The 1,032,616-nt window shown below is 47.1% G+C and overlaps 6 protein-coding genes and 2 long non-coding RNA genes across 14 annotated transcripts; 3 read left to right on the top strand and 5 right to left on the bottom strand.

Moving 5' to 3' along the window:
* Nucleotides 1-37,646: 37,646 nt before the first annotated feature.
* Nucleotides 37,647-123,989, top strand: LOC149523494 (uncharacterized). Its single transcript, XR_016346916.1, has 3 exons — nt 37,647-38,040; nt 39,444-39,752; nt 123,762-123,989. It is a non-coding gene; the product is annotated as an uncharacterized LOC149523494 (long non-coding RNA).
* A 168,612-nt stretch (nt 123,990-292,601) lies between these two features.
* On the bottom strand, nt 292,602-296,753 carry LOC142818753 (uncharacterized). Its single transcript, XR_012896407.2, has 3 exons — nt 296,656-296,753; nt 293,432-293,588; nt 292,602-293,197 (listed from the first exon to the last, which is right to left on the bottom strand). It is a non-coding gene; the product is annotated as an uncharacterized LOC142818753 (long non-coding RNA).
* LOC149523493 (uncharacterized) lies at nt 293,358-313,805 on the top strand. 4 transcript variants are annotated; one of them, XM_089769442.1, is made up of 4 exons: nt 293,364-293,489; nt 297,443-297,504; nt 305,294-305,382; nt 313,188-313,805. In XM_089769442.1, the coding sequence occupies exons 1-4, from the start codon at nt 293,483-293,485 to the stop codon at nt 313,642-313,644; spliced, it is 615 nt and encodes a 204-aa protein (XP_089625568.1). In that variant the 5' UTR covers nt 293,364-293,482; the 3' UTR covers nt 313,645-313,805. The 4 variants fall into 4 exon arrangements, 2 of the variants coding, with proteins under 2 accessions (XP_089625568.1, XP_089625569.1); XM_089769443.1 differs by lacking the exon at nt 313,188-313,805 and adding an exon at nt 308,835-309,194; XR_016346931.1 differs by lacking the exon at nt 297,443-297,504 and having other exon boundaries at nt 293,358-293,489.
* An 11,369-nt stretch (nt 313,806-325,174) lies between these two features.
* SGCD (sarcoglycan delta) lies at nt 325,175-880,226 on the top strand. 4 transcript variants are annotated; one of them, XM_075900619.2, is made up of 10 exons: nt 325,175-325,236; nt 558,231-558,405; nt 667,786-667,853; nt 671,773-671,958; nt 754,067-754,168; nt 789,191-789,278; nt 793,297-793,416; nt 816,475-816,547; nt 866,270-866,393; nt 868,641-880,226. In XM_075900619.2, exons 4-10 carry the CDS (start codon nt 671,773-671,775, stop codon nt 868,812-868,814), a joined length of 867 nt encoding a protein of 288 aa, XP_075756734.1. In that variant the 5' UTR covers nt 325,175-325,236; nt 558,231-558,405; nt 667,786-667,853; the 3' UTR covers nt 868,815-880,226. The 4 variants fall into 4 exon arrangements, with proteins under 4 accessions (XP_075756734.1, XP_075756731.1, XP_075756732.1 ...); XM_075900616.2 differs by lacking the exon at nt 667,786-667,853; XM_075900617.2 differs by lacking the exons at nt 325,175-325,236; nt 667,786-667,853 and adding an exon at nt 333,102-333,335.
* A 55,366-nt stretch (nt 880,227-935,592) lies between these two features.
* On the bottom strand, nt 935,593-988,998 carry LOC102459053 (uncharacterized). Its single transcript, XM_089769625.1, has 18 exons — nt 987,026-988,998; nt 986,486-986,587; nt 983,995-984,339; nt 982,282-982,332; nt 980,241-980,329; nt 979,511-979,628; nt 979,028-979,073; nt 976,551-976,738; nt 960,677-961,021; nt 959,018-959,329; nt 958,549-958,629; nt 955,765-955,974; nt 955,285-955,365; nt 950,821-950,940; nt 945,521-945,576; nt 942,931-943,018; nt 938,785-938,836; nt 935,593-936,824 (listed from the first exon to the last, which is right to left on the bottom strand). Exons 1-18 carry the CDS (start codon nt 987,096-987,098, stop codon nt 936,686-936,688), a joined length of 2,496 nt encoding a protein of 831 aa, XP_089625751.1. The 5' UTR covers nt 987,099-988,998; the 3' UTR covers nt 935,593-936,685.
* Nucleotides 988,999-989,151: 153 nt separating this feature from the next.
* On the bottom strand, nt 989,152-1,003,035 carry TIMD4 (T cell immunoglobulin and mucin domain containing 4). Its single transcript, XM_089769441.1, has 7 exons — nt 1,002,216-1,003,035; nt 999,453-999,797; nt 997,682-997,732; nt 994,380-994,444; nt 993,446-993,566; nt 993,009-993,048; nt 989,152-991,530 (listed from the first exon to the last, which is right to left on the bottom strand). The coding sequence occupies exons 1-7, from the start codon at nt 1,002,262-1,002,264 to the stop codon at nt 991,521-991,523; spliced, it is 681 nt and encodes a 226-aa protein (XP_089625567.1). The 5' UTR covers nt 1,002,265-1,003,035; the 3' UTR covers nt 989,152-991,520.
* Nucleotides 1,003,036-1,005,567: 2,532 nt separating this feature from the next.
* LOC102453055 (hepatitis A virus cellular receptor 1 homolog) lies at nt 1,005,568-1,020,018 on the bottom strand. Its single transcript, XM_089769440.1, has 5 exons — nt 1,013,057-1,020,018; nt 1,009,954-1,010,033; nt 1,009,063-1,009,183; nt 1,008,612-1,008,651; nt 1,005,568-1,007,953 (listed from the first exon to the last, which is right to left on the bottom strand). Exons 1-5 carry the CDS (start codon nt 1,013,616-1,013,618, stop codon nt 1,007,944-1,007,946), a joined length of 813 nt encoding a protein of 270 aa, XP_089625566.1. The 5' UTR covers nt 1,013,619-1,020,018; the 3' UTR covers nt 1,005,568-1,007,943.
* A 2,649-nt stretch (nt 1,020,019-1,022,667) lies between these two features.
* MED7 (mediator complex subunit 7) lies at nt 1,022,668-1,026,377 on the bottom strand. Its single transcript, XM_075900620.2, has 2 exons — nt 1,026,225-1,026,377; nt 1,022,668-1,024,433 (listed from the first exon to the last, which is right to left on the bottom strand). The coding sequence occupies exon 2, from the start codon at nt 1,024,413-1,024,415 to the stop codon at nt 1,023,723-1,023,725; it is 693 nt and encodes a 230-aa protein (XP_075756735.1). The 5' UTR covers nt 1,024,416-1,024,433; nt 1,026,225-1,026,377; the 3' UTR covers nt 1,022,668-1,023,722.
* Between the last annotated feature and the right edge of the window lie 6,239 nt (nt 1,026,378-1,032,616).

Raw genomic sequence — 1,032,616 nt, 5'->3', positions numbered from 1 at the left:
GAATGGAGGAGACATTCAATTACAGTTCATGTATTGCACCCATCACACTGGATTCTTCCCCTGCCTGGCTTAAGTTTCAATAAAGATTGCTATGAGGATGCAAGCAAGCTGCATCTTTTATAGTCTCAGGAGTAGCAGTGTTAGTCTGTAACTTTAAAAATAAGTAGTCCTGTGGCACTTAGGCTGTGTCTACACAGCATCCTTAGCTTGAAATAGGCTACAAAATTGCGCTATGCAAATTGCGTAGCTTATTTTGTAATTTGGTGCTAATTCGCTATTCCAAAATTTCCCTTAATCCTTGTGGAACGAGGGTTACTGGGATGTCGGAATAAGCCACCCGTTATTTAAAAATAGATTTTGAAATAACAGGCTGCTTCAATATACATGGAGCAGCTATTTCGGGATACTTCCGGTATCCCGAAATAGCTCCGCAGTGTAGATGTACCCTTAGGCTGTGTCTAGACTGGCAAGTTTTTCCGCAAAATCAGATGATTTTGCGGAAAAACTTGCCAGCTGTCTACACTGGCTGCTTGAATTTTCAGAAAAGCACTGACGATCTCCTGTAAAATCATCAGTGCTTTTCCGGAAATACTATGCTCCTTCCGTTCGGGCAAAAGTCTTTTTCCGAAAGACTTTTGTGCGAAAGGGCCAGTGTAGACAGCATAGTAAGGTGTTCCGAAAAAAAGCCCCGATCGCGAAAATGGCGATCGGGGCTTTTTTGTGGAAAAGTGCGTCTAGGTTGGCCACGGACGTTTTTCCGCAAAAAGCATCCTGCCAATCTAGACGTGCTTTTCCGAAAATGCTTTTAACGGAAAACTTTTCCGCTAAAAGCATTTTCGGAAATTCATGCCAGTCTAGACGTAGCCTTTGAGATTAACAATATATATAGTATCACGAGCTTTCGTGGGCAAAACCCAGAGCCACTCCGGTCATCTGAGGAAGTGGGTTTTGCCCTGTGGCACCTTTTATGTAACTCCTGGATAGGTTTTTATTATCCTGAATCTCTCAAGTAAAGCATAGCCTCCTCCTGCCTTGCCATAAGATGTATGTAGCATCTGTCTTGGGTGCTAAAACAATCACCCTTCTATTCCTTAAGTAATACACAGATCTGTAGAAATAGGAAATGCATTCCCAGGCCGATGCTATTACCGCTTTTTTGGCTAGCGCTATTTTGCATTCATGCAATAGAAGCAGTACTTCTAGATAGAGGTCACTCACCTCTCCTGAGTGCCTCCTAGTGGCTGTGTGGGGTACTGCAGGCCTTTACTTTTCCCTATCTCCTTCATAACCTGTCAACCTTATCTGATGACTTCATTAGCTGAGCTACACAGTCAAAAGCAGACAAACCTTTTCCCAGGTAGAAAAAAGTTAAGTGCCCACCTCCCCTTGTCCTTCAACTAGATTTCCCAACAGCACCTTATCCTCTTCTCAGGGCTTCGGCCATCTTGCTAGTAGGCCGGCAAATGGAAGCCTTGGGACCACTCACTACTCTGGGGCTATGTCTACACTCGCGGCTTCTTGCACAAGAACATCTTGCGCAAGTGTTCTTGTGCAAGAAAACGTCCACACTGCCATGTGCGTGCTGTGCTTTTGCTCAAGAGTGCCTGTGGCAGGGTGGATGCTTTCTTGCGCAAGAAATCCCTGCTGAGCATCCACACTGCCCTCTTGCACAAGAGGGCTTACACCTGTCAAAAAAGAGCGTAGCTCTTGCGCAAGGAGCCCTCTCTTACCACACCGAACTGTAAATTTACTTGCGCAAGAGCGGGAGGGCAGTGTGGACGCTCTGCAGATTCTTGCGCAAGAACGACTGTACTTGCACAAGAAGCTGCGAGTGTAGGTATAGTCTGGGTCTCAGCCCAGGGACCCTCCACACAGCTGCTTCCTTCAGCTTGTTGTTGCTATTCCCTGGGCATTTCCCCATGTAATCCCTTTCTCTTCACCCTGACCTCAGTGCTGAGGTTCTCTCATCCACTTCCTTCTCCCTGAATGCAAGCATCACCAGAACCCAACGGCTGGTGCTTTTGCAATCCTGCAACCAACAGCAAGCCCCCTTCCAGGGTCTGGCCCCAGCCCAGAAGTGATCTGTTCGTGCCCGGCAGCTCCTTTTATCTGAGCCGCTGGGTTCTGATTGACTGCTTTCTCAAGTGCCTTCTAGGCATGCTCTGAGGACCCAGCTCTGCTGCTCCTTCTGGGGGTGGTGTGTAGAAGGACTGCAGGGCCAGGGTCATCCTTAGGATGTATGGGGCCCTACGCGGTACTCTACCCTATACTAGTAAACCAGTGCCTCTGTGCCTGATGGCAGCTGGGGGATGATTTTTTAGAGCTGTGATTTCATAATCTTGAACACACTCATGAAATATTTTAAAGCAAATGTTAAATGACGGTCCTGGGACTAATGCAGTACCTTCAGAAACTGACAGTCTGTACCTAGGGTTGGCAAATGCCTGTTAAATGGCTTCAGTATCACTTGAATGGCTCTTTCACAGGCTCAGTGTTCTGCTAATCGCCTTGGCAGGCGTTTTTACTTGTAAGTTAACTAGATTCTCTCTGGAGGAAGCACAGCCGCAGAGCAGGGATAGGAAGAGGTGGAGGGTGGACGTTAAGACCCAGTAGTGCCCCAAATTTTCAGGTGCCCTACACAGCTGCATATTCTGCATATGGGTAAGGATGGCCCTGCACAGGCCTCCAGCATGTGGCCTCGGAGAGCTAGGTGCACATCATCCACAGTATTACTGATGTGATTCCATTTTTCCCCCGAGTGATGCAACCCTAATGAAACAGAAAAGGCATCCTCCTTTGCAAATCCCAGATGCACTTTGGAGAAGCTCTTCCTCAAAGTGGTGACATGCTACTAGCAGCAGCTGCAGTTAACTAATCCAGGTGAGGTGCTGAAACTAGTTTGTAAATCACTTGCTGTGTCCCTATTTTTTATAGGGTTACGTTATCACACGGAGATGACTTAATCTGTGTGGGGTGACTTTGGTCTGGGGAGGGAAGACGATTTAACTACAATGTAGACACATCCACATTAAACAAATTGTCACTGTAATGTGAATGCTTCCAGATGTCCTTTCAAATCAGCTGTCTCTCTTGCACACTAAATACTTGCCCTTCAGATGTACGTCTGACCTCTCTACAAGGTTGTTTCCTTAACAGCGATTTGCAAGCAGTGGGGCAATGGGTTTATATTCTTTCAGTTGTGTACTGCATTATAGCCCGAAAGCTTAAAAACAAACCCTCCTTTTTTATTTCCCTCTAGAAATGCTGTTTGTGCTTGGCCTGGAATGCTACATGATAAATGGGAAACTATTAAAATGATGACATTGCAAAAGGCAAGTTTGAGCAATAGAAAGGTAGGAATTTCAAGTCCTGGTTTAAAACTTTTAGTTAGGGGAGTCAGCATTAGGAACTAAAAATTTCGGGTGACCATCATTTGAGTCAGTGTCCCCATCTTTTTAAGTGAAGTGTGGGCTGCTTATAATGCACATGCTTTGCAACGTGCAGCAGACCCGGGAAAGAACAGTCAGTCATTCTCATTTTTCTCCTTAGCAAAAGGAAGCCTGGAAAGAGATTTTCTTTCTTGATATTTCTGTCAGAAAGACTCATAAGCCCAATATCCTAAAAATCCTTAATGGGTTACCTTTCATTTCTGTAGAACTTCTTTCCCTTGCTACCGGGTTGTTCAGCTCTCAGCTGATGATTGCAAGATCTCTGGGCTCTCTTGGTACATCTGTCCACCTTAGACAGTGATACACGGGGGTTATGCCTACTCTGTAGGCTACTTGCACAAGAAGCCTTTTGCACAAGAGTTTTTGCGCAAAAAACTTCTTGCGCAAGAGCACGTCCACACCTCAAAGTGAATCGCAAGCTGCTCTTCCTCAAAAAATGAGGTTTTCGACCGGGGGGTGAGGGGTTTGTCAAAAAGCCACGTCTAAACTACTTTCCCACGGAATTTGCATACCCTCTTTCGACTGTTCCACGTAGTCTAGATGAGCCCCTAGTGATCATTGTCAGTGACGTCTGATTAAATAATACTCTTGAGCAGAATCCTACATTGGGATCAAAACATGAGCCTCTGCTAATTGTATGAATGTAACATAGGACAATGTAAACTCAACATTGCGTTCAGCTATTGATACGCAGAAATAGGAGAGCAAGCAAGTATGCCTGAAGGAAGAGGGACCTGGAGAATTCAGAGCTTACAGCTATGCTCAGTGGCATGTGATTCAATGGAAGAACATGTGAAGCACAATGAGCTCTTTGCTTCGTCCCCTCTCCAACAAGAAAACCCTTCAACACACCCCCAGGTTTTCTAGTGTACTGAAAAACTGAAGGTTATCTGCCCTTCAGTCAAACTTAACATCCTTCAGGGGAGATCCAATTTTAGCCAAACATCTGCTTCGCTAGGTGAGCCGCCTTTTAGTTTTAGATCATCAACATTGAGAGAGCTCCCCGAAATAACCTTGGGAAGTCACAATGAGTTGGGTGCCAGGCTGCTCTTTTGAAAGACGGAAGACAAAGCAACGGGAAGGGGCTGAATGATAAACTGGATACCGTCTTGCAAAATCCCTCTGATAGTGGCCAATGCCAATCTTCATCATGGCGGTATAGAAGATACACAGCCACAGACTTGCTCTTGGCTGAGTTTGGCAAGCCTGCTGGCCGTGCAGATGTTCCTGCTCTACTCACCAGCTAGAGCTGTTGCCTGTAGGCACACATGATGGAGAAGGCGCACATGGCAAATCTAGCTTTGGGAGGAGGTGACTCTCTCTGATAGTTGCCGACTGCCATTAGGCAGCATCCGTGAGCACTGTTCTGCTTTAATGTAGATCAGTCCTGTAAGTCTAATTGGGAGACCAAAAGCAACTAGTGGTGTTTAATCCTTATTAAGTTGCCTAGCATGGTCTACTCTAGGGATTAATTAGGTCCTGGGAGCTACTACTCCTGAGTTCTATTGCAATATGGGTGTTAGTACCACTGATGACGGTCGCTGTGTCCTGCACTGACTCACTGCATGACCTTGCTCACGCACTAAACTTCTGAATGCTTCAGTTCACCCACCTATTCAAGGTTCACAATCTTGTCTACATCACAGGCATGACGAGATAAGTTAGCACAAGAGATCCTTGGATGAAAGATGCCAGAGAAATAGAAAGTGGTGTTTAGTTTCTGCCAACCCGTCTGAAAAGCAGCCTGCAGGGATGATGAGAAAATCGGATGCGAACATCTCCATCTTTTCAACAGCACGAAGGTTAAGCTTAATATCCTTGATGAACAACAGACATGGAGAGTGACATCCTTGAACATGTGTTCTATAGATCTTGCTGAAAATCCCCCTGTAATTCTGGCACTCTAGAGAACAGGCCATTGATTGCTGAGTGACATCTAGCCAGCTGCACTTCAGCCATGTAATTTAAAATAATTACTAATTAAACAAAAATAAGAGAGTTTATAATAACAATAATCAACTCAGTATTGGTCATTACCCAAGTTAATGTTGGCTGCAGTGTTACCTAGGGAAAATTAACTTAAAAGGAGGAAAGGGAGGAGAATCTCTTAAACAGAAGGGGATGGAGTGATTTCCAGAGACTAACTTCTTGAGCATTAAGGCTCTGATAAGAAGCACAGGGCATCTGCAGGGTGCACTTGGCAACTACAGAGCTAATTTGCCATTCAATTGCTAACATCAATGTTCTCCTCTTGTTTCAAAGATCCTGTACGTTAACACAGAGGGCAGGCAGCCACTTCAGAGTCTGCCAAGGACAGCTTCTCAGTTCTGTTCAGTGGGGCTAACATCACCCATCCGGCTCATTTCAAGAGCAGAGCGTTCTTGCGAGTGTTCTTGCAGTGTGTGTGGCTAGATGGTATGAATGTTCATATACACCTCCATACCCTGAAAGCCGTGTATCTCAGTGTGATGCTAGGCAGCATTTTCATCCAAAGGTTCCTAGTTTTGGAATAAAAGCACCATAGCATTAGAATTGATCTTGTGTTATTTGTGCATGATGCTAGAGTCCTGCCACCCACTCCCAGTTAAAATACAGGTGTGAACTAGATACCCTCTGGGTGTAATTTGATACAGTTGAGTATCAACAAGAAAGGCTTAAAAGTTCAATTCAGAAATACAGATAAATGCTTCATAGAAAACAAGCATGTAACGTGTGGTGGATAATTAGAAAGAGGTCACTATAGGTCAGGGTAATTCCCAAGTTATATGCCATGTATCTTTTCAATTCATGGGCTATTTCTATCTGAAGCAATTTGTCGGGTAAGCATGGATGGTACAAAATCTCCCTGTATGAAAGCAGAATTACTGCTGGGAATGGAACATAAACAATCAATCTGAGAAGTCATTTCCCTCTTTTAATAATCCAAGAGTGTAGCTCATGTAGCTTAAGAGAGTTCCACTGTCAAAAGGTTCTGGTGAGTATTGTTTATATCCACTTGGAAGATTTACTCAGTTTCATCTTAGTTGCAGCTAAATGTAGATGCATTTGGACAACAAGGGTTTGATTTACCCCTCCTGTTCCATTGACTTTCATGGAGTTACCCCAGGGCAGCACCAGAGTAACATCATAATCCAGCCCAACAAATTTCACAAGAATTTAATTTCTAATGGATTATTCTACTCTGGCAAACACAACCCCTATCCAAGAGTGGGACCAGAGCAGTGAACTTGAGAACCAGACACAGCTCTGGGTCTGTTCTTCTCCCGAGTGTCGATCACTGATTTTGGATCCTGCATTCCACCATTGATTCCTCTTTTCAATGCAGTAATGAAGGTCCCTGCGAAATAATGGGGTGGCTTGCATTATTGTCCCATTTCATACCTTTTAATGGGAGAGTGCAAAACAGTTTTCTGCCTTGCGTTATTAATAAAAGCCACAGACAGCAATGGACTGAAGACATTTATACACGTTACTAACGTAGAACAGCATCACATGAGAAGCTAATAAGGACTGAAAGGAGTCCACGTAGTATCTCTGTTATCGCCTGCAGATGACGGCAAGGAAAAGCCCAGACTGTATATGGTCCATGCAAACGAAAGCTTTAATGAGATGAAAACAGAAGGGACTGTGAAATGGACTGCACCCCGGCATTAAAGGGGGGTTATTCACAATTAGCTATTTTAGCTATCCCCACTTCTTGGGCCTTTTATTTTCCACTTTAAAATTCCCAATAGTGTATTAAGATGAACACAGTAGTTAGTAAATTTTCCCCTGGGTATTTTATAAGCTCAAGGTTATGGGCTAGAACGAGTACTGTCGTGCCATAAATCAGGTATAATGAAACAGCTTGGGAACAAGCACAGGCGAATCCTACTTCCCTCATGCTGTGCATATCCTAAAGCTCTGAAGATGGAGTCGGCAGTGAGGCTGCTTAAGCCGCTTAGGATAAAGGGCCCAATTCTGCCAGCCCGGCTGGCTGGGAGTAGAACTTTATTGCCGGGGTGGCTGCGGTAGATGCAAGGTGCGGTTCACACTGTGTCAGGATGGCAGAATACCTAACGATGGTACTTAGCCCCCCTCTCCTCCATTATGGTAGAATCCAAGCACCTCATCATCTGTAATGCATGTATCCTCTAGACTCTCCTGTGAGGTAGGGCAGGACTGTTGTCCCCCTTGTACAGATGGGTGATTGAGGCACAAGGAGAGGAAAGGACTTACCCATGGCCACACATGTGCTATGTGGCAGAGCTGGGTTTATGCCTAGGTATGCTAGCCTTAACCACTGGGCGAGCCTTCAAGCCCAAACTAAGCAGCTTGCAGTTAGAGGGGCTAGACTTTGGCTCCATTTCTCTGACACTTCCCTCAGAGGCTGTGTCCAGACTCCATGCCTCCGTCGACGGAGGCATGTAGATTAGCCACATCGGAAGAGGGAAATGAAGCCGCGATTAAAATAATCGCGGCTTCATTTAAATTTAAATGGCTGCCCCGATCTGCCGATCAGCTGTTTGTTGGCAGATCGGGAGAGTCTGGACGCGATGCCCCGACAAAGAAGCCTTTCTTCATCGACACAGGTAAGCCTCGTGAAACCAGGTTTACCTGTGTCGATGAAGAAAGGCTTCTTTGTCGGGGCATCGCGTCCAGACTCTCCCGATCTGCCGACAAACAGCTGATCGGCAGATCGGGGCAGCCATTTAAATTTAAATGAAGCCGCGATTATTTTAATCGCGGCTTCATTTCCCTCTTCCGATGTGGCTAATCTACATGCCTCCGTCGAAGGAGGCATGGAGTCTGGACACAGCCAGAGAGTCTCCCCCCTAAGACGACTGTCGTGAATAGCAAGAGGTGCCCAGCCCAGCCCTAGTGCAGCAGTAGCTCTTATAGACCACGCAGATTCCCCATCTCATGAACAGTGGCAACGTTTAAGTCTCACGTTCAGTCCCAGGCGGCTGTTCACATGTGTCCGGAAATCAGAGGTGAGGTAGTTTGAGGGATGGGGAAATCATCTTTTTAAAGAACTTTTTCACCTCTAGTTGGATATTCGTGCCCTGCTGGATCCATCCCAGAGTTGGGACTTCTTTTTGATACAGCTAAAAACTGATATATCCATAGACGGCCAGATCCTCACCTGGTGTAAGCTGCCGTTACTCCAACTGACCTCAAAGAAGCCATGACATGAACAAATTTGAGAAAGTCCAGAGAAGAACAATAAAAATGATTAAAGGCCTAGAAAACATGAGGAAAGACTGAAAGAACTGAGTTTATTTATTTTGAGGAAGAGAAGACTGAGGGGTGACATGATAGCAGCTTTCATATACATAAAAGGTTGTTAGAAGATGGAGGGTGAAAAATTGTTCTCGTTTACTTCTGGGAGTAGGACATGAAGCATTGGGCTTAAACTGCAGCAATGGCAATTTAGGCTGGACAACAGGGAAAACTTCCTAAGTATCAGAGTAGTTAAGCACTGGAACCAGTTGCCTAGTGAGGTTGTGAAATCTGTTATCATTGGAGGTTTTAAAGAACAAGTTAGACAAACACCTGTCAGGAAAAGTCTAGTTATCACTTAGTCGTGCCTGGAGTGCAGGAGATGGGACTGGATGACCTATGGAAGTCCCTTCCAGTCCAACATTTCTGTGTTTCTCTGATGATTTACACTGCTGAGAATCTAGTCCAAAGTATTTGTGTTTAAGCATTTTATTGTCAAACTGTTATTGCTGTATTCTTTAAACCGAACTTTTAATAAACTTTCAAAAGTTTTCAAAAGGTCACAACTCCATGTTAGGTAGATAAATATAACTATGTGCATTTTACCCAGTGGAGAAACGGAGGCAGAGAAAGTGAGGGATTTGCCCAAACTCAGAGAAAGATCTCATGGAACAAACTGTAGAATTGAAGAGTACCTACTTTTATGAATAGTAGGATTGCTGCAGAAAAGACCTAGAGCATGCTATGGGATGGTCTAGAACATGGATCTGCCCCTGGTTTGGGCAGCCCCAAAAGTGGGAAAGGATTTTCTTACCAGTTCTGTTGCAGATACAGCTAAAAACTCAAGAGAATAGATAATCATAGATCTACATATTCCAAGGCCACAAGGAGCCATTAGCGACGAGGAGTCCTGTGGCACCTTATAGACTAACTGAAGTGTTGGAGCATAGGCTTTCGTGGGCAAAGACCCACTTCGTCAGATGCTTTTCCGTTAAAAGCATCTGTGGAAAATCACGTCAGTCTAAACGTAGCCCACTTGAGGTGTGGATACTCCACGGGTTTTTGTGCAAAAACCTTGCAGTGTAGACGTAGCCCCAGTGAGCTCAACCCAGCTCAGGCTTGGGTGAGTATGCTAAGGGAGTGTGTCTGACATGGCCACTCCCATCTCAGCTGCATCTGAGTGGCTGAATGGTTCAAGGCCGTACTGTTAAACTGGTGCTCCTGTGCCTGATGGCAGCGGGGCGAGGCGGGAGGGGGAGTGGTGGCGGAGATTTTTTAGAGCTGTGTTTTCATGTTCAGCAACACGCTAATGACCTATTTTAAAAGCAGAATTTAAACTAAGGCCCTGTTGACTCTCACAGTAAATTCACAAACGGACAGTCTGTACCTGGGGCTGGCAAGTGTTCTGCTAATAGCCCTGGCAGGCTTTTTTACTTTTAAGTTAACTAGATCCTCTCGGGAGGAAGCTGAGCCGCAGACCAGGGATAAGACGAGGCAGGTGTGTGGACATTAAGACCCAGTGGTACCCCACATTTTCAGGTGCCCTACACAACTGCCTATTCTGCCTATGGGTAAGGATGGCTCTGCCAGTTTACATGGCTGCAGCTGTCTACTTTTGTCTTCAGGATGTTACATTTAAAATGGATGATTTCCTACCTCTGCCCATCAGTTCTTAGATGTCTATGCTATTTGCTCGTATTCTGCTTGTTTTGTGGAGAACATCTGTGGTGATTTGGGCCCGTGCTTGCTGCTTTTGCAGGGATGGATGGTTTTGAACCAATGATGAGCTTTTCTTCCCCTATCTGCTCTTATGTTTCTTTGGGGCCTTTGGTGTCTGTGCTGGGAATATATTTCTCTTTGCAGTGTTAAGAGAGATTTATATTTTAATGGGTATTTGTTTTATCTATCAAATTCTGGATTTATTCATTTGATAGTCTTAATCTCTCAGCAGTGCATGCAATCTTTCTATGTCCTGATCTAGCATGCAGGGATTTCATTCATTTAGCAGTCAGGCTTTTCAATCAGATAGCGATTAGGGCTTGATCCTGAGCTGTGGCTGACAGTGTTCAACTCCTTAAAGAGTTGGAGGCATTCCACAACTTGCAGAAAGCACACAGCACCTTCCAGGTTTGGACCTTATAAAGATTTGTCTGCGTACAAATCATCTGCATAAGCTTGCATGCAAAACACATCTTTCCAAGCTAGGTCAGGCCCTTCATCAAATATTACTGAAGGAGATTTCCCTCTGGTAAATTGGATTGATCCATAAGCGAGGGATTGAAAGCAATTTGGGGCTCTGATATGAGGCTGGTTTGAGCTTTAGATCTATCTCCATGCTTCTGGGGAGCTGAGGCAAGACCGCTTTGTTTTGCAGGACTCCTAGCCGCAGAGCTGGTTGGATATAGGTTTTTCTTTCCTGTGGAACATTTCAGAGCAGAACCAAAGACAAGTTTGTCAGTTTTCAGCTTCAGTTCTGACTTTGTTCAGACGAGCTAATCGTGGTTGTGCTTATACACAGCTCGTATACAACTTCTGCTTCGTTTTCTAGCAGTTTAACTCCCTTTGTCAGAGGCAGCTCTATAAACATCTGCACTGTTGCACACCTGAATATGAATTCTGCTTCAGATCATAGGTGCTGGATTGATGGGGGTGAAGGGAAAGGGTTTCCATTATATACAGGATTTACAGTTCCGTTCGATGCCTTATAGCAGCCCCACTATTAAAATTGTTCCAGAGCTCCTGGTTCAGATATTACATCTGTATCTTCAGGGTGAAATCCGGCAGCATCCCACGGTGGGGTGTTCCTTTGGGACCACAGCTGCTTCGGCGGGGGGCTAGCATAGTCCATAACATTGACAGCCTGCACATTTTGTGGCGGCTTTGCAACGTTCTGCAGGCGGCCAGGTATTTACTAATGATCTCAGTCTCAGACAAGAAACTATTTCCATTTGACTTGGTCTTCTTGGATAGCGGCCTAGATGGATTCTGGCTTCCGACATGCAATTACAACATGCCACAATAGGCACTCTTGGGGTTGTCTCAGCCCTGTGCTAAACACATTCCTCCTTTGAGTTCCCTCGTTATGCAGGCTACGCTCGCAGATCCCATTCATGTCCATAATGACCTGAAGTGGGGCTGCTTTGCCCCTCTGATTCCACCCAGCCAGAGAGCGCTCCATTCAACAGCTCTCTTCCAACAAGGCAAACAGAAGAGCACGTGCTTCCAGAGTATTTCCAACAATTTGCCTCCCCAAACCTAATCTGTCAGCGGGCAGGATCCTGCACAACACTGCAGCTTTCTTTGCTGATTCCTCCCCCAGCCAGACCAGGAAGATTCTATTAACTCCAGCTGAAGCATACAAAAAGTCAGTGTAGGGAGGAGGGATTTAGCTGTATTAGGAACTGGGGAAACGTTTAGAAAAATGGGAGCCTAGCCAGGAAGGACGGGCTCCACCAAAACCAAAAGGGAAGCAGACTGCTGGCACTTGACATTAAAATGTTTTTAAAAAAGCTGGGAGAAAGCCAACAGGTGCGGAACTGTACATGGCTTGGACGGAAACATCCCTAAGGGGAGGATCTATTAATGGTGATTTTCTATGTCCAGCATGGGTTTGTGAAGAACAAGTCATGCCAAACTAATCTGATAGCTTTCTTTGATAAGATAACGAGCCTTGTGGATAAGGGAGAAGCGGTGGATGTCATATACCTAGACTTTAGTAAGGCATTTGATATGGTCTCGCATGATATTCTTATTGATAAACTAGGCAAATATAACTTAGATAGGGCCACGATAAGGTGGGTGCATAATTGGCTGGATAACCATAGTCAGAGAGTTGTTGTTAACGGTTCTAAATCCTGCTGGAAAGGGATAACAAGTGGAGTTCCGCAAGGGTCTGTTTTGGGACCCGTACTGTTCAATATCTTCATCAATGATGTAGATATTGGGATAGAGAGTACGCTTATTAAGTTTGCAGATGATACCAAACTGGGTGGGGTTGCGACTTCTTTGGAGGATAGGGACATAATTCAAAATGACCTTAGCAAGTTAGAGAAATGGTCAGAGGTAAACAGGATGAGGCTTAATAAAGAGAAATGCAAAGTGCTCCACTTAGGAAGGAACAATCAGTTCCATACATACATGGGAAGCGACTGTCTAGGAAGGAGCATGGCGGAAAGGAATCTAGGGGTCATAGTGGACCACAAGTTGAATATGAGTCAACAGTGTGATGCTGTTGCAAAAAAAGCAAATATGATTCTAGGTTGTATCAACAGGTGTGTTGTAAGCAAAACTCGTGAAGTCATTCTGCCGCTCTACTCTGCACTAGTTAGGCCTCAGCTGGAGTACTGTGTCCAGTTCTGGGCGCCACATTTCAAGAAAGATGTGGAGAAATTGGAAAGGGTACAGAGAAGAGCGACAAGAATGATTAAAGGTCTAGAGAACATGACCTATGAAGCCAGGCTTCATGAACTGGGCTTGTTTAGTTTGGAAAAAAGAAGATTAAGGGGGAACATGATAGCGGCTTTCAAATATCTAAAAGGGTGTCACAAGGAGGAAGGAGAAAATTTGTTCCTCTTGGTTTCTGAGGACAGGACAAGGAGTAATGGGCTTAAAGTGCAGCAGGGGAGGTTTAGATTGGACATTAGGAAAAAATTCCTAACTGTCAGGGTGGTCAAATATTGGAATAAATTGCCAAGGGAGGTGGTGGAATCTCCCTCTCTGGAGATATTTAAGAACAGGTTAGATAGACATCTGTCAGGGATGGTGTAGACGGAGCTTGGTCCTGCCTTGAGGGCGGGGGGCTGGACTTGATGACCTCTTGAGGTCCCTTTCAGTCCTATTATTCTATGATTCTATGATTCTATGTCCGACTAAAACATAAAATGATAAAATACATGCAGGATCTGATCAGAAAGAGTCAGTGGAAAACAGAGTCCCATTCAGTTCTGTCATGTAATGGCAGACCGTTAAAAAAGGACACGTTTTTAAAGTGTTCACATGCACCAGTGCTAGAAGTCTAAATAATAAGATAGGTGAAGTAGGGTGTCTCGTATTAAATGATGGGAACTTGATGGAATGAGGATAATCAATGAGACCCAGTAATACCAGGGTACAAAATATATCCGCAGGACAGAACAGGTTGTGCTGCTGGGGTGGGGAGTGGCACTATACATGGAAAGAAAGCATAGAATCAAATTCAGTAATTCAGTGCTTTAATTATAAGAATATAGCCGTAGGGATTTATTACTGTCCACCTGACAAGGACGATGATGGTGACTGAAATGCTCAAGGAGATTAGAGAAGCTATTGAAATAAAAACCTCAATAGTAACGGGGGATTTCAACTATCCCCATATTGCCTGGGTACATGTCACCTCAGGACAGGATACAGAGATGAAATTCATTGTCACCTTAAACTGCTTCTTGGTCCTGGAACCCACAAGAGGAGAAGCAATTCTTGATTTAGTCCTAAGTAGAGCACAGGATCTGAAAGGTGAATATAGCTGGACTGCGTGGTAATAGTGACCGTAGGTAGTGGGGCGGAGTGGCCGCCCATTGATCCAGAGGGGGAAGAAACTCTCCCAGAGCCCTACTGGGCGACACCATAATATAATAAAATTTAACATCCCTGTGGCAGGAAAAACACCAGAGTAGCACAACTCCAGGACAATTAATTTCAGAAAGAGGAGCTACAGAAATAGGAGGAAGTTGGTTAAAGAGAAATTAACAGGTACACTGCTAACGCTGAGATTCCTGCAAGCTGCATGGACGCTTTTCAAAGACATCACAACAGAGGCACAACTTAAATGTATATCCCAAATTTAATTTTTTTTTAAAAAACCCAACAAGTGCTACCATGGCTAAGAAACCAAGTAAAAGAAGCAGTGAGAGGCAAAAAGGCATCATTTAGAAAGTGGAAATTAAACCCTGATGAGGAAAATAAAAAGAAGCATAAACTCTGGCAAATGAAGTGTAAAAAATGTAATTAGGAAGGCCAAAAAAGAATTTGGAGACCAGCTAGCCAAAGACTCAAAAAGTAATAGCTAAATATGGAGTACATCAAAAGCAGGAAGCCGGCTAAACAGCTAGTGGGGCCAATGGACGATCGAGATGCTAAAGAAGCACTCAAGCATGAGAAGGCCGGCGCGGAGAAACTAAATGAATTCTTCGCATCAGTCTTCATGACTGAGGATGTGAGGGACATTCCCAAACCTGAGCCATTCTTCTTAGGTGACAAATCAGATCGAGGTGTTATTAGACTAGGTTTTGGAACAAATTGATAAACTAAACAGCAATAAGTCATCAGGACTCAGATGGCATTCACCCAAGAGTGCTGAGGGAGCTCAAATGTGAAATTGCAGAACTGCTCACTGTGGTGGGTAGCCTATCATTTAAATCAGCTGCTGTTCCAAATGACTAGAAGATAGCTAATGTGATGCCAATTTTTAAAAGGGGCTCCAGCGGTGATTCTAACATATTACAGGCCTGCAAGCCTGACTTCAGTACTGGGAAAACTGGTTGGAATTACAACAAAGAACAATATTGTCAGATATAGGAGTGAACATAGTGTGCCGGGAAAAAGTAAATTTGGCTTTTTAAAAGGGAAATCAAGCCTCGCCAATACACTAGAGTTCTTTGAGGGGATCCACAAGCACATGGAAAGGGGGATCCAGCGGATTAAGTGTACTTAGATTTTCAGAAAGTCTTTGATAAGGTCCCTCACCAAAGGCCAAGCCTATAATGAGTTCAAAAAAGAGCTAGATAAATTCATTGAGGTTAGGTCCCTCAATGGCTATTAGCTAGGATAGGCAGGGATAGGGTCCCTAGCTTCTGTTTGTCAGACGCTGGGAATGGCTGATAGAAGAGGGATCACGTAGATGGTTCCCTGTTCTGTTCACTCCGTCTGTGGCACCTGGCATTGTCCTCTGACAGAAGACAGGACACTGGGCTAGATGAACCATACTTTCTTACGTGCCTCTGACTAAGGCTAGGGAAAGACAGGTTCTGGAGGGTGCAAGTCTAGGACAGCTAAGCCCAGGAGGATGCTTAGGGCTTTGTTATATTTGAGTTAATGAAAAGGCATATTCCAGGAAGGATGAATTTGGAGCAGCTGCACAGTATGGCTACGTCTACACTGGCCCCTTTTTCGGAAGGGGCATGCTAATTTTGAAAGTGGGAATAGGGAAATCTGTGGGGGATTTAAATATCCCCCGCGGATTTAAATAAACATGTCTGCCGCTTTTTTTCCGGCTTGGGGAAAAGCTGGAAAAAAAGCGTCTAGACTGGCCCGATCTTCCGGAATAAAGCCCTATTCCGGAGGATCTCTTATTCCTACTTCAAAGATCTCTTATTCCTACTTTATTCCGGAAGATCGGGCCAGTCTAGACGCTTTTTTTCCGGCTTTTCCCCAAGCCGGAAAAAAAGCGGTGGACATGTTTATTTAAATCCGCGGGGGATATTTAAATCCCCCACAGATTTCCCTATTCCCACTTTCAAAATTAGCATGCCCCTTCCGAAAAAGGGGCCAGTGTAGACGTAGCCTAGGTGTAAGGAGCAGAGTAGGAATCTCACTTGTTTACAGTATCTTCTTGATTCAATGACTAGACATTTGTCTGCAGTTTTCTAAGTGGAAGTAGCAAGGCTAAAACCCCAAGAACTAAATAGAGACTCTTTATTTCGTCCAAATCGATAGAATTGTCTATTTGCGCATCCTGGAAGTTACAGGCAGGTGCGTCATGGTGCTTAGCTTAGAGGAAAGCACATCACTTTTGAAGGGGAGCCCTTCCAGAAATACTTCCTGGCTTTTTCTGCAGCCCTCTGAAATGTTCCTTCTTAAACAATGACAGCAGCTCTTCGAGAGGCCGTTGAAACCATGACTCCTCACTCCCTCTTGGGCATACAGTAATTACTCGTTTAACACATTTTTGCAATAGCACAATTTTTTTTGGGGGGGGGGGACATTTTTCAAATAACACGACCGTCCCCAAAATAACACGGAAATAATCAAGTGGCGGACTACTTTGTGCGGCAGCATACATTGGTGACAACAGTGGTAATACGCATGAGTGGATGAATACACGTGGTCAAAGTGCTCTTCCACCCACTCATGTGTTTGTCTTTGTGTTTTAACAAACCACAGCAACTTGTGTTGCTAGAGATCTTGTGTTGACATTGATGATCCAGCACCAACAAAAAATTGACTTTGCTACCACCACCTGAAATGCAACCCCCACCTTTTCCATTATTTTTAATGGGAAAATTGACCCCGCATAGCATGTTTTCGCTTAGCAAGAACATTTTGAGAAACTCATCTATAGTGTTAAATGAGGAATTACTGTAATTCCCTAGACTCCATGTGATTTGACTCAGATAACCCGTTCTCCCTTTGCCTGCTAAGGAGAGGGGTATAGCTTCCTAACTGAGGACTGTCCTGGAGCTCTTCAGTGCTGTCAGCTATGGAATCTGATATGGCACTTTCATGCAGCGACAGTGATGAAGTGGTTATTAAATGCAATAGAAATCATCCAGGCCCCTTTTTCATTAAAAACTTCATTCTTATCTCTGGCTTGCAACATTCCTAGGAACAGAGGTGGCTGGAATTACACAACTAATGAGAAAATCCTACATTATCAATAATCCCCTCCCCCCCCCCCCCCGTTCTCTCCCAGCTATAGATTAATCCATCTGCTAAAACTTAATCTTCAAAACCTGTAGCTCCCCCTTCTCCAGCTTGGTCACTGGGTCTTTGAGCAATGATCCGAGTGGACTACACTGTGTATAAATTTCATCTTTTGTGTATTCATCATGGAACAAAGCATAAGAACATAAGAATGGCCAGACTGGGTCAGACCAAAGGTCCATCTAGCCCAGTGTCCTGTCTGCCAATAGTGGCCAATGCCAGATGCCCCAGAGGGAGTGAACAGAACAGGGAATCATCATGTCATCCCTCTCCAGTTGCCCATTCCGAGCTTCTGACTAACAGAGGCTAAGAACACCATTCCTGCCCATCCTGGCTAATAGCCATTGAGGGACCTAGCCTCCATGAATTTATCTAGCTCTTTTTTGAACCCGGTTATAGTCCTGACTTTTAAAACATCCTCTGGCAAGGAGTTCCACAGATTGATGGTGTGTTGTGTGAAGAAATACTTCCTTTTGTTTGTTTTAAACTTGCTACCTATTAATTTTGTTTGGTGGCCCCTAGTTCTTGTGTTAAATCATGAAAGCTCTTGCGGTTTGAGCCACAATCATTCCATTTCACAGGGCATATGCCGTAAAAAGAAAGAGTGGGGAAAATGTCAGAACCCCTTCCATTATCCACCTCTTTTGAATCTGAACATTAAGTTTTCATTTAAATCAACTGAAACACACTAAAAACTTGATGTTCTCTCTTTGCCCCAGAAGGACGCTACTGATAAGAAATGAATTAAAAATGCAAGGTTTTCAAATAGCGGAAAGGCTGTGTATTTCAAACGAAGCTGGTCTTTTTATGTATGGCGTTTTGGACTAACAAGAAATGAAATGCCCATAAAAATGATTACTGTAAATGGAGGAAACATCAAAGCCTGGCATCAAAGTTAATTGAAAGCACTTGGAATTCTGTTTATTTGATTTGTGTATAAATAAACTTTAAAGAAAGCCGGGACCCCTTTGCATAGTCAATGCCAGGTAGAAAGTCCACCTTCCTAGCACCCCCAAGAGAACCAAAAGTTAAATATAAGTTAATAGTGTGACGCTGTAGCAAAAAAAGCAAACATGATTCTAGGATGCATTAACAGGTGTGCTGTGAGCAAGACACAAGAAGTCATTCTTCCGCTCTACTCTGCGCTGGTTAGGCCTCAGTTGGAGTATTGTGTCCAGTTCTGGGCACCACATTTCAAGAAAGATGTGGAGAAATTGGAGAAGGTCCAGAGAAGAGCAACAAGAATGATTAAAAGTCTAGAGAACATGACCTATGAAGGAAGACTGAAAGAACTGGGCTTGTTTAGTTTCAAAAATTGACGATTGAGAGGGGACACGATAGCTGTTTTCAGGTATCTAAAAGGGTGTCACAAGGAGGATGGAGAAAAATTATTCTTCCTGGCCTCTGAGGATAGGACAAGAAGCAACGGGCTTAAGTTGCAGCAAGGGAGGTTTAGGTTGGACAGTAGGAAAAAGTTCCTAACTGTCACGGTGGTTAAACACTGGAATAAATTGCCTAGGGAGGTTGTGGAATCTCCATCTCTGGAGATATTTAAGAGTAGGTTAGATAAAAGTCTATCAGGGATGGTCAGTACTGGGTCCTGCCATGAGAGCAGGGGACTGGACTCGATGACCTCTTGAGGTCCCTTCCAGTCCTAGTATTCTGTGAACTCCTAAGCTAGGTTTGATCATCCAAATAAGGTCATTAGTTGGCAACTAAAAATAGGGACTTCAAATGGAAATGCCTAGGCAGCCTTATAACCTTAACTATAGGTGTTGCTACCTCTCCAGTGAGAAGGAAAATGGACTGTGGTTTGGAATAGCATTTAGGAAGAGACTGCCATGCTGTGCTGGCGTATTCTTACAGTGCAACATGCGCATGCTTGCTGCTGCTCTTCTGCCTTGGTCTTTGTTTCATTTGAGTCTTTGTACTGGAATTAAACGTTCTGTCTCTTGGGGCAGCTGCACAGCCTGGGAGAAAGCACATCCAAATGATGCAGAGCAAGAAGGGTAAGCGGGTGGTGACAGCGACTTCAAGGCTCTTCTGGGAGTCCGCTACGAGATCGCCTCAGGGCAATCCATGGGGGAAGAGTTGTTTGAAAATTCAGCCTCAACCTCTGTGTGCACAGATGGGATTTACACCGGGGTCTGTTTTGCTTTTTTCCGCTGAAAAAGGCCGAAAATGCCTTCTTCTCTTATTCTCTTCCATCGAACAGCTCCCAGCTTCATTGTGGCTGGGAAATAGTATTGTGTCTTTTTTGTTATCATAAGGTGCCCTCAGCAAAACACTGGAAGATGGGATATAAAGATACTAGATCACTTCTGCTTTCACCTTTTTTTGCAGTGAAGAGGGAGGGGTGCACTTTATCACAACTGCTGGCTTTTTAGATAGACACACGGTAAGGAAACCACACCCACTAGGCACAGAAACAAGCATGCTCCTCAGCCGCTCCTGGGTTTGGCTCTGGGGAACTGGTCTGGTTAAAATAAACCTGCCCCTGTATTCCGAATTAGAACCAAACGTGCCCTTTTCCAGCAATCTGAACTGTTCGAACTGATGCTTGTGTGGATTGTTTCACTTTCTTGCTTTGAAGTTCCAGCCAGAACTGGAACCCCGAGTACCACACGACTGAGCAGCAGCAGAAGAGAAACTCTGGGGAGAAATTTGTCTTTGGGGATTACAGGCCAGTTTTGGTGACTTGTGTATTTTTGTAGAGTGTGGTAACCTCCAGTTAGCTGTTAGCATTTGATTAAAAGAGGCAACGTGGTCTAATGCATAGGGCTAGATTGGAGTCCAGAGACTTGTCTTCTATTCCTAGCTCTGCCACTAAGTAACTGCATGTCTTTGGGCTAGGCGCTTTGTTTCTGTGTGCCTGTGTTTCTCTTCCCTCCCTCTGCCTGTCTTGTCTATTTAGACTGTTGGCTTTTGGTAGCCCTGTGTTACTCTTACTATGTGTTTGTACAGCACCCAGCACAATGGGGCCTTGGTCTCAGTGGGGGTCTCTTGACGCCTGTTGTAAGGCAGATAATAATCATTATCAGTGCTCAGGGTTAAATCGCACAGAACACCCATTGATGTCACCAGGGACGGCCCGTGCATATAGGCCGACTCGGCCGTCGCCTAGGGCACCGCCTTCAATGGGGCGCCCAATGATGACGTCACGCCATTGAGGGCCGTGCAGGCGGAGGCGCCGATCGCACGTTCCGCCTGGGGCGCCAGCTGCCGGCAGCCCACCTCGGGCCACCCCTGGATGTCACAGGGAGCTGTGTCTGGGTGAGGGCCGGGTAATAAGAGGGGGCCAAATTGTGGCTTGCCTTGCAAGGCTGAGCGCAGGCCTCTCAGGCCAGTTTGCCGAGAGTCTGCTGAGGTGTCCGGATGAGATTGCCGGATTATTTGCCTGGCGATTTATGCCAGGATTTAGAAGTGGGCCTTCGGTGGGAGAAAGTTCATGTGCATCGGAAACACCTCCCCCCCTCGCAATGTATTTGTTATGTCTGGCTTATTAAGATGCCTGGGTTTTATTTTTTGTACCAGCACATGCATTCTCTGCCATTGCCATTTAGTGTTAACTTGAACTCCGTGTGGGATTGTGAGAGGGCCGTCCCAAGGGGAGCGTGGGGCCTGGGGCAATCCCTCCCCTCAGTGCCCCAGGCATGTGGCCCAGGGCAACCCCCATGCCACAGGCCCTGCCCCTTCCCTTCCCTCCCCCATGCCACTCTTCCCTAAATCCCGCCCCGGTCCTCCCCCACCCCGCCCCCTTGCCCCTTCCCCTGAGCAACATGACCCGAGAGATTATGGGGACCTGACGCGATGGCAGCAGGGTTTGCCCCCATTCCCCATGCAGGCGGGTGGAGCCTGAGCAGCCTGGCAGCCTGCTCCACCCCACCACCCTGACCTCCCAGGCTGCTGGGCCTCGCTTCTCTGTGGGTGGCAGGGTCTCACTGCTGAGAAGCCACGTGCAGCAGGCTGGGGGAGGGCATCGTGGCGGGGTGGAGCAAGCTATTGGGTTGCTCTGGCTTCCACCGCCTGCGTGGTGAGTGTGTGTGTGGGTGGGGAGGTGCCGCTGTGCCAGGCCCCCATGATACCCTGGTTCCTCACATCCATAGGACAGTTGGAGCAGCTGCCGTGGGGCCCCCAAAAGCACCAGACATTTGGCAGCTGCTGTGATTCATCCTATGGCTCTGGATTGTAAAGCATCCAGAGAGAGGTGTGCACAAAAGGGGCTCTGGCCACGGAAGATATTATTGTAGCTCCGTATTGCAAATAAAGTCACTTTCCGACTGCCCGGGATTCAATGACAATCCCTCAGGGCAGATCAACTCACCTTCCAGGTATGAGTTTAACTTGGAAATTTACAGGCTTGCATTTCCTGGACCACAGGGGTGGGCAGGAGGGCTGGAGGGTGTTATCTACATCTTGAACGTGTTCTTGGTCATCTGAAAGAGAGACTCCGTCGCTGTATAATCAATCTCTTTCCCTATGCGTTCGCTAGACTTTGGGAACAGTCTCATTCCAATGCCTCTTGGTTTTATAATGGAGCCCAGGCTGAGCTGGTTGCGGTGTAAAAGCTTTTTCATAACAGGAATGAAGGATCTAACTCAACAGAATATTCAGCCAGTGTCTTCTGCTAAAGCAAGTGCAAGAGGAGGAGTGGTGAATGATTTCAGGAAAATCAGATGAACGATACAAGTGAGCGGAGGGAGTTGTATTATTAATGCCTATTCGTAGAGGGAATGATTGTAATTCCCCTCCTAAAAACCATCTGCTCTTAGAGGAAATGATTCTAAGTACTTGTTTATCAAACTTGCCGTAACTGGAGTCTGGCATGAATTATTAAGTGCAGGGGTTCGAGCTGGGTTTTATTTCCCTTTTGTTCGCTGTCTGTGGGAAATAAAACAAACAGAGACGGTTCAGCAAAGATGGGGACGCAGCACCTGGAGGAAAAGAGCTGGGCTCTGGATCAAAGGTTGCGAATACGAGCTGTGTAATTATGGGACCTGTCTCCTGCCTGGGTGGGGGCTCAGGGAAGGAAGATGGGTCAGTGGGAGGGATTAAGAGTAAGATAGGGTAGTAGGAAGCAACAAGAATGGAGGAAGAGTGAGTAACATGGGCATGGGACTGTGGCAGTGGTGGGGAATTGTTTCTCTCTCTATTTACAGCTGTAGCGCCCATCCTCATGGTTTCTATATGCTAGAAAACAACTAATGCATGCCAGGGAATTCAGGGTGCACTAGAAATGGGCCAGTGGAGAGTAGCAGCGGGGAAGGGGAAATCTGGAGGCCGTCCGACCAGATTCAGCCTTGTAGATGAATAATAGTCTAGCCAAGTAAAAAGGCGACAGGAACTCGACAGGTCCCTGCGACAGTTCAGCACGTATCGTCGCCTGTGACGTAATAAATGTGCGGTTCTTTTCATTTGCCTTTTGGTTTAGGAGTCTTTTCACGTTTTCAGTCTTTTCTCCCAAGCCATAATGCCTGGAGATCTACCTTTCCCCCAAACCAAACGGCGCACTGAGCTTCTCCTGTCCCCACCTGACTCTTAGGCCTGGGTGCGAAAAAAATCACCGAAATATTGCAAGAGTTGCAATAAAATGGCAATTTTTCAGCATGACTTTCCCTCAAGGATTGCTGGGTTCAGACACAGGGCAGATGAACCCGAGAAGTAACATGGAGATTCCTTCACTTCAATCTGATCCTCTCTTTCATGAAGTCCATGAATTCGGGGGAAGGCCCTTAACCAGAGGTGGTAGAAACCCAGGACTGCTGACTGCTGATATGCCCCAGGAAGAGGGACAAGAGATCACTTACATGCTTACCTTTCTGCACAGATAACCCTATTGAATTCAATGGGACAACTCAGGTGTTTACAGTGAAGCACTTCCTGGATTAGACACTCCTTCTCCACCATCACATCCTTAACATTTATAACTGAATCTTTTTCAAAAACCAGCAGCAACAATTGGTCTTCTCCAAAGCAAAGGACAAAATGACTCTCCTTGTTCTTGCACAGTCACTTGGCTTGTAGGCCACAGACTGCCATGAGGCTTTTAGTGCAGTGGGCCAAAAGAAACAAACAAAGCAACCCTGATTGTAACGAGTGGTACAATTCCCTGAACCAAAAATAGTGAAAAAGGGAAATGTTTCTATCTATTTTTATCTTCTCTGAAGTCATTAACAGATGCCCTGGGAATTCTACAAAGCAACAGCTCAGAAAACAAACAGAATTGCTCAGCGCTGAATATCATTCTCGCAACGTCTAGGCTTTTAGAGAGACGCACAGCTGGAATAATCCAGTCTGGGTGTCTCTCTTCCCCCAGTTGACTCTCATTTTGGAATATGGTCAGGTCCGGAGAGTTTGGTTTTTGCATAATTGAAGCACCAGAACATATTAAATCAAGGGCTAATGGCGATGTTTTTTTTTTTCTTCCAGTCTGAGTTATCAATTATGAATTAGCAGGCAATCAGCGATCAAAGGGATTCTGTTTTCTCAATTGAGTTTGAGGGTTTTGGAATTGGAACAGATGAAATGTAGCTAATGAGTCATTTCAGGAGGGAAGAGACAGGATCCGGGTGCGTTTGGCATACAGCACCGAGTCTGCCTGCTCTGCAGAGTGTTTTAGAATAGCTGCATGATGTACATGTGTGTCCCCTGCCAGCCCCAGTGGGACGAATGAGTGTGGGGAATGGGGAAACCTGTCCAAAGGTTACCAGACAATGAGCATTGTGAACTAGTTTTCTGCCCAGCAGTCCTCCCAACACCTTGAAATATTAAGTCAAGCAACTGCAGCTGGGGGTAAGAGACAGAACCTGTCTCTTAGAACCTGTAACAAATAACAACCACAACAGTTCATTACAAGGACCAAAAAATACACAAGTCTCTGACATGGTATTTTGATGCGAGGAAGGTTGTCCTGCCCCTTCACCTGAACAGGACAAAGACTGTCATTTCGGTTGGGTGCAGAATGTCAGAGGACTGGCCGATAGCATATGTGAGTGAGAGATGTAATAATTTTATAAATACCCTATCGGGCCTTGGAGGAGGAGCCGTGTTAGACTGTAACTTTAAAAACAACGAGTAGTCCTGTGGCATCTGAGGGTACGTCTACACGGCACGCTTATTTCAAAATAAACTATTCTGGAATAGTTATTCCGAAATAGCTTATTTCGAAATAGCACGTCTACACTGCAGGGAAGCCTCAAAATCAGTCTGAGGCAGGTTTCCCTAATGTAGACGTGCTATCTCCATTTAGAGCCCCAGGAGGCACTGGGGAGGAATAACTTCGAATGGGCCTGGGGAGGGGCTATTTCAAAATAGCAGCAGTGGAGTGTCTACACACGCCTTATTTCGAAATAGCTATTTCTTGTGGAATGAGGTTTACAGATTTCGGAATAAGCCATCCGTTATTTTGAAATTATTTCAAAATAACGGAATGGCTGTTTAGATGCTTGCATTGTTATTTCAGAATAATGCTCGTTATCTCAAAATAATTGTGTAGCGCAGACACACCTTGAGAGACTAAGAAAATACATATCATGAGCTTTTGTGGGCAAAACCCACTTCCTCAGAGAAGCTCATCTGAAGAAATGGGTTTTCCCCATGTAAGCTCATGATATTATATAGATTTTTGTTAGTCTCTAAGGTGCCACAGGACTACTCGCTGTTTCTATAGGACTTTGATACTGAGAGAGACAGTGTGAGCATATTCAAATAACTGGAATATTTGTTGCATACCTACCTGGCTTTAATTCAGTCCTGCTTGTCTCTAGGAAGACAACAAGAGCTTCCAGAGAAGAACATCCCAGCAGACTCTCGAAGGACAGGGAAAGTCATTTGTCTATCCTCGTTTGTGTCTCCAAGGAAGTCCCAAGCCTTTGTTTGTCATAAGAACATAAGAGATCGCTTGATCATTACCTGTTCGGTTCGCTCCCTCTGAGGCACCTGGTATTGACCGCTGTCGGCAGACAGGATACTGGGTGGATGGACCTTTGGTCTGTCCCAGTATGGCCATTCTTATGTTCTTATGTGTCTCCCACTGTGTCCCATCACAGCGCTGCTACGGTTCCATCAGCACCTCCCGGTTGCCCGTTGCTGGTGCAGATTATACCAGTCAGACCCAAGAGACCTTGAGAGTCAGAAATTTGGGTCTTACAGAATCCAGCTGGCAAAGATGGATGGACACGTGGTAAACTAGACGCATGTAGATGGTTTATTGATGTCAGAGCTTTCCTTGTAAATGTTTCAGCTCTAAATAAAACACTCCTTTGCTTTACGAAGACTGTCTGGTGACCGGGTATTGCTGGTCATAGCTCCCAGAAGGAAGAGAACTGCAGGTACTGGACCCAAGTCGGACATGCTGCAGTAATCATGGTTCGTTCCGGAGACTGCGGCACAGGGCTAAGTCCCCGGGCCATGATTCCACTCTGTGGAAGCGACACCTTGGAACATGGTGCACTTATCTGAGACGAGGCGGGATTAGACATGCAACTAGCTCCATAACAGTGACAGTGAATGATTAAGTTCCCCTTTGAAATGCGTTCAGTACTCTGTCCCACCGACTGTAGTGAATGGAGAGAGAAATCTGTCTGTCTAGCACGGTCTCCCTAGTGTCTGACTCCCCGATAGCAGGGATCTTATTTTACAAATACAGAGAATAGACAATGATGGCCCAAAATAAACATTCTTTTTCCCCCCTCAGAACATGCCATTTTAATAGGATTTTAAATGAATTCCAAGCTCATTGTTTCTTATGTTGTTTGGATCATGCCTCATAATAATCTCTGTGAAATTAATGTGAACCTATTACTAAATTATAATGGAACAATTATGGAAATAATGAATTTATTATCACTAGTGCTAGTAGAATGAATATCGAAGCAAGTTCTAATGACCTGACTTCTTTGTAGCCTTTATTAATATAGCTTCGGCAGAAAAATTGCTCATGCTTTACATTAAAGATGGGCAGAGCCCCAACCCTTGATCCAAGTATTTCAAACTTGGGAGATGCTTTGATCTGTAGCAGACCTTTGTTCTAATTCTAACTCTGATGGCTACTTTCTGTTACCGAACTTTATTGGTCTCTCGAAACAAGTTCAATCTGAAGGCAAAAAGAGTCGTTCAAAAATAGCAAAGGGCTTTTTTCAAATATTCTGAAAATGTCTAAATATTGTTCTTTCTATAAGTTTTGAAACAGCACAATTTTTCAGCTATTTTAAAATATGTAATTCAAAATTTAAGGGATTTGTTTTTTAATTTCCCTCCTTTTTCTCCATTTCCCCCCCTTTAACCATTTTGCCAGTGGGTGGGAGGGGAAAGGAGGGGAAAGCTGAAAACCAAAGGGTTTTCTTCTTGGGGTTTCATCAGTGACAAAAACTAACCATTTTGAAATTAAGTAATGTCTTAATGAGAATTTGAGTTTTTGAAAAAAAAGACCATTTTTGATAAAACAAAATTTCACTCGGAAAATTTCAGACAGCTCTCTCAAAATACTTCATACCCTCTTTTGGCATAAACTGGGTTTCAGTTACAAAAGGGGAACGATCTGATAATCAAAATAATCCGTTGTATGGATTACCTCATTTGCAAATTCTGAAGTCATTTCAGAAAACCATATTGTATCAAATAAACATGGGCAGATCCCTGCACTGATGCTGAGACTCCTTCATGATCTTTACGGATGCTTGGATTTGAATGCAGTATTGAAGACTGAGTGCAAGGGCTTGTCTCCACTACGGGGTGGATAGATGCTGCAGTGATCAATCCACTGGCAATCGATTATGCAAGTCTAGTAAAGACCCACTAAATCGACCACTGATCACTCTCCCGTTGACTCCAGTACTCAAGCAGAATGAGATGAGTAAGGGGGGTCAATGGGAGAGTTTTTCTGTTGACTCCCCCAATGTGGACATTGCGTTAAGTAGATCTAAGTGACGTTGATTTGAGTTATGCTACTAACGTAACTCAGATTGTGTAGCTTAGATTGACCTGTCCTCATGGTAATCTGCCCTATGTGAAAAATGTTATGACTGGTATCACTAGGTGGTGCTAGTACACACAGTCTTCCATGTTCTTTTCTTTAGCCCATGAGCAAGTTTTGACTCTTTGGGAGACATGCTGTTTATATGAGGTTTGTGTGTAGAGGCAGGTGTATGAGCAACAGGCGAGTTTGTTCTCTGCCTTTAGCTTTGATTAGAATCAATTTTTGAGGCAGAGCTACCCCCAGGAATTGGGCACTGGTGTTGTGCTGAGATCCCTGAAAGAAGCAATTGCCTTCAGTGCCATTTGTCCATCTGCATCACAGCTTTCTCTGGACTGGGACACTGCCCTGGAAGGCCTTGGACATCTTCTCCCACTTGGCAAAAGGGAAATGCTGGTGTCATAGAGGGACACTAGAGTCAGAAGAAGCACCACAGCTATCTTCTTTCTGTCAATGGTAATAAACCCAAGCGAAACAGTCCAATTAAAAGCAGCTATTTCATTTCTTTGACATGTTTGGTTTCTCATGCATTCTCCACCTATATTTTTTGCACTAAGGTTTCCTGGAGCCATTGACTGTGGTGCTTTCTGCTTGAGTTTATGTAGGAAATATTTATGATGACCAACTCCAAGAGATCAGAACTCATCCCCAGTGACACACAAATGTAACAAAAAAAGCCCCCACCTTTAAATTAAGTGGAGCTGCAAAGTGTCACTGATCCTTCATGAAAAACGTTGAGCCAAATTCAGTTCTTAATTGAAATTTCTTTGTCCTCAGACCATAGAATTGTCACATTCGTCATTTTCACATAATCAGTTTGAGGAAGCTGAAATGTTTCTTAGGAAGAAATTCATCTCCTCCATATTTCATCTGGAAATGAGTATTTACTGGTGCACTGCAGATGGTAACTAATAGCTTCTACACCGCTGCATGGCTCCTCGTGGGATGAGTTCAGTTTATTCCAGGGATGAATTTTGCACTTTTTTTTAACGGGTTTTCTTATGTTTTCTGAATTTCTTGCTGCAGGGTCTGTATTAACTAAAGACATATTTTTGGCAGCTGGATGTTTCACCCTTAGGAGCTCATTGGCTCCTGCTTATTCCTACGTAGTGTTGCTACGGGGCTCAAATCCCCATGTGCCGAACAGAAATGCCATACTATTCCTGGCTCTCAAATGACACTTGCGTTTGGATGATTTGCTGGAGTCCTGGGCAGTGCCATGCTAACCAGCCTCAGAAATATCTCTGGAAGTGGTAGTTGTGCTCCCTGACTCTGTAGGCCCTCCCCTCTGTCAATGGTATATTTTTCAATGAGGTCTTGCTTAATGTTGTCTCGCCCTCTTCTTGACTGGCCACAAGATTGGACTCTATAAGTGGACTTTTCAAAATGATGCCATGGTGCCCATAACTTAGCTTTTTTGATGCTATTACCTCTTTCCTTCTGTCACGGCTCTTTACAGTAGATGTGAGGAATGCTTGCTTGCAACCTGCTCCAGATGGATGGCGGGAAGTGTAGCAAGAGGCATCTTACTTGGGGGAGGCAGGGCTTGGAGGTATCTGAATTCTGACCAAGCTATTCAGGCCCATCTGTTAGAGAAACCAGGAGGTGGGAGGTAATGGAAAAATCTCTTTTTTTTTTCCTTTTTTTTTTTTGCTGCCTCATGCATGATCCTTGTATGGCTCAGTTACTTTTGTGATATATCATTTTACTTATGACATGAGCAATATGTCTGAAGACCCAGACAGATAAAGCCATATCTTCACTAGTGTTGCTATCGATCTTCTGGAGTTTGATTTAGCAGGTTTAGTAAAGACCCACTAAATCAAACTCAGAGGGTGCCCCTGTTGGCGTTGGTGCTCCTGCTCTTTGCCAGGAGCAAGGGAAGCTGACAGAAGCATTTGCTCCCGTCAGCTTCCTGCTGCAGAGACCACATGGAAATTCAAATTAAGTTGTGTCGTAGCTGGAGTTGTGTATCTTAATTCAACTTTCCCCTTTAGTGTAGACCTGGCCTAAGTCTCCAGTGTCCCATGGGTCAATCTCACCAGAATGAACCTGAGAACTCAGTAGCCACTGAAGAACCCCTCTATAGCCCATCTATCCCATTTCCACTGAATCTGAAAGACCCACTTCTGTCCTACTTGGGTGTTATTTTGGCAGCACGACACCCTTAGCAATTATACTGAGACTACTTCTTTAATACCAGTAATGAGCACTGGAAAGCACGTAAGCAAATGGTACCATCTCTTCCTTAGAGCAGCTGCATATTTCAGCTGTTATGAGGACTCATGAGGAAAAAATGATGGCAAGTCATCAAAGGAGGAGAGAAGCATGGGAAAACCTATTATCTTTACTTTATTCAGTGCCTTCATGAGCTCTCATTACCAGTGGAAATATGAAAGGGTTTGACTTCTTAAGACACTTGGGGTTTTCTTTCTTCAAAATGAATTCTGCTAAAAGTTACTATACAACTCAGTGTCTAGAAGTCTATATGTGATGTAAACTATGATTCAGCACCAACATATTTTGAATGGAAAAGTATTTTAATATGAATAACTCAAATATGCTTTATGAAATTAGGGCATGAGACCTATCATTCAAGAGCTTGTAATCCCCTGAATGTGAATATTCTATTTATGTACCTGTATGTGAAGTTAGTCATATGAAGTATAAACCTGTTGATTAACTTAGGATTTCTAGTGATTAGTGGTACTTAAGGAACTTAATGGCCAGGTGCTCAAGACAAAGATTTGTAAATAGTCTTATTTTTCCTGTAAGCTTGTACTATGTTTGATCCTGTCAAGACATGTGGCCAGGTCACCTGATGCTGGAACCCATTTTGAATGTGGTACTTTCCCATGGGGGTATGAAAGGGTGAAGCTGAACAGAAAAGGTTCCCGCTTTGGGAAAAATCTATGTATAGGCTAGGAACCAAAAAAAGGGAAGTTGGCAGTTGGAAGACACTCCTTGTTTACCACCAAAGTGACAGTGGGATTTAAGAGGGGAGAGGACTGAGCCCAGCCTAGGAAGCCGCCTAGCTTGTGAGACAAGATAATTAAAACTAACGTTAGAGTAAGGAATTGCATGTAACAAGTTTCTTTAGGGTGCGTCTACATTGCAGGTCTTAACTCAAAATAAGCTATGCAAATTGAGCTATGTCAACTGCATATCTTATTTCAAAATAGGAAGCATCTACACAACGCTTACTTCAAAATAGAGCACTCTTCCTCTGACTTCCCTTATTCCTTGTACAATGAGGGTTACAGGAGTTGGAGTAAGAAATCCTCCAGCTTGACAGTATTTTGACACTATTTTGAAATAACTGCCTGCTATGTAGATGCGGACTAAGCTACTTCGGAATAGAGCTAGTTATTTCAAAATAGCGTTACAATGTAGATGTACCCTTCAAGTATTAGGCTTAGCTGGCATATTTTGTTTTATTTTAGCTTAATAAATTACTTCGATTGGTCATTAGTTGCAACCACTTAAATCCTACTTTTTATCTGCTATATATATGAGAGAGTTTGTCAATCCATCTGTTTGTTTAAGAACTCCTCCTAAACAGTAAGAGCAAATTTGGTATGCAGCTCCCTCTTATTATAACTTCAAGCTGTGGTGTCCAACACGCTAGCCACTAGCCCCTTGTGGCTATTTGGCTGTGGAGTATGGCTAGTTGGCTTGAACAATGTTGCTTTTTGGTTGGTTGAGTTTGGCTAGTTCACTATAGCTTTAGAACTGGTTGGGAAATCCGAGTCATGATCCTTGTATGGCAATCAAATTCTAGGCACATCAATTGTCCTGGCACAACCAAACCCTGCTTTGTTATGATTAAAGGGAGTTGCCCACCAAATTTGGTGGTCCTAGCTCTTACCGGGTAGGAGGGGTTCTTGAACAAACAGAGTTACAAACAGATGGACAGATGCACATTTCTAAAATATATAGTAAGCTATCAGGCTCCTCTGATGAATCTGATGAAGGAAAACCCTCCATATGACCTCTCCACAAGGGTGAATTTTCCCTCATTACTTCTGTTCAGAAATCCAATGTTGCCAACTTTCTTCATAAGCCTTGTGCTGTTTTGTGTGTTTTTTAAAGCCCCAGACCTTGGAGCTGTGGGACAACATGAGATTCTTGCTCTCAACTAAAAAATAAAAAATGTCTAGGCCCATGTTTGGCCTCTGTCCAGGGTTGCATATCCCCATGAAGTATTTTGTTGCGCATACCAATGAGTGGGTACTACTGCCCCAGTATGTCTTGCCTGCAGACTAGTCGCCTTGAGTACATCTACACAGCAGGGCTTAACTCGAAATAAGCTACGCAAATTGAGCTACATCAATTGCATAGCTTATTTTGAAATGGGGAACGTCTACAAGGCACTTATTTCAAATAGAGCACTTTTCCTCCAACTTCCCTTACTCCTCGTACAATGAGGGTTACAGGAATCGGAGTAAGAAGTCCTCTAGCTTGACGGTATTTTGACACTATTTCGAAATAACTGCCTGCTGTGTAGACACGGATTAAGTTATTTAGAAATGACTCTAGTTATTTCAAAATAATGTTGCTGTGCAGACATCCCCCTTCAGAGCTGCAGGAGTGCTTGTTTTGATCCTCTTTTTGCTGTCTAAATATGCCCATAATTTCTTCTTTCTGATGGAAATCTGCTTATGGCCCAGTTGTAAAGCCAAGCTTCGCTTCCATCAAGCCTATTCCTAAAACAGCCATTTGTTCACGAGGGAAAAGGACTTTGATTTGTGAAACAGAACATTGTACAGTATCTCTCATGTGGGGGGTCAATATTTTACCCTTTTGGTGCAGGAAAAGTTTACGCGTCTACCAGGTTTATCCTTCTCAGCTGTTCGCTTCCCAAGGACTCACCTGCCTGCCACGACTGTGATCTGGTGCCCAGCAAATTAATTCTTTTTAGAGTACAATTTTCCTTTCACAAGCCCTCCTTTCAAGAGCAGCTCGACTGCATTACACTATAACTGGGTGTTCGTGCTTGGAGCACACACTGACTCAAATTTAATCTTATGCTGTGTGCTTTATAATATCAGCACAGCCGAGGCACATTTCCGTTCACGCTCTCTTTTACATCCCGGTGGGGACTGTATATGGCTCTGCGTCAGGTACACTGATGGCTGCCACCAATTTTTACCCATTGCCACCGACTGGGGGCTGCTCTTTCCTGGAGTTTTGTATTTTCTGGTATGGCCAGTCTAGCCTTCATTAGTAAAAGCAAGCGTCTGCAATGAGCACTTCACCTTTAGCATGAACAGGGAAAGCACTAACAGTAAAACTCGTCAGTGGCCGCTGGAGTTGTACACTGAGATCTTATGCCCCATAAAGCATGAAGTCTCATCTGAATGTCATAAGCTTCCTTTGCTGACACGTAACGTACTTATCTGTGCTTCCATTTGGTGGGCCAGATTCTCAGCTGATGAACATGGGTGCAATTCTATTGACATCCAGGAAGCTACACTCTTCATAGAATCCCAGGGCTGGAAGAGAACTCAGGAGGTCATTGAGTCCAACCCTCTTCCCAAAGCAGGACCAATCCCAACGAAATCATCCCAGCCAGGGCTTTGTCAAGCTGGGACTTAAAAACCTCTAGGGATGGAGATGCCACTCCCTCCCTCGGGAACCCATCCCAGTGCTTCACGCTCCTCCTAGGAAAATCGTTTTGCTAATATCCAACCTAGACCTCCCCCACTGTAACATGAGACCACTGCTTCATGTTCTGTCACCTGCCACCACTGAGAACAGCCTCTCTCCATCCTCTGTGGAACCCCCTTTCAGGGAGTTGAAGGCTGCTATCAAATCCCCTCTCACTCTTCTCTTCTGTAGACTAACTAAATGAGCCCAAATCTCTCAGCCTTTCCTTGTAAGTCAAGTATTACACCAGCTGATCTCAGAAACAGATCAGTTCTCAGGTCCCAAAGCCAAACCAGAATATAATACAATTCCAATTCCCAAGAATTTCCTTATGAAAAAGTCTTGAAGAATATAATAGAGATGAAACCAATGTGTTATAAAAGCAATTGAATAGGTTTCTATAGAAACTACAAAAGCTGCAGAATTTGCTGTAAAATAACCATTCTCTTATTTTTTTAATCTATTCAATGGAATTGTAAGGCTGGGACTTCACTGAGAATTCTCAGTGAATTGCATTTGATAGGGTGGTTCAAAGGACCTGGAAGAAGGCTGTCTGCATTACACAGGTTGAGTCTCTCTAGTCTGAGTCCAGCACGCTCTGATCTGGCAACATCCGTGGTCCAGCATTATTTTCGTGAGCTGGATGTCCACTTATCATAGGTGCGGCCAGTTTCCTGCAGTCCCATAAAGTTTGTTTACGGCCACCAGGCCTGGCTCTCTATGTTCTGTGCTGCTATTTAGCTCTAATTTACCCCTACATGTCTTCTCAGAGCCCAGTAAGCACTGGAAGTGTTGGTAATGCTGCTAGACAATATTGACCTCCCGTGATCTGGCAGATTCCAGAGGATGCTGGACTAGAGAGGTTCAACCTGTATTGTAAAGGTCTGTTCCATATGGGTTTCCTAAATTCTGTGCCTGTAATCTTCCCTGGCTAGATCGTCCCTCTCCATTGGTGAAATGATGCTACCCAGATCTAGTGCTTCTGTCCGGGGGGTGGGGAGGGGAAGAGGAAGGTCTCTTGTCTCTATGCCCCTGTGACAGATTCTAAATACTCCCCTTGCTAATGTAAACTAGTCACGGATTAGAGCTCAGTGAATTCTCATAACGTCTGGTCACTGTGAGTTGCTTGGACCCTTGAGGGTGGACCTGAGACTTTGAGATGCACCTTAGCCACCTTTTTTCATGGCTTAAGATCTCAAGGGCTAGCCAGGGCTTTTGGGAGGAGTAAGAACGAGGTGCCGTTTTTCATCCGGCCTCCAAACACTGAAAAGGCACAGGCTCGGTTTCAGTATTGTTACCTCAGGGTTGCCACCTTTCTCATGGCTAATAACTGGTCCCCAGAGCTCCTTCTCCTGTTCGACCTCTTCCCTTGAAGCCATGCCCCCTCTCTGTCTTTGCCTGCCATGCTCTGCCCTCGCTCTGCCTCTTCCTCACACATTAAAACAAAAAGTCACCAGGGCTTGTCCAACAGCACCTGGACCAGCGGTGGGCAAGACAGCCTCTGTGGGTCGAATCTGGCCCACCAAGCCAGTGGATCCAGCCCGCGGCCAATTGAGACCTGGGGATGGGGGAGCACGCGAAGTCTTCTCCCCTGCCAGGGCTGCGCGGCACCCGAGGGAACTGGCAGCTGTTTTAAGACAGCTGGCAGGGTGTGGGCAGGGGGTGAGGGACTTCATGCACTCTCCTTGCCCCCAGGCTCTCTAGGCGCTGCGGGCAGGGGGCAAATCAGCCAATGAACAATTGGCAAACCAGGCCAGTCAGCGTCTGCGGGAGGTGGAGCACGAGAAGTCTCCTGGTCCCGTCCCTTCTGCCCAAGGCCCCACCTCTTCCAGAGTGGCCCGGGCCCACTCCAGAAATTTGTGAAGTGGCCCCTTTTTAAAATTATTGCCCACCCCTGGCCTGGACACACAAACCAAAACCCGGACTGGCTGGGTGAAAACCAGACAGGTGGCAACTCTAGTTACACTGAAGCCTCGAGGCCCAACCGAAATCAGGGCCCCATTGTGCTAGGTGCTGCACATAGGCCACGTCTTCACTTGCTGCGCCCAAGATTGATCTTCTGGCATTTGATTCAAAGGGTCTAGTTAAGTCTCACTAAATCAAACGTTGAAGGTGGCTCCGGTTGGTGCTGGTACTCCTCGCAGTCACAAGAATTAAGGAAAGCTGACAGGAACAATTACTCCCGTCGGCCTCCCTCTGCAAAGACAGTGGCAAGCTCAGTTTAAGGTAAGCTGACTCCAGATGTGTATTTTACATAGTTGAAGTTACACATCTTAACCCGAACTTTCAAGGCTACTGCAGAGCTGACCTGAGTGAGCAACAATCTCTGGCCTGCCGCATTTACAGTGTAATTTTACAGGGCAGATAGAGGGAGGAGAAAAGTGTCATTGCCCCCCTTTTAAAGGAGGGAAGCTGAAGCACAGAGAAATCCAGGGTCAGATTTTTCCAAAGAGCTCAATATGCCGGATACTGAACTTTCTTGAAAATCTGGGCCTAAGTGAGTTGCCCAAGGTCACTCAGGATGTCCGGGGCAGAGAAGACACTGAACCCAACTGCTGAGTGCCAGTCCGGTCATAAATCTGCCTTCTTTCTCTTTTCAGGTAACAGAAGGTACTTGACTAAACACGACACAGGCATGCACCACCAGTTGCTCACCAGCACACCTCCAACTGTAGGGAATAACTCTGTACACTCTGGATGCAGGTGAAAACAAGCAGAGGATATATTGCACACAGCTGATAAAGTGTCTCTCAGGGGTTAACCTGGTGAACACTAGTTAATCAAAACATTACAATACAGCCGCTCTCCGAGTTACGAACAAGTTATGGACCAACACTTGGTCCATAACTCGAAGTGTTCATAACACGGATCCCATAGAGTTACATGGCGACCGTGCTGTTCGTAAGTGCGCATCGCCGTTTGTAACTCGGATCTGCATTTACGACCGCTTTGGTTGTAAGTGCGGATGGTCGTAAGTGGAGGTGGTCGTAACTTGGGGAGCAGCTGTAGATTATATAGGCAGCAGATGGGTGGAGGAGAAGCAATTTGATAGGGTCTGGCGGCAAGGCGGAGTGAGCACATAAGCCAATAAACTACAAAGGTTACACAGCATCTCCACCCATCGCCAATTAAACATCTTAACAATAATACAGGTAGTTATTCCTAACAAGCTAAATAAGCCAACATAAACAAAACAGACATGTTAATGGTGACTTTGTCTGCTGAAATTATAATGCGTCTACTGCGGGGTGATACTGCCTCGCATTGCCGTGGTCCTTGGGTTCCAGGCTTATTATCTAGGATTAATGGAGACAGTGAGAACAACTTCCATGAAGTTTGTTGTGGTACCAGCCAGGGTCTTATTGGAGTGAGGCCCTTTTGGAATGTGGTTGCCAGGGCGACCAGGGTCATGTTAGCTGCTTGTTCTGTGTATTCCCAGGCCTGGCCTCAAATTTAGGATTTGAATAAGGGCTCTTAGCAAAATACCATGGATTGCCTCAGTTTACCCCTACACCCACTGTGTGCTACATTGCAGCCAGCTACATTCAGCTTCCTGACGCTTTAAGGTATCTGCGAGCAACAGCAGGTAGACAGGGAATCTTTTCAGGTGCTCTGGTTGCTCTTGCGTAGCTGGCTTTTAGGGGGAACATCAGGCTGATTTCTGAATGGAGCACTCTAGCTGGAACGCTCACTGAGGGACAACACTCATGTAAACCCGGAACATGACTCCGTGCTGCTCACTTTTATGACTGTCCCTGGACTTTGCAGAAATCTAGCCTCTCTGATTGGTTGCCTTCCTGAGGCCTGTTAGGAAGGGAGTGTCTTTGTCATGGGAAAATAAAGAAACCAGGAGTCTCTAAAACTTTAAATCACTCTCAGCTCCCAGTGACAAAAGGTGACTATTAATCTGGACTTTATCAACTCGTACTGTTCAATATCTTCATCAATGATGTAGATATTGGGATAGAGAGTACTCTTATTAAGTTAGCAGATGATACCAAACTGGGTGGGGTTGCGACTTCTTTGGAGGATAGGGACATAATTCAAAATGACCTTAGCAAGTTAGAGAAATGGTCAGAGGTAAACAGGATGAGGTTTAATAAAGAGAAATGCAAAGTGCTCCACTTAGGAAGGAACAATCAGTTCCATACATACAAGATGGGAAGCGACTGTCTAGGAAGGAGCATGGCGGAAAGGGATCTAGGGGTCATAGTGGACCACAGGTTGAATATGAGTCAACAGTGTGATGCTGTTGCAAAAAAAGCAAATACGATTCTAGGTTGTATCAACAGGTGTGTTGTAAGCAAAACTCGTGAAGTCATTCTGCCGCTCTACTCTGCACTAGTTAGGCCTCAGCTGGAGTACTGTGTCCAGTTCTGGGCGCCACATTTCAAGAAAGATGTGGAGAAATTGGAAAGGGTACAGAGAAGAGTGACAAGAATGATTAAAGGTTTAGAGAACATGACCTATGAAGCCAGGCTTCATGAACTGGGCTTGTTTAGTTTGGAAAAAAGAAGATTAAGGGGGGACATGATAGCGGTTTTCAAATATCTAAAAGGGTGTCACAAGGAGGAAGGAGAAAATTTGTTCCTCTTGGTTTCTGAGGACAGGACAAGGAGTAATGGGCTTAAAGTGCAGCAGGGGAGGTTTAGATTGGACATTAGGAAAAAATTCCTAACTGTCAGGGTGGTCAAATATTGGAATAAATTGCCAAGGGAGGTGGTGGAATCTCCCTCTCTGGAGATATTTAAGAACAGGTTAGATAGACATCTGTCAGGGACGGTGTAGACGGAGCTTGGTCCTGCCTTGAGGGCGGGGGGCTGGACTCGATGACCTCTCGAGGTCCCTTCCAGTCCTATTATTCTATGATTCTATGATTCTAACTCCTACATCACAAAGGGAGAAATCAGTAACTGCACATGGCCCCATCTGTGGGAGGATCAGGCCGCAGCTGTCTGAAACGGAGCACCTTCCATCAAAAAATAATTAAATTAGCTCAGATTCCATCAATAATCTAGCTGGATCCCCCTGCACCTCCCAGGGGAAGCCGCTCTGTGCTGAGTGCACCAGGAGACTGTGTGTGGAAATGAGGTAATTATTAGCTTAATTCAGTCATCAAATTAGTTTTATAGCATGAGCAGGAGCTGAGATGTGGGGCTTGTGAAATGCTTTGGACTCGCTAAGGTGGGCGCCCCGAGGGGCCCAGCAAAAGGGGGTCTGCATTTTGCGGTGTTCACCTAAGCAGTTTTAAACCACAAATCTCCGCCAACAGCAGCCGAATCTTTATTCCCCCTTTCCCAGCTGATTCTCGATGGGCTCTTATCTCACCCCGCAGCACCGCCGTATCCGAGCACCCCCCGGGAGTGCCCTGAGCTCCGCGCATGGCCAGTTCTTTCGCCTCAGTGGAGCGGTTTGTTTCGGGAGGACTCTTATTTTTAATGGCCCGTGCTTGTGTGAGAGGAGGCAGGCTGAGGTCATGCGCCTGGCGCTTGGCATGGGAGCGGTCGAGGTCTGCGGTGGCCTGGGGGAGTTCATGCCACTGCCTAGGACCACAACCTGAGAAACCTCATGCAAAGCCGGTCTTAGTGGTGGGCGAGCCGGGCGGTCACCCAGGGCCGCCATTTTCAAGGGGCTGCCGACAAAGCCAGTCTTAGGAGCGGGCCGTGACTGCATTTCGGGCTGACCTCCCAAATCCTCCCCCAGGTTTCCCTGGTTGCTCCCCGACCCTTTTTTGTTTCTTTGTTTGTTGCTTGACAAATTTTCCCCGGTGGTTTAGTTTGGGTTTGTTTTGCTTGACAAATTTTTGTCCAGTAATTTTTTAAAGCCATCTGGCAACCCTACGGGCGAGCTGGGCAGTCACCTGGGGCTGCCAAGTGGTTGGGACCAGCCCTGACCTCCTGCACCAATGAGCAGAAAATCCTTTGTGCCTAAGGAGTGGAGCTGTCGGCCTCATTTGTTCTCCTCCCTCAGCCCCCATCATCTGCCTCCAGCCTGTGTTGGGTGTGGCACAGTTTCCCCTTCCCAGGCAGCCACAGAGGTAGAAACATATTTCTCTGCCACTGGAGCAGGGGCTGGTGTCTTCAGGCAGCAGTTAGTAGGCTAAGCCCCTGATCAAAGCAGGTGCCTCCTGTGACTGTTCTGAGGGCTGAACTAGGCCAGGTGGGCCCAATCAGTCAATTAAGCAGCAAATGAGGGAGTTAATTGGGAGGAAGCTCAGCTGTGTCTGAAGAGGAGGGGACTGTAAAAAGTTCAGGAACTCAGAGCAGATGGGGCTGGGAAAGGTTGTAGTTGCTGACTAGGAGGATTGATGGATGAGAGGGTCCCTGCTCTGGAATCCAGTGAGGGTGGACCTGGTTCCCCTGCAAGTCCTGGGGTTAGGGCACCATGTACATTGTTCCCTGTAAGTTGTGCACTTGGATGGTCCTCAGAAGGAATTCAGATGTTGCCCAGCTGATTAGCAAAGCACCCACAGCCAGCAACATGTGTTTCTACAGGTGGTGCCCATCTGCATATGCCTTGGTGCACAATTTATTCTGCACATCTGGAAAAAAATTGTGAGGGAACCTTAACCATGAGGCAGTGCTATGCTGAAGATTGCTGAGGAAAGACTTTGATATACTCTGAAGGGGAAAACGCATGTGGTGACCTGGCCAGAGAACCAAATTGTGAAGAGACAGTGGCAGCTTGTGGAGCAAGAGAGGGGCTGTGGACTGAGACAACAGGGCAGAAAGGTCGAGTGTGTGAGAAGGGATGTTACCTCACGAAGCTAACCCCCCAAATGGGCAGAAGGTGCTGTTCTAATGGTGAGTAGAGTTGTCACTGATACCCCTAAGTCTCCTTGCATGCTCCAAAGATAAACATGGGTCAAAGGGCTCTGCAGGATGCAGGCCTAAAGCGTGACATTTTTGGTTGTCTAATACCCCTTTCCACTCATCTGGAGAAGCGGGCTGTGCCCATGAAAGCTCATGATCCCAGCTACATGTTTCGTTAGTCTATAAAGTGCCACCAGACCATTTTTTTTAATACCCCCTGATGTTCTATGCTCTTCCCTTGTATAAGTCTATGGAAAGGAGGCAGCAGGGTGTTTTCTCCTCACGGCTGTGTGAAATCTCATCTGGAGGGCCAGATGGCTTAGCCTCTCACACAAAGCCATGCCAAGGGTGACTCAAAATACTGTTTTAAATGTGAGTGTGTGTAGATCCCAGTGGGGGGTTCCTTATTTGCTGTAAAGGTATTAGGCTTATGATGCTGGCAACAAAAAGGATCAGTGGCCGGACCAGAAGAGAAGCTACTCTCTGGTTATACTGGAAGGATATCGATATTTTTTTTGCATTCCTTATAATAATGGGAGCTTGAAATTTAGTCAAAACCTGAGTGTTGCGGGGTCCAAGCCTGGATCCCATGTAATTGGGTTGCAGAGTTATTTATGTAACTACAGGCAGGTCTAGTGAGAGATCTTGGGAGCTCTGGTGTATTGTGTGTGCTGGGATCCCACAGCTTCCCGTTTTTATTTACCAGATCTTTTCAGATGTTTTGTGGGGCCCTGAGCTCTTGGCTCTGGTGCAATTGTTTCTCCTCTTCCTTCACTTCTCTCAGCCCCCATTACACAGCATCTGTTAGATCAGATCTATTCTGTGGGCCTTTAGAACTGTGTCTGCTTGCTAAGACACACAACACTGCCACTTTATGATGATTATTTGCAGGGTTTTTTCCTGTTTTGTTCTAAGCCTAATTTATTTTTAGACATCAGAACTGGAGTTTAGATACAGTTTTCCCTTTAAAATATATACCATTGGTTCATTTTCATCAGTTATGCTTTTGAAAATGTATTTACCATACATTAACTTGCAGAGCAGAAGTATTTGGGGGAAAAAAGGGCCTCTCTAGTTGAAATTCCCAATCCCCAAAGCTGATGCAGTCTTTAAGCCTTCAAAATGGGGCTTATGTAATACTTAAAAATTGTGCTGTCTCTCTGCACAGGGATGAATTTAATCTTTTTGTTGCCTCTTTGACCCTGAGGTCTCTCTTTCTTGACACCTACAACTTTCACTTGGGAGCACCTTCTTTGTGGTTTTTTGTAAATTCAAACATGGCAGCTGAAACAGCTTGTGAGTCTTGGTGACTCTCTCCTATTCCCCCTTGCCCCCCCCTCCAAAAACCAACAAACCCCACACCATTTTTGCTTCACTGGCATTTTATTGTTTCAAGTGGGACTCCTACCAGCTTTTCTCTACAGTTCAATGCACCCTGAGATCTAGAATTAAGGCTTTCTCCAGAGACAGAGAGGACATCATGAACTCTGTGGAATTTGAAAATATGATTAGGTAACTGTGACATCACTCCCCCATACTAAAGGAAAATTGACATGTGAATATGCATAACTCAAAGATGCCTTAAACAAAATGCCTCTTGTAACCTATCAATTTTAATGTTGCAATCTGCTGGATCGGTATAGCCTATTTTTGTGCATGTCTCACTCTTAACTGTGAAGTTAGAAAGATGAAGTGTGAATGTGTTTATAGCTATAAGTGTGAATCTGTTTATAGCGATAAATGTGCTAATGAGCCAATACTAGTAAACCAAAAGCCTAACAGCTTAATGACTTGTAAACAGCCTTGTTTGTCCTGTCACTCCAAATGGTAGTTGGTTCTAGGAAGTTGTGACCACAGCATCTGGTACTGGAATCCATTTTGAACCTGGTGTCCCCCTCATGGGAAAAGGGGATGCCAAAGAAGATTCCCACCATGGGGGAGAGTCTAAGAAATGGGAAACCATAGCCCTTTGTCTTTGGCTGGTCTTAGAAACTGCCTGGCCCACCCTAAGAGGGGGAAAAAAGAAGTTTAAAGAGGGCTGGTGACCCAAGTCAGTCTAAAAGATCATCTCTCACTTGAAGCAACATTTAAAAGGGCTCTAGAGGTGATTCTGCCAATTACAGACTGGTAAGTCTAACATCAGTACTGGGCAAATTAGTTGAAACTATAGTAAAGAATAAACTTGTCAGACATAGATGAACATCATTTCTTGGGGAAAAGTCACCATGGTTTCTGTAAAGGGAAATCGTGTCTTACTAATCTATTGGCGCTCTTTGAGGGGGTCAACAAACATGTGGACAAGGGGGATCTAGCTAATATAGTATACTTAGATTTCTGAGAAGATTCCTCACCAAAGGCTCTTAAGTAAAGTAAGTTGTCATGGGATAAGAAGGAAGGTCCTTTAATGTATTGATAACTGGTTAAAATATAGGAAACAAAGGGTAGGAATAAATGGTAAGTTTTCAGAGTGGAGAGAGGTAACTAGTGGTATCCCCCAAGGGTCCCTACCGGGACAAATACTAATTAACCTATTTATAAATGATCTGGAGAAAGGGGTAAACAGTGAGGTGGCAAAATTTGCAGACGATCCCAAACTGCTCAAGACAGTCAAGACCAAAGCAGACTGTGAAGAGCTTCAAAAAGATCTCCCCAAACTAAGTGATTGGGGAACAATACGGCAAATGAAGTTTCATATTGATCAGTGTAAAGTAACGCACATGGTGTGTGTCGGGGATGGGGGGAGGGGGAAGGAGGAAGGTAATCCCCAACTATACATACAATATGATGGGGACTAATTTAGCCACAACTACTCATGAGAGATCTTGGAGTCATCGTGGATAGTTCTCTGGAAATATCCACTCAATGTGCAATGGCAGTCAAAAAAGCAAATAGAATGTTAGGAATAATTAAAAAAGGGATAGAGAATAAGACTGAGAATATCTTATTGCCTCTATATAAATCCATGGTACGCCTACATCTTGAATACTACATGTAGATGTGGTCACCTCATCTCAAAAAAGATATATTGGCATTGGAAAAGATTCAGAAAAAGGCAACAAAATGATTAGGGGCTTGGAACGGGTCCCCATATGAAAGAGATTAAGGACAGGGACTTTTCCATTTAGAAAAGAGGAGACTAAGGGGGGTATGAGAGAGGTCTATAAAATCATGACTGATGTGGAAAAAGTGAATAAGGAAAAGTTATTTACTTATTCCCACAATATAAGAACTAGGGGGTCACCAAATTAAATTAATAGGCAGCAGGTTTGAAACAAACAAAAGGAACCTTTTCTTCCCTCAGCACACAGTCAACCGGTGGAACTCCTTGCCGGAGGATGTTATGAAGACCAGAACTTTAACAGGGTTCAAAAAAGAACTAGATAGATTCGTGGAAGTTAGGACCATCAATGGCTATTAGCCAGGATGGGTAGAAATGGTGTCCCTAGCCTCTGTTTGTTTGTCAGAGGTTGGAAATGGATGACAGGAGAGGGATCACGTGATGATTATCTGTTCTGCTCACTCCCTCTGGGGCATCTGACATTGATCACTGTTGGAAGACAGGATACTGGGCTGGATGGACCTTTGGTCTGACTCAGTATGGCCATTTTTATGTTCAGGGCTCGCAGACCGCGCTGTGCAGGCTTGTAATCTACTCGCCACGAGCGAGTAGATTACTCTAATTGTTGAGCCCTGTTTATGTTCTTATAAGCTTATGTTCGGGATAAGAACAGCTGTTTAGGGTAAGAATTTGCATGTAACAAGTGAATTAGAACTAGCTGTACATTTTCTATTCCTTTTAATATAGTAACTTACCTTGATCTGCCTATTTTCACTTGTAACCTTTTAAATCTCCTCTTTTTTTTTTATGCTCAACATTTTTGTTTGTTCTCCAGCTCAGTGTAAATAATTGTTACTGGGAGGGGAGGACAACCCTTGTGCATCTCTCTCTCTCTCTCATTGATAAAGGAGGTGAACATCCTCAGGAGCTCTCCTGTGTAAAACATTTACAGAGGAAGGCGGATTTATTTGGGGGTTTGATCCCTTTGAGGGTTTGGCTTCGTGGGTGCTGTGCCCTGGAACTGCGTCTTCCCAGAGCTGAAGTGGTTTAGTGTCTGTGTTGCTCTTCTGGGTGGCAGCAAGCCCAACTCTCTGTGCCTTGTCTGGGGGAGGCCAGGGGATCTTGCCCCGCAGGACAGTGTGTTGGGGGAACCCCAGAGACAGGAAGGCAGATGTCAGTGGCATGATGAGCACACGGGAGAACAATCCCAAGGGGACTTCTGTGTACGCTCCCAGTCACGGTAACCTTAGCTGCCTGTCCGCTCCGTCCATGCTTGCCATGGAAAAAGATGCAAGGAAGCTGTTGACAGGCACATATTTAGTGCAGAATGCAGGGGACTGAACCATCCATGTGAATGCTAATGAGTCCTGCGGCTAACTCCTCATGCCCCATGTCGCTAGAAACTGGGGATTCCTGTGAGACCCCTTGCTAGTTCCTCTGCCCTCAGAAAGCACACTCGTCTCGTCCGCGTGCTCCCTCGTGGAATCTGCTCTGCTACTCTCCTGTAACCACCACCTTTTGTTCTCCGGCAGCATGGGGTCTGTGGTGAGTCAGAAGAGTCTGTAAATCACATCCACAGCAGTTGAAACTGGAGGGAGACAAATAAGGAACATCTCCAAACAGAGCTTCAGGCTTCCTGGTACCCGTCCCCGCTCCAGCATATAACAGGGAAGCCTCAAAGTTCTGATGCTGCATCAGAATCCAGGCCAGGGGTGGGCAATAATTTTTGGCAGGGGGCCACTTCACCAATGTTGGTATTGGTCACAGGCCAGTCCCAGAAGGGGCGTGGCCTTAGGTGGAAGGGGGGTTCTCTCTAGGCACTGTGTGTGGTGGTGGGGGGGGAGGGGAAGATTTTGCATGTTTTCCCTGTGGGGAGGGGGAGCAAGGGAGGTCTCTGCCCCCACCCTGCCAGGGACACCTGGTGTCCAGAGGGAACCACCAACCATTTTGAACATTTGGTTCCCTCTGCTGCGAGCCCCTGGTAGGAGGAGGACACTTCACACACTCCTCTGCCCCCCCAGATCTCGCTTGGCTTGGGGTGGGGGTGTGGCAGATCAGGACGGATGAAATGGCTTGGCAGGCCCGCGGGCTGGATCTTGCCCACCCCTGGCTCAGAAATGGGCTACACGTCCATGCGGGTGCACAGCTTACCGGGAACCTTGCACCTGACCGCAAATGCCCAGGGTCACAAACGAGCTCCAACGTGGAGCATGCAGAGGATCCTAGATTTGACTGATGTGTAAGGAGGAGAATCTGGGCGGAATTAGGAAGCAGCAAAAGGAACTCTGATATCTATGCCAAAATCACACAGGGCATGGTGGAAAAAAGATATGCCAGGGACACCCAGTGGTGCTGCATGAAACTAAAGGCACTCAGACAGGTGAACCAGAAGACTAAAGCGGCAAAGGGACAGTCTGGGCCATTACCGCAAACATGCCGCTTCTCTGAGCAGCTACATGAGATTCTAGGGCGGGCACTTGACCAGTGTCCCAACCCAGTGCATGGATTCCTCCAAGCGATTTTTCAGGCAGCCTTGGGCAACCGCAGGGAGCACAGTGTGGGTGGTGAGGAGGAGGAGGAGAATGGTCGGAAGGCAAGCAGAGCGTTCCTTCTCCTAAAAAGGACCTGTTGGTAACTTTGAAGACACTCCCCCCTCCTCCCAGGACTTATTGCTGCTGGACCCTGATGGTGCCCATTTGCACATGCCTTGGTGTGCATACAAATTTTATTCCACACTTGGATGGAAAAAATCTCCATGTGGATGGAAAAGAATGTTGGCCATGAGGTTTTCTGGTCTATGGAAACACACCCCAAGGGGCTCTTGTGACCTCAGGAACTGAAGTCGCAGTCCTCTCAGAACGGACTTGCCATCGCCATCACCATCTCCCAGAGCTGAAGTCCCTCAACACGGTTCTAACTAATTGGGAAATATTCTGAATCGCATGGGCCAGTTCACCACGAGTCGTCTATAAAGACAGAAGCGATTCCTTCGGAGTGCAAATGATCAAAGACCAACTGCCTTCTTTGCTGCAGGAAGGCAGCCTAATGGGCCTCGTGAGGAAGGTGGAAGAACTTGATAAAGGATTTGCGTAATTGGACTTTTCAAAGGAAATCTACAAATCCACTTAAGAGACCCTGTTGAGCCCTACAATGCACAAACACCTCTCCCAGAGATATCTTGGACGAGACTAGCTGGCAATTTATGCAAATTGATTATTATCTTGTTATAGACAGTTTTTTCCAGGCATGTTGAAATAATGTATTTGGAAGAACTAATGTACAGATGAAAAAACTGAAGCACATTCTTGCTTATTATTTTGGTATTCCAGAATATCTAATGATGGAAAACAGATCACAGTTCCCCACAGCAGAATTTAACTCATTGTGAACAAAATATGATTTTGACCATTTTACTAGTAGCTTCCATTACCTGAAAGTGAATGGAGAGGCTGAGGCTAGGCCTACACTGGTGGAGAAAATCAATGTAAGATATACAGTTCTAGCAATGACAGTTGCATAGCTGGTGTTGACATACCTTACATTGATTTTCCCCCCCGCCCCCTCCGGGTGTGCCCCATAGCAGAGAGGTCAATGGGAGAAACCTTCCCATTGACTTTCCTTATGTCTCACAACTGTGAGGAATACTGTGGTCAATGGGGAAGCCTTCAGCATTTGATTTAGTGAGTCTTTACTAGACCCACTAAATCAAACTCTGAAAGATCAATCCCTAGAACATCAATCCTCCTGTAAATATAGATAAAACCTGAGAGCTGTACAGACAGACAGGAAAATCTTATGGCAGGAAGCTCCATTTCTTGCTCTTCAGAGTTACAGATCAACCCCAAAAGTGGCTACTGGATGTAACCCAGCATAACCTGGGATGGGAAGACAGCTCAGAAGTACTGTACCAAAGTTGAAAGAGAACCTATTTCCAAAGTGGCCAGACATGGAGAATAATCAGGTTGGATAAAAAGGCTCACAGAGCTTATGAACGCTTCTACAATGGCTGTCTCCAAACTATCCGCTCGCCATCCTGGTGACTGTTTGTGGCAAATTGGATGGGGGGGGGGGGGAGAGATAGAGGGAGGGAAAAGGATGAGCAACTCCAGCTGTAGCGCAAAGTACATTTGCACCCAAATCATATGTGAACAAGATCGGTACAGGAGAGTTCAACAGAGACCACCTCCATCAATAGTTTGTTCCTTGAGAGACAGTCAACAGAGCAAACTCTACATATGGCCATATGGCAGATACAGAAGGAGACTCAAGGATTCTGAATCAGCCCCAAGCTGGTCATGCAACTAATGACCTGAACTTGTAAGTGTTTGGTCATCTGGCTGTTCATGTGATTAGAAAACAAGTACAATTCAGAGACACTCAACAAATGGATATATTCTGAAGCCAAAGATAGCATACTAGTGCAAATGTTGTGCAAGGTAGGAATGTAGAACGTAAAGGGGGAGCTGTAACGGAATGCCAAACTATTTAACTCCTAGGGGTTGTGTAAAATCACTTAAGCAAACATTAAGCAGAGGTGACAGAGCGCATCTGGTGTGTATCAGCAAGCTCTATGACCTGTACCAGCAATGGATGAGGTGGTGCTATTATTCCCATTGTACAGATGGGAAAACCAAGGCACAGCGATCCAAGGCCACAGAGAAGCTTTCTCTGAACTGAAACACAAATTTCCCAAGTTCCAGATCAGTACTCTAACCATTGCACCATCCTTCCCCTGCTTTGGCAAGCCTGTCTGAAACGAGTTGAGAACCACTAGCTCAATATAGATCTGCCCCATTTTGGAGTCTAAAGGATAAATTATCTTTGGTGTAATGTCATTGGATTCCCCATCATTCCACCGCCAAGGAACGTGAGCCCTGATACCGTTTTCTTGCCCACTTAATTATGTGTACTTCTCTTTGCCAAAAAGATGGTGCATGAAAATTGCTTTTATTACCAGAAGGAGAAGTTTGCACTGAAACCTGGTTCCTTGGCTGCGCTAATTCCATTTTATGCAGGAAGAACATATTGTTTTAATTAATCATACGTAAGCGAAATTAGCATGATTATGTGAAAGGCGCTGTAAATCATCCTGATCCACATCACTGAACAAAGAGCATTTAGTTATTCCAGAGTTGTTAAAGATTTTTATCTACCCGAGTGAAAATTCAATTAGCACAACCCAGTCTCCTATAAAACTCAGAATTCTGATTGCGGGCGGCGGGAAACCCCCCGCCTTGTGTGTGAATACTACCTTGTGCCAGTTTGATAAATTACTGTAATTAACTGTATCCCACGCAAGCTAAACAAAATTTACAGAGCTGTTGTTCAGAAGGAAAATCTTCTCTCTTGCTCTTACGGAGATTAGTCTAATTTCTACATAATATTGCTCCAAGCATCATTTTAAAAATCTGGGTAAAAAAGAACAAACTCAGATGATTCTAATACACATTTTATTTCTTGCTCTCTATGCAATGGAAACCTCCACAGTACTTAACATGTTTCAATGAAACAAGCTGAATTTAATTAGTTAACTCGAGACATTAATAGCAATAGATTTTTTTAAAAAACAAACAAACCCTTTCCTGTATTCAGAGAAGATAAGGTTTATGCTTATAGGCCCACAGAGAGAGAAGGGTGTAATGCAATTTGAACAGACAGGGCAGAAATATTCATCATGGCAAACTTATCTCTGTATGTATTTTTAAAGAGGGGAAATAAGTAGGCAAATAAGTCTCTCTGCATTCCCAGCTACTCAGGTCCTCGTTGGCTCATTTAGCTGTTGGAAGTCCGGACCCGGTCATAGTGCAGCAGAAGTCAATGGCAAAACTCCCATAGACTTTTATGTATCCCAGAATTGGGCCCTTTTATAGTGGAGGCTCTAAAGAGATTCATGATGTAGTAGTTTATGAAGACCACTGCTCAGTGTAATAATAATGGGCCTTAGTCTATCCTCTTATTCATTTTCTATAGGACCACTGAAAGGAGGGGCATTATCAAGGCCAGAGGGGCAGGATTAAACCCCATAATATTCTGTAAGGGCTTTGGCTTTAGAAAACCCAAGATTGCTTGACAGATTTCAGTAAATGGAGACTATGTTGCATCATAAAGTGAAATGCAGCTGCCTCTGGTGTGGACTGCAGAGTATGTTTCTCCGCTCCAACACAGCACAAGGCAGGCAGTGAAGAAATCACAGTGTCCCCTACAGCAGGCAGCTCAGATGGTAAATATACAACTTTGCCAGGACACTGAGGCAATGTCTACACTGCAGGCTTCTTGCACAAGTAGCTTTTTTTCAGAAGAGATCATCCTCAAAAACATCTTGCACAAGAGCACGTCCATACTGCAAAAGTACATCGGAAACGTGATGCGCTTTTGCGCAAGAGAGCTTCTAGACTGCATGGATGTGCTCTCGCAAGAAAGCTCTGATTGCCGTGAATAGAATGGCCACCAGGGCACCTGTGCTTCTTTCAATAGGCTGTTTTTTCACAGAACCCCCCTGCTACCTGTCCACACACACAACTCTTGTGCAAAAAGGAGTCATTCTGTGTAGAAAGAGGAATATCTAGATCGCAAAAAGACCCTCTGTTCTGTCAATTCACTGTCAATTTTCTTGCTCAAAAATGTGCTTGAGGTGTGGACGCTCCGCAAGTTTTTGCGCAAAAATGGCTGGTTTTGCGCAAAAACTCTGCTGTATAGACGTAGCCTGAGATGACTGCCCCAGTTCTTGTCAAAGGCATTTTGTCTGCTTCTTGACCAGGTATTGGTCTGGTCCTTGCCTCATCCTCTCCTCTGAGACAGACCCTCTGGCTACCCAGTTTTTCCTAATTTCAGCCAGGGCTTTCCTTACCCATACACACTTGTGTAGGGCACCCCAAAATTTGGGGCACCGCTGGGTCTTAATGTCCACCCTCCCACCTCTCCCTATGCCTGTTCCAGGGCTGTGTCCTCCGGGGAGCATCTAGTTAACTCATAAATGACACAGCCTGCCAGAGCCATTGGCAGAACACTGAGCCTGCAAAAGAGCCATTTGAGGGGTAAGAGAGCCCTTTAATGGGCATTTGCCAACTCTGGGTCTATCCTATCGATTTGTGAATTGACTGAGTTGACAGGGCCCCCGTTTGAAATTTGCTTTTAAAATATTTCGAGTGTGTTTGCTGCCGATGATAAAATCACAGCTCTAAAAAATTGTCCCTTCCCTTTCGCTGCCATCAGCAGAGGGACACCGGTTTAATAGTACTGCGTAGGGCCGCATACATCCCAAAGACAGCCCTGATCAGAACCATGCGGTCCATAATGAAATCCAAGACGTGGGAAAATGTATAGGGAGGAAGGGGGAAGAGTTTCTCAAGCATTCAGGTAGGGGAGTGGTTCTTCTCCTTTCCAGGTAGGTGACTGTTCGTATTTCCCGTTCAGTTTTGTGAGTTTGTTAAACTTGGGTCTGGTCTAAACTAAAAAATTGGGTCAACCAAGGTACATTTCTCAGGGGCAGGATAAATCCACTCTTCTGAGTGAGAGAGTTAAGCTGATCTAACCCCTGGTGTAGATAGCAATACGTCAAAGGAAGAATTCTTCCATCAACCTAGCTACTGCCTTAGGGTGGTGGATTAACTGCAAAGATGGAAGCATGCCTCCCTTTGCTATGGCTGAATGTCTCTGCTGAAGCACTGCTGTAGTCCTTCTGTAAATAGCTTCAGTGTAGAGACGTCGCCTCACAACCAGAGAGGCCAGAGCCTTGATGTCTCACCTTTTTCAAATGTCCCGGGGCTTAGATTTGACTGTCTTGATTCAAACTCATCCCTAGGGCTTGGGTCCCAGGCAAGCTCCAAACCCAGAAAGAAACTGGTTCCCTCTTGGGCCTCTAAGCCGTCTGGAATGTTGAACAGCTGATCTTGTGACCCTTCTGCCTTTTAGGGTTGACAACGGGTGAGCTCCAGACACGGCCAGATCTAAATCCTTAGTTGGTGCCTGCCTCAACCAGTCTGGATTTCGCTCCCTCCAATGCCCTTTCCCCTTCATTCAAGCCTCAGGGCCGATTGGGCGGTGCGAATCCATTTCTGTGAAATTAGGCTATGTCTAGACTGCAAGTCTCTTTCGAAAGAGGCTCTTTCAAAAGAGCGCGTCTAGACTGCACGCGGAACTTTTGAAAAAGCAAGCCGCTTTTTCGAAAGAAAGCACCCAGTGAGTCTGGATGCTCTCTTTCTAAAAAGCCTGTTTGCTTTCAAGAACGCCTTCTTTCGAAAGAGCACTTGTTCTTCCTCGTGGAATTAGGTTTACCACCGTCGAAAGAAAAGCCGCATTCTTTCAATTTAATTTCGAAGAACGCGGCTGCAGTCTAGACGCAGGTGAAGTTTTTTGGAAAAAACCCCTGAGTCTGGACACAGCCCAAGAGAAGATTTGCTGGACCAGCCCCCCACTTCAGGAAATCCATCAATTGTGCATCCCTCTACCTTTCCGGCTGATCTTGCCCTCATGGCTGACCCAGAGGGAAGAACACTAGCTACTGAATTGCTGGCACCATTTTTATGCAGCGCTTAGGTGTTTCTTGGAAGTATCCCAAGTACGTAATGACCTGATCCTGCTTTCACTGCAGCCCAAGTTTTCTGGCCAAGCACAAAAAGTTCGAGGGCTCCTCGGCTAGACTAAAACGAGCATGGCTCCAGTGGCAGTCACTGGAGTAATACCACTGCATCCCAGTTGAGGATCTGGCTCTTTACGTTTAAAGTCACCCGAGAAGCGGGATGCATCTGGCTGTAGAGACAGGCAAGGTGATTATAAGCTTGGCATGGGGAGAGGATGATTGCAAACATTTTAAGCAGCTGTCACTGTAATTTAGAGTAAGTGAAAATGTTTCCCCTGAACAGGAGGAAAAGGTCTGGTTGTGCAGCTGCACATTACATAGGGGGATATTAACATGGTCGGACTGCCAGGGGAGGGAATTCTGTCCCCTGTCTCTTTAAAAGAAGGGTTGGCTGAGAGATTGCTGCCTGGGGTGGTAATGTTCCCTCCAGCCCTGAGGGTGGTAACGTTCCCGCAGCAATCCGGAGGGTCTCTTCCAGCCGAAGTCCCCCTTTCTGTCTCATAAACTGTCTTTCCCGCCTCATCCTTAATTCTGCACGATCCCACCAGGTGAATGCTGCTGCACTTCTGCTACTCGGTGTATGAAGGAGTCGGTCTTCATGTTTCCCTCCCAGAACAGTCATTTGCTCTCAGAGCTGGCACCTGGAAGGCCCTGGGAGACTGAACAAATGTGCAATGTGTTACACTTGCTTCCAGATTAGCAACTCAATTCCCTATTGGGCAGGTAAACAAGGATGACTGGGTCTTTCCCCTTGATTTCTTCCTCCTCCTTTGAGAGAACCTGAGCTGCACTGAGGATTGGATAGCTCCAAAACCCTCCGAATTTCGTTGTATCAGATTCTGTTGGATACCAGTGTGGTTGATTCCTTAGAGCAGTGGTTCCCAACCTTTTCGGCATCATGCCCCCTTTTTGATTTTTTTTAAAAAAAACCCTTCCTCCTCCTCCTCCCCAAAATAGCACCAAAGGAACTGAGCGGGGCAGCAAAACTTGATAGGGGGCAGCCTTGTACCTCCCTGGAATTTCTTCATCCCCCCCCCCCGCCCGGGGGGCATGCCCCCCAGTTTGGGAACCCATGCCTTAGAGCCACCTACAATGAGTAGGTTAGACCTATGTGTCTTCCCTTCCAGGCCTCACTCAGGTAAAGTGACCAGGAACTTTGCCTGAATACGGTTTGTAGAATGGAGCAGCCAATCTATTCATTTTATTTCATTTCTTAATTAGTTGGACTTTATGGCTGAAGGCCCTACCTGCAGACTCAGGCTGCCTTTAAATGTAAACATCCTGAGGGGAATCTCTTTTGGGGATAAAATTCCCAACACTGGCCTGTTTTTAAGCCTGCAATTTGCAGGATAATTATAGTTGAAACTTTATTTTAAGTCACTTGGAGGCTCAGCGAAGGCCAAAGGGCTGATACGCCCTGTTTAAATCCACCGTTCTCATCATGGCTTTTTAAGGCGCTGTCTTTATAGCCTGTATACCAGTGGGACTTCAAGTCTTCCATGGCGCCGGGCCCTACCCAGACGCACAGGCTGTCTTCTTTTGAGTGGAGGGGTGTGTTTCTCTGCTGGTATAGAAGTTCCCGGGCTCGTTTGTTAAAAATAGCAATGTAGGCCAGGGAGGACATTGGATAAGCCTGTGTAGGGGGGCTGGGCAGATTTGGGCTGGGGGTGGCTAGCCCCAGCAACCCTGCTGTTTTGACATGTGCCAGCGGGAGCAGAGCTAACGTGCATCGCTCTGTGTCAATGGGGCATCCCTCCTCCCAGCTCCAGCACAGAGGTAGCCAGAGTGAAAATCTCTGCCCTCAAGGGCTTGGAATCCAGCTAGATGCAAAGTGGGAGGGCAAAGAACAGCCCAGTGAAGCTCTCCTAGAGCCCAGGTCTCCTGGCGCTCATGCCAGTGCCCCTTCCGCTAGGCCACACTGCTTCATAGGCTGCTTCTGCCTAGGCGCTGTGGTGGGGTGGTCCTAGATGGCATCTCCTTGACTCTGGCCCCTCTGGTTAGGAACTGTCTAGACCCAACCCAGAGGCTTTCAATCCGAGCGTATAGTCCCTTACTCACTCGTGGCTGCAGGCCGGGGACTCTGCCTAGAGTGACACTGGCTAATGGGCTAGCAAGACAGGGGCAGGCAGAGCTTCCTCAAGCCAGAGGGCAAGCAAGGGTGGCCTTAGCTAGGCTAGCCCGGTGGTTTCCAAACTAGGGGTTGCCACCCACTGCTGAGGGATCAGGTGAGCAGTGGGGGGCTAAGGCAGCTCCCTGCCTGTCCTGGCACCGCAGACTGCACTGCGCCCCAGAAGCGGCCGGCAGCAGGGCCGGCTCCTAGGTGTGTGGGAGAGCGCACAGGGCTCCCCGCGCTGCCCGTACCTCAAGCACTAGCTCTGCACTCCCATTGGCTGGGAACCTGCTGCTGGGGGCAGCCTGGTCTGCGGTGCCAGGAGAGGCAGGAAGCTGCCGTAGCCCCCCTGCTGCACCGCTGACCAGGAGCTGCTTGAGGTGAGCCCCTCCTGCCTCAGCCCTGCCCCCCCAAAGCTGGAGCCCCCCTGCTGCTCCACCTCAGCCCCACCCTGGAGCCCACACTCCAATCAGATCATGCTGGGTCACAGCATCCGCCATCTTCAACTGCGTCATGAGAGAAAGTTTGAAAACTGCTGGTCTAGTCGAAGCATCCTTCCGCTGGCACCCGGCAATGGCTAGATCCGCTCCCTGCACAGAGTACGTGGCCAGCAACCCCGACAGGCCTTGTGCATGGGACAGAAGGGCAAGGAGCCTCCGATACCAGACCAGGAAGATGCTAGAGCGGGGTGGCCAAGCCAAAAGAAACGCAGCTCTTGTTCTGCGCACGTGCCCCAGCGCCTTCTCACGGGTGGCCGCTCTGCAGCCTGAAGGGAGAAGCACATGGCGGCGGCTCCAGGACCCAGGCATTGGGTTAGAGCGGCGGGAGGGGGGTGCCTGGCTCTGGGGGAGCGGAGGGGGTTGGGTTAGAGCAGGGGCAGGGTGGGGCTGAAGCCCCTTAAATTCAAAGTCTTCACGGATGCAGAATAAGGCAGCCAACACAGATGCCATAATTAAATTCCAGGGCCAAAAAAAAAAAAAAAGAATCAGCATGTACGTAGTTTACAGCAGTGTTACATTTAAAATACATGCTAGGGACGCTGCTTTTTCTTAGTGTGCGAATATTACTGGATTTTTAAAGGTTTTTTTTAAAAAACTTGATGTTTGCTCCTTGTCAGGTTCTCTGAAGATCTATGGACTGGCTGTGAATTTAAGTGACTAGAGACTTTTTAATTGGTTTTTGTTCAAAATGTCCCGTAATGTTTTTATCACTACCTTTTGTGTACTCTAGAGATATATAAAACGTGGCTCTTTGCACTCTAGCCACCACTATTTTGGCTGTTCATGTCTAACTGGTTGGCCCCCCCTGTACCAGAGGCAGCCAGCCGTTCAGGCCATGCGGCCCTTAGTCAGGTTTAAATTCCAGTCAGTGGGACATTTGCTCCCATTTGTGCAAACAAGGCCATGTGGCTTTGACAAACATGTCAATTAGTGCATGATCTCATTTGCGTAACAGTTCTAGCTTTCTGAATGTTCCCCTGGCACAGATGTGGAAGGGGGCTGTGAGCAGGCTTGGCTGGATCTGCACTGGCTGATCAGGGAATGGACTGACGCTGTTAGCCGATCATTGCTGATTTCAGGGGGGGTGAGGATGATGCAGAAGGAAAATGGGAACTTTTCCAACCAACTCCTGCATTGGTTAGAAGCCGCACATTGCAGCAAAGTGCCGGGGCCCCTGAGTGTGAAATAAAATGGAGCCTGATTGCAAACAGAAGCAAAACTGATCAGTCTGGTTACATCTGCGCTCAGAGAAATGCTAGCGCAGACCCACAGCATAAAGAGTAAAACGTAAGTTGGATTAAAAAAACAAAACAAAGCCCTTTCAGTTTGATTAATCAAATGTGACGTGTTTGTTCTTTTCTTTTTTGTCTTACCTCGGCAGCTCTTGACAATGTGTCATTATTTGTACCTGCTTAAAGTGAGCATACAACACGATCACACGGTGTTGGCAGGGTTTCACACCCTGGAAATGACTCTGGAAGGTGCCTACAGAGCACCATAACACTCAGGCTATGTCTACACAAGCAGGTTTTTGCACAAAAAAGAAACAGGTGTGGGAGGGGAACGTGGGGGGTGTCTTTCTCTTTCTTAATCAGGGGCCACGTCACTTCTCACTTGTCTGCGGCCCCTGACTGATTTTTCCGTGTCTGCGGCCCCTGGCCCCCCAAAAAATTCCCCACCCCTGGTCTAGATGGTATCTGATCCTGCCGTGAGTGCAGGGACTGGAGCAGATGAGCTCTTACAGGTCTTCCCAGTTCTATGATTCTAGAATGGAGGCTAAAGGTGGGTGTATGTTATTGATGTGTGAGGGAGGGAATGGGAAAAGACACGTTTGAAATGAGAACATGCAGCCAATAGAAGCAAACAGCCCTGGTTTTGCCTGGTTCAGTGCTCTGCTGGATCCAGATCTTCAAAAATGTGCCTGCAAACCCTGGTTTGCATGGTTCTCCCTGTGTGTGTACATCCCAGCGGGCAGGCGGGCTAGCCAAGTGTGTGCAAACCGTGCACGCTTCTCATGGGTAGCACGCCGGCCAAGGCAATGCGAGGCGATCATTAGTTATGGTGGCGTCATGGGTTCAAACCCTCGTGCTGGCCGCTGTGGAGAGGGTGTCATGTTTCTTTTTTGCAAATTCCCTAGCAAGCACCGGCCATAGGACTGGAGAGAAACGGGCCGCAAGTTGGCTCCTTCTCCCCACTTTCCCCCTCCTGTTGGCGCTTCTGGAAATCAATTATTTATGAGGGAGTTCTCATTTCCCACACTCGCCCTTGCAGTCTGTCTTCCCGGCTCACGTTCTCCCGTCTAATTTTACGGGCTGACAGGCTGTTGTGGAATTTGTTTGGCAAGTCACTTTCTGTTTTCCACAATTAATTAGATAGGGATGTATTTAAGTGGCTGTGGAAGCCAGCAATAAAACATTATGTTCTCATTAGCTGAAATAACACTGTTGCCTCTCGCCTAATGGAAACTGTCTCAAATATGTAAATGAGACGGGAGAGTTGCAAGGGGAAACTTTCACAAGTGGCCTCTCCTTGGATGGAGAGTCGGACGGGAGCTGTTAGGACGGCGCCTTTGCCAAAGTGGGCCTCTTTCTCAGCCAGAATTACATTGTCCAGCGAGAAGCATTCCCTGCACAAATGACCGGGCTACACCCAGTGTTTTAGAGAAGCCTCCGAAACATTGGGAAGTGGTTTTTTGCCCAATCTGGGCAAGGTTTTCTGTGCTAGCCTGTGTTGCTCAGACAGCAGAGCTGTTGTTTCTGCTGTGGAAGGGAAGATGAGGGTCTGGGCTGCTCCTGGGTTTGCCACGTTCCAGAACTGTGCACCTGCTGCCTGCCATGGAATTTAGCTTGGAGGGCCCCCTGCAAGGCCATGTTCAGGCAGGAGCAGCCTGGGATTGGCTCAAGGCCAGAGACGCCTCCTAGATTTTTCCATCTACGTCTTCCTTGACATTTCTGCCCCTGTCAAGCTCTCTCTTTAGCATCAGGACTGAGGTTTTATGGTTGGCGGATAGAAGGTAAATCAGGAGAAGGCTCTGCGGGCGTGGTCTACTGTAGAGAGACCACGAGAAGACCACTAGTCGTGGATCTGAGAAAGAGCTGTGGCCCCGAGTAGATAGGACACACTGTATTTTAAAAATGGGGAGAAAGAAATGAATTCTGGATGGTATGCCTGGAGCTCGTGCACGTGTGGGAGAAAACCACAGGAGCCCTGTGGCTCAGGTCTGCGAATTCCAGAAGATAGACTGGATTCCATTTGGAACACTCCTTGCTGTTCTGGATAGATTACGTTTTTCCCTTCTTTCCAGAGTAAACAATGAATAGTCTTGCAGCACCTTAGAGTCTAGACCAACGTAGATGGTAGCATGAGCTTTTGTAGGCACCACCCACCTGTGCCCACGAAAGCTCCTGATTCCATTCACATGTTTTAGTAGCCTCTAAGGGGCTGCAAGATTATTGGTTGTTCAAGTGTTTCCAGTTACAGACTAACTCAGCTCCCCTGCTGAAGCTCTGGAAAGAAGACTAGAGTCCAAAGAGGGGGGCAGACAGGCAGGTTGACTCAGACGCACAGGAGAGGCCTCTCCTCTGCAAAAGCTGAGATGCCAAGGTCACCGCCCTGAGCTCTACACGTTTCGAATGGGAATAAAAATGAAAGAGGTTCCTAGTTCTTTAAGCTGGTATCAAATACAAGAACTAGAGGGCAGGAGCAAGAACTAAGGGACTGTTGCACCCTGAAAGAGTCAGGCCAGAATTTCTGGGGGGATTATGCAGTACAGTACAAGAAGCTGACTAACTGAAGGCATTCACATATGAAAACACAAATACATAAAATTGTATTTAGAAGCCAATATTACATAAGAACAACGTACTGGGTCAGACCAACGTCCATCTAGCCCAGTATCCTGTACTTGGACAGTGGCCAATTCCAGATGCCCCAGAGGGAGGGAACACAACAGGTAATCCTCACGTGATCCCTCCTCTGTCACCCATTTCCAGACAAACAGGCTAGAGACACCATTCCTACCCATCCTGGCTAATAGCCATTGATGGACCTAAACTCCATGAATCTATGTAGCTCTTTTTAAAACCCTGTTGAAGTCCTACCCTTTACCACATCCTCTGGCAAGGAGTTCCAGAGGTTGACTGTACAGTAAGTGAAGAAAAACTTCCTTCTGTTTGTTTTAAACCTGCTGCCTATTAATTTCATTGAGTGACCTCTAAGTATTGCAAGCTTCAAATCCTAATTCAAAACAAGGAATTAATTTGTAATGGCTCCTGGGTCTTCCAGCCTAATGATTTTCTGGGATTCCTCAAAGGACCCCTATGCAGATGCCAAAGCATCATACCAGACAGAATAAGCCACAAAATGTTGAGAGACAAAACGCTTTTCTACCAGCCAACTGATGTAATAAAATCTATGACTCAGCTATAATAGATCAGTGGGCAGAAAGCAGGCGTGACAATTGAAGATGATGCATGAAAAGCGCAGTTTTTCACAGTTTGTCTGCTGTTTGTCTCCTGCATTTCCCATCCTCTGGCCAAGTAATGTATACATGTCTATAAAGCATTTTGCAATTCTTCAGGAGGAAAAGTGCTTATCCATTCTAGCAGGGGCTTATTCATTTTCCCGTCAGCTTCCCTTACTCCTCACGGCTGCCAGGAGTACCAGCACTCATTGACTACACACTCAGTGTTCGATTTAGTGGGTCTTTACTAGACCTGTTAAATCAAATACCAGAAGCTTGATCTCCAGCACGTAAGTATAGAACCTGGCCTCAGTTTTTTGACAAAAGAAAGGGCATTCTGTCCTTTTCTTAGCAATGGGATAAGACAATGGTGCATCCCCCGCCAGTCATTTGCATTCAGAGTGGACCACTTCATTAAGAATTTCATTAAGATGGTAATGTTTAATGTTTCCTGGAAAAATGAGGTTTTGGGTTGTTCAATTATATCATTATAGTCAGCTAGTGAGGGGGAGCTGGCAAGCCGCTTGCAAAATGTGGACAAGCATAATGGTAAAACTTGTAAACAAGTTCAAAGGAAGCAAACTTTGGTGTCTCTTCTTTGTTCAAGACAAGCAGCGCAAAAACAAGGCAAAATCCTCCCTCTTGCTTACCTTGCAGAGCTAAACAACTGTAGTGGGCACACCCACCCCCTCCTTTTAGCTGGCTGACAGCAAGCAGCAGTTCAGCCCCTGCTTACACTAGCATGAGGGAGACCATGGAAAATGGCAGACGGGGAGTTAACCGGCTTTGGCAGTAGGCTGCATTTGTAGCTAGGGCACATTTATTGCTGAGTTCAAGTAACAAGCTACAGCTGACCTGGTAAAACGTGGCGAGTACTCCTGGAAAACCACCCTCCTGCGTGAACTATGCCAGTGGGAACGGTGGGGATAATACCGTGTGGAGACACAGATATAAGAACGTTCCGGATACTTTATGTAGCACACAGCACTAGGTTACGCTGATGTTGGTGTCAGGATGTGGCAAACTCACTTTGATTTATTCCTTGTGATAGTTTCTCTTTATTCCTCCCAGGTGCAGAATTTCACTACAGCCTGCACCTGTTCCCTGGGCAGAACGAACTGACTGTCTGCTGTTCTCATGTATACTCGTGGACATAATCGAAAGCCAGTTAAACAAAGAGTGGGGGTATTCGGCTCACTTGCCGGGTGATTGTCACAGAGTTTTCATTAGTCCTTCTAGTCTGAAATCCGGTATAGAAGTTGGTATTTCTCTGGTCCCGAGCTCAAGAGAGTGGGAGCCAGTGAGAAAGAGGACTGTAGTAAGATGAGGGCCTGAGCCATAAGCCCACGCAGCACTGGCCTAGTGTAAGGTCCGAGGCCTTGATAGCGAAGGTCAAGACTTTGCTAATATAGAGAGAAGCCGTGAGCGAGAGGCAGGCCCTGCCTACAGAATTTAGCACGAACAGGGCTGATGGGCTAGAAGAGGTACTAGGCGCAGACTCTGGACACATTCCAGAGGGGTCGTAACGGAGCCCCTCATAAAGAAACGTCTCGGTATCAATACGCCCCGCAGATTACAGGCCTACTGACCCAGGGTCTAAACTGACAGCATGATAGATAGTAATTGAACCCCCCCACCTCCCCCTATGTGGTAACTAAGGGTGGTAACTAAGGCGTACTGGGGGCAGAGTGTTGCTGCCCCATAGCAGCTGCCCTCCCCCTGCTCTGGGGCCAAGAGGCTGAGTCTGCACACCGCCCTCCCTCCCTGTGGTGCTGGGGGGACAGGGCCTGGGCAGAATGGGTGGGGCTGAGGACTGCAGCTTGCCTCCCCCAGCCCTACCTTCACCGCCCACACCATGCCTGGCACTGACTGAGTCGGTCCATTGGAACGGGCATCCATGAATTAGCCTAACTGGAGATCCTTTGGTCCCGAAGCCAGGACTGGGCCTCATCTACAGTAAACCTAGCCTGGCGCCTTTGATCTTTATCTGATAGCGTGGTCTTTGGGCGGGCTCTCTGAGTCTGCTCTGTTGACTAATTGCACATGGTTAACACGGTGAACGCAGGGCCGCATTATGACTTCCGTGGGCCCTAGGCACTTTTGCCTTCGTGGGCCCCTCCCACCATAATAATATCAATATTAACAATTATTTTTGATATAATTTTTGATATAATTTTTTAAATACGTCAACATTTTATTTGTTTTCTGTTTTGGGCAAAATTTAATAGATTTTCATGGGCCCTAAAAGTTCATTTTTTTTCCTTCTGATTTTAAAAGAAATTAAAACATTTTTGTGGGCCCCTAAGAGTATCGTGGGCCCTAGGCACTGTGCCTCCTGTGCCTAGTGGATAAGTTGGCCCTGGGTGAACGGAGGGGCAAAAGCCGGAACACACACTGCCGAACGCCGGCTATCATCATTGAAGGAGCAGGAGACCTGTCAGGACACCACTAGTGACGCCCGACTACTGCAGGGATCTCTGTCTGCACAACGCAACCCCAGCTGACCAAAACACCAGGTAACCATGATTCTCGTAGCCTCTCTGTGGTCACGTGTGGTACCTGCTCAGTGCCACCTTGCTAAGCCAAACTGGCTTGCTCGCATTCGCCCTGTGCTGTGGGTGTCCTACGCGCCAGGCCCCATTCTCTAACAACCTGCTTCTGCCATAAACTCCCAGGTATCCAGTCAAGCCTGGCATTTCAATATTCCCGTACTGTTCAATATCTTCATCAATGATGTAGATATTGGGATAGAGAGTACGCTTATTAAGTTTGCAGATGATACCAAACTGGGTGGGGTTGCGACTTCTTTGGAGGATAGGGACATAATTCAAAATGACCTTAGCAAGTTAGAGAAATGGTCAGAGGTAAACAGGATGAGGTTTAATAAAGAGAAATGCAAAGTGCTCCACTTAGGAAGGAACAGTCAGTTCCATACATACAAGATGGGAAGCGACTGTCTAGGAAGGAGCATAGCGGAAAGGGATCTAGGGGTCATAGTGGACCACAAGTTGAATATGAGTCAACAGTGTGATGCTGTTGCAAAAAAAGCAAATATGATTCTAGGTTGTATCAACAGGTGTGTTGTAAGCAAAACTCGTGAAGTCATTCTGCCGCTCTACTCTGCACTAGTTAGGCCTCAGCTGGAGTACTGTGTCCAGTTCTGGGCGCCACATTTCAAGAAAGATGTGGAGAAATTGGAAAGGGTACAGAGAAGAGCGACAAGAATGATTAAAGGTCTAGAGAACATGACCTATGAAGCCAGGCTTCATGAACTGGGCTTGTTTAGTTTGGAAAAAAGAAGATTAAGGGGGGACATGATAGCGGTTTTCAAATATCTAAAAGGGTGTCACAAGGAGGAAGGAGAAAATTTGTTCCTCTTGGTTTCTGAGGACAGGACAAGGAGTAATGGGCTTAAAGTGCAGCAGGGGAGGTTTAGATTGGACATTAGGAAGAAATTCCTAACTGTCAGGGTGGTCAAATATTGGAATAAATTGCCAAGGGAGGTGGTGGAATCTCCCTCTCTGGAGATATTTAAGAACAGGTTAGATAGACATCTGTCAGGGATGGTGTAGACGGAGCTTGATCCTGCCTTGAGGGCGGGGGGCTGGACTCGATGACCTCTTGAGGTCCCTTCCAGTCCTAATATTCTATGATTTTGCAAGTTGTTTCGGTAACCCAGCCTCCGTTGTGCCCCTTTCTGCGAGAGGTTATCCACTCCATCTGGCTCTTATTTATTATTTATTTATTTAAAATAGTTTTACCCCATCTCTCTATCTAAAACAATTCGAGGTGGCTTACAAAATTGGTTTAAAACACAATAAATAAATGTATATAAAGTAAGCGACAAGACCCCTAAGGGTAGGGGGGGAACCTAAAACCTGCTAAAACGCCTCTTCCAGCAACGGTGTGAATCTTCCTGTAACCTCATTTTGATCCTAGTGCCGAATCGGAACGTAATTTATTAGGATGAATTCCTAGCACAAGCTTTAGCAATGGAACACTTTTTTTTTTTTTTAAAACCTGACCTGATCGTACTGTATCAATAAATCATGTGTTTTGAGCTTCTCGGTTGTAGTGTCGTATATACTTTACTCCCAGTGGATAACCACTTCAGATGGGCCACTATTCTTTGTGTCCAGGAAAATCAAAATCCTATACTTGCGTATTTGAGCTGCACAAAATAAGCATAATATCTGCCTGGGGATTGTTGTTGGATGCACTTTACTGTTTTGTGTATTTTATTCATGATTTAGCAGCTTGTTGAAAGTTATCCAGTGCACTAATATTTCATATGGCAAATAATTCATCCTGATTCATTTATTCAGCACTGTTTACCTCTCCAAGCTTGTGAATGGCTCCTACACGGACCACAAGTTTCTTGAATTCATTCATTGCTATAAATTATTTAATGCTGGCAAATAAATCTTGGCTTGTGGACTGGATGTGAGCATTTCAGTGTGAATGGTTAATATTAAAAAATTAAATCAGTTTGGATGAGACATTCAGGTCACGTGGTCTATTTCTGTTCCTTGACTAGAGGAACATAAAGGGTTTGGCATGTTTCTTATACTTCTGTGCCCACTTTTATTTCTGTCACATCAGTGTTGAGACAGGGCGTCCAGTACTCGGCACAATATTTAAGGTGAGGACGTCAGAGAAGGGGAGAGAGAGAAAGAGGTTTTACAATGGTTTCAGTAGAGTTTTTTTTTTATCATGCGAATTAACCCTTTGTTTGCTTTTTTCACCACCTCTGGGCACCCGCCTGATATTTTCATTGCATTGTCAAAAACAATGCATAGGGCTTTTCTTCCCTTTCTTTTGTGTTACTAGGGGGCTACTCCTGGGGGGAGGCAGGCAGCCCTGGCTCTCCTTCCGCCCTCCGGGGAAGGCCGGACCAAAGAGAGCAGCTCCAGCCTGCCCCTGCCCCCAGCAGTAAGGCTGAGGTAGACACGCCTGGAGGGGTGGGCTGAGGCTTTGGCGGGCCTTCCCCCAGCTCTCTGCCCCCGGCCGCCAGGGGTGGAGCAGGCTGAGGCTGCAGCATGCCTCCCCCTGGCTCTCTCCCCATGGCTGCCGGGTAGAAGGGTGAGGCCAGGCCTGCCCTGGCTCTCTGCCACCAGGCATCGGGGAGAGGGGATTAGTGAGGGAGGAAGGAGGCAGGCAGGACGCAGAGTGACGTGATAACATCTGTCATCCTGCAGGAAATATTTGTATAGATCGAGAGAGAGATTGTATATCATGCATGTCAATCTCATATTTCTCTTCTGCCCAAGAAGTACTTGACAAGAGCCCAGTAATTAATGGAGAAATGATCAAGAGTCCCCTGAGATTAGTACTGGGCCAATATAAATTTGTCTCACCATTATGCTGAACAAAGAAGGGGTAATTAGCTAATTGGAAGGGAAATGAGCAAGCCAGTGATTAACATATGGGTTTGTATTTTGGACTGGCCGGGAATTAAATTTTCTCTGTATGTTGCCCTTGGCCTTGTCTCCCTGGAATTGCCTTTCCAAAGTTGTCTCTTGATGGGCACAGGATTCTCTTCCTGAGTTTCCTGATGGAGCCCGTCCGTAGCTTTTCAGGTGTGAATTATCGGCCACTTTGGAATGAGTACTTTTGCCAAAGAGCCCAGCATTGTTCCTTGCAGATAAGTCACTACTTGCTTGTGTTGAGGTAGCCCCAAAATCCCTCGTCCTGGACCAGGGGCCCCATTGTGCCAACAGAACAAAAGGCGTTTGCAAACTAAGTATTAAGGCAAGAGAGAACTGGTGGCTGGAGACACGGGGAGACATTAAATAAACGATTTCATCGAGAGTCTCGTGTTCGTTCTTCATCCAGTATTAGTGGCCCTGACTCAGGAAAGACGGTAGGCCCCTGTTTAGCTTTGTCCCCTGACGTTAAGGGGATGAAAGTTAAATACATCCTGGGGTGCTGTGTGGAGTGAGGGTCTGTGGTATCGTCTACTGTCGATCAATGCCCTTCCTGGAGCTACGGGCGCCCAGCAGAAAGTTACACGCAAGCAGCGGTGGGCAACCGAAACTAGGAAGTGGGGTGCATGAGTGGCCCTCCTTCACAGCAGTGGCCTGGGGTTCCCCCTGCAGCCCTCCCATCTGCCCTCTACCCCCCGCATCTTTCACACACTGGGCGCTGGAGCACCACGCTTCCTTGACCTCCCCCTCCCTCCCCGCGCGTTTGGAGTGCCATGAATCCGCCGATTCGCACTGCGTCCCTGCTCCTCCCCCTCCCTCCCGGGGCTCGAACAGCTGCAAATCCGCAGTTTGCAGCTCTGGGAAAGGGGGGAGGAGTGGGGACAGGCGATTGGGAGGGGGGTAGGAAGTGTGAGAGCCACGGGCCTCAGGTGGAGCACCCGTGGGCCGCAGGTTGCATAAACAGCGGACAGAGAATGCCAAATGTGTCCCTGTTAGCCCCTCTTCGTGCACTCCTTTGTGGCCAGGTTGCATCACTCTTCCTCAGTTTCCCCTTTTGGTTCCTCAGTAAGCCCAAAGAGGGGCTCTCGCAAGTCCATTCTTGGGGTCTGGTTTTATCAAGACAAAGCTCCAAACTGCTCAAAACAAGTTCCCCGCACAGCCCTTCACGGAGAGACTCTCTTCCTCTGCACTGCTGGCGACAGGCGCCCCCGCCAGCATTCCTGGCCTTCTCCCCAAAAAGAAACAAAACTTCCAGCGGGGTGGGTCTCTCTACTCAGCCTCAGCAGCCCTCTCCAAGGACCCCTGTGGCAGACTGACTCCCGCTGTAGTACCCGCCTTTTGGCTGTTCAGTCGCCACTTCCCCAGAGCCCTGGCTTAGTCACATGACTTGCGGCAGTCTCTCCCCCTTAGGAGACACATCGGCTGTATCACAGGTGAGCTGAGTTCTGTGGAAGGGCCAGACACCCTGGGATAGTCATATGCCCTGAAACTCACCAACACTACGGAGAGGTGCACAGACTCCTCTGTGATAAGCTCCTACCTGCCTGTCATTGCACCTTTCTATAACAGATTCAACTTCTGCAGCCCGTTGTTACGTACTCGCCCAGGTGTAACAATGCCGCAAGAAACCCCTGCCTTTAAATACCCTTAAAAAAAACACTTGTCTAAAAAAAAAGTATGGTTTTCAACTCCGTTCCTACCAGGGTATCTGTTCATAACTATGTTAGCTGGGCTTAAATTGAACTCAGGATCTATTGTAAAAGGATTTTTAGCCATGCGGCTCCCATGAAAATCACCATTAGATAATTCTCTCCCATGCGAGAATTTTGCCTGAGTTTAAACAAAGCTAAGCAGAGAACTGAGCTAGAGAATGGTGAGACACATCCAAAGGAGAATTATCCAAAGGATGTGTCTCACCATTCTCTAGCTCAGTTGTCTGCTTAGCTTTGTTTAAACTCAGGCAAAATGTGGTGTTTACAAACTGGAGAGGCAACACGTTATAGAAACGGGTAGATTTATAGGACCATTTTGAGCAATTTCTGTGCAGTCCAACAGAGGGGAATTGTATTGTTGGACAAATACCTCGGCAGATTCGGAGTGACTGCAGGTTTGTTTAGCTATCCCCGGTGGCGACATTTGCAAGTAAATAATTTTGTAATTTTTAAAATAGCAGCAAGTCAAAGGCGGGAGTAAGAAAAGGCTGCCTATTCCACGGTTCCTGTTTTACCAGCTTTGTACATTGGGAGCAAGAGGGAATGAATTAAAGTTAAATACATACTTCCCAGAAAGCAGCCTGGGCAAAGGGCATGAAAGATTTGGCTCTGTTCCTGCGAAGCAGTTGAGAACACTGGACTGATGGCAGCACAGAGAATACCTAAAAATGGACAGCACAGAGAACACCTAAAAAGGCTTGTGAGACCCACATTGTGTGGGATAAATTTTTCATCTTGAGCCTCTTCCATATCTGAGGTGGGTCGAGCATTCAAAAGTCATTTCTCATCAGGAACATAGGAACGGCCAGACTGGGTCAGACCAAAGGTCCATCTAGCCCAGTTTCCTGTCTGCCAACAGTGGCCAATACCAGATGCCTCAGAGGAAGGGACCTCAACAGGTAATCATCAAGCGATCCCTCTCCTGCCATCCATTTCCAGACAAACAGAGACTAAGGACAGAGGCTAATAGCCATTGATGGACCTATCCTCCATGAATTTATCTAGCTCTAGTTCCACGGGTTGACTTCCTTTTGTTTGATTTTAAACCTTCTGCCTATTAATTTCAGTTGGTGACCCCTAGTTCTTGTGTTATGGGAACAAGTAAATAACTTTTCCTTATTCACTTTTTCCACACCAGTCACGATTTTATCGACTTTTATCCTGTCCCCTCTTGGAGTTTTCAGCTTAGAAAAGAAGAGACTAAGTTTTTTCAATCTCTCTTCATATAGGACCCATTCCAAACCCCTCATCGTTTTTGTTGCCCTTTTCCGAACTTTTTCCAATGCCAAGGAACTTTTTCCTATGCCAGTTTCCAAGGAACAGGCTGTTGCCTTGGCTTCATTTTAATGCCCACGCAGAAAGCGACATTCTTCCGGCTGCTGTTTATGGAGAAGTCCTACAGTCATTGTAATTATGCACAACATCCTGACACTTGCTTCACTGATCATAACGGCAGTTTTGACCTGTTTTTACTTTGTCATGTCGATGCTTCTCTTAAGCACCGCTCCGGGGCACGATTCACAGGGATCGGCAGTGTCAGCCAGAAGACAGCCATTGCCAAGGCGGCTTAGGTCGCCACCGGCTAACACATGCTCTCTGGCTGAAGGTGTAAGATGGCGACGGTGGCACAAAGGGATGCCAGCCATGCTAGGAGACAGTAGAGCTGTAAGGTGTCCCTGGTGCTAGGAGGAGCTAGATATCAGAGCAAGTCCCTGCAAACAGCCAGTCTGCTTCCCCTTAAAGTCTACTAGCTGTTGTCTCCCCCCAGCCTGCTCCTTTCTGAGAGCAGGTCCCCAACCCTACTTGGTTTTTGGTTAGTGCCTGTATAACCTAGAGGCACTGAGATCACTGTGAGGGGAGTGTCAGCCAGTTGGCTTTCTAGCTCATGCTGTACAAGCACGAAGGTCCCAGGTTTGATCCCAGCTGCCGACAACGTGGGGCTATTGACTTTACATACGCTGGGGGACAGCCCTAGAGAGATCTGGGAAGTGCTTTGTGTCTCCACATACCCTCTAAGCTGTGTGCCTGTGCAGCCACTCAGGAGAGACTCCTCTGCTGGTTAGAAGAGAGTCCACAACTACATTTTTTGTTTCCACTGGTGGTGCACATTTGCATATGCCTCAGTGCACACAAAATGTATTCCACACATGGATGCAAAAATCCATACATGGATGGAAAAGAATAGAGTACACATTGCCCACAACCCAACCCTGAGCACCAGGTCCCTGGTAAAGCAATGGAGTTGGTGTGTCTTTCTCCTGTTGCATTAAAGATTCAAGGACCAGAGAAATCCATGTCTTGTACAACAAGGAAATCTGGGACCACGGCATCTCACGAGCAGCGGCGCTGCCTGCCTGTGTCTCCGAGCAAAAGCACCTCCCGGGAGCGTCTGGCATGATTTCCGTTTCTTAATGTCTTGTCATGCCGTTATGTCACACTTTCATTTACTTGCAGAGGTGTCGGGAGACGCGTCCCAGGGGCCTTCTGCCAGGTTTGGCATGGTGGCATTTGTCACCTGTTACTGTTAAGTGGTTACGAGGGGGAAGGCCTGGGTGTCTGACAAGGCTGACACATCTGTTTCTTTGAGAAGGCTCTTTCCCTGACGGAGCTTTGCACAGCAGATAGAGTGAAAGTGAACGACAACAAAGGCTCCAAAGAGAGGGGGATGCTCTCCCATAGATAATGGGGCTAGTGAGCTTCATTTCCTCCCCTTATTCCCTCCTGAGCTCTCCTGCCAACCACTGGGAAGTGGCACAGGCGTGTTGGAGATGCCAGCTGGACAGCTGGTCTGGACAGACGTCGTTACCCTGGAAGGGAAGGCCGAATAGTGACGTGGTGGAAGGCTGAGTTGAAGAGGGAGCATCCTGGGCCATGAGGAGCAAGAGCAGGTCACAGCTTGAGTAACTGAAGGAAAAGGGTACCAGACAGGGTGAGAACTGATCCCTGTAGCAGCCACAAGGGGGCACCCCCTGCACCGAGCGAACGTAGGAACGGCAAGACTGGGTCAGACCAAAGGTCCATCTAGTCCAGTGTCCTGTCTGCCAACAGGGGCTAATACCAGGTGCCCTGGAGGGAGTGAACAGAGCAGAGAATCACCAAGTGATCCCTCCCCTGTCACCCATTCCCAGCCTCTGACAAACAGAGCCTAGGGACACCATTCCTACCCGTCCTGGCTAATAGGTATTGATGGACCTATCCTCCATGATTTTACCAAGTTAAAGTCCTGGTCTTCATAACATCTTCTGGCAAGGAGTTCCACAGGTTGACTGCCCTGCGTGAAGAAAAAAAACCCTCCTCACTCACCACTGAACCACATCACTAGGGCCCTGCCAATTTCATGGCTGGGAAAAAGGCATTATGGGCCATGAAATAAGCCCTTGGGATGTCTCCTTGCTATAAAGTGCCACCAGACCATTTGCTTGCTGTTTTTTTTTCTGTAACAGACTAACTCGGTTACCCCCTGAAGCTCCCATCCAAAGAGGCTTCCTAAATCCTCCTGCCCCCAGCTGGACAAAGACTGTCCCCCCCCCCCCTAAACCCCACTGTATATACATGTACAAACAAGTTACACATCACTGCTGACGTGTCAGGTTGCCACCTTCTGATGCTAGTTAGGTTCCACCCATCGCCCTGTGCCTCGTGGTTTGATTAGATCATCTCTGTCCATCATTCTGTCATTTTAGACCCTTTCCTGATCCTGGGTCCGTATCTGTGGGGAGTGGGTACAAAGGTCTTTTTTTAATGAGCTGGTGGTACCATGTGATTTCAACTTACGTCCAGTACCAATGACTGTTTTACAGCCGGTACCTACCACCAATGACTGTTCTACGCCTACTGCCAATTAGTGTGTTGCACTCAGCCCTGTGCGTGCCAAGTTCTGTGAGCAGGGGCCTGCCTCTTGTTCCCAGCTTAGCTTTGCTTTATGTTAGCCAAGTGTTATCCATTGCTGGCTAGGTCTCAGACCAGGCCTGTGCTACATGGGCTTATGTTTCAGGCCCTCATCTTACTACAAGTGCGTTGACCATTTTTATTTGAACAGTTGAAAAGTTTTAATGCTTCGAATCTCAACACCAGTTGCCTTTAAATAATTTTCTGAGCTCCCCTGTTGTCTGCTCCCCCATTTCCTGCAACTGTGAAAATGTAATCAATAAACATGCAAAATGCACAAACCCCTTCATTTGGCAGAGCTGAGAACATTTAAAGAGTTGGCAACATTTAAAAAACACTGTAAAAGGAACATTTTACCTGTCGAGTTGATAAATAAAAATCAAAGTCAAATTCTGCCAAGCTGAGAAATAGCTCAGTATTTCTCAGCTCTGTGTAAGAAGCTCCAATTCATAAAGTACAAGTTGGATGGCAATGCCACAAGGGAAAAGAGATTATGACAAATAAAATGAAATGTTTAGAGCAACATATTCATCATTCAGTGGCATGAATTTCCTCCATTTATTATCCTTGATGGGAAATGACAGCTGACAAAGCTCTCCTGTTAGAACTGCCCTATTCTCAGCTCAAAGCCATTTTTCCATGCCTCTGTTCTCTCTAAATTCTCTTGCCTTCTTTCCCCTGAACAATGCATTTCATCTCTAATCTGCTCCTCTTCCTCACTTTGATGTCTGCCAACTGGCAGGCGGACTCTAACACCGACCTCACCAGTTAGCGGAGCTGCTAACCGGTCACTCGGCTTGCTAAGCGTGTGTCATAACCATGAGGATTGGCCAGCAGCCTGAGGACTAAGGGGTTAACTATGTCCCTGTACCTAGCCAGGTAGTAGTCAGTCAATAGAAATGCAGGTATGGATTTCAAACTGAGACAAAGGAATTTGGGTGTTTTCCCTTCTTTGACTCTGAGCCAGTTTTGCTCTCTAGATACTGAGGGAGACAGAAGACATGTCTCTCTCCAAGAAAAAGATTCTTCATAATGTGTAAGTAGGGCAAAGTCTAGATAAATCCATCAGGTTTTATAGTTTTGTGGTTTGGGCATTTGGATGTGATGCCTGTGCTGTTAGAAATGGGTTTTCCTCTCTCTTGCAACTAAGTTTTGGCCCGTGGAGGAATCCTCCATGAGTATATTAATTAGTGGCTCTTACTATCTAGCCATTCCAACTATGCTTGTAACTGGGGTATTGTTTTGATAATAAAAGTTAATTCTTTTTTTTAATTAAGCTGATATCGGTTCATTTCTGTGTCCTGAAAAATCTGTCTGTAGGATCTGCGTGCCTCTGTCGAGGAGGCAGCAATCGCAGACTGCAGCTTGTATTTTTCTCTTTTCTTTTCCAGCTCTTTGGGGAAAAGCGCTTGGGGTGCCCTGGGGTTGGTTTCAAGTATCCCCCCTGTTTGCGGGTTCAAAAGCACTTGATGGTGGCAGCAGATTCCCCAAAATCCGGGTATTAGGATTGGGGGGGGAGTTTTTGCACCAAAGCCTGGAGAGATCAGGTTTTGCGGGCCCCCGACTTCTGCATTCATCGTGCCAGAGTAGGGAACAGCCTTGACCGCATGTGTGCTGCATACCTCCTCAGCCAAGAACTGAGCTGGGACCCTGGGAGCGTGGCGGCTCCAGGGAACTGCCTTCTGGCGGAGCTACCAGTTCTTTGCCATCATCCTACTAATGTATTTCCTAAAGGACCATAGACTTTGCTGTGGTTTAGTTACATGGGGAACAGATTCCTCATTACCCTGCACCTAATGTAATACTTTAGGCAAGTACAAAGTGGGTGCAAAATATTAGCAGGTAAGAATGGCCGTGTTTCTACACTTCCCCTGCACTGGGGTAAATGACGATACCAGGTGCAGGTGAGTGGAAAGTCAGTCCACGAATAGGTTTTTGAGGCATCATAATATAACCCAGCATTCTAGTTCCACCATGAATTCCTAGTAGAAGACAAATCACCATAGGTAGGGAGAAAATAATTTGGTAACAGGCAGATGATTTTCATAGATAAACTTTCTATCAGCATAAAAGGACCTGGAGATTACGGCGGATGAGAAGATGACAAGAAGGCTAATGGCATATTAGGAAAAACTTTAAAAATAATGAATATTAGTGCGTTAGGAGGAGCACTGCCAGCAGATCTAGGGCAGTACTTATTCTCCCTTTATTTGTTTCTGGTGAGGCAACATCTGGAGTATTACATCCAGTTCAGCCCCACCCCCTTCATTACAGAAAGGATGTAAAGCGTTGGAGAGGGTCCAGCGGAGGGCAACCAAAATGATTCAGGGGCTGGAGCACCAAGAGGACAAGATGAGTGATTTGGGCTTGTTTAGTCTGTAGAAAAGAAGAATGAGGGAGAATTTGACAGCAGCCTTCAGCTTCCTGAAGGGAGGTTCCAAAGAGGATAGAGCGAGGCTGTTCTCAGTGGTGGCAGATGACAGAACAAGGAGAAGTGGTCTCAAGTTGAAGTGGGGGGTGGGTCTAGGTTGGATATTAGGAAAAACTATTTCCCTAGGAGGGTGGGGAAGCACTGGGATGGGTTCCCTAGGGAGGGGATAGCATCTCCGTCCCAAGAGTTTATTAAGTCCCAGCTTGACAAAGCCCTGGCTGGGATGATTTAGTTGGGATTGGTCCAGCTGTGAGCCAGGGGCTGGACTCAAAGACTCCCAAGGTCTCTTCCAGCCCTAGGATTCTATGACTGAATTGAAAAAACAACAACAAAGAACCAGCTAGTTTTACGCAGCAGGAAGAGAATTAGAATAATGAGGGCAGAAGGCCAGAGGGGAAAGGTTACAGAACAAACCCAACGGAGCTAAATATAGCGAAGGAAGAGCTAACAGGTGGTCAGAGACAAAGAGTGGAGGGAGACTTTGGAGCGACAGTGAATAGAAATGTGATTGCATTTATTCGGAGGTTTTTGTAATAGAGAAAAACGTTGGGAGTAAAACAAATCCCATGAAGAACTATTGAAAAGGTATTGTTTGCAGAAAACTGTAATCAATCTAACTGACAGTCAGAAGGACACTGAACTTGGCTTCTGATATGTGAAATGACTTTCAAAGTCTTAACTGGATTTTGCACCCGGCCCTTTTCTTTAGTTTTATGACATATTCTGACCGTTCTTTGTCTAATGGCCACACAGGGATCCAAGTACCTTCCAGAACTCTGCTGTCTCCGAGGTCTCTCGGGCAGGTTTCTTTTTAACATCAAAGCTGACTCTTATCAAAAGAGCTGTAACGAGCTCTTCTCAAAAGAGCTGTTCTGGGATCTGATGCAGAGGCATAAAAGTACCCGTTGTTTTCACTTGGCATGATTGCAGTTACCTCGTGGGACAAGGAAGAGGTCTTGCCCTACCTCCCATGAATGGGGCTATGTTTTACACTGGGACGGTTTGGCCACAAAAGTGCTGTCGATGTGCAAAAGTTGTTAAAAGTGAAAACCGGTCAAACCAGTTTCTCTGCCTCCCTTGGCCACATTTCATGGCCACATGGGCTAGTACCCTATTGACGGATAGAGCAAAGCAGTGTGGGGAAGCATCCCACAGTGCAGTGTGGTGAGAAGGTAAAGCTGATCCCTGCGCTTCTTGGGATTTCCTCTGTGAGCTCACAGTGCTGAGGAATGTCAAAGCAGCACAGCTGTCTCTTTAGTCCTCCCCCTGTTGCAGCAGCCTGCCTGTCTCTGTGTGCCTAGCAGGGCAGAACAGGAGCATTCTAATGATTTGTTCTTTGTTTGTTCCCCAGAGGGAGCCACTCACTCCGCTGTCGGATACTTCCCAGAGCTTTGAAAGGGGAAGGGCACATGCCTGCAGGGCAGCAGAGCTCACAAAACACTGAACACAGCCATCAGGGCTGGAGTTGTGGGATACTGGCGGAAGCCAGCCCTCTCAACAAAATGAACAGCAGAGTCCACACTGGTTCTTTGCCCACAATAAAGGGAAGGGAAAAGACAAAAGTCTCTCCCAGGGCTGGAATTTTGTTGTCTCCAAAACTGGGTGTTTTTCCCAACAAAAGTCGCATTGCAATGTAAACACACTCACTGTTTTGACGCCAAAAGGCAGGTTTTGGTGACAAACTGTGCCAGTGTAGACAAGGTCTCAGATGGGGTTTTCCTCTGAGAAGTATCCAAAGGAAGCAAAAAAAGATTGTGCCCAGTTTTGTGGTGTTACAGACTTGTGTGTAGCTCCCAGGGAAGTCAGTGAGGGAGAATCATCCATGCCACTGAAAATTGAGCTGAGCGACTTATTCTGATGACTGACTCTGACGTTCTTGGTTTCATATAGTGGTAATGAGCAATGTTCCCTCTAATCTCTTCCATCCATGTGCAGATTTTTTCCATCCATGTGTGGAATACAGTTCTGCATGTGCACCAACGTATGTGCGAATGTGCCCTTCCTGCTGGACCCCATAGCCTGCCCCAGGATCAGGGCAGGGAACAGGATGCTGAGGCCAGATGGGGGCTTTGTTGGCCAGGCTGCTGTGGCTGGAGCCCAACCAGGCCATCACGGCTGGGCTCTTACAGCAGTCGTGGGGCATGCGTCCCCTACAGCGCTCCCTCTGCCGGCCCTTTAAACAAGCGGATTGCCCCAGCCGGCTCTTGCCGCAGCGCAGACGGTTCTTACCAGGGCCACTCCCTTCCTTTCACCTCTGGGTAAAGTGAAATCGACAAAGACAGACCCTCCTGCCATGAGTAATTTACGCGTTTTAAAAATTCTGAATTAATTTTTCATTTTCATTTAAAAAGTTGCATGCATGTTGGGAACGACAAAGGAGCTACATTTGGTTCCGTAGTGAGCCATATTTGGCTCGAGAGCCATGCGTTACCGACCCCTGTACTGTGCTATGTGACGAGTGCCATAGCGAAGCATATGAACAAGACATTCATCTTAGGCCAGGTCTATACTCCTGGAGAAAGTCGAACTAAGGTACGGAACTCCAGCTACCTGAATAGCGTAGCTAGAGCGGACATACCTTAGCTTGACTTACTGTGGCCTCTCCACTGCGAGAGGGTGATAGGGAAGTCAAAGGGAGAATTTCTCCTTACTCCTCACAACCTGGTGGAGTACTAGGGTCAATGAGGGTGCCATCAGCTATCGATTTAGCTATCGATTTAGAGGGTCCTTACTAGACCTGCTAAATCAAACCCTGGAGATTGATCTCTGGTCGATTTCTGGGTAGGTGAAGACAATCCCTAGGCCACATTGATGGGAAATTAATAGGAGTTTTACCATTAACTCAAAAAAAAAAAAAAAGGCAAATCTGACCTTTGGCAATAAACTGCTGTCTATTTTTCACTTAGTGAAAGTATAATCAAGGTTACCCCCTGTCTTCTTGGGGAGGTTGACTACCAGATTAAGGATGCATGATCTATGCCAGTTACAGGACTGATTCAGATTGTGTCCATTTCATCCTAGGCAGTAACCCATGTCCAGCCTGCCCTTATATCATGATCAGCCGTATGTTCATCAGGGTCAGGGTTATCACTTCATTATTTAGACAGTTTCCAGTGACTAAGATCCCAGCTACATGCCAGAGCAATTTGAAGACGACATTTTAGACTCTGTTTTAGGGACTTTCCCTTTAATTTCTTCTTCATCATCAGGATGGAGACAGTTGTGTTTTTTCAAAATATTGATTCAGAATGAGGCTATTTAATAGCCTAGACAATGGCGCTGACATTATTCCATGGACAGCAACAGAGTTTTGTGCTTTTAAAAAAAGATGATTATTCCTTAGCAAGATGAGTACCTCGTGGTCATCTTTAGAAAAAAATCTGTCCGTAAAGCACCTGATTTTTTCTTTTGTTCCGGAGGAACACTTTGATTTTGGACATCCTCATTTTCTGGAGATTGGCCCTGTTTGAGATTGCTCTTCCTCCGAATGCTGTACTGCCTTTGATTGATGCGATCTATTTATTTTGGGAGTGACTTATTAAGGCTGACCTATCTGAAATCAGTTCACTTTGCTTGTTTTCTAAAGGTTACTTGAAGTCTCAAATGAATCCGGGCAGTCCCATTGTACGTCTTCAAGTTGTTTTAAATTAACCTGGATTATCTGTAGCAGTAAGGTGACGCTTCTAGTGTATTTTGGAGTGTGCCCAGATTCACACTACGGCATATTTCTATTTAATTAGGCCACTCTGTTTTCAGGTTATCCCTTAGTATCTTCTCCTTTGTGGAACTTGTGTCCTAGTGGACTAGGACTCAGGAAACCTGAAATGAAGTCCTAGCTCTGCTCCACAGAGCCCTTGTACAGTCCTTTCTTCTTTCTGTGCCTCAGTTTCTACCATATGAAAATGGGAATCATAATGATCATGCCTTCATTTGCAAAGTGCTTAGGGATCGGCTGATAAAAAGTACCACATAAGAGGTAAATAGCATTATTAAAAAGGAACATTTAGGGCTTGTCTAGACTACTGGGAAGATTCGAAAGAATAGTGCTTCTTTTGCGATGGTACTGCCCGGTACGCAGTACTGGCACCTCCAGTCAGAGCTCAACAACTTTTCCTCTGGAGTACCGGCACCTTTTTTTCTGTTTTAAAAAAAAAAAAAAAAAAAAAGAGCACTGTGAATGAGGATATGCAAATTCTGCAGGAAATTGATATCTTCTTCTGATCTCACTTTGGAAAGTGGAGCTTTTGAAAGTGAAAGTAATCTAGATGCATTTTTTCAGCAACCTTCCCTTTTTCGAAAAGCTGCTTTTCCTCAAAAAATGAGGTTTATGTGGCTTTTCAAAGAAGGGGTGGGGGGGAAGTTGCTGGAAAAAACCCCGCGTCTAGCTTTCGAAAGTGAGATCGGATGAAGATATGCAAAATCCCATGGAATTTGCGTACCCTCTTTTGAATCGTCCCCATAGTCTAGACATAGCCTTAGGTACCAACTAGGAGACTATCCCCAGTAGCGGGGTTGTTTCCATTTGAAGAACAGCTCATGTAGACGTGGGAAAGTCAGAATAGTTTGCAAAGCAGAACACGTTTCCCAAGGCCTCCTGCAAGGGGGTTTACAGGATCTGTCAGAAAAGCCTTTCTTTCTCGACAGATCCCCCTCTCGACTGCCGCTTTTTGCTGACAAAGTGCTGAGTTGGCAAAACGCGGCAGCCATTTTTATGCAAATTAGGCACAGGATATTTAAATCCCTGACTCATTTGCAATGTCGACCTGCCTAATCTGCATCCCTCTGCCGACAGAGGGATGCAGTCTAGAGATACCCCAAAGGTCAAAGTGTCACTTCTGGGAGGGGTGTGGGCCTGATCGCGCCAATCCCAGAACCGCCAGAAGGTGGCGCCGTCCAGCAGTGAGTACAGGGACCCGTCCCAGTCCAGACAGGTTGCCACAGTCCAGACACGTTGCCACGGTCCAGACACGTTGCCACGGAGCATTAAAACTGGGCTTTTTACATTCAGCAGCAGGCAGGACCCTGGGTTATTACTGTATTTTGACAACACGTCACTCCGGATAAAGCTGACCTGCCGACAAGGGCTGCTTTAAAAGCAGGCCCTTGTCTCTCAGCATTTCCTCTGAGCCTTGATTGTTTGGCTAAGCCCCAAGAACCTTCCAGCCACAAACAAGCATGTATAGTATTAAGCCTCTTTGGCAGGGTGTGCTCCAGTTGAGCCTAGCTATGGGCAGCCTTTGTGTCAGAGTAGATGAAGACTTCGTTAATGGCGTTTCCATCCACCCTCATGATGCCGGAGTGAAATCTAAATCTTAAAAATGACTGGGTTTCTAGGGCTAAATCACTGGCGTGTTTCCAGATCCTTCCAGACACCCCCCAAACCCTAATAATTACCCTGTACTTTTTATTTTAAGTTGAAAGCACAAGAGAGAACTGATCTTCTCTCCCCACAAGTAAAGGGATTTTTTTTTTGGCATGGAGAAAACATAAACTTCTTCTTTAAGTTGAAATGTAAACTCTGCTGCTCATGACGGATTGTGCCATATAAAGCATTTGACCGCAGGGCTGGCGGTTCTACTCCAGCTAACTGGATAGCAAATGAAGGCCTTAATAGTTGTGTAGAATAGTGATAGAGATGTAGCCGTGTTAGTCTGGTCTTGCTGAAACAAAAGACAGGACTACACAGCACTTTAAAGACTAACAAGATGGTTTATTAGGTGATGAGCTTTCGTGGGCCAGACCTACTTCCTCAGATCAAATTTGATCTGGCCCACAAAAGCTCATCACCTAATAAACCATCTTGTTAGTCTTTAAAGTGCTGTGTAGTCCTGTCTTTTGTTAATAGTTGTGTGGCGGCTTATGCCAAGTTGGACCTGTGTGGTCTAGGGGTAGGGCGCTGGCAACTCAGAAGACATGACTTGTGTTCTTGGCTTTCCTGCTGTCCTTGTGCAAGTCGTTTTGCCCCCCCCCCCAGTTCCCGTTCCCTATGGATGGCTTAGACTGCTAGCTCTTCAGGGCCGGGATTGTCTGTCTGTACAGCGCCTGGCGCCAGAGGGTCTGATCTCAGCTGGCCAATAGATGCAGTTGTAACATAAATAACAGTGCGCGTTATAGGCCAGGACTCTATGGGATGGAAGCTGTGCAATAGCCTATGACCTTGATGTCCAGTCATAAGAGCATCACTTAAAGCAAGGTCAGGGTTTGGTTGTGCGGGGGGAGGGCTGAAGCTTCTGCTCCTGCCCCCCCCCATTTATACGGGGACGCATAAAAAGATCTCCTCCTAGACGGTAAGAGCTAGGACCACCAAATTCAGTTTGCAGCTTCCTCGTACTGTAACTTAAATCATGGTGTGGGTTTGGTTGGGGAGAGAGGGCTGAAGCGCCCCCCCCCCCCCCCGATGCGTAGGGGGATGCATAAACCCATACAGAAAAGAGACAATCACCAGGCAGGTGAAAGGAGCTGGCTGGGGACATGTTCCCCCTCCCCCCCATCTGGGACTGTCCCAGCCCCAAACCTCCCACCCCCCAGATGCCCAAACTCTCTCCCCCCAGTTCGTATAGGGATGCTGCTGGCTGCTCCCCTTTGTCAGGGAGCGAGGGGAACGTGCACAGTTTGCTGCATTCCTCACTCTGGCTGGGAGCGCAGGGAGCAGATGAACCTGGACCTGCCCCAGCCAGGGGACAGGCACCCCTCCGCCAGCGGTGCTCACTGGAGCTGCAGCCGCCATAGAGAGGCAGGTCTCCTCTGGCCCCAAGTTGCGGCAGTGACAGCAGGCTGGGGTTGGCTTCTGCCCCGGGCAGCCGGCATCCTGAACCCCTCCTCCGCAGCCCCACCCCAGAGCAATGAGTTACATGAAAAAACCCAACAGTAATTGAGTTAAAAACCCAAGCAACATTGGGTAAATATAGCTAATACCACAGATGGATGCCTCCGAGCAGGCTCGAGGGACACCACAGGCCGGAGCGAGGACGCTCGCCTTGCAGCTGCTTATGGTACATTCATTGTAGGCTGCTCCGCTGGCACCCCTCACGTGAGCTAAACTCAGTACGTTTTGGATTAAAGTGTGTGTTTTTTAAAACCGAGGACTTGGTGCAAAATGTCGCCGAGTCCTTCGTCCGGTGAGTGCCGAAGGGGGCAAAATCTGGCCTCCGATAATTCCTACCAATCCTGTTCCATTGTTGGGTGCTTTGTGGGCAGTTCTTGGTGAGTCATCAAAACCTGGGTGGTGCTGACTAGCATGGACGGGACGGATAGGTCACATGGTACTCTTTCTGCTCCCTGATTGGATAAACGTATCCCTCTCCTAATTGGATTCCCCGTGAGCATACCTCTGTGCGCATACTGAGTAGTCTCTGACAGTATCCAAAAATCTTTCGATAAATCTTAGCCCTCAACGAGCTGCCGTAGCTATGCCAGCAGGAGAGGTTGTCCACACCGGCGCTTGTGCCAGTGCACAGTATGTCATTTGTGTGTGTGTGTGTGTGTGTGCGTCACACCCCTAAACAACACAAACGCCACTGACAAAAGCGGCAGTGCAGACATAGGCAGAGACAAGGTGGGTGAGGCAAGCTCTCCCATTGGACATCTTCCGTTGTTGAGAGAGAGAGAGACTTTCAAGCTACTCAGAGCTCCTTCTCAGGTCCGGACGTACCTCACAAGCACCGATGGAAGTCGGTCCAATAAGGCAATACCTCACCCCCTTTGTCACATAGGTCAAGGGACCATTCATGGTGTGGTGGCCTGTTAACACCTCTCCAGTTGTGGGTGGGGGGGAAATGCCAGAGGGGAGGAAGGCTTAGTGGCTTATAGGTTCTTGTAATAAGCCCTAAGGCCGACGTGTCTCTTCAGCCCACGATTTGAGTGTATTGCAAAGTTATGGGAGCTTCCATTCAAAACTTTACTAAACACCATTATCATGGGCTGAAGAAGGGCACTGGATTTATGGCTTGTTACAATAGCCTATAACCCACTCAGCCTGCCCCCCACCAGCATTCCTCCTACCCCCATGACTGGAGAGATATTAACAGGCCACTTTGCCTTGAAATATCTGACTTACTTGAGCTAAACAAGCTGATGTAGCTGCATCACTGTGAGGCCAAATCTTTATTATGGTCTTGAATCAGTCTGACTATGTTTCTTTACGTTAGTTATTCCGACCTAACCCTTCCCCCTCACCCGCCATAGGTGACTCATAGACTCATAGACTTTAAGGTCAGAAGGGACCATTATGAACGTCTAGTCTGACCCCCTGCACAGTGCAGGCCACAGAATCTCACCCACCCCTCCCAGAATAATCCTCTCACCTATATCTCAGATATTGAAGCCTTCAAATACTTTGAAGACCCCAAGATGCAGAGAATCCTCCAGCTGTGACCTGTACCCCATGCTACAGAGGAAGGCGAAAAACCTCCAGGCCCTCTGCCAATCTACCCTGGAGGAAAATTCCTTTCCGACCCCAAATATGGTGATCAGCTAAACCCTGAGCATGTGGGCAAGACTCACCAGCCAGACACCCAGAAAGTTCTCTATAGCAACTCCTATCATCCCTCCATTGACCTATTTACCTCTGATAATGGGTAGCATCCAGGATGTGCACCGCCTCCATGTCCCTGCCAAAATGTTGATTGGTAAATGGGGTGTTTCCTCATGCCCCCTCCCTATTCTTCTGAGTGGCCCTTCCTGCATCCCTTCCCCTGGCAGGCGTCAGTTGTCTGTGCCCCCGCCCATGTAGCACTATGGCAACAGGAGGTCTTCTCCCAGGGTATGTCTAGACCGCATCCCTCTGTCGGCAGAGGAATGCAGATTAGGCAGGTCGACATTGCAAATGAGGCAGGGATTTAAATATCCTGTGCCTAATTTGCATAAAAATGGCCACCACGTTTTTGCCGACTCAGCGCTTTGCAGGAGGCATAAGGGATCTGTGGGAAAAGGGTTTCTTTCTCGACAGATCCCCCTCTCGACTGCTGCTTTTTGCTGACAAAGTGCTGAGTCAGCAAAATGCGGCGGCCATTTTTATGCAAATTTGGGGTGGGATATTTAGATCCCTGCCTCATTTGCAATGTCGACCTGCCTCATCTGCCTCCCTCTGCCGACAGAGGGATGCAGTCTAGACATACCCCCATTGACATGGCTCCGGCCTCTTAAGGAGCTGGCTTCACTACACTGAAGGGAGAAGGTCTCCTGCTGGAATAGCTGCCTCTTTGCTCCGGTGCCTCTGTGCTCTGTGGCAGTGGTGTGCAACCCATGGATCGCAATCCCCAAGGGATCATGGATGTCTTCCCGGGGGGTCGCGGCGCTTAGATCCAGCCGGCCGGGGGCTGGGCCCAGCAGTTGGCGGCCCCTGTGGTGCGGGGGTCGCAGATCAAAAAAAGTTGCACACCACTGCCCTGGTCACCGTGCCTCCGTCTCTATGCCACTTCTGCAGCAGAGGGCTAGGGGAACGGAGGATCCTCTTCTGTAATGTCCTTTCTTCTCCCTCTCTCCTATTACGGGCAGCTCTTACGCCCCGCAAGGATCCCTGGAGCTGGGGTGATCGCCCATGGGCAGCTGAGCTAAGCCAGCGGAAGGGTATCTCTGCCTCAGTGCAGTCCTACTGAGAGGAGAGTTGGAGTCCAGTTGTGTGGCTTGGATCCAGCTCACACTGGGGCACACACTTGTGCAAGAGGCTGATGTGGCTCTGGTTATAACTGTTGTCTTTGGAGAGGCCTGTTTTTGGGGGGAGGGGTGAGGAGCAGGCTGTGGGGGAAGGCATGTGGGAGCAGCTCCTTGGTGTGCCTGATAGTGTCTGGGTCATTTTTCTGCCTCTCGTTCTGTAGCCAAGCGGCTGTGGCCAAAGAGAGAGGCCCGATGCTCTGGTGATTAGGAGCCAGTGAGATCTTCAAAGGCATGGCCACTAAGACCCTGTGTGAGTCGTGTCACTTCTCTTGTGCCAGGAAGCAGGCAGGGATCTTCCTGAAAACCCCTGCCCCTTAGCCCCAGCCAGCCTCTGGTAAGTCTGCAAAGCTGTTTGCAGTTGGATTGTTAAGGAAATGTTACCCAGCACGAGCTTTGTAAGTTTCCCGTGGAGGGAAACTGCCTAAGTGCCATTTCTCCCATGATGTTTAGCATTTCCTTCCCCCACCCCCAGCAGCTGAAGGATTAAACGGATCCCTCTGCCAAAGCCAAGAAAGCCGTTTCTTTCTCCAGCAGAGCTGGCTGTCACCTGTGATGGCTGGGAGAATCACTCCTGGAGCATTTCAGTCCTTGGACTTTGCCGGGAAAGAAGTAAATAAACGTTCCCCGGGAGGGTGGCTCCAATCTCATGGCTTTTCACAAATTGGAAACATATTGGCTTCTGACAGCTCAGTTCTTCTCTAGATAAAACACCTATGTTCCCAGGAGTCCTGTGCCTGAAGTTGAAACCTTTCCCTCTGTGGTGAAGCCTTCATTTATTTAAGGAGGTTACAGGGTCCGATTTCCATTCTCTTTCCCCTTGGGTTGTCATTGGGCAAAGTGGGTCGAAAATGCCCCTAGCTGTGGCATTGCCTTCCCAAAACTGCCTGTGCCCTCTGCTGACCGCCAAGGAGGGCATGGGCTGTGGTGCGGCAGCCTGGCTCTTTGGCTGGCCAGCAAGGCTAGGGCTGCTGTCTGTCCACACCACCCACTGGAAGGGGGGATACTAAGAGGGCCGAGTGCAGTAACCTTGAGTGGGAACTGAGTGTAGCTCCACAGGGGAAAGGGGAAGGCCGCAGAAGGGGTGGAGCGTTGGACAGAAGGGGCAGGGCTGGGGCAGGGGCAGCTCTTTTTTGAACTCTGTTAAAGTTCTGGCCTTCACCGCATCCTGTGGCAAGGAGTTCCACAGATTGATTGTGCGCTGTGTGACTAAAGGGATCGTGACCAAGACAAGGTTTCTGACAGATGAATCCTGACATGGGAACATCCTCTGCAAATCTACCAGAGAGTCATGCTGGTTTCTCCTTTCTTGTGCTCAATGCTCTATCCATCCGAACGGCTGCTTACAGGGGCTATTACGTGCATAGGGCAGGTCTTGGGCTGATGTCACCGACAGGTGGTGGGATCTGTGCTTTGGCTTAGGTAAAAGTCAGCGGGGTAGAATTCCTTGGTGGTTACCGTCTCTTCACATCTCGTATGAGGGGCAAGACTCTTCTTTGGGCCCTGCAGGTGCTTTTATAGTGAAGTTGTTAGAAAGGGCTGTGTAGCACATGGTGAATCTGGCCCATGGATTTCCCAGTAAATCACTGGTAAGCTATTTATAGCTTGGCCTTCTTTGCGTGTCTTCTGCTTCCCCTGTTACCTTGTTCTTGTGTTGGGCATAACCGATGCAAAATGGGACAGCACAGCAAATCTGTGATCTCTTTCTTGGTATAAATTGGGTGCCTTTTTTGCTTAGCAAAGCTCACGGCCAGCCCCTGCGGCCCACTAACGAGCAAGGTTCTCGACGCCGATGGAGAGCAAAAGATAGCGTCAGATTAGCAGGCAAGAAAGAGAATTTGCCCGGCGCCCGCAGTGGGGGTTGGGGCGTACGTGTTCTCTCGTTGGTTTAGATCCTACACGCTGCCGAGAGGAGTAAAAGCTCTGGCCGCCGGTTGCACTTGTGATGTGTAAGAGGAAGGGCTGCTTGCCACGAGAGGAGGGGTCAGCATGGCGAGCGACAGGCGGTGTGCTGAGAACGTAGGGGGCGCTGACGTAGTGGGCGGAGACACTTGGAATAATCGGAATCCTCCGAACGCCTCATGTTCAGAGCGTTAGCCAAGCCAGTCCAAGGTGTCTGGTTCTGGTGGAATTAGGTGAGTGACAGAGTGAGAATATTTATATCTCGTAAATACTAGAATCCTAGGGTTAGCAGAGACCTCGGGAGGCCATCGAGTCCAGCCCCCTGCCCAAAGCAGGACCAACCCCAACTCAATCCTCCCAGCCAGGGCTGTGTCAGGCCCGGACTTCAAAACCTCTAGGGATGGAGATTCCACCCCCTCCCTAGGGAACCCATCCCAGTGCTTCCCCACCCTCCTAGGGAAATAGTTTGTCCTAATATCCAACCTAGACCTCCCCCTCTGCAACTTGAGACCATTGCTTCTCAATCTGCCATCTGCCCCACTGAGAACAGCCTCTCTCCAGCCTCTGTGGAACCCCCTTCAGGGAGTTGAAGGCTGCTCTCAAATCCCCCTTCACTCTTCTCTTCTGTAGACTGAATGAGCCCAAATCCCTCAGCCTCTCCTCGTAGGTCTTGTGCACCAGCCCCCGAATCATTTTGGTTGCCCTCCGCTGGACCCTCTCCAATGCGTCCACATCCCTTCTGTAACGGGGGGCCCAGAACCGGATGCAGTACTTCAGAGATGGCCTCCCCAGTGCCGAATAAAGGGAAATCATCGCTTCTCTGGATCCGCTGGCAACGCTTCTGCTCCTAGTCTTTCCTGTTCCGCCTGTAGCGAAGCGAGGAGGGTGTATTCTAGGGCTCTCAAGGAACTGCAAGCGTGGGGCCTAGCAAGGCAGCGGTGTGGTGTGACACTAACCCAGGGATACAAACTCCAGTCCCCACCTCACCCCTCCCTTCCTCGTCTGGGGGGAATAGTTGGCACCGTGGTCTCAGCCTCTATGTGGCTTTTGAGCCCCTCTCTGTCCACCCTGGGAACTAGCATCAACGAGTGCCTGGGCCTGCCTGGGCTGGAGGGAGAGTGCTGGGTCTGTCGGGGTGGGCACAGGAAAAGGGGAAGAAGGGAAGCCAGTGACAGAGGGATTTTGCTTGGCATCCTGCACGGAATCGATTTACAAGCAGGCCCTGGAGAGCAGCATTTTTAGGGAAGCCCGAGGAAGGAGCCTAATGATAGTTCTGAGGCCTGGGCTGGACTCTGCTGGGTTATGTCTACACTGGCAGCTTCTTGTGCAAGAACATCTTGCACAAGGGTTCTTGCGCAAGAACTCTCGCACAAGAAAACGTGCACACTGCCATGTGCGCACTGTGCTTTTGCGCAAGAGCATCCATGGCAGTGTGGACACTCCCATTTTAGCCGTAGGGCTTTCTTGCGCAAGAAATCCCTGTCCAGCGTCCACACTGCCCTCTTGTGCAAGAGCTCCTGCACAAGAGGGCTTACACCTGTTAAAAAGAGAGAGTAGCTCTTGCGCAAGAAGCCCTCTCTTACCATGCCGCACTGTAAAATTTCTTGCGCAAGAGCGGGCGGGCAGTGTGGACGCTCTGTGGATTCTTGCGCAAGACGCCGCGAGTGTAGACACAGCCCTAGAGTTGAATAAATACTCAGATGGAAAACCAGCCAGGGCTTTCCTTCCCCTTCTCAATGATAGTGCTGGATGCCGAAATTTACATCGGTACCTGGACTGCAGCAAGGCAAGTTTCAGAAGCATCCAGGACTGCTTATCTGCCAAACTCTGCTCAGCAGACTTTGCTTTCGCTCCACGCTCGGATGAGAGCACTTGAGAGATGACCCCCACGGTTCCTTGTTCATGGGGTGTGTCTCACCACTGTGGGCACGGGGCGGGCATAGCATCTACCTTGTTTCTGCAGAGAGGAATGTCAAGGGAGGGACTGGGAAGGTGCTAAGTGCATTTAGCATTGAAGGAGCTTCAGGGGGTAGCCGAGTTAGCCTGTTACAGGAAAAAACCAGCAAGCAAATGGTCTGGTAGCACTTTATAGACTAACAAAACATGGAGATGGGATCATGAACTTTTGTGGACACAGCCCACTTCTTCAGAAGGCACCTGTAGGTGACTTTGGAAATGTCAGCTGGAATTATTTGACTATCTAGATATTTATATGCTCCTAGTTGCATAAACGGGGCTGAATGACGTGTCTGTTCGTACCTCCACCGCAGGAGCTAGCTGGCCCAACGTCGCTGTTAGCAGCCCCCGGAGTATCTCCTCAGGGATGCTCTTCCTCCCGCACATGAACTGCCAACCAGTGGTAGCACATTGCTCCCTCCTGCCCTGGCTCTGCGCGGCTCCCAGAAGCAGCTGCAGGGTCCCTGCAGGCCCTAGAACAGGGGTGGGCAATAATTTTTGATGGTGCGTGGGGGGAACGCCAAGATTTTGGAAAGTGGTTGAGGGCCGCACTCTTTCATGGAAGGTTGCCAGATGGTTTCACAAAAAAATACCGAAAAACAACTAAAAATACCACTCCAGGAAAAGTTTGTTTTTGTTTTTGTTTGTTTTTTTTGAGCAAAAAAAAAAAGACCCCAAGAATTGAGGCTTTTTGGCCCTAACAGGCTGCCAGCAGCTGCCCACAATCTTGCCTCCCTCCAGCGGCTGCCCGCCATCTCGCCTCCCTGAACCGGGTTGGACAGCTTCCCTGCGGAACCTGGTAAGCACTAAGGTTGCCAGGCTGCCTCCATATTAAGCTGCACAGTCCTGGATTTTTGCCTCCTGGCTGGGAAAAATTCAGAAAGTACCAGATATTTTATGACATTTTAGGTGTCCGGTATTTTCTGAATTTTTTTTACCAGACAGGAGGTGAAAATACCGGACTGTCTGGGTCAATACCGGACACTTTGAAACCCTATTTTCATGATATTAATGGAGGCGGTGCGGGGTCTGGGACAGAAGTTGGGTGCAGAAGGGAGCTTGGGGTAAGGGATTGGGGTGCAAGAGGGAGAATGGAGCCTGGGAGGGAGTTTGGATGAAGGAGGCGATTGTGACCTAGGGCAGGAGACTGGAGTGCAGGGGTTTGGAATGTGACCTAGGGTAGGAGGGGATTGTGATCTGGGGCAGGAGATTGGGGTGCCAGATCTGGGAGGGGGTATGGGTGCAAGAGGGGGACAGAGGGTTTGCGAATGTTGAGTGGAGGAGGCGAGGGGGTCGGGGTGCCAGAGGCAGGCTGTGACAAAATGTAATTACTTAAACTTGCTGTTAAATTTACATGTAGAATGTCTCTATTAATGCAATGAAATATAAATGAATTGTCCTCATGTGTATTTGAAAATTTTCATAATAAATAGCATACATAGAAGCACACGAGGTAAATATGCTGCACATTTACAAAAATCGGCCGCGGAGAAAATGGAGTATTTGATAGGCTTGTGATTGTACAATCACATTTATAACTACACGGTTCTGAATTTCTTTTAGATGCATCACTTAATTTGCATTCATACACCTCAAGCTTTACAAACTGCTTTCTATTCTGGCTCTACCTCAAGTTTAATGTTAAAGGTGAAAAGTGTTTTAAAAATAAATTTCACTTTTGAATTTGCCAACTATAAGAAAATGAGAAACTCGCCTTATAAATCTAAACATTGAAAATGTTGGACAAAATGTTCTCGACAGCTACAGAATGCAGCCAATGGCTTTGGACTCAGGAAAACGGCAAAGCTAGTGTCTTAGGCCTGCAACTACGTAAATGCTTTATTCTGGTGTAGAAATGTATTATTCTAGGATCCACAAATATTCATTTTATAGTTTAGTTTCAATATCATTTATTTTGAAAAAGGGTCAGAGGGTCATGTTAAGAACTCTAATCCTATAACCTGATCAATGAACTTCCTTCCTGTCCTTTCAAGCACTGCTGTTGATGTACAATGCAAAAGCCTCCTCTCTTTCTCCCTGAATAAGCCACACTCCTCTATACCAAAAGTCTCATCATGAGCCTTGTCCCACTAAGTCTCTGTGATGCCAATCATGTCACTTTTGCTTGTCTACTAAGACTTCCAGTTCCTCACATTCTTGGAATTGGTGTGTGCTTATCTAAGCTGTTGGACCCATTCCCTTACAGTTTTCCCTCTTGTTACGCCTGTGACCCTATTGTAATTTTCCCCAGCCACGAGCTACATTATTACGTGGCGGGAGTCGACGTACCTTAATTGGAGTTTCTGGGTGGTCTCCACAGTGGGAGGTGCAGGAATACTGGAACTGATGGGGGAGCCCTCTGAGTTTGATTTAGTGGGTCTTTACTAGATCTGCTAAATCGAACTCCAGAAGATCGATCGTGATAGCGTTGATCTTCCATGTAGTGAAGACATGGCCTTAGTCAAGTAGACCCCATTTTCCATCCTCAGACACTAATCTCCAGCTGGCAGATGAAAGAAGATGATGGGTAATTTAAGCAACTCCACAGTTATGACTTGGTAAAGGCTGAATCAATGAACAGCTGCTTACTGAATAAAGGAATGTGTTCTGCCATCTTAACTCTGCTTCTGTCTAGTCAGCCTCCTTCTAACCCCTGAAATACTGAAGCAAACAAAAGTGAGGAGAGAGAACTGCAGCAAAAGGAAGCTTTAACTTATGAGTTTTATTTTTTTTAAGATCCACCCCTCCCCCTATATTAGTTCATCAGACCCTATTCACTCCTGTAGAAAAAAGGTGACTAATGTTCTATGTTCCCCCAGAAGCAGTTACCGATATTGGGGGATACCCTACTCTCTGTACCCCCTTTCTATGTCAGTTCATCAGTTCCTAGAGTGGGACCCAAGCTCTAGCCAAACATAGTTTTGTGTCTCTTCAGCCCCTGGTGGAGCAGGGCATAATGAGAAGTTGGGAACAATGAAAGCACCGCAATTCAAGAGGACTCAGAAATATTCCAGCACATGAGAACATAAGAACGGTCAGACCAAAGGCCCATCTAGCCCAGTGTCCTCTTTTCTGACAGCGGCCAATGCCAGGTGCCCCAGAGGGAGTGAACAGAACAGGGAATCACTAAGCAATCTCTCCCCTGTCACCCATTTCCAGCCTCTGACAAACAGAGGCCAGGGACACCTTCCTACACATTCTGGCGAATAGTCATCAATGGACCTGTCTTCCATGAGTGTATCTAGCTCTTTTTTTTGAACCTCATTAAAGTCTTGGTCTTCACAACATCCTCTGGCAAGGAGTTCCACAGGTTGACTGTGAGCCGTGGAGAGAAAAACTTCCTTTTGTTTGTTTTAAACCTGCTACTTATTTATTTTATTTGGTGACCCCTACTTCTTGTGTTATGGGAACAAGTAAATAACTTTTCCTTATTTACTCTCTCCATACTGGTCATGATTTTATAGACTTCTCTCACACATCTCCTCTTATTCCCCTCTTTTCTAAGATGAAAAGTCCTAGTTTTATTAATCTCTTCTCAGTGGCAGCTGTTCCAAACCCCTAATCATTTTTGTTGCCCTTTTCTGAACTTTTTCCAGTGCCATGAATATATGTCCGTATCGGCAAGACCAGGTAAGGGCCCAGACAGGGGCAGGTACATCTCGATGATGAATGCACGGCTGTGCAGATGGTGTCCATAGGAAATTAGGGTATGTCTACACTACCCCGCTAGTTCGAACTAGCGGGGTAATGTATGCATACCGAACTTGCTAATGAAGCCCGGGATTTGAATTTCCCGGGCTTCATTAGCATAAAGCCAGCGCCGCCATTTTTAAAAGCCGGCTAGTGTGAACCCCGTGCCGTGCGGCTACACGCGGCACGGGCTAGATAGTTCGAGGGGTAGATAGTTCGGAATGGCTATGTAGTTCGAACTATCTAGCCCGTGCCACGTGTAGCCGCGCGGCACGGGGTTCGTACTAGCCGGCTTTTAAAAATGGCGGCGCCGGCTTTATATTAATGAAGCCCAGGAAATTCAAATCCCGGGCTTCATTAGCAAGTTCGGTATGCATACATTACCCCGCTAGTTCGAACTAGCGGGGTAGTATAGACATACCCTTATTGGTTTTCTCAACTATGGGGTGCTGGTCCCTCTAGATCTGCTACATCGAACACCGGAAGATTGACCACAACAAGTCAATCTTCACTATAGTGTAGACATGCCCTCAGCGACCTAGTAGGGATTGGCGCATGGGAAGAAAATGGAAGGGGAAAAGGAGTTCGGGAGATCTGACAGTTTCTCAAGGAAACAAAATTTAAGGCAAAGCAAACTTATTCCTGTGCTAACGAAAAGTCAGAGAACAACATGGCTGCACCAGGACCACATGCATGGCTAAAACATCAAAAAGTATTCCTACACAAAGTGAAAACCTAGGCAAACTGCTAAGGATGAGTTCAAAAGAACAATAAAAGTTAGCGTGTAGGGACAAAAATCAGAAAGGCAAAGGTGCAGAATGAGTTAGACCTAGCAAGGGATATAAAAGGCAGTAAGAAGAGGTTTTGTAAATATATTAGGATCAGAGGAAAACCATAGGAAAGTGTAGGTCTTACATTTAGCAGGGTAGGAAAGCCAGTAATGGACGACATTGCGAAAAGTGAAATGTTCCTTGTCTCTTTTGCTCAGTCTTCTCTAAAACAGTTAATTGTGACTGGATGCGTAAAACAATATTAAACAAAAAAGGTGAAGGAGCATAAGCTGGAGGAGAGAACGAATAGGCTACAGACCATGTAAATAATTTAGATGTATTCAAGTCAGCAAGGCCTGATTGAATTCACCCTTGGCTACTTAATGAACTAGCTGAAGCAGTCTTGGAAACAATAGCAGTTACCTTTGAGAGCCGGTGAAGGTTTGGTGCAGTGCCAAAGGACTGGAGAAGGGCAAACCCAGTACACTGGAACTGGAACCTTTTTAATCTGCCAACTCTGGGCAACAGAGTTTGCCCAATTAAAGATTTTGGCTGGTGCAAGTAGAATGGAGGTGAGGCATTCACCCAGTGCTTTGCATGCATCCTCTCTCTCATAGAGCTGGAAGGGACTTTGCAGGGTTATGGAGTCCAGTCCTTTGCAGTAGGACTAAGTACCATTCCTGACAGATTTGCCCCAATCGGCCCCCTGAAGAATTGAACTCACAGCCATGGGTTTACTAGGCTAATGCTCAAACCACTGCACTATCCCCTACTGGTGCTAATGCTATCACTATGGGAGCAGTCAGGAAGAGCCTCTGGCTGAGCATGTTGCTGTGTTGCCATTCCTGCAGCTGCGAGGGAGGGGAAGTGGCAGTGTGTAGAAGTGTCAGGGTCCTGCCTGCCTGCCAGGGTCCGTACCATGGGTGTTACTGAATTAGGAACAGCCGGAGCCCAGAGGTTACAGTGCACCTGTTTATTAAGAGGGTGAACAAAGAAAACCTGGGGAGTTATAGACAGGTCAGTCTAATTTTAGGACCTGAAAAGTTACTGGAACAAATTATGAAACAGTCAGTTTACAAGCACCTAGTGGCTAATAGGGCTAGCCAAGATGGGTTTCATAGATCCCTAGAACTGGAAGGAACCCCAAGAGGTCATCGAGTCCAGTCCCCTGCCCTCGTGGCAGGGCCAGGAACAAACCATCAAGCCAACTTAATCTCCACCTTTGGCAGAGCTACTGGCCTAATGGGGACATGTCTACAGTCCAGTAGTTTTGTTAATGACCCAGTTCCTGGAGTGGGGAGTAGACACATAACATTCAGGGATGACACCAAACAGGGAGAGTTTGAAAACACTTTGAAAGACAGTCTTAGAATTTAAGCGGGCCTCCATAAATTGGAGAATTGGTCTGAAATCAACCAGGTGAAATTCAACAAAGACAAGCCCAAAGCTCTACACGGAGAAAGACAAAAATTAGCACCTGGCTGTGAATGGGGATTAACTGGAAAGGCCGTAACTCTGCAGCAAAGGATATGGGGTTTGATGGAAGCAGTAGTGAAAAAGGCAAATACGATTCTGGAATGTGTTAACAGGAGTGTTATATAATGTCAAACACGGGACGCAACTGTCCTGTTCTACTTGGCAGGTGAAGTCTCAGCTGTGGTATTGTGTCCAATTCTTGGAGCCACAGCTGAAGAACGGCGTGGACACGCCGGAGAGAGGTCAGTGAAAAATGATTTAAGATTTAGAAAATCTGACCTGTGCGGAAGTGGTTTTTCAAAAGGGGATCTATTTACTCCTGAAAAAAGAAGAGTGAGTACAGGAATGAATGTGAAATGTATTAAGGGCAAAGAGAATAGAGATCAGTTGTTCTCCATTTCCATGGAAGTTATGGGCTTAATCTGCAGCAAAGGAGGCTGACATTGGTTATTAGGAAATATTTTTAACTATAGGGATCGTTAAGATCTGGAATAAGCTTCCAAAGGAGGTTGTGGAAAGCCCATTCCTGGAAGCTGTTTAAAAGAGGCTAGACTAACACCAGTCAAGGAGGGTCTAGGTATATTTGGTCTTCTGTCAATGTAGGAGGATGGGTTAGGATTGGGTTAACCTAATCCTAACCCTAAATGACCTCTTGAAGTTCCTTCCACCCTTATCTTTCTATGATTCTCAGATCTTCAGTGTTTATTTGCCAATCAATGCAGAAGGGAAGAGAGCATTCTGCAGTGGCTTTCTGTGGCCTATTGATAAAGAGCACCTGTAATGGGGCTAGGCCCTAAGGCCTGAGAGGGGCCATAGAGAAGTAGTCCAGGCAGCTAGTGTGGCATGGAGGAACTGGCCAATCAGAAGCCTGGAGGGACTAGATAAGAAGCTGCAGCACTAGCAGCAGCTCAGTTGCAGCCCAGACTTGAAAGGGAGAAGTTCAGGTCAGGCAGGACGGCAGGCCGGACGGACGGACGGACCGACCAACCAACCAACCAACCAACCAGCCAAGGACAGTTCAGAGTGGGGAGCTGTTTAGGACACTGTCTCCAGGAGGAGAAGCCCTGGAGGCATTGCTCTCCTAGCGAGTGGGGAAACAGATTGAGAGAGAGAGCTGACAGAAGTGAGACACTCCACAGAGGGCACCGGGTTGGGCCTCTGTCAGAGGTGTACCCTGAAAGGGGTTTGTGGTTGCACAGAGTGTGAGTGTGTAGCCGCAAGGCTTTTAAAACCGAGGCAGTGCTGGAATCCGCACTCGGCTCACGTGAGGTGAGTGCCGACCCTGTTACGACACCTCAAGAGAGCCAGAATCTCCCGAGAAGTGGGCAAGCTGCTGGTGCCCAAGCCATGCCCCCTGCCCTCTTTCCCTAAGGTCCCACCCTCACTCACTCCTCTCTGCTCCCTGTCACTCACCCTTAAGGCAGGTCAAAAGTGGGAGGCCACACACCTCCCATGATGGCTTCTTGTTCCTCCATTCTAGTGCCCCTGAATGAGGCACCCTAGAAACCTGAGCTGTGATAAGGCCTGGTTGGAGTATGTGGCAAGGGAAGTAATACCTTCTTCCAGATGTCCCTCCCCGAGGCACCGTTGGCCGATCTGTCTGTGGCCTCAGCCATCACGTTCTGGATCTACGGGGCTCTTGCAGATAAAACCGAGCGCCAACAGGCTACGCTCAGGTGCAGTGTTCTGTTAGACAAGTGAGATACATGTCAGCAGTGGCTGGGGGACTAGTTTCTGAAGAAAGGGCCTTGCTTTTAAAGGCTCCACTTATCCACCCCCCAAATTTGAAAATGCATCGCTTTTGCATGTGCAAAAGGATGAAAGGACTTGCAAGAAAATACATGCACAGGTTAAGTATTGTGGACAACACTTATTATTCATTCATCACTGGCAATAGTTATGATTTATTAAACACATTGGTAATCAAGTATTTATATACAATGTATTATTTAGGTAGGGCTGAAGTAGTGCGAGGTGCCTTAGGAGACTCACGAGAAAGAACCGTTTAGGGAAGAAGAGGGAAAGATGCTCTTGTGGAGAAGGAGACTAAGACTGGGGAACTCTGAGTTTAATTCCTTCCTCAGTCATAGATTCATTGTTAGTGTTACCTCTAATCTTTTCCATCCATGTGTGATTTATTTCCATCCATGTGCGGAATAATTGTATGTGCACCAAGTGCAAATATGCACTTCCAGTAGAGGAAAAAACCCTCACTGTGGATGCTCTGCTACTCAGTTGGGCAGCATTTGAATCTCTCCTGAGTGGCTGCACAAGCATCCAGCTTATAGGGAACACTGCTTCCTGTACAACCTGAGGCTACGTCTAGACTACAAGCCTCTTTCGAAAGAGAGCATCTAGATTGCAACCACTGCAGCTCGTTTTTTTGAAAGAAGTGGTTGCATTCTAGATGCTCTCTTTCGAAAAAGCCCTGTTTGCATTCAAGAATTCCTTTTTTCGAAAGAACACTTTGGAAAATGGCATTCTTCCTTGTAAAATGAGATTTACCGCGGTCCAAAAAGCCACCGCATTCTTTTGATTTAATTTCGAAAGAATGCGCCGGCAGTCTAGATTCAGGGGAAGTTTTTTTGAAAAAAGGCCACTTTTTTGAAAAAAAAACACCCCAGTTTCTAGACCCACTCTTAGGGTCAGATTTTCAATAGAACTTGGCTCTTTCTTATTCAGCTAAGTGAAGTAGTTAGATCAGTGTTTCCCAATTTTATTTGGCCATAGAACTCTTTTAAATTCGAAAGAATTTTGCGGAATCCCCCAAAACAGTCTAATATATGGAGCTGAAAAAGTAGACCACAAATACGTAAGGATAATAATAAACAAATGCTAAAAAAGGTCATGAGATCAACATTTAGTTTAATTGCACATAGTTAAAAACAAAAACCACATGTAATGCGTACAAAAAATAAAGTTCAAACTAATATGCCTTATATTGGAATTTTCTCGCGGAACCCTTATTTTCACTTCGAGGAACTGTGGAGTTCTGTGGAACACCATTTGGGAAACACTGAGTTAGATGTTCAGCCCCTGAGAGCATGTTTGGAAAAGGGCCTAAATAGGAATTGAGCCATCTTGAAAATCTGACATTAATCTCTGTGGGCCTCAGTTTCCCACCTGTTAAATGAGAGAACCAGACTTCCTTTTGTCTGGGCGGATTGTAACCTCTGCCGGCATCTCTTGTTTGATGTACTCACAGCACCTAGCGATGACGATCTTCTGAAATTCTTCTATCTCACTACCAAGGTGATGATAACAAAGAAGTTCCATTGAATGTGTGGGCTCTCAGGTCTTTCATTTGACTCTTTACACCCTCAGTTGATACTGGCTGAGTGGGCTGTGAGCAGGTTGATTGACCAGTTCACCCGAGAGAGTGATTTCCCTTCTGCTCTCCACATTTGCTGAGGAATTTAGATTTAATTGGAGGGAAGGATTTACACCTCCAGTCCCAAATGCAACCTGACCCTTTTCTCCATTAGACTGTGTTTGATTTGACATCCGTTGATATACCTGATAATTTCTTCTGGGAAATAAGAAACAAGAAAAGTCCATCCAGGTAATAAATCCCAAGATTTCAATTTGAAACGAGTAATTGCATGGACAGACTGAAGCTCTGAGCCAGTGCCGTACTCTGCTGACTTCTGAAACTGTGCGAGGCCTTCTCGAGGGGACTGGGCCGGATAAAATGTTTTGATAATGCATGCTTTCTCTCTCTCATTGTTTCATCATTAGGCATTCATGCAGGCTCTCTGTGGCTCATGGCGGCAGGTTGGAGTCTGTGTGCTGCGGTCATTAGGCTGTGGGGTGATGAGCACTTGGATTGAAAGCCCGTCTCTCGCTAATTTTTTAATACCAGCTTCTGCTCTGAAGAAGAGCAGAGATGCTTTTTTCTCTCTCCTCCCCTCCTTTCCGAGTTCTGGCTTGTGTTGAGGAGCGTGAGAGAAAGAGACGCAGCCGCACTTATAGTCCGCATCCCTGGCATAACGTTTTGTGCCTCCTTTCAGTAGGAGCTCAGCAAGCCTGAGAAGGAGTCAGAGGAAGGCCTGGCAGTGTAGGAGCTAAAGCAAGGACTTTTTGCCCAATTAGCCCCGCCCTGTTTCACCTGCAGCCAACGCCAGACCTGGAGGGAGAATAAAAGGAGGGAGCCCCCATGCCACCCTGTCAGTGTCTTTTCCTTAACCAGGAGGAACAATCAGCAGACATGACAGGGCAGTTGAGACCTCACGCTGGTGCATTATTTGTCCTATGTGCTCAAAATAAGGGCATGTTTAACTTACTAGCAAATTGGTGCTTCAGCAATGGATGCAGCGGGTGTTGATTTAGCAGGTCTAGTGAAAACCTGCTAAATCGACAGCAGAGTGCTTGATGATCGACTCTGGTACTCCGCTGGTATGAGAAGGGTAAGATAAGTTGACAGGAGAGCATCTCCCATCAATGCAGCATGGTATAGACACTGAAGTAAGTCCTAATTTACATCAACTCCACTTCTGTTATTCACGTAACTGAAGTACCGTAACTTAGGGTTGACTTTCCATGGTAGTTTAAACAAGACCTCAATGTTGCTATTTAGTGCCAGTTGTGCCTATGCGTAAGTTGTGTTGTTTTCTTTTAAAATGACGGGCACAACTAAGAAACTAGGATTACAAAGACCGTACCTGCTTATTTCACCCCAGGCAACGGATGGCAACAGCTTCCCAAACACAATCAACTCAAGCTAGATTTGAATCCGCAACGAAGCAGAATTCCCCTAGATGGGGTTTTGATTTTTTTTCTCTGAGCTACGCTGGTGTGGACCTCCTCTGTCTGACTCTTCTGTGCTTTTACAGTGTCATCCGTTTGAAAAGTCAGACCGTGTGGCCGCTGCTTCTGTTTTAATATTCTACCCATGTCTTCTCGTGGGTTTGTGTCTGTGCTGGGCCAGCAGAGTAGTTAAAGCTGCTGTTTATTTTCATTCAAAACATGGACGTGGGCCCCCCCCCGGGGAGCCAGCTCCCCCTAAGTGGAATCATTTACTGCTCCAGCGAAAAGGTCAGCAAACTGTCTAATTCTTTGGGGCTGCCGTTTTTCAGGTCATTGCTTACACCACAATGAACTGTGGACCTAGCTGACCTTTTCGTGTTTCAAGATCTTATCATCAGTCTTTTCCCCTTCCCTTTGGATTCATGACCAAGAGCAAATGTAAGTGAAACTCTTGGAGAGCTAGCTGGCCATGCAGAAAATGGGGGGACAATAAAATCTTCCCTTTGAGGTGTCTGGCATCCTCTGAGAGAGATGCCAAGGGCAGAGAAGCAGAGGTAGAAGGTGGCAATACATAGAAATGCTATTGTAGAAGGGCCTCGGTATGAAACGCCCAGTCTGCCCTTCTGACCTCTTGTAAGCATGTTGTGGGGATGAGCAAAGGCTCCTGGGTAGAGCCGTAGGCCAAGAATCAAGACTCCTGGATTCTCTCTGGATTTGCATCTCATTTGCATCTTGTTCTCAGGCAAGCCACTTTAACTCTCTGCTTCTGTTTGGGCATCAGTAACATAAGGCTGCTAATGCTTCTCTCGCAGAGATCTGTGAGATTCAAACACTTTGAGATCCTTCAGTGGAAAGTCCAGTGTTCATACTAAACATGACTGCTGGCTGCTCGTTTGAATCCACAGTACAGGTTGAACCTCTGTAGTCCGGCATCCTTGGCACCTGAACGGTGCTGAACCAGAGAATTTGCTGAACCACGGGAGGTCAATATTGTCTAGCAGTGTTACCAACACTGCCACTGCTTGCTGGGCTCTTTAGGGGTAAATTAGAGCTTAATAACAGCACAGAACCCTGAAAGCCAGGACTGGCGGCTGTAACAAACTTTATGGGACCACAGGAAACTTGGCCAGACCCATGAAAAGTGGACACCTGGTGCACTAAAATCATGCCGGACCAAGGATGTTGCCGGGTCAGAGTGCCGGACTGAAGAGGTTCAACCTGTAGCTGGTTTACTGGAATGCCCATGGTATCAACTGAAGTATCTCATGTTGGAGTTATGAGACGTCTCCTCCAGCAAGAAGTAACAAGTTTTCAGCTGAAGCTCCACATGCCAATTGACACTCTGTAATTAAGCTAAAAGAAAAGCTACTGGGAGGCTTTTCAAAAAAAATTCTATCCTCAGCAAAGCAACCAACAGGAAGATTTTGGGAATTTAGTATCATGGCGTATCATCTGATGGATAATTTGTTCTGACAATTTTTATGCATGGAAGGAAAAATCTCATCAATTATGTGCCACGTTTCCTGAGCCCTTCTCTATGGTTCATTTGCGTTCCTGAAAAGCCAACTGCTTTATGCTTTGATCCATTATGTGGGGGAGGAATGATTAGTGTCATTGATTAAGTTCTATAGATGTCTGTTCTATATGATTATCCTGGATTTCTACCTCAGACTCAGATCCAATTTCCTATGAAACACTTACAGCCTGGATTGAAACTGAATCACAAATTTCTGTCATACCTTGCTTCTTTCTAATCATTGCAGTCAAAGTGTACTCTTAGGCCATGTCTTCGCTAAACAGAAGATCAACGCTGCCACAGTCGATCTTCTGGTGTTTGATTTAGCAGGTCTAGTTAAGACCTGCTAAATTGAACACAGAGGGCACCCCCATCGGTGGCCGGTACTCCTGCTCCTGTGAGGAATAAAGTAACCTGATGGAGCAACTGGAATCAAGGTATGTCAACTCCAGCTACAGAATTAATGTAGCTGGAGTCGCGTATCTTAGCTCAATCTTCCCCTTCAGCATAGACCTGGCTTTAGTGGGCCACATACAACTCATGGAAAACCATAGCATTGTTAGTATGGTGGTATGGAGACCAGACCTTGTATGCCCTGCTCCTTGTTTCAAGCAGAAGACTGCAGTCTGTTAGACTTTATGCAGATTAGCCCTTACCCTCAGACCTGGGAAGTTAGCAGTAGAGCCCCTCTCCAGGCAAAGTTTGGGCGATGGTCTTCTACTCATGGTTTTCTGCTTTTCTTATGCTCATCCACATTCTCTCTTTCCTCTCCCTGCGCAATCCTTAGTGCCAATCTCTGTATTTTGTGGGCTTCAGTGGATATTGACTATTATATTTCTTTAGTAACTGTTGCTATAGTTTCTAAATGCTTAATAAGGTAATTTAGCACCACAAAGTCTTGGCCATTGTAGACTTCAAAGTGGGTGGTTCTTTTTCTGCTTTTAAGGAAACTGAGGAGAAAAGGGAGGGGGGGAACCCAGAGACCTTCTTCATGTGACTTCTTCTTTGAACCTGCCTGCTATCTGGCCACAAATGCTCAATGCTACATTTTCAGAAGTGATCAGTGATTGACTGATTGAGGTGGAGGGCATCTCAGATTTTGTCTCCCAACCTGAGATCTTAAAGGTGCCTAATTTTTATAAATTGCTGAGCACCAATCTCAGAAAATTAGGTGACCTGAAAGCAGCTCAGAGGGGGTAACCAGAAATTGGCATCCCTTGGGGAAAATTCAGGCCTTCAAGTGTTGGCTGTCGTGGGTGAGGCTCACAACTTGATGGCATAATACAAAATTGCAACAGGACGACTACCTCATGACTCAGTCTGACAATATTTTAAGTTTATTTCAGAGATCATGTCAACATCGGATTTTTTATGTATGGGTTAGAAATGACATTTTTTTTCTGACACTCCTCCTGGCTTCCCCAAGCAATGACCCTGGGGGCTGATGGACAACCTCAGAGTGGCAATCTTCCACTTTCTCCTGAGATCCAGCGGGGGGGGGGAGGGGGGCGGGTTGTATTCCCAATCACAGTACAGAATGAAATTTTGAAACTCAGTGTTGTGAGTCTTCTTGACTCTCGCTAACAATGCTTCACATGACAAAAGACAGCCGGCCTTTCCCTGCTCAAACCAGAAGGTTGAGTTTTCTGAGGTCCACTGAGTCGCCAATGTACGCGTGGTGCAGATTTTAATATCTGGGGGTGGAGAAAAGCAGAAACCTGGAGTGCTGCAGCTCCCTTTCTATTTTATAGCTATCTGCTTTTGATCTTAAGCTTCGTCTCTGGGAATTGGGCTTTTGCTCTATTTACGTACTGGCTTGTAATGCTTGAGTTTGTGATACCGGAGCATTAAGAGAGTCTCCGATGGTACCCAAACTAATCTTTCTGGATGTAAACTAAGCAGTTAAACCAGGGCATCACCAGTTAGTGGTTCTTAATTGCTTCTCCTGTTCTAGCTCAAGTAGAGTCTTTATTTAGGCAAGTGGCTTTTAAATTCTGGGTCGCTCAATGCCAGGCCCTGGGTCACCTTGTGGTAGGGTGACCCAGGGATGGGAGGGTGCTAAGGCAGGCCTCCTGCCTGTCCTGGTGCTGCGTTCCATGCCATGTCCTGGAAGCGGCCAGCAGCAGGTCTAACTCCTAGGTGTGAGTGTGGGCGGAGCATGGGGCTCCATGCGCTGCCCCTACCATGAGCACTGCTTCTGCACTCCCATTGGCCAATTCCCAGCCACTGGGAGCTGTGGGAGGGTCTGTGCCTCCGCCAGGGTCTGCTGCCTGCTGTAGGCATTCCAAGTTGCAAATGAAGCCCGGGATTTAAATATCCCAGGCTTTATTTGCATCTTCCTGTCCGGGCGCCATTTTTAAATCTCCCTAGTCCAAACTAACTGTCCGCGGCTACACGCGGCAGTCAAATGTTAACTCGAACTAAGTCCTTAGTTTGAATTAACGTTTGACTGCCGCATGTAGCTGCGGGCAGTTAGTTCGGACTAATTGGATTTAAAAATGGTGCCCGGACGGGAAGATGCAAATAAAACCCGGAATATTTAAATCCCAGGCTTCATTTGCAACTTTGAATGCTTACATTAGCCTCCCTAGTTCGAACTAGGGGGCTAGTGTAGACATACCCTGGCTGTTTCTCACCTATCACAAAAACTGCAATAAATTTACACAAACAATAAATTGTCCCTCGATGGGAATCAAGCAGGGGATTTTGCTCCATCACCTGGACTTGGAAATACCTTTTTATTCACGTGAAACACCACTGAGAATCTCTCCGTTATTTCTTATGAGAGGAAGCAAGATCACCTCCCGGTGGTGATGCTGGTAATCATTGCTGCCCGGATCCAGATTGGCTTACGCTTGGTCTACATGACAGTTAGGTTGACATAAAATTCTGTAAGGTCTGGTCTACACTAGACCAGGCAGGTCGGCTTAAGGGCTGCCAGCCGACTGTGCAAAATGCCTAGCTAGATTCAGTTTCCTTTAAGCCAAGCCGCTGCAGCGTCTACACTGCGGAAGGCCGATGGGAACATGCACTCACCGGCTTCCCTTACTCCTCATAGAATGGGGAGTACAGGACACCAGCAAGGACTGCCCTTGGTGTTCAATTTGGGGGTCTACACTAGACCCGCTAAATCAAATGCTAGAAGATTGACCTCTGGAGGGTCGATCGGGCTTGTCTACACAATGGAGAAGTGTCTACGCTAAAATGTAGCTCCCACCAATGCAACTTGCCCACTGCACCAACTTACTAACGCCACCACTGTGAAAGATGTAGCTAATGTCAATGTAGTTGCTTACTTTGATTATTGCCACCTTTCAAACACCCTCCCCCCAACGCACACACAGTGCCCCACAGCAGCAGTTAAATTGGTGCAAGTGCTCATGGTGAGGATGCGCACCCCAGGGAACGTGTGGACACACCAAAGTGAGTTAATGACTGTCCATTGACATACCTTCGATTGACTCAGGGTTGGGGTATAGATTTGCCCTTATTCAGTGCATGACTTACAACGGCCCCAGGGATGTGCAGAGAGAGGAGTGGAAATTAACAAGTGTGTGTGAATGGAAAGGCTGATTAGTGTATGCACCTCCTTTTTCACGCTCGGAGACCTTGCAATGCCTCTCTGGGTTTTAGGCATCATTTATTGCCTCTTGTGTGCTGAAAGGTCACTGATATCCCTAGCTCCCCAGAGCATCACTTATTGCAATGGTATTTACACTTGGGTAACCGCCAAACACCTTTGACCTTTATTTTTGGATAGATTTATTTATTATTTTTGCAGTGTAAGAATTTTTCTCAACCCTTCATTGCATTTTCCTTAAGCAGCGTGGTTTTGTTTAGGTGTTGGTTAAAGGGCGAGCCATCTCCTGCAAGAAATAATTTCTCTGGGAACATGATTACTTAAATCCTCATTTTCTTACTTAAAAACCCAGAGCCTCTCTTCTGTGTGGGCACCTGGGGACTGTTGAGCTGTTAGTTCAAAAATATTTCGCTATTTGCACACTCTGTTCTGAGATATGTAAAATAAATAGAATCATAAATCACCCCTTAAACATTCTACTCAGCACTGGGCAACTAAAAATATTAAATGGATGTTTATGGGAGGGATTTAATGTTCATATGCATTAGAGATGGCTTGGCAATTGGAACACCGGCTCTGAGCCCCTTAATGCTTTGGAGATCTTTACATCTGTCTTAGGTGCACCTGACTCACAAAGCTTCCATCTACGATGGGTACCAGAAGTTATCCTGGATTGGGTCCTCCTTGAACTTTGGGGGAGTTTGGATATAGTGAGTCATGCCCATTCCTTTTTGAAACAATTTATCATGGCAATTCGGGTCTATTCCTACAACAGAGAGTGGATGTTATCTCTGTGCCTTGTCCGAAAAGTCACAGCGAGTGCAAACCACCAGAGAGAGGGGGCAAGCTGGATACTTGACTAAGGCAAAACTATGCAATCTGTAAATCAGACAGGAGTAGGTGCAAAAGAAGCTTGAAATTCACCTCTGCATAGCCCTGATCTTGCTGATGCTGTGTTCCAGCTATTCCTTTGCCCTGAGGTATAGCAGCTTGAATATTGGCTTCTAGTGCCTTAGATAATTGAAATCCACGTGACACAAGAGCCCCATTTAACACCCCCACAGCTGTGATATCAGAAGGGAGTGGGGGGGAGGGGTGGCTTAAGATCTTCCAGGTCAGCAGCTCTGTACCACCACGTTTACACGGGGGCGATTCTCGCGGGGACAAGATATATCTGCATTAGGGGAAAACGCACCTGGGGCATGATGCAACGCAAAAAAACTAGCCTCAAAGTCTTTGCCTTTAAACTTTAATTGTAACATTAACTTCAAACTAGAATCGTATCCATCATCCATCCATTGAGTTGAAATAAAAGTTAATCTGCAGGAGCCCAATAGGAACCAGGTACCCAGGAGCATGTTTCTAAGGCCTTGTCTTCACTCCACAGAATATCGAGGCTGCTGCCACGATCCATCTTCCGGAGTTCGATTTAGTGGGCCTAGTTAAGACTCGCTAAATTGAACTTTGAGGGCACCCTCACCGGTATTCCTGCTTGTGCGAGGAGTAAAGGAAGCCGAGAGGAGCATTTGCTCCCATTGATCTCCTGCTGTGGGGACAGCAGAGAAACTGGAATCAAGGTATTTTGACTACAGCTACGTAATTAACATAGCTGGAGTTGCGTATCTTGCTTTAACGTTTCCTTTTAGTGTAGTCCTAGGCTGCGTCTAGACTGGCAAGTTTTTCCACAAAAGCAGCTGCTTTTGCGAAAAAACTTGCCAGCTGTCTACATTGGCTGCTTGAATTTCTGCAAGAACACTGACTTCCTACTGTCTGAAATCAGTGCTTCTTGCGGAAATGCCATGTTGCTCCCGTTTGGGCAAAAGCCCTCTTGCGCAAATGCTTTTGCGCAAGAGGGCCAGCATAGACAACGCGGTATTGTTTTGTGCAAAAAAGTCCCGATCGCGAAAATGGCGATCGGGGCTTTCTCGCGCAAAACCGCGTCTATCTTGCGCAAAACCGTGCCAATCTAGATGCTCTTTTCTGCAAATGCTTTTAACGGAAAACTTTTCCGTTAAAAGCATTTGCGGAAAATCATGCCAGTCTAGACGTAGCCCTAGTGTAAGGGAGTAATGGGAACCCTTCTTCCAGTTCTTTTGATTGCTGTGCAAGGGGTAGTTCTTCAGTTGACCCTCCTGTGCCTGCAGGTGTGTGCTGCTGCTGTTTCTCAAATATCCAGACAATCATGCTACTGTTCACTGGGGCACTAAAATCACATTTTCAAATCTGCTGTATCAGCGTCATCCAATTTTTCCGTTGTGCTGGGTGTATGTTGTCTCAGTTTTGTGTCCCTCCATGTGTACTGCCTCTTAGGACATGACATTACTGTAAGTCTGGGAAACCACAATACATAAATAGATCCTGGAGATAGTCAGAAACTTAGTCAGAGGCCCGGGAGGTTTTTCGCCTTCCTCTGTAGCATGGGGTATAGATCACAGCTAGAGGATTCTCTGCATCTTGGGGTCTTCAAAGTATTTGAAGGCTTCAATATCTGAGATCTAGGTGAGAGGATTATTCTAGGAGGGGTGGGCGAGATTCTGTGACCTGCACTGTGCAGGGGGTCAGACTAGATGATCATAATGGTCCCTTCTGACCTTAAAGTCTATGAGTCTATGAGAAACAGTGGCATTAAAGAAACCCACCCCCTGGTAGCGCGCCAGAAGAATTCATTAACCTCTAGCGTTAGTCAGGATGATTTGGCCCAACATGGTTTGTGTATTCATACTTGAATGGCTTTGAAGTGTCATTCCCTTTACAGAGAGGCCCCTAAAAGAGCATAATAACCCTTTTAAAAAGGTCCAAGGGTGGCTGTTTGAGACGTAGATTCGTCACGGGGAAGGAAGGGGAGGGCTTGTGCATAGTTTGTGATTAGCGGGAGGGCAGCTGCAAAACTCCCATCAGCCAGTGGAAAAACACCTTTGCTTTGTGCATGGTCATGGGTCAGAGCCATTTCTTCTGCAGCACCCACCCCATGTGTTATATGTGGGGCATGCCTTTTAGTCTCAACAGAGCAGGTTTCTGCTAATATATCTGGCAGCAGCAGCATCTCCTAACATGTCTATGATGGGTTGAATAACAGAAATCCCCTTGGGGTTGTCCCCTGGTGTGCTGATCAAGCCAATGATGCTTCCTGCCCTCTAAGGCTCCCCACCACCCTGTCCTGCTGGGCCAGAAGTTCTGATCTCCCACATCCAATGCACAGATTTGGGGTTACTGCCACCCTGCAGAGCAACATAAATATTGAGCCTACGGTTCCTGGTTTCCAGGTTTCTTCATGTGTATCCTCTTAGGGTATGTCTACACTAGCTTGTTAGTTCGAGCTAGGTAGGCAAATGAGGGCAAGCGGAGTTGCAAATGAAGCCTGGGATTTAAATATCCCGGGCTTCATTTGCATGTTCCCGGGCGCCGCCATTTTTAAATCCCCCTTAGTCCAAACTCCATGCCCGCAGCTACACGGAGTAGGTAGTTTGAATTAGAGATCCTAATTCGAACTACCGTTACTCCTCGTGGAAGGATCTCTTATTTGAGCTACTTATTCCGTGCCACGTGTAGCCGCGGGCACAGACTGAGTTCAGACTAAGGGGGATTTAAAAATGGCGGTGCCCGGGAACATGCAAATGAAGCCTGGGATATTTAAATCCTGGGCTTCATTTGCAATTCTGGTTGCCCTTATTTGCCTACCTAGCTCGAACTAATGAGCTAGTGTAGACGTACCCTTAGAGTGGAGAGGCCGTTTCAAAAGCCAGCTGAAGACAAAGGACTGATGCTTTTCATTCCTTAAATAGACTTTTCCATAGAATAGTAACCCTTGGTTCAGTTTCTCCATCCCCATGGAAAAATACCAGATTTCATATGGATCCCAGTACCAGGGGGCATGTTCACATGTCTTTCTAGGACCATAAAACCATCCAAGGGTCATTGGTTTGAGTACTGAGTCATTCAGTTCCTAAAGTACCCCAATGACCCTCATTAGCACATTTAGAATTAAACTGGATTCCCACTTCATATTTCTAACATCACATACAAGAAAGAGACATGCCCCCCAGATAGGATATACAGATTCCGTAAATTGTACCTTTAAAAATGATATGTTACATGACCTGTTTTGCATAAAGCATCTTTGAGTTATGCATATTCATATCCATAAGCCAATTTTCATAGAGCACAGGGGGGCATGACAATTTCCTCACTCAATTCCCTGTTTTGGTTTTCTATGGATAGGCCCTGAGAAAAGCACAGATTAAAAAAAAAATCAAAATAGCGTTATGGATAAAGTAGCGAATTCCACGTGTCGATCTTTACCCCTGACCTGATCACAGGAACTCCACATCTAGGATCACACTATAATCTATATGTTAGAAAAAGCTAAGCTATTCAAGGGCATCATAACAACAATTAAAATTAGAGTGCAAATAGGGGAAAATAAGATATACAAGTATTTAGAACAGAGGTAGTGGGCTGGAGGTTTCACAGGGCAGCACAGTTAGCATAAGGTTTGACTAATTAGCCTCTGTGCTTGACCCAGGGTTATAAGATTTAGCAATCGGTATCTTGTGATAAACACAGGAACAACAAAATGCCGGCTAGAGCTTAAATTAGATTTATTTGAGAAGCTTTTTGGTACACGTCGCCGGGAAGCGACCACATTTGCATACCAACATGACTGGGAACTGGATGGATGCTAATCGTTTACATTAGCAGTCAGAACGCTGCTTACAGCCCCCTGGAATGACAAACAAGAGCAAGAAGCAGAGACGTAAGCAGATCCGGTCCCAGGTGTGTGGAACCGTGAGGAAAAAAGTTGATATAAAAGACAGTCTGACCAACCCCTAAGTGGGACGTTAGGATGACAGGAGAGTAGAAACCCAATCGTAATTCCCACAGCTGCTGCCTCTCCACGTCCTGTCCTTTGCATCTTCTCTACTGATGGCCTCCATGAGGTTTTGAGTACGAGCAGCAGAGGTGGTTGTTTTGCTATACTTATCTATCTTTTCTATGGCTTCAGTTCTATTTGCTCAGTGAGTCACGTGCGGCGAGTCGGGGTGACTTTATTTACTGCCTAAACACAGTCTTCAGGTCTCTCTGTACGTGACTCACCAATCTCGTTTCCTAGAACAAATCTCAAGTCGCTGCCGGAGGAAAAGAACCTGGCATGGGTGTCAGGTGCATTTTTGCAACCTCAGTTAAAAAGGCTACAACAGAACATGGACAGGATGCAGTTAGCCGAAGTCACTACTCCATTCTGGCTGCTGAGTTAACCCCACTCCCCAGCTGCACTGTGGTGATTTTTCCAACATCAAAGCAGCATCGCACCAGTCCCGTTCTTTGTGTGGTGTGTAATCCACGGCACTATCATGTTGGAGTGAGGTTTTTTTTTCCTGATGTGTTTGGGGGCTACCAGCCATACAGAGCCCTGGTCTGGTGCACCGAGGTGCCTGCGTCTGCCTGCACACTGCTGAAAACATCATGGCATTGGGCTAATTTAGCAATTTCTGGTCAGACTGTGAAACTGTTTTTTCCCCCCCTCAGGGCCCTAATCATGGGAATCTAGGTGAGGCTGCTGCTTATGTTGCAGACGCCGTCACTGATTTGGTGACAGAGGTGGTTTCCTATCTTATCTTCCTCACCACCGCCGCACGCAGGACACGTTTTCAGTATTTCTTCTAGCGCAAGGTGTAAGAACTTCTCTAGCGATAATCCTACAAAGCCCAAAAGTACACCCTGGATTTTTTCTGCTGGGTCCTCAACAGGGCCGTTTGGGGGCGGGGGGAGGAGATGTCTGTGAGGCTTGGTTTAGCTCTCCCCCCTCCAGTGATCTAGGTGCCCCCCTCACCTTGCCCTCTTCCCCCCACAATGCGGCCTGGGGCATTACAGGGGCCTGGTGCGGGGCAACAGCAGGAATTGTCTCCCCCTCCCCCCGCTTACTGCTCCTGCAGGAGCTGGAGTGGCCTAGCCACCTGCTCCACTCCACCCCACCATGCCTCCTACCCGGCCTGCTGCGTCTCGCTTCTCCGCGCCGGCGGGAAGTGGCGCGCCATGGAGCCGGGGCACTCCGGTTCCCACTGCTGCTGAGGCGTCGAGCGCAGCGGGCTGGGAGCGGGTGGCGGGGCAGCGCAGAGCAGACTGCGGGGCTGCTCCAGCTCCCGTGGCTGTGGTGAGTGAGGGAAGAGGGGCAACCCCTGCAGCTGCCCCCCACCAGGCCCCCATAGTGCCCTGGGTCACTCCCCTTAGCATGCTTGCAGAGGCTCAGCGGCACTTGGCGCACAAAACTCCTTAAATTCCTGTAGAGGTTCTCAACATTTTCCCATCCCCGACACGCTACACAAATTCCAGGGCCTGCCTGTGCCACAACAACTGGCTTCCAGCAGATTAAAAGCCAGAGCGGGTGCTAGAGGGTAGCTAGCACGATAATTGCCCAGCGCCTCATGCCCCAGGGCCACCCCACAAAGCTAAAGCGGCGAGGAGTCCTGTGGCACCTTATCGACTAACTGAAGTGTTGGAGCATAAGCTTTCGTGGGCAAAGACCCACTTTGTCACATGCATGTATTCATCAGACCCACAAAGCTAAGTTGTTCAGGCTTTGGGTTCAGCACGGGGAAGAGGGGCGTGGACTTGGGCTGGGATTTCAGCCCCCGCAGCTGGACTCCGGGCTTGGCTTTCTGCCCTAGGCTCCAGAGAGTCTAACACTGGCCCTGCTCTTGGGTTTATTTTGGCAGACCCCCTGAAACCTGCTTGCGGCCCCCCCTCCTCCCCAAGAGGCCCCGGGCACCTGCTTGAGACTGGCCATGTTAGGGTATGTCTACACTAGCCCCCTAGTTCGAACTAGGGAGGCTAATGTACGCATTCGAAGTTGCAAATGAAGCCCGGGATTTAAATATCCCGGGCTTCATTTGCATCTTCCCATCCGGGCGCCATTTTTAAATCCCCTTAGTCTGAACTAACTGCCCGCAGCTACACGCGGCAGTTAAACGTTAACTCGAACTAAGTCCTTAGTTCGAATTAACTGTTACACCTCATTTCCCGGACTAAGGGGATTTAAAAATGGCAGGGGATTTAATGGGTAGCAGGTTTAAAACTAATAAAAGAAAGTTCTTCTTCACACAGCGTGTAGTCAACCTGTGGAACTCCTTGCCAGAGGAGGCTGTGAAGGCTAGGACTACAATAGAGTTTAAAGAGAAGCTTGATAATTTCATGGAGGTTAGGTCTATAAAAGGCTATTAGCCAGGGGATAAAATGGTGTCCTTGACCTCTGTCTGTCAGAGGCTGGAGAGGGATGGCAGGAAACAAATCGCTTGATCCTTGTCTTTGGTCCACTCTCTCTGAGGCACAAAAGTGGTGCTGGCCACTGTCGGCAGACAGGGTACTGGCTAGATGGACCTTTGGTCTGACCCAGTACGGCTGTTCTTATGTTCTTATGTTCTTACATACCCTTAGAGTTCAATGCTGGCTGTGAGAACGCCTCATCCCCAATACCCCCTTCATTAACAAAAGCTTGCAGCTACAGGAGGGAGGGGATGACATTGGTGCTGACCATCTCTAGATGGTGCGCTCTTGGCTTGATGAACCAGTTGGATTTCCGACAGCAGTGATGGCTTCACTCACATTCCCTGAAGAAAGGTTATTGAGCATCAAAGTCTCCTTATCAGTTAGGAAGAATGATATTCACAAGGGGGTGAACCATAAATCTTTGACCATCTTGTGGTTGGAGGCATTCAAAGATGCATTATTTCGTTTTCCTGAAGACAGGTAAATGATATAATCCATGGACAACTGACTCCTTCACAAGAGAAGAGAAAAATGACGTGGTGCTATTCTGTGAGGCACATTTATCTGGACAGGATGCAGGTCACTGTTGTCTTCCTTTCTGATCTTCTTGTCAGACTGCTGATGGTAACGGGATGGTGGAGAGTTACACAAGGGACTCTCTGTCTTTCTGATTGTAGTATGTTTGCTATCCGCTGCCATATTTTCACCAGTGTTGCATGCTGCCTGAACTTAGACACATAATAGATTAGCGCATTGTATTTTGATAACAACCTCCACTTTTCCTTATGTAGCAGCATCCCCGATACAGATAGGTAGGCTGGCAAATCTTCCTTGTTTCCAGCAGTGCTTAGATGTCTCCAGGTTCTTCTTTGCTGGGAGGAGCCTGGATGTTTGTAAAAACATTGGAATTAAGAGCAGAGAGTCAACACTATCCTAGAACACTAGAACTGGAAGGGACCTTGAGAGATCATTGAGTCCAGTCCCCAGCCCTCACGACAGGAACAAACCCATCTAGATCATCCCTGACGGATGCTTGTCTAACTGACTCTTAAATAGCTCCAGAGATGGAGATTCCACAACCTCCCTGGGCAATTTATTCCAGTGTTTAACCACCCTGACAGTTAGGAACGTTTTCCTACTGTTCAACCTAAACCTCCCTTGCTGCAATTTAAGCCCATTGCTTCTTGTCCTGTCCTCAGAGGCCAAGGAGAACAATTTTTCTCCCTCCCCTTTGTGACACCCTTTTAGGTTCTTGAAACTGCTATCAAGTCCCCCCTGTCTCCTCTTATTCAGACTAAACAAGCCCTATTCTTTCAGTCTTCCCTTATAGCTCATATTCTCTAGACCTTTCCTCATTTTTGTTTCTCTTCTCCGGACCTTCTCCAATTTCTCCACATCTTTCCTGAAATGTGGTGGGTAATTACTGAGCAGTGCTCCCTAGAATGATCTGCCAGTACATTTCTGACCTGCAACACCACTTCATTCCAGCCCTCTCGATGCCGATTTTGCCATACTACTGAACCATGTGACATAGTGAAAAGGTCTTCTAGAGTTTCAGTTGATACTCAAACCCCACCATTATGAAAAAGAGCCAGAATTTGAATCTAGTTCTTTTACAAATGCAATAGCCCCCTAGCTCACGTCTTCACCCTAATAATTGGCTGTTAGACACAAAATACCTTGCACCCAAAGGTAGCAAAAGGTTTACCACAAACTATCTAAAGGGTAATTGTAGAAGAGATCAAGAAGAACCATTTGTCTGGCTGTATGTGTTGTGCATTTCCTGTTTGCAAGGGAGCACGTACAAAAGACTTGTTGGTCCATTCTCTTGGAGTTTCTAAAGGCGTGCCATTTGGGTTTGACTGGGGATCGGATACACATGTATGAAATTGTGTATCTGTCTTCGCTAAAGTAGATATTAACATTTGAAAAGGCCAAGAGTACTATGGATTGTAAGTAGATGGTTTAGTTATGTTCTTTTTAAATTATGTAAAGCCAAGGCTTTCATAAATAACGAAATGGAAAGTAAGTTAACATGTACAGCCTATAAAAGGCCAGCAAATTTCTCTGGCACTAGAGAATCCTTATGGCCTAGTTTATAAAAGTATTTAGGTATGTGCCTAACTCTAAGCACGTGCAAAAGTCCTTCTGCAGTCAAGGGTAAAAACAAGGGTGATGTCATAGTAGGGGGTCTACTACAGACCACCTAATGGGAAAGAAGAGATCACTGAGGTTTTTTTTTAAAAACAACTAACAAAATCATCCAAAGCATAGGATCTGGTGGTGATGGAGGACTTGAACTACTCAGATATCTGTTGGTAAAATAACACAGCAGGGCACAGATTATCCAACAAGTTCTTGGAATATATGGGAGACAAACTTTTATTTCAGAAGCTGAAGACAGCTATTTGCGGCAGGGGCTGTTCTAGATTTGCTTTTGACAAATAGAGAGTAACTGGCTGAGAATTTGAAAGTGATCACAAAATGATAGCATTCATGAGTCTAAGGAATGGAAGGAGGGGGGGAGAACAGAAAAATAAAGACAATACATTTCCAAAAGGCAGACTTGAACACATTCAGGGAGTTGGTAGATAAGATCCCCTGGGAATCAAGTCTAGGAGGAAAAACAATTGAAGACAGCTGGCAGTTTTTCAAAGAGACATTAAGGGCATAAGAGCAAACTATTCCACTTCATAGGAAAGATAAGAAGTATAGAAAGAGACCACTCTGGGTTAATCAGGAGATCTTGAAGGATCTAACCCCCCCCCCCCCCACAAAAAAAGTCCTACAAAAAGTGGAAATTAGGTCAGATTACAAAGGATGAAGATAAATGAATAATACAAAGATGTAGGGGCAAAATTAGAAGGCACAAAGTGAGATCAAACTGGCTAGTGACATGGGGTTACGTCTACACTGTGGGGTTTTTCTGGGACACTGGAGGGATCCCGGAAAACTTCCGCTGTGTCCAAAGAATGCCTTTGCTGTTCCACCTTTTTTTGTGGAAGAGCAAACATGCTCTTTCATGGAGCCCTGTATTCCTCGTTCTACGAGGGATAAGGGCTCCGTCGCAAGAGGAAGGTTTCCCGCCATTTAGCCCCATCTAGACAGGACCAAATGGCGGAAAAGCCTCTTCTGGAAAAGTGATCGGAAAAAGCTATAGTGTAGACCTAGCCATAAAGGGTAAGAAGAGAACATTTTACAAATGCATTAGAAACAAGAGGAAGACCAAAGACAGGGTACGACTATTACTCAATGTAGAGGGAAAAACAATACAGACAGTCCCCGGGTTACGTACAAGATAGGGACTGTAGGTTTGTTCTTAAGTTGAATCTGTATGTAAGTCGGAACTGTCCAGATTCAGCCGCTGCTGAAACTGGCAGCGGCTGACTACAGGAAGCCCGAGGCAGAGTTGCTCTGCCCCGGGCTTCCTGGAATCAGCCTCTGATCAGTTTCAACAGGCTGAATCTGGACGCCAGTTCTGACTTACATACAGATTCAACTTAAGAACCCCAGGCGTCCCCAAGTCAGCTGCTGCTGAAACTGATCAGCAGCTGATTTCAGGAAGCCCGGGGCAGAGCAACTCTGCCTTGGGCTTCCTGTAGTCAGCGCTGGTCAGTTTCAGCAGCGGCTGACTTGGGGACGCCTGGGGCAGAGCAGCTGGGGTGCTGCCAAGTTGGTCCAGTAGTGCCCAGAGCGGCGCTGCGGGACCAACCGGCAGCGCCCCAGCTGTTCTACCACAGGCGTCCGGAGAAAAGCCTGGTCTGCTGGGGGTGGGGGCGTACTAGCTGCGCCCCCCGCCAGCAAACCAAGGAGATGCGGGCAGCGGACTGAGATGCACCGCAGTCCCGCCGCCCGGGTCCTCCGCGGCTTTGCTCCCCGTCTCCCTGGTCTGCTGGAGGCCAGCAGACCAGGGAGATGGGGAGCAAAGCCGGGGAGCACGCGGGCAGCGGACAGCCCAGACACGCCGCGGCTGTCCCACTGCCGGCGTCCTCAGAGGCTTTGCTCCCCGTCTCAGCAGACCAGGGAGACGGGCAGCAAACCCCGTTCGTAACTGCGGATCCGACATAAGTCGGATCCGCGTAATTCGGGGACTGCCTGTAACAGAAAATATAGGAATGGCAGAGGTGCTTAATGAACTCTGTTTTGGTTTTCACTAAGAAGGGTGGTGGCAACTGGATGCCTAACACAGTGGATGCCAGTGAAAATGGGGCTGGATCAGAAGGTAAAATAGGGAAAGAACAAGTTAAAAATTGCTTAGACAGAAGAGAGGTCTTCAAGTCACCAGGGCTTGATGCATGCACCTAGAATTCTCAAGAAGCTGATGGAGGAGAGATCTGAGCCATTAGCTATTATCTTTGATAAGTCCATGGAAGACGGGAGAGATTCTGGAAAAATGGAAAAGAGCAAATATAGTGTCCATCTATAAAAAAGGAAAACTACAACCTAGGTATTACAGACCAGTCAGTTTAACTGCTGTACCAGGAAAGATAATGAGGCAAATAATTAAAGAATCCATTAGCAAAAATCGCAACGATAGCGAGACGTAACAGCCTGGACTTGTCAAAGACAGTTGTGATGGGGGACGGTCACAGAAGACCCCTTGCGGTGTCTCATGGAGTGCTGACATGGCCACGACCCTCCCGGTCCTGCTGGGCCAGCTTTGCTGATCTCCGCCAGCCAAGGCCCCGAGCTGAGATCCCGGCCCCCCTGAGAAGCAGCACAGACACTGAACCTCTTCTGGTCTGAGGCGAGTGCAGTTTTGGGCCCAGCTTCCTGGGACACCATTCCCCAAAGGGGACCAAACCCCAAAGGAATTATTTAGGTAAGCCCCCTTTAGCAATGAAAGGGGGAGTGTGCACACCGGTTGCTCCTCCAGGTAACAACTATTTACACTGGGTTTGCTAGAACACACAAGTGATTGTATTAAGTACAAGCCGTGGGATTTAAGTGGTAATCAGCGAGAACAGGCAGAGCAAAGTAGATTACAGATCAATAGAAATAAAAACGCTTGGCTATTCTATCCCAGGAAGCTGGGCCCGAAACTGCACTCCCCTTGGACCTGAAGAGGTTCCGTTTCTGCACTGCTTCTCGGGGGAGTGGATCTCAGCTTGCCTAGGGAGGTGATGGAGATATTTAAGAGCAGGTTGGCTAGACATCCATGAGGGATGATCTAGATCAGGGCTACCCAACACATGGCCTGTGTGTGGCCAATTTGTTTGCAGCCTGCGGTGCCGTTTGATTTGGGTTGAGATGCGTTTTAGTAGTTAAATTCCTGGACTGTCATTGTTCGTTAAAAGTGCTGTCCTACAGGTGGAAATCGGGTAAATCTTGCATTTTATTCACAGCAGCAGAAGTGACTTAAATGGGGCCTGCGTGTTGTGTAGTCTCGCCTTAATCTTTGTATTCATGCCCGTCAGTGTGAAAGAAACTATTTGCATATATTTGCATGTCTGTGCAACCACACTTAAGTTGCGGCCCTCAGCATGTGCTCTGAGTATCATTGTGGCCCCCGGGGCTTCCAAAATTGAGTAGCCCTGCTGTATACGGTGCTTGGTCCTGCCGTGAGGGCAGGAGATTGGACTTGATGACCTCTCTGGGTCTCTTCCAGTTCTAGGATGCGATGACCTTTCCTGAATTGGGGCCAAAATAGTCAAGAGCGTCAGTTTCTTTAGAGACGCCAAAGCAAGAGCTTTCCATTTGCTGGATGAACACATCAGATGAGTGGTCTGTGCTGTCCTGTAGTAATTTCGGGTTCCTTAGCCCCGTCTCACTAACTAGGAGAGCACCCAGGCTGGGAGAACGGGCGGACACAAGGGAATGGCCATGACATTTAGAACCCTTCCAATCTAAATCACAGGTTGGGTGCTGCCCCAGTCCCTGATGTGGGCTGTGCACATGGGCCATAGGTCTGGAGGGACAGGTTGCCCTGTGACACAGCTACCTCTCTAGATGGCGTTCTCTTGTTTGGGGAGGGAAGGATGGTCCGGTGCTTGGCGCACTGGTCTAGGATGTGGGAGATCCCGGTACGATTCTCTGCCCCACCATGGACTTTGTGTACCTTGGGCAAGACACTGAGCATCTCTGTGCCTCGGTTCCCCATCAGTGCAGTGGGAACAATGGCCTTGCCCTACCCTCACAGGGTTGCCTAGGATCAGGGGGGCTGACAGCATCGCCCGGCGCCTGCACAAGGTGGGGGGCAGCTCCGTGCGGGGACTCAGAAGAGGAAGAGGCGGGGATGGGAGCAGCTGCGCTGCGGTGTGCCCCTCAGCGTTGCATGGAGCACCCCACCTGATGCCCCTGCTTCCCCAGGCAGCCCTGAGAGCTGCTCAGAGCACGCCGTGCAGAGCTCCAGCGGCGATTTAAAGGGCCCAAGGCTCCGGGTGATGCTGTAGCAGCAGCTGGGAACCCCTGGGCCCTTTTGAATCACCAGACCCTGGGGTAGTTGCCCCCATGCCCCCCTCCCCAGCGGTGGACCTGCCTAGGATTGACACACCTTAAAGGTCGTGAAGGGCTTTGAGCACTACTGATTAAAAAGTACGATATAGCCAATAGGTGGTGGTATCCTCAGGGGAGAGGCCAAGAATTTTATCACCATGGAGACCTCTTCAGCCCGAGAGAGACTCTTCCAGCATAGCTTGCTGGCTGCCTGCGGCTGGGTATGTCCATCCGACAGCATGGTTCCATGGTTCCTGTTACCTTCAGGAGACAGGCTAGAGCCATTGGTGCTTTGTGTGTCTGAGGGTATGTCTACACTACCCCGCTAGTTCGAACTAGCGGGGTAATGTATGCATACCGCACTTGCTAATGAAGCCCGGGATTTGAATTTCCCGGGCTTCATTAGCATAAGCGGGGAGCCGCCATTTTTAAATCCCCGCTGCTTCGAACCCCGTGTAGCGCGGCTACACGGGGCTCGAACTAGGTAGTTCGGACTAGGGTGCCTATTCCGAACTACCGGTACACCTCGTTTCACGAGGAGTACCGGTAGTTCGGAATAGGACCCTAGTCCGAACTACCTAGTTCGAGCCCCGTGTAGCCGCGCTACACGGGGTTCGAAGCAGCGGGGATTTAAAAATGGCGGCTCCCCGCTTATGCTAATGAAGCCCGGGAAATTCAAATCCCGGGCTTCATTAGCAAGTGCGGTATGCATACATTACCCCGCTAGTTCGAACTAGCGGGGTAGTGTAGACATACCCTGAGAGAGAAGGAGCATTTTAAGGAAAGGCAGCAGATGTAGGGAATCTTAGAAACCTTTTCCTGGGTTCCTACCTGGGCCACACAAGGCGTTGTCATTGTTCCTCGCCAAATGACACTAGTGTCAGATTTATGGGCTAGACGCAGGGTTTAAATGCGCCTTTTCTCCTATGGCAATCACAGGAAGAATGTGTCCACACAATCCTAATTGTGAGGCTGTGCTCAGCTCCGCTCTGACTCGTCTCTGCCCAGTGAGGAGTTCTGGGAACCCTCTCGGTGCACCGTCCGCTACTCTCCTCTCTCGTATAAATCATGCTCGGCTGTTGGAGCGCGAAAGCAGACCATTTGCTTTCTGGAAACATTTATGCAAGAGAAACGCAATTCCTTTAAACAGTGGCAGAAATCGTGTAGTGAGGGGGAGGGCGGGAGGGGATGGACACAGCTGGAACAAAGCCACGGAAGTTCTGACAACCCAGTGAAAACAGTACAACCAGCCCCACGTGGCAAGAGACAATCTTGTCATAAGGGACCATGCCAAAATATCCCCAGATAGTTTGTACCAGCTGGCCTTTCTTTTGTGGATGACATTTTGCATCTGCATCTGCAAAATGTGCCTGTACTATCTGTCTACACAGTAAAACGCTTTGCAAAGAAAAATAAAAGCCTGCAGCCACAAGCACAGGTAACCTTGGAAATTCTCTTTTGCACATCACTAGGCTGAGAAGTTTGAAGAGTAATTATATTGTGTCACACACATCAGGAGCCTAACAAGAGGAATTTTGCATCCACAAATAGATGTTTTTGTCCGACTTCTTTTAAACCTGCAGTTAATTGTGGCAGCAAACAGTAGTTAGATGTCTGAGGACCTGTGCAAATCAAATAATAAGGTTTAACTACTAATTGCTCTAATTACCAGTGCAGATATTTAAGGAGATACAAACAGAGACAGGAACAAACCGCCTTGCTAGCTCTTTCAGTGCAATCTGCCTGCACCTTTATTAGAAAACCCATCTCAAAGAAGCAACCGATTTTGGGGGCTGCTTATTGCTTTTTGTGTGGTGTGCTCTTAAGTGGTTGCTTAAGGCAGAGTTCCCTGTCAGTTTGTAGTGGGAGAGCATCAAGCATGTCGGTGCCCCTGGAACAGAGAAAATTGATTTTTTTTCCGGGGCTTTGATTGGGTGACTCACCTCCTTGTCCACAGAGGTTTACTTTTGCACAGGCCATCTTCTGCTTAATTCTGTGGTGCTGTCGTGGTGGCGTTCCTACCTTTCCCAGGCCAAAAGGCTGTGATATTGAAAGCACAGAGGATGACTTCACTCCGGGAACAGCTAGAGCTGAAAGAAAAACACTTATGTGAGCAAAACTACCCACTCAGAATTCAAGCGTGACTAGGACACTCCGCGATGTGCACATCTTTCAATGTTGTTATCCCAGTGTAAAATTAATGTGCAGGTATCTGCGTGTTTATGTCTAGCCCACAAGCTGGTTTGCAATACCCTCCCTTTTAAAATGGCCCCACAGCACTCCTTGCAGAGGAAGCCTCGTTTTGGTCACACCCTCCATTTTCTGTTCCTTACTTTAGAGTTTTGTTTTTATGGTATATTTTGTGACAGGGTCAGGCCAAAGGGGTACAGGAGAATGGTTGAAGGGAAGCATATTAGCCCTAGATTGAATAAGTCTCTCTTCCCAGGGTAAACAAACAAGGGCTAATCCAAATCCAGCAGGAACTTGCCAGAATCAATCAGGGCAATTAAGGCACCTGGAGCCAATTAGGAAGTTTCCAGACTCTCATGAGTGAGACTAATCAGAACACCTGGGGCCAAAGAAGAACCAGTTGAGACTGGTATGGTGAGGAGTGTGGTGAGATGTTGGAGAGAAGAAGCTTGGAAAATCTGGGAGGAACAAGCGCAAGCAGGTACCAGGAAGAAGGAAGAACCTGTGGTGAGGGAGGCGCTGGGGAAGGGACCCAGGGATCTGTAGCTGTCACACAAGTGTTACCAGAAACACGGACAGTTGTTCTTACAGGGTCCCTGGACTGGAACCCAGAGTGGAGAATGGCCCAGGTTCCCCCCGCCCAACTCCTCCATTTCAGTACTAGAAGAGACTGGCTTTGGTAAAAGGGTTTGTTCTGTACACTCGGAGGGACCACAGAGACTATGCAGTTTGGTTTCCCTTCTTTTCCACATGCTGGCCAATAATGAGCATCACACAGCCAACAGCAAGCTGGTGTTTAAATTGAGGGATGCTGTGAGCTGCTGAGGCAAGCGTGGGTCCTACCAAAGTTGAGGAGGAGTTTTGTCACAACGGCTGCGTCTAGACTGGCAAGTTTTTCTGCAAAATCATCTGATTTTGCGGAAAAACTTGCCAGCTGTCTACACTGGCTGCTTGAATTTCCGGAAAAACACTAACGATCTCATGTAAAATCATCAGTGCTTTTCCGGAAATACTATGCTGCTCCCGTTCAGGCAAAAGTCTTTTTCCAAAAGACTTTTGCACAAAAGGGCCAGTGTAGGCAGCAAAGATTTGTTTTCCACAAAAAAGCCCCGATGGCGAAAATGGCGATCGGGGCTTTTTTGCGGAAAACCGCGTCTAGATTGGCACGGACGCTTTTCCACAAAAGCACTTTTTGCGGAAAAGCATCCGTGGCCAATCTAGATGCGGTTTTCTGAAAATGCTTTTAATGGAAAACTTTTCCGTTAAAAGCATTTCCGGAAAATCGTGCCAGTGTAGACGTAGCCAACATGTTTACTAGATCGGGGTGGGCTAAAGGGCATCGTGGGCTGCATCCTGCCCACCAAGCAAGTTGATCCAGCCCGTGGAGGCCCTGTCGTGCCCCCCGCTCTCCGCCCCCAGGTCAATCAGGGCCTGGGGGCGAGGGGAAGCTCACAAAGTCTCCTCCCACCCTGCCAGGAGCACGCTGCACTTAGAAGCACCATGTGCTCCTGGCACAGTGGGAGGAGACTTCGTGCACTTCCCCCACCCCAAGGCCAATCAGGGCTTGGGGGCGGGAGGAGCATGTGAAGCCTCCTCCCAGCCCTGCAAGGGGCTCAGCCGTTAAACTCAACTGCCAGCTGCTGCTCAGCTGGTGGCTGACTCTAAGCGCTGTGCCCCCTTGCGGGGTGGGGGCAGGGAGCGAGAGACTTCTCGTGCTCCCCCTCCCCAGGCCCTGATTGACCTGGGGGCAGCATGCAAAGTCTCCTCCCACTGGCAGGGGCGCTGGAGCCTAGAGAGAACCGCCAGCTGTTCAGAACAGCTGGCCGTTCTCTCTGGGAGAGGGCGGGGACAAAGACTTTGCATCTTCCCTCACTCCCAGACCAATCACGGTCGGTAGGTGAGGCAGCACGTAAATGTCATGGCCCCGCCCCTTCCGCCTGAGGCCCCTCCCCTTCTGCCGGTGGCCCCACCCCTTCCACCGGAGGTCCCTCCCCTTCTGCCTGTGGCCCCCAGTCAAAAATTATTGCCCAGCCTCGTACTAGAGGGACAGTTTTCCAAAGGGCTGCCCACAGTTTGGTGTCCACAGAGGGATTTGCATATGTGAATTGTAACACGTCTGCCTCCAAGTACCCGACTTGCACTCTCAGCTGGGGGGGGATCCCGACCCAGGGCCTCCCCAGTCAGTACACAGGTCTCAGGAGTGTAGCTTGCGCGCCCAAGAGGAGGCTGACTGAAATATTGGTTCAAAGTGTCAGGGACACAGGCGTTCTCAGTCAGTGAGGTAGTTCATATGATTCCGGTTTGAAGAGATGTGCGAGGGGGCAAGATGGCTTAAATGCCCATGCCTCATGAGGTGAGTTAGCTCCTTTAGCCTTCCTTGCGTATCGAGGCTGTCTCTGTGCAAATACACTTTGCAAAGGCAAATAAAAGCGGGCAGAAGGAAGCTTTCCGAGCGCAGGTAACCTTGGAAATTCTTGCTTGCACGTGTCAATGTGTTTCTCACGTCATGAGGCTGAGGTGCCTGAGGAGTAATTACGAGGTGGCTCACACGTCAGGAGGAACTGCATGCTAACGCTCTCGTTAGTTGCAATTAGGCAGGGGAAGATCCTGCCACCGCCCTTCCTTGCCACATGGCCGTCCCTGACAAGAGTGCTCCTGTTGCCTGTGGGTTGGGACGATCTCCCCTCACCTCAGAGAGGCTGTTTTAGGAGGCAAGAAGGATGGGCCGAAGTAAGGATGTTCTCTGTGGCCCTGCAATTGCATAGCCCTGTCACCTAACCCTGCCACTGAATTCCAGGCTCCAGCATATCCCCCTTGCAGCTGTGTTCTCCTCTTCTGCGTGTGTGCGTAACTAGGCCCAGAGCCAACCTAAGTGTTCATCAACGCTACTGCTCAGTGGTTGGCTTGCAAACCAAGCTTTCTGGGTTTGAGGAGGACATAGTCCATTGAAATGTTTTCTGGGACACCTTGAAATAATCACGCATGATTCTCAGACATTGCAAGTTACAGTGGGAGAGGTTTAGGTTGGATATTAGGAAAAATATTTTACTAGGAGGGTGGGGAAGCACCGGGATGGGTTCCCTAGGGAGGTGATGGAATCTCCATCCCTAGAGGTGTTTAAGTCTCGGCTTGACAAAGCCCTGGCCGGGTTGATTTAGTTGGGATTGGTCCTGCCTTGAACAGAGGGCTGGACTTGCTGACCTCCTGAGGTCTCTTCCAGCTCTATGATTCTAACATCTCTGAGCAAAACAGCATGGCGTGAACGCTGGTTTAACATTAACGACTGTGGGGTGGATATAGTTGCTAGGATCTCAACGCTCTCTCTGCCCTTTACTTTAAAATTAAGAAACAGATGGCCCATCGGAGTTGCTTACGTTATTGTTTTTCTTAAGGAAAAACAGCCATAAGCACTTCTCTTATTCTCAAAGCAACCATCTGCTTGGGATTGCTGATCTTTACCTGTTTCAGATAAATACAATAGCGCGGAAACCTACTCGGCGGGCGACCTTGATGCTCGGAACATCGTGCATCTACGTTGTTTACCGTCTCCTGGCGGCACATATTTCTGCCGTTCCATCGAAATGCATATTTAATAGCCTGATTGTGTAGCTGAACGGCCTCACCCGGGTGCTGCCGTCTTACCACCGATATTTTGCTGGGTGCTCGGGGAAAGGGCCTGCCTCTAATAGGGGGCTCGCTGCCTCTCTCTGCATGCAGCACAACGGTGTTTCTCTGCTCTTGTAAAATTACCGCGCAGCCTCCGTTTCCTGCCTTGCCCAGGAAAACGCCTGATAAATAGGAATGGAAGAACTGTGGCCCATTTTACTGGGCGGTTTGCTCATTTAGAGGAGAGCCAAGGCTTCAGAGGGCTGACGGCAGGCCTGCTGATGGGGGGGGGCAAAGAGGACAAAACACCCTGGGGTTCGTGGTGGCCGGAGTCTGGGGCTCTTTAAATCGCTGCCGGAGCCCTGGGTGGCTGGCTCAGCGCTTGTGCTCTCACCTCCCCCCGGCCCTCCCCTTCTAGGGGCACAGAGATGCCCCTCCCACATAGCCCAGGGCCCAGCAATTCTGTCAGCCCCCCATAGCTAGAAATGACTGTGGCCAGGTCCCCGGAGGCTGGGTGGCCTAGTGAGTAGATCGCTGAGTCGGTGGGCAGGAAGGAGCGAACGGCTGGCCCTCTCTGCCCCCCTGTTTTCCTGGCCCATGAATTCTGAGCCCCTCCCTTCTCAAGTCCTGACACCTGGGGTGAGTCCAGATTCCCCTTCATTGGGATTTCTCAAGAGGTTCCCTCCTTGTTTTCCCAGAGAGGTAGGTGTGAGTCTACTTGCTCCCACGGCGCTGGGTCGTGCCCTCAGACAGATGAGCCACGCTCCTGCCTCCTTGCTAGTCAGCCCCAAATGGAGCCAGGCTCCTTCCTTTTCACGCCCCCCCATCCCCGCCCCGGTCTGGCGTTGGTTGCAGGTAAAGCGGAGCAGGGCTAGTTGGGTCCAGAGGCTTTCTTTCACCCTGGGGCCGGGCCCTCCTTTCTCCACTCCCTCACAGCGGCACCTTGTTGTTAAAATAGTTTTCCCACCTGACTCATGCAGGTTTCGCTTGGCTTCCTCACCCTCTTGCATGGCTCAATGTGACCTATACCAGGCTTTGGACCAAAGCGTTCTCAGTGGGACGTTCTGCATTGCCACTCAGTTGGGTTTCATCTCTCAAAATGCACCGGGCCATGCTGTCCGACTCTCCCTATTGCGGGGGAAATGGGATCCCACCACAGCTGTGCCCGTGCAGTTTTTCATGCCTGGTTGTCTCTTGGCCCAGTCCTTTGGACGGTGATCCCTGGCCCTCTTTAGAAAGAGATGCAGGGTGCACGTCTGAATTCAGGTATTTGCATGGGCAAAAGAATGAAATACTTTGTGAGCAAAAAAATAAGGGCCCAAAACAGAGCCCAGAGCTTTAGAAGTTGACTCGGGGACACACAATGTGGCCCGCTGGGCTAAATTCACCCTCAGTGTTAAATCCTGGAAGTAATAGGTGAGTTTAACTGGCTGTGCTCATTATTTCCGGAGAGATTCTTGAGTAGAATAGATGGCCCCAAAGTCTCCGTGTTTCCCTGCATCCTCGCAGAAGCGGGCCGTATTTTTCTGGTGGAAAGAAGTAATTCGTCGGCCAAAGCACTCTCCCTTTCAGAAGACGTTCGTGCACTGACAGACAAACCTCTTCCCCTGCCTCCATGCACCAGTGAGTGCTCTCTCTCACCATGAAACTTCTCCTATTAAAGAGTCACGGTAAAATAATGAGGACTGCTGTCCATCAACTCGTAGCAGCAGGTCAGGAGAGAGGTGAGATTGCAGCATTCGGATAAAATCTCTTGAGAGAGAAATCGTAATGGGGGTGAAGTGCAATAAATAAAAAATGAAGGCAGGCGACACAATGGAGAGGAAACATGGCAAAAAGGGAATAAAACTTAACTGACCAGAGCCACTAATTAATGACCATCATGTAATTAAATTTGTCAAGCTGGTAGGGGAGGAAAATACTAAAAAACCCCACTGCAGTAGCATTCAAGTTCAAAAAGGGAAACCACATAAAAATGAGGAGACTAGCGAAACAAAAATTAAAAGGGACAGTCATGAGTGAAATGCCTGCAAGCTGCATGAAAACTTTATAAAAAAGCAATAGTCTCCAACTATCTACATAAAATACAGGTTGAGCCTCTCTAGTCCTGCACTCCCTGGTTTGGGCAACATCTGTGGTCCGGCATGATTGTAGTTAGCCAAATGTCCACTTATCACGTCCACTTGAAATAGATGACAGGGGAGGGATCACATGAGGGTTACCTGTTGTGTTCTCTCCCTCTGGCATTGGCCACTGTTGGAAGACAGGACACTGGGCTAAATGGACCTTTGATCTGACCCAGTGTGGCCATTCTTGTCAGGGGAGTGGCTAAGTTTTTTGTGGTCCCATAAAGTTTGTTTACAGCCACCAGCTCTAGTGGTCTGTGCTGTTATTTAGCTCTAATTTACCCCTACACAGGGGCGGATATAGGGCAGGGTGAACAGGGCGGCTGCCCCGGGCCCTGCGCCTCAAAAAGCCCCGCGCATGCGCCGTGGCAAAGGGGGCCCCCCCCGCAGAATTATGCTGCCCGGGGCCCTGCAAAACGGTCATCTGCCCCTGCCCCTACATGTCTCCTTACAGCACAGAAAACAGTGGTAGTGATGCTAATGCTGCTAGATAATATCGAGCTTTCGGGATTTGGCAAATTCTCTGGTTTGGCACCGGTCAGGTCCCCAGGGTGCTGGACGAGAGAGATTCTGTGTGCATGTGTGCATGTGCGTGCATGCGTGCGTGTGTGTGTGTGTGTGTGTGTGTGTACACACTCCCAAAAAGTAAAAGGACAAAATTTTGCACCGTAGCTAAAAAGCAATACAAGAGACAGATAGTGCCAACAAAACATCTTTTAAAAGTGGAAGTCAAACTCCAAGGAAAATGGAAAGGAACACAAGCTTTGAGAAGTCTAGTATAATTAAACAGGCCAAAGCTCGGTCATCATGAATCCTTTAGTTGCTTGCCCGCCTCCTGACTTCTCCCATCTGGTAGTTATAATGTCCTTCACAAGAGAAGGTTAGCAGTGCACTCCAGAGCTAATGGGTCAACTCTCATTTATTCCAGTCTCCCTGTGCTGGCAGAAAGAGCACGTGGTCTGTGCAGCATGGAGCTCAGATCCTGGCACTGTAACCGGCTTCCTCTGTAGAAGCAGGTAAGTCATTTTTCTGCCTCAGTTGAACCCGTCTACAAAATGGGTGCGCTGCTGGCCTGCATGACAGGGCATGTGCAGAGAGAAATGAACGTTTGGCTTTGAAGAGGGAATGTGCGCAGTGCTTTTTCGGTTCCATATGTGGGAGCGGCCATCAGAGCCCCCGGAAAAGGCCACTGCCATGTGACTGCTGGGTTTGTTTTCTTACGGAACTGAAAACGAACATGCGTTTTGTTGGCTGAAGGTGTCTTGCTCTCTTTAGATCTGATGTGCTATAAATGAACACCCTGGGGAAATGGGGATATTTCTATTTAACTAGGAGGTAGAAAAATAAAACCTTGAGAAAGGAAGTTAAATCCTTGAAATCTTTGTTTTGGGCTATTTCAGCAAACCTTTGAGTGCTCCTGGGTATCTTCCCTCCTTCAACAGTGGCTCTGGGCGCTGCTCTTCAGGGTTTACAAACCTCAGTGGGGAAAACCAGATTTGTCTGTGCTCCCCCTTCCCCTCTACGCCTCCACGTGGAAGGAACAGAATCTGGACACCATATGTGAAGCAAGCAGGAGAGTTTATTACACACACAGCGCTGGGTGGAGTGTCACTTGCTAAGCTCAGTGAACACTGCCAAACAATAGGTTACAACTGATTATATAGGATGCTCAAGGGGCAGATCAAAGTGATGGGGAGAGGGGGAGTAAGATCCTGGACCCCTGGATAGGTGCTAATTGTGCAGACATCAATTATTAAGTGGTGATATCTGTCAGTTTCAAGACTGTATCTCTGCAGGATGTGGTCCATTTGGGGATTAAAGCAGAGACAGGGTTATGTCTACACTGGCAGGTTGTTGCGCCAGAAGTATGCAAATGAGGCTAAGCGTGGAATATTGCCGAGCCTCATTTGCATACCTAATGAGCCGCCATTTTTGCAGAAGAGGGTCTTGCGCTAGAAGGAGCTGTCTACATGGCCCCTTCTTGCGCAAGAAAAACCCTCTTGCGCAATGCCACTACGCTGATTATTTTCAGGAATAACGGCATTGCGCAAGAGGGTTTTTCTTGCGCAAGAAGGGGCAGTGTAGATGCTCCTTCTAGCGCAAGAGCCTCTTCCGCAAAAATGGCGGCTCATTAGGTATGCAAATGAGGCTCGGCGACATTCCACGCTTAGCCTCATTTGCATTCTTCTGGTGCAACAATCCGCCAGTGTAGACATAGCCCAGGAGTACTTGACAATGGTACATCTAGCTTGTCTCCCACCCTGGACTAGCTGTGTGTGTGTGCCAGTCCCAGACTCCAAATTTACAATAGGGGTTCTTAACAGAATATCATGGCCTGCTTCAGAAATTTTCATCCAACAACATATTCCTTATTAGTGGAGTCAGAGCACTAATAAAACCCAGTCCCCTCCCTTGTTGGCTATGAATATTCCAGAACCAAAATGGAGAAGTTGTTGGCATGCCGTTTATGGAAAATACCTCATGCCGTTTATAAGTAAATCCTTTGCTTTAGAAAATATAATGGCAACAAGAGGCTAAAAACAATAAATAACAGCTGAATCCGCTGAAAGAAGTGGAAGAGTGAAGTTTTGTGGGTTGAACAATATAGACCAGTCACCCAGACTACATACATGTATCCACTGCCCCTCCTCCCACCATATCCCCCTCTGACTTTACATACACCCACATCCCTCTTCTGTTTCTTTCTCCATCTGTTCAGGAATGCAAAACCCAGCCATTTCAAATCATCTTTCTGGGAGAACAACATGTAGCTCTTTCCCTAGCTAATTTCTTATAGGTAGATAGCTCTCTGGAGACTGCACGCTTAAGACCAGATTTTTGGCTGCGCTTCTGGCCTGATGTTGGTACCTCTAACAGATGACTTCCAAACATCCTTTGCCAGGACCTAGAAAGGGTGTGTCCTCATGAGGAAACAAGATATGTTCTTAGCTCAAGTTAGCCTAGTGAGGACAAGGCAGTTGCTAGTTTTCATGTGCATTAACGGGGCTTGTTAGGGTGCATCTACACAGCAGGGCTTAACTCGAAATAAGCTACACATATTGGCTACATCCATCGCATAGCTTATTTCAAAATCGTGTGTTTCAAAATTGGGAGCATCTATACTGCACTTATTTTGAAATCGAGCACTCTTCCCCCCGACTTCCCTTACTCCTCGTGCGATGAAGGTTACAGGAGTTGGAGTAAGAAGTCTTCCAGCTTGACAGTATTTCAACATTACTTCGAAATAACTGGCTGCTGTGTAGCTGTGGACTAAGTTATTTTGAAATAATGATGCTGTGTTGACATACCCTTAGGGTGCATCTAGACTAGATTCCTCTTTTGAAAGAGGAATGTAAATGCAGAAAATCGAAAATGCAAAGGAAGCGCAGATTTACAAATCTCGCATTTCATTTGCATCTGATTGCTTTTTCGAATTTTTTTTAAAAAAGCAGTCTAGAGGCGGTTCTTTAAAAAAAAAACCCCCTTTTTCAAACGAACCCTGTAAACCTCATTTTTTTCAGGAATATGGGTTCATTTGAAAAAGGGGGTGGGGTCAAAAGAACCACCTCTAGATAGGATTTTTTTTTTAAAAACTACCTTTTTTGAAAAAGCAATGAAGGGATCTAAGGTTTACCCTCACCTGTTAACTCATGAACAACTACAAGCTGCCTTGTCTCACTAGAACTTTATCTGGTGCTAGCTAGCGGGAGCTAAGAACACACGTCTTTATCTGGTGAAGACCTTGGCAAAGGCCTGTCACAGCAGCCAATGATGCATCACAGCTGCCTGTTGAAATCCGTCCACTCTGGAAATGGCAGGTCAGAGCCACCATTGGGGTCTTCACCATGATGGAGACAAACGGCGTCCTTCAGGCGGTCACGGTGGGCTCCCTGCGGTCACACGGGACAGCAACAATTTCAGCTCTCCAGATGGAGTCGCCGCAGTCCTGTCGTCCCACACGTTGCCTCCAGAGTCTGAGCTCAGAGACTAAAATGTGTCTGAGCTGGGCTGTTTCAGCTGCTGCTTATGAGCTGCAGCAGTGGCAGGATGAATGAGACCCACCCACATTATCCTGGGTCACAGAGACTGCCTTGGGAAAACCTGCCATTGCCAGCCTGTCTCTGCTGCAAAGAAGGGTTAACATACCCATATTTAGCAGATCCCTGTACCCCATGAATAAAAAATGCAGAAAACAATATTATACTCCAGAGGTGAATCTGCATCCAAAAAGAGGCAAACTAATCTCAACACATTAATCACTCTGGAAGATTTAATTAGTGACTGATAAACAGGCAAATCTCTCGGGTGCTGCAGGAGAGAGGCACAAAATATCAGCCTAGAGTTTACCTGTGACTGTCTGAGGTGAAAAGTGCTTGCTAATGAATTATTCGAAATGAATTAAACAATGTAAATGTTGGATGATGTACCTCTTCCTGCCTGTCACCAGCATGGGCTTGGTTAACTAATTCTTTCCTTTCTGGTGGAGCGAAATCCTAAGCTGGACTTCTGTGGCCTTTTCCCTCCACTGGTGATATTCCACTGATAGCCTTCTCCCCCGACAGAGCGTTCCCAATGCCGGTGAAGAGCAGGTGCCGTTATCTTGTAGTACTTGGCAGTGCCTGTTGGGTCTTTGGACTGTACCTCAGGACAGGTGCTTACTGGTTTGTTTTGGCACTGTTCTGACAGTGTAAACGTGGGTAGCATTCTCTATTCTTTATCAAGCCAAAGGACACTGAATTATGCTGTTGGTTTGGTGCAGTAGAGACCTAGCACCCTCCCTGGGGTTACACAGTAGCTGCACCATTGTCCTCTTGCAGTGACTTGAGAAACCAGTGTGACTATATTGTGTAGGACAGAATAATTCTTACCTCCTTTTTATAGGGCCAACGAATGTGGCCTAGCCGGCAAGGCTGGCCCACAACACTTTGGCACCTGAGCTGGGGAGCTCAAATGACGCCCCCATGCTCCCTCGCTTGGGCCAAAACTTTGAAAGGTCTCAATTCTGCCCTCCTTCCTCCAGCACCGCACGCCACCATCTCTGTGCATCTAGAGCAGAGAGAAAACATATGCACCAGCAGCAGACAGAATTTTCTACACTCTGGGTCTCATAGACTCATAGACTTTAAGGTCAGAAGGGACAATTACAATCATCTAGTCCGACCCCCTTCACCGTGCAGGCCACAGAATCTCACCCACCCCTCTTAGAATAATCCTCTCACCTATCTCTCAGATATTGAAGCCTTCAAATACTTTGAAGGCCCCAAGATGCAGAGAATCCTCCAGCTGTGATCTATGCCCCATGCTACAGAGGTAGGCGAAAAACCTCCAGGGCCTCTGCCAACCTACCCTGGAGGATGGAGACTCCACTGCTTCCCTAGGGAACCCATTCCACTGCTTCACTACCCTCCTAGTATTAAAATAGTTTTCCCTAATATCCAACCTGGACCTCTCCCACCACAACTTGAGACCATTGCTCCTTGTTCTGCCATCCTAGCGGTGCCCATTCCTCCTCCCCCACCTCTCCCCCTGCACAGTCTGGCACCTGAGGCATCCACCTCAGTTTGCCTCATAGTAAGGCCAGCCCTGCTAGCCAGCTTCACTGTGCAACACCCGTCTGTTGGTGTGACTTATTTTCTCATTGTGCCCTCGTTACCATGGTAGCTGAGAGTCTGTGCCTCTACCTTGTGAGGTGGAATTTTTGATTATTGGTCGCAAGATGAAGACCCTAAATGTACTGCAAAGATGGCCGTTCTTGGGGTAAGGTGGCCTCGTTACACCCACGGAGTGCTGGCAGTCCTGTGCGAGAACCACTCCTTGCGAGAGCCCAGCCAATACTGCAGGCCTCAGACGCTTTGCAAGTGTCAAGACTCTTGTAAATGGAACCTCTGAACATTTTGCCCATCCCTAGTTAAAAGCATGGCTGTGTGCAGGCAGGGCCGTTCGCTGGCGTGTTCGCCGGGTCACCCATGGCGAGAGTACAAAATGGGACAGCTCCATTTTCAAAACCAAAGCCACACACTGACCTGAAAAGCTCTATTCTGTTACTGCGCCGTCTCCAGCTTGCACCCATTTAAACAGGAGACGCTGTGGCTGCTGTAAAATGGCTTCGTTCCCCTCCAAGAAAACAGGCTCTGTTGACTGCTGTTATTCTACATGCAGCATCATTCCCTCCATACCAGTCCTAAAGCTCCGTGCTGTCACGTATGTTATTTATAAGATCAGTCTTTTCAATGGAAAATAATCAATGCTAATTTCCTTTTTGTGGAGTATCCTGCACAGAATTATATCACAGATTTAGCTAAATATTTTCTGGGGGCTCTCAGAGACGAACATGTTTGGTTTAGTTTTTAGTGGGCGCACACACGGTGCATTTGGCACAAACATGCAGGATACCAGATTAGCCGTTTCACAAAGTTGCATTGGTCATTTTTGCAACTCTTGGCCACTTCAACTCCAAAGACAATTGATCAGATTGTCACCGTTGGGTCAACTGCAGTGCTGCAACCACTCCACCTCCCTGCACCCCTGCTCAGTCTCTCCAGGGGAATCAGCTGTATCACTAGTTCTGGCCTCTGGTCAGTCCACGCCCACAGTTGCCAATGGTGGCTAGATCCCGGCCCAGGCTCAGGGCGGGCAGCAGACAGAGTTCTGGAGGTAACCGTTGTCAAGCCCAGGCTCGATTCCAGGCGGGGCGACAAACCCATAATCAATAGTCCCAGATGAAGGCACAGAATCGGGTCTCCTTGCTTGGGCGGAACTCTGATGGAGCAGGCTGTGGGCCTGGAACAGCAGAGGGGGAGATGGCCATCCAGGAATGGGGCAGCTGCATCCCAACCCAGGTCCCGAACAGCAGCAGAGGGGCCTGCTCCTGGGTCAGCGGGGAGCCTCACAGCAACACGCTGACCCCAGCTCTGGCCCAGCCAGACTAAGGTCGGCTGTCCCGGGGCTCCTTCCATTCTCCCCATCAGTGCAAACCTGGCTCCAGTGCTGGTCCTCTGGTCATTGGGGGGCTGGTACCTCCGGCAAGGGGAGCAGTTCCTCCAGGTCACAGTCTGTCTATGAGCCTGGCAGTCCAGGCCGGTCCTCATCCTCCTTCAGGTCCACCTCCCAGCTTGGGAGCACGGGGCAGGCATCTGCTTCCTCTGGGGGGCTGACTGGCCTCCTAGGCTGGCCTTTTATAGCTCTAGCCCCGCCTCTTGGCTTCTGGTCAGGTGATGTGCTGAGGCTGGGCTCTGCCCACCAGGGCTCTTGGGAGAGGCTCCTCCCCCTCTGGGTCAGAGGGTGGCCACTCCGCCTCACTGTAGGGTAGCACATGGTCTGCCAGGATGCCATATCCTTTTGGAAATTACCTGGATAATGGTGATCTGTGAGGCTTTGCTCTGTAGTCCTCACTGGAGTAGCTTCTATGGGTACCAAAGGTTGGCCTTTGTATATATGGAGTTCCCAAGAACAGGCTTGAGTAGCGTCTTTGAGCCATGATCTGAGTGGACTAAATTGTGCACAAATTTAATCTTTTGGGTATTCATCATGGAGCAAAGCATAAGAACATAGGAATGGCCAGACTGGATCAGACCAAAGGCCCATCTAGCCCAGTGTCCTGTCTGCCGACAGTGGCCAATGCCAGGTGCCCCAGAGAGAATGAACAGAACGGGGAATCATCACGTGATCCCTCCCCCATTACCCATTCCCAGTTTCTGACAAAAAAAGAGGCTGAGGACACCATTCCTATTCATCCTGGCTAACAGCCATTGATGAACCTAACCTCTGCAAATCTATCTAGCTGTTTTTCTGTTGTAGTCTTGGCCTTCACAACATCCTCTGGCAAGGAGTTCCACGGGTTAACTGTGCATGAAGAGATGCTTCCTTTTGTTTCTTTTAAACCTGATACCTATTAATTTCATTTGGCGACCTCTAGTTCTTATGTTCTGGAAACAAGTAAATAACTTTTCCTTATTCACTTTCTTCATACCTGTCATGATTTTATAGACCTTTATCATATCCCCCCTTTGTTTCCTCTTTTCTAAGATGAAAAATCTGTTTTATGAATCTGTCCTCATATCGCAGCCATTCTAAATTTTTTTGTTGCCCTTTTCTGAACTTTTTCCAAGGCCAAGAGATTTTTTTGAGATGAGGTGCCCACATCTGCAAGCAGCATTCAAGATGAGGGTGTACAATGGATTTATATAGAGGCAATAAAATCTTCTCTGTCTTATTCTCTATCTCTTTTTAATGATTCAGAACATTCTGTTTGCTTTTATGACCAATGCTGCACATTGAGTGGATGTTTTCAGAGAACTACCGGTAATGGCTCCAAGATCTTTCTTGAGTGGTAATAGCTAATTTAATAATCATTTTGTACGTATAGATGGGATTACATTTTCCAATAAGCATTACTTTGTATCTATCACCTTTAAAATTCATCTGCATTTTGTTGCCCAGTCCTCTAATTTTGTGAGATCCTTCTGAAGCTCTTCTAATTCTGTACAAAATCTGGGTATAAAGCAGATACATTTGCATAGTGGTGCAAGATAGCGCCTTCCGGTGAAGATGAGCTGTATATCACTTCCAGCGGTTTGTTTTGTTCCCCACCTCTAAGGACATGTCTACAATAAACGGAAGGTTGCCACTGCTGTGATCGATCTTCTGGAGTTCGATTTAGAGAGTCTAGTTAAGACTTGCTAAATTGAACTCCGAGCACCTCCACCAGCTTCCTGTACTCCTGCTTATGCAAGGAGTAAGGGAAGCTGATGAGAGCATCCAGAGATGCTCATCCCTCATGGCAGGACCAAGTACTGTCTAGACCATTCCTGATAGACATTTATCTAAATTTATCTTAAAAATCTCCAGAGATGGAGATTCCACAACCTCCCTGGGCAATTTATTCCAGTGTTTAACCACCCTGACAGTTAGGAACTTTTTCCTAATGTCCAAGCTAAACCTCCCTTGCTGCAGTTTAAGCCCATTGCTTCTTGTTCTATCCTCAGAAGCCAAGATGAACAAGTTTTCTCCCTCCTCCTTATGTGACACCCTTTTAGATACCTGAAAACTGCTATCATGTCCCCCCTCAATCTTCTCTTTTTTAAACTAAACAAACCCAATTCTTTCAGCCTTCCTTCATAGGTCATGTTCTCTAGACCTTTCATCATTCCTGTTGCTCTTCTCTGGACCTTCTCCAATTTTTCCTCATCTTTCTTGAAATGTAGCACCCAGAACTGGACACAGTACTCCAACTGAGGCCTAACCAGCGCAGAGTAGAGCGGAAGAATGACTTCTCGTGTCTTGCTCACAACACACCTGTTAATGCATCCCAGAATCATGTTTGCTTTTTTTGCAATAGCATCACACTGCTAACTCATATTCAGCTTGTGGTCCACTATAACCCCTAGATCCCTTTCTGCCATGCTCCTTCCTAGACAGTCGCTTCCCATTCTGTATGTGTGAAACTGATTGTTCCTTCCTAAGTGGAGCACTTTGCATTTCTCTTTATTAAAGTTCATCCTGTTTACCTCAGACCATTTCTCCAATTTGTCCAGATCATTTTGAATTATGACCCTATCCTCCAAAGCAGTCACAACCCCTCCCAGCTTGGTATCATCTGCAAACGTAATAAGCGTACTTTCTATGCCACTATCTAAATTGTTGATGAAGATATTGAACAGAGCCGGTCCCAAAACAGACCCCTGTGGAACCCCACTTGTTATGCCTTTCCAGCAGGATTGTGAACCGTTTATAACTACTCTCTGAGTACGGTTATCCAGCCAGTTATGTACCCACCTTATAGTAGCCCCATCTAAGTTATATTTGCCTAGTTTATTGATAAGAATATCATTCGAGACTGTATCAAATGCCTTACTAAAGTCTAAGTATACCACATCTACCTCTTCTCCCTTATCCACAAGACTTGTTATCCTATCAAAGAAAGCTATCAGATTGGTTTGACATGATTTGTTCTTTACAAATCCATGCTGGCTGTTCCCTATCACCTTGCCACTTTCCAAGTGTTTACAGATGATTTCCTTAATTACTTGCTCCATTATCTTCCCTGGCACAGAAGTTAAACTAACTGGTCTGTAGTTTCCTGGGTTATTCTTATTTCCCTTTTTATATCCACTATATTTGCGCTTTTCCAGTCTTCTGGAATCTCTCCTGTCTCCCATGATTTTCCAAAGATAATACCTATAGGCTCAGATACCTCCTCTATCAGCTCCTTGAGTATTCTAGGATGCATTTCATCAGGCCCCGGTGACTTGCAGGCATCTAACTTTTCAGAGTGATTTTTAACTTGTTCTTTTTTTATTTTATCTTCTAAACCTTCCCCCTTCCCACTAGCATTCACTATGTTAGGCATTCCTTCAGACTTCTCGGTGAAGACCAAAACAAAGAAGTCATTAAGCATCTCTGCCATTTCCAAGTTTCCTGTTACTGTTTCTCCCTCCTCACTGACCAGTGGGCCTACCCTATCCTTGGTCTTCCTCTCGCTTCTAATGTATTTATAAAAAGTCTTCTTGTTTCCCTATATTTCTGTAGCTAGCTTGAGCTCATTTTGTGCCTTTGCCTTTCTAATCTTGCTCCTGCATTCCTGTGGTTGCCAGTATTCAGCCTTTGTAATTTGTCCTACTTTCCATTTTTATATGACTCCTTCATTGTACATTGGCTCCATCTACATACTTAATGTAGCTGGAGTTGTGTATTCTCTTTTGACATTCCTGTGAGTGTAGGCATGGCCTTAGAACTGCTGCCTTAAGATCATATGGTTCAGTTGCTGTAATGTGAAAGAATATGTTGTTTGCTCTGGGACCCAGACAATAGCTGGGGAACCTCACACAACAGCAATTCTGGGCCAAGGCACGAATGAAGTAAGATAAATCCTTCAGTGATTTTCCTCTGTCCCGAACTGATGCTTGGTTTATTACTTCCCCAAAGGTCAGCTATCTCAGTGGGAAGTATTTTGGTTTAATTAAAGAGCAAGTCAGTCCGGTGATGTAGCGAGTCTTTGCAGCAGCTACTGCCTGAGCTTTGGTACATTAGTGTAAGCTTTGGAGGCTCAGCAAATGAACATACAGTTGTACATGGTACATTAGCCCAAGCCGCTTAAGACTTGAATAAACAGAGAATGGCCTTAGCGGAATAAAATAATTCACTGGGTTCTCTTGTGTTTTCTCTGGCTTTGGTGTTTCTCTGAGGCAACCAGCATTTCCACTCGCTTCATTAGAGCTGGTGAGAGACTTTTCTGTCACGGGGAACATAGTGAACACATTGGAGGAGAATGAATTCCACCCCCACATTACAACCCGGGCCTTCTTCCAAAGAAAGGTGAAGCCCTGGGGTCGTATATGTGGAACTGGATTGGTTCAACCTTGGGTTAATTCAAGAGCCTTAGGCTGGTTTCACCATTAACCTGGTATTCACGCCAGGGGTTTCAAATTTTGGGTAGCGGCTTGGAAGGGTAAGCTGCTAACTGGCCACAACACTTTGTTTACCTGAGTGTCCTCAGGCATGGCTGCTCGTAGCTCCCAGTGGCCATGGTACACCGTTTCTAACCGATGGGAGAGGCCAGAAGCAGTGTGGGCTGGGTCACCACTTCCCACAGCTCCCATTGACCAGGAATGGCAAACCACAGCCGCTGTGAGCGGCCATATTTGTGGATGCTCAGGTAGACAAACTGTCTCACGGCCAGCTATCTACTTACCCTTAAAGCTGGTACCCAAAGTTTGAAACCCCCGGCATTAATGGATGAATTAACATAGAAGGGCACTGCCTATTTGTTACCATTATTGGGCGATAGGTAGTAGTAATGTGCAGCCATAAAGGTGGCATCTGCATTTCCCTCGGCACGTAAAAATGGGCACTTCACAAAAGTGGAGGAACTGCCTAGGGTGGGAAGCAAGTGGTGGAGGCTTTCAAACGTAGGCCGCAAGCCGGAGTTTAGTTGTGACTAGAAGTCCTTTCCGTCTGGCTGCACTCTGCGGACACAATCTTATCTCTGATGAGCAGGTCTCTACAGTTTAAAAAAACCCTACACTGGCTCAATGGGATTCGTGGTTGCCATGGTGGCTGAAAGACCATGGACAGAATAGGTATAGATATTGAACAAACTGCTTACTCCTTCCGGGGTGGCTCCATCTATATGGTGACTTTATACCATCTTTTGTTTCTTCAGAAGTTAGTCCTCTTAGGCCAGGTCTACACTAGAACTGGCAGCTTGGCTTAAGGTACGCAACTCTAGCTCCATAGAATATGTAACTGGAGATGGTTTACTTTAAGCCGAGTTTTGTGTCATCCCCACAGTGGGAGGTTGATGGAAGCAAATGCTCCTGTTGGCTTTGCTTACTCCTCCCAAAAGCAGGAGTGCCGGATGCTGGTGCGGGTGCCCTCTGAGTTTGATTTGACAAGTCTTAGCTAGACTCACCAAATCAAACTCCAGAAGATCGATCGCAGCATCTGCAATCTTCCATTAGTGTAGACAAGAGCTGAGTTACCCTGTGCCATCTGACCTCCTTCAACTGGATATGAAATGGATTACTTGTCAGGGAGTTTGCCCCTGACGTGAGGTGCGCCCCCCCTTCTCGGGTCCCGGGTTTCGGTCCCAGCCCCTCTCTCAGGGCATATACGGTACTAGAAGCCTAGCTCCGTGAAAAAGCCCTTCCTTGTCGGGGTGATTTCCCTGGGTGCGAGAAGGAGTGGTAGGGGGACCTGGGCCCTCTCTCTCCACCAGGTCCCAGCCCAGGGCCCTATAGACAGGAGCTCTTGCCACTGCCTGCTCGGTGGGGACTCCAGCTGATACACACCAAGCTGGGTTCGCAATCCCTTGCCCTGGGCTGCTTCCTACCCCCTTGGTGTCCCCCCAGCTGTCTGCCTCGGCGGCGATCCTTACCATGGCCGGGGCTGGAGGCGTAAGGGGTCCGGTCCCTCAGGCAGTCCCTCCCAGCCCTTCAGTGTGGGGCCTGTTCGCCCCGTCACATGACTGTAGGAGGCAAACATGCAATCGGTTGATTTGTCAAATAGAACACCCTTTTGTTTAAATGTTAGCTGTTATTGCTCTGGGAGACAATAAGCCAGAGGGGAATTAACGTTACCAAGAGGTTTTCTGCCTTGTTAAGGGACCCTCGTTCAATGAGTCACCTGCCTAAAATCACTCCAGTTAATTTCTTCATTTGTTCATTCATCTGTTTGAGTCTCTTATTTGTTCCAAGAACCAGAGTTTGATGTTTTCAGCTGAGATTTGGAAACCCTTCTGTATAATGAATGAAGGAGCTGTTCAGACCAAGAGGCTCTTATATTTGCATGCCTGGACCTTTAGGGTGTGTCTAGACTACATCCCTCTGTCAGCAGAGGGATGTAAATGAAGCACTTTGAAAGTGCAAATGAGGTTTACAGGATCTTTTGAACAAGCGCCCCGTTTTCGAAAGAACTGCATCTAGACTGCGGTTTCAATTTCGAAAGAGCACTTCTTCAAAAAAGCGTCATTACGTGATTATGCAAATGAAGCACAGGATATTTAAATCCCAGCTTCATTTGCACTTTCAAAGTGCTTCGTTTACATCCCTCTGCCAACAGAGGGATGTAGTCTAGTCGTAGCCTTAATGTATAAAGCTAATGAACAGAGCTGATATCAGGAGACGAAGGGTAGTCGTAACTGGATACCTGCTTCTTCTCTGGTTGCTTGCTGCGGCAGTTTAGAAGTGAATTTACTGAACATGTATGTAGAACAAATAGAAGGTTACCCAGCCACAACCTACACTAAAAAGGCCTGCAGCTTGTTCATGCGTAGTGTTCAGGAAGTTGCTGCTGTTGTATAGCACTGGTCTTTGTTTATCATCCAGAAATCTGGGACAATATCAAGAAACATAGCTTTCTCCTGAAACACAATCACGCACTATACCTTCTAATGGTAAACTGAACACATAGCACTTAATAGGAGAAAAATCCCTTGGTTTATGTAAGACTGACTGAAAATAAAAATGAACCCAAGTCACGCCAATATCTGAGAACTTCCAAGAGAATGGTGGTGACCTAGTATTTCAAGGAATAACCCAGCTCGCTCTAATAGTTTTCATAGAATTGGAAGGGACTTTGAGAGGTCATTGAGTCCAGTCCCCTGCTCTTGTGGCAGGTCCACGCACCATCTAGAACATCCCTGACAGGTGTCTGTCTAACCTGCTCTTAAATATCTCCAGTGATGGAGATTCCACAACCTCCCTAGGCAATTTATTCCAGTGTTTAACCACCCTGACAAGAAGTTTTTCCTAAAGTCCAACCTATACCTTCCTGGTTGCAATTTAAGGCCATTGTCTTAGCAATAAGGGAGAATAATTTTTCACCCTTTTGGGTACTTGAAAACTGTTATGTCCCCTCTCAGTGGGTATGTCTACATTGCCACCCTAGTTTGAACTAGAGTGGCTAATGTAGGCATTCGAACTTGCAAATGAAGCACGGGATTTAAATATCCTGGGCTTCATTTGCATTTTCCTGGGCGGGCACCATTTTTAAATACCCATAGTTCGAACTACCTGCCCGCGGCTACACACAGCACGGACTAGGCAGTTCGAATTAAAGCTCCTAATTAGAACTACCGTTAAACCTCCTTGCAGGAGGAATAACGGTAGTTCGAATTAGGAGCTTTAATTCGAACTGCCTAGTACGTGCTGCGTGTAGCCGCGGGCAGGTAGTTCAAACTATGGGCATTTAAAGATGGCGCCCGCCCAGGAATATGCAAATGAAGCCCAGGATATTTAAATCCTGGGCTTCATTTGCAAGTTCGAATGCCTACATTAGCCACCCTAGTTCGAACTAGGGTGGCAGCATAGACATACCCAGTCTTTTCTTTATACCATGCTCAGCATAGCATTATATTAAACTCTAAGACCCTACAGCTTGAGCAAAATCGTTGACTTGATATGACCCTTTAAGTGTGGCAGCTAGAAGCCTAACTAAGGGTGGTAGAAAAAATACAGCATTGTTACTTATACACTATGCCTCCAATTCCTCATCTTTCTTCCCTCCCTCCCATTAAAAATAACTGTTGGTTACTCAATGTTGTAAGCTCTTTAGGGTATGATTGCTTTTTCTTATGCATTTGTGCCCTGTAGGACCCAGATCTTGACTGGGGTCTTCGGTCCCTGCGGCAACATAAGCATTAACAAATCGTTGCTTCCCAAAAAAGCTACAAAGCAGCATGAGGAGAAATCTCTTCATTTGATTGCAGGCTTATGAAGGGATGGGGGAGGGCAAACAAGTTAGAAAGGGTGTATCTCTTTAGGTGAGTTGTTATGTAAAACCTATGGATGTAGCTGCTTTTGTTCACAATAACTTGCTCAAATTTTTCTCCTATAAAATCAGACTGCTCATGGATTTTTTGTGCGGATTTAGTCAAGCCAGGCATGTGGCATAGCTCTTTGGAACTAGTTTAAAAGCAGGCAGGTAAAGTTAGGTATAGTAACGAAATAATATTTCCTTAGGCTAGATCCACTAACATGGACTTTGTCTGTCTATTTGTAACGAGGACCCATGAATTGACACGGTCATAAGAGGTATCTTGAGTGCTTTGGTCTGTTTGAAAGTTGCTCTGCTAGTTTCATTAAGGCCAGAGCTACCCTAGAGGATAAGTTTGAATTAAGATCCGCAACTCCAACTACGTTAGATTCGAACTTTAGTGCCATTAATTGTGGAGCTGGAGTCTATGGACCTTGATACCAACTTTGGTGCTGTCCCCACAGAAGGAGGTTGACAAGAGAAATGCTCCCGTCGACTTCCCTTACTCCCCGCGAAGAGTAGGAGTACCAGCGTCTGTGGGGACCCCCTCAGCATTTGATTTAGCAGGTCCTTACTAGACCCGCTAAATCGAACTCCAGAAGATTGACCTCCAGAGTGTCGATCTGCAGATGAGTACAGATGCAGCCTTAAAAAGGACTGTAGTCGTCTAGGCATATTGGGGCTGTATTAGAACACCAATGAACAATACAGGTCATGGTAAATTATGCATGTTATGAATAAAGCTTAAAGGTAGGTAGACTTGTTCTATGTCCTCCTCCCTAGAACAACAACAACAACAAAAAATCCCACAGGAAAATGTTATTTGAAGACTCTACCTATCTGGGAACAAATCATTAGATACCCCAAATTCATTTACCTGATTTTTTGGATCCATTTCAGCTATGACAAGAAAGCTCCATCATGTTCTTACCTTTGTTGTGTTGTATGCACCTACGGGGATAAGAGGAGTCTGGTTTTATTCAATAGCGAGGCTCCTCAGCTTTTCTTCCTCCTAAAATATTTTTCATTTTGATACTAGATAAACCACCTTTCCCTCCTTTGTGTAAACTCCGGTCAGATATTTGCTGTGGCGTTGCCTTGGCTGACCTCACTGCGAGGAGAACTTCTTACAAATCTACCTGTTAGAAATGCCGCACTGTGTGAACGAGACAGATTAGAGGCCTGCTTTGCTCTGGAAAATTGGTTCATTGAAACCCCTGATGGGACCTTAAACCCTAACCATAAAAGATTACTCCTTGCTCACCTCAGCAAGTAGCAGGTCATTAGCGATTCACTTTTTATGGAGAGTTTTCAGTTATTGAATTATACCTCTAAATGTTGCAACAGAAAGAAAATGCTCTGCTAAACTCAGAAGGTATTAATAGCCACAGGGACACCATTGTTCCTACTGTTACAGCAAATGCGCATCACAGCCTCCATCTTCCTTTTGAAATCCAACATGTTGTGGTCAATTAAGCAGTCACAACACTCCACTTATCTTGTTAGTGGCCACGGAAGTTAAGAAGGATCTGGGGTTTCACAAGAAGGCTTTACTTTTGTTAAGAGAGTGTGTGATGCATGTTTTGTAGCAACCCTTTTCCCAGCTGAGAAAAAACCTTAGTGTAGCTTTGGCAGGTTTAGCCAGAGGAATACTTTCCTTTCTCTTCGGTAGTAAAGCAGCGGCGTCTATAGGTGAGAGATATGCTAGTTTGTGTTCAGCTATGTGGTATGTTAGTCCTGTTTTTCTAAGCAGTATTGTGATAGTTTGTCCAGTGGGGTAGATGGAACACTTCACTGGCTGGTTAATTCAAGCACACGTAACAGTTACTGCCTAGCAAACCAGGAAAGATCATTTAGCTCTCAGCCCTGATCTACATTAGGGATTTTTTTTTCAAAATAACCCCCGTTATTTCAAAGTAAAGCAGTGCGTCCACACTACCAAGCTTGTTATTTCAAAATAACTTGCTGGTTATTTCAAAATCTGTACTTCTGCTTTCCTTGGGGAATAACGCCAATTTTGAAATAGATAGTGGTCATGTGGATGCTCTGCTGCTGTTATTTCGAAATAATTACTCCCCAGAGTAATTCAAAGTAATTACTCCCCAGTACTTCCTGGCTTTCTAAGTTGAGGTAGCAGGTCGATAATAATGGAGCCTGCCTCAGACTAATTTCAAGGCTCCCTCGTAACGGGGACACGCTATTTTGATTTTGTTATTTCAGGAGGTATTATTTCAATTTTAGTTATTTCAAAATGATTTCCAAGTGCAGACATGCCCCAAGTGATCTAGGATAAATACTGGTGCAGTTCTAGACTCAAAGTCAATGTCAATTCATTCACCCAACAGCAGTGCATGTACAAAGGACATGAGTATTTGCCAGGGTTACCCTGCCAGAAACTACCAGCCAATTATTTTTGATGCCTTTCCTACTTTAAAGGGATGCTTCCAAGGTTTTAAAAAAGATCAAACCCAAACCATTTGCAAATCACTTTTTAATTCAGTTTTTGTTTTAAAATCATCTCTTGGGGGGATAGATGCTGAACATTAACATGGCACCATAGAGGAGACTGAAGTATGGGTTGTCATTTGGGTGCCACATTTCGGAGGGTTACTGAAGAAAAAGAACACTTCAGCCCCGAAGAGGTTTTTAAAGATGGTAAAGACTAAGAAGTTACAGCTGTCTAGAAAAGCTAGAAAAATTAAACCACTTTGATTAGAATAGAGGAGATGCAGAGAGGTTTGAAACGCCCAGAGAAATTAGTTGTCACTCAAACTAGCTCACAGTGCTACAGGCTTAGAAGCAAGGAAGTGCCCACAGTAGTGAAGAGAGCACTGGCCATGAGGGGAATTTCAGAGAAATAGGGCTGTGTAAAGGGTCAGGGTTGGGTGGAGCAGATTCTCCAGCACGAGGTCCGGAAGTGACGGATGCTGGCATCTGTCTGTTGGCCATACAGAAATCGCAAGACAGGTCCTGGAACAATGGGGATCATGGGATTAAAAGAAGTAAGAAAATGTAATTCACCATTGTCACGCTGTTTGGAGTAGCTCACGGCCATGACTGTCAAGAAACAGAGCAGTGACCCCAAACTGGTTGTATGGTCTGTAATTAGGTTTCACCAACCCAATAACAAGTGCTAACAGCTAAACTCTAGAACAGCTTTACCATGGAGTCACAGACAATATCCTTGGGCATTCCTGTCTATCTTGCCATCCAGCAAGCTGGGTTTAGTGATAGATGCTTGTTATACCCCAAAAGATCACAAAATATTCAGGTTACTCCCAGTTCCAAAGGACCAGTTATCTACCCCAGGTCAACTTGTACCTTACATCTCGCACAAAAGAGGACTCTGGTAGCCAGTCCTATGATACATATCCAAGGATTTATTAACTAAGAAAAGAAGGTTAAAGCAAGCACACGCACAAGTTACAATCGATAGTTTTAAAAGGTGGTGGAGTTATAAGAATTTGTCAGGCTTGAATGTCTTTTAGGGCTGACCCTGGGGGGAATCTTTGCTTCTGTTTTGTAGCTTTGGTCCTGAGGCAGTCCAAGCAGCAAAAGAGATGAAAAAATTCTTGCCAGCTATTTTTATTCCCTTCTTCCAGAATTCAGGCTGATGGGGCGAGCCCTTTTGCTCGTAGCCTGTGTGTGAGTTCAAGGGGGCAATTAACAGTCTTTGTATTGCAATGTCCTTTTGAGATGTGTTTGGCTTTTCCCTCATCCCCAGGCGCTCATAAGTACCTGGGAAAATACAGAGACCTGTAAAACAACAGTGAGGCCAGATCTACACTAAAGGGGAAGATCGAATCAAGATACACAACTCCAGTTACATTAATTATGTAGCTGGAGTTGACATACCTTGATTCAAGTTTCCCCATCCTCCCCATTGCAGGAGGCTGATGGGAGAAAATGCTCCCATCGGCTTTCCTTACTCCTCGCAGGAGTAGGAGTACTAGCTGCCAATGAGGGCACCCTCTAAGTTTGATGTATCAGGTCTTTACTAGACATGCTAAATTGAACTCCAGAGGATCAATCATGGTAGCATCGATCTTCCGCTGTGAGAAGACATGATATCAGTGGTGGCTATTCTGCATGTCCAGTATTAAGGTAATGAACACTGGGGATGTAAATGACAAGTTGACTATCCGATAAGCGAATGCTTATCGGATAGTCGACTAGTGACTCAACTAGGCGCTTCACCCCTCCCTCTTGCTGCCTCTATCAGAGAGAAGCATCAAGGGAAGGGGGAGTAGGATCTGGTGCTGGGGGGAGCTGGCTCAAAAGCCGGTTCCCCCCCAGCACCGTCTCCATGGGGAGAAGGGGTGGGGGGGAACTGATGGCACTTCCGCCTTTGAAATGTAGCAAGAGCAGAGCTGTGGGGAGCCTGGGGCAAGCTGGGGGCTCAAACAGTACCCTACTGGCCCTGCACTGCCAGTGGAGCTTTGCTTTTGAAATGTACAAGAGCCCTCTTGGGGCTCGTGTATATTTCAAAGGCGGAGGCGCCCTTATCGACTAATCGGGTAGTCGATGCAAATGACATCGACTATTCAATTAGTTGATTCATCTAAATTTAACATTCTTAATGAACACCCAGCATTAACATAGCCTGAGGCTTTTTCACAGAGGCGACTTTAACAGAATTTAAGAATGTGTGTTCTCACTCCTTTCCATTTCAGATTCCTTCACAATCTGCGCTATGACCTGCCTTAGACCCATGGAAACACCTGGCCAGAGTGTTTTGATGTAGCTAGGAAAGACAGCTTGCATTCCCAAATTCCCTTTGTTTTGTTGTGAGTTACCTGAGCTTTGGACACAATTAGAGTTAGCAAAATATCTCTTAGAGTTTTGCCTTCTTTTGTTTATACTCTAGGCATTATGCTCTAGGCTGTCACTAAAATGTGATCTAATCCATTAAAAAGTCCAGAGGCCCTGACCAACCTCTCCTTTTGTGTTTGGCAAAAAGGAAAGGTTGAATTATCTAAACTTTATACTGAAGGAGGAGGTAGGCAGACCATGGGCCAAAACCGGACCACTAGGAGGTTTTGAACTGATTGTGAAATCCTTTTTATTGACTGTCATTACAGCCACTCTCCGAGTTATGAACAAGTTACAGACCAACACTTGGTCCGTAACTTGAACTGTTCGTAACTCGGACCCCATTGAGTTACATGCAACCGCATTGTTCGTAAGCGCGGGTCGTGTTCATAACTCAGGGACTGCCTTAACGACCACTCCATGGGAGCTTTGGTTGTAAGTGCAAACGGTCGTAACTCGACTGTTCGCAATTCGGGGAGCAGCTGTATTGCGATTGTCGTGTGTAAAATGTTTCTCTCGAGTCTGGACCTTGACTATACCTTGACCAAGAAAGTTGGATCTTGACAAAAAATAGTTTTCCCCTTCTACTGAAGCCTGCTCAGCATTGATGATATGCTGATGGAATCTGAGCTCGACCTAAGACCTCTTCCCTAGCTAGAAAGCAAGGAAGAGGATTGGGACCCAGTGAGTTCCTAGCAAAAATAACAGCTTGTGCCGGGAGACATTTTAACGCCTGATTTTCTAAAACTTCAAAAGTACAGACTCCTGGAAAGAAAAACCCTGTGTCTGCCTAATGTGCGTGCATAGCTTTGGTGGCTTGTAGATGCATGCATCGTTTATGTAGATTTCAGTCATCTTTGGATACAAATTAAATTGTACAAAATTGTAACCATTTCATGGGCCAAACAAGCTCTATTTTTCCGTGGCACGTTATAAGTCTCCCCGATCCTGCTGTATTTGTAGCCCATGTTTTAAACCCGGATGGCTCATTTTTACGTTTGCCTTTGCTGGCTTAGAGTCGTATGATTCAAGGTATAATCTGCCTGGGCAGCCCAATTTGCATTGCAGCTATTTATTTTTTTACGGCGCTCTCTTTCTATCTATGCCCACTCACTGCCTTAGTTCGTAGCTACTGGAGCTTCACAAAGACTGATTTTCTGGAGCTTCTAACTGGAAAGAAAATGTTTCCAATTAAATCTTTTGTTTCCCTGCCCTCGCCCAACGGCGGGCCAGAATCGGCAACATGGACTCAGAGTGAATAGCACTTCACTCCATGAACAGTTTGGCTAGCAGCTAAGTATGGCGCAACATGCATTTGGACAACAAAATCTGAATTGCAGGATATAGCAGTCCTATTACATTTCACTGAGGGTAATCAACTTTTGTTACACTTGTTCCTTTCAATTACCTGTCATAACCATCATTGGAAAGGAGGGTTGCAGGGAGGGGAAGGGTTTAAAAATAAGCATACTGGTTCTGTAATCAAACCTACAACTCGTTAGCAGCCCAGGCATAGTCGTCTCATGGCCCCTATGTGTGGGGCTGTGCCAGTGCTGCTGTCCATACTAGAGATCTGACGTTAGAAGGGTCACCTTGTGAACTGAGCGCCCATCAGAAGCATTGGCAAAATTAACTGCACAGGTGTGACGAGGTGCACTTGCCCCGCATGGGTACCGAGAGGGTTAATCCCACTCTTTGGGATTAACCTCCCCAGCCCTGCTGGGCGTGCTCCAGCTGGGGACCAAATATAAAAGGCGGTAGCTCCGCTCATTCAAGGTGGATGGCCGGAAAGGAAGGACCTGTGGTGGAGATGCCTGCTGAAGAACTGCAGCTGCCTTGGCAGGAAAGCCCTGCCTTCCCAGAGCCCTGGGAGATCTGGGAGATCGGGGGGAGTCTGCTTTGCGGAGGAACCCAGCAACCCCCACTACCCACAGAGTAGGAAGTGACTCAGAGCGGGGGAGGAAGTGGTACCTGCCATCAGGCTGAGTCAGCATGCTGCAGTCATTCCCTGCTGACCTGGTGATGAGTCCCCCCTCCACTGTTAGGGCCCTATGGAGGGACCCGGGGCCGGGGGGAGTAGGCCACTGTAACTGACTCCAGCCATTGGGCCACACTGCCCGGAAGGCAGACTGTAAAAACAGACTTAGGCCATTGATCTGCGGTGTCCCAGGTGTGAGCACAGGACCGCAGGGAACATAAATATCCCCTCCCCATTCCAGGTGGGGACGGGACACACCGTTCCCATGACAACAACAGGAAATAGACAAAGTGTATGAGAGTCATTCGCCAATAAAAATATATCCCATGTGACCCGCTTGCCTTTTAACAGAGAGCTGCTGTGATTTGATCCAATACCCGCTGAATATTTCCTGTACCCAAATGCTCGTGTTGGTCACGACAGTTACAACCCTTTCCCTAAGAACCACCCTTTTCATGCACTCCTAGCTTGCGACAGCAAATTTGCTCGAGTTGAGATTTCCCATGCTTGGTCTGGCTAAAAGGGGATTTTCCTCTCTCAACAGCACAATCAAATTTGGTTCCTTTGTCTAGGGGAAAGAATAGTTTATGGTTTTCCATAACAGCATAATTGAATGCAGCACTTCATTAAAGGCTTAGAAAGACCAAGCCCTTGCATGGAAGACAAATCTGATGAGTAGGCTACAAAGAGTTAAGGTACACGAAAGCAAGGATGTGCGCTAAGATTTAGCCTTTGATTTTTAATTATTTTCTTTGCATAACTTTGATACATTTTTAGTGGTTTACTTTGTTCTGTAAGTGGATGCAGCGATTAGAATAATGTTTTGTTACATTGCAGTTTTCCTTTAAGAAATACAAAGGTCAAATGATTTTCAGATGGCTGTGCCTAGAACCATGTCAGTAATAACACCTTTAACGCCATTGTTAATAATCCCCTCCTTGCTGCATTGGAGCTCCCTTAACGGCCTGGCACTGCCCCCGCCCCCCAGCTGCGCTGCTGTTAGGTTTACTTCCTGATCTGATATTAATTGGGGGGGCCGTCCCTGTGCATGCTGAATACGAATACGTGTCAGCGCTGCTAACCGTTCCGTTATACCACGTGAGCAGACACTGTAGCATGAAGATAATCAGTTTGGGTCTGAGCCAAAGGCCTCTGCAGTCAAGTGCAAACCTCCCATTGTCTTCATCTTTGCAGACAGAAAAAGCGATGTGAGCGTATTGTTACTTCTGGGCCATGGACACTCGGTCGCATTTCTGGACCCTGGAGTGCCACGCTCATGCAGGCGCCACCATTTAGCTGAAGCATTAAACCAAAGACCTTTCATCTCTTAGGGGTGCCTGGGTAGGAAGAGAAGAGTAAGGGAAGGCGGAGTGTCTCTCTCCAATGCAAGTTCTTACATCACAGGCTACCTAATGGCTCCTGCTTTCATCCATGCAGTGAACTTCCAGGATCCAACTCGTTACTCTAAAAGCTCTGCTTTAGCGATCTCTGCCTGGAGCATGAGAGCTGATGGCTCAGACCAGAATCCATTGCACTCAAATATCCATCTGACTAATCAACTCCCCTCAGGCTGGTATGTGTCAAATTAGAGTGGAAGAATTTCTTCTGTCGTGCTCCAGGTCTCTCTCCCATACCCGGTGGCTCCAGCCTTTGCTTAGCTAATGTGCCAACATAGGAAGAATATTTGCTGATGGTTGCTTGAGGTCCTTCCTAAAAACAGTCCCCTTTCATCGCGCTTTTCCCACCGCTGCCACTCAGGGCAGGCAAAGAACCTCCGTAGCCCCTGCCTGCCACCTGCTGACATGATCATTCCGCAGGCTGGTGTGAGCAATGCGTCTGGGACCGGCATCCCTTCCACTAACCATGGCTAACTCCTCCTCCAGATCTGCAGGAGGGAGAGGAGGTTCCGCTGTGGGTCTTGCTGCTGCATCCTTTCTAGGGGAAGTCTGTTGTCAAAGGAAGAGAGGCCTGGAAGTCCAGATTCTTCTCTTCTCTTCCTGGCTCTGCCACTGGTTTAGGTAACTGGGCACATCACTTTGGTCAGCGCTTGAGACTTGGTGGTCTAGAGTTCATCCCGTTATGGTCCCAGCGAGGCACTTTCCTCTCAGGGGCTGGTTATCAGAGCTCACCCATACTTGTCCAGTTAGAGGTTTCTTACACCTGCCTCTGATGTAGCTGGTGTTGGCCACTGTCAGAGACAAGGTATGTTATTTACCTGCGTGCCCGCAGATATGGCCACTCGCAGCTCCCGTTGGCTGCGGGCGGGCCAATGGGAGTTGCGGGAAGCAGTGCGGACTGGGACGCCACAACTCCCATTGGCCAAGGACAGCCATCTGCGGCCAACGGGAGCTGCAAGTGGCCGTCCCTGCAGACATGCAGGTGAGTAAAGTGTCAGAAACCTGCCCACCACAGACTAACTACGTTGAAGCGCCTCTGGCTTATTGCACACCCCTGTCCTGGACTCAACTGCCCCTTGTGGCAATACCCAAGTTCCTGCATTACGTCTGAGGCATTGTCGTGAAAGCTCAGTTTGCCTGTTGAAATGGCAGTAGTGCTGAGTGGAGGGTTCTGGGAAGCTAGGAGTCCCCTTTTCCCTTCTTCCTAGAGCTCCATGCCAGACGTGTCTGGCATAATGTCTAGTAGGGTCCCATAAGAGGTTTGTGTGGAGGCCGAGGCCTCAGAAACAATATGGCCCAATACAATGAAATCCAAAGCTGTTGTCCTCAGCAGTTACTGCTAGTGCACAGGGTCAAACGAATTCCTCTGGGGGTCCCGGGCTGTTAGATTTTGTGGGGCACCCTCAGCTCCAGGCACAATAAAGGGTTCAGAGTGCAGGAGAGGGGTGGGCACTGAGGCAGGGGGGTGGATGTGGAAGGGGGTGAGGGTTCTGTTTGTGGGGGGGGTGGGCGTGAGGGTGGGGCTGAGGATGAGGCAGGAGGGGGCTCCAGGCTAGAGTCAAGAGGTTTGAAGTGTGGGGGGGTGCGGGGTCTTCGTGAGAGGAGGCTCGGGGCTGGGAGGGTGTTCGGTTGCTGGAGTGGGCCCAAGTCTGGGGCAGAGAATTAAAGTGCGGAGTGTTTTCCTGGAGCAGCTCCCTTTGGGAGTGCAGGCAGGGGTGCTACATGGGGGGCAGGAAGAATTGCACCCCCCCACACCTACACAGCATGAGGGCAGGGGCTGGGAGCTAGGAGGGCCAGAGCGTCTCCTCTTCTGGCCATGCTGCCCGGCTGCTGCACTCTCCTGGGCAGCCTCTGGCCATGCTACCTCAGAGAGAGATGTTGCCCAGCGACGGAGGGACAGAGCCCCTCCCCCAGCTAGGAAATGGGTCAGAGAGGTGGGGCAGCACAGCAGCCCTCTCCCAAATCCCAGGCTGCCTCTGGCCACACTGCTTGGGACTCTGTTTACTGACCAGTGCAGGGAAACATGGGATGGGGAAAGCGGAGGGCCCCAGGCGAGGGCTGGTGCAGAGAGGAGTCATTTGGGGCTAGTGCTCCCTTCATGTCCTTCTCCACTAGTCGCCTATGGGTGCAGACCCTGGGGACCCGGGAAAGAAGAGGGCAGGAGCCTCCACACGCTGCGCTCACTGGCAGCACCCACCTACAGCTCCCATTGGCTGCAATTTCCAGCCAATGAGAGCTGCGGGGGCAGAGCCTGCAGGCGAGGGAAGCCTGCCAACTCCTCACGCACCCCCACTACACAGAGCCAGGCTAATTAGTGGCTGCAGCCCAGGGCCCTGCACCAAGCTCTGCACTTTTAGCGATCTGGAGAGCTTTCTGCAGGGCCCCATTAGCCCAGAGCTGCAGCCCCTAATGCCCCGTTCTTAATCCAGCCCTGCTAGAGCATCCTGCAAAGAATGGGATGTCTAATTCCAAATGACTCGATTGTACCTAATAACGCCCATGACCCTGAAACGTGAATCGATGCTTGGCTGGTGCTGGGTTCCGACTCGCTGGCAATCGGAATGCCGTGTCAATGATTGACAAACTATTGAATCTACTTGCCCGTGGCGAGTAGATTTCAGCCACGCGCCCTGTTTACCGGTGGCGCGCGCCTGCGCGATGCGGCTCTTGCGCATGTGCAGTGCGGTAGCTGGGCCTGTCTCTAGCGTGTGGTGCTCAGGGGCAAAACTGGGGACAGGCCCCCTTCCAGCCCAAGGACAATCCTTGAAGCTTTGTGTTTGTGGCCTAGTTACAACAGGCAGAGTGTCCAGTGCACAGTTTGGCCGCTCGTGTAAGCACTGTCAGCGTCTGTCTGTTGGGGTGCCCTCTTTTAAACCCTCAAGTGATCACGCCTGGTTCCTACTCCCTCACATGCTCCTTTGCTCTCCCCACCTTGTCCCTCTGCCCTCTCCCTCCTCTGGGTAGAAATGCCGTTGCAAAAGGAGCTGATTTTCCTTGCTCCCTGGGACACCCCCGCACCCATTTCCACAGAGATGTTCCTTACTATGCATCCACTGCTGAAAGCCTCTGCTGAAGATGACGTAACCTTGGGATCAAGCCGGCCCTGCCTTTAGAATGGATGGGGCCCTGCGCAGTACTCACAAACTGGTACTCCTGTGCCCAACAGCAGCCAGGCGTGTGTGTGATTTTATCATCTTCAGCAGCGCACCAATGAAACAGTTTTGAAGCAGAATGTCGACTCACACTGTAAACTCAGAAATGTACAGTCTGTACCTGGGCTTGGCAAATGCCTGTTAAATGGCTTCATTACCACTCGAATGGCTCTTTCCCAGGTTCTGCGAACAGCTCGGGCCGGCTTTGTCCCTTGTCAGTTAACTAGATCCTCTCTGGAGGAAGCTGAACCACAGAGCAGGGATAAGAAGAGGCAGGTGGGTAGATATTAAGACCCCACATTTTTGAGTGCCCCATGCAACTGCATGTTCCATGGATGGCTAAGGACAGCCCCGGATCAAGCTGCAGGTCAGATACAAGACCTTGCGTTCTAATCCAGGAGGAAACGGCGCAGGCGGCGGAAGATACGATGTGGTTGGATTTTCACAAATGCTCCACACCCAGCAGCTCTCCTGGTGGCGTTTATGGTGGAGCCTCATTGGGAGCTGAGCTCTTGAAAACCTTCACCCAGTCGGGGGGTTGGGGTAGGGGCTGAGTTTGTTCTGAAAGTCCATAGGGTTCATCCTTCAACCCGGGAGGTTCCATCCGGCATCCCAGCTGATCATTCGTGCCAACATTCTGATCGCCCGGCAGCTCGGGAATCTTCATAGATCAGTTCTGTAGGGTGGTAGAAGTTATCCACTCACTCCCCACCCCACCCCGGATAATGCAGCTGGCAACTGCACCCTGACCAGCTCCCCGCCTGTCTGTGCGCCTGCCTCTGTCTCGCCTCTGTGGCGCTGCTAATGAAGTGCTTCCTCAGCCTAACGAGTGCTTTGGTTTCAAGCAGCCTCTGAGTGCTTGGTTTCAACAGGGGACCCCCTCCTTCACACTAGCATTTTCCTCCTCAGAGGGGAAAGCATAACGGCTCCTCCTTTTATTCTGAGGAGGAAGCAAATCCAGACCCGCAATCCTGATTTTCTTCTCGGTTGCTGGGCTGTGCACATTTATCTCCACCTCCCCCTTCTGCCTCTTTTCCTTTGACAGCACTGGCTGGTTGCAAAGGGTTTGGATCGAAGGGTGGGACACATATTTCTTTTGGAGATACCTTTTGATGCTGCTGTCTTTCTATGGGAAAAAGTCCACTGTCTTAATCACCAGGGTGCAGCACTGAGAGGAGATTAAACATTTAGCCCGACCTCCCTTGGAGTCTCCCTGCCCTCTGATTCTGGTTTTAGCCAATCTTTCATGTTGGTTTGTCTCCTTTTTCTTCCTTCTGTTTGAAGCTTTCATCTGTTAACCGTGCTGTTGCAAAGTCGATGCCCCCAGTCTGATTCTGCTCTTGTTTACACCCGTGGGAAGTTGGAGCGTTCCCACTGATCCCAGTGCAATTATACCCAATTCTGGCGTCTTCTCCTCTTCCCCCTTAATATAAACACTTGTTGCTTTGATTGCAGCTGAAGGGCTTTTCTTGACTTTTACAAGAAACATTCCCCTTTCCAGCCTCTGTTAGCAGCAGCAGCTGTTCACGTCCCATCTCCAATACTGATATAAAGCCTGGAAACTTTTAGCGCAGCTGGAAAACTTCTTTTCCACACGGTCCAAGGAGCTATCTGTGGGTTCCCAGCTGGTTTTTAATCCTTTCCTGAGCCTCACAACAGATTCATATTTTCTTCTTAGAATATAATCCCCACCACCCTCCCCAACCACAACACAACAGGCATTTGCTACGGACCCGCCGCAGGGAATTCTCCTGTCCTGTGGCGTTTTTCACCTGTTGCATTTTTTTGTTACCAGATGCGTGTCTCTGAGTGACAGAGTTACTAATCCATTCTAATCTTATTTTCATAATTAGTCCCTCCGCGCCTCGGACGACTGTGCTCGTACATAGGTAAACTACAGCCTGCCACGATGTGCGTTTGCTTCTTGACAGCTCGGTGGAAAGGAAGTGTCTGTCTAGCACCCGCCGCGGCTCTGAGCCGCCTTCGGTTTCGGCGCGGGCTCTTTCTTTTTGTGGTTCGTTGCCGTGGTGACCCCGTTGTTGATTCAAGTTGCTCTTCCCAACGCCTGATCCTCAGGGCTGCCTGATTTTTAGACCCCTGCCACAGGCCTCAGAAATGTCAACGAGGCATTTGAATTAAATAACCCAAGGATGTGCATCGGTGATTCGCCAGGCCAGGCGGGAGCAGGCAGGAGCCCAGGCCTGGCTCTGACTGATGGCGGGCCGAGTGCTGGAGCTGTGGGATTTGGCTGTGCTCTGTGCGCTGCGAGCCCCTGCCGCATGTTCAGCCTCTCTCTGGCTTGGACGGCGTCGAGGCGGGCGAGCGATGACACGATTGTTATAAGCCGTGGCCCCAGGCCGAGCTCCTCACCCCTGGTTTCCTCCAGCCTGGGGAGCCAGGAAGGTGAGCTCTGCAGCCAGCGCTTGGCCCACAGTCCGAATTCCCCCGAAGGGCTCCCAACCGTTGTCTCATTGGCTGCACCCGAGTGCCGCCTGCATGCTCAGCCGTTTCTCCGGGTGGGTGCAAAGAGGGGTGGGGCCGTGTGTCAGGCTGGGCGGCTGACTGCCTCGTGGGGCCCCTGGGCAAGGTGGGGGGTGATGGTGCCCCATTCCTGGAAGAGGCCCCTTGTGGAAGGGGCAGGGCCCTCAGCGCTGCCTGAATTGCAGCACCCCTTAGCGCTCAGCACCGCCCGGACCGCAGCACCTTCCAGCCCATAGCACTGCCTGGAGCACACCGTGCAGCACTCCGACGGTGATTTAAAGGGCCCAGAGCGCCATGCACTGCCACAGTAATAACAGCCCAAAGCCCTGGGCCCTTTTGAATCGCCAGGCCCCGGAGCAGCTGCTCCCTTTGCCTCTGTCGGTGGGGCCTGGGTAGGGGGAATTTCCAGGCAGCTTCATCAGCACAGCTGACCCAGCACAGGCTGCCTGACGGACCAGCTCTCAAACCAGCAGCTGCTGCTTGGATCCTCAGTGCTCATAATCACCACTGTGCCCGCCCCAGCCCCTGCCCTGCCCCCAGGCCTGCCTCTCTCCTGCCTTTCCCCAGCCCCTGCCCTGCCCCCAGGCCTGCCTCTCTCCTGCCTTTCCCCAGCCCCTGCCCTGCCCCCAGGCCTGCCTCTCTCCTGCCTTTCCCCAGCCCCTGCCCTGCCCCCAGATCTGCCCTTGGCTTGCATGCCTCTTTGCTCCCCTGCTCACTCCGGTTCCTGACCTCCGGCCTGCCCTGCGGCTTTACTTTTGACTATTGCCCCTGGCTTCAGTTAGGCCGTGTGGGACGTCATCCCCCAAGGGAAACCAATCCGTGTCCTGCCTGACATCAGCATGACCAGTGTAGTTTGCCCTGGGAGGCAGAGGCCTCTTAGGGTGCACCTAACCACCCTATTTCGGGATAACATCTCAAGAGCAAGCCCATTATTTCAAAATACAGGCCTTGTTATTCCGGCGTCCCACAACCATTGTTGCACGAGAATTAAGGGGCTCGTCGGAATAGCGCTCTATTTCGAAAATAGCACAGTTTAGCCCGCGCCAAATTTTGAAATAGGCTCTCTCGAAACAACCTACGCAGGGCTAATGTTGAAATAAGCTACGTGGCTTCAGCTGTGCTAATGGCATAGCTGAAGTCGAAATAGATGAATTCGGCTTTTGGCGCCGTCTGCACAGTGGGAAGCCGAAGGACGTACACTCTTCCTTCTCCTTCCTGGTGAAAGGAGGGTTACATGAGTTTGAGGAAGAAGTCCTCCAGCTCGATATTATTTCGAAAGAAAGGCTTGTTGTTTAGGGGCCTCTGTCCTCTGTGCACCGAATCCTTGCATGGGGGCGGGGGAGAGGGGTGCTAAATGCTCAGATAACGAAAGCATGTACAAAACCAGCGAAAAATTCACAAGAGACTCTCTCCTCCAGCTGGCGATCCCTGCGGCCGCCCCTGCTCACGCTGCAGCTGAACTCGGTTTCTGCCGCCGTCAACAGGCACAGATCAAACGCGCTTGGCAGGACTCACCCGTTGGCTTTTCAAACAGGGCCAGGGGAGAGTCCGCTTTCTGCCCTTTCCATTCTGCCGCATGGGGGAGCAAGTCTTTCATTGCACCGGGCCAGCGACGGAGCCTTGCTAGCTTTAAAGGGAACACTTGCTGCAGTGGGTTGAAAAGCGGCCTAATAAGCTTAATCTTCTGTTGACTTGAGGAAATCGGAGCATGGTGGAATCCTTGTTGACACTTAAGCTTATCTCCGGTAAGACGCAGGAGACGTCAAGTGAGACAAATCCCTCCGACAAAGTCACTTCTGCCGCAGAAACTTCCCAAGCGAAGGCACCAGCCATAGAACTGGGCGTTGTTTGTTGTTCTGTTTATTTACATCACACTGCTTGGAAACTGGCCTTTTGGTTAGTCCCCCCGTGCCTGATGCATCCAAGTGGGACTATAAGCCGCTTTGAGCCATGGCCGGGGCTGCCTCTGTGTCTTGTATAGTGAAGAACGTCGCTAGCATTTACTGAAACCAAAGCACACCATGTCCCACTGAGCAGCATGTCCAGGGAGAGGAATAGTATCCCTAGGACTGGGTCTTCCCATGTGCTTATGGCTCCTGCACTGTCCTCTTATGCCGGTTCTGGAGTCTCAGTATATTACTGTTGCATCCCCCATCCCCCTACTTATGGGGAGATCAGACCCTTATTGAAATCCCACCAATATGCTCGGCACTGTACTACTAGCCAGGCCTCAGTGCTCACGCATACATATAGGTGGAGGAGAGACCTGAAAATCCCGTCTTATGACGGGCTAATTGGCTAGTTAGGGAAGATTACAGCTTGCAAAAAATACTGTACAATACAACGGATGTGATTTCATACCTAACTCATTTCTGTGGCTTTGTGGGTCTAGTTAGTGATGCCTTTTCTTTCGTCCTGCCACAGCAGCAAATCTCTCCATCCACTGTGCAATACAGGTTGAACCTCTCTAGTCAAGCTCTCTCTGGTCCAGCAGCATCCTTGGCCTGGTGTGATTTCAGTTAGCCAGATGTCTACTTATTGTGGGCGTGACCAAGTTTCCCGTGGTCCCGTAAAGTTTGTTTACAGTCACCAGTCCTGGCTCTCAGTGTTCTGTGCTGTTAGTTAGCTCTAATCTACCCCTAAATAGTGATAGAAATGTAGCCATGTTAGTCTGGTGTAGCTGAAACAAAAAACAGGACTATGCAGCACTTTCATCAAGTTTAATCAGGTAATCAAGTCGTTGAGACAATGTCCCTTCTGGTTGAAATGGCAAGAAACTGTTTTTTCTTTGTGATCCTGTCTAATATCTGTTTTGTGGGCATTGATCCTTTGGCGAAGTGTCTGAGACGTTTGTCCAATGTACATAGCAGACGGACTCTTTTGGCACATGATAGCATAGATTATAATTCTGGATGAGCAGGAATATGTGTTCTTGATCTTATAACTCACTTGGTTTGGTCCAATAATGGTATCAGCAGAGTGAATATGTGGACAAAGCTGGCAACGGGGTTTGTTGCAAGGGAAGGTACCAGGGTTGGTATTAGTGTGGTATGTCCTGTGGTTGTTGGTAAGAATCATCTTGAGGTTAGGTGGTTGTCTATAGGAGACTATGGGTCTGTCTCCCAGAGCCTCTTGGATCAGACAGGATCACAAAGAAAAAACAGTTTCTTGCCATTTCAACCAGAAAAGACATTGTCTCAATGACTTGATTACCTGCATCCCACTTCAAAGACCTTTTCAGACAACACTTGAAAGAGAATCCTCTGATCTGTCATTCATGCTTAAATTTGACATTTTACGCCTAAGTTTAAACAAAGACATTAATTCTCTTACCCATTACAAAGATAGCTTCCCCAATTATCACCTCTAATATCATTAGCTCACAGATATTTACCTTCCCCCCCCAACCCGCTTCTGTTCTGAAATTTGATTTGTCCTTTTCATATGTGTTCATTTTTTTTAATTGTATCCTTTGGTATATATGGTTGTGACAATTTTCTTCCACTATTTGATCTGAGGAAGTGGGTCTGGCCCATGCAAGCTCATCACCTAATAAACCACCTTGTTAGTCTTTAAAGTGCTACATCATCCTGTTTTTTGTTTCAGCTACCCCTAAATGTCTCCTAAGCAGTGGAAGTGCTGGTAATGCTGCTAAGCCTAATGTGTTTTATGCTTTATCTATTTATTTCCTGATGCCAATACAGTAAAATTGTGTAACAGCATCAACACTTTGTTACAAAGAAAGCCAAGAAGCCTTAGGGTGCATTAGTACAGTCAGATGTTACTAAGCCACATTATAAGTGTTGTTCCATGTATTTGCCTTGGGAAATAAAAATAAAAATAAAAAGAGACTCATTGTGGTATTGACCTCCCATGTCAGCAAATTCTTTGGTTCGGCACTCATCAGTTCCTGAGGGTGCCGGGCTAGAGAGGTTCTACCTGTACTCCATTGGTGTCTGGGTCCTCGTGGATGGATGATGTTGTGCAGAGCTCACGTCAAAGTGTCTATTTGCCAATCTGTTAGATATTCAGTAATGTCTCCATAAAAAACAAGCAATGGTGCTACCACACCTTAGAGACCAACCACAAATGTAGATGTATCGTGAGCTTTTGTGGGCACCACCCACTTCTTCAGAGGAATGGAGCAAGGAGTCCAGAGTTGCAAATAAACATCAGGAAAAGAGCAGGCGGGGAGGGAAAGAGAAGGGGAAAAAATTGTCAATTAGAGTGTTTGTGCTAAACGAGGCTAATAGAGTGGGCTGTGAGTGCCCGATATTTAACTTTTAATGTCACTTTCCTTCCCCATCTGTCAAGCCACTGCTCACCCTCCATTTGCAGCAATTATCCAAGTAATGGTAATAGCAAAATCTGCCGGGGGGAACTATTTTTTATTTATACCTGTCTGCATTGACACAGAAATGCTGAGAGGATGGAGCGGCCCAGTCGTCAGCCAGAGGCAGCTCCCACAACCCAAGACTGCAAGGGAGGGTCATAAAAGGAGACCAGACATTTGTGTGGAAGAGAGACAGGTCATAGAATTCATCAATTCCCAGGCCAGAGGGGACCGCTGGGGTTGTCTAGTCCGACCTCCAGTAGACCACAGGCCCTGGGACTGTTCCAAAATAATTCCTGGGGGAGAGCCTGTAGAAAAACATCCCCTCTGGATTTACAAATGGCCAGTGATGGCGAATTCTCCCCTGGACGCTGTTTTTAAATAGGAGATCTAGGTTTCAATACTGTATGGCTACGTCTACACTGGCATGATTTTCCGAAAATGCTTTTAACAGAAAAGTTTTCCGTTAAAAGCATTTTCGGAAAAGTGCGTCTAGATTGGCAGGACGCTTTTCCGGAAAAGCACTTTTTGTGGAAAAGCGTCCGTGGCCAATCTAGACGAACTTTTCCACAAAAAAAGCCCCAATCACCTTTTTCGCGATCAGGGCTTTTTTGCGGAAAACAGTACTATGCTGTCTACACTGGCCCTTTTGCGCAAAAGTCTTTCGGAAAAAGACTTTTGCCCAAATGGGAACAGCATAGTTTTTCCAGAAAAGCACTGATGATTTTACATGAGATCGTCAGTGCTTTTCCGGAAATTCAAGTGGCCAGTGTAGACAGCTGGCAAGTTTTTCGGGAAAAGCTGCTGATTTTCCGGAAAAACTTGCCAGTCTAGACACAGCCTATCTGCCTGAAGGTGCGTCTACACAGCACCCTAAACTCGAAATAAGATAGGCATAGTGCAAATTGCTTATCTCATTTTGATTTGAATTTGGAAATAGGCTATTTCAAAATGTGGTGCATCTACACAGCGCCAGATTTTGAAATAACGTGCTATTTGAAGACATCCCCTAACCCTCATGGAATGAGGGTTACTGAGATGCCGAAATAGCTCACCAGTTATTTTGAAAAATAACGGGTGGCTTGTTAAGGCATCGGATAGTTTGGGATACCTTATCCCAAAATAGCTATGCAGTGTAGACGTACCTTGAGAGGGAAACCCGTTTGGTGCAGGGAGGTTATTTTATGTCAGCTACTGCAATAGGGATACAAATTACTCCCTGGAGCTGCTGCAACCTGCCCTGAGGTCTATGCTCGACCTGAGCAGATAAGAAAGACACACAGTGTCCCCTTTTGGTCCGTCTGTGGTGTGCAGTGGTGTGGGGTGAATTTCGACTGTACAGAATATGATCTGGGCAGAGCTGTGTGTCTTTCTCTCAGCCCTGGTCTACACTGGGCGTTATTTCAAAATAACCTCTCCTTAGGTTGAATTTATAAGCGTCCACATTATCAAGCTTGTTATTTCGAAATACCGGGCTGGTTATTTCGATATCTGTCCTCCTGCTTTCCAAAGGAAATAATGCTAATTTCAAAATAGTTACTTCAAAATAGTGGTAGTGTGGACGCTGGTGCTGCTATTTTGAACTAACGACTCCCCAGAGTAATTTGAAGTAACTATTCCCCAGTGCTTCCTGGGGCTCTAAGTTGAGGTACCATGTCCACATTAACGGAGCCTGCCATGGACTAATTTTGAGGCTCCTCCATTGTGGGGACACACGAGTTTGATTTTGTAAAATTGGGAGTTCTGACGTCCAATGTAGTTATTTTGAAATAATTTCCTCCTGTAGACGTGGCCTACATGAGCGCCTTACCTCAGAGCATCTGAAAGCAGCAACGGCCAGTCACGCAGATCTGAGCGCATTTTTGAGGTGTACAAAGGGACTATTGGGTGCGAGCCGCAAGCTTGTTTTCACCGGTGAAAGACTAGCGTGTTAACCTATGGGTATATCACGTACCTCCTTTGGGAAAACCCTTTCCTCCCAGAAAAATACAGAGGTGCTCCCTAGACAAATAAAAAAAGATGCAGAACACCAACTTATAACTCAGCAACACTTCAAAGTACAAAAAAATACCAACAGGAGAAATTTACAAAAGCCTTCTGCCATCCAGTAATTTTCCAAAGGATTTCACTTGTATAAAATTACCACCAGAAAAAATGCCTTCATGCATAAACAACACGAACCTTCTGTTACCGGATTTATTCACAACGAGCCTTCTCCTGGGTAGCTTTTAAAGCATGACTGTTGCTCTAGCCTCTCCTCTTTAGACAGTGGCATTTTGTTGCTTTACTCATCTAAAGGAGCAAGCAAAATTAGTCTTTTAATTAAATGGACTTAATGGTGGTGGTTATGCAATGGGTTGTCTTGTTAGAGTGAGACAAAACTCAAAGGTCTTGGGTTGCATCATTTCATTTGCCCGCTCTCCGGGGGCTCTCGATGTTACCTCGGCATTCACTAAAAGCATGGAAAAAATTGCAACTCAGAGTCACATACACTGTTTGAGCGACAGGGAGTCCAAAAGAAGAGGAGATTGCAAGAAGGGGCATGGGGTTAGGTCACCGATGGAAGTTTGGGACGTCATTACTGAAAGGGGCAAGAACGTAGGGATGAAAAGCTTGTCATTATCGCAACAGAAGAGTGCACCATGAGGAGGCGGAGTAAATTTATCTCTAAGTAGCAGGCTGACCTTGTTCAGAACGGTAATTTAAATGTAAGGCTAACCTTTGAAAATAGATCAAGTGGTATAAATTATTAAGGAGCAGGCATTTGTCAGATAGATGGTCCCTTTTAGTTATTTTATGCATGGACAGTTCCCTTCTGAGGTAGAGTTGTTGCCTGTGGAGAGGAAAAAAAAGTGAAGAACCCAGGTTTCCTTTGCGGGCCTAAGTTTGTCTTCTGATCCACATTTTGCCTCCCCAACCCAGTGCAGAGAATGAAATTGGGTCTGTTGTCTCTTTCCCCAGTATGGTGCCCCACTTGAAACAGAACAGAACCACTTGGGAAACTTGTGCCTGAAAAATGCAACATTTTCAGAGTTTGGCTCCGGTGGCTGTTTATCTTCTCCTGTCAGCTGCTGCTCTGTGTGTGCACGGCTGAGCAGTAGAGAACATCAGTTCAAGACCAGCTGGCACCGCTGGGGTGAAGTTGGGCAAAGGTCCCTGGCTGAGGGAGGGAGTCATCTCTTTGTCATGCAGGCTCGCAGCCGTGGAGTTCTGCTACGTTCGAGGCCGTCTCTGATGGGCTGCAAGGCAGCTGCAGCTGGGAGCAAACTTCCCCCCCAAAGAATGTGGTCAGGAAAAAGATGAAATCCATCATTTGGAGGCACTTTTTTTGGTCTGTTTTGGCATCTGGAGGCAAAAAGATGAAAGTGTTGTGTTGGATTTTTAACTCGTTCGACTTGTTTCCTTTTGGATGCAAGCCCCTCATCCAGACCTCGTCACACTGAGCTCACACCAGGGCCACAAAGTCCACCTCAGGGGAAGCCAGTCTCTGTGTAAACTGCAGCTGCCTGCCTATTGGCCCTGCCTCTCCATTCTGCGGTTCCTGTGCTTGGCACTGGGGCTGGGAGCGGGAAAAGTGGATTTCAGCTTCGTATTTCCAGCCTGGTCACTAGTGTTGGCTGGAGCCACTTTGGGCCTCTTCCCAGTTCATCTCTGCTCCCTTTAGCCACCGTTAGGGCAGGTGGTGTGCAACCTTTTTTTATTCGCAGCCCCCCACGCCTCAGGGGCCGCCAGCGGCCGGGCCCAGCCCCCAGTTGGTAGGGTTGCCAGATGGTGTCACCAAAAACACCAGACCCGCTGCTTTAGGGTATCACGCATTCCCAGGAATGGACTCTGCTTTGTCGTGGGCTCTGGTGGGGAGTGGGCAGGGTTGGGGAGGATCCCGGAGCTCTTCCCCTCTGTGCAGAGATGTTCCCTGTACTATTGAGATACACTTGGATTCGTTTCCTTCACTGCTGCTACCAAATCCGACGTCGAAGATAAGGTGTCCCATTGGCCATTCTCTGCCATGACTCTTCACCATTTCCCACCTAACCGGGGGAGTAAAATGCGCATTGTAAGTGGAGCCTAGTGCACAGCCGCTGATCTCGTCTGACATTTCCATTCGCTCCAGGGGCAAGAGGGGAAAAATCAACAACAGCTGGTCTCTGCAAATTCCCTTCGGTCCCTGCAGACAACTTAACCAATCAGATCAGAGCGTGCAAGGATTTCAGTGAAGCAACTCCACAGGCGAGAGCTGGTTTAAATCATAGCCGGTGCGTGTCGGCCGGCTATCCCGCTCAATGGGAATTCTCAGTTTCTCACCCTCCAGATGTCATGCCCAGCAGCCCGGTCTCCTCTCTCAGGACTACTCGGAGGCTTCCCTATGGACATATTAATTGATGGCTCTGCGGAGGAAATACCAGCAGAGAGAAGACATTTATTCTCCTGTTCGGCTCTACTCCTCTGCAGCATGAAGCAACTGTCAAAGCACAGCTGGAACTGCGTGCATTACTCCAGCACCTAAGAATGTTACCCGCCTCCCTTGCGCTTCTCTCTTCCTGCCTTCATTCTTCACCTGATTGATTTCCTCTGAGGTTTCTTACTAGGGTGCTGGAGAGCTGAGTTTAATTCTCAGCTCTGTCACCGGCTCCCTTTGCGACCTGTGGCAAGTTATTTCAGGTCTCGGTGGCTCAGTCCCCCGTTTTGTAATCTTTCCAAGTAGGGCTTGTCCACATTGAAAAATTACATTGTGTCAGAGCAAAGTAACTAGTGCCATACAAAATAGCTGGGGCCGGGTTCTCCTCTCCCCAAAGCCCCTTTACACGGCTTTGCCTTGTCAGAATGGTGTAAAGGGGCCTGATTGGAAAGAGAATCACATCCTGGAGTGTCATGCTGGTCATGGTTCCCCTAAATCCACCCTAACAGGCTTGTTTAAAAGACGCAGAATAGCTATTTCAGGATACCAGAAGTATCCCGAAATAGCACCACTGTTTACCACTGTTTACACGCACCTAAGGTGCCACCGGACTACTTGTTGTAATCTAGTGGGTGCACATCGGATTGATAGCATGTTGCTGTCAGTTAATTGTGGCTGCAAAACCAACCCATTTACTAATACACTCAAATTAGACCCTTTAGAATTAGGCCCCTGCTAAGGCTGTTTGCAGCCTTAGCATCTTACATTTCCCCTGCTGCAGGAAGAGGCTTTGCAGTTTTATTAATTTGTTTGTACTTAACAGGAATTCAGTGTTCTGCACATTACAGGACCAGGTCTGCTCCCTCCCTGTTTGTTGCAGTCGCTTGCTGTCTTTTGTGTGACAAGGTGAGCTCTTTGGGGGCAAAGACACCTTTTTGTTGCATGTTTGCACCATGCCTAGCACAGTAGGGTGGCGGCATCTAGACACTATTATACAGCTTGCTGTCGCTATACACGGTGCTCTACAGACACGTAAGATAATGGGTATCAACCCAAAGAGCATCTTGTCCTCTCTAGCCATTTACCCAGAGAATGGTGGTTCATTTCTGTGGCTTAAATTTACAACCTTGGAAGATTATTTTAAAGCAGCTGAGCTTCTGAAATTGGTGTATGTGAGCAGAATTCGGGACTCGTGGATTTTCTTCTTCCTTCTACCTTAACCTCTTTTTGCCTGTTTCTCAATCAGAAAAGCAGGCACAATAGAATTAAAAGGGCTTGCCACATTGCTGGAGGAACTTGCACTAAGGCTGTGTCTAGACTGGCCAGTTTTTCCAGAAAATCAGCCGCTTTTCCGGAAAAACTTGCCAGCTGTCTACACTGGCCGCTTGTATTTCTGCAAAAGCACTGACTTCCTACGGTAAGAAATCAGTGCTTCTTGCGGAAATACTATGCTGCTCCCATTCAGGCAAAAGTCCCTTTTGCGCAAAACTTTTGCGCAAAAGGGCCAGTGTAGACAGCTGAGATTTGTTTTGCGTAAAAAAGCCCTGATTGCGAAAATGGCGATTGGGGCTTTTTTGTGCAAAAGCGCATCTAGATTGGCACGGACGCTTTTCTGCAAAAAGTGCTTTTGTGGAAAAGCGTCCGTGCCAATCTAGACGCGCTTTTTCCGAAAATGCTTTTAACGGAAAACTTTGCCAGTCTAGATGTAGCCTAAGTGTTTACTTTTTAATGCCAATCACTGTCTAGAAAGGAGTTCAAAAGCTTCAGAGGGGGAGCCGAGTTACCCTGTAACTGGAAAAACTTAAAAACCAACAAGTAGTCTTGCAGCACCTTAAAGACTCACAAAACGTGTCGATGGTATCATGAGCTTTCGTGGGCACAGCCCACTTCTTCAGATGGATGGAGTTATTAAAGATCCAGTTTTGACATAATTAGGGGGGTGTGACGGGGCGATCCAAACTCGCACTGGCCAAGGGGAGAGCAAACTGGCCTGCTGGGTTGAGAAGGCCCCTCCCCTGCAGCAGTGCTGGGCATGCTCCAACTGAGGGCCAGGTATAAAGGCCAAGGAGACAGCTCAGTCGGGGCTGACCTCCAGGAGGGAAGGAGCTCTTGCCCGCACATAGGAGCAGCTGCCACCGCCTCCTGAGCCAATGCTCCAGCTACAGATATCATACCAGTCTCTGCCGCCCCGTCGCCCATGGCTTGCAGCCACCCTCGCCGCCATCACCGCACCAACTGCCGCCGTGCCAACGGCCAACCCCAAACCCGACACCGCCGTTGCACCAACACCGCTGCCACAGCCAGACCTGCATATACAGGTGTGACCTAAGCCGGCCAGGGAGACAGGGCAGGGAGCCCAGGGCAGGGAGCAGGAAAGGTCCTGGCGGGCTCGGCGCGTTTTAGGGAGATCTCGCCGCCAAGCCAGTGGTGGGATCCACCCACCACTGATAGGACCCTGGGTTGGGGCCCGGTGGAGAGGGAGGGCCCGGGCCCACCTACCCCTCCTTCCCAGATCCCAGACTAGGAGCAGATCCTAAGAGACGCAGCCTGAGGGTCTGTTTGTGAGAGACTCGGCCCCAGGCCGGATTGCGGGGGGGGTAGACACCCCACCACGGGGTGGGAGGGAGAGTTCTTAAGTACCCATGGTTTGGTTTTTGATGTCATTAGGGTGTGGAATGTAGCGGGCCATCCAGCCAATGTCTTTATTCGTACCTTTAGTCATATTTTTGAAGGGAGTTGTTAGGCATCGTGTTTCTGAAAGGCAGGGAGATCCTCCGTGTATGTCCACACGGCAGTTAAACATTGGCAGCGCGTCCCTGTGAGCTCCATTGCAGTATAGACGTCTGGGCTCGCACAAGGTGCTAGGGAAGGGCTCGTGGCTTGTTAGTGAAGCATTGTCTTTGGCACAGCGCTTTGGGAAATCTCCGGCACGAACAGATTTCAGAAATCTGGCTCCATCCTTCAGCCTGACGAGGAAGCTTTGCCTCTGCAGCAAGGCGCTGCTTTTCAATCTTCAGCCTTTCTCATGTAATTAATAACCAAATTTGTCAGTAGCCCTGCTTAAAATCGTCCCCATTTTGCCATGGTTAACTTCACCCCCGTGTCTGCTGAGTTCCTGCTCTACGATAATGAGAATACCTCCAGAACAAAGGAAATTCTAACACCGTGATTTAGCTATCTAAGGCAATTGAAGAGATCTAAGTTGGATCACTGTGTCTATTTCTGGTTGTTTCTGATCTCCCTCCCGGCCATCTGTTTAGATTGCCAATTGTTTTGCATAGACAGACCTGCAGGGTTAATATCCCGCTCTGCTGGTATTATTTTAAAGGAATATTAATGAACCGCTTATGGGTGTGACATCTTTAAAAACTTCCATCAGGGTGGTTTTTTGTGATGGTAAAAACACTGTTGAAGTGCCCCTCGGGTACATGCAGCTTAAAGTGGTTCATGCATTTTAATTAGCAAAGAAATCCACAGATAAGGACGCAACATTTGTCTTCCTCAGGCAAACCAAAAGAACATCAGGCCCACAGGTAGCAAGATTTAACTCCAGAGAGATTCCATTTATATCTCCTAGTCTAAATCTTTAAAATGCCTTCCTGAGACGGGCAGCACATTTCAAGACGATGTGCAAGCAACTCCTCTGTGGAAGCTTTTTCTTGCTGCACTGCATTATAGTTTCTTAGCTAACCAAAAACAATGGGAAATGACTGTACAGTCTGTGTGTGTCTTTCTGTCTGCATACTGTGTGCACGTATATGTGCATACATAAAATGTGGGTGATTTGTTCTATGGAATGGATTGTGCCTCCTGCGGCTGCCAGTTCTGTACCAGCAGCTAGGCAAAGTACATTTGTATATTGTGCCTAAAAATCGGTCAGTTTCTGTGCTGTTTCAGATGTAAGGTTCAGTGAGTTTTTAAATGTTGGGCACTAGCTGGATCAGCTCCTACCGGCTTCACTGGGTCCGTGGGCAATTAAAAGCAGGTAGTTTTGTCATATTGTTATCCTCTGTAGGATCCGCAGCTTTCCTTCCACTGAGGAGTCAACCCTCCCTCTGCACATACAAGCGCTACCGCCCATCCCGAACCCTGGAAGCCCCCTTATCTCTTCATGGACTCCCTTTGAAGTCTGTCACTGTTCTGGAACCAACCGGAGAGGAAACTGAGTGAAGAAGAGGCTCCGTGTTCTCTTACTGGGGAGTGGGAGGCAGGGCCAGGCGGGGAAGGACGCCGAGGGTGAGTTCTAGTTGCTAGAGCAGGAGCGGGCAAAAGCCACACAGCATGTGTAGGGCTTTGATCTGGCCCATACGGTTGCTCCAGGCCCTGCCCCCTAGCACGTTGCCTAGGGAGCTGGAGCCGCGAAAGCCCTTTCAACTGCTTCTATTTAAAGGCTCCTCCCCTTCCACCTGAGGCTCCGCCTCTTCTGCCTGAGGCCACGCCCTTTCTGGGGTGGCTCACGGCCACTTAGAAAATTTTTGACGTGATCCCCGCTCACAAATGATTGGCTCGCCCCTGTGTTAGAGGTTGGTCCTGGAGTCAGGACTCTTGGGCGCCTTGTCTCTGTCGCTGATCGTTACTGTGGAGCTCAAGCAAGGTGTGCACCTGTCTTTGTCCCAGCTCCTCTGCTGGCATAAGACTAGTCCCCATTATACCTAACAGCCCCTCCTCTCGCTCCTGCCGGCACAGAGGTCCAAAGACAGCAAACTGGAGACAGGCGGCTGCATAGGAGTGGAGAATGATTTGCAAGGCCTCCTGGGGCAGGGAGGGGGAGGTCCTTCTGTTATGGAGTTTGTGTATTGGTGCATGGTGTGAGGCCTGGGATTTGGGGCAAAGGTGAAGAACCCCGTACTAGAATATTCTACTGGCTATTGTCCTTGCAGAGTGGGGGGCTGGAGCTAGGGGTTTTCTGAAGCATCACTGGCACATGCTAAGCAATGCTGCCTTGAGCAGAGACTCTTTCCAGTCTGCCCTCGTAGAACGTCCCAGCGCTCCACCTGGATATTTGGGCTGTGAACGCAGGTCGCGCTTTGCCCCTTTGTTGGCATGAATTTCTCGGGAATGGGATGACAGACGGGGCAGTACCAAATCCTGCTATATAACACCATCCTCGTGTAACGCCAACAGGCGGAATCAAACCGGGGACCTCTGGTGTTCTTTTATGTTCTCTGTCGCGTGAGCATGAAGCCAGCTGGCGCTCCACGAAGGCTGTAGAACGGGCTCATTATTCTCTCTCTAAGTGGTCTTCATGCCACTAGCTAGGACAGTGCACCACACCCAGGAGGTGTAAGGGTTACTCTCACACATCCGTCTCTCACAAACATGTCATGAGTCTACAAAAGTGGGGGGCTTTTTTGGAGGGGGGGAACATTGGCCCCTGGAAAGAAGCTCGATGGAGGCATTACTGAAGTATTTTGCTCAGACTGCAGTCTCGCGTCTCTGAAAGCAAGGACGCCTGCTCCTGGGAAAAGAGACGATGAGCACGTTTTGTAGCTGTGGGAGAGAGACGGAAAATCCCTAAGGGCATGGCCGTGGGAAACCGAGAAGGGAAGATAATTGATAAACCCAAGAAAGCTCATTTTAGCTGTTGCAGCTCTTTTTCAGAAGTACTTCCCCTCTTCTAGCTGCGCGTGTGGCGAGGGTGCGGGGAAGTCTGGGTGACTTGCCCAAGGTTATAAAGAGAGAGATGTCCAATCTAAACCTCCCTTTCTGCAACTGAAGCCCATTGCTTCTGCCCTGAGTAAAGAACCCAAGAGCCCCGTTTGTCAGTGAGATGAGTGAATCATGAATACAACCATTTACTCTCCCTTCTGTCCTTAGAAGACTGTCCCAGTGGCTGTCAGAGGGCATGGTAAGTGGATGACATCACGGCCGAAGTAGCATTGTTGAAAGATTTGCAAAAACTTCCTGGCCAAGACCACTGTGAAAACCAGTCAGACGGGTCTCCCATGAGGGACCCTGCTGCACATGAAATAAAACAATTGGATTAGAGCACCTTCCCGTTTTAGGATGGGCTGAGAAAGGATGTCCAACCCCGTTCTATGACAGCTTGCAGCTCGCGGCAAGGCCCCCTGTGCTGTACCCCAAGAAGATGCTGAACACAGCACAAAACCTGGGCAAGACACAGTGGGACATTCAGTAAAGCAAAGCATTTCTGAACAGCGCCACTTCTGCAGGCGTGCAAGAGGGGGTTGATTTCCAGACCTTCCGGGTGCCTTGCGTCTGGCTGTGCAGTGCTCCAGCCCGGATCTGGGGAGAGAGGGAGGGAAAAACAACACTGCCTGCATGCCACCTCTGCCTTCCTCTGATCCCTGGTCCTCCTCAGGCCTGGCTTGGCACTGCTTGAATTTATGCCAGCAGGAAATAGCCTCCAAAGGGCAGCTACATGGACTGGGGATTGCTAGCGTGCTGCTGCCCTCTTCCGGCTATGCCTGCACTTCGGGGTGTCAGAAGGAGGCGGTATAGAGCCAGCTGTGCCGGCTCAGGCATCTTGGGATTGCACACTCAGGTGGAACATGTGTATTGAGAGCAGCCTAGAGCTGGTGCTTATGGGCACAGGATCCGCCTTGATGCATAAAGCTTTAAGGAACAGCGCATCTTCAGCCATCCGGCAGGGTTACGTACTCTTGCAAGTGGGCGCATTAGCGAATGGATCAGGAATATGGATCCTTTGACCATCTGAGAGCTCTTCTCTGGAAATCTTTGTCACGCGGCCACTCTTCAGTGTGGCCTTATGTAACATGAGTTGTTGCTGCCTGCAGTCCAATTCCTGCTACAGTCAATAGCTTTTCACTTCTCCAAAACCAGCCAGCCCGGGGCTTCCCCTTTGGTTATAGATGGTGGTATGTTGGTGGAATGGACTCGCACAGCTTTTGCACTTTGTGGAAGACCAGCGTTTTCAAAAAGCGAAGGCTTAAATTAAGCTCCCATGTCAACTTTAAACTTCTGCCGGATTTTCAGAAGTGTCGACCACTCAGTTGCTCCCATCGGAAAACCAGGCAGGTGCTAAAATATCAGTGTAGGAGCCTACCTTTGGCATTCTCTCTTTGAACATCTGTTCCTGAAGAGAGAAGTTACAGTTTCCAGTGGCCTGAATTGGACACTTTTTTCAACAGGACAAAAAAGTTCAATTATTAATAAAAGAAATGAAAAAAGATAGTCACTGCAGGGATGACACAATCTTAGCTTTGACTTTCTTTCTTCTCCAGCACCGACTCCCTTATATTCTATATGCTTCGCAAGCCCCTGGCAAACAACCAACTCCATTTAATGTATTTGAAGATCAAATAACCCACAGGAAACAGGTGTTGTTTGGTACCAACAATACAAAAATATTTAGCCTGTTGTGTGTGTACTCACACATCATTTGGGGGAATTAAGTTTCTTTGAAGCAAACGGCTTATTTCAAGTTTACAGCATTATGTAATTAGCAAGTTTGTTATATTAACTCCATTGACAGAAGATATTACCGATGTTGTCGACTTCCACCCATGTTTACAAGGTTGTATTAGTTTCTTGCTTGCTTAGGGATCTCTCTGTCAACAGTAAAACTGATGAGTAAATGTGGCACATACGTGTCATGGTATTTCATTGCTTGCTTCTCTTATCAGTCAGCAACACACTTGTTGCAAATAAATAAAAGCGACAAGGGACCAGATGAGTCTTAGGGGCTTCTTTTGCCACTGTCGGCATTTTGTCACGTTGCTAAGTTACAGCCGATCAGGCTTGTCCTTTAGGGAGCAGACATTATTTTAAAATGGATAATGGACAGATTACCCGGGCCCCCAAAGCCGTTCTGCATGTGGCAATAAGATTGCAAGGGGACTCGGGAGACCCTCAATGCAAAATGCCTGAGTTCTATAAAACCAATTCCCAAGGCTGAATCTAATTACAAAGAATAGTAAATCGCTTGGAAAATAAATACCCCAAGTGATAAGTGTCTTAACTGTAACCAAAACAATAATTAACAACCAAAGATGATGCTACCCTTCCGATAGCCTGACAGTGATTAGCACTGAGAATGTGTTTGTAATGTATGGCTGAGACTGCAGGAACGTTAAAGAATTAATTACTGGAGCCGATTAAAATTTATCATTTTCCAATTAGCACCCCTGCAACTAAAAGAATGAGAAGACGCTGCATCATAAGTCTAAGAGACCTTGCTGTCCCATTTCTGAAGGGGTTCTGGGTCCTTGTTTGCATCTTCACCCTCCCCCCCATCATATTGCCACCTCTGCTGACTGATGCGTTCCAGAGATTGAGATAAGAAATCGGCCATGGGAACTTTTTAAACAGTTGTACAAGTTAATTCTTTGAACCAGCAACTAGCTAGCTAGCGGCAAATTCAATCAGTGGGAAGCATCCCTACAGAAGAATGGTGTCTAGGAGCACCTAGAAGACTAACAAAACATGTAGACGGTATCACGAGCTTTCGTGGGCACAGCCCACTTCTTCAGATGACCGGAGGATTAAAGGTCCATTTCCAGCACACCTCCATCATAATCATCCAGGAACCCACCCCTGCAATCAGCCCCAGTGCCAACTCTGTCAACACATCTACACAAGCGATTTCATCACTGGACCCAACCACATCAGCCACCAAATCAAGGGCTCTGTGATCTATGCCATCAAACGCCAGCAATGCCCCTCTGCCATGTGTATTGGCCAAACTGGACAGTCTCTACGGGAAAGAATCAATGGACACGAATCCAAGATCCGACAGGGCACCACACAGAAACCTGCTGGAGAACACTTTAACCTGCCCCGGCACTCATTAATGGATCTCAAAGTCACCTTGTTGTTTCAGGCCAATTCCACAAGCCAAATACACAGGGAAGGATTGCAACTTAACTTCATGTTCAGGTTTGGAACCCATCACAAAGGTCTGAATAAAGACATTAGCTGGCTAGCACACTGCCTTCTACATCCTAATGACTTAAAAAACCAGTTGCACCTTCTCTATCAGCTTCATGTAACATGAATACTCTAACTGACTTCCCCCTCCCTTTTCCCTTCCTCCTCACTCCCCACCCTCCATCCCCTTTTTATTTTGGAACTGGACCTCTCATAACTCCATTCATCTGAAGAAGTGGGCTGTGCCCACAAAAGCTCGCGATCCCATCTACGTGGTTTGTTAGTCTCTATGGAGCAGCAAGACTGTTGTTTTTTAAGTTTTTCCAGTTACAGGCTAACTTGGCTCCCCCTCTGAAGCTTTCAGACATGGAAGGTTGGTTCGGCATCATCATGAGCTTTCCACCTTTCGCCTTGGGAGGCTCTGTATTTACATAGGAGCAGTTTTAGATGAACATTGAACTTTATTGGTTATCAGCGTAAGGCTAAATTGTGTGACTCTTCCTCGCATCGATGAACACAGATTGCCCCTGTTAAGTTTAACAGGCTGCTAGTGTGAGAGAGCCCTCCTCAACTCGAACGAGGGTTGTTAGAATGCTATGGCCATGCTGCCTGGCATGGGCCACAGTTAAGAGCACCAATCTCAGGTCAGACTTCCGAAAGACAGGGCATGTGCCCCAGCCTGGCGGTGTATGTATCATAAGATTTCACCAAGCCAGGAACAAAAGTGAGTTCTTGCAGCACTGCACTAGTTCACAACAGACCTCTGGGCACTGCAGCCTCTGTTACTACCCAGACAAATGGACTAAGTGATGGAAGATTATTAAAACCAAAATTCACCACACCTTGGGTTCCTCCAGTCCCAAAGGATCAGACACTCACCCCAGGTCAACATAATCTTTCAGAATCTCACCAATTACTACACTGCAGCCAATCTTTAGTAAGCTAACTACAGATTTATTTAAAACGAAAGGAAGTATTAAAGGGTTAAAGGAATCCTATACATTAAAGTTGATGTCAGAGTCTGTAGGTCAGGATATCATCAGTGATGGAAATTCTGCTGGCTTGCAGTAAGTCTCTTGGGGTCACCCAACAAGATTGGAGGGCCCTCAGTCCTTTCTTCAAAGCTTCCTTCTGCTTAGAAAATCACGTGTTGGAGAAAAGGAGCAGGAATGGAGAGGAGACGAGGTCACATTCTGCAACTGATACCTCTTGGCCTTCATGCATGTGTAACCCACACACCTGCTGGGTGTGGTTCACTGTCCCGTGTAGTGGCACTGAGACTACTTATAGAGAAAGAAAGTTTGCTCTCAAGCCTTAGCTGAGAGCCTGCTGGCTTTTAGCTCATGCAGTAGAGACTCATGCATTAAGCTCCAGCGGTCCTAGGTTCGGTTCCGCCTCTCGGCGTCACACATGGACATGCAAAATTACTGGCACACACATGGCGTCTTGATCACATGTGCCAAGCTGAGTCATGTGGTGTTCATTGACTACATGAAGTTTTCAAGGAGGGGTCCACTGGAAGAATTGATTCTCCCTAGTGGGCCATGAACAAACACACCGCCGACCCGGTTAGATGTCAGTCTGCCTTGAGGGTGTTACCCCAAAACACAACACGCACATTGCATATACTCGGAATGTCAGATACAATAATACATGGATACAATACAGTGGCGATACAATAGTGCAAACAAGGCCACCATTCCTTTATATAGCGTCACACCTACATTTTCATTGCAACGTAATTCTATTGGCCGTTCTTCATTCCTGATACCTGCCTGCTGTCTTGTCAGCCTCCTTTTTCACTCTAAGGCATTCACCTGAATTTTTACACCATTACCAGCTTTCCTGGACCACGTTCCCTTGACAACGGCTTGTATTAGTAGTATATGCTGTGCATGTCTGTTCCATTGCCTGTAATTCCTTTGGCTTTTGTTTTGAAACGCCCTCGACCCCTGGTGTCAAGAGGCAGAGACTGTCTGACTGTTGTTCTTGACTTGATTTGAATGCACAAAGATAAAGGAATTGCTTCTTCTGAGCTCGAGGAAGCTGTTCCTACCTGGGGTATCCTCCCGTCGTATGCAGAGCGCCAGGGTTATCTACACTTCATTCCTCTCTCTCTTTAGAGGAATGCAAATGCAGACACCCAAAATTGCAAATGAAGCAGGGATTTAAATATCCCGCGTTTCATTTGCATAATTGTGGACTGGCGCTATTTCGCAATAGCGCTATTTTGTGGAAAAAACGGGGTTATTTTGAGAGAAAACTCTTCCCTTGAAATAACCCTTACTTTTCAAAAAATGAGGTTTAAGGGTTATTTCGAGGGAAGGGTTTTCTCTCGAAATAACCCTGCGAGGACCGAGTTTGATGTCCCAAAATAGCGCTATTGCGGAAAAGCGGCAGTCTGTGATTATGCAGATGAAGCGCGGGATATTTAAATCCCTGTTTCATTTGCAATTTCGGATGTCTACATTTGCATTCCTCCCTCGAGAGAGGAATCAAGTGTAGTCATATCCCCAGCCTCAGTGTGCCCATCTTGGGAATGGGCAGAAGGCAGTGTAGATTGAGCCCTAGTGAGGGTTAATTATTGTTTTGCTAACAGTGTATTCAGCTGCCCTTCGGTGTACAAAATTTAAGACTTATCTGCATAATTATCATGTTTATGGCTGCCTGCAGCTGGAGAGATATGAAGAGTGTGCAGTTTTTGAGACACGCTATAAGTCAGAGCAGCTATAAGGGAAAAGGAAGATCTTTTACAGCCCGTGCAAAGCTATCGGCTATAGTAGGAGAGCTGTCTGAGTTTGAAAAGCAAAAATCCCAGAACCAGATTTACTGGTGACATTGACATATGTGCGGGACTGCCTATTTATTTACTTCCATATGGAAACAACCCTGTTAGCATTTAACAGAGATGAGCGGTCAAGATTTTCTAAAGTGGCTCTTCCTTGGGTGCCCAATTTGAGATGCCTTAAATGTCAATCAGTCTTAATGCATGGAGGTTAGGTCCATCAATGGCTATTAGCCAGGATGGGTGGGAACAGTATCCCTGGTCTCTATTTGTCAGGGGCTGGAAATGGATGACAGGAGAGAAATCACGTGATGATTCCCTGTTCTCTTCAGTCCCACTGGGGCACCTGGCATTGGCCACTGTTGGAAGACAAGATACTTGGACTGGATGGCCCATGTGGCTGCTCTTATGTTCTTAAAAGAGACCAATTTTCAGCGGGGATGGGGAGCTCAGCATTTTGTGAACATCAAGGGACCGTTCAGTAGAGCTGGTTGGGAAGTTTTTCACACAATGACTTTTCTTTGGAAACCATCAGTTCACCTTTTCTCCAAAATGGATCTGCTTGGACCAAACTTTCACCGAGGAAGATTTCTCAGGTCCAGGGAGCAGTTGGGAGGGGTTGGGACTTGAATCTGAGTCTTCCATATGCCAGGTGAGTATCCTAAGGGCTGGGCCACTGGCTGTTCTAGGGTTAGGGTCTCTCTCTTTGGCTCTTGCAAAAGATTTGGTGAGGCCTTGGTTTCCTCTTGATGCCAAACGAGTAGTTTTTGGAAAGGACAAATTTTCACAGGATGGGAAAGCCATTTTGCATATAGCTTTGCCTCCTCCGGTGTCACAAATCGGGGCATCTAAAATCACTAAGCACAGTGAAAACCATACCCATTCCCAGCAGGCTTCTAAAACTATTAAACAGGGCCCCGGTTGTATGAATAGGAGTATACAAGTGTGACAATTCTGCAGTCTAGTCTGTAGTATTTGGCTACCGTTTTTAGCAATGTATAAATCCTTTAAATATTGGCTATAGTGTAACCTTAGGTGGACTAGACTTAATTGTCCTTCTCCAGTGCCTTAAAAGAACCCAACTGCCAGAGAAAAGTATCTGGGGACAACAGAGTTCAGTCTCTAAGGACTTTCAGTGAGGACTGCACAGGGTCTGCCTCCCCACATTCCAGTCCCAAAAGGAACTAAAGAAATGAATGTAATTAAATAACTTTATAAAAGTTTAGGAAGAAGAAACAAATAATAATGACATGTTTACAACCGAACAGGGCTATTTTACAACCCAGAGACATTATCTTCACCGTGACAACAAATGTAAAGAGAAAACCAAAAGTAAAATGCGAACAGTTTAGTCCACACAAAACTCTGCAAGAAGAAACGGAGAGATCCCAAAAGGTTGGGTTTAGTTCGCCTACGTCTCAGTGAGTGTCTTTGATCACCAAATCTGCACAATTTGCCGAGTCTGAAACAACTTCCCTCCACTTGCTTGTAGGAATCCTCAGTTGGAATCCAGGCCTTTTGTCGACAAAGCTATCCTTGCGTCTACACTACCGCCAAGTTCTGTTGACAGTAAGTCGACAGAACGCGGCAGATTTGTCGACGGCGGTAAACCTCATTCTACGAGGAATAACGTCGAAAAAAGGCGCTATTGCATCCACACTGTGCTTTTTCAAAAGAGAGCATCTAGACTCCCTGTCAAAAAAGCGGCTTGCTTTGTCGACAGAACTGGTTGTAGTCTAGACGCTCTTTTTCGACAGAGGCTTTGTCGACAGTATCTGTCGACAAAGCCTCTGTCGAAAAAAGCCTGTAGTCTAGACGTATCCTCAGTTAGGTCACAAGTACACAAACTTAAAGGAAGCCCTGTTACAAAAAAACAAAACAAACCAAGCCAAAAACAAAAGCTGAGAACAACAAAACAGAAATGGCTCTTTCCCAATGGCTACGTGTAAAGAAAAGGGTTTGAATCACACTGCTTGAGAAAGTGAACTAGGACAGTGTGTCTAAAATCCAAACAACATTCACAGCATACAATTAGAACAGAAGAAGTTATTTTTTCTTCCTCGTTTCCCTTTGCTATAACTAGCATGGCCCGTGATCCCTGGCAGAGGGCTAACATCACCACTACCTGCTGCAGAGGGAGGGGCCAGCAGCCTGCTCTCTGCTCCTGGCTCAGCCTCTCCCAGCTCACCCAGAGCACGAGGCCCTTAGCAAAGCCGCTGCCCTGCCTCCTGGCTCATGGAGTCTGACCCCAGCAACAGAGACAGAACCTCCTGGAGCAGACCCCAAACTACCACCCCCTATTCCAGAAGCTTCTGGATGTGGAGAGCTAAATCTGTCTAGCATGGGTGGTCGGTTGAAAGTAGGGCTGGAGGAGGCAAGTGCCCAGCCCCACCCCCAGCCCCGCCCCTTCTGCCGAGGCCCCGCCCCCACGACTCCTTCCACCAGGGGGAGGAGAGGAGGCCAGGTGGCACATGGCTCCAGGGGACGGAGGACATGGAGAGGGGAGGCAGCAACACTCCACTCCCAGAATGCCTACAGTAGGCATTGTGGGGGCGGAGCTTGGGCGGGGCCAGGCCGGCGGTTTGGGAAGGCAACGCTTTCCGCCACCTAGCAACAGTGACCCAGACACAACTCACTCCTGCCTCCCGCCATGGGTCTCTTAAAGCGATATCTCCGTATCAGGTGCCGGGGTGGCTGTAGCACCTCCCCGCGGGATGACCCCTGAAATCTGCAGCCAGCTCCATTGTGTGGGGGGAGGGCGGGAAGGGGGTTGCGTCTGCAGTACAATCTGAAGCCAGTGAGATACGCCAGTTCCCCAGCAGTGCCAACAAGGGAAGGAGACGGCTCTTGTCTCATCTTCACTACCCATGCCACATTTCCATGGCAGCAGGGGCCGTCTTAGCACAGATGCCACATTTTCTGTTTAAACAGAGCATGTCAGAAAGCACTGGCCCCTGGCTTATGGAAAGAGGCTACGGAAGAATTAGAGGATGTAATGTTTCAGTTATTAGAGCCTTAACCATGAAGGGTAGGCTGCTACCGAGGAGATCAACACAGAAGCTAGGAAAGGAAGTGACACACCCAGGCTATGTCTACACTCGCGGCTTCTTGCGCAAGTAATATGTAAATGAGGCTAAGCGTGGAATATCGCCGAGCCTCATTTGCATACCTAATGAGCCACCATTTTTTTCAGAAGAGGCTCTTGCGCAAGAAGGAGCGTCTACACTGCTCCTTCTTGCGCAAGAAAAACCCTCTTGCGCAACGCCCTTAAACCTATTACTTTACAGGAAGAATGGATATATGGATATATGGTTGTGACTATTTTCTTCCACTATTCGATCTGAGGAAGTGGGTCTGGCCCATGAAAGCTCATCATCTAATAAACCATCTTGTTAGTCTTTAAAGTGCTACATAGTCCTGTATTTTGTTTCAGCTACAGCAGACTAACACGGCTACATTTCTATCACGAGAGAAAAATTGTTCTCCTTGGCCTCTGAGGATAGGACAAGAAGCAACGGGCTTAAATTGCAACAAGGGAGGGTTAGGTTGGACATTAGGAAAAACTTCCTACCTGTCAGGGCGGTTAAACATGGGAATAAATTTTTGACTGGTCTCAGCCAGGAAGTTTGCAAATCTTTCAACAGTGCCACCTCAGCCTTGATGTCATTCACTTACCATGCCCTCTGACAGCCGCTAGGGAAGTCTTCTAAGGACCGAAAGGAAAGTAAATGGTTGTATTCATGATTCATTCATTTCACTGGGAGACAGGGAGCTCTTGGGTTCTTCCAATCAGGACATACTCAGGGCAGAAGCAATGGGCTTAAACTGTAACAAGGGAGGTTTAGGTTGGACATTAAGAAAAACTTCCTCACTGTCAGGGTGGTTAAACATTGGAATACGTTGCCTAGGGAGGTTGTGGAATCTCCATCACTGGAGATATGTAAGAGCAGGTTGGTTAGACACCTGTCAGGGATGATCTAGAAGTTGCTTGGTCCTGCCGTGAAGGCAGGGGACTGGTCTTGATGACCTCTCAAGGTCCCTTCCAGTTGTGTGATTCTATGATTCCATGGTTTGAGGAGTGTCTGCAGGTTTCAGATGAAGAATTCAGACTCCTGGTAGTTCTCCAAAAGAAACATCTGAATCTTAAGCTTGCTTTTCGCTAGCAGAATCCATTAATGTTATCGCCCTTGTTCCTTTTGAAATCTGATACTAAGATGTCCTTGACGTGTTGCACCACATTCAGCTGCGCCGTGCGGTATTATGTCATGTCATGTTCTATCTCGCCACTCACCAGCAAAGTGACTTCACCCAAGTGAAATGTGCTTAAAGCGGCTGAGACTCTGCAGGCTACCATCTGTATCCAACTTAAACAGCTGAAGAAAATGCTCAAGAACAAATGTACTGTGCTTGGCAGCATTCTTAATAAATAGTATGAAGGTCACAAGATTGAGGATAGAAAGTAAAGCCAATGGAACAATTCATTGCGCATTTAGCCAATTTTCCCGTTAGAGGGCTTGTAACAAAACGCTGGGGTTAGTTTCCCAAATCATTTGCCTTCTGCAAATGAACTTCAGCGTATGGGAGGTTCGTTCTGAGTACTTGTTCTCAGTACTAATTTCTCATCGGAGTAACATGGTGGTGTTTCTGCACCTTGAGCGGATGGCTGACTCTTTAAAGCAGGAGAGTGGCGAGAGGTGCATAACGCACCGTTAAATCGGATTCCTTCACCAAATGAACATGTATGCTAAATAAGAGAAACCGCCACAATGTGCTTCCTGCATCCTCCCAGTCCAAAGCCATCCTCAAGCCCCCAAAGCCCAGCAAACAGAACTCGCTTCTGGCATTACCAAACGTAGCCGCTGGTACTGACCTGGGGCGTAGCCAGGATGGGACAAATGGGTGGGCCCTGGCAGTAGGTGGGCAGGCAGTGTTGGGGCTGCCTCTCTCTCCCCCCCCACCCAGCTGGCCATGGGGAATGGAGGGAGAGATGCACTGGTGAGGGGCCCCTGTAAAAATGCCTTGTACTCCCCACCTGGCACTCGGGGCTTGGCTGGATTGCTGGAGCTTGCCCCCGCTCTGGTGCTCCCATCCTGAAACAGGATCAGGGGGTTGCCCCTCTTCCCCTGCCCACCCGGTGCTCCCGCTGGGGAACCGGCTCAGGGTATGGGGGGCTTGCAAGTCCCCAACTCCGCTCGCTGGCAGGAATGCCAGGCAAACAGACCCAGGCTAGCCCCTGGCTCCACTCCCCAGGCCTGGCTGGAGCACTGGGCAGAGAGGGGGCAAGCTCCTGCCAATCACTCTGCAGTGCGCCAACAGAGTCCAATGGCACAACCGCCCTTACAAACATGGGGGGGAGGGGAGGTTCACGACATCGGTACAAAGTGCAAATCACCCACAGCAGTGAAAAATGTCAAGTACAACCGTCGGCGGCGGTAACCCACACACCTCCTGGGTGTGGTGCGCTGTGGCACGAAGACCACGTCCCGAGGGTATAGAGTCTGCTGTACAGGCGTAGCTGAGACCCAGCCACCTTGTAGCTCGTGCGCTAGAGACTCGTGCCCTGAGCGCCAGAGGTCCTAGGTGAGGTTCCCTCTAGGCCGCGCACCGAGCTGCCTGACTGGGCGGGGCTGACTAAGCAGCCGTGGGGCTGTGTTGCTGTGCAGCTTAGAGGGAGCCGTGGCCCCAGGTCAGGCCTGGGAAAATCAGGAGCTTACCAGCCGTCTGCCCGGGGAGGGCTGCACTGGAGACGGCCCAAACACACTGAATCATAGAACCATAGAGCTGGAAGAGACCTCAGGAGGTCATCAAGTCCGGCCCCCAGCTCTAGGCAGGACCAATCCCAAATAAATCAACCCAGCCAGGGCTTTGTCAAGCCGAGACTTAAACACCTCTAGGGATGGAGACGCCACTACTTCCCTAGGGAACCCATTCCAGTGCTTCACCACCCTCCTAGTGAAATAATTTTTCCTAATATCCAAACCTGGACCTCTCCCACTGCAACTTGAGCCCATTGCTCCTTGTTCTGCCATCTGTCACTACTGTGAACAGCCTCTCTCCAGCCTCATTGGAACCTCCCTTCAGGAAGTTGAAGGCTGCTATCAAATCCCTCCTCACTCATCTCTTCTGCAGACTAAACAGACCCAACTACCTCAGCCTCTCCTTGTAGGTCATATGCTCCAGCCCCCTAATTATTTTGGTTGCCCTCTGCTGGACCCTCTCCAATGTGTCCACATCCTTTTTGTAGTGGGGGGCCCAGAACTGGACACAACACTCCAGATGTGGCCTCACCAGAGCCAAATAAAGGGGAATAATCACCTCTCTGGATCTGCTGGCAATGCCCCTCTTAATGCAACCTAATATGCCATTAGCCTTTTTGGCTACAAGGGCGCCCTGTTGACTCATATCCAGCTTCTCATCCACTGTAATCTCCAGGTACTTTTCTGCAGAACTGCTACTTAGCCATTCCGCGCCCCGCCTGTAACAATGCCTGGGATTCTACCGTTCCAAGTCAACTTGCCAAAAGGTGCAAAGGTTTACACGCGTCCTTAATGAAGCTAAAATGCGGATTTACTTGTAACATTCCTCCCCCAGTCTACCTCACTCTCTTGCTGCCTGATTCCTTCCTACTCTCCACTGCTGGGCTCAGGGATGTGGAGAGGGCATCTCATTCTTGCCATCTTGCTATCAGAAAGATATTAGGGAGAAGAGCTGTCCTCGATGTTTAGGGCTAATCCAAGGCTCTTATGGGAGGAGATAGGGAGACTGGCATGTTTCTGTGGGGAGGGAGGTGAGAAAAGAGCAACAGCGGTTATAGGGCCTGAGGAATGGACTTATGAAGACAGACTAAAACCGTTCTCTGCAGTACCTGGAGCTTTGGCCAGTTTACTGCCCGGAGGACTTGCCATTCTAATGATCACATGGCGCCTGGGGAAAGAATGGTGGGTATGCACATAGCGTGTGTTTTCTACCCAAACTGGGGTGCATGCTCCCAGCTGTAGTGTAAGTACCTTAGGGTACGTCTACACTGCAAAGCTATTTCAGGATACCGGAAGTATCCCGGAATAGCTATTCTGTGCCTATTGATCAGCCTGTTCTTTTGAAATAGATTTTGAAATAACAGGCGACTTATTCCGATGTCCCAGTAACCCTCGTTCCACGAGGGTGAAGGGGCATTTCGGAATAGGGAGTTATTTTGAAATTTGGCGCTGTGTAGACACACCAAATTTTGAAAGAAGCTATTTTGAACTACACTGAAAATAAGTTACGCAAATTGCGTAGTGCAAATTGTGTAGCTTATTTTGAGCTAAGCATGCTGTGTAGACACACCCTGAGAGTCCTTTCCCGTCTCAAGGTGCTGAAATCTGATTTTGATACACAGCATTCAGAAAACAAAGACAGCTTTTCTAGGATTGAAAAGAATAATGGTTCAACAGTGTGCTCTCTCCAGTGACGGTAGCTTGGCTTAGGTAGGAGGAGAAAAGTGAGAATTCCGGTAAAGACACTTAACATTTTTATTATAGAATTCTAAAAAAAAAAAAAAAAAAAAAAGGAGTCAATATTTCTTGCCTCCAAAATGAAAAAAGACGGGGGAATGGGGGGAAGGTTAAGTGCTTCATATCCCAGTTCCTCTTAGAACTGAAACGCTTGGATAAACCAGAAGGGAAAATTGCAAAATAAACTGCATTGCCTGAGGGATAAGACAGCCGCAGCCTAGAGATGTTTGGGCTGTATATGAAATGGACTAGAATTGACTTTTATAAAGCAGCAGAAAAAAAGAAGAAAAGCCGAGCAGTAGCTGTGTCTGGGATTCCAATCACACATCAAGCTTTCAAAAGTATGAAATCTTGCCTTTCCCTGGATTAGGTCCTGATCCCGCAAAACACAGGGTGTGAGTGGTGCCCTAAAGTGCATTGGAACTTCTCAGACACTTAAAGTTAAGCAGGTACGTCGATGCTTTTCTGGACAGTTGGTAAACTCAGCTCCGTGTGGATTTGTGTCAGTTCTCTCTGTGACAAGTTAGTGGCAAACACAATCTTGTCAAGAGCCCCAATTGGTCAGTTCAGAGGACATAGCTGTGCCATATGCCTCAGAGGGAATGAACAGAGCAGGGAATCATTAAGCGATCCATCCCCTGTCACCTATTTACAGCCTCTGACAAACAGAGGCTAGGGACAACATTCCTGCCCATCCTGGCTAATTACCGTTGATGGACGTATCCTCCATGAATGTATCTAGTTCTTTTTTGAACCCAGTTAAAGTCCTGGTCTTCACCACATCCTCTGGCAAGGAGTTCCACAGGTTGACTGTGCACCGCGTGAAGAACTCAGATCAGCATTCCAGCTCCTCTTGGCTCAGAGGGCCCTTATCAGTCTCCTGATGGCAGCTTTGACTTTGTTTTGCAGCTTGGACTCTGGATATTTTTTTCCCTCACTGACTCTCTTGGTTGCTGGTGGTGTCTTCCTCCCTCTCATGCTGGGCTTTGCAACCTGATAGGCCACCCCTGCAACATGCCTTCTGGGCAGTATATACCTTGCTTTGCCAGACCCCTCTCTTACACCAGCCATCTCTTCTCCTCCCCTTCTTCAGCTCCAAGCACCTCCCGTCCCAAATCCTCATTGTTGTTTTAATGTAAACGACATGCTGTGTAATCCACTGGTGGGCGTGTCTCAGGTCTCATGGGTGCCAGCCAACTGAGCATATACATTTGTTACATCCTCCTCTGGTCAATCCCCGGAGCATCCATAACGCCGCCCCTCCAAACCAGCAGCCATGACCCAGCCCACGGCATTAAGAAGAGATGTGCCAATGGCAACCCTCCTCCATTGGCTTGTCTGTTGTCCCCTTTCTCCCCCCTTCCTTGGGTTGGTGGTTCAGACTGCCAGCACGCCAGGCTGGAGCGTTCCCATGTGTTTTTATCTAGTGCTTCATGGGCTGCAGGCATGCACCGAGCATTACTTAGCCCTGTCGCGTGTTACACATTCAAACCACCACACAGACATTACACGGGCCTTGCAACAACTGCAGGAGCATCAACCATTTGCAAGTATTTATCTCCCAATTTTCAAGTGAGGTGGCGGAGCACGGCAAGGGGGGTGTCTACATGGAGGCTTTCCTGAAATTCTAACAGGAGTGGTGTTCCCCTCGTGTTAACACCAGGAACACTAATGCCAATCAGGATTGGGCATTTTTACCACCCCAGTCTAAGCCGCGTTGGTGCTAGACAATTGAGGGAAGGACTTGACACTTCTCAGCTTACGGAAGATGGAAGAGCCAAGGCTGGAATGAGGAACTGTAATCTAAACGCGTACTGGGTGTGGTCTACTGACCAGTGTTGCAGCACTTACACTGCAGACACAGAGGAAGAAGGAGCGTGCGCTACAACCTTCGCGGGCTTTTCGCTCAAGCTGGAGAAGCTCATGCGCTAAGCTCCCGAGGTCCCCAGTTCGGTTCCGCCTGGCGGCGTTACAGACGCGTGTGTGTCCCAGCTCGGTGCTGAGACTCTTAATGGTGACACATAATAGCTTCAGGGACGAGCCTCTGAACCAGCATTTATATGAAATGAGCATTTATCTCATTTCATATAAATGCTCTGATTTAACCTTTGCATGGCCGCCCCAGGCTGCTAGCTTGACGAGGCCCCGGTGGGTCACTAAAACCGTCTGCATGGGAGAATTCATTTTATAAGTATAAATGGTGTGGACAGTTTGTTGGGCAGCTGCTTAAATTATTTAGCAATAAAAAGGCACTTACCGTCTCCCGAGTGCGGCAATTTGATAAGTGGGCTTCGCAGAGTTCGGCTGCTCTGACTTAACTGATTAGTTGAGAGTCACACCAATAATCTGCTAAAATAGCAGGCTGATGCAGTAAGTACTTTCAAGTGATAGTCCAGATAAAGCCAGTGTGACTTATGAACAGCAGTAGGGTTGCCTGAGAAATGCGGGTACGATGATGTCAACAAGAATATACATTGTACAGGGCTCGATTGATCACCTTCCATTAGTCACCCCGTAGTGGCCCAAAGTCTCAGCCTCTGCCCCTCAAAGCCGATCTGTGATCGAGCCAAACAAATGAAGTCATTGTGCACCTCCCAACTCCCCGCAGGCTGCGTTGCTCATGATAAATGTGTGGGTTGCAATCGCTCAATGGCCAAAGGAATACGTTGACTCGGATAGCGGCCTAACATGATCCAGGAGTCGTTGGTGCCATCATGGAAATTACTTAATTCCTTAAATAGAACTCAATGGTAATGCAGTTCTGTGAGAATTCAGGCAGTCATCACCGGCAGATTTAACGTGCCACTCTGTTGCAGTGTCCAATCACTTTCCTCTTCCACAGAGGACCTCGTCGGTTCATCAGAGAAACTCAGAAGAGCCTTTGTTTCCAAAGCTTAGCTGCCTTTCATTTCTTTCCTGCGCGTCTGACTCCACATAGGCAAGCTAAGGTGCTGTTGCGATAATTGGGCCTACAAATTTACCGTACCTGTAAAATTGGGCCTACAAATTTAACTGTAATAGGTGAGTGACCATTCTCAAAATGCCACAGTGCCTGATAATCTTACATGGTGAAGGGAGAAGTTGCACAAGGTAGACCGGAAGGAAGACTTAACTCAAACCAGAAGGCCTCCTGGCATGCCTCAAGGACGGCGTTAAGCATGCGATATAAGCTCCCCTTCTCCCAGCTCCTTCCATGTATTCTTTCCCTTCCTTACCTTATTTCTCTTTCCTATCCCTCTCTTTTTTCCTTCCATCTAATAAGAGTTTGGCTTAGTTTGTACATGAGGTCTGATGCAGAATTGGGAATCAAACCCTAGTGTCCTGATTATGAAATCCTGCTTTCTTAAATTAAAACGTGAAATTATAACCCTCAAAGCTTTTTTTTTTCTTCCCACCAAAAGTAAATATATTTAGCCTTCAAAGCAAAAATTAACATACCTTTCAACTAGAACTAATTACAACTAATGGGTTTTTTTTTTTCAGTTTGCTGGCACTTGTAGAAAGGATTGTTTGTTTTGGGTTGAAGAAAATATCTTTTGCTTTTCACCAAGAAGGTTGGTGGCAATTGGACTCCTAACCAGTGTTCCCTCTAATATTTTCAATCCGTGGGTGGGTTGCATTTTCTTTTGGGCAGGTTGAAATTTCTTATGTGCACCACCAATATTAAGGTAGTGTGTGTGTAGAGGTGCACCACCAATGCAAACAAAACACACGCACATAATTTTAAGCAGTCCATATGTGTGGAAGAAAATATATTAAAACAAGGGATAATTAACAAGGAGCAATGCATACAATATTGACTATGAAACCAAATAAAAAAGAACATTAACACTTCCCTTGGAGAGTACAAGTATCAACCTTTCTAACAGCTCAAGCTAGTGCTTGCTATGTCTGATTCATAAGAGCCAGAATTCTACCAAATAGCAAGGAACTGGTCTTAATGCAATACAGTCTACCATGTATTATTTAGTAACACAGATTTTAAAAAAATCATTAAGTTCAGAGTTTTAGAGACCTGCAACACTCCAACAACATTCTGTTAAAAGACTCTTTTTCTTTCTTATCTTAAGCCATTAACACTTATGCAAACTTTTTGTTTGAAGTACCATCATGCAAATATCCTGGCGCACACACTTTTCTTGCAGCCTCCTCTCCTCCTCAACCCAGTCAGACAGAAAGAACTGCAGCTAGTCCTAAAACTGAAATGCCCCCCTGGAGAAGTGAAAAAACAGATTGACAGAGCCAAAAAAGTACCTAGACACGAACTACTTCAAGACAGACCCCAAAGAGAAAATAACAGAATTCCACTTGTCATTATCTACAGTCCACAGCTCAAACCCCTCCAATGCATCATACACAATCTGCAACCCATCTTGGAAAAGGATCCCTCACTCTCAGAGGTTTTGGGGGAAAAACCTATTCTCGCTTACAGACAACCCCCCCAGTGGAAATGAATTATTTCCGGTCACCATGCTACACAATCACATCATAAGGTCTCTTGAGGTCCTTTCCAGTCCTAGTATTCTATGATTCTATGATGAGCATCCAGGAACCCAGCCCTGCAATCAGCCACAGTGCCAACTCTCCCCATATATCTATACAAGCGAATTCATCACTGGAGCCCACAACATAAGCTACCAAATCAAAGGCTGATTTAACTGCACATCCAGTAATTTGATCTGTGCCATCAAATGCCAGCAATGCCCCACTGCTATATATATTGGACAAACTGCACAGTTCTTACGGGAAAGAATCAATGTTCACAAATCAGATATATGAAAGGGACATACAGAACCCTGTTGGGGAACACTTCAATCTACCTGGTCACTCTTTAAAAGATCTCCAGGTGGCTGCCTTGTCACAAACCAATTCTACAAGCCAAATACACAGAGAAGCGTTGGAATTCCAGTTCATCCACAAATTCAGTTCTCACACTGATGACCCCCTCAGTCGAGATAACGGAAGCCTGGGACATTATCAACCTAACATTCAGTGAAGGTGCTAACAGCTCTTTGTCTGTGTAGATTCTTGCGTTAGTACCCTTCCTATCTAATTGCTATCCTTTGATCCTTATCTGCTTCTTTTATCTATCCAATCTTCAGGTGCTTACAGATTACCAGTTCTGCCTACTTCGATATTTTCCCGTCGATATTTTCATACCCTCTGCTCCTTGTTTCCCATCCCCCTCCTTTTTTTCCTTCCCCCTTCTCCCCTATTTATTTTGGGTCTGCACATCCTAAACTCAAAACTCCGGTTATCTGAAGAGGTGGGCTGTGCCCACGAAAGCTCATGATCCCATCTGCATGTTTTGTGAGTCTATAAAGTGCTCCCGGACCATTTGTTGTTTTTTAAGTTTATCCTGTACAGACTAACTCAGCTACCCCCTGAAGCATGCAGCTAGTCAGACACCCCAAACAAACTGCTCCCTGCCTTTACCTCACTGCCCAGATGCCAGCACCCATCCATCCTTTCTTTCTCCCCCCTACCCCATGCAGTCAGCCCCTTATCTCTCCCTTCCCAGGAGGCTTGAGAGTGCTGAGTTTCTGCCTTTTTCTCCTCCTGCAGAGGGACACTCAAAACTCCCCTCCCCCCTGATTCCTCATCAGCCAATTACTTACTTACTCACTCCCCCCCCCCCACTAATTGTCTCCTTATCTCCCTTTTTACGGGCTTTCGAAGCTCCTCAGTTCAAGCAGGCAGCTAGCTCCGTGTAGCTGCTTGCTCAGTGAGATGACCCTCCCCCTGCCAATCAGCTGAGCTCCCTCCTTGCGCGGGAGCTTAGAACTTCTGAGCAGGCTCAGAAAACTGCTGTGGCTTACAGGGAACCTTGCTCCTAACGTAGTGCCTGCCAGTGAGAATAGTGTAGGATCAGATGCAAAAATAGAACAGAAGTGCGGCCAGACTGCATCAGACCGAAGGTCGATCTAGCCCAGTGTCCTGTCTTCTGACAGTAGCCGGTACCTGATGCCCCAGAGGGGATGAACAGAATCATCAAGGAATCCCTCTCCTTTCACTCATTCCCAGCCGCTGACAAACGGAGGGTAGGGACACTATTCCTACCCATCCTGGCTCATAGCCATTGACGGACCTGACCTCCATGAATGTATCCAGCTCTTTTGATAGGAAAAGAACAAGTTACATATTACTTACACAACTCAGATGTCTTCACATCACCAAGGCAGGGCTGTCCTGACCAGTTCTGGTGCCTCACACAGCCTGATCACCTACGCGCACACACACTCGAAGGGGGAGAGGATGGCTGCTCTGTTAGGGGGAGGGTCGCTCAAGGGTAGTGGTAGCAGAAGCTGTGGGGGGCAGGAACAGGGCAGGGAGGCTTGATCTGACTGCCAAGGGGAGCAGGTGAAAGGCCTGGGCGGCAGCAAGTAACACTTCTCCATCTGGTGAAACATGGCGATGGCACACCATAAGCATGAGCTGGAAAACAGTCTTAAGCAAGGAGAGTTGCACACCATACCTTAGCTCGCGGAACCCTACCTGGGGCTTTGTGGATGCCGAAGACCACGCAGAATATTTCATAACAAAGAAATATTTCTCCCTGGGCCCTTGTCTGAACTCTGTTCAGTCTGGGAATGCAACTCAGAGCTGCCTTGGAGACTGGCGAAAATGTGGGCAGTTCAAAATGTATAAATATTTCAAGTCTTCTTCAAAATACGTCTCTTCAGAGATCTCAAGTTGAGCACCCAAAAGTTGAGGTTCTCCAGCTCTCTGAGTTCAGAAAATTGTGGCATTCTTGTTTGACATAGGCTCCCATGGAGATCTGAGCCCTGTTACCTTAGTCTGCAGCAGAAAGGAAAGAAGGTGACGGAGAGGAGAGAGGATGATGGGGTTCAAATTAGGTAGTTACTTTGGTTCTGAAAGAGCAGACCGGGAAGATGCAAATCTTTATAGCAAATTCCAAGATAAAATAAATGAACATTTTGAAAGTTCTTAAAACTAGCCTATCGATCGGGTAAAAGGATGATGAAAATGTTAGCAAAGCAGACATTTGCAGGGAATGCCAGAGAAATATCACTGTACAGCCCTTGAAAGCAATATTCCTTTTTCTCCTTCGAGTGGTGTCCCTGTGGGTGCTCCACTCTGGGGGTGTGTCTAGACTACAGAGTTTTGTTGACAAAAGTGGACTTTTGTCAACAAAACTATAACAGAACTCAGCAGTTTTGTCGACGCTGGTAAACCTCATTTTACGAGGCATAACGCCTTCTGTCGACAGAGTTCTGTCGACAGAAGGTGTTATTGCATGTAAACTGTCCTTGCATCTACACTGCCATGTCGACAAAGCAGCTTGCTTTGTCGACAGAACTGAATGTAATGTAGACGCTCTTTGTCGACAGAAGCTTTGTCGACAGTATCCATCGACAAAACTTCTGTCGACAAAACCCTGTAGTCTAGACGTACCCTGGGTGTTGGTGCGTCCTCGCGCCAGCGGCCAGAGACTTTTCTAGCAGTTTCCACCATGCCATGCACGTGCCGTGGTGCTCCCTTGTGCCATTGCTGTCGGTTAGGCGTGCGCGCAGTGTGGTGCCTCAGTTCCTTCTCTACTGTCCTTGGCAGCAGATGAAGCCTCTCTTTCTCCAAGCGACCTATGAATAAAACCAACAAAAAACCTGTTATTTCCCATCAGTTACCTCAAGTCCCAAGTTTTCTTATCCCTGTTCCTGCCCCAACACCCCAAAAAAAAGTCTTTCATTGCAGTTTGCTGCTTTCCCTGTGTCTCATGCCAGGATCGCCCGACTTTAAAAGGGGCGATTCATGCCAAGATGCTATGCCCATTTCGGATGGGCATTCAAAGTGCATAAAGTGTCTGGGGGAGACACATCAGACACAAAAGTGCCCCCATTATTTGAAATTGATAGCCGGAGCACGCCACGATCGAGCCAACAGGCTGAAGACTCTGCTCTTTGAGAAGTCTCTCCAACTGTCGTCAAAGGACATCCCAGTGGGCCCAAAACCAGTTTCTCTGCTCCTTTCAGCCAAACTACCTCAAAAGTGGGTCTGTCTCCAGCCCTATTGCTATCCTTGGCACCGACTGCCACAAGGGTCAGCACCGTGGACAGGCCCAGCATGTCTGGTACAGCACCATCCAAGACGCCGGCACCATGGAAGAGGGTTCATTCAGAGCCGAAACAAAAACAAGCGGCACTGGAGGCACCAACCACACTGGTGGACCATCATAGAGACCGCTCAGCACTGAGGCACCATCCACATTCATCACCGGCATCCGTGCCTAAGAGGCTCCACACCAGCATGCCTTCGCCAGACCAGATGGCATTGCCCACACCATCAGTACCGAGTACATCTCATAGCTCGGCACCGTCTCAAGAGCGCACACAACATCAATCCCCAGTTAGGAGCCGCACGCCAATGGCACCGATATCACCAGGATCCTCCATACAGTCGGTGCGCTTACACAGATCATCAAATCCTTCATGGTCTCTGAGCAAAGTGGGCACTGAACCCAGGAGCAGATTCTCCTCACAACACTCCAGCCCTGCTCACAGACCTCCTTCCTGGCAACCTGGCCAGATGACATATGCATACCCATCACCCCCACCGCCATGGTATGCTCAACAATACGACTATCTGTCACTGCTAGACACTGGACAATGGCAGCAATGGGACTCACGTCCTAGGAAGAGCCACCATCCTTCTCCGTCCACAATATCCAGACCACCCCCGGCTTCTCCTCAAATTACCATCTCAGCGACATAACCTAACTCCCCTGCCCATTCCAACATAGAGGACTCTCTGTCAGAGGGCGAGGATAGTTCCCCTATGCATAACTCCTCTTTTTCACCTGACGAGGCAATTATTGCCGACGCCCCACCATCAAGTGATGACTCCAAAAAATTTCAAGATCTCTTTAAAAAAGTAGCTTAGGCACAAGAACATGACCTACAAGAGGTACCAGAGAAGCAATACCGTCTTCTATGGGAATTACAGCCTCCCGCCACTTCTAGAATAGCACTCCCTATGGATGAAGCCATTATGGACCCAGCGGATAACATCTGGCTTCCATTACTCCAAAAAACAAGAGGGCTAACCGCAAGTATTTCATTGCACCAAAAGGGAGGGACTTCCTTTTCACATCCCCCCCACAATTCATTAGTAGTTGATTCCGTCAGATATAAGGCCAGGCAGCCCAACATCAGGTCCACACCGCAGGATAAAGACCACAAGAAAATGGACATCATGGGTCATAAGGTTTACTCCCCTGCCACCTTGCTCCTCAGAGCAGCGAATTATACCGCTGTGCTCACAGACTATGACCATTCCAATGATTCAAAACTGCAAGACCTGGTACAACATTTACCAGAACACAAAAGACGGGAACTTCTTAGCATCATGCAGGAGGGCCACACTATTCCTCGCACTGCCCTATGGTCCGCAGTGGACATAGCAGACACCGCGGCCTGCATAACAGCGTCGCCCGTCATGATGCGCAGGATTTCATGGCTCCAGGCATCCGGGGTCCTGAGAGATCTGCAGCAGAAAGTCAAGGATTTGCCCTTTGACAAGACTAATCTCTTTGCTGCTAAGACTGACGAGGTATTGCTTTCCATGAAGGACTCCCATACCACCCTCAGGACCCTGGGAATGTATACTCCCACATTCAAAAGGGCCAGGTATGCCACCTGCTAAAGACCAAGGGAGCCATACAGACAACAGACCAGGTACAACTTTCACCAAAAATAGAGACCCCAGTGTTGCAGACCCCAATGCCAACAACAGCAACAGTCCACGTCGACCCAGCCATCCACATCCAAACAGCAGATCTGAAAAATATGTCGAGAGCCAGGAAGCCATCTCACTATCAATTACACCACCCGACCATCCTCAATTCAATCTCTGCCTTTTTTCAACAGTGGGCCCAAATAACATCAGACAAGTGGGTCTTAGAACTCATCCAACATGGTTATGCCATCCCCTTTACCTCTCCACCTCCCACCCACCCTCCCACGCTGTCCCTTTTCAGAGACCCCTCTTACGAGACCCTCCTCCAGCAAGAGGTGTTGCACCTCCTACACCTGGGTGCCATAGAACAGGTACCAGTAGAGTTTCAGGGTCAAGGGCTTTATTCAACTTACTTCCTAATGCAGAAAAAGAGTGGAGGATGGCGGTATATACTGGATTTGAGGAAACTCAACAAGTACATCGCTTACCACCGTTTCAAAATGGTGACTCTAGCAACAATAATTCCCACATTAGATCAAGGAGATTGGCTTTCGGCTCTCAGCTGCCAGGATGCCTACTTTCACATTACAATTCATCCTGCACACAGACGTTTCTTATGATTCATAGTGGGTCACCAATACTACCAGTACCGAGTGCTCCCCTTTGGCCTCTCAATGGCCCCCAGAGTATTCTCCAAAACTCTAGCGGTTGTAATGGCCTCTCTATGACATCAGGGAGTCATAATATTCCCATATTTAGATGACTGCCTGATAAAGGGAGCATCCTTTCAGGAAACAAAGAGCATGATCAATACTACTACAGACTTTCTGCTCAACCTTAGGTTTCACATAAACTATGCAAAGACCACGCTCCACACAACCTAGAAATTGGAATTTATAGGAGCTTTCATCGACACGGTGGCGGCAAAGGCTACCCTACCCAAACACAGGTTCGATACCCTGCACAATCTTATTGCAGGGGCACAGTCAGCACCGACCATGACAGTTCACAAATGCCTCAAAATTCTCAGACACATGTGGCTTCCACCACATAAGTTGTCAAGTTTGTGAGGCTCCACATGAGAGGCCTACAGTCTTGGTAGCCACAACCTATATGCCATCTAGAGACCCACTCTCCAAACTAGTTACCATTCCACCACGGATCCTCAACTCCCTTCAGTGGTGGACAAACCCACAAAATATGCTAGAGGGGGTACCATTCCAACAACCTTCCCCCACACTTACAATGATGGTCAATGCATCATTCATGGGTTGGGGGGCCCATTTAGGAACCATCACCGCTCCAGGCAAATGGTCCTTTACAGAACACACTTTCCATATCAACCTCCTAGAACTGCGAGTGGTTTGGTATGTGTGCCAACACTTTCTACCCTCAATAGCCCGCAAGTCCATTGCTATAATGATGGACAACACCACGTGCGTGTACTACATCAATCGACAGGGAGGTGCACGATCCCCATACCTCTGTGCGGTGCCACAGGACTTCTCACCACTTTTGCAGGTTCTCCCAGACGGTCAAGTGTTTCTTGCAGAGAGGAGTTCTCACCTTGCCACACTGATTACGATTTCTTGGATTCATTCCGATCTGATTTGGGGCTGCTGTGGCTGTAGAGCATGTGTTGGGATAACTAGGGGGAGTGGAGGCAGTCTTCTCTTCTTGAGTGTCACCCAACTCCATCCAATGAGGTTCAGGGGCACTTCTGTTGCAACCACTGTTTGGCTGGGGCCTTTGCTCCCGTTCTGTAAGGCCATTTTATCTCCAGATTAGTAGTGAGAAAAGAAGTGGGTAAACTAACTTAGTTGGTGTTCCAGGACAGGCATGGGTAAGCATTAGAGGGGTAAATGAAAAGTGAATAAATTCCATTTACTCACATTTACCCTCTACTACACTATTGCTCTAGATTCTTGTAATCCAACGTTCTCTGCCTAGGGTGGGAAAATAGCACATTTACTCCGCCAACTTCTTGCATGGAACAAAGCACTTGAGTGCCAGGGATCAGAGTATCTTCAAATACATTTCTGGGGGCAGTTGGTTTTACCTTCCCCCCCCAAAGTCTGGGTTTTTTTTTTAACCTCTGTTTACTTGCAAAAAGATAGTGAACTTTCTTCACCTTAATGTAGACAGCGATGCTTGCTTTGGATCCAATCCAGTGTCTACTGATGGGAAGTTTTGCACTGATTTCAACAGAAGTCGTGTTGTGGCTTACACGATTTAATTATTTTCTTAGATTTTAGACACTCAAAAAAAGTTTGGTGACTTAACCTTCTCTGTAATTAATGAGAACTCTTACCATTCACATTGAAGTCAGTATGACATCACCTCTGAATATCACACCATCACTTGTACAATGATATCTTTAATCATTACACCAGATTAAGACCCATTTTCAGAGCACAGGTGAAGAGGTAGCTTCTCGTGTCAAAAAGCATTGAAGTGCACAAAGGATTTTGATGTCAGCTAAACCAAGTGTGTCATCCAATTATTTTCAATTACCATTACAATCCTTCCTTTAACGTTTTCGTATGCCGATACCCGTGTTGCTAATGCAGCCAACTCTGGCTTTATGATCTCTATTGTTGCAACGTGCTGTGCTTAATTGCTTTATGCCTGTAACAAACAGACGTTCTGAACAATTAGACAATAATATGAAAACAAGATAGGAAAATAGCTTGAGATCCCTTCGTTTTAATTATGCTGATAGTGCGCCCCGTGGTTTTGATTCTCTGCTGGAACAAAATTATTTTAACAGCCTTCAATAATTTTCAATGAGATATAATAAACTTGTATTTTTTTGCGAAGTCTTGGAGCAGAAATCCACTCTGCTATCCCCTTTTTAATTGAAGTTCTCAAGACCTGTGATTGGCTCACTATGGTCCCTCTTACGCAGGCCAGCCCTGTTCAACAAATCGCTTAAGCACTTGCTTACGTGTGCGGAATAGGAAGAGACTCAGAGCACGTGTTCAATTCTCTTCTGATTTGGGGCCTTTCTTTGGCAATAAGCATTCTATACGTTAGGAATTTTTAAAGGTAGCAAAAGAGGCCTTAGATTTTTTTTTTCATGGAAATTAGTGTGCTGCACTTGATTTTTCAATTAGAAAAGAACTTGCCCTCCTCTGAGCAGGGAAGGACAGGTGATCCTGTCAAATGAAAGGGAAGTTAAGGAAAAGCAGCACGCAGGCTGTTTCAGCCTTTCAAATGAAATGAAGACCATGTTGGAAGGGCTATTAACTGAGCTGTACTGACTCTGACTGATAAGTCTGCTGTACTGTGTAGCGCGGCCCCAGGCTGCTTAAATCTTCTTCACAACTGCCGCAATAACAGTATAAAAGTGTTCTTACCAGCCAGCTTTCCAGCGTGACATGAGACAAACCCGTCGCCCCCGCCGCAGTCCCAGTCCCCGTTAGCACCGTTGCACAGAACGACCACCATGCTTGACAACTTGATTTTAAAACACACTTTTGACATCGGTGATGCCCGGAGCTTCCCCTTCCATGAGCAGCTGGGTTGCAACCTTTGAAAATCTGAAAGTTGTGGTTTCACAAGCAACTTTAAACAGCACAAGCTTTGATGAGAAACCGGAGTCCATCCCTGGAAGATGTGCAGGTGGTTGAAGAAGAAACAAAATTGTGCTTTGTTTTTAATCGGCACAGCACGGCTGCTGCTGAGCTCGGGCCTATTTTACACACTTCATTCTCTCACTTTTCAAGGGGAGTCTTGGCGTGAGGGAATGGGCTGCATAATTTGGATGAGGCCCCAGGGGTTGTTTCTGGGGTCCAAAAATCTTCTGGGTAGAAGTCGGGAGTAAAACTGATTTTTCCGGGTGTAATTGAGAGCACAGTTCATCTTTAAGGGACTTTCAGGTTTTGAAGCACTCTGTCGCGGTACACGACTGGGTGATATTGGTAGCCAGCAGACAGAAGTGGCTCCTAAAGCTCTGATTTGATTTGCATCTTGCAAGGCAAGGCAAAAATACCCTTCTGAATGCCTGCTGCCCAAAAGGAAAACCGCATCATTTGCCATTTGTGAGTCACTACCTTGGCTTCCTGGCCAAGACCTTGGCTAACTTCTAGTAGACAACCCTATAGACCCAGGTATGGTTCATATGAACAAGGATTTATTCTAAAATAAAGTATAGACCGATTACTTGACCAACACGTTTTTCCTTAAAACGATTATGAACTAGGTCAGAATACAACCAAAGGAGGCAACCCAACACAGAGGGACAACAGGTGATTGGAGCAGAGGTTGGCGAGGGGAAAGCACAAAGACGAGGGGCCGCAAATATGATTTTGGGGGAGGAAAGAGAATACTTTTGGCTTGAGATGAGCAGTATAGACAGGGCCAGTTGACACTTCTCTCATAATGTCGACAGAATTCAGCAGTTTTGTCGATAGCTGTAAACCTCATTCTACGAGGAATAACGCCTTTTGTCGACAGAGTTCTGTCGACAGAAGGCGTTAATGCATCTACACTGTAATGTTGACGAAGGGGCTTGCTTTGTCGACAGAAGTGGATGTAGTCTAAACGCTCTTTGTTGACAGAAGGTTTGTCGACAAAAGCCTGTAGTCTAGACGTAGCCTCGGAGAGCAGGGTTCAAAGCCCAGCATCGCCCACAAGTAAAAACGAGCACATCGGTCCGAGTCTATTTCTCATTCATTCATGTCAACCCAAAGGAGTTGTAGGTTGGGTGACTGGAATGAATGAGAATTAGACTCAGACCAATGTGTTCATTCGTACTGGTGGGCCTAAGTGGGCTTTGACCCCCGCTCTCCAGAAGCAACTGTAACAACAATACTCACCGTGGAGTTCATCGCAGTGTTTTAATTATGTCTCCCCTTTGCACCACCCACCATACAGCTGGAAATAGAAACCAGGAGTGGAGGGACCACCTGTGTTGAGTGGAAATGAGAGAAAACCACACAAAAAACATGGCACAACACTTTAAGGGACATTGTAAGGAAATACCATTTCCCTTAGCTTACCATGGATTTTTCGCTCATGTGACATTTCTATTCCTCTAAGATATACAACACAGTTATCATAAGGGTCAATTTAATGTTTCATATGGTACTTATTGGTTTTGGCACATCTTAAAATAGGGTGGCCAACTGTCTCTTGCAAGTCAAATCAATGAAATAAGGGGCAGTCTCTTGAAATAAGGGACAGGTTGTCACTCTGTCCTGGAGGCATAATTACCAGACCCCGCTCAAGCCCTGACAGACATGCTTCCTCTCCATAACTCTTTCTGCCTCCATTGACTCTCTTCAGCAAAGAACCCAAAGCAAAACCAAAATCTGACTTGAATTTATGATGCCGAGATAGAAAAGTGCTTCCACTTGCCTGGTCCAAAGCTGTTTGCTTGCTGCTCAGAGATTTAGCTGTCAGTGGGGAAATTATTCGATGCTGCCTGAGTTTCTCAGCCAAAGCAGAAGTGAAGTGCTTCCTATATTAGAAAACATTTATGGATAATATTCCTGGGTAATTGCCCTGTAATCACTGTTGGAAAGTCAAGGATTTCCGTCAGCTGTTGTGAATCTATCAGTAGAAATCCTGTGGCTGTGAAAAAGTGAGCTGAAAAAAAAAATCTTTGGCCAATTACGTCGAGCCCAGTAGTTTGATCTGTCCGGGTGCTGTGTTCTTGAGTGCTATGTGAGTTGCCTCAGAAGGCCCGGGGACAGATCTCTTCAACTCCAAACAGGAACAATGGAGAACCACTGAGATGATAAATTGGTTGGATGAAAATGCAACCTAGCAGCACATGCAGTGCCGAAAAGCATATGAAAGTGCATGGCAATCTTCAGATGAATCTATTCATGTGCCACGTATCGCTGGTAAAAGAACTCAGATAGATGGATTCCATGGCCAACGTGCCTCTTATTCCGAGATACCCAGGGCTAGTAACTGATGTCTTTCCACACAGTGATCCCCTTTCAGTTTGTATTTGCAAAGGCGGATAGCCAAAATGCCTTGCGGTTTTTGTTGTGTGTTCTTTTTTAAAAGAAGGAAAAACTTTGCCCCTTTCATTTCTCCCTCTGGAAACTGCATGTGGCAACACTAAACATGCTCTTTCTTGCCAATTTTTCTGTAGGACACCTACTATCAGAAGGTGGCACCTTTTGTTTGAGGTCAGTTTGAGAGTTCACTACCTTCTTCTGCCTCAGTCAGTATTTACTTTTTGCTGTGTCAGAGCACTGGCTTTTCACAGGCTGGACATGTGATATATATAATGGATGTCTAACTTGAACACTCCCTCCTGTTTGATATTGGGACCGGGAGAGAAGAGCTGTTTGGTGTCAGCTTTAAAAATCTCTATCTGCATTCCTACACACACACACACCCAGCAGGGGTTACTATAGTTACTAGTCTATTGTAGCTCGAGTCAATCTCATGGCCAGTTAGATTGAGCACAAGAAGAGGAGCTGTGTTCTGCTGATCATGATCCGATGCGCTGAAGCTTTGGATGAGCCCAAAGAACCATGACAAAACGCCCTATTTTTATAGTTGTAAATTCCCATTTGTGTTTATGGATTTTTCAGGGTCGTGCTGTGATTATTAATCCTTAAGGCTATGTCCTCGCTGCACTCTTATTTCAAAATAACTCCCGTCTACACAGGGAGCACATCTACACTGCAAGCCCCTTCAAAATAATTTCGAAATAGCGGGCTTCTTACTCTGACTTCTGTAACCGTCATTTCACGTGGAGTAAGGGGAGTCAAAGGGAGAATGTTCTTCCTTCAACTTCCTGCTTTGTAGACAGCCCCTAAAGCTGAGCTAAGCTACTTTGACTTCTGCTACGCAATTAACGTGCAGCTAATGTTGCATAGCTTATCTTGACTTTAGCCTGCTGCGTAGATGTACCCTAAGTGACATTTTATCCCATCATCATCACCAGGATTTCCCATCATTACTCTTCATCAGCATTTCGATGGTTGTTACTAGAGGTTTCCTCACGTTTAGTTGCACCTTTATTTATTATCTTGCCTGCATAGGTGTATGCCTATGCTGTAGGGTTGTCAATTTGCCCCTCTGTTATCATTATGCCCTGATGGTGCCTCCTCCTTAACCTTCTAGTACTGGTGTCTTTTGTTTTATCTAATGGTCCATGCATGCCTCAGGGTGTGTCTAGACTACAGGGTTTTGTCGACAAAAGTAGCCTTTTTTCGACAAAACTATACCTGCATCTACACTACCACTGCGTTCTGTCGACAGAACGCGGCAGTTTTGTCGACAGTGGTAAACCTCGTTTTACGAGGAAGAACGCCTTTGTCGACAGAGATCTGTCGACAAAAGGCGCTATTGCATGCAAACTGTGCTTTTTCGAAAGAGAGCGTCTAGACTTTCTTTCGAAAAAGTGGCTTTCTTTTTGACAGTAGTGATCGTAGTATAGACGCTCTTTTTTGACAGAGGCTTTGTGGACAGTATCCCTGATTGGCCTGGGTGTGGGGGAGCATGCCAAGCCTCTTCCAGGGCATGGGTGCCTAGTGGGAAGGGGAGGTAAAGGGGCTCCCTCACCCCCAGACCAATCGTGGTCTGGGGGTGGGGCAGCCCTGCCCCTTCCCATTTAGGTCCCACCCATTCCTGTTTAGACCCCACCCCTTCTAGGGTGGCCCAGGACTACAGACATTTTTGAAGTGGCCCCCAGGCAAAAATTATTGGTCACCCCGATCTACCAGTCATTAGCTACTTTTCGCTGATTTCTTAACATTCAGACAGGGGAGAGTGTAAATGCTGATGGAATGAGAGCACTTTGCTTTGACCCACATTCACCAGTGAGTTGCGGTTTTTTTTATTCAGTTCTTGTTTTGGGAAAACTAGACATTCACATTTAAAGCAGGCAGGCATTTTTGCATGATATGGCTGCAGAATTCAGTGAGAGATTTGTTACGTGAACATGCAGAAAACAGTTCTGTAGTGGAGGACGATTCAGTGGCCCTCACCAGAGCTAAAAATAAGAGGACTCTTTGAAGGGATCTATTTTCATTGTTGCTCTAAAGCAATTATAAATGGAGGGGAGAAACGGATATTGTTTGCACCACAAAATGTCAGACCGAAACATCTTTAATATCTGTGCAAGGATTCTTACAGCTTTAGATAAAATGCGAGGTATTGTAAACAGACTGCTAAAAGTAATCAGCAAAAGTTTTTACAATATCCCACAGTTGACTAGTTTCAGAGCATACAGTATTAACACCAAGCATGTCTGGGAGATTTATTGGAAACGTATTAGCTTAAATGTATTGAAAAATATTGATTTTTGACATTCAGAGGTTAATGAGGTTTGCTCCTTCATTCAGCATTTCTGGTCTTGGGAGAATAATGAAATTGCCTCGGGTTATAAACCATTCAATTAAAATAAACAGATGACTCAAACATAGCATGGTCGATTTCTGGTGTTTTTTGCCATTTTTATTTTGTTCATTTTAACTTCACTGTTTTGGGTTGTGACGGGGCGGGCATACGCCGCACTAGAGCGGGGGGTTGAAAACCCGGTGGGCGGAGGAAGTCCCGCCCCTGCAACCAGACTGGGCATGCTCCAAGTGCTGGGGTAGCATAAAAGGCAGCAGAGTAGCTCAGTCTGGGCTGGCCAGCGAAGGGGAAGGACCTCCAGCTGGAACTCGGGAGCTGCAATGGCCAGTGATCCAGAGAGCAGGAACTGAAGTTCCAGGAGACTACTGCTATACAACCCCAGTGCAGCCCCAAGGAGAAGCTGCTTCTGGGGAGCCGGGAGACCCAGCCGCTACGTGAGATGATGCACTGGTAGGAAGCAACCCAGGGAGCGTGCAGGAGCGGCTTCTCCTGCCTAGGTACACTCGGCGTGTTTTGGCTGGATTCCCCACCCAGGGAGTGGTAGACCGATCTACTGCTCACAGAGCCCTGGGTCAGGACCTGGCGGAGCAGGGTGGGCCCAGGTCTCGCTACTGGGGTTCTAGCCCCCAATCCTACTGACTCTGGCCCTTAGGCCCCACTGCCCTGAGCCAAGGGCTGCCTACAGACTCTGGCTACTAGATCATGTGGCCCTTAGACAAGGATTGCCTAATGACTCTGGCCCTTAGGCCACACTGCCCTGAGACAAGGGCTGTTTTCAGACTCTGGCTATTAGGTCACACTGCCCTGAGACAAGGGTGGTTTATGGACTCTGGCTTGTAGGCCATACTGCCCCACGATAAGAGCTACTAACTGACTCTCTGTGCTGCCCCAAGATAGGAGCTATTTCCTGACTTTTTGGCCAGTAGGCCATACTACCCTGTGACGAGGGCTGCCTGCAGACTCTGGCCATTGGGCAATACTGCCTTGCGAGCAGGGCTGCTTTGGACTCTGTGTTACACATAGACAAGTGGATATTTATGGAACAGAGAGATGGCCGATGACCTTGTGGCCAATCAGGCAGCATCCTTACCCTAGAATATTCTCACTCCTGTAACGGGGTGTGCATACACCACCATATGGGTGTTTTAAAATTTGAAATGATTTAAGGAGCTGCTAATCAGAAGTTATTCTTAAATTCCTTTAAATACAGAAGATAGAAAGATACAACATCTATCAAGGCCTATTGTTTTTAATATATTTAAAGCCCTTTGTGTCTCATTGATACAAACACATTCAGAAGAAGACAAAATTACATACTGTAGACTGACAGGTCCGGATTGATTAGATTTCCACTCTAGAGAAAGAAAGACATGGGGTAGAAGATGGCAACTATTTATTGATATTAAAACTTTTTTTTATTGGCTTTCTAGTACATGATCTCTATATTATCTGGTCTGACTATGTGGTTTCTGGCTCATACTTTGTGACTATGTGCAAAAAAACCAGTAATTTTTTAAGGGCAGGTCTACACTACACAGGAAAGTCTACCTGGTATGCAACTCCAGCTATGAGAGGGTATGTCTACACTACAAAGTTAGTTCGAACTAACTTAGTTCGAATTAGTTAATTCGAACTAAGCTAGTTCGAACTAACGCATCTAGAACTAAAAACTAGTTCGAACTAGCGTTTTGCTAGTTCGAACTAGTAAGTCCACATTGAGTGGACTCTGAACAGGGCTTAAGGATGGCCGGAAGCAGTGCTGGCAGGGCATAAAAGGAGGACTTAGAGCATGGAGATGCTGTCTCAGGCTAGCCGAGGGCTGCGCTTAAAGGGTCCCGACCCCCACCCCGGACACACAGTTCTCAGGGGTGCCCCGCTTGCAAAGAAGTTCTGGCTTGGAGTGCCCTGAGTGCCCACACTGGGCACATCACACCACTCGGCCATCAGCCCGGCTGCACTTGCCGCAGGCTGCCATCTGGGGAGAGGGAGTAATTGGGGGGCTGCAGGAGAGCTTCCACCCTCAGAAGCCCACAGAGCCAGCCCAGTCCTCCCCATTGGGGGCTCGTACCCCATTCCTCCCTCACCTCCTTCCACTTACCCTTCCCTAGCCCCCCTTCTTATTGATGTACAAAATAAAGATAACGTTTCTTCCAACATTGACTCTGTCTTTATTGAAAAAAACTGGGGGAGACTGGGAAAAGGAGGTGGGAGAGGGGAAGAGAAAGGCTGGGAGAGGGGAGGGCAACTAACATGATCAGGGGTTGGGAACAGGTCCCAGATGAAGAAAGGCTACAGAGACTGGGACTGTTCAGCTTAGAAAAGAGGAGACGGAGGGGGGACAGGATAGAGGTCTCTAAAAGCAGGGGTTGGGTGGAGAGTGTGCATTCAGAAAAGTTCTTCCTGAGTTCCCATAAAGAAGGACTAGAGGACACCAAAGGAAAGGAATGGGTAGCAGGCTTGAAACTAGTAAGAGAAAGTTGGTGTTCTTGACAAAGCAAATAGTTAACCTGTGGAACTCCTTGCTGCAGGAGGCTGTGAAGGCTACAACTAGAACAGAGTTTAAAGGGAAGTGAGATAAAGTGATGGAGGTTGGGTCAATGGAGTCCTATTAGCCAGAGGGTAGGAGTGGTGTCCCTGCCCAAAGTTTGTGGAAGGCTGGAGAGGGATGGCACGAGACAAATGGCTTGGTCATTGTCTTCGGTCCATCCCCTCCAGGGTCCCTAGGGTTGGCCGCTGTCGGCAGACAGGCTACTGGGCTAGATGGACCTTTGGTCTGACCCAGTACGGCCATTGTAAGCTCAGGGCTCAGTGTCGGGGGTCTCAGTGGACCCCCTTGATTTTCATGCACACCTGGTCCTGGGTGGCCAGGCTGGCAGCTCTCCTGCCCTAGACGGCCACTTTCCTGTGCCTAGTGCGGAGATCGTGGACGAGGTCCACGATGTCCGCACTAGCCCAGGAAGGTGCCCGCCTCTTGCGGTCCAGGGCAAGCTCCCGGGAGCCGCCAGCCTGGTCCCGGCAAGAGGGGGTGGGCTGGGGGGCATCGGGTGGGTGGCTCTGTGCCGTGCCAGGTGCAGGGTCTGCTAGCTGGGTGCTGGCAGGCTTGCACCTGGCACGGGCACCGTAGCCAGCCCGTGCCCCTTTAAGGGGTCCGGGGCTGGGAGGGGGGCATAGAGTTTCCCTGGTGTTGGCCAGAGTGGCCACCAGGGAAACCTGGGGAGGGCTAGCCTCCCACTAGTTCGAACTAAAGGGCTACACAGCCCTTAGTTCGAACTAGCTAGTTCGAACTAGGCGTTAGTCCTCGTAAAATGAGGTTTACCTAGTTCGAACTAAGCGCTCCGCTAGTTCGATTCAAATTCGAACTAGCGGAGCGCTAGTGTAGCACCTATTAAAGTTAGTTCGAACTAACGTCCGTTAGTTCGAACTAACTTTGTAGTGTAGACATACCCAGAATGATGGAGCTGAATCGGCATACCTTAAGTTGAATTTCTGCAGCATTCCCACTATAGGAGGTTGACGGGAGAAATTCTCCTGTTGACTTTGGCTAACTCCTCATGACCCCATGAAGCACCTGGGTTGACGAGGGCACCATCAGTGGTTGATTTAGTGGATCCTTACTAGACCCACTAAATCAAACCCTGAAAGATCAATCTCAGGATAAGAGCAGACCTAACCTAAGAAGATGTGCCCAATAATTTCACTGCTGAAAGAGCCCTGCCTTTCCATTCTGAGCTGGACTGACTCATAGATTTCAAGGCCAGAAAGAGCCATTGTGATCCTCCAGCCTGACCTCCCACTATAACAGCCAAAGAACTGTCCCAAAATGTCTTAGAAAAACATCCAATCTTGATATAAAAATTGTCTGTGATGGAGAATCCGCCATGACCCTTGGTAAGTTATTTCAGTGGTTAATTATCATCACTATTAAAAATGTACATCTTGTTTCTGCTCTGAATTTCTCATGCTTTAACATGCAGCCTTTGGATTGAGTTAGACCTTTCTCTACTAGACTGAAAAGCCCAGTGTTAAATATTTCTGCCCCATGTAAATACTCACAGACTAATCAAATCATCTCTTCACCTTCTCTTTGTGTAGACAGAGCTCGTGTAGTCTATTGCTAAGCCTATAAGGCATGTTTCCTTAATCATTCCCGTGGCTCTCTTCTGACCCCTTTCCAATTTATCACCATCCTTCTAGAATAGCGGACGTGGGAATTGGACACAGTATTCCATCAGCAGTGCCAAATACAGAGTGTGGCAAAGCCCCAGCTATTCCCCATGGGTCTAGCACTACTGGTGGACTGTGTTAGCCTCAGAGGCTCGCTGTGGCTCTCCACTCGGCCTCTTTCTCTTTACGAGAGTCAGGAACCACAGTCTACGGAGCCATCCTCGTCACAGACTAGTTCATCGTTTTGGGGTAAAAAACCCCTCTGGAGTCCTGGTCCCCCTTTCTCAGGGGTAGACTTTGTGATGGTGTGGGGAGGAGTGGGGGGGGACTTGGGCCCACCTACTACTGAGGTTCCACCACAGAGAACCTAAGACAGCGATTACAGACAGCTGTTTTCACTTCCAGCCTGGCAGCTTCCAGTCCTAGTATTCTATGATGCTAAGGGGGCTGGAACATTCACGTTGCCCCCGTATATGGACTATCTCCAGCTTCTTTATTTCCTCTTCCGATTAAAAAGGACAGAATGCGAGTGTGCTGAGTGCTGTCCTTTTTGCTGCACCTATGGCCGGCAATATTTCAGCTGAAGAGCCGTAGGTCAGTAGTCAGGGCTGCCACAACTCATAGAAACTGTGTGGAATGCTCACCAGGGAAAATATCGCACCAGCCCCCTGTGCTGGTGATTCTGCGAATCCATCCGAGATGTGCTGGGCACAGGAGCCAACACTGTGAGAGGGACTCCCCTGATCCTGCCTTTTTTAATTGAGAGCAGCGTTTTAGGCCAATGGAAACATTCTGCTGGCTGGGGACTGCTAGAGCACCTCTTGCTCCAAACATAATGCCTCCTGCCACCAGCCATAGTCTGGCTAATCCGATACACCCCAAAGGCAGAGGAGCAGATGGGCCATTATCCCAGAACTCCCAAGTGGTGGGGTAATCTGGCTGACTCTTCAGAATGGCTTTCTGGCTGCTTTGCTCTGCCTGATCGGCTGGGTCTGGCCCAAGAACGCTGACTGCCGTGACAGCAGTCCTTGGGAAGCTCTAGGGCACTAGACCATGTGTCTAGTTGAGCTGCTTCTCTGCCCAGGAGCGATGGTCTCAGTCATAATGTCCGTTCAAACCGCAGGTCGGTGTTGTAAGTCCAATCTTCCTTTTTGGCACCATTGTAAATATGGAAGGACTCTGCTGACTTTAGTGTGGTGACACCTGGTATAAATACAGAGTAGCTGAGGGCATGTCTTCACTAAGCAGATGATTGACTCTGTCACGATCGATCTTCCAGAGTTTGATTTAGTGGGTCTAGATAAGACCTGCTGAATTGAACTCAGAGGGCACCCCTGACAGTGGCTGGTACTCCTGCAAGAAGCCTTTGCTTCTGTTGGCCTCCTGCTATAGAGGGCTGGGGGGGGAGGGGGAGGAGAGTGGACTTAAAACAAGGTATGTTGACTCCAGCTATGTAATTAACATAGCTGGAGTTGTGGATCTTGAGTTGACCTTCCCCTTTAGTGTAGACCTTGCCTGAGAGTAGACATTGTCATCCCTATGGTTTTCAGTGTGGCTTCCCAGACACTCCACCATATGACTATGAAAGAGAAATTCAGTTCATTAGCATAAATCTGTGCAGAAAATGAAGCTTCTCTACTGAAGCAGAGAGCTTTTTAACGAAGGTGTGATATAGACTGTGCTCTAGCCTATTCCTGTTGCATTAACAGATCAGACCCTAGTGCCTAGCACTTTCCATGGATCGCGTCCACAGGAGTTTGGCTGGAACTTTGTGTCCACCTATGTTGGTTTCTGGATCTTCTGCTAAGTACCAGAAGAATTCCACTAAGGCCTGGACCGGCAATAATTCCTTTGCAGGCCTGAGGATCTGCCTACAGCGAGTTAATTGCAGGATTGATTGCTGTACGGACTACAGAAAGGACAAAAGCATCACTACATTTTAGGTCCCCAGCTGTTTTTAAAATGATCCATCCGTTTTGCCATAGCTTCATAGTTTCTCATAGAATCATAGAACACTAGAACTGGAAGGAACCTCGAGAGGTCATCGAGTCCAATCCCCTGCCCTCATGGCAGGACCCAGTACTGTCTAGACCATCCCTGACAGATGTCTATCTAACCTGCTCTTAAATATCTCCAGAGATGGAGATTCCACAACCTCACTGGGCAATTTATTCCCGTGTTTAACCACGCTAACAGTGAGGGAGTTTTTCCTAATGTGCAACCTAAACCTCCCTTGCTGCAGTTTAAGCCCATTGCTTCTTGTCCTGTCCTCAGGGCCAAGGAGAACAATTTTTCTCCCTTCTCTCTGTGACACTCCTTTAGAAACTTGAAAACCACTAACATGTCCCCTCTCAGTCTTCTCTTCAAACTAAACAAGCCCAAATCTTTCAGTGTTCCTTCATAGGTCATGTTCTCTAAACCTTTTATCATTCTTGTTGCTCTTATCTGGACCCTCTTCAATTTCTGCACATCTTTCTTGAAATGTGGTGCCCAGAACTGGACACAAAACTCCAATTGAGGCCTAATTGGTGCAGAGAAGAGAGGAAGAATGACTTCTCATGTCTTGCCTGCAACACTCCTGTTAATGCCTCCCAGAATCATGTTTGCTTTTTTTGCAACAGCATCACACTGTTGACTCATATGTAGCTTGTGGTCCACTATGACCCCTAGATCCATTTCTGCAGTACTCTTCCCTAGACAGTCGCTTCCCATTCTGTATATGTGAAACGGATTGTTCCTTCCTAAGTGGAGCACTTTGCACTTGTGCTTATTAAACTTCATCCTATTTACCTCAGACCATTTATCTAGTTTGTCCAGATCATTTTGAATTATGACCCTATCCTCCAAAGCACTTGCAACCCTTCCCAGCTTGGTATCATCTGCAAACTTAATAAGCGTACTCTCTATGCCAATATCTAAATAGTTGATGAAGATATTGAACAGAACTGGTCCCAAAACAAACCCTTGCAGAACCCCACTTGTTATACCCTTTCGAGCAGGTTTGTGAACCATTAATAACTACTCTCTGAGAATGGTTATCGAGCCCGTTATGCACCCATGTTATAGTAGCCCCATCCGAGTTGTATTTGCTTAGTTTATTGATAAAAAGATCACGTGAGACTGTATCAAACGCCTTACTTGATACTTGTTCTGCTGAAGAACAAAGCAAAAAGACCATTTTGCCCCCAAGGTTATCCTTCTCCTTTCATCAGCCTTTTGATTAAGGCTGATTGTAGGCTTCTCCACCTGTGTGGAAGAGATTGATGTCTTTTCTGACTGGATCTGATTCCTACAGAGTGACCATGTTTTGCTGGATTTCCTGCTTTATTTTCTGTCCCTTTCAAAGGACAGAATGCAGTTAGTTACCTAAATTACGCCTGATTTCAATTCTATCAAACCATGGCGCCATAACATTTGTTCTCCTTGCTTGCAGGCCTCAGGTCTTTCAAAAAGACATGGCGAGCTGAGGTGGTAAGAGGGAGTCGGGAAGGTTAACCTTTATAGCAGAGGGCTATTTGTCACTGGTGTGCTAAAGAGGTAGGAACAGCTTTGGAATCAACTGCTAGCAAATTCCAATTGATTTCCTTGCGTGTTCAATGAAAACATTATAATTGTCTCTCCCTATGGTAGCGTTTTTCTGTGAAACACCAGAACATGATTGTGAGTAAATTTATAAAGCTAAATGCTTGTGACTTATGAACATTATTGAGAGCTCCTGGGGCCACTTTGACCTGGTTTGGGAACACAGTGAAAGGATCATAGAATATGTAGCGTACTAAGGGTACGTCTTCACTGCACGGCTATTTCGGGATACTTGAGGTATCCCGAAGTAGCTACCCCACATCTTAACAAGCCTCCCGTTATTTTGAAATATTTTTTGAAATAACGGGCCTGCTATTTCGGCATTCCAATAACCCTCATTTTATGAGGGTTAAGGGATGTCTCAAAATAGTGCATTATTTCAAAATTCAATCGAAATAAGATACGCAATTTGCATAGTGCAAATTGCGTATCTTATTTTGAGTTTAGGGTGCTGTGTAGACGCACCCTAAGTAGTTTGGTAGGCCCTAGAAATAGTCTAAGGGTGGTGAAAAAGAGGAATGTGATTTGCCTCTAGAAATCCCTGTGAAAAAGAACAAGGGCTGGTTTGTATTTTCAGTAACTTTTGCTCTTCCATTTTAGAGTAGGTAGCAATAGTGCGTGCTGTGATCATCGATCAGTTATAACCATAGCAACTAAGAAGCCAAGATCACCTCAGTACACTCATCCTGACTTGTTTCCTCCTCTCTTGCTTGTTTCCTTATGACTCATGTGACAAGGTGAACTAGGCCCAAAGTCCCCTGCTGGAGGCTTGGGGCCTTGCCACACGCCACCTCAGGGAAGAGAGCAAAGGGGAATTCCTTCAGGCATGCTAGAGTGGCTGCTTTCACTGCAGCCAATCAGGGCCCAGCAAGCCAGTATAAAGAAGCAGTCCTGGCAGTTCTTCTGTGGAGCTCAAGCTAGACAGACCCAAACCCAGATGAGTGGACGGATGGACGGACGGACTGAGAGGGAAGGCAGTAGTACCTTGGACAGCTCAGTGTGGAGGGTGGATTGCAGAAGCCCAGGTCTGGTGGCTGAAGACCAGGAGTGGTGGGCTAGGGTGAATTGCAGAACCCTGGACAGGGAGCTCTGAGGACTTTGAGATAAAGCCCCCAAAGAAAGCAAGGACAGCCCAGGTGCTTGGGGGAAGTGGCCCAGGGCGCGAGGAGCAGTGGACAATAAGGACTGGCACTTAGGCTATGTCTATACTGTGCCCGTTTTGCACAAGAAATATGCAAATGAGGCGAAGTGTGGAATATTGCCACGCCTCATTTGCATAATTGAGTGCTCACTTTTTGCGCAAGAGGCTTTTGCTCAAAAAGGAGCCATCTACATGGCTCCTTTTTGCGCAAAAACCCCCTGTTGCGCAAGAACCATTCTTCCAGAAAAAAATGTGGAAGAACAGCTCTTGTGCAAGAGGGAGGTTTTGCACAAACAGGAGCCGTATAGACGGCTCCTTTCTGCACAAAAGCCTCTTGCGCAAAAAGCGGGCACTCATTAATTGTGCAAATGTGGCTCGGCAATATTCCACGCTTAGCCTCATTTGCATATTTCTTGCACAAAATGGGTGCAGTATAGATGTAGCCTTAGTGGGCAACTTCTATTTACAGGGTCCCTGGGCTGGGGCCCAGAGGCGTGAAAGGACCTAGGTTCCCCCTAAGCCCCCAGTACCTACTCAAGGGGGCAGGAAAGAAGCCGGATCCTAGAAACCCAGAAGAAAGGGCGTCTGGGATACCCTCCACTCCCAGATCCAGTCACCCCAGTGGGAGCATGTGGACACACGCCCTCAGCCAGAAGGGGGAGCTCGAGAGAGGGTGAGCCCTTTACACTTGTTTTGGGAATGGTGACTAGATTTTCCAAACAGCTGAGCCGTGCCCCACGGGCACCCACCAGAAGGGGCAGGCGTGAGCCGCACGATTGAAATTCTCTCCCTCATGGTGAGTACTGAGGAAAAACGCCGCCATTTTGTTGTTCTCTTATAAGTAGCATGGCGCGTGCGTACACCCAATGAACAGACTTTGTCCAGTGCTCGGCAAAATGGGACCCAGAACCCGATTGGCTCTTCAGGCTCTGCTGCAGTACAAATAAACAGTAACGAGGTTCTCTTTCCTGGGCTGGGAGTACAATAGAGCGCTGCGCAGAGCATGGTCTACAGCAGGGCTACTCGACTTTGGAAGCCCCGGGGGCCACAATGATACTCACCGCACATGCCGAGGGCCGCAACTCAAGTGTGGTTGCATATATGCAAATATCTTCTTTCATACTGACGGGGATGAATACAAAGATTAAAGCAAGACTACACAACCCGCAGGCCCCAGTTCTTCTGCTATTAATCAAAGGCAATATTTACTCCATTTCCACCCATATGACAGCATTGTTAATGAGCAATGACAGCCCAGGAATTTAATGACTAAAACACATCTCAACAGAAGACCATTATATTGACTGTCTGTTGTGGCGCATGTTCCCGGTGGAGGCCATGTTCACAGGATCCCACCCGTGAGCAGTGTGTTGAGCCCCACGTAAACCCAAACTGCACCACAGGCCGCAAAGAAATGGGCCGTGGGCTGCATGTTGAGTAGCCCTGGTCTAAAGAGAAGGGACATGACAGCGATTTTCAAGTCCCAAAAAGGGTGTTACGAGGAGGAGGGAGAAACACCGTACTGCCTGCTCTGGGGAAAGCCGCAGCAGCATCTCTTGCCGGAAAGATGCTTTTGCTATGCCCCATGCCGGCTCTGGGGAAGAGCTCCAGGGACCTGCATGGGGCATCGCAAAAGCATCTTTCAATCCAGAGACTGCTACAGCGATTGCGGCTCCCGGGCCCTTTTAAATTGCCAGACCTCTGGGCAATTGCTCCCTTGGACTCCCCCATTGGCGGGTCTCATTGCATCCTTCCCAGATCCTGTTCTCTTCACAAAACACTGATGGTACCCCAAAAAGGCACTGCTGGGGTGTGTAAGGGTTAAATAAGGGATGTGGGTAAAGGCGACCGTGGTCATGGGGCACATCCCAGGCAGACACTGCTCCTGTTGATTTACAGACTTGTTTTGATTCCTCCTTCCCTGCTAGTTTGGGATAGATAGGTACCTAGCTGTACCCAGGATGTAGTGTTTCAAGGTCTATGTGTTAACCATGCTGCCCTTCTTACTCCCCTACCCGCTCCCATTTGCTCTGGCGTATACACTGAGGGGCACCTCTCCTTCCCTGTAAGGAGCTGATGGAAGGAGTTTTGTGATGTGAAAACTGCCTACATTGGCTAAAAAGCTGTAAGCGGCGTGGGTATAATTATACTCATCACGTGGTTGTGGTTATGCACTATAGGGGGGGCTCCCATTACTAAATGAGAGCTAAAGAGGTGACGTAATTGAGAAGGGTATTTACACACCAAGGCTACGTCTAGACCACAAGCCTCTTTCAAAAGACAGCTTCTAGACTACGAGCAGATTTTTCAAAAAAGCGAGCCACTTTTTCGAAAGACAGTCTAGACGCTCTCCTTTGAAAAGCACAGTTTGCATTCCATAGCGCCTTTTTTCGAAAGAGCACTTTTGAAAAAAGGCGTTATTCCTCGTAAAATGAGGTTTACCGCGATCGAAAAAAACTTTCCCGTTCTTTCGATTTACTTTGGAAAGAACGCGGCTGCAGTCTAGACGCAGGTGAAGTTTTTTTTCTAAAAACTACTTTAAAAAGAAACCCTGTTGTCTAGACACACCCTACGATAAAAAGGTGTTGCAGGGTTTAATCTGTGGCTCGCTCACACATCCCAGGTTGGGGGGTCTGAGGTAGAATGAGAAGCTGCAATAAAGGTGCCTTCTGCCCCATCCGCCTCTGGGAAACCTGTTCTTTTCTAAAGCCTCAGGACTCCTGGCACATGAGCACAGACACTTGGCAAACACCCCAGGAAGCGAGTGTTTTTAAAGCAGGTTGAGCTGGGCTAGCTGCCACTTTGCCGTTCTTTTGTGCCGCGGAGAGGTACGCCACAAGGCAAACGTCCATTGAAAGACATTGAGTCTCTAGCCCTTAGGGGTAAAGACACACCTTTGCTCAGCTCTCAGTTAGAGATGGGCTCCCTGCCTGACCCTGCAGATGGCCGGGAACGGCACGTCTCCGTTCTACTCGCGATGTGTCCTGTCTGACGCCTCATGGTGATTCCAGCGCTTGCGATAGAGACTCCCGGCACAGACCGCTGTGCGTGGCATCTCATTTTGGCACCTCTCTCATTCGGAGACTGGTTTCTAGGCAGAGGTTGAGTGTATACCAATAGGCCCTCCAACTCCCCTCAAGTTCCACCCCATCTTTAAAATAACAGAGGAGGAATTTTTAATGACAGTGGTAAGTGTAAGCGAGGAGGTGACGTCTGGCCATTCATTCCAGGAGAGCCTTTCCGACTGCTCTCCTGAGCAGTTATTTACATCTGCCAAACTTTCTTTGATCCTTTGTTCCCAATAGAGAGAATCCTCATCTGTTCCAACAGATGCCTGGCTGAGCCTTAAAACTGACTCTTGCCCCTCACAAATCTAGCTCCTGCCCAGGCCCACTGAAAAAGGGCGGGGAAAGGGGGCAGTTATCCTGGATCCCGGCGATTCTGAGGCAGCAGCGGTGCCCGGAGCCCTTTAAATCGCCACCAGAGCACCACATGGCACACTCCGAGTGGCTGGGGAGAGGGAGCACCGAGGTTCGGGCAGAGCGGAGGGTCAGCTGCCCTCGCACCCGCCTCTTCTACCTGAGGCCCCGCCCTTTCCAGGAACATGGAGCTGGGCCCGCCCTCCTATCTTGCCCCGGGGCCTGGCATGGCTGTCGGCTCCCCTGTTCCTGCCAACTGCCTTATTTAAGCCTGACAACCCTTCTATTTGAGCATAATATTCACCATTTCCCCTGCAGAAATCTCTCCTAGTCCAAGTTCAAAGAAGTGTCCCGTGGATCACAGCACACATCCCCGTTGTGTCTTTCAGACATTAGCTAGCGTGCATGATGTGGCTTTCAAAAGCATCGCTTTTTGGTTTCAGGGGCAGAGAGTTGTCTAATACAATAAGCACATTTGAAAAGAAAATAAGACCCCTAGCTAAAAGCATAATCCTGACTTTCTCTAGCGTGGGCACGTTACAAAGATATGCGGGGAAAGCATTGTGTTTGTGTTACAAAACACTTCCCAGAGCAGCGGAGTATCCAGCTGTGGTGGTACCCAGGAAATAGGGGGTGGCTTTCTGACTCACGGGAGGGTCAGGAGTCGATTGTGGCTTAGCCAACATTTTTCCAGACTCACCGCTTGTGGGTAGATTTAATGTTGTTCTTCTCACTATTGATTTTGTTTTTTTAAATTGAGCTTAAAAGTGGAAAGCGAGTAAATAACATGGCTGTCAGCCTGTCATATTTCATTGAATTCCAGCCGGTACCTTTATCCATATAATGCCAGATAGCCCCTCGCTGCTCCATGTGAAAGTAAATCCAGCATAAAAGGGATTAACTGCAAGGCTCTAAGAGAATCAAGAATCTGGTTTGGAAGGGGAGGAGCTGAGACAGGGAGGGGATGCTCCGGGGAGGAGGCAGGGTGGCTATGGGGCCCCATGGCTGGGGACCAAAACACAGTCCCATGCCTGTGGGCTCAGTATGCTTTCAGGGTTGTGCTCGGCAGCCACCCCCGAACCTCCCTGCTTTGGTCCCTCCTCAGTCAATACCGGCCCCTCTACTCCCACTGGAACAGAGCCCCATAGCTGGTGGCACTAGAGGGGCTGGCACTGACATCCCCTGGTCCTGCAAATTCCCTGGTTTGGCCCCAGCCAGGTCCTGAGGGTGCCAGACCAGGCAGGATGCAGTTAAAACATGTGGCGCTGATCCCATCTTGACCCCCATTCTCATCGGCCTTGCACAGCAACCAACTGGTGCCGCAAACATCGCTGTTCCTCTTCATGTGGCTTTTTGCCCTCCTTCCTACCATGGCCTGTAAGCACATGAGCACTAGCATTGCACTGCACTGTCAGGGAAGAATTGGTAGACTTGGCTTAACTTGATCGATTTGTGAAACCTTGCCAGAATATCGTGAGCAAGACACGAGAAGCCATTCTTCCTCTCTACTCCGCCCCGATTAGGCCTCAGTTGGAGTCTTGTGTCCAGTTCTTGGCACTGCATGTCAAGGAAGGTATGGAGAAATTGGAGAGGGTCTAGAGAAGAGCAACAAAAAAGGTTAAAGGTGTAGAAAATATGACTTATAAGGGAAGACTGAAAGAACTGGGCTTGTTTAGTTTAGAAAAGAGACGACTGAGAAGGGCCATGATAGCAGCTTTCAGGTACTTTAAAGGGTGTCACAAGGAGGAGGGAGAAAAATTGTTCTTCTTGGACTCTGAGGATAGGACAAGAAGCAATGGGCTTCAATTGCAGCAAGGGAGCTTTAGGTTGGACATGGGGAAAAACTTCTTACCTGTCCGGGTGGTTAAACACTGGAATAAGTTGCCCAGGGAGGTTGTGGAATCTCCATCACTGGAGACATTTAAGAGCAGGTTAGACAGACGCCTGTCAGGGATGATCTAGCTCAGCAGTTCCCAACCTTTTCCAGATGGGGGCCCGTTTTGACAATTCAGGAAGACTTGTTGACTCAAGGCAATTCAAAAACGGGAGGGACGAAAGGGGGCAGAGCCACCTGGGGAGACACTTGGCGACCCTTTTGAAATGTCATGGCGACCCATATTTGGATCCCGACCCATAGGTTGGGAAACCCTGATCTAGATGGTGCTGCTGTGAGGGCAGAGGACTTGGTCCTGCCATGAGGGCAGGGGACTGGACTTGATGACCTCTCAAGGTCCCTTCCAGTTCTGGTGTCCTATGATTCTATGAATCATATTTAATTTTAATCTGTTTAAGTTTCTTCATGTTCATAGGGTTAGCAACTCCCATTGCAACAGAGCTCTGGCTCGGTACAAACAAAGCACAACATCCTTATGCTAATGAAAAGAGTTTCCAGATTACAATTCTCCTGCATGAAGGGTTGTCCAGTGATCAGAAACACGACCGACATTCCATCCCTTGAATTATGCCAGCTAACCATGGCTTGATTTGTATACTGCACATGGCTAGTCCCTCCCTACTGCTAGCAGTGGGAAAACTGCTCCTAATTCATCCCTTAGGAACATCAAAAACCCAGGATAAGTTTTTGTTTGTATCTCTTCTTTCTTTTCTGGTGTAGCTGCAGCAGCAAGTCATCCTAGGAATATCAGCATTCATCCTCCAGCCTTCAGTGTTACCCAGTGTGAATTTTATGAATGCCATCTAATAATCATGGAGATTAACCAAATGGAATAGAAAGGTCACATACTAAAAAACAATTAAATGAGCATTTCCATCTACTGTAAAAAAATCAATCAAGAATGAAATGTGGTTTTCCACTTCCAGCAACCTCAAACATATGTGAATTTATATCTCTGATAGGCCGAAAAGATACAAGTCTTTTTTTTTTTAAGTTGTCAGGAGGAATAAAGAATCTACGGGTTAGGGTTTTCTTCCCCAAATTTTTAAGCACCAGCTTCTCCAATTGGCTTGAAAATGGAGTTCCTGACACCTCTGAATATCAAGCCACTCACAGAGCAAATTTTTATGTTTGTATTTTTAAAACCACTATTTTACCTCTCTTACAGCATTTTACAATTCTTAATTATCTCTGCAACTCTGCCACTCAGCTTCACTTCTTGGAAAAATGCTGCAGAATTGAATAGAAAACACTAACCCGTATTTCTTTGGATCATTCTACAATTGTATGGCATGGTTCAAAGAACCTATAGAAGGGTTAGCATTTTCTATTTGATTCTTTAGACTCCTGTTGCTAGTAGATTCTTCTAGAAACCTGTCTGTTAAATTCCAGTATAATTTAATAGAGATTTTCAGTATGGTTCAGAAATAATCACATAGTCTTCTCCTGAATGTGGGTATTTTGGGGGCAACGGTGATGGATGTCGGGGGAAGGAGCTGGTACTCTGTGGATAAGGCCGTCAAGCAAGAGGACTACATAAAAGCATAGAGAAATGCATCCTTTTGATGGTGAGGAAAAATGGACGTATGCTTTATAAAATGGACGTATGGACACAAATAGACATAACTCCCAGATGCTTTGAACAAATTATCTCATGTAACCTGTCAATCTTCATGTCATAATCCGCTGAATCTGTTTATCATATTTTGGTGTATTTATTGTTCTTGTGTGTAAAGTTAGACATCTGGAGTAGGGAATGCTGTATGATTTTCAGTGTGTAAACGGAAAGCCATGATGGGTGATTCCACTGCTGGGAAGTCTCAGTGTCTAGGCAATCATATGCAAATAGCCTTTTGTCCTTAAGTCTTGGCAGTGGTTGGTAGAGACTGGCCAGGTGACTTCCCATGCATCAAGGGAATCTTGAAAAAACAATAGGAAAGTAGGAGATTTTTGTCTTGGGTTGACGCAGGGGAACCAAAGACCCCCCGGGGAGGAGCAGCCCTGGTTTGAAGGCTTAGCTGGAAAAGAGACAGGTTTAGGGCGAGTTTGTAATACGTTTGTACTGAGGTTTCAGTGTTAGAGTTACCGAAGTGTTTTCTGTTATTTTGAGTTTGTAATCTACTTTGCGCTGCCTGTTCTCACTCACAACCTCTTCAATCCTACTGCTCGGACTTAATAAAATCACTTTTATTTACTATCAAGCCCAGAGCAAACAACTGTTACCTGGCAGTGAGCACGTTCCCCCTTTCATTGCTAAAGGGGGCTTGCCCACATCATTCCTTGGGGTTTGATCCCATGTGGGGAGGGGTATCCCAGGAAGCTGGACTCTAAACTGCACTTTCCTCAGACCTGAAGAGACTCAGTGTCTGTACTGTGTCTGGGGGGCAGGGGGAGGGGGGAGGAGGGCAGGTATCTCAGCTTGGGGCCTTGCCTAGGGGAGACCAGAGGAGCTGGCCCAGCAGGACAGAGTGGTGAAAAGCCCTAGAGAGTGGACAATGGCTTTGTCAGCACTCCAGAAGGGACCCTGAGGGGTCGTCTGCGACCACCCCCCATCACCGTGGGAACCCAACACTGTCTGCCCATAAAGTTCATTTTATTGGGATTCTTTTTCATTCTGTTGAAGATGTAGGACCAGAACTTGTACTATGTAACCAATTGGACTTTGGCCTTGGATTTCAGTGGAAGCAGAAGCTCAGGTATGGCTGGGTTATCAAGCTTTTAATAATTGCTGTCATCAAAAACTCCTTACTGACCTACGTAGAAATGAGCATGTGCACCCTCTTCTTCTGAGGTCTCATTGAGGAGCATATGCATCTACCAGTTACAGCATGCATTCGTTCCCTGACGTTCAGAGGTAATAAATTTTAATGTAGTATTCATTCTGTGGTGAAAGGTCATTAATTCGGATAGACACTGCTTGTTGGGAATCCTTTTTTGTGTGGATAGTGTTGAGTGCATCACCTGAGAGACGGGGAAAGCTTTGATCTGAGGTTTTGGCTTGGCCCATTATTCCACCAGTCGCAGAATTCTGAAAGAGCGTGACTACACTGGGGAGTTATTTCGAAATAACTCCTCTTATTGTGAAATATCAAGGCGAGCGGCCACACAACAAGCCCGTAATTTTGAAGTAACGGGCTTGTTATTTTGAAATAATAACTCCGGCTTGTGAAGAGAAATAGCGCTTATTTTGAAATTGTCATTCTGAAATAGCGGTCGTGTGGATGCTGCTCTGCTGCTATTTCGAAATAATGACTCCCCAGAGGCATTCAAAGTAATTACTCCCCAGTGCTTCCTGGGGCTCTAAGTTGAGGTGACACGTCCACATTAAGGGGCTCTGCCTTAGACTAATTTCGAGGCTTCCCTGTAGTGTGGATGTGCTATTTCGAAATAGTTATTTGGGGAGTTATTATTTTGAAATAATTTCCCGGTGTTGACACAGCCAAAGAGACTAAAGCTGAGCCCCTAGCTTCCAATTTTGCAGAGTTTGGCTAGTTTTGCTCCGTACCTCTCAACGTGGCCTGGTACACTCAGCAAGACCATCGGGCTATTGCAAATGGATCACTGGGTTCTGTGTGCTTCTAAACCAGCAGCGCTGGGTAATGTCTCACCCCTCTTTGTAGCTCTGTGTCCCCGGCCCAGGCTGACACATCTTGTCTGGCCCCTTCTTCAAAATGTTCAACTCTGTAGTTCTGCCAACTTGGACCCCCGGAACAGTGCCTCAGATCACCAGAGCCGCCCGTTTGCTTACACATGCTCCCTGGTCAGAACCTGCGCAGTGTCTGTCTTTGATGTGAAATGTTGTAATTTGCAAAAAAACACACTGTTTAGTCTCATAGAATCATAGAATACTAGAACTGGAAGGGACCTCGAGAGGTCATCGAGTCCAGTCCCCTGCCCTCATGGCAGGACCCGGTACTGTCTAAACCATTCCTGATAGACATTTATCTAACCTGCTCTTAAATATCTCCAGAGATGGAGATTCCACAACCTCCCTGGGCAAGTTATTCCAGTGTTTAACCACCTTGACAGTTAGGAAGTTTTTCCTAATGTCCAACCTAAACCTCCCTTGCTGCAGTTTAAGCCCATTGCTGCTTCTCCTATCCTCAGAGGCCAAGATGAACAATTTTTCTCCTTTCTCCTTGTGACACCCTTTTAGATACTTGAAAGCTGCTCTCATGTCCCCTCTCAGTCTTCTCTTTTCCAAACGAAACAAGCCCAATTCTTTCAGTCTTCCCTCATAGGTCATGTTCTGTAGACCTTTAATCATTCTTGTTGCTCTTCTCTGGACCGTCTCTTTTGAACTGAAAACAACATGTTATTGCTACCAGCCCATGCAACACTCAATGGTGGCTTGAAAGCTCTAATGCCCAACGTTAGTTTCACAATTGCTCAAACGCTGCCATATCGCTAACAACGCAGCATTTTCTGTGACACGGCTCTTCCTCCTGGCTTGTTCCAAAGGACACAGTTGCTTTCCAAAGACTTGTACCCACCTGGGGCTTATTCGTGTGGGGCAGCGAAAGCGTGAGCCCAGGGAAATCCCAGCTTTCCAGAATAACCGTTCGTTATGGGTCTCTGCAAGCGTCGCACAGCTGTCCTCTTCAACAAGCAAAGTATCATGGGTAATGCTTACCTCATATTGCCCCCACTGAAGTCAACGGGAGCTGCGCCATTCATTTCAGTGCAACCAGGAGGTCATCCTCGAAATGTAACCCTATAGCTAGTGAGTAGCATGAACCAACATCGTCAGTTGACTTCAGCCCAGTTACTCCCAATGTAATTTGATGTGAGGTCACGCTCATTTCCTGTGCCCCAATAACGACAAAACTTTGCTGTAGAATGGAAACCAAAGCAGTTTAGACTGGAGGGAGGCTGGCAGGGTAAAACACTTCATTATATTGCCACCCGCTATTATCACTAAAGTTGATGGAGCTATGCTGACCTATAGCAGCTGACGTCTGGTGCATTGGTACCTCTTGTGTTCCCCTCGTTTTCTTTTTCTCTTATCGATATTCATTGTGAAACCAATATTTGAGGTGCAGCAGTCTCCCTTCTGCAAAGATCTCAGACTAGTCCTGCATCCGTTATTTGCTTCAAGGGAATCATGGACTGGATTTCCTAGAACATAAGAACATAAAAATGGTCACACTGGGTCAGACCAAAGTCCACCTAGCCCAGTATCCTGTCTGCCAACAGCGGCCAATACCAGATGCCCCAGAGGGAGGGAACACAACAGGGAATCCTCATGTGATCCCTGTCACCCACCTACGGAGAAACAGAGGTTAGGAACACGATTCCTACCTATTGTTTCTAATAGCCATTGATGGACTTAACCTCCATGACCAGGGCTCGACAAATAATACAATCTACTTGCCCATGGTGAGTAGATTGTAACCCAGAAGAGACGGGTTCAGGTGATCTGCGCATGCACAGAACGATCTGCACATGCGCAGATCGCCGGACAGCGCGGCTGGTGAGCAGGGCTCGCCGCGGTTCGGTGAGCCCTGTCCATGACTATGTTTAGCTCTTTCTGAACCCTGTTAAACTTCTGGCCTTCACCACATCCTCTGGCAAGGAGTTCCACAGGTTGACTGCGCTGAGTGAAGAAAAACGTCCTTTTGTTTATTTTAAACCTGCTGCCTATTAATTTCATTTGGTGACTCCTAGTTCTTTTATCATGGGAATAAGTACATAACTTTTCCTTATTCACTTTCTCCAGTCATGATTTTATAGACCTCTATCATATCCCCCCTCTGTCTTCTCTTTTCTAAGATGAAAAGTCCCAGTCTTTTTAATTTCTCTTCATATGGGACCCGTTCCAAACCCCTAATCATTTTTGTTGCCCTTTTCTGAACCTTTTCCAATGCCAATATATCTTTTTTGAGATGAGGCGACCACATCTGTATGCAGTATTCAAGATGTAGGTGTACCATGGATTTATAAAGAGGCAATAAGATATCCTCTGTCTTATTCTCCATCACTTTTTAAATGACTCCTAACATTCTATTTGCTTTTTTGACTGTCGCTGCACAGTGAGTGGATGTTTTCAGAGAACTTTGTCGTTTCAGTTTGTCGAGCTATTTGTCATCCTCCTTCAATTAGAACCAAACTTTCCAGCCTTAGCTAGCATGTTCATTGTTCGTGTTGCAGCAGCAATCGTCTTCCAGTGAATCACTTGATCGTATTTTTACACACAACCTAATTATGTACCATCGGCTTTAAAACACAGAAGTCAATATCGTCCTATTCCCCCCTCGTGCTCACCCCCTCCCGATAAGTTGGGGAGTTTGGTGCCGTATCACTTTAAATGAAGGTGACACTTCTGGCATTCACTGTGACAGCTGACCTTTCTTTAGATCATTGCACTCCTAATGGATCTCTTAATATAAGTGGCACGGACACATGACAAAAATCCTTATGCCTTAGAAAGCTTTACACAAGTCAATACGATGTTACAGTCTACTGTCAGCTCCAATCAACTCCCACAACCACTACTGGGAACTTTGAGTATTTCTGCAAGTTGATGGCAAGAATATGTCATCCAGCCAGGTGCCTGCATGGTGGTCAAAGCTGGGAATACTGTCAAGTGCACTCAGCTAAAAAATCGGCCTTTCTGAATAGGAAGGGACAACTGAATAAGTATGCAGCCTAGGCAGAACGTGAGTTATTCTTTTCCCCTCGCCCTGGCGTTACAGAGAAATCACGCTGTTGTATTGCATAGTATCTCTTGGGTTCTCCCCTCGTGGTGCAGGGATTCCAATTCCCTGCTCTATTACAAATCCCCAGCAAGACCTGCTAAACATTTTCTGGTTGAACCTCTCTAGTCCAGAACTCTCTAGTCTGGCAACATCCATGGGCCAGCATGATATTAATGAGCCGGATGTCCATTTATCGTGGGGGTGGCCAAGTTTCCCATGGTCCCGTGAAGTTTGTTTACTACCTCCCGTTCTGGCTCTCAGAGTTCTGTGCTGTGGTTTAGCTGTAATTTACCCCTACGTGTCTCCTCAAAGCCCAGCAAGCAGTGGAAGTGTGTGTAATGCTGCTAGACAATACTGAGCTACTGTGGTTCAGCAAGTTGTCTGGTTCGGCTCTGGGCAGGTCCCAAGGGTGCCGGATTAGAGCGGTTCAACCTGTAGCACCTTCAGCAGCAGTAACATAATATGATAACAGGGTAGGCTCCCAGAAATAAGGAGCACAGCAGGCAGGTAAGGGGACTCGTATGGAGCATTTGTAACCCCACAGAAACCCACACGGAAGTGCTCTCTGCTACTGAAACAAAGGCACTTTTAATGGGATCAGTCTTGTCGGACCTCTGCTCTGACAGGGGTGCTGGTTTGGCATGCACGGTTGTCTGCTTCTCCCGCACACATCTCCTTGCTTCCCCCCAGGCAGCCCTTGTGCACAGAGCAGTGTTTCCCAATTTTATTTGGCCACGCAACCCTTTCCAGCTGGAAAGAATTTCAAGGAACCCCTAGGATTGCCAGGGTAATGTTTGTCGAGCAAAAAGAAAACAAAAAAACCTCATCGAGTCCCACCACAAAAAGGGGATGGCGGAGCGGAGTGCAGAGTTCTCGCGGAACTCTTACTTTCCGGGGTTCCGCAGAGCACCAGTTGGGAATCACTGGCATAGAGAGTTCAGGCAGGCTGCGTCTGCACAAGGGCTGCCTTGAGGGATGCAGACAGGGGAGTTTGAGAGGGAGCACAAGCGATCCCGCTGCTGAACAGGCCAACAGGGGAATGGACTAGCTTTGCCGTGAGCGAGTGAGCTTGCTTGACTGTTTGCACGTTACATTTTGTTTCTTTTTAATTTGAAACAAATTAAACCTCTCCCTGCAGCACCGGGCTTGGGATCAGATACGACAATGACGAGAATGGGGACAAAACCTTCAGATAGACACAAAGGGGTCGCCATGTTCGTCTGAATCTGAAAAAAACCAACGAGGAATCCTGTGGCACCACAGAGATATATTTATTAGGCCATCAGCTTTCAGGGGTAAACCCATTTCATCAGGTGAATTAGAGGGGAAACCACAGAGGCAGGGGTGTGTATATATAAAAGTACAGCAAAAGAAAAAAGTCACAGCAGGGGAGCTGTGTTAGTCTGTAACTTTAAAAACAAGTAGTCCTGTGGCACCTGAGAGACTAACAAATATATATGTAAGAGCATGAGCTTTCGTGGGCAAACGCCACTTATTTTTGTTAGCCTCTAAGGGTATGTCTACACTACAAGCAGTAATTCGAACTAACTTAATTCGAATTAGTTAATTCGAACTAAGCTAATTCGAATGAGTGTATCTAGACCTAAAAATTAATTAGAATTAGCATTTTCCTAATTCGAACTAGCATGTCCACATTGAGTGGACCCTGAACTGAAGTTAAGGCTGGCCAGAACCAGTGCCGGCAGGGCATTAGGCTAGGACTTAGTGTGTGGAGCTGCTGCCTCAGGCTACCTGAGGGCTGTTATCCTGCCCTAGACGGCCGCTTTCCTGTGCCTAGTGCGGAGGTCGTGGACATTGGAGGCCTCCCCCCAAACCTCGATGAGGTCCACGATCTTCGCACTAGACCAGGTGGGCACCCACCTCTTGCGGCCCCAGGCAGGCTCCTGGGAGCCGCCAGCCTGGTCCTGGGAAGAGGCGGAGAGTTGGGTGGCAGCGGGAGGCTGGCTCATCTTGTGCCAGGTGAAGGGTCTGCTGGCTGGGTGCTGGCAGGCTTGCAACTGGCACTAGCACCTACCCAGACCGTGTCCCTTTAAGGGCTCCAGGGCCGGGAGGGGGGCAGACGAGTTTCCTTGGTTTGGCCCAGAGTGGCCACCAGGGCAAGCTGCGAAGGGCTAGCCTCCAACTAGTTCGAATTAAGTGGCTACACAGCCCTTAATTTGAACTACTTAATTCGAACTAGGCATTAGTCCTCGTAGAATGAAGTTTACCTAGTTCGAATTAAGCGCTCCGCTAGTTCAAATTAAGTTCGAACTAGCGGTTTGTATGTATAGACGCTATTAAAGTTAATATGAACTAATGGCTGTTATTTCGAATTAACTTTGTAGTGTAGACGTACCCTAAGGGTACGTCTACACTGCAGTGTTATTTTGAAATATCTAATTTCGAAATAGTTATTTCAAAGGATCTTATTTCGAAATAACACGTCTGCACACACAGTGCATTTCAAAATAGTTTTTTGCTATTTCGAAGTAGCGTGTTCACACTGATTAGATGCTGGTTCTGGCAGGGCATCAGGTCAGAAGTTCCCTTGTGGCCAGGGCGGCCAGCAGGGCACCCTGGGAAGGCTGGAGGCCCCCTATTTCGAAATAAGTGTCTACACAGCAGTTATTTCGAAATAGCAGTTTCGAAATTGGTGCTATTCTTCTTGGAATGAGGTTTACCAATTTCAAAATAAGCCCTCCGCTATTTTGAATTAATTTTGAAATAGCAGTTGGCTTGTGTAGATGCTAGGAAAGTTATTTCAAAATAACTTTGCTGTGTAGACATACCCTAAGGTGCCACAGGACCACTCAAAAGGAAAAAGTTACTTATCAAGTGTAGGACCGGCGTTAATGAGACTAATCAAGTCAGGGTGGATGTGGCTCATGTGGTTTTATCCACAAAAGCTTATGTCCTAATAAATCTGGTCATTTCTACAGCCATGTTGACACTAAGGAAATTGTTTCAAAATTACTCAATTCAACTTAATAACTCCCGATTTAACAAATTCGAACTGCTGTGTCCAGAAATTAGTCGGAGGCAGGCTCTGTTAATATGGATGTGCTGCTTTGACTTAGGGCCCTAGGAAGCCCTGGGGAGTCATTAGTTTGAATTACTCTGGGGAGTCGTTATTTCGAAATAGCAGCACCGGAGCGTCCACACGGCTGCTATTTCGAAATAGTTATTTCAGAATTAGCGTTATTCCAAACAAAAAGAAGAGATTTCAAAAGAAGTGGCACATTATTTCAAAATAACAGGCTTGGTAGGGTGGATGCGCCGCTTATAAATTCAACCTAAGGGGAGTTATTTCGAAAGGAAGTCCTAGTGTGGAGCATGGCCAAGGTGCCACAGGACTCCTAGTTGTGTTTTTAAGATAGTTAAGCAATTCTAGGGTTCGTTAGGCTGTGCACGAACATGAGATGGGGAACACACCCTCTTGTGTTTTGCAGTAACTCTGGGAAGTGCTTTGGCAAACGTCCTTCATATAAAAAGAGCAGCATAGTGAAAACTCCCCCAACACAATGTCAGTGGAAGGTGAATGGGGGGCGCTTCCCAGAACACTTTGGAAACAAAGGAGGCTCAGAAGCTTTTTCTCCTCTGATTCCACCTGTGCTAATAAATCTAGATCAGGTGCTAACCCTCCTTCCCTAACCCGTCTTCTGGGCAGAAGTCTAATGACCACGGGGAGCTCACTTAACTGAACTAGTTTCACATCATATCATGTTCCGGAGCATCATGTTGTAAAACAGCATGGCCACGTATGCGGATGTGACAACAGTTGATACGCTGCATGAGCCATGTAAACGAAAATGAGTTTGGATCATGTTCATTCTATCAGTGGCACAGGCATGGGCTTGATCGGACATAGGTGAATAAGTTGAGCATAAGAGAAAAGATGCATAATTTATTTCTAGTCACTAACACACATTCTATCCAGGTGGGCACTTTCTCTCTAGACACCATGCACTTGATGGTACAGTTGTGACAGGGTGGTTTAATAATACAATATACAATTTTGGGGAAGGGAGGCAGGCAGTATATAACTAACATTACCTGCTTCTAGGATGGACTTTCACAGCAAAAAAAAAAAAGAGATGTTCACAGAAAGAAATCACTCGGCGACTGTTTTGTGCTTTCTTTGCTATTGTTGAAAGTATTTGTAATTTTGTATGAACATCTAACTCTGTCACACTTCCCTTCCTACCTTATTTATTTCTGAAGTCCTCAGGCTAATTTTACCTTTGGTTGTGCTGTGAAATTTTAGAGTAACTCCCCATAATTCACTGGAATGTCTGCCCATTAATTTGGTAAAGCTGAAAGCAAAAATTTGGCCTGTAATCTCCTGCACTTTAGAGACAGACTGAACCAATTTATTATAGAAACTCGGGGGCAACTCAAGGGTAACCTTTTACTGTGGTGGAAACAGATAATTGTTCTCTATTTGCTTTTTGTCCCTTAGCAAATTTCTAATCCACAACAGAACTTCACATCTCAGATTGCTTAGTTTGTTAATGTATTTCCCAAGATGACATACATCAGAGACTTTTTGAAAATCCAAATAAGTGATGTTTTCTGGTTATGTTTGCTCTATTCTGCTGAGTCTGTCAAGGAATTCTATTGGTTAGGGAGACACAATTTTCCTTTGCAGAAGCCATGCTGGCATTTTCTGATCATATATATTTTCTCTAAGTGTTGTTATAATTCCATTTTTAATGATCATTTGAACCAGTTATCTTTGGGTTGATTGTCCCAAACCACTTTTTGGTGAAACTTTTGAGCATCTGGCAACCAGTTTACAACCTTGACGTTCTCTTGCAAGACAGAAGCCTTGTTAAATGGTTTTAAGCATTTTACAGTGTTACACGCCTAAAAAGGAGGTGGAACAGAAACACTGTAAATGGAAGGTTTCAAAACAGTCAGCTGGTTGATTTTATATTTTGCCTATAAGCAGGGCTTGACAAACAATATAATCTACTCGCCTGTGGCGAGTAGATTTCAGCCACGCACTCCGTTCATTCGCGGGACGCGCATGCGCATTGCGGCTCTTGCGCATGTGCAGCACAGGGCTGGCGAGTGGTTTTCGCTGCCGTTCGTCAAGTCCTGCCTATAAGGTTTCAGAAGCTAGAGAACTGATTTTTCACATCAGACATATCAAAGCAACCTCCAATTACTTTTCGACACCTGGGGTACGTCTAGACTGCATGCTTCTTTCGAAAGAAACTTTCGAAAAAGTAATCTGGATGCTCTCCTTCAAAAAAGCCCTGTTTGTGGTCAAGAATGCCTTCTTTCGAAAGAGCTAAACGAGGTTTAGAAAGAATGCAGCAGCTGTCTAGATGCAGGTGAAATTTTTTCGAAAAAAGGCCACTGTAGTGTAGACTTAGCCCTGGCCTGCGGTATTTATCATTTAATATGCTGTAGCCATTCCAACAGCAAAGATTTGTATCTAGTCATAATTTTATCTGATTGGTTCTATTTGGATCTTAGAGCCAGACAGAGCTATAGCCGATGTTTGATATTGCTAGACAAGGGGATAAAAACGGACACAAACGACTTGCAGATGAGATTATTCGGTTGGTAAGAAGAAAAAGGATACTCCCCCCTCGCCCCAAGTCTTATTCTTTATCGTTAAGTTTTAACCAGGGATGGTGAGTGAAGGTAGGACTGGGGAGAGGCAAGACCCCAGACCTGTTCCCAGCCCCGCCTCTTCTGCCCAGGCCCTGCCCCCCACAGGAGCCAAGGCCCCTCCCCGCCCAGAACAGCACAGGGAGGTGGAGTGGGGTGTGTGGCCTCAGCCGCCTCATCCCCACAGCACATGGAGGGCAGATGTTGGGGGACAGCAGAGGTAGGCATTCTGGGGGGCGGCGTATGGGTGGAGCCAGGCTTCATGTTCTGCTGCTCTCCCTAGTATTGGGAAGAGGAAAAAGACGAAGTTTTTTGTTGAACAAGCAAGTCTAAGAGCCTAAGACCTTTGTGTGGTTGCAACAGGCAAGAGTGAGCTTTGTTCGTATTTTCACACAGCTGTCGGGCATTCACAGCCTCGCTAAAGGGCTGCTTTGCCCCGTGAAACGTTTAGCTGTCAGCTTTTCGAAAGCGAGAGCATCTGTCTTGTCACAGAGCGCAAAAGGGTGGCTCCACTCGGGCGCTTTATAAAGCCGTGGGGTTTGTTAAGTCTGCGATTCGGCACAAGCGCGAGTGTTGCTGCTAGACAACGAACGGTTGGGGAACCGCATATGTGGGAGCCAGTATCCATAGAGGTGCTGGGCATCACAGGACCTGGAAGGGCTGGGGACAAAAAAAAAAAAAAGGGACCCAAACTCTTGTATGTGTTTGGATCAGAGGGGCTGACTCTGGCCTGCCTCCAGCTTTTGTCTGTTTTGTTGTCTCCAAAATGTTGGGTTCTCTCCTAGCTGCTCTTTCGTCTCCTTCCTCCTCCAGGTCCCCAACGGGCACGTTTTTCCTCCCAGCCCAGCCCACCGACCTGAACTACATTCCCCTTTACGCCCTTCCATCCGGGCAAAGGTGCCATGTAGCTGGCAGCTTGGAACAGGGAATTCCCCTGGCCAGCAAGAAATCCCTGCATGGAGCAGCAGCTCCACACCTTTGCCTTTTGGATTGTCAGCAGAGGGGGCCTTGGCACTTTCGTAGTCACCACGAGCGCACCCGTAGCGCATCAGGCAGCCATCGATGAGGGCAGCTGGTCCCTAGAGGAAAGAGAGATCCAGTGGCTGCGTCTAGACTTTCCGCAAATGCTTTTAACGGAAAAGTTTTCCGTTAAAAGCATTTGCGGAAAAGAGCGTCTAGATTGGCACGGACGCTTTTCCCCAAAAGCACTTTATACGGAAAAGCGTCCGTGCCAATCTAGACGCGGTTTTGCGCAAGAAAGCCCCGATCGCCATTTTCGCCATCGGGGCTTTTTTGCGCAAAACAATACCGCGTTGTCTACACTGGCCCTCTTGCACAAAAGCATTTGCGCAAGAGGACTTTTGCCCGAACGGGAGCAGCATAGCATTTCCGCGAGAAGCACTGATTTCAGACAGTAGGAAGTCAGTGTTCTTGCGGAAATTCAAGCGGCCAGTGTAGACAGCTGGAAAGTTTTTCCGCAAAAGCAGCTGCTTTTGCGGAAAAACTTGCCAGTCTAGACCCAGCCAGTGAGCCCGAGCTTCCTGGTTCACTGAGGAAAGGGCAGGTAAGACTTGCTTGGGACTCAGGAGACTGAAGGAGGGCTCCTGGGAAAAGTTGCAGAAGGATCTGAGCAGCCGCCCACCCTCCCGAGGAGCAAGGTGATTATCAGGAAGCCAACAGAATGGTCTGCCCCAATGACCTTGCTGAGCCAGGAAGCCCTGGCCAGAAAAGCTGGGAGAGTGCTGAAGGCTGAGAGCAGCAGAGGGAGATAGATGCCTGCTCCTGTTTTCAGAGCCAGAGAACTGGAGCCAGAATACTGCATGCAGATGTGGTCTCTCCATCTCAAAAAATATATATTGGCATTGAGTAAAGTTCAGAAAAAAAGCAACAAAAATGATGAGGAGTCTGGAATGGCTACAGTATGAGGAGACGTTAATGAGATTGGGACTTTTCATCTTGGAAAAGAGGAGGCCATGGTGAGATATGCTAGAGTTCTATAAAATCATGACTGGTGTAAAAAAAGTGAACAAGGAAAAGTTATTTACTTGTTCCCATAACATAAGAACTAGGGGTCACTAAATGAAATCAATGGGTAGCAGGTTTAAAACAAATAAAGGATATATTTCTTCACAAACGCACAGCCAACCTGTGGAACTCCTTGCCAGAGGATGCTGTGAAGACCAGGACTTTAATCGGGTTCAAAAAAGAGCTAGATAAACTCATGGAGGATAAGTCCATCGATGGCTGTTAGCCAGAGTGGGCAGAGATGGTATCCATAGTCTCTGTTTTGTCAAAAGCTGGGAATCGGTGACAAGAGAAGGATCACTGGATGATTCCTTGTTCTGTTCATTCTCTCTGGGGCACCTGGCAGTGGCTACTGTCATAAGACAGGATACTGGGCTAGATGGACCTTTAGTCTAACCCTGTTATCGCTGTTCTTATAAGAACGGCCGTACCGGGTCAGACCAAAAGTTCATCTAGCCCAGTATCCTGTGCCAGGTGCTCTTCACAACATTGCTTATGACTAAGCAAACAGGCCAATCATTCTTTTCAATCAACCAAGTATTCTGTAACTAGTCAGGCAGACCAATGTAAGCAAAAGGTTCGGAGGGAAAAGGAAGTGATTCATCAGCAGTTCTCACAACAGGGAAGTGAGGGGAGATTAGCAAGCATGACAAAATTGGGCTCTACAGGAGCTTTGAGAATGGCCTGAGAAGAGGGTGAGGAGGCTAGGAGTGTAAGGCCAGGTCTACACTTACCGGGAGATCGACACTCTGATGTTTGATCTTCTGGGGTTTGATTTACTAATACTAGTAAGGACCAGATAAATCAACTACTGATGGTGCCCCCATCAATCCCAGGACTCCACAGGGCCATGATGAGTAAGGGAAGTTTACAGGAGAGTCTCTCCCATCAACCTCCATCAATGAGGGCACCGCAGAATTTCAACTTAAGTTACGTCGACTCCAGCTACTTTATTCTCGTAGTTGGAGTTGCGTATCTTAGGTCAACTTTCTCGTGTAGTGTCGATCTGGCCTAATGCTGGATGAAGTGGGAGCTCATGAGGGCAAGGAGGGAAAATACCAGAAGACAAGAGAGAAACCGCGTTATTTAGGAGCTCATTCCTGGGAAGTGTTTCCATTTAAATGAACTGTGAGCTCAAATTTATATATTGATTTGTATTCCTTTGATACACAGTAATTTGGGCAGCTGGGAAAGACATTTTGCCTGCATCCTGGTCTGGATAACACTCCTAGAAAAGCAAATGCCCCAGCACTTTTTACTCCAAACATAAATACTGAGAGCTATACAGTGAGTTCTATTTCAGATACTATAAATGTCTTATTAAATCTTCATTAAATTCATGCTTGAAAGCCCTTTACTGTTAAGTGTTACCCAGGGCTTTCTTCCACTCTGACAATGCAGGCTCTCCGGGTAGTCCTCACTGTACAAAAATTAATTCCTTTTTGGGGGCGTCTCAGGAGCCGGCTTGAGAGAGCCCCAGGGGGAAGTGGTGCTGTGTTTTTGCAAGTCCTTAAAACACATGACTATAGGAGGGCCCCCAAGATTGTAAGTCTGCGCACAGATTTTAAAAAATGACTGTTTCCAGTTGTGGGTTGTGTGTGATGTGTGGCAGGCGTCCACACAACTTGGATGGCTGTGGTGGAGAACAGCGGTGACAGGCAGAGGGAGGGTTGTGTGGCACAACATAGGATTGACCCCAAAATTTAAAAACATCTGTTCTGTGGTCCAGCTGGTACAATAAGAGTCAGTAGAGGCAAAGGTTTCCCTAGAATCCTAGAACATAAGAACGGCCCTACTGGGTCAGACCAAAGGTCCATCTAGCCCAGTGTCCTGTCTGCCGACAGCGGCCAATACCAGATGCCCCAAAGAGGGGGAACACAACACGTAATCATCACGGGATCCCTCTCCTGTCACCCATTTACAGACAGAGGCTGGGGACATCATCCCTACCCATCCTGGCTAACAGCCATTGATGGACCTAACCTCCATGAATCTATCTCGCTCAACTATCTAGAACTGGAAGGAACTTGGAGAGATCATCAGGTCCTGTCCCCTGCCCTCACAGCAGGACCAAGCGCCATCTACATCATCCCTGACAGATGTCTATCCAACCTGCTCTTAAATATCTCCAGTGGTGGAGACTTTATCTAGCTCAGTCTGTCTAGAACTGGAAGGGGCCTCAAGAGGTCATCAGGTCCAGTCCTCTGCCTTCACAGCAGGGCCATGCATCATCTAGACCATCCTGGACAGATGTCTGTCTGTCCAAGCTGCTCTGAAATATCTCCAGGGATGGAGATTCCACAACCCCCCTAGGCAACTTATTCCAGTGTTTCACCACCCTGACAGGTAGGAAGTTTTTCCTAATGTCCAACCTAAACCTCTCTTATAGCATTGTCTTGCATTTCTTCTACTTTCTGTTTAGCTCCGTCCTCAGGAGCAAAGGAGGATTATAATAGTCAGAGGCAACTCGTAAGGAGGCTGTGTGGTGTCAGGAGCAGCCAGAGCCTGCATTATAACATGGGGATATTCGGGAACGGGTGGAGCCAATTACCTATCCACTTCCAGGCCCATGGAGAGAGGTGCTAGCTTTCAGGAATTCTTAATGGAATTTGTGATGCAGAAACATCATTTCAAGCCTATTTTGGGAGGCTGGTGCTGCTGTAATTTACTCTGCTTGTTATTTCTAGGCCTCCAAATTAAGCATTCATTTATTCTGTGTTTGGGCTAAATGGAATCAACGCCACGCCTTGCGGTGAAGGAGCCACAGATGTACACCGAGGCATTCACTGCTTCCAAATCTCATGTTTGGGTATGTCAGTGAATGTGGACTGCTAAAACAACCCCCGCCGCTGATTATTTTCAATGAAAGCTTTAGGGATTTTAAGAGGAAACCGTCAAAATACTGTCATCCATGATATTATAGCCCTGGAATGCAAATCAGTCACCAAATTTAAAAACAGATTAACAGGATGTTTTGGATTAATTACCAGCTTCCAGTTCAAGATGTGCGGGCTCCAGTCATACAACTGTGGATGGAATTAACGCTGTGCATTCCCTCTGGGAGCTTCTTACCTTGCAGGAGGAAGGCATGGGTTGTGTTGGTCCCAGGCAGGTAGTGGGTGGCCATGCCTAATAGTTAGAGCCAGAGTCCCAAGACAGGAGTCAACTGGGTCAGGATCGCAGGCGGTCAGAACCAGGACACAAACTGGAGAACAGAACCATAGGCCAGGAACCAGAGTCAGGCCAGGCTGGGCCACTGAAAGGTCAGAACCACAAATCAGGTACCAGGTCAGGAGGCTAGTCAAGTCAGAGAAGCAGGAGGAACAAGATGCACAATCAAGAACAATGTGAAGTTTAGGTGTTTGGACAGCTTCCTGGTCCTTCTGCTGGCTGAAATAGGGCCAGAAGGCCGGTTGGCTGCTCTGGGCCTTGGCCGATAGGACTGCAGGGGCAGAGCCTCAAACCGAGGCTGGGCATCATGGGTCCCAGGCAAGCAAGCATCAGCATGCTGCCAGGTGGGCAGATGGAGCATGGCTGATCCCATAGGTCCTGTAGGCCAGCGGTGGGCAATAATTTTCAATGGGGAGAATTTGGTAAGTGTTCCAGGGCCACACTCTTCCCTGGTATGAATGGAGGTGGTGCGGGGTCTGGGATGGAGGTTGGATGTAGAAGGGAGCGCAGGGTAGAGGAGCGGGGTGCTGGAGTCTGGGAGGGAGTTTGGGGGAAGGAGGAGGTTGTGACCTGGGGCAGAGGATTAGTGTCAGGGGGGGGGGGGGTGCAGGGTCTGGGAGAGGGTATGGGTGCCGGAGAGGATTCTGACCTGGAGGAGGGGTGCAGGATCTCAGAGGGGGGTTGTGACTTGGGGCAGGGGTGCAAAGGGTTAGATTGTGACTCAGGGCAGGGAGTTGGAGTGCAGGGGTAGGATGCCAGGTACAGGCTCTGGCCAGGAGGTGCATGTGACAGGGCGGCCCCGCCCTGCACTCAAGCCCTGGGAAAACACCTGGCTCGGGGGGCGGAGAGGGCCGTGCCCACGCAGACCTACTGGGCATGCTCCCCAGAGGCCCCAGGTATAAAGGTCTGCAGTACTATTCGGCTGGGGTGGACAGCCGATGGAGCAGGAGGTCACACCCAATCTCCAGAGTCGCAGACCCGTCAGCCAGAGAGGGAGCTGCCAGGCACGCTGCCGCAAGGCCCAAGCCGGGCCCAGCCTCAGTGGCGGAGCCGCCGGCCAGCCACACGGAATCCAGGTGCTGGACCTGCCACTGCGAGCCCAGGCGCCGAGTCGGAAGGTGCTGCTACAGACACCAGGCTAACGCCAACAGGTGGGACCACCGCTGGCCAAGGGAAGGGGGTAGGAAGTGACCTAGGGCAGGGAGCCGGAAAGGACCCGGAGGGCTCAGCGCATTGTGGGAAGGGACCCCCGCCGAGCCAGTGGTGGGAGCCGCCTGCCACTGATAGGGCCCTGGGTCGGGACCCGCTGGAGAGGGAGGGCCTGGGCCCCACTACCCCTCCTTCACTGACCCCCGGCGAGAAGGGGTTTGCCTAAAGGACTAGGCCTCAAGGCCTGCGCACTTTCAGACTAGGCCAGTGGGCCGTAGTTCCCCTAATTCAGGGGCAGCGTACTTTGAAACAAGACCGGAGAAGTCTGCACTATGCCCCGGAGGTGGGCGGGCGGGCGGCCCGCCCCGAGGGAGGGACGGCCCCCCGACAGTGCACATTCTAGGTGGCTTTCAGCCAGCAGCCCTGCAGGACTCCCAGGCAGGCTCCCCGGCTGCCATGCCCAGGCACACTGCTCAAAGCGGCTGCCTGCCTGCTGGGGCCATGTGTGTCCCTGTGTGCCGGGCGCCCCTTGGGAGGGGCCCTTTGCATGATGGCAGGCACTGCCTGAGCCACAAGCATGACCTAGGCAGCTCCCATTGGCTGGTTTCCAGCCAATGGGAGCTGCATGATTGTGTTAGGGGAGGGAGTGGTGTGTAAAGCATCCCTCCTCCAGGGGCATGCAGAGTGGAGAGAGACTCACGGCCCCCACAGCCGGGCACTAAGAGCAAGCGTACAGGGATGCAGCAGGCAGGAAGAGTTCCTCTGGGCTGTAGGATGATGGTGGGCTACATATGAAGGTTTGGCAGGCCAGCTCCAGCACATGGGCTTTGTTTTGCCCCCCTGCTGTAGATCCAGGTTTGAGACTTGTGGGTCCCAGCAGTGTTGGATTGAGCGAATGGAGGGCTGAGAGTCAGAGTCTGTAGATCTGAGGTTGTTGCAGACCAGGGCTGAGATGTACAGCAGCCTGGTGGTTCAAGATTGAAATAGGAGAGGTTGCTTACCACATCAGCATGCTCGGCCGGCCGTCAGGATCGGAGTTCCACACGCAGGAAGTTTTCAGAGTGCTAGTTGACTCTAGCTGAACTGTTACTCCCCCTCACGTTTCAAAGCACTTACATTTGCTGATAAGCTTTACAGAAAGAGAGAAAAAGAACGAAAGCATCCCTTTTAGCTATCAGCGATGTTTCCTGGGTTTGTGTTTAAACTAATGCGAAGCCAGAAGAGAAATCATTTTTCATTTTCCTTTTACTGTTAATTTTTTAAAACTCCCATAAATCTCGCTTCTATCCCTACCACAGAAACTTCAGGCGTTAAGTGGTTTGTGCATTTATTTTTAAGGCAATAAGACATAGTCATTTATTCCACAAACTGGTCCTTGTAATTTCCAGCGGATAGCAGTTTTATTCCTGCCGTACATTATTTATTATAGTTACTTAGGGGAATCAAAGTCATTTACCTAAATAACGTTATCTTTAGTGAATCTAAATAAAAGAAGCTTTCAGGGGCATTTCCCATAGCGCTGGCAGATTTATTCTTTATAGCTATTGTGATTATTGAATGCAGACATGGAGTGGGCGTGGGAGTTTTTCATACCTGCCTTTCGCCCCAAGATAAAACCTGCATAGAGTGGATAATGTTTGCTGCTACACTCCATTGCTTAAACTCAATATTGTTTAATCATGCTATAGGGGAGCAATCCATGGTAAATATAGATGATTCACGTGTCGTCTTAGTCGTCAATATACGAAACGGGCAGAGAAGGGATGAATAATGACTCCCTAGGTAGAGACACGTTAGAAGAGAATTTGAGTCCTGTGTAGTACTGGCGTATACCTCAAACCACGTCCCAAAGGAACGAGTTAGGGACCACCAGCAATGCAGTGAGCGTACAGAGAAGTGACGCAGACACGCTCTGTTAACTCCATCAGAGTAATTGTGGAGACCCTCCTCTCCAAGGCTTCATTCAGAGCATTTCCAGTTGGCTTTTCTCACTCAGAAAATGCCGCGGAACAAAACAAGGCACGTTTGGACAGATTTCCAGAGATGTTAAGCAGATGCTGCCCCACCCCCCCGTCGGATTTGCAGGTGTTTAGAACCTCTGAGAAACCAGGCCAAAAGTTTCTCAGTCTGCTCCTGAGATTCCTTGCTGCACAGAGGGAACCCATGAATGCCGTCTGATGGCCCGTGTCGAGTCCTCGTAAGCCCTTTCTGCAACATTGTTACACTTTTGAACTATTTGTGACATCTAAAATCCGCTCAGCGGCTCGTGGGAATTGAGTTGGTTATTTTAGGAAGTTCTTAGTAGGAGACGGGCATTCAGACTGTCCAAATTGCCATTACAGTTGGTTGTCAAGCCACTGCTTACAAGTGTCACTTTTAACAAAGCAGTCAAAGGCTTCGTTTAGCCCTGGTATTAAGTCATTGCAGGTCAGTGGAGTCGTGACCACTTACCCCAGAGCTGGATCTGGCTTTGAAAAGACCATGGAGGCGGAATTCAACTGTGATCCTTGCAAGCTAATAAATGGGGAGGAACATTTTAGGACAGTGCCTCTGCTATTGACCATGCTCCACTTGCTTTGCATAGAGTCCTTTCTGGGGGCTGTCAATCAGACTGTCCCCTAGCACTAAATGCACTTTTTTTTTATCAATGTGTTTTATTAAATTTGGATCATAATGTCTCCCCGAAGAGTATCATGGTTTTGCCGATGGCAACATTCACTTTGTGAGGCAGCTGGAGTGTTTGCTGCGTAGGTAAATATATAGGTGAGTTTCTACAGAGAGCGAGATGAAGTGAAGAAGAATAGGCATGATACGTGTAATTGTCTATTGTCGAGAGAGTCAAAGCTAGAATAAGGAGGTGGTGACCCTGAAGTATCTGATATAGATTTCTCGTGTGGAATCCATGTCAATGCAAATTCTCAATGGCAAGCCATATGCATTGGCTAACCTCCTTCCTCGTCCTGCAGGTGAAGAGTAGTGAACGATATGCTATTCACTTGGAAAATCAGTTCAAATATTTGCTTTCTCCTCTCTCTCCGCTCCCTGAGAACTGCAGAATTATATCATAGGCCAGTTTTTTTTATTGTTATCATGCTAGTATAAAATCACAGAATCAGAGAACATTAGAACCAGAAGGGACCTTGAGAGGTCATCAAGTCCAAGCACCGTGTAGATCAGGGATGGCCAACACGTGGCTTGCAAGCCACATGCGGCGTGGCTTGCTTCTCTGAAAGGGACAGCGTGTTTCTGTCTGAAGGAGACAGAGCCGGAGTCACTGTGTCCTGTGCGGAGTTCAAAATGGCCACCTTAAAATGCCTGCTCTGCTCTTAAAAGGGTGGTGGCCTTTTTTTTTTTTTTTATTTGCTTGACCAAATTGCGGTGTGGACGCTCCACTGCTGCTGTTTCAAAATAGCTTCTCCCCAGAGTCTTTCAAACGAATTACTCCCCAGTGCCTCCTAAGGCTCTAAACTGAGGTAGCACATCCACAGTAGGGGACCCTCCCTCAGACTAATTTTGAGGCTTCCCTGTAGTGTAGACATGCTATTTTGAAATGAACTATTGCAAAGAATTTCTTCCTGAATAGCTAATTCCGAAATAAGCATGCAGTGTAGACCTACCCCCAGTGTTCTCTTTTCCAAACTAGTTAAGCCCGATTCTTTCAGTCTTCCCTCATAGCTCATGTTTTCTAGACTGTGACAGGGCGCCTGCCCTGCACTGGGCCTTTAAGCCCAAGGCTCAGGCCTTGAGCCTTAGGGTGGCTGGAAGAACCCAGCTGAAACGGTTAGGCTAATGAGCCCCAGCTGTCAGAGATCTGGGAAGCCCGGGTGGCTAGGCAAGGCCAGCTGTCAGCTATAAAGGGAGAAGCCCAGTTTGCTGGGGGGGGGGGGGGAGCCAGTGTAGGGCTGACTGCAGAGGAAGCAGGAGCTCCTTGGAGGGAGACAGCCGCAGGAGAAGGACTGGAGCGGGGAGCTTTCCCTCAGCAGTTGCCGGGGACTCCAGGAGAGGCCGGGAGGAAGGCGGAGGCGAGTTGGTGCCACCCGGAGACTACCTGCCGAGGGGACGCCGGCCTGGAGATCGCAGCCAGCTGGGCAAGTCCAGGGGAAGGAAGCCCGGGGATCCAGGTAGGAAGTGGCCCAGGGCAGGAGCGGGAGCCGTCCCTCCCGGCCCGAGAGCCTCGGTGTGTTTGGCTGGATGGCCACACCGAGGGAGTGACCCGATACCCGGTCGCTCACAGGGCCCTGGGCTGGGACCCAGTGGAGTAGGGTGGGCCCGGGTCCCCCTACCTGGGGGTGCACCCCGCTACAACGATAATCTGTTTTGTGTTCTCGGCCTTGCTTGAAGGGCCAGTTATAAACTGCTTTGTGGCCGATGATGAGCAACCCATACAGACTGTAACTTGCCCTGAGAGGGGCTATATGAAGACAGTCAGGGGGCACTGAGGCACACTGGGGGCGTGCGCCCCTGACATAGACCCATCATCATTTTTGGTGCTCTTCTCTAGACCTTTTCTAATTTCTCCACATCTTTCTTGAAATGTGGCTCCTAGAACTGGACACAATCCTAGTGTCACGATACTTGTGGACTTGTGTCAGACAGGTGTAAATTGGGTTTACATTTCTCTTTGAGCCGAATCCAAACCCCACTGGAGACAATGGGAGTCTTCCTATTGAGTTAATAAATAGGCTTTGGTTTAAACCTTTTAGATTTAATGAACTCGCTCTTACATAGGCTCTCAATTCAGGAAAAAACGTAAGTGCACACTTGACATTGAAGTCACTGCTGGTGGTAGGTGTGTGCTTACAATCTGAGTTGTAAAGCAGGAAAATTACATGGTAAATATGAAAAACCATCAAATGGTCCAGGAGCACTTTACAGAGTAACAAAATATGTAGATGGGATCATGAGCTTTTGTGGACACAGCCCACTTCTTCTTCAGATGACCACTGAAGAAGTGGGCTGTGCCCATGAATGCTCATGATCCCATCTCCATGTTTTGTTAGTCTGTAAAGTGCTACCAGACCATTTGTTGTTTCTTTTGTACAGACTAACTCGGCGACCCCCTGAAGATGGTAAATATGGTTCCTTTGGGCCAACCTCTAATGTTTGGAAGGCTTGAATCACAATTTAATACTATATGGAGATATACCTATTTCATAGAACTGGAAGGGACCTTGAGAGGTCATTGAGTCCAGTCCCCTGCCCTCATAGCAGGACCAAGTACCATCCCTGACAGATTTGCCCCAGATCCCTAAATGCCCCCACCCCCAAGTATTGAACTCACAATGCTGGGTTTAGCAGGCCAATATTCAAACCACTGAGCTACGCCTCCATCCTACCCACCTACTCAGCCACCCAATTTAGCTCTGTGTATCGATGCTGCCCGACTCACTGGTGACTGCAGAAAAAAGGGCCTGTTCGTTGGGTGACACTTGTTATAATTATGAATCATAGGGGCAAACTGAGCAGATTTTGAAAAGTCTTGTCCATCTTTGCTGTGGCTTATTAGGTCCGCGGACAATATGGTACCTGTGACCAGAGTTCATTATGCACCTAAAAAGATGATGCATGTTCCTTTTGCATGTCCAACCAGGCTATACGAACTAGAGATAGTTTTGCTGGCCTATTTGTTCTGTGTGACTCTGTCTTGGGACAAAAAGAGCGATACATTAAAACCCCCCAGCAGAATAGCAAAAAAATGCTGCCCATTTGCATTGTTCACAATGAGCAAACTTTATAGCTATACCACAGCTATTGGGTTTCCTTCAACATAAATTGAAGCAGATTAATTTCTCCAGCTGTGCGGATTATAAAGCCATACTGGTAGTTCTATGTCCCAAAGTTTAATGTAGTGATGGGTCTCTTAAAGGATGATTAGTAATAAACTGCGGGCACCATTCAGAAAGATACCCTACCATGACCTACAGTATAGAAGCTATGATAGCTTGACTGTAACATTGTTGAAATGCTTAATAGTTAGAGGGGAAAGTTAACAAAGACTTTATCCTATGTAGCATATGTCTACACTGCACGCTTATTTTGAAATAAGCTAATCCAGGAGAAATACTCTGAAATAGCTTATTTTGAATTAGCACGTCTACACTACATGGAAGCTTTCAAAAGCAGTCCGAGGCAGGTTCCCCTAACGTGGACATGCTACCTGGATTTAGAGCCTTAGGAGGCACTGGGGAGTAATTACTTTGAATGACCCTGGGGAGGGGCTATTTTGAAACAGCAGCAATGGATTGTCCATGATGCTGCTATTCCGAAATAACTATTTTGGAATAGGCATTATTCCTTGTGGAATGAGGTTTACAGAAGTCAGAATAAGCCGTTAATCCAAAATAATGGTGTTGTGTAGACACACCCCTAGGGATTAATGTCATTCCTACTGAGACCAACTACTTCCATCAGATCGAATGTATTCCTGCTGAAGTTTTTAATTGGACCATCGAGCATCACTTCGTGTTTGTAAGTTCATGTCGGATATAACTATAAGAAAGTGGGTGACATTTAGAACTTCATGAGGCTGTCCCAAGCCATGGCACTATCTTCTCTGGCCACATGGCTCATGGAAGTAACGTTTTGATGCTACTAGAGAGTGCTACAGTTTGGCTGCATGGGTCCAGGTGGAGCAGTGAAGCCCCACTGTTAATGGGGATGGAAAATGTGGTCTGTTCTGGTATAAGTGAATTAGATGAAGCCACTGGCTTCCTGGAAGGTTGTCTATCCAGCTCTCAGTGAAGCCTAGTTTGGAGAGAACTGGTCTATAACAATCATATTTTAAGTTCATTTGCTGTTAGACTTCCATAAGGTGAGACGGAATCAGGCAGGTCAATGACTCAGGACAGTCGCCTTTTCTACTCTTGGCCTAGTCTCAGCTTTAACTATAAACCTTTTCTAGATTGATCTATCACTAAAATGCAGCTGCATCTGGGGTGGAGTGTAACAGCCAATATCACCTTGTAGAAGAGGAAAGAGTACTTTCTCCAACTGAAACAATAATGGGATTGTTAAGAAGGCTGACTGTGCTTACTTAAATCAGAAGGTTTGGATGTTAGTAATAATGACTCTGCTTTTGCAAAGGGTACTGTAGTGAATCTTTACATGGCCGTAAGCGTTCAGGGTTTGTATTTTGAACTGATATTATTTGAGCCCTATCTGCACAGTGCTTCCTGATGTTATGGTGGGACTGTTGTACAGACTAGCACAGTAACATGTAAATCTGCCCAGCATCAGCTGTCTAGCCAACTACAAAGGTACCTCTAATCATACCTAGGGCTTTGGTTCAGTGCTAGAGCAAATAGTAGGAGAAAGAGTTCTGTTAACATTTGTTTGAATTCCACAGTGACTTTTGATTCAACGGTATTCACAGCCCTTTCACGTTTTTCTTCTGCATACATTTCTTTGCTTGAGAGTTACCACTGTAAGTGCTTGCAAAAAGTAAATATTTATCTAAAATCTTCACCAATGTATAAGTCTGAAAAGTATAGTGAGGTGGGCCATTCGCCTGACTATGCACTGTTGTGAATTTTACAATAAAATATACACATAATAAGTTATAGTAAATTACACATTATTGCCAATCAGAAATAAACATACTTTTATGCTCAGTTGCAACATTCATCATTCAAATAATGTTGCAACCAATAATTATTTGCTGATGACCAATGTTCCCTCTAATTTTTTCCATCCGTGTGTAGAATAAATTTTATGTGTATCAAAGGCTGTGTGGATGTGCACCACCCATAAAAAGGCATGGGAGTCTGTGGGTTTTTTGCTAATCAGCTGGGCAGCATTTGAATCTCTCCTGGGTGGCGTCTCAAGGACACCACTTATAGGTAACGCTGCTGATGACACGTGAATATTTCTGAATGATGAATACATCTGAGCCTTTCATCATCATAATTTATGTCACGGAAAAGAAAGGCAAAATGTGTGGAATAAACTCTCTGGTGTATTCGGCAGTTACTCAGGGCATGTCTACACTGGGGAGTTATTTTGAAATAACTCCCTTTATTTCAAAATAAAAAAGTGAGCGTCCATAATATGTTCTTTCAAAATATTGGGCTTGTTACTTCGAAATAATAACTCCTGCTTGTGAAGAGGAATACACTATTTTGAAATCGTTATTTTGGGAGTTAATATTTCGAAATAACCTGGTAGGGTATATGCAGCCTCAGTGAAAATGGCATATGATGTTGTGAATCAACATCAGCAATTCCCAAAGTGGGTTTTTTAATCTAAATTTGGACTATGCTCAGGTCAATTTGCTGATCAGGACTATTGAAATTACGAGCCAAAGTGGAATGGCATTAGAAAATATTGATCTTTATCATTTGCTATATTTTATGGCTAGAAGAGGTCCTAAGTAAGGATGTTAAGTATTGTGTAATTCACTAATCGAACAGTCGCTGCATTTTTGCATCGACTATTTGATTAGTTGATAGGGCAGCACTGCCCCTTTGAAACGCCGATGCTGCATTTCAAAGGGGTAGTACTGCATGGAACTCAGGATCAGCTGGGGACTGACCCCAGCCTTCACACGGTCCTGCCACATTGAAATGCCATTTCAAGGGGACAGTGCCACACAGCTGATCCCGGGCTCCATGTGGTGCTGCCCCATTGTGGCGTTTCAAAGTGGCAGCGCTGTATGGAGCCTGGGCCACATTGGAGCCCGGCCCTCAACCAATGTGGACGTGGCACCCTTGGGACATAGGACGGATTAGGGGGGCCCTGAAGGTAGGGAGTTTGGGGGGCTTCTCCAGTGGTGCAGGGGATAAGGTACCCACCTTGGTAGCTAGAGATCAAGGAGTCAAGCCCCACCCTCAACCAACATGGACCTGGCACTCTAGGGGTGTGTCTAAACTACATGGCTCCATCGATGGAGCCATGTAGATTAGGCTGATAGGCAAAGGGAAATGAAGCCGCGATTTAAATAATCGCAGCTTCATTTAAATTTAAATGGCTCCCGCGCTGACCTGAAAGCCCTTTATCGACCTCCCCGTTATGCCTCGTAGGATGAGGTTTACCAGGGAGGTCGATAAAGGGCTTTCATGTCAGCAGGGGAGCGTCCAGACTGCCCCAATCTGCCAACAAACAGCTGATCGGCAGAGCAGGGCATCCATTCAAATTTAAATGAAGCCGCGATTTTCCCATCGAGGGAGCCATGTAGTCTAGACGTACCCTAGCTGACCCCAGGCTCCATGCAGCACTGCCACTTCAAAATACCCCCTTCTTTGTCCCCCCCCCCCCCCACTTCCCCTATCTGATAGAGGCAGCAAGGGTCAGGGAAGCAACTAGTCAACTATCCTGTTAACTAGTCCTTAACATCCCTAGTCCTAATGAATATGTAGTCTGGCCTGAATTACATAGGTTATAGAATTTCACCCAGTCATGTATGCATCAACCCCATAACATCTGGCTGAGCTCAAGCATATCTTTGGAAAAGGCGCCCGATCTTGATGCGAAGACTTCAGTCTCATTCACCATTGCAGAGCTGCATCTGATTTGGTAATGCTTTTGCTCTGTTTATAGTGAAGAGAAAGGGGACACTTGAATTATGGTCCCAAAGGGGTAAGGAGGAAGCCCATGGAGCTCTGCTTCTTTGTGGCATGTGGAGAAAGCACTGTGAGTTTTAAAGGCAGCCCTATGAAGACAGGCAGCTCCCTGCTAAAGATGAAAATCTTTACTGTAACCATGGGACCCATTCGGCCTGGCGTGAATCTTATTTTTAGAATATCTCACTGGAAGAATTAATCTTCCTTTTGATGGTGAACACTGACAGAAATGGTACAACACAGCTCTCCATGCCAGGTCTGACGGAAATCATGAGGAACAGTATGGGAGGACAGAGGAAGGGAGAGCAGCAAGTAATGTTTTGCAAATGGCTTCACCTCAGTTCTTTCATGTATATTGTTTTTGAATGCTGGAGTATCTGAAAACCAGGCCTGACTGTTCTAACCGCATGGTGGACAAAATTAGAATCCTAGGGCTGGAAGAGACCTCAGGAGTCATCGAGTCCAGCTAGTTCGTGCCCCGTGTAGCCGCGCTGCACGGGGTTCGAACCAGCGGGGTTTTAAAAATGGCGGCTCCCCGCTTATGCAAATGAAGCCCGGGAAATTCAAATTCAAATCCCGGGCTTCATTTGCAAGTGCGGTATGCCTACATTACCCTCCTAGTTCGAACTAGGAGGGTAGTGTAGACATACCCAGACAGCAGACTCATGCTTCATGTTTAGAGAATGTTTTTTCATTTTTATATATATATATATATAGAGAGAGAGAGAGAGATAATAATGTTTTATTAAGGGAATAATTCCCAGTGAATAACTAATACTTTTATTCTTTTTTTCCTGTCCCTGAACAGATTGGAGTTTTTTAAACTTGTTCCGTTACTAGAATGTACTAGACTTTTTTTATCTTGGTTTTAAGGGTGGAATGCAAGGACTATGTGAGTAATTGATACTAGATTTTCCAAATTCAAGCTATGTAGGTTAGTTACAATTAATCTGTTCCCTGATTGGATGAATCATAGAATCACAGAATACTAGGACTGGAAAGGACCTCGAGAGGTCATCGAGTCCAGTCCCCTGCCCTCATGGCAGGAATGTAACATAGAAAAATAGGCAGGGACAGAGGGTGAAAGTAGGGCTGAGGGGAAGCAAGCCCCCCCCTTCCTCCCACCCCTACGCCTTTTTCCCAGGCCCCGATCCCAGCACCATGGGGAGGGAGAGGGCGTGCAGCCCCACCTTCCTGACCCCAGAGCACAGGGAGGGCGGGTGCCAGGAGGCAGTGACACTATGCCTCCCATGTGCCTACAGCAGGGGTTTTGGGGGCGAGGCCAGGCCTAGCGGTTTGGGAAGGCAGCGCCTTCCCCCGCCTGTGATACCCGCCGGCTATAGGAACAGGAGTCGCTAAAGCTTAGATCTCTCACAGAGAGGCAGTTTAAGGAGCTGTGATACAGAAGCAGGTTTAGCACGTTTTAAAAATGACTCTCTGCATCCGCCTTTCACGTGCTTTAACTGAGGCTTTTATTCGAACAGCCTCCCTCGTTCCCTTGCCCTTTAGCGGGAGAGTTTTTAAAAAGAAAATCCCCAGCGTAGCGGAGGCCGTTTTAGATGACAGTAAAGAGGGCAATGACTGTCCTTTCTGGGGAAGAGGAAAGTTATTTGGGATGGTCTGGAGCATCGCCGCTGCTGTTAAAGTCTGATCCCGCGTCCTAGAAAACCCAGCAAGACCAACGCGCCCAGAAGGGGGAGAGCAAAGACCTGCCAGGAGAGAGAATGGAGCTTCCGACTTTGCCTTACGCTTTTAGTTGCAGCCTCATTGCTGGAAAAATGCAAGCCCAGAACATGGCTTCATTGGTGACCTCAGGGCCAGCCTATAACATTTGGGCACCTGAGGCGGGGAGCTCAAATGACGCCCCCCATATCTCCTTGCTTGGGCTAAAACTTTGAAAGGTCTCAATTCTGCCTCCTTCCTGTTCTACTCCCTTCATGGCACTGCCCCATCTCTGTGCAGATGCACCACCAGCAGACACAATTTTCTACACTCTGGGTCCTAGTGGCGCCCCCTGCAGTCTGGCACCTGAGGCGGCCGCCTCAGTTGGCCTCATGGTAAGGCCAGTTGTGTGGGTGACCTCACAACTGGCAAACTCGTACCAGCAATGAGGGGTTTGGGGCATGCAGGCCTGCCGACAGGGGGAGGGGGACCACAAAGGGGACAGCTGCCCTGGGGCCCAGCAGTGCAAAAGGCCAAGGGCCCCTGGCAACAGCTGAGCGCTCTGGCCCTTTTTAATCACCGCAGGACTCCTGGGTGGCACTGAAGGGCTAGTGGAAGGAGGAGCCATGCTCCCCTCGACCTTACCATAGGCCCTGGCAATTCTGTTTCCCCTGCCTCTCCTCCGCACCAAAGGCATGGCATTTCGTTGCCTTCTCAGGTCACAGGCTCCTAGCAGCAGTGCAAACTATACAGTCATGGTCAGCTACGCAAGGGTCTTATTAGAGGGAAGGAAAAAGGTGAGGGATAGGAAAGAGAAAAAACAACAAACCTCCAGCCCTTGCGTCCCTGGATGAATTAGCATAGCATGAGGACAAGACTAAGACGGGCGTTTGCACGCTCTTTGTACCTGCTAACTGGGCCAGGGTATTTTAACATGGAAATGTTCTCTTAGGGTACGTCTACACTAGCCCCCTAGTTTGAACTAGGGAGGCTAATGAGGGTGACTGAAATTGCTAATGAAGTGTGGGATTTAAATATCCTGCACTTGATTAGCATAGTCCCGGCTGGTCGCCATTTTGGAAACTGCCTAGCCCGAAGTAACTGCCCGCGTCTACACGCGGCAGAGAAGCGCGATTCCGAGATAAACCCCTTAGTTTGTATTAACCGTTAAACCTCATTCCTCATTCCATGAGGTTTAACTGTTAATTCGAACTAAGGGGTTTAGCTCGGAATCGCGCTTCTCTAACGTGTGTAGATGTGGGCAGTTACTTCGGACTAGTCAGTTTCCAAAATGGCGACCAGCCGGAACTATGCTAATCAAGTGCAGGATATTTAAATCCCACACTTCATTAGCAATTTCAGTCGCCCTCGTTAGCCTCCCTAGTTCGAACTAGGGGCTAGTGTAAACGTACCCTTAGTGGAGCCCTGTAGCTGTTAAAGAGAAAATGCTAGATTGGGTTGGCCAACCCATGTTTTTCCTCATGTCGGAAAACCAACAGAGACCAGCATAAGGACTCCATGCTAAGAGGGTATGGTGGGAGGCTGGAATCCACTGGCTGGAGTATATTCCATACAGACAACTTAGCTGTAAAATTCTAATCGGGAAGAAAGGGGCCATTCTTTTAACAACATTATGGGAAATGCTGCTTCAATATTAGGAACTTTGGAAATGTTTATGATGGCCAGAATAAATATTCTTATATTCTAATGACCATAAATGCCCTCCCTCCACCCCGGTATTGATGAAATATCTTCAATGTTTCAACATCGGTACTCGAAGCGGTGCTGACTAATGACATTAATCAGATATTGCATAGAATAAGGGGAAGCAGAGCCAAAAAAAGGAGCTAGAACCCATAATAGTTAGGTCATTTTACATTCTGACAACCCTTTTCAAACTTCTTCCCCTCCCCGCCAAGCAAGGACTTGGATATGGGATGACGCGGTAAATTTACCTTTAAATAGTACAGAAGGAAATCACAGATGGCTTGGAACGTGCTGCCAATTTCTAATAGCAAATGTAAATAGAGAAGGTTGAAAAACAAGCTGGAGTGCAATGAACTTGTGTTTGGCGTCTGCGGGTCGCGATCTCTTTTCTTTTCCTAGCAAATATTTTTGATGACCTCGGCATAGCGTTCCACATGTCAAGAGAGGCATGAACACTAGCCGCATAAAAAAGGAGGTGGTGCCTCATGTATGATTTTAATCAGGTCAGTCTTTGTGGATAGGTGGTGAGAAATCATTAGCTTGCTGTTTGTGCACAGAATTGCATTATAACAAGTCCAGAGGAGACGGGGTTTCAAGTCCCCTGCTGACTTTGCTTTCGTAGTCTCCGCCTTGTCTCGGGATAGGCGTGTCTTTGTTTTCCACCTCAGAGATCATGGCCATCCATTTCCTAGCTAGCTCGCCTAGGAATCTACGTCACAGCTGCCTTCCTAGAGCTAAGGGAATAGCTTAGTTCGCCCGCAGCTAGAATATTGAAATGGTAGATTTACAAGAAGTCATAACAGGTCAACGGTCATTCTCCAGGAAACTTGGGTTAAGTAACAACGTGGCTGGCACAGATCGCTTGCTACTGAGGGTTCATTTTGACTTCATGTTTCAGGCAATCGCAGTTCATTCAGAGTGCATTCCCCCCCATGCGCACCCCCATACTCCTCCGGTAGAGCTCAGCATGCCGCTGATGACCCTAGTCATTTGGTTTGGATATGGGTCACAGGAGCGGCCCTAGACGAGCTGCCGGCAACTGGCATCCTAGCAAAACACGCGATCGGCGCCCCTGCCTCCAAAGTCTTCAACGGCTGTTTATGTTGGCGCCCTAGGCGACCGCCTAGTTCGCCTATATTGACTGGCCACCAATGGGTCAACACTTCTGTGGCGTTGAAGGGCAAAGATCTGGGGCTCATATGAAAAGGAAATGTATTACAACCGCAGAGAGAAAGATCACTCTATCTCCATTGCATGTGTGACCAACATATAGATCATGTGCCAGTCTGCCTGTTCAGCAGATCAGGGTTGGGTCATGCCAGGGAAACCTGGTGTGGCTGAACCTCCGATGGAAGGAGGACTTCTTCTATCTCCAAGGTCTTGTACATCATTTATTTTGTCTTTATATTGCTCCTAAAGCCCCATGCCTGCCTTTTTGAGGCATGCATTGATTCTCATTGGGTTAAGCCTCGTTACTCTCAGGCACACAGGTTACTACCCTTACCCAGAGCTCGTCACCTTCATTAACATATAAAGCCCTGATTCACAATAGGAATTAAACACCTAACTACCCTTTGACCTGTTGAAAAGCTCATCCAGCCCTCGTCTACACTAGGACTTTATTTCGAAATATCCCTTTCCAAGGTCAAATTTAGAAGCGGAGCGTCCACACAACCAAGCCCGTTACTTTGAAATAACTGTCTGTGGAACTCGAAATCTGTCCTCCTGCTTTTCATCAGAAATAACACTAATTCCAAAATAGTTATTTCGAAATAACGGTAGTGTGGATGCTCTGGTACCTCTATTTTGAAATAACAACTTCCCAGAATAATTTGAACTAATTACTCCCCAGTGATCCCTGAGGCTCTAAGTCTGAGGTAGCGCATCCACATTAATAGCGCCTAGGACTAATTTCGAGGCTTCCCCGTAGTGTAGACACACTAGTTTGAATTTGTTAAACTGGGAGATATTAAGTCAAATGTATTAATTTCAAAATAGTTTCCTAGTGTAGACATGGCCTCGGTGTGATTAACATTTTTCAGACAGGACAAGGTGTTTATTGCAATGGACAAAAACCAACTACTTTTCGAATGTTATTTTTCCGTGTAAGCAATTGATGTATTTTTCACTGTACAATTAGACAGATGACATGCCCAGTGAACTTCCCCACTGTGATAAATCACAGCTCATTGTGGATCAATTGGGATGGGTGTGCCTCTAAACTAGAGATTTTCCTCCTGTTTGAACTTGATTTAATTGCCAGCTCACTGTAGTCCGCTAACACATTTGTAAATGCTCCTTCAGAAACTCCATACTCAGCCTAAAATAAAGTAGAAGTGTCTTGTGTGGTAGAACACATATTGGTAGAGTGTCTAGGCCAGCCTCTACAAATCTAATGGCTAATTGAAGTTAAGTGGCAATCAACTAATGAGTTAAAATGGGCAAAACTTGTAGTCTAGACGAGTGTTTCTCAACCTTTTTTTTTTTTTTTCTCATGGCCCCCTTCTGAGCCTCGTTTACCTCTGTGGCCCCCCTCATAGCCACTGTTAGTTGGAAAAAAAGGTACATAATTGACCTAATGTTCCGTTTTTTCCATGTGGCCCCCTAGAGGTAGGGCGTGGCTCCTGGGGAGCCATATGGCCCACGGTCCAGAACCACTGGTCTAAACTGTAGGGAGGCAGAGTACCTTCAAACCTAATGGGGAGGAAACACTATATGTCCCCTGGTAGGCAGAGCCAACCCAACACAATCCCCCACACTGGAAGCATGGGAGTGGGACAGGAAGTAAAAAAAGACGGGGCCTTTAGCTCAATGAGGTGGGAGCCAGGGAAGGAGACAAATATCTCCAGGCTGCTGCCGAACTTTGGGCCAAAACCATGCTGTGCAGCACTCTGCCCCCTGAGGAGAGCAAAGGGGAGAGGAGGTGCCAGGACTGCCATCAGCTACATGCCCTGAGGAGACAGAGGGCCCTTGGCCTACACAGCCATACACCTTGGCTGTGGTACGAAGTAGCCCAGAAAAAACAGACACGAGTCTAGTTTTCCTTCCAGAAAGTGACTCAGAGGCTACGTCTCGACTGCCATGATTTTCCGGAAATGCTTTTAATGGAAAAGTTTTTCCGTTAAAAGCATTTGCGGAAAAGAGCGTCTAGATTGGCACGGACGCTTTTCTGCAAAAGCGCTTTTTGTGGAAAAGCGTCTGTGCCAATCTAGACGCGGTTTTGCGCAAGAAAGCCCCAATCGCCATTTTCGCCATCGGGGCTTTTTTGCGCAAAACAATACCGCGTTGTCTACACTGGCCCTCTTGCGCAAAAGCATTTGCACAAGAGGGCTTTTGCCCGAACGGGAGCAGCATAGCATTTCCGCAAGAACACTGACAATCTTACAGGAGATCGTCAGTGTTCTTGCGGAAATTCAAGCGGCCAGTGTAGACAGCTGGCAAGTTTTTCCGCAAAAGCACTTGCTTTTGCGGAAAAACTTGCCAGTCTAGATGCAGCCAGAGTGTTTCTGTGGGATCCCCGCTAACCCAGCAGCAAAAACGTCCACCCCGGAAAGGACCCTGGGCTGGGGCCCACTGGAGTAGGGTGGGTCTGGGTCCCCCACTGCCTGCCACCAACCCCTCCCATAGAGTAGCAGGCTACTCATCCCTAGGCCTTGTCTGTGGCTTGCCGCCACACCAGGAAGCTACAGGGCCTGGCAGTGGGGCTGTCTACTTGAAGGCCCTGCCCAGAGCCCTCAACTGTAATTCCTTTTTGCTTCAGCCTCGGTGGAAGCTAAGAGCTGCTCCACCCAGGGGGCCAGCCCCTGAAGACTGTTAATGGTCATCCACCCGGACAAGAGGCAGTGGCTAGAGACTGTAACAGAAGGCTAGAGCAAAAGGCTCACGACTGGCTGCTGCTGTGACCCAGAGTGGCTTCCCTCCAAATCCGACAGGGAGGAACCATTACAAGACATTCCCAGAGCAAAGGGGAAACTGGGTGGATGAATTATGGATGGATGGATGGATCTGCCCTGCATTTCCCCTGGTGCATTTTGTACAAGGAGAGAACGAGCGGCACCCCCCTCCCCTTGGAAAGACTCCAGATCTAGATTTTGCCGCTGAGGGGCAGCTCTGCCTCTCATTTTTCGCCCTCTCGTCATCCTTAATTACTGTCCTAGAGTCCTCGGGGTGGAAGAGACCTCAGGAGGCCGTCGAGTCCAGCCCCCCAGAACTGGGAGACTTCCCCACTCACAGCAGAGCTGGCTCGTGTTCCTGTCCAGTCTCCCAAAATATCCAGCTGGGAGAGGGTTTAAATCAGGCCGCGGCAGAGTGAGCAGGCGGTAGAGGGGGCAGTTGCCCTCGGGCGCCATGCTAGGGGAGCGGCAATTGAGTTTCCCTCCATTCCCCCTCTCATCCCTTGGCTAGCCTGCTCCTCCTCCGCCCACCGCCACCGGCTGGAGCCGCCTCTGCCCCCCAGCCCGACCCTCCTCCATCTTTGCTGGCAGGTTTGTGCGTGTGGGGGCCCAGCCCCAAACTGGAGGGGGCACGGAAGATGTGGTGCAAGCTCCCCTCACCGCTCCTCCCAGGGTCGGGCTCAGCGCATCACACCCTCGTTACGCCACTGAAATTAGGGGTGGGGAGCTTCTGGCCCCTCAGGCTCAGCATTGGTGCTCCAGCCCCCCGACTGCTGGAGCACACAAAATCTACTAGGCTGCCCCCCCGCTCTGGTGTGCGAGGGGAACGTGGGGAGGGTCTTTCTTCTCAGGCGGGGTCCATAGGGAAGGTTCCCCCCCCCCACACTTCTCACTTGTGCACGGCCCTGACTGATTTTTTGTGGGTCAGTGGCCCCCGACCCACAGAAGGTTCCCCACCCCTGCTTTAAAGGAACCTTGAATTCTGGGAGTTATAAGCCTCTCCCGAACCCAGCCCGGAGGAGCCTGTTGGCCTGCGGATTCGACACAGCTCTGCTAACCTGAATCTTCTGCCTGTGACTCTAGTCTCCCTGTGGTCAGTGCTGATGTGTCTGCCTGAATCCCGGGCTCGGTCCATGCATCTGAATTGATGCTGCGAGCCGTCTGAAGATCCTTTGTGAATCAGTTCCCCTCTCTCTCCATGGAGCTAAGTTCATGCTGTGAACCATGCGGATGCAACCAGGTTAATAACTATTGATGTAGCCATGTTAATAACCATCTCACTGCGCAGGAAGCCGAGTCTCCCCTCCTCCCCGCCTCCCCCCCACAGAAACTCTGGATGTGACCCACTTCATCATTCTTTCGGTCTATCCCCGGGTCTCAATTTACTGCGCGCACTTTTTAATCACTCTGAATAGCTAATCACAATAATTTCTCACTGTCCAAGGAGGCAAGTTCGCCCTCAGAACAGCCTCGGTGTCCTTGTTAATCATTGTAACCTCTTACTGCTCAGGAATGGCGAAACACACTCAGCCTGTGCTGATCATGCTAATGCCTCATTCTCCGGAGACTCAGGCCTGGAATAGCTCCCCACATATCAGGGGCAGATGAGGACTTTGTGGGGCCCAGGGCAGCACAATTTCACGGGGCCCCCCCTTTGACCCGGCGCATGCGCGGTGGCGCCATGGCGCATGCACGGGGCTTCTTGAAGCGCGGGGCCTGGGGCGGCCGCCCCACTCGCCCTGCCCTATAACCGCCACTGCCACATATCATAACAAGGATTCTGCCCAGGAGCGCCACGATCTTCTGTTCTGGATCTCTGAAAACCGTCTCCCTGGCTGCTCCTCTCTCTCTCTCTCTCTCTCTCATATTCCTTCTGTGTGATATGTCAAGTACGTGGCACATTGATTAACAGACACAAAACAGTCTAGATCGGGGATTGCATGGTGCTTCAGAGAAGAACAACTCGGGCCACTGATACAGACACTATGGCTGTGTCTACACTGGCCACTTATTCCGGAAAATCAGCCGCTTGTCCGGAATAACTTGCCAGCTGTCTACACTGGCCCCTTGAATTTCCGGAAAAGCACTGATGATCTACTGTAAAATCATCAGTGCTTTTCTGGAAAAACTATGCTGCTCCCATTCGGGCAAAAGTCCTTTTCCGGAAAATTGTTCCGGAAAAGGGCCAGTGTAGACAGCACAGGTTTCTTTTCTGCAAAAAAGCCCCAATCGCGAAAATGACGATCGGGGCTTTTTTGCGGAAAAGCGCGTCTGCATTGGCATGGATGCTTTTCTGGAAAAAGTGCTTTTACGGAAAAGCATCCTGCCAATGTAGACGTGCTTTTCCCAGAAATACTTATAACGGAAAACTCTTCCGTTTTAAGCATTTCCGGAAAATCATGCCAGTGTAGACGTAGCCTTTGACTGTGTCAGGGCTGAACTCCACCCCACCACTCCGAGTGCAGAAGTTGGGAGCCTGCAAGAGACCTAAAAAAATGACCTTGCCTCTACAGGCTCTGCTTACAAAAACTCTCCAGAGTCGCAGATTCACTGACTTGGAGGGATAGCTGCCACCATCAAGTGATTTATCCCTAAAAACAGGGGGACCCCAAGCTCTTTTACCAGGAGAGAGCTGGAAAAACAAGAGAAGAGAAAAACAAACAGCAATCTCTGGTAGCTGACCTCTAGTCTGAGGCATGCAGACACACACGGACAGGCCTGCTGTTACCTTCCAGGACACAAGGATCAAATCATCGCCTTAAAGTCATTTTTGTTACAAAAGAAAAGATCTACTTGATAAAGCATATGTGGTTGCTAGGTGTTAGAGTGTGACAGGGCACTTGCCCTGCACTGGCCCTTTAAGGGCAAACCCCAGCCCTGAGCAAGGGCTGCAAGTAAAGCCCCAGCTGAGTTAGGTCTCAATAATTAGGGCCCAGCTGGGGGCTATATAATGAAGGACTCCTGAAGGAGTAGAAGAACTGACTGTGTGGCTCTGGACAGAGAGTAGCAGGGACCTGGCTGCTGGAGAAGCAGGAGGTTTCCTGGCAGGGCAGCAGATCCACCCCACCCCACCCCCCTCCCCCACCGGAAGGGGACTCAGCGAGACCGGAGTGGGCACGGCCGGAGGGCAGTGTCCTGAAGAGGACGCTGTGGACAAGAGGAACATGGGGAGACACCACCTAGAAGGAGAACCCAGCGGGGCAGGCAAGTTAATTCCCAGGACTGCTGCCTGGAGGCGCCAGGGGGCTGAGTCAGTCTCATGACGGAGAGCAACTAAGGAAAACAAATTAAAACACAGAGGAAAATCTCTGGGAACAATGCTTAGATGGTGAATGGGGGAGGGGAGGCATAGATTGACACAGAGCTGTTCAAACCAAACCAGAAAATAAGGAAAAATACCCTGATCACACCTAGATTCACTTTTCCCCTTTATTTACACGATACCTTCTTAGTCCAGTCCACTTCCATGCCCCGAATTCCTTGGAGGCATGGTAGTCCTGTCTGGGTTTAAGTCATTCTGTGTGTCTCAACCCCTGGTTTAACTCTCCCCCACAGAGGAAACAGGCAAGGTATCCTATCCAATTCAAATTTCAGCACTCTATCCCCATTGGTTCATTTGGGTCCTTGCCAACAACCTTGTTAGCTACGTGAGTTTAACCCCTTGGTCACTGGGTGCTGGCCAGCACTCCTCCTGTCCATCACAGAGTGGATTAAACATTTCAGTGTATTCTGCTGAAGAACACCCAGGCTATGTGTACACTGCCCTCGTTTTGTGCAAAAAATATGCAAATGAAGTGAAGCGTGGAATATTGCTGTGCCTCATTTGCATAATTAATGAGGCTCTGTTTTTGCATAAGAGGCTTTTGCATAAAAAGGAGCCACCTACGCAGCTCCTTTTTTGCTCAAAAAACCCCTCTTGCGCAAGAGCCGTTCTTCCTGGAAAAAAATGCGGAAGAATGGCTTTGGCGTAAGAGGGGGTCAATAGTGTAGACATAGCCCCATTTTACAAGGCTTGGGTTGATCTTGCTGAAAAACTAAACACATGGGCTGTGTCTAGACTGGCCAGTTTTTCCAGAAAATCAGCTGCTTTTCCGGAAAAACTTGCCAGCTGTCTACACTGGCCGCTTGAATTTCCGCAAAAGCACTGACTTCCTACTGTAAGAAATCAGTGCTTTTTGCGGAAATACTATGCTGCTCCCATTTGGGCAAAAGTCCCTTTTGTGCAAAACTTTTGCGCAAAAGGGCCAGTGTAGGCAGCTGAGATTTGTTTTCCGCAAAAAAGCCCCGATCGCAAAAATGACGATTGGTGCTTTTTTGCAGAAAAGCGTCCGTGCCAATCTAGACGCTCTGTTCCGAAAATGCTTTTAATGGAAAACTTTTCCGTTAAAAGCATTTGCGGAAAATCAGGCCAGTCTAGACGTAGCCATGCTGATGTGGTGCGGTGCACTGTTTCCTTCTGTTAATTCCAGCATGGAGCCTGGTGCTTTCCATGAGCACTTCGCTAGTGTTCATGCCCGATCTGAAAACATCCCAGATCATCATGGGAGCCTGCTGGGCATTGAGAATGAAGCTCGACCAGAAAGTTAGGGCTGTAAAAACTCCCTTCTCCCATCCCTCTTCTTCTCTGGCTCTGGGGAATGTGATCCCAACTGAAGCTTTAGAAAGGAATGTAAGGAAATCTGTTGCAACCAACTATCTCTTGGGGTATGTCTACACTACCCCGCTAGTTCGAACTAGCGGGGTAATGTAGGCATACCGCAATTGCAAATGAAGCCCGGGATTTGAATTTCCCGGGCTTCATTTGCATAAGCCGGGCACTGCCATTTTTAAATCCCCGCTCGTTCGAACCCCGTGCCGCATGGCTACACGTGGCACAAACTAGGTAGTTCGAACTAGGCTTCCTAGTTCGAACTACCGTTACTCCTCGTGGAACTGCAAGTCTGTACCTGAGAGAACAATCTGGCCCAGTATACATCTGATTTATAACAAATGCTGTGCACTTGCAGTGCCCGGTGGGGTCAACTGGAATTGTGGGTGCTCTGTACCTCTGGAAATCAACCCCCAGATATACCTTCTCCTGACAGTTGAGTGGCACAAGCACGAGGTAATTCAGAAGGGGCGTGGAACAACCATGCTGCTTAAAAGGAACTGGTGAGACACACACAATAAGTAATAATACTCTGGCTGCAGATCTAGGAGGAACAACCATAGATATATATAAGCCCAATGTCTGTGACTCTGTAACACTGAAACGCTGGCTGTTCCCTCTGGGCGGCGCTGTTGCCTCCTGCCGTGGTGCTCGGCTACCTCTGCACCGCTCAGCCGAGCTGCTGTGTGGGCACAAGCGGTGCAAGCAGCTGTTTGGGGTCCGTGCTCCCCGTGCAGCATAGGGATGCTCCATGGGGAGTGTGGTGCCCAAATGGCCGCTTGCTCCTGTACGGTGGCCCGGCTGAGTGGCGCAGAAGTAAGTCGAAGGCCACGGTGGGAGGCAACAACACCGCCCAGAGGGAACAGGCAGGGGGCGGGGCCTGGACGAGTGTGAGTCTCTGATGTCAGGAAAGGGCGTTGCATTCAAAAGGAGGAAAGCGGAGCGGATGTGGAGGAGACAGAAAGGAGGAGGCGGAGGACAGCGAGAGAGACACAGAGAGAGACGCAGGAGGAGGAGGAGGAGGAGGTGGAGGAAGAAGAAGAGAGAGAGAGAGAGACCCCGTTTGTGTCACTTGTTCCCGCGCGGCGGCCTGGCTGAGTGGTGCAGAAGTCGGCTGAGTGCCATGGCGGGAGGCGAAGGGGGGTGGGGTGGTGACATACATGCCCAGGGGGCGGGGCCTGGACAAGCATGCATCCCCAACGGAGACAGAGGAGAGCAGAGAGAGAGTGAGACACAGTAGGGGGAGAAGAGACAGAGAGGCGGAAGGTGGAGGAGAGCTGAGAGAGAGAGGGGGAGGTAGTAGGAGAAGGGGAGAGAGAGAGAGAGAGAAAGAGACACAGAGCAAGAGACCAGAGGCTCAGGAGAGAAGACCAACGTGGAGGAGAGACCAATCCCATCTTATGACGGGCTAATTGGCTAGTCTTCAAAGAACTGCTGTTCATGCTCAGGCAGCCATTCTTCAAATACAATAGATGACTTCTTGTTGATCCATGTTCCAGTCAGCAGAGATCGGTGCTACCTCTCTAGTCCGGAACCCTCGCGACCTGACCGGAGCTGAAGCAGAGAATTTGCCAGACCACGGGAGGTCAATATTGTCTAGCAGCATTACCCACCCTTCCGCTGCTTGCTGGACTCTGAGGAGACATTTAGAAGTAAATTAGAGCTAAACAACAGCACAGAAGCCTGCAAGTCAGGACGGGTGGCTGTAAACAAACTTTATAGGACCTCGAGAAACATCATGCTGGACCCCGGATGTTGCTGGAGCAGAGAGTGCCGGACTAGAAAGGTTCAACCTGCATTAAGAACCATCTCCAAGAATATTTTGGAGGCAGTGGGTAAAGGTCAGCTTCCCAGCTGGGGCCTGGATTGATTTCTCAGCGACCTTTGATTTACTGGCTCTTGAAATTTCATTAGACAAGTCAGCAAATTTGTTGTTTGGGTTTCCCCGCTGCCCCCTCTTCGGACCTTTCACTGGTGTGGCAGTTTAGAAAATAAACGAGGAAGCGGTTTGATTAAAAATGGCATCTGTTCTGAGGCGAGGGAGAGAAATCCAGGGGTGCTGAGGCAGCATTGTGCAAATAAGAAAGCACTTTCACGCACAAGCACCGGGGTAAATCATTTTCCAGTTAAATGCCAAAAGTACTTTCATGCAGATGATTTTGTGCTTTCTAAAAGTCCAGGGAAGACTGGTGTGCTGGGAAATTTAAAAAAAAAAAAAAAAAAAGGATGGGGGAGAGAGCCTTTCCTCTTCGGAAAAACAACTGAGCATAGCCCCTTTAAGAAAAGGCTCTTTTGCTGGCGGCCATCTTGTTTTTCTGCTTCAGCCACAAGATAGCTCCCCTGCAGAACCAAATAAGGCGGGGGAGGGGGGGGCAGAGAGTCCGCGGGGGTGGGGGGCTGAAGGCTGGGCCCAGTTGCTGAGTGTGCCATAGGGTTGCCAGGTGTCTGTTGTTTTCACTGCCTGGCAGCGGGAAAAAATCAGAAAATACTGGACTTTTTAGGTGTCCGGTATTTTCTGAATTTTCCTACCCAACAGGAGGCGAAAATACTGGACTGTCTGGGTCAATACCAGAAACCTGGCAACCCTAATTGTCAGAAGCAAGTCGCAGTGCAATGAAGTGTGAGAGCCCTGATTTAGCAGGTAACAATGCTTGCCCACAACCTGCGTGCAAAACACTCAGGCTACATCTACACTGCAGACTTTTTGCGCAAAACCAGCCATTTTTGCGCAAAAATTACGGAGTGTCTTCACTACAAGTGCATTTTTACACAAGAAAAAGTACAGTAGATGGTCAGAAGACAGGGCTTTTTGTGCAAGAGTTATTCCTCTTTCTACAAGGAATAAGCCTTTTCGCGCAAGCGTTCTTGTGCAAAAAGGCGTGTGTGGACGGACAACGGGTTTCTAGTGCAAGAAACCCCTATCGGAAAAATCACAGGTGCTCGGATGGCATCAGAGCTTTCTTGCGCAAGAGCGTCCATGGCAGTGTGGACTCACGCTTGCGCAAGAAGCCTGCAGTGTAGAAGTAGCCTCGCAGAGCAGCGCTGCAGCAGCCTGTGGGCCGTGGCAGGGCCAAGAGGAGGGAAGTACACACAGGCCCGCCAATGCGGGGAAGAGGGAGAATAGAAGGGGCAGGTGCCTTGGGGCCTGGAGATCCAAAAGGGCCTGGTGCTCTGACTTTCACCATTCCTGCGGTCGCGGCGGTCGGAGCCCCCGGCTCTTTAAATCACCACCGTCCTCCAGGCAGCTTTCAGGGCTGGCTGGGGTGCGTCCAGTGGGGCACCCTCTGGGCAGAGCTGAGAACTGCCCCAGTCCTGCCCCTTCTCCCTAAGGCCCCACCCCGTACAGACAGGTGGTGACATCAGCTGGAGCTCCAGGAGCTCCACAGCTCTAAGGAATGGATCCTAAATACGCAGTCCCCAGAATAGCCTGGTAAAAAGGGAAGATTTGCACAGGGGGTATTTCCTGTGATGTACCGTCATGGGATGTTTGGACGTTCCCGTTGTATGCAGTATGGCTCTCGTGAAAGTATGTGCAGGTACCAATGCTCACGAATACACGTATGATGCAGTGCTTTTCAGATGATCTTTGGTCCTGCCGGGAGGGCAGGGGACTGGACTCAATGACCTCTCGAGGTCCCTCTGAGTTCTAGTGTTCCATGATGGCAATGCAGAAATACCATTTTCTTCTCGCCAGCTGGCAGATTTCTCACTCTCTTTGATCCTTGTGCTAGATTCATCGCTCCCCTTCAAACCACTCCCCCCCCTTTCTTAAACAGTGAAAATTTAATTGTTATCAATCGCTCAAACGTGTTGTTTATCCGCAGTTTCAATAGCAAGTCATTCTAACCAGAAAACCGTGGTATGCTGAGCAATTAATGCCCAAGATTTAAGTATAAACGCCAAGCTGTACTTAATTCATTCCCTATTGCCACCTTCAACTGAAACTTGGAACATGCTCAAAGTCGGGGGATAACACAGCACAGTGGATTTTCTGATTTAAGAGACTGAAGAGCTTTTCTCTCTGTAAATCCAACCATTTCGCGAGGCTGCCCTAGGATTTGACACCAAAATACTGTGTTCCAATCTCTGCTTCATAAAGACTTCTCAGGGATCAAGATTCTGTATCGTAGTTCTCTTCCCTTTCCCCAGCCATTCTCCATAAGAACATGGCAAATAAACCATCATTAACATGCATGGGTCATTGTCCAATCACTATTAGTGAGTTTCCCATGCAAACAGTGTTTTGTGACCCATCCCGATAATTCAGTAAGCAATCGGATCAGAGTTCTCCAGGGGGTTCCTGTTCTATTGAAAATGTATTTCTCTGAATACTACAGTCCCCTGTAAACTAGGCTGGGGAGTGCATAGTTATTCATTTCCAAGCCTAAGCCATGTCTGAAAAAAACAGATTTATAAAATGAAATAAAGGAAAAATGACCATCAAATAGATGACCATATTATCCAGTTAATTTTTCCACTGCTGTTTGATTAATACTTCACTAACATACCCGGTCCCTATAAAGAGGTTATAGAAATTACCCCACAGAGCAAAAACTCTCCTCCCTGAGGATGTGTTTTACCTCTAAATTCATGTGCCATTCTAGATTTCATACCACAAACAAATTAGCAGCAGTTTGTTCTTCAGCGCAGGTATTTTCCTTTTTAACAGTGGAAACCATACATCCAATTGAGACAGAGTTCATTCCATCCCTGAGATCTCAGCTGCCTACTAACCTATTTACAGCCAGTGCTGCAGACTGCCGGAATATTTTATAGGCTTGAAGAAAATGGTTTATGGGCTGGGTCGTTTTCTGGAATGGGTCAATTGAAGAAGATGATTATTATTTTTTACAATCTCTTAAAGAAAGTCTTTGGTCTCTTTCCGATTCTGGGTGTTTTTGTGTCAGCCGACCAGAGAGACATAACTGCATTTTACATGGCTAATGATAAGCTTTAAAAACCGCACATAACATTTTTACAGCTCTTTAGCAAATCTCCTATTTATTACCAGATTGCAATAGTGCATGCCAAATAAGTATCCGCCTTCGTTTACGTGAAAACGTTTACAAGCAGAGTGTCTGGCATGCTGTTCTCAACCAATTAACTTTTCTAAATAGATGACTGTATTAAATACTTAATATTCTATAGGGGGGACATAAAAACCCTAATTGAATATAACATTGTATATCCATCAACTAGCCCTGCTGACAAAAACAGGACAAAATATCTGATTGTTTATAAACAAGTATCAGAGGGGAAACCTTGTTATGTCTAGCCTGACTCCTGATTGGCACTCTTTTATGCCTGCCTCTGGGATTTCCACTACCTCCATCTGACGAAGTGGGTCTTTGCCCACAAAAGGTTATGCTCCAATAAATCTGTTAGTCTATAAGGTGCCATAGGACTTCTGGTCGTTTTTGTTTATAAACAGAAATTCTAGCCACTGCTGTAGGATGAGCTTAAGGGACGAGTAATTTACCATTTGTCACAATGAACTGAATCTTAAGAAGCGACTGTTTATACTGTTTATAGAGCAGCGTTAACATTCCCAGATGCTGTCAGGCACTGAAGTAGCTTCCTGCGATGTGCAGTTGCCGTTAGCATCTGGGAGTGTTGCCACAAGTTGGTCCTATAGGAACAGAAAGCTTCCTGAGCCGGTGAGTGCATTCAAAGGATGTTGGGGGAGGGGGGCAAGGAAGGAGACAGTGCACAGGTACAAGGAGCAGAGGAAAAGGTTTGCAGGGCATGGACAATTGGGTAGCAAAATATTGCGGCACTACAGTGCTTTGACTGCAGCGCTTAATAAACGTGCTTAAGAGACAATTAAAAGGTGTTTGAACAGCTTAAGGGTGTTCTGTTAAATGACTCCTGATAAAAGGGAGCTGAAGTGAGAACTGACATCTTAGCTAATCAACTGCCGCCGCTTTTTTCTTCTTCTTCCCCTTTTACAAGCCAGAAACAAGTATAGAGTGGCTGGAATTTTTTGAACAACTGCAGGGAGCTGGCCCGTCAACAGCTCTCGAACTGGAGACTCTCTGGGCACGGGCCTCTCTCCCTTAGCAGCAGCGTTTGAGACAATTTTGAATGGTTTAAAGCTCTGGTGCTTTGCTTTAGGCCTTCCTTTGTTGAGAAGAGGCCCTCTGCCCGAGTCTATGGGTACCGCCATCGTTCTCCTCCACGGGCCCACTCACAGGAAGCAGAAAATTGAAATTCTCCTCCCTAGGAGAGTGCGTTGCAAGGGGCAGCCTATAAAAAAGGAACTTGCTGAGCCACGAGGCATAATCTAGCCAATTCCCGGACTGCTGCCTCCTGCTTGGAGCCATCGCCCTACTGAGGGGCGAATTCTCCGCTGTGGTGAATTGCAATGCGCCATTGACTTCAGTGATGACTGATTTCAGCGGAGCGATGACAGTTTGCACGAGCAAAGGATCTGCCCCAGTTTGCATGATGAATGGTCTAAAAGTACAAACCTGTAAGGAAACCTTGCCCGGATGCAGCCTTGTCTCTAAACATCACACTGTGCTTCGTAGATCTTCATAAACAAAGGCTCATGAGAAAGGGCAGTTGCGTTATCCCAACCCAAGCACTTCAGTGACGAGCAGGGTTCCCTCTCATTTTTTCTCCATTCGGGTGTGGAATAAATTTTGTTGTGTGTGCCAAGGTGTGCGTGTGGATGTGCACCACCAGTAGAAACCCATGCTGCCAGCCGTGGGCGCTCTGCGAATCAGAAACCCATGCTGCCAGCCATGGACATGCCGCTAATCAGCTGGGTGGCTCAACTTACAGGGAACACTGGTGACAAGAGCCACACACGTAATTGTGCGGCACCTCCATGAGCAACAGACACAAGCCCAATGTCATCTCCTGCAGCAGGATCTTGCCCGGAGGACGCCCGCTGAGCCATGCTTGCTTCCCAAAGGGCTCCCTGCGCAGAGTGCGCAAGGGCATGCCACAGAGAGGATGCCATTCTGAAAAGCAAATTGCCCCTGGGGGCCAGATGCATTCAGGGGGCCAGGCAAACCTGGATCGACTTTGTGGGCCCCCTGCTTGCACAAGGTCACTCAGCGGGTCTGTGGCAGCGCTGGGACGGGCACTGTGACCGCTTGGACCCCGACTGGCGTGTTAGCCGCAAGCCCAGCCCTCCTTCCCTCAAACGCCACAAGCAGGGCTGCCGACAGGGCAGAGCACAGGAGGCAGCTGCCCCAGAGCCCGGCACTTAAAAGGGCCCAGGGCTCCGAGCTTTTACTGCAGTAATGGCCCTTTAAATCACGGCCGGAGTCCTAGCTGACCCTAGCCCCGCCCCTTTTCAACGGAGGCCCCGCCCCTTCCTGGGGAGGTTCGGGGCCAAGTCCCGCCCATTGCCCAGGACCTGGTAAAGCCCACCACCAGCCCTGCCTGTACTGTAGTGCAAAGGCTCAGTGTCTACGCTGTCGCGCTTTCCCTGTTAAGAATGATCGTGAAGCCTGCTGAACTGCAGAGCGAGGTGACTGCTAACCACTGCAGTGACAGGAGGTGCCTGTGCCTCCTTTTCTCCCAATGATGCACATGCGGCTATTTAAGGCAATCCACATTTGCATAAATAGGCATCCTGTGCATTGCCTGCAGTGAACCTACAGCTGGGGGCGGCGGTCTCTGGGTGGTGCTGAGAGCTGCACCCACCCCACCCCTTTGGCCCGATCCAGGCCACTACCCACACCTTGCCCAGGGCCCCCGGAGGCTGTCGGCACCCCTCTTGGTGGCGACTGATCTTAAGGGCACAGCAACTGGAAGGTGTGACGGGGCCCCCATCCCTGTGCCCTTGCTGCCTTTCATCGAGCTAACACAGCTCATGATGGAAGGAGTTGAGTGCAATCTAGCACCCCAAGCAGGTATCCAGGAGTCCCGGTGAGTGTGTACCGGAGGTGGCTAGCCTGTGATACTGCATCGGGACTATTCGTGTTACCTGTGCTGGTTACATTAAAGCTAGCATGGGTCGGCCCACGTGCACTATAATCGTACCTGTATGCGGTGTGCAGGTGTACTCTAACGCAAGGACTCACTTGGCTGCATGGGGTGGGTGCGTGGGGTGAGAGAGCACTCGGAGGGGCTGGCAGGGGTGCCGTGGTACCGTGCTGGAACAACAAATCAAGTACATCATTCGAGGGAGGAAGTGTCTGCAAGACATGCTGAGAGCTGGTGTGGTCATTGTAGCAGATGGGATGCCTAGGGAAGGTTAGGAGCACTAGGGAAGCACTAGGATGCCTAGGGAAGGTTAGGTCTTTAGTGTGTGGACACGAAGACCAGCGCTACACCACTGGTGAAGGTCAAATTCAGATACGCAATGCCAGCTATGTCAATTACGTAGCTGGAGTCGACGTGCCTTTATTCAAGTTTCTGTGTCATCTCCACAGTGGGAGGTCGACAGGCGCAAATGCTCCTGTCGGCATCCCTTGCTCCTCATGAAAAGCAGCAGGTTTAAAACAAACAAAACGAAGTTTTTCTTCACTCAGCACACAGTCAACCTGTGGAGCTCCTTGCCAGAGGATGTGGGAAGGCTAGGACTTTAAGAGGGTTCTAAAAAAGAGCTGGATTCATGGAGGTTAGGTTCATCAATGGCTATTAGCAAGGATGGGTAGGGGTGGTGTCCCTAGCCTCTATTTCTCTGGAAGAGGGTGACAGGGGAGGGATCACATGAGGATTCCCTGTTGTATTCCCTCCCTCTGGGGCATTTGGTATTGACCATTGTTGGCAGACAAGACACTGGGCTGAATGGACCGCTGGTCTGACCCAGTATGGATGTTCTTATGAGTACCAGCCCCAATGGGGGTGCCCTCTGAGTTCCATTTAGCGAGTCTTTACTAGACCCACTAAATCAAATTCCGGAAGATTGGCTGCAGCAGTGTCGCTCTTCTGCGTAGTGAAGACAAACCCGAAGCCTTTTACAAGCACTTGAATCGGTGCCAGAAATCACTCTTGCGGGGGGACCTATCACAACCCCTTGTTAAAAACCATACAGATATTTCCAGCTGACTGGCCACTCCTGACATGGTAAACCTCTCAAGGATCCACTTAGCTAATCCGCGACACAGTGCTGGCTGCACCCTTTTACTCGTTACTGGGATGGCAAGCGAAAAACCTGTTTGACTTGAGAGATGACACAAATTGCTGCTTAATTGCAACACGTTGGAAAAAAAAATGCAGGAAAAGCTCTGAAACTCGCATGATTTCTGGGCTTTCAAAGCAAAAGAAGGGACTCACTGAAGCAATTTCAGTTCATTACACATTTTTCTAAACCTGCCTTGCCTAAGTGGGTTTAATTTTTTTTTTCACCTGCCACTTATCCGCTTTGAGCAACTTAATTGCAGCATTTGTGCACAATTACCAGGTGATGGAATGTTGAGGGGTTGATTTTTTTTTTTTTTTTTTTTTGCTGATACTTAAAAAAAAAAGTTTTAGGGGAAGTAATGTCTGCTTTTGAGCCAGGATCATTCCATTCTGCCTTCAATACACATACAATTAAGCTTTTCTCCCTCTTTATTGTAGTACCCATTATTTAAATAGAAACATTGTAGGGAAAGCAAAGATTTTTCAAAGAAAGGTGTCTGTGGGCTATAGGGACAGCAGTTCAAACCATTAAAGAAGGACACAGCTGTGCACATCTAAGAAATTCACAGCTGGGTAAATAGAAGGAACATTCCTACCTTTGCCCTTATAAATTATCTTCCACCTTTCAGATCCTTTGGTTTTCTGTTATCTTGAGTAATTTTACTCAGAAGGGAGAGTTTCATTTGCATTTTTCTCCTTCTGTTCACAGTATGTAGGTCAATGCTACCTAGAGAAACACAATACAGTGCTGATTTTTTGGTGTCTTGGGGAGGGTGGTGTTTTTGGTATCCTTCAAAGTCAAGGATCCTTCAGCAGAAGAACAAGGGAGACCTAGCAGCTGCTGCAGAAGCCAATATACAGCGAAAGATAAGGGAAAACACAATCAGGACTCCTGAAAGAAGAGTTGTCACAACTGTTATATGCCTGAAAGTGGTACGGAAGCTATTTAAAAACATAACAGAGGCTCAGAGCCAATGTGGATCCCAAATGGAAGAGACAATACTGTACATGAACGAAAAGAACCTCTCTGCGGCTAAGCGCCAGAGCAGTGGAGGTCGTTAGAGACAAAGAGGTATCCTTTCAAATTCAGAAGTCCAAACCTAGTGAGAATAATAGGAAGGAGCAGAAATGCTGGCAGGTTAAATGTCACGGTATAATAAAGCAGGCAGAGAGAGAATTGAGAAGCAGCTTGCTAAAGATGCAAAAACTAACGGTAGGACTTTGATTTAGTACAGGGCTGGGCAAAGTGCAACCCAGGGGCTGGATCCGGCCCGCTTAACACTGTGATCTGGCCTGTGGATTGCATCTGGCTGCTTTCTATTTATACTCCGCTGCCTGTGCCGCTGAGTTCCCCGGTTTCGGTAACTGGGTTTGGTTCTTTAAAGGATTTGAAACCACAGACAGAGGAATACTTCTTTTTAGGGTCAAACAAAGATTTTTTATTTTTTCTATTTACTTGATAATTAATTTTCCATTTAAATCAATTCACTATTTTTGATTCTTTTAAGACAATATAATATACAAAGAAAAAGTAGAAAAGCAGTACAGTTTAAAAAAAACAACAAGAAATAATAACTTCTCCTACAGATATACCCTCCTGAGTTACCTTTAAACAATTTATGGAGTTAACAAATATATCATACTCACGTTAAGAAAGATAGAAGCATTGCTTCGATTCAGGAGATATTCTTTTCGTTATGTTTTTCCTTTTTTGGGATTTTTCGTTGCAACTTACGACCAGTGTTGTTCCCCTTTCGGAGCTTATGTGCGGCAGCGAGATTCAGCGCCGGGGAGGGAGCTCTGGTTGATCAGACCTAGCTTTTTGGATTCGCAACCCGTCCGCTCTTCGTCTGTTCCATCCAACTTTATATACCCTGTGTCGGTATTTTGGTATTCCTCCACTCGCCTGACAATTGCTGATGTTAGATTTTTGTTGTCTCATTCTGCCCTTACAAAAACTTTCGGCTGCTCCATTTGGGGTAATCAGTACTTTGTTGCATACTGCTGTCTGAGTTACTTACTTCCCTAAAAGCGGGGTTACTGTTGGTCATCCAATCAAATTTTGTTTTTATTTTACATCTCCTGTATCTCACAATGCTGCCTTTCCTTTCCACTTACAATTAAACTGGTGCTCTTTGACATATTCTGGGGAGGCCTCAATACCTTCCTTTCATACCAGGCTCCTATTTAAATGGCTCCTGGCCACAGCACTACCTGGGCAGGGGCCGGAGCCGTGAGCCCTTTAAATAGCAGTGATTTAAAGGACTCATAGCCCCCTGGCAGTGGGGTTCACAGCTCTGGCCCCTACCAGGGTAGCGCTGTGACCAGGAACCCTTGAAATACCCTTGGCTGCCAGGCAACCCAGTAGTAACAGGACCGGGAGCTGCGAGCCCTTTTCTGTGTTTTTAATGGAAAGCCTCCAGCCCAGACAACTCTGGCGGGAGGTTAGTCCCCAACCCCGCCCCCATCTGCACCAGGCCCCGCCCCTTCTGGGGGTGGAGCCGGCCGGTGTCCATGTACCAAAATTCATTAAGTGGCCTCCCTGCGAAAATTATTGCCCAGTCCTGATTTAGTACCTCAGAAGCAGGAAACTTGCCAGACAGGCAGCGGTGCCGCTAACCTACCAAGGAGCTAAAGGCAAACTCAATGAAGACCGGGTCATTGCAGAGAAGCGACATTAATTTTTTGCATCAGGCTTCACTGTGGAAGATGGCGGAGGCGAGAGACCCCCTTGAGAGTTAGTCTTTTTGGATGACAGATCTGAAGTGCTGCCCCACACTGCTGTGTACATAGCACAGGTTGTAGAACTCAATGATAAGTAAACCAGCAAGAAGTCGCCAGGACCCAGTGGTATTCACCCAACCCAAGCGTTCTGAACGAGCGCAACGGTGAAATTCCAGAACGACTAGCCATGGCAGGTAAGCTCTCGTAGATGCCAGGAAACTTCAGGCTTTCAGAAAGCAGCACCGTCTGCTTGGAAAGTAGCTATAATACAACACTCATTTTTTTTAAAGAACTCCAGAGGCAAATCCAGCAATTACAGGCCCGTGAGCTTAACTTCAGTGTCGAGGCAAAGTGGCTAAAACTATAGTAAAGAACAGAATTATCAGCCACATCGGTGAACACGATATGTTGGGGAAGCGTCAACAGGCATTTTCTAAAGGAAAATCATGCCTCAGCAATCTATTGGGATGCTTGAAGGAGGTCGGCAGCCATGTGGATAGTGGCGGTCCAGATGATGCCGTGTTCGTGGGTTTTCAGAAAGCCTACGGACAAGGTCTCTCCTCAAAGGCTCTTAAGGCAAATCAGCAATCGTTGGGTAACAGGGAGGAACCTCCTGTGGATCAATAACTGGTTAAAAGTGCCATCAGATTTGTCATGACCACAAATTACACATCTGCATGCAGCTTTCTATCCCCAGGGTAATGAACACTGGTCCCAAAGAAGCTACACCTTACTTATCTGCTGAGAACAGGACATAGGATAGGACCTTGGAAATCATTTGGCAAATAACCAGACTGCGCCAATATGTCTAATCAACTGGCTAGCTACAAAGGGTATGTCTAGACTACAGGGTTTTTTCGAAAAAAATTCACCTGCGTCTAGACTGCCATCATGTTCTTTCGAAATTAAATCAAAAGAACACGGTGGTTTTTTCAACCGCGGTAAACCTCATTTTATGAGAAGAATGCCTTTTATCGAAAGAGCTCTTTTGGAAAAAAAAAAAGGCGTTCTTTACCGCAAAGAGGACGTTTTTGAAAGAGAGCTTCCAGATTGCCTGGGTGCTGTCTTTCAAAAAAGCGGATCGCTTTTTCAAAAGTCACGTGGCGGCCTAGATGATCTCTTTTGAAAAAAGTTTGTAGACTAGATGTAGCCAAAGTGTGTGGCTGCGGATTATAAAATCACATCTCTAAAAAACCATTGGCTGCCATTTAATAGCACTGCGTAGAGCCCCATCAACCCTAAAACCGACTCTGTCCTGGGCTGTCCTAGCTTTCCACGATCCGCCAACCCCTCCCTGCCCACTGGTCAGTCACAACCAGGTCACAAAAGACTCTGCTTTGCCCAGTTTGTGGAGATCATTAATATCTCTCCAGTAATTTTTCTGAACCTTTGAGGCTTGGCCTGATATTTGTTTTCTTTTCACACCATCTTCCCCCGCTCCATTGTCTTCTCAGCACTTTCCTAATACAGCCTATCAGTCTTCTGTTCCCATATGACTCCCACTAATTACAGACTTATCTCGCTGTTTAATGCTACCACCTCCCTTCTAGCCAGTTGCTGAAAAGGGCCATTAGCTAAAAATACATCATCCTTCAGCTTTGAACTTGAAGTCCACTTGCTAAGCATTTGATACAGTTTTACTAAATGAGGAGAAAGGGAGGGGAACACGGGAGGAATGAAAGTGGTCTCCAGGGAGCAGTGCTGTCGGAAAGTTATGGCTGCGTTCTGCTTCTGGCAGTTAATGATCCTTCCGCATCAGTCGCATTGCCGACTGACTCTTGGAAAAGCGCTAGCCACATTCTAGTAAAGATGTGTGAAACTGCAGGGATTAAATCGCGTGGGTGAGAAACTCAGGTCCTGATGCCCTTAGCAGGGATGTTAGGAGGCGGGTAATTCACTTATCGTATAGTCGATAGAGTTTTTATCGACATGATTAGTCGATAAAGGAAGTTAACCCCCGCCGGGGCTCTGCAGTTTAAATGTAGTCAGAGCCAGGCGAGCAGACAGCCCGGCTCTTACTACACGTAAATGCAGAGCCACAGCGGTGGTAGGTCCTGGACCTGGTGCGAGCCAGGACTAAGCTGGGCTTGCTCAGTCCTGGCTTGCACCAGGTCCAGAGCCCCTGTCCGTGCCCCGTGTACGGGGGCTGCTGCTGGAGCAGCCTCTATTCACAGCCAGCCCTAGCTGCTGAAGACAGGGGCTGCTTCACGACAGCTTCTTCTACCCCCCACCCCTCTCCACTGCTGCCTCTAATAGACTCCCACTAATGGAGACAGGGGGCAGGAGGCCCTGCGAAGACAGTGATGTGGGGAACTGGCTTTTAAGCCAGCTCCCCCAAGCATCGGCTACTGCTTCCCCACCCCCTTGCTGCTTCTGATACAGAGGCAGCAGTGGGGGAGGATGCATGTAGTCAAGTAGTTGACTAGACTAACTGATAAGTCGACTACTCTACTACTCCCTTACAACCCTAGGCCTTAGCTCTTTTAAGGCCCCTTAGACAAATGCTGACTGTGTCACTAATTTTTAAGTGCATCGATGAAAAGGGAAGCTCGTTCTTTGTCAGTTATGGTGTGCAATCCCAACCCCGTTAAAGTCGATGGGAATTTTGCTGGTGACTTCAGAGGGGCCAGGATTTCAGCTACATTTTCAAAGTGCTTTTCAGGCATCCGCTACTGTAGGTGCAGATGGTGGTGGCTCTTCTAGGAGTCTGCCGGGTGTGGAGGATCCAAGGTTTCTGTCCTACTTGGTATGTTGCCCTCGTACGCATCAGAGATAATTGCAGTCCCTGCACTCCAGGAAGTTCTGAGAGTGCGCTCTCTGTCTCCTTCTGGAGAGCAGAGCATCCCAAAGGGGCAGTAGAGAAGGAAGAGCCATGGGCAAACCTTACATCCTGCATCAACAGGAGTGTGGGGAGCAAGACACGAGAACTCATTCTGCTCTACTCTGTGCTGCTTAGGCCTCAGTTGGTGTATTGTGTCCAGTTCTGGGCACTGCATTTCAGGTAGATGTGGAGAAACTGGAGAGGGTCCAGAGAAGAGCAACAAAAATGATGAACGGTTTTAAAAACATGAGCGATGAGGGAAGACTGAAAGAACTGGGTTTGTTAAGTTTGGAAAAGAGAAGACTGAGAGGGGACATGATAGCAGCTTTCAAGTACCTAAAAGGGTGTTACAAAGAGGAGGGAGAAAAATTGTTCTCCTTGACCTCTGATGGTAGGACAAGGAGCAATGGGCTTAAACTGCAGTAAGGGAGGTTTAGGTTGGACATGAGGAAAAACTTCCTAACTGTCAGGGTGGTTAAGCCTTGGAATAAATTGCCTAGGACGGTTGGTAGAGTTACCATGACTGGAGATATTTAAGAGCAGCTTAGATAGGCATCTGTCAGGGATGGTGTAGACCAGGGCTACTCAACTTTGGAAGCCCCAGGGGCCACAATGATATTCACAGCACATGCTGAGGGCCGCGACTTAACTGTGGTTGCATGTACATGCAAATATATACGCGAATATATGCAAATAGCTTCTTTCTCACTGACGGGCATGAATACAAAAATTAAGGCAAGACTACACAACATGCAGGACCCATTTAAGTCAGTTCTGCTGATATGAATAAAATGCAATATTTACCCCATTTCCACCCACATGACAGCACTTTTAATGATTAATGACAGTCCAGGAATTTAACTACTAAAACACACATCAACTCAAGCCGCACCGTAAATCCAAACCGCACTGTGGGCCAAAAAAAAACCCGGGCTGTGGGCCGAATGTGGTCCATGGGCCATGTGTTGAGTAGGCCTGTCTAGATGGTGCTTGGTCCTGCCATGAGGGCAGGGGACTGGACTCGATGACCTCTCGAGGTCCCTTCCAGTTCTAGTGTTCTATGATCAGAGGCTGGTGCATGCATCAGGCACACCTTTGGAATGCTGCCATTCGAACGGAAGTCGGCCGGTGCTTTCCATTGCAGCGTGGAAATTGTCGTGCAACCCAGCAGTGCAGATGATGGCGTCATCAGAGAAATTTAAGGCTGGAAAAGGGCAAGTGAGGTTGTCTAGTCCTACCAAAAGCAATAGGGACTCTTGCTTCAAATGCCAGTGTGCCTTTGAGACAGGCTGTGGCTTTGGATTATGGCCATATAGAGTCTACCTTATACAAGGCAAAGCACATGTATTATTTGTGTGTGACTAACCCCCAGCTCTCAAGAGGCTCCTGCCCTAATCCAGATTAGGATTTCAAGCTCAAGAAGAGGCCAGTCAAGCTTGTGCTGTTCCAGGTCTCCCTCTTCCCAGGGTTATTTCCCCGCAGTGGAGTCCTGCTGTCCTTGCCGCACTCTGGCATCCGAATGTTAACTCTTCCCCTCCCCTTCCTATGAAAGGCAAAGAGAAGCCGCTCGGGGTGTTGCTGACTTTCTCACTACAACTTGCCTGCTGAATCCTTTCTCCGTACTTGGAACCTCAATGACTAGAGGAAAAGCTGGGGGGGAGCAATGAAATCCCGAGGCCGAGAGCTGAGTTAGATATACTCCCTGCACCACTCCGATGTTGCCCGTAGGGCAGCCGTGTTCGTCCGGGTCTGCAAAACCAACGAGTCCCAAGGCACCTTCCGGAGTGTCGACCCTGGTGTGTTTTGTGCCAAAGCCTGCCTTTCGGTGACCAAACAGTGAGAGCGTCTACTCTACAATGTGCTACTGAAGGATTCCTTTCAACCAGGAGCCCTCAACGCTTTTCTTCCTGGGCCCCCCCCTCTTCAACATGCTATAAAAATTCCACGGCTCACCTGTGCCCAACAACCTTTTTTCTGCAGATAAAAAATTCAGGATTGGTGTTAGGGTGTAGCAAGCTAGGCAATTGCCTGGGACCCCATGCCATAGGGGGTCCACGAATCTAAGTTGCTTCTGCTTCAGTCCTGGCTAGCGGGGCTTTGGCTTTCGGTGCTAAACCCCAGCATGTCTTGTGCTGGCCCTGCTTGGCAGACCATCTGAAATGTGCCTGTGACCTTTCATGGGGCCCTGGAGCTTCCCTATAAGCTGACCGCTTGGGCAGCCAACCTGGAGAGATTAAAATGCTGGCCAGTGCACCCACAGCCAGCAGCATTCCTTTCTATGGGTGGTGCACATCCACACATCCCTCGGTGCACACTACAAAATTTATTCTGCACACGGATGAAAAAAAAAGTGAGAGGGAACGTTGCCTGAAGCCTAGTTGAGAACCACCGCACTACACTGTGGGAATTTCCCCACTCACGAGATCCACCCGCTTTGCACTGGGAGACCTGCCCAAAGCTGTCCTAGTGTCTGAGAGAATCTGGCCTTTTAATTTGTGTGCCCAGCCACCAGCATGCTCCCTAAAGTGTGCCTCAACTCTCTGCCATGTGGATTTAAAATATGCACATCCGCGCACTGTACAATTATTGAAGCTCATTGCAGGGAGAATGAAAAGACACATTTTTCACCAGTGTTATTTGCAATACCGATCTTATTTTAGAATGCACGTTGAGTAATTGAATCCAGAGTCGCTAACAAGAAAACACACTGACGCATAAATAGGCTGATAGAGTCCTGCATTCTGTTATGTAGCTTACCAGCATGACAGCCACTTTTTCTCCTCTTCAAACTAGCAATGTTTACATTTTGTTCTTATTTATTTCACCAGGAGAAATAAAGGGCAGCTTTCCATAACGAAATGCAGCTGTGCATTTTGTACCCTGCTGCACATAGTAACAGCTCCCGGGTAGAGAAGGGCAGGGAGATAGATCAATGGTCAAACCAAAATCCGGCGAGTATTTCACGGCTTGCTTACTCATTCTCCGCAACTTTGCTGGGAAGAGCTGCGGGGGACCGTAATTCCCGATGCAAAGGGCCAAGTTACGCAGTGCAGCAGGAATAGACGAACCTGTGTCGACAAGCGTAACGCACAGTCAAGCACTATGCACCGGTGGGGAGCACGTTAATCACGAGATTCCTTTGAACCAATCAAGATGAATAATACATGAGCTGCCACCACTGGATAGCCAAATAGTTGTTCCACAGTCACCTACCCTCCATACCTAATAGCAAACAAGCGGCACAACTTTACATGCTGCCCTCTTGTGGAAACAAGCCAAAGAGGAAGGAGTATTGCAGAATATACAGACAGCTGTAATGGTCCCCCCCTCCCCCCCCTTCCAGCAGCCACAGTGCTATAGTTATAGGCTGACGCCAGGTTGCTTTGACAACTGTAATTTAGAGGTATGGAAAGAAAAGAAAAAAAAGAAAAACAAACCTCCTGAGTGGGCTGCATCCTCCCGTTTGTGTCACCCCCTGTTATGCAGAAGCACTTCGGAGTTTTAACCAGCAGCCTTCAAAGCTGAGATGGAAGGCCCAATAACATGGCATGAATGACTTCGTCTAGCACGAGTAACACTAGAGACTGTCTTGATAAGAGTAGAAAGCACCTGGCAGTAATTACTGTTTTTCAAAAGACGGGTCGTGTAGGGAAGTCGATTGTGCCAACTGGAAAATGTCTGTTTCTGTTACAAAGCCAGGTTTGTGTGGGATCGGGCGGAAGAAAGTATCAGGGAGTATGACCCCAGTGCAGGCATTAAGGGCAGAAAGGAGAAAGCGGAAGAAGTGTGTAGAGATCTAGTTTGTGCTGGATTGCGACCTTGTCTGTGCCTTGTGGACTGCATCATTCCAACAGGGGGCAGGAGTGGCCTTGAGGGAATTCAAAATACATCTCCAATGGAAAGATAATGCAGATTTCACTCTCCTCCAATCATGGAGTAGTCATTAATGAATTCTTTTTGGCACCTCTGTTCTTAATTCCCTCTGTCTATCATGAGCCTTTTGCCTTTAATAGGTAGCAGGTTTAAAACAAGCAAAAGGAAGTTTTTCTTCACACAGCGCACGGTCAACCTGTGGAACTCCTTGCCAGAGGATTTTGTGAAGACCAGGACTTTAACAGGCTTCCAAAAAAAACCCTAAATAAATTCATGGAGGTTGGGTCCATCCATGGCTGTTAGCCAGGATGGGTAGGAATGGTGTCCCTAGCCTCTGTTTGTCTGGAAATGGATGACGGGAGGGATCACGAGAGGATTACCTGTTTCTGTTCACTCCCTGTGGGGCATCTGGTATTGGCCACTGTCGGCAGACAGGATACTGGGCTGGATGGACCTTTGGTCTGATCCAGTATGGCCGTTCTTATGTTCTCAAAAGCAGAGCAGCTGAAGCCACTGAAATTTCATCCCGAAGCGGTCCTTTTCTCTGCTTTATCAATTAAATATAAAGGCAGGAGACATCAGGCAGATAAAAATAAACGCAATGGATCCTGTTTTTCATCTTTGTCTTCAAAGAAAAGAAAATAATTGATCCGAGGATGTAAGTCTCGGCTGCTTTGAAGTGTCCCGAGGACACAGCGGCAGGATAGGCCCTTTTACTGTAATGACTTGTAATTGTGCGATGTAACTTTTGAAGGTCTGTGCTCAGCGGGGGTGAAATGCTGGTCTGCTGCACAAAGCTGGAGCTAAAGGGCACTATGCAGAGGTCAAGTCCCCCTCCGCAGCACTATCCACAACGAAGAGGCAGGGTCTAGATTTCTGCACACTCGGGCTCTAGGCTTTATTACAACACCAAGTGGTGTGTGTGGCCAGGAAATCTGCATGTGGACCAATACACCAGGCCCCCTCCCAGGAGGCAGCGAAGGCACTTGGTTCTTGGCACAGCCAGATCCTGCCCTTCCCTCGGCACAGGGAAGTGGGCGCTGTCTGCTGGAAGATGTCCGAGACAGAACATCAGGAATGGCTGCCCGTCGCAGGGAGCCATGGCCTGTAATACCTCTAGGGCTAGTATAGGGGGCTCTGTCTGTGAGCTGGAGTGTTTTCCATATAAGGGCATGTAAATTAATAATCTTCCCCTGCTCGCTCCACCCATTGCAGTGAAAGATCAGCCAATGGGCTGACTTGTGCTCAGACCTGCTACTCCACCCACTGCAGCAAAAACCAGCCTATGGGGTGATAAGTTCACAGGCAATAAAACAGGCAGGCAGCCCCTCTCTCACTGGGGATTCGCATGGAGTGAACGCCTGGCCTGATCACCCAGACGCCTTGCACCCCCCGCTCTCGCGTCTTACTGAGCGTACTCCGAGTTGGTCGACCCGAATGGAGATAGTTTATGAGCATGTGAACAGTACTTGTGTTCCTGCTGTCTCCAGAACTGGTATAACACCCCCCACCTCCACCATCATCCCTATCCTAATTGATTTTTTAGTTGTCCTTATTGCTTGTCAAGTGACAGTGGCTAAAAAGTTACTAAGTTAGTTTATAAATAGTTGTGGATTAGGTTTTTTACTGTTTCCTTGTATAAAGTTGTGTAAATAATCAGCCCTATGGACAATACCAATGTTAATTCAACTGTTCCTGACCCCTGGGCAGTTATTGGGAATTACTGTGATTTAGAAAAGCCTCAGGGAATTGTTTTGTGTTGTCTGGAAATCTGTTTAATTTTTGTTCTGATGATTGTCAGGCGCCATCAAAATAAAATCAGTTTGTGCTTTTTAAAACACCCAGTTGTGGTCTCATCCTTTCCGGCATCCCTTCGCACCTCGTGTATTATGGGGACTGACAGAAGAAGTGAAGGACCATTAGCATTTCCACTCGTCTGCATTACCCCTTTGGGGCATGTCTACACCGTGCAGAAGATCGACCCTCCGGGGGTCAATCTACTAGTGTTCAATTTAGTGGGTCTAGCACAGAGCCCCATATTGAATGCTGAGGGTAGCCCCGGCTGGACTTGCGTTCTCCTCGTCGTGCGCTCCTGTTGGCCTCCCACAGTGTAGACGCTGCAGCGGTTCGGCGTCTGTTAAACCGAATCCAGCTAGGTGTTTTGTGTAGCTAGATGGCATGTCTTTGCCTATGTGGCTTAGTCTATTGGGGAGAGGGATAGCTCAGTGGTTTGAGCATTGGCCTGCTAAACTTAGGGTTATGAGTTCAATTTAGGCATCTGGGGCAAATGTGTCAGGGATGGTACTTGGTCCTGCTGTGAGGGTAGGGGACTGGACTCAATGACTTCTCACAGTCCCTTCCAGTTCTATGAGATAGATATATCTCCATTTATTTATTTATTGAATCTGACGTGCCAGGTCTAGTGTAGACGGGCCTTAATTCCTTAACCTCATCCCTTCCTCCACAACTCTCATGCTGTGATACTTCCAGAGAAAGAGCGAATTGTTGCATGACAACCGGACACGTTTCTGCCATTCAGGGATGTCTCCTGCTGGCGTGGTGCTGTCAGCAACTCGGCTTCCTCTGGAGTCAGACTAATCATGCGGCCGAAGAGCCATTTTGGAGTCATGCCGAGAGGCACTTGTTGGGGAAAGTCCCATATGAAGGCAAGGGGCTGATATTTGCAAGGAAGGGCTGCAAGATTTGTAGCTCCAAATAATAACGCCCTCTCCCCCGAAAGCAGAAAGATTTCCGTTGTCCTAGCTCACTCGCACTAAAATTACTCGTCTTTGGCTAGCCAATCAAGCTCATTGGCCGATTTGTTTTCAATTGTTGATTTGCCTTCCAGCCAGCAACATCTGAATGTTGTGTGTTGCTTTACTCCAGCCTCCTGTGAAGACAGGCCAACAAACGGCAGCGGAGAGGCGAACATGGGTCCAGGTCAGGGTTCCCTGTAAACTGAGAATGTTCCCTGTGAGCTGTACGCTTGTGCGGCCACTCAGGAAAGATTCAAATGCCGCCCAGCCGATTCATGGAACACTCCCAGCGTAGTTTTTCATTTCTACTGGTGGTGCACATTTGCACATGCTTTGGTGTGCATAAAATTATTCCACACCTGGATGGAAAAAATCTGCACATGGTTGAAAAAGATTAGAGGGAACATTGGCCAAGGAGCATGATGGGTATCAGAGCTCCTGACCAACTGATCTCTGTCCTACGCTAGTGGCTATGCTTAAGAGGTACACCTGCATTCTGACAGTGGGCAGGAGGGGAAATTTGGCCAAGGAAGGCCTAACTCTTATGGGGTATGTCTAGCGGGGTAATGTAGGCATACCGCACTTGCAAATGAAGCCCGGGATTTGAATTTCTTGCTAGTTCAAACTATCTAGCCCGTGCCGCGTATAGCCGCGCGGCACGGGGTTCGAACAAGCCGGCATTTAAAAATGGCGCCGGACGGCTTATGCAAATGAAGCCCAGGAAATTCAAATCCCGGGCTTCATTTGCAAGTGCGGTATGCCTACATTACCACCCTAGTTCGAACTAGGGTGGTAGTGTAGACATCCCCATGTAGAGTAACCAAGCATCTCCAGCGTGTACAGGCAGGATTTTCATCATCTCTCAATTCAAAGCCCACCAAAGTGAATGGGCACCTGTCTGTTCATGTCGAAGAACTCTGGATCAGGACTCTGGCTCAGCTCTCCCAGGGAATCCCTCAGATGATCCGGGAAAGATGAAGAGCTGTGTCCAGGTAGCTTGGCTTGACGCTTGGGGTGGCAGAGAGTCTACGTAGATTGATGACCGCAAAGTGGCTCCCTGCTGCGCTAGGATGAATGCGAACAGAGATTGTGGTGCGCGGTACAGTTGAGAGGTCTAACGAGAGCGGCAGCCTTGTCAGGACTCTGGTAATTTTTCTTTCTCTCTAGTAGGACTTTTTGGTGGTAGCCTCCCCTGGAGAGATACCTGTGAAACAAGAACATGGCTAGAAAAGGATGAACGAGGCTCTGTGCTTATGTGACTCTGAGTAACGAAATTGTAGGATCAGCACACAGTCAACCTGTGGAACTCCTTGCCAGAGGATGTGGTGAAGGCTAGGACTTGAACAGGGTTCAAAAAAGAGCTAGATAGATTCATGCAGGTTAGGTCCATCAATGGCTATGAGCTAGGATGGGTAGGAATGATGTCCCTAGCCTCGGTTTGTCTGGAAATGGATGACAGGGGAGGGATCACAAGAAGATTACCTGTTTCTGATTTTTTCCCAGCCAGGGGGGGAAAATACCAGACTGTCCGGGTCAATGCTGCATACTTAGCAATCCTATGACACACTCAATAATTGGGACCAGCCACCCTCTCTCCCCCCCCCTTCCCCTCCCCAGCAGCCTGTTAGGAGAGACAGAGCCCAACCCCTCCTGTTCTTTTTTTAATTTTTAATTTTTTTTGCTTAATAACTCTCTTGGTCTTTTTTTTTCTCTATAACTTTGGTCCTCCCCCCTTATTTTCAACACATTTCCCCCCCTTTTTTGGGGCCGTATGTGTGTTCGGTATTTTTAGTTAAAACATCTGGCAACCCTAAGTATGCGAAGAAAAAAAGGGGGCAAAGTCTCGGCAGAATAGCGATGGGAAAAGAACGAAAAGCCAGTCATCCTGAGGTCTGTCACTAAATGCCTGAACTTATGGGCATGAGACAGGGTGGACAAAGCCTTAAGCCTAGAAGGGCCATAGAGAAGTCCTCCAGGAGGCTAGAGTGGGCAGAAGAAACTGGCCAATCAGGAGCCAGGGAAGCCTACAAAAGTTGCTTCAAAGCTTAGCAGCAGCTCAGTGTCTCTGGAGTCCTGAACCAGTGAAGACTGGGTGGGTGGCTATCGCAGCAGCAGCACCACGAGAACCTCCATGTGCAGAGCTGGTGTGGACTAAGGTGGACTATATGTTAGACTGGAAGATAAAGCCCTGAGGTAGGGCAAAGGAGTTGTCTCCACAAGGGGAAGCCCTGGAGACACCACCCTTGTCCGGAGTCGGGCAAGAGACCGAGGGACACTCTACAGAGGGCACCAGCATGCGCCCCTGTTAGAGGTCTACTCACGAAGGGGTTGTGTCTCGGCCGGAGTAGCCAGAGAGGCTGACGAGCGATCAGAGTGCAGGTAAATGCACTCGACCAGATGGACGTATTCATGGGAGGTGAGGGCCGCCCCGTTACGGGGCATCACTCTCGACCATGAAGAGGTGCGGGTGTCTCGGATGGTGGAGGGGGACAAAAGAAGCAGCTTCCCAGGGACCCGGTGATGTAAAAGGACCCAGGGATCCTGGCCGCTGTGGCTGCTACCTCAGCAGTGATCAGAAACCTGGGCCCTTTAAATTGCCGCCAGAGCCCTGGGCAGTGGGTATGCCGCAGCACATGACTGGCTAGCCCCAGCCCCACCCTTCCACCCAAGGCACTCCCCTTTAACCCTGGTAAGGTACGTCTCCACTGCACCCTTACCTTGAAATAAGCTACACAGTTTGCTACACAATTGAAATAGCTTATTTCGAAATTTGGCACTTTCTACACAGTGCCAAATTTCAAAATACAGCACTATTCCAAAACATCCCTTCCCTCTCGTGGAACAGAGGTTACAGGGACACCGGAATGGTGAACCTGTTGTTTCAAAATCTATTTTAAAATAACAAGCTGCTTTAAAGATGCAGAATAGCTATTTCAGGATACTCTTGGTATCCTGAAATAGCTCTGCAGTGTAGACGTAGTCTTAAAGTTCTGGTCTTCGCAACATCCTTTGGCAAGGAGTTCCACAGGTTGACTGCGCATTGCATTAAGAAATACTTCCTAAATTAAGCAGAATGCTGATGACACATTTATTGTGATAGTAATCTGGCTAGTCTGACAGTCTGCAAAGTCTACAACAACCCTTCAAAAAATTCTTCCCATTGCTATCCATGTATGGCACTGAGATACTGTCACATCTGTTACACTGTATACTCTCTACTCCAATGCAGATGATTACAATACACATGAAATGATTATCAAGTAATCACAACAACGGCATTATTTTTATCTTGTGGAAATTGCCATGCAAAGAAAAGCAGCAGTGGTAAGACACTAATTTTTTAAATGAAGATCTATCTACTGATCTCCCATGAGCTGGGGACCTTGTGGCAAAATGAGCTATGAGCAAGACTGCCACTATGAGCAAGACTGACAATGCCCATTGGGTAATACATAACCCTATCACTAATAGCAGAGCCAGGGCCCCCTAATTATCATGTATTTTTTATAATTAGAAGAGCATTAATAATATTGTCTGAAGGTGGGATTAAGACGCCCTGTGATCATTACATTTCATAGAAATTACACACCTGATTCCACCCCTAATAGATTGTGTACATGCCACACGAAGAGGGCCAGTTGTACGATGGATTCCTGTTTGGAGGGCAGCTAGGTTCAGTAAGTGGTATCCTGGAGGTGGACTTGAAACAGGCTCCTAGACCCAGATCTCCTCAGACACTGGGGCAGTTTAGATCTGGATTCAACTCAGCTGTCTGTGTAAACTGGATTGGAACAGGTGCTGGATTCAGACCCTTTGACGTTTGAAAGTTCTAATCCATATTCAGGCTGCACAGTGCAGGTCCCTCTCTAGTTTGTAATGGGAGATTTAAAGTGAAAGTCTGTTTGGAGGGGCTGAATTAGATGGGATAGCAGGAGTGAAAGCAGCCTCCTAACCTAAGGAGAGTTGTAGGGAGGGATGTGGGGGAGGATGGAAAGATGATCATGAATTGAGAGGATTTCATGTTGCCAGGTCCACCTCTTCTATAGTGTGTGCGCCTAGGATTCCCATCTCCACCTTTTGAAGGCTCTTAGGGTACGTCTAGACTACAGGGTTTTGTCGACAGAAGTTTTGTCGACAGATACTGTCGACAAAGCTTCTGTCAACAAAGAGCGTCTAGACGACATCCAGTTCTGTCGACAAAGCAAGCCGCTTTGTCGACATAACAGTGTGGTCGCAAAGGACAGTGTAGATGCAATAATGCCTTCTATCAACAGAACTCTGTCAATAAAAGGCGTTATTCCTCGTAGAACGAGGTTTACATACGTCGACAACACTGCTGAGTTTTGTCGACGTTATGTCGACATAACTCAAAGGCAGTGTGGACGCAGGTATAGTTTTGTCGACAAAAGTCCACTTTTGTCGACAAAACCCTGTAGTCTAGACACACCCTTAATGACAAACAAAGAGCAGATGGTTTTAAGTGTAAACAGCTACAGATAAGATGCTTCCGCTTTTACTGGGATTCCCATGATTGCTCTTCTACTCTATCATACTCTTTATGTTGTTTTTTGTTCTGGTGTTTATCTGGTGATTTTTTTCATGCAAGTAGGAGCAGAAAGGTTTTGTTTGCTGTTGTTCTTCCATTGTTTTACCGACGATTGTGCTAACGTGGCCAACAAAGCCAAGTCTCAGCCAAGAGATTAAACAAAATCACCTACAAAACGTTAAACAGAATTCACGGAGGCATTAAGCCAAATTTTGGCCAATCCCGAAGTATCTGAAGTTCTGGTTTTTCCAAAAGAAAAAGGAACTATGTGAAATGGGTCCCTATCGTCAAGGTATATTTGGCAAATTGTCTTCCTGTGTAACATGGTATTTCTCTCACCCTTTGTCGTCTTTGTCCACTTAGATCAGGGGTGGGCAAATACTGGACTGTGGGTTAGCTCTGGGTCTCCAGGGTTAGCCCCTGGTGGGCCGGCACTGCTATATTTTCCTGTGCCTCCACAGATATGGGTGATTGCAGCTCCTAGTGGCCACTGATGGCAGTTTCTGGCCAATGGGAGCTGAAGGAAATCGTGTCCTGGTCTGCGCTACTTCCCACAACTCCCATTGGCTGGGAACAGTGATTGGCAGCTGCAATCGCCGGTACCTATGGAGGTGCAGGTAAATATGGCATGATGAATCACTTGGCGGGTTATCTGTTCTGATCATTCCTTCTTAAGCACCTGGCGTCCTGCTAGGGCCTAAGTCTGGTGAACCACTGTCATTTTATTGCCCACGCCTGACTCTGACTGAAAGTGACATGGTGGTTGTGAAGGGAATTTCGGGCAGAAAACAAACAAAAGGAAGCATTTCTTTACGTGATGCAAAGCACCTGTGGAACTCCTTGCCAGAGGAGGTTGTGAAGGCCAAGACTATAACAGGGTTCAGAAAAGAACTAGCTAAATTCATGGAGGACAGATCCATCGATGGCGATTAGCCATGCTGGGCAGGAACAGTGTTCCTACCCTATTTGCCAGAAGCAGAGAATGGGTGATCAGTGCCGAATCACTTGGTGGTTACCTGTTCTGTTCATTCCTTCTTAAGCACCTGGCATTGGCCCCTGTTGGAAGACCGGACACTGAGCTAGATGGGCTTTTGGTCTGACCCAGGATGGCCGTTCTTAGGTTTCTGTGCGGAGGCTCGAATTGTAGAGTTGTCAGGGAGAGGGGGCCCTGAGATTTCCCTCTTGGTCTTAGTCAGCAGCTGACCTGTTGCTTATTTGTGAAGAGTTGTTTCACTCCCCAGTCATAGGAGGAGAAGTGTGCATTGCAGAGACCGATGAACTAATGAGCTGAGGTCTGTCTGGGCCCTGTGGGGAGGAAGTGGAATATGAAGGCGCTACCCTTTCTAATCACCTACAAGGATTTTGAGGCGGACGGAGCACAGAATTGGAACCCACCTTTGCAGAACCAGGGCCCATCTCAGCTGGTGTGTCTCCACTGCATCACCTCTAGGGTTGCCAGGTGTCTGGCTTTGAACCGGACAGTCCGGTATTTGAGCTTTCTGTCCAGGAAACAAATTGTGAAAATACCGGACATATGAATGTTCGGTCTTTTCTAATTAAGTTCGTTTTATTATTGTCAGGAGTATCAGTACGTAGGGTACTGCCTGGCTGGTAGACATGCTCGTACTGCGTGAGTCACACTGCGTGAGCGTGTCTACCAGCCAGGCAGTACGCAGCTACGCAGTAGAGAGGAGGGGGTGGGACCGAGGTGGAATGAAATCCTCAGGGCCGGACTTGCTCGCGCTCCACTGGAACCGTGCGCAGGACGGGCAGCACCCCAGGATCTGTGTGCACCTGGGACAGCCCCCTCCCCCGATCCCTCCTGGCCAGTCCTGCTCCCCGCTGGCTGGTTCCCCCCCCAGCCGGCCCTGCTTCTCCCCAAACCCTTCCCGGCCATCCCTGCTTCCTGCTGGCCAGTTCTCCCCCCTCAACCTCCTCCCAGCCAGCCTCATTCCCCTCCCGGCTGGTCCCCCCCCACATCTGAGATCAAGTGTGTCCAGCATTTTTTTTAAGCCATATGGTAACCCTAGTCACCTCAGGAGACAATAGACTTGCACTGAATTTTGATGGCAGCTTTTGCTGGAGTATGAAATGTGTCCCATAAGCTCAGCAATAGATTTAAAAATAAGAAACCAGTGAACTAGATGAGGGGAAGGGGGATCCAATAGGAAGGCCCTGGTCTAATGAAAACAGGGTCCTTTCAGAGAAGACCTTAAGAAAGAGGCCACGTGTAAGATTGCATCCCCAAGAGGAGAGAAGCTGACGGGGACCCATTTGTCCTTTCTGAGGCCCGGAGTTAGGTTCGCTGCAGTGGTTCATCCACGCCGTAAATGGGTGCTGTGCTCTTTGGAATGTCAGGGGTGGGAGAAGGGGATTGCTGGCAGCAGCTGACAATTTATGGTCTTAATTATGTGCCGTTGTTTCTTCTGCAAAAATTGTATTTGCGCCGAACGGAAGCGCACGGCGGAGACGGGCTGCTCCCTAGGGGCAGATTGCAATTCCATTTTTAATACTGTTTAACAGACTGAAATGGACACCGAGGGGTAAAAAAGCCATTGAGGGGGATGGAGCAGACAGTGCTTTATTCAGAAGCAATTTGCTCGGTTTAAGTACAGATCCCCTCCTCGTAGGCACGGCTGTTTGCGTCCCCCCCATGTCCCGTAATTACCCCAGCTTTAAAATCTCAAGAATGTACAAGTCACAGACCCTGAATGGGAGAGACACAGGCCTGGGCTACACCAGGCAGGTCGGCTTAAAGTACGCCATCCAGTGACGGATTTGGCTTCCCTTCAGCCGAGGCGCTGCAGCATCCACACTGCGGGAGGCTGACAGGAGCACACGCTCCTGTCGGCTTCCCTTTCTCCTTTCAGAAGAAGGAGTACAGGCAGGGCCAGGTGAGGGCGGGGGGGCTAGTCGCGCAGCTGCCCAGGGCGCCAACCTAGGGGGGGCGCCTGATGGCAGATGTAAGGGGCACCGCACACGCGGCCATGCGGCACCCTTTAGAGCTGCCATCAGGGGCTGCGCGCCCGATGGCAGCTGTAAGGTGCGCCGTGCGCTGGGGGGCGGAGCTGTGCATGCGCCATGCGCCCGGTGTGCAGAAATGGCTCAAGACGGCTCTGAGTACAGGACGCCAGCAGGTGCTGCCCTCAGCATTCAATTTCGGGGTCTACATTTCGACCCACTAAATCATACACTAGATGATCGACCTCTGGAGGGTCGAGCTTCCCTTTTGTGTAGACACGCCCCCAGCGTGCGAATTACTGAAAGGACTGATTTCAGGTGAGACCACTGTAGCATCACTTAACGGCACTTCAGCGGTGCGGGGAAGGGGGAAACAAAGGAGGAAGCGTTGGTACCACATCTACTGATTCTATGACGTGTGTCACTCAGGTGTCCCTCCTCCGCTGTATGACCGTGTGGTCGACAATGCGTGCCTTACTGGAGCAGTGTATTGTTGTGATCATTGTAGCAAAGGGGGAAGGTGGCAAACTCTGTGGAAAATGAAAAGGGCAGAAATGTCGCATTGAGCCCCGAGGGTCACACGAATGCGGCATGTTCTGCGTGCGGCACGAGATAATTCAGGTGTGAGAAGGTTAATAGCAGCGAGTAGAGACAGCCATTGTTTCATGGACGGATCATTGCAGAATGTTTCCAAAATGAGTTTATAACAAGCAAACCCTCAGATGCAGTTGTTGCTATGGGGAAAAAAAGTCTTTCTTTAGTGACTGAGTTAGGGTCACTCCCGAGAGAGAGACTAATTATCATGGTACACGTTATATTCTGACACACCGGGATTATTATATGTGTTGGAACCAGGGACTTTCACTATGTACAGATTGTGCAGTTTGATTCAATAGCTGTCAGCACCCCCCCCCTATATCCAAAATGTTCCAGCCCCCCGGTGCTTACTCTATGTGTGGATTAGGGATGTAAAATCCCCTTTAATTGGCTAACCGGTTAAACACATTTATGCAAATGTCACCTTCCTACGTACATGGTGATATAGCCTTACTTTACATGCACAACCTGTATTTCCTTCGTTTCTAATGGAATGCTAATTTTCCATTCATTTCTTCACAGCCAGATTTAGACAAGACAGACAGTTGTGCATACTTAGGGGTTTTTATCCAAGGGTGTCCTATCCCGGGTTAAGGATGTGTGGCCCGCGATGTCGTTATGCATTCGGGATAATACTCATGTTGACGAGGGGCTTATAAATCAGTTGCCTATATTTGCTGTCAACATATTTGAGAAAAGTACAGCGTCTGCACGGGCTTTATTATAAATACGGGCCCTGCTGGTAAGGGGAAAGGGATCAGAATGAATTGAAGCTGGCAGTTCTGTCAGAGCGACCAACACCTCTCTCCTAGCTGCCTGTTGGAACCAACAACACCTCTCTCCCAGCTGCCTGTTGGAACCAACAACACCTCCCTCCCAGCTGCCTGTTGGAACCAACAATCTGAGCAAAGTATTGAAATGAGAGGACGGTAGCTAGAGGTGCTTAGCAGCAGTACCACAAAGAAGGTGGAACTCTCCAGTACTCAGTACCACCAAGCCCCTCCCATCTCCTCTCAGGCTCTCTGACATGGACGTATGGCCCCTTCCCTTCTGCACAGCTCCCAGCCCTGTCCTCTCACCCTGTCAGTCTGCCACGCAGCCCAGCTCCATAGTGCAGGGAGTTCTGCTCCTTTTCCTGCTGGTAGGAGCCGGGCTGGGGGTGGGGTAATGTGGCGAGGGAAGGGGGAGGTATCAGGGAGGAGAACTGCGTGGGCGACCCCAGGCTGGGGGCTGGGTGGAGTCATGTGGAGAAGTCACGAGGCCCTTTCTCTTGTGTACCAGTAAAGATGGTTGTTTACTTGCACCACTGCTCAGCAGTGACTACTGTATCAATAAGCTAGGACAGGCCATATTTTACTAGGTCACAGACATACTGAAAGATGCAGAGCAAGGCTCAAGTGCCTTCGTCTCCTCAAGAAATTGGGGCAAGAAAAATGATGAGGGGGCTGGAGCATATGACTTATGAGGAGAGGCTGTGGGATTTGGGCTTCTTTAGTCTACAGAAGAGAAGAGCGAGGGGTGGGGGGGATTTGAGAGCAGCCTTCAGCTCCCTGAAGGGAGGTTCCAAAGAAGATGGAGAGAGACTGTTCTCAGTGGGAAGGTCTAGGTTGGATATTAGGAAAAACGATTTCTCTAGGAGGGTGGGGAAGCACTGGGATGGGTTCCCTAGGAAGGTGTTGGAATCTCCATCTCTAGAGGTTTTAAATTCCCGGCTTGGCCAAGCCCTGGCTGGGATGATTGAGTTGGGATGGGCCCTGCTTTAGCAGGGGGTTGGACTCGATGACTCCTGAGGTCTCTGCCCGCCCTAGGATTCTATGAAATGCGTTAATACTCGGGGAATCTGATGACCACTCAGGTTTGGCATCATTTTTAATTTCATAGAGAAGAATCTGGTTTACAACGACATTGTTCTCCTTGTATCAATGAGGGATCATGTTTCATGGTGGAAAAATCCATTCTAAAGCGGGACTGGTGCGCACGGCTACAGTCATACTACCGAATTCTCCTCTGCTCTCCGTTTTACACAGGGGACCTCCGTGAGTACTGGGGCAAGCCCCCGCTGGTGCAATTGCATGGCACGATGCTTATTTTCATATTTAAGGTGCAGTGACTGGTTTTCTATTGATGGATTCAAGAGGAGCAACAGGCCCAGGGAGGAATACATGAGTGTGCCCAGTGTGTATTTGTGTCTCAAAAGCAAAAGACTGAGGAGACGATAGCTCCTCAAACATAGTAAAAACCCCTGTTTGGCTCTTACTAGCCATTTTGTTTTCCCAATGGTTTATATTTCATCCTCGTTAGTATTTTACATCCCGGTCCTTTCCCTTTTGTGAATCTTTCCCTGCTTCTCAACCAAAAGCAGGTGCTGCTGACGTCAGTGAACCTGCACTGATTTACACTGCTGAAGAATCTCGTCCTTCAGGGTTTTTTTTAATCCTGACTCCTCCCTGTCTGGAAATGGATGTTTCCTTTAGCCCATAACAGAAATCTCAGGTGATTTCTAAAATTCCCATCTCCTGTATTGGGTCTCTCATAGGTCACTCCAGATCTGGTCCTACCTGGTTCATTCTGATGGGGAGAAACACTGAGGTCTGTTTTATTCTGGGGCAAAACTAGTCTCTTCTCTCCCTGCTACCTATGTAAAAGGCAATCCCTCAGTGACCCATCTTTCCCTGTACTGTGAATGGAGATTGGTCAGGAACTACTGTATGTCAGTTCTCTCTAGAGGGGGAGGTTATAGGGAAAGGCAACCATATTTTATATTCTGCCCCTCCCCTCCACATATCTGACTGTAGATTCTGCATTTGTAGAAACCCCCATAGAGAATAATCAGAAAGTAAAAATCAGCTAGAAGGTGAATATACAAGGCTAATTGGGCAATGGGTTCTGAGCTTGCCTGAAATGCGCCTTTGGCTGCAGCCGTTATCTGTCAATATGCTTGTGACAGCAAAACATGCTGACTTGCTGTCCAGCTTGATACAAACACCACAATATAGTTTGTATGCTATCTCCCTGTCTCTCTAGCTAGAATTTCACTCTTTCTAAAGATACAATAGAACTTCTTTAAAAACCGAGTAGTCCTTTGGCACTTTGGGATGTGTCTAGACAGCGGCGCTATTTCAGGATACTTCCAGTGTCCTGAAATAGTATTTTCCATGTCTTAACAGTGTGCCCATTATTTTGAAATAGTTTTCAAAATAACAGGCATGCTAGTCTGACATCCCTGTAAACCTTGTTCCATGAGGATTAAGGGATATTTCGTAATAGTGCTCTGTTTTCAAAGACATGCATAGCTCAAATTGTGTAGCCTATTTTGAACTAAGGGTGCAGTGTAAACGTACCCTTCGGGTATGTCTACACTTGTTCCCTATCTTGAGATAGGGATGCAAATGTAGTGTACCGAAATTGCTAATGAAGCACGAGATTTAAATATCCCACACTTAATTAGCATAATCGCATCCGGCCGCCATTTTGAAATCACGTTATTGCGAAATAAAACGCCCTGTGCAGCAGCGTTATTTCGAGAGAAAACCCTTCTCTCGAAATAATTGTTAAACCTCATTATATGAGGAGGAGGCGGGTTTTTTTTTTTGCAATTTCATTAGCAATTTCAATACACTACATTTGCATCCCTATCGCGAGATAGGGAGCAAGTGTAGACATACCCTTGGACACTAACAAAAAGTATCCAAGCGTCAGAAGGGTAGCCGAGTTAGTCTGTAACAGGAAAAACGTAAAAACCAACAAATAGTCTAGTAGCACCTTGAAGACTAACAAACCATGTAGATGGTGGTATGATCTTTCGTGGGTGCAATTGTTCTTATCAGCCTCATAACTACTTGAAACATCTGTCTCTCTCTTTTTCTTCTCACCCCTCCTTTTTTCTCTGTTTTTCCTCTCCCTCCCACCTCTTCCCTTATTTATTCTTGGATCTGGACTTCTAATATTCCAGCCATCTGAAAGTATATCTAGTATCATGAGCTTCGTGGGCAAACCCCACTTCCTCAGATGAGCTGGAGTGGAAAATAAAGGGAATCCAGAATTTATAGCAGAAAAAGAAGGGAGAGAGAGGTAAAAAATAAAAGTACCTGTCAATTGTAGTGCCAGTGCTAATGAAGCTAATTGAGTGGCCTGGAAGAGTCCCATCCTCGGTGTCTGATGTATATGAGGTGTTAAATGTATGGAAGGTTGGTGTTATAATGGAACATCCAGTTAATATCTTTGCTCAAGCCCAGGGTAACAATGTCAAATTTGCTTATAAAGGTCAATTCCGCGCTCTCTCTGTAATTAGTGTGTGAAATTCCTTTGCAAAAAAATGGCTACCTAGAAGTTTAGCAGCACTGTGATGTTCTAGGAGCATTGGCCTTGACACATCAGACTTCACCATGGCCAGTGTTGTATATTTAATAAGAAAGCCGATAGTCATCAGAGCTACATTTTGAAATTAAAAAGTGAGGTTTTTACTTTAAAAAAAAAGGGGCAATGTTTTGCCTTTAAGCAAAATCAGACCTTTATTTCCATGATTTTTTAATTTTACTGACCTTATTTCGCATAGCCTTGATAGCAACAGACTGGTTTTGCTAGAATTCTCTAATGTTGGAAACGATTATTTTTGATCACTGAAAGTGTTTGTGTTCAGCTGGAGCGAGGATTGTGCTGGGACAGAGTTGAAATCTTTCAGTTATTTCTGAGTCACCATTTCGAAGGATCCCAGACTATCATCCCACCCTGGGAGGCAGAAATCCTTCAGGCCCTTCATCTCTGCAAGGGATGACTGCGATGTGGAAATATTTGAGACTTAAATACTTGCCACCAGGAAGATTTCAGCTACAGTAACAGAAATTCCTTAACTCTTTTCTGGGGAAGGGACATCCAGGACTGGTCTTGCTTCGGTGAGGGGAGATGGTGATTGAAAGAAACGGAAATTACGCAGCCCTCTAGTTCTAATGGAAAAACTATCTTGAGGTTGGGGAATGGAACACGGTACGGAAAAGGAATCGGTCTCTAACTCAGTAGTGAGAATTGCTGTATGTATGTATCCAACTTGGCTTCTGTTGACTGTGAAAGCTGCCCTCATCATTAATCCCAGGCGGTGGCTTTAAATTCACTAGGCTTGGCTCCCAGATGTTATCACGATGGCATGGGCCTTAGCAGTACCTGTTCTACCATGCAAACCTATCATTAGATCTGTGTTTTGGCCAAGAGGGCATGTACCAAAAAGCAGTGACAGGAGGAAGACTGTGTATTTGGGTCCAGAGCCTGCAGGCAACTTTGAAGAAGACATTTCACCTTTTTCTCCTCTCCCCACCCAGCACCAGTCTCCTAATGTGCCTTCTGCTAGCCACCATTCTATGTTACCATCTTCATGGTGATGGAAAACCCAGGCCTGGAGTTTTTTGTTAAAGTAATATCTATAATTGACTTCTGCAGTGCTGCAGCAGTATTCACTGAGTGAATCGATTTAAAATTGCTATAATAATCCTGCAAAATTCCTTTATTAGTGCTGCAGCACATCATGGAGAACCCGTTAGATTGCCATCCAGGATAATAAATTAAAGGCAGCAATTTTACAACCATTTTCTCCTTTGTTCGGGCTTTTTTACAGCCGCGAGCCCGTCATTGCTATAAATCAGACTAACTCTAAGAGTCATTTGAAAGAATCTATTTTTCATACCTCGCAGATGTATGTGAATAACAGGAGAGCAAGAACTGATGGGAAGACAGGGAATGTTACTGCTTTGCTTAACTAAACTGCATAGTTAAACTCCGCTTCGTGCTGTATTCAAGACAACAGGTCAAACTCTTCTTTCTCTTGCACCAGTGTAAACTCAGAATAGCTCCGTTGGCCACAGTGAACATCTCTGGATTTATGGGCACCATCATTTGAGTGCATAGGGTATGAACCAACGCTCATAGAAGTCATGGGAATCAGACCATTGACTTGAGTGGATTTTTCGTCGGACTCATTGCGAGACGCCTAACAGGGACTGGGCCCTAACACTGGCGTAATGGAGACCAGAACTCTCCCCAGCTGCTCTGCTGAATTCAGTCCACAGATGATTTTAAAACAAAATGCTCATTTCCAGAGACTGTACCGCAGAAGCTTTGCATGAACCAGTGATCAAAAAAGACCCCAGAAAATAACGGATCCATGGACTGCGCATTACTACAGGCTGGACCTCCCGAGTCCGGCTCCTTCAAGACCTGACCGGTCCCAGACAAGGGAATTTTCTGGACCAGGGAAGGCTGGGAGTGGACAGTCTCTCTGCTGGGCTCCTTCTGCCCTAGTGGATCCTCCAGCCCCGGGAACTCCAGAGGCAGGCCTGTGGGCTCTCGCAGCCCTGCCGTCACTCATGGCAACGCCAGCTGCGAGCTCTGAGCTCCCTGGGGGCAGGGTGGGAGGACGCGTGGGGAAGGACCAACGGGGGGGGGGGGTCTGGGGCCCGCTCCAGGCAGAGCCGGCGGAGAGACCCAGCTCCACATATTGCTGGAGCAGGGCCCACGGCTCTGAATAGTAACTCACCGCCCATGGCCCGACACACTTCCAGGTTCAGAGGCGCGGGGCCCCTTAGGCGCGGGGCCTGAATCGGTTGAATCTGCCTAAGGCCAGCCCTGCCCTCATCCCCCTCTTCCCGGCCCCACTGGCTGTGGGCTCAGTGACCCCCCGCACTCCGCAGACTCCGGCAACCCCACCAGCTTCCTGCCCCACTGGCTGTGGGCTTTGGTGCCCCATGGTCTCTACTGCCCTGTTGGCTCTGCCGGCAGCCTGTGTGCCGGGGCTTTCTAGTCCAGCAACATCCGTGGTCCTGCTAGGCCAGAGAGTCCCCAGACCACAGAAGTTCAACCCGTATTATAATCCCTCTTGCATTTTAGGTTCTGAGGTATTTGGTGAAAGCATTTGTAACAATAGAGAGTGTTGTTGTTGTTTTGCCGTCCTGGTTGTTTCCATCTGTACAGCAACATTACAGCGTTTACGGCACCTCTGAGTCTCCAGTTAATATAGAATTAGCATATTTTATTAATTAACATGTGATCACCAGAATCAGTGTGCGGCGGGAGATCCTCTTGAGATGTTTGCTCTGTTCCTGCAGGGAGCAAGGACTGAATGCGAGGCGTCTGACTTGTCCTCAGATCATCCCCTTTGGACCATTGTCTGTCTTTGATCTCCTGGGCAGGAGCAGGGTGGTCTCCAAACTACAGTAAATCCGGCTCCCTGGCCCAGGGTCTCTGAGACGCAGAGAGGTCATTGAATTCACTCGATCCCAAAATTCAGGCTGTCTCCACATTCGGGACGTGAAGGTTTAACCAGTTTTTAATGGGTGCGCCTTGCCGGTTAAGGTTAACCAGCGAGGCTGGGGCAGTTCCCCTCCTGACCTGGGCGGGGGCTTCTCCTGCCCCCTGGGGGGCCCACCAGGGTGCTCCACAGGCTGGGATTGCTCTGGCTGGGATGCTCTCGATCTTCTCAGAATTCCCGCCAAGGTGTTAAGACTCCTCCTGCTGTGTGCGTAGACAGATTTCTTCATCGGTAGCTTGCAAAGCGATGCACACGGGCGGGTAAGAATGGCCATTCCCATTCCACCTAGGGGGTTATGATTGCTGGACAGAAGCAAAGCGACTTGCTGGGGCTCACGGGGGAGGCAGTAGCCACTAGGGCTACAACCCAGCTTCCCAGCCCCCCGCTTCGTGTGCAGCCCACTGCACTGCAGCTTCGACGCTTGAGCGCTGGCTGCTCCAAGGCCGTCTCCAGGACGCCGGCAGGGGTGAATGGAAATTGCAGTAGCTCAGGTGACTGCACCCAGAGAGTCATCAAGGACTTCTGCTTTTATCTCTGTCTTGTGCAGTGGTCCGGATGCTGCTCTCCCTCCCACCAGAGCACTGAGCACGGAGATAAAAGCAAACACCGGGTAAAGAAGATGGAGAAAGCAGTCTTGTGCTCTGCTTTCATGCTGTCAAGCGTTAGCCTGGGGGATGTGATCATTTGCAGTGACAGGAAGGTCTTTGGGATCTCAAAGGGCCACACCGACCCTTTACTGATGAGCGGTTTGCATAAGAGATAGAATCATAGAATCATAGAATAATAGGACTGGAAGGGACCTCGAGAGGTCATCGAGTCCAGCCCCCCGCCCTCAAGGCAGGATCAAGCTCCGTCTACACCATCCCTGACAGATGTCTATCTAACCTGTTCTTAAATATCTCCAGAGAGGGAGATTCCACCACCTCCCTTGGCAATTTATTCCAATATTTGACCACCCTGACAGTTAGGAATTTTTTCCTAATGTCCAATCTAAACCTCCCCTGCTGCACTTTAAGCCCATTACTCCTTGTCCTGTCCTCAGAAACCAAGAGGAACAAATTTTCTCCTTCCTCCTTGTGACACCCTTTTAGATATTTGAAAACCGCTATCATGTCCCCCCTTAATCTTCTTTTTTCCAAACTAAACAAGCCCAGTTCATGAAGCCTGGCTTCATAGGTCATGTTCTCTAAACCTTTAATCATTCTTGTCGCTCTTCTCTGTACCCTTTCCAATTTCTCCACATCTTTCTTGAAATGTGGCGCCCAGAACTGGACACACTACTCCAGCTGAGGCCTAACTAGTGCAGAGTAGAGCGGCAGAATGACTTCACGAGTTTTGCTTACAACACACCTGTTGATACAACCTAGAATCATATTTGCTTTTTTTGCAACAGCATCACACTGTTGGCTCATATTCAACTTGTGGTCCACTATGACCCCTAGATCCCTTTCCGCCATGCTCCTTCCTAGACAGTCGCTTCCCATCTTGTATGTATGGAACTGATTGTTCCTTCCTAAGTGGAGCACTTTGCATTTCTCCTTATTAAACCTCATCCTGTTTACCTCTGACCATTTCTCTAACTTGCTAAGGTCATTTTGAATTATGTCCCTATCCTCCAAAGAAGTTGCAACCCCACCCAGTTTGGTATCATCTGCAAACTTAATAAGCGTACTCTCTATCCCAATATCTACATCATTGATGAAGATATTGAACAGTACGGGTCCCAAAACAGACCCTTGAGGAACTCCACTTGTTATCCCTTTCCAGCAGGATTTAGAACCGTTAACAACAACTCTCTGACTACGGTTATCCAGCCAATTATGCACCCACCTTATCGTGGCCCTATCTAAGTTATATTTGCCTAGTTTATCAAAGAGATGCCATTGTTCTAGGAAGAAAGCATGAGGGAGCGCCAAAGGAAGTCCGTAGCATGGGCCACTGGTGCTAAGAGAGTGTCAGGGATACCTGTTCAGAACACTCGCCTAAAAACATGGTTCACTAGGCTACGTTGACACAGCGGCGTTATTTTGGAATAACGGACGTTATTTCGAAAGAACAGCGTGCGCCGCTACACAGCAAGCCATTATTTCAGAATAACGTCGAGCTGGAGGACTTCTTACTCCAACTCCTGTAACCCTCATTTCGTGAGGAATAAGGGGCATCGAAGGAAGAGTGTTCTTCCCTCGACTTCCTTAGCGTAGGCAGCACCAAAAGCCGAATGCCGCTATTTCGACTTCAGCTACGCAGGTGCCGTAGCTGAAGTTGCACCGTTGACGTAGCTGAAGTTGCGCAGCTTAGTTCCACTTTTGCCCTGCTGTGTAGACGTGCCCTCAAAGAGCTAGGTATGGACAAAAGCAATTGTAAGGGTGTAACGCCAACAGGTGGAACCAAACCTGGGAACTCTGGAACTCAGTGCAGGACTATAAAACCAGCTGGTTTTCAGTGAAGGCTGTAGAGTAAACTCACCCTTCCTCTCTGTAAGTGGTCTCAGTGCCACTCCATGGGAAGGTGCCTACACCCAGGAGATGTGTGGGTTACAATAGCAGAAAAGTTGATGATCTTAAACCACAATCTCAGTCATTGGTTAATGTGCCTCCAAGACATGGTTTAATATTATCAACTTTTCTATCACCGCATTGTTTTTAGGAGTGCATTCTGAGCAGGTATCCCAAATGCTCTTGGTACCAGCTGCTCATGCTCTTGACTTGTATGATTACTGGTGTGGGGGTTCCAGTCCCACCCCCTCTGCCTTGTGCTACCTTGACAGGTGCCCGAGTGCTTAATTGACCACAGTACACACAGTCTATTCCGCCAGGGTATGTGGGGTGGGGGGGTCTGGGCCCGCCCTCGCTCCCAGACCCCAGCCCAGGGCCCTAAGGACAGTATCGCTGGGATCTGTCCCACCGGGGGGGGGGGGGTCCGCCCCCGAAACCCGCCGGTACGCCGGCTCCTCGCCCTGCCCTGGGCTACTTCCACCCCACCTACGGCTCCCTATGCTTCCCTTGCTTTCCCACCTACTCTCTCTCCCCTCCCTCCTCGTCTCCCCTGCTCCTCCGCTCTTGTATCCTCTTCCCCCTGTCTGACTCCGCCTCCCCCCCTCGCGTCATTTCCGGGCGCCAGTTCCCTACCGCCCTGCATCTGACGTTGCCTAGCAACGTCCCCTGCCCTAGCTGCTCACCAGACGCGTGGCCGCGCTACACAGCCGGCACGCGCGTAGTTCTCGTCGGGCGGTCCCCAGCAGCGAGAGGGCAACCACCGGGTCGGTGCGGGGTGGGCCCGTTTCGGGCGGGTAGGCGGGCCCCAACCCGTCACAACTGGCGTTTCAACAAGAAGGAGGCACAAGCAACTAAAATGCCTCTAAAGTTGCTTGGAAAAGCAACATTCATACGGCTTGATTCAGTTCTGTGTCTGAAGTCACCCTGGAGTGAAACTGGTCTTAGGTCAGAATCAGAATGCCTTTGTTCCTGGTAAATACAGCAGATCTTTGCAGTGTTCCAAAGCCACCGGGAAAAGTTTGCACCTGAACCAGCCAACTTTGTAATCCATTTGACCTTAAAGCTGAGCATTTATGTGCTGTTTCCCAAAATAAGCATCAATCAAGTTTGGGAGAATGCCTTAAGGAGTGTGTGAGCCAAATTGTACCAGTCAGAAAGAGGCTGTTTTTCAAATCCGCTTTCCAGGCGAATCTTCCCATCTCTATTAACACTTAACATATCCCCCTAAGCCTGGATGCTCTTTGAAGCAAGTTACCAGCTTAATTGGGACTCTTTAATAAAATTTAATACTATTTTTTTAATGAAGAAAGATGAAATGTTGCCTACAGGGGAATCCAAGCTCAAGGTATTTAAAGAAATTATTCTTTGAGAAGGCTGATTTCTATCTCAGCCTCTACTATTCATTCACTGAAACAACATTAGCATTTTAATATCACATTTGCTCCCCCCGCACACTTCTTCACTCCTCTGTTTTTTTCTGTCCTACCAGGAAAATTCAGTCCTTAAACAGCAACCCCATGCTCTCGAATGAAGATTAATACTCTCTTATTCTTGCAAATGAGGGCTGCGGCTTTTCCCAGACAATTAGGTCGATAGCGTTCTCTTCCATTTATGAACACCGAACTCAAGTTTTAACGGGCGAGGCGTTAACAGTTCCATAATTGATGCAAACTTGGGTGTCTCCAAGTAGGAGCTCCATACAAAGCGGCTTTAATGCTGATCTGTTTAGGCTGCGAGCTATAGCGTGAGCTGATTTTCTGTTCAGACGATAGAATAGTGAATGTTGTGTATCTAGAGTAAAAATCTGCTCTTCGCGCCCACTAGCAGCCTGAATGCATGAGAAAAACCAAGCTTTTATTTTTCAGGGTGGTGCAGTTACCTCTCTATAGCATGGTAAGCGACTATCATTCGTGTGTGACTTCCACATTGAACTGAAACAAACAGAGAAAGTTATTCGTTTTTCTTTCTGTGACTTCAACGGTTTGTATCTCATCAGGAATCCCCCCCCCCCTCAGTTCAGTTTCTCCTGCAGTGAGGTCATAGGTAGGTTTGTGACACGCCTGTTGACATGGCAACACACAAGGTCAGAACGTTAGCAAACGCCACTGAAAGAAGGAGCAGGAGGAGGAAGTGCAGAGGGAAGGTGGACGTTCTGGGATACTCACACATCTTGGGACATCGGTTGATGTGGCACCAAAAACAATCATGAAACACAAATGACAGGTAAATGGATTGTGTTTTCCTCCGCAAGAAAAAGCTGGCCTCTACACGGAATCCCAAGACATTAGCAAGAGCTTTGCTGTTGACGTTTTTCCTCGGAACCTGTGTATAAATAATGAAGATTGATCAGAGGACTAGGACAATGTATAGCGGTTTGTTTATTTTTAGGGACAAATCTATTTTTCTTTCCCTATTTAGCAGTATTTTATTCTGTTCTTAAAGCTTTCAGTACTCTCCAGGGAGCATGGCTCTGTCATAGTTAGTCTCTGTTCTCCCCCTGCTCCCAAGATCTTGAGGGCCCATTGTGACCTGTAACATCATCGTACCTTTTTATAGGTTCTTGTAGGATTCAAGGCACAGCTGTGTTAGAATTGGTTGGGTGCTTTTTTTTTTTTTCCTGGGACTTTGTCTCACATCTTGTATTCACAGGTGTATTACTGAACTCATCCGTGGAACAATTAAAAGAGGGAAATGTGGTCCACATTCCTCCCTTCTCTGGGATAGTAGTTTCGTCTTCCAATGGGGGCTGATCTTATGCTTTAGTGGGGAACAGAACCACCTGCAATCTGATTGGTGATTCGCCTCCTACAGCCATCTGAGTAAAGCCCTTTTGACTTCATGAGTGCAAGAGTGCAGCCAGAATCTATGCTGATTGCAGACTTGCTAATTGCCCCCAAAGATGGCCATTTCACAGACACCTCCAAGGACAAATGTCTGCCCAGTCACACAACTGAAACAAGGCCTATCCCATACCTCACACAGCCTGACAGGGGATCTGTGATGGATGGGAGGTGCGAAAGGTGTGAGAGAGAGTGCATACCCCACACTGAAATAGGGGTGGTTAAAACCCTGTGGACGGAGAAAGTCCCACCCCTTCACCCAGACTGGGCATGCTCCAAGTGCTGGAGCAGAATAAAAGGAAGCAGAACAGCTCAGTCCGGGCTGGTCACTGAAGGAGAAGGACCTTTGGCTGGAGCTCCCGGGCTACCCCAGCCAAAGGCCCAGACAGAGGCAGATGGAAAACCAGGAGACTGCTACCACACAGCCCCTAAGCACCCCAGAGAGAAGCAGCTGCCGGGGAAAAGGGAGACCCAGCCACTCATGGGAGACTGTCCCACCAGCGCCTGTGGGAAATGACCCAAGGAGGGTGCAGGAGCGGCCTCTCCCGCCCAGGTAAAATCGACGTGTTTCATCCTGATTCCCCGATGAGGGAGTGGTAGACCTCTCCGCCGCTCACAGGGGCCTTGGCCGGGACCCGGTGGAGTAGGGTGGGCCCAAGTCCCCCTACTGGGTCGATTAGCCCCCAACACCCCAACTTATTGACTTGAGCTACCAAGCTGTGCGGCCCTGTGTTAAAGGGCCCTATCCTATTGACTCAAGCTACCAAGCTGTGCTGCCCTGCATGAAAGGGCCATACCCAATTGACTTGGGCTACCCAGCCGTGCTAGCCTGAGCCAACCTCTCACTGACTCTAGCCATTAGGCAATACTACCCTGGACCAAGGGTTGGGGTTCATAGACAATGAGAGGGACTGCCGATGATTCAGTGGCTGATTAGGTGGTGTCCACACCCTCGTATAACCTCCCCCCCGAGATGGGGCCGCCCCACGCCATGACAAAAGGGTTAAACTCAGAGAATAGGAGAATCCCTGAAAAAACATCCAGGAAGTGTTGGCAGGGAGCCAGGAGAGCCAATGGGAAGAAAATGTTAAAATTTGAATTGAAAAAAAAAGGTTGCCTAGTTCGGTCTCCTTAGTGGGAGTTTTAAACCAGGGGGACAGCATGAGTTGAACCAGGTAGGAATATTCATGCCTAGAATTGGACTAGACCTTGGAAGTACAGATATGTGAGTAGATAGGGAATGCGTTTAGTTAGAGGCAATCAGGTTATTTTCTTTGTTTTGTTGTTGGGTTAAACTCCTCTGTGCTGAATCCATGTGTCTCCCCCCAACCCTTACACTGTAACTAAAGCTGAATCCCAGGCAAGCAGTTCTCTGTGCTTTAATCTGTTTTCCTCAGTTGTTCTATAACACCAAGCAACCTAGTCTGCTTTACCAAGTATATCATTTTGTTCTGTTAATGAAATCACCTTTTTAAAGACTATGGTCTGATTCTTGTGTCCTGGAAGGTAGAGGAGGTCTGTGTATGCATGCTTAAGACTGGGGGACAACTGTCATAGGTTACAGTTTGTTTTTTCAAGCTTTCTTGTGGTAAAAGAGCTTGGGGTACCCCTCTGGAAGAAGCTCCTAAGTGACCCTTCCTCGTTTTTTTTTCACTTGAGTGGTGGCAGCTATCTCCCAAGGCCAAGGAATCAGTGACCTTGGAGAGTCTTTAAAACAGAAGCCTGTCGAGGCAAGGTATTTTTAACGTCTCTTGCGGGCCCCCACCTTCTGCACTCGGAGTGCCAGACTGGGGAATAGCCTTGACAGGATTCATTTGTATTCATAGCGAAAAATCCAAACTTCTAGGTGTTCTACTTTTGATTACAAATGGTCCCTAACTGTAGCAGTTCTGACCAGTCAGTAAATGCATTCCCAAGGTGAGCGTTCCTCCATCCGACAAAGACTCACCACAAAGGAAATAACTCTTAGGGATTTTGGGGGGGAATTTTCTCTAAAAATTTCCACTCTACTCATCCCCAAAAGAACACCTACCCCACAGCCCCTTCAGTCCTTCCCAGACGCCTCCACAAAAAAGGTCGGCACAAGACAACAGGAAGACTGTCGATCATTTAAATGTCAAAACCAGCACAATTAATCAAATTCATTTTATTGCTCCCTAAGGAGGGCTCATCAGAACTGTGCAAATTCCCCCCGCACCCTAACTACATTCATCAAGGTTTCAATGTCATTCTCGTAAACACCCCCGCCTCCCAAAAACCCCCCAAACTAAACCCAACCAAAATCCCTCACACTCACATGGAGAGCAAATGCTGGGTGTTTAGCAGCTCAGGAGAAATGATTCATGCTTCTGCAATAAGGATAATAATGGCCTAACACCTTGCTCATGTTATATTTTACATAATTTTACATAATTGTTCACAGGGGCTACAATTAGTGAGACTGTGAAGTACAAAAGTAGAGGAGGAAAAAATAATCTCCCAAACTGGATACATTCAGCTGATTTTTTTCTCTAGTAATTACCATTGGGAAAGCAGATATTTTAACCTACCGATACCACATCGAGTTTAGATTCGTGGCACCTGTGGCACAGCTGGTAATAAAACCAAACTCCGGCTCGAATCCATGTGACAATTCGGGGGGTGGCCCGGGATCATTCTGATGGGGCCGGGGGTGGGGTTGTCGTTCAAGGGATGAATTTGGTTGCAGCATTGTGCGCTCAGAAGTACACTGTGTCATCATCAAGGTCTGGGCCAGCCTTATGGGTGAGCGACTGCCATGGGGCAGTTTTGAATGTGTAAGGAAAGAGGTGTCAGGGCTCTCGCAATTTTTGTACAGCATAACTGGTAGGAGAAACCCGAGGTATTGGGGATATGAACTGCCAAGCCTGGAGTGCCAGGGGCTCCACAAGGAGGGATGGGACTGTTTGCTCCAGCAGCCCAAAGCGAACATAATAGCTGGCCGGCTCAGTATTCTCAGTGCATAGGAGACACCTCTGTTAGTATCACTGGCCCTCCACCATCCTATTTACGGGCCTGGTGTGGCAGGGATGCCATAGGTCTCCCACAGTCCCTGCCTTCCCAATGGCCCCTTTGGGCTGCTAGCAAGTGGGCACAAAGCAGAGCAGCCTTGCTGTTGCTCTAAGTGATCAAACTGGCCCCAGCTGGCCCTAGAATCAGGGTTTAGACTGGGGTGGGCAAAATGAGGCAGCCCGCCAAGCATTTCTCTGCAGCCCACCTTGCTGATGAGCAGAGCATGCCTACTTACAGCTGGCAGCGGGGGGTGAGGTGGATGGGAGAGGGAAGTGCTAAAGCTGGTGTGTTCCCTTGTCCCTGTAGCACAGAGCAGGGGGAGGGGAGAGAGACACACGGCCGAGCTGCTCCAGGCTGAAGCGTGGATGGTAAGTGACTCAGAGGCGTGCAGGGGGATGGGGGTGATAACAGAGCAGGACAGCTTTCCCTTAAAGAGACAGCACGCAGCTTCTCTCAGAAACATCCCTGCAGCAGCCAGACATTCTGTCACTTTCACCCCCTCCCCCCAGTCTGTGCCGCAAACCCAGGGTCCCTGTCATGCACACACTCACGCACACAGTCTGTGCCACAAAGTCTGTCTCTCACGCACAAAGTGTCTTGCCTCTCTTTCACACTCAGGCACTCTCTTTGTAGCTCCCGGCCCTGCCCCTTCTGTCCGAGGCCCCGCCCCTCCTGAGGGGCCGACCCGTCTCAAGACCTCGTACGAACATTCACAAAGTGGCCCCCTGCGAAAATTAATGCTCCTCCTCCGCCCAGTTTAGAGAACGTTAGTATAAAATGACTTCACCTCTCTCCCCCCTCAGGTCCTGGGGGAAAAGGGAAATCAGCCATGGCTGAGCACTGAGCACCGAGTGTCCCCTCCAGAGAAGCAAGAACCTTTTCCCTCCACATTAAAAACAAAATAATAAAAGTGGGAGTGAGGGAAGCAAGAGATAGGACTGGCCCCTGGCCGCTGCACATTTGAAATGTCATGCAAAATTCATCCTTGATTTAGTTTTCCCGCAATACATTTCACGCATGCACGCAGAACTCAGCAAGCTCTTCCAGCACTCTGCTTGAGATTATTGTTACTTGGGAGGCACTTGGCTATGGACATGATTCTTTCTTTCTCTTCTCACACTCCTAGGGCTTCTACCAGGTTCCCGGTCATCTCTTGCAGTCTTGGGCTGGTCTGTTCAGTATCATGTTGATGGATCGGGCTTCTTTCTCTCCTGTTTGCCCTCTTCTTCACTTCTCACGTGGCGTCCACCTAATCACTTGACGTGGACATTGTGTTGGTTTCTTCCTAAAAGAGTATCCTTAAGATGCCCACCCCCTTTGATGCCTTAGTTTGGTTCGCTCTATTTAGAATATCAGATGTGGCAAGAAACTCATTCCTCTGGAGACCTTCTGCCAGCATTTGCTTTGGAATGAGTCCATCTTCGTAGGCATTTCTGTTGCAGATGTCCATGGCTCGGCTCCACAAGGGAGCAGAGAGGATGCGCTGTTTAAATATAGCAGCAACGGAGGCATGGAGGAAGGCAGATCGATGATAGCCTTGCGGGAGAGCAGTGATACAGCTGTGTTTACAGGAGGGGGCCAGTGGCCATGCGTTTCTTCCCAAGTCAATCTGGCCATTTTTGTGAAGCTGGACGAGAATTAAAGATCGTGACAAGGAAAGTGGCCATGCGGCCCCGGGAAGAAAAAAGAACAGAGGAGCGCAGAGTGAGAGGAGTTAAGAAGAGTGCAGCATCTTACTTTGAGGCATAAGTGGCACATGAAGGCAGAGGGCGGGTTATAGACCTCACATTTCCCAAAAGGGAAATGAAGTGCATTAGTTAAATTAATCTTAAAACACTGTGGCTACGTCTAGACTGCAAGCCTCTTTTGAAAGAGGCTGTTTCGAAAGATACTTTCAAAAAATCCTCTTTCGAAAAACAGCGTCTAGACTACAACCAGTACTTTCGAAAAAGCAAGCTGCTTTTTCGAAAGAGAGCACCCAGGCAGACTGGATGCTCTCTCTCAAAAAAGCAGTTTACATTACATAGTGCCTTTTTTTAATTTACACAGGGCTAGATCCGAAAAAAGGCGTTCTTCCTCGTAAAACGAGGTTTTCTGTGGTGGAAAAAACTGCCGCATCCTTTCGATTTACTTTTGAAAGAATGCAACAGCAATCTAGACATAGGGGAAGTTTTTTTTTTTTTTTTTTAAACATGTAGTCTAGACACACCTTGTGACTCTTTGAAGAGAAGCTCATAATCAGGGAGATAGAGGCCTTCTTATCTAGGAGATGTTAGAAGTCAGGCCTCCAGCAGAGTTATGTGCATCACTTTCTTAGACTCATCGAATCCTAGGGCTGGAAGAAACCTCAGGAGGCATCGAGTCTAGCCCCCTGCCCAAAGCAGGACTAGTCCCAACTCAATCATTCTAGCCAAAAGGACTTTGTTTAGCCGAGACTTAAAAAACCTCTAAGGACGGAGATTCCACCCCCTCCCTAGGAAACCCTTCCCAGCGCTTCCCCACCCTCCTAGGGAAATCATTTTTCCTAATATCCAACCTAGATTTCCCCCACTGCAACCTGAGATCATTGCTCCTTCTTAATAAACGCTGTCATGTCTGGCCTTCAGAGCAATGTTCAGTGGGGAGATACACCTCCTCTTCTGATTTAGTAAAGAAGAATCTTCCTTCTGTTCAATGCTTGTCGTTGACTCGGATGGAGCCCAGGCATTCTGTGCTCCTCACAGATAAGTTTTCACATCCCAGGGAAACACCCCCAGCGTCTCCACGCCAGCTTGCGGTTGAAAGCATGAGATGGGAAAAACCTTGGGATGTGCTTCATGGGCATTTCTTGTCTTCAAAAGGAAAGATTTCACCATGCTGAATCTGGGCCGATTTAGTTAGATGTTCGCTGCTGGCTCCTGCAATAATCAGAGTGCGTCTACACTGCACCCTAAACTCGAAATAAGAGACACAATCTGCACTATGTAAATGGCCTATCTTATTTTGATTTTATTTCAAAATAGCTTATTTTGGAATTTGGCATGTCTACATGGTGCCAGATTTCGAAATAACGCACTATTTCGAGCCAACCTTTAAAACTCGTGCAACAAGGTTTACCAGGATGGCGAAATAGCGTGCCCGTTATTTCGAAAAATATTTCGAAATAACAGGCGGCTTGTGTAGATGCAGGGTAGCTATTTCGGGATACCAGAGGCATCTTGAAATAGCTTTGCAGTGTAGACATACCCTCAGAGAAGAAGGGAAGAATAACGATCCCTTAGGGCATGTCTGTAGTAGGAAATATTTCACAATTACCGAATTCGACTTAAGAACTCCCGATTTAACAAATTCAAACTTGCGTGTTCTCACTATGGGGAAGCATTGAAATTAGTCCAAAGCTAGCTCCGTTAACGTGGGCGTGCTACCTCAACTCAGAGCCTCAGGAAGCACTGGGGAGCTACGGGAGACCTCCTGGGGGCCAATAGGTTCAAATCAGTGGCACTGGAGCCTCCACACTAACGTTATTTCAAAATTACTATTTTGGAATTAGTGTTATTCAGAACTAGCAGGAGTACAGAATTCGAATTCCGCGGCACGTGATTTTGAAATAACGGGCTTGGTAATGTGTCCGCATCGCTTATACATTTGAACTTGGGGGGGGTTATTTTGCAATAAGGTCCTGGTGCAGACAAGGGCACAGTGTTTGAGCCTTCAAGAGTTCATTATGCTTGTTTAATTTGCCATCCTGCATAACGCAGGCCAGGGAATGCCATCCAGTAACTCCTGCACTGAGCCTAGTAACTTGTGGTTGAATTAGAGCATCTCTTTGAGGAAAACCATCATCCTTGACTTTGAAAACTGCTTCGCCATTTTTAAAAACAAGACTTGCCCAACCCTGCACCTTCAAGAAGTCTGAAAATCCTCAAAGCAAAGAGGATGGGGGAAGCTCTCCAATAATCGATTTCATCTTGAAGGTAGCCCGTTTCCTTTTCTTGTTTTTCCCTCTCTTGAAGTCAAATATTTATGTCCCCTTCAGCAGAGCAGTTGCTGTTTTCAGTCCCGGCTGTACTGACAGATTGGAAATAGATTTTTTTTGGCTGAGCTTAAATTAGCCTTGCTCTCTGCAAATTGACCTGCAAGAGTTTAAATTGTCTTTATCTGAATTAATAAAAAAAAAATAGATCAACTTCCCTATCTCTGTAAGTGCTCAGTGCAGTCCCTGCAACTCACAGCAAATGTCAGGGACTGGCCAGGAAGCAAATAAGTCTGATTTGCTGAGCCCTCTGTACGGGTGTGCAGTAAAACAGAGGATGCTGGAGGCTTAAGCTCCGTAGTGGGTGGATCTCAGAGGAGAGCTAGAATCCTCAGCAAAACAGATTATGCTCCTTGAGAAACGGCATTTTGCCTCCCTTTGCAGTTTCAGCCGAGGAAGTTGTTCGACTGCTCTTCTTGCACAAACTATTGCTATCACGGTGGCTCCTTTTTCATTTTCAAGAGTGTGGTCGTTATTCTGAATCTGAATTCTTCCCGTACCAAGACATCGCTACACTCGTGAACAAGGCTCTACCATCCCTGCCTATGCTGGGCAGCTCCTTGCATGTCCTCTTTGTTGTAAAGTTCCATAAGTTTTCCTCCTCCGAGTAGTGTTAATTAGAAGGAGGCTGTATTTATTGTTGTTGCTTATGTCAGCGGAGGATGGATGGACGTTATTTACACAGGGCTAGATCCTTCTTTGCGGACAAGGACTGTACAGCACAGGTTGGGGTGTATGAGGTTGAGGTGAACACCAGAGTGATCCTCAGGGCGAAGTGTATAAGATTGGGGTGTGCAACAGCGTGATCCCCGGTGTAATACAGAGCAGCCCCAAGGTTGCTGTAATTTACACTCGTAAACAACCGTATGTTCCTGGGGCACAGTGAATCTTTGGCTGCATACAGGGAAATAGGGCGGTATAGAAAGTGCAAACCCTTCCTTTATGCTGGAGATTACTTCTCATGATCAGGGCTTGACAAACTATAGAATTTACTCGCCTGTGGCGAGTAGATTCCAGCCGCGCGCCCCGTTTACCGGCGGCGGGCGCATGCACAATGCGGTTCTTGTGCATGTGCAGTGCAGGGCTGGTGAGTGGCTTTTGCCGCTATTTATCAAGCCCTGCTCATGATCAACTGCGCTGACAGGGCAATGAAAAGCAACTACAGTGAAGGCACGAACCTGGAAAGTGCTTTATTTGATATAATAGATTTCACTGAATTGATAATAGAGACGTCTGTTGTAGAGTGCATCTGTCTGCCTGCCAGCCCGTTTGCTCAAGAACTCCCCCGAACGGTAAGAGCAAAGGCCACCAAATTTGGTCGGCAGCTTCTTCTTCTCCTATCGTAAAGCAAGTGTAACCCACGCCCCTAACGTGGGTCACTGTCACATGCAGTGGCACCTAGACCACAGCAACAGATAAGAACAAGAGACCTCTACAGCATGGGCTGGGAGGCAGCTGGCTTTTAGCTCAGAGGGTAGAGGCTCCTATATTAAGCTCTCAGAGATCCCAGGTTCAAATCCACCCGGTTGGCGGTTGCACAAGGTTGAGGTTTGGTTCTGTCAGGGGAGCCGGAAGCCCCAGGAAAGGGCCAGCTTTCCATAACACACGAAGGGAAGGGCTGCTTCTCCAAGGGACGTGATATGAGAGTGGCTTCTGGGGGTAGCGAGCCCGCAGGGGGTAGCCCCATCCCACTGGGAGGCAGCTGCACCACCAAGGGAGTAGCCAGCAGGGCAAGGTCTCCACCATCTTGTCTGCCACTAAACCTGGCACGTGGGGCTCCCCTGCCTGGGCGACAGGCCAGTGGGAGAAAGAGACCCCCCCCCAACCCAGCCTGGGCTAGCGGGGGAAAAAGAGAGTCCTGCTGGCCCCCTGCTGCCCTCCTGCTGCCCTCCTGGGACAAGCCAGTAGGCACAGTGCACAGTGCACAGTCCCCGCTGCCCTGGGCCACCCCCAGGGGGAAGCCAGGGACCAACCTCGCCTGAACCCCTGAACCCCTGCAGTCTCCCCTGCCCTGAGCCCCCCACATGCACATGCCCAAGGCTCTTCCCTGACTCTTGCACCCTGCCAGCCCCTAACCCCAACCTAACCCCAACCCCTCAAGGTCCCAGGCAATGCTGGGTAAGTCTTCTAGTCTATTTATCAGAGTGTTGGTATGTTGGTACCCATCCTTGGCCATCCTCGGCTCGGCTCTGTCGCAAAGGTGAAAACACACCAAAGGGGCTGGGTGAATACACACCAAAGGGGCTGACTATCAGTATCTCCACCCCGGCCCGAAGCATCGCAGATCACCCACTTTTTTTACTTTTTTTATCATGTGTCTTCAGTATTGACTAGCCATGAACAGCCAAGATAGATTAGTATGAACTGCTTGATACAGCTGTAAATTGCCTATTAGTTAACTGCATCTCTTCAAAAGAAAAGGCTAATCCCCTTGGTTACCCATATGTTCTACCTAAGCAGAAAGACCACAAATACACTTTTTTGGAGGAAATATGCTTTATCATCCTTCTCCCTTGTTTCCAAATTGCCATGCACGGCACACTGTCATCCGTCATTCCAGACTCTTATACAGTCTGTATTCAGCTTGCTAGTTCCAGCGCCAAGGACAACCCAATGAAACATAATCACGGGGCTGTTGTCAATGTCTGGACATCATAATTTAGCAGAAATGTCTTGTGTTCAGACCCCTCTCAAGCTGGAGTGGCTGGTCTGAATTTCTCAGCATTCGTGCTATCGGGTTCACAGCAAACGGCCTCACTTTAGAATGGAGGTATCCACTCGTTCCTTAACTCGGTGCCATAATGCCTCTGAGTCATGTAGCATGCGTCCTGACTCGTATCAGATCTCTCAAATGCCAAGGGATGGCGAGAGAGAGCCAGAAAAAAAGCTTTAACCTTGAAGGAGCTTGATCTTTCTGAGTTATTACAAGTCACACCTGTTCTGTTACCTTCTGGTCTGTGATAAAGGGGCATGGCTAAGAAATTCTATGGCATGGAAGTTTGTGGAAGAAGCCTCATTTCACGTGACTATGTGAAATGTTTTCCTTGCCATACAATCACTGAGGCTACGTGTAGACGACACGCCTTTTTCGAAAGAGGCTTTTTCGAAAAAGAGCATCTAGACTACAATCAGGCCTTTTGAAAAAGCAAGCCTCTTTTTTGAAAGAGGGCACCCAGGCAGTCTGGATGCTCTCTTTCGAAAAAGCACAGTTTTCATTACATAGCGCCTTTTTCCGAAAGAACACTTTCGGAAAAAAGGCGTTATTCCTTGTAAAATGAGGTTTTCTGTGGTCGATAAAATGGCTGCATTCTTTTGATTTACTGTCGACAGAATGCAGCGGTAGTCTAGATGCAGGTAAAGATTTTTCGAAAAAAGGCCACTTTTTTAGAAAAATCCCTGTAGTCTAGACACACCCATCAGGATGTGGAGAAAGGATCCACTGGATAGGGAGTAGGAGTGGGATCAGAAGACCTGGGGTTTATTCCTGACTGTGTTGATAGCTTGCTATGTGACCTCTGGTAACTCATGATGCCACTCCGTGCCTCAGTTTCCCCAAGGATAATGATACTTTGGTCGGTTGTAAAGTGTCTGGAACTATACAGATGAAAAATGCCCTATCTAAGATAGGTGACAATGCTATTTTTTATTTTATTCTGACCGTGACAGTTTGATAAAATGAAAATCATTTACAGTTTGTCACTGAGTATTTCAAATTAAAAGTGTTTGTATTTGGGCTCAAGGAACTCCATGTACTTGGTATAGCTAAAAACATCAGTTTGTAAAACTGGCGGGGGGGGGGAAATTAAAAGTGTTGCATTCTGTTTAGTGGAGAAAGGCTGCTCATTTGGGGTTCAGGATACTTCTGAAGTTTATGTTGGGTCTTCATTGTTTTCATGTCTCTCTGCTCTGACTGAATTTACCCCATCAAATGTTGGCCATGCATTTAATGCACACAACAGTTTACTTTGGGGTCCTTATACACGAAGGGCAATACATCTAAATGGAGACAGATTTTATCGCACGCTAATTTAGTAAAAATATCAACACTTAAATGCACAGCCGGTTAGAAATAGAAACGGTTCCTTTCGCTGAAGGAGGCAGAAGCCCTGGCATAAAACTGAAATAAATTAGCTCTCTCCCAACAGGTGAAGAGTGACACAGGATTCTGTCTACTCAGTATTGCCGATCGCAAGCTTTCAAAAGCCACGAGTCAGAGCTTGAAAATCACGAGAAGGTTGGATATGATTTTGTTTTAGAGCTAGGTCTTTTGTCTGGCTGTAACGGGGTCGTGACTCCCCACCACAGTGCCTCCTGCTGGTCACGCGGGGAATCAGCTCTTAAGTCTCGGAGTGCCCTCTGCTGGCTATGTCCCTGTCTTCTCCACTGGTTCATGCCTCGTGTCACTTCCTGTCCAGGGTTCCGTTTCCTCTCAGGACTGCCCTGCAGCAGTGCCTCTGCACTCGGGGGTCCTCCTCTCCCAGGGAACTCCGGCCCTCTACACTCACCTTGCCTCCATGACCCGTCGTCATCTAGCTGCTGCCTCAGGGGCAAACGACAGCCTGAAATGGCCACTCATCATAGGTGGGGGATGAGAGGGGGGGGCTGCCTCCCTGCAGCCCGGGTGCCCTCAGGCCTTGTCTCAGGCCCTGCAGCTGGGAGTGGGATCATGCCAGAGCTCCCCAGTTCTGCTCTGTCTCAGGAAGCGCCCAGCTTCGCTGGCAGCCTGGTCCCTCCTGCTCCACAGCTGGAGCAAGAGTGAGCTCTCCTGCCCTCCAGGAGCCCTTATTTATACAGCTCCAGCTGGTCCCTAACTGGCAGTCTCTGCCTTAGCTCCTGGCTTCACAGCCCCAGCCCAACCCTTACTGGGCCAGCATGGGGCAGCCACCCTGTCACGCTTGCCTTTGGATCGTCGAGTCTTTGGGGAGCCACGTTTTCAAGCTTTTCTCTGCCCCCGTGAGCGTCAGCAGTGGAATTGGTCTGGAATTTTCTGGAATTTTGGTGGAAAATGCCACTTTGTCCAAACTGGAACTTTTCCACAGAGAAGTGTTGTTACCATTAATGTCTCATTTCAAAAAATTTAGTGGAAAAAATTTCAAAACTGTTGAAATGGCCCATATCTGCCCTTTTCTAAACAAAACATTTTTTTTCTAGTTTGGAAGACATTTTGTCTCCAAATTTAAGCCAATTCTAACAACCCCTACTCCTCAATATTTCAATTGACCTGAACTGAATTTTTTTGGGGAGGGGGGGATGTTTGGTTTGAGACAATTTTCCAGAATTCAAACATTGTCCCAAGTTTGGCCTGGAATTCTTTTTTTTAAATGTTGAAAAATTTCCGTGGGATGTGAAAACTATTTCCCAACCAGCTACAGGCTAGATGTGGGCCTCAGACAATGGTTACCAGTGGGATATTGACATAAGGTGGTAGCTGAAATACTACAGTGCTGCACTGTTTATAGAAGAGGAATCACCAAGGCTGTGTCTAGACTGGCCAGTTTTTCCGGAAAATCAGCCACTTTTCCGGAAAAACTTGCCAGCTGTCTACACTGGCCGCTTGAATTTCCGCAAAAGCACTGACTTCCTACTGTAAGAAATCAGTGCTTTTTGCAGAAATACTATGCTGCTCCCGTTCGGGCAAAAGGGCCAGTGTAGACAGCTGAGATTTGTTTTCCGCAAAAAAGCCCCGAACGCGAAAATGGCGATCAGGGCTTTTTTGCGGAAAAGCATGTCTAGCTTGGCAACAGACGCTTTTCCGCAAAAAAGCATTTCTGGAAAATCATGCCAGTCTAGACGTAGCCCAACTGTATGGCAGATTCCATCGTATGGGGACCTTAAATAAATGCCACCATGTGGTGATAACTGCTGTTTCTTTAATTGTGTGACATTTCATGTACTGGACCCTCTGCACTCAGTTAAACGCCTATTAAAATCAATGACAATTTTGCGTAGGTAAAAAATGCTGTTTGGTGCGGGGCACTCATGTATCTGTGCATGATTTGCCTTCTGTAGAATAGCCTGATTTGTTTTCAATCTTGCCGTGATCCAGCACAAGCGTTGGGGAGATTCCCATTGACTCCACTTGGTCTCCGCATTGTAGGACCGGGCCCCAAAACTGTAAACTCCCTTGAACAGTCTTCTGAATGTTTGTACAGCACTTAGTATAACAGGGCACTGAGCTGTGACGGAGACTTCCAGGTGTTGCTGTGATTGGTCGAGCGAAGCAAAGTCCCACACTGAACTCAATAGCTTCGGGGGTAGCCGAGTTAGTCTGTAGAGAAAAAAACAACAAATGGTCTGGTAGCACTTTATAGACTAATGAAACATGTAGATGGTATCATGAGCTTTTGTGGGCACAGCCCACTTCTTCAGATGACCGAAGTCATGACACTTCTCTGTGGGTTGTTCTGCCAAAGAATTCCACGGGACAAAAACAGACCGTGGATTGAACCATGGAGGAAGGACTCCACTTGTGGGTTAAAGTTCCTCCTAGAGTCTGGCCACCTATGGCAGATTTAGTTGTACAAAAGGATCTAGAAAGGAAAGGGCAGAGAGGAAGACCACCAGCCCTTCCCACTACTCCAGAAAATGATTCATTCTCTCAGCTGGAAAAAATTACCACGTTGGTGACAAAAATGTGAGCTTCTTAAACAGGGTGGATTGATCTAAATCAAAGCAATTTAAATCAGATTTTATTTATGATTTAAATGCACAGGCAAGAAACCCTGATTTAAATCAGCAATTGTAATTGTTTGTGTACGTGTGTGTGTGTGCGCGCGTGCGTGCACTTCTGAGTTATTTTCCTGAAGATTGATTCTCGTTTTGTAGGCAACCTGTAAAACATATTGATTTGCAACTAATTATAGCCTTTATACTGCATCTGGTGCTTTTTCTTTTTTCCCTAAATGGGAGGAGATGTTATAGCGTTACACATTTATTTATTCAATTATAAGGCTTAACTTTTTAATGGACGATTAACTTTTTTACTTGTGATTTCTGTCAACTTTTGGATAGAAATTCAATTAAAATGCACAAAACATTTAAATCGGCCTCATCTTCAGTAAGACCACCTTAAATGTGCTAGATACTTTAAAGAAACATGTTTGCATTTAAAACCGATTTATTAAGCAAATGAAGCATCACCTTTAGATAATGAACTAATTGTTTCTAGTTGTCATTGTCCTTCACAATTTTTGAACTAGTAGCTCTCATCCTCTCACATCTAGTTGTGATCTACAGATCAAAAGAAAATTCTTCCTGCTTTTCCAGCTCCTAATTTTATTGTTAACTTGGAATGAACCAGATGCTTAGCCCATGGCTTCTACCTGTCACTGATGGTTTGATTTTCTTTAAAATTTGCAATTAATTTTTTAATCGTGTATTTTTTAAATCCCCCCGGCACTTAGAACGCATTTACTTGGGAAACCCGGGTTCCTTTTTAAAGAACTGTGACCTCATTGATTAAGTGCGGGAGTGAGAGTTTCAATTTCCAGCTCTGTCACCGACCTGCTGGGTGACTTCGGGCAGGTCACTTCCCTGTTCTGAGCCTCAGTTTCCCCATTTTGAAAAGGGTAATAACGGCACTCATGCTTTTTGTAAAGTTTGTGAAGGTCTCTCGAGGAAAAGAGCTATGAAAGAGGTAGGAATTATTATAATTATTTTACTGATTCCTTTGTTGTTGTTGTACAGGTTGAACCTCTCTAGTCTGGCACCCTTGGGACCTGACCGGTGCCAAGCCAGAGAATTTGTCAAACCATGGGAGGTCACTATTATCTAGCAGCATCACCAACACTTCCACTGCTTTCTGGGCTCTGCAAAGACACTGATGGGTAAATTAGAGCTAAACAACAGCACAGAACAATGAGAACCAGGACTTGTGGCTGGAAACAAACTTTATGGGACCACAGGAAATTTGGCCACGCCCATGATAAGTGGACATCCGGCTAACGCACATCGTGTTGGACCGTGGATGTTGCCAGACCAAAGAGTGCCGGATTAGAGAGGTTCAACCTGCATAATGCTGATTTTATTAAAACAGTAACTAATTCATATTCATTTGTTGTCTTTGCCACCTTTGAGCCCTGGCACTGTCCAAACATGCGGTAAAAAGACCCAGAGAATTCAGTTCACAATCTGGAAGCAAAACATAGATGACAGAAGCCCACAGGATGAGATGAAGTAGCGGCAGAATACGTTTTTGCACAGTAGGCAGGAATCGCAGTTGGCCTCGTAAACAGACATTGATTGTTTGGCAGTTCAGCAGGCACCAGAACTTTGGTCCATGAATAAACAGATGACTTAAGTTTTCAGTGCTGTCCGTTCAGCTCCTTTATAGAAACTCATTTAATGGAGACAAAATCTTTTATAAAATACTCTAGCCCGGTGTAAGCCTCTGATACACTCAGATTGGCAGGAGTACTGACAGGTTGCATGCAGTGTTCCCTCTAATTTTTCCATCTGTGTGCAGAATCAATGTTATGCACCCCAAGCCATGTGCAGAGGCACACCACCCATAGAAACACAAAAAATGAGGAAGAACGGCTCTTACGCAAGAGGGGATTTTTGCGCAAAAAAGAGCCGTCTACCCTGCTCTTTTTTGTGCAAAAGCCTCTCGCGCAAAAACGGCTGCTCATTAATTATGCAAATGAAGAGCAGCAATATGCCATGCCGAGCTTCATTTGCATAAGCTTTTCCGCTAGACGGCTACAATATAGACGTAGCCCAAGCACTCAGCTTATAGGGAACACTAGTTGCATGGTAAAAGAGGGGTAGCAGTTTGCTGTCCGATGCCGTGTGCCTTCAGGTTTTGTTGCAGCAAGTCCGGGGACTCTCCTTCCTGCTTAACTAGAGAAATGATCCCAACCCCCATCTATTAGTCTGCAACCTATAAGACCAACCGTGTATTAAGACTGATGTCAAAAATGTTTAATTTGGAGGTTGTTTTGCTTCCCACCCCCCGTTCAGTCAATTAGATCATATTCCTTCCTTCCTCAGCTGCTGTTGGAATGTTTCATTACTTGGAGACCACACAGCTGGCTGTTCCGGCTGTGATTGGAAAGGTTAATGGAGATCACGGATGGGGATGGCTTTTGAAGAAGACTTTTCTAATTTTCAGCTACATAAGTTGGGGTGGGGGGGAAGCCTCCTGGGTGAGGCTAATCCACTAGCTTTCAGTCATAAACAGGATAATACTCAACCGTGCAAAAGCATTCATAGGGAAGGAACTTTGCCTGAAAGCACCGTAGAGTCCCACTGAGACGCGGTGGTGAGTACCCAAGAGCAAGGAACTTATGGGTCATGTTTCATAAAGAAAACAGGCATGTCCCCTTGCACCAGAAGTCAATATACGCTTCGGCCATTTGAACCTGCCCTGCGGTAGCAGATGTAAAAGACGCTGATCGATTGCTTGGTCCTTACTATGAAAACGACTCCCAGAATTATTAGTATTATTTGTATTTCTGTCGCTCCTACAGGGGCCATAGTCCAACGCCAAGACCTCTCTGTGCTAAGTGTAACCCACACACCTAGGCTATGTCTATACTGGCGGGTTGTTGCACCAGAATTATGCAAATGAGACTAAGCGTGGAATATCGCCGAGCCTCATTTGCATACCTAATAAGCTGCCATTTTTGCAGAAGAGGCTCTTGCGTTAGAAGGAGCTGTCTACACTGCCCCTTCTTGCACAAGAAAAACCCTCTTGCGCAATGCCGTTATTCCTGAAAATAATCAGCGTAGCGGCATTGCACATTTTCTAGATTGGAAAAGCGTCCGTGCCGATCTAGACGCGGTTTTGTGCAAGAAAGCCCTGATCGCCATTTTCGCCATCGGGGCTTTTTTCACACAAAACAGTTTTTATCTGTCTACACTGGCCCTTTTGTGCAAAAGCATTTCTGGAAAAGGACTTTTGCCCGAACGGGAACGTCAAAGCATTTGCGCAAGAAGCACTGATTTCAGATAGTAGAACATCAGAGCATTTGCGCAAAATCAAGCGGCCAGTGTAGACAGCTGGCAAGTTTTTGCACAAAAGCAGATGCTTTTGCGGAAAAACTTGCCAGTCTAGACGCAGCCCAGGGTTTTGTCGACAAAAGTGGCCTTTTGTCGACAAATGATACCTACGTCTACACTGCCGCTGAGTTCTGTCGACTAACGTCGACAGAACTCAGCAGTTTTGTCAATGGCGGTAAACCTAATTCTATGAGGAATAATGCCTTTTATCGACAGAGTTCTGTCGACGGAAGGCATTATTGCATCTGCATTGTCCTTTGCGTCTACACTCTCATGTCGACAAAGCAGCTTGCTTTGTCGATGGAATTGGATGTCGTCTAGACATTCTTTGTCGACAGAAGCTTTGTCAACAGTATCTGTCGACAAAACTTCTGTCAACAAAAGCCTATAGTCTAGATGCACCCTTAGTGATGGCAAAAGGATGACGCCCATTCCACTACAGATTTCCTTTTGGGTCAGAGGGATGGACGTTTCTTTTGAAATGAGTGCCTTTCCAAAATGCCGGGGATTACAGGACTCCCTGGCATCCCTTCCTCTATGCCTCATGTTTGAAGGTTCCCTGCTTTTAGATTTCTTTCTGCCTCCGTATTCATGCTGGTTGGTTGTCCGGGGCCAAATATATTGCGGTAAAGTGGAGCAGTGAGAGTTTTTGTGAGGTCACGGCATGGAGCATAAGGGACCCAAGAGAAGGAGCTGAATTGTGGAAAGATGCAGTGTTTGTCGGAAGAGCCATGCTGGGGAAGGGCTGCTTTTGTCTGCCTGCTTCTGTCTTCCAATGATAAAGCCGAGTGGCATCTTAGGTTCATCTGAGAGGGTACGTCTAAACTGCAGGGGGTTTTCGGGATACCAGAGGTATCCCAGAAAAACTCCGCCATGTCCAGGGAACACGTTTGCTCTTCCACTTTTTTTTGCAGAAGAGCAAGCGTGCTCTTTCAGGGAGCTTTTCCACCCTTTGGCCCAGTCTTTTTCCAAATGGCGGAAAAGCCTCTTCTGGAAAAGCGATCGGAAAAAGCTTTGCAAATTGCAATTTCCGTAGCTTTTTCTGAAAAAAGGCTATAGTGTAGACCTAGCCAGAGTGAATGGAAAAGGTGGCTTTATGCTACTTCTATGCTCCCCTGATTCCTAGGCGCCAAGCCAGCCCCTGGGAAAAATTAATCACACGGCTCTTGTAATTTAGGGCCACTTGCAATGCCCCCAAATGAACAGAGCTCCGCACACCTCCGCATTTTTCCCTTTTTCCCACCATCCCACAAACATTCCCCGCATAGTGCTCACCATCATGAATAGTTGTAAGCACGATGCCTGGTGGTGGATTGTAAACCCTTTGGAACAGGGGCCTGGTGTCTTGCCTGTGTAAAGCACCTAGGCACTCCCTAAGTAATAGTAATTAGCAACAGAATCGTTGGTTCTCTGCTAGTTTTATGCTTGTAACCCAGAACAGCTAGTCCCCGTTTGGGGGTAAATGATTCTTCTCTGCCAAATTTCCTTTGGCGTTCTGGATATTTCTCACGCCTCTCATCTCAGAAACAAACCCCTGCAAAGCTGTAGGACCGCTGCAGACCCGAAGTAGTGATATCAAACGGCTACATTATACCCACGGCAATTAAAATGGTTAAGGGCAGAATTGTCAAAGGCACCTAAGTCCCATTCCAATGGGTCCTAAGTCACTTGGGAACTTGTGGATGTGTGACTCATAAGCTTTTGTAGTGTATATTCCACCACGAATTGGGAAGCAGGTTGGCTTTTTAGCCTGCTATCCAGCATCACCTCCATTTCATGGACGTAGGTGACCGCCCAGTTCTTCAGACTTCGTGACGTCCATCTGGGAATTCACCCCCAGAGGTGGTTCTCTTCTCCAGTTGCATTTTAGCAAGAGATGGATGTTATGACCGTTATTTCTAGTTTTGTATGCGAAAATAATGGTAATCAAAGCTTATGCTTCAAAGCATAAAATTAGCTCTGCAGGGATCAGAAAGGAAATTTTCCTCTATGCAAAATTGTACTGTCATTACCGAACGCTTCTCTTCTTTCCTCCAGAACATCAGGCATTGGCTGCGGCTGGAAGCAGGTTACTGGAGATGATAGCTCAATGGTGGGATCCACTGGGGAAAATCCAACGTTCCTCCCCAGTTCTGTGCGCCTGTGTAACCCACATGCACGCTGGGTGCGGTGCACTGTCCCGTCTTGGGGCACCAAGACCGCGTACAGAGAGCATAATGAGTCTCCTCTACAGCCTGAGCTGGGAGCCAGCTGGCTTTTAGCTCATGCGGTCGAAGCTCAGGCACAGAGGTCCCAGGTTTGGTTCCACTCACTGAGGATGGGCGTCTGCCAGTGTGACACCAGCACGAAGTGTAACCTTAGACAGCATGGGGGAGTAGGCGCCTCCCCGGGGGCACGTGCTTGCAGTGTGACAGCAGATTTCAACTATAGCAAGAAGGAAGGAAAATGGCAACGAGAGAGACAATACCCTCTAATGACGCAAAAGTGGATCTGAGCTTGCTTCCTTCCAACTCGCATTCCCACTACTCCTGTGAGCCTATCACACCAACATGGAACAACGCATTCCCCACTACATTTCATGCCCACAAACGTTACCATTTACCTGGAGCGGATTGTTTTAAAACACCAGAGGTTTGGCTTCCAATAAATGATGCAATGAAATAGATAATCAAGTCAAATGAATGCCAATGATTTCCTCAAAAGGGTATAATTCAGTATGACAACGCCAGCCTGCGTGCTGTGGATGGCCAGTGATGAATGCTCCATTGAAAGTGAAAAGCAGCCAGGCAGTTTAACGCATTCCTATGTAAGTGGCGAAAGCCCAAAGAGCTGCCTCGATGGCAGGCTTAATATATGAACTGGCTGGTACAGGGGTTTTTTGAAGGCATTGTTGTCTGCCCTGCATCTCTCTCTTGCTAACCACAGCCAACAAGAATCTGAAAAAAATCAAAGGCAGAGGACCCAATCATGACAACTAGTTTGCATATGGAAATGAGCCATTTGTAAAAGCCAATTGGACATTTGTTTCTTTCGGTTGTTAGTTTGCATTCAGGGGCCGCTGGTCTTGGAGCAGAGGAATGTCTGTAAATGGGCACTGCAGTTTAGATTTCAACTCTGGCCCAGTCTACACTAAAGAGGAAGGTCGAATCAAGATATGCAATTCCAGTTACATTAATTACATAGCTGGAGTACCTTGATTTGAGTTCCCCCCCCCCTTCGCACAGCAGAAGGCCAATGAAAGCAAATGCTCCCACCAGCTTCCCTTACTCCTCGCAGAAGCAGGAGTACCGGCTGCTAACTGAGCCCTCTGAGTTCGATTTAGCGGGTCTTTCCTAGACTCACTAAATCCAACTCTGGAAGATCGATCGTGGCAGTGTTGATCTCCTGCAGAGTGAAGGCCATTCCATTGGTGTAGTGGGTACTGCACTGCGCCTCACCATGAGTTCACCATAGAGATTTCTGCACATCTTTTCCCGTGCAGCATTGTAATGCTCTTTGTGGTGTGTTGGCAAGAAGGTTGCATAACGTGTGCCCTTTCCTGCCCACTTGTGGCTGGATCCATGGAAACAAAACAGAGCGTGGGAGGAGGCTGTGACACTGGTAAGGCCTTTGGTCAAAGTATTAGGGACTAGACTGCTACCACGGTGGCACCACAAGGTCGCAGAAGAGAAAACAGTCGACAGCAATGAAATTCCTGTATTTTCAGACTCGGTCTCAGATTATTTGGCTTGCCAACAGCAGATTCTTTCCAGCTCTGTTTGGCAAAGGGAATTGTGTTGCCTCCTGCCTGTAACCCTGTGCTCAAACCATTATCCCGTTTCTCAGTTGGTCTTCAAGTTGGTCTTTCAAGAAAGATGTGGAGAAATTGGAAAGGGTACAGAGAAGAGCGACAAGAATGATTAAAGGTTTAGAGAACATGACCTATGAAGCCAGGCTTCATGGACTGGGCTTGTTTAGTTTGGAAAAAAGAAGATTAAGGGGGAACATGATAGCGGTTTTCAAATATCTAAAAGGGTGTCACAAGGAGGAAGGAGAAAATTTGTTCCTCTTGGTTTCTGAGGACAGGACAAGGAGTAATGGGCTTAAAGTGCAGCAGGGAAGGTTTAGATTGGACATTAGGAAAAAATTCCTAACTGTCAGGGTGGTCAAATATTGGAATAAATTGCCAAGGGAGGTGGTGGAATCTCCCTCTCTGGAGATATTTAAGAACAGGTTAGATAGACATCTGTCAGGGATGGTGCAGACGGAGCTTGGTCCTGCCTTGAGGGCGGGGGGCTGGACTCGATGACCTCTCGAGGTCCCTTCCAGTCCTATTATTCTATGATTCTATGATTCACAGAGTTCACGTCTTTCTTTCTGAGGCGCCAGTCAGCGACTGAGCCAGGAAGCTGCATCGAAGACCCAAATCCAGTTGCCTCAGGGAAAAGTCTATTTTATTAGCAAATAACAGAAGTCAAACGGGGGAGGGGGAGAATATAAACTGAAGAAATAAACTGCAGTTACACCCAAATGTAGGCAAGTTTATTGTATGTGGGCAATAAGATTGTTACAGAATACGTGAAATGGTACTAATTCCGTTTCTCGTCACTGCCACACAGTTCAGTGCAAGTGGGTAGGTTAAGGCAGTGAGGGGCAATCTAGGCTGGTGAGTTGGCCACATGAGTGGCCCTCCATCTGAGTGGGCCTCACCATTGTCCTAACCAAGACTGTCTCCTGGAATAGGGTGGTTTTGCTCACTGCACTTGTGTACCTAGAATTTGCAGGGGTGCCAATTGAATGTCGCAGCACTTTGGTGGCTAATTTTAAATGGGGTCTCCGAGTGACCTTCGGATGTGGTTCTCTAAATTGTGAAGCTTTGTGTTTGTGCAGGTTTTATTATTCTCTTATTTTATTTGGCATTTAGATATTTCTGCAACACACGTAATGTATTTGCATAAGCAAACTGGAATGGTGTATGCTCAGATGCTTTGTTTGCATCTACAAATGCAGCCTGCATACTACTTCAGCACTTTTGCATGTGAGGAAGCAAAAAGGACAAAACATAATGGCTGTGTCTAGACTGGCAAGTTTTTCCGCAAAAGCAGCTGCTTTTGTGGAAAAACTTGCCAGCTGTCTACACTGGCCGCTTGAATTTCCGCAAAAGCACTGACTTCCTATTGTCTGAAATCAGTGCTTCTTGCGGAAATACTATGCTGCTCCCGTTTGGGCAAAAGTCCCTTTTGTGCAAAGCTTTTGCGCAAAAGGGCCAGTTTAGACAGCTCAGATTTGTTTTGCGCAAAAAAGCCCTGATCGCGAAAAGTGCTTTTGTGGAAAAGCATCTGTGCCAACCTAGATGCTCTTTTCCGCAAATGCTTTTAACTGAAAACTTTTCCGTTAAAAGCATTTGCGGAAAATCATGCCAGTCTAGACGTAGCCAATGAGAAGGAAAACTTTGGTAGCAAAGAAAATGTATCTACATCTGTGTGCTGTGGTAGGTGCCTAAACGTGAAGAGCACCTCTCATAGCTTGGTCCTTCTACATAACGGTCCCATGTAATAGCTTTCGGTTTCAACGTTCTGCTGAAAACGATGGTTGTGTCTACACTGCACCCGTAGCTCTAAATAAGCTACGTAAATTGCTTAGCTTATTTTGAGGTAATTTCGAAATAGCTTATTTTGAAATTTGGTGCTGTCTACACAGAGCCAAATTTTGAAAAAGAGCGCTATTCCAAAACGTCCCTGACTCCTCGTGGAATGAGATTTACAGAGATGTCGGAATAGTGAGCCTGTTGTATTTCGAAATAACGGGCTTGCTCAAAAGACATGGAATAGTTATTACAGGATACCGGAAGTATCCGGAAATAGCACTGTGGTATAGATGTAGCTGATGAAAACATCCCTGCCTGCAGAAGCATGAATATGGTGTTGAGTGGAGAGGATTAGTGAATTAAAGATGCAGACACCTGCGGGTATAACGCGGATATCTGCACATTTGTAGGGTACTAGATACAAAATTTGTATCCGCATCTGTATCCACAAAAATGAGCCACAGACAGCTGTGGATTTGCAAGACTCTATGCATACCTGTACAGTTGACCTGTCTCCCCTCCAGTATCTTTGATTCCACTGTTTATCCCGTTTCTTCACTTTGAAAAGTCCTTTAATTTTTTTTTCAAAAAAAAGTGGATTAGGAAGAAAGCTTTTTGGAAGGCTTAAAAGCCTGTACGCTGAAGATGATTTCTGAAAACCGATATAGATTGCCATTGTTACGCTGCAAAGATGGCAGCTTTCCAACTCCTCTGCCAGGAGTGATCTAAAAGCTACTCTTTTATTGTGTCTTGGGCTGGGAGGCTGGCTTAAACAGCCTTTTGAATTCTAATTCTTATCTCCCGTTGGTTGGCACCGAGAGTTCAATGCCGCTTCATCGCTCATCATCGAAGGTCACTGAAACCCTTAGCTAATTGAGAACATGGGGAGCTGTGGCTAATTGCGTCCGTATCGTCTTTGGGATCTCTTCCTCATCAGCAGCGAGGAGTCCTGTGGCACCTTATAGACTAACCAAAATGTTGGAGTGTCCTCATCAGGTGTGTTTCCAAGCATATTGTGTAGGACAGAGGCTGGGGAACCTTTTTTTGGGTCGGGGGCCACGGATCTACAGAAAAATCAGTCGGGAGCAGCACACAAGTGACGTGATGTAGCCCCCGACTGACGTGGTGGCTGACTGAGAAGGAGAAAGACATTCCTCTCGCACACCGGAGCTTGGGGGGCCCAGCCTACTAGATTCTGAGGGCTCTAGCCCTGCCGTGGGGCAGTGCTAGGGAGCTGGAGCACTAGTGTAGGGTCCCCAATGCTGGGAGAGCCAGAGGGCTGCATCCGGCCCCTAGGCCTTACGTTCCCCATCTCTGGTTTAGGGCTTACGATTCACCCTTCTTGGTGAAATCTTTGCATCTGCTTTGCCAGATCTGGAGTTAGCAAGAGCAGGAGAATGTAAAGGGAATGTCTCTTGCGTCTTGGTATCAGCTTGTGCACAGGAAGATCACAGCCCACATGCCAGTCATAGCTTTTGTTCAATAGTTACCTGGTGTGTATGTTAGGATTCATTTAAGAACACGTCAGCAAATAGCAGAACAGGAAAGTTAAGATGAAGCAAAAACGCTCTCTAAAAACAGACCTCCCCTTTCCCCCGCTGCTAAATATTTAGGAGTATTCTTGTAGCACTTACAACAATTTTTGTAAAATCACTTCCAAAAAAGGAGTCCCGGGGAGTAGAAGATGGATTTATTTCCTGATGCCAAAGCGACTTGACTACAGAAATGAAGTTCCAAACTACTGCTCAATTACTAATTGATCAACAGTTAGTGTTAGACTCATGACTTGACCTAGAAGACTACATTACTGTTTCCTAAATCGTATGCATCTCTTCCCTGGGGATTCATTTATTTATAGGTTTTCGGTCATGCGTATCACAGTGGTATCAGAGCCCCTCACAATGCATCTTGGAGACAGGGAAGAATTATTTCAGTTTTATAGGCGGGGAACCGAGTTTTTATTTTTCTTGTCCAGGGTTTCCAAGCAGCCTGAGTAGAGGTAGGAGTAGAACCAGCTCTCTCAGCTAACCGGTCGGTGTTCTAATCACAAAACCATCCATCCTTGAGTATGCCCCCGCAGAGAACAGCAAGAATCGCACAAATCCTCCCTCTTCCTCCGTGCACAAAATGAAATTTTGCAAAAGCATACTTGGTTGCTAGATGTTACAGAGCAACTACGGAAAACAAATGAAAAAACAGAGGCTATCTCGGGCACGATGCTTAGATGGTAAAGGGGGAGGGGCGGTGTAAAATCACACAGAGCAGCTCAAACCAAACCACAAAATACAGAAAAATAACCTTGAACGCGGCTGAATTCACTTTTCCATTTACTTCCTTCTAATTTTCTCTTTGTTCAGTCCACTTCCATGCCCTAAATTCCATGGAAGCATGGTAGTCCTGCCTGGGTTTAAATCATTCTGTCTCTCAACTCCTGGTTTAACTCTCTCACACAAAGAAAGCAGGCAGGGAACCTACATCCAATTCAAATTTCATCCTTCTATCTCGATTGGTTCTTCCTGCCCCCGCCCGACATTTTTGCTAGGTATCTGAGTTATCCCCTGAGTCACCGGGTGCTGGTCAGCACTTCTCCTGTTCAAGGCATATGCTGATGAGAAGCAAACAGGATCTTTGTAGGGGAAAAGGCAGTACACCATGTTTAATAAGAATACACCAGTAAAGCAGCCAGCATATGCTCACATAATACACATATTCTCTCTCTCTCTTTCTCACACACACACACACACACACACACATTCTCTCTCTCTCTCTCACACACACACACACACACACACACACACACACACACACACACACACATTCTCTCTCTCTCTCTCTCTCACACACACACACACACACACACACACACACACACACACACACACACACACACATTCTCTCTCTCTCTCTCTCTCACACACACACACACACACACACACACACACACACACATGGGTCATTCGATGTTATAGTTACTAGTCTAGGGTCCGGATCCCTCTGGTGGCCAACCAGATTAATCATGCATCGGGAAGAGCAGGACTCTGTCGGTCTGGACTGATGCGCCAGGATTTTGCCCAAAAATCATGGCAAAGCAGCCCATTTTTAAGAGCAGTTTTTCTTCACTGGGATCAGTAGATTTCACACCGTCATGCTGTAATCAGTCCCCTTTGGTGAGCGCTTGTTGTCTTACGTTGTTCTTGTGTCACGGCTCTCTTGTCCCGATGGATAGGTGTTTGCCTTATCGTTTAGAGTCATCAATCTGCCCTTCCTCCACATCTCAGCAGGGGTATACACCAATCTCCCGGAGCCTTTATGTCTTGTCCTCCGCTTCGCCCTAGAACATCTGGTCTGGTGATGGCCTTATCTCGGAACACCCATTCCTCATTCACCCACACAAAACAGGGTTGGCAGTGTCCAGCGAACCATAATCATCAAATACATTAATGCCACGGGCGGTAGGTCATGCAGGCAAGGGAAGGCGCTGCCTTCCCAAAACTGCCTACACTCTGGCCACCCGGGAAGGCTGGGGCTGCAGCATGACAGCCCAGCTCTCCAGCTGCTGGGGTAGGCTGGGGGCGGGGCTGTGGCAGCCTGTCCACTGGGGAAGGCTTGGGGGCGGGGCAAGCTGGGGATGCGGCGTGGCAGCCTCAGCCCCCCCATTGTGGCCAGGAAGAATCAGGTGGAGTTGGGCGGGGCTTGGCTGCATGGGCAGGGGGGAGGGAACTTTGCTGCAGGTGCAGGGCATTGGGCGGGGCGGGGCTGGGGCTTGTCTCCCTCTGCTGGGCCTTTGCCTCCCTGCACATGGTCAATACATTTAATACCTAAGCTACTAAATTATTATTTTTTATTCTCATGGGGTATGTCTACACTAGCTCGGTAGTTAAAGCTAGGTAGGAAAATGAGGGTAACTGGAGTTGCAAATGAAGCCTGGGATTTAAATATCCTGGGCTTCATTTGCATCTTCCCGGGTGCCGCCATTTTTAAATCCCCCTTAGTCCGAACTCCGTGCCCGCGGCTACACGCGACACGGAGTAGGTAGTTCGAATTAGGATCTCTAATTTGAACTACTGTTACTCTTCGTGGAACCGCGGGCACGGAGTTCGGACTAAGGGGGATTTAAAAATGGCGGCGTCCGGGAAGATGCAAATGAAGCCCAGGATATTTAAATCCCAGGCTTCATTTGCAACTCTGGTTGCCCTTATTTGCCTACCTAGCTCGAACTAGCGAGCTAGTGTAGACATACCCATGTAGACATCACCTAAAATAGGATTTCTCTACTACACTGCGTTTCCAGCCTCTGTCTGTTTCCTTTGGGAGCTCCCGCTCACTGCATAGCACAGCCCGCAGATAAACCCTACATTACATGTCCTCTCCAACTAATCCTCCACAAGCACATCCCTTGCCAGTGCTTTCTATCAAGTCCGTGTCGTTAGAGTCATTATTTTCCCACTTCCCATCTCACTAGGAGTCAGCATTCTGATCAGCTCGGGCCCTTTGCTGGCAATTTACCCACAAACCCATTCAAATGTCACACGTCTCGCGGTGGCCTTCGCAGAGCTCAATCATAGCAATTAGGGGTGGCAGTCAAAATGCACTTCAAATCCTTTGTATAAATGGGGGAGGAGGAAGCCGTGGAGGAGAGCCCTTAAATTCCAAAGCAAGACTATAATTAGCTGTAATGGTACCCAGAGTAACTTCCCTGCTATAATTCTCAGCAGGAAAACAATTATATTGCAGCAGTATAACTACACAGACATGCTGTAAATACAAAACATTCTTTGGAAATATATGCGCCATATACTGAATCCATCTAGAATTACGACAAACGGTTCTGCGTTCATTGGGATTCGAGGCAGACGCGCTATTTTTTTTTCTCAGAGCGCTGTCATCTTCACTAATGACAATGGAGTGCTGAGGGCCTGAACGGAAGCGTGGAAATTTCGAATTGCCTCTCACGCTCTTTCCGTAACTCTCTGTGCTCTGTGTCGGTGCCGGTGGAGTTTGAGATCAGTCCGGTGCTGCTGTGTGGGTGGGTGGAGACGGAACCCCAGACAGCTGAATCGAACAGCAGGGGACTCCACTGCGTGAGCTGAAAAGAAGCAGCCCCATTAGCTCAGAAGTTGTAGATGATTCATAAACCTCCCAGTCACTGGAGGGGAACAGAGTGCCATATGCTATGGGTACATAGAACCCCGCAACTCCATGGCATCCTGCTTTATAGCCACAGGTACCCGCATCCGTGGATGCAGATGTGGATAACCACAGCTCATTTTTGCAGATGCAGATACAAATTTTGTCTCCAGAACCCTGCAAATTTGCAGATATCCGCTTTATATCCACAGGTATCTGCATACATGGTTGTGGATACATCTATCCAGGGCTCATTTTTGCGGGTATGGATGCAGATACAGATTTTGTATCCGCGCAGGGCTCTGTGGGTGGGTTACCCAGGTAGGCTTATCAATTGAACCCCAAAGGCTTTGGCACCCTATTTGCTGGAGATGCTGCCTCTGCTGAAAACAGGCCACAGCTTGGGCCAGCCGAAGACCACGCCACAAATGGGATCAACTTAAGTTGAAGCTCTGTGGGTGTCAATGACAGTCAGTGCTCTGGAGTTCGCCTACTCTCCTTGGGCCGTAATGGCTCAGCTCATGCCATTCGAGGGACGCGGTGGTGTTTTTCGTTTGTCCCATGCATTCAAAACGAGGGGCTGCCACTGTCAGGATGGGAAGGGGGGTTGTGGTGGGCACAGGGGATGCGTTTCTAGATGAATAGATTCCGAGACCAGAAGGCATCGTGGTGACCATCTAGTCTGACAGCCTGCACAAAATAGGCCAGAGAACTTCTCCAGAAGAATCTCTAGAGCAGATCTGGCGGGAAAAACAACTGCCCTTGAGAACAAAAAAAGGCAATCTAAGTTATGTCAAGGTTGGCTGGAACCTATGGAGGAGGGGCACACTTTGTAGCATCCTCAGACATGTAAATGAAGACATGTACGTGGTCTTATGCAGGAATGGGCGGCAATGCGGGAGGAATGAGGGAAGGAGGTACCCCCTGGTCCAGCCCTGCCACTCATGGATGGGGAATTAGGATGTGTCCGGTCTGACAGACAGGCAGCCCAGAGGAGGTGGATGAAGGGCTGAGTGCCCCTCCGGCAGTGCCCAGGCAGGGAGAGGCAGGGCCGGAGTTGGTAGAGAAGATGTAGGGCCAGAGCCTCGTCCAGGTTCCAGGCACATCCCAGCTGAGTGGCAGAGTGCCCGGCTGCCCTATTCTCACGACGCAGCCACCTTTCTCCCCCCCGCCCCCGCCACCTCCCTAGCATTCTCAGAGTCGACTCCTGTCCCCAAATGCTGAGTCTGGGCAGGGAGCGAGCTGCTGAGGCTCAGCAGGGGCGGGGATGGGAAGTCCAACTGGGGCGGGGACGGGTCGCTGTCCTGGAAGGTATCCCGAGAGGAGGCAGCTCACCGCTGGCACAGCCTGGCTCTCTTCTAAGCAGCTGTTGTGCTGCGCCAGGCAGTGTCCAGGAGTGGTCCAGGGGAGGGAAGCTGAACATGCTGGGGGGGGCCAGCGCTGCAGGAGGACAGAGCCAGATAACATAGTAGTGGGAAGGAGACAAGCGGGGGGGGGGGGGGGTCACAAGGGGAGGTCAGGTGTCCTCTCCTTTAGCTGCTGCCCCCCTGCTATGAAGAGGCACCCGTTTGTCCTTCCCTCTCTTACTTGGTTCCAGAGCTGGAGAGGGATCGTCCTTGAGGGCATGGTCCTGTAGGTGTGAAAAGGGGTCTACAGAAACATCACTGAAAACCTCTGGAACGTTACGGGAAACACCCCTCCTTCGACAGGTGTGTTTGAACCATTCAATAGGTTTCTGCAGAGATAGGAGTCTCTGTTAACTTCTAGGGGACGGTTTGGGGAGCCTACAAGAGGATTCACATTTCTGGTTGAATTTGGTTGAACTTTTCCACTTTTAGGGTATGTCTACGCTGTGGGGTACTCTGCCGTCTACACTGCTGCATCCAAGGTACGCGTTTGCTCTTCCGCTTTTTCTTGCGGAAGAGCAAACACGCTCTTTCGGGGAGCCCTGTATTCCTAGATGGGGCCAAATGGCAGAAAAGCCTCTTCCGGAAAAGCCATTGGAAAAAGCTATCCAAATTGCGGAGAACAATTTGCATAGTTTTTTAAAAAAACAAAAGCCTATTGTGTAGATCTAGCCTTAGGATTGGAATCAGGTCTGTTCAGTGATCCAAGCACTCAAATGTATTGCTTGGCTCTAAGGTTGGTCCTGAAAGTAAGAGGCTACTATATATAGCGTGAGCTATAGTCCAGTTTGACAGTAGAGCCTTTAACTCTGAAATTCATAGCGTTGTGTGGGGTGTAAATAAGAACTTTCCGGCTAACATTGTCTTTCGCGTTAATTACTTTCTTCCTATACATTTTAGAAATGTGCGCCTGTCTGTGACTTCATTTGTTCAAGAGCTCCTCCTACATGATAAGAGCAAGGACCACCACGTTTGGCAGGCAGCTTCCTCTTATAACGTAAAGCACGGTCAGGGTTTGGTTGTTCCAGGAGAATGGGATGTGCCTGGAATGGAATTGTTTCTCATAAAATGGAAAGGGAGGGGTCTGGTAGGAGGGACAGTTATACTGTAGAATGACCACAGGGGGCTGCAAGGGGCCAGAGATGAGGACTGGGGCAGCTATAACTGCACTGAGCCAGCAGGGGGCAGGAGTGGAGAAAGAGTCAGCTTTCTACTACATACTTCAGAGAGTTTGTCTGTTTGTGTGTCTGTCTGTCCCCCAGACAGGGGACATGCACCCCTCCCCCAGCTGTTCCCGCTGCAGCAGCAGCCATAGAGAGGTGCTTCTCACCTGACCCCAACCTGCTGTGGTGAGAAGGGCCTGTCCTCTCTCCCCAGGGCAGCTTGCAAACTGGACTCTTGTCTCCTGCCCCACCCCAGAGCAACAATTTAAATGAAAAAACAAACAAACTCTATTTGAGTTAAGGACCCGAATGACGCCGAATAAATCCTCTAGTTTCCTTATAATCTGCAGATAGTGGCTATTCCTAGTATGCCCAGGGAACGCAGCCCATCAGTACCAAGTGTACCTAGTACCTGGAATAAGGCTTACAGGGGAATGTCTTTTTACTGTATATGTTTGTTTACATATAATCAGGCTTTCTCCCCCTTTTTTTGCATAGACCTATTCACTTTTTATTAGAAAATTGTCACATTCGAGGAAGATCCAACCAATATGGAGAAAACGGAGTAAAATAAGCAGCTGTCATTCCGTTTGTTGGGGTTTTTTTTATAACCATGCCTTGGACCTATATATACACACTTCTTGCCGCACACAAAACATGACTCACAACCAGCAGGTGTCCTTCTGTTCCGTTAGGCAGCCTAGTAATAGCAGGGAGGGGGCTGCTCACCATATATGGCATCCCCGAAGCCAGCTAAAAATAGTTTGCTGACTTCCAGCAGCGTAGAAGTAGTTCAGGGGTTTAGAGGAAGTTGGCTTCGCAAGGTAAGAAACAGAGATGATTTTATTCAATCTGATTTCTTTGAAAGACGTGTGAAGTTTGCCTCGGACACTGGGGGGCAAATGTGAACTGGAACACGACTGAGTTTGGAAGTACAAGCGACTGAGTTTGGAAGTCTGTCTTCATGACACCGGTATGTGGGAGGATCAGTTAATGGAAATCAATGTCGTGCTGGGGCAATTGCTGCCTAAACAGAGGCACGAAAGAACTTTGCGCCTCTGGTAGAAACAGGCCCCTGTTTTGACTTGTCTCAGGAGCATTGGAAAGATACACAGGCAGCCAAAAAAATGCAAATCTGCCGTGTCTGAGAGACAAGAAATCTCTTGCACTTACACTCCCCATGATACAGGGGCCGCAAACAATGTTTCTGGAAACCTGTTGTAGTAGTGGACTGTCGAAGACCTGACATTTTTGTATGTCTGAGACTCGCCTTCCTCTGCAGTATGGGGTGTAGGTCACTTGCCAGGATTCTCTGTATATATCTCACTTCCTCATTTCCCTGGCAGCGTGGAGGCCTCAAGTGTCAGAGCCCTTGGCCTCTCCTTTTCTCTCCCTGTGACACATAAGAGTTCAGTCTTTTGTGGCCGTTCCTTCGTTGGTCTAATGCTGGTTGTTTGGGTTCGGAGTGGGGATGCTGGTAGCCTGTGATATACAGGAGGTCAGACCAGGCGAGCAGGTGGCAGGCCCGTCAACGGGGAATGGGAGGAAGGGGGTAGTTGTCCTGGGGCCTGGTGATTCAGAGGGCCCTGGGGCTCCAAAGTGTCACCGGAGCGCCATGCTGCGAGCTGGAGGAGGGAGCCCGCTGTGGACTGGACAGCGCTGAGAGCTGGTTGCCTCTGGCTCCGCCCCTTCCTCCCAAGGCCCCGCCTCTTCTGGGAGTGCAGAGCTGACCCTCCCCTGCACCTTGCCCAGGGGCCCGCGGAGGCTGTCGGCGCCCCTGGCTTCTGCTTCCTTGTTCTTCCTTAAACTCCGTGGCTTACACGTTTCAGATATACTCCGTGCATATTCGCTCTTCCTTCTCAACGCCAGTGTCTATGCCTTAACAACCATAGAGAGAGCGGGACATAGCATGGAAAGCATGCTGTTATAGAAAGGTAGCTGAGTGTGTGTGTGTGTGTGTTGGTGCATGTGTGTGTCTGGTGCGTACACATGTTCTTCCCAGACAAAAAACAACCAAACATAAGGGCAGCGAAGTCTAGCAGAAAGGAAGGCTGAGAGAAACGGCAAACCATGGAAACAGAAAGAATCACATGGCTTGGTGGACCTGTGCCCTTGCTTTGACGCAGCAAAAGCCGGCCTCTGCTCCTGCTGAAGTGGGTGGCAAAGCTGTCGTCGACGCGAAGGGGACTAGGGCTGAAACCCAGCTAACACAGGGTTAAATTGTGCATTTTTCTGTCTGGACTGAGCAGGGGAGTAAGGCTCCTCCTCTTTCCCCCTTTCCTGGCTGGCTTGGCTCCAGGTTGGGTACAGCGGGGAGATGCCCTCCTGTGAGCAAGTGGATGGGGAGGAGCGGAGAAGAATGAGGAGTGGGTGGAGCTTTGGTCTTGGCCCCTCCTACATCCCACTTGCCAGAGCAGAGAAATAAAAGGCATCCTTTCAAGGGCTGTGGTAACTTACTTTGTCCTGAGAGGAAAAGGGGACCAGGGGAGGAAATGTTCCTAGTGTGTGCTGTCATATACCCCCTGTTACTCAAGCAACGGTAGTTTTGTAGAAAGGATGGACTGGTAGCCACTTATAGCACAGAGCTGGGATCCTGCCACTAACTCCTTGTATAACCTTGGGCAAGTCACTTCATCTCCCTATACTTCCATTTCCTGTCTGTATAATGGGGACAATATTCCGTGAATATAGCCTTTCTGTTCAGATTGTAAGCTCTTAGGGGCAGGAGCTGTTTTTTACTGCATCTGTGCCCCACACAACAGGGCCCCTTCCCTGGTGAGGACCTCTAGGCACTCTCATAATACAAACGTTCTAGAGTAGAAACTCTCCAGGCCCTTAAATGCAAGGGAAGGGGGAGCTGGAATTACACGAGAAGTAGAGATTGAAGATGAAAAATTGTGATTTCCAGATTTGTATTGGAAATAAGTCCTTCCCAGTGACAAAGGGATTGGTTAATTCTTTAACCGATGATAAATTATAGGGTCACCCACATTGTACCACTATTCCTGTAATGGAATAATATGACAGCTTATTACCTTGAGTAGTTACCCAAACACTTCAACTTAAACACAGTGAATCAGTAAAACTACTTTAACTACAGAGATTTTGGGTGAGTAATGACCCGTAAGGGTCAGACATGGGCACAAGAAAAATACAGATACAATGCTTACCACTATCTATTTAAGAAACTAACTTAGTTGCAAAATAGACTTTCTCACCACACACTCCAGCAAATCACTGACCAAATTCTTCAGGTCAGGATCCCTCGTCTAGCATCTAACAGTGGTTTGCTCTTGTCCTCTCAGATGCTGAGAAAGAGGGGGACAAAATAGGGGTGGCTGGCAGCGTTCATCCTTCCTTCCTATAGCTTCAGTCCACTGTTGGGGAAAACAGTCCAGCTGAGACTTGGCAAAAAGAGTCACTGTGGAAGGATATGCCCGGCTGGGTTTTTCCACCTGTTTGAACTTCCTTTATTTTCTCTTCATGCTTGATGAGTCTCTTTACTGCCTACATGCAAACTAAGGCAAGCACATCTTCCTTCCTTCGTCTAGGACAGGCCTGGCTTCTGCCCGGGCAGGGCTGTAGAACATGTGATAATTAACATCACACAGGGAAAACGATCCCTTCCCATATAATGTTGCCATACATGTTTTATCGGGACACTGCTGACCAGCAAATTACGGCAAAGATGATTTCAGTAGTATGTAGGGTGTAAATACAGGGGTGTGGAAATTGAAATCTGGATTCTCTCTTCTCCATCTGACCTTAAACACCGCAGATCTGAAAAAGAAAGGTAATTGAAGGGGTGACTGTATCCGTAGAAGTCCAAAAGAGAAGAACAAGCTAATGCTGTTCTGTTAGGTGCCAGGGGGCTGATGCAAAACAAAGGGAAACCTGAGCTGACAATGTACAACTTCTGCTGTGTAATAGTTACATTCCGCCCCAAAAAACCACACCGCTTAATCCAAATGGCCACAGCTGATGTGCATGTCTCTTCCTCCACTGTGCAAGCTGGAAATGACAGAAGACAATTTAATTCTTTTTTCTTCCCTCTTTGCGGGAGCAAATTGCTGCCTACACTCTCAGATGCATACCCTTGTGGTTTTGTGCGAGATCCCCAAATCTAATTCATCGCACTTCCAAGAGGCCAGACCCATTCGTGTTTAGCACTGATTTAATCTTGCCATTTCTGAATACAAGCCGGCGACAAACTAGCATTCCAGTATGTGGAAGTAAGGCTTAAGTAACGAGAGGGTATTTTAATGGTGGCACACTGAATAATCAATTCCACTTGAGCGCGTGGATCAATACTATCTCAGAGATGCCTGAATAACCATTGAAAGCGAGCGATATTGGTCTGAGATGACCTAACCAAAGAGGGGGAGAGTGATGTTCTTGACCATATTGTGGGGGGCATAACGGCCTAGAACGGCGCCAGCCACTGACGGACATGAGACGCTGAAGCTGTTTGGAATGAGGAGTTTTTCTTCCTTCGTTTGCTGATCATGACAGCAAGAAGGGTCAGAGCCAAATCCGTACACAGTGAATGGGCGGGGAGGACTTCCCACTTTAGCTTCTTGAAGTAGTGCACCTTTTTGGCTGACAGTCAGTCAGCTTACGTCAATGAAAGTCACATTGCTCAGGAGCATGAAAAAGACCCCCCCAAGTGACATATGTTCCATTGACCTAAGCCAGGGATAGGGAACCTCCGGCACCCAGCCGCACTTGGTTCCTCAGGGCCGCCAGCCTGTGTGTTCACCTGAGCACCTGGAGGCATGGCCGCTCGCAGCTCCCAGGGGCTGGGAATGGCAACCCACAGCCACTAGGAGGTGCAGGGCTCCATGCCGGCGGGCGCTCAGATAAACAAACCGTCTGGCAGCCTGCCAGGAGTCTACCCTGATGAACTGCGTGTGGCCCCTTACGTCGATGGCAGAGCGCTCTCCTGCCAACATGGTATGTCTTCACCAGGTGCGCTGCAATGGTACAGCTGCATCAGGAGGGAGGGTGCAGGAGCTGGCTGGGGTGTTGGTGTGTGTGAGGGGGATGGGGATACGGGATCTCAGCATGAGAGGGACGGGGAGCACCGCCCCCCCAATGACCGCAATTTGACCAACGGGGGCAGTGAGGAAAGCCTCCAGGCCAGTGTTTCCCAACTGGTGCGCCGCGAAACCCTGGGGTTCCACAAAGTGAAAGCAAGAGTTCCACAAAGAGCCGCCACTCCCCTGCCCCCTCTTAAAGAGACAGAGCCCCATTTTTATTTTTATTTTTTTTTTGCTCGATGAAACGCAGCGGGGGTTCCGTGGCCAAATAAAATTGGGAAACACTGCTCCAGGCTGTGTGTCCATGCTCTGCCGTTCCCCTGGGGACTTTCTGTGGTAGTGTAGACTTGTCCTCAGTCTCTGTACAGTACCTGGGTTCTGATTTTAGGCTTTGTTATTTCAGTCTCTCACTTTTCTTTCCAGAAGCTGGGTTGCAGTGTGGCCAGCTTTTGTGGTTTTTCTCTCCTCCTCCCATAACATTGGTAACTTTTCTTTGGCTTTCCCTCTTGGAGTCACAGAGTGACCTGAGCTCAGCTTTCATCGAAACCCCTCCCTAAATGGGTGGCCATTGTGGTTGTGGTGCAAAAATTGAAAACGTGGTCCCTAAAGGCTCAAAAATCAGAAGGTAAATAAAAAGAGCCCCCATATGTATTATTTTTAACATCTCATTTTTTCCTCCAATCCCAGGCTTTATGTGGTCCTCCGTCATGCTTTCTGTGTGTTTGGATTGCTGGGGGTTTGAAATAGCAATATGGGAAGTTTTTCTCCAATGTTCACTTCCAAAGGCTGGGGAAAGATGGAGGTTTGTTCTTATCTGCAAAGTCAGCAACTCTTTGTTCATTTGGAAAGCAATGCCCCAATGTTTCCTCCGCTTCTGCACCAAAGCTTGTCTATGGGCAGCTGGTTGCAGAAGCAAAAGGCAGGACAATTAAACATTCCGTAGGAAATCCCAGTACAGCAGTTTGTGTTAACTAGGACATTGACTCACCTGCCTTTGGTAGCACCAGCTGCTGTCACTGATCCAGGAACTTTAATCAATGTTTGCTATGGCTGCATGGCATTTGTGGGGCTAGATGGCCCACCTAAAATGTGACCGTAGCTCATACAGCTTTTGGGATGGAGATTATGTCCCACAGCACCCCATAGATTTGTATTTCATTTGGGGGATAAGATTGCTGGATTTGGGTAATGCCTGTTATTTGTATTTTAGCCTGCCTGTTAGGTTCATTCATTTCCCCCTTTATTTCTCATTGGAAAAATTGGTGTAATTTAACACAGGTTTTTAACAAAACACGTTCAGAGGGTCAGGATTTTTCATCACTCGAGATTGACATATATTTGTTCTCATTCCATGAAGCAATTGCATTTCCCAATAACTAATCTGAATTAAAAAACCCTCAAACCAACCAACCTGATAAATCTGGAGTTTAGTGGCATGGTCATCAAGAGGCAGGGAGAACAACTTGTTATGAATTTCCAGGAGGGAAGACCTCAAATGCAATTACGAGAGACATCTAAAAGCTCTCGGATTAAATTCTTTGCTGGCATAATTTCATGAAAGTTTGTAAAATGATGGCTGCAGAAATATTGGTCTTTTAGTGTTGTGTAGAAATGCTTTTTGGGGGTATTTTTGCTCTTATGGGGGAGGGAGAATTCAGCAAATATTTATGAAAATGGCAGACTGCTCAGAAATTTCTGCATGGCAAAGCTGTATGTGACACTACCACGAAGTTGAGCAAACTTCTGGTTAACCTAGCATGAGGAGTAGGACACGGGATTCATGCATGAATTCATAGTCAAGGACCTTAGCCTACATTTCTTGCAAAAATCATTGATGCCAACCGGAATGATGGGTGTACAAGGAATAATCAGCAAAATAAAAAACAAAGCTTTGCTAAGAATTCCTGATCTGCATTTGTAAGGTGCAATTTCTGTGCCCCAGATGGATGTCTCTGTTTCCCAGTAATAATGGCAGCTGTTTTCTGGGATAAATGGAGGAGTGAATACCTTTTATTTGTGCATCCTTTTTTTGTTGCAAACTGTTCAACTAAGGCTCCTTAAAACAAACAAACAAACAAACCCTTCCCATTTTTTGGAGGGATAGGAGGAATGGTATGGGGAAGCATAAAGATAATCTAGAAAGTGTCATGTCTTTGGCTGATCATTTTTTTTCTTACATTTTCTCTGTTTAATAGCAACAGGTAGTATTTCTTCACATAATGCACAGTCAACCTGTGGAACTCCTTGCTAGAGGATGTTAGGAAGGCCAAGACTATATCGGGGTTAAAAAAAAAAGCTAGACAAATTCATGGAGGATTGGTCCATCGATGGCTGTTAGTCAGGATGGATAGGAATGATGACCCTAGGCTCTGTCAGGGGCTGGGAATGGGCAACAGATGGATGGATCACTTGATGATTCCCTGTTCTGTTAATTCCCTCTGAGGCACCTGCCATTGGCCACAGTTGGAAGCCAGGACACTGGACTAGACAGACCTTTGGTCTGACCCAGTATGGCCGTTCTTAAGTGGCTGGGGTACTTACTCACAGTTCTGGGTGAGCCAAAACAGACATTGGAATGAGCACACCTGGATTGTATTGGGGTCTAGGCTTTAGAGTTAATATTTCTCTGAAAGGCAAAAGAGATAAAAAGGAGAGTTTACACTTTGTAGATTTAAGATTAAAATCTCCGGGCAAATACAATACTTCTTGTGTGTTTTGCACAGTATTTAAATGTTTAGCTCTGATCTTTAGCAACACACTTTCTTTTGCCTTAGGAAATGCACTAACTTTTAGCTGGTGGAAACCAAGATTTGTGCACCTTGTGGAAAATTGCAGACCGTTTGTGTAGGTGGAAACCAATGTTTCTACCCATTCCATTCCCCTAATATATTAAATCTTTAAAGTCCATCATTGGCAGCTTTGCTATTTATCCACATACTTATACAGCTGGCACTGTAGCAGTTGAGAGCCTCTTCATTGCTAATAGATGTTATCCTCCCAACACTTCAGGCCCTTTTTCAGGAAGAGAGCAGAGGAACAGGATGGATTAGGTCATTTGCCCAACACCACACTGGTGTACAGGGAGCTTAGTGAGGGCCCCAGCCTCCACAGGAGCATAATTTGCCTTGTGGCCTCTGACTAAGAGGAAGGAGTCAGCCTGGGGCACCTTAGAGTCTACCAACAATATCATTTTGGTGCCACAGGACTACTGGTTGTCTCTAAAATCACAGACTCACAGGGCTACCCCCTGAGGCTTTCTCAGAGGGACGGGGAGGCCTGGGACACCCCACTCCCGGGGGGTTCCCAGCAGCACCTCGGCCAGGGAGAACCGGCCTCCCTCCACTTCTTTCCAGGCTCCTTCCCGGCCAGAGCCTCGCTGGTTCCAGGCATCTCCCCCGCCAAATCTTCCGAGGCAGGGCTGAGAGATGCGGGGCTCCAGCCAGGCCGCCGCAGCTGCTCTGCTCCTGCAGGGGGGAAGGGGCGGAGGGGAAGCGGCGCCAGCTCCACCCTCCGCCGGCCACGCTCCTTTGCAACCCGGGCGCCCTGCAAGCCCGGCCCCGCTGGCTCGCGCGCGCCCAGGCGGCAGGAGGAGCCGGCACGTGGGCGCCGCTGCTGCTCGCCGCCAGCCCCGCGCTCCCCCGGCGAGCGGCCGCGCAGCCAGCCCGGGAGCGAGCCGCGAGCGCCGGCCGGCCGGCGGGGGGACCCTGGCAGGCGGAGGGGGCGCAGCGCCGGGCAGAGCGGGAGCCCCCCGGCCTCTCCCCGCGGTGCAGCGGGCGGGATGCCGCGGCGCGGCGCGTAGGCGCCCCCGGGACCCGGCGCCCGCCCCATGGGACCCGCTGGGAGCCGGTGAGCCCCGCTGCCCGCCGAGCGGAGCCGGGTCCCGGGTGAGTACCGCGGCGGGCAGCGCCTGCCCGGGGGCGGGGGGGCGGCTGCAGCCGGGGCGCGGGGGGGGCGGGTGCAGCCGGGGTGCGGGGCGCCTGCCGGGGGCGGGGGGGGCGGCTGCAGCCGGGGCCGGGAGAGGGAAGCGGGGTTCGCCGCTGCAGCGCGGGGGGCTGGCGGGGCTCGCACCCCGGGGCTCCCCCAGCGGGCACCTCCGCGGACAGCGCCTGGCTCCGACGGCTCCGCGTGCCTCGCCCCTGCCGGGTGAACGCAGCCCCGCCGGCGCGCTTGGCCGGGAGCCGGGGGTCGCTGCGAGCCGGGAGCCCGCTGGGGTCGCGGGGAGCGGGGACGGCCGGGGCAGAAGCAGCCTGCGGAGGGGAGCTGGTCGGAGGCAGGTCGCGCCGGCTGAATAGTAAAAGTGTCTCCACGAGTCGGCTGGGGAGTCCCTGCCAGCGGGGAAACTCTTGGCCCTGGGCGCAGGGAAAGGGCCACCCGGCTTGGGCCAGCCACTGCCGCGCGGGGGAGGATCCGGCGATGCTTCCAGCGGGCAGCGACCCACAGGTGGGGCTTGGGCAAGGAACGGAGCTCACTCCGCTTCCCTCGGGGGGGAGGGTTCTTGGCTGACACTCGCCACCGCTTCTCTGCAGCGGCTTGAACGGGCGAGGAGCGAGGGGCTTTCCTCTCTCGTGGAGGGGTGCTGGGCAGCTCTCCTCGTCCTGCTGGCGAAATGGGAGAGGGCAAACCCCCTGTTGAATCGCGGTGATTGTTTCTGCGAGGGTGGCTGTTCTCCCCAGCTTCCCAGACACCACGGAGATGGATCCCTAGGAAACAGCAGATTCGGAGTCTCCGAAATGTAACGTGTCTTCCCCCCCCCCCCCCCCCGTCACTAAAATGTATCCCGGAGGTCTAGGGAGGGCGATGGACTTTGTCTCGTGATCGTGAACGTCTGGAGTTTGCTGGTTGCATTTGCTGCACTTGAATACTTTTCTGGCGACTTTTCTGCAAGTAGGACAGCTATTCTAGCAGATGCTCTTGAATTTGTAGCAGTAAGAATGACCATTGAAGTGGCTTTATTTTAATTTCATTTATAAATGCAAGATCTAAAAAGTGGGGGGGGGGAAAAGAAGCTAAAATACTATAATTGTGACTACGAAGCCCCCAACTCCCATGAGCCAGGGGTCTTCTCCGAGGTTAGCGGTTGAAAACAGACCCATTTACAAAAAGGCATCTCAGTTTCCTGGGGGATGTGGCGGAAGGGTTCAGCTTGAGTTGGCCAAATGACATCAAAATGAATTGCTTAGTATTGGGCAAGGTTAATAAATGAACTCTTAAATCAACACTTAGGTGATGTCTCAGTGAAAAGAAAAACAAGCAGTTCTGAGCAATATTTGGGCAGCATAGGTCAGCCACCAATAGTGGGTTGGACTAGAGATACGTTTGGCTCGGCTGTGGTACCATACAGGTAAGCATAGAAATCCGCGCCTCTGTGTAGCGTAGGATATGTGAGCACGTTCTCTAAAGGACCCTCATCTTTCCTTCCCCATTATTGACATGATGGACTATAGATTCAGCTAGGGAAAACTGGTATAACTCCAGTGGAGCTACTCTGCTTTATCTGGTCCCGTATTTCTAGCTGCCTTGCTCAGAAAAAGCTTCATTTTGAGGCCTAGTAAAGGCAAAATGATATTGACTCGCGATAGATAAGAGGTGTCATTTTGGTTCAGTGCAGTGGAGATTTGATGTAGTGAAGGAGAATCATCTGTCAGACGCATTATAACAACAGCTTTATTTCTAAACTCTTTGATGAGAACAGACACAGGTGTTACAATATTCTGTGCGCCGTTGGAAAATGGACTTGGACTGAAGTTCTTAAAAATTCTCGCAGTGCAATACAAAGAGGAGTTGGACTTTATTGATACTTTTATTTATAACTTCCAGCAATGTTTACTGTTTGAGCTTAAGAATCATGGGTTTTATAGGATGTAATGTATTCCATTTGCAACTGTTATTCATTTCTCAGTTATCTGCAAAATGTAAACAAAAAATGTTTTTTTTTGCGGGGGGGGGGGAGGGAGGAATGTTACCATGACAACTTTCTTGTTTTTGCCAACGCAAACTCGGTGTTAAAAACAATGTCCGTTGTTGATAATTTGGGAAATTTGTCAAAGGCTCAAAGAGGAGCTAGGCCCACAGCACTACAAATCCAGATGCAGGGCCCAGTAGATAGCTTGGGTGGGGCTAGTGAGGGTTAAGGCTAATTAACTCATTAGCCCAGATGGTACAAAGGAGTGAGAGGGGGACGGACTTTCTCAAAGTCCTATGAGAGTGAGCAAGCAAGCAAGTCACCATGCAAGCTAGCTAGCTCTCTTTCCCTTCCTTGCCTTAGGAGCCGAGGGCTCTGTGTTAGTGTACAGTGAGGCTATGTAGTCCGTAATGGCAGTGGAAAAGAGCACTATGCACAAATTGCACAAGGTGTTTCACCAGACCAGAAGATGGTCTCCCAGCCTTTTGTGAGGTTCCAGGGGAGGAATTAGTGAGTCTGTTCTGTTACAGGGCGGCAGGAGGGGCACTCCACTTTGTGATGTCGAGGGGAAGAGATTTTCTACATCAGCTCAGAGCAAGAGACAAATCCAAGACAAGCTTTCAGTGTCTCACTTCAGGTGTTTCCAGTGCTAAGATGTTTGCTATCCGTATAAGAAACGGGTCGTGCACTAGTGATCAGGATGTGCGTGGATACAGTTCACATGCCCGGATCCTTTGTAAGACAAGTTATGGGGGGGGGGCATTAAAAGTTGCTTGATGGAGAAAGATAAAGAGCACATTGTGTGCCAGGGTGCAGATGGTTGCGTCTTCCCCTCCGAAAGAGGAAGGTTTTGTCTACGGAGATGCCTTTCTGCATCTATAGCCTCTGATTGGCGCTCGTCCTCTCTTTCTTGTGCGCTGGTGCAGCGCCAAAGTTTCTCTGTGCCGCCGCGCAACCTGATGAGAACAAAATAAGAACTAGTTGAATTGCCCTTAAGAATTAACATAGCACATCCTTCGCCGGAAGCTTGTCGTCTGCTTCACAATGTTGTTTTGTTGTTGGGCATGTTGGGCTGCCTTTGAAATAATAATTCGTCCTTTTGCTGCGTTGACAGTGATTTTAACCCTGCTTTCCTGGGAAATGGTAACGCAATGCTGGGCTAAATGGAGAAGATATTGATGTTTCGTTGAAGTGTTTTGATGACGGTGGAAGAAGTATCGTAGGGATCAATGTGCATTGATAAAATCTGAGGCACATATCTGGCACTGAGCTTTTGCTAGGGGAAGATGACTGTCCATGCCATCTACTTCTGCCTTTTATTTCTCCTGGAGGAATTCTGTGCCAAAGGCATGAACATTTTGGGGACGCTATTTTAAAAGTCAGCAAATGGTTCACGTCACTGAATAAATGTGGAGGCCCCAGCATGGCAGCGGGAGGGCTGTTGGTTTCATGGAGGTAGGAGAGCACTCGGCATCTCCTCCCCCAGCCCCGCACCCAACCCTGATACGGTGCAGGGGCCGGGCATGCCCCCAAAACCTCCCCACGGCACTGCCCCTTTGTGCCAGGCGCACCAGGTACGGTTGAGCGGGCAGGCTCTGCCCCACAGGCTCCAAGTGTGGAGGGGCCCAGGGTGCTGGAAGGATCCAGGTTTGGGGTAGGGCAGTCTGTGTGTGAGTGGTCCAGTGGGGGATTTGGGTGCCCAGGGGCTTGCTGGAGAGTTTCGGGTGCAGGAGGGGTCCAGGTGAAGGAGGTTGGGACTCAGCATAGGGGACTAGGTGTAGGGAGCTAGGCATGAGAGTCTGGGTGCAGCTGGTTGGGGGCTTGGTGGGGTGAGGCTCTGAGTGGAGGGGCTTGTTGAGATGGGGCTGATTATGGGGGGGCCTCAATGGATCTACTTAATGGGGGAGCCCCAACCGTTGCTGTCAAGCGGATGCTGCATGCCTGGCTCCCACTGCTCCACCGTCTCCTCTCCCTAGTTCCCCTCCTCCCTCCCGCTCCCTGCCCTATCCCACTGCATCTTTCCACCGCACCACCCTGCCCCACCATAGACGCTCACAGAAAACAGGATGGCTCTCAAGAGGCAGAAGAGATGCATGACCGGCACTAGGACCCAGGAGGCAGTGTCCAGCTGCAGAGTCAGCGAGTTGAGTGATAGCAGCTTTCAGCTGGGCAGCTCTGCATTCACAGAAATGGGGGTGGCAGTGCTATGTGCCCCGTGTCCCCCCCGCCTTGCCTCTTTTGGGGAGCAGTGTTCCCCCAAATAATGCCAAAGGGGCATCCCCAGAACTCCCCCCAGCGGCTTTCTTTTCCTTGTCATTTTCTGCGGGGGAAGCAAAGAAATCTGCATTGGGACATGAATTCTGTGCCCGCACAGGGATACAGAATTTCCCCAGGATGTGGAGTATTGTATTTCATGTGTGGGAAATCCAGGCTCCTTCATGTGATTTCTTTAGATCTAGGAGATATAATTAAAATGGGAACTGTCTTTGCTTAAAAGCTTGTGTATTATCACCACCATCTGCATTTTTGGCTGTCCAAGGAGGTGCATTTGTTTCATTTCTGGCCTGGAAGATCAACAAGTCCAAGTAGGCTCAATTTAAGCATTAAGAAATGTGTAATGGCTGATTGTCTAAACCAAAATTGACAAGGTATCTCGATGCTTCGCTAGAAGGCTCTGACATCCTGTTCCTTTGGCATTGTTTGACGAACTTTGATGTACAAGGTAACTGAAAGCGGTTGAATTTTTGTATACAAAATAAAACACACATCAACATTTGGCATTCAACCCTGCAGCTTTTCAAAACTATACACCGCTAATGACCTGTCTTCTGGTCACTGATTCCAGCAGCGTTTTAAGTTTGACATCTTTCACAATTTTTAGACAGGACTATACGTTTGAACAGTATGACACTTTAAATTGGATTTAAATTGGCCTGATCGAAAGTTTGCAATTTGCTCAATTTGGGACTAATGCTAAACATCATGATGCTCAATCCCAGGCACCAATAATGGCTTGGGCTACATCTACACTGGCCCCTTTTCCGGAAGGGGCATGTAAATTTCACCAGTCGTCGTAGGGAAATCCGCGGGGGATTTAAATATCCCCCGCGGCATTTAAATAAAAATGTCCGCCGCGTTTTTCCGGCTTTTAAAAAAGCCGGAAAAGAGCGTCTACACTGGCCCCGATCCTCCGGAAAAAGTGCCCTTTGAAGTAGGAATAAGACCCTCCGGAAAAGGGCACTTTTTCCGGAGGATCGGGGCCAGTGTAGACGCTCTTTTCCGGCTTTTTTAAAAGCCGGAAAAAAGCGGCGGACATTTTTATTTAAATGCCGCGGGGGATATTTAAATCCCCCGCGGATTTCCCTACGACGACTGGTGAAATTTACATGCCCCTTCCGGAAAAGGGGCCAGTGTAGACGTAGCCTTGATGTTTTAGGAACTACAGGCAGTCCCCGGGTTACGTACAAGATAGGGACTGTAGGTTTGTTCTTAAGTTGAATTTGTATGTAAGTCGGAACTGGTACATATTGTAGGGGAAACTCTAGCCAAACATTTCTCCAGAGCTCAGTTTTATTCTCCCACACCTCACTTCCCTCAGTCCTTTATTCTCAAGCTGAGGTGTCTGCTGAGAAAAGCCGCTCCACGTCTCCCTGGTCTGCTGGGGGGGGGGGGGGGCGCTAGCTTCGCGTCTCCGTGGTCTGCTGGGGGGAAGCAGCTAGTGCGGGGTTGCCTCACTCCGTTTGTAAGTAGGGATCTGATGTAAGTCGGATCCATGTAACCCGGGGACTGCCTGTAGTGGGTATCTCAGCTTCTAAATAGTATTTGGGCTAAAGTTTTTGCCTTGTCTGAACTGGTGCAACTCTATGCAATGGAGCTGCACCAATTTACATCCCCAAATAATTTGGCCCATTGTTTCTGGCTCTGAAAGAGCATAAGGTAGGTAACCTTAGTAGGGAACCCCCCCCAGCCTCTGCAGTAATCAGCTGAAAGAATTCAGATCCCTGGAGCAAGGCTCAAAATCACGTGGTTCTGGTTTTCTCTTTTGGTTTCTGACATGATTTCATTGAGTTTCGGGAGCGCTAGCTGGATAAAAATCAGTGATTTTTTTTAAATAGATTTTTTTAATTTAAATTGGATTTTTTTTGACAAAGCTTTTTGAGGGGAAAAAACTCTCCAAAGATAGCTTTAATTAGGCTACATAGGAGCTCAAAGATATCTCATCATGGAATAGGGTTTTTAAATTCTATCCTATGAGACAATGTAGTCATGTCACGTTTAAGAAAAGTTTTGTAAATGAGTTCCAATAGTTCACTGATTAGGGACCCAATCTTATGGGGTTCCGGGGCCTTCTGTGTAGATTTATGTTAATCTTTCTATCTACCCAATGGGACTCAGTGCTCAGTCTAGAACTCGACTTTGGAAGCCCCGGGGGCCACAATGATACTCACAGCATAGGCCGAGGGCCGCAACTGAAGGGTGGTTGCATAGACATGCAAATATATGCAAATCGCTTTTCTCACAGACGGGCACAAATACGAAGATTAAGCCTGAAGCTGCGGCGCCGGACTCATAGGTGGCCAGTGTGAGCCAGTCAGCACCTCTCAGGCTCTGCCCATACGGCTAAGCAGCCAGCAGTTTTCACGATGCCCTAGTGCTCCCGGCACCTCCTCCCTAGGGGCTAGAAACGCCGACACCCTGTACCCGTCTAGCCAGCCAGTCTGTCCGCTTGTATCTTTCAGTGCTCGCCCCGTCTGGGAGACGCCTCGCCTTCGGAGTGCGTTCCCAGTGGAGGCCACGTTCAAAAGATCCCAGCCACGGGCCGTGTGTTCAGCCCCGTGTAAACCCAAACCGGGCTGCGGGCCGCCTGTTGAGTAGCCCTGGTTTAGAAGATGCCAGCAGAGACACTTAGTTTTGCATTTGTCAGACTGTGGATTTGTGTCTTCAGAGACATCATGCGTGTTAGCAGCAAACGTGTTTTTAAATAAATCAATCCTACAGAGAGGTGAGAAATACCAGACCTCAGTCCTATTGTCCCTCTGCAAATTTGTGTCTCCAGAGTCGATCCTTTACCTCTCGCCAAAAGTGCAACGTTTCAGGAAGTTCAATCAATGGAAGACTGTTGGTGGCAGGATAGAGCCGAGCAAGGTGAAGAAGTCTGGACAGCAGCATGAGAAGGAAAGGACAGGCGGTAGAAACAAAAGTAAAACTGTTTGGGCCGCACGTTGAGGGAGTCTTGAGGTCTTTCTGAGTGTAACCTTCATCTATCAATCCATTCTCTCTCTGGAATGCTTTTTGTGTGGAAAACCCTGATGAAACTATGTCTCCCTGACTAGTGATTTAAACCAGTTTGACTTAAATCAAATCCACCCTGCTGGAAACCAACGATTTGTCCCAATGATTAGAAAAGTGAGGATCCTGTGTTTCAGTGAATTTAAAGCACTGAGGGCCGTTATTTTCCCCTAAGCACTGATGCCAGACCTGAGAGCAAAATAGTTGATCCCTGAATAATAAGAGAGCCTGTGAAGATCTCAGTGACGTATCCCCCCTAGTCATCAAATCCTGCGTGAGCATTGCAGGTGTCATTTGTGCATGTGTATGTTTGTGACTCTCATGTTGCATGCATCACAGTTTTGGAGTTACTGCATTTGAATCCTCCCTTCTGTGGTCCTGTACAGAGGTTCCCAGTGAGTCCCTGTTGCTCCTGTTTCTGAATTTGGACCTTTACCCCACTCCTTTTGGATGCAGGGGTCTTAAGGCTACACAGCTCTGTGTTTTACACTGTTATTTCCTGCAAGCCCATCTGTTTAAAGCAAACACTGTCACTTCCTCACCAAGGGCTACAAACAGTATATTGCCAGCAGTTACAAGTTAGCACATGGCTCTTTTTAAGAAAGCACCTTTATTCTTAAGGCAAAAGCATTGTAGAGAAAACTGATACAACAATTAAAGTTCTTACACACATGCAAAAAGCTTGCCAGAAGTTGCCCACCAATCTTATGGGGCATTAAAATAATTCCATCCCCGGAGTTAAGGTTGGGGCCTTCACTTCATCCTTACCAAATAATGCCCTTTTGTTGTGTCCTCCGCTCTGGAAAATCCTGCTTGAATCCGTAAACATGAATCCCTCCACAGTTGTTGAGTCTCAGTGACCCACTTTAATCATGCCCACGGTTTTTTTGCTCCTACAGTTACTCTCGCCTAGAGAGCAGAACACGGTCACATGTCACCCATTCATAGATTTAATGCATCTCAAAAGAGATTTGCCAGTGATGGCAAGATCTGTCAGGGCAAGTTCTCACGGAGCTCAGTCATTCCAGCGCATTTTGTAAAGCAGAGTCCTGTGGTGGCTTTTTGGAATATTTGATGAGCAGATGAAAAAGCCTGCTTCTGTATCACTGAGCGTGCCGCTGCCTTTTCCGACACACCTCCTCCGGGCTCTGTGGTGGTGTTTCAAGGAGGTTTGCAGACCGTGGAAGTGCATCGAAATTTTGTACACTTTGATGCCTGCGTGCTTCTCTTTGATGCAACCTCAAAGCACAATGGCACGGATCATCAGCTGAGCTTTAACAATCCGCCGTGTCAGTGCCGCTAACGATGCGACTGTGTTGAAAGGGGCATCTCTTGTGCATGGTGTTCCCGTTGGTGGCGCCCTGCATGCGATGGGGGAGTGTCCAATCGGCTGATGGAAATGTTTCCACACACACTGGAAAGGGGAACTGGGCGCTGTGCAGGGATGAGTTCTTAGCTCGGTGTTGACAGTCTGGAATAAACTAGAGGCTGGGCTGTTTTGCAGTCCATGTATGGAGGACACATCCACACAGTGCGTTGTGGTTCTGCCTTTGGAACTATGACAGTAGGTTTGTTTTTTGATTGAGTGCTAACGTTCTGCTGTGGCCCAGTGTATGCTGGCAATTTCCCTTGATTACAGCCCGTATTGACCAGCAGCTGGGGTAGTCATTCTACCATGTACACCCCACCTCCCTACCTGCAGCGGGTCCCTTACCTTGCATTCCTAATGTGGGAGCCAGCTCCATCTTTGGAGCAGCCAGTGTTGGTTGTCTAGCTGCTCCCAGGGTGGGCGGAGGCCGGGTGGGACTTGAGCCCACCATCCTCTGCTCCCCAGGCGAATGTCCTATCCCCTCTAGGACCTACCCCTACATTGCTGGTTGCACTAGGGCAGCCACCCGGGTGGTTGGCGGCTGGTGGCTGGAACAAGAGGAAAATTGCCGGGTAGAGAAGGCCTTAGAACCCGGGTAGCAGGGCTCCCTCGTGGTGGTCCGAGCGGGGCACCTCTATGCCCTCCTGCTGTGTGGCAGCTGCATTACGCCTCGTAATGCTTGTGTCCCTCTGCGGAGGGCGGATGGGCTGCTCAGAAGACAGAATACCAACTGGGTACCCAATTGCACCCGCAGCAAGGTCCAGATGAGCAGGAGGGAGAAGGGAACCCAAAGGCCACTGTCTCAGGGTGAACGGTGTGTGTTTGCAAAACTAATCTCGGAGGCTGTCATCTTTATTTCACGTCCGGATCACAAGGCACCACCTCAACCTGCAGGCGGGTCGGGGGGCAGGGAGAGGGGAGCAGTGCCGAGAGCTGAAACAAAAAGACAGCCCACTCCTGAGGGGGGTACTTACGCACGTCTTCCCCGTTAGCGAGGAGAGTGCTGACTGGGCGATTCCTGCAGGATCCTGCCGCCAGTGACTGAAGCTTCACTACACATGCATGGAATAAACCATCCTTTTATTTTTAAAGATTACTAAGGGGCTGCACCCCCGCTCGCTACAGTCGCTGGCCCCCTTCTCTCTGGGGGTAGGTGTCTGACCAGGGGGAGGGAGCAGGGTGTATGGCCAGGGGGAGGGGGCAGAAGCGGGCTGGGGGTGCAGGGTCTCTGCAGAAAGAGTGTGTGAGGGGGTCAGACTCTGATGGTGGAGGGGACCTGGTGTGGCCCATGGGAGGGGGTCAGACTCTGATGGTGGATGGGACCTGGTATGGCCCATGGGAGGGGGCCAGACGCGGATGGTGGATGGGACTCGGTGTGGCCCAGGGGAGGGGGTCAGACTCTGATGGTGGAGGGGACCTGGTGCGGCCCAGGGGAGGGGGCCAGGCTCGGATGGTGGATGGGACCTGGTGCGGCCCAGGGGAGGGGGCCAGGCTCGGATGGTGGAGGGGATGTGGGGGCAGTTTGGAGGGGCTGGGGGTAGGCTCGGATGGTGGAGGGCACCCAGTGTGGCCTGGGGGAGGTTGGGCCCGGATGGCAGAGGGGACCCAGCCCCAGCCACTCCTCTCCAGTGGCACAGCCCCCCAGGGTGTGAAGCGGGAGGCAAGGCTGGAGCGGCCCAGGGCCAGCGCTGAGGCTGGCCACAGTGAGCGGGTGAGGATGGAGGCGGGCAGCAGCATGAGGACAAGATGACGTGAGGACGTTGCTTTGTTGTTCTGTAGGGGATTTTTTAACTCTCTGTGGGGAGATGGGGTGAATGATTTGAGATACAAAAATGAGCCGCCTGTGCTATTGTACTAGGGATCAAATCCTTAGCTGGGAAAAACCACTGTCGTTCCATCCACCTCAGTGATAGGCCAGTTCACATCAGGTGACGATCTGGCCCTGTGTGTTTTGAAGAGTCCCTTAGTTGTTGTTGTTTTTAATTAGGGAAGATTGGACAAAGCACTTGATTATGCGACTGCCCCACTGATGTGGCCTCACTGATGTGGCCCCAACTGAGACACCTCCCTCCCCTGGCACTCCAGCCCTATGCGGGGGGAGGGTAAGTAGCACTGAGCTTCAAGGCCTCAGGCCAAATTAACTCTTCTGGAGTTCCAGGGTTAGTGGCATTTGTGGGCCCCTCTGCACTCTGGGGTGGGACCAAAAATGAGGGATCCAGTGTGTGGGACAGGGCTGCCAGTGAGCGGGATAGAGATTGCGGGGGCGGAAATCTGGATGGAAAATAGGGTACAGGAGCAAGCTGGGGGTAGGTGTCTGGCCAGGAGGGCGGGGGCAGGAGCAGGGTGCTGGTGGGTGTCCGGCCAGAGGACAAGGTGCTGGTGGGTATCTGGGCAGGGGCAGGGGTTGGAGGCTGGTGGGTGTTTGGCCAGTGGGCAAGGGCAGGGTGCTGGATGGGGGTCTGGCCACGAGGCAGAGTGCTGGTGGGGGCCGGGGCAGAGGGAAAGGGTGTTGGTGGGTGCCAGGGCAAGTGGGAAACTGGCCAAGGGTTAAGATGCTGTTGGGGGTCTGGTCACGAGGCAGAGTGCTGGTGGGGGCTGGGGCAGAGTACTCGTGGGGCTCTAGGCAGGGGGAGGAGGCAGGGTGCTGTGGGGGGACAGGGGTCTGGCCAGAGGGCAGGGACAGGAACAGCTCGTCCGGTACCTGGGGCTCCCACAGCATGTGCTGCTTCTCCCCTCCTCCAAACAGCTGGTGTGCCTCCTGAAAAGCCGGGTCTTGTGCGTAGCCAGGGACTTCCTTCCCCCTGCTGCCTGCCTTCTTGCATGGGCAGGGGGTGGGTTTCCGCAGCATGGGACTTCCCCTCCCTCCCGCTGCTGGTGCAGGAAGGCAGGCAGCAGGGGGAAGGAAGTCCTCAGCTGTGCACCAGACCCGGCTTTTCAGGAAGCGCGCCGGCTGTTTGCGATAGGGGAGAAGCAACCCACATGCTTCCTGAGACGCTGGATTTGGTACGCAGCCGTGGGACTTCTCTCCCGATGCCACAGGAAGCCAGCGCAACCTCTGTTTCCCCAGGAGGTAGCGCCAGCACGGAGGGGGAAATGGGGTGTGCGCGCGCTGGAACGCCTTGCGATCGATTGGTCGTGCCCCCAAAATTGACCAGTCGATCATGATGGACGGGTTGGTGACCATGGGTCTAGATAATCCTTAGTTCTGCCTCAACACTGGGGAGTAGATGGCCTATCAAGATCACTTCTTGTCCTACGTTTCTATGGTTCTATGAATGGATCAAGGTCATGGACAAAGATGCTTCAGTAGTGGAGGCCGGAGATGATGAGAGTCTGAACAAGAGTTTTAACGCTGTGTCCGAGTAGGAGAGGTCATATCTTGGGCATGCTATTCAGACAGAAAGTGCACGGTCGTGGATAAGATCCTCACATGCAGAGCTAGGGAGAGGACCATGCTGCTTCCAGGCCTGAGTGACAGGCAGCATGAGGATGCTTCCATGGTGATTGTGAAAGAAAGTGGGGGGATGGCTTGTGGGAAATACTTAGAGCTCTCTTTTAGCTGTTAAAAGATGGCTAGAAATCCATGAGGTGAAGGCAGAGCGTGGTGCTTATTTTTAGATGGGCAGGGGGCACGATGGTCGCTGTTCTTTGATCAACGGTTGTGGACTAATAGTGTAACACTTTATAAAGAAATGCAAGTGTCCTTTTGGGGTGGAGGAGACCCATTGCAAAGACTGATGGGGAGGGAGCTAACACCCTTTGGCGGTTCCCCTGGAGGAGACGCTTGCCAGCTTGGTACAATGCAGTCGCACCTCAGCACAAACAGTGGGCTCTCTGCAAGGCTGCGTCTAAACTGCAACGCTTTTTCGGGATACTGGAGTATCCCAAAATAGCTATCCCCTCATCTTTACAGCAAGCCTGCTATTTTGAAATGTAACGGGTATGCTATTCTGATGTCCCTGTAAACCTTGTTCCACAAGGAGTAAGGGTCCGGAATAGCAGGTTATTTTGAAATTTGGCCCTAAGCACAAAATAAGTGGTTTCGAAACAGAGCGAAATAAGATGTGCAACTTGCATATCCTATTTTGAGCAACGGTGCAGTATAACCCCCCCCCCCCCCAAGTGTCTGGGAGTGAGGACTCAAAGTTGTTTTCTTGGCAAGGATTGTTCAGCAAAAGGCAATCCTTCCCTATAGCCTTCAATAAATACTCATTCTGACCACAGACGTGAATCCTGTCTCTTCCCCTGGCTACCCCCTTAAAAAAAAAAAAGATGGGAATTCATTCTTAGGTTTGACTCCTGTCTGCCGATAAAACTAGTTCAGTAGCATCGTTAGAAACCAGTCTCTATCCCGGCTTCTAGCCTGGATGTGCCAGCTCTAACTCAGTGCATACGCTTCCCAGATCACCTTCCCGTATCAGATGTACTCTGCTAGGAGCAGGCAGTGGGAGCTATCGTATTGAACTGATGCTATTAACGGCGGCAGAAACACCTCTCTCCCGAGAAGGGGTCATCTCTGCTGGATAATGAGCTGTGTTTGGGTCAGGAAGGGGGCTATCGCTGTTTGGATCGCAAATGGGGAACCACCGCTGGATGGTTCCTACCGCCTCTCACACACTTGGCAAACAGCTCATTAAACGAGCGCTTGTTTTTTGAGCCACTGGACTGCTGCTCGCCTCACTTCCTGATAAAAGCGTTTAATCCGACCCACTCGCTTTTTGAAGTCTATCAAACCTGTGCGTGGCAGCAGCCCCGGGTTTTTCTTCCAGCTTTCAAGATGCCGTGTGGTCTGCTGCAAAAGTAAAAGCTAAAGAACGGCCTTGCTGACCGAAGCTCTGTCTGTATCTAGACTTCCCCGTGTGTCTGACAAATCCTCGGCAGTGGGTAGAGCTGGCTGTGAGCGGCTTGGCTCGATTTGGAAAATAACGTGGAGTGGAGCTTTGCAAGTTTTTGTTTCTAGTCTTTGAATCGATTCCCCTCTGAGATAGGGATGCAATAGTGGAGTCGATTAACCAGTTAGCAAAAGCTTAGCAGTTAATGCTGTAGACGACACGCATTTTCCCCCTTCCCTACACACTCCTGGCAGTACATTTTTCAGCAGCCCGGCTCAGTCCCAGCTTGTGCTGGGTCTGGGACCTCGCCTTGCTGCAATTTTGCATTTAAAGTATATTAGGAACCTAGCCCTGTTGCAGCTTTGCATTTAAAGGCAGCCTGGTTCAGTTCTGGTTCATGCTGCATCTGGGGACTCAGACCCTGTGCTGGACGGGGGCTGCTGCCACCCCACGCTACTGCCTCTGTGTCAGAGGTAGCAGCCCGGGCCGACAGGCAGCCGGACCACGAGGGGAGCTGTTTTTTAAACTGGTTCCCCTCGCAGACCAGCTCCCGCCTGGCACCCCCCGCTGCTGCCTCTGATGGAGAGGCAGCGGCGTAGAGTGGCACGAGGCTCTTTGGGATTGGGGCCGGAGTGCACTGGCTCCCAGCCTCACTCCCAGGGACTGTAAAATAGTTGAGTAACTGATGAGAATTCATGAGGTTCATCGACTATTCAATTAACCGATATTTAACATCCCTACTCTGAGAGTGTTTACGCATGCTAAATGAGATGTTCCTAGTGCAAAGAGTTAGCACGCATGTTTACCCGCCTCTTCAGATCGATTTGCCAGGGTTAAGGGGCATGTATGAGGAAGATAGCCTTGTGTTCTCATTGATACATTTCACTCTTCTTACTGTTCTTAGGATCAGGTAAAAAATTAACCATGATTTTAGTTATCCAGTGTCATCTGGATTCCTAGAACCCTAGCATCTAACCTACATTGCTGCTTATAGTTTGCTTCCCAAGACTGAGATTCCGAAGCCAGAGTAACACGATGCTTAATTGGACTCTGCTTTCCATCACCTGTCATTGAGACCACATGGTAGAGTTGTTGACTTGAGTCCCACGACTTGAACTCGAGTCCGACTTAAGTCGCCTGGGTGACTCGACTTGAGACTTGACTCGGGTTTATTGTTTGTGACTTGAGACTCAACTTGAGACTTGCTAATTTTGTTAAATCGACTTGGTGAAAAAATTGTCTGAAAATCCCGATATTGATGGCTTGTACAAAAGTGACTTGACGTTTTTTAAATTCAGACTTGAGACTCGACTCGAAAGTGACTTTAGGAACTTGAGACTCAACTTGAGACTTGAATTGTAATGACATGAGACTCGACTTGGACTTGACAATGACAACTTGAGACAACACTGCCACATGGGTTGTTGATCTGGTGTAGAGTGGCTTGATACTCTGATGGTGAAATCGTCCTGACTAGCTTGACTGTTTTGGAATTTCATTTGCAGACATCCTGCACTAGCATTTTGTATCAAATCATTCGCTACATTACTCGCTTGAGGCAGGCCCTAAGAAATCTCTTTGCCCTGTGTTGCTGTTTCATAAGGCATGTTACAACAGCTTTGCCTTGCATGAAACAAAAATGTGATTAATGTGGTGCGGGGGGAGGATGATCCAACAGCTGGGGGAGGCTTTGATGCTGAATTGATTGTTGTAGTCTATTATTTTACATGTTGCCAAAAAGACGTACTTGAGAGGATGTAGGCGACTTGAACCAGGTATTCAGGAGCTGGATTTGAACCAGCCGGTAGTGAAGAGGCTGATTGTGCTGTGATTACTGTCAGTGGAAGTGTTGGAGCAAAATCAGGTCTGGAGTCATTAATTGCTAAGAGAAGGTAATTTTTGACTGTGTGAATACAAGACTACTCTGCGTTGGCTTGGTTGTCTAAGAAACAAATCTGCCATTTGATTTTTTGTTTTGTTTTTTGTTTTCTTTAAATCTTCACTGGGAAAGGTTTTTGCCTGCTGAGCAGGATGACTTCCAGTTTTCTCTGCCAAAATGTTTTTTTTTTTTTTATTAATGAGCCTCATGGCCCAGATCACGTGTATAGAGTGGAGCCCAGCATGCTGTTCCATGCTTTAATTTCACACACACAAAATCACTTTGAGGTTTGGTCTTTCATTTTGTGTTACAGATAACGAGCTTTCCAAATCTGTTGGGGGAGAAAATGTGTGGATCCAAAGTGAAACTATTGAAAACTAAGATAATGAGGCCCTCTTAGTGGGATACATTTTTGGAAGGCCGTGCGTGGACGTTAGCAGAGTTTAGAGAGGAGGGGCTTTAAGTCTCACTATCAGTTATACTTCCTTGTTTCATTGTAATGCTCTTAGTTCTGACAAGGGATTTAAAAAGAAAATCCATTTTGTATTAATATCATAAAATAGTCTAAGGTAAGTGTGGAGAGTGTTACAGGCTGTTAGTTGCTTGAACTGGAAACAACAGAATATCTTAATCAGAACCCATCACGGCACTTAGTCCCGACTGGAGTATACACTGAAGATTTGCATCCTATTGTCCAGGTAAGAACTCAGCGAGGATGGATGACCAGAGTGCAATAAACCAGGTATGGAGTCTACTGAGGCTGTCCTTTTAGCCTTAAACAAATCCTCCACAAAGTTTTTTTTCGGATGCTATAATATGTTGTTGGTCTGTCTGGATTTTTTTTGTGAGATGGAATCATGTGTGATCATCTCTTAAAGAAGCTTGCCATGATGCTATCCTCACCATAAGTTCTTGTCTTTGTACTCTCTTGCTAATGGTGAAATATCCTGACAAATAGTATTTCTTTTGCATTGTGACAGACCCTAGAGATCTGAATTATGGAGTAGGGCCCTCTTGTGCAAACCATACAAGATACAAATATCAGTTTACTGGAGAGGGTGATACCAGTCAAATATTTAATGAGGGTAGCTTTTTTATCCTTCAGGGCCCAAAAACTTTCCCTGCAATTAATTCCCCCCAGCTGGGAGTGCATTTATGGAAAAGGTGATAGGCTGGAGGTATAAATTCTTGTGGAGTGTTTGGGGGAGGGAGTTGTTAGGTTGGGGGTGTGAAGCTGGTGGAGGGGTGAAGTTATCAGATTACCGTATTGATTTCTTCTTGTCCTACTCACCTTTTCCCCAGTGTGTTTTTGGCCCATAAGTAATTGAATGAAAACTGGGGTGGGAGGAAAAAATTGGGGAAAAAAAACCCCTCTACAATCTGCTTGAAACAACTTTTAGGGTAAGAAATTACTGTCTGTAGCCAGGTTCTTTGGTATCCAATCTTATATTTCATTTTTGTGCTGGGTAATCTGCCTTGATCTGCTTGCTATCCCTTATACTTAAAATCTGTCTTTCACAGTTAATAAACTTATTTTTGTTTTCATGAAAACCAGGTTGTTGGAATTGATAAGGGGGCGGGGCAAGAACCTGTGCCTATCATTCTCCACATTGAGGGAGGAGGCAAATTTCATGAGCTTCTGCTAGACAAGTCACTGTGCAGTGTCAGACAATACAATGTTGGGTTTCCACTCCATTTGAGTGCTGGGCACTTCCTTAGCTGCAGCCTTCCCAGGCGATGTTGATTTCAGGGTCTATGTCTTTCTGCAGCTGGGCATGTCCCTGCCTGTGTATGCGCTGGAGGGGACCAGGCTCAGCAGGGCTGTATTAGGGAGTCCCAGCTGGTGGAACAGACGGACGTAGTGGTACTCTAGAATGTCAGAGGGCACCATGGAAGAAGGGGGAGGAGCAACCTGTCACACCCGTATTCACCTCCCCCGCATACTACAAACTTTAGGTAAACAGAATTAGTGAGGCTGAAATGCCTCAAATTCTAAATCTAGCACATGCGCTCTCTGTTCTATTGACACCTCTGTCAGCCCCATTGTTTTTCCTAAGGAGCCTTTTACCTTGGTATCTAAGTGACAACATATTCAAGATAGATGATGTGCATGGGGTTTATTGCTAGCCATGCATATTCTATTTTAAAAACGTTCATCTGCTTGTATAAATCACTGGCTTAACTATGAGACAGAGACCACTGTTTGGGTAGCTCCAGTAACCTTGGCAATGTCCTTTTAATTGAGTACACTGGAGCGGCATGTGTTCGCTCAAATACCTGGAAAAATGATCCTGAACAGAAGCATTGTAAATAACAATAGTGTTTCTTATATGACTTAGTGAATTAATAGTGTCTGTGTAGGAGGACTGTTCTCAATATTGGAATGTACAGTAAGGACATTTGTCATTCCTTTATGCTTGAGTTTGTTCGTCGGGAAGAAAACGCATTTACAGAAGCCAGATATTCATCAGCTTAAAAATGTCAGATTTGTGCGTGTTAAACCTTGCCTCCGTACCAACTGGCGAGAATATGCAAGACTCCAGGAAAGTTGACTGCCTTGGGACTCTCTGGCCATCTGCATTGCCAAAGGCAAGACAAGAAAGTCTTTGCTTGCACAGTAATGGGAGGAGCCCGTGTGTGTATGGGGTGACCAGAATGCCTATTATTTGGGTCTCTTGGATTATTCTATGGGAGAGCATTCTTGCAGGAATGGGAGACTGCCATCTGTTCCTCTACCGGATCCTACTCGCTGGACATATCTACTGCTGCTACCCTCTCTTTCAGCTTCTGATGTCTCAATTTGGCTTTCTATCCAGGCTGAACTACCCCCGGAGAAGGATTCTCCATCACTGAGCATTCTGAAATCGATTGGATGTTTTTTTCCCCCGCTAAGTGATCTGCTCTAGGAGTTTTCCTGGGGTAATTCTCTGACCTGTAATACACAGATCAGACCAGACCAGATGATCACGGTGGCCCCTTCTGGCCTTGGAAGCAATGACTCTCTAAAGCTTCAGGAGGGAGAATACGTCTGTTTGTGTCCCTGGCCGTTTCCGTGTGTATTATTATTATGTATGTTTGTCTTTTCTCCTCACATATATATTAGAACTGCCTTTGCTGCCATATGGAATTCTGAATGCACAAAAAGTTGAAAATGGGAGTGTTTCGAGTAAGATGTGGATTTTGTGAAGCATTCAGTGAAGCATAGTAGGAGGCCCTCAAAATATTGCCACCCCCAAAACTCTGAAGACTTGAAAATTGGGGGGAAGGAACTCATGACAACTTTCACACACGTGCTTTCTTCATTTTTACTCACGTCCCATCCAGTTTTGTGCTCTAGCGCCTGCATTTCTTTGGTGCGCTCTTTGCATCAAGCAAGCCGCAGAATGTAGGGGAGAACAATCCTGCTATGACAGGGAGATGGGAAAGAGGACCTAGCAGGACTTTTCCATTCCCAACGTCTAGGAAGTGACTTCAGAGGACTTCTAGTCTCTTCTTTCATTTGAGATCTCATGCACTATTTCCCATTCTATTACCCTGATAAGACCAAAGATTCTTTTCCTTTAAGTATTCTTTGTTTCCATGCCAGCTTGAAATGAGAGAAATATCCATAACGTTGTTATAATTAGACTCTACTTTCCATCTTACGTAGGCTGAATCATCCTGATGGTACAGGTTGGACCTCTATAGTCTGGGCTTCTGTCATCCGGCAGTGTTTGTGGTCTGGCATCCTTCTGGGCACTCCTGAGGAAAAGCCGGCCCTGTGCTCAGCAACTCTACCCTCACCCTCCCAGAGCTTCTAGAGCACTTCAAATAGTTCAGGTTTGGGGGTGGGGGAGGGAAGAGGAGGAGTGGAGATGGGGTGAACACTCAAGAAAAGAGGCAGGGTGACTGCAGAGCTCTGCATCCAGTGATGGGGGTTGGGAACACAGCCCGACTGCACTCCTGACCTCTGGCCAATGGAATCTGCAGCCACTCTGCCCCTTCCCTCGAATACCCTCTCCCTAGTCTCTGCTTGGTCAGCACCGGCCCCTCTGTTGCTTCCAGAGCAAAGCTCTGCAGCCGGCAACAGCACGGGGCTGGCATCACTTTCCCCTGGATTAGCAAATTCCCTGCGTCAGGACTGGTCAGGCCTTGAAGGTGCTGGACCAGCGAGGTCCAACCTGTCCTTCTCAAACTTCTTAAAAGTTGTTGCTTGGCAGGTTCTTTCCTAGGATATCTCCGCTTTCAGCAGTGGAACTGGGCAAGAACATTCAGAAACTCCATGGTTAAAAATGATAGTTGGTACGTGTTTGAGGACTGAAAAGTTGTAGAAAGGAAGAATTTTTTCTGCATGGGGAGAAAGGGAACGTCTCTTTGGTTTGCTCCATCTTTGTTCATTTCTCCTTTATACCACAATCAAATACTTGGACTGCAATGTTCTGATGCTAGCCTTAAGCCATGTCTTCACGCGTCATGTTGGAAATTGATCTTCTGGCATTTGATTTCGCGGCTCTAGTTAAGACCTGTAAATCGAATGTTGAGGGCAGCTCCAGATGGCACCTGTACTTCTCATAGTTACAAGGAGTAAGGGAAGCTGATGGGAGTGTTTGCTTCCATCGGCTTCCCTCTGTGAAGGTGCTGCCAAGCTCGGTTTAAGGTAAGCTGACTCCAGCTACGAATTTAACATAGCCGGAGTTGTGTACCTTAAGCTGAGCTTCTAGGTCTAATGTAGACCTGTCCTTCATCAGTAGTGTACTATTCTAACTATTGTTTGATAAAAAATAAAGTTGGGAGGTTATCTGTGGTCTCAGAGCAGGAATCTGCAATATATAAAAAATTGGCAGTAAAAAGCAGCAGAAGAAGATCACCCAACACTTGTAAATATCCTCCTCAGAACAGGTGTGCTAAAATTCTCAAGTCCTTCCTTTTGTTTCCATTGCACATCACTCTCTGAGTACCAGGTCTTGTTTGTTTATAAACACCTCATGACCTTATGCTGTGAGACTAGTAGACCTACCAAACCTTTCTGCTGTCACAACACAAAACAATTATTCACCGATTCATACGCTTGCTTAGGAGAGGCAACGTCCTATATTGGTAATACAACTCTATCAGTGTAAAGCAGCACTGCATCCAAAATATTGTTCTGTCAAGCAAATAGTAACAGTGGTGAATTCAAACAGGCTGTTCATTTGATATGAAAGGATAGCTTCCTTTTTAAACCCTACGTTTTTATGGTACCCCTGAGATACTATTAAAAAGGCTTCCATAACAGTTTTAAAATCACATGATTAAAGAGAGGCAGGTGGGCAGTGGACTCTCCTCACATAAAACTGGGTAATAATTTCCACTTTATTTCCTTGTTCTAACTCCCTTATACTTCCTGCCATTTACCGTACCACTGTCGCACAGCAGCAGCCAGAAGATAAACAAGATATCCTTCACAGGCCAGCTGTGATCTCAAAAACACGAGCCACCGTGGTGTATTGAGTGCCAAAGAGAATAACGTTTCTGTGACTCTAGTTGTTAGGGCCATCGAAAATAGAGCTTCTAAGTGTGACGTGAGCCGGGGGCATGGCCTTTGAAGTTGCTGCTGTTGCCAGGAATAGAATGTCAAAGTGGAAACTCTAGTGGCGCTCTCTTGGACAGACACACCAAAATCAGGCCAGGGAGGGCTTGATTCTCTTCTTACTGCATCTGGGCGACATTGGCATAATGTAAAGGATTTATTGGAGGTACTTACATGCTGCTATCAATCAGGGTCGGGGCAGAGTTAGGTCTGCCAGTTTTCTCAAAGGACGCTAGCTTTCATTTCTGGTCCTTAGCCTAGAGCATGCCTTGGCTGAATGCCCTCCCCAACCTTTTGCTTTTTTTTTAGGAGGACACCAAAGTGGTCATTACCTTCTCCCATGTTTGGGTCTCTTGTAGACACACCCAACTTCATTCTTGAAGACTCACAAATGTTCATCTTTGCATGTGCGGGCACTCATCCCCTACCCCCACAATCTTGCAAGAGGTCCTCGATACATCATAGAAAAATATTCAAGGGCCACTTGGTGGGAAAATGTAATAGATTGCCATAGCAAGTTCAATCAAGCATCAAGAACCAATGAACTCACAATCAGCTATGGGCTTTTGTGTGTCTTGGGCCAACGAATGTTTGTCTGCTCCATTTGGTTGCAGTGCTAATTGCTTGTCCTTACAATTACAGTACAAGATCTGCCATCCAGCTGCCAGCCAGTTTAATGGGCCCTGATTAAGGAAGGAGGGGATTAACACGTGCAGACGGAAAACTTGTACCTGAAGTGAGAGTCTGGAGTAGGAATTTGTTTTGGTGAATCACAGAAGAGTTATTGTGGGGGTTGGGAGAATGATCACAGGTAGCTTGGTTCAAAGTCTTAATAGGTCTCCTGTGACATGATGCAGCCAAAAGCAAAGAGGAACGATGCACACTCAGTTTATAGCAGGGGTGGTGAACCTCAGGTCTGGGGGCTGTATGTGGCCCTTGCTTTGCCTGGATCCGGCCCGTGAGGCTCCGTTCCCCCCCCACCAGCATTGGGGACCCTGCGCTGGTGCTCCAGCCCCCACCCCCACCATAGGGCGGGAGCACACAAGATCTACTAGCCTGCCCCTCCTCCCCAAGTTCTGGTGTGCGAGGGAAATGTGGGGAGTGTCTTTCTCCTTCTCTCTCAAGGGCCACATCGGGGAAGGTTCATTTTTTTCGTTGTGTGTGGCCCCTCTACTGATTTTTTTTTTTTTTGTGGGTCCGCGGCCCCTGACCCAACAAACGTTTCCCACCTCTGGTTTATAGGGATTCAAAGAGCCCATTTATGGCTGCTGTAGATTCAGTTGTCCACTTCCAACCAAGTCTTGTCCAGTCAACTTGGCCTTCAATACCATTGCTGCTAGAATGACCCTGGAATGAAGGTTGAGTTACCGAGAGCAGTTGACCGCTGTGTGATGGCGCCTCTTTGCACGAGGCAGCAGTGCCTTGTTTTTGTTGTTCCCATTTGTCTCTCTTGGCTGCCATCACTTCTTTAACAGGGATTTGGGTATGTACAGGGTTGGATTAAGACATGTGGAGACCCTAAAGCAGTGTTTCTTAAACTTTTTAAGTCCGAGGAACACTATAAAATAATTTTTTTTATGAGGAACACTGAGGATTTTTTGATGAGTGAGGGGAAAAAAGAAGTCGGGGGGAGGGAAGTTATTGAGCCCCCAAAAAGGTCGCCTGTCCCTTTAAGGGTGGCCATTTTGAACTCTGTTGTTTTCCGTGGCACACCTCCGACTGCCTCGCAGCACACTGGTGTGCCACGGAACACAGTTGAAGAATCAGTGCCCTAAAGTATGTCTAGTTTAAGAGGCCCTGGAGCATTACCTCAAAAAGTGTACTCTTCTAACAGAAAGCATGATGGAAATAATAACATTTTATATTTGCATATATACCAGTACATAGGCAAGGATGCAACTCAAAACTTTTTTGTAATTTTTTTTTTTATTTGGAGGCCCCAAACTGTAGCTTCCTTAGTTTGTGCATAAATCCAGCACCGTACAAAATAGTTAATCACCCTGCTTGAACAAGCTACGGTAGGGACTCCCCACTGCTCTGAAATAAATTGGTTCAAATGGATTTGAGCCTGTGTGTTTCACAGTTGTTATGTAAATGGGACTCTTTTGTGCAAGGCTTTTGTAAATAATTGCCGGCAGTTCTGTGGAAGTAGGTCAGTAGATACCTTGATACCTCGTACACCGGATCTAATCTGCTGCTATAATTTTTACTGAGGTGCTGCATGAGTATACAACATGTGCCAGCTGGTGAAAGTATCATCCGTTGCCTCCGGTCTCCCTGGGTTTCATTTCACTTGTATACATAAAGAAATCATTGCATTGGCTTTTCTCACAGCAGGGCTGGTATTGGCAGTGGCACCTTGTTAAAATGAGGGACTGTCTATCTTATTACAGATAATGCGAGACAAACTACATTTTCTGCTTTGTGACAATATACTCTGCACAAGATAAGGTCCAGAGAGAGTTATATGTGAGCTTACAGCCACTGGAATTCTGTTTGTCAAGAACTGCTGTATTTTAAGATGGTTTCTACTAACAGAGGGGTGGGAGACGGGGAGTTTTTTTTTAAAAAGATGCACAATAAAGGGAGAGTTATTTCAAAGGATAAATATGCCAAGTACAGAAAAATGCACTTATGAAAGCTATGTTTGCAAAAAAAAACAGTCATCCAAGTGATTTGTATTGATGATATCCCTAAAAGCATTTCTTTATTTTGGCTCGAATACAGCCATGTACTGTAGATAGCCCTGTTTGCCCAATCTCTAGTGTGTGAATGTCTACTATGTGGACCTGTTTCTCTTTCTGTATCTCACTCAGCAGGATATGGCTGTATGGTTATGTCTAGATTACATCCCTCTTTCGACAGAGGGATGTAAATTAGACACTTCGAAATTGCAAATGAAGCCGGGTTTTGAATTTCCCATGCTTCATTTGCATATTCACGTCATGGTGCTCTTTCGAAAAAATGCTATTTCAAAAGTAAAACCGCCGTCTAGACCTTATAGGTTAACGGGATCTTTCGAAAAGGCTTCTATTTTCAAAAGAAGCGCGTCTAGACCACGGTTTCATTTTCAAAGTAGCGCTTTTTTGAAAGAGCACCATGATGCAAATATGCAAATGAAGCACAGGAAATTCAAATCCTGGCTTCATTTGCAATTTCAAAGTGTCTAATTTACATCCCTCTGTCGAAAGAGGGATGTTATCTATACACAACCTAAGTTGGGGATGTAAATTCCTGATTCTATGGATGGGTGACAACTGAAATTCTGAGGGTTTGGCTCTCCTGATGATCAGTTCCAGTGTAGGCTTTCAAAGGAGATGCTGCAGAGACAAGAGGAGGATTGTGGGGCTGTAGAGACCTGAATGATTAGATTTTAAGGGCAGAAGTGACCGTTCTGATGGTCTAGTCTGGCCTTCTGCTTGTTACAGGGCATGGAACCCAACACGTTTCTGTTGAACTGGACTCGGGGGGAGATATTGAAAGCCATAGAAAGGTGCTGGGTGCCCCTCTCCCATGGACTTTCAATGAAACGCTGATGTGCAGCTGGTCTTTGGGCCTTTGGAAATCCTCTTCCCCTCTCTGGTTTAGGAAGATATCCAGGATTGATTGAAGGACTTCAAATGATGGGGAGTCTACCGCATCCCTGGGGAAACTGTTCCAGAGGTTAATTCCTCTCCCTGTTTGAAAAAATAATGGCCCATCCTTTCCCATTTGAACTTCACTGACATCCAATGGAGCTGGGTTTTTGACTAGAACCCTCTGGTCTCAGCTCTCATCTCTCTGCATAGGTATTTATGAGCATGTAGGCAAGAACAGAGCCCGGGAATACACAGTTACGTGTTCCTGACTGTCATTGAGTGCTGTCTGAGGTGCGTAGGGCTCCTTCACCTCCTACCTAGGTCAAGTTCATGCGGAAAGGAGGGATCTGCACTATGCCTACGGAAGAGGGTTGGCAGGACAATTAATATCTTCCATTGTAATGTGGCAATGACCATGCAAAGGAGTCGGGATACTGTAAGTGGTCCCGGGATGCTAGCTGCCACAGCTCAGAAGACAACAGAATTCCCGCTGCATCAATAGAGGGAGGCAAGTAAGGGTAGCAGGAGTGTTATGACCGGTCACTTCCCATCTCTTCCCACTCGCTCCTCCCTGATCCGTGCCCAGGAGAAGGCTGAAGGAGCAACTCACGAGGGACAATGTCCTTTCCCCTTTTACTCCTTTCCCCTTGGATTTATAACGAGAAAAATAAAGTAAGTAGTTACGGACGTCTAAGCTTACAAAATTACAGTAAAGGCAAGCGTCTCCCAAACATGGCCTCTTGTTGGTAGTATTGCCATCCGTCACTGGAGTTGACGGGGGGCGGGAGCTGGAACAATTTGTATAGTAAGGGTGCCGAGAGCCCAAAAACCAAACTGTGAACCTGTATATAATGGAAACCACTTACCGCTACTGTACCCCTAGCATCAGCCTCTCATCCAGTCTGAAAGTCGCTTGGATTCTGTGTCAACTTTCTTTTGTCGTGACGATTTAAAAGTATGTTCGGCGTGCAATGCAGTTTCCTGCTGGCAGTTCTTGCAGCCTCTGTGCAGTGGCTGACCCAGCTGAGATTCTCTGTAACCATGGACTGTGAACCTGTGTGCAGTTTTCGGATCGCCCTAAGCGAGCTATACGGTAAAGTACAGGCATGATGTTGAGTAATAGCAGCTGTTGACATTTTTCCTTTCTTATAAATGGCCATGTACATCTTGTCTCTGTAACATTTGCCTTGTTCCATCACAAAAATGAGCAGTAGAAATGACTTCTGCCATTGGATTTGTTGCTGCTTAACTTTATAGTTGGACCACGGGTCAGATCCAATAATCAGTGCGTAATTTACTCTTATTCGGGTAAACTCTTTACAAAGCTCAGAAGGCAGTGTTATGAATTCAAGCTCACTTAAATGCACTTTAACATATATGCATTACAGCTCTTGTTGGAAAAAGAAATTTGGAGTTGTATTCTACAAGCCATGCTTAGTTCATGTCGATTTTATGGAAACTCGGTGTATTAAGTCATCCCTATAGGGGTCATATCTTCAAAGCTGCTTTAACCTGACCTCTAAATGTACCCCTATAAGCTTTGCATATGTCAGACTTGATTTCACAGATAGAAGCTTGTGAACTGAAATGAAGAAATTAGATGGCTAAATGCCAGGTTCGTGTATGCAAACGATTGCTCGGAGAAAAAATATGAAAATATAAATGTGGTTTTTCACTGTTTGTCCCATTATGTGCTAGCCAACGCACAGATGCACCATGCCCCAGGTGGGGTGGAAGGTTAGATCGGATGCTGAACGAGGAATGTTAAATATCGGTGAATTGAATAGTCAAGTAACCACAGGAATTCTTCTCAGTTACTAAACTAGTCTATATTCTCTGGGGGTGGGACTGGAAGCCACTGCACTCTGACCTCACTCCCGGGGAGCCCCCGGCACCCCAGGCTGCTGCCAGTGTGTCAGAGGCAGCAGCGTGAGGTGCCAGGTGGGAGCCGGTCCGCGAGGAGAGGCAGTTTAAAAACCAGATTCCTGCACAGACCAGCTGCCTGCTGTCCCATGCTGCTGCCTCTGATATGGTGGCAGCAGGCAGCAGGGGGTCTGAGTTCCCCACGGACAGAGGCTGCTGCATGGGGAAAGGGAGCAGAGATGCTGCCATGGACAGAGGCTGCTTTGGTAGCAGCCTCTGTCAGTGGGGGTCTGAGCTGGTGACCAGCCTCTGTCCAAGGCGGGACCAAGCTTGCCGTTGATAGGGGCTGCTCTGTGGGATAGAGGCAGCAGCGTGGGGGAGGGGGAGGAGGCAGCGCTGCAGAGCTGGTGCTGGGGGGAACCGGCTTTCAAGCCAGCTCCCCTCTGCTCTGGGTCCTGCTCCCTCCCCCCTTGCTGCCTCAGATACAGAGGCAGGAAGGGGGGGAAATGCAAGTAGTTGGCTAGATGAACTGATAAGCCTCGTCTAGACGACTACTCGTTGACATCCCTAGTGCACGCCCCCTGGCTGAGGGATAGACAGACACACAGACAGACAGACAAACTCTCTTAAATATTTAGTAGCTTTCTGTCCCTTTCTCCATCCATTGGGCCAGCAGAGGGCAGGGGGTTATAGCTGTCCTGGTCCCCATCTCTGGCCCCTTGCTGGCCCCTGTGGTCACTCTGGAGTGTAACTTCTCTCTCCTGACACTCCAACTCAGTACGGTAGCTAGAGAGATGACTGAAAGCGCCGTGTGCATCCGTATACTCACCATCCCTGGCAGAACAACCTGGACTCTTAGCCATCATCTTCCTTATCACCCATCGCTGGTGACTATCATTCTCCTAAGGGCTACATCTTTCTCCTACAGTCCATAGGCTGGGATGAGACTTTTATGATACGTTACACATTTTGTCGCCATGGTCCTCTTATGATTGGGCATCTGCAGATTTAGCTCATGTGCCTGTTATTGTTTATGTACATCTGTTTGTTGCTAGGATGCTCTTGTGGTTGGACTCACTTTCTTGTGGTCAGAAATTCCCCTTAAACTCTCTCATTCCAGCTCTCCTCTATTTGGGGTCCTTTATCTCCCAAAGTTCCTAGGCTTGGAGACTGATGCTAAAACTGCTGAAGTAAATGTCTTCCAGGATATTGGCCTGTAGGGTCCTTGCATCGCTGCTGAATTCCGTAAAGGCCAGTTAGCCCTGTGGGCCCCAAGTCCTTTTTGCCGTCAGCTTTTGCGCCTTTGTGGCTCCCCTTTGCAAGCTTTTCTTCCGCCACCCACCAGGGTTAGAAACGTTTTAGCATAAATGAAAGGTGAGGGCGAGAACTCCGCTAACTCCTGGACTTGGGGCTTTCAGATAAACCCCAACAATTGTAGCACTCTCCTTGACATACTTGGATACGATTTGGAGAGCACAGGTGCGACCCTCATACCTGCTGGGTGTGGCACTGCCCCATCTGGTGGCAGAGAGACAAATTACAGAGAGACTAGCAAGTCTGCTCTACAGCCATAGCTATCAGCCAGCTGGCTTTGAGCTCATTCAGTAGAGGCTTATGCTCTAAGCTGCAGAGGTTCCAGGTTCGATTCCGCCTGGGGACTGCCTGTGTTACACATGCAATAGACTGTCTGTTCCCCTGGGAGGATACCCAGGGATACAGAGCCTTGGTGTCTTTGGGAGAATACATCTACCCACTATCCTCTTTCTGATAAGTACCGGAAGGGCCTTGCTGCTGTTCTGAGCAAGCCAAGGCCATGGATGATGGATAGGTCCCATTCGGACATGATTCTTCTCTGGAGTTCTTTGTGGGGAGACAGAAAGGCCTTACTTTCTCTTGTTGCTCTACTGGGGTACGGACTACAGTGCCATTCCTGTCCTGGGATGCTGTTCCTCTGGTGGTTTGGGAGCCCTTTTTCCTCTCTTTGTCTTCCAATGGGCTGGCGTGTGATATGGAAGAAGGGATGAAGAAGCGCTTTTCACAAGTTTGGGACTGAAGCGAGTCATAGGACCAGTGACTACTTGCATATGAATCAGAGAGGTAGCCATGTTAGTCTGAATCTGCAAAAGCGGCGAGGAGTCCTGTGGCACCTTATGGACTAACCGGAGTGTTGGAGCATAAGCTTTCATGGGCAAAGACCACCCGAAACCAACAGAAAACCACTGGCCATCACCTACAGTCCTCAGCTAAATCCTCTCCAACGCATCATTAGTGATCTACAACCCATCCTGGAGAATGATCCCTCACTTTCACAGGCCTTGGGAGGCAGGCCAGTCCTTGCCCACAGACAACCCGCCAACCTGAAGCATATTCTTACCAGCAACTATACACCGCACCATAATAACTCTAAGTCAGGAGCCAAAACATGCAACAAACCTCAGTGCCAACTCTGCCCACATATATACACCAGCAACACCATCACAGGACCTAACCAGATCAGCCATACTGTCACTGGTTCATTCTCCTGCACATCTACTAACGTTATATATGCCATCATGTGCCAACAATGCCCCACTGCTATATATATCGGCCAAACTGGACAGTCCCTACGTAAAAGAATCAATGGACACAAATCAGATATTAGGAATGGCAACATACAAAACCCTGTAGGGGAACACTTCAATCTCCCTGGACACACGATTGCAGATCTAACGGTAGCCATCCTGCAGCAAAAAAACTTCAGGACTAGACTTCGAAGGGAAACTGCTGAGCTACAGTTCATCTTCAAGTTTGACACAATCAACTCAGGATTAAACAAAGACTGTGAATGGCTCGCTAACTACAAAAGCAGCTTCTCCTCTCTTGGAATTCACACCTCCAGATCAGCTACTAGAAGTGGGCCTCATCCTTCCTGATTGGATCCACCTCGTCATCTCCAGCCTGATTCTGGCCTGCATATTTATACCTGCCTCTGGAAATTTCCACTACATGAAGCTGACGAAGTGGGTCTTTGCCCACGAAAGCTTATGCTCCAACACTTCAGTTAGTCTATTAGGTGCCACAGGACTCCTTGCCACTACTTGCATATGCAATCTGAGCACCGTTCTTCCTTTTATTGTCAGGGGGTCCGATGCCATACCAGGTGAAATTCTGACCTCCGGGCAAACATGGGAATGCTGTGAACATGCTGAATGTTGAAATTAGCCATTTTCACAGAGAAATATCTGTTTCCCAATTTTTTGGGAGTGGAGACATGGTAGAATAACTGTTTCACTGACCAATGCTGCCTTTTGTTTCTGCTAAAACACTGAGGTCCAAAGTAAGAGTTTTAGCTTTTTTGTGAATCCAAGGGAACATGGATGTCGGCCTCTTGACCTAGGAGGCTGATTGACAGACACATATGCGTGGACCAGATCCAAGAAAATGATGTAGGGTATAATTGGCCACAGTCTGTGGGCCGAGGGAAGTTTATGCTTTTGTCTATAGCCATATCTGATTCATGACTGCTTTTCTAGGGTGTTGTATTGTGGATGGTAGTAAAAACAAAAATGTTTGCTCATGCTTTCTGGACCATTTATTTTCTGAGTGACTTGACTTGACTGAATAATCATCACTATCTGAAAACAAATACAGGAGCTTTCCCTTCCCTATCTAATTAACACTGAAAATTAACTTATTGAATTCAGCCAATTTGCTCTAAAACGATCAATTCCCTTTGCACCTGCTTTCTGAAACAGGACAGCTCATAAGCAGATAGGGGTGATCCCAGTGTGGTAGAAGCAGCATATAAAATGTCTTGATGCCCTTTTAACATCTTGGGTAGTTAATACGTTTTGTCAATATCAAATCTGTAGAAAACGTGCTATTTTTGAGGAGCCAATTAAAATAATAACTTGGCTGGTGAGTTTCCCCTCATTTTCCTCTGTGCTGTAGTTCCCTTCCTGTCAGAGAAGCGTTATCTTAATTGGTTATTTTTCTCTTGCTCTTCTTCCCCCCCTTTCTCTGCTCTTTTTCCCCCTTCGAGTATTTTGCTGATAGGAGTGCACCTTAATTAAAAAAGAGTTTGTGGTTATCTGCGGATTTTCATTTGAGCTTTTGTAGATGTTTCAAAGGTGAGTGAGTATATATAGAACTATCTGTGTATTATTAGTGCAGCTTAATTACTTAAAAACTAAATTCAGTATATATGGGCGAAAGGGACAGGTCAGGATGTGTTGTCGAAGTTTGTGTTTGTTAGAAACTGGATGTTGGGATGGAGCTTATTTGTAGGATTTTCTCCTTATTAAATGTGCTGGTTTGACAGCCTTGGGGACTGAAGCCCTATATCCAGAGGAGGCTACAGAACCAGCAGTTCTCTAAAATGTTCCCTCCCGAGCCCCATCAGTGTGTCTCAACCCTGCGTTGGACCAACCGTCCTCGCGGTGGCAGGGTTGTGCTGTGTCTATAAAAGTTCAATCTGTGGTCATTATGTTGACTCTTTGCATTGGGAAACATAGAATCGTAGGACAGTAAGGGACCTCGAAGGATCTTCTGGTCCAGTCCCCTGCAGTCATGGCAGGAATAAGTATTCTCTAGACCACCCCTGACAGGTGTTTGTGCAACATCTTTTAATCACAGGAAAAGGCCGACAGCAATAATTCACTTCTTATAATCCAAGGCTTTTACAGTCTTTTCATAGGCAGCAGGTGAAGGCCCAGCTGGAAAAGACCAGCCCAAGCCCCACCCCTTCTGTCAAAGCTACACCCCTTCCTTCTGAGACCACGTCCCTTCCACTACTTCCTCCCAGCCAAGCCTTGCCCAATCCCAGCCCTCAAGCCGAAACTTGCTGGGGCTCTCTCACCACGATCCCAGCCTCCCCTGGCAGTGTAGGCAGTTTTGGGAAGGCAATACCTTCCCTTGCCTGCATCACTCACTGTCCATAAGCCTTTTCATGATAAGCCCCCTTGTGCATCACCTCTCTTCCCAATATCCTCTCTCAGCTGGTTCTCAGTGTTTGGTTCCCCGGGCCATCAAGAAAGGCCTGATTCTCCAGTGATCCATGTGGAAACTGCTGACCAGGAGCCACCAAACAACTGGCAAATATTTTTGGCCAGTGATTGTTTGCTGAAACTAGTGAACCCTCCAGTCTCCTTTTCAAAAACCAAATCCTGGTGAGTTGCTTAGCTCATCCCACGCTGGGCCTTGAATACCCTCCGTTTCCATTGAAATGTGTGAGAGTGGAGGGTGCTTTGTGCCTCACTGGACTGGCCTTTAAGAGAGTCTCAAAACACTCACGTCGTGTGAGGCCGTGTCCCGCGCTTTTGAGTGGATTTTCGGCCCTGCATGTCAGGTGTTTAGCCAGGAGGGCTGTTAGCAGAGTGTGTGTTTTTGCTGAGGCTGTGGTAGGTATGTGGTATCGCAAGCAAGGCCTGCAAGTGTTTGATTAGCTCATACATCTTTCATATACCTGTGAGGGAGAAAAGTGCTCTAGTATGTTTATCTTTGTTGTTGTTGCACATGGCAGTGCTGCATTATTAGAACAGGATTACGTACGTGATTATGGAGTGGGATTGCATAATTGCGGCTATGATACTGTTCTAACCATGTTCAAAGGGGGGGGAATCTCATTTTAAAAATGCTCTGGGATATGTGGCATGAGCGCACTGATGCGCTGTCACATCACCCTTCCTAGAGTCTCAGCAGTAAGTGGAATGTGTCAACTCTACAGAGTTTGTGCATGGGTCTGTGACTCGGCGTCCAAGGGGGAAAAGAATAAATCAACTCTGGTTAGTGAATTAGGTTCAGGGAAAGAAGCTGTTGACAGTCTACCTGGCAGTCTTGGTGGGCCTCTTATCTCAGCTGGCTTGTCACATCTTATACATTTAGGGTAAGAAGTTTGTTTTCCCTCTATTTTATCATGCTCGGAATAAGGTGTTCCTCTAACTGTAGGTTATATGTCCAGGTCCACCTGAGCTGTGCTTGGCCTGAAAGCTGGGGTGTGAAGAAGCAAGGTGATTGTGAGAAAACTATGCTTTCAACTGTCTGCCTTTCCCCTGATCCTGGGACTGAGTGAGAATGGCTTGCTGCCTAATTTAGAGCATCTTAAATTTCACACGCTGGTCTAGCATGCAGAAAATGCAGTTGGTGTATCAGGCCCTTGGTCTGTAGTTTTCTCCCAAATGAGCAAAGGCAGAAGCAGACAGGAAGAATGGTATGGAAATGTCTGACTGAAAACCCCCTCCTCCTCTATTCTTGAGAGAAGCACCAAAATGCGTGTGGAGCTACCGGCCGAATGGATTTTCTGCGCGCTCGATGCCAGCTCTGTACCAAGGGGGCTGTTTGGAAGAGTGTGGGAGTGGGCGGGTACGGCAGCAGCCGAGCATCCTGGGACGCGGCTTGCTTTTCTTCCTGTTCCCCTGGTGGTCAGGGAGCGAGGGGAAAGTACTTGGATTCTGTGCAAGCCTCTTGCTCCTGGATGGTGAAAGGAGGGGGCAGAGGAGTAATTCATGGAACCCAAGTGCTTTCCTCCACCCCCTTGTCATCACGGGAACAGATAGAATAGCCAGGTGCATCCTGGGATGCACGGCTGCTACCCCCGCTCTCCCGAAACAGCCCCATTGCTCTGCATTCCTCGCTCGTCACACAAACAAGGGCAAATTAAAATTCCAAAGCTGACCACCAGAATAGGGTTGCCAGGTGTCCGGTTTTGAACCGAACAGTCCAGTATTTTGCTTTCTGTCCGGGAAACAAATTGAGAAAATAGAAATGAGAAAATAGAAATGTCCGGTATTTTCTAAATAAGATGTCATGTCGATTGTGATGTCATGTCAAGTGTGTCTAGTATTTTTGTTGAAACCATCTGGCAACCCTGCACCAGAACCATTTTAAGCAAGGGTCTCTGCAAAGTGATGGTGATAAAACAAGAAAGGAAGACCTAAGTCATTTCACTCTTTCTTGTTCTGCACGCGAGCTGAGGGGAGAGGAGAAGGATCACACCTTCACTTGATTGCTATTAATGACTCGTGTTCGCTTAGGCACATTTTCACTTGCTGAGTTACACAGCGCCTGGCACTTGGCAACACACAGATAACATTTAAATCAGGGAGTAAGTGTAATTAAGTACTACCCTTAAGCACATCTCTCCTTTTAAGACATTTTTATACACTCTGATTTAGAACATGACCATTGGGTGAGATTAAGGCAGCAAATTGTGCCTATAAAACAAGCACGGAAGATTTTACAGAGGGGAATACAGCACATGCCTCCACTCTGATAAAACTTTTGTGAGCTGGAAGATGAACTGTCAAACACAAACTGTAGTGTAACAGTTTGATGGCCAACTGCATGTTGTTAAAACAGCTTATTTCCTCTACCCAAAAGACTTCTTACTTAGCATTTAAAAAATCCCAACTAGTTCATTAATCACTAGAGGTGTAGAGGAAAAGTAAGATGGCGGTAGCATTAAGTAATATAGTAAACATAATGAGAGGGAAGCTGTTCTACAGCAGCAGCCCTTGTCTGCTGGGGGCGGTCCAAACTCCCCGTGGACAGAGGCTGCTCCAGCATCCCATGGAGGTGCCTCTGTCTGCAGCAAGCCCGGTTTTAAAACCAGCTCCCCCGCAGACCAGCTCCCACCTGCCACCCTGCTGCCTCTGATAAAGAACAGCAGCGTGGGGTGGCAGGAGGCCTCCCTGGGAGTGGGGCCAGGAGCACATTGGCTGCCAGTCCCACCCCTAGGGACTGTCGAATAGTCGTGTAACTGAAATCTGATGCTGTTACACGACTATTGAGTTACACTCTAGCTAACATTCATAATATTGGCTACAAAGTCGACTCAATTTCTGTGCTATAGGCAGATACAAAATGGGAAAGGGATGGGAGAAGAACAAATGAGTCTCTGTGGTTACATTTAGCGAGATATCTAGCTTCACACAAGACTAGCTTCTGGGAAGCGAGAAGGTGCTGGAAAGATCTAGTTGAAAAGTCATAGGTGGCACCGTTTTCTTGAAAGAAAATACGATTGGATTAAAATCTAAACATTGTGGGAGCACGTTGACTTGAGCAATATCTTTGACAGGATACTGTTGGAATGGATTGTTCTGACTTTTTCATTTCAATAATGTTGACACGTGGTTCAGGTACAATATTTTGTTTCCAATGTTATTCTTTTGTTTTTATTTTGTCCATTTTTAAAAGATATACACAATATATTGAATACTTACATATTTTACTTTTAGAACCTCTTAAATTATTGTAATTGTTTTGATGTTTCAAAATAGAACATTTCAGAATTTTTATTCTCTGTGAAATTTAGATTTTTCTGATTTGGAATGAAAACAAATGGTGAAACTTTGGAATTTCTTGTGGGATTTAAGTTCCCGTTTCCTGTTAACTGTAGTGTTGGCATTCTGGTTGTCCTTGGACTTTGCTTGGTGTTTCCATTTTTCAGATCTGTCTCTTAACTATCCTGGTGTCATTAAATTTGTGGCTCTGTCCCCTGTAGCTGTTGAAAGGGAACAAGCTCATGTCTATCTTCATCCACACATACTTATCCCATTGGTTTTACTGGGATCACAAGAGAATAATTGGTGACAGGACACGGTGCCAGTGTTGTTTCACTTCTGTAACTTCTGTTGCGTTAATATCACAAGTCATGGGATTACTGGTTCATTGAATCAAACCAGAACAGTTGAAATAATTCAAAACATCTGTAGGAAGCAATTAGTGTAGAAGAGATTCTTAAACGGAAGTCCTGGAAAATAGTACAATATTATGACAAACTGTCAGGATATAATGTGTCACACATATGATGTAAAGACGAGACAGGCTGCCTCTCACACCCATTATGCTACTTTAGACACACAGTTTCCCTCCTGTAAACTTTCAAATATAATTTCAAGGTAGAGTATATTGCATACTCCTTGGCCTCAAAGTTCACTTGGGGTCATATCTTCCACATCTGTGACCTGTCAGATGATAAGGCAGGGGCACAGGAGATGGTGTGTGCCGCAACGGGAGGTCAGCATGTGGAGAGCTCGTTAAGGATTTGCCCCTAGTGCATGTCAAGGTGTTTCTCCTGTGTTGTCAGAGAAGGTGTGGTTTGGTGGAGGGATGGAAGTCTGGGTGGTGAATCTTCAAATATCGTGAACTAGAGACCACACACCCTCCAACCTAACCTCCCTGGGGGAGCAGCCCTCAGCCCAGGCGTGGTAAGAGCTGCGGAGTAGCTTCTTAAGTGACAACTTGGGAACACCTCCAGCTTGTTGAGACATCCCTGTGTGCAAAGTTACTTAGCTCAGGCTCTATGAATGAAGAAATATTTGACCCATGGTGTTTGGTTAGGAATGTTTTGCCTCTCCGGTTTTTGGCAGGAATGTATGTAATAGATGCTGGTTTTACAAATCACGGTTAAGAGCTCCTCAAAGATAGCTGCAAAAGGAGACAGGAAGGGTATTGCCAAGCCAACAAAAGCTGCATAACTGGAAGAGGACACTGTGTGCTTCATTACCAGACATGAAGAGCTAGGGGAGAAATACCGTTATGTGGAAGAACACCACTTTGAACATCCATTAGTAAATACATTCCCAGAAACTCTAATTCATAATAAGCCTTGTGTTAAATTGGGCTCCAAGGGCTGAATTAGCTACCCAGCCCTATTGTTCTCTTTGTCCTTCCTCTATTCGAATAAAAATGGGGCCCATGTCTCTCCTTATTTACATCTGTGCCACAATGGAATTGTTCCCGGTTTGTAGCAGGGTATGCGAGAGGAGAATCTAATCAAGTGATTTTGTCTTCGTGGTTGAGACGTAGTTTAGCATCTCCAGCTAAGATTTCAGAAGCATCCCAAGAGAATTAGTCCAGGGCACGTGAGTGGGAGGTGTGCCCACCATTTCCGTGGGCTGCACTGAAAATCCCAGCTTATGGTATGCAAATTACTTGCACTGGTGTAAAAATTGGTCTGACTTCATTGATTTGAGTGGAACGTCCTGTCTTGCTTCCTATCGAAGGAGCGGAATGGAAGGATAAGACCGGCCAGACTGGGTCAGACCAAAGGTCCATCTAACCCAGTGTCCTATCTGCCGACAGTGGCCAATACCAGGTGCCCCAGAGGGAGTGAACAGAACAGGGAATCATCAAGTGATCCCTCCCCTGTTGCCCATTCCCAGCTTCTGACAAATAGAGGCTAGGGACACCATTCTTGCCCATCCTGGCTAATAGCCATTGACGGACCTAACTTCCACGCACTTACCTAATTCTTTTTGGATGTCTGTGGGCTTCTTCTCCTGACCCACCTTGGTAGCAGGCGTTGCTGCTGGAAGATAGTGATTGGTTCTGTGATGGGGGTGTGTGACGTAGTGGGGGGGCTGTCCGCTCTCGTGCCTCTGGATCCACTCTGGTTTTGCATTCACTGGTTGCTCTGTTGTGCTGGGTGTGATCCCTACTGCCCTGTGCTGGTCTGCAGAGACTCTGTGTGTCTGTGTGCAGTGCCCAGTGGGGGATAGGTCCCTGAGGGGAGGCACGTAGGAAATGGCCCAGCTACCGGATACCTGGGCTAGGTGGAAGTATCGGAACAGAGCAAGAGATGAGGCCGCCTGGGGGGCAGTGAGCAGCTGCTGGGAGTTGTTAGTCTCGGCTGGGTAGGATGAGTGAGAATGTTTTAGACCAAGGAAGGGGGTGAAGCCCCTCCCCCCCCGAGAGGTATAAGGCTGTCTGCCCTGGCTCTTGTGTACATCGATCCTAAGCTACACTGGGAACCAATAAACCTTCTACTCTACTGGTTGGCTGAGTCTCCCATCTGGCTGTAGATGGGGGTGCAGGGTCGGGGGCTCCCCGACGCGCCATCACAGGGTGTCACTCACCTCACGCAAGCGCTCCCCCCACCCTGTTTTTGGACAAGTGCCTTTGCCTGCAGTCTCGACTGTAGCAGCCTTCCTGTACTCCAGCCCTATCTGATCCTTTTAAGCTCCAAGGGGGAACTGCCTCAGTCTGGCCAAACAGCTTCCTTTTATCTGGCTTGCTGGGCCCTGATTGGTCCCATCTTTTCTGCCACTCTCTCTTTCCTGGAGGACTTCTCTATGGTTTGCGGAGTGGAGTGTGGCAAGGCCACAAGCCTCCAGCAGGAGGCGTGGAGGCCTGGTTTACCACATCACAGGTTCCCACCAAGTCACTGCTGTCAGTGTGGAACCTTACTTCCACACTGAAATAAGGAAGGTGGGAAAAGCTGAGCTGGAACAGATTATACTGGTGTTTGTGAGCTGGAAGGTGGGAACAGATTATACTGGTGTTTGTGTTTCCATTGTTTATTGTTATGCGCGTTACCAATAAGGCCAGATGCCAAGAACGGAGGAAAAGGATAAATTTGGACTCGGCTTTGGACACCCGACTCTCCTTTTGCTTACACCACTATAAATCTGGAACAATTCTGTTGATATCATTGGTGTGAAATTGATGAAAAAGACATGTAAATCAGGCCCGCAGTGTATGTTCTGTGGCGAGCAGGGTGGGAATTCTGCCTTATTTACAAAGAGTCTGCAGTGTGGGATGGAAATTGCCACTCTTAACGTTTGGCTTACTTACAAATATAGGGTAGGATTTTCAAAAGCACTTAGCATTGGCCTCTCTCCACTCCCCTGGTACCATTAACAGTAATGGGAACAGAGTGAAGCGTACGCTGAGTGCTTTTGAGAATCCCACCCGTAACATCAATCCTCAAGTCCTTATGTGCTCTAACTCCCCATTGATTTTCAGTGGGGGCTTGGGGTACGTGTGTTGTCCCCCCGAGTTCTACCAGGAACAGGGTACCTCAGAGCCACCAACCGGGGTGCCCTCTCACTGGGTGGTGGTGTTGTGACAAGCTGCAGACGTGCTCGCCGTCGGACACGTCCCCCAGCATGCACAAAGGTAGGGTCATGCCCAGTTACACTTACCTGCAGGCTCTCTGACCAGCCACCGCATGGGCACCCCCAAGGGAGAGGCTAGAACCAAACTAACCACCAGCTTTCCAGCCTTGGACCCAGAGCTGCACCGTCCTGCCCTCTCCAAACCCCCACCAGTGTGAATGTATTACCCAGTCCGTCTGTCCCTGAATGTGGGGAGGACATGCAACAACCTCTCTAAGCTGAGATTCCCACACACCTCACTCCAAACTCACTGGTTTAGATTAAAACCGAAATGTATTAACTACAGAAGATGGATTTTAAGTGGTGATCAGTGATGGCAAACCGATGAAAGCAGATGAGCTAGCAAATCATCAAAATCACAACCTAAGCTTAATACACTGGATACGAATTACGGACTCTCACCCTAACTGATGGTACAGGCAGTCTTGTAGATTCTTAAGGCACAAGCTGAATTAGCTTTACAGCCTTGGTTCCTCAGGTTTACATGCACTGGTTAGAAGCCCTGGTAGCCTGCATCCTTAGGGTGTATGGGGTGCGCAGTCCTATGAAACTTGTGCCTTATGCCTAACAGCAGCCGGGGCGATTTTTTTAGAGATGAAATTTTATAATCTTCAGCAACACATGAATAAACTATTTTAAAAGCAAATTTTAAACGAAGGCCCTGTCGACTTGCACAGTTAACTCAGAAACGGACAGTCTGTTCCTGGGGTTGGCAAAAACCTGTGAAACGGACAGTCTGTACTCGGGGTTGGCTTCGTTGTGAAATGGACACTCTGTACCTGGTGAAATGGCTTCATTGCCACTCAAATGGCTCTTTCACAGGTTCAATGTTGTGCTAAGAGCTCGGGCCGGCTTCATCCCTTGTAAGTAAACTAACTCCTCTTGGGAGAAAGCAGAGCCACAGAACAGGGAAAGGAAGAGGGGAGTGGGTGGACCCAGTGGTGACCCCAATTTTTGGTTGCCCTACATGGCTGCATAGTCTGCTTGTGAGTGAGGACGGTGTTTTTTCCTCAGGTGTTTCTAGGAGTCCCTTGTGTGGGGAGTGAAGAACAACAGATGATGTCACTCTCCAGCTTTAGCATACAGCGGGAACCCTTTGTTTCAAAACTTGGCTCCTGGATTGGTGTGTGGAAAACCACTGACATCTTAAGATGGAGTCCAGAATCATGTGGCTTGGTCACTTGTCCATGTAGAATTATAACAGCCATTAGTTACAGGCTGCCTGCAAGGTTCACCAGGTGGGAGGTAAACTTTTCCTCAGGTTTGTTTTCCCCGATGGCTTATTACCCTGAAAGACCCTTCCCCACCCAGCTATCTAGACTGAAAGCATCTTGCCCTGTGGGCATTGCACAGGTGTATATACGTTTAAAATACTCATACAGAATCAATATCCATAACTTCAGATACAAAAATGATACATGCATACACATAGGATAAACATATTCCGCAAATTATAATGTTTCCAATGACTCCTCACATGACTTGTCTTGAATAAAATACATCATAATTGTGCGATAATCATTATCATAATTATATCACTGTGAAGAAAACTGGGTACGGTGTCACATCATGATCTACACCTCATGAACCCATGGCCTACATTTTATGTATGCTGGAAACAGGATGAGCAAATCCGTGCTATGTCGCATGTTTTGAGATTGCTTTAAAAGAAAATTGACCAATAAAATCAGTGTGACAAATGTGCAGGCATTGGTATTGATACTCTTAATTTTCTTATTTATAGAATCATAGAATACTAGAATTGGAAGGGACTTCGAGAGGTCGTCGAGTCCCGTTCCCTGCCCTCGTGGCAGGACCAAGCACCATCTAGATCATCCCTGATAGATGTCTAGGAAAAACTATTTCACTAGGAGGGTGGGGAAGCACAGAACTGGGTTCCCTAGGGAGGTGATGGAATCTCCGTCCCTAGAGGTTTTTAAGTCTCGGCTTGACAAAGCCCTGGCTGGGTTGATTTAGTTGGGATTGGTCCTGCCTTGGGCAGGGGGCTGGACTTGATGACTCCTGAGGTCTCTTCCAGCTCTATGGTTCTATGATTGTATCTAACCTGCTCTGGAATCTCCATCACTGGAGATATTTCACAACCTTCTTAGGCATTTGATTCCAGTGTTTAACCACCCTGACAGGTAGGACGTGTTTTCTGATGTCCAACCTAAACCTCCCTTGCTACAAGTTAAACCCATTGCTTCTTGTCCTATCATCAGAGACCAAGGAGAACAATTTTTCTCCCTTCTCCTTGTAACACTCTTTTAGATACTTGAAACTGCTATTAATTCAATTTACAGTTGTATTACTGGGATCATTATGCACACTGATAATGTGGAAAGCAAAACAGTATTTTTTTCACAGAGGAATGCTGATAGGCTTTTACATTTAAATGTAAAGCTCTTGAGATTAGAAGGATAGGATGGAAAATAGACAGATATTAACATACAGTAACAGAAATTTCCCTGATTAGAACTTCAACCAAGTACACAACTGTGAGAACTACAGTATTCCATCATGTGAAAGGATTTATAAGCCTAACTCTATTAGTGTTAATGGGAGAAACACAAGCAAATCTCCTTCCCGTAGATTAAAATAACATCTACGGTATTAATTGAAGCTGTGGTTTAGTCATTTAAACAGTCATTTTCACACGCACATTTGGTTCTAAAGATACATTTTAATATGACTGGACTATGGAGGCTGGTTAGCGCACAGGCTGTGTTGAGTACATGGAGTGGAATAGATGAATAACCCGTCCTAGGACATAGTTTCTAAACCTGTTAGTGATGGCTATCCTCGTATTACCATGGGATTAGGTGGTAATTATCCACCCTGCCCTCTGGGACAATTGGATCTGTAACTCTTTGCCTGCTTGGGAATTAGCTATAGAAAGTTGGTCAAGTTTTAGGAAAGAGGTAGAGAAACTGGAGAGGGTCCCGAGAAGAAATCTGAAGCTGTGAAATTAAAGGTTTTGCAAATACTGTGACAGTACAATTCACAAAAATGGCCCATGAATTTGGTAGAACCATAGTTATTTTTAATGGAGTGAGTTGTATACGGGTGCAAGAAAAGCAGGATTATTCCAAACACCCCCTCTTCCTTCCCCCCGCTGATATAACTCAAGGGCTATGGTGAGATCGTGCTAGGAGAACAAGAAAACAGGGGCCTGGAAATTAATGAAACAAAATGGAGGTGTCACAAACTAGGCCTCATTGGTGGACACAATGGGCTATTCCACATCTCTCTCCATGCTTGGGTCTTTAAAGAAAGAGATTTGCGTGGAGGAAATAATTGGCAGAGGTGACCGAACAAGCGTGGCTACCATGGTGCCCTGTCCAGTATCTCCTGAGACCTTGGGCCTTCCTCCAAGTCCTGGGAGATGTCCTACCCAGATCAGCCCACAGAGAGGAAACGAGATGCCATTGCTACCTTCACACTGCAGCTGAACCCCAAGCCCCAGCTGGGATGAAATGGAATCAGACTTTCATAATAACAATGACCGCCCCATTCCATCTCAACCAACTTGTTTTCCCCCAAAGGAAGAGTTGTTTATCCTCACCTAAGACCGTGCTTCTCAACCAATGGTACCAGTACCCTCAGGGGTACTCGAGAGACGTCTTGGGGGGGGGAACGTCCACACAACTGATATTTGGAGAAAATAGAATTTTTGTTTTAAATTTGACAGAGCTTTATTAATTTTGTACTTTTTACACCCAAAAATGTCATCACCCACCCAGCTACGATTAAGTTGTTTAAACAAATGCGTTGCAATGGTAGAAAAAAAATTGTCCCTCAAAACTGTAGATACTGGGGGTATTTATATATATTTTTTGGAAAAAGGGGTACTTTATAAAAAAAAAAAAAAAAAAAAGTTGAGAAAAAACACTGGTTTAAGAGTGTTAAATAAGGGGCTTTTTCCCCTCCTAACTCTCTCCAGCTAAGAAGGGACCAAGGGATGGTATTAAAAGGAAAACCTTATTGGACACGCCACATTTCAAATGCTTTAACTGTATTTCCTGATTTTCTTTACTTTGATAGAAAGTTAAAAGGATATTGAGGGTGTTTGCCATGATACCAAGCCAGGCGGCGGACACTAGGTACCAAACCCCAAACCTTGTTTAAGAGCATTTAAAATGCTGAGCAATGACAGGGTTATATTAACATCTGTGGCCCATATATGCCATCTAAATTAACGCTACATGTCCTCATGTCATGAAAGAGGAAGGGGCTCACATCTGGAGAAAGCTGGAGAATCACTGATTTAGGATGACGAAACCCTTGGTATTTTATCTCCACCACATTTGTGATTTTACGCCGAATTACTGCTCCTCATTTTCCCGCAGAAAGCAAGCTTTCCTCTAGTGACCCTCTTGACACAGGTTATCGTCTTAAAAATGGGCGTAAGGCAGGGGTGGGGAGGCTAAGGCCCGGGGGCTGGATGTGTCCCTTGGCTTGCCTGGATGTAGCCCCCGAGGCTCAGGGTTCCCCCCAACACTGGGGATCCTGCGGGGCTGGAGCACACAAAACCTGCCAGTCTGGGCTGCCCTAGGCTCTGGTGTGTCAGCGGAACGTGGGGAGGGTCTTTCTCCTCCTTTGTCGGGGGCCACACGAATGAGGGTTTTTTTTTTCCCTCTCACTGTGTTTGGCCCCCAGCTGATTTTGCTGTGGGTCAGCTAGGGTTGCCAGGTGTCCAGTTTTGAACCGGACAGTCCAGTATTTGAGCTTTCTGTTCGGGAAACAAATAGAGAAAATAGAAATGTCTGGTATGTTCTAAATCAGATGGAATGTAGATTATGATGTCATGTCAAGTGTGTCCAGTATTTTTGTTGAAACCATCTGGCAACCCTAGCCGGTGACCCCGATCCCCCCCCCAAAATTTCCCATCCCTGGCTTAAGGGCATGATAAAGCAGCTACGGTCTTAAATAATGCGGTTGTCACATTAGTTAGCAAACAAGTCATTTATTGCTTGTGGCCATGAGTTGTCAAGACTTATTGCTTGATTAAAGACTTAACTTGGAGCAAGCATGACTTGGTTTTTATTTTTGTTTTTTTGTTGTTGTTTTTTTTGCCCAGAGGAAGAAGGAGGATGGTTCATGCATGCTGACTTCAAGTGCCCTAGAACAGCCATTGTGAATTTTTACGTTGTCGTGAGCTCTTTCCATCATCCTAGCCCATCCTCTCTCTTATCTCCACCCGGGGTTCAAATTGTACATTTTAGGCAGCATTTTGTCTTGGAAGCTAAAAGTGTTATTACATTAAATAGTACATAGCATTAAAAGCTGAATGGTTTGTGTTGTGTGGCTAATAGTTGGCTTGCGGGTTAAGTAAATGTGTACCGAAGGTACGTACGAGGCATGATATAGAGCTAATGTGCTCCCCCGGTGAGGTGCATATTTGAAAGCTTTTGCATTTAAAAAACCAGAAAGAGTTGGTTTAAAAAAAGTATCCATCACGTGACTTGTGGGAAAGGCGGATTTTTCTGAGTAATTCCCCTTTACTTTCTGCAGTGCCGAGATAAACTCTGTTCAGTGTTCACCTGCGCATCCCTTGGAATTGTTCGTAAATCATTTTATTTAAAGGTGCACTTTCCTACTTAGCGAGCTAACTAAGAGTCGATTCTTTAAATGGTATAAAAACACATTATCTGTTTCTGGGAAGAACAATTGGCGGCAGATCCTGCTGCCAGATTTACTAATCTGTGCTAAATGTGACAGTGTGGCGTGCCTGGTTACGGGGGAGATGTTTCTGCTGCCTAGGGCGTTTGCGTTCTGAAAAGTGTTTTCGGAGCCAAGCATTCAAGAAAAAAGAAAAGGATACAGGTTAGGAACCTGCTTTTGGTGGGACGTACACTGTCCACTCCTTAAAAAAAAAAGCCGACCCCATCTGGATGGTATTGATCTCTTCTCACCAGATGTTACCTGTCCTCATAGAAAGCAGAGCAGAGCTGGCTGGAAGTTGTTGGCTTAGGCTCTTATCCTTCACATGTATGTGTAAGTGCTGCACAGCCATGGCTTTTTATCTGGCCAGCCTCCTGCCTGCCTGCTCAAATGGCAAAGTGCCTCCTTTCAATTGGTAGGCAATTTCCCCTCCAGCATGTGTACCAATCCTCTGTGGGGTTTAGACAGCCCAAACTGCAAATGCCATCTCTGCTGCAGAAGGCCCTTCCCTTCCCTTCTGCCAGCTGCATGCCTCCTTACAGCTGATTGCATTTGCACGGAAGCATGACAAATTGCAAAGTGAGAGGAAAGACTGCCTTTGGCCTCCTCTCGTCTGGGGGTGTGGGCTGCCTCCCCCCCTTCCTTGGGGCCCTGTGGTGGCTGGTGGTCCTGCTGGGTGCGGAGGATGTGCTGGGATGGGGAGGGGGTGGTTCTGGCCAAGGGGGAGAGTGCAGGAGCTGGCTGGGGTCTTGGTGTATGTGTGGGGGGAAATGGGGGTGCAGGGTCTGGGGGAGCACCACCTCCTGATGCTCCCATTGAGTGCAATTTGGCTGGGGGAGTAGTTGGGAAGGCCAGGCCATGTGTCTGTGCACGGCTGTTCCCCACCAGCAGGAGGATGTGGTGCTGGTGCTCCTGGGGCCAGGGCTTGAACCCATGACCTCGGGCTCTGGAGGCTGATGCCTTGGCCACTGGGACCCACCTCCCTGCCTCCAGCTGATGCCGTAGCTGTTAGTCCACACTCCCACCCCAGGAGGCCTGGGAGGGAGGGGTCTGATTAAACCCTTGAAGCGTGATGAAACGGGCCCAGTCGGCCCCTCTGGGTGCAGGAGCAGGCTGAAAGTTGGAGGAGGGTGGCCTAAAGGATAAGAGATCAGCTGAAGGCACTGGGGTGGTTCTCAAAGGCCTAATGGACAAGGCCTCAGTCTCTGGACCCCCCGCCCCTCCCAGAGCACCAGCACCCCCCTCTTGCTGGTGGGGAGAGAGAGCCCCCAGGGGAAGCGCAAAACACAGAGCAGAGATGGTTCTCCCCTATCCCTCTCCTGTTCGTCTATGAGTGATTGCTCTCATTTGAGGGGAAAGGGCGGAATTTGTCCCCTCAGCAGTGTCCGTAGGGGAATGGCTCTGGTGACCCCTGGAGTGGCGCCCTGTTGCAAGGGACGCCCTGTGCTTGTGTAACCCACACACCTAGGTTATGTCTACACTCTTGCGCAAGTAATATGCAAATGAGGCTAAGCGTGGAATATCGCCGAGCCTCATTTGCATACCTAATGAGCCACCATTTTTTTCAGAAGAGGCTCTTGCATAAGGAGGAGTGTCTACACTGCCCCTTCTTGTGCAAGAAAAACCCTCTTGTGCAATGCCGTTACACCTGTTACTTTTCAGGAAGAACGGCGTTGCGCAAGAGGGTTTTTCTTGTGCAAGAAGGAGCATCTACACTGCCCCTCTTGCGCAAGAGCCCCTTCTGAAAAAAATGGTGGCTCATTAGGTATGCAAATGAGGCTCGGCGATATTCCGTGAGTAGTGTAATTATAGGGTTCCAGGTAAAATGCGGAATCTCGATAGCTCAGGAGAGAGAAGTGTCAATAATATGGATGGATAGCTGAGCATACTACAATGCTGTGGGAAAGAATGTGTCAGCTCAGGGAGGGAGACGATGGACTGGCTGACACGCATTTTTGTAAACTGGGTGTGGAATCAGAAAGTGCGTTTGTGTATGAAATGAAAATGTACTGCACTACGACATGCATCACGGACTCCAGGCAGGAATATTTCGAAAGATGGCGCTTACAAACGTATTGATTTTTCCCAAAGTAAAGGACACAAAGTGTTGAATACCTTGCATTTCTGAAATACTTTCTAAATGAAATATCTAAATGAAATAATTGTAAGAACCAGCCCAATGCTACTTACATTTTCCCGTGGGATCCTTCATTTAGAGCAGCAGTGTTTTGGAGAAAAGATCAATGGCAAGCTAAATAGAAACAAAGAATTTTTAACCACGAATGCACAACTAACAAGTATCATGCCAGTTGGCATCTGAAACTTGGCTAAACTAGGGAACTAGAGTCGATATGATAAAACATAAGTCTAAAAAGTTTACAGAAAAAGCAACAGGAGAGGGAGTTTGGCTGAGGGGAGAAAATGTAGATTGACATTTTATCACCATAGTCTTAGTTTGACATATAGAAGTAAAATCTAATTAATTCTGTTTAGAATAGCCTCGCTGTATTCATACCCAGATAGACACAGGTACATTTAATTTTTCACACATACAGTTTGAACAAATAAATTCTACTCCTCGTTCAGGTAAGTCCGATTTTAACAGGTTGCACTCGTGTTTAAAGTGCCAGTGCATTTTTTGTGTTCTATTAAAAAAAAAAAATCCTGGAATAAATAACATCTTGTTATACTTTCTGCTTATGTGTTTTTCTTTACAAATAAAAACGTTTCTGTTTTCAGAACCAGTTGTGAAACATCATGAACCGAGTGTTTTTTTATTACAAGTCTTTACATTTACAATATGCCTTTATGTCCTTCCATGAATCCCAAATATCCGTTTGTCTTCAAGTGATTGCTCGTGTGGATTCCAAGTAGGGGTGTGTGCGTCTTGTGCACAGTCATTGGAAGGTTTTTCCCCTAGTGGTACCCATCGGGTTGTCTGTGGAGCTTCTTGGAGTTGCGCCTTTAAGGTAGTGTATATAGATCCCTGTCAAACCACATCCTCTTCAGTTCCTTCTTACCACCAGTGACAATCAATGGAGCTTTTTTTCTCTTGCCTTTGGCAAGTGACTGCCCAGTGTTACGCAATTGCTTGAGTTCTCTAAGCTACCTGTGTAAACACTATGGTCAGTTAGATTAGTTGGAGCTTTGAGTAAACCCTCATCGACTTCTCCACCCTGCTGACCGAGTCATGCCCCAATCCCAAGGCTTCAGACCGTGTACTTCCTGCGTGAAGACTCTGCCCACAGAAGACATGGTCATCCATTCGCACTTTCACATCCCACTGGGCCTTCACTCAGCAGGTCAGAGAGGAATGGGGTTACGGCAGAGCAGTGCTCCTCACTGTAATTCACTCGACTGCGACCCCCTCCACCAGGACCTGCTTGGGAGTTGCATACTAGGAATCGACAAGATTAGTCAGTAGAAGAAGAAAAAATGGTGCACTACCCCTCGTAATTGCTGCACTTCGAGATGTGCTGCTCATATCCACTGCAAGACCCACCCACTTCCCCTCTGCCAGAGTACCCGTCAAGAAGGAAGTGAAGAGGCAGGGGGTCTTCAGGAATCTCTATACACTGCCATAAAGGCTCTACTCCAGCTGGTTCCACAGCCCATACTGAAGAGAACCTCCCCCTCCGCCCGGATGTTGAATATTGGTCCCCCAAAATCAATTGTCACTTCAAAAATTTGACTTAAGTTTCATTTTCATGGCAACTATTGTTTTGACTTAGGGTTGTGTGGATGTTGCAATTGGCAGTATAGGCTGAACCTCTTCAGCCCGGCAATCTCTGGTCCAGCAACATCCGTGGTCCAGCATGATTTTAGTTGGCTGGATGTCAACTTATCATGGGTTTGACCAAGTTTCCTGTGGTCCTATAAAGTTTGTTTCTAGCCACCAGTCCTGGCTCTGTGTTCTGTGGAGTTGTTTAGCTCTAATTTACCCCTCAATGTCCTCTAACAGCCCAATAAGCAGTGGAAGTGTTGGCAATAATATTGACCTTCATTGGTCTGGCGTATTTTCTGGTTCAGCACCCATCACGTCTTGAGGCTACTGGACTAGAGAGGTTCAATTTGTATCATCATCAGGAAGAGAAGGAATTAAAATAAATGTAAACTTTTATTGCACTCTTAAGTTTATCTGCTCTGTTTATTTTCCTCCCTAATGTTTTACTACTTCTCAGAACCCGTTAGTTTAGACTGGCAACCTTCTGCATCACAGAAAGGATTAGGGGATTTGGAATTACCGGTCTAGAACTCTCCCAATGCAATGGAGTTATTTATCAACTATTGGCTTACACTGTTGACTTGTATTACAGTAAAAAAAATCCAGGGCACTTAGTGTCCGCTGTTCCTCTTGCTTTTTGTTGCCTTGAGGTTTTGCAGAATTTTAGTTGTTGGATGTGCTGCACAAGCATCTGAGTAGGGAAGAAAGGGCTGTGTTATAATGGAAGGGGTAAACTTCCTGCCAAAATTCTATTGATGGATTTCTCTGTGTAGTTGGCCTAGGGGGAAATCCATTAGTTTGAACTAGTGGGTCAGAATTTCACAACCTGAATTACCGAGTAATCTTTTTTTTTTCCTTGACATAAACTGATATTTTTACACTAAGCCTTAAACAGCTTGATTTAATTGACTAGCAACTGAGTAACAGAAGGGAGTAATCCCTGTCTGGATTAGTCGTGCTCACTACCCTTGCTGATGAAAATAAGAAAGAATGTAGAATGTGTACTGTGTGCTGGGGAGAACACACGCCCATGCCACTTTGGATTGTGCTTCCTTATTTACTTTGCGTGATCATTTTGGTAACGCAATGCATTTTAATTCATGCACTGAACGTGGTTTAGTGAGGTTTCTCGTGCAACTAATGGAAAGCGGTGATAGCAAGGTGGGTGGGGCAGGTCAAGTTGACAGGATGTGGTTTGTGATGGAATCGGCTTGGGATGATGGAATGATATCATACCATTTAACTCCTTGGCGTTCCACATGATCTTTGCTGATGTGAGCTGAAGTCATATAGGCGGGTAAACATTCTAATGAGAAGTGACAAAGGTGTGCTATAAGGCATGATTCCGAAAACTGAGTTCTGCGGGGGATAGGTTACAATAGCATCTCAGAGTTACATACAGTAGTGTTACGAACTGACCAGTCAACCACAAACCTCGTTTGGAACCGGCGATATATCGTAGGGATATGAAAGTTTAACAGTGTAAAAGGTTAACTAATAGGCCTCGGTTTATTGGTTAATGTTCATGCTTATACTCAGGCTCCCACCCTGCTCCTGGGGGGCCAGCTGTTGCCCCATGCTGCTGCCTCTGTATCAGAGGCAGCAGCATGGGGCAACAGGTGGAAGCTGGTATGTGCTGGAAGTTGTCTTAAAAGACAACTCCTGGCATGCACGAGCTTTCGGGGATTTGACTGCCGCTCCGCATGTAACTGTGTAACCTGAAATCTTCAGCAGTTACACAGTTACTTAATTACACGCATTTTAACATCCTTAGTATATAATCAGGCAATGTGAAAGACACAGAAAAGCAAATACAGTACAGTACTGTGTGAAACGTGACCTAGCATCAAAACACAAAAAGTTTGAAAAAAGATTTGCCATAGGAAGGAAACTTTCTTTGCTTCTTTTATTTAAATGAAGTTTCAGAGCTGTGTGAAGTCAATGTTCAATAGCAAACTTTGGAAAGAACCCTAACACTTTTTTTTTAGCATTATGGACAACTTCTGTTCTCAAAGGGATAATAACTCTGAGGTTCTGTTGTATAACTATCTAGCCTATGTATAAGCATATAAAATACAAACATTGGCTAGAGACTATGGGCTGGTTAAACAGGCATGATACACTGTAAATGCGAAGCATCGTAATTGGGCCAAACGCTAACCACATTTCACAATCTGCTGATTAAATCAGTGTCAACATTCGCACTGAGTTGACTGAAGTTGATCTTCTGCTGACCTCGCTAAGGACTCAACAAAATATTCTAAAATGTGCATGATTGTCACTCTGTGAGACACATGAGGCTCTTAGCACCATGCCCTCTGCTTGGCGGTGGTGGAAAAGTTATTACGGATTGAACCTCTCTAGTCCGGAACTCTCTGGTCTGGCACCATTTGTGGTCTGGCATGACTTTCGTTAGCTGGAGGTCCATTTAGTGTGGGTGTGGCCAAGTTTCCTGCAATCCCATAAAGTTTATTTATAGCCACCAATCCTGCCTCTGTGTTCTGTGCTGTTATTTAGCTCTAATTTACCCCAAATGTCTTCTAGGAACCCAGTGAGCAGTGGAAGTGTTGGTAATGCTCTTAGACAACAGTGACCTCCTGTGGTCCTGCAAATTCTCTGGTTCAGCCCCAAGCAGGTCCCGAGGGTGCCAGATTAGAGAGGTTCAACCTGTAGTAACCAACACATAGTCATGTCAAGTCTTATTGCTTCCCTGCACCCCTGCTGGTCAGTTGGGAATCGGCTTTCAGGCAAAAGACTCTTTCCGTAGTGTGGGGTGGAGAAGTCGAGAAACGTCTTGTGAGATCCTCATCCCGTCCTGTCATGTCCTAAGTTTGAAGTGTGCACAGTTTGCCCTCACATCTGCTCCTCTATTCATTTTGCGTATTGATTTGCTCTCCCTCGTGTTTTATTGGTAACAGTGAATATACTGACGAATACATTGTGGACGGCTTGGCGAAGCAGCCTTGAATGTTGTTAGGGAGGTCAGTTATTTCCAGTGTCAGACTTATTTATGCTTTGCCTTCTTTCAGCTAGACAGCATCACCGTACATATTTTGTTTTCTGCTCTAGGAAGGTGTAACTGCTGTGTCTATCAATGTCTCTAATGTTGGTCAGGGAAGGACTGTACTTGCCAGCTAGTGACTGCAGGGATTTGACAATACAGCGAGAGAGAAATCTGGCACATAAATCTGTTCTGGTATAGTACTTAGCCTCAGGGAATACCTAATACACTGCACGTTTCACTGAAGACTTTCTGTTATTGCTGCACTTTCATTTCCTGCCTTTTGGTGCGCTTAAATCAAATTTAAGGTAAGAGCAGATTTCCAGCTGACTTTTGGTTTAAGTCTGGTCCTTCATCATTTAAAGTCTCTAAAATGCCCTGTAGGAAGCTAATGCTTTAGACAGAACTACTGCTGTCCTTTGTGTTACACAGATGATAATAAACGCTCTCTGGGATTAGTGAAGGTTTCTTTCCGAATTTAAAATATCACTTTGGAGGAAAGTCGTGTCTCCTGACTTACTGTTTTTTCAGCCCTGGTCTACACTAGGACTTTATTTTGAAATAAACACCCTCCCCCCAGTTGAATTTCTAAGAGGAGCGTCCCTAATACCAAGCCCGTTATTTTGAAATAATGGGCCATGAAATTCGAACTCTGTGTGCCTGCTTTTCATCAGGAGTAATGCTAATTCTGAAATCGTTATTTCAAAATAACTGTCATGTGGATGCTATGGTACCGCTATTTCAAAATAATGACTTCCTAAAGTAATTTGAACTAATTATTCCCCAGTGCTTCCTAGGACACTACGTTTGAGGTAGCATGTCCACATTAACGAAACCTGCCTCGGACTACTTTCGAGGCTTCCCCGTAGTGTGGACACACTAGTTCAAATTTGTTAAATAGGGAGTTAAGTTGAATGTACTTGTTTTGAAATAGTTTCCTAATGTAGACATGGCCTCATAGTGAATGCTTCTCTCAGCTTGGGTTTTTGCCAGAGCTCTGACTCAGTTCTTTGCCTGAGTCTGGCTGGTTTTTACAAAGATTGCCTGCGAAAGCCATTGTGGTGCTCCCCTGCCAGAGAAAGATTAATAATCTGTAGCCAAAGATCGTTTCCCAGGGATTGGGCTCCTCAAAATGACAATGTTGAAAAAACTGAGCAAAGCATCACCTGCTTCCATTATTGATGTGCTTATTTTTAAACATGGCTGCAAAAATGTAGAACTTATTTTAAACAGTTGTCCTCTTCCCTCCCAAGGAATAAATAGCAAAGTCAAGAACTTTGTTCTTTTCTGAATTAACACACTCTGGCCAGCTCTGAGCTCCCAAAGACAATCTGTCTTAGCTTTTGTCTTTCTCCCAATTCCCCTCTCCTCATCAGCACTGGAGTGCTCACACTGTGATCCCCTATTCTACATACAAGTAGCACTCAGGAGAGGCACCCGGAGACCAGAGTGAAAAAACCCCTTTGTACTATTTGTTAGATGGATAAATCTAGCTCAGCCCCCTCTTCCCTCCACTCTCTCTGGTCATGTAAGCCTGCATCACTGTCTTTCCCATAATTATTCCTTGTATTTTTGAGCTAAAAGGGAGCCTAGTGAAAACAGAAGAACCAGCCCCTACAAAAAAATAAGCCAGGCTAGCAAAAGTGCATGGTGTAAATTGCATATACGCTGTGTTCTCCTGTACCGCAGTGTTCCCTGTAAGCTGTGTGCTTGTGCAGTCATTCACTAGAGATCCAGAAGCTGATTAGAAGAGTGCCCACAGCTAGTTTTTTTATTTTTATTGGTGGGGCACATTCGCACATGCGCTGGTGCACATGAAAATTTAATCCTCACATGGATGGAAAAGATCCACACGTGTGGAAAAGATTAGAGAAAACACCTTCCTCTTTCCTCACACTGCACATTCTTCTCTGCTCCATTTTCACTCTGTTGTTTCATTTGGTTTTTTTTTCTACTAAGCAGAATGTGAAGTCTCCAATCTTCAGTTTTCAGGGGTACTCTCCTCTCCAGGGTGTAAGTGGGGTCTGAATTTGGTGTGATAAATTTCAGCTATATAGCCTCCTTCCTCTGTGTCACTGGGCAGTGCAAATGGAATAGAGCGACACATCTCCCCTGGTGGAGATTTCAAGCAACAGGGTGTAGAACTGGGGACCGCAGCCAGCCACAGAAGATAAGAGAAGCTCCTAATTGCTCTAATTGACAGGAGGGACAGACCTGTCCTAAGGGTAAGGGAGCTGTAACTAGATGTAACTAGCTCCCGTTTTCAACAGCACTTAGCAGAAGCTGGCTGGTGTGGAGAATCTGGCTCCTTGACTTCATCGCAGTTATACCAGTGTAATGAAGTGAAGAATCGGGCCCCTGACATGGGTTCAAATTGATACCAGTGACTAGAAGTTGTGATTGAAGAACTGAGCGGTTCAGTGAAGAAGCCCATTTTCAGTGTGTGGAGTTTTATTGTGATCGATGTGATGCCAGTCGGGGGGAGAGACGTGTTCAGCAGAAAGCGTGAGACCACGTTCCAAGCTTCCGTTTCTTCTCTTGCTCATCTCGTGAGCATGATGAACGAGGGTTTCATTCCACTGTCAGAGTCCCCTAAGGAATGCTTTTCCTCCGTAAGATTTTGAACAAGAGGAGACATCCCCCCCTCAATAACACAGTGGCTTGCCTTACTTGAGTCACGGTTTAAAAATAACTTTCAAGCCGTACTTTCTAATGGTGGCAATTTCAAAATCTATAGAGAAGGGTAATGGAAGCAGCTCCTAATCTGATAAAAAGAGAAGAGTAGTTAAGAGTCAGCTCTTCCCTCCTGTCTCTTGCATCTTCAGATATTTCTACGTATCATCTTTTTAATTGCTGGCAGAGCCGAGAAATATGGAATTGCAGTTGTCATAAAAGTCCATTATTGTAATCTTGTTAACTCCTGTTGCAGCGAATTCTGCTGAAATCATTGCGCCTCTGCTTACGAAAGGAAAAGAATAGCCTGCCATGACTACAACGGCTGTCAAGCCTTTAAGCTGCCCTTTTCCCGGTGCAGATTCAGAACGTATTTTCCGTTTGGTTAGAAATACGATTGCTAACTGATGAACGAGTCTGAACACTGAGCGTGGCGAACAATTGGTGTTCTTAAGGTTCGTAATAGAAACGTTTTACTCAGAAGATGCTCTGGATGCTCAGAAGAGGTCACTCTGGATTCTTGTACGGCATCTGACACCAGCAGTGAGGGTTGCAGTCCAATGGGGCTTCAAGATGAGTGACTATAAAATAATAAAGGGAAAAAGTGGTTTCTATGACAGTGTGGCATCGCTTAAGTCACACAGGCTTTCCTGACTGGGAAACTATTCAAGACCCAATCTCACCAGCTTCTAGGCGTCAGCTGTACTTTTAGCCTGGGGTGTGATTCCCAACTCACTCAGACGTACTCATGTGAGTGCCAATCAAGCGAGCATGCTAAAAATAGCAATGTGGCATGGGCAGTGGTGAGGGGCAAAGAGGGCTTGAGCCCCTGTGTCTCCGAGAATAAACCTGTAGGTATGTAAAGGAAGGCACAATGACTGAGCTCCACAAATATAGGCATGCCATCATTTAGGGTATATCTAGACTACATGGCTCCATCGATGGAGCCATGTCGATAAGGTTTCTAGACATAGGGAAATTGAGCGGCGATTTAAATAATCGCTTCTTCATTTATGTCAAAATGGCTGCTGCGCTGTTCCGATCAGCTGTTTGGCAGCACAGTGCGGTAGTCTGGACGCTCCGCAGTTGACAGGGGAAGCCCTTGTCGACCACCCCATTATGCCTCTTGGAATGAGGTTTACCGGGGTGGTTGACAAGGGCTTCCCTTGTTGACTGCGGAGTGTCCAGACTACTGCACTGTGCCACTAAACAGCTGATTGGCACAGTGCGGCAGCCATTTTGATGTAAATGAAGCGGCAGTTATTTAAATCGACGTGTCATTTCCCTTTTTTGAGTACACTAATCTTCATGCCTCTGTCGATGGAGCCATGTAGTTTAGACGTACCCTTTAAGACTTTCTAACTAATTAAATAAATGAAGATTAGTTCCCAAAAATGGCCTAGTTGACTTTGTTCTTTATTTACTTTTGGTAAGTACTTTTCTGATAAGAGGAATAATGTTAAAAACAGTCTTAGCATTGATATTGGAGTAATAATAATACTTTATTCCTTGAAGAGTCTTGGAACATTTTATAATATTGGAGATTTTGGAATATTAGCTGCTTTGTCGTTCTTGTAAGAAAAGAATCCTCTGACTAGATGCCCCTTGTGGACAGAATCACACACCTCATCATTACATGATTTGTTTGAGGGGAAAAAAGGACTCTGAAATTCTTAAACATCACAGACACTACAAACTCTCTCCCACATAGAAGATAGCTATACAGTTCCTGAAATCCTGTCACCAGTTAGTAATCAAATCCTTCTCTAAACAACTCTGTCCATGAACCCACCTCAGAGGGCATGGCTAGACTACGTGTTTCTTTCTTTCAGATTTGGTGGAAATGTTCATAGCTTCTTCCGATCACTTTTTCAAAAGAGGTTTTTTTCAAAAAAGCAAGCAGTCAAGACATGATTCTTTCGAAGAAAAAAACCCCCTCTTTTAAATAATCCTTCTTCCTCAAAAAATGAGGTTTACAGCATTCTTTTGAAAAACGTTTTTTTCTCAGAAGAACCGTGTCTAGATTGCTTGCTTTTTTGAAAAAACCTCTTTCGATCAGAAGAAGATATGGAAATTCATGCTGAATTTGCATATCCTCTTTTGAAAGAAAAATGTAGTCTAGATGTGTCTTACCATGCTTCCTAAGACACGCAAACAAGGGAACCCAGCCAGACCCATCGTATCTGGCCATAAAGGCATTATGGAAATATCTGGATTCACCAGAAACCATCCGTAAAACCACTAACCATACGAAGGGCCACTTTATAGCACCCAAACGAGTACTTGTAGAAACTCCGCAACATTAATAGGCCCACCTCAGGACACCATATTTGCCACCAGGAATGTCTGCTCCCTATACATCATCATCTCTCCCCTTGATGTGATGGCTGCCTTAAATATTTACAGGACAATAGACAACATTCAGACATCCAGCAAACTCATCCATTTCCTCTTCACCCATAACAATTTTATGTTAAACACTGTATACTATCTCTTTGTGGCCACCTTAAGGAAAGATTTCTGGAAAAAATGCACCATGAAACCAATGATCAATCTGAGACATGTCCATTGATGACATTTTTCACCCTCTGGAGAGATGAATTCAATTCTCTCGTAGATTTCCACTACAACTTCAACCACCCTACCACTCTTCCGTCAAACTCTCTTCAGAACACTCACACACCAGCGTTAGTTTCCTGGACTGTGTGGAACCCTTTGAACAACTGCGGACAAAGAACCTATGGATCATTCCTACTTTCCCAGTTCCAGAAACCACCCCCAGAAAACTGAGGAAATGCTTATGTATAGCCAGGCACTAAGATAGCATAGAAAATGCTTTGAGGACTGAGTCTGGGATTCACAGCCTTAATGCCATCACCAAACAAGGATGCACCACCAGAGAAGTAGATTGTGTCATATGGGCCACCCCAAAGAAGCTGCTTCAGTATTGGGGGGGGGGGAACCCTGTGGATTGCACGCTCCCAATTGTCACCTACCACCTCATCCAGAAAACATAGGGGATACCATCAACCAATTACAATGGATGTAGGATTACATCTTGAAAGTAATCTTTCCCAAATCCCCTCTTCTGGCCTTCAATCTAGTCCCAACCTCTCCAAACTCACCATCGGAAGCAAGCTCTCCCCAGACCAGGACACACCAATACAAAGCAGCACAAGCCCCTGCCATAACATGGAAAACCTGCAGACATATCACTGCTACAGTGAGCAATAATGCACCCCACCCTCCAAACAACACACCTTTCAAGAGCCATGGGTCCTGCACTGGATGTGATCTACCGCAAGAACAACTTTATGGGTGCAGCCAGGCAATCCCTCTGCTTTCAAATGAACTTTTCACAGGAAAATGATACCCCACCATCCATCGGCAACCATCTTTCACAAGGCGATGACTCCATATGTCACCTCTCAGGCCTCATATTAAAAGGAAACCTGCTCCACACCTTCAAAAGATGAGCCTGGGAGGTAAATTCGTAACGATGCGAGATGCTACAAATGACAGACTCAGCAGACACACTGGTTTTGTAGCCCATTACAATAATTTAACCTTCCTTTCTCCCATGCGTGCCAAAGCGCTAATTTTATGTGGTCTCCGACACGCATGCTTAACGTGCCCCTCTTTGTCTTTAGTTGTGAGATGCTGCTACTTTTTCCAGACCCGAAGAAGAACTTTTGGAGGCTCAATAGTTTCTGTCTTTCTTCCACCAGCAGACACTGGCCCAGTAAAAGATATTACCTCACTTACCTAGTCTCCCTCATAGCACTAAGCACAACATTATGCATTCCTGCAATAATTGATATTCTCTGTCATGCACACATCTCTTGACTCAGGTATCCAGCACCCAAGTTCTTTGACTTTGGCTGGACTATTTTCAAGCCCTAGCATGTTTATTAATGCAGACTACCCTAGTTCCTGTCCTCCTCCCACCCCCATTTCTACCCTCGCATTAAACATATTTCCTATGAGTGGCTTTGCTTAGCAAAAGATCCTCATCAACGCTCTCATTGGTCTACTAACATCACTATTACCCACTAGATTAAATAGATGTCTGGGGTTGAGAAGTGTTGCTTTACAGGCTTTGGCTCCACAGGTACTGGAGGGGAGGGGAGGGAAGGGGAAGAGGTGTCTGAAAGGAAGAAGGGGTTACATTGATGCTTTGATAATTTCATAGCATGCGTTGGGCTGAAAATGCATCTTCAACTACTTCTGTGACACGGGAACCATTTGGAAACACAATTGTGATGGATACCAGTTACCTTCTAGCCAAGTTTTTTCCTTTAATTTCCATTTTGGGGAAACTGAACTATCATGATGGATGATTTTAATAATACCCCGTCTCCAGCATGGTGTAATCTCTCTCCACGCATTTAACCTTCAACTGGAGAGATGCTTGAAAAATATTTCATTGTGGTGACTCTGGTGGTGATAAGGCTGCAGGCTTTTAGGCAGTGTTCCAAATGGCTTTTCACATTGCATGCAACCTTCCTTGATGTGGAGGCTAAGGTTCTCTGCAGAAGCCAATACATTATCTGCTGTCCCATTTTTCTTGCAGAACTAGTGTTCCCCGAGGATTAGGAAAGGTTCCTATCTGAATTATATTGTCTCTTTGGGGAATTGTTGCCTCTCTTTTATCCTTGACATTCTTCCATATTCACAGCTGACTTGGCTTGGCTGCTTGCCTGTGTTTCTCGGCTTCTCATTCCACTGAACATACAAGCACCGAAAGAATCGTGCTGTATTTCTTGTGTGTTAAAAGATTTCTCTCCAAGATACGAGATGCTTTAAACTATTAATATGTGATTATGAGGTGCATATTAAGCAAAAGTTCTCCTTCTGATGTAAGTGGATCAAATTTTGTTGCTCATTGCTATTCTTAGGCGAAGACAATTTGATTTCTAGCCATGTTGTGAAGGCATTAGATGTTTAATTACATCATGGGATTTCTGGTGGGCAGTTTAGTTTGAGGTTATTACTATTTTATTAGAATTTATGAGAAGTGATGATGCATAATTTTGTGTCACGTGACATATAACTGGAGCGTCTACTGATTGCACATCCGTAATGTCAATCAGAAAATTGCAGTGTGGGAAACAGATGTACAACCCTGAATGAACTTAGTTTTAGTCTCCAAACCCCATACTGATTTAAAATTTCCTGTGCAAATCTTAATACTCCGTCTTCCCTATCAACCCCACACCAGTAAGAACTCCCTATAGTTAGAGAGAACAATGAACTGTTCGCTACTTTAGTCTATGTAAAGAATGATCAGAATCCATCACACACATATTGATCATTGGCTACTGTGTGCATGAATGATCTGTGTTAGGAATGGCACTGGTCTTAGAGCAGGGCTATTTAAATTTGGAAGCCCCAGGGGCCACAATGATACAGCACATGCTGAGGGCCACAACTTAAGTGTGGTTGCATATACAGGTGGTCCCTGAGTTACGAACGCATCGACTTACGACCGGTTCATACTTACGACCAACCTCCCATTAAGCGCATTACAGCCGGTCCCCGAGTTACGAACACGTGATCCGTGCTTACGAACAGCATGGTCACATTTAAATGAATGGAGTCTGACTTATGAACAAATCGAGTTATGACCAAGTGTTTGGTAGGTAACTCGATCGTAAGTCGGGGACTATCTGTACATGCAAATATATATGCAAATAGCATCTTTCACACTGATGGGCATGAATAAAAAAATGAAGGCAAGGCTACACAACACACAGGCCCCATTTAAGTCAGTTCTGCTGATATTAATAAAATGCAATACTTACCCAATTTCCATCCATATGTCAGCACTTTTAATGAGCAATGACAGGCCAGGAATTTAACTACTAAAATGCATATCAACAGAAGACCATTATATTGATTACTTTTTTGTTTTAACTCCCACCGGTGGGCTGCAAACAAATGGGCCACGGGCCGCATGTGGCCTGCAGCTCGCGTGTTGAGTAGCCCTGTCTTGGAGCCAAATTAATCTTGAGAGCCGCTTCACTGACATCAGACTGTTGTGTGTGCCATGTACGCAAGGGACGGAGTGGGGGTCAAGAGGTACCCAGTGAAATAAAGGTGGTGAAATATTTTGGTTTTCTCGCATTTTATACTTTGAGAGAAATTGGTGATAACTTTGTGCAGAAAGTGTCACTTTTCACCAAAACTCTTCCCCTGCCCTCCCCAACCAGCCAACCTACAGTAACGAAAACTTGTAGTTGAAAACAATTTCCTATAAAAAATGATTGTGACAAAAAAGTTAACCAGCCCTAGTGGGAAAGTATACAGAGTACATCTACATTTTAGTTTTGGTGGCAAGAATTACCGTATATGCTCAATCATATGCCGGTTTATTTGGGCAGGAGAGGGGGGAGATCATGCTTTCAAGAGCAGGGGATCTGCTTATGATGGGGTCATTGTGCTTTACATTTTTTTCTACTTGGGGGAGGGGTTGGCAAACTTCAATTCCCAGCCCAGCAGGGTAAACAGCTGGTGTGCTGGTAGATTTGTTTGCTTCCAGAATCTGAGAGACATGCAGGCTACAGGTACGGAGCCTCTCGGCTCCCATTGGCTACTGTTCCCAGCCAATGAGAGCTGAGAGGCTCCGTGCCTGCAGCCAGCACATCCCTCAGCCTGTGCTGTTTCCCATGGCTCCTGTTGGCTGGGAACATCAGTCAATGGAAGCCACGAGAAGCAGTGTGGGCTGAGGGATACACTGGCTGCAGGCATGGAGTCTTTCCATTCCCATTGGCTACTGTTTGTTGTTCCCAGCCAATGAGAGCTGAGAGACTCCGTGCCTGCAGCCAACACATCCCTTAGCCCACGCTGATGCTGCCGAGCTAGAACCGGAAGTTTGTTTACTGCCAATATGGAGTCCGCTTATAAACGGGTCGTTGACTTTTTATCATTTATTTTTCTCTACACTGGGGGGTCAGCTTATGAACAAATGGGTTTATGTTCGAGTATATACAGTAATGGCTTTTCTTGTCAGGTATAAACATGGTAGGCAGAAACAAAAGCTCGAGTAAGATTCCAGTGGACCATGTTTGTGATGATGAGAACAAGTTTTGAATGACATAAAGAAAACAGCCCCCCACTCTCTTTTATTGAGTTATGGATAGTTTTTTCTATGTTTTGATTCTACCGAAATCTCAAATAATCTATTGCTTTTGCACGTAGAATTCATTAATCAGAGAACTGCTCCTTAGAGATTTTACAGTGTCAAAAAAATGCAGAGGCTTAAGGGGAACAAAATCACAGCAGATAAATAAATGCAACTGGAATTCAAACGTTTGGCTGGAAAAACCTACTATTGGCCTTTTCACCTGAAATTCAGTTCACATCCTGCAATGCACACTGCCAGTTAAGCTCTCCCTTTGGGATCTGTGATGCTCCGAATGTTGTTGGGAGACTGACTGGAAAGATGTCATCCAGAAGTCTAACTTAAGAAGGAACAAAGGGAGCAGTTATCTCTACAAAGATGGAGCTTCCTTGTCAAAATAAAAAGAAAGCCAACTGATTCCCTCTCAGATTAAAGATCCCTTGGGAGTAGAAAATGAGTTCTTCCCTAAGGAGAGCAATTCTCTGAGAGGATTCTTGAAATGCAGACAGCTCTACTGAAGCTACCAGTGTGAGTCATGAATGTGTCTCATCTCCCAGGCACTGGTCTCTTGCACTGAGACAATAGCCTGGACCAGGTTATGCATTATTCATACACATTCCTGCTGAAGACCCGGGACAATTGTCCACACAGCACGTGGAGCACATACTTTCTTACAAAGGTTTTGGCGTTTTTTTGATAGGAGGATCCTGCAAAGGGTTGGATAACAGATGCCAGTATAGCCAGCTTATGCTGCATGACAGCACAGGGCAAACAGCAGGAGAAGAAATGCAGCATACATTTTCCCCCCGCTCAGACCTGTCAAGTTACCTCTTCTCGCCATTCAGTAGTCCTTTATAAGACATCACATCTTAATAATGCCAGACAGTATCATGGCCAGACCTTATATGAACAGGCAGGGGGTAACAAGCAATTCAAAGCTCTGTTAGGAGGCTCTCAGATGGACAGAGAACAAATAGATTCTCACATTTCTCCCTGCATAACAGAGGCCTCCTGAACACAGACATGGACTGTGTCTATAGGCAATCCATCTAGTCACCTGTATGGAGCCTAAATTCGAAAGTACCAGTTGAAACTCTCTAGTCTGGCACCCTGGGGACCTGACTGGTGCCGAACCAGAGAATTTGTTGAACCATGGTGGGTAAATATTGTCTAGCAGCATTAGTAATACTTCCACTCTGTCTGGGCTCTTAGAAGACATTTGGGGTTGTCAAGGCTCCTTCCCCACTCTGGGACAATGAATGCAGAAGTGGGGGCCCAAAAAAGTACCCCAAAATCTTATCTTTCCAGGCTTTGGTAAAAACCATCTCCCCAAAATCTTAACAACCTAGATTTTGGGGATAAAAACTCTGCTGCCACCACCCAAGTAATGATAAGAAAACCAGGGGAGAGATCATTTGGAAAATCTCACCCCTAAAATAAAAACCAGGACACACAAATTAACCAATCCCAGGTTAATAAAAGATAATAAAAGTTCTTTCTCTTTTCACCACAATATTCCTGTTGCAAGCGTAATGACTAGATGGTAAAGTCACAAAGTAATATCCTCCTGGGGAATTCCACTGTGGGCCCAAGCTTAGTTGCAAAAGGAGAGAACCCCATTTTAAATGCACAGACACCAGATCCCATTTCCCAAACCATAAAACAATAAAATCTAACGGATTTATCTAAACTTTACCCTACTTACAGGACAGTGAAGAGTCTATTCTTGGAGGGAGATGTTCTGTCTGTCCCCCTCAGTAGCTGGAGAGAGAACTGCCCAGGACAAAGGAGGGAAAAAACAAAACTTCCTTTGTCCCAGTTTGAAATTCCTAGCTACATTCCTATTGGCCAATTCTTCCTGGCTTAGGTATAGTTAACCCCTTAGTCCCCAGGCTGCTGGCTAACCCTCATGATCATGATGGGTAAATTAGAGCTAAATTACACACAGAATGAGAACCAGGACTGGGAGCTGTAAACAAACTTTATGGGACCACGGGAAACTTGGCCACACCCATGATAAATGGACATCTGGCCAACTAACATCATGCTGGATCATGGATGTTGCCGAATCAGAGACTGTTGGACTAGAGAAGTTTAATCTGTAGCATATTCCATTAAATAATAGGAGGGTGTGGCCATGTTTTCCTGGAGGCCCTGCAGCTGTATCCAAAGTCTGTCTCTTCGGGGATGGGGTCAGCAGGGCAATTGGTGTAGACATTCTTTCCCGGAGTAGCTGAACCAATTACTGTGCATGTTCCCTCCGACTGTACAGAGAAATTGGACAAAAAGAATTAAGGGGATAGAACAGCTACTAATAAAACCTAAGGAGGTCTTGGCTCTCTGACTTCAGGGATACCATTATTTTCTCTGTCTTCCAGTTCAGCATGAAACAAGCATAGAATACTGCTAGTTTTAAAAATCATGGGTGGGTGTCAGTATTGATATTTTTCTTAGTGTTAGGCCTGACTGTTGCGAGCTGGACTCTTTGGAGTGACAGCCTGACCCTGGAGGCAGTATGGCCTAAGGACAGGGCGCTTCATTGAGAGTCAGGAGGGCTGGGGTATATTCCTAGTTCTGCCAATAACCTGCGGCCTGACTCCTTTTTTCCTCTCACCCTTGTCTCTTTAGATGGTAGGCTCCTTAGGGCAGAACCTGTTTCTCTGTGTACAGCTTCCAGCACCGTAGGGCCCAGTTTTAACAGAGGCCTCTAGATGCTGAGGCTGTACACATAAATCATAGAATACTAGGACTGGAAGGGACCTCGAGAGGTCATCGAGTCCAGTCCCCTGCCCTCATGGCACGACCCAGTACCATCTAGACCATCCCTGATAAACTTTTACCTAACCTACTCTTAAATATCTCCACAGAAATAACAGCTATTGAGAGGACTACCAGTCCAAGTGAGCCATTCATTGGGCATAAGGAAAGGAATAGGCTAAAAGGGCCTTTTTGAAGATGCAGGGGAGAAATGAGGGTACCCCGGGAAGTCAGGCAGAGTAGGGGAGAGCTGGGGTTAAGGGCACAGGGTAGGTAGCGAGCAAAAAAGAAAAAGATATTGCTTTGTGGAGATCGGGAGAGTTCCAGGGCAATTGGAAAAAGGCAAATGTGGTGCCCATCTTCAAAAAAGGGAAGAAGGACGATCCAGGGAACTGTTGGCCGGTCAGTCTTACCTCAATCCCCAGAAAAACCATGGAAGGGATCCTTAAAGAATCCATTTTGAGGTACTTGGAAGAGAGGAAAGTGATCAGGAATAGTCAGCATGGATTCACAAAGGGCAAGTCGTGCCTGACCAATCTGATTAGCTTCTATGATGAGGTAACTGGCTCTGTGGACATTGGGAAGTCAGTGGATGTGATATACCTTGACTTTAGCAAGGCTTTTGATACGGTCTCCCACAATATTCTTGCCAGCAAGTTAAGGGAATGTGGATTGGATAAATGGACGATAAGATGGATAGAAAGATGGCTAGAAGGCCGGGTCCAGCGGGTAGTGATCAACGGCTCGATGTCAGGATGGCGATTGGTTTCTAGCGGAGTGCCCCAAGGTTTGGTTCTAGGACTGGTTTTGTTCAATATCTTTATTAATGACCTGGATGAGGAGATGGATTGCACCCTCAGCAAGTTTGCAGATGACACTAAGCTAGGGGGAGAGGTAGATACGCTTGAGGGCAGAGAGAGGGTCCAGAGTGACTTAGACAAATTGGAGGATTGGGCCACAAGAAATCTGATGAGATTCAACAAGGACAAGTGTAGAGTCCTGCACTTGGGATGGAAGAATCCCAAGTATTGTTACAGGCTGGGGACGAACCAGCTAAGTAGTAGTTCTGCAGAAAAGGACCTGGGGGTTACAGTGGATGAGAAGCTGGATATGAGTCAACAGTGCGCCCTTGTAGCCAAGAAGGCTAATGGCATATTAGGTTGCATTAAGAGGAGCATTGCCAGCAGATCCAGAGATGTGATTATTCTCCTTTGTTCGGCTCTGGTGAGGCCGCATCTGGAGTATTGTGTCCAGTTCTGGGCCCCCCCCCCACTACAAAAAGGATGTGGATGCACTGGAGAGGGTCCAGCGGAGGGTGACCAAAATGATGAGGGGGCTGGAGCACATGACCTATAAAGAGAGACTGAGGGATTTGGGCTTGTTTAGTCTGCAGAAGAGATGAGTGAGGGGGGATTTGATAGTAGCCTTCAACTTCCTGAAGGGAGGTTCCAAAGAGGATGAAGAGAGGCTGTTCTCAGTGGTGACAGATGGCAGAACAAGGAGCAATAGTCTCAAGTTGTGGTGGGAGAGGTCCAGGTTGGATATTAGGAAAAATTACTTCACTAGGAGGGTGGTGAAGCACTGGAATGGGTTACCTAGGGAAGTAGTGGAGTCTCCATCCCTAGAGGTGTTTAAGTCTCGGCTTGACAAAGCCCTGGCTGGGTTGATTGAGTGGTGATTGGTCCTGCCTAGAGCTGGGGGCTGGACTTGATGACTCCTGAGGTCTCTTCCAGCTCTATGGTTCTATGATTCTATGTTGGAATCTGGGCAGGCAAGGAGAATGCGAGTGAGGCTTACGGTTCAGCTGCTGACATTGGTTTTCCCTTTGAAGAAGCTTGGGAGATCCTGGGCTGAGAGGCAGATGGCTTTGAAGAGTGAATCAGGGGAGGAGGAGAAGTGGTTGACGGTTAGAGCAGGAATTGGTCAGAAAGGAGAAGGTGACTTCCTAGCATAGCAAAATTAGCAGCCGGAATTACAAAACTGTAGAGCCAGAAGCACACGAATTTCTTGGGCAAGGTGAACTCCTTTCATAGAAGGTGAGAGAGGATCTGCCCAGCTTTCTTCGCCATAGCAGGGCACGAGAAAGAAGGCGGTGGCACTAGAGGCACCGAATACCTTTAAGGATTTAACATCAAAAGGAAAAAAAATTGTAGAATCACAGTTTTATTCATGACATTTCCTCTCAAATGTCAAGTGTTAAAGCTCTGGAAATACCCTATTGCAGGTGGATACAATGAGGCATAACAGAAGCTGGTGGTGAATTAAGCAACCCTGGACTTTGTGACCTTTATTAGAAAAAATATTAAAAGCTCAGTACATATCACAGAGCAGGGCTGCACAATCAGCTGAATGGCAGTAAACTTTATATTCCTTTCAGCAGAAGCAATGGCTTTTTTTGGCGGTTATGGGGGATATTCCACCTGAACCATTCTCTTAGATTCTGGGGGATAGACTTTGTTGGAAATTGCTCCTTCTCATTGTCATCTTCTGTGTTACTTTTTTATGCCCAGGATCAACATCCGGAGACATAAAATACAGAGCTAGCATGGTCGTCTATTCCTGGGTCGAACTGTACAGTGGAGTTTGTAGGGGAAGGTGGGCTGTTTTGGTTTGAAGTTCCTCCCTGGTGTAAATTAGAGCAAACTGGAGGCCAGGTCTATACTAGACTCAGAATGTCAGTTTAAGGTACGCAGCTCCAGGTACGTAAATAAGGTAGCTGGAATCGACGTACTTTAAGCGGAGCTTGACACTGTGTTCACAATGGGAGGTCGATGGGAGCAAATGCTCTTCATAGCCGGAAGGAGTACTGGTGCCGACCATGGGCGCTGTCATCAGCATTTGATTTAGTGAGTCATTACTAGACCTGCTAAATCAAATGTCAAAAGATCAATCTCTAGCATGGAAGTATAGATGTGACCTTATTAATGATAGTTTCCGGTAGCAGCCAGACATCATTTGTGAATGGCTGCACCCTGTCAATGCCTTCTTTGTGCACAATTCCGACTCCATGCCAACATCTCTATTGCAGCAAAGTTCTTTCTGTGCTATAGAAATCCTCCAGGAGATGTTTTTTTAGGGATTGTTTTGTGCAGTTGGTACAGTGGAAAGCATCCCAGAGGCAATGAGGAGTCAGGCTTTGAATCTTCATTAGGTCTTATAGATTAGTCCTAGCGTTATCCGTGGACACATTCTTTAGGAGAAGGGAATGTGACGTACTGATTGATTTTTCTTAATTTTTTTTCTCGCTTAGTATTAGGAAGATAATGTTTTTGTTGTCCTTCACATATGTCAGTAAAATAACATTGTCTTCAATTTCTTCCTTGCCACCTAAGACACTTGTGACAGATAAATATGGACGCATCCAGACCAGTGCACAAAAGTTGACTTGTTTGCAGTTTTGCTGTAGCCATGGTGGTTCTAGGATATTAGCAAGACAAGGTGGGTGAGGCAACATGCTTTATTGGACTAACTTCTCTCGGTGAAAAGACTAGCTTTTGGGTTCACACAAAGAACTCTTTCTTGTCTCCTTCACCAGCAGAAGAGTTGGTCCAATCAAAGATATCACCTCACCCGCTTTGTCTCTTACATGAGAATGGATAGGATAGATTCCCTCATTAGAATTTATGCTTTAATCTGAATTTAGTGCCACTGAAAGGTGGCTACAAACTAGTTGTTTTCCATGCACTCTTAGAAGAGATGCGTAGACAATGACAGTTCCTTGCCCATGTGTTTGAATTTTGACTTTTAGGGAATCAGAGAGTAGTGCCGTCCCCATGGTTGCTAATTGCTTGGCTTGATTGCTGAGGCTGACCCCAAAGGTGCTGATCCTGGTTGTGATATGTTTCTAATGCTGACATCTGCGCAGTCAATGTACTGAGTCACTTATCTGGATTCGTCACTTCCAGGCACTGCCCCCCATGATTCCAACCAATGGGAGCAGCCAGGAAAACCTCCAGGCAAGTGATTTCCTTCATTACCATCCCCCCAGCTACGGATAGGGGGAGTAACAGTGCACGGAGCTGCTTCCCCCCCCCCGCAAGCCGGAAACGGCCCATGAGGCTCGGCCCATGCTACAGCGGGAAGCCAGCATTGGTGCTCCAACCTTGCACTGCAGGGTCGGGAGTGAGTCCGGAGCCCGTGACCCACCTGCAAGAGGGTCGCAGATTCTGCGGACCACACTTTGAGAACCACTGCGCTAGAAATACATTAGCAGTTCTGTTTGTTAGGTAGCGTCTTTGGAAAGACTCACTCTGATGGAAATTGGGGGTGGGCGGCTTTTCCTCCGTCACTGATCTGCCCCTTTTCTTCATGCCGTCAGAGGGACGTTAGGACCATGACAACCTAGAAGTCTGTGTGTTGTCCTCTGGTAATATTGGTCGAAAGAAATATGTGGGAAAGGAAGACACGTATGCCTGATGTTGGAGAAAAGCCTATTTGTCTCTTACGCATTAGAAATATTGTTCAAGAACAATCCATCCGTGTGAAAATGTGCCCCCTATAATGCTGCCAAAGTTGATGACTTCACCGTTATTTGCTAGGTAAGTGGCTGAGAGCTGTTTCATTGCACCCATTTTTTTTTTATTATTTTAAGATTCTAAAGGTCAGAGAGGAGAATATGCATAATTTGCTTGTCTGGACCGGTTACTTTCCACTTTGTATAGCTAGTGAGTTTCCTCGCTATGTACCAAACATTCACAGACAAATATTGATATTGCATAATTTATGCAACAGAACAGAGTTTTCCCACTGTGTACTTTGCATTATGCAAAAATCCGAGATAAAACAGGGGGGAAACACATGTTTAAGGCATTTTGCTTTTGGAAGCTTGTCAGCATGACGAATCACCAGGCATATAGCATAGTCTACCCTAAGCACGCCTGGTTGTTTAACCTTATATAATACAGTGACTGAGAAGCTGGATATGAGTCAACAGGGTGCCCTTGTAGCCAAGAAGGCTAATGGCATATTAGGGTGCATTAGGAGGAGCATTGGCAGAAGTGATTATTCCCCTTTATTCGGCACTGGTGAGGCCACATCTAGAGAATTGTGTCCAGTTCTGGGCCCCCCACTATAGAAAGGATGTGGACACATTGGAGAGGGTCCAGCGGAGGGTGACCAAAGTGATTAGGGGGCTGGAGCACATGACCTACGAGGAGAGACTGAGGGATTTGGGTTTGTTTAGTCTGCAGAAGAGAAGAGCGAGGGGGATTTGATAGCAGCCTTCAGCTACCTGAAGGGAGGTTCCAGAGAGGATGGAGAGAGGCTGTTCTCAGTGGGGGCAGAACAAGGAGCAGTGGTCTTAAGTTGCAGTGGGGGAGGTCTGGGTTGGATATTAGGAAAAACTATTTCCCTAGGAGGGTGGTGAAGCACTGGGCTGGGTTCCTTAGGGAGGGGATGGAATCTCCATCCTTAGAGGTGTTTAAGTCTTGGCTTGTCAAAGCCCTGGCTGGGTTGATTGAATTGGGATTGGTCCTGCCTTGGGCAGGGGGCTGGACTCGATGTCTCCTGAGGTCTCTTCCAGCTCTCTGATTCTATGACTGGAAATATTGTGCGCTTTTAAAAATAAACTATTTGACGTGATTGCTTTGTTTCAACTCTCTCTCGTCAAAAAATGTTTCCACACAGTAAATGATAGATTCTAATATTCTGTATTTGGTTTGAAATATTGTGGTTTTTGCCTGGGATCCTTGGATGTCATCGAAGGGAACAGAAATTTCTGTTGGCATAACTATACCCTTTCCAATGCTATAGCCATATCATTTAAGATTCATCTTAAATGTGCATTTAAAATTTTCAAATGCAAGAACTTTGAAGACTACTCCTTTAAATCACATTAACAACTTGATAGGCATCTTTAATTTTGTTTTTTTAAAGTTACTTTTCCTAGGAAGTAGGACATAAGAACATGAAGACAGCCAAACTGCGTCAGACCAAAGTTCCATCTAGCCCAGTATTCTGCCTTCTGACATTGGCCAATGCCAAGTGCCTCAGAGGAAATGAACAGGACAGGGAATCATCAAGTGATGCACCCCCCGTCACCCATTCCCAGCTTCTGACAAAGGCTAAGGACACTATTCCTGCCCATCCTGGCTAATAGCCATTGACGGACCCAGCCTCCATGAATTTATCTAGCTCTTTTTGGAACCCTGTTATAGTTTTAGTCTTCACAGCTTCCTCTGGCGAGGAGTTCCACAGGTTGTCTGTGCACTGTGTGAAGAAGTATTTTTGTTTGTTTTAAACCTGCTACCTATTCATTTCAATTTTTTGAAGGAAAGATGCAGATTTTCTATCTGTTTGTTCTCATGATCGTAAGAGCACCTGAGTAGCATAAGTGTGCAGTAGTCATAGGTAGCTAGGTGGAGAGCTATGAAAAATTATGTCATACATAGGTGTCGCATCTAATTTCTGGTGAAATATCTAATAATTTAAATTCCTGTTTTTGTTTTTGTGCCTACAAACTCTCAACTGCCCAGAGGAAAATTCACGTGGCTGCTGTATAGGATGCAAATACATCACCATCCTCTTTCCCCCAGTGCTGTTCCAAAATAAAACACTTTTTTTGCATGGGTTTACTCCATCTTCCTTGAGCTAATTTTGTCCTGATGCTCTGGTCTCATGTTTTTCAAGGCTTTTATTCTGGCACCCTTCCTAGGATTTTAAATCACATAAAAATTCTCAGCATTCCCTTGAATTATGCTTAAGCCACTTTGCGTACCTTCTGATCTGGGAATCCAGGCTAAAATTATAACAGTATGTAGTTTTGCACCACACCTACCCTCAGGACTCGAAAGCGGTTTTCTAAGCACTGCTAAGTAGATAAGTAAGTGGGTGTCCTTGCTCACATTGCATGGATGAGAACAGTAAGAAAGAGAAGGTGAACATCCCATGGGAAGTCTTTGGCAGAGCTAGGGAAAGAAATCAAATCACCTGGCACAGAGTCCTCTTCTGTAATCACAAGGTCACCCTTCCTCTCTGCATGGCATATACCTCTTCCATGGGCAATGGCATGTAGCCACACCTGCTTGCTTGAGTTTGCTGTTGCTGGTCCATTCTGTCCTGACACAGTGAGAGGTGCAGTCGTGCGAGCGCTTGTAGTCTGTGGAAATGTCCATGAGAATAGATTTTTCTGAACCGGGGGTCTTAGCAGCTGTGATGCTGCCAGCTCTTGCCAAGGCCTCAGCTGAGCACTGACAAATTCATTGCTGGACACCAGGGGTATTGGATAGGGATGTGAAAGTGTAACCATGCAAGCAGTTAACCGATGAGCCTGGACTGGTTGGCTAAGGTTCACTGTTACGTGCAGGTTCCCAGTACGTGTGGGGAACTGGCTTAAGAGCCGGCTCCTGATGTGCACCGGCTCCCGGGTGGTTCCCTGCTCTGCTGCTTCTGATACAGGATAGCTGACATGAACATTTTTCATCTCTTTGAGGTTTGTACTGTCAAAGGGCTGGATTAGGAAACAGAAACAAAGATCCCCAAGGACAACCTGGTTTAGCCCTAAACGACATTCCATGGCTGCACCTCTGCCAGTTTTTCAAACCATAGCCTGGAGCTCATTTGAGTGGATATATTGGTCTGCTTTAATCTGTACATAACTGTTATTACTTTTTCCTAGTTAGCAAATCCCTAGTTTACAAGCTAGGGTTGGCTACAAGCATTGTCTTTGTCAGATCTGAAGTACAAATTGGTCCAGACCAAGCGAGAAGTCTCTTAGGATTGAAAGAAACTGGAATATTTTGTAATCTTGGTCAGCTATCACTAAGTCCAGTTTTCCCGGGTAGCAAGATAGATTGGAAAACTCGAGTCTGTCTGTGATGCCATGGTAAGTCTGTAAGGGCATGTCTACACTGTGGGCAAAAGTCTAGGATATGTAGCTTCAGCTATGTCAGTTGCGTAGCTGAAGTTGAAATTGCTTAATTTGGCTTTTGGCGCTGTCTACACAGCAGGAAGTTGAAGGAAGAACACCCTTCCTTTGACTTCCCTTACTCCTCGCAACGTGAGGATTACAGGAGTCGGAGTAAGAAGTCCTTCAGCTCGCCGTTATTTCGGAATAAAAGCTTGCTGTGTAGATGCGCACTTGGTTATTTCGAAAGAACGTCAATTCTTCCAAAATAACTCTGCTGCGTAGACATGCGCTAACAGTTCCCAAGTGTCTCTAGGTGAGTGAAATCTAATTAGAGGATGAACCAGCAGTTTGGAGCATCTGCCCTGCTTTTTGACATCCTGCCTCTGGGCATTCATGGCAGTGAGGCACTCCAGACTCTGGGACCCAGGCCCATGCAGAATGCTTAGCATGGGAGGCAAAGAATTCAGAGAAAAGGTTAACTTCACGGAGTAGAACGGAGTTCCTTTTGTACACGTTTTTGTAACATATACGTTACGTGCTTCTTCCTGAAATGGAAAAGTCACATATTAACCATCATTTGGTGATTCCACAGTGGTTGTGTTCCTAATAAAGTGTAAAAATAAAGCTGACGACAAGAAGCTTGATGGCTAGATTAATATACACTGTAGCGGAGTCATTGCAAAACAATCCAAGCAAAACAAGTAGATTTATATAAAAATACATTCTCATTACATGTGTCTGCAGCATACTAATTTCTTATCCACAGAATTTTTTTAATGGTAACAGCTGTATATTTTAACACTGCTTCCCTGTGGGGACTTTTGAAAGAGTATTGACTAATTGAGATAAACTAATGACTTAATGCTCGCATTTTTGCACTGAGAGTAGTTCAGGGAGTGTAGTATAAATACTGTATGTTTCAAATAGAGTCTCATTTTTGTTAACATTAAGTTGGAAATGGATTGGATCACACCATGGAATGGGGGCATGCTACGGTGAAGATGTGAGATGTTTGACAGCCATTTCAAGATTCCATACTTTCTATTCCAGCATATTTGAAAAACAATGAAAAATGTAACACGGGTGCAAAGCCAAGTTTAGTTCCTGGGAATGGGAAGCGACTTGGAACGGGGGGGAGCAAAGTTCCATCTTGAAAGAACTCAGAGCCATATTTTTAAGCACTCTGCCCTCGCCATGAAGGGCTCAGTTTCCAAAATGCTCGTTGCTCAACGGCTTGCGTCTGACGCACCCAGATGTTCATAGGAATTCTGTGCCCCCGATGGATAACCCACACCCCTGCTGGGCATGGGGCACTGTCCCATCTGGTGGCACTGAGACCACTTACAGAGAGGAAGGGTGCGTTTGCTCTACAGCCTTAGCTGAGAGCCGGCTGGCTTTTAGGTCAGGCTGTAGAGGCTCAGGCACTAAGCTCCAGAGGTCCCAGGTTTGATTCTGCCTGCGGGTGTTATAAGTGGGGGCTTCTCCAGGATTTCAACTGGGATGTCTCTGAAGCGCTGGACCTGCTTCCTTAGCTAGGGGAAGCCTGTAACCCACACAGCTGCTGGGTGTGGGGCACTGGCCCGTGGAATGGCACTGCAGCCACTTACAGAGAGCGGGTATCCAGGAAAATTTGGCCATTTGCTTTGGTGCCTAAATGGAAGCTGAGCTCTTCTGAAAAAAGCCGGGTCTAGCAGCCCTCACTCCATAGTTCACTTTGCTTGAACGGGAGTTTCCCCTGACCACTGAGATCAGTGTTCATCTCCCTGCCAGGGTTGGGTTCAGCCTCCGTGCTACTCCCATTGATTTCTGTCCCTGCAGGTTGGGTCCATGATGGCTCCCGTTGGGTGGATGTAAAAGGGGAGGCAGCAGAGGGCTAGCACAGAATTGGAATATTCGATATTCCCTGCACCTCAGATGTAAGATTTCAGGTTGACGAAGTGACTATGTTCCCAGGCTCATTTCACCTTGTTCTGATTAATCATGCTGCTCTGTTTTGCATATCCTTGATGTCGGAATTCATGGCTTGTGGTTGATGGGTTTATTTTCTTTCTTTTGCAGCTCCGCGTTGCTGTCTGCACCCATTTACTCTTTCCTGTCTGTAGGCTCTGATAAATTGAGGTGCTTAGGCGGGCTCTCTTTATCTAAGCACTCTCGCTGGGTTGGTAATAGGGTTGAGACCTGCCTAGACTATAAAAGACTCAGAAAAGGGACAAGAATTTCTGCTGAAATGAAGAAGTTCTGATGGTGGCTCGATGGGTGGGGGGGGAAGATGACTTGTTTGGCGTGCTTTGGAAAGATTGCACCGCTGTGTGTGTCTTACTTGGACACAAGGAAGGCGGGGTTGATTGTTATTGATAGGCAAAAGCAGCATTTCCAAATCCTGCAGCGTCTTCTCAAATTCAATGTTGCCAACTATTGGAATTTCTTCATAAGTCTCATAATATTCAGTATAAAAACCAATAGTCTTGTGGTACCTTAGAGCAGGGCTACTTAGCACACGGCCTGAGGGCCACATGTGGCCCGCGGCCCATTCGTTTGTGGCCCACTGTACAGTTTGGGTTTACGGTGCGGTTTGGGTTGATATGTGTTTTAGTAGTTAAATTCCTGGACTGTTGTGAAGCCAAAACAAAAAAGTAGTCGATACAATGGTCTTCTGTTGATATGCGTTTTAGTAGTTAAATTCCTGGACTGTCATTGCTCATTAAAAGTGCTGTCATATGGGTGGAAATTGGGTAAATATTGCCTTTTATTAATATCAGTGAAACTGACTTAAATGGGGCCTGCGTATTGTGTAGTCTTGCCTTAATCTTTGTATTCATGCCCGTCAGTGTGAAAGAAGCTATTTGCATATATTTGCATGTATATGCAACCACACTTAAGTTGCGGCCCTCGGGGTGTGCTGCGAGTATCATTGTGGCCTCCGGGGCTTCCAGAGTTGAGTAGCCCTGCCCTAGAGACTAACAAAAACATGTAGAGTGGTGAATTTTCATGGGTAAAACCCACTTCATCAGATGAATTGGAGTGGAAATAATAGAAATTATATATATATAAATAAATATGAAGAAGTAACAGTCAATTGTAGGACCTGTGTTATTGAGAATGAGGCTAATTAAATGGGCTGGATGTGTCCCATATATATCTTTTGATGTGAAAATGCGGATGTTAAAGGCAGGAGAAATTGGCTTTGTAATGCACCAACCAGTTAATGTTTTTGTTCAAGCCCAGGGTAATGGTGTCAAATTTGTAGATCAATTCCAGTTCTGCAGACTCTCTCTGTAATTGGTTAGTGAAATTCCTTTGTAGAAGAATGGCTGCTTTTCGATCCATGACAGAGTGCCTGGGCGGGTTAAAATGTTCCCCTAGGGTTTCAGTGTGTTATCATTTCTGATGTCTGATTTGTGTCCATTTATCCTTTGTGATAGAGTCTGTCCAGTTTGGCCAATATATATTGCAGGGGGGCGTTGCTGGCACTTGATGGCGTATATCACATTAGAGGAGGTGCACTTGTATGAGCCCCTGATGTGGTGGCTTATTTGGTTAGGTCCTGTAATAGTGCCACTGGTATAGATATGTGGATAGAGTCGGCAATGGGGTTTGTTGCAGGTGCTTGAACAAAGACATAAATGGCTTGGTGTGGTCCAAAGCCAATTTCTCCTGCCTCTAACATCTGCATTTTCATATCAAAAGCTATGAATTGGACACATCCAGCCCACTTAATTAGCCTCATTAACACAGGTCCTACAATTGACAGGTACTACTTCTGCTGTTATATATTTATCTTGATTTCTGTTACTTCCACTCCAATTCATCTCATGGTTCTATACAGGCAGTCCCTGGGTTACATGGATCCGACTTACATCGGATCCCTACTTACAAATGGGCTGAGGCAACCCTGCACTAGCTGCTTCCCCCCAGCAGACCAGGGAGACTCGGAACGGCTTTTCTGAGCAGACACCTCAGCTTGAGAATAAAGGACTGAGGGAAGTGAGGTGTGGGAGAATAAAACTGAGCTCTGGAGAAATGTTTGGCTAGAGTTTCCCCTACAATATGTACCAGTTCCGACTTACAAAAAAATTCAACTTAAGAACAAACCTACAGTCCCTATCTTGTACGTAGCCCGGGGACTGCCTGTATATTTTTTTTGGTTTCAAAGGTGACATTATTTTTAAAGTTACAGACTAATATAGCCACCCCTTTGAGAATATTCAGTATTTTTGATAAATCCCCAACTGCTGGCGTCAGGTGGTTACGTGAGACTCTTGGCTTTTGCTTTTTTTAAAGGTAAGTTTCTAACCCATATGGTTGGTGAGAGAAGTTTGATTGTGAACTCAAAAGGCTAAAACAACAGTTGACAAATCATAAAGAACCCTAAAATATACCCTTTAAAACAATCCAGCCATTTAAAAACTATTCTCTTTACTTTTGGGGCCTAATGATTGCTTTTTTGAGAGCTTGGGATTCATAAGGCCACAAGATTTGTGGCCAGATCCTGGAATGGGGTCTGAATGTTCAGTGCAGTTTAGCAAAAATGTAATCTCACATGGATATATATCGGGCATGATTTTGTAAATTGTTTCCCCATGGTTCTGTCTGAAAGCCACATAACAATAGTTGTATCTGTTCTGTTACATGTTTATTAATTACACTGCATACATTATACTTACTGCTTCTGGCCAAAAGGCTGCCTTTCAGATGAGGTTTCTATATTTAATTAAAATCTCTGCTGATTACAATCATCTTCTTGTATTCCATCCTTTCCTTTGCTTGTATGCTATCTAGTGTCTCTGAGAACACCGGGGGTTATATGCCGCTCCTCTTGGGGATGTCCTACCTTCTACCGCTGAGAATTAAAAATGTGTTTAGAGATGGGACTTGGTGTGTGGCTCTGCCTCAGTTTCCCCATCAGAAAAAAAAATCCAGTATATTTGCATGGGATTTAAGGGGGAGATAGGCACAGAAGTCGTTAGGCACTCCACTCCCACTGAGAAGCATTGTCCCTGCTGAGCACCTAATTTGGAAAATCGCCAAAGTAAGAACAGATCTTTCTCTGTCTCTATCTGTGAGCTTTTCTGCTGACACCATGCAGTGCAGTATATGAGTATTGTCTCTAAAATGACTCTGTCCCTCTGTGTTTCACTGTCAGCTTCTGCGGCGCTTTCCCGGGGCCTCCTTTGCATACCTTTTAAAGAAGCAGAACTCCTTTTCTCGCTGCAGCCGTGTACTGGTATAACTGTGTTGCTTGGGGTGTGAAAAAGCCTCACCCCCCAGGCCGGTGGAGGTCTCCCGACCTAGCCCCCCTCCCGATGCGGACAGCACTCTGTCCACCGGAGCACTTCGCCTGTTGCCATAGCTACCACCTCTCGGGAAGGTGGGCTTCCTAGGCCAATGGGAGCTCTCCTGTCGGCGTAGTAGAGTAAGTGCTCTCGTGGTGCAGCCGTACGTGCAGACAAACACTCAGCGGCCTCACACGTTACATACGAACGGCCAGACTGGGTCAGACCAACGGTCCATCTAAGCCAGGGTCCTGTCTGTTGGCCATGGCCTATACCAGATGCTCCCATAGATGCCTCCAGTGACCCCTCCCCTGTCACCCATTCCAGCCTCTGACAGAGGCTAGGGACACCCTCCCTGCCCCTCTTGGCTACTAAGCATTGATGGACCCGTGCTCCATGAATTTATCTAGTTCCTTTTTTGAACCCTGTTCAAGTTCTGGTCTTCACAAGTTCAGCATGTGCTGTGTCGGTATATCGCATCGGACCCCGTGGTGACTGGCCCCCGACATACCGTTTCACCCTGTCTTTCTTGGCTCCAGCCTGTGTGTTGTTCTTGCGGTAGGTGCGTGTTCTTCAAAGCGGGGGCCACTTTGGGAAAGCTGCTAGTGGGCCCACACGCGTTGTTTATTTAATGGGTCTGGAGCCACGGAGCCTTGTGGCTCACAGCAAGCCGCTTCTAGCCAGAGCGCACCACGCTGAGAAATGCTGAGCGAGGGTATTTAGCTTTGCATCTGGTTCTGAACAGTTACCTACAGACCTGTCACTTGACAACATGGTGACTAAAAGGAATTCTCTCTCTCTCTCTGTCATTGACATGCCTGTTAGTTATGGTCTTGTCTTGTGGTAACCCACACACCTAGTGTAGTTCACTGTCTCATGCAGTGGCACCTAGATCACAGCAACAGTTAAGACCAAGAGACCTCTACAGCAGGGGCTGGGAGCCAGCTGGCTTTTAGCTCAGAGGGTAGAGGCTCCTATAGTAAGCTCCAGAGATCCCAGGTTCAAATCTGCCTGGAAACAGTTACATTTGCACTTCTGTTAATAAATTGCAGCTGCTGGTTGGAAGTTTGCAGACGGCAGTCCTCAATGAGCACATGCTGACACTAGCTCTTTGACGGTGGGGTGTGTGTGTGTTAAATGAGTCACGTTTGGCTTGTAGAGGTGGCAAGCACCTCTGGCTTGCAGAGCAAAAGGTCCACGCTGAACAACAACCCTAATAGTCCGCTAAAATCACTTTAAAGACTAATAGCGGAGGATTATGCAACACAAATAAGGAGCAATGGGTGGGGATAAGTCTGTCACCTGAGAGCATGTGACCTCCTTATTTTTTCCAGGTAAGGATGTTAACTAGCGACTAATTGACTAATCAAATAGTCGATGCATTTTGCATTGACTATTCAATTAGTCGATAGGGCCATTTCGCCTTTGAAGTGTAGCAACAGCCCTAGGGCGCGGCACCTTTGAAACGCCGAGTGCGACATGGTGCCCGGCTCCCCGCGGCGTTTCAAAGCGGCAGTGCTACACGGAGCCCAGGGTCAGTGGGGGTGTCCCCAGCTGATCCCAGGCGCCATGTGGCTCAGCTGCTTTGAAATGTCACAAGGAGCCTGGGGACACCGCGGCTGGCCCCAGGCTGTTTCAAAGTGGCAGGTCTGTGTGGAGCCCAGGGTCTGGCCCCAGGCTTCAAGCAATGCTGCTGCTTTGAAGTACCCCCTCCTGTTCCCCTTGCTGCCTCTTTCTGATAGAGGCAGCGGGGAGGGAGGGGCGGAGTGACTAGTTGACTTGCAGGTTGATTATCCAATAAGCATTTGCTTATCGGATAGTCAGCTAGTCCTTCACATCTATGTTTCCAGGATTTCTGTCCTTTTCAGACAGGAGTAATTAGCGAAGGTTTTGCGTGGTTACTATGGTGCTGTGTTGATCAGCCATTCATGCAGTCCGTCTACTACAAACTAAATGGATCAGTGAGAGCAGTACTGAGAATCAAGGTGGAAAGAGCAAGGAAAGACTGTTTGGGAGATTGCTGCGTTCTTTTATTTCATCAAATCCACTTCTTTTCATTGCTTTCCTCCCACTACCATTCTTCTTTGGTTTTGTCCCCCCACCATCCCTGCTCTGGACACTTAGTCTAAGAGTGGGTGAAAAGTGCCACGGAAGCAGCATTGTGGAAGCTGTGCAGCGACTGTGAAAAAGTTCAAATGCCACCAACCTGATTAGCAGAGCAAACACACAGGGGGTGCAAATTTCACATGCCTCAGTGCACATAAAAATTATTCCGCACCCGAATGGAAACAATTCTACACAAGGATGGAAAAGATGAGAAAGAACATTGCACAAATGCGCCGCCTTGAATATTTTAAATAGAAAGGCAGGGGAAAAATATTTAAATACATATAAATAAAAGCCACCCCTTTCTTTTCTAAAGTTCTCCCACTGTATTTTTTTCACTCTGTCCCCTTGATGCTATACTTCCTCATCCTGCTTTTTTTTAATCGGATTCTTTTCTTCTCCATTCACAGTCTTCTCTCAAAGCAGGCCCTGAGACTGAGATGAAATTTCAAACCCACACAATTTCAAAGTAGGCAAAACAAGTGGGAGGAAAGATTAGGTGCTGACAACAGAGTCGGTGCTGAACAAGATGCAAAATGAAAGCAGTCTGTGCTCCCATGCAATTCACAGTCTAAATAAGATGGACATTGGGCAAACCTGGGTGAGCTCTCTGAAGCAGAGGGTGCATCTTGTTACTTGTTTGTCCAGCACCTGGCGCAGTGGGGCCCAAATTCTTGATCAGGCACTGCCTGTAATACAACAACAATGCCAGATGCAGTGGGAATCCTAGACAAGGCAAAACCTGGGCTTATTTACTTTGGGCCAATTTCTGTGGTCATTACTTGAGCAACATTTCTACTCAGCACTGAGTGTTGCTTTAAAAATGATTTGATCCCTGTGTGTTTTAATACAGGTTGAACCTCTCTAGTCCAGAATTCTCTGGTCCGGCAACTTCTGTCGTCCGGCATGATTTTAATCAGCTGGATGTCCACTTTTCATGGATGTAGCCAGGATTCCTGCAGTCTCATAAAGTTTATTTAATAATATATGGACATATACCATCTCATAGAACTGGAAGGGACCTTGAGAGGTCATCGAGTCCAGTCCCCTGCCCTCATAGCAGGACCAAGTACCATCCCTGACAGATTTGCCCCAGATCTCTAAAAGGCCTCCTCAAGGATTGAACTCACAACCCTGGGTTTAGCAGGCCAATGCTCAAACCACTGAGCTCTCCCTCCCCCTATTTACAGCCACCAGTGCCAGTTCTCACTGTTCTGTGCTGTTATTTAGCTCTAATTTACCCCTCAGTGTCCTGTAACAGCCCAATAAGCAGTGGTAGTGTTGGCAATGCTGCTAGACGATATTGACCTCCCATAGTTCAGCAAACTCTCCGGTTCAGAACCTGTAAGTCCCGAGGGTGCTGGACTATTGATTGAGGGTCCAGAGAAGAGCAACAAGAATGTTTAAAGGTCTAGAGAACATGACCTATGAAGGAAGGCTGAAAGAATTGGGTTTGTTTAGTTTGGAAAAGAGAAGATTGAGAGGGGACATGAGAGCCGTTTTCAGGCATCAAAAAGGGTGTTACAAGGAGGAGGGAGAAAACATGTTCTTCTTGGCCTCTGATGATAGAACAAGAAGCAACGGGCTTAAACTTCAGCAAGGGAGGTTTAGGTTGGACATTAGGAAAAAGTTCCTAACTGTCATGGTGGTTAAACACTGGAATCAATTGCCTGGGAATGTTGTGGAATCTCCATCACTGGAGATATTTAAGAGCAAGTTAGATAAATGTCTATCAGGGACATTGTACTGGGTCCTGCCATGAGACCAGGGGACTGGACTTGATGACCTCTTGAGGTCCCTTCCAGTCCTAGTATTCTATGATTCTGTGGCTTCTCATGAGCATCACAAACGGAATGAGACTTGGAACAGCTTGGAAGAGGAGATAGTAAACGTCTGGGACACAAATCAGTAATGCCCATAAGAAAATGGAAAAATAATAACAATAAAAAGGCTTGTGAGGTCTGCAGCGTAATGAGATTTTTATGCCGGCAGAAGTAAGAGGTGCCCCTTGCAACAGCACCATTCTCACTGCCTCCCTTTGCCTGCCACAGTTGGATGTTTCTCAAGCTGGCATGAAGCAGCAGGGCTCCTGTGCTATTTGTCCTTTTTCGTCAGTTTCTGAAATTGAATTCAGTGTGTTCTGTTCTTGTGGTGCGATGGTTTTTAAGTGGTTTTCCTGCAGGTTAGCCTCAGGGCTTCCCCCATTCCTGACGTTGGTTAGCAAAGCAGAAGATTGCACAGTGAAAGCCGTGTTGGACCAGGGTGAGGAAAACAAATAGAAGTTTATTGCATGGTAGTTTTCCACTTCAGCTCTGAGAGATCCTGGTCTGTAAAATACATGCAGATGCTCAGAGGGAGGAATGCAATTAATTCTATTAATTGGTTACAGAGTCGAAGGCATCTTCCACCATCCCTCTTCTTTGCCCCTTCAGACCTTCTGCACATGTAGACCGTGAAAGTCTTGATTATTCCTGAAGACGGTACTATGGAAACTACCCCATACTTGAAAATCATTTGTGCTTATCCCAGGTATCCCTGGTTTGACTTGATGGTGTATAGACAATAGGAATACAGAGGTTAGTGCTGGCTTCAGACAGGCCAGGTGGCTCTGGGAATGTGGGGTTGGACCTTCCTTTCTATTTGAAGATACTGCAAACCCACCGGTGGGTTTCCGAGTATTTACATACACATTGTCTATTCCGTTCAAGAATGCAACTCTATAACCAGCGAAATGTTAACAGATCATAATGCTGAGAGGTAAAAGGAGCCGCAGCAGCCTGGCAAGAAAACCCGCATTGTTAAAACAGCAAGAAAACACAATAGGAGATTTGATACCCCAATAAATAAAATGCTGCTGTATTGCAAAAGGTGAGAAAATTACTTGATCTCAAGTCCAACTGGATAGGGCAAACTTTGTGCAATGGCAAAGTAACTTGAGATTGTTACCCCAGGAATTACTAACAAAGCCATGCATCTTCCCATTTGGGTAATCTTCTTTTCCTTTTGATGCTGCCTTTTCTTAACCTGCTGCCATACATTCAGTCTGTCAGTTGAGCAAAACCTGCTTACCCCAGGCCTGAACTGAACTTGTATTTACTTATTAGGGATGTAAAGGGTTAACTGGTTAAACTGCTCACTGGGTAACCGGTTAACCGGCAGCCTCGTTGGGCTGGAGTAGCCCCCTGCCCTCAGGATCCCATTTAACCGTTTATACGTAATGGTTAACCTCTTAACTTTTAAATCGGGAATTTACATCTCCATCCATTATCTGGGAAAAGAATATTTGGAGAAGCTCTTTCTGATAACTATAGTGCGCTTCACTATCAAGCCATCCACTGCATCAACATCGTAATGACCTGATAACTAGAAATCCTCTTGTCAGAGTTCCCAAAGGAGACCTGGAAAAGCCTGTCTTTGTGAGTATCTCACCATTATCACCAAAATAGGGTCTGTTCCATAGTCCCAACGTCTGAATTTCAAGACCCATCACAATCGGATTTTATCACCTTTGCCCTTTTCCTCCTCCTTGCTGTTTTATATAGATTCACAGATTCCAAATCCAGAAAGGACCATTGTGATGGACTAGTTTTTCCTCCTGCAGAACCCAGACCAGAGAACAGCCCCAAAATAATTCCTAGAGTGGATCTTCTAGAATATACATTTAGTCTGGATTTTAAAAATGGTCAGTGAGGAAAATTCACCTATGGCCCATGGTAAGTTGTTCCCATAGTTAGTTACTCTCACTATTTAGAACAGTAACACCTTATTTCCAGACTGAATTTGTCTAACTTCAGCTTTTAGTTTTGTTTTATAACTTCGTCTGGTAGATTGAAGAGCTTTTTATTCAATATTTGTTCCCAATGCAGGTGCTTCCAGACTGAAGTAAAGTCACCCCTTAACCTTCTCCTTGATAAGCTAAATAGGTTGAGCTCCTTGACTTTGTCCGTATAAAGCATATTTTCTAATCTTTTAATAATTCTCATAGCTCTTCCCTGAGCCCTCTCCAATTTATCACCATCCTTAAATTGTGGTTACCAGAAGAGGACACAGTATTCCCGCAGTGGCTGCGCCCGGGCCAAAGGAAAGATTTCTTCGAATGATAAACAAACACATTATTTTACCTCACAAAACAGCCCTACCTGATCTAGAAGGAAAAACGTGTCAGTGTAGACTTTCGTGCTTAGTCGTGTGGTCTGACTGAGTTGGACTCTGATACGAAATACAGATTTGGCTTTCTTTTCTGTTTTTTGCCATGAACTTTTGTGGTCTGGAAAATGGAACATTTTTGTTTACATATTATTGCATCGACAGGCATCGCATGTTGATTTGCTTTGTTGCAATTCTGCACATACTGAAATATTTAACCACCCCTATTTTCAGAGTTGGTATTTCCCAGGAGAGATTTCAGCCTTGTGTTCAGTGGTCTGGGAGGGTGTGTCCATGGGACCACAGCTGGCATGGTTGCATGAGGAAGTGTTACCGTGTAGCCCTCCTTCACCAGAAATGCTGAATTTTAAACTATTTCAGGCCTTTGAAAGGTCAGTCATGTCTGCCAGCCGGAGCAGCCTGCATATAATTCCACATTATTAGATTCAGAGACAAATAACATTTCTAAGCTTGGGTAGTGGTGAGGGAGTAAAAATAGTAGAAAGTTCTTTAAAAACGGCAGACTATAATCCCACTGCAAATGTCCCTGCAGTCCAATGCATTCAGACAGGCCCCTGTGCCCCACAGAAATCTGTGGAACTCCAAAATGCATGGAATTAGCATCGCTAGGGTTCAAGCATCTACTAATAAATCTACAAAGGAGGTACCTTAAAGATTTTATTCTGTATGTAGTTAAATATTTAAGCACTCCCATTGAGCATTTAGAAATATGTCTGAATTCCTGACAGAATTCTAGCTACGGTATTTCTCCTTGGCTTGACTCGCGTGGTTATTGTAATCTAATCAGTGGATCCTTCCTAAACAGGGAACACTTGAGGTCAGTAGTTTTGGGATTTCTTATAATGGCGCACAGACCCATTGTTATTTCAGAAACATGGAGAGCTACCTGATCTAGAAAATCGTTCTGCGCAGGCTTTCTTGTTCAGAAATCAGGTTCTGATTTAATTGGAATGTGATTGATACAAAATGCAATTTTGGCTTTGTTTTCAGCTGGTATTTTGTAATGAAATTTTGTGGTCTGGAAAATTGAACGCTTATGTTTACATATTATCATATCAATAGGGGGCTAATTTTGTTGGCCTTTCTACAGAATCTATCTGATTAATGTAAAAAGCAGCTATAGCCTATTGATTTTTTTATAAGGCCCTATGATCTGAAAGGTAATATGTTTGTATTCACTTACCATCTTATTAATGGGTCTTGGTTTTAATCTTGTGAGGTTTTCAAATTGAATCAGCAGAAATTATGTAACTGGGATTTGATTAAAACCCCCGTTTCAGCGTAGTTCTTTATTACTGTAGAAAAGTCTCATCTTCTGAAATGAAAGGCTTTAATAAATAAGCCTTTTTATCTAATAGAACCTTATTACTGAAAGTCATAGGAAGGCTTTGTGATGAGTTTATTCTTGATTATTGGCTTTAACAATTAGTAGAATGCGCGTGCCAATTTTTTTTATGAATTGTTTTATTGTTCATACCTTTTGAAATTACAAATGAAATTCACTGATGTTTTGCAATTTTGTTTAACACCCCCCCCAACATACGTCTAAAAATAGTTTAAGGGTAAGGATGCAGGCTTCTAATAGCCTTAAATGTGCCTCATGCCTTTCTCCTGTGTTTTTCTGAATCTAATCCAGCCCCGATTGGTTGTAAGTGAAAGTACATGACATCTCATCCATGTTGCACATGAAACAAACTGGTGGAGAGTAGGAATGTGAAAGTTGAATAGTGTAAATGGTTAACTGATACGTCTGGGCTTATTGGTTAATGTTCACGGTTACATGCAGCCTCCTGCCCCGCTTCCGGGGAGCTGACTGCCACCTCGTGCTGCTGCCTCTGTGTCTGAGGTAGCAGCACAGGTTGGCCATAGCACCAGCTCCCGGCATGCACCAGCTCCTAGGGAGTGTCTGCCACCCACTCTGCTGCCTCTGATACGGAGGCAACAGTGCAGGGTGGCAGGTAGGAGCCGGTACACTGCAGCAAGGGAGGTTTAGGGTTAGGTCGGACATGAGGAAAACTGCCCACTTATCAGGGTGGTTAAGTACTGGAATAAGTTGCCTAGAGAGGTTGTGGAATCTCCATCATTGGAGATATTTAAGAGCAGGTTGGATAGACATCTGTCAGGGATGGTCTAGACCGTACTGGGTCCTGCTGTGAGGGCAGGGGACTGGACTTGATGACCTCTCGAGGGCCCTTCCAGATCTATTATTCTATGCCTGAGTTCTCCATTTTCCGCATGTCTCCTCCTCCCCCACAATGCTAAGGGGCTGCATGTGCTCCCATTCTTACACACCTGCGAACTCGCTCTTACAGGTGCCGGCATTTTAAACTCTGTTATAATGTGGGCAGAACTAAACCGAGAGGGATTGTTGTGCAGAAATGCGCTAATTCCTGCCATCAACCACTTCCTTGGTCTGCCGACCATTACAGAGACAGCTGAAGTGGGAGTGTGCTAACTACATGCCAGCAGCTGTGTGTGTGTGTGTGTGTGTGTGTGTGTGTGTGTGTGTGTGTGTTCGTGTGTTCCCCCCAATCCTACCCCCATTTTTTTTAACCTAGAGCAATAGAGTTCTGCCCATTGATGTCTACAACATGAGTTGAAGTTTGGGAACTGATCGGGGGAAGCACGTTTTTGCACGGCATCCAGAGAAACGCTGTCCAGAGGTACATCCGGACTTTGCAAGTTCTGCCGATGGGTTTTATTAAGCGTGTTCCTAGCCTGGCCGGTGAACTTGAAGGTGAACTGAGAAAGGCAGACTGAACCACCGGCCTAGAGTAGCTCTTGACGTCACTCCACTGAGACCCAGAATGAATCGAATCCAGTCGTTCTGAGAGCTGTGAGCTCACCCCTAAAGAGAAACGTAATTCGAAGCTTGAGTTCAGTGCAGAGCCGGGGTGGAGTGCTGCCTTGTGGGCAGGGCAGGGAGGGCCGGGACCCCATCCAGCAATGAGAGTGCAGGGGCCAGTCAAAGCTACTTCTGCCTACAGAGGGATTACATAGGCAAGCTGCTCTGCCCCACCATGTGCGTGCCGACAGCTGTGCTTATTGCAGAGGAGAAAATATAAACCCGTTTGCCCTTGCATACCGCCTGTCCCTGCCCAGGCCCTTGCACCCTGGGCAATGCAGCGTATTAATGCACCCGGGGCTGGAGACCTCCATGTGCTCCTTGCAGAGGGCTATGCCTGATGCATAAACTTGCCGTTGCCTTCCCTCCCGCTTGCCTTGGTGCCTCTGGGCTCACAGGAGCCAAGCCTGCAGGTCAGATTTTTCATAGGCCTCGGGGCTCAACTGGAGCAACCACTGGGTTATAGCAGAGCAAAACGCTCGCTTTCCCCATCGGCTGGAGTCAACTGCAATAGCTACTGGAATGAAAGGGGGAAAAATAAAATGAAAGAAGCTATTGCTGAACCATTGTTGGGATTCATGGTGTGGCCATCCAGTGGAGAGGGGGGTGGATCGTTCCAGCAGCGATGCAAAGAAAAGGACGTACGCCCTTCGGGACGTTAAATCGCCTGTCCTCTGGTGCCCATGTAGCCGATAAGCGTCTCTGTACTGAACGTACCTAAGGAGCCAGTGGGCAGGCAGGCTGGCTCCGTCTGGGCTGGTGCAGGGTCCCGACAGCTACCCCTGCTGTGATGCTCGCCCTGCATTCGCTTATCGGTTAATTGTTTAACCGCATACACTATTACATCGCTCCGCACTATGGGAGGAAGGCGAGGGTGGAACACAACTGTTTACAAGTATGAAATCCAGAGCAGCATCTCATTTTAAAGGGAACCCCTACCACCGGACTGAAAGGCACAGAGTTTTCAGTATTGCGAATCAGGAGCAAGATTCTAAGAGTCAGGCAAAGCTCTGCCTCTTACTGTTGCCTGGTGGTTAAACATCAGTGATGGGTTGCTAGCTACGTATGTGCAGTAAATATTAATGAAGTGAGGTTGCCCTCAGCCTTCCCCTCTTGAGGGCTATATTCGAAAAAGGCCAACTTGAAGTGTGTTTTTATAGGGGGGGCGTAGTGTAGCTTTGGAAATAGGCTCTCCCCTAACATATATGGACATTTCCACGAAGGCCTGTCCAAAAAGTGCATGTTAAAGTTCTTTGGTGTTTTTTAAAAACAATCCACAGTGTGGAAAGTTTAAAGAAATAGGGGCTGGGAGGGAAGAGAGAGGTGATAGCCCTGTGGCATAGGAATTAATTTGGTCTAGGAGACCCCGTAAAGCCATGAGCATCAGAAGGGTGAGACAGTTCATGAGCTTGAGATTTTATGAAGATTTTGTAAAACGAAGCAGTTTGCTGTACTGCTGAGTAGAATGTACTAAAAGATCAGTATCCTTTCTGTTAAGCAAGAATAATGTTTAAGTAGAACATCCATTATATCATGATAAGCGAGTTCCTCTAAAAGCTAAATAATTGATGACAGTAGCTGAATAAGAGCGAACCCTTTATACAATTGCAATGACTAGATCTGCCGAAAGCCACCCAATTGCTTTCTCTGGCAATTAATAATCACTTTAATGGCTGTGCACATTTATGCATATATGAAAATAAATAAGACCTAGCAGGCAGGGTAAGGATAAAATGTTGGTTCATAAACTTTTGTTGCAGAATAGTAATTGTGTGTTATAATTACAGCAACGTGATTCATCGTGAGTAGGGTAGATGGAACATGACCAAAGTAGTATGAGGTAGAGAACATGAGTGTCACGGGCTTTCTCTTGCATGAATATGTCAGATAAGAAAAGGAAGTATAAATGAGGTATCTGGATGTATGGGATTTGTCCCAGTGCAGTTTGGTGCATGGCTTGTAGTTGCTTTAGGCTACGTCTAGACTGCAAGCCTCTTTCGAAAAAAAGCGTCTAGGCTACAATCAGTACTTTTGAAAAAGCAAGCCACTTTTTCAAAAGAGAGCACTCGGGCAGTCTGGATGCTATCTTTCGAAAAAGCACAGTTTGCATTACATAGCGCCTTTTTTCAAAAGAGCACTTTCGAAAAGAGGTGTTATTCCTCTTAAATGAGGCTTTCCGCGGTCGAAAAAACTGCCGCGTTCTTTCTTTTGAAAGAACGTGGCAGCAGTGTAGATGCAGGAGACGTTTTTTTGAAAAAAGGCCACTCTTTCTGAGAATACCCTGTAGTCTAGACACATCCTTAGTGTTGTAACTCCAGTGGCTAGGGCCACAGGTTCAAATCCCATGCGCATCATAGGGATGATTGGTTAAAATTTTCCTTTAAAATTGATCAATCTATCAGAAATTATTGGGTGACATGCTCTGGCCTGGTTTATGCAGAAATTTGCCCTTTCTGGCCTTAAAAATTGGGGAATCATATAAGTTTCTGGGCCAAAATCAGCTCTGTTACACTGGTGCAAATCTGAAGTCATGCCATTTAAATTGATGGGCTCAGATTTACATCAGATGGATTTACACCTGAATAGATTCACTTTGCACTTGCAGGACTGTAACTTGGAGTGTGGGGGGTTTCTTTGAACCTGTGTAATAATTGCTGACTCAAAGCATGTATTTTCTCATAAGCGTTGTGCATGACAAAATGTTCTCTCTTGGTTTTTACTTGACCTTTCCTAGTTGTGAAAAATCAATAGGCTTTAATGCGTTTATTAAATAACAGGGGTTCTTGAGGATTAACATGTGGTGCCCGTTGCTGTATTGATGGGGGGGGGGGGAAGAGGAGAAAGGAATAATCTGGCAGAACTGAGTCTGAGACTACTTGGCCCCATTGCACCTAACCTTGGGCACACTGCGGCGCTGCTGCTACCTTGTGCTTCTCTGCTTCAAAAGAGGAAACTCGCATCTATCTCCACTTAGAGGAACAAACCTGCCTTTTTAGTGCCTTGGTTGAGCTCCTGCTGTACTTGACATCCCAGGGCTGGGAGCTGATGGGACTCTCAACACACCTGGATCGCATTTGAGCATCCTACGAGCCCCAACAGGCAGAACTTTACACCAGGCCAGTGCATTCAGGTTCCAGCACTTGCTATAGACTGAGACGTGGCTGATGATAAGAGGGTGCTGGAGAGTTGGAAGACTGTAGCACCCTTAAAAAGGAGGGCTTGCATTTAGAAGTAGTGCTTCAGGAATTGGCTGCTGAAATCGTCAAACCACAACTCTGCTCTTTTTGTTTTAAATGATTCTTTGCAACAAGATTTACCCGTCCCACTTTCTGCAGAGGCGTTCCTGACCCAGATGGACATTTATTAGTTAAGCAAAATGTGTTGCCCCCCTATAATCTTCCAAATAGCCATATCAGCACATTCTGCATCTTAAATTTATCTTTTCTTCCACCTGAGTGCCTTTTGACAGCTGGGAACAGCTGAATTTGCATGCAAATCCCCATTCACGTTCGTAGTGCTTGGCGTCCAAAGTCCATTTGTTATGTTGTACTGACATTGGCTTGATTGGACTGATCTAATGCAAAACAAATAAATTGACTCCTCAGGACTATCAGATCTTGTAAAGAGGGGTGTTGCATTGGTGCAGACACCGTAACTTTAACTCTATGGCTGGTGTTTTTAGCTAACGATACAGTGAATCTAGTAAAAGTTCAAGGTGCATGACTAGAGTGGATGTTTAGACACCTGCAGATCTCCGCTTCATATCCATGGGTGCAGATGTAGATATCCACAGAGATAGATGCAGATGTGGGTACAAATTTTGCATCTAGAATTCTGCAAATTTGCGGCTCTCCGCTTTATATCCACAGGTATCTGCCTCCACGTGTCATTATGGATATCTGCGGCTCATTTTTGGGGTACAGATGCGACTATGGATACAGATTTTGTATCCACACAGAGCTCTATGGATAACCTCACTGGAATAGCACTACTTGGTGATTACCTGTAGTCGCTGCATTCATAACATGCAGGTAGAACTTCCCATATTTACAAACCTTGTTCTGGGGGTAATTTTGTTGACAGTTATCATATCAATGGCGTTTTTTATCTTCAAGTAGTTTCTCTCTTCCAGTGCCCATATTGACCTATGGTGGGTGATAGATGAGAAAAAGAGAATGGCAAACTCTGCTACAACACATTAAAGCTATATTTTGTGTACTGCTTTCTTTTCTGCAAATGACAGCTCGAACGCAAGGCCTTCTTGATGAGTCAGCGTGCATTCAGAATCGTCCCATATTAGAAATGGTGTGTAAAAGAGCAATGTCAAACCATCCCAGTCCCCTTTAGTGTTTTAATGCTAAATTATTTATGCTTTTCAGATGCCTTTATAGGAACAATACTTTGAGTAGTTTGAAAGTAAAGAGATGCCATCGAAAAACAAGCTTTTATAGTTCATGTGCTAAGCAGCGTTTAAAACGACATTCACAGCATTTTGCCTTTTGAGGACACAATCAGTTGTCTGAATCACAGTAAGGGAGAGAAATACTCATAGGAAACTGGATTAAGTGATTATATTAAATAGACATTTATCCGGGACGATCTAGATGGTGCTTGGTCCTGCTGTGAGGGCAGGGGACTGGATTGGATGACCTCTTGAGGTTCCTTCCGGTTCTGGTATTCTATAATTATTTTCTCTTTAAACAACAAAATTTTGTATGCTAAAAGTGTGTGACTGTATTCCCTTTTGTGGGTTTATGGTTTTCCTTTTATCCCCAAGTTCACATCTTTTTGCTGATGCAATTATGGCAAATTTTGTGTTTTCAGTATTTTTAATGTCAATTAAAAATTATGAATGTTTAAAAACTGGTTAGAAGGCGGTTGATTAATAGCTTAGCTAAATGAAAACTAAGCATGCTGGCTAAGAGTTTATAAAGATTTGAGGGGGCGTAAACATCCTAGCGAAAGAAGAACTTATGCACAATAATTGGGGGTTTAATTGGTGGGCTGGAATGTAGGGGTCATCCCCACACGTCTCGTGCATTGATTGAACTGAATTAGCCGGTAGACCTGTTTTAATTATGGCACCCTTATTCACACATGTACACACATGTACACTGATTTAGCTAGAGCCATTTCAAAATAACACCGGTGAAGCTTTGTGTGTGGACCATTAAATGAGAGGGAAATTTTAGGCTATACATGAGGAAAACCTTCCTATTACTGGCATCTTTGAGGACTGTGAGTAGGTTTGCCAGATGGGTTCACCAAAAATACCAGACACACTTGACATTACATCACACCCCACCGTAAAATTTCTAGTATAATGCGCACCTGTGTATAGTGCGAACCCTGACTTTAGACTCTTAAAATCATGAAAAAACCAAACTCCTATGTAAAATGGGAACCATTAGACAGGAGAATGGGAGGGAAGGAATGGGAAGGAAACCTGTCAGCTGCCCACAAGCCGAGCTCACGCCTGCCGGCCTCCCGCCCCCTCCCCCTTCTCCTGCCATCGGGCTCGCGCCTGCTGAGGGTGAGTTTAAAACTTTTTTTAAAAACCTCCTATGGACAATGTGCACCCCGACTTTGACGCTAAAAAAACCAGAAAAAAGTGCGCATTATATTCGCGATTTTACGGTACATGACAGCTGATTTAGAAAATACCAGACATTTCTATTTTCTCATTTCTATTTTCTCAATTTGTTTCCCGAACAGAAAGCTCAAATACTGGACTGGCTGGTTCAAAACCGGAAACCTGGCAACCCTAGCTGTGAGAGAATCTGGAAAGGGCAGTAGTCCTGATACTCTGCTCCACTGTTCCTTTTAAGCGGCGCATTTGTGCAGCCACTCAGGAGAGATTCAAATGCCGCCCCGCTGATTAGCAGAGCACCCACAGCTAGGCTTTTGTTTCCACTGGTGGTGCGCAATCACACATGCCTCAGTGCATGTAACAAAATTTATTCCGCATATATATGGGAAAGATTAGAGAGAACAGTGCTCGTTTTTTGCCTTGTTGCAAACCAGCAAAAAGGGGCCGTTAGGACTGAAGGCTCTTTTCCTGGTTCTTGCCCACCTTGGTTGGTTGCAGGGATCAGGGAACAGAAAGAGCAGCAGCTAGATAGGCGAGCACAAAGTAGCATTGTCCTGTCTGCTCGATCCAACGATTTCCCTCTAGTAGAAGTGGCCCGATGGCATTGGCTGGATGTCTGCCAACCTCTGAAGACTTTTATCATCTTTGCTCTTTACCCTTCTGGAAACGCCCTTTTCTTATTCATTTTCTTTAAGGGTCTCTGTAAAGGAGGGAAACCTCCTGTCATGTCCTGTCTTAACTCTTGCATCCAGTGTGTTCATGATTTCTGTATCCTGACCCCCGTGGTAATCTGCTGACCGGGTATGACATGACATGTGACTTTCTTGGGGAAATAACAGTGTTTTTTTTCCTCTGAGGCAGAGTGACCGTAAGTGGCCAAAACCCCCTCTACAATATGCTTTCTGGATTCAAGATGGCATACAGTACCAGAGGGCATGGTCACATGTCTTTCTGGGACCAACCACAGGGCTTCAAGAAGTATAACACCATTCACAGGTCATGGGTTTGAGTATTGAGCCATTAAGACCCTACAGTATCCCTAATGGCCCTCATTAGCACATTTAGAATTAAAAGCAGATTCATATTTCTAACGACACATAGAAGACTGATACATGCCCCAAAACAAGATATACAGATTCCGCTGATGGTACCTTTAAAATTGACATGTTACATGATGCATTTCGCATAAAGCATCTTTGAGTTACGCATATTCATATCCAGGGCTCAACAATTAGGGCAATCTACTCACCTGTGGCGAGTAGATTTTAGCCTGGCATGGCACTGCATCGCGATCAGCGCATGCGCAGCATGGTCTGCGCATGCTTGGCTGGTGAGCGGGGTTCGCCGCCGCTTCTCAAGCCCTGATCATATCCATAAGCCAATTCTCCTAAAGCATGGTGGGGGGTGACCGTTCCCATTAACATTTGGGTCACAATAACAAATGTCGCTAGAGGGTAGGCAGCTGCAGACCACGCTACCCCAGGCTGTGCCGTTAAACATTCAATCCAGTTCCAGAGGTGGCTTACTCTGGATAAGTGAGATTATCCAGTGTGCGTGATGACGTCCCTGTAATAGATTTCCCCCCATCAGTAGCGGTTGCTTTTTGAACTAGATCTTTCTGACCTCATGTGGGCGTTTTTTCTATATGGATTTGTTACTTGCTGTTAATTAAGCCAGTAGGCGTCGGACACCTCGAGGTTAATTTTAGAGAAGGTTTTGGGATGGAGTGATCAATGCGTATCTTCCCAGAGGCAAAGCAAGAGCTGTACAGTTGTACGAGCATGCAACTGTCACTGACTGCATTGCACACTGCCTGCCTATAATGTACCCCTTCCATACATTGCATTAATGCTTGATGTACAATAACATGTGTAAGTCAGGGGTGGGCAATCATTTTGGATGGGGGGGGGACACTGCAAGATTTTGGAAAGTGGTTGAGGGCCGCTCTCTTCCATGGTGTTAATGGAGGAGGTGCAAGGTCAGGGATGGAGGTTGGGTGCAGAAGCGAGCTTGCGGTAAAGGATTGGGGTGCAGGAGGGAGAAGGGAGTGTGGGAGGGATTTTGGGTGAAGGAGGCGGTTTTGACTTAGGGCAGGGGATTGGAGTGCAGGGGTTTGGGATGTGACCTAGGGCAGGAGGGGATTGTGATCTGGGGCAGGAGATCACAATCTCAGGTGTCCAGTTTTCAACCGGACAATCCGGTATTTGCACCGTCTGTCTGGTAGAAAAATTCAGAAAATACCTCCCGTCCAGACCCACAGCCCCCGACCTCCCCCAGCTATGCTTCCCACCCCTCATTCCTCCTAGCCAGCCCCGCGGCCCCCAACCCCCCCCCCCCCAGCTATGCTTCCCACCCCTCATTCCTCCTGGCCAGCCCCGCAGCCCCCGGACACCTCCACCCCACCAGCTCTGCTTCCTGCCCCCTTCCTCCTGTCTCGCCTCATGGCTCCCAGACCCCCACCCACCTCCCGGCCAGCCCCGCCCCCCTCCCAGCCAGTTCTCTACCCCTCCCCCCGCCCACGATCAAGTGTGTCTGTTTTTTTGGCAGGGTCTACCTGGCAACCCTACTCATCTCTGCTTTAAACCAGAGATGGCCAATACTTTTTCAAGGGAAGGGGGGCACTTCACAAATTTCTGAAGTGGTCCCAGGGTGGGGTCTCGGGTGGAAAGGGCAGAGCTTTTAAATAGCAGGAGTCGAAAGGGCTCGCCACTCCCCGGTGGCTCCCAGGCAATGTATTAGCGGACGAGGCTGAGGGCTGCCGGAGACCAGATGGAAGGGCGAGGCGAGCCGGATCCGGCCTGCTGACAGCTTCTGGCCCAGCCCTGGCTTAAACCAGAGTTTGATTAAAACAAACCAAAAAAACCTTGCCAACCACACACAAGGCAATGTGGCTTCAAGTGTTAGCTGGTCTATCCAGCCATTTATGCCCAATAAGGAAGCCGTGTTTAAAATAATAGATTTATATAGAACAGGCTGTCAAAGATCAGCAGTGATTGCATGTGAGGGCCACACTTCACAGATAAAGGGACTGCCAATTCAGACCAACAATAAGGAAAACAGAATCGTTTGGGACGGTTAGGGTCAAGCCGTACTGCTCTTGGCTCCCGTTGGCTTGTTTGAAGTGAGAGCCAGTGCTGCACATGCAGCATTGCTCCTTTGGAACAGCCGAGTGCCAGAGGAAAATAAAACGTTCAAAAGAGATTTTTCTGGTTTTGTTTTTTCCCCCTTCGGCAAATATTTAGTGATAAAGCCATCGAGCCCGTTCTGATCGTTGATTTATCTCACCGAAATAAGAGGAGGGGCTGGAGTAGATGCTCAGAGCTAAGCCTCTCGTTAGGGATGTGAACGACTAGTCCAATAAGCAAATGGTTATCAGATAGTTGACACATTAGTTGACTAGTTGCTTCCCCCCCCCTCCACTTGCTGCCTCTATCAGAAAGGGGAGGGGAGGAAAGGGAGGGGGAGCTTCAAAGCGGCAGCTCCACGAGGAGCCTGGGGTTTGCTGCTTTGAAATGCCATGTGCAGCCCAGGGTCAGCTGGGGACTTCCCCACTGACCCCGGCCTCCATGCGTCACTGCTATTTGGAAACACCATGGGAGCACTTGGCCAGTGGGGGCTGTTGCCAGCTTTCAAAGGTGGAGGCGCCCTTATCGATGAATAGTCAACTATTCGATTAGCCAGCCAATGAATCAACATGTTTACATCCCGACCTCTGGTGCTTGATGAGTTCACACATTCTCTGGCCAGCATCTAAAGTGGCTTTGAAGCGAACCACATTGCTTAATTCTTGGGCGAAAGCTGAACTCCTGAACGATGCAAGTGGGAGCTCCAGTGGTTTGTTTCCTCGCCACAAACAAATTAAAAACAAATGGAACGGAGCCATAAATCCATGAAAAGTTGGTCTTCACCATGGAAAGGCAGGTGAGATCGTCGCTGCAACATAGCATCAAAATCGCTTCTCTAAGACGTTGACTTCCTATTATTTAGCACAGATCGGGATGCCGTCCTAGCCCAGGGGTGGGCACGATATGCCCCGTGTGCTGAATCCGGCCTGGCAAGCCGTTTGATCCAGCCCACGGCCCCCTTGGCAGGGGAGCACATGAAGTCTCTCGCCCCCGCCCCCAGGTCCAAATTGGCTTGGGAGTTGGGTAGTATAAGAAGTCTCCTCCCTGCTTCCCGCTGCCAGGAGCATGCGGTGCGCAGATGGAGCCACGAACAGTTCAAAACAGCTGGCCGTTCCCCCTACACACTGCATGCTCCTGGTGGCCACAGCGGGGGAGGAGGAGCAGGAAATTTTGCGCGCTCTCCCACCCCCAGAGCAATCATTGCAGCTGAGGGCAGGGGAGTGCGCAGACTCTCTTGCTTCCCCTCCCCCTCCCCCGTCAGGGTCGTGAGGCACAGACAGGGAACCGCCAGCCATTTTGAGCAGCTCATGGCTCCATCAAAACAGCCGGTGGTTCCCTCTAGGTGTCACGTGACCTTGGCGGGGGGCAAGAGACTTCCCGTGCTCCCCTGCTTCCAGGACCCGATTGGCCAGGTCGTGGGGGAGCGTTTGAAGTATCTTGCCTCGCAGGAACTTGCAACCTGGAGGGAACTGATGCGGCTGGGGCTGCTGCAGGAGGGAGCCTGCCTCGGATACCCTGTGGTACTGCTGGCTGGGAGCTGCCTAAGGGAACTGACTCCCAGCCAGAGCCTGCCTCTGGCACCTCAGCCCCTCCCCTCATGCACCTCCCACTTCTTAGCTCTCTGTGCCAAGGTCACCCCCCAAATCCTTTGCACACCGCCCCAGATGACAATTCCCTCCCAGACACTGCGCCCCTGCTACACTGCTCCCCAAGGTTAAAATTCACTCCTGCACCCCAACCCCCTGCCCAAGGTCACAACCCCCTACTTCTCCTAAACTCCCTCTCAGACCCCAAACCCGCTCCTGTACCCCAGTCCCCTACCCCGAGCTCCCTTCTGCACCCAGCCTCCATCCCAAACCCCCAACCTCCTCGCGGCCCTTGACCACTTCCCAAAACCTTGGAGTGGACCCCATCCTAGCCCCTCGTCTGACATGGATCGAGTGGGATCCATACGGTTCACGAGGCAGCTTGCCGAAACGTACACAGTCATTTTAGCGCATATTCAAAAGGAAACGCATCTTGGCTGCACCTTTGGCTGGTCTCCACATGCCATTATTCTGGCAGCTTGCTGTGTTAGCACCAATTACTGTAACAAGGTAATTAAAAAAGGGTTGAAGGCAGCTACAGTGAAAACAACACGAAATACCGGGGTGTCTTTATCTGGGAAGAGGAAGGAGCAGGAGCTGTTCCCCGGGATTCAGAGTTCTCCATCTCTGGCTGAGGCTGTAATTAGAGTAAAAATGTAGAAGGGTTACAGGTCCCAATTTTGGAGCAGGCTTCAGACAGATGCAGGAGTTGGCCATAAATCCTCCTACATAAAGGAATCAGGTATCTAAAAGGGTGTCACGGGGAGGGGGGGGGGGAAATTGTTCTCCTTGGCCTCTGTGGCTAGGACAAGAAGCAATGGGCTTAAATTGCAGCAAGGGAGGTTTAGGTTAGACATGAGGAAAAACTTCCTAACTGTCAGGGTGGTTAAACACTGGAATAAATTGCCTAGGGAGGTTGTGGAATCTCTGTCACTGGAGATATTGAAGAGCTGATTAGACAATGACCAGTCAGGGATGAGGTAGATGATGCTTGGTCCTGCCATGAGGGCAGGGGACTGGACTTGATGACCTCTCGAGGACCCTTCCAGTTCTAGTGTTCTATGATTCTATGAGCCAGCCGATGACTAATAGAGTTTAGAAAGCCGTTTCGCCATTGGGCAGGTTGTTCATTGTTGGGTTCCTTACATTTTTCTCTGGGGCATTTGGTACTGGCTTCTCTCAGAGAGAGGGCATAGAACTTGGCTTGCCCACCAGCCAGATCTTGTACAGCAGTTGCTATCTTCCATGTGTTGCCTTTCTTATTTAAAGTGAATTTAGTAATGTTGTATTTTACCACGGTGGGACCGGTGCTGGTTCTCACAGTATCACTGTTCGAGTGGGCCAGTCGAGTGAAATTTACCTCTGCTACTTGCTTCAGATTTAGAGTCTCCCGGAGCACATGAAGCCCAAGGATAGTGACCGCACATGTACTTATCAGTACAAGCTCTAATTGGTTTTATAAGTTTTATTAAAGTTATAATTAAAGTTAAGATTGCCCAAGCACACAGAAAAGTTGTAAACTCCTTTGCGTGTTACAAGTACAGGTTGAACCTCTGTAGTCCAGCACTTTCTGGTTTGACATCATCCGTGGTCCGGCATGATGTTAGTTAGCTGGATGTCCATTTATCATGGCTGTGGCTAAGTTTCCTGTGGTCCCATGAAGTTTGTTTACAGCCACCAGTCCTGGGTTTTGGGTTCTGTGCTGTTATTTAGCTCTAATTTACCCTTCAATGTCTTCAAAGCACTCAGTAAGCAGTGGAAGTGCTGGTAATGCTGCTGGACAATATTGATCTCCTGTGAATTGGTAAATTCTTTGGTTTGGCGCTGGTCAGGTCCCGAGGGTGCTGGACTAGAGAGGTTCAACCTACACAGTCATACTCCCATTCATAACAAAATTCTTGGGGACTGATGAATGTCTTGCCAAACGATCATCAGGAGAGGAATGCTGGGGTTTCCTGGCTCAACTTTCCCAGTGGGCGAGCCCTCTTTTATCTTACAACTCTGATGGTTGCTACCGTATGGATATATGCTGGAGGGTCTCCACCCTTTCCCCAAATTGTATTGTCCCCCCCAAATACTGGGTTCCCCCATTTTTCATGGCTTGCTTATACTCCTGTGAGTCTCATTAGGATTAACAAATGACTTAGTACACACTGTGGTAGGGGTGTGTTTGAGCACTGTGAGCACTGGGTATCTTGTAGCCAAAATTACACTGATGGTTAATTTTTTGCACTACTACCCACTGGCACATCTTTTCTGAGAATCTTATGTCATAGGGTCATTCTTTGGTCACTTACTTATGTCAAACACTTCTTAAGCCTATGGCCTACTATGGCTAAGCTGCCTTACAGACCTTGCCTTTCAGTCCTACCTACTTAGATACATACTTATCCCTTCTGACTGCTAATCAGTCTTATACGTCTGTAATCGTACCATTTCAATCTCTGTAACATACAGCGATGAAGTACATGAGGTCACACAATACATGAATAATAAAATGAACAAACTGGCTGCACGTGCTAACAGAACCTGAACCCTAAAGCCCCATATCATGCTACTCTGCACTACACCTATGTACATCTAGCTGTGGGTGAAGTGCTACAAGGTTTAGCAAAGCACAGTGACAGCATGCAGCAGGAGTGCAGACTAAGGCCAGGTCTACCCTAATGGGGGAGGTCGAATCAAGATCCGTAACTCTAGCTATGTTAATTATGTATCTGGAATCGATGTACCTTAATTCGAGTTTCTCCACTGTCCCCACAGCAGGAGGCTGATCTGTCAGCTTCCCTTACTCCTTGCACATGCAGGAGTACCAGCTGTCAATGGGGGTACCCTCTGAGTTTGATTTAGCGAGTCTTAACTAGACTCGCTAAATCAAACTCTGGAAGATTGATCATGGCAGCGTTGATCTTCCGTTTAGTGACGACGTGGCTTAAGTCATCTGCAGTATCAGTTACCGGAGAGAGACAGAATCAAACGACATAGGCTGGAATTTCACTTGGAGTCTGGCATGAACACCCCGCTTGTGAAAAAAGGTGACAAGTTCTGTAAGAGCCAGAAATGGAAAGGGAAGAGGGGCCCTTAAAATCATTAGTGCCACTGCACGCAGTGCCTCTGTGATTCTGTCGGAATCCTCCATTGAAAATGCTTGCCCAGAACAACCATACTGGTTGGCTTGTGAAATCTGGGACAGGATCCCAGCAAAATGTCAATTCCGTGTTCGCAGGTGAAGGTCACTTGAATATGTAAGCACTATTGCTTGTCGCAGGGAGAGTACATTGTCTGTGTTAATTGTGGGGTGTTTCTTAGGGCCAGACTATTAACTGGGGAAAATCAGCCAAGCATCTTTGACTTCAGGGCCATTTACATCACTGGAGAATCTGGCCCAGGAAGGTCTGTTAACTGATGGTAGCATCATGTCTTTTTTCTAAAGTGGTCTTAAATTGTGACATCCATCTAGAGCAGTTAATTAAAAAGAAACCTGTATTAGCTTTGACCTGGTATGGGCTTATGTAAAGATTAAAAAGACTGAGACTTGTCAGTTTAGAAAAGAGAAGACTAATGGGAGATATGATAGAGGTCTATAAAATCATGATAGGCATGGAGAAAATGAATAAGGAATTTTTTTTTTACAAGTAAAAAACATAAGAACTAGGGCTCACCGAATGAAATGAATAGGTAGCAGGTTTAAAAGAAACAAAAGAAAATATTTCTTCATGCAGCGCACAAGCAACCTGTGGAACTCCTTGCCATTGGATGTTGTGAAAACCAGGACTTTAACAGGGTACAAAAAAAACAAGGTAAAGTCATGGAGGTTAGATTCATCAGTAGCTGCTGGCCAGGATGGGTAGCAATGGTGTCCCTAGCCTCTGTTGTCAGGGGCTGGAAATGGATGACAGGGGAGGGATCACTGGATGATTCCCTGTTCTGTTCACTCCCCTAGGCACCTGGCATCGGCCACTGTTGGAAAACAGGATATTGGGCTAGATGGATCTTTGGTCTGACCCGGTATGTTCTTACATTCTTATGTTCTTATGTAACTTAAAAATTACACCCTTGTGAATGGACCCATTGAAACCCATTAGCCTGCTGGTGCTGGTAATTTGGAATTCCAGAATAAACAGATGAAAAGTGGTAGTTCAAGATTCTTCTAGAGAATTTTAAATGTATGATGAACGTGTTACAGCCTTTAGCCCGTGAAGTACTGTTAGTTCAGGATCTGATTTTTTGTTTTCCTGCTGAACTCAAACCTGCTGTCAAGATGCCCTGATGTGTTGTTTGGCTCTGAGTAGCAGAGACATAAGTAACATCTGATCCTAAATTATGAACCACTGGATATCTACCAGAGAAAAATGTTCTTAATAATCTTCCATCCTGGCTGGGAATAAATCTCCTTTCCAGAGTGATTCTTGTAGGGAAGCCAAGATTGTTTTCTTGCAAAAACATGGTAAAAAATCAATTCTCCCCACAAATGAAAAGATGAAATGTGTTTGAAAGTAAAGATTTTAATGTCGCTCTTCATTTCGGAGCCAGCTGTCGGTAACGGCCACCGTGCTGAACGGTAATGTCAGACTGAAATGCTTCCTGCCACGGTAAAGCTTGGGGGACCTGCAGGGAGCCAGAATCTATTTAACCCTCATCTTCCCCAACATTTGGCTCAGGTGGCCATGCTGGCTGTGACATCCTCTGGCTATGTCTGCTCCTCTTGGTACTTCTATCTCTCACTCACCCCATCTCTGCATGATCTCTGGGCCCAGCAGAGAGATCTCTGTGGTAGGTGGACATGGTGTTTTGAAGGTCTCTGATCCCCCTTCCATGGGGTGGCATTTCTGGAGAAAGACAGTATCCCAGAATACTAGAACTGGAGGGAACCTTGAGAGGTCATCACGTCCAGTCCCCTGCCCTCAGGGCGCCAACTGGACCATCCCTGACAGGTGTTTGTCTAACCTGACAAGATCTATGTGCAGAGGGTTTCCACGTGCACATCTGTGGGGCAGAATCCCCCTCCTATTGTTCATAACACAGCTGGTGCAGGAGCGAGCAGGAACATCCCTGTACAGTCTCTTCTGACTTGCTGGAACAATGGTCTGTAACTAAAATCTTCAGCCTCTCAAACGTAACTGGCAAGTTTCATTCTTAAACATCAGTAATTCATCTACCTGGCTAGTCTATTAACATCTGGACCTTTTAGTCTGAGATAGTTGGTGAGAAATGCTTCCTTCTCTCTGACTTGCTATGTGCACCTTTGAGCTAGAATTTCCTTTGACGAATGGAAGCATGTGTCCTGCCTAAAGTCCATTTTCAAGAGCTTCTAATTAGAGCAGTCAAGTATCAGAGAGGTAACCATGTTCGTCTGAACCTGCAAAAGCGACGAGGAGTCCTGTAGCACCTTATAAGCTAACAAATTTATTGGAGCATAAGCTTTCGTGGGCAAGGACCCACTTCAACATCTGATGAAGTGGGACTTTACCCACAAAAGCTTATGCTCCAATAAATCTGTTAGTCTATTAGGTGCCACAGGACTCCTTGTCACTTAATTAGAGCAAAGAGATTTAATCATCAGGATGTACCCATGTAAAAAAGGCAACAATACAGTGATACAGTCAGAGATCACAGGTTACTGTCATCTTTGTAATTGCCCCAGATCTTGTAGTAAGTGAAACTCTGCGTTTGAGTAAACACATTTTTGCTTAATTTCTGGTTTTTGTGCTGAAAAACAGCTGTCAAGTTTGAGGTATAATTATGGACTTATTCTATTTTTTTTTTTTGCAATGGTATGAACATTTTCAGAATAGCTGAATGACATTTTAAGCAACTTCCCTGTGGGACATGGAGCCACTTAGATATTATTTTCCATTTGACTTTTATATAACAAAGCTGAAGCAAGAGGCAGGACGGCAAAGTGTAAAGTGGCCTCTCGGGGCGTAATAATATGGTATGCATTGCAGAGACAACCGGGAGAGGTAAAGTGGTGAAGTCGTTGCAATTGGGCTGTCTTGTCTGAATAAGGAGAAAACGGCCCTGCTTCTGATTTTTGGTGTGAACAGCAACATTGTTGAAGTTTAGGCTGTGACTCACGGCCAGCCTGCTCTTGAACTAAGCTATCTAGCATCCTGGAGGTGAGATCTCATAGGTGCTAGGCCATACTTACGAAGAAAGTCTGAGTGGTGCCATGAAGCAGGATGGCCCGCCCAACGTTCAAGCTTGCTGTTAAAGTCAGCAGTGGAATAAACACGTCTGAGGCCGTGTCTACACTGAAGACTTTACCGGGGCACAGCGGTGCCCTTGTAAGGTCTCCTGGGTAGCTGCTCTATGCCGATGGGAGAGAGCTCGCCTGTCAACATAATTAATCCACTCCCATGGAGCGGTGTCAGTGGGAGAGCGTCTCCCGCCAACATAGCGCTGTTCATACTGGCGCTTCTGTTGCGATTTATATCACTCGGGTGTGTTTTTTCACACCCGTGAATGACATTAGTTGCACTCACAAAAGTGGTAACATAGGCACAGCCTGACAACCACATTTCTGTCACCATTCTCTAGCTATGCTGGAACAACATCCCTCCTCCCCTCTTAAGGGGAATGCAGCAGATTCCTCCATGAGGTAGGGACCCAGTTCCTTAAGTATCTAACTAGTGCATGGATTCTTAGAGGAGACCCCTCCAACAGACTAGTACCAGCAGGCTTCTACTAATGTGAAATATCCCTAGAGCAAGGGTGATCAATCAATGGCTTGTGGTCCAGACACAGTTCACCAGGATTAGTCCTTGGTGGGCTGCCAGATGCTTTATGTACCTGGTGAGTCCACAGGTCTGGCCATTTGCAACTCCCATTGGCTGGGAATTGCCGTAGCCGGCCAATGGGAAACTGTGGGAAGTGGCGAGGACCAGGACACCACTTCCTGCAGCTCCCATTGGCTGGGAATTGCTGTTGCCGGCCAATGGGAACTGTGGGAAGTGGCAGGGACCAGGACACCACTTCCTGCAGCTCCCATTGGCTGGAAATGATGATCTGCAGTGAATTGGAGTTGCGAAGGGTGGTACCTGCAAACCTGCAGGTGAATAAAACATCTGGCAGCCCACCAGGGGCTAACCATGTCTGACCTGTAGGCTGCTGATAGAGTGCTCTAGTACCAATGACATGTCAGCTAGTGGGTGCTATTCTGAAGGTTAAAACTATTGAATGATGCAAGCATCCAGGTTTCTGCAACAATCCAGGCCACCTCCTGCCTTGAGAGGAGTAGAAAAGCTGGTAAAACAATTCTTTCTTGGCTTGCGATAGTACAATCAGTGGTATTCTGCTGAGCAGTTATCTAGTCTGAAGGCTTGTTTTGACTTCCAAAGTGGATTAAACTAAATTGAATGAAGGCCACTTGAATTCTGAATGAAGGTGTTCACACGGGGGTTTAACTAATCCACTTCAAATTCACAACATTAGTTAAATCAGATTCACTTTCCTGAGTGGCCTTGCACGGACAAACCCTATGTTTCCCTTCAAAATTAGTTTATAAAAATGTACAAACGTCTCAAAGCAAAGCAAGAATCATGAGCCACTGCCTTTCTTAATTCATTGCTGGCTTCTTGCATGGAGTTCTTCAGTAGCAGGAGAAGGCAACTGAAACCGTGAGTGAGTAAGTAAAAGTGTGTGTGTAATCAGATAGTAAAGTTTTGAAATGGGTGCCTTCTCAGTTGGGGAAAGTCATTTATTCTACACAGCTCTTAAAACAGCTTTTGCATAAAGTCTCCAAATATAAATCATTGGCTTGTTTTCCAAAAAGCTATTTGGAAACTTCTCTCACATCTGTCAGTCAGCACTGCTACTTTACTGGGTTGGCTCTGAAATGTCTGATCAATTAGAGCTTCTTGTGTATTCTCTAGATGAGCTTTGTGCCTTTGCCAGTGGAATGCAGATTTTTTTTTTTCTGTAATGTCTTAGATCATTAGCCCAGGGCCTTTCAAGGCCTTAGGCAGGTAGGCAAAGGCTGTTACCAAGTCTCTAAGCAGGCAGAAGATAATACAACTTCTTTCTCCTCTTGGAATCATTTTACATCCAGCCCTTTTTTGGCACGGTCCAAAGGACATAGCTTTTATTTAACAAAGGCTTTGTCAATACATACCCGGAGAGGAGAGTGATGCTCTGGACATTGATCTTCTGGGGTTTGGTTTAGTGGGACCTGCTATATCGACCACTGATAAACCTCGGTACTCTACAGGGCCTTGAGGAGTAAGGAAAGTCTATGCGAGAGTTTCTCCCGTTAACCTCCCACAAAGGGGACATTGCAGAAATTCGGCATAAGGTACATCGACCCCAGCGACGCTCTTCTTGTAGCTGGAGTTGCCTATCTTAAGTCTAGTGTCTTCCCCTGTGAGTATGTAGCCCCGGCCTCTATCTCTCCATTCCCCAGGCATTTACTCTACCCATTGGTCGGGTCCATGACAGGGCTAAACACTAGAGTGTTTTCCCCTCTGACATTCCTCCTGCACAATGTCCCTGGGTAAATCTGTTAGAGCATCTTTCCCCTTCCTAATGACTCATCAGCGGGTGCAGATGGAAGAATAGCTTGGTGGTGGTGGAGGCAGAGCCATAGGAAAGTGGACATGTGCCTCTCCTCACTCTGTTTCTGCCATTCTGGGGAGCTGTGAAACAGGGACAGTGCTCCCCTACCGTTCCAGGATGCTGTGCAGCGCGAGTCAGGAAAGTCCGGGAAGCATGTGGAGTGGAAGGTGCCGCAGAAGTGGGAAATGTTGCATGCCTAGCTGATGGCAGGATGTTTTCTGTATTGGATTATCAACGAGCAAGTCTTACACTTGACACATGAGTCCTTTTAACATCAAATATCGATAGGCTCGAAAGTAACTGCTTTCCCTCCCCTCCTAGATGGAGTTTTCTAATACGTTAGGGTAGTGTTGCTCAAACTGTGCTCCGCGGAGCCAAAGAGCTCCGCCAGACATCTCCAGGGGCTCCGCGAGGTTGACAAACTGGAAACATCGATAGGTACAACACATACAATCAGTGGACCGCTGCGGCTCTGCATACATTTTTACGCATGTAAAGGGCTCCGGAGCCCTTAGGGTAACATTTTCAAAAGCACTTACTACCATTGTTGACTTTTAAAGTAGCATCCACAGGCCCTCAGTGAGACTTTGGTATTGCCTAGCACTGTAATTTAGTCTACTAAGTGCATAAGTCTCTTGAAAATGGGATATTGCCTAAATAACGTAGGGGTCTATTCTTGAACATTTTACTCTTTGGCTCTGTGTTGCTGAGCTGTTCTTGAAAAAGTTACTACCCCTTCTTAGAAAAGGCAGTGCTGCAAAATCCAATGGACCTGCTAGTGTGTCGTTAACTTACTGTGACATATTTGATTATCTTCTTTTACTGAGTAACACTGTGTTTAGATATCTGATTAAATGTACGGTCATGTACACCCCGGCTGCAGTGTTTCATTAGCCAACCACCTTTTCTTTTTCTCCTCTTGTGTCACGTTGAAATTAGTGAAACTTTTTAGTTGAAAAGGGGCCAGTCCTGCCTGTGAACAGGTAGGTGGTGGTAGCAAAGCAAAATGGTTAGTGACTACATTTTGTGGGTGAAATTAATTTCTGGGCAGAAGGCCGGCACAAAGCCTATTTAACACCCAATCTTAGAAAGGTAGGACTGGAAGAGGCTTCAGGAAATTATTGGGTCCAGCCGAGGCAGGACCAACTACACTTAGACCATCCTTGACCATTTTTGCCAACCTTCTTCTTAGATATATTCAGTATGGGGACTCCACAACCTTCCTTGGAAGTCTAGAACTATTCTTAAAGTTTGAAAATTTTGTCCGGTATCTAACTAAATCTCCAGAGGCAGATATAAATATGCAGGCCAGGATCAGGCTGGAGATGACGAGGTGGATCCAATCAGGGAGGATGAGGCCCACTTCTAGTAGCTGATCTGGAGGTGAAATTCAGAAGTGGGCCTCATCCTCCTTGGTTGGATCCACCTCGTCATTTCCAGCCTGATTCTGGCCTGCATATTTATACCCGCTTCTGGAAATTTCCAGTACATGCATCTGACAAAGTGGGTCTTTGCCCGTGAAAGCTTATGCTCCTACACTTCAGTTAGTCTATAAGGTGCCACAGGACTCCTTGCCGCTTTTGCAGATTCAGACTAACATGGCTACCCCTCTGATACTTAACTAAATTTCCTCATCCTTTTGATAAGAAGCATAACGATCATAGAATCATAGAACATTAGAACTGGAAGGGACCTCAAGAGGTCATTGAGTCCAGTCCCCTGCCCTCACGGGACTGGACTCGATGACCTCTGGACTTGAAGACTGTTATCAGTTCCCCTCTGTCTTTTTTTCCCCCAAGGCGTAGGCTAAGAATGTGGGCATGCTTTTTGTAGAGGAGGGTTTTCGAAACCTATTATCCATTTTTGCAACTGCATTGCATTGTTGGCTTATGTTCAATTCATGATCCACTACCCCCGGCCCCGAGATCCTTTTCAGCAGTACTATACCCTAACTAGTTTTTTCCCATTTTGGAGTAATACATTTTGATTTTTCCTAAGTACTTTTCACTTATCTTCATTGATTTTTCATCCTTTTGGTTTCAGATCGGTTCTCCAATTTGTCAAGGTCATTTTGAATTCTAATCCTGTCCTCCAAAGTGCATGCATCCCTGCTCAGCGTGGTGTCATCAGCAAATTTGATAAGCAGACTATTTATTCATTTATCCAAGTGATTAATGAAAATATTGAGCAATACTGGATCCAGTATTGACCCTGGCAGACCATCACTGGATATATCCTTACAGTTTGACAGTGAACCATTCATAACTACTCCTTGAGGACTGTCTTTCAACCAGTTGCATGCCCCCCCTCATAGTAATTTCATTTGGGCCACCTTTCCCTAGTTTGTTATGAGAATGTCATGTGGGACTGTATCAGAAGTCTACCTAAAATCAAAATATATTGTGTGTATTTCTTCCCCGCATCTACTAGGCCATTAACCCAGTCAAAGAAAGAAAGCTGGAGAGTTTGACATGATTTGTTTTTGACAAATCCCTGCTGTCTATTCCTTATAACTCTTATCCTGTAGGTGCTTACAAATTGGTTATTTAATAAGCTTCCTCAGTGTCTTTCCAGGTACTGAAGTTAGGCTAACGGGTCTACAATTCCCTGGATTCTCATTGTTCTCCTTTTTAAAGATAGGTACTATTTTTGCCCTTCTCTGGTCCTCTGTGCTCTTATCAATCTCCATGAATTTTGAAAGATGATGATTAACAATTTCAAGATTGCTTCAGCTAATTTCTTAAGTACCGTAGGGCGAATTTCATCTGGTCCTGTCTACTTTGAATGCATCTAACTCATCTAAATATTTTTTAACCAGTTCTTTTCCTAGCTTGGCTTGTGTTCCTTCCCCCTTATTGTTTATATTGTGTTGGATACCTATGATGATAACCTTGTCAGCGACTACTGAAGCAAAATGGGCGTGAAATTCCAAACTATCTTGATGTCATCAGTTATTAGACTTCTTTCCCTGCTAAGTCGAGGACTTATAGTTTCTTTGTCTTTCTCTTGCTCTCAAAGTATGTAAAGAACTTCTTCTTGACTTCAATGTCCCTTGCTAGGTGTAACTTATTTTATACCTTAACATTTTTTATTTTGTTCCTGCATTCTCGTGTTATTCTTTTGAATTCCTCCTTCGTGAATGTCCATGTTTCCACTTTAATTTTAGGGTAATTAAAAGGCTCTTGATGGAGCCATATTAGTCTCCTATTTCCCTGTCTTTCCTTCATATTGGAATAGTTTGTGGATGTGCCTTTAGTATAGGCTCCTTGAAAAACTGCCAGCTTTCGTGAACTCCTTTTTCCCTAGTTTTTTTTCCCCTTAATTTTTCTTACCAATTCTCTGGGGCTGCTAAAGTCTGCTTGCTTGAAGTGCATTGTCTTTATGCTTCTGATTTTACTCGTGCCTTTCCTTAGAACCAAGAAATGAATCATTTCATGGCCATTTTCACAGAAATTACCTTCCACCTTTAAATGCACTGCCCATTTCTCCATGCTGGGCAGAAAAATCTAAAATGGCTGCCCCCTTATTAATTCTTCCACTGTCTGAAACAAAAAGTAGTCCCCAAGAGGATGATGGACATTTTGTCTTTTTCCTTATTATCTATCTTTTTCCGAAAGATAATAGTTAAAGTGACTCATGGGTAGTCACTACTAATGGTTAGTTAGGCTCCCGTTACTAGTAAGCATTATTTTTTGGATATTTCAGTTGTTTGCTAGACGTGCCTCATCCACCACCTGCTCCTGATTTGTTGGTGTGAAATTGGCCTTTACCTGATGTTATCCATTTTTCAACCCCTTTTATGTTTACCTTGGGATTTTCAGCTGGGCTACTTCTCATTTCTTGCCCCCCAGGACAAGCGTATGGGTATATTCTTGTTGTATAATACACCTTCCCCTCACTTCTTGTCCTGACTGACTTCCCGGAATAAGCCATACCCCTCTATACCAGTATTCCAATCAAGAGATTCACCCCTCCAAGTCTCTGTGACTCCAGTGAAGTCATAATTTAGCTTTCGTTCTTTCCATTCGTGTGCCATACTCCTTGCACTCGTGTAGAAATATACAAGGTATTGTCAGATTCCCCCACTTTTATACTTTCTATTGCTCCTAGGATCCCATTGTAACTTTCATTGTCACCCCATAAGTAGCCCCCTGTTAAGGTTTCCTTCTGAATACTTGCTTGTGGGCTTTTATCATCTGCCCTGTTTGGAGCTAGTTTATAGCCCTTCTTGTTGGGTTGGCAAGTTGGTGCATGAAGAAGCTGTTTCCTGTATTGGTCAGATGGACCCCATCTCTGGAACCTTGCAAATCCGTGGGTATCTGTTTATATCCTTGGGTATCTGCATTCACGGATGTGAGTGTGGATATCCACAATTTATTTTTGTGGATCTAGATGCAGATGTGTGTACAAAATGTTGTATCCAGGCAGGTCTCTACCCATCTCTTCTTAGCAGACACTTTTCCTAGAACAGCATCCCATAGTCAAAGAAGCTGAAGCTCTCACATTGTCACTATCTGCACAGCCATGCATTCATCTCCAGCATGCATGTGCGCCTGCCTGGACTTTAATCGTCAAGTGGAAGAATAGGCAGGAATACAACTTGTGATCATTGACAACTTCACCCTCGCTACAGAGTTCTGTAATCATTACTACTTTCCTTGTGGCAATATCTGGTGGTAAAATTGATGCCTACATAGCTGAGCAGCATGGGGGAGTCACAATAAGGTCTGGAAATTGCTTGCTCTTTGGGGGCTTGTCTATACTTTGCAGAAGATCAACGCTGCCAGAGTTGATATTCCGGGTTTGAATGAACAGGTCTAATGAAGACCCATCTGCTAATTCATACTGAGAGGGCTCCCCTGTTGGCACCAGTACTCCTGCTTCTCACGAGGAGTAAAGGAAGTTGATGGGAGCATTTGCTTCCGTTGACCTCCTATTGTGCGGATGGCGTGAAAACACGTAATTAAGGTAGCTGGAGTTGCGCCACTTAAGTCGACTTTCCCTTTTAGTGTAGACTAGGCCTGGGAGAAAAGTCTTCCTATAAGTTTCCTTCCTTTTGTGGCTTTACATCAAAATGGCGATATTTTAAAGTCCATTTTTTAAAATTTAATTTTAAATTGTTTTATCAGCTCAGTAAATTGATCTTGCACGTGTAAACCAAATTGTGTGGGCTGCCAATATCATAAGTGAAACCACTGGACTCTAAGGGAGTTAAAAGGAATCCATGTGGAAATCACATGCATCCAATGAGCACACAAATTATTTGAATCAATAGTTCACAGTTACTATCCGTTTATCTGCCGATGAGGGTTTTTTTTTCTTCTACAGGAAAAAAAATAGGGTAAGGCAGCCAGTTTGTGACTCACGTGAATATAAAGAGGAAGAAAAGAATAAAATAGACAAGGAATTCTTTAATTCTAGCTATTGTGTAAGGGAATTTTTCGGGTGATCTGAATTCTGTGTCTTTGCTTGTTTTTGACCTGCTGCACAAGGGTTTGAGCTTTGTAGCTTAGGAAAGGGGTTAACACATCAGACTGGTTTTGGTGTCTTGTGAAGGCATCTAATTCTAATTCTTTGGTGTTTCTCCATTTGTAGGGGGAAAAAACTGGTACCAGTTAAATAATATTATTTTTTACCATCCCCCCCCCCAAAAAAGTTCATTCCATGTTAAGGCAGGAAAACCTATCGTCAGTAAATGTAGAGTTAAGGTTACTTTCCTAGGCTACTTCTCTCCCCCTTGTGCTTTGGCATTAATATGTGGTCTCTCTTATACTAATTGACAATGTTATTGTTTTATATCTTAATATTGATTTTCTTATGCAGCCTGATTGAATGTTAAAATAACATACAGTACTTAAAGAGTGCAGAAAATGGTCTTGAGTCTCAATGTGATCTACTAAAGCAGCTGAATCTGGAAAAAAAATCTAATTTTAAAATTATGACAGGGATGGATCACTTGATGATTACCTGCTCTGTTTATTTCCTCTTGAGTACCTGGCATTGGTCACTGTCAGAAGACAGGATACTGGGCTAGATGGACCTTTGGTTTGACCCAATAAGACTGTTTTTACGTTCCTGTACATTTGAATGGTCCGTAGTTTGAGAGAGTTCCAAGTTGTCAATGAACTCCAGTTGAAAACAATTCTCTGCTTGAGATTAGGAATGTAAACAATTAGTCTCGGGGACAGAAGAGGCAGAAGCGTAGGGGAGGGATCCGCTGATTCCCGGCTCACACCCGGTCGCAGACGCTGAGCATCTGCCTTTTAAATGTATGAAGAGCCAGGCCGGGAGCTAACCCCGCTGCAGCTCTGCCATTTCCCCCCTTATCAACTAATCGAGTAGTCGATGGAAATTCCATCGTCTAGTTGATTAGCTGATTACCTGCAATTTAAAATCTGTACTTGAGATGTCTCAGGGTTTGAGATCATCCCAGGTTGGGACAGTCCTATCTACTGTTTTGAACTGGTCTGGAAAAAAAGGCAGGCAGCTTTTTGGCTTTACACTTTTCTAGCTTTAAAGCTCTTGAAGCAGTTTTCTTGTGAGCGCTGTGCCTCAACAGGAGATTCTCTGGTGGCTGGTATGTGTGGTGGTGGTAGTACTCACGAGGCACACTGCCCCGCTGGACCCCTACCCAAATTTTAATTGCTAAAGGGGGTGTCCCCTCATGCCCCTTCCAGGCCTTCTGGGTGGCCCACCGTGTACCCCTCCCCCCCACAGGCACCTGTCACTTATGCTGGTCAAACTTTGCTGGGATTAAGTGTACGCTCTATTTTCTACCTCAGGGGTTTTCAAACTAGGGGTTGTGACCCAGCATTGGGCGGTGCGATGTCGGACCCTGGGTCCCCTTGCTGAAGGGGGATCAGGTGACTGGTGGGGGGCTAAGGCAGCTTCCTGCCCATCCTGCACCGTGGACTGCGCTGCGCCCCGGAAGCAGCCGGCAGCAGGCCCGGCTCCTAGGTGTGTGTGTGGGAGAGTGCACACTGGGCTCCATGCACTGCCCCTGCCACCAGCACTAGCGCCACCCTCCCACTGGCTGGGAACCTGCTGCCGGCTTCTTCTGGGGGCAGCCTGGTCTGCGGTGCCAGGAGAGGCAGGAAGCTGCCTTAGGCCCCCCTGCTGCACCGCTGTCCGGGAGCCACTTGAGGTGAGCCCCTCCTGCCCCAGCCCTGCCCCCCTCAAAGCTGGAGCCTCCTCCTACACCCCAAAGCTCCTCCTCAGCCCCACCCCGGAGCCTGCACTGTAGTCAGCATCAACAATTTCCTGCACTGTAGTCAGTGGCAACAATTTTCTTCAGCTGGGGCATGAGGAAAAAAAGCTTGAAAACCGCTGCTCTAGGTGACCCCACACTCTCCGGGGATACGAACGCGTACAGAGAATACACAGTGGTGGAACCCCAAATCACTAGTCGCTTGTGAAAATCATGGTCGGTCTTTAAATACAGGCAAGCTACATTTGTTTTTTGAAAACGGGATGTGCTAATATTTGGAGGAAACATGTCACCGCCTTCACCGTTTCACAGACGTCTGAAAGGAGACATCTGACAGAATGCTTTATCTTCAGTTAAACAGCGCCTCCTACATGTTAGCGACCTCCGTAAGTACTCAATCCGGATGGAATAGTTTGTCTTCCCAAGTAGTGTTATAGCCTTATTTTTTCCCCTTTTATAAAGGAGTAAGTTCTGTTCATTATTGGGGTCACAGAATCCCGCCACAGAGTTTGCTTGGGAATATTTTGCATTAAGAGAGCTTTAAGGAAAAGAGAGAGGAAAAAACAGGGGAGAGATGTGTAGTGAAATAAATAACCTTGAAAGCTTACGTGGATTTAGGGCCTTTTTAAAAGTAAGGGGCTGATAAAATAAACTGTATCCAGGATGGGACATGCCTTGCTCACAGGTATTGTAAGGTCTCCTTCTTTCTCTGCTGAGTTTGGCGGTGGTTGGATTTCTCGGAGACTGTGGTAGGAAGAGAAGTCACCTCTGTGGTCCGACTTAGTTGTATTGTATACAGCACGCACTGCCTAATCGGCACCGGAATGGGATTTAGATGTTGGCCTACGAGGGTATGCAACATTCCCAGATCTCATGTCAATTAAAACTCCCGTGTTGGTGATAAAATTTCCCTCCGACCAGTATGTACTCAGTCACGGCACCTGTTGAGTAGTAAATTGTTGAGTGCTAAATTGTTCCTAGACATTTGGAACATGGTGGTCATTGTTATGGAGAAAGGGTGATCAAGAAGAAACAGCTTGTACCGGAAAAAACCATCAGTCATAGTAACAGGGCTGGCAATAAATGCCACAAAACATCACCATCACTCTCGGTCATACTGTTGAGCTAGCATGAGCAATGTCCTTGCGTGTTCTCCTGAGAAGGCTGAAAGATGGCTACTTTGGGGAACGAGCATCCACTTTGATTTAACAATATTATTTTATCAAGTTTGCACCGATTTTTTTGATAAGTGAATCACATTCGGGGAAAGCCAGAGATAAGTGTTGCACAAGTGTCTGTCACGGCCCCAAAGGGCTCATAAAATACCCGCTGTACAGCAAAATAATGTCATTGATGCTTAAACGCGAAATCAGGGCCCACAGCACTAAGAGGTCAGGAGGACCTCCCGATAAATCAATCCGTTTAAAATGTAAACAGTGCTGGGGATGAAAGGGTAGCTGTGTGTTTAAGGGGAGTATTGTTGTGAGAGAGGGATACTGCGTCACTGATTTGTGGGCGCACATAAAATGCCACATCAGTGATCTGTAATACTTGGGCGCTGTTCAGAGGAGTAGGGGTCAGAGTTTAACTCGCCTCCCTTTGGAAGGAGGAGAATTGACTACTGTAAAGTCTGGGGTATGAGCTGCTCTAAATGGGGTGAGAGGATACGTCTCTGTCATAGAAATGTAGGCCTTTGAGGATGCGGCATAAAATATCTAGGAGGGCACTGGGGCCTGGGCATACTTATTCGTTAGGCAGGCAGTCCTCATCACTGGCTAAGTTTCTTTCATCCTCAAGGGGAAAAGCATTTGGCATAACCAAAATATACCTGTCAATAGCAGGGAGGCTCCTGTTTCCAATACTATCAGTCTGTCGGAGCCTCCCCTTTTATGAGCACCTGCATTCTGAAAACAGAGCCCACGCTGAGGCTTGAGCTTTGCGCAGAAGCAGATATTTTGAATGCTAGAAGGCAAGAGGGGCCGAAAAATCCCTTTTGTTGCCCCTTTTCTTCTCCTCCTCCCCCTTCTGGGACGTCTTCACGTGTCTTGATCACAACATTCCCGTGAAGTCATTCTTCCGCTCCACTCTGCGCTGATTAGGCCTCAGTTGAAGGATTGGGTCCAGTGCTGGGCACGGCATTTCCGGAAAGATGTGGAGAAATTGGAGAAGATCCAGAGAAGAGCCACAAAAATGGTGAAAGGTCTAGAGAGCATGACCTTTGAGGGAAGACTGAAAGAACTGGGTTTGGTTCATTTGGAAAAGGGAAGACTGAGAGGGGAGGTGATAGCAGCTTTCAAGTATCTGTTGTTACAAGGAGGGGGGAGTAATATTGTTCTCTTTGGCCTCTGAGGACAGGACAAGGAGAAATGGGCTTAAACTGCAGCAAGGGAGGTTTAGGTTGGACATTAGGAAAAACTTCCTGCCTGTCAGGGTGGTAAAACACTGGAATAAATTGCCCAGGGAGGTTGTGGAATCTCCATCAGTGGAGATATGTAAGAGCAGGTTACATAGGCATCTGTCAGGGATGATCTAGTCCGGGGTGGGCAAGATACGGCCCTCAGGCACACAGTAGCCCCAGACTACTCAAAATGTTTGGCTGCTCCATGTGCCTCTCTGTGCCGTGTTTGTGGGGTGGGGGGGGGGGGACTTTGCAGCTGTCCCTGCCCCCGGCACAATCCCTCATCTCCTCTTGGTCAGAAGCCAGCCAAAGGGAGCTGAGAGATTATGTTGGTGGCGGGAGCAGTGCACGAAACCTCTGCCCCGTGCACACATGCAGAGAACCAAATGGAGCAGGCAGCTCTTTTGAGTGGTCAGGGGTGCAGCAGGAGGATAACACCAGGCTGCTGGCTGGAAGCCACCTAGGTAAGTGCCTCCTCGCCAGAGCCTACACCTAGCACCCCACACCCACCCACGCCCCAACTCCCTGCTGCAGGTCACCACCCAAACCCTCTGCCCTCCCCAACCTTGTACTCCCCTCCCTGCACCTCTCCCACAGGCCAGAATCCTTTTCTGCACCCATACTCTCTCCCGGACCCTGTCCCAGGCCACAATCCCCTTCTTTATCCAAACTCCCTCTCACACCCCACTCTCTCCTGCACTCCGGCCCTGAGTACCCTTCTCCACCCAGCCTCCATCCCAGACCCTGCACAGAAAAGTGCAGCTCTTGACCACCTACCAAAATCTTGGCATGCCCCCCTTGCATCAAAATGTATTGCCCATCCCAATATAGATGGTGCTTGGTCCCGTCTGGAGTGGAGGGAACTGGACTCTCAAGGTCCCCTCCACTTCCAGCATCCTGTGACTGTTTGTTCCCCCCCTTGCTTTAAAAGGTAGACAGATTAAGGTTGAAGCGGTTCCTCTGCAAACACTGACTATGCGAGGCTGCAGTCCAGGAGGGACTGTTCTCATTTGCTTTGAAAAATGCATCCTTCTGAGCAGGGACTGAATATTAAGTGTTTGCACAAGGTCTAGCCCAGGAGGGGGGGGATGTGGCTCCTTGGCTGGTCGTTAGGCGCTACTGTAATAATCATGATTAATAATAACTATGATGGTACGTAAAACAAGACTGTTCTTTTTGTAGCAGGCACTGGTTTGGCCTCCCTAGAGACTTTCTGCTACCCACACAAGCTATGGCAAAGACAGTCACTTGCAAGATTTCTCCCGCTACCCAGAGCCCGGTGCAGAACTGTCTCTATCAGGCCAGACTAATCAGCATAACTCGATGGATCTGTGAAGTGGAGGATCTAGTCCCCTCTCTCAACTAGTGGGAAATGCTTCGTTTGTTTTCCAGCCCATGTCAGACCTTGGCCGTTGCTGACTTCCCACAGGTGCCAATTAGATGAGTGGTTTTTGTGCGGTGTCCATCTAACTCCTTGGATTTGGATGGAGCCTGGATTTTTCAGCCTGTCTTGCTTTCTAGTGTTGGATGATGCCAATTTGTGGTCACTGCTGAGCTGGGTAGGAGAGAGGCTTGTTTTCCCACCACCCACCCATGCGGTCCACCCTGTGATATTTTAATACTTCGTGTACTCCCAGGGATTCCTTAGTGGCAGCTTCGTTTGGTTTCTTTCTAAATAATTCTGCCTTCCGAGAACATCCGATGCGCTCAGGGGCTTTGCTCACCGTGTCTATTTCCCTTCCTTCGTCGTTAGGGACAAAATTGATCGTCTGCGTCTCTCTCGTAACTGGGGAGAAACAGAACTAGGATTCCTGGCCATTCCTTCCCATCTGGTAAAGTTCATGGGGAAGGCTTGTGCTAATTGAGGCTCTCAGGACATGATGCCACCGAGAGAAATGTCCTGACCTTTTCGGGATTCAGTCTGCACTGTTTTGAGAGCAAGTAACTAGCAGCACACAATGGGGAGTCAATTGAGAAACAATTGCAGCTGCGTTAGGTAAACCTTCTTTTCCTTTATCTGTTGCATTGAGTTTCACCACTTAGGGTACCAGTTGCTGGCCTGTTGACGATGGATTTGGGAGTAAAGACAATGAGAAGTCACATGGCACCTTAGAGACTAACAAACACACATTTCATGTATTTATTTGGGCATAAGCTGTCGTCGGTAAAACCCACGGTGGGCATAGAACAAGGGTGGGCAATCATTTTTAGCTGGGGGCCACTTCAAATATTTTTGAAGTGGGCCTGGGCTGCATCGGAAGGGGTGGGACCTCAAACGGAAGGGGCGGGGCCAGGATGCTTTGGGCTTCCCCACCCACAGACAATGATTGGTCTGGGGATAGGGAAGCCCCTTTAGCTCCCCCTTCCCACTTAGCACTTAGAACATTCCCATGCTCCCTCACCCCCAGGCCAATCAGGTGCTTCGAAGTGCCGCACGCTTCTGGCCGGGCAGGGGTAAGGAGGAGGAAAGTATGTGCACTCCCCTGATTGGCCTGATTGAGAAGTTTCCTTCCACCCTGCCAGGAGCATGCGGCACTTCAAAGCGCATGCACTTCCTCCAGGCCCTAATTTGGCCTGTGGACAGGGTGCAACAGGGTCTCCGTGGGCCGGATCTGGCCTGCAAAGGCCCTTTTGCTCACCCCTGGCATGGAACCACTTTCTCTTTAAATCCCCGACTTTATGCTCCTGTATGCTTAGCAAGGAATTGATACGACTGCCAGCGGTTTTCAAATATCTAAAAGGGTGTCACAAGGAGGAAGGAGAAAATTTGTTCCTCTTGGTTTCTGAGGACAGGACAAGGAGTAATGGGCTTAAAGTGCAGCAAGGGGAGGTTTAGATTGGACATTAGGAAAAAATTCCTAACTGTCAGGGTGGTCAAATATTGGAATAAATTGCCCAGGGAGGTGGTGGAATCTCCCTCTCTGGAGATATTTAAGAACAGGTTAGATAGACATCTGTCAGGGATGGTGTAGACGGAGCTTGGTCCTGCCTTGAGGGCGGGGGGCTGGACTCGATGACCTCTCGAGGTCCCTTCCAGTCCTATTATTCTATGATTCTATGATTTGATCAGCACATATCCAGCCAGAAAGCCAAATGCTGCAAACCTAGATTGGAATTCTCGATGATTCGTAGCCTGTCCAATGGAAACAGCTAAGGTGTGACCACTGGTAATGTTCACCGGAGACAGCTAACATTAGGGTTAAGGACACAGAGGAGGATTCCGGTATCAGCTGCCGTCAACAATATGAGCATGAGTGCGAGGCGGGTGGCTATTCCAGCCCTCTTTGCTGGGTGGCAAATTACACTGCACCGCAGTCCTGTTCATCTTGATCCTCTGCATCTCTGCAAGAGGAACAGGCGCCTGGTTTGGTCCATCTGGGCAGGAATCACTAAACAGCTTAGAAAAGAGAATGACCTACAGCCAGTGGGAGACTCTAGAAGGGCTAGTGCAGGATTAACATGTCTCCCAGGAAACTTGTGCTCGAAAAAGCGAGAAGAGCACCAAAAATGATGAAAGGTCGAGAATACATGAGCGATGAGGGGAGACTGAAAGAACTGGGCTTGTTTAGTTTGGAGAGGAGAAGACAGAGGGGACATGATAGCGGCTTTCAGGTATCTAAAAGGATGTCACAAGGAGGAGGGAGAAAAATCACTCTCCTTGGCCTCTAAGGACAGGGCAAAACGCAATGGGGTTAAATTGCAGCAAGGGAGGTTTAGGTTTGATATTAGGAAAAACTTCCTACCTGTCAGGGTGGTGAAACCCTGGAATAAGTTGCCTGGGGAGGCTGTGGAATCTCCATCCCTGGAGATATTTAAGAATGGGTTGGACAGACACCTGTTGGATGGTGCTTGGTCCTGCTGTGAGGTCAGGGGACTGGACTTGATGACCTCTCGAGGTCCCTTCGGTTCTCGGATTCTATGAAAGCCAAACTGGATACAGCGAGCTGCCCAGCCTGCCCCTGCATGACTTGTCCAGGGCACTGGACCAAATGCCCCACGTTCGGTTGTGTTTTCCAGAGTCTGTGATGTCCACAAAGAGTCGGGACCTTGGGTTTCTGTCTCAGCCCAAATGTGTCAGGGCCCTGGGTACCCCCAGAGGTTCCCAGAGATCTTGCAGCAGGTGCATCAGCTCATCTAGAGACTCTCCTCGATTTGCCACAGGCCACGTAAAAAGCCCTAGCGATGTCAGTCCGCCCTACGCTGTCCCACGGGCAGTGACTTGTTCACACTGCTCTGTGTGTTGTGCCCTGGAATGTAAGTACAGTGCTCACATCCCAATTGCTGTCCTGCATAATTGAGTGGCACGGATGAGGCAGTGAGCCATTGCTCGGCTACAGTGCGCTGTGACTCTTGGGCTGATTTTTGTAAGCAAGCCGTTTTTAAGGGAGGGGAAATGTGGGATGCACGAGACAGATCAGGCGCCTGAAATCAGCCATCTGGAAAGGCTGAGCGCCGCTGGGTTAGAGGACACTGTACTCGGTGACGGCCCCTTGTCCCCAAGCACTGTGCTGGCGCACGGAGGTGACTGCTCGCTCCAAGAGGAGGGCATTGAGAAACGTCCCAGGGCCCTGCGAGGCGTTGCCGGTGCTGCCTTGCAGTTCTCGGGGACAAGAAGGGTCTGTATGGATGTCCCTCGCCTGAAGAGATGGTGCATGAACACTCTCCGTGCCTGCTAGCCTGAGCGGCACGATGCCCGGGTGAGGTGAGGAAGCCGTTGGGCAGATGGGAAGCTGGCATGCCGAGCGACTTGCCCAGGGTCATGCAGGAAGCATGTGGCAGAGCAGGGCCTTGAAACCCAGCTCTCCCAAATCATAGGCTGGTGGTCTCACCAACTGGTGATGCGTCCTGTCTGTGTCCATAGGCTCAGCGTGCCCATTCGTGAACGTGGCTTCTTCCACCGAGCTGGAGTTGGTGCTTGTGTTGCCATCCCTGTGCACGTCCCTCTGAGCCCTTCCCCTCCTCTTGGCCTCTAACTTCCCCCCACTCTCAAGGACACAGGCAGGATTTTGCTGCCCATTTCACAAAGGAACAAAGCCACAAGCCTGCACTTCCCTTATTCCGTCCTGTGAATTATTTACAAACCAACCCTCTGCCCCGGTGCTTCGGGGTCAGACCTAGGGGTGCTCCCTCGTGGCCTAATGATTTCAGGTGGGCAGAGACAGCTCTTCCTCTTTCCGACTGGGGCTGAGGCGGTGCCCCTGTCCCATCACTCACGGCTTCGCTCCACAAGCCAGATGTCCTCCGAGCAGCATTTCCTTGGCCTGGAGGGAAAGGGAAAGTTCCATGGAGAGACGTTCTGGCTTGTCTGTCGCTTTGACAGCTGACTGCCCCCTTCGGTCCTCTTGCATCCCTGCCCCTCCTCGGCGAATCAAGGTATCGGGAGGGCAGAACGTCGGTGTGCATCAAGAATCAAATTCCCATCTCCCCTCTCTTAAATGACTCTTCAGCCACTAATTCTCCCCCAGCCACTAATTCTCCCCATCCCCAAACTCTAAAACCTTCCCTGGAAGGAAACATAATTCAGCAGTGAGAACAGGGCCGTGTTTGTTTGGGACTCAGACGTGAGCTCTAGGTTCCGTACATGTCGCCGCTGGGTTATCCGCTCCAGTATCCTCGCAGACAAGCGTCCCTCTGGTTCCCGTAGCTTGTCTTGGGCTTTTGCTTCAGACTTGTGTTTTGGTGAAGAGTCTTTCTGGCACGTGCTGAGAGTCTGGCGTGGCAATTTCACCTGCACGTATGTCGTAGACCAGGAGTTTGTTTAAACACCATCCATGTGCTGGGTACTTCTTTGTACGACACAGAAATAACTAGAGACAGGCCGGGCTCCACAGCGCTGGCTGGGGGTCTGAGACGCTGGTACATTTCCATCCCATCTCTTGAGGAAAAACTGCTTTCTTGGGGTTTTTTAAAAGAGACTTGAATGAAGAGGGGGGAGAGGGGACAGGGACGGAGGTTTCTGTGAAGGGGAAAGGCAACAGGTCTTTGGGTTTTGATTTGTTTTGGCAGGTGCTTCATCTTCCGGCACTATAGTTGAATGTTTAGGCAAACCCCATACTCTTGCGCTTCCAGCTAGTATTCAACACCGTACGCACTGTGACACAATTTCCCATGCCGGCTTTAGGCGCCATAGGTAAAGTTCTTGTTAACAGAAGAACCACGGGGGATTCTGATGGAGCTGATACCTCTGATTGTCATGCTGGCTTAAAGATAAGGTTATGCATAGGGTGGCCTGCCCGTTTCTCCCCATGCATTTCTCTCAGCTCTAAAATGCTCCTTCTAGAGGGATTTTTTCCATTACAGAACAGCTTTCCATGAGCATTGAAACTAAAAGCTGTCTGTGTCAGACTGACCTCCTAGAGGATCGGTGTGTGAGTTGGTAGCCGCATTGAGTATTAGAGAGGGTGGGATTCCCAGATGGAACTTGAGCATGAACCGCATGGAGTTAACGTCCCATGGTGTGTGCATAGCATCGAGCTACCGCGCTACTTTTGGGATAAGTTAAGAGGCATTTGCCCTTGAGAGAGACACTGGAGCTTTACGTCAGCTTAGGCCACTGGTTTTCAAACTACGGCTCGCGACCCAGTACCGGGTCGCTCCATGCCAGGCCTTGGGTCTGCTTGCGGTAGGGTGACCCAGTGATAGTGGGGTGCTAAGGGCAGGCCTCTTGCCTGTCCTGGCACTGCAGTCCACACTGCATCCTGCAAGCGGCCAGCAGCTGGTCTGGCTCCTAAGCGGGGGAAGGAGAGGAGAGAAGGTTCCTCACTCTGAGCACTGGCTGCACACTCTGATTGGCCAGTTTTCAGCCAATGGGAGCTGGGGGATGATCTGTACCTGTGAGTGAGGTCAGCATGCAGAGCCTCTTGTGTTCCTCCACCTAGGAGTTTCCTCCCGCCGACCTGCTGCCGGCTACTTCTCAGTGTTACAGAGAACACTGGTTGAGATCTGCTGTCCTGGCAGGGCAGACCTTCTGTCCCCTGCTGCTCCATGTGGGAGACAGACTGTGCCTCCAGCCCGCAGGGAATGAATTCGGGAGAACTCCCCCAGTGTCTTTTGCTCCCTTTTCCCCATGGAGTGGATTTTAGAGTCCCTAGTAACGTTGCTTGTCGTTAGCAAACAGGTAGCAACTAAAACCCTCTGTCACAGAGAATCTGAAGTGTTATTAGTAACAATGGTAGCAAAATTGCTTTGCAAGAAATTATATTTCTAACGTATGGCTTTTAAGCTGACAGGTCTTTTTAACTGCCATGAGCGGTAGATGTCAAGATTTTAATGGCACTTGCTGTACACACAAGAAATGCAATTACAGTTCCTTGTGAGGCATTTGAAAGACAAGTGGTAGAATCTGTCTGAAGGAAGTGGGGAATGCCATTTCATTTCAATTAGGGCGAGAGCAGCAAAGGAGGATGATTTGGGAAGGATCAGGCAGAAGTCTGGCTGGAATGTGTGTCACGTCAGCCAACAGCCATTAAATGTTCGGGGATGGCAGGAGATGTGTGAGGATTTTCAGATCTATTCTGACATATGTGGATTGAAATTCCCTAGCGGGGAACTAACCTTTGGGGGAACTCTATTGACAAGGCCTGGAAAGAGAGGGGAGAGAGGTTTCTGTGGGGGGAAGCACCAAAAGCCAAGATCCATCACCAAGAAAGCACCAGGACATTGGCAAATTTCAGCCTGCTAGGTTTGAAAAAGGTCATTCATCCCCCGCCAGCCCCTCTTCAGCATCTCATCTGCCAAAGCACTTCTACGCATTTCTTCCAAAAGCCAAGCTGTACTGGAAACACAATGAAAAATTAGATATTTCTCTGTGATTTTTATATCAAAGTAATGTCAAATTTCCAGTAGGCTCAGTTTTGCTCTACTCTCATTGGCTGGATCTACACTTACTCCGAAATCAGCTCTCTGAAGATCAATCTTCTGGGGTTTGATTTAGTGGGTCTAGTAAGGACTTGCTAAATCGACCACTGATGGTGCCCCTATCGATGCTGGTATTCCACGGGGTTGTGAGGAGTAAGGGAAGTCGACGGGAGAGTTTCTCCCTTCAGAGAGGCCGCTGCAGAAATTCGACCTTAAGTACATCGACTCCAGCTACACTATTCCCTTAGCTGGAGTTGCATGTCTTTGGTTGACTTTCTCGCGTAATATAGACCTGGCCATAATTGCTTTGGAAATAATTTCCACTGAGATCAAAAAATGACAGGCCTGATCTTTGGCTGGTGTGAGGGGACACAGCTCTTCTGGCTGCGGTGGAGTGAGGCTGATGTTCACTAGTTGGACCAGCCTTTAGAAAAATGATTCCCTCATTATTTCCCAGGTTTTTCCCAATGACTACGAAGCACAGATTTCCGTGTGGCATTCCATTTCTGCTCATGGTTATGAGCTGTGGGCCCTGTTTGTTAATCCTGACACCTGTTTCTGATGCTACAGCGCTGGTTAGGGGTGGCAAGTGGCAGATGTGCTCATAAGTACCCATGCGAGCATCCAAGTGGGGAGTTAGAAGTCCTGTGAAAGGTGCCTGTGTTGGGAGAATGGGGCTTGGCGGTGTGAAAGTAAAACAACGCTTGTGTTTTTCTCTCTCCCCAAAGAGGTAAGGAGGGAGGGAGAGACTATACAGAGAGATAACAAATCTATCATTGAAACTAATTGTCTGTGATGGATGCCACTGGTGCAGACTGATGTGTACGCTGAAAGGGGAAGCGTTACATTTTTTATTTATACCCAGGCCTATAGGGTTGACATGGGGAAGATGTTTTGAAAATGGCTAAACCAAAGCTCTGAAGGATGCTTCAAACTCCAGGAACTGAGCTCTGGGAACTAGGCTATAAAGTCATTGAAATATGAACAGATGTTCTGGAATAGAGCTTCAAAACCACAGAAGATTCTTCCCTCCCTCCCCGCCCCTGTGTCTTTCTGTGTGAGGAGACTTCAGAAACGCTGCCGGTGTTTTAATATTTGTTTTGCAAAAGTGATATGCACATGCAGACTTCCTTGGTCACAGGCTCCGAAGCGAAGCCGCGCTAGCTTATTACAGCTCCAACTGAACCAACATTGAGTTGAAATGGGAGTGATGAGTCTCAGCGAGTTTAGAGCCCAGAGGAGTGACTGTTTCTAGAGGTCTGAAGAGCTTCTTCATGAAGATGTTGAGTGCAGATAGATAAGGGAGCCATATTGGCTTCAATGCCACTACATTAGGTCCTGGGAAAAAGTTTGTGGCATTCACACTGATAGAGAACATCAGAGGTTACATATCTCAGAGGGATAGCCGTGTTAGTCTGTATCTTTAAAAACGAATAGCCCTGTAGCACCTTAGATACTAACAAATGAGTATCATGAGCTTTCATGGGCAAAACTCACTTCTTCAGATGAGTGGAGGAAACAAATGTTTCTGAGAACCTGTGGCAGAACGGTGAATAAAAGGTTTTATTCCTCCATTCATCTGAAGAAGTGGGTTGTACCCACGAAAACTCATGATACACTGAATACGTTCAACCTCACCTCATTGACTTCAGTGGGGTTCTGCATAAGGGTCTGCCCATGCCTATAATTGTAGTTCCAATCTGGTAATTCTCCTCCATTTGCGGTTCTCTTTACCTAATACCATTGGGGGGGAAAATCCTAAAATAACTTGAGGCAGGCTGGGATTTTCAAAAGTGCCTATAGAGATGTCTGCACTGCAAAAAAGACTTGAGGCAGGAATTCTTGAGGCAGTCTACTCGCTCTGGTTCCTGGGGTTCATCATATGAAGCTCACGATTGTAGAGTAGATGTATAGCCTCAGGGTAGATCCTGGCTTCTGGAACCTGGAGTAGATCTTGGAGCCGAAGGTCTAGCCCAAATTAAATGTCTACCCTTCTATTTTTAGCTTCATACTATGGATCAAACTGAGCTTCACTGCCTCAGGTTTGCTTATTTGTTTGGTTGATTTTTTGTTTTTGTTTTTTGCTGTGTAGACATACCCATAGTGACTTAGGAACCGCCAATAGGCATTACACTCCTAAATTGTTTAGTTGCTTCTGAAAATGTTACCCTCTTTTACAAAAAAAGGGCCAGGAGAGTTTTCTGGAGACTGAGAGATCCACTTACTAGGTACTAGTGCTTTTCATGACAAAGTGATTGTTATTACATTTATTATGTGACAGCGTGCTTCAGGCTATACAAGATCCCCAGATAAAGAATTCTAGTGCTAAGGAGAGTACAGTCTAGAAGATACGACACGAGGGAAGTCCTGAGGAGAGAGACAATTTATTATTAAAATTAATTTATTGCTAGCTCAGTTCTTGCGGACATCTGCACTTTTCATTAAAAGCCAGGCGGTTAGCTCTATAGGGTAAAAAACACATGCTTAAAAAAGAAAGAGGCTAGGATATTCTTCACCTTAGAAAGATGACAGCAGAAGTCCCCTCTTAGAGAAAATGAGAGAAGATGACCATTTTGCTTAATGATCTTCATCCAGCATTTTCTTGATCAAGATGAGAGTGCTCTTAACTTCTTAACATATTTGCTCTTGAGGTACAGTTTGAATCTCTCTAGTCCAACACACTGTGGTCCAGCAACATCCATGATCCAGCCTGATTTTTGTTAGTGTGGCCAAGTTTCCCGCCCATTCCATAAAGTTTACTTACAGCCACCAGTCTTGGCTCTGTGTTCTGTGCTGTTATTTAGCTCCAATTGACCCCAAAATGCCTTTTCAGAGCCCAGTAAGCAGTGGAAGTGTTGGTAATGCTGCTGGACAATATTGACCTCCTGTGATCTGGCAAAAAATTTCTGATTCGGTACCAGCCAGGTCCTAAGGGTGCTGGACTAGAGTGGTTCAACCTGTAGTTGAGCTAAGTAACCCACTTTGCTTATCCAAAATTATTGCAGTGCAAGTAACAAGCAGGATGGTGGTTTCTCTGTATTGTGTATTTCTCCATCCATTCCCCCCCAAAACAGGCCCGTTCTGAAACTTAAAAGGACAAAGCGTGTGGATTCTGTTTTCAGAACGGCCTATCCTTTTCCAATTGCCTCTTGTTTTGCTGGCCTGGCTCGCCTGCCTGTTGCACAGAGGAAGTGCTGAATATTAATGACAGTCTATCCGCCTGTGACACTTAGATCGCTTTATCAATCAAACGTGGCACGTTGTGCCAATCCAGCCACCTGTCCTCTTCCATCAGTGTCAGAAAGTGTTTCACCGAAGGCCACAGGTGCCAGCTGTCAGCCTGGAATAAGCACTGGGCCTGCCCTAGGATAAGTGTATTTAGGGAGTCTCGTTCGATTGAATTTTCTGCCTTGACAGCTGCCTTTGAGATTCATTTTAGAAAATAAAAATAAATTATAGGCTAATAAACAAACCAGCATACCAATAACAAAGAGCCGGGCCTAAGGGTGTGTAACTTTTACCATTCTCTGCCACTCCTGAACAATTACCAGAAATCGGACTGACGGTAGGGACGTTGTCCCAACAATTCATTTGGTGCTCTGCCTGGTTTGACTGAGGTCTGTAACACACAACCCAGTTTGCTGCTCATTGACCCGTTTGACTTGAAAATCTTATGCCCCTCTTCTTCTCCCAGGTTTGACACAGCCGCCTTGGGTGTTCTAGATTTTGCTTGTTTCCGCGACTCCTTCAGAAACAGTCACCTTGTTCTCTTCAGGAAAGCTTCATGAACTGTAGGAGCTGGTGTCTCCTTGTTTTGGCAAAGAGGTTGCTGGATAAAATATATAGTTACTACAGGTTGAACCTCCCTAGACCCCTACCCTGGGGACCTGACTGGTTCTGGATGAGGGACTTTTCCAGACCGGGGAAAGTCATTTCTGGCCCCCCTGCCAGAAATGTTCCCCATCCTACTTCCCCCGCAGCCCAGCTGAGCCATGTCACTCCCCCCCACCCCATGGTCCTTCTGGACCATGAATGTTGGTGGTCCAGAGAGTTCTGGTTTATAGAGGTGCAACCTGTACATTTGTGCTCCCCTTCAACGTTTGGTTGAGATGGATTATGTGGTAGTTTTGTTCTACGTCGCTTACTGTCCACAAGAACAGAGCTCAGAATCAATACTGAATTGCAGTATTATTCACTGCAGTCTAGCCTCATGGCGTTGTTACATGGTGCCAAGGCTGTTTTCCCACTCCGGCACGATGATTGCAGAAGTGGGGGCCTGCAAAAGTACCCACAAAACCTTATCTTTCCAGGCTTTGGTATAAAGCTTCCCCCCAAAATCTTAAAAACCTAGATTGTGGGGATAAAAATCCACTGCTACCACCCAAGTAATGATAAGAAAACCAGGGAAGAGGTCATTTGGGAAATCTCAGCCCTAAAGTAAAACCAGGACACAAAAATTAACCAATACCAGGTTAATAAAAAAGAAAGAACTTTTATCATCACCACAATACTCTTGTTACAAGCGTAATGACTAGATGGAAAAGTCACCAATTAATATACTCACGGGGGACTCCCATGGGCCAAAAACTTAGTTACAAAGGAAAGGAAAACCCATTTTTAAATGCACGGACATCAGATTTCCATTCCCATACCATAAAATAATAAAACTGATTTATCTAAACTTTACCCTACTTATAGGTAGTGAAGAGTCTTTTCTTGGAGAGAGACATTTTGTCTGTGTCCCTCGGTATCTGAAGAGAAACTGCCCTGGGACAGAGGAGGGGAAACTAAAAATTCATTTGTCCCAGTTTGAAATTCGTACCTGCGGTTCTATTGGCTGACTACTACCTGTCTAGGTACAGTTAACGCCTTAGACCCCAGACTGCTGGCCATCCCTCCTGACCGTGACACATAGGGTTCGTTTTTAGGAGAGTAGAAGCCCAAAGTCTGTGTTTGCAGGTATAACATGGGGTTGCACTGATCAGTGGAGGTGGCAATTTGAAGTGTACTGTTGCGTTTTCAAAGGCTGACAGTCTCTTCCCCCTCGATCAAGAAAGTTGACGTTTGAAGTGTGCCCACCGGAAGACTTACTTTCAAGAGAAATCTATTACCAACGTGTCCATTAGCCTATTTCCTAAACAGGCTTAATGTCTTGCCATTTTCACAGTGGAAGAGGACTCCGTACTTTGCTCTCCGCTGGTATGAGCAACTGAGCATTAATGACGGGGGAATTTTCAAACACTTGCTATGAAGGGTTTTCTTTGCCTCGTTTGTGACATTTAATAAAAGTTTTGTAAAGAGCTCATTCTGATTTGTCAGAGTAGTTGTTCAAATCAGGGGCCTTGCTTATATACCAATCGATAATTGCCCTTCCATGATTTTTCTGTCTCCTCAATCACTATGGGTGAGATTTAGGGGAAATTTAGATTAAAGCCCTCAAGAGCTATATTTGTCTATTCAGATTCCTTATTTAAATCTGGTGTGGAAACCAGATTTCCAGAAGAAGTCTTTTTTTTTTCTTGTTTGAGCCTCCTTCCCCTAAATTATACGTGTTACGTAGACAAACCAATATATAGAGCGGCTAGTACCTCTCGGCTCTGGGGTATAATGAGCAGATTCACTTGTAAGACCATAGTGACTTATTTTCCCACTATTGTCATACCTAGCTCGTTTTCCTTATTACTGCTTTCCAAGTGCCTCAGCACGTCTGCGCATTCTCCTCTTTACCTACCGAACACAACCCCTCACGTTTTTTCCTGAGTTGAAAAGATGAAGTCCCTTTGAGAAGTGCACTGGAATTGAAACAGGCCCAGGGTGCTGCTGATGGCACGGAGCCTTGTAATTTACTAAATGTCAGTGGTTTGATTGCAATTCAACGTGACTGGTGATTGCACTGCATCGTGTTCTGGCCGGGGCCGAGAAGCCTGTTTACCTTTTCAAACACTGAGCACTCAGCTGAGCGCTCTACAGAACAGACTGTCTGTCTCCTGTGAGCCGCTCAGAATGTTTTTCAGTGTTTCCCGCACTCAGCTGGCTTTATAGCTCAAGCTGTAGAAGCTCCTCCATTCTAGTAGCAAGGTCCCAGGTTCAAATCCACCCTCTGATGGTTACAGTAACAGAGAGCCACACTCGGTGCCGAGAGGTGTGTGCAGGGCTGCTACCTGTTGTGGGAGGAGGGATAGCTCAGTGGTTTCAGCAGTGGCCTGCTAAACCCAGGGTTGTGAGTTCAATCCTTGTGGAGGCCATTTAGGGATTTGGGGCAAAAATTTGTCAGGGATGGTAGTTGGTCCTGCTGTGAAGGCAGGGGACTGGACTTGATGACCTTTCAAGGTCTGTTCTAGGAGATAGGCAATCTCTATTAATTATAATAGCTGAGGTGAATGCGAATATGCAGCTGAAAACACAAGCCTTCATGGGTTCATTTGTAGACTCATAGGATGATGGAATCCTAGGGCTGGAGGAGACTGCAGGAGCTCACCATGTCCAACCCCCCCCCTGCCCAAAGCAGGACCAGCCTTGATTAAATCTTCCCAGCCAAGGCTTGGTCAAGCTGGGCCTTAAAAAACTCGAGGGATGGAGACTCCACCCTCATCTGTGCTGGGCACTAATCTCTGGGACCTGGACTTGTGAGAAATGACAGGGCTTGCACCCAGGCCGTTACAGGACTTGGGTCTTATCTACCTGCTAGCAGGGTACTGGGGCCTGAGGGATTGTTGACCCGAGTCGGACTGAATTGCTCGTGGTTGAAAACAGGCTTAGTACGCAATGCACACGCACCCTAGCACAGTGGTTCTCAAAGCGTGGTCTGTGGATCACTAGTGGTCTGCAACCGTCTTGCAGGTGGATTGCGGGCTCGAGGCTGGCCTCTCCCAGCAGTGGGGAGCCTACGCTGGTGCTCCAGACCCACACATTCCCTTCCTCCCCCAAGAGGGAAGCACCAACTTCCCACTGCTGGGAGAGAGGAGGCGAGCCAGGCGGGTTGGATCCAGCTTGCGGGGAAAGGAAGTGGCTCCATGCGCTGCCACGCCCCCTCCTCCCAGCTGGGGGAACTGTCCCCTGGAGACTTTCCCCACTGCTCTCATTGGCCAGAATCACAGCCAATGGAAGCAGCAGGAGGCGGTGCGGTGCCTGGAAGCGGCAGGAGGCATGGAGCCTGGAGCCAGGTAAGTGCCTCCACTCTCCTCATGCCCACACCCTGCCTCCCCCAACCTCTCACACCCTGTTCTCAAGAGCCTGCATCCCCACCTGCTTCTGAACTCTCCCTTCCGCCCAGACCCCCTCCATCCTCAACTTGCTCCTGCACCCAACCTCCCGGCCAGACCCGACGGCCAGACCCGACACCCCTACCCTCAGCCCACTCTTGCACTTATTTTGTCATCATGGATGGTTGGCTGGTGGCTGGTGGCCCACGGAAAGGTCTGCATTGAGTGGGGTGGGCCGCCGGCCAAAGAGTTTGAGAACCGCTGATCTAGGAGGATGATCTTCAGAGGATAACTGCAATTTTGGGACTAAGTTAAAAAAGAGACTTCTCTGTCCAAAACAGTTTGCTGGGCTCTGGGGTGACTCCCTTTGTGATGATGGAAGAACATTGGTCTCAGATTTAAAATCTGGCCTTTCAAGAGTTTCTTTCTCTCATAACCTACCTTTCCCTTTGCTTGAACCAGTATGGATGCCATAATCCAGTATTGGCGACTCTCGAGTCAGGTGTTATGGAAATTTGTCATGGAACTGACTAGACAGGGAGTTAGGCCTGTGTGAGGTGGAGAAGAGGTGTGAAAGTCCTCCAGCTGTTAGGAATGGCTAGTCAGAATGACAACCGGTCACTCTGGTTGCAAGCAAATGAATCTGTAACATCAAATAGTGAAGGGTGAATTTTCAGCTTAGCTAAGATGTAGCATCTGTTTTGGGGGGGGGTCAACATGCTCCCTTAAAATGAACTAGCACCAAAAGTTGCTCGTTAACTACCTGCTTTGCAGCCTGCCATTAGGCAGTGACAAGTGTTCTCAGATCTGTGCCCACCACTTAATTGTGCATACACAATGCGGGTGCAAATTGTGTCTGCAGACAGGGCTGTGATCCTTCTGAGAGTTCACTCTGTATGCGTGTTTGTGTGTGCTCTGTGTCCATTGAAGGAGCCGGATTGATAGTCCTGGAAAACCAAGTCCTTCCTTTAGCCATGGAATATGGGCAGCGCCAGGTGTAGCCCGTTCATATTGCTGCTGTTCTGATGTAGGAATGTGAGAGGTCAACTCACCGCACCTCCTGCTGGTCATTCTGGGAAATAGCTTTGTCCGTTGAGTGCACCGCCTCGTGGTCATGTCTTGCCGATTGTCGCGCTGCTCTCCTTGTCTCCACCTTCTGGCTCTGGACCTACGTCGCTCCCTTGGTCTGCACTGTCCGTTGCACTCTGGCAGTGCCCACGGCTCCCTTCTCTCCTCAGTCCGCACACCTGCCTCAGCGCCCAACTGGAGCTCCAAAGCCTAGGTCAGCCGTGGCCAACCCACAGCTCATGAGCCGCATGCTGCTTCCCCCCCCCCCCGGGTGTGGCTCGTGAAGCCCCCCCTGTGGCTTATAAAGCTGCCCCCTCACCCTTCCGTGCCCCTGAAAATGGCCCTCTTCTCTCGATTCCCTGTGCTCTCCGGGGCAGGGGAGACATCTGGCTCAGCCATTCAAGATGGTGTCGGCCGGTGGGAGCCTGATGGTGGGAGCCTGATGTGGCCAAAAAGCCTCTAAACATGTTTAAAGAGGCTAATTAAGTGGGCTGGATGTGTCCCATTCATAGCTTTTGGTGTGAAAATGTGGATGTTAAAGGAAGGGGAAATTGGCTTTGTAATGCGCTAATCCGTTAGAATCTGTAATCCTGCTATGAGTGTAGAGAACTGGACTAGAGGATCTCTGAAGGACCCCTCTAGTCCTTTGATTCTATGATTTGAAGTTTTTCCTCTTCCCTTTGGAAGTTGGACTTCAGACCATGCCTAGCAAACCTCGTGAAGTTCAACCTATAATTTGCTGAAATACGCCAAAGCTAGCCCTTATTAACCTGTCCTGCTTGACAGTCTGCTGAAGTCCTTTAAGAACCATCTGTTGCTGGTATACCAGCTTACTAAAGTATTAATGCACATGAGTCACAACTTTCTTATTGCTTCTGGTAAATCTATCAAAGCGATTACTAGCTCACTAAAGATGATTTTATAGACTCTACAGCTGGCTTATTTAAAACTAGATTGCTGTCGGAGTTGGGAACATTTATCACCGATGGACCTATGAATAATAATAATAATAATAAAGCCTGACTAGATGTAATCAGCTTTTGACGACGAGATTTTAAAATAAAGCACAGATTGAGAAGGTTCTTATAGCTAATGAGGGCAATTTGGATGTTTAAACATGTAATATGATTTATAAAGATCTTGCATGTACCACAGTATTTTTGCCAGGTCGCTAAAGGCCAATATTTTTGTAAAACTGGACAAGAGAGAAAGAAAATAAATGGATGCCGAACTATTTTATTCAGGGTTGCTCATCCGACAGCCACAGGGAAAATAAGAAATGACTCTGAGCTGGAGTCCAAAATACTAAATGTCTGTCTATGAGGATTGTCTTTTTTTTTTTTAAATCAGAGTTTGAAAAATTAATGTTCAGGCCTGTGATGGGGTGAGCATATCCACCACAAGGCCAGAAGGGTGTCAGAGGAAGTCCCGCCCCTCCAGTCATAACAAACATTCTCATTACGGCCGGAGGGGAGGGACTTCCTCCACTCACAGTGTGAAGTTAGCCCTTTCCCCCCAATGCGAGGTATACTCACCCTATCACAAAGCCATTTGAAAAGTCAATAGAGAGAGTCAAAATTCCCAAGTCAATGGCTCGTTGAGCTGACGTGGTTTAAGGCGTCTCGGTTTCACAGCCAGCGGTGCACAAGGGAAGGATATAACCAGCGAAAAAGGAAATGCAAAAGTAAAATACGGGTGAAGAATTGTCTTGTGGGTAAGGCAGTGGACTGGGACTTAGAAGATCGGGATCACTGGTTGGCTTTGCCACTGACCTACTGGGTGATCTTGGGCAAGCCACTTAATCTCTTGGGCCCCTAGTTCCCTGTCTATAAAAGTGCATATAAATCACCCTACCTTCCCTAATCTTTGTCTTTCTTGATACATTCTTCCGGGCAGGACTTCTCTTACTGTGTGTTTGCCCAGCATGGAGCTCTGTAGCGCTCTGATGAATTGCATTCTCTAGACACGACTGTAATACAAACAATGAATAATAACAACATGCCCTCAGATACTTTGACTTGCTTTTATTTCCCTGAAAACAAAAGCCTCTTTTAAACTGGAAGAGGCTGGCCAAGGGAGGATGTGACAATCTCATAAATTACCTCAGATACTCTCACATGTGTGACAGACATTTATCATACCATCTCGTTTACCGGAAGGCGACCCCTTTGAAGTTTATCTAACACCAATGGCCAAGTTACTTATTTTGATATTTTTAAAGTGCACAAAATGATCTTTTGAGATTCAAATTCCTTCAGCGTGAGCCCGACCCTGATGCATCTGAGGGGAACACTCTTGGGTCTCTGTGTGGATCACCTTGCAGGACTGGGCCCTAAATTTGGGTTCGCAATGTTGTATATACCCTCGTTACTCCTAGAACAAGCCATCCACTGTGAACACAAACGAGAATTGCATTGCTGTCGTTCTGGAGAGCGGGAGGGTTCCAGGAAGCAGCGATGAGATGTTTACTTCAGACAGGCTCTCAAATGGTTGATGCCGGCACTGTTAGGCTCTGGAGGGAATTTTGTCCCTCCATTCCTTGGCTAGACGAAAGGCCATGGTGACTTGATGGAAGTGGAGGTGGATCTCTCAGGATTTCCCCTTCCCTCTCAAAAATCTCAAGTTCTGGGTGTTCCTGATATAAATTACAATGAAATGATTGCATTGGACAATGAACACTGTGCTTTTTTCCCTGACAGCTTGGTCTCTCTCCCTCCTCCATCTGGAGCGACTGGTAACTCTGTCAGGTGCAGGGGCCTTATGGTTATCTCCTTTCCTCTGTAAAATAGATTAGTGTTTCTTCTTGTGGGGTGTGACATTAAACAGAGTAGAGCCAGTCTCCTACAGGTCAGGCCCTTGTGCGTGAGAAAGATGGAATAAGCTCTGTTGACTGCCGATACCACGGTCCGTTGTGAAAAGTAAATACGCTGTACGAGCTACTTGGGGGGACACTGTGTCAGAAGAAGCCTTTTAAACCAGCATTTGGCCTAGAAATGAAAGAATGCTGTAATCAGTTAACCAGATTGAGGGTTCTTGGAAGGGTTAAAATGATCAGTAAACATCAAACTTTGTGTTATTGATTGCTGAAATACTTCCCCTTTCTCACCGAAGTGCACGTCAGTAATGCGTTATAACACTGTGGTCTGTGGTACCTCAGTTTTTGTGTCTGTGCGGTAATGGTGCGGCTGAAACCTAGCTCAGAAAGACAATCTTTAAACACAACGAGTAGTCCTGTGGCACCTCAGGGCACGTCTACGCAGCAGGGCAAAAGTCGAATTAAGCTATGCAACTTCAGCAGCGCCGATTGCGTAGCTTAAGTCGAAATAGCTTAATTTGGCTTTTGGCACTGTCTAAACAGCAGGAAGTCAAAGGAAGAACACTCTTCCTTCAACTTCCTTACTCCTCATGAAATGAGGGTTACAGGTGTCGGAGTAAGAAGTCCTCCAGCTCAACTTTATTTCGAAATAATGGCTTGATGTGTAGACGTGCATGTTGTTTCGAAATTGTCAGTTATTCCGAAATAATGCTGCTGAGTAGATGTACTCTTAGAGACTTACAAATAGATATACACTAATAGTATCATGAGATTTCATGAGTAAAACCTACTTCCTCAGTTGAGCTTGAGTGGAGGAAAAAAGGGGCGACCTCCCTAGAAATAATAAAACTTGTCCTGCCTGGCGCTCTCTGCCTTCCATGCCTGACTGGGCTCCCAGGATAACCTGCTTCCTCTAGTACCTACCTGGCATAGCATCTCCCTGGGCAACAGGTGGGTGGAGGGCATGCAGGGTCACATGCCCCCTCCCGAGATTTCTGCCAGGGTTCTCACCAGGAAGTGGCCAGCAGCTGCCTTTCGACACTGGGTGGGAGGGAAGAGATGGGAGCTGCTTCCAGCTACAGGAGAGGAGTGAGGGCAGGCAGAGATCTCAGGTTGCATTGAGTCCAGCCCTCTGCCCAAAGCAGGACCAACCCCAATTCAATCCTCCCAGCCAGGGCTTTGTCAAGCCAGGACTTAAAAACCTTGAGGGATGGAGATTCCACCCCTTCCCTAGGGAACCCGTCCCAGCGCTTCCCCACCCTCCCAGGGAAATAGTTTTTCCAAATGTCCAATGTAGACCTCCCCCACTGCAACTTGAGACCATTGCTCCTCATTCTGCCATCTGCCCCCACTGAGAACAGCCTCTCTCCATCCTCTTTGGAACCCCCTTCAGGGAGTTAAAGGCTGCTCTCAAATCCCCCCTCTCTTCTCTCCTGCAGGCTTAAATAAGCCCAAATCCTTCAGCCTCTCCTCGTAGGTCATGTGCTCCAAGCCCTTCTTCATTTTGCCTGACCTCCGCTGGACTCCCTCCAATGCGTCCACATCCTTTCTGTAACGGGGGCCCCAGAGCTGGATGCAATATGCACATGTGGCCTCCCCAGTGCGGAATAAAGGGAAATGCTGCTACACACCGTAGTAAAAGCCAGGCTGCATCCTCTCCGCCGGTTGGAGCTACACAAGACAGCGAAAGGCCTTGGCAGGGGAGGTGGCAGTGGGGAAAGGCTCCGGCAGTTCCTGCCTGCTAGAGCCTTTTCCTGCAGCCAGAATCTTTCCCTATGGCAGTAAGAAAGTTTCCAGCAGTTGAGGGTAGGAGTGAGGTGGATGCTGAACATTAGCGTAGAGATGAAGGCACTGTTTGGGCATGTCGAGAGGCGGGGAGGGTGTGTGAGGGAGCCAGATGTGCTGGCTTTTCTCACTGTGCCTGCCTAAGCGGTGCCTCCCCATCTGCCACTGCTGTTTATAGCCATGCTAGCTGGGCACGCAGCCTCTGAACTCTGTATGCCACCATCCGTATGTACCTTTCTCAGATGGCTTGCCCAAGGTCTCTCAGGGAGTCTACACTGGAGCTGGTGTCTACACTGGAGTCTACACTGGAGCCCCCTGGTGCTGGGTGCTGTAGATGCCCATAGGGAGAGATGGCTCCTGCCCCAGCAAGCTGGCAATTGAATTCAAAACAATCTGCAAGGGTGTGTCGGAATAGAAGAATCGGGGAATGGCGAGCAAGGGTAACGGGTAAGAACCACTGGTTATATAGGCTGGCTGTGGGCACAGTTATAGACTCCTAGAAAATGAGAATTGGAAGGGACTCGAGAGGTCATCAGGTCAGTTAATAGGTGGTGAGTCATTCAAAGGTTTTGTTGATTTTTTTTTAAATACTGAAAGATTAGAAATAAAATTACAATGCACCACCCAGGAGCCCTTCACATAGAACAGAGCCTGCGCTTATTCATTCTTGCTTTGACGTGGATTTAAAGCTTCAGTGATCAGCTAGTCATGGTCTTAAGGGTGAAACCATTCTCAGCTGGTCTGTCTTTCTGGATTTTGCCTTGGGATAAGAGACAACGTGTCTGCTAATCAGTACATTCATCTGGAGCTTGGTGAATTGAAATGCCATTACTCATCCACCTTGTGCATGAACCTTCCTTTGTATCTACGAAGATGAACACAAAATGGCTGTTTTATCGTCTATGGATTTTGGAGCCATTCAGAGACCTCTAATGTTCATTTGGAGTCTCTCTGACGTGTCTAATAGAGAGCCACACACAGAGTTAATTAATAGCATATGGGAGGAAATCACTGATGGGTGTAGACTACCGAGGATCTTCAGATTAAAAAGCTGCTCGGTTCCTATTGAGTTTAAAGAACTGTCTTTGCTCAAGCCTGAACGGCCCCTGTGACGCTCAACCAGATCCTGTGTGGGGTTTGGAATGAGCCAAAGCAAGAGTATTAGGATGAAACAAATGCAGTTGCCTTGAACCTCCTTTGCAAGTATTTATCTTCAAAAATATTTTTCATTACCCCATGTTGGTAACTGATCTAAATATTAAGGAGTTTGATTTTTGTGAGGGGAATTATAATCTCAGAAGAAATACCTGTCAATTGTAGGACCTGTGTTAATGAGGCTAATTAAGTGGGCTGAATGTGTCCTATATGTATAGGGTTGACCGATGCTTTCACAAAAAATCCTGAACATGGCAGGAAAAAATTGGTTGAGCAAAAAACAAACAAACAAAAAGTGTTGCCGGGGCTTTAAAAATCGCCGTGCTCCTCACTCCTCTCAGAATGTCCCTCCCGGCTTTCTGTCCAAGAAAAACAGAAATTACCAGGCAGGGGCCATGAATAACAGACTGTCTGGGCGAACATCTGGCAACCCTATATACAGGGCTCGACAAATAGGCTAATCTACTCGTCCGTGGCGAGTAGATTATAGCCCAGCGTGGCCACACAGCACGGTCAGCGCATGCTTTTGATGTGGAAGTGCAGATGTTAAAGGCAGGAGAAATTGGCTTTGTAATGTGCCAGCCAGTTAACATCTTTGTTCAAGCCCAGGTCAACAGTGTCAAATCTTTGCCTTAGAAAGGCAAAGGCACAAAATGAGATCAAACTAGCTACAGGCATAAAGGGAAACAAGAAGACCTTTTATAAATACATTAAAAGGAAGAGGAAGACCAAGGACAGGGTAGGCCCACTGCTTAGTGAGGAGGGAGAAGCAGTAACAGGGAACTTGGAAATGGCGGAGATGCTCAATGACTTCTTTGTTTCGGTCTTCACCGAGAAGTCTGGAGGTGTGCCTAACGTAGTGAATACAAGCAGAGAGAGGGTAAGTTTAGAAGATAGGATACACAAAGAACAAGTTAAAAATCACTTAGGAAAGTTAGATGTCAGCAAGTCACCAGGTCCTGATGAAATGCATCCCAGGATACTCAAGGAGCTGATAGAGGAGGTATCTGAGCCTTTAGCTATGATCTTTGAAAAATCATGGCAGACGGGGGAGATTCCAGAAGACTGGAAAAGGGCAAATATTGTGCCCATCTATAAAAAGGGGAATAAGAACAACCCAGGAAACTACAGACCGGTCAGTTTAACGTCTGTCCCAGGGAAGATAATGGAGCAGGTAATTAAGGAAATCATATGCAAACACTTGGAAGGTAATAAAGTGATAGGGAATAGCCAGCATGGGTTTGTGAAGAACAAGTCATGCCAAACTAATCTGATAGCTTTCTTTGATAAGATAACGAGCCTTGTGGATAAGGGAGAAGCGGTGGATGTCATATACCTAGACTTTAGTAAGGCATTTGATACGGTCTCGCATGAGATTCTTATTGATAAACTAGGCAAATATAACTTAGATAGGGCCACGATAAGGTGGGTGCATAATTGGCTGGATAACCGTAGTCAGAGAGTTGTTGTTAACGGTTCTAAATCCTGCTGGAAAGGGATAACAAGTGGAGTTCCTCAAGGGTCTGTTTTGGGACCCGTACTGTTCAATATCTTCATCAATGATGTAGATATTGGGATAGAGAGTACGCTTATTAAGTTTGCAGATGATACCAAACTGGGTGGGGTTGCGACTTCTTTGGAGGATAGGGACATAATTCAAAATGACCTTAGCAAGTTAGAGAAATGGTCAGAGGTAAACAGGATGAGGTTTAATAAAGAGAAATGCAAAGTGCTCCACTTAGGAAGGAACAATCAGTTCCATACATACAAGATGGGAAGCGACTGTCTAGGAAGGAGCATGGCGGAAAGGGATCTAGGGGTCATAGTGGACCACAAGTTGAATATGAGTCAACAGTGTGATGCTGTTGCAAAAAAAGCAAATATGATTCTAGGTTGTATCAACAGGTGTGTTGTAAGCAAAACTCGTGAAGTCATTCTGCCGCTCTACTCTGCACTAGTTAGGCCTCAGCTGGAGTACTGTGTCCAGTTCTGGGCACCGCATTTCAAGAAAGATGTGGAGAAATTGGAAAGGGTACAGAGAAGAGCGACAAGAATGATTAAAGGTTTAGAGAACATGACCTATGAAGCCAGGCTTCATGAACTGGGCTTGTTTAGTTTGGAAAAAAGAAGATTAAGGGGGGACATGATAGCGGTTTTCAAATATCTAAAAGGGTGTCACAAGGAGGAAGGAGAAAATTTGTTCCTCTTGGTTTCTGAGGACAGGACAAGGAGTAATGGGCTTAAAGTGCAGCAGGGGAGGTTTAGATTGGACATTAGGAAAAAATTCCTAACTGTCAGGGTGGTCAAATATTGGAATAAATTGCCAAGGGAGGTGGTGGAATCTCCCTCCCTGGAGATATTTAAAAACAGGTTAGATAGACATCTGTCAGGGATGGTGTAGACGGAGCTTGGTCCTGCCTTGAGGGCGGGGGGCTGGACTCGATGACCTCTCGAGGTCCCTTCCAGTCCTATTATTCTATGATTCTATGATTCTATGTAGATGAATTCCAGTTCTGCAGACTCTGAGTAATTGGCTAGTGAAATTCCTGCGTAGAAGAATGGCTGCTTTTAAATCCATGATCGAGTAATTAGGCAGGTTAAAATGTTACCCTCTACAGGTTTGTATGTTACCATTTCTAATGTCTGAGTTGTTTCTATTTATCTTTTATCTGGTTTGTACAGCTACTAGAGTTATTAGCCTAACTTATTTCTTGGGAATTCCAAACTGTTTTCCCCCACCTCCTTCTGCCCAGTAGTAGACGGCTGTATAAAAACTCATCTATGTTTATTTTGACCCCGGAATTTTCTGTTAGGTCAGGAATGTGACTGTTAATCTGAGTGAATTTCAGACCAGTTCCCAAGTGAGTTTAAAAGCAGTGCATTTAAGAACGCAGATATTTGTCACCATTTATTTTGCCCTTTCCAGATGAGAGCTTTGAATGCTTTTTTAAACATTATACATTTATTTTTTCATTTCCATGCTACATCTCAGTGTTACCCGATTCACTTTAAGTAGCAGGGGGACAGATATTTTTAATGGAAGAGTTAACATCTGAATCCTCCTGTTGGAAGAATACTTTCCTCTTCTTGACACTTCCTTCCCCGGCCCAGCATCCTTGCTGCTCTATTGTCTTTTTCTTTTTCCTGCCTTTTTTGAGGGGGTCAAAGCTGGGGGATGGGGCTCCTACCATCTTCCTTCCAAGTTTTTTTTTTCTCCTGGGTGCAAATGTTGACCTATGTTAATGGTCAGTGCCTATAATCTCAATCCAGATTGGAGGTTTGAGATAACTTTGACCCTTAGCACCTCTGCCCACAGCCTGACAATGCAAAACTAAACAGAAATAGAAACGGATGAGGTATGCAAGCAAGTAACACTTGAGCATCTGAAAGGACTGGACCGGAGATGCAAATTGCTCATTGTGTGCAGGTTTTGTCCCTTTTAAAGCTGATTAGTATCTTGAAAGGCTGGCTTTCTAAAAGAAGAATTGTTATACTCGGAGAAAAGTTTTCTATATCACAACAGTGCTGTAGACACATGTTGTGAAACCAGCTGCCATGAAATTGAATTACAGGTGTTGTATTCTTCACTGCTTAAATTGCTCTATTATGTCATGGGCCTTTTTGTTTTGTTTTTGAACAAATAACTGCAATTTACAAGGATCTGATGTTATAAGTAGTCAGGGGTTGTTTAAGGCTTCCAAAATGATGGAAAATTACTCTTCTGTCAAAAGCGAGGCTTCTTTTTTCATCCTCTACACTTGAAGTTGGTCATGGAAAAAAATTTCAAGCCTTTATTTTATTAAAAAAAAGAATGTGCCTTTTATATTTTTTAGTTTCCAAAACACCTCTGCAAGTTTTTGAATACTCACAACACTGTGGCAATTCAGATTTATTTTTGACATTACTGAATGCATCAAATAATGACTTTTGAGGTAGCCACGTGAATGAGTGGTCCATTTACTTTGTTTATTTTTAAAATTGCCAGAGCAGATTTAGATGCCACAAACAGAATTCAGAAGCAGATTTGCAAGAGGCAAGGCTTAGACGGTCATCCTTAAGGTTCGCTGAAACTTGTGTAAGGAGATTTTGCAATTTATATGGTTTGATGCCAGAATTGCAAACCTGTAGGCTGATGGTTAGGATTCTAAGTTCTTATGTACGTTCCCAAAAAAGTGGGCTATTTTCCAGAGATTCTGAGCATCCGCCACTTGGAGTGGATGTTTCCAAGCCGTGTACCCACTTTGGAGACTGTTTTCCTTTGGAAGTGTTTCGAGCTGTTGCAGAATTATTCCCACCACCATCACACACAGCCACACACACTGATCCAAATGGATTTTCTGCTACTATGGGGTCTGAAATACACCAGAAGAAGCCAGAATATCCTAAGGCTGGATCAAACCCTACGTATCTCCAATCACAATCCTTTTACTCAATAGCCACTGTCACAGGCAATTATCCAGCTCAGCCAAGCTCCAGAAGAGACATCGGTGGAAAGCCCCAAAGTGCATCAATGCAGAAACTTCAAGTCTTTATAAGGCAAGGGAGATCTTTTCGTTGAGTGATGTGATTTGTCGAATCATCTTTATTTATATGTATATGCCTTGGCCATGATTCAACTAGTGCTCATACAGTAACTAGATTTTTCAAAGTGTCTATCTATCTCCCCCAGTGGTAGCTGTGGGTGAATTGTGATTTAGTAATGGCAGCCATTGTAACATGTGAGTTCTTTGGTTGGATAGGCATTTTGTTACGGTTGGATAGGCATTTTGTTACTCGTTTTAGCCGATATTACAACTCTGCGATAGGCTTCCGGATTGTGAAAGATAGCTCATGTTTGGTGGTGTAGGATGGGATTTGAAAAGGAATCAAGGCCATTCTGTGTAATTTAGGTACCTCTAACCCGATTGAAAATTCCACCCATAATTTACTGTTAAGACTTTGCTGTTGTCCAAACCTCACAACCTTCTTTGCTTCTCATACTATTTGTTGTTGTTTCCCTTCATCCTTGCAGGAATGTGAGCTGGCCCTCTGATTTTGACATTTTTCAGAAATCCCAAAGGTAGATAATTAGATGGATGGATGGATAGGTGAATCCTATCATCTAGTCCAAACCCCTCATCAAAGCAGGACCAACCCCAGATGAATCCTTCCAGCCAGGGTCAATGAAGTGTAGTTGAATTTACATGCTGAAGACCTTGCAAGATGATGATGCTATGAATTTTCTGCTTGGTGCCAGAGGGTTTTCAGCAGTGTACTTCAAACCTTCATTTGTGGAAATCCTAATGGATCTTCTTGAATGACCTTATTTTCCCTGTTTTCCATTACGAATTAGGATCAGCTTGTTTCATATTTGTGTCCGAGCTTCTGTTTATGGCATTTTGGATTATCAATGGCTAGGTCTGTGGGTTTTTCCCTCTCTCCGGCTTTGAAATGTAAGTTTTCACCATGCCTAATAGGCCAATTAATGTCTCAAACCTTTGCTCTACCCACTTGGATCAGCTGCGGCAAGCTTTACTTCGAAGACAAAGCTTCTATATCATGGCCGTCTTTAAAATGCAGTTGCTTTACTCTGCCGATTACAGAGGAAAAGGGGCCGGCTTGGAATGCCCATTTTTTGAATGCAGGTTTTCATAGATCCTGCTCTTGTGTCCCCCGTGGTTGATATGTTTGCCAAGTCCTTTTATCGCCTCATGTTAGTGTGGTGTGAACAGCTGGAAGACGCTTTCTTGGGGCCCCTGAGAAATGAAATGTATTAATACAGAAGAAATACTGCAGGAACACATTTATAATATTGATATATTTTTGTGTGCGACCTTGGTTTTAAGAGAAGCTGCAGTTACAGTAATTCCTATTGATTTGATGTATATAAGCCCTGCTAATACCAGCAGAACTGAGGGAGAAAGAATAAGTGGGTGGGTTGGGTGGTCCAGTGGCGGTATATGATCAGTATCAGAAAGGGAATGATAGGGGCATGGTCTTGAGCACAAGGGAGAGGCTGGGGGCTCCCCCAATGGCATGCTCAGATCGCAGACAGACAAACGTGCGAATTGAGCTCCATAGCGTATTCTTCCCAGAGATGGCTGGAACCCTGTGTTAAGATGGACTCGTGGGCTATTTCACAGCTTTCTCACTCGCTGTTCCCGTCCTCCGTCCTCAGGGCTCTCCTCTGCTCTTCTCAGAAGTGTCGGGCTCGGCGTATTCTCCAGCCATTGGTTAGGAGCACGTGTGTACATAGGTGAAGTAGGGTTCTCCATTGGCCCCCGGATGGTAGAGAACTACCTACAGTAGGTACATTGCACTCACTCCTGGAGACAAGTAGTGATGAGGTTCAGGTCAAAGAATGTTTGACGGAGGGCTAGGCAAGGCCTGTGAGGAACAGACCTGCAGCGGAGGCAGTGCCGTGCCACCGCAGCCTGGGGGAGACCCAAAATTGCACACAGATTTGTTCATGCATACTTGGTGGTGTGCTGCTACCTACTTGGGGGCGGGGGCGAGGCAGCTTATGTGCCCACTATTGGCAGACTGGTCTCAAGGTGAGGGTGTTGAGGTCCCTGTTCATTTGGGGGGTACAGCATCCTGTTTGGACCCATAGGGATCCTGGGGGGGTGAAAGGAGGGCATGCTAGGGGGGAACTACTGGGCATTCTGTGCTGTGTGCATGGAGTTCAGGAGGCTCAGCTGGACTTGGAGCAGCTGGGCAAACCATGCTTTAACGAAGAGCCGGTTGGGGTTAATAAGACTGGAGTCCTCTCCTCTTGTTCCACGTCCATGAAACAAGGGAGCAAGCAGGCAGAAGCTTCTGTGCTTCCTAGAGTGGATCTGGCCCAGACAGTGACTAGTTCTGTTTGCCCAGTACCTTGTGCAATCCTGGTCACGGTGCAATTTTTGGGTGCCCAGGCAATATAGAATCATAGAATACTTGAACTGGAAGGGACCTCGAGAGGTCATCAAGTCCAGTCACCTGCCCTCATGGCAGGAGCAAGCACCATCTACATCATCCCTGATAGATGTGTGTCTAACCTGCTCTTAAATATCTCCAGTGATGGAGATTCCACAACCACCCTAGGCAATTTATTCCAGTGTTTAACCACCCTGACAGTTAGGAAGTTTTTCCTAACGTCCAGCCTAAATCTCCATTGCTGCAGTTTAAGCCCATTGCTTCTTGTCCTATTATCAGAGGTCAAGGAGAACACTTCTCCCCCCCCCTTGTGACACCCTTTTAGATACCTGAAAACCGCTACCATGTCCCCTCTCAGTCTTCTCTTTTCCAAACTAAACAAGCCCAATTCCTTCAGCCTTGCCTCATAGCTCATGTTTTCTAGACGTTTATCATTTTTGTTGCTCTTCTTTGGACCTTCTCCAATTTGTCCACATCTTTCTCGAAATGTGGTGCCCAGAACTGGACACAATCCTCCAACTGAGGCCTAATCAGCCCGGAGCAGAGCAGAAGAATGACTTCTCGTGTCTCGCTCACAACACACCTGTTAATGTATTTGCTTTTTTTGCAACCGCGTCACACTGTTGACTCATATTTCGCTTGTGGTCCACTCTGATCCCTAGATCCCTTTCTGCAGTGCTCCTAGACAGTCGCTTCCCATTCTGTGTGTGTGAAACGGATTGTTCCTTCCTAAGTGGAGCACTTTGCATTTGTTTTTATTAAACTTCAGAAAATAGGGCTCTCTTCAGAAATATACAGAAAATAGGGCTATATTCTGCCACTTTTACTCCTGCCACAAGAGGGATGGCTCACAGGGAAAGCTGCCTCTCAGCTGGAATAAATCATTCAATGTGGAACCTAAGTATGGGTTTGAAGAAAAGGCCAAATCATTCCAGGCAGCGATAAGGAGGATTCCACGACAGTATACATTCCGGTAATGACACTTCTCCCATTCACATGAAGGGGACTATTCAAAATCAATACATCACTGGAGACATGAAAGAAAGGAAAAAATACATAACTCCTAGAATATCGCTGGAAAGTGTCTGTGCCCCAGCATGTGGGAAAACTGGCCAAGAATAGTTTAGCTGAATGAAAATGTTGCCTTCATAGTACTCTCAAGGTCATTGTCAATTCGGGTTATTTGACGGATACGTTCCGGTTGTGCCTTCCTGGAGGCTAGTCTAGCAAGGGACTCTGACGCCTGGAAATCTGGTCTGTGTACTCCAGAATCTGTTTCTGGACACTTTGTGCCATCTTCCCTTTGTTTTTTCCCCTTCCTCAGCTGCATGGGTCAGGGATGGCGCGATAGCCCAGATTTTCAAGCTTAGCCGAGGAAAACCAAAGCCTTTCTAAGCATGTCTATTTCGGGAGTTGTCATTTATACATACATGGGAGGCATTTTAATTCAGGCTAGGGGGAGGGAGGGGCAGAAAAGTGAATAGGATGAGGATTTAAATTGAGTTGGCTTTGGCATCTGCTTCACTTCTGTACTAGGGCTGTTAAATATCGGTTCATTGAATAGTCGAGTAATCTCGTGAATTCTTATCGGTTACTTGACTATTCTATAGTCCACAGAGGCGGGCGCAACAGCCAGTGCAATCTGGCCCCACTCCCGAGGAGGCCCTGGCTACTCCACACTGCTGCCTCTGTATCGGAGGCAGCAGCATGGGATGCCAGGCGGGAGCTGGTCTGAATGGGGAGCCATCTGGAACTGAGTTGGGCGACCTGCCTGCCTACCTCCCAATAAACTTGAAATGCAGAGCTGCAGCGGAGGTAGGACCCAGACCCATCGCAAGCCAGGCCTGAGACAAGCTGCTGGCCAGCCTGCTAAAAAATGTACTGGTGGAGGTCGCGGAGGAAATGGGTGTAGTCTGTAGCATTAACCGATAAGCTCTTGCTTATCGGTTAATCGACTCCACTATTACCTCCCTATTCTGTACTCACTCCTGGCGCATTCAGGACCAAGTGGGGGAGGCATACAGAGGAGCGGCAAAGGGCATATCACTTGGTCATTTTTATATTTTTTCGAACCTCATGGTGTTTTTGCTATTTCGAGTGTCGTTAGAGTCGCGTGTAATTGTGGTTTGGATTCAAGTCTGAATGTAACGGAAGTGGTATGTGCAATTAGCGCTGCCAAGCAGGAAGCCAAATCCTAACCCGTGTCATGTGCATCGTCTGGGAATGGGAATTTGCAATCGGGAGCACTGCAAGGGGAGTTTAAATGCTGCCCGGGTCTTTCCAAGCATTCAGAACGTATCCAGATACAATCCCTGAGAAGGGGCCGCTGTTGGCAGACAGGACACCGGGCTAGATGGACCTTTGGTCTGACCCAGTGTGGCTGTTCTTGTCCTGGGGCTCTTTTGGGTACCGATTAGTAGGGAACACGAGCCATTTCCCACTAAATTGTACTACAATACTGGCCTAAGCTCCTGAATCATTCTCACTTGGGCCTGAAGCCCATGTATGAAAGTAGTGCTGGAGTCCTGGCCCTGCTGATGTGAATGGCCAAAAATCCCACTCACATCAGTGGGGGGTGGTGGTCAGGATTTCACCCCGCATCTCTGGGACATGAATGGACTCCACGCCGATGTGCTGAGTCACCCAATAGCTTGTCCTCCCAAAACAGCAACTCTGTCAATTTTCTTTATGCAGCGCACAGTCAACCTGTGGAACTCCTTGCCAGAGGATGTGGTGAAGACCAGGACTTTGATAGGGTTCAAAAAAGAACTAGATCGATTCATGGAGGTTAGGTCCAGCAATGGCTATTAGCCAGGATGGGTAGAAATGGAGGTCCTAACCTCTGATTGTCAGGGGCTGGGAATGGGCGACAGGAAAGGGATCACTGTGTGACTGACTGTTCACTCCTTGTTCACTCCTTCTGAGGCACCAGGCATTGGCTCTGTGGGCAGACAGGCCACTGGGCTAGGTGGACCTTTCATCTGACCCAGTCTGGCCCTTCTTCTGTTCTTAATGGCTAATTATCCATTAACACACCGGGGCATCGTCAGTTGGGCACTTGATCTTTTTTTTCTTAAGGGGAAGGTCAAAATGTTCAGCCTGATGAGATTGCCCCGACAGGGCTTGCAGAGTAAGAACAACAGGGCGGGGGCAGGGGGCAGGTTGGAATGATTTTTCCCCAATGTTGTACGGCAGCTGCTAATGCGGTAGAAATACAAATGCTAGCCCATCTGACAGTCACGAATAACCTCCCTGAACTCTCATGCCATCTAAGGATGTTGAGAGGCAGGTAATTGGCTAACTGTGCAGCCAGCCCCCCCAGTGAACAGATGCTGCTCTGCAGGATCCAGAGCAGCCTGTGCTCACGGTGGGCTTGGGCCCGCCATGGGCAGAGGCAGCTTCACGGCAGCCTCCCCTGCTCCCTCCCCCACTGATGCCTCTGATAGAGGCAGCAGGACGGGAGGGGGCGGCGGCACCGAAGAGACTGGCTCCTGCTTCCTCTCCTTGCTGCCTCTGATACAGAGGCAGCAAGTGGGGGAGAATGTGAGTAGCTGAGTATTCGACTACCCGACTAGCCGCTTCCATCGCATGCAAGCTGATGATGGAATTAGCGATCACAGCCACCGCATGGTTTGAAACCACTATTTGCATTTTATGTTGCATGCCTAACTCATTGGCACTTCACATGAACGAGCCTAGATTAATTCTGAGGGTTTTTTTTTTCATGGTTCCCATAAACAGCAGACACTGATGTTGAATGACCGTTTGCGGTTGCTTTTTTTAAACAATTCAAGAATGGCAGCGCGAGACCTGTGACAAATTGACATCTTGGCTAAAGCTGCCAAGGAGTCGGAATGTTAAAAACTAGGTCACCAGAAGTCACATCTGGACGTCTGGTCACCTTGGAAAAGTGATGAGCGTTCCCGATTGAAATGCCAGGCGTTTTTATGCACCGACATTGCGCTGGTAGCGGAGGGGTTGAGAGTCTGGGTAGCTGTGGAAGAAGACTCTCTATTTACCTCTACCTCAGGTGACAGCTCGACTGGCCAGAGTCTGTGCTGTAAGAGCCTGGGGTTTTTACTCCCTCAGCAGCTGCCCCTTCCCTCCATGAGCACTGGATCTGAGGCATCATAGATCCCTTGGCAGGGATGTAAAATCCTCTTTAATTGGTTAAACTTTGTATTTCACTGGTTCTCTGATTAAAGTGGAGGGGCAGTTCCAGCCCCCCTGAGCTTGACTGGAGTGGTCCCAGCAGCTGGGGACAAGGGCTGCTCCAGTGACCAGGCCTGCCATGGATGGGGGCTGCCCACCAGCTGCTCCTGGGGTGGGTGACATGCTCTGGGGTTGCACCATGGCCCAGCACCAGCTCATGGCTGGGGGGAAGCAGCCCTCCTCCTCTTGTGGGGGTGTGAAGCCATCCCCTCCCCACCTTGCCCTGGGTCCCTAGGTGGAGGTGGAGGGGTCTGGCCAGTGTCTTCGTGCATGTGTATGGGGTCAAGGGGAGCAGCTGGGAAGGCCAGGCCATGTGTCAGTGCTCTGCCATTCTCCACCAGCAGGAGGCTGGCACTGGTGTTCCAGCTTCTAGGGGCAGGACTCGAACCCACAACCTCATGTTCTGGAGGCAGATGCCTTAGCCATTTGGCTGGAGGGGGGCAGGGCAGGAGTCACCACAGCCGGATCATGGCCTCCCCTCCTACCTGTGGGGCCTGCCCCAGGATCGGGGCTGGGGAGCGGTCGCTGCAGCCAGCTGGAGGCTACGATTGGGGCTTTGTTGGCCAGGCTGCCACAGTCATGAGGCCGCCAGGGTGGGGCTCTGGGGGGGGGGGGCCCAAGAGCACAGTGACGGGGGACAGCCTGCAGCCATCAGATAGGGGCTGGATCTGGGTCTCTGTGGCGAGACGGAAGCATCTGCCGCCGCCAGCCCCTCTCAGTATCCCAGCAGGGAGCACGCCCACGTCCCCTACAGCGCGCCCTCCGCCAGCCCTTCAAAGGAGCAGAGGGCCCCCGCCGGCCCTACGGCAGCGCAGCCGGTTCTTCCTGGGGCCACCCCCTTCCTTTCACCTCTGGGTAAAGTGAAATAGACAAAGACAGACCCTCCTGCCATTTTTCTTTTTAATTTAAAATGTTGCATGTTTTTTGGGAATGACAAAAGAGCCCCATTTGGGTCTGTATTGAGCCATATTTGGCCCGAGAGCCCCAGGTGGCTGAGCCCTGATCAAGTTGGTGCTTGGTCCTGCCATGAGGGCGGGGGACTGGACTTCAAGATCTGACTTAGTTAGGATTGGTCCTGCTTTGGGCCGGGGCTGGACGCCCTCCTGAGGTCTCCGCCAGCCCCAGGGATCTGTGGTTCTGTTCTCTGATTAGCAGCCGTGGGGGCCAAGTTAAAAAGCGACACTGTTTCCAGAGCCCACCCAAGGGCTCTGCACCCGTGCTGAATTAATTCTGAGCCTATTACACCGTCTGACCCAGTTCGCCCCCTGTTCACTCAGTGCAGGCTGTGCAGAGAAATACAGAAAATGAGTTCCACAAAGCAGTCTCAGGGTGGTCGATCGCAGTGAGTTGTCTTGTTATTCTCTGCCTGTCTCTCTCAAATGGTTTGGTGGTCTAACATTCATTCGCGTGGTGACCTACATCCCAGAACAGCAACCAGCCCTGTCTCACACTATGTGTCTGGAGAAAAACCTTGCTCCGGTGTCTGTGGGTTTTTTTTTTTTTTTTGATCAAACAAATCACTCTATTTCTATGTAGGTAATGGAGAAATGTTTTAATTTTTCACATTTAAAATTGTCAGTAGCAGCTGGTTAAGTGAAAAATCTGTTCTACTAGAAAAAAAAATACCAGTAGGCGATAAGTACTCACAGCATCTGTTGTTTAATTGTATCCATACTGCAATTTACAGCAAACGAAACCAAAATATCAGAATCTCACTTCATTAATTTCATTGTTTTTTTCTATAACAGTATTTTATTGTTGTTACGACAAAAGTACAAACTAGATTAACACACACAATTGTATTTTGTAAGTATACATTCCGCTTAATATAGCTGTATAATTCCTTTTAAATTGCCTTGAGAGTTCTACGTTACCTATACAGCATTATTTCTCTCAATAAAATTATGCAAACAAAGAATTTATAGAATTTTAGGCCCATCTCCAGCATTTTCTTTTTATCGCACCATGGCAGTTTTTTAGGTTATTATACAGACGTTTAAAATGTAATTGTTCATGATTTGTATTAAAAAAAAAAACCCCAAAACCTTAGGGATTTCATTCTGGTCTATCTGGAGTCAAATTACTTTCCAAGTATCTTGATCCTATATTGTTTTTAGAGAGATTCAGCAGCAGAGGTTGGCCATGTGCGTATGTAACCTCACCCCGGTTTGAGTTAATCTGGTGTAAACCCTTGTGTAGGCAGACACAGTTATATCAGCGTAAGAGTTTATCTTCATTCAGGTGTACCCTCGACCTGGTAGCTCAGCTTACGGTACGCAACTCCAGCTATGTAGAATACGTAGCTGGAGTCAGCGTATCATAAGCCAAGCTTGGTGGCATCCCCGTGGAAGGCCGATGGGAGCGAATGCTCCAGTTGGCTTCGCTTACTCGTGGCAAGAGCAGAACTCCTGGTACTCGGAGTTCGATTTAGCGAGTCTTAACTAGACTTGCTAAATTGAACTCTCTGGAAGATCGATCGTGGCTGCAGTGATCTTCCTCACGGTGAAGATGTGGCCTTAAAACATGTTCTAAATTGACTTAAGCTAAAGCAGAGTGAGCCTGATTTAAACCAGAGTGAGGGTGTCCACACAGCCTTTTGTACTGGTTTAACTAACCTGGTTAAAAATTGCAATTTAGGGCATGCCTACACTTCCTATTTAAAGCAGAAAAAGGTCCCCCTTTTTTTTTGCGCAAAAACACTTGCCAAAGCCTCTTTGTGGAAAACCACTCCATGAGAGGCGTACTGCTCTTACCCATGATGCTTTTGTGGTAATGTGCAATTGACGACAATGTTCTTACTGTTTACAGAGCGTTTAGCCTCTGCAGGATATCCCACAGTGCCTACGTGACCACTCTAGCCAACATCTCTGCGGCTCGGATGCAAGGTCCCTCCCTTTGTAAAGCCCCGGGAACTTTGAAACTCCCCTTCCTGTTTTCCTGGTGAGTGCTCAATTATCCTCTGTCCAGGTGACAATGCTTGCTCCATGGAGCAAATGAACCCCTGCTTGGAGCAATGCTGAGCTTCTGGAGCTGAGCCGTGTTTGGGAAGAAGGGGCTATGCAGGGATCTGGGATGCTCCATGATCACCCACCTTCTTGTGAGAGCTGCACTGTGGGATAGCTGCACCCCAGGGAGCTGCTCTCACAGGAGATGGAAGTGCTGCAAACGTAAATTCTTTCTGATGCGCGAGACCGCAAGTGAGTACACAAGCAGGTGCTTTTCTGTTCCCGGTTCCCTATCGCTGGTGAAACTGACAATGCCAAAACTCTGCCATTGTGGACGTAGCCTGCAACTGGTGCAGTTCCGTGTGTTGACAGTCGCTGTGTCTCCTGGCCACTTCACCCCCTTCCCGCATTGATTATCTGCTCGCCCAGACCTGTACAAAGTAGCACTGATGTCAGTGTGTCTATAGCACCTCTCAAAACCTTACCCATCACAGGAGTAAAGATTGTGAATCGCTGTCGCTGCAAGCTGGTTTGTACACAAAGAACTCCCCCCTCCCCAGCCACCCCCCTTTTTAACTTGAAACCTTTGACCTTGCACATCAGCTTGCATGGGGCTCTTGCTTTTTGCGGCCGGCAGAGATGCCGGCTAGCGCTGATGCGCCTCTGGATTCCTCAGCATGAAGCGCACGGTCTGTGTATCAATGTAGCTAATGAAATCGGGGACTGCGTGGCCTCCAGCCACTTAAGTAATGGCACGCACAATCTCACTCCATTACTTTGGAGGGGGAGTGGTTCAGACTACAGCACCGGCTCCCCCAGGAGCTCAGGAGCTCTGATTGAATCTTATTCACAAAATAGACAGGGAGGATAAGTGCATTGCATGGCAGGTGACAAGCCTGATTCCACAGCGACTGCCGGCTCGCCGGAGTTTTTGGTTTGATTCTCTGACTTTCTGCAGTCGCACTCCCTAGCCCTTTGACACCTGTTCCCGAGGCATTGGCTCAAGAGCCTCATTTCTGCCTGGCACTACAGGTTGGACCTCCCGAAACCAGGACTCTCCTGGCTGCTAACATCTGTTGTGCAGCAGGACCATGGATGTTCCTGGACCAGCGAGTCCTGGCCAGAAGCCCCAGTAGCAAGAGGGCTAGCAGCTCAGAGCCCAGTGGGACTGGTAGCGGGACTGGCACTGCAGCAGCCTGAGTAGCGGGGAAGGGAATGTGACAGCCACGGCAGCCCTGGTAGTGGGGACAGGGACATGCAACAGCATATCAGCCCAGCAAGGGGCGGTGGCTGGGGCCAGCAGCAGAGAGGGGAGGTGGGTTGGGGGACTGGTGGCAGGGGCTCTCCCCTGGTTCAGCAAATTCTCTCCTTCGGGACTGGTGACGTCCTGAGGGTGCCAGACCAGAGAGGTCCGACCTGTACTTCACTCCGAGAGTGCCAACTATTCATTGTAAGTCACTGGTAGGAGCCAGATTTCCAGAGGTGCAGTCACCGGCAGCTCCATCTGTGTCAGCTGGTGCTCCTGGAAATCTCACACACGTAACAGTCAGGTGCTTCGTGCTTATGGAATATGCAGCTAAATCCGCCCGTGGCCATTGAGCTAGGCTGCAGAATCGAAGGTTAGACTTAGAAACCAGCCGAAGAAATGTGTCAACCTTATGGTTGGGAAGAAAACCTTCTGCCTTAGTGTACAGTGAGCCAGAAACAACAGTTCTGGGGTAGATGGTCAAAATCTGAGAACTTAAGTACAAGCATTATTGTCAGCATTGTACTGACGGCTAAATCACGCAGCTAAGGTGTTCACCTGCAATCCTAAATCACCTTTCTCCTGCCAGAAATCTGAGTTTTCCCCTCCCAACTCCTCTGACACACCCAGGCACTGTGAATACAAATGTCAGCCGCACGTTGAAAGTTAACAATTTAGGCCAGCATTAATTATTGTAAATATCACATTAGCTAACACAAGCATTAATCGACAATATCGATTGTATTGTTCATTTTAATCTTCGGGGAGGACATCCACCAAAGCCCGCCGAAAACAACTGGAAAATCTCTCGTTGATTTGAGCGGACTTTGGATCAAGCCCTAAAATCCTTCCTTTTTTTTAATTTATCTGAGCTGAGTGTGACATTTCCTCTCTGCTGCACGGGCGCCCAATAGAATCCAGGCCTTTTGCTGCAGAATTAATTCAAGCTGGCTGCAGAATACGTGGGGTCTTGTATTTCAGTGGGCACACATGTGCTCCAAGAGCTAACGAGCAGTCTTGATTTGGTGACGTTCTGAGGATTGCATGTAGCTTCCCTTTAAGTCGAAGACAGGTTTGCTAGTGTATCAGGTTTTATTATGTATGATCAAGTGGCAAGTTGAGCACCTTCTGATCTCGTGAATTAGATAAAATAGATTTGTACCTGCTTCCAATGCTTAGGGCTTGCTCAGAACCATTCACATTAGCCTTAAAAATTGTGAAGCCATTCAGCGATGTGGCCGACGGTACATCTACACGGGAACAAAAGGATCTGCTGACTCGTGCTCAGGATGTAGAGTTAAGATTGTGGTGAAGATGTTTAGACTGAGGCTGCAGCGTGAGTCCTGAGGTGTCTCTGTCCCTGTGGAGCTGTAGAGCTTGGGTCCATTGCAGTCAGATATCTACACAGTGATATTTCAGCCCCGGAGCACAAATCAGAGCTGTCCATTTAAATTGGATTTTTAAAAAATGTAAATGAAATCCAAGACTTAGTTTTTGTTTAAAATAAAACCTATTGAAATAAAATTTGAAATCAACCACTTATGCTGAAGCCTAAATCTATTAAAATCACTCAAATGTAATTCAAAGTTATTTGCAGCCAAGATTTAAAGAAAGTCAAACCACCAGTGACTGGTGAAAGTCACTAGGTGAGCACCTGGAATCAGAGTTTATTGATGTGCTAAATAAGTTTTTGAAAACATAGGCTCTTCTGTAGATGAAGAGAGAATATTTTCATCATTTCAGTTTATTGAGGTAGTTCACTTCAATGAGTACTTCACTGAAAGCTAAGAAATGGATTGGGAGTTGACAAAATAGGAAAGCTTGTTTTACTTTTCCAATCTATACAGGAAAAAAAACCCACCTAGGAGTGAGAACATGAGATCTGCTAGTTTTAAAATCTTGAAGGACATGGTGACCAGAAACAGTCTGTTCAGTTCACTAACTTTAATTTCTTTGTTTAATAAATCAATTATTTTTAAATGTAAAAACATTTTTTGCTGAACTCTTTGATAAACCTTATTTATATATCCAGCACTCTTAGTTTTATTTAATAAAAATGCTCATTTGGCGCATTTTAATTGAATTTGCATTTCCATTTAAATAGACCTTGACACAAATCGCAAGCAAAAAATTAACCTAGCAAAAGGTTAAACTATGTTATTTCTTAAATAAATGTGTATAGATCTTTCTGGTTTGCAAAAATGAAGCACCAAATTTAGTGCAATGCTATAGTTAGTTGCAAATCACATTTTTTTAAATAGCTACCAAGCAGTGAACATTATTTCTTTAGGAAAATAACTAAAACGTACAAATGCAAAACAAAATCAAATTAAATTATTCAAATCCAAGTTTCCTGCTTGCCATTTTATTTCACAATTAAAATCAGTGATTTTAAATTGGTTTGTTTTAAGTCAGTCCAACCTGCATATGTGGCTAATTGGTTTGGACACAGGGTGAAGGTATTGGAATAAAGGAAAGACTAGTATCTTTTTCACTGCAAGTGGTCCATCTGGACCTGTTGCACCATTAGCATATAAGTCCCTTCCTTGAGGGAACATAATCTGTGTGACCTTTGGCAATTAATACCCACTGCATCACGACCTCTTATCGGTCAGTACCTGGTTAAAAATCCCAGCCATATACACTGGACCTAGACGCAGTGCATGACTGTAAATTTCAGATACAGAGGTCATTTTTGAGTCTTACCGTCTCTCCATAAAAAAGTGACAATGCAATTCTTCTGCATTCTGGAGACTTAGTATGCACCTTACAGCAATGTAACACATTTCAATTCTTGTTCCAAAAAAAAAAGAACAACAAAGAAGTATAAGATCCAAATATAAATACATTTGATAAAAGTATAACTGCATGCCTATCAAGATAGGACAGCGCTTGACTATAATCATAAAAACCGACTGGAATCAAGACTTCCAATTAAGTAGAATGCCACAGAAATCGGCTTTCCTGCTACCAGCCCGTATCACGAAGAAACAGGACGTTTGCAAGACAAATAGCAGGCCACCAATGCTTATCTAGCAAAAACACATTGAACAAAATACACTTGACTCCTTCCCCTGAACGTTCTGAGCTGATGAGAAAAGGCAGTGAACTCTGCAGCAGTGGGAAATAACGGGACAGGCAGAAATCGAAAAAGGAGCAGAGCCGGCACAAGGTGCTGTGATTTGTGGTGATTCCACGATTTCCCCGTTGTCTCCCCCGTGCATCTTGCTGTTGATTTGGAATGATTGTCAAGGACTTGCCTGATCTGAGTACCTGCGGGTGTTAGAACAGTGGAGCAGTAAGGTTTGTCCTGCACATGTCCTGCACCACATGCAGGCCTGGAATCCTCTGTTTCGCCGTCTTTTCTGTAGTGATACTGAAATGGGGCAGCAGTCAGCCTTCGGAGAGTTTGTGTTGGATGTGTGTATAATCTATAATTCCCAGGCAGAACTCTGTGGTAAGATGAATTTAAGGTTGAACGTATATAATTTCAGGCTAACACAACTATACAGGGATTATTCCAAACCAAATATTTAGAAACCCAAGGAATTCCAAGTTAAGGTGAAAGGAAGAAAAAATTCAAACCAGAAGTCTGTTTGCTGTGAAAGTTCTGTTTCTTTGGAGGGAGCTTTTCAACGGCACAAAGGGGAAATGAATGCCTACTTAACCGTTGGGAGTCTAACTTAGCTGTTACCACCCAAGAAACATCGCGGAGTCATCCTGGAGAATTCTCTGAAAACATCGGTTCAGTGGACAGCGGTAGTCCAAAAAACCGAGCAATGTTGGGACCCATAAGGAAGGGGATAGATAAGAAGGTAGAAAATAGAACGTAACTCAATACATCCACAGCTGTAACACTGCGGGCCATTCTGACTGCTCCATCTAGAAAAAAAAAGTATACAAACTGGAAGAAAGTATACAGAAGGGCTACAAAATTGATTTAGGGGCATGGAATAGCTTCCCTCCGAGGAGAGATTAAGACTGTCAGGGCTAGAAGAGAGGCGACTAAGGGAAGCTGGGATAGAGGGCTATAAAATCATGAGTGGTTTGGAGGAAGTGAATGGGAGACAGTTATTGCCCCTTTCATACGACATAAGAACTGTGGTCACCTAATAACGTTAATAGGCAGCAGGTTTAAAACAAACGTAAGGAAGTACTTCACACAACACAGGCAGCCTGTGGAAGTCGTTGCCAGGAGATGCCGTGAAGGCCACAAGTGTATCTCTAATTGGCAGGAGCCAGGACTAGATGGCAGGGATGGATCACTAGATATCTGCCTCATTTTCTTCCTTCTGCGCAGGGATTAGTGGGGAATGGGCCATGTCCTCCTTATTCATCCAGAGATGAAGGATGTAGGCTAGGGACCATCTAGCTGCCCTCAGAAGGAATCTCCCCCACTCTCCCTAGGGTTGCCAGGTGTCCAGTATTGATCCGGACAGTCTGGTATTTTCACCTCCTGTCCGGTAAAAAAAAAATTCAGAAAATACTGGACACCTAAAATGTTGGGTATTTTCTGATTTTTTTTTTCCCGGCCAGGAGGCGAAAATCCCAGGTGCTTACCCGGTTCTGCAGGGGAGCTGTCTGGCCTGGAGCAGGAAGACAAGATGGTGGATGGCCGCCAGCAGCGTGTTAGGGCCAAAAAGCAATTCTTAAAGGGAACCACACTTTTTTTTAAAAAATAATTTTTAAACTTTTTTTGCTTAACAGTTTTGGTCTCCCCATCTTTTTTTCCCTCAACAGAATTTTTTCCCTGGTGGGTTGTTGTTGGTTTTTTTGGTGGTGGTGGTAGTGGTGGTGGGGTTTCGGTATTTTTGGTTAAACCATCTGGCAACCCTAGCTCCCCCCACCAGTTACCAACACCCTCCAAGGAAACAGCAGATTTACAGAGAAGTCTCATGGTGAGGCAGGAGGGGGCTGTGGGTAAGTATTTTATATCCATGGTGAAAACAGTTATAGCTACTGGCCTTCACTCTAGCACAGGGGAACTGCTCTGAGGGATGGTTTTGATGCCGTTAAGAGAAAGACAATGCAAGGTATAAGACCAAGAGGTTTGTATTGTTTTAAAAAGAATAGGAAGAGGAACTGGCTGATATATTGCTGACCAGGGTTTCCGGGCGGGAAACTGCACTTCTAATATAGTCTGTTCTGTAGGGAGTACGAAATGTCTCTCTTTGACCGTTAAATCCCAGGGATTATAGTGTTTACTGTGTACAGCAGAGAAGATGATGTGTCGGGCTGATGTTAATTCAGTATCAGCGATCACACAGCATGGAAACCACAAGTAACACCCGGTGGCTCTGAAGTCGGATGCAATTTCTAAGGTGTCATACCACACAGCGTGGAGAACAGGAGGTGACTTTGTGGTGTTTAAGAGATTACAACTGTGTACCAAAGGGGAAAGAGAGTGGAGTTTGCAGTTAAAACTGAGTTCATTCAGAGGTTTCCCTTCAGTTGTCCTGGAAGTTTGGAAGGAATTCATACTGCTCCCCATTATACAAGATTTGTATTTTTAAAGCATTTTAGAACTGAAATATCATCCGAACTAAAATGACTGGCCAAATATTCCTACTTTGTGTATCCCATTGGTTAACGAACGGGTGTGGCACACTGAAAATGGCTTGGTTTGAACTGGGTACTCTAGTTAGGTATTCTTCATTATTATTTAATATTGGACCTTGCCTCTCAATTCAGTTTTAGACCAGTGTGATTCGATTCACTTCAGTTGAGTTACTCTGGATTCACCAGAGTGAAAGTGAGAGCAGGGTCAACCATTTGGCTTTCGGTGTTATTCAGTCTGAGGGGTCACCATGTTAGTCTGTCACTTAAAAAACAAGTAGATACTTATAACAGCAATAGAAAATGTACCTGTCAATTGTAGGACCGGTGCTAATTAGGCTAGGTGGGTTGGAAGTGTCCGATTCTTAGCTTTTGAGGTTAAAATGCAGTTGTTAAAGGCAGGGGAGACTGGCTTTATAATGCAACATCCAGTTGATGTCTTTGTTGAAGCCCAGTTCATATTCAGCTCGGCTGTGCTCATTTCAGAGGTAGACTTGAGTATTAGAAGAACAAAATTCTCTTCACTGCCACATGCCACCTCCTGAACGTATCCCATCTCTCTTCCATCTAAGTGTCTAGGCACAGAGTAGACTAGGCCATTTTTTTAAATTTCAGTGGGAGTTTTAATGCAGTTGTCAGGGAGTGGCATCTCATCCCAGCTCATCTTCTTGCAGTGGGATGTTTAACTCTTCTTTGCGACGCTGTTCAGCATGCGCTTAAGTGAACAGAGATGAATTGATGCGCATGATGAAATGCATAGCTGAATCAGGGCCTAAGTGTCTTTAATTCAGATGCATGTTTGTCAGGTTTAGATTTTTAATTGTTTTAATGAGCTAAAACTAAATGTATCCTAAGAAAAGGAATTTGAAGCCTCAAAAATGGTATTTGACTGTAGGACAGCACAGCATGCAGAAAGAGATGCCTACAATTAGATACAACAGACACATTTTCTTCTTTTCTCCAAAAATGTATTAGAAAGAAACAACTGGTTAATTACTTTCTCTGTGCTTCCTTGAGCCTGAACCCTTCAAAGCAGAGAATTCTTCTTTCTTTTTTCTTTCCGCCTTCCAAATTGACATATGCCTTTGAATTGTAATTTCCATGCTCGCCATGTGAAATAGAGAAATTTCTTTTAAAAATACTTTGGAATAGTATTTTCAAATTAAAATAGATGTTCTTTCATTATGGAATTAATTGCATGAAGCCAGGATGAAATCAGGTATAAACAGACCTTACAAAATGTTGTTTCTTCTCTTCTTCCTGTTACGTATTTTTTAAAAAAAAAATCTCTGGAGACCTAACTCTGGTATTTGATGCAACAGAGGATACCCACTGGCATTTGTAATACAAATCAGTAGGACTTTTTTACTTTCAGCACAATAAGGTCATTATGAGTCCGCAGCACTTGCGTTGCCTTGGGCGATATGTATTTTGAAATACCAGCATGGTTCCTGATTTTTTAATAAGGAGACAATTGTATGAGAACAGTGACAAATTAGCAGCACTAATCTTCCAGTGACCTACCTACCAGCACTAAAAAAATAGCCTGAAAGTATAATGATCAACTAAAATGTTACAGTATGAACAAAAATATGGAGTCCAGTCATAGATATGTCTCTGTTGGTGTAGTTCCTTTGTGGTAAATATAGGTTGAACCTCTCTAATTCGGTTCCCTTGGGACCTGACCGGTGCTGAACCAGAGAATTTGCCAAACCATGGGAGGTCACTATTGTCTAGCAGCATGACCAACACTTCCACCGCTTAATGGGCTCTTAGAAGATATATAAGGGTAAATAAGCGCTAATTAACAGCACAGAACACTGAGCGCTAGGACTGGCGGCTGTAAACAAACTTTATGGGATCATGGGAAATGTGGCCACACCCATAATAAGTGGACATCTCGCTAACTAAAATCATGCTGGATCACGGATGTTTCCACACCAGAGTGTGCTGGACTAGACAGGTTCAACCTGTACTATAATAAATCATCCAAAAACTTGACTCTATTAGGTCAACTCTGCTTCTATTCTAGAAATTCTGTTCTTGTCATGGAAAGGGTTGCATATTACAGATGGAATGAATGTTGGTATTTTCTCCAAGCAAGGGATCTAATCTAACTTCGCAAACCATTTTCTTTCTTGCATGGGTAACTTCTAGATTGTATACTACTTCCATGGCTTATATCATTTGACCAGGATAACATTCTCTGTCTGTAAATAGGTGACAGGGGAGAGATCACATGAGGGTTACCTGTTGTGTTCCCTCCTTCTGGGGCATCTGGTAGTGGCCATATTGGCAGACAGGATACTGGGCTAGATGGATCTTTGGTCTGACCCAATATGGCCATTCTTATGTTCTTATTCTGTGGCCTATGCCTATTAGACTTTGCATACAGTACAGTTACACTCATTGTGCAGTGGCAGTCAAAAAAGCAAACAGAATGTTAGGAATCATTATAAAAGGGATAAAGAATAAGACAGAAAATATCGTATTGCCTGTATAGAAAGCCATGGTACGCCCATATCTTGAATACTGCATACAGATGTGGTTCCCGCATCTCAAAAAAGATATATTGGCATTGGAAAAAGGTTCAGAAAAAGGAACGGGTTCCCTATGAAGGGAGATTAAACAGACTTGGACTTTTCAGCTTGGAAAAGAGGAGGCTAAGGGGAGATATGAGAGGAGGTCTGTAAAATCATGACTGGTGTGGAAAAAGTGAAGAAGGAAAAGTTGTTTTTATTTGTTCCCATAACATAAGAACTAGGGGTCACCAAATGAAATTAATAGGTAGCAAGTTTTAAAGCAAACAGAAGGGTGTTTTTCTTCACCAGGCGCACAAGCAACCTGTGGAACTCCTTGCCAGAGGATGTTGAGAAGGCCAAGACTTTAACAGGGTTCAGAAAAGAACTAGATAAATTCATGGAGGCTAGGTCCATAAATAGCTATTAGTCAGAATAGATAGGAATGGTGTCCCAACCTTCTGTTTGTCAGAGGTTGGAAATGGATGACAGGAGAGGGATCATGTGATGATTATTCTGTTCTGTTCACTCCTTCTGGGGGTATCTAACATTGGCCACTATGGGCAGACTGGATACTGGGTTAGATGGACCTTTGGTCTGACCCAGTCTGGCCGCTCTTATGTTCTTATGGTGAGTTTAAACTCATACATTGAAGCGTCACAAAATTTGAGCAATTTCCTTCAAATCTTAATTCCTATTGTGTGGACTATTGTGTTTGGGGGCTGCTGGAGATCTTGCGGTTTTTCAGTCTATTCTTTATTTTCCAATTATTATTACTACTATTTGTTGTTGGTTGTAACACTGAAAAGCCCCACTCAGGGTTGGGGCTTCCTTGTAGTAAACTTGTAAAAATGGATGGCAAGAGGCAACTCTTGCCTGGAATGGTTTACAAGCTAAACAGAAACACATAAAGGAAGTGGGAGTGTAATGGGGCTAGGCCTTAAAGCCATGAGGGCTATAGAGAAGTCCTCCAGGAGGCTAGAGTGGCTGTGGAGGAACCAGCCAATCAGGAGCCAGGAGGGACTATATAAGAAGCTGCAGCACTAGCGGCAGCTCACTTGTAGCTCAGACTGGGAAGGGAGAAGGTCAAGGGGCCTGGCAGGAAGAACCAAGTGCAGCTCAGAGTGGAGAACTGTTAGGACACTGTCTCCAGGGGTAGAAGCCCTGGAGGGCTGAGTAGCTGCAAGGCTTTTAAAACTGAGACAATGCAGGAACCCTCACTCGACCAAACGGGGCCGCTCATGTGAGGTGAGTGCCGACCCCGTTATGGGGAGTTTGATACCATGTACAAGAAAAAATATAGATTGATGATTAGCATGCATGTCCCGCTAGCTTCCTCTCTTTTTATCCCCGCTGAGCGAAATGGGGTGCACTTGTGCAGTATTTGCATCCATGAAGTGTGTTGAAAAGTTCACGCCACCAAGCAGACTCACACAAGCAGCTTCTTTTTAAACATTCTGGCAAATGGTTATTCCTGGTGATAGGAAAAGCTACATTTAGAACTGCTCCTCGAGGGAGCCAAAAAACCGTGAGGCAAATTCTGCCATGAGTTAGACTTTGAGGCATATCGCCCTGTCAAGTCAAAACACATCTCTCATTGAAATCAAAGTCTGCTCTAGCCCTTTCCTCGGAAAGATAACCTTCAATAAAAAATGCAAAACTGAGCAAAAAGCTTGGCAGTTTCTCACTGATCCGATGTTGGGTTTGCCCAGCGTCTGAATCATGGCAGGATTTGACCTTGAGTTCCCATATGATTTTGTTATGCCTGTGACTCGGGCAGTTGTTGGGAACATTACAACATGGAGGGAAAAAAAACACTCTCTTTATTTTAAAGGGCTAATTCAAGGAACAGACCATACAATGTTATCTCGAATATTTCATCAGAAAACATCTTTTTGTTGCAAGTTTTATTTGTCTCTGGACAGTGGCAGTGTAGTTGCAGGATTGGGAATTGTGCTTTTTGGCATTTATTTTCAATGAGAGGCATGGGGGATGTTTTCTGATATGCTTGCATGACCCTGTTCTAAGAGAGCCCTTGATCTGTGACTTCATAATTTGTCATTCCTGTTCACATGCCAGCAGGAAGTTGACCGGGTGATTGGGATACTTAGAATGGTTAAGTGTATGAGTAGTTCAGAAGCATCAGAAATAATATGAAGGACTTGTCAGCGTGGCACTTACCTGCACTGATGAAACAGCATGTCAGTAAGTTTTTATTGGTAAAAATCAGTTACATTTAGAAATCTATGACAACTGGTTTATAAATTAGAAAAGTGAAGAAAAACAAATTAATGATTAACTTTTGCTTTTATGAATATTTTGAGAGAACCAAAAAAGAAGGCAATTTGTTTTGCAGATTCATAGTTGTTGTTTTTCAACCAGCCCATTTGCATGTCTTTCCCAATTTGTCATCTCGCCTACTTTGGTGAGTTTGCTTACAGACACGACGTTAAGCATGTTGTTCAGTGCTTTGCTTCTTTTGCTTCTTTCTGTTTTCTTTTCCTTTTTCAGTCCCATATTTGTGCAGTGAACTCAAAAGCTCCTGTCCAGTTTTCTTCTTTTCTCATTTCTTCAACCAATCAGAATTCAAAGAAAGAAATAACCAGTTGGCATTAGAAATAATAAACTCCTCTACTGGCCATATGGATTCTAAGGGGGAAAAAAGAGAAGATAGAATGTTTGTTTTTTTTTGTTTAGTTAAATAAATCACCAATGTTAAACATGATTTTAATCAGCAAGCAGGCAACTTTGATTTATAATTTAATCTTTTTTTTCATTTGTAGTCTTTAGTTATTTTCCTAAAGAGACGCTGATTCTCATTGTCTGGTAACCATTAAAGGATGGTGATTTTGCAGCTAAATACAATCTTTTCAATACATTTGGTACTTGGCTTTTGCTAACCAGGAAGATTCACTATGCCCATACATGTTTTAAAAGCAATTATACAGCTTACCTTACATTTATTCAGATTCTTAATTTTTACCTTTTTATTATGCTAGAAAATAATGAATGCTGGATGTTTTTATTTACTAAATTATTAGTTTTTGTTTGTGATTTGAGTCATGCTCTGGATGGATATTCAAATTTAATTAAGAACAACATGAACATTTATTTTGTTTAAATAAAACTAAATGTGCTGCATATGTAAGAAAAGAAAATCTATTCAAAAGTATATCGCAATACATTTTGGTTTTAGAAGTAATTGTTTTATTAAACAAAGGAAGAGGAAAACAAACCTATTCTTTCGACTCCCAACCTTTTTTATAAATTTGAATGAGCTAGTCATTGAACGGAACTATCTGAATAAATTGAAATAAAAAAAGTATCTCAGCATCTGCACAATAGATTACTAACTTAAGCTAGGTTTAGCACTTCAAACTCTGGTTTGAGGCACTTAAATCAGTGACTTCCAGCAGTTTGACTTTCTTTAAAACTTGGCAACAAACATGTACTGCTTAATGTTATTTTTGTAGTGTAATTTAAATGATTTTATTAGCGTATAATAAGTTTAAGTCTTTAACATAGGTTGTCAACTGAAAATTTAATTTAACTATATTCATTGTAAAAACAAACTCCAAACCACTCCTGTATTAATATTGCGATAAAATGGTTTTTATTTTTATTTTTTAAATAATTGATTTTTATCCAGTTTGTGGGCAGAGTAAAAGGCAGGAGCAAAGCTCTTTATACAACGAGCATATCAGAAAACTGGAATAACCCTAATAGTTACTCTACAGAAAAAATGTGATCGAGAATCATAGATGCACCTGCCGTGTGTATGCAAGTGGTTAATTTTCACTTTCCCCACGTCAGTAACAGTGTTGTAGGAATTGTGTTGCCAGGGAATCTCCAGAGCCTTCCTCTCAAAGTAACTGCATGGCACAAAAAGGGGAAACCGCATAGATTACTTTCAGGTACGACTTGGAGAAAGAAAGGCTGCGGAGACCAGCACGTCTCCTGTCCCTTCTAAGATGCAGCGCCTACACTCAGCCAAGTCCCTGTGAAACACCTCCCGTGGGATGGGGAAAGGGAGTAGGGTCCAGAGGTGACCCCCCCCACACACACACTCCCCTCAGCTTGATCAGCGATGGGCAGAGAGATGCTCCCCCACGCTCACCGAAGGGGAAGGAAACCGGAGAGGCCCCTGTTGTTTCCGTAGGTGGAGAAACCCTACTTTTGGTTCTATAGTCCTTACAAAGCAGGCAGCTTTCGAGGATGAATCAGACTAGTAATCACACCTTGCATTTGCATAGTGCCTGCTACCTGAGATCCTCTAGCCCCCGTGACTACCGTTACCATTGTGCCAGGAGGCAAGAAAAGCCGGGGCTTAGCGTGTTCTGACTGTTCCCTTACTCCCCTGGCCTCCGCTGGACTGAAACGCCCCTTCATGCACAGAGGGGCAGTAGGGAGTGGAACCTGAAATCTGCCCCTTCCAATGCGCCAGCCAACACAGCTCAGGGGACATCACACGTACCAGATGCAGGACTGGCATAGATTGCCTCTCCCCCCCCCCCCCCCGCGAGCAAGAGGGGCACAGAGGAGCCAGAATAAATTTGCATCTGCACCACAAAAAAAAAAAAATGCGACCGTCTCCGAGTCTCTCGCTCTGATTTGGGTTCTCGGGGTTTGAGTCATGGGGCTAAAATAGCAGTGCAGTGTGGTGAGGGGAATGGATCTCAGAGCTCCACCGCCCCCCAATGCCCATACTTCTACTTTGAGCCCCACAGCATAAGCCCATCAATTGTCCGGCTCTGAGACTCCCTCCTTATTTTTTTTGCAGTGTTATCCATGCCCTCGGAGACACCAGCTGGTGCCCGGTCTGCTCCGGCGGCAGCATAACTCCGTGCTGTCGCTTCCTTGCTAGGGCTTGGGGATACATTACAGCTGAGCCTGAATTCACCAGACCCTCCACTGGTGTAAATTACATTGATGTCCATTGTGGCCAGTTAACATCAGCTGAACAGCTGCTTATTTTTAATGTACAGTATCTAACACCGCTTTAGTGAGCTGCTTGATTTGTTTCAAAAAAAATTGGTGACGATTTAGTGCTGCTAATACCCATCCGGATCTAACTCCTGTTGCAGTCCGTGGCTGGTGGAATCTCTAGTGTCTGCTGTTTGCAAAGGCTGGTTTGCAAATTGTGCTCCCAGATGTTTAATGATAGGTGTGCAGATTGCATTGTTTGGCGTCTTTGGATAATCCATGGCTCTTCTAAGAAAGATGCGGAATAAATTAAGATAAAAGATGGATTGCTCTTGACAGAAGAATATACATAGCTCCTGGCAGCTCATTAGATCAAGAAGCAGCTGTTCAGTCAAGTTCCAAATTTTAGGAGAAAAAACCCCCTAGAAATAACAAAACTTTTCCTGCCTGGCGCTCTCTGCCTTTCTTGCCTGGCTGGGCTCCCAGGATAGACCTGATTCCTCCAGTACCTGGCATAGCATCTTCCTGGGCAACAGGTGGGTGGAGGGCATGCAGGGTTACGTGCCCCTGCCCGAGATTTCTGCCAGGGTTCTCACCAGAAAGTGGCCTTCCAGCGGCAGGGGAGGAGTGGGGGCAGGGGGAAATCATAGAGTCATAGGGCCAGCAGAGAATTCAGGAGGCATTGAGTCTAGCCCTCTGCCCAAGGCAGGACCGACCCCAATTCAATCCTCCCAGCCAGGGCTTTGTCAAGCCAGGACTTAAAAACCTCTAGGGATGGAGATTCCACCCTCTCCCTAGGGAACCCATCCCAGCGCTTCCCCACCCACCTAGGGAAATAGTTTTTCCTAATCTCCAACCTAGACCTCCCTCACTGCAACTTGAGACCATTGCTCCTTGTTCTGCCCCACTGAGAACAGCCTCTCTCCATCCTCTTTGGAACCCCCCTTCAGGGAGTTGAAGGCTGCCATCAAGCCCTCCCCCTCAGATTTCAAAACTGGGAACAATGGAACTCATGCAGAGATGAACCGGCGGAGAGCCTGGAATAGTCTTCTCCTAAATAAGCCCAAATCCCGCCAATGATCTGGCGAGCTCATCTCTCTTCCCTCCCGCCATCACTCCAATATGGCTGAAAGCAGCTTGCCAGAAGGCAGCTAACATCTCCAGCCTGCCTCTGCTACCCAGATAACCCAGCCGCCTCCTGCCCCCTGGCTACAGCACAGGCTGGAAGGAGTTAAGGCCTAAGGATGCATTGAGCACCAGGGCCCAGGGAGCCTGACTGCAGCGGCTTTAGCAAACCCAGCCAGAGAGGTGGCTCAGCAGGGGAGGCGGCCCCACGGGATGGAGGAGGGCTCTGGTGGGGACAGAGCAGGCCTCGAGCGGACAGAGCAAGCCTCAAGCAGGATGGGGGCAGTGGACGAGAGAGCCAGGCTTCTGCCCCGGGGGGCCTCAGGCTGGAAATTGCTTCCCTTCTCACTACTCCTGAAGGGCAGAGGTTTCCCCATGCCAGGGATGTGCTGGGGCTTTGGCACGGGGGGGCTTGGCTCTTCCTGGCCAGTGCCCCCGGCCAGAGGTTCTTGGCCTCTCCAGGGCACTGGCCTAGCCGGAGGCAGTGGGGAAGGAAGGAGCCTGTCGACCAGGCTGTTAATGAGCTGAGCGCTCTGACCAGGGGCCGGTTGACCGTACAGCGCTGTGCCCCAATGGGATGTAACTGGCCGCTGCCTTGTACCAGCCTGTATTTTCCAACTACCGCAGCCAGTGCCAGCTAAAACCGGGATGTGGGGCAGGGCCCTGCTGGCGCACAGCAGGGGCTGCATTGACAGGCCAGCAGGGGGCGCAACTGGCCCCATGCACTTTATTTTCACCCTGCCTCCAGCCTGGCACACCCACCCCCATCACTGGCCGCTGGACCTGCCCCCTCTCGCTGCTGGTGAGCAGGGATCCAACCAGCAGCAGGACCTGCCAGAACTGATGGGAGGAGGCAGAAAATATGGGAGAGCTTGCCAATTTTTAAGAGAAAGTCGGGACACCGTCAGGAGGCCTTAAATAAGGGGCCTGTCCCTTTAAAAAGGGGACGTCTGGTCCCCCTCCTCTGATTAAAATAGGAGATGAAATCCCTTTGAGAATCTATGAACTGTTCTTAAAGCAGCTTAAAGAGTAGATTTGTGGGAGATTTGCAAAATTAGGCGCAACCCGGCAGAGATTTATGCGAGTGCACTCTGCTTGTTGGAGTAATCCTGGTGACGTGAACGGGACTAACTCCGGTGAGATTGGAGAGTCAGGGTGCAAGCTCAGGACCAGGGAAAACTAGGCCACAAGCTTCCTCTGTCCAAGGTCCCAAGGGCTGAGACAGGAAGTCTCAGTGATTGTGCCTTAGTTCTCTTTGTGTGCAGTGGAGTTAGCTCTGCCTTGCCTCACAGGGCTGTTGTGAGGTTAAATCCATTAAAGATGGACGGGCGCTTAGGCCAGGTCTATACTAGACCTGGAAACGCATCTTCAGGTCCGCAGCTTTAGTTACATAGAATACGTAGCTGTAGTCGGCTTATCTTAAGCCAAGCTTGATGGCATCCCCTCAGCAGGAGGCCGATGGAAACAAATGCTCTCATTGGCTTCCCTTAGGGTACGTCTAGACTACATGCCTCTGGCGACAGAGGCATGTAGATTAGGCTACCCGACATAGTAAAATGAAGCGGCGATTTAAATAATCGCCACTTCATTTAAATTTACATGGCTGCCGCGCTGAGCCAACAAACAGCTGATCAGCTGTTTGTCAGCTCAGCGCGATAGTCTGGACGCTCCCCTGCCGACATCAAAGGTATTTGTCGACCACCCAAGTAAACCTCCTGGGATGAGGTTTACCTGGGTGGTCAACAAATACCTTTGATGTCGACACCTGCGCGTCCAGACTATCGCGCTGAGCTGACAAACAGCTGATCAGCTATTTGTCGGCTCAGCGCGGCAGCCATGTAAATTTAAATGAAGCGGCGATTATTTAAATCACTGCTTCATTTTACTATATCGGGTAGCCTAATCTACATGCCTCTGTCGCCAGAGGCATGTAGTCTAGACGTACCCTTACTCTTCGCAGGAGCAGGAGTCCCGGACACCGGCAGGGGTGCCCTCTGAGTTCAATTTAGTGGGTCTTTGCTAGACTAGCTAAATCAAACTCTGGAAGATTGATCGTGGCAGCGTCGCTCTTCTATGGAGTGAAGACAAGGCCTTAGATATTTTGATGAGGATGGACCCATAAGTACTTAAAACAGATAAAATTAAGCACATAGATGGAACACAGGAGACCCACTGGATATGCTTTCAACAAGCCAGAGTTCAACTTGCCTGTAGATAGGTGGAAAATTTGCACCCTCACAATGAAATCTGAACATTTCACTACATCAGCATCTGAGCAACAGGCACTAAGGGGCAAACATGAAATCAAGGTATATGTCTGAAAATGTACCTCAATCTTTCAATTTCAGTAAAAAAAACAGAGGTCTGAAGATTGCCGTACACAGTAGCTCATTGTCAGATGTCGGTGACCTAATTCACGGAGGACAGGTCCATCGATACTTATTAGCCACGATCGGCAGGAATGGTGCCGCTAGCCTCTGTTTGTCAGAGGCTGGAAATGGGCCACAGGAGTGGTGTCACTTGATGATTCCCTGTTTTGTTCACTCCCTCTGGGGCACCCGACATTGGTGACTGTCATAGACAGGATACTGGGCTAGATGGACCTTTGGTCTGACCCAGTCTGGCTGTTCTTATGGCCTTAGCAGCACTATAGAGGTTGTCATATTTTCACATGAACAATCTTAGCGTGAATAATTTCTCTCAAGTGTTATGCCTCAGATTCTGCTATAAATACCAGGCACGCATGTGTTGCCCTAAACAACAAGTTGTACTGAGAAGTGCTAGCCACATACCTTACAAACATGTGAGTTTCTCTCTTTCCTCTGTATAGTCTCCTCAAATAATACATGATCAGGCCCAGATTACTTGCACACGATTGGTTTTTTGGAATGGTGTCTCCGAATTCTATTACACTGCAACAGCTGATAACATTTATTATTTGTGCCTTCCTCTCAAAGTTGTTTTTCTTTCTTTTGCTGGTAAGACTAAGGCTGGTTATCTTTACCGTTCTATCTACAGATTGGTATCTGGCTGCCGAATTTCACTGGCTGAATGTGATTTGTAGGGGCAGCTGTTGTCATAGCTAAGCGCTATAAATAAGTTGGGTGGCCCCTTTTAAAGCGCATTGAATAGTGTATAAGAGGCCACTGAGGGCATGTCTATGCTAGGAAATTATTTCAAAATATCTAAATTCAAAATAATAACTCCAGAAATAACTATTTTGAAATAAGTTTATTCCCCGAGCAAAGCAGGAGTGCAGATTTCGAAATAACCAGCCCATTATTTCGAAATAATAGGGTTGGTAGCATGGATGCTCTGCTTCTTATGTCAAATTTTTTTTGGGGGGGGGCGGTTATTTTGAAATCACTCCCTAGTGTAGACCAGGGCTGACATGCCTGGCTAACGGAACTTCACATGTCACCACCACCACAAGGCAAGAGACTTTAAGGAAAAGGGCCAGGTTGGTCTTTACAGAAAGTGCCAGGTAGCCCCGTAGAATGAGCATGTTTCTTTTGCAAAGAGGTGGTGTAAGAAGTGTTCTGGGACAGGTTGTATTGTCTTTACACGAGGCATCGATGTTGTAGAGCTGGTGGTGATAATAATTTCATTTAAATTGTTCAAACGTTGAAGTTGTTTCCAAGGGCAGGCATCCAAATTAGGACCGTTTTTCATTTTTGTTGTGAATGTTGTTGTTAAAAGAAAATTAGCCAAGTCATTATCAAAATTGTTAAATATTTATAGAAAAAAAATCAGTTTACTAAAAAACGGGGTTTTGGTAAATAAAAAATGCCAAGTGACAATGTTGATATTTTTATAGTCAATTCAGTGAAAAATGAAAAATGTCATGAAAAGGACACAGTCTGGAAAATGCAGATGTTTTTCTTCCTGCAGAATCTCTCACTTTAGGAAAAAATAACATTTTCCAATTTAAAACCAAAACCGAAAAAGAAGTCTTCAGTTGAAAAATATTGACCAGCACCAGTGAAATTTCTTATGTAGCATTGTCAGGAGTCTTGCTGCTGTTTTGACTACGTTGGCTTTTGGCTACATTGACCGAATTCCTCCCTGAGGGTGTGTCTAGACTACCTAGTTTTGTCGACAAAAGTGGACTTTTGTCGACAAAACTATACCAGCGTCTACACTACCGCTGAGTTCTGTCGACATAACGTAGACAGAACTCAGCAGTTTTGTCGATGCTGGTATACCTCATTTTACGAGGCATAACACCTTCTGTCGACAGAACTCTGTCGACAGAAGGTGTTATTGCCTGTAACATTGCGTCCAGACTACGGAGTTCTGTCGACAAAGCAGCTTGCTTTGTCGACAGAAATCAATGTGTCTGGACGCTCTTTGTCGACGGAAGTTTTGTCGACAGTATCTGTCGACAAAACTTCCGTCGACAAAACGCGGTAGTCTAGACGTACCCTTAGTGACTTACATGAGATCAGTGAACAAATCAGTAGCGGCATTATGAAAACAACATTTATAGTACCTGCACGGATGAAGAGAGAATAGAACCAGATAAAGATTCCTTTAGCCTTGACATTCCTATGGGAAAAGATCATGTGTAATATATTTTTGAGTAAATAATTCAAATCAGTAAAGTGCACTTTCCCTTTTAACTGTCCTTTCTTCCATGCAGTAGAGATTAGCAGAGCTTTGCCTCTTACCCGGTAAGTATTTTTAATGCACATTGTAATGCATATGGGAAAAAATAATCCCAACTACACATACAAAATGATGGGGACTAATTTAGCTATAACCACTCAAGAGAGAGATCTTGGAGTCATTGAGGATAGTTCTCTGAAAACAACTACTCAATGTGTAGCAGCAGTCAAAAAAGCAAACAGAATGTAGGGAATCATTACAAAAGGGATAGCGAATAAGATGGAGAATATCTTATTGTCGCTATATAAATCCATGGGACGCCCACATCTTGAATATTGCGTACAGATGTGGTCATCTCATCTCAAAAAAGATATATTGGCATTGGAAAAGGTTCAGAAAAGGGCAACAAAATGATTAGGGGTTTGGAAGAGGTTCCATATGAAGAGAGATTAAAAAGACGGACTTTTCAGTTTAGAAAAGAGGAGACTAAGGCAGGATATGATAGTGGTCTATAAAATCATGACAGATATGGGGGAAGTGAATAAGGAAAAGTTATTTACTTGTTCCCATAACACAAGAACTAAGGGTCACCACATTAAATTAATAAGTAGCAGGTTTAAAACAGACAAAAGGAAGTTTTTCTTCTTACAGCCCACAGTCAACCTGTGGAACTCCTTGCCAAAGGATGTTGTGAAGACCAAGATTTTAAAAGGGTTCAAAAAAGAACTAGATACATTCATGAAGGATAGGTCCATCGGTAGCTATTAGCCAGGATGGGTAGAAATGTTTTCCCCAGCCTCTGTTTGTCAGGGGCTGGAAATAGATGAGAGATATCATTTGATGGTTCCCTGTTGTGTTCATTCCCTCTGGGGCATCTGGCATTGGCCGCTGTCGGAAGATAGGATACTGACCCAGTGTGGCCGTTCTAATGTTCTTATATTGTTTTATAAATAAAATAGCTCTTTTAAACAACTACTTTTAGGCGAGTTGATTTTGCTGCAAACCAAAGTGGGGTTGGTAGTGGGTTTCACAGGCCTAATCTCATAATCCACTCACATTATCATTTTCTTTGCAACTGCATGTCTTCATATAAAGTAATGGCATTAGAAGGCACATCCAACTATCTTTAATGTGTGAAAATAACTTCTGAAATGCTGGCAAAGAATCCTCTTTGCATCTTGGCATGGAAACCTTTCCTGCTTCCTACTTCTCCCCCCTTCTATTGGAACTTGGCTGGATCTCATTCTTCAACCTGCGTAAGTACTGTGTTAGCCAATTCCCCGTCACTAAGAGCTTTCTAACAAAGTTAAGAGTGCTGTAGTTTGATGAGCTCAGATCCCACTAAGAAAAAAAAAAAGAATATGCTTTCGCATCCGGCTTCAGTGTTTTAGATGGTGAGTATTTAGATGGAATGAATAGTCCCACGGAATTAAAGGTGTTAAACATAACTGTGTTACTGTCCAAGGTTGAGTAGTTTTGAGAGAGGTTCAGAGTCCATAACCTGCTTAGGACAATGGCAGACATGTTATAAAGTTCATACCAAAGGTTAAAAACTGCTTGAAAGGCACAAAAGGAAAACTGAAAAGGACTGATTATGTAACGCTAACTTAATGAAAACCGTTAAAGTCCGTTTTTGATGACAGTGACTATTGGTTAAAGTGTTTTTTGTTTTTTTTGTTAAAAAGCCCTTCTTGGGGAGGAAGAAAAAATTAGATTTCTTAAGTTCATAGTTGAGAATGATTGTCATTCTTCCTCCGCTGTGTCTGGTGGAGGTGGGGAGAGCACGGGGATTTTAAAGGCACCCTGACTCTCTTTTTTTGTGCGTTTTTTTTGCTCAACAACTTTCGTCCTTCATGGTTTCCCTCCTTCCCCCAACCAATTTTTTTCGTGCCATGTTTGGTATTTTTTGTGAAACTATGTGGCAACCCTGTCTGCTTCAGAACAATCAGATGCAGAAGGGCGTGAGGACATGGGACAGTAAAGATGGAAATACCACCTTGGTGGTTGTTATCAAGATACCGGGTGCCTGGCCAGTTAGGGACAGATGCTTTGGTCTGACAGGCTGAGGGACAGCTGCTTCTGGACACTGGCTAATCTCCCCAGTCCAGGATGTTGTTTGGCTGATTCTGTGTCCTTCACTGGCCCTTCTGGAGTTGACCAGAGCTGGATGGGCTGTCTCCTTTCACGGAGCTGTTGCTTGGGACTGCATCTGATTTCAGGATCATGCAAAAAGCAGTGAGAGGGCAGGAAGAGGAAGACAGAGCAGAATCTCACATGTATAATATTGGGGTACGCACTGGTGCAGAGACCATTGTTATGTGTTCCACCTGCAGCATCAAGGTCTGGTAGCAGGGCAGTAATCCTTCTGCCCCAGTTGTGGTGCTGGCAAAAAGTTGTAGGTTTTTTTCCCCTTTGCCAACATATTTTTGTTCAGGTCCCCAGAAAGGTGATGGTGAAATCTGTCATCGTCTTATTTTGTCCATCCATTTGGCCTAATTTTTGACACCAGTTCTGGTTCATTGACTTCTGACCTTCTACTCCTCCTTCTCTCCAGGTCTGATCTGAACACGGTCCTGGAGTGGAATTCATAGGCCCTTTCTGTTTAAATGAATTCAGCCGTTCTGCTTTCTTCACATATCTTTTATTCAATAGCTTTATACAATAGATCATTGCGACAATTCATGAATCTCTTTACCACTTAGGCTAACAATAACAGCAATAATATAACAGCAGGCTTCTGATTGTTGTTACTGTGTCTCCACTATTACAACAGTACTCAAAATGGGCGCTCTTCTGAAATCCAGAATTAATAGCATTTCATTTTCAGTTCCATATTTTTTTTTATTGAAAACAAAAATAAGTATTATTGTAAGTTTTTTTTGTAGCTTGTTGCATTACTTTTATTAACTAGCCAGTTCAACAAGGCAAGGTTGTTCATATTCCCCTCCCCGCAAGAGGTATGCATACTCATTGCAAATTGCTTTAGGTGACCATGGTTTTCATAAATTCTACTAATACGTTTGTGGGACAGACGCTTTGTGGGTGCTCTGTGTTCTTTCTTTCGGGGTGAAATTTATCAAAGGCCAATACGAGGCCCGTGTCTCCCATAAATGTTAGGTAAACTGATAGGGGCTTACTCCTTTCCTCTCTCCCTATGTGATTTTCCTCTTTCTACAGCCTAGTGCTACAGCTACACTGTAGCCTTCTTCCGGAAAAGCTTATGCAAATGAAGCACGGTGTGGAATATCACCACACTTCATTTGCATAATTAATTAGCAGCCACTTTTGATCAGCTGTTTGTCGGCTCAGCACGGCAGCCATGTAAATTTAAATCGCCGCTTCATTTAAATTTAATGGCTGCCGCGCTGAGCTGACAAACAGCTGATCATTTAAATCGCCGCTTCATTTTCCTATGTCTGGTAGCCTAATCTACATGCCTCTGGCGCCAGAGGCATGTAGTCTAGAGGTACCCTAAGTTCCACAGGTCCCAGGTTCAGTTCCGCCTTTCAGCATTACACTTGTTCATTTAAAACTCAATGTAAAGGTCATACGAGGGGCCTTAGTTTTGTTTTCCTTGAAGACAAAATAAACCAGGACATCAATGTATGTTCCTTTTGGTTTGCTAACCTTCAAAGATCTCGTCTTTGATGCAATTATTAGCCTAGTTTATTAGACCCAAATATGGCATTGGACACCAAGCGATTTAATTAAAACGCTGTGCCGTGCAAAATTTTGTGTGTGTCATTGGCTCCTTAATTCTCACCAACCATGAATGGAGATGGCTAATGGTATGTGTAACTTTAGCACTGCTGTGCTGACGCTGTTATTCATCTACTTATTTATTTTTAATTCTGCCTTCAGATCGGCGCTCGCGGTCCCCATTGAAGTTCCTAATCCTTCCGTTCTCGCCCGGCATCAATCAGTGAAGCTCCTTTCTCTTCACTGGAGCGATGTCAATTTATACCAGCTGAGCTCTGGCCCTGGTTCCTTAGAATGTTCAACTCTCTAATTTGACTATCACTTACTAGCTAATGACAGATGCAATTAAAATTCGGCATTAGGAAGTGCGTCGTAGCTATTTTCGTCTGGCTTATTCCCGCATTCCTGTAATTCAGTTGTGCATGAGTAAGCAGTTCAAAATTAGACCCTTCCCGTTGCGCCGGGTAGAAACAAGGAGCTATAACATGTTTAAAAGAAAATACTAAATTATTAATTAGCTTTCTAAATACTCTGTGGCTCAGAGAAAAATAAAGCACCCCAGCGGTCTATGTGGTTGTCAGAGAAGAAACAGGTGACCCAGGTGTAAATGGAGTAAAGGGAACTGCTTTATTGCCTACGCACATTAACCTCGGACCCCCATTACAACGTTCTGAGTGGCCACAATTTGGCACCAATTACACCCTTTTATCTATTTTAGTATGTTAATTCACATGCCTATCACTACTTTCCGTAAAACCTTATTTAGTAACGTTAACTCCCATGCAATGAATATTAATAAGCAGGTGATTAATACAATTCTAACCACCCCTGTTTGTTGTTTACTGGGTTTTGGTTAAATCAGCATTACATACTGTCTTAAACAGCAGCTTATAGGGAGGGGAACAGAATTCTGACCCTGAAAGTGTTTTTACAGAACAAGTGCGAAGACAAAACAAGACGCTGTTCAGTGCAACCATCTTTCAAGGCTGTCAGGACAAAGGGGAAAAACATGTTTAAAGGGCAGTGCCGGCTGTGGCTGATCCCTTACTCCTGTCCCAGACCCCTATTAACTTTTACCTATCCCAGCAGGTAACACTGTTGGCTGCTACGTGCGAGCGAAAATCACCACTATGAATGGGAAAACATTCAAGTGCTACTTGAACCTTGTTTTGAGCATTTTCGAAACATGGTTTGTTTCCATGGAGGAAAGTGATGGGGTTAAGCAGTTCTTTCATACTGACCAGTTATCTCATAGTTGTTCTGTATTCCCTTGCCTGTAGGCATCTGTTGTTTCTTGTCTTCTGCTTAGAATGTCAGCTCTTTAGTGTAGGGGCCTTGTGTACACCCTGCCAGCACTGTGTAGTTTTGATCAATGGATGGGGCTCTTAAGTACAGGTTGAACCTTTCTCGTCTGGCACTCTCCGATCCAGCAACATCCATGATCCAGCATGATTTTAGTGAGCTGGATGTCCACTTATCATGGGTGTGGCCAAATTTCCCGCGATCCCATAAAGTTTGTGTATGGCCACCAGTCCTGGCTCTGTGTTCTGTGCTGCGATTAGCTCTAATTTACCCCTAAATATCTTCTCAGAGACCAGTCAGCAGTGGCAGTGTTGGTAATGCTGCTAGACAATGTTGACCTCTGGAGTTAGGGATGGTAAGTAGCGGTTAATCAGCTAATTGAGTAGTTGATGGAATTTCCATTGCTTACTCAATTAGTTGATAAGGGGGCACTCGCTACACCTGCTGCGGCTATGCAGTTTACATGTAGCAGGAGCTGGGTGCTCAGGCAGCTCGGCTCCTACTACATCTAAACCGTAGAGCCACAACGGGCCGGCACGATCTGGGACTTAGTCCCAGCGTGTGCCAACGCTGGGTCTGCTACAGCTCCACATCATGAAGCTTTTAAGTCCGATCCCTTCAGCACCATCTCCTGCTCCCCCTCATCCCCTTGCTGCCTCTGACACAGAGGCAGCAAGGGCGGGGGAGCAAGTAGTTGCATAGTGACTCGACTACATGATAAGTCTAAGCTTATCGGGTAGCTGACTACTTGAGTAGTGACTTACATCTCTATCCTGAGATTCAGCAAATTCTCTGGGTCAGCACCGGTCAAGTCCCAAGGGCGTTGGACTAAAGAGGTTTAGCCTGTACTGTGGAAATACAAATAACAATAATAAAAGCATTGTTTGGTTGATCCTTCTGCAGTGGGGAAAGGGGATGAATTTCAACAGAGTTATCCCAGCGGGAACCACACATAAAGGAGACCACAGCTGAAAGCGAACTTTATCGATGCTGTTCTTCCCTGTCGCTCACCTGAAATATTGCCACAGAGGGCTCTTTTGGTATAATTACGCTAGCACATAAAATACAGGAAACATGGTGGTAAAAAATAACTTCCCCAAATTTTATTTCCCCACCAGGCAGGCGCCTGGGAAAGGCTCGACACTGTGATGGTAATCATTACACACGTTTAATAAAAGCGATTGTTTGTTTGCGAAATGTCAGCTGAATATTAAAATCATATTATTAAAGATGAATCAGCATGTAATCTGTAGGCAGCTGCTAAATATGTTTTTAATCAGTTTTATATAAACACACAGTACATCACTTGGTTCTATTAAATATAAATTAATTGAATAATTCAACTTTAGCATAATTAAAATTGCAGCTTTGGCAACCTCCCTTTTAAAGGATTGTTGCAGACACTGCAAAGCAGTTGAGCCAGCGGTGTGAGATGTTGGCTGCTGACTTGTGTCCCTCTGTTGATCTCCCGTTCCTCCCCGTGCTAGGTCAGAGTGGCGGGAGTGGAACGGGGCATGCTGAGTTCAGGAAGCTACCGCCTCCGTTGATAGTATTCCATGGTTCAGTTGGGATCATCTGTTAGGGTATGTCTACACTACCCCGCTAGTTCGAACTAGCGGGGTAATGTAGGCATACCGCAATTGCAAATGAAGCCCGGGATTTGAATTTCCCGGGCTTCATTTGCATAAGCGGGGAGCTGCCATTTTTAAATCCCCGCTCGTTCGAACCCCGTGCCGCGCGGCTACACGCGGCACGAACTAGGTAGTTCGAAGTAGGCTTCCTAGTTCGAACTACCGTTACTCCTCATTCCACGAGGCTACACGCGGCACGGGGTTCGAACGAGCAGGGATTTAAAAATGGCGGCGCCCCGCTTATGCAAATGAAGCCCGGGAAATTCAAATCCCGGGCTTCATTTGCAATTGCGGTATGCCTACATTACCCCGCTAGTTCGAACTAGTGGGGTAGTGTAGACATACCCTTACTGTGTATTGAAGTAGTGTGGTTGCCCTCATTCCTGATAGCAGTAGGGGCTGTACGCTCATATAACCAAAAAGCAGGGAAGATTTTTGGCCACTTTCCATCAGTCTTGCTGCATGGCTTAGAACATGTGTCACATTTTTTAACCCTGAAGGGAGACGAGTGAGTGATCTCTGCCGGCATCCTCCAATACAGGGGTGGGGAGCCTTTTTTGGGTGGGAGGGGGGGCGCTGACCCACAGAAAAATCAGTCGTGGGCTGCACACAAACGAGAAGAAATAAAACCCTCAATGTGGCCCCTGACTGAGAAGAAGATACTCCCTACATTCCCCTAGCACACCCGGGCCTGGGGGACCAAGGCTAGTAGTTTTTCTATGCTCCAGCCCCACGGGGAGACGGGGGCTGGAGCACCAGTGGGGGGCTCCCCAGTACAGGAGGGAGGAGCCCTGAGCCTCGGGAGCTGGATACAAGCAGCAGCCTCTGGGCCTTAGGTTCCCCACTCCTGCTTCAATTGATCCAGCTCTTTCCTCTTCTCATCTGTATGACTGAGACCGAGCATAAGCTCAGGACTGGCAGCTGGGAAATCTGACTGGTTTCTCTGACCGTGCCCCATGGAACCACTGGCCAAACTCTGCGGCGGTTTACCCATCCGTAACATGGTGACTGATACCGGGGGGTTATAATACTTACCTTAGCCAAGTAACATAGGGCAGTTAATACCGCTCTGCCTCCCAGGTGTGTTGTCTAGATGAATTAGTTACTGTTTCCAAATACTTTGCAGATGGAAAAACTCTGAACGCTGGTGTCACATTGGTGGGTACGTCCCACCGAGTCTGAAGGAACATTCCGGAAGCTTCCTTGAAGCATCGAGGGAGGGGGCCCTCTAGCCCCGGAATTATGGCCCCAACCTTCTCTACCCCTTCCATGGAGGTACCACCTCTGCTCATTCTTTTGTGCCCCCTCCTCCCTCTCTGTCTGCCTTAAGACAGATAAAATGTGGCTACGGGCCTCCCCCCCCTTGTTGTGGCATCTGTGACAAAGGTGCTTTTAATTTTTCCTCTCTTCAAATCTTATCCTTTTCTGTTTCACAAAAGTTTATTCATCCCATGTCCTGTTTACCCAGTCCCTTGAGTCAATCGCCTTGTGGCCCACCTACTGGAAAATCGCTGCATTCTTCTCAGATGGACATCCTCTTCTCTCAAGCAACTGGAAAAGCACTTAAAATGCAAGCCAGTTCCTCAGGGAGCGACTCAGGCTGTAACTCCATGGGAGGGATTCGTGGAGCATTAGAGAAACAGTAGTTTAAATAATGGAGAGGGGCCATACATCACTGCCATGTATTAGTCCTGACCTTTGTCTCAGAGACCTTTTTGTGTTGACAGAATTAAAATATTAATTTGGTTTTTGCTGAATCTCCTTCAGCTTCGCTTTACAGTTCTGCCTGAGGTTTTTATGGATTTTGTCACTTTAAAAAATGTATTTCTATGAGCAGAGTTTCAATTATCTGATTTCCTTTTCCATTTAAGATTCCAGACTGAGTTTCATCTAACGACAATATCTGTACAGTATTTGATCTATAGCCAATGATCAGTCGTCTGAAGATATCTGTAGCATCCCTCAAATACATTAGAGAAGGATATGAATTGCTGCCCCTTCCCCCTTCATTTTGATGTTTTCCGTTTGAATGCAGCAAATCAGGCAAGCAGATAATATCTGGACACCCAACTGAAGTTGAGCCAGCAAGTGATCACAAAAAAGGGCCAGGGGAGAGTTGTGTGGGATTGTGGGAAGAAGGAAAGGAGCAGGATTCCGAATGTATGCCCCTGAACAGGGAGCCCATTTCCAATTTCTGAATTTTTTTATCCATGTAGAGTTAAAAATCCCATGATGCTTAGCCAGTAATTTAAAGAGAAACTCAGGGGTACATGGCAAGTTACAGTGCTTCAAATACAGGTTGAACCTCTCTAGTCCAGAACTCTCTGGTCTGGCAACATCCATGATCCAGCATGATTTTATTTAGGCAGATGTTCACTTTTCATGGATGTGGCCAAGTTTCCTGTGGTCCCATGATGTTTGTTTACAACCACCAGTCCTGGCTCTCAGCGTTCTGTGCTGTTGTTTAGTTCCAATTTACCTCTAAATGTCCTCTAAGAACCCTGCAAGCAGTGGAAACGCTGGTAAAATGCTAGACAATACCAGCTTCCCATGGTCCGGCAAATTCTCTGGTTCAGAATCAGTCAGGTCCCCAGGGTGCCAGACTAGAGAGGTTCAACCTCTAGAGTATGAATCTACAGTATACCAGCTAGTCATTCGGTAATGTCCCATGTGGATAATGATCTAGGACAGCGGTCCCCAACCTTTTGGGGCTGCCGGGTGGCCAGGGGCGGGGCCGCACGTGCGCCATGTGCCCGGGGCGGAAGCTGCACATGCACCGCGTACCCGGGGTGCAAGAATGGTTTGGACCGGCCCTGATCACTCGGTGGGCACACACAAATGCCCTGGCGAGCACCATGGCGCCCACGGACACCACGTTGGGGACCACTGATCTAGGACACTGAAAGCCCTGAAGTGTTGCTTCATTTATGATTGGTGCAAGGGATTAGTGGTGTCAGGAAGGGGGGTAGGCAGTGTAGCCTTTCCAACTGTGCATGGTTTGAGGATCCACGGGGAACCCTGGCCAAAATTTCATGCATCTCAGGCTGTCTCCTTGGAATGCCTGCCGCTCTTTGTGCTGTGCTTTCTCTCCCAAAACCCAACATTGGCATCATGAATTTCAGTGACTGCATCTGTTGACTCCTTAACCACTGCTCTGCATTACTCAAGCCAAGAGCATCTGTTCCCTAGATGCAGTCAGTAACAATCTCACAGTATTCCTTCTTTTCCAGCCTGCATGTGGATCTTGATTAGCTTACAGTTGTGTGTGTGTGTGCGTGCGCATGTGTGTGCACGCATGCACATGGCGTGGAAGCGTTGTGTGTCTGCATGAAGAACTTACTGAGAAGCTATGGTAAGAAGATGAGCTTTGCATTTAGTTCCAAAACCAACTGCAGTTGTCAGGATTTACTGGTATGGTGTCCTGACAGGTCTCCTGCTCCGTCAGTGATGATAACTGCTCGACTGTGTGTGCACGTATGTGTGCATGTGCTCAGTCCTGTGAGTTGTGTTTGCTTGTACAAATAGCCACCACAGCAGATTCAGAGAGCCCCCAATGACTACAAAATCAGATAAGGATCAAAGGCACCCAGCCAGGTTTATTGTTAAACGAAGTACAGTGAGAGTTGTCAGTACACTCTATGAACAACTATGCATGTGTACCCCCTGACAATGTACACGACGGAGTCGGTGACATGGGAATCCATCATGGCCCCCTAGGCCGGACAAAGACAGCTCCTCCAAGCCACCACTTTATATACAGGTACAGACAGGCTACACATCACGCCTGACATGTCAGGTTGCCACCTTCTGACGTTACTTAGATACCACCCATCACCCTGCATTGCCTGGTTTGATTAGAACATCTCGATCCATCATGCTGTTATTTTAGACCCTTTCCTGAACCTGGGTTGGTATCTGTGGGGAGTGTGGGTACCAAGGTCCTTTTTAACGAGTTGGTGTTGTTACCATCCGCTTGGAATGTGCTTTCAACTTTTGCCCAGTACCAATGACTGTTTTACAGCCAGTACTGAGTACCAATTACTGTTCTACACCTGGGCCTATTACCAAATAGAGTTTCAGAGGGGTAGCCATGTTCGTCTGAATCTGCAACTGCTAGAAGTGGGCCTCATCCTCCCTGACTGAATTGACCTCGTTATCACTAGCCTTACTCTTGATTGGTACTCTTTTCTTATGCCTGTATATTTATACTTGCCTCTGGAATTTCCACTACCTCCATCTGATGAAGTGTGTCTTTGCCCACAAAAGCTTATGCTCCAATAAATCTGTTAGTCTATAAGGTGCCACAGGACCCCAAATAGAGTTTGACATACTCAGCCCTATTCATGCCAAGTTCTGTGAGCAGCTTAGCTTTGCTTTATATGAGCAAGGTCTTGACCATTATTAGCTAGGCCTCAGGCCTACAACCAGGCCTGTGCTACATGCACTTTTGTTTCAGGACCTCATCTTACTATGCCAATAAGTGGCCACTCTCTTGTTTTTCCCAGAAATGGGTTCCATAGCATAAGCCTTGCTCCCATGACAATTCTGTCCCTCCCTCCCCCCTCCTCCTCCTGTGGATGAAACTCCCCAGGATCTTGGACTGGACTCTGCATTCACTGAAGAGCCAGTGCAGAACATGAAATGCTTGGGTTATATCGTTGTGGTAACTGGTGCTGCTTTGCAAATGGCTGCTGTATTTGGCCCTGTATCAGTTTTCCAAGATGTCTGGTTTCCTTCTGAAACAAAATACAGGACTATGTAGCACTTTAAAGACTAACAAGATGGTTTATTAGATGATGAGCTTTCGTGGGCCAGACCTACTTCCTCAGATCAAATTTGATCTGAGGAAGTGGGTCACCATCTTGTTAGTCTTTAAAGTGCTACATAGTCCTGTATTTTGTTTCAGCTACACCAGACTAACACGGCTACATTTCTATCACTATTCTGGTTTCCTTCTGTGAGGAGTGTTGCCCGGAGGTGACAGATGTGTGGGGGACCATTGCTAGGTCTGTCTTCAGGAGCGCGAATATGATCTTCTAGCCGGTGGCAGGTGGGACATGTGTTTGTCCTGGCACTTAGGACACCCGGTATGGAGTAATCCTCTAGGCTGAGGGATGAGCATGAGTGTCTCTGATTGAGAAGATGAGCTTATAGTGTTGCAGAGGCAGCAGGTTCTTCGAAGTACCTGACTCAACCATCACTCAGCTAGTGCAATAGATCCATGTTTGCCTCCACGTGCCCCACTGGATGGGGCTTCTTCAGTACCAGCTCTGGTGCCAAACTCCTGCATGTGTCTTCTGTCAAGGTAACTTTTTTTCCCCCCAGTGCAAGTACTAGCCAGTCTGCTACATTTTAGAGATGGGGCCTCCGTTCCATCAATATTAGAATCCTTAAAAAGAAGCTCTGTCTAGTAGCAAAAGACAAATCTATCTGATGCAGACTCAAGCAGTTGGATAATGCAGACTGGTAAGCAAATCCTCACCTGGGAATGACAGCAACCAAAGCCCCCAGCTGTATCAGTTAGGGCATGTCTACGCTAAAGGGGAAGGTTAACTTAAGCTACGCAGCTCCAGCTACGTTAATTATGTTAATTATCCACACAGCCAGAGGTCGATGGGAGCAAACGCTCCCTTTGGCTTCCCTTACTCCTTATGAGGAGAAGTACTGGCGCCGACAAGGGCACCGATCTGAGTTTGATTTAGTGTGTCTTTACTAGACCCGCTAAATCAAACCCTGGAAGATTGACCGCAGCAGCGTTGATCTTCTGCGTAGTGTAGACATGGCCTTAGTGTCTGCTGCTGGGGTGAAACTCTGCAGGAGCATGAACTCCAAGAAAGAGAAGTTGGAAATCTCTCCTTTGCCTTTCTCACAACTGTTGTCAGTGCCATTTCTCTGCAGCAGTGTCATTATTTCTGTGTTAGTATTATGGCACTCGCTGCACGTTGGTGGGTTGTTCTTTCATTTGTTTTTTTTTTAACCACCGCAAGATTGAGACTGATCCTCATGTTTGACAAATACAACATCACCTTAAAGTAAATACTCCTTGAGAATGCTATAAAAGTGATTTCAGAGTGACAGTAAAAGAATTGCTTTTTTAGTTCGAGGCTTGTTCATGCTCTTTTAATAGACCATAAGGCTTTTATTTCACAATAGATGGAAAATGAAAATATTACCGCTCATGTGTGAAATAACAGTTGTTAGTGATCTTCTCCTACCTGCTGCGTGTGATGTCAGAGACAGGCGCAGCCTGTGAAAATGGGGACAAAATAAAAAATTAGGGAGAGAAAACAACAAAGTGAAATGAGATGAGATGCAGCACAATAAACCATTTTTAGGTTAATACAACAGCACTGGTTGTGAATGCTTCAGTTACCACGAGGCTGTCGAGAATGCTGGTTTTTATAATTGAAAAAAGAGGATCCATTTAGTTTAAAAAAAAAACCCCAACAACCCAACAATATACTTGAAATACACTTTATATTTTTGTGTGTTCCCGCTTCCCTGTTGCATATTAAAATTCCTTATCATTCGGTAAAATTGTCTGAAGTGTTTTAGGCATCTTAGAACCTCAATCTGATTGCCTTCCAATGAGATTCCAAGTGCTTAGTCCAATTAGGTACTTTTGGAATTTGTATCCTTTCTCTACAAGGCCCCTCAGAGGGGCATAAAATTTCCCAGACTGGATCAAACCCACAGTTCATTTAGCCCAGCATCCTGTTTGTGACCTGGGCCAGCACCAGCCTATTAAGAGGAAGATGCAAGAACTACCGCAGAAAGTAGATGTGGGAATAATCTGCGCTCAATGAAAATCTCATCCTAACCCTTTACGTTTAGAGATTGTTTTCAAATCTGTAGTGTTAGGTTTTACATCTTTTCTTCCACAATTACTTTTTTGAGGGGAGGGGGTTTGTTCGCATTAGCTCATAAGTTCCTGCATATCCTTGTTAGTCATATACATCCTGCATATCCTTGTTAGCTTGTGTCCATTCACTCTTTGAGTTTTGTTAAGTTTGTCCAACTTCTTCCCTTTGGTCTCTGGCCTTTTTTCACACTGTCCCTGCTCTTGCCTTCTCCCTTCCACGGGTGAGGCCAACCTCAATACTGCTAGCCTGCTTCCTCCAGAACCATCTCTGGACCATTTTCCACCCCACCAGTACACCGGGGCAATAGTCTTCTTCAAATATCTGCCATGAGGCGTATAAGAAAGCAACAGAGGTCGTTTCCCTGCATAAATAAATAAGATTGCTGTTCTATATTACACCACACCCCTCCTTACAGTTTGTTACCCTCTTGTTACCTGTGAAACTTAACTGGAAGCACTTCACCACAAAGTTCCCACCTTCTTGTTCATGCTGTGATGGGACAGGGACACTTGGCCCCTCCGCGTTGAGAACAGACATTGCCACGCGGTCGCTGGCTGGGGATTTCTTCATATACGGTTGCATCGTGAACGGAAGGTAAAACATGGAGAAAAATTATGATGATTCCTCACTGGTTTGCATGAGGCCATTTGGAAGCATCCAGACAATGCCAAGGGTTGCTTACTATGTATAGGGCTCATTTCTCAGCACAGTGAAAGAAGCAACCTCTGGTACAGAACCCGGCACCCCAGAGGTCTGAACCAGGTGTTCAGCTGATGGGAGGAAGGACATTCTCAGTTAAGGCTTCTGCTCTGGTCTTTATGCAGCCTGAAATGCTCCGATGCAGCAACGCTACACACGTGCAGGCAGTGAGGAGTGTCCCTGATACTGCAGCAAGTTCTCCTGTTCTCCCAACGCGCAGAGAGTGAGTGTCAGGTGGGCCCCACTGTCTGCTGGTGGAGGGGACAGTTCAGACCCCCGTCTCTTCTTGGAGATGCAGGGGGCACCTCTGTCACGTTGCCCTTGTTGAGCTCTAGTGTGCGGTGGCAGGTGTTACCGTTCGTAGAGCACATTGAATATATCACCCTCTATGTACGTGTGACGTGTTGTTTTATTAGTAGGAAGTCATTCTTCCGCTCTACTCCGCGCTGATTAGGCCTCAGAGTTGGAGGATTGTGTCCACTTCTGGGCACCACATTTCAGGAAAGATGTGGAGAAATTGGAGAAGGTCCAGAGAAGAGCAACAAAAATGATGAAAGGTCTAGAGAAGACGAGCCTATGAGGGAAGACTGAAAGAATTGGGTCTGTTTAGTTTAGAAAAAAGGAGTCTGATAGCAGTTTTCAAGTATCTAAAAGGGTTTTACGAGGAGGAAGAAAAATTATTCTTCTTAATGTCTGAGGATAGGACAAGAAGCAATGGGCTTACATTGCAGCAAGGGAGGTTTAGGTTGAATATTAGAAAAAACTTCCTACCTGTCAGGGTGGTTAAACGCTGGAATAAATTGCCTAGGGAGGTTGTGGACTCTCCATCACTGGAGATCATTAACAAAAGACAGGACTATGTAGCACTTTAAAGACTAACAAGATGGTTTATTAGGTGATGAGCTTTCGTGGGCCAGACCCACTTCCTCAGATCAAATTGTGGAAGAAAATTGGCATGACCATATAAACATCTATCAGGGATGATCTAGAGGGTGCTTGGTCCTGCCGTGAGGGCAGAGGACTGGACTCGATGACCTTTCAAAGTCCCTTTCAGTTCTAGTGTTCTATGATTCTATACTCGTCTGGTCCATTCGTGACTTAGAATATCCCAACCTTCATGTGCTTTAATACATCGTCACAGGACAGTACTACGAGGTGAAGGGGAAGTTACTAATATCACGGTGAATACACAACACTGAAACAAAGCTGCTTAGAAGCTCACATTGTGGAAGTATTGTTCAAATTCTGTAGATTTTGCTCTTTCCTGATCCTGGGCTGGATTGACCCTTTGCTGAATATCTTGAAAATTGAAAAGACTGGGACTTTTCATCTTAGAAAAGAGGAGACTATGATTGGAGGGAGGGAGGGGAGGAGATAGGAGAGAGGTCTCTAAAATCATGACAGGAGTGGAGAAAGTGAATACGGAAAAGTTATTTACTTGTTCCCATAACGTAAGAACTAGGGGTCACCCAGTGAAATGAATAGATAGCAGGTTTAAAACAAACCAAAGGAAGTTTTACTTCATGCAGCACACAGTCAACCCGTGGAACTCCTTGCCAGAGGATGTTATGAAGACCAGGACTTTAACAGGGTTCAAAAAAGAACTAGATAAATTCATGGAGGTCAGGTGCAACAATGGCTATTAGCCAGAATGGGTAGGAATGGTGTTCTGTTTGTCAGCGACTGGGAATGAATGACAGGAAAGGAATTATTTGATGATTCCCTGTTCTATTCACTTCCTCTGGGGTATCTGGCCACTGTTAGCAGACAAGATACTGGGCTAGGTGGACCTTTGGTCTGACCCAGTACGGCCTTTCTTAAGAGGATGGCGCAGAGTTTTATCATCCCAGGAGATCCCAAGGAAGGAATTGCCTTAATTCCTTCTCTGGTTCCACTTTGCTCCAGGGAGGCAATGAGATGCACTTTATTAGGGGGAATTTCCTTCTTTCTGGCCTCAACTCAGTTCCTGACTGGAGCATTGGGAGGGAGCAGTTATTACTCCACCCAGTCCCTGCCTCTCTCCATCTACATGCTCCTATTGGGCAAGTCCCAGCCCTGAAGAGTCTGCTGTCCCGTTCCTGATCTGCCCATGCATTGCTGAGCCGTGGGGTGACATCAGACGCCCCTTCATTCCCCATATGGCTGTGCTGGGCTACAAAATGCCCCTTCGGGCAAAACTCTCTGAAGAAGAACTGTTGAATGTCCCCCCTATGGGGATACTGCACCATGCACCAGAACAGTTCCTGAACCGTGTGCATCCGTCATAAGGATGCAGAGCTGGTGCCACCGTGTTGTCGCAGGCTAGAAAAAGAGCTCTGTGTAAAAGCTTCTTTTTCACTGACTGAAGCCAGATACTGTATCCCCCTTTCTACCCGCCTCCCATCTCTTCTTTGGAGCCACTCCGGTAGGTGTACAGCCCAGCATGAGAATGAAATGTTCTGGCTACAGAACTCAAGACTTAAAAAGGGGAGCTCTGCTGTTTCTCTATGCAGTGGTTCAAAGGAGCGGACTGGAACAATACAAACGAAGCCATTAATTCTGTTGTCATTTCATTTAAAAAACAAAAAAGGGCTGGCTCCTCATTTTAACCTGCCCATAAGACCACCTCACACCCACCAAAAACGCGCTTACGTTTCTCTAACCAAAAAAAATCCCAATGCAAAGAGGTAGCAGCAGCCAGCCAGAGAGAACAATGCTTTCCAACAGCTCATCTCGGATTCAAGAAGGGGAAATGCAGATGCTGGTGGGCCCTTTCCCTGAATGCGGCAGCTCCGTGTGAGTGTGTGTTGCATAGTAATGCAGGCTCATATCACGCTGTGTGGCCTCTACACAAAGCTTTCCTTTTCTTATACAAGCCTAGCCGTCGACATGCGGAGCGAATGTAGCACGCGAAACAGTCCCATTTCAAAGTCAGTATCAATGGGGGGAGGAGCTGTTCTCCCATTCCCGTGCCCTTCGCCTTGAAGCCACGTGTGGGACTTGCGTTTTGTTGTCTTCGGGACAGGGGTTATCACGGCATCTGACCAGCGGCTGGCACAATGGGGCCCTGACTTTGTGGTGACTTCTTGGTGCTGCTATAACTTAAATGTTTCTGGATTTCTCCTCTTGCTCTTCCAATGAGAAGTCTGGGGGCACCTTAAAGGCTAACACATGTATTTGGGCATCAGCTTTCATGGGCGGGGACCCAGTGTGGCTCCCCCCTTAAAGAAGAAAAGCAAAAGAAAATGTGAGATGTATCCCCGCTGACCCCTGGCTCCGTGCAATGCTGCTACTTTGAAACGCTCCCTCAGGAGCCCGGAGTCAGACTCCTCGTGACATTTCAAAGTGACAGCACCGTGTCGAGCCCGGGGTCAGCGGGGGTCTCCAGCTGATCCAGGTCTCCATATGGTGCTTTCACCTTTAAAGTGTAGCAACAGCTCTAGGGCTGTTTCTACACTTCAAAGGTGGAGACGCCCTATGGACTAGTTGACGCAAAATACATTGAATATTCAATTAGTTAATTACATGCTATTTAACTTCCCTAGATCAGATCCTATGATCGTCTAATCCTGTCCTAGCAAAGACGACTGGGGTTTTGTCATTGACTTCAGTGGGAACACGATCGGGGCTTGAGTACAGGTGAGTTTTATAAGTAGTCCATTATGTGTTTTTCAGTTTCTTTTTTGACACCACATCCAGTAATTTCAGAAGCATAGAAACAAATCGTTCTGGATTTAAACCCATTGACTGTGGTTTTTCAGAAGTAATAGCATTGCTCTAATTCTTTTCCCTTTGACATCAGTGATGAAAAACTCATTGGCTTATTGCTAGCAGAATTAAGCTAAATGCTTTAGAAATTCTCAATTCCCATTATCTACTTAGGCGCGAACTCATCAGTGATACATATGTTGGGTGTCACACCATTGATTTCACCTCTGTACCAGCCCTGCAGAAGTTTCCCACTTGCTAGAGGATGTTGTGAGGACCAGGACTTTAAAAGGGTTCAAAAAAGTGCTAGATAAATTCATGGAAGTTAGGTCAATCAGTGGCTATTAGTCAGGATGGTAAGAATGGTGTTCCTAGCCTCTGTTTCTCTGGAAGTTGATGACAGGAGTGGTATCACGTGATGATTCCCTCTTGTGTTAATTTCAGTTGGGGCTTCTGGTATTGGCCACTGTCGGCAGAGAAGACACTGGACTAAATGGACTTTTGGTCTGACCCTGTATTGCTGTTCTTATGTTCTCTTAAGTTTGGAGTTTGACTTACCAAATGAACATCCCCTACCTGAGAATTTCTCTCCTTCAGAAAATGAAATGAATTATTAACTTAGCAAACAAGAAGTTATGAGAAGTGTAATAGCAAATACGCTGCATAATTTTGGTTCTCTTTTAATCATCTAGGCTATTAGTATGTAGGTCTACTACTCAGTTATCCTATTAAAATTATGGTTTCCGTTCTAAAAGGAAATGCTTGGTAATGTCTGTATGTTTTCTGCATGCTGCTAATATATTATACCGTTCCAACCGTACTTCAGAACGGCACTTGGGTCTTCAATGGATTGAGCGTAGAGTTTGGGGTTTTAGTTCTCAACTTATCAGAGGGGTAGCTTTGTTAGTCTGATGCATCTGACTAAGTGGGTCTTTGCCCACAAAAGCTTATGCTCCTACACTTCAGTTAGTCTATAAGGTGTCACAGGACTCCTCGCCACTTGAAAGCTGCTATCATGTCCCTTCTCAATTTTCTCTTTTTTAGACTGAATAAACACAATTATTTCAATTTTCCCTCATAGGTCATAGTTTCTAGGCCTTTAATCATTTTTCTTGCTCTTCTCTGGACCTTCTCCAATTTCTCTACATCTTTTCTGAAATGTGGTGCCTAGAACTGTACATAGTACTTCAGCTGAGGCCTAATCAGCACAGAGCAGAAGAATGACTCCTCGGCTACGTCTACACTGGCCCCTTTTCCGAAAGGGGCATGCTAATTTTACAGGTCATAATAGGGAAATCCGTGGGGGATTTAAATATCCCCCGCGGCATTTAAATAAAAATGTCTGCCGCTTTTTTCTGGCTTTTAGAAAAGCCGGAAAAGAGCGTCTACACTGGCCCCGATCCTCCGGAAAAAAGCCCTTTTGAAGTAGGAATAAGAGATGCTCTGGAAAAGGGCTTTTTTTCCGGAGGATTGGGGCCAGTGTAGATGCTCTTTTCCGGCTTTTCTAAAAGCCAGAAAAAAGTGGCGGACATTTTAATTTAAATGCCGCGGGGGATATTTAAATCCCCCACGGATTTCCCTATTATGACCTGTAAAATTAGCATGCCCCTTTTGGAAAAGGGGCCAGTGTAGACGTAGCCCTCATGTCTTGCTTACAACACTTCTGCTAATGCATCCCAGAATCACGTTTGCTTTTTTTGTAACAGTGTCACACTGTTGACTCATATTTAGCTTGTGGTCCACTCTGACCCCTAGATCTCTTTCGCACTACTCCTTCCTAGACCGTCGCTTCCCATTCTGTATGTGTGAAACAGGGATTGTTCCTTCCTACGTGCAGCACTTTGTATTTGTCCTTGTTAAACTTCATCCTATTTACCTCAGACTATTTTTCCAGCTTGTCCAGATCATTTTGAATTATATTCCTAACCTCCAAATCACTTGCAACCCCTCCCAGCTTGATATCATCCACCAACTTTATAAGCGTACCCTCTATGTCATTGTCTAAATCACTGATGAAGATATTGAAAGAACCTGTCCCAAAACTGATCCCTGGTGAGCCCCACTTGTTATGCTCATCCAGCATGGCTGTTAACCATTCTCAGAGAGTAGTTATTAATGTTTATCCAATCAGTTATGAACCCACCTTATAGTAGCCCCATCTAGGTTGTATTTTGCTGATTTTTCTATAAGAAGTTCATGTGAGACTGTACCAAATGCTTTACTAAGGTCTAGGTATGCCACATCTACCACTTCCCCCCTTATCCACAAGGCTTGTCATCCCATCAAAAAAGGGAAGTGCAGGCATGACCCATTCTTCACAGAAGGATAGATTCAATTGCAATATGTCCTAGGGCATTGTGAGGACAGATGAGTGATTAGTTTACACTGTGCTGTGAAAATGTAAGTTGACAGATTCTTTTACTCTTCCAAACGAGTGTGTCCGAGGCCAAGTGTGGCATGAGCAGAACCATGGCTAGATGGCCTCTCTTAGGCTACCCTAGGAAATTATTTTGAAATAACTAATTTCGACTTAAGAACTCCCAATTTAACCGATTCAAACTTGTGTGTCCTCGCTATGGGAAAGCATCGAATGGAGTCCAAGACAGGCTCCGCTAATGTGGATGCGCTATCTCGGACTCAGAGCCCCAGGAAGCACTCTAGGGAACTGCAGGAGGCCTGTGGGAGCCAATTAGTTCGAATTACCCACACTGAAGCATCCACCCTAACGTTATTTTGAACGTACAAGTTGGGAATTAGCATTACTCCTCATGAAAAGCAGGAGTGCAGAGTTCAAATTCTGCGGCCTGTTATTTCGGAATAACGGGCTTGGTGTGTGGACGCTCTGCTTACTAATTCAAACTTGGGGTGGAGGTTATTTCCACTAAGGTTCTAGTGTAGACCAGGTCTTAGTAACAATGAAGCTTTCAGCAGCACAGGAATTGCTTAGGGAAATAACAAGGGAGTTTGTTGTTAACGAGGAACGACAATGTTAAGAGCTAGCAGAAATTGTGATGATTTCTTACAAGGGTATAGGGCTTCATTATTATCTGATTTGTGCCAGGCTGTAGAAGACATGTGAGTATTGCCTCATCATAATCACCTTTCTCTAGCTATCACAGCAGGGATAGTATTATAAGTTTGGTGAAGGCAGTGATTCATTTTGAATGGTTTCTCCTTCTTCGGGTTATAAGGGCTGGCTGCATCTGCTGTGTAGCGGGCATGGAATTAAAGCTCATACTTAGGTTGAATGTTCTCCTTTTCGGTATTGATGCTTGTGGAGATCATTGCATTATTTTTCAACGGGTCTCAGCATTGTGGTCTTGAAGACTGAAAGAAAGCTTTGCCCTACAGGCCTGTGTCATGTGCTGACAATAGGATGCTGTTTCACTGGCAGGTTTTCTTTTTTTTTGTGGTGGTGTTTAGTCATTTTGATCCTAGGACACGCGAGAGGCAAGGTGGGTGAGGTGATACCTTTTATTGGGCCGTTCGTGTTGGTGAAGGGCACAAGCTTTTGATTTACACAGAGCTCTTCTTCCTACAGGCTCTAAATGGAAACTTAATTGTTTTAATAAATGAAGTAAAAACTGTGCCAATGTAGTAAAAGCTGGAATTGGGTCTTAAAAAAGGTTCTTCGCTAATGTATATATGAGCAAGCTTGTCAGGAAACTCTTCCATGAGCAGAGCACTAGATATGAGTCTGTGGAGACTCCGGGAGTTTGTATAACAATGGAAATCAACAGGGGACCGTTTCTAGCTCTGGAAAGGAATTCTGAGTTGTAGTGGCTCTTTTATGTTTTATTGGACTGGGGAACACATTGCTAGGAGATATCAGCAAGGCCAGGAGCCTAGTACGATTCAATAATGGATTGGACATTTAAATTAATAAGAAGTCAATTGTAAGAATTCAAAGACAAAATGTGGAAATGATGTAACTCCTGTGCGTGGTGGCATAAGCCTGTTCTCTGAGTAACTGGGGGCCAGCGAGAAGCTTGTCCAGAGGTTTTGTTATTCTGTACCTGCGTATTAGAGATTTTCTTGCACCTTTCCCTGAAGCATCTGGTTTTGATCACTATCAGGGTACTAGCCTAGTGAGATCGCTGCTTTAATCTGGTATATGGCGTAGCCGAGAAAGACATACGGAAAGAGAAAATACAGGACTATGTAGCACTTTAAAGACTAACAAGATGGTTTATTAGATGATGAGCTTTCGTTGGCCAGACCCACTTCCTCAGATCAAATACGGAAAGACACTGCAACTTATCTCCTATGCACTCTGCTTCTTATCCATAGTAGTCCACCTGTTACTCTGCTTATCAATGCAAGGTTCAAGATTTTCGATACGCACAACGGATGTTAGCTACAGCATAACCCTATGGCAATTATATGATCATCTTGCACTTGTTTGTCGCCAAGCCTAATGAGTTGTCCTGTTTGTTTTTAGGATGGTGATCTTATCAGATAAGAGGATCCCACAGTTGTCCATGTGCGTGCGTGCGTGCGTGTATATATGGGCTTGCCAAGCGGCGGTGAGCCCCACTCACCAGCTGCGCAGTTTTGTGAAGGAAATATGTCCTGCGTTCTGTGTTCTGTGCATGCGCAGATGGCTCTGCGCTGGCTCTTCTGGGTTGTAATCTACTCGCCACGGGCAAGTAGATTACATCATTTGTCGAGCCCTGTATCTAAAGAGTACACCGCTATCAAGTGGACAGTATCTTAGCAGAAATCCCACACCATCAAGCCCTGAGCATTCTGTCCAGTTAAATCATTTGATAGACAGAAGTCAGCCAAGGGCATTGAGAATTCACACTGACCCCTTTACAGCCTGTAGAGTGTTGGGCTTAGTCCTGAACCAATTTATATTAAGCAGGCACTTTTCTGTACATTTCTTTGCATCTTTCTTTGCCTAAATTACAGATAGAGTCTTAACAAAAATAATAAAGGGTCTGCGAGGTTATAAACTGTGAGGAGAGGTTAGGAAACTTACCTTTATATTAGAAAGGAAGAGATTAAGCGGGGTCATTCCTAAGGTGTATACATATATGAATGGTACAGAGACAATTGATGCTACCGGAACAGACAAGAGGGTACAGATTCAGAAATGATAAAATGGTAGAAGGGAAACCAAACTGGTGGGTTGACTAGACACTCAGATGCCTGAAGAGGCAGCATGGGATGAGTTCTCAAAGAGGAATGCTGGTTATAAGGATTTGTGGCGTGCTGGGGGGACAGGTTCTGAAAGACGCTATAAACTGGTGAAAATAGCATATTGCAGATAGACAATGGAGCACTGTCCTCATCCCCCCGAGGGGACAGTTGACCATCAGTATGATCCTCATTGATGAGTTTCTGCTTGCTGGGGGTTGCATGTTGAGCCACAGAGAGATACAGCCAGGGAACCACAAAATGGCCTCTCTCCCTCAGCCTGAACTCAATAACTAACCACACGATCCTCACAGAGCGATGGTTCTACTTGCTCCTCCAGAAACCGACACCTGTTACACAACATCATCGAGGGGTGGTAAGTAGGGATGTGAATGGTTAACGGGTAAGCCTCATCCATTAAGGCTGCCCCCCTTGTCAGCTATGAGAGGGCCGCTCTAGCTTTCCGCTCACCCCCCGCTTTAATCCATTAACTGGTTGAACATAATACTTAGCCAGTTAACCAATAGGGTTGCCAGGTGTCTGGTATTGACCCGGACAGTCTGGTATTTTTGCCTCCTGTCTGGTAAAAAATAAATAAATAAAATCAGAAAATACTGGACACCTAAAATGTCCGGTATTTTCTATTTTTTTCCCAGCCAGGAGGCGAAAGTCCCGGGTGCTTACCTGGTTCTGCAGGGGAGCTGTCTGGCCCAGAGCAGGAAGACAAGATGGTGGACAGCTGCTGGCAGCCTGTTAGGGCTGAAAAGCCTCAAAGCATTTCTTAAAAGGGCCATGCTGGGGTCCTTTTTTTTTTTTAAGTTGGTCTCCCCTTTTTTTTCTCAACGGAATTTTTTCCCTGGTGGGTTTTTTTTGGTGGTGGTGATAGGGGGAGGGGGAGTGTGGTGGTTGGTGTTCAGTAGTTTTGGTTAAACCATCTGGCAAACCTATTAACCAATGAAATGGGATTTTGCATCCCTACTGGTAACTCTCTTCACTTTCTCTGAAAACAAGGGGTATGTCTAGACTGCATCTCTCTGTCGACAGAGGGATGCAGATTAGGCAGGTCAACATTGCAAATGAGACAGGGATCTGTCGAGACAGAGGGGGATCTGTCGAGAAAGAAAGCCTTTTTCCACAGATCTCTTATGCCTCCTGCAAGGAGGTTTACAGGATCTGTCGAAAAAGGTTTTCTTTCTCGACAGAGCCCCCTCTAGACTGCCACTTTTTGCCGACAAAGTGCTGAGTTCGCAAAATGTGGTGGCCATTTTTATGCAAATTAGGCATGGGATATTTAAGTCCCTGCCTCATTTGCAATGTCAACCTGCCTAATCTTCAACCCTCTGCCGACAGAGGGATGCAGTCTAGACATATCCATAATGCCCAGGGAGCTTTCTCTAAAGAAAAAGGTCCAGAATTTGCAAGGTGTTTAGGCACGCGGATAGGCAGGAGTGGGATCTGCGGTATTGCCTAGGTGCTCAATTCCTTTTAAAACCTGAACCTAGGAGGCTGATTGTCCATTGTCAATCATAGTTTGCAGTTCCACCAGTGCAAAGAATGTGCAAAATGCACCAGACTGGAATGGTAGCACCTGGTGTGCACCTTACACTCATTTTGCATACTTTTATAAATGACTTCTCCAGGTGCATGGCTGCAGAGAATCAGTCCCTAGACTCTAGGATAAAGCCATAACATGTGCCTTCCTGGCATTAGGCTACTTTATTTATATGATGCATTGTCTGGAAAATGAAAATAAATCAATTAAGTGAACAAATGCAAGTTCTTCAGCCCGTGGCATTGCACTAACGCGGGTTTTCGTTTATGGTCATCGTCTGCTTCCCCAGTTTCTTTCAATAAGCCTCCTGCAAATGTTCATCCAGAATTCATTCAAGATTTAAAGCTGATGCTTCGCTACTCAACCAAGTGATATTTAGCATTTCAGTCACTGTAGCAGAAGACAAAAACCCGTCACTTGTTTCTGGCTCCATTAACGAGTCTAAGGGACAGACTACAATCTTAATGTAGGATGCGGTTATTTTTAGACAGTCTTTGTTGAACTGGAAGATTCACTTAGAAGGAAGCAGCAAAACTCATTTGAGAAAATGCAGCTAAAGAGTAGAGAGGTTGCTGAACTCCTGGTAAAGTTGTATTGGTATGTTAATATAAAAGTATCCAAGGGAAAAATCGCTATAGTATACTCTTTTCAAAATCATTCAGGATGGATTGTAGCCCATTTTGTACACCTACATGGGTGAGTAAGGAAGCTTATGGTACTACATCTTACCCCATGCTGACTGTCTCTAATGTGGATGATTGCATGGGGTTGAAAGAGCCTCCATAAACTTCTATGCCCCTTCCACACAGTGTATCTGAGTGGAAGAGGAGAGCAAGCCGAGGAGAATAGGAAAGTCTTAGCTCTATCCCAGTGGTTCTCATACTTTTTGGCCTGCAGCCCACCCCACTCAATGCAGACCTTTCCGCGGACCACCAACCAACCACCTATGATGGTGCAGGAGGGGGTGGGAGTGAGGGTTAGCCAGGAGGTTGGGTGCAGGAGTGGGCTGGAGATGCGGGCAGAGGTCTGGGAGAGAGGGAGTGTGCAGGAGTGGGGCGGGGGTACATTAAGAAGGATGGGGGGGCACTTAGCTGGCTCCATACCTCTTGCCACTCCCAGGCACTGCCCTCTGCTGCTCCCATTAGCTGTGATTCCGGCCAATGGGAGCAGCATGGAATAGGGATGTAAGCGACTAGTCGACTATCTGGTAAGCAAAAGCTTATCGGATAATCGACTAGTCCCTCAACTAGTTGCTTCCCTCTGCAACTATCAGAGGCAGCAAGGTTGGGAAGCAGGAGCCAGTGCCCGGTGGGGATCCCAGCGTGTGCTGGAAGTCAGCTGTCCCGGCTTGCACTGTATCCCCACTCCCCTGCACTTCAGCCTTTTAAATGTATTAAGAGCCGACAGGGCCAAGAGCTAGCCCCGCTGTGGCTCCCCCACTTAGACTAATCGACTAGTCAATGGAAAATCCATCGACTAGTCGATTAGTTGATTAAACGGAATGTAACATCCTTAGCGGCGAAAGCTTTCCAGGCAAGTGGTTTCCTGCACTGCCATTCCCCAAGCCAGAAGAGGGGGAGTGGCAGTTCATGGAGCCGCTTCGTCCCTACACAAGACTGATCCACCCCACGAGCCTCACCTCCTCCCTCCCCCCACAGCGGGAAGCTGGTGCAGGGCTGAAGCGGCAACTCAAGCTTTCCATTGCAGGGGGACAATCCCCAGACCCGTGGCCCACCTGCAAAATGGCCGCGGACAACACTTTGAATGCCACTGCTGTATCCCAACACAGTATGGCTGCATTGGCTTATGGTGGTGGCTTACTCTGCGCTAGGCTGTAGCGCGGGTGCACCATATGTCCTCCCCTGACAACTGGGGGCCTGGGAGGCATGTGGCAATTTTCTGAGCTGTCCATCCTCCGCATTCATGGCAAAGCTACTGTTGAACCCAGCAAGATCAGGCCCTGGTAGTAATGCATCCTTGAGGGACTCTTGCAGGCCTAGCAACGGAACTCTCCAAGCCCTTACACGGCTTGCAGAGGTTCTGTCGGGATGGGCGTCATGATGCCGTAGTTGTCACCGGTTTCTGACCAAGCAGCTGAAGACACAACCCTTGCTGAGTGGGGGAGCTTGTCAGACTGGCATGAGCTGAAGCCGGCGTGTCCGCGCACAAGGCGGGTTTGCTCTGAATGACTGTCCCGTTTGCCACTACCTGCAAAAGCAAAACCTGATTTGATTGCAGGCTGGGTTTTTTCAATCCATAGTGAGGAGCAGGACTCGTGCCGTCGAGGGCAGATCCAAACTGTGCGGTGCGAAGGGGTGACATTCATCCCAGTGCCGAGGGTCATTTTGACATTGGTGTAAGTGTGACATACATGGTGCATGAGCGGTGTGCTGGCTTTTTGCGCGACGGTCAGATTCGACAAGCGAGCGTGTTGTTAGTTCAAGCAGACAATGTGCAAAGTAGGGGGTGGGAGCAGATGAAGTGGAACAGTAAACTGCCCCCCTCTTGGTTAGTTGAGTTGTGTCAACTAGAAGACGTGGGGAGCTCAGAAAAACGTTGGGGTTTGGATGGCTAATGAAGGAGGAATTTGTGGACTGCTACAAAGACGGAGCATTGAGTTCATTCTTCCAGATGGGTACTTAATGAAAGTATTCAGGGAAACAAGACTTCAGGGCCGCTGAGGAAACTACCAAATATCTCCAGTTAATTGAAGGGGTGACTTATCAAGGTGGAGCAGAATTGTTCTCACTATATTTGAGGATACAGGTTGACCCTCCCAAATCTGGGACTCTTGGGTCTGGCATCATCCGTGGTCTGGAAAGACCCTGGATGTTGCTGGACCAAAGAATCCCAGAGGAGGGTAGCACCAGCCAGCCTGGAGTCCTGCGGGTGCTGGGGTCCCTGGTTGGGCTGGTAGGGGGTGGGTGGGGAGTCCAGCCTCAGGGAGCCCCATCCCAGGGAGCCCTGGTGGCAGCTGGGGAGCGCCAGCCCCATCTGGGAACCCTGGCAGCAGTGGGGCCAGGATCAGCTGGGAGGAATCCTCAGCCTTGGGCAGAAGTTGTGGTGGCAGCTGGGATGGTGCCAGCGGGGAGAAATCCCAGGACCTGGCTGGGAACCATATTGAGAGTGAGGGTGGTGGTGGCTGGTTAGAATCCCTAGCCCTGGCCAGAAACCCAGCAAAAGTGAGGCCAGTGGCGGCCAGGGGGATTCCTTAACCCTAGCAGGAAACCCAGCGAGAGCGGAGTTGGCACTGGTTGGTCAGAATCCCTGGACCTGGCTGGAAACTGAGCAAGAGGGGGTCGGCGGAACCTGGAGAGTCCCACCCCCAGGAGGCTGAACCCGGGACCCCCAGCACGGGGCTGGCAGCAGGGCAGAGGACCCAGGCTCTGAGGACCCCCACAGCCTAGAGTGGAGCCTTAACCTCCCCTATTTTGGCAAACTCCCTGGTTCGCGACGGCTCATGTCCCGAGGGTGCTGGACCAGGACGGTCCAACCTGTACTGTCGGTCAGTCCCTTACAATGGAATGTTGCCCACCACGTGTGGCCTACTAAACTGGTTGCAGGGCATGTAAAATCTTTGAGGGGCTGCCTAGACAGCGGGGCCATAATTTTCCGTAAGTGTGTGCGTGCTCCTGAACTGTAGGGATTTCCGCAGGCGTATAATTATGCATAGCCTGATTCAGGAAGACACTGAAGCATATGCTTACATTCTACTCCAGTGAAACTTAAGCAAGTGGATAAGTGCTTTCTTGGATAGGTTGTTTTCCTCAAGTGAGGCCCATATGCACCACACATATGTATACACAGACAGCTGGTGTCTCCATACACTTCAACGTGCACGCTTAAAAAAAATCCAGACCTGTATGTAGAGAGATTTTTTTTTTTGTAAATAATCTACCTATTGTTGTAAGTATCTTTTTATTTTCAACTGAAATTGCTAAGTGCAGCAGCACACTGCTGTAGCTCCTTTATCTCTCTCTCTATCTCCAGTGTATTTACCATGAAAGATCTTTGCCTCCGGCAGTAGCTTATACGTCAATGGAGAATCACATGTGGGAATCTTATCGAACATCGTACAGAAATGTAATCGGTGGGTGGAGGGAAATCCAAGGGGAAGTGTTTAAAAAGTTCTCTTAAAAGTATCACGGTTTAACATTTATAAACCCTTCGGATCAACACGGCAGACTAAACATTCCAACACTGTGAGCACAAAATTTGTGTTCTGCAATAACACCTCCATAGAGGGCACCGAGTTGTTGCAATGATCCTGTATTGTGACAAAATTAAAAAAGCTGTAATAGCCTACCTGGAATAATTTGGAGCTGTGATAACTAAATTCTCCTGAATACTCAGTGCATGTTCAAAACCATTTATAAAGAACATTAAATGTAACTGACTTTTGTGAACCTTTGTCATAGAAAGACAGTGCAACCCAACTCATAAACAAAAGCCGTCATAGGATTAAGTGGCTGGATGACAGATTTAAAGCATTGTGATATATTCTTGCTCAGAATAACAATTGCTAAGCAATTATCTTGTTTGCTTCCCACTTTCATGTTTTTTGCCATATAGTATCAGCCTTCTTTAATATAAATTGTCCAGTTCTCTGTTGTTGATCTTAGTTGCTTAATCATATGGCACACATCTGATGAAGTGGGTTTTGCCAAAGACCACTCCTAGTTTTTAAAATTACAAACTAAGATGACTAGTCCTCTGAGATAAGATACAAATGAGACATGTGGTGTTTTCTCTGTAGTTGTACACATTTTGAATGGATGTGCTTCTATGATCAGATTACCTGCCATGTCTATGTGTGGACATACAGGTCTGAGTAAAACCAGGCAAAACACTAGACAGCTAATACCGAAAGCAAGAGCAATGCGGGTGTCTTTTCAACTCACAGGTGGTTTATTGTGGCCATGAGTCAAACAGCCAGCGGGGTAAATTGCTCAATGTGAGTCTCATCCAAATCCTATTCAAGTCAAAGGAAAGGCCACGACTCTACTTGCTGCGCTGGAGATCAGTCTTCTGCCATGTGATTTAGTGGGTCTAGCAAGGACCCACTAAATCAAATGCTGAGGGTTCCTCTGGTCGGTGCTAGTATTCCTACTCCTCATGAGGAGTAAGGGAAGCCAATAGGAGCATTGGGTCCAGTCAACTTCCTACTGTGCGGATGGCTCCAAAACTTGGCTTAAGTTACGTCGACTCCTTCCACGTCTAGTATAGACCTGGACTCTGTGATGTTAGTGAGCTTTGGGTCAGGACTACCAGCAGCAGATACATAATTATTTCTGTCCCATTTAACATGATCATCCTCCTGCTACCTTGATTAATAGGTTACATTTTCTTGGGCACTGCAATGAACTATGAAGATTGTGAAACATGTAATATAACAAGTTGGTGTTTGTTGTTAAAACCTGCCTTGTGGCTCTTAATAAATTAGCAAAACAAACGGGCCCTTACGTATAAAAAAATGAACTCCGACTGTCTGTTGCCATAACACGTAGGCACTGCAACGTTGACCTGTGCGTGTGTGCTGTGCTTCTTTATTATTGCTGAATTATTCGGCGCTGAGTGATATAAATATGTTTACCCAGCTGGTGTCAGGAACAGTTTCCTGCACAATTTATAAAGATATGCCAACTTTGGATCTAGAGCACTTGTGCTCGTTGTATTTAGAAGGGGACTTTCATCAACACATCAGGTCAAGGACCTGCTCCACTTAAGAATATGGGTTTGATTCTCTATCTAGATGAAAACTTAGGGCTTGATTTTGGATCTCCTCTTGCTGAAAATCATCAGTAACTCCATCTAAGTCACCTGTGTTAAGCCAGTGTGAGTTCAGAATCAGGCCCTTTTAATGTTGTTGCTGTAAATCTAATGCATAAATAAATACACTAGGAGCTTTAGAGAAGAAATCAGAAGTAAACAGATTTTGGCTCATTTTGAGCCCCGTGTTTATTTTCAGTTTTCAGAGATAACATAATCTGGCTTCAAGATTAAACTAGACGGGTTTATGAAGGGGATGGTTTGATGAGATAACATGATCTTGGTAACTAATTGACCATTCATTATCAGAGGTAAATAGGTCAATGGAGGGATGATAGGAGTTACTATAGAGAACTTTCTGGGTGTCTGGATGGTGAGTCTTGCCCACATGCTCAGGGTTTAGCTGATCACCATATTTGGGGTCGGGAAGGAATTTTCCTCCAGGGTAGATTGGCAGAGGCCCTGGAGGTTTTTCGCCTTCCTCTGTAGCATGGGGTACAAATCACAGCTGGAGGATTCTCTGCATCTTGGGGTCTTCAAAGTATTTGAAGGCTTCAAAATCTGAGATATAGGTGAGAGGATTATTCTAGGAGAGGCGGGTGAGATTCTGTGGCCTGCACTGTGCAGGGGATCAGACTAGATGATCATAATGGTCTCTTCTGACCTTAAAGTCTATGAGTCTATAATAGTGGAAGTACCTCGTGACTTAGGTGCTTTAGAAGTAAACAGCATCATTATGTCTCTTTATTTTACTATCTCCAAGCACATCTCAGGTCACAAACAATTGATTCCATTAGAAACACTTTAGGCTACTGTCTGTGTGTGGTCTGTGGGTACTCTGGAGGCGAGAGATGTCGGGAATCGATCCGTCCTCCCACAAACCACAGAGTGGTTTCTTCACCCGATCCTCGCGAGATCAGCCCTAGGGGTATGTGGTCTGCTAGTACTGGGGCGGTGTCCTGTCCCAGCCTACTAGATGCTGTATACAGTGCTAGCAAACAGAGCACATACGCAGGTTGCTTGCTTCCAAAGGGAAAGTCCTGCCCCATCTGTCATTCCAAATAAGTGTGAAACTCTCTTAACCCCGTTTATTTGGGACCTGAACTATGTTTCTCCCAATAATCACCGTCCTGCTGTCCTGTACCCCTTCATTATTTCATGTGCTTTATCCTGGGTACTAATGCAGACAATTAGCTTGTGCTGACACGTCACAGGGTTACGTACACTTTCAGCACTGCAGCAGTGCTGCTGTCACAGTGGAGCTGTGCTGCTGTAGCTTTCAGTAAAGATGCTCCCTACCCCGATGGGAGGACTTCTCCAGTCAACATAAGTACGTCACCTTCACCACAGATAGTAGCTATGGCCTGGTCTATACTGCCTGGAGATCGAAGTTCTGGAGATCAATCTTCTGGGGTTTGATTTAGAGGGTCTAGTAAAGACCTGCTAAGTCAAATGCTGATGGTGCTCTTGTCAATGCTGGTATTTCACGGGGTTGCAAGGAGTACGAGAAGTCGACAGGAGAGTTTCACCAGTCGACCTCCTGCAGTGGGATCACCGGAGAAATTTGATTTAAGATAATCAACTGATACAGCTGAAAGAGAACCTACTTCAGAAGGTTATACAACGGAAGTTACAGCTATTCGGACATATCTGTAGAATGAACAACGAGTGAAAAGTTAAGACCCTGGTATTCGGCATAATGGATGGTCCGAATAATGGAGACAGACCTCACAGGGAATGGGTAGACGATATAGTAGATTGGTGCGGAGCCAATCTACAGAAACTAAGCCACGCCACACTAGACAGGGAAAGATGGAAGGAAATAGAGAAGCAGGCATCAGACACCAACGGGTGTTGAGCCCATGGGTGTTGATGATGAATTCTAACTACATTCTTTTCATTGTGTATCTTAAATTGAATTTTCCCCTTGGTGTTTCTCCCCCAGTACAGACCTGGCTTAGGTCAGTGGAAACTCTCCCATCAACACAGCACTCTCTATACTGGGGGTTATGTCAGATTTTCCCCTCTCCTGAGCAAGGTTGTTATAGTGACATAAATCGGTAGTGTAGATCGAGCCTGGATTAAATGAAGATGGCAGTGTTCCATTCAGTTGCATTATAAGACAAGTGGCACTATGAGATGTTAATTGTCCATTCGCTCCAGGAGGTGTATCACAAACACACAAGTATTGCAAGTAAAACTAAAGCACATCTCCCTGAGCCAGACTTGGACATGTGCAAATGGAATTTAAAATACTTTTTTAGATAAAGCGCACATTAGCTTTTCATCACACATTAATGTAACACTAATTGTTCTGTAACCATTAGTAACCCCATTTTATTATTTTCAGGATGCATACACAAATAAATGCAGAATATTTTACTTCATCTCGAACGAAGCTAAAATATTAATGAGGACCTTGCCTCAATCACAAAGACTTTAATATGAATTTCTGAAATCATATTAAGTGTTAATTAAAGAGCTTTTCTTAATTGTTTCTTGTTATGGTCAGATGTTGATGCTAATTGTTTGCAAAAATGTATTGAGTTCATTATATACTCAGAGCATACAGCTAGGAAGTCTCTAGCGTCACAGTAGAGACATATGTTTCCATATTGCAGAACGCTATAGGATATGGGAGCACAACTTTTGTTTTCTTTTTTATTGCTTCAACGTGCCGTTCTCGCAGGCTGTAGTCCCATTTCAGGAGCTCACAGGTAGTTATAGAGAGGGAGTCATTTTGGATGCTCATCTTTTTGGTGTCCGCCAAGGATGAGAAAAAACAACATGAGAGGTGGATGGTTTGTGATGATTACCATGTGTCGTGGCTGCAGGGCTAACGTCATCTCTGGCCCTTCCGACAGACTTCCCACAGATTTCAGAACCCAAAGTGCAGTGGTAACGTCTCTCTTTCATGCCAGGTGGTGTCAGGAATAAATCAAAGGGGATACAGCATTTCCAGCGGGAGAAAGATTAATATAAGCAAGCGGGCTCGTATTTAAAACTACTGTTTGTTAAATTCAGCACATACAGCCAAGAGCAATAGACTTAGAACATCTCAAATTATGACCTAAAATCTGAGACGGTATTGAACTATTGGCAGCAGGCCTGTCACTTTCCCATCAGGCACTGTGGTGTCAGGAAAGCTTCAAAAATGACTCCAAAGTACACTCTGTTATCTAGTCTATTTATGACTAATTTTTACAATATACGTAGTACATAGTGACACCTGCTGGGTCATCACGTCTTCTAATTCCAACCAACTACTTCTCAACAAAACATTCCTAACACTCGTAGCTGTAATCAGCCTCTACATCAGAAGTGGGCAGCCTGTGGCCCCAGGCTTGCTTGGATCTGGCCTCCGGGACTCCGGGCTCCCCACCTTCAGCATTGGGGAGCCTGTGTTGGCACTCCAGCCCCCTGCTATCGCACTGTGGGGCTGGAGCACACAAAATCTTCTTGCCTGAGGGTCAGCAGCCCCTGACCAAAAAAAGGTCCCCCCCCCGACTCTATAGCAAAGGTGTCCAAGCTCTATGTCTCCATCCATTTATTTTCTTTATCTCATAATTTGTTGACTCTTTTCTCCCCGCCTGCGTAGGGATGGAATAGTGTAGTTGATTAACCAATGAGCCAAAGCGTATCGGTTTATGCTATAGACTACACACATTCTCTCCCCCACCCCCCCGAAAAATTTTAGCAGGCTGGCCAGTAGCCTGGCGCAGTCCTGGCTCAGGCCAGGGCCAGGCCCTACTCCTGCTGTGGCTCTACATTTAAAGTGTATTAGGAGCCAGGCAGGCAGCCCAGGTCAGTTCTGGCTCACGCTGGGTCCAGGAGCTCAGCCCCTCCACCAGGACAGGGGCTGCTGCTGCCCGGGGCTGCTGCTGCCCCACGCTGCTGCTTCTCTATCAGAGGCAGCAGTGTGGGGTTACAGGCAACTGGTTCATGAGGGAGAGCTGTATTTGAAACTAGTTCCCCTGGTGGACCAGTTCTCACCTGGCATCCCACGCTGCTCCCTCTGATACAGAGGCAGCAGCACGAGTGTCAGGGGAAGCCTCAGGACTGGGGCCAGAGCGCACTGGCTGCTGGCCCCACCCCCAGGGACCATCGAATAGTTGAGTAACCGATAAGAATTCATGAGGTTAATCGACTATTCAATTAATCGAGATTGAACATCCCTACTCCTGCCATTGGGATTAGCAAAAACTGCAGGTATGAAGCCAGCATTTGGCCTGGCCTCCAAAAGCCCTGCTTGTCCAAACTAACCCCAAAACTCTCTATTGTGTTCTCCTTTATTAATTCGTAGCAGGTGAATGTACACAATAGGGCTGCCATTAATGTCAGCAAATTCTAGGGCAACATGCCCCTCAGTTCTGGGTAACACCTGGTCTTTCTGAGCGAGGAGGTCAGCCCTCATGCCTTTACCTCTCCTGGAGTATGGTTCCATATCCACGCCTGGTCGTTGTCTTTCCCATGGCTGGTGTAGTGCCACACCTACAATTTCACCAGACATTGATAGTGCCAAATGGCTACATGAAGGTAGCAGAATTTATTACAATAATGCCACCTTCCTATTTATAAATTAGGCAGTAAGTGGTGATGTGTTTGACGATCTCTCTTGGGGAGCCCCCCTCGAACACTGGTAGTCCATGATTTTTCATTTGCGTAGTACATGTCTGCACCTACGATGGGTGGTTTGGATTATGATCAGAGTGGACCAAGATGACTGTGGAAGGTCAAACCCAGGAGCTTTCTGTGTCCGATCTAGCATGAGATGCTAACTTTTTACGCTGTGTTTAGCCCAATCTGCTTTCCAAGGCTCGTTCTGATTGGAACCTGGTTGCATGAGGCTCAACAAATGTTCCCGGAAAGGCTTGTAGGACTGGAGTGGAAGATGGCGGCCTTCACACGGCCCACTCTTTTAAGTGAGAATTTGTGGGGAAGGCCATCAACGAGGCAGCCATATTGTGCACATTCCTCCATCTTGTGTACAGTCATCCGAGCAGCAGCTTGACGTGACTGGTTGTTCTCAGGAACAGAATGTTTAAAGAAAAGGCTTTTAAGCAGCCAACCATCCCTACATGTGAGTGCCCTGCTTATAGGATAAGCATCCCTGGATGCTCACTGCAGCAGGCCTAATTTCTTTTCACCCCCCAGCAGGGCCTAGGCCAGCCTGAATAGTTTCCTAGCAACTCCCGCTTCTTTGGAAAGAAACGTTAATTGTTCCTAGTGTATTTGAGCTTCTTTTCTCGGTGTAATGTCTGTGTGGCAGGCTGTAGAACAGGGGTCTCAAACTCCTGGCCTGCAGGCCATCCCTGGCCAGAGTGATTGGGCAATCCAGGCCTGGCCTCCTGACAGGCTGGGGGACCTGTCCATTACTGGTCCTCAAGCCCCGCCCCTTGTCACCATCACCTCACTCTCTCCCCTTATGCTACCCTGTCCCTGAGGAGCAAGTGCACTCACCCAGTGCGCTCCGCTTCCTTGCGGACTGCTCCACATGGCACCAGATCCTTGCAGTGAACCCTGAAGCTGCATCCTTGGGGACAGGGTGCCATGGGGGGGAAGAGGGTGGGGCAATGGCAGGAAGGAGCAGAGCTTGGGGGCCAGTAAAGGACAGCCCCCCCACTCCATCCCACTGGTGGTCCCAGGCCGGATTGCACAATCGCTCCAACCAGCAGCTTAAGACCGCTGCTGTAGAATCGTCTCCTCTTATAACTTGGGGGTTGTCTCTTAACAACCCTGAAGTGTTTATTGTGGGGTGGAATAGTTTGAGCCCCTCTTTCCCCTCCCTGCTTGTTTTCCTGACAGCCTGGTTGGTTTAACCCATTCGACGCATCTACATTAAGCATCCCAGTCACCTGCTCCACATTCAGTATTCTGACATGATTACAGAGCCGCTCATCTCCGTGGCACGCTTCGTGGAATTTTCCATGCATATCTTCCATGAGCTGAATGGCAGCGGTCTCCATCTGTCACGAATGGATGGACCTCTGTAGTCCGGACTTCTCTTGTCCGGAGACTCTGTGGTCCGGCATCCTCATAGGTGCTCCTGGCGAAAATCTGGGTGTCCAGCATTCAGCAACTCCTCCCTTGTCCTCCAAGTCCCCCTGCCGCTTCCTTCAGCTCCCCCTTGATCTAAGCCAGCCCCTGTGCTAACCTGTAGCTGGCAGCAGCAGCTGGCCTGCCATTGACCTGTCCTGGTTCGGAGCCGTTCAGGTCCCAATGGTCCTGGATCAGAGAGGTACAACCTGTACTTTCTTGAAGGAAAAAGGCGAGTTGGTGGGACACCTTGTAAATAAAAGAAGTGTTTTCGACAGAGATCAGTGCAGTCCATTGAATACAAGTAACCTTTTCCGAGAGAGTTTCTAATTCAGTTTATAAACTGTTTTTTAATTTTTTGGGGGGGAGGGATGGACTTAGGAAGCCAATTAGTTTGGTAATACAGATTCAGCTTTAATGGGGAAAGTAAATAATTAACGCTATTGCCTTTGTAAATTTAGCTTTTTAGTTGTAAATTAACATAATTAAAAGAGCGATGTTTCAGTGTGCATTTTATCAGCCACATTTAAATCAAGCAATTAAACTGTACGTTTTTCCACATCAAATGAGCTGCGCCCGTAATGATGCAAGCTGGAGACATAAATGGGTGGGTTTTTTTGGTCAGATTCATTACAAAGACAGGAAGGAAACTATTCTTCAGTAAATACTCAAAGAACCATGAATAATTTTGTAACTGTGTTCTGTCGTCCATCCACAGAATCAAACAGAAAACTAGAGCGCTATGACACACTTTCTTCCCGTTGAGCTCTTGAATGGAGATAATTGCTAGTGTCTTATTGTAGCGGTCAACGTTAAAGGCTAGATAAAAATCATCCTCATGCTCTGTTGCTTTGATTGTGAAGGCACAATGTGTTGCAGCAGATGTAAATTGCCATTAGCTTCGTTGACTTAAATGGAGCTAATTTGCACCAACTGGGGAAGATTTGACCCTGCAATGATGTTTCTTTCATGCTGCCTTATCGCTTCTCACTTTATTGGAGGTACTGTACATATGCCATCCTTTAAGTTCAGCTCCTGTCTGACTTGGTCCAAAACTCGAGAGCTCACATGAAGAGTTTTGGATCCACACACTGTACAGATGCAAGGCCGTTTGCAGTGTTGAGATCCAGACGTGGAATTTCCCCAAAGTCAGGGGCGTAGGCTTTGAAGTTGTGGTGTGGACCTGTCTTTAGTTTTTACTTGTCTCAGGGCTATTCCCTACTCTGGCACTCCAAATGCAGAAGGTGGGGATGTGCAAAGACCTTAAATACCTCACCTCTATAGGCTCTGCTTAAAAACCCCCCAAAACTCCCTAGAATCATGGACGTCTCTGGAAAATAGGCTGCTACCATCAACTGATTTAAACCCTGAAAAACCAGGAAGAAACACTTGCATTTCTTCCCCCGAAGTACACCAAGCTCTTTTGCCACAAGACAGCTTGAAAAAAGAAACAAAAAGCACAGAAAACAAACTGTGTCTCAGGCTAGGAAGATACACACACAGACCTCCTGATACCTTCCAGGACACAAGAATCAAATCATCGCCTTGAAAAGGGTGATTTTATTAACCAAACAGCACTCCTATCCAACACAAACTCAATCAGGGAACAAACTGTAGGCGATCACTTAAAAATATCAACAACAAAGAACTCAAAAAGTGACAATCTCAGGTCAAACAAAATTTGGGAGCCCATTTTGGAACAACAGAGCTATAGGCACCTTTAATATTGCAGACTTTGCAGTGTGTAATTTATCATAGACTGAATTGTCTATTTTTTCACTGTTGAAAATACTACTAAGCCCTGGTCTACACTAGGACTTTATTTCAAAATAACCCCCCTTAGGTCGAAATAATGGGACACTTAATTCGAAATCCGTACTCTTGCTCTTCACCTGGAATAAAGCTAATTCCAAAATAGTTATTTCGAAATAGTGTTAGCGTGGATGTACTGATGCCGCTATTTCAAAATAACTGCTCCCTAGTGGTTCCTGGGGCGCTAAGTCGAGCTAGCGCATCCACATTAATGGAGCCTGCCTCGGACTCATTTAATGGCTTTCTCCTAATGTGGACACAGTATTTTGAATTTGTTAAATTGGGAGTTAAGTCGAATTTAGTCATTTTGAAAGTTTCCTAGTGTTGATATGGCAAACTACCCCAGGTTGGGAGAGTTGCAGTGAGAAGAGTTTCCTGATGCATATGTGCATGCGCACGCACAAATATGTTAATTGACATTTCTACACTTTGTGCTTTCATTGTAATGTTAAGAAACCAGATCCCATTGGGTACATTTATCACTAGTGTTGTACTGGAGATTCATTTGGGTCAGCAAACCCTTGTTGTTCAGAACGTTTGCAGTGTTAGGCAGGTAAATGGATGCCGACTCCTCATTTGCAGGATCCAGTTTGTTTAATGCTGAATAGATTGAAAAAGTTCTACCTTGGGAGGAATTTGGCTAATTGGTTTAAATACACGCAGGGCTAAAGTACAGTTTTGACTATGGGACTGATTTTTTTTCCACAATATAATTTCTGATTTTTAAAGTGCCTTTTTCAAAAGGCAAAGCTTAAATAAGCTCCTTGAATATTAGCTGATGGGGCATATTTTCAAGGAGTCTTCAATTGTGCAAACACAGTCAATTGCAGGTGCAATGAATTGTGAGTAGAAGAGAATTTAGACACTTACTACCTGATTAAAAGCACAGCTGGCTTGTGAGTTCTGGTAGCTGTGCACACAGGCTACGTCTACACTGGCACCCTTTTCCGGAAATGCTTAAAACGGAACAGTTTTCCGTTATAAGTATTTCCGGAAAAAGCACGTCTACATTGGCAGGATGCTTTTCCGGAAAAGCACTTTTTCCGGAAAAGCGTCCATGGCCAATGTAGACGCGCTTTTCCGGAAAAAAGCCCCGATCATCATTTTCGCGATCGGGGCTTTTTTGCGGAAAAGACTACTGTGCTGTCTACACTGGCCCTTTTCCAGAACAGTTTTTTCCGGAAAAGGACTTTTGCCCGAACGGGAGCAGCATCGTTTTTCTGGAAAAACACCGACAATTTTACAGGATCGTCATTGCTTTTCCGGAAAAGCAAGCGGCCAGTGTAGACAGCTGGCAAGTTATTCCGGGAAAGCGGCTGCTTTTCCGGAATAAGTGGCCCAGTGTAGACACAGCCACAAACTTCAGGAGTAGAATAGTGATAGAAATGTAGCCATGTTAGTCTGGTGTAGCTGAAACAGAACTATGTAGCACTTTAAAGACTAACAAGATGGTTTATTAGGTGATGAGCTTTTGTGGGCCAGACCCACTTCCTCAGATCAAATAGTGGAAGAAAATTGTCACAACCATATATACCAAAGGATACAATTTAAAAAATGAACACACGTGAAAAGGACAAATCAAATTTCAGAACAGAAGGCGGATGGGGGGGGAGGTAAATGTCTGTGAGCTAATGATATTAGCGGTGATAATTGGGGAAGCTATCTTTGTAATGGGTAAGATAATTAGAGTCTTTATTCAAACTTAAGTGTAAAGTGTCGAATTTAAGCATGAATGACAGTTCAGAGGATTCTCTTTCAAGTGTAGTCTTAAAAGGCCTTTGAAGCAGGATGCAGGTAATCAAGTCGTTGAGACAATGTCCTTTCTGGTTGAAATGGCAAGAAACTGTTTTTTCTTTGTGATCCTGTCTGATATCTGTTTTGTGGAAATTGATCCTTTGGCAAAGTGTCTGAGACGTTTGTCCAATTTATATGGCAGACAGACACTTTCGGCACATGATAGCATAAATTATATTTCTGGATGCGCAGGAATATGTGTACTTGATCTTATAACTCACTTTGTTAGGTCCAATAATGGTATCAGCAGAGTGAATATGTGGACAAAGCTGGCAACGGGGTTTGTTGCAAGGGAAGGTACCAGGGTTGGTATTAGTGTGGTATGTCCTGTGGTTGTTGGTAAGAATCATCTTGAGGTTAGGTGGTTGTCTATAGGAGACTATGGGTCTGTCTCCTAGAGCCTCTCTGGCTACGTCTACACTGGCCCCTTTTCCGAAAGGGGCATGCTAATTTGACAGTTCGTAATAGGGAAATCCGCGGGGGATTTAAATATCCCCCGCGGCATTTAAATAAAAATGTCCGCCGCTTTTTTCCGGCTTTTAGAAAAGCTGGAAAAGAGCGTCTACACTGGCCCCGATCCTCCGGAAAAAAGCCCTTTTCCAAAGATCTCTTATTCCTACTTCAACTCCTACTCCGACTGATTTTTCCGTGGGTCAGCGGCCCCCAACCCAAAAAGATCTCCTCCTCCCTCCCCCTGATTTGCAGTGCCCAGGATGGCAATGCCTTCTGCGGGAATGCTGCTTTACTATTCATTGACACTTTTCACTGGGTAACACATTCAAACGAGACATTCTGGGCTGGAAAGCAGAGCATGGAGCAGGGAGTATTGGGCGGGGGAGGGAAGCAATTATGGAAAGCCTAATTCTCATGTTCCACTTTTATTTCTCAATTGTGAGCATACCGGTGCTAATCAGCTGTGAAAAGCTGGCTGTGCATTGGAAACAGTTTTCTCCTGCAAAAGTTCGGAAAACACTGGCTTACGTGGATCGCAAATGTTGCGTGTCTTTCCTGGTCGTCTTTTGGCTCCCTCCAGCATTCTCCAAACCCTTTGATAGTTCTCTGATTCTGCCCTTGAACTCTGGGTCCTCTCTGCTCCTCTTCTTTGCTCCCCTGGTTGCCCATCAAGGCTTTTCCTTGCTATTGACTCTGCTGCCCCAACCCTCATCTGTTCTTGCTGCCTCATTTTTCTGATGCTTTGTCAGACCTCTGCAGTTTCCTCCCTCCTGCTCCTCTAGTTCTGTCCTTCTGTACTGGTAACAGTAGTTAATTCATGTAACGTGCTAAAGGATTATGGGGCAGATTTTCATACAAACATTTAAAGCAACAGCACGTAGACCAGGGGTGGGAAAAAGAGCCTTCATGGGCCGTATCCAGCCTGCCAAGAGGGCGGATTCGGGCCACGGAGGCCCTGCCTCTCCCCCACCTCCAGGCCAATAAAGGCCCGAGGGCAGGGGCGTGCCCGAAGCCTCCTCCCACCTTGCCAGGAGCACATGACGCTTTGAAGCGCCACGTGCTGCTCACAGAGCGGAGGAGACTTCACGCTCCTCTTGCCCCCAGTTCCTGATTGGCCTGGGTGTGGGGGAATGTGCCACGCTTCTTCCAGAGCATGGGTTCCTAGTGGGAAGGGGGCAGCAAAGGGGATCCCCCATCCCCAGATCAATAATGGAATCATAGCCCCACCCCTTTCCGTTAAGGCCCCGCCCTTCCTGTTTAGTCCCCACTCCTTCCGGGGTGGCCTAGCGCCACCGGGCAAAAATTATTGCCCACCCCTGACATAGATAGGGTTGCCAGGTGTCCAGTATTGACCTGGACAGTCCGGTATTTTTGCCTCCTGTACAGTAAAAAAATTCAGAAAATACCGGACACCTAAAATGTCTGGTACTTTCTCCTTTTTTCCCGGCCATGAGGTGAAAATCCCGGATGCTTACCGGGTTTTGCAGGGGAGCTGTCCGGCCCGGTGCAGGGAAACAAGATGGCGGACGGCTGTTTGGGCCAGAAAGGCTCAAAAGCATTTCTTAAAGGGGCCATGCTGAGTTTTTTAATTTTTTTAATTGTTTTTGCTTAACTCTCGGGGTCCTTTTTTTCCCCCTCAAAAACTTCGGTCTCCCCATTTTCTCCGGTGTGTTTTTTTTGGGGGGGGGTTACACAAGAACATAAGAACGGCCGTACTGGGTCAGACCAAAGGTCCATCTAGCCCAGTAAGCCTCTCTGCCGACAGTGGCCAGCACCAGGCGCCGCAGAGGGGGTGGACCGAAGACAATTATCAAGCGATTTGTCTTGTGCCATCCATCTCCAGCCTCTGACAAACAGAGGCCAGGGACACCATTTTATCCCCTGGCTAATGGCCTTTTATGGACCTAACCTCCGTGAAATTATCTAGCTTCTCTTTAAACTCTGTTATAGTCCTAGCCTTCACAGCCTCCTCTGGCAAGGAGTTCCACAGGTTGACTACACGCTGTATGAAGAAGAACTTTCTTTTATTAGTTTTAAACTACCTGCTACCCATTAATTTCATTTGGTGTCCTCTAGTTCTTCTATTATGGGAACTAATAAATAACTTTTCTTTATCCGCCCTCTCCACACCATTCATGATTTTATAGACCTCTATCATATCCCCCCTCAATCTCCTCTTTTCTAAACTGAAAAGTCCCAGTTGCTTTAGCCTCTCCTCATATGGGACCTGTTCCAAACCCCTAATCATTTTAGTTGACCTTTTCTAAACCCTTTCCAAGTCCAAAATATCTTTTTTGAAGTAAGAAGACCACATGTGTACACAATATTCAAGATGTGGGCGTACCATAGTTTTATACAGGGGCAGTAAGATGTTCTGTGTCTTATTTTCTATCCCTTTCTTAATAATTCCTAATATCCTATTTGCCTTTTTGACCACCACTGCACACTGTGTGGAAGTTTTCAGAGAACTATCCACGATAACTCCAAGATCTCTTTCCTGATTTGTAGTAGCCAAATTAGCCCCCATCATACTGTACGTATAGTAGGGGTTATTTTTCTTGATGTGCATTACTTTACACTTATCCACATTTAGGGTTGTTTGGTATTTTTGCTTAAACCATCTGGCAACCCTAGACATAGACTGAGAAACAACATGACACAAACCTGGGATAATATTTTCCAAATGTCAGTTATGGTGGAACCTCAGCGTTCTGAACACCAGAATTAGGCAAAGAAAAAGCAAATACAACACAGTATTGTGTTACATGTGAGATACTAACAACATAAAGGAAAAGCAACATTCCGAGGTGTTTGGAATGCTGAGGTTCCGCTGTATCAATTTGTTTCAACATGTTTTTCAACATAATAGATCAGATTTATTTGCATTGTCTGAAACTTTACCTATTGTTCTCGGTTCCTTGTTTATAAGCTTGGCTTGTGGCTGCATTATCCCAGTGTTGTACTAGTGTAAAACTGGACTAATGCTCTGGTGAGTGGTTTTTAGAGTCACCCCAACCTAAAACTGAAGCTTATTGTATCATTTTTTTGGAAGTTAAGAAAGTAATTTTTTTTTGCCTATAGGTAACTAAAAATGGCTTAATAGACTGAAAATCTGTTTTGAAAACAGAATTGGAATTCAGGTTCCCAGTTAATGGAGCAGAAGTTTACGCTACATGTGATTTGAAGTGGCTGAGACATTAAAAATAATAACCTGAGTTTATAATGGAAAAAAGCCTGCTCAGAGAATGTGGTTCTGAGATAATAACAAGCTGACAATGGTATGTCCCATATAGCATAAAGTCCAGTACGTTTTGATTTCCTATAGCATTTTTTATACCAACTTACTCCCATATGTTTCGCAGAGATAAAGATTAAAGTTACAGAATTTAAAACATAGCTGGAGAGGGAAATTAAGACATATAAATAAGATTTGTTTTGAGGTGACATTTGAAAATCAGTGGAGATGAATGTTTTTCATTTATTTTTGTATTTATTTTGTCAATGGCCGGGAAGGTTTCACCTATAATAGGGCTACTCAACTTTGGAAGCCCCGGGGGCCGCAACTTAAGTGTGGTTGCATATACATGCAAATATATATGCAAATATATGCAAATTGCTTCTTTCACACTGATGGCCATGAATACAAAGCACTTCCCACAATGCCGCGGTGCACCTCATCCCTAGGGGCTAGAAACACCAACACCCTATACCGGTCGGTTCCAGCCAACCCGTCCGCTTGTATCTTTCAGTGCTCACCTTGCCTGGGAGATGCTTCGCCATTGTGAAGCGTGTTCCCAGTGGAGGCCATGTTCAAAGGATTCCACCCGCAGGCTGAGTATTGAGCCCCGCATAAACCCAAACCGCACCGCGGGCCGCAAATGGGCTGTGAGCCGCATGCGGCCCACGGGCCATGTGTTGAGGAGCCCTGACCTATAACATAGGGACAAAAGCCACTGGGCAGCTGGAGATTTGGCAGATGGAATGGCAATTTTTTTCATATTAACAGTACCAGGGTGCCCTAACCCCCTTTCCCCAGTTTCAGTGGAAGGAAATTAGGCCACTGCTGACTGGTTTTGAAAATCTCATTTGAAATGTGCAAAAAGGAACGTCTGTGAAGTAGAGGGGAAAATCTATTCCAGTATCAGGGCCTAAGTGTATCTGAGTCTTCTTCCAGTGGTAAGGAAGGCTGTGACTCATGTAGCTATAAAATAGGAAATACCGTAGAATCCTAGGGCTGGAAGAGACCTCAGGAGGTCAGAGTCCAGCCCGCTGCCCAAAGCAGGACCAGTCCAACTCAATCAGCCCAGCCAGGGCTTTGTCAAGCCAGGACTTAAACACCTCTAGGGATGGAGAGTCCACCTCCTCCCTAGGGAACACATCTCAGCGCTTCCCCACCCGCCTAGGGAAATAGTTTTTCCTAATATCCAACCTAGATCTGCCCCACTGTAACTTGAGTCCGTTGCTCCTCATTCTGCTGTTAGTCACTGCTGAGAACAGCCTCTCTCCATCCTCTTTGGAACCCCCCTGCAGGGAGCTGAAGGCTGCCCTCAAATCCCCCCTCACTCTTCTCGTCTTCAGACTAAACGAGCTCACATCCCTCAGCCTCTCCTTGTAGGACATGTGCTCCATCCCCCTCATCAAATATGTCCCCATTTTTATCTTTAAGGCTGGTAAAAGCTTTCTGTAGCAGGGACCTGCTCTCCCTGTGTTGCTTGATTCTGCAATGGCAAAGTTCTCGTTCCCTTTGTGGCGTGGGATCCAGTCTTTGATGATGGACTTCTTTTCCAGCAATGAACAAGGACTGTCTTAGCAGCCAGGATGAATCGTCTTGCTAATGTCTTAGTGGATGCTGTGGTGGTAAAGACCAACGGTGAATTAGGATGGTTCAGAGGGGAGAATAAGACCAGGTATTATGAAAAATTGTGTTTCTGGCCAAATACTTCTAATAATCCAGAACCTATGGGGCCTAGGTGGTGCCGGATTATCAGATATGCCAGAGTATCAGGAGGTACTATAAGCTGGTTATGTATATACTGTATACAGTATATACTGTATATAAAGTGTTCTTAACCCTTTTTATTGTACATTCTGTATACAGTATACTGTAATGTTTTAGTTTTTAACCCTTTTTTACCCTTTTCGCTCAGTTCAGCTGCTGCCGCTGTTACCTTGTGACTCATTTTTTGCCGAAGCTCACTCACTAGGCTCTTGCCATTTTGATGCCGGAATCAGGAGTGCCGGAATTTTGGATGCCGGACTATTGGAGTTTTACTGTAATAACAAATGAAATGAGTGCTGAGTTCTGAAAACCGGCCATGAGGGGCAGATCTATCAGAAATGTAGAAGGGATGCCTTTTAGAGCAATTTTTCAACAAACTGGAGTAAGGGCGATATTTAGTTTTATAGGGAAATAAAGTCTGAGTGTGGGTTTTTTTTGTTTGTTTGAATCTCTTGGAGAAGTGAGCATACATCAGTCAACAGTTACAATCAGTCTGAAAAGTTTAGCTGAATATTCCTTTCCAATATTCAAAATATTTGTTTTTTTATTATTTATCAGAGATCTGTAGCTGTCAGATAAAACACATTTCATAGGCCTTGCTCTGAAAGGAATATTTTCTATTATTGTGGAGGCAGAGAGGACAGCAAATCACGTTTCTTTTTTCCTTTGTGAATTTCCAAAGGCCTTCTTGACTATAGTGATATTGGAATGAAGAGCCAAAAATTTTCTTTGGAGTCTAACTTGTTCTGCATAGCTGTAAAGAAACCAGTTAACACATGTAACTTATAAAACAAACCTCTTAATTTAACTTCAGCAATAAGAATAAAGATAATTCCTTTTATTTTCCTTTCAGTTGGGATGAAGGGGGCATTTACATGGGGAAATACCCATATGATGGTTATTGTCTTGTGGCACATTTTCATACAAAACATCTTCAGATATCATTGGAGAAATTGGAAAGGGTACAGAGAAGAGCGACAAGAATGATTAAAGGTCTAGAGAACATGACCTATGAAGCCAGGCTTCATGAACTGGGCTTGTTTAGTTTGGAAAAAAGAAGATTAAGGGGGGACATGATAGCGGTTTTCCAATATCTAAAAGGGTGTCACAAGGAGGAAGGAGAAAATTTGTTCCTCTTGGTTTCTGAGGACAGGACAAGGAGTAATGGGCTTAAAGTGCAGCAGGGGAGGTTTAGATTGGACATTAGGAAAAAATTCCTAACTGTCAGGGTGGTCAAATATTGGAATAAATTGCCAAGGGAGGTGGTGGAATCTCCCTCTCTGGAGATATTTAAGAACAGGTTAGATAGACATCTGTCAGGGATGGTGTAGACGGAGCTTGGTCCTGCCTTGAGGGCGGGGGGCTGGACTCGATGACCTCTTGAGGTCCCTTCCAGTCCTATGATTCTATGATTCTATGATTGTTAGACCTAGCTGAGAAAACTAGATTTTTTTGAAGATCCATGTCCCGATTAAGTGCACGTCCAAGCCCCTCTCAAGAAGGAATATAAGCGCATGTGCATACGTCCCCATGCAGTTAGTTTGCAACATGTGAATATGCTTTCCCATAATTCTCCTCTTTATTACCTTTACTTTCAGCTGAATTGGCAGAACAAACAGTAATGGCAGTAGATTCTCAAAGGCTCAAAGCATTGAAGTGCTTTTCCCAATAAGGATGGATGTAAATCATGTACTTAAAATGCTTTCCCTCATGGGGGTCTCTGAGTCGTTCTGTATTTTATAGGTACTAAGAGGGCTATGAGAATAATATTTAATAATATTGATTTGTGTTAGAGGTTGAGGGCAAGCTAAACCTCCTTTTGCTTTTTGACTCTAGACATTACTAGGTCTTTCAGAGATACACATTCCTGGTTTACGGTGCAAATATTTAACAGATTTCTTTTCCTGTTTTTGGGAGATATTTATTTTTTAGAAACAGTAACAGGCATGCAGACCGCAGGGTCTGAGCAAGTTAGAGCCTTGGAAAGTATTTGCAGTGAAATGATTAGTATAAATCAAATAACAAGCATCGTTAACTAGTGTTCTCCCTTCATTTTACCCAGAGACCCTTGGGCTGCACTTAAAAAAAGAGAACAGCAGAATCAGACTATCTCATTAGATTCATACCTCTAGCTCCTTGCACCCATTCTGTCATTAATTTGCAGCAACATCCCGTAACTTCATTAATTTGCAGAATAAGTCAGACTCTAACCTATCAGACTACAGCACTCCAGCAAACTTTACAATTACTTGCTGCCCATTGTAAGAAGGCTTCAGGTATCTGCACGTCTCTTGGATTACAGTGCTGCTGTTCCACCTATTTTTCTGCTGTAAAGGAAGAGAAAATGCCACAAAACAACCGAGTCTCACCATTGCTAGAGACTCCTCTTTTATTTATGTTTTGCACTGACCCCGTGATGAATGACAAAGTATGGCTGAGAAGCAGCTGTCTGAAGTGTTCTAAGTGTTCTAACTGGAGGGGTTCCAAAGTTGAAGTGCTACCATGTTTTTGTTTTTTTAACATTAGCCTTCTGAAAGGAGGGATTTGGACGTTTTTATCCCCTTTACCAGCACTGGCTTCATACTAAGACTCATAGACTTTAAGGTCAGAAGGGACCATTATGATCATCTAGTCTGACCCCCTGCACAGTGCAGGCCACAGAATCTCGCCCACCCCTCTTAGAATAATCCTCTCACCTATGTCTCAGATATTGAAGCCTTCCAATACTTTGAAGGCCCCAACATGCAGAGAGTCCTTCAGCTGTGATCTGTGCCCAATGCTACAGAGGAAGGCGAAAAACCTCCAGGGCCTCTGCCAATCTACCCTGGAGGAAAATTCCTTCCTGACCCCAAATATGGCGATCAGCTAAACCCTGAGCATGTGGGCAAGACTCACCAGCCAGACACCCAGAAAGTTCCCTATAGCAACTCCTATCATCCCTCCATTGACCTATTTCCAACTGGAAATGAATGGTCAATTAGTTACCAAGATCATGTTATTTCATCCAACCATCCCCTTATAGAATCAGAACTGGAAGAGACCTCAGAAGGTCGTCAAGTCCAGCCCTCCGCTCTAGGCAGGACCAATCCCATCTAAATCAACCCGGCCAGGGCTTTGTCAAGCCGAGACTTAAACACCTCTAGGGATGGAGACTCCACTACTTCCCTAGGTAACCCATTCCAATGCTTCACTACCCTCCTAGTAAAATAGTTTTTCCTAATATCCAATCTGGACCTCTCCCACCACAACTTGAGACCATTGCTCCTTGTTCTGCCATCTGTCACTACTGAGAACAGCCTCTCTCCATCCTCTTTGGAACCTCCCTTCAGGAAGTTGAAGGCTGCTATCAAGTCCCCCCTCACTCTTCGCTTCTGCAGACTAAACAGACCCAAGTCCCTCAGCCTCTCCTCGTAGGTCATATGCTCCAGACCCCTAATCATTTTGGTTGCCCTCCGCTGGACCCTCTCCAATGCGTCCGCATCCTTTTTGTAGTGGGGGGCCCAGAACTGGACACAGTACTCCAGATGTGGCCTCACCAAAGCCGAATAAAGGGGGATAATGACATCTCTGGATCTGCTGGCAATGCTCCTCTTAATGCATCCTAATATGCCATTAGCCTTCTTGGCTACAAGGGCACACTGTTGACTCATATCTAGCTTCTCATCCACTGTAACCCCCAGGTCCTTTTCTGCAGAACTACTACTTAACTGGTTGGTCCCCAGCCTGTAACAATGCTTGGGATTCTTCCGTCCCAAGTGCAGGACTCTACACTTGTCTTTGTTGAATCTCATGAGATTTCTAGTGGCCCAATCCTCCAATTTGTCTAAGTCACTCTGGACCCTATCTCTGCCCTTAAGCGTATCTACCTCTCCCCCTAGCTTAGTGTCATCTGCAAACTTGCTGAGGGTGCAATCTATCCCCTCATCCAGGTCATTAATAAAGATATTGAACAAAACCGGTCCTAGAACAGAACCTTGGGGCACTCCACTAGAAACCGACCGCCATCCTGACATCGAACCGTTGATCACTACCCGCTGGGCCCGGCCTTCTAGCCATCTGTCTATCCATCTTACCGTCCATTTATCCAATCCGCATTCCCTTAACTTGCTGGCAAGAATATCGTGGGAGACCGTATCAAAAGCCTTGCTAAAGTCAAGGTACACAACATCCACTGACTTTCCCATGTCCACTGAGCCAGTTACCTCATCATAGAAGCCAATCAGATTGGTCAAGCACGACTTGCCCTTTGTGAATCCATGCTGACTATTCCTGATCACTTTCCTCTCATTCAAGTGTCTCAAAATGGATTCCTTTAGGATCCCTTCCATGATTTTTCCAGGAACCGAGGTAAGACTGACCGGCCTATAGTTCCCTGGATCGTCCTTCTTCCCTTTTTTAAAGATGGGCACTACATTTGCCCTTTTCCAATCATCCGGGATTTCGCCCGATCTCCACGACTTTTCAAAGATAATGGCCAAAGGCTCCTCAATGACATTTGCCAACTCCTTCAGTACCCTTGGGTGCATTAAGTCTGGACCCATGGATTTGTGTACGTTTAGTTTTTCTAAATAGTTCCTAACCTGTTCTTTACCCACCAAGGGCTGTCCATCTTCTTCCCATCTTGCGTCGCTTAGCACAGAAGTCCAGGAGCTGACCTTGTCCGTGAATACAGAGGCAAAGAAAGCATTGAGTACTTCAGCTTTCCCTACATCCTCTGTCACTAGGTTACCTCCTTCATCCATTAGGGACTGCACACCCTCTCTGATCACCTTCTTTTTGTTGACATGCCTGTAGAAACCTTTCTTGTTATCCTTCACATCCTTAGCCAGTCGCAACTCCATTTGCGCTTTCGCCTTCCTGATAACCCCCCGGCATTCTCGAACTATACATTTAAGCTCCTCCCTAGTCATTTGTCCAAGTTTCCACTTTCTGTAAGCTTCCTTTTTGTGCTTAAGTACACCAAGGATTTCCCCTGTAAGCCAATCCGGTCTCCTACCATGTTTGCCTCTCTTGCTACGTGTCGGGATGGTTTCTTTCTGTGCCTTCAATAAGGCTTCTTTAAAATACTGCCAGCTGTCCTGGACTCCTTTCCCCTTCATGTTAACATCCCAGGGGATTCTTTCCATCAGATCTCTGAGGGAGTCAAAATCTGCTTTTTTGAAGTCCAAGGTGTTTATTTTACTACTCTCTTTCCTTCCTTTGGTCAGGATCCTGAAATCTACCAACTCATGATCACTGCTTCCCAGGTTGTCACCCACCTCTACGTCCCCTATTAGTTCCTCCCTGTTTGTGAGGAGAAGGTCAAGCTGCGCACGGCCCCTGGTCGGATCCTTCAGCACTTGTACCAAGAAGTTATCCCCAACATTCTCCAAAAACTTCCTGGATTGCCTGTGTACTGCTGTATTGGTTTCCCAACAGATGTCAGGGTGATTAAAGTCCCCCATGAGAACCAGGGCCTGCGATCTGGAAGCTTCGCTCAGTTGTTCGAAGAAAGCCTCATCTACCTCATCCACCTGGTTCGGTGGCCTGTAGCAGACACCAACCACAACATCACTGCTGTTTGCTCCTTTAAACCTGACCCATAGACTTTCAACAAGTTTTTCTCCCTCTTTATACTGAATATAAGGGAGGTTTCAACCTGAGTTGGAGCTGGCAGGATGAAGTGTTGATATCAGTGGGTTCCTTGAAATAGCTGCAAAGTAGAGGGAGGAGATATTGTAAAGGTAAAATTTGGGTTGCAGGGTCCTGAGGACCATGTGAGGTGCTGAGCAACCACCGCTTCTGTTAAAGTCACTGGGTGTTGAAGTCATCCCGAAGCACTTTACAAAACCATGAGCTCAATACTGTCTATATGGGAAAACGTGATGGCCATGACAGTCAGCTGTCACTTGCACGCTGCCTTGATCAATAGAAATTGTTTCTTTTAGAATAGTGATGGGCAACCTAGGCTAGCGAGTGGGCCACATGAGTGGCCCTCTGTCATTTCCGTGGGCTTGCAAGTTGGTCTCCTGGCAATGGTTAATTTTGCTCACTGCGCTCATGTACGTAGAATTTTCGGATGTGCCGATGGAACTGTCGCGGCGCTTTGATTGGACACAGAGTGTGCACGTGGCTCTTACAGTGTCGTGTGCAAATCAGCATGCACCTCCCTTTGCATGCCCTGGCTTTACGTGTGTGTCACTTTAATAATACCAATGGGGAAAACAAAAAACTGCTCAGACAAAAACCAGTGAAATCCAGCAGGCCTGTGCATGGGCAACAGTGTACGAAATGTCTTGCAGGCCACCCCTAGAATCTCGATGGGCTGCTTGTGGCCCATCTCACTGCTGAGTTAGAAGGAATGTTTGCTGCAGTGCTGGTGTAACCCTAATCTACTTCCAGAAAATGCTGAGGGAGATCTTCACTTTTCACCTGGACACACAGAAACGACCCTATTAAATGTCTCCTGGTGAGAATAGAGACACTACCTCTTCTGCATCCCCGTTGCCCCCTGCTCCACCAATACTGCTCTGCCATCTTAGCCAAGCGCAGCTTATGGCTAATGAGGAAAATGATGAGACTGTGCATATGCAGATGTGTGCATGCCATCCCTCTCCCGTACAGGTGTTTAAAGTCCAGACTGGCATTCAAGAGAAAGATCTTGACTAGTTAGCCAGAGGACCATACGCTCGCTGTTATTTTCAAGTCTCCAGATCCCCTAAGTATTTAATCTTTTCCATGCCCAACATAACTTCTCCTCCTGCAGTTGAGTGGATTGTAATTAATATTTTAAGACAAGAGACCAGCTGGTACAGATGTAGCTGCCTGCCGCAGTGAGAGGTCTGCCTGCGGTACGTTAGTCAGCTACAGGGCATCTTCCCCTACTGGAGAGCAGGGGTGCTCCAACTTCATTGCACCACGCAAAAGTTACAACGCAACCTCAGGAGTGGCTGAAGCCAGAACCCACCCATGCCCCACCGCCCTGGGAGATGAGGCAGAGGCAAAGCCGAAGGGCCATCAGGCCCAAACAGGCAGTTTATAACCTGAGCCCCACCACCCAAGCTGAAGCCTTCCGGCTTCGACTCCTCCCCCCGCTTGGACTTCAGCCCTAGAGCCTAGAAAGTCTAACACCAACCCTGGTGAGCCCGTTGAAATGGAATAGTGGCCCAATTTGGGGTCTCGCCCCACAGTGTGAGAACCACTGCTGTAGAGTGTCACGGACAAGGCATAGTGACTGGGAGCCAAGGGAAGAGATGGAGCCAGGCTCCTCCTTGAGCTGTGTGGATGCTGGCTTGTGTAGTTGTTTGTGTAATAGATGCCTCTTTAAGAAGGGCCGTGATTCCATGATCCATGCAATAGGAACATGATCCTGGAGCAGGGAGCATTGTCTCTGAAGGGATGTGCACTGAAGAAGTTACTTTAAAAAACAAAAACAAAAAACCCCCCCAAAAAACCCAACAACAACGACAAAAAAACCCCACCAGATCCTGGATGAAATCCCAGATCTGGGGACTGTTAAACATTGGGGAAATTCAGATCCTCATAACAGCAAGCTCCTGTGATGAACTATGTTGCCTCTCCTGAGCCGAGCCGAGCTAGTGCTAGTTGTTGGGGTTTAATTGATAGTCTGGTGATGGAACAAAGACCATCCGACTCACTTCACTTCACAGGGCCCTGGAAAGACATTTCCTCCAGGGTTTCAGATGCTGAGTACAAAAGTGAAACCCTGGAGGAAATGTCTTGCCAGGGCCCTGTGAAGAGAGTCCCAGATTAGGGAGGTGCAACCTGTATTATTTTCCACTAATCCATTACATAGAAACATAGCCCAACTGAAGAGCTGGTTAAAGACTGTTTGCTTGTCTGCATCCCTGTACATCTACATGGTAGAAATTCTCCGACTGCAGCCCAGGTATGTTCCATCTGGATTGATGCAGGAAGTCACTGCTGCTTGGAACAACGCTGATCACAGTAGGCATTTAATTGTACTCGATGCGGATGTTCCACCAGTACAGGCCCATGAAACCGGAGCTGGGGAGAGGGCCGTTGTATGCGGTCGTTACTTTTTATTGCGACGGAAGTTATTTTTCCCCTCCTCTCCCGTTCCCGTGCTGAAGTTCTGTAACGCCGGAGGAGGGACTGTGACAGATCCTCGTAACAGCCGGCCCCGGGTGAATGCTCCGATTGAATCTTCAGCTGCATTTTCCAGCTCCCTGCTGCTGTGCTCGGGTTCCCGTAACGGTAGTGGTTAGGATGAAGAGAAAGTTTCTTCTCGTTGCCAGGAGCTGAAAACACACTTTCCCCTGCCTGCACTGTAATTTGCCATCCGCCCAGCAGTGCGGGAATTCAGAAACTCTGAGGGCCTGCGTAGCAGTGTATTAAGGCAACGTGCCAAGTCCTCCTCGCCCGGGAGATGTGCTTAGGCTGAGCATTGGCAGGCTGTGCTGCCCAGGGACTAAAAGAACCGTGCTATTCCCAGTCTAAGGCAGGGCTCTCCGGTTCAGCCTGCAATGACAATCACTTGGTCTTTTGTATTGCAGTTCCCTTGAAACTTAAAAAAAAGGGGGAATTAAAGGTTTTTTTTTCCATTCTCTTTTTTTTTTTTTTGGCATTGCAACTTTCAGGAGACAAATGGAAGTAATTGCATTTCTGTTCCCAAATGTAAACACCCCCTGAAAGCAGAACGAGGTGTGAGTACCACTCCTTGAAGCTCCTGCAGTGTCAGCCGCTCCTACACCCACCCACTCCTCACATCCACTTCAGGCGCACATCGCCTGACTGGGTCGACAAAGGCTGCATGAGAGGTAGGGTGTTGGCAAGGAATACGCCACACGAAGCTGTTCTGTTTTTCTGCCTCCCCTCTGAGGATGTTAAGAGGCGGGTAACTGGCTAGTTGTGTAGTCGATACATTTTGTCAATTAGTCGATAAGGGGAAGGGCTCTGTCCTGGTTCGGGCCGGGTCCCGGAGCTACCCTTGCTTTGCTGTGCACTTTAAATGTAGTAGGAGTAAGGCGCGCAGGCAACCCAGCCCCTACAACATTTAAACCACAGCGCCGTGGCGGGGGTAGGTGCCAGACCAGCACGAGCCAGGACACAGCTAGGGCCGCTGCAGTTCTGCATATTAAAGGTAGTACATTACTACAATTAAAATGCAGAGTCATCGGGTCGCTTCAGCTGGGTAAGTCAGGAACCCATTTTTGCACATTGTGGCCGAGAATAGCTACCTCATAGACATGTCATAAGGCCTAATTAATTCACGTTTCCTCAAGGGCTTTGAGATTGGCGCGTGAACGGTGCTGTGCCAGCGCATTCCGGCGTTGTTTGCTTGAGCGCCGAACCGTGGGTTTTAAATTTGAAATCCCTTTGTCTGTGCTTTTCTCTCAGGGAAAGACTGAGAATGTGACGCGGGCATGTTACTGTACTTCTGTGGGCTCAGCCCGAAATACTATGCATCCAGGCTGAGAGTCATTTCCTGGGCGAGGGGCACCTTTGAAACAAGCAAGAGCAGTTCTTGATTTCAAAGATTGCCCTCGAAAGGTGCCACTCCTGATGGGCCCTTTGTCCTGGCTTGACGTGTCATTGTTATCCGATGTTGCCTTGTGTTCTATTCTGAACCTGCCAAACAATTGACCTTGATTTAATGCCACGCCTTGTTTTCTTTTCTCTTTCTGACTGCAGCTCCAAAGAACTGGAGGACACTGCATCCTCCTCAGGGATATACCCAAGGCTGAGTAAGAGCCCGTGTGGGACGTAAGAAGGACTTCCAATTGGTGGTAGCCCGAGGAACTTCCTTTCACTCCAATGTTGCTCCCAAACTAATTGTCCCAGAATTTGGACGATCAGGACTGCTAAGGTATGTGATTTTTGCCCTTGTTTGCATTCCTGTATGTTTTCTGAACAACTGTCTGGTTCTTCAAATTGACGTATATAGAGGTAAATGCAACCCACCAACTGCCCCAGGCTACGTCTACACTATGAGCCTGTTCCACAGGAGGAAATGCAACTAGAGTGCTCATTTGCATATGTCACGCGCTCATTTGCATTTCCTCCTTCAAATGTCTACACAGAGCTTTTTTGCGCAAAAACCTTTTGGGCAAAAGGGATCCGAGGAGGAAATGCAAATGAGTGCAACATATGCTAATGAGCCCTCTATTTGCATTTCCTTTTGTGGAAGAGGCTCGTAGTGTAGACATAGCCCTGGAGAATGCCTCTTTTGATTCAGAGAATACTTTGCAAGGTTAAAGTGCTTTTAAAGCCATGGTCCGCATGAATGACCATGTATACATCAAGTGTCCTTACTGAATAACCTACTCATTTATGTCTGCGTAGAGTGGTTTTTAAAGTAGACTTGTTGATAGGTATGTGAGTTTTGAAAACCGCTGTTCTCTGAAGGATAAAGAGAAAAGAAAAAAAGAAAGAAAAAAAAAGCTTAACACATGTCAAAACAAAACAAAGACAAGAGAGATAATTTCCCCAAAATACATACTTTTCTGTGTCACTTTTATTTCAGCATTGTTGGCCTAGGATGAAATTTACTTTAGCTGTTTGTTACACGATAGTCCCTTGGATAGGAGGCCCTTGTATTTGCTGTGTGCGGATTCACTTGTCACACAGAAGTAGACATTGAGTTAACTGGAATGCGTTGACGAGAAAAAACACAATGCAAAAATCTGTTGAGAGCAGAGACTCACATGGCATATTGTAGCAAAGAGTCCAGACTCATGGGTGTAGGGAACTTTGAGAATAACACAATCTCTGACAACCCATCTTCTTTAATTTAATGCAAGTTATTTTCTAGGAAGGAAATTGGATTCATTAATTTATATTTTTGGATCATCAATTGGAAAGATTTTTATAAAGCTTTGGATTGAAAAACCTTAGTTCCTAGGTCTATGAGTATTTGCATCGAACGATAAACTGATTTTAAAAAGTACACACACATGTTTTATTTTCATTAACATCTGAACAAGAGGCACACACTTCCCACGCACCGTGAAGTAGAAAGATAGTGTTCATACTTACCGTAAGAGTGTTGAAAAATCCAAACAGAAATTAGATGGTTGTATATTTTAAAAGCCTCCAAGAAAATGTGCCATTCTCATACAAGAATTCTTTTGGTGTGATCAGACTAATAACACTTGTTTTGTAAATAGTGAAATTTAATTCAGATTTCTCACTAGAACGCCATTTGTAATATTTGCATACAGATTATGCTCAGTTTTGGAATGGTTGCCGTATTGAAATACTCAAAAGGCTGTGTCACTAGGGCCTGATCTACACTAGGACCTTAGTCCGAAATAACACCCCGTGGACCCCCAAGTCGATTTGTAAATGATGTGTCCACACTACCAAGCCCGTTATTCCAGAGTAAGGGGCTGTGGAATTCAAACTCTGTACTCCTGCTTTTCATGAGGAGTAACACTATTCCCAGACTTGTAAATCCGAAGTTATGTTAGTTCGGATGTTCCGGTGCTGATAAGTCAAATTAATTGGCCTCCGGGAGGCCTCCTTCAGCTCCCTAGAGCGTTTCCTGGACCTCGGAGTCAGAGGTAGCACATCCACATTCACAGAGCCTGCCTAGGACTGCATTCGATTCTCCTCCATCGCGAGGGCACGGAATTTCGAATTTGTAAAATCGGGTGCTCAGAAGACAAACTTAGTAAATTCGAAATAATCTAGTGTAGACACAATCTTAAGGACTATCAGAATTTCCAACTCTCTGTGCCGGCACCTTAGTGTGTACAGATCACAGTTTAATTGCTGGATTTTATCCTGGGCCAGACAATAGAAACAGATCAAAACAACGGGGTCTGCATTAGACAGTGACTGGTTCAGAGCTGGTAGCTCCCTCTTTCTTGCTGCAATGATGTTAGAAGAGAAGGACTGGTGAGGGAAATGAAAGGCGATCCCTGTTCTCCCCAGGGCCCGGGAGAAAGGAATGAGAGAGAAATAATGGGGCAGAATAGAATTGCCCCGGTGCTAGTGTGGCGTTGTTTGTGATACCGTTGCTCTGATGTTGGTACATGGTGAGGCTGCATTACAGCAGTGTTCAATCCCAAAGCCAAGATGGACAGCCCATGCTAGGGTTCCATGTTTATCTTGCTCTTTTCTGCCCTCCCATTCAGTGATCCGTTGTTCTCTGATTCCTCGGGCGTCTCTATTGATCTAGTTGAAAGCAGTGCTCTACAGACTGTCCAGGAGTCTACACTGCTTATAGAATCCCACAGAAACGCCAGGTCCCTGCCATTAAATAATAAGCAGCGCAACTAAGCAAGTGTGGGTGGCAGGTATAATAGGCAGGTGAAGGCATTACCTTCCCAAAGCACCAGCCTGGCCCCGTCCAGACTCCGCCTATCGGGGGCGGAGCATTGTTGCCTCCGCGTGCCTGCCGTCTCTGTGCTCTGTGGCTGGGAAGGCTGGGGCCATGCACCGCTCCTCCGCCAGCCCTACGTTGGACCCACCGCTCATGACAGCAAACGTTTTAAATCTGTCCAAATAGTGCCTGGTTGTAATGGCCAGTATCACTGCTAACCTTGTGTCTGGAATAGAGGCTACTGGTCGAGTATTTTGCAATCAGGGAAACGCTTTCAATCCTAAAGGGAAATATTTCGCACAGCTGTCGCCTGGAAATCCTATCCGTTTGTGTTGTTGTTGTTATTGCACATTTCTCTTTTATATGGGGAAGGGAAAACATGTCAGTCTTTCGTGAGCGTGTGTGTTGCTGTCCGCCCTGTTCTTTGGAAGCTTGGTGCGCCGGAGGACGTGTAGTGATGTATTGCCAAGCATCGAGGACCATTATCTGATTTTCATGCAGCTTCAACAAATCAGAATTGGGGGGAGAAAACCGACAGATAAATCCCCGCAACCCTAGCAAATGTTTATAACACACCGGCTGCTGCCTTTCTAGCTTTCATCCAGGAGCCATGTAACAACATCAAATGGCCTTGTGGTATGTTATAACAATTTACTAGCCCAGTCACAAGAGCTATCCTCCTGCCCGTTATCATCTCGATAATGGTGCCTGTCCGGGCATGTGTGCAAGTAGAATTTTGCAGGGCCATCAATAGGCTATCAGGAATGAATCATTTTGCACGCTTTGACTTAAATATGACTCTAGGGTAGAATTGGTGGAACTTCCCCGGGTCTGCTGCGTAGGGGTAAGACCTTTTTCAACCATGTGTTTTCCCTCTGCAGATTTATTCTGCCCTAGGAACTGCTTGTTCCCAATTCGATATTGCCAACCTCAAGCATTCCAAAACCAGGAGTCAGGTCCCAAAATAACAGATTTTTCCAAAGGATAGTCTTCAAACAGAACAACACCCACTTTGGGTCAGACCAAAGGTCCATCTAGCCCAATGTCCTGTCTTCTGACAGGGCCCAATGCCAGAAGCCCCAGCAGGAAAGAACAGAACAGGAACTCATTCCCAGCTTCTGACAAACAGAGGCTAGGGATAACATTCCTGCCCATCCTGGTTAATAACCATTGATGGACCTATCCTCCATGAATTTATGACGCTCTCTTTTGATCCCTGTTAACGTCCTACTCTTCACAATATCCTGTGGCAAGGAGTTCCACAGGTTGACTGTGCGCTGAGTGAAGAAATATTTCCTGTTATTGGTTTTAAACCTGCTACCTATTCATTTCTTTGCTTTTTATTTTCCTTCAGGCTTCTGAACATTTAGGCTGCAGCTGGGTCACCTTATCAAGCTTTTCTCTGCAGTTATGAGAAGTGGGAAAGTTAATTTGATAATGAAAATAGAAATTCGCATGGGATCACACGCGTCTGGGATCGGGAACTCATGAGTGCTGCTATTGTACACCTGACCCGTCCATCTCAGGCACTCGGATGCCTCCCCTTACAGTAGTCTCTGAGTCATATAGCCTAGCCACATCCCTGGGAGATAGGGACGTGCTGTTGTCCACCTATTAGAGATGGGCAACTGAGGCCCAGAAGCTTATCTGAGATCACACTGGTCCTTTGTGATTTAAGATGCTTAATCCCAGGCTTCCACACTAATCACTGTACCATCGTTCCTTTCTGTACCCTTCTACTACTGTCTAAATTCTCTGAGCAGCCGCAAAATGAGGATCATTAGTTAAGGGATTATGAAAAGGGTATAAAAGCAAAGAAATGAACAGGTGAGAAACAAGTCTGGCTGTGAGGCCAGGAACCTTTGGTTCATCCCATAACCCAAAGCAGTTGCTGGCGGCATTTGTGCGTTTCTGGAATCAAGCTACTTGGAGAATCAGGGAACAGTCTTTCTTTTCTCCCTGGAACCGAAGCTACAGCTCTCAGGATACAGACGCAGCCAGCTCCAAGTCCTGAATATGGCACCATTTGCTCTGTAAGTTGAGTGGAAATGACACCATATCTCTAAGTAACACTTAGCTGAAAATATTCATCTTTGAAACAAACTGCTTGCTTGCTCATGTGTGTCAGATGATCATCAGCACAATTATATAAGTGTTCAGAATTTTTTTAAACTGGTTTACAGATAAAGCACACACTAGTATTTTGTCTTCAAATGGTTTGTTTTTACATTAGTAGAGATTATAACCCTTTAAAAATCTCTTTTCTGCTCAAGAAGTGCATTTAATTAATACCTAGGAAATTGTTTTTTTAAGTGCCCATTAAATGTAGTTATTAAATTTTATCTTGCAAGTATAAGGGAAATAATCTGTGTTCATTTGATGTGTTTTATAGCTCGTATAGCAGTTAATTGTCTTTGGAACATTGATTCTTGGACATGTTCCCTTTTTTCAGGTGAAGTCATTATATGAGTTTAATGTGCTAGGTAAAAATCAGTCTTTTAATTTTTTTTAAAATCAGATCTTTTAGAATTTAAATGAAATACAGATTTAGTTTTAAAAATACACCTTTGAAAATTAAATTTGAAAACGTGACAATCTCTGTTGCAATGTAAATATACTAAAATCTATTAAATTTGTTTCCATTAACTGAAAAGAATAACATTAAGCAGTGCCTGTTTGCTGCTGAAGTTTTAAAGACAGGTAAAACACTGACGTGTGTGAAAGATGCTGTCTAAATACCGTAACTATGTATCTTGAAGTGCTAAACTAGCTTGTGACACCAGTAGAGTCTAATGCACATGCAGAGAGAATATTTTCTTCATTTAGTTTATTCAGCTAGCTTTGCTGAATAACTGGTTCATTGAAAGTTAAGAAACCATCAGGGAGCTGAAAGCGAAGGAAAGCTTCTTTTCCTTTTCCAAGTAAATAAAATACTTTGTGTAAGAGGATGAGATCTACTACCTCTAAAACCTTGAAGGACAGAGGTAACTAGAAATAATTATTTCTATTTACTAACGAGAGAGAATACTTTGATTAATACATCATTTAGTTTGAAATAGAAAACCTGGTTTTAAAATGTTTTGGATAAATTTTTTTCTTCCAGTATCAAGAAATTTTAAGGGAGTTTTGTTTAACTAATTACAAAAATAAAATTCCATTTTTGTGTATTGTTTATTGAATTCAAGTGTCCAAATAGAACCTGACACAAATCACAAGTAAAAAATATATCATCTGGTAAATTTTAAAAAAAAATCACTATTTTCAAACATTGTAAAAATTAAGAATCTGTATACATGTAAAACAAAAGTTATCATTTCTTATCCTGTATTGATGCATATTTATCTTCCTGCTTTACAAAAATAAGCACCAAATTTTTGAAAACCTGTATACATAGTTACAAGTTTATATATTTTAATAGTTACTAGCTGATGAGAATTGACATTTCTTTTGGAATATATGACTAAAAATTACAAAGGCAAAACATTATCGAAGTGGAAGATTTAAATCAAAATTTCTTGCTTGGTGATTTAAATCAATCCACCCTGTTAGCTTTCTGTAGGCTTTTATTTTATTCATATTTTTGAAAATCTAAATTACAGTGTCACATTTCCCTAGCATCTCCCTGACCTGTATTGAATCTTTGCTTATTAAAATTCCTTTGCATTCTTGGTTGATTGTATTTGCTGGTGTCTAAATTTTCAGAATCAGCCATTTTTTTACATGCATCACATTTTGAGTGCTGAAGAGAAGATCTCTAACGTGGCCATCCAAATTGGATGTGCAGTCAGTAAATTTTTCCATGGGGGACCCCTCCTCCCACCCGTGTTGAGTGAATGCCTTCTTACTGTTGCTAATCCAGTTTTACCTTTTCATCGGCTTTGTTCTAGGGAAGTAGGCCTGTATACAATTTCCTTTCCTGTGTGTGTATGTCACAAATAAAGGCATACAGCATTTTCATGCAAGTGAAAATATTCATGTGAAGCTTTTCAAGCACGTCTGGACTTAGTTTTCTAATGGTAATAGGCCGTCTTTTCTATTCTTTGCATCTTCCTGGAAGATCAGAAGCTTTGCTCTTAACATACCAAGTTTTCTGATGGCGCCGCTTGTTGTCCTGTTCACCCAACCCGTCCTGACAGGACTTTCTCTGATTCTGTGCCACTATGATGTATCAAAACATGTTCTCTAATAACAAATCTGTGAGTGAGAGAAAATATCATTGGCAGTACTAAGTTGAATTTATAAGAAATTCTAACCCTACCATGGGCCTTGGAAGAGATCTATGAAGAAGAGAATGATATCTTGATGACAGTCGTATAGTCCTTTGACCTATACTTAAAAGTCCTTCATATAGTTATATAATCTTTCTACTTATACTTAAAAATACTATAAAGTATCCTCTATTCTTGGTAGGCGTTGGTTACACTGTAACACAAGTGCTTGGTCGTGCCGTGAGGGCAGGGGACTGGACTTGATGAACTTTCGAGGACCCTTCCGGTTCTAGTGTTCTAGTATTCTATGATTCGAGTATATAACAAAGTCAAGGGTCCATCATACACATCAAAGACAATCCCTGCCCCAAAGAGCTTAGGGTACGTCTACACTTGCTCCCTAGTTCAAACTAGGGAGTAAGTGTAGACGTACCCCCTCACGCTAAGTAGACAGGACAGAAAAGGAGCAGAAAGGGATATAGAGGTGAATTAACTCTGTCAGAGGACAGAACAGTTGCTCTCCTAGGAATAGACCTGAGGTCCTCTGATTACCACTCCAGTCTCCTCTTTTCAGGACTATGCAGCTTTCAGATGCAGTGTTGCTTCAGAAAAACTGAGTTTATTTTCTCCTATGTGACATGTTTTACGTTCGTTTCCAACAATGAATTGAAAGTCTGGTTCCAATTCTTTTGTACCTTAGCAGTGGAGAAATTTGTTTGACAACTTTCTTGCCAATTGCAAATACTCGTTTAAAAACAATCAAACAAAAAAAGGACGAAGGCCATGAATGATGTGCCACTTCCTTCCGTCACCTCAGAACTCTGTTTTCTGAATGAGCAGAGATGACGGCAAACTCTTCCTTTTTTTACAAATGGGACTGTAGACATTTCAAAACTACTGGCTCAAATGAGTCCCAATCTGTTTTCAGCCTTTGACCATCTGCCTCCCTGACTTCTACCCTGCCTTGCTTGTTAATCTCTTCCATGTATCATGTCCTGGTGTTTAGACAGTAGGGTTACTGGTGTCATGAATTGCATCGTGAATTGTAATTTTACAGCACTTTGCACTGTGGGGCCCAATGTATTCTATTGCCTAACTTTCAGTTAATGTTAAAAATACTAGCAGTTCATAGTGTGATGCTTCATGCTTCACTCCAAACACGTTTGGAAACCTATCCCGTGCGAATCTGAGTGCTGGTTCACCGCTCAGAACATGGCCGACAGGAGGGCAGCCAATGTTCGGAGTAGAAGATTAATTATGCTCCGCTATCCTCTCCAGCAAGCTCTGTGCCCATGATACTCCATTTCACTGCTGCTTCTCAGGATCACACTCACAACTCTCTTAGGCTTTCTGCCCCTAGCACACACAGGCGGTGGCTGGTATTCTAAGCCCCTTGCCTTTACAAGTTGGGAAACCTCTCAGTCCACACAGTTTAGCACTGGCTTTCCTTATGGTCTGATGCTGCCGGCAGTAACTGCACAGCGGTGTTAACTATGTAACAGGTCTTGTTGTGCCATCGGTTGCATCTGGCAGATGGTGCATGGATCAGCCACGAGCATTCATGAGATCTGTGGGTGGTTTTGGATCTAAGACTCGCCCGCTGGCATCCATTTGCATATTTCAGCATAATCCCACCAGCAGTGTAGCACCCAGACAAACCAACAGTAATAGGAGCTCTGTGGTGAAACCACATCAAGAAGGCAGCAGCCCTTAGAGAGCGTTGTTTGAAAGTTACATTTTACAATTAAGGTAGGTTCATCTCATACGAGTCTGTAAAAACGTTGTCCTCCCCAAAGCCTTGTATCTTGCTTTGCTTTATGGCCGTGCCTTTATTAATAACTGGCATCTCACGGGCCAATGAGTTATGAGGGGCGGGGTCTTATGAAGCTGTTCACATTCAAGAGTGAATGAGAAAACTCCCATTTGGCTGACATGTCATTTGTTTCATAATGAGCCACAAAAGCTGGCCGGCGATGGGAAAAAATAATTAAAATGCTTGACAGACACCATATAGACTGAAATTTAATTACATAAATGAACGGTTGTATCCCGGAATGAACTTCACTGGTTTAACGATAACAAAAATAATTGCTGAAAGCTTTAACTCTTTTTGCAGTCCTGGCAGCAGTCGCACTCTCTAATTACCTGTCCTATTGTGTCGTATTAGTCGAGCTTTGGGGAATTAACAAAGTCTATGCAGCGTATCTGAATGCCGAGGATGTTCTTTCTTTGGTAGTTATGCATGACGCCTGGGAGCGCTTAGAGGAGTTTGAGTTTTGGAAAATCCTCGTAGCTGTTCAAAACGGACATCAAAGAAGGTTGCACTGAATGTTAATTTCTTTGACTCAAGGTATTTAAGTCCCCGCCCAAACCATCAGAGATGCATGTGAGCCATTCCACTGACTTCAAATCCGGAGAAAAAGGGGACTGAAGTGTCTAATGTAAACAGCCCGTGGGCAGGAGTAGGCCTGTGCTAAAGAGGCACAAAACCTAGTTTGCTAGGTGGAGTCTCTTTTTCAGAGTAGAACAGCACTTTAATGCCATTCAGGCTTTCAGCCCAGTTCATACAAAACAGCAGAACTACAGCCCCTCTGAACGTCTTTGCAATGGAAACAGCTCTGCGTCTGAACTAACCCATCCTGACTGAGGTCATGCCTACAGCATGTATTCTCTGCCTGAGCCCTTCACGCTCCTGGCATGTGCAACCAAGTTGTCGGTGACTGAGGCAAGGTCTACACTAGACCAGGAAAGTAGGGTTAAGGTACACAACTACAGCTTTGTAAAATACATAGCTGGAGTCGGTTTATCTTAAGCTGAACTTGGCGCCGTGCTCTCAGAGGGAGGCCGACAGGATCATTGGCTTTCGTTGGCTTCCTTTACTCCTCGTGACTGTGAGGAGTACCGGTGCTGACCGGAGCCAACCTCAGTGTTCGATGTAGCAGGTCTCAACTAGACGCACTAAATTGAATCCAAGAAGATCAATCTCCAGCGTGGCAAGAGAAGACATGGCCTGAAACACCACACTAAATACTGAAGATATCACTGAATGGTAAAAAACCACACCCCAGCTAGGGTACATCAGGATAGCTCCATTGACACTGGTGAAGTCATATGTGTAAATGAGGAGTTACACTGATTTACTCTAGGGTGAGGATCTGGATCACAACTTGAGTTTCTTTCTTGAGCTCATTTTCTGCCCCTCTCCTGCTGTTTCCTTGCATGGGCTTCTTCTGACCCTGATCCTGGTTTGGGGGCCTATGTTTGAAAGCTCAGACCTTCTGTGCTTACAGTAAGATGGCTAATCAATTATTACAAAGACATTTAACTCGATTGTGCTGAAGGGAGCTCAAATGTATTGAAAAGAAATGGCAATGGGATGGTGTATGGATGCATGACCAGCAAAATATACGTTAAATCGTGGGTTATTTTCCTGGCTGGCATCATTTTAATCAGCATGCTTACTGTCGAATCCGTGGTTTAAGAATGTGACAAAAATAGCACCAAAGAGGCGGACTGCCCAGTGATGAGTGAGGAGAGATATGATCTAGTCTGTCTTTCCTATTTGGGAGAAACAAAGGGGGTTGAAGCCAGCAGCTCACTGGTGTTCCTTTGTGTAAAGCGCGTAGCACAGCTTGCCTCGGAGCGCTGGGAAGACAGCCAGTGGAAACCCCGTTGGCTGCTTCTCTATAATGGATGGCGCTGGAGCACACAGACAACGAGCTCAGTAACTTTTTGTTCGTTACCCACCAGTCACTCAGTCTGACAGAATTCATGCTCAGGATTGTGTGGCTGGAGTGTCTGTAACGTTATGAGTTTCTTCTTCTCCAGGAAGCTGCTTATAAAGGGCTGTTTTCAGTTGCTTTTTCCATCTCTGCACATTTGGATGGGAGGGAGGGGGAAACAACAGGGCTGCATTGACGTCCAACGAATCCATTACAAGGAGTCGTCCCACTTCTTTTTGCCCATGAAGGCTCATGATCCTATTTTTGTTGGTGTCTCAGGTGCCACAGGACTACTTGTTGTTTTTAAAGTCACAGTCTAACCAGGCTGTCCCTCTGAGACTTCTAATCAATTATAGTCACTGTTAGTTTCTGGGAGACACATCACTTTATCCTAGCTGAAGATTTGGCCAACGATTCCTTGGCAGCTTTCTTAACAACCTGTTTTCTTTATTCTTTATTCCCACCGTTACTTTTCTGTGCTGTGTTAGTGTAGAATGATAAAGAATTATAGTCTTACATCTAGTATAATATAATCGGCTTGGACTGATCTTGTTTGTTTCTGTGCACTCCGGCTGTGTAATGAGGAGACCGTAATCCACAAGGCTGAAAAAGGCACGAGCCCAAACAGTCAGGATTGGAAGAGCAACAAAAACAACACGCTAAAGCCTGCTTTTATGTTGGCAGACTTCTCACCTTTTTCAGGTCCTGGAGGCACCCAGCTTTCGGCCCCAGGCTTGGCAGTGCCCCAGTGGTTCTGTGTGCTCTGTTAACACACTGGAATGAAGTAAATATAAATAAAAACACATGATGTTGGCCATGCTGAGGAACATGAACATTTCCATTTGTGTACCAGGTTGGGTCTGGTAATTAATGCTGCCTGCAAAGTTCCGGGACCAACCTCTGAGGATGATACGTGACTGAGAACATACCCTGAGCCTTGTTTTGTTGAGGACCGAAGCGGGAAATTGCAGCCTTTCTCTATACAGCTCTGGTGCAACAGCGCTGGGCTTTGGCTTTGGGGACTGTAGGCCCGATCCCAAGTGAAGGGACTCTTTCCGTGGAATTCCGTGGGCTTTGGAGGCAATCCTGTAGTATCAGAAAGACACTAAGGGAATGTCTACGCTCACAAGAAGATCGACCCTCCAGAGGTTGATTTTCTAGCATTCTATTTAGAGGGTCTAGTGTAGACCCACAAATTGAACGCTGAGGGCAGTCCCCGACGTCATCCAGTACTCCTCCTCCTCTAAGGAGACAGGGAAGTTGACGGGAGTGTGTGCTCCCATTGGCCTCCTGCTGTGTAGACACTGCTATGGCTCAGCCTAAGGTAAACCGACTCCAGCTTCTATGGCCCAGCCTAAGGTAAACCGACTCCACATTTTGTATAGCTGGAGTTGTGTACCCTAAGCCGGCTTTGCCTGGTCTAGGATAGGCCAGGCCTAGGAGTTTAGAGCAAAGCAACCAAAGTGATCAAGCTTCTGAAGAGATTGGTTCATGAGGAAGAGGTAAGGGAGGAGTTCTTGTTTCAAATGTTTAAGTTGTTTTCATTGCTGGGCAGAGGTTGAGCTGTAACTAGTGCTTTCCGCACACAAATGTGCTGGTTTCACACTTTTCTTGTCTTTTCCCTGCAGCTGTCTATGTGAAACACGTATCTCTCTTGGTAAACCAAGTCGGTGAGCTCCTTGGAGCAGGGATCATCTTTTGGCTTCATGTCTGTACAATGTGTAGCCCAGTATGGTTTCTGGACACTGTGGGGACATGTATAGATAGTAATAGTAACAGAATGCAGATCTATGAAGGGCATCTGTGTTATTGAAAGGAAGTGGAATTATTTAGTGGGCTACACAGATAGAACCGTAGGATTATTGGGGATAGCAGGGGTCATTTACTAAATACCCCTGTCAAGATGCAGGATTTGTTGTATCTAAACCATCCAAGACAGATGGCTATCTGGCCTCCTTTTGAAAGTCTCCGGTGAAAGAGTTTCCATATCCTCCCTAGGCAGATGTATAACAAGGAATAGAAGGACAATGTTAAGAAAGGGAAAACATGTCACTGAGATCTGTTAGACATTGAAATAGTCCAAAGGAAGTGAAGGAAGCCCAGTCATTTGACTGACTACTAGAGAGCCATGACACCAATTGGAACGCGTCAGCACATCTTTCTGTCTCTGCTCAGGAGATGTGCAGGAAGAGAAGGATAGTGGGTGCTGCGTGCCAGGATGATTTAGCAGAAGTGTCTCTGATAGAAGGGGAGCAGCAGCATGAACAAAAGGCATTACTAAGGCCATGCCTTCACTAAACCGAAGATAGATGATGCTGCAATTGATCGTCCAGAGTTCAATTTAGTGGATCTAGTTAAGACCTGCTAAATCAAACTCAGAGGGTGCCCCCTTCGGCGGTCGGTACTCCTATTTCTGCAAGGAGTAAGGGTGTGTCTAGACTACAGAGTTTTTTTTTTAAAGTGGCCTTTTTCGAAAAAACTTCACCTGCATCTAGACTGCCATCACCGTTCTTTCGAAATTAAATTGAAAGAACTCGGTGTTTTTTTTCAAAATTGGTAAACTTACTTTTACCAGGAAGAAGGCCTTTTTCCAAAGAGCTCTTTTGAAAAAGGCATTTTTGAATGCAAACAGGCCTTTTTTGAAGGAGAACGTCCAGATTGCCTGGGTGCTCTCTTTCGAAAAAGCAGATAGCTTTTTCGAAACTATTGTGGCTCTCTAGACGATCTCTTTCGAAAAAGGCTTGTTGTCTGGACGTACCCTAAGGGAAGCCAACGGGAGTGGGGGGCACCAAAGAAACTCAAAACAACGTATGTCGACTCTAGCTACGTAAATAACGTAACTGGAGTTGCGCATCTTGATACGACCTTCACCTTTAGTGTAGGCCTGGCCTAAGTCAGGGAAGGGTGCGCCAGAGAAGGCTTGATCTTGCCAATTGAGACTGAAGTACATTGTACGGTCGCCAGTATTGGAATAATGAGGAATGCTGCAAATTAGAATTAGAGAACACGGGTGGAGCTATGTATGACGAAATCTGTTGGCCGTTGGAGCTGACTCAGCCTAGTGCTGCTATCTTCTTACTCCCAGGGGACCTAAACTCATAGACTCATAGACTTTAAGGTCAGAAGGGACCATTATGATCATCTAGTCTGACCCCCTGCACAGTGCAGGCCACAGAATCTCACCCACCCCTCCCAGAATAATCCTCTCACCTATATCTCAGATAATGAAGCCTTCAAATACTTTGAAGGCCCCAAGATGCAGAGAATCCTCCAGCTGTGATCTATGCCCCATGCTACAGAGGTAGGCGAAAAACCTCCAGGGCCTCTGCCAATCTACCCTGGAGGAAAATTCCTTCCCGACCCCAAATATGGGGGTCAGCTAAACCCTGAGCACGTGGGCAAGACTCATCAGCCAGACACCCAGAAAATTCTCTATAGTAACTCCTATCCTCCCTCCAAACGTTCCCCTCCGAAATGTTTCTTGAATACAAAGCTTTTTTGGAAAGGGCTGCTCATCACTAACTCTACACTGCTGCTCTCCTAGGTTGCCGACAAAGTTAAAGGGGCTCTGGTTAGTCATGCGCTCTTACTGCTTTCTGTCAGGAAGGATTTCTACTTGTTAATGATTAATGCAAACATTGCTTGTCATGGGCCCGGTGCGCATGGAGTGATAAATCTGTGATGGGTTAAAGGTTGAGGTTGCTCGGTGCTGACAATTAGTTTGAGCCACAGACTTTGCTTTCATTGGCATTTTCACAAAATTAACCCAGACCTTGTCAATTAAAATCCAGACACATTTTGATGAGGGACATCTCCGTCTAATGATAATTGTAATAATATCACTTTTATTCATTTAAGACCTGTCAGGCAGGCCATGCTTCCTGGAAGATAACTGCCTTGGTGGCACATTGCCTAAGCAGCTGGGAGGCTGCTTCAAATGTCTAAGGTGACATTTTGCCAAGCATCAAAAATATCTAAAAGCAAGACAGTCTGTAGCTACCCCTCTTTAAATATTCACCAGCTTCAATTAATGCAGCTTGCCTGTAACTTGAGGCGGTTGGAAACGGATTTTCAAGTTCTGAAGCTCCTAAGCTTTTGATAGTTGTCTAAAGACCATGCTGTGAGTTTATTTTATCTATTATTTGGCTTTCTGTGGTTCTCCACATGCTAGCATTTGAGCACCTCATAAACATTAATGAATGTATGCTCACTACTCCCTCTTGGAAGGCAGGTAATTTTAGCTGCATTTTATCAGGGGGTTGAGAGTGGGGGAAACTGAGTCACAGATTGGCTAAGGAGCTTGCCTTTTGTCACACATGAAGTCTGTGGCAAAGCAAAAACCCAGCTTCTTAACTCATTCTAGTGCATGAACCATTGCAAGACCATTCATCTACATGCATGGCTCTGACGGTTCTCTTTTGAACCTTTCCTGGAGACCGACTTGAGGTAGAAATTAGATAATTTGATCTCACTTGCAAACCCTTTGATTTGCTAACATTACTTGCAAAACAAAAAAAAAGGGGGGGGTAATCACATGTATAGTTTCCTCTGGGAAAATATTTCTCAATTCTCTACAGTAGAATGCGAATGAGGAAAATCGATGAGTAAACATTAGAACACGAGGAAGTAACGTCCATGCAAAGATTTTGAATAAATAATGGACTGTACTATAGGCCCTATCTAATACAGGTTGAACCTCCCAAATCCGGGACTCTCTGGTCTAAAATGCACTCTTTCACTTTCAGTGAAGACAAATAATCCAGATTCTTATTACCGGTGGTTTTTCCCCCTTTTTCCATCGAGGAAATTACCAAGTGGTGAGTCTGAGTTCCAGTGCATGCAGAAATGGCATGGAAAACATTACAGCTTGAATGCTGTGAATATTACCCTTTTTTCTAGCGGGACTTTTTCATAATTGAGCTGAGTATTTACATGTCTTTTTGGGAACATTTATCAGCAGTAGGAGCCATTAGCGGAACCGGTCCCAACAGGTCAGTTAACTGCACTTGAATTGAGAACTAGTGATTTACAGATAGTTGAATTGCGGGAGATGATTTAAGGGCAATCAGGAACCATTTCTGTGTCACTGTTTTTTTGCTTTTTGGAACGGGTGATGGAAAATCTGGGATGCGACACATATGAACATGATGTTGCATTTTGCAGTGTATTGTGCAGTCTGCTGTCTGGGAGCTGACTTTTACTTTACAATTTGTTTTATACTGAAAATGAGCCACCAGTAGCTAGACATTTTGATACATGTAAAACAAACCGTCTCATAACTGAAGGGAGAGAGGCTGTTGTAAGGGTTTTATGCAAGATAGGCTTCCATACACCTGAATCTTTTTGGTCTTCTGTAGGGAAGTCCAGTAAATGAGGGCACCAAAGAAAATGTTCATGAACAATTCAAAATCCTGAGTAAGCATCCAAATTGGAGAGCTTTCAGAAGAACCGATTCCAACTAGCAATGCACATATTCCTAGCACTCACAGGTGAAGTCCTCAGCAAGATCTTGTTGTGCAGATGAAGTCATTTTGAAGAACTTTCCATACAAACCTCTATGAAGAGGCTTGGCCACATGGCCGTGGTGACGTGGCTGTGTTGCTAAAAGCTGAGGAGAGTAAACACAATTGGTCAACACTTTTGCAGACAGAAAATTTCCGCCCCCTACAAGTGGACTTTGCTTTGTCCCTAGGAGAGCGTTCCTGTCCACAGAGCAGTGTTCTTCTGCATATGCCAAATCCTTAAAACTGCAAAATATAAACCACTGAGACTAATGATTCCGAGGGGAAGATTGTAAGTCTGCAAGCCATCTTTAAATAGACACAGCACCGGTTTGGGCACTGGTGAGTGACCCCCGAGCGATGCATGACTGTTTGGTGTAAATACCACCAAATGGTGATAAAAAAGATGCTGATAAAGTTAAAAGGCAGAGAATCATAGAATACTAGGACTGGAAGGGACCTCGAGAGGTCATCGAGTCCAGTCCCCTGCCCTCATGGCAGGACCCGGTACTGTCTAGACCATCCCTGGGAGACATTTATCTAACCTACTCTTAAATATCTCCAGAGATGGAGATTCCACAACCTCCCTGGGCAATTTATTCCAGTGTTTAACCACCCTGACAGTTAGGAACTTTTCCCTAATGTTCAATCTAAACCTCCCTTGATGTAGTGTAAGCCCATTGCTGCTTGTTCTATCCTCAGAGGCTAAGAAGAACATTTTTTCTCCCTCCTCCTTGTGACACCCTTTTAGATACCTGAAAACTGGTATTATGTGCCTTCTCAATCTTCCCTTTTTCAAACTAAACAAGCCCAATTCTTTCAGTCTTCCTTCATAGGTCATGTTCTCTAGACTTTTCATCATTCTTGTTGCTCTTCTCTGGACCCTCTCCAATTTCTCCACATCTTTCTTAAATTTGTGGTGCCCAGAACTGGACACAATACTCCACTGAGGCCTAATCAGCAAAGAGTAGAGCGGAAGAATGACTTCTCGTGTCTTGCTCACAACACTCCTGTTAGTACATCCTAGAATCATGTTTGCTTTTTTCGCAACAGTGTCACACTATTAACTCATATGTAGCTCGTGGTCCACTATAACACCTAGATCACTTTCTGCCCTTCTCCTCCCTAGATAGTCACTTCCCATTCTGTATGTGTGAAACTAATTGTTCCTTCCTAAGTGGAGCACTTTGCATTTGTCCTTATTAAACTTCATCGTGTTTACCTCAGATCATTTCTCCAATTTGTCCAGATCATTTTGAATTATGACCCTATCCTCCAAAACAGTTGCAACCCCTCCTACCTTGGTATCATCTTCAAATTTACTAAGTGTACTGTTTATGCCAATATCTAAATCGTTGATGAAGATATTGAACAGAACTGGTCCCAAAACAGACCCTTGCAGAACCCCACTTGTTATGCCTTTCCAGCAGGATTGTGAACCATTAATAATACTCTCTGAAAACGGTTATCCAGCCATTTATGCACCCACCTTACAGTAGCCTCATTTAAGTTGTATTTGCCTAGTTTATTGATTCTAATATCATGCGAGACCATATCAAATGCCTTACGAAAGTCTAGGTATACCATGTCCACTGCTTCTCCCTTATCCACAAGACCCATTATCCTAGCAAAGAAAGCTATCAGATTGGTTTGACATGATTTGTTCTTTACAAAATCATGCTGGCTGTTCCCTATCACCTTATTGTCATCCAGGTGTTTGCAGATTAAGTCCTTAATTACTTGCTCCATTATTTTTCCTGGCACAGAAGTGAAATTGACTGGTCTGTAGTTTCCTGGGTTGTTCTTATTTCCCTTTTTATTTGCCAGATTTGTCCTTTTTCAGTCTTCTTGAGTATAAAACTATAACACATCACATCACCATAGTCTTTATGATTTCCACCTTGGAAATAAAGCTGTTGTGATGGAAAATGAGCGAACACTCCATGCTGGAGAATGGAAGGACGTTAGGAGGAGCCAAAAAAGTTTTGCCCCTGTGAAAGAGAAGGGTTGGCTACGTTGAGAGGGCATATGCTGTGGAGACCTGGCAATTGGTAAGGGGGCCCTGCCAATGCTTGTGGATAGAGGACAACCAAGGGGGAGGCCGAGAACTTGGTACAGGGTATCAGTGAACCTTAGAGAGACTAATTTATATGACAGCTAGGCCTACGAACTCTGGTTTTGGAAGAAGAGTATAAAAGTTACAAGCTGTGAATAGGGAATTAGCAAGAAAGAAGAAGATAGGGCAGGATTTGATGACTGCTTGAGATCCCTTCCAACTAGGGATGTTAAATTGCGTTTAATCAGCCACTCGAGTAGTCGATGGAATTTCCATCCACTACTCGATTAGTCGATAAGGGGGAAAACTGCAGAGCCGCAACAGTTAGCTAAGCCCACTGCAGCTTTGCCTCTTAAATGTATTCAGAGTCGCCAGGTCCCCGACATGGTGCCTCTGGTTTATAAATGTATTCAGAGCCGTGATTCTTTAATAAGGATTTTAGATCAAGTAATGATGATAACGTTCATGCTCATATATAACTCTATCCTTGAGATGCTGCGGCTTCTATATGTACAAAAGTGCACAACATTGCTGGGCCCCAAAACATTGCGGCTTCTAAAAGGGGCGGGGCCTCGGATGAAAGGGGCGAGGCTGGGGGCAGCCTACTCTCTGGGCTACTGGAACTACAATACGTTCCTATACCCCTCCCCCTTAGCCAACCCTTCAGCGCCACCTAGGGCTCCATCAGCAATGTAAGGGTCCAGAGACCCAGCTGCTTCCAGGAGTCCCAGGGCTTTTGGAAACACCGCTTCCCCATCTGGATATGTATTATATGTGTATCTCTGCTGAATAGATTTTATTCTACTAATGTATGTAGGATCATAGAATCATAGAATCATAGGACTGGAAGGGACCTCGAGAGGTCATCGAGTCCAGCCCCCCGCCCTCAAGGCAGGATCAAGCTCCGTCTACACCATCCCTGACAGATGTCTATCTAACCTGTTCTTAAATATCTCCAGAGAGGGAGATTCCACCACCTCCCTTGGCAATTTATTCCAATATTTGACCACCCTGACAGTTAGGAATTTTTTCCTAATGTCCAATCTAAACCTCCCCTGCTGCACTTTAAGCCCATTACTCCTTGTCCTGTCCTCAGAAACCAAGAGGAACACATTTTCTCCTTCCTCCTTGTGACACCCTTTTAGATATTTGAAAGCCGCTATCATGTCCCCCCTTAATCTTCTTTTTTCCAAACTAAACAAGCCCAGTTCATGAAGCCTGGCTTCATAGGTCATGTTCTCTAAACCTTTAATCATTCTTGTCGCTCTTCTCTGTACCCTTTCCAATTTCTCCACATCTTTCTTGAAATGTGGCGCCCAGAACTGGACACAGTACTCCAGCTGAGGCCTAACTAGTGCAGAGTAGAGCGGCAGAATGACTTCACGAGTTTTGCTTACAACACACCTGTTGATACAACCTAGAATCATATTTGCTTTTTTTGCAACAGCATCACACTGTTGACTCATATTCAACTTGTGGTCCACTATGACCCCTAGATCCCTTTCCGCCATGCTCCTTCCTAGACAGTCGCTTCCCATCTTGTATGTATGGAACTGATTGTTCCTTCCTAAGTGGAGCACTTTGCATTTCTCTTTATTAAACCTCATCCTGTTTACCTCCGACCATTTCTCTAACTTGCTAAGGTCATTCTGAATTATGTCCCTATCCTCCAAAGAAGTCGCAACCCCACCCAGTTTGATCTTGGACACAGACCTCGCTTCGGTGCATACACATATTTGATATTCTGTAATTCCAACAAATATTTCCCTGTATAACTATGCACAGTATGTTTTTAACACCTATTGTCATCTGTTCATTATATATATTGACCCTTCATCCACTGATCTTGAGGTTTGTGTGAACTCTTTGTGCACCCGCCGGCAGCTGTCTGTACTCACCTTTTTCCTGGAGACTGTTTTCCACTGACCTGCCGGCTGAAATTTACCCTTCCTGGCAGGTCAGACCCTTTCAGCAAACTCTCAGCCGTAATCCCTGAGCTGGTTTCTGGGATGCAATTCATGGGTACGGTTATCGTGTCAAAAGGATTGATTTGCATGTCTTGCACGTCTCAGAATTGCCTGCCTCTGAGAAGGCTGGAGGGGGAAAGTTAATGCAATTTGATCCAATAACTAAAACCAGTCTATTTACAGTCTTGCAGCTTTTAGTGGGAGAGAATTTAAATGCAGGCACACAGCCAGCGTTAAATGTAAACACCATATGTATTGCTTTTAGGCTCTGCATGGAGAGACATTTTATGTGTCCCAGGAATAAATATGAATATTTTATCTATATGCTGAATATTTTGAGGGCTGTGTCCTTTCATTTGGATTTCCTTTATTTCGATTTCTTCTGTGCTCCGAGTGTGTGTGTCTGTTCTCTACATAATGTGTGCACAGCATGACCGTAGAGGTATTTTATTTTTGTTTCCATTTGACCCTGTCATTCACACAGGTCTGTGCAGCTTCCTCTGTAAAGCGGCATTCGGCAATCATGCCAGCACCCTTGGTACAATCTGAAACACTTTCCGTGTGGTATTCATGCTGGAAATGCCACAGGAATGGCAGTGTTGCAGCATTTTCTGCTCATTCTTATTCAGCTGCTGGTATTTGTGAGCAAAGCCAAAAAAAAAAAAAAAAAAAGCTCAGGTTCACTTCCAATATAAGATCATGTGTAAATACTATGATTTGGGCCAAGTGACTTGAGAATTGACTCTGATAGACGGCCCCAATGGGGCCCCAGCATTAGCGTGCTGATAAGGAATCTTTCAATTTGTGTGTGTATCTCTTGTGCTGCACTTGTTTGCCTTTAAAGGTTGTAGGGATTTCTTTTTGTTTAGTTTTGGTGATTTGACTGATGATGATAGATATCTCTGAGCCAGTCTCCTGCTTCTAGTCTAACTGCTGGTTTATTTACTCCTTCTACAAGGACCTTTCCTTCTTCTTATTCCTTGCACTGCATCGAGTACGGGAATACAACACTCCTCCTATAAAAAGGTATTGGGCCGAGCTCCCATCTATGTTACCATTCATAGTGGAGCGTTTGCATTTGCAGCTAGAAAATTTGCAAACGTGTGCCAACATTGTAGGTTCCTTGGTGCCTGATGACAGTTCACTGCAGCCGTTTATATAATCCCGTTTCAAATTTCCTGTATATTGGTGACTATCGACCATGCACGTCAGAAATTGACTTTCAGAGTCAAAGTGCAGGATTTGTAGAAGAGGTGTTGCTTTTCCTTTTCCTTTCCCCTCTTTCTGTTGGATTTTTTTTATCAGAACATTTTTTTATTTCTTTAGCTCAGTACAGGAAAAATGAGTGTGGGGCTGTGTTTGTACATATACACGTTATACCAGAGGTGGGGCACCTCAGGCCCGGGGCTGGCTGCAGACCCTGGCTTGCCTGGATCCTGCCCCGGAGGCTCAGGCCCCCCATAGCATTGGGGAGCCGGTGCTGGTGCTCCAGTCCCCCTGGTACTCTCCCATGGGGCTGGAGCACATAGAATCAACTAGGCAGAGCCCCCCTAGGCTCTGGTGTGTGAGGGGAATGTGCATGCTACGTCAGTGAGGGTTTTTTGGGTTTTTTTGCTTCTCACTTGAGTGCGGCCCTCGACTGATTTTTATGTGAGTCAGCACAATGTTCCTTCTAATTTTTTTTCCCACGCATGTGTGGAATAAACTTTGTTGTGTGCACTAAGGCATGTGCAGATGTGCACCACCAATAGAATACATGCTGGCAACTACGGAGAACTGTGGACACTCTGCCAATCAGCTGGGAGGCACCTGAATTGCTCCTGGGCGGCTGCCCAAGCGCTCAGCTTAGAGGGAACACTGGTCATTAGCCCCCACCCCTGCATTATGTACACAATGAATGCTCTATGAAAACATGATTAGGTGCCAATTGAAGTGAGCAAAATCAGCACTGAGGATAGTGTCAGGAAGCCGTAACGGATATTGTCTGAGGGAGATCATAGCTCCAGCTCTCTCACCTTGACTGGTTTTTGTGTCTGACCTTCTCTTCCTACTGACCTCGACCGTTTCGTCTTGTCATCTTAGTTTCCAGCTTCTCTTGTTTATTTTTAATTCCCTTACTCCCCACTTAGGTTTGTGCTGTCTGTTAGGATCCTCACACTGCAGTGTTTGCATCTCAATAGAAGCATCCTGCTAAGAAATTGCACCTACCTCTTCAAATTGATATGTCTCGCTGAATGGACGAGTTCCAAAAGAGAAGCTCATTTTTAATTTTGGATCCTAGAAATTAGGAGCCAACCTTAAGCAAGGCTTTCCCCAGACAAAATTAAAAGCTCGGTGGCAGCTAACTGATCCGTGCTTTCCTCGTGCCTTCGCCGAAGTGTACTTATTATGCAGGCTATGTGAGAGGGCAATGTCTTGCATTAACTGATCTCTGATAAAAGTGGACCGTGCACGGCACGTCTTGTTTCTGTGAAAGTCAATTTCCTCAGGGAGTTGTTCATGTGAAGGGCTTTTTTTCCCCTGACATTTTGGACAATGCGCGACAGCAGAAGTTCACCTATTAGTCATGTACTGGAAACAGACTTCAACAGAGAGTTTGATAGATGATGGCCACACCCTCCAGGTCTGGCGAGTGGTAAATGTCAAAAGAATGCCCAAGACTGTGTTTAGACTGGCAAGATTTTGTGCAAAATCTTGCCGCCTGTCTACACTGGCCGCAAGTATTTGCGCAAGAACACTGACTTTGTACTATACAAAATCAGTGCTTCTTGCGCAAATACTCCGACGCTCCCGCTCAGGGATAAGTCCTCTTGCGCAAGTATTCTTGCACAAGAGGGCCACTGTAGACAGCCAAGTTAATTTCTTGCGCAAGAAAGCCCGATGACTAAAATGGCCATCGGAGCTTTCTTGCGCAAGAGAATGTCTACACTGGCACGGGTGCTTTTCCGCAAAAGTTGTCTTTTGCGCAAAAGCATCCATGCCAGTGTAGACGCTCTCTTGCACAAATACTTTTAATGGAAAAATTTTCCGTTACAAGTATTTGCGCAAAATCTTGCCAGTCTAGACGCAGCCCAAGTGTCTCGAGGATACAGTAAAATGCTGGTGTGCGTAGAAATCTGTGTGCAAACACATGAGAGGCAATGTCATAAACCTCTTGTTCCCTCCTGTTTAAGGCTGCTCTTGAAAGCCCCGTGTTTTATATGCGACAGGAAGAGCTGGTTGTGATGTGGGAATCGATCATGGATTTCAGTGGAAGGGGGCCCAAAGGGCATTAGCTGTAGATCTCAAAGGAAGTTTCATAAAAAGGGATTAGCAGAGCTGAAGACAGAGCCTCATTTCACCGTTGTCTGCTTGAGAAACCTGCGTCTTCCCTGCATTGGTTAGTCATCGACACCTGCGCCGTGTGCACGTAAAACAGGACGGGCCCAATCTTCAGTTGTACAGAGTTTGTCCGTGTGATGGAGCGAGTGGTAGAAATGTGGCCTCTTGTCCCCTTGCCGCTCCCCTGATCTTGGAGGTGAAGTGGTAGTGGTATGGGAATTGTTTCGCCAGGTGAAGGATGGCCAGGGTGGCTGTTTGTACCCCTCCCTACAACAACTCCCCACCTCTCCCTGTCCCACCACACCTCTTGTATTCCACAGCTGCAGAACCAGAATAAGAGGCAGTCCCTGATCCAAAGAGCTTTCAGTCTAAATAGAGAAGGAAAAGTGTAGATCAGTGTTTCTCAAACTGTGCTCCACGAGGTTGACAGACTGGAAACATCGATAGGTACAACACGTACAATCAGTGGACCGCTGGGGTTCCACATAAGTACAACACATACAAGCAGTGGACCGCTGGGGTTCCACATAAGTACAACACGTACAATCAGTGGACCGCTGGGGTTCCACATAAGTACAACACGTACAATCAGTGGACCGCTGGGGTTCCACATAAGTACAACACATACAAGCAGTGGATCGTTGAAGTGCCGCATAAATTTTTACACATGTAAAGGGCTCCAGAGCCCAAAAAGTTTGAGAACTGCTGGTGTAGATTAAAGGCAGCATGATTATCCCCATTTCAGAGGAAGAGGCAAGGCAGCGGGAGATTAATGGTCAGATTCTGCCCTTCTCCCCACCCCGTCTACTCTGACCTTTTTCTGTGAAGGAGGGGCAAGAATCTGGTCCAAAGGTCACCTGGGTAATTTGTGGCAGAGCCACAAATGTAACTTAGCTCCCCCAGCTCTTCATCCTGAATAACTGCTTCCGAGCCCCGGGCTTCAGCGAACACCGTGGAAATGGCCGGCTCTGATGAATGGTTACTACGTAAATGACTCCGTAACGGGGATGTAAATGTATTTGGATTTTGTCTATGATCGTAACGATCATTTTATACATTGGAGCCCGAGTGGCAGTTGTTACTCAAAGAGAAAATGCTGAAAGATGGGAGAGGTTCCAGAAGACTGGAAACGGGCAAATATAGTGCCCATCTATCTAAAGGGAAATAAGGGCAATCCAGGAAACTGCAGACCAGTCAGCTCAACGTCTGTGCCAGGAACGATAATGGAGCAAATAATTAAGGAATCCATCTGCAAACATCTGGAAGATAAGACGGTGATGACAAACCCATGCTGGCTGTTACCTAAGAACAAATCTTGTCAAACCAACCTGATAGCTTTCTTGGATAGGATAACAAGCCCTGTGGATAAGGGGGAAGCCGTGAACGTGGTATACTTAGACGTTAGTAAGGCATTTGACACAGTCTCACATGACCTTCTAATCAGTTAACTAGGGAAATACAATGTAGATGGGGCTACAATGAGGTGGGTGCATAACTGGTTCAATAACCACTCTCGGTAGTAGAAATGGTTCACACTTATGCTGGGAGGACATAACAAGTGGGGTTCCACCGGGAACAATTTCGTGACTGGTTCTGTTCAATATCTTCATCAATGAGTTAGATAATGGCATAGACAGTACACTTGTTAAGTTTTGGATGATGCCAGCTAGGAGCGGTTGCAAGTGTTTTGGAGGAGAAATGGTCTGAGGTACATAGGATGAAGTTGAATAAGGATAAATGCAAAGGGCTCCACTTAGGAAGGAACAATCAGTTTCAAACATACAGAATGGGCAGCGACTATCTAGGAAGGAGTTCTGCAGAAAGGGATCTAAGGTTCATAGTGGACCACAAGCTAAATTTGAGGCAACAGTGTGATGCTGTTGCAAAAAAAGCAAACATGATTCTGGGAGGCATTAGGAGAGGGAAGTGAGCAAGACACGAGAAGTTATTCTTCCGTTCTACTCTGCACTGATTAGGCCTCAGTTGGAGTCTTGTGTCCAGTTCTGGGCACCGCATTTCAAGAAAGATGTGGAGAAATTGGAGAAGGTCTGGAGAAGAGCAACAAGAATGATGAAAGGTCTAGAGAACATGAGCTGTGGGGGAAGATTGAAAAGAGTTGGGTTTGTTTAGTTTGAAAAAGAGAAGACTGAGAGAGGACATGACAGCAGCTTTCAAGTACCTAAAAGGGTGTTACAAAGAGGAAAGAGGAAAAATATTCTGCTTTACCTCTAATGATAAGACAAGGAATAATGGGCTTAATTTGCAGCGAGGGAGGTTTAGGTTGGACATTAGGAAAAACTTCCTGTCAGGGTGGTTAATCACAGGAATAAATTGTCTAGGGAGGTTGTGGAATTTCCATTACTGGAGATATTTAAGAGCAGGTTAGACGGACACCTGTCAGGGATGATCTAGATGATGCTTGGTTCTGCCGTGAGGGCAGGGGATGGGACTTGATGAGGTCCCTTCCAGTTCTAGTGTTCTATAAAAAGCACTGAAATCCATGATGCAGGCACAGATCCTCAAAGGTGTGAAGGTTCCTAATGTCAGAAGCCAGAGGGCTTCTGCCCTTTCCCGCAGTCGGATAGTAAACTAATTGCTCCCAGGTTTCCTGATGATCTTGAACACACCTGTCCTGTTTCCCCCTTCAGTAAGGAGCAGTCATCACACTCCTGAACTTTGAGAGGTTTGTTTTCTGGAAATAGGCAGAATTGTTGCCAAGCAGTGCTGGCCAGCTTCCTGGACTCCTCAGAGTAGCAGACCAAAGGGGATCCCCATTGCTTTTACATGACACAATAAGCTGTTGCACCGTTTCATGTTATTACCCTGGAGCCCTTCCAGTGCATCGAACCTGCCTAATGCTTTTCTAAGAAAGGGTCGTCTAACAGCTGGTACCGGATGTGGGTGTGTCCATGGCAGGGTCCTGTTCCTGGGATGTGGAGTAAGTCACCAAATCTCTATTCACCTGGTTATGACTCAAGTGGTCTTGGAGACACTAGGGCTACATTTACACTGGCCCCTTTTTCGGAAGGGGCATGTTAATTTTGAAAGTGGGAATAGGGAAATCCGTGGGGGATTTAAATATCCCCCGCAGATTTAAATAAACATGTCCGCCGCTTTTTTTCCGGCTTGGGGAAAAGCTGGAAAAAAAGCGTCTAGACTGGCCCGATCCTCCGGAATAAAGCCCTATTCCGGAGGATCTCTTATTCCTACTTTGAATACGGCTTTATTCCGGAGGGTCGGGCCAGTCTAGACGCTTTTTTTCTGGCTTTTCCCCAAGCCGGAAAAAAAGCGGCGGACATGTTTATTTAAATCCGTGGGGGATATTTAAATCCCCCACAGATTTCCCTATTCCCACTTTCAAAATTAGCATGCCCCTTCCGAAAAAGGGGCCAGTGTAGACGTAGCTTGGTGTGTCTACATTGGATGTGACACAATGGGTGTGAGACAATGGGTGTGTCCCACAGCTGGCCCACATAAGGATGCTAACCCGCATTGATTGCGGTAAATGGCTTACTGATGAATTTTTCAGCGCTTCCGCGTTTACACGGGGGCAGAAGGAGGCTCCTGCAGAGCCATTTGCCCACCCCGCCGCTGCCTCTGTATTCCCGTCCTAAGTTGCCAAATGATCATCGTGCACAAGAGTAAGCTTAAAAAAAAACATTGTGGGGAAAAAACTCTTCCACACCCCATTCAGAGCACTTCGGATATTGATGGTAATCAAGGAGAGAAAAAAGGAGCAAAGCCAGAGAATTAATTTAATCTTTCTTGAAAGACAATAAAGGAAATGATTGCTGATTGGCAAGGGAAGAATCTTACAGAGGGTTATTGCCTGTAGGCCAGAGAATTAAGGAATTATAAAATGTAGCTCTGCAGAAGGCATGGAGTGGGTTAATTTAAGCATATAGAGGAGGAAAGTGATTTTCTGCATGATGGGTTTGTGTTTCCCAGCAGTTGCTGGTTTGAGTGAAACAGCTGTCACCCCTCTTTACAAACCTTTTGGGGAATCCTTGCCACAAGAAAACTTCAAAGATTGGTGAAGAAGGACCACAAAGAAGTTATTTCCTCTGAGGAAAGATGGAGAACACAGAGCATGTTTAGACTTGAGTAACGAACCGTGTCAGAGGGGAACCTGTTAACAGACTTCAAACACATGAAAGGCTTTTATACAGGGGATGATGATCGACTGATCTTTGTGTCCACTGCAGATAGGACAAGAAGCCATGGGCTTAATCTGCCAGGAGAGAGATTTAAGTTAGGTATTAGGAAATACTTTCTAGCTGTAAAGTTAGTTAAGCTTTAGAATAGGCTCCCAGTGAAGGTTATGGCATCTTGGTCACTGGCGGGCTTAAAGAAAAAATAAGGGAAACTCCTGCTAGGGATGGTCTAGGAGACTGGTCTTCACCACTTGAGGTCCTTTCCATTTATGTGACTAAAATGCCACATGCATTAATATCACCTTGCGGCATTACTGGATTTTTCGTGGTATGTTTGTCCCAAATTACATCTCTGCTAAGAGCCTGCATCAAGAACTTTGTGATTGGCATGTGTAACACGACTTCTTTAACGGTTCTCCTCTCAAACTTTTGGTTCTTTTTATGAATCAATCTTTAGAGTATGCCGATCCTTTAGTGTCTACAGAGTGTTCTTTGGGGTAAGATCTAAGACAGGGTTTCTCAACGTTTTTTTATAAAGTACCCCCTTTTTGAAAAAAACTTTTGTAAGTGCCCCCATACCTACAGTTTTCAGACACAAACAATTTTTTTCTACTATTGCAACACATTTGTTTAAGCAACTCTCTTACCTGTGTAAGGAGTAGGGATATAAGCGACTAGTTGAGTAGCTGATAAGCAAAAGCTATTGGATGGTCAACTAGTCCCTTGACTAGTCACTTCCCACCCCACCCCCGCTGCTTCTATCAGAGGCAGCAAGTTGGGGAGCAGGAGCCAGTGCTGGGGGGTAGTGGAGATCAGGTACGAGCCAGGAATCGGCTGATTCCTGGCTTGCGCCCCGTCTCAGTGCTGCCCCTCTGCTTTTTTTAAATGTATTAAGAGCAGCTCCCCGGCTTATTGACTAATTGACAAGTGGATGGAAAAATCTATTGACTAGTCGATTAGTTGATTAAACTAAATTTAATATCCCTAGTAATATCCCTAATTGTGGCACAGGGTGTCTAAGGGGATTGCTTGTGTGTTTTCTTGCTGGACGGAGCAGCAGCTGATGTGTTCTTTGGGTCTGGTTTGGTGACTTACAGAGGAGAACCTCCAGTCCTGGGCTACAAGTAGCCCTGGTTCTAAGCAATTCATCCTGGTTTGACCGTGTCAGTGGTACCCCCCGACCACCATTCCATTACTCACCTGGGGGAAAGAAGAGGGAGTCATGCTGCATTTTCTGCCCACAGTTTCCCTCCTTCGTGCTCTGAAGGGAGCTCAGCCAGCTATATAGTGCCTGCCTTGGGACCCGGGTTAGCTCAGGACTAGACTTGGGCACGGTGTGGGCAACCGAGACTAGTTAGTCCCAGAGCCAGGATGAGTCATACATAAAGGCAGCTTAAGAAAGACCACACCAGATGGGGCTCCTGTATCCATTCTGAGGTGCCATCTGTCCAGTGAAGATTCCCCTTTAAAAGGATAAGCTTTTTCTCCGGGAGAAGATTCAGACTGGGCCCTGAAGAGCAAGAGGCTCTGTTAGCTCTTATTAGCTTCCTTAGCACATCATTCAGGTGCCTGTGGAAAGGAAGAGGGATGACAGTGCGGTGACAAGGGGAAGACATTTGTTAGAAGGATGAAAATCCTGTAAATGCAAATGACTGTAAGCCAGGAAAAATGAAAGTGTGCGTGTGTGTGTGTGTTTATAGGTATCCTTGTTACCATGTTATCTTGGGTCTTTAAGGACAAAACAGCCAGTCAGGCATGACGAGTAAATAGACTTACAGCATGTATAAATAATGTTAGATGGGGGAGGGTCCCTGGAATGCAATTTCCATCTTTAGTTTAAAAAACCTTCTACTTAGGCAAATTAGTATAATTTAGATGACACTAACTAATCCTCTGTTAATTAGGCTGGGGAATGGGAATATATATTCCTTGAAAATGGTCTTGATATTTCACTAGTCCAACTGTACTTTGCTCATCTCAGAGTAAACAGTCGTTTTGCCCAGAGTTTTTGGAAGGCGATAATTGACCTGATTAAAAAAAAATTAAGAAAAAATTCCTTGGAGTTAAGTACTGTGTATTGGGTTGACTGCACTAAGAACACTGCGGACTAAGTGTAGAATAATACAATTAGTAGTACAGTACTTTCAGTGTTTGTTTATCTTGTCTGAGCATTGCTGATCATGTAAATAGTTATATTAATCCCATCTTGCGTCAGCATCAGTGATTGGTGGCCTTGTGTTAACTTAGCTGTTCTCAAGTCAATGAAATCATGTGGTCTGACTAATAACATGCATCCTTTTGTTGAGAGCTACTCAACAACTAAGCATAATGCTTCACCGGTTGAAAAAAAAAAACCGTGTCTCAGAGATTGTTGAGATGGCAAAACCTGTATTCCTGCCTACTTATGGATATTGTTATTTGAATATCAATAAACTGGTGGTTTCAAGTAGGAGAAAAAAATGAATGAAGAATTCCCACTTCCTGTTTAGAGACACCGTTCTGTTATAAAACGGGTTTCAAAATTTCGCCGCTGGTATTGTTACATGTGATTCTTAGGCTGAAATCTGGTGATCGTTGTGGTCATTATTTCCTGGTGATTATTCTCATCTTCCCAATGGGTTTTCAATGACACATTTGCTTGGGACCCAATGCTTTTCTCTAAATTTTTACTAGCTCTGGTATAAACACAATAGATCACATTCGCTTTCGCTTGTTTGCCCCCATTTTTCTCCCACAGTTCTCTCTGAGCATATCCTGCTATTATGTAGGTGGTGTAGCACCTCCCTTGGGACATAGCTCAAGTCTCCTCACTGACATTGGTTACTGGGGGTGACTTCTCCCCTCTACCCATGAGCGGAGTTCCCCGGGCTGGTTTTTAATGATGTCTGGTGCTTCCACCCAAGGTGACTCCTTACTGTGCCTGAGACCTGGACATCCTATCGCTTGGGAAACTGAATGACGTTACTGGTGAGTGTCAGGCAAAATGGTCTTTTGGTCAGGTAGCTCGACAGGGTGGAGTGGTCCCAGAGAATGCTCTGACTTCCATCTGGGAGAGAATGAAGTTGCAAGTAGGGTGTAAGGTCACTTTTTATGCCCCTCTCTTGCCCTGCACCAAGTTCATCTTAGCTGGATCAGAGCTCTAGCCCCAGATACGTGCATCTTGGAGGAGCTGACAAGTGAGAGAGAAAGCCAGAGATGGCTATTTGAGGGGGATCTAGATGAGCAGGAAGAAGAGTTATCCTTCCATGTCAAGAAGTGGAATTTGAAGCCCTGCTGAGTTCTAGTCCATATCCATTGACCCTAGGCCCTACTCATTAATGAGCTGTAGGGAGTTATCCACCCATCCTTAACAGGGTATGACTGCCCAGCATGGCGCCTCCTGCTTGTCACTCGAATCAGCTCTTCAGCCCTGGAGCGCTCCCTTCTGACTGGTGTCATGCCTGCTGCTACCTGTTATTCTTCACCACTTTGTATTAGGACCCACGTCCCTCCCAGACCACGGAATACTCCCCTTGGGGCATCACCCTGCTGCAGTGCCCCAAACTCTGGGGTCCTCCGTCCCAGGGAACCCCCACCCCCAATTCCATCCACCCACCTTGCCTCAGTGACCCAATCGTCATAGGCAGAGAGTGTGGACCTGCTGCCTTTCGCCTGCCCTGGCTGCCTCCCTGTAGACTGAGTTTCCCTCGGGCCTCTGTTGCTGGACCTCAGCGTGAGACTATGCAGGCTGGAGTTCTCCTGCTTTTCCCCAGCACTGCCTTGTCTGTGGTACCGTGGCTACCAGGCAGCTAGGTCCTCCTCCCTCCACAGCTGGAGTGAGAGAGCGTTCAGCCTGGCCAGCCATCTCTGTTATACAGCCTTCTGGGCTCTGATTGGCTGCTGTAAGGCCTCTCGTGGTTGGCCCCCTAGCTACAGCCTCTCTCAGGGCTCTTTTAACCTGTTTTGTGCCTGGAGTGGGGTGACCACCCCACTAGAAGGAGGCATACTTCATGATTCTTGGCCTCGTCTCATTAGCAGACTTCGGCAAGCTGGCTGGGTTGTTTTGTGAAGTGGGCAAATGAACCTTTGAGAATATGTTGAGAGCCCACCAGATGTAATTCACTTGTGATCCATGTTTGAATTTAGGATTCTAAGGGGAAAGTCAAGTGCATTACCCACATTACGTGCCTCACCTAGAGGAAGGTCATTGCCCATGAAAAATTCTCTCACTAACCTTTCACAAGTGGCTTTTCGGTAATTCTGTCTCAGCTGATGGGTAAAGCTGTATCCAGTAACTGAATCGGTGATGCATGCCAACTGAAACTTTGCAGAATGAAATTACAGGATCATAATGAGTTGTCTGAGTCTTCCTCTCAATTAACCCCTCCCCCCCTTTCCTTCTCTTTCTTTTACTGTTTTATTGGGTGATAGAAATACCATGCAAATAAAGTTGTGAGTTGTCTAGAAATTAGGGCAAACATGGGGATTAATGAGAATCCTGACTTTTAATACATGTGGAGCTGTTGACACCCAGTATCTCTTGATCGCTTAGTGTGCCAGTCAACCCTGCTGGCTAAATTGGGAAGAAAGCAGGAATCTCTCCGAACACGGGACAGCAGATTCTCCCATCAAGGTGTAGTCACGCATTACAAGAGCCGCAGGGCGATTCCAGCTCAGTGCCGCATATCTTCACTTTTGTGATGGTGCTCGTTGTCATGGTGCTTTCTTCAAGGAGAAATCCATCTGTAAGTGAACTAAGAATAAGATGATGCACAACTTCTGTGATGTCCTAATTAGGGATGTTAAATTGAGTTTAATGAAAGAATCGACTAGTCGATGGAATTTCCATCGTCTAGTTGATAAACGGGGGAGCTGCAGCAGGGTTAGCTCCCGGCCCCGGAAGCTAACCCTGCTGCAGCTCTGCCTTGAAAGGCTGAAGCACAGAATGGGGGACTTGGCATGAGCCAGGACAGCTGATTCTTGGCTCATGCTGGGTCTCCCTCCCCATCCCCCACCTCACTGTGCTTCTACTTTTTAAATGTATTCTGAGCTGCTAGGCTCTTCATACATTTAAAAAGCAGAGGCCCAGCATCAGGGACTGAGTGCAAGACAGCTCCCCCCCAGCACTGGCTCCCTCCCCCGCTCTTGCTGCCTCTGATAGGGTAGGGGAGAAGCAATAGCAGAGGGACTAGTTGATTAGCCGATAAGCTTATGTTTACCGGATAGTTGACTAGCCGACCAGTTGCCTACATCCCTAGTTCTAATCTCCTCCTATCCCCCAGAATCCTACGTATGAAACTGGTTTTGCTGCTTACAGTGGTCTGGATGGAGTTCAGTTTATTCTTTGACAGCACGGCCATTTTTAATCCATCCTCAGAATAGTCTCCATCCCAGCAGTTGCCCAATGAGTTTTAGATTGATTTCAGACAGGTTTGCATGGGTTATCCTAATTGGACCAGCAGCTGTCTAGTTTCCATAACTACTGCACAAGACATCATTTACGTCTTGTCAGTTTTATCATGAAACGTTTCCAGTGTGCCACTCAACACTCCCTTACTGGGACTTGAGGGAACGTGCCATAGAACTGCCTGAGCTGCTGGTGTTCCCATTTTTAAGATGAAATGTCTGCGTTCCATTCCCTTTAACTCTGGTCATCCTCGCTGACTCCCTTCAGGCATCTCAGAATTCAGGGTGACACGGAATGGAACAAAGAACATCTGAGTGCTTAATATGGATATGCTGGAGGCTGGGTGCTGATCTGTGGGCAACCGCAAACCTTACTGAAGCTAATGTGTTCTCATGACACCTTTCAGGCTAAAACAGGGAGCAAGTACTTACCTCTTTGGTTAGTACTACAGGTTGAACCTGTCTAGTCCGCCACTCTCTGATCCGGCAACATCTGTGTTTTGGCATGATTTCAGTTAGTTGGATGTCCACTTATCATGGGTGTGGCCAAGTTTCCCACAGTCCCATAAAGTTTGTTTACAGCCACCAGTCCTGGCTCTCAGCATTCTGTGCTGGTTTTTAGCTCTAATTTACCCCTAAGATGTTTTCTAAGAGCCCAGTAAACTGTGGCAGTGTTGGTAATGCTGCTAGACAATATTGACCTCCCGTGGTTTGGCAACTTCTCTGGTTTGTCACCGGTCACGTCCCAACAGTGCCAGACTAGAGAGGTTCAACTTGTCGTTGGAACTATGGAAGGACACTGCTCAAAGACTAGACTGAATGCAAATGTTGGGGCTGGGGATTCATTTGCTTGCAAGCCATTTGTGTGTGCATGTGTAAAAATGGAACCAGGGAGCAGACAGACAGACAGCAACAAAAAGCTAAGACAAAGGAGCCTGAAAGCATAAGACAGCAAGAGAAATACTGATTGCCTGGTGTCACGGGGCGGGCCGTCCCTCAGGCTTACAGCCCTGTCATCATTGGGATTACCTGCCCGTGTGCCGCCCCTCACCCGGGTCTCCCTACTGTCCTCAACCCGTCCACCCCAACAAAACAAAGAAAAAAAGGTCCGTGGCCCACTTACGAGTCCCTTGAGTCCTGTTCTCCCTTGGCTCTATGGGGTGACCGCGAGGGAGGAGGGGGACTCAGGCCCACCCTCACTCTGAGTCCTGACCCAGGACCCTAAAGGCAGTGGCGCCCGGCCGCAGCCTGGTTGGTGGGGGCTCCCCCGTAACTCACCAACCCATGGGATCCAGTGAAGGCACCATCGATGCCTGCCATCCCTGTCCTGGGTCGCTTCCTCCTCCTCGCCGAGCCAGTCGCTCCTGCGGCAAGCTCCTCTGCTCTCGCAGCCACTGCTCACTGCCACCTCCGCTTCAGGCTCCTCTGCCCTGGCCCAAGCGTCTTCCTCCTCTCCCTCTCTCCCCGGACAGCCTTTGAAGCGGCCGCCTTCCTCGGCCCTGCCCCCCATGCCCGGTCGCTCATTGATGACGTCACCTGCGGAGGGGAGGCTCCTCTGGGTGACGTCTCCCTCTCCGGCCATCCCCGTAAAGGTGGGGCACTTGTGCCGGGGTACCGCCCACGAGCAGTCATGTCCTCTGCTCCCGGAGCTGCCGGCCGCCGTGGCTTGTGCCGCGGCGGTCCCGCCAGTGTTTCCCCCGCCCCTCGTAGGCTCAGGATTGCGGGGGGCTGTAGGTCCTGAGGCGGGAGGGACCGGCACCCCGTCACACCTGGCCATGAGAGAAAGCCAAGAGAGAGAACTTTTAGGGTAGACTGGTGGTGGAAAAGTAGGTTTTGAAATGGCGAGTGAGGAAATGCCTACCGTTGCTTGATCCTACTGTATTCGGGGAAACAGGACTTGATGTCCATTCTGAGTAAACAAACAGGATTGCATCAAATATCTGACTTTGTGGGAAATTTGTTCTCTTAATGGAAATAGATGAGGGCATGTGTGTTTATCGGCTAACTGCTCAGGCGAAAGGGGGTGACAGTGACATTTGCCTCTTTGATTGTTAGCAGAACTCAATGAAAATGCATCTTCTTGTCTCCATCTGCCTTCACCGCCCCTGCACCCCATGTCTCTTTTGAAACCCTTGTTTTCGTGCTTTGAAAAAGGTTCTACAGCTGACTTTTGGCCAGCAGTCCTCCTGTGTTGTATTCAATCGAGCCAACCCCACGTAGAGCCACTGCTGACCTGATGCGAATAATGTATCCCAAAGTATTGACCGGAAGTGCTGCTGCTTGTACAGGGTTCCTGTTCTGCCCTTCTTAAAAACAAACTGAACCCACACCTCTAATTTCTTCCGCAGGCTTTGAGCCTCATGGGCAGCCATCTTGTCTCCAGTGTCTGCTGAATCATATGGAAAGTGGAATTGTTTGGATCCAGATGTCCAGAGCAAATTGGATAGACATCTATCAGGGATCATCTATATGGTGCTTGTCCTACCGTGAGGGCAGAACTTGATGTCCTCTCAAGGTCCCTTCCAGTTGGAATATTCTATGTCAGTATAGGGTCTCTGAATTTGGATGTCCTTTAGTGTTCTGCTATGAAAAGAACATTATATTCCAGGGCTGAAAGGCTAGGTGGCTAGTCTGGAGTATAAATCCATTTATCAGCCAGATTCCTTTATTTTCACTAATATAATTGGTTTAGGAACATGTGCATCATATACATATGGCATAGCCTTTTTCCTCCTTAATAATTAATCATTCTGTATCTCTCCAGCAGCTCTACTTGCCAGCAGGGATTAAAATCTGGCAGTATTTAATCATTTTGTATTTCATAGAACAGTAACAATCTCCATTTGCTTTCTCTTCCCTCCTTTCTTTTTCTTTCCCTTGTCTTTTCTGATCACATGGCCCGGATTATGCTGTGGCGGTTTATGGTCTGTATATACAGGGTGACAGGTCTGAGTGGCTTGGATTCATTACATTAGCAGGTCACCCTATGAATGGATCAACTGAGTGTGATAAAATCAAGATCTGGAGAAGAGCCAAGAGGCAACATTTGAGACATTCACGCTCTCACAGAACATCAGCGCTGGATATGCTCCGCCAAGAGAGCAATGCATTGGGAGGTTTGGTCTGTTGGTCAACTTGCCTAGTCTAGTTTGGACTTTATCTCTCATAGCTGAGCAACATCCTCTGTCCAGCACTTATATCAGAGTATCAAACATCCTTCTGCATGAAGAATGACTTGTTATCCCTTTGCTGTCCTTCCAGTATAGGGCAGAAACGATGCACAGGGTCATCACACAGTCCATTGAAATAAGAGAAATTCAAAGAAATCACTGGGATTCTGAACTGGCATCTTTGATGGCTTTCAAGGGGCATAACAGAGGATTTATCCATGTATTCCCATTTTCACAGAGAACACAGGCTGCTCTTTCTTCAAATTAGATAAAAATAACAGTCCCCGTCTTAATCCGATTTGGCACCATTATTAACATGGAGCATACAAAATGCAGTGACTGAGTTGACAACTTTTGCCTTGTTTTTTAGTAGCAGCCATGTTTCCAAAGACAGGCGAGTATAACATACAAAGGGCAACATGGCTGCTGCGATGTCAAATGTGATCTGTAAATGCCATACTACATGTAAGTGCCGCTGAATCCGAGATTTTGTCCCTGCTCGTTCAAGAAGACGATTTAAAATGGCCAGCCTCCTTTTAAAAAATGAAAATCAGAGTGGGCCATATTTGTAGTTAGGAGGCTGGTTACAAAATAGGAACATTTTTCGTTAACATTTTTGCAAGATACGGTCCCTGTGTTTTGTGATAAGATGGCAAGAGTTCATATTTTGGCCAACCCCAGTAGCCAAAATTGTAAGGCCAAATTCAGTCTTTATTGTGAGCAAGTGCCTTTCCATTGAAGTTAGTAGATACAGGAAGTCCTAGGTGAAATATTTGGCTTAGGCTATGCAGAACAGCAAGGTAAAGGAGTCTAATGTTATCTTCTGTCCTTAAAAATCTATGAACCAATATTTTTTTCTCATTTTCCTCCCTAAGAACTGGATTCAGTCTATATATTTTCTTTTCAGAGAGGTAATGTGTGTGAGAGAGACCGATAGGAAACAATTATTCGTGGACTTTTTGATTGTTTTATTTAATTTTGTTAAATTGGCATATTCCCTTTCCCCCATTCAACACTGTCAAGGCTGTTTGCCACTCTGTCACTTCGAGTGCAGAAGATGGGTACCCGCAAGAGACTTTAAAATACCCTGCCATTAAAGGCTTCTGCTTAAAAAACTCCCCAAAGTCACAGATTCCTTGATCTTGGGTGGTACGTTGTCTCCATCCAAATGCAAAAATCCCTTTGAGAACCGAGGAAGATGCACTTGGAAATGTCTTCCTGTGGGGTACCCTCAAGCTCTTTAACCTTCCCTCAAGAAAGAATGCGAAAACAAACTGTAATTCCTAATGCCTGACCTTGCAGTTTTAGGCATGTTCACGCAGAACCTCTTGTCTTCTAGGACACAGGAATCACATCATAGTGTTAAAAAGGCGCTTTCATTAACAAAGCAAAGAAGAGGGGATACAGTAAAAGTTAGTGTACGGAGGAGGGGGGTAGTATCTGGGTCCAGCACAGAAGAAATCCAAAATAAACAAATACAAAAATAAAACAACATAATTGTGTCTAACTAAACATTTCCTGTTCTAATTATATATCTGTAGTTCCAGGGTTTAGGCCATACCTAAGCATGGATATTGCTAGAAATTTCATGCCTTGCTCCTGACTTAACTCAGCTCTCCCAGCTCAGTTTTAGTCACACAAAGTCTGCAGTAGGAAATTCCTTCTTTTCAATTAAAAAAAACCCCACTCTCCATTTTCGTTAACTCTCCTGGCACCCTGCCAACACTTCTTAGAGATTCTCTAGGACCTTCTGTCTCTGGGTCCCTTACAAGCAACTTAGTTAACTGAATGGCTGGGATGTCCAGAAAAAAGTGGCACCCCTCCCATTCATCACAAACACAAACAATCGTATCTACATAGAGCCTTCCACTGGAGAGATTTGTTCTTCTCCAGAAACTAGCTGGCATTTTTCAGCTGTAAAAAAACCTGCCTTAGAGTTTCACGTCAGTTCTCTCTCAGTGCTCGCTGATGCTCAGTGCCGAGTCAAAGGTATGGCCACAGTAACAAAGCTTATGCCTGCTGTTGTAGAAAAAGTTTAACAAAACTCTGGCCATTATTCCAGGTTAGTTTTGACTAGTTTGGATCACGAGTGCCATTTTGAGAGAGCAGCAGTGTGGGGAGCAGCCATATATTCCAGGACATGGCTGGCTTTTCTTCTCATTCCCCGATGACAAGGAGGCAAGGGGAAAGTGTGTATCCAACCTGCTCTTACATATCTCCAGAGATGGAGATTCCACAACCTCCCCAGGCAATTTATTCCAGTGTTTAACCACCCTGACAGTTTGGAAGTGTTTTCTAATGTTCAACCTAAACCTCCCTTGCTGCAATTTAACCCCATTGCTTCTTGCCCTGTCCTTAGAGGCCAAGGAGAACCGTTTTTCTCCTTCCTCCTTAGAACACCCTTTTAGATACTCTTTCTGTGTCTGCAGCCACTTCCTTTCCATAAAGAGATGGTGTAAAGAGTAATTTATTAATTAATAGCAGGTGCGGTGTTTTGAAAAGGCAATGCCCTGTAGTGTACATCAGTGCCAAGGATGGTGTGGGCATTGTCCTCTCCTAAACTTCTCCCTCTTCTGTCTACCGGAGAGGGCTGATAAAATCCAGGCAGTAGGCGAAGTCTTCTGTAGAGCCTTAACTTCCGTCATGCTTGGAATCCCGCGTGCTGCAGTGCTCACCCTGATGCTGGGCAGAAGAAAAGGTTAATCAGAATTAACCGAGTGGGACTATTCCGCTATTTCCTGGGGGTGACAGAGTCTGCAAGTTTGGTGTCATCAGCAAGTTCATTTCACTTTGGGCCAAGATTTATATTGCTAGGGCCAAAATCAATAAGGCCAAAAAATAAAAAAGCCCCATGAGAATTTGCCAGCAGCTGTTTTGCATGCGCTCGTACCCTAGAGCTCTTCTGAGCATCATTCTGAAAGGGGAGTAATTACAAACAGGGCTCACGGAGGAGGCTGGAAGCTTCCAGTCAGGCTCACATCTCAGCTGAAAGAGCACCTGGCTGGGAGACAGGAACCTTCACGGGGCACCAAAAACATCAGAGGAAAGTTCCATCTGCCGGGCACCAAGCACAGCAGGCCTTGAGCGGTAAATGGAGAGAGTGTGGTGGTGTAAATTGAATTGCAGTGAAAAGTATTTGACTCGCAGCAGTAGCAACTAGATATCCTGAAAATAAGAGAGGAAGTGGTAGACAAAGTGACCGAGGGGCAGAGAGCCACCGGGCCCTGTACCCCCATCCACAGCCAGAGGTGAGACTCAGCTGTCAGGGAGAGCAGACGGTTCATTAGGCGATAGGGACACCGTGTACAACAGACTTGTTGGAACAAGAACCAAAAGCATCCAGTTCCATCCCTCTTGGGGTAAGGAGGGCCCAGAGCCAACGGCCCTTTCCCCCATTTTTCCCCCCAAGTCAGTGAGCCTCACTCACACACCCAGCAGCCCATCTCCCCCTGCAGCCAGCCCCGTCTCCAGCCTTTGCCCAGCTTCCAGGGCAAAAGGGGTCACCTGGTCACACCCCCTCCCAGTCTCACATTACAGTGCTGGGACTGGGGCTGCCTCCCTCACTGAGAGGCACAGCCGGAATTCCCATCCCCATCTAGGCATTGGTGCAGTGGCCAGGGAAACTGAGGCACACGCCTATGATTACTACAGGACAGTAGAAATCCCATGCAACATAACAAGCGAACAGAGTGAATCCAGTCCCCCCGCGTTACACGAAGCTTTGTTCAGGCTAAGAGATTTTCCTCAACCTGAGCCTGGAAAGTCCACCTCTGGGGATGAGAGAGGGATGATGTTTGCCTAGCATATTCCCTCCCTCCTGTGTGTCTCAGACAGCTGTTTGCCTCCCGTGACTTTGGTGGGCTTAGGATTGGGCCCTAACGTTGCTTAGACCACTCAAATTCCTTTTGGCCAGTGCTGTCCATAATGATCTGACCTGACAGTCCCCACGCAAAGGCATATGGTTTGTCTGTTTGTGTTTTAAATTGGTCAAAATCGAGTGAACCATGGCGGGTGGGGAGGACAGTTCCCCTGGATTCTGACAAGGTAGCACAAAACCCCATTTGTTTCTAGAAAACTGGGCTTGTTCTGCAGGATTTTATTGAGACTGAAAAGCCAGAGAAAGTTACTTCTGTACTTTATCATTAAGAAACTTTGAAGTCAACAATTTTGACTGTGTAGGTGAGAGCTTACCAAATAATTGGTTTTTTAAATGTATTGGGGAGTGTGCATTTCTTAATTACCCATGTGCTCAGAACACCCTACTCAGTTGATAAAGAACTAGCATGTGCCCCATGCCAAGTAACTGCAGTCTGCTGAGAGTTAAGCATGCTTTTAAGTTCCAGTGTCTGATTAGCTCTGTCTCAATACCTTGGGTGTGATCTGGATAACGTTTACTTTCTCACCTTTACACCACGGCTTTCACTGAAAATATTTTTAATTTTCGCTGGTGTAAGTCCATGGAGAATCAGACCCTATATTTTAGAAAGTCAGTTGAAGATTGGAGAAAGATCCAGAGAAGAGCAACAAAAATAATGACAGGTCTAGAAAATATGACCTATGAGGGAAGATTGAAAGAACTGGGCTTGTTTAGTTTAGAAAAGAGAAGACTGTGAGGGGACATGAAAGTAGTTTTCAGATACAGCCGGTCCCCGAGTTGCGAACGGTTTCTTACGACTGTTCGCAGTTATGACCGAAGCTGTCATAAATGGCAGACCCCGCGTTACGAACGCGATCCATGCTTATGAACAGCGTGGTCGCGTGTAACTCTATGGGGTCCGACTTATGAACAAACCGGGTTACGACCAATTGCTTGGTCCGTAACTGGTTTGTAAGTCGGGAAGAAGCTGTATCTAAAAGGGTGTTACAATGAGGAGGAAGGAAAATTGTTCTCCTTGATCTCTGATGATAGGACAAGAAACAATGGGCTAAAATTACAGAGAGGAAGGTTTAGAGAATACTTCCTATTGGGCTGGTTAAATACTAGAATCAACTGCCTAGGAAGGTTGTGGAATCTCCATCACTGGAGATATGTAAGAGCAGGTTGGATAGACATCTATCAGGGATGATCTAGTTGATACTTGGTCCTGCTGTGAGGGCAGGGGACTGGACTTGATGATCGCTCGAGGTTCCTTCCAGTTCTAGTGTTCTATGTTTCTATGACTCTAAGATGATTCTGTCATTCACCAGGACTAGAAGTCTGCAGACCTTACAAACTTTTCAGGAGCCTCTGGGCCAGCAGGTGTTCAGCATATCTCAGGGTCAAGAAACTCTGTAAGGGTACGTCTACACTAGATCGTTAGTTCAAGCTAAGTAGGGTAAAGAGGGCAAGCGGAGTTGCAAATGAAGCCCAGGATTTAAATATCCCGGGCTTCATTTGCATGTTCCCAGGCGCCATCATTTTTAAATCCCCCTTAGTCCAAACACCGTGCCCGCGGCTACACGTGGCACGGAGTAGGTAGTTCGAATTAAAGATCCTAATTCGAACTACTGTTACTTCTCGTAGAATGAGGAGTAACGGTAGTTTGAATTAGGATCTTTAATTTAAACTACCTACTCCGTGCCGCGTGTAGCCGCAGACACAGAATTCGGACTAAGGGGGATTTAAAAATGGCAGCACCCGGGAACATGCAAATGAAGCCCGGGATATTTAAATCCTGGGCTTCATTTGCAACTCCACTTGCCCTCTCTACCCCACCTAGCTTGAACTAACGAGCTAGTGTAGACGTACCCTAAGTTCTTCTGATGAAGCCATTAGCAATTGTAAGTTTTTCATTCCAAATATTTCTTCCCACCCAAAAGTACATTAATTGGGACATGTTCTGTAGTACATATTCAATACTCCACTCTTAGGGTACATATAGACTACATTCTTCTTTCAAAAGGAGATATGCAAATTTGACATTAATTTGCATATCTTCCGACCGCTTTTTCGAAAGTGTGTTTTTTCTAAAGTGAAAGCAGTCTAGACGGTTTTTTTAAAGAACCCCCTTTTTCAAAAGAACCCTTCTTTCTTAAAAAAAAAAAAGAGATGTACAAGGTTCTTTTGAAACCCTCCCCCCACAACTAAACTGCTTTCACGTTCAAAAAAACCACTTTTGAAAAAGCAATCAGAAGATGATATGGAAATTAGTGCCAAATTTGCATGTGTCCTTTCAAAAAAAGAACATAGTCTAGATGTACCTTTAGGTTGCTTTTGCCTGGCCAGGTTTTAATGAGACTCTGTGTGGTGACATAGGATGCCTTTAATTGGTATTTGAGTATGAGGATCAGGTAGAACTGAAGGTAGAATTTGCTCTGTGTCCATTAACCTTAATGAGAAATCTTCTTTTCATTATTAATTACAAGTGAGTCTTATCTCTTCCTTGCTATGAAATAGGGCCCTGCCTCAAAGCTCTTAGACTGTAGGATCCTGATCCTAGAAACAATAGAAAGCCCCACTAAAGTCAGTGAGATGTTGCTTGAGACGATCCATTTCCAGGACAGATCCGTTTCCAGGATCCGTTTCAAAATAAAAGCAATGCAGCAAAGCAGAGGCAACACTGAAAAGATAGGGAATTCCAGGTGACGTGGTTGTTTCTACAGTGTTAACCTAACAGTAATGCAGGTTGGTCATACTATTGATTCCTCTTTATCAAATAAATGTAAGCCTGACTAATCTATATCATGAAAAGCACAGGATACATAAGGAGGCTGAATTACTGTGGAAATTTCCTAAACATCTGGGGGCAGAGCCTTAGCTATTATAAATTGTCATTGCTGCATTTGTATGCTGTAATGTAAGGAATAGGAGTGCTGACCAGCACCTGGTGACTGACGTGTCAGACTCAGTTAGCTGGCAAGGGTATTGGCAAGGGGGGTAGGATAACCTATCAAGACTGGAATTTGAATTAGATATAGGTTCCCTGCCTGCTTACTTTGTGTGGGAGTGTTAAATCAGGAGCTTAGAGACACAGAATGGTTTAAACCCAGGCAGGGCTCCCATGCCTCCTAGGAATTTGGGGCGTGAGAATGGACTGAATAGAGAAGATTAGGAGTAAATAAAAGGAAAAAAGTGAATCTAGTCATGATCGGGGCCTTTTTCTTTATTTTGTGGTTAGGTTTTAACTGCTCGGTGTGAATCTATGCCTCCCCTGCCCATTTACCATCTTAGAATTGTTCCCAGAGATTTTCTCTTTGTTTTAATTTGTTTTCCTTTGTTGCTCTGTAACACTTAACAACCATGTGTGCTTTATCTAATAGATCTAGGAATATAACCTAGATAATTTCATGGAGGTTAGGTCCATAAAAGGCTATTAGCCAGGGGATAGAAATGGTGTCCCTGGCCTCTGTTTGTCAGAGGCTGGAGATGGATGGCACGAGACAAATCGATTGATCATTGTCTTCAGTCCACCCCCTCTGCGGTGCCTGGTGCCAGCCACTGTTGGCAGACAGGCTACTGGGCTAGATGGACGTTTGGTCTGACCCAGTACGGCCGTTCTTATGTTCTTATCTTTTGATTTGTAACAAAAATCACCTTTTTAAGGTGATGATTTGATTCTTGTGTCCTGGAGAATAACAGGCGGGGGTGTGTTTGTGTGGATTTGCCTTCCTGAGTCTTGGTGGTCAGCTACCGGAGACTGCATCTTGTCTTTCTCTTTTCTTTTTTTTCAAGCTCTTCTGGGGGAAAAGAGCTTGGGGTATCCATGGGAGAGAACTGAAGTGTTTGCCTCTGGTTTTAGGGATAAAATCATGTCATGGTGGCAGCTGCCCTGCCCCAAATCAGTGAATTTGTGACTCTGGGGGAGTTTTTGGAATCAAAACCTGTAGAGGCATATTTAAAGTCTTTGTGGGCCCCCACCTTCTGAACTCGGATTGCCAGAGTGGGGAACAGCCTTGACATCTAGGAATCTAGGGGTTATAGTGGACCACAAGCTGAATATGAGTTAGCAGTGTGATGCTGTTGCAAAAAAAGCAAACATGATTCTGGGATGCATTAACAGGTGTATTGTGAGTAAGACACGAGAAGTCATTCTTCCGCTCTACTCTGCGCTGGTTAGGCCTCAGTTGGAGGATTGTATCCAGTTCTGGGCACCGCATTTCAAGAAAGATGTGGAGAAATTGGAGCGGGTCCAGAGAAGAGCAACAAGAATGATGAAAGGTCTAGAGAACATGACCTATGAAGGAAGGCTGAAAGAATTGGGTTTATTTAGTTTAGAAAAGAAAAGATCGAGAGGGGACATGATAGCTGTTTTCGGGTATCTAAAAGGGTGTCATGAGGAGGAGGGAGAAAACTTGTTCATCTTGGCCTCTGAGGATAGAACAAGAAGCAATGGGCTTAAACTGCAGCAAGGGAGGTTTAAGTTGGACATTAGGAAAAAGTTCCTAACTGTCAGGGTGGTCAAACACTGGAATAAATTGCCCAGGGAGGTGGTGGAATCCCCATCTCTGGAGATATTTAAGAGTAGGTTAGATAAATGTCTATCAGGGTTGGTCTAGACAGTATTTGGTCCTGTCATGAGGGCAGGGGACTGGACTCGATGACCTCTCGAGGTCCCTTCCAGTCCCAGTATTCTGTGATTCTATGACATGTTCCTGCTTTCCAATTTCATTGCATTCTGTTTTTCCATGCAGTTCCCACTAAGCCCTGGTGGACACTAGGGCTTTATTTCGAAATAACCCCCTGTAGGTCGAATTAATAAGCGGAGCGTCCACACGACCCAGCCTGTTACTTCAAAATACCAGGTTGCTTATTTAAAAATCTGTACTCCTGCTTTTCTTGGGGAATAACGCTAATTTCGAAATCGTTATTTTGAAATAGCGGTTGCGTGGACGCTCCAGTGCTTCTGTTTTGAAATAGTCCTCTCTAGAGAAATTTGAAGTAATTACTGCGCAGTGCATCCTGGGCTCTACGTCTGAGGTAGCGCGTCCACATTAATGGAACCTGCCTCGGACTGATTTCGAGACTTCCCCGTAGAATGGACACGCTATTTCGATTTTATTGTTTTGGGGAGTTATTAAATCGATTTGAGATATTTTGAAATTGTTTCCTAATGTAGATATACCCTAAGAGTAAGAGTGATTATAAAATTTACCAGCCAAAATATGGCTAAAGTTTCTTATACTGGGGGAAGAACACAGCGTAAACTCCATTCACCCTTCCCCATATCCTAGCTATCCAATGCGCCTATGAAAACTGCTACAAAAATACTCTTTCCTCGTTGGCGAGATATTTTTTGGCCTTATGTATGCTAATGGTTGATGTTGCTCTTTTAGAGTTGAAAGCCACTTGGTTAATATTCTGTTTTGATCTTTTATCCTGTTCCCTAACAAGTGCCAGGTCGTCTGTTTTACAAGCCCATTATCCGTTTCCATACAGAGAGGACTATTCATTACTGCTAGCACATGCTTCCATATGGTGCACATTAATCACTATTTAGCTGTGTAAACAAAATGCACATTTTATTCTTGATACAGTCACCCAGATTAGCATGAATGAAGGATTCCATTTTAATAAGTCACACAAACACACCTGAGGCTCTGACAACAAAGTGTCAAGAAGCTCTGTTCTGTAGAATACGTCAATCTGCTAATTAGAAGTCTCGTTTTCTGCTTAATGTTTGACAGTGGGTTTTTTTTAATGCTCTGGAATGTTATTCACCAGGTCTGGAGCATTACTTTTTAAACACATCTCCTGCCTCATTCCACTGTAATTTAATTGTATTGATGACTTAGTAAGTGCTTTTGAGCTATGATTTCCACATATTAAATCTAGAAACTGGTTCAATGGAAGTGTTTTCCACGGCATATTTCTTGAATCGCTTGACTTTAATAGCTGAGCTGTGGTAGAAATCAAAATAAATAAATAAAATTAAAGGACCATTGAATCAATAAAAGGGAAAGAAAATTCATCTTCAGAGAAAGAAGTGGCACCAGATACATGTTAAATCCCAATCAGGAAGCCTCAGCTCTGTGCTTTTGTCTAGAGCTGGATGAAGAATTGACATTTTGATTTGCTAACCAAACCGAAAAATAAGTCTGTTTGGGGGGGAGGGGGAGAGAGGAATAATTTTGGGTCAACGGGACACACTTTTTTCTTTCTTTTCTCAGAGAAACAAAACAAAAAAACAAAATAGAGAAAAATAGTTTCAAGTCAAAGTATTTCTTCGATCCAAAACAAAACATTTAATAGAGATTCTGGTCATTTTAAGGTATTTTTTAATTAAAAGCAAGGGAAAATCGGAAAAGCCATTTACAGAATTGGAGGAGGAGAAGCAGGAAGCCAGGAGGCTACACTAAGTCCCTGGGTCACTCTAAGTGAATCTAAACTGCTCCTGGAACTCGAAATAAGCTATGCAATTTGAGCTACACAAATTGTGTATCTTATTTTGAGTTTATTTCAAAATAACTTCTTTTGAAATTTGGCACTGTCTACACGGCACTTATTCCAAAATAAACTGCTATTCCGAAACGTCCCTTACTCCTCGCGGAATGAGGTTTACAGGAATGTCCGAATAGCGAGCCTGTTATATTTCGAAATAATGGGCACACTCAAAAGACATGGAATAACTATTATGGGATACCTCCAGTATCCTGAAATAGCACGTCAGTGTAGATGTAGCCTCTCTCTGCTTGTGAATTTTAGTGAATATTTAATTATTTTTATAGAAAGGGGAACAAAGGACCATCCCAAAGTACCGTATAATTTAATGCTTAGGCCACTCCCCTGCACCACAGAAGATCCTTGTTTGGATCCTGTCTCTGAGGGAGAAAGAGTGGGGACACAAAGCTGAGATTCCCATCTCCCAAGTGAATCCTCTGACCAGAGGATTTATAGCAGGAATCTCCTCCTCTGGATTTATGGAAAGGCAGCTAAGCCCCCTTGGGAATTTAGCCCCCAAACATGTGACAAATAGTTTTGATCAGCTGGACGCAGCATTTTTCGACAAACTATTTGTCCCAAAATTTTTGCCCAGTTTTCCTTTTCTCTGTGTTTCCTTCCCTCAAAGCTAATTCCTTTCTTTTGCTTGGAGTGTGTATATCAGCAAATGTACATACTAGACCATTCTGCGTCTTATTTCGGTGAGTAATCTCATTGACGTGAGTAGGGCAGCTCATGTAAGAGTTTGCACAAGGTGTAACATCCGTTGCAAGGCATTCATGTATTGGGCTATGCTTTCTTCACCCAATCAGCCTGCTCATGAATGGCTAGAATGGAACTTATTGCTGAAGGGTGTCACTGATGCCAGACATCTGGCAGGATTCAAAAAGAGATGGAGCATTTATAAGAAAGAGAAATACAAAGTCACAGCAACGAGGATCAAGTTGACTTCAGGCCATAAGCCAACCTAATAACTGGAGAGTTTGGAAAGAACTTTCCCTGTTGGCAGATTGTCCTGTCTGCTTCAGTTTTTTGCACAGTCTTCCAAAGCTGACCAGTGTTGGAGACAGACTATTGAACTGTGTATTTTTGGGCAAAGAGGGTTTAGATGTATGCAGGAAAATACTGAGCCAAACTCGGATACTAATGTAACAGACAAATCTGGAGAAAAGTCAGGACTTTGGATTTACAAGGGTGTGAGAGGAGAATGTTTTCTTCTGAATTATTTATTGTTTTATTGCGGTGGTACCTACCCCATTGTACTAGGGTCAGCACACACGTATAGCAAAAGAGATTTTCCCAGATCCTAAATACAAAACTAGATGTTAATGAGCTAGAACAGAGGGAGAGAGGGAAGCCCGCAGTAACAATGAGACATAATGATGTGTGTATGTGTATATTTCTAATACCAATATACAAGTAGCTAAAGGATCCTTCTATGTATATGAATGTATAATAAAAAGAATGTGCTTCTATAGCTAGATATTCTATATAATGTTAAGTAAGTAAAGCCTTGTTTACACTGGGACCTTAGTCTGAATTAACCCCCTTCCTCCCAAGGTCAATTCGTAAGTGATGCATCCACACTACCAACCTCATTATTCTGGAATAAGGGGCCGTGGAATTCAAACTTTGTAGTCCTGCTTTTCATGAGGAGTAACGCTATTCCCAGACTTGTAAATAACGTTAGTGTGGATGCTCCGGTGCCGCTAATTCAAACCAATTGGTCTCCGGAAGGCCTACCACAGCTCTCCAGAGCGTTTCCTGGGGCTCTAAGGTAGTGCATACACATAGACGGAGCCAGCCTCAGACTTCATTCGAAGTTTGAATTTGTAAAATCGGGTGTCCAGAAGTCGAATTAAGTAAATTCGAAATAATCTCCTAGTGTAGACACGGCCAACTCTTGTGCCAGCATCTTAGTATGTATAGTTCACAATTGCTGGATTTTATCCTGGGCCAGGCAATAAAAACACAGATCAAAAGAGTGGGGTCTACATTGGACAGTGACTGGTTCAGAGCTGCTGGTGGCTCCTCTTCTTCCATCAGTGCAGCAAGAAAGAGGAAGGACTGGCGAGGGAAATGAAAGGCAATCCCTATGCTCCCGGAGCCTGGGAGAAAGAAATGAGAGAAAACCAATGGGGCAGAATGGAATTGCCCCAGTGCTAGTTTGACGTTGTTTGTGATGTTGGTACATGGTGAGGCTGAATCACAACAGTGCTCAGTCCCAAAGCCAAGACTACATTCGATTCTTCCCCGTAGTGTGTTTGAATTTGTAAAATAGAGTGCCCAGAAATCAAATTTAATACATTTGAAATAATCTCCTAGTGTTGGCCCAAGGGATTCTTATTTCTTCTCTATTTTCAACTTCCTCAATGCAACCCATTTTTTCAGGGCATTATGGCTGTGGGGTGTTCTAGGAGCACCAAGGGAAAGCATCGCTGGATGGAAAGATGCATCAAACAAGAATATTTCCTTTATTCTGAGCACTAGCTCCGAGCCAGGCATGGCGAAGGACATTGCTGACACAGTGCACTTTGGAGCACCGCTCAAGTTTTCTGTTTCACATGCAAAGTAAAGCTATCTCATTTTGCCGTTTAAGTAAAACCATAGGAGCTTTTGGGTGGGAAGCCCCCAAAGCCAGAAGAACTAGAGCACTGTTTCTTAAACTGTGTGTCACGAGGCAGTCAGAGGTGTGCTGCAGAAAACAACAGAATTCAAAATGGCCACCCTTAAAGGGGCAGGCGACCTTTTTTTTTTTTTGCTCAATAACTTTCCCCCAACCCTTTTTTCCCTCAATAACTTCCCCCCCTTCGACCCTTTTCCCCCAGCCTTTTTTTTTCCCCCTCAACAAAAAATCCTTGGTGTTCCCCATAAAAAAAATTGTTTGATGTTCCTCGGTCTTAAAAAGTGTAAGAAACACTCTGCTAGAGAAAATGCCAGCAGCGGAGATAGGAAGGACTGTAATGATTGCAAATGAGTCTTCTCAGGGATGAAATGCGATTAGTGTTTTCTGAGAGTGAAATGTGTTGCGGAAATTAGATGAATGCCTCGTATTGGGGGTGGCGGGCAAGGGGAGAATCTCATAATTCGCCAGGTTTTATCTAATAAGAGCTTTCTCATTTTCCGTTGTCTCCGCCTGAACTGGGAGGGGGGGGGGGGTTGGGAGTTATTATGAGATTTGAAAGAATGCTGAGTTTTTGATCTTGTCAGGAGTGAAAGTACTTTATAAATGTCAGAGTTGGTGTGTGAAAATCTGGGGCACGGCTCTGCTGCTTAGCTAGTGAGAGATCGGCTAATGAGGCCACAGGAGAACGACTTGCTGAGCAGCCTAATGCAGTGGCTGTGCTGTGGAGAACACCAGACTCTTTAGCTCCTTGCAGACTGTGTGTGTGTGTGTGTGTGTGTGTATAAATAATTTCAAACCAATTGACAGCCTTAGAGACCACTATTCCATGCTCCATTCTTCTTAGCAACTTTTGGAGCGGTTACTGTACAAACCAACGTTGGTAGGTGACTTTTTGAGTGTGTGTGTGGGGTGGTTTCCTCCTTTTGTTCTAGTTCTTAGAACACTATTGGATCTGTGTGGACCGCCAGGTTATCTAAAGCAAATATATTGGTGAAGGGGCTCAGCTCGTGTAGCTGTACCTCGTTAAAGCTGGCCAGAAAGGAGAGCTGTCTATCATAATGCTGCTGTGACTAAACTTTTAGCAAAGGGTCTGTTAACGGGTCCAAAAAAATGAGAGAAAGGTGACATAGTTCAACCCAATGTCCGGGGTATAAAGTCAAATGAGAGACCGTTTGTTTCCTTAGCACACTTTCCAAAGTTTCATAAAGCTGCACATCAGATTTCTCCATACACCGTCCATTAAAAAATACAACCCAGCAGTTGCAAAGTTTCACAATTACAACAGACCAGAAGTGCTGTTATTGCTAATTTCTCAACGGTCGCCTGTCAGAATGACTGACTTCAAATGGATTCTGGCTGTAGCGGGGTTGTGAATGTGCTTTGCAAGTATAATGACTCGCGTTTTCAAATCTGCCTAGATGCTCTTGACACCCAGTTCTTATTCATTTTAATGTAAACTGTGTGTCAAAAGTCCTAGCAGTGGTTTTTGGAAAGGCCACCATAGTGTGAAGGATTTATTAGTATTGTAGGACAGGTTGAATCTCTCTAGTCCGGCACACTCTGGTCTGGCAACATCCGTGGTCCAGCATGATGTTAGTGAGCCAGATGTCCACTTATCATGGGTGTGACCAAGTTTCCCGCAGTCCCATAAAGTTTGTTTAAAACCCCCGAGTCCTGGCTTTCAGTGTTCTGTGTTGTTATTTAGCTCTAATTTACCCCTAAATGTCTTCTCAGAGCCCAGTAAGCAGTAGAAGTGCATTTCCAGCCTTTGACATACAGGGCATGTCTACATTACCACCCTAGTTCGAACTAGGGTGGTAGTGTAGACATACCCACAGAGACTAGGGACACCATTCCTATCCATCCTGGCTAATACGTATTGATGGACCTAGCCTCCATGAATTTATCTATTTCTTTTTGAACCCTGTTAAAGTCCTGGTCTTCACAGCATCCTCTGGCAAGGAGTTCCACAGGTTGACGGTGCACTTTCTACCACTGAAAAGATACAGGCCCCTTAGATCTTTCCAGGTCTCTTTCATCTTTAATATATGAACTCAGGAAAGTGTAGCTGATCTGCAGTATTTGGTGAGGTCCTTTCTGGACTTATTTTTTTTTTTAAAACTTAAATACTGGCTGGTTTGATTGAGGCAGATGGTTGCCAAGTCACTTGACAGAGGTCATTGTTTGGTCATCCAGCAGACTTTAGGGCCAGATCCATTAGGTCTGGAAATACCACCTTGTAAGCTGTGTGCTCTTCAGGAGAGATTCAGATGCTGCCTGGCTGATTAGCAGAGTGCCTGCAGGTTTTTTTGTTTCTCCTGGTGGTGCACATAAAATTTATTCTACACCTGGGTGGAAAAAATCCAAACATGGATGGAAAAGATTAGCAAGAACCTTGGATAAGAACCTGGCTTCAAACATCATCTTGACTTCTATCATTTTCTCTACTAACTGAGCCTCCCTGCTGTAGTTAGACAAGTTATCTGTACGTATTGTCTGGGAGCAGAGACTGTTGTTAGTTACTTGGAAGGCAGCTGTGTTAAACAAACCATTCTATTGCTGCACCAATGCCATGTCACACTGTTGTGCTGTGCGCCGGAGCCAGTTGGGAGCTCAGCGAGTTGGTTTTGGTTGAAAAGAAATCAGTCACCTTATCACAGTCCGTCATGTTTGCCTCGGCAATATAGCATGCAAAGCAAGGATTTGGCATTTATTCTGACAATAAAATGGATCTTTGACCCATAGGCAGCAGAGGTTAAAAACACACATGCACAAAAAGCCCAAGGAATCATCAGGGTGACCTGTGTTAGAAATGAACCTTCAGGCAGCTATCAGGAATTTTGTATATCCAGCCAAAGAAATGCTTTTCAGAAATACAATCTCAGAAGCATTACATGCTTGAGTTCTGAAGTTTTCAATTAAGTATCCAAATACATACATCTGTCAAAAAGGGACTTTTGTTTGGAATGACTGCACCAAGTTTCATTTAATTTACTGACCCTCGTAGTAGCTTGATTTTTTTTAAAAAACGTTGCAATGCCAAAGAGCAACATTGTATATGCATAGGTTTCTCTCAACGTCAAATCACACTTTTCAGAAAGAATTATTTTTCAGCATCTTTGAAGGATTGGAAGATGAGCAAAAAATAGCAAGTCTAATTATTGCGATATTGATATACTATGTCAACTATAATAACCTTTCTTTGAGATGGTAGCTTGTCCAGTAGAGTAAGTTAATGGATGATGCCTTTTGTTAGATTCAGGGGCACTAAGGGTACGTCTAGACAGCAGCACTATTTTGGGATACTTCCGGTATCCCGAAATAGCTATTCCACGTCTTTTGAACAAGCCTGTTATTTTGAAATATCTTTCGGAAAAACGGGAATGCTATTCCGACGTGCCTGTAAACCTCGTTCCATGAGGATTAAGGGGCATTTTGGAATAGCGGTTTATTTCAAAATTTGGCATTGTGTAAACAGAGCCAAATTTTAAACTAAGCTATTTAGAAATTAACTTGAAATAAGCTATGGAATTTGCATAGCTCAAATTGCGTAGCTTGTGTTGAGGTAAGGGTGCAGTGTAGATGCCCCTTAAGTCTCCCAAAACAGTGTATTGCTTTGGAAATGAACCCAAACCAGACCTATTTGTCTTACATCTGTCCATTTGGATAAAGCCTTTTCTGCAGTCCTTACATGCTTAAATTCCTCTTGTCTACTGGAAGTTTTAGCGTATAAAGAATCCAGTGGGAATTTCAAGTTAAGCGCCTGCTTAAGTGCTTTGCTGAACTGGAGTCTTTCTTTTAAGGAATGAATTAATCTTTGAATCCTAAAATCACACTGACCAGAAGAGGTTAAAGCAGGCTGTGGAGGGAGCCTGCAGAGAGCCGTGGCCAATCAGGGAGAGTCTTTTAAGAGGCCAACCAGAAGGTGGCTTGCTGGGGCAGCCCTGTATATAAGGAGCTGCCCAGCAAAGAGAGAGAGTATTAGGCCCTGACCAGGGAAGGTGCAGGACTGGGTTCCCATAGAAGCAGCTTCAGGAGATCTGTGCTGGGCAGGCTCAGGGGGGCTAGAGAGGGAGGCTCTTGCCTGATACTTGCCAGGCTGCAGGCCTTGCTACAGGGGCCAGGAGGGTTCAAAGGGTCACAGGGGAAAGTGCCCAGGGAACTAGAGGCAGTAAAGGGGAAATGAAGGAAGGCAGGACCAGCCTGCCACCAGAGGTCCCTGAGTCAGGACCCAGAGCAGTGGACGGGCTTGCATCCCTACCTCTTTGGCTTGCTCCTGTGGTAAGGGGCTAGATTTTGGGGGCTGCAATTGGCCACATTGGTGGGTGAAACTGAGGATTGCTGATACCCTTCTGGAAGTGGGTGTAGCCTATAAAGACTGTGGCTGGCCACTGAGACAGAGGGGCTAGGCTTGGCGGCCACAGTGGCAGCAGAGACACAGGACTGCCGATAAACCCCCGGAATGGAAACAAGAGTGCACTGTAATGGGCACCGCCAGAGGGCAGTGTCCTATAGAGGTCCGGGAGCAACATGGGTCCAGAGTCTGAGTGTGGACGAAGTAGAATGACGGGTAACTGCTCTCATTTCTTCTAACCCGTGGGTGATTTTCAGATCTGGCCTTCCAAACGAAGCTTGTTTTTAATTTGTTCCAACCTCAAACATTCATTTTATTTTTGCTTGTGTATGTGAAACTTGCTAGAAACGAATCTTAGTTTGATAATTCAACATGCATTCTGCCTAGATTACATCATTTCAAAAGCAGCCGAAGGTGCATGGCTTGAGAGACACGTAGCCCATTGATCCTTGGGGTTAACAAACCACTGATGCCTCTCACGAATACACTTCTCCCATCCAAAGATGCCTGTACCCTAAGGATGCATCTACATCTACAAGATATTTTAGCCTTGGAAAGGGTTCAGAAAAGGGCAACTAAAATGATTAGGGGTTTGGAACGGGTCCCATATGAAGAGAGGCTAAAGCGACTGGGACTTTTCAGTTTAGAAAAGAGGAGACTTGGGGGGCGGGGGGAATATGATAGAGGTCTATAAAATCATGAGTGGTGTGGAGAGGGTGAATAAAGAAAAGTTATTTATTAGTTCCCATAATAGAAGAACTAGAGGACACCAAATGAAATTAATGGGTAGCAGGTTTAGAGCTAATAAAAGAAAGTTCTTCTTCACACAGCACATACTCAACCTGTGGAACTCCTTGCTAGAGGAGGCTGTGAAGGCTAGGACTATAACAGAGTTTAAAGATAAGCTAGATAATTTCATGGAGGTTAGGTCCATAAAAGGCTGTTAGCCAGGGGATAGAAATGGTGTCCTTGACCTCTGTTTTCAGAGGCTGGAGATGGATGGCACGAGACAAATCGCTTGATCACTGTCTTCGGTCCACACCCTCTGGGGCACCTGGCACTGGCCACTGTCGGCAGACAGGCTACTGGGCTAGATGGACCTTTGGTCTGACCCAGTACGACCATTCTTATGTTCTTATCCTGGAATAAGCTACATAATCTGAGCTATGCAAATTGCGTAGCTTATTTCGAGTTAATTTCAAAATAATAATTTCACTCTGCAAAATAAAGTGCTGTACCAAAATGTCCCTGAACCCTTCTGGAACGAGGTTTCCAGGGATGTCGGAATAGTGAGCCTATTATATTTTGAAATAACAATCTCGCTCAAAAGATATGGAATAGCTATTTCGGGGTCCTTCCTGTATCCTGAAATAGCTCCGCAGTATAGATGTAGCCTAAGAAAGAAAAGCTATGGCTGGATTTAAACCAACGAAACTGACGGCTTAGAAAAAAAAGGATTTGCATTTTTGCCCTCATATCCACCTTGGATCCTTGTTGGTTTGGTCCGTGGCCAGTTGGATCAATATTTCTATTCTCAGTGTCTTTCCAGATGATGTCACTGGGGGGTCCAGATTCCTCTTGAGGCTGATGTGTACGGCAGATGGTGTAAATGCCAACCATCTGTTTGTTGGATCATTGTGAAGGAAACTCAGCTAGTTTGCTGACTTTCCCAGCATTACACCTTGCATCAGGAAAGGGGGAAATCTGTTAAAGCTATGGAAATGTAAATACAGAGAGTCTCAATTTGGGGGCAAATGTACAATGGAGTTTCCGAATCGTCCCATCACTTTCACTGGTAAATATCAATAAAGTCAAATAGGTTCTATGTGGGTGTGTCTAGACTGCAGAGTTTTGTCGACAAAAGTGGACTTTTGTCGACAAAACTATACCTGCGTCTACACTACCGCTGAGTTCTGTCGACATGACGTCGACAGAACTCAGCAGTTTTGTCGACGCTGGTAAACCTCATTTTACGAGGCATAACACCTTCTGTCGACAGAGTTTCTGTCGACAGAAGGTGTTATTGAATGTAAACTGTCCTTTGCGTCTACACTACCATGTTGACAAAGCAGCTTGCTTTGTCGACAGAACTCAATGTAGTCTAGACGCTCTTTGTCGACTGAAGTTTTGTCGATAGTATCTGTCGACAAAACTTCTGTCGACAGAAGCTTGTAGTCTAGACGTACCCTCAATGTAAACCAGGGCAGACTTTGCTCCACTTCTGCTTTTTTTAAAAATGTCTCTTTTATCCTTTGGTTATAAATGAAGATGGTTTTGCACATTACAGGCAACATTTGGATATTATTGACCCTATACTACAAGGGCTTGACCGCCAGTGATATTAATTGCTCTCTCTCTGAAAATGTCATGGTGGACCATATGTTACTGGAAGAATTGCCTGGATTTATTTGATGTACACTTCTCGTTTAGGATGTACTTAGCCTTTTGTGTCACTTTTATAATACTATATTAGATCTCCCCCCATCTAGTTCCTGGAATGCCATCTCTGCATATATAAGTTTCTAAGAAAGGCTTAGTGAGTGTGTGTGTGTGTGTGTGTGTCTGTAAATTGGAATCAATCTGCAGGAGGAAATACAAGCCAGTGAACGGCTACCTTCTGAAGGATAGGTAGGGATTTTTATCAACACAGTAATTTCACACACATTGTAGCTGTCACTGTGATTCAAGGCTTTTGGACAGAGAGCTTCCAGTTTTATTTGTTGTTTGCTTAGCAAAGCTTTGACCTTATGGGTACGTATTTCAGATTCTTTGTGTGTGTCACGGAATCATTTCTCTTCAGGAGTCTGATTTATATTTCAGGGAGATGGTAAGGCATCTTGGAGTTTACTACATGGTTGGATTGTTTTTTTAACCTTAACCTAGTGTGATATTCACGCCGTAGAATATGCTTGTGTAACCCTGCAGAGAGGAATTAAGATAACACACTTGTCTGGCACTAATACTGTAACTCTAAAGCATGTAATTACAAGTCTGACAAACACACTAAAATAATCCCATGCCAGGATAGTTTCTGACCAAGAAATGCCATGGAAGTTCCCTTTTGATTCGGACATCTGTCTGCATTCTGTACCCACTGCTCTAGCTTTGCTTTCTTTCTGGGTTTTTCCCCCTGCAAAGAACTTGTTTAACTTTTGTTGTGAGTTGTGTTCCAATGAAAATAAAGGAGTCCCAGATGACTTCGGTGCTTCTTGCTGGTAAACTTGATAAGGATCCTCTCAACACCCGCAACTTTGCCAAGCTGTGTAATGCTGTCAGTGATGCTCTTCTTCAAGGCTGGCCAGCATCCATTTACAACAATAGATATTCCTGGCTTAAGGGCAAAAGATGCTCTGTTTAATATGGCTGTGAGCAAGGAAGTTGACATTCACCCCTGCCACACAAAGCTGATACCCCACTTAAAACGGCACCAAAGAGAATGGGGTTCCAAAGAGGGTGGAGAGAGGCTGTTCTCAGTGGGGCAGATGGCAGAACATGGAGCAATGGGCTCAAGTTGCAGTGGGGGAAGTCTGGGTTGGATATTAGGAAATACTATTTCCCTAGGAGGATGGGGAAGCACTGGGATGGTTCCCTAGGGAGGGGGTGGAATCTCCATCCCTAGAGGTGTTTAAGTCCTGGTTTGACAGAGCCCTGGCTGGGTTGATTTAATTGGGGTTGGTCCTGGTTTGGGCAGGGGATTGGACTTGATGACCTCTGTGACAGGGAAGGGTAAAAAGCCAGTTAAAAGGGGAAAGGGACAGCTGAGACAGGGCAGCTGCAAACGAACTAAGGGCCGGGTGAGTTGAATTAGGATGCCACATGGCCTCTTTAAAAGCCTTCCCTAGGGCAGAAGGAGGGGGAGAGAGAGTGGAGGAGGAGCAAACAACCCAGGGCTAAGGAGACTCAGAGAAGTGGAACAGAAGGGACCTCCATCCCTTCTAAAGGCTGCAGGGAGTGTTGAATGGCTCCCGATCCCCACGGGGCTAGAAGAGGGCTCGCTACTCAGCTGTGACGGGCCCAGAGCTAAAAAACTCGGCAAGTGAAGCCCTCAAAGGGGGGAGAGTGGACGGAACAGGGGTCCGGATCCCAGGAGGGGGACTGACCCGATCACACCTCCCAACGTCTCTACAACCTCAGGATTCTATGATTTATTCATAGGCCTGGTGCTGGCCCTCTTCACAGGGATAATACTGATGCTTTCAGACCTGAATTTATCCTGGAAACAGGTGCACAATATTCTCCTTATATGATGCGCATTCTTGATGCACACTGGGAAAAATTTGCTGGGAAATCTTCTAGGATGGCATCAGGCACGGCTAGGCTGAAAGGCCTGTTGCAGTCTGTAGTCAGTGTCGAGAGGAGTCTCGTTCCCCTGGAACGCCGAAGAGGCATTGTTAAAAGGACTATTTAAAGTAATCGAGGACGCTTGGTAGAAGCTGTGTGCAGAATAAGGGTTAATCACACATAAAATTGTGCTATAATTGCTTTTAATGCCAAATGGAGATTTAACTCAAGGAACGGTGGCTTTCTTCGAGCCACCCTGCTGTGCAATAGAAAACTCGCCCCGAGCAAATCTCTTAAATTGCAAGGCTAACGCAGGCTGCCCATGGTCCGGCTGTGTGTCAGTGGCCCCGAGGAAGTGGGATGCACAAACCAGTTCAGAACCTGGCTTGGACATCAGAGGGTGGGTTCTTCAGGGGCTCCAGCTATAGAAGAGCTGACGACGTTCCCCCCCCCCGGAGTAAGTCTGACAGCCATGGATGAGGCCAGTGGTTTTCAAACGACGGGTCGCGGCCCCGTACTGAGGCATGGAACATCAGGCGCTGGGTCTCATTCAGGGGTGGGCAACAGCCTCTCAAGGGGGCCGGATCCGGCCCATGGGGCAGTTCCAGGCCCCGCCCCCTAGCGCATTGCCTGGGAGCCGGAGACGCGCAAACCCTTTTCACCGCTCCTATTGAAAGGGCTTGTGCCTGCCGGGCGGCAGTGTGGCCTGGCAGCCACCCAGCAGGTTCAAACCCTTGAAACAGAAGCAATTGAAAGGGCTCGCAGCTCTCGGCCCCACTGGCCCGATGCCTGGGAGGCGCTCGGCTTCTGTTCAAAGGGCTTGTGCCTGCCTGGCCGCTGCCAGACAACAGGTGAGCCGCGTGCCCAGGAGCTGCGAGCTGTACTATGTGAATTCTAAGCCTCCGCCCCAGACAGCTCTGGGAGGAGGCTAGCCCTCAGCACCCTTCCCTCCGCTCCAGGTCCCTTCCATTGGCCAGAAGTCAGGAGGGAGGGACCCTAGGCCAAGCAAAGCTCCCATTAGGATAGCTCTCAACCTCGCCCCTTCTGCCTGAGGCCCCTCCACTCCCAGGTCGGCCCGTGGCCACTTCTGAAATTTGCCCCCCCCCCCCGCTTCAAAAATTATTGCCTGCTCCTGGTCTCATTGCTGCAAGGAGTCAGGGGTGCGGAGGCAGGCACATCTACAGTTTTATTTCCAAGGACGTGGCTCCATCATCATCACGTCCAGCACAGGACTAAGTCATCGGCTTGTCCCTCTTTTGTCTCGGACTGGCGCTAGCTCCCTGCTCCTATTGGCTGGGAACCTGCTGCTGGCTGCTTCTGGTCTGTGGTGCCAGGAGAGGCAGGAAGCTGCCTTATCCCCCCGCTTCACCGCTGACTCGGAGCCCTTCCTGCCCCTCCAAAGCCAGAGCCGCCTCCTACGTCCCAAAGCCCATCCTCAGCCCCACCCCGCAGCCCACACTCCAGTCACATTCTGTTGGGTCGTGGCATCAATGATTTTCTTCAACGGGGTCATGAGAAAACACGTTTGCAAACCGGTGGACTGGGCCATGTTGAGTGGATACATCCTGACCGGGGGGGGGGGGGTCACTCTAGACAGAAAACAGCCTGGAGAATAGCCTGAGCGTGCTGATTGGAAGCAGCCCAGTTGTTGCACGGGCAGAGGAAGTGAGGCGTATACGTAATTTTTCCTACCTTTTCTGTCATTGGCATGCCAAGAGTGTTGAAGCAGCGTGCGTCGGTGACTGTTCCCAGACAAAAGAGGGACACGCGGATGATTTAGCCTCGCGCTGGGAATGATGATGATGGAGCCGTGTCCTTGGAAATAAAACAGTAGATGTGCAAGGATAAGCCCCAGGCTGCTGTAATAAATTGCCATGTTATGCCTCAATGGTAAGCTAGCTAATCTGACCACGATCTAGATCGACTGGCTCCTCTGAGTGACCGTGCCAGCAATGTCAGCATGAACATGTCCTGATTTATTTAAACAGCTGCCTTCCCAATCCCTGGAACTAAACCCGGAACCCCGGGCAATGCTCTGTTGTTAGCTGCTTCCCCATGAGTCAGTCCTAGAGGCGAAAGACCCTGGAACTGTGAGGAGCAGCTGCTGCCACTATGGCCCTAATCAAATCAAAGGTGTAGCGAACAGCCTATGGGTGTGTCTAGACTACCTAGTTTTGTCGACAAAAGTGGACTTTTGTTGACAAAACTATACCAGCGTCTACACTACCGCTGAGTTCTGTCGACATAACGTCGACAGAACTCAGCAGTTTTGTCGACGCTGGTAAACCTCATTTTACGAGGCATAACACCTTCTGTCGACAGAAATCTGTTGACAGAAGGTGTTTTTGCCTGTAACATTGCGTCCAGACTACGGAGTTCTGTCGACAAAGCAGCTTGCTTTGTCGACAGAACTCAATGTGTCTGGACGCTCTTTGTCGACGGAAGTTTTGTCGACAGTATCTGTCGACAAAACTTCCGTCGACAAAACGCGGTAGTCTAGACGTACCCTTAATGTTGCCTGCTTGAGAATTGACCATGGAAAGTAGGCCAAGTTATCGTCAATAAAGAATGTTTATTAAGAGGTGCAAGAAAACAAGAGAAACAAAAGGGCTTTCCATTACGAACTCAAGGACTGCATTAAGATCATGCTTCGTAAACAAGAGGATGTGAGTCTGGAAATTAATGGGCGAAAATCAATGTGGGGGATAGGCAGAATTGGTGGACAAAATGACGAAGAGATCAACTATGCCACCCATGTCCGATCTCCCACCATTTGAGGTTCATGGACTCCTAGGTCTGGAGGAGACCTCAGAAGGTCATCAAGTTCAGCCCCCTACCCAAAGCAGGACCAATCCCAACTAAGTTCTCCCAGCCAGGTCTTTGTCAAGCCAGGACTTAAAAACCTCTAGGGAGGGAGATTCCACCCCCTCCCTAGGGAACCCATCCCAGTGCTTCTCCATTCTCTTAGTGAAACAGTTTTTCCTAATATCCAACCTAGACCTCCCCCACTGCAACTTGAGACCATTGCTCCTTGTTCTGCCATTTGCCACCACTGAGAACAGCCTCTCTCCAGCCTCTTCAGAACCCCAGGTAGTTGAAGGCTGCTCTCAAATCCCCCCTCACTCTTCTTTAGATTAAACAAGCCCAAATCCCTCAGCCTCTCCTCATAGGTCATGTGCTCCAGCCCCCACATCATTTCGTTACCCTCTGCTGCACCCTCTCCAGTGCATCCACATCCTTTCTGTAATAGGGGGACCAGAACTGGACGCAGTACTCCAGATGTGGCCTCACCAGAGCCAAATAAAGGGGAATAATCACTTCCTTGGATCTGCTGGAAAGGTTCCTCCTAATGCGCTCCTACCCTCCCCCCCAATATGCCACTAGCCTCCTTGGCTACAAGAGCACACTGGTGACTGATCTCCAGCTTCCCATCCACTGTAATCCCCAGGTCTTTTTCTGCCGAACTGATGCTTAGCCCGTTGGTCCCCAGCCTGTAGCAATGCTTGGGATTCCTCCACCCCAAGTGCAGGACTCTTCCCTTGTTGAATCTCATCAGATTTCCTTTGGCCCAATCCTCCAATTTGTCTAGGTCACTCTGGCCCCTCTCCCTACCCTCCAGCCTATCTACCTCTCCCCCTATCTTAGTGTCATCTGGGAACTTGCTGAGGGTGCAAAACCATCCCCTCATCCATGTAATTAATAAAGACACTGAACAAAACTGGCCCCGAACTGATCCTTGGGGCACTCCACTTCATGCCAACCACCAACCAGACACTGAGCCATTGATCACTACTCGCTGAGCCCAACAATCTAGCCAGCTTTCTAGCCAGCTTGCAGTCCATTTATGCAGTCCATATTTCCTTAACTAGCTGGCAAGGATTAGATGGGAGACCGTATCAAAAGCCTTGCTAAAGTCAAGGTATATCACATCCACTGACTTTCCCACGTCCACAGAGCCAGTTACCTCATCATAGAAGCTAATCAGATTGGTCAGGCACGACTTGCCCTTGAGGAATCCATGTTGACTATTCCTGATCACTTTCCCCTCTTCCAACTGCTTCTAAATGGATTCCTTGAGGATTACCTCTGTGATTTTTCTGGGAACTCAAGTGAGGCTGACAGGTCTGTAGTTCCTTGGATTGTCCTTCTTCCCCTTTTTAAAGGTAGGCACTACATTTGCCTTTTTCCAGTCGTCTGGGACGTCTCCCGATCTCCATGAATTTTCAAAGATAATGGCCAAAGGCTCTGCGATGACATCTATCAATTCTCTCAGTAACCGCGAATGCATTAAATCCAGACCCATGGATTTGTGTGTCTAGCTTTTCTAAATAGTTTTAAACCTATTATTTTACCACTGAGGTCTGCCCACCTCCTTCCCATACTGTGTTGCCTAGTGCAGTAGTCTGGGAGCTGACCTTGTCCGTGAAGACAGAGGCAAAGAAAGCATTGAGTACTTCTGCTTTTCCCATGTCATCTGTCAGTAAGTTACCTCCCTCATCCATTAAGGGCCCCACACCCTCTCTGATCACCCTCTTATTGCTATCTCGCCTGTAGAAACCTTTCTTGTTATCCTTCACATCCCTTGCTAGCTGCAATTCCAATTGCACTTTTACCTTCCTGATTACACCCCTGCATTCTCAAGCAATATATTTATACTCCTCCCTAGTCATCTGTCCAAGTTTTCGCTTCTTGTAAGCTTCCTTTTTGTGTTTAAACTCACCAAGGATTTCCCTGCTAAGCCAAGCTGGTCGCGCACCATATTTGCTTTTCTTACTCTGCTTTGGGATGGTTTCTTCCTGCACCTTCAATAAGGCTTCTTTAAAATATAACGAGCTCTCCTGGACTCCTTCCCGCATCATGTTAGCATCCCAGGGGATCCTGCCCCTCAGTTCTCTGAGGGTATGTCTACACTACAATGTTAGTTCGAACTAACGGACGTTAGTTCGAACTAACATTCATAGGCGCTACACTAGCGCTCCGCTAGTTCGAATTTGAATCGAACTAGCGGAGCGCTTAGTTCGAACTAGGAAAACCTCATTTTACGAGGATTAAGCCTAGTTCGAACTTACTAGTTCGAATTAAGGGGTATGTAGCCCCTTAATTCGAACTAGTGGGAGGCTAGCCCTCCCCAGGTTTCCCTGGTGGCCACTCTGGCCAACACCAGGGAAACTCTATGCCTCCCTCCCGGCCCCGGACCCCTTAAAGGGGCACGGGCTGGCTACGGTGCCCGTGCCAGGTGCAAGCCTGCCAACACCCAGCCAGCAGACCCTGCACCTGGCACGGCACAGAGCCACCCACCCGATGTCCCCCAGACCACCCCCTCTTCCCGGGACCAGGCTGGCGGCTCCCGGGAGCTTGCCCGGGACCGCAAGAGGCGGGCACCTTCCTGGGCTAGTGTGGACATCGTGGACCTCGTCCACGATCTCCGCACTAGGCACAGGAAAGTGGCCGTCTAGGGCAGGAGAGCTGCCAGCCTGGCCACCCAGGAGCAGGTTTGCATGAAAATCAAGGGGGTCCACTGAGACCCCCGACCCTGAGCCCTGAGCTTACAATGGCCGTCCTGGGTCGGACCAAAGGTCCATCTAGCTCAGTAGCCTGTCTGCCGACAGCGGCCAACCCTAGGGTCCCTGGAGGGGATGGACCGAAGACAGTGACCAAGCCATTTGTCTCCTGCCATCCCGCTCCAGCCTTCCACAAACTTTGGGCAGGGACACCACTCCTACCCCTGGCTAAGACTACTCCATGGACCCAGCCTCCATGACTTGATCTCACTTCCCTTTAAACTCTGTTCTAGTTGTAGCCTTCACAGCCTCCTGCAGCAAGGAGTTCCACAGGTTAACTATTTGCTTTGGGAAGAACAACTTTCTCTTACTAGTTTGACGCCTGCTACCCATTCCTTTCCTTTGGTGTCCTCTAGTCCTTCTTTATGGGAACTCAGGAAGAACTTTTCTGAATGCACCCTCTCCACCCAACCCCTGCTTTTAGAGACCTCTATCCTGTCCCCCCTCCGTCTCCTCTTTTCTAAGCTGAACAGTCCCAGTCTCTGTAGCCTCTCTTCATCTGGGACCTGTTCCCAACCCCTGATCATGTTAGTTGCCCTCCCCTCTCCCAGCCTTTCTCTTCCCCTCTCCCACCTCCTTTTCCCAGTCTCCCCCAGTTTTGTTCAATAAAGACAGAGTCAATGTTGGAAGAAACGTTATCTTTATTTTGTACATCAATAAGAAGGGGGGCTAGGGAAGGGTAAGTGGAAGGAGGTGAGGGAGGAATGGGGTACGAGCCCCCGATGGGGAGGACTGGGCTGGCTCTGCGGGCTTCTGGGGGTGGAAGCTCTCCTGCAGCCCCCCGATTGCCCCCTCTCCCCAGATGGCAGCCTGCGGCAAGTGCAGCCGGGCTGATGGCCGAGTGCTGTGATGTGCCCAGTGTGGGTACTCCGGGCACTCCAAGCCAGGACTGGTTTTCAAGCTGGGCACCCCTTAGAACTGTGTGTCCGGGGTGGGGGTCGGGACCCTTTAAGCGCAGCCCTCGGCTAGCCTGAGACAGCATCTCCACGCTCTAAGTCCTCCTCTGATGCCCTGCCGGCATTGCTTCTGGCCATCCTTAAGCCCTGTTCAGAGTCCACTCAATGTGGACTTGCTAGTTCGAATTAGCAAAACGCTAATTCGAACTAGTTTTTAGTTCTAGACGCGTTAGTTCGAATTAACTAATTCGAACTAAGTTAGTTCGAATTAGCGCTGTAGTGTAGACATACCCTGAGGGAGTCAAAGTCTGCTTTTGTGAAGTGCACAGTGTGCATATTTCTGTTTTCCTTTCTTCCTTTGTTCGGGATCCTGAACTCGATCATCTCATGATCACTGGTTCCCAGGCTGCCACCCATATCTACTTCCCTTAGATAACTAGCTGATTGCCCTACATTCTCTGTATGAATCAGGAGTCCTTCTCTGTTGCACCTTCTTTCTTGTGTTTCTTCCCGGTATCCCACTTGCCCACTTACATTAGGGTTTAGGTCACCGTCCCCTGATGAACCTAGTTTAAAGCCTCCTCACTAGGTTTGCAAGTCTGCTTGTGAAGATGCTCTTCCCTCTCTTTGTTAGATGAATCCCATCTCTTCCTAGCAACCCTTTTGCCTGAAACAGCATCCTATGGCTGAAGAAACCAAAGCCCTCTCTCCACCACCACCTGCGCAACTATGCATTTGCCTCCAAGGTTCATTGAGCCTTACTTGGGCCTTTTCCTTCAACAGGGAGGATGGACGAGAACACCACTTGCTCTTCAAACTCCTTTATCCTTCTTCCCAGTGCTACATAATCTGCAGTGACCCGCTAAAGGTCATTCTTGGCCGTATTGTTAGTTCCTATCTGGAGAAGTAGGAAGGGGTAGTGGTTCGAAGGTTTAATCAGTTTGGGAAGACTCTTAGTCACATCCTGAATTCTAGCTCCAGGTAAGCAGCACACCTGCCAAGATTCCCGGTCTGGATGGCAGATAGATGACTCCATCCCTCTTAGGAGGGAGTCTCCAACCACCACCACCGGTTGTCTTCTCTTGGGGCTGGGGTCATGGAATCCCCATCCCTAGGACTACACATCCCATGCCTTCTGGTAGATGGTGTCTCCTTTTGATCCCTTCCTTCAGATGTCCCTGCCAAAGCATTCTCCACCATAGTGCCTGTGCAGAGAGCCTGAACGTCACTTACCTGTATTGGAGATATCTGAGTTGTCTTTTTTCTCCTGGAGGTTACATGCTGCCAATTTTCTTCCCTGTTCCGTACTGCCCTCTCTGGTTCTTCAGCCTGCTGTTCCTGCAGTATTGAATGCTGTCTTCTACCCAGAGAGCCTTCGTCTTCTCTGATGGAACGTAGGGTTGATACTTGGGCCTTTAGTCCTTTAATCTTCTCTTCTAAAATGGAGACCAGCTTGCACTTCATATAGACAAAATCCCTTCTATCTTCTGGGAGGAAGACAAACACGGCACATGCTATGCAGGTCTCATCAGCTGACTATCCATTTTACTATCCATTCTGCCTTCCTTCTGAGAGAGACCTCAGATACTGTTTTTATTGCCCCCTGAAGCTGCAAGGGGAGAAGATTCTCAAAGGGAGAAAAGAAGATTTTCAAAAGAGACTCCTCTGGCATCCTCATATCCCAGCCTAAAGCATCTCCTCTCCTCCCAACACAGGCCAAACACAGAGGCTACGTCTACACTGGCCCCTTTTCCGGAAGGGGCATGTTAATTTCAGCTATCGTAGTAGGGAAATCCGCGGGGGATTTAAATATCCCCCGCGGCATTTAAATAAAAATGTCCGCCGCTTTTTTCCGGCTTTTAGAAAAGCCGGAAAAGAGCGTCTACACTGGCCCCGATTCTCCGGAAAAAGCGCCCTTCAAAGTAGGAATAAGAGCCTCCGGAAAAGGGCGCTTTTTCCGGAGGATCGGGGCCAGTGTAGACGCTCTTTTCCGGCTTTTCTAAAAGCCGGAAAAAAGCGGCGGACATTTTTATTTAAATGCCGCGGGGGATATTTAAATCCCCCGCGGATTTCCCTACTACGATAGCTGAAATTAACATGCCCCTTCCGGAAAAGGGGCCAGTGTAGACGAGCCCAGATGGAACAGACCAGACCTCAGGGGTTTCTACATACAAGGAGGCTGCCAGGCCTCATTCTTGTTTAAGAAACTTGGTTTTTCGCGTGTAAAGCATCACATCAACATAGCATCCAGCCCTCAGTCCGTTAGTGAGGAGACCTGTTTGTCAGTCCTACAAAGGCATGTAAGACCCTGTTCTGTCTCCCTTCCCTTTTGTGTTGCGTTCTGCCCTGCTATTTTTCATTCTCTCCTATCTCTCACTGGATCTTGATATCAACTGTACTGCACACATTAACACAGCCAGATAAGACTGCTCGTCTGGCCCGGCTTTGCCTGAGGAGAAAAGATCCAACCAGAAGATGTCGGTGACTAGAATGCAAACTAGGAGCCAAACAGTAATTGTGGCCAACCTGCCAGCCAAAGCATCCACTCTTGATTGGCGTGCTGCTCTTTATGCAAGGAACCTCAACAAATCCCCTATCCCCCGCCCCTCCTTTTTCTAGCCTGTTTCTTCTCTGCGTTGAGCCTGTTGGTCTGTGTCTGCTGCAAACTGGAAGAGTGAATACCCCTCTCAAAGATGGACAGGGAGTAGAATGAACTCTTTCCTTTCCACCAAAGGAAGATTGTTGTGAAAATAAGAGACAGATATTTTGCTGCCAAGAGGAGAAATACTTTAGTATGTGTGTATTGTTTTGCATAATTAAATAACGCCCGTTTCACTGTAAATGCGTGTTTTGATTTCTGGTTCTTTCTTGTGTTTGATCAATAAACTTCTAGGCTGTGTCTAGACTGCACCCCTTTTCCGTAAAAGGGATACAAATTAGACACAGCACAATTGCAAATGAAGCGGGTATTTAAATCTTCCCCGCTCCATTTGCATGAACATGGCTGCCGCTTTTTTCCGGCTCGGGGCTTTGCCGGCAAAAAGTGCCAGTCTAGACGGGATCTTTTGGAAAATAAAGCCTTTTCCGAAAGGTCCCTTATTCCTCTTAAAATCAGTATTAAGGGATCTTTTGGAAAAGGCTTTATTTTCCGAAAGATCCCCAGCTAGACTGGCGTTTTTTGCCGGCAAAGCCCCGAGCCGGAAAAAAGCGGCAGCCATGTTTATACAAATGAAGCGGGGAAGATTTAAATCCCCGCTTCATTTGCAATTGCGCTGTGTCTAATTTGCATCCCTTTTACGGAAAAGGAGTGCAATCTAGACACAGCCCTAATGTTAGGGTGAGTGCTTTTGAGTGTTTGCCCCAAAACTGAATAAACCTGCAGGAAACCCCCTGAACCTGAGTAACGCTCGTTCATTGTTGGACAATGGGAGAGCTTATAATGCCCTTAACTCTTTTGGACCTTGAGATAACCCAACAGTCCTGCAACTCTGATATGTGTGTTATTTTCATTCTGCATACTCCAAATAGAGCATGAAGGGTGGATTGTGCTAATTTACCCGGAAAAGATGATAGAAAGTGCCCAAAGGCTAAACCACATAAAGGGTGGAAGTAAGGGACTGGCTTTGATAACCATCTTGTGCTGATGACTCATAGACTCACCTCTTTACCCTATTTCCTCTTCCTCTCCCAGCAGATTTACATTTCCTCCCATGTTTCCTGTTGACCGCTCAAACGCATACAACTCAAATGCTTAACTCTTGTGTTGCCTTCAAAATCCTCCCCCCACACTCTTTCCCCGCTAACGTTAACTAAAGCTAAGATGTAGTCATGAGTAATTTTAGCAAAAGTCATGGGCGCATCATGAGCGATGAACAAAAATTCATGGCCCCATGATCTAACTATGCCTCGTCCTCTATACCTCTGACTAAATCATGGGTGTTCTAGGGAGCTCTGGGGGCACAGCTGTTGCTCTGAAGGGTGGGGCTCTGGAGCACCCTATGGTGCTGGGGGCAGCTCCAGGGCTTCTGTTGGTATTGGGTGTGGATCTCCAGGGCACCTGCTGGTATCCCAGAGGGCTGGTGGTAACTCAGGACCACTGGCGCTGCTGCAGGGAGGGGTGGTCCAGAGCCACCTCTGCTGGGGGCGAGGGTGTCCAGGGAGTGCCGCAGTTGCAGCGGCAGCTGGTGCAGCTGGCCTCAGGGATGTCTGAACTGCTCTGGCAGCCCTTAGGTCAGTGGAAGCTGCTAGCTGCAGAAGTCAGTGGAGTTCGCAGAAAGTCACAGCTTTAATGTTAACAGCACCAAAGTCTTTCCCAGCGCCCCCCCTCCCCCCACACACACTCTTACATTTGAATTGCCAAAGGAAAGGGAGCTCTCCCTCTGCCTTCCGCCATGCCTCCCCAACCCACAGGCACGGGCTGTCTCTGAAGAAACATATCAGTCATCCATGACCCACGTTTCTCAGAATCTCTCAGGCACCCTTTCCTTGGTGAATAGTCTGCTCTGAACCGCCTCGTTAGGGAGCAGGGCGGTCTGTTTAATTAGCAGTTGTAAAGAGCTTTGAGATCCTTAGGTGCAAGGCCCAGGGGGCTGTATTTCCCCCTGTTACACTGATGCTGCTCCTGCATTGTTCAGCTTGGAGGCCATCGGCGAGAAGTTGATCTCCCTCAATCATTAAGGGTCCAGTGTTACCCCTAGTTGGTACGGGCATTCACAGGGCATTTTGAAGCAGGTTTAAGCAGCGTTGCGGATGGTTGCTTGGCTCCGTTATTAATCTTACTCTCAATGTCTGCATCTGCCATTTCAGCAGTAATTAGTGGAATAAAGAGCCTGTTTATCTGCTGACTTTTAGTTCTTGATGAAGGTGATTATTATTTGCAGTTGGTTTTTGATGGCCCCATTTCCGTTAGCCTGGGGCAGTGGTGGGTAGCCCGTGGCCCGTGGGCCATACGCAGCCCAGCAAGGTTTTGTTTTCCGTTGCCCAGGGTTACCAGATTCCACTGGTTTCCATCCATGTCGTTTTTTACCTACCGGTATTACTAAAGTCACATGCACCTAAAGCAAGAATACGTAAAGTGAGGTACACACCGATGGCATACAACATTGACTGTGAAAGCCGTGCGCTCCCTCGGTATCCAATCAAAGCGCTGCTACGGTTCCATCAGCACAGCTCACAAATGCCAGACACGCAAGCGAAGGGGAGACTGGCTTAGTTATCATAATCTTGCAGCCCACTGAGCTGAGGGAGGGCCACTCATATGGCCGCTCACTAGCCTGGGTTGCCCCTTGCTGGCCTGGGGTGACTCAATCTAAGTAGTAGTGTTGGATGCTCTTGCTTTGATTTGACTTGCCTATTGTCCAAGAATTTAGTATCATAGAACACTAAAACTGGAAGGCACCATGAGAGGTCATCAAATCCAGACTCCTGCCCTCATGGCAGGACCAGCCACCATCTAGATCATTCCTGATAGATGTCTATCCCTCCTGCTCTTAAATATCTCCAGTGGTGGAGATTTCACAACCTGCCTAGGCAACTTATTCCAGTGTTTAACCACCCTCACAGGAAGTTTTTCCTAATGTCCAACCTAACCCTCCCTTGCTGTAGTTTAAGCCTATTGCTTCCTGTCCTATCCTCAGAGGGCAAGGAGAACAGTTATCCTTCCTCTTCTCTGCGATAGATTCCCTTTTAGATACCTGAAAACCACTATCATGTCCCCTCTCAGTCTTCTCTTTTCTAAACTAAGCAAGCCCAATTCCTTCAGCCTTCCCTCATGGCTCATGTTTTCTAGACCTTTCATAATTTTTGTTGCTCTTCTCTGGATCTTCTCCAATTTCTCCACATCTTTCCTGAAATATGATGCCCAGAACTGGACACAATTGAGGCCTAATCAGCACAGAGTAGAGCAGAATAATAACTTTTTGTGTCTTACTCAAAGCACTGTTAATGCAGGAGCTTGTGGGTGGTTGGTGCCCAGATTTCACTGAAATTCTGTTTGCTTTGGACACTTGACTGTCCTTTGAAAATCGGAGCCAGGCGTTCTATTGAAAGGTGAGAGAACTTCTGCAAACTCACCTCGGTGCTTGTGAAAATTCCACTCTTTCATCACATTTACATTCCCTTAGGCTCCTTTGGGAAGCTCGGTCAGAATTGTTCATAGTTGACCGATCCTGTCCCGCTAGAAGTTCATAGACTCACGGGCCAGAAGGGATCATGTAGTCTAACCTCCTGGAGGCCATAAGGCCTCACCCATCCACTTCTGAAAGAGGCTTCTAATTTCTGGCTGAGTTACCAACATCCTCAAATCTTGGTTCAGGATTCCAAAATTACAGACAATCTGCCATTTGCCCTTGTTCAAACCAGGAGATGATCTGTGCTGCCCACTTCAGAGGATGGTGAAAGGAGGCTTTGTATAGATGGTGAACTCATTGTATTTTTATGCAGACTTGGTTGATAGTTTTATCATTTGAATCCTTTCTCTCATTTTCTCTAATCTCAGAATCACAGTGATTTTTTTCCCCCTGAGAGGAAGGATCTTGCAACACTGAGGCCAAAATCAATATTTGTTGCTTTTGCTGATTACTTGCATTGCTTAGATCAGTTGTGACTTAGGGAGAGACTCTGCATGACGCTATAACATTGTACGAGGTGTTGTACATTTGGATGCACATAAAGAAACGTCCTTCAATTAAAAGAAACCGCAGGAGACTTGCTGAATAACTGTGCACTTTGCCCGTCTCAGTGTTGCCAGGGTAGCAGTGTAGTGAAATATGGGAAAACAACAGTGAGACCTACAAGACTGGTAGAGGCTATACCCAGAGGCTAGAGGAGACACTATGACACATTTCAGGCTTTATCAAGCAAACATTTGCACTGCCTGGGAAAAGCTTCTGACTTCTCAATAAACGTCAATAAAATGGAATAATTAAAAAGTACATTCTACATGAGCCTCTATTTTAACATTCAGTCATCAAACGGCCTAATAAGAAGCACCCGCCACATGGTCACCCTGCCATCCGCTGTAAAAGGTGCATTGCTTGGCTTACCGTACCGCAGTTCACCAACTGCCAAGAGCTCCCGTAAGAGCCTGGCACAGTCAGGTGGGCAAATGGAGATCCAGAAGGCAAGTGAGGAGAATACATTGGGCTGTGATACCAGAGCTGTAGCTGTGGAGGGTGGGAGAATATTATGGCCCTGTGGAACTCCTTGCCAGAGGATGTGGTGAAGGTTAGAACTTTAAGAGAGTTCGAAAAAGAGCTAGATAGATTCATGGAGGTTAGGTTAATCAATGGCTATTAGGCAGGATGGGTAGGAATGGTGTCCCTAGCCTCTGTTTCTCTGGAGATGGGTGACAGGGAAGAGATCACGTGATGATTACCTGTTGTGATCTCTCCTTCTGGGGCATCTGGTATTGACCACTGTCGGCAGACAGGATACTGGGCTAGATGGACCAAGTGTGGCCGTTCTGATGTTCTTATGACATAGCAGTTACAACCAATCAGATTTCTTTTGATTAAACTAGTAGAATAGTTTCCCTAGTGTTCACAATGGCCTAGATTTATAAACCCCTTTTAATTATTTTTTTAACTGGGGGGCAGGCTGGGATACCCTAACTCAAGTGACTTGCATGCAACTCCAGACGACTTCAATGGCACTCCTGAAGGAAAAAATCCTGGTCCCCCTAGGGCCATTTAGAGCTTTGTCAGGGACTTCAGAGCTGCCAGAATTATATGATGTGCGACTGAAGAGATCGCCACCTAGCCCTAAAGACGGCAGTTAATCCTCATGCACCGAGCAGTTTCTTTGATAGCTCGTGTCCCCTCCCCACCACAATGGGCGTTTCCCAGGAGAGAGCGAGGGGATGTGGCGGTAATTCAGGGTGCTAGCCCTATTGCACAGCCTCCGTTCCTTTGGGAGGGAAAAAAGCCTGCACACCCCATTGGCTACACTGAAAATGTGGGTGGGGCCAGAGAGGAAGCAAGGGCCTGTATACACTGTCTGTTCCCCTTTCCCAAGACTTGCAAGAGATCAGCTGTTCAACCCATGGATGCTCAGTGATGAATTTTCAGACAGACCTGCAGTTACGGCAGTGCTGTGGCTGGTTCAGATATGCTGCCGGGGTCTGGGATCTGAGCCTGAAGTGGACCAGAAGGCAATTTTCCTATGGGTGACTAGCATCTGAAGGTCTGGAGACCCAAGGACTCTCAGATCCCCATTTTACTTCATTTTCTAGCCCCAGCTTTGGATGGCTTTCAGGTCTCTTGGGCTTTGGGTTGCAGAGTTCCAAGAAGAGGTTGAGGGATTTGGGCTTATTTAGTCTACAGAAGAGAAGAGTGAGGGGGGATTTGATAGCAGCCTTCAACTCCCTGAAGGGGGGTTCCAAAGAGCATGGAGAGAGGCTGTTCTCAGTGGTGGCAGAACAAGGAGCAATGGTCTCCAGTTACAGTGGGGGAGGTCTAGGTTGGACATTAGGAAAAACTATTTCCCTAGGAGGGTGGGGAAGCACTGGGATGGGTTACTTAGGTAGGGGGAGGAGCCTCCATTCCTAGAGGTTTTTAAGTCCTGGCTTGAGAGCCCTGGCTGGGGTGATTTAGTTGAGGTTGATCCTACTCTGGACAGGGGGTTGGACTCAATGACCTCCTGAGGTCTCTTCCAACCCTAGGGGTCTCTGAGGCTATGTCTAGACTGCAAGCCTCTTTCGAAAGAGGCTCTTTCGAAGATACTTTCGAAAGAGCCTCTTTCGAAAGAGAGCGTCTAGACTGCACGCGGAACTTTCGAAAGAGCAAGCCGCTTTTTCGAAAGAAAGCACCCAGTGAGTCTGGATGCTCTCTTTCGAAGAAGCCCTATTTACATTCAAGAACGCCTTCTTTCGAAAGAAGCACTTTCGAAAGAAGGCGTTCTTCCTCGTGAAATGAGGTTTACCGCCGTCGAAAGAAAAGCCGCGTTCTTTCGATTTAATTTCGAAAGAACGCGGCTGCAGTCTAGACGCAGGTGAAGTTTTTTCGGAAAAAGGCTACTTTTCCCGAAAAAAACCCTGAGTCTGGACACAGCCTGAGAGTGAGTGCATAGGCCACATGGCCTTGTATTTCTGGTTCCCCTCAGCAGGCTTTTTTGCCCTCTGGGACCCTACAAATAGAAAGTGGATCGGCAGCATGTTTTGCAAAAGGCAGGCGTGCTCTGTTGGTCATTTCTTGCCCTGTATTTGGCTGACAGTTCTACAACACATTTTCCAATACAGTGCATGTGAAAAATTACAGATGAGGGCAAAGACCCATGCCAGCTGTGACAAGCCTGCCAATGGGCATGAAGGAATACACCTTTCTGGACCATGGTAATAATGTAGAGCTATCTGACACAGCTCGATTTTCCTTTAGTTGATTATTGTGATGTGCCGTTTTCGGCCCTGCGTGGCTTGCTCTGCCGTGGACTGGGCCAAGCCCGGTGGCGGGTTGGCCAGGACTGGGTGGGCAGCCCCGGCCCCGGCAAGGCCAGAAGGACGGGGAGCCTGCAAACTGCCGCAGCACGGGCCGGCGCAGGTGCCCTTGGCGTGGGCGGTGCCAGCGAGGGGAGGAGACGTCCCCGCCCCTGCCACAGGAGTCGTCACTGCGGAGGGACGCTTAAAAGAGGCGCTGCCGCCAGCGGTGAGGAGGGAGCTGCCCAACACCGGGAGGCCGGACAGAGGCATCTCGGGCCGCTCCTGCGGGGACCCAGGGACCAAGCCGCCGTGGCGACCCGGTGAGGGAGGTAGGAAGCGACCCAGAGCAGGGTACTGGAACCCAGGGGGGTTGCTGTGTTGCGGGGTGGAGCTTCCCTCCCCCCACCAACCGGAACTGGGGTCGAGAGCCCCAGTCCTTAGGGCCCTAGGTTGGGGCTCGGAGTGAGGGCAGGCCTGAGCCCCCCTACCTCACCTCACGAACTCGAACGACCCCCAGAGGGGATGAGCTAGGACGGACCAATCCTGCCGGATGTGGGGCAGGGAGGGAAGGGTGATAGGGAGCATGAGAACTGGGGATCTTGGGGTGTAAGGCGGAGCAGGGCGGGGGGCATTGACACCGCGCCCCTCCACATTTATGAATTGACTTCATGCTTTAATTCATCTCTCTTCCCCTTCTGCTCCCTCTCAATCACCCTCAGAAAAATGATTAAGGTTAAATATTTAAGTGGAAACAATTTTACCTTTGGAAAACACCTTGCAGTGTTTAAAGGATTCCCTAACCAAATATGAGGTTTTGATTAATCAATGTGATCGTTCCACTATAAAACTTGGTAAGGTCCAAACACGGCAATTAGTGAGGCCAGACAGGGATAAATGGCTGCACTGTGCATATATTATGACCTCATCAGAGCACCCCCCCCTTCAAAAAAAAAAAAGGATGCACCTTTCTCAGGTGAACTGAAAGAATCTTCCCTTCTGTGTGGGTTGTTGATGATCTATTAAGCACCCAGCAGGCAGTGGTTTTGTGATGATACAGGCATCAAATCATTTACATTTCTTTGGCTGGGGCTTGCAAATAGATTGCACTTTTCAAATACATTGCACTTTTAATGATGTGCACAGCAATGGAAATACTGTTGATGGAACAACATTAACACCGTGCGACTCGATCACGTTGTGCTGAGTGTGCCTCTCGCACTGCTCCATAGCTGAGTTTCCCATCCTCGCCGAGGCTCCCCAGAAGGCTGTATGTGGGCCGAAGTCAGGTCCGGGGGCAAAAGCGAACCCTTTCCCTCGCTGTGTGCAGGTGCCAAACACTGCCTACTCCTCCTGGCATGAAATCAACATGGCACTGGTGGTAGCGTGCGCAGAGCTCCGTAATACATTTGGCCTCCCCTTTCCTGCGTGACGTGACCAGCCGCGAAAAGAGTTGACAATGATGACCTTGAAATCAGCATTGTTAGACTTCAGAGTTAGCACCCGAACTCTCCGGGAACGGGATTTTGGGCCCATGCTTTGCTTTGGAAGTTTGCTGTTGTTGAAACGGGCTGCCGCCTGCAAAAATTGCTATTAAGTTATAACATAAAAAAAAAAATGAAAAAAATGTCAGTCGGCTGTAGTTAGCACCACGCTCAGACTTGTCGATGTGCAGGGTAGCTCATGCCTTAGCCCATCGGAACTACAGTTGGAGACGCCACTGCAGCAGATGTACTTTTCTCGTGCTCTTTAAGGATCTACATAGGGCAGCGGACTGGCTGGAGATAGGACGGGGTCTCCCTTGGGATACACTCTTTGGAAAAGGAGCTGCGCGGCTAACGTGTAAAATAGTGAGGGACACTGAGCTTCCATGCGGATGATTCGAGCCCTGCAAATCCTCAGTTATCTGCTTTATATCTGTGGGTACTTGCATCCACGGATGTGGGTGAGGATGTCCACAACTCATTCTTGCGCATATGGCTGTGGCTCCAAATTTTGTATCTAGCACCTTGCACATTTGCAGATACTCACTTTCTCTGTGCAGGTATCCACATCCACGCACACATCCTGCTTTCCAGCATGTCCTCCAAATGCCGTCTCGTTTACTTCCATTAATTTCACTGCAAACTTTAATTTTCAATTTGAGACCTATTCAGCCTAGTGTTAGTGAAACATGAGCTGTGCCAAACGCCACTGGATAACGTGTATTCATTTCTAATATCAGATGTGGCTGGATTTCATTACAAGAGGATGATTTACATTGAAACAAGAACTTCCGTCGTTTACTCGGGGTACAAATGGCACTGTAATGAGACTCATCCTCAGTTGACTGAGTCAAAGGCCACTGCCAGAGCATTAGCAGTCAGACTTTCAGTTCAGCTGTGTCTATAAATCATTTATATGAATGTGATTGCTGCTTTCACCGATATTTCAATCTGCCTTAAAAATCTAGGGCGCATAAGTAGCAGTTCGGTGTTATGAAGAGGAGCGACTAAGCATAATTTACATATATAATATATCCAGGGCACGCCACACAAACGTCTCTTGCTGGTTTCCCATGATATCCATATTTGATGATGTTTATATTTCTTCGCTGTTCTTTTATGGAGCATACTCTGTCAGCTGCAGTTGCATGAGCTCAGCACATGCTCCTGTCAGCTGTAGAGCAGGATCATAAAAACAGATCAAGAAGCTGACAAAGAAAATATCCCTCCCCCGCCCCAAAAAATATAGATATTGGAAGATTTGCCCATGTGTGGGTCCTTAACTCAAATAAGTTTTGCTTTTCTTCATTTAAATCTTTGCTCTGGGGTGGGCCTATGGATAAAGGGTTCAGGATGCAGGCTGCCCCAGGGAAAGAAGACAGCCTCTCTCTCCACCACAGTTTCGGGCGACCAGCACCTCTCCATGGCTGCTGCAGTGGGCACAGCCAGGGGAGGGGTGCATGTCTACCAGTTGAGGCACAGACAGACACACATACACTCTGAAATATGTAGTAGACAGTAGCTGTCCTTTTCTCGATCCATGCCCCCTGCTGGCCAAATAGGGTTATAGCTGTCCTGGTTCCCATCTCTGGCCCCTCGCTGCCCCCCTGTGGTCATTCTTCAGTATAACTGTCCCTCCTATCAGATCCTCCCTTTCCATTTCATGAGAAACAGTTGGATTCCAGGCACAGCCCAGTGTCCTGGCACAACCAAGCTCTTACCTTGCTTTAAGTTATGGTAGGATGAAGCTGCATACCACATTTGGTGGTCCTAATTCACAGGTGGGAAATCATTTTTGATGGGTGGTCCACGCCATGATTTTGGTAAGTGGTCAAAGGCCATACTTTTCTATGGAGGGTATGCACGGTCTGGTTTGGAGGTTGGGTGCAGAAGGGAGCTGGTGGTAGGTGACTGGAGAGCAAGAGGGGGTTGGTTGTGGGAGGGAGTTTTGACCTGGGGTAGAGGGTTGAGGTGCAGCCGGGGAGGGAGTAGGGGTGCAGGAGAGGATTCTGGCCTGCGGGAGGGATGTAGTAGAGGGTGCAGTGCCTGGGAGGGAGTTGTGACCTAGGTCAGGGGAAGGAGGGTGCACAGGTTTTGGGGGCAGACCTGCATTGGAGATTGGAGTGCAGGGTCCAGGAGCTGGTATGGGTGCAGGAGAGGATTCTGGCCTGGAGGAGTGGGTGCAGGAATGAGTGCAGACTCTGGGAGGGAATTGGGGTGCAGGAGGGGTTAGGGTACCAGAGGCAGGCTCTGGCCAGGAGGGGCTTACCTAAACACCTCATGGCCAGCAGCCCTCTTAGGCAAACTTCCCTGCCTGCCAGCAGCCCCGGACCACTTTGTGTCTCTCTGTGCTGTGGTGGGGAGTCCTCAAGTCCCCACCCCCAGCAAAATCTCTCAGCTCCTATTGGATGGAAACCAGCCAATGGGAGCTGGGAAATTCTGCTGTGCTGGCCCTGCCCCCAGCAACACATCTCAGCTCCCATTGTCCGGTGTCTGGTCAATAGAAGCTGAGCGATTCTGCTGGGGGCAGAGGCAGCAGGTGAAGCCTCTCTCCACCGCCAGCTCTGAGAGCCACAGGGAGCAGCTAGCCACTTTGAGCGGCGCTGCTCTCTGCCGCAGGGGTGGGAGTAAGAGGCTTAGGGGCCATGTTGCCTGCTGTGGGAATATTTTCTGTTGGGGAAGACCTTGCTGTGGATACAGATTTTTCAAAATATAAAATATTGATGTGGACCTTTAACCCCCGTGGGAAGGCAAATGAAATTCTGAAGGGGTTTATTATTCTGTCACTGCACAGGCGGTTGAAGCAGCAAACGCTCCCTGCTATTAATTTGCGGCAAGCGTGAAAAGCCCCTACCCAGTAATTTGAGACTTGACCTCTACGTCTTTTACAGCATCATGTAAAATTCTCAGCTACTGTCGATGGGCAAAGCACAATTGAAATTGGTGGCACAGCCTTCTAGCTGGGGATCTGAGCACCTGTGTGCTTTTGCAGAAGAATAATCACTCCGATTTGTAGGGCCCTATCATGGGGTGGCGCTCTCCTCTTACGAGTGTCCCCCTCTGGCTGAGTGCGTGTGCCTCTCTTGTAGAAAAGCTCTTTGGTGACTCAGCCCCCCAGGCCGAGTCCCACATCTACCTCGTGCAGAGTACACGCACAAAACACCTTCCAGTGTATAAACCTAACGGGACCATCCCAGTGCCCTCTGTAGGGTCTCTAAGTCTGTTCCCCACTCAGAAGAGGGTGGCGCCCCCAGGGCCTCCCTTTCTGGAGGCAGCATCTTCACCCTTAACTTAGGGCTTTATTTCCGAGACCCAGCATAATCCATCCGTCTCCAATAAGCTCTCCACGGTGGAGCTGTCTGTGGTGCTGCCGGCCTCTGCATCCGCCAGTCACCCAGCCTGCTTACCCCGAGGTCTCCAGAGGAACTGACTGCTGCCCTGTTCCTCAGCTCCTTTTATGGGGCCTTCCTGGCCCCTGATTGGCTGTGTCCCTTGCAGCCACCCTATCCTGCCTGAGGGACTCCTCTATTGCCTTTCTGAGGCAAGGATGTGGCAGGACCACAAGGCCTCCAGTAGGAGCCTCGGCCACCCTGTCGCAGGCCCAAATAGGACTTCCTTAAACAAACCTGCTATGCTCCAGTAAACCATCTGATGGTCCCGATTGTGATTTCCCTCGTGCCTGTGTAAAGCAGGAGAACATCTATACAAGTCAACTGTATTATACAGTTGTCTGAATCAGATCAGAATCAGACCCACCACCGTCAGTTAGGCCCGTGGACCCAAATCCTTATCACCTTGCTCAGGAAATTCATCCTACTGAGAAGAATGGGATTACTCATATGAGTAAAGCAGGCAAGATTTGGCCTGTTTGTTCTCACCGCCATCTGCCAGTTGCCGGGGGAAATAATATTTTGCCTCATTTAACATACAAGGAATGGAGCAGGGCATTCTCTGATGGTAACCCTAACATCCTCTGGCCAGATTTGGAATTGAACCAAGTTTTGACTGTAATAAGAAGAGACGTGCTTGCAGATTCATGATCTAGTGGGGAAACAAGCTGTACAACCAGTGCAGTTTAAGTTAGCTGAAGTTTCTACATGTTCTGGCAGTTTTCCAGTTCCAGACTTTGGATAAACTGCTATGAAAAGGAAGGCACCCACACCACGAATGTCTACCACGGATATCTTAGTAATGACCATTCTAGACATGAAACACATAATTAATCTTCCAACACTGAGCATTTCCACTAAGGAATATTACTCAGTAACATTTTTCAACAGCATTCTTAATTAGCAGACCCAACAGAGAATCACCAATCAGAGCCACTGTTCAGTTGCTGTATAACATGATTTTTCCCCCCATCTCCAGCATTTCATCATTAATTTTAGAAAGTGAATCTGATGCTAATAATAACAATTACACCACCACTGCATTGCACTTAAAGACTGCTTTCAGCATAAAAAATTAGCCTATTAAGAAATGATCTTTCAATGCTCGTCGTGCCTCCACGGATCATACTACTTTCTGTGGACGTGGCGGTTTTCACCCAAGCAACTCAAAGCGTGTTAATTATTTAATTAATTAAGCCCCACGATGCTTCTGTGAGGTGGCGAAGGATTATTATACCCGTTTCAGATGTGAAAACCTGGGAGTTGAACACTGTGTCCAAGGTCTAAGAAGAGACGCTAAATTCACTATGTGGCACTCAATAGAGGAGATTGTCTCCTTCAGAAGCCGAGGGTTGTTTCTTTTTAACTCTGTGAATGGATCTCCAAATAACGGTTATGTCCGTGGATACGTTGTGTTGCAGCACTTCCATAGTGTGTGTCTCTTTATTAGGAGCTGTGTATGGATCGTAGCATAGGCAGGGCGTGCATGCTACAGCAGGCAAAGCGAACGGTGACACCAAGACCGCACAAACTGCACCTCTTTTAACAATCCCATTGTGTTTGATATCGACATTCACTTTATTGAATACTATTTTTTTTAAAAAACCCTCAATTTTGGCTATTTTTAAAGACAGCAGCAACTTCCCAGTCTCCAAGTCCTTCACTGCGCTAAGATTTGAAACTACCCTAGCACCTTTCTAGCAAGTACAGGACAGCCTGTCGAGGACCTTGGATACTTAAGAATATTCCCGTTCGCTGTAAAATGCCCAAAGCCTCTTGGAAGCCCATTAGAGGGGCAAGGGGGCCAATTGTAATGTTCACCAGACATTAAAGAAAAAGAAATTTAAAAAAATTCTTGTATTTTGTTTACCATCGCTAAAGAGCCTAAATGTGCCACGAGTCAGACAGGATGTGTTTTTTTTGTGTTATCAGTATATTAAGTGAAAATACATTGAACAAAAACCATTTATTGGCCAAGCATTTGTTTGACCTTAAGTCTGTGAAGGCGGGAGTGGAATGGTTGCCCAGTGGCCCAGAAGACTAGTCTAGATTGTGGGAGACCTACATTCAATTCCTGCTTTGCCACAGTTCCCTTCGTGTCTCTGCACCTCAGTCCTCCATCTGTAAATTGGGGGTGCTAGGAATTCCCTACCTCACCAGGCTTTTGGGAAGATCAAAATATCATGAGGTGCTCGGACACCATGAAGGGAGGGCCAGATAAGTAAAAAAATAAATAATCTGTCTCATGGGATGGGTTGGCTATAACCCCCGCCCATGTGGCTCACTCAGGTGCGCTCAGGAGCCAAGCACACGGTCCAGTGTGCTCTGAAGTAGTTTAGTTATCAACTATTATTGTTCTGGCACCTTTCTTTAGCAGCTTTCTGCCACATACTGACTGCCTTCCAGCCATCTGCTCTTCAGTGTGCCATGTTCCCCGGCCTAGAAGCTCCGATTTCTTTAAAGAGGCATGTGTGTGGAGGAGGGAGATCAACCTTAAATGTGATGCCGTGTATCTAGTCTGACAGTATTTACACAGTCAGTTAAATGGTGCGTTGCAGCCACTGCAGATGAAAAACCTCTCATGGAGGTTTTGAAATAGATTGAGAGTGATGTTTGGGGGAAGGGTAGAGGGCCAGCCATCCCTCTCACGATGCACACTTGTGGCTCTGAATGAGGACCCCCCCATAATTCCTGCCTCCGTGTTCCCCAAGATGTGCCCGTTACTGTAAATGGGGGGGTGAGGGGAGGTGGTTGCTTTTTAACTGTCATGCTTTCATCTCAAGCCTCCGAGTGTTTTTGGTGTTTTTCCTTCAAGCCCTATCTCCTTCCTTTCCCTCTCCACTAAAAGTTTCTAGCATCCATCGTTGAAGAGAAAAGCTTGTGATTGGAGCCTAAACGTACTCCAAGGCTGTGTCTACATTGGCACCCCTTTCCGGAAAAGGGATGCTAATGTAGACTTCGGAATTGCAAATTCCGCGGGGGATTTAAATATCCCCCCCGGCATTTGCATTTACATGGCTGCCGCTTTTTTCCGGCTTGGCGATAAGCCAGAGAAAAGCGCCAGTCTAGACGTGATTCTCCGGAAAATAAGCCCTTTTCAGGAGGATCTCTTATTCCTACTTGAAAGAATCTCAGGTGTCCGGTATTCTCTGAATTTTTTTACCGGACAGAAGGTGAAAATACCGGATTTTCCGGGTGAATACCAGACACCTGGCAGCCCTAGAGATGGGTGCTGATTGCTCACAATAACTGTGAGAGCCGTGCGCTTCCTCTGCAGCCAATCAAAGCGCTGCCATGGTTCAATCAACACCCCCCGCAAATTCTAGCTACGCAAGCGCAGTTGGCAAAACTACCCTATCCCGCGAGCCCGCCTTGGTTATGGCAAGCCCACTGAGATGCACAAGGAACACTCGTGTGGCCCGCTCACTAGCCTACGCTGCCCATCGCTGTTACAGACTGTGACAAAGCACCCCTTACTTTTCTTTTTGATCAGCTAAATAGATCGAGCTCCTTTAATCTATCACTTCAGGGCAGGTGCTCCAATCCTTTAATCAGCCTCATGGCTCTTCTCTGAACCCTTTTTAAATGGGGCCTGGTATGTTTGTACAGTACCTAACACAATGGAGTCCAATCTGGGCTAGACATCTTGGGTATGTCTACACTACCACCCTAGTTCGAACTAGGATGGTTAATGTAGGCATCCGAAGTTACAAATGAAGCCTGGGATTTAAATATCCCGGGCTTCATTTGCATCTTGCCGGGCGCCGCCATTTTTAAATGCCCGTTAGTGCGGACTCCGTGCCCGCGGCTACACGCGGCACGGAGTAGGTAGTTCGGATTAGGCTCTCTATTCCGAACTACCGTTATTCCTTGTGGAACGAGGCGTACTGGTAGTTCGGAATAGAGAGCCTAATCCGAACTACCTACTCCGTGCCGCGTGTAGCCGCGGGCACGGAGTCCACACTAACAGGCATTTAAAAATGGCGGCGCCCGGCAAGATGCAAATGAAGCCCGGGATATTTAAATCCCAGGCTTCATTTGCAACTTCGGATGCCTACATTAACCACCGTAGTTCGAACTAGGGTGGTAGTGTAGACATACCCCTTGGGGCTACCACAGTATACAATAGTAATAATTAAAATACATGACAAAAACCACAACGGTTCCTGAGGTAGCATAGTTTTGAAAAAGGGTTTCCTTTTCCAGCAAATTTTGACTAAAGAATGTGGCCAACACAGTTGTAGATTTCTTGATCTCATTTGCTGTACCAACCGTTTTGCCAGCCTTGAATTTTCAAAGCAGCCAAAGCGAGATATAAATTATTGGAAAGGAGGGACCTTGATGTGTTTTGGACACATCTCAATCCCACGTATGCTTGGGATATGAAGCCATGATTTTCCCACAGGAGGCAAAGAGTGAAAAATATGAGATTCTTTCAATGTTCATGCTGTTATTTTAACACTGGGGATTTAATGCAATGTTTAGCATGATTCTATTTAGTGAAGGCAATTAAGATGTATTACATCCTCTGCTTCCATGCCTGTTGTAGCCAACTGGCATCTCATTGCACAATACTTAATCCCAGCTCAGGCATGCCTGTACTGCAGACTTTTTAGAGAGACTGAAGAATACCATCTCTCAATTGTACTTCAAAACTCTTGTTGTTGTGCAGTGAAAAACAAAAAAAAAGTTGGGCTCGTTAATCATGTGATTCTAATCCCACATGCAATCAGAAACATAAGACAGTAGTAGCATTATGTATTTTACGTTCTCTTGCCTTCACCTTAATCAGCCTCCTCATTGGCACTTGATTGGCAAATTAGTGACATCAAATGGAATCCCAATGAATAAGGGGAAAGAATTCTGAAACTAATGTTTTTTCAGTTTTAAAGCAACTTTACTATGGAGTGTACCTTTCATATCCATGCATCTCTGCATGACCAACTTGCTTTTGTATGCTGTCTGCAAGGTCAGCTTTCTCAGACAAAAACAATGGTTAGATGTAGAGTTAATTTCTAGTTTTGTTTTAATTAATACTGATTGTAACTCGTCCTATAATTTAATAATCCTAGCACGAAGTCCTGCTCTAAAATGAAAAATCTGCATATTAAAATATAAATTACTTCATTTAAGTAATTCAAGTTCAAAGATGTGAAATAAAGATACCATGTCAACTGAGCTATGAAAACGATGCAATTGAAAGACGATTATATTCGGAGATGCTTTATTATACTGGGCATGATTAAGAAGTTATAGGGATAAATATTTGAAAGTGGCCATCATTCCATGTCTGGAGCTAGATTTTCATGTTTATAGGGCTACTTTTATCTCTGTAGTTTTGTACTATACATACAAGTACAGAAGGAAAGGACGAAATTAGCTGTTAGCACTCAAGAGAGAGATCTTGGAGTCATTGTGAATAGTTCTTTGAAAACATCCACTCAGTCTGGAGTGGCAGTCCAAAAAGCAAACAGAATGTTAGGAGTCATTAAAAAAGGGATAGAGAATATCTTATTGCCTCTCTATAAATACATGGTATGCCCACATCTTGAGTAGTGTGTATAGATCTGGTCACCTCATCTTAAAAAAAAAAAAAGATATATATTAGTATTGGAAAAAGTTCCAAAAAGGGAAAAATTATTATGAGTTTTGAATGTTTTCCATATGAAGAGAGATTAAAAAGACTGGAACTTTTCATCTTAGATTAGAGGAGACTAAGGGGTGATATGATAGAGGTCTATAAAAGCATGACTGGTGGGGAAAAAGTGAATAAGGAAAAGAAAATTGTTCCCATAAAATAAAAACTAGGGGTCACCAAATGAAATTAATAGGGTAGCAGTTTTAAAACAAACCAAAGGAAGTATTTCTTCACACAACACACAGTCAACCTGTGGAACTCCTTGCCAGAGGATGTTGTAAAGACCAGGACTTTAACACGGTTCAAAAAAGAACTAGATAAATTCATGAAGGTTAGGTTCATCAATGCTTATTAGCCAGGATGGTAGAAATGGGCTTACATTGCAGAACAGGAGGTTTAGGTTGGACATTAGGAAAAACTTCCCAAATGTCAGGATGGTTAACTCTGGAATAAATTACCTAGGGAGGTGGCAGAATCTCCAACACTGGCAATATTTAAGAGCAGGTTAGATAGACATCTGTGAGGGATGATCTGGATGGTGCTTGGCCCTGCCAAGAGGGCAGGGGACTGGACTTGATGACCTCTCACGATTCGATTAATCTATGATTCTATAATGGTGTCCCTTGTCTCTTTTTGCCAGAGGCTGGGAATGGGTGATGAGGGGAGGGATCACTTGATGATTCCTTGTTCTGTTCATTCCTTCTGGGTCACCTGGCATTGGCCACTGTCGGCAGAGAGGATACTGGGCGAGACGGACCTTTGGTCTGATTCAATATGGCCCTTCATCTGTTTTATGTTATGCCCATTTTCTGGAGTGCCTCCACCCTGTTCAGGTTCCTCGTCAAAACACTAGAGGATAGTGGAAAAGGCTACATTCATCCCGGTGGTAACCCCACCCACTTGAGGGAAGTTTTAGTGTCGGCGAATTGTCACCACTTCGTCCGATGTTAGTGACTTTTCAGAACAGTGACTTTTCATTTCATGATGCACCTGACAAAGTGCTTTTTACCCACGAAAGCTGATGCCCAAACCGATCGGTTACTCTTCAAGGTGCCACAGGGCTGCTCGTTATTTTTGCACGTACAGGCCAACATGGAAGCATACCTAGCAAGTTGGTTGTACGCCTGAAACGAATGGGCCATGGGACAAGGTTCTTTGCTCCACGTTGTGAAGTTGGTCTAGGGGGATGTTCCCAGTGGCCCTCTGAGAATTGCGGTAAGAGAGGCTTTGCTGTAACAAGCCTGCTTCCAGGACCTATTCCCAAACCCTCACTACCTGCAGTCCTCTTCTGAAATAGACAGAAAATAAATTGCTGCTGTCAAACATTTTATGTGCACTTGCAGAATATTCATCTAAGAAGCAACAAAAGGCATCAGAGGAATGCAATCAGAGCTCATTTTTCTTAACAAGTCAAGAGGAAGTAAAGCCGTGATCTGTGAGAGCAGAGGATTTTTGACATCAGGCAAGTTCCTCTCACAGCACATTTCCAGCTAACTCAAACCCCAGTGTGATTTCTCTCACTTTGAATCATTAGCAGCTTCCTCTGCTGCAATTTCTTTCCTAGTGACTATTCAGAACAGCGAACCTTTGCCTTGAAGAGTCAGATGAAGTGTGGGCTAAATTTATTTCAAGTCTCTCCTTCTGATCCCTCTGCTCAGGAGGGAGAAAAGCGTTTGGCCAATGTATTGCTGTCTTGATTCTTTGCTCAGCTATTTGCTGTGCGAGATGACTTTGGAGAGTTTGCTAACAAGTCCTTTAAAAACCTGAGAATCGGTTTTAAAAACAGAACTGCTCAGCTGGGAGATATCTTGTTGGATCACAGGAAAAACTAATTGGAGTTGAGTTTAAAAAAAAGGGGAGGGGGGCAAAAATCCTCTTCCCTTCTAGCCAGACACCTTTAACATGCAGAGCAGGAGCTGAATTTTATGATTAGCTTCATCTTTTTCTGGGGCTGAACCAGAGCCATGGATCCAAAACCTAGCGAATGTTTGACTCTGCACCCAGAGATGAACTTTGCAGCTTGGGCCCACCTCGAATGGCATCTTCAGGCCGAACTGAAAGCTTTGCCAGGAGATCTAGTTAAGTTGAGAGTGGGAAAAAATCACAAAGCCCCATCTGACATAGCTATAACATCAAAAGCCTTAGTTTGGATACAATCGTACCGGGAAAAGAAAAGTTCCCCAGTAGCTTATTTTGTCTGAGGAATTGATGTAAATTGTACCCTCCTTGAATTTTCCAGAGTATCTATATTAGTATAACACTACCGGCATTGATAAGGTCTCAATCTGCCACTGGCACATTAGACATCATGAGCCCAATTCAGTGTTCTGAAGTGACTCCGGTTACATAGTGGAATTTTGTCCCGTGAGCTTAATTTTAAAACGTGTAACCTCAGGAGTGCAGCTAAACGTCTCATCTGCAGGCTCCGATCAGTGCACAAGCATATAAAATAGGTGTGGGCATCCCTAAATTCTGGTGAGGTTCTTCCAAACTTCAGGCTGGAATAGCGAGAAAATGAGTCTTAAAAATGTCAGCTTAATAGTGTTACCTTGCCGCGGCAGTATTCTCTGTTCTATAGAAGAGGTGCAGATTCACTTCTGGTGTGTTGTCTGTGGTTTCATGTATCCATTGATCTGAACATCTCTTGACCATACCTTTATCTGCTGATCTCTCTGTCTGATGCCACACCACCGGAAGGACGGTCTGATGACTTGCGCACCAGCCTAGAACGGAGGAGATACGGGTTCACAGATTTCCAGTGTGATCTTGAACAAGACACTTAGCCTTTCTGTGCCTCAGTTTCCAGCTTGTGAAAAGATAGATAACAGCTCTGCCTCACTTTCCATAGGAATTGAGAGGATACATTTGTTAACGATTGTGAGTTCTTTGAGATCTTCTGAATAACAAGGACTATAGAAGAGTTATGCATTATTATTAGTAGTAGTCGTCGTCGTCTAAATACAAGATGAACCAATCTAGTCTGGCACTCTCTGGTCTGGCAACATCCATGGTCCAGCATGATGTTAGTGAGTTGAATGTTCACTTATTATAGCTGAGGCCAAGTTTTCCTCAGTCCAATAAAGTTTGTTTACAGCCACCAGTCCTGGCTCTGTGTTCTATGCTGTTATTTAACTCTAATTTATCCCTAAATGTCTTCCCAGAGCCCAGCAAGCAGTGGAAGTGTGGGGAATGCTGCCAGACAATATTGACCTCCCGCGATCCGGCAAATTCTCTGGCTTGGCACCGGTTAGGTTTTGAGGATGCTGGACTAGAGAGGTTCAGTCTGTACTGATGTGGTCTTCAGCATTAAACTAGCTGAACATCTCCACTCCCTCAGTACCTCCACGGTGACTTTTTTGAAGGGACTCTAAATATTTCTTGCGACACCACAGCTCAGAATTAAAAAGGTATCCTCTGTCTTTTCCGTGGCTGTTTGTAAAGATGTTAAAGAACTGATGGGCGCTTTGGAATAACAGGGGTTCAATATAGTGTCCTAACTGAAATTCCCTCTCTGAGGAATGCAGGTCTCAGTGTCGCATGTGGATTATTACTGATCATATCATGCCTGCGACACTTTCCTACACATTTTGGCACTGGTCATGCGCAGACTTGAGCTTATGTGTCATTTTACAGAGAGAGAGAGTCCCATTGAATTCATCTGCCTCCTGTGCATCATGGTCAAGCTTATGAATTCAGCAAACATCCTAGAGCATCTTTAACCATTTAATTATGATGAAATTATAGTCTGTCAAAAATACTAGGGAGGTGTTGGCAGACAGGATAAAGCTTCAGGTAAAGATGTGGTCTCGCCAAGCCTAGAAATAAATATATACCCTGATAGTATTTTGGAAAGAGGGGCTGCCTTTTATGTTAGATAAGGACGCAGTCTTTGCCTTCTAATTAGTTTATTTTGAAATTAGTTAAATTTACTTCATGATATTTTTTGTTTAATCATAAACACTATTTGCAGTTGAAAGGTACAGGTGTGGGCTTTTTTTTGCAGCTAATCATGCACATTTGCATTTAGGAAGGAGGGCTTAGGCAGTTATTTTTTCAAGTGTTAATACATATAAACAGGGTGGTTTTTAGAAATGGATCATTTAGGCAGGTGGTCTTTAGCTTTTATCTTTAGGGGAGGAAATAGAAGCAACAGAATACTTTCAATGTGCTAACGAAATGCAAGGGCCGGGTTTTCTTTCAAGGTACATGCCCCATTGAAGTCAGCACGGAGATCCTCCGGAAAAACTTATTTCGAAAGAGAGCGTCTACAAAGCAAAGCTCAACAAAAAAGCAATGTGCTTTTTCAAAAGATAGCGTCCACATTGATTGGATGCTATCTCGCATTTCAGTTGTGATTACTGTGGATGGAGTGGCCACCAGGGTACCTGTGCTTTTTCCTGGAGACCTCTTCTTTCAAAAAAAACCCCACTCTTTTCCACGTCCACACATGTCTTTTTCCAAAAAAGCTTTTTCGGAAAAAGGCTTCTTCCTCGTAAAATGACGTTTTCAGCCATCGGAAAAAACCCTCCGTTCTTTCATCTTCTTGTCAGAAGAACGCAATAGCAGTGTGGACCTAAGTATTGCTTTTCCGGAAAAACAGCCGTTTTTCTGGAAAAACTCCTCAGTGTAGAGAGACCCTCAGGTAGTGCAGTAACCAGGGCTCGACAAACCGTGGCAAGAGCTACTCTTGATGTGATGTGGAAGTCAGGCAGGCGGACATTAGTGGCTTGATCGGCATAGTGGGAGACAACCTCAAGGGACTCTCTGGAAGCCAACCCATCACACAGCTTGCTTTCCTTTGTGCCAGGTACTCAGTCCAGCAAAAGTGCTTGGGTGGAAGAACCAGTGTTTCAGCTGTTTCTCAGCCCTTCCAGTCTTCTCCTCACTTCTCCCACTGGAGACTATCTGGAGCTCACGGGGGTTATTTTTAGTATTAAGGCTGAGGTGTGACATGCAGAGCTGCTGATCAGATGAGGATTCTTTGGTTGGCAGCGGTGGAAATTCCAAAGCACCCAAACATGGAGAGGTTGCCACTGGCATGGGGCCTTTGCTTGTGGGAGGATGAAAGCCCCCCGTCAAGATGAACTTTTCATTTATCCACAGTAGTTTGGTAAGGAATTAAAGTGCATCTGTTCTTCCAGAGTCATCCTAAAGAATCTTTGCAGTAGGAGAAGGTTCCTGGAGTGTGAACCTCTGTGCTCTTAGACAATCCATAATTATAATGATAGGCTCTCCTATGAGAGAGAAGTTTAGAAGAAAAAGAAAATAGCAAAGACTGAATAGCGCATTGAATCTTCAATCTTTAGAGGAAGCGAAGGGAATACACACACATTCTTCATATTCAGATCCATGGGTCTTTCGTTAACACACGGATTTGGGGGCAGTAGCCCACGTTTTTAAAGGTGTTCAGATGCCTCGCTCCCATTGAACCTTTGCCTTTTTAAAAACGGAGCCCTACAATTCGTGAGCCCCCGCCACAGCTGCGTAACATGTTTCGCATTGGACCTAAAGCTAGAAGCAGTCTGGTGTGGTGAGCTGGAAAAGCCGTGGCAGCTTTATTTTTAATAAGAAATATTATTAAATATATTGGGACAGAGTCTGTTGGAGTTGGGACAGAGTCTGTTGGCTGTGGTATACCTCCTCACTCAGGGAGGATCCTGGGTGATCCTTCCCTCCATGAAAGCAAAACCTCCCCCCTCTCAGCCTCATAGGGGGTGAGAACTTCCATCCCTGAATGCCCACCAGATCAATGGCAAATTCAGAAACAAGTTAGCTAAGCAGGCTGGGAGGCAGTTCCAGCAAAGGGGATGCTTGATCCAATAACATCATCATTCTTAATGAAACATTTTGGATAATGGAGGATAGAAGTTTGTGAACCACCCAAACCATCCACAAGAAACCCAGCCTACTCCCCTTGTTTCCTGTCCTATCATCAGAGGTTAAAATTAGTCTCCTTAATCTCTGAGGATAGGACAAGAAGCAATGGTCTCAAATTGCCGCAAGGAACGGGAGGGGGTTAGGTTGGACATTAGGAAAAACTTCCTGTCAGGGTGGTTAAACACTGGAATAAGTTGCCTCGCGAGGTTGCGGAATCTCCATCACTGGAGATATTCAAGAGCAGGTTGGACAGACACCTGTCAGGGATGATCTAGATGGTGCTTGGTCCTGCCATGAGGGCTGGGGACTGGACCTGATGACCTCTCGAGGTTCCTTCTAGTTCTCTGATTCTATAATGCTATTTTCTTTGCTTGTCTCCAGAGTCTCAGTTCACAGGTCCCTGGGGCTTTCTGCTTCTAGCAGACCCAAAAGGCTGCCTTTCTGACTCTGTCTCAGCCAGAACATTGCACAGATCAGGAGGGATCAGGCACAACTTTTCTCATTGTCCTATTCTGGACAAGGAAACTGTTGTTGCTGGACTTGACAGACCTGTCCTAATTGACAGAACTGCTAGGTTTTGCCACACAGAAAGATCCCCTGACTCAGGGTCCAATAGGACATCCAGAATCCGGAAGGCAAATTTTATCTGCCAAAAAGCTGAGGAGGAATACTTAAGAGTGGAAGAGAAAAGGATTTTCCATCCAAGTGATTCCCATCCAAGAGGATATTCTGCCAGTGGAAAACACTCCTCCAGCTGGTTGGAATTTAGTCAGATTTCAGGATCAACAGACCTTATGAAAATCTGTAAAGATCGGTGAGATTCTGGAATTTTCGCCCCGTGAACTTCAAGATGTACATCCTGAAAATACATCCCTCCGCCCTAGTGAGAGTTCTGGAGTCTGTGGACCAGGCAAGATTGACTCTTTGCAAGCACCAAAAGGTTTCTAAGAACATTGCCTCTGTTCTCCACTGCTCCCCGTCTGATTTGATGATCCTTCGTCCATCCTTTAAACTCTTTCCTCTCAGCTTCCCTTTCCTGAGATTTGATATATTATCTTGACAGGCGTAGCACTCTTCCCTGTTTCCGCTATACCTGCCGAGAGTCATGAGATGTGCTATGTACTAATGTAGACAGTGTACACAGCTTTCCCTCCACAACCCCAAGATCATTCTGCTCAAGTATCTGTCAAGAAGGCAATGAAAGATTGCACAGTACTGTCTGCCAGTCTTGGCCTCCCCAGCTCACTACACCAGATGGCAGCGCCCCGTGTGTTTTGGGGGCTAGCAGATTCTCTGTGCCTAATTACTCTTCCACCCACATCTCACTAATTGCTTTGTAAAAATGCAGAGATGCTGCATAGGGCCAAATTCTCTTGCATCCGATGGACTCCCATTCTGTGATCTAATAAAACGCACACCGAGTAGCAGAAACAAGCAGAGTTTGCTTTCCCCAGCAGAAAAAAAATAATGAGTGGAAGGGGAAAAGACTGTGCTACATCCAGACACTAGTTTGACCAGGGACTGTACTTGCATTGCATTTAGGTAGCATGACGTAGCTGTACTCAGGAAAAGGAGCATGATAGAATCAGCAGGGAAAGCAAGGTGGAGATTTTTCTTCCTCGGGGTAGCATTGCCAGATTGATGCTTGTAGAGCAGCCGGGAGCATTTAACCGGACTTCTGAATGTGACAAAGGCCAGGGCTGCTCAGATAAAGGTAACCAACATGGCCAACTGGAAGACTTGAATGGAATCATTGTTGGCCTTGCTAAGATAATATTTGTTCTTCCATCTGTATAATATTCATCGTGAAGGTCTCTTTTTTTTTTCTTATGGCAGCCCTGCCAAATGTAGCGGGGCAGGTGGGATGGGAATGTATCTGTGTACGGGGACATGCCTTGTGCGTAAAAATGTAAACGAAGGCATTTCATGCAATTGATGAATATCATCTAGCCTGGAAGCAAGTCCCATGCCATCTCACGGAACAGGACTCTAATGGTAACATTGCCTTGAAAATTACAGCCTTCGGAGTCGGAGAATGATTCAGGGTAATTACATTAGTGTTGCCGGAGAAATGAAAAGGAACACTTTCCATATTGCCTAATAACAAGCTCGGCTGGGCTGTATGCCTTACATTATTTCCACGAAGAGCCCGCAAACGATAGACACCATCAGGCTAATTACCAGATGTGGGTGGGCGGGGGCGGAGTGTATCGCTTGACGATCGGTGTTTGGCTGAACGGGCAGGCATCACGGCAGCTTCTGGGGAAACAGCCTTGCTGAGACCCGAAGCAGAGGTGTTCTGGTGAATCAAGCTACGATCTTTACGTGAGTTCAGGGTATTTATAGGCCCTGGACTGGAAGACCCAACACACATGGGAATGTGTAGCCCTCAAACACCTGTACTTTGGCTCAGCATATACGTCCCTGAGCGTTATTCCTATAGTTGGCAGGTTCCACCTGAGACGCCAAATCAGATATTTCCCCTGCTTCCAGCCCTTCTCAATGCCGGAAATGAAACCTCGGCGAGGTTGTTTGCGTTGACTGGTCCATGTCAGCTGCCTCATGCAGTGGGGTGATGAAATGCAGTAGACCTTTGTGCTTCATCTGGAGCAAGGGTTCTGGGATCCTTCCCCATGTGGGGTCCAATAGCCCAGGCTCCGACTGGAGCCTAAACATTTGCACTGCCATTTTATGGCCTCCCCAGCCTGTGCCCCACAAGCCTGAGTCAGCTGATAAAGGCCAGCTCTGGCTTTTCATTGCAGTGTAGACGGATCCCAGGAGTGGGTAGGTGGACCCATTGCCTCTGCTCGTGGCGTCTATCCTACAGCAGTTGCTTTTCTGACGGTGGGAGCAGGAGTGCAGAAGGAACTTCTCTCAGAGCCAGGTACAGGTCGAACCTCTCTCGTCCAGCACTCTCTCATCCAAAACATCCGTGATCAGGCATGATTTTAGTGAGCTGGATGTCCACTTTTCATGGGTGTGGCTAAGTTTCCCGCAGTCCCATAAAGTTTGTTTACAGCCAAACTCAGTGTTCTGTGTTGTGATTTAGGTCTAATTTACCCCTCAGTATCAGAGCCCAGTAAGCACTGGAAGTGTTGGTAATGTTGCTAAACCATATTGACCTCCTGTGGTCCGACAAAGTCTCTGGTTCAGAGGGTGCCAGACTAGAAAGGTTCAACCTGTATTTAGCAGCCACTTTTGTGGTAATGGCAGTGACTGGATAATTTTCCAAAGGCTGAGTGACAAGGTGCTAATTCTCTGCCTAACACTTGGGGCTATCTATGATCTCTGTTCTGTGTCAGCAGGGCTGTCCCCAGGTGAGGCAAGTCTAGTCCGTCATCAGAGATAGGAGGCTCTGGAGAGCCCTGCAAAGCCGCAGATCTTTGCTTTATATCCGGGGGTATCCGCGTTGCGGGGACGGATACAGATGTGCATGCAGATTTGTATCCAGAACCTTGCAAATTTGCGGATCTCCACGACTTATTTCTGTCACTGCAGATGCAAATTCAGCGAAAAAATTTGTATCCATGCAGGGCTCTTTCAGTTCCACTTTCACCTTGTCCCCGGTTCTCAGGCCCAACCTTACCGTTCAGAGAATCACCGCGACACATACTGGGCCAGCTTCTGTCGAAGTCTGGGGTAAGGCTGCTGGCTTCAGTGACAAAGTTAAGGTCAGTGGAGTTACTCTGGATTTCCCAGGGTGTAACCGTGGGCAGACCCTGCTCCGTGGTCCTCTCCTGAGACTGCAATTTTTGTCTCTCTCAGAATGGCTCCACTGGAGTGTCTGTTACTTTAACAGTATTAGGGTACGTCTACAAAGCAGTGATATTTCTGAATAACTAATGTTATTCCGAAAGAACATAGTCTGAATCTACACTACAAGTAGTTATTTTGACATAATGTGGAGCTGGAAGACTTCTTACTCCGACTCCTCTAACCCTCATTGTACGGGGAGTAAGGGAAGTTGGAGGAAGAGCGCTCTACTTCGGACTTCCTGCTGTGTAGACAGCGCCAAAAGGTGAGATAAGCTAGGATGTGTCTTAGGTATTAGGGATGTAAGTGACTACTCGACTATCTGATAAGCATATCAGAGAGAAGCAGCAAGGGGGGACTTAAAAAATGGTTTCCCCCAGCACTGTCTCCACAGGGGTTAGGGGAGGTAGAGGAACAGGGGAAACAGCGCAAGTGGGGACTGAAGCAATCTCTGCTCACGCTGGCTCTGCTGCGATTCTGTTTTTGAAAATTACAAGAGCTCCGCCGGGGCTCTTGTACATTTCAAAGGCTCGGGCGCTGCAGGGAGCATGGGACCAGTCTCCCGTTGGCCCCACACTCCCTCTGGGGCTTCTGCTTTTAAATTGTAGCAAAAGCCCGGCCGGGTTCTTGCTAGAGTTTAAAGGCGGAAGCACCCTTATCGACGAATTGAATAGTCAATGGAAATCCCGACTATTTGATTAGTTAATTCATCGAAATTTAGCATCCCTATTAGGTATTATCTCTTATGCTGAATTAATTGTGTATTGAGATATCAATGGCAAATATTGAAGAGTGTCGTTTCAGCTACTGCCGGATAACACTGTGAGCTTGATTATAGATGCAACTTAAATGCAACAAACTGTAAGGAAAAGTTTCCTCTTTTATTTCCTCTTGTGTGGGTATTATAAACCTGCTGTGTTCTGATGCCAGCCAATTTTGAGCCTGATTGAGCAGCTTTGTCATGCATAACGGAAGTCCTGACACATTGTGATCTCTGATTTCTAGGCTACTGGAGCTTTTGTGTTATTTATTTCTTAGAAGATTTACCCCATGCTGCTCAGGTCCTTAACTCAATTCATTTTTAGGTTTTTTGGAAAGTAAAGTGACAATGTCCAGATTTCATTTGGGTCATTGCTCTGGGGTGGGGCTGGGGAGGTTGGGTTCAGTATGCAGGTTACTCTGGAGAGAGAGGACAGCTCCAGCCCTCTCTTACCGCAGCAGTGTGGGGCCAGGTGAGAAGCACCTCTCGACAGCTGCTGCAGCTCCAGCGGGCACAGCTGGGGGAGGGGTCCATGTCCCCCGGCTGGGGCAGGTCCAGGTTCGTCTGCCCACTGCACTCCCCAGCCCGAGTGAGGAAAGCAGCTAACTGGGTATTATCCCCTTGCTCCCTGACGAAGGGGAACAGACAGCAATAATCCCTACAAATTGGAGGGTGGGGTGGGGCAGAGACTTGGGGTGGGGGCAGTCCTGAAAGGGCAGGTCTCCCCATTCCTCCCGCCAGCCCCTGTCACCTACTTGGTGATTCTGTCTCTTTTCTATATGGTCTAATGAGGAGCAATCCCATTCCAGGCCCATCCCAATAGCGATCAGAGGAAGCTGTATGCAGAATTTGGTGATCTTTTAGGAGAAGTTCTTGAGCGGATGGACGGACGGACAGGCAGACAAGCTCTCTCAAATATACAATAGATTTCTGATATTGCATATCTTTCCGGTGTTCTTTGAGACTTCAAAGCCCCGTCGGGCACTGAGAAATAACGGTAGGCATGCAGACCACCAGGCCAATCTAATCTCAGGTTTGTGCTTGCACAGTTCATGTGGTTCAGGCAGCGGTTCCAGAAAGGGTGGCTCAATAATTCTGCCTTGAAGCTGCCGTACTCAGGCAGGGAAACATCTAAAAATAATGTGTCCAAATGAGAGAGGATGAAAACAACTCAGGGAAAATGGCTGCGCTCCAAGGATCGTTGTGTGCGTGTCTTGATGACAAAATAGCTCGACGGTAACGCAGCTCCCATGCAGGTATCCTAAAGCACCCATAAGGTGTGTGTGATGCCTCACAGCTTTCGTGTAAATATCGATACACTTGACCTGCGAATGATACCATTGCCAGGGAAAAGAAGGCCCTATTACCGCTGTCAGCCCACCAAGTCTGAACTAACCATCGTGCCCTTAACTCAGAAAATCTGCTATAACTATAAATCTGAAGGAAATGGGTCTGGCTCACGAAAGCTCATCATCTAATAAACCATCTTGTTAGTCTTTAAAGTGCTACATAGTCCTGTATTTTGTTTCTGCTATAATTAGGAATTAGGGTGTGACCGACTGACAATGCCATCCAATATCCTGCACTAACCTTACCGAATGAAGATGGAATTAATTATGGAATTATGTTAAATCTTACTGAATTAGGTTTAACACCTTTGCGCTATGTCTACACTGGCATGATTTTCCGGAAATGCTTTTAACGGAAAACTTTTCCGTTAAAAGCATTTTTGGAAAAGCGCGTCTAGATTGGCAGGATGCTTTTCCGGAAAAGCACTTTTTCCGGAAAAGCGTCCGTGGCCAAACTAGACATGCTTTTCCGCAAAAAAGCTCCGATCGCCATTTTCGTGATCGGGGCATTTTTGCGGAAAACAGAACTATGCTGTCTACACTGGCCCTTTCGGGCAAAAGTCTTTTGGAAAAAGACTTTTGCCTGAACGGGAGCACCATAGTTTTTCCAGAAAAGCACTGATGATTTTACATGAGATCATCAGTGCTTTTCTGGAAATTCAAGCGGCCAGTGTAGACAGCTGGCAAGTTTTTCCGGAAAATCAGATGATTTTTCGGAAAAACTTGCCAGTATAGACACAGCCTTGGGGCCCAGTGTATTAAAAATGTCGTTGCTTCTGCAATATTGTAGGATTATCTATAACTTTGCTCGGGATCTGACCAGTGTAAACGGTAGGAACTTCCAAAAACCGGGACGATAGGTAGGCAGCGGTTTCTTAGGCGGTGCATGGGGGCCATTTGAAAGCTGTGCCTTGGAGGGGGCTACCTTGCTATTTATGTACTCCTGGACACTGCAGATCAAAGACCCTCCAACTGTCTGAAGAACGGACTAAACTTTTCATGGCTATGCTAGTGTCACCGAGGGGCGGGGAGCCAGAGGTGTGACTGTCGGCAGGGAGAACAGGAGGTTTATTTGTCCACAGGGACAGGGCGTAGAAGACTTGTCAGCACAGGAACCAGAAGCAGCCAGTTCCATCCGCCTTGGGGAGAGGGGGCTCATCGCCAAGGGCCCTGCCCCCCCTTCCAAGCCAGCGAGATTCACTCACCCACTCAGAAGACCATTTCCCCCTCCAGTCCATCCTGGCCTCCAGCCTTTGTCCAGCTTCCTGGGCAAAAGGTGTCACCTGGTCACATTCCCTGTCCCAGGCTCTGCTTACAGCATCAGCCGTTGTGTACGCGCAGGAGGCTGTCGCACTGAAATTCCCACCCCCATCTCCCTAGCGGTGCAGAGTCAAGGGAAACTGAGGCACGCCGGCGGGGTTGCTACAGGACAGTAGAAATCAGATGCAGCGTCACACACGAACAGGGCGAGTACAAACCCCGCTTCGTCACAACTGAGGCCGTTAGGAGCTTGTGAGCACAAACGATACCCCTTTGGGGATTTATGGAGCTTGCCTGCCAGACCCCATGCTAAAGGCAATGGGGGGGAGGAGGGAATTGCTATTAAGCCTAGTAGCACACGTGCAGGTTCCTTTATTGTTTTTAATATGTTTTCTCTGTGGTGTATGTACAGCTAAGAATAAATATGCTGGCAAGAGGAGTGCGATGTGGTAATTCTGCCTGGCATTCTATTGTGAGTCTGGGAAGAGAAGCGTGCTTAGAGAGCCTGTCTTTTGCTGGGGAAATCACAGCTGGGGGTAGGGTTGCCAGGTGTCCGGTTTTGAACCAGACAGTCCGGTATTTGAGCTTCCTGTCCTGGAAACAAATTGAGAAAATACCGAACACAGAAATGTCCAGTATTTTATAATTAAGTTTGATTATTATCAGGAGTATCAGTACATAGTTGCGTACTGCCTGGCTGGTAGACATGCTCACGCTGGGTAAGTGTGTCTACCAGCCAGGCGCTTTGCAACTACACTGTGCGGAGGGGGGGAAGAGGGGGGCGGGCTGGGGCGGGATGGAATCCCCGGGGCAGGACTCGCCTGTGCGCTCCACCGGAACTGTGCTCAGGACAGGCAGCGCCTCGGGATCTGTGTGTGCCTGGGCCAGCCCTGCTTCCCACCAGCCGGTTCCCCCCCATCCTGATCTCCCCCGGCTAGCCCCTCTCTCCCCCCCAACCAGCCCTGCTCTCCACCGGCCAGTTCCCCCCCACTCGGATCTCCCCTGGCCAGCTCCGCTCCCTCCCCCCCCCCCCCCCCCCAGCCCTGCTCCTCACTGGCTGGTCCCCCCCTCCAATCTCCCCCAGCGACCCCCGCTTCCCCCCCCCCCCCAGCCCTGCTCCCTACTGGCTGGTTCCCCCCCCTCGATTTCCCCCCAGCCAGCCCCGCTCCTCTCGACCCCCTCCCAACCAGCCCTGCTCCCCACTGGCCGGTTCCCCCCCCTCGATTTCCCCCAGCCAGCCCCACTCCTCTCCCCCCAACCAGCCCTGCTCCCCACTGGCCGGTTCCCCCTCCACTCGGATCTCCCTCAGCCAGCTCCACTCCCCCCCCAACCAGCCCTGCTCCCCACTGGCCGGTTCCCCCTCCACTCGGATCTCCCTCAGCCAGCTCCACTCCCCCTCCCCAACCAGCCCTGCTCCCCACTGGCCGGTTCCCCCTCCACTCGGATCTCCCTCAGCCAGCTCCACTCCCCCCCACACCAGTCCTGCGCCCTACTGGCCTGTTCCCCACCCCCCAGTCTCCCCTGCCAGCCCCACTCCCCCTGCAGCCGGTTCCCCCCCATCCCCCCGTCTAAGATCAAGTGCGTCCGGTATTTTTGTCGAAACCAACTGACAACCCTAGCTGTGGAGCCCGGAGATACTCTGATCGGGAGGACGTGTGACACAGATCTCCACCCCGGGGCCGGATGAAGGCCCTAAGCACTCGCCTAATCATAGGCTTTTCTCCCTTATGCATTGAGATCTAATCTATTGCCTGTGCACCTAATAACACCTACTTGAATTTTCACTCCTGAAAGTGGTGCACTGTGTGAGCAATTCCTGGTACTTCACTCCAAAGTAACAGCCATTTTGATGTATACTGCAATTATACCTAGGCTGTACCTGATAGTTATTCGGCTGAGAAGGGGAAATGAGGAGATGTTGCTGCTACGACTGTATAATTTAAATGAGCAGTTTTCTTTTCTTACTTTCAAGTCATTTATGATTATTTTTTTAGGCGCAAAATTCTTTGTAGGTCCTAAACTTGTTCATAGGCCCTTGGCCTATTGTGCCTAATGGATAATCGGCCCCCGCTCCGCCCGAGAGAGGTAGCAAGTAGGGCGCCGTGAGGGTAGGTACCCTTGCTACAACGTGGAAAGGAAACGCAGACGCCACGGCCCTGAACTGTGGCACACGGGACATTAGAGGAAGTGACTGTTTTTATTTTTTGTAGGGGATGGAGCCCTCGTCTGGATTTGAAGCGAGTAACACGGTCAGGCCTGAGTCAAAGGGTCAAAATGGTTCTGGCTGCTCACCGTGGCCTAGACCTAACAAAGCACTGAAGCGCATGCTTAAATTTAAGCGCACACAGCACACAAACCTCCCGGGGGCCCAGGTGAGGTAGGGTAGAAGGCGAAGCTGTGGTTTAGTCTTGCGGTCGATGTTTCTAGCGCCTGATGTTCCGAAGAGCAGCACTGTCTGAATGCTGCCGCTCAGTTTGTTCTGTTACAGCTGATTTACGCTAACAGGCTCTGGGGTTTCACAGCAGTGGTGTCTGTTTCAGGGTCTCTGGCCAACAGCAAAGAGGATTTACTGTTGCCATTGAAGACCGTTATGGGAGACTCTCTGGTAGCTGGGACAGTAGCGCAGCTGAGAGATCGAAAGGACTGTGTAGCGTTGCCAGATGGTTTAACCAAAAATACCGAACGCGCCCCCCCCCCCAAAAAAAACCACCAGGAAAAAAATGCCATTGAAGGGAAGAAAAGGGGGGGGAGACCAACGTTGTTGAGCAAAGAAGAAAAAAAAGGACCCCAAGAGTTAAGCAAAAAAATTAAAAAATTTAAAAAAAAAGTGTGGCCCCTTTAAGAAACGCTTTTGAGGCTTTTTGGCCCTAACAAGCTGACGGCAGCTGTCCGCCATCTTGTCTCGCTGCTCCGGGCCAGACAGCTCCCCTGCAGAACCAGGTAAGCACCCGGGATTTTTGCTTCCTGGCTGGGAAAAAATCAGAAAATACTGGACATTTTAGGTGTCCGGTATTTTCTGAAATTTTTTACCAGACAGGAGGCGAAAATTCCGGACTGCCCGGGTCAATACCGGACACCTGGCAACCCTAGGACTGTGATTCACATCCTGTCGGGGGTCGAACCCTCGCAAGCTGTGCAGGTAGGAAGGAAATGCTATCGCCACCGGTGACACCGCATCCCCTCTGCTCATCTGAGGGCTTTGCAAGGTCCTGCCGATGGGACGACTTCATGCTAGGCCAGGACCTGCTGGTCCTGCAGCAAGTAGGGCCAACAAGGTCAGTGGGAGCCAGGTGCTGAGGGTTGCAGAATCTGTTCTGTGTGGCTCATACAACTGCACATGCTCTATTGCAGGGGGGCAACCTCAGGATCTGGCCCCCATCATGGGGCAGGCACATAAAATCTACTAGACTAGGCCCCCCTAGGCTCTGGTGTGTGAGGGGACCACATCAGGGCGGGTTTCTTGCTTGTGTATGGCCCCCGACTGATTTTTCTGAAAGTCAGTGGCCCTTGATTCAGAAAAGGTTCCCCACTCCGGCTCTAATGGGATCTATGCCCTCAAGTGCCAGCAATCCCCCTCTGCCATGTATGTTGGCCAAACCAGATAGTCTCTGCCACGAAGGATTAAGGGACACGAATCGGATATTTGAAATGATAGCACACAGGAACCTGTGGGGCACCATTTTCACCTGCCTGGGCACTCATTAATGGACTTAAAAGTAGCCATTCTTCTACAAAGGAATTTCACAAGCCAACTAGAGAGAGAGCAAGCATGCGGAATTGACCTTCACAAGCAAATATGACATGGTTTCCCTTGGTTTGAACAACAACTTGAACTGGTTATCATATTATAACACCCGCTTTCCTTACATTCAGCACGCTACTGACATCCAAAGCTAAGTACACGACACTTCCAACCCACACAATTAGCCTCCTTAGCACCGGGACTACAACTGACTGGGAATTCCCTCTCCCCCATCTTATTCTGAGGGTCCCCCTTGTTTTCTCTTGATTGCAAAGGCAAGGGCAGGTTTAAATAGCTCAGTTACTTATCAGGGAACGTTGGTGCTCAAGGAAGCCATCTTGCAGCAAGTGACATAGGTCCAGTGACACTTCCGTTAAAGGCACTGGGAGTGGAACCGGCTGTTGTAACATCAGCAACCCGCTGATGGGGATTGTGCAAATAACTCCCAGATTGGTTTGCAAGCTCCCGCAGGGTGCAAATAACCAATCTCCTTCCGGACCGATGAGCAGGTCCTTACTGTAGACTTGACCCAAAGCTTGCTGAGGTCAATGGATTTTCCATGGACTGTCGTGGGCATTATACTAGCCACTCTGTACAAGGTTTATATGTGTTTAAGTCTCATATAAACAGTTCAGCTGGACTATGGCCTGGCCTATACTAGACCAGGCAGGTCAGCTTAAGGCAGGCATGTCCAAAGTCCGGCCCGGGGGCCAATTGCGGCCCGTGTTCCAGTTTAATACGGCCCCCCAGGTAATTTGGCAATATCTATCTTTTATGGCCCCCAACGAATCCATATGTATTGAGATGAATACATTGTAAAATCTCAGTTAATGTCAGTTGGTCTAAATCAGTTATAAATATATTTGGACACAACATGTATACTTGGTGTTATGTTCCTGTTCATATTTTTTGAACTTAAAAGTTGACAGACAACCTTTATTACCAATAATATGTAATGTACTTTACAATGTTCCTGACATATATTTCAGCTTCCTGGATTTTTTTTTCATCTGGCCTTCAGATATGAAAGGCAGAGTGGTTTAACACCTGTTTAGATTTGTCATCTATGTGACGAAATGAAAAGTATGCCATTTGCAATAAACTTTGCATAAAATAGTTAATTTGCATTTCATTTTAATGGTTCAAAGAATGTCAGGCAAAATGGTCAGCCCTCATGCATGTTCACTTCATCAAATCTGGCCCTCTTTGAAAAAAGTTTGGACACCCCTGGCTTAAGGCACACCGGCCAGCTACGCAAAATTCCTAGCCAGAGTTGGCTTACTTTAAGCCAAACCGCCACGGTGTCCACACTGCGGGAGGCTGATGAGGGCACACACTGCAGTCAGCTTCCCTTCCTCGTCGCAGAACGAGGAATACCGGAGGCCAGCAGGGACTGCCCTGAGTGCTTGATTTGTCTACACTAGACCCGCTAAATCGAACACTAAATCCATCAACTTCCAGAGGGTCAATCTTCATGTGTGTTAGGTGTGCACCAAGTGTCTTGGTAACTCACCGAAAAGAATAAACCCACGAAACTGACATACCTGATTTTGAAAGAGAACGTGAAGGGGGAAAAATATTACCCTTTCTCTTTAAACTATCTCTTTTCTGTATTGTTACCTTGACAACTCTGCTGCTGTTTTGCATCTTTGGTGGGACTTAACTGTGGTGGAAGAGGGGGACATGCATTCTATGCTTCCCTAGGTACTCCCACCTCCTACACAAGCACGTGTCAGTAACAGGGCATCTAAAGCCACAGAACCCGTGTTCGTTATGTCGCCCTATGGTATCCTCTGCAAATCATTACAGATCCTCAGAACTGGGACCCGTTCTGAATGAAGGTACAACGTTATGTCTTTTTGTTAAGCCCGAACCACAGCAGTTTTAATTTCCTAGCAAAAGAGATGCAACGTGCTTCAAATATTTGCCGGGGTTAGCAGAGCTCAAGAGCAGGGAGGAGTGAAAGTGCTTGAAAAATAATTGTGTTATTTTTGGCATAAGCAGCGCCAGGAGTGTATGTCAAGATTAGGGTGCAGCTCTGATGGGCTGAGCTGAGGCTAGCAGGGATAAAAATATCCTTTCCCTTCTTGCCATTGAAATTTCACGAGGAGAGGCAGAGGTAAGGGGAAGGTGGCAGTGAATTGAAATTTGAATCTCTATTACCCTTTGCTTTTCTTAGGGCAGGAAAAGCTGCCTGCTTGCTGACTGAGGTCTTCTCAAGACCGTCGCAACGGAGAAAATGTTAAGAAACAGTCAGGGTATGAGCTGCGGAACTTCCCACGCTTTCGAAAAAAGTTAGTGAAGAAAACGACTCTATCAGTCAAATGTGTGGCCAGAGCGGCTTGCTTTACAGTAGTAATCACAAGATCCCAGACTGCCGCCCTACCCTAAGCTCTGAGCAGGGGTGTGTCGGGGGTCCGGTTATTGAATGCAGAGCGCATGTGTTTTCAATTGCTATCTGGAGCCAGCCCAGTAGCTGTAAGTTGGCCTGACAAAGACTTATTGAAGTACGGACAGAGTGCAGTTTCAAAGCAACGAGAAAAAGAACGGGAGTGCTGTTCAGGAAATTCTTCAGGCATGGGCAGGGACTTGGCTGCACTTCTGCTGTTGGAAAATCTGACAGGGGCAGTTTCTGAACACAGGCTAGGCCTCGTGCTGTTCTGAGAGCAGCACCGCATCTTCTCGCGTCTCCCCTCCCCCTGTACTCACCACACTCCGTTGCATCTGGCGACTGAAAGAAAGGTAAGAGGGGGATTGCTCTTTTCTCTGTGCAGTCACTTGGATTTGCAGTTCTTTTGTTCTGGGGCAGAGGAGATCTGTTTGTTTCCAGCAGACTGTTTAGAGAGAGGAAGAATTTGGGGCTATGCAGCTGTGGCATGTTGGCTAAAGTATCCCGCTAGTTTTGAGTGGGGTGTCAGTTTCTTTCTAACTTTTTTTTCTTCCGTGCTGATCTTGCAGGCAGATTGGTTCTTGCTTCTGCCAAGATATTTGCACAAAGGTTTCCCAACTTGTTGGTTTTTTTCCGAAGGGAAGTCTGGATACAGCTTTGTAAGAGCATCAGCATGAAAAGAAAAAAAAAAGTATTGTGATCCAGATGCAGTCAGTGAATATTGCTCACGGTACATTGTCTGCGGTGGTAATAAATACATATGTAAAGTAGCATTTTTCATGGGCTCGGGGGAATATAGGGATTGCCTATTGCTAAGCGTTCCTGTTACGAAGCCACCAAATAATACAGCTACATCGTTAAAGCAGGAGGTAATCCTGTTGCAATCATCACGTTCCGATTTTTCAGCAATTCTCCTTTCCAACACTTGCTTTTATATTTGGTAAGATATAAACCAAATAAAGCACATTAGAAAAAAAACTCAAAACCCAGCCTAGAAGATTAAAACTAGAGACTTTAATTGAACTTGCATTTTTCTTCTGACTGCACATTTTCTTAGTTATTCTTGGAAAGAAGCTTAATTCTAAGACGCAATCATGACAAATAATTTCCCAGTTTAGCAGACTGCCAGATTTGGGCTTTACTCGCTTGTCCTCCTGGTTGCAGCGTGAAAGCTGAAGGCTTTCCTCGGCCGCGATAGCAGCTCCTTATGTGCCGTGTTTGTGTGTGGAAGTTAGGGGACAATATATTTGCTGACGATGCTTTTGTATCATGCTGTGTGCATAGGGTTAAAAGAGATGGTACGATAGTGCTGCATTTACCAAAAGGGACTCAATCAGCTGCAGTTCGGGGACATAGACTTAGAGGTTGCATGTGGTGTGCGTTCCATGGAGTGGCACTTAGAGCACTTACAGGGAGAGAGCGAGTTTCCTCTACAGCCTTAGCTGAGCGCCAGCTGGCTTTTATCTCATGTGACGGAGACTCATGCACCAAGCTCCAGAGGTCCTAGGTGTGATTCTGTCTGTCGGCATTACGCTCGTTTTCCTATTGGCCAGCAGGACCTACCATGCCGTAGCCGAGTGGCTGCTTGCTTTGGTCACCCATGACATTCCCAGCTGATCGAGCCCCGTGTGGGAGTTGGCCAGGCTCTTGCTCTGTGTTGCCAGCGAAGAACTGGCTGTCATGGGGGGAGAGGGCAGAGTGTTAAGAGGCAGGGCTTGGGGGACAGGAACAGACACCCCCCTACCCCCAGCTCACCGGGACTCCCAAGCCAGATTGCACAGCTATGCTGACTGGGGATGGCCTGCAGGCCGAGAGTTTGAGACCCCGGCTCTATTAGTTGTGCAGGGTTAGAAAGAAACTTCCCCATGGGCCTTTATGCATTAATTATCTATTAATGGGATCTTCCACCTTCCACTGATCATGGTCTTTGGGTTGGCATTTCCCATGTTCCTATGTCCAAGCCTAGGGACATAAAATACTGTTTAATTGGTTAAACACGGGAGTGGGGGTCTGCCGTGTGGGGTCTGCCCTGGCTGCCACAGCTCCTGGCCCCCGCGTGGGCTGGAAACCGGCAGCCCCAGGTGGGGGGACCTGGTGGGGCTGTTCCAGCTGACCATTCCTTGGTAAGCATCACCCACAAAAGCATTGAGCCAGCTTGGCAGTGCAAGCCTCTGAATCATGTGCATTTGTTTTGTGTGGACCAGCAGTTACCTGTCAGCTCGAAGGACTGTTTTGCCCGCTTTGATCACGGGGCCAGAGCAGGGCAACGCTCTCTCAGACTCCATGGACTTCCCGGGTCAGGAGTCCCTCCTGCAAATGTGGAAGTGCCCGTAGGGGGTCTAAGGCACTCAGCACCGCTTAGCACCTCCTCCTCTGCCCCGGTGGGTCTCAGACAGGGGTGCGTGCATGCAGAGGGCATTCGGGGTACACCCACTCATCCAGGTACTTTGTACCAGGCTGTATAAAAAGCACCGGCAAAGTCCGTACAAACTCGGGATGTAAAAAGTCGCTTACACATGTACGTAAAATCCTGGTGGCTACATGGTTACATGCACGGTGGGCTGTGCGGTGAAACGCGCGGATATAAGCTTTAATCGGCAGACCCCGCAGCCAAGCAGGCTCCCTGGGAGCTGCCGGCCCTGCGCCTGAGGTAAAGTTAGAGCCCATGGTGAAACCAACTCCCGGGCAGCAGGGCCCACAACCCCTGCCAGCCCCACTCCTGAGGGGCCACTGTGTAACCTGCAGTGAGGTGCCGGGTCGGGCCCTCCACGGACAGAGGCTGCTCTGGCTAGCTGGCCAGAATTGCTTCTGCTTGCGGTGGGCCCACAGCGCCAGAGTAGTCCTCTTTCCGGGGAGGGTAGGGCGCTGTTCCAGGCCCTACTGCTTAAGCTTACTCCGTTAAGGTGAGGCTTACTGGTTATCTCATTAACCATTTACATCCCTAGTACAAACTAAACTTCCGTACGGATGGTGACTTATCTATACGGCTGTCTGCTATACACCAAATGCAAGTACAGCTAGGGTTGCCAGCTGTCTGGTTTTGAACCGGACAGTCCAGTATTTGAGCTTTCTCTTCGGGAAACAAATTGAGAAAATAGAAATGTCCGGTATTTTCTAACTAAGATGCAATGTCGATTGTGATGTCAAACCATCTGGCAACCCTACGTACAGTATGTATATGCCAGTTGATTTATTTGCTGATTACACGGTAAAATGAGAATGTGGTAGTGGGCCATGACACTTTTGTATTTTTATGTCTCATTTTGTAAGGCGGTAGTTTGAAGTAAGGTGAAACTTGGGGGCACAGAAGGCACCTGGAAGGGGTACAGTAGGCTGGAAAAGTTGAGAGCCATTCTTTTAGCTCCTCTGCCTTCCCTCCCCCAGGAGGGTCACTGAAGCTGTCTTTGCAGATAGCTCTGGGAGAGGCGAGAGTCCCTCCCGGATCCATCCCAAATATGGGCACAGAAGAGCAGCTCTGGGCAGTGTGTACCGCATGCCCATTTGGGGTTTGGGTCTGAGCACGTGGGTTTGGCCCGTGCTGCCGAATGATGTCAGTATCGTCAATTCAAGCTGCAGCTGGCTGCGTGGGGAGAACCCGAGACGATGTGTCTGCCTCTGTTCCTCACTTGCTCAAACAGCTCTGAGCAGAGGAGCGGGTCCCCGTCGCAGCGGGTTGTTCTCAAGAACGCGGGGGAGATTGCAGTGACAAAAGATGCCGGCCTCCTAGGTGCAGGAGAGGGGCAGAACTCCCCTACCCCCGGGGTATTTCCTTTCCGTTGGAAACCATTTTGGTGCAAAGCATTCATCATTTTGCCACTGATCAAAGGAAAACCTTCTGGCACGGGAGCAGCACTGATGCCTCCGCTTGGACACGCTCTCTTCTGAGCCCCCCATGTAGCCCAACGAGCCATCTGCCCGGGGATCAGCAGGAAATCTGATGACCCGGGGGTTTCCAAGGGAAATATGTGCTTATTAGATTAAAAAAAAATCTTTCCCTGTAAAAATAAACCAACTCCTGCTCAATATATGGACCATGCAGATGTTGCAGCCGGAGCTGCAGGAAAGAGGAAATCAACAATCTGCTCTTTCCACACAAGCAGGCCTTGATAAAAGCGAGGGAGGGGAGGAGAGGGAGACCGTAACTAACAAGACACAGTGTGATTTAGAGAACGTGGTTGCGATGATTATTTTTTTATTTGTCATGCCTTTCGGGTGAGTCTGCCTCTGGCAATCCTCGGCCATAACAGCTGTTGCAAAGGCATCTGTGGCTACAGGGGCCTCGCAGGCAGGCATCTGGGTGGAACTCTCCCGATGGCTGTGAAAGTTACGTCCGCTGTGAGCGAGGGGTGTGAGTCCCCTGTCCCCGTGTGCATTCTCTCGCTAGCGCTCTGCCAGCCAGCACGGCTATAAATAGCTGCGCGGAGAGCCGAGGCAAGTAGGCGTATGTGAGCAGCAGGATCACGCCCCGGGCTTGCAGTAAAGGCTTAGCCTGAGAAGTAAATAAAGCTGCCTCGTTCTGGGCACGTGAGTCCGTGGGGAAGTTCCCATGGACTCTGGATCAGGCCTTATTTGAGCTGTCTGGTATAAGGATTCTCTAGGGCAGCGGTTTTCAAACTTTTTATTTTTCTCAGTTAAAGAAACTTGTGGATGCCTGCAATCCCACATCATTTGACTAGATTGGGGATTGAGTCTGAGAACTTCAGCTTTGGGGGCAGGAAGGTCTGGACGGGGGCAGGACAGGCTTACCTCGAGCAGTTCCCAGTCAGCATTGTGGCAGGGGTGCTGAGCAATGTTCCTTCTAATCTCTTCCATCCACAAGTAGATTTTTTCCATCGACGTGCAGAATAAATTTTGTTGCGTGCCCTGAGGCCTGTGTAAATATGCACCACCAGTAGCAACACAAACCTAGCTGTGGGAGCTCGGCTAATCAGCTGGGTGGCATTGGACTCTCTCCTGAATGGCCACACAAGCGCACAACTTACAGGGAACACTGATGCTAAGGCAGCTGCCTGCTTCTCCTGGCACCGCAGACCAGGCTGCACCCCAGAAGCAGCCAGCTGCCGGTTCCCAGCCAATGGGAGTGTGGAGATGGTGCTCAGGGCCGGGGCAGTGTGCAGAGAGCCCTGTGCACTCTTCCCTCCCCACTAGGGTTACCAGGTAGACCTCCCCCAAAAAACTGGACACACTGGGTGGGGGGGGAGGGATTGGCCGGGACGGGGGCGGAGCTGGCCAGGAGGAAGGAGAGCTACTGGGGGGAGTCGGGGGCCGCGGGGCTGGCCAGAAGGAAGGGGGGGGGGAAACAGAGCTGGAGATGGAACCAGGGGCTGGATAGGAGGAGGGGGGTGGGAAGCAAAGCTGGTGGGGGGGAGGGTGCAGCCACTGGCCGCAGCTGGAGTCCAACAGGCCACGCCCCCGGCAGGCATTCCCTTTAGTTGCTAGTAGAAGCGGGGCGGGGGAGAGGCTGGGAGCCACTCCCCCCGCCCGGCTTTTGCACGTGACCACAGGACTCCCAGCGCCAATCGTGGCCCCGCCCCCCAATTGCTCCCCCGCCCCCACCAGGCTTCCGTCCGGTGCCCAGCTGGAAATTAAGAAAATACCGGACATTGCACATGTCCAGTATTTTCTGAATTTTTCTACCAGACAGAGGGCGCAAATACCGGACTGTCCGGTAGAAAACCGGACACCTGGCCACCCTACTCTCTCCGACCTTGGAGCCAGGCCTGTTGCCGGCTGCTTCTGAGGCACAGCTCAGTCAGGGAGCTGCCTTAGCCCCGCTATTGCTCACTGCTCACCTGATCCCCCGCTCGACATTCCGCAACCCATCGTTTGGAAACCACTGCTCTAGGGGATCCAGCTAATCCTGGGGGTGAGGCTGTCTGTCTCAGCCCCTGCAATTGTGTGCTTTGAGCAGGGTTGTGCGTGTGGCAGTGATTGTCTCATACGCCTCGCGAGTGTCTTGAAACAGCCTGTGGGGCGCTTTCGAGCTACTTCTCTGGTTCTACCACTTGTGTGAGAATATTAACATGCTAACGCACAACAAATACAAGGCCTGTCTCTGCTTTCTCAAAACAACCCCCTCAAAAAAAAAACCGACAAAAAAATACCCTAGTAAAAGCCCTAAATAACTCCTCCTCCGAATTTCCCGTTACAAATCAGTAGTGTGTATTTATAAAAGACGACTCTTTGCAAAACAAGGCAGTCTTTCCAGATAATGCTGTCTCCTGTGGTGCTTTGCTTACTGCTTAATGTTTAAGTTGGGAAGAACTGCCAAGCTGTAAACTATAACTAGCATATTTCTGTCTCCCACACAGCGGAGAATATTGAGAGCAGATGCCTCTTGCTTCTTTTGCAGTTGCCTTGCAACGCTCTTCATTCCACTGTAAGTCCGGCGGGATAAATCCCATGCTATGTTCTTGTGAGAAATGTGTGGCGGGAACCACAGAAATACTCAAAATCAGCCAGTTTCTGTGGCTGGCTGCTTCCTGTCCCCAGCAGGGGTGTCAAAAGTTAACCGGTTATACATGTTGTTTCTTCAGTGGCTCATGCATGGTGCAGTATTGTACATCAATACATCACGGTTCACAAGAGCTGTATTGCCTGGGTGAGTCTTGTGACAGTTAGCGTTTTGCATAAAGCCCCTCCTCCTGGAGTCATGTTATTAGTTGAGACCTTCAGCTCTCTTTGGTGGCGATGTGGTGGGTGTTTTTTTTTATTTTAAGCCAATGTCTCAGCCTCCAGGTTGTGGAGAAAAGTTTGAAAATGTGACCCAGGCTCACATCTTCGGGGACCTGACTCATAAAGTTTGAATGCTTGTGTTGGCAGGCCAGAGATACTAAGCCGCCTTACCAGATCCAGGAGCTGAACCGGTCATGGAAGGGGCACAAAATGGACAAGTATAATGTCGCACAGGAGGCAGGAAAGGCTACGGATCCCTCGCTCCGGGAACGAAAAGCTTCAATTTAACAACCCTGTTAGGGATGTTAACGGGGAAGCGGTTACCTGGTCTGCTTACTGGGAGTTGGCTCACCGGTACCTAGACGCAGCCCTCCACCCGTGCTCTAGCCCCACCATACTCCCTTTAATCAGTGAACCCGCTAAACTTAATGTTGAACTGGATAGCTATTTAAACAGGACTTTGTATCCCTGTTTCCCATCGCAGCCCCCCCACGCTGCACCAAAAGTTGGCACAGAGCCCGAAGGGTGGCAGTGATTCCTAAACTAGACTTTTTCAGACTCCCTCCTGGAATTCCGGCATCTCCTCTGTCCTGTGCTGTAGTGGACAGCCCCAAATGGCCAAATAGCCCCAGTACTTCCTGAGTACGATGCCTTAATAGCATCGTGTGGCCCTGGGAAGACCAAAGCCCTGAGCCAAGTTCCTCCTAAAAGCCAGGAGATCTCCTAGAATGAAGCTAACAAAGATGCTGCCGCCAAACGAACGATTTCTTATTTCCATTACATTGTTGTTCTCACCCTCTTATGTGGAGGAGGACTTATGCCACTTCCTCCTTTTGTTTGCAACTTATGTAATTCATGTCAAAGACCGAGGGAAGATGGAGAGAGCAAGGAGGCGGCGGCCTTGAGTCTGTCGCTCAAGAGAGCTACCCGCAACTTCTCAATCCGGGTCTAGCTGGCTAATTGAAAAACAGTCAACCAACTTGGAATGATTAAATGTTTCAGAAGGGGGCGCCGAGTTAGTCTGTAACAAGAAAAACGTAAAAAACAACAAATAGCCTGGTAGTACTGTAAAGACTAACAAAACATGGAGATGGCATCATGAGCTTTCATGGGCACAGCTACCAGACTATTTGGGTTGTTTTAAGTTTTTCTTGTTGCAGGCTAACTCGGCTACCCCTCGGAAACTTTTGAACATGCACGGCACAGCATTCAGCCGTATGGAGTGGAAATCTTTAAACTACACAAAGAAACTCGCACAGATCCAACCAGACATCATCTTCCTTTCCAAGTGCAAACAGATGAACATCATACAGAAGAAGCGGGCTGTGCCCACGAAAGCTCATGATACCATCTACGGCTGTGTCTACACTGGCATGAATTTCCGGAAATGCTTAAAACGGAATACTATTCCGTTTTCAGTTTTTCCGGAAAAGGAGTGTCTACATTGGCAGGCTGCTTTTCCGGAAAAGCCCTTTTTCCGGAAAAGCGTCTGTGGCCAATGTAGACGCACTTTTCCGGAAAAGAGCCCCGATCGCCATTTTTGCGATTGGGGCTTTTTTCCGGAAAAAACTACTGGGCTGTCTACACTGGCCCTTTTCCGGAACAGTGTTCCGGAATAAGGACTTATGCCCGAGTGGGAGGAGAATAGTTTTTCCAGAATAGCGGCTGATTTTGTACAGTAGAGCATCGTTGCTTTTCCAGAAATTCAAGGGCCTGTAGACAGCTCACAGCTTATTCCGGAAAAGTGGCTGATTTTCCGGAATAAGTGGCCCAGTATAGACACAGCCTACATGTTTTGTTAGTCTTTAAAGTGCTACCAGACCATTTGTTGTTGTTCTAGGATTTTTCGTTACCCAGGGATGGTTTAGATAATACTTAGTCCAGCCTCATTGCAGGGGAATGGGTTAGATGCCTCATTCAGGTCCCTTCCATTCCTACGTTTCCATGATCCTGCTCAGGACTATGGCATTTATGCTGTAATCTAACCCTCTGACCAAAATCGTGCAGCCCTTTTAAAAGGGAGCCTGTAGTCATGCATGAAGTCCATGGGAGAGTTTGCATGTGCAAGAAACCAAGGGTCGTGCAACCAAGCTCTTGGTGGAATCAAAAAATCTGTGCATTTTGCAGACTCTTTAGTCACTACACCTACTAACGTTCCTCTCTCCTCTGTTTTATTTTCAAGACCCTTGCACAGGGCTGGGCTTACTAAGGGTGTGTCTAGACTACAGGGTTTTGTCGACAAAGGTGGACTTTTGTCGACAAAACTATACCTGCGTCCACACTGCCTTTGAGTTATGTCGACATAACGTCGACAAAACTCAGCAGTTTTGTCGATGTATGTAAACCTCATTCTACGAGGGATAACGCCTTTTGTCGACAGAGTTCTGTCGATAGAAGGCATTATTGCAGCTACACTGTCCTTTGCGTCCACACTGTTATATCGACAAAGCGACTTGTTTTGTCGACAGAACTGGATGTTGTCTAGACGCTCTATGTCGACATAAGTTTTGTCGACAGATTCTGTCGACAAAACGTATGTCGACGTAAGCATGTAGTCTAGACATACCCTAAGAGGCGAACTGAGGCAGCCGCTTCACGTGCCATACTGGGGGGGCGTCACTAGGACCCAGAGTGTAAAAAATGGTCTCTGTTGCTGGTGCATGTGTATTCTCTCTGCTCTAGATGCACATTACACTACTTACATTTGCTGTTCGGGTGTTTGAAAGTTAAGTGTTCCTTAAAATTTTTGAACAAGGCATTTTAAGTCGTTAGCTCTCCTTTGTTGGGGTAGGTAGCAGAGCGGTACCATGAGAGGAGTAGAACAGGAAGAAGGCAGAATTGAGACCTTTCAAAATTTTGGCCCAAAAGAGGGGGTGTGGAGGCGTCATTTGAGCTCCCCGCCTCAGGTGCCAAAATGTTGTGGGCTAGCCCTGCCCTTGCACGACTTTCCTGTCGCACTGCCACAAGCCTGCCATGCATCCCAGTTCAGCAACGAGAAACCTCTGTTTGGTGTAAATCTCTCAGCAGTAATTTGGTTTGGGATGCGCAGCTGGCAAACCTTCATGTTTGAAGTTTCCCCGGGGCATGGGGGGGGAGGGAGAGGGGGGGATAGTAAGGAGGGATAAATAAAGACACCAAATGGGTCCCCCTTCCCCTCTTTCTTGGCCACACAGAATAATTCTGTTTGAGCTGAATTTCTTTAATGAAAGCCGCTGAGAAATAATATTGCCTCTCCAAACCAAACTGCTGAACTCAACTTCTTTTACCATCGCGCATGCAAAAATTGTCCTCTCGGGATGCGGAGAGGACCCGGAGTGCCTGCCTTGCAAAAACTGGAGTCGCTAAGAGAGTGACTGGAAAGTGGCCTCGCTGGGAAGCCCTCACACAGTGTGGGAGCGTCTATAGAAACTGCATTATGATTTATTGGTATATAAAATGAGCCGTGCGAAGAACACACAGAAACATGCCATGGGGAGAGGCACTGTCCAGTCGGTAATTTCGGGATTTAAAAACTCTCTGCGCAGCGTCGTGGCGTATCCCGAGTCGTTCTCACAGGACGTTTCTCTCTGTCTGATTCATCCGGCAGCGTAACGTGCATGCTTGTTTTTCTGTGATTCTTTCAGATGCCCCAAGAACAGTACGCACACAGGAGCGCCATGCAGAGCGCGGAAGGCCCGCAGGTGTACAAAGTGGGGATTTACGGCTGGAGGAAGAGATGCCTCTATTTCTTTGTGCTACTCCTAATGATTTTAATCCTGGTGAATCTTGCTATGACCATCTGGATTCTCAAGGTTATGAACTTCACAATTGTGAGTAGGGGTTGCCAAAACCAGGGGTGAATTCTGGGGGAGGCCAATGGAATTTTTTTTCAGACTTCATTTAAGATAAAGTTGCAAGAGCAAAGTGTTTGGGTTCCCGAAGAGACACATTAGGGGCTGTTAGTAATCTATTTCATCTCTTGGGGAAGGATTCTCAAGATTGTTTGCGGTTTTTTCAAGCCTGGGCATCTGAAAATCATGAGTTAGGTCTCCCAAGAGAATGCAATTGGTTGAAAAATTGCATTTTTAAAACTTGATAGATTTGGGATATTTTTTACCTATTTTTCTCTGTGTTTGAGCTTTTCAGCTTCCCATTTTTCAGCTGTTTTTCTTGATGGCTAGAAACTTTTTTTTTCTTAAATGAAAGATGAGATTCTAACATAATTCTCTCTCTCCAGAAATGGAGGCTTTCCCAAAAACACCAAAATATTGTTTTACTTCTGATCAAATCATAAGAGCTGGCCACATTGCATATAGTTAGATGAAAATTAGTGGAGCAGAATCTGTTTCTCGGGAGACATGAGTTTCCATCTGGTTTCCCTGTTAATACTTGAAGCAGGAATTCCCTGTTGATCGAGAACCAGATGCAGGGCCTGATCGAACACCCACTAAAGTTCAGTGGATAAACTCCTGTCAAACTTAATGGGAGTCACCGCAGGGATAAACTTCACCTTCTGAAGTCAGTTCTATTTATACCCTTTTGTGAGGATTAAATTGTGCATAGATCTTTAGTTGGCCCTCTCTGCAGGAGTTGAGTTTCCCCTATAGCACACACGGAAATAAACTGAACGGCAGCGTATAGTGAAATGTTGCAGCATGAAACCCTAAATCACTCAGCAGTAAGTGCTGGTTTAAAGCCACTCACCGTTTTCAGGTTTATAAGACAGTTGAGCAGAGTAATAACAATTGGATCACTCCTTGAGGAAGAGGGAACTTTGTCGAGCGTAGGAACCACAGTGTCTTTTGGAGAAGCTCACTTAGCCCTGTCTACACTGGGGAGTTTTTTTTAAAATAACCCCCCTTATTTCAAAATAATAAGCAGAGCGTCCACACTACCAAGCCCGTTATTTTTGAAAAAATGGGCTGGTTATTTCAAAATCTGTACTCCTGCTTTCCTCGGGGAATAACACTGATTTTGAAATATTTGTTTTGAAATAGCAGTTGTGTGGATGCTTCAGTGTCGCTATTTTGAAATATCTACGGTACTCCCCCCAGTAATTCTAAGTAATTACTCCCCAGGGTTTCCTGGGGCTCTAAATTGAGGTGGCGTGTCCATATTAACGGAGTCTGCGTCGGACTAATTTTGAGGCTCCCCAATAGTGGGGGACACGCTATTTCGATTTTGTTTTTTCAGGAGTTATTTCAAACTTAGTTACTCCGAAATAGTTTCCTAGCGTAGACATGCCCGTAGAAAATGTAACCACAGAGCTAGCTATCTCACGAGAGAGCTGTAAGATCGGATTCTACCCTGGGCAGTTTCTCAGATTGGTGGGCCCTGAGGCGAGTAGCCCTTTTGAAGCATCACATCTTTGCTTTTTCCCCCTTTTTTTTCGCTCTGATCAGACCTAACCTAGATTATCTGTTTGATAGCGAGAGCCCGAGTAAATGTATTCTATCCAACGCATTATTATGCCACTATAATTTGTAGCACTCATCTTCTCGAACATTTGTACTTTCCGGATGTACAGGAAACATCAAGGCATATCGACTTGCCTGTGTGCTTTGGAAGCAAAACATTTTAAAGCGATCCTCTAGAAGACATTAGCTATTACCAGGCGTGAGCGAAGGGGGGTGAGCCAAAATGAGGAGCGATTAAAGCTTTACCAAGCTGGGTATTTACAGTGAGGGGATTAGCACTATTATTAAGTAAAACTTGTGGCTTATTTAGGAATACATTTTAGAACATGGCTGCTGGAAGATGAATATTGCTGCAGTGTTGGAAAACGGCTCTTAGCCCAGCTATTTATACCTGGTTGAGAGCCAGTGGGCTAACTCCTCAGTCTGTGCTCCAAAGAACGCTCTAGAGTTCAGGCCTGCTTTTTTCAGATTCTCAGCTTTATTTCTGAAAACGGCGTCAGTTCAACACATCAGCCATAGCTTTTCCCTAGCCAGAGTCTTTCGCTGGGGTAATCTGCCTATGATTCCAAGTGAATCTCTGCTTCAGCAGTGGGCAGTAAGTGGCCTGTGGGTTGGACCTGGCCCATAGGCAGGTTGCTTTGGCAGGTTGACAGCACATCCACAGGTACAGTGTTCCCAGCCAATAGGAGCTGTGGGAAGTGGCACGGGATTGGACACCATTTTCTGCAGTTCCCATTGGCCGGGGACAGTGATCGGTGACCAATGAGAGCTGCAAACAGCTGTACCTGCAGACACGCAGGTAAATAAAGTGCCCATTAGCTGACCGGTCACAGGTGCGGGTAAACCCAACTCCCCTTAAAGGGCTAGCTGCTTTGCAACACTGATTTGGTACCAGCCCCCGAGTAGAATAGATTACAAGAAGTATTTATTTCATTTTCACATCTCCTAAGGTTAGTAAGCAGTGAACAGCTTGCGACAAGAAGAACACAGGCTACACATTCCGATGCCTGAAAGGGGAATTGTTTTGTAGGGGTTTGTAAAACCTACGCCCAGGTAGAAGGAGATAAGTTTGAGTCACACTGTGAAATGAAATGCACGCACACATCCGTTTCCAAATTGTGTTGCACTGAATAGGGTAAGACACAAAGCCACAAAACCCGGGGGACTTCTGTCCTTCAGAGAAGCAGCGTTTACCTTGGCTCTCAAGAATGGCAGCGTCTCAGAGGCGTGCGTGACCCAGAGGGAACAAGTCGGACTCCGAGGAAAGTGCTATTTGGCATCCGTATAGAATCGGCTCTGTTACGCAGCTGTCCGAGATGGGTCTGGTTTGGAGTCTCCTCCCTGCTCCCAGGCTACTTTTCTCTGGTCTGCGAATGGGCGGAGCCAATGAGTCATGGTTCATGTGTCCACTGCTGGGCACTAACAGGAGAGGATTCCATTCGTATCGAATTCAACTGGCTCGCTCTTCAATCAGTTAGGTACGGAACTGCTCACGCTGCAGTTTTTATGGCTCGCCCCCTATCGTGTGTATTCAGCAGAGAAAGCCGGATGGTTTTTTTCTCTTCCACAACACATGATCCTCCCTCCAAACGTCCACAAAGGTTGCTACAAATCAGGAAACGGGAGGGGCTTTTTAGAGATGGAGGGGAGGTTGACATCCTGCCTGGATCTTTCTCCTTCTGGTGTAGCTATTCTAGCACTCTCCTCTGAAGCAGGACAATCATGTCATGTCTGGAATCCCCCAACCGACTGGGTGATTCTGCTGTGGGGACAGAACTCTTTGTCACAGGAGGAAATTCGCCATTTGCAGCAAAAGAAAAAGCCACCAGGTTTTCTGAGCAGGTAGGGAGGGATTTTGGGCCTTTGATTGGGAAGCAGGGAATGAGGAAATGGCTCTGAGGAAAGCTGGCCTGGGAGAGACCCATTGCGGTGGCAGATGCTTTTCACAATACAGAGGAATTTTCAGCGTCTCCCAGAGGGAGAACTTAATCCTTCCTGCAGGCTCTTTGGTAGGTGTCCCCAACCTGGGGCAGTCCAGCTCTCTGAATTCCATGATGGACAGCTCTTGCAGCAGGCTGGAGCTGGTGAAAAACACCCCTGGCCAGGGGAGCTGACAGGATTGTCGGGCCCTTTGGCTATGTGGGGGGCAGGGCCTCTGGCAAAAGGGGTGGGCTGAGACTGGGAAGCCCCAGCGCTACCTGGATGGCAGGCATCTTCCTCCCCCTCCCGCCGGCCCTCAGAGCCACATGGAGCATGCGGCATGGCACATCAGTGGCCTTTCTAAAGGCTCCAGCCACTGCCGTTGCCATGGTAGCAGCAGCCAGGAGCTCCGGGCCCCAGAACAATTGCCCCATTCCCCCCCCACCTACCACCCCCCATCCCGCCCCCGGTGGCGGAACTGCCCCTGGCAAAGGATAGCTGAAACCGATGGAAATGAGGCCTCAAAGCAGTCGACACACGTCTTGGGGAGGACCTGTCAGATTCACATGTCTGAGTTGCTGAGGGACGTGACGCCTTTGCCTGCCCCACTGGCGGGCCCAGACTCCTGCAACCACTGGACTTCCTTGGGCTCCGCATCGCTGCCTGGCAAAGCCGGGTGTGTCTGAGGCCAGAGCTGCTGTGAGTTGCCTTGAGGGGAAGACCTCCTCTTTAAGGACCCCCTGCCGTAAGGAAATGTAGGGTCCATTTTAATTCTTAAATTAGGCTAGAGGCTGCAGGTAGGCAAAAGCCTTATTTCCCCCCTGCTCTGGTGGGAGGAGGTGAGGGCCATTTTAGGGAGAGGGAACAGTTCAGGTAGGGTGTTAGCTATAGCACTTGGCAGTGTAAGCGCCTCACAGTGAGGAGGAACGACCCTTCCAGAAGGAGGAGACCGTTGCTCTATGAAAGCTTGCTCATGTCGATTCCACATTCTCCATAGCATCCCACGCTCGTGTGTGAGGTACCACCAGTCCTATAACCCCTCAGCTCCTGGAAACCTCCCAGGGGGGTTCACCAGAGGATCTTCCTCTTGCTTTGCAAGTGTGAGTGCGGTCCCATTGCCTGTGGGGGAGTCGCTGGCATCTCGTTGATCGATAGTTGGTAACAAAGTGTTAGGAGTTACGTTAGTTTGTTAGAATCCCAGCATGGACTTTGCCTTGGACTGAGGTGTAGTCTGGTTCCCCAGGCTTCAAACCAGGCTCTGCCCATTAGCAGCCCTGGACGCAGAAGGAGTGGGACGTACCAAAGAGCCTTCCTCCAGCGGCCGCACTTTGCTCGGTATCCCCTTCCCATTCCCCGGCTCTCTCCAGAGATCTCAAGTGAGTTTAGCGCCACAGGGAAGTCTTGGCAGTGCCCATCAGATCCAAGAGCTGCTCACTGCCTATTAGTAAGCAGAGCAAACCTTTGGTCTGCTGGAGAAAACTCAGGGGTATAATGAATGCTGATAATGGAGAGTGTGGAAGGGAGGAGGAAAGGGCAGGAAAAAATAACTCTTCCCAAAGGAGAACCATTCTTACGGCCTCTTACGGGGAGAACACACTGCTCCAGGGTGGGGCAATATTTTTGTCTGGGGGGAGCACTCCAAAAATTGAATAAGTGGTCCCGGACTGCGTTTTGCTACAGTGTTAATGGAGGGGAGGCAGGGTCTGGGATGGCGGTTGGGTGTAGAGGGAGCTTGGGGTAGTGTATTGGGTTGCAGGAGGGGGAGGGGATAGAGTCTGGGGGGCAGTTTTGGAAAAAGACGGGGTTGTGACTTGGGGCAAGGGAGTGGGGTGCAGGGTCTGGGGGGAGGTTTGGGTGCAGGAGGCGGATGTGACTTGGGGCAGGAGATTGGGGTACAGGAGGGAGTGCCAGCTACAGACTCTGGCTGGGAGGTGCTCGACCAGCGGGCCAGATCCAAATGTTTGACAGTCCGGATCCAATCTGCTGGCTGTATTTTGCCCACCCCGATCTACTCCATTTGCACCTTGTCAAGTGAAACACCTTTCCCACCTCTTTCCCCACCATTCCTGGCTTTTGGAGGCATGCCTCCCAGTGCAGCCCTTTATACAATCAAAGTCTTAATGACTAGACATTTGAACCCCAGTGAAATGGAATGAACAGTGCCCAGCTGAGGTAATTTAGTTTTTTATAAGGTGTGAAATATTTGAAGGTTTAAAACAGAAGCCAAATAGCCGCACTTCTCCTCTTGCAGATTCGTTTAAGCAGCAATGTCATGTTCACAAAGGACCTGTTCTCCCTTGCCTTGCATCTGGGATGTCATTCACGCCTAGCATAGGGTTTGGTGCCCATTTTGCACCAGAGGCAAAGCAGAAAATAATCAGGCCTATGGGTTTCCAGTGTGCGGAGGGTTCTTATGCTTGTGCAAATATTGACAAAGATTCCTTCTTGTAGCTCCAATAGTAGCTGGAGTTACTAATTCTTTTCCTATCTGAGTTCTTCTTTTCATCATGTCTAATAAAGTAGTCTCAGAGGGTAGCCGTGTTAGTCTGTAACTTTAAAAACAAGTAGTCCGGTGCCGCCTTAGGACATTTCTACACTAGGAAGCTATTTCAAAATAACTAAAATCAATTTAATAATTCCCAAAATAACAACATTGGAATAACGTGTCCACACCATGGGGACGTTTCAAAATTAGTCCGAGGCAGGCTCCATTAATGTGGATGTGCTACTTTGACTTAGAGCCCCAGGAACACTGGGGAATAATTTGTTCAAATTACTCTGGGGAATAGTTATTTCAAAATAGCAGCAACGGAGCATCCACACTACCGCTATTTCAAAATAACTATTTTGAAATTAGAGTTACTCCCCGAGGAAAGTAAGAATGCAGATTTCGAAATAACCAGCCCATTATTTCGAAATAATGGTCTTGGTAGCGTGAACGCTCCCTTTATAAATTCAACCTCAAGGGGGTTGTTCCAAAAACCTCCCTAGTGAAGACCAGGGCATAGAGACAAACAAATATAGAAAGCGTCATGAGCTTTTGTGGGCAAAACCCACTTCCTGAGATGTGTTGGAAGCTGAAGTAGAAATGAGAGAGACCCAGCATTTATAACAGAAAAAGAAGGGAAGGGGAGGAAAAAGAAGTTTCTGTCAATTGTAGGACCAGTGCTAATGAGGCTAATTGAGTGGGCTGGAAATGTCCCATACTTAGCTTTTGGTGTAAATGAGGTGCTAAATGCAGGGAAGGCTGGCTTTATAATGTGGCATCTAGTTAATGTCTTTGTTCAAGCCCAGGGAAACCATGCCAAATTTGCATATGAAAGTCAATCCTGCACTCTCTCTGTAATAACTTTTAAAAACAAATATATATAGTATGAGCTTTGGTGGGCAAAACCCACTTCTTCAGATGAGCTGGAAACCACCTCTTATAACGTAGTTCTTTAACAATGGACCTTGCTGTTAACTACCTTTAATGTGTACCCATGTACCTATGTATGTATACACTTGGGCTGTGTCTACACTGGCATCCCTTCCGGAAAGGGATGCTAATGTAGCACATCGCAATTGCAAATTCCACGGGGGATTTAAATATCCCCCATGGGATTTGCATTTACATGGCTGCCGCTTTTTTCCGGCTTGAGGAAAAGCCGGAGAAAAGCGCCAGTCTAGACGTTATTCTCCGGAAAATAAAGCCTTTTCCAGAGGATTTCTTATTCCTACTTGAAAGGATAACGTCTAGACTGGCGCTTTTCTCCAGCTTTTCCCCAAGCCGGAAAAAAGCGGCAGCCATGTAAATGCAAATCCCGTGGGGGATTTAAATATCCCCCGTGGAATTTGCAATTGCAATGTGCTACATTAGCATCCCTTTTCCGGAAGGGATGCCAGTGTAGACACAGCCTTGGTAATTAGATGCTCAGGACCTGTACTTGAACAGGACCCATATTTGAATAGTTAATGTTATGAAATAAGACCATCTTTAAATAGTGTTTTGATAGGGTTGACAGATGCTTTCACAAAAAATCCCAGACATGGCTGAGCAAAAACCACACACACACACACACGGGACCAACCAAAGTTGTTGAGCAAAAAAAATGGAGGGGGACCAACTAAAATTGTTGAGCAAAAAAAAAGAAAAAAATCCCCGCATTGCTCGAACCCCCCGTCATTTTACATGTCCAGTATTTTCTGGGTTATTTTACTGGACAGAAGCCACAAATAACGGGCTGTCCAGGCAAAAACCGGACACCTGGCAACCCTATGCTTTGATGTATAACTTTCCAGACATAGTACTTACTAAAGGACACAAGAAAACAGATGCCTAATTTCAAACAACATGAGGCCGGGTTGGCTCACACAATGAGGAATGACAAACCATTGGCCACCTTCCACAAGGATAGAATCAGATGCCTTTTCTTGCAAATAATGTAACAGTTTAAAACAATTCCCCAGGGGCATATGTGCAGAGGCTTGTGAATAACGGCACAACAGCTAAATAGAGTTGATAAGAGAGTGATACCCAATCAGCTGCATTAAATGCCAAATAGCGCTTCTGCTCTTACAGCTAATCAGGATTGGCTCACTGCTTTCTTATTCTCTTCCCCTGCCACCCCTGCGGTTCTCCAGTTTGTTATAACCTCAGTCAGTTATTTCATCCTATTTGTAGATTGTAAGTTCTTAGGGTGGGGTCTGCCTTGTGATATTTGTGTAGTGTCTATACACTATCATAATGCATGCATTTGCTCCTGTGTCATCTTGCAAGGTGACAATTCCTGAAAAGTGTCTACCTTATAAAATCATTTACTGTTTTGTATTTTCCACCTTCCCTTAATCAGCACCACAGAGTAAAACCGATGTCTCCTTCCAACTGTATGTGCACCAGCATCTCTTATCCACAAAATATCAGGAGAGTAGGTACCCTGGCCATGTTAGCACTCCATCCACACCCTGCCTCGACTTCCCCCTGGCACAGAGGGTGTGACATTGCCACATGGAAAGAGCAGAGAGGGAGCGTAAGTGTGGCATAGAGATTTCTGCAAGTCCAGGCTGACTGATTGCTGCAAGACCATACCTGTAATGTCCCATCCTGTGTTCACCTGGGACATGGAACATATGAATTACCAGACTGCATCAGAACAGTGATCAGTCTAGTCCCGTATCCTGTCTCCAACCGATACTAGAATCCTGCACAAGGAACTTGCGAGGTAAACTGCCTACACAGAAAGTTCTTACTAACTCCTGTCAGAGATTTACTGTCACCATAACTCTCAGAAACTCCCCATTCTCCTTTCTGTGCCACTGAGGAACAAACCAGTGCATCTGTTTAAATAAATTAAGTCTCATTTACAGCTGAACATGTATATTTAAATATTGCAAGTGAATAGTTTGCTACTTAAAGAGGCTAAACGCTGCTGCATGCTTTATAAAGGCTAAGTGATCGTAATCTTGATTTCTTTATTAAAACACCATAAGAAAAAATTAGCTTTTTAAAGTTGATTATAAAGAGTTATTTTAATACAGTGAATCCCTCTTGTGTGTAAACTACTGGTCATATTTTAATTGCATGCAAACAGTAGAGTCATAACACAGCAGCGAAGATGTGTTAGAGTTAGGAAACCTCATCTCAGCTAATAGGTAGGCTTCTCTTACTAATGGTTTCAAGTAATAGGGTTTGTTTTAATTATTTTTTTCATTAAAAATGCCTTCTCGATAAAATGTGATCATACAGTCTGGGGTCCCTTGTCACTGGTTTCTCTGGGGTCTCCCTAGAGGTAAGAAGATATTTTGCTCTGCCTGTATTAGAAGCAAAAATACACAGGCTGATGGCTTAAAGTTTTCCCTCTATATTTTACAGCTACTGTTATCAATCAGCTAAAAGTGTTTAGGTTTGGAATTAGATTTTTAAGTTGCATCAGATTTATTGCCGCAGGGGCCAACTTTCTCCTTCTCTCACAAAAATTGCACATCCCACCCCCCTTATAATTCATTTTGCTCCTTTTTATGTGATGAGTAAAACATTTTTTGAGATTTTTCTACTTGACTCAGGCGCTTTTTACATTTCACCTTGTTTCAAGTTCACCGCTTTCCAAGTTCTCTAGAAGTGAGTCTATCGATGGAAAGGCCCTAATCTTGTAAGGCTCCAAGCATGACTATGCTGCAGTGTGTGATTCTCTGCTAGTGCTATACAACCGTAGAGTCCATGGGTGAAAGACTGACCCCAGTGAAGTCAATGGGCTTTTTGCCGGGGTTTCACCCCCACGGATTTTTCTTTACAATTCTGCACACCGTGTTTTCGTTTCCACTCTGGTAGAATGAGAAGTGATTTTTCTTTGTTATCTGTGATGAAATTGCCTTGTTGTACTGTGTGTGTGTGTGTGTGTGTGTGTGTGTGTGTGTGTGTGTGTGTGTGTGTGTAAGATCACCCGTGTGTGTGTGTGTGTGTGTGTGTGTGTGTGTGTGTGTGTGTGTAAGATCACCCGCAGAGTATTTTTAAAGTTAAGTACAGTACATGTTAACCTCTAGTCATTTGGCATCTGGCACAGGAGGTGATTTTAATGAGAGTTTGTGCTTCCAACAAAAATGTGCCACCTTTTCATTGTGACATTTCTGTCATCACTGTGGTTGCATATCATCCAATGGTGATAAACTGCTGATCTTCATTTCATCTTTTTTTTTTTTTGACACCTCAATCTCCGATATCGTCTCATCTTTATTGCCTAAAAAAGCCTCGTCTTCTGGGATTTGCATCTCCCCAACGTCCTTGCTTGTGGAGATTACAGCAAAGAAATAATTTGGCTCATCAGGCATGGCCTTATCCCCCTCAGTTGCTCCTTTTATCCTTGATGGTCCAGTGGACCTATTGATTCCCTCAGCCTTCTTGTTTCCAGTAGCCTTGGAGAATTACTTCTTGTTTGTTTTCATGCTTTTGGCAATTTGATCTTCAAATCTCCTGTTAAGGCACCTCATGTCCTTCTTACTTTTCCTCTGTCATAGTTTATGCTCTTTTTATTGCCTTTCTGGGCTGGTTCGCCATTCTCTGAGGAATGCTTCTTTAACTTGAATAGTTCCATGAACCTTGCTTTTAGGCTGAATGAGGTTTTATCTTTAAATTTACAAGTGGCGGGGGCTGGATTGTTGTTTCTGTCTGTAAATTTAACAGGATTTCCTTATTTTACACTTACTAATGATTGCATCAAAAGCCCAGTCTCTTTCTGTCCATATGCTCTGTGGCCTGCCAGTGCCTCTATCTCATTCTGTCTGGAGCTGACTCCATGGGTAGGTCACCGATTTAATTACCTGGGTACAATTTTCTGAGTAGACAGTCTTAAATCAGTTCTGCTTAGATCGATTACAGGCTGAAATTATACTGATTTAAGACAATCCTAAAACCATTAAGGACTGTCCACACACAAGCTTGCTCAGATTTAACTAAATTGGTTTAAAATCACTCCTTTTAGTTAAAGTGGTGCAGCTCTGTGTGTAGACCGGGCCTCAGAGAACAAGATTATGCATCTCTCCAGCCATCTCTGTGTTTCTATATTATGTACACAATGCACAAGGACTTTGGTCCTTCTAGCCACTACCTATTTGATTTGGTAGCTCTGGTATAAATAACATGGCAAAACATAAGGCCAGAGAAACTCTGGTCTACACACTTCAGAGAGTTGAGTTTTTTATTACTTCCAAAATTAACTCCCCAAAGTAAGTTTAAAAGCTTCAAACTTAAAGAAAAACTTTTCATTCGCTGGAATTCCCCACGCCATCCAAACTCCCTGCTGTCGCTCAAGATGGTTTTGTGATGGGAGCTGCACTGTTCAATCTGTTAAATGAAAATGCTCAGTTTAATGTTAGAGTAAATTGTGTAAAGGGCTTGGGAACTGCTACAATGAGATCCATTAATCAAACATGTCAGACTTATTTCTGTGTTTTAAATAGCGATGTTAGCGAGTAGCCGAATGCTCAACTCTCTGATACGAGAAATGTATTGGGTAGTCTAGTGGAGTACTCAACTTCTCGCTCCCACCCTTGCTGCCTCTGTATGAGAGGCAGCAAGGGGGAGGGGCAGGAGCCGAGGTTGGGAGGAGCTGGCTTAAAAGCCAGTTCACCCCAGCACTGTCTCCGCGGTGCTGCCTGAAGACTGAGAAGCAACCTCTGGCCAAAGCGAGCCGAGGCTTGTCATGGGAAGAGGCTGCTCCAGCAGCAGCCCTGTCCACAGGGATCCCTGTGAAGACCTGCCCTCTCCTCCCTCCCCACCTCGCGGACATAGGCTGTAGTCACAAAGCAGCCCCTGTTCACGGCGGCCGGGTCCAAGTAGTCCGTCCAGCTTTGTTGTCCCATTCCATCAGGGTACAGTGGACTCAGTATGAAGAGAATGGCATGGAATGGCATTTATGGAAGTCCGCTTCGTGTGGTCTAGGCTCTGGAGATCACAAACACCGAGATGAGAGAATGAAAACAAGGACCAGATCCTGATCTCACAATGGTGTACATAGGGAATAATTACACGTGTATAAAAGAGAGAAGATTCAGGTCTTTGACACTTGGGCCCTTTTCCTTGCATGATGTATGGTCGTATACAGCGGGCCAAAGGGGCTGGAGAATGCTGTGATTCTGTCTGTCGGAATTACCTCACAAGATGCAGTGGAAAACCAAGCCATCTGTCTCAAAGCACTAATTTATGTGCCTTACCACTGCAGACTAGCTTTTATTAGATTTCGGTTGGCTAAATAAAAGGAGTGTCTGGCCAGGAAGGAGATGCTGTTACTATCATGACTTGAGTTTGTCTCTAATAGCACAATTAAAAATAATCTCTGTAGAAATATGTACCTGGCTTGAAACAAGAGCGCCAAAATATTAATTAAAAATAGTCTGACCTGCCTGCTCCTGAAGACGGATGAGTTCCTACCCCTGCTAGAATTTCTCTTTTCGGAGCTGCGCGACCACCCTTCATGGCAGTGGCATGAAGGGCTGCAGCCTGTTGGACTAACAGCAAACTGAGGTGAGCACAGACGGATTGAGAAGGGAGGAATGGATGCCAGTATGCCCACTCGAGCAGGGATTTCAGCCTTTTCCTTTTGGATTTCCACCTTCTTCCTATCCACCCAAAGATGTGGCCTACTTCTTTCCTTTTTTAAATGAGATAGTAACTACTTGTGAAATTACAGCAATCTCCTGTATGAAATTTGTGATTATTTGCGTTTAATTAAAGACTGCTCTTGAGAAAATGAAGGGCAGCTTAACCTCTCCATGTAAGCCTCTATATCTTCAGTAATTCCTTCTAATTGAAGTCTTTGCAGTTCCCCCAAAACCTGTTTACTCCTTCTGGTGGATCCTTGAAAACTCTTTCATTAGCAGTGACCGGGCGGTTTTGATAAAAGATACCTTAGTAGAGCTTTAACCAGTTAATTTAAAGTTTAATTAATCAGGAGCCGGGGCAGTGGTGTGTTGTTGAAATGTGCATATTTAATCTTTTTTAATTGCCCAAATGGTTACTCTATGTACTCAGGAGCCCAGTCAGAAACCTCCTGTTGCAAAGTGTTGCAAATGTATCGTTCTACAGCTCCCGTAAGAGCGTCGTTTCCTTTATAAATGTGCCATTTTGTGCAGTTGTTGGTGACTCCTTGCCTATGGATATTTGAGTTCTCTCTTAGGGGTAATTGCAGAAACAGACGGAGCTTAATTCTGTGGAAACAACAAAATGGATGAAATCTTTTGTTGGTGAAAATCAGTCTAGGTCCACAGAGGCCACTTTACGCCGGCTGAGGAATGCTGTATTAATTTTGATAGAGGAAAAAAGAGTCCAAAGAGTTAAAAGTGTTAATATGGCTCTGGAACATTGAAGCATATTAAACAAGGTTCGGGGTTGGTATCCAAAGATCTCGGTTTGCTTAGTCCCATGGCAAACACATAATTAAAAATCCTTTTAGCCTTTTATTAAAGATACAGAAAATAATGAGAAACTCTTAAAGTGCTAAAAAGGTAAAGTATTAAGTCAGATTTTCATTTTAACAGAATGTTCCCTTTTTATTAGCAGGAGAGAACCTCTAGAAGGAAAAAAAAATCCTTGTTAGACCTGGCCTAAGAGACTGTCAATATTAGGCCCAACTGGGGGGACCTTCAGAGTCCAATTTAGTGGGTCTTTACTAGAAATGCCAGGAAATCTGTCTCGGGCACATAAGTATAGACACAGCCTTAGTTGGCATTAAAGACGGCAATGGGTACTCTTTTAAGGGGAAAAAAAAGAGGCTAGTGGAGATGCTCAGGAGCTGTTGTGCTTTAAGTCTGTTCCTGCTTCCTTTAAGGCAAAAGAAAATGAACAAACACAAAAGCAGGAGAGAAAGAAAAGAGCCACAAAGAGAAAATGACACTTCTGTCGCTGGTGTTGACTCTGACTTGCAGCCTGCCTGCTGGAAAAGCACAGGTCCAGCATGTGGCTTTATCCATCACACGAGACCTGACCAACTTGTACCAGTGTCAACCTGCTGCATTTCTTTTAGCTGTCTTTCCAGGCACAGGCTTATGGCAATCTTTCAAAAGAGGCCAAATGGGCTGGCTAAGCCTAACTTGTATTAGACTGAAGGCAAGAGAAGAGAAGAGAAGAGAAGATAAGAGAAGAGAAGAGAAGAGAAGAGAAGAGAAGAGAAGAGAAGAGAAGAGAAGAGAAGAGAAGAGAAGAGAAGAGAAGAGAAGAAATAATGGGAAGAAAAAGGATCAAGCAGAAGAGAGAGTGTCACACATTTCACATGAGGGCAGCCTGTAGAGGTGGAGGCAGGAATATCACAGTGGTCCCTCTCTCTGGCTCATTGTGGTCAGGACACTGCTCAGAATTAGGACAAAGAAGGGTCGGCATCCCTGGAGACAGTGAGGTAACAGCCATAGTGGTGAAGCTCTCTCCTTCCCTTGTCTTTTAATCAGCTGGCGTTGGCATTTGTCAAACCTTGTTTCAGTCCTGGACGAATTCCGCAATTTTGCAATGGGTCCAAATGCAACTATTGCAGAATTCCTTCGGGAGTAATATTTTCCCCAAAAGTCTTTCTTTTGAGGTCCCCAGAAGAGAGGGATGGATAGAATAACCTGCCCCCTCTGTCACAGTTCAGGGCAACTGCGCCCATATCGCCCCCACTTTGTGGTCCCCTCAAGAGCTCCCCATCTCTCTTGGATGCAAACCCAAGATCTCACCTAAAAACAGGACTCTGTAGCACTTTAAAGGCTAACAAGATGGTTTATTAGGCGATGACCCCATTTGGGTCTGGCCCTCGAAAGTTCATCACCTAATAAACCATCTTGTTAGCCTTTAAAGTGCTACAGAGTCCTGTTTTTTGTTTCAGCTACACCAGACTAACATGGCTACATTTCTATCACTAGATCTCACCTGTTTGACTGGGGTATTTAGATTCCAGAAGGAACCATTGTGAACATTTAGACAGACCTGTTGCATAGCCATGGCCACAGAACCTCCCCAAAATAATTCCTAGAGCCGTGCTATTTCGAGGCTGTGATTACACTGTGACATGCCCACCAAAGAGAGGATGCCTCAACAGGCTTTTGTCTTGGCTTCAGAGACCGTGCACAATGTAGCTGCCGTAGTTATAAGTAACAGCAGAGTGCTTTCTAAGCAAGAACATTGTATGCTTACATAAAAGCATTTCTGAGACTGCATACTGGAAAGAATAAAACAGCCTACATCCATGCTAATAAGCTTGTGAGACATCACCACAGAACCAGCGTGCGGTCTGGCAGGTGAGCAATGTGTCAAGACCCCATACACAGGTTTTCCCGTGGTTTCAGGCTCACCACCTGCTTTGGCTCACAGGAATAGTGTAGGGAATACCGTTCAGGATCTGTGAGTAGGAGTAACCAGGAGCAGGTAGTCAGGAGACAATGGGATTTTCTCCTTAGAGGTAGCTTCAAAATACCTCCTTGAAAACCCACTTCACGTGGATTGTCCCAAACAGATCCCTGAGATGCTAAGTCGCTGTGTCCCGTTCCAGTCGGTGGCATGTAATAGAGGTGAGCACGTGGATTTTCCTTTGTCTCTGAGATTATACATCATCCATTTGGCATTATAAAATGAGCAATGCCTCTTGCTTCAAGGGGGTTGGATTTCACAGTGGAATTTGCTATTTATAGTAAAAGATGTACCCTCACGTACATCACAAACAAAACCACTGTCTTGATGGTTTTGTGTTAACTGGTTAATGCACGACACAGCCAATTTCCCCAACCTTCGATATTCGCTTTTTCACATCAATAGCTATGAATTGGACACATCCAGCCTACTTAATTAGCTTCATTAACACAGGTCCTACAATTGGCAGGTAACTGCTTTTTCTGTTATATATACACATTGGATTCTGCATTTTCCACTCCATGTGGGTTTTACCCGGTAAACTCATGGTCTAATACATTTGTTAGACTTACAGGTGCCACGGGACTGTTTATCAGTTTTGAATTATGACCTTCACCTCATTACATCTACTGTACCTTTCATATGGCCATTGTTTGCTTCTGCTGGAGGCACAGTAGTTGTAAGCCTGGCCTCTGACCATATTAAAATCCTTCCCTGTACTAGGCAGCTGAAGACAGGTACAATACAACTAAAAATGAATAAAATCCATAAATTAAAGCAGTAAAAATGGCCTTTTCCCACTGTTTATTCTCTGAGAAATATACATGAATATTGAAAAGCCTTCTGCATTATTCTATTTTTGCCGGGTTCATTAACATACAATATAATATATTTCAACGGGAACATGCTTCCTGTGCCTGTCTTATTATTAGCCTGAGGGATACAGTTTTGTTAAATTTGTAATGAAATAATACAATATTTAGCAGGAATGAGGCCTTTCAGAATCAGCTTCGTGTACCAAAGTTGCTCAGATATTGAAGTTTTCATTGCCTGCCAGCTGAATACATGTAAATCATAGAATCATAGAGCTGGAAGAGACCGCAGGAGGTCATCAAGTCCAGCCCCCTGCCCAAAGCAGGACCAATCCCAAATAAATCAACCCAGCCAGGGCTTTGTCAAGCCCAGACTTAAAAATCTCTAGGGATGGAGATTCCACCCCCTCCCTAGGGAACCCAGCCCAGTACTTCACCACCCTCCTAGTGAAATAGTTTTTCCTCATATCCAACCTCTCCCACTGTAACTTGAGACCGTTGCTCCTCATTCTGCCATCCATCATTACTGAGAACAGACTCTCTCCAGTCTTGGAACCCCCCTTCAGGGAGTTGAAGACTACTGTCAAATCCCCCCTCACTCTTCTCTTCTGCAGACTAAATAAGCCCAAATCCCTCAGCCTCTCCTTGTAAGTCATGTGCTCCAGCCCTCTAATCATTTTGGTTGCCCTCTGCTGGACCCTCTCCAATGCGTCCTCCTAATGCAACTTCATATTCCATTTGCCTTCTTGGCTATAAGGGCACACTGTTGATTCATATCCAGGTTCTCACTGTAATTCCCAGGTCCTTTTCTGCTGCATTGCTGCTTAGCAATTCGGTCCCCAGCCTGTGACAATGCTTGGGATTCTTCCGTCCCAAGTGCAGGACTCTACAGTTGTCCTTGTTGAACCTCATCAGATTTCTTTTGGCCCAATCCTCTAATCTGTCTAGGTCTCTCTGGCCCCTCTCCCTGCCCTCCAGTGTATCTACCTCTCCCCCTAGCTTAGTGTCATCTGCAAACTTGCCGAGGGTGCCATCCATCCCCTCATCCATTAATAAAGATGTTGAACAAAACTGCTCCTAGAACCGATGCTAGGGGCACTCCACTAGAAACTGACCGCCAACCTGACATGGAGCCGTTAATCATTATTCGTTGGGTCTGACAGTCTAGCCAGCTTTCTATCCATCTTACAGTCCATTTATCCAATCCAGACTTCCTTAACTTGCTTGCAAGAATCTTGTGGGAAACTGTATCAAAAGCTTTGCTAAAGTCAAGGTATATCAGATCTACTGACTTTCCCATGTCTACAGAGCCAGTTACCTCATCATAGAAGCTAATCAGATTGGTCAGGCATGACTTGCTCTTGGGGAGTCCATGTTGACTATTCCTGATCACTTTTCCCTCTTCCAAGTGTTTCAAAATGGATTCCTTGAGGTTCCCCTCCATGATTTTTCCAGGGACTGAGGTAAGGCTGACTGGACTGTAGTTCCCTGGATCGTCCTTCTTCCCTTTTTTGAAGATGGGCACGACATTTGCCTATTTCCAATCATCTGGGATCTCTCCCAATCTCCATGAGTTTTCAAAGATAATGGCCAGAGGCTCCACAATGACATTTGCCAACTCCCTTGGTCCCCTTGAATGCATTAAATCTCGATCCATGGATTTGTGTATCTCTAGCTTTTCTAAATAGTTCTTAACCTTTTCTTTTTATGCCTTTAAAAATACCTTTAGTCCTACGTAGTTCTGATGTGGGTGAGGTCTGTTTTGCTAAGCCTAGTTAGCAGGATGGTTTGATGTCTGGCAACCAAACAGTCTTTCAAATAGAACATTAAAGCAATTTGTTTTGGGAAGCCTGAAAGAATAGATGCCTTTTACACCCTCAGTTTCTTTCATTGGCTAAATTCATGTGCTGAATTAAAGGCTTATCTTAGATTCAGGTTTCACCAAATGGGAAAATAAAACATCAAGTTGTGCAGAATAACATACATTCTTGCAAAACCCTAGGCTGAAGCGGCTGTGGCCGGAAAACAGAAAGGAAGGGAACGAAATACCTATGTTTCATAGGTGCTGTTTGTTCCCCTTCCACAAGTGTATGACACACAGTCAACAAAGTAAAATGTGCAATGGGATTAGCAAATTTCATCTTCGTTTGAAGGCAAATGTCAACTGTGTTGGGTAGGGAGCACAGAAATCCCCTTGGGGCTTTCCCCCATGTGCTGAGCAAGTCACTGATGCTTCCGGCTTTGCGGGGGGCAGGGGAGTGTTCCTACCACTCTGTCCTGCTGGGCCAGAAGCTCTGGTCTCCTCCAGCCAAGGTACAGAGTTAGGGTAAACACTGGTTAGATAACCATGTGTTAAGGATGATCTAGATGGTGCTTGGTCCTGTCGTGAGGGCAGGGGACTAGACTCGATGACCTCTCAAAATCCCTTCCAATTCTAGTGTTCCATGATTCTATCATTTCCTCTCCTTAAAAACTAATCCTTTTAATAAGAGACAGGAAGTCAAAAGCTAATTCAGTGCTTGGTTTTACAATGATCATTGCAGGATAATCTGGCTAAAAACCTTATTGAAAACAAATGTGTAGAGAGGATGAAAGGGATCCTGGTTAGATCTCTACCTTTCATCCAGAGCCTTTCCATTCAGATTGCCGGCAAGATAAATAGAGTTTTCTACGGTGGCAAAACCTGCAGGGTGCTCAAGTTTAATCTTTAGGTCTTGCTATCATTTTAACAAGGTTCTGTAATGAAGCATGTAGACAATCTGTTTCACCCATGGAGAATCCCACTAAAACCTGCCAGGTTGATTTCACTTCTCGTGTTTCTATATTTAGAGTAGAAAGCAGATCTCCTGGCGCGACTCATTGACTCCTTAGAAGCTGTGTGGGAAGTCTCAGTAATACACACTAATCAACTTACTGCGGCTGCCAGCATCCTGTGCCAGTTGCTAAAGTAAACCACTGAAATGGAAACTGTCAGTAGTGCCGCTTTTGTCTGGCAACACTTGTCCATGCCATGATGCTACCTGGCTATACCCATCAGCGAGGTTATGTTTTTGTTCACGGAAGTCGTGGAATTTACCAAATCCATGACTTCTGGCCAACTCCCTGACTTCAGCCTGCCGGGGCTAGGAGCTGCAAGGTCTGCCTGCTTCCTGGCCCCCACAGAGCCTGACCACTGCAGGTGGCATGGACCAGCCACTGCTTCCTGGTGGTGGCAGAGCTCCCGGCAGTTCCTGGATGTCATGGGAAGTGGAGGAACCCCTGGAACTCCATACCCCCATGGGCGGTAGGGGCCCCCAGAGCTCAGAGTGGGCCACCTCAGCTGCCTCGCTGCTGCTGGTGGTGTGGGGACCCCACATCTAGGCTCCCCATTTTGTCATGGATATTTTTAGTAAAAGTCATAGTCAGGTCCTGGACTTCTCTGAATTTGACTTTATTGCCAGTGATTTGTCTGACTTTTACTAAAAGTATCTTCAACAAAACCTAGCTTCATCCATCAGTAGACAATGGAACGTGGCCGTCATCCCTGTGTCCTAATTGCTGAATCAGCATTTTCTTCCATCTCTCTTTTTTATTCTGGATCTCATAAAGGATTATAAGCAATCTGTTCAATTTTTAAACCATTTGAAATAGACATGCACAAAATCAGGACTTTCTCATTATTGAAACACATTATTTTAGTGAGATAATTGCTGAATTAAAATATTTCAAAATTTCTGTTCCACTAAATACCGAGGCTACGTCTAGACTGGCCCCTAATTCTGGAAAAGTCATGCAAAGCAGGTAAGTCAGAATAGGGAAATCTGCGGGGGATTTAAATATCCCCCGCGGGATTTAAATAAACATGTCCGCCGCTTTTTTTCCGGCTTGGGGAAAAGCCGGAAAAAAGCGTCTAGACTGGCGCGATCCTCCAGAATAAAGAGATCCTCCGGATCTTTCCTTTCAAGTAGGAATAAGAGATCCTCCGGAAAAGGGCTTTATTCCGGAGGATCGCGCCAGTCTAGACGCTTTTTTCCGGCTTTTCCCCAAGCCGGAAAAAAAGCGGCGGACATGTTTATTTAAATCCCGCGGGGGATATTTAAATCCCCCGCGGATTTCCCTATTCGGACTTACCTACTTTGCATGACTTTTCCGGAATTAGGGGCCAGTCTAGACGTAGCCCGAAATAATTTTATTTTTTTGTTTTTTGGTACCACTTCAGGATAAAACAAATTTTGAAATCTCCCTCAGGATACAAGTTCTGGTTTTTGGCTAGCACTCGCTCAATGTTGAAAAGGCATATTAGTACTTGCAAGCTTGGAGCCATTGTGGATGACATTATAGAGCGGAAATGTACATAATTTTTTTTTTAACCATAGTTTCAGCATAAGTTGATACCAGACCAAAAAGATCATTCATGGGTGCCAAAGTAACTCAGTCCTTAGCTTCATTTGTAAGTTCATGTATCTAAATAAGATTCTCTTGCCACAGGCTGTTACTATCTAAGATTACTTGGAAATGTCACTCCAGAGATTGTGATTCGGATCCTTAGCTGGTGAAGTCAGCCGGGCTGTGCAACAGATGTGGATCTAGCCCCAGTTATGCTAATTAATTGTAGAGTTAAAAATGGAAAGAGGAGACACCTATGCTAATTTAACCTGATTTCAGCAGGCCTTACCTACCAGGGGTGAGAATATAAAATTGCTTTTGCTGTCTGCCCTGTATTCATGCTTAGGAGGTTTCTGATGGGTTTTAGCTAGTTAAGGCTGCAGTAAATGTCTCGCTGGAAGCTACCTGGCATTCATAACCTCAAGCTATTTAAGAAATCTGAAAGTCTGAATGGATATTTAAAAAAATACATGGGAGAAAAGAGCAGAAGCAACTGCCTACTTTTTCAGGTGAATACCACTCAGGATGAGAAATTGTCAGAACTGAACCAAAATGTTCCTCGTGGCCTTAGTCAAAAGGCCTATTTAGCTCAGTTAAATTCCTTTCTGCTTTAAATCATTAATGATTAAGTATTTTATGTCCAATGTGATATGCACTGAAAGGGCATTTTTCTTAAAGGTTAGCCAAACGTAAAAAATGAGCGCCTGAATTGAGGAATACGGACTTGCAAGTGACCTTGTGCTTTTGAGCTGGTAAAATCGGGACACTGTCTCTACAGGAGACTACATTTTATGGAGATGTGCCGACAGCACACCCAGCAAGATTTACGGGCAGGGAGGTGCGATAAAGTGAGGGAGCGGAGACCAGAGAGAATTAGCCTGGTGCTGTAGTTTATGAAGCACTGGCAGCGTGATACACAGGAAGGTGGATACATGTCGTTTGTTAGGCGGTTAGGGAAAGCTGATCTGTCTAGTGTGCATAAGGTGACATGGGGACTGCTTCACCCAACAAATAGCATGTTACAGTGTAAGGCACCAGCCCTGCAACGACGCTTGGATGTGTTTGATTTTAAAGACGTGCGTAAGTCTTTGCAGGAATGGAACCCAACAGGCGCTGGATAAGCCAAATTCAGAGAAGTTGAAGGCATTATACGGTAGTAGTGTTGGTAACAACAAGTTATGGGATTCTTGGAGCCATAACTGTGCGTATATTGAAGTAGGATTGGCCCATAAGCAGATGTAGTTGAAAGCTGAGATAATACAATTTTATTTTGGCAGTAAAGCAGCATGTGGTCAGCTTTGGGATAGAGAGGGTTCACAAAAAAATAACTAGATATTTATCAAATGAAAAAACAACAGACAGTCTGGTAGCACTTTTTATAGACTAACAAAACATGTAGATGGGATCATGAGCTTTCGTGGGCACAGCCCCTTCTTCAGATGACCAGAGTGTGGGATGTCTAGGACAGTTTCTGATGGGTTTTAGCTAGTCAAGGCAGCAGTCTGGAGAACAGACTGGCTCCATCAATGGCTGTGAGCCAGGAGGAATAGGAATGGTGTCCCTAGCCGCTGTTTGCCAGAAGCAGGGAATGGACCACAGGTAGGGTTGCCAGGTGTCCGGTATTGACCCAGACCGTCCGGTATTTTCACCTCCTATCCAGTAAAAAAAATTCAGAAAATACCGGACACCTAAAATGTCTGGTATTTTCTGATTTTTTTTCCCGGCCAGAAGGCAAAAATACTGGGTGCTTATGGGTTCTGCAGGGGAGCTGTCCAGCCCGGAGCAGGGAGACAAGATGGCGGACGGCCGCCAGCAGCCTGTTACGGCCAAAAAGCCTGAAAAGCATTTCTTAAAGGGGCCATGCTGGGGTTTTTTTGCTCAACAACTCTCGGAGTCCTTTTTTTCCTCAACAACTTTGGTCCCTCCCCTTTTTTTTCTCAGCAGAATTTTTTCTCCAGTGGTGTTTTTTTGGGGGGGGTGGGGGGGGAAGGGGTCGATATTTTTAGTTGAACCATCTGGCAACCCTAGCCACAGAGGATGGATCACTTGGTGATTCCCTGTTCTGTTCATTCTCGCTGGGGCACCTGGCATAGGTCTCTATCGGAGGACTGGATCCTGGGCTACATGGACCATTGGTCTGACTCAGTGTGGCCGTTCTTAGGCTTTTATGAGTGGTGCTTGGAAGTGGGAGTCGGCCGATCTGGGCCCTATTCTTTGCCAGAACATTGACTTGTGTGTGAACTTGCCATCTCTCCACCGCAGTTTTCTCATTGGTTAAAAAAAGGGGGGGGATACTTACCCATCTCTGTAGCTATTGGACATGAAGCAGGCATTAATTCAGTGACATTCCCTGGCTTCTGTTATGCAGGAAGTCAGACTACACACTGCAACGGTCCCTTCTGGCCTTTTAATCTAAGGATCTGTGTACTGCAACATAAGAACCCAGAATAACTTTGTCTCCAGTTCAGAGGAGTTTGTTGGAAACAGATGATTTTTGTCTTTTTTTTTTTTTCCTACCCACAAATTCCATATAGCGGAGGATTCATGCAGTGGGAGGAAATGAGACTTGTACAATTTATGCAATAGATTTTTGCCACAGTAAGTAGCTACTAATAGTGGAACACAGAAGATCACGTTTGCAAAGTCAGTTTCTCAGTTTGTGCTTTAAATTACGTGCATGCTTTATGTGAAAATGCACTTTTCCATTTTTTTAAATATATTTTAAATACATAATTTTGGTACAGAGTTGGAATGTAGAGGTAGAGCAGAGGCTAATTTGAGAATGTGACCCAAATTTTTAATTTAATTTTTTTCTCCCTTTGAATTACAAATTATGGGCTTAATTCAAAGCCTGTGGAAATTAATGGAAAACACCCATTGACTCCAACTGGCTTGGCTCAAACAGTGTCTTAGTAGGTTCTTTGGATATTACTGAGCTCTTATCCTTTTAATGAAGAATAGAATATTTATCATACTTGAGTGCTTACAAGTTCTTTGGAGCAAGATAGCTAGAGCCTTGCACAGATGCAAAATTTGTATCCTCATCCGCTTTCATATCCACAAAAATGAGTCACAGATACACATATTGATATCTATAGACGCGGATACCCACAGATATAAAGTGGATATCCACAAAATTTGTATCCTCATCCATATCTGCAAAAATGAGCTGGGGATACCCAGAGCCATATCTGCCGATGCAGATGCCTGCGGTTATAAAGTAGATATCTGTGGATAAAGTAGGGCTCTAAAGATAGACAATAATGACTCTACCAATTTGTACAATTTGATATTGTGCCCTTAACGGTCTCAGCTTGGATTTGGATGTCAATTTTAAGTGATGCATTCTTACATTTTATGAAATGCAATTCAGGAAATTTCAGTCTCGGACTGTTGCACAGTTATGTGGTATCAGAACCTGATGCAAAGTTAGAGGGTTTTTTTCCTCTTTTCCCTGTCTGACCTGAAAATAACCAGTTACTGTAAAGTCATGAAACAGCTGAGCAATTACAAACACCAAGGCAAGATAATTGTGGTGCCCATAGAACCAAATATCTGTGACCAAACATACATCTCTCTTCAGTTAAGGATGGCTAACAAACAGCGCAAAGAAAGAAACCACTCCTTCAGCCCTGCCCGCCAAGAATAGCAGAGGAGTTTTAGCAGATTCCTCTTTGCGTTAAGAAGCAGCTTTTGTTGGAATTATTCTTTTTGATCAGTTAGTGATTTTAATTTGAATGTTTCCTGAACTGATAGCAGAAAAGGATATAACCCCGTCCTTTGGAGGAGAGGCACTAATTCAAAATGATCTGGACAAACCGGAGAAATGGTCTGAGGTAAATAGGATAAAGTTTAATAAGGACAAATGCAAAGTGCTCCACTTAGGAAGGAACAATCGGCTTCACACATACAGAATGGGAAGTGATTGTCTAGCAAGGAATTCTGCAGAAAGAGATCTAGGGGTCATAGTGGACCACAAGCTAAATAGGAGTCAACAGTGTGACACTGTTGCAAAAAAAAGCAACCATGATTCTGGGAGGCATTAGGAGAGTGTTGTGAGCAAGACATGAGAAGTCATTCTTCCACTCTACTCTGCGCTGATTAGGCCTCAATTAGAGTATTGTGTCCAGTTCTGTGCATCACATTTCAAGGAAGATGTGGAGAAATTGGAGAAGATCCAGAGAAGAGAAACAAGAATGATGAAAGGTCTAAAGAACATGAGCTATGAGGGAAGACTGAAAGAATTGGGCTTGTTTAGTTTAGAAAAGAGAAGACTGAGAGGGGACATGACAGTTTTCATGTACCTAAAAGGGTGTTACAAGGAGGAGGGAGAAAAAAATTTTCTCCTTGGCCTCTGAGGATAGAACAAGAAGCAATGGGCTTAAACTGCAGCAAGGGAGGTTTAGGTTGGACATTAGGAAAAAGTTCCTACCTGTCAGGGTGGTTAAACACTGGAATAAATTGCCCAGGGAAGTTGTGGAATCTCCATCACTGGAGATATTTAAGAGCAGGTGTGACAGGGCGTTCACCCTGCACTGGCCCTTTAAGGGCAAAACCCCAGCTCTGAGAGAGGGCTGCCAGTGAAGTCCCAGCTGAGGCAGCTCTGCTGATGAGGGCCCAGCTGGAGGCAACAGAAAGGACTCCTGGAGGGAGAGGGGAAGCTCACTCTTGCTCTGGAGAGAGAGCACTAGGGACCGGGCTGCCAGGGAAGCAGGCGGCTTCCCGGAGGCAGAGCGGGGCTGGGGAAGGGAGGCAGGGCTGGGGAGGCTCTGGCCAAGTCAGCTCCCAGGCTGCAAGGCCTGAAGCTACTGGGGCTGAGGGTGTCAGCCATGGTAGGGAGGGGCAGCAGGTCCACCCCCATTGGCAGTGATGTGTGGCTGTTCCAGACCGCAGTCTGCCCTGGAGGCAGGGGCTAGCTGGAGACTGGCCGTGGGTCCCTGAGGCAAGGTGGGGACAGGGGAACTGGGTGTTCCCTGGGAGGAGAACTGGGGGTCCGTGGGAGAAGGGAGGACCCTGGAGTGTGCATTGGAGTAAACAACATCCCCCCGGAAGGGGGCGCAGAGAGACGGGGCGGGCACAGCCAGAGGGCAGTGTCCTGAAGAGGACGCCGTGGTCAAAGAAGAACACGAGGACATACCAGCTGGAGGAAGGTGCCCAGCGAAACAACAAGCTGATTCCCCAAGGCAACCAGTGGAAGGTGCCATGCTGGTGCGTCTACTCCGTGAGAGCAGGTTAGACAGACACTTGTTCGGGATGGTCTGGATGATGCTTGGCCCTGCTGTGAGGGCAGGGGACTGGACTCGATGGCCTCTCGAGGTCCCTTCCAGTTCTAGTGTGCTACGATTCTATGAAAAGGAGTTAGTAGCACAAACCACGTTATCTATCTATAAGGCAGGGTGGGGAACCTTTTTTGGGTTGGGAGCCATTGGCCCACAGAAAAATCAGTCGGAGGCTGCACACAAGTGAGAAGCAAAAAACAAACAAACCCCAAAACAACAACAACTAAAAAAGATGTGGCCCTGACTGAGAAGGAGAGAGAAGCCCCATATTCTCCTCACACACCAAAGCCTGGGGGGACCCAGACTAGTAGATTCTGTGTGCTCCTGCCCCGTGGTGAGACAGTGGAGGAGCTGGAGCGCCTGCACGCTCCCCAATGCTAGAGGTGGCCCTGAGACTTGGGGGCTGGATCCAGGCAAGTTAGGGGTCGCATCCGTTCCCCAGGCCTGAGGTTCCCCACCCCTACTATAAGGGCATGTCTACATTGGGGAGCAATTTTGATTTAATTCCCCTTATTTCGAAATAGGAAGATGAGCATCCACACAGCAAGTCAGTAAGTTCAAAATTATTTTGAAATAACGGGGTTGTTATTTCGAAATAATAACTCGTGATTCTGATGAGGAATAACGCCTATTTCGAAATAGTTATTTCGGGAGTTACTATTTTCGAAATAACCTCATAGTGTAGACATAGCCTAAGTGTTCCTACCTTTCTTGTAGAAAGCTGAATTTGGAACGTTGCCACTTAAAGTTTTGGATTTTATTTGGCTTGGCTCTAGAAGTCTTCTTATCAAGGCCCACTCGGTCGAGCTGTATGTGAAAGGAAAAATTATGTGATCTCATCTGCAAATAACAAGACCAGGAAAAAACAAAAATACCCCAAACTTCAGTGGCCATTGATTGGCATTTTCCTGCCTGCTACAATTATTACTGAACATAAATTTGAGTCTTTCTTCTCCACCTGTCATCGGAAATTCTGAGAAATTCAAATTATGTTAATTATGCTCAGGAGAATTTTGCAGAGATGAGGGCAAATTAGATGTCAAGCAACCATTGCCTGGATGCCTAACTGCCTTGTTGTGTTACTTTAATAATCTCCCCTAGTTGTGCTAAGGAGCACCACAGCCTTGTTAACTTTGAGAAATATAGTAAAATTTCATCGTTATGAACACCAGAGTTACGAACTAACTGGTCAACTGCACACCTCATTTGGAACTTGAAGAATGCAATCAGGCACCACACACTCCTCTACCAGAGAAAAAGAAAATACAGTACAGTATTAAATGTAAACTATATAAAAATAGAAAGTTTAAAAAATTGACAAGGAAAGGAAACTGTTTTTGTGCTTGTTTAATTTACATTGATGGTTCAAAGCAACTTTTCTCTTCTGCATTGTAAAGTTTTAAAGCTGTATTAAGTCAATGTTCGCTTGTAAATTTTTGAAAGAACAACCAGAGTTGTTCAGCGTTATGAACAGCCTCTGTTCCCGAGATGTTTGTAACTCGGAGGTTCTACTTTACCAACTTACACATTCGCCTGGGTGGAAGCTCTTCGGCAAGGCAGGGTTGTCCCAACAGCGACTGTATTCTGTGGAGAAACTGTCTATAATACGTAGGCTGTGGACATCGTTTTTCTGAACCTTCACTAACTCTGTATTTCTAATAAGAGTCTGGGTTTTATTTTAGTAACCAGTCTATAAAAGAACAGCAGGAGCCATAATGAGCAATGCATAGTTTGCAACTCGTTACTATTCAGTCACGAAGAGCAGCCTTCACCTGTTGGTGGTGCTTGGGCACAAAAGCACTTGATTAGATTAGTAGGGAAAGCATGGTAAAACAGCCAAAGAGCTTTGCCTTGTTAATGTTGCCGGCCCTATTGCATGAGTACCTGTTGGCCATGTGTACTCTTAGACCATAGCATGAGATGATGAAAAAGGAGACTTCCCATGGAGATGAAAATGAGCAATCTCACTTCCATCCAAAAGATAAAACAAATGGTACTGCTGCTGAAGGAGAGCCGGGCACACCAGAGCCATCAGTTTGGTGGACCTGATTTCTGAAATACACCCTCCGAGTAGAGAGAATGAACTTTGTAGTTGCAGAATCATTTAAGAATTTATACCATACGTTATAGTCCAATACCTAACATCATAGTAGGGGGGACCATCTTAGGACTAGGATCTCAATGCTTATGCTTTAGGCTACCTCTGCATCAAACCTTAAGCATATGTGAGATGGTAGGATCAGGACCGATTGGTCTTCTACTGTTTTCTGGCAGCCTCTTGACCACACAGTCCTGGGTAAACAGTAGGCTTTTGATGTAACATTCTGTTTCCCAAACATCATGATAATTAACATAATTCCACAGTGTATCACAAACGTTTAGCGGGACGTATAGATAATGAAATGATTTCACCCAAGATTCAATTAAATGTTAATAGTCCCTTTAATAGGGTACCTCTACACTGCACGCCTATTTCGAAATAAGCAATTCTGGAATAGTTATTCCAAAATAGCTTATTTTGAAAAAGCACGTCTACACTGCAGGGAAGCCTCAAAATCAGAGGCAGGCTTCTCTAACGTAGACGTGCTATCTCCATTTAGAGCCCCAGGAGGCACTGGGGAGGAATAACTTAGAATGGCCGTGGGGAGGGGCTAATTTGAAATATCAGCAGTAGACTGTCTACACGTGCCTTATTTCGAAATAGCGATTTCAGAATACACGTTATTCCTCGGAGAATGAGGTTTACAGATTTCAGAATAAGCCATCCGTTATTTCGAAATTATTTCAAAATAATGGAATGGCCGTGTAGATGCTCGCGTTGATATTTTGAAATGATGCTAGTTATCTGAAAATAATGGCGCAGTGTAGGTGCACCCCAAGTCAATAGCTATAGTAACAGGAACTCCGTTTACAGGGCTAACATCTAACAAGATATACAATAAATACACACAATTAGGTTTGCATTTCAAAATTCTCACCTATCCAGCATTAAATGGCCCTAATGATCATTTACCTACTTTTCTAACAAGCTGACTCTGGGTCAGTGAGTCTACTGGATGCTTAACCCTTTTTGCCGCATGTCCTACTTGGTACAAGTTTGTTACAGTTACAGAATGGTAGCAACAATTGTTCTTATGGTCATGGTGTAGCGTCACAGAGGCAAGTACGTTACCTCTAGAAAATATAAGTGGCTTCTAGTTACTGACACTCAGTGCCCCTGTCAGGGTAGATTTTTACCTTGCCAGCTTACCTGTCTCCGGTTGATAACAATAATTGGAATTATTGGACCTTCACAACCGTGGAGAAAGTAATGGATGACCAGCTGCACCGCAAATGAAAAAGCAATCTATAGAGTAATTACTGCCAGTCAACTTGAGCTCAGCTGTGAAATATTAATAGGTTGCTTGATCGGTCCGTACAGAATTATCAGTCATTTGCTTAGGGAGCAACACAAATCCAGCAAAGTATTTGGGATCTTGAGTCAGCCCACTTATTGACAAGAGCAGAATAAGATGTGGCATACCTTTCAGTATATGAAAAATACATGTTAGTTATTGGCATCCATCACAGTGCTGTATTCTGTATAGATTTCAAAGCTTGAGATCGTCTGTCTCCACAGACTTCCAAAATCTTTTGTTTAAGCAAACAGTATAACGTGTCTTGCCAAAACAGAGGAATGGCAGCTCTGCTCGGTTGGCCTCCATACAAGACTGTCACAGAAGGTGTGACTCTGTTGTGTGACTGTCAGAAAACACTTCAACATGCAAAGTTCTGTTCTCAAAATGAAGCCACGTGCCTTAGAAAACTGAATGTCATTGAAATGTTTAGAACCGGGAAAGACCGGCAAGATGTGTTTTGAGGCTTGGATCCAGCAAATCACTGAAATACGTGCTTTACTTTGTCCTGGGAGTATTCCCGTTTGCTTCGGTGGGGCCAGGCTTGTGCTTAACCACTTTGCTGGATGGACGTAGAGTAGAAGTCCACCTGCTCCAAGAGATCTGCACTCAGCCAGCCCATCCCTCAGACCTTGGGGAAGTTCAGATCCATATCCAGACACTGCAATTCATCCCTAACCTAGGGCACGTCTACACTACATGGAAGATCGATGCTCTCATGGTTGATCTTCCAGAGTTAGATTTAGCAGGCCCAGTAAACACCTTCTGGATCTAACGTAAAGGGTGCCCCAGTCATCACCAGTACCCTTGCTCCTCACGAGCAGTAAGGGAAGCCGAGAGGAGCATTTGCTGTGTGGATGGCATGGAAACTCGATGTAAAATATGTCCACTCCAACTATATAGTTTATGTAGCTGGAGTAGCGGGTCTTACTGTGTCCGTCCCATGTAGTGCAGACCAGGCCTAAGAGAGCTCTCTTGGGGTATGTCTACACTACCCCCCTAGTTCGAACTAGGGTGGTTAATGTAGGCAACCGAAGTTGCAAATGAAGCCCGGGATTTGAATTTCCTGGGCTTCATTTGCATCTTGCCGGGCGCCGCCATTTTTAAATCCCCGCTAGTTCGGACTCCGTGCTCCGCAGCTACACGCGGCACGGAGTAGGTAGTTCAGATTAGGCTTCCTATTCCGAACTACCATTACTCCTCGTTCCACGAGATGTACCGGTAGTTCGGAATAGGAAGCCTAATCCGAACTACCTAGTCCGTGCCGCGTGTAGCCGCGGGCACGGAGTCCGCACTAACAGGGATTAAAATGGCGGCGCCCGGCAAGATGCAAAAGAAGCCCGGGAAATTCAAATCCCGGGCTTCATTTGCAACTTCAGTTGCCTATATTAACCACCCTAGTTCGAACTAGGGTGGTAGTGTAGACATACCCTTGGTTTTGTCAAACCAGACACCACCAAGTTTTTGGGAAGTTTACATTCAGGTCTGGTGGCCATCCATACTTTGTGACTTGGGTCCATCTCCAGTGTGTGATTTAGATGAATTAATGAGAGCAATGAATCTGAGCAACATGCTGGGTCTTCAGGGAATCCAACCACCATGAGGAAGAGATCTCTGATTGCTTCTCTATCCAAGTGCATTAGCATGCTGGAGAGTCAGGAGCAAAAGATGTGATCTGGTTACTTTTTGTTCTGCACTCATACTAGGACCAGGGGCAACCTCTCTTCTGGGTTTAAGACACTATTACAAAATGTAGCAAGGTGTGGTGCTGGGTTTGTTACTGTTCCTCATGCATCTTGAGCATAAATATTTCATTCTTAAGGGGTTCTCCTCCCTCTCTCCCCCTTGTTAGTGGTTTTCCATCTCTGGACAGTTCAAAAAGCAGCACATGCATGTGTCAGATATGTAAGAGTGAAAACTGAACAGCACCAGGCAGCAAGGCACTAAAAACAGCCTCTGGGCTTCTGAAGAACCCGGCAGTAAGAGCTCCAAACCTGGGTCTGCAGAAGTCCAAGGAACAAGCAACTCAAACAATGTTATTCCACACACTGGTTAAGGGGGGTTGTGCGGGCCGCAGGCTGCCCACATGGCTGTGAATGCTGAGGGGGTTCTTTTCGGATCTGCATTCCAAGAATCTTCCAGGGGATCCCAAGCTGGGGGCGGTGGCTGGACTCTGCAGACCCCGAGGCTTAAAACACACAGGACCCAGCATCCCCATCTCCTCACCACAGTCTGATGAGTGTTTGAGAGGGGACACTCGACCGGGGCCAGTGGCCTTGGTAAAATATAAACCCTCAGTGTTGTTGGGAAAAAGACAAATCCAGCCTGACTCGGGCAGGGACCTTTCCCCTCATGCCGGTGCTGAGCTCACAAAGATCCAGCTTCAACTGTTGAGATTATGGATGGAAATTCCCGTTGAATTAGTTAACCAGTTCATTGTTATGTTTAACTGGTTAACCGATTAAGCAGAAGTGGGCAGGAGAGGGCCAATAAAGAAAAGTTATTTATTAGTTCCCTAAATAGAAGAACTAGAGGACACCAAATGAAATTAACGGGTAGCAGGTTTACAACTAATAAAAGAAAGTTCTTCTTCACACAGCGTGTAGTCAACCTGTGGAACTCCTTGCCAGAGGAGGCTGTGAAGGCTGGGACTATAATAGAGTTTAAAGAGAAGCTAGATAATTTCATGGAGGTTAGGTCCATAAAAGGCCATTAGCCAGGGGATAAAATGGTGTCCTTGGCCTCTGTTTGCCAGAGGCTGGAGAGAGATGGCAGGAGACAAATCGCTTGATCATTGATTTCGGTCCACCCTCTCTGGGGCACCTGGTGCTGGCCACTGTCGGCAGACAGGCTACTGGGCTAGAAGGACCTTTGGTCTGACCCAGTATGGCCTTTCGTATGTTCTTATGTTCTTATGAGCAGCCCCCTCAGCACAGACGGAGGCTGTTCTAGCTGGGCTGGAGTGCCCCCACTCATGGCCTACAGGGTGGGAGCTGGTTCGGCCAAGCCGGACTTCCCCCTACTTGAAATAGCCTTTGAGGAATACAGGTTCCCTCCCACCGCCCTGAGAGCATCCTTCCAAAAATCTCAACATCCCCCTCCTGGAATGGATTTCCAAGCAGATGGAGCAGATTGCTCCTGCTCGCATGCAAAGAGCAGCGCCTTGCGGGGCTGTCTTTCGCAGAGACAGCCTCTCTGCTGCACCCCCCTGGGGTTGGACAGTTCCATGTCACTGCCTGCGCACAGCTGCGGCGAAAATCTAGCTCAGAATTTGCTGGTTTACTCTTTGCTTTTTACCCAAGCCAGGGAGCATGGGAGAATTGTGTGGTGCTGTACAGGAGTCTCAGGTAAATTCGTAGTCCACAGTATGGCTACGTCTAGACTGGCCTGATTTTCCGGAAATGCTTTTAACTGAAAAGTGTTTCTGTTAAAAGCATTTGCGGAAAAGAGCGTCTAGATTGGCACGGACGCTTTTCCGCAAAAGCACTTTTTGCAGAATGTGACGTAGTGGGGGTACCTTGCTGGTTGCTGGGCTTGGGCTGTGGGTGACCCCCACTGGCTACTGCCTGCACCACGGCCCAGCCGAGTAGCTGATGGGACAGGAAGGTGACCTGTTCGACCAGTTTACCCCCCAGGGAGAGGCACAAAGGAAGGTGGAATGCAACCCCTGGCTGGGAGGCAGGGCTGGAAGGGACGGTCTTTAGTTTGGGTCTGGGAAGCAGGGGAGAAGGAGCTAGGGAGGGGGCTGGGATTGTAGGGCCCAACCACCCCCCATCTCAAGGGGGGCACTGAGGCCTCCTAGCCCCAGTTCCTGTGACCAGATGACGTCTGTGCTGTGCTGTATCCTGGAGAAGCAATAAACTCCCTCTATTCTACTGGCTGGTGGAGTCTGTTCGTGCCATTATGGGGGTGCAGGAGATGGGAAAACCCCAACGCGCCGTCACACAGAAAAGCGTCCATGTCAAGCTAGACGCGGTTTTGCGCAAGAAAGCTCCGATCGCCATTTTTGCCATTTTTTGCACAAAACAGTTTTTAGCTGTCTACACTGGCCCTCTTGCGCAAAAGCATTTCCGGAAAAGGGCTTTTGCCTGAACGGGAACATCAAAGCATTTGTGCAAGAAGCACTGATTTCGGACAGTAGAACGTCAGAGCATTTGCGCAAAATCAAGCGGCCAGTGTAGACAGCTGGCAAGTTTTTGCACAAAAGCAGCTGCTTTTACGGAAAAACTTGCCAGTCTAGACGCAGCCTATATGTTTGGACTAGTGTGGTGTTTTAGATGCTGCTTGTAATTATTAGAGCTGGGAGCATTGGCTGTTGAAAGCACAGGAAACAGGGAAGGGGAGAAGATTGGCAGGGGCTGAGTGAGAGCTACCGAGGAATGCAGAAGCGTTGTAAAGAGGCTCCACCTTTAGTAAATAAAGTCCTGTTGAAGGTTGTTGGCACCTTGCTTGCATGATACAACAACTAGCAAAAAACACGCACAGGCTCAGCGATGAACAAGCTGAGCATATACTTTTGGAAATGGTGAAATATATAGGGTCTATTTCACAAACAGAAGCCTGTGGACTATAATGCACAGGCTGTTGGCTCTGGCGTCCATCAACTAACTTTGCATGAGTAAAATCAGCCGGATCTGGATGATATTGCAAGTGTTGAAGGGAACTGATTTACCTGATGTGCTGCCTGTAGCTTTGAGATAATTCTGAAAGGGTCTAGATAAGGTGATGAGTGCTGTCCAGTGAACAAAATGCTACCTAACTGCAGGCAAACTCCAGGTCTGCACGCCGCTACGTATTTAATCCATCCTGAGGAATACGACAGATAAAAGGATACTCTAGCCCTGTGATGTAGCAAACTGATATCCGCAGGGAATCGGCATCAAACTAGGGCTTTGTTCCCTTCCCCTCCTTCTTCCCCCCCCACTCCGCTTTTCTAGCAGTTATCAACCTTTAAATGGAATTATAATCTCTTTGTGTTCTTTGAGCAAAACTTCTCTTGAAATAAATTATTTGGATTTTGTTGCATTAGGGGAATATGCATTGTTTTCTCTTTTACCAAGCGGTAGGACAACTGTCACTTAATCAGTATTAATTACCATTGGCCCAGGGTTGTGGCACTGACAGCATACTTAATAGGATTGTGACGGGGCACCGCCACCCTGCACTTCAAGCCGCCCGGTGCCCGCCTTGTATGCGGCGCATGGAGTCCGGCATGCCGTGTGCGCTGGGTGTTCGCGGGCCGCGGCTCAGCTGTGACACCCTGCAGCCTTGGAAGCTGGGAGCAACGGATGCACCACGCACACACCTGCTGCGGCACGAAGGCAAGGGGGCGGGGCCAAGAGGGCACAGGTGGATGACGTCAGAGGGATGCTGAACGGAATGGGGAGGGCGCGAAGTTTAAAACGGGGGCAGAACAACTGTGCAGGAGGAGAGGAGAGGAGAGGAGAGGGGAGGGGAGGGGAGGGGAGGGGGATAACACAGGAGCAGAGGAGACCCGGGAGGTATTGAATGGTCGAGGAGAGGGGAGGCGTAGTGACGACCCGTACACTACCAGGAAAGGTACGGCGGGTGGGTGCGGCAGCAGTCAGAGGAAAGTGGAGAGGAAGTAGCCCAGGGCAGTGCGTATTGTGAACGCCTGTGGACTGGCGTGTTTCAGCGGGAAGCCCCGCCAGTCGGACAGGAATGAGAATAGTTCCCGTCCTTAGGGCTCTGGGCTGGGGCCTGTGAGTGAGGGTGAGTCCGGGCCCCCATCCGCCAAGAGCGGAAGCGTTCTACGAACTATACGTTGGTGAAGGTTCATGCGGGCTGCCACAGGAGACGGTGGGACCTTAAAAACTATGTATGAACTCGAGCAAATAAACCCCTTTGTGAATAAGAGGGAGGACGGGTGAATAAACACACCCGCTAACAAGGATAAACCTGGCATTCCTCCTTCTGTTGGAGGAAAAAAGATTTCTGTGTAATGAGATGAATATGGAGAAAGAGACTCACCACTTCCTGTGCTTTCTTGAAAAAAGGAGGTAAATAGTAGCTCTGGGCAAAGATTTTCAGATGAAACTTCTCTCTCTTCTCTTCCCCTCCCTGCCAGAAATACAGATTTAGGTCAATCAACCAAAACACTGCAACTTTGTGTTACATTTGCCTAATTGGTGTGGCTGAGAGAAACAAACAAACTCCTCTCTATCTCACACACCATATGTGTACACACAGTTTATGAAAAAAAAATTGGAATGCTTCATTTTAAAAGTTTCAAAACAAAACATTTGTATTTTTCAACATCAGAAACTTTGTTTTGTGTTTTCTTTATTTACAGGTGGAAAAAAATCTCAAAAATTAAACAATGTTTTGTTTCAGATCAGACAAAATGTTTTGTTTCCTATGAAACATTTTTTATCATTTTAACTGAAAATTCAGCAAGTAGTCCTGTGGTGCCTTAGGCCACATCTTCACTATGCGGAAGATTAACTCTGCCATGGTCAATTTTTCAGGGTTCGATTTAGTGGATCCAGTGAAGACCCGCTTAATCAAACTTGGAGGGTACTCCCATCAGCACTGGTACTCCTCAAGAAGAGTAAGGGAAGCCGACCGGAGCGTTTGCTCTCATTGACTTTCTGCTGTGTGGATGGTGCAAAAACGTGATTTAAGATACATCGACTACAGCTATGTAATTAACATAGCTTGAGTTGCCTATCTGAATTTGACCTTCTGCTGTAGTGTAGACCAGGCTTTAGAGACTAACAAAAATATATAGAATCATGAGCTTTTGTGGGAAAGACTCATTTTATCAGATGAGAAATTTTTTATCAGTTTTCAGTTCAGGTCAATATGAAATGTTTCCTCCACATACCTTCCTTTCCTCCCTCCTTCTTCCCACCCCCTTAGGTCATCAAACTGAAAAATAAGTTATTTGCAGACCTCTCAAATATGTTTTTCTTTTTACTCCGGGAGAGATACAGTAGTTCTGTGACCCTTCTTCAGAAAAGCTTATATAGATAGAGCCCTGTGTGGATGTAAAATTTGTGTGGCCTTCCATTCCCCAGTCTGAAAACATAGTCCACAGATATCCGTATTGTCATCCATGGATGTGAGTGTCCATGGATTTTCAGGGCTCCCTAAATAGTCTCCGTTTCATCTCTGTTTTAATCTCTCTCTTGACTTATCCACCCACCATAAACAGCCAACATCTGAGTTCCCTTTACATTTATTTTGGTCTGCAAGCTGGTTTCCTGAGAGGATGAATAATGGGCTTTAGCTGCGTCTAGTCCCTCTCCATTAACGCTTGCTTCTTATCCCACGGACATATCCCGGAATCCCCAAGTTTCCTGGTCCATGCCCTACACTGATCCTATCCCCCATACAAGGAGTTTAAAAGAGTTTCATTTTTCTCCTTTTGGTAGAAAAAGTATGCATTCATTTTTCCAGGACAAAGACATAAATATATACACAAAACGGATACTGTTTGGCTGTGATTTGCTGTGGAAAAGAAGTAAAGGTCAGATCAGTCCATAAATTCAGCTTTGGCTGTAATACCACAGATGTGAAATACACAAAAAGGCCTGCAAACTAAATCTATTTATTTGATATACCTTATGATGTCAAGAGCAAGGCAATTTACTATCAGTGAATACTATACTATTGGGGGAAAAGACTACTAGATCTTAATCCAGTTGCCGAGTGTGTTTCTGGTACTAAAACTCCTTTAGTATTCTTTACAAATAATTCCGATTAGCATAATCGATTATTTTCCAGGATGAGCAAAGATAGATACAATTGGAGAAATCAGCTGAGAGACATATTTTAGGTACTGTTCTGCAAGGATACACTTTTCTGAGTGCCGCCTGCAGCTAACTATGCAAGTTCTTACTGTGCAGCTTCCATTAAGAAATGAATTTCACTTGGAGTGACCGAGTTCAAGACAGTACGGGAATGGTAGCTGCACGCAGCTAAAAAGCTGGTAGGGGGAGCTAAGGCAAGTGTTATGCACTCTCTGCAAAGGGCTGCACCAAGGAAGCTGCTTGTAGCTCACAAGGAGTTTCCTTGATCCTTTAAATCCCAGGAACGACTGTGCCATGTACAGGCAGTCCCCGGGTTAAGTACAAGATAGGGACTGTAGGTTTGTTCTTAAGTTGAATTTGTATGTAAGTCGGAACTGGTACATATTGTAGGGGAAACTCTAGCCAAACATTTCTGCAGAGCTCAGTTTTATTCTCCCACACCTCACTTCCCTCAGTCCTTTATTCTCAAGCTGAGGTGTCTGCTGAGAAAAGCCGCTCCGCGTCTCCCTGGTCTGCTGGGGGGAAGCAGCTAGTGCGGGGTTGCCTCACCCCGTTTGTAAGTAGGGATCCGATGTAAGTCGGATCCATGTAACCCGGGGACTGCCTGTACTCATCAGTGCTGGCTACTGGCATCTCCCCTGTTAAATCAATAGTTTCACCGACACGGAGCGTTTTTGTAACTAAGATATTCATCCGCTGTCTTGATCAGTAGCTGGAGTTCAACCAGAATATGGCATTTACTGCTCTAACAAACAGGTTTGTTTCATCCACGGCCTGCTTTCGCTGGTATCCAAGTGAAAAGTTGGCTGAGAATTAGGGATGTAAAATCCCATTGAATTGGTTAACCAGTTAAACACTCCATTTAACTGGTTAACCACAGACAGGGGCTGCTCCAGCCTAGCTGTTTCTGGTTCCACGTGGGGCTGCCACTTCTAGACCCATGTGGGGTTGTGCTGCTTCTGGCCCCGCACAGGACAGCTGGCTCCCACAATGGGGTCCAACGGCCATGGGCGGGGGGGGGGGGTTAACTGTTACCCAGTAAGCAACAGCCGGAAAGGGAGATGCTTACTGGGTAACTGGTTACCCATTCCCACATCTAGTGAGAATTACTAGATCAGTTCTCTCCTGATGCCAGACACACTCTTCCAGTTAAGGCAATTGTAACTCGCACACCTGATGGGTGTGGTGCACTATCCCATGGAGTGCCACTTGGACCACTTACAAAGAACCCCAGCTATACATATAATATGATGGGGGCTAATTTAGCCACAACTAATCAGGAAAGAGATCTTGGAGTCATCGTGGATGGTTCTCTGAAGACATCCACGCAGTGGCAGTCAAAAAAGCAAACAGGATGTTAGGAATCATTAAAAAAGGGATAGAAAATAAGACGGAGAATATCTGATTGCCCTTATATAAATCCATGGTACGCCCACATCTGGAATACTGCGTACAGATGTGGTCTCCTCATCTCAAAAAAGATATACTGGCATTAGAAAAGGTTCGGAGAAGGGCAACTGAAATGAATAGGGATTTGGAATGGATCCCCTATGAGGAGAGATTAAAGAGAATGGGACTTTTCAGCTTGGAAAAGAGGAGACTAAGGGGGGTATGAGAGAGGTCTATAAAATCATGAGTGGTGTGGAGAAAGTGAATAAGGAAAAGTTATTTATTTGTTCCCATAATATAAGAATTAGGGGCCACCAAATGAAACTAATGGACAGCAGGTTTAAAACAAATAAAAGGACGTTCTTCTTCACACAGCGCAGAGTCAATCTGTGGAACTCCTTGCCTGAGGAGGTTGTGAAGGCTAGGATTATAACAGGGTTTAAAAGAGAACTAGATAAATTCTTGGAGGTTAAGTCCATTAATGGCTATTAGCCAGGATGGGTAAGGAATGGTGTCCCTAACCTCTGTTTGTCAGAGGGTGGAGATGGATAGCAGGAGAGAGATCACTTGATGATTCCCTGTTCGATTCACTCCCTCTGGGGCACCTGGATGACCCCTCCCCCCAAAAAGTTCCCCTTTACATAAAATAAAATTTCGTTTTCAGATGTGGGCTTTTTACCAAAAAAAATGTGGTAATGTTTATGAAGACAAAACAAGAACAAGTATCAATTTCATGCAAACAATGTGTAGATAAAAATATTTTCCTGGGCAGGTCTAAAATGAGAGCTCTGAAGCATGTGGTTCCCTGGAGATCAGAGAGACAAAAGTTAAAAACCTGCCTATCACGACCTTCTTTGACAGACATGGATAAAGTGCAAGGCCCAGCGTTCAGTAAAATGCTTATTTGTGTGGTGCAAAACTATTTGTGTCTCCATCATTCCCTGTTTCTGTCTTACTCTTTCTTTCATACTCCAGTTTCATCTCTGTTTCTAGCCAAAGTGTTACTACTTCTATTTTTTTGCAAGCTTTCGTCCCTGTTCTCCTCTTGTTTGTTTCCTGTAGCCAACGGCTTCACACATTTCACTGTGAAATGTGATATAGCCAAAGTCTACGCAAAGATGTATTTTTATGTGTGAAGACTTCTAAAGGTTCTGTTTCAAAGAGCAGGCTGTGTTCAAGCAAAAGAATAATCAATGTGTAATGACATTCAGCTTCAGTATCTACACTCAGAAGTGAAATGTTAGCTACAGAAACAACTGTTGTCTTTATTGAATTATACCAAGAAGATTAATCCACCCTTAGCTACAACAATTGGGCAGGGTGGTGCCTGAGGAAATACTAAAGATATTTTTAATTGCAATATAAATGTCATCCCTTTTTAATTCTAGTTATATGGGAGGGGGTGTACTTAATGCCTGAGGGCCTGCAGTCATGATATATTGCACTTGTGAGCAGAGCCAAAGGATAGGAACAGCCCAGCTTACAAGCCAGTATTCCTTGTTCCCTCTGTTTTAGATACAAATTTAGATGTTGACATATGACATTCCCTTATAAAGTCAGAACTTCCATTTCTTTGCTGAGCCGCACAAAGGAAATATAATAGCATTTGGATCTTTTTTATTTATTTATTTTAAGGCAAAAGAAATCTCAAGAAAACTTGTGGGGAAGGGATTTTGGTATTCGGGTCTCTGCCCTGTCCCAAATAAATATGAAGATAGGTTAAAACGACTGGGACTTTTCAGTTTAGAAAAGAGGAGACTGAGGGGGGATATGATAGAGAGAGGTCTATAAAATCATGAGTGGTGTGGAGAGGGTGAATAAAGAAAAGTTATTTATTAGTTCCCATAATAGAAGAACTAGAGGACACCAAATGAAATTAATGGGTAGCAGGTTTAAAACTTATAAAAGAAAGTTCTTCTTCACACAGCGTGTAGCCAACCTGTGGAACTCCTTGCCAGAGGAGGTTGTGAAGGCTAGGACTATAACAGAGTTTAAAGAGAAGCTAGATAATTTCCTGGAGGTTAGGTCCATAAAAGGCTATTAGCTCCAGGATAGAAATGGTGTCCCTGGCCTCTGTTTGTCAGAGGCTGGAGAGGGATGGCAGGAGACAAATCACTTGATCATTGACTTCGGACCACCCCCTCTGGGGCACCTGGTGCTGGCCACTGTCGGCAGACAGGCTACTGGGCTAGATGGACCTTTGGTCTAACCCAGTATGGCCATTCTTATGTTTTTACGGGTTTTGCACAGTTCCTAGCACAGACAGATTAAACCAGTGGTCCCCAACCAGTCGATCGGGATCTCCTGGTAGATCTAGGAGCCTCTGACAGGTGATCCCGCCTTAGCTCCACTGCACCACCTCCCAGGAGCCACCTGAGGGAAGCACTGCCCATCTGGAGCCCACATTCTGAAAGCCTACCCCAGTCATGAACCCCCCTCCTGCACCCCAAGCCCCTGCCCTAGCTCCGAGCACCCCTGCATCCAAACTGTGTCCCAGAGCCTGCACCTAGAACTCCCTCCTACACCCCAACTGCCTGCCCCCAGAACAGCTCAGAGCCCCTCTCGCACTCCAGATCCCTTAACCCGAGCCCAGAGCCTGCACCCCAACCCGATGAAAGTGAGTGAGGATGGGCAAGAGAGGGAGGATGGAGTGAGCCAGGACGGGGCTTCGAGAAGGGGTGGGAAGGAGGCGGCGCCAGGGTATTTATATATGAGGTAGATCTTGGATTGCACTTAAATTCAAAAAGTGATCTCATGCTTAAATAGGTTGGAGACGACGGCACAAAGCTGCTGCTTTCTGCTCAGCTATGCTCAAGGATGGGGAAGACATAGAGCCAACTCTAACCATTCCTAGGACATGCCTGTACTGTCCTTATGGGAAAATACTGCAGACCCATCGTCACAAGGACTTGTGAACTCTGACGAGGTGTTTAGTTCATGATCAACCCCTTGGCTGAAGCACGCTTGCCTAAAGTATTTGTCAAGCAATCGCAAATGACAGTTACGTTACTAAAACATGAAATGCGCTGGTATGCACAAGAAACTGGCTCCGTTTCCCAGTTGTCGGCAATGCGTACTTCAGCCCGTTCTCTTCTGACATGGTGCAGGAATAAAGTTTTCACCTTTTGAAATTTTATCCACTGCTGTGACAGTTGTATTTTCTGGGGAGGAGATATTTATTTCCCACCAGCAACACAGCTGCACTGCTAAACTAGTGACCTACAAGCCCTCACATTGGACGCAAATCTTCATTGTAAAGGTTACGAATGCTTGCTGAATTCCTTGCACCAACTTTCGAAACAGAATGAGTGGAGAATCTGGAATTAAAAAACAGATCGTCAGCTAGTGTAAATCTGATCTACTCCAGATGTGGATCTGCTTTGTAATACAGGTTGAATCTCTCTGATTTGGGACTCTGGTCCAGTGACATCTGTGGTCCAGCAGGACCGCGAGTGTTGCTGGACCAGCCCCTGGACCAGAGAGCCCCAGAGGCTGTTGGCTGGGAGTCTGGCAGCCAGATGGATGGCAGTAGAGTCTAGCCAGCAGCCATTGGGGACTAGCAGCGGAGCCCAGCCAGCCCCATGTCCAGTAGTGGAGCCTGGCCTGCCCCGCTATCCCAGGGATGGGAGCACAGCCCAGCTGGCTGCCGGGGAGGGCCAGAAGTGGGGCTGATGGCTAGAAGGTGAGTTGGTCAAGAGGCAGTTGGCCTCAGAAGAGCCTGACCTCCCATGATCTGGCAAATTCCCTTGTCTGGGACCTATCAGGTCCCGAGGGTGCTGGACCAGGGAGGTCCAACCTGCTGTTAAGGTACACTTATCATAATGACAAAAATCTTTCGTGAGTGAGGACAGATGTAGTACATTTTTGGAAAAAATAGGCCACAATTTTATTAGAAAATACACACTCATCATGGTAATTTAGCTAACATTAATTTCCTGAGAGAGAGAGAGAGAGAGAGAGAGTAACATTCCTTCCGTGTTGGATGCTATTACATGGCTTCTGTACTACTGGTTGAACCTCTCTAATCTGGCACCCTGGAGATCTGGCCGATGGTGAGCTAAACAATTTGCTGAACCACATCAGGTCAATATTATCTAGCAGCATTACCAGCACTTCCACTGCTCACTAACATCATGCCGGACCATGGATGTTGCCGGACCAGAGAGTGCTGGACTAGGGAGGTTTAACCTAACCTTATATTTATTCTTTTGAGATTGGGGATGTTTAAGTTTTGGGCTGTATGGCTGTGCGGGAGTGAATATCACCCAAAGAGTGCCCAACTGCATACCCGTCACTCCCACTTGATGTCCACGTGCCACTGTGGTTGTAGGATGGCGAAATCCAGCAGATGCACTTATATGTATCTGTCCTTGAAACCCAAACCCTTAACTCCATGAAAAAGTCTGTCCACGAAATGAACTGGGTTCATTTAGGCTGGTGTTGGATCTGGCTGATTTGACCATATGTGAACTAAAACCCGACATTTTTCATTGAAATGTTTTTGTCCTGGATGGTGGAAGAGTCGGAAGAACCTATGAAGTGTATCTGATAGGCAATTGTATTATAGGAGAGCATCAAAAGGATATTAATTTCATTCAGGGGGAAAATGGAATCAGAAATCAATTAATGACTGATGACTGTTTCTTTTGTAAATTGATTTCAGATTTTGGCAGCCTGGAGGAAAAAGGTCTGCCAGAATCAATGAGCTCATGATGTTAAAATACAGACAAGAACATGTCAGTTAATTAGTCCTGATCTCTTCATTTATCCTGGAATGTTAAATGAGTGAACAAGAGGAAAACAAAGAAACAAGAAACCCTGGCACCTTGTGTGTGCTTTCCTTTTTATTTATGTGCAGTTGAACCTCCGAGTTACAAACATTAAAGCTACAAACTGATCAGTCCCCCAACCACCTCATTTGGAACCAGAAGCACGAGCAGAGACAAAAAACCCCATATACTGTATAGTACAGTACTATGTTAAATGTACTAAAATATAAAGGGAAATTTTTAAAAAGGGACAAGGTAAAGGAAACTTTTTGTGCTTGTTTTGTTTAAATGAAGATGGGTAAAAGCAGATTTTTTTTCTGCGTCGTACATTTTCAGAGAGCTATGAAGTCAAATGTTCCATTTTTAACTTTTGAAAGAACAAGCATGTTCTGTGCAGAGTTATGAACTTTTCAGAATTACGCGCCGCCTCTAGTCTGAGGTGTGTGTCAGAGTTTCTAGTGTATTCTTACATGTATTTTCATTCATCAGTGTCCTTTCTTAAATATGTGATTTGGGTTTTAGGTTTGAATGCGCTCTACATGCATATCATCTGTCCAATCAGCATGTGTAATCACTCAGTCCACTGTGAAAGCTAAAAGGGATTATTATTTACAAGAGTCCATAAATACACAGGGCCTAATTATGACACTCACGGTCAGCTTGACGAGCACTTATGGGGGTAGCCCAATTGAATTCAATTGAACGTAAATACATGCTCCAGCACTTTTCTAAGGCCTTGTCAACACTAACTGCCCCCCTCCCCTTCTGGTGATCTACCTTAAGCAGCTTCAGCTATGCAAATAGCGTAGCTGATATTGACATACTTACCGCAGTGTCTTCCACAGGGTAAGATCTCCGGGGGCTGCTCTCCCATTGACTCTGGCTTCTCTTCTCTTCCTGGGGGAGTACCAGAGTCGACAGGATTGATTTATTATATTTCAGCAGATGTGACAAATCAACCGCCGGCAGCTCAATCCCTGCAGCATGGATGTACTTGTGTGCTTAAATTTAAGCATAGGCTTAGGTGTTTCACTGAATGGGGGCTTGGAGTTTCTCCAATGCTAATAACTTATCCTAGTAGCTGTGTATGTGCCTACAGCATGCATGAAAATCTTGTTACTTTGGGGTTTTGCTTTAGTTTTTCCCATCAATGTGAAACATTACATGTAGAAGAGAAATCATGCAAGTAGACAAGGCGCTCTAAGCTTGAATGAACATAGTTACTCAATAGAAGTCACGTGATCATCATCAGTGACTTAGCATAGATGATACTTTGGTGGCCTTCTAATAATTGTCAGATTTGACAGGCCATTAGGGGTAGAATGTTGTTGTTGTTTTTTTTCAAATACCTCAATATGAATCTGATGCCGTTCAGAGCCATCGGTAAAGCTACAAACATTCTCCAGCCCGTGACTATTTCTGAAGTAAGCACGTTCACCAAGCCACGCCAGGACTTCTCCCCTGTAGTCGAAACAACCATGTTTTGCCTACAGGCAGCCAAAACTGATTAACTCTTGATTACCACACGATCACAGTAGAAAGCTTGTTGGGACAGGGCTGTCTTATTGTTCTGTATTTGTGCAACACTCAGCACAAGGCCTCCTGCTCCATTCCTGGGCATTACCGCAATGCAAATACTACTTCTACTGATGTCCTAACACATCCACCAGGCACCTCAGAGGACACACGGTATTTTTTTTCCTGGAAACTGAAATATTTGGTTTTACACCGTGGAGACGTCATTAGTGCAGTCTGTATCCCTACCTGTCACATTCTAGTTTTTGTTTTCAAAGTGGCATTCACCTTGAGCTGTCCATACAGTGGTGACAAACAAATACACTCAGGGAAAGCAGAATCTAATTTAAAAATTACAAAATCTGACCTATATGGCTGTTTTGACCCCATGGGTTTTATTTCACCTCAAAGGCTTCACTCCTTTTATTTCATAAACCCTGAAAGGTAAAACCTAATTTACTCCATATTGCGACAAAACTTGGAATAATAATTGTAAGGATATTCTCTTCCAGAAGCTCATTTTTCACTAACTTTTTGTCATAAAGTAACATCCTTTTTACCGATGTAGGATGGACGTTTTTACCCCCTTGGCAATGGGATATTACTTTTGATGCTGTCTTTCGAAGTCATATCCTGGTACTATAGAGCAGGATAAAATTAATGTCAGCAGGGTGGAACAGAAAAAACATATTTAATTGCTTCTTCAGCCTTATCTTTCTGATCCACGTTATGACGCAATGAAACAATTCCCTCAGCTGGGCACGTAAGGTTTGGCATTGTTGATCCCTTGCCCAATTGGTTATCATGTATAAATAGCCATTTTTCAGGCTGTGAGAAAAATATTTCTGGGAATTTGAGGCCAGATTCTGAAAGGTCAATGGGAATTATGGTTGCTTGCAAGCTCTCAGAGTTTCTTTTAGGCCCTCATCTAGCAATGTACTTCGGTCATGATCCAATTTAAGCATGTGCATAGGCCCACTGAAATCAATGGGACAAATTTCAAGTGAAGCATGTGCGGAAATGCTTTGCTCTAGCAGGGACTTAAAGGGTATTTCTACTGGCAGCTATGTGGGAAGAGAAAGTTACAGGCTTGTGATCTTGCTGAACTTAAGATAAGAACATCAGAGTGGCCACACTGGGCCATACCAAAGGTCCATCTAGCCCAGTGTCCTGTCTGCCGACAGTGGCCAATACCAGGTGCCCCAGAGGGAGGGAACAGAACAGGGAACCATCACGTGATCCCTCCCCTGTCGCCCATTCCTAGCTTCTGACAAACAGAGACTAGAGACACCATTCCTACCCATCCTGCCTAATAGCTTCCAATAGTTTTGAGAGTAAGATTTCACGTACACATTTGCTTTTGGTAGTACAGTAAAACTCCAATAGTCCGGCATCAAAATGGCAAGAGCCTAGTGAGTGAGCTTCGGCAAAAAATGAGTCACGAAGCGGCAGCAGCTGAACTGAGCAAAAAGGGTAAAAAAGACTTAAACTAAAATATTACAGTATACTGTATACAGTATATATATAAAACCAGCTTATAGTACCTCCTGATAGTCCGGCATATCTGATTATCCGGCACAACCTAGGTCCCATAGGTTCCGGATTATTGGAAGTCTACTGTATATGTATTTCAGGCTACCCATCTTCCTGCTAGTCCTTATGTGAATTTTAGAAAGACAATGCTATAATTTCTTCTTTTGGGCCCTGTCATTGGATATGTTAACTTTGCCTGTCTCTAATAGGGTTTCCTGAAAGGTGAGCTAAGCAAACTGCATTGCTCTAAAGCAGTGTTTCTCAACCTTTGTTTGCTCATGGCCCCCTTCTGAGCCTCGTTTACCTCTGTGGCCCCCCTCATAGCCGTTGTTAGTTGGTAAAAAAGGTACATAATTGACCTAATGTTCTGCTTTTTCCATGTGGCCCCCTAGAGGTAGGGCGTGGCCCCTGGGGAGCCATATGGCCCACGGTTGAGAACCACTGCTTTAAAGGATGCAATACCAGCATGCTGTCCAAAGAGGCTTATATAAAATCGCATGGAGACCACTGACTGACTTCTTCAACTTTGGGCAGATGCTTCGTTCCCATGCAAACACTGTCTGTCGATTTGTAGCATAATTTTAGAACATTACATTTTAAAATCACCAACATTCATCCAGAAAGTGTGGCCCATCTCAGATAAGCCAGACCCAATCTGTTATGTGTTTCAAAAGCCATTGCCCCTCTTTCTGACTCAAATATGCATTCAGGGTCCAATCCAGCTCCCTGTGACATCAGCGGAAAATTCCATTGTGTACAGAATTCTTAGTAGAATCACCTCTGACCATCTTAGACCAATAAATAATATAATTCAAACTGATGTCCCAGAGGGCTTACAACCAAGATGTTCAGAAACCGTAGGTGTCTGGATGACAAATGCCCCCGAGTCGGGTTAGGGGAGATCTTGTACAACTATGAAAACTTAAAGAAAATAGCTACTGCTATAGAGGGTAGTGGAGGTTACATCCCTGATGGTTCCTGGGAACTACGTCTGTAGCTTCAACAGGTCTCCATATCTGGCCCATGAGGCCAGTAGATTTCACCACACAGCATGAAAAGCACAAGACACCACATGGGAGCATCTGTGTTGGAGTTGTTCTCCAAAGGGCAACCAAGACCAAGTGCAGAGACCAGCCCGACTTGGCACACGCGTAAGGCGATTAGATGCAAATCCCACCTATTACCCAGCAACACTGCGGTTCTAATCAACCCAAACCTAGTCTCATTTCTTCGCTGGGAGGTTGCCGTTGTCAGGGACTGTGCAGGTGACCACATTTGTCCGTGTGCATGGCTGATCCATGGAGGTAAATGCTTTTATGACAAATGGGCCTGAGCCAAGAAGTTCAGATGTAAATCTAAATCTTTGCTTAATCCCTCCAAGAGTTAACGGTGTTTGGATCTTGGGTTTTGTTGCAGTGTCAAGGTTGCTCAGAGGTGTTTTAGGGGCCAGGGCAAAATCTGGATCTGAGGCCTCCCTCCCAAAAAAACATTTCCAGGAGATACTGGAGAGTAGGGAAGTAAAATCCCGATTAATCGGTTAACGGTTAGGTTGACCTAACCTTTAACCGGTTAACCAACTAAAGCGGGATCTGGGCTAGGGACGCTCCAGCCCGACTGGACCAGCCCGTGGACAGAGGCTAGTCCAGACGAGTGCAACCCCGTCCACACAGGCCTCCTGCAGGGCTGGAGCAACCCCATACCCATGGCAGGTGTGGAGCTGCTCCAGCCCCTGCCAATTACTAGTTACCCAGAACCGATTAAGCATCACCCATTTAGGGTGATGCTTACTGGTTAACCGGATAACCAGTTAACCTTTCACATCTCTATAGGAGCGCAAGCTCAACCGGCAACAGCTATTTGCTTTCTGTCCTGTGGATCCAGATTTCTCTGCAGTTTCAGGGTCCATGGGTTTAGTCTGAGCTCACCGCGCCCTTTGAAAATGCCAGACTTTTTCTCTCCCACGGCATGTCTACATAGGAAATTATTTTGAAATAACTTTTCAGAATAATAACTCCTGAAATAATAATTTCAAAATAGCGTGTCCACACTATGGGGAAGCCTCGTAATTAGTCCGAGGCAGGCTCCCTTAATGTGGACGTGCTACCTCAACTCAGAACCCGAGGAAGTACTGGGGAGTAATTAGTCTGAATTACTCTGGGGAGTCGTTATTTTGATGCGTCCGCCCTAGCGCTAATTCGTAATAACTATTTTGAAATAAGCGTTATTCTTCAGGGAAAGGAGGAGTTATTATTTTGAAATAACCAGCCCATTATTTCAAAATAACGGGTGTGGTAGTGTGGATACTCTGCTTATTATTTCAAAATAATTCCCTAATGTAGACCAGAGCTCAGAGAGTTAGGTGACATCCAATAGTAGTTGGAGAGGGGACTAACTTCTGTAAACTACTTTGGAAATCCCCACCAAGATCACCAAAGATCTGATGCATCTCCCGTTAAATGCAATGACTGCCGTTGACTTTAATGAGTATTGGATCCCAGTCTTTGTTGTGCGTTGATATTGTACAAATTTTGTATAGAGATGGTTGTTCACTGATTTCATTATATAGATGTTGGCAGTATGCATCGTATGCAGTTGACAAAACACTTAGCTGTTGATTATAAATTGGTGGCCCCTGGAAGGGAAATACAATGTAACCAGAATGATGGGAGAATGTAGGAAGAATGAAATGAGAAGAGTTATTTGAATATTTTGAGCCAAGAACTATGGCTGTATCATTGTTTATAAGTGGTTGTTTTTCTGTTCTAACCAGCTGATGTTTATGGCTTGTAGGATTTAGGCTGGGGGGTTTCAATTCAGTTAAATCAGATATCAGTGAGCATCTGTTATGCTTACGTTTCCCAGCGCCTTGCTTTCAAACTGGTTATTGTCTCTAAATCAAATGCTTAGTTCTGCCCAGTCTAAAAAAAGAAAACAAACTCCAAATGGTCCCATTTGGAGACAATGCTGTGAAAAGATTTGAACAAATGAAGGGGACGAAACAGAGGTGTCCACAGTTAGCTGCGTTATCAGAGTTCATCAATAAGCACAGACAATGAAAGTTCACTTGCTTATGGGACAAAGGGGCTGGAATGACAAGTACAAATTCTTCCAAGGACAAGAGAGGGAGAGGAAGTTTCAGACCACACTAGGAAGCTCATTAGGGGACTTTGCATTTCACTTTCCCTGGTGAGAGGATGCAAAAGCCTCACTTTAGCTTGCCGCAGTCTGTCCCTGTGTTGCCCGATCCAAATTTGCACTGTGTTAGGGCCCATGTTGGCAGGTATTAAGGATGTTAATTAGCATTTAAAAAGTTAGCTCACCAGGTAACTGGTTTATCAGCACAGTATGAGCTTTCTCCATCCCCTGTGTGCACATGCACCTTTCTATAACCCAAATAGCATGGTTGTTAAATCAAGGGGAGACTGTATCTCTTCCTATTTTGTGCAATCCCGGCAGATTTACAGAGGGTTACGAGGGGCAGCCAAATAGTAAACTGCTCAGGGAAGTGCAACTAGCACATGGATGGCACCGTGCAAATAATGTAAATTACATCACAATAAACCCCTGAGTCTGTACAGTTGCCTTAAAAGGGCTTCTCTGGTTGTCTCTGCAGAATGAATGAGCAGGTTGGTTCTGGTAACTTTTTCTAAGTGGCAGCTGCCTCGCTGTTCATCAGCTCTGGTGTGATTTCATTAGCCAATGGACATTAATTGCATATTAAGTGACGCGTGCTTTTGTTCCTAAACAAGCAATGATGCAGCTTCTTGTGACTGTCCTTATTAACTCATAAGTCTGGAGACACTGTTCTTTGCTTATACTCTCAATTTGTCATTCCCCGCCAACTCTGCCAGTTGAAAGATGAATGTAAAAAGGTAATTAGGAAGGTTACATTTAATTAGTTTTTGTTTCTGTGCCACAAACCTGGCCAATCCGACTGATGAGTGCTAATGAATGAAACCACATGATTAAACCATCTGTCACTGTCCAAATGGGTCAATTCAGGGCTTGGATTGGCTGCTCAGACTGAGCCATGGAAAGCCAAATTGGCCAGACTTAATGGTCTTCTAATCTTTAGCCGATTGAGTTGACAGTGATGGGTAGCAAACATGCACCAATGAACAATGATGAAGTTGCTCCTAGGATCAGTTCAGCATAGGTTTATCAGGCTAATTAGGTAGTAAAAATGTTAATTAAATCAAAGGAACGCGTATTCATTGGAGAAGGTGTGTAAGAGAGCTGGAGTAGAAAATTAACTCAGTCAAGAGGTAAAATGTAGCTCACGATTTAATTGTTCAAATTTAAAAAATAATTGTGTGTGTGTGCTGTGTTTCTTTAAAAAAAAGTGCAAATATATCACAAGAGTAAGTTTGTGGGTGTTACTGGGTCCATCCCTGGAATGAATTTGAGCCCTTTCATCATATTTGTTTATCTTTTCTGTTCTTTGTTTTTAACTACTTAGATATTTAATGGGAAGCAAGAAGTAAACTAGCTGTTCAGTTTATGTTCCAGATGGCATAAACTGCTGTACTGCATTATTTTTCAGCTGGGTTCATTAGCTGCTTTCTTCACGGAACTGTCTTTAGCACTGGTATAATGTGGTTGTGCTTGTTTGATTCCATGCAGTGTCCTTAGAACATGACAGATAGGTGAATCACAACTGGAACTGTTTTGTGAGCGTTGTTGGTGGAATAGAAATATAAAGGGGGTTCCTCTGAAGTGGATTTGAAAACAAAACCGATTTGCAAGCAGTAGCAGAACAAAAAATACAGTGCAGAAGATGAGTGTCTCATCTAAGTCTGATGAAAACAAAAGCGAGAGAGATTTCCAACAGTCCTGTGGTAATCATAGGCCACGAAGTGTTCCTGCTCTGCAATTGATACAAGAATATTTATAGTAGAGGACCCTTTTCTAAGTTTTTACCTCTTCTCCACACAAGTTGTATTGGCTTTGGAGAGATTTATTTTTCTAGGCTTAAAGTTTGGGCATTCTGGTATTATTCACAACTACAGACCTCACTTTACAATCCTAGAGCTGACAGACTCAGGAGTCCTCGAGTCCAGCCCCCTACCCAAAGCAGGACCAACCCCAACTCAATCATCCCTAGAGGACTAAAAAAACCTCTAGGGACGGAGATTCCACCACCTCCCTAGGGAACCCAGCCCAGTGCTTCACTGCCTGCTTAGGGTAGTCGTTTTTTTCTCGTATCCAACCTAAGCCTTACCCACTGCAACTTGAACCCATTGCTCCTTGTTCTGTTATGTCACCACTGAGAACAGCCTCTCGCCAGCCTCTTTGGAACTCCCCTTTAGGTAGGCAAAGGCTGCTCTCAAATCCCCCCTCACTCTTCTCTGATCTAAGAACATAAGAATGGCCACCCTGGGTCAGACCAAACATCCATCCAGCCGAGTGTCCTGTCTGCCAACAGTGGCAAATGCCAGGTGTCCCAAAGGGAATGAATCGAACAGGGAATGATCAAGCGTTCTCTCTCCTGCCGTCCATCTCCACCCTCTGGCAAACAGAGGCTGGGGACACCATTCCTTACCCAGACTGGCTAATAGCTAAATAAGTCCAGATCCCTCAGATATGCCTTGTAGGTCCTGTGCTCCAGCCCCCTCATCATTTTTGTTGCCCTCTGCTAAACTTTCTCCAATTCATCCATGTCCTCTCTATAATGGGGGGTCCAGAATTGCACATAATACTCCAGATGTAACCTCACCAGTGCCGAATAAAGGAGAATAATCACTTCCCTAGATCTGCTGGCAATGCTTCTCCTCATGCACCCTAATATGTTGTTAGCTTTCTGGGCTACAAGGGCACACTGTTGACTCATATCCAGCTTCTCATCCACTGGAATCCCCAGGTCCCTTTCTTTGGAACTGCTACTTAGTCAGTCCGTCCCCAGCCGGTAACAATGCTTGGGATTCTTCTGTCCCAAGGGCAGGACTCTGCACTTGTCCTTGTTGAACCTCATCAGATTTCTTTTGGCCCAGTCTTCCAATTTGTCTAGGTCACTCTGGCCCCTCTCCCTATCGTATCCTCCTCTCCCCCAGCTTAGTGTCATCCTCATCCAAGTCATTAATAAAGATGTTGAACAAAACCGATCCCAGATCCGACCCTTGGGGCTTTCCACTTGATACATACCGCCAACCAGGCATCGAGCTGTTGATCACTACCTGTTAAGCCTGATGAACTAGCGGGCTTTCTATCCCCCTTACAGTCCATTTAGCCAATCCATACGTCTTTAACTTGCTGGCAAGAATACTGTGGGGGAACCATCTCAGAAGCTTTGCTAAAGTCATGGTATATCAAGTCCACCACCTTTGAGCATCCACTCTGAACAGGAATTGTCATCCTTAACAAGAAAATCCTTCCTTGACCCCTTCCAAAAACATTAATTCTTTCTCCCATGTGTGTGAATGCCGTTTCCAAATGAAGACTCGTGATGGATCTTTGTGCATGGATTTGCATGCTGTAAAGAAGTACCAACAACAAAATAGGAATTCTAACTTTTTTTTTTCTGACTGTGTAGTTTTGCCTTCGTTGGGTAGCTATGTGGCGCTTCTGTAATAGTCGGGATCCACCAGGTTGTGTCTTGACAGGTCTCCTGCTCCGTCAGTGATGATAACCATTCGGCTATGTGCGTGTGTGCTCAAGCTTGTGTGTTGTGTTCACTTTGTGTAACTAGCCAACAAGGCAGACTCTGAGAGAGCCCCCAAAGACCTCAAAATCAGATAAGGATTGAAGACGCTCAGCCAGGTTGATTGTCAAACAAAGTTCAGTACTAGTTTTCAGGAGACTCTACCGAACCACTACGTATCTGTACCCCCCTGGCAGTGTACTGACTCAGTCAGTGCCAGGAATGAGACATTGCCCCCAAGGCCAGACAAAGACAGCCCCTCCCAGACACTACTTTATATACAGGTACAAACAAGTTACACGTCAATCCTGACACATCAGGTTGTCACCCTCTGCCGTTACCTGGATACCACCTGTCACCCTGCATGTGATGGTTCATTAGAACTTCACTAGCCATCTTGCTGTCATTCTAGACCCTTTCCTGAACCTGGGTTAATATGTCCCTGTTTTCTGCGGGGAGCGTGGATACCAAGGTCCTTTTTAATGAGCAGATGTTGTTCTGGAATGAGCTTTCAAATTATGCCCAATACCAATGACTGTTTTACAGCCGGTAACTAGTCCCAATTACTGTTCTACGCCTGGGCCTATTACCAATTAGTGTTTTGCACTCTCAGCCCTGTTCGCTCCTGCCTCTTGCTCTCAGCTTAGCGTTACTTTATATTAGCAAGGTCTTAACCATTGTTAGCTAGGCTACATGAGCTTTTGTTTCAGGCCCTCATCTTACTACAACTTCTTTTGGGGAATTGTTTATTGTTCTGTATCAGGGCTTTGCTTTCCTACTGTTTTCAATAAGGACTTTTTCTTCCTTGATTGACTTCCTAGAAATATATGAATCACCATATTGGTACAGCTGAACGATACTTAGCTACCTTACAAAGACATAAGGCAGATACTTAGTTCTTGGGTGTGGCTAGAACCTAAGGCTTCAGAGGAAAGCAAAATGAAAATAAGCAACCAAGTGTGCAAATATATTCTGCTCCCAAAAGTCACTCGACAATATTGGTCTTGACAACAATTTGTTGCACTCAGACTCATGTCTGCAATGATATTTAGGAGCCTATCTCCCATGGATTTTAATGGGCGTTAAGCCTCCAAATATCTTTGAAAAATCTGTCATTCAGTCTTACGTTAGGAAGAAAGTATATATGCTCCACTAGGTGTCATTGGTTCAGGCCAGCAAGAAATGTTCCTAGTGTCCAATTCTATATTTGGAAGATGTTTGGAGAGGAGAAATATTGACATGTGTCGTCATATGTGGATTAGTTGACTTTATAACATAATTTTCTGTGTAATGGTTCATAGACTCATTATAATTCTTTTTATGTTAGTTGGGTTTTGAAGGGAAGTTGACAATTATCCTTTTTATTGTTTGTTTGTTTCCGAGACTGTAATTTCTTGGTTGGGTCTTCTAGGGTAGCAGATGGTGGAAGGGAGATCGCAGAACACATTAAGGTTTCTTATTATAGCTAACAGTTTTTATGGTTTGAAGTAGAGGCCTTGTTTCCATGGTTAAACTGTAAATAATTTTTATTAACAACTAAATTTGACATAATTTTCAGGAATGTGTGAGTTCTGATAACTGAAGGAAGTGATCAATATTGATCGAACCATGAAGGAAGAAACAATTAAAATGCTGAATGTTAAATTTCGGAGAGAGAGATGAAAATGGAATCTACTAATCCGGGGTAAATGAATGAATGGCATGCATGACTTTGCTTGGAGATGTGTGATCTTGTTCAAAAAAATGTTTATGAATAAATTGCCATGCAGCTGTATTGTAAGTACTCAAGAAATTCAGTATAATTGGAACATGTGGGCAGAACAGTTATGGAGAAGACGTTTCTAAAGGAATATTTCAGGGGATTCTTGCTCACTATTTTGAATTATTTTGATTTTAAAAACCAATTAACCGTTTGAGTTGCCTTAATTTTTGCATGCACAATTCTGAGTCCTATTAAAGGGACCTAATTTGCTGTGTGTGTGTGCTCAGCTATTTCTGGAAATCAGACCCCTTTAAAGACTCTCAAAACAGGCATTCAAAAATTGGCATGCCCCAAATCCCTACTCACCTTTGAAAATCTTGACCTGCTGTCTGAGAGGCAGAAGACTTGCTGTTTGGAGGAAAGCAGAATGGAAGGGAGATTGAAGTTTTACCTATATGTGTTGTTCAGGATCAGATTCTGCATTATTTGGGCAAACCTCCCGTTGGAGATAGCAAACAACTCCATAGTTTCTTTTGTCCTGAGGAAAAGTACTTGTCCGTGTGTAGCTTTTGGACAGCGAGGGGAAAGATTGTTTTTCTTCAAGGAATAATAGTCATGGACGGATGGAGAGTCCCAAAAATACACATGGTTAACTATTCAGTGAAACTCATAGCGGTCTTGTGTCTATTTGTGCCTTCGGGGGAGCCAACAGCCATGCCAAGGCCTTGGCAAAGTGGGGGACGGGGCTGGCGCTGTGTTCTCAGAAGAGGCGGGGCCTCAGACAGAAGGGGCGGGGCCAAGAGCAGCTGTCCCTTAACATCTCTCGGACTGTGGAGCCCCTCCCCACACAAGTGCTGCCCAGAGCATGCCATGGCCGTCTGTCAGCACCTTGAAGGGCAGCAGCAGCCTCTTTGAATCACCTGCCCACAGGGCAATTGCCTCTTTTGATCTCCCCCTCCCCACGTACCATGTGGGCAGGCCTGTGTGCCTTTCAACATCACCCCTGCTGTTAAGCTTGGCTGTGAATTGACCCTGGCAGGAGGCCTATCTCCACCTCAGTGTAAGCTGCTGATGCCTTTTTGACTGCTGGAGAGGTCACCTAGTCCAGTTACCAGCACTCGTGGCAGGATAAGTATTATCCGACGAGTGGTTTCCAGCCTTTTTTATGCCGCGGACCGGCACGCTCGTTCAAAAACATTTGGCAAAAAAGCAGCCCTGAAACACGTGCATATTCGTTGTGGCAATTCATTTATTTGCATATTCATTATAGACGTTTATTTTAAGCAGTCACATGTTTTCCATTGCACCTGTACGCACACAATCCATGGCATTCATTGGTCTTAACCTGTGTGCAGATTCCGATGCACTTAAGACAGTTTAGTTTTGAATAATCCATATTAGTGTCGAATTTATTTTTCTATAGTTTATCAGCGCGTGCAGAGTTCTCCGGTAGGAAAGCTGTACCACGCAAATCCTGAAGTGTCCCCTCCCCAATTATGTGAAGTGCAAAAGGTTAAAAACATAGTGGCTAGTCTTCTCCAATTTACCTCCCCTTGTTGGAGCTGGAGTGGCCGAGGCCTGGCTCAGCCATTCCCGGTCAGTATCCTGTCACAGAATTACCCCCATACTAAGCGTATTGCAAGCCCTAAGCAGCCACGCGAATGGCAGCTGGCACACCCACACCTTGGCATCGCCCCATTCTCAGCACCGGGAACCAAAAGGGAGACCAAAAAATACAAACTGTGGAACCAAATTTTAGATTTTTTTCCTAGAAACAACCAGCGCGCTGATATTGCCGTCCCTTTTGAGCATTCTGTGGCGTGCTATGCTAGCTTGGCCTCCCTCCATGCACCGTGCAGTGCTTGGCCCCAACGGCCCGAGCAGCTCCCCTCCGCGTGGTGCTTGGCCCCGGCGGCTCAGCTGCCAAGCGCCACAGCTGTCTATCATGCGGTCCCGCTAGCCAGGCCCACATAGCGGCTGCTAGAGCTGGAACCGGGGCCATGGTCAGGCTGCCCCAATAAGGACAGTTTCACTGGAGTCCAGCTCCAGCCTTAGCATACCCGGCTTCCCGCCGCACCACTCATCCAGCTGCTCCATGGGGAACTGCAGCAGGTGGGGCTCATTAGCAGCTGGGGATGTGGCCTGGCAGACTGCCACGGCCCGGCAGGCAGGGGTTTGCAGTCCGGCAGTTGGGAACCACAAATCTAGACCACCCCGACCGTTTGCTTCCTTGGAGACTTGGGGAAAAGTATTTTGGTGTAAGCAGAATGCTGGGCTGAGATGGCTGATGGTCTCAGATGCAAAATGAGAGGTGCAAGCCAGCCACATAAACGTGAAAGGCCAGACCCCTGGCTCCAGTAGGGACCTTTCAGCACACTGGTGGCTCACAGGGATTGCAGATTTGCCCTAGGGCGGTAGCTGAGAATTTCCCCACAATATGGAACCCCCAGCTGGTTGAAGAGTAACCGAAGAGAGGGCTGGGGCAGGGCCACGCACTGCTGGGCTCAGGTGAGTTCTGGCCCCTCACCAACTGGCTGAAGTTAGCACCATTGCAAGGGAACACAGTGAGTCTCTTTTGATTTACAAAAGCTAAGAATTTGGCCCTTTGTTTAGATACATATTGGCTACGTCTACACTGGCATGAATTTCCGAAAATGCTTTTAACGGAAAAGTGTTCCATTAAAAGCATTTTCGGAAAAGCACGTCTAGATTGGCAGGACGCTTTTCCGCAAAAGCACTTTTTCCGGAAAAGCGTCCGTGGCCAATCTAGACGTGCTTTTCCGCAAAAAAGCCCCGATCGTCATTTTCGCAATCTGGGCTTTTTTGCAGAAAACACTACTGTGCTGTCTACACTGGCCCTTTTCCAGAACAGTTTTCCGGAAAAAGACTTTTGCCCTAACGGGAGCAGCATAGTTTTTCCGGAAAAGCACTGATGATTGTACATTAGATCGTCAGTGCTTTTCCGGAAATTCAAGCGGCCATTGTAGACAGCTGGCAAGTTTTTCCAGAAAAATAACTTGCCAGTGTAGACACAACCATTTTGTTTTATATATAGATTAAGCTAGACAGTTCACGTTGGATGATCTCCATGCTGACAATCCCACCCCTTCATTCGAGCCCCTTCTAATTCCTTACATTCCCGCTGCCTATCTGGCAAGCATTATTACACGGGCGTGCGTTCATATCTGAAATTGCCCAGCATTGCTTTTCTTTTCTTTTCTTTTCTTTTCTTTTCTTTTCTTTTCTTTTCTTTTCTTTTCTTTTCTTTTCTTTTCTAACAAAACGTGGAGCAGTCCAAAAATAGCTTGGTTTTCCTTTCCTGTTTGATGGACAAGTACTATAGTGGGGAATGTTGAAGGCTGCTCTGGCAGATGTTGGCTAGGCTTCCAGAAAAGACAGTTTCCTTTTTTAGAAAAACTTGAAAAACAACGAATAGTCTAGCAGTACCTTAGAGACTAACAAAACGTAGATGGTATCATGAACTTTTGTGGGCACAACCCATTTCTTCGGATGACTGGAGTATTAAAAGTCCAGATCCAAGAATAAGTAAGGGAAGTGTGGGAAAGGAGGGGAAAAAGTAGTGAATTAGATTGTTCAAGTTACAAGAAGCTGATAAGAACAATTTGCACCTCTTTAAATACCTGTTGTTTGGTTGGTCAAGTCATTAGGATGTCAAAGGTCATGTGTTAGCCATCAAACTTGGGTTAGGAATCAAACTTGTAAATGAAGTTGAGTTCCAACCCTTCCCTGTGTATTTGGCTTGTGGAATTGGACTGAAACAACAAGGTGACTTTGAGATCCATTAATGAGTGCCGGGGCAGGTTAAAGTGTTCTCCAGCAGATTTCTGTGTGTTGCTTTTTCAGATCTCAGATTTGGGTCCATTCATTCTTTCCCATCAAAACTGTTCAATTTGACCAATATACATGGCAGAGGGCATTGCTGGCATTTGATGGCATAGATCACATTAGTGGATGTGCAGTTAAATGAGCCCTGATGTAGTGATATAGGGATTGGACTTTTAATACTCCAGTCATCTGAAGAAGTAGGTTGTGCCCATGAAAGCTCATGATACCATCTACATCAGTGTTTCTTAAGCTTTTTAAGACTGAGGAACATCAAACTATATTTTTTATGAAGAACACCAAGGATTTTTTGTTGAGCCCAAAAAAGGGGGGAGAAGTTATTAACTCCCCTCCCCCCCAAAAAAAGGGTTGGGGGGAAGTTATTGAGGGAAAAAAAGGTCGCCTGCCCCTTTAAGGGCGGCCATTTTGAACTCTGTGTTCTCCACGGCACACCTCCGACTGCCTGATCTACATGTTTTGTTAGTCTTTAAGGTGCTGCTAGACTATTTGTTGTTTTTTATGTTTTTCCAGTTACAGACAAACTCGGCTCCCCCTCGGATCCTTTTTTGGAGTCAGTTCACTAACAAGTTTCGCAAACAAGTTCCACTGCTGTAGTGTGGAAGGACTAAAAATGTTGTTGAATGATTGTTTTCACTGTCTTTACTGCGTTGATAGTACGCTGAAATTCATGCTTGTGCAGAGGGACAGAACCAAGCCCCTCTGAATTGTTCTCTGGGGAAACAGCATCTACATTTGCACTACAGGATTCCACACCCATCACCCCATTTATGTCTAGAGTAGCTTTCAAGAGTGTTCCTTTGATATGATAGCATTCAAGGTTCCTAGGTCTTAACTATTTTTATGTTACCCCTCCAATATCCGTAACCAAGGAAGGCTGTATGTGTTTCATGGGAACATATTCATGTTACACATGAAATAGAAATAATTAGTTTATTAGTTTGCTTAGCAGATTTCTATCAAGCTGTTTTACTGCTTTGGCTTAAATTATAGTAAAGTATATCACCATATTGATTGTTATTACCGATATTTTCATGAACAGTAGTAAATTGAAAGCAATCAATTTTGGTTCTTTTTTCCAAGCAGTTGTCTTCTAAAAAGTTGCTGCAGTAGCTCTGTGCCTTTCTTCCTACTTTTACCCCATTAACCCCTTTGATTCTCAGGTCAGAAGGCTTTAAATAAGTTTTGAACGTGCCCGAGGGAGGCAGTGAATTATCAGTTCTCTGGCGTGCTTTCTTGTTAAAAATACTTTTGTTCCTTGCTGTGATGACAGTCTCAGAGCTTTGACAATTGTTCCCAGCTATTGCTTAACAAAATTGCTGTTCTTTGCAAAAAGATAGGCTTTGGCCACACTACTTTTTTAGTCAAGTGGGAATCATAAAGTCAAAGCAGATATGAAATGGGAAAGGTACTTTTTTTTTCTCCTTAGATAAGGATGGCTATGAATAAACATTAGAAAACATAAAAGATTGCTCTTTTGAATGGAGGAGAAAAGAAAACTTAAAATTTACTGAGCATATACCGTAATGTGGGTTTGGGGCTCTCTTACATGGAGGCACACAAATCTACTACATATTTGAAAGAGTCTGCCTCTCAGTCTGTTTGTTCAAGAACTCCTGAACAGATAAGAGCTAGGACCACCAAATTCACTAAGCAGCTTCCTCTTATCATAACCTAAAGCTGGGGTGAGGAACCTTTTTTGGGTCAGGCACCGTTAACCCACAGAAAAATCAGTCAGGGGCTGCACATAAGCAAGAAGCAAAAAAACTCCAAACAGACCCCCCTCCCCCCGACGTGGCTCCCGACAGAGGAGAAAGACCCTCCCCTCATTCCCCTCGCACACCAGAGCCAAGAGGGGCCCAGTCTAGAAGATTTTGGGTTCTCCAGCCCCATTGGGATCAGCAAAGGAGGCTGAAGCACTAGCCCGGGCTCCCCAATGCTGGAGAGGGGTCGCCGAGCCTCGGGAGTTGGATCCAGGCAAGCCAACCCCGACCCAAAGCAATGTAAGGGGTTAGCTGTGCCAGGAAAACAGGTTATGCCATGAATGGGATTGCTTCTCATAAAATCAAATAGAAAAGAGACGGACTCACAAAGCAAATTCAGGGCTCAAAATTGACAGGACTGAGTGAATGTTGAAAGAGGACTCCGGGCAGGCTCAGGGCAGGCAGGGGCTCAGGGCAGGCACGCAGAGTGCCACCTCTGCCTACCGTCCCCAGCACCAAGCTGCCGCAGCAGCTCTGTTCTAGGCCCGTGGCGGGCTGCGCCTTCTCCTGAGCTGTAGCAGTTCTGTGCTGGGGTCATGGGAGGGGGTCTCTCTCCCCGACCCCCAGCCACATCTCCTCCATGCTGGGCCAGAGGAAAGGGTGCCTTCTCCCCCCTCTCCCCAGTCATGGCACTCAACCTTAAGCTGCCCCAGCGCTTCTGCTGCTGGGGGACAGGTAGTCCATCCATGACCTTCACCCAAAGCTAACCTGGACCTTCCCCAGCCCTGGGACATGCACCCCTTTTCCGGCTCAGCCTGCTGGAACAGCAGCATCCATGGAGAGGTGCTTCTCACCTGTGCCCGGTGAGAGGGACCGAGGGTTGTCCTCTCTGCCCAGGGCAGCCTGCACCCTGACTCCCTCATCCCCCACCTCCGAGCAATGATTTCAATGAAGCCTGCACATTGTCATTTTACTGTATTTTCCAAAAACAAAAATTCATTTGAGTTACGGACCCGAGTGGCGCTGGGTAAATCTTCTAACTGAAACGATGCAGGCTTGGCCAGTTTCACAAAGGGAGCTGTATGGAAACGTATTGGGGGTGAACACTGCCAGGTTAATAACAAAAACTGCAAAGTGCTCTGCAGAAGAAGCAATATTACAGTTTCAATTGCTTATCAATGCAGAAGGCTTAAAAAAACCACCAATATAAAGAAATGTAATTATTGATGAAGTTGTTCTTTTACATCTGGAACTCACCCATTGCTAGCAGTAGGCTGCTTGGTGTAATTAAGTGGGTGAAATAAATTAACTCTCTAGGGCTGGAGATTTTGGTCTGTTCTAGTCTATTTAGGTTCTTCTACTATGCTAATAACTGCGTTCCTTCCAATAGTGCATGAAACCACGGGACTGGCATCTGTCATATGTTGACCTTTCATTCTCTCAAGGGGAGTAGCATGTTCTGTGCAGGGTTAGTGAACGTGACTAAGGCTATGTCTACACTTTCACTCAGAGCTACAGTTTTACAGCCGGTCCCCGAGTTGTGAACGGTCGACTTACGACCGTTCGCAGTTATGACCAAAGTTGTCATAAATGGCGGACCCTGAGTTACGAATATGATCCGCGCTTACGAACAGCGTGGTCGCGTGCAACTCTATGGAGTCCGACTTATGAACGAACCGAGTTACGACCAATTGCTTGGTCCGTAACCGGTTTGTAAGCCAGAAAGAGGCTGTATTTAATCACTTTCACGTAATCCATAAAACTTCTGTCATTCACAGGTGATTAACACCCTCCCCTCCCCTGAGAAATGACGAAGATTTGCCATAGCATGGGCCAACATGAACACTGCTTTGTCAACAGAGTGCTCTCCGGTTGACATAGCAAAAGCAGCTCCAGCAAAAATATTTTGTTGGCAAAAGTGCCGACAAACCGCGGCCACGCAGGTTGAGTTTTAGTGGCAGGGCTGGGTCAGCGTGTGGACATTCCCATAATTCTGGCGATGAAGCCCTACAAACATTTGTGACTGAGACAGCCTACGGTGAACCACAGCCAGGAACGTGTTTGTTTCCTGGAACAACCCTTTGTAGAGCATCCATGATAGACTGTTTAGTCTGGTTAGTTCGTTCAAGTTAGTGGACAAGCAGTTAGCTTGAGTTCCAGCGTAACTAGAAACTGGAGTGTAGATAAGCTCTCAGACAGGTAAGATGCCAGTTCATTACCAATACTAATTAAGGCCAAGTCTAGACTTCTAAGTGCCTACAGCAACACGGCTACCGCTACAGTGCTGTAGTCTAGAAACTACATCCACAGAAAAGCCGTATTCATTGGACTGAGTTCACCCCTTTGAGAGGCAGTAGCTAGGTTGACTCAAGAATTCTTCCATTGACCTAGTTACGCCTACCGAGAGTGGGAGTTAGGTAGACCTAACTAAGTTGCCGATTGCAGGGGGAGGGGATTCCCCGCAGTCCTGAGCAGTGTAACTAGGCTGACTTAGATTTAGGTGTGAACCAGGCTTTAGGGACAAGCTTCTGCCAGCTATGGACCTGAGAGATTTTTAAAACAAAATATAAGCAATGGCCTGAAAAAGAATTACCCTAGCAGGCTTACCCTGCGTTTCCTAGGTCCTTCGGAGCAGGGGGCTGGCGGTTTGGAGAGCACAGGACTCAGGGCAGAGCATTGGGGATGTGTGTGGGGCGAGTGCAGGAGGGTAGGGACAGGGAGGCGCGTGAGAGTGAAGGTAAGGGACGAGGAGCACTCAGGGCAGGGGGTCCCATCAGACATGGGCCTTTTCTATCCCCACAGTGCTCCTCAGCCTCCAGGGGCCTTTTTTCTACCCTCCTTCAGCGCTGTGGCCAAGGACTGAGTGGGGGAGGGAAGGGCTTGGGGAAAAATATTGGCAGGTTCACAATGACTTCAGAAGAGAATATGCAATCAGTGTATTCATGTGGAGGAGAAAATAATTATGCCCAGGGCCCAACTTGGGAGTGCTTACGAGCCCAAGATTGATTAGTCTCACAAGTAGTTCTGTTCAGGGGCATAAGTAAGGCGTTCGCATATCCTTTTAAGAAGCAAAGTTTCCTTTCGCGAACATAAGAAGAACATAAGAACAGCCATACTGGGTCAGATCAAAGCTCCATCCAGCGCAGTACCCTGTCTGCCGACAGTGGCCAATGCCAGATGTGAACCGAACAGGTCATGATTAAGAGATCTCTCTCCTGCCATCCATCTCCACCCTCTGACAAACAGATACTAGGAACACCATTCCTTACCCATACTGGCTAATAGCCATTTATGGACTTAACCTCCATGAATTTATCTAGTTCTCTTTTAAACCTTGTTATAGTCCTAGCCATCACAACCTCCTCAGGCAAGGAGTTCCACAGATTGACTCTGCGCTGTGTGAAGAAGAACGTCCTTTTATTTGTTTTAAACCTGCTGCCTATTAGTTTCATTTGGTGGCCCCTAGTTCTTATATTATGGGAACAAGAAAATAACTTTTCCTTATTCACTTTCTCCACACCACTCATGATTTCATAGACCTCTATCATATCCCCCTTAGTCTCCTCTTTTCCAAGCTGAAAAGTCCCAGTCTCTTTAATCTCTCCTCTCCGTTCCAAACCCCGCATCATTTTAGTTGCCCTTCTCTGAACCTTTTCTAAAGCCAGTATATCTTTTTTGAGATGAGGAGACCACATCTGTACGCAAGTATTCCTGGCATTTATGGTTCCTACCCAGGCACCGTCATTAGCAGTTAGATTGTCATTATCCTTCTGTGATTCCTCCTTGGAAGGAAAAGTCCTAGCCATGCAGTAATAAATACCACTCTGGTGGCTAAGGTTCCACAGCAAATTATTCTCAGAACTCCAGCAAAAGCTCACTTCCATTCAGAGCCCTAGTTCTGACAGTCCCTGGAGTGGTTTCACATGAGTGGATTAATGCTCCTGTCAAAGTACAGCAAGATTTTCTGCTGCCAAATGGGAATTTTAAAGAGTCTTTGTTCAGAAGAAAGTCAGAAACGAGAAAGGAAAACACTCGTCATGGGCGATTCTCTCTGAAGAGCCCCAACATTTCCAGACAAGCTTGGCTAATCTCACCATCTCCCTGAATTTGATTTTGGAACTTTGAAATTATTCTGCCTCCTTGCTTCAGTCTATTAATGCTCTTTGATCCCTCCACTGAGTCATGGCCGACGGTGAAAGCATCTGTGGAGCTTTGGCTAAAATGTCAGTCTTGCTGAGAAGACAGAGGATGCGCCCACACACATTTTGTCCGGTTTGGATTTCGTTTTCTGTGTAGGTTAGCCCAGGTCAATTCAGCAGCTGAGATTCCCTTCGCTTTCATGCGCGATATGCTATGGAATTAAACCAAGTTATCCTGAGCTTTCAGCCTACCGTTTGTAGTTGTGATCGCTGGCTTCCATCGTTCGTGAAAGGCTATTTCCAGTTCCTCAGCCCCATTTTATCTCTGGCAGCTAATCTTTCTTTAGCTCCTCGCAATCTCATGCAACGTTTCAGATCCGCTGTGAATCCTCCAGTTCTGAAGCAGCTGCATCTATCGGGGGATATTATTGCCAATTACCGTCACAGCCTTCCTTCCCAAGCTGAGATCAGTAGGAACAGCAATGGCCGTTCAACCTCAAGAACACTGGAATGTGCAATGGCTGTAATACCTCATCTCGGTGAGAATTTCAGCCTTTCTGTAGTGCAGCCCCGGCTCGGAGTTTATAATGAGGGGCTCAGCTGTAGGGAGCACCCTTCTATGCTGCCTTTTCATGTGAGGAGCTCTCGGTTCAGTGCTTGTGATCACAGATTTCCCAGAGCTGCTTTCTTTCTCGTTGAAGTTGTAGTTGAAGTTGTATCGTTAGATGGGACGGTTGTATAATCAAACTGGACAGTCACTTTATACTCAGGCTCTAGTCCCAAATACTTGAAAAGTTTCAATACATGATTAATATAGGTTGGACTTCCCCACTCCGGCACCCACGGGTCCTGAGGGGTCCTGAAGGAGGGATTTTGCCGGACCAGGGGTAGGTCATTTCTGGCCCCCTTGCTACCGGCTCTCCAGCCTGGCTCCACTCCTGGCTTGGCCTCCCGGCTGGCTCTCCTCCTACAGCCATCCCTCTTTTCTGCCCCTGCAGACCACAGTCCCGCCTCTGGAGTTCCCAGGTCCATCATGGCAGACCGCTGCCCCGTCACCAGTGCTCCTGGCCCCACCAGCAGCCCTGCCACAGCAACACCAGCCCCGCCAGCCCACAGTCCTGTTGCCAGGACTACCGCCCCCATCCGCCCTCCCATAGCAGACCAGTGCTCAGCCGCTGGGGTTCCCGAGACTGCCAGCCCTACCGGAGCAGCACTGGTCTCACTATCGGCGCTCCTGGCCCTGCCAGCCCCACTCCAGCAACCCGCAGTCCCTCCAGCAGGGCTTCCGGCCCCACCGCTGCCCCGCCACAGCCTGCTGGCGTTTCGGCCTCCCGACCACCGGATCAGCCGGACTCCCACGGCAGGGCTCCCAGCCACTGGCCTCCCTGCAGCCAGGCTGGCTGGGTTCCCAGCCCCTGCGGGGCTCCCGCCTCTGGCCTTCCACTTGATCTCTCTGGTCCAGCAACATCCAGACCAGGGTCCCGGTTGAGTGAGGTTCAACCCGTAGAGCAAACTGCTGCCTCTCATGTGGTTTAATATTCTCTCCTTGATTCCTTGTAAACTCTATGCCCCTTGTCAGTCTGTCTCCGTGTGCCTCTTGCTTCTTGTCTCCAGGTAAGCCTTGTGGGACAAGGACCATCTTTTTGTTCTACACGCGTGCAGCACCTGGCACTGTTGGTCCATGACTAGGGTTCATAGGCTCTATGTTAACACAAATAATAAACAATAATAATGTGTTACAGATTATTCTAAGCCCATTGGTGGAAGGCATTATTCATGGTTATAAGCCACAATTAACTTCTTGACCTCACTCTGTAATGACTGGCTGCAATTAAAACCTCTATTAATCATTTATTCCCCCTTGATCAGCTACTAGTACTTTCATATAAGTACGACTGGTTGGACTTTAATCATCTTTTATGTCCTTCTACAATGAGCACGTTGCTTTTTAGGAGATATTTATCATCTTTAGCAGGCATTGTTACAGTTAAAGCTTTGTGAGCCTGCTGTGCCTTGGAAGCCTTTTGAATGTACAGGTCGGCATTTGGAGACTCAATGCATATGTAAAGTGGGTGCAGAGCTCTACGTACAAATCTTCTAAAAATATGAGCCTATGGGCTGTTCCAGTCAAGCAACTTTAGGTGAACAAAATCCTGAACCAGCATAGCATAATCCGCTAAATTAGAATTGCTTGGGTCTTGCAAACTGGCTCCTATATCACCCTACGGATGTTTTAAAATCTGGCGCTATGTCACTTGAAGATGGGATTTAGAGCTGTTAAAATTGCTTAACCCTGGCAGTGCTGAGAGCACCTCCATGTCATAGCTTTAAAATGCTGGTCTAACCTCCTCTTGGTGATAAGATCAGGAGAACAAGCCTTTACAACACACCAAAGATGGGGAGATCCACCCAGTCGTTGTTTTAATCTGACCTTCTGAGACTCAGAGCTAAATAAATCTAAACAAACAACAATGTAGGATCTCAGTAAGGTGATTTGATGGGCTGAGCATGCGAAGTATGTAGATTTGTAGCAGTTGCAACAGTTTTTCATAAGTTTTCATCCTCATTATTATTATAATCTACTAGCCAATTAGCCCGTCATAAGACGGGATTGTCAGGTCTCTCTTCCACATTGGTCTTCTCTCCTGAGCCTCTGGTCTCTTGCTCCGTCTCTGTCTCCTCCTACTGGCTCGCCCCCCCCCCCCCCCCAGATCTCCTCTGCCTCCTGCCTCTCTCTTTCTCTTCTCATCTCCCTCCTCCCTCTCACTCGGGGTACTGCGGAGCCCAAACAGCCATTTGGGCTCCACGCTCCCCATGCTGCACGGTCGCTTGCACCACTTGCTCCCACGTGGCGGCCTGGCTGAGCAGCGCAGAAGTCAGCTGAGTGCTATGGCAGGAGGCGAAGGGGGGCAGGGTGGTGACGTTCACGGCCAGGGGGCGGGGCCTGGATTGGTTGGTCTGAGGAATAGAGTAGGGATAATTTATGTAGCGTGTAACCCTGACCCGTATCACAGAACAATAGTACCCAGGAGTAATGTACAGTATGAAAAGCACATGTCCTGAAGGCAAATCCAATGGCACATCACAATGAATGGCATCGAGAAAATACAAGGTGTTTCTTTAGTTTCATAAGTCATGTGAATGCACAGCTGGTGAAAGGTGCTGGTGATTGAGGTTACATACAGCTGATAAACAAACCAGGATATTGTAAATCACTTTGCTAATTCCAGATGCTGCATTGACATGGGGGATTCATGCTGATGACGGGCAAAAGGCCCACCACCCCGAATAAAGTGGAGGTTTTTGTAATGAGAGGAAGCACAAGGATATGCTTTTTGGAGCAGATTCCGTTGGAAAAAAGACACCAAATAAAGCTCTCTGCAGCTACCGCTTTCCAGGATCTCTGGAAAAGTGATGCAGAAAAGGAATGGTATGCCACCCAGCCCTAGTCGAAAATAGGAAGTGAATCCTTCTTTACAGTTTTCCATTTGGGTCTTGTATGTTTTGTAGAACAGCCTGGTTTTCACACACGTAATAGCGTAGTCCTGCCTGGCAGGCAGGCGTGTGTTTCAGCTTTCTGTGACTCAGTGAGCACCTTTGCTATAAATAATCTGACATTAAAAATAATGCACAGCGGCTGGCTGGTAGGAGAAGAAGCTACTCTTTACCTGCCTTTTTCTCAGAAAATAAGTAGGAGGAAAAATTCCTCATCTCACAAGTTGCATTTGCTTCGCTGTTCTAGGAGGTGTAAACTACCAAGCCCTTATTGGAAATTGCGTTAGGAGGAAGCATGTTGCACTGTGGTTCTGGACTCAAGCTTTTGATGGCTTTTAATGCACCTGTTTCCTTGCTGTCTCATTTATCCTTATCCCTCTGACTGAATACTACATAGAGCTCAGTTTAGAGTTGCTATAGAGGCACGGAAAATAGGCATGATGCATATTTTAAAGAGGCAAAGCAAGGTGTAAGCAAATAGTAAAACTACCTCACTCTTTTCTGGGGCTGTTCATCTTAGATCTCAAAGCAGACAGTATAATTATGCCCATTTTACAGGTGGGGAAGTTGGGGCATGGATAATTGAAAGGACTTGCCCAAGGTCATTGAGTGGCGGGGCTTGGAAGAGACTGCGGTTTCCTGAGTGCCAGTCCAATGCGCTATCCACTCAGTCATGGGGGAGAAAGTTATCAATGTCTGTCTTTATGCCTTACAAAGGGGGGGGGGGGTGTATCGGCTGTAAGCCTGTCAGAGAAGGAGGAGGATGCTGTGTTTATGGCACTAGGATGGGAGTCCTGGTTTCAGGTTCCTTTTCTGTCACAGACTTTCTGTATGATCTTGGGGAAGTCACTTGGCTTCTTAATACCCCAGTTCCCCATCTGGGACACAAGGATGTGAGCCCTCACGAGGGATGCTGTGAGGTAAATACATCGACGATTGTGAGGTGTTTAGATGCCACAGTAATGGGGGTCAGAGAAGTACCTTGGATACACACAACAGTAAGTACTGTTGTGAGACTTGGTCACTGATGTTTTCACACCCAATGGGTCAGTATCAAATGTCTTGTTTCGTTTCATTTAACACCAACTAATCAGACTCCTTCGTTTGGTTCCAGAGGGCGCATCTGCACAGCAGAGTTATTTTGGAATAACTGACATTATTTTGAAATAACAAAATGAGTGTCTACGCAGAAAGTCAATATTTCGAAATAATGGCGAGCTGGAAGATTTCTTACTTCAACTCCTGCAAGCCCCATTGTACGAGGAGTAAGGGAAGTCAGAGGAAAAGTGTTCTTTCTTCAACTTCCTGCTGTGCAGACAGCACCAACAGCCGAATTAAGCTATTTCAGCTTCAGCTACACAATTGACGTAGCTGAAGTTGCGTAGCTTAATTTGATTTTTCCCCTGCTCTGTAGATGTGCCCTTACTGAACTGAGGGCCCAGTCCTTGACTGGTGCAAATTGGTGAAATCACATCAATGGAGTTACACTAACTCATGCCAGCTAAAGGTCCAGTCTGTTTCTCTGCCTAACACAGACAGTGACAACTGACCCCAAATATCTATAATATATTTTTTCTCTTGACAGCAATTCTTTCTTGGCATTTGTACATAAAGAAATAGAACTCTAGGTACACTTTGGGACAGTCTTTTACAGCTCCCTGATTTATATGCTTTTCCCAGAGCCTTCCTGCTAACAAGGTCGTATACACACTATAGATAACAGTAGGAGCCAGTTTAAATTATTTTTTGCTATACTCTGACCGTGAAAGAGCAAAACTGGATATTTTTTGTGACTGCACAGCTATAAAAATTCACTGGTGGTTTCCTTAACCAGGGAAACAGCTTCTTCATAAAGGGAGTAAGCTTGCTTCTTAACACAAGGAATCCGATTTTAAAGCAAAGTCCTTCCTACCTATCATTCACAAATAAAATGTATTAACTCCACCCACTATGGCTCATTGAATTGGGTGGTGTATATTAAATATCAATACATAACCCTTACCTCCATTTATTTGGCATCACAACTTTAGAACTCCTTTTTTTATTTCATTTCATTTTTGCCGTGCAAAACGTGTTTAAAACAAGATCTCGACAATCGCTGCCGATTCAAATTGAACGTAAAAAAACAGCAAATGGTCTGGTAGCACTTTAAAAACTAACCAAACATGGAGAAGCAGTGAGGAGTCGCTTTTGCAGATTCAGACTAACACGGCCACCCCTCTGAGACTTGAAAACATGTCGATGGTCTCATGAGCTTTCGTGGGCACAGCCCACTTCTTCAGAGGACCCAAATTAAATAAAACAAACACCTGTCAGGGATAATCTGCATCAGGGGTGGGCAATAATTTTTGAAAGTGGGCCACTTCACAAATTTTGGAAGTGGTTGTAGGCTGCCTCGGAAGGGGCGGGGCCTCAGGTGAAAGGGGCGGGGCCAGGAGACTTTGCGTGCTCCCCCACCCACAAACCTTGATTGGCTTGGGGACGAGGGAGCGCATGAAGTTTTTTTCCCTCCCTCACACTCCCACCCTGCCAGTGGCATGCAGCACGTAGAGAGAACCGCCAGCTGTTTTGAACAGCTGGGGGTTCGCTTTGATGATGCACACCCCTGGCAGTGGCAGGAGACTTCGTGTGCTCCCCCACCCCCCAGGTCTTGATTGGCCAGGTGGCAGGGGAGCAGCAGTGTGGCTATGGGCCAGATCCATCCCATAGATGCTGTCTTGCCTACCCCTGCTCTAGACAGTGCTTGGTCCTGCCACGAGGGCAGGGAATAGGACTTGATGCCTTCTCGAGGTCCCTTCCAGTTCTAGTGTTCTATGAGTCTGTGACTCAGTTAGTGCAAAGAGCTCATAGGCATGAGAAATGCTAAAAGTCTGATCGAATTGATGGAAGGGCACCCACTGATTCCATAGGCAGTGCATCAAACCACGAATACATCCACCAAATAGAAAGAAAGAGGTTCATGATTTAAGACAATATGGGCTATATTTATTGCTTGCATTAAATACTTGACTCCCAAAGAGTCACACTAAAAATAAGTCTGGCCCAATACATCCATATTTTTTTTTAAAAAAATTGTTTACTCTTTCCTTCGCTCTATGATTGACAGTGATTGTAATTCATAATTATAAGAACATAATGTATCAAATTTGCCTTTGAGACGCCTTGTACATTAAGGGCAAATTTATGTGCTGGTAGTTTTGTTATTAAACCGCTTCATAGTAAACAGAGTGCACTATGCTAGCAATAGAATATTTTTTCCCTTTGAGAGCATGAATTTCTGTAGGGTGGAAATTTCTTCCTTCTAATTAGCATGAACATGGTAACAAATCAGACTAAAAAGTTTGAGAATTTAAGAGGCATGTTTGGAATTAATGTTGAATGTATGGTCTGAAACCTCAATATGAGCTGTGGGAGCAAAAGAGTAGAAAAACGCTTAGGAGAAAATGGGCCATTTTATAATGCTTTGGTGGCAAAATGTTCCGTAACAGGAAACTGAGATGCGTGAATGACAAATTTTGAACTATTTGCTACAGTACTAGCAGAAAGGAAGTTATTACCCTAGAGAGGAATTCTGCATAGGTTTTCTGTTGTTGTAACAATGTTGGGATTTGTAATCAGTTTTCCAGTATGTCAGCTAATCCTTTTTACTGTGAAAACTTACACTCAAATTGGGTGGCATATTTGATAGAAGTAATAGTTTTACTATACAATACATCATAGCTCTGTGATCTCTCTAGGGATCCGTTTTAAAAAGAAACGCATTATGCCTAAAATATCTCTAGTATGACACAGTGTATTTCTGAACCAAATTGTTCTTCAAGCGCTAGGGGAGTGATTGATTTCCAAACGATCCTGGTGTTAATTTGGGAAATTTGCAATTGCTTTTGTCAATGGTAAGTTAATTAAAAAAGTAACTGGAAAGCCCATTTTATATTTTTCCTCTCCTTTGCTTAAGGATTTTTTTTTTCAAATTTGCTGAAGGGTACGTTCTAACTCCCACTAAAGTCAATGCAAAGTACATAAGAACGGCCATATTGCATCAGACCAAAGGTCCCTCTAGCCCAGTATCCTGTCTTCCAACAGTGGCCAGTGCCAGGTGCCCCAGAGGGAGTGAACAGAACCCCTCCCCTATCACCCATTTCCAGCCTCTGACAAACATTCCTACCCATCCTGTCTATTACTCACTGATGAATCTGTCCTCCATGAATTTATCTAGTTCTTTTTTGAACCCTGCCAAAGTCTTGGTGTTCACAACATCCTCTGGCAAGGAGTTCCACAGGTTGACTGTGCGTTATGTGAAGAAACATTTCCTTTTGTTTGCTTTAAACCTGCTACTTATTCATTTCATTTGGTGATCCCCTAGTTTTTGTGTCATGGGAACAAGTAAATAACTTTTCAACCAATAAATAGCTTATCAACAAAATTCCTATTGACTTCAGTGGGAGTTGGATAAGACCCAAGTGACCATTCAAATCAATTGCATGCTTTCTGTTGAATTCAGTAAGAACACCGTCGGCTCCTAAAAGTGTACACGGGAAATAGGTACCAGGGAAACATGGGTTTGACCAAAATCCACTGGGTGTTCACTTCTGTGTTTGGAAAAGGGAGATTTGGGCCCGGTGTAGGAGAAGATCAAAGTCTGGTTCAGAGCAGCCTGAGTAATCCCAGATCAGCCAGGGGCTAACGAGCTTTGGTTTAAGTGCAAGCCCAGTATTACCTAGCAAGCTTGCAGAAAAGCCAGGAGTAGAACCCACCTGTTTTGTTTTGCAATCCACTGCCTTAAACCACAAGACCATCCTTATTACTGGCTGCTGCCTTATTTTTTACACCCTTTTGAACTTCTCCAGCAAATAGGGCTAGGATCTTATGAACAGCAGGAATTCGCCACTGTAAAAATGTTTGTGAGCTTTTTGTAAATATAATTTTAGCACATACAAGATAACAGGGTGGATTGATTTGAATCCAAGTGGTTTAAATCACAAATGTTCATCATGACTTTAAACAAGCAGGACAGCTTGATTTAAATAATTTATTTTAATCTTTTTTTGCATGTGTTCTTTTTAGTTATTTTCCATTAAAAAAAAGGTGACTTTCCAATGGTTGGTATAACCATTAAAATGTTAATTTTGCAGCCAAATAGATCTTTTATACTACATTTGATAATATTTTTTAAGGATACTTCATAATCTATACATATTTATTTAATCAGTTCTGTGTTAAAATTATTCTTTTTCTTATGAGACTTTGTACTGTGTTAGAAAAAGGTGATTACAGGTGGCCCCCAACATGAGACACAATCGGTTCCTGGGGAAGCGTTGTAAGTCGGGGGCATTGTAACTCGAACCCGCATTTATGATAGGTGTTGTGCGTTGTTGTAAATGCGGGCCGAGGACGTAAGTCGGGGGGGGGTTGGCCCCTTCTGCACTTACAAAAATGGTCATAAGTGTGGGGGGGTTGCAACTTGGGCCGTCGTAAGCCGGGTGGAGGGGTTCCTGTAGCCTATTTCCTCAATATTATCCTATGCAGGTTTTGTGCCAAACTGCATTTGGACAGAAATTGGAATTCAACTGAATGTTCAAAAGAGCATTTTGAAGGAGACATTATCAGTTAAATAAAATTACCAGGATGCATTTAAAAAAAGGGGAAGTACATTTATCAGAACTTAGGGTATGTGTAGACTATGGAGAAGATTGACCCTATGGAGGTTGATCGTCTAGCGTTTGATTTAGCAGGTCTAGTGTAGACCCCCCAAGTCAAACGCTGAGGGCAGACCCTTCCGGCATCCTGCATTTTACATAGCTGGATAGCGTACCATAAGCCAACCTGTCTGGTCTAGTGTAAATTTAAGCTTAGGATCCAAAATACCAGGGATAGACTCCCAATGAGGTATGGGCTGATAAATACCTCGAACTAGTAGGACTCATCCTCTCCCATCTGACTTTGATTCATAGATTAAAAAAGGAAAACGTTTTTCCTGCTTTTTTAAAATTCCAGTCTGTTTTTCTAAATTTGAATGAGGAGTAGTTAATGTGTTGCCCTGGAATCCACCCAAAACAAGCGTTCAAAAACTGCAAAACCCACAGAAAAGATGCAAAGATGGGGTTTGTGTCATCACATTGAGCTCCAAAGCAATCAAGGCAGAAGTTTTTCTGCACAACAGAAATGGGGAAATGCTTACATATGGAAAAGGCTGAAAACAATATTGGTACTTGTGAAACGAAGGACATGCCATTATGACAGATTCATACCCTGAGCTGATTTGATAAGTTAAGTGAAGGATGTTTTCCTTCTGATTCTGTATCATTTAAAAAGCTCAGCCTTTAAATCATTGAGATTTGTGGAGGGCTCATTACTGCTGCCTTGTTTTATCTATTTGGATCACTTTAAAAGATTGTGGTTTATTCAGGAACTTTAACACAAGCTGCCCTAATTCCAAATTTAATTTGAAACAGTTTTGCTTTAAAGGTGAAAGATGCATTTAATTTAATTTTTTAAAATCTGATTGAAATACAAAAATTATTTTTTGAAAAGTCATCAATTTTTATCCACCTTGTAATATTAGCCCATCATAATATTCTTTATTTTAAATCCATCACATCATGCCATTATCTTCTACGGTAGCCTGCTTGGGTCATTTTCAGATGGGTAACTGACACAACTGGTCCTCCCTCTTTAATGCAGTTCTGAATCTTCCTATGACCAATTGCCACAAGTGCCCAGATTTTTCAGAAGTGTCTTTACACAGGTTGTCAAGGGCTTATGTGAGCCAGTGTCTGCTGTTTGCTTGTTGCTTCTGATATGGTTTTATCTGTTGACTTGGTGCTAAGACGGAACGTGTCCTGTCTAAATACCTCCTCGCAGTCCTCGTAGGCATTACGGAAACCCTCTTCCGTCCCTCTGCTTTCTCCCGCAGGGTCTCGCTCTGTCACACGCCCCATGAATTGCCATTAATTAGAAGTACGGGTTGGACCTCCCTCGTCCAGCACCCTCGGGACCTGACTGGTCCTGAACAAGGGGATTTGCCGAACCAGGGGAGGTCCCTCCCATCATGCCTGTGCTGCCCTGCTAGAGCTCCAACCCAGCCTTGCTGCTATCTGCCCACACGTGGCTCCCCCATGGCTGGGACCGGAGCCCTGCAGCTGCCACTGCTGGCCCCCCACAACTGCCCAGCCGTGCGCCAGAACTCCCTGCTGCACCCCTGCTCCCCCCCCCCCCACCAACAACAGGGTCCCGGCTCCGCGCCGCTCCTCTGTCACAGCCCGACCTCCCTACCCTGGGCTCTGTGGTCCAGGAACATCTGTCATCCTGCTGGACCGCGGATGTTTCTGAACCAGGGAGTCTCGGTTAAGGGACGTACAAGCTGTGCTGCTTTTTATCTGGGATGTATCTGAACCAGGCTCCCGGCTGCAGAGAGCTGAAGGGATCTCGTTTGGGGTTTGGTTTGGTTTTGGTTTTGCGTGAAGCTTCTTCTCAGAGCATCACTGATAGAATATGCAGCTCCCGTTAGTCTAACATACACCGAGCTAGTCACTTGCACCACCCTTGCTTTGCCCTCACCATATGGGTGCCCTTCATGGTTCATATTGCTCCAAAGGTGCTTTATATGATGTCATCACTTCAGATGGCACCTGCCAGAGTGTTTACTCGCTATAGTGCACTCACTTGACTTGCATTGGCAATGCACGTGTGCAAGATGAGGATTTGCACACACACACACACACACACACACACAATTCTGATATGTGTTACGTGTCTTCAGGAAAGGTGAATACTTTTGAAGATTTGGGTCCAAACCAATGTTCCCTCCAATCTTTTCCATCCGTGTGTGGACTATTTTCTGTCAATGTGTGGAATGAATTTTTGATGTGCACCGAGGCGTGTGTGAATATGCACTAGGGATGTGACTGTGTAGCTGAGGACACGGTTAACTGATGAGCCTGGCCTCATCGGTTAACCCTCTCGGTTGCATGCAGTCCCCACCCCCTGTATCAGAGGTTGCGGGGGGAGGCACATGCTGTCTCCTGTGGAGCCACCTCTCCCCTCCCACAGAGGCAGCAAGGGATGGGGGTGGGAGCCAGTGCCCATGAGGACCTGATTTAAACATTGATTTCTGCCCCCCCCACCAAGTACCAGCTCCCACCTAGCCACCTTCCCCTCCCCCACGCTGCTGCTTCTGTATCAGAGGCAGCAGCGTGGGGGAGGGGATGCAGGCAGGATCCACTACACATGGGGAGCTAGCTTTGACAGAACTCGGCAGTAGTATCGACACAGGTATAATTTTGGGGACAAAAGTCCATTTTGTCCACTTTTGTCAACAAAGCCCTGTAGTCTAGACACACCCATTCTGTCTACACCCAAACTCAGACAGCTGAGGCCCTGCCCCCACCACCAGGAGGGGAAGAGCGTGCACACCCCAGCCTCCCCAGAGCAGTGGGGAGAGAAGAGGCCGTGCGGCCCGAGCCTCTATGGCCCCCAGAGCAGCAGGACGGGTGGGCAGAGTGTGACCCGAACTGCCCTGGAGCACGAGCACTGGGGGCAGCAGCACTCTGCCCCCAGAACACCCACCGCAGGCATTCTGGGACGGAGGATGGGTGGGGCCAGGCTGGCAGTTTGGGAAGGCAACTCCTTCCCCCGCCTGTGATACCCACCCGTGCACGGCCGTGGAAGATCCCAGCTGACATGGCTTGCAGCTGTTCCACATGAAAGCAGAGGAGTCTGCATGGAAAACGCCGGACAGCATGTAACCTCCCCTATTTCAGTGCTTGTTCTCACACTACAGAAGGCCGTTCTTTCTCAGCGCTAGGTCCGCAGAGCCCCGTCGCCTGCCTGTAGCTGTAGTAGGCTCCCCTCACCCTCTCCCGACTGCCTAGAGGACAGGTTTGGGGGAAGGAGACAGATCCGAGGAGGAAGCCACGGTTGTGTTCCCCCAGCTCTGCCTCTCTGCCCGAGGCTGCAGAAAAAGAGGATTCTTCTTATTCCACTCCTGCTGCCTTATCCATGGGGGAGAAAGGTTTTGCCCAACGGAGGGGCAAGTTCCCCATCCCACAGTCAGGCTACAAATGTCTCACAAGACAGCAGGAAAATGAAGAGGTCCCTTGGTTACATCAGTGGGCAGAGACCCAGCACATGGAAATAAACATGACCGATGAACTCCCCCACAGGCCGAGCAAGGCGCAGCTGGTGAAACCCGAACATGGGCCTTCCCGCAGCCCAGGTCCATAACCAACCCCCTATTAGGGATTTGCCGGTGAGAAACCACAAGTTCTCCCAATCTTGCAGGTGCCAGATTCTGTAGACCTCCAGCATAATTCCTGCTCGCCCAGGATAGCAGCGCGTGCCACTCTCAAAACGTAATCAGCACTCGCCTGTGCAAACCGAATCATACTTCCCTCGTGTTCCTTTCCACTTCTGCATCCGATAAACAAACCCCCTTTTGCATCAACAACTCAGAATTCATAAGGCAGCATTTTTCACCTGGGAGGAGAAATGTAGCAACATGCACTTTCTTACCCATCCCTCATTCCCCTCCCTTCGTACAATCAATACAGTTCGCAGCCTACAGCTCTTTTCAAAGGTTGCTTACGGTTTCCATTTCCAAACGTGTTGCTATTGCATTCTGTTTCACAGCCCCAAGCCTCACTTTGCACTGACGATATAGTATCCTGGCACAGTGCCTTTTTCCCCATCCCATTGCAAAATCCAGCCGCTACGTGAAACCCGCAGAGACGTGTGGCAAATGTCAAGCTTGGTTTATGCTCTCCATGCATTGCTTGATGACAGTCTTCCTAAATCAGGTCTCCTTCTGCACCTTGCTCTAGTCATAGAATCCTAGAACCCGAAGGGACCTCGAGGGATCATCAAGTCCAGCCCCCTGCCCTCGTGGCAGGACTAAGGTTCATCCCTGACCAGTGTCTGGCTAACCTGCTCTTAAATATCTCCAGAGATGGAGATTTCACAACCTCCCTCGGCAATTTATTCCAGTATTTAACCACCCTGACAGGTGGGAAGTTTTTCCTAATGTCCAACCTAAACCTCCCTTGCTGCAGTTTAATTCCATTACTTCTTGTCCTATCCTCAGAGGCCAAGGAGAACAGTTTCCCCCTTCTTCTCTGTGACACCCTTTTAGAGACCTGAAAACCACTATGATGTCCCCTCTCGGTCTTCTCCTTTCCAAACTAAACAAGCCCAATTTCTTCAGCCTTGCCTCATAGCTCATGTTCTCTAGACCTTTCATCATTGTTGATCTCTTCTGTGAAACTTCTCCAGTTTTTTCACCTCTGTTTGGATTTTGCATGATCTTTTCTTCTTTAGTAGCAATCGCCCCTCTGAGTCTGTCTGGTAACTACATAATCCATAATTGAAGAGGAAGTGTTTGGGAGTTGCAGGAGACGGGGGAAATGGACAGCCGTGTTCTACTTTATGAAGCTTGGTTGAAGGACAATAGTTGGGGCAGAGTAGATACAACCTGCTTGGATTGTCTAAGTCTTCTCTAGTTGCTGAGTTCTGGAGAGAAGCACTCATCCAAGAGACTGGATCACCTTTCCTGATCACCACATTTCTGAGGCCAGCCTCACCTGTAACCCTCAAGGCCTTCAGCTTCAATGTCTGTTGTGGCCTTTCTCCCTCCAACACAGATGCCAACTTCTCATTCTTGTTCCCAGCCACTCAGGAGAGATTCTAATGATGCCCAGCTAGTTAGCAGAGTGCCCACAGCTAAGTTTTTTGTTTCTACTGGTGGTGCACATTTACACATGCCTCGGTGCATGAAATGTAATTTATTCTGCACGTGGATGGAACAATCCACCTATGGATGGATTGGAGTAGGGGGAACATTAGTCATAAGGGACTGCTAGCCTTCAGAATGTCAAAACTTTGCTTTAGCAAAATAAACCGACGTCTCTTCCCTTTGCAAACTTGAGAACCGTTCTGAATGTTCAAAATGGCATTTTGCATTTAAATTTGGTATTTAATTATATTTACTGTCGCCTCCATCTTTTTTTTTTTTTCCTGCTTCTAGTAATTACATCGAAACGACCCTACCAGGCCTGTCTCAATAAAAGATCTGACTTCCTCGCCCAAGCTAAGATGAAATATTTTTAACTTGGGCCATTCCTGCTGTGGTCTGATGCATCTGTATACCTGTCTCATTGCATAAAAGCCATAAGAAAAACTCATACAGAATTGTGACACATATTTTGTTTGCTATTATACTTTGTCAGACATTTCATTACGTCTTGGAAACACACAACGAAGCCATTTCTAAAGGAAAGAGACTATTTGCAGTCATCTGGTGGAGGCCTGCAGCCAATAACTCACTCCATTTGTCAAAAAGATTTTTTCCCATCTAAGCCCAAGGAGCTTAGGGCACGGTGCGCAGCATTCGTGTGAGTGGGCCGGGAGCCCGGGAGCGCATTGCAATGCTTTGCTGGAGAGAAGACGAGGACGGATAACTGTGATGATCAAAGCCGAATGGGGAAGGGCGAGGAATGTGCACTCTCAGGCAGGCGGTAATGGAGGCAAGGGAAGGCACGCCCTTCCCAAAATTGCCTACATGACTGACTCCCCCTGGGGAAGGCTGGCTTGCGGCACCGTAGCCCGGCAGCCCCCGGGGAAGGCTGAAATCGTGGCATGGCAGCCTGACTCCTGCTGACCACAGGCCAGCTCAGTAGCCTGGCGAAGGGGGTGGATGGGGCCGTGGTGGGCAGTGTGGCTTTCCCCTGCCACTGGGGAGGGCCGGGGGCATCACGACAGCCCCGGCTCTCCACATGGCCAAGCAGGATCAGGCTGGGGGTGGGTGGGGCTTGGCTCCAGGGGCGGGGCCTTGCTCAGAAGGGGCGGGACTGGGTCTTGCCTTCCGCAGTTGAGCTTTCACCCAGCTCCCATACGGCTCTCGTTTAATAGTTTAATGCCTGCTCGGGGATGGGGATGGGGGATTTTGTATCTTGGAAAAGACAGGAGCTTCCCATAGATCAGTAGTTCCCAACAGGTGGTCCGCAGCCCCCTGGTGGTCCGCGATGGTACTGTAGAGGGGCCACGGAAAGTTTAAAAGTAAGGATGGGGCCCACCGCAGGACTGGGACTTTCTGCCAGGCGATTCTCACCCGGGGCTCGCCGTTCTCCCCCATCCGTTCTCCCACCGCCAGCTGTGCTGCCATTTCTGCTCCTGCCCTCTCCCCCCTCCGAGTCCTGCGGTAGGCCCGATCTGTCCTTTTCTTTTCCTTTTCCTCTTTTTTCTCCCCCAGGGCTCCGGGCCCAGCCAAGGGCGGAGTGCGGGGCAGGAGCTGCCTTTGGCCACAAGAGCCCCCTTGCCATGCCCTCGATGGATGGTGAAGGGACCAGAACTGAGGAAGCAGCGGGGCCAAGGGACGTGCTGGCTGCCACTCCCCTTGACCCAGAACTGTGAAAGGCCGGGCCGCGATATTGCTTGAAAACAGCGATGTTGTTTGGGGTGTCCATAATATTTGAATCGATTGAAAAGGGGCCCGCGTGCTCGAAACGGTTGGGAACCAGTGCCTCGATCGACTAACACATCCGAGTTTGTTGAAACAGAGGTTCAGATGATTTCCTATTTTTTTTTTCCTTCTAGAAGGAATTGGATTGATCTTGTTCTCCCTTGAATAGCATTCTCCCTCGGCCTCCCCGGGCACTAGCTCAGGGCTTCCTTTGCAAAACCAGAGGTGAAATCCCGGCACGCGCACACACAGAGTGCCTCTCACAGCTCAGGGCCGCTCACCCTGCTGGTGCCTGCTGGGTGAAAGGAACTCAAAGGAGAACTCCATCCCTCTGCTCTGCCTCAGCGGAGGGAAGGGTCAGATCCGGATGTGGGAACACATAGAACACTAGAACTAAACAAGCCCAAGTCCTTCAGTCGTTCCTCCTCACTCATGTTTTCTAGACTTTCCATCGTTTTTGTTGCTCTTCTCTGCACCTTCTCCAATGTCTCCACATCTTCCTTGAAATGCGGTGCCCAGAACTAGACACCATCCTCCAACTGAGGCCTAATCAGCGCAGAGTAGAGTGGAAGAATGACTTCTCGTGTCTTACTCACAACACTCCTGTCAGTGCATCCTAGAATCATGTTTATTCACTTTTTGTGCCACAGCGTCATGCTGTTGACTCATGTTTAGCTTGTGGTCCACTCTGAACCCTTAGATCCCTTTCTGCCATACTCCTTCCTAGGCAGCCACTTCCCATTCTGTAGGAGAGACACTGGTTGTTCCTTCCTAAGTAGAGTACTTTGCCAGTGGGCTTACACTGGGGATTAGCCAGTATTAACATAATTACACTTTTTAGAGCTCCCAAATGAAGATTTTCCAAGCCACCTCGGAGATGTGGACAGCAATTTACATGGCTTTTCAAAAGGAATTCATCATGCAGATCTCAGGCAACTTTGCAACTCTCAGCCCTAGGTTTTATCTCTGCAACCAAAGCAGCTACTTTCCCACTTGAGAATTGTTCTGAATCTTGAAATTGACATTCAGCCCTTGTATATTTTCTTTGTGGATATAATACTTATCTTTGCAATTCAAACTCTCACACCCACACACACTTTTTTCAGGTAATTACATCTTCAGCTACACTAAAACACCGCTCTGAATAAATGACATAACTTTCAAAAGGCAAAGGTGAAAAATGGTTAACGCACGCCCAGTCTGCCTTCTTTTGCTGCCGCTGTATGCCTGTCACCCGATAGAAAAGGCATGAGAAATTCTCGCACAAAAACTGACACCAGTAAAGTACTTTCCATAACTCTTTAAATAGCTTTCCTCCTCACTATTGTTTGCTATCTCAGGGAAGAACCAAAGAATTGCAATGCCTTTGCTGAACCACGTATTAAATAAGAAAATCAAGCGACGCAGGGCACTTAATTACAATGCTATGACAGAAGTAACATGAGCACATAACTACAAGTACTGCTGTGGGAATCGGGGGATTTTAGAATGTTAATCCTCATTTTTAACCAGTCTGTTAACTGTGGAATTCATGTCCTTTTGTGCTATATGTGGACTCATCGTGCCTGGAAAAGTAATATCAATATACAGACACATTACAGTGTGTAGATTCATGTTAACATAGAATGTCACCTTACCTCCCTGTTGCTGAACAAAGCTGACTAGCCCTAAAGGGCAGCTTTCATCTGTGTAAATGGTTTACCAGAGGGCATTGCGGATTGCGTAGAACAGAATTTCCTTACAGAAAATGGAGCTAAAAGGATAATGCAAGTAATTGCATGATGCAATGCCTCCTAGTGTTTTACATGTTCTGTACAGGCAAAAGACAACAACGATAACTTTGTTTCTGCTTTTGACAGCCTCACACGGGTATTTAGAAATCAGAGCTAATAGGGCTTTTTTTGTGTATGTGTATGTGTTTGTGTGTGTATTTCAGGATGGAATGGGGAACCTGAGAATCACAGAGAAAGGTCTGAAGCTAGAAGGTGATTCAGAATTCTTGAAACCTCTCTACGCCAAAGAAATCCGGTCCAGACCAGTAAGTTATGCGGAAAGGAGAAGGAACGATCAAATTTCTGTACTGTGAACACTAGAAAATATCTCGGTAACAATGGCACCCAGACACTTCACAACTATAAATGGGCTGGGCTCATTAGCTACGCCTGGCTAATTTGGGGAATACGCAGTAGCGTGTCTATTGTGTAGTTACATGCATTTTTGCATGAGTTGAAGGCAGAGTTTTTTCAAAAGCAAATAAAATGTTTCCAGAATATCTAGGATAAGAGAAAGCCATTTCTCCTCATTTCGATGTAGGACACATGAGAAGCCCTCATTCCAGAATTCCTGACTTCTGTGGGTAGAGAGATGGTGGATAGTTGTGAAATCCTGCAGTTTATCATCCATACTGTGTGGGACCCTAGGGCTATAATGGATACTTATAGGTATGATTCAGCCACGATTCATCATCTTAAACTCTTTCTGACCAGGGGCTCACCTCTGCAAGGTGCTGCAGATACTGCAGTGTTTGTAATGGCGTGCTACTCAAACTAACAGCAAGCATGGGAAAATGACTACAAGTCTAAATCAGGAGATTGGAATTGCATTTTTACAGTCAAATTTAATTTACTGTCATCTCTTTCTGGCCATTCTTATGCAAAATTGTTTAGCATAAGCATCTTTTAAAGTCTGAATAGGTTATGCATAGCTTTGGTTTCCTGTTAATACTTCATGGGACTAGATATATTCATGGAGGTTAGGTCTATCAAGGGCTGTTAGCCAGGATGGGTAAGAATGGTGTCCCTAGCCTCTGTTTCTCTGGATATGGGTGATGGGAGGGTTCACGTAAGGATTATCTGTTGTGTTCCTTCCCTCTGGGGCACCTGGCGTGGGCACTGTCGGCTGGCAGGACACTGGGCTAGATGGACCTTTGGTCTGACCCAGTATGGCCGTTCTTAGGGAAGCCATCGACCATCCTGTTTCCTGTTCTGAAATGTTAATTTGAATTGGATAGCCACTTTGCACTTTGGTGACAGTGGCAGATAGCTAATTAAATATTGGTCACCTTGCTTTTGCTCTGCATTTCACTGGCCTTGTAGCAAGTGGAACTTTGTGGAGTAATCAGTGCAACACCCAATACAGTATTCGATGGAATTACTCAAGGCTGTAACCTCACCTACAATGGAAGCTGATTGATTCATGCCCTCATTGGAGTTTAGAAAGAGAAGCAAATGAAACGCTATCGATATCTATAAATGTTTCCCTGTGGGGATAAGAGGAGAGCCTGAGAGCCCTATGCACAGGGCCCTACCCAATTCATGGCCGTGAAAAAGGCATCACGGACTGTGAAATCTGGTCTCTTGCCGTGCAATCTGCTCTTGTGCTTTTACCCTGTACTACACAGATGTCACAAGGGAAGGCCAGTGTGTCTCAGACTGGAGGTTCTGACCCCAAAGGGAAGTGCAGGGGTTTCCCAAGTATAGTTAAGGGGGCACCCTTATAGCTGCATTGCCTTCAGAGCTGGGTGCCTGGAGAAGGGTGGCTGCTGACGAGTCCACCTCAGAAAGCAGCAGAGAAGACGTACGGGTGGCAATACCTTACCGTGCTCGCAGCCAGCAGCTGCCTGCCCCAGCTGCCCAGCTCTGATGGCAGCACCACTGCCAGCAGCAGCACAGAAATAGGGGTAGCAGTGCTACAGCTCCCCCTCTCATAACCTTGTGTTCCTCCCACAGCGGTTTGGGGGTCAGGACCCCCACAACAACAACACTGAAATTTCACATTTCAAGAGCTGAAATGGTGAAATGGCCATTTAAAAAATCCTATAAAAGCGAAATTGACCAAAATGGACCATGAATTGTGTAGGGCCCTACCCAGGCACGTAATTTCATTCACTTAGCATCGAGCACAAGAAGAAACGCATCATATAGTGGATAAATACATGGAAGGAGTCGCAAAATACCTTTATTTTGTTAGCGTTTTGGAAATAATATTTTGTTTTTGGAGAAGAGAGCAAGCCGCATTTAGTGCTACTGGGAGGTTTATTGATTTTTAGTCCTCACTGTCTGAATCTACATTTCAGTATGGGGAAGGGACACAAGAGCTTCTCATGCTAACAGGGGCTATGATACCAGACCACACGTTATGGTGGTGGTTTTATGGAGGCCAAAGAGGAGATAAAGCAAGTCCTGTAGGAATGTTCCTTCTATAGGAGACTTTTCCCTCCTTCCAGCATATTGTTGTCCTGGGATGACACCAGCTGTAAATCCAAGGGTCTGATCAAAAATCCAGCGATGTCAATGAGCATCTTTCCGCTGACTTCAGTGAGCTGCGGATCAGTCTGTGTGATCTGTACCATACGTACAGCTCCACGGGCTTCCTGGTGGAGCTCTATTCGGTGTAGCTAGCACGAAATTTATCCCAATCTTTCCAACGGTCAGACCGCATTCCAATCTAGTGATCATCAGGTGCAACTCTGGTTTCAGTAAAATGAACAAGGAAAATCCTGTGGCACCTTAAAGGCTAACAGATTTATTTGGGCTTAAAAGTTTCATGAATATAAACTACTTCATCCGCTGCATGGAGTGGAAATCACAGAGGTAGGATATATAGTACACAACCACTCACGGTCCAGCATAGCAAAAGAAGGAAGTTACTTATCAAGTGTAGGACCAGTGTTAATGAGGCCAGCTGAGTCAGGATGGATGTGGCTAACTGCTGGGGACAGAATCTGCAATCTTTTGGGGATATATGCAAGTACCTCTAAATTAGCAGAACTTTAATTGGCCATATACCAGCAGTAGCTCGTTTCTGATCTCGCCAGAGCATTCTTGCGAAAGGAAATGTCTTACCGATGACTGAGCTTGAGGAATACAGTGAAAACTAAGTGCCCAACTCAGCTCTCAGTGGCATCTCTGAAAGTCAGCACTAGCTCCGTTACCACTGAATGACTTAGGATTTTCACTGGTGCAGAATGAATTTTTAAAATGCCCCGTGTAAGAGACAAGAACTTTAAATAATGATACATACAAAAACCTACCAGGACTATGTTAACGTGTAATATTTTCATATGCTTTAGTCAATAGCCAAAGCGTGCAGTCTGCTAGCTTAGCTAATGGTTTTATTTATTGCTCAGCAGACTTGCAGATGATGGTTATTTATAGCAGATGAACCATAGCAAAAGGCAGAGAATGACATTTCAGTGCAGTTTTGTCTCCTAGTCTAGTTACACAAGTGGTATCTGTATGCAGGAGAGATCATGGGACCGGATTCGTGATGAGAGTTGCACTCCCATGATCTCAGTGAAGCTCTGCCAGTTCCACCCTTGACCACATGGGTGAATCATAGAGTACTTCCTGTCTCTGGATCTCTCTATGGTTAGAGCCAGGAAGTCCCGGTGGAAATTTCTTAGGAAGGTATCTCGATAGTTGGTGGCAACCTCAGATCCTCAGCCACTCTTTCCCTCCTTTGATTGGCGTAGGGCCCTACCCCAATCATGGTCCATTTTGATCAATTTCATGGCCATTTTGAAAATGGTAAATTACATTATTTCAGCTATTTAAATCTGAAATGTCACGGTGTTGTAGGGGTCCTCTCCAGACCCGAATAGGAGTGAGTGTGTGTGTGGCGGGGGGGGGTCACTAGGTTATTGTAGAGGGGGTGGAACTGTTACCCTTACTTGTGCATTGCTGCTGGCGGCGCTGCTGTCAGAGCTGGGCAGCTGCTGATTGGTGGAGCCCAGGTGTGAAGGCAGGGCCATGCAGGAGTAAGGCTGACATAGGATGGCCTTGCCACCTTTACACCTGCAGGGCTGGACCCTCAGTCAGCAGCCACCACTCTCTGGATGCCCAGTTCTGAGAGCACTGTGACAGTAAGGCTGGCAGCACCACACCTCCCAAACATAACCCTGCAGTTCCCTTTCTCATCAAGACCCCAATGTGAGAACCACTGGCCTCCCCCATGAAGTCTGTATCATATAGGGGGAAAGCACAGAAAAGTCCAGATTCCACAGGGGGAGATCAGCTTTCACCGTCCATTTTTCATGGCCATGAATTTGGTAGGGCCTTACGCTTGCGTCTCTAATTCCAAAGTAGAGCACGATTAAAAGCGTCGACAGATCCTTTCCTTAGAAACCAGCGCCTCGGGCCTAAAGAGAGCGGGCGTTCTCCATTTAAGAGATGCATTTCATTTGCGCTGTGGGGCCTAGATTGGCCGCTCTTGGGGAAAAGCCATGGGATAGGAAGAGGAAACCACCCGAGGTGAACAGGGGACCCCGGGTTGCCCTAATTCAAACAGAAGCTGGAGCAGCTGTTGTGATTTCTGAATAAGGGAGCTGGAAGTGGCTACCTGATGCATCCAGGAGGGCAAAGGGGGCAGTTGCACAAGGGCCCGGTGTTTCAAAGGGGCCTGGAGCTCCCGGCCGCCACTGTTGCTACTTTGACAGCAGTGGCAGTCTGAGCAGCACTAAGGGCTGACTGCCCTACGCCCCGCCTCCTCTGCCTTCAGCCCCACCCCTTCCGGAGGCGCGGAGCTGTGCCCTCCTCCCACCTTTCTCTGGGGCCAATGGTGGCGATCGGCCCCACTGGATGCCCCTCACCCTTTGGTCGAGTTCTGTCTCATCACTTCGTGAAAGGAGTCCCACAGTTGAGGTCTTGCCACTGTGACTGCATCCGAGCATAGTCCATCGCCGACACATCGTGCTGATGCGTGTGATTTATCACCACCCACAGGAGCCATGTTTGAGGGGTGGGCTGTGTACTGCTGGGCATCAGCGCGTCCTGAGCAGTTTTGTGAACACCGAGGAGTAATTTTGAGAAACTCGTGCTACTTTTGCTGCCGTGACAGGTGCATTCTTTAGCCTTGTTGTCAAGGAAAAGGAGAGATGCATCCGGGTCTCCAAACCTGAGCAGAGCATCTTTAACTCCCAGATAAACATATTGCACACGAAATGTTATTCTCCGGGCCACTTGCATGGAACACGAGCAGCTTGCTGCCTTTAATTAAGAAGTTAACTGGACCATGAAGTATTGCCTGAGTAAATAAAAGTGATTTCTACTTAGCCAAGAAGGCGCATGTGGCGTCTTTTCATTTCTTTACTTGCACATAAATTACAGAGATTATTAAAAATTGGAAGGGTCATCCATAAGCCCATCTGCAGCCCAGATTCATTGTAGCTCTCAAAATGTAACTGTCTTTCTAACAGTTGTAATTTATTGCGGACAATTGTGTGAACCATCTGTTTACTTTTTAAAAGCAGACAAACTTCTCCTGAAAGTTGCACGTAAGAGCACAAGTGTTAATTTTGTGTGCTGGAAAGCAGCGATAACGGGCTGCTTGTGATCGCAATCTGCCATTGTTTGGATTTGACTAGAATTTTAAAAAGTGGAAATTTTGTGCCCTTTTTTTGAGACGAGACATTAACAGGCGGGTTCCTTGAAACTTCTTTTCAGCAAAGCTTCAGCCTTCTTGAATGGACATTTTTGCTTTGTTTTGAGGTGTGCTACTTCCACATCTATAGACAACACATACGGATGTTTGATATAGAATGTGATGTATTTTCTATCCCAATGACAACAAATAAAATCGTGTGCTGAGGTTGCACAACAAAAGTGTAGACTTGGCTGAGTAATCGGGTGACAACTAGAAAGAGGATAATCTCGCCGATAGAAAATGATCTTCTCATGTCCCAAATTTAGGATTCACAAATCCTCATTCAAGATTTAAATGCAGTTCAGCTTATGTTATTTAAAACAAGTGATGAGCTGATCTTTTATAGTAATCATTTCTAGTTAATAAGTGGAAAATTAGATGCCAGTCCTGCAAATATTTATGCACATGCCTAGTTTTCCTTACACAAGTAATCCTGTCGAATGCAGCAGGAGTGCTGATATTAGCAAAGTGCGTATTTGAGTGATCAGGAATTCTGCATTATAAAATATATTGACTCTGACCCTGCCATCGGATCCATATAGGCTGAGTCTCATACCCACCGGCTGGAATGTAGCTCCCCTGGCTGGAATGTAGCTCTGTGCAGGTGGATCGGACCAGACAGGACACATTACAGGACTGCAGCCCTCAGCCACAATGATGCTGCACTGGTTTAGATAATGGCAGAACTTGATCTGTAGTATTAGGCATTTTCAGGATGATATTGGATCAGTTTTGTCACCTGCACTGGAACACCCAGTTTTTCCCTTTAAAACAACACGCGCACTCATGCATGCTTTAAACCAGTTTTAAACTAGCCCTAAAAAACGAATCGCCGTTTGGGAAAGCAAAAGGGTTAGTGCAAAATGCAAAGCTGCCATCCAGACATTTTACTGCCAGAGGATGTGCTGGGCTTCAAACCTGCAAGGTGCGTTGTGGGGGGCGCTGGCTTTCCCCGTGTGGAGTCCTGTTCGCTTCAGTGGAAGTCCGTCCATTCAGAGTAGCTGGCAGGGCTAGAGCCAGGCAACATAACATGGTCAAAATGCCTACTGATGTCAGTGGCTGGTGAGTTCCCCGCGGCTCTGGGCCCCCACCAGGCTGGGACAGAAGACCCCTGCGAATGCACAGAGCCACGAATAGCAATTCCACAAATCGCAAGGGTCTCCTGGCCGTGGGTTTGATCCAGATCCAGTAGTAAGAATCTGCCTGGGGCGGGAGTCCACAGTGGCAGAACTAACTGTAGGATTGGAGCCGACAACGTTTATCTTTTTCCTGCGAGAGTTTAATCAGCTGTTGTCGACACAACAGTTTACATCGCAACTGCAGACAATGCGATTTCATGCATTTCCCATTGCCACGAATGATTCCCTTTTCATTAGTAACAACTCTTCCCGAGGCCAATATTTAAATGAGTCGAGTCGTAAAAGGAAGCTTTTAAGGCTGATAAATAATTATTTTGCACACAACTTGTCTCATAGTGTATCTATTTGATTTAAGTGCCAGAATCCAGGCATTGACTCATCATATTTGCACAATAGTCATACCTACTGCAAAGTGAAATTTGCACGTTCACAAGCAGTAAAATATACTTGTGGAGCTAAACAGTGACATGCACCGGCAATAAGACGTATCCGCTACAGAGCCAAAAGTATCCATTTATAAACACTAAGGCCTGGTCTTACACTAGACCAGGCAGTTCGAACTAAGGTATGTCACTCAGCTACACGTTTTGTGTAGCTGGAGTTGGTTTACCTTAAGCCAAGCTGCCGCAGCATCTACACCATGGCTACATCTACACTGGCCCCTTCTTCGGAAGGGGCATGCTAATTTTGAACTTGGGAATAGGGAAATCCGCGGGGGATTTAAATATCCCCTGCGGGATTTAAATAAACATGGCCGCCGCTTTTTTTCCGGCTTGGGGAAAAGCCGGAAAAAAGTGTCTAGACTGGTGCGATCCTCCGGAATAAAGCCCTTTTCTGGAGGATCTCTTATTCCTACTTTGTCTGTGTGCGTGCACGCGCAGGTGTCTGTCTGTCTGTCTCTGTTTCAAGGCCACACTTCAGCTGTCTCCTTCTGGTCAGTCCTTAGAGTCCTGCTTCCTGATAGCTATCAGTGAGGCGAAGAGCCAGCAACCAGAAGCACAAACATGATAGATTGAGGCATTGAATGCCTCAGTGATGTGAGCTGCAAGACGTCTCAGATCAGCACGAGCACCAGCAATTTATGCCGAGTGCTCATTACCCTGATGGGCAGAGCAGGCTCACCTGTGCAGAAGACAACACAGCTGGCAGGTCGTCCCCAGGTCCATTCTCAAGTAGGGAAGCTGGCAGATCCCACAAGAGAGCTGCCGTCTGTCTGCCGGGGCCAGGACTCAGCGGCACTGGGGTACCTGGCCTGCTGAAGAGCTGGATGATGAAGACGACTTTTGCAGCTAGATTGAAAACTGTGTCCTAACTGGACACCGGAGCTGGTCAAACCATTCTCAACTGTGATGTTTCAAGAGGATGTTGGAGGTGGGCAGAAGGAGTGCTGAATTTTGCGTTGGATTTAGGCTTTGTTTTGCAGATTCCCTTCCCTCATGTATTCAACTGTTACAAAGACTGAGCCACCTCCAGCAGCGACATGTATGTGCTAAGGGAAGAATTGGCCTCTTCTATGGCTTTGTTCATCTTTCCAGTGTTGCACCAATCCCCCAAAAAGACAGGGAGAGGAAGCTCTTCCATAAAACCCTTTTCTGAAGTAACACCGCGAGTTACATCTTGAAGTAAAGTCTCGCTGAAGCATTTTGAACAGAATTTCATTAAATGTTGCTAACATGTCATAAGCTCCCTTAAATGGAAGGGTAATGGCTCATAGCATTTGTAAGCCTTTTAATTTCATGGAATATGAGCAGCATAATCAGCACCTATTAAAGTTAATCAAGTGTGCCAAGCTGGTCTCCTCTCTGGGCTTTTGTATGTATTTTCATAGTGGGCACACCTCTAAACAAACACTCGGAACCGTGCGTTTGTACTTCTGTTGTGCTAACAACAATGCGTCATGCAGCAAGAAAGCGCCTGCTATGACCACTTGAGAAGTGCCTGAATTCAGAAGTTGAAGCCACTGACTAAAAGTGTTTATTCTCTCCAGTGAGGAGAGTTTATTTAAGCCCTGTGCATTTATGTAGGATTCATTATCATCCACAAAAGTCACATATTGGCGGGGAAGGGGAGAGACAGAAGGCAAATTTCCTAAGCAACCCCCACAATTTTGCTGATTCCTTTCCTTCCAGTGTAGTGAAATAAAATCACCTTGGGTTTTGGTCTTATTTCCCCTTTGGGATGGCCTTGGTGGTTCTAAAATTAAGGGCTCCAACCACATCCTAAGGGTCAGATGCTGAGTCAGGACTAGATGCTCGCTGCTTCATGGATTTTTGCATTGCATCTCCGCCTTGACCCAATAAACTTCTCAGTAGGTTTGCCACCGAGCCTCTAAAGGGAGAGGACATTAGCTATGTGGACGCGTGTGGTGGGATTATGTTTCCTCTGGAACTAAACTGAAAACCAGGTTGCATCATATTGCCACTTGAGTTGTGTATCCTGAGATTCGGACAAGTCAATTGTGTATTGGATTTCATATTTGTGGAGACCGGACTTTAGCAGAGTTCAAAAGAGCTTGATGAATTCATGCAGGTTAGGTCCATCAATGGCAGTTAGCCAGGATGGGTAGGAATGGTGTCTCTAGCCTCTGTTTGTCTGGAAATGGGTGACAGGGGAGGGCTCAGGTGAGGATGACCTGTTCTGTTCCCTTCCTCTGGGGCACCTGGTTTTGGCCACTGTTGGCAGACAGGACACTGAGCTGGATGGACCTTTGGTCTGACCGTTCTCGTGTCCTTAAGTTTTCCAAAATGGACATAAAATATTTCTTTTTATATCAAACGAGAAAGTGGCTGAATAGAATGAACCTTATTTCAGTGTCTAGTTTGGACGTTTATGTTTTATTTCGTGTCTGGCATCTCGCATTCCCATATTAGCCCCCTTGTGAGGTAACGGGGTGGTGCCGTTCAGTTCACTTTTCTCTGCTATCTTTTCACTCCTTTTCTCTAGCAAATGTGTAGGGGCAATGCATTGTTCCCGGCTCCATTTCCTCTCTGTAGTCTCCTAAGAGAAACTTTTCATTTCTCCGAGGCAGTATGAGTTCTGTGGAGATAGGACAGATGGATGTTTAGGCTCCCTGTTGCTTAGTTAGTAGCACTGGGTGGAGTGACAACTGAGAGATAAATTGGCTTGGCTCTTGGGTAGAGACACAACGGTTCCAAACGCTTAGATCGTATCCGTTGGGGATGAAATCTTGAATTCTGAATCCGGAACAAAACATTGTAGCCTGTGTTGCTGCAGTACGCTGCATTTCTTTCTCTCAAGGGCAAAACCCCTGAGTTTAAGGATACATTAAGTCTAGACTTCTACATTGGCTCACAGGGCCCTGGTTGCTTTGCATACACTAGAATATAGAAATAGCCACTGCGTTATTTAAGATGAAAGAGTGATGGAGTTAGTGGCAGGTGAGCAGAGTAAGGGTATGTCTACACTACAAAGTTAGTTCGAACTAACGGACGTTAGTTCGAACTAACTTTAATAGGTGCTACACTAGCGCTCCGCTAGTTCGAATTTGAATCGAACTAGCGGAGCGCTTAGTTCGAACTAGGAAAACCTCATTTTACGAGGACTAACGCCTAGTTCGAACTAGCTAGTTCGAACTAAGGGCTGTGTAGCCCTTTAGTTCGAACTAGTGGGAGGCTAGCCCTCCCCAGGTTTCCCTGGTGGCCACTCTGGCCAACACCAGGGAAACTCTATGCCCCCCTCCCGGCCCCGGACCCCTTAAAGGGGCACGGGCTGGCTACGGTGCCCGTGCCAGGTGCAAGCCTGCCAGCACCCAGCTAGCAGACCCTGCACCTGGCACGGCACAGAGCCACCCACCCGATGCCCCCCAGCCCACCCCCTCTTGCCGGGACCAGGCTGGCGGCTCCCGGGAGTTTGCCCTGGACCGCAAGAGGCGGGCACCTTCCTGGGCTAGTGCGGACATCGTGGACCTCGTCCACGATCTCTGCACTAGGCACAGGAAAGTGGCCGTCTAGGGCAGGAGAGCTGCCAGCCTGGCCACCCAGGACCAGGTGTGCATGAAAATCAGGGGGGTCCACTGAGACCCCCGACACTGAGCCCTGAGCTTACAATGGCCGTCCTGGGTCAGACCAAAGGTCCATCTAGCCCAGTAGCCTGTCTGCCAACAGCGGCCAATCCTAGGAACCCTGGAGGGGATGGACCGAAGACAGTGACCAAGCCATTTGTCTCGTGCCATCCCTCTCCAGCCTTCCACAAACTTTGGGCAGGGACACCACTCCTACCCTCTGGCTAATAGCACTCCATGGACCCAACCTCCATCACTTTATCTCACTTCCCTTTAAACTCTGTTCTAGTTGTAGCCTTCACAGCCTCCTGCAGCAAGGAGTTCCACAGGTTAACTATTTGCTTTGTCAACAACAACAACAACTTTCTCTTACTAGTTTCAAGCCTGATACCCATTCCTTTCCTTTGGTGTCCTCTAGTCCTTCTTGATGGGAACTCAGGAAGAACTTTTCTGAATGCACCCTCTCCACCCAACCCCTGCTTTTAGAGACCTCTATCCTGTCCCCCTCCGTCTCCTCTTTTCTAAGTTGAACAGTCCCAGTCTCTGTAGCCTCTCTTCATCTGGGACCTGTTCCCAACCCCTGATCATGTTAGTTGCCCTCCCCTCTCCCAGCCTTTCTCTTCCCCTCTCCCACCTCCTTTTCCCAGTCTCCCCCAGTTTTTTTTCAATAAAGACAGAGTCAATGTTGGAAGAAACGTTATCTTTATTTTGTACATCAATAAGAAGGGGGGCTAAGGAAGGGTAAGTGGAAGGAGGTGAGGGAGGAATGGGGTACGAGCCCCCGATGGGGAGGACTGGGCTGGCTCTGTGGGCTTCTGGGGCTGGAAGCTCTCCTGCAGCCCCCCAATTACTCCCTCTCCCCAGATGGCAGCCTGCGGCAAGTGCAGCCGGGCTGATGGCCGAGTGGTGTGATGTGCCCAGTGTGGGCACTCAGGGCACTCCAAGCCAGAACTTCTTTGCAAGCGGGGCACCCCTTAGAACTGTGTGTCCGGGGTGGGGGTCGGGACCCTTTAAGCGCAGCCCTCGGCTAGCCTGAGACAGCATCTCCATGCTCTAAGTCCTCCTTTTATGCCCTGCCGGCACTGCTTCCGGCCATCCTTAAGCCCTGTTCAGAGTCCACTCAATGTGGACTTGCTAGTTCGAACTAGCAAAACGCTAGTTCGAACTAGTTTTTAGTTCTAGACGCGTTAGTTCGAACTAGCTTAGTTCGAATTAACTAATTCGAACTAAGTTAGTTCGAACTAGCGCTGTAGTGTAGACATACCCTAAGAGAGATTCCTGCCCCTAAGAGCTTATGGCCTAGGAGATCACACTGACAAAGATGGAAGGGGAAACAGAGGCGTGGATAGGTGAGGTGGTTTCCCTGTGGTCACTAGTAAAGCTAGGAGCATCCCCTCTGCACCTTGAGTCCTGTTCCAATGAGCCATATTGAGAGCCATGCTGCCTCCCGTGGGAAGCGGTGTTAGAGTAACGCTGAATAAAAACAATGCAGTGTACAAATATTAAGTGAAAAAATGGCTCTTTTGGAAAATGACAATTTTGCCGGAACCCTTTTTTTGCTTCTTTCTTCATTTTCGGAGGCTCATTTCTGAGGCAAACTATCACCTGGTTACACCTGATTTTGCTTATGACCTTTCTGCTTAAGGAGCGGGTTGCTTTTCCATGGCTGCTCGCACAGAACTGTACGTAGCAGTGAGAGACGGCTCCGTTTCTCCTCTGCGTGGGCATAACCTGCAGAGGGAGGAGAAAAGTCGATGGGTTTCAGTGCACGTTCTTCCGTCCGCGCAGGGACACTCTTGGCCTTGCACAACAAAGATGGAAGCGGTGCCATTTGAACCCACGGCTTCCCCAAGTATCCTTCAGAGGAAACGAGAGTCTCGGTGGGAGCTCCTTGTGTGTTGTCTGCCACCAGATCCCTCCCTCAGGCCCCCTCCGGTAGCATGGTATCTGCAGGCGGCCTCTACCACTGTCCCCAGAACTTCCCCCTCAAAGAGGCCAAAAAGGAAATCACATCAGGGGAAGGATGGGGCAGTGGTTAGAGCACTTGCCGGCATCCTAGGATCAATTCCCAGCTCTGCAACAGACACCTAGAGTGCACTTGGGCAAGTTACTTAAACCCTTGGGGTATCGGTTCCCATGTGTGAAATGAGGATACCCCCCTTGCAGGGAGTAGTGGTGATAAATATAAAGAGTGCTCGTGAGGCATGCTGGTACTAGAGGGTGGGTGCCATACTGGTACCAGAAATGGTCTGGGGGATCATCATGCATGGAGGAAGGCAGCCTTGGGCTGAACTGATTTGCATTTCTTTCCCCTTGGGATCGGGGACAAGAATCCAAAGGCACCAGCCAGACTGCCATGGAGGGGTTTGGTTAAGCGATGGGCCATGCCACTGGGGTAGAACTCCTTCTCTAGGCACAGGCTTCCTTTATCAACCCCCTTCCCAAACATCGAGTGTTTTTGTCTGTAAGACTAGAACTTTGTTAACCAGGACTCTCCGGTCTGGCATCATCCGTGGTCTGGCACAGAGGTTGGCAGGACCAGAGAGTCTGAGTGGAGGGCTGGTGGCCAGGAGTCCTGCAGGGCCGGAAAACTCTGCGTGCGGCAGCGGGGGTGCCCAGTGAGGCCGGGTAGCCCAGCGCGCAGTAGCAGGGCCAGCAGCAAGTGGGGAGCCAGCCTGTGGCTAGTAGCAAAGGCCAGTCAGGCCCGGAGGGTGCCGGACCAGAGAGGTCCAACCTGTATAAACACCCTCCCTAATGTATTTATCAGTAGCTTAGAGATGATGCAACAAGAGACCCTCCAATTGAACTACATTACAACAATTCAACGCTAGACAGAGGGAAAGGAAGTCATACCAACAGGGCCGGGCATTAAGAGCTAAATCTGCCAGGTCGTCTACCGAGAAACCGCAAAGGAGAGGAGAAGAAAAGCGACAGAACTGGTTCTGAGTTGCAGAAGGCTGCTCGTTCAGACACTTAGGGAGGGGAGTAGCGTGGGGAGATGTTAGCCTGTTTGTTTGGGAGGGGAAGGTGGATGCAGAAGGAAGGCAAAGCAAATAGAGTAACAAAGAGAGAAGCTGAAGAATAATGACAAATCCATCAGAAGAGATTCTTCCTATAGGGACAGAGACATCAGTGCTCACCGTCAGGAACCGTCTTTCCCTGCTGTAGCATTAAAGTTGCCTAATTACTATTGCAGACCCTAAAGTCTCTCTGGAAACCTTCCTCCGAATGTTCTCTGTTACGCTGTCCCATCTGCGGGTCTAACTGAACGCATTGATTTCAAACGCCGACTTTCCAAAATTGGCTTTCACAATTACAGCCGCGTCCACTGGCAGGAGTCTGCGGGTCTGCGGCATAAAGCTGTCAGAGTGAAAATGACTTTCGCGCTCACTGGCACAAGACACCGTGGCTTTGGCATGGTGAGAAGAGAGCATCCCATTGGACAGCCCCGCTTCAAAGGACGGGGGCAGGGGGGTTGTCACTGTATCACACTCTGACAGATCTCCAAGTAGCTGTCTTGTCACAAACCAGATCTACAAGCCAGATCCCCAGGGAAATGTTGGAAACATTGGAATTACAGTTCATCCGCAAATTCAGTTCACATGCTAATGGACTCAATTGTGAGGACATTACCAATTTAACAACCATTGAAGGTGCTAACAGCTCTCCCGGCGGTATCCTTCCTGACTTGGGGATCTAGCTATTGACTTTGATTTTTATCTGCTTCGGTTTAAGTACCCATTCTCCAGATACTTACTAATGCTGTCTCTCATCCCCCTCCCTTTTACTTCCCTCCTTCCCCCGCTCCCGTTTCCCCTCTCCTGTTTATTTCGAGTGTACACCTCCCAAACTCATAATTCCGGTCATCTGAAGAAGGAGCTGTGCCCACAATAGCTCGTGATACCATCTACATGTTTTGTTAGTCTATAAAGTGCTGTCATACTATTTTTTTCCTGTAACAGACTAACTCGGCTACCCCCTGAAGCTATTGTATTTTTAATATGCATAAACGGTTGGGCTCGGAATCTGTCCCTCAGCTGAAGGACCAACAGAACAGTGCCCCCTAGTGCTTACAAGGAGGTTGGTTAGCAACTGCTTCAGAAGCCAAAGAGTCGCTTTGGAATCTTTCTATGCAGCTTGTGGCTTTTCCTTGAAAGTCTCCTACCCAAATACTAAACAGGCAGAGGCCTTTGATGCTGATGAGATCTGACAAGAGCAGAGCCGGAGGGGGTGCCCCTGAAGATTGAGATGTGTTTGTTTGTAAAGAGGAGCCTTGTAAAACATCAATACCTTAAAGGAGAGAAATAAATAAAATGACTGACAATCAAATTGACTGGAGTGAAACAGGCATAACTGCCCAGCTGGGACTCCCAGCTCATTTTCTGTTTCCCTTCTCTTTGATGATGCCTGCTCAGCGGATCGTTGACTGTTTGTTTTGTGAACGTTAGTATTTCAGGTTTGGGTGTTATAGAAGTAGGGAGAGAGGATAATTGTTCAGGGCTTAGAACTGCAAATAATGGTCATTTCTCTTTATGCAGGTTGAACCTCTCTAGTCCAGCGCTCTCGGGTCTGGTAACATCCATGGTCCGGCACGAAGTTAGTTAGCTGGATGACCACTTACCCTGGGTGTGGCCGTTTCCCACAGTCCTGTAAAGTTTGTTTACAGCCACCAGTCCTGGCGCTCAGTGCTCTGTGCTGTGATTTACCCCTAAATGTGTCTAACAGCCCACTAAGCGGTAGAAGTGCTGGTAATGCTGCTAGACAATATTGCCTTCTCATGGTCCAACAAATTCTCTGGTTCAGCACCGGACAGGTCCCAAGGATGCCAGACAAGTGAAGTTCAACTTGTAGTAAAGTTGTTGCTCTCGTGTAAACTTAAGTGAAACCACATATGGGTGGCCAAATAATACACTTAGGCTATGTCTACACTGCAGGGCTATTTCGGGATACCAGAGGTATCCCGCGTCTTAACAGTGCACCCATTATTTCAAAATATAACGGGCTCGCTATTCCGAAGTCCCTGTAAACCGCATTCCATAAAGAGTAATGGACTTTTTGGAATAGTAGGTTAGTTTGAAATTTGGCACTGTGTAGACAGTGCCAGATTACAAAATAAGCTATTTTCAAATTGACTCGAAATAAGCTATGTAATTTACATAACTCAAATTGCATAGCTTATTTTGAGCTACGAGTGCAATGTAGATGCACCCTGAGTAAGCAGTTTGAGAGGGGTCTGTTATACTGCAAAAACAGGCAAGAAAATGAAGTTCTCATTACTTTAGTGTAATATAGTGGCTCGTTTGAGCTGTTTGGCTGTTGATATGTCCCATAAAAACCCGTGTTGATCTCATTTTGACAGTTTGTTAGATGAACTGATCTCAGGCGTCATAAAACGTTACTAGTTTATAAAAATATGGTATTTCATCAGTCCTCTGAATTGCTTCTTATAGGCAATCTCCAGGACTTGCGGCGATGTGCTTCCGGTGTGATAGCACAGAAATTCAGTCGATTCTAATCTTGGGGGCTATTGAGATGCTTTGCGAACTCGTCTGAGCACAGACCTTGCGTGTATTTATTTTGGGATCCTGGGCTCTTGCGCTCCTGGAGATGTCTTCAGAGCACAGCTCCTTTGAGCTGCCTGTCGGACTATTGCTCGTAGTTTTGTCTTGGAGCCAGCAGGCATCTAACCTTTCAGGTATGTTAGGCTGATGATTACTCTGAGAGTCTAGGTTTGGACAGAGAATCTTTCTGTGCTGTTCTCCAGATGTACCTCCTTGTAGGACAATATTCAGGCCTCGGTTCATCAGAAGACTTAATAATCATGTCTTCTTTTTATTGGCAATGCTGTTTGCTAGGAAGCTCCCTTGGTTTCCTGTGTCTGTTCATTCAAAGCCAGGATACTGCATCTGATTCCGCTGGGGACTGGTCATGTTCCAGGCTGCAGGCCAAAGGCGCTTAACTGGCTTTTGCCCTCATGCTTTTGCCGACTGCAGACTGATCCCCACTGCGTGGATCCTTAAGAGCATAGATGTGTTTCTCACTTAGGCTATGTCTAGACTGCAGGCTTCTTTCGAAAGATGCTCTTTCGAAAGCATCTTTCGAAAGAGCATCTTTCGAAAGATCACGTCTAGACTGCACGCGGATCTTTCGAAAGAAAAATCCGCTTTTTCGAAAGAGAGCACCCAGCGAGTCTGGATGCTCTCTTTCGAAGACGGCCTCTTTACATTGAAGAACGCCTTCTTTCGAAAGAGGAACTTTCGAAGGAAGGCGTTCTTCCTCGTGAAACAAGGTTTACCGCCATCGAAAGAAAAGCCGCATTCTTTCGAAATAATTTCGAAAGAATGCGGCTTGAGTCTGGACGCAGGGGAAGTTTTTTCGGGAAAAGGCTACTTTTCCCGAAAAAAACCCTGAGTCTGGACACACCCTTACTGGCCTGGACCAGCTCTCATTTGAGCAAGCCCCAGGCGCTTTGCTCCTTGCAAACGTTCACATAGTTATGCAGCTTGGCCAGCCAGCACTTTCCTCCTCTGCTGAGTGTGGCCCGGAACAGCTGCAGCTCTGCTCCTAAGCCAGATCCCTCCCTGAAACTCTGCCCCGAGACCTTCCTGGCCTGTTGGTCAGGGACGTCTCCTTTGCTTCCTAGGAGCTGCTTGGCTCCTGAGCCAGACGGACGGTATGTTGAATGGCAGTAGTTACAGCAGGGGCGGGCAAAAGGGCCTCCGTGGGCCGGATCCTGCCCGCCAAGTGGGTTGATCCAGCCCACAGGGGCCCGTCCCTAGGCCAATCAGGGCCTAGGGACAAGGGAGTGCATAGCACTTAGAGTCAACCCTGGTGGTTGACGCTAAGCGCCACGTGCCAGAGTGCAGGGAGCAAGAGACTCTGCGCTCCCCCGCGGCCAGGCCAATCAGAATGTGGAGTGCTTAGAAGTGCCGCACGCTCCTTACAGGAGGGGGTAGGGTGGGAGGAGACTTTGCGCGCTCTCCCTCTCTCCCCCCAAGCCCTGATTGGCCTGGGGGCGGGGAGAGAGCATGAAGTTTCCTCTTGTCCTGCAAGGGGCTTGGCACTTAGAGTCAACCACCAGCTGCTGCTCAGCTGGCAGGTGACCCTAAGCATGGCGCTCTCTTACCGGGCGGGGTCAGACGTCACATGCTCCCCCGCTCCCAGACCAATCAGGGCTTGGCGGTAGAAGGGGGGAGCGCGCAAAGTCTCCTCCCACCCTACCCCCATCCTGACTGACCTGGGGGCAGTGGGGAGCATGTGACGTCTCCTCCCACCACCAGGGGCGCAGGCGCCTAGAGAGAACTGCCAGATGGTTCGCTCAGGGAAGGGGGGCAAAGACCAATCAGGGTCTGTGTGTGTGGAAACACGAAAGTGTCCTGGCCCCGCCCCTTCCACCTGAGGCCCCGTCCCTTCCAGGGCAGCCCGGACCACTTCAAAAATTTCTGAAGTGGTTCCCAGTCAAAAATTACTGCCTACCCCGAGTTACAGGCAGCTTCTAATCTCCCCTCCTGCTTACCTGCTTGCTTCTCTGAATACTATTTGCTCTTAGAGTATTTCTGCAGGTAACTGGGAGTTCAGGGTCCGAATGCCCAGCATGTTTTCCCTGCTGTGCCCTGGATTAATCTGCTGGCAGAGCTAGTGGTTAAGACTACAGGGCTATGTCTCTGTCCCCTTTTTGATCTCAGTGCATCCCTTCAGGTGTTAGCGGTGGAATTTTGCAAGGCTTCCACTCTTACACAGGCCCAGGGCTACCATCCTCCTTGTATCAATCATTATTGTCCTACAGGTCTGTTGTCAGATCCCTGAATTTCTTCCTTTCCAGAACTGTGTCCAGTGTAAACGGAGTGACAAACCAGCCTTCCGCAACCACAAAGCACTGAGAGAAAAATGGCTTGAAGTGGTAGTCTCTATGCATGTTGTCTTTCAGTGAAAGTTCCTTGGAATCCTCTGGGAATTCTTTTGTTCTCCCGTGATTGTAGGCCTTTTTCTCTCCAGGTCAGGAAGATTTTTGGAGGTTGTCTGGAGAGGCGGAAAAACCATCAAAGCTGGTCTTTTTGGAGTTGTTCTCTAGTTCTTAAAGGTTTGCTGAGAGTTGGCTCTTCTTTTCTTTCCTGCCTGCTTTCCCACAAAGCCTGCTATTGAGCTAACCCGAAACATGAATGCAGTTAAATGTCCCCATAACCAAGCCAACATGCAGTGTTTACAAATTAGTACAGAGTGGCTATAAGTCTGTGAGACCAGCGTATAACAGTTACACACGCTCCGAGCCACACACAAAAGCTAGAAGTTTGGGTGAAGACCTGAGGTTTGGATCAAGGCAGGGACCTTACAGAAAACATGGAAGAGGAAAGCACTTTAAACCCTTCAAAACTCTTTTCCAATGAGGGGCCCGTACTTTGCTCATTGTCTGCTGAATGTGGAGTGATGTGAGGGAGCATTGCCATTATGATGGGAATTCTGCTCGGGGTTCATGTCAATGGATGTTCAGAAGCAATAGTACTTTTTTAGTAAGAGCATGTTATAATGGAGTTGTAACCTTTCGTAAGCAACAGATAGAGGTGCGAATTCCAGCAGATAACCATAAAAGTGAAGCTGGCTGTACTTTCCTCTGTGTCTCCCTGTTCTCCAGGCTTAATCAGTCACACCGCCAACCTGTGGAACTCCTTGCCAGAGGATGTTGTGAAGACTAGGACTTTAACAGGGTTCGAAAAAGAGCTAGATAGATTCGTGGAGGTTAGGTCTATCAATGGCTATTAGCCAGGATGGGTAGGGATGGTGTTCCTAGCCTCTGTTTCTCTGGAAATGGATGACAGGAGAGGGATCATGTGATGATTACATGTTGTGATCTCTCCTTCTGGGGCATCTGGCATTGGCCACTGTCGGCAGACAGGAAGCTGGGCTAGAAGGACCTTTAGTCTGACCCAGTCTAGCTATTCTTGTGTTTTTAATATAGTTGCTTGCGCGATGTAATTGCTTTCTCTGCAGGGCTTCTTCCTATTGATTCTACTTGTGGATTTAAACCATTTGGGGATTGAAACAAGACTACAAGCTGGATCTGCATCTTAGTCGTTTTCTGGTTTGGATTGTGCACACGTTAGCTCCATCCAAGAGATTTTAAAGGTATATAAATACCTTCCCTGCATAACTATGGCATATATTTGATGTGAGCATGCAGATCAGATGGTACACATTCAAAATATAAATACATATTTTTTCCCTTTGGCAAAACTCATTTCATTTGGATCTCTCTCCCAGGAAGCACGTTGCATGCCAATCGTCTTCAGCAGGCTTCGTAAATGCTGTACATCTGCAAGTGTTGTGGATGATACAGTCCCATAACAACACCATCTGCCTGTTCACAGAAAACTTCTCGTTGTTGAAAAATGTGAGGTGTGAGTCATGATTAGGCAAGTTGCATGCTGTGATCTGTGATTGAATTGGTTTCTGTTGCCGGGTACCCCACGTATGTCTGTAAGTATTGGCTACGTAGCAGTGTACGGAGGCAGATGAATCAGACGCATGAATTCCCTTGCCCAATCTAAGCACGTGGGAATGTTTTCTGTTCTTATTAGGAGCAGTCGTAGTTGTATTTCAGTAGCATCCCAGAGAGATTGTGCCATGACAATCTTGGTACGCGTGAGAATTAGGGATGTTAAAATGCTTTTAAAGTAACCATGTAAGCCGGTGTGCACTGGGAGCTGGCCTTTAAGCTAACTCTCTGTGCATACTGGGAGTCTGCGTGTAACCGTGAACGTTAACCGATAAGCCTAGTCCATCGATTAACCAGGTACATGGTTACACTTTCACATCCCTAGTGCCAACTGCAGGGTGGTTCTGATCTCTCTCTGGGGACTTGAGATGCTACCAGAATACAAAAAATAACTAATACAGGAAGGACCTCTCTTGTCCGGGACACTCTGGTCCAGCAACATCCATGAGAGTCCTGGTGTCTGGGAGCAGGGGCCGGCCGGGAGTATGGCAGCGTTGCCAGAAGCTGGGAGTAGAGTCGGAACGGGGGCAAGGATTGGGAGCGCAGTTCAGCTCTGGGCCAGGAGCATGGCTAGAGCTGGGAGCAGAGCCGGAAGCTTTGCCAGGGCCAGGAGAATTACTTGGATAACCCAGTAAGCGAGCAGCAGGGGGCCAGAATTGACTCCCCTGGTCTGGCAAACTCCCTCATTTGGGACCAACGGTGCCAGACCAGGGAGGTCCAACCTGTAATCATAATCCTAATAGTGAAGCGTGACTAGTTCTATGTAGTCTTACTTGTCTCTTTGACTATATTTTACATATGTATCGTTTGGGTATGTTTTATTAACAGCTGTAGCAATGTTTAAGAAAGGCAATAACTGTGCCTAAGAGACCATAAAATGAAAACAAATGAACCCCAAGTTCTGAGCGCCATGGAAGCGATATAAATCGATGAGTTAGAATATTTGCAAAGCTTAGCTCGCTCGCTCTGTCTCACTCTGATGCACATTGATAGCACATTCATTTTATTGGGAGATCTGTCACCATTAAGCTCATTAAGGTTATATCTGACTAGGACAAACCTCCAGCCATCATACTGTTGGCCCCATATACATAGTTGGATGAAACCTTGTCCTACAGTAGCCTCTGCACTTTGTTAATCCCAAGGGAGAATTCGCCGTTGAATCAGCGAGTTCAGGGAATTCTTGATTGGTTTCCGCTACACCATGACAGTTGCCTAAAAGTGTTCCCACAATGTGGGGAATGTGGACTCGCTACTGGTCCCCCTGGGAATTTCATTGGGTTTGTTTCGTTCCATTTGTATCAGAAGGGAAAAAATCCTTGCAGATGGAGTCATGAGTCTGATTAGACATCAGTGTGTTTTTGCTGCATTGCCCTGTACTGTCTGGGGGGGAGTTTCTGAATGATGTGTTTGACTCATATTTGGGATGGCTTGGTCATTCTACAAATCACAGAGCAGCCAGGCTCAGTTTCAGAAGCGCCACTCTCGCATGTGTATTGTCTGGGAGCAGCTTGGTTGTGAAGCCCCAGCTTCAAGCATTGACAAGTGCCTGCAGCTTTGGATTCTGGGCCCGGAAAACCCAACAGTGCGCAGTTTAGTTTTCACCAAGAAAGGCAAATGTGGAACTGTGCAGCAGTCTTTGAAGGTGAAAAATGCAGATTCCTAACCCCATGGTTACTGAATCAGAGCTCTAACATGAGCAGTAATGTTCTATTTTTATTTATATTTCTATCAATTTCATCCTGTCGTCTGTGCTTTTCTTCCAATTATACCCTAATTATGTCAAGAATTTGGCAAAGAAATGGGGCCAGATGTAATAGGATTTTTTTTTTTTTTAGTTTTGTTTGTAGCATCAGCAGACACAATATAATTAATTTTCAACAAATCTTCGTTATGAAGCAGCTGATCAGGCATCTCGAAGAAGTAGCTGACTCTTTCTCTAAGCAGCGTGGTCATGACGTAGTAATATTGTAGCTAAACAGGGAAGCCCTTAGACTGCAGAAGTAAAACTGCCTCAGGTTCTCAGCCAAGGCACAGCCTAGTCATTTAAATCTTCCTCACAGAACTGCCTTCCTTGAGTTTTAAAAAGAGCAGCCATCGATTATACGTGCTTTAATGTGTCTTTTCTTTCTCTCATTATTAAAAAAAAAACCAAGAAATGCAGTAAGACAGAGCTGAGTCTTAGTAGATATAGATTCCAGAATCTAGGAAGCTATGTGAAATGTCATTACCCAACACAGTTTTAACTAATTCCTGGAATCCTTTCTCCCCCTCTCTCCCCCTCATTCCACGAGGAGTAACGGTAGTTCGAACTAGGAAGCCTAGTTCGAACTACCTAGTTCGTGCCGCGTGTAGCCGCGCAGCACGGGGTTCGAACGAGCGGGGATTTAAAAATGGCAGCGCCCCGCTTATGCAAATGAAGCCCGGGAAATTCAAATCCCGGGCTTCATTTGCAATTGCGGTATGCCTACATTACCCCGCTAGTTCGAACTAGGAGGGTAGTGTAGACATACCCTCAGCGCTTACAGGTGAAGGGTTTAGTACAATTATTTCTGAGAACAGGAGCTCCATGTTCTTGCCCATGTATCATTCTGGCTGAAAGGAGCCTGCCATTTTTGCATAGGACACAGGTTGAATTTCTCTGGTCCGGGACTCTGGCCTGGCAACACCATGGATGTTGCTGAACCAGAGAGCCCCTGCGGCGAAGGTTGCCGGCAGCTAGGAGTGGAGCCGGCCAGCAGGGCAGCGGAGCCCATGGGCACCAAAGCCTGCAGTCAGCTGGGTAGGGAAACCAGCAGGGCTGCCAGAGCCCGTGGGGCTAGATCTGCCAGGGTTGCGGGGCTGCTGGAGCTCACAAGGCAGAAAAGTTGGCAGAGCCGCTAATACTTGCAGGGCTATGGAGCCTGCAGGACTGCTATGGCCAGGTGTTTGGGGGGAGGAGCCAAGTGGGGAAACTAGGAAGTTTGGGGAGCCTCCCTCCCAGACTTCCCCTGGTCCAGCAAACTCTCTTGTCTGGGATGCTCAGGTCCCGAGGGTGCCGGACCGGAGAGGTCCCACCTATGTTGTGCTCATTTCTCCAGTCATGGGTAAAACTGATCAGAAATGTGGGGGAACCTGCAAGTGTTGGCTAAGGCGTAGGTGAGCCGGTGTGGACCTCCCGCCTCTGTGTGCGCGACTCGTACGTGCCGATACTGCCGCCCTTCACTACCTTTGTATTACGTTTAGTGCCTCTGGACCTGGTAACCCAAGTTGCTCTCTCCCGTCTGGAGGGATGAGATTATCTTCTCTGCCTGGACACCCGCCCCATGCCAGACATGCTTCTGACAGCCTTTCTCACACGCCATAGCTACCATCCGGGTCTTGTTCCCTGGGCCACAAGGGCTGTGTCTAGACTGCAGGCTTCTTTCGAAAGAGCCTCTTTCGAAAGATCGCGTCTAGACAGCAGGCGGATCTTTCGATAGAGGAAATCCGCTTTTTCGAAAGAGAGCACCCAGCGAGTCTGGATGCTCTCTTTCGAAGACGGCCTCTTTACATTGTAGAACGCCTTCTTTCGAAAGAGGAACTTTCGAAAGAAGGCGTTCTTCCTCGTGAAACGAGGTTTACCGCCATCGAAAGAAAAGCCGCGTTCTTTCGAAATAATTTCGAAAGAACGCGGCTTGAGTCTGGACGCAGGGGAAGTTCTTTCGAAAAAAGGGTACTTTTTTCGAAAGAACCCCTGAGTGTGGACACGGCTAAGGTGAGCATGTCTGCTACACTACGCACTCCCCTCCCCGCTCGCCTAGACCTGCTGGCCAGTGCTGTGGGGGGCTGGGCCATTTGGGGATGGCTAGCACTCATCCTGGAGCTATTCTCACACAAGGGCAGTAGTTGTTTGTTACTGTCCCCTGCTTAAAGGATTGGGGGGTTGGGGAGGATCTGTACCCACCCCCTCCATGCCCTTCCTTGCACAGCAGTTCAGGGGTTGGGTACGGCCAATTAAATCAGCTGCTTTTCTGTAAGAACTCAGGAGAAGACACTCGCAGCCCTGCGTGGATCCGGAATTCGGTATCCGCCTCCACATCTGTATCTGCAAACACGAGTCCCGGATAGCCCCATCCGCTGGGACCTGCGGATGCAAAACGGCAGGTTTGTAGGACTCTGCACATCGAACCCACGTAATGCATTAAGCGAACTGTCCCTCTGGCATGAGCTGCCACTAGCGAGCCTGGCACAGGTTCTGAGAGGAGTCACAAGGGTCAAAGACTAGTCACAGGCCCTTGTGTGTCAGTAGCACACGCCTGTACCCTGCACCCAAGGAGCTTACGGATTCCATTAATTCTTTCCTCTAGAGCGACCAGTCTGTTGCAGCCACTTAGCTCAAGACAGGATGTCAGTGACACTCCGCCCCTTCCCTCTATCTGTGGGTAATGGAAGTTAAACGTCCTCATTAGTATGATTAGCTACAACTGTCTTCCATTCATATATAATACACAACCACAAGTATTTGGCTAAACCTGGTGTCCCTGGGTATGCTTTGCTTTATCTTTTCCTTCCTGGTAGCATGTGCATTGCAAAAGTATATGGATTTGTTTCAAGGAACTCTTTTTCCCAGATGTGTAGTTGGCATCTTTGAACTGTCTCCAACGTGGTTCCTGTATTTTCCTGCAGGCAGTGGTAAACATATTTACCAATCCATGTGTGGCTTTTTGTTTTTTTGGTTTCGTTTTTTTGTTCTATGCAAATGTTATGTCAACGCTTCTGTTAAAAGCAGCACCTTACAATCTGCAAGGCCTTCCTAAAAAGACATCGAAATCGAGTTTTTTCAGAGGTGCCTCAGAGCGTTAGTTACTATCTCTATTGAAATTCCAGCCTTCTTATTTCCACATTATCTGTCGGCATCTGATCACAATACTGTGTAGGAGGGAGACAGGAACAGAGAACTGAGTTAAAGGCAGCTGAAGTATGAGAGAATTGAAATATTTTTCCACAGAAAAATCATCCCATTCTTTTTACTAACATTTAAATCGGCGTAAGAAAGCTGCAAGAATGTTCAATCTTTGTCCTCTCCAGTCCTTCCAAGGTGGTCAGTTTGAGTTGCTGGGGGATGAGGGGGGTGAGATGTGCAGGATGCATCATTCCCATTGTGCACAAGATGTTGGGGTCTTTTTTAACACAGTGTCTGGGGAGCACAGCGATGGGGGCATTAGTACAAATCATCTTCATCTTCTAAGCAATGCAAAAATATATAGTTCATACAGCGTTCTTGTCTGGGGAAGAGGGAATCGGGTTGCAGGCTTTTTTTAAACACATTGAAGTACCTGAGAAAAGAAAAAGAAAGAGAAAGGGTGAAACTATTATGCTACATGTTGTCAGCTTGCACTAAGCACTGCTCATGGAAAAGGCCCTTGTTTCTTAGACATAACAGTGACACTTGCACGTTAAAATGTATCTCAGCTCCACACTGATCCTAGCTACATGGCATGAATGCATTTCACCTCTGAAGGAAAGATTTGCTTACGATAGGAAAAGGATAGGAAAAGGAAAATACATTGTATTACCTCCATGCCAAACCTCTTACTTTCTTCCTAAAAGCAGTCATCGTCAGCCATATATATGGCATATGCTGGGACACTGTGTACCATTTGTTCTAATCTGTCTGCATTCTCAATTCAGTTCACAAATCGTGGTTGGTCTTTGAAAAGCTTACGTCATCAAGCTGGGAATTTTGCTAAGAAAATGATTTGGTTACGTGGACATCATGTGTGACTGTTGGAAGGACAAATTCAAGAACAGAAGGGATTCTGTGCTTAAACAACAACATTAAGGAATGTATTTTTAGTGTAACGGCTGCAGATTTATCTGCTTGATTAATTTGTTCGCCAACGGTGAAATGAGCAAACTCCCACACTTGCTGTTCCGAGTCGCAGCGGGGATGAAATGAGAAATTGACCACACTAGAATCCCGCCGTCAGGCTGCCAGTGGAGGTCAGAATGATTGAGGGGGAATGGGGAATCCAAAAAGAAGTGAGCGCCCTACTGCTAATGAAGTCTGTGAGCCATACTGCACCCACTGGGAGAGTTGGTTGTAGTTAGAGCAGAGATTAGAGGTGATATTTTTGCAAGACTTCACTTGAGAAGGTTCCCCTTCCACTTGCAGGTGCTCGTACCCCTAAAAATATTGCTTGTCCTCTCCATGTAGAGGCAGTTGTTAATTGCCACTTCAGATTAGGCAGAACTGCTCATGAAACTTTGCGTGGAATTGGAACAGTGACCATCTAGGGTATTATCCTTGTGCATGCCCCAGGCAAAGAGAGAAGATGGTAGATAGAGAGGCGGCAGCCTATAGCTGTGAATATGGCATGTACTACCTACCCTGTGTTTCGTCCACCCAGAACGGCGGTAGTGGTTGTTCACACGTGTCATCGGTCCATTCATCTGAACATTATGAGCTGTGGTGTGCTGCCAAAATTTCAACGTATGGCACCTTCAAACATTTTTCTGTCGCAGTCTGTGATGGGTGCAGCATTTTCTTCTCCTCTGAAATGCTCTGAGATCAATGGATGAAAAGCTTTGTATAAGGGCCAGGTAGAACTCTCATTCTCTCTCACATGTACAAAGCGGTGCTATGTTCTGCCCTGCCAGCACTATCACCAAAAAACCCATCAATGCCACACTCTCTGCACATCCAAAACATCCATCCTTAATTCCCTCCACCTTTAGCTCTCGTACTTCCTGCTCCCCTGTCTGCCAGCTGGATCTCACCCCAGTAGTGAACTTGATATGATTTTACATATGATTTTTTCATATCACAGAATCACAGAATACTAGGACTGGAAGGGACCTCGAGAGGTCATCGAGTCTAGTCCCCTGCCCCCATGGCAGGACCAAATACTGTCTAGACCATCCCTGATAGACATTTATCTAACCTACTCTTAAATATCTCCAGAGATGGAGATTCCACAACCTCCCTGGGCAATTTATTCCAGTGTTTGACCACCCTGACAGTTAGGAACTTTTTCCTACTGTCCAACCTAAACCTCCCTTGCTGCAGTTTAAGCCCATTGCTTCTTGTTCTGTCCTCAGATGCCAAGATGAACAAGTTTTCTCCCTCCTTGACACCCTTTTAGATATCTGAAAACTGCTATGATGTCCCCCTTCAATCTTCTCTTTTCTAAACTAAACAAAACCAGTTCTTCCAGCCTTCCCTCATAGGTCGTGTTCTCTAGACCTTTCATCATTCTCGCTGCTCTTCTCTGGACCCTCTCCAATTTCTCCACATCTTTCTTGAAATGCGGTGCCCAGAACTGGACACAAGACTCCAACTGAGGCCTAACCAGCGCAGAGTAGAGCGGAAGAATGACTTCTCCTGTCTTGCTCACAACACACCTGTTAATGCATCCCAGAATCATGTTTGCTTTCTATGCAACAGCATCACACTGCTGACTCATATTTAACTTGTGGTCCACTATAACCCCTAGATCCCTTTCTGCCGTACTCCTTCCCAGACCGTCGCTTCCCATTCTGTATGTGTGAAACTGATTGTTCCTTCCTAAGTGGAGCTCTTTGCATGTGTCTTTATTAAACTTCATCCTATTTATCTCAGACCATTTCTCCAATTTGAACCTGATATGATTTTTCTACGCCAGTGAGTGGTATAGTCGTACAACTGGATCGTTCACAGCCTGTCGCTAGAGTTTCACACTCGTTCAAAAAAGAACTAGATACATTCATGGAGGTTAGGTCCATCAGTGGCTATTAGCCAGGATGAGCAGAGATAATGTCCCTGGCCTCTGTTTGTCAGGGGCTGGGAATGGGTGACAGGAGAGGGATCACATGAGGATTCCCTGTTCTGTTCACTCCCTTTGAGGCATCTGGCATTGGCCGCTGTTGGCAGACAGGATACTGGGCTGTATGGACCTTTGGTCTGACCCAGCCTGGCCGTTCTTATGCCTTTGTGTTGGCATCTTCTCCTGACTTATACAAGCCTGGAGGAAACACAGCTGTCTCCATTCTTCCCGTTGGCTTGTTCCACCACTTTGTGGGCTCCACGGGATCAGATTCAACTTGCTCCTATTTGACCTTCCTGACTGTAAACACACTGATGTTGATGTATTCCTTTTAAATTCCCTCTTTACCTATAACAAGATTTCCTACTTATTTTTTAACCCTCCCAAAACTAATCCAAGGAACTCTCTGTAAGATACCTAATTCCCTTGAAGACCGCGCAGGTTTGGATGGTTTGGGCTCTGCATCGCAATCGTCTGTCAAGGTGGCCTAATCTTTGATCTGGGAGCTTTTAGTTTTTGTTCTGAAGCTGAGCCAATGAAAGGCAGCTGGCCAAGTGTTATGATTCATTTTGCCAGGTATTGAGCCTTCTGAACAATCAGTCGATATCTTTTGCAAAGTCTCATACACTCTGCTGGAGAGCTCCATGATTAGTTAGGAAACGAACTAGATTGTATTGACATATTGGCTGCAACTTTCAAATACTATATCCTGTAGCATATGTCCCCACATTTTAATAAATGGCGAATTTGTTGCATCTGCTAGTACATATCCATGAACATTTGCATTACGACTAGGCCATGAGAGTGGTATTCATGCAAGGCAGAAGTCAGAGGCCGAGTTCTTATATTTGCTACGGAAAAGGATTGGAGCTGCGGGTTTCAAAGGATCTAAAGAATTAGGTATCCCAATAAGGTGCCTCCCCTCCTCGACTTGTCCCCTGAAAGGGAATTGAAGCATCCTTTCACAGAACACTAGGACTAGTAGGGACCTCAAGAGATCATCAAGTCCAGTCCCCTGCCCTCATGACAGGCCCAAGCCCCATTTACATCATCCCTGATAGATGTCTGTCCACCCTGCTCTTGAATATCTCCATTCATGGAACGTTTTACAAGGAGAACACTTGAAATGTCAGGAACTGACATGCAGAAGGGGAACTGTGGTCCCCGGCTCCCAGAGAGGTGTGTGCTAGGGATGTGAACAGGTAACCTGTGCAAACTCGGGGGGAGGGCCACTGCTTCCTGCCCATGCAGGCCGGGATCTGGGAGTGCGAGTGAGCCTGCTGGGTGGGCGAGCGAGCCATTCCAGCCCAGCCTTCTTGCCCACCTCTGTTTAATCATTTAACCAGTTAAATGTAATGCTTTTTTACAGCTCTGGTGTGTGCAAGCCTCTGCCTTAAATTCTCCAGCAGTCTGATCACATTCATCACTGAAAAGACACAAAAATGCAAAATAGCACAGTTGGGGAGATGAATGCTCATTTAATGGGCAAAGAAACTTAAATCAAAGGCTATTGTTCAATCCAGCTAGTGCTGCAGGATAATTAAGAAATGAAAGATTTGTAGCTTTTGGCAACATCCTCACAATTACCAAAGTTAGCTGACAGGAGGTGGAAGGAGACAAAAGCTACAGTGCCCATGTCTTGGTGTACAAGTAGAACTAATGCTGGCACATGGACTGGAGGTAGAGCCAGAGTGTTGTTTTGGGGTTGGGTGATAACTTCCATTATCCATTTGTGTGTAGGGAGAACAAACGGGGGAAATTATGGAGCTTTCATAATCTCTCCGCTATTATACAGACAGTTAATGTGGAAAGCTGGAGACTGAAATCTTTTAGATCAGAGTGTTCAGTGCATGACAACACGAGATGTATTTTATATTGCAGTTGACTACGGCGGAACAACTAGATGAATTGTCTTGGATACAGAGAGAGACTTTTCCATTTTTATTGCAACACACTAAAGACATTTCAAGTGGTCCTGTGGCACCTCAGAGACCAACAAAAATACACCATTTCATGGGCAAAACCCACTTCATCAGATGAGCTGGAGTGGAATGGGTGAGCTGCTGAAGTGGGTTTTACCCGCGAAAGTTCATGATTCTATATGTGTTTGTTCGTCTCTAAGGTGCCGCCAGACACCTTGCTGTTTTTAAAGTTACAGACTCGGATGTCTACCCCCCTGAGACTAAAGAGAAGTAGAGCCCATTAAAGTCTATGAGAACTTTTCCATTTACTTTGATTTACTTTGAATCAAGCTCTTGTTTTATCAGCGTTCGTTGGAAAGAACAGACGATGAGCTATATGTTCCCAGTGCTGTTGCATATTGCATTTTAGAGATTCAGACGTGTCTCATACTTACATTGTTACGGCTTTCGTCAGACTATTTACCTTAGCTTTGTACTCTCAGTTTAGGTGTAGGAGGTCACAGAACCATGCATGAGAGTGTTGTTCTAGTGTGAACGGAAGCTCTGAAGCCCACACTGTGGCTAATTCTTTTTATTAAAGTGATAGCACTGTATCAATCTATATTTCCCGGTGCTCTAGTGCAGCGAAGGAATTAATGTTGGACCGTGTCAACAAGAAACAGTAAGAAAAATGTAAGAAATTTCCCCCCCAATCCTATTTCCCGATTAAAATGAGAAAAGGCGTGTCACTTGCATTTGGTTTCACTTTGGTTGGTGAAAGAGATGGCGGATCATACCTGAATTTCTAAAAGGGGAACAGGAAGTGTTTAAAAGGCCTTGTTTGAGAGAAGGCTGAGTTACTGTGTGTGTATGTAAAAGACACAGGAGGCAAAGGAGGCCTAATTTTCAGCAGCAGGGAATAGTTTTCTATTCTTTTATTCATTTCCAAGTGGAAAGAGAGTTATGCAAACGTGAGTGGGCATTACATTAAGTGCTTGAAATATTCCTTCCCTACAGACTAATAAAAGCATACTTCTTCCAGCAAGCAAATTTACTTTTCTGAAAGCCACATGAATCCGTGAACGACACAGCTGCAGTGGGCTCCGTGTTTGTATTCTCTAATGTAGTCTGGATCTTGTGGGGGAGGGCATAACCTCTTCACTTATCTAGTAGCGTGCGTTACTGTATCTTCTTATTATGCAAATACGTAATGAAGTCTGAAACCAAGCCTGTCGTGTAGGCTGGACTACAGTCCTGCCTTAATGGAGACTGAAAGGCGCACTAACCTTTTCAAAATGCTCAGTCCATTTGCATCCCTCCAGTAACTGCAGTCAAGTAGGGTAGGTCAAAAATGTGACCTGCCGTGCTTATAATGCAGTTATAATGGTTACAATTTCCTCCTTGGCTATCATTTCATCGGGATGCCAGACATCTGCCTTTTTAAAAGCGCCATCCAACAGTCAGGGCGAAATCCACATTTGCAATAGTAACACACACGATTTCAAGAGCTCTTTGGACCAGGTCACTGAGGATGTTCATGCATAAACAAGGAAATAATAAAGTGGAGCTGAGTTTATTTCAGGCCCATTAAAAATACAGGAGAAATCATCATTTCTTTCCAGGCCCCCAGAGAGGGGAACACACGCCATGGTGGGTAAAATGAGAAAAAATAAAAGAGAATCGTCAGTGCCCTGTTACTCTTTTCCTTTCTGTGGAAGTTTAGAGGGGCATGCTCGGTTATTTAAACTTTCAAATGTTTCCTGGCATTCATGCAGATGCTGTCATTTGTAGTGGGCCCACGTTTCAGACCTGCTGTCTTAGAAATAAAATATAATACTCGGTACTTCCAGACGACGCACGTTTCATCTAAGGATCTGCGAGCACATCTCAAAGGTGGATGAGAATGATTTGTCCTCGTCTGACAGATGAGGTAAATGAGACAGAGTGAACTTAAATGCCTAGTCCAAGGTCAGACAGTGAAGACTGGCATCAGCTCAAGTCTCCGAACTCGTATGATACGTCATTTGTTTTCTGTAGCAACATTGTGGGCCAACCCAGAAATCCTGAACTCTGGGAAAACAACTCAACTGGGAGTTATGCCCGAGAAAGAACTTTGGGATCTGTCCCACAGAGTTTTCATAAGCTTTACAACTCTTCTTCTTTCTCCTGGAGGCAGCAGGGAAGCTACCATTCTGATTTTGTGAGATCACATTGACTTCTGTGGCTATTTCTGCATCACTCGTACAGAAGTGTGTAGAATTGTGACCATTGCTGGTCAAGCAGAATGAGATTCTGGGTTAGAACAAAGCAAAGAATTTATAATTCATTCAATGAAGGGATCCTCTTTTAATGGTGTCAGAGGTGTAAGTCTGTAACTTTAAAAAACGAGTAGTCCTGTGGCACCTTAGGGCATGGCTACACTAGGAAATTATTTTGAAATAACTAAATTCAAAATAACTCCTGAAATAACTATTTTGAAATTAGCGTTACTCCCTGAGGAAAACAGGAGTACAGATTTCAAAATACAGGTGGCGCCCGACTTGTAATGCGATCGGTTTCTGGGGGAGCGTCACAAGTCGGGGGTGTCGTAACTTGAACCTACATTTATGGTAGATACTGTGTGCCACTATTAATGTGGGCTGAGGACATAAGTCAGGGGGGTTTGGCCCCTTCCGCACTTACAAAAATGGTTGTAAGTGTGGGGGGTCATTATTCGGGCCATTGTAAAGTGAGAGTTTCCTGTAATCAGCCCGTTATTTTGAAAAATCAAGCTTGGTAGTGGGGATGCCCCGCTTGTTATTTCAAAATAAGGGAGGTTATTTCAAAATAGCCCTGGTCTACACGAGGGAGTTAACATGCCACAGGACCACTTACTCTTTTAATGGATCGAGGGATATTCAAGCACACTTAGCATTTCCTCTAGTTCACACATACTCAAGTTTATTTCATTGATACCTTTTTTTATTTTATAGCTTAATTTCCAAAGTTTCACATGGGTGTCTTAATTAGCATCAGTCAGATAAATCCCACTCGCAGAAGATCCACTAAATCGAATGCTAGCAGATCGACCTCCGGAGCGCCGATCTTCTCGTAAGTGAAGACATGCCCTGCCTGACACCAGCTGGGGATCTCTCCCTCTGAGTTCTACACCGAGTGGCTGTTTCCAGATATGACCTTAACAACAGATTTGCTGTGTGCTTCACAGAGACATTAGAAGTCCCGTTGCAATAGTCTTAAGGAAAGGGTCCGGCACTGAGTCCTCATTCATACGTGTGCCAAATATGCAGTAGACTACAGCCCACCACCCCAGCTGTGACTGCCATGCAGCAGCTGGTTAAGTAATTGCTGCAGGTGGGATTTCCATGAGCTGTCTGAAAAGGTCTTACTCTCCTCTTGTCCAAAGCAACGCTCAACCTCCCACTGACTTCTGAGGGAGCAGAGGCAGAGCACTGCGGAAAGTTGCACCCTGGCTGTACATGGTAGCTTGCTTTTGGAGCCTGATGGCTGAAAGGTACTCTATTAATTTGGGGTATGCTACAGACCGCAAGCTGTTCTGCAAACCTGTTCTGTTCCTACTGAAGTCAAGGAAGCCTTTCAGACCATCTCCAATGGGAGCAGTAGACAAGCTAAAAGGAACAACAGAAGTGCTGTTGCTGTTATTTCTTTTGTACAGATTTTACTGTTGGTGTGGTTTGGGCAGCTGATGAATTTTCCCCTTTAAACTCTTCTGGAAATAGTAGCCCTGCACAGTTGCCTAGGTGAGACACTATGGATACTGATGGCTCATCCTGAGAGGTCATTTCCACCCGGAGCATTACATTTAGAATGCTTCTTTGGAATCAGCTGCCACTGGGAAATCAATACTATGTGCTCTGTGGCTGCTCCTGGGGAGAAACTCTGGGATCGCTCTAGAGACTGGATGTCCTACGTGTGTGAGTTTCCAAATTTGTGGAACAACATAAGTATGTTTTCCTTGATGGTTCGATTGTTATTTTAATTTGAACTCATATGGGAGCATGATCTGGCAGCATTCCAGATAGATACTACCAGGAGAAGTCAGATGCAAGGGGAATGCTAGGCCCCATTAATTCATCTATAGTATTTCATCCAAAAATCAACGTTAAGGTTGCAAAATTGAACATTCAGAAGTTAGGAAATTGCACAGATCACCTTCATTTTGCCAGTCTAACTTGTCCTCCCCAGCGTGCATTGAAATATAGATCATAAATAATGATGTAACCACATGCTATTTTCAGGCCATTCGGATAGTCCCAGTGAGATTCCAGTTCATGACTTCTGTCAGATAAATTCAAAATCAACCAAATGGAAGGATCCAATTGGTTTCCATTGCTGGTTTCTTTTGGGTTCCTTCGGTGGGGAGGGGACCTGAAAAGGCCAATGCTAACGCTCCCATGTTGCAAACGCTGTTCTTATTTATTTTTTCCATGGAAGAATTGAAAATGGCATATTTAAGCATGGACAAAAACCTGTGAGCTCCAGCAATAGGGCCAAATCCGGCCACCTAACTCCATTGAAATCAATGGGCTCAGTGTGGTTCCATGTGCTTAGCCCCTGGGCTGTGTTTATATGATGTGCTGGTACATGTGTCACGCTACATAAGTGAATTGAGAACAAAAACCGCTTTAACATTTTATCTAGATTCACTTTCCTTCAGAATCCCCACCCCCACCTCCCCACACAAACTCTCACACCGCACACCTACTCCCCCGCACACATACCACAGTCACAACATGACACCTGCTCATTTAATGCAGAGTTTTATGCAGAGGTTATAGGTTTGATTAGAAAATACGCTGTGGTAATTAAAGAGGGGCCAACCCGAACCCCAGCGCCAAACACCCTAGAACTTTGGGAAGTTCCAGTCGGACTCACCTCATGCGAATGGTTTTAAATGACAGGTTGGTCAGATCATACCCCTGATGAAGACGACAGTTCCCAAAGCAACATTAGACTTTACTGCACGATCCAGGATAAAGCAGTATGGGGGATTAGTCCGTGAGGCCTACGCAATGTGGGTGTGAAACACTATCAAATCAGAATTCCTCTGGGCTGGGACACCAGTGGGGATATGTAACCCCAGTGCACAAGGGTATGTTCTGATACGGGGCAATCTGAGCACAAACCAGCCCACACAAACACAAACATATTACCTGCCCTTCCAAAAGGCTTCTAGCTTTGTGGCCAGGTTTCAAAGTGCAAGAGAAACTTACACCCCAAAGCCGCACATCCTACCGCCTTTCTCAAGAGTGTAGTTCTTGAAGCACGCTTCTCATTTGCTTTCTCTTGTGCTCTTGTTATAGGGCAATCCATTGTACTTCCAATCTGCCAGAAATGTTACAGTGAACATTCTCAATGAGAAGACTAAAGTCCTTACGCGGCTTGTAACAGGTAAGGAAGAGAAAACGCCGGAGGAAAGAGTTAAGAGGATGTCAATGGCCCTTGTGCCGCGGGGTCATTTGGTATCATGAAGCACCACAGAGGAAGGCAGATAAGGCTTCCAGTGAAGTACAAGCTAAAAAGATAGCTCCGCTTTGGAGAAACAAACGCTAAGAACGTTAGCGTTGTGCTGGAGAAGAGGCCGGCTGCATATTTGTAATAAGGAAGCAGAAAATCTTTTCCACTTGAACGTCAGGCCAGAGACAAAAGGTTAGTTTTGTGAGGCCGGGGCAGGAGGAGATTATTCAATCTGGCAGTTCATTGGTAACGGGCACAAGATTGTCCCAAGATACTTTTCGCTTGCCTAAGATCTCTCGAGCACCGCTGGTTAGCAGCAGCTGAGCACAGACACTCTGCAGTTCCAAACTCACAGCCCCATCTGCTGCTAAAGAGCCCTTCTCCTCACAAGCATTAGCATTAGCATCAGGTCTAATGGGGAGGCCGATGTTTCCGAAAGGCACGGCACGGGTGTGAACTGGAGAGCCGGTGTGATCTGTGTCAAGAGAGGTGGCAGGGAAAGTGCTTAGCATCTCAAAAGAGCAGCCGACTGCCAGGGGAGAGCCGTGCCGCCGTCTGGCTGCACCAGAAATCCATAAACATGTTGTTTCTCCATGCGTTTGGATTGTCTGGCGGGCTTATAAAACATCTCGCCTGCAGTCACAGGGCTAAATAATTAAACAGCCTCCGCGACCAGTGATGTAAAGACCATGCGTGAACGTTGCCTTGAGACGGGAAAGACACGCCACCCAGAGCCCCCAGATTGTGCCATTAGAAAGGAAGTTGTTCGCTTTGGGAATCATTTGCCATTTCTTTGCTGTGCGATCTCTGCCTCCTGGTGTGACTCTGTTTTGAGAGCGCTTGGAAGTGGGCAGATGGCTGGTAGAAGTTACAGCAGCTCTGCTGCACACGTGTGTGTGCACATGCCAAACACGCCCCCTGCCGGCACAGAAACCAGCCCCAACCTGGCAAACGGGTTGGTGAAGGCCTCTGAGGCTGACTCTTGGAAAACCTTAGCGCTGCCTGCGCTTGGCTTGCAGTGCCAGGCAAGCCTTTGCCACCGTAAATACCCAAATGCTTGTATTTTGATGTCTGAAGGCTGCAGTAAACACCTACCTGGTGCACTGGGCATCTTTGCATAAAGTCATAGTAAATTCTGTGGTACCACTTATTATGACTTAACCTGAAAATCTCCTGCTCCCTAACCTAAAAACCAACTCCTGAAGACAGCAGTCGGAATAATCTAGTATAGTCCCACCTCTGTGTCCCTCCCTCGCAGCTGGGAATGGGGCGACGGGGGAGGAGAACTTGCCTGTTCTGTTCATTCCTTCAGATGCACCACTGTGGGAAGACAGGATATGGGGCTAGATGGACCCAGTGGGTCTGACAGCCACCCTGGGCCCTGGGGCAAGGTGTGTGTGTGGGGGAGAGGGGACAGGCTCTGCACCCCTGAAGGAGCAAGGCCTCAGGTGAAAGAGGCAGTGGCAGCCAGCCCTCAGCACTGCCCGGACCGTGGCACCCCTCCCCCAGCCCTCAGCACTGCCCGGACCGTGGCACCCCTCCCCCGGCCCTCAGCACCTCCCGGACCGTGGCACCCCTCCCCCAGCCCTCAGCACTGCCCGGACCGTGGCACCCCTCCCCCAGCCCTCAGCACTGCCTGGACCGTGGCACCTCTCCCCCAGCCCTCAGCACTGCCTGGACCGTGGCGCCCCTCCCCCAGCCCTCAGCACTGCCCAGACCGTGGCACCCCTCCCCCAAGCCCTCAGCACTTCCTGGACCGTGGCACCCCTCCCCCAGCCCTCAGCACTGCCCGGACCGTGGCACCCCTCCCCCAGCCCTCAGCACTTCCCGGACCATGGCACCCCTCCCCCAAGCCCTCAGCACTTCCCGGACCGTGGCACCCCTCCCCCAGCCCTCAGCGCTGCCTGGACCGTGGTACCCTTCCCCCCAGCCCTCAGCAGTGCCCGGACCGTGGCACCCCTCCCCCCAGACCTCAGCACTGCCCAGACCGTGGCACCCCTCCCCCCAGACCTCAGCGCCATGCACAGTGGTGTAGCGGCACTTCGGCGGCAATTTAAAAGGGGTCCAGTCTCCGGCCACCATCGCTGTCACAATAACAGCAGCGGCTGCTGGGAGATCTGGGCCCCTTTGAATTGCTCGGCCCCGGGGCAACTCCCACCTTTGTCCCTCCCTCTCCCCCACCCGCCATCAGTGGGCCTGGAGGGACCTTTAGCCTGGTCTAGTACGGTCATGCTTATGTTTTCACCAGCTTCCCCTTACGCGACTCCGAGGAACGCTGGGCTCACACAGCGTGTCTCTCCTAGGAGCTCTCCAGTGAGAAATAGGGAAGAGAATTCCACAAGTGAGAATCCCTCCCAGAGAGCCCCCTGCCGGCTGCTCCCTGCTCTGTAAATGGAGGGATTCCCGGTGGAAGCGACTCTGCTGCCGACCGGCTGGCAGCACCGCTCCCGGGAGATTAGCGAGCAGGTTGCGGCATCCCGCACCAGAGCCCGCGGGGCTGACGACGGCGTCCCGCCTCGCGCATGTTGCGTAGGAGAGGAGGGTAGAGAAATCCGCGCTCCACGCTGCCAACCCTTGTGAGATTTTCTCCGGAGGGTTTGCAGGATCCTTTAGTGTTTCTGCAGAATTAAACACCTGCTGCCTTCTGCAACCAGTGGTGTGCACACAGTTAGCAGTGTGTGTACTCCGTCGGCATTGGCGTGCACTAACGCTCATGCACAGAAACTCCCTCTATTATAGGCTGCACAGGTGCTCTGGGCTGCAGCAGGGAGAAGTGCCCCTCCCTCCACCCCCCCAGACCCCAGCCCAGCCTCGGACTTATCACAGATCGGGGAGAGGTGTCCCTCCTCCAGCCCCAGACCTGCCTCGGCTGGGAGAGAGGCACTTATCTTGGGGCCCCAGCTCCAAGCTATTACTTTTGAATTGGAGAATGTCAGATACTAGCATACGTTTATTCAGGGTAAGTTTGATGTACAGGTTGTACCTCCCTTCGCTGGGACTCTCTGGTCCAGCAACATCCACGGATGTCCTGGACCACAGAGCCCAGGTATAGGGAGACGGGCTAGGGAGCAGGAGCGGTGGGGGAAGTGGCAACTGAGCCGGGAGCCCAGTGGGTGGGGGGGGGTGAGGAGGAAGGAACAGCAGGGAGTTCTGGCCCCTGCGGCTGAAACGTTGGAAGGGGCCGGCAGCAGCAGTCGCACGGTCCTGGCCGTGGAGCTGAGGGTGGCAGCGGTGGCCGTGGAACTCTGGCCATGGTGGCAGCCATGGAACTCTAGACTGGGGAGCCATGGCCAGGCAGGCAGCAGCAGGGCCAGGCTGGTGCCCTGGCTGGCGACAACAGGGCAGCCCGGGCCATGTTGGAAGGACCAGCAAATCCCCTTGCTCAGGACCGGTCAGGTCCCGAGGGTGCCAGACAAGGGAGGTACAAGGGAGAGTCAAACAGAGCACAGGCGGATGTTGCACTTGCACCCTGTCCTGCTTGTCATGTGCACTCCCCTTGCTAACACACTCAGATGAGGTCCAGGAACACTCTGCTACACTCACCTTGCAGAAATCTTGGTTCCGTGTTCAGTGGTGCCGATGCACTCACAAGAGGCCCAGTAACATTCTTTGCTACTTTGTGCCTGGGTCTTCCTTTAGCAAAAGCTCCCAGTTGTGCCAAGTGGCTTGGCAGTTTTGAGATGTCAACAAATGCTCATCGAGGTGTGGGAAGAAATCATAGTGATGGGCTTAAGGCAGTCTGTAATATTAGAGAGAACATCATGGCACTCCGCTTTCCGAATGACAAGCCACCCTCCCAGGAGGAGAAGTCGCACTGAACAGATTGTAGATCACGCATGCTGAGTGATTGGTATAACCCACCGTTTGGGTTGATCACATTCAAGAAAGTGCTGTACGCTTTTCTTCATCCTAGCAACAGAAAACAGAGGCTAAATCTTTTCTCCTGTTGTAGGTCCCCAAGCAGTGGAAGCACACAGCCAAAAATTCGAGGTGAAAACCCTCTCTGGAAAATTACTGTTTTCGGCCGATGACAATGAAGTGGTCGTGGGAGCAGAGAGACTCAGAGTTTTAGGTAACAGCCCTTTGACAAATCAACTGTTTTCAAACTGATCTGAACGTTTCTGAAAGTTTTCCAAGGATTTGGTTCAACTGGGTGTGAACTCAACACCAAGGCCAGGTCTACACAAGACCCGGCAGTTCGGCTTAAGGTATGCAACTGAAGCCATGTAGAATATTTAGTTGGAGTAGGCTTACCTTAAGTGAGCTTAGTGGTGTCCCCATAGCAGGAGGCCAATGGGAGCAAACATTCCCGTTGCCTTCCTTTATTCCTGGCAAGAGCAGAAATACTGGACACCAACAGGGGCACTCTGAGTTTGATTGAGTGAGTCTTAACTAGACTCACTCAATCAAACTCTGGAAGATCGATCGTGGCAGTGTCAATCTTCCACAGAGTGAAGACGTGGGCCAAGACTCCACTTGATGTAGGTGCGGGATTGGATCAGGCATGGCCTGCTCCTGGGGTTGGTCATGGGGCTCATTGCCTTGCACCTACCTCCTTGCTTTGCACGAGCCTGACTGCGACCATTGATGGCTGTTTGCCAGCCTTCCTAGTAACTTACTGATAGCTGCAATCCAGTTTCCATGAAGAAGTAAATAGCTCGTTTGGGCAGTCTTAGCAGAGAGGCCAGTCAGTGGTTTTGGAGGCTGGTTTACCCACACAATCCTTTGGGTCCAAGATGAAGGATGGTGATGGAGCAGTTTGGGGGGAGCTTTTATGGCCACGATCACTGTCCTGGGGATAAACAACGGGCTCCTGTTCGTCCGGCCCCTTTCCCCAACACGAGATTCATTCTAAAGCAGTAAGAGTTTTAGAAGGACTGCTGTCCACATCTTTCTTTAGCGCCCACACTGATTTCCTTGATATTCTCCGAGCCTTTGTCTTACGGGACCTAACTTTTTCTTTAATATCCATATGGGAGCATGGTGTGTCATGGAGCCCAGTCCAGGTTTTTTGCTGGCACGGCCTAATCTGCTAGACCCAATAAGGGACCCACCCCCTGGGCAGGCAGCCAGACTCTCCACTGTTGTCCTCCACCAGAGCACTCCAGGGATTCAAGGTGGACCAGGGTAACTTGATCTCCCACCGCACTGCGTAAGAGTCCTCCTGGCAGGATCCTCTGGCGGAAGCCACAGAACTGGTGCATCCCTCAGCAGCTCCTTCATTTACTTGGAGGGCTGCCCTTGTCCAGACGAGCCCCTCCTGTATAAATTAGTTTGTCTCTTGCGGCCTGGATCAGGTAGGTCCACAGAGTTTCCTGCCCAAGGTGCTTTTGTCAGAGTTTACACTGGGTGTAATCTGGACACAGGAGGTGGGAGGCATGAGGAACTTTTGTGTTTATTTCGGGTAGGTGGAAAAGAGACTCTTGAACAGGGTTCTCTATGAGCTGAGCGCATTTGTGGCCACCCAGGAGGGATCCAGGTGCTGCCCAGATGATGAGCAGAGCTCCCTCAGCTGTCAGCGTTTATTTCTATTGGTGGTGCACTCCCACACATGCTTTGGTGCACAGTAACAACATTTAATCCCATGGCTTGCTCTTGCACCCTCCCTCCTGGCCAGACACCCTACCCCCAGTCTACTCTGGTTGGTACCACCGTTGCATCTGCACCCTCCCTTGGCCACACACCACTGCACCCTCCCTTGCTCCTCCTTCCTTCCCCAGACCAGTCATCCTACTCCCAGCCTGCTTCTGCACCCTACTTCCCCACTCAGACCTTGCAACCTCTCCCACTTCTGCACCCTCCCTGCCTCCCAGATCCTGCACCCCATCCCACTCGCTGGCAGCCCTGTCCTGCACACTGAACTCCGCATTTTTGTCCCCACCCCAGAGCCTAAGTGGGTCCATAAAATCCACTAACTATGGAACTCCAGAAAACTAAATCTGGCCTATGGGAAGCCCTGAAATTCAGTCTTCCCTGTCCCTTCTCTTGCCCTCATCCCAGAGAGCTGAAGAGGAGTGATGTGTTTCAGTCGGGGGCCACATCAGTGAGGGTTGGGGACTTTTGGAAGAGTTTTTTTGCTTCTCACTTGTGTGGTCCCCAACTGATTTTTCTGTGGGTCAGTGGCTCCCGACACAAAAAAGGTTCCGTACCCCTGCCACAAATAATGAAAACATTGAAACCTTTGGTGTTGGTCATAAATTAATATTTACTGTATTTAAAATTAGTGTTGATAAACTAACATGACAAAGTTAAAACGCTCAAGCTGTTTATTAATTCAAATTAAACCAGTCTCCCTAGTTGCAACACTAGCAAAATGGCTCGGGTGTATTTATGTAATTAATGGTCAGTTTCCATTAGCAACTGGTGGTCCATGGAAAGGTTTCCATTGAGCCAGGTGGTCCGTGGGCCAAAAAGTTTGAGGACTAGATGATCATGATTGTCCCTTCTGGGCTTAGAGTCTACGGACACGTGTATACTTACCGGAAGGTCAATGCTCCAGAGGTTGATCTTCTGGCATTTGGTTTAGGAGGTCTAGTATAGACCCGTAAATCAAACACTGAAGGCAGCCCCTGCCAACATCCAGTCCTCCTGAGGGAAGCCAATGGGAGCATGTGTCCCCATCAGCCACCTGCGCCATCACAGCACGGCTCAAGGTAAGCTGGCTCCAGCTACGCATTTTACGTCGCTGGAGTTGCGTACCTAAAGCCAATCTTCCATGTCCAATGTAGACCTGGCTTATGAGTCTAAATCTGTTGCCTGCTACTACAGTGCTTTGTTTTTGGTTATACGACACTTGCCAAAGAGCGTTGGGTGGAGGGTGTTTTTAATTGAGAAAAAAAGAGCATGTAAGTGTTTAAAAAATAAAACAACCAACATATCTGTGTGTGATATCTACCGATAGCTATCATTTTCTGTATGGAATATCGATCTATCTATCTATCTACCTATCTGTCTACCTATCATGTTGGTTTTGTACTTGGGGCTCTTCAGACTTCATGGTGTTTCGGGTTTTTTGTTTTTGTTTTTTTTTAAATGTAAAAATTGGCCATTAAAGCAAATTTCCAGAGTTTCAGAGCAGTAGAATATATACCACTAAATGAGGCTCTTAACACGTTTCCTGTTTGCCACTGCACTTTTCAGAGAGATTTGATCAAATCAGTTCTTGTGATTTTGGGAGAGGATCAGTCTAAGTCTTCTCCTGGGGATCTCAGAGCAGAAGGATATTTTAGACCATTTTTCTTGGTCAAACGAAATGATAATTAGCTGATTAAAAAGCCAGAGTATTCCACAGGTTGGGAATGCGCCTTTTCAGATGATATAGCTCAAAAATAATTGTCTGTCATTTATTTGAATTGCTCTGGACGAGCCACCAGTAGTTTTAGATGCATCCCTTTGAGTTTATGCCTCATTTTAGTCCCGGAAACATGAGGAGCAGGGAGCTTCCTAATGCTAGAATGTGTTTGTATTTATGTTTGCCGCAGAATCTCTCACCAGGTTTTATCAGGCTTAGGCAGAGACATGAGAGAAGAAAAGATATGGTGACAGGAGAATTGAGGTTATACTGTACGATATTTCAGTAACCTTGAGCCGCAACATTTTCAAAGCTTGTGTTGGGCTTTGATTCTCTCCTTCCCCTCCCCCCATTTCTGTAACCTAACCGTATCTCAAAAAGTGGTTGCCACAGCTGCTTCCTATGCCAGGCGATGTTTTACAGAATGAGGAACACTAGTCTAGAGTTGCAGTGTGGGAGTTCTAGATTGGATATTAGCAAAACTACTTCATTGGAATGGTTGCCTACAGAAGTACGGGAATGGGTTGCCTAGGGAAGTGGTAGATTCTCCATTCTGAGAGGTTTTCAAGTCCCTGCTTTACAAAGCCCTGGCTGGGATGATTTGATTGGGGTGAGTCCTACTTTGAGCTGGAGGTTGCACTCGACCTTCTGAGGTATCTGTATTCTTGTTTGGATTTGAGGGTCAGGATCCTGGGGTGGAGACAGACAGGAGTAGTGGCAGGAACATCAGAGCTGTTGTTGGAGTCAGGCTGAGGGTCAAAGCTGGAGTCTTGAGTTGGGAGTCAAGCCGAGGGAAAGAACCAGACATGGGATCAAGAACTGAAGTTCAGGGCTTCCCATAGGCCAGATTTAGTTTTCTGGAGTGAGGGCAAAATCAGGTGTCCGTTTCAAAGTGCTGGAGCTCCAGGGCTCTGTGGGGAGTCTGGATCCAAGTCAGAGCCGAGGTCGGTTCCAAAAGTTCAAAGACAGAGAAACAGGACAGTGAGAACAGCTAAGTAGGAACTTCCATTGTTGCTGGGACACTTCTAGGACCCAGCCCTGGATCACTAAGCTATTGTCCATCGGATCCCTTGAGCCTGAATTCACCGTAGCAGACTGTGGCTTACAAGGGGGGTTGGCCATGTGACGATGTCGGTTACCCGGCAGCCCTGCCTCCCAGGGTTCAAGACCCAGTGATGTTTACTTCACCCTCTTCTCTAGGAGTGCCCCCACCAAGACGGTTTTGTCTGATTGGGCTGCATGGAAAGGAGCCGTGAGGTTGGATTCATAGACCTGGGGCACCAGTTCCTAGGATCACTCTTTGGGGCTGTAGCCTTCCCAGTTAACGAGATACAGGAGGAGGCAGGTTTCATTTTGGAGCCCAGTCCTTCACGGACCACATGATCATCGTGACCCTGCCCCGGACTGGGGGGTGCGAGAAGGCATTTGGATTCTGTGCACAAAGGGGAAGTCCACATCTGGCTGCAGTGGAGAGAAGTGGAACGTGGGGTGTAGCCTGAAGGCTCCATGGAGAACAGGCACAGGGCAGATCACCTGTCTGGTCAGGTATAGGCTGAGGTACTGGTGGCCCGGTTTCCGACAGGACCAATATCTGGGTCCCAGATTGTAGCTCAGTCAGTGGGAAGACCAGCGATCAGCTCGGACAGTGGTCTCAGCAGGGCCACAGCCTGAGCCCGATTTGGGCGCAAGGAAGAGCGCTGTGTTTTGTCGCCAGGACTCTCCGGTGGTACGCACTAGCTGGGGGCCAGTGCTGAGGTTCTGGAGCTCAGTTGGAAGTCTGGATCCAATTTGGAGCTGAGGTCAATACCAGGAGTTCAGACGCAGTTAAATGGGATCTATTCTATTGTCTGGACACCTCCTGCCATACCCCATGGACTTATATGGGATCAAGGAACCGATCAGGAATCGCTAAGACACGTGTCTGTCGGGTCACTCGACACCGACAGGACAAGGAGTAATGGGCTTAAAGTGCAGCAGGGGAGGTTTAGATTGGACATTAGGAAAAAATTCCTAACTGTCAGGGTGGTCAAATATTGGAATAAATTGCCAAGGGAGGTGGTGGAATCTCCCTCTCTGGAGATATTTAAGAACAGGTTAGATAGACATCTGTCAGGGATGGTGTAGACGGAGCTTGGTCCTGCCTTGAGGGCGGGGGGCTTGAATCAATGACCTCTCGAGGTCCCTTCCAGTCCTATGATTCTATGACACAGGACCTCCTGAGGTGAATTGCAGCATCCATTGGGTTGCAGCATGAGGATACTGGTTCTCTGGTACCACCGGAGGCCTGGGGCCAAGTGCCACCAGTCCTTACATGAAACCAGTCCAGCTAAAGTCCTTTAATCGCTTTGAGACATCAGCCGTTTCGGGTGTCTCTCTGTTGACACTTCCCTACCCTCTGAAAATAATCTTGACTTCTCACTGCTCCACGTGTCCTTGCTACTGCAGGGGCTGCAGGACCGCAATCCGGCATGAAAGTCATCTCTGAGAGGTTAGCACAGCAGTGACGGGACACGTAATCTTATTATTTATAATTAGTGTCTCTATGTGTACTTTCTTCCAAGCTGGTTCTGCAACACAGTGCGAAAGCCTTAAAATGACAAGAGTGATGTTTTCTTTGGAGATTGGCTTTCTGCTTTGAATTCTTAAAGATGTCTTCAGTATTAGCAAGGCATTAAAAATCCAATAGACGGTCTGGAGGACAGAACTCGATAGCAGGTACCACTAGGGCATGTGTTGCATTTGATGTGGCATTTACACTTCTACCGTTTGTGTTTGCAGGTTACACAATGGAAGCTGCTACTTTTATTTGTATGCCTTCAAAGCACACAGCGCCCGATTCAGACCCTCCCCCCGCACCCAGCGCCCTCCATTTCTCACACTTAACAGGTTTATTTCAAAGAAAGTGCTGTTCATTTTTTTTTTTTTTTTGAATAATCCCATACATTTTTTGAAACCTCTACATCTGAGAGAGTTCTGTCTCCTGGAATCATAGAGGTGGGGGGAGGGGTAGCTCAGTGATTTGAGCATTGGCCTGCTAAACCCAGCGTTGTGAGTTCAATCCTTGTAGAGGCATTTTGGGGCAAAAATTTGTCAGGGATGGTACTTAGTCCTGCTGTGAAGGCAGGGGACTGGACTGGACTCAATGACCATTCAAGGTTCCTTCCAGTTCTAGGAGATAGGCAATCTCCATTAATTTAATTTAGGTAACTAAAGTGTTGGCACCCCCCAGGGGCTAGCCCCAGCCAATCACATCCAGCCCATGGACCACTTGTTGCTCACCCCTGCTCAGGCCCCCTTTAGTCATGTAAATGAAACCATCGAAGTGAGGGAGGGCTAAGAGATGCTGCTGCCCATGCCCAGAACAGGTGGCCATGCAGGAGCAAGGAATGGACAGCACCGTGGTTCTGGCCTGCGAACGCATCAGCCAGGACAGCTTAGCTGGTATAGGAAGGGGAGTAGTAACTTGCTGCTGCTATAGGCCAGTAATACCTCCCCACTCTTCTGGAACAGCGAAAGAACTGGTGGGGAAACTGAGGCACAGTGGGACGAAATGACTTGCCAAAGGTCACTTGGGCAATCTGTGGCAGAGTGGAGAATTGAGCCTGGTTACTAAGCTGCTGCTGCCCTGACTCCTAGAACATCCCCCATTCTATGGGCCAGGGCTTTGTTTCACAGGCGAGCCGTAAGAAGCAGAATCCGCCCCCCTTGCTCCCCCTGAGTAGCTTTTCTCTCCTCATTGAGTCCAATATGGCAGAATTCTTTGAGGGAGATCAGTGTAGGGTTCCCTAGATCCTCTCCCCCCGCCCCCCACTGTGCTGTTTGATGCGCACCGAAAGACGCAATCTGGTGCTGATTTGCATCTCTCCCACGGGCTCACTAACTTTCTCACTGAACCATGGAAGGACAAACAAACTGGCCTTAGCTGTATTCACATGTACTGTAAATTGTTCCCCTTTCTCCCCTCTGCAATAAAACAAATTATAATAATCTCAAAAACTTTTTATCTTCAGCGCAAGAGCACTGAAAACTAACTTTGATATACATTCATTACCATTTTCTTTTTACAACGCATTGAGCATTATAGTACTTATAAACAAAGGATAATCATAAAGCATTAGTCTAACTGTTAATTAGCTCTATTTATTCTCCAGATTAGTTTTTAAATATGCCCTCTAGATGCCACTTGATACTAATTACCAGAGTTGCATTATTATCTCTATACAAAAGCATTTTTAATTAAATCTAAAGCAGTTAAATTAGTGTGAGTTTTTACAGGAATTAAACTGTGGTCAGATGCTTAATTTAGCCTCTTAAAACAACATCAGATGACATGATGGAATCAGTTCTCCCAAAGGCCTTGACGTCTTTTGGGGAGAGGGGTTAGATGTCAAAGTTTGTTGGCAGGAAAGCTTGTCAACGCACTCTGGTGATTAATATTTATGGTGGCAAGTGAAATTATGTTTTTCTTTCACTGAATATTGCTGGAAATCCAGGGAGCTTAGAAGGAGACAATGTGGAGCGTGATGATGCTGCGTCTGGGCCGTTTTGGTATCTGGTTTTGAATTGCAGAGGAAGTGCTGAAATATACATGCGGCTTGAGGTGTAGTGGAACATTGTCACTGTAACTCGTACCGTATTTGGTGGTTCTCGTGGTATGACAAAGATCACTAATCTGGCATCTAATAATTTCCTTTGATTTCATTGGGCTTTGCATGAGGCCCTGTTGTACAAAATACTAGAAGATTGACTTGGTGTTGCTCGGGTCCTTCGGGGTAGGAGGTGTGAGGGGTGCAGAAGTCAGGGTTAGGGCATAAGTGAAGTAAGGGGGGCTCAGGGCAGGGGGCTGCAGGTGGGGCGGGCAGGACTCATGTTTGGGGAGTGAGGAGGGGATTAAGACAGGGAACTGTAGGTGTGGGCAGTGCAGGTGCGGGCGGGTGGGGACTGTACTGGCCAGCCAGTGGCTCCCTGGGGCTGACCACAGTGGGAGCCACACTGGCCAGGGGGGAGGCAGCAAACTTACCTCCACCTCTGTCCCAGTCCCCATCTCTGGCCCCTTGCTGCCCCCTGGTGGTCATTCCACAATATCACTGTCCCTGGTAGCAACCCTCTCCCTTTCCATGTTATGAAAACCAATCCCATTCCAGGCACATCCCAGTGTCCTGGGTCAACCAAACCCTGACCTTGCTTTAAGTGACACTAAGAGGAAGCTGCCTCCCAAATGTGGCAGTCCTAGTTCTTACTGCTTAGGAGATGTTGATCAAACAGACAGACGGACAGACTCACTTGATTTCTGAGACAAACTCTCTCAAATGTACAGTAGATAAGAATCCCAGGGCGAATCTATCCCAGTGTCAACTGAATCCCACCTACCGGAATATAAATCGTTACTTTTGCTACTACTACTATGTACTGGGTTAAACCCTCTCCCGGTGGCATAGCCCAGCTAAAGGGGTTGTGCTTTCCTAAGGTCACCGGGGAAGGGAATCCCACCCCTCAACCCTCAGGGTCATGATTACAGCAGCTCTTATGCGGGGGCGTTTGACTCAACCCCGCTTCTGCCCACAACACACGAGAATGTCAGAGCCCTCCCCAGCTGGGAAAGTGAGGAACCAGCTTGACAGAGCCAGACAGATACCCAGAAGTCAACTACTTCAGGACGGGCCCAACAAGGAAAATACCAGAACACCACCAGCCATCACCTACCTCCATCAGTTCAAACCTCCAGCGCATCATTGACAATCTACACCTGTCCTGGAAAATGACCCCTCACTCTTGCAGGCCTGGGGAAAAGGCCAGTCCTCGCCTACAAACAACCCTCTAACAGGAAGCAAATCCTTTCCAGCAACCACGCATCACATCTCAGATACTCACCCAGCAACCTGCCCCTACAACAAACCCTGCTGCCAACTCTGTCCACACATCTACACAAGCGACAGCATCACAGGACCTAACCACATCAGCCACCACATCTGAGGCTCATACAACGGCACATCCTGTAATGTGATCTGTGCCATCATGCGCCAGCAATGCCCCTCTGCCATGGATATTGGCCAAACCGGGCAGTCTCTGCGACAAAGGAGAAATGGACGCACTTCAGGCATCAAAAAGGGGAACAAACAGAAACCCATAGGGGAACCTGCCTGGGCACTCAGAAATGGATTTAAAAGCAGCCATTCTTTTACAAAGGAATTTCACTCGCCAATTACAGAGAGAGTCTGCAGAACTGGAATTGATCTACAGATCTGACACCGTTACTCTGGGCTTGAACAAAGCCATTTGCTGGTTGGTGCATTACAAAGCCAATTTCTCCTGCCTTTAACGTCCGCATTCCCACATTAAAAGGTATGTAGGGGACACATCCAGCCCCATTTACATGGGCACTACAATTGACAGGTACTTCTACTGTTCTATATATCTCTTCGTTGCTGTTATTCCCACTCCATCTGATGAAGTGGGGTTTGTCCAGAAAATCTCACGACTCTAACTGTTGTCGTTAGTCTCTAAGGTGCCATAGGGCCATGCGTTGTTTTTAGAGCCCTCCTGGGAGCTATGGTGATTTCTTTCATCGTCTCCTCTTCTGTAGCCAGGTCTGCGTAGCAAAATTGCTCTGGCTCCCCTGGGCTCACATCCTTCCGTGGCCCCAAGCAGAGGCTCTTGGGAAATGCCATGTGGCCCATGAAGTGCAGGATTAATACACGGAATTTGGGAGTGTGGCTAACCACGCTGGCTTTCTGGACCAGTCTCTGCTTCGGGATCATTGTTCTTAGGAGCAGCTTTCTCCTGCCGGTTTGATTTCACCAAGGAGTCTAGTGACTCAAGCTGAGTCATAGGTGCTAAAATGTAATTGCTAATTTATGAATAGCCCAGTTGTTCCGAAGGCACATTTCTACTTCGTTATTTACAGGAGCAATGTATTAATGCTGTAAAGGCTTCCGTTCATAAGCAATACACATCGGAAGCATAGCCCGGGGCTGAAAGGTTAAAGAACTCTCTACACAGAGGTTTGTGGTGGGTTTAATCTGGTTTGGATTCGCAGCCTCGCGTTCACACGGACTGGACTGCCGCCGCCCAAAGGAGGAGGAAAAGGAATTTGCATTGCCTTCCATGCGTCTCAGTTTGGGCAGGAAGCGAGCACACCTGAATATGAATGCGATGAGCTCATATCTCTGTGCAAACCGGCCCAGCTGTCTCCACGGCGTTGCAGCCACAAGCGTTTTCAGTGGCTCTTGCCTTGCCGTGACTCGGGAGGGACAAAAGCGTTGCTATAGCGCTGTGCAAGTCTGACAGAGAGCTCGGAAGCCTCCCGATTCTTTTCACGTTGCACTTTTAGCAAAGACCTTGGCCTATCCTGTACATACTGAGCTAGCTGAGCAGAATGCATCTAACAGCACAGCTGAGCTTGTGTGATGACTCGCCACGGGGTTATTGGCTTCTCAGTGACTTGAATAGCAGAAGCACATGTTGAACTCAGGACCTTTCAGGCGTCCTAGTAATTTTTCATCCTATGCGCTTCTCTGAGGGCTGCTTGTTTCTCTCTCAGATGTTTCAGTCAAGAGCTCTGCTTAGCCTGTACCATGGTGATAGTGATTTCAGAATGGCATTCAGTTGGATTCTGCAGGGCCCTAGTCTCCCACCTGAGGGGGAGGCAAAGCCGTGGGCCATATATAAGTCAGAAATGAAACGGACGGGGTGCTCTCTCGCCTTTCTGTCAACTGACGTGCTCTGTGTGGACAAGCGACAATCTTCAGTCCCAGTTCTGAAAGAAAGAGAGGGTCATGTGTGTGAATTCCTGAGGTGGGATGAATGATGAGGAGGCTGGAGCATATGACCTATGAGGAGAGGCTGAGGGATTTGGGTTTATTTAGTCTGCAGAAGAGCAGAGTGAGAGGGGATTTGAGAGCAGCCTTCAACTCCCTGAAGGGGGGTTCCAAAAAGGATGGAGAGAGGCTGTTCTCAGTGGTGGCAGAATGAGGAGCAATGGTCTCAAGTTGCAGTGGGGGAGGTCTAGGTTGGCTATTAGGAAAACCTGTTTACCTAGGAGGGTGGGGAAGCACTGGGCTGGGTTCCCTAGGGAGGTGGTGGAATCTCCATCCCTAGAGGTTTTTAAGTCCTGGCTTGACAAAGCTCTGGCTGGGTTGATTCAGTTGGGATCGGTCCTGCTTTGAGCAGGGGGTTGGACTTGATGACTCCTGAGGTCTCTCCCTGCCCTGGGATTCTATGAAACATCCCGACCACAGTTCCTGTAGCTACCACTTCCAAAAGAGGGAGGACACCCCTGGAGACGGTTAAAATATCTTGCCATGGGTGACAACTGTCCTCTGCGAAGCCATCTGTCTGATTAAACTAAGGCTTTGTCCTCTAGATAGTGGCAGGCGACTTCTTTAGGAGGCAGCTGCAAACCTACAGGACTCATTCTCAGTTTCTCCCCAGTTCTGGCTTGATCTCGTCAGGACGGTAAGCAGTACTAATAATGTCATTCAGAGCAAGAGCCACATTCTCCCATCAGCATGATGAACACCAGACAAGGAGAAAAATCAGGTTACTGGTGAAACATTATGACAAGCGTGGATAACAGATTTTTAGGTGGGGAAGCACTAAGGCTGGAAATAGCATTCATTTCCTTTCTTTGTCAGCCCGAGCTGTGTGACTGGAGTCTTATCAAATCTAGAATGTGTTTTCTTCGCCTTGCAAGGGAACAAAAAATCACATTTCACAAAGCAAAAAGGGACACCATGAGCAATCAATACACCGCACGACAGTCCCGAAAGGGCAAGGTGATCCATTTGGCCTGTTTGGCTATGGATTGTGGTTCAGCTGAGGAAAGAAATGAGGTTTCCTCCTCATCTTCTAGCTGCTTGTTGGGGGTTGTTTATGGTTTGGGTTTTTGTTAGTCAGCATTCCAAGACAGGTGTCATTTTACCCGTTAATTTGCAAGCAGCTAACACAGATCTGAGAGAGCAAATTCTGCACTGTGCATCCTGCTGAATCTCTAGTCTTGCAAGTCAGTATTCGTTTTTCGGAAATTACGTCACCATACAGCCAGGGGGGAATTGTCCGTCCTCCAGCAGCCAGCACAGAGATGTGGTGTGTCAAAGAGTTTGAAAACAGCAAACTTGGAAATTAGCAGACGGATTCTGCAAAACTTACCACACTGGAGTATTCCTTATTCATGCAAAGTACTTAGCTGGCTTTAGTGAAACTAATCAGACAGGGCCTGATCCAACCCAGATGTCACCGATGGAGTCATGTGAGTAGGGGGATGACACACCTCTCTCTAATTTGTGATAAAAGTAAAATGACACATTGTCTTATTCATGATACTGGTAGAATAGTCTGAGTCTCACAATAGACTGATAAGCAGATGTAAGATACCTGGAGAAAAACCTATATGTAGGTGGAACGGGTGTTTAAGGGACCAATCTGAGTGCCAGCTCCAGTGGGCTTCGCTCTAAATCCATAACCTAATAATTCAACCACTCTTTAAAAGCAGAATAATAATCCCCTGCCAAGTAGTTGCTTGATTGATCAGCATAAACTCCAAGCACAAAAGACATGGCTGTCTGAAATGTTTTGACTAAGGCACAGCCATGGCTAGGATGTGCTGAAGGCTTTTTATCTTTCCCTCTGCCCCTTCCCAAATATGTTCCCATGCAGGATTTGCAGCACACATTACCATAATCAGTGTAATGACAGACACGTAGGTGGCGGTTTAGAGAACATATGAAAGACACAGAGGGCCCTGTCCTGAATAGCTTTGCTGTTATTAGCTTGCTGACAAATGTGTCTCAGACCAACTAGGGCAGTCAATGTCCTTTATTCTAATGGAACGGTTACGTCCAACAGTCTGAACTTAGGTACGTGTTACCACAGCCTTCTCCTCCCCCCACCTCACCCCGCTCAGTCACTAACACAGATTCTTTTTGTTTGGTCTTTGTCTGACCAGCACACACACTCTTCCACCCCAGCACACACATTCATGCAACACAACTTCCCAAGCTTGTGTTCTGCAATTATGCCATTATTCCTGAGCGGATATCTGCCCTTTGTGTAGGTATTAAAGATACAGTGATTGAGTCCTGTCACAGTGTATCACAGCAGTGTGATTAATTAATAGGCAGCAGGTTTAAAACAGACGGAAGTGTTTCTTCACACAGGCCACGGTTAACTTGTGGAACTCCTTGCCAGAGGATGTTATGAAGGCCAGTTCTTTAACAGGGTTCAAAAAAGAACTAGATAAATAGCTTCAAATGAACGGTGAGAACGTAGCTATTGCTGAACGGCAGAGAAGTCATCGAATAGGTGTGTGCTCGCACCCTGTGTGCATGACGGTCGGAGAATTTTTTCTTTAGTGGTTCCTGTCGGTTTAACAGTGGAACCCCCGGCGTGGCCCCTTCAAGGCTCGGGATATAAGATGCTGCCGACCCCCCGCCCTCTCGGTTCCTTCTTCCTGCCAGCGACGCTCATTGGAGCTTGTCAGCTTCTCTCACTGCAAGCTCTTCGCTATCAGTTCTTGGTTGTTAGGGCACTTCAGTTCAGTTAGAGGAGTTAGCTTGGGCGGCTCCCCCCTCTGCTTTACAGTTCCCCTGATTGGGTCATGCTGGGCTCTCTGGGATGTAAGGGGTGTGAGGACTGTGGGAAGCCTATGCCCAGGGCAAGCCACATTCTTCCTGACTGAAGGGTCTTGGTGAGGGCCGCCCGACAGATAAGTGCCCTATTTGCAGGCACTTTAGGCCTCGCACTGAAAGGAGCAAGACCATCGCCTGGAGCTGCTATTCAGGGAGTCAGCTCTCCATCAATCCAGGCTGGAGTCAATGCTGTAAGTAGCGCACCGGCCTCAGCTCAGTATGGGACCCTTTGGTGCCACGCAAGGAGGCACCAAATGGCCACCGGCACTCCACAGGCAAATTTGAGCATGTGGCACTGTACCCCCTCCCCGGTGCCGCATAGGAAGAAGAGTACGGATAGAGAACAGTCTCCAGACAAGCATACGATACCCACACGAGGAAGTGAGGAGACAGATTGACAGAGCCATACGTGTACCCAGAAGCCTCCTGCTATGGGACAAGCCCAAGAAAGAAACCAACAGAACACCACTGGCCACCACCTACAGTCCTCAGCTAAATCCTCTCCAATGCATCATTAGTGATCTACAACCCATCCTGGACAATGATCCCTCACTTTCACAGGCCTTGGGAGGCAGGCCAGTCCTCGCCCATAAACAACCCACCAACCTGAAGCATATTCTCACCAGCAACTATACACCGCACCATAATAACTCTAACTCAGGAACCAATCCATGCAACAAACCGCAGTGCCAACTCTTCCCACATATATACACCAGCAACACCATCACAGGACCTAACCAGATCAGCCATACTGTCACTGGTACATTCTCCTGCACATCTACTAACGTTATATATGCCATCATGTGCCAACAATGCCCCACTGCTATATATATCGGCCAAACTGGACAGTCCCTACGTAAAAGAATCAATGGACACAAATCAGATATTAGGAATGGCAACATACAAAACCCTGTAGGGGAACACTTCAGTCTCCCTGGACACACAATTGCAGATCTAACGGTAGCCATCCTGCAGCAAAAAAACTTCAGGACTAGACTTCAAAGAGAAACTGCTGAGCTACAGTTCATCTGCAAGTTTGACACAATCAACTCAGGATTAAACAAAGACTGTGAATGGCTCGCTAACTACAAAAGCAGCTTCTCCTCTCTTGGAATTCACACCTCCAGGTCAGCTACTAGAAGTGGGCCTCATCCTCCCTGATTGGATCCACCTCGTCATCTTCAGCCTGATTCTGGCCTGCATATTTATACCTGCCTCTGGAAATTTCCACTACATGAATCTGACAAAGTGGGTCTTCGCCCACGATAGCTTATGCTTCAACACTTCAGTTAGTCTATAAGGTGCCACAGGACTCTTTGCCGCTTTTGTAGATTCAGACGAACACGGCGACCCCTCTGATACTTGCCACCACTTACAGACGCCATTCTTCACGTGGCCAGGAGTATGCATCTGATCATGCACCGCTGAGTGTGCCAAGGGGTGCAAAGCCCAGCTCCAAGGCTCCTCCCCCTCAGTGCACGTGGTACCGGTGCCAACTTTCCCTCTGGCTCCAACTTTGGCACCAACACCAGCAGTGGCACCAGACGTCTCAGAGAGCTAGGCGGCCCCAGACTCTCCCTCCAGGGAGTCACCTATTGGAATGCATGTGAACAATCACTCCAGTTGCCTACCTTTCGTACCTGTTGTTCTTCCAGATGCGTTCCTCATGTCCATTCCAAGCCTCACTCCCTCCCCTCTGTTGGAATAATAAGGCAAGAAGGAGCTGGGGGGGGAGTGGCGGTCGGTGGTGTATTATATATTGCACCTCGAAGGCTCTGCACCAGATGTCTCCACAGCCGACTCAACGGTTACCACTAAGGAAAAAATTTGCCAGCAATTGTGCACATGCCTACTGGAATGGACATGAGCAACACATCTTGACGAACCACAGTGATGAAAGGCAGGTAACCATTTTTGTCTGAAAAATGCTCTATCCTCAGACCCATGAGATTTTTGGCAATTGTTCCTTTAATGGAAATGTTCTGAAGATAATAATTGTTTAGATACCAAGGTAATCACCCTGAATGTTGGCTCGTTAGTGATTTGGTGGGCTTTCAAAATATTTCCTTTCAGGTTTAAATTAAAAAATAAACACACTGGTCAACAGTACCAACGGTTTTCTTATGTTTTAAAAAGATGTCAACAAAGCAAGGGGAACACGGATTTGAAGCAATATTGGTTATGGCAAAATAATGGGGGAAAGAAGGAAGAAAGATTCTATATTAGTGAGCCACAGAATGGAAGTTCTGTTGAGTTGATTTCAGATGCAATGAGATTACGCAGGCATCAATCACCGTTATTGGGCTCACCAATAGAAGAACATAGATTAAGGATAAATAAGTCTTTTAAAGTAGCTCTGAATTAAAAGATGCCTCCACAGATCACTACTGACTTATTGCATTGGATTTATGTCCCTCAGATCTGTGGGCACTGCCATGAGCTTTCTAATGAGTGCTGCGTATTGACCTGCTAGGTCCCACAGAGGAGAACCTAGTTACGTGGTATTTTAATGAGTGAACTGCATAAGGCCCCTGGATCAATAATGCTGACCACAGATGCTTGTTGGAAATCACAACAGTACGTTTTCCTCAGATTGAAAAAAATGAATGTCAGAGTACACAAAACGCTACAGGGAGGTAGGTTTTTTAAAGAGAAACTCAAACAAACTTAAACTAAATTAAGAATCTCTGCAGAGAACAAGCTGACTCTTATTTCACTGTAAAGCAGTGAGGAACCGTGCTGAAAATGCTCCTTGGCATTGGGGTTTATTAATAAAAGAGCAAAAATGGCACAAGACAGAAGTGTTGGCCAGGAAAAAGAAAGGGGTGAAAAATAACTTGAAAATAACCAGGGTGCATTTCCAGTGGGCTGTGAACTTGTTTCTCTTTCTACAAGTACGGTTTGCCCCATGGTTTTCAAACCTGGCCTAAACTTTAGGCCGTCAACTCTGTATTTAGCCTCACTGCAGAAATCTGGTTTCATTTTCAAAAGCACTCGGCACCCCACTGCACCTGCTGGCTTTCCAAAACTCAGCTACTTTTTAAGCCGTCTAAAGGCTGGTCCACACTAGAATTGCCAAAGCAGTGCAGCTGCAGCACTGCTACTGCAAACACGCTAGGCTGAGGGAAGAGAGCTCTCCTGTCAGCTTCGTAAATCTACCTGTGCGAGGCCAAGACTATGCTGTGGGGACAAGGTCAGCTTAAGAGACGTAACTCCAGCTACATAAATAGTTCGTTGACTTCTCTTACTCCTCATGAGTAGAGGGATACCAGTACTTATGGGGGCGCCCTCAGCATTCTATTTAGCGGGTCTTTACTAGACCTACTAAATCAAACTCTGGAAGATTGATCGCCAGTGCATCGATCCTCCGGTAAGTGGAGACATGGCCTGAGGGGCAGTGACTACGATAGCAGCACCTCCCTCAACATAGCACTGTCCTCACTGAAGCTTAGGTCAGTGTAACGTCCGTCGATCGGGGGCACACCCCTGAGCAACATACATTGTATCCGTGTGTGGAAGCCCCAAGTGCGGATGGAGACACCCAACTTCAGTCATGCAGTTTTGAAAATCTTGGCCTGTTCTGCTTATGAGCTGATTGTGTGTTCGCACTGCCACCAAAATCACTCACCAGTTGCCTACCAGGGTAGCCTCTTCAGTTGTTGTCTCTGCACATGCAAATGACTAAAGGTGGCAATCGGGTTTCACCAGATGGAGGAAGAAATGCGCTATCACTGATGCTCATCTGATACACATGCTAAGAACCAACTCTGAAATGACGGATCGGGGGAGGACACTTCCTTCGTATAGTCTCCAAAGGTGCAGGATGAGATGGCACACAGTACGATCCTGAGCAATAAAGCAGACACCTCGTTGTATGCAAGGGCCGGGATTCGTGTCATGGGGAAGGGCCTAGTGCACAAATCCAGGCCTACTCATGTTGGGCCTTTTGCTGCTTCCACGTCTGAAGCATGAGAGCAACAGCCGTGACCACAGTGGGACAAAGGGCTCGCTTGGTAACTCCACTTGAAACAGATGAAGCTAGTCAGAATGGGTGGGATCTGGCCATGGCACTCAATTCCCGAATGGGGTTGGAGGGATCTGGAAGCTGAAACTCAAGCAGCTGCCTCTTTGAAATGTGCTGCTGAGATTATACCCAGCCCAGCTTCTTGGCCTACCTATGGTGGAGTGAAGGGTGTAGAGAAAACCAGTGTGGCAGTAGATGTAACAAGATGGCCGACAGAACCTACTATCAGGAGATCTTCCCTTGGTACAGAGTGGGCATCGCCCCCATAGAATACAGTCTCAAATGAAAGAAAAATGCCTGAAGTTGAACAAACTTCATGCAACTCAAAACATGCAAAATATGCTGCCATGTTTTACCCTACCACCATCTGCCAGTCTAGAGAAAAAACAACTCTTTGGTGGATCTTCACGGTGATTTCAACCACTTTAGCTAGATCCTGTCGCACGCTATATAAGCACCTGATTGATCATGTGGAATTAAGTTATTGGACAGAGAACCAGCTAATGGAAATGCATTGATGAAATCATTTTTGAGAGAGATTAAATGGAACTTAAAATAAATCTGAAATGGGTTCATAGATTTTTCACTCAAACTGTTTATCAACATTTATTGCTGGTAAATTACAGAGTGTCAAAAGAGAGAATTGGTAGGTATGGATTTTAATAGACATCTTTCTGAAATAATAATAATCATTGTCATCATGGAATAATTTATTATCTAGGGATGTACAGTACCCGTGGATACAAATGATATGATTATTGTCTGCTTAACTTCATCTGGCTGTTTGCAGACAAATGAGGATGTTCTTTGTTACATAGACTTATCAGATAAAAAAAATACTTTCAATGCTTTAAAATAAAACAGCATTTGATGTCATCAATCAATCAGAATGGATTTGAACTGTTTTACTAACATCAGGAGCAAAATAGTTAGTGGTAAATTTCACTTTATGTTCTATAAATGTAGGGGAGGGGTAAGATACCCCCAATTGGGGTGAGAGGCAATGGATGCGAGATTTGCTTTCCTCAAGTTAAGCAAAATGAAAACAAGAACGGAGCTGTTTGCAGAGCTAGTGTGACTGGATTCGAGCTGCGCTGGAATTCTGTTGCTAACTGTCCAGCGTTTTACAGGCATCCTCGTCGGGCTACGTGTATCTAACGTTGGCGTGTTACTAGGATACGTTGCAGGAGGAGCAATCAGGAATGAGACTCTCGCAGTAGGAAGACAAAATGTTTGGAATAGAACTTTGTGCAATAAGCGTTTTGGGTGTTTTTCTTTTCAATGTGTAACTAAATGCCAATCACATATTCATAACTGAGCTTGTTATGGAACAGAAGCAAAGGGAAACGCACGGGTTCTGGCTGGATGAAAACTTATAAATATTACTCACATTTTGACTAACTGTTCTAGGCCATCTCTGTTCACAGGTTGCTTGCTTTCCTGTGAGCTTGTCTGTGACTCAGGCTAGAGTAGCAGGAACTGCCAGGCTGTGTCTAGACTGGCCAGTTTTTCCGAAAAATCAGCTGCTTTTCCGGAAAAACTTGCCAGCTGTCTACACTGGCCGCTTGAATTTCTGCAAAAGCACTGACTTCCTACTGTAAGAAATCAGTGCTTTTTGAGGAAATATTATGCTGCTCCCGTTCGGGCAAAAGTCCTTTTGCGCAAAGCTTTTGCGCAAAAGGGCCAGTGTAGACAGCTCAGATTTGTTTTCCGCAAAAAAAGCCCCGATTGCGAAAATGGCGATCGGGGCTTTTTTGTGGAAAAGTGCGTCTAGATTGGCACGGACGCTTTTCTGCAAAAAGTGCTTTTGCGGAAAAGCATCTGTGCTAATCTAGACGTTCTGTTCCAAAAATGCTTTTAACGGAAAGCTTTTCCGTTAAAAGCATTTCCGGAAAATCATGCCAGTCTAGACGTAGCCCCAGAGTTCTAGAGACCAGTCACAAGATACAGGATTTTCCACCATCTCTTCCCATCTAGCTTTGGTTAGCTTAGGTCAGGAACTAATGAAAGAGAACTGGTGTGTGAAGTGGGTTGGTTTGCTTGTCCCGGTACCCACTATATAAATGTCTTTATCACTGATTGAGGGAAAGTAGGGTTTACATGTATCATAGCAATGAATATCAAGAAAACAGACAAGGAGCTGGCTGATTTTCTAAAAGACCGTCTGCCTCAAGTATCACAGATGATCTTGGATTGAGCCTTTCCCCAAACTCCATGAATTGGAAACTTCACCACCTGGGTTTTAAAAATTGCTTCCCTCTTCCAGATTTAAATAATTAACCCCTCCTAAACTCCCCCACTTTAGTCACTGCTCCCAAGTCATCACTGGCCTTTGACTAGTGTTGTTTATTTGTTACTTTTAAAAACCCTACTGAAAATTGCAAATGTAAAGAACAGTCAGGCTGTGTAGAAGCTACTTTATGTTTAGCTAAAAGCCATCTTGTATAACAGAAACCATTTCAGCTTTTTGTCTTTGCACGTAGGCCAGAGTAAACTTTCTATCACCCCATGCGCCAGGCCAAAACAAATGTGCTATTAAAATGTGTTAATTGGGCTGGTTCAAAAAGGAGAGGTACTCCCTCGTACCTGTCCGCCATCTTGTTAATAAGGCTTTGTTTTTCCTAGTTTAATTAATTATTTCTGTAATTAAATGCCCTAATGTCAGACTGTTTGGTTAAGGGTATAAAAATACTAACATTAATTGTATTAAGCAGCTTTACTGGGCCCAACTTTGCTGGGACCACGTTTGGCTCACTTTGCTTTACTAATCAATAAAGCAATCAGTTGTTAGCCGCCTAAACAGAAAGAAGCATGTTTTTGCTTCGACAGCTGTGTCTACATTGGCAAGATTTTGTGCAAAAGCGGCCGCTTTTGTGCAAAATCTTGCCACCTGTCTACACTGGCCGCAATTATTTGCGCAAGAACACTGACTTTGTAATGTACAAAATCAGTGGTTCTTGTGCAAATACTCTGATGCTCCCGCTCAAGGATAAGTCCTCTTGCGCAAGAGGGCCAGTGTGGACAGCAACATTAATTTCTTGCACAAGAAAGCCCGATGGCTAAAATGGCCATTGGAGCTTTCTTGCGCAAGAGAGCGTCTACACTGGCACTGATGCTTTTGCGCAAAGGCACATGCCAGTATAGATGCTTTTGACAACTTGTACTAATACAGGCTTATAGTGAAATCAAGAGGTAAATATCTATTTTGGGTCATGAGTGCAACTTGACTCCTCAAAGCTTCAAACTTTAGACTGTTCTTTATCGTCTCTGCATTCCAGCATTTTAAAAAGCAGGAGTTTGTCATTCTCGTATAAGTATTAGAAAACTTGTTTTAATTCTCATTTTCCTTAACACAGGATATGTCTACACCACAGTCTTATTTCCGAATAACATAATGCACGTCTACACAGCAAGCCGTTATTTCAAAATAATGTCGAGCTGGAAGACTTCTTACTCCAACTCCAGTAACCCTCATTTCACGAGGAGTAAGGGATGTTGAAGGAAGAGTGTTCTTCCTTCAACATCCTACTGTGTAGACAGCACCAAAAGCCAAATTCAGCTATTTCGATGTCAGCTACACACTTGACGTAGCTGACGTTGCATCGCTTAATTCAACTTTTGAGCTGCAGTGTAGACGTACCCATAACGAGTGGGATACATTGGTGCAAACCAAATGCAACTCTGTTGAAGTCAGTGGATTTTTTTTCTCACTGTGAATTGTTTAAAATATGAGGAGCATTTTCTTGTTACATTTTCTGCGGAGAAATCGGGATGGGAACCTTGAAATTCTTCTCGGAGTGCTGGTCCCTGTGCCGTACATGCGCATGCACTTCTTCAGCAGCGGCGTACATTTGTCCATACTTGTGCCCTCTTGCCGCCTCGTCCTACCAACAGAGGCCACAAGAGGTGGCACGGAGTGCCAGTGGTTATTACTAGCATACCGCCTGGTTAGATAATTAGTAGATTTTGACTCGTTAGCAGGAACTACCCCCCCCCCCCCTTTATTGCTCCTTCCCAAGGTTCCAGGCTTCAAGCCTTACCTTGCATGCCCTCAGGCCTCCCTGGGAAGCCGTCCACCCTAGAGCTTCCCCTACTCTCTGCTCTAAGCGCTGCTCCTTTCCCGCTCACGCTAGGCAGTTCCAGGAGTTGGGACATCAGGTGGGGCTCACCTAGGGTCCTTTTTGTCAGTTGGAGCCTCCAGCCAGTGCCCCTCCAGCTGGCACAAGGACCCAACTAAGGACAGGTCTCTACTACCCAGAAGGTCGGCTTGAGGTTCGCAACTCCAACCATATAAATAACATAGTTGGAGTTGGCTTATGTAATCTGAGCTTGGCACCATCTTCCTTTACTCCTCACGATAGCGAGGAGCACCAGCACCAACCGGGGGAGCCCTCAGCATTCAGTTTAGAGGGCCTTTACTAATTTGCAGGAATCCCGAATGAAATTCTGTGGCCGATATTACTAGAGAAGCTCATTCTAATTTATCAGAAGGGCCCCTTCTGGTCTTAATACGTCTAAATTGGCATTCCATAGTTGGTACTTTCCATCAGGAGAGCTGAAAAGGGTAAGTACGTCCTTCTCATCCCCACTTCTCATCCCTCACACGTACAGATGGGACGTGTGAAACGGAGAGAGAGCAAGGGCGCAAATGACTCGTTCAGGGTGACGCCGCAAAATCAGCAGCAAAGCTAGAACTAGACCCCGGGGCGCCTGCCATTTTGTCCCGTTGTTCATTCACTTGAGAGCACCACCTTATCCTCCAGCATGCAAGTCACCGTGAACCTTTGGAGGCAGCCGTCTTAACCGAGGATTGTGTTCCCTCCTTTCAGCCCATCTCCGCAAGCAAACCTTCCAGTATAAATTGTTTCAAGGTCCGCCTCTGTCTTAGCCAATGATGTACACGTCTGCATGGGAAAGGTTTATGCATAATGCAAGGGCGTATTTTCCAAGCTGGCTGCCTGCCTCTTTTCCAGCCTCAGAACAGAAGCAAGGTCCTTGGGCGTCCCAGTTCTGGGTGCAGACGAGGCAGCTGGTTTTGAGAATTCGGCTCAGCCTTCGGAACCCGGCCGCTGGCGAGGATGGCGCGGGGGCATGCAGGGGGGTCGGATTGCCTGTATGTTGTGCCATGCATGATTTCCCCTGCGTACCGTGTGTAACGTCTCCAACTTGTGTTCTGTTTTGTTATTTCAGGAGCAGAAGGCACAGTGTTCCCTAAATCTATAGAAACTCCCAGTGTCAGGGCAGACCCCTTCAAGGAACTAAGGTAAACTTTGGAATATGATTTCGGCATAACTCAGTGGCGCCTTGTTGGAATTTTGCATCCCCAGTGGCGGCATTTCTACCCCTGCAGTTGAGGAGTTCCCCTGGGAATGCACTGGGCAGAGGTTACAGGCGGAGAGGGAGTCCCAGGAAATAGAAGAAAGGCAGCAACGCTTTAAAGCAAATCTCTGCAATGGAGCCAAAAGAAAACCTGGGTTATGAGCGCTTCCTCTGTACCATGCTCCACTGAGCCAGGGCTCGGTCTTTGGAGAGGAAAATAGAGAGATTTTTCTGGCTGTAGCAATGGAAGGTAAAGGAGGCCACGTTGGATCAGAAAGAGGGGCAGCAGGCAAACAGACGATGCATTAGTAGAGTTTTGCCCCTTAGAGAAATGCGAATCCCTTCTCTGACCTGACAACTGTGACTAGCCGGGCATGCGTGCCACCGTGGCAGACATTCACAGAAACACCACAACGCAGAGGTGGAATAAATCGGGCCACTCTAGCGAGTCGGCTTTGCCCTCATTCTAACGCAGAACTTAATGGATTCCATTCTGATTGTTCCTTGCTCTCACGTTGTTGTTTACTTCACTTGGTCTTAAGGCACTTCACAATCTTTACTGTGTTTCTCCACCCAGTCCTACTGCACAGCATGACGATTATCCTCACTTCGCAAAGGGGGAAACTGAGGCACCAAAGACTAAGTGGCTTGCCTAGGTCGCACAGGGTAGTTGGTGGCAAAGAAGGGACTTGGGACCAAGTTCTAGAGTAGCGTCCTACCCACTGGGCCATGCTGCCTCCTTCCTCTAACTGAGCAAACCTCAAGGTTCGCTGTGCAGCGGCAGCCATGGGGAGCAGCCTGCCGAAGGGAGAGCTAATGAACGTGGGGGCTGGTTCTTGGAACACACTCACTCTTCCCACAGCTGCAAAGGGGGCCAACCCGGAGCGTGTCGAAGGCAACAAACACCCAGCATCCCGATTTCATCCCGTGCCAGTCACCAAAGCTGGGAGTGCGCTGAGCGCTTGTTCCCCCAGGTATCAGCTAGAGCCCCACCTGTTGTCATGACTGGAGAAAACCTCCAGGTCAGTGATCGGCGAGGTATCGGTCATGCCTCCGCCAAACGGGTCCAAAGTCAGCCAACTGTTAATGAGCCCCCGCTCAGGAAGACAATCTTAGAGGTAGAGACAGCCTTGTAACTTCATCGTTGGTCTCTGGCCTTTCTTTCCCTCCCCTTGGAAGCGACAGAGCGTCTTTGTTTCCTTCCCTTTGGTGGCTTTTTACTTTCTCTCAGAAATGCCTCTAGTTCTGCCATTTCACACCCCAGGGGCCCGCTCGTTAGCTCCAAAATACAGCAGGGGTTTGATTCAGTTCATTAGGAAGGTTCCCAGGTTGCCCCCTGCCCCTGCCGTAAAACCTGCATCTTCCCTTTTGAGACGTTACTGTTTTTCTTAAAAGCGTTGGGTCAACCCAGAAGTGGCAGCTTCAGGCAATGTAAACCCAGGGGCCGTGCCTCCTGGGGTAGAAAGGGGGTGGGAGCGCAAAGCAGATGCTGCCTCCCTTCTAGTGGGCCCTGTAGGCCACCAGCTTGGCTGCCGTGAGCAGGAGACAGGGCAGATGGATGGAAGATGCCCTGGTTCTCAAATACCTGTTCTGGTGCCCATAATTCCAGACGGATGTTGATAAATTGGAGAGGGTTCACAAGAGTGAATAAAGTATTGGAAAACTTGCCTTCTGGTGATAGACTCATAGGCCTGGTCTACACTAGAGCATAAGGTTGACTTCAGATACTCAACTCCAGCTATGTTAATTACATAGCTGGAGTTGATGTATCGTAAATTGCCATCCACATAGCAGGAAGTCGATGGGAGCAAACACTCCTGTCTGATTCCCTTACTCATGAGGAACAAGAGTACCAGCACCAAGGAGGGGGGGTGCCCTCTGAGTTTGATTTAGTAGGTCTTCACTAGACCCGCTAAATCAAACCCTGGAAGAATGACTACAGCAGCGTTGATCTTCTGTATAGTGTAGTGTAGACATGGCCTAGAGCTCAGTCTAATTAGCTTAAAAAGGGACGATTAAGGGGCAACTTAATTACAATATGTAAGCACCTACAAGGGTAACAAACATTGACTAACGGGCTCTTCAAGCTAGCAAAGAAGGTTAGAAAATGATCTGGTGGTTGGCAGATGGAATGAGGCACAGTCAGGCTGGAACTAAGGTGTATATTTTTAACAGTGAGAGTAATTAACCATTAGAACAATGATTCTGGTGGAGGCTCCATCACAGACGATTTTTGAATCAAGATTGGATTGTTTTTAACAGATCGGCTCCAGGAATTATTGTGAGGACATTCGCTGGCTTGTGTCCCACAGGTGGTCAGACTAGATGATCACCGTAGTTACTTCTGGTCTTGGAATCTCTGACTCGTTTGTTGGCCCGTCTTCTTGTCTCCACGGGCCACGTGCATTGTTCACTCGACACAGACCAAAGGACTGAAACGCGCTGTCTCTTACCTCCGTCTGCTACATCTGGTTTTATATCCCTTTCGCTGCCTTTCCTGGAGGCAGCTTCAAAATCAGGTGACAGCTACTGTCATTGCCAGAAGGAAAGGAGGCCACTGGGGGAGTCAGACCATCTGTGTTTCTTCCTCCTTTTTCACCTCTTCTTCAAATACAAAGTGATTTCTCCCCTCAAAATAGTCCACCCCTTCCCCCCGACGTCAGTCTCCCTCCCTCACTCTTTCCGTCTTTTCCCCTACCCATCCCCCAACCTACCTTCCTTAGGGTCTGTGCCACTCAGAACACTGTGTTCCCGATGAATATTTTCAGCAGGCTTTCTGCCTTCCTGCTGCTGAAAAGTCTTGGTTTATACAGGCTGGCTCACTTATTAGTCACTGTCTGCTTTACAAGGGTGTGTCCACCTTTCCAGAGATCAGACAATATAGCTGTTCTTTGTTGAGCAATATTATCTTCGGCTTAGTTATCTTCTTTCATTCTCATCTTCCAATGTCTTTGGCTTGGGACGGCTCATTGTAACACTCTATACATAGCTGAGAACATAGGAACGGCCATTCTGGGTCAGACCAAAGGCCCAGTGTCCTGTCTTCCCACAACGGCCAATACCAGATGCCCCAGAGGCAATGAACAGAACAGGGAATCAAGTGATCCCTCCCCTGTCATCCATATCCAGCTTCTGACAAACAGGCTAAGAACACCATTCCTACCATCCTGGCAAAAAAAAGTATTGATAGGTCTGTCCTTCATGAATTTATCTAGTTCTTTTTTGAATCCTGTTAAAGTCCTGGTCTTCACAACATCCTCTGTCAAGGAGTTCCACAGGTTGGCTGTGTAGATGTATATATCCTAAAACAATACATTGCTATTTTGTGTCTGTTTGCACAGGTTGTGATGAATCTCTTCCATGCTGCAAAAAGGCTTATGTTCCATGAGCCAACCAGAAGTATCCCGATGGGTCCATTATGAGTTTTGGTTCTACTGAGAATGCCAAAGATCACCAATGCTTTGTCTACTGTAATGATCATTGTTGTTAATGCTACGTATTCTGCTACATGCTTTCTTAAGCATTAGTCAGTAATGATTAGTAGATGGCGTGGTTGAAAACAGTAGAAAACATTTTTTGCAAAAAAAATCAAAATTTTTGCATTTTAGTTTTGAAAGTTTTCAACCTTCATAAGTGGGTTAAAAAGAGCAAAATCTGTGTATAAAAACATATTTCAAAGCTTGTCTATTTGAAATGTTTTAACCAAGTTACTAAACAGTATTGGCCATTCCATCATCACACATAATAGTGAGGTGTTCCGATGTGATTTTGACAATTCAATCTCTTATCATGATCCCCATCAGCTTGCTTGTGATACAGTTTGATGTTCTTGGTGCCTACTCGTGGGATCACAGATGCAAAATTTCAGGAAACACCCTTCTTTGTGGAGTTAATATCTTTAAACCATTCCCAAATGATTGGTGTTTGTGCCATTAATGATCCACTTCTGGAGAGCTATAGCTATTAGCCCACTTTCCTTTGTTCTCCTTGTCTGAAAATGGCTATATCCTGAAACGGTCAATAGAAGTTACTTGGAAATCGTAAGTCTCATGAGAGGTACAGTGCCATCTATTTACCCTGAGGGTTTGTCTACCCTTCCAACGCTAGAGTGGTGCAATTATGGAGCTGCGCCATAGTTGTTTTCAGTGAAGACACTACCTTCTTTGACAGAAGTGCTTGTCCCATCGACGTGGGCACTCCACCTCTCTGAAGGCACAGCTTCGCTCCTTGGAACATTGCCACAATCAATCTTCCAGAGTTTGATTGAGCAAATCTAGTTAAGACTCGCTAAATCAAATTCAGATTGCACCCCCACTGGCATCCGGTACTCCTGCTCTTGTCATTGTGGGGACACCACCAAACTTGGCTTAAGGTAAGCCAACTCCAGCTACGTATTAAATGTAGCTGGAGTTGCGTACCGTAAGCCGAGCTGCCAGGTCTAGTGTAGACCTGGCCTGAGAGGCAGTAGCTGTGTTGGCGAGAGAAGCCTGTCTATAGTGCTGTCTGTACTGGGGGGCTAGGTCAAGGTGTTGCTCGGGGTGAGGAAAATCCACACCTCTGTGATGTAGGAATACCAACATAACTTGGTAGTATAGACTAAGTCTTAAGAGTGTAGGGATGAGGAAAACATTTGGAAGAAATGAGGGGATGGGGGAAAAGAACAAAAAGTGGATAAACCCAAGTAGGGAGAAAATTGGTAGGGCATGGTTTGTGTCTCAGTCATGATGTCATGAAATGGCAATGGCCGTACTTATGTCATAATACACACATACCACCCTCCCTAACAGAAACCAGCTTTATTTTGGGACCGTTCACACATGGCCACCTCCAGAATCCACGTCCAGGGGAACCTACCCCCTCTGTCTGTGCATCATCCCTCAAAAGTGTTTACTGCGTCTTTCCATTGCGGCATGAAACCCTGACATACTGGGTTGAATTAAGTGACCCGCCATTGAGGCTGCTAACGGCAAAGTGGTTCTCCTCAGAACAAAAGCACGCCGAAATACCATCGTATCATTCACCACATTGCTAACACAACATTTTTGTGTGGCATAACATCGAACATCACAGAGAAAACATTTTTCTTGATTCCTGCAATGTGAAACATTCTGCCAGGCAAAGACAGATGAGTTTATAGTACTTCAATGCCCAAAGCAAAGTAAGAAGAAATATAGCTTGAAATTCTCCCCGTTCCCTGGCCAGGGCAAGGACTGAAATGGGATCTCGTGGTTGCTCAGGACTTGCACTGGGCCCCCGCATCAGGCTGTATTCCACCCACAACTGCTACAGCACAAAACCACCCCGCAGAAGCTCACCGAACCTAGGAGACTGCTCTTTCTTTAATATTCAAACACAGTTAAGGGAAAATTAATCCCTTGGTGTCTGAAGAGGTAATTTTAATCAAAGTTAATTATGAACCCCTAAAAATACCAAATGGTTATGATCTGCACTTACAGCAGGGTTTTATTAGTACAATTCTCCGGTTCTGTGTAAAGTACGAAGCTATCTAAATAGTCCAAGTGAGACCTATTGTACCAAAGAGCCATTTAAATATATTCTTCAGCTAATGTGGCCGTGTTCATTGTGTAAAATAATCACTCTCTGTAAATTAAGGTGGCTTTTCATCCGTGTTTCACTAGGCAGTACAGGCATTTTCAATAAATGGCAGCACAAATCAAATCTCAGTCTAAAATCCATTCCATTCATAAATAATCACAGGTCAAAAAGGGAAGAAATGTGAATGATGAATGGGACTAAAAGGTGGAATCGGTGGGAAAAGGAAACGCTTTCTTAGTGTGTAACACCCAGCCAGATTTTAGAAGGGGGTAGTAAACACAGGAGGCTAGATCTTCAGTGGGTGTCAGTGGAGTAGGGTGATTTACGCCAGGTCTGAATCTGGCCCCTGAAGATGTGAATGGATTTAACATGAAGGGCCAATTCTCCATGCTGGGCATGGGGGGAACCCAGGCCCACCCGCTACTCTGGGTCCCAAGCCAAGGACTCTATAGCTGGCAGCCACTTACTTACTGCCTCTCCTTCCTATTCTGCTGCCTGTTTCCCTGCACCACTTCCCATAGGCCTAGCACCTTCCCTGGCCCTATATCAGAGCCCAGGTCTAGCAGTCAGCCTAGCGCTGACTCTGCCCAGCACTGCTCTGTCCGTGGTGCTGTCCTCAAGCAGCCAGTCCTTCTCCCTTGTCCTCCAGGGAGATACTGAGTTCTGCTCTGCTGAGCCGCCCTTTATATCTGGGCTGCTCCAGCAAGCCCTTTCCTAATTGACGCTCTCTGACCTCTCTTCCCATTGGCTGAGCTCTGCACAGCAGCTGCTCTAAGGCTGCTTTTGCCCCTCACCCTCTGGGGAGGGCCACCGCACCCTGTCACTTACGCTGCTCTCAATCAGCCATGAGCTCCACAGGAGTCAGGCGAGATCCATTGGGGCCAAACTGGCAGAGGAGAATCGGTCATTCACACGAGGCCCTGTCAGCTGATCACGTATAGCTCTACCATAGCTTAGTGCATCATTCTTACCCATTCCAATGCACTCTCCAGGCTCAAGGGACAAATTGTCATCTCAGGGGGAACCAGGCTGTCTAAACGGCCTGGAATGGGAGCTGTTTTCTTGGTTATATACGGTATTGCCATAAGTCATTGTTAGCAACTGGGACTCCTCCTGCCTCTCAACTCATTAGCCTCATATAAGGCTAGAGTGAGAAAGATGTCCCCTTCGGATCCATAGACGGCATTGATTTTGCCTTGCAGGCCGTTGTGATTAAAACCGATCTGGGTTGTTACATTGTATTAATTGATGTGAGGACAGATGAGCCATTACTGTTAGGTGTAAGATATAGCAGCAGCGGCTGACGGTCTGTCTCTGGGTCAGCTCCCGTGAGTGCCTGGCACAGCCTCACACCAGCAGGGGGTGAGCTTTTGTGTTGCACCTTTCCTCGAACCTCTTCCTTGGTGAACCATTTGCTTTGGAATTTGTTGATTCTAACCTTCCACGCCGTTATGCCTTTTCCCCCTTGCACGGCCATCACAACAAGAAGAACCCACGTGGGCATAGCTGGGCTCCAGACACTCATGGTTTCTAGATATACACAGTCACATCGGGTCATACTGCACACGCGTGCGCGCACACACACACACACACACACGATTGCTCTGACTGGTGTGTAGCAACTTCTAGACCATAGAATACAGTGAGCATCGACTCTCAGACTATTTACAGAGATGCTCACCTATTCCTAGACACTACAAAAGTCTGGAGTGGTCTGGGAGCCAATTCTCTAGGAGGCCCCATCTCACTTAGCAGTCATCGCAGAATAGCTCAGGCTAGCTGAGATGCTCTTGCAGGTGGACCTTCCAGGACCAGCAGGAGGAGAGGTTTCATGCCTTGGGTCTCTCTCCTGGTGGCTCTCCAAAGCCAACTGTCCGTGTGCTCAGGAGATCCGACAGCCTCCGTGGGGATGTGGCGGAGGGAAGCTCCATGTTCTAAGAAGGGGCAAGGCCTCAGGCAAAAGGGGCACCTAGAGTTGCCAGGTGCCCGGTGTTGAACTTGACAATCTGGTATTTTCGCCTCCTGTCTGGTAAAAAAATTCAGAAAATACCGGACACCTAAAAAGTCCAATACTTTCAGATTTTTTTTCCCGGCCAGAAGGCGAAAATCCCGGACTGTCCGGCTCAATATGGAGGCTGCCTGGCAACCCTAGTGGGTACTGGATTCTGCAGGAGAGCTGTCCGGCCCATCGCAGGGAGGCAAGATGGCGGGCGGCTGTTGGCAGCCTGTTAGGGCCAAAAACCTAAAGGGGCCACGGTGGGGTTTTTCTCTTTTTTTTTCTCAAAAAAAACCATCTGGCAACCATAGGGGCACCCCCAGTGCCACTCAGACCACGGCGCCATCCCCAGCCCTCAGTGCTGCCCTGAGGACGCTGTGTGGCAGCCCTGCCTTCTCAGACAGCCCTGAGAGCTGCCCGGAGCACACGGTGTGATGCTCCAGCACAATTTAAAGGGGCCCAGGGCTCCAGCTGCTTCCACAATAGCAGCAGTGGCATGCGAGGGCCCTGAGCCTGTCCTCCCCCACTTCAGCAGGCCTGAGAGTGCTGTGGGATCCAGTCCAAAGCCCAGAGCTATCAATGGGCTCTGCTCCCGGACCACTGCATAAGCTGCGTGTCTACATCCAGGCTTTGGAAGACGAAGGCGATCCACTTGCAGAGGCCTTCCTTTGGCTCTTCACCGACTCCCGTGGCATGGAAATGCACTGTGTTCCCTTCAGCAGGAAGCCATGAGGGGTCCTGCCCTGGCTAACGGTCACCTACATCCCCACTCCCCGCATAGGACTGGCCAGGGCGGGATTGAGCCAGGAATGAGTCTTCCTCTCTATTTGTAGCAGTGGAAGCACGTCACTCAGTCAAATTCTTCCCAGGCCAGTCAGGGGAGCGCATCTGAAACTGGCCCTCGTGTTTAAATCAGAGTTGGCCTGGCTGGCACTGATCTGAATGAAGTCTACACTTTTCCGTTAAACGTATTTGCGCAAAATCATGCCAGTGTAGACGCAGCCCTTGACTTTAAGGTCAGAAGGGACCATTATGATCATCTAGTCTGACCCCCTGCACAGTTCAGGCCACAGAATCTCACCCACCCTCTCCTAGAATAATCCTCTCACCTAGATCTCAGATATTGAAGTCCTCAACTGGTTTAAGGACCCCAAGATGCAGAGAATCCTCCAGCTGTGATCTGTGCCCCATGCTACAGAGGAAGGCGATAAACCTCCAGCGCCTCTGCCAATCTACCCTGGAGGAAAATTCCTTCCCGACTCCAAATATGGCCATCAGCTGAACCCTGAGCATGTGGGCAAGACTCACCAGCCAGACACCCAGGAAAAGTTCTCTATAGTAACGCCTATCATCCCTCCATTGGCCTATTTACCACTGATAGTTTATTCCTTTATAAGGGCTCATGCTGCAAAGATTTCTCCGCTTGCTATTTGCTGCTGTCATTTCACTTCAGCTGCATTCTCTCAAGGGGAGCTCTGAGTTTTTAATGGTGATCCTTCCTAGATGAGACAAACATGCGCTCAAGTAGTCTGAGTCCCGTATCAGTCTAGTATGTACAATGTATCCCTAAATGAGGCACCTGATGCTGGTTTTACATGGAGAGTGGAGAAGCTATGCACCATCAAACTCCACACGGCAAACGGGGAGGAAAAGGGGTTTCTGTCAGCTGTCTGAGATACCTGTGTGTGTGGTGTATGGTGTGACACCGCCATCTCTGGGTTGACTTACGTTGGTAGTAAGCAATGCGTTGGTGCGTAGCGTGTGTGGCGGGAAATAGGCCTGGTTTGCCAGACTGATGAGACTTTCCCATGGACTATCGTGTGGAGTGAGAATAAGGAAATAAACAAGGCAGGAGATTCTGTTGAACTAGGGGATTTCTGTATCAAACTGATGCCTCGGGGCATGGCAGATATGATGCCGGGGGTGAAGGAAATCGGTCCCTGGTTTGGTAATTGGTCATGGAACGCACCAGCCACTGTCCTCACGTATAGTCATGCAGCATAATCACAGTAACATTATACAGGTTGAAACTCTCTAGTCCGGCACCCTGGGATCTGACGGGCGCCAAGCCAGAGAATTTGCCAGACCATAGGAGGTCAGTATTGTCCAGCAGCATTACCCACCCTTCAACTGCTTGCTGGGCTGGTAGAAGACATGGAGGGGTGAACAGCACAGAACACTGGGAGCCAGGACTGGGGGCTGTAAACAAACTGTGCGGGACCGCGGGAAACTCAGCCACACCCACGCTAAGTGGGCATCCGGCTCACTAACATCATGCTGGACCATAATGTTGTTGGACCCAAGAGTGCTGGATTAGACAGGTTCAACCTGTATTTAACCTACGGCATTGCCCCCTGCAGTCGTTCTGTAATGAAGACAGGTTTCCGATTAGCCAAAGCGCCTATTTCTGTGGAGATATTTATCTCCATTCCTGTACGCGCACTCTCTCTCCCTCCCTCCCTCTCTCTCTCCCTCTCTCTCCTTCTCTCTCTCTCTCTCTCTCTCTCTCCCTCTCTCCCTCTCTCTCCCTCTCTCTCAGATAGAGCATTTGTTTAGATTCACAAGATTGAGCAGTGGATCCTTTGGGATACGAGACAAACTTTTCCATCTGTATCAGGGGACTCTAATGCAGTTCTCCTTTCTCTCACCTCAGCTCCCAATTCTTGTATGTGCAGACACACACTCACGCAGACACACACATGCACCCCTCCGCTCCCACATCTGTGCAGACACACACTCACGCAGACTGGGGCGGATGAGGGTTTTGCGGGGCCCTGGGCAGCACAATTTTGCGGGGCCCTCCCCTTTGACACGGCGCATGCACGGGGCTCTGGAAGCGTGGGATCCGGGGCAGCCACCCTACTCACCCTGTCCTATACCCACCGCTGCACGCAGACACACGCACACGCACACCCATCAGCTCCCACATCTGTGCAGACACACACACACACCCATCAGCTCCCACATCTGTGCAGACACACACACACCCTCAGCTCCCACATCTGTGAGGACAGACACACACACACACACACACCCTCCGCTCCCACATTTGTGCAGACACCCACATCCCCCTCAGCTCCCACATCTGTGCAGACACACACGCACACACACACACACCCATCAGCTCCCACATCTGTGCAGACACACGCACACACACACACACACCCATCAGCTCCCACATCTGTGCAGACACACACACACCCATCAGCTCCCACATCTGTGCAGACACACGCACACACACACACCCATCAGCTCCCACATCTGTGCAGACACACACACCCTCAGCACCCACATCTGTGAGGACAGACACACACACACACACACCCTCAGCACCCACATCTGTGAGGACAGACACACACACACACACACCCTCAGCACCCACATCTGTGAGGACAGACACACACACACACCCTCAGCACCCACATCTGTGAGGACAGACACACACACACACACACCCCTCAGCGCCCACATTTGTGCAGACACCCACATCCCCCTCAGCTCCCACATCTGTGCAGACACACACCCCTGCCCTACAGAAGTCTTTCGGGTCTGAGCGCTGCAGCCACAACCCTTGAGGAGAAAAGCGCTGCTAATTCTTGCAGGCCTTGAGAAAAGTGACTTACAGCCATTTCACAGGCCCTGGCCAACGCCTCCTGGGCCATGGCTCCACACGTCACTGCAAGGCTGGGCCTCCCCGCACGGGCAGGTGACGTCCCACCGACAGACTTTGCAACGCTCGCGGGGGCCGTCAGTCGAGCCTCCAATTCATTATTCATTTAATCGCCATCGGAGTGATGGGCGGCTCCCTGTAGGCGCTGCCCCTCCCCTCACAGGGCCACGGGAGACTTTCCTATGGCGGGGGAGTGGGCTGGAGGCCAGGGCGGCAGCAAAGTGCGGCCCTTGACCACCTACTCAAATCATGGAGTGACCCCTCATCAGAAACTATTGCCTGCCCCGTCCTTAACGAGCGAGGCTTTCTAGTTACCGTTCTCCTGCCCACCACCGAGCAGCCACACGAATTAGTGAACCGGTTACACTCGAACAGGATTTTACATCCCCCGTTGGAGGGGAGGAGCCGTTACACTCTAGAGCCGCCCTGAGGCTTCTCCAGCGCCGGGAGGGACTGAATTGGGGCCGCGCGTCCCCCCGCCATCGGAGATGCTCACTGCCGCCCCGCCGCACCGGAGGCGCTGACCTGTGTGTCTGATTCACCTCCGGGAAGGGGCAGGGCGGGGAGGAAACCAGGCACAGTGCAGTCCCTGGGGTGTAAAACCACACCCGTTTGGAAAGGCCTCCCAGGGTAGGGCCCGGCCTGCGCTCTTCAATCCGGCAGCACTCCCACTGCTCGCGCCCCGCACGGGTGCACAAATGTGCAGCCGCCCCGCACCCAGGATAGCTGGGAGTATCCGCAGCCGCGGATGGGGGATTCTGCAGGGCTCTCCGCGGGAGGGGGGCCGGACTGAGGCGCCGAGGCACACGCCCTGTCGCCCGCAGCCAGGTCATGGGGAGCCCACCCTGAGTCGCACACCTGCCCCCTGCCCTCGGCCGGGTGGGGAGGCTGAGGGGTGGGAACAGGGCCAGGGGTTGCTCTCAGTCCACACACACACACACACACGTTGCGGGCAGGTGGAGGGTATTCTTCCACTCCCCACAGCTGCCTGCCCAATGCTTACCATGGACGGCTCAGGGGTTTCCCTACACCCCCATGGGGGTGTATACCCCCCTGAATTTGCCCAACACCCCCCCAGTTTTGTGAACTATGGTACAATAGAGCCCACCTTCTCCCTCTCGGTCTCACCCCTCATCGGCCCTGACGCCTCCCCTTGTAAATTCGATCCCCCCCCCCCAATTTCAATTCCTGGGGAGGCTACTGGGACAGCCTGTGGCGGCCCTTCTACCTGCCCTGTGTGCGGGGGGGCGGGGGCGGGAAGTGAGCAGCTCCACACGCAATGTCCCCTCCCTCTTCCCAAACCTCTGCCCCCCCATCCCACGTAACCCAAACCTCCTGCACCCCATTCCTGTGGGGTCTCCTTCATGGGGAGCAGCTCGGAGCCACAGCCTAGCCATGGTCACAGAGGGCTGGGCTGAGCCACAACAGATCCTCCTCCTGCCCCGAGTGGGGGGGTTTGAGCAGCCCCCTAGCCAGCGTCCCTGCCCCCACGCTCCTCCCTCTGTGCACCTGCCCCCCAGACCCTTTCTCAGGGCAGCGGAGGATCTGCGCTGCCGTTCCTCACAGCTGCCCTCCCGGCACGTACCATCCGAGCCCTGCGCGGATACAAAATTAGCAGCCGCTGCTGCCTGCAGAAATGGTCCGGTTCTAAAGCCGCTCCATGGGGCTTGTCAGGGCTCTCCACATTGAGTACAACCCACCGCTTGATCTGCCTGGCAGAAAACAGCAAAATGCAACTCAAAAAGACAGGTCACTGATCAAGCCAGTGGTGCTCACAATGGCCTCTCTTAATTTTTTTTCCCCATTCATAAATAGTGTTACACTAGCGAAGCAAAAATACCTGATCCTTGGGCATGGCTCTTTGCGTTGTACCCAATTCAGTCTTATTACACGAAAGAGAACTATTTTCCAGAGCTTTTATTTGCACTGTTGACGGTAGCCGGGAATCAATAGCCATTCCATACCCCTGTGATAGCTAGAAGAAAAATGTATGCATTAAGCAAGAATGGGCTTTTAACAGTTTATTTTCAACTGGCGCATTTTGTACACTCATGCCGAAGGATCATAAATATGTGCTCACAGTCTTTATCCTCAGTTAAATTGCACCTAGCATGAGTTATTGTTGTTTTCCTCCCAGATCAAGCGGGAATCACTATATATTTTTCACGTGGTTGGAATAGATTTTGTCTTTTAAGAACAGGTTGCTGCCTTGAACTGTTTGCTGCAGATATACAGCTGTACAGATTTAACTCACAGGATACTGGACAGCCCTGGTAGCTTTAATTATGTTAATTTTCTAGCCTCTGTATTAGGAGAGGGAGGGACATGGCTGGGTCATATAAGAGCAGTTCTATGCTGTAGTTTTCACATACCTTTTGGTGACTCTGCTTAGGCGCCCAGAGACAATCCGGCTCATAAGGACCCATTTCTAAACCCGGCTCTGACTTAAAAGCAAGTGGCCACCAGGTTCAGGGACTGTGTTTTGAACAAACAGTGGCTGTGTTTATTTTTCCAAGTCACATCTATACTTACCTGCAGCTCCATGCTCCAGAGGCCAATCTTCTGGCGTTCGATAGAGTGGGTCTAGTAAAGACTCATTAAATCAAGCGCTGAGGGCACCCCTGTTGATCCTGGTGCACCTAATCCTCGTGAGGAGTAAGGGAAGTTGATGGGAGTGTTTCTCCCATTGATCTGGGGCTGGCATCAAAGTTCAATTGAAGTACATCGACTCCAGCTATGCAGTTAAGTAGCTGGACTTAAGTATCTTAAGTCACACTTACCCCCTAGCGTAGGCCTGGTCTCAGTGTCAGAAGAGACTGCCTTCTCACTACGGTGTATCAAGGCACTTGAGTGAAGCATGTCTTTTCAGAACGTCTGTACAGCCTGTTCTTTACACGCACCCCGAGCTGTAAATGGATATGTAACCACCACCAGGTAGAGTTGAACCTGGGCCCTTTAGAGGATAGCAGAGGAGCTGCTACAGCCTGAGCTATCAAGCCAGCTGGCTCTCAGGTTAAGCAGTAGAGCGCCCTTGTTCTTACCTCTCGTGGTCTACCAATGCCACTGCATGGGACAGCGAGTCACCCTGGGTGCGTGGGTTGCGCATAGGCACATACAAGTAGGGAAGATGGTATATTTGAGAGACAGGCCTTCATGAGAAGCCCTGAACCTACTTCCTCCTTGGGATCCTCAGACCCAAAGACAAATAGCGTAGCCTGACCAGCAGGGGGCTGGTGTCACATCCCAGCACAGCAAAGCAAAACGTCTCCCGTAAAACGTAAAAGGTTCAGCGCTGAGGTTGCACCGTTACCGTTGTGCGTCTCCCGGGGTGTCCTGGCATGCAGCAGGGTTTGTCGGTTAGAGGGACAGGGCCTGAAGGGACAAGGTGCTGAGCTAGTGGCCCGGGGGCTGTGCGTACGAGCCAGCCGGGGAGCAGGCGCTGGGGCGGCCAGGACGCTGTGTCCAGCCTCAGCCAGGAAGCACCGTGCAGCTGGCTGAGGCTGCTGCAGCCTGGGCGCCATTGGCCCTTCTGGGGCTGGTCCCGCGCCTGGCTCAGTTGCATGTCAGGGCAGTTTCTCCACTCCACAGGAGGATGTGGCCGAGCGCATGAAAAGATCTGCCCCGGGCAGCTGGCCTGTTGTGGGGGGCGGGCACCGCTGAGCCGCTCTCTGTGCAGTGCTGACCCTGTGAACGCAGACAAAGGACCGCTGCCCTGCCCCTCGCCACCTGGCTGCTGGGGCATGTAAGGGTTAAGACGGGGTCTTGGTAGTTGTGTCAATAGTCAAGGGGCACGGCCAACTCCCTGCATCTTGTGAGTTACAGCCTTGCGAGGAGTCCTTCATCCTGGCTTGCACGGGATACAGACGCATGCTGCTGGCCCACAGAGGTAACGTTTCATGGTCGGTGTATTATCACTGCCACCCTCCTTACCCCCCTTAGCGCTGACGCAGACGCTCAGGGGCACTGCCCCTCCCCCCTTTGTAAGTTGCAATTGAAGGCGTTGTTGAGATGTGAGACCTGCCCACGTCAAATAAAAAGCTGTACCCAGGGGCGGGTGTAATTATCGTCATCACATGGTTAGGATTCTGCGTTAGCTGGGTGGTTACATTACTAACTTAGGGCTTAAGGGGTGATGTCAGTGCGAAGGGTATTTATACACTAAGACACTGGTCACCCACCAGGAGATCAGGATCGACTGGTAGATCTTGGAGGCTCTGACAGGTGATCCTGACAGGTTTGGCCAAGAGGCTAGTGAGTTCTGGCACATCAGCTGTCCACTCCCCTCCCCTCCCCTGCTGCACATCTCCTGTCCTTTGCCTTGGAGCTGCCCCTCCCCAAGGGAAGGGAAGGTGCTGATGTCAAGGTGCCACCTCCCACTCAGAGCAGAGAGGGGGCACAACAGGACTTGGAATGAGTTTGCTGGCTGCTTTAGGGAGTGGGCCAGGGCCGGGGCAGGGGTGAGCCTGCCTTAGCCCCCACTGCACCCCCACCCAGGTGCCAACAGCAGTGCCCAGCTGGAGCCCAAATCCCAAACTCCTACCTCAGTCGTGAACCCCCTCCTGCACCCCAAGCCTCTAGCACCCCTGCAGCCACACGCTATCCTAGCGCCTGCACCTAGAACCCCTCCCACATCCTAACTGCCTGCCCCAAGAGCAGCTCAGCGCCCCTCTCGCACGCCAGCTCCCTTCATCCTAGACCAGAGCCTGCGCCCCCCAACCCTTTGCCCCAGCCTGGTGAAAGTGAGTGAGGATGGGCATGAAAGGGAGGCTGGAGTGAGCAGGGGCGGGAAGGAGGCGGGGCAAAGGGTATTTATATTTGCGGTAGATCTTGGATTGCACGTAAAGTCAAACAGTGATCACGTGCTCTAAAAGGTTGGAGACCCCTGTGCTAGAAAGGTGAATTTGTGGTCGATTTCTTGCTCACTCAGGCCAGGGTTTTGTGGGGGGGCTGAGGCAGGATGCATAGCTGCAATAAAGCCTGTTTACGCCTTCCGCCTCGGGGGGGGGGGGGGTCACCTGTTCTTTTCTATCGGCATCAACAGCCAGACGCGTGCCGGATCAACACCTGTACCGACGTGCTCGCCCTTTCCCGCACACCCGCCAGAGAACCGGAATGGCAGCCAGCCATGCTCAGTTGAAAGGAGCAGGGGGAAATTACAGCACGACACACTTCTAGTGAGTGACTGTGCAGAGGGAAATAAGTGACTGCAGCCCTAGCAAAGACGGGAAATACAGCCGTGGCACGCCTGTTTTACCATAAACATGAATTATGCAAGGCCTGTCTATGCACATTTGGGGTCGTTTATGACGCCAGGCCCTGAAACCTAGTTACAGCGTGTTAGAAAGCTGCAATTGCCTGTCTGATTACTGTGTTTGGCACCATCTGCCGTGGCCCACAGCGCTGTTTTCATGAGTTACAGCGACGCCAGAACCTATTCGGGTGAATGACTGATTGACAGGGCTCTGTCCAAGATGTGTTACCCTGCACGTCTCTCCACTGATGGCTACTTCCCGCCAGGTAGTTTTTATTATTATGGTTGCCCGGCCCTTTCCATGATAAGCCCCTGTGTTTAATTGCTCATCATTTTTTAGTGCCCTCGGGAGTCGCGTTTTCCATTCCAAACGGCCACCACTGGCTGATATGGGGAAAAAAATGATTTAATTTTAAAAGTTCAACCAAATTGAGTTAGCATTTTTCAATACAGAGTTTTTGTCCATGTTAAAAAGCGTTGGTGCCTTTCCTTTGAGGCGCTCGCTCGACCCATACGTTGGAGCGGGGACCGGCTATTTGGCAGAGGGGGTGGCCTGTTTGCAAAGGATGAACAGCAACGTGACAAATACATGCAAATTCAGCCAAGTTATAAGCCACTGGGAAGGGGAATCACAGTTTGCACATGCTCAGTAAGGGCGAGGTCAGTCTTTGCAGCTAAAATTGCATTTTCCTGCAACTGCAACGCCCAGCCACTGCACCAGAAGTGAATGCAGGGAGCACCCCCGTTCTTCTGTGTGCTCAACTGTGCCTCAGTTTCCTCTCTGTGAAATAGGGCTGGTCCCATCCCTCACCTCAGGGGTGTGGAGACGAATCATAAATGTTGGTGAAGCTCTCAGGTACTAGAGTCAGGGTCCCCAGAGCAAAGCTCGTGTGGAAATTATTTTTTCTGTGTTTGGGGCAGTGTTTGAATAGTGTGGAGTGAATAACGTCCTGGCCGAGGCATGGACCAATGATGAAAACACAAAATAAGAACGGCCAGACTGGGTCAGACCAAAGGTCCAGCTAGCCCAATATCCCGTCTGCCGACAGTGGCCAGTGCCAGGTGCCCCGGAGGGAGGGAACAGAACAGGGAATCATCAAGTGATCCCTCCCAGGTCGCCCAGTTCCACTCTCTGACAAACAGAGGCCAGGGACACCATTCCTACCCATCCTGTCTAATAAGTATTGCTGGACCTAACCTCCATGAATGTAGCTAGTTCTTTTTGACCTCTGTTGAAGTGCTGGTCTTTACAAAATCCTCTGGCAAGGAGTTCCACAGGTTGACTGTGCGCTGCGTGAAGAAAAACTTCCTTTTGTTTGTTTTAAACCTGCTACCTATTCATGTCATTTGGTGACCCCCTAGTTCTTATGTTATGGGAACAAGCAAATAACTCTTCCTTATTCACTTTCTCCATGGGCACATCTATACAGCAGGTCTTAACTCGAAATAAGCTACGCAAATTGAGCTACGACAATTGCGTAGCTTATTTCGCTTAAATTGGGAGTGTCTACACAGCACGTGTTTTGAAATAAAGCACTCTTCCCCCGACTTCCCTTGGACTCCTGTAACCTTCATTGTACGAGGAGTAAGTAAGAAGTCCTCTCGCTTGACAGTATTTCTGCCTGCTGGGTAGACGTGAACTAAGTTATTTTGAAATAACACTAGTTATTGCAAAATAATGTTGCTGTGGAGCCGTACCCTAAATCTGTCATGATTTTATAGACTTCTCTCATATCCCGTTAGTCTCCTCTACTTTAAGCTGAGACGACCCAGTGTTTTCAATCGCTCTTCATATGGGACCCGTTCCAAACCCCTCATCATGTTTGTTGCCCGTCTCTGAACCTTTTCCAATCCCAGTTAAAGACAGTATCTTCAGCTGGCTGAATGAAGGTGGACTAATTCTGGCATTTATTAACGTTTGGATGTTGAACTTTGCAACCTTATTAATCTTCTTCAAATGTAGCGTTTCGCATGCGTTTACTTCCATTGCTGTATCCGCTCGGGGCCCTCGCGTGCTGGACGTTGGACCGTCCGGCGGGGCTCGGTCAGGCCTGCTCTTACTTGACTCTGCAGGCGACCTGCTCTGATTGTGGCTCTAGGCATTGTGGAATGAGCGGAGGCTACTCCCCCGGTCTGCAAACCGCAGAGCCCTGACTGCGTCTCTGCTCACCCCACTGGCCCGGCTGCTGAGAGGGAAGCAAACTGCTCCCTGCAAAGAGGGTCGGTAAGGCAGGCCCCCCTCGGGGCGGGAGGGGCACAGGGGCGAGTGGGGGCTGCGGGGATAGGTCTGCACCCCAGCCCGAGGTGGCCCAAACCAGCTTTGCTGTTGCTAGCTCACGGAATAGCAGTGACACCAGGGTGGCTCGGGCTCACAGCACAAAGACAGACCCAGGTGCCCAGATGAGGGGGAGGCAGCCGGCCACACTGCCGCAGTGTCACTGCTGTTATTGGGGCTGACGAGAGCTGACCTCGCTCAGGTGTGGCTGCGGATGCTGCGGGCACATTGCTGTTGGCAGTGCCGACCTGGCCGGGCAAAATGCAGCCCACCAATCTGCCAGATCCAGCCTGTGGCCCAGCGGGAGCCTCAGCATGGCTCCATGCCCGCCCTGCCTCCGCACGCTGTGGGGCCTCGTGTCTCTCTGAAGGCTGCAGGCCCAGTGGGAGAGGCTTCCACACTGCCCCCACCTCAGCACAATCTGGCAGCTCCCATAGGCTGGTTTCCGACCAATGGGAGCTGCCTGTTTAAAGAAGGACCACTCCTCCCCTCGGGCTTGCAGCCTTTAGAGAAGCACACGTAGCCCCTGCAGCCAGCTTCTCTGAGAGGCCTGTGGGGGCATGCAAGGTGGGGACTCTGGCTGAGGAATTTGCTGGGCTGCTGGCTGGGAGATGCCCAGGTAAGCCGCTCCTGGCCAAAGCCTGCCTCTGGCACCCTAGCCCCCCCCTTCCCAAAACTCTGCCCGCCTCCTGCACCCCTATCCCTTGTAACCCAAACCTACACCCCCATTCCTATACCCATATCGCCGCCCAGACCCTGCACCTCTGCCCCAGATCACAAACCCCACTCCCGTTCCTGCTCCCCAGTCCATTGCCCCAAGCTCCTTCCCAGACCCTGCACCTTCTCCGTGAATATCATGGACGAGTGTGGCCCTTGACCTTTACCAATTCTTGAGTGGCCCCTCATCAAAAATTATTGCCCGCCCCGGTGTAGATAAACCCCGAGGTACAGGGGAGGGTGGGGCGAGGGGTGACCAGCTCTGTGCTGTCCCTTATTCAGACTAGATGACAGTTGGAGTCCAGTCCCTAGGAAAAGTTTCCAACCTCAGGCTTAGCCTCTGCCCCCTGTTACTCTCACACTGTGTTGACGTTAATTCACAACTAGCCTCCTCTAGGGATCTTAGCGTTTAACCAATTAAGTGGTTAACCAATAAGCATTCACTTGTCTGTTAACCTGGCTGGTTAAACTCTTGGCCTCCTCCAGCAGCCCATGGGTCCAGCAGCTGCCCCGGGAGCCCATTGGTCCGGAAACCCTTGAAGGTTGTGTCTAGACTGGCAAGTTTTTCCACAAAAGCAGCTGCTTTTGCTGAAAAACGTCCCAGCTGTCTACACTGGCCGCTTGAATTTCTGCAAGAGCACTGACTTCCTACTGTCTGAAATCAGTGCTTCTCGCGGAAATACTATGCTGCTCCTGTTCGGGCAAAAGTCCTTTTGCACAAAGCTTTTGCGCAAAAGGGCCAGTGTAGACAGCTCAGATTTGTTTTGCGCAAAAAAGCCCTGATCGCGAAAATGGCGATTGAGGCTTTTTTTGCACAAAAGCGCGTCTAGATTGGCACGGACGCTTTTCCACAAAAAGTGCTTTTGCAGAAAAGCGTCCGTGCCAATCTAGATGCTCTTTTCCGCAAATCCTGTTAACGGAAAACGTTTCCATTAAAAGCATTTGCAGAAAATCATGCCAGTCTAGACATAGCCTTGGAGTATTTAACCGTGTAACCAATTGAAATTCAGTAGGTTTTTTTTTTTTTCATTTCTTCATGCCTAGCCTCTTCCCTGCCTCCAAAACCATTCACTTAGAATTAATGGAAGTAGTGGGGAAGGTTCCTTCCAACGTGCCACCAAAGTAAGAAGTTAAGAAACTAAACAAAAAAGTCTTTGCAGTGTTAAATTAGCTCCTAACGCAGGGGCGGCATGCCCCCAGCGTACAGCTAAGGGACTGGGGTAATGAACGGCTACTGCAGTTAAGATGAAATGTTCTCAGCCGGTGAACTTAATGAACATCTGCTTACATTTGATGTAATAAGGCCAAAAAGTAAGTGGCAGCATTTTATGCCGGTAGCCCTGGACTTAACTTGGCAAGGATAAAAACGGGGCATGGTTCCTTAAGCATGAACATTTTACGAGGCAGCGAACGAAGCAACATAAAATGCCCAGGTTTTTTATTATTAAGGATTTGGTGTCCTAGCCTTAATGAAAGCCTAATAAATATAAATGGCTATTAATGGTATGTTATTAGAACTGCTCCGTTTGATAGATGAAACGGAGTCTCTTCTCCAAAGAGGTCAGAGGTTAAGGATTATTACTGCGGCACAAGGCTCCTGAAGTGAAATTTCCCCTGCTCTGATCCACAAGACATTCGAGAGAGCGGGCGTGTGCAGTCAAAGTGCAGGAGAAGTCTCTTTCTGAAATCAGGCTCTCTTGCCGGAAACCACTTGCCAGCTCTACGTCATAGACACAACGCCATTTTTTTCAAGAACCTGCAGATTTGCCCGGAGGAATCCTTAGATGTGTGCTAGACGAAATCATCTGCTCATTCTGACTGTTATGAATGGCCCATCTTGAAGTCCCTAGTCCTTCCTCCAGGAAAGCTCCCATTTGAAGTCATAACAGAATAACTCTTGGCTTTTATGTAACCCAGCCCTGAGGTTTGGCTACAGCCTGCTTCTCCCGTCTCCCTCCTCCCGCTCCGGGGCAGGGGTCCTGGGCTCACCGCTAAAGACGCCTGGTGCCTCCACTCAAGGAAACGGCTGCTAGTGCAGAGAATACAGAGGTCCTTCCCCCAAAGAAGGGAACACATCCAACGTGAAGAGTTATCACAGGTCCCAGAGTGACGGAACCGTACCCGAGGGATCTATTCGCTCAGGAGAGGGGCCAATGGAAAAGGGGTAACAAAAGACAAAATGAACAATGCGAAAATCCTCCCCCACCCAACCTTTCCAGCCCCTGCATCCCACCCTGCTCCCTCCCAGCGGCTGCCTCGGCACGTGGAGAGTTTGAGCTGAGTCCTGAGTAGCTGGTGCAGCACAGAGACAGGAGGCCAGCCTGGGTTCAAACGTGCAATTAGACTGGCTTTGGGTAGCCTGCCCTCGACTTCCTTCTCAGCCTCCTGGTTTACCTTGGCTGAGCTGACATTGTTCAATGTCCCAGAAATCCGAAAATGTCTCAACGTCTCCCCGGGGCGGGAATGTGGAGGGTGAACGGTTCCTCCCTGGCTACAGAGCTTCTTGCCCTGCTGTATTCCAAACACAGCCCACTGAAAGCAAAGCTGGGCCCTTTGCAGAAATACGATGCTGCTCCCATTTGGGCAAAAGTCCTTTTGCGCTAAGCTTTTGCGCAAAAGGGCCAGTGTAGACAGCTCAGATTTGTTTTGCGCAAAAAAGCCCCGATCGCAAAAAATGGCAATCAGGGCTTTTTTGCATAAAAGCGTGTCTAGATTGGCCATGGACGCTTTTCCACAAAAAGTGCTTTTGCAGAAAAGCGTCCTGCCAATCTAGATGCTCTTTTCCGCAAATGCTTTTAACTGAGAAGTTTTCTGTTAAAAGCATTTGCGGAAAATCATGCCAGACTAGACGTAGCCAAAGAGAAGCTGTTCACGCCGACTCCATTCCAAGCAGTGGTCCTCGTGACAGTTCCAAAGTAGGAGCAGCTAATGGCAGCTAAATGGAGACTCTGTTTGCTTTCTACTCTCCCCGCTCCCCGCCCCTCCATGGCCTGTCACCCTACAGCGCCCCTGCCATTTGTAAAACGCCCTCAGCTCTGTTGACTCGACCTGTGCTCCGATCCTGCAGTGAGGCGCACCATGGTAACAGCCTGAGCAGCTGGCTTTCCAAAAGGGAATCGGACCAGGGCCTGATTTCATTCGCGCCTTCTGCATCGCTGTGGGATGCCTGTTCCAGGGACATCACAGAAAGAATCTAAATCGACAAGCGTCAAGAGATGAATTACGAGAGAGACGATACCAAAACCACAGGGTACCGGTGAGGAGGCCGGGCACCTCCGGAACGGAGACACGGTAGAGTCCATCAGAACCCTCCGGCAGACGTTCAGTCATGCTGCCTGCCGCCCGCCCGAAGTGCATTTCCAAGAGATCCCCGTATTTTATGCTGCAGCCTCTAGGTGAGGGGTTTTCAAGCTACAGATCACTGTGTGGTGGCATGTCGGGCGCTGGGTCTCGTTGCTGCAGGGGGATCAGGGGAGCAGTGGTGGGCTAAGGCAGCTCCCTTCTTGCCTTGGCACCGCAGACTGCGCTGTGGCCCAGAAGCGGCCAGCAGGCCCGGCTCCTAGGTGGGGGTGGGGGCAGCACACAGGGCTTCGTGCACTGCCCCTGACCCAAACACTAGCTCTGCAATCCCATTGGCTGGGAACCTGCTGCCGGCTGCTTCTGGGGTGGCCTGGTCTGTGGTGCCAGGGGAGGCAGGAAGCTGCCTTAGCGTCCCCGCTACATCGCTGACCAGGAACCGCTCAAGGGAAACCCCTCCTACCCCCGCCCTGACTCCCCCCCCCCGCAAGCCAGAGCCCCCTCCAACACCCCAAAGCTCATCCTCAGCCCCACCCTGGAACCCACACTCCAGTCACATGCTGTAGGGTCACATTATTAACAATTTTCTTCAACTGGATCATAAGAAACAAAGTTTGAAACCCCCTGGGCTAGTAGCCCCATGTGCATAATAATAGAACATCGTTCGCCCTGCGGGGTGATGTGACAGGAGAGGACCTGTGGGGTCTGTGCGAAGGGTTTTGCATGTAGGAGTGAAGCCCTAACGTCACCCGTGACATATGCCGGAGGCGACAGCATTGACGGGATACCCAAGAATGTCATTCTCTCTGCCATTTCATCAAGGAACCGTCCCCTTAGCTGGCTGGCTGGTCTCCAGCGAGGGGCGAAGAGTCAGGTAAACCCACAATCATTTTGTGAACATTTGGCCTTTCTCTACGCAACCTGGCAGATGCTCTTGCGGGTTCCAGACCCTACTGGTTTGCAGGCGCGTCCGGCCAATGTAACTCTGTGTGTGACATTAAAAAAGAAAACTCAAGTTAAAAAAAAAGAAGTTCCTTTCTTGCCACCTCGGTTCCTTCGGATAATAAACAGCCAAACGGCGGCTCTAGGAGCTGGACTGAAACATCAGCTCATTTCAGAGAGGCCACAGAACAGCTGTTCGCTGTAATGACTTTCGCTCACTGCCCACCTGGTCCGGATTCCGAACTCGTGACCTAGAAACGAAAGGCTTCTGTGTCACATTAGCAACTCCCTCAGCCGTGGCGTTCCCACCCAGGCTGTTAGATGTGTGGTTGGCGCCAGGGGCGGGTAATGGGCTACAGAACCTTTCAGCACCAGCTCTCCCAATGGGCAGCGACCAAAAGTAATTACCACCTGCCAGCTGTTCAGTGGCCTCCCAGAAATGGCAGGGTGGTTCCAGGCCAGTTCACAGTGGGCAGGTCTCCACATCGCAGAGAAAATCACCGTTGCAGTGACCAGGGATTCTGCCCCTGCCTGGTAGTCTCGGCAACTAGGCCGACAGCTAAGGAGGGGTGGAGAGTGAATTATTCTGTCACCCAGAGATCGAAGATTAGAATAGGAAGTCATGGGCTTAAATGGTGGCAAGGGTGGCTAAGGTTGGACAATAGGAAAAACTTACTGTCAGGGGGGGTGAAACACAGGAAAAAATTGCCTAGAGAGATTGTGGAATCTCCATCTCTGGAGATATTGAAGAGCAGGTAGGACAGACACCTGTCAGGGATGATCTAGATGGTGCTGGGTCCTGCCGTGTGGACAGGGGACTGGACTTGGTGACCTTGCAAAGTCCCTTCCAGTGCTAGGAGTCTAAGGTTCTGATCACTTTTCCTGAGCCGCGTTGATGCTCACAAGTGCCTACGTACCTGTTGGATGGATACATTGGTGGGTTGAGCTTTCTGGGCCGCCAGACTGGAACCGTTCATGAGCACAAAATTCACTTTACAAACATACAACCCATGCAGCTAGACTGTGTGTGGCTGTGGATGCGAGGGGGTGTTTGCAATCCTTTGAGCAATCCCTTGGGCTGTGTCTAGACTGGCAAGATTTTCCGGAAAATCAGCTGCTTTTGCGGAAAAACTTGCCAGCTGTCTACACTGGCCGCTTGAATTTCCGCAAAAGCACTGACGATCTCATGTAAAATCATCAGTGCTTTTCTGGAAATACTATGCTGCTCCTGTTCGGGCAAAAGTCTTTTTCCAAAAGACTTTTGTGCAAAAGGGCCAGTGTAGACAGCATAGTACTGTTTTCCGCAAAAAAGCCCCGATCGCGAAAATGGCGATCGGGGCTTTTTTGCGGAAAAGCGCGTCTAGATTGGCCACGGACGCTTTTCCGCAAAAAGTGCTTTTGCGGAAAAGCATCCTGCCAATCTAGTCGCGCTTTTCCGAAAATGCTTTTAACAGAAAACTTTTCCGTTAAAAGCATTTTCGGAAAATCATGCCAGTGTAGACGTAGCCTTAGGGTGACCAATTAGAACACCATTTCTCAACCAGTGGTACGAGTTGAGAAACGTACCACTCTTACGGGTACTCGAGAGACGTCTGGAGGAGAGAGGGGTATCTCACCACAATGAAAATTTGGAGAAAACTCAAGTTTTGTTTTAAGTTTTACAGCGTTATATTATGTTTTGTACTTTTTACACCCAAAAATTTCATTGCTGGCCCTGCCATGATTAAGTTGTTTAAACAAATGTGTTGCAATAGTAGAAAAAAAAGGTGTGTCTGAAAACTGTAGGTACTGGGGGTACTTATAATTTTTTTTTAAAGAGGTATTTTATAAAAAAAAATATTGAGAAACACTGAACCAGAATGGCTCATCAAGGCTTGCGGGAAGGACATTTCTGCAGAATGCCACTTCAAAAAGTGTGCGTCTATGCTGTGTGCGGGGCCAGTCCTTAAAGCGGACCCGTTCCTCCCTCGATGGCAAGGAGCTGCCATGAATTAACAACCGGGACCCTGATTTATTCATGTATCCAACTCGCTGCTGCGGCGGGTTCTGGTTTTCAGAGATAAATGTCCCGAACAGCTCCTAGCAGGCAGGCGATCCATCAGCAATCATCCACTCCAGCTATGTTCCACGGCAGTCAGAGAATTCACAATTCCCCTGACATCCGGCATCAGGTGGAAGAATGGATTTAAAGAAGAACACTGTGACAAAGTGTGAAGGCCGATTACAAGCAGTGAAACCCAGCGTGGTGTCGGTAAATTACTCACCTCTAGAGTCTAGATTATTATTTGGGGTTTTCATTCGGCTAGTGGATTTTTGGATGTCCAATTCAAGACGCCGCTAAAGAAGTCTGGTTTTCAGAAGCTGGGCAGTTCAGAGACACTTGCTAAATATCTGGGGTCTCACGTAGGGGCCCTCAAAGTCATTTGTCACTTTTCAAAATCGCGGTCAACTCGGGGATTTTACACAGGTTGGATCTCTCTAGTCCGGCGCCATCGGGATCTGACTGGTGTCGGACCAGAGAATTTGCCAGACCACGGGTGTCAGTATTGTCTAGCAGCATTGCCAGCGCTTCCTCTGCTTGCTGGGCTGCTAGGAGACATTTAGGGGTGAATTCGAGCTAAATCACAGCACAGAACACTGAGAGCCAGGACTGGGGGCTGTAAACAAACTTCATGGGGCTGACAAAAACTTGGCCACGCCCATGATAAATGAACATCCAGCTAACTCAAATCATGCTGCTCATGGATGTTGCTAGACTAGAGGGGGTCAGCCTGTACTCACAAATGCTGGAAGGAACCAAGAAGTCTAGACGTGGCTCTGGAAGGGACTTGGTTTTAATTATCGGGCAGGCTAGAAGCTTATAACACTGGCATATTTGTTTCCATAAGGAATCATCTTCACTCAGGTACCTTTGCTTAAGGTACTATTTCTGAGCCGTATCCTTCCTGTCTCAGCAATCTATCTGTTGACTTGGATCTTTATCTGCTTAGGTTTAAGTACCCAGTCTCCAGATACTTAATAATGCCTTGTGTGACGGCGCGTTGGGGGTCCCCCGTCTCCTGCACCCCAAAATGGCACAAACAGACTCCACCAGCCAGTGGAATTGAGGGTGGTTTATTGCTTCTCCAAGATACAGCACAGCACAGATGTAATCTGGTTACAGGAACTGGGGGCTAAGAGGCTTCAGTGCCCTCTTGAGATGGGGGGATCCCAGACCCCTCCCCAGTTCCTTCTTCCCTGCTTTCCTGACAGGAACTAACTCACTCTCCTCCAGCCCTGCCCCCCAGCCAGGGCAGCATCCACCTTCCTTTGTTCCTCTCCATGGGGGTCAGCTGGCCAAACCAGTTGGGATACCCTCTTTGCATAGTGACTCATCACTTGTCTGCTCGGTGGTGCTACAGACAGCAGCCAGAGAGTTAGCAGGTTACCCCCCACTACGTCACACCTTGTTCCCCACCCCACCCCCTTCCTTTTCCCTTTCTCTTCCCCGCTCCTATTTATTTCCAGTTTTCATATTCCCTACTCAAAACTCTGGTCATCTGAAGAAGTGGGCCGTGCCCACGAAAGCTCCTGACACCATCTACGTGTTTTGTTAGTTTATAAAGTGCTACCAGACCATTTGTTGCCTTTTTGCTTAAAGGATGTTCTATGCAAGTCCAGCTTGTGCGCCTGTCAGGAAGGAGAGAAGTGTGGACGGTTTTGCCTGGGAGAAGGGATGGATATGGCTTTGGTCAAGAAAGAGAAAGAAGGGGAGCTGCTAGTGCCTTAGGATCGGTGATGGCGTTCGCCGGGACTCGGGAGTGCAACTGTAGTCACGGAAACCAGGCCCGAGTTAACCAGTGTGCAGGGGGACACTTTCCTAAAGGCCCCCAGCTTCCCCTTTGTCGTGCTGAGGGGTGGCCAGGACAAACATGAGTGGGGCTGCCCTGCTATCCGCCACGTCACATCTGAATGATGAGGGAAGCCTGAAAGAATTGGGCTTGTTTAAAAAAGAGAAGACAGAGGGGTCATGAGAGCAGCTTTCAAGTATCTAAAAGGGTGTTACAAGGAGGGGGAGAAAATTATTCTCCTTGACCTTTGAAGACAGGACAAGAGGCAATGGGCTTCAATCGCAGCAAGGGAGGTTGAGGTTGGACATTCGGAAAAACTTCCTACCTGGCAGGGTGGTTAAAGACTGGAATAAATTGCCTAGGGAGGTTGTGGAATTTCCATCTCTGGAGATATTGAAGAGCAGGTTGGACAGACACCTGTCAGGGATGATCTAGAAGGTGCTTGGTCCTGCCACGAGGGCAGAGGATGGGACTCGATGGCTCTCGGGGTCCCTCCCAGTTCTAGGATTCTGTGATTCTCCCATGCTCAGAACAGGGAGCTGGGCCAGCCCCACAGAACAGAAGCTGCTGCTTCTGGGTGAGTGTAGGGTGACCGCTCCGCGATGTAAAGGGTCCAGGACTCCGGCCACTGCTACTCTGAATTGCTGGGGCCCGGAAGAGCTGTCCCCTTATCCCTCTGCCGATCAGCAGCCTGCTCTGACAGCAGCAAAATTGAAAGTTCTTTAGCGCCGTCTGTGACTGTCTAAGATGAATTCATCCATGTAATGGAATAACACGAGAGGCCTCCTATGAGCAGTCCTGGAAAGAACCGTTAGCACAAATGAAAGATTGTCAGACTTACTGTGACATTGTAATCATGAAAAACCCCAAGGCTAAGGCGAGCGGCTGACCCCTTGGCCAAATGAGTGAAATTAGCCTTCTTCCTACCAGGGTCCTGAACCACCGACTTTTCAAGCCCTTCCACTAAGAAATCAGCGTGAGTGCCTCTACCAATCAGGACAGGCCGCTGAGTAGAGAAATTGTACGGTGCTTACAGGAAATCAAAGGCTCTTAGCTTTTCCTCCGTGGCCCATAATTCAGTACTCAGCACTCAGAGTGAAGTGGCTGCTAGAACTTCACTTTGTCCCCATTGGGAAAGCCTGTCGGCAGAGCTAAATGTCAACGTTGGGAACGAGGCCCCGCCCCCAAAAAACGAATAGGCCAACTGGAAAGAAGCCTTTGCTTTTCAGACGGCAGTTTGGGGATTCAAGTTTTAAACATTTCCCTGACATAGAAAGTGTTTTTTAATTCTATAAAGAGCAACTTTCAGAAGCAGAACATGATGTCGGTAGCACTTTAAGGGCATGTCTACACTAGCAAATTACTTCAAAAGAACTAAAATCGAAATAATGCCCAACATAAAAAAATGGAAATAGCATGTCCCCTCTACAGGGGAGCCTTGAAATTAGTCCGAGGCAGGCTCTGCTATTGTGAATTTGCCAGCTCGATTTAGAGCCCCAGGAAGCACTGGGGAGTAATTACTTTGAATTGTTCCAGGGAGTAGTTATTTCAAAATAGCAGCAGCGGAGTATCAACACTATTGCTATTTCAAAATGAGCATTATTCCCTGAGAAAAACAGGAATACAGATTTCGAAACAACCAGCCTCTTATTTCGAAATAACAGGCTTGGTCATGTGGACGCTCTGCTTATAAATTCGACCTAAGGGGGATTATTTTGAAATAATTCCCTAGCATAGACTAGGGCTAAAAGTTTTGTTCAGGCATTTGGGAAACACTGAAAGTTAGTTCAAAAATGGAAGCAAACACTGGGAAAATGTCTGATTCGTCCATTTGGGGGAAGTTCATTATCCATTCTAGAGTGATCCGGAGAATAAAGGAAGAATTGGGATCAGTTGGTTTCTAGCGCTGCACTGTTCCTAGAGAAAACTTCTGCAAAAAAACTTCTCTAGGGCTTTGTCTAGACTGCAGGCTTGTTTCGGGAGAAACGTTTCTGGAAGAGATCATCAAAAAAAACCTTATTCCGAAAGAGCATCCACACTGCAAAAGCGCATCATAAAAGCAATCTGCTTTTTCGAAAGATAGGCCTACACTGAATGGATGCTCTCTCGCATGTAAGCTGTGATTACTATGGACGGAGTGGCCACCAGAGCACCTGTGCTTTTTCCTCTTTCCTCTTCTTTTGAAAGAACTCTTCCCCGTCCACACATGCCTTTTTCCAAAAGAGCTCTTTCAGGAAAAAGGCTTCTTCCTAGAATGAGGATTACCAATGTCGGAAAACCCCCTCTGTTCTTTCGATTTTCTTTCAGAAGAACGCAACTGCAGTGTGGACGTAACTGAAGTTTTTTTCGGAAAAACGGCCGGTTTTTTGAAAAAAAAAAAAACTCTAGATGAATTCCATTATGCTGCCTAGACAATCATCTGGGCCAATCACTACCTGTGCTTACTTTGAGGCTGAGGTGAGCCAACCTTCCTGGTTTTTCCTATGTGTAGGCCACCTACCAGAGCCGGAGATGGCATAAATGTTTCTGTTGACCCCAAAATGAATTATTTTGGGATTTTCCTTTATGAAGAAAAATAAATTTTGTCTGTTCTTCCTGTTTTGGGACAGTCTCCCCTCACTTCCCCAAATCTCAGAGGTTTTCACAGACAGGAAAAATTGGATTTTCTGAGCGGTTCTACTATTACTCTAGTTGAATTTCTCTTCCAATATTTCTCCACTGATTTTTTTGCCAGCAAAAAGAAGGATTACGGTTGACTCTGAGGACGAGAGGCCCATCTCAGTTACAATGCGCTGCATGTCCGCTTTCGGTCTTGCCCTCCTCTTGACATCGGTCTGCGTGAAGTCACTGGCCTGGCATCTGCCCCCGTGAGGGAATTTCCATACACGCCTTGCAACCTCCCTACTGTTCAGTTCCACTGTGGGCGACTGACTGGGGGCTCCAGAGCGCCATCACGCCACACCAGGGCAGTCTTGCCGTTGTGACCGTGTGGGGCAGCGAGGGTGGGAGAGTTCTGGTACTCTCTAGTAGGGTTGGGGGCGAGGGCAGAGCAATATGTGCCAGGGTTTATCGGCTATGTCTGACTGACAATCTCTCTCTCTCTCTCTCTCACACACACACACACACACACACACACACACACACACACACACACACACACAGTAGCAGGAGAAAAAGGACGAGGGCCGACCCACTGATGGGAGTAAGGAAGGGGGCAGTTGCCCTGAGGCTCTGGCTACCGCCACTGGCTACCCCAGCTTCACCCCTTCTGCCCGTGTCTCCAGCCTTTCCAGGCGCACGGAGCCACCTCCCCTACCCACACATTGCCCGGGGCTCCAGCAATCCCTTGGCTGCCCCGTTGGGATAGAGAAGGGGCAAGAGCTTCCACTCGCGTGTTGCACCGCTCCTGAGCCCCGTATCGAATGCTACCTGAGGGGGCAAGAATGCCTCTTGGGTGTCTGAGGCTCACGGCATCCCGGCTTCCCTCCCTACTGGGTGTAAACAACCGGGCTGTTGCTGACTGAACTCTCATGCCCCAATAGGTATCCCTGTTGCCTCGTGAACTGTGCAAAGTACATTGGGCTGTGACTAAAACACCCTTCCTCTGTGTCCGTCTGGATCCTCGCAGGGTTTAAACTCTATAAGTACTTTTGGTTTGGGCACATCCCCCTGCACATGAAAATGAGCCACCGACAGCCCTGGGCTTGAGGTAATCACCCAGGCTAGAAACTTCACTAAAATCTCCTCCCTGAGTAACATCTTCCCAGTCTTCTAGCCAGCAGAGACCGGGGCCAAATCGGTCAGTTGCTCCATGATGTGGACACACATGTAATAGACACACCCCACAGCATTCAGGGCAAGACGACACAGCGCAGGAAGCTTTGTTACCCCCCTTTTACAGACTAGGAATCGAGCCAGAGGAAGGGTAATCAATGAGCCAGTAGCCCCACAAGGGCATCTGTGGCGAGACTGGGTATTACACTTATATTGCTTGTCCCATAACTACCTGGCCATCTTCCTTATGTGGGGGGTTAGTTTTTTAAAAAAATACAAATAAAATACAAACCCAGCTAAAAGCCCATTCTAGCAGTTGTGCTTCCCTCAGAGTTGTTGGAACGTACTCACGCCACTTCCTTTTCTTAAAACCCTCAGTGTGACAGGGTCCCCTCATCCCCCCACTCGCATTTGCTGCTCTAATTATCATTTCCCTACCCGCTGAAATATCACCAAACAGAAACAAAAACAACAACAAAAAGCTCTGTGTGAGTAGGGAGAGCTGAGGGAAACCATGGAGTGCGCAAAACTCGTAACCGTTACACCGTGGTTTTTTCATGTTATCAGAAGCGATTGGCGCTAGAGAATAGATTTTTTTATACTTTAAAAAACACAAGGTTTACGCAAGAGGGATTGCAGGTGAAATTTTAAAAAAAGAACAAATATGTTACGAGCTAGAGAGAAACTTCTCTCAACAAGGGAGTCAAAGGTCCTAAAAAGTTAGGCTAGTTCCATTGGGTGATCTCTAGACCCATTTTTTTCTATCCCTTCGTTGGCTCCATTGTGCCTCGGAATCTCTGTTTTCTTCCCTGCTTCATTTTCCGTCTATACTGCCATCCAATTTTTCTTTGCATGTTTCCCTATTTCCACTAATAACTCCTGAATGAAACACAATAAAGTCAGGCCGCATCTTCACTTGAGGGAGGATCAATGGTCTGGAGATCAATCATCCAGAGTTCTATTTAGCGGGTCTAATAAAGACCCACTAAGTCAAATGCTGAGGATGCCACCATTGGGGCCGGAACGCCTCACTATTGCATGGAGTATGGGAAGTTGACAGGAGCATTTTTTCCCCATCGACCTCCTGCTCTGAAGCCACCCTTGAAAAGCAGTGCAAGGTACGTCAACTCCAGCTACACAATTCACATAACTTATCTTGCATCGATTTTCTCCACCGCTGTAGACCTAGTTTTAGAGTCATAGGCTTTGCACAACACAGCTTTTAGCGACGCAGCCAACAGCCATATCCCAAAAAACAGGCGGTATAAACACTGTTTGTCAGCACTTTGGCTGACAAAAACTTCCACCCCCTACCAGCAGTGTTTGCTTTGTCGGCAGGTAAGCATTCCTGCAGACAAAGTGCTGTTTATGTTAGCACTTGCCTCTGCAAAGCTGTCGTCTTTCAGGGGGTTGTTTTTTTAAAGCATCTGTGAACAACAAAAGCTTTGTCACTCAGTTGCCATTGTAGACAAAGCCCAGGGAGGAGTGACAAAAAAGCCCATGATGTTTAACTGGATTTATGATTTAAAAAACCCAAGTTCTGATTTACCTCGCTGTGAGTGACTGTGTTCAACATGGCATAGTTTTACATTGTATCAGGTTCTCTGTGTAATTGGAAGCTTCCTACCTTTAATTACTAGGCAATTTAATGGTCTAATTCACTTAGCTTGTAAAACAGATTTTTTTAAATGATATAAAAAGATTGAGATTTATGTCTTCAGCATGTTTGTGTTTTATAACATGGACTTGAGTTAAATTCTAATCACAGTTACACCCATAGAACACTTTTGTGAAGCATAGTACAGATAGCAAATGGCATATTCGTCCATATAAAATGAAAAAAATCTACCTTTAAGTGATAGAACTGATGTACATTTACCTTTTGTGCAATATAATGAAGCATGGAAAGATTGGTAAACAATGATTTCACCAGGCATATGCAAACCACCCCAAAAAAAATCCTATTTCTATAATCATCAAAATGTACATAGAGGCAAAGTAAGAAAAATACTGCTTGAGAAAATTAGCTTTTTTTAAAAAAAAAAAAAGATATTTAATTTGTATGTTTTGACATATTGATGACAATTTGTGTTTTAATAGTTATCAAACTTGAACTTTTTTAATCTAAACATCGGCTGTCATTAAATAAATGTCTGTCCCCACCAATGATTTCATGCAGCTGTGAAAATTGAAATAGGTACAAATTGAAAAAATGCTTAAAAATAGACATCTATTTGATCTGTCAAAATAACGAAAAAGTAGAAATAGAATTCTGCCATGCTGAAGTGTAGTATGGATTGCAAATGACATTTTTGTCTGCATAAAAATGAAAAGTAATTGAAAAGCTGTTAGAACCCCATATACATTTTTGATCAGAGGGAGAAAAGAAGTGACTTCACTCCTACAGATTTGCTGTTGACAAGCTTCAGAAAAGGTCCAGTGAAGTGTAAAAATTGACATTTCGCAAATAACAATTCAACTTTCATTTCTGTGAAGTTGCATGAAATAAACCACAGGCCTCAAACAGTCTATCTGGTTGCTCGTGATGCTAGATGCTACTTGTCTCATTAGTGAAGTTAATGAAAAGGGCAGCAAAAATCTAAGCACAAAGTGAGTAAGGTTGTTCATACAAATGCTCTTCAAGGCAATTGTTATCAACTTACTATGCCATCAGCGGATGTGCCAAAGAAATATCCCTGTATCGTAAGGTCTGTATGCGCATTTTCAGCAATACCATCTAGCTGTAGAATAGTGGTAGAAATGTAGCCGTGTTAGTCTGGTGCAGCTGAAAGCTGTAGATATTTTGTCTTCAGAACAAGTTATCCAATTTACAATACGGCTATTGCCACCAAATATATGGTACGTGCATGCACACACACCCCTTTCTTGGAACGCTTTTGAAAGTGTATTTTCTCCTCTTTGCTTCTTGTTAATGATTCCTTATTAACTGCCATTTTTTTAAAAAAAAGAGAATGGAACAGAAGACAACGAAAGTGCAACACTGTCCCAAACATGATATCACACCATACTTTGAAATCCTGTATCAGTGGTTTTCAGCCCGCAGGCATCGGGGGGGGGGAGGGGGGGGGAGCTGCAGACTGTGTTTAAAGAGCCCCCACGAGGTTATCACCATAGAACAATGGTTTTCAAACGTAGATCTACTAGGGATGGGGCTCATTGGTTAACCTTCATGTTACACACGGGCTCCCGGAACAACACACGGGGAGATGGCTCTTGGTGCACACCAGCTCCCACGGCTCCCCCCCAACCACCACCGCCACGCACTACTGCCTCTGAAACAGTAGGTGGGCGCTGGTACACACGGGGAGCCAGCTTTGCCTACCCTCTTTCCCGTGCTGCTGCCTCTGTATTAGAGCATGCAACAGCTCCTAGGGAGTCACCTGCCTTCCCCGCCCCCCTCTTTGCCCCCCCACAGACCCCGATAGGTTAGGGTTAGGATTAGAATCCCCACTATAAAATTTGTTCCAGAACTAGATTGTGTTGCACCCTTCTCCCATTACCTTCCTAATTTGACCCGAAAAGAACACCTGTCCACAGCACCGTCTCCTCAGATTAACTGGCGCGTGGGGAGCAAGACAGGAGAAGTCATTCTTCCGCTCTACTCTGCGCTGATTAGGCCTCGGTTGGAGTACTGCGTCCAGTTCTGGACACCACATTTCAAGTAGGATGTGGAGAAATTGGAAAAGGTCCAGAGAAGAGCAACAAAAATGATGAAAGGGATAGAAAACATGAGCGATGAGGGAAGGCTGAAAGAACTGGCTTTGTTTAGTTGGAAAAGAGAAGACTGAGAGGGGACATGAGAGCAGCTTTCAAGTACCTAAAAGGGTGTTACAAGGAGGAGGGAGAAAAATTGTTCTCCTTGGCCTCTGAGGATAGGACAAGAAGCAAGGGGCTTAAATTGCAGCAAGGGAGGTTTAGGTTGGACATTAGTAAAAATGTCCTGTCAGGGTGGTTAAACACTGGAATAAATTGCCTAAGGGGGGTGTGGAATCTCCATCACTGGAGACATTTAAGTGCAAGTTAGATAAGCATCTGTCAGGGATGGTCTAGATGGTGCTTAATCATGCCCTGAGGGCAGGGGACTGGACTTGATGACCTCGCGAGGTCCCTTCCAGTTCTAGTGTCCTATGAGTCTATGATTCTAAGTCACTGGTAAACTAAAATAACAAGTGCAGTGTGTGATTCTGAGAGCATCCGGGAAAACACGGATTCCACTGCTTTGGTACTTTACAAACACACAGTAACTAAAGTCAGTAGCAGGGGAGAGGGAAGACGAGGTCACAGCATCGAGTCCTTTGATTAGTACACGCACAAAACAACCGGGAGGCTGAGACCCTTACATGACAAGTGTTGGCCTGGTCTACAACTTTAGGCCAAGTCAGAGACATATGAGGATAAGGAATTATAATCAAAGCTCATACAGGCTCGTCACTTCAGTCCAGTGGTATCAACGGCAAGGCTGCAGCTGAGTTGGCAGCTTATTGTACTTGCTAGATGTTAGTGTCAGTTCGCATCTGTCATAGCTACATTTGCCAGGAGTCTACACTTTTTCATTCCCAGCTTGTAGGCTCTCCAAAGCAGGGACTCCCTTTCCTGGGCTATAACATTACTTACGTTGTACCTTCTGCAACTTATACCTAGTACAGGTTATCCTCTCCACGCCCTTCCTCCATGGTATTTTCATCGTTTTCCTCTGCTCTCAAAACTGCTGGGTTCTCAGTCGATACGGACTTGGGGGCAGATCCTTAGCCGGTAGCAAGTGGCATAGCTCAGGTAAAGTCCACTTAGCAACACCAGCTTAGCCCGTGAGAATCAGCCTCGTCTCCGTGTGCCTATTGGGCCCTGTTCAATAACGACTCCCCCTATATTTCTGCAAAACCACTGCAACCTGCCACATGTGGGTGTTAAAGCTTTAAGGCAGGAAGATTTACCACCCCGGGATGGAACGAATCTTTGAAACAACTCTCTGTTCAGCTCTGTCAGGTGTAGGAGGGCTTCTGAACTAGACCAACGTGCCGGCACCTCATCCACTAGGCAAAGAGGGAGGATGTTTCTGGTCGTCTTCGCATTTAAAAAAAAATCAATCACCCTGTGGCTATGAAATCCTTTCCCAGCTATTTAAACAGACCATCTTTTCAAGCCTCATCTGTGCGTATTGCCGGTCACTGTAGATTATCCCCCAGTTTCTATGGCAGTTTCTTTTCTTCCTTGATTTACACAATCAGCATTTTTAATGCTCCAGATGATTTTAATTGTCACATCCGTATCGCCTATTGGTGAAACATTAATTTCATACTTGCTTTCTCGGACAGTCTCCACCCTTGTGCCAGTCACCGATCTGTTTGATCTTGATTTGTGTCTTCTTGCATCCTCTTAACCATCCTGCGGGTTATTTAAAATTTCAAAATACCCTAAAACTTTTTGGACAACTTTGCATGACCACATCTTTTTTCAGCAGTTCCCCTAAGAGTATTAGTCTCCCACACAGAGAGCTGCCAGAGTAAATTCCGCACACTTCTGTTCCTGCATGCTTTGTTGCTTGTCGCACGTTAGGTTGGCTCTGAGTAAGTTACTGCAACGTTACAGATGTGTAAATTATACCTAAAGAATAAATATCATGACATGTAGTTAGATTTGGGGATCTATCATGAACTATATTATATGAAGAACTTCTTCCCTCTGGCTAGGACTGGATGAAGGGACACTTAGGCCATGTTTTCGCTAAACAGAAGATTGATGCTACTGTGATTGATCTTTCAGAGATTGATTTAGCGAGTCTAGTTAAGACTCGCTAAATCGAACTCAGACGGTACCCCCAAGCAGCATCCAGTACTCCTGCTTCTGCTAGGAGTAAGGGAAGCCAATGAGAGCGTTTGCTCCTATCAGCCTCCCTTTTTGGGGACAGCACAGAAACTCGAAACAAGGTACTTCAACTCCAGCTATGCAATTAACATAGCTGGAGTTGCATATCATGGTTTGCCGTTCCCTTTTAGTGTAGACCTGGCCTTACTCTAAATCGGGTAGGTCCTCTGCAATTGTTAATATTGTTAATAGACAATTTCCTCTTTTTAAAATGAGAGTGGAGATTCTCCTGCCTAGCACAGCCAACAAAGGGTCCATGCGAGTCCCCTCTGTCTCATTAGTGCACATGGGGAGCGTTCTTCCTGACAGGATATGAATCCAATTTCTCATTAGTTTAGAACCGCCCCGACCTTAGATCAATTTCAACAAAGCATTATATTAATTGTGATTTATAACCTGCTTTATAATGGTTTATAACTGTTAACTGCCAGGCAATCACCATTTCTCTCATATATTTACTCTCTGCCATAGTTTAAGATGTTCCCCCGCTTTGGCCAGGAGAGTATTATATACGTGGGGAAAATCCACGTGAAACAGTGTCTGAAATTCAAGGTAGAAGTAAACAAAATAAATTGGCATGAAGCTAAGGTTAGCAAAACCAGCAGCAATCATAGGATGCTTCCTTGGCATGAAATACAGTTTGGCTACATCTACACTAGCACCCTTTTCCGGAAATGCTTAAAATGGAACAGTTTTCCGTTATAAGTATTTCTGGAAAAAGCACGTCTACATTGGCAGGATGCTTTTCCGGAAAAGCACTTTTTCCGGAAAAGTGTCTGTGGCCAATGTAGACGCGCTTTTCTGCAAAAAAGCCCCGATCGTCATTTTCGCGGAAAAGACTACTGTGCTGTCTACACTGGCCCTTTTCCGGAACAGTTTTTCCGGAAAAGGACTTTTGCCCAAACGGGAGCAGCATAGTTTTTCCGGAAAAACACTGACAATTTTACAGTAGATTGTCATTGCTTTTCCGGAAAAGCAAGCAGCCAGTGTAGACAGCTGGCAAATTATTCCGGAAAAGCAGCTGCTTTTCCAGAATAAGTGGCCCAGCGTAGACACAGCCTTCGCGTTTGCATCGCCTCTGCAGCGTGCGACCGCTCAATGGAGAAAGGTAATGGTTAGGGAAAGAAAAAAGGAGGATTTATGTAACATGGAAGACATTGGAGCAGGCGTGGGCAATAATATTTGAGTAGGGACCACTTCAAAAAATGTTGACGTGGTCGCGGGCCATCCTGGAAGGGGCGAGGCCTCGGGCGAAAGGAGCGGAGCCTGGAATAGAAGGCACGAGCCTTTTCAAGAGAAGCAGTTGAAAGGGCTTGCGCAGCTCTGGCTCTCAGGTAATGCGCTAGGGGACAGGACCTGGAACACACACGGGCTGGACCAAAGCCCTAGGCAGGTCGGATCTGACCCATTGAGTGGCCTTTGCCCACCTTTGCACAGGAGTGAATTTTGACTTAATGCCACAGAAGCAGAACAAAGTGGTTGACATTGATGATGGGTGCGGAAGCATTTCTGGACAGACTGGCACCCCGCTGCACATGCACTTAGCAGAGAGGTCAGCCTTTGGGAACACCAGGAAGGCTAAAATTAGAGGGATCTGGGGTCAGAAAGAAGGTCGGACAGGTGGGGTGGAGAGACGGCACTGCAAACGTTGAACAGGGCGATAAGCCATGACAGGCCACATCAGGTGTGATCTAAGACAGGAGGTTTCATTTCTTTATCACCCAAGAAGCGCACCCAGTCCAGCTAAGCACCTCTGCAAATGTGCAATTGATAGCACAAGAGCCAATTCATACTGCTTCATCAATTCCTGGACTCTTCCTGTGGGCTCAGTTGGGTACAAAAATCCTTTAGGTTTTGCACAGTCCAAGGACAGAAGCAGCTGTAGAGTTTTTGCAGCCTTTCCAGTTTGAGTTAGATTTACTAGTTTGAGTTAGGTGTAAATTGCAGCAAAGGGGTTCTAAGTTGGACATTAGGAAAAACTTCCTACTTGTCAGGGTGGTTAAACACTGGAAAAAATTGCCTACGGCGGTTGTGGAATCTCCATCCCTGGAGATATTTAAGAGCAGGTTAGACAGACATCTATCAGGGATGATCTAGACGGTGGTTGGTCCTGCCGTGAGGGCAGAGGACTGGACTTGATGATTTCTAGGATTCAATTCCTGGTTTAAATTAAGCACTGCAGTATTAATGCTTCCAAGCAAATAGAATTAGACATGTAGCCTTTAGCTGAGAGCTCAGCTAGCAACAGTCACTGGGTTTTTCCTACACATAAGCCCCGGATTTGCAGATTACAGCTGAAAGAATTTTCATGTGCAAGCTGCTTTACCGCATCCCCTAAAAATTGCATGTAGCGTCAGTCAAGAGAACAGAAAAACGTGCTTCAGAATGCAGCTGCAGCTGTCACTTGCGGAACCGAATGGCGATTCATGCTGCCAAACAGAAGAGCGCGTGACGATAATATTGTGGAATGCAAAGACAATGCTCGATCCTTGTTTACCGCAACAATTAATGTAGCTCCAAAAACTCTGCATACGTACGATGTATCTCCGCTGAAGGAGATTACAGTCGCACCTTGCCATGCACATGGTAATTGATGCATTTCATTGGAATGCAACTGAAAACTGGATTTAGAGCAATGCTGTGCAAAAAGCAACTGATAAATGTCTTTATTGGCAGCCCTGATATCTGCTGTGAGCTCTAAAGTACTCCCTGCATCTGTGTTGTACTGAAGACAGGACTGTGTGTGAACTGGAAGAGATGTTATCAGGATTAGGGATGATAAACTTCCCTTATGCAGACCCTCTGTCAGCTTAAACCCCTCTCCTCCTATCCCAGGTTCCCTTACTTTCTTCTTCTCAGTCCTAATTTAAGCTTAGGGTTGTTTCTCTCTCCTCTTGTGATGTTTTGAATCGGGGGCGTTTTTACAGCCCCCAATGCTGGGGCATTGCTAGACAGCTAGAGGGAAACCAGGGACATTAGGGTTATCGGCCTTGAGCTTCTGGGAAATACAGGTTGGTCCTCTTTGCTTTGGGAATCTCTTGTCCAGCAACATCCATGGTCTGGCAGGACCTTAGATGTTGCTGGAAGAGACAATTCCTGGACCAGAGAGCCACCGGAGTGGCTGGGAGACTGGCGAGTGGTAGGGGCAGCCTACAGCCTGGGGAGCAAGGATCAGAGCTGGTCCTGAAGCCAGGGAACCGGCGGTCTGAATGCCAGCCGGGAGGCTGGTAGAAGAGCCACTCCTGTGGCTCCTGTTGTATGCCACTACCCAGTGAGCCTGGCCAGGACCTGCAGCAAAACGAGGAAGCAGACGTGAGGGCAGGTCTGTGGGGAGACCCCGGAGGATGGCAGCAGAGGGGCTGGAATGACCATCCCTGGTCTGGCAAACTCCATTGTTCGGGATTAGACAGGACCCAAGGGTGCCGGACCAGGGAGGTCCAACCTGTAGTCAGGTATTTCACTGAACCAGCAGAGAAGTGGGGGGTGGTATGTTTCAAGCCGGTGCTCACCCTTGTTTCTGCTGCAAAAATTAGGTGGAAATTCCATGAGGAAGAGTCTGTGAAGTCTTCCCTGCTGTCGTTCGGACTTTGTGTGCTTGAAGGGCCTCCTCAACCCCCAACCAGCGTTCCCTGTAAACAGAGTGCCTGCGTGGCCGTCCAGGAGAGACTCAAATGCTGCCCAGCTGGTTAGTAGAGCACCCACAGCTGGCAGCATGTGCTTCCAGGGGTGGTGCACACCAGCACATAAATAAGTGTGTATAAAATGTATTCCATACACAGCTGGAAAAAATTAGAGGGAACATTGCCCCCATTCCTTAGTCGGGATGCTTATGCCTATTGTATGCCACTACCCAGCAGAGCTAAAACATTAGCCGTTAGAAGGCCAGATATATTATATTTTAAAAAAAATGTGTTGAATTAACCAGAACTTTCTTGGTGATTCAACAAAAACAGACTCACTTCTAAGCCAAGCAATGGAAACAAATCTTACTGGGTATTCTTTTAGGGGGGCAAAGTCATAAGAACATAAGAACGGCCGTACTGGGTCAGACCAAAGGTCCATCTAGCCCAGTATCCTGTCTACTGACAGTGGCCAGCACCAGGTGCCCCAGAGAGGGTTGACCGATGGAAGACAGCTGAGAAGTAAAGGGGTCACCTATGCAAATCGTTATGAATGGGTGATCTCATTGACTTTAGAGAAATAAAGGACTCAAGAGAGAGAAACACTCATCCTAAAATCTGGTTCATTGCTGGCAAATTGATACGTCTCGACATTTCTGTGCTCGCGTAATGTACCAGTTGCCCGAGACATAAGGCAGAGCAATATTAACAGAGGCTAATTTTATGCCCAACATGAAATTCTATTGCTGGTCAGAAGGATACTGTAAAAATGTCATTAGAGGCATTGGAAATAATGGCCTCCAGCTTCAGGAATGCAGGGCTCGTCTCAATCCACCGGTTTCCCAATTAAATTCAATTAGCTCAGGTTGTTGCCACACGGTCTCGTATGAGGGTGAATTAATTCTTCCATCGACGGAGCTGGGAGTGTTCCCATGTGGGGAACGGGAATCAGAGCGGCCACCCCTGGAGTTTCTCCTGGCGCTTCTGTTTTGGGGAGAGGGCCCTCAGAATGGGCTGGGGGTGGTGCCTTCATTGTGTGAATTCCCTAATATTCATTCAAAATTTCATCTTGCTTCTTCCCCGTACTGCCTGGCCCCTCCGTGACAGCAGCTGTGGTTCTGCAGGAGCCCTGCTCTCCTGGGCTCCACTCAGAAGGTCCCTCCAAAGAGACTGCTCGGAAAACGAAACTTCTGACATCATCATCGTCTTCCTCGGCAATTTCCAGTTCATCCCCCGGCGCAGACCTGGTGGGGGAGGGCGGGACTGTGGTGCTGAGGAGGGGAGAGGAGCTTCAGGATTGCAGCTTTGTGTGTCTGGAACATGCCAGATCCGAGTCCCCTCATGTAAAGTAACAGGGAATCTGAGGATAGTGATAGAGATGTAGCTGTGTTAGTCTGGTGTAGCTGAAACAAAATACAGGACTATGTAGCACTTTAAAGACTAACAAGATGGTTTATTAGATGATGAGCTTTCGTGGGCCAGACCCACTTCCTCAGCACTGCTGAGAGGGCAGATTGCTTAGAACCAGGGCTACCTGTCACTAATACCGGGATCCCCCCTCTATAAGGCACCAAACCAGTCACACAGAGCACTCCAGCTAGCGCTCTGGCCAGCAAGAAGACACACAAGCTGTCCCCTTAGACACTCCAACTTTACCTGTGCCACAACCAGCACCGCTCCTGACACAGGCGAGAGGTTATAAAACAGACCCTCTGAGGGAAGACTGAAAGAATTGGATTTGTTTAGTTTAGAAAAGAGAAGACTGAGAGGGGACATGATAGCTGTTTTCAGGTATCTAAAAGGGTGTCACAAGAAGGAAGGAGAAAACGTGTTCATCTTGGCCTCTGAGGATAGAACAAGAAGCAATGGGCTTAAACTGCAGCAAGGGAGGTTTAGGTTGGACATTAGGAAAAACTTCCTGCCTGTCAGGGTGGTTAAACACTGGAATAAATTGCCCAGGGAGGTTGTAGAATTTTCAGCTCTGGAGATATTTAAGAGTAGGTTAGATAAATGTCTCTCAGGGATGGTCTAGACAGTACTGGGTCCTGTCATGAGGGCAGGGACTGGACTCGATGACCTCTCGAGGTCCCTTCCAGTCCTAGCATTCTGTAATTCTATAACCCAGTCTCACCCACTCCAAACAGGTTCTTCAGTCCCAAAGGACCAGCCACAGTTCCAGGACAATGTATACCTCAGATCTTACCCCAAAGAGCTCGCTGGGCCAGTCCTTTGGAATCTAAAATCTAAAGGTTTATTCCTAAAAAGACAGAAAAGGTTGAGCGTGGGATTGTTAAAGAAATCACATTACGCTCACCAATCCCCAAGTCATTGAGGCAGGCTCTTCGCCGAGTTCAACTGCTATCTCTGGAGTACGTCCTTTGTTAGGATGGGCCAGCGCTCCTTCCCGCCTCTCTGTTTGCCACAAAGATGCTTGTGAGACGAAGAGCAGGAGTGAAGACAAAAATGGAGGAACCCTCCCCCCCCCCACACACACACACACCAAGGATCCTTCTATAATCTTGCCCAGGTGGAGCGAAATCTTTCTCTCTGTCCTCCGGTGTGACGGTACCTCCCGAAATGGAGCTGATCACATGATGAAGTCATTTGTCCATGTCCTTTGTAGGCCAACAGCCATGGGGTGCCTGCTGGTCTACAGGTTCCCAGCAGAATCCCTCCGGCGTTTATTGGCAACACCGATGAGCAGAGGCAGGCAATAAAAAAGGCAGCCCGCAAGGTTAGCGCCCGGTGGGCCGCCGCCGCTCTGTTTACCTGCACGTCCACAGGTATGGGAGGATCACAGCTCTGGTTGGCTGTGAATTGCTGTTCACGACCAATGCGAGAGGCAGGAAATGGTGTCCTGCCACTCACATGGCTGAGAACGGTGATTTGCGGCCAACGAAAGCTGCAGTCCTCCCATACCTGCAGACGTTCAGGTAAACATAGTGGCAGTAGCCTACCAGGGACTAGCCCTGTGGACCGGATCCAGCCCACGGTCTGGAATTTGCCCTCCGCTGCCCAAGAGCTATTGTCCATGCAGTTCACCGAGTAACAGCCCCTCCCAAAAGGTGGGCGACGCCTACCGCTGTCTCCCAGACAGATAACATTTAAAACACAGGTACAGAGCCCATATTCACAAGTGCAGAGCCCACTGATCATACAGGCATATGGGCAGCAGAGACCGAGTCAGCTAAGCAGACGCTTTCGTTGGACCCCTCGCCTGGTCCACTTTGCGCAGAATTGGGGGCAAACACACCCCAGAGGGTGCAACGCTGATCTGCCTGCTCCCGTTAAGCCCCAATAACGTCACACCTCATTCAGCAATGACGGGGAGGCTGGCTCAGAGCAATGCACGGTACCTTTCCCGAGCCCTGTCAAAGAATTGCAGCGACTGTATTTATCCCACCCTGGCCTGCATGCCAGTCCATTGCCCCATGCATCAAACACATGCGTCGAACACACTGCGGATCTGTGGTGGGGGATCCTCCAACTGTTGCGGAAGCAGCCTTAAATCCTTTGCGCTCACAGAATTCAGGTCACTCAGACGAGTAAGGAAAGCAGCTCTTCTCGGGAGGGGATGAGGAGCTATGGGAAGGAAACACGATCCAAGCTGCTGACGTGATTGGTGGCTGCTGGTGATGAAAGAAACAAAACACAGAAATCTGGGGAAACGGCGACCGCTCCAGGAGAATGAATTTCTTTGGAACTCTGGAACCACCTGATGTGTCGCTGACAGCTGGAATTTGAAAGCAAGCCACGGGACAGCAGTTAGAGTTTTGCTCTCTCCTTGATTCCCAGGGGCACAGAGTTTCCAGCACCGATGCAAGAAAGCTTTGCTTTCCCCGGTTAAAAATTTAACGCACAGACATCTTAGAGATAAACGTGAACGGAGGGATTTAAGTCGTCCATTTTGCACGGCCCATGAAGCAGGAATGAGACAGCGAAGGAGGGAGCTCATAAGAACGGCCGTACTGGGTCAGACCAAAAGTCCATCTAGCCCAGTAGCCTGTCTGCCGACAGTGGCCAATGCCAGATGCCCCACGGGGAATGAAAGAACAGGTATTCATCAAGTGATCCTTCTTCTGTCACCCAGTTCCAGACTCTGACAACAGAGGCTAGGGACATCATCCTACCCAATAGCCATTGATGGACCTAACCTCCATGAATCTATCTAGCTCTTTTTTGAACCCTTTTAAATTCTTGATCTTTACAACATCTTCTGGCAAGGAGTTCCACAGGTTGACTGTATACTGAGTGAAGAAAAAACTTCCTTTAGTTTGTTTTAAACCAGCTACCTATTTAATTTCATTCGGTGTCCCCTAGTTCTCATAGTATGGGAACAAGTAAATAACTTTTTCTTATTCACTTTCTTCACACCTGTCATGATTTTGTAGACCTCTCTATCATATCCCCCTTTAGTCTCCTCTTTTCTAACCTGAAAAGTCCACATCTTTTTAATCTCTCTTCATACGGCAGCTGCTCCAGACCCCTCATTATTTTTGTTCACCGAAGCACATGCTAGCGTGCATTTGTATGCAGGCAGAGTATGCTCAGTTTTGGCATAGCAAGACCTCGAAAGTACCTCTCATTAGAGTAACAGCTGTTAGCATCAAGACTGGTGTATCCCCAGCCCCATTGCTTATCCACAGCATTTACCTCGGTCCCTTGACTGTCGTATCTGAGCGTGTCCCATTTGCTAGTATATTTATCCTCACAACACCCCTAAGCAGCTGGGAAGTGCTTTTGCCCTGGGTGGGGATCTGAGACTAAGGATCATGATGTTTAAAATATTTAGGCCCCTAAAAACGTAGAAGGTGCCTTATGAGATTTTCAAAGGCCCCAAAAGCACCTCACGGAAGGAGAAGGCTCGCGGAACGGGAGGGAGGTTGCCGTAAAAGCCCATATTCTCTACGGCAAATGCAGCTCCGGCGTGTAGTGTCTGGGGACAGCAATAGAGTCTCCAGCCCTGCTTCTCATCTGGCTTTTACACCAGATGTATGAGGTTTCTCTCACTTCACAGTAGTGTAAATGGGATCAGAATCAGGCCCTCGAGAGCCCTGATCACGAAAACAAAAGGGGAAAAAATAAAGGGCGTAACTTCCAGTCACTAAGCTGGAACATTTAAGAGCAGGAGCAAATGAGGAGGAGATGTAGAATCTCTCTCCGTCGTCCGTCTGCGGCTCTAAATGCAGGCTGCACCCCAGCCTGGCCGAATGGAATCCTACTGAGAGCTCCACAAAGCCACGGCAGAAAACAAACGTGGCGTCTGAATGGCCCGCTCGTCGCGAAGTCATTTCCTGTCATTATGAGCCTCCCAATTGGTTCTGCTCTGGACGACCGGCTGAGGTTTTAACTCCGAGGAAAGCGGTGTGCGTCTTAAACCCCGGCTTCCGATGAAAGCCCTCTGCAAACACCCCTCTCGTGCATAAATCCCCACCTGCGTGGCTAGGCTTTGCATAGATTTTCAGCTGCTGGTTTGAAGGCAGGCGCCTGAGGGATTCATGCAGGAGATGGAAAATAAATCAGATTCTAAGCCGCCTGCAATCGCCAGGGCCTCCGATTCCAAGGAAGTTTGAGTCGCTTGATTCGTTCCTCACTTCTATCAGCATAAAATCGCCTGAAGGGACAGTGACCAGAGAGCAAGTGTGAAAAATCAGAACACTAAGTGGGAGTTGGGGGGAGGGCGGTGAAGAGGATACAGTTGCATATATAAGACAAAGCTCTTATCTCAGGATGGCCCCCGTAACATCAGACCAATTGGTCACTGTCGCCCAGGGCAGTGGAGTTACACTTGTGTCAAAGGGTGAGGCCGCATCTGGAGTATTGCAGCCAATTCTGGGCGGCCCCCCACTACAAAAAGGATGTGGACGCATTGGAGAGAGTCCAGTGGAGGGCAACCAAAATGATGAGGGGGCTGGAGCACATGACCTACAAGGAGAGGCTGAGGGACTTGGGTCTGTTTAGTCTGCAGAAGTGAAGAGTGAGGGGGGATTTGAGAGCAGCCTTCAACTCCCTGAAGGGAGGGTCCAAAGAGGCTGGAGAGAGGCTGTTCTCAGTGGTGGCAAATGGCAGAACGAGGAGCAATGGTCTCAAGCTACAGTGGGGGAGGTCTAAATTGGACATTAGGAAAAACTTTCCCTAGGAGGGTGGGGAAGCGCTGGAATGGGTTCCCATGGTTTGCACCGGTGGAGATGGTGCGTTAGGGTACGGCTAGACCACAAGGGGTTTTCGAAAGGAGATGCAAATTAGGCACTGCATATCTTCTTCCGATCGCTTTTTTGAAAGTGAAAGTAGCCTGGACACGTTTTTTGCGGGAAAAATACCCTTTTTTTAAAAAAAAACACTCTTCCTAAAAAAAGGAGTTTTATGCAGTTTTTCAAGAAAGGGTGGCTTTTTTTCCCCCTCAAAAAACCCCACATCCAGACTACTTTCATTTTCAAAAAACCCACTTTTAAAAAAAACGATCATAAGAAGGTATGCAAATTAGCACCAAATTTGCATATCTCCTTTAGGAAAAAAAACGTCTAGATGTACCCTTAGTGAGCCGGGCTGCCTGGTAAAACTGGCTGACTAGGGAGCCTGGTTCACCACAGTTCGCCAGAGAACCTGGGGTGACCGAAGTGAACGCCCTGTACACCCTGGCCAGGCCTCTGGCTCCCTTTTGAGACCAGAATGCTTCTGAACCTACTGCAGCTTTCAATTGGGCCATTCAGGCACTAGGCCCAGCCCTTTGGGAGTTTTGACAAGTAGGGACAAGCAGCCCGTAATCTCTTCCTCGCGGTGAACAGCTTTCCCCAAGTGGTTTCATTCCCAGGCACTTTCTGTTGTTTCTTCGCACTCTCTTTTGGGGGGTTGACCCATCCTTCATTCTAGCGGGACTAGCCTGTGCCCCCGGACGGGAGAAGGAGCCTTATCCTCTGGGACATTTCCTTGGGGAGTTACTTAGCATCTTCCCTTCTGTAGTTCTGCCCCACAACTCGTGGGCATTTGTTAATCTGGGGGGCAAGAATTAACCAATGCTGCTGTAAACACGCTCGGTTTGATCTCCATTTGCTCGTCTGATTTATTTTTCAGAGCCCCAAGATTAGCAGATGAACCACGACAATGGCGATACAATCAGTAGAGTTGAGTAGGTACATGGCTGTAGTTTACTGGAATCATTTCATCAGCTCAGCCAGATTCACCAATTTTAGTTTAACCACAAGGGACTTAGGGTTGATCCTGCTTTGGGCAGGGGGCTGGACTTGCTGACCTCCTGCGGTCTCTTCCAGCCCTAGGTTTCTATGGTTCTACCGTAGATGTTTGCATGGAAAGGCCACCACTAAAGTCTTTCAAATTAGTTTTCTTGCGTAGAAACAAAACTCACAGCTCCAACAGCGCCTGTCCTATGCATCATGTAATTCAATGACCAAAAGAAAGGGACTAGCAGTGGTCTTAGCTAGAATTCATGGCACAGCAAGCGACCATGTTCCTCAGTCTGGCGGTGCCACCGCAGGTGCGTCCTAAGAGGCAGCCTGGTTAGGTTTGGCCCCCTCAAGGTTGAGGAACAAAAACAAACACAATTTCAGACAAATTCTAGAACCTTCCTTTCCCCCTTCCTTGTGGCTCTGCTCCATGATTGGGGAATTTTGTTGGGCCCCGGCAAAAAATGCAACGTGATCTAATTGGAGTTTCCGCAGACACTACAAATCTGGGGTCCTGTGCAAAAGAATGTCGAGGACCGTGGATGAGAAAGGAGCAAGAGACGCACAACTGGGAAAGTGTCACACAGAGACAAGCATGGCCCCATTTTATTGAAGGGCACTACTGGCCAGAAGAAGCACAGTGCAATTCACTCGCTCTCCATTTGCTCTCTCAGTACCAGCAGGGACCCACTTAATAAACCTCTGACCTGTACTTACGTAGAAAGAGTCAGCTGACGTGTCACCGTAGTAACTCCAGCAAATACAAAAGGGTGCCCAAAGCTCCGTGGTTGCGTGCCCTGCTCCTGACCTTTCATTTTTTCCAACACCACCAGCACTGACTTCCGAAATGCTTACGGTTACGTAGGGACTTTCCACGTAGAGTCCTCCGGCAGTTTGCTGCTTGTAGTGAGATCACAATCCAGTGCTTGTGACAGGATGGTTTGCTGCTAGTTTGAAGACGTGGGATGGATCCACCAGGAAGACCTGCATTTTACTTCACTTAAAAAACAAGGGCGTTTTTATTTCCGACTTGAGGGAGAAGAAATTGTATTTGAATGGCAGGAAGAGAGATGCGTAATAGAACACCCTTGGGTGGGAATTGAACCTGGGACCTTTGCATCTTACAGACACCTGAACTGAAGATAGGACTGGGAGGCAGGGACTCCTGCCTTCTATCCATTGTTCATAGCCACGGGCAAGTCATTTGTACCTTTCTGCTGTAGTATTCCTGTTACTTACATGAGCATGACACTTCCCTACCTCACCAAGACACCACAAGGGTTGGCTTGCTCGTGTTTGTACGGTGATTTGGGGACAGTCAATGTTATGTAAGTGTGAAGTAGAATTATAACATGTTGCTAGTATGCCCGGCTGCGGTATTGATTATTTAACAGATGTCTGTACTTGTGAGAACTGTGAGGAAATTGATCCTCCTGCAAAGCTGAGTTTCCAAGGCTTCGCCCCTTGTTCCTTAATCTACAGCTAGGCAAAGTAGGTGTGAAACGCTACCAGCTTCAAATGGCAACGTTTTATACTCGCTTTGTTCGTGGATCAGGCCCTTGATGAGAATGGAGGGGGCGAGGCATTTGGGAAGCAAGCAGAGTGAGAAAATAAACCTCAAATTTAACACCAAAGCCCAGGTGGTGGTATAATCCCCTCTTGACTATGTTACAGACTTGAGTCCCCCACCCGCTCTTTGGTGATGGAGGCTCCGAAGGGAATTGAAATTAACGCCGAGGCCGGCAACCTGGAAGCCACATGCAGGACGGAGCTGAGGCTGGAATCAAAAGACGGAGAGGTAGGAAATGGAAAGCAAACCCTAAACGAGAACCCAGATTTATAACGACCTCGGCCCCTTTGACACAATGGTTTCAAAACAATGGCGAAGCTGGCCCAGGTAGGAAAGCAGTGACTAACACATTGTGCGCCAACGAGATTGCCTCCAAGGAGAATGCTCGATGATTCATTGTTGTTAAAGTGCTTCGATAATAGCGTCTGTTGTACAAAGAGATTTATGTAGCTGTAAAACTGCACAATGCTCCTAAATTCTCTGGTTTGGGTGTCACTTTAAAATGAAATTTACTTGGCTAACATAATTAAATCTTAGATCATGAATTTTGCAAAGGCAAGAGTTTGAATCACCTGCCTCACTCTGCAAAGCTTTTAGAACTGGCTATTTTGATTTTTGAGGGAAGAGAGTCAGGCAAAGTTAGACTACTACGTCCGCTAACTACTAAAAGGGAAAAAGAGGGTTAAAAGGGATAAACGTTGGGTGACTTTTCAGTTTAATAGTTTATCTCCCCCCCCCCCAACAAATGCACTTTGGGATAAATCAAAACTGCAAATTCAGGTTGAACTTGGCAAATAGTTTTGGCCCACAGAACATGGTTTTGATAGAGCTGAAACGTTTCGTTTCAACATTGTTTTCAATGGAACGTTTCATCTCAGCATTTTGAAGGGATGTTTCGTTTTAACGTTAGCTATATTTATGTAAAAGGAAGAAAAAGTAAAAGTCACTTGGAAATTAAACAGAGCTTTTGCATTTCTTTTCAGTTATTCATTTCCACAAAAGTCCAAAATATTCCTTTTGCAGATTTCCCCCAGGTTTTTTTGGTTTGGCCACCGAACTGAATAAAAATCAATAATTTATTCACCTCTAATGAAAAACTACAGCGCAGACCAACAAAAAGCAAGACAGGATCTGAGTTGAACCTATCGTAGTCTATGAACGCATGGGGCTGGGGCTAGCAATAGCCATGCACAATCCCCGTTATTCCCCAACAATTCAGCATAATACAAAGAGGTAAAACATAGAAACCTCAGTTAGGGGACTCAGTCCAAAGCCCACTGAAATCACTGGCAAGACTCCCAGTAGAATGGATCCTAGTATTCCATTACCGTAACATCAGTTTGATACAGGTTGGACCTCTCCAGTCCAGCACTCTCTGGCCCGGCAACATCTGGGGCGCAGCATGATGTTAGTGAGCCGGATGCAGACTTAGCATGGGTGTGGCCGAGTTTCCCGCGGTCCCATAAAGTTTGTTTACAGCCCCCAGTCCTGGCTCTCAGTGTTCTGTGCTGTTAATTTAGCTCGAATTGACTTCTAAAATGTCTTCTTAGAGCCCAGTAAGCAGTGGAAGCTGCTGGACAAAATTGATCTCTCATGCTCCAGAAAACTCTCTGGTTTGACACCGATCAGATCCCGAGGGTGCTGGACTAAAGAGATTCAATCTGTAGGAATTTTTGACATGATGGGCCATGCTCTCTCTAAAGAGGGTGGTATTTTTACAAAGGCCCAAGCCCAAAATTCTTAAACCAGTCCAGAATCTGATCCTACAGTGGTGTAACACCCTTGACCTCCAGGGAGTTACACCGGCGTAATTAGACCAACTACCTTTTGGCTTAATGCCGGTTTGCTTTTACAGTACGTCTTGTCCACTGCACTGAAAGTCTCAATTCTGGTAGCAGACCCTCCTAGAGCGGACCCCAACCACACACTGAACTGGACGCAGGATGTGCATTAAGGGATTCACATCTGGCATGGCTTTGTTCTCTTATCCTCTCCCTACGGGGAAAACCGTGTGCGGGGGAGTGCAGTGGTTTGGGGTCATCTTTATAATATGCACACACACAGATACTGTACAGCTTGAACCTCTCCAGCCCAGAACTCTCTGGGCTGGCAACATCTGGGACCCAGTCTCTGTGTTAGCGATTGTTTATTTATACTCTAGTAGTACCCTCTCTGGGCCCCAGAGTGCTAGATCCTATACACGTAAGTAACCCATAGCTAGACCTGCCCCAGAGATCTGGCAAGCTCGGATTACAAGACACAGTCAGTGGATAAACGGGGTGGTGCGCTGGGTGGGGCACAAATGATTAAGACAGGTCCATTTAGAAAAATGTTTAATGACAGCTGCCACCCATTTGCATGAACAATTCTAGTGCTAGCAGGTCGGCTTTGCAATAAAAGCTTTTAATTTAGCATTTAAAGACTGCGACGCCTCACTAATTCTCTCTCTGTCTCTCTCCCTCCGCCTCCCTTCAGATTACATTGAACGCTGCAAATATCAAACTACCTAGATTGCCTCTAGCATCCCACTCTTCTGCGGGCTCCAGGCAGAAAATCTACGAGCTCTGTGTGTGTTCCAACGGGAGGCTATTCCTGTCTCAGGCAGGCGCGACTTCCACCTGCCAGATAAACACAAGCATCTGCTCTTGAGAGACGGTTCGCAGCCGGCATTGCGGGCAGCACAAAGGCCCTGGTCTAGTCTCCCAGAGAGCAGCTGCCGCCTATTTTGGCTAGAACACAGAAAGCCTATCAAAGACTTTTTGGTGTGTGTGCGCGTGTGTGACTATATATATATGAATATATATAGATATATATAAAATATATATATCCTCTGTGTAAAACGATGTTTCAGTACAATGAATCCCAGGGTGACCCTATCACATTCTGTCAAATTGAACTCACAACGCCCTATGCCCGTCTGTAGTGATATAGTCTAATGGTCCTCCCCTATTACGCACCGTCTCCTCAGAGCAAAGGGAACAAGTCTGCTTAAGTCAATGGACTGGCGTATCTGAGATCAAAAAGGAGGAGCAAAGCGCTGATCATTTTTGCACCGTTACAATCAGTCGCAACAAAATGGCCGCCAAGGCAGAGCAAATGGCCTCGAGAACTCTAAAACACCTGTCATCATATTACGCTCTATGTTTAATCTAAAATACAGTGGCCTAATTGGGAGACTCCACACTGCCCTCCAGGAAAACAGGGTTTGGTTCCCAGTGCTGGTCTTCCCTACTTAGCCTTTGGAATGGAGCTTGGATGCGGTGTTGCCTGGGTTAGCCCCGAGCGCACCACCAAATGCCTGATTTGCCTCTGTGTCTGTAGGGACAGCCCCTTGCAGCTCCTGTTGGCCATGAATCGCCGTTCCCAGCCAATGGGAGCATTGGGAAGAGGTGCAGCTTGGACACCGTTTCCAGTAGCTGCCATTGGCCAGGAACAACAATCTGCAAGCAGCCGTACCTGTTGCCTCACAGATAAATAAGCATCTAATGGCCCATCAGGGGCTAACCCTGGCGAATCGCGTTCAACTCTTGGACCACTTTTTGCCCAACCCTACCCTAGAGTATTCAGTTCTATACTTTAGGGCTGTGTCTAGACTGGCCAGTTTTTCTGGAAAATCAGTCGCTTTTCCGGAAAAACTTGACCGGTTGTCTACACTGGCTGCTTGAATTTCCACAAAAGCACTGACTTCCTACTGTAAGAAATCAGTGCTTCTTGCGGAAATACTATGCTGCTCCCATTCAGGCAAAAGTCCTTTTGCGCAAAAGTTTTGCGCAAAAGGGCCAGTGTAGACAGCTCAGATTTGTTTTCCGCAAAAAAGCCCCGATCATGAAAATGGCGATCGGGGCTTTTTTGCGGAAAAGTGCGTCTAGATTGGCACAGATGCTTTTCCGCAAAAAGTGCTTTTGCAGAAAAGCGTCAGTGCCAATCTAGCCGCTCTGTTCCGAAAATGCTTTTAATGGGAAACTTTTCCGTTAAAAGCATTTCCGGAAAATCATGCCAGTCTAGACGTAGCCTAGGAGATAATTCTGTTTTTACAATAAACCACTCCCTCACACACACAACTGGCAACACTGAGGCCATGTCTTCAACACCTCAGTCGAGCTTCTGGAGTTCAATTTAGCGGGTCTGGTTAAGACTTGCTAAATCAAACTCACGGGCTGCCCTCATCAGTGGCCGATACTCCTACTACGAGTAGACAGAAGCCGATGGGAGCGTTTGCTCCGGTCGGCCTCCCACTGTGGGGGACGGCAGAGAAACTCAAAACAAGGCACATTGACTTCCGCTACGTAATTAACATAGCTGGAGTTGCGTATCTCACTTTGACCTTTCCTTTTAGCCTAGACCTTGCCTGAGAAAGTGTAAGATTTGCCAGAATCTGTCTGGGATTCAGTGAAACTCATACAGAAGAGAAACATTATCCAACTTCGCTGCAAGAATTTTTTTAAACAGTGAGGGTAATCTGAGGTCACACGTTTTAAAGAGACTGAAAATGTCAGAGATGCTGATCATGAAACAGGACTTGAAAAAAATATTTCATAAAGATTATGACCAAGGAAGATCACCAGAAAGTAAGGCTTTGGGCCCTCCTGTACTTGAACCCAGATTAACACAGTATTTCAATTGGTTTTTCATGAGTAGGTTTTTTTCCCCCCTCCATGAGGCATTTATGGGGAAGGAAAACGTGTGATATGATTTTGTCACACTGTTTCCATTATCCAAAAAATGGGAATATCATGAGCAGTGTGGAGGTCTCATAGTTACTGGGTTTCAACTCCATTAATGACTTCCTGGAGCATTTAAGAAGCCTATGAAAAACGTTCAGGGTAAATTTTTCAAAAGCACCTAAGTTCTATTAATTTTCAATGAGACTTGGGCTGCTGAGTCACTTAGTGCATGTCTACACTTCCGAGAAGATTGACGCTCCGGAGGGTGATCTTCTAGTGTTCAATTTAGCGGATCTCTTAGAGATCCCTAACTCGAATGCTGAGGGCAGCCCCCGTTGGTGTCCAGTGCTCGTCCTTCTGCAAAGAGTAAGGGAAGCCAATAGGAGCTTGTGCTCCCGTTGGCCTCCACTTTGGACACCGCCATGGCTCAGCTTAAGGAAAGCCACCTCCAGGTAGACATTTGGCATAGCTGGAGTTGCGTGTGTTAAGCCGACCTGCCTGGTCTAGTATAGACCAGGCCTTAGTGCTTTTGAGAATGTTACCTATAGACAAATACTCAACCCTGCGCATAGCTCTAGCAATATTGAAAGTTCATTTATCTCACCCAAATGATTTTGACGATCACCACAAAAACAAACTATTTAGACAGTTTGGCCAATTTTTACAGGTGTCCCGTCCTTGTATTTTCTTGGGGGGCTTGAGAGTTGTCTGGGGTTTTACAATGTGCATCTAGGGCATGCTCCAAAGCAGAAAGCCTCTCGTTGACTGAAATTGAATTTGGATCCCACTTCGGTCCTTCTGGTTGTTTTGCTTGTGCACGAGAGGACACCAGGAGAAGTTAACACTTCACAGAGGCTGAAAATGATTCGTTCTGCAATTTTCTTAGTGCTACGGTTCAGTTCATCCTCAAGTTCAAACGATTTGTTAATTAATGCAAAGGGTCACCCAGGAGAACAATTGTATTGGGACACAGGACTATACCATCTCTGTTCAAAGAGGGGAAATTGTGCCTATGCCTTAAGCCAATGCACTCAGCAAGGAGAAGCACATCATATTTATCTTGTTGTTAACGCTACTTTATTTTGTGGGGCGATAGTTGGAAGGGAGGGTGGGGGCTGTCAACAGGTGTCGTAGGAGCCGATGGGGCACCATGAAGCAGATGTAAGTGAAATCCATAAAGGTTGTGAGGGCTGCTGGATTGAGTACAGACTTTTACCATGTTAAATATAACGGACGACAATGTATGTTACCTCCGGGACCATAGCTGAAGTCCTGCTTAGCATCCCAAGTGGAATACGTTTACTGTAGTGGCTCTTTTCCTCATTTCATTTTGCATTGGATAATCATTTGCATCATCTGCAAGGGCCGATTCATAAAAAAATTAGTTGTCCAAGGTTATAACCAAGTTTGGGCTGCAGAAAGTGTGTAGAATGCAAAGGTCTGGTTTCATTTGGCTTCTCTCCCCCCAATGATTGATTCTAATGCAAGTGGAAGAGGCCGGGTGGAGGACCAGAACTGATACGGTAAGAGTGGGGGTGGCGTAGCGTTTCCAGTACTGCATTGCCAATATTCCGCAGCCTGGCCTAGCATCCACTCCTGGGGCTGGCGCATAGCTCGGTCTCTCTCTTCATTAGTGCCACGTGTAGTGATCTAGCGACATCGACGCTTATCAACTGGAAACTGATCTGGGATCCTCGTGCTCCTTTTTCAAAGGGCCGTAAGAGCGTCCTGGGGCCATTCCGTCATTTACTGCACTGAGCTGGATTTGAACTGGTGAACTAAGCCCCTGTCCCGACCACCGTACTAGCTTGTTGGTGCTGGTCCTCTTCGCCATGTAAAAGGGGGCTCCTTCATTTTGCATGCGGGAGGCGAGCCCAGCTTTAGAAGAGTAGGCTGGAAATGGCGTGTCTCTAGCTTTACAAAATGGTAAATTGCAAGCTATTAAAAAAAATCGCTGTGCTCTAGCAGGTGAAATTCACCCCTGTGCACAATTACGCCCCTCTTCCCTTCCGCTTAAGTCCGCAGTTCAGTATGGGCTTATGTGGTCCCCTAGAACATGTGGGGTCCCCTGCACAGCTGTGACTTTTACCCCCTAAGAAGCGTGTGCACGCTGCAGCCATTTCTGAAGAGCAAGGGGTTTGCGTAGCAAAACGTGAGATCGGGTTAGCAGTCCCAGTCGGTAAAGAGACATACTGACCAAAAGGATCCCTGCCCAGTGGGAACATAAAGCACTTTTGTGCAAGGTAAAAATACATTCGGGTGGGTCATTTTTAGCACAACTGTGTAGTGATCTGCTCCTGTATGAACAGGCGTCAGAGGACTAAGAGAACCCCTGTGCAGGGACATCAATTGAATCATCTTATTGCTGACGGAAAGGTCACATGAAATCACCGATTTCGTTTCTTCCCTCTGTTCTTCCCTTGCCCCTCGGGGTTATTTGATGCTTGATAACAATGAAAACCTTTGCTTAAAAAAGGAAAGGAATTTTACAGGCCACCAAACTCGGATGGCCGTTGTTAGGAGCCGCTAGTACGACGTGGCCAATAATGAACGGAAGTCCCATTGGCACTGCAGTCCCTGACTGTACAAGAGGGACGTGCCATTGGCTAGATTTAGTTATGCAAAGAAGTATGCAAATTATTTTCACTGCCTAAGATTGTTTCTGCCTGTAGCCCACTCGTGTTCTAATAGATTGCCCTCAAAACCTGCTTTGTTTTACTTTCAACACCAGCTGACTGCGGAGGTTAAAAGAAAAGTGCCAGCCCACCCCCGTGACGACATTTCTTTATGAATCGGACCCCTGGGTTGGTTCAGCCATCGTTTGCCCAGAAAGGGTTCTTTGTATCTCTCGTGGCGAAGGACAGGCTGGGAGGAATAGGGAGCCACATTCTATGGAAGGCATTGGGATGTACACCACTGACTTCAGCATCTGCAGGATCCAGCCCCGAGTCTCTCTGGGTGAAGATTTAGGTCACTGAAGTCAATGGAAACACTGCCATCGATGGCGATTGCTGCAGGACTGACGTCTGACTCAGCACAGTGCACAGTTCTGCACTGAAGTAATCTGCATCCACAATACTTGCTAATCGAGGGACTGTGTTAGTGTCAATGCACCTGAGGCAGCCATAAATACTAAAGCTAAAAATGCTTTCATGCATTGTACTCTTGGCTCTATAGAGGTTCAGTAACATGCTACATTTGCTTTAAATGCCACCACTGCCAAGTAGCAGAGAAAATGTCTATTAGTGCTTGTCTTTGCACAATACCTTATCCGTATTTATTGTATGAACTCTTTGCCTTAACAGAAATAGCAGGACAGTCTTGAAAAGTGAAAAGTCTTTGCCATTAGCGACAACAAAGGTCCTAAAACTGATTATAGATCTGCTTCCACTCTCCAAATGCCGTTTTGTAAAGTATGTGTTATCCAGCAGTCACTATTCAGTACTGTGAGGTCAGAGGAGATGTTCGCATTAAAGGAACTGTCGTGCAAAGGAAAAGCCAGTAAGCTATGTTTTAGGGTGCGTCTACACTGCACCCTTAGCTTGAAATAAGCGCCACAATTTGAGTATGCAAATTGCATTGCTTATTTCGAGTATATTTCAAAATAGCTTATTTCGTCATTTGGCGCTGTCCAACTTTCAAAATTTCCAAAATGTCCCTTAATCCTCATGGAATGAGGTTTACCTGGTTGTTGGAATAGCACGCCCATTATTTTGAAAGGTATTTTGAAATAACAGGCATGCTGTCAGGACGTGGAAGAGCTATTTCGGGATACCGGAAGTTTCCCAAAATAGTGCCGCAGTGTAGACGTACTCCAAGGCCTTTCCTGGAAATGTTTTGAAAGTTTAAAGTAGCGCAAGTGTGGTCCAAATTTGTTTCCTTCAATCGCACGCTCTCAAACTGATTTTAATTTTTACTTTTCAATACAAACAGGATACAAACAATAGAAGTGATGAACTTAAAAGGACCATTCAACATAGCAAAAGGATGCCTAAATCAGGCTAACCCTTCAAATTAGAGACTGACTTCGTTGTTAAACAAGGTGATTCTGTGATGCTTGGGAAAACATCAGGTGTGTTTGAGCCCCGTGTCCATGCTATATCTGAACGAACAGGTCTGTAGTGGTTGCATCAGACTATTAAGCAGAACTGGCTATTGTTTGAATTGCAGGAGAATTGTTGGGTTTATTATTGTTATTTCTTGTTATGGTTTTATGTTTCATAGCATTAAGGAGAGTGAGTCACAGAGCAAAGACTGCTAGAAGTTCCAGCCACTGTGTTAACTTCAGCTTATTGGAATGGGGTAGGGAAAATAGAGTTTGTGGAAAAGCTTCAGTGCACTAGATTAGGACAATGAGGAAAACTGAAACTCAGTTAATAGGGGAAAGAAAATATGTGTCATATGCTGTGTGGTGTACAAAAGGCAACGAGTGGTCTGAAATTCGAAAGAAAAAAAGCCATTATCAAAGGGAGCTGGTAATATCACATTTCCAATGTGGAGAGATCAATGGTGGTAGCTGTTGATGGGCGTTCTCACCTTGATGTGCATGGAGCTCAGGCAGCACTAATGCAGCTTATGTGTGTGTGGGAATGGGAGATCGAAAGCCCTGCAATTATGCTTCGTTGATGGCTCTGGTTCAGTGTTTTGGCTTGCTGCCCAAAGGCCCTCTGGAAGTCGGACTGAAGAACCCCTAAAGGCACCTGCTTTGCAGAGGAGTAACCACACCGCGACTGCCCAGCCTTTACCACCTGTACCGCTCCACAGAATCCCTGCTGGACAGCTTTTCTGTACTTGTGTTGACTTGCCATTTGCAATTTTAGAATTCAAAAAATTGGGGGGGTAGGGGGAGAACAACATAGTTATGAAAAATTTCAACCCAGCGGTTGAAAATTTTCAAGTCTGGGAATGTCAAAATATTTGAAATTTTGCAAAACAGAATATTTTAAAGTCTTCGTTCCCTCCCTCCGACTCTCTCAACAATTAGCACCGAATATTTAAGCAGGCAAAAAGTGCTATCGATATGTGATTCAAACACAGTTCTTCCTTCCTCGCTGCACTCTTTGCTTCTGTAGAAACCCATCTACGTAAGACTTCTTGTTTCCTTAGTTGACCTAACAAAATGTAGGGCTGAGACACAGGAAGGGTTAGAAATTGGCATGGCACTGATTCCATAGACTGCCTACAAGACAGTGATGAAATAAGCAGGGGGGAGCATGTTAAAAGATATCCCCTTAATAATACTGATAAATGGATCATCTTTTGTCTGTTTACACTATTACCTTTATGTTAACATCAAAGGGTTTGGCTGGAGAGGGCTGTGGTTCTATTCAGTCTTTCTTTGGGCCAAGACAGGATAATGCCTCTAATCCCAGTCAAAGGCTGGGGTCTGAACAGTTCTTGTGAGAAGGTTGGCAGGTTTGTTTTAGTGAGGCGAGCAAATTTTCATCCACATAAAACACAGTGATTTGGGATTAAGTTAAAAAAAATAGAAGGAGTAATTGGTATTTAAAGAAATATGGTTAACCTGTGGAACTCCTTGCCATAAGATGCGTTGAAGGCTGGGACTTTAACAGGGTTCAAAAAAGAGCTAGATAGATTCATGGAGGTTAGGGTCCATCAATGGCTATTAGCCAGGATGAGTAGGAATTGTGTCCCTAGCCTGTTTGTCTGGAAGTAGGTGATAGAGGAGGGATCACATGAGGATTACCTGTTGTGATCCCTCCCTCTGGAGCATCTGGCATTGGTCACTGTTGGCCGACTGGATTCCAGGCTAGGTGGACCTTTGGTTTGACCCACTATTGCCGTTCTTATGTTCTGTCATATTTGAAAAGCGTGTGGCAATATGTTAACACAACCCTGAATCTTTATAAAAGTTAAACATTTCTAATCTGCCAATAGCATTCTATTGACTCTTGAGGGTTTTTTAAGTCACTTTGTTGCAGGAAAGGTGGATATTTAAACCTCCCAGACTGTAGATTCCCAGTGAAGGGGGAAATCCTCAGTCATAATTCCACCGAGATTCCCAGTCACCTCACATTAAACTAGAACTGCGAGCCCTGTACCCGTTAATTTTGTTACAGATGTCATTCCTGTAGGAAAGTCAACCTCCTTGTCACTTTCCCTCTTTGCCACTCAATCATCCAGTGCCTATGGTTTTCTGTCTCACACCTTCTAGTAAGTGAACAGCATCATGCTATCTATTCACAGGAGTCTGGGATTTCCTCAGAAGCATCTCATCTCTTTTGGAGAGGGTGAGTTGTTTGTTTTTAATCAATATGAAATAAATAAAAAAGGAAACAGCCCTAAGGAGCTATCTACAAGGTTTTGTCTTACTGGGAGTTCCCCTATGTCTTTCTGCCATTGATTTTGGGCACAGGGAGTAGAGATTTATGCAACAAACATTTGCAACGTGCCCTGCTACCAGATACTTAGGATAAAGACAAGCTGCCTTAGAAAACAGGTACTTTATCGGAAAGGTTTTAAAGAGACACTTGGGGGCCTTTCATCAGGTTCCCCTGGAATGGCAAGTTTGACCCTCTCTCACACATTAGCCATCACAGAAATAAGCCCACCACAAATCATGCTTTATGTGCAGCTTGGCTCGTCACAAGAATGTAAAATTGCACAGAGCTCTCACATTTCCCTTTCCAACTCCCAAGTCCAAAAGGCTTAACCCCGGAGAAGAGGGAAAGCATTTTGAAGCCAACGACTGCCTCTTACATTCATTTCACTTTCTAAAGCAATGGGCTTTCTATGTTCCTTTAAAAGCTCTCTTGTAATGGACCCCTTGAAACTTCTTGAAGCAGGCTTGAGGTGGAAAGCAAGAAAACCCAATTGTTGATGGGCGGTTCCATTTGGATGTGTGATTGGATTATGGGGGAGTGGAAAAATCAAGGGTGGCTGTTCTAGTGCCGCCCACATCTTGTTAGATATCGATAGCTTTTCCTAGGCTTTTTAACGAGATTTCTCATATAATATCTGTCGTCAGAGAAGAGAAATTTTGAGAGTGGGGACACCCACTGATCATTCTAATCTGCATCCTCTTCAGTTCTAGATAGAGACACTATATTATAATTGGACTTTTTGGCCATATTAGTGAAGTTGACAATGGGGGTTAGACTACAAGACCCTTGCGGTCCCTTCTAACTCTATAGGTATGTCTAGACCACAAGCCTCTTTCAAAAGAGAATTTTCGAAAGAGCTCTTTAAAAAAAGCCTCTTTCGAAGAAGATCATCTAGACAGCCACAGGAGTTTCGAAAAAGCGATCCGCTTTTTCGAAAGAGAACACCCAGGCAATCTGGACGCTCTTTTTTGAAAAAGCCCTGTTTGCATTCAAGAATGCCTTTTAAAAAAAAAAAGATGTTCTTCCAGGTAAAAGTAAGTTTACCGATTTAAAAAAAAATGCCGCATTCTTTTGATTTCATTTTGAAAGAACACAATGGTAGTTTAGATGCAGGTGAAGTTTTTTTTTTTAAAAAAGGCCACTTTTTTCAAAAAAACTCCATAGGCTAGACACACCCTGTAACGATTCTCTCTTTGGATACATCTACACAGAAGCATTATTTCAGAATAACGTCCGTTATTCTGAAATAACCATGTGAGCATCTACACAGCTAGCCCGTTATTTCGAAACAGTGGCTGGCTTATTCCAGCATTTGTAAACCTCATTCCATGAGGAATAACACCTCTTCCAAAATGGCTATTTTGGAATAGCAGTAGTGTGGACGCTCCACTGCTGCTATTTCGAAGTAGTTTCTCTCCCCGGCCATTCAAAGTTAGGGTTAGGATTAGGGTTAGGGCTCTAAATAGAGGTAGCGCGTCCACATTAGGGGAGCCTGCCTCGGACTGATTTCCTGGCTTGCCTCTCATGTAGATGCTCTATTTCAAAATAATAATCTATTTCGCAGTATTCCTTCCGGAATAGCTTATTCCAAAATAATCGTGCAGTGTAGCCATAGCCGTACAGATTCTATGTATGCAGAGCCTAAACAGTATAAATAGCAATGAGAAATACACGCCCTAGTCTTGTACCAATCAAGCAGAAGGCTCAATTGGACCCATTATTAAAACTAATTTTGCTTTTGACTCTAAACTTCTACTCGGAAAAACAGGAAAGCAGGAAAAGCTCAGTAATAAGGAAAGATTGGTCCATATACTCATCTAAGACCATGCACCCCGTGAAGTTTGTTTGTTTTTTCATTTACTTGCCTCCTCATGAACTAGCTGTTCAAGCCAACACAAGCGAGGGAGATATTGAGGGCCTACATTGTAGCTTGGTAGCCATTTACTAACTCCTACCACATGCAGACGGTCAGATTCTCTGCTGGGCACTAACGCCATCTTCCGCCATTACTTCAGAGATGTGTTGGGTTACACCATCTGAGAATCTGGCCCCAAAAGCCTTGTCACCTTTAAGGAGGCTGAAAAGTAATTTTTTTGGGGGGGGGCCACCTGTTCTAAACTACCGCCTGCTAATTACCATGTGGAAACAGACCCCAACGAATCAAATTAAACCAAATTGGCAGGTCCTCTCAATGGCTGACGCACCAAGCCTCAGCAAAGCCAAACCTGTTCATTCTGCTTCCCATCTTAGCACCAGCAATAAAGTTTTTGAATCGGAGTTTAGCTGGAAATTCAGGTACATAGTGTAGGAGGCAGGGAAGGATAGATCTTTTGCATCCGTGTTGGCTCTGCTATGCTGACTGTGGTAAGAACTTGCTTTCAGGACAGTTGTGCGCCATTTACCATGAGTAGCTCTTACTCCCAAGAGCAATTGCACTGCACTCAGTCATTGTCCGGGGACGGTCTATTCGATTCACGTCTCCGACTTACTCAAGAGATCCTATGCGACTCAACATGAAGGGGGACAAGTTCATTTCCTAACAATGGGACAAATCTGTATGACTTAGAAGGCGCTTACCTAAGCGGCTCCCAGCCAGCAGCCCTGCAGGAAGCTGAGGCAGGCTCTCTACCGTTCCACTGCAGTCCCAAGCTGGTCAAAGCAGCAACCAGTCTCCAACACACAGATGAAAGACGAGCGTTTGACAGCCCCTAAAATTATTTACGTCAGCCCAACCAAATGCTTTCCATGGGTAAAATTGACAGCAGGACATTGCTTCAACTAGCAGAGGTTATGATGATATTTACGCTGTCAAAAGCCATTCATCGACAGCGTTATCAAAAAGCATGTCCATACGCCACAGCAGTTTTTCATCTGTGATCAAATGTTTCCTCTCCCCTATTACCCGCCCATGACCTTGATAGTGTAAACATGACAAAAGGAGTGTAAACGCTTATCACGGCTCTCATAAAAAATTCAGATTTGTTTGGCGCTTTTTTAATTTATGTATGTGTGTGGTTGTGTGAGAAAATATAAAGCTTTTTTTTTTTTTTTTTACAATCCAATCACATCAATCCTTGCACACTCTATGCAAAATTTTGTAAGCATTGCAATAATGCTATGAATTACACAAGGAACTATTTTAACTTTATTACACTTTCTGTATAAAAAAAAGATTTGTATTTAAATGATTTCAACTGCAAACTTGTAAAATATATTAATAAAATAATGATTGTTAAGAAGGGAAGAAAATGTTGGGTTTTTTGTTGATGTGCTTGTTTTTTGGCTAGAGAACTGGTGGTGGTAAGTCAGTAAGCCGAAACTTTTATGGGTACTTTGGGTCTGCCAAAGAGATGAGACTAATATCTTGTCTCTGACAGTGGCCAACGCCAAATGGATCAGAGAAAGTTAAAATCTGCACTAAGGGGCAGATATAGATGGCCTTGCTATCAATCTAAATGTCTGATCCTTTTTCAAGTCTTGCCAAATGTATCACATGACAACATATTTCACGAGCCAACTGTGCATCATTTGGAAAAGTAGTTCCCTTTGAGCAGGGGTGGGCAATAATTTTTAATGGGGGAGCCACGCCAAGATTTTGTTAAGTGGTCAAGAGCCACTCTTCTATGGGGGGGGGGGTGCAGGGTCTGGGACGGAGGTTGGGTGCAGAAGGGAGCTCGGGGTCGGGGACTGGGATACAGGAGAGGGTGTGGGGTGTGAGAGGGAGATTGGGTGAAGGAGGGATTCTGACGTGGGGCAGGTAGTTGCAGGGAGAGGGGGGTGTGGGTGCCAGAGACAGGCTCTGGCTGGGAGGCGCTTACCTAAGTGGCTCCCAGCCAGCAGCCCTGTAGGAATCTGAGGTAGGGTTTCTGCCGTTCTGCTGCAGTCCGAAGCTGGTCAAAGCAGCTGGCTGTGCCATGTGGCTCTGCTCCAGTGGGGGGGAGATGGAGGAAGAGAGGAGGCTTTGCACACTGCCCCTGCCCCCAGCAACATTGCTCAGCTCCTGTTGGCCAAAAATTGGCCAATGGGAGCTGAGAGATTTTGCTGGGTGACAAAGGCAGTGTGCAAAACCTGCTGCCTCCGCCTAGTGCCCAGGGCAGATTGCAACCAGCCGATTAAAGTGGCAGGCGATGCTCTGAGCCTAAGGTCCCCGGTGAGGCAGCCACAGGCCAGATCCGGTGACTTGGCAGGCCAGATCCAGCCTGCGAGCCTCATTTTGCCCACTCCTGCCTTTGAATGTGTTGTCCCTTCCCCTATGCACATCTCCCTTTTTTGTACTCTGGGAAATCAACTCGCCTGCTCCAAGAATCTTACCCCTCATGAGAAATTGCCTGAGCTTTTCCTAGCCACTTCTCAGCCTGGTCAGAGACACACGATAGAATCATCCAACAGTTTTAACGATCCCGCCACTAGTGTTACATGGCTAATTAATCAGTTGTTCCTGGGCAGCTCCGTTCCAGGCGAACACTTGGGAGAGAAATCATCCTGCTTGGGACTGCCTTTTAAACGTGAAACTGTGTTCAATAAATTTCACCGTTAAATGAAAAGACGGATTGGTGCTCGTTCTCCAAACCAATAACTAAAATTCAATCCGAATGAAAAATTGTGCCTGCCTTGCCAGATTAAAAGGGAATGAAGCTCTAACGGGCACAGCCTCAGTATGGCCAACATGCGCAAGTGATTGCAGCTTGTTAACGACATTGTATTAGCGTCTGCAGGCCCCTCCCTGAGACATTCCCTCCTCCTCTTCATACTCTGGTTCTTAGGCTGTTTACACACTGGGAAGGTTTGGTGACGTAAGTGCTGTCAATGGGCAAACGTCACCAAAAGTGAAAACTGGTCAAACCTATTCTTCTGCCTCCTGTTGTCGACATTGCCACGTGGGCTAGCACCCTGTCGACGGACAGAGCAAAGCAGTGTGGGGAAGCATCCCCTCCAGGCTCTGTGAGCTCTCAGTGCTGAGGAATGAAAAAGCAGCACAGCCATCTCTCCAGCTGTCCCCCTGCAGCAGCAGCCTGCCTGACGCTGGGTTCCTAGCCGGGCAGAACAGGTGCATGCCAATCAGAATCATAGACTCCTAGAACTGGAAGGGCCCTCGAGAGTCATAGAATCATAGAATAATAGGACTGGAAGGGACCTCGAGAGGTCATCGAGTCTGGTCCCCTGCCCTCACGCCAGGACCAAGCACCGTCTAGATCATCCCTGACAGGTGTCTATCCAGCCTGCTCTGAAATATCTCCGGTGATGGAGATTCCACAACTCCCGTAGGCAATTTATTCCAGTGTTTCACCACCCTGACAGGTAGGAAGTTTTTCCGAATGTCCAACCTCAACCTCCTTTGCTGCAATTTAAGCCTCTTGCTTCTTAGCCTATCCTAGGAGGTCAAAGAGAACAATTTTTCTCCCTCCTCCTTATGGCACCCTTTTAGATACTTGAAAACCGCTATCATGTCCCCTCTCAGTCTTCTCTATTCTAAACTAAACAAGTCCAGTCCTTTCAGTCTTCCCCCATAGGTCACGTCTTTTAGATTTTTAATCATTCCAATGATTTGCTCTTTGTTCCCCAAATGGAGCAGCTCACTCAGCTGTCAGACACTTGCCGGAGCTTTGAAAGGGGATGGCACATGCCAGCAGCGCAGCAGAGCTCACAAAACACTGATGTTTCCCGAAATTGCACCACTTGCTGTGGAGAATTTTTGTGTTCACATTTAATTTTTTACATATTACGCATTTTTTCCCCTCTCTTTCCCCACGGAGTATCGTGAGCTTTCATGGGCACTACCCCATTCTGCTAGGTGAACGCTCATGACACTACCAATATATTTTGGTTAGTCTCTAAGGTGCCACGGGACCACTCGTGGTTTTAAAGTCACAGACTCACATGGCTCCCCCTCTGAGACTTTTATTTCCCTGAGGTGGATTTCAGGATCTCTGTAAAGGGCTTTCAAAGGAACGTCCAATATGGAATCCAGAAGCCAAAACTACAGAATGAACCCCCCAAACCTCCTCACAGCAACCAAGATGGAGACAAGCTGGCAGCCCTTGCCTTTCCCTCATCTGACGCGGGGATGTGGGAGGGCCCCGCAGGGTAAGGGAATGTCTGGCTAAGCTCACAGCCACTGTGGGAAGACACAGATGAGTAGAGGAAGGGAGTTGAACTCGTGTTCCATCCCAGCTTCAGAATGTGCACCTCTCACCGATGTCGATAGGAACTGGGCCTCTGCATTTCCTCTGCCATATTTATAGAATCCTAGGGTTGGAAGAGACCCCAGGCGCCATCAAGTCCAACCCCCTGCCCAAAGCAGGACCAACTCCAATTCAATCATCCCAGCCAGCTCTTTGCCAAGCCAGGACTTAAACACCTCTAGGGATGGAGATTCCACCCCCTCCCTAGGGAACCCAGCCCTGTGCTTCACCAGCCGCCTAGGGAAATAGTTTTTCCTTATATCCAACCTAGACCTCCCCCACTGCAACTTGATACCATTGCTCCTTGTTCTGCCATCTGCCCCCACTGAGAACAGCCTCTCTCCAGCCTCTTTGGAACCCCCCTTCAGGGAGTTGAAGGCTGCTACCAAATCCCCCCTCGCTCTTCTCGCTTCCCATTGAGCCCAATGATCTTACCAGCTAGGAGTGAGAAGAATGAGAGGCCAACTTACTGTCCAAGATCAAAATGTCGACCTGAGTCTAAGCTGCAAAGCAGGGATCCAAATACTCCCAAAGTCCAAGCTGGATCTGGAAGTTGCCTTTGTATGTTTGTCCTTGCAGTTCAGGGCTAGGACCAGAACAAAAGTAAAGACCGTTGGGGTGAAATAAGAACAGGAGTGGGCCAAACATAAGGGCTGCCGTAGCAGCCTCTGCATATAGGTGTTAGACTGTCTGGCTCCAAGACAAGTCCGTTTTGCAGAGTCATAGAATCATAGAATAATAGGACTGGAAGGGACCTCAAGAGGTCATCGAGTCCAGCCCCCCGCCCTCAAGGCAGGACCAAGCTCCGTCTACACCATCCCTGACAGATGTCTATCTAACCTGTTCTTAAATATCTCCAGAGAGGGAGATTCCACCACCTCCCTTGGCAATTTATTCCAATATATTCCAGAGGACAACCTTTCCTCTCAGCAGTTCGGAGACTCCAGCTCGGGGAACTCTTGGAGTGAAAATTGGCGAACTAAAGTAATAAGCTCTAGGTCGCTCATGGAATGTATTTACCGCCTTGCTTTGTGGATGGACTGCAAGGGGGACTTCCAGCTATGCATAGGAAGGATTATAACACGAGAGGCCGACTATTTACGATTGAAAAAAGCATCTTGTAGCTTATAATGAATTATTTGCAATTCAAGAACATTTATGGCATGTTAACTGCCATTAACAGTGCAGAGCTGTATAAAGTGGCCCTAACTGCATATTAAAGAATTGGTTGGGTTTTTTTTTTCCAGAGCATTAAAAACTAATTAGCTGAAGAGCGCATCACTCGGATTGGACCATTATTTGGGCAGACAGCTGAAAGTTACACAAATGCTCCGGTGGTAGTCACACCGGCCAACGTGGCTGCAATGGTCTCTCACCAGAATAGAACATGCAACTGGAGAGGTCTTGTCATACATAACGTTTCTATAGGTCACGTTTCCTCCACCGCTGCCCGGTTTGGTCTGCCCAGACTCAAATGGCATCTCAGCCATACGCGTGGCAGACTCTTGCTTTTGCAGACAGGGGGCTGTGATGCTAAATGGATGCTAGGAAGGAATTCCATCTGAGCCACGTGCAGTGATGTGGGTATTTCAGTTTGTACTCAATGATATTTGTTGTGGACTCTCCATCGCTGGAGATATGGAAGAGCAGGTTGGACAAACACCTGTCAGGGATGGGCTAGACAGTGCTTGGTCCTGCCTCTCGAGGACACTTCCAGTTCCAGTGTTTTGTAATTCTATTTTATATTGCTCCTTCACTTTCTACAGGGAAAGTGGCACCAGGGAGAGACGAGCAATTGACAAGGGAAACCAAAGCCCTCTCTTTACCCACAGGGAAAGGTACGGCACAAGGAGAGGAGAGCACCAGCATCTTCATACTTTGCCCCTCACGCCTGAGCCAGAGCGGCCCAACATGTAGGAGGGAAAAGGTCAATCCATACTCACACACCAGGAAAGGGATGCCAGGCTGCTACCACAGGATGCCACGTAAACCAAATGCTCGTTAGTTGGAAACAATGTCTGATCATCAGGCTTTGAGTGTGAATCTACAGCAAATGCTACATCTGGGGACCCGAGCTTCTCCTACATGCCATGTCAGGCTGTTTATTTCAGCCATTTTTTACAGAGCTGGTAGCCTGCCCAATGAGATGCCATCCCTGCGACTCAGCTAGTTCTGGTGAACGGGGCCTGAGGTTAGTTCTTCTTTGCAGGGAAGTAGACTCTCTCCTCTGTGTGGTGGCTGAGCGAGCAACTGTAGAGATGTAGGGTTTGTCATTGCTACGGGGAAGATCACTGCTGCTGCAATCCATCTTCCAGGGTTCAATTTAGTGGGTCTAGGAAAGACCCACTAAATCGAACTCAGAAGGCACCCCCATCAGTGCCACTACTCCTGCTCTTGTCAGGAGTAAAGGAAACCAATGGGAGCATTTTCTCCCACATCGATCTTCCGCTGTGGGGGAGGTAGAGAAATTCAAATTCAGGTACATCAGCTCCAGCTCTGTAATTAACATTGCTAGATTTGTGTATCTTAATTCAATCTTCCCCTGTAGTATAGACCTGGGCATAATCACATTATTTTCTGGGCTGCCTTGAAGCTGTCTGTTACCCGGCAATTCCTACTTAATGCGAAGTTTTCCCTGTGAGATGAGACCATTTGCAATTTTTCGGGGGGGGGGGGGAGGATTTGCTTAAAGATGGAAACTCTTAACACCTGTCAGTTTTCACTTAAAAACACCCCTCTCCTCTAAAGCAAAGCACACAATTCAGACACACAAAGGAAGGAATCCAAACTCCCGTCAGCACTTCAGCCACACTATAGCACTGAGCAGTCCATCAATTTGTACTGAAAATGGTGTGGACAAAACCCTCAGCAAGTGTAAATTGGCAATTGATGCCAGCAGATCCGCACCCCCTCACATCCAGATGGCGAGGAAATGCCAGAAAAGCTACATAAGCTACAGTCCGGAAAGCAAAACACATGCCTTAAAATATTTAGGTTCAAATGTACATTAGCCAGCTTGCTAGCTGGTATCTGATGGTCGGAATCACAGCATGAAGGAAGATCGACTTCCCGCGAAGGAGTAACTTCTTTCTAAAGAGGAAGGGTCAGATCTTCAAATGGCACAAATGACCATGGTTCGTCTGAAGATCCCGACTGTTGATTTCAGTGGGGTCATGCCAGTTGATACCGGCTGGTCATTTGGCCCTTCCATCTCAGTGACCACATGCGCTACACCAGTGAGGGGCAACCTAGATTAATGCATGAGCTGCATGAGTCGTCCTCCATCTCATAACCAAGATGGTCTCCCAGGATAGGGTCGTTTTGCTCTCTGCACTTGCGTAGCTAGAATTTGCGGGAAGTGCCGATTGTACTGCAGCAGCACTGTGATTGGACACAGAGGGAGCGCACGGCTCTCACGGTCCGTGTTGAGTGTCATCCGCACCCACCTCAATTCACAGGCCCTTGTTTTACGTGGGTGACACTTTAGTAATCCTGGTAGGGAAAAAAACCCAACATGGACAAAAGTCAGCAGAATCTGGCAACCCTGCACGTGGGCAATAGCAAAGAAAATATCTCGTGGGCCACACACAGGACCCCAATGGGCTGCAGGTTGCCCACAACTGCGCTAGAATAAGTTGCGTGTCCAAATCAGAAAGGGGACCCACACCTCTCCGTCTGAGAATGGCTTTTAAAAAGCCGGTCTGCCAGCGCCTCTCTCCCCACCCCCAGTTGGGTTCTCTTTGATCTGGCGGCCTTTGCACATCTCCCCCGGTGTGGTTTTACCGGGGGCTGCACTGTGGCACGTACTGTACCGTGACACCTCGGAATGACAGGAAAACAGATTGATTGTGAGGATCAGACGCATAGTGTCCCTGCTCGCAGGCAGCTGACTTGAAATACAACGGGAGCGGGGAAGCAGACAGGTAAGTGATAGGCTGAGAAATTGCAAAGCCACTTGGAATTTGGCTGCCAACGCCTGGAGCACGTGGTCGGGTTGGCAACACCCAACCTGAATTCATTATTGCCGGGAACATTCATGGCTCTGATTTGCCACCAGGGGCAACCCTGGGAAAATGTCTATTAACCTTAGCAGGACAGAGGCCACCATGTAAGAATGCAGGGAAACATGTGGGATTGGAGGATACGCAGCCCAGGTGGCTACTCCATTGACAAGAACAGCCTGGGCTTGCCAACCAAAAGCTGGAAGGAGGCAGGTGTTACTATTTTCTTTCCCTACAGAGAACGTCCCCTCCTCAGTCAGCGCTCCTTGTAAGCTCGGCGCATGGGCAACCACTCAGAAGAAATTCAAATGCTGCCCAGCTGATTAGCAGAGTGCCCACTACTAGGTTTGTTGTTTTCCCAGGTGGTGCACATTCCACACGCCTGGGTGCATATAACAAAATGTATTCTGCACATGGATGGGAAAAATCCACACATACAAAGAAACGATTAGAGGGAACATTGTCCACAGTAGTAGTAGTAGAGGAGAGGGTCATAGTAGTAAAGGGAACATTGTCCTCAGTAGTTAAAAACAGCAGGCTGGCATTTGTACCACATAACTACAAGAACAAAGCCTCCCTATAAAGAGGAGATTTTTTTTTCTGCCTAGGGAGGTTGTGGAGTCTCCATCCCTGGAGATATTGAAGAGCAGGTTGGACAGACACCTGTCAGGGATGATCTAGACGGTGCTTGGTCCTACTATGAGGGCATGGACCAGACTTGATGACCTTTCAAGGTCCCTTCCATTCTAGGATTCTGTGATTCTATGGCTGCCCTCCATCAGGAGTCAAGTGAGACAAGAGTTGCATACAAGACAAAGCTCTTAGTGTCAGGACATCTGGTCACCCTCTTCATGGGCAAACAGATCAGCCAGGGTTGCAGTCTCGCATCTTCAGTTCTAACCATTAACCCTCTTCGGTCAGTGCAGGAAAAAGGAGCTAGGAGAAGGGAGGAGAAAAGTACGAAAGAAATCCAAAGAGCCGTCAGGCTGACTCTGCCGCAGCCCTGACTCGGCAAATTTCTTAGGCCCGGGTCTGCAGTTTTCTGAATTCAAACCAGAGAGCCAGTGATTATGCAGACTTGGCTGGGCTGCTCCCATCATTACAGCCCAGCCCAGGTGTGAGCGCCAGCACCCGACACACCACGTGGGCTGGAGGTGGGTCATATTGACATGGGCGGTGGGTGAAGATAGGACTGGAGGAGGCAAGCCCCCAGCCCTGCCCCTTCTGCTTAGGCCCCACCCCCCAGCGGGGGGAGTATGGAGAGGGCGGGTGCATGGGGGCAGCAACACTTCCGTAGGCATTCTGGAGGGGAAGGAGGTGGAGTGTGGGCGCCAGGCTGGTGGTTTTACCCTGAGGGCTAAAAAGCCCATTCTGGTCAACTTGCAGCGTCTGCAAATCTTGATGTAAAGTCCAACTCCCATCTTCCAACCACGCTGGCTGCGAGCTCCCTCTCTCTGCTCTCGCAGTCTGGCCCGATACCCAGATCATGGAGCGGAAATGCAGGTGGGTCAGGAATAACTCTGCCAAACACCGAGAGAAGGCAGCTTTTCGGCTTCCCCCTGCCAGCGGAGACTCCAACAATAAACCCAACGGAATGCAACTGCTGCGGAACAAGGCTAACCGGCACATTGGTCGCATGCAAATGCAATATTGCCTTGCTCTTGCCTGGCTTGCTCATTCCACCCAGCACCCTTTATTTTGAGCCAAATTGATGCCACCGGGACAGGAGGCAAAGTATGAACTTGCAAGGAACTCTGAAAACAAATATTAACCCTGGATGGTTAATATTTGATAGGAATGCGACAGTAACGAATGAAAAGAAGCCACCCCAATGATCCATTTGCAGCAAATAAATACCAATTCCTGCCCTCACCCATTCCAATTTCACTGAATTTAGCCCCGAATTAGGTATTAAGGCACCCTCCCAAACGTCTGTAAAAGAAAAACAAGAAGAATCCATTTGGCTTGAGGGTTAGGGGATGGCTTGGAGGAGTTCTGCCTTTCTCTAGGCTGCTTTGCCTATTCTTATTTCAGAGGCCACAGTGGAAGCAGTGGGAACTATGGGTATATCTAGACTACATGCCTCTGCCGACAGAGGCATGTAAAATAGGCTACCCGCCATAATAATTGAAGCGGGGATTTAAATAAACCCTGCTTCATTAAAATAAAAATGGCTGCCGCGCTGTGCCCACTCAGCTGATTGTCGGCACAGCGTGGCAGTTAAGACGCGGATCGGTCGACAGGGGAAGCCTTTGCCGACTGATTCTGTAAACCTCGTTTCACGAGGCATAAGGGATCGGTCGACAAAGGCTTTCCCTGCTGACCAATCTGCGTCTTGACTGCCGCACTGTGCCGACAACCAGCTGAGCTGGCACAACCTGGTGGCCATTTTTATTTTAATGAAGCGGGGTTTATTTAAAACACCACTTCAATGATTATGTAGGGTAGCCTATTTTACATGCCTCTGTCGGCAAAGGCATGTAGTCTAGACATACCCTATTCATAAGCTTTTTGGGTATCAAAATGCCAAAAAGCTGGTGGCACGATGCTTTCAATGCTTTGTCATCTGCTTAGCAGAGGGGTGAGGAACCTAAGGTTCTGAAAAGCGGACATGTTCTTTCGTCATCCCTGTAAACCTCATTCTACAAGGCATAAGGGATGTGGCAAAAGAGGTGTTTTTTTCCAAAATTTGGTGCTGTGTAGACACGCCAAATTTCAGAAAAGCCTCTTTCGAAAGAAAAGGGGGAAAAGATACACAAATTGCAGTTCACAATTTGCATATCTTTTTCCAACTTTTCTTTGTAGTGTAGACATAGCCATAGTGAATGCCAGAGAAAATGAGGTTGGATCAGAGGCTAAAATGTTAAAAGAACAAGTTAAAAATCGCTTAGACAAATTAGAGGTCTTCAAGTCACCAGGGCCTGAAGAAATACATCCTAGAATACTCAAGGAGCTGACTGAGGAGATATCTGAGCCTTTAGTGATTATGTCTGAAAAGTCATAGAATATGGGAGACATTTCAGAAGACCAGAAAAGAGCAAATTAGGTATCCCTCTATAAAAAGGGAAATAAGGACAACCCAGTGAATTACAGACTAATCAGCTTAACTTCTGTGCCTGGAAAGATAATGGAGCAAATAATTAAGTAATACATTTGCAAACACCTAGAAGATGCCAACTGACAATCAGCATAGATTTGTCAAGAACAAATCATGTCAAACCGTCCTGAGCGCTTTCTTTGACAAAGTAACAGGTCTTGTAGATAGGGAGGTGGTAGGCGTGATATATCTTGACTTCCGTAACTCTTTTGATACGGTCTCACATGACCGTCTCATTAACTAGTGAAATACAACCTAGATGGAGCTACTCTAAGTTAGGTGCAAAATGGGTTGGATAACTTCTCTCTAAGGAATGGTAATCAATGGTTCACTGACATGGCGGAAGGACATAACGAGTGGGGTCCCACAGGAATCAGTTCGGAGTCCAGTTCTGTTCAGTATCTTCATCAGTGATTTAGGTGATGGCATAGAGAGCACACTTAGAAAGTTTGCAGATGAAACCAAGCTGGGAAGGGTTGCAAGTGCTTTGGAGGAGAGGCTTGCAATTCAGAATGATCTGGACAAGCTAGAGAAAAGGTCTGACGTGAACAGGATGAAATTCAATAAGGACAAATGGAAAGTACTTCAGTTGGGAAGGAGCAATTCATTGCACACATACAAAACTGACTGCCTAGGTAGAAGAACAGCAGAAAGGGATTTAGGGCAATAGTGGACCATAAGCTAAACATGAGTCAATAGTGTGACACTGTTGCAAATAAAGTGAGCATCATTCTAGGATGCACTAGAATGAGTGTCATAGCAAGACATGAGAAGTCATTCTTCCACTCTACGCTGCACTGATTAGGCCTTAATTGGAGTCTTGTGTCGAGTTCTGGGCATCACATTTCAGGAAAGATGTGGAGAAATTGGAGAAGGTCCAGAGAAGAGCAAGAAAACCGATGAGAGGTCTAGAAAACATGAGCTATGAGGGAAGATTGAAAGAACAAGGTTTGTTCAGTTTGGAAAAGAGAAAACTGAGAAAGGACATGACAGGTCGTAACTCGAAGTGTTCGTAAGTCAGAGCCCATTCATTTACATGCGACCGTGCTGTTCCTAAGCGCGGATCGCATTCGTAACTCGGGGACTGCCTTTACGACCACTTAATGGGAGGTTTGGTCATAAGTACGAACGGTCGTAAATTGACCATTCGTAACTTGGGGACTGGCTGTATCTAAAAAGTTTTATAAGGGAGAGAGAGAAAAATTGTTCTCAATCTCTGAGGCTAGGACAAGAAGCAATGGGCTTAAATTGCAGCATAAGGGGGTTTAGGTTGGACATTAGAAAAAAAAACCCAAGTTTTAAGTGGAAAAATGGCTCAAAACCAAAACATTTTGTAGGAGAGATTGGTTTGGGCCAATTTTTCACCACCCACCTCTCGTTAATAGACCGTCTACACTGGGACATCCAGGAAAATTAATCCCCAAATTAATTAAAAATGTGAATGTGAAGTGGATTTGTTAAACCCATGTGTGATCACCTGCATTCAGAATTTAAATGGCCTTATTGTAGAATCAGAAGACTGGCAGGGATCCAAAGAGGTCATCTAGTCCCACCCCCTGTAATTCAGGTTAGTTTAGTTTACTTCCAAAGTGAAGTTCACAACAGCACCTATGCGCTTTAACTAGTCCACTTCAAATTCATACTTTTAGTTCACTTGGATTCTCTTTCCTGTGTGTCTCCGTGGAGAGAACCCTCTAGATACAATCCTTTCGTAAAGGGACAGGACTGGGGGGGGGGGGGGGGGGAAGGTAAACCACCCTTCAGTTTAGTAAAGCAACCCCACCTCTCCAAGATTTGTGCTGGTCACAAGACTCTTGCAGGTGCCACATCCTTCTCACCACATGTCTGTGCACTATCAACTCCTTCCACAACAGACGTTGACCATTTCAAATTTCCAAAGAGTTAAAAGAAAAAGGACGAGGAAGTAAAATAGAGCCGGGGTGGGCTGCGACAATTCGTTCTGGCTTATTTCCAAAGCAAATGTCTGAAAGTCTAGGTTCTTGCAGAACATCTATATACTGAATCAATCCTGATAAAAAGCACTGCCAACATTTACTTCCCCTTTGAATCGAGGTCCTGAATGCAATTTCTGATTGCTTCCCTTAGCCTCCCTTGTCCAACCTGGTAGCCAGGTGAATTACAACCTACAGAGCAGCCAGGTGTGCATAGGAGGAAGGATCTAACAATGTAAGAATGACAGCTGCTCTAACGAAGAGTGATCGGAACACCCTGTTCTAGCTGTCAAGCCATGCCCTTACCCTCTAGCGGATTGCAGGGTTAACAAGCCTTTTAAAAGTTTACAGTTCTACTTTTAAAAGATATTCCTGCACGCTGCTATTGTATCAGCAGTCTCACTGTGTTGCTGAGCGGGACTGTGTCTTTGCACTGGAAGGAACGTTGACAGGTTCAATGAAATCAAAGCACCTCCGGGCTGCGTCCTCTGGAGGCTTCCAGATTAAAGGAGTGGCTTATGTGCCTTATAATTCAACACACTTCCCCGCTTCAATGCAAATGGTAGGCTAATATTGCAGCCGAGACTGGAGGCTAGTGTTGAATTACAAAGATCATGACTGGGGTGGGAAACAGTGAATAAGGAAAAATGATTTACTTGTTCCCATTACATAAGAACGAGGGGTCACCCAACGAAATAAATAGGTAGCAGGTTTAAAACAAACAAAAGGAAGTTTTTCTTTATGCAGTGCACAGTCAACCTGTAGAACTCCTTGCCAGAGGATGCTGTGAAGGCCAGGACTTTAATAGGGTTCAAAGAAGAGCTAGATAGATTCATGGAGGTTGAGTCCATCAATGGCTATTAGCCAGGATGAGTAGGAATGATGTCCCTAGCCTCCGTTTGTCACGGGCTAGGAATGGATGTCAGGAGAGAGATCACTTGATAATTTCTTGTTTCTGTTCACTCCCTCTGGGGCACCTGGCATTGGCCACTGTGGGAAGACAGGACTCTAGGCTAGATGGACCTTTCATCTGACCCAGTGTGGCTGTGCTTATGTTCTTAAATTTGAGTTCTCAGGCATCAATGTGTTAGGCTTTGCTTTGAAATCAATTTGAGTAAAAACTGCAAATCCTTACAAATGGGTAACTCTATGCCAGTATATCACATACATGATTTTGAATCAGCAAGACAAAGAATTGTAAGACCCTTAGGACTGTCCCCTCTAGATGTCTGTAGACCTCCATCCAGGCCTGTGGGGACTCAATAAGTTATGAACAGTGGTCCAGATATTCAGAGAGGTACAGTGCAATTGCACAGGTAAAAATACACGGACGAGATTTGGGTGTGCAGTTGCTGCTATTGGCTACATCTAGATGGGCTTGATTTTGCGCAAATATTTTTAACGGAAAAGTTTTTCCGTTAAAAGTATTTGTGCAAAAGAGCGTCTACACTGGCAAGGATGCTTTTGTGCAAAAGACATCTTTTGTGCAAAAGCATCTGTGCCAGTGTAGACGCTCTCTTGCACAAGAAAGCGCCGATGGCCATTTTAGCCATCAGGCTTTCTTGCGCAAGAAATTAACATGGCTGTCTACACTGGCCCTCTTGCGCAAGAATACTTGCACAAGAGGGCTTATCCCTGAGCGGGAGTGTTGGAATATTTGCACAAGAAGCACTGATTGTGTACAGTACAAAGTCAGTGTTCTTGCACAAATACTCGCGGCCAGTGTAGACAGGCGGCAAGTTTTTGCGGAAAAACTTGCCAGTCTAGATGCACCCATTGTGTTTGCAGCCAGTTTGGTTGTGCAAAGTAGCATGGCTGTAGGTACAACTGCAGCTGCTGCACACCCAAATTATGTGGCGGGTTAAGAAAATACCTTTCCCTCGGTTCCCGGATTAATTCCTTGGGAGACCACCAAGATATTCTCCTCCCTTCTTTAGCTAACACTGAGCTTCTGAATTATTCCTTTGCTGTTGCTTGAGGAAGGCCTGGTCCAATTCCTATTGATTCCTATGGCAATGGGATGAGACCAAAAACACTCAACTCCCTTTGGCAGATGCTCTGGGGGCTGCTTTTTATGACACATAAATTGTGTGCGTTTCAGTTCGAGAACTCCAAATGGCCTATATCGGAGCAACTGACCAGCTGGAGATGGGATTTGCCATTCATTTGAATGAATAGAAAAAAAAGTCTGTAGCAACTGTGACCCATTATAGAATGCTGAATTTAATCAGTCATTTCAAACTCCCAGCTAGCTGCTTCCAAAAGGCAAGGATAGCAGGCGGAGGGAGGGACACCGGGAGACGAGCACGGTTTTCTTAATTCTATTTGAGTTTCGGCTGTTAGCTGGAGAAAAACAGAAAAGGTAATTTTGAGAAGGCGAAGAATTAATTTGTTTTCCATAGTGACAGTGTCTGGGGAACAGATCTTCAGCAAACATTTGCAGCAGAGAACAATGTACTCACGTGCGAGTTAGCTTTACCTACAGCGTCTCTAGCCACGCTTCAAATCTTGGCAGCCAGGTGACATTAACTGAATGTTCAAATTCATTTCCGCCCCTACACTTCTTCAAGCCGTTGCGTCAAAAAACTACTCCTCAGGGTGAGCCGGGGCGCTGGGGTTCCAAATGATGCACTACACAGGCTAGGCTTGTTGTCATAGGTGATGTCGAATAAATGAGATCACAACTGATAACTGCAACGCTCCCATTGACCTCAGAGAAAACAGGATTTTGAAAGAAAACAGAAATTCTTCAAAAACTAAAACAAAAAGATAAAGATAGTTATCTGGGTCAGACCAAAGGGCCATCGAGCCCAATGTCCTGCCTGCCGACAGTGGCCAATGCCAGGTGCCCCAGAGGGAGTGAACAGAAACAAGTAATTATCAAGTGATCCCTCTCCTGTCATCCATTCCTAGCCCGTGACAAACAGAGGCTAGAGACACCCTTCCTACCTATCCTGGCTAATAACTAATGATGGACCTAATCTCCATAATTTATCTAGATCTTTTTAAAACCCTGTTAAAATCCTGGTCTTCACAACATCCTCTGGCAAGGAGTTCCACAGGTTGATTGTGCATTGCATGCAAAAAAACTTCCATGAGTGATCATCTCCCCAGAAGGTTTGAAACATGGTTATCTGAACCAATATCTACATTGTAACTCATCACCATGGTATCCAACCTGCTTTTGCCGTGGAGGTGCAATCCCATTTAGTTTGGTGGGGTTGCAGATTGGCTACCAAGGACCACTCATACACAGCGTGGAAATAGGCAGTTTTCTAGTCAATAATTTCATGAGAAATGGCAAAATCAATTGAACAGTGAATGTGATTTTAATGGTATTTTGCCAGCTGTATTCTCAAAAAAAGGGGAGGCGGGCTTCTCAGGTGAAGCCCAGACAGGCAAGACCGATTGTAAATTCTCTCATTTAAAATCCAAAAGCCTTGTAGAGTCAGTTTTTCAAAGATCTCTTGGGAAATTAGACACCCAGAGCCCTCTGGCAGTTCTGGAAAAATCAGCCTTCATCTAAGCCCAGATCTACACTACAGGGGAAGGTCGAACTACATTAATTACAAAGCTGGAGTCAACGTGCCTTAATTTGAGTTTCCCTGCTGTCCCCACAGTGGGAGGCCAATGGGAGCAAACACTCCCATCAGCTTCCCTTACCCCTCACAGGAGCACTGGCTGCCAATGGGGGCATCCTCTGAGTTTGATTTAGCAGGTCTTTATTAGACCAGCTAAATCAAACTCCAGAAGATCAATCGTGGCAGCATCAATGTTTCCCGTAGTGAAGACATCAGAGGGGCGAACATCAGCACTGGCATTTTAGATACTGCTGTGGTGGCCTTCTGTTTCCATGACCATATCCAAACACTTTTACAAATCAAGGGGAAAAACTAACCAGCAGAGGATGGGCTGTGAGATGAAAGTGACACAGAAGAAGGCCACAATCATTTTGCATTGGCAGAGGTGACTGTTCGGGCTACCTCATGTTCAAAGAGTCTGGCATCACTTTGCTGGAGCTCTGCTTATTAGCTTAACCGCAGTCACATGACTCACACCTTACACGGTGCTTTGGCATTATTATGGTTTGACTAACGTGCTCCAAAGTGGAGAACGTGTGGTTGGAGAAAGACATTGATCAACAATCTGAGTGACTGTCAAAATGACATCTCAGCGCTCCATATTTATTCCCCATCTACCTCCTGCCTTCCTGCGTTGGCCTGGCTTACACTCTCGCAGAAAAATGGTGCCTAGCGGCCCACAGCACAGCCCGCTCCAGTTCATGCAATCGCTGGAAATTAAGCTGTAGTCTTTCCACTTTGCGTGGCATCCCCTCCAGCAGCAATCAGGATTAGCTGGTAATTGGTTGCTGTGCAGCCGGAGACAGGCGAGAAGGCAATGTTTCACACAGCAGCCACGAGCCTGCCTCCTTGGGACCAACAATAATACAGATGGGTTTCGATAGGCCCCGCAGATCCTGCTTGGAATGCAGCAAGGCGGAAAGTTGGTTCCCCTGAAGTCGGTAGCAAAGCTCCCATTGATTTCAAATCAGACCAGGACTTGGTGCCTAAGGAGCAGATTGGCACGGGGCCACGACCGGGCTATTTTATCCCTTGGTCAAAATCACCCAGCTCTCCCTCTACGGGGGCATCCAAGTCCTTTGCTGAGAACACTAAGACGAGGAGGAGGGTCAATCATAAGAACAGCCAGACCAGGCCAGACCAAAGGTCCATCTAGCTCAGTGTCCTGTCTTCTGACAGTGGCCAATACCAGATGCCCCAGAGGGAGTGAACAGCCCCAGGGAACCCTCACATGATCCCTCCCCTGTCACCCATCTCCAGTCTTTGACAAACAGAGGTTAGGGACACCCTCCCTGCCCTTAGCCATGGATGGACCTAACCTCCATGAAGTTATCTAGCGATTCTTTCAATCCTGTTAAAGCCCTGGCCTTCACAGCATCCTCTGGCATCACTCACAGGTCCCCGGGATATTTAAAAGTGAATTATATCCTTAAGAATCCTAAAGGTCGGTCTTCCTTTGGGTGCCGTTCACAGAGAAAAAGGAATCTGACCAGTCGGTTAAAGTTATTCCTCCTGCCGATCACCCAGAAGAAAGGATTTTCTCTATAGCTCTGAGATTTCTTATTCAACTCTGTTGCCTCTACCGAATTGCATGGGAAGTATCAGGAGGTTTGGGCTTCCAGACCCATGTTAGTATTGAGACCTACCTTTAACCTCTCGCGCTCATTGAGGAAACTCTATTTCCTGGGATTCTGGGGTTTGTACTTTTGAGGATGGGGTCATTTCATGCACACATCAGTCAAGGCCGGTGTGCACTTCTGAAAGCCAGCTGCCGGCAGGCATGCCTACTCCCCTACACTGTGGGTAACCATGTAACCACTGGCTACGTCTAGACTGGCATGATTTTCCGGAAAGTTTTCCGTTAAAAGCATTTTCGGAAAAGAGTGTCTAGATTGGCACGGACACTTTTCTGCAAAAGCACTTTTTGCGGAAAAGCGTCTGTGCCAATCTAGACGCGCTTTTCTGCAAAAAAGCCCCGATTGCCATTTTTGCGATCAGGGCTTTTTGCAGAAAACAAATCTGAGCTGTCTACACTGGCCCTTTTGCGCAAAAGCTTTGTGCAAAAGGACTTTTGCCTGAACGGGAGCAGCATAGTATTTCCGCAAGAAGCACCGATTTCTTACAGTAGGAAGTCAGTGCTTTTGCGAAAATTCAAGCGGCCAGTGTAGACAGCTGGCAAGTTTTTCTGGAAAAGTGGCTGATTTTCTGGAAAAACTGGCCAGTCTAGACACAGCCACTGAGATTTCCAGCAGGTACACATGTACCTCATTACCCACTTTTTAACATCCCTAGTACGTGCCCTTGGCTGAAAGCCATGGAACTAAGGTACCTAATTCCTGAATTTTGCTTTCTAATCTATGGGGCACAACATAAGAACATACGAACGGCCATACTGTATGTCTAGACTACATGGCTCCATCGACGGAGCCATGTAAAATAGTTTATTCGGCATAGTCAAAGAAGGTTTCACGCGGCATACTGGAGCTGTCGACAAAGGCTTCCCTTGCTGACCGCGTCGTGTATAGGCTGCCACGCTGTGCCAGATCAGCTGATCGTCAGCACCGTGCGGCGGCCATTTTTATTTTAATGGAGTGGGGATTTAAATAATCCCCGCTTCATTAAAATAAAAATGGCCACCACATGGTGCTGACGATCCCTGCTTCTTTGACTATGCCGAATAAACTATTTTACATGGCTCCATCGATGGAGCCATGTAGTCTAGATGTACCCGTTGTGTCAAACCAAAGGCTCATCTAGCCCACTATCCCTGTTTGCTGACAGTGGTCAATGCCAGGAGCCCCAGAGGGAGTGAACAGAACAGGGTATCACCACATGATCCTTCTCCTGTCATCCATTTCCAGCCCCTGACAAACGGAGGCTGGGGACACCACCCCTACCCATCCTGGCTAATAGCCATTGATGGACCTAACCGCCATGAATGTATCTAGTTCTTTTTAAAACCCTGTTAAAGTCCTGGCCTTCACAACATCCTCTGGCGAGGAGTTCCACAGGTTGACTATGCTGCGTGGAGAGAAACTTCCTTTTGTTGTAAACCAGCTACCTATTAGGGGTGCAACATAAGGCCCCCCCTCAAGCGTTAACACGTTTGTGGATCAATGTGACTGAACATCATTGTCAGTTTGAAAACGAGGGGGCTAACATGCTGCTAACCCCTGTCTCGTGGTTGGGTTATGGCTGTTTTCCCTTCAGTTTTCATGCTTGGCACATTTGCACAGGGTTTTATGTTGATAGAAATCCAAATATTTTGTATAATTAAATGGCTATTAACAGCCTCCGTGCCTCTGGCATGAGATCTAATTTACTAAAGTGAATTTGGTTTTATTCCTAATGCTGCACCTAGAAGAACGGCTGTAACATGGTACCCTGGCTGTTGCAATATGGGAACAATAGCAATTCTCGTGCTCACAACACTCCGGTTAATGCAGCCCAGAATCACATTTGCTTTTTTTGCAACAGCGTCACACTGTTGACTCATATTTATCTTGTGATCCATTATAACCCCTAGATCCCATTCTGCAATACACCTTCCTGGACAGTCACTTCCCATTCTGTAGGTGTGAATGTGACGGGGCAGACGGCCCAGTCAGAGGGACCCCGGATGGGGGCAGAGCTGATGGTGGGGGCGCCGGGGAGCAGCCAGACGGCGGCAGCAGAACCCGGGGCCGTGCTAGTCGCGGCGGGGGTGGCTGCAGCGGCAGATCGGCCGTCCGGGCCGGCACGGCCAGATGACATCAGCCGTGACGCCAGCCGGGGTTTCCTAAGGGGCGCGGCGGCGTGCACGGGGGTGGGGCCAGCCGGAGACGCCGGGACGCAGCCCTTTGAAAAGGGCCGGGAACCGGAGCGGGGGGGGGGGGGAGAGCATCTGGGGACGCGGGTGTCCTCCCAGCCTTCCCCCACACAGGGTGCCCAGGAGAGAACCAGTGCAGCTCACCAGCCCCGGGAGACGACATCCACCAGTAAGCCTATCCCCGTGCTGGGGAGTGGGAGCATAACCAGGAAGAAGTGGCCCAAGGCAGGGCCGTGTACCCCGTGAGTGGAGGGCTTAGGGGGGTCTCAGTCCCCTCCACTGGCAAGGGACAAGTGTCCCAGCCTTAGGGCCCTGGGCCGGGGCTTGGAGAGAGGAAGGGCCCGAGCCCCCTTCCTGGCCACCTAGTCGATAGGCTCCAATACACATAGGAGTCGGAAAAATTAGTAATCCTCCTCGGGAGGGACCGTAGGCGCAGGACGATCCCACCCAAACTCGGGGTGGGCTTGAACAATCAGGTACAGTGAATAAACAAAGTCATGAAGGTCACACCCCTTTCCGCCCTCCCCTTCTCCTCTCCCATGGCCAGAGAGCTGGGCTGTGGTTTGCAGCCTGCCCAGAAGGTTGATTTCAGCCAGAGCCGGGAAAGAAATCGGGTTTGGGGCATGCTGAAAACCCAGGCAGAACATGTGCGTGACATACGCTCCAAGCAACAAACAAGGGTTAAATTTCGAATTCAGAAAGGCATTTACAGCTGTATGTTAAATACCAGTTTACTAATGCAGCCATTACTCATTGCAATTTAACACCTGTGTAATAGATGTATAAATTACACTATTAAAACATAGCTCAAGATTCACTCTCAACTGGCATTTAATGAACAATAGCAGCCTTAATAAATGTAAAGCAATGGAGAACTACGCAACACAATGTGCCTGCTACAATGTCCAGTGCCATCAGTAGACTCCCATTGACTTCCGTGGGCTTTGGCAAGACCTCAAGATAGTCACATGCTACAAATATTATTCAGTATCTTTGTGCCCGCTTTGCAATGGTGCTGTACCTGTCTCAACTACAGTCGAACCTCACAGTTACCAACTGATCTGCCAATCACACACCTCGTCTGGAGCCAAAAGCTAAAAAAAAAAATGTTACGCACACTCACACACAAACTCCTCAAATGATGAGAAAGTTTAAACCAGATTTGACAAGGCAACAAAACGGTTGTCATTTAAATTAAGATGGTTAAAAGTAACATTTGTCTTCTGTACAGTCAAGTGTCCAAGCTGCATTCAGTCATAGTTCCGTTGTGAACTTTTCAAAGAACAGCCATTGCTCGTTGTTCCGAGTGACAAATGTTTCTGTGTTCTGAACACCCTCCATTCCCGACTGAGGTGTTTGTGACTCGGATTCTCTACTGTACCACATGCTCCAACTGACTTCATATGCTTTGAAACAACGCTTCTGCAGGCACGCTTCCTCTAGATCTGGGTAGTGTTGCATCTACCCCACCATGTATATTCAATAGGAAAACGACTCCTGGAATTCCCCTCCTGGGCCTAACATCTGAACATGGATCTTGCACTGGGACAGGCCTCTAGTAACATTTATGTTCAAATAACAGGGCCTGTTTACACTACAGCTACAAAAGAAGAGTCATGATAACCAGGTCCTTTGCGACAGCCATTTCTGACTCGGTACGTCTTTGGGAAATTTGGACAGTTATTCCTTTGGGCCTCAGCAAATGAGAGACCATGTGGATTTCTTTTGGGCCAAAAGAAATCTGAGGAGGTTCAACAAGGACACGTGCAGAGTCCTGCACTTGGGATGGAAGAATCCCAAGCATTGGTACAGGCTGGGGATGGACTGGCTAAGTACCAGTTCAGTAGAAAAGGATCTAGGGAATCCAGTGGTTGAGAAGCTGGATATGAGTCAACAATGTGCCCTTGTAGGCAAGAAGTCTAATGGCACATTGGGGTGCATTAGGAGGAGCATGGCCAGCAGATCTAGAGAAGTGATTATTCCCCTTTATTTGGCTCTGGTGAGGCCACATCTGGAGTATTGTGTCCAGTTCTGGGCCCACCACTACAGAAAGGATGTGGGCGGATTGGAGAGGGTCCAGCGCAGGGCAACCAAAATCCTGAGGGGACTGAAGCACATGACCTATGAGGAGAGGCTGAGGGACTTGGGTCTGTTTAGTCTGCAGAAGAGAAGAGTGAGGGGGGATTTGATAGCAGCCTTCAACTCCCTGAAGGAAGGTTCCAAAGAGGATGGAGAGAGGTTGTTCTCAGTGGGGGCAGATGGCAGAACAAGGAGCAATTGTATCAAGTTGCAATGGGGGAGGTCTAGATTGGATATTAGGAAAAACTATTTCCCTAAGTGGGTGGTGAAGCACTGGGATGGGTTCTCTAGGGAGAGGGTGGAATCTCCATCCCTAGAGGTTTCTAAGTCCTGGCTTGACAAAGCCCTGCCTGGGATAGTTTAGTTGAGGTTGATCCTGCTTTGGGCAGAGGGCTGGACTCGAGGACTCCTGAGGTTCCTTCCAGCCCTAGATTCTAGGATTCTATGATGTGCATATCGCAACTCAAGAAGCTTGTGGGACAATGCCCTTTGGGAGGCCACAGTGGCTGGAAAACTGGGAAAAAGGACCAGAGACCAAACCTCAGATTCTTGGTCAGGAGAACACCATCCGTAGCACAGAAACAAAGTGCTTTTTTAGCTATTAGAGCTAACGGAACAGCTTCATATGGGAAGTGAAACTTCCTACTGGACCGAGTCCATGTTGACAAAGTTTTGTTTAAAAAAGACATTTTGCTAATATCAGTAGTTTCCCAATGTGACACGCAACTTTTTTTTTTGTTTGAAACAATGTGGTTCCAAAATTTTATTTTATATGCTAAACAATAAAAACTTATAAAAAGTCAACGCTGAAATGAAAGGTTTCAATTGAGCCAAAACATTGTTTAAAGTTCTCATTGGTTTGGTCGTCTTCCATTTTGGAATGAAAAAAACCCTCTGAAATGGTGGAATTCCCCATGAATCAGAAATTCTGATTCCTGTGGTACAAAGACCACCATTTATGTCATAGGCAGGTGTCTACTAAAGCACATGTTCAATCACCAATTCCAGTCACTGCTTACAAATTCAGTTGAAGGTTTAGGGCATGAGCCTCACCAATACAGGTCAGCTTAGTTCTGTTGACTTTGACGGGTATGGAATGTATTCGAATTGAAAGTCTTGCTGGTTGCGCAGACAGATCCCGAGATGATGTTTCAGGTAGTTATTCTTGCTCATCTCTCCGATAGTCTTACAGGTATGTTCACTTTCCGTGGACACCGAAAGCAATCCACAAAAAGGGTATGTCTAGACTGCATCCCTTTGTCGGCAGAGGAATGCAGATTAGGCATGTCGACATTGCAAATGAGGCAGGGATTTAAATATCCCGTGCCTAATTTGCATAAAAATGGCCGCTGCGTTTTGCCAACTCAGCAGCTTGTCAGCAAAAAATGGCAGTCTAGAGGGGAATCTGTCGAGAAAGAAAGCAGGAGGCATAAGGAATCTGTCAAAAAAGGCTTTCTTTCTTGACAGATCCCCCACTAGACTGCCACTTTTTGCCGACAAAGTGCTGAGTCTGCAAAACGTGATGGCCATTTTTATGCAAATTAGGCACGGGATATTTAAATCCCTGCCTCATTTGCAATGTCGACCTGCCTAATCTGCATCCCTCTGCCAACAGAGGGATGCAGTCTAGACATACCCAAGAAGACGACCTCTAATGAAAAGGATGGTCCCATTGAAAACATCTGCAGAACCTCACATTACAGGCGGAACTTGCAGAGAAGGGTGGAAAAAAACCCTAGCTTAGATTCCTGTCCCAAAATGAATATGAGTGTGTGGAAGAATCCAAATTAAAGTAACTAAGGGTGTGTCTACAACTGAGCTTAACTAGAAATACGCTATGCAAATTGAGCTGCATCCATTGCATAACTTATATCGAAATAGCTTGCTTCGAAATGGAGAACGTCTACATGGCACTTATTCTGAAACAGAGCACTCTTCCTCCAACTTCCCTTACTCCCTGTACAATGAGGGTTACAGGAGTCAGAGTAAGAAATCTTCCAGCTTGACAGTATTTCGACATTATCATATATATAGTAGCCCATTGTCTGTGCGTCTGTAATGCTGACGTACACGGCCATGCCCCCTGGTCGTGTACGTCAGCGCCCCGCCCCCCTTTCCCTCCCTCCATGGCATGCTCAGCTGGGAGCGCTCAGCTGGGCCCCGGCGGGGGAGCAAGCGGCTGTTTGGGGTCCGTGCTCCCCACGCGCTTGCCGCCGCTTGCTCCCCTGCCGGGGCCCAGTTGAGCGCTCCCAGCTGAGTGTGCCATGGAGGGAGGCCGGCTGGAAGGGGGGCGGGAAGCAGAGCTGGGGGGGGATCGGAGGCTGGGGGCGGAAGAGGAGAATGGGGAGCCGGAGGAAGGGGGGTGGGAAGCAGAGCTGGGGGGGGATCGGAGGCAGGGGGCAGAAGAGGAGAATGGGGGGGCCGGAGGAAGGGGGGTGGAAAGCAGAGCTGGGGGGGATCGGAGGCCGCAGGGCTGGACGGGAGGGGGGGGGACAGAGGAAGGGGGTGGGAAGCAGACCTGGTGGCATGGGGGGGGTGCAGCCACTAGCTGCAGCTGGAGTCCTTCCGGCCGTGCCCCCGGCAGGCATTCCCTGGGCGGGGCCACGATTGGTGCTGGGAGCCTCTGGTCGCATTCAAAAGCTGGGGGGAGACGGGGGGAGCTGGGAGTCCTGACCCCCACCTCCCGCCCCACCCAGCTTTTGCACACGACCACAGGGCTCCCAAAGCCAATCACGTCCCACCTCCCAGTCGCTCCCCCTCCCCCGTCAGGCTTCCCTCCGGCACCAAGCTGGAAATTCACAAAATACCGGACATTACACGTGGCCGTTTGGGCTCCCCCGCGGTGGGAGGGGAAGGGAGAGTGGTGACATACACGGCCCCGCCCCCTGGACATGTACGTCACCGCCCCGCCCCCTCCCTCGCGGCAGCCCGGCTGAGCAGGCAGCACTCAGCCAAGCACCACGGCGGGGGGGGAAGGGGAAAGGGAAGGAAGGCAGGGAGAGACGGAGGGGAGAAAGAGGCAGGAGGAGGAGGAGAAGAGAAAGGGAGAGTGAGAGGCAGGAAGGGGAGAAGAGAAAGAAAGAGACGGAGAGAGAGGCAGGAGACGGAGGGGAGCTGAGAGAGACGGGGGAGACAGTAGGAGGAGAGAGAGAGACCTGAAAATCACGTCTTATGACGGGCTAATTGGCTAGTGTTGAAATAATTGCCTAATGTGTACATGTTATTTCGAAATAATGCTGCTATGTAGAAGTGCCCTAAATCTTTGCAGCATATAATTTCAAAGCATCAGAAGTCCACAGAGAGAGATGTAGGTGTCCACACAATGTGACGCTGTGGTTTTTCTTCTGAGCCTCCGTGGGTAACCAGTGTCGAAAACAGAACTCTTGTGATTTGTAAATTCAGGGATATTTTCCTGTCTCACTGCAGAACGAAGGGCACGCTAGGAACCCGTGTGCAAACCTATTCTCCCTTCTCATGTAACCAACAAGCATGCCATAAAGCAAAAGTAAAGGGCAGTAAGATCAGGGCTCTTTACTGGAAAGACCTCATGGGCTAAGACAAATCTAATAAGGAGAGATTGGTATGAGCCCAACAATACAGCAGTCTGAATTTATTTATTCAGAATCCAGTGATTTATTCAGGTCTTCCACTCCTACACGCATTGAATAGCACCTGACTTTCCAAGCAGGGACTATACACGGAGTAAATTACAGGGTAAGAACGGCAGCCGCGGTGCTGGAAAAAGTTGAGAGGAACGGAAAAGCCTTCCCAGCAGAAATTAGTTCTATTTGCCTCAGCTCTGTCAGGTTTCATTATCTTGCAGGTATTAGGAAAAGAGAAACACTGGGATGGAGTCCGACAGCTTCCCACTGGAGCCTGCCGGTAGTTTACCCCTCCTTCGCCCCTGACGGCGCGTAAATGGCTGAAAGAACAATAACGTTATCACACGGCCCGGCCCCCGACGCTCAGCACCGGGCTTGGCATGCCACACTTCAGCAGTTTGAAATTGATTAAAGCATTGAACCCTGGCTGCTTTCTGCACTAATTGAAGAAGGTTCCCGGGCCCAAAAGTGCTGGCACATCATTCAAGGACAGAGGTGGGCTTCAAAGCAAACAAACGCAGGAATAAAGGAGTGATCTCCAGCAGCCATGTACTCAGCAGCAGGGGAGAGGTTCATGGTAGGGAGTAGCGCCCTTTAGACGGGGATATTACAAAGGAACGTAGAATGTCTTTCCCTCACGGTACTCTCACTACTGATGTTGACAATTTTCTTTCCAGCAGAGTACAAAGCCGAAAGAAGAGATTTTTCCATTTGCTGACTCCAGCAGCTCACAAAACCATCATCAGCACCGACAAAGCCAGTCCCTGGGCATGTGTTGCTTAAAACCTGGAATATATTCTTTAATTAGCTAATCACGTTAAATTCCCTGCAACAGAGAGGTGAACGTACGACTGATCTTCTCAGCGCTGCTGAAGAAATTAACGTGGCCAGGTCTTCCACGTAAATCGTAATTCTCGATTGTGTGATTAGGAGGTGGATGTAATCGGAGAAGGGGCCACAGCTCTTTGGTGGAGCAGCCTGGCAGGTGTCGTAGTTGTAAGAGAAGGTTGAAAAGTGGCCAGAGCGTGAGAGCGATAGAGAAGCAGCTTCCAGAAGATACAAACTATTCCGTCTTAAGCAGTGTTTCCTGGAAGTCATGTGCTTGTGCGGCCACTCAGGAGAGATGCCGGCCAGCTGATTAACAGAGCACCCACAGCTAGATTTTTTGTTTCTACTGGTGGTGCACATCCATACATGCTTTGGTGCACACACATGAATTATTCCACACATGGACAGGGAAAAAGATCCACACACGGATGGAAAAGATCAGAGGAACACTGCTTTCAAGTCATATGGAAAAAAGCATTTTGTCCAGACATTTCAAAGAAGAAACCCAGGGCCTTCCCAAGAACACAAAACCAAAACCAAAGCAAGTAGCAGGAGCCGATGCCTGTTTGGTGGCACCACATGTGAGAAAACAGAATTTTAAAAGTGGGCAAATAACAAATCAGAGCCCAATGTCACCTTGGGAACAGCTAACGTGGGAGCAGGTCGGTTAAATCATGAGAGGGTGACACACGTGGTGAAGGCCATCAGAAAAGACAGTGAAGAGATTTGCTTAGGTGGCCCTGTTCAAGTCTTCACAGTATTCTTGCCAGCAAGTTAAGGGAATGTGGATTGGATAAATGGACGGTAAGATGGATAGAAAGCTGGCTGGAAGGTCGGGCCCAGCGGATAGTGGTCAATGGCTCAATGTCAGGTTGGTGGTTGGTTTCTAGCGGAGTGCCCCAAGGTTTGGTTCTAGGACTGGTTTTGTTCAACATCTTTATTAATGACCTGGATGAGGGGATGGATTGCACCCTCGGCAAGTTTGTGGATGACACTAAGCTAGGGGGAAAGGTAGATAGAGTTCAGAGTGACTTAGACAAATTGGAGGATTGGGCCACAGGAAATCTGATGAGGTTCAACAAGGACAAGTGTAGAGTCCTTCACTTGGAATGGAAGAATCCCAAGAACTGTTACAGGCCGGGGACCAACTGGCTAAGTAGCAGTTCTACAGAGAAGGACCTGGGGATTACAGTGGATGAGAAGCTGGATATGAGTCAACAATGTGCCCTTGTAGCCAAGAAGGCTAATGGTATATTAGGTTGCATTAAGAGGAGCATGGCCAGTAGATCCAGAGAAGTGATTATTCCCCTTTATTCGGCTCTGGTGAGGGCACATCTAGAGTATTGTGTCCAGTTCTGGGCCTCGAATTGCAGGAAGGATGTGGACATATTGGAAAGGGTCCAGCGGAGGGCGACCAAAATGATTAGGGGGCTGGAGCATATGACCTACGAGGAGAGGCTGAAGGAGTTGGGTCTATTTAGTCTGCAGAAGAGAAGAGTGAAGGGAGATTTGAGAGCAGCCTTCAACTTCCTGAAGGGAGGCTCCAAACAGCCTGGAGAGAGGCTGTTCACAGTAGTGATGGATGGCAGAACAAGGAACAATGGGTCTCAAGTTGCAGTGGAAGAGGTCAAGGTCGTATATTAGGAAAAACTATTTCGCTAGGAGGGTGGTGAAGCACTGGTATGGGTTCCCTAGGGAAGTAGTGGAGTCTCCATCCCTAGAGGTGTTTAAGTCTCGGCTTGACAAAACCCTGGCTGGGTTGATTTAACTGGGATTGGTCCTGCCTAGAGCAGGGGGCTGGACTTGATGGCCTTCTGAGGTCTCTTCCAGCTCTATGGTTCTATGATTCACACCCTACAATGGCTACAGAAAGTCACAGTGGGAGCGTTGTATTGTCAGGGAACGCATCCAAAGAAGGAACGTGGACATTACTCTTGCGATCAAGTCTTGTGAAAAAAGTGCATCTCTGGGATGGAACTAAGCAGGGCTTGTTAGAATCATTACAGTAGCTTCCCACCTGGAAACCCACTGTGGTCAGCCCTATACTCATACATAGCAAGAAAGTCTAGAGCTTACAGGTTAAATTGACAAGGCAGATGAAAGGTGGGAGGGGAAACTGAGGCATGGAGAAGTGAATTACCCAAGATCACCAAAGATCGGTGGCAGAACCAGGGGTTCTGATTGGTGACAATCTTTAGTTACTCATGAAAGTTCCTTGGGCTCTTGGTTGTTGACAGTATTGAGTTCAGAAATTTTAGCCTTCCTTACCAATTAAATCATAACTTCTAGAACCAGTCATTGAATGATGCTAAAATACCGGCCTAAAGAGATTGAAATAGATTGGAACAAATTGGAGTTGTGTTGTTTTTTAATATAAATGATTTGGTTCATGATGTTTTGATCAAATTAACCCATGGTTGATCAACTGGAAGGCTCTTCAGCAGTACATTTCTTTCAAAGTCTCCGTATATATAAAAGTGCAAGGAAACCTTTATCCAGGAGTTACCCCAAAGTAAACAATGCAGCTTGTGTCCGGTTAGAGACACATTTCATCATCAGTTCTGTCAGTATTAGAGGAGGGAAACGATCATCAGAAGAACCCGAAATCATTCTTGCATTTTATTGGCATGATCTCTATCCACAAAACCATTCTATTGTGGTGAGAGTCATTCTTGCACCCCAGAAAAATGGCGAAGAGGAAAGGAAAAGGATGAAGCAAAATACTGATGCCACTGTTTGAAATACTTGAAAATAGTGGCACCTAATGGCCAAATACTGTATTTTCAAAAAATGTCTCTACTGTTAGCCTCACTTAGCATGGACACTCTAAGGTTACATCTATACTTGCTCCCTAGTTCGAACTAGGGATGGAAATGTAGGCAACCCAAATTGCTAATGAAGTGGGGATTTAAATATCCCGCACTTCATTAGCATGACCTCGCCGGCGCGTTACTCCGATCAACAGCTGTTTCGAAAGTGAAAGTGCGTGCCGGGTCGCATTAGTTCGAACCAAACCCCTTGGTTCAAACTAACATTATGCCTCATTTTTTGAGAGGATAGGAAGTTCAAACACCTATACTCATTTGTAACCCCACATTAGGGATTGTTGAACTCTGGGTCCCACGGGGTACTTCAGTTCCTGCATTGCTTTATAGAATCATAATAATCATCAAGTCCAGTCCCCTGCCCTCACAGCAGGACCAAGCACCGTCTAGATCATCCCTGACCAGTGTCTGTCCAACCTGCTCTTAAATATCTCCAGTGATGGAGATTCCACAACCTCCCTGGGCAATTTATTCCAGTGTTTAACCACCCTGGCACCCATTGCTTCTTGTCCTGTCATCAGAGGCCAAGGAGAACAATTTTTCTCCTTCCCCCTTGTGACACCCTATTAGGTACTTGAAAGCTGTTATGTCCACTCTCAGTCTTCTCTTTTCCACAGTAAACAAACCCAGCTCTTTCAATCTTTCCTCATAGATCATGTTTTCTAGACCTTTATTCATTTGTGTTGCTTTTTTCTAGACTGTCTCCAATTTGTCCACATATTTCCTGAAATGTGATGCCCAGAACTGGATACAGTACTCCAACTGAGGCCTAATTAGTGCAGAGTAGAGCCCGATTGCGCTTGCTGAAGGTAGCCATCTGGGGGGTCCAACTGGGGGCTGTCAGGATCTAGGCGGTCGGGTGGGAGAGCATCCACCCTGAGGAGCCCTCAGAGCCACCCCAGTCTTCCCCACCAGGGGCTCATGCTCCATTTCTCCCTCACGTCCTTCCACTTACCCCTCCCTAGCCCCTCTTCCTGATGTCAAACAAAAGATACGTATGTTCAAAAATAGAAACTGGGTTTATTGAACAACACTGGGGGAGGGGGGAGGATGAACCTCTGGGAAGACTGGGAAAAGGAAGTGGGAGAGGGGAAGAGAGAGGGTGGGAGAGGGAAGGGGGAAACCTGGGAGGAGGGAGCTGGAAGGGGGAAGCAAGGAAAAGAAGGGGGAGGGGATGTTCAGGGCCCAGGGTTGGGGGTCTCGCAGGACCAACTTGATTTTCATGCAAACCTGCTCCTGGGTTCACATGTGGCCTTTGGAGGTCTAATGCAGAGATCATGGATGTTGGGGGCATCCCCCCCAAACCTGAATAAGGTCCATGATTTCTACCCTGGACCAGGAAGGCGTCCGCCTTCTCCAGCCCCTGTCAGGCTCCTGGGAGCTGGCTGCCAGTGGCTTGCTGGCTCATGTTTGGGGCCACTGGATCAAGGGCCCTGGTGGCCACTGCTGGCTCTGGGCTGGCAGGCTTGGAGCTGGCACAGGCACTGTGGCTAGGGTCTACCCCTTTAATGGCTCCGAGGCTGGGGGAGAGGAGAGTAAGTTTTCCTGGCTGTGCCCAGAGTGGCCACCAGGGCTCCCTGGGAAGGGCTGGAGGCCCCCTATTTTGAATTAAGTGTCTACACAGCACTTAATTCAAAATAGTTATTTCGAATTTGGTATTACTCCTCGTAGAATGAGGCTTACCAAATTCGAATTAAGCGCTCCGCTATTTCAAATTCAATTCGAAACAGCGGTTTGCATGTATAGACGCTATTGAAGTTAATTCGAAATAACGGTTGTTATTTCGAATTAACTTTGCAGTGTAGACATACCCTAAGAGAAGTCAATGGGAGAGTTACTTCCACTGACCTCCCACAATGGGACTGCCCCAGAAATTTGGTTTAAGGTACGTTGACTCCAGCTACACGCTTCTCGGAGCTGGAGTTGTGAATATTAAAATTGAATCCCGCTTCCAGTGAAGACCTGGCCTTTGTAATGTGAGCTTTTTCCTTCTCCACAGGGCTTTACGTGAGTGAGTAAAGACAGTGCCACCTAAGCCCTTCCATGTCAGGGGACGTGGGAAGACGGGGTTTTGCTGGCATGGCTGAGTGGATTCTCTGATTTTAAGCAACCTTGAAGCAAGGACAACAATGCTTCTTGAAGTGTATTTCTCCTTACAAGAGCTTTTTGTGGAGATTAGATGCTCTGCACTTGAGTTAGTTATTCACTTTCTGGGCACTACAGCAGCAGGTTTAACCTTTTGGAAAATGTGTATAGAATTTACCATCGCAGAGTGTGCTATGAAACACATCACGCAGTAAATAGCAAGGTTGCCATCCATTTATGGAACTGGTTCTTCTCCCTGTGGAGGTCTGCTGAAGGATAAGAAACCGTCGTTAGATCTTGATGGATAGGCCTACGCCGTAGTATAAGCCCAAGGTTCAAACTGAGTCTCAAGACCAGGGGTGGGAAATAATTTTTAATGGGGAGCCATGCCAAGATTTTGGCAACTGCTCAAGGGCTGCATTTCTCCCGAGGGGCTTGGGGTCTGGGACAGAGGATGAGAGCAGAAGGGAGCTTGGGGTGGGAGACTGGGGTGCAGGAGGGGGTGTGGAGTCTGACAGGATGTTCGGTGAAGGAGGGGGTTGTGATCTGGGCCAAAGGCTTGGGGTACAGAGTCCAGGAGCGAGTATGGGTGCAGGAGAGGATTCTGGCCTGAGGGAGGGGCTCTAGGTGGGGGTGCAGGATCTGGGAGGGAGCTGTGACCTGGGGGAAAGGGATACAGAGAGTTTGGGTGGTGGCCTGGGGCAGGCAGTTGGGGAGAAGAGGGGTGGTGCCATTGGTAGGCTCTCGCTGGGAGGTGCTTACCTAGGCACCTCCCAGTCAGCAGGCCTGCAGGAACCTGAAGGCTACCGTCCCAAGCTGCTCCATGCGGCTCTGCTCCAGGCAGGGTGAATGAGTGGGAGAGGGAGGGAGGAGGCTTCATTAGCTGCCCCTGTAATCAGCAAAATATCTCAGCTTCTATTGGTGGGAAACTGGCCAATGGGAGCTGAGAGATTTTGCTGAGGGGCAGAGCAGAGCACAAAGCCTCCCTCCTTGCTTCCAGAATAGAACAGCCACATTTAAAGTGGCCGCCGCTGTGCTTAAGGGTCCCAGCAAGGCAGCCATGGACCAGATCTGGCGGCTTGGTGGGCCGTAACCAGCCAACTGGCAGCCTCTTGCCCACCCCCTGCTCAAGACTGTCTTCACACAAGTTGGGCTGTCCCAGGACACGGCTGGGAGGGAGGATCAGAGAATGAGTCATGATGGGACTCAGGATTCAAGCCCTATTGCTTTGCGATGCAGATGAAGTGCACAAAACTCATGCTCGGACCGGAAATCTGAGCCAATCCTATGGGACAACTTTCTCTGTCCTCTAGACCGTCCAGTTTGATTGACAGTCAATTTTTCCCACACTGCGCCAAGCACAAAGGGCTGAAGAAGGCAGACTTTAGCAACCTCAGGAAGTCAGTAGGTAAGATCCCTTGGGAAGTAAGTCTAAGAGGAAAAACAATTAAAGACGTTTGGCAGTTTTTCAAAGAGATATTAAGGTCAGAAGAGCAAGCTATTCCACTCTATAGGAAAGATAGGAAATACGGCAAGAGACCATGCTGGCTTAACTAAGAGACCTGGGATGACCTAAAACCAAAGGAGTGTCCTACAGAAAGTGGAAACTAGGTCAAATTACAAAGGATGAACATAAACAAAGAACACAAGTTTGTAGGGGCAGAATTAGAAAGGCCAAGGCACAGAAGGAGATCAAACTAGCTAGAGATGTAAAGGGTAACAAGGTAACATTCTACAAATACATTAGAAACAAGAGGAAGACCAAGGACAATGTAGGCCCGTTACTCAATGAAAAGGGGAAAAAACAATAACAGAAAATGTGGCAATGGTGGAGGTGCTTAATGACTTCTTTGGTTCGGTTATCACCAAGAAGATTGGTGGTGACTGGACGCTGAACATAGTGAACACCAATGAAAATGGAGTGAGTTCAGAAGCGAAAATAGGGAAAAGACCAAGCTGAAGATTAGCAAGTTAGATATCTTCAACTTCTACCACATCCCCCCCCACTCATCAGGCTTCTTACCCTATCAAAGAAACCTATCAGGTTGGTTTGACATGATTTGTTAGACAAATCTGTTCTGATTATTACGTGGCATTATCTAGACGTTTGCAATTGGATTCCTTAATTATTTGCTCCGTTATCTTTCCTGGTATAGAAGTTAAGCTGACTGGTCTGTAATTCCCTGGGTCGTCCTTATTTCCCTTTTGACAGATGGGCACCATATTTGCCTTTTCCCAGCCTTCTGGAGTCTCTCCCACCTTTCATGACTTTTCAAAGATATCTACCCTCTACCAGCTCCTTGACTGTTGAGGATGCATTTCATCAGCTCCAGAAAGTACTATTTTTTTATTACACTTGTGTGTTGCAGTGCCTGGCACAATGACGAGAAACAGCTATAATTGTGGGAAGCTGCTAGAGTGGGGAAGTGAGAGAAACTTCAGAATGGGATAAAAGATATTATGTGGTTTCCTTTTGGGTGCAAACCTACTAATCTGCTACCATTTCCACGACAGTCCTTCCTGGTAGGCTGTTCACAATGGCTCTTCACTCCCAGTTGAGCAGTGCTTCTCAAAAACTTGTTTGTCAGCCATTTTGGTCCCGTTTTGCAGCACAATAATCGGTTTGTGAATGATGAACTGCATTTGTGAAGCCATGTGGGAGCTGAAACTCATTTGCCTAGATTAGGGCTGCCAGGTTTTGAGGAAATTAAGTTTTTCCTCTACTCCCCTCCCCCGCACCCCCCAACTCTTCAGAGTCCATGGTCAGTCAAGCTTCCCATATAAATTAAGTTGATATATGGTTCTAAAAAACTTTGGCTGTATTTCTATAGAATCTCAACTGGATCATCAAAAATTTAACATTTAAAGTAGTTTAAGGTTCACCTGCCTTTTGTAAAGGAGATGGATGAAATAGCTTCTGATTAATTTTCCCATTAGTTGCCTGTTAATTTGAATCATGAAGACAGCCAAGAAGGAAACATACTTAAAATACCCATCCCGAGAAGATGAAGACTGGCTCCCTTGCTAATCCCCTCCCTTCCTCCAGCAAGTCTATTTTCTGTTATCAGAATGTGGGCCAACAATATAAGTACTTGCCTCCTACTGCAGCTTATGGACACGCACGTAGTGCAACTGGGCATAACCATCTACAGCCTTCTTCTAGAAACCTGCCTTACAGGGAGAGACTAGAGCTGCAAAATCTGCTTAATTTAGCTAAGAAGAGGTTAAGAGGTGGCTCCTCACAAGAGGAGATTTCTATTAGTAGAGGGATCTTTAAAAAAAATGAGCAGGAAAAAAACCCACATAAAATAACCCAGTGACTGAAAAGTGAAGCTAAACTAACTCGGGCTAGAGATAAGGTGGGATTTAAAATAAACCAACCACTGGACAATTAATCACTGGAACAAAGTGTCACGTTGCTGAATTGGAGGGAAGCAGCCAGATCGCTGCTGCACCCCTAGGTGGGGGTGTTGGCCCCAGAAATTGGTATGGGGGGAGCCATGTGTGGTATTGAATGGGAGATTATTGTTTGTTAATCTTATGTACGCTATTTATGTGAGTGTATAATGTCTGTGTGTGTAGGTAGGAATCTGTAATCTGTGTGGAAGCTGAATATTTCTGTGAATGTGGTTAAGCATGGCTATGGACAGGCTGAGTAGCAAAGCCCTGTGGAACAATGACTCTCAATAGGCTATGGACACACCCAAAGAATGGGATTTGTCACCTGAGGGCAGCCACCAGGAAACATAGAGATTGGCCTCTGACCAGGTGACTTGCTGCATACAAGAAGAGGCCAGGAAGGAGTATAAAGAGGCCATGTGGTTGATGCCATTTTGTTCTCAGCTCAGCACTTCATCCCAGAGGCAGCATTGCAGGGATTGAAGAGCCCGGAAGACCTGTGAACCCATCCTGATCTCAGGATGTGCAATAAGAACTTTTAAACCAGCAGCTGCAACACCTCTGCTAGAGCCTGCATCGAGAACTGGGAGATTCGGTGCATGTAACGTACTGTACTTTAACAACCTTACTCTCATGCTTTTCTTTCTTGTGTTAATAAACCTTTAGTTTTAGATTCTAAAGGATTGGCCCAGCGTGATTTGTGGGTAAGATCCAGAGGGTAAATTGACCAGGGATCTGTGGCTGGTTTCTTGGAACCGGACAGGACTTGTTCGGGGTAGGTGGGATTGGGTGCTAAGACCCCCCACCTGTGTGTAGGCCCGGGGCCATCTGGGGCACGGATATTGCTGGGGCGTTGGAGGGGTTTTGCTCGGGAGGCTTCAGGCAGGCTGCTGAAGCGCTCTGTGAGACTGGTTTGTGGCCTGTTTGGAGAGGTCGCCAGTCAGGGGGACTGTAAAGAGCCCCGGATTTGAGCAATTCGCCCTGAGCGGACGCCCGCAGCTGTGCCCAGACACGGCCCGGTCCGTCACACAAAGTTCCTTAGGAAAGGAGTTTTTCCAAATCCCTTGAAGTCTTTAAATCATGAGACGATCAAGTGGAGCCAGAAGTCGCGAATTTGATTCAAGTTTGGTTGAAATTCTATGGCCTATGTAATGTAGTTGGTCAGATTATACTCAAACAGTCCCGTCCGGTTTTTGAATTGCTGAATGGAGCAATCTCCCTAAGCGTATCCGAATGACAATATGAACAGTCAATACTCCAAGCACTCTGGTTCTCATGCCTGCTCATCCGGAGAGGACATTTAAAGTTGGCGATGGACAAGTGGCATCAGAAATTCAGGAAGCCTATCAATTCCTTGCTGTTAGGTTCAGAGACAACATATTTCTGGGTCCATTTGGTCCAGTTTCAGATGACATGCTTCTGGTAAGGGTGAACTGGGAGGCACATTGTTGTTCTACTTCAACGTATTTGCATAGAAAGTGTCACATAGGGCAAGGAGTAGCTGGAAGTCTTTATTTTTAAGTAATCATAAAAGTAGCAATTACTAATTACAAGGCCAAGGTAGTTTTTTTTTAAACCCTGTTAAAGTCCTGGTCCTGGTCCATTGATGGACTTAACCTCCATGAATTTATCTAGCTCTTCTTTGAACCCTGTTAAAGTCCTGGCCTTCACAGCATCCTCTGGCAAGGAGTTCCACAGGTTGACTGTGCACTGCATAAAGAAATACTCCTTTTGTTTGTTTTACACCTGCTACATATTAATTTCATTTGGTGACCCTTGGTTCTTATGTTATGGAAACAAGTAAAAAAATGTTTCCTTATTCACTTTCTCCATACCTGTCATGATTTTATAGACCTCTAGCATATCCCCTGCTTAGTCTCCTCTTTTCTGAGCTGAAAAGTCCCAATCTTGTTAACTTCTCTTCATATGGCACCCATTCCAAACCCCTCATCATTTTTTTGCCCTTTTCTGAGCCTTTTCCAGTATATCGGACTGAAAATAGTGTTTCCAACAATTTGGAGATCCAATATTTCAAGTAGTATGGTTTTTATACCTTATCTGGAAATGAGATTTAAAATTTGCTATGGACAACTCTCATTGGAGACTCAGGAAGCCTGTGAATTCTTTGTGTTTAGGTTCAGTATTTCTGGATCTAGCATATAGGGTTTAAGGAGAGACAGACAAGATGTATAGCTACGGTGGCCCAGTGAATCCAGCCCAGGAAGTTTTCGGTTTAATGGGTGTGCTTGGTAGCTAGCTGCCCAAAAGTAGAAAGAGAAATGCCAGTGCAGGACCCTAGTTCTGCAGTGTCCTGACGTGTCTAGCCCAGGAAGATGAAATCGGAGAAAGGCATCCCAAAGGGAGCTGGAGGTAGGCTGGCAAAATGGGTCCCCATGCTACTTGGACTTCAAAAAAGCCCATCCCGTTTGTCTGAGGGGGAACAATGAGGAAATAATGCCCATGCTACCGTAACACCATTTACATAGACTTGGAGTGTGTGTCACAATCAGCTATGAAGGGTGTTGCCGTGTTGAGCATTTTAACACACTGGGGCTCCTTGTCAGCTGGGGAGAGGAAGTGGCCGCTATAACCCCAGGAAATGACAAGGGTGTTGATCCCTCATCTGAATGAGCAGGTCTATTGAGAAAGACGAAGGCCCTGGAAGAGGCAGCCTGTGGAAGACCAAGGAATCTCTGATTGCCTCATTTGTCTGAGGGCTCTCAAGTCTCGTCTGTACGAGGAATACCAGTCATCATCCAGTGTTGTCCTGATCTGACCCGCCAGGAACCAGGCCCTGACTTAAAACCAAACTTCTAGCTAGGATGGCATCTGCGAGCTGTAAAGGGAGGTCTTTCCTTTCTGTGCCGGGGGTAGAGACCCTGGAGTATTGCGTTTCCAGTTACCCAAGGTTCAGATCTCTGGGCCTGGACTTCATCCCCCTTATGATACGGAGTCACGTGTGGGTTCAGCAATTGCACTGTGTCTTGGTTTCCATACCAGCACAGGCCACACTCCTGCAAGGATCTGTCCATTACGCCACTGGGCCCCTCACTTAGCATCCTCTGAAGGGTCCTGGTGGCCTAGCGGCTAAGGCATCAGCCTCCAGAGCCTGGGATTGCAGGCTCAACTCCCATTTTCAATAGGAAATCAGCCTCGACTAAGGCTAGAAAAGGAGGACTCATAAAATAGGAGAACTAGAAGGGACCTCAAGAGGTCATCAAGTCCAGTCCCCTGCCTCATGGCAGGACCAAGCACTGTCTCGATCATCCCTGAGAGATGTCTGTCTGACCTGTTCTTAAATATCTCCAGCAATGGAGATTCCACAACCTCCCCAGGCAATTTATTCCAGTGTTTAACCAACCTGACAGGTAGGAAGTATTTCCTAATGTCCAACCTCAACTTCCCTTGCTGCAGTTTAAGCCCATTGCTTCTTGTCCTGTCCTCAGAGGACAAGGAGAATAATTTCCCTTTCCTCCTTGGAACACCCTAACCTACTATTGTGTCCCCTCTCCGTCTTCTCTTTTCCAAACTAAACAAGCCCAATTCCTTCAGTCTTCCCTCATAGCTCATGTTCTCTAGACCTTTCATCATGTGTTGCTTTTCTCTGGACCTTCTCCAATTTCTCCACATCTTTCCTGAAATGTGGTGCCCCAAACTGGACACAATGCTCCACAGAGTAGAGTGGAAAAATGATTTCCCCCATGTCTTGCTCACCAGACTGCTGCTAATGCCTCCCAGAATCAGGTTTGCTTTTTTCGCAACAGTGTCACAATGAATGCACTATTATTCATTGGCATTCAGATAATGGCTAGACCCCATTGTGCAAAGCCCTCTACCGCCACAGGGTAAGGGGTAATTTCTTCCCTGAAGAGCTTACAGTCTGAAGGACACATGTCCATGCTGAAACAGAGAGCAGTTCGGAGTATCGGCCAAGTGGAGGCGACTCCCTGTGGTCCCCCTTCCCGGCAATTCCTTCCATGTCACTGACGTTTGGCTGAAAAGTTTGTCTGTGGGTCAGGAAAGGTACCACAATAGAAGAGCAAAGAGCATTGGTCCCCAACTTCCCCAGACTTGGCTGCATGGGATGGCTCTTTTCACCCCATAACCGTGCTCCACGTGAACGGGAATCGAGGAGACAAGGGCAGTGGCTGATGACAAGCCAGAGGGAATGCACAGCAAAGCCTATTTCAGATTCAGGCAGAATGTGATCGATTAACGGATGTGTGGGATGCAAGTGGCATTAAAGGGAAAAATTGATCTATCATCACTAAGGCAGCAGGCAGAGGGCAGTTGACTGTGCTAGCAGACACCGCGGAATCCCAAAAGGTGGTACGAGACCAGTGAGTAATGCATTGTGTTATCAGAAACGCAGTGACCCAACACTGCGGGATACAATGGAAAATTTGCACTGGGGGAGGACCAAGGCAGGTTTCATTCACAGGAATCGTCTCTTCCCTTCAACCCACCCACCCCAAAACAGCTACTGTCCTCCATAAGTATAAAGCTTTCCTCAGCTCCTCAGAGCTGGCCCTGTCATTCCTGGTATGGATTCAGTAGGCTCACCTCTGGGGTTATGGATTTTCAGGCTCTTCCCTTCATGAAGAGATCCTAATTTCCAGTGTACAGATGTATTGAAGGAGTAGACTGTCTCAGAGCAGTACAATATTTCAACTCCAGTTCCTCGCAGATATGCCCCAAAGGGAAGCAGAAGAACCCCAGTTGCAAATATTTAAAATCAGTCTCTGAAAATTTAATACCCACTCACAACGTGATCCGAACTTTCCTCAGGGTAAGCTGCTCGTACCCTAATAACAACCGCCTTCTTATGCACAACGCGGGTGAAGAATGGGTCGATTTGAATTAGACCGTACCATCACAGAAGCTATGATTCATGAGAATTAGCAGCTCATTATACAAGAGTTGGATGTTACTGTTTGCAAGAGAAATTAACAGCCCTGCCGAGTAAGTGTCATAAATATTTGTCCAATCTGAGAACTGTTGCTACTTACTGAATATACTACGTACAATTGTATACGTATTTTATTTGTCTATCAAGGGATTTGAAAGCACCCTGTAAACCTAAATAGATACGAGCTGTACCGCGAGAGCACTAAATCCATCACCCAAATGCAGACACCTTCAAGGACAAAGGCAGCCGCTGTTTACCAGACAGCATTGTACAACAGTCATTCTGCTGTAACCCCATAGAGCAGCGGTTCTCAAAACTTTCTGGCCCACGGCCCACTCCGCTCAATGTAAATCTTTCCGCTGACCACCCGCCAACCACCCATCACAACAAGATGGGCGTAGGAGGGGGTGCGGGCTCTGAACAAGAAGTAGGAAAAGGAGGAAACCGAACACACGGAGCAAACTCCTGCGCATCTATCACGTACTGCCCTGCTTTACTGGGATCTCATGCCTCTGCTTGGCTTTCACAGAGGGGGTGTTGTCCTTAAAAAACAAAACAGCGCCTCCCCTTCAAACAGTCATGAGAATCTTTCATTCCTGACTGCATCTGACTTAGCTGGCCAACATATCCCTTGACTGTTCACTGTCTAACTCGTTAACAAGCCTTGTCAGCAAATAAAAGCCTCTGGTGGCAGGTGAGCAAAGTGCTGGAGGAAGCCATAAAGAAAAACTGAAAAGGTGGAAGACACCAGCAAGTTTCAAACAAATCTCAGCCCATTTCCCAAACAAACCGCCTTATGAAACATGGAGAGTTAGAGATGTATCCCCCACCCTTTGGCTGGCTGTCGTTATCATGGCATTGTCTTCGCTCACACCTGCAATACACCATGCTGTGGTGGGGGAGGGGGTCCTTTTGAAGGGCACTGAATACAGCTGTCCTCTGAGTCTAGATGTGGCTGAACGTTGCTCCGTCAATTCCAAGCACATGGCCAAGCAACCGGTCTACAATAGCAGGACGGCACTTCCCTGGCCTGAGAAGAACCAAGGAGAGGCTGTACGTGGCCGCACTTCCCATGGGGAAGGGCCGATGTCGAACAAGGCAACTGCCGTGAGCTACCGAAATATTAAGTGTGGAACTGTCACGGGAAGAGCTGCCGCTTTCAAAATCCAGGTGTTGAGGTTTGGTGATGGACTCCTTGTTAATGACTGAAGTGGCCCTACCCCCAAAGGCCATGGAGCTGTCGTCTCTCTGGGCATGAAGCGGCATTCCACCACTGACCACAAGGGGGCGATGCTATTCATGGCAGCTGGGCAGGTGCTCCTCGATGTAGGGACATCCGTTTCATTAAAACACCCGCCCCCTCCCGCTAGCCCTGTTAATGAGGTAAAAAGGGGGGTTTAACGTGGGTGGAAATGTCTGTATGTCCCAGTGGAAAGGGCCTCCTCCGCAGCCAGTGTAGAGTTGGCTCAATGGGTCCAAGCATATGGGCAAACTGTGCCCAGATTATACATTATGGCTCTGCTCTATGCCTCAGGAAGCAGAGAGTAAGTTAGAATAGGGGAGAGCAAAATACGGCCCACAGGCTAGATTTGCCCCCTCCCCCCCACAAGCCACCATATTTGGTCCGCAGCCCAGAGCCGCTATGTGTAGAGGCCATGTGATTCCGGGAGCCCAGGAGCAGTGGGGTGGGGGGGAAAGGCTTCACACACTGCCTCCATCCCCAGCACAGTCTCACAGCTCCCATTGCCCAGTTTCCGGCCAATGGGAGCTGCCTGTTTGTAGAACAAGCAATGAATGAGGTATCCCCCTCCTAGGACTCACGGCGTTCAGAGCAGCACACGGCCCCTGTAGTCTGGGCAAAAGGCAGAGAACCTGGCTGAGGGACCGGCTGGGCTGCTGGCTGGGAGCTACTCAGTTAAGCACCTCCCAGCTACAGCCTGCCTCTGGCACCCTGGCCTCTCTCCCCCCACAACCATCTGCTCCCCTACACCACATAACCCAAACCCTCTGCACCCCTGCTCCTGCGCCCACATAGCCCAAGCTCTCTTCAGCACTCAGTCTCCCTCCCAGACCCCGCATCTCCGCCATTAATATCATGGAAGAGTGTGGCCCTGGACCACTTACCAAATTCTTGCCATGACCCTCTCCCCCGCATCAAAAATTATTGCCGAGCCCTGACTTAGAACAGCGCTGAGGCTGCCCTACACACAGACCCATAATACAGAGAGCTCAAAAGTGGCTTTGCCCTGTCGAGGCCCCATGCACAAAGACCGCAGGAGAACCAGGCCCACCAACTGTCCCCAAGAAAACCACCCCAGGCATCCTCTTACGAGCATTCCCTTTCTCGCCCGCATGTCTGTTGGCTGCCACAAATGGAGCGGCCAGGAATTCTTGCCAGCACCATTTTGGGGAGGTTTACCCCAGCATGCATTTCACCGGTTCCCATGGAGACTACCAGGCTGAGAAGGAAGAACCAACCGCATGGGGTGAGCAGAGCTTCCCCAACCTGGAGCACTCTTCCTGTTCACTATAGCCATCACGTCTGCATTTAGTATTCATCGCAGTCCTCGTGAGCACCGGCAGTGTTCCCGTGGTCCTAACAGCCTTTTCCATCAGTACCCTATTGCTGCAATTTATTGTGAGTTAAGAATTAATAGACACTTGGAAGTATAATGTTACATTTCCCCCTCTTATCTTCTGGTGCTCAAAGGCATTTCATGCAACAGACCAGGCATTAAATCTGTCATGTAAACACATTATTTTGTCATGTAATGCATTATGATTGTAGGCTAGCAGGAAAATGAACCGCTTTTAACGGCTTGTGTTTGATGTGTACTGTCAACACCATGCAGGAAGAATGTATAAGGGGTTGTAGTTTAATGAGTACCTGTTTAGTAGAGTTCCGTGTATAATTCAGAGTGTGGTTCTTACAAGAGGCATAAGGTGCAATGAATTTCAGTGTGAATTATAAAGCTTCATCTAAATCGCCATGCTTTCTCACGCTGCCGATAATAAGATCTGGGGCGTTGTTTATACGCACTAAATCACGACTTTCATTTTGCCTTGGAACGTTCCTCTCTTCATCAAGATCTGTGAAACTACAGACATCACGCTGGAAAGTGCCAGACAGTATCATTACGGCATGAAAATTCAGCTCTACTGTGGAAAGAGATGAAAAAACGGCGTGGGGAAGTTAATTGGTAAATGCCGGCCCCATGAAACAATATCCAGCCAGTCATGCTTGGCAAAGTGCACAGGGAAGGAGTTAATTAAGGGCTTGGAGAAGCTGTGGAAAGCAGGGTTTTGTGGGGGGAGAATCTCACTGAAGTGTATTTATTTCCATTTGATTCCTACAGGAGTTATGCTACAGGAAGCAATGAGATTTTTTTCCAGCAAGGGGATGCCTTGGCTGAATTCCAGAACCTCAAAAGATATTTGGGCATCCAATGCCCACGACAATGGGAAACAGGAGCCTAAATACCTTTGGTATTCCATATTGGTTCTCAGGCCAAGACTTTCAATGTCATGATCATTAGCACTGGAGACACACAGAGAAGTACTATTTTCTTCCTTAATAGCATATAGGTATCCACAGGAGACATCCAAAATATCGAATGGGGGTCAACAAGGAGGAGGGAGAAAAATTGTTCTCCTTGGCCTCTGAGGACAGGACAAGAAGCAATGGGCTTACACTGCGGCAAGGGAGGTTTAGGTTGGACATTAGGAAAAACTTCCTGTCAGGTTGGTTAAACACTGGAATAAATTGCCTAAGGAGGTTGTGCAATCTCCAACTGGAGATATTTAAGAGCAGGTCAGATAGACATCTCTCAGGGATGATCTAGGCAGTGCTTGGTCCTGGCGTGAGGGCAGGAGACTGACTTGACGGCCTCTCAAGGTCCCTTCCAGTTCTAGTGTTCTATGATTCTATGAAAGATAAGGCTAGGTTTTTGGCCTGCAAGTGTCTGGAGTCACTGTCACAACCACCACCTGCACACGGTCTTACATGCTAATCTGGATCCACTTGCAACTTTCATTTGGTAGAAGGTAGAGCAAGATCTGATTTTCTGTTCGCCTTCTCCAGCTAATGGGCCACATGGTCTTAGATTCACAGATTTGACCTCACTCTGATGTATGAACGTTTTTTACCCCCTCCTTTGGGTCTACAATCATCACGGCATCCCAGAGACTTTTACCGTCAGATGCTAACTGGTTGAGAAGTCAGAATCAAGGCTTAGGCCATTCACAAATGCTCCTTTCGTACTCAAGAGCTAAACAAACATCTCAAGCACATGGGGTTTGTTTCACTGAAAGAAAACTTGCCTTGCTGCAAGGCTAGGTCAGCCGGAACACCATGAATAATTCAATGGCCCACTATACAAAGAAAGATGATTTCGTGTACACACAAAACCCTTTTTCTGTATTTAGGAACGACTAGGAAGAGCTTTAAAATTAAACAGCTTAATTCACTGCCAGGCAAGCGATCCGGGAGTCCAATAAATAATTCATCCTGGCTACAGATGGTGTTCTTCAGCCAGGCCTGTGATGCAGAGCGTGTCAATGGGGGCTTGTTTTGTCTCCGAAAGACAACTTAATTCCGTGCAAAGTGAATAATCCAAAATCCCATAAATGATTCATCCCTGGATTAAGAGCTACAGATTTCTCCATAGAAATTCTCTGCCTAGCATTAAATATGCATATGAATATATGATGCGTATTATCTTCTGTAGAGCTTGGCTAAGATTGATACCAGCTCCAGAGTTCTCGGGAGTAACTTTGAAGCCATTAATCCTGATTTGATGTGTATCGAGGTATGAAAAGGGGTTACCTTCAGGGAGCTTTGCTCAGTATTAGCAGCCAACGGGAAGGCAAAACAATAGGAACATTTAAAAGCATACCAAGACAACGAAGGAGATATTAAGCTTGATTCTCCTTGCCTTCCAGTTCTACAGTGATGCAATTCCTTTGACATCAATGGATTTACATCTGATTTGCACCAGCGTGGACAAGAGGAAAACTGGCCCCTTGAGTGATTTCATAGAATGGACTATGCATAATTTTAAACTTGTGAGTGGCCATTCTCAGACAGAAAAATGGCAAAACCTGACTGCAGAGGGAAAGTGCTGCGCTGGAATTCGTGTGCAAATTTGACACCCTGAACAGAGGGCGAAATAGACACCTGGAGTGGATCTTGCATTACGATAGGTCATTTCCCATTCCGGTATTCTGCCCACGGTTGGAGAGTGTTAAACCATTCTGATTTAAGTAGCACTTGTCACACTCCCCTCTCCATATCCATTTCTTTTCTGTTGTCTTTTCTCTTCAGCATCTGAGGAAGTGAGGGGTAGCTCATGAAAGCTGATGCTCTAATCCATTAAAATTTGTTAGTCTTTAAAGTGTCACTGGACTCCAACTGTTAGGGTGGTGAAACACTGGAGTAAATTGCCTGGGGGGGGGGGCGGGTTGTGGAATCTCCATCTCTGGAGATATTTAAGAGCAGGTTAGATAGACGTCTGTCAGGGATGAACTAGTTGGTGCTTGGTCCTGCCATGAGGGCAGGAGATTGGACTCGATGACCTCTCGAGGTTCCTTCCAGCTGTAGAATTTGGTGCCCCACGGCTGCTTCTTACTTTCTGGTTGACCTTTAAGGTGTTATGGGAGGGCTGGTGGGGGGGGGTTAAAGGGAGGAGGGGCAAAGAGAAGGGTTTGTTACTGCTCATGACCTAACTGATCCTACTTGGCCTGACAGTGGGAATATTCCTTTTAAGTATAACAGTTGGTATATCGTTGGTTTTCTTGGGTCACCACAAAATTGTATCCAGTTTGTGGGGGACGTGGGGCAGAAAGAGAGACCCCGGGACAAGACAGACTCTTCTGCTGGATTGAGTTTGTAGCTGGAGAGGTTAACAATATTATCCGGTGGGTTGAGGCAGTTGCTGTTGTAAACAGTGGTATGGAGCAGGTTAGAAAATTTATTGTCTTTTCTTTGTTGTAGGGAATAGAAGTGTGTATAGGTGATTTCTTGTCTGGTGGAACAAAAGTCTTGCAAGCTGTCAGTCGGTGTGGATGTTTGTCTTGAGATGAGACGATCTAAGTTAGAAATGTCATTCTTGATGGTTTTCTGTTTCTTGTATAAAATACTTATCAGGTGATTTCTTAATTTCTTGGATAGTGTGAGGCAGAGTCTTTCGCTGTAGTCAGTGCAGTATGTTGATCTTAATGGATTGTTCACTTTCAGTCCTTTGGGTACGATGTCCATCTTCTTGCACTTGGCTTTTGTTCCACCGGACAAGAAATCTACTATACACACTTATAAACCTCAACTACCCACCTGGAGAAATAAAAAAGCAAACTGAAAGAGCCAGACGAATACCTAGAAACCATCTACTTCAAGACAGACCCAAGAAAACCAACAATAGAACACCACTAGTCATCACCTACAACCCCCAACTTAAACCTGTCCAACACATTATCAATAAACTACAGCCTATACTGGAACAGGATACCATACTCCAAGAGGCTCTGGGAGACAGACCCATAGTCTCCTATAGACAACCACCTAACCTCAAGATGATTCTTACCAACCACCACAGGACATACCACACTAATACCAACCCTGGTACCTTCCCTTGCAACAAACCCCGTTGCCAGCTTTGTCCACATATTCATTCTGCTGATACCATTATTGGACCTAACCAAGTGAGTTATAAGATCAAGAACACATATTCCTGCGCACCTAGAAATATAATTTATGCTATCATGTGCCGAAAGTGTCCGTCTGCTATGTACATTGGACAAACATCTCAGACACTTCGCCAAAGGATTAATGCCCACAAAACAGATATCAGACAAGATCACAAAGAAAAAACAGTTTCTTGTCATTTTAACCAGAAAGGACACTCTCTCAATGACTTAGCCACCTGCATTCTGCTACAAAGACCTTTTACATCTGCACTTGAAAGGGAATCCTCTGAACTGTCATTCATGTTAAAATTCGACACTCTCCAAGAAGGAATGAACAAACACTCAAACTATCTTACCCATTACCAAGATAGCTTCCCCAATTATCACCTCTAATACCATTAGCTCACAGACATCCCACTCTCCCCACCTCTAATATCAATTCACAGACACTTACCTTCCTTCCTTTCCCCCCGCCCCTGCATCCCCCTCCTGTTCTGAAATGTGATTTGTCCTTTTCATATGTGTTCATTTTTTTTAATTGTATCCTTTGGTATATATGGTTGTGACTATTTTCCTCAGATCAAATAGTGGAAGAAGTGGGTCTGGCCCACGAAAGCTCATCATCTAATAAACCATCTTGTTAGTCTTTAAAGTGCTACATTGTCCTGCATTTTGCTTCAGCTACCCCAGACTAACACGGCTACATTTCTATCACTTTGCTCCTGTTGACCTTCTGCTGCGCGGAGGGTGACTTAAGATATACTGACTCCACCAATGCAATTAACATAGCTGAAATTGCATATCTTAAGCCAACCTTGCACTCTAGTGTAGATCAAGCTTTAGATGAAGATTTGTGGGAGAAAGAAGAGCTCATAATTAAGGCTATGTCTACACAGCAGAGCTGTGGTATCCCAAAATAGCTATTCCAATGTCTCTATAAACCTCATTGCATAAGGGACATTTTGGAATAGTGCCTTATTTCAAAATGTGGCGCTGTGTAGACTGCGCCAAATTTCAAAATGAGCTATACTGAAATAACATCGAAATAAGCTACGCAATTTGCATAGTGCAAATTGAATAGCTTATTTCAAGGTAAGGGTGCTGTGTAGATGCATTTCCATATTGATGTATTTTAATGTATTTTTATGTTGTTCAAAATTATCCGTGAATTTGGGTCAAATGAGATAAATAGTTTTGACCTACACAAAAGGGAAACATCAAAGAGTCTCTTTAATGGGACCCACCTATTCGATTAGAAATACCAGAAATTACCTCACCCAACTTGTCTAATAACCTGAGACCAGCACAGTTACACTGCCGCATTAAAAAGTCAAAATGTCTTGCTTACGTGTTTTCTGAACATCCTGATTTTATTTTTGTTTAAAAAAAAAGTTTCCTCCCTCCTCCCCTTCCCCCCTCCACACACACAGAAAGTGATTCCTGAAACTAGACTAAATAAAAAATGTTGGGTGGGCCACCAAATGGAACACACAAATATTTCTTCTGTCTGCTTCAAAAGCTCTTTGTCTTCGTGACTCACTCCTTCCCCCGCTCTGAAATGGCCCACGTATTAAGGCCATGCTGGGAAGGCTACTCCTTCCCCTGGCTTTTACAGAACGGGGAGATCTGGAGACTGCTAATTGCATGTGTAGCTATTGGATGGTTAAAGGTTCATTTTTCCCACCTGTTACTGGAGGACGCTTAGCTGAGGAATGATTGCGTGAGTGTAAAAGAATGGACTCTCGCTGGTGTTCCCCCAGTGGTTACGCATGGCATAGCAGCCTTTCCTTATTGCCCTTTGCGGAGAGCAGCGTGGACCTCTGCCCCCTCTGGCCAGGTCATTTTAGTCTCTCTCCCTTCTGGGGCATCAATGCCCCACACAACAGTAATCATTGGGGGACGCCTTCCACCCCAGCGGGGTTCTCTTCCATCTCAATCTGTCCGAGCAGTGACTTTCCTTACACCCCTTCAACCAAACTCAAAAGCCAAACCCCCCACCACTGCAATTTCTGCCCCTTCCTCGGGCGGAAGAGTTTAATCCCTCCTGGGTCCGCCCCAGCCCTGCTTTTCCTGCTGGTTCTCAGGAGTTACCTCCCAGCAGCCTTGCCTCGACTGGATCCTCCATTGCTGTGAGCCATCAAGGCCACCTCTGTGGATTCTGCTTCACCCCTCCTCTATCCCATGAACGCCTGCCTCAGAGGGGAGAAAACGCCTCTTCAGTAGAGCCCCCTCCTGGGTTTCTTGTTCGAAGGGCCCCAGTGGTTAGGTGGAACCAGAGTATGTTCCACTAGCGAGTTTCTCTGAATCTTTCTGAGCTCTGTGGTACCCAGAGAGACTGCAGCCGTCTTCCCCTTCCTCCTCTCCCGGGCTTCCTCCCTTTCTAGGAGCCACCCAGCTCCTCCCCAGCCGGGGCTTCTCTTGACTTGGGCAGGACTTACCCTCAGCTGGGTTAACTGGCTTCTCAGGCCCCCACATTTTCACTTCCTTTGTGGGGAGCAGGCACCCCGTCCCAGCCAGCGGCCACTCTCCCGTTAATGGGTCAAGGCAGCCGGGGCCCGGGACAGTGCTGCTCCGACGGGAGGCGAGAAATCAAATGACGCGATACCTCGCTGACGCTCAGGGCGCTGTCAGACGCTCCAGGAAGTAGCTGCGGAACAGAGACTAGCAGGGGGAGGAACACACGTCCCGTTACAGTATTCGCGGAACTACGACCGTCAGAGAAGCCTGGAACAAAGCCCATGGACAGATCCCCTGAATTTCTTTGCTCAGCTGCGGCAAAACCCTAATGCACAGTCGCTACCTCAGCCATCCCCAGGCCTCCTCGCTTCTCCTCAATGGTTTGCACAGCTCTGGGGTGCCACCTGCTGTCGCTGTTGTGACACTATCTGCCAGCTACGCCTTGCATCCAAGGCTGAAATTTCCCACTCTCTTGCCTTCCCCAGACTCTAGGAGGAGGCCGATTTTCCTCTCTCATTCCCTGGACGCTCGCCCTCAACAAAAGAAAACCAGGTTGCTATTTTTTTACCCCTACACGGATCGGCCGCCTTTTGAAAACCACAAATTGATTTAAGCGTTTAGGAGATAAAAGTAAGGTTGGAAACCAAGGCTGAACCTCTCTAGCCCAGCACAGTGTGGCCCAGCTACCTCCGTGGTCCAGCATGAAGTTAGTGAGCCAGGTGTCCACTCAGCGTGGATGTGGCCACGTTTCATAGAATCATAGAATAATAGGACTGGAAGGGACCTCGAGAGGTCATCGAGTCCAGCCCCCCGCCCTCAAGGCAGGATCAAGCTCCGTCTACACCATCCCTGACAGATGTCTATCTAACCTGTTCTTAAATATCTCCAGAGAGGGAGATTCCACCACCTCCCTTGGCAATTTATTCCAATATTTGACCACCCTGACAGTTAGGATAAAGTTTGCAGTCCCATAAAGTTTGTTTATAGCCACCAATCCTGGCTCTCAGGGTTCTGTTCTTTAGCTCTAATTGACCCTTCAGCATCTTCTCAGAGCCCTGTAAGCAGCAGAAGCGCTGGTAACGCTGCTGGACCGTGTTGACCTCCCGGGGTTCAGCACTAGTCAGGTCCCAAAGGTGCTGGACTAAAGAGGTTCAAGCTCTATTCGTTTTTAATATGAAGTCGTTCACACGGACCATCACCAGGTAGGCGGTGTGTTCCAGGCTGGAACCAGGCATTGTATGGGCCTCAGTTTCCCCTGGAGCAGAAAATCCAGTGTTGGCTGCCCCTCCTCACCGTCTAGTCCCGGGGAGGCGTTTGGGAGCAGCACAGTTTGCCCCCGGACCAGCGGGGGAAGGGAGAAGGCCGCCAAGTCTCCTTCAGTACTGTCAAAGGGGGGAAAACAATCCACCTGGCTGCTCCTTTGAACCTGACGGCTCACCTGGATGCGTTTGGCCCCCAGTTCCGGCAGTTCTGGAGGAGGTTTGGCTTGGCTGGCACATGCACGCCCCTGGGAGAAGCAGGGAGCCCCATTTTTCCAGCTGCCATCAGAATGGCAAGCGGGCAGAGACTAGAGTGAGTGTGGAATCACCGGGGGACACCCAAGAAGAAGCAGGGAGCGACACCCTGAATCGGTGGCATTGCTCCAGCAGAATCCCCCGGGAAAACCCTTATTCAATGACCAGGCATTGTGTTAGATTAACCCTCTCCCCTCCCAGATTACCCCTCCCAAATGCGCCCAACTCCTCTGAAGTCTGCCTCTTCCAGTTAACCCCTTCATGGCAATCCAATATTGCCCAGCATAAAGAGCTCCTTCCTACAGCCACATATGATTGTAAAGCACCACCGTAAGTTAGCTCTGCCGGAATTAATGCCTAACCCTCCTTCCTGGGATCTTTCTTCTTCTCCTCCACTTTCTAAATTAAAAAAAAAAATCCAGGTGCTTAAGGCTCAGTTTCTGACAATCTTTCCTTTCCGGAAGTTTGTTTTAATCTGATCTCTCTCCCCTCATTCTGCTCCGGGATTGAATTCCCTGGGTTTCTGTTTGCGGTAGAGAACGGTACTTCTTTTTCCCTTGCGATTTCTCAAAAGACTCCCATTAACCTGTCATTAAAGGCATGGACAGCCGGCCTCATGAATTAGTGCTACACATTCCCACTTAAAAATGCCCCACCTGGCTTCGTTAGCGTTCCAGCCAGGTTCCTTTTCTGCCTTGTGAGTCCCTTTCTCATAATCGGAGTAGAGAATTGGGGTTTGGGAGGAAGAATGGATAGAAATCGGTTATTGATAGTTTCCTGAATTACAATTCTGGGATTCACGGCCACATGGGCAGATGAGATCAAACAGACTCTGCTGCAATTCCCCAAACTTATCACCAGACCCATCATCTCGTCCCAGAGAACGGGCCAGGTCCTAGGCTGGCCCATGTCTGTCTGACTGCACGGAAATCAGAGCGATCCCAGTTCAGACTTGGTGAGCACCTGACCACACCCTCGACCGGGGGCCCTGGTTGGTGTTTTGTTGTTGAAGGAATTGCTTCAAAACCAGGCCCCCCTCCCGATTCCTTAAACGTATGAGAGAGTTTCATATTCCGCTGCACTTTCTGGGGCCAGCGATCTCACGACGGGTGCCAGGCAAGCTCCCCATGAACAACTGAGCCTCAAGATCACGACAAACTTTGCTAGGCCCTGGCCAATGTGGGGGAGGCGGAGCCTCAGGCAGAAGGGGCGGGGTTAGGGGCTAGCCTCCCCTAGCCAGCCCGGACCATGCTGTGTGGGACTCCAGCGATGATTTAAAGGGCCCAGAGCTCCAGCTGTAGCTCCTGTTGCCCTTTTAAAATCATCTGGCTCCAGAGCAACTGCCCCCTTTATCCCGCCCCTCCCACCCGTCAGTGGCCCTGTTCTGCCTCGGTACTACAATTCTACTCCAGGGCACAAAAACGGTTTACATAAGGGCGGGCGCGGAATGGCTTCTGGCCCAGGAATTCGACTCCTAAATACCTTTGAGTCCCGCTCCTCTGTCGGTTACTCCAGTTCTACCTCGCCTGAAGGCAGAAGAGCAAAGAAATGAAAACTGGCAGAAATCGCGGGGGAGGGGACAAAACCCAGGCCCCGCCCCTTCGAGGGAGCCCTTTCTGTCCCTGAAAAGCCACCTTCCCCTCAAAGAGCTGCCCCCGAAGTGAACACACCCCCTTAGCGTTTGACACGAGCAAGGAGGCTTCTCCCTGCCTCCGTTCATGCGCCTCTTGTTTGAGGCCCAAAGGTTTCATTCGCAACTGTATGGCCCGGCCCCCCGATCTCCTCAGAGCCAGGCTGTTCCACGGCAGACCTGCTTCCGCTTCCACCTTCAAGTGCAAAACGGATCCCAATGCATCTGCCACCCCAGCCAGCGGGTTAGGAGTGAGTCTAGCTGCCGACGTATTCCAGCTGAAAGACAGAGTGGCGAAAGCACCCGGCGCACAGAGGGTCTCTCCCTTCTGATGGTTGTAGATGGACCACACACCCCATCGTACAGCCCGCTGCCCCTGGAGATAGACGGGGGCTACAATGCGAAGAGGGGTTTAATAAGGCGTCACTTCCACCCGAGTCGGGAGAGAGTTAGTGTTGCCAGGGGCTGCACAGAGAAGGATTTAACCACATCCCTGTATGGACCATGTTGTGGTAAATCGCAATGTGGTGTTATTGCTAGAACAGGACGAGCTGCTAAGTGTTTCTTTCACTCGGTTTTCCGTGCGATGACCAGCACAAGTGGTACAATCCCCCACTGGCTTTTCATAGCCAGAAGACCAAGTCCAAATATTAACCCCCCCACACACACACTCACACACGCCATCCTTTAGTACAGGGGTGGGAGCCTTTTTTGGGGTCGGAGGCTGCTGACCCACAGGAAAAACAAAATCAGAAGTGAGAAGCAGAAGAAAGAAAACCAAACCCTGGATTGAGAAGGAGAAAGACACTCCACAGTTCCTGTCACGTAGCAGGTCCTTTTGACCACGGCCTCACGCGTATTGCCCATACTGCCACACAAACGCCCCTCACAAGAAAAACACAGGCCGCTGAGGCGGATCCAGAGATACAGCTTGAATTCCCTCGGGTGCTCAGCATAGTTCTCAGTAAACGGAACTTGAACTTCCAAGCACCTAGGCCAGGAAGCTAAGAGGAGGGAAAAAAGTTAGGTTAACGAGCACTAAAAACAGGACAAGATAGGAATAAGGGAAATGAGCTGTCATACATAATACACCAGTTAAGCACCTGGAACAGGGAAAGAAGAAACATAGCTAGCTTTCACGTGTGCCAGTCATGTCTGCATCAGGCACTGACCACAATGCCTTGAGGCAGACGTCATATCAAACAGGAAGGAACCCAAATATGGTACCGGATGTCAAAATTATAGCATAAAGCACCCTGAGCCCTAAGCTCGGGGAGGTTCCATATCGAAAAATAGAAGGCACGTATCATCCAGCCGGGCTGGGGGTTGATCACCCAAGGCCGCCTCCCACCCACCGAATCACGAAAGGGTGTACGAATCCGGAGCGTGCTACGCGTCGTTTTGTGCCTGTGCATCGTAATCGTTTCTGTGCTTGTGAGTATTGCTTACTATATCGTATTAAGCATTTCATAGTTAAAGGTTGTTAAGTATATGTAGATTAATGACGAACTCCACCAGCTGTTCAAAGATAACCATAGAGGGACTGGCTACGGGAGGAGTTTTTATTATTGCTGTATTGGTTATATATTTTTTTGCATGCTGCGCTAAGACAAATCAGAGACAGCGATTTAATATAATCAAACTGTAGTTAATAAAGTTTGTAATTGGTTAAGAGCATTTAAGTCTCGGGCCTTCCTCCTTCGCAGCCCCAGTCCCTCGCCACAAAAAAACACCCCTAGGCAGTCCTCGAACCTCTGGTTCAGCAGTTCCCTCGCACACCAGAGCCTGGGAGAGGCTCAGGCTAGTAGGTTTGGTGTGCTCCAGCCCCACAGGGGGACAGTGAGGGCAGAAGGGCTGGAGCACCAGCAAGGGCTCCCCAATTCTATGGGTTGGATCCAGGCAAGCCAGGGGCTGCATCCAGCCCCCGGGCCTTAAGTTCCCCACCCCTGCTTTAGGAGGGAAGATCTTCCAAGAGCAGATCTGAGTTGGGGTGGGGGCGTTGAAAGAGCCCGATCTGCGCCTGTCTCCCAACCCTGACAGAAGGCAGTGGGGTGACACGCTCGGGGTACTTGCCATCAAAGTCTCGCTGTTTCACCGTGCGGAAGGGGAGACTCGCCGTAGAGGTGCCCCTCGCGGCTGGGCACGGTGCCGCAGCCCCATCTGCTCTCATCCCCGCTGCCAACAGTCGCTCCTGCCGGGGGGCCTGAGCTGCAAGAAGAGAGGCCGGTGGTCAGGTTTGAACCCCACCCCTTTGGGGGTAACAGGGCACTCAACAGACTCTCGTGCCATGCCTGTGACCCCGATTTGGGGGCCAGGGGCCTTCCCTGTGTCTCTCCTGGCTCAGCGCGGTCCTCAGTCCCAGACATTAGGGGCTTTACCATTGCCTTCCCCACGGCTTGGGGGGGGGGGGGGGGGGGGGGAGAACAACCCAGGGCCAGCCTCTGCACTGGGATCTAGCCCAGGGATTGTAGGGTAAGCAGCTCTGTCCGACACCTTGTCTCTGCTTCCCTAGGCGCCTTCCTGGCAGTTTTAGGAGGCGTCCTTCCCCCAGTCCCTTCCTCGGCTCTGGGTAACAAGTAGCATCTCCTAGGATGCCCTGCCAGAGGGCCCCTTCCTACCCCTTATATCCGGGTCCGCCATGTGAGCTGCTGCAGTCCTGCGTCCTCTGGCTCTCTGCTGACGTAGGGCCCAGAGCGGCCCTGCAGATCTCTCCCCCCCCCCCAAACTCCAGTCCAAATACCCCGGAGGCCTCCACTGGCTTCTCCAGCTGTAGCTCCTGGCTTCTCACCCGGCCTTAGGCCCTGCACCCTGCGTGCTGCCTGCCGGCTTTCACTGGCCTGGGGCGAGCCAGCTGGGTTTAATCCCCAATCAAACATGGCCCAGCCTCCAGCTGCAGCCTGGTTGCATTCCTGGCCTCGCAGGGCCAGTCCCACCCTCCCATTGCCTGGGGGGGCTCCGCACGAGCCCATAGCCAGGCTTTTCCTGGGCACTATTTGCAGCCCAGCCTGCCCAGGACGGGAGCGCGTCGTCTGGGAAGGGCCGAGGGACTCTCCTCACACGTGGCAGGAAAGGTTTTGCTCTGCAGCCTTTGCACCACTGGGGCTGTGCCAGGGGGAATGGAAAACACCCTCCTGCCCCTGCTTGGGTGCCCCAAGGGGCGTGGGGGGGGGGAGGGAACGTGGAGCCCCTGTGGGGGTATCTCAGTGGCTCCCAAATGTGTCAGGGTCACACGCCACACCCCCACCCCCTGATGCCAGAGCCAGGAGTGGGGCTGAGGCTTGGGGGAGGAAGCTGGATGGGGTCAAGGGGCTAAGGCTGGGGCCAGGGGCCAAAGCTGGGGGCAGGGCCGGGGACGGGGTAGGTGTGTCGCTGTGGCCAGCCTGCACTCAGGGGTTGAGGATGGGGGCAGGGGCAGCAGCTGAGGGAGTGTCTGGAGCAGAGCTGGGGAGGCCCGGCCGCCGGCAAGGGGAGCAAAGCAGTTGCCTTGGGCCCCGCGCCTTCAGGACCCCGCACTGCCCGGTGCCCACCCGCTCTGCCCTGGCTGGGAGCCGCCTACCTGTCAGCATTGCCCCTTTGGATCCCACAAACTCTTTGTCCGGGCCTGGGAGCAGTTCAGGGCTGGGTGGCATTCCTCACAACTCCGTGGGGCCTGGTCAAGGCCCTGTGCCCTCCCCCCCGACCTTCTTCCGTGTCCCCTTCAGGGAGTGCGCCCCGCAGTTTGGGGATGGCTAGCGTAGTGGATTCCCACACTTCGGTTTTCAAGTCTCAGGGGGCGGCGCACAAAACAGTTTCCATTTGTTACCCGAGCCCCATTTTTATTAACCCCGGCACATGTAGGGCCTGGCTTTCCAACCCAACACACACAAGCAGCCCCGGAGCCACATCCGGCCTTGGGTCCTCAGCCCCTCATCTCTTCGTTTTCCTTTGATCATGTGGAAGGAATAAGAGCTAAAGCGTTGAGCTTCTGCCATTGCAAACCAATTAAGTTAGTTTTCTTTATTATTGCTCACTCCACCACCTGTCATCAGGCAGCCAGGAGAGGGGGACCTAAGGAAAAGCAAAACCAATTGCAAGCAGTAATACAACACCCGATGCAAAGGCTGTTATTCGGAGGTGCTAGAAGTCGAGGTGATGCCACAGGCCCTAGCTTCCAGTGGTTTCCACCCAATGCAAGGTTTACTGTGCACCCCCACTATACAACTTGTTCCAGCCCCCCTACTGTTGTTAGTATGTAAAGCACAGATCCTCAGCATTGCATAGTCCAATTGGCTTCAGCAAGATTCCTCATGTGCTTTGACGTTACTCAGACGGAAGCAATTCCAGGGTTGGGGCTTAAGAGCCTTAGGTCGTGTCTCCACTTGCCATGCTGGAGATCGATCTTCTGGTGTTTGATTTACCAGGTCTAGTAAGGACCCACTAACTCGCACCCTGAGGACACCTCCAGTTGCCTGTGGTACTTCTCAATTTGTGAGGAGTAAGGGAAACCAATTGCTTCCGTCAATCTACCCTTGTGGACACAGTGCCAAGCTTGGCTTAAGGTAAGTAGACTCCAGCTACGTTATTTACATAGCTGGAGTTGTGTACCTTAAACCGACCTTGCGGCTCTAGAAATTTGGCCTAAGAAATTTGAGACGCAAGAGCCAGGTAAGATATCTTCCAGTAGCCATTATATTCAGGAACTTGAAAGATGGCTCACAAGGAAAAAGCCTAAATTCCCAGAGGAGCCCCTAGAAGTTAAGTGCCTAAATATCTTTGAGTAAAATCTGACTCTAGGTTTTAAACTCCCCATAGGTCAGGTGTTTGGATTTGGCATTTGATTTGTACCCATCCTTTCTGCCAGGGTTAGCAAAGAATTAATTTTTATTTCCCAGCGTAGACTCTTTCAGATGCCGGATTCCTCAGGATTGTGAGACGTTTCCTGTGATCCTAGACTGTCATCAGGTATCGGCTGCAGAATCAAAAGGCTAGTCTCTTTTTCTACTTCGTTGAGGATTTTTTCAGGCTCTCTGGGTGAATCTGAACTGTAACAAGAAGCACGGGTTATTAACGAGGTAGCAAAGAAAGACATGGGCACCGCCTGGTGGGCCAAACCCTGAAATCCTAAATTAATTGTGGCCAGGGAAGTTTGGGGAGGAGAACGCCAATGAGCCCCGTCTTTGGCGTCTCTGCATTGTCATTAACGGAGTCGTGCCAATTTGATGGACCATTTTACATTCACCTGTAGGTTACGAGAGAACAGACTTTTCCCTTCTCCCACGTGAAGCACAGCACAACCGGTTACATGCAGGATAAGGCGGAAAGTCGGGGGCTGCCTTTCCTTGAAAATTCAGCTACTGATCACTGGTCAACATTTACACTTGATGAGCTAGTGGTTGAAATTGTCTGCAGACCATTGTCTAGTCTGGTTCAGCCACAAAACGTTGCAGCATGTGGCGAAATGATCAGCAGTCTCTATGCCGGTAATGCATAGATAGGAATACATTAGTGGCATCTACGGGCTACAAAGGGGATGCTCTACTGTCCAGCAGGCTTACGGTGGCTGTGAGAGAAAGCCCCGCCCTGTTATGAAGCCAGAACAAGAGCTGTTTCACTCCGCTATTGAGATCTTCATCACTCAGAGTAGCCACTTTTGCTTATTTGGTGTGAAGGCCTCTTGGCGTGGACTGGACATGAAACTCGTATGTTGTCCACACGTCAGAACATTTCCTGATTGGCCATGACAATGGGCCAGATTCTGCCTTCGCTTGCTCTGGTGTAAATCACAACCTACCCCGTTTCAAGGACATGGCGTTACGCTCGTGTGAAAGTGGGGTAGGTCAGAGAACCAAGCCTGCACATGAAAGTTCTCTTCTCCGTTCAGTTTACCCCCCTGGGAGGACAGCAGTGGGTAGTTCTGATTGGGGTTACGTCTAAACCACTGGGTTTTTTTGAAAGAGGATATGCTAATTCTGTGGGAATTTGCATATCTTCTTCAATTGTTTTTTCGGAAACAAGTCTTTTGAAAGCAAAAGTAGTCTGGATGCAGTTTTTTTCAGAAAAAAAAAACCCTTTCCTAAAAAAAAGGAGGTTTATGTGGTTTTTCAAAAAAGAGTTGTTTTTTCCAAAAAACCCATGTCCAGAATACTTTCACTTTTGAAAGACCTGCTTTTGAAAAAGCAATCGGAAGATATGCAAATTCCCACAGAATTTGCATATCCTCTTTCAAAACCCCACCCCCCATAGTTTAGAGTTACCCACAGGCTCATGCGGCAGGTGAGTCGGGTCTTGCTGTGCTATTTCATCAAGGTGTAAGAGCAAATCCCAAAGTGAGCTATGTAGCTCCCTGACCCAGAGTCCCTGCATTGCGCCAAGCCCCACCATCAGCGGTTCGTCAGTGTCCCGGCTGTCTGTGTCACTCCAGGATATGCCCTTCCCAAGAAGGGACACAGGACTGTGTGGGCGAGGCGATCGGAAGGTCAGCGTTCTAGCTAGGCATGCAAACACCCATTGATCTGTTAACCAGCTAAGTGATATAATTGTCATCGTTTCATTGCTTAACTAGGACCCAGACAGCTCGCAGTGGGCGGGCAGCAGGGAGGGGCAGCTCTGGTGGCTAGGGTCCCGCCATGCCACAGGACTGCTCCAGCTGGCTACTGTCCCCGTGGGCCTGGATTGGCTGCAACACCCCCCACCCGCAGCACAATGGACCAGGCTGGACTGGAGTTGCCCCTCACCTGTAGTGGGCAGGCGGCTACTCCAGCCCAGCTGGGCCCAGCAGTTAACCGCTTATCTGGTAAGTATCAACCGGTGAGGGATGTAAAGGGTAAACCAGTTAGCCAGTAACGGTGATGTTTACCAGATAACTGGTTCACCCCTTACATCCCTAGTTCTAACGCAGCACGTGCGATCTGTCCTGCTCACACTGCTATCCATGGCAAACCCCGTACGGCCTGCAGTAGGGTCCAGGTGGGATCCATTCCAGGAAATGACAATACAAATTACCTCCTTTTCATCCCCTTCTGACAACACTGTGGAGACTTTCTCGAGCATCTGTCTAGAGACAAAGCAGAGGTCATTGGAATCTGACAAGGACAAACAGGCCCCTCATTCTAATGGCATGCTAAGGTCACACGAAGGGCACGCTAATGGCATGCTAAGGTCACACTAAGGGCATGCTAATGCACTGGATACTAAGGGTATGTCTACACTGCCATCCTAGTTCGAACTAGGGTGACTAATGTAGGCATTCGAACTTGCAAATGAAGCCTGGGATTTAAATATCCCGCACTTCATTTGCATGTTCCTGGGCGCCGCCATTTTTAAATGCCCTGTAGTTCGAACTACCTGCCCGTGGTTACATGCGGCATGGACTAGGTAGTTCAAATTAAAGCTTCTAATTCGAACTGCCGTTAAACATCCTTGCAGGAGGAATAACGGTAGTTTGAATTAGGAGCTTTAATTCGAACTACCTAGTCTGTGCCGTGTGTAGCCACGGGCAGGTAGTTCGAACTACGGGGCATTTAAAAATGGCGGCTCCCGGGAACATGCAAATGAAGCCCAGGATATTTAAATCCCGGGCTTCATTTGCGAGTTCGAATGCCTACATTAGCCACCCTAGTTCGAACTAGGGTAGCAGTGTAGACATACCCTAAGACGACAATATTGCCAATTCTGCGCAATTTGTGGCAGCTGAGCTGGCACCAGTGCCCTGATCTAAGGGTGCATCTGCACAGCAAAACAACCTCCTCTGGCTGCCAGGCTCATAGTGCAGTGTAGCTAGTCAGGCTCTGGCTGGACCCCCTGGAGAGGGGGAGAATCTTAGAGCTCCAGCACTACCCCGAATGTCTATACTGCAAGCCCCAGGAGCCCAAACCAAGGTGGGTGACCCCAAACTCAGATGCGGCGCTGCTGGGGTTTTTGCTGTGTCAATGAACCTACAGTGACACCAGCATGTGTCAGGAGCAACTCCAGTGACCTCTGTGTATTGACACAAGTGCTAACTCTGTGCCGGCGGGACCAGAATCCAGCCTGTTCTGTGCATGGGTGATGAACAGGTTTTGGCCCGTTTGAGGCTGCTTCTTACCACATCGCAGCCAGCAGTGAATTCCTCCTAACCCCTTCCAGTCCCACCTGCCAGGCGTAGCCTAGCAGTTGGAGTTGCTTGCCTGCCATAGCAGCTAACACACTTTCCTTGAGTTGGTTCATACTAATTCATTCCCCGACTCGGTGCAGAAACAGAATAGGGATTCACTGTACGGGATTCATCGGAGGGATTCACGGTTAGTCATAGGATTAAGCCTCCACACCTGTATCCTGTATGAAGAGCTGAAGCACGTTAGTAGAGTAAGTTAGCATAAGCGACCTTCGTCCTAGATAAAATGCTTACTTGGATGGCCTCCGCTTTGGGGAACCACATAGGGGAACTAAACCTAAAACTGTGCTGGATCAGCCAGTGCCAGAGCCGGTCAGCGACTGCAAAGAGACAGCAGGGCAGAGAAGCTGCTGGAAGAGCTGGAGGTAATGGTTTCGGAAACGAGATCATCCTCATTAATATGTAGTGATAAGCGTCATCTACTAATCTCTAGAGTAAGTGTGCCTGTCAATTTCTTAGGGTGAGGCAATACAACATGGGTGTGGTAGGTTGGGCCTGAATCAAGCAGCGCCAAGGCCCTATAAAATAGCCGCGCTGTGACGCAAGGTTAGTGTGTTGGGCTTGGGGTTGCTGTTCACTGTTCGTTCTTCTTTCGATCTTCTTCTCTTATCCACCTGCGGTCGACGACAGGCTGAACCTCGGCAATCAGGGACTCTCTGGTCGGGCAACATCCATAGTCCGGCAGGACCATGAACGTTGCTGGATCGGAGAGCCCCGGAGCCTGGGAATGTGAACCAGCCAGAAGCCCCGTCCCTCGGGAGTCCTGGACAGCGGGGCAGCAGTGGCACCAGCCGAGCCCTGCCCCGAGGGAGCCCCGGTCGGGAAGGGCAGCCAGCGGCAACAGCAGGGCAGCCAGCAAGCCCTGTCCCTGAGGATGCCAGCAGAGCGCAGCAGAACCAGGGCAGCCAGCCAGCCCCAATCCCAGGCAGGGTCAGGCAGGGGAGAAGTGGAGCCATGGCAACTGGGGAGCGCTGTCCCTGGGAAGCCCCAGCAGGCCGGAGCTCAAGTCCAAGCCCAGGCTGGAGCTCAGTGGCCGTGGAGCTGGAGTGGAGCCAGCTTCAGGGAGGCCGGTGGCAGGGAACCTCCCCATATCCGGCAAATTCCCTCATTCGGGACAGGTCAGGTCCTGAGGGTGCCGGACATGGGAGGTCCAACCTGCATTAGCTTCGCTTTACAGCCTAGCCTAGCCGCTCCACACCCTACCTGTCCAGACCTTCCACTTCATGGGGCGAGCCTGGGCCTACGTCTCCTAGCGCCAGGTCCTCAGGGAGGGTGTGAGTCTGCTCGGCTAACGAATTCTCTCTCAGTAATTTTACCAGCGGGAGTCCTCGAATTGTATCATGTTCTGGTAAGTTCCCGCTTTTTGACGTTTGCTACTGAATTTGAGGGCCTTTGCCATGGACCCCAACGCTGCCCTTCCACGGTAGAGCTCTCGGGGTTGTCTCTCTCTCTCTCTCTGTGTAACCTGACCTGGGACAAGACCCTAAATGGCTTCTGGTCAGATGTGGCCATAACCTCTAGCCGGTACAATTCAGGTCTACACAGGAAAGCCAGCAGAGCAGGCTGCCCCCGATCCCCAAGGGAATGCAGTACACTGAGATGTTCAAAACCATCGCAAACAGGGGAACTCACGTGGCCACGTGGGACCAGTAACGTTCTGCGGTGGAACAGGCTTGCTGCACTTGTGAGGAAAAATGTTACCAGCGCCAGCTTTGACCGGAGATTCTCCTCACTTGAAGAATCAAGGCAACACCACGATCAGGTTCACTGCCCTAGCCCAGGGGGTTTCAAAACTTTTTTCCTCATGCCCCATCTGAAGAAAATTGTTAATGCTGCGACCCGACAGAATGTGACTGGAGAATGGGCTCCGGGGTGGGGCTGAGGAGGCGCTTTGGGGTGGTGGTGGGGGTCCGGGTTGGGGGGGGTCAGGGCTGTGGCAGGAGGGGTTCCCGGTCAGCAGTGCAGCAGGGGGGGCTAAGGCAGCTTCCTCCCTCTCCTGGCACCGTGCACCAGGCTGCCCCCAGAAGCAGGCAGCAGCAGGTTCCCAGCCAGTGGGAGTGCGGAGCTAGTGCTCGGGGCAGGGACAGGGGGCAGAGCCCTGTGCACTCTCCCCCTTCCCCCTCTCCCCCCCCCCCCCCGGAGCAGGGCCTGTTGCTGGTCACTTCTGGGGCACCATGCAGTCTGCGGTGCCAGCACAGGCAGGGAGCTGCCTTAGCCCCCCCACTGTTCACCTGATCCCCCTGCAGCACTGAGACCCAGCGCCCGACATTCCACCCCCCCAGCCCTGGATTGCGACCCCCTAGTTTGAAAACTCTGGCCTGGGCACTCATAAGGGATCATCCTTCGGATAAGCAATAAGCATCGTGAGCCCGATTTTCTTATTGCTTTTCCATTGCACCCGTGTTTACCCCAGTGTAACAGAGCAGAATCTGCACACAGATACGGAACTGATTCCAAGAACAAACTCTGCCGTTGGTACAGCACGCAACTGGTACCCACCAAGCAAGGCAGTGCACCCCAACCCTTTCTTTTCCCTTGCTGGGAAAATAACGCCATTGCTTAGGGATTAAGCACGAGCTCTTAAGCGGCCGTTTCCCTGTCTCTGAATCTGCAGGTGACCGTCTGCGCTGCAGTGCCACTGATAGTCATGCTGATTCGCCTTCTACATGTACGTCAGTGGCGCTGCAGCCGTGTCAAACTAGCAAGAGGCTAGAATCAAATTCCTCCTCTGCGGTGGGTTGGACATGACCAGGCCTTACTTTGGGCCCAGTAAATAAGAACAAACTGATTTCCGATATTTGCAGGCAGCGAGAATCAAAAGCGCTCAGGCAAAGAGCTGCAAGATGCATTGTTCACATCTGCCTTTGCGTCACCAAATAAATATTGGGTGGAAAGATCGACGCAAACGGGATCCTTATCCGATCAGCAGCCAATGCAGATCAGGCCGCTAGTTCACAGGTCACCGGTAAGGGGGATACCGAATCTGCTGTACTTACTGGCCACTAGCACTGCCAGCAGCAACGTTAAGAGAAGGGATGCCACCGCCATACAGATGATTACGGTTGGAATTTCATTCTCCAAGTGCTAGCGGGGAGGAGAAAACAAAAAAGACTTTTAAATGATGCTTTTTCCGGTCATCTGAAGAAGTGAGCTGTGCCCACGAAAGCTCATGACACCATCTACACGTTTTGTTAGTCTATAAAGTGCTACCAGACCATTTGTTGCTTTTTCTTTGGGAAGTTTCATTAGGGTACGGTTGGTCTAACTCAGGAGTAGGGAATTTCAGGCTCAGGGGCCGGATGTGGCCCCCAGCTTGCCAGATCCGGCCCTCAAGGCTCAGGGCCCTCCCCAGCATTGGTGCTCCAGCCATCCTGCTGCCCCAACGCTAGACAAAATCTACTAGCCTCTTCTGCCAGGTTGGGGTTGTTGTATTTTGTTGGTTTTTTTTTTTTTTGCTTCTCTCGTGTGCGGCTCTTGACTGATTTTTCTGTGGGTCAGCGGTCCCCAAGCCAAAAAAGATTCCCCCACTCCTGGTCTAATTGATGAGTCCTCTGAAATGTCTACCATCAGCAGGAGTTCGCAGTGGACAATTCCGGGTGGATTTTCTGAGCTTTCCGCATGACTCCTGCAGAAAGATCAGGAATTCGACAGGCAGCTGTGTGACCTGCTTTGAGAGGCAGTTAGTGGGACTGTGTGTTGTGATCATTCCAGGCTTATTTGTGTCTTGCATGAGTTGGAGATTTGGACAAGCCACAGGCAATTTTGCGTTTGCAAAATCTCCAGGGGTGGTTTTTATTTAAGCAAAACCCAAACCAGGCGTGGCCCCACATTATCTGAACTCACAGGCCCAGATCCTGGCCCCCTTGAAGAAATGGTTCTCTCTCCCTACCATCCACATGCAGTGGTGTGTAACAGGCTGAACTTCCGTGGTCTGTGAATCTCTGGTCCAGCAACATCCGTGGGCTGGCAGAACCATGGATGTTGCTGGACTAGAGAGCCCCCGTGGCAGAGGTTGCCAGTGGCTTGGAGTGGAGCCGGCTGGAGGAGTCCACAGGGCATTGGAGCCCACGAGTCACTAGAGCCCATATCCAGCGGGGCAGGAAAGCTGGCAGGGCTGGAAGCTCCGGCAGGGCTGCTGCAGCTCATAAGGCCAGGAGGCTTGGGAGAGGACCCAGTGGAGAGGCTAGCGCTCCTTTCCCCCTTCCCACAGACTTCCTCTGGTCTGGAAAACTCCCTTCAGATCCTGAGGGTTCCGGACCAGGGAGGTCCAACCTTAGCTATGTTGGTGCCAGGATATTAGAGAGATAAGGTGGGTGAGGTAACATCTTTCACGGGGCTAACGTCGGTTGGCGAGAGAAACGAGCGTTTGAGCTGCCCAGAGCTCTTCTTCACGTCTGGGAAAGGGATAGATCTGAAGAAGAGCTCTGTGTAGCTCGAAAGCGTGTCTCTCTTGCCAACAGAAGCTGGTCCCATAAAAGATATTACCTCACCCAACTATAGACTTTTAGACTTCACCGGCTGAGAAGGGGGAAAGTCCAATTCACGGATTGTAGCACACAGCCAGGGGTGAACACCACTGGCTGGACCTCAAAGATGGGTTGCCTAGCATTCGTCCCTGGCAAATACTGCCCTGTTTCCACGGCAGTGGACAGCATGGTCTGAAGCTACGGAATTGTGTCCGCGAAGAACGTGAATAGTCTATACGGTGAGAAAAACGTCAGTGTGGCGCTGAGGGGAGGCAGCAAAGAATCGTCGTGCTCAGCACACGTGGAACACTTCAGCAAGGCATCGCAATTTTTTCTTGCCTCTCACTGAGCCATTAGCCTCTGATCTTAAAATAGTCTGTGTGTCGCACCAGGTCAGCATGGCACATCCACCAAAGCCTCATGTGATCTGGTGCAGTCGTCCACAAACAAGTGATCGGTCAGGGCGAACTAGCAGAAAAGCTGTGGTGTGGAGCAGTAAAGAACAACAGAAAAATGACACGAAAAAATGGCACGGTACGTTTCTTGTGCCTTTCTTTGAACCATTTGGTGCTGGCCTCTGTCAAAGTATACCAGACAGGATGGATCCTGGTTCTGAGCCAGTCTGGGAATTCCTATATTCCCAGGTCAAAATCTTAAACCACCTACCACACAATTTTCATTCAGTGTGCACTTAGCATAAAATGTGACATAAATGATTGATGGGCTGTTAATTAAAGAGACATTAAGGAGCAGGGCTGGGCTCATAGCAGATTTTGGGGTTCTGTGTTTCAGCTGCAAATAACACTAAAATAAATCATTTTGTTCGACATTTGTTTGTTCATTTTGGACAGCTTGATTTTGTTTTCCAGGGCTTTCAAACTTTCCATTTGTTGCATTCAGAAATGCTATGTCTTTCGGAAACAAAAGGCAAAATGTTTTGGCATTTCAAAAAAATAAAGATTGTAAACTTTTTTTTTTTCAGCTCAAACTTTTTAGTGAATGTGATTCATATTCACAAATGGTTTCAGTCCAACCAAATTTGCATTTTTGGTGAAAAAAATCCGTTTGCATGAAAAAAAAATTGCCCAGCTCTGCTTCGGAGATGTAGAATAGGATTTACCTGTTTTTGATTATCTGCACTTTCCTGTGACTGAAGTTTTGAATCTGTTGTGGTCTCTGATAACAGAAAAAGCAGAGAATAAAATGAGTATGGGCCAACGTCTGATCCCATTATCTAATAAAAACTAACTACATGAGGGGTTCTACTGAAGGCAGATTTCTGGAGTAAGGTACAATTGTGAATAAGCAAATCAGAATCTGGCCCCAAATAAAAGAAGAAATGTTAAGTTATTGGCAGAGCTCATCTATAGCTAAGGACTGTCAGGTGTTCATCAGGAAATACAGCAACATTCACCAGGAAAAGGAGACGTCACGAGAGCTAAAATAGTGAAGAACAGCACAAAGAAACTTACCTTCCCATGATGAAGTTTTCAGTCCAATGAACATGCCAATAAATCACATGTAGTGAATAAGGTATAAGATCATTCTGTTTAATGTCTCTCAGAATTATGTGTTATCACCGTAATATGAGGAGGCCGATATGATTTAAGAGATCACAGGAAAAAATCTGTAGAATCAATTGCTTTTCTCCAGATTCCCCTGCAATTATGTTGCACGTGAGCAGTCTTTCTTAGGTGTTTATTTGGTTTTCACTCCATGTGTATGTCTGAGCATCTCACAATCTTTAATGCAGTTAGTCTCAAAAAAACCCTGTGAAGTAGGGATTAGAGAGAATTCCCATCTATGACACAGGAAACTGAAGCACCAGCATACTAAGTGACTTGCCGAAGGTCCCACAGGAAGTCTGTGGCAGAGTATGGAATTGAACCCTGGATTCCTGAATCATATGTAGTACCCTAAGTACTGGGTGAGGCTTCCTCTCTTGCTCTTTATATAACAACAACAACAAAAGTCAGCAATGTTAAGAAAGCCTAACATGAAAGTGCAAATTGCTGTAAGATGTAAAGAGCTAAGAGACTATATATAGACACTAAGAGAAAACATATCAGAATGCTACCGGATAAATCTGTGGTACACCCATATCTTGAATACCGAGTACAGACGTGCTCACCCCATCTCAAAAATGATGTATTGGCTCTGGAAAAGGTTAAGAAAAGGGCAACAAAAATGCTTTGGAGGAAATGGAACAGTTTCCCTACCAGAAGAGATTTAAGACTAGGACTGTTCAGCTTAGAAAGAAAGATAACTAAGGGGGAATACAACAGAGGTCTATAAAACCATGACTCGTGTGGAGAAAGTGAATAAGGAAGTGTTCTTCACCCCTGCACAACGCACGAGAAGGTCACCCAATGAAGTGAATAGGCAGGAGGTTTAAAAGAAACAACAGGGAAATATTTCTTCACGCAACGCACAGTAAAACCTCATTGCCAGGTGATGTGGTGAAGGCAAAAATTAGAACTGGCCCCGGGGGGGGGAAAAATGAGAGACGTTACATCGATGGCTAGTAACCGAGATGGTCAGGGATGTCCCCCCATGCGCTGGCTTCCCTAAACCGCTGACTGCAGAAGCCAGGGCTAGGCAGGGGTTGGATCACTGCATAATGACCAGGCCCATCTATTCCATTTGAAGCACCCGGCACTGGCCGCTGCCAGAAGGCAGGACATTGGGCTAGAGGGACCATTGATCTGACCCCGTCTGCTCGTTTCTTTCTAAAACCGTGTTCACAGTGAACGTTGCATTGGCACAGGCCTCCGACAAGGCGGGTAACCGGCGTGGGCCTCCACAATGCCAAAGGGCCAGCGCCTCCCACTTGCCACCATCGCTGCTGCAGCAATGGCAGAAACCAGAACGCCGAATCCTTTAAATTGCTGCGTGAATCCACACGAAGTGCATCCGGGCAGCGCTAGGCCTGGCGGGGGAGGGGAGGGTTTGCGGCGTGGCGCGCGGCGGGCAGCCTGGCAGGGGAGTAGGGTTGCCAGGTGTCCAGTATTGACCCAGACAGTCCAGTATTTTCACCTCCTGTCCTGTAAAAAATGTCAGAAAATACCGGACACCTAAAATGTCCTAAAACGTCTGATATTTTCTGAGTTTTTCCCAGCGAGGGAGTGAAAATACCAGACTGTCCGGGTCAATACCGGACACCTGGCAACCCTACACACACTCAGCAACCGGGCCCAGCCCCACCTCCCCCGCTTACCTTGGTTTCCCCCTTTTTTTTTCCTCTCAACAGAATTTTTACCCCAGTGATTTTTTTTTTTGGGGGGGCAGTATTTTTGGTTAAACCATCTGGCAACCCTATGAGGGAGGGGAGGATTTATGGCATTGCATGCTCCCTGGCTGCCCCCCGTTCTGCCCTCTTCCACCTGAAGCTCTGCCCCTCCCTAGTCTTGACTCATGCCATGGTGATATAATGCTAGCAGAGGACTGGCCTTCGTTTTGAATGGACCCAGTTCTGCAAGAAGCTGACGTCTTAGAATTGAGAGCCATACGCGCCTCATAGGAGACCCTCACACCCTTCACAGGATCGGGACCCTTGTGATGAAAGAGCAGCCCACAGCACGCAGAGTTAATACACAAACAGACCGCTGCAGTGAGATCACAGATCATGCTCGGAAGGTAAACATGTGATGTAACCACATCACCTCTCCTGGCAGGTGTCTCGATGAGTCACGCTCACATTGAAACAGACTTGCTACGACCACATCTGCCGTAGGCGCCAGGGCGTGGGACTTTGCTAGCTGATAAATTAACTGACTACCATTCCAGGTGCAAGCCAATCCATGGGGTGAACCAGATCTCATCAGTATTTAAAGTTATAGTGAAGATTCAGAGGGATGTGAGGAAAAGCTGGTTTTTGGAAGGTAATTACCGTGCTAAATAGAATTACATTTGTGAAATTAAAAACTGACGAGGTATATTTCTGTATATTAAATCCCCCCCTTGTGGAATACAGTTTTGCTTGTACTTCTGATATAATAGTCTATCCTCTTTGCTCCTGTTGGAGCAGTTTCTCTTTTTATTTATCTTGAATCAACTAAAATAAGGTTGCAAAGTTATAAGAGAGGAGCAGTGAAAAGGTGGTTAATAAAAAGAGGTTCAATTCTGATTTGACTGTCAACTCCACTGCTTCTGGACAGGGCACCCACTAATACCGGAGATTTTATCTGTTGGCCACGGGTCTAGTGTCTTTCTGATCCAACTTCAGGCTACTGCATTTCACCATCTTGGAGTTCATTGATTCCAGACGCACCCTCCTCCGTGGGCTGTTCTTGGAGGACTATACAACTGTGAATGAAATGCTGACTGATGCTTGTTAAAACAGTAGGGAGCAGTTTGCCAAATCTGGCTCCTAAATTACACGTGTAAATGTAGAGTTTGTCTGCTTCCATGGGAATTCAGGCGGTCAGGTAGGTGGGGGCATTGGACTTATTCATGCAGGTCAACTGGTGAGATCTGAGAGGTTAGCTCCAGAATTTGAGATTTCTATTTAGCCAGAGAGATTGATTTCCATCCTCATTTTCGCTCTAAGCTTTCACTAGCAATGCACTAGCCTTAACGTACCACATGATGAAAGTACAGTTGGCTTTTGAACAATGTCTGGTGTTGAACACAGTCACTCCCACAGGGCCTAATGCAATGGCATAAAAGTCAGTGGCCAAAACTGGCCCCTTTTAATTTGATGATTTTCAACTGCAATTTGTGTTTTTCACTTACACTCACTGAGCTCTGCTCTGGGGCATCAAAACTCCTTGGCATGGGGTGTGGGGTTTGCTGGCCCAGCATCTGCAGTTGCTAGTGATAACCTACCACTCCATTTAGAGTTCCAACTATAACATCAGCAGGAAACCCCTTTTGTAAAACAATGTACTCAACACAGCAACACTATCTACATTTCCTACTGGACTGGATCAGACACATCCATGCTGGGTTCCCATCCAGATAAAAAACCATCAATCACCTGATTTCTGGCATCAATTCCTTCTGAGCTATACGAAAGAGGCTGCTCAAAGAAAGCTTGTCTGAGTTTTGCCTTCAGCAAAGGACCAATTAACCCAGGACAGGCTAACATAAATGAGACCCATCAGGAGACTTATGACCCTTGGAGACCGAATACCACAAGCCTCAGTTCCAGCAGTCCTGCTACATGAAAAATACCAGTTGTAGCCATGAATATGGTTTGGATCCTGGGATTTTATTTCTATGATGTTCTCCCTCCCCATAACTCAATCTGTTTGGGTGGGGGTATATAAGAAATAGGTGCATATTTAATCACTCCTTCATATGTGAGACTAGCAAATGGAAACAAATGTGGTCTCTGAAATAAAACGGACGTCTAACAAAAATATCCCAGTCTCATGACACAAACCAGACAATTCAAAGATCAGGTGCCAAGGGTGTTCACGAACCCAGAGAGATGCAAATTGTCTGTGTCAGGGTGAGTCCCTAAATATTGGGCATTTTCTGCAGCTGCATAGTTACGCCTGAGTCGAGTTTTGCCTTGAGGAATAGACGCGTGAAATAAGAGATTGCTTCAGTGGCCGAGTGCTTGCACTGAACTCCGAAAAAAACAAATGAAAGAAGGTTGGGGAAGGAGCCCAGGAGGGGGCAGGTTACAGTGGTATGGTGGGAGGGCATAATGGGGGCACACAGAGCCCCTGGCAGGTGGCATACAGGAGAGTGGGGGCACTCGGAGCCTTTGGCCTGGGAAGGAGGATGGAGGATTCTGATATCGGAGAGGAGGGAATGGAAAGAACTCTTAGCCTTTGGCATGAGGGGGAGGAGAGTCCCTGAGATGGAGGGCTCCTGGTGAGTACCACAACCAACAGTCACCGCTTAGTCTGCCCCCTTTCTCCTTCCTACAGGCTGTAACTGCACCCCCATGCTTGGCTGGAGTCCCGGGGGGCTGGGGTTACCGCTGACGTCAGTGCAATCAAGCCCCTGGCCTACCTGAACAGCTTGTGGGTTTAAAACTGCCACCACGACACAGGCAGAATCATGTGCCTCTGAGCCCCTCGGCCGCCACCTGCAGAACCGAGCTTTCCTCCGCACATCCGCCTGCAGAGGGCAGGGATGAGCTGCTCAGCCAGCAGATGGGACAGGGCAGGAGCGTGTATTAGATCTCCTGCCCGCACCGCTGGCCGCCCTCTGGGGAATAAAGCCCTGTGCTTTCCCTAAAGGCAGCAGAAAGATTGAAATTTCACGGGTCACATTGCGCTCTCCATCCTTAACTCTCTGGTCTCTATCGCTTGTGCAGGACACGCCGCAAAAAGGGAACTTCTCAGCTTCCTTTCTTGTCTGCCCCACTTAATTCATCTCCCCCGACAGCTCCACTCTCCTCCAGGAAGCCTTACGCACCCAGGGGGCTACCGCAACTATACAAATGAATGATACTCGCCAGACCTTGGCCACGTCCCTCGTTCGCCAAGTCTCCTGAAGGCGTGGAGGAAAACGCAGCGTAAGAATTCACATTCGCGTCCCTCGCCTCAGGAGGGGCCTGGAATGTCCCCACGGGAACAGTCCCTGAGATTAAAAGAAACAGAAACGTCTAATCGAGTCCCAGAACTCCGGAGGCCACCCCAAGTTTTCACAATACAGGACTTGGCTGAAATAAGCTGAGCTGCACTGAGCTGCACTGAGAGCCTGCTGCAGCCAGAACCATTGCATCCCTGGGCTACACTGGACCACACGGTCCACAGACCATCCGGTCAGGTTTCCACAATGTATTCTTCCCTGGCCCGGATCCTCTGAGAGCACATTGCACCCAGATCCAATCCAGCCACCTTGCAGGACAATTTGGTCATTCCCCAGAAGGCACTGGCATGCGAACATGGAATATTTGCAAATGGTAACATTCACTCTCCTTGTAGCAAATGGACTGTCTGTGGAAGTCTGACCACCGTCGGACCCCGCAGGAGGCCGGGGTGCGGAACCCTTTTTGGGTCGGGGGCTGCTGACTCACAGAAAAATCAGTCGGGGAACACGCACAAGTGGGAAGCAAAACAGAAAAATCAGACCCTCCCTGACGTGGCCCCTGCCTGAGAAGGAGAAAAACTCCCCACATTCCCATGGCACAACAGAGCCTAGGGCAGGGGAGTCCAAACTTTTTTCAAAGAGGGCCAGATTTGATGAAGTGAACATGCGTGAGGGCCGACCATTTTGCCTGACATTCTTTGAACCATTAAAATTAAATGCAAATTAACTATTTTATGCAAAGTTTATTGCAAACGGCATACTTTTCATTTCGTCACATGGATGACAAATCTAAACAGGTGTTAAATCACTCTGCCTTTCATATCTGAAGGCCAGATGAAAAAAAAATCCAGGAAGCTGAAATATATGTCAGGAACATTGTAAAGTACATTACATATTATTGGTAATAAAGGTTGTCTGTCAACTTTTAAGTTCAAAAAATATGAACAGGAACATAACACCAAGTCTACATGTTGTGTCCAAATATATTTATAACTGATTTAGACCAACTGACATTAACTGAGATTTTACAATGTATTCATCTCAATACATATGGATTTGTTGGGGGGCCTTAAAAGATAGAAATTGCCAAATTACCTGGGGGGCCGTATTAAATCGGAACACGAGCCGCAATTGGCCCGCGGGCCGGACTTTGAACATGCCTGGTCTAGGGGGACCAAGGCTAGTAGATTTGATGTGCTCTCACCCCACAGTGGGACAGGAAGTGTGGGGGATGGAGCACCAGGATGGGCTCCCCAATGCTGCAGGGGGAGTCCTGGGTCTTGGGGGGCCAGATCCAGGCAAGCCAGGGGCCACATCTGGTCCCGGGGCCTTAGGGTCCCCATCCCTGCAGTAGACGTTTGGACAGAATACATGGCAGTCACAGAAACGAAGCCTATACAGAAGAGAGGCTAGAAGCAGTCCCTTGAGGGGACGCTGCCTGGGAATGCAGGAACTCAGAAGAGGAAGGACGGTAACACGTGATTTCATCTGTGCCGTCGCTGCCTTGCTCAGCCCAGGAATGCAGAAGTGGATGTCTGCGCTGCATTACGAGACCCCCGGCACTGAGGCTCAGCGTGTAGGTCAACGGACTTGGGTGCGCAGGGATCAGGCAGAAGGGATAAAAATAGACTTGGCGTGGGTGCTGACCCTTGGCGCCGTCAGGTTTTTTTTTCATTAGCAGTGCAGATAGACACCGAATGAGTTGATCCTGGAGTTTTAGCTGCAACATTTTGCTGTGGTTTTCCACTCCATCAGTGAGCTGGGGCCTTTTGGAATGCAGGTGACACTCATGGAGTAAGCATTTTCGTACGTGTTTTGCACGGGCTCTGACCACATTAGGCGCTGCATTTGGGGATCCTCAAAGCAACCTAATAAATGCTTCATCTCTCAGCTTAAAAATGACTTTTTTACTGCAGTAATGCCCCGGCAGAGCGATGCCCCAGGGCTGAAGGTATGGTACGCAGGCCTGGGTCCAAAGTGCAAAATTAAGAACATAAGAACCGCCATGCTGGGTCAGACCAAAGGGCCACCTAGCCCAGTATCCGTGGCCAATACCAGATGCCCCGAGGGAGGTATCACAACAGATAATCCTCACGTGATCCTCCCCTGTCTCCCTCTTTCAGAGAAACAGAGGCTAGGGACACCATTCCTACCCAGCGTGGCTAATAGCCATTGATGGACCTAACCTCCATGAATCTATCTAGCTCTTTTTTGAACCCTGTCAAAGTTCTAGCCTTCACCGCATCTTCTGGCAAGGAGTTCCACAGGTTGACTGTGCGCTGTGTGAAGAAAACTTTCCTTTTGTTTGTTTTAAACCTGCTGCCTATTAATTTCATGTGATGACCCCTAGTTCTTATATTGTAGGAATAAGTAAATAACTTTTCCTTATTCATTTTTTCCACATCAGTCAGGATTTTATAGACATCTATCATATTCTCCCCTTTGTCTCCTCTTTTCTAAGCTGATCTCAAATTGGATCTGAAGAACAACGTGAAGTCCCGTGGCACCTTATAGACTAACAGATTTTTTGGAGCATAAGCTTTTGCGGGCAAAGACCCACTTCGTCACATGCATCTGAAGAAGGAGCCAGACCTGGCCGCAAACATTCAGACCTGAGTTAGATTCAAACACCTCATCCCCTCACCCAGCTACCTCTGATCCCTGAAGAGCCTACCACCAAAGACTGAGCAGTCCACACCTCCCGGATTTTGCTTTTTCTTAGGATGTTGAAAGGATGAAGGGTTAAAAGCTCAGATGAGTCCTAGGAACTGTGTGGGACAACGCTGTGGGTACGTTTCTCCCAGAGCGCTCTACTCGTTGCTACCCGATCCTCATTTGCAACGCCTCCTGCTGCTTTAATCGGCCGCCTTTCCTGAGCAAAACCTGCCCGTGGGCCCAACAGGCTGGGAGACATGAATGAATCTTATCTGAGGGAGCTGCTAGACTGGAATAAATGGGTCCCTCAAAAAGTGAGAGAGCATTTTCACAACGCCCGTGTTCTCTTCACGTATCAGCTGTGTCTGAAAAAAAACAGGAAAGGCAACGTGCCCACAAGACACACATGAACCAAGAGAACCCTGCAAATCTTTTGCTCTTGGGGCCGAGGGAGACGGCGAGGCGTTAGCGGAAGACCTCAGCTGTGGCTTTCCCGAAGTGAAAGGAATGACTCCAATGCATGAAGTCTGGGTTTCCTCTTTAAGCCCTTCTTTGCTGACATTTCCACAAGTGAACTAGTTATACTGGGGGGAAGGGCGGCGGGGAAACAAGGGTTGTGTCTCTGTGTCATTCTTCTAATGTAATAGAAGTGTAGCCGTGTTAGTCTAGTCTAGCTGAAATAAAACACAGGACTATGTAGCACTTTAAAGACTAACAAGATGGTTTATTAGGTGACGAGCTTTGAGGAAGTGGGTCTGGCCCACGAAAGCTCATCACCTAAAGAAACCATCTTGTTAGTCTTTAAAGTGCTACATAGTCCTGTCTTTTGTTTCATTCTTCTAATGTGGCCTTTGTGGCAGCTTGTGACTTTGAACTCTTTTGTGGAGAGGAATAAACCGTGTTGGAAGTTTCTTTCACTGTGTGTTTCAAATCAGCTTAACTGCAAAACTATGGCATTGTAGGGTGAAATCGCAGCCTCTGGATTATTAGATGAAGTAGAGAGAAGAGTTGATGGCGGCTCATGAGAAAGTAATGAGCTGATATGCAAATAAAAGGAGCAGCAGAAGCTTGCATCGATTGGCCAGGCTGAGGGAAGCACACCGCATGGTCTAGCTCATTCAATGACAAGACAAAAAGTCTATTTTGCATCCTGATTATTTCCACCTTAACAAAGGACTGGAGGTGGCATTTTCAGAGGGCCCATGCAATTCTCTGCTGCTTTCCATAGTCGCAAACGGTTAAATAATTTAGCAGGGAAGGGACTGGTGCCAAGCAGCGTTGACTACACCCTGCTGTGCAGATGACGTTCGGGGAAAGACCCAGTTTCACTGGGTGGTTTTCTTGTGACTTGAAGGGCTTTGGACGAGATGCTCTGTGAACCTGCATAACCCACAAGTGAGTGTGTGGTCCAGGTTGCCCATTGGGTGCCAACCCATCTACCCTGACAAAGGCTTGGCTCTGTATCTCAGGCCACAGCAGTGCATGCTTTAGATCTGGAAGTCCCTGGCTCAGGCCCTCATGGCTGAACATGCAGCTGCCACCTTTGAATTAACGCCTACTGCTGCTCTAGTCCTTCGCCTTTCCTGAGCCAAGCCTGCCAGTGGGGCCAGCCAGGCGATGAGACGTGAATGAATCTCTAGCAAACTCCTGTTCACTTGCACCTTCCCCAGAACCCCTCTCAGAACCCTCAACCCAGCGGTCAAGTGTCTGCTGCCCCCGTAGTATTACCACACGTACCTGTCCTGAGGGCATCTTCTGGGATGAAAGCCGTACCGACCTCTGCAGTCCCCTCCGAGATCAAATCGGTCATCAGGGAGTCTGTCGTCATAGAAACAGAGTAAAATAACATGCTGTAGAAGAGCGTTAGATTGGAACATCCTGTTTAAAACTGCTGGTGCCAGGGTGAGCCACTAGCTAAATGTGGGTGAATATTCGTAGGCGCCATTTAGGCTATTCAGGTACCTAACTACGGTAACTCACTTTACCGACAGTTCTGATGGGTGGGCATCTAAACACAGTCAGGAGCGGGCATCATTCACTGTGCCTGCATTTCCCAAAGGGCACAATTTATGGCCGCACAAAGTGTCCCAACAAGATCATGTCCTGTGTGCGGGGGTATCCGTTGTGCTCCATACTCAGGTGTGTTTTCCTGCCCTTTTGACACCAGCCTCCCCGTGCCCAGCCACTTCTGCGCTCAGAGCGCTCTGCTTTTCATACCCGCAGTCTGGGGAACAAGCTCCGTTGTGGAGAAAATGAAACCATCTTCCGTGGATGCAGGATTTGACTGAAAAATGGTGGTTGTTGGGGAAGGAGTCGTTGCTGGGAGGTCAGAAGTGGGTGTAACGGGTGCAGTAGTGGGTTCTGGGAGGGCAGCCGTGATTGCCAGGGGCGGGGCAGTGGTGGTTGTCGTTGCAGAAGTTGTGGTGTCTGAAACGAAATAAAGAGAAGCTGGATAAGAACAACAGGGCTTGAGTGAAGCAAAGTCAAACCATAGCTAAGTTTAACCAAGCTATTTGACAAAACTCTGAGAAGAGGCTTCTGAACAGGCACTTTAAAAGGCCAGTTAATCACATAAGAAAGGAGTCCCAAAAGCAGCTTGTTGGAAAACTTTTTTCCACTATGGCCAAGGTTGAATTTTTGTCAAAAAATGGAACAATCCAAAACCTGAGAATTTACAGCCAACATCTACAAAATATTTTGGGGTTTTCAGGCTTTTTCCTTTTATGAAAAATCATTTCTTTTTCAAGGAAACCAGACACTTTTTGGGTATAATTTTGTTTAGTTAAATTCACCCCCAACTTTCTAGCAATAAAAAAAGTGAGAGAACATGCATGACCAGCCCTCAGCCCAGATTGTGCTGCTGTCTTTTGCTGGTCATGCAAACAAACCAAACCAAACCAAAAGTAAATTCACTGAATGACCAGCTGGTGCTAAAACAGTGAGGTCAAAGTTAATCTGGTGTGAACAGCTGTCCCTCCATTGACGTCAGTGGAATTGCCCCTTTCTAAATGGAATCTCCATCCGGTGCGGTTGAAAAGGACTTCACCAGTCCATCCCCATGACGAGAGGCAGCTGAGAAATTTGTTACAGTTTTTGGTTGAAAAAACAAAGAGCACGACTGTTTATGAAACCAGATTGGTTTGATGAATTTCCTAGCTCAAAACCAACCAGCCAAACACTGCCATCGAGAAAAAAAAAACACATTTCAGAAAAGTCAAAAAGAAACATTTTAATTTTATTTTGCTTATGAAAAATTCCAATTTTCTTATCCAATACCTTTTCATTTTGCAATGTAGACAACTTAGGCTGAAAACAATTGTAAAGGGTCAAAGTAAAAAATAAATGCTTCATAATTTAGCGTAAACAAAATGTTTCAGTGGGTGGTTTTCTTGTGACTTGAATGGGCTTCGGATGAGATGCTCTGGGAACCTATGAAACCCACAGGGGAGTGTGTGGTCCAAGTTGCCCTTTGGGTGTCAAGCCATCTAGTCTGACAAAGGCTTCGCTCTGTATCTCAGGCCACAGCAGGGCATGTCTAGATCTGGAGGTCCCTGGCTCAGTCCCTTGTGTGGTGGCTAAGCGTGCAGCTGCCACCTTTGAACTGATGTTTGATAGACTCTCAGCAAACGATGCCTTGGACAAGGGCAGGAGTCAGGAACCAACGGGGCATGGTCCAGTTAGTGAAGTGGGTAAATGTACAGCCTGATGTGTATTAGAGACCCTACGGTAGTTAGCAACTGGCCTGCAAGTTCCAATGGGATGCTAGAAGCGTAATGGCACATCAAGCATCACATCAAGACTGCCTGATGGGTCAGAGTGTGATGTCGCAGCGGTTTGCAAACCATGCAGGCCATCTGTCTCTGCTCGTCACTCAGCCTGTCAGCAGAGAAGTGGCTAGCTCAAGCCACTCACAGAGTCACAAAATGCACCAGAGGCTGAAATTCTCTAGTTTGGCACTTTGGGGACCTGACCAGGGCAGAACAAGAGAATTTGCCAAACCACGGGAGGTCAACATTGTCCAGCAGCTTTGCCAGCATTGCCACTGCTTACTGGGCCCTGGGAAGACATTTTGGGATAAATTAGAGCTAAAGAACAGCACAGAACACAGAGCCAGGACTGGGGGCTGTCAACAAATTTCATGGGACTGCAGGAAACTTGGCCACACCCATGATAATAAGACATCGGGCTGACAAAAATCATGCCAGAGCACGGATGTTGCCGGACCCGAGAGTGCTGGACTAGAGAGGTTCATCCTGTCGTCCAAAGTCCCAGAGAACCAATCTGTCCTCTGCGTCCTCTGCTGAACCCCCTTCCAGGGGTTCCCCTGCCTTCCCGGGCTCGGGCATGAAGCGCTGTGCCACCCAGCCTATGTCTCCCTGGGGCCTCCAGTCTCTAGCACTTTGATCCATCACCAAAATTGCCAGCTTGCAGGATAGTCCTGTGTGCTGAACTCCTTCGGCCTATGTATAAAGCGGAGGTGTCGGAGTTCAGTACAGAGACGTAGCTGTTTAATTACTGCCCAGGTGGAATGAACGTGCTTATTGGCCTTCAGCCACTTCGTGATCACGATGTGGATTCGCCCCTCATGCTAAGTGATCAGCTGGAGCCCTGGGATCCGAGGCAGCATCCAACAGGGACAGGTGATGCAGATGGCGTCCAGATGGTTAAACCACCCTCAGTGAGTCTTTGAGACGCATTGGGGAACAGCCAGCCTTTCGGGAGGAGGCTGAAAGGATGAGGAGGGTCACACGCTCAGCTTAGTCCTAGGATCTGCGTGGGACGACTCTGTGGGCAAACTCCTCCCATGTAGTCCTAACGCCTCCTGCTGCTCTAGTCCTTTGCCTTTCCTGAGCCAAACCTGCCAGTGGGGCTGGCCAGGCAATGAGACGCAAATGAATCTCCAGCAAACTCCTGTTCACTTGCACCTTCCCCAGAACCCCTCTCAGAACCCTCAACCCAGCGGTCAAGTGTCTGCTGCCCCCATAGTATTACCACACGTACCTGTCCTGAGGGCATCTTCTGGGATGAAAGCCGTACCGACCTCCGCAGTCCCCTCCGAGATGAAATCGGTCATCGGGGAGTCTGTCGTCATAGAAACAGAGTAAAATAACATGCTGTAGAAGAGCGTTAGTTTGTTCCGATCTGTGGGTGCTGGGATGAGCCACTAGCTAAATGTGGGTGAATATTCGTAGGCGCCATTTAGGCTATTCAGGTACCTAACTATGGTAACTCACTTTACCGACAGTTCTTATGGGTAGGTATCTAAACATAGTCAGGAGCGGGCATCATTCACTGTGCCTGCATTTCCCAGGGGCACAATTTATGGTCGCACAATGTGTCCCAACAAGATCACGTCCTGTGCGCAGGGGTATCTGTTGTGCTCCATACTCAGGTGTGTTTTCCTGCCCTTTTGACACCAGCCTCCCCATGCCCAGGCACTACGGTGCTCAGAGCGCTCTGCTTTTCATACCCGCAGTCTGGAGAATAAGCTCCGTTGTGGAGAAAATGAAACCATCTTCCGTCGACGCAGGAGTTGACTGAAAAATGGTGGTTGTGGGGGAAGAAGTCGTAGCTGGAAGGTCAGAAGTGGGTGTCGTGGGTGGAGTAGTGGGTCTTGGGAGGGCTGCCATGCTTGTCAGGGGCGGGGCTGTGGTCGTCAGGGGCGGGGCTGTGGTCATCAGGGGCGGGGCTGTGGTCGTCAGGGGCGGGGCTGTGGTCGTCAGGGGCGGGGTCGTGGTGGTTGAGCGGGCAGTGGTGGTTGTCGTTGCACGAGTAGTGAGGGCTGAAATGAAATAAAGAGAAGCTGGATAAGAACAACAGTGCTTGAGTAAAGCAAAATCAAACCATGGCTAAGTTTAACCAAGCTATTTGACAAACCTATGAGAAGAGGCTTGTGAACAGGCACTTTAAAAGGCCAGTTATTCACATAAGAAACGAGTCCCAAAGGGAGCTGGTTGGAAAACTTTTTTCCACCATGACCAAGGTTGACTTTTTGTCAACAAATGGGACAATCCTAAACCTGAGAATTTACAGCCAATAACTCCAAAATATTTTGGGGTTTGGGTTTTTCAGGGTTTTTTCTTCTATGAAGAATCATTGCACTATACATTTTGAAACATTTCTTTTTGACTTTTTCCACTTTGTCTCTATAGTTTTGTTTAGTTAAATTCACCCCCAACTTTCTAGCAATAAAAAACGTGAGATGAAATGCATGACCAGCCCTCAGCCCAGATTGTGCTGCTGTCTTTTGCAGGTCATGCAAACAAACCAAACCAAAAGTAAATTCACTGAATGACCAGCTGAGGTCAGAGTTAATCTGGTGTGAACAGGTGTCACGCCATTGACATCAGTGGAATTGCCCCTTTTTTTATGGAATCTCCATCCAGTGCGGTTGAAAAGGACTTCGCTAGTCCCTCCCCATGACTAGAGGCAATTGGGAAATTTGTAACCATTTTTGGTTGAAAAAACAAAAAGCACGACTGTTCATGAAACCAGATTGGTTTGATGAATTTCCTAACTCAAAACCAACCAACCAAACACTAACATTGAGAAGGGGGGGAAAAGCATTTCACAAGAGTCAAAAAGAAACATTTTATTTTTTTTCCAAAATGAAAAATTCCAATCTTCCTATCCAAATGCCTGTTCAATTTGAAATGTAGACCTCTTAGGCTGAAAACAATTGTAAAGGGTCAAAGTCAAAAAGAAACATTTAAAAATGTAGTGTAAACAAAATGTTTCATAGAATCATAGAGCTGGAAGGGACCTCGAGAGGTCATCGAGTCAAGTCCCCTGTCCTCAGAGCAGGACTAAGCACCATCTAGATCATCCCTGATAGATGTTTGTCTAACCTGCTCTTAAATTTCTCCAGTGATGGAGACTCTACAATTGACCCAAAATGAGGGAAAACCATTTTGTAGTTTGTGTATTTATCATGTTTCTGTGTGAGTTCCATGATCAGCTGGCGTAACCGCATCGTTGTTAGTCTATTAAGTGACAGATGGGTCTATTTTTTTTTTTGGCCTTTGGAAGTCTTTCTTCCGACCTACCATTCTCTAAAGTACAGAGCTTAAGCCTCAGCGGCAGACGAAATGGGTTTCTCTCTAGAGAGAGAGGAGCGAGTTTTGCTCACCTGGATCAATCTTCAAATTCAGGTTTCGTTTGATATCATTGAAAGGTCCAGGGATTTCGACGCGGCAGCAGTACATCCCTTTGTCCCGGATGCTGACGTTGCTTATAGTCAGGGACACATCCCCATTGGCGATTGCACCGTGGAGCTGGTACCTGTGAGACCGTGCGGAGGTCACCTTCCACCCATCCGTGCGGACAATTTCATTGCTGCATTTCGAGATCGGACACATCCCCCGGCCCCAACACATGACACTGATGTCACTCACTTGCCTAACGCTGTAGGTGCAGGGGAGCTTGACGGACTGCCCCTTACGTACTTTCACGACCGTGTCAGACACACCACATGCTGGGGGGGAAAGCAAAGAAAGCAGTCAAGGGCTTTTCCTGCGTGGCTACACAGCCCGGCTCTCCCGGGACCGTATTCCGAGAACAGGGCGCTCCGGTAAGCACGTCAGTAAGAAGGGGGAGACGTGCCGTTTGCCTCTGCCCCGTGCACCTCGCGTTACTGATGTGTGTAAACAGAGGAAGCGGGATCCCTTTGGGTCGTCCCAGACTGAGCCCTGCCCAAGAGGCCTTCCATGACCCTGAGCAAGGCCATAAGCAACAAGCAAAGGCTCTTAGCAAAGATGACAGACACCTTCCCAGCCTTGACCAGAGGCCTGGTCCTTGCAGGGGACCAGCTGTGCTGGGCAGAGCAACGAGCGGAGCTGACGGAGGCGGCCGGTGCGGCCAGCGAGGCGAGGAACGGTGAGCCGGTAGCTTCAGCGTGGGGGCAGAAGGAGTGACAAGGGGAAGAGAGGCCCTTATCCTGAGGGGAGGGAGGCAAAGACAGGGCATGCTCCCCTCTCTCCTGGGCTATGGAGAGTGTCCTCATTAGTTAGTTATTGTTATTTCTTTATTCCCAGGCACCCTGGCAAAGGCGGGCGTACACAAGAGCAATCTCCGAAACCCCTCACGTCACCAGTGGGGGTTGTCTCCATTTTGAAATGGGGACAGTCGTACCAATACTTGAGTGAGGCGGTGGTGCAAGTCGGCCGGGCCGGGACGCTGTACCAGCAAGTTGCTTTTTTAGCTGCTATGGCCTACCAGGAGGACTAGCCATCCCTAGACCCTCCACTGGCTGCTGCCTCTGTGTACAGTGCTGGGACCTGGGAGCGCTATGGCAGCCGGGGGCGCTGCCGGTGTCTGCTCCTTTTCCCGCTGCTTCTCCCTGCAGGGAAGAGCAGAACGTTCAGTCCCCCCCATCACCAGGATCCCTCCCCAGCTCTGACAGCTCCGGGGAGAGGTGGTGGGGAGGGTGGCTGAGAATTCTGTTCCTTTCCCCAATGAGGAAAGGTGTAGAAGGCTGGTAGCTCTTCTTGCTGCCAGACCGTCCCCCTCCCAGGTAAAGTGAGATGGGGAAGGGAGGGGAAGGCGAAGGAGTCTGAGGCTGGGGGTGAGCAAATTCTTGGGGGGGTCCCATGGGGAGGTCACATACCCCCCCTTAGCTGGTAGGCCTTCCCCCTCCCGTACCCATAAAAACTTTTGTTTTCATGGGCCACTGAAAAAAAAATTTGCTCTGAACCTCATAGACTTTAAGGTCAGAAGGGACCATTATGATCATCTAGTCCGACCCCCTGCACAGTGCAGGCCACAGAATCTCACCCACCCCTCCCAGAATAATCCTCTCACCTAGATCTCAGATATTGAAGCCTTCAAATACTTTGAAGGCCCCAAGATGCAGAGAATCCTCCAGCTGTGATCTGTGCCCCATGCTACAGAGGAAGGCAAAAAACCTCCAGGGCCTCTGCCAATCTACCCTGGAGGAAAATTCCTTCCCAACCCCAAATATGGCGATCAGCTAAACCCTGAGCATGTGGGCAAGACATGATTCCTCAGGAAACCTCACAGATTCCTCAGGAAAGCTGAGGAAATGGGACCCAGGTGACTCAAGGAAAAATCTTTCAACCCGGGACATGTCCGAACGTGGCTGCTGTCCATTTGGTGACCTGGTGTGAAATGAATCTTCAAGCTAGCCCAGCACAGAGGGGCATAAAATGAGCCGACCGAATGCAGCCTGTTCATCTCCGAGCAGCTAGGAAATGGGAATCCTGCAGCTTTGGGAATGGGAACTTTGGGCCAACACTTTCAGCGAGAAACAGCGTCTCTCGTTCGCATCCGCTACCCTGCAGGAAGTGGAAAGTCAAGCTTGTAAAAAATGGACTTTGGCACCGGAATGTCTAAGACGCCGTTTCCAAAAAGCTCTGGCGCTAGAAAAATGTGGTCCCTGGAGTTTCGATTCCTTCTTTTCTTCCTGTGCTGCTGACATCCCTAGCAAAGATGCAGCAATATGATATAAGGGGTTTCCCGATGGCTTGTACCGTCATCTTAATCAGAGGGTGCGGCTGCGATGGTGAGTCCCAGTTTGAGACAAAACCCTGCTAATTCTGATCAAACTAGTGGGCTAAAGAAATTCATGTAGCTGGGGGGTGGAGGGTAGCATGAGGGGCAGCTCACTGTGTACTACCCCACCTGAACCCTGCATATGCTTTCAGGAGTGTAGCCCAAGCAACCGCCGATGCTACCCCCAGCTTCACTGCTCCTTTGCGCAGACAACATGCTCCCAGCCACAGTGCAGATGCTCCCTAAGTTCAGTTAAACGACATCACTCTATTGGCCATGTCTATACGCTAATTCCTCCACTCAGGGCCTAATTCTTGACCGAACATTAAGTAGCAATTTTCTTCATGCAGCACACAGCCAACCTGTGGAACTCCTCGCCAGAGGATGCTGTGAAGCCCAGGACTTTAACAGGGTTCAAAAAAGAGCTACCCAACTGAGCTTGTCACTGGCCGCTCACACCACCCGTATCAATGGCTCCTTTGGGTCCTCAGCCCCCTCTGCACCTGTGGCTGCCTGCTAAGATCATACACTTCCAGGGGTGCTGAGACAATTTTAGGATGTGGGGGTGCTGAGCTGTCCCCCTGCCTTACCCGTCTGCGCCCCTCCCTGTCCCTAGCTGGGGCCTCATGTGGGGATATTTGTGGAGCGGTGGGGACAGGGCTAACAGCTGGGGCCCCAGGGACTGCAGAGGAGCTAATGGGCCCCTAGGTGGCAGCAGAACCCCCAGTAGCTGGGACCCCTAAAGGCAGCGAGGCCAACAGCTGGACCCCATGGAGCTGGCAGATGGGACCCCGGGGTGCCGCAGGGCACAAAATATGGAGGGTACTGAAGCATCCCCTGCACCCCTACTTTCCACACCTATATACATCTCCGCTGCTTGAGAGAAAGGAGTAACCCCATTGGGGGGCAGCTGTCATAGACTCTTCCTCTTATGTAACTTGGCCACTAAAGGGAGGCAAAGATGCAGCTACTTCTGGTGTGGATTGTACATTAGAGCTAGCTGAAAAGGGGGATTTTTTTTTTTTTGCGCAAACATTTTTGCCTTTTGGGTTGAAAACTACTGAGCTAGGGTTCCTGTTTCATGGAGCAAGTTGGCTATAGCGCCAGGAAGAGGTTTTCAAGGAGCTGAGTCAATAAAAGGCTCAAGTAGCCTTTGACTTCTCGTTCGGTGGTGTCGAAACCCTGCCGTTCCTCGACTGAGCTAGGCTGAGCCGGGCGAGAAGTGACTAACAGGCATTCTGACCCTGTAAAGAGACGAGAGAAGCAACTGCAAATGAAGGCTTGAAAACTGGCTTCATTTCAGGATGACGGAGTGCTGGGTAAAGTCTCCTATTGAGTTAGGTCAATAAAGGACACAGTGACGAATTAAAAATATTTTGGATTCTCTGGGGCTGCTGCAAATCCCAGGGTGGGTTTGGCTCCACAGAAAGTACCTGCTACCTCGTGCCATGTTCTCTTGCCTGTTGAATCTCAATGGGATTGTAACGAGACAACACCAATTCCTCCCTTTGCTAGTGACTGAAGAATGCTGCAGTTACCGTAAGTATTAGAATAGCTCCTCCATCCTGTTTGGCATTTCAACAGCTCTAGCCACACCATGAATAGAATTGCCAAACCTGACTGTATGGCTTGACCAAGCCCTGGCCATGTTGAATTAGTTGGCGTTGGTCCTGTTTTGGGCAGGGGGCTGGACTTCCTGAGGTCTCTTCCAGCCCTAGGATTCTATGACCCACTGAATGTTAGCCTTGTACTCCTAGGTCACATAGGCGCTTCTGAAATTTCCCCCTAGATGCCTCAGTATGGATTTAGGCGCCTAACTGTAGGCACCAAGATGTGGAAATTGTGACTAGCGTCCTACCCAGTTGCTCTTTTTGCCTCCTAATTCACCTAGTAACAGGCATGTCTTCTAGCACTTCTGTGTCAGGTTTTACATGGAAGACCACTACATAATTTGGGTGGGGGTGTCTGAAACAGCTCCGTGTTGCTACAAACTTTACCCCCACCTTACTTCCCTTTGGAGTTTCCCCTTTCACTTTCACCGGAGCAGAGAGCTTTACAAAACCCCACACTTTGCCTCATTTTATAAAAGCATTACTCATACTTAAAAGTAACAGCCTCAGCCGGAGGTTGGCGGCTCAGGGCAGGGAGGAAAAGTTAGCTTTGTATCGCAATAACACCACCACAGAAGTCATTTGCTTGGTAAATCTATTTGAATAACCAACAGAGCCTACACACAACTTTTGCAAATAAGGGGAACCAAATAGTATGTCAGAATAATTATTAAACTAACACATTCTTCTGCAGTGGCATGCATTCAAATAATGTTTACAATTTTCTAAAAAGGTCACATATATTTACAATCTATTATGCATCTAGGAAGAGATAGAGATAGAGACATGTCTCAGTGGGGTAGCCATGTTAGTCTGAAACTAAATAATCTTAAAATCACAACAATGATCCTGTAGTATCTTTGGGTATGTCTACACTACCCCGCTAGTTCGAACTAGCGGGGTAATGTATGCATACCGAACTTGCTAATGAAGACCGGGATTTGAATTTCCCGGGCTTCATTAGCAAGTTCGGTATGCATACATTACCCCGCTAGTTCGAACTAGCGGGGTAGTGTAGACATACCCTTAGAGACTAAACAAAAATATAGGTAGATAGTATCATGCGCTTTCGTGGGCACAACCCACTTCTATAGATGACAAATATCTGTCAAATTTGTCATCTGAAGAAGTGGTTTGTGCCCATGAAAGCTTTTTTTTTTATATATATATACACACACACACACACACCCCCACACACTTACAACCTTATATGTGTTGAGGGGTGTAGCTACAGATAGAAACACTGAACACCATTTGCACTGTAACATGCCAAAACCAAAATGAATCTCGCTCAGTCTCTGAGGAAACAGGGAAAAACAAGCACTCACCTATACACAGCTGGAGTTGTAGTATGAGCCAGCGAAGCCACCGGGAACGGGCCATTTAGGCTTGGTAGGAACTCCGGGAATGTACCAACACTGACGAAGGACCAGACCTTATACTTTTCAGAAATGCTGAGTGAGCCTGGCTGCAGTGTAGTTTCTCTTTTTTCCGGCTCTACATGCTGCAACCTTCTTCTCTCCAATCGAAAGGCTTCCTCTCGCCTGTCTTCCTCAAATACCACCTCAGATACTTTCCTCACTTGTGGCACCATCCTCTCACCCTCCTCTTCACGTCCTTGCCCTAGCTCCCCTTTGCATGGGGTAGGAAGGTCCGCAGCCCAGTCAATGTCTCTGACGGAGTCTCCGTGTTTCTCGCTCCGTCCTTGTGCCCATACTGCCTCCTGCATGGTGGCCCCTGCATGACCTCCTGCCTTTCCCCCAGGACCTTGTCCATGCCTGAAAGGCCTCTTGAAACCTATTCACCAAACCACTTTCTCTCCTGACTCACGTCCCTCCTCAAAACTCTTGCCAAGTCACTTACGAAAAGAAACAGTTTCGCTCTTTTTTGACTGGGTGACCGAGCTCTGGGCTTGGGGCCTTGGTCTCACGATTCACTTACCTCAGGGAGCTCTGGGCTTGGGGCCTTGGTCTCACGATTCACTTACCTCAGAGCTTGTCTCAAGAGTGGAGGAATGGCCTTCCTGTTTCATACCACAGGCTAGGACTTTGAAAGCCGCCCCAGGGCCATAGCCACCTGACTGTCACTGGGATGTGGGTGCCTAAACCCCTTAGGATCCACTGACACATTGGCACGGCAAGCATATATATGCTTGTCGACACGGCGCTGTGGCGCAAGTTAGTGCAGCACGATGGTGGAACCTCACTGTGGCTAGCGGGCGCGGCCGCTGATCTTCGTTGAGGATGAATGTAAAAAAGGAATTAAGCTTCTTCATGGCCAAAACGCTGACTCAGTAGGATCCACTACCCAGATTACTGGCCACAAGGGAGACCCGTTGGGAATCTCAGCTGTGTGAGGGAGCTGTGTGACAGAGCAGCCGCTGTGAGCTCGCATGAGTCTAACTCACGATGTCGCTATGATAGACCAGGCAGCCGTATCAACTACACGCCTGCCTCAGGCCAGCGGGTCTGTATTTGGCACTGCTCCGGCACGCCACCGCTGCAACCCGTGCTGGCCACCCAAGGAGGGTCAGCGTGAGGCTGCCCACACAACCAGGGGAATTGCCCACCACACTTGCCACGGAGATGCAGCCGAAGAGAGAGTTTCCGGGCAGCATGCTGGCTGAAACAGGACTTGGAACCAGGAGCAAACTGTCTCCTGCCGCTTGATTCATGCTGTAGCCAACAGAGAGTGCCTGAGAAACCTTGTAGAAGAGGCCCGAGGCAGTGGCCAAGCCCTGCTAATCTAAAGCCAAGTGGAGGTCACGGCCTGCTAAGATAGAGCACAGCTAGCAAAGCTCAGGCTGCGAGCTGTGAGCAGGCTCTGCCTGCGTGCAAGCTCCCAGAAACTGGCAAAACCCAGGGCTGATATTGCAAAAACACGACCATTTCTGGGAAGTGCTAACAGCAGGTCACTTGTGCAAGCACATTCCAGATGGGTGGTACTAGAACAGCCTCCTACTCAGTGTGCTACAAACACCCTCCCCCATACTGATGCAAGGAAAAGGCCAGTCAGATGACAGCCGACAGTCAGGGATATGTGGATCGAACCCATACAAGAACAGTGGGAACGCACCACCCCAGAGGGGCTCTGTATGTAACATGTTTGTATCCATGTAGAAAAGTGTTTCTTAAACTGTGTTCTGCAGTACATCGGTGTGCCGCGAAGCAGTCGGAGGTGTGTCGCGGAGAACAACAGAATTCAAAATGGCTACCCTTAAAGGGGCAGGTGACTTTTTTTCTTTTGCTTAACTTCCCCCCGACCTTTTTTTTTTTTTTTTTGGGCTCAACAAAAAATCCTTGATGTTCCTCATAAAAAACATTGTTTGGTGTTCCTCGGGCTTAAAAAGTTTAAGAAACACTGGTGTAGAAAGAGGAGTCCTGGAGGGAGCAGTTTTGGCCAGCTGAGGGGGGGGGGGGAATGAAGTGTCACCGAGTCCACTGTCATTGCACGCACATCTGAGTGTAACTACAGACACTGATCCAGGGAGCTCGGACCATGCTTTATTGCGGCACTCAATGGGCTGTAACAGTCAAAAAAGCACACAGAACGTTGGGAATCATTATGAAAGGGATAGAGAATAACCAGAATCATCTTATTGCCTCTGTATAAATTCATGGTGCGCCCACATCTTGAACACCGTGGGCAGAGGTGGTTGCATCTTCTCAAAAAAGATCTCCTTGCATTGGAAAAAAGGTAAGAAAATGGCAAGAAAAATGATGAGGGGTTTGGAACAAGTGCCTGTATGAGGAGAGATTAAAAAGACTTGGACTTTTCAGCTTAGAAAAGAGGAGACTAAGAGAGGGATAGGATGGAGGTCTATAAAATCATGACAGGCGTGGAAAAAGTGAATAAGGAAACATTATTTACTTGTTCCCACAATATCAGAACTAGGGGTCATCAAAGGAAACGAATAGGCAACAGGTTTAAAACAAAGGGAAGTTTTTCTTCACCCAGCACACAGCCAACCTGTGGAACTCCTTGCCAGAGGATGTGGTGAAGACCAGCACTTTAACAGGGTTCAAAAAACGAGCTAGATACATTCACGGAGGTTAGGTCCATCAATGCTTATGAGCCAGGGAGAGTGTCCCTAGCCTCTTTTTGTCAGAGGCTGGAAATAGATGAGAGGAGAGGGATCACTTGATGATTCCCTGTGCTGTTCACTCCCTCTGGAGCACCTGGCATTGGCCACTGTCAGCAGACAGGACACTGGGATGGATGGACCTTTGGTCTGATGCAGGAGGAGCATTCTGGGTGGCTTCCCCTCTAAACTATGTCTTGTGGGCACTTCACTTCCAACCTGCCGTGTGTGCTATCTGGCCAGAGCAGCATGCAGAGAGAACACACACCACCAGCAATGAGCTATCCTGCTGTGGTCAGGCAGACCAGACCTCTAGACACAGCACCCACTATTGCTTCACATACCGGACTCCAGTATCGACTTCTGCTCCTAGAAGCCACCCACAAAACTCTGGATACTGGGCAACCGCTTGGGCCAAAAGGAGTGACATTATTTGTGTAAAGTGTGGTCGAATCCTTAGGGTAAGAACTGGCCGGGTCATCCTTACAGCCCCCTTCCTTGTTGAGTGGGAGGCTCCGCAAATGGTTCCCTTTTGTTCCTAAGAGAAGAGACGCGGTGTCCAGCCGAACAGAGTGGTGTCCAGAAAAGCAGGCAGCTTGTGATCCGAAGATGCAGTGTTGTGCCGGCGTGTCCATTGCGAATCCGTTCGTTCGTGTTCCCTGGTGAGTGCATTGCTTTGGAGCTGGTAATTACAGAGACAGACACGCCTGTTGTGTTTGCGCCGTGCCAAGCATCGTCCCCAGCTGGACCCCAGGCCTCGCGCTATAATACCAAAGGAAGCTGGGATGCCCCTCCTCCCCCCCCCCCCCCCCCCCCGGTTTGGATTCAGCGCTCCAAGTCCAGAGGTGAGCATCTAAGGAGTCATGAATGTGGCATAAGTTGTCGTCAGAGATGGGAAATTTGACAGTGGAGTCACCATGGCTTAGTGCAGTGGGTGCCACCCACTGGGTGGCAGGAAAAACAAGTTCTATTTCCAGCTCTCCCATTGGCCAGTGCTATGTGACCATAGGCACGTTATTTCCCCACCTTGTACCTCAGTTTCCCCTCCCTTTTCTGTAACTTGTCTGTTTCGTTCTTTGGATTGTTATGCTTCTAAGAAGCAAATGGGCCTTTTTTTTTTTTTTAGAGGAAAGGCAAAATGTTGCGTTTATTATGAATACAATCGTAAAGTTGCTAGAATATACTCACCCACACAACACGCATTTCCACCAATCGCTGTTATACTTACCAGTCCAGGATACAGACTAATCACAGGAGTAGGACTCTGAGTGCATCTAGGCAGTGGCGCTATTTTGGGGTACTTCTGGTTTCCTGAAATAGCTATTCCGCATCTTTAAACAAACCCGTTATTTCAAAATACCTTTCAAAATAACAGCCTCGCCATTCCAACATCCCTGTTAACCTCGTTCCACAAGGGTTAAGGGACATTTCAGAATAGCGCTCTATTTCGCAATTTGGCGCTGTGTACACAGCACCACATTTCTAAATAAGCTATTTCAAAATACACTTGAAAAATTGTGTAGCTTATTTCGAGCTATGGGTGCAGTGTAGACGCACCCTATACATGGCGGCAGAATGCTCCAGGGAAAGTCTTGATAAGATGGAACCTAAAAACCATGGCAAAGCAGCCCCGGTTTTACAGCAGTTTTTCTATATTGAGCTCAGTAAGTTTCACACGGTCATGTTGTAATGAATCACCGTTTAACGAGTGCTGGTTTTCTTAAGGCTTTCTTCTTGTATCACAGCTATCTTGTCCCAATGCGTAAGTGCTTCCCTTATTTTTTTAGAGTCATCAATCTGCCCTTCATCCACATCTCAATAGGGATAAACAGCAATTTCCTGGCGCCTTCACATCTGTCCTTAGCGTCTTCCTAGAATATTTTGGTCCAGCGATGGCCTTCACACTTATCTTCTAACACACATCCCTTATTTTTCACTCACACAAACAAAAATGACATAGTGGCTTCATGCAAGCAAGAATTACATAGCTGCTTCTATTAACAAAATAACCCCAACTCTAGTACAAGATATTCTAGAGTAATTATTACCATTGCAAATTTTTCAATAATACAACCCTCCCCCCCCCCCCCCACATTCTTACACTCTTAAATTAAGGAAGAAAACAGTCCTAACAGTAAAAGGGTGAGGATAGTGGCAAATAGACCCTTTTAGTCTGTTCCTGCGTTAACATAACTAGCACACACACAGCCTGTTCAACGCGGTTTACCAACAGCGCAAGGCTGTTCCTGCCTGCCTGCCAGAAAGGACGGCTGGTAAGGTACACTGAGGCACCTTCCATGGCATACGGCTGCATGTTAACTACATGACTGCGGGGAATGGGCTCTCTCTCACTCAAGCCGTTTGTGGTGCCCAGCACAACTCAGCCTCAGTGTCCAAAGGTGCTATTAAAGCAGCTGCAGTATCATAGTGCGGTTTAATTTTTGCTCTCCCCGCAAGAGCTGAATGTTAAATGTTGCCAGCCATTTGCTTGATGTATGACACAGCACCGTGCAGGATATGAGACATTCTCCATGGGAGGGCCTCTGGGTACAGCGAGAGGAAAAACCAGAGCATCCGTGACCTAACAGCTGGGCTGGGGGCCCTCCACAAAGGATACCAATGGTGAGAAGAGGGACGAGGAACCATTAGCACCGGGCGCACTAAGCAAGAGTCAGGCTCTGCGACCAGACGGGGCGCCAGGCCGGAGTCAGGGTGAGGTAAGAGCCATGCTGGGATCAGAGATGAATGTCTGGAGTCAGCAGGTCCAAAGTCCGGGGGGTTGAGCAGACAACATTGTGGGCCCCAGCCAGGGTCGTTATTTTCTATGAAACTAATGTGGCAGGAAAAAAAATTGGTTGAACAAAAAAAAAAAAAAAAAGACCCATCAGACCCACCAGAGGAAAAAATTGGGAGGGGGGGGGGGTTTAACTGGACAGAAGATGCAATTGCTGGACGGTCCAGGTGAAAGCCACACACCTGGGAACCCTAACCCCATGCAGGGAAGGGGTGCGGGGCTTCCTTTCCTTCCCCTCTTGCAAGGGATTCCTCCTCCCTCCCCCCCGCCTTAGGTCCTGCATGCCTCCTTAACTGTTAAGGAGGCATTGCAGCCAGTGTAGGGCTAGCTAGGGCTACAAGACACTGCTCCTTGCTGCAGCCAGCCTACCGCAGGGAAGGGGATGGGGGGTGAGTCTCTTCCTTCTGACTCCTGCAAGGTATTCCCCCCTTCCCTCCAGTCCTGCATGCCTCCTTAACTGGTAAGGCTCCAGACTGCCAGAGACTAGCAGCCTATTCAGGGAAGGTGGGGGAAGGGGAGAGGCTGGCCCTGATGTGGCTTCCCCTTCCTTTCAAAAGGTGCCTCATGCAGGGAAGGGGCTCAGGGGCTCCCCTTCCCTCCCACTTTGGGAAAGGATCCCCTCCCTCTCCTCCCCTCCCCCCCCCCCCCCCCACACACCTGGCAGCCTCTGCAGCCGCCTGAGCCTGGGTAGGAGCTGCAGCCTCTTTCCCTGCCACCTGGCTGACACCTTCTCCCTCCCCACATCTCCCGGGCCCCAGCTGCGGGAGGGGAACCGCAAGCCTCGGGCCCTGCTGCCGGGGAGGCTGGGGGAAGTTTTTGAACAGGCCCCAGGGTCACCCCGCCAGGGGAGGCAGAGGGAAACTGTCCCCACCGGCCTTCTGCCCGAGAAAAACAGAAAATTCCGGACATTTCATAGTTTTGACCGACAGAAACCGCAGTTACCGGACTGTCGGGGTGAAAACTGACCCCCTGTAACCCAGGCGTGTGGCCTATCAAAGGGTGCAGGGTACTGACTCTGGGTTCTTTGTTCCATTCCTGGGGGGTTTCTTCCATTTCTCCAGTTCTCTGCAGGGAAACTTAAAACTATTTCCCTGAGCTTCAGCCATCCCATTGTGCCGAGATGCGTCCAACACAATAGGTGGCAGTGACGGCACGACTGTGCCCCACACCGGCTGGAGCAAGGTTCGGGGCATCTTAAAGCAGCTGCACAGATCCCCAGCCAGTTAGGAAAGGGCTTATTGGGGTAGCCAATCAAGTAGGGTTGCCAGATGGTTTCAACAATACCAGACACGCTTGCCATGACATCACAATCGACATTCCATCCGAGTTAGAAAACACCCAACAATTCGATTTTCTCATTTCTATTTTCTCAATTTTTTCCCCCAACACAAATCTCAAATACTGGACTGTCCGGTTCAAAACCAGACTCCTGGCAACCGTACAATCAAGAGGCAGCTCGCTGGAGCAGCCCATGTATAAAGGGCAAGGATGCAAAGGAGTGGGTGGGCGTGAGTTTCCTGCACCACCCTTAGTCCCAACTTGCAGTGGGGAGAGTGGCTTACATCCAGGCTGCAGCTTGCCCCTGAAGCCAGGGGCTAGCCTAGAGCCTGTAGCTGGCAACTGAGGCAAGTGGTGGCATTAAAAACCACCTGCCCCCCAGGTAGGGGGCTACAGCAGGCTGGGGGAGGGGAAGGGGGCCTGCAGAGGGTGCTGTGCTCCAGCGAGTGGAGTTGGTGAACACAGCAGAAGTGATGGCTGGGAATCACCTCTAGAGCGCGGCGCGCTGGCGATTGGGCGCTAACGCCCAGAACGGCCAGCAGGAGGCGCCGTGGTGCTGAGTCTGCCCTGTTACCATGACCACGAATAGGCTCAGGTGCTACCGTTATACCTGGGAAGGGAGGGACGCGGGAGGTACATCCCTGACTCCGCACCGAGGCGCCCCGTCAGACAATCGCCCCCTACTGTCAGCCGGCATGGCTGATTCTCCAACTCCTCACATTGTTACGTGGGCACTCCCCAGCCTGCCCCAAGGTGCCTCCGACAGACGGCGTCCCAGCACTGAGAGCCACCCAACCATATCCTGCTGTTTCTAGTCCTGCAGTGGGAGCCCCACAATCCTGAACCAGTTAATTGGGACACAGACGCAGCACTTGGGGTGTCTTTACTCTGGAAAAATACCTACAGGCATGATCCAATATTCCCTGAAATCAGTTGAAAGACCTGCATTGAGGGCGGGGGGTAGGAATCAGGGGTTTCCTTTATAGATATTTAGAATGTTTTATTGTTACAAATATAAAATACACCCAAAATACCCAATTCATCATCATACACAGAGCTAGCAAAGAGGGGTAGGAGGAAAGAAGGGGACGCCGAGTGACATCTCTATGTTCAGGATCTACACTGAACAGCGATCTCAAACGCCAGCCCATTTTGCTTTACATTTTTCGGGCCTTTCCCTCCCGCAGAACGCCAGTCGTTGGTTAGGGTGAGGCCCAGCCGTATCACTGAGCCAAAGCCAAACATAAGTGCGTACTGGGGAGTGAATCTCCCCCCCCCCCCATTTTCTTGCAGCATTAATTGTTTAGTGACCAGTTGTGTTACCAGGTGACTTGCAGGGATCGGGGGAATCAGAGACTTGCCGTAGTCGGTAAGCAAATACAGAAGGAACTGTGAGCTCTGTGCACGTTTTAGAAGCATAGACAATACCATCTCAGATTGGTGCCTAACATTAGCCGAGATAAAGATGCAGCATAAACAGGAACAATGCTGTAAGCACATAGCCTACAGTATAACATTGGACAAAGATCCTCAAAGAGGCTTCTCACAGGAAATGGTCATTTTGGTTGAAAAGAAACACCCACAAAGAGCAGCAGTTTTCAGTTAAGTGATTTCTGGTAAGAGATGAGCAGACTCAATGGTTAAATGATTGAAAGAGTTAGGTTTCCGGCTGGTGCATCACACAGAGGGCCAAGTCTGCTTTGAAATAGCCATTCTGCAGAGGGTTTTTAAATCTTTCTTTGTTGGCCTATTTGCTCCCGTTGATGTCAATAATGCGTTGACCTAGTGGGAGCAAATGTAGGACTGTGCCAAATGCTGCAAGTACTGGTTGAACCTCTCTAGTCCGGCAACATCCGTGGTCTGGCATGATGTCAGTTAGCTGGAGTTCCACTTAGCATGGATGTGGCCAAGTTTCCCGTGGTGCCAGAAAGTTTTTTACAGCCACCCGTCCTGGCTCTCAGTGTTCTGTGCTGTGATTTAGCTCAAATTTACCCCTCAATGTCTTCTAAGGGCACGTCTACACAGCACGGCTAAAGTTGGAACAAGCAATGCAACCTGAGCTATGTCAGCTGCATAGCTTAAGTCAAAATAACTTAAATCGGCTTTTGGTGCTGTCTACACAGCAGGAAGTCACAGGAGGAACACTCTTCCTTCGGCTTCCCTTACTCCTCATAAAATGAGGGTTACAGGAGTCAAAGGAAGAAGTCCTCCGCCTCGACATTATTTCGAAATAATGGCTTGCAGTGTAGATACACTCTTTGTTATTTTGGAATAACATCAGTTATTTGGAAATAACTCTGCTGTGTAGACGTACCCCAAGAGCCCAGCAAGCAGTGGAAGTGCTGGTAATGCTGCGAGTCCATATTGACCTGCCATGGTCCGGCAAATTCTCTAGGTCGGCACCGGTCAGGTCTCAAGGGTGCCAGACTAGAGAGGCTGAGCCTGTAGTGCGGCCAGACTATGGATAGGGTCTCACTTTTTGACTTTCGGAGACTGATTCTGACCTCACTAGCATCAGTGTAGTGCAGGGGGGAACTGGTAGCTCATTCTAATGTCTCCGTAAAATACCTCCTGTTTTTTTGACAATGCCAGGGCTACAGCAAAATAATTGTGCTAGGATTACAATGACCAGAAAGGTGACATTTCTCTAAATCTCAATCTTGTCCTGTATTGCTTTTCATTAACAGATACCGCAGCAATCTGAACCCGGAGTTCCCGGAGACGGTCTCTGAGCTCAACTTCCTTTTTATTCTAAGCAGGGTCTCAGATACAGGATGTGATTGAAATCAGCAGAGTTGCCACAAGAAACGTTGCTCAGTATTATCCTCTCTCTCCGTCCGGGGGTGGACGACGAAGAGTGAACAAAGACCAGGCCTGGTGGAACTCCATTGAAAGCAATGACTCTGAGGCTACGTCTACACTGCAGACTTCTTGCGCAAGAAGCTTTTTGCCAAAGAGATTTTCTGCACAAACTTCTCCTGCAAAAGCTCATTGAAAAAGCGAATAGTCACCAGGGCACCTGTGATCATTTCAATAGGCTATTTTGGGGCAAAACCACCCCTGCTGCCCATCCCTCCACACCGTTTTGCACAATAACTCTTGCGCAAAAAGGCGTTATTCCTCGTAGAAAGAGCAATCTATCGCAAAACCCCTCTGCTCCGTCGATTCACTGTCCATTTTCTTGTGCAAAAATGCGCTTGAGGTGTGGACGCTCCGCAAGTTTTTGCACAAAAACTCTGCAGTATAGGCTCCACACAGACCTTTCTGCAACCCCCCAGCCAGCCACCCCAATGACAGAATGGGTACAGGAGGCGATGGGGGTCTGGCCAGAAGGTTGGGTGCAGAGTGGGGTGGGGGGTGCATGGTCTGGGCACAAAGAAGATGGGGGCACTTAGTTGGCTCCATGTCTCCTACTGCACCCAGACACCGCCCTGACTACTCCCATTGGCCACGATCCTGGCCGATGGCAGCAGCGGGGAAAACCTCTAGGTGAGTGGTTTCCTGCACCGCTGCTCCCCCAGCGAGGGACAGAGGAGGAAGAAGGGGAGTGCCAGCGCACAGCATCACTGTCTGCCTGTGCAAGCCACATCTGGCCCGTGGGGCCTCCCACCCACACTCAGTGGGACTCAGGCACTGGCACTTTGACCTCATAGAGGAGAAGGGACATGGGGCTGGCGCACCAGCACAGGCTCTCCGCTGGGGTGGGGCAAGCGCTGAGCCCACAGCCCACCTGCAAGATGGTCACAGACCACTCCACGGACCACCCTTTGGGAAATCATGGCTTTAGCAGTCTCCCGCCTCCGCTGTGCGGCCTTTTCTGCCTCACCAGCCGGTTTCACTCTAGTGAGTGGATCACGGCTGATCTCAGAGGAGATCTGGCTCCCTTCCACACCCCAGGTCTTGGGCGTCTCTGCAGATCTGGGGAGAAGCGGGCTTTTCAAACAGCGGAGCAAAAAAACTGGTCTGCCCCCCCGCACTGGATCAGTTCGCCTGTGCTCTATTGCCTGCCTGCGCCAAATGAAACAGCATGGCCATCCCCAGCCCACTTATTAGACAACAGCCAGGTTTTTGTTTGCCGTGCCCCTGTACCAAACAGCGGGGGAGGGGGTGAAATTTCCAATCCCAGTTCCATTAATGGGGCAGCCCCGTTCTAGGCATAAACATGGGGAGCAGAATTTGGCTCCATCTCCTGCCTCTGTGCATGGCTGTAAATCCAACTAAAATGTCAGTGAGGGCAGGAGAGTTCGTTTGGATTTAGCTTGATGTAAGTGGAGAGCAAAATGTGACCCAGTGTCTCTTGCATTACCGAGATCTCTAGCCTCCCCTTCCAACATGCCTCTGTTTCCCCTTGATAACAGCGGGCAGAGGAATGTATTATTCATGTGTCAGGGTAGCAGCGGGTTTCTAGTTTCCTAGAGCTCTGGAAGGGGAGATCATGTCACTAATGCGGTTTATGGTATGAATCATACAAGTCTTTTTTTTAAAGGGAGAACTAGAGGTGTGGGCTCCACAGTGAAACGTGCTTGGTCATAATTAACGGAGATAAAATATCTGCATGCTACATACTAAGTCTGATCCGCGCCAAATGCTGAATACCCTCCATTCCTATCGACTTCTTCCAAGAGCAGGAGTTTCAGCATCTCCCTGGAAGCAGTGAGCACCTGCCAGGATTGGACCCTCCTTGGTAACCAAGACCAAATATATTTTGCCTTAGCAACGATGCAATTCATCTCCGCTTGCTTGGAGCAGTCACAAACAAATCTCTCTTCCCAGCTACGTCGCAGAAGCTGCCCCAGCCGGCTCCACCCTGCCGCTGGCCTGGCAGCGGGGTTCTCATTCACGCTAAGCGGCGGCAACGTGCATCTGACGACCGATACTCATCTCGCTCCCGTTCGGTGAATGGATTGAGACGGATGTTGCCCGGTGGGTCAAAGTCTTAGCCTTGAATGTATGGGCTCCTCTTGCTTCAGCAGAGCAGTGCAAGTTGCTGTTTGTCAGTCACAGAATCATGGAACACTAGAACTGAAAGGGACTTTGAGAAGTCATCGAGTCCAGCCCCCTGCCCTCACGGGACTCAGTCTGTCCTCCGGCACGAGCCTCCCTTTTCATATTCTCAGGCGTATCGCACAGCACTTAAAAGGATGCTTTCGATTGCTGCATAACCGGGGTCTCAAACTTCTGGCCTGCGGGTCGGCCCTGGCCAGAGCCGTGTTGCAAACCGACACGGGAGTAACGGCAGGTGATAGGGGCCTGTTTGTTCCCATTGCTGAAGCCCCGCCCCTTCCTTCCCTTTCCCCCCATACCAAGGGATGCGGCCTTAGGCTTATCAGGGAGGCCTGGCCCATGGGGACAGCAGCATCTGAGCCCCTGCACTGCCCATGGCAGGTGCCCTCAGTAATCCCAAGGCTGCGTCCCTTGGGGCATGGGGAGCCATGGGAGGGCGGGAGTGGGACAGTGGCAGGAAGGTGGCTGGCCTTGGGCAGTGAGAACAGAACAGCCCACCTCCTTCCGCCGGCCTGCCGTCACTCCCAAGCCAGATTGTGAGCTGGCCTGCAGGCCGAGCGGTTGAGACCCTCGTGGTATCAGCTGTGCTCGTGTGGTAGGAACGGGGAAAGGCCACAGCGTCGAGAAGGGAAGCCTGCACGCCTTAGTCCATCGTGTAAATATTCTCTTCAGCACGCACCCTGGCTTCTAAGGGCCTCTGGATGCCGCCGCCTTCGGGGCTGGAAAGCGAGACTGCGCTGCAGAGACAGTAACAGACCCTGACGGTTACTCCCGAAATGAAATGGAAACACAAGCCACCCAACATCCCCAGCAATGGGATTCCAGGGAAAATACGAACTGTTTACTCTTAGACACCCGTATTGACCAATCCTCATCTAGCCATAGGGCACTACAGGCCTGTAGATCTGCTGCTGCTTCATAGAGATACAAACCGTGAGCTGGATCAACCGTTGGGCCCATGTTTGTTTATGACGCACTGAGCAATAGCAGGGATAACGAATTTCACTTTTTTCGTGATGTCTGATTATCTGTCCTGAGGTGACCAAGCCAATCAGACAAGCATGCCGCTCTGGGAATGGCAGCATGCGTCCGGGACGGTCAGGCTGGTCCATTTTGCTGTTCGAACAAAGGTACTAACAGGTTGGGACCAAGTGTTTTCTTAAAGCGACGGTCGACCTAGCAGGGTGAGTAAATAGCATTTACCTCTCAGTTTGCAATGTCTTCAGCTTCTGTTTGTTGTGGAAATACCCTGCAGATTATCCAAAATAGGTGGAGAAACAAGGGGGGAGAAGGAGAGATGAGTTTTTAAATCATTTTTAAACAGCAACAAATTCAGTGAGAAAACGTCAAGGGCAAAACCTGAAATAAGGGAGCTTTAATGTCGTCTTAAATAACGGACGTGTCACACTAGGCCAAACTCACCAGGGGTTTACACAACTATGCGCCCTGACGGAGCCTCCACGGAGGAGCGCCTGCAAAATGGGAGCACAAGCCACTTCCCTTGTGACCAGGGAAGCCCAGTGCATAAACGGGGTGACGTGACGGAAACAGGGCCCAGCCGGCGTGGCACAGAGAGGAGCTAATCGAGGGCATCCTCTGAGCAGCCATCCTGGGACAAGAGCCCACAACATCAGAGAAATCCAACTAGGGGTGGCCTGGGCTCATTCCCCCTCTCAAATCACTCACTTGTGGAGACAACCAAGGCCCCCGCCAGGATGGCTAGAAGCACCACGCAGACACCGACATATATCGCTGTCTTCGTGGATTCTGGCTCCCGAAGCTGGTCGACTGACGTGGACATATTCTGCTGACACACAAAAGCCTGGGGCATTAGGGGAAGTCATGGAAAACACACACGTCATGTGACAAACCATTCAGGGGCCTTGCCACCAAATGGGGAACTCACACGCCACACCTGAGGGAGCTGTTACCTCCCCTGCACACACCATAGTCCCCTCCAGCTGGGCCATTCTCCTCAAGGCTGAATGCGGTTGGGAAGTTCAATGGTGCCTAAAGGGAGCGAGGCATCCAAACCCCTCTCCTTGCTATCAAGAGCGTGAGCCTTGTGGCCTGTTTAGTGGTTAAAGACACAGCTCTTTCGTCCAAACGCCTGCGTTTTGGGCCACACCCTACGGGGCTTATTCAAGCCTCGATCCTGAGAGAAAGTTTCGTGCCTGAACTCCTCTTGACTTCAGGCTTTAATTACGCAAAACTCCCTTTCAGCTCAGTTCCCCCCCCCCCAGTAAAGAGTAAGGACTTCCGGATTAGCCCTTGATGCACGTCACTGGGGATTGTTTGCTGTCATTCCTGGCATGCACCAGCTCTATTTCTCGGGCACTAGATGGACAGACGCCACACACATTTTTCTCTCTTCCAACCAAAAGGGCACAGAGTGACCACAGACGGGACCACTTACCGCTGAAACAGCCGGAGGCGCTTCTGAACTGGAAGCCAACGGCCATTTTGGCGGGATGATGGAAGAGGGGTCACTGGCATCCACAGCAGCTGAGCAACAATGAGATAAACCAACACAGCCCTTAGCACGGTTCATCATTCTTTCCTACGCCATAGCTAGGCCAAGCCTATTTCTTCGACGCTCTAGAGTAAACGGGTATCTCCTGAGAATCGACAGGCTTCCGGGGCCCCAGAAAGAGAAGGTCACACAGCACTGCAAAGGGCAAGTAATGTTGCACACAAGACTTCACAAAGCAGAGAACACCTTTCGGTCGCATGGAGGCTGGCCACAGCATGACAAACGTGCCAAAACCACAGCTACAGCAACGTGTCTATTTCCCGGCAGAAGGCACTCCCCCCACCATTTAAAACACAGGGCTACAAAGGCAAGGTCGATAGCACCAGGCTTCTGTGACTTTGTCGTTGGATGCATTAATCACCCCATGAGCAATAAAACCAGCCCACCAATCGCAAGACTGAAGACGTATTATCGGAGGATCTATGGTTAACGAAAATGGAGTCCCCCTCCTGTTTAAATTAAGGGGACTCTGGAGCCAAGAGCCTTTTCTGCTGCAATTGAAAACCACTCCCGAGGGCTCCGATTCTAAATGGGGTGCTCTGCTTTGGCTGTTGTCTTCTGGGAAAAGGGGGCCTTTCCATTTTCCATAAGATGTGGAGAAATTGGAGAAGGTCCAGAGAAGAGCAACAAAAATGATCAAAGGTCTGAAAGAATTGGGCTTGTTTAGTTTGGAAAAGAGAAGACAGAGGGGCCATGAGAGCAGCTTTCAAGTTTCTAAAAGAGTGTTACAAAGAGGAGGGGGGAAATTGTTCATCTTGGCCTCTGAGGATAGAACAAGAAGCAATGGGCTTAAACTGCAGCAAGAGAAGTTTAGGTTGGACATTAGGAAAAACTTCCTACCCATCAGGGTGGTTAAACACTGGAATAAATTGCCTAGGGAGGTTGTGGAATCTCCATCTCTTAAGAAAAGGTTAGAAAGGCAGCTCTCAGGAATGATCTAGATGGTGCTTGGTCCTGCTGTGAGGGCAGGGGACTGGACTTGATGGTCTCTCAAGGTCCCTTCCAGTTCTAGTGTTCCATGGTTCTAGTGAATCATAGATTCTATGATTTTTAACATCAAAGTAACACAATTGCCTGCCTCTTTCGGTGGCTCCTCCGTGGATGTGTCCATAATAAATATACAACTCAGTAGCTAGAGACACATCCCATGTGGAGAAAGTGTTCATCTCCTCTTCTGAGAAGGAAATGAAACTCTGAGCTCACAAACTCCAGATAAATGAAGCGGCAGTTTTGGTTTCAAGTTCAAGCTGAGCTCATAAGGCTCAAACCCAAAATTTAAAGACTAAATATTAAACCACAAACCCATTTTTGTAGGTTGCTTGAAAGACCCCTCCAGATCATCCCATATTTGCTTGGGGCTTTTACTGCCTGCTCCCAGGAGATCACACTTTGTAACACAAAGCCAGTGGGAATAATATTTGCAATGCCAGCAAAAATAGATCTTTAACATAGAAACAAAGTTGTGCAATTGGTAGGCAGTTATGTGTGAGTGATTTGCAGGACCTTATTTTATGATTTGCAGTCCTATCAGCATATCAGTTCAGCTCCTGAAGGGTGGCCGTGTTAGTCTAACAGAAAAAAACTTAAACAATTAATAGTCCTACAGCACCTATCAGCTTCATGTAGCATGGAAACTCAAACTGACTATTCTTTTCCCACTTTTTTTTCTCCTTTCCCTTCCTTCCCCATTCCTTCTTTTTCTCTGCTATTTATTTGGAACTTGGACCCCTTAAACTCCGGTCATCTGAAGAAGTGAGTTGTCCCCATGAAAGCTCACGTTCCCACAGACATGTTTTGTAACTTTCTAAGGTGCTGCAGGACTATTCATTGTTTTTTAAGTTCAGCTACTATTTGTTATTTTATTGCCTTTCTGCGATCCCATTACAAAGGGCTTCACACACACCAACACAGGCTTAAACATTACCTGAGCTACGTTCAGATGGGTACGTGTGAGGAAGTGCAGTGGAAGTCTTTGCTGGTATGAAAAAACAAAACAAAAACCATGCATGTGACAAGTCAGCAAGATGTGTCTAACATGCTGAAAGAAATAACGTGTCTTAAGAACAACATAGCACCTGCAATAAAACTCCATCCCCCTACCTACCTGGTCTATTGCAAGAAGAAGAAAATTGCTTTAACTTTTATTCTCTGGGCACGACAGCGCAGCAAAAGGAGAGAATGAAAATCATAGCTGTGCTCTCTATGTGTTTGTCTTGGGGGTTTATCCTGCCTCTTCCCCTCACCATACTCTCTAAGCACCTTCCTTGTACAATCTATAGTGAAGGACTTCCCACAGCATCTGGAATTCTGCCTTTTCCCAGATTAAAAATAAATCAGGGTTGGGGTAAGATTGGGGGGTTTGATTTTGCTGATTGCCACAACTGGAGCTGAACATTTTAAAGTTTGTCAGAGAGCAGAGTGAGATGGAACTGCCGTGTATAACACTTAGGGTGCATCTACACTGCACCGTTTGTCTGGAAAAAACAGATGTTATTCCGGAAAATCAATACTAGCTCCGCACAGCAACTGCATTATTTCTAAAGAAAATCGAAATAACGGAGGGCTTTTCCCAACGTTGGTACCTCATTCCATGAGGAATAATGCCGCTTCCAAAAAAGCTCTTTCAGAAGAGGGTGTGTGTGGATGGTCCGCTGCTGCTTTGTCGGAATAGCCCCTCCCCACGGCCATTCTACCTTATTCCTCCCCAGTGCCTCCTGGGGCTCTAAATGGAGGCAGTGCACCTGCATCAGGGGAGCCTACTTTGGACTAATTTTGCAGCTTCCCTGTACTGTGAACCCTCTAGTTCAAAATAAACTGGCAGTGTAGACATACCCTTAGTCATCCCTTAAGGCCAAGTGGCTCAAACTGGACCTGTGTGGTAGACTTTCATGAGCACTCGCCACGGGCTGGAATTCACCCATATGAGTAGAGCCAAAGAGCGTGCCTCGCCCTACCCCCACCTAGCTCCTCCGCCAAGACAGAGGGCTAAATTCCCACCTGGCGCAACTCTACAGTTCCCAGATCAGTGGGGTTGCCCCTGCTCTGACGATTGCTCTGAATGAGGCCCCACAAGTCTGAAAAGAAGCAGTCTAAGTTTCTAGGGGCAGGAACAAATGTGAGGCAGGATCTCGACCAAGCGGGTTTCCTCGCACGAGGAGGATTTCTCTCATTGGAATCCCAGTGACCAAAGGAGAGGCCAGGGCATCCGAAGGGACCACGTCATCAGGGGCTCAGGAGCCTGCAGATAGTGGCCATGTCTCGTCCCAGCAGGCACAATAGCCCGGGCGCTGGATCAACCTGCCAAGGGACATGACGCATCCACCCGCGACTTTGTGCCACGCTAACGAGTGCAGCAGAGGGTGGGACCCGCTCTTCTGGATGCCACACGCAATAGGACAAAGACAGCTGCTAAGGGCTGCCTGGCACAAGGGAACAAAATCACCCTCCCCGTGCCTGGCTCCGCGGTGGATACACGGATGGCAGAGGCTGCTTCCTTTGGGCAGTGGGGAGGGGAGGGCTTCACACTCTCATGGCTGGCATTGCAGGGCGTGATTGACTGTGTCAGTCACAAGCTCTGAAGGCCGGGGGCTGGCAGGAGTTTTACCCCCAAGGACACACAGAGACAGACTCTGCTCACCTCTCTCAATCACAACTTCCAGGCGGCTCGTCTCATCATTGAACCAACCGGGGATCTCCACACGGCAGCAATACAGCCCTTTGTCTGCTTCCGCCGCATTCACTATGGTCAGGGACACGTCCCCCTGTGTGAGGTTCCCCCCTAACTGGTATCTGTTGGACTGACGCCACGTTACCCCCCGTCCATCTGTCCAGAGGATGGGCTGAGCACACTTGGAAGAAGGGCAGCTGCCCCGGCCCCAGCACATGCTTGTGATGTCACTTTCACGATCAACTCGGTATCGGCAGGGCAGCGTGACGTTCTGACCCACCAGTCCTCTCACCGGGGAGCCCGATGCCGTGAGACCTGCAGACAAAGGTACAACAGGAATGGAAACGGGGAAAGGACACAAGGGACCGGCTGAGGGGACTTGCCTGGATCTCAGTCACTGCCCGCACCGTGCCTGTAAGCTGGAAACCCGGCTCCAGCTCCACCAGGGTCACTGAAGGGTGTGTCCCTCTGCCACACCCGGCCAGCAGGACATGGTGCAGCCATGGTGCTTTTGCCCACAAGATGTTCCAGTCCAAGCACAGGAAACACTCCCAGCTGCTGCCCAGCCCCTCCCTCCTGAGCCCAGCCCGGCAGATGTAGGGGGAGCAGGTCTTGGATCCACCCAACCAACCAACGGGCGACTCTCTGGGCAGTGACACACACACAGCGCCCTGCCCAAAGGGAGCTCAGTTGTGGGAACCAGGCAAACGCAAACACTTCGGCCTTGAGATTTGTGCCGCTTCTTTGTGAAGCGACTCCACTAGGGACTAACCCTCCCGAGAGTGGCTCTCACGCTGCCCCGTGCTCGTGGGAGAGACACTGAGGCCTACAACCCCTGCGGTGTCCCTGGACGGCTCCGCTCACCCCACCACGGTGACTGGAGCCACCTGCGGGATGACACAGCTCGTCACACGCACTTCTCCAGCCCCCTCGTTCCTCCCGTGGCAGAGCACCAGCACGAAGCGTGTGCACCATGGACCCCCGGCTCGCTTTGCACCTCGGCGCTCGCAGAAGAGCCGCTGTGGGCTGGTCCTCTGCCCTGGGCCGAGCCTCCCCTGGATCTGCAGCTCCACCTGCCTTGAGACACACTCGTCAGGGGAACTTGCACGTGCACCGGACTGTGTCTGCAAGTAGCCAGGTAATTGACACAAACCCTTTGGAAGTGTATTTAATAGGTTCTCTCTTTGCCCCTCTATTTAGCGCATGCACAGCCCCTGGGTCAATGGAGCAGTGGATGAAAGACAGAGCTCACTTTACATATGCTGCACAATTCCCCCATGCGCTTACAACCCTGCCTTCCTCTTTCTAGATCTAGCACGAGGCTGCACTTCCCTTTAGAGTTCCCATGAATACAACACGCTCCACTAACATCCAAGTATGCTGCTTCCCTGTGCGCATAAACCACGATTTCAAAATACGGTCAGCAACGTCGCCTCCTGCTACTGAACTGCTGGTTTGCCCAGTGAATGTGCAGTTTAACACCTTTAATATTGATAGAGTTGGGCAGAATTGAGGTGTTAGCTCCTCTCAACCTTTTTAGCTCCACTCAACCTTTTTGCCTAAAAAAGACAGACCTTCTGAGTAATGAATCTGGTGCTGCTGGACTTTGCCAGAATAACCGATGAGAAACTCCACTCACACAACATACAGCATTAGTAGCTACTAAGCAAACGTTTATTAATCTCCCCTCTTATTTAGCAAAAAGCAACGCTGTGAAAAACAAATATGGACCATATCCTGGCACTTTTTATTTTTTATTTAAAGCCAATCTCGGACTTAAGGTGCCCAGTTTCTTCACAACAGTTGCTATCACTGTTTCCCTGCTGGTAAAGGCTGACAAACTGAAAGAGACGGGCCCTTTTATAGGATATGGACCATATCTTGGCACTTTTTTTTTCCATTTAAAGCCATTCTGCATGGACTCCGCATTAGGGTGCCCATTTTCTTCACAACAGTTGCTATCGCTGTTTCCCTGCCAGTAACGGCTGATTTTTAGTTGCAGAATGAAAGAGCAGAAGATCTTCACTCTGTCGTGATGTTGGCTCCCACAAGCAACCAACATTTTTTCCCAAGACAGGTTGAACCTCTCGCATCCAGAACTCGCTTAACCAGAAACACCCATCACACAGAATGATTTCAGTGAGCCAGATGGCCACTTTTCATGAGCAGGACCAAGTTTCCCACGGTCCTATAAAGCGTGTTTAGCCACAAGTCCTGGCTCTCAGTGCTCTGTGCTGTTACTTAGTTCTAATTTACCGTTAAATATCTACTAAAGAGCCCAGTATGCAGTGAAAGTGTCGGAAACACTGCTAGACAATACTGACCTCCCATGGTCTGGAAACCTCTCTTGTCTGGAACCCATCTGGTTAAGTTCTCCCCAGGGGAATTCAGTCCCTTTTCCACACTAGTTACTACTGGTGCCCCATCCACTACCAGTTATTCTCTTTGCCACGTTAATTACCTGTAGCGAGGACCATTAGGATCCACTCCGAGAGGAGACAAGGAGCCATGGGGGGAACTGGAGAGAAGGCAGAGAACCGTCTTTCTTCAAGCGTCTCAGGGGCTTGAGGGAAAAAACATTCATTGCCGACACCAGCGTCTATTTTCACTTCCCAACTGATGTCACTTTTCACGCACTGAATATTGCTCAATGCCCTGACCAGAGTGGCCTTTTCTGTGGTTAAACTTTTGCTCCCTTTCGCCTTATCTACATCAGTAATTTGCTCTGACAACGGGGTGCAGCTGGTTGAACTGCAAGAGGGAACTGCTCAGAAGGGTTTCACGAACCCTGCTTCCTTCCTGCTTGACCACAGTTTCTGACAGAGCACTAAGCACGATATCCTCATTCACACCGGCAGCTAAACACAGTGCAGCATCAGCTCAGCGGCACCTGTTTCTTACCCCCAAACTGCGGTGACCTGTAATTTCTTGGTATTCCCCCTACCCCCTAAATTTCCCCTTTGCCACATTACAAGGACAGAGCAAAACTAAACCAGCTTACATGGAGAGAGATCAAAAGGAGACACAGTGGAGGATCTACTGGGAGAAACATTGGCATTGCTTGGATAATTCATTGCTGGCTATTTCTTACTGGCTGGCTGATGTTGAAAAAAACACTTTCATCATCCAGATTTTTCGCCATCCAGATGGAACTATAGGGCTCACCTTAAAAAAAGAAAACAAAAGGAAGACTCATACTATGGCTGGACTACTGGGTTTTCTTGAAAAAAGTAGCCTTCTTTAAAAAAAAAAAAAGGCCCCTTTACCTGAGTCTACACTGCTGCTCCATTCTTTCGAAATTACATCAAAAGAACACGGCATTTTTTTCAACAGCGGTAAACTTCATTTTACGAAGAAGAATGCCTTTTTTCAATAGAGCTCGCACGCGATGGGAAACAGGACTAGCCTGTTAGCCGACGTTTCAGGACTGCTGCTTGCCCACTTTCTCTTTCAACAGGAAATGCAGGGCTCCCCGAAAACACTTTTTAACAGATTTACTTTTCTTACTCTCCTCAGGAAGGATGCTGCTTTCTTCTGAGCTCTCTCCTCACAGGTGGAGTAAGTTGCATAGCAAGTTGCTCTTACCGGATGTTCAAGAGAAAAGCTTTGTTGTACGATCTTAATTACAAATACCTACATACAGCACCTATAACCACCCAGTCTTCTAGGGATTATCTGCTACATGACTGTGCAATAAATTCCTTGTAACTAAATTGAACTTCCTCCACGGTTCTAAATTAGCAAAAACGTATTTCTGAACCACGCACCTTAACAGTTCCTCCATTGAGATGCCAGAGCGCTGCAAAACTCTGCTTTTCACCGCTCACTGGAAACCATGCTGTACAAAGGAACTGTGAAACCCATCCGATACCAGGCAGTGTGATAAATGAGCCAGTACGATTTGACATGCACCATACGGTTTTGCAGCTTAAATGTCAGAGATCAGGCTCTAGTCACTCCTATTAGCTGTGACCACAAACCTTTCCAGACCTCGGTACTGAGGGTTAACAATTCAATAATGGGCTTAACCTCAACCGTCATTTATACTCAAGCACAAGCTGATATAGTCCCCGGTTAAGTGACATTAATACTGTTTCCTACCAGAAACTGGCAACATGATAATTAAAAACTTTGTTTAATTTTAGCAACAGGCCACAGCATAAAGATACATACGGTCACTGAGCACAGCTGTAATGGGGAGGTTTTTACTGGTGATAGGGTACTTTTGTGAGCCAAGTTTGTGATTCTGCTCCTGTTAAAGTCGGGGACAGATTTCTCATGGACTCCAATGGGAGGAGGATGGAGGTGAAAGACTTAATTCCACAGCAATCTGTCAACCCGAGAAGCTTTTTGCCTCCATTGGAATTCACTTTAATATTTTCAGTTACCAACGATGCATTGAAATGATCCAAGTCCTCTGTTAAGCTCACGATACAGTGGCAGAATTTCTTTTTAAAATTTCACACATTGTTAGAGTCCCACAAGAATCAGCGATTGAATTTGAGACAGGTCTCAAAGAGTTTTAAAGTCTGACAAATCTTTTCATCTCTTGCAAATGTAAACAGTTTGATTTTGGAGCCTTCCAGCTTCTCTTCTGTGCCTGATGACAGAGGATAAATTGTTCTGAGGTGGGTCTAAGTCTAGAGGGGAACAACTGATGCTCTATTCTTCTCTGGTCTCCATTGGGAAATGGCTCTCAGGGCTTTGCATTGAAGAGGACATGAGGATACTACACTGAAGTTACGCCCTGAAACATCTGAGAGAAAATTCATAGGGGGATGTCCTGGTGCACAGGCACAGTCCAGTGGCTGAGGGGGTAATGGGAACCCGGGGCATTCTGGGAAATAGCCGCAAATGTAGTATGTGCCTTTTCCTCAACAGTCGTTACTGTACCAGGGCCTGATCCAACTCCCATTTACCTTGACAGGAAATAGATCAGGCCCTTAGTCAGAAGAGCATGAAAATCTTTTTGCACAAGTGAATTTGTTTTTTTGTTGGCGTTGGGATTAATTAGTTAAGATTCTTATGATGAAAAAGCGCTGTGTAAGTACCAGCGTTTATTGCATTGTCCTGCTTTTCCTTACACGGCCGGATTCTGTAAATACAAACTGAACACGAAACACATAATAAAATTAAACACAAAAGGTCTGGTATCACTTTATAGACCAACAAAAATACAGATGGTGTCATGAGCTTTCATGGGCACAGCCCACTTCTTCAACTTTCTACTTTTGTGTATCCAACAATGTATAAAAGTTATTACATAACTATCTGATTTCAAAGCAGGCTGCCATCTAGAGGGCGGTGGGAAGCCCACAGTCGGTATGGAGAGATTCGGTGCAGAGCTTTTTGGCTTTTAAAGGGACGCGTGAACATTGTCGCTTCCTCTTCTCAGCTGCTCAGAGTGGCGCGCGCTCGCATTCCCCAAAGGAGGAATAACTTGCCACGGGTGATAAATCTCTCCCTGTGCTCCATGATCAGTGAATGAATTGAGAGGTGGGAAGGGTTCTGACAGGTGGCAAGGGGATAAAGTGGGTAGTTGTCCCAGCACCAAGCAATCTAAAAGGCCCCGGGTTCCAACTGACCCTCGCCAACTCGGGCTGCAGTGGCTGCAGCCATGGGCGCTAAATCCCTGCTGGAGGGTGCTAAGGACTAGCAGGCTGAGCGAGGTGGGGTGCAGCACTGGCGGCACTGAGGGCTGGCTGCCGTAGCCTCACTCCTTCCAACAGGAGGCCCCCCCTTCCGATCCAAGGCTCCACCCATTCTTGGCAAGAGCCAAGCCCCTCCCACATTGCCCAGAGACTGGCAAAGTCTATTACTATGCAAATTGCGCATCTTATTTTGATTCTTTTTCAAAATAGGCTATTTCAAAATTTGGCACAGCTACACAGCGCCGAATTTCAAAATATAGCACTATTTCCAGACATCCCTTACCCCTCGTGGAGTGAGGTTTACAGGGATGCCAAAATAGCATGGCTGCTATATTTTGCAGTCACGGACGTGTTCTAAAGACACGGAGTAGCTATTTCAGACTACCTCTGGTCTCCTGAACACCACTGCAGTGTAGATGTACCCTAAGAGAGAAGAGGCTTGGATAGACGGGTGACATTTTAGCCTTGAACCCCCAGTAGCTTGCCCAGAGGTGATGCATGTAACTAGATGGCCGTCAGTCACAGAAGACTAGAACCAGAAGGGACCTCAAGAGGTCATCAAGTCCAGTCCCCTGCCCTCATGGCAGGACCAACTCCCATTTAGACCATCCCTGACAGGTGTGTGTATAACTGGCTCTTAAATATCTCCAACGATGGAGATTCCACAACCTCCATAGGCAATTTATCCCAGTGTTTAACCTCCCTGTTGGGATGCTTTTCGTACTGTCCAACCTAAACCTCCCTTGCTGCAATTTAAGCCCGTTGCTTCTTCTCCTATCCTTAGAGGCCAAGTAGAACAATTGGTCTCCCTCCTGCTTATTACACTCTTTTAGGTACTTGAAAGTTGCTCGTGTCCCTTCTCAGTCTTCTCTTTTCTAAGCTAAACAAACCCAATTCTTTCAGTCTTCCCTCCTAGCTCATGTTCTCTAGACCTTTCATCATTTTTGTTGCTCTTCTCTAGACCTTTTCCAATTTCTCCACATCTTTCCTGAAATGTGGTGCCCAGAACTGGAAACAAACCTCCCTCTGAGACCTAATCAGTGCACAGTAGAGCAGAAGAATGACTTCTCGTGTCTTGCCATCACACTGAGCATCGCTTAACTTTGCTGATGGGTAGAACTAAGCATATAAACATACAACAAAACACTTTAGGAGCAGCGTAGTAGGTGCAGTTTTCATCTTTAGTGGCCAATACTACAGTTTCTCAGCCAGACAAGTGCTCGACCCTCACATCCTTTCTAGGGACTCTCTTCAGCCTGCCACATTGGCCCCAGCCATAGATCCTGCATGTGTCCATGCCAACGGAGTCTGAGCAGGGTCAAGGCACCGTTTCTCTGTTTGGCCTAATAGGCACGCCCGTCTTGAGATGTTGGATGCAGCTGTTGTAGGCCTCATAACCTCTGATGGAGCCCCATCAGAGGTTACATCAAGGATGTTGGAGAAGAGCCTGCTGTGACAATACAAGACAAGACATTCATACATTGAATGAACACCTGAATGCAATGCCCCACCCCGCAGACGATCTCTTCCCTCTGTTGGAGTCTGAAGGCTGCCTGCTCAGGTGAAATGGAGACTCCCTCGTCTCTCTTGCTCCTCGTGATGGGTGGCCCCCTCTACCCAGTCACACTGGGACTCATGGCCTGGTTAGTGTCTAGAAATGGGAAGTTGGGATTCCTTACATCCCAGGGCATGCTCAAGCTGAGAAGAGTCATAAGGGAGACAATAATTCTTTACAGCCCTCCGGATGACCCATCCTGTGTTATTTCTGCATAATGTGAGGAAAACCACGTCCGCCTTGACCATCACCTTGGGCTATGCACGCCCCCGGCCAAACCGGCTCTCGGCTCAGGACACACTGTAGGAGGATTCACAAAACAGAGGTTATAATCTAGAAGGTCGTTTACAACCCTAAATGATACTCACAAAAGAAAATAAGGAGCAAAAACTGCCAGACACATTCCCAGAACAGTCACGTGCAGGATCTAATTCAGCCTATTCTTATTTTCCTCTTCATTGACCCCAGCTTCAAATCCCAGCATGTTTTGTGCTGGAAAATGTGATTTGGCCAAAGCAAGAGTGATAAATCCCGAGCATTAAATCAGCATCTTGAGAGAAACCACTGGCTGGCTAGCGGTGTCAACCAGCTCACTAGGAAAACAGGAATCAGAGCAGAACTTAGGAGCCAAGACTCTCAATTAACACTTGAGTATTCATAAGGAACTGTAAAGCCTCAAAATCGGCTTCTTAATACAACGCAAGCTAAGAGTTACTTAATTTTTGTTCACTGGTTAATAATGAAAGCAATGAACATGCTGTAGCGAGATGCGGACGTGAGACGTAAGCCCATATAGCACAGACCTGGTCTGAAGCCGGAGGCCTAGCTAACAATGGACAAAACGTGGCTGACATAAAGCAAAGCAGACCCCTGCTCACCGACCTTGGCTTGAACAGGGCTGAGACTAATTGGTAACAGGTCCAGGGATGAGACTGACTTGTAATTGGGACTTATCATGAGTTCTTAGCACACAGTTCATTAAAGAAAGACCATGGTACCCACTCCCCCTAAATACCAACTCAGGTTCAGGGAAGGGTCTAAGAACAGCCTGATGAATGTTTGCTCCCCACAAAGACCAACTCAACTTCAGGAAAAGGTCGAGGTTCATACATGAGGGATGGAGATGGTCTAATCAGATCACAAGGTGATTTGTGGTAACCTGGCAACATCAAAGGGTGGCAACCTCACAAGTCAGCACCAATGTGTTTGTACCTTTATCTAAGGTGGCGTCTTTGGGAACAGTCTTTGACTGGCCTCAGGGGACAATGGAAGTATTCCAATGTTTAGAGTCATTCCATTGTAATGGGGTGCAAATGCACAGTGGTTCAGTGGAGTCTACTGACAAACTATGACTGTACTTCACTTAATAAACCAGGCCTGGCAACTTCAATCCTTCTCCGGCTTGTGGTTTTTGGGGGCTCTCTTGGGGTCTGCTGTGAAAACTACGTGCACAAGTCGACACGGCCCACTTCACTGAGCACACACGCAAGCATCCTCCTGGTTGTTATCAACGGAGACAGAGATGTGTGCCTGGCCTCTGCTAACTAACCTGAATGGCTGCCTCAATAACTGCACATGCCTCATTTAATGAAGTGGCCGAGAACAAGGCAAGAAAGCTTATCTAGCATGGTATGAAAAAGGCGCTCCCATTAAAAAAAAACATGTGTGGGAAACCAGCATATGTGTCGGACTCTTTTCAACAACTGCACCGTACCCAGGATATGGCCACGTGGGCCTCTTGTTACAGTGACAGAAGAGACAGATTGAATAGCACTTACTTGGCCACGGTCTCCAGGTTCTGAGTCTTGTAGAAATAGCCTTAGGATGGTGCAAAATAGGGGGAAACAGGTTGTTACAACAGAAGTTTTTAAAAAGCCGCAGGGACAGGAGAAGAATCAAGGGAGAGAAATTCACTGTGGGGTCCTCACTGCATAATGGGACAAATTCACCCAAGAGTGAAGCCCCCGTACACCCTTGCAGGGAACTTCCTAGGGAATACTTCTCAGAGCTACCAAAGGCAGCAGCAGCTCCCTGATGACTGGGTGGAGCCATGACAGCAGAGGCCAACAAGTAGGCAGCAAGGCCTGGGGAAGGGCCATTCCAGGCAGCAGGGGGAGGAGTTGACGAGTGCATCCCCCGACACGCTGCTGTTGGTCCAGTTAGAGAACTAAGACAATTAACGCCTGGGGCTGTCCCCTCTCTCTGCTCTACTTACATGTGAAGATACACAAGGCCAAAATGAGGAGGCCTAGCAAGGACAGAACGATGCTGTTTCGATACATCCCTGACCTGCTGGATTCAGGCTCCAGTGGCTGGACTGATGTAGACACATTCCACTGAAACAGACAGGAGGGGTTAGTGGCAGGTTATGATTCAAAGGCCATTTAAGCATCCTGGGAAAGTGCAGGAGAAATAACCTTGAGGACTTAGGGTTACCATATCTGAACTTTCAAAAAACAGGACACTCCTGAGACAGAGTGTAATGTATCAGTATCTACCAACTCACGCTGTAGTCGTGTGTTTTATTTTTTATTTAATAAATATAAAATATATTATATACCATTCAATACTAATATTAATATTCATTTTAATTTTAATATTCATATTATTGTATTGTATTATCTATATAATTAAATAACACGTTAATACAACGTGCGTTGGTAGATATCGATACACTCCCTCTAAGGAGAGTCTTCTTTTTTGAAAGTTCAAATATGGTAACCGTAGAGGGTGATGCTCCCGACAGGAGACAACGCTCTATTTCCATTGAGCTGCCATGTTCAATTCCACGAGCCATGAGCCAGAGCTAAATATTTATTTTCATGTTAGCCTTGAAATGTGAGATTTTGCCTGAGTAACGGTGGGATAAGAAGTGTGGGATGGGTCCCTTAGATGTTATTGGAATTGTCTTGTCTTTTGACAATTAAACCATCAGGACTGTTTCCCTGTCAGCAAATAGATTAGATATGTGGCTTGTGCTGTTCTAGCGCTGTTGGTCTAAGGATATTCAAGCCTGTCTCTTTCCCCAATAGACGTTAGTCATAAATCTATTTATGAACATTTCTCTGTGCTCAAAGTAGAGCACTACAGATAGTGTCCCATAGCAACGATTAAATACTGATCTGTTAATTGACAGCACAGATACTTACAGCCTGAGGTGCTTCTGAACCGGAAATGGATAGCCATGGTGGCGTGACGGTGGTCTTTGGAACAACTGCACAAACAGAAAACAAACATCACTTAATACAGACGGCAGTGCTTCACTTGCTCGCAACTAGTATATCCCTCTATTTCCCTGAGCAACTACAGCAAATGAACGGCTCCAGATGATAGACAGACAGACAGGACAGCTCAATTTAAATGATTAGAGCCCTACTAAACACCCATCTTAGACGAGGGGAGTTTGCCCAATGCCGTCAGTATACTCTGGATCAGATCCTCAGAAGAGTGTGTACTGCATGATTGTTGTCCAGGGCAAGTGAGGGTGCATAATTCATGCAAGTGGGACTTCCTAGAGCACGTCAATGTAACATTTAGGCAGGACTCAGTGCGCAAAAAACTTTCAGAAGCCAGAGCTGTCGCATCTTGCGTCAATGTCCATCCCCTGGCTCCAGGCATCTCGCAATAGTTAAATATAGGACCAACCCAACGGGGGAGTCTGGAAGAGGCCCAGGGTTAGCGAGTAGCTGGGGTGGTAACCCTGACAGGGAGCGAGCCAGCGTGTTCAAGCTCAGTCCCCCTGTGACTCAGCAGCAAACCACTCTGCCACTGCTCAGGCTCTGGGTGGACCCGTGTTCCCTCTGCCTCCTCAATCCGTAGTTAGCCCTCCCCCCCCTCTTCGGCGAGAAGAGCGCACTTGTCAGCCCCCTCCGCCGGAGCCGGGAGGTCTGACTGAGCTCAGCCTGAGCGCGGGCCCGAGCTTGTAGGCCCTTTCGCTGCCCTGCTCTGACTAGGCTGCCATGACAGTGCTCGCTGTGGAGACCCACGCTCACGTGGCCTGTAGAGACATGCTGAGGCGGATTGGCTGCCCGTGGATGCGGAGGGGGAGAGCGCAGTCATAGAAAAGCCATTCAGTGAGCGCGTTTTAAACCCTTGGGCGCACAGATTCGTTTCCTCAGAGGCTGCCATCTTATGGGGTCCAGCACCCAAAGATAAATAGACACAATCTTCTTGGTTTTCCACAGACACTTACCCCAGCACAGCAGAGGGACGGACCCAGGATTACACCGTGTGATGGCTGCTTTCCCCCTCCCGGCCTGCCTTAGTTACGCTAAGCTCTGCAAAGGCCTGCGACAGCCACTCGGCAATAAGGAAACTAATCGATATTCCAGGACTGGCAGTTGGCAGAGACTTTGGGCACCGAGCTGCTTGCTAAAAACGGCCCTGAGCAGTGGGTGCATTGCTGTTCATGAGCCGTGAAAGAAACATGCTCCATTGCTCATCCCCTTGCGTGCTGTGCTTATCCCCAGGGTAGCGCCATCCCCCTCCCTCGGCTCCTAGCACCACACATGGCCGCCACCCACAGGCACCGCACCTGCAGCTCCCATTGGCGATGGATCCTGGCTAATGGGAGCCGCAGAGCCAGCACTCGGGGGGAGGAGGGCGGGGAAGGAAGAGGTGGTGCACAGAGCTGCCTCACTCACTTCTACCTCAGAGCTAAGGCACAGGGACATTGCTGCTTCCAGGTAGGGGCTGAGCCAGGTAAAGAGCCTGCCCAAGCAGGACCCCTCCCTCCCACTCAAATTCTCCCACAGAATCTGCCACATCCCCTCTGCTCACTCCCCACCCCGAGATTTATCAAGGCTATAGCGCACAGGTCATGAGCTGGGACTTTTGGTTTATGCTCGTGACTTGTCCATGACTTTTACTAGAACCACCAGTGACTAAACCTGGCCTTGCTCATGAGCCATGTGCCCCGGCTCCAAGGACCAAAATCACCATGTTTGTGCCCGGCTCTGCTGGGGTTATATGGATGGCAGAGGCTCTGGAAGGGGACTTTGGAGCCAAGAGCCTTTTCTGCTGCAATTGAAATCCACTCCCGAGGGCTCTGATTCAAAATGGGGTGCTCTGCTGTGGCTTTTGTCTTTCGCTTGGGAAAAGGGGGCCTTTCCATTTTCCGTAAGATGTGGAGAAATTAGAGAAAGTCCAGAGAAAAGCAACAAAAATGATGAAAGGTCTGAAAGAATTGGGCTTGTTTAGTTTGGAAAAGAGAAAACAGAGGGGCCATGAGAGCAGCTTTCAAGTATCTAAAAGAGTATTACAAAGAGGAGGGGGGGAAATTGTTCATCTTGGCCTCTTAGGAAAGAACAAGAAGCAATGGGCTTAAACTGCAGCAAGGACGGTTAAGGTTAGACATTAGGAAAAACTTCCTGCCTGACAGGGTGGTTAAACACTGGAATAAATTGCCTGGGGAGGTTGTGGAATCTCCGTCACTGGAAACTTTTAAGAACAGCTTAGAGAAGCAGCTATAAGGAATGATCTAGATGGTGCTTGGTCCTGCCGTGAGGGCAGGGGACTGGAATTGATGGTCTCTCAAGGTCCCTTCCAGTTCTAGTGTTTCATGGTTCTATTGAATCATCGATTCTATGATTTTTAACATCAAAGTAACACAATTGTCTGCCTCTTTCGGTGGCTCCTCCGTGGATGTGTCCATAATAAGTATACAACTCTCTGTAGCTAGACACACATCACATGTGGAGAAAGGGTTCATCTCCTTTTCTGAGAAGGAAATGAAACTATGAGCTCACAAACTCCAGATGAATGAAGCGAACAATTTTGGTTTCAAGTTCAAGCTGAGCTCATACGGCTCAAACCCAAAATTTAAAGAACAAATATTAAACCACAAACCCATTTTTGTGGGCTGTAGGTTGTTTGAAAGACCCCTCCAGATCATCCCATCTTTGCTTGGGGCTTTTACTGCCAGCTCACAGGAGATCACACATTGTAACATAAAGTCAGTAGGAATAATATGTGCAATGCCAGTGAAAATAGATCTTTAACATAGAAACAAAGTTGTGCAATTGGTAGGCAGTTGTCTGTGAGTGATTGCGGGACCTTATTTCATGATTTGCTGTTCTATCAGCATATCAGTTTAGCTCCTGAAGGGTGGCTGTGTTAGTCTAACAGAAAAAAAAACCGTAATGAATATTCCTGCAGCACCTATCAGCTTCATGTAGCATGGAAACTCACATTGACTATTCTTTTCCCACTTTTTTTCCTCCTTTCCTTTCTCTGCTATTTATTTAGAACTTGGACCCCTTAAACTCCGGTCATCTGAAGAAGTGGGTTGCGCCCATGAAAGTTCATGTTCCCATAGACATGTTTTGTTAGTTTCTAAGCTGCTGCAGGACTATTCATTGTTTTTTAAGTTCAGCTACTACTTGTTATTTTATTGCCTTTCTGCGATCCCATTACAAAGGGCTTCACACACCAATACGGGCTTAAACATTACCTGAGCTACGTTCGGATGGGTACGTGTGAGGAAGTGCAGTGGAAGTCTTTGCTGGTATGAAAAAACAAAAAACAAAAACCACACGTGACAAGTCAGCAATATGGAAGAAATAACGTGTCTTAAGAACAACAAATCATTTGCAATAAATCTGCATCCTCCTACCTACCTGGTCTATTGCAAGAAGAAGAAAATTGCTTTAACTTTTATTCTCTGGACGCGACAGTGCAGCAAAAGGAGAGAATGAAAATCATAGCTGTGCTCTCTATGTGTTTGTCTTGGGGGTTTATTCTACCTCTCCCTCTCACCACACACTCTGAGCACCTTCCTTGTACAATCAATAGTGAAGGACTTTCCGCAGCATCTGGAATTCTCCCAGATTAAAAAAAACAAATCAGGATTGGGGTAAGATTCGGGGGTTTGATTTTGCTGGTTACCACAACTGGAGCTGAACATTTGAAAGCTTGTCAGAGAGCAGAGTGGGAGGGGAGCCGCCGTTGAGATGGAACTGCTGTGTATAACACTTAGGCTGCGTCTTCACTGCATTGTTTTTCCAGAACAATGGCCATTATTCCGGAAAAACAATACTAGCATCCTCACAGCAATTGTGTTATTTCGAAAGAAAATCAAAATGACGGCGGGCTTTTTCCAACATTGGTAAACCTCATTCCACGACGAATAGCGCCGCTTCTGAAAAAGCTCTTTTGGAAGATAGTGTGTGTGGATGCTCCACTGATGTTATGTCGGAATAGCCCCTCCCCACGGCCATGCTAAGTTATTCTTCCCAGTGCCTCCTGGGGCTCTAAATGGAGGCAGTGCATCCACATTAGGGGAGCCTGCCTTGGACAGATTTTGTGGCTTCCCTGTAACATGGACGTGCTATTTCAAAATAATCTGGCAGTGTAGACGTACCCTTACTCATTCCTTAAGGCCAGGTGGTACAAACTGGACCAGTGGGGTGAGCTCTGGCTCCAACAGAAAAACTTCCATGAGTGCTCCCCAGGGGCTGGAATTCACCCATATGATGACAGCCAAAGCCAGTGCCCGGCCCTAGCCCCACTTAAATCCTCCTCTGCCAAGACAGAGGCTAAACTCCCACCTGGCCCAAGAGTAGAGCTCCCAGATCTGTGGGGCTGCCCCGCCGGTGACCGGTCTGAATTTGGCCCCACACGTCTGACAGGAAACGGAGGGAGAAGAGACAGTGGTGGGGGGTGTGGAGTGCAGTCTGGCTTTCTAGGGGCAGGAACAAACGTGAGGCAGGGTCTCGGCCAGGCGGGTTTCCTCTCACGAGGAGGATTTCTCTCATTGGAATCCCAGTGACCAAAGGAGAGGGCCAGGGCATCCGAAGGGACCACGTCATCAGGGGCTCAGGAGCCCTGCAGATAGTGGCCATGTCTCGTCCCAGCAGGCACAATAGCCTGGGCGCTGGATCAACCTGCCAAGGGACATGACGCATCCACCCGCGACTTTGTGCCACGCTAACGAGTGCAGCAGAGGGTGGGGCCCACTCATCTGGATGCCACACGCAATAGAACTAAGACAGCTGCTAAGGGCTGCCTGGCACAAGGAACAAAATCACCCTCCCCGTGCCTGGCTCCGCGGCGGATACACGGATGGCAGAGGCTGCTTCCTTTGGGCAGTGGGGAGGGGGGGGCTTCACACTCTCATGGCTGGCATTGCAGGGCGTGATTGACTGTGTCAGTCACAAGCTCTGAAGGCCGGGGGCTGGCAGGAGTTTTACCCCCAAGGACACACAGAGACAGACTCTGCTCACCTCTCTCAATCACAAATTCCAGGTGGCTCGTCTCATCATTGAACCAACCGGGGATCTGCACACGGCAGCAATACAGCCCTTCGTCTGCTTCCGCCGCATTCACTATGGTCAGGGACACGTCCCCCCGCGTGAGGTCCCCCTCTAACTGGTAGCGACTGGACTGACGCCACGTTACCCCCCGTCCATCTGTCCAGAGGATGGGCTGAGCACACGTGGAAGAAGGGCAGCTGCCCCGGCCCCAGCACACGCTTGTGATGTCACTTTCACGATCAACTCGGTATCGGCAGGGCAGCGTGACGTTCTGACCCACCAGTCCTCTCACCGGGGAGCCCGATGCCGTGAGACCTGCAGACAAAGGCACAACAGGAATGGAAACGGGGAAAGGACACAAGGCACAGGCTGAGAGGACTTTTCGGGTGTGTCCCTCTGCCCCCACCCGACGAGGATTCCAGCAGGACACAGTGCAGCCATGGTGCTTTTGCCCACGAGATGTTCCTGTCCAAGCACAGGAAACACTCCTGTGCCTCCCAGCTGCTGCCCAGCCCCTCCCTCCTGATCCCAGCCATGCAGGTGCGGGGCGGGGGCAGGTCTTGGATCCACCCAACCAACCAACGAGCCATTCTCCAGGCAGTTATACACACACAGCGCCCTGCCCAAGGGGAGCTTAGTTGTGGGAACCAGGCAAACGCACACATCGGCCTTGATCTCTTTGTGATGCAACTACACTGGGGACTAACCCTCCGGAGAGTGGCTCTCACGCTGCCCCGTGCTCGTGGGAGAGGCACTGAGGCCTACAACTCCTGCGGTGTCTCTGGACGGCTCCGCTCACCCTACCGTGGCGACTGGAACCACCTGTGGGACGACACAGCTCTTGTGCACATGCACTTCTCCTGCCCCCTTGTGCCTCTCATGGCAGAGTGCCAGCACAAAGCGTGTGCACCATGGATCCCCGGCTCGCTTTGCACCTCGGTGCTCGCAGAAGAGCTGCCGTGGGCTGGTCCTCTGCCCTGGGCTGGGCCTCCCCTGGATCTGCAGCTCCACTTGCTGTGAGACACGCTCGTCAGGGGAACTTGCACGTGCACCGGATTGTGTCAGCAAGTAGCCAGGTACGTGACACAAACCCTTTGGAAGTGTGTTTAATGGGCTCTCTCTTTGCCCCTCTATTTAGCGCATGCACAGCCAGTAGGTCAACGGAGCAGTGGATGAAAGACAGAGCTCACTTTACACATGCTGCACAATTCCCCCACGCGCTTACAACCCTCCTTCCTCTTTCTAGATCTAGCACGAGGCGGCACTTCCTTTTTGAATTCCCATGAATACAACACGCTCCACCAACATCCAACTATGTGTCTTCCCTGTGCGCATAAACCAGGATTTGAAACTACGGTCAGCAACATCGCCTCCTGCTACTGAACTGCTGGTTTGCCCAGTGAAAGGGAAGTTTAACACCTTTAATATTGATAGAGTTGGGCAAAATTAATAGGTTAGCTCCTCTCAGCTTTTTCCCCTAAAAGAGACAGACCTTCTGACTAACAGATCTGGTGCTGCTGAACTTTGCCAGAGTAACCGATGAGAAACTCCGCTCCCACAACACACAGCATGAGTAGCTACTAAACAAACACTGTTGAATTTCCCCTCTTATTTAGCAAAAAGCAACGCTGTGAAAAACTGAAATATGGACCATATCCTGGCACTTTTTATTTTTTTATTTAAAGTCAGTCTCCATGGACTCAGACTTAAGGTGCCCATTTTCTTCACAACAGTTGCTATCACTGTTTCCCTGCTGGTAAAGGCTGATGTTTTGTTGCAGCACGAAAGAGCAAAAAAATCATCGCTCTGTCATAGCAGACACAGAAAAGTCATGATTTTGGCTCCTACAATCAACGTTTTTCCCTAATACAGGTTGAACCTCTCTCATCTAGAACCCTCTTATCCGGAAGCATCCATCGACCAGAATGATTTCAGTTAGCCAGATGTCCACTTTTCATGGGCACGGCCAAGTTTTCCAGAGTCCCATAAAGTTTGTTTAGTCACCAATCCTGGCTCTCAGTGTTCTGTGCTGTTATTTAGCTCTAATTTACCCCTCAATATCTTCCAAAAATCCCAGTAAGCAGTGAAAGTGTCGGTAACACTGCTTGACAATACTGACTTCCCAAATTCGGGAAAACTCTCTTGTTCAGAACTAGTCTGGTCCCTAGGGCTCAGGACGAAAGAGATTCATCCTGGGTATTAACTAATCATTTTAAAAATGCACTACACACGTTCAGTCACATGAAAAATCCTCAATACAGACAGAATACTGAAGAAACTGACACAAAAGGAAACTGAGGTGCTGTTTGGAATACAATTCTCGATGAGTTTAAGATCTGGATGGGTTTAAGATCTATGCCCATCTCTAAACAACATCCAAAGAGCAATACGGTCTGTGCCAGCATTGGCGTTTCAGGCCCTGCTGCTTGTGGGTCACACGTGGATGACGGTTTTTGTGAGCCTAATGCCCAGACATTTCCTTTCTATCGATAAAAATACAAGTGAGGAGCGCTACTGAGGATAAAAGGCTATGGAGCAGCTCTGGCTTGTTATTTCCATTGCCGAAATGGCAGAGTCTGTGACAAAAACCTGTGACACAGGCGCAGCTTGAGCTAGGAGCTCTCCGCTTCCTTCTAGGTTTAGTTCTCCCCAGGGAAATTCAGTCCCTATTCCACACTAGTTACTACTGATGCCCCATCCACTACCAGTTATTCTCTTTGCCACATTAATTACCTGTAGCGAGGACCATTAGGATCCACTCCGAGAGGAGACAAGGAGCCATGGGGGGAACTGGAGAGAAGGCAGAGAACCGTCTTTCTTCAAGCTTCTTAGGGGCTTGAGGAAAAAAACATTCATTGCCGATACCAGCGTCTATTTTCACTTCCCAAATGTCACTTTTCACGCGCTGAATATTGCTCAATGCCCCGGCCAGAGTGGCCTTTTCCCGTGGTTCATCTTTTGCTCCCTTTCGCCTTATCTACATCAGTAATTTGCTCTTGCTGACAACGGGGTGCAGCTGGTTGAACTGCAAAAGGGAACTGCTCAGAAGGGTTTCACGAACCCTGCTTCCTTCCTGCTTGACCACCATTTCTGACAGAGCGCTGAGCATGGTATCCTCATTCACACCGGCAGCTAAACGCAATGCAGCATCGGCTCAGCTGCCCCTGCACCCTAATTTTGCCCCTTTGCCACATTGCACAGATAGAGCAAAACTAAACCAGCTTACATCAATGCGTGCCATGTGGAGAGAGATGAAAAAGAGACACAGAGGAGGGAGTTACTGGGAGAAATGTGGGTATTACTTGGATAATGCATTGCTGGCTATTTCCCACTAGCTGGCTGATGTTGCAAAAATACTTTCACCATCCAAGTGGGATTGTAGGGCCCACCATAAAAAAGAAATAAAAAAGGACTCATACTATGTCTAGACCACAGGGTTGTTGTTTTTTTCCAGAAAAAGTCACCTGCATCTAGACTGCCGCCGCAGTCTTTCAAAGTTAAATCGAAAGAATGCAGCAGTTTTTTCAACAGCGATAAATCTCATTTTACGAGGAAGAATGACTTTTAAAAAAAGAGCTCTTTTGAAAAAAAAAAAAAAAGGCGTTCTTGACTGCAAACAGAGCTTTTTCGAAAGAGAGCTTCTAGATTGGGTGAGCTCTTTCAAAAAAGCGAATTGCTTTTTTGAAAAAGTTGTGACTGTCTAGATATCTCTTTCGAAAGAAGCATTTTGGAAATTCTTTCGAAAGACGTGTATAGTCTAGACATACTGTTTCCCTAAAGGAAGGTGCAGAATGTAGTCCCTGAAAACACGCACGCGATGGGAAACAGGACTGGCCTGTTAGCTGACCTTCCAGGACTGCCGCTTGCCCACTTTCTCTTTCAACAGGAAGTGCAGGGCTCCCTGAAAACACTTTTTAACAGATTTATTTTTCTTATTCTCCTCGGGAGGAGGGAAGGAAGGGATCTTGTGAGTGCTCTCCTGGCAGGTTGAGTAATTTGCATATGGAGTTGCTCTTACTGGATGCTCAAGAGAGAAGCTTTGTTTTACGATCTTAATTAAAAATACCGACATACAGCACCTATTACCCCCCCTCCCACACACACACACTCACTCTTCTAGGGATTATCTGCTACATGACTGTGCAACAAATTCCTTGTAACTAAACTGAACTTCCTCCATGGTTCTAAATTAGCAAAAATGTATTTCTGAACCACGCACCTTAACAGTTCCTCCATTGAGATGCCAGAGCGCTGCAGAACTCTGCTTTTCACCGCTCACTGGAAACCATGCTGTACAGAGGAACTGTGAAACCCATCACCGATACCAGGCAGTGTGATAAATGAGCCAGTACGATTTGACATGCACCATACGGTTTTGCAGTTTAAATGTCAGAGATCAGGCTCTAGTCACTCCTATTAGCTGTGACCACAAACCCTTCCAGACCTCAGTACTGAGGGTTAACAACTCAATAATGGACTTACCTCAACCATCATTTATACTAAAGCACAAGTTGATATAGTCCCCGGTAAAGTGACATTAATACTGTTTGCTACCAGAAATTGGCAACACGACAGTTCAGAACTTTGTTTAATTTTAGCAACAGGCCACAGCATAAAGATACATACGGTCACTGAGCACAGCTGTAATGGGGAGGTTTTTACTGGTGATAGGGTACTTTTGTGAGCCAAGTTTGTGATTCTGCTCCTGCTAAAGTCGGGGACAGATTTCTCATGACCTCCAATGGGAGGAGGATGGAGGTGAAAGTCTTAATTCCACAGCAATCTGTCAACCCGAGAAGCTTTTTGCCTCCATTGGAATTCACTTTAATATTTTCAGTTACCAACGATGCATTGAAATGATCCAAGTCCTCCGTTAAGCTCACGATACAGTGACTGAATTTCTTTTTAAAATTTCACACATTGTTAGAGTCCCACAAGAATCAGCGATTGAATTTGAGACAGGTCTCAGTTTTAAAGTCCGACAAATCTTTTCATCTCTTGCAAATGTAAACAGGTTGATTTTGGAGCCTTCCAGCTTCTCTTCTGTGCCAGATGACAGGATAAATTGTTCTGAGGTGGGTCTAAGTCTGGAGGGGAACAACTGATGCTCTAGTCTTCTCTGGTCTCCATTGGGAAATGGCTCTCAGGGCTTTGCATTGAAGAGGACATGAGGATACTACTCTGAAGTTACGCCCTGAAACATCTGAGAGAAAATTCATAGGGGGATGTCCTGGTGCACAGGCACAATCCAGTGGCTGAAAAAGAAATGGGAATCCTGGGGCATTCTGGGAATTAATTGTAAATAGAGTACGTGTGTTTTGCTCAACAGCCGTTACTGTACCAGGGCCTGATCCAAGTCCCATTTACCTTGACAGGAAATAGATCGGGCCCTTAGTCAGAAGAGCACGAAAATCTTTTTGCACAAGTGAATTTGTTTTTTTTGTTGGCGTTGGGATTAATTAGTTATGGCTTTTATGATAAAAAGGCGCTGTGTAAGTACCAGGGTTTATTGCATTGTCCTGCTTTTCCTTACATGGCTGGATTCTGTAAAAACAAACCTAACGCAAAATCTTATAAATATTTCCGAAAGTTTGTTTTTTGTCTGTCCCGAAAGGTCTCCGAAACGATAAGAGCTAGAAACACCAAAATTTGCACAGATACTCCTGATTTCCTAACTTAAATAACTGGATTGGTTATATCTCGAAATTGGTTCCTCCAGAGCCCCAATTGGGCTACTAATTCAATTTTAATAGTGCCTGATCATAGGCATTTGCTGGACTCTTCTGTTAAGCATGTCACGTAAACTGCAACTACTAGATCCTTTCCCTATGATAACAGAACAAGTATTTTCAATAAAATAGGTTAACGTCATTTACATAATTCTTTCACCACACCTTTTGTAATCAAGAAATGAGTTCAACGTTTTGTAAGCACATCACTAGCTATGTTAATTTCTTAAAGTAATATATAAGAAAAAAGTATTTCCAATAAAATATGCTACGTACTTCATTCATCATACCTTTTACTGTATTTTCCCCTTGCCGACGCTACTTCTGCTAGTACAAAATAAACTTAAAACACAACAAAAGGTCTGGTAGCACTTTATAGACTAACAAAACGTACAGATGGTGTCATGAGCTTTAAGCAGGCTGCCCTCTGGAGGGCTGCGGGAAGCCCAGAGGCAGTATGGAGAGATTCGGTGCAGAGTGTTTTGGCTTCTAAAGGGACTCCCCATAGTCCCCTGTGGAGACACGTGAACATTGTCGCTTCCTCTTCTCAGCTGCTCAGTGGCGCGCGCTCGCATTCCCCCAAAGGAGGAACAACTTGCCGCTGGTGATAAATCTCTCCCTGTGCTCTGTGATCAGGGAGTGAATTGAGAGATGGGAAGGGTTCTGATAGGTGGGCAAGGCAGTAGTTGCCCCAGGACTAAGCAATTTAAAAAGCCCGGGGCTCCGACTCACCACTGCCATTACTCAGGCAACCATGGGCACTAAATCCCTGCTGGAGGGCGCTAAGGACTAGCAGGCTGAGGGAGGGGGGGTGCAGCACAGGCAGCACTGAGGGCTGCCCGCCCTCACCACACTCCTTCTTGCAGGAGACCCCTCCCCTTCCGATCCAAGGCCCCGCCCATTCTGGGGGCCCAGAGCCAAGCCCCTCCCACATTGCCCAGAGACTGGCAAAGTCTATTGCTACACAACGTGCGCATCCAATTTGAATTCTTTTTTGAAATAGGATATTTTGAAATTTGGCACGTCTACGCTGCTCCAAATTTCAAAATAAAGCGCTATTTCCAGACATTCCTTATCCCTTGTGGAACGAGGTTTACAGGGATGTGGAAATAGCATGTCTGCAATTTATGGCAATAGTGGATGAGTTCCAAAGACGCGGAGTAGCTATTTCAGGGTATCTCTAGGTCTTCTGTAACAGCACTGCAGTGTAGATGTACCCTAAGAGAGAAGAGGCTGGGATACACTGGTGACATTTTAGCCTTGAACCCCCAGTAGCTTGCCCAGAGGTGATGCATGTAACTAGATGGCCGTCAGTCACAGAACACTAGAACCAGACGGGACCTTATGAAGTCATCGAGTCCAGTCCCCTGCGCTCACAGCAGTTCCATGCCTCATTTAGACCATCCCTGGCAGGGGTCTGTCCAACCTGCTCTTAAATATCTCCGGAGATGGAGATTCCACAATCTCCCCAGGCAATTTATTCCAGGGTTTACCCATCCTGATGGAAAGCTTTTCCTAATATGCATCCTGAACCTTCCTTGCTGCAATTTATGCCCCTTGCTTCTTGTCCTATCCTTAGAGGCCAAGGAGAATAATTTTTCTCCCTCTGCTTGTAACATCCTTTTAGGTACTTGAAAACCACTATCATAACCCCTCGCAGTCTTCTCTTTTCTAAGCTAAACAAACCCAATTCTTTCAGCCTTGCCTCCTAGCTCATGTTCTCTAGACCTTTCATCACTTTTGTTGCTCTTCTCTAGACCTTTTCCAGTTTCTCCACATCTTTCCTGAAATGTGGTGCCCAGAACTGGACACTACACTCCAACTGAGGCCTAATCAGCGCTGAGTAGAGCAGAAGAATGGCTTCTCGTGTCTTGCCATCACACTGAGCATCCCTCAACTTTGCTGCCGGATAAAACTAAGCACATGAACATACAACAATTCACCGTGCTCAGTGGAACAAACATTTCAGGAGCAGCATAGAAGGTGCAGTTTTCATCTTTAGTGGGTAATACAGTTTCTCAACCAGACAGGTGCTTGAGCCTCACACCCGCTCTCTGGACACTCTTCCGTCTGCCACCTTGGCCCCAGCCGTAGACCCTGCATGTGCCCATGCCCACAGAGTTGGAGCAGGGTCAAGGCACCGTCTCTGGGTTTGGCCTGGCAAGCACCCCCATCTTGGGATGTTAGATGCAGCTGTCATAGGCCTCATGACCTCTGCTGGAGCTCCCTAGTGTCCCTGGTAACTTGTGCACACCACCCTTGTGGTACTCCAATATACGGCTTAATCCTCCTGGGACCATGCGACAGTTACATCAAGAACATTGCAGAAGAGCCTGCTGTGACAATACAAGACAGGACATTCATTCACTGAATGAACACCTGAATGCAATGGCCCCGCTCCGCAGACAATCTCTTCCTTCTGTTGGAGTCTGAAGGCTGCCTGCTCAGGTGAAGTGGAGACTCCCTCGTCTCTCTTGCTCCTCGTGACAGATGGACCCCTCTATCCAGTCACACTGGGACTCACGGCCTGGTTAGTGTCTAGAAATAGGAAGTTCTGATTCCTCACATCCCAGGGCATGCTCAAGCTGAGAAGAATTGTAAGTGAGACAATAATTCTCTGCAGCCATCCGGATAACCGATCCTGTGTTATTTCTGCATAAAGCGAGGAAAACCACGTCCGCCTTGACCACCACCTCACGCTATGCACACCACTGGCCAAACCGGCTCTCGGCTCAGGACACACTGTAGGAAGATTCACAAAACAGAGGTTATAATCTAGAAGGTCGTTTACACCCCTAAATGATACTCACAAAAGAAAATGAGGAGCAAAAACTGACAGACATTCCCAGAACAGTCACGTGCAGGATCTAATTCAGCCTGTTCTTATTTTCCTCTGCATTGACCCCAGCTTCAAATCCCGTCATGTTTTGTGCTGGAAAATGAGCTTAGGCCAAAGCAAGAGTAATAAACCCCAAGCATTAAATATCAGCATCTTGAGAGAAACCACTGGCTGGCTAGCGGTGTCAACCAGCTCACTAGGAAAACGGGAATCACCGCAGAACTTAGGAGCCAAGACTCTCAATTAACACTTGAGTATTTATAAGGAACTCTGAGCCCCAAAATCTGCTTCTTAATACAATGCAAGCCAACACAGTTATGCTGAGTTTGTGTTCCCTGCTTAACAATGAAAGCAATGAACATGCCTCGTTGAATGAAATAGCCTAGAACAAGACAAGAAAGCTTATCTGGCCAGGTATGAAAAAGCCACTCCCATTAAAAGAATGCACCTGTGGGAAACCAGCGTGTGCGTGGGACTCTCTTCAACAACTGCGCCTTATCAACATTATAGCAACATGGGACTCTTGTTACAGTGACAGAAGAGAAATTGAATAGCACTTACGTGGCCACGTTCTCCAGCTTTTGCGTCTTGCAGAAATAACCTTAGGATGGTGCAAAATAGAGGGAAAGGGGTTGTTAGACTAAAAGTTTTAAAAAATCTGCAGGACAGGAGAAGAATCAAGAGAGAGAAATTCACTGCGGGAGATTTAAACCCAGATCCTCACCACATAAGGGGACAAATTCACCCAAGAGTGATGTCCCCATACACCCTTACAGGGAACTTCCTAGGGAATACTTCACAGAGCTGCAGAAGGCAGCAGCAGCTCCCCGATGACTGGGAAGAGCCATGACAGCAGAGGCCAACAAGTAGGCAGCAAGGCCTGGGGAAGGGCCATTTCCAGGCAGCATAGGGAGGAGTTGACGAGTGTATCCCCCAATAAGCTGCTGTTGGTCCAGGTAAAGAACTAAGACTATTAACACCTGGGGCTGTCCCCTCTCTCTGTTCTACTTACATGTGAAGATACACAAGGCCAAAACGAGGAGGCCTAGCAAGGACAGAACGATGCTGTTTCGGTACATCCCTGGCCCCCTGGATTCACGCGCCACTGGCTGGACTGATGTAGACACATTCCACTGAAACATAAACAGGAGGAGTTAGTGGCACGTACATGATTCAAAGGCCATTTAAGCCTCTTGGGAAAGTGCAGGAGAAATGACAGTGAGGACTTAGGGTTACCATATTTGAACTTTCAAAAAACAGGACACTCCTGAGACAGAGTGCAACTGTATCAGTATCTAACAACTCATGTTGTATTCATGTGTTATATAATATCATATCATATCATATCATATATAAAACACATGATTACAACGTGACCTAGAGGGGAACGTGCCCAACAGGAGACAATGCTCTATTTCCATTGAGCTGCCGTGTCCAGTTCCACAAGCCAGGAGTCAAAGCTAAATATTTATTTTCATGTTAGCCTTGAAATGTGAGATTTTTCCTGAGTAAGGGTGGGATGAGAAGTGTGGGACGGGTCCCTTAGATGTTATTGGAATTGGCTCGTCTTGATAATTAAACCATCAGGACTATTTCTCTGGCAGCAAAGAGACAGATTAAATATGTGGCTTGTGGTGTTCTAGCAGTGTTGGTCTGAGGATATTAGTGAGACAAGGTCGGTGAGGTAATATTGCTCATTGGGCTAACAGACAGGCCCTCAAGGAGAGGTGTTTTGAATAGCTCGAACACCTGTCTCTTTCCCCAATAGAAGTCGGTACAATACAAGTCTAAGTATGAACATTTCTCTGTGCCAATCAAAATAGAGCACTACAGATAGTGTCCTGTAGTGGAGATATAAGTACTAATTAATACTGATCTGTTAATTGACAGCACAGATACTTACAGCCTGAGGCGCTTCTGAACTGGAAATGGATAGCCATGTTAGTGTGACGGAAGAGGACGGAATGGTGGTCTTAGGAACAACTGCACAAACAGAAAATAAACATCACTTAATACAGACGGCAGTCCTTCCCTTGTTCACAACTAGTATACCCCTCTATTTCCCTTCACATCTACAGCAAATGAACGTCTTCAGATGATAAACACGGATGGTACAATTTAGATGATTTGAGCCTTATCAAACACCCATCTAAGTCCCAGGAAATCTGCCTAATGCTTTCAAAATGTTTCAGACCAGCTCCTTAGTAGTGCATTATTGTCCAGGGCAAGTGAGGGTGCATAATTTATGCAAGGAGGACTTCACGCAGACCACAGCATATCAATGTTACATTTAGGCAGGACTCGGTGCGCAAACACTTGCAGATGTCAGAGCTATCGCATCTTGCTCCCTGGCTAAAGGCATCTCACAACATTTAAATATAAGGGGCTACAAACTTAGCTGATGTTTAGTGAAGCAAATTGTGTATTGTGAAGAGAGGTCCCAGCTAAAAGGGAGGCCTTGAAAGGAAGGAGTGTGAAGGCCAGAAAAAGGAAGGAAAAAGGAAGTTCTGGAGAATGTTGGGATGTCTTGTGGTACCAGGCAGTATCCTTTACATTTTCATGAATTAGGATCTGATCCAGAACCCAATTGCTTTAATGGCAACTGGATCAGCCTTAGTGGTGTGACCTGGGGTTCTGTAACCCCAAAGTTCTTACATTCTGTGAGGCGGTATCAGGAAATAAACCAATGGGGGGAGGCTGTATCTCCATCTGCTATATGAAACAAGTGAAAATCAAGTGCTTTTACTTAAAGCCTCCACTTGATTAGTCTCAGCTCTCTCACCAGAATGCCCTTGCTCAGACTCCGCGCTTTGTTTTGTCTCAAGCACATAGAAATACAACTGGTTATAGCGCCTCCCCCAAACAATAGTTACCGGTGGTCTGGAGGGGTCTCGAGTGGTAAATTACAAGGTTTAAGGGACCAGCTCTCTGCCTTCCCTGCGGATTCCAAGAGCTGTCCAGATGGTCCAATCTCCACCCCTCAGATCTGGCTACCCCTTTTATATTAGTGTAGTGAGGCTGCGTGGCTACCAACAGACCCGGGGGGGGAATAGGCATGTCTCTACACCGTGGTGGGCAGAGCTACACCGCTCTCACCCCACCTCCCGGAAACCAAGAGGCAGGACTGGAAGTGCAGAGGGCAGAGCAGAAGGCTCAGTTCAGGCCCAGCTGTTAAATGGTCCAGACGTCTCCTCTGAGCTGCCATCCTGGGAGGTTGCAGTAGGGTGGAAGAGAGCAGAAGACTGGCCCAGACCTGCAACAGACCCAACCCTGGAAGAGCTGGGAACAGTGACAGAGACCCTCAACAACCTGAAGGCCCCTATGGACCAACAGGCAACCCCAGAAAGGGAGTCTGGATCCAGGGTTAGCGAGTAGCTGTGTGGTGGTAGCCCTAACGGGGACTGAGTCAGTGCGTTGCAGCTAGGATCCCCACGGACAGACCACTCTGCCACTGCTCCAGCCCTGGGTGGGCCTGCGTCACCCCTGCCCCCAGTCTGTGGGTTGCCATCTCCCCTTCTCTTAGGCCAGAAGACTGCACTTGTCAGCCCCCTCCACTGGCACTAGGAGGTCTGACTGAGCTCAGCCCGAGCCTGTAGGCCCTTTTACTGCCCTGCTCCGACTAGGGGCTCGGTTGCCATGACACTGCTCGCTGTGTAGCCCTGATCAGAGACCCATGCTCATGACGCCGGTCGCCCTGGTGATACCCCATGTCTGGTGACCGGTGAAGGCATCATGAGGCGGATTGGCTGCCCATAGACCCAGAGGGGGAGAGGCTACCGCTCCAACAGCTAGGAGCTGCTACAATTACCTCAGCAACGTGCCAGTCATGGGAAACCCATTCAACGAGCCCTTTTTAATCTGCGAGGCCCACTGATATATTCCTGCAGAGCCTGCCATCTTATGGGCCCCAGCGCACAACATTAAAGATAATCAGACTTCCTGTGTTTACACAGACGCTTACCCCAGCAGAGCAGAGGGTCCCGGTCTCCGTTTACGCCAGGTGATGGCTGCATACCCCCTCCCGGCCTGCCTTAGTTACGCTAAGTTTATGCAACAGACTACAACATAGCCACTCTCGGCAATAAGCAAAATAATGGCGGAGACCTGGGAAGCCAGCGGGTTGCTAACAACGGCCCTGAGCAGTGGGTACAATGCTGTTCAGGAGGTGCAAAAGAAACATGCTCCATTGCCCACCCCTTTGGGTCTGCAGGCGGAACTGCTGAGAATGCTCTTGGGTAAGACTGTGAGTTTGTCCCAGATTCCCTGACCTGCCGGGACCTCCAGGCCATCTGCAGGGACTGGGCCATCACCCCCACACCCGAACAGAAGCAGCTTGGGTGTGGGAAGGGGTGAGTGCTCTGGGCAGAGCTTTCCTCAGGTGGTTCCCCAGGGTAGCGCCATCCCCCTCCGTCGACTCCTAGCACCGCAGCTGCAGCTCCCATTGGCTGTGGCTCCTGGCTAATGGGAGCTGCAGAGCCAGCACTCGGGGGAGGAGGCGCACAGAGCTGCCTCACTCAGATCCACCTCAGAGCTGAGGCACAGGGACGTTGCTGCTTCCAGGGATGTGCAGAGCCAATTCAAGAGCCTGATCACATGACCAAGCCCCCCAGGATTCTCCCCACTGCTTCTGCAGCATCCGTTGGGTGACCTTCCCCACCCCAAGATTTACTTGGTGGATAGGACATGTCATGGTTATGACTTTTTGTATACTGCTCGTGACCTGTCCATGACTTTTACTAGAAACACCAGTGACTAAAACCTGGCCTTACTCATGAGCCATGTGCCCTGGCTCAAAGGGCCAAAATCACCATTCCCGTGCCTGGCTCTGCGCGGGTTACACGGATGGCAGAGGCTGCTTCCTTTGGGCAGTGGGGAGGGTAGAGCTTCAAACCCATCAGGGCTGGCATTGCAGGGCGTGATGAAATTGTTTGTCACAAGCTCAGTAGGCAGTGGGCTGGCAGGAGTTTTACCCTCCGAAGACACAAAGAGAGACAGACTCTGCTCACCTCTCTCAATCACAGCTTCCAGGTGGTTCTTCTCATCATTGAACCAACCGGGGATCTCCACACGGCAGCAATACAGCCCTTCGTCTGCTTCCGCCGCATTCACTATGGTCAGGGACACATCCCCCCGCGTGAGGTCCCCCTCTAACTGGTAGCGACTGGACTGACGCTCTGTTATCTTCCATCCATCTGTCCAGAGGATGGGCTGAGCACACCCACGAGAAGGGCAGCTGCCCCGGCCCCAGCACATGCTTGTGATGTCACTTTCACGATCAACTCGGTATCGGCAGGGCAACGTGATGTTCTGACCCACCAGTCCTCTCACCGGGGAGCCCGATGCCATGAGATCTGCAGACAAAGGCACAACAGGAATGGAAACGGGGAAAGGACACAAGGCACAGGCTGATGGGACTTGCCTGGCATCGCAGTCACAGCCCGCACCATGCCTGTAAGCTGGCCTCCTGTCTCTGATGCCAATGGGTCCATTGATAGGTATGTCCCTTCTACCCCCACTAGGCAAGGATAACAGTAGGACATACAGTGCAGCTATGGTGCTTTTGCCCATGATGTGGTTCGCTCCAAGCACAAGAAACACTTCTGTGCTTAGCGGCTACCCAGCTTCTACGTCCTGATCCTAGGGGACTGGACCAGACGGCCTCTTGAGGTCCCTTCCAGTTCAATGATTCTATGTAGACAAGGGTAATCCAGTCGATATACAGGTACTTAAGACCTTCAGAAAGCCTCTGACAAAGGTCTCTCACCAAAGGCTCTTAAGTAAAGTAGGCAGTCATGGGGCAAGGGGCAGGCTCTCTTATGGATCAGCAATTAGTTAAAAAAAGAAAAGAAACAAAGACTAGGAAAAAGTGGTCAACTTTTAGAACGGAAAGAGGCCCACAGGGATTTGTACTGAGACCAGGGCTGTTCAGAATACTCATAAATGATCTGGAAAAGGGGGGTAAAACAGTAAAATGGTGAGATTTGCAGAAGATAGAAAATTGCTCAAGATACTTCAGTTCAAAGCAGACTGCAAAGAGCTACAAAGGGCTCTCACAGAACTAAGTTACTGGGCAGCAAATTGGCCAATAAAATTTAATGCTAATAAATACAAAGTAATGCACACGGAAAACAGAATACCAACAACACATGGAAAATACTGGGATCTAAATTAGCTGTTACCATTCAAGAAAGAGATTTTGGCGTTGTTGTGGACAGTTCTCTGAAAACATCCGCTTAATAGGCAGCAACAATCAAAAAGACAATATAAGGTACCATTAGAAAAGGAAAAGATAAGAAGACCGAAAATATATTATAAATCCATGCTACTTCCACACCTTGAACGCTGCATACAGTTTTGGTCGCATCATCTCCGAAAGGTACATTAGCATTGGAAAAGATACAAAGAAGGACAGTAAATTGATTAAGGGGACGACCAACTTCCATACAAAGAGACTAAAAAGATTGGGACTATCTTGGAAAAAAGAGGACTAAGAAGGGATATGAGAGATCTGTGCAACAGGAATGGTGTGCAGAAAGTGCACAAGGAAGTGTTGTTTATTCCTTCACATAATACAAGAACAAGGGTCATCAAGAAATAAATAGGCAGCAAGTTTAAAAAGAAGTACTTCACAATCAAACAGTGGAACTCATTGTTGTGTAGGGATGTTGTGTAGGCCACAACTATAACTGGGCTCACAAAGAATGAGATACATTGTTCATGGAGATTAGATCCATCAATGGCTGCTAGCCAAGATAGTCATGGTGCACACCCATGGTCTTGGAGTCCTTAGCCCCTGTCAGAGGCCGGAAATGGGCATGAGGGATGGAATATTTGATCATTACCTGTTCAGTTCATTCCTTCTGGAGTAGCTAGAGTCGGCCACTTCTGGAAGACAAGATACTGAGCTAGATGGATCATTGGTTTGACTGAGTGTGTCTGTTCTTATGCGCCACCTACAGGGACCATCTTCACCCATCCAGTTCCATCTTCCTTGAAAAATGCTGGGCAGATTACCTTGCATGTAGTCCTGACATAGTGTTTGCAAGTGGCCAGTTAACTTGCATAAACCTTTTGAAAATGTAGCAGGCCTTTCCGTGAGCTAGCTGTCTCTTGTTTTCTTGACTGAGAATGTGTGTATCCACCATGAGACAATAGAACAATGGATACGATACAGAGCTCACTTTAAGTGTGCCATGGAAATCCCCCATGCTCCTTATAACCCCGTCTTCCTCTTTCAATACCTGGCATCAGGCTGCATTTCCTTTTAGAATTACCATGACTAGAACATGCTCCCCTTCCAGAGTATACAACTTCCCCATTCACATAATCAGGGATTTCAAAACATTTTCAAATAATTTTCTACCCTACATCTTTACTACTATATTTAATTCACATATTCTGTGTATGAGAAGTTGTGTCTAGTTCCCTAATTCAGTAGCACCAATCCCTTTGGTTTCCCTTTAAATCTAATATACTCATAGATACAACCAGCACACAACATCTGAAGAAAATAGCAGTATTTGTGTGACAGCTGGACAGTTTCTCTCTGTACCCATTCCAGGATATTGTATATTTACTCCACCTCCGATGCATTGAATCTTGTGTGTTCAGAGTGTTTAGCCAAGTCATGCCTGGTGAGGTGATCCAGTTGCCAATCAAAGCCAGGCCTTAATTGGACACACAAAAGGGGAGCTCCGAATCCTCATCCTAACCCCTCACATTTCAAAGGAAGTTTCCCATCAAAGGAAATAATGGGCCATCACTAGCTTTAATCCTCACTCAACTAACTACTAATGCTAGAAGTGGAATGTTCTGAAGCGGGTCTTAATACTTTCATGCAATTTTTCCAAACAGGTCCCATACAAATTAGATTTGCATGAGAAAGGCGATCAATACTAAGCAGGGGGTAGTGAAGCTAATCCTGACCTTCCTGCACTGATCACACAGTCTAACACCTTTAACCTTGATTTTAAAGGGCAAGATTGAGGTGTTAGGTAAAGAACCTCTTTTCCAAAAAAAAGACCTTTTCAGTAATAAATCTATTTCCCACGACAACTTTGCCATAGTAACCTATGAAAAACCCAGCTCTGACAACACACAGTCGCAGTACTTAAACATTTTTGAATCCCATGTCTTATTTAGCAAAAAGAAATGTTTTGAAACAAAATCTCAATTTTCTACATATGAACCATATCTCCCTCTCTGGAGATATTTAAGAACAGGTTAGATAGACATCTGTCAGGGATGGTGTAGACAGAGCTTGGTCCTGCCTTGAGGGCGGGGGGCTGGACTCGATGACCTCTTGAGGTCCCTTCCAGTCCTATGATTCTATGATTCTATATCCTGCCGTTTTTTGTATTGCAGATCTCCTGCACTGAGGACATTGCGTGTGGTCCATTGTCTTCACAATGGATGTCATCACTCTTTCCCTATCAGAAGAGGCTGAGGTAATGTCTTTTATTGGGCCAAATTCTGTGGTTGAGAAACACACACATCTACACTAGGAAGTTATTTCGAAATAACACCCCTTATTTTAAAATAATAAGCAAAGCATCCATAGTACCAAGCCCGTTCTTTCGAAATAATGGGCTGGTTATTTCGAAATCTGTACTCCTGCTTTCCTCAGAGAATAATGATCATTTCAAAAAAGTTATTTTGGAGTAACAGGAGTGTGGACATTCCGGTGTCGCTGTTTTGAAATAAATACTCCTCAGAATAATTCGAAGTAATTACTCCCCAGTGCTTCCTGGGGCTCTAAGTTGAAACAAGTGCCGTTATTGTGGACGTGCTGCCTTGGACGAATGTCAACGGTCCCCCACAGTGGGGACATGTTATTTTGATTTTGTTATTTTGGGAGTTATTTTGAATTTAGTTATTTCAAAATAATTTCCTAGTGTAGACATGCCCTCAGTGGCAAAACTGCATCGCTACAACTGTCTCTAAGTTCACTAGTATAGACTGAGCCGAAAAACATTTTTGTCCACTCACGACAGGGGTGTTAACAGGTTACTTATGCTAAACTGTTAGTATCTTCCCCAGACCCAAGAAAGAGTTCGGTGTAGCTCAAAAGCTTGTCTCTGACCAAGAGAAGCTAGTCTAATTAAGGTATTAGCTCACCCACCTTGTTTCCCTAATATTCTGGGACTGACACATCTACAGCAACATCTCTGTAAGACTCATTGTTCATTGCGTAAAACTGCAGAACATGACAAACGCAGCAAACAGTCATTATTTTGGCTCCCTGCCTTAACATTTCTAACATGCTCACTGTGCATTTTTAAAAAGCACTCAAACATTAAATTATTTCCAATGGGAATAATCCACAAGTCAAACAAGACATTGATGAAACCTTTCCAAACGTGAAATTAGGACTTTAAGTCCATGTCTAAATGGCCTGGTTATACAGATCTCAGAACTCAGCCTATACGGTATGTAAAGAAAAATGTTCAGGCCAGCTGCACTTTGTCAAGAGGACTTTCAAACCCAGCAGCTCATGGTTCACATTTGGGTGATTATTTTTACAAGCCTAATGCCCAGACATTGTTTGTTTTATTTAAAAAAAAAAAAAAGCTAGAGGAGCACCACAGAAGGCTATTGAGCAGCTCAAGGCATGTTATTTACATGGCAGAAATTGCAGAGTCAGCAGCAAACTACAACACATAAGCAACCTTAACTGGGACACATCAAGTTCATTCCGTATTCAGTTCTCTATAGGAAAACTCAGTATCTATATTAGTCACTAGTTACCTATCAAAGCCCCATCCACTACCAGTTACTCTCAGTCATCTTAGTTACCTGTAAATAGGACGGTTAGGATCGACTTCAGGATGATGCAAGGCGGCATGGTGGTAACTGAGGAGAAGACAGAGAATGATCTTCCTCAAACTTTTCAAGGGCTTGGGGGAAAAAAAGTTCATTTTTGACAAACGTCTGATTTTCACTTCCCTAATGTCACAAATGACAGTTACGGTAACCATACTGAATATTGCTCATAGCCCTCATCAGGGAGGGCATTTCCTGTGGTAAGTGCTTGGCTCCTTTCTCCTTGTCCACATGAGCAATGGCTGCAGCTGAAATGGGTTGGCTACAGAAGCACACTGTTCAGAAGCATTTCAGAAGCCCTAGTTTTTCCCTCCGTGACCTCAGGAGATTGTAAGCCAGGTCTCAAAGCATCAGGGGACAATTCAATCACCCAAGAGTTACTCAAGCCTATACATACCTTGATGGGAAACTTCCAACTTTGCATCTGTAACTGCAGAAGGCAAATGCAGCTTCCCTTAAGACTGGTCAAGTACATTATGCATTAACAGGTGTGTTGTGAGCAAGACACGAGAAGTCATTCTTCCACTCTACTCTGCGCTGGTTAGGCCTCATTTGGAGTACTGTGCCCAGTTCTGGGCACTGCATTTCAAGAAAGATGTGGAGAAATTGGAGAGGGTCCAGAGAAGAGCAACAAGAATGATTAAAGGTCTAGAGGACCTTTGAAGGAACGCTGAAAGAATTGGATTTGCTTAGTTTAGAAAAGAGAAGATTGAGGGTGTCATAAGGAGGAGGGAGAAAACTTGTTCATCTTGGCCTTTAAGGATAGAACAAGAAGCAATGGGCTTAAACTGCAGCAAGGGAGGTTTAGGTTGGACATTAGGAAAAAGTTCCTGTCAGGGTGGTCAAACACTGGAATAAATTGCTTAGGGAGGTTGTGGAATCTCCATCTCTGGAGACATTTAAGAGTAGGTTAGATAAATGTCTATCAGGGATGGTCTAGACAGTACTGGGTCCTGCCATGAGGGCAGGGGATTGGACTCGACCTCTCAAGGTCCCTTCCAGTCCTAGTATTCTATGATACCATGATTATTGCGATGCCACATTTGTTATCAAACTAGTATTTACGGGGTTACCTTACACTCTGGCCCAGCACTACTCTCAATGGAGAGTCTGATACTGGAGGACCCACAAACATACAACAGCGATTGAAATGGTCCCAATAAGCCTGTCACATATTTCCATGTCAGGCAGGTCTATTGAGGTGTGTGTTTCTCCCCCAATCTCATCAGGGAGAAGGTGAGAGCAGACACACACCAAAAGCCATGGTGCTTTTGCCCAAGATGTGGTTCTGTCCAAGCACAGAAAATGCTCATATATGCGGCTATTACAGCCTTGCCTCCTGACCCTAGCCAGGCCAATGAAGGGAGGAAGAATAGATCCTCGATTTGCCCAGCTCACGTCTGGGTCAGACGTTCTCAAATTGCGGTCTGTGGATGAGTTCCATTCAAGTAGTCTTCTAAGGTTCCAACTAACAAATCGGAAGATGTTCTGTCTGAAAATGAAGTGGCTCCTTGACCAAAAAAAACAAACCACAAAAAACCTGACGAAGCACATCTCATTGCTCTTAAGCAACAGTTCAAAGACTTCTTTCCGGAAGCTGAATCAAACAACAGGATACATAATCCTTTTGGAATTGAAGTCAGTGAGTGTCCCTCCAATTTGTCCAATAAGGTACAAGAGTGCTTGCTGGAGCTTTCTTGTGACAAAACATTAGTCAGAATTTGTTTAAAAACCAATTCCCGAATTGAGTTTTGGATTCAAACAACTGGAGAGTACTGACAAAAGAGTGTGATGCCATTTGCTACTATGTACCTGTGTTAGATGGTCAGCCAGTGGAACTCCTTGCCAGAGGGTGTTGTGAAGACCAAGACTTTAACAGGGCTCAGTAAAAAACTAGATGAATTCATGAAGGATGGGTCTATCACTGAGTATTAGCCAGGGTGGGCAGAAATGGTGTCCCTAGGCAGCACCCCAGATGTCCCCGATTCAGCCACTGCTGAAACTGACCAGCGGCTGACTGTGTGACCAACCCGGAAACCCCCCAGCTGCTCTACCCCAAGCGTCCTAATTCAGCCGCTGCTGAAACTGACCAGCGCTGACTCCAGGAAGCCCGGGGCAGAGAAGCTCTTCCTCGGGCTTCTTGGAGTCAGCCGCTGATCAGTATCAGCAGCATCTGACTTGGGGACACCTGGGGAAGAGCAGCTGAGGGGCTTCCCTGTTGGTCCCACAGCGCTGAGGTGCAGCGCTACTGGACCAACCCAGAAGCACCCCAGCTGCTCTGCCCCAGGCGTCCCCAATCAGCCGCTGCTGACACTGACCAGCAGCTGACTCCAGGAATCAGGGACACCTGGGGCAGAGCCGGACTATCGGAAGGGGGGGCTATGAGGGGTCTGGGGTGGCACCCTCCCACCCTAGACCCCTCATAGCCTCCCCTTCCGATAGTCCGGCATATCTGATAATCCAGCACCCCCTGGGTCCCAAAGGTGCCGGATTATTGGAAGTTTACTGTATTAACACTCAAGCAACAGGTAAGGTGGCTGGTCTGCGGAACCACACACAACCAACAACCATAGTTAGTCCACCTTCCCTTTCAACAGAGCACAGGAGTGCAGTTCTTCCTGAAGGCATTTTTAAATGTTTGACCCCACGACTTCTCTAGGGGTGGTGGTGGTTTTTTGTTTTTTTTGTTAAATCAAGAATGGGCAAGGGGCAGGACTTAATGCAAATGGTCCCATAAATCTATTGACCCTATTGATACAGTTTGATGAGCATATGAAGATCTGAAAGCGTATTATGTGATCCTAGGATTTTCAGAATATAGGGCTCCAGCAGAAAAACTGGCAATATTTCCCACTACCACTTTAGAAGGCACATCAGTAAAAAGGTTACATTGCAGAGCATAAGCTGAAAGCCATTTTGACCTCAGATAGCAGTAGTTTTCAGTTATAGCTCATTGTTTCATTTTGTACAGCCAGATATGGATACAGGTCATATTTTGATAGATTTTTTTCAACAGGACTTAAACATTCATCCTGCTTAGGAGGTGCTTTTGAAATTACTACTAGCTGTCGGCCTCAATCTTTCTACACTCGAATAAAACTTCATAAAGCTAGGCCAAGGTTTCCGTTTTTCATTCTTCTGGTGGAATCTTGAGGTGGAGACGCTGCTGCCATCTAATCTTGCCTCAAAAGGTCAGCAGTGGCCATATAAAAATGTTACCAGATAAGCTTTAATTGTATGATATTAAAAATTACAATATATCTCCTTTCATCCCAAAAATCCTTCAGTAATCAGTTACATGACTAAGTGCCACAGATTTCTTAAAATTTAATTAAACTTTGATCTTGGTTTTAAATTAACAAAACATATTTCTGAACCACCCACCTTAATATTTCCTTAGGTAAGGAGTCAGGTTGAACCTCTCTACTCCAGAACTCTCTTGTCCAGCAACATCCATTGTCCAGAATGATTTTAGTTAGCCAGATGTCCACTTTTTATGGGCCACATTTCCTGTGGTCCCACGAAGTTTTACAGCCACCAGTCCTAGCTCTCAGTGTTCTATGCTCTTATTTAGCTCTAATTTACCCCTAAATGTCCTCTAACAGCCCAGTAAGCAGTGGAAGTGTTGATAATGCTGTTAGACTATATTGCTCTCCCGTGGTCCAGAAAATTCTCTCGTTCGGAACCAATCAGATCCCGAGGGTGCTGGACTACAGAGGTTCAACCTATAGCACTAAATTGTTACTTACAGCTACCTTGAAACCACCAAGTATAAACAGACTCATACTCAAATGTTATCAGACACTCAAGTGAGCAAGTATGATTAGACACATGCTATTTGGTTTCGAACCTTAGTTGTCAAAGTTCAGGATCTAGTCACTTTATTAGCTATGATCAAACACTTCCAGACCCCTCTATATCAGGGTTAAGAACCAAATGAAGAGCTTACCCAGGCATTCATTTTATACAGAAAGCACAGGTTAATAGATTCTTCAGCTGAATAGCCTTTAAAGCTATTGGCTACAAACTGATTAAAAGCACTGAACATAAAGATCACCATGGTGACTGGCAATGGCAGTAGGACAGGCATGGGCCTCGTGACAGTAACTAGGGCACAGTTTTGTAGGGAAGCTTCATCGCTGGTAGCAGTATATTTTTGTGAGTAAAATGTGTGATCATGCACTTAGCGAACTTCGTATCAAATTTCCCACTGACTGTCCTGGGAGGAGGATTGTGGTTGAGGGGCTTTATTTTACAGTCTATCAACCTTGGAAGTTTTAGCATCCACTAAAACTCGCACAAATTCCATTGAAATTACAATGCCACTTAAATTTACTTGAATGTGTCATTAAACCTAAGATGAAGTGGATTACATTTTTAAACACAACGCATTTAGAGACAAGTCTCAGGGGGTTTTGAAGTCTAAGTCAAGTCTTTTTCTGTGCTTTTAAATGTAAGTTTTGATTTCAGAATCTTCCTGCCTCCATGTTAATGGAGACTAAAGTGAGTGAGTGGATGGGAGTAACATGTATGCTTCTCTAGTCTCAGCTGGGAAATAGTACTCCGTGATTTTTCATTGAGAAAGGAAAGGATATTGCACTGATCTCTCTCTCTCTCTCTCTGAAAGTCTATGATGTTTCTAAAAAACAAAATAGTCATGAATATATTCTGGTGCACACAGAATCTAGCATGTGTGGGAAAAAAAATACTGAAAAAGAGTCACATAAGGGTGGGGTTTGTTTTTCCAGTTGAACAATTGTCAATCTAGTAGGGCCTGACTCACTTCCCAGGTTACTAAAATAAATTATATTCGGTTTTATTCAAAACAGGCAGCAAAGCATTGTACAAAATGGAATTTTTGCCGGGATTAGTTTGTTAGTGTTCTGAAGACAAATAACCAATAATTGTTAATATTCATTTATAAGTCAGCCTGTCTTCACACAGAGTGTGAGTCTGTGATTTGATACTGGCTAAGAGAGAAGTGGCCACTGCTTTTACTTCTGGTACTGTCAACGAACATGTGTATTAAACAATGTTAGCATTCAAAGAATATAATCCATGGCATGTTTAAAGGAGGTAGTAGCTAGTTCTTTTTTAAAAGAATACTGTTGATTAATCCTTGGAAAATTTAAACTATTTTGTTACTGAGACTGCCTCCTGCACCGGTTTTATTGTAGAGTTACTTACGAGAGTTAGGATACCAACATTGACTGTATAAGTCACTAACAGAAGTAGGCATTCTTTTAGACAATTATATTGACTTTACAAAACTAGAAAGGAGAGAATGAAATTTTGACTTACCAACATTGTAAACAATAAACTCGTCTTTTATATCAGAATATAGTTTTATAGTTACTTACCATAACATTTTTACAAGTTACCTTTAACTTGTTTGAAATTGTCAAATCCAGATTCCCCACAGAGACTGATCTTTTCTCAAACCTATATTTAAATAAGTGCATCCATAAAACCAGCAAGTGACTGAATGAAACTATAATACAACCATGGAATAAAGCTTAACTCAACTGACATGATGCACTTGTTTCAACAAAATATTTCACAAGATTTAAAGCTTTTCTGTTCGAAACAGCACACCATAGAAATTACATCTACAAAATTTCAAGCAATGCTTCTGTTTGGTCAACTGCAAAAACCTTACCTAGGTCTACAAAAATAAGATTTCTGGGTTAAATGTTTATATACACTAAATTCCTTGATGATTTATATATACAGATACCAAAAGCAGCAAAAAAACCTCCAACAAAAAACAAACAAACCATTCCATATGACTTCTATTAGCCAGTCCACTTCATGTCCCTAAGAATTCTGTACAATTACAAGAGTGTCTTCTCATGTCATTTCATCAATAATGCTACACATAGCAGCATCTTTGTCTAAAACCTGTTCCTTCTTGCAGCCAGCAACTTCTCTGCGCTGTTCAGTCCGTCCAATACAATTGTTGCTGTCATCGATATCCATGGGCTCAGTTTTTAACCTCATCCCTCCCTCTGAATGAGGCAAATCATCAGGCAAGGAGGTCAGGCAGTTCTGGATCATCTCTACAACTCGCTCTAAATGCTTCTGAAACCTCTCCGCTGTCTCCAAGCGCTGCCGTTTCTGCACCTCCATCATAACCCTCAGCGTCTCCCTGGCTTGATGGGGTCGATATTCATTTATAAGATGATGGACATGGACAAAAAGCAGTTTTAAGTCTTCCAGTTTCTCCTCCCGTTTTATGCTGCCCGGGCTCCTTATCAAGATATCCAAGAGGTCCAAAAAGTTGATCAAAATAGACATATTGAGTTTCCTTAGTTCCTTCTTGTGGTCAAACTGCATGGGATGCAATCGTTCAATGCCTTGGCTTTCCAAGGGTCGAATAATGAGATCATCGCATTGGAACTGGTTACCAAACATCATGTAGCTGTCTTTCACAGGTGGAGGCGGCTTGGGAGCTAGACCTTTCCGAATATTTTCATCTGTATATTCCTTTATATACTGCATTGGAGGTGGAGGGAGAGCACTCACTTGCTGAGGTTCACCCATTGTGGCAGATGAAACTACCTATGGAACAACCCACAAAAATGTAAGAGTAAGCTAGTTATAAATTAGTTTTACTGCATATCTAAATACTCCCCTTTCAGCAAATGGGATCTAAAGTCATCGTTAGAAATACATCACCTACCCCATCCAGATCCCCCAGTGGACTTGCAATATTAACAGCAATTTCTGAAATAACTTCCTGTGCTAGGAGCTACTGGAAAATGGACTTTTCTAGAAATGTGGCAAGATACATTTTTACGATCAGCTTTGGTATTTAGCTCCACCTTTAGTATCTATCAATCCCGGTAGGGACTGGTCTATCAAAATTACAAACCCAAGTTCTCTGTTTACTCAAAGAACAGGCACAGCGACATTAGCAAAGAATCTGAGCTTTCCTCCCACTAGTTAACATGCCCTAGACTGGAAGAGCCTTGAGAGATACAAGCAGGATTCAGCCTTGACATGCATTCAGTGCTTGGAATCTCTGTCAGACTGCAGATGAGGGTGCTATGTTTGGTATTTTATGAGAGTCAGGCACTTGTGTTTCACATAGGCCAGTGAGCAGGCCTCAGCTCTCCACCCCTGCCACTCTTAGCCACATCAGACTAGTCACAAAGACAGAAGACGCCATCAGGTCCATTACCAACCCCGGATCACACAGCTCTGGCTTTAGATGAAACACTTCAAGGATCAATTTAAAATCAGACGCAGTTTAACACCCTCTATATAAACATACTTCAACACCTTCTCCCCTCCTTTAAAAACAAAAAAACACCACGAGAAAGGAGCCCCAACTCTCACCCTGGCGAGTGAGGCTGGGGCACTCAGTATCAAACTTCCCACTGATTCCCCTGGGAGGAGGATTGTGGTTGAGGGGCTTTATTTTAGTCTGTCAACCTTGGACATTTTAGCATCCACTAAAACTTGCACAAATTCCATTGAAATTACAATGCCGCTTAAATTGACTTGAATGTGTCATTAAACCCAAGAGAAAGGGGATGAAATCCGTCAGGGTACGTCTACACTACACAGCTATTTCAGGATAATGGAGGTATCCCAAAACAGCTACCCCATATCTTAACAAGCCACGATGCACGTATACGGACCTAATTTCCTAAGGCACGACTAGCCAGCGGGGCTATTTGGGGACACTAGCCAGCGGGGCTACTTGGGGACACTAGCCAGCGGGGCTATTTGGGGACACTAGGCAGCGGGGCTATTTGGGGACACTAGCCAGCGGGGCTATTTGGGGACACTAGCCAGCGGGGCTATTTGGCTGCCCCGCATCTTTTAAAGGTGCCTGTTATTCCAAGCCAGCGGGCGCTATTCCAGCATCCCAGTGGAACCCGGGCTGAGGGCTGCCCCCAAACGGCGCGTTCTCTCGAAACGTGGCTCGGTGTAAATGCACCAAATTTCCAAAGAACCGATTTTGGAATTGGGGGTTTAGGGACCCGGGGAGACCCCCCCCCCCCCGCAGTGACGCGGTAACCACCACGAGGCGGATTTGAACCTGGCTCCCGCCCGGCTGCAGGGGGGTCTCGGTCTGGGTGCCCCTCGCAGTGCTCAGTAACCGCGCGGGGTGTGGGGGTCACACCACCGGGGGGGCCAAATGCAGCGAGTCTGGGGGGGGCTCGCCCGGGTCTGTGCGCGGAGGCTCGGCCCCCCCATTATCGGGGGCCTGCGCTGCCCCCTCAGCCCCCCCCACGGGCCGGGCCCTGAGGCGCCCCGGGAGGGACGGGACGGGACGGGACGGGCCCGGCCGGCGGGGGGGGCGGGGCTCTGAGGGGCCCGGGGGGGGAGAGGGACACTCACCTGCTGCCGCTACGGCTCCCGAGCTCCCCGCCGCCGACCCGCCGCACTCACTTCCGGCGGCCCCGCCCCTCCTCCCATTGGCCCGCAGGGACGGCCCGGGGCGGGGACGTCGCCGTCGGATTGGCTCTTCCCGGCGCCCGTCACAGCCCCGCCCCGCCCCATTGCGGCCGGCGGGCGGGGGCCTGGCCGCGCGCAGCCTGCCGGGACCGGATGCCCGGCGGGGGGCGGGGGAGTGAGGGCGCTGGGCTGGCCGCGCATGCGCGCAGGGGGTGTAGCTCACCGCCTCGGGGCCAGCTGGGTGGGGCCAGGGGCGGGTTCACAAGGGGCCCGTGTGTGGCTCGGCCCCCCTCAGTGACCCCCCCCAGCGTCTCTCAGCCCCCCCAGTGACCCCCTCAGCCCCCTCAGTGACCCCCAGCCCCTCAGTGACCCCCCAGTGACCCCCCAGCCCTCTCAGCCCCCCCAGTGACCCCCTCAGCCCCCTCAGTGACCCCCAGCCCCTCAGTGACCCCCCAGTGACCCCCCAGCGCCTCTCAGCCCCCCCAGTGACCCCCAGCCCCCCCAGTGACCCCCTCAGCCCCCTCAGTGACCCCCAGCCCCTCAGTGACCCCCAGTGACCCCCCAGCGCCTCTCAGCCCCCCCAGTGACCTCCCAGCCCCTCAGTGACCCCTCAGCCCCCCCAGTGCCTCCCAGCCCCCCCCCCCAGCCTCTTACCCCCCCAGCCCCTCAGTGACCCCCCAGCCCCCAGTGCCTCCCAGCCCCCCCAGTGACCCCCCCCAGCCCCCAGTGACCCCTCAGCCCCCCCCCCAGTGCCTCCCAGCCCCCCAGTAACCCCCCCAGCCCCGCAGTGACCCCCCAGCCCCTCAGTGTCTCTCCAGCCCCTCAGTGCCACCCCCTGCCCCCCCATGCGTCTCAGCCCCCCTGCCCATCAGCGTCATCTCAGCCCCCCCCCCCCCCAGTGTGCCCCAGTTCTCTTCCTTCACTGCACTGGCAGTGCCTGCACCTAGGCACCCTCCTGCTCCTGGCCTGGGCAGGGGGCAAAGGCATGTGGCAGCCAGTGCGGCTACCAAGTGTCCACTGCAGACATCCCTGCCCCCCTTTCTCTGAGCCCCCCATACCTGCCCTGAGGCTCTGTCCCCCCCTTCTGTGGGGTTCTGCCCCTGCCTCCCAGGTCCCAGCCCCACACACATGTGGCTCCTGTTCCTCCACCCTCATTTCACCTTCCCTGGGCTGGAGCAGGGGTGGGGGTTGGGGTGCAGGCGCTGGGCGGGAGTTCGCGAGTGGTGGGGCTCAAGGCTGGGGTGAGGAGTTGGGGTGCGGGGAATGTGGGCTCCAACTGGGAGTCAAGTGAGCTCTGGGGTGGAACCAGGGATGAAGGCTTTGGGGTGCAGGAGGGTACTTAGGGCTGGGGTAGGAGATTGGGGTGCTTCCCACCAGTGGATCCTGGAAGCAGCTGGCAGGCCTGCCAATGTGGGGGGAGAGGAGAGAAAAGGGAGCAGTTGGCATGGGGGGAGGGGAAAGGGAGCAGTTGGCATGCCTGCAGACGTGCCAACGGGGAGGTGAAATGGGTCGGTTGGCCCAGGCCCCCCCAGAGCACTGCACAGCTCTGAGGGCTGCCGGGGGTGGTGGGGGAAAGAGAGCTGCTGCAGCGCACTCTGGGCGGTGCTGCCCCCAGTCCTATCCTTTCTGTGCAAGGCCTCACCCATTCCAGGGCCCCAGAGCAAGGCTTCCACCACCACCTTGCCCTTGTCTGTCAGCCCCCCTGCATGCCTGGCTCCTAGGCACAGGGGCAATCGGGTTTTCAGTGCACTCTTCCTGCCCGCAGGCAAGCACTGCCCCGCCTCACCCATTGGCTGGGGTTCCCGGCCAATGGGAGCCGCGGAGTCGGCAGGCGGGGTGTGAAAACTGCCCCCAATGAATTCCGAAGGCAGATCTGGAAGAAGAACGTCCCATTTTGATTTTTAAATGGTCTTTGATGGAGAATCTGCCTGGACCCCCAGTGAACTGTTCTGATGGTTAATTATTCCCACTGAGCATCGACCTAGTTTTTAATTCAAGATTAATCTTTAATACCCAGAAACTCCACCCTGAACAGACCTGGAAGACTGGTAACCCTACTGTTGCTGTTTAAAATTTACCCCTTATTTCCAGTCTGAATTAGGCTAGCTTCAACTTCCAGCGGTTGGGTTGTGAGACCTTTCTCTGCCAGATGGAGGAGCCCCATATTAAAAAGTATCAGAGGAGCAGCCATGTTAGTCTGGATCTGCAAAAGTGACAAGGAGTCCTATGGCACCTTATAGACGAACAGATGTATTGGGGCATAAGCTTCATGGGCAAAGACCCACTTCATCAGACGCATGTAGTGGAAATTTCCAGAGGCAGGTATAAATATGCAGGCCAGAATAAGGCTAGAGATAATGAGGTTAATTCAGTCAAGGAGAATTCTCACCAGTAACTATACACCAGACCACAGTAACTAACTCAGGAACCAATTCGTGCAACAAACCTCGGTGCCAACTCTGCCCTCATATCTACACCAGCCACGCCATCTCAGGACCTAACCAAATCAGCCACACCGTCACTAGTTCATTCATCTGCACATCTACCAATATGATATACGCCGTCATGCGCCAGCAATGCCCCTTTGCTATATACATCGGTCAAACCGGACAGTCCCTACGTAAAAGAATAAATGGACACAAATCAGATATTAGGAATGGCAATGTACAAAAACCTGTAGGAGAACACTTCAATCTCCCTGGACACACTGTAGCAGATCTAAAGGTAGCCATCCTGCAGCAAAAAACCTTCAAGACCCAACTTCAAAGAGAAACTGCTGAGCTTCAGTTCATCTGCAAATTTGACACCATCACTTTAGGATTAAACAAAGACTGTGAATGGCTAGCCAAGTACAAAAGCAGTTTCTCCTCTCTTGGTGTTCACATCTCCACATCAGCTGCTAGAAGTGGGCCTCATCCTTCCTGATTGAATGAACCTCGTTATCTCTAGCCTTATTCTGGCCTGCATATTTATACCTATCTCTGGAAATTTCCACTACATGCATCTGACGAAGTGGGTCTTTGCCCACGAAAGCTTATGCCCCAATAGATCTGTTAGGGTACGTCTAGACTACAGGGTTTTGTCGACGGAAGTTTTGTCGACAGATACTGTCGACAAAACTTCTGTCGGCATAGAGCGTCTAGACACATTCAGTTCTATCGACAAAGCAAGCTGCTTTGTCGACAAAACCCTGTAGTCTAGACGCAACCCTACAGGCAATAACACCTTCTGTCGACAGAACTCTGTCGACAGAAGGTGTTATGCCTCATAAAATGAGGTTTACCAGCGTCGACAAAACTGCTGAGTTCTGTCGACGTTATGTCGACAGAACTCAGCGGCAGTGTAGACGCTGGTATAGTTTTGTCGACAAAACTCAGTAGTCTAGACACACCCTAAGTCTGTAAGGTGCCGCAGGACTCCTTGTTGCTTTTCCATATTAAAAAGTTGTTCTCCATGCAGATACTCATAGACAGCAGTTAAGCCACGTCTAATCTTTCATGGGTGCTGTTCCATTGTCCTAGGATCTGACCTGCAGGATGGCTGGAGGGGGAGGGGGAGATCTTCACTACAATAACCCCCCTCTCTCCCCGACTGGCTTATATCTGGCCTAGAGGACTCAGGCTTTGGGGCTCTAAAACTGTAATGCAGACATTTGGGCCCAAACTCTGGGACCTTCCTTGCTCATGGGTATGGCTGTAACTGGTTAACCACTAAGCATCACCTTTGCCAGGTGATGCTTACTGGTAACCAGTTAACTGGTGGCCTAGGAAGAATGTAGCAGCACAGTGGAGCCCACCACACCAAAGGCAGGGGGTGTTCTAGCCTGGGTGGGCAGCCGCTTCCTCCCCTGGGATCCCAGTTAAGCAGTTAACCGGTTAAACACAACGTTTACCCAGTTAACTGATTAAATGGCTGCCCCAGAGCCATGAAAACCTACTGTGTAGTTTTGTAGCCCCAAGCCCAATCTCAGTGAACCAGCTGACCATGGCCAGCATGGATGTTTTATTGTGACATGACATCCCCTAGAAACGATTTTTGGAGCACCGATATTCATGTAGTGCTCTCCTGGGGCCAGCAGAGGGCAGCAGTGTTCCTGGAATCACAGGAGGGGCCCATCATATGTCTGTGGCTTGCAATTTTGTGGTCACGTTGGACCCAGGATATCAGAGAGACAAGGTGGGTGAGAAAGAAGTTTTTCCAATAAAAGACATTACCTCACTCACCTGTAATACGTTTGTGACATCATGCAGGGACAGTCCCTTTTCAGGGTTAGTCATACTGAAAAAAAATCAGTAGAGAAGATAACTGGACAGTCCCTACGTAAAAGAATCAATGGACACAAATCAGATATTAGGAATGGCAACATACAAAACCCTGTAGGGGAACACTTCAATCTCCCTGGACACACAATTGCAGATCTAACGGTAGCCATCCTGCAGCAAAAAAACTTCAGGACCAGACTTCAAAGAGAAACTGCTGAGTTACAGTTCATCTGCAATCAACTCAGCCATAAACAAAGACTGTGAATGGCTCGCTAACTACAAAAGCAGCTTCTGTTCTCTTGGAATTCACACCTCCAGATCAGCTACTAGAAGTGGGCCTCATCCTCCCTGATTGGATCCACCTGGTCATCTCCAGCCTGATCCTGGCCTGCATATTTATACCTGCCTCTGGTAATTTCCACTACATGCATCTGATGAAGTGGGTCTTTGCCCACGAAAGCTTATGCTCCAACACTTCGGTTAGTCTCTAAGGTGCCACAGGACTCCTCGCCGCTTTTGCAGATTCAGACGAACACAGCTACCGCTTTGATAGTAGAGAAGACAATTTCTTTGCATCGCCATTCCTAGAGCACCCCCTCATAATAGGGGGTTACCCCCCTCAATTCCCTTCCTGGGCGTCCCAGTAACTTTCCATTATCAAGAGTATTTAGAACAAGATTCCCTTTCTGGCACACAGTTTATTTGGTCTTTAAATGGCCTGCCAGATGCAGACGCTTCGCCCTTCGCTAAGGAGATTCCATACCCAGCTGTGCAAGTAGGGCGGTCCGGCATGGCATGCTAGGGCAGCAAGATATTGATAGCGGGTACGGCGTACTGGAAGAGGAGCAGCCGAGCCTGTTGCGGGCCCCATCCCAGCAGCTCCTCCTGAGCTTTACCAGCCCCAGCCCTTCCACACAAGGTCGACGAGCCCTCCATCTGGACAGCAGCCAGCCCCACCAGAGGAGAGGGCTGATGGCGCGGGGGGGCGGATCCCGCCTCACTGGAGGAGCTGTGGGCATGGGGCTTCTTTCCCTGCTGCGGTTGTGAAGGTGCAGCAAGAGGACAGTGGGGCCCCTTTCTCCCCAGGGAGGGGGGGTGGATGATGGAGATAGGTGGGATAGGGCAGAGTCATGTGAGAGGGTCACATGCTCCCCATGCCCCCCACTGCCCTACCAGTCAGAAGTGGATTCCGCTTGCACCACTGTCGTACCCTTCCTTCCAGGGCTTGTGCTGTGCTTCTCCCTCGCCCCTTTCAATACCCTCCATCAGTTCTGCCCCTCCCCACTCGTTAACCAAAGGCTGGCACAGGTTGCAACGCTCGCCCTGTGGCCTGGGACAGCTAGTCAGGCTCTTGTGGGGCTAAAAATGGCCCGGTCGATGTTTAGGCTCAAGCTGGAGTCCAAGGGAGCCAAAGCAACCCCCTGAGCCTGACCGGACGGCTCTTTTTAGCTCTCCTGCAGGGGCGGCCCGTCCATAGAGGCGAACTAGTCGGTTGCTTAGGGCGCCAAGTTAAATGGGGCGCCAAATGGCGATGCAATATCATTGAGGGGTTTGGAGGTGGGGGCACCGATTTCATGGTTCACCTAAGGCGCCAGTTGCTGGCAGCTAGTCTAGGGCCACCCCTGCTCTCCTGCCAGAATCAGCTGGCCCTGGGCTCTGAGGTTGGCTGAGGTGCCTTTTTCTTGCATTCTAGACACATCCAAAAAGCTGTTAAGAAACAAAACCCTCCCAACAAGAGTCCTTCCTCTGAGATGTCTGTGGTGAGAGGCAGTCTGTCAGCTTTTTCTCCACAGCCTGGCGACTTAGGTCAGGCCAGCAAGCAGACTCCCTCTACAAGACTCTCCCCTGTCGTCTCAGGCCCCTGGCCTGTCCTCTGACTCCGGGCTTGTCTATGCTCATGACACTGCAGTGAAGACAACGCCCACGCTGACATGGGGGTTCTGCTCTTGGCACAGCAGATGATCCATCTCCCTAAGAGGCAGCAGGTTGGTCAGTGGGAGAATTCTCCTGTCAGCCTAATGCTGTCTACACCCAGGCTATGTCTAGACTGGTATGATTTTCCAGAAATGCTTT

This window comes from Pelodiscus sinensis, chromosome 16, assembly GCF_052426305.1.
Source record: "Pelodiscus sinensis isolate ZL-2025 chromosome 16, ASM5242630v1, whole genome shotgun sequence".
Taxonomy (NCBI): Eukaryota; Metazoa; Chordata; order Testudines; family Trionychidae; genus Pelodiscus; species Pelodiscus sinensis.
This window is presented reverse-complemented; position numbering and strand designations above follow the sequence as displayed.

What these genes read in the sequence shown, in the direction of transcription:
- LOC149523493 (XM_089769442.1), top strand. An exon ending in TCCAGGCTGAAGCGTGGATG is followed by an intron (nt 297,505 to 305,293) that starts GTAAGTGACTCA and finishes CTCTCCCAACAG; the next exon opens with GTGAAGAGTGACACAGGATT. An exon ending in AGCTTGAAAATCACGAGAAG is followed by an intron (nt 305,383 to 313,187) that starts GTTGGATATGAT and finishes TCTTTCCTCCAG; the next exon opens with AACATCAGGCATTGGCTGCG.
- LOC102453055 (XM_089769440.1), bottom strand. Translation starts at nt 1,013,618, where the DNA reads ATGGGCAAAAGCACCATAGCTGCACTGTATGTCCTACTGTTATCCTTG. An exon ending in GTTCAGAAGCGCCTCAGGCT is followed by an intron (nt 1,009,184 to 1,009,953) that starts GTAAGTATCTGT and finishes TTTATGTTTCAG; the next exon opens with TGGAATGTGTCTACATCAGT. An exon ending in GGCCTTGTGTATCTTCACAT is followed by an intron (nt 1,008,652 to 1,009,062) that starts GTAAGTAGAACA and finishes CACCATCCTAAG; the next exon opens with GTTATTTCTGCAAGACGCAA.
- TIMD4 (XM_089769441.1), bottom strand. Translation starts at nt 1,002,264, where the DNA reads ATGGCTCCTTGTCTCCTCTCGGAGTGGATCCTAATGGTCCTCGCTACA. An exon ending in CCTAATGGTCCTCGCTACAG is followed by an intron (nt 999,798 to 1,002,215) that starts GTAATTAATGTG and finishes CTTTGTCTGCAG; the next exon opens with GTCTCACGGCATCGGGCTCC. An exon ending in GGAATTTGTGATTGAGAGAG is followed by an intron (nt 997,733 to 999,452) that starts GTGAGCAGAGTC and finishes TTTTCATACCAG; the next exon opens with CAAAGACTTCCACTGCACTT.
- SGCD (XM_075900616.2), top strand. Translation starts at nt 671,773, where the DNA reads ATGCCCCAAGAACAGTACGCACACAGGAGCGCCATGCAGAGCGCGGAA. An exon ending in AAGAAATCCGGTCCAGACCA is followed by an intron (nt 754,169 to 789,190) that starts GTAAGTTATGCG and finishes CTCTTGTTATAG; the next exon opens with GGCAATCCATTGTACTTCCA. An exon ending in CCTTACGCGGCTTGTAACAG is followed by an intron (nt 789,279 to 793,296) that starts GTAAGGAAGAGA and finishes CTCCTGTTGTAG; the next exon opens with GTCCCCAAGCAGTGGAAGCA.
- LOC102459053 (XM_089769625.1), bottom strand. Translation starts at nt 987,098, where the DNA reads ATGAATTATCCAAGCAATGCCAATGTTTCTCCCAGTAGATCCTCCACT. An exon ending in AGAAGATGCCCTCAGGACAG is followed by an intron (nt 955,975 to 958,548) that starts GTACGTGTGGTA and finishes ATTTCGTTTCAG; the next exon opens with ACACCACAACTTCTGCAACG. An exon ending in GCTGGCAGTGCTAGTGGCCA is followed by an intron (nt 938,837 to 942,930) that starts GTAAGTACAGCA and finishes CTTTGTCTCTAG; the next exon opens with ACAGATGCTCGAGAAAGTCT.
- MED7 (XM_075900620.2), bottom strand. Translation starts at nt 1,024,415, where the DNA reads ATGGGTGAACCTCAGCAAGTGAGTGCTCTCCCTCCACCTCCAATGCAG.